Genomic DNA, 907,690 nt, shown 5'->3' on the forward strand with positions numbered 1-907,690 from the left:
TCAGTATCTTAACTTGAGAGAATCTTCTTCACTTGTCACCTCTCTGCTCACTGACTCACATCGGTTCATGGGTCATAACATATTAACCCTTCTTATGCATTCCTGGCTTTAATCATTCCATAACTGGTCATCATGCTTCCAATTGTCTTGACCCTGAGCTCTAGAACTTGTGCCTTAAATCCTTCTACGTCTTTGCCTCTCACTCCTACTTTATGATGCTCCTCGAAACCCACTTCGTTGACTAGGTTTTTAATCATCTGTCCTAATGTCCTCCTCTGCAATTCACTGGAAACATACAATTATTGACAATGTCCTTGACGTGTTCTACTTTGTAAAAGGTGCCATATAAATGCAAAGTATTGTTGCAAAAAAAGCTTCAATTTTTAAATAATAAAAGGATCTGAAGAATACTTTCTTTCAACTTAATTTTCTCCCTTTTTGTCAGCTTAGATATATGTTTCAGGTATTTGGAAGAGGTGAAAATATTCTTTCTTGTTATCAGTGCTCCTTGGAACATGGAGGAACCAGAGTAAGCCATCTTTCCACGATTCAAACAGATCAGAGCTGAACAGCAACTTCGACATCATTCTCCTCCCTATCCTCAAATCATCATTTATATTCAGAGACCTATCAATTCCTGTCTCAAACTGGCTCATTGTTTGAGCTTCCTCAGCTTTCTGGGGTGAAGAATTCCAAATATTTACTCCCACAGGTGAAATAGCAGGTGGTTCAAACTTATTTGAAGAAATATGAAATCCAACCCACATTATCAATTTTACAATTTTCATAAGGCAAAGTATGGAAAGTAGTCCTTTTAGTTTGGATGGCAAATAGAGAAGCAGAATGAAAATGAAGGAAACTAGGTCTTTTCGCTTTGGTCAAGATTCCTGATGAAGGGCTTTTGCCCGAAACGTTGTTCTTCCTGCTCCTCGGATGCTGCCTGACCTGCTGTGCTTTTCCAGCACCACTCTAAATCTTGACTCAGATCTCCAGCATCTGCAGTACCCACTTCTGCCTTTCTCTTTGGTGTCAGTGTATGATGTACCCATCTCTTTCTGGCTAGCTGTTCAAAGATTCATTAATTCTTGGCATTGACTGGTGCAATCAGCATTGACGGAGTACAGCTTTAGCAAGACTTAGTGAACATAGTTGAGGAGACAGATCTGCAGATTAAGTAGCAAAAGCTAATACAAATCTTAGATAATACATGTCTACATAATCCAAAGTTCTATCTGGCTTCTTATTCCTCAGCTCAGCTGATGGTTTGATAAAGATTAAGCTTTCATACTGACAAATGTGACTTATTGTGACTCTTGCTATTGGTAACTGACTGTATATCCTGAAGGTGATTATCTGCCTACAGAAGGAAGCAGATGAAAGCAAGGTAACCTAGTTTGTTATTTTGTACACTTAATCACTCAGAATTCACAACTAAGAGCTTTTTGAGGATTGAAATTTGAACTTAAGAAGCTTCCATTTCTAAAAAAAAACTGTTGTGTACCAGACTGAAAAAATGTTGTCCCATTCCAGATCTGTCTATTATTCCATCTAAGAACCCAGAACAAATGGGATTTCTCTTCACAAAGGAAAGAAAGAACCAAAGAAATTGCTGTTTAATCCATGAGATATGAAGCAGCAAGTGAAAACCTTTCTCATCCAAAGAATATAATGAATATTCTACTGTTTGGATTAAAATGGGTTCCCCATTGGCTTCAGCCTGAGCTGTACATGCACTGCACTGTTGTTCACTGGATGCTGTCCACAAAAAGAAAGATCTTTAAAAATGTACTTTCTGTGGAACCATAAATAGTAGGAATGCAGCTCCTCTGGCTTCACAAAAATAATGTGGGCTCTTGACAGGCTGGTAATGCCACCCCAACCATCACAAACCACCCAACATGCAGGTGGCTTTCTTAAGGACTACGCGACTTGGTATTGGAGCCAGCTGAAGTTCCTGAGGCGAGATCAGAGAGCTGCACTTGGCCATGTTTACATCATGTGCAGTGGTAGTGTCCCTACTGCTGGGCCAAAAGGATTGGATTAAAATCCCAACATCTCCAGAGGTGTGTTATAATCTGTCTGACCGTACTGATTAAAAATATCAAAAATGTAAGTTGTTATTGGCTTAATGATCACCTCAAAGAAATGTATCAGGCCTATGGATCTGGTTAAGGACTTAATCTGATTGACTGAAAGTACATCAGCTGATAACACAAATTCAATTCTACTAGGCAACTAAACAGTCAAAATCCTTGCTTAACAAAGAATTATAGATATTTTTAATCAACCTATTGAGTCATGTTATGACACAGCTCTGATGCAGGTGGGTCTTAAACTTAGCTTTGTCTGACCCAGAGGTAGGAGCATTGCCATTGCACCAGAGCAGAGGCTTAGATGTGAAACATGTATGTAGTGATCACAAAAGCTTTGAATCATTAAGAAGGCAAAAATAAATTCCAAAGCACTGTTAACCATACAATATGTCTTTGGGCACCCATAATTCCAGATTGTATTTCAGTACAAACCTTAAATTCAGATTAAATGAATTTTGTCAGTGACTAACTCTTATGTACTAATTACTAAACTGCCTTCAAAAAATTCACAGAAAGGGTCTATCTGCAATGCAAACATAATATTTCTGTTAACGAGAGCCATCCCTTTGAACTAGAAAGCCAGAGGGAACAACACAGTCATGCATCTAATTAGCAGCCCTAGAATAAAAGTTCGTAATTAAAAAAGAGCTGGAATTTGAGAGGTTCTTGCAGCACAGTGGTAGCATCCTTAACCCCTACCTAGGAGGTCTAGGTCCAAGTCGCACCTATTGCAGACACGTGGAATAACACCTGTGAACAGGTTGATAAGAAACTATCTTTACATTTGTAATAACAGAAGGGAGGGGCAGTTTTGAAGGACGAGTAGGGCTGTTTGATCCTATCAGCCTGCTTTGCTAATCAGTAAAATCATAGCATGATGTGGTTCTCCATGTTCCCACCTAGGTCCAATAACTTTCACCCACTTGCTGTAGAGGGAGAATATCAGTCATGATTTAGTTGAATGCAGAGAGGCTCATGGGATAAAATGACCTACTCTTGCTCCTATTTCTAATATTCCTATTGCTTGTAAAGACAAGCTGAATGAAAGATCACTTATGGAATTTACAGATACTGGAGATGTATTGACTGAAACTTAAATTTAATGGTCATCCAGATACAGATACATCAAAACATTAGAGAGCTAGGAGAAAACCGAACAGAGAAGACAGGAGAAACACAGCAGGTCTGACAGCATCTGTGAAGAGTGAAACTGAATTAATGTTTCAAATCCTGTATGACACTTCTTCAGACTTCACTTCAATTTTTGTTTTTATTTTCAAGGAGCCATGAATATTAAGTGTTCAGTCCTCAATATTTGTAAACTTTCTTCACCAATGATATCAAAAACAGATTTACTGATCACAGTGTTTTAACCTTGTTGTGCATGAATTACTTGCAATGCCTCTCTACAAAACAACACTGACAAACCAATTTACTTAAAAAGTGATCCATTCACTGTAAAGTATCTTGGGATGTAAGAAGGTGCTACGTAAATATAAACAAGCTTTTTTCTTCTTGCTGGAGGGTTATTCCTCTTGTGTTCTGTTGGTCTCCATGCTGACGTGTTCCTGATTGATGCTAGGAAGTTAATTTGATCAAGAGACCACATGATCAATACTTCTTGACCATGTAAATGATTGGAAGTTAGAAGCCATTGCTACACAATGGAAGTTGAATGGTGACTGTTCACACTTGCATGTTTTATTTCATAGTATACAATGTATGATAACTATCAAGCACTAAATAAGAGTTTCAACAGATCAGATGACACAATGATGATACAATGAGTATTGCCTTCAAGCATGCAAAACTGACTTCTGAGGTGCAGTTTCAGATGCATTAACAGTAATACTTAGTTATTTTAGGTAAAGAAACTGCAGCAACACTCACTCTGTTATTACTATAGCCTGCACCAAAATGCACCAACACTGACTTCAAAAAATGAATCTTAAAATTTCTTGAACTCTGCTCTAAGTGGAATTGAAATTTTAAAATGTAACCAGTTCTTTTAGTGCTATTTCATGATAATAGCATTTTCTATAAAGCTGATTTTCTGGTATTTTACATCAACAAAAACCTTGTGTCTAATCGGTGAGCCAAACTGTAATGAGGCTCAGCAAATGGCTTAAGCTAGTTTAGGAAGGTAAACTAAGAGATCTATGTCCAGAATGCTGTCTTTAAATGTTCTAACTAAAAAAATGATTTACAGCTAAGTCTGTCACTAAACAGAATATTTTTAATTGAGACATACCAAAATAATCAGGGGGTTAGATTGGGTGGACTGTGAGGGCCTTTTTCCTCAGATGCTAATAGCTAACATGAGGGGACATAGCTTTAAATTGAGGGGTGATAGATATAAGACAGATGTCAGAGGTTGTTTCTTTACTCAGAGAGTAGTAGGGGTGTGGAACACACTGCCTGCAACAGTAGTAGTAGACACGCTAACTTTAAGAGCATTTAAATGGTCATTGGATACACATATGAATGAAAATGGAATGATATAGGTTAGATGGGCTTTAAATTGGTTCCACAGATTGATGCAACATCGAGGGCCAAAGGGTCTGTACTGCACTGTAATATTTAATATTCTGTGTTCTAGAATATGACCGTTTTATAATTCCAAAATCTCCAAGAATACAGCTGTGTATATACATCGAGGTGAAGTAAAACTTAACACTGATGAGTGTACTAAAAATCTTCTGGTGGGATGGTAGTGAAGTAGATCTCCTGAGCCCAAGGCTCATCCACTCTGTCTGCTTTTCTTTTTGTTTCCTTTTCTTTCTCTTTTCTTGCTTTTTTTCTTCAATTTCTTACCTCCTGTGAAGAGCCCTATCATGGCAACAGCATCAATGGTAGTGAGTGAGCCCAGCACAGTCTCAAGTGGGTCCAGCGGGAAGTTCAATTGGTCCAGCATGAAGCTGAGTGGGCCCAGTGCAGACTTGTGGTAGAGGATTCCAGTAAGGTGGCGGCAGGGGGACAAGCACAGGACCTGGTATCAGCAACCAGAGGCAACGCCAGCAAGGTAGCTCCAATGGTGAAAGATGGAACCTGAGGATCAGTCACATCAACATTAGTTGGGTCCAGTGCTGGTGGCAGTGAAGGGATGGCAGCATGGATATTATATTGACACCTGCGGTAAGCAGAGCAGGTGGCATCTACAGTTAGTGTCAGAATCGGAGATATTGGGCTTCAGGTGCGACAATGCAGTAGGCCCAAGGGTGTGGTGCGTTTGGAGCCTGTTGTGGAGAGCTCCCCCCACCACCATGTGCTCTCCCCCCCCCCCCCCGATGTTGAGTGAAGCACACGAAAAGAATAAGATGAACTCTGTTTTTATTCATATTTAAGTCTTATACCTTAATTTCAGTCTTCTGTCTTAATATTTTCTGTAAACCAAAATGGCGCTGGAATATGGTGACATATTACACTTTTCGTTGTATTTATTTGTTAAATATAAGCAACAATAAACCATTCAATTCATTTCAATTCAATTTTTTAAAAAAAGTTAAAGTATCACTTTTTGCATTTAATCTTGTACTAAACCGAAAGATCTCTTTCTCACAATACTCACATTTTAAATATTACTTTGCCAAATCAATTTCCACTAAAATATTTTGTACTTCATGCCTGTCAACTGCTCTGAGCATGACATGGTTTTCTCAGGAGCATATTTCTACAATAGCCTCATCACAATCCAGTACTACAGTCATGGTATAACAAAAGACTTACACCAAAATGTTACTCCCTCTTTTCTCTGGAGATGCTCAGATCAATTGCGTTTACCAACAATTCTTATTTTAAATTTTGGTTAGCAACAATTGACGCTTTTTTTAAAATAACCATTAAGGCAAACTAGCCAATCATGCTTTTCCTAAGTGAAAATTTACTTTATAACTAGAGATTGCATTAAAATGAGTACATGAATAATGATTATTGGAAAGAAATGAAAGTATGACATGTCTACACTCCTCTGTAACCCTCATCCCACATTACTTACCTATGGCCTGGATCCTTCAGTAATCCTTGGTGTCTCTCTAGGTGCATTACTTTTCATGGAATCCATACAGTGTGGAAGCAGGCCATTTGGCCCATCAAGTCCCCACTGATTCTCTGAAGAGTATTCCACCCAGATCCACCCTGGCCTAATAACCCTGCTAATCCACCCAGCCTGCACATCCCTGGATAATATGGGCAATTTAGCATGGACAATCTACTTAGCCTGCACATCTTTGGACTGTGGGAGGAATATGCAAACTCTACACAGACACTCACCCGAGGCTGGAATTGAACCTGGGTCCCTGGCGTTGCAAGGCAGGAGTGCTAACCACTGAACCACCATGTCTGCTTTCATGGTGCTGCCTGTAATTGAGAGCCATTGGTTGTGGGCAGGATTGATGCCCTGAGGATTCTGAATCCTGGGAAAAGCCTGCATTGGTGGGGTAGGTGGACTTATTCTTGCCAGGTCACCCTATTGTAAGTGATGCAGATTTCCCACTTTTTTTCCTGGTGCATTGGACCTATGTCAGTTACAATAAAGTCCACCCCATGAGCTGACTGTGTCCTTTTCAAATCATGACAAGGTGGATAGAAGAGGAAACAAAAATTACCAAGGTGCTGGAGAATGGATGAATTAGGTTACATATCATTAAAATTGTTTTTACTCTTTACCTACATGATTCCATTTTCAATTACAATAAGCATATTCATTGTATGAACTATTTATGAATTGGTTCAGCCGCTGGGAATCATTGGTATTCAAATTGTATTTGTGATTTCATGAGAAATCCATGTTAGAATCTCTGCTTTGTAATTCTGAGCTGGCCATTATATTCTACACAATTATTTTAAGCTGCAAAATCCACGACAGCTATAACTGTAGTTTGGAATGCAGATTAACTTTTAAATGTAAAACCTTAATCTCTTAAGTGGTGTTATTTGAAAAGATAAGGAATTTACTAAGCAACAAATAACTTAGCTACATCTTAACAATGTTTAGGATTATGTTTGACCAAAATAATTCATCTGATTTATTTAACATCTTCAAATGCATGGTGGCCTATTTAAATACTGCAGGCTGAACCATTTGACCACCTTGAAGCACAGAATAACATAGAAAAAAGGCAGAAAATAGGAGTTTCACTTGGCCCATTGAGCTCATTCCATCATTCAACATGATCATGGCTGATCCTCAATCTCAACACCACACTCCCTCTCTAACCCCATATCCTCTAACCTCTAACTTCTAGAGATCTATGTCTTCCTGAAATCCTGCCATTCTGTTTTTCCTACAGATAACTTTGCATTTAACCAAGTCATACTGTATGTGCCATGTATTTGCCCACTCACTCAATGGGCTGGTTTTTCCAAGGATGGGCAATCTCACATAAATAACTCCATTCCTTTTTTATAAGAAACAATAGCTCCACACATTGGATGGGGGATTTCAATCAGGGCTCCTTCAGAAATGCAGGGTTGTACTTTCATGCTGACAGGTCCCTCATGCCATTGAATCGTCAGATTAAGGCAAACCGTACCCTTTTTTTCAACATGATCAGTTGCAGTATTTTGAAAGTTAACGCTGAAAATGTGTTGCTGGAAAAGCGCAGCAGGTCAGGCTTGGGAGCCTCCTGTGAAGCGCTTTATTTTTTGTATGTGGCGCTTAGGCGGTTGGCACAGGATTCCCATTTCCTGGCTTGTCTTAGCGTCTTCACAGGAAAGAGGATAGTAAAAGGACTCTCTCACTCCGAATGCTGGAATGTTGGAAAGGACTCAGAACAGCATAATTTCAACCAGCCTGTAAAACGAAGAACCTTTAAATTGGCTCCTTTTTAAATTTAACTTAATTTGGGTCTGGGAGAAAGGTACCCAGAAGAGAAGGGATCCATTTGTAAATTAATCTTGTTGTGACCAATTAAAAAGGGAAGGGAGAAGGAAGGAGGGCCAGTTCACCCATCCTCACCTGGGAGCTTAAAGATTTGGGTTAATCCATCTGGAACCCTAAGAAACTGGGGAGCTTGCCCACATCTGGGCATAACTCAGGTCAGCCATGTCTAACAGAACTGCAGAACAGATTCGAAGACAGTCCACTCCTGCCATGATTAGAATGTCCAACTCATAGTACAAGTAGTGGATGAGGATACTACTACAGAGACTTTTGAGGGGAAGCTTGTCAAACACATGAAAGGGAAAGGAAATGAAGAGAGCATATTCATCAGGTTAGCTAAAGGAGGATCAGAGGGAGATTGTGCAGAACCTGTTAAGCCACATGTGTTTTAGATCTTATTGAATTTCCAAATGGAACTTACTAGCAAAGTGATTCTTATATACAGTTTTGAGAAGACTTGTAGCTCAGGTTGAGGTTCTGGATGTAAGTTTGCTTGCTGAGCTGGAAGGTTCTGTTTAATATTGTATTAAAATACCGAACAAATAAAAAATAATGGCATCCAACTGGGAAAATAAGTAACCAACATTATTAATGATATAGCACAAAATGTTCAAACTCTAAAATCGTACCATAGCATATGGCTTTTAGCATTCTTGGTACCTAAAATTCATTACAGAGGATTTAAAAGAACTGAAAAAAACTAGAAAAGTTTGCAGTCAACATGCAGCTGGGATAATAAACAGACAGACAAGACCCTAATACCCACAACATTAAAAAAGTTTTTGCTGGCACAAGTTTTCTGTTTACAGAAGCTTATATTTTTGTTGACTTTGCCTGATTATAAATTGTTATGTGTTCATTTACGATAGAAACAGCTTTCGTAAATTGTCTACATAGACTTGTCATGTAGCAATTACAAGTTCCACCAGCAGTGGCAATATAGCATCTCTCTTTTGTACATCCTCAGTTCTCAATCTGTAAGGAACAGTAACTCAATTCTCCAAATAAATATGAGGTCCAAACTGCACACCATGACTCAATTATGTCCTGCTGTGAATCTTGCTTCATATGAGCAGTACAGCTTGTTTTGGCTCCCTGTTTGAAGGAAGCATAATTTCTTGCTAAAAGCTCAAACCATTGTTCTATCTATTTGGATTAAGTGTGCCTTCAGGACAACACATGCATAAAACTAATCAGGTGAAAGGCTGAAAATAAATTCTTTTACATTTAACCTATTCTTTGTAGTATTGTCAATGCAATGCAGAATACTATCCACTTTTAAATTTTCTATGTTAAGTTTAAATATTTCTTTTTATTTTGGTAAAATCATGCTTTGGCACCATGTCACACTCTCAGAAGAATACATCTTGGGTTAAAGCTTTAATTTATGGTCAACTGTGCCTTAGTAAGTAATCACCTACACTGACAACAGCACAGATTGCATCTCTTCTGTTCACGGAATGCTGTTTTGGAGTAGCCATGAACTTTTTAATCCAGCATCAACCAAGCACTGCCAGCAATGAAAATTTTACTTGGAAACAGGGTTATTACATTGTTAGAAAAAAAATTCCATTGCTGGAACAGGGCTCATGCTAAAATCCTGGTCTAATTCTATGGTTTTCAAGTTTTGTTGACTGAGGTCACAAATATGTCACAGGATGGGAAAGGGCTAGAATTAAAGAAAAGATGGCATTTTACAGGGTGCTCAGACCATGGCAAGATTTGTGGCAGAATAGGACGAGAGGTCTGATGAACACTGTCTCAAAACTCAGGAGCAACTCACTGCTTCTTTTATGTATGTGTCAAGTGGCAAAGCGAGCTCCTCACTAGGCAGTGCGTGTTGCCAATTAAGGAGGTTTACTGCTTGTTAAGCACCATATTAAAGCCATAGCTCACATAACTAATATTCAGCACCTGTCTTGCCATGCACACTAAACAAACTACACATCAAAATTTCCAGACATGGAAGCCAGAGTGGGTACCCAGTGATGTCAGCTCACTGCTTGCTCCAAAGGACCTGTATGTTGGACACCAGGCATACTCTATTAGCATCAACCATATGCATTCCACATCCATAGATATTAGCCTTTAAACACACTCATGGCACATTTCCGATTCATTTTTGGTACTGTTTAGCTCTTCAGTGCTCTACCTGGGATGCACCAACAACTCTCATTGTAATGCTTCTGCATGGACACTGTGTGCTCAGGGATACATGTCCAGCTCAGGGATTGGACTAAGCTGTGTCTTTGATCCACTTGCTTGCTGTCATCCTGCTCACTCACTCTGAGATCACCTGGATGCTTACAGCCTTCTAGCTCTACGTTTCTCCACTTTGTCTCCCTGGACAATATCAGTGCTCTGCTGTAATTAGATGCCTTTTAGCATAGACTCAAAGGCAGAAAGCTTGTCATAGTTGTCAGTGATCCTCAGTCAAATCACGGGAGATGGCCTTCAGATCATGGTCCTGGCAGAGTAAATCAATGGCAGGTCCAACACCAGTCTAGGATCTTCAACAAGGGTGTGGTCAGTGTCAGGAAACTCTTCATATAACAGGTGAGGGGTCAACTGATGGGCAGCCCATCACCCTTTTTGCCCTAGTGTCAAACCATACAGATAGAGATTAATACATTTTACTGAAAGCTGGTCCAAAACAATATGCACGATAAATTCAGTGGGAGTAAAATAATGAGTCAGAGAGTGCTGTGGACAGTGACTGAGACTCTAATATCAATAGTGGGGCAAAGAGATACTGGAATACAAAAATGGGCAGAGTGTTAAAATTGAAGTAGCTGGGCGTTGAGAAAGTAAATGGCAAAGGTTAATTCTGGCAAGTTAGTTAAGCACCTTGAAGTTGAAAGTTTTGGGGCAGATTCTCCAAGGATTGGCAATCTCACAACAGACTGCTGCTGTACAATTTATTTATGAAATGAAAGAGCTCAGCATTTCTGATAGGAGATGCTGATCAGGTATAAAACTGGTGAGGATAGGTTTGAGAATAGGGGAAGGGGTGTCATGTCTGATGACTGGGAAAGGTGAGGGATTGACTGTTCTGTCAGGTCAGTTGGAAGGGGTTGGGTTTGGAGCCAGCGCAGGGCCTGGAATGGGTTGGGGGTCATATTTGCACATAGAGAGGGGTTGAGGATCTGCTAGCAGAAGGGATCAGGTTTCAGGAGTAGACTGAGATGTGTTGCATCCAGTAGTGAGGGGCAATATGTTGGACCTCATGGATAGAATATGATGACAACGGTGAATGATGAGGGTGGAGCAGGGGATGTTGTCTAAAGCATTTGACAAGATCCCTTATGGTAGGCTAGTCCATAAAATTAAGTAATTTGTAATCCATTGTGAATTGCTAAGTTGTATACAAAATTGGCTTGGTCATAGAAGAGAGAGGGTAGTTGTGAATGGGTGTTTTTTGACTCGAGGTCTGTGTCCAGTGATCAGTGTTCGACAGGGATCAGTGTTGGGACCTCTGGTGTTTGTAATATATATATACATATATGATCTGGATGAAAGTGCAGGTGGTCTGATTAGAAAGTTTGCAGACAGCACAAAAACTCATGGAGTTGTGGAAAATAAGGAAGGTTGTCAAAGAATTCAGTATTGCATAAATTAGTTGGTTGGAAAGTTGGGCAGAGAAATGGCAGATGGAATTTAATCTGAAAAAGTGTTCAGTGATGCATTTTGTGAGGCCAAATGCTACAGGAAAGTATACAGTAAATGGCAGGACCCTTCGAAGCATTGACACACAGAGAGATCTATGGGTGAAAGTGATGATACAAGTGGATAAGATGGTACAAAAGGTGTATACCATGCTTGCATTCATCAGTAGGGAACTGATGATGAAAGGTGGAGATCATGTTGAAGCTGTATAAAATTTTAGGAAGACTATATTTGGAGTACTAAGTGCAGTTCTGGTCACCACGCCACCAGAAGGACTTAGAGGTCTTTGAGCAGTGCAAAAGAGGTTTCCTGGATGTTGCCTGGATTAGAGTGTATTACTGAAAAGGAGAGGTTGGACAAACTTGGATTTTTTTTCATGAGAGCATTGAAGGCTGAAGGGCCTTGAAAGGCATTGATAGGATGGCTAGTCATTCTTTTTCCCGGGGCGAAAATGTCAAATACTAGGTGATGTAAGTTTAAGGTCAGAGAGGAAAAGTTCAAAGGAGATGTGTAAGAAAGGTTTTTTTACACAGAAGATAGTAGGTGCCTAGAACATGCCGCAAGGGAAGGTGGTAGAAGAAGATAGGCCAGCAGCATTTAATGGGCATTTAGACACACACGTGAACAAACAGGCAATAGAGGGAAATGGGTAATGCGCAGGCAGATGGGATTAGTTTGAATGGCATCATGGTCAACGTTGACATGGTGGGCTGAAGCGCTTGTTCCTGTTATTAAATTTAAATGGATAGTTTTGGAGGGTTCCAGGTGTAGAGGAATTGCCCATTAGGCAAATCTTTTAGAGTATGCTACAGAGAATTCCACATGGCCTGCTTGCGCACCTTCCATCTATGCTTCAGAAATGATCATTTGAACGGGGCTAGGAACTGTTGAAGGTCAGCAAGAACAGAATGGAGTTGCTGTTAATTCTATGAAGTTTGAACTCCTGAGCTACTTCATATAAACAAATCTCTGGTGCCCCCATAAAGAAATGAATGAACCTACAGAGGGAAGTGTGCGAATTAATGACATTTGAAATACTGAGTTGCAGATCAGCTCCCCAAAAATATTGCTTGTAGCATAAACACACCCAAATATATCGGAAAATACCACAGATGTTACTGTTTCAAAATTAGCAGATGAACACTTAATTTATTTACAGTTTGTTTTATAACAGACATTCGTCCTGCAAAATAAATGAGCACACTTACAGAAAGATGACAACCAACTCGTTTTCAAACATAATAAATGCTGAGAAACATTAACTGATATACTGGCCAAAGGAAAAAGTTGCAGTTTTGTGCTATACGAGATAATTGCTTCCTTTTATTTGCCCACAATGACATAAGTTTAAAACAAATTACTAAGTTTTCCATAAATCTCACATCAGCCAAATTGGAAACTGTTAATGGGCGGTGTCCTCAAGTTGTAAATTAAACTTAGTAGTTGGCTGTGATTAGAAAAGCAGAGCAATTTTGGTAACTGTCTATCTTTGATAACATTCCATGACATCAATATTTGATGTTAATATATGACCATAAAAAATTCACCTTTCTAACAAGATGATACATTCAAACATTTGGTTAAGTCTGAGTCAAAATCATTCTAAGAACTTAGTTGGAATTGAAAACTGAGTTCTACAGCAGGAAACGTTCTGGTGCGAAAAAAGCTGTAATGATCCTATCGAATAAACCAGGAAGCTGGCAAATGCTTACGCAACAATTTTAGTTTTGTACCTAAGTATATTGGGATGCTCAATGAGTTGTTACATTGTGGTTTTACAATTACAATTTTATTTCTGGTCCTTGATTAGAATTTCGGACAAGGGCCAAAACAAAGCTATTTTGAGGTTGCGTAACAGAATTTAATTTAAGATGTCTCCACTTCGTAATTCTATGTCTGTATTTTTATTTCCTAAATTACACATAATCAATTTTACTGAGATTAGGTAGATCTTAGAAGATGTGAGGAGAGATATTTTATAGCATCAGGGTATGATGTGAATGTAGGTCAACCTGTGAACATATGGATATAAAAATTGGATAGTTTTAATAACTGGAGTCCATATCAAGATTTAATGCCAGGGCAGCAAGTTAAAAGTCCACTTCACTATCCCTCACTTACACCAAACGATCATTGTTCTTAGAGGATGTAACAATAAGAGTGTATCAAGGGGATCAATTTTTGGACTTTCAAAGGGATTCAATGAGATGCCAGATAAAAGGCTACGACAGAAGGAAACAACCTCAACTACTTACAATCTGTCGTTACCACTTGGCTGAAGGGATAGAGAGCATTGTGGCCAAATTTACGGATGGTACAAAACTGAGTAAGAAAGCAAGTTGTGAGGAAGACATAAAACATTTCTGCAAAGGGATATACCTGTAGATGCATTAAGCAAGTTGGCACTATTTGGCAGATGGAGTTTAATTAGAGAAAATGTAAGGTTGAAAAATTTTGGTAGGAAGCGAAAGTAACCACACAATACTGTAGTGCAGAGGGATCTGACTATTTTAATAGTGAATCACAAAGCCTGAACATGAAGGTACAAGAATTATTAGAAAGACAAAAGAAATGTTGGACTTTGTTGAAAAGCAGACCATAAAATAGGAAAATCTTGCTAAAGGATACTGGGAGACCAGACGTAGGGTATTGCAAATAACTTTAGCTTTGTTATCTGACATATTTGCTTTGGAGGCAGTTCATCAAGTGGATTTTTGGGATGTCTTACAAGGAAAGGGGAGCAGATTGGTCCATATTCATAGAAATTAAAACGAATGAGAGGTGATCTAATTGAGATTGGAGGGGATTTGACAGGTTTCTGCGGGGAGGTTTCCATCGTTAGTGAACTAGAACTAGGGAGCACAGATTAAGATAAGCGATCTCCTGTGTAGGAGGGATTTCTTAACTCAGAGGATTGTTATTCTTTGGAATTATCTACCTCAGAAAGCAGTGGAGACTGGGTTATTGAATTTATTCAAGGCTGAGTTTTGATCTATAAGGTAGTTGAAGGTTATGGTGGGGGTGTGGGGGTCAGGAATGTTGCAAAGTAATACATTTTACAAAGATTTAAAAGTTTAAGTGCAGATTTTCAATATCACTGTTGAATTAATTTTACTCCTCTGTTAATAAGGAAATCTTAATTTGCAATTCATTTAACTGCTGAACTATACACTAAAGTAGTGGAGACATTCTAATAAAGTTGCTGAGTTCGGTCTTTTGAATATGGATTCAAATTTGAAACATATTAGCCAACAAAGGTTTAGAAATTTGCTGCTTAACTTTGGGCTTTGTTTCCAGAATGTACTTAGTTGTGATATGAAAATATACAGAAAGCAATTTTGCATTCAGTCATGTAAATACGAACCTTTGTAGTCAAACAAAATTGAGTTGGGGTTTAGAAGCTAATATTATTTTCAGTTAAAAAAAAGCAAATCATTCAATTTGGGGTGTGCCCAATACTTGCATCAAAAATATGATAAGGTGTTACATATTTCACATAAAAATGCACTGTGATGAGTCAGCATTTCAAAAGGTCATCTTAGAATGCAGTTGATTTTCTGTGGCATCAAATACAGTGTCAACATGTTATTTAAAACTGCAATATAATTTTGACGCCAGATTCTAAGATAATGATCGATTTACACACATTCACTTCCTTATTATTAGTTTGCCCACAGTTACAACAGGCTTGTCTGACCTGAAACTGTGAAACTCAACACTGAGGCATGTGCTGATAAGCTTTAGGCAAAAACAAGATGCATATTTCTAGAAAATATTTAGAAACTATGGGTAGATTTTTTTCCACTTGCATTTAGTATGCTGGCAAGTCAGTTTCATGACCTCCATTATGCTGTGGCCTGGGATTATTTTTATGTGTAATTTTCCATTTTTCACCCTATTAAGTAAGTAACCAAGATGCTGGGTGTGTTTCTTAGAGAATCTTATGATGACTGAAATGAAAGTGCTCATTCTAGCACTCTTACTGCATATAGATATATATTACAAATAGTGATTGACTACAACCCTCAGTATTGCATGCATCATGTCCATCCAAAGACTCTCACCCACTTCATCCTCAACAACTACAAACCCTCATTGTCCTCTGTGATTCTCACTCACTCACTGGGGATATCTCGCCACCTATCCTGCTCATGCACAACCACTAAATGCTCTTGCATCAATTTCCATTAGACTCAGGAACAACTGGCTCACAATCAGATTAGATTGAGAGGTGCAGGGGAATGGGAGTTAAACCAGTAGGTTTCATTATGCTGTGCTGCTCTTCCATTACCATGAGTGCTAACTCATTTTTTTTTGCACATGCTTTTATCCATCTACTATAATTAATTCTGCCTCTTCCCTCATGCAGACACTTAGAGGTACTCAGCTAACCTCTGCAAGGAACAGCCAGCGCTGAAGACACTCAGTTCTACCTCCACCTCTGTGGAGGAAGCCAATAAAGCCTCAGAGATTGTTAAAACCACTCTGATACAGAGTGGAAGTGCAAACATGAGAAGAGAATTATACTTAAGGGAGTAAGGGTAAAGATACCTTTGGCAATTGTAACATTCAACAAAAATGGGAGAACTATAACAGAAGAATGAACCCCATGAATATTTGGGGTATTATCAATAGGTGTTTGAGATGCAACTTGAAAAAACATTACATGATGCACTGTCCTAAGTGCATTGTCCAGCATTGGTTCAAGATTTGAATATTGTTGAAAAAAAACACATTTTATCAAAACTTTTCATCTTGTAATTATCAGAAAGATTTGAAAGAATGTCAATTCAAGGAGAAAATCAGCATTTATCCTGAAAGACAGAAAAGGGCAGATTGGTCTCCTGCTGCACCATAGCAATTTGTGATTCTGAAGCAGGTAAAGGAATTTGAGAGTTTTACCTGCTACAGGGAATGGGCCTGACAATATGTCAATATCAATAATAATATCAGTGATAAATGTGATACATATGAAAAAGGAGGGAGGATCCATTTTGTTTGTAATGGCTGCACGGTGGCTCAGTGGTTAGCACTGCTGCCTCACAGCATCAGAGACCTTGGTTTGATTCCTGCCTCGGGCTACTGGCTGTGTGGAGTTTGCTAATTCTCCATGTGGGTTTCTTCCGGATGCTCCGGTATCCTCCCACAATCTAAAGATATGCAGGTAAGGTGAATTGGCCAAGCTAAATTGCTCATAATGTTAGGTGCATTAGTCTGGGGTAAATATATGGTAGGGGAATGGGTCTGGTGGGTTACTCTTCGGAGAGTCGGTGTGGACTTGTTGGGCCAAAGGGCCAATTTTCATGCTGTAAGGAATCTAATCTAAAATGATCACCACCCATACTGAGTGTCTCATTAGCAAGAGACTAAAAAGTTGTAGCAATAGACTTGAAGGTGTAGGATGATGAAATATTGTTTTCATCTTTCACTACATGGAATTTGCATCTAAATTTAATTTATTTACATTAATATGTAGTCTAGAAAAAGGGCAAGGTAATAGAGAAATGGATAGGGACTAGACTTGCAAATGTTTGGCAGCTACAGTCCACATTAATTGTTTTTTGAGAGAAATGAAAAGAAAGTGTTTTGATCATTGGAAGGGGCCACAATTAGCTCTGCTTTTCCTAAGTGCTTGAATGATTTGCATGCAGCGAGAGAGGCATTTGTTTGGATTGAGGCTTCAGATAAAATTTGCCTTCGGACATCATATAATGGCATTAGAAATAGAGTTTGATCCAGAATATTTATATATTACAAAAGAGAAGGGGAGAAAGAATGGAAATGTCTGGGTAAGGTCAGAGACAGTGATGGAAGAACAATATTTAAACAACATGGCTACCAAATTATTAATGCACACTCCTCAAGGTTAATTGGCACTGATTACAGATTTACAGAATACAAATGAGTCATAGAAAGTGATGAGCCACCATATACCTCACTTACTGATGTTGGGCATATATTGAGGACCAGATTGTCGCAGCTGAATGACTGACTGAAAATGGGCAAAGTCATATAGAGCCATAGAACAAGATCGTTTGGCACTAATAACAAATACATCGGAAGGAAGTCGTGAATTAAGGATTGTCACCATTTTCGGGAGAGCAGAGAAAATCACCAGCAAGTACAAATAAGCTAAATATGCAAGGTGAGGGAGAAGGGAGGTATATGAATTGGCAAAACAGAGCAAAGATACAGAAGGTCAGGAAATGTTACAAATGTAGGACTGGAAGTGAGTATAGTCTGAGGAAAAGTTTCAAAGGGAAGTATTTTTAAAACAACCTAAAGAAGCAGGTGACACAGAAAGGAAGATGTAGAAATTAAACAAAAGTGATTGTACATTCGGTAATGATCAAGGGTATGGTATTTCTCAGTTAAGTCCATCTTGTCGAAAGTATTTTGCAGTCAGCTTAAAGCAGACTCAGCAATGTACTCCTGACATCACATAGAGAAACCAGCATGCATCTTTGTGATGCACTTGGATGATTTTCTTTAGGGAGGTTCTACAAAATTTGAGTAATGTGTGATAGATTAAATGAAAAGGGAACTTATGACTGGATTAAGTTAGGCTTTTGGGGCAATTTGAAGATACAGGGGTATATATTAAATAGAATAAGTCAGGAGTGAATTTGGATCCACAGCCTTATTTGGAAAGTGTTAATCTCATGCCAGTAAATTAGGCCAGGTTTTCATGGAGACATTATTTTGTGTCATGCGAGGAAACAGGCCATTCAGAAATTTGAATGAACCTGGTGGTGCACTTAGACTAAAAGTAAAGGTAAAGTTGCCATAGTTTTAGTAGTTGATTTCTCATTAGAGAGAGAGGACTAGTTCTTTAATCTAAGGGTCATCATGCCTGTGTGAAAGGAGAGGTTGAGAAGGATAATCTTTCATGATTTTAGAACTAATGCCAGTTTTGATGAAACATGCTATTGTTGAGGAAGTCTTGAGTGCAAACAACCACCAAAGATCTTAAAAAGAACAGTCCTGATTGCATGTGTTGCATGTTATGATGCTTGCATATTCAGATATATTGCTTTCACACACATTTTCAAAACATTTACAGTATACTACCAAAAACAGAATTCTCCCATTTTCCAAAAGTTATCCTCTTTTTACTGTCTACACATCTGCAGTTTGGAAACTTGACCCCAGCCCACTGTTACACAAGACTAGCCAAACAGTTCCCCTTATACACTCTTTTCTTTGTGGTAATATCTCACTTTCCCATAGGAATGCAGCTGACATTAGAAATTCAACTCCCATCAATCTTTGGGGGCATAATAAAAATATTCTATGTCGAAAAAAAACTATCAGGTGTACTAGCTCCTACTTTGATAGCTATTATAACTCCACATGGAGAATTTGATGATGAATACAGGAGGTAAAACCCTCCATCTCCTGAGTCATTTTGTTTTTGCATAAGGCTGCTTCCTGTTTAAAAATTCCCATAAGATGATTCTTGAGCTCTTGTTTGCATGTGATTGAAATATATATACATGAATGGAAGTCTTCACTATCCTCTCACTTCCCTTGATAGTAAAACACCTTCCATGCAGATGTCTTTAAGTGGGTTTTAAATCTTATACATTTTTGCATCTGTATCTGAAGAAAAATTGTGAAACTAAACACAGCATTAAAGACTTGTTTATAAAAAGCTAGACCAGTCATATGATTTCAGTAACAAGTTTCAAAATGCTTCCTGACAAAAATGCAAACTAATTCTTCATGGATAGCTTCGATGAACAGCTTTGGGTTTAATCAAGGCAAGGTATGCACCTATGTACCACCTTTCATGACTCAGTTTATGCCAACAAACTCTTACAAACAATCTGATTGTAATAAATCTTTGAAAATAGGCCATTCAGCCTTCAAGCCTGCTCCCCCATTCAATATCATCATGGCTGATCATCCAACTCAGTACCCTCTTCCCATATCCTCCCCATCACCTTTGATTTCTTTAGCCCTAGGATTGATATCTAAATCCATCTTTAAATCATAGTTGATTGAGAGATAAACTACTGGCTACAGAATCAAGGGATAGCTCCCATGTTCTTCCTCAAAATAATGCCATGTTTTACATCCACCTGTGAGGGCTGAAATTCTGATTTGAGGCTAAATTGGTACTCCAGTGGATTTTTTTTGCCTGAAAAATGGTAGACCCCAGTTTCAAATGACCGCAGTCCATATTCTTCATGTTAATTTCTGGGTTTTCTATCAATTCCCCCATATTACTAACTGTGCCTGAGAGAATCACCAGCCTAGAATGGGAATTTGACCCTGAAGTAAGGGAAGTTCATCCTGTTAAAATGTCCCAAACTCTTTGGAAGTAAGCATAATTTAATAGGAAATAAGGGTAGAGAATCATTATATCCTCAATTGGCCAATTTGCTCCCTTGAGAATGGAAGAGCAAAACATGATACATTCCCTTTAAACCCTTCTCTCTGTCATTGGACCAGCTTAGAATTTCACTGATGAGATAGGGTGGCATAAACATATGGGTCTTTATAAGTATAAGGCACCTGTCCTGGCTATGCAAATCCCAGATTCAGGATGGGGTCTGCAGCCCAAGATTAGAATGAATATTAGTTGGACAGGAATGTACAATTAGCTTTGCAGTTTATGCTAAATGACAGAATACAAAAACATTGTGCACAACGTATCAATTAGATCATGTGGAAGTTCCCAAAATAAATTTTGTGAACTACGTAAAGGGTTCACAAAGATTGCAGTTAAAAACTGATGCACGAACTAAACTCACTGTCACTAACTCCAGAACAAAAACATAAGCTCCTTAAACACAGTTTTCAGCAATATTGCTTACTTGCGAGGATTTCTTACAACACAGTTTAATTACCTGCTTCCACTCTCTAGTGCACATACACTCACATACACTTCATTCTGGATGCTTCTGGCCAGCCTGTGTCCCTAGACCCCTAACGCTAAATAACAGGACCTTTTTTCAATCTTTTTCAATGCACGAAACCACCAACGACTATTTCTTCATTTCAACAAATGTTTAGAATCATTAAAATGCATATATTCAAATTGGTCTCTGCACATTCTATTACTAAGAATACAAAAACAACTCTAAAAATGAAACTAAAGCCATGTGTTTCCCTTTTTACGCAATAATTACAAAATATATGTTAAATTTTCAGTTATACATTGTTCCTGACAACTTCCTGCACAAAATAAATGAAAAGGTATTTCAAGGGGCATTTTCTATTACAATCTCTTCTTATCACTATTCCTATTCTAGTTTTACATGTTTTACTGCAGCAGTAACAATGTATTTACATCAAATACACAAGGAATTTTCATAAAAATCATATTTGATGAAAGTCCATTTTGATCATGACATTTGTGTTCCTCCATATTTTAACTTAATAAAACATCTACCATAATATTGTCTCCTTTCTACACAAATGCTTTTGAACTTACATGGTTAACCTCTAATTAAACGCCATTAAACTCCAATGACATGGTTGCAGATTTTGATTTGCACATTTGCTAGAAAGATTAGAGGAGTGTGTTCTGTAGAAATGGCAGTCCCTGCAGAATTGTTGGATATGTAGATCTCAAAATATCGTAGAGGTAACACCATATTTGAAGTTTCTTTTTCCACAGTTGAGTATTTTTATTGGCAAGAATTCAGCTTGAGAAAAGTAACTGACTGACTGCTCAATCCCCATCTCTTCCAGTTGTATAAAACTGCTCCAAAACCTACATAACTGACTGGTTTAAATGACTTAGCACAGTTCATTGCTGCTACAACAAGTGCAGTGATCTATAGAGCTTTCAAGCTGTCAAAGATATTCCAACAACCCTCTGTCAATTCAAATGTTTTGTCTTTCTTTCAAAAACTTGTCAGGGTGGGGGCACTATAGTGCCATATTTTGGAATAAATTTACAATAGAATCCACTTATGTCTACTTCGTGTAAGATCTCTAGTTTTGTTGTGGTTACTGCAAAACCAAGGTTAGTCTTTCTTTTTGCTTCTTTGGGTGCTACTTGACCTTGTTTCACAATGTGCCCCAAATAAGTTACATTTCCTTTGGCATTTTCAATTGTTTGACAAGTTTATCTCTTCACAGATGCTACCAGACCTGCTGAACATTTCCAGCAACCTCTGTTTTTGTTTATCATTAAATTAGCTCTTTGTAACTGACCAAACAATTTGTTTAAGTGTTTTACATTTTTCTGCAGAATGCAGATAACCAAATTTCCACATCATTTTCTTTCAGTATAGCTCCTTCTTTTTCCTGTCTCAGTCTATGGGCCTGAGGCCTAGTCATGACAACAGTGAGGAAACAATCCAGGATGTTTCTCCTGTAGCAGAGCAGTTTTTCTCTCTTATACTGGTTATTCCAAAATCCTCCATGAGGTTAATATTTTTAGCCTGTGAGATTTGATCTAGTACTCCAATTACAATTACTCCATTTACCAAATCACTCTTTAATAGAATAGCATTAACTTATAATCTCTGAATATACCTCCACGCAACATTTTTTCTTCCAATAGCTCATTCTGGAAGACAGATTTTATCATCACTCAGCATCAGCGACTGACTTAATATTTTTGTTTGCTTGCCTCCATAATGAGAACAGTTGGGGAATGTAGTGGTTCTGTTCGCCGAGCTGGAAGTTTTAGTTGCAAACATTTCGTCCCCTGGCTAGGAGACATCATCAGTGCTGTGGAGCCTCCTGCGAAGCGTCTCCTAGCCAGGGGACGAAACGTTTGCAACTAAAACTTCCAGCTCGGCGAACAGAACCACTACAACAAGCACCTGAGCTACAAATCTTCGCACAAACTTTGAACAGTTGGGGAATGCTACTTCTCCATAAACAAAATCTTTAAACCAATCCATAATTGGCACACGTATTTTATTGGAGGAGTAAGGGAATACTTCTCCAACCGAGATAAAAGTTCTGAACTTAGTTTGTTTTTTTACCATTTTTTCGCCTTTGACCCCATTTGCTGCTGTATTTTCTATGTTTGCATACTTTGTCACTTCTTGTCCCATTCTGGGTATCATTATGCAAATAACTGCCCTGATCTGCCAATATATCCTTTTGTTTTGTTGGTCTACATATCCCTCTCCAGAATCCATCCAATTTTTGAGCCACTTATTTAATTCCTTGACTTTATATGCCCTATCACAATTAGGTTGTGACTCAGGCATCAAGCCTGAGATTACTAGCTTGGTGGTTGTGCTGTTTAATTTAGCTCCTAATTATTCAAATTCGTTGAGCAGAACCTTCCTTCTAATCCTTTCAATGTCATTGGCAACATTGTGGAGGATGACAACTGAACCCTTCCCCTCCCGTTCCAAGTTGTTCTCTAGCCTTGAAGAGATGGCTTTAACCTTGGCACTAGGCAGGCAATACAACTTTCAGGACTCACACTCAAGAGGCTCAAAGAACAACATCAATTGCCCGGATCAACACTGGATGATGCCTGCAGTTTGTTACGGTCCCAGGTGATGTTATAACACTGGATAAATCAGCTCCAAACTGAAACTTGGCTTGATAGACCATAATTATATTTCCTTCTTAAACCTTAAAGATCAGTTACTAAACACATTCACGATGGATTGCATGTGTACTTTTACCACAAAACGAACACCTAAAACAAACTGCAAACTAAACTCTACATTACTTTAACTTAATAGCAAACACATAAGTTCTCTAAACTCAGATTTTAGCAGTTTTGGAGATTTAAATGTTCTTGCTTCTACTCTCTGACACTAATTGACCCAAACACTAATTGACTGACTTCTGCATTTAACTATCAAAGTCCCTGATACTAAGCAAAATGTTTCTTTTGACCAATATATTGTACTAAATCACCAATCCCCATCTCTACATTTCCTGGGTAATAAAACAAATCATTTAAAATGCATGTATATAAACAGACCTTGTACCAAGCTGATAAGAAAGAACTTTAAAAATGGAAGTAAACCATCTCTTCTCATTCTTAACACAAAAACACAAAATATAAATTGAACTCAAAAGTTATGCATAGTTCCTAATAGTTATTAACATTTCTAAAACTTAATCAAAACTCAAGTTCTGATCCTAACAATGCCATTTCCATTTTACCTATTCTTGTCTATTTTTCAGCTTTTGCAAAAGTGGTGACAACGGACATAAACATACAATAGGGTCTGGAGAATTGCACATCACGTTTCTGTACCACTTTTCAAACTTCTATAGTTTACAGCAGCAAACCCTCTTAGAATTTTTATTTTATTTTTGTACATTAATTAATGCTACTTTGAACTGAGTAACAAATCAGTGTGGAACACACCCTCTGAATACATTCTTATTAGAAGTTTTGGCAGCTTTCAAACATAAAATGAGCACAGTAAAGTTTCAAACAAGTGCTTCAGTAAAAATATGCCAAACAAGTAGGGTGTGCAGTTTAAAATAAAGGGATTTTGCTGAATTTTAGCCTCAGGTATATTTTCAAATTGACTTTTGGTAATGCTTCACCATTTAAGAGCATAATCTAACTCAAGATTAGTTAAGATGACATTGCTGTAGCACACCTGGATAGAAAGCTTTTGAGACCACAAACACATCTGATTCGACATGCAGGCAAACAACACTAGGTTAGGTTTGAGCATGTCAGACTAATAGATTTTGGACTCTCTACTAATATTTAAAAGAAAAGCTTGATGTCTTTAAGCATATGAATAGGTGAATAAACTAATTCTTAAGAAGACAGTACATGCATTTTGACTTCAAATCTATTAACTCACAATGGTTTGATTTTGCAACTTCTGAATTGGAACCAGTTGTATCTGCTTGTTTTCCACTATATTAAGGATCTCGATTTTTGATTCTTACTTCTCTTAAACTGCAGATGCAAAAGCCTACACATTCCCTCTACCAACATCCCAAAAAGACTTGAAAAAAATTGTATGTGTAGAGTGTTTTACATGACCACCTGACATCACAAAATACTTCACAACCAAAGATTTACTTCCTAAAATGTTCTCACTGTTGTAATGTAGGAAATGCGGCAACCAGTGTGTGTTCAATAAACTTTCAGGAACAGCAATGTGATAATGGTTAGATAAAGAAGATTACAAAAGTACTTATAAATATATAAACGTCCATCTGATACAGCAAAACAGGATATTGGATCAGTGGAAAATGAGGCTTGAGAAGCAGTAATAGGTAAAAGAAAATGGCAGAGGAACTGAATAGGTAGTTTGTATCAGTTCTCACAGTGGAAGACAACGTTAGCATACCAGAGCTTCAAGACAGTCAGGGGACAGAGGAGAGTGTAATGGCCTTCACAAAGGAAAAGGTGCTGGTGAAGCTGAAAGGTTTGAAGTTGGATGGATCACCCAGACCAGATGGACTACACCCCAGGATTCTGAAAGAGATAACTGAGGTATTGGCAGTGCTCTTTCAGAAATCACTGGAGTCAGGTAGAATCCCACAGGATTGGAAAATGGCTAATGTAATACCTTGTTTAAGAAGGGACGGGGCAAAAGACCGGAAACTACAGGGTGGTTAGCCTATCCTTTGTCATTGGCAAGATCCTAGAGTCCTTTACTAAGGACAAGATTGCAGAGTATTTGGGATTGCATGGCAAAATAGGTCAGATTCAGCATGGTTTCATCAAGGTACTCACAGTCTTGCCTGACAAAACAGTTAGAACAATTATAAAAGATGTGAGGGAATGATCTGCTGAGGACAGCTCACAAAGAGTCACCATGCTCTGGTGCCATCTTAGAATGTTAGAATTCTTTGAAGAGGTACAGGCAAGTTAGACAAAGGAGAGCCAGAGGATGTGATCCATTTAGATTTCCAGAAGGCATTTAACCAAGTTAATCCATCTTGCCTGCATATCCCTGGACTACAGACAATTTATCATGGCCAATCTACCTGACCCACACACCTCTGGAATGTGGGTGGAAACCAAGGCACCCAGAGGAAACCCACGCAGACACAGGGAGAATGTGCAAACACCACTCCAATCATAGCCCAAAGTTGGAATTGAATCTAGATCTGTAGTGCTGTGAGGCAGCCATGGTAACCACTGAGCCACTGTGCCACCCCAATACTGCACAGTAGATTGTTAAATAAGGTCAGAAGTCATGATATTGGGGGCACGGTACTGGCATGGATGGAGGATTGGCTGGCTGGCTGAAAGCTGAGAGTAGAGATAGCAGCTGGTGACTAGTGGAGTTCTGCAGGGGTCAGTGTTGGGAACACAACTGTTCACATTATACATTAATGAAAAGAACAAAGGAACTGAGGGCATTATTCTTAAGTTTGCATATGACACAAAGATTGGTGGAGGGATAGGTAGAGTTGAGGAAGTGGAGAGGCTACAGGACTTGGACAGGCAAGTAGAATACAATATGGGAAATTGTGAGGTTATGCAACTTGGTATAAAGAACAGAGGCATAGACTATTTTCTCAATGGGAAGAGGTTTTGGAAATCTGAAGCACATTTGGATTTGGGAGTCCTAGTTCAGGATTCTCTTAAGGTTAACATGCAGGTTCAGTTGGCAGTTAGGAAGGCAAGTGCAACATTAGCATTCATTTCAAGACAACTAGAATACAAGAGCAGAGATGTACTGCTGACGCTGTATGAGGCTCTGGTCAGATCGCACCGGGAATATTGTGAGGATGTGCTGGCATTGGAAGGGGTCCAGAGAAGGGTTATGAGAATGATCCTGGGGATGAAGGATTTGTCACATGAGGAGCAGTTGACAATGTTGGGTCTGTACTCATTGGAGTTTAGGAGGTTGAGGGGGATCTCACAAAAACTTACAGAAAACTGAGAGGCCTGGATGGAGTGGATGTGGAGAGAGGATCTTTCCACTGATAGGAGACTAGGACTCAAGGCATAGCTCAGAGTGAAAGGCTGATCCTTTAGAACTGAGATGAGGAGGAATTTCTTCAGTCAGAGCTTTGTGGATCTGTGAAACTCATTGTCACAGAATGCCATGGAGGCCAAGTCTTTCTGTGTCTTTAGGATTGGTAAGGGAATCAAGGGTTACAGGGAGAAGGCAGAAGAATGGGGTTGAGAAACATATCAGCCATGATCGAATAACTGTGCAGACTTGATGGGCTAATGGCCTAATTCTTTTCCTACATCTCATAGTCAAATTTTTTGTGACGTTGATTGAGGGATAAATCAAGGGTAAGACATTGAGGGTTTCTCTCCTGGTCTTCATGAAAATAGCACAATGGGATCTTTTACATCCATTTGTGGAGGCAGTTTGGACCTCAGTTTCTTATCTCGACCAAAAGGCGACACTTCTGACAGTATTGCACTGGAGTGTCACCCTTTTGTGCTCAAGCTCTCAGGTGACATTGCAGCTGGGAATCTTGTGATTCAGAGGTGAGAGCAATCCAATTTGTGTTCAAATTAAGAGTTATCATGCTTTCTCCTAAGCTTTTCCCAAGCTACAAAACAGTAGATTTTCTCCCCTCCTTCGTAATGTCCTTTATGTTTATATACATACAAATACATACATGCACTATGAGCTTTGTTCCTACTCCTTGATTTCTCAAAAGAAATGGCTTATAGAGCAAGACATCCACAGCTTCATAAGGCAGCACTGTATCCTCTCAAAAGCCAATTTTCACTGCATACACTTGCATTGAACCGTGCAACAACTGAACGAAACACATTCCATTAAATTCAATAAGGGCAATAATTCAGTTCCATTTAACATTAAAATTATTACACACCACAAACACTTGCTACATTACAACAGATACTACATTTCAAAACTACTGCATTGGTTGTCAAGTGCCTTGAGATGTATAGTGGTTGTGAAAAGCACAATATAAATGCAAGTTTGGAGTCTGGACAACTCAATTAGAAGCCTTGTTGACACTCCGAACCATAAACTCTATGTGTGGAAAAGTTGCTTTGCTTAGCAACCTACCAAACATTTATCTTGTGAAGAAGGTTGTGGCAAATCCTGGAAATAGTCTATTCATATGGATAGTCAAGAATAAGGTTTCAGCCTAAAAGGTGAAAAAGTAGACATTGCGACATTTAATGCAGGTATGCATGTGGGTGTGTTTAGGTGCGACAAACATTGGCAAACAGAATTATAGCTATGAGCAATTGGCTAGGAAAAGTTGGTTTCATAGTCTGAATGATTTTTAAAAAATTGAATCAAATCAATAACATACAAGAATATTAAATAAAGCTTTAGAAAAGGAAAACACAGCTAAATAATGAGGGTTTCAATAAGCATTACAGTCAATGCAGTCACAGGTTAATTGAATGTTTGACATTGCATTAACAAACAAAAAAATGTTTTTATTGTTCTATGCATACAGTAAAATAGGTTTTCTTTATATGCTAGATAAATTTCCTGGCAAACGAAACAACAATAACAACCTAAATATTTCAAAGAAAAATTTATATTGATTCAGGGATAAGCTAATACAAATGTTATGATTAAATGGATGTTAATGTTAATCAGCAATTCATTCTGTTTGTAACCTTATCTTGAAGACTAAGGGTCTTATGCTTTTAACGCATGATAAGCCTTACATAAAATAAGGACATAAAGACAGCAAAGCAGTTCCCCCTCAATCGAACAGACCTTGTGCTGTTATTTGTACTCAGTCTGAAAAATATGTTTGTATATTAATGGAATTATTGATAATTAACCCTTCTACATTATAATTGCAATAAGAATAGACCAAACACGGTATAGGGTGCAGAAGGCAGACGTGGGCTATTCATTAATGAGTCTGGAGCCAAGTTTATGCTGGCTTATTTTGAATTGGTGCCAGTATGAAACCAGCCACTGAGGCGGATCTGGTTTATATCATCAATCAGATTTGAAGTGGGTCATAACGCATGCCGGTGTGCAGATTGTAACCGATTCTATATTCTATCTAACTGGCACACACACATATTCAGGAAATAAAACAACATTGAGAAACACTTTTTTCTCTGAATATATTTTAAACCTCCCCTACTTGATGCATTAAAAAATCTACCTGCAGAAAGGCCTGAAAGCAAGCATTCTTTAGAAACACGTTATTCATTGCACAAGAATTGGTACTGCTAGAACCACAGTCTTCTTTTATGTTAAACTCAAGTTAATATTTTAAGGACACACATTCCTCTTTCATGAATCTTTGTACCTTTTATGCAGAACTGCAGGTTCAATCTGAGCAAGTACTGATCCTGCTGATACCTGTCTCTAAGCTGCGACTCTTATCGTTCCAATGTATCAAAAAACAGTCACAAGTAACTGTGTACTTAAATTTTCTACTACACAAACAATATACTGATACAATTAGTCAACCAGGAAGTTATCAAGACACAGTGTCTGACTCTGCACTTAACATGCATGCTTTAGAAAGATATGAAATGTGATGCAGACAGTCATTTTTTTCATGTCTGAGGTGCTGGTCATGAATCAAAGTGATTTAACAGATATCAGGCTGTCTGTGGGACATCAGATGTCGGCATGGATTAAAAAATTGAAATACTGTACACAAAACAAGCCTTGCGGGAGGCCCTTGTTTTGCATTCGTTTTGACACTTTTTTGTATTTGGGTGATTTTTTTAATAAATGTGACACGGTTAATACAGTACATGAAAACACATGCAAAAATATATTAACCTAAATATATTCAGTTTAACTTTGAATAATTTTTGAGATCTTGTTAGTCTAGATGGTAAAATATTTAAGATAAAAATTTTGCCATATAATACATTCTAGATCACAAAAGGAGAAAACTGTTTTAACAACCACCTCAATTAATATGGTACAATTTTTTTAAGATTTGGAGGTGCTGGTATTGGACTGCAGTGTACAACATTAAAAATAACACAACACCAGGCTATAGTCCGGCAGGTTTATTTGTAAGCACTAGCTTTCAGAGCGCTGCTCGTTCCTCAGGTGCTTGTGAAGTATAAGATCATAGGACACAGAATTTATAGCAAAAGTTTACAATGTGATGTAACTGAAATTCTACATTGAAAAAGAGGTTTAAAATATATTCAGAGAAAATGTCCCACAGTCAATTCTGCAGTATATCCTAATTGAAAGTTAAATGCAATCTCAAAAATAGTTGCAAATGCAACTCAAAGCAATCATAAATTTTCTCTCACAATTTAACTAGACTGACCTCATCTCAGGAATGAGTCCTGAAGGAGGTCATGGCCTGTACTTCTTCCTAGTATCTGTTGTAGGTATGGGTCCCTGAGACTTTGGCCTTTACCAGTATTATGGATGGCATTGATACGGAGCAGATGTGCCCACATGCCATCTGTGATATCAGAATCTCAGAAATTCAATTAATGCTGTAAAATGTTTGAGGCACCAATATATTTCTAAAAGTATATGGGTGACAGGGTCCTGGACAACATTCGTAAATTATGAAATATGAAAAGTAAGTATGACGTTTGAAATTGATCTAAGCAATATTAAGAATACTTTATTTGTTAAAATAAACAGGTTACTAAATGTATTACCAATGAAGGACATGAGGCATCTGTTATAAGTAAGAGTAAAATCAGCCAACTAATTGCATTTTCTTCCTGCATATTCACTCCTTTGAATACATAAATTAAAAGAAGGTATAAGAATTATGGAGGCCTTCAAGGTAGTGAAAGGTTATGATAAAGAAAATTATAGATTATTTCTGATTGACGGTGAGAATTTAATGAGGGGACACAAATATGTGGGAAGTGGAAGGGAATTAAGGGGGAAGACAAGATAAAGAAATCTTCAAACAGCTACTGGCTGAAATGTAGAATTCTCTGTCACAACTTGTTGAAGCAGAGTAAATAAATTCTTTAAAAGAGAAAAAGTAGCTTCTTGAAAAAGAGAAATGTTATTGCGTATGGAGAGTGGATAGGAAAATGAGATTAGATTTAGCAGCTTTGTGTTAGGAAAAGCAGCTGCATATATTGGATGGGACAAATGACATTTTTGTGTTGTAAAATTCCATTACAACATGTACTATTTTCAAAATGCAACTTTTAATTAAACTTTTTAAATAAACTAAAACCTTCCCACCATTTATGGGAGTGTAGTGTTAACCAACTCAAGTGTGACAGGAGAAATTAAATGCAATGCAAGCTATTAAATGCACTGTGGCAAACATTTAGTAATGTTAAAAAAGTAAATATTTAGTGACATTAACAGTGATAGCAATCATTTACCCACAAAACAGCTAATGCAGGGATGTGCTTGATATGTCAACACTAATGATTAAAAAAGTCACCTTTGTTTATTCACTCCTGGGACGTGGACATTGCTGGCTGGGCTAGTATTTATTGCCCATCCTAGTCGCCCTTGAGAAGGTAGTGGTGAGTTGCCCTCTTGAACCATTACAGTCCACATGCTGTAGGTTGAACCAAATGCCCTTGGAGAGGGAACTATATCTCTATCTTACAATTTTTCACTCAAAAGTTAAGTGACTAACCAGTTCTGAGGCCTACACAAATGAGGACTTCTAACATTTAGACAAACAGTCCCTCCATCTCTGATGCACAGTAGCAGCAGTGTATATCAAACACAAGATGCAAAGCAGAAATTCACCAAGCCTCCTTAGTTAATACCATCAAAACCAGTGCCATCTAGAATGACAAGGAGAGCAAATATTTGGGAATGCTATCACATGTAAGATTCCATTCAAGATATCCACCATCCTGGCTTGGAAATATATCACTGTTCCTTCAGTGTCGCTGAGCCAAAATCATGGAACTCCTACACCAAATAGATTGCAGCATTTCTTGAAGACAGGATTTGGAGATGTCAGTGTTGGACTGGGGTGTACTACCATCTGATGAAGGAGCGATGCTCCGAATGCTAGTGTGCTTCCAATTAAACCTGTTGGACTATAACCTGGTGTTGTGTGATTTTTAACTTTCTTGAAGACAGCTCACCATCATCTTCTCAAGGGCAACCAGCGACATTAGTGTCAATAAGTGAATTAAAAAAATACAAGTAGAACAAAAACTTTAATGAATGCAAACACAGTAACTGATCTCCCTTGACTTTCGCGTTTTAGTGATGGGCAAACATCTGGCCACCATTTTGTATCCAGCATAGGACAGATGAAACAGTCCTGGGTGGACAAAAATGCATTAGATCATGCATTTGATTTTTCTATGGTATAGCATGTGGACCACCTTGGATAAGATGTCATAATACAACATACTTGAAGACGTAGAATACCACCAACTGAAAAGTAGAGAAATATATTTAAATATCAAAAATATTGGTGTTGGTAAAATTAGAAAAAGCCATATACTTTGTAGTATTCCTGACATATTTAAACATGAGGAGAAAGTGAGGATTGCAGATTCCTGAAGAAAGGCTTATGCCTGAAACATCGATTCTCCTGCTCCTTGGATGCTGCCTGACCTGCTGTGCTTTTCTAGCAACACATTTTTCAGCATATTTAAACATGAATTTCAATTAAGAGAATTTATCATTATAGAGTTAATGACAATGAAGGGAACTAATAAGATAGATACAGAGACATATTTAAAAGGTCAGAAAATTCATAACCAGAAAATAACTTGTGACATTTAACCTCCTACGATTGATACATTAGGAACAGATGGGAAGTGAACACTTTAAAAATCTCAAACTCGAACCCAACCTGTCAACATTCAATATTGATGGAGGAAGCTGTTGTGATAGGGCATCAGGACCCGGAGCTAACTTGCAATGATGTCAAAGAGCCACACACCATTGAGTAGAAATGCCACAGCGTGCGTGGAGTTAGGACACTTTAGAAGAAACTATGTCAGACTGCATGAAAGCATTTTACTCTCTGGAAGATGCGTCAAGAGTACATGTGAACATCAATAGATGTAAGAAATGGATTACTGATGTAACCATGAGTCACATACAGCAAATGACCAGATAATGAGAGGTTTACATACTTCCAGTCACGGTGGAGCCAAACCCAACAAGTTAAATAGATTTCACCCTTTTTAGTTATTTGAATAATCTTTTCTTATGCTTTTAGTTGCACTTCAGTCCCATGCTCCTGATATTTGGGCATCCAGTATTGAGGGGTTTGGGCAAGTCAGAGGATCTCCTCGTGAGTCTGCTCCCCGGCCTGGCTATTAATAGTTTCAGGCAGTAGGCTGTGGAAGTCATGGCTGCTGACTATCTGCTCCTCTTCCATGGGTACATTTGTACCTGGTGTTAGAGAGGGAGGACACGGTCACCACCAATATCTTGATGCCTTTAGAAAGAGGTGGGCATCACAGGGCATAAAGTACTTTATCTTCCCTTCCAACTCAATTGGTACTTAGCCCCCTTCCTCAATCCCTCACCTTTGATGGTCTGCATTGTTCTTAATAGGCTTTGCATGTAAATTAACCAATTGGGGAAGGTAGGTGATTTATTGGTGGAGATTAATAGAATAAATAGAACCACAGGTGATTTGGTGATGGGGGAAAAAAATGTTCAGTTGTGTGTAACAGTACTTCTGGATGCAAAATAAAGGAGTGTAGGGATTATTGTGGAGCCATTGTAATGCATCTGAACCAAGAGGTCTTGGTTCAAGTCTCACTTGCTTCAGAGGTGTGTAAGAACATCTATGAACAGATTGATTAGAAAATATAAATATACAGACATATAGAGGGCTGTTGTGATGCAGAGGTAATGTTTCTATATCTCAGCCAGGAGGCTTAGGTTCAAGTCCCACCTGTTCCAGATATGTATTGTTCCATGCTTGAACAGATTGATTAGGAAATATCTACTTAAAAGTACGACATGCCTGAATTTTCCATCAAAAACATATTTATTAATCCTTCATTTTAATTATGCTTGGGGAATTTTACATTGTACATAATTGCTATTTCATTTGCTTTCACAACTGAGTCATGTAAAAGTATTTTACTGTGATCTTTCATTTTATATCTGTTGTTTAATGGGCAGTATAGGTGAGCGAACAACAATATGTATTTATATAGCACTTTTCATATTTTGTGAATGTCTCAGAGCTTTCACAATGAGAAAGAAAGAAATACAGGAGACACCAAATATTGGAAAGGAGCAAAGAAGTATATTAGAATAAAGTACCAGAGACATGATTAAAGAGGAGGTTTTGAATTCAGGAGTGAAGAATTATATGGTGGAGGTCCCTGAATTGAGAATGCAAGGTGTCAAAATAATAGTCACCAAAGGAAACCCAAAAGTTCTTCAAAAGAATGGCTGGAATGAAGGATAGAGAAAAGTTTAGTGACTAAGGAGGGAAGGGCGTGTTCCATGATATAAGACAACAGGAAACCACTATGGTAGAGTGGAAAAAGGTCGTAAAATAATCTGAAATAAAGGTGCAAATTTAGAAATCAAAACACTGCCACAAAATGTGCCAAAAGAGTTCAGACAGAATAAGGGGTGATGAGAGTGTAGGATTTAGGAGAGACCATAGTTGGTTACTCAGGATCAGGACATAAATGAGTATTTCAATAGAAGGGACAACAGTGCAGAAAGGAGTGATTTATGCCTGCTGCATAGCATTAGAGTAACTCCCTGTAATTTGTTCTCTCATGGGTGCCCATGATTTATAAGACTCAGAGTCACACAACATGGAAACAGGCTCTTTGGTCTAACTAGCCCACACCGTCCATATTCCCAAACTAAACTAGTCCCAGCTGCCTGCATTTGGCCCATATCCCTCTGAACCTTTCCTATTCACGTACTTATCCAATGTCTTTTAAGCGTTGTAACTATACCTGCATCAACCACTTTTGCTGGCAGCTCATTCCGCGCACTATTCTCTGTGTAAAAAAGTTGCTCCCATATCCTTTATAAATCTCTCTCTTTGCACCTTAAAAATATGTCCCCAAGTTTTGAACACTGCCACCTGAGGAAAAAGACATTTGCTATTCATCTTATCTATACTCCTCATGATTTTATAAACCTCTATAAGGTCACCCCAACTCCCTTTGCTCCAATGAAAAAGTCTAAGCCTATTCAGCCTATCCTGATAACTCAAACCCTCCATTCCCAGCAACATTCTCTCCAGTTTAATAATATCCTTCCCATAACAGGGTGACCAGAACTGCATACAGTACTCTAGAAGAGGCCTAACCAACATACTGTACACATTTAACACAATGTCCCAACTCCTATTCTCACAGGTCTGAGCAATGAATGCAAGCATGCTTAACCATCCTAACTATCTATGATAGAAATTTCAAAGAATAATGTACCTGAACCCCTAAGTCTCTCTGTTCTACAACACTACCCAGGGTTCCAACATTAATTGTATAATTCCTGTCTTTGTTTGTTTTACTAAAATGCAATACATCACATTTACACAAATTAAACTCCATCTGCCACTCCTCAGCCCATTGAACCAATTGATCCCTTTGTAATCTTAGATAACTTTTCTCAATGTCCACTCGACCACCAATTTTGTGTCATCCGCAAAACCATGCCTCCTATATTTTCATTCAAATCATTTATATAAATGACAAACAAAAGTGGACTTGGTACTGATCCTTGTGGAACACTGCTGACCACAGGCCTCTAATCCAAAAAAGATCCCTCCACTACCACCCTCTGTCTCCTACTGTACAGCCAATTATGTATTCAGTTGGCCGAGTTAACCCTGAATCCCATGTGATTTTTATTTGTGGCAAACAGTACATCTCCCAGGAGCTGAATATTGCAGGTGCTTAAGTTGTTGGATAGCTAGACTACAGCAGCCATTCATGAATTAATTGGCGACAATGGATTTGCCTTTGACACTAATATTTTGTTTAACACAATAGATTAATAGATTATAAAGTTTATTGAAATACTTTGTATCAACTCAAGGTATGAAACTGTGCCCTCTGCCATACAACTATGTCACTATGTTACATTTGCCAATGATTGAATTGCTCGGATACCAAATAACTTCTGCCCTAATCAAAAACAGTGACAGTAGAAAATGAAGAACAGTGGTGGTTCACTAACTGAACTGTTAATAATAAAAAAAAAATTCTTGGAGTCTACTTAGCAGATTTCATTTTACATCAAACTTTTCAGCAATGATTTATAATGCTGTAAAAGTGAAGATTAACAGCATTACTGCACATATGAGGTTCCTTAGTCTTCTAATGCCAAACTTCCTGTTGATTTCATCAGCAGTGTTCTCTGGAAGGGCAAAGGTTGTCCATTGTGGATGAGGAATTGCAGTGTGTAAGAACACTCTATTCTTCCTTTGGGGTCTGCATTTGATTCCAGCTAGGAGGAGCTGATGGTCTCCATTTTCTGTGAACTGTTAACAGCCATATACAAAATGAGACTTGACAAGCATCATTTGGGATAACAACTGGCTGGGAGTATTAACACAATCAAGGAGTTTCTATGACACCAAGGATAGATTTATCCTCTAGTTCTACTGGGTGACAATAGGGCTATAGTGCCAAAACAATCATGGGACAAAATCTATTGCCCTGTTCCCATTGGCAATTCGACAAATACCATTTTATTTAGTTTCTTTCATCTAAAACAGACAGGAGCAGCTCATTTAGATATTAAATCAATGCGACACACACGACACAAATACCATGGTCAAGGGGAAAATAATACTGGTTGGTGGACCATCTATAATCTGGAGTGGCAGATATTGAATAGATCCAGTTCCCAAAAGATGCCTTGAGGCAGCAGAAAAAAAGCTGCACAGATATCACTGACAAATTCCATGAGTTTGTGCCATTCCTTATTATGAAAGGGCATTATCTCTTCAAGGTGCTTGCCATTACTGCCAGAAAATTATGCATCTTTATGCTTAGTTCCTTGGAATCTGTCATTAACATTCACAGTTTGGAATCTTCTATACTATTTAACTATGGGGACATAGGGTAGCCGATAAAGAAATGAGACATTTTTCCAGAATGCTCACTTTCTGGCTGAATAAAGATATATAGAGAAGGCAATTTGAGTGCTCAAGGTCGACTGAGATTTTTTTTCTGCACACACCCCTAGGATTATACTTTTTTTTATGGCATGCTGCATCCTCCACAATGCAGCATTTTAACAGGGAATAAAATGGCATGAATTACAACAGAAGACTTAACATCAGTTAATTAAGAAAACTGAAAGACTGTGAGGGTAGAAGAAAGTGAAAGAAAGGCTGTCTCTGCATGTGGCAGTTATAATTCATCCACTCCAACCTTGCAAAAAGTCATCTTTACCATATGAACAAGTTCAGCTACCCAGTGGAGACAGTGATGTAATATTAATGTACTGGACTAATGCTCTGGGGATATGGGTTCATAAAAGCGGCAGAATTTAAAATTCAATCAATAAAGCCAGTCTCGGTGACCGGAACAACTATCATTGATTCTTATAAGAATCCATCTAGTTCATATGTCATTTATGGAAGGAAATCTACCGTCCTCACCTGCAACATCTCAGCTGATGCTTGGACAATCTGGCTTTCTTGTGCAATTGGACAATTAGTTGGGTGGCTATCAGAGGAACTGAGGTTTTACCATCATGAGATTTCACAACACTCAACAAAATGTTATGCCCATAGTATGACTGGTTACTCATCTCCTGGTCTCCTTTTTCTATTTATACTTTAAGAAAAACTATGTGCATTTCCTAACTCTAGATCTCTACATAATACTACAAAGGTGTCTATTTCAGTGCCAGTGCTTGGGTTGGTTAAAGTGAAAAATGTCAGCATAATTATTAAAGATTGTATTGCAGCAGATGCAAGAATTTCTCAGGGCAGTGTCCAAGATATGATCATTTTTGTCTGCTTCATCAATGATTTTCCTTATGTCATGAGTCAAAAGTGGAGATGTTTGCTGGTGATTACATTTTCATTATCATTTACATCTCTTTAGACAGTGACACACATTTTATCTGCCTGCAGCAAATGTAGACCACATTCAGACTTGGGATGACAAGTAGGAAACAACATTCTCACTTAAAATTTCCAGACAATGACCATCTCCAATGAGAGAGAATCTAACTGTCTCCTTTTGATGGTCTATAGCATTACCATTACTCCCACCATCAATATTCTGGGGGGAATTAAACTTCTTGCAGATGATGATATGGCTATTGATAACTTTCTTATGGTTTCCTGCCTTGTGTGTAAATTGCATGAGGCTAGGCCATCAAAAAAAATCAGACAATCATGTGATCAGGCAGAATTGAAGTCTCACTACAATTGAAATCTAACTGAGGAAACTTAAACAACCTGGAAATCACCAGAAACTATACCTTTGTCTCTAGGTATAGTCACAAAGCCCATTTATCTCATCCCTCTATATAACCAATGAGCCTATATCAAAATAAATTAATGCTTTCTAAATTATGTTTTGTTTCTCCTGAGCATCCTGGAAGACCTGTAACATGCCACTATTCTTTTACAAACGTTTTATGTATCAGCATTTGAGCCATGGCTTCAGGATTTGAGAACTAATTTCAACACACACTACACAATCTGGATTGCATTACTTTATAGGAAAAGCTGAGAAGACATTGAGTTGTACACTGTACAACTCTGCATGAAAATTAAAAATAATAAAGCTATTTGAGACAGCATCATGTGAAAAATGCCACAGTGCCAATGAACAATTCATAATTCTTGTGATTGTTGTGTGTAGCAAGGCTGTATGGTTCTTGTCTTCTAATAATTATTCACATTAAAGTTTTCACTGGATATACTACACACAGAAATTTTCGCAAACACAGTCACAATGTTGTTATATATAGCCATCAGAGAATGATTATTTTATTGTAGAAGATAGGAAATGGAGGAATTATTGAGAGAAAGGAATGAACAACCCTTGCATCTAATACAGAAATCACAAAATACTATTACTTTAGTTTCCTGTTGTTTAACTCCAAAAAAGGGACTCAAAAGGGCTACTGGCATTCTCAGTCAGTTTAGAAATGCCTAAGAACAATTTATGTGGTCTCATTTTTCTTAGTATTGGAGGCGATAAATCCAACAAAATCAGCTGGTGGAGAAATCCCAAAGAAAGCTTAGAAGCAAAAAGACATTTGTCTTCCCTTCTCAAATGTGCATTACTCCAGCTACCCCAGGTGGGGTCTTTTTCAAACTAACAGGGTGGGAGAGACTGCAGTTTCAATTTCACCATTATTGCCTGTGCTCAGTTTAGATTACCAGGAAGAACAATTTATTGGTTTGTATTTTTCATCCTGGCAAATTTTACTTCTGCCAAAGTTTCCTGATAGTTATGTAGCTGCCCAGTCAGAGCACATGAAACTCTATCAGTCGGAATTACTAAGTTTAGGCACTTATTAAAGTTGATTTTGAAATCCGAGTTAGAAGTTTCAGAAATCCTGGGCTGAAAAATAATTATGTTCAAATATTATATACTTATAATATGTAAAAATTACACTTTAGGTCTATAAATTGTGTAGTTGATGGTTTTGTCCAAATGAGTGATAGTATGGGTTGGATTTAATCTGCCACTAAAGTCTGGATTGGAGATGGAATTGAAGTTAAAAATAGCCCTGCCAGCTGGTCTGCCAGTTCCGATCCAGCCTACTTCCCACCCATTTTTGGAACAGAAAGGTTACTGACTTACATGTGGCAGATAGTTGACAAAGCTCAAATAAGAAACACTTAAAGCTAATTGAATGAGGTTGGCTAGGATTTTTCAGTTAACCCTCCAGCTTCCTGCAGGTGGTGAGGGCCAGTTTACATTCTTGGGGTTATGGGAATGGGTGAGGGGGGTGATATTCCTGGAACCAGAGGCATTTCTTACCTATCTGAGTGCAGAAGCTACCAAAGACAGCCAATATCCTTACTTGGATGGATCACCTATCTCCAGATCAATTAAATAGATGCCCCTGTGAAAATCAAAACAACTAACTATTGCAACTTGTTTGGGAACAAGTATGTGACTTGGAAACAGTCTCAACTTATCCATTTCCTTGTTCTGGAAGGAAAATCCTGTGTCTCATCTTTCTGCTAGCTAAGTGAGGCTGAAATGAAGTTCCCAGTGGGTTGCACCTCTGTACATATCCTTTCCCAAAGCATGACTTTCTGCCAGTCTGGTTGGTTTGTGAGACATTAAGCCCTGTGCTTATCTGCAGTCTTTAATGGGGGATATCTGTTTTGGGACAGCAGCTTGCTACATGCATATAAATGAGGTTCCCAAACTCAAAATGGACTGGACTTACTGTTAAAGGATTCAAGCAGCTAAAGTTCAAATCTACCCTCGGGGTTTATGTTTTTGGGGGCTGTTGGTATTGTTCAAATCTAACCACATGATAGCATAACCTAGGGTTGTGACAGCAGTCCCCTCTTGTGATCTGAACTGAATATTCAAGTCAATTGCACATGTTTCTTTGATCTCTTTAATGATAGACTGAAGTCAACTTGGTAAAACAAGATCAGATATGAATAATTTAGTTGAGTTCACAGCAAATGAACATATAGATCTGTAATGAAATGATTCAAACAGTACTGCTAGTTTGCGCAGACAAACACTATGCTTCCCTACATCAATGTTTTCCTTCTGAGCATAGTAAGAGCTTGTTCTCAAAACATTTTTGTTTAAATATCTCAATGACTTTGCAGTATTATAAATAACAAAAGGGGCTCTGAAAGCCTGCATATCATTGTCAATTAATCAAATGAACAATTTATTTTTCTTATATTGGTAATTATCATTTTGTTAAATTAATCAGGAGAAACAAACTAGAGTCACCATTATAAGCACAGAATACAGCTGAATTTTAACCTTGTGATTCATTCACAGATCAGGATACTATCTGAATTGCTATGGGAAGGGGAACTGTTTGTGGATCGAACTGTCATATGTCCTGAAGAGAAAAATTACACTCTTGCATGTTAGATTAGAGCAACACCAACAAAAGAAAAAGGTTGATGGATTAATTTGTGTTCAACATTGCTTGATGATTTTGTGTCTTTTGGTTACATTGCTTGTTTTGCCTTGGTACTCAAGGGTTATCTGTTATTCAACCAAATCTACAAAGTCACACCATATAGACTTTAGAAAATAACCCTGTACTGCCCTCTGCAGCAAGAAAATAAAATCACTTTTCCTCATTTTATATAACCAATGCATAGAAGACTGAATTTTCATTTGTTTTTCAGCACTACTTCAGATCCTTGCAGAATGAAGGCCAAATATTTTTCACTTATGAGGTACTCTTAACAAGTCTGTAAATTTGGTGTTTCTTTATGATTTTATAGGCTTTGTAAAAGAAAGAAATCAACGTGTGCCTATGTAATTACACTTTTCTGCATACATTGCAATATGAATGACAAAACTATAACAGTGGACTTTTTAAAATCAATATGGATTTCTGCAGAGTTAAGTCAGGCTAGTTTGGACAGGCACAAGGATATCATTTTCCGGAACCATTCTTTAAATCCTGAACACCAGCATCTCTCTGAACCTTTGCTGTTTCATTATAACACTTACAACTACTAATGGATCCATAATTTTACACTTCATCATTCTCTGCATGTAGAAGAGAGTAATAATTAACCCAGTAAGTTGTGGAATCACATAAGGTATAGATTATAGTCTTTGCAGGTACTTTGGTAATTAAGGACCATTACTTTTGCTTGTGAATAATCTTCAACACAGATAATCTACAAAGCACTTAAATTCCATTCACATTGTGCATCAGATGACCATAACCTCTTCCCCATTAGACTGTTTATTCTGAGCAATGATGTTCACTTCAAATCCTTGACAGGTCAATTTTGGGATTGTAAAGAGGCTAATTACAACAGTAATGCCTTTCATTCTTGACAAAATGAATAAAATAAAACTAGTGGGGTGACTGTTAATTTTATTCAAATTCAACAGGTGCTTACATTTTTCTCTTTTTTTGCAAATAATAGCAATCTGATTTGTTAGCCGCAGTTTTGTACTGAGTAATTTTGTCACAAGTCATTTTATATCTCCGCCATGTAAAACCATGACTGATGACAGCTACTGATTCTGCAAGCCTTAAGACAAAACATTATTTGGAGTCTGGAAGGCACAATCCATATTGTCTTCCAATTTGCACCATGGTCTTCACAATTAGAGTCTATGCTTTCATATTGATCAAAGCTCTGCCTAATCCTAGTTAGGATTTGCAAGTGTCTTAGTACAGATGTCAATCTAGCATAACATGTAGACAGATGTGATGGAATCAATATGCTTGGGACATGTGGCCAGACTTATTTTGTGTTGTCATCCTCTGCAATGTATGCATTTTATATTAGTAGGAAGATGGCCTCTGCTCAATATGTTCCTTAAAGTTCTCAGATGAAATGAAATACCAAGGGAGCTGTTGCATAGCCGATCCTAGAGACAGGTAGCTGACATTATTTTTCATTCTAAATCTATAATGACAACAACTAATTTCGTAGGCATCAGGGCAAGGTCTCAAATTCAAATTAGCTGATCTCAGCTGGGACATATAAATTATTTCAGTCTTCTTTGTGACAGTGCCAAGTTTTAAACCCTCTAGTCCAAAGTGCTATCCAAAGACTCTGCTGGAAAATGAACAGGACTGGTTTTAGTTATGAATCTTCCTCACTGAATTTCTTGCCAATGTTCACTGCGCTGGTTGGCACCTTAAGAATAACCACTTTGAGTGAGAAACCAGTGTGCGGCCAACAGTTTATGGAACAATACCACAAATCAACACCTTCAAGAGAAAAGAGGAGAAAATTTATGAAGAAAAAGGCTTTAATCCCACAACTATAATTTTTGTCATGTCAGTTGCATTTTTTGTGCATTTATGATTGGGAGAGGGTTTCTAAAAGATAAATTTACAATAATTTTCCCCCTGTGCTTGATTCCTTCAATGCCTAAATCATTACTAGACAAAATGACCTATCACACTTTAACATCCATGTAACTCTAGATTTAAATAACCAAAAATCTGCCAGCAAAAAATGGAAATATTAAAACTGGTAAGCTAACTGTCAGAGAGAAAATTAGCCATGGTGTCAATTATTTTGCCTTGAAGAAAGTTTGTGCTACCCATAGGCAGCAAGGTTCCAGAAAAAGAATTTTTAAATGAGCCATTTATTTAGATATATCCTTAAACGGCTATGTAGATTTTAATGTCCATCAGTATACTAAGAAACAATATGTTAAATTTGTATGTTTTAGTCTTTTGAATATTTGACTCAGAAACAGTATACAACAATTCTTTGAGGATGGAAAAATGTCATTAATGAATAATATTACATTCTGAAAAAAATATATTGCGTGACTTGTTTTATTAACTTGTGAGAGTTTTCCCCACTCCCATAAGAAGTCAATAGAAGTCTAAGCTCTTGTACACAAGAATTGTTAATGCAACCATTAATTTCCAATAAACCTGTCAACTAAGTGTCAGATCTTGTGAATAAGCTTTGTCAGGTAACTATTTTAAACTGTCAACTCTAAACCGACAAATATGTAAGCACTGACAATGCAAATACTGCAACAATCTTTTTAATACCAAACCTGTCAGTACAAACTACAGGTAATTCTTAAGCTAATACTAGTAAATTGTTGTTTGCTAAAAAGAGCTGTTGGAGCCTGTAATATCAACCTCACCTCTTACTAACTTTCAAGCTTCCAGTACTTTCACCAAAAATCATGGGCCCAAATTTCCATGCAGCAAGTTATACCAGATGTACATTTTCAATCAGCCTGGAATTTGTGCTGCTGTAATTCTACAGACCTGAATCTGCCAAACTTTGCTCGGTTTGCTAATTTCAATAACCGATTTGACTTTCTGGGTGAAATCTTGTATTTCAATGAAACAAGAATACTGTACATGTGGTGTTTTGGAAGGGAAGTTAGAACACAATCTTGTAAAATCCTGTTTTGGCTTGACATTACAAAAGCAGGCAGGAAGAGCTGTGGCTAAGTGAGAAAATATTTGGATTACTGACCTTATTGTCAAATAATTTCAATGGTTAGCATACATGTGATTCATTTCCCCTAGTTATTGAAAATCCATTTTACTGGTGAACCTGAACTGGACAGCCTATGATAGGACAAGGACATTGGAAGGTGGGCCTGGAGAATTTACTGGAGGAGAGGATTCAGACTACTGGGTCTCTGTGGAAGTAACCTGCAAACAAATGTACATTGTGCCATATGAAGACAGATGAAATTGTCACTGGGTGTTAATTCTCCCACTTCCAGACATCTGTTCTAGTGCCACAAGTTCAATAACATAACTGGGCCAATTAAAGTAACACAGTATGCACTCCTTCTCTTCCTTTTTGAGCACCAGCATTTTTTCATTATTGAAAATGAAATGCTGTACAACTACTCCTTCATGATGAAAGTGAGGACTGCAGATGCTGAAGATTAGAGTCAAGAGTGTGGGGCTGGAAAAGCACAGCAGTCAGGCAGCATCTGAGGAGTAAGAAAATCGACATTTTGGGCAAAAGCCCTTCATCATGATTCCTGATAACGGGCTTTTGCCCGAAACATCAATTTTCCTGCTCCTCGGATGTTGCCTGTCCTGCTGTGCTTTTCCAACACCACTCGCTTGAAACTACTCCTTCATGCTGACTTGGGATCTTACAATAAGTGTTACCACCTCTTGCAAGTTCACTTAGTTTCAATTGCTACCTTAAAATCCGTCCGTCTATTTTAAAAACCTGATGCCTCGACAGCTTTAAAAACCCTTTCAAGGGATCATCCTGTTTTCACCGGTATAAATGTCTACTCTTCTGAATCTGGATTATAATGCCGGTTAAACTCAATTTACTTCTCTTTCAGTCCTTCAGGTTATGTAGTCTGAAGTTCAGTTTTAAATCTGATCCCTCTTTCAATTTCCATAGCCAATGGGTTGAATCCTGCACTTCTTTGGCACAGTGTGAATTGTGTCAAGATTTTTGGAGGGATTTTAGCTTGGAGGGTTTTTTGCCATGAGAGCTCGCAAGATTTCTTACTGCATCTTACTAAGCTCACCCTGTCCCTATGGGATCCCTCATATCTGATTCGAGCCCTGTCTTACCATGTGCATTTCTGGGATATTCCAGAATTGACAAGTATCCCTGGTGACATTGCTACCTTTAAGAGGCCACTGTACCTTGGACAAGCACAGAGCTTATGTTTGAATTGTCGATTCCCCTGCTCCTCAGATGCTGCCTGACTAGCTATGCTTTTCCAGCACCACACTCTTAACTCTGATACTCCAACATCTACAGTCCTCACTTTCTCCCACTATCAGTTTGGAGCTGTCCTGCACAATTTGTGACATTTTCCCAAGATATGGGAGACACGAGAAATTTGGCAGCTTGCTTTGTGGTTGGGCACCTGGAGGCCCTGCTGCTTGGGGTGGTGCACAGTGGGATGTCCTCATTACCCAGGACCAGCACTAATCTTGCATGTCATCTGCGCTGTCTACTCACTCACTCAGGACACCTTCCCACCTGCAGTAACTTGTGTCACTTAATTTCATCTCCCTCAATATCTGCCCCTCACTCATTCCAGGAGGAAAACACTGACTATAGGGCAGAAACTGGTGGTGGGCTGCCCATCCTTTATGTGGAGAGCATCCTGACACTGACCACCCTGAATGGTTGACTGACCACATCAAAGCTGAAAATGTGTTGCTGGAAAAGCGCAGCGGGTCAGGCAGCATCCAAGGAGCAGAAGAGTCGACGTTTCGGGCATAAGCCCTTCTTCAGGAATGAGGACAGTGTCAAAGTCTGGCCTGGTATTGGATGCTGCCCTTAACTTAGTGTGTTGTGACCCCCTGATTGAAGGGCTAAATGGTAAGGCAGGTCAAAAGTTACATGAGCCTGTTATCTCTGGTTGAGGAGGCAAAGCGCTTAAAGGCAAGGCTGTGCAATGTAAGGCAGGAATGCTGAGAGCTCAGTGACACTGTTAAAGTCAGTGAGCACAATGACAGCAAGTGAACAAACTGGAGATGCTGCAGTCCCTGAGCAAGGTATGTGTCCCTGAGTGCAGTGTCCAAACAGATGCATTACAATGATTGGTTCATCCCAGGTAAAGCACTGAAGAGATAAAAGTGTTCTGAAAATGAATCGGAGATATGCCATGAGGGTTCTTCAAGGATGGTACACTAGATGCCGAAGGCAGTGCCCATGGAGCATGCCCAGAGATGTTGCTAATCCAACTTCTATCCATATTTTACAAAGATTGGACTCTCTTTCCTTACGCAACCATGAGCAGCATTAACACAGCTGCCACCCGTCCTCTTCCGCTTCTGTGGAAGAAGCCACAGATCCCTTAGGAAGGCTTTCTCCTGCGACCTCCACCACCTCAGAGACTTTCAGCAAGGTAGAATCTTTTTCTAGACGAGTCTCAGGAGCACAATCTGGTGATCATATCACTGATATGTCTCTAAAGCTGCTTAAGGAAGGAACGTTCCAGGTTGCTGACACTCAGGATTGCCAGAGATCAGGTACCTACTCAGCCCCAGGCAGAAGACGTTCCTGTAGCTATACATTAATGACTTTACAAGTGCATAGAAAGTCACATAAACTATTGACAGGTTTGATAGAGACACTGAATAAACAGAACTGAAGTTTGGAGGCTTCCACCAATGCTATCAGTGCTGTGCTGGATCCAACATGCATGCGACTGGTTGTCTCCATTGATAAGTTGGTAACAGCCATGGAAAGCCAGGTCCAAAAGAATGTTCAGTGGTTTCTGGAAACACTTACAGACCTGCACTCCATCACTTTAACCATTAGTGCTCAGCATCAGTGGCAAGGCGGGTGGACGAAGAGGGAAATGTACCTCACGGCAGGTGACCTTTGCCCTCTAGGAGACAGGGTGGTGTCAACAGATATCCAGACAGAGAAGGAAGCACACACAAGCATCCCAGATGTTTCCTCTCAATACTTTCCAAATATGCCAAGCACCTTCACCTCTACTCTTTTAAAATGAAAGTAAAACTTCCTTGACACTATCTCCATCAAACACTTCCAAGGTAGGCATAGTACAGGGTTAGATACTGAGTAAAGCTTCCTCTGCACTGTCCCCAACTAACACTCTCAGGCTACGGTTAAATATGGAATAGAGCTCCCTCTACACTTTCCCCAGCAAACAGTCCCAGGACAAGTATAGTGATAGGTTATATTCAATATAAAGCATTCTTTACTCTTTTAAACTGAAATTAAAGCTCCCACTATGCTATCCCTCTCAAACACTCCTATCAGTCATGAATACACATTTCTCTGGAGACAAAGGTTCATTCTACTTATGTGCTTATCAAGTGAAAAAGCTGAAAATGTGTTGCTGGAAAAGCGCAGCAGGTCAGGCAGCATCCAAGGAGCAGGAGAATCGACGTTTCGGGCATGAGCCCTTCTTCAGGAATGAGGAAAGTGTGCCAAGCAGGCTAAGATAAAAGGTAGGGAGGAGGGACTTGGGGGAGGAGCGTTGGAAATGCAATAGGTGGAAGGAGGTTAAGTTGAGGGTGATAGGCTGGAGTGGGGGTGGGGGTGGGCGCGGAGAGGTCAGGAAGAAGATTGCAGGTTAGGAAGGTGGTGCTGAGTTTGAGGGTTGGGACTGAGACAAGGTGGGGGAGGGGAAATGAGGAAACTGGAGAAATCTGAGTTCATCCCTTGTGGTTGGAGGGTTCCTAGGCGGAAGATGAGGCGTCGTGTTGCTATGGTCTGGTGATGGAGGAGTCCAAGGACCTGCATGTCCTTGGTGGAGTGGGAGGGGGAGTTGAAGTGTTGAGCCACGGGGTGGTTGGGTTGGTTGGTCTGGGTGTCCCAGAGGTGTTCTCTGAAATGTTCCGCAAGTAGGCGGCCTGTCTCCCGCCTACTTGCAGAACGTTTCAGAGAACACCTCTGGAACATCCGGACCAACCAACCCAACCACCCCATGGCTCAACATTCAACTCCCCCTCCCACTCCACCAAGGACATGCAGTTCCTTGGACTCTTCCATCGCCAGACCATAGCAACACGACGGCTGGAGGAAGAGCGCCTCATCTTCCGCCTAGGAACCCTCCAACCACAAGGGATGAACTCAGATTTCTCCAGTTTCCTCATTTCCCCTCCCCTCACCTTATCTCAGTCCCAACCCTTGAACTCAGCACCACCTTTCTAACCTGCAATCTTCTTCCTGACCTCTCCGCCCCCACCCCCACTCCGGCCTATCTCCCTCACCTTATCACCCGTCCACTATCGCATTTCCAACACCCCTCCCCCAAGTCCCTCCTCCCTATCTTTTATCTTAGCCTGCTTGGCACACTTTCCTCATTCCTGAAGAAGGGCTCATGCCCGAAACGTCGATCCTCCTGCTCCTTGGAAGCTGCCTGACCTGCTGCGCTTTTCCAGCAACACATTTTCAGCTCTGATCTCCAGCATCTTCAGTCCTCACTTTCTCTTGCTTATCAAGTGAGCACACATTCGTTCAACAAAGACTAAGAATCATGTTCAACTACAATCCAAACTTGGCCTCATAGGACCGGTACATCCAGACCAAAAGAAAAGAAAATAACTCTCCTCAGTAAGAATGTATTAGCAGCTGTTTCTCTTTCTTCTTGCACAGTTGATGTTTGGTTTAGGATGTATGCTATCCAGATTACACTCCTGTGAATGAGTTCCAGGCTCTGCTTGATAGTCAAAATGCCACCCCCACCATGTAGCTCTCTGTGTTGTATTCCTGTCAACTCCATCATCCTACAGGCTCCGTGTTCCCATCCAACAGCTTTATTTACTGGTCAATATCCCCCAGTTGTTCACCTCAACATGTGGCCTATGAGGATTGGTTGTCTGACAGAAGGCAGAGAGTTGGGATAAAAGATTCTTTTTCAGAATGGCAACTGGTGACAAGTGGTGTCCCGCAGGGTTTAGTGTTGGGGCTGCAGCTGTTCACTTTATATACTAATGATCTGGATGAAGAGATTGGGGGAATTCTGGCAAAGTTTGCCAATGATACGAAGTTAGGTGGACAGGCAGGTAATTCTGAGGAGGTGGGGAGGCTACAGAAAGTTTTAGACAGTTTAGAAGAATGGTCCAAGAAATGGCTGATGAAATTCAATGTGAGCAAATGCGAGGTCTTGCACTTGGAAAAAAGAATGCAGGTATGGACTATTTTACAAACGGTGAGAAAATTCATAAAGCCAAAGTACAAAGGGAATGCTAGTACAGGATTCTCTAAAGGTTGACTTGCAGATTGAGTCCGTGGTTAAGAAAACAAATGTAATGTTGTCATTTATTTCAAGAGTGTTGGAATATAAAAGCAGTGAGGTACTACTGAGACTTTATAAAGTTCTAGTTAGGCCCCATTTAGAATACTGTGTCCAGCTTTGGGCCCCATACCTCAGAAAGGACATACTGGCACTGGAGTGTGTCCAGCGGAGATTCACATGAATGATCCCTGGAATGGTAGGCCTAACACATGATGAATGACTGAGGATCCTCGGATTGTATTCATTAGAGTTCAGAAGGTTGAGGAGAGATCTAATAGAAACTTACAAGATAATGAATAGCTTAGAAAAGGTGGACACTGGGAAATTGTTTCCATCAGGCAGGGATACTAGGACTCGTGGGCACAGCCTTACAATTAAAGGGGATCAATTTAGAATGAAATGAGGGGACATTTCTTCAGTCAGAGAGTGGTGGGCAAATGGAATTCACTGCCATGGAGCGCGGTGGAGGCTGGGATGTTAAATGTCTTCAAGGCAGATAAATTCTTAATCTCGCAAGGAATTAAGGAATATGGAGAGAATGCCCATCAGCCATGATTGAATGGCAGTGGACTTGATGGGCCGAATGGCCTTACTGCCACTCCTAATTTTTATGGTCTTATGGCAACGTCATACTTTCTATCACCATTCAATATCCAATCATTATCACTAGAGTGGTGGCGATTTGTTGAACCCCTTCATTCTGTAATCATCCAGGTTCTCTTTTGTTAAATCGGATTAAACTCTTTTATCTGGGCGTGTTCTCTTCACTGTGATTTATTTCTTCTGCATCCTCCCAGAATTCAGTTCTCCTCTTTCCACTACGCTGCGTGGATTGTCCCTGATAGGCACCCTCATGACATTTACTGCACAAACCCCCAAGACTGACCATGGTCCACCCCCGGACTAACTTGTGAGGGTTGAGTACAGACTGAGCACAGACCAGCCCTCAGATTGATGTCTCCAAAGTCCTCCATAACTGACTTACCAGTACTTCCCCGACTGGTTGGACCTTTCTGCTAGGGGTTGCACCAACCTCTTGACTGACCATGGCCAAAATTTGGGACTGAGATCGGACGATGCTTCTGACAAAGTGGTAACCCCTGATTGATGGTTATTCCCCTTCACTCCACTAAGGAGAGCCCTCTTTGACTTTCAAACATGCTCATTTGTTTGGTGTATATGCGATGTGTTTGCTGTGTATACTGCTGGCACATGCCAAATGTGTGACATTGACTTAGCATGTTGCCATACAGAAACATGTCCACCTGCTTGACTTTGCAGTGCTGGTAAACATGACAAGTTACCTGCTTTTCCATCTGCACTAAAAGAACAAGTCAAGTCAGAGCTGCTGTGAATATCCAAGAAATCACAAAATGAGAGAATGCTTAAAAAAGCAAGCTAAGGGCTATGAGATGTATCCTGTACAAACTCCACAAAGAGATGATTGGGTTTCTCTGTATGTTGAATGACCTGGCAAGAGCATTGTGACATAAGGTGTTGATGAGCTCTACAATGCAATGGTGAAGTGTTGAAGTATATTATAAGTTAGTTCAGTAATGATGATGCAGTAAGGCTGATCAGCCAACTTCAATAAATGAAGGATGGAAGCAGTTGCTACCCATGAAGTGTATGATGATTTGTAAATGAATAGACATTAACACAGAAGCCCAGAGAAGCAAGTAGTGAGCTGCATCCGCCAGTTAACTTTCTGAATTTCAAGTCAGAAGGTGGCACCATCTACTTTCTCACAACTGCATAGGAGAATAGGGAACTGCATATAAATGAGGCAAGATTAGTCAATGAGGTGAAAATGCATAGAAATATGGTGCTGGTGGCTTGGTAGACAGATTCTCATCTTGATGTTTAAACCTCAAGGGGAAATCTTTTCTTTCTCTAAGTCAGAAGTCAGAGATTTTCATCCTTATCATTTTTTCTCACATTTCTCACCACTGTCCATGCTGTTAAGGGATGGGATTAGTCTGTCCACAATCTCTACTTCTAGCTGAACTTTGTTAGTTATTGATGTTGACTTCACCTCCAACAAATAAAATCTGTATTTTGTGATATACAGTTTCCACCTGAACATCTCTCGGCAAAGCATACCTTTTGCAGTACAATATTATCAGGCTAAGTCATAAGCAAATGTAGTTCAGGTGATGGGGAGAATTCTAAAGATGTACTTCATCTGTTGTGATAGCATTCATGATGGGTAAGTAACTACATGTACAGAGGAACCTTGTTTAATCAGCATTCGGTTATCCAGATAACAGATTATCTGGCAAGATTGCAGGATCCCGATGCTTGGCTGAACTATGTTATCTGGCATTCAATTATCCAGAATTCAATTAACTGAATGAAATATTCCTGCCGTGTCCTTCAGATAACCAATGTATATGTAGCTCAATGGATTCAGTTCAAGCCTATAATAAAAAAATCCAAAAATATTTGACATTTCTAAATTATTTAGTATGGACATAACATAATAATTGCCAGAAACATAGGAAGTAATTAGAGAAGATATTTTGTCTTCTTGGGTGAGCTTTTGTACATGTGACATAGTGTTACTGGCAGGGCTATCATACTCAACCCAGAAGTAATTTTATGGGCTCTGTTGACAGGTCTCATGATCCTCAGAGATACAGCAGATGTGGTTCTCTCTGCTGTCGGTCACTGAAGGGAGTATTTAACAAAATCATATATAATGTTTTGAAACAAATGTATAAACTTTGCTATAGTAGGCTAGAAGAGTTTATTTCTTGCGTTTGATTACAAAACTATGAAAATCTGTTCTTCACTTCCTCATTCCCTCAAACAAAAAAAGTAATTACATAGTTTTTACTAGGAACCTCCCTTATAGCCTGTTTCTGCAAACTTGCAGTATTTAGGACTGATTTCCTGATAATGTAATGTGATGCACAAAAATGGTTTCACCTTTTTCTTGGGTCATTGTAACAGACACGTTCAAAAGCAAAGAAGCATTTCTTATTAAACAAAATCTTTTACTTCAACATGCCATTGCCAGTCAAAAAACAGCAAGGAGAAAGTAAACAACTGGACTAATCTCCTGTACAATTGGCTAAGCACGTGATTACCAGGCTTGCTTTAGCATTCGAGCAAAACACTTTAATACAACTATCTCCTCACAGGACAGTATGTGAATATCCATTTCACACAGCCAGCTCAGACACATTTAAACCTCCTATTGTGTCTCCTCTCATTAATTATATTTGCCTTTTATTATGTGCTATCTTTTTTAACTACAACCTCATACTTCTCATAATCCTCATTAAATGAGTGATATATAGATCTTAATGCACTGGTATCTTGTTACTGCCAATTATCAGCTGCTTTTTTGCCCATTTTATAGCAGTTAAACAAACAGGGCTCAAAGAGTTTTTAAAAGCTCAGTTGTGCTTTCTCAGATCAATGACATTCATAGCCAGCTCAGCTTGTGCTGTGAATGGATTAAATGCATTTGCTTCTACGTGGCTTTCACAAAATCAAGAGATGAATGCACCATGAACAGAAAAGTTTCAAAAGAACTGGAAGGTGTTTTTTTTTGTTTATTCAAGTCGAATACGTTTGGTAACTGAAATTGAATATCCATAGAAATAATGAATTGATGCTTCCAACCAGTACTATTTTAAAAAGTATATAATTAACATGGAGTTACAATATTTACCATTAACTTTCTAGTTTTCAACAATTTTTCTGTATTTTAGGCCTGATTGAGATTCATTTTATTTATCAGTGAACTCAAATATTGCAAAGTATCTTGTAAAATATTGGAAGATAAATTAATATATTACCATATTTCAGCAAATATTAGGTGGAATCAAATTTAAGGGTGACTTGGGAACAAAAACACAAAAAGCAGATTAATCCTGCTGATGCCAACTAAATACAGGCAAAGACCAAGAGTACAAGAGTGACCATGTAATTTTTCAACAATAATTGGAGGATACATAAGGTTGCATTGCAAAATCCTACAGATAAAATTCTTGACTTTTATTGGTAAGTCATTTATAGATTCAATTTATATCAGGGAGTATTTGAATTATTTAGAGTATTAACATAATTAATTTTCTCCTAGCTTGCTATTTTAAAAAAATGTTTTCGTTCCCCACAGACTGTATGAATAACATGGAAAAAAAACTTGCATTTGTACACCTATCATGACTTCAAACATCCTAAAGTGCTTTCTAACTAATGAAGTAGTTTTGAAGTGTTGTATGACTCTACAACAATCTGACGTCAGTAAGTTTGTAAACTGATAAATAGTCTGAGATAAATTTTATTTAGAGTTATTACAAAAAAGTTGATGCCTGTTTTTCAACAAAAATGTCTTGAGGTCACATAGCCTCCAGCAAAATATGTATTAAAAACTAGTGATAGACTGACATCTACAGGTATAAGTTAGGAAATGACACACATCTCCAGCACTCATGAAAATCTAGATTTGTATACAATACATGATTACCCAGCAGCTTAGACCTGAAGTGAGTACAGATGGATGAGTAGTTCTGTAAAAAAAGAGAATTATTTTTAAACAGCTTTAAAACTTGATGAGTCGTTTCAGTAAAGTTTAGTTCTTGTTGTGACAGAACAAAAAGGTTTATTGGGCATAAATTTCAGGAAGAATCCATTTATTTTGGGCATTTATTTACCTTCTGCTCTGAATGCTGACTTTGGTATAGAGTATTAGATTTTTACAGCACGTAAACAGACCTTTTGGTCCAACTTGTCCGCATCAACGAGACCTCCAAATCTGACCAAATCCCATTTGCCAGTAGTTGGCTTATATCCCTCTAAATCCTTCCTATTCATTTACCCATCCAGATGTCTTTTAAATGTTATAATTGTACCCACCTTCACCATCTCCTCTGGCAGTCTGTTCCAGACATGCACCACACTCTGAAAGGACCCCACAGATCCCTTTTAAATCTTTCCCCTCACAGACCTTCACTATAACCTCCATTATTATTAAGTAACAAATCTTGGTGATGGACAATAAATCCAATGGCATTGAGTGGGAAATAGGTTAACATTCTGGATGCAGACCATTTTCCAGACACAGTTACAATCCTGGGTCAGAGTCCTGCTGGTGACATTACCTTTCTTTCAGGGGTCAGTTAGCTGGACAGCTGGTTTGTGATGCAGAGTAGTACCAGCAGTTTGGATTCAATTCATACACTGGCTGAGGTTATCACGAAGGACCCTAACACTTGCCTGAGGCGTGGTGATTCTGAGCTTAAACCAACATCTCTCTCTAATGAGAACCCAGCTCTACATAAACCAGTGCAGATAAACCCACACAGACATGGGGAGAACTTGAAAACTCCACACAGACAGTGACCCAAGGCTGGGATTAAACCAGAGTCCCTGGAGCTGTGAGACAGCAGTGCTAACCACTGAGCCACCATGCATCCCTTAGCACTGAGCACTACCCTTAACCCTAAGCCACCATTTACCCTTAGCACTGAGCCACTATACCACCCTTAACACTGAGGCACTGTACCACACTGAGCCATTGTACCACCCTTAGCACTGAGCTACCATACCAGATTGAGCCACCGTACCACCCCTAGCACTTAGCCATCATACCAATCTTAGCACTGAGGCACTGTACCACACTGAGCCACCGTACCAACCTTAGCACTGAGGCATTGTACCACACTGAGCCACCGTACCACCCTTAGCACTGAGGCATTGTACCACACTGAGGCACCGTACCATCCTTAGCACTGAGGCACTGTACCACACTGAGGCACCGTACCATCCTTAGCACTGAGGCACTGTACCACACTGAGCAACCGTTCCTCACTAAGTCACTGTCCTGCCCTTTACCTTTACTTTATGCTAAATGATTTGGAACTAGAGCTCCCTTCCTAAAAACACTGTGGATATCCCCATACCAAATGGACCATAGGGGTTGAAGAAGGTGGACATGATCCACTAAAGATGGATAATAAATCCTGGCCAAGCTAATGATGCCCAAATCCTGAGAAAGAATTTTTAAAATCCAGATTGAGCCACTCAAAACTGGGCATCGATGAGGTTATGTGCAAAACTGTATTCAATCACAATCTGCAAAATCATAGCCCTGCATATCCTCTGCTCTACCATGATTATGCAGCCAGGGGCCATTTCTGAGTCCAAGAGTAATGTAGGAGGGCAAACCAGCTGCAGCATTAGTCACAGCTAAAAATGAGGTGACAACCTGGTGAAGCTGCAACGTACATGCAAGCTGTACGAGAAACAGTGTGTGTATGAAGGAAGGTCTGCCTGAGTGTGTGTGTGCGCATGTGTATGTGTATGTATATATAATATATATAGAGTATAGTGGGGTCACTGTAGTATGACATGAACTCAAGGTCCTGGTTGAGGACAGCTTGTTTCTCATACACTCACACATACACGCCCCACACTCACACCTACATATACAACCTCTCACAGGCTTATACTACAACACACTCACACACACGCTTTACTAAGCCTGCACACACGCAAACTCTGTCAGGTGTAGTCACACGCACACACTCACACACTCTCTCTCTCATGCATGCACACACACATATAAGTCTATAGGGTGGTTTTGCATTTGCAGAATTATATTTGCAGATACATTTTGTTTTGCTCAAAAAGCGTACAATCTGCAGGCAGTCAATGCAAGCAGTCAATCCATGTAATATTTTATAAATGCTTATTTCGAAAGTAGAACTAGTCTGACTCAAGATTAGGATACAGACAGACTCTAACCTCACACCTTTAATGCATTTTATGAGCTGAGATGTCACCTCATTTTATAAAACCTTAAGTTATCTCGAGAATGTGACTTAAAAGAAGTTCTGGGATATACATATTAATGAACCAAAACCTGCAACTCATTCTAAAAGATGAAAGACTTAACAACAATCTAGCTTTGTTCAATATATCATTTCAGTTGCATGACACTGTAATCTTCTGTTATAAATTCTGTGTCTTATGATCCTTTTCACAGCTAGATGATGAAGGAGCAGCGCTCCAAAAGCTAGTGCTTGGAAATAAACCTGGTGTTGTGTGATTTTTAACTTTGTCTACCCTAGTCTAACACTGGCACCTCCACATCATAAGTCAGTCAAGGCTGTTGGTCATGGTTAGTCCTGGGGCAATCCACTTAAAGTCTGGTGGGATATCAGGAGCCATAGTTGTGAGGGGGAAGCTAGAGAACTCAATTGTAGGAATTGGATGCAGTGTGCTGGCAAGCAGAAGGGGTTGGGGCAACTCGATATAGGACAGAGGTGATTTAGCACTGAAGGGCAAGAGGCAATGCAGTTGGGGGGGCGGAGGGGGAACGGCGCAGAGGGAAGGGTGGTCATCAATCATTAACAATATCCAGGCTTCAATGGGGCTCAGTGGATTATTGACACTTTGACTCAATATGCCTGTGGGTCAGGGGTAAAGTGGGGAGATGAAGAGTTAGACAGATGGATTGGATGAGAATGAAGGGAAAGTTCAAAGCCGATAAGATTGCAAGGAGGACTGCCAGGAAGAGAATATGTATGCTTGGTGGGATTTACCAAAGGTAAGGGTTTGAGCCTGAAAAACAGTATGAGGATATCTGGTCAGCATGGATAGGTTGGACTGAAGGGTCTGTTTCCATGCTGTACATCTCTATGACTACTATTGCTTTCCATCGTGCTATAAGTAACAAATGCACAAACAAGATGTAAGTGGCTGTGACCACACCTGGAGCATGCGGGATAAATGTTTCATCCCATCAGGGAGGTGGCTTTAATTTCCAACAATGTGAGACCCTTCAAAAGGCAGCATGATGGCACAGTGGTTTGCACTTCAGTCTCATAGCACCAAGAACTGAGTTCAATTTCAACCTTGGGCGACTGTCAATGTGGGTTTCCTCCAGGATACTCTTTGGAGGGTTGGTGCAATCTCGATGGTCTGAATGGCCTCTTTATGCACAGCAAGGATTCTACGAAAAAGCATTGCACAGTCACCTGCACATTATAGGTAAAAGACACTTGAGAGCACACCATAAGGTTATGTGAACCTTAGGCATTAGCCCACTGTATAAGGTCCAAATCCTGGCCACAAGCCCTCTTGACCGTATTGTGGAGCATCAGTAATCATTTCATAGTGGCTGTAATGCACAAGCTGTATTATCATGGGAAAGAGTGATCTTCATGCCCAAAGTAGCAAACACTTTCCAATTTCCCACAGCACATACATGGTGCAGCATCTGCTCACTTCACACCTTGGACCACAAAACATTGGGTAGCATAAAGGATGGCTATGCTCTGCATCTTCAATCTGTACTTGCAGCAGGACAAACATTTGCTCACACACCTGATAGGAAATCATGAACATTTATTTACAAATGCGATACTCATTTATAATTAAGTGATACACATGCCACTTCAGGAGATCCACTTCTTTCTTTTCCTTCCACTACGTCTCAGTGCAGTCTTAAGAGTTCCCACCTGGGGTCAAGGGACGCTGCTTTACAGTGGAGCCGATTGTCCTTGGAGTTTTGACGAGGTGACCCCAAGACATTTGTGTCTAAATGGCTCATATATGCTGAATGTGTCCTGCACACTGGTAGATACATCTTCCTCAGCTTGAACTCCCACAGGACTGAGGATGGCAGGCAGGGTGAAGTGGGAAGGCTCAGCATCTCTGGGCATCTTCTGAGGAGACTTCTTGGGGGAATGTGTTTGTCGCTTCTCCTTGGTCTGGATGCCCACCTACACCAGCTATTTCCTTGAGAGGAAGGGGCACTTGTAGAGAGGTCACCTTCCATGCACTCATTGTTTCCATGGTCTGGAGAAATGCTCCGAAGTATAGGAGGGAGATTAATGACCTTCACTTCAACACTCCTCCAGTTCAAGTGTCAGCATTTTCTCTCTATTACCTCACACCCACATTACATCGACTGAAGCACCCACCTCCCACCAGGTCTCTGGTCTACCACTCTCATTGTTACATGCAACATCTTTCTGATCTCACTCTCACCCCCAATACCGTGACATGAGTAACACCCAGCCCTCTGTCTTGTCTCTCTCTGACCTCTTAAGGGCCTTTTTCTTCGGTAATGAGAAAAAAGAGGGATTGAGCGAGATGAAAGTGATGGGCACAGTTGGGGGAAAGCTAATGAGGTGTTATGTGAGTTAGTAGGCAACACAGAGGTCACGTAGTGTTACTCATGTCACGGTATTGGGGGTGAGAGTGAGATCAGAAAGATGTTGCATGTAACAGTAAGAGTGGTAGACCAGAGACCTGGTGGGAGGTGGGTGCTTCAGTCGATGTAATGTGGGTGTGAGGTAGTAGAGAGAAAATGCTGACACATGAACTGGAGGAGTGTTGAAGTGAAGGTCATTAATCTCCCTCCTATACTTCGGAGCATTTCTCCAGACCATGGAAACTGCACTGACCCAGTTGACAATTTTAGAACAGACTGACAGGTTTTGATGTTGTAATCTCATCTGCCAGTTGGTTGGGAAGAAGGATGGCCTTCCTCTAACCACCCTATCTACCAAGATCTCCACGACATGCCTGCAAAACAGGGCACCAATTTCCTTTTACCTCCTATGACTGGAGCAAGTAAATGAAACCGTGCATGACTGCCAGTATTTGACCAGGTGCACATCAGCCTTCTAAACATCACACTGGCAGCAAGAACAAAATCAGAAGTTGCTGGAAAAGCTCAGCAGGTCTGTCAGCATCTGAGGAGAGAAATCAGAGTTAATGTTTCGGATCCAGTGACCCTTCCTCAGAACCAGGAATTCTGGGATGTCTTGACATCAGCAAGTACTTCTGCCTATGGCAAGTAGGAGAATACGATGAGTGCAGTACCATAACAGTGCAATAGGTAGTAAGGCATGTTTGGGACAATAGTTTGAGAAAATTTGATTGGCCTCACAGAATGAAACCCTCAATGAAATACACAAAATTACCAATTTCTGGAAAGATTCAGCTCTTGGACCTTTTAATGATCACCAGTTGTTTTCAGGCCTCAGTAGCTTCCATATGCTGCTTCTATGGTACATCAGGAAAGGCATCAGATAGTGTTCTTCACTTGTGACTGGTTTTGGTTGCTGTCAAATCGCACTGAGCTTATTGAAAAACTTAACAATAAAGACACTAAAGAGAAGTCAATAACTGTTCGTTCCTATTAGCAACCTTGGCAATAAAAAATTACAAGGTTCAAACATTTTTAAATATTGCAAGACCTCAGTATGCTTAAAGGTTTGCATAGAAGCCATTTGAAATACTCAAAATAAGTTTAACGATATGGCTATAAACTACATTGGGTAACGCTTTAAACTTAAAGCTAGAGTTAGATTTAGTTCCTAAGGACAAACATATAACATTTAGGAGTCAAAGGGAATTTTGAATCCTTTACTGCAACTTTTTAAAAGCTCTTGTCATGGATAGGGCAACAAGTACACATTGAAGAATGATTCTTTAATGGAATAAAGCAATCTCATAACACAATAACTGCATTCAAAGAGAATTTTCTCTGCTGTGGAGTTTTTACCTGGGCCAGAATAGGCCTTGTTTGTTTTTGAGGTGTTTTCTGTGTACATATTCCACCTGCAACATACACCCACAATCATTCAATGAGCAAACGCTGCAGGCAACATTAAAACATGACTCATATTGAATGAATCAGTTTTTACTTTGTTTAACTTGTCATAACCTTTAAGCGAAGATGATTTTTGTTTTCTTCCTAACACCTTTGAATGTAAAATATTTCTTTATTTGCTCACCAAATGTGGCAAGAGTCTCTAGAGGCCCATCCTTCCATGGCCTCAGAAGGTGCGGGGAGGTTAACTGCTACAGTCACATGAGTATTAGTGCTCTCAGGATAGTCAGTCGTGAATTCCAGGATTTTACTTCATAAGGATGAAGGAACTGTAATAAATGTACAAGTCATGATGATGCGCAACTTGCAGGAGAACTTCTCATCTTAATTTTACCATTTACATATGGATACCATCAGGAGGGCAAACAGTACTTCAGGATGTTCTGAGTCTCAATGTAATTTAGGGCAAGCTGCTTCTAGATTCGAAATCTGGTGGATTGTTGTTGCGATCCAAATTCCTGCACCAAGACATAATTTCTATCAATGCTGGAATTTCTGCCGTTTAATTTTTTTCTAAAATATGCAAGGTAAAATGGCTTATTTATGTAATATTTGATCAAGTTTCCATGTAGAAATATCACCAAAATATGAAGTTGTATAATGGAACATTGTATAGACTTCTTAGTTCTTAGATGTGGGTATTAAAATATTTTTGATCTTTCATCATCTTGTCAGGCACTGAACACTATACTGGACTCACTTAAGTATTTTGATATGGCAATAGGCCAGATTTCCTAATACCCTTGAAGATACCTGAACACAACTCAGATTGAACAAACTAAGAAACATATGCTCTATTATGCTTCGACACAAAATATTGTATTTGAACACAAATTTTTCAGATGCTTTGGATTGAAGCAATTTTAATAATATTATGTCACACAAATTGCACTTCACTTTGTCCAAACAATCGCTCGCTGTGTGAACAGAAATCAACACTCAACATTGCATTTACAGCCAAAAGAGTTATTGTTATTTCATTTATTTTTCATACCAAAGTTGAAAGACTTTAACATTTTGACCAGCTTTTAATAACAGCTGTCACTCACAGATAACTGCTGTATAAACACTATGATTATGATTGACAATACGAAATGGAGAATGCTGCAAAAGAGCAAATGCATCACAGATTTTGTTTTTGTTTGTTCTTTTGGGCGTTGTCAAGGAAAGATTTCCATGCTCTTCATGTTGTTCCTGCCTTAATCTTCTTTTTCATCCTGTATCCCACACATAAATCAAAATGATAAATCTAGATAGAACACAGAGGAGTAGAGCATGGGAACAGGCTCTTTGGCCCATCATGAGTGTGTTGACCATGATGCCATTCTAAACTAATCTTATGTGCCTGCACATGGTGCATATCCCTCTATTCCCTGTCTGTACATGTGTCTACTTAAATACCTCTAAATATTGCTATCATATCTGCTTCTACCACCAAAGTTTTAAGTGGCGTTTAGACAGAAACAAGACATAAAATGGATTCTCCTTTTCTGCCTGCCAGCTTATCCTACAACCATTTGGAGATATAGTTGCATAATGGTATTGTCAGTGGATGAATAACCCAGAGGCCCAGTTGAATGCTCTGGAGATACTGGCTCAAATCCTAGCACGTCAGCCGATGGCATTTGAATTCACTTAATAAATCTGCATTATAAATATTGCTTCAAAACTGATGGTGACCTTGAAACTGTCATCAATTGTTATAAAATGCCATCTGGTTTACTAATATCACTTAGAAAAGAAAATCTGCCATCCTTACCTGGCCTGACCAACATGTGACTCCAGACACACAGCCATGTGGTTGAACATTGAGGATCACTGAAGAAAGGAAAAGGAGTGTGGAACTAACTCATCTAGTTTTGTGATTTCAGGCTGATAATACATAACTGTGGTCCTCTGGCCATAGTTTTACCTTGCACTCATAACTTCTGTGTATGTCTGTTTTTCTTTGTGTGCATATGAGAGTGTGTATGAATTTTAAAAGGAATTGGGTACAAGAAACACAAATTAGAAATTCTACTCTTCTACTAGTCTCTTTAAAGTTAGGAGATTTACAATAATAGAGTTTTTATTATTATGAAGGAAATTGGTGTGATTTGCTTGAATATTGGGCAGCAGTCAGTCAGAGGAAAATTACTATTGGATAGTCTAGTCTCATTAAATCTTCCCCTCTGTTGTGATTCCAGGGCTAGTGGAGTTTGTTTTACAGTGCAATAGCCTAGTGAGTTGTGGCACTTGCAGATGGCATATTTGTTGACTTTTAATCAACTGGTGTTGAATGGATGTTTAAGATGGGCACTTTCAATCAAGCTGACTGTTTTGACCTCACAGATGTCAAGCTTCATGTGTGTGTTTTTGGACTCATCCAAGGCAATTAGGAAGTATTCCATCAAACTCCTGGCTTGGTGCAATGTTGATGATGGACAGGCATCAGGGAGTCAGCAGTGAGTTGCTCGCCACAGAGTTCCCAGCCTCTGATATGCTGTTATAGTTGAGTAGATGGCTTACTCCTAGTTTCTGTTATTAACCATATTAATCCTCACCGTTCTCTTGCAGTTAGCCCTCAAATGTTCATGTTATTTCTGCAAATAATCAAAGCATTTCTAAGCATGTTTAGAGAACCACATTAAGATATACATGTTTTGTGTGCCATCTATACTTGCCTTTCCCATTCCTTTCCCTGATAACCCACTATCAGCAGCTATGCCTTAATTTAAGGATAATATTGACTTGTGAGTTTCTATCCTGGGTCTTCATATGAACGACAGGCCAACCTTTGACAAGGGTACCCTTGGGTATGTGGAGCATGTTGGAGGACATCCTCGCAGACCTGTTCCATTCTTATACTGGCCTGCGGGGTCCCATTGCGGGGGCTCTCTGTGTAGGAATCCACCAGCTTTGCATTGGGAATGTGGGCTTGAGGCTGTTGCATGCAGCAGGCCTGCATGGTCATTGGTTAAAATGGTTCATGGACTCCAATCCAACTGTTTATTCTGCAATGCTGTGGACTTAATGAACTATGTATATGTTGCTTCTGGGAAACTAAACTCCATGTTAGGTTTTCTTAAAATACTTGTTTTGCTCCTTTGGTTGCATTTCAGCCCCATGCTCCTGATCTTTGGGTCCCTGGTGTGGAGGAAGCAAGCAGGTCGATCAATCAACAAGACCAGGCATCAGGCCACAGAAGGAATTCTCGACAGTCTGTTTCTTTCAATGACTAGGTCCTTCCTGGTGTCCTTGGAGAAGGAGCACATGATGTCAACCAGAACCCTCGAGGCTTTCCGTGACAGGTGAGCACTGCAGGGGCTGGAATGCTTTAACTTCCCCTCTGATACTATTTTGATTTAGTCTTTCCCTTGTCTTCCCACCTTTATTCCTTTTGTTTTTATTACACTAGTGGACAGTGTTTTGTTGTTTGAGAATTGCTAAATAGGTGATTAATTTGTGATGAGAATTTAAACTAAAAGAAAGAACTGTGTTGTAATTGGGTAATTGGATGTTTTGTTTCATTGGTAGTGAGTGTATTTTCAAAACAAAAAGAGTTTGGCTCTTGGTGAATACCAAAACCATTAAATCCTTTAGACAGAGGTGAGTACGAGGGGCTGCAGTGCGGTATCTCTCCCATTAACACTATTTTGATTTAGTCCCTCCCTTGGTTTCTCCCTGTTTTTAATTTACATTGTTATTCTTACATTATCCTTGGGTCAGTGTTTGTAACAGGGTGGCTAATTTGGTGGTGGGCTTCAAAATTTAAAAAAACAACTGGGCTATTAGGCCTTGTGTTGCAGTGTTAGTGACCCTACCTCTGAGCCCAGGAGGTCTGAGTTTAAGTCTCACCTGTCTTGGAGGTGTGTCATAACATGAGCTTCCAACCTCATAGTCTGGGAACCCCGCACTGCCCGGTTCTACCTCCTTCCCAAGATCCACAAGCCTGACCACCCCGGCCAACCCATTGTCTCAGCATGCTCCTACCCCACTGAACTCAATCTCTACCTACCTCGACACTGTCCTATCCCCCCTAGTTCAGGAACTCCCTGCATACGTTTGAGACACCACCCACGCCCTCCACCTCCTCCAAGACTTCCGTTTCCCCGGCCCCCAATGCCTCATCTTCACCATGGATATCCAATCCCTTTACACCTCCATCCACCATGACCAGGGCCTCCAAGCCCTCCGTTTTTCCTCTCCAGACGTCCCCAACAGTACCCTTCCACTGACGCTCTCATTCGTTTGGCCGAACTGGTCCTCACCCTTAACAATTTCTCCTTCAAATCATCCCACTTCCTCCAGACCAAAGGGGTAGCCATGGGCACACGTATGGGCCCCAGCTATGCCTGTCTCTTTGTTGGCTACGTAGAATAGTCAATCTTCCGTAATTACACCGGCACCACTCCCCACCTCTTCCTCCGCTACATTGATGACTGCATTGGCGCCACCTCATGCTCCTGCGAGGAGGTTGAGCAATTCATCAACTTCACCAACACATTCCACCCTGACCTTAAATTTACCTGGACCATCTCTGACACCTCCCTCCCCTTCCTGGACCTCTCCATCTCCATTAATGACGACCGACTTGACACCGACATTTTTTACAAACCCACCGACTCCCACAGCTACCTGGATTACACCTCTTCCCACCTTACCTTTTGCAAAAATGCCATCCCGTATTCCCAATTCCTCTGCCTCCACCGTATCTGCTCCCAGGAGGACCAGTTCCACAATAGAACACATCAGATGGCCTCTTTCTTTGGAGACCGCAATTTCCCTTCCCACGTGGTTAAAAATGCCCTCCAACTCATCTCGTCCACATCCCGCACCTCCGCCCTCAGACCCCTCCAACCGTAACAGGGACAGAACGCCCCTGGTGCTCACCTTCCACCCTACCAACCTTCGCATAAACCAAATCATCCGCCGACATTTCTGCCACCTTCAAACGGACCCCACCACCAGGGATATATTTCCCTCCCCATCCCTTTCCACCTTCCACAAAGACCATTCCCTCCGTGACTACCTGGTCAGGTCCACGCCCCCCCCTACAACCCACCCTCCCATCCTGGCACCTTCCCCTGCCGCCGTAGAAATTGTAAAACCTGCGCCCACACCTCCTCCCAAACCTCTATCCAAGGCCCTAAAGGAGCTTTCCACATCCATCATAGTTTTACCTGCACATCCACTAATATAATTTATTATATCCGTTGCTCCCGATGCGGTCTCCTCTACATTGGGGAGACTGGACGCCTCCTAGCAGAGCGCGTTAGGGAACATCTCTGGGACACTCGCACCAATCAACCACACTGCCCTGTGGCCCAACATTTCAACTCCCCCTCCCACTCTGCCGAGGACATGGAGGTCCTGGGCCTCCTTCACCATTGCTCCCTCAACACCAGACACCTGGAGGAAGAACGCCTCATCTTCCGCCTCGGAACACTTCAACCCCAGGGCATCAATGTGGACTTCAACAGTTTCATTTCCCCCCCTTCCTCCACCTCACCCCAGTTTCAAACTTCCAGCTCAGCACTGTCCCCATGCCTATCTTCTTTTTACCTATCCACTCCACCCTCCCCCCAACCTATCACCTTCATTCCCTCCCCCACTCATCTATTGTATCTATGCTACTTTCTCCCCACCCCCGCCCTCCTCTCACTAATCTCTCCACCCTTCAGGCTCTCTGCCTGTATTCCTGGTGAAGGGCTTTTGCCCGAAACGTCGATTTTACTGCTCTTCGGATGCTGCCTGAACTGCTGTGCTTTTCCAGCACCACTCTAATCTAGACTCTGGTTTCCAGCATCTGCAGTCATTGTTTTTACCCGGTGTGTCATAACATGTCTGAACAGGTGGATTAAAATAACTAGAGCCATAAAAAGGCCATAACTAGGTCAAAAAAAGGGCATCTGATTTCTTCCCCTAAAACAATAGCAGAAAGTCAATTATTTTAATGAAGAATAGAGCTTGACCTCTTTTTCAGGCAGCAGAATGCGGAGAGGGTCACAATTCCTGACTGCCTGCCTCTCTTCTGTGGTTAGGCCTTGGAGCAGGAGTATGCAGCGTTCACTTGTAGCCTTGAAGAAATGGGCTGGTACCCCAGCAGCTGAAATACATGATCTCCCACTCCACCATTATTTTGATTCTGCTCCCCTCCTTATTTTTCTCCATTTTTGGATTTGTTTTGTTGTTGCTGCACTGCCGCTCATGGTGGTGTATGCTGTTTGCTCACTGAGTGATTGGTTTATTTGATGGTGAGTTTACTTATTTAAAAGTGAACTGGGGTCTTCGCCATTATTGGAGGGTTGGGGAAAAAGGTTACATTCCTAAAGGAAGTGTTGCTATCGTGGTAATGTCACTGAATTAGCAATCCAGAATCCCAGGCTAATGTCTTGGAGGCAAGGTTTCCAATCCATAGTTCAAAGATGTACAGGTTAGGTGGATTGGCCATGGAAAACGCAGGGTTACAGGGATTGGGTGGGTCTGGGTGGCATGCTCTTCAGAAGGTCAGTGTGGGTTTAATGGGATGAATGGCCTATTTCCAAACCATAGGGATTCTATGATATGATAATGGATGGTGAAATTAGAATACGGATATAGTTCCCCCTTCATTTTCCTTTTTGGTTTTGGTTGTGGTCACAATGCTCCTGGTAGACAGTTTTTGTTTCCTCATACTTTGGTTCATTTATAAATAGAACTGGGTTTTCCACACTGGGGATGGTTCAGGGAAGGGAAAGGGTCCAGATAGGAAATGTGTTTGTGCTCCGGATTTATATTAAAATCCTTGTAGATCTCTAAAAGTTTTTTGTTGCCCAAGTCAACACAACGGCTTTTGGTTACTAAACATCACCTATTATACAGCACTTTACTCCTAAACTCTTACATTTGACCATTTACAGTTTTCATATTTAAGACATTTGCAGAGATTTGCTGCATGCAAATAATGCTGTACCCATACTTAAGTCTCACAGAGACTTAGTAAGGTGCATGGCAGGGAGGGCCATGGCAGAGATTTTACAGAACATTGGTATTCACCTGCAAAAGGGATAGTTGACTGTCTACAAATTAAAAAGAGCCACCTTTCACCACACATCATTTGTTAAGATTATCTAAACCTATGCAGCTTATTCATGGTTCATTGATCAGAAATGCGATAACTGTGTGGCATAGTCTGAGAAAAACACCATAATGACACTTTTACGATTGATTCTCAGCCATTAGGAATGCTTCAATAATAGGCAGTTGATCCTTGTTAAGAACTTGTTGACAGACTAGTGTCTTCACAATACAACAATCTAAATGGAAATATCACCATTTGCACTTCAGAGGTTTAAATATTGCTAAAACAGAGATGTAAATTATGTATTTTAAGAGAAAGAATGCACTCATGCGTTTTTCAATTAGCTAAATCATATTTAGGTGAAAGGCCCACATTTTTTAAGGTTTGGTTTTTGCTGCTTTAATCTTTGCATATTGTGCATCGCAAATATTTAAAATTTTGTTCTTGATGCCCCATGTTTATTTTAAGGAAACATCCATAACAGTAAAAAAAACAAGTATATTAATTATAGTACAACTCACATCACGCAAATGTGCTACATTTGTGTGAATGACATATGTCTTTATGGCTTGACAGCAGCATTCTGTTAATCATGACTAATGTATTATGATTTTCAGTGCCAGTGTGATGCCAGATAGATAGGCCACATATATCAAACAAAGCGCCTATACCGCTCTGAGGAAAAGGTTACCAGACCCAAAACATTTTTTTAGATTAGACTTACAGTGTGGAAACAGGCCCTTCGGCCCAACAAGTCCACACCGACCCGCCGAAGCGAAACCCACCCATACCCTTACATTTACCCCTTACCTAACACTACGGGCAATTTAGCATGGCCAATTCACCTGACCCGCACATCTTTGGACTGTGGGAGGAAACCGGAGCACCCGGAGGAAACCCACACAGACACGGGGAGAATGTGCAAACTCCACACAGTCAGTCGCCTGAGGCGGGAATTGAACCCAGGTCCCTGGTGCTGTGAGGCAGCAGTGCTAACCACTGTGCCACCGTGCCGCCCACATTAACCCTGATTTTTCTTCACAGATGCTGCCAGAACTGCTGAGCTTTTCTAACAACTTTGGTTTTTGAGTCTGTCCCATCAGCTGCTTGCAACCAGCCAGCCCACACTTGCCATACTTGCAACACAATGCCCAAAGTCAGATGCGATTCAATAAATGGACAACATTAGCTGGATAATCCGGAGTGTGCAAAGAATTACGTTGACAACCAATTTAGGATTTCTGTTGGCTTGCTATGTGGTGCACTTGCCTGCACTGGAGCTACAGGTATTATTATACATTATTTACTGACAGAAAGAAGATGTACCCATAGTATATCTGTATCAATTCAACAAAATATGACAACTATTCACGATGCCATTTCTCAAGTCAATGCCTTGACCAAAGTCAATCTATCTGGTTTGAAATTTAAACAAAAAGCCTAGCAGTTAATTGTCAATCATTATTGACTGAATTATTCTCTATGAATTAGACTTGCCAACCAGTTAGCACTCTCTTCTCATGTAAGATAAAAGATAATTTTACCTTTACATTGATATTCTTGCAAATTGTTTTGATCAGTGTAAGGTGAAAAACATAAAATTTATCTTTTATCAGTACAACCTAATACTGGATATGTGTATGATAGACTTTAGGCTAAAAATGATTGCTGGTCATAGTAGCAAACAATGCTGAAAACATTAGTGGAGAGGATGGGTTTGATGTAAATGGGTTAAAGTCAACATTAAAACAGCAAAGAAATGTCATTAAAATGCATTAGGTATTCGGTTATAATTAACAGTAATAATTTCAAGCCATCGTGATCGTAAGAATTGCATGCCAGAAAGCAGCAGAAAACTTGTTTTAGAACACATTTAAGCAATAAAATTTAGAATCCCATGTCTATGAAGAAATAAATAGCTCCTGTGAGCTTAAATTATTGCCAAGGTTAAAATACTAAGCTATTTACATTTGTTTTTGATGAGTATACTGGGAATGTCGAACGTTTATTGCTGTTATACTACACACCAACATTTCAATACAAAGATTTTAGGTTGACGGATACAAATGCAGAAGGATAGTGGAACAGGATTGTCATCAGCTAAGTGGAGACAATTACCAGTGATATCCCACAAGGACCACAATATATTTAGGAATTGAGCAGATGGAAGTCATTTTAAATTCAATGTAGAAAAATGCAAAATGCAAAGCCAGGCCGAAAGGGGAGTACAGAGCAGTGACATTGGAGTGTTGCCACAGCTGCAGGACTCAACTTCTTGCAGGTAAAAACAATGACTGCAGATGCTGGAAACCAGATTCTGGATTAGTGGTGCTGGAAGAGCGCAGCAGTTCAGGCAGCATCCAAGGAGCAGTGAAATCGGCGTTTTGGGCAAAAGCCCTTCATCAGGAATAAAGGCAGGGAGCCTGAAGTGTGGAGAGATAAGCTAGAGGAGGGTGGGGGTGGGGAGAAAGTAGCACAGAGTACAATGGGTGAGTGGGGGAGGGGATGAAGTGATAGGTCAGGGAGGAAAGGGTGGAGTGGATAGGTGGAAAAGGAGATAGGAAGGTAGGACAAGTCTGGACAGCTGAGCTGGAAATTTGGAACTAGGGTGGGGGGGGGGCGGGAGGGGAAATGAGGAAACTGTTGAAGTCCACGTTGATGCCCTGGGGTTGAAGTGTTCCGAGGCGGAAGATGAGGCGTTCTTTCTCCAGGTGTCTGGTGGTGAGGGAGCGACAGTGAAGGAGGCCCAGGACCTCCATGTCCTTGGCAGAGTGGGAGGGGGAGTTGAAATGTTGGGCCACAGGGCGGTGTGGTTGATTGGTGTGGGTGTCCCGGAGATGTTCCCTAAAGTGCTCTGCTAGGACGCGCCCAGTCTTCCCAATGTAGAGGAGACCCAGTCGGGAGCAACGGATACAAGAAATTATATTAGTGGATGTGCAGGTAAATCTTTGATGGATGTGGAAGGCTCCTTTAGGGCCTTGGATAGAGGTGAGGGAGGAGGTGTGGGCGCAGGTTTTACAGTTCCTGCGATAGCAGGGGAAGATGCCAGGATGGGAGGATGGGTTGTAGGGGAGCGTGGACCTGACCAGGTAGTCACGGAGGGAACGGTCTTTGCGGAAGCCAGAATGGGGTAGGCATGGAAATAAATCCCTGGTGGTGGGGTCTTTTTGGATGTGGCGGAAATGTTGGCGGATTATTTGGTTTATGCGAAGGTTGGTAAGGTGGAAGGTGAGCACCAGGGGGGGGTTCTGTCCTTGTTACAGTTGGAGGGGTGGGGTCTGAGGGCGGAGGTGCGGGATGTGGACGAGATGCATTGGAGGGAAATTGCAGACTCTAAAAAAGAAGGCCATCTGGTGTGTTCTGTGGTGGAACTGGTCCTCCTGGGAGCAGATGACGACCGACTTGACACTGACATTTTTTACAAACCCACCGACTCCCACAGCTCCCTGGATTACACCTCTTCCTACCTTACCTCTTGCAAAAATGCCATCCCATATTCCCAATTCCTCCGCCTACGCTGTATCTGCTCCCAGGAGGACCAGTTCCACCACAGAACACACCAGATTGGCTCCTTCTTTAGAGACCGCAATTTCCCTTCACACATGGTTAAAGATGCCCTCCAACGCATCTCGTCCACATCCCGCACCTCCGCCCTCAGACCCCACCCCTCCAACCATAACAAGGGCCGAACGCCCCTGGTGCTCACCTTCCACCCTACCAACCTTCGCATAAACCAAATCATCCTCCGACATTTCTGTCACCTCCAAAAAGACCCCACCACCAGGGATATATTTCCCCTCCCCATCCCCTTCCGCCTTCCGCAAAGATCGTTCCCTCCGTGACTACCTAGTCAGGTCCACGCCCCCCTACAACCCACCCTCCCATCCTGCCACCTTCCCCTGCCACCTTCCCCTGCCACCACATGAACTGCAAAACCTGCGCCCACACCTCCTCCCTCACCTCTATCCAAGGCCCTAAAAGAGCCTTCCACATCCATCAAAGTTTTACCTGTGCATCCACTAATATCATTTATTGTATTCGTTGCTCCTGATGTGGTCTCCTCTACATTAGGGAGACTAGGCACCTCCTAACAGAGCGCTTTAGGGAACATCTCCGGGACACCCGCACCAATCAACCACACTGCCCTGTGGCCCAACATTTCAACTCAACCTCCCACTGCCGAGGACATGGAGGTTTGGGTCTCCTTCACCGCCGCTCCCTCACCACCAGATGCCTGAAGAAGAACGCCTCATCTTCCACCTCGGAACACTTCAACCCCGGGGCATCAATGTGGACTTCAACAGTTTCCTCATTTCCACTCCCTCCCGCCCCCCACCCTAGTTCCAAACTTCCAGCTTAGCACTGTGCCCATGACTTGTCCGGACTTGGCCTACCTTCCTATATCCTTTTCCACCTATCCACTCCACCCTCTCCTCCCTGACCTATTACCTTCATCCCCTCCCCACTCACCTATTGTACTCTATGCTACTCTCTCCCCACCCACACCCTCCCCTAGCTTATCTCTCCCGCTTCAGGCTCTCTGCCTTTATTCCTGATGAAGGGCTTTTGCCCAAAATGTCGATTTCGCTGCTCCTTGGATGCTGCCTGAACTGCTGTACTCTTCCAGCACCACTAATCCAGAATCAACTTCTTGCAGCCAGTCAAAAGATCCACTGACTGATCTTTGTAAGATATGGTGTGAATGTTTCCTGACATGTCATGACAATGTAATATATGGAACACTAATCTTTAATTCAATCAATTGTTTGATACTTGGGACTTTAGTTTGAAAGAAAGCACTTTAAAATGAGCCAAGATTAAATTAACTGCAAAATCTCCTAAATTGAAAGCTGGCCAAACTCTGCAAAGAATTACAAATGAATACCTAAACAGTAATACTATGGAACTGATTTGTATCAAGGCAGTTGAAATTGACACTAAACAACGTATCTCTTGACTGTAGTAATGATCAGAGATAAAAGGAGGTCTATCGAAACATATTTTGCAAAGAGAGGGGTGAGGATCTGCTACCGGTTTCAATGGCATATTGATAGTTTTGACAACTGGAAATAAAAATTCCTTTGTCAATTTAGATTGTACGATTAGGTGCCAAGAGACAACTAACACACGATCAAAATACTGACCGGAGAGAACTAATTCTAAGCTTATTGATTTATTATAGAAATCCTACTGAATAGAGCCTGGGCTCTATCTCTGTTATAAGATGGTATAGAGAATTTGAAAATAAATGGAACTTCAACTGCAAAAACAGAAGAACAACCAGCTTACATTGGCTGCAATCTCACTGTAACATTCAGACTATCAAAGAAACATACAATTCTTTTCTATTACGGATTTAACTTTTTTCAACAATATTTCCCCTGCCCTATAAGGCATTCTGTGTGCTTCAGTGCATATAAGTAGGTTACTCAATTAAAGATGGGCTTTACCTTTTCAATAATACTTATACTGTTAACTGACTGATTCTTTAAAATCATAAAACATAGTTTATTTCCTAACTGAAGAGAATTGGCAAGTGCATTTTTTTCTCATAGCTGCTCGCACAGTCAAGTATATATTGAATTGAAATAGGCACATCTTTTTGAAATTCAAATTATGTTATGCTAACCTTCGCAGTAACAAAATGGAATTTAATCCCCCCATGGATTTGGTTGTAATTGACACACTTTGTTGGCATTCAGCAAAGCATCAATTGCACTTTCCAGGATGGTGGGGAGGGCAAGGATGAAGGAACATTAAAACTCATTCCATTGATATGGTAAGGAATAGAATGGTACTCATATCCAGCATTGTTACGGCAGTAATCATAGAAGAAATGAATTATCATGGTTCAGCCATCATGCCCAACCTTGAGCAAACTCTTGTTGAGACATGTTTTAGAAAAAACATTATGTGACAACAAGAGCACATCATTAAGCTACTAATTATTTCCCACTTTTATATGAGCTCTATCTGCTGACAGATATAACAGTGATCTTATATGCAAAATTGTGTCCTTAGAACAATAAATATAGGCAATGAAATGTAATCTCTGTTATCTTGAAGGTAAAATGAGCATCTGTTTGGTTTGGGCAGTACTTTTGTTTCTGAGTCATGTATATAAATGATTTGGATGTGAATATAGGAGGTATGGCTACTAAATTTGCAGATGACACCAAAATTGGTGTAGTGCACAGTAAAGCAAGTTATCTCAGTGTACAAACAGGACCTTGATCAGATGAGCTGAGGAGCAGCAGATGGAATTGAATCTAGATAAATGTTGATACAGTAAATTAGGGCAGGATTTATACACTTAATAGTAAGGTCCTGGGGAGTCTTGCGAAACAAAGAGACCATGAATTGCAAGTTTATAGCTTCTTGAAAATGGACAGGGGATTGAAGAAGGTGTTTGTTACACTTGCCTTTATTGGTCAGTGCATTGAGTATAAGAGTTGGGATGTCATGTGATTATAGAGAACATTGGTTAGGCAACTTCTAGAATACTGCATTTAATTTCCTGCGATGGGAAAGTTGTCATTAAACTTGAAAGGGTTTAGAAAAGATTTACAAGGATGTTGCCAGGATTGGAGGCAAATTACACCCAATTGGAGAGGCTGAATAGGGTGGGGCCATTTTCCCAAGAGCATCAAAAGCTGAGGGTGACATTATAGAGGTTTATAAAATCCTGAGAGGCATGGATAGGGTGAATAGTCAAGGTCTTTTCCCCATGGTAGGGAGTCCAAAATTAGAGGGCATAGGTTTAAGGTGAGAGGAAAAAGATATAAAACGGAATCTAAGGGGCAACTTTTTCACACAGAGGGCGGTGTGTGTAGGGAATGAACTGTCAAAGGAAGTGGTGGAGGCTGGTACAATTACAACATTTAAAAGGCATCTGGATAGGTACATGAATAGGAAAGGTTCAGATAGATGTGGGTCAAATGCTGGCAAATGGGACTATATTAATTTAGGACATCGGTTTGGCATGGACAAGTTGGACTCAAGGGTCTGTTTCTGAGCTATACATCTCAAGGACTCTGAGTCAGTAGGGTGGAGGGTTCCCTCTGGGACTGATTACATTTTCCAGCTGAAATTGTCTTTGCTGAAGTGCTGCCTTTTTAGATCAGAAGTGGAAATCAAAGTCTTTCCAGTCGGTTCTGGAAGATATAATTGACCTTATCACATGAGGAGAAGGTGGAAGGAATCCTTTCAATATTCAGAAAAACTCTATCCCTAAATCAAACTACCAAAAGACAGATTACTGTTTATTTTCACTGGCGAGACATGCGAAACAACAGTGATTATATTTGAAAGATAATGCTTAGTCTTTGGGATACAAAAAGAAAATGAAAGAGATCTAAATAAATTTGTTTTTTTTTACTATAGTTTTAAGTTGAATGGGCTATTTCAGTAAGACCAGTAACTCATCTGCCAACAAATACTTTTAAGACAAACCAGTTCTTTATGTGGATGACATAAAATTATTTCAAATGCTGAGTTGCTTGATTGTTCTTATAGGTTTAACATCTAAATTGGCTTGATTATTGTGACTGAGAATTTCTCCTTTAAACTCTTAATTGATGAAAGTGTCTTTAAAAGATGTGTCAAATGCTTTTGGTGTATATTTGAGATATGGTGTTGCATCATTTTGCCACGCTTCAGCCCAGTTACACTTAAATGGACTATTTTTAAAAAATTAAATGATGTTGTCAAAACCAGAGGTTTTTCTTATGAATCAACAAACTTAACGGAAGGATTTCTCTAATGAAGTGGTTCCGCTTTGAGAGGCCAGTGAGAGGTAGTATTACACAGAAAATTCCCTCCAGTGATGGAAGGATAATTTTACAAGGAAGAAATGGCTGCACTATAAACATTTTCTATAATACACACTAATAGCAATATCCGGACACTGTATACTGTGCTGAGCACAAACTGTGACAAGGAAAATGTATACCTCAGAAACAGAAGAAACAGTTAATCTCAAACATCTGCTCAGGTTTAGCTAGATTAAGAGGTTGACAGAATTTGTAAACCTGATGTCAAACAGAATTCAGGTATCATGGGTTTTCTTTGCATGCAAATCATAGCCATTTAATTGATGAAATGCAGAAAGAACAGTGCACTACTTTAATTTTTAGTGTTTTCTTGTCAGCAATCTTGTTAAAATAAATTGCACAATCTGATAATAATTACAGAAATTATAGATTCTGCATTGTTTTTACTGTACAATCACGAATATATTTTATTTGGAAAGTGAAATCTCTATACATTTACCATAACATATCACTCTAAAGGAAAAGAATGCATAAACTTTCTTTTAAGTAGATGAACGAAATCACCAAATAAACAGCATTCAGTCTTAAAGGAATGAGAGCCAAATCAGAACAATTACCACTTCTAAACCACAAGATTACAAGATAAAGGTAAGCAGGAACCTGCATTTGTATAGATTTTAACAGCCAATGAAGCAGTTTTTGAAGTGCAGTCACTGTTACAATGTAGGAAAATGGTAGTCAAATTGGGTGTACTTTGCCACCACAGACTGCACAATGAAAATATATTTTTGGAATGTTGAATGAAGGGTAAATGTTAGGGATAACTTCATTTCTCTTCTTCATAGTAGTGCAATAGAATCTTTTACATAGAACTGAGCATGCAGAAGAGCATAGGTTTAATGTCTCATCTGAAATACCTCACCTCTGTCAGTGCAGCACTCCCTCAGTATAATGCTGGGAGCGTCAGCCAAGTCTTTAGGGCTTGAGTCTTCAAATGGGACGTGAGTCCACAATCTCCAGTCTCAGTTTGCAGAAGTGCTACCAACTAAACTAATTAAGAATGAAGGAGACCTATCTAATGTTATCAGACAATTCTGCCACAATATTTTCTCTTTGGATGTGAATTTCTGATTTCTTGACAGAAGCAATTTTTGTCTTACTCTTTCCCCACTGGAAAGGCCAACGTGTGTTTGCCATCTCTAATTACCCTTAAACTGAGTGGCTCATCAGGTCATTACTGAGGGTAGTTAAAAGTCAACCAATTTCTATGGTTCTGGAGTCACATGTAGGCCAGACCAGATAAAAGTGGTACATTTCCTTCCCCAAAAGACGTTAGTGAACCAAATGGGTTTTTACCACAATCCATGGCACCATCACTGAGACTAACTTTATATTTCACTTTATTAACTGAATTCAAATTAACAAGCTCCCATGGTGGGATTTGAACCTGTGACTCCAAAGCATTAGTCTCTGCCTTGGGATTACTAATCCACTGATGTGACTGTACAGGGATCCTTATTTCGGTGACTTTATTCTCCTTTCATTGACTATAGAGACATGGTCAACATATAGCTGAGCACAAAAAGAACTCAGACTAACTGCATACATAAAACATTTTGGCTGCCTTTCCAGCAGTTTCATGGAATGATTTAATGCTTTCCTGCTGTCAGTTTTGAAGGTGGATGTGGGGTTTACAAATTTATAAATTCACTTGACCCTGGGGTGTGGAGAGTAGTGATGGCTTGAAGGAGGTAGAAGTGTTCGGTGGCCTGGCCACTGTTGTGACAATTAATGGCTACTTCAGTGCCTCTTGGCACCATGGGACTATTTTATCTGCAGCGAGGAGAAGGTCAGATACTAAACAGATATTCCTGCATGTTTTACTGATGAGTTGGTGCTAGGCAAGAGGTGGGAACATTTCCTCTGAGGTCCCATGTGCCCATTGGACATAGTTCTCAGGCCCAACTTCTTAAAAGTAAGGTGGGCCTGAAGTTAATCAAAATTGAATCCCATCTCCTGAGTAACATGAAATACACACTAAAATGAAAACTGCAGGATGGCCCATTGCCATTGAGGAATTTCACCTTCCATGAAACTTCTATGAATTACTGTAGCCAAACTTGTCCAGGAAAGATAAAACTGTTGGAGTTACACATTAGGAGCGCACAATGCACAGAAAGTTTTTTTTAAAAAAACAATCAGCAATCAGAGATTGGAGGTTTAGTCTCGTTGAATGTACACCTCCAATGAAGGGACAAAACTAAGATGCAAAACTACACCGCCACTTTTTCATCTCTCCCAGGAGTCATAAAAGGTCTGTCAAGAATTATAACTACAGGACATACTTTGTAATATAAACTAATAAAGTCACAAAATAAAAACAGTACGCCTCCAAAATTTAGTCAATGTATAAACTGCTCTGCATGCATTGAAAAATATGTTCAAATTATCATCAATGATGCCTGCTGGTCCAAATATTTAAAAGATACAGTCAATCATGGAGAAAGTAGCATAAATTCTAATCACTGTGTAAAATGTGGTGAAAGTAGCATGCACTCTAATAACAACAAATCAAAGCACAAACTGTTGGAGCAACATCTCATCTTCAGTGTAGGCACTTTACAATTTCCTTGGCTCAATTTGGTATTCAACTCCTTCAGACTGTGAACCCATTCCTTCCCTTTCTTTTAACTTTGTTTGTTACATTCTCTAGGAGCAAGTGAGGACTGCAGATGCTGGAGATCAGAGCTGAAAATGTGTTGCTGGAAAAGCGCAGCAGGTCAGGCAGCATCCAAGGAGCAGGAGAATCGATTTTTCAGGCTTGAGCCCTTCTTCAGGAATGAGGAGGGTGTGCCAAGCAGGCTAAGATAAAAGGTAGGGAAGAGGGACTTGGGGGAGGGGCGTTGGAAATGCGATAGGTGGAAGGAGATTAAGGTGAGGGTGATAAGGTGAGGGTGATAGGCTGGAGTGGGGGTGGGGGCGGAGAGGTCAGGAAGAAGATTGCAGGTTTGGAAGGTGGTGCTGAGTTCGAGGGTTGGGACTGAGACAAGGTGGGGGCAGGGGAAATGAGAAACTGGAGAAGTCTGAGTTCATCCCTTGTGGTTGGAGGGTTCCTAGGCGGAAGGATGACATGAAATTATTTCAAATGCTGAGTTGCTTGATTGTTCTTATAGGTTTAACATCTAAATTGGCTTGATTATTGTGACTGAGAATTTCTCCTTTAAACTCTTAAATGATGAAAGTGTCTTTAAAAGATGTGTCAAATGGGACTTGTTACATTCTCTGTCACTATGTCATCTCTCCCCTCCTCCCCCACCCCAGTAGGGACTGTTCCAGTCTAGCAATTACACACACCATTGTTCTGCCATTCTCACACTCCAATCACTTAATCTGAACTATCAATATCTTTTCTCCTCCAACAATCCAACCCACTCCCACCCACTATTGCATAATTGCTGTCCCCTCCACACTTCACTTCAGCTCTGATGAAAGGTCACCTAGAGTTGAAACATTAGTTTGCTCCTTCTCCATAGATGCCGCCTGACTCGCTGTGATCTCCAGCATTTTTTTTTGTTTTCAGTCACTCTAATTTGCTTAATCCTTTACAATTATCTATTGCTCCTTGGGCTTGAAAATATCTCTATTCGTAATCACGATCTACCTCCAATTTTAAGAACCTTGTATGTCAGTTTACTGCAATTGTACTTGTTCATGACACTCTTGAAATTATGATGGAGTTTAAGGTTATTTTTGCGGTCTCTTATCGCAATTTGTTTCGTGTTTTCTTCTAATTTATCCACTGAGATCTGTCCTGTATTTTCTGTTTCTTAGGAATTTTATGAAACAAATATAAGTTCCAACAAAAATAGAAAAGCTTCCCTGAGTGAGGTTATTAAAATGTGTTCCAATAAAATGATGGTTGAATGAGCTGCATGTCCTGTAATGATAAGTGTAAGAAGGTTGACTTCAGTAGACCCTTTTTCGGTCTGACTTCCAGTTTGCTCCCATAGAGGAACTTCGAAGCTGTATTGTATGTAGTGTGTGGTACCTGCTCCATTCAAGTATTAAAGGCCTGGTTGAGACCCAACAAGCAATTATTGAAAACTTTTTTAAAAAAGGGTTAAATTTCATATGGCGACAGAGAGACACAAGCTCTCCCCTCAACATCACTTAATTCCTACAACGATCTGTTGCTGTCCTCCACTCCTCAATAGCACTCATCTGAGGAAGATGACGGTAAGACAAGCAGTCCAGAGCTATTTGTGGAGTCAGCTCCTTTGGATTATTTCTGTGAGATACTGATTCAATATCAAACTAATCTTAGCCTTCTGCATTAGCTGAGTTATAAGATCATGTGAGACCCAATCACAGACTTCACACCTGAAAATGTGACACAGATGAATTTTTAATTTGAAGCCTACTCCTTGCTCAAGCATGCTTTCAAGGTTTTTAGGGCCTGTAGGTGCATGAACATTTTATTTTTAAAAAAGCATAGCAACCAACCAAATATTATGCAAGCAACTTAATCATGACAAAAATTGATCAAGGACTACTGAATAGAAAAATGACAGCAGATTTGGCAATTGCAGTATATGGGAAAAGAAATAATGACCTCCAATGACTGAGCAAGTTATAACACAATTTAACCAAACAAACAGTTTAGTCTTATAACTCAATTAAAAAAAGTGAGAATATAATCCATATTGAGTTATTAACTGTTAATTCGCTGCTGTAGATTCATAGACTCATACAGAGCAAAAAAAGCCCTTTAATCCATCATGTCTATACTGTCATAACTACCACTGAGGGTGGGCTGATCTCAATTTCCTGCACTTGTTCCATATCCTTGAATATTTCTGATATTTGAAGTGCACATCAACATATTTTTTAAGGTTGTAAGGTTTCTGGTCTCCCCTACTTTCCCAGGCAGTGCATTCCAGATTCCCACCAACTGCTGAGTGAAAATATTTTTTTCCCAAATCCCCTTTGAAACCCCTGCCCCTTACCCTAAAAATATGTGCCTTGTTATTGACCCCTCAACCAAGGGGAACAGCTGTGCTCTTTTTACCCTGTCTATACCCGTCACAATTTTATACACCTCAATCATGTTCACCCCTCAGTCTTCTCTGCTCTACAGAAAACAATCCAAGCCTATCTAGCTTCTCCTTATAGCTCAATTTCTCCATCCCAGGCAACATCCTGGTGAACATCCTCTGCATCCCCTCTAATGCTATCACATCCTTCGTGTAGTGAGGTGACCAGAACTGCACACAATACTCTAGGTTCAGCCTGACAAGCACTCTGTACAACGCCAACATTACCTCCTTGCCATTATACTCTATGCAACGACTGATGAAAGCAAGTGTCCCATATACCTTCTTAACTCTCCTATTTATGTGCTTTGCCAATTTCAGAGATCTGTGAATAATTACCCCAAGATCCCTCTGTTCCTATAAGCTACCCCGTGTCCTGCCATTCTTTAAAGAGTCCCTCAAGTTGTTTCTTCTTCTAAAGTGCATCACCTTTTCAGGGTTAAATACCATCTGTCACTGGCTGACCCATCTGACCAGTCTATCTATATCTTCCTGCAACCTATAACCATCTTCTTTGCTACTAACCACTCTACCAATCTTGGTGTTGTCTGCAAATTTGCTCAACATTCCCCCCACGTTTTCATCTATCTCATTTATATATATGACAAACAATAAGCGCCCCAGTACTGAGGCTTGTGCTATATCACTGGACAGCAGTCACTACCCTTTGTATCCTATTACTAAGCCAGTTTCTAATCCATCTTGACAAGTTTCCCTCAATTCCATGTGCTTTAATCTTTTTGATCGGTCTCCCATTCGGGACCTTGTCAAAAGCTTTGCCAAAAACCATATTAGCTTCATCAACTGAACTTCCCTCATCCACACGCTTGACCATGTTTTCAAAAAATTCTAACAAATTTGTTAGGCATGACCTCCCTCTGACAAAACCATGCTGACTATACCACGCTTTTCCAAATGAGTATTACTTGACTCCTTCAGAATTTTCTCTAACAGTTTCCCTACCACTGACGTGAGATTCACTGGTCTGTAATTTCTGCTTCATCTCAACCATTCTTCTTAAAACATGGAACCACATTAGCCATCCTCCAATCTTCTGGTAATTCCCCTGTGGCCAGAGAAGAATTAAAAATTAGTGTCAGAGCCCTGCAATTTCCTGTCTCGCCTCCCACATCAGCCTGGGATGCAGTTCATTCAGGCCAAGAGACTTGTCTATTTTTAAGCTTGACAGATTGTCCAATACCTCCTCATTTCCTCTGTCAAACTACGTAAGTTCCTCACAGTCCCCTTTCCTGAATTCCGTACCTACATTCTCCTTTTCCAAAGTGAAGACCAAACAGAAATATTTATTCAACACCCTTCCAATATCCTGTGGCTTGACACACCACAGGTTGCCCATTTGGACCCTAATAGGCCCTACTCTTTCCCTGATTTACCTCTTCCCATTAACATATTTACAAAATATTTCTGGATTCTCCCTAATCCTATTCAAAAGTCCTTTTTCATGCTCCCTTTGTGTCTTATAATTGCTTTCTTAAGTTCCCTCCTGCTCTTCCTGTATTCCTCTAGGGCCATAGTTGAATTGTTTCTTTTGGACTTGCTAAAAGCCCTACTCATCTAGCCCTGAGTTGTCCAAGACATTCAGGGCTCTCTGAACTTTATTGCTCCTACATATCCCTCTAAAGGATACATGTTTGACCTGTAATCTCCCCTGCTTCTTTTTGAATGCTGCCCATTGCTTCGCTGTACACTTACCTACAAGGAACTGTTCCCAGTCAACTGTGGCCAGACTCTTCCTTATTTTAATAAAATCTGCCTTCCTCCAATCCAAAGCTGCCTTTTGCAAGCCATCTTTTTCCTTGTCCAGAACAAATTTGAACTGCACCGTGTTGCAGTCGCTATTGTTAACGTATTCCCCCGTTGCCACATCAACATTTGTTTGGCTTCTTTCACAGAACCAGAGCCAGCACTGTACCATCTCTTGTTGGGCTTTCTACATATTGATAATAAAAAAAACTCCCTGAATGCACTTCAAGGAATCTGCCTGCTCTAAATCCTTAACACTATGATCGTCCCAATTTATGCTGGGAAAGTTGAAATCTCTTAGTGTATTTACCCAATTATTATTCTTACACACCTCTGTGAACTGTCTACACTTTTGCGCCTCTATTTTCTGCTGACTCTTTGGGGGTCTAAAATACACTCCCAGTAAAGTCGCTATCCTCTTAACATTGCTAAGTTCTACCCACAAAACCTTGTTTGAGGACCCTTCTGAGATATTATCTCTCCTTATTGCAGTAATTGACTCCTTAATTAAGAATGCTACATCACCACCCATTTTACACCCTCCTCTGTCTTGCCTAAAGATTCTATATCCTGGAATGTTAAATTGCCAGTCCAGCTCTTCCCTCAACTACATTGTTGTGATAGCAACAATACTCCCATGTATTAATCCATGCCATCCATGACCCACTCCAAGGCCAATAATCTTTCCTGAGGTATGGTGCCTAGAATCGTTCAGAAGTACATCCTTGTTTTTATATTCAAGTCCTCTCAAGATGAATGACAACATTATATGTATCTTTCTAACTATCATTAATTCATCAATCTTACCTATTTCACTCCTAGCATTAAACACCATCCAGCATCACCGTATTTTCTTGACACACAACATAATTGAACTTACTCTGACTTACTTCCTTTGCTTCAGCATAATGTGTCTCTGTTTCATCAATATCCTGTGTCCCGTCCCCCAGCCAGACTAATTTAAATTCTCCCCAACAGCACTAGCAAACCTATGTGCAAGGATGTTAGTCCCAATGTGGTTCAGGTGCAGGCTGTCCTGTTTGTACATGTCTAATCTTCCCCAAGAATGCTCCCAGTGATCCAAGAATCTAAAAACCCTCTTTTCTTGCACCAACTCTTGAGTCATGCAATCATCTGTCCTATTTTCCTATTTCTAAATTAGTTAGCATGTGGTTCTGGGAGCAATCTGTAGATTATAACGATTTAGATCCTGCTTTTTAATCTACTGCCGAGCTCCCTGAATTCTTGACACAAGGCCTCATTCCTCACTTTGTCTATATTGCTCATACCAACCAGTACCATGACCTTGAATTCATCACCCTTGCCTTTCAGGATGCCCTGCAGCCATTCAGTGACATCCATGACCCTGGCACTGGGAAGATAACTCACCATCTTGGAGTCACGTCTTTGATTGGGAAATGCCTGTCCTCCCCACCCCCATTACAGAATCCCCAAGCCCATCCTTTTTTTTTTCTTTCTCCCCTTCCCCCCTCATACAGTCAAACAGCTTATGGTCCTGGAAGCTTGGTTTTTACTGCATTCCTCTGAGGTACCAGCTTATCATCTTCCAAATGGAATACCACTTCTCTCATCATGCTATCCACGTAACTCTCAGCCTCATGGATGCACCACAATGTCTCTAACCACATTGAGCTCTGAGACTCAGAGCTCCAGCTTCTACAGCTTCGTGCACATAAAACACTGGACCAGAAATTAGGCACTCGCTCATCGGGTCTGATTTGCCATTTAATCATAGCTGAGAGGTTTTGAAAATCCATTTTCCTGCTTTCTCCCCATAGCTTTTGATTCCCTTGGCAACCAAGAACTTACCTGCCTCTGTTTTAAATACATTCAATGATCTGGCCTCCACAGCCTTCTGTGGCAATGAATTCCACAGATTCGCCATTTTCTGGCTAAAGAAGTTTCTCTTTATCTCCATTCTATAGGGTCTTCCTTTTATTCTAAGGCTGTACCCTTGTCTGTCCTGCCAATGGAAACACCTTCCCAACATGCACTCTGTTCAGGCCATTCGGTATTCTGAAAGTTTCAATCAGATCCCCCCTTCATCCTTCTAAACTCCATCGAATATAGTTCTAGTGTCTCAAACCTTCCTCATAAGTTAAGCCTTTCATTCCTGGGATTATTCTTGTGAACCTCCTTTGGACCCATTCCAGGGCCAATACGTCTTTCCTGACATATGGGGCCCAGAATTGCTCACAATACTCTTAATGTGTTGTGACCAGAGTCTTATAAAACCTCAGAAATACATCCCTGCTAGACGATTCTGGGTAATCCAAGATGGAGGATGGGAAAAATTTCTGGCTGTAATAGCTGCTCCTTTTTTGAGGTATTTTAGGCGTTGGAGGTGATTTCCTCAAATTCCAGGAGCAGCAATTACTGTTTTACATGCTGTTGCATTGTTTTGGAACTTTGGAGAGAAAAAAAGTCAAAACAACAGCAGTTTTAAAAGGGAGAACAGACAAAGGAAGCACATGATGAGGTCAGTGCAGAAGAGAGAGAGAGAGAGAGAGAGAGAGAAAGAAACCCACATTGCTAACTGATAGAGTTAGCAGCTACTGTCTTGCTGTTGAATGCATGTATTGCTGGACATCAGAGTGCGTCTGGCAAAATTAAAAAACAGCAAACTTCACAAATGATCTTGGAGGAACCTGTCTGGGAGCGGTCACAGCACAGAAGCAGCTAAGTGGATTTTAAGCACGGCCTTAAAATAAGTCTGCAGTTGTGATTAGAGTGGGTTCTTTCTTGATTGCATGCTTTATTGAGCTATGTCTCTTAATTCAATTTAAAATATAAGCCATAAGAATTAATTTAACCTGGAGCAGTGGTTTGTAGAGGAATAAGACAGCGCTATTTTCTGGGTCTGTAGATTGAAAAAAGCAAAAATGGCCCTTAATAGAGTGGTATGCTCTTCTTGTCAGATGTCGGAGTTTAGGGAGAGTTTACAGGTTATTCAGGATTATATCTGCAATAAATGCTGTTGGCTGCAAATCCTATCAGATCAAATGGATCGGTTGGAGAGACAGTTAGAGGCTATGAGGAATTTACAAGAGCAGGAGGATGTGATAGATAACTGTTATAGGAAGGGGGGAAGTTTCAGATACAGTCATATAGATGGGTTAACTCCAGGAAAGGTATGAGATGTAGGCAGGTAGTGCAGGAGTCTTCTGTGGCTATCCCCATTTCAAATAAGTATGCTGTTTTGGAAAATGTACATGGTGATGGATTCTCAGCGGAATGTAGCACGAACAGCAAAGTTTTTGGTATTGAGACTGACTCTAATGTAATGAGAGGTATGTCAGGTTCCAAGTGATCAATTGTGTTAGGGGACTCTCTAGTCCGGGATACAGATAGATGTTTCTGTGGCCAACAGTGAAAAAGCAGAATGGTGTGTTGCTTCCCTGGTGCCAGGATCAAGGATGTCTCAGAGAAGGTGCAGAATGTTCTCAAGGGGGAGAGGGCCAGCAGGAGATCATTGTACACATTGGAACCAACAACATAGGAAGGGAAAAGTTAAGATTCTGAAGGGAAATTACAGAGAGTTAGGCAGGAATTTAAAAAGGAGGTCCTCGAGAGTAGTCATATCTGGATTACTCCTGGTGCTACGAGCTTGTGAGGGCAGGAATAGGAGGAATTAGATTAGATTACTTACAGTGTGGAAACAGGCCCTTCGGCCCAACAAGTCCACACCGACCCGCCAAAGCGCAACCCACCCATACCCCTACATTTATTCCTTATCTAACACTACAGGCAATTTAGCATAGCCAATTCACCTGACCCGCACATCTTTGGACTGTGGGAGGAAACAGGAGCACCCGGAGGAAACCCACCCAGACACGGGGAGAACGTGCAAACTCCACACAGTCAGTCGCCTGAGGCGGGAATTGAACCCGGGTCTCTGGCACTGTGAGGCAACAGTGCTAACCACCGTGCCACCCACTCATCTGTGTACGGGAGATGGATTCACATTTTTGAATCATTGGAAGCTGTTTTGCGTATAAGTGACCTGTACAAGAAGGACGGATTGCACCTAAATTGGAAGGAGACTGGCAGGGAGATTTGCTAAAACTGCTCGGGAGGAATTAAACTAGTAAGGTTGGGACCCAGGGAGATAATGAGGAAAGATTTCAATCTGAGACTGGTACAAGTGAGAACAAAGGTGAGTCAAACAGGGCAGGCAGGGACAAAGCAGAGAACAAGGTAAGGACTGATAAATTAATTTATTTCAATGCAAGAGGCCTAACAGGGAAGACAGATGAACTCAGGGCATGGTCAGGAACATGGGACTGGGATATCATAGCAATTACAGAGGTGTGGCTCAGGGATGGACAGGACTGGCAGCTTAATTTTCCAGGATACAAATGCTACAGGAAAGACAGAAAGGGAGGCAAGAGAGGAGGGGGAGTGGCATTTTTGATAAGGGATAGCATTACAGCTGTACATAGGGAGGATATTCCCGGAAATACATCCAGGGAAATTATTTAGATGGTACTGAGAAATAAGAAAGGGATGATTTCCATATTGGGATTGTATTATAGACCCCCTAATAGTCAGAGGGAAATTGAGAAACAAATTTGTAAGGAGATCTCAGTTATCTGTAAGAATAGTAGGGTGGTTATGGTAGGGGATTTTAACTTTCCAAACATATACTGAGACTGCCATAGTGTTAAGAATTTAGATGGAGAGGAATTTGTTAAGTGTGTACAAGAAAACTTTCTGATTCAGTATGTGGATGTACCTACAAAACCTGACCTACTCTTGGGAAATAAGGCAGGGGGTGTCAGTTGGGGAGCACTTTAGGGCTAGCGACCATAAGTCTATTAGTTTTAAAATAGTGATGGAAAAGGATAGAGCAGATCTAAAAGTTGAAGTTCTAAATTGGAGGAACGCCAATATTGACGGTATTAGGCAAGAACTTTCAAAAGCTGATTGAGTACAGATGTTTGCAGGTAAAGAGATGGCTGGAAAATGGGAAGCCTTCAGAAATGAGATGAGAGTCCAGAGAAAATTTATTCCTGTTAGGGTGAAAGGAAAGGCTGGTAAGTATAGGGAATGCTGGATGACTAAAGACGTTGAGGGTTTGGTAAAGAAAAAGAAGGAAGCATATGTCAGGTATAGACAGGATAGATTGAGTGAATCCTTAGAAGAGTATAAAGGCAGTTGGAGATTAGTTAAGAGAGAAATCTGGAGGGAAAAAAGGGGACATGAGATAGCTTTGGCAAATAGAGTTAAGGAGAATCCAAAGGGTTTTTGGAAATACATTAAGGACAAAAGGGTAACTATAGAGAGAATAGGACCCTTCAAAGATTAGCAAGGCAGCCTTTGGTGGAACTGCAGGAGATGAAGCAGATACTAAACGAGTATTTTGCATCAGTGTTTACTGTGGAAAACGCCATGGAGGATATAGACTGTAGGGAAATAGATGATGATATCTTGAAAAATTTCCATATTACAGAGGAGGAAGTGCTGGACATTTTGAAATGCATAAAAGTGGATAAATCCCCAGGACCTGATCAGGTGTACCCTAGAACTCTTTGGGAAGCTAGGAAAGTGATTGCTGGGCATTTTACTGAGATATTTGTATCATTGATAATCACAGGTGAGGTGCCGGAAGATGGGAGGTTGGCTATCATGGTGCCACTATTTAAGAAAGGTGGTAAGGACGAGCCAGGGAACTATAGACCAGTGACCCTGTTATCGGTGGTGGGCAAGTTGTTGGAGGGAATCCTGAGGGACAGGCTGTACATGTATTTGGAAAGGCAAGGACTGATTATGGATAGTCAACTTGACTTTATGCGTGGGAAATCATGTCTCACAAACATGAGAGTTTTTTGAAGAAGTAACGAAGAGGACTGATGAGGGCAGAGTTGTAGATGTAATCTATATGGACTTCAGTAAGGCGTTTGACAAGGTTCCCCATGGGAGACTGGTGAGCAAGGTTAGATGTCATGAAATACAGGGAGAACTAGCCATTTGGATACAGAACTGGCTCAGAGGTAGAAGACAGAGGATGGTGATGGTGGGTTGTTTTTCAGACTGGAGGCCTGTGACTTGTGGAGTACCACAAGGAGTGGTTCTGGATCCACTACTTTTCATCATTTATATAAATGATTTGGATGTGTGCATAAGAGGTATAGTTATCAAGTTTGCAGATGACACCAAAATTGGAGGTGTATTGGACAGCGAAGAAGGTTACCTCAGATTACAACAGGATCTTGACCAGATGGGCCAATGGGCTGAAAAGGGCAGATGAAGTTTAATTCAGATAAATGTGAGGTACTGCATTTTGGGAAAGCAAGTCTTAGCAGGACTTATACACTGAATGGTAAGGTCCTAAGGAGTGTCGCTGAACAATGAGACCTTAGAGTGCAGGTTCATAGTTCCTTGAAAGTGGAGTCGCAGGTAGATAGGAGAGTTGTAGTGGTTCTGTTCGCCGAGCTGGAAGTTTTTGTTGCAAATGTTTCGTCCCCTGGTTAGGAGACATCATCAGTGCTGTGGAGCCTCCTGCGAAGCGCTTCTTTGATGTTCCTTCCGGCATTTATAGTGGTCTGTCCTTGCCGCTTCCGGGTGTCAGTTTCAGCTGTCCGCTGTAGTGATTGGTATATTGGGTCCAGGTCGATGTGTCTGTTGATGGAATTTGTGGATGAATGCCATGCCTCTAGGAATTCCCTGGCTGTTCTCTGTCTGGCTTGCCCTATGATAGTAGTGTTTTCCCAGTCGAATTCATGTTGCTTGTTGTCTGAGTGTGTGGCTACTAGGGATAGCTGGTTGTGTCGTTTCGTGGCTAGTTGGTGTTCATGTATGCGGATTGTTAGCTGTCTTCCTGTTTGTCCTATATAGTGTTTTGTGCAGTCCTTGCATGGTATTTTATAAACTACATTAGTTTTGCTCATGTTGGGTATTGGCTCCTTTGTTCTAGTAAGTTGTTGTCTGAGCGTGGCTGTTGGTTTGTGTGCCGTTATGAGTCCTAGAGGTCGCAGTAGTCTGGCTGTCAGTTCTGAAACGCTCCTGATGTATGGTAGTGTGGCTAGTCCTTTTGGTTGTGGCATGTCCTCGTTCCGTGGTCTATCTCTTAGGCATCTGTTGATGAAGTTGCGCGGGTATCCGTTTTTGGCGAATACCTTGTATAGGTGTTCCTCTTCCTCTTTTTGCAGTTCTGGTGTACTGCAGTGTGTTGTAGCTCTTTTGAATAGTGTCCTGATGCAGCTTCGTTTGTGTGTGTTGGGGTGGTTACTTTCATAGTTTAGGACTTGGTCTGTGTGTGTTGTTTTCCTGTGTACCCTTGTGGTGAATTCTCCGTTCGGTGTTCTCTGTACTATCACGTCTAGGAACGGGAGTTGGCTATCCTTTTCTAATTCTCTCGTGAATTGGATGCCTGTGAGTGTGGCGTTGATGATCCGGTGTGTTTTTTCTATTTCCGTGTTTTTGATGATTACGAAAGTGTCATCGACATATCTGACCCGGAGTTTGGGTTGAATTTGTGGTAGGGCTGTTTGTTCTAACCTTTGCATAACTGCCTCTGCTATGAGTCCCGAGATTGGTGATCCCATGGGTGTTCCGTTGATTTGTTCGTATATCTGATTGTTGAATGTAAAGTGTGTAGTGAGGCATAAGTCTAGTAGTTTAAGTATGCCGTCTTTGTTGATAGGTTCCGCCTCCTGTTTTCTGTTCTGTATGTCCAGTAGGTTGGCTATTGTTTCTCTGGCTAGGGTTTTGTCAATCAAAGTGAACAGTGCCGTCACGTCGAATGAGATCATGGTTTCTCATGGTCATGTTGCGGCTGTATAGGACATTGGTTAGGCCACTGTTGGAATATTGTGTGCAGTTCTGGTCTCCTTTCTATTAGAAGGATGTTGGGAAACTTGAAAAGGTTCAGAACTGTTGCCAGGGTTACACAGATGTTGCCAGGGTTGGAGAATTTGAGCTATAGGGAGAGGTTGATTAGGCAAGGGCTGGTTTCCCTGGAGGTTCGGAAGCTGAGGGGTGACCTTATAGAGGTTTATACAATCGTGAAGGGCATGGATAGGATAAATAAACAAGGTCTTTTCCCTGAGGTGGGGGGAGTCCAGAACTAGAGGACATAGGTTTAGGGTGAGAGGGGAAAGATATAAAATAGACCTAAGGGGCAACTTTTTCACTCAGAGAGTGGTACGTGTATGGAATGAGCTGCCAGAGGAAGTGGTGAAGGCTAGTAAAATTGCAACATTAAAAAACATTGGATGGGTATATGAATTGCAAGCGTTTGGAGAGATATGGGCCAGGTGCTGGCAGATGGGACGAGATTGGTTTGGGATATCTGGTCGGCATGGACGAGTTGGACCTGTCTGTTTCCGTACTGTACATCTCTATGACTCTATGAATGACAACATTGTACTTATCTTTAACTACCGACTCAAGCTGCAAGTTCAGCTCAAGAGAAACCTGGATGAGGATTCCCAAGTCCCTTTGCACTTAGATTTATGAATTTTCTCCCCATTTAGAAAATAGTTCATGCCTTTACTCTTCCAACCAAAGTGCAGTGTCCAGGACTCCCCACAAGTGACAAGCTGCACATTCCATTCAGCCAGCCTCTCTTGAGATCTCTTAAACTTGGATTAATATCTTAGATTTGAATTATTAGTATTCATTTGCTAGATTTCCTACTCTATCACTAAAGTTAACCAGTAATTGCAGGTGCTCAGTCCTCACAAATTCTGAGCCTTTCTCACCTTTGAAGTTATGACATCAACAGGAGCCACACTGAAGAATCTTGCAGTGTTCCTGCACTTCCCTGCCAGTTACTATGTCCTTCCATGCTGCTGCTCTTCCAAACTCTATAAAGACTAGGCCCGAATCTGCACTGTGTTAGATCTCTAGGCTTATAGGTTACTGTGTCCCTCCATGCCTTCGGGTTGATGCTCCAAGCTAAGTTCCCTGTAAAGACTAGGCCCGAATCTGCACAGCACTAGACTTATAGGCTTACTGATTACTGAGTCTCCTCCTCTCAGCTACTACTCCAAGCTAAGTGTCCTGTAAAACCTCTCATTTATTGTTGTAGATGTAGAAGTGGCCCTAACCATCTTTAAACAAAGTTCATAATAAAGAAAAACATCTAATAATCATTACTGTGGGAATTGTGCGCTAATGTCAACAATGAAAACAAAATGCCTCGTAGAGTGCATTTTCCAGTAAAGTGAATCACAGTGCTTTAGATCTGTACGTAACACAGCTAACAAATCTATAGCCTTCTACTCTCAAACATTGTAAAACCTGAACTTGTGGAGGCCTTAATTGCGTGAAAAATAGTACTTGTCCAACACAGACTCATTGTACACATTGCAGTAAAACAATGTAGAAAACACAGGTAACAGCTGTTTCAAGGACATTGTCACAGATATCTTTGGTTCAACAAACAAACTCTTTGATGAGTTCTGAACAAATGCTTCTTAAAAATGAGTAGAAACACAAGGGTAGAGTAAAGCAAAACATAGAATTTGCATTCAATATTTTAATCTCTTCTTAGAAGATAAAATGCAGGCTGAAATTTACCAGAAGTTCAAATTGTTAAAGCATCTGAGAACAATTTACGTTTGTAATCCATAATAGTGTTACATGTTTATTTAAGTAGAATGAGGTTACCATCAGATCATTGCCCTCATTCTGCTGTTTATGCCCATAAACAGTGCAAAATCAAAGTCTCCTACTCAAAAAGGAACACTCCAAATGAGAATTTTTTAAGAGAATTGGCTTAGGTTGTAGTTCAACAACAGAAGCTGCAGGAAATCAGTTTATAAGAAAAGTTTACAAAAGCAGTTTTAAGCTGTCCAAAGTGAAACTGTTTCTTGAGGTTTAGATAAAAACACAGATACGGAAAAAATGCATTACTAAATCTCGACAAAGTTAGCATATGGCATATAATACCATTAGCTACTGAAACATAACCACAAATTTAAAAGAAAATAAATAAATTCTTGAAAAAGTAAATAAAAGCACAGAGACAATGGGATGAATGGCCTCTCACAACATCTTTCTATTATTGTATGAAAATACTTCTGATTCTTAATTTCTGCTCTGCCTGTAGATATACACACATGACAATAAATAAATCAAATCAAAAGATATCATTCAGTTAATGGATAGGCCAAGCTTGCCTATTTTTTATTTCTAAGTAATATAATGAGTAGCAGACCTCCGGTATGCACACGCACCATATAGGATGGTTAGGATACCTCTTCATGACCTGAAAATGGTATAACACTACCAAATGTCCATGCCCATTTATCGGTATGTCAAACTTCAAGTCTAGTTTTAGTTGCCAGCGTTTGTAATTCCCAAATTTTCTGGCTACACAAACTGACTAACCTTATGCACATGATTTCCAATAGCTCATCCAATTACCCTTACATTCCATCCTTTCCTTTTGGGTTTAAAGTTATATTGAATTAATACAACTGGATATAAATTGCGACAATTATACACTAGATTTATTTTACAAATTCCCTGCTCTGTTCTAATGAGTGATATATTGCCAACTGATGCTTTACCTGGAGTCTGCTTCACTTGAGGCATTTGCAGTCATTTCCATTCAGTTCAATTAATTATATAGTTATAAAATGAAATTAAAATATTTATTTTACATTTTGAATACCTATGCTCTTTTCTCAGTCTGTACTGTCATTACTGTCTGTATCGTCTAACTGTCATTAATATATTTTCCTGTATGTTGACTTTATCTAACCAAAGGCCTATTTAGATTAGATCCCCTACAGTGTGGAAACAGGCACTTTGGCCCAACTAGCCCACACTGGCCCTCCGAAGAGTAACCACCCACCCAGACCCATTTCCCTCTGACTAACATACCTAACCTATGGTTTAGCACATCTTTGGACTGTGGGAGGAAACTGGAGCACCCGGAGGAAACCCACGCAGACACGGGGAGAATGTGCAAACTCCACACAGACAGTTGCCCAAGGTTGGAATCGAACCTGGAACCCTGGTGCTCTGAGGCAGCAGTGCTAATCACTGAGCCACCATGCCACCCATTTAAATGATGCAACCTTTGTTGTGTAAAGCTGGCATTACTTGACAATGATTAATGGCTTTATTTTCTAAAACATACAAAAATCATATTGCTGACATATTAATTATTATATAGAAAATTCATAATTAGTGTGAACAATTGCCTAAATATGAGATGCTCACATGACTTGTAAACAAAGCATCTATTATCCTATTCTATCCCTGTTTAAAGTAGGCAATGATCTAGAAACTCAGCGGCTGCATCATTTCTAGGGGGGTGACCTCTCGATCTAGATTTCCTAATTTGCTGTCCCATTAAGGACAAGGATGGACACTCAATATAGCTGCCTCATACAGAGGGCTTACAACCTTGGATCCTCGGTAGTTCATTTGTGAGCTGGACAGAGCTAGGCAGAATGGATATTGTGGTAGACCTTAACATGGAGGTGCCCTTGTTGACCTCCATATCATGGAACAAATAAACTAGTCTTTCAAGGAGGAGGAGCAAGCTTCTGCTGGGTTGGTTTCATGATGTGGAAGTGTCAGTGTTGGACTAGGGTGGACAAGGTCAGAAGTCACACGGCACCATGTTTATTTGAAATCACAAGCTTTTAGAGCACTACTCCCCCTCCAGGTGAATTAACAAAGAAGTTAAAGGAGAGACTTTAACTCTAACGATTCTGAAGAGTGAAACATAATGTGAATTCATACATAATTTAGTATAATCTAGATTATAGAATTTCAATTGGTTTTAGCCATGACTGTAGCCATTTATACAATGCAGCCCAATTTTTTTAGATTGTTGTTGCTTTTACAACATATTTCATATCTAAACATACACTGAACAGCTCTTTCAGAATTTATTTTTACTTCCACATTTTGCCTTAATCACACAACATCATGTTGCACATTTAATCTGTTGCATTTACATGCCAACTGTGCTGTAACCAGGTTTGCTATAACAAGGAAAGGAACATTTACCCTGTTGTTTGACAAAGATGGAAAGTACGGCCTAAACTGTTCTTTTCAGAAACCTAACCAGCTTCTATAATCTAGATTATATAGTAATTCACATTATGTTTCACAGGATCTTTTGAGTTAAAGCTTCTCAGTAATATTCTTTGTTAATTGATTTAAACAATTGTCAAACTATTAAACTGGAAGTAATTTTTAATCATATAGGTTAACACCTGCAGATGACATTTCATTGCAATTCGATATATTTTATCTGATACAATTTAGTTGCTGATGGGCCCAGTTAAAACAGAAATTTGCAGAAACTGATACTTAAAACTTGTTTCTTTAAACAAGATATGACAGTTCAGAATATATTTGCAGAAATTCATGCCAAGAATAATGTTTACAGTGCTAAAACTTGACTGCTTTGAAACTATGAGGTGTTAAACTAACATTATTAGCTAAACAATGAAAGTATTTGGACTTAATTTCCCCAGCCACATGATGATAGTTAGAATTGTATTTCTACAATTGTGCATACATGCATTAGCAATGGTGCCCAGTGCAGAACAGGCTGAAGAAGCCAAGATTCCAATCCTGCAGCAAGATTCAAGCCTACAATTTAGATTCAAAGTGAAACAATTATTGTTGAGAACAAGTTGACAGTACTCAACGACTTTTCAAACTATTCTCTGAGACAGTAGTTCTTTAATTTGTAGAGTTGATTGAAAACCTAAAATTCTGTTTAAGGATTGAATTTAGGTGTTCTAAATCCCTTGTGGCAAAGCTCTGCTCAGGTCTGCAAAGGATAAGGTGGAATTTTCTGTTCCATTGAGCAGCATAGGCAATGGCAAGAAAGTTGAGAACATAGGTCGAGTATGAGAAAATCTGAATATCAACATCTTGAAAAAACTTTGATTTTCCCCTTAAGTTCAGAACCTCTATTAAATGGCGACTACCTTATTTCCATGGACGGGATGTCACAATGGCTCGGTGGTTAGCACTGCTGCCTCATAGTGTTGGTACTGCGTTTGATTCCACTCTTGAGAGATGGTCTGTGTAGAGTTTGCACTTTCTCCCCATGTACCCGCAGGTTTCATCTGGGTGCACCAGTTTCCTTCCACAGATCAAGGATGTACAGTTTAGGTGGATTGGCCACACTAAATTGTCCATAGTGTCCAGGAATGTGCAGGCTAGGTGGATAAGCCATGGGAATTGCTGGGTTGTAGAGTAGGGGGTGGGTTTGGGTAGCATGCTCTTCAGAGTTTAGGTGTGGACATAGTGGACTAAATGACAAAATTCCATGTTCTAGGGATTCTCCAAAGAGCATCCCACCAAGACCCAACCCTCTACTCTATTCCCATAACCCCATTTACCCTGACTAATCCACCTACCTGTTAGGTAGGTGTTAAACCTGTTAGGTTTAGCCTGCAACCCTCAACACAATGAACAAGTTAGCATGGCCAATTCATCTAACCTGCACAACTTTGTACTGTGGGAAGAAACCGGACCACACCAGGAGGAAACCAACACAGACATGAGGAGAACACGCAAAATCCACACAGACAGTCATCCAAGGATCGACTCGAACCCAGTTCCCTAGCGCTGTGAGGCAGCAGTGCTAACCATTGAGCCATTGTACCACCTCAACTTAACCATGTCTGGTAACACAAAGACACTTGAGCAGAAATCTTAGGAGTACAAGAGTATATACATTTATAAAAGGGCAAGATAATTTACTATGACGTGTCACCCATATGCCACTATGTGCTTTCAGTTGTTCTTTTTTCCCCATTCCCTTTCTACATTTAAGTCCTGACTTCTGCAAGTGGGCTGGAGGGAACCTGCTCAGTAATTGGTCCTGGCAGCCTGGAAGATCTGAGCAGTTGTTCCTGTGGGTATTGAGTCTGAGGCCCTAGGTTTGTTGAGTGTTTCCTTCTTACCCTCGTTGACCTAGACCTGTACAGGTTTGGCATCACAAGTGGGCAGACAGGGGTAGTGCAGGTGTGGTGTAAAGGGTCTGACCCTTGATGCATGTATTTGGGGGGAAGAATCTGGACAATCTCTCTGTGGCTCCTCTTCTGTATGGATGCCAGCTGGCAACATTCAGTCTCCAAGTGGAAGGCACACATGGAGTGAGATCAAGGTCCCTTGTGCTTCCTCTCATCATACCTTTAAAGCTGAATTACTGTGGTTACAAGGATGGAGTGCAGGCTAGTGCATGCATCCAGCAGATACTGGACATGCTTGAGCTAGCACACTGAGATGATTGCAAACCTCTCTATGGAGAGGGCCAGATGGATGTTTGCTAGAACCAACACTGTACTTATAATATTGATGAGCTCCTTTATCCTTTGAACCAGTTTACTGACTGCCTGTGACAAAGCTGACAGCAGTTCCTGTGCCTACCTGCAGATTTTGATGAAGTTGTTGATGGCAAGAGAATAGAATTGTTTTCTGCCTGGGACTAATCTGGTGCCTGGTGAACAGCAGACCTCAGTGTCAGAACCTGGAGTGTATCTTCCTCAACCAGCTGTGGAGACATATCTGTGATGTGTTCACCAGATTGTGCTTCTGACTATAATCTAAATAGAGGTGAAAGTCGCTGAACTGGTGGAGGGTGCAGCTGGTGCATCCTCTGAAATTGAGCGATTTTCTCTTCAGAGATAGAAGTGAAGCCAAGAATGTGCAGCGTTAGTCTCTTTGTGGAATGTTGCACATGCTTATATAAGAGAAGAGGGGGAATTGGTGGTGGAAGAGGGATAAAAGCTCATGCAGGTTAAGAATGAACTGGCATTTGGAGTAATGGGAGAGCAGAGCAGCACAACACTGGGTTGGTTACCTCAGGAAGTTTCCATGCCACCACTACCCGAGTCAAATCAAACTTCTTTTCTTCATAAGGCATGAGGAGGCTTGAGCTCATCACTGCCAGACCCCTCCCCTACTCTGTTTGCTTTTACTCTCTCAGCCTGGTTGTGAACCATTCTTTCCCAGGGATTGAGTGTGAAGTGTGATGGAGGTGAAAGCTTATGCTCCGATTCAGAACCAAAGAAAACACAATGCCCATGTGGAGTTAAAGTAAGGCTGGAAGTGTTAGCAAGCTTGGGTGATAGGGTCAGTCCACAGGAAAAGAAAACCTCAAGTCATAGATTTCAGGCTGAGAAAACTATAGGAATACACCTTCAACATCTTAAGATGGGAAATCTTTAAGTTCCATTCATTGAGTACCCAATGGAAGTTTAAATTTCTTCCTGAAGAAATTTAGGGGTGGCTCAGTGGTTAGCACTGCTGCCTCACAGCACCAGGGTCCCAGGTTCGATTCTAGCCTCGGGCAACTGTCTGTGTGGAGTTTGCACATTCTGCCCGTGCCTGTGCGGGTGTCCTCCGGGTGATCCGGTTTCCTCCCACAGTCCAAAGATGTGCAGGTTGGGTGAATTGGCCATGCTAAATTGCCGATAGTGTTAGGTGCATTAGTCAGGGGGAAATACAGGGTAAGAGAATGGGTGTGGATGGGTTACTCTTTGGAGAGTAAAAAATGAGGTCTGCAGATGCTGAAGATCACAGCTGAAAATGTGTTGCTGGTCAAAGCACAGCAGGTCAGGCAGCATCTCAGGAATAAGGAATTCGACGTTTCGAGCATAAGCCCTTCATCAGGAATGAGAGAGAGTAGCCAAGCAGGCTAAGATAAAAGGTAGGGAGGAGGGACTTGGGGGAGGGGCGATGGAGGTGGGATAGGTGGAAGGAGGTCAAGGTGAGGGTGATAGGCCGGAGTGGGGTGGGGGCGGAGAGGTCAGGAAGGAGATTGCAGGTTAGGAGGGCGGTGCTGAGTTGAGGGAACCGACTGAGACAAGGTGGGGGGAGGGGAAATGAGGAAACTGGAGAAATCTGAATTCATACCTTGTGGTTGGAGGGTTCCCAGGCGGAAGATGAGGCGCTCCTCCTCCAGCCGTCGTGTTGTTATGTTCTGCCGGTGGAGGAGTCCAAGGACCTGCATGTCCTCGGTGGAGTGGGAGGGAGAGTTAAAGTGTTGAGCCACTGGGTGGTTGGGTTGGTTGGTCTGGGCGGCCCAGAGGTGTTCTCTGAAGCGTTCTGTAAGTAAGCGGCCTGTCTCCCCAATATAGAGGAGGCCACATCGGGTGCAGCGGATGCAATAGATGATGTGTGTGGAGGTACAGGTGAACTTGTGGCGGATATGGAAGGATCCCTTGGGGCCTTGGAGGGAAGTGAGTGTGGAGGTGTGGGCGCAAGTTTTACATTTCCTGCGGTCGCAGGGGAAAGTGCCGGGGGTGGAGGTTGGGTTGGTGGGGGGTGTGGATCTGACGAGGGAGTCACGAAGGGAGTGGTCCTTGCGGAACGCTGATAGGGGAGGGGAGGGAAATATATCCTTGGTGGTGGGGTCCGTTTGGAGGTGGCGGAAATGACGGCGGATGATACATTGTATGCGGAGGGTGGTGGGGTGGTAGGTGAGAACCAGTGGGGTTCTGTCTTGGTGGCGGTTGGAGGAGCGGGGCTCAAGGGCGGAGGAGCGGGAAGTGGAGGAGATGCGGTGGAGGGCATCGTCGATCACGTCTGGGGGGAGTCTGCGGTCCTTGAAGAAGGAGGCCATCTGGGCTGTGCGGTGTTAGAACTGGTCCTCCTGGGAGCAGATGCGGCGGAGACGAAGGAATTGGGAATATGGGATGGAGTTTTTGCAGGGGGCAGGGTGGGAGGAGGTGTAGTCCAGGTAGCTGTGGGAGTCAGTCGGTTTATAGTAGATGTCTGTGTTGAGTTGGTCGCCCGAGATAGAGATGGAAAGGTCTAGGAAGGGGAGGGAGGAGTCTGAGACAGTCCAGGTGAATTTAAGGTCGGGATGGAAGGTGTTAGTAAAGTTGATGAACTGTTCGACTTCCTCGTGGGAGCACGAGGCAGCGCCGATACAGTCATCGATGTAGCGGAGGAAAAGGTGGGGGGTGGTGCCAGTGTAGTTGCGGAAGATGGACTGTTCCACATATCCTACGAAGAGGCAGGCATAGCTGGGGCCCATGCGGGTGCCCATGGCAACTCCTTTAGTTTGGAGGAAGTGGGAGGATTGAAAAGAGAAGTTATTCAGGGTGAGGACCAGTTCAGTCAGTCGAAGGAGGGTGTCAGTGGAAGGGTACTGGTTGGTGCGGCGGGAAAGGAAGAAGCGGAGGGCTTTGAGTCCTTCGTGATGGGGGATGGAGGTGTACAGGGACTGGATGTCCATAGTGAAAATAAGGCGTTGGGGACCGGGGAAGCGAAAATCCTGGAGGAGGTGGAGGGCGTGGGTGGTGTGCCGAACGTCGGTGGGGAGTTCTTGGACTAAAGGGGACAGGACCGTGTTGAGGTATTGGGAGATGAGTTCGGTGGGGCAGGAGCAGGCTGAGACAATGGGTCGGCCGGGGCAGGCAGGTTTGTGGATTTTGGGCAGGAGGTAGAAACGGGCGGTGCGGGGTTGTGGGACTATGAGGTTGGAGGCGGTGGATGGGAGATCCCCTGAGGTGATGAGGTCCTGGATGGTTTGGGAGATGATGGTTTGGTGGTGGGAGGTGGGGTCGTAGTCAAGGGGGCGATAAGAGGAGGCGTCCGCGAGCTGGCGTTTGGCCTCAGCGGTATAAAGGTCAGTGCGCCAAACTACCACCGCGCCTCCCTTGTCTGCGGGTTTGATGGTGAGGTTGGGATTGGAGCGGAGGGAGTGGAGGGCTGCACGTTCTGAGGGTGAGAGGTTGGAGTGGGTGAGAGGGGTGGACAGGTTGAGTCGGTTAATGTCACGGCGGCAGTTGGCTATAAAGAGATCGAGGGCGGGTAAGAGGCCAGCACGGGGTGTCCAGGTGGATGGGGTGTGTTGGAGGCGGGAGAAGGGGTCGTCAGAGGGTGGGCGGGAGTCTTGGTTGTGAAAGTAGGCACGGAGGCGAAGGCGGTGGAAGAATTGTTCAATATCTCGGCGCGTGTTGAACTCATTAATCTGAGGGCGTAGGGGAATGAAGGTGAGGCCCCTGCTGAGGACTGATCTTTCATCCTCAGAGAGGGGGAGATCTGGAGGGATGGTGAAAATCCGGCAAGGCTGGGAGCTAGGACCTGGTGTGGGACTGGAGCTGGGGCTGGGGTCAGGGGCGGGGACAGAGATCGAAGTAGGGGCGGAGTTAGACGTGGTGACGTTGCTCGATGTGGGGGCGGAGTCAAGTGTGGGGGCGGGGTCATGCGTCGTGACGGAAATAAGCGTGGGGCGGGGTTACGTGTGGGGGCGGGGTTATGCGTGGTGACGAAGGTTTGCGTGGGGGCGGGGTTACGTGAAGTGACGAAAGACGGCGTGGGGGCGGGGAAACCTGAGGATTTGTGCTCCTGCAGGTTAGTGATGTCCGTGGGGGCGGAAGTGGCTGCGCCGACGGCAACCAGAGGGACGGAAATGGTTGCGGCGACGGAGGAATGGTGGTCATTCCCGGTAGTCGCGTGGGTCATGGGTCCGTCGGCGGTCGTGGAAGCGGTTGACTCTTTGGAGAGTCAGTATGGACTTGTTGGGCCAAAGGGCCTGTTTCCATATTGTAGGGAATCTAATCTAATCAAAAATATTACTAACAAAATTGATGAAGGGGAGTTGATGGGAGAAGCCATGACCTACATCAACTCCAGTTTCTCAGCCTATCTTGTCCCCTCCAATTTGCCTACCAACATAACAGATCCACGGAAGATGCCATATCCCTAGTCCTGCACTCATTCCTGGAACATATGGACAACAAGGACAGCTATGACAGACTCCTGCTCAGTGACTACAGCTTCACCTTCAAAACCATAATCCCTTCCAGACTGATCTCAAACCTCCAAGACCTTGTTTTCGACTCCGCTGTCTGCTACTGGATCCTCAGCTTTCTGATCCCACAGACCGAAATCAATGAAGATGGGTAACTGCACCTCCTCCACAGTAACACTCAACACTGGAGCCACCCCAAGGATGCGTCCTCAGCTCCACCTCCACCACCTCCCCCCCCCGCCCCCCAGTGTACTCCCCGGACACCCACGACTGTATTGCCAAATTCCAAATGAGCACAATCTACAAGTTTACTGACAACATCATCTTAGTAGGATAGATACCTAACAATGACGAGTCAAAATACACAAGAGAGATAGAGGGCTTGGTGATGTGGTGCAATGAGAACAGCCTCTCTCTCAATGTTGACAAAACTAGAGAAAGTAACTTCAGAAAGAAAGTTGGAGAACATGTCCCCCCATCTACATCAATGGAACTGAGGCTGAGAGGGTGGAGAGCATCAAGTTCCTTGGAGTGACGTTAACTGACATCCTGTCCTGGACTTCCCACATAGGTGCTCACGAAACTCACCAACACCTTCTCAAAGACAATTAGGGATGGGCAACAAATATTTTTGCTTTATTAGTGACATCCAAATCCCATGAAAGAATTAAAACAACTATGAATCATGTAGCCTAATGAGAATCAATAAACTCTCCTAAATTGGAAGGTGAAGTACTGTACATGATATACAGATAATATGGATAGTTGCCAATTCATTTGTGTTAAACATAAACCCAATAACTGATTACTCTACAATTTGCTATATTTTAATTTTTTTTCAAATATTATATTAATTTAGTGGAACTGAACCAATTCTTCATTGAACTTGAGATGACAATGGCAAGTTTTATTTTAGATATAGGATTCAAACCCACAAAAGTGTTAGATACTAAATCTTTAGATTACACACTGCAATATATTTATTCATTATTGAGACGGGGTTGAACAGTGATTTCAGAGTAGCTATAGAGTCAGTGAGTCATAGAGTTAGTTTTGCTCTGTAGAATTTCATAAGTTACCCTTTGAACACAAGAGTCAACTTTAAAACATATACATCACTTGTACATGTCATGTTTCACTATTTATGATATTTGTACTTCAAACAATCTCAACATATTTCAAACCAAGAACAATATATTTTACTATAATCTCCAAGTTCTTAGATGACAGATCTATAATAAACAAATTGTTACTACAACAAAGGTATACACTTTTGTATATATATTATATAAAAGAAGATATGTAAAACTACTTTCTTGAAGGTTTTGCTTTTTCATTTTGCTAACTAATAAAAATCTTGCTTATTTTATATATCTTTCAGAATTATTGAAGTTGTGTTTGCCGAGCTGGGAATTTGTGTTACAGACGTTTCCTGTGAAGCGCTTCAACAAGCACATCGACCAGGACCCAATATACCGGCCACTGCAGTGAACAGCTGGAACTGACAACCGGAAGTGGCAGATTCAAACCACCATAAATGCCGGAGGAAAGATCACAGAAGTGCTTCACAGGAGGCTCCCAAGCACTGAGGATGTCACCTAGACAGGGGACGTAACGTCTGGGAAACAAATTCCCAGCTCGGCGAACACAACCACAACCACGAGCACCCGAGCTACAAATCTTTGCACAATCTTTCAGAATTGACTGCCACACTGCCAGAAAGCAGAGATTGCTTTCAGTTTCCTCTATGTGTAGAACAATCTTTTTAGTCATAAAACATTTTTTTAATTTAAAGCTGTCCTTGCAAACTCCTATGTCCCTTATATTTTACACCATGTCAGGTTTATCTGAAGAATGAGTGGAAAATGGTACCCAGGGGACAAAGACAACCTCATAAGGCATGGCTCTGTTTTATTATTTGCATTGCTCAGGTAGCAGTTATAGCTTGATATTGGGGCAAACAATCCATTTAACCCCCTTTGGTTGATGCAGTGTGAATGATTACAATGTCACTCGGACTGGATCTGTCAGGACAGAAGTTCAGCAGGTCAGCAACTAGATCAGACTTGGATGCCCACAATCCCAACTTCAGGGGTTTAAGCTATAGTTAGTGACCTTGTTGCATCAGTTATTTCAAGCATATGCAGCTACCAGCAGGATTATTGAATATAGTTCTGACAGGAGGTCACTGGACTCAAAATGTTAACTCTGCTTGTTTGTCTCCACAGGTGCTGATGATCCACTGAGTTTCTATTTATGTGACTGAACATAGGATTACTATCTTAAAGTAAGACTTAAAATGTGGGAGAAATAGGCCATTTGGTCCCCTGATTCTGTTCTATCATTCAGTTAGATTACAGTTGATCTATTACATGAACGCCTTTTCTAGTCCTATCCCTAAATCCCCTGATTCCTGTGGTGACCAACATTATTTTTATCTCAGTCTTGATCATAGTCAATAACTGAGCACTCACAATTCTCTGTGACAGAGAATTCCAAAAATTCACAAACCTGAGTGAAGAAATCGCTTGGTCCTAAATGGTCAATCTATCATTATGATACTTTAACCCTTGAATGCAGACAGTGGTAGAGTAAAGTTAAGGGAATAGTAATGCAGAGGCCCAGACTTATACTCTGGACGTTAGTACAAATCCCACTATGGCAACTGGAGGAATTTTTATTCATGAATAGATAGACTCTTGATAAGTAAACAATTGAGGGTTATGGGAAAAATGCAGGGAAGAGGATATGAGAAATGTTGGATCAGCAATGATCCGATTGAATGGATGTGCAAGTTTGAGGAGCTGAACATCCTAATGCTCCTTTTTTTTAACGGTAAATATGTAATTGAAAGCTAGTCTCAGTGATAGTGATCATGAAACCATCATTAAAACCCATCTGGTTTACTAATGCTGTTTAGGGATGGGTGTCTGCTATCCTTCCATGTTGTATACTCTTGACTATCTTCTTAATTGTTCAATGCACTGCTTCGTTCAAGGGCAATTAGTCTTGTACAACAAATACTGGCCTGTTCAGAGATGCCCACATCTCATGACAGAATTTTTAAAAACTAGGGCACCAATCTCTTAGCAATGACCTTGTCAAGGTCTCGAAGAATTTTATGTATTTCAATTAGATCTTTTCTTATTTAAGTCCCTTCTACTCAATCTCTCTTCAAAGCAGTGTGGAAGGTGCAGATACACAGGAATCCAAAGTCAGAGGAATTGGATACTTTGGGACAGGATGTAAGCTTGAAGGAGATTTGACAGATAGAGTTAAATGAGGCAAGGGGGTCAATCATCTAGGAAGACGTTTTAAAATTCATTGCATTAAAGGGACAGGAAGCTATAGGAAATCAACAGCGGCTGAGTAGTCAGCCAGAGGCATACTACTTTTAAAACATGAGAATGCATATTCAATATGTGAACTCCTTTGAGAATTGTTGTGCACATATGTTGATATAAGCACAAAGGATTTCTAGATTACTACTATAATGGTATTACTTAATGTAACAACAAGAAAAACATAATATATAACTTACCTGCATATCTATTTGTGACAGGTACTTGTCATACATGACAGACAACTTTAGCAGATTATTTTTGAGTATGACATCTTTTCATGAATAACTTTTATGTGGATGTAAAATGCACTACTGGCCTGTAATTTAGTTCCATGCTTACTGTACCAAGTGTTTCTCGGCAAGGAGGAAATGTACATCTGTGCCCCAGAGAATCTCCCATCTAACACCTCTTTCAAATGGGTATTCAACAACCTCTTATGTGAATGTGGCTTTTTTCTGCTTAGACAACTATATTTCTCAACATAATCATTGTAGTAATAGCTGATTTGTTACACTTTTAGGGTTTAAATATTACTCTGTGCATTATTTAATGTGACTTCTGATTGTATGTCCTCGTGCTACCATCAGTCGATGCATTTTAGCACACATACACACATACTCAGTCTGAAATGTGTCACCTCAGTAAGAAAAGCTTTTGACTATATTGGCCAAACTAGACAGAAGGATACACTGACATACAAACACCAAGAAAAAACTCTTCAGTGATGAAAATAAACTGGGAATCCAAAGATTCGAAGGCCTCCCAAAGCTAATATTATGCTGCCTGGTATGATAACTTATATTTTAGTTTTAGCGTTAAACCATTTGTAGCTATTCTGACAACTACCATTGATGCTTAGAGCATACATTAGTTAACCAGACAAGATGTATTGACAGGCAACTTTTGTAACAATGCAGAAGATTGAAGTAAAGTAAGGAATAGACAAGCCTTGATCAGAGATATATAAATTATGTATATGCATTTTTGACCATGGTCAAATCATGTTTCAAAGCATTAGAATTGGACTTTTTGAGCATTCAACCAACGTGCAGATTTTTTTTTCTCTGCAGTTCTGCCAGATTCAGTGTTGAATCGTAGTGGTGTTAAAATAATTAACCGGGGTGGGGGGGAGAGGTTCCTCAAACATGTTCATTCTCAATGATGAGAGCCCATCAGCTCAGTACAAATGACAAGCCAAAATTTTGCAGCCATCTTCAGCTAGAAGTGGTGAGTGGATGATTTGTCTTGACCATCTCCTCAGGTCACTACAACCATAAGTGGCAGTCTTCAGCCAAATCAGTTTACTCTACATGATATGGTCAAATCATGTTTCAAAGCATTAGAATTGGACTTTTTGAGCATTCAACCAACGTGCAGATTTTTTTTTCTCTGCAGTTCTGCCAGATTCAGTGTTGAATCGTAGTGGTGTTAAAATAATTAACCGGGGTGGGGGGGAGAGGTTCCTCAAACATGTTCATTCTCAATGATGAGAGCCCATCAGCTCAGTACAAATGACAAGCCAAAATTTTGCAGCCATCTTCAGCTAGAAGTGGTGAGTGGATGATTTGTCTTGACCATCTCCTCAGGTCACTACAACCATAAGTGGCAGTCTTCAGCCAAATCAGTTTACTCTACATGATATCAAAACTGAAGGCAATGAATACCATAAAGACTGCAAGATCTGATACTTTCCAAGCTCTGGATTGAAATTATGTGCTTCAGAACCAGCCACACCCCTGGTCAAGCTGTGGTTAATCTTTTGGGCAAGATTTCTGATCATCTAAAATTAACTTTAAACATGAAGGTAAATATTAAACCCAATGCTGCCAGAAGAATGAATGAGCAAAATGTCAAACAATGGCTTTCCCAGCCTCAGAATATCCCAGAATGTTTTGCAGCTAATGTACTATTTTCAAAGTATAGTATTGCTGTTATGGACAGGGCTAATTTTTGGTCATAACACCTGGAGAAATTTTAGATTTGCCTTAATTTGTAGGACTGCATTGAATTGACTGCAGTGGGGAAGAGACCCACTCAAGAAAAGTGTTTGTTCAAAGTAGTTCTGGAAAGAGACGCAAGCATTTTGCTGGGAGTTTATCCTGAGTTGCTGCGTGTTGTAGAATTTTGTGCCGTAAAACCGTTTCCAGGGATGCAAACCACACAAACATCAACTGCCACTGGGGGACTATTAATTTAGTAAAAATGCTTTTTGGCTTTCTTGAAGTTACTGGTCTTTCAGTGCAAAGAACTTCTTACAACTGAGTATTGCAGACTGACACATTCCAATGTCTAAGATATGTTGATGGACACATTAAAACTTGAGACAGGTTAGCAGAGATGAAATAGGTAAAGGCCACTGCCTGAGCCATTTAGCTATATTATACCAAAGAGTTAGAAACTGGCAAAACCCCTTGTGCTGCATGTTAGATTTACAGTCATAGAGTCAGAGAGTCATACAGCACAGAAATAGACCCTCTATTCTAACCAGTCCATGCTGACTATAATCCCAAACTAAACTATTTCCACCTTGGTCCATACCCTTTCAAACATTTTTTATTCATGTACTTATCCAAATAGCTTTTAAACATTGTAACTGCACCTGCATCCTCCACTTTTCAGGAGATTCATTCAACACACAAACTACACTCAGCCTCTCATGTCATTTTATAAATCTTCCTCCTCTCACCTTAAAAATGTGCCCTCTAGTCTTAAAATCCCCCACCATAGGGAAAGGACACCTGCCATTCACCTTATCTATACCTCTCATGATTTTATAAACCTTTCTAAGATCACCTCTCAACCTCCTATGTTCAAGTGAAAAAAGTTCCAGCCTAACCTTAGAACTCAGACCCTCCATTCCTGACAACATCATGGTAAATCTCTTCTGAACCCTCTCCAGCTTAATAATAATCTCCCTATAACAGGGGACCAGAACTCTACACAGTATTCCAGAAGAACATCCCAACTCTTGTATTCAAATATCTGAGCAATGAAGGCACGTATGCTAAACACCTTCTTAACCACTCTATCTATATATGATTCAAACTTCAAAGAATTATGCATCTGAACCCCTTGGTCTCTCTGTTTTACAACAAAATACGATTCCCTACTTTTAATTGTATCAGTCCTGCCCTAGTTTGTTTTACCAAAACGCAACACCTTGCAATTATCCAAATTAAACTGCATCTGTCTCTCTTCAACCCATTGACCCATTTGATCAAGATCTCTTTGTAATTTTAGATAACCTTCTTCACTAAACACTATACCACTAACCTTGGTATCATCCATAAACTTACTAACCATGCTTTCTATATTCTCAACCAAATTATTTATCTAAATGACAAAAAAAAGTGGACCCAGCATTGATCCCTGTGGAACATTTGTAATTGATTACACTTGCAATTAATATTGTAAGTATTAACTATTGTTGTAATCTAGTGAGTAACATACAGTATTGGAAGAAACTGTTGTGGTTTGCATTTCATAACATCAACCTTGAACAATTATGTAATGTACTTTTATAAATGTTATGAATAAATGATACCCCTGAAAAAAAAGTAGATTCAATTAATAGGACAAGGTTGCCCACAGGCCTTCTTTAATAAAATTGTCAAAAAAACACAAGCACAACTAAGTTTCAACAAATTTGTTGTTTAGGGAATACTAATACTGTGTTGGATTTCTCTCTGTAGGAAAAAAAAAGCAAATTCTAAATCTCTTTGAATTACTTTATTGTACAATGTTGAACTAGCATATATACACAGCTATCACTTTTTATTCCAAATGACAAAGCCAGCTTTTGTTGTGATTCACTGGGAGGTCAGTAGCAGCTGCACCATGAACAAGACATAATGATTACCTATAATGCATAATAGCTTGACAACAACTATTCATTTTATTATAAACTAGACAACTGTAATGTTAGGTACACTCCAAACAGCTGCTACTGTTAGTTGTTCAAAAATAATCAGTACTCATGAACAACAAATCCTATTGATCTTCAAAATAAATATATTTAGGAAGTTCTATCAAAAAACATGAGTCTAAAATGAGTCTATTGAATCCATGAATTGCATATGCATTGTATAAAATGGTGGTAATCTGCCTTTATAAATATAAATTTGAAAGTAATAATGCCACAGCTGGAAGTAAATGACAAAGTAATATGATTTGTTTATTAAAATTCTGCAAATTATAAAATGCCTTATATGGTTAGTTTTATAGCATTTATAACTTTATGTTTTTCTGAAAGTATATTATTTTCAATTTCCCAACCTTCCCTGGTCCAACATCATTGTTTGCCAAGAGATTCCAGGTCTCTGCTACCGACACTATAACATTCATGTGTAGGAAGCTGCAAGAAGAAACCTGAGTGTTTCTGTTATTCTGCGGGGACGTAACCAGCCTGTGAAAATCATCTCCAGATAATTCACAATTCAATACATTGAAAATCCTGATCTGGTTCTGAACAGTAGAACAGTTGATCAGCGACTACACTGCAAAATGACTGCACTGGATATAAAACATATTCTGGTTCTTCAGATGGTAAAAGGTTCTAAAAAAGGCAAATCTTTCAAAGTAAATCTATCTACATAAATCATGATTACTTAAATAATATTTATACCTTTTAGTAGGTAGGTGAGAATTCAATATGCTCAATGCTGATCTGAACATCAATTTCAATATATTGTGTCATGAATAAAAATGGAGTAAAACTATCAATAATCAAACATTAATATTAAGAACATATTTAAGATCAGTTACATATATTCTTCTTTCCGTTCCTTTATTTCAAGCTTGCTATTGTAATCGCAAAATGTTTTTATTAAGTACACGGTGGGTGAGGTGACACTTCAGTTTTGTTGCTGCCGCATATAAAACCTAAATAAAAGGTGATGCCAACATAAATGCATTTTCCAATTAACATTGTTGAGATCTGTTTGGGTGTGAAGTCATAACAGATTGCTGTCAGTCTTTGACTAATGAATGTGAGCATCAAGTGCTCCAGCTGTGATGGCTAAAGATTCTACAAAATTATTGTTATCGTTTTATGTCACTGCATAACCAATGATTTCTACATGACTGATCTGATAACAAGCACTATCCTACAATTACTTTAATTGAGACCATGTTATAAATGCACCCATAATAAACATACAAGCGGAGTGTTTTACATTTGATTGAATCTTAACATCAGTTTGCATTGTACAATGACTATGGCTGTGATTTGGTGGTAAAATAACTTCAAATGAAAATGAACATCTAAAGTAATCATTCTTTAGTCAATGGAAGTGTTAAATATGGCATCTATCTCACAATGATAGTGCATTTATACTTAATAATGATTTCTGTATCCTTCACTTATTTAAGAAAACTCATGCCATGTGTATTCTTTCTCACTCTAATGGAAGATAGACAGTGGTAGGGTCTGACTTAGAAAGTTAGTATTGTGATTCCATTACAAATACCCAGGATTGGTAACAGCTATGGAACAGGAAAGAAAGAATCTAATAAAGATGGAAACACCATGGCATAGGATTGCTGAAATAAGTAACTGTGATTTTATTTGATCTACGATGTATGTTTGTAGCATATTATTATTTGGGGAACTGGATTCAGAAGTGGAGGAAAAATACATTTTAGGGAACTTTTTTTTAAACAAAGGTCAGAAAGTCATTTTGAGCAGGGAACAAAAGGCAGCTTTTCGAAGAAAGAATGTGGCTTAAGTTAAATGACTCAATCACCTACCTGGGAAGTTATTGCTGAACATTTACGGAGTTGATTTTTATCATTCAGAAACAGATGGTCAGGGGGTATTAGTAGGTTGTGCTTTGAAGAAGTCACCCTAGCAGAAGTGTAGTTTTTTTCAGTATGTCAAATTATCCAAACTAAGGGTTTAGTTGGTAGAATTCTACAGGATGTGAAAGTTGGTAGAAAGTTCAGGGAATCACAGCTGGGCATAATTCTTTAGGCTACTGAAGTAGAGAGGAAGTATTAAGTTCCTTCAGCAGTCTAAGGAGATGGGCTAAAAAGCTGGACATTTGAGTAAGGCATTAAAGAGTAAATTTAAAAATAATACTTCAATGGAATTCAGTGACTCAAATTGCCATATATATATTTTTGTGCATAATAAATGCATACTCTTTTGTTAAAAGAATATTGATAGCCTTGTGTGACTATGTTTAGCCACTTGCTACTATGGTGACCAAACTTATGACCTGGGACCTGAATTGTCAATTATCAGAACAAGCCACCCCATGTCTCCCAATGAATTCAGTCAAAAAAGAGAAAGCAAAAAAACAATGAAGCAGAAGCAGATGAGAAAACTGCTGGAAATAAAGGAGCAACATATGCAATAGCTCTGATCAAGAAGCTGTATCAGAAGTTATTGGACAATTACATTGTCTGAAAGCCTATAGTAAGTACGGCATTCAATAAAATATTAGTTTTCTGTGGACAATTCTAAACCTTTTAAAATAAAATCTCTATTATTTAAATTCTTATAAACATGGAACAAACTATATACATATGGTGAAAATAATGTACAATGTGAAATGTTACATACAAAATAACCTAAGTGGTCTCAGCTACTGTACATCAATGTGCCAATATAAGAGGGTATAGATTTCTGTTATGATTCCTCACTCAGAACAACCTGTATAACATTACTAAATTCTATCGGGAGAAGCACTCAAATTCAACACGATGATTTAACTTCTGAAAAGATGTTATTGTAAAAACATAAAGAGAAAATATTTTGCATAATTGCTTGCGTACACAAAGGAAACAATATTTACGCACAGTAAAGTATGATTTAACTAGAACAAAGCAGATATTCCCAATGCAAAGACAAGAGATTACTTTCTTCACATTTATCTTTAAGACAATAAGAACCAGGAGCAGGAGTAGGGAATTTAGTCCCTCAAGAATATTCCACCAATTAATACAATCATGGTTAATCTCATTTCAGCCTTAACACCTCTTCCTTGTCCACTCAGAAAAACCTTTTACTAAATACTAATTAATAAAACCCATTACTAATTAAAAATTTGTTTCTCTCCTCAAATTTACCCAGTGTTCTGTTGCTCTGATGTACTGAATTCCACAGATTCATGAGATGAAGAAATAATTCCTTCTCATCGCTGTTTTAAATCTGCCACCTCTTAGCCAACCTTTTAATAGCAAATTAGTAACAAGCTGGGAGCACAAATACATAAATCTTATCAGACGTTGTAAAATCACTTATAGTCAAGGAACTATACAAACAATATGAACCATCACACTTAGAAAAAGTAAGGTCAAAAGATGTTGGAGAGATGTAGGTCCATTTTACCTTTTAATGGGATCATGGGTGATATGTTATTCCTCAATTCCACTTCTTACTTCTTCCTCATAACCCTTGATTCCATTGCTGATTGAAAATATTTCTCCCTCAACCCTGAATAGACTTAACAAAATAATCTCTACAGCTATTTGCAGTAAAGAATTTCACAGATTGACTACACTCAAAGAAGACATTCCTCATCTCTGTCTTAGATGGATGACACCTTACTCTGAAATTATGCCTTCTGGTCTTAGGCTATCACACAAGGGGAAGCAACCTCTCAGGATCTAACCTGTCAAACCCCCTAAGAATTGTATATGTTTAAATAACGTAGCCTCTCATTCTTCTGAACACCAATGAGTACAGGTCCAATCTCATCAGACTTTCCTCATAAGAGAATTCTTCTATGCCTAGAATCAACCTGGTAAACTTTCTCTGAACTGCCTCCAGTGCCAGTACATTTTTCCTTAGATAAGAGGACCAAAACCGTTCGCACTATTTCAGGTATGGTCTGACGAGTGCATCGTATGGTTTTAGTAAGATTTTTCTATTTTTAAACTCTATTTCCTTTGAAATAAAGGCCAATATTCCAGTTGTCTTTCCTATTACCCACAGAACTCTTGTGAGTTTTGCATGAAGACTCTCAAATCCATTTTTCTGCAGTCTTTCACATTTAAATAACATTCTGGCTCCTCTAATCTTCCAACCAGAATGCATAACCTCACAATTTTCCATATTATATACCATCTGCTAAGTTATTGACTTGTATTAACCCGTACATCGGTCCATGAATTCCTTGTGGTATTCTTACCACTTGCCTTCCACACTTTTTTTGTCAGTTGTAAGTTTGGAAGTAGTACACTCACTTTCCTCAAAACACCTCCTTATCTCAACTCTCTTTCTTCTGCTAGTTACCACACTAATCCATACTAATATGTTACCTCTAACACTGTGCTCTGTTAGCCTTATATACTATGTGATATATTTACATACTTTGTCCCTTCCTGTCCCACTCTGGGCTTCATTATTTAAATATCTTCCCTGTAATGCAGCCATATCCTTTTACTTTGTAAGTCTATACATAATCTCTCCAGAACCCTATGCCACTCTGTTTCCCTCAGCTCTAGTTATTTGATTTGCCAGGATGTTGGTCCCAGCATGGCTCAACTGAAGCCCACCCCACCTGAACAGCTTTTTTCTACCCAAGTACTGATGCCAGTATCCTATGAACTGAAACCCATTTCTCCCATTACAATATTTGAGTCAGACATTTAACCCCTTGACTTTATTTACCCTATATCAGTTTGCCTGTGACTCAGGTAGCAATCCCAAGATTATTACTTGGAGAATCTGCTTTTTAACCGTAGCTGTTCAAATTCTTTCAGCAGAACTTCCTTCTCTTCCTATCAATGTCATTGGTACCAATGTGGATGACAACTGGTTCCATTCCCTCCCACAAGTGGATCTAATCTCCTACCACTCAAAGTTCCTCTGAGGAGATATCCTTAACCCTGGCACCAAGCAGACAACATTGCCTTTAGGACTCATGCTTATGATTGAAGAGAACAGTAGATATACCCCTAATTATACTGTCCCCACCGCAACTACATTCTTATTTCCTCCCTAATTTGAATTACACCCTGTCCCATGATCAGTTTTCCCATCCTTCCTCTAGACCCCTTTCTTGTCCACATTGCTTGCAAGGAACTCATAACTGTTGGACAATTGCAGGGCAGAGACTCTTCTAATGATACCTCCTGCTTGCATCATCTGTAGTTGCACCCTCCTTGCCCTGACAGATGAAATTTGAACGAGGGATTTGAATTATTTCCTGGAGCAAAGTACCCAGATAACTTCCTCTTTTCTGATGTGATGCAGTGTCGGCAGCTCAGAATCCAGTTCCTGAACTCAGATTGGAAGTTTTTCACCTTGCAAACACTTCCTACAGATATGTTTGCCTGGATCACCTTGGTGTCCAGCAGCTCCCACATGTTGTAGCTGCCATACAACATCTGAGCTGTCATTACCACTCTATTTTATTTAATTACTCTATTATTGTTTTTTTTTACACCACTATACAGTAATCTTATGCTTAACAAGATATTTTGAAGAAAAAGAGAAGAAAGATGACAGACCTTAACTCAAACTACAGATCTTGCTTTTGCTTTCAAGTCTAGAAATAGTCACCAACCCTATTCACTAGTCAGCTGCCTTTCTGCATTGGCCTATTTTGTAACAAACACATCCAATCTTTGATCTATAATGACTAGATACATAACTGGAAGTTTTCTTGAAACAAATAATAAACTTGGCTTTTATCAATTTGGATACAAATTTGCTTATTGTGATAAATGGGTAAAACAAATTAGGCAGGAAGGGCTCATGCCCGAAACGTCGATTCTCCTGCTCTTTGGATGCTGCCTGACCTGCTGAGCTTTCCCAGCAACACATTTTCAAAACAAATGAGGCTAATGGTGAACAAAAAAATTTACAATATTCATATTTTATCCCCTTTTCTACAAAAACTTCATAGCCAGGTTTCGGGATTTCATGGTGGATAAATGTAAAAAATGTTCATAGTTATCAACAAAGGCTAATATTAAACTTTAAAATAATCAGAGAGCCAAGAAGACAGGCATCCAATTGCTGTCTCATCTGGATATTCACAAAATTTGTAGCAGTGTATAGAATAATAAAATAAAGCAACCAATTTAGTTAAATCATTTTAAATTGAATTTGAATGTGACTAGAGTTCCCATTTTTGGTGCTGAAACACAGTTTGCACTTTGAGCTTACATTCATGTTAGCAGAGTATAAAAGGGAAGACCACATTCAAAAATACAGATGCTTAGTGCCAAATAGTTATCATCCTATGGAATCCGATATTTTATGGTTCCCATTAAGATTTGATGCTTTGGCATAATACTTTCTTCTCACTTTCACTTGTGGATGGAATTTAGATCAGTATTTCTTTGCTGCTCGCATGGAGCTACGGGCATGCCGAACTGATTTTGTCCTATCTCCAACCCCACTACTCTCTTCAAGTGTGGCTTCCCTACTGGAAGTGTAAAATTCATTTCTTTATTGTCACAATCAGGTCTTGGGCTGGGATGTGGAGGCTAGTATGTCAGTTGAAGATTGCAGGGCACCAAATAGGGATAAAAATCATTTCACTCTGTGGAGTCCAAACAAAGTAAGCAACATGAACCAAAAACGCACAGTGGTTTTTAAAAGGCTATTGTCAAGTGGGCCAAAGAGGATAAGACCAGGGTGATGGGGCCTGAACAACTTCTTCACTATGATGGGAGTGGGCTGGTGGAGACAGGTATCAGAAATGCAACTTGCTGCCCATTACACAATGTTCTTTAGGGGATGAAACTGTCATCCTTACTGGGCCTGGCCTACATGTGATTCCAGATCCACAGAAATATGGTTGACTCTTCACTGCCCTCCAGAACCACAGCAATGTGGTTGACTCTTCACTCCCCTCTGAACAATTAGGGGTGGGTAATAAATGCTGGCCTTGCAGAGGCACCATCTTCCCATGAACGAATTTTTTAAAAGAAATGCTGTGCTAATGACTACACTAGCCACAGCAGGGTTGGTCCTGGAGGAAATGGGGAGGATCAATCCTGGTATAAGAGTCTAGGTATATTCTGAGAATGTTTGAGGAACATATGTATAAGAATGAGAGAAACATAAAACATAATTGAAACCACTAAAGGTTGGAAATGAAGGGAACATCTGTCAGCATCTTGGAGCAAGTTTATGGTTAAAAGTATCTAGCCAAAATATTAGCCATTATTTCAGAGAGATACACATCTGCTTCACATTTGTAGCGTGTTCTGTTTTTGTTTCAAGTATTTAAGAAAATTATTTATTTTACTCAAAATTGATCAAACCTCTGCACTGTATTGGTGTCTGGTAAATTTTTGAATGAAACTGATTACAGCAAATTTTAATAGACATTTACATGTAGGGCTTTTGTCTTAAAATTGCAATAGAAATTCCACACAGGACTTAATTGTAAGGTATTTACTACACTGATACTTCAATCAGATGTGAAATCTGGTATGTTTGGCACACCTGTATTTGTGCTTTCATATCTTAAGTATAGGATAGTAGCCCATAAACTAAGGCAGCCCCGCAGGGATTTACTAACAAATCAAACATAAAAGAAGTATGTATATCAGGGGTGGATTGCACAGAGCTGCTCACATGTTTGCAGCTGCTTCATTTTAAGTTGCACCAGGTACCAACTTGAAAAACTTTAAACTCCATTCACACACAAGCGCACAGCAGAGGTGGGGGTAAAATTTATGTGAGTAAACCACATTAGTATTAAAAAGTCATGAGTCTTTACAACATGTGCCTCAGCACTGAGAAACTGGGATTAGCAAAAGTTGCACGCACACCTTTTTTCAAATCCCTGTGATAATGTGTCAACGCAGACGGGTTAGGACTTACTCATACATGCAGTTTGTGAATGCTTCCAAAACATCAGTGACAGAAGCAAAAACAGAAATTGCTGGAGAAACTTTGTTCTGGCAGCATCTTTGCAGCAAACGCAGAGTTAACATTTCGAATCCAGTGACATTCTTCAGAATTGATAGTAGTTAGGAAAAGCTGATATATATATTTCCTTTCTTAATCTACTATCATCCATCCCTTTGTCTGTTTTACTCTCCCTCAAGGCTCCATTTCCACCTATCTGTTGCTCCTTTCCTGCCATCCCTACCCATCCTCCACGTATATATCACCTTTTCCTACCATTCACTGGACTTGAAACATTAATTCTGCTCTCTCCACAGATGCTGCCAGACCTGCTGAGTTTCCATAGCAATTTCTGCTTTTGTTTCAGATCTTCAGCATCTGTTGTCTTTCATTTTCTATCAGAGGCCGGAGATCATGCAAGTTTCATGTGCATGTCAAGGCATTTTCACTGATGTTGATTCAGTTGTGATGGAAGTTTTTTTTACTCACCAGTGGAGCACAGGCACTGCTGGTTGGGGTAGCACTTTTGATCATTCCTGGTTGCCTTTGAGAAGGTGGTAGTAAACTTAGTCTATTTGGTGTAGGTACATGCACAATGTTGTTAAGAAGGAAGTTCCAGGATTTTGACCCAGTGACACCAAAGGAACGGCAATATATTTCCAAGTCAGAATGGTGAGCACCTTGGAAGGGAATTTTTAGGTATGCCCATGTATCTGCTGCCCCTGTTATTCCATGTGGCAGTGGTTGTGGGTTTGGACAGTGCTGTCCAGAAAGCTTTAGTGAATTTCTTCAGTGCATCTTGTAGATGGTGTACACTGCTGCTCCTGAACATCGGTGGTGGGGCAAGTGGACGCTTGTGGATGTTGTGACAATCGAGATCTGCTTTGTCATGGATGGTGTGAAGCTTCACGCATCCAGGAAAGTGGGGAGTATCCCATCATACTCCTGACATGCACCTTATCGATCATCAACGGATTTTGAAGAGTCATGAGGTGCATTACTTGTTTCAGAATTCCTGGTCTCTTACCTGTTCTGTTAGCCACAGCATTTATATGGCTAGTCCAGTTGTTTCTGGACAATTGTAATGCTGAGAATGTTGATAGCGGGGGATTAAAGGTTGGATATACCATTGAATGCAAAAGAGCAATGGTTAGATTTTCTGTGGTTCAATATGGCCCATGTCAGCACTTAAATGGGACATATTTTACTTGCTACTTATGGTCCAAACCTGAATATTGTGTTCTTCCCTCCCTGGTACCTATTTATTCGACACCTGCTCAAATGTGGCCTTAGTGTCAAGGGTGATCACTCTCACTTAGCCTCTGGAGTTCAGCTTTTCTTTGCTCATGCTTGGAGCAAGGTTGCAATGAGATCTGGAGCTGTATGGCCCTTACAGAGCTTGAACTGAACATCAGTGATCAAGATATTGAATAAATGAATGATGAATGAATGATTTATTTATTTATTGTCACCTGTATTTTATAATGAATAATACAGTAAGAAGTTTCAACAGTCACTATAATCCAGTGACATTTTCAATAGTTTAAGAATAAAAAGATATAATTGAAAGAGAGTCTAGAGCTGGCTCACCAATGACACCTATGCCACTATTCCTCCGCTGCTGCCTGTGCCAGGCCCACCAATATAGGGGGGGGTTACCATCTCTTCGCCATTGAGGCCCCTCGCCACCAAGTCCTGCGCTAAACCCACACTTACTCTGCAACCAGGTGTCGCTGGCTCCACTGGCCAGCTTGATGATGCCATGGGTCCCAGCTCCAGACATAGCACACTGCTGCCGCTGTAGCTGCTGTCTCGCTAATGCCAGGAATCTGCTCTGGCCTACTGCAACCAGTAGTCCCTGGCTCCTCTGCCAGACTAGGCTGCTGCCACCACCAGAAGTCTCGCTCCAGCCGCCTTCCTCTGAGATGTTGCCTTGTTAGTGCCATCATCTTGAAAACTTCACTGCTGCTGCTGCCTCCCAATCACTGGAGGAGCTTTGCTGCTGCCTGCTGCCACCTCCAGTTGCCATGAGGAGCCACATCCACTGTCACCTCCGACTGCCAGGAAGAGATGCTCATTCATGCATGGCCCACTCAAGCTGCCAGACTGATTTTGCTGATTAACCCGCCACAAAAGGATCCAAAGAAAAGTACCTCAAAAGAGAAAAGGAAAGAAAAAGAGCAAAGTAAAAAGAAAGAAAGAAAAATAAAGAAAGCATGCCGGAGCAAATGAGCCTCGGGCAACAGCCCACATGCAGCCCTACTTATCTCACACCATATCTTTGAATTGTAATTGCTAAGCAAGTGCTTGAATCTCTTGAATTGTGAGGCACTGGCTGCTTGATAGCACTGTTGGTGACACCTTCCATCACTTTATTGATGATTGAGAGTGGACATATAGGCGTCAATTGACTTGCTTGAAATTGTTCCACTTTTTGTATACATGACAAACTTGGCCAACTTTCTGCAGTGTTACTGAATGCCAGTGTTGTAGCTGTACTGGAATCGGCTGGCAAGTGAACTCTGATTGGTAAAAGCATTGCCATGGAAAATCTGTAAATTAATAAAGAATGACAGTAAACTGCCAAACTTTGTCTCAATTTTAAAGTAGAGAGTGATAACCCTTGACATTATGGCCACATTTGAGCAGGTGCCGAATAAATAGATACTGAGGTAGGGAGAACACAATATCCAGGTTTGGCAGGTTAACTTTGATTGGTCAAGGCACTGTTCTAAGAAACAAACCAGAGGCTGGCTGTCATCTATTTAGTCAAGTTGAAGCAGGCACTGTTAGGACATGTATAATAGAGTCATATAGTTATACAGCATGGAAACTGACACTTCCGTCCAACTCCTCCATGCCGACAAGACGTCCTAAAGTGATCTAGTCCCATTTGCCAGCATTCAGCCCCTATCGCTCTAAACTCTTCCTAATCATGTACCCATTCAGATGCCTTTTAAATGCTGTAATTGTACCGGCCTACACCATTTCCTGTGGCAATTCATTCCTTACATGCACCAACCCTCTGAGAAAACATTGCCCCTCAGTTTTCCCTCTCACTTTAAACATATGCCTTCTAGTTTTGGACTCACTTGCCGTGGGAAAAAGACCTTGACTATTCATCCTTTCTATGGTCTTCATGATTTGATAAATATTGATAAGGTCACTCATATTAATTTAGGTAGCTTCCAGTATCAGTAAATATTTGTTGCAATTGACTGAGAAGGTGTTAAATAGGAGAGGAGCTGATTACCCCTCCTCATCTAGTAATTACAATACATTAATATGTCATAAAATATTGAGTTATATATAATTTTAAACAATATTTTGAAGCCCACATTTGGGTTTCATCCCCAAACATATTAATTATTGCCATTTCGAGCATTAGGATCATTGTGAAAGTATTCTGCATATGATCTGTTTAAACTGAACAAGCAACTGAAAAATTGATAGAATTAAAGACTGGCTTATACACAGCTCTTGAAATAGGCAATCAAATATAATTGCACAGTGATGAAGCTAAGCATTGATTGGAAGCTGACCCTATAATTAAAATACTATTCCTGTGGGGCATCATGTCAACGGAGAGCAAATGGCTAACAGTGGAGTTTTGGGGTACATCTGATCTGTGGAAGAGAAACTAATTGAGGCAGAATAACAATAATTTGCGATAAGAAAAAGCAAGATAAGGTGAAGTATTAGAGTTGAATCTCTGGGGAGAGCCACTGAAGGAGGACAGAATGATCACAGATCAAAGAATCCCTACAATGTGGAGTAGGCCACTTGGCCCAACAAGTCCACACTGACCCTCCGAAGAATAACCTACCCAGATCCATTCCCCTACCCTATTAATCTACATTTACCCTTGGCTAATGCATGTAATTTACACATCCCTGAACATTATGGGCAGTTTAGCACAGCCAATTCATCTAACCTGCACATCTTTGGACAGTGGAAGGAAACCGGAGCACCCAGAGGAAACCCACGCAGACACAGACAGAATGTGCAAACTCCACACAGACAGTGCCAGAGGCTGGAATTGAACCCAGGTCCCTGGCACTGTGAGGCAGCAGTGCGAACCACTAAGTCACTGTTATGCCCATTGTGATTGCATCACAAATTGCAAAAAGTGAATAGGTGCAGACATTTTTTAAAAATGATAAGTAGCATAAGAACATTAGAAGTAGGAGCAGGAATAGGTCATTGGCCCATTTAAAACATCATGGCTGATGATGTATTGGCTGTGTGTGGTCTGCATCTCCTTGCCTTTCACATTGCTGACCACTTCATTCACACCATCACTTCTTTAACAGAAAAGCCAGGAAAGAGTAAAAGACATGGGACAATGGTGTCTGCAGAACGTACTGCCCTACAAATGCTTTATTTCTCTTGTTTCCATAAGTTGTAGCAGTCTCTTAACACAAATGTTGATCCACGGGTGCATTTTATATGGACATTAGGTTAGGCATCATGCTGACACAATTACATCCGGGAATACACAGAAACGCAAATAACAGATGCAGTGCAAAACCAATTCCTTATATAAAGAATATAGTGGACTGTACACAAAGTGTCATCCAGATTACAAATCCATTCCAGAGATGCTTTTCTTCCTTTCCCTTCCACAATGTCTTAGTGTTGTCCCACATTCCACGCCCGGGGTGCAATGAGTCAGCTACACCTCAGCAGTAGAGCTCATTGGTTCTGAAGGTCTTATTGGACAATCCTGGTGGCACTTGGGTCTGGATAGCTCAGACAGCCCACGCACCTTTCAGTGTCCTGTGAGGAGACTTCTCAGAAGCCTATATGTCTTTCCTTCTCTGGCTATGTTCCTCCCAGTACTGACTTATTTCCTTGTGAAGATGGAGCACCTTTGGTGTGCACCAGTTCTCTGTTATCATGCCTTCAGTCCTGAAGACCAAATGCTGGGGCAATGGAGAGCAGGTGTATGCACACCCCTCCAGCAGATCCTGAGGGTGCCAGACCTAAACCTCCATGACAGCTACCAACCTATCCATGGAGACAGCCAGATGATCACATGCATGACTCAGCTAGGTCCCCATAGCATAGCTCCACTACTGCAGCCTCTTACATTCCATATACCTCTCTATCCTTCACTGTATGTGTGGACAAAGTTCCTGATTGTTGACACCACAGGGTTCTCTCCTGCCCAGGTCCAAGTAGGTACCTGGTCTCCACAGCCCTTTGAGTGCCAAGGTCATGGAATTGTGTCTTCCTCAGCCAACAGCAGAGCTGTCACAATGAAGTGGTCCCCAGCTTGTGCTCCCAAACTCTCTAAGCCTGAGGTTCCCACCAAAATGTGAATATCTGAGCTGCTGGGGATACAGGAGGCAGCCCAGCTGATGCTTCCTTTAAAGCCAGGAAGGTGACTTCTGGTGGTTCAAGGCCTTTATCCATTGAGGCCATAAAGATCCTGTTGGTACCTTTAAAACACCTAGAGGAGTTTCGAGGTGGTGTACAATGACTGACACTGATCAAGTGGTTACTGTGAGAGTTGCAATGAGATTAAGAACGGGAACAGCCATTGGCAGGACATGAATGCAGTTGTGGTGCTGGGCATCTCATGTGAGAGACTGGATTCTCTCTTTATAAGGGCTGATGACATTCCTTCTCATTCATTTTTCTGCTGCCCAGACCTCTGAGGCATTTCAATGGCACACCAATTGATGTGCACTGAACTTCCCCAGTGACTGCATGGCCTAGCAGCCTCGAGGGAATACTAGGGGAGCTAGATTACTATTGTGGGCTATCTTCTCCTGGAATAAGGAAAAGAGAAAAATTGAATGAGATGAAAATGAGTGGCATAGCAGTTAGTGCTGGTAGTCAAAAGGTAACTTGGGCAAGTGAGTAGGCACTGCAGAGGCCATGCAGAGTTAGTGATGTGCAAGGTTTGTGAATGAGAGAGAGGGAAGATGTTGAAACCAATTGTGAGGGGGGGAAGAGCATGTGCCTTGCTGGGAGTTAGGTGTTGTAGGAGAAATAGACTATGAAGTAACAGAAGAGCATGGCACTTACCCTGACAGAGTAAAGAAGGTCATTGACATTCTTGCAGCATTGGTCTTTCCTCTGCACTATGGAGGCCACTCAGTCCTGGGTGGTGACCTTGGACCAGGCTGCTAGGGTCTCGTGTCATGGTCTTTACCATTCCCTCCCTCAGGACAACCAGGTCCCAGTTGGAGAATTTCGGCTCCATCCTTCCATTCTTTGACAACATCCATCACTGAACAGGGCAGCTTCTGAATGCCAGTGCTTATCCAAGTGCACAGCAGCCTTTTAAATATGGTGCAAAAATATGGCAGAACAGCTCTGAAGAAGGGAAACAGGTTCACTCTGTTTTCTCTCCGCAGATTCTGCAGACGCATTGAGTTTCTTTCATAATTTCTGTTTTGTTTGTTTCAGATTCAGCATCTTTGTTTTATTCTAGACTTATTTAGCAGCCTGTTCAGACCTTTCATCTCAGTCTCTAAGTTGCTGGCTGGAAAGAAATCTACATTTTGCCTAGAAGAAAGAAAACTATTGTGTTTATTTCATTGAGGTTACTTTTACTGGACAATGATATCTGGGAAGTTGTAATTTGCATTAACTGATTTTTTAAAATATCTTTGCATTTACCAAAGCTTGTAATTTATCATTTTTTTTCTCTCCTGCCCGGTCATCCTTAACTTCCTGAGTCATTGTGTGCGAATGGAGAACTTCACCACTTTAGGAATGTTTTTCTAATAAACCCTACTGATTTCAGATTAAAGGATTTTGCTGTGAGTTTATTTCAAAAACTGGGATCTGAGATTCAGGGTTTGTGGAACATCTTTTGGCATACTTCAACAAGAGATGGGAATCAAAATGCAAAGGATTAAATCAAATACTATCACACTGTCATGAGCTTTAAATGGAAAAAGAAATCATATTTTTAAATTCTCCTCCATTCTTCCTTTGTCCATGACAAAAACACAAAGTATCTAATAAGGCAAAGTCATGGGGGAAGTAAGAAGTAAAACTGAGTGCAATGACACATACCATATTGTTCAGGTTAATGGTGCTTGTTTAATTTTTATCTTTTATGTATAATGAAGTTTGCTGTTGTTTAAAGATGTGAAATTGTAAGATATAACTCCATTGATTCAGAACAAGGTGTTTGGATGTCCCTTCAAACACTAATGGTCTTTAACAGAATCCTGAGAGTATTCATCAATCACAATGCCCTCATCAACCCTTCGTGTCATTATACTTACCTTAAGATTTGTGCTGATGGCAATGAATTTTTACTAGATAATAACAGAGGCTCTGCAACCTTCACCTAATGAACTTGCACTTCCATTTGAAAGATAATGATGCTGCTATGGCAAATAGCTCTACTACACACATGTACCTGTGCTACATTTCATGCAACAACATCCCCAACAACCAGGATAGAAAGAACACTGACACATCGGGCTTTGTAATGGAAAACATAACGAGACTAGTACAATAAATCTGCAATGCAATGGTGTTTCAGCAATTCTTAATTTAATTTCTATCAAAAAGTATCATTTAAACACAGACATTGGTGTTGGAAATATTAATCAACATAATTTGCTCATCTTTCATTTCTCTGCTCACTATTTAAGGAAATAAGTTATCCTCTGTCCTAAAACAGCTCAAAGAGGAACAACACATAACCTCATTACATTACTTACCTAACTCATTACTAAGCATTTTTTTTACTTTTGTAACTTAAGAATATTAATCAATACAATGTTCACATCATTCAAGAAAATAATTCCAACATGTCACTCAAAATCTTTCTCTAAAAAGCTAACATTATGTCAAGAAGCAGTAACTAATCAACAACCAAAGTTACCTCTTTAGTAACACAAAAGATCAATATTTTGTGTATTTTGCATCCTTAATTAAAAACTGACAACATGCACTTGGTCAAACACAGTCTGCAATTACGTCTTGTGCTAAGAGGAACTGGCAATTAGCATATTTTATCCATTAATAACATGAAAAAATAAAAAGCTTCCAAATTGATTAGAGACGACTGCTGAAATCACAATGTAAAGCAAATTAATAAGGTCTCTGGTGTCTACTAATAAGGGGTGGCCAAGCTGTTCAAGACAGAGACAAGAGCTTGGAAACAGACGATTATCCATTCACATGGCCGATTAAATCTTTATCACATGATGAATCCGATTTACATACAATAATAAATATATCTCTTTTTAAAAATATGCCACCTCTTCCAATCATCCCTCATGCCAGCTGTAAGACTCTTTTACAGATTTAGGTCAGATTGATATTCAGGAAGTCAGAATTAAATGCTGCGATAAAGTAATAAGCTTCCACATAAAAGCTAATAATTCAACAGCAAACCCATTCAGCCACATGATGTTCTAAAATGCGTTAAAATCCTTGCATAAAAATGAGCATTTCTTTGTTTTAGTCAGAACTGAGAATTCCATGTAAGACAAGATTCAACATAAACTTAATTTCAAGCAATTGCGTGGTAGTACAGAACTTAAACATTGCTCAACAGAGAAATTATGTCTTACACTCATCAGGACTGAAACACAAAAAAAAGCTAACTTTACAAATGTAACAACAATTTAAACAGTCTGAGAAGAGGGTGAAATACGCTGGACTGTGATTGGCATAGAGATTCATCAGGAATTATTCATATTTTCAGTTGACTAAACAAATTCAAACCTAACAAGCTAACTCAGATTGGTCAGGGCATTGCTATGAGGATGCATCAAGGATTGACTGTCTCCATATTCCTTTCCTTCGTCAATCAGCTGCAATGTGTGAACATGTTCCTATTGCTGTCAACGAATAGGACTTTGTCTATGGATAAGTGGAGCTTCTAGCATGGGCAGATTAATTCAAGTGCAAGTTTGATTGATAACTTCAAATTGATTTATGGTGTATTTCTTAGTGTAGTCAGGAATATTTAAACCTTATCAAATAGCAGAATCACATTTGTTGTAGGCACTATATTCTGAGTTTTACAAGCATGGACTGGTTGAGAACAGTTGGCATGTTAGCTGTGGCAGACAGGCAAAGGGACTTGTTGTAGAGTCAGAGAGTCATAGAGATGTACAACACGGAAACAGACTGTTTGGTTCAACCTGTCCATGCTGACCAGGTATCCCAAACCAATCTAATCCCACCTACCAGCACCCGGCCCATATCCCTCCAAACTCTTCCTATTCATATACCCATCCAGATGCCTTTTAAATGTTGCAATTGTACCAGCCTCCACTACTTCCTCTGGTAGCTCATTCCATTCATGCACCACCCTCTACTTGAAAAGGTTGCCCCGTAGGTCTCTTTTATATGATTCCCCTCTCACCCTAAACCTATGCCCTCTAGTTCTGGACTCCCTCACCCCAGGGAAAAGACTTTGCCTATTTATCCTATCCATACCCCTCATGATTTTATAAACCTCTGTAAGGTCACCCGTCAGCCCCCGACGCTCCAGGGGAAACAGCCCCAGCCTGTTCAACCTCTCCCTATAGCTCAAATCGTCCAACTCTGGTAACATTCTTGTAAATCTTTTCTGAACCCTTTCAAGTTTCACAATATCTTTCCGATAGGAAGGAGACCAGAATTGCACACAATATTCCAACAGTGTCCTAACCAATGTTCTGTACAGCCGCAACATGACCTCCCAACTCCTGTTCTCAACACTCTGATCAATATAGGAAAGCAGGAAAGCATATCAAATGTCTTCTTCACTATCCTGTCTACCTGCGACTCCACTTTCAATAAGCTATGAACCTGCAGTTCAAGGTCTCTTTGCTTAGCAATGCTGCCTAGGACCTTACCATTAAGTGTGCACCAGTTATTAGCATGTACAGCTTACATTCCTGACATCACACTGGTTTTGGAACTCATATACAACATTCTTCATTTGTGTGGTAGGCAGAACAATGTTTTGCTTAATGGTAACATTCTATTAGTGGAAACTAGCATTTGTGTGTTTGCTGTAAAGCAGTAGAATGAGATGTCTAGCTTTAACTGTTCAAATTTTTGAGATGCCTTCCCCTTCCAGGCAAGGTAGACGGAGTACCTTTTAGACCGTAGGCACTTCCCCGAATTTGCTCATTATACAGTGAGTAATAAACTTTGCCATGGTAACCGTATCCCACAGATAGCTTTTCTGTGCTTTATCTTGGCATCAAGCTTACACAGTGAGCAGATGTTTAAGGCCCTAGTCATGAGGTTATTAAAAAGGCTGATCTTATAATACATATAGGAAATGTAGGAATCCCAGTGGGTACATCGTGCACTGGCAGTGCAGACTGGTGGTAGATAGTAGAAAACCAATGGGCAGTTTTCTCAATATGTGCATGAAGGAAACGTAGCTGCTGCATTTCATAGGTGAATTTGAGCACAGGGTGGAATCTATTCAGACGTGTAAGGAAATTCTTAGATGCAACTGCAGATTCAAATGTAGCAAAAGATGAAGAAGATGTTAATGAGAGTTATTGTGTCCTGATCATCAGCCTTGATGAGTGTATGATGAAAAGCTTTGACTTCATGTCTCTTTTTAGCAATGTTTAAAACGCTTCTGCCAATTAAGTCATATTTACTTAAGATTCCATTCAATGCACTAACCGTAACTCTAAATGACAACAATTTTTAATCTCTTCTTTCGTTTAGACTTCAGATGTATGAATTTTATGCTTGTAAAAATCTTGATGAGATCAATTATTTCCATGCACCAAGTGAGAACACAATCATGTAAGAGCACGTACCTGAGAATAAGGCTACAACACTGAAGTCATGTCAGTAACCAGTTCTCCTTTTGAGATTTCTTGCTGGGAATGATGGATATAGTTCTTATGACTAAAGAAATCAGAACGTATGGGGAGAAAGCAGAGACAGAGTACTGAGTTGGATGTAAAAAATGAGGTCTGCAGATGCTGGAGATCACAGCTGAAAATGTGTTGCTGGTCAAAGCACAGCAGGCCAGGCAGCATCTTAGGAATAGAGAATTCGACATTTCGAGCATAAGCCCTTCACAGCAGTTCAGACAGCAGCCAAGGATCAGGAAAATCAACGTTTCGGGCAAAAGCCCTTCATCAGGCATCGTATTCCTGATGAAGGGCTTTTGCCTGAAATGTCGATTTTGCTGCTCCTTGGATGCTGTCTGATCTGCTGTGCTTTTCCAGCACCACCCTAATCCAGAATCTGGTTTCCAGCATCTGCAGTCATTGTTTTTACCTGAGTTGGATGATCAGTCATGATCATGTTGAATGGCGAAGCAGACTCAAAGAGCCGAATAGCCTATTCCTGCCCTTATTTTCCATGCTTCTATGTGATGGCTATGGCATTAAGTGCACTTAAAATGGAACCACTGCTGCTTAAATATTTATCAGGAGAGTTTAAATATCACACAAGTTGTCAAAAACTGATTACTGTTCTGTTTGGCACCACACTGATATGCAAACACTAATATATTGAGATTTTCGACAATGGCACCGCACAGATCTAAAGGGTGAAATTAATGTTACTGCTGTGTTTCAAAATATTTTTAAAAATAAACTTTGAAAAATACTTTGTAAGGTTATAAATGGGAGTTACATTTTCCACTCACTTACCAAATGTTGCAAACTAACTACCATTTATTAGCAGACCATTATTAAAACACACAAATGTAGTGGTGGGTCTGTGTACCTGATGCTACAACCTGAGATATGTGATTGACTGCTCTCTTACACTAGCTGACTCTTAATACCCAGGCAAATTGTTTACTACAATAAGAACTTGAATTCATATACAACCCTTAATGTAGAAAAAACATATTAGGTGCTTCATGTAATCAAAGACTACTTCACATATCAGAATACTCCCATCCAGTGTAAATCTCAGGTGCAAAACCCATTCCCCTGGTACCCCTCAATATACTTTAATGCTTTGTAGAAATGCTTGGCAATGGTTAAATGTTAAAAGTTAGCAGTTGAAGAAGGTTAGGCAGGTAAATGGGATTGAGCCTACTGATATAAATCAGATTTGCGGGCTCTAATTGCCTGCAGCATTTCCTAAACACTCTCATGTAATGTCAGAATTGCATTGTAGCCCAAACTTCCCTTTTTCCAACATTAAAAACTACAAAAAACTCCAATCAGCCTTCCTTTGAATTTGCTATACTGTGTTCTCCGAGGTCCAAATCTAACATTGTCATCAAACCTGCAAACAGACACAATTTTGTTGAATAGCATACTGACTTCTCATCAGCAGAGGCTGAACGCTAACACTCTAATACTTTCTCTTACCCCTCACTCCCTGACCGCCAACCTCATAATCCTCCAACGATCTTCTTCTCAAGATCCATTTTTGAAACCCTTGGAACTTTGCAGACCCTTGACTTGGCACTTTAACAGCCTTCCGGATTTAACACAGATTTCAACAACTTTAGTTATTAACCTGTACCTCCATTTTGTGCTCTGTGCCCTTTTGTTAGTTTCCTTGCCTTTGTACTTTGCTGGGTTTGTTCTTGACTAGTGTAATAATTCAGGAAGCCTGACTAGAAAGGAACATTATTTAATGTTGAACACCAAAACAGAACCACTACTTGAGGCATACATAGGATAGTTGCAGCGAGCAACAGACTGTTCTTCAGGACCAAACCTGGATCTGCTTTTTTTTCTATATCCAGACATGCTCTTACATAAAACTGAATGGTTTTCACACCACCAAATCACTGCGAACACTTTATAAACCATTAATCACCACCAGAAAATGACCCATGTAACTATTTAGAAATTTATACGCAAAGCCTGTTATGGCCAATACGAATCACCAAAGGTGAAGGAGAGGTAGGGAAAGCCGGAATGGGCTTGGGTCTACTTTATCATATTTTCTAATCAACCTGATCAGAGATGTTATTACACAACACTGGAGTAAGTTGGAATTGAACTCACATTTCCTGGCATGGAGGTAAGGACATTACCACTGTGGCTCATTGTACCCCAGGTGTGGAATGTGGGAAAACACAAAGACATTGTAGAAGGGAAAGGAAGAAAATCATCTTTTGACAAGTTCTGGATGACACTTCGTGTACAGTCCACTATATTTTGTTTATAAAGAATTGGTTTTGCACTGCATCTGTTATTTGTGTTTCTGTGTATCCCCGAATATAACTGTGTCAGCATGATGCCTAACGTAATGTCCATATAAAATGCACCCGTTTGTGTTAAGAGGCTTCTACAACTTGTAGAAACAAGAGAAATAAAGCATTTATAGGGCAGTACGTTCTGCTGACACCAATGTCCCTTGTCTTTTATTCTTTCCTGGCTTCTCTGTCAAAATGTGATGGTGTGACTGAAGTGGTCAGCAATGTGAGAGGCAGGGAGGTGTAGACCATACACAGAGATTACCAGGTTCACCAGAGATTAGGTAGTTCAAATGTTTCTGTTCCATATGGTACATGGGTCTGTGCGTAATGTTCTTGCCCTCTAAAGGGCTTTACATGTGGGTTTTGCATTCCCCTGGGTGCAGTAACAGCCATTGTCTTCCCGAATATGTACTACCCATTTCCAGCAGCAGTGAATGTTTTCAGCCAGTGGATTCCAGCCTCCTCCTCTACATGTTGGTGAGGTCCCACACCAGATCCTCTTGCTGATTGTCCTTCCCATAAAACCCACAGGGTTACCACTTCACCAGATACTCAACCCACTCATCTAAATGAGCCTGTACCTGCCTACCTTCTGCCCAGTAAAGTGAGCTGCCTGCCTGTACAACTGCATTAATGAGCACAGCAAATCAAGGAAAGGCAGACAAACCTAGGGTGTGAATATGCTGGTAGGTACCAAGTGGGCTAGCTCTGGAAGGCCACGTGAGCAGCGCGAAGATGCAGTAACCTGGTCAGTCTGTGAACTGAGTGACAGTGCTTCTCCCTGTGGTTAAAGTGTCCTTGTAGCAGCCTTTCAATGCCAATCTGTATTTCCTATGTGTCCCACAAGTGGATCAGAGAGATGTCACAAGGATCTTGAAGAAATGGCAGATCTTGAATCTCAGTGTCCATGGATGTGTGATATGTGTGGCTTGTGCTAACGAATGGAGGGTGTGTGCAGCTTGTGCCAATGGATGAGGAGTCTGTGTGGCTTGTGCTGATGTACGAGGATGTGTGTGGTTTGTGCCGATGCCCTGAGATGCTGTTTCAAGCTGAACAACGTAGGGGCTCTTCGCAGTCAATGGTGTGCCAAAGTCACCAGGTACCCACTCTGACTTTCATGTTGAAAATTCTCTGTATCTATTTGTTTGGTGCATTTAGCTGGTTGGGCAGCTGAACTGTTAAGAAGGCATTTAAGGAGATCCAAGATGGCGGCGACTCAGCAAGTCTGAGTTTACAGTGCTCTTCCCAAAACCTGGGTAAAGTGAGTTACTCACCCCCACCACACCAAACCACCCAAAAAAAATTTCTAACCTTAATTAGCTGTTTACTATTATATTTAAGCAGTTTAATATTAAGTGGATAATGAGTAAACCAAAGGGATCCCGCAGCTCTCAGAAAACAAAGACCCCTCCCCCACCCTCCTCTCCTCCGGCTGCAGCTGATGTAAAAACAGGCCTTGAAGAGATGATTGCCAGGCTGGAAACGACACTCGTCAATTTCATTGCAGAATCCAGACAGAGATGGAATGCATTCGAAGAAAAGCTACAAAAGTACAGCCAGGCTCTCGAGGAATTACAGGGCCGAGTGAAGGGGGCGGAGCTAAAGGCCACGACCTCCGAGGCTGCAGCACAAACAGCTGCAGAACAGGTGCGAGCTCTGGAGCAGAGAGTCCGGGCCTTTGAAATCTACATGGATGACCTGGATAATAGAAATCGGAGAAAGAATATCCGTCTTCTGGGCCTCCCTGAACAAGAAGAGAAGGGACAGTTAGCAGTATTTCTGGAGCGATGGTTGCCCCAGCTTTTAAACCTGGGGGCTGAAACTGACCGGGTAAAGGTGGAGTGGGCCTACCGGGTCACAGTACGCGGATCTGGCCCAAACCAGCGCCCACGCCCGGTCCTGTTCCGGCTGCAGAGTTATAGGGAGAGGCAGATACTCCTGGACGCCTCCAGAAAGCTTGGAAAGGATCCTAAAGCCATGATCCATGAAGGATCCAAGATTATGTTATTTCAGGACTTCTCCCCGGCTTTGGCACGAAGGAGGAAGGCGTTTGATGAGGTGAAGAAATGTCTAAGGAACTTAAATATTCAATACACCTTACGCTACCCAGCGACGTTATGCTTTAACCACGAAGGATCCGAGTATAATTTTAGATCACCAGAAGAGGCTAAGGAACTTTTAGACTCGTTTAAATAAATCGTAAGAGACAATTTATGTTGGCTTGCCTCTTCCACACTCCGTGGGGAGAAATGGATACTTTACTCTACTTTACTTTTGCTTCTGGGAGCAGGGTTGTCTTCCCTTGCTATTTTATGTTATTATACTTAACTGTAATTTGTTGGAGTTGTAATTTTATAGTTATGTGTGTTTGTACGTGGCATTGATGCTATCAGATATACTCAGGTATGGGTGGGGAGGGGTGGGGGTGGGGCGCTCACTGTTAACTCTAGCTCGGTATTATATCTAAATCCTATTAAGGAGCGCCCGGGTCAAGGGTGGAACACTGTTTGGGAGAGGATATGGTGGACCTTTAGAAAGGAAGTAAGGCCCCCTGAGAATAAGGGGAAGGATCTCCATTCAAACATGTTTTTTTTTGTTCTTATTGTTTGGAAATAGTTTCCTTTTTATTATACTGTTATGAGTGTATTAGAGAACATTTTCGCTTGTTTGAAGGATGTAAGTGACTCAACTATACACTCTGGATAATTGTGGATTAGATTAGTAGTTAACTGAGTTTCATTGTTTTTCTTTCTTCTTTAGTATCATTCCTTTGAATTTTGATGATTATATATTTAAGATCTATTTTTATATTAATGTTTGTGCTTGAAAGTTCTGTTTATTTTTGTAAATCTGTCAAAATATTAAATTTCTAATAAAAATATCTTTAAAAAAAAAGAAGGCATTTAATAAGCAATAATTCCCCATAATTGGTAACTCACTGCTACCATTGTGACGCCAGGTAAATGCATAAAAGCTACAATGAGTTGTTCCCAATATAATGATAGGCCTTGCCAGACTTCTCGCATGATCCTGCCAGAAATCTTACCAAAGCCCACATCATTCAGATCCTTTAAGTATTCCTATAAATCTACTACTTTATTTTAAAAAACTTTTAGCCTCTCCTAGTAGGAATAAAAAAAAATGCCTGCTCTAAGTACTCTTTTGTGTTGCTTCAAAGAATCTTAAGGTTAATAACTAAGTGTGATGATCCAGTGTTTCCTATCTCAAGCAAGTATAAAAGATCCGATTCATGTGATGACTAATCTCTGTGAATAAAAGAGCTTTCAATTGGATTAATTCCTGTTGTATTCAATATGCTATGCAATGATCAGCCAAGATGTTTTAAGTGGGCCAATGACCTATACCTGCTCCTACTTCTTATGTTCTTATGCTACTTATCATTTTTAAAAAATGTCTGCACCAATTCACTTTTTGCAATTTGTGATACAATCATAATGGATGGAACAGTGGCTCAGCGATTTGCACTGCTGCCTCACAGCTTCTGGTGACTATCTGTGTGGAGTTTACACATTCTCCCTCTATCTGATTGGGTTTCCTCCCACAGTCCAAAGATGTGCAAGTTAGATGAATTGGCCATGTTAAACTGCCCATAGTGTCCAGGGATGTGTAGGTTAGGGGCATTAATCAAGGATAAATATAGAGTAATGGTGCAGGTCTGGGTGGGATACTCTTTGGAGGGTTGGTGTGGACTTGTTGGGCCAAAGGCCTATTTCCACACTGTAGTGATGCTATTAAAAAAATTAACAACGCATTGTCTACAGGCTTCTCAGTAAACAATTTAACAGACTCACTACCTTCACAAGGGAAAAAAATGCTTTCTGAACTGAGTGACCTCTTGTTCTGAGATTATGCCTTTTGGTCCTAGACTCTCCGGAAAGGGAAAGCATTCTGTCTGTATCTACTTGTCAAGATTATCCTTATGTCTCCTCATAAGACATGCCCTCCTTACACAAGACCAACTTAATGAAGCTATTCTGGACTGTCTCTAAATGACAACATATCATTCCCTAGATAAGGTGAGCAAACTATTCAGTATTCTAGGTGAGGACAAGTTGGTGCCTTGTGCAGTTTTATCAAAACTTCCCTTTTTTTATACTTATTTCCTTTTTAAAAATGGCCAACGTTCAATTTGCCTCCCCTATTACCTGTTGAAATTGTCTGTTATCATTTTGTGATGTATGCACAAGGAGCCCAAATCCCTCTCTGTTGCAGTTTTCTCAATTTTAATAAATTATCTCTATTGTTCCTGCCAAAATGCTTAACCTGACATTTTCCCACATTATATCCCATCTAACCAGTTAATGCCCACTCACTGAACTTGTCTATATCTTTCTGTAGACACTGTGTCATTCTCACATGTCGATGACCTTTTATAGAAATGAAGAGAAATGTCAGTTCTTGAACCAGTGAAAGGTGAGAGGGGTCAGAATGATCAAAGCCTAATGTCTATGATAAAGTGGAGGGCAGGAGAGATTAAATAACAAAAAAAATCACAATGAAACAGCCAAAAAGACTGGTAATTGAAGAAGCATAGGTTGTTTCCTAATGAGGTGTGAGCTACTACATGAAAACCATTTGTATGCAACATGAAGGGATAAATAAAGAAACAAGATGTGATAACCCCTATAAGGCACTTGGGAATCACTAATTAATCTCCTTGTGGAGCTTGATGAAATGGGTTCCCTTGGTTACAGGCAATAGCCTGCCCAGACAATTCATGAACTAAGCTGTTTATAAAGCAGACCTAAATTCGCCTGAATAGCTGTCGGTCAAACATTCAGAAGGTTGAGGGGTCATCTCCCTGCTCAGGTGTAGATTTCAGGGTTCTTGTGCCACAGTGATACTGACCTTACCTCTGAGCCAGGAGACTAAATGTTCATCCTCACTTCTTGTTCTCTAATATGAGATTTGAACTCATGGATGGTCCAAAGATCATGAAGCAGAGTTACTTTAATCAACTAGTACTAGGTCATTACAAACATGAAAGGAAAATAAGGTGATACAAGGATGACATGGTATTTTATAGAACTCAGCCTGAGGTTTACATTAGTTAAGAAAATCCTTCATCTGTCTGATCCTTCTCCCCAGCAAGCCTTCTTCCATATTGACACCTTTTCTTTCAGCGTGGGTCTTTTCAGCTGCCTCAGCTGCCCTGCTTGCTGTGCCTACTCACCATTGCCATCTGCTGTTGGTAGTCCTCTTACACACTTCTCTGTTTGAGACTGGCTGCCCCAGCAACTAAACATAGTACACTGTGACTGATTACTATAAAATTGCCTGATTAACAGATTCAATTGTCCCATGATAGCTAAAATTTTAATTAGTTGCATGATTCTCTCCTGTACCACCAGTCTGATATTATGTATTTGCTTAAGAACACCTCCTCCGTCTCTCATCTCTACTAACACCTTTCAAGGAATTCCAGTGTATCGCCCATTTTGGGGTCTAGGTCAGTCGGGTCTCCATCATTCATATGATTTGTGGCACTTGCTGTAGTTTCCACCTCCTGACAGCTTGCCTCTGCATTATTTTGCCTGGGTGGGAGGTAGGCCTCCCCACACTGATTTTTAAAAACACTTTTAGACCTTATTTATTTTTGTCACTTGCACAAGGTACAATGAAAAGTGTATAACGTCACTTTGTTCCTGTGCCATCTTTGATTAAAGAATAAATTGTAAAATACTGAATAAATTAGGATTAAATTGATACTATGAAAACTGGAACAGCTTCAAAAGTTCATCTTTCCCTCTCTGTAGTCTTCACTCCCACTGATCTTTGAGTCCCCATGGTCCTGGCAATATGCTCCATTCCGGCTACCACTGATGCCGTTGCTTCCATGTCCGCCACTTCTGAGCCAACCTAAGGACATCAGGAGGAGTGCAACCAAACTTTTAAAATAGTGACCGAGCTACTGAGCTGGAAAGACAGCAAAGAAGGTATTCCGACTATATATGTTCCAGTGGGAGAGGCCCATCCATTTCCTGTTCTATTCCCAATCAGGCAAACCTCCTGACAGAGCAGAGAGATAATCTTGCAGTTTGTGCAGCCATGCTGTAATCATTCCAAACAAGCTAGCTTTGTTAAGTAGTACATAGGGCCTTCACAGTACATAGATTGCAGAGCCTGCATATGTAAGATATGCCCTGAATCCCAAAGAATGCATTCCACTGGATGCATTCCTTGGATTCACAAAACACAGGTCACTTCATTCCATGATTCCTCATCATTGACTGACCCCACTTCACTTGAGCATCAAGCACCAACACAAAGTTCCATGACACTGTTGTATTAATAGCTTGCCTCCATATCGACTGCCAGGCTTCTGGCCTCAAACTACTTCCAGTGAACTGTTCGCTGAGGCTGTCCTCCAGCAATAGTTCAACTGTGGCCAATTTTGTCCAGCACTTGATGACTCAGTGGAATTCCGGATCCCAGATGTCCTGTATTATAATCCAACCCATGATATTCTGACTTCATTCAATGTTTATCTTCTCAGTGTTTCTCTCTCAATCTTGTTAACATCATCTCAAATCTCTAACAGTATTGTTTGATGCTCATTGACCTGGCCACCTCTTCCAGGTGTGGTCCATGGGAAGGGCTGGATCTTGACAATGAAGTGATAGTGTAGAGAGCAGCCTGCAGATGAGTACTGTTACTATTATAAGCATAAACAAGCTCCATAAACCAATTGTTCACATCTAGTTGATAACTTCACTCCTGTTCAATTAGGCATGACATCTTTTAAGACGTCAAATTTCATGCTAACTGTAAGGCAAGGCTCTCTTGCTCTAAAGGAATCTCAGTCTCAGGAGCCATGGCACTTCATGCAGAACATGGTTACATCATTCACAAGAAATTATACAGTCAAAGAGTCATAGAGATGTACAGCATGGAAACAGACCCTTCAGTCCAATCCATCCATGCCAACCAGATATCCCAACCCAATCTAGTCCCATTTGCCAGCACCCGTCCCATGTTGCAACTGTACCAGCCTCCACCACTTCCTCTGGCAGCTCATTCCATACACGTACATTGTGGAAGAAGTGAGAAGAGTTTGGAGGTAGTAGAATGCTCAAGTCATTGAGAAGGAAGAGAAATTAGAAATGAGTCAATATTTGGAAACAACAGATGAATCAAAGCTGGACTTAATGGGAACAGACTATCTGCTGTTGGGATGAAGGAGATGGTTTCAGCAATGTTAACAAAAGAAGTTACTGCCTAAATATGTTGATAAGGTGGAGGTATTTGTATTGCAGTACTTACTGGGAAGGAGAAAAAACATACAAGGGATTCACAGAGACTTAACAATTTTAAATGGAGACAAATTACAGGATGCTGTGGCATCTGTGTTCCCTAAAATGTGAATCACAGTGGATATGTGATTCCTGAGGAAGTGCTTTTGCCCGAAACGTCGACTTTCCTGTTCCTTGGATGCTGCCTGACCTGCTGTGCTTTTCCAGCACCACTCTAATTTTGACTCACAGTACGGTGGCATGCAGGTGCAACATAAAGTCTGGAGAACAAATAAAATGTTCGGCATTATTGCTTTAGGGATGAAGTTAAAAAAAAAACAGTAAGGCAGTCTTGCTGCAACTGTGGTGGACATTGGTGAGCCCATACTTGGGTGTTCCGCTTTGGATACTGTTTTGGATTCTATTCTTAAGGAGGGATATACTTACATTGGAGGCAGCTCAGAGAAGTTCATTTGGTTGATTCCTGGGATAAAGAGATTAACTTATGAGAAAGGTTGAGTAGGATGAGTCTACACACATTGGAATTTAGATAAATGAACAGTGATCTTATTGAAACATGTAAGATTCAGAGGGGACTTAACAGGATAGACAATGAAATGGTGTTTCTGCTCATGTGAGAAATCTAGAACCAGCACAGTTTCAAAATAAAAGGCTTGATAGAGATGAGGAGGAATTTCTTCTCCCTGAGAAGAGATTCTCTATCCCAGAAAGCAATGGAGTCCGGAACATTAAATATATTTAAGGCTGAATTAAAGATATTCTTGTCCAAGAAGGAAGGCAAGGTATGTGAGGGACAGGCAGAAAGATGCGTTTGAGGCCATGATGAGATTGACTGTGATCTTATTAAGTGGCAGTGCAATGTGGAGGGGCTGAATAGCCTATATCTGCTTCTCTTGCTGATGTTCTTAATGTGGATAAGTGCTTGTACAGCTTAATTAGTCCCTGCAGGTCACCCACAGAACATACGAAACAAAACAACACCCCACTATTATCACTTACTATTTCACCAGCACCTGGTCAGGCTTTAGTAATTTGGTAAAAATTGTATTTATGTATTTAGCATTTTAAAAAGTAGGTTACATTTAATTCATTTTAAAGGATGATAGGGCTTTCAAAATGTATTAGAAGGGAGATCTGAGAAAATTAATAATTTTGGGCCCTTTTAGGAAAATGGGAACAGTTTTATTAAAACTTGTTTTTCAATGACAGAATTGTAGCTTTGAGTACTGAGAGCCTCTGGGGCTTAGATGGAATTTATGGTTTCTATGAATTACACAAAATCTGTTTGTGAGTTTAGCTACTGACAATGCTGTTTTGAGTTGGTTCCTACAATTCTGCATGATGGACAGCATTCATTATTGAGGGGCTCAATTAAATAAAATAGAATCTGGAAATGGAATCCTCAGAAAGCATTACTGAAGGATAAATTCCTCGTCATTTGCAAACTCTGGTCCTCCATGGTAGTGCTGACTATTAGTGACATAGATGGTTCTTTAATGCTGTACAGCAAGTGTTAATTTTAATGAACTAATACTTGACTCTATATTACAATAAGAAGGAAAAAGAGTCATCAATATTTCATTATTAGGTGTATTACTCCTATTGCAGAATAACTCTACTTACTAAGTATATTTCTTAAAATGATTATCCAGTTTAACAATTTCAATGGCAAGACACACAACAACATACATTTGAGCAGATACAATTATGAAATTCAAGCTGCTGATATAAAAAGTAAAGGTTTGGTAAAGTTGCCATTGTCCTATAGAACCATGGAGCTGTTTTATCATCAAACAGAATTGACTGGTGGTGGTTTAACCTGAGGGCCACTGCACATCAGAGAAAGGGAGAGATTGAGAAGGTGAGCCCTTCATGATCACCACAGCTAGTCTGGGAATTGAACTCTGCATTGCTAAGTTGTCCTACCAACTTAAGGTGCAGATCCAGGTACATTTTAAAAGAGTTGAGTCTCTGCCTCCACCAACTTGGGCAGTGAATTCCAGACACCCATCACTCTCTGCATAAAAATGTTTTTTCTCACATCCTCTCCAATTCTTCTTCCTCTTAGCTTGAATCTATGACCCCTGGTTTTTGAACACTCGGCCAAGGGAAAAGGTTCCACCTGTCTACTCTATCTCTATCCCTCACAATTTGTGTCCCCTAACCATGTCACCCAGCATTCTTCTCTGTTCCAAGGAAAACAACACTAACCCCTCCAAACTCTCATAGCTACAATTCTCCAGGCATGGCAATTTATAGTAAATCTTCCCTGCACTCTCTCCAGAACAATTACATCGTTCCTTAAAGTGGTGACCAGAACTACACACAATACTTCAGTTGTGGCCTTGCCAGTGTCTAATACATTTTCATTATCCTTACTTTTGTATTCTATGTATCTGTCAATAAGGGAAAGCATTCTATATGCCTCCTTTGTAACCTTATCAGCGTGTACAGATACTTTTAGGAACCTGCGCTCTTGCACACCAAGATCTCTCAATTCATCTATACTCAGTAAGGGATCAGTGTCAAGGATTTTCCATGTGTAAATAAAGAGTGACTTGGTGACACGATGCCAGCCTCTGTGATGTGGACTTATTTCGGCGGTGATAAGAATAAAGCATGTTCCTGAAGAAACTCACTAACAACAGTTGTCTTTGAGTTAGGTTAAGCATTTCTGGCATTATTTGGGAAGCTTGACTCATTTGATCCTGTTGTCAAAGAATGGGCCTAGTATGTGGAAAGAATCTGTTATATTTTCTAGGAAAATGACATTGGGGCTGATGAAAAGCAATGAGTAGTTCTCCTGACAGCTTGTGGACCCGCAGCTACTTCAGTTATTAGGAGCCTTGTATTTCCTTCTGGACTCCAACTTCTAAGTTTGTGCAAGACCTTGGCTAGACTGAGCACCAAAACAGGGAACATTTACAGATTCCTCTGCCTGTAATAAAAGGCTCAGACCCAAGCTTGATGGGGCGAAATTGGTTGTGAGAGATTCACCTACATTGGCTAAGAAATAGCTGCCTGAGTGAAGTCCTAATTAATTACCAGGATGTATTTCAGGAAGGTCTAAGGACAATCAAAGGAGCCAAGGTCATCTTGCATGTTGACCAGGAAGCAATTCCACAATTCTACAAGGCCTGTCCAGTGCCATTTGCCTCATGGGCAAAATTAGAAACAGAAATCAGAAGTCCAGAAAGTGAAGGAATCATCAAACCAGTCCAGTGTACAGAATGGGCAGCACCAGTTGTACCGATTTTGAAGATCGACGGGTCGGTACACCTTTGTGGGGTTTTTAAACAACTAATAAACCACTTCTCACAGAAAGAGGATTTATACATAAAGCTGGCAGGGGTCTGTCCTTCACAAATCTGGACATGAGCCATGCGAACTTCTAATTGTGGTTAAATGAGGGTTTCCAGAAGTATGACACAATTAATACCCATAAGGGTTTGTACCAATATAAGAGATTGCTATTTGGGTTTTGTCAGCTTGTGCAATTCTTCGGTGGACAATGGAGAACAGTTTGCAAGGTCTACCCTAGGACGCCATTTATCTAGATGGCATGCTAATAATACGGAAGACCAATAAAGAGCACTTAGAGAACTGGGAGATAGTCCTTAGACAGTTCTTCTCGGCAGGCGTATGCTAAAGAAGAGAAAAATGTGTGTTCCAGACACCTAAGTGACCTGCTTGACTACATTGGAAGATAAAGTGAGAGTGATCAAAGGTAACCTGGTTGCCATGCCAGTACCAGAGATTAGGTCTTTCCTTGGGCTGGTGCATTATTATAGCATGTTCACACTAACCTGGCCTCCGTCCTGGCATCTTTGCATTAAGACACCCACTCAAAGTGGCTGGATGTGCATCAAGTTCCTTCATCAAACATGGGAACAGCAATAGAAACACTGCATGCATCTTTTTCAATGCATGAACTCCCAGAAATATTGGTCTAACAGGTCATCGTTTATGCAGGAAATATGAGTATTTGCTAAAATCAAATGTGATTTGACATTTAATGATAGCTCCATATCATCCAATAGCCTGGCAGAAAAAGCAGTCCAAACTGTGAAGTCAGGCTTGAAGAAGCAGTCTACAGCTTCGCTAGGTACTAAACTATCTTGGTTCTGATTTGATTATAAGATAACCCCTCATGCAACTAAGGAATAACTCCAGCATAGTGGCCAGTCAGGCTAAATCTGACCTTCCTAGGCCGGAAGCAGGGTAAGAATGATATGACATGAAGAACCCCAATGCCCCACACCAGACTCCACCAAACGAGAGAGAAAGTTTGCTACAGGGGATGAAGTTTGGTGTAGGAACCATGGAAACGCCCCCACATATCTGATAGGCTTAGCCAACTCAAGGTCAGGACTTGTAACATATAAAGTTCGGTAGCAGTGATGGTCCTGAACAAGCATATGGACCATATAAAAGCTGCAACCTCACAAACAGTGTGGGAGCAAAATGTGCTCTGCTCCTCAGAACAGTCAGAACCCATGGGTTCTCCTTCTTCATCAAGATGTCTTGGAATCTGATCTGGATGTGGCGAATTTCTCCTTTGCTGCCGGAAGAAGAGAGTGGTTTTCTTCTGAGACACTCAAGGCACAAGCCAGGAGCTCCCATGCATTGTGTTCTGCCTGTATCTGATGTAAAGTTTGACAAACCTGACCTAGTGCTAAAATGCCCCATGAGATGCTAAAAAGAAAAAGGACTAGTCTATGGGATAAATGCATTGATTGTAACAAGGTCAGCCAGCTGGACCTCATGGGATATGAGGTCCCTGATTGAAGTAGATTAACAGCCCCAATCAGGGAACCTTGGCTGACAGATAAAGAGGAATGTCAGACATTGTGACACAGAGGTGGTTCTGAGGGAGTGGAATCAGTGTCAAAGACTTTACATGTGTAAATAAAGGGTGACATGCTGATAGGATACTGGCCTCTTGTGGAGTTATTTTAGTACACCTCTCAGTATATTCCTTTTTACTGTTTGGCCTCCTGAAATGCATCACTTCGACCTTATCAGAGTTGAACTCCAACTGCCACTTTCCTGCCCACTCCACCAATCCATTTGTGTCATGTTCGACCTTACAATTATCCTCTTCACTATCAATTAAATGGCCAGGTTATTATCCTCTGCAAATTTCCCATTTGTGCTCCCCAGTTTAAGTCCAAATTGTAATGTATAAAGCAAATAGTAGTGGTCCTAATACTGAGCCTTGCAGAACACCACCTGAAACAGCTTTCCGTTTGTAAGGACAGTTATCGACCATTACCTTTTGTTTTCTGTTTCTAAGCAAACTTTGGATCCAATTTGAACCATTATTTTCTATCCCATGGGCTTTTACTTTTTCAATCAGTCTGCTGTGTGGGACCTTGTCAAATACCTTACTAAAATCCATTAGACAATATTCACTACATTATGTTCACACCTCCCTGTTACTCCACCAACAAATTTAATCAAATTTGTAAGGCATGACCTTACTTTAACAAAGCCAAGCTGAATATCCTGACTAGTCCATGCCTTTCTATGTGACAGTTCATCTGATCTCTCTGAAATTGATTCTGACAATTTTCCCATCACTGAAGTAAAATAAACTGGCCTATAATTGTTTGGGATTTCCTTTACAGTGGAACCTTAATTATCCGAACACCAATTATCCGAAAATTGTATTATCCGAAGGAGATCTCGCGGTCCCGATAGAAACATTACATCAAAAACGTATTTCCAGTAGTGATCATGTTGTTTGTTTACAGTGATTAAACAGGCACCGTCTCCAAATGACTGACCCCCCGCTCTCTCTCCACTTTTCCTGGAGTTCTACAGAGAGTGTACCCTAAACCCCTCTTACCCAGATAACCTCTCCAACATTGTCCTGTATGGGACAGAGGTGGAACCTGTCAAAAAGTGTGTGTGTGTGTGCTTTTTGGAGACTTACCCCACAAAGGCGGCAGCAGCAACAGCAGTCTTATTGTTGGTGTCCAGTGTGGCTGCCCCAGAGGGGGGGCGGGGATAGTGCTGGACAGGATGAGGGGGTGAGGGCAATGCAGGATGGGGAAGGGGGTGTGAGGGGGTCAGTGTTGGACGGGGGCAGGCGGGGGAAGGGGTTGGAGGACGGGAGGCGAGGGGAGGTGCAGGGGCAGGAGTGGTGTCGGGGGCCAGGGGGAGGTGTTGGACGGTTTGCATGCGGGGCGGCGGAGGTGTTGACCATGGGCTCGCGCACTGTGTGCTGCTGCAGTCTCCTGAATGGGGAGCAGACTTTAAAAACTCCGAGCCCCAGAGGAAAGGCATTTAATCGATTAACTGAATAATTGATTATCCAAATGAAATAGTGCCCGCCCACCTCATTCGGATAATCGAGATTCCCCTGTATATCCCTTTAAAACAAAAAAATCTTGAGAAAATGCTAGAGTCTGTTAATAAGGAAGAAACAACAGGGCATTTAGAAAGGTTTAATGCAATGAAACAGAGTCAAAATTGTTTTGTGAAAGGGAAATCACATTTGGTAAACTTGTGACAGTTCTTTCTAGATAAATTGGAACCAGTAGATGTCATGTATTTGGATTTTTAGAACGCATTCGATAAGGTGCCATATTAAAGGGCATTACACAAGATAGAATCTCATAAGATAAGGGTAACACATTTACATGGATTTAGGATTGGTTAACACACAAAAGACAGAGAGTCAAGACTAATAGGTCTTTTACAGGTCGGAAAGCCATAACTAATGGAGTGCGACAAGGATCAGTCCTAGAGCCTTAATTATCATCTATATTAAAGACTTGGAGGAGTAGGCACGGTGTAATGCATACAAATTTGCTGATTGATGTAAAAATAGGGCATGCTGCCACTAGGACATAAGGAACCTGAAGGAGATTTAAATAGGTTGAGTGGTTAGGCAAAAAAAAATTAACATGGACAGCGGACTAGCTAACTGATAGGAAATAGAAAATTTGGGTAAATTAGTCATTTTCATGTTGGCTAACTGTAATTTGTGGAGTACTCCAGGGATCAGTGTTGGATCATCAATTATTTACAATCTATATCAATGACTTAGAATGAAGGATCCAACTGTATTGTCAAACTTACTGATGAAACAAAGATAAGGTGAAAAGCAAATTGTGAGGAGGACACACAGGGATAAAGATAGATTAAGTGAATGGGCAAAAATTTGGCAGGTGGAATATTGTTTGTTAGGTTTTCCACTTTGGTGGGAAGAATAAAAAAGCAGAATGTTTATATGGAAGGGACGGCAGAATGGTGTAAGACAGAGGATTTAGCTGCCATTGCACATCAATCACACCAAGTCATCATACAGGTGTAACAAGTAATAAAGAAGGTAAGTGGAATGCTGGCCTTTATTGTAAAGTGGCTCAAGTACAAAAACACACAACTATCCAGGGCAACTGTGCAATGACAAATGAAGTATTGTGTACAGAGGGATATGCTTGCACTGGAAACAGTTCAGAGAAGGCTGACTAGCAAGATTTATGTATTGAAGGTGTTATCTTATGAGTAAAAGTTAAACTATTGGGCCTATACTCAAAAATAAGAGATGATTATACTGAAACATATTAAAATTCTACAAAGTTTAGTCATGATAGTTGCTGAGAAGGTTGCCCCTCATGGGCAAAATCTAGAACTAGGGCACACAGTTTCAAAATAAGGGATCTTCTATTTTAAAAACACAAATGAGAATATTCTGCTCTTGTGGGTTAATCTTTGGAAATTTTTTTATCACAGGGAACAATGGATGCTAAGCACATATAAAATTGAGTTAGATATTCTTTTGGTCAACAAGGGAATCAAGGGTTAAGGGGACAACCAGGAAAGTGGAACTAAGGTCACAAATAGATCAGCTTATTCTTTTTGAATGGTGGAGCTGGCACAAGGGGCCCACTAGTCTACTTCACTTCCATATCTTGGTGGCTGTGCATTTAGGACCTAAGTTATATATCAGCACTTCCTATACCTGTTCACCTCTTTACTGACATCCTCCACCCTTAAAATCTATTAATTTATTATTTTGGTCATCCATTCCAACTTATTGCCTTTCTGGCTCAGTGTTTTCTTTTTGATTATGAATTTGAATTGCTTTGGGATGTTTTTCTAAGTTAAAGACATGCTATAAATGTAAGTTATTGCTGTAATTACAAAGTGGAATATGTGGTGGCCTGGAGGCGGCAGCCTCTTATTTTCTTGGCAAAAGAACAGTGAGAGACTTGGCACATGAAAAGAAAATATTATAAGAACGAAAAAAAATCTTTATTCCCATTTTCACAAAGTTTTCCTCCCTTTCAGTGACAGAGGAAGACGCAAGGTTATCCAGTAGCATCAATTTTACAAATCTCACAAATTAAATTTATTTCCATGTATTGCATGCCTTCATGTCAGACGAAGACAAAAACAAAATGTACATGAAAGGCTTATCAGACATCTAAAATATAAATTTGTGTATGTGTAAGAGTTAACATTTTGCATATTGCATGTTTTAAATTCGAATTAAACTATACTACTCGAATAGTCCTTTAACAAACAAAAAAAAGCTTCTCTGAACAATAACAAAGTTAACGGATATATATGTATTTGACATCATTTTCAGGCCAAAACTGACACCTCAGCAGCCACATTAAAGATATACAGCTGTGTTTTAGCAAAGTTTATACTATGCCTCTGGCACTTCTAGCAGTGGTTTATGGATCTTAGGTGCCACTGCTGGAATTACTTTGGAACACATGCACAGGCGCCCTGCTGATGGTGACACACACTCTTCAGAATCCTTCTCACTCATCAGGCACCTCTCTCTGTCAGCACTTGCTGTCTTAATATTTTCTCCCTCAGTCCTTGCAAAACCTGCTTTCTCTCTTGGCTTTTTTACCTCTTGGCCAAACTACATTTTTCTCAGCATGTTCTCCTTTACTTATGATGATCTCTGCCTCAATATCAGCTTCTTTTGACTGTACATTTTTTATATATAAAGTAAACTGATTTGAACAGTGAAGCATGCAAAGGCACACTGACACATCATAGAATGACGTCAAAATAACTACTTTATGTCAAAAAAGGAGACTAAAAGTTTGAATAAGTCATGTATGCTATGATTATTTTTAAGAATTATACATATCCAGTCCAGAGCAATAATAGTAAAAACTGTAGAATACTTCAGCTAAAATGTCTCAAACACTTACATCAATTTCTTATTTTAAAGTATATGGCTGTTATTATATTGGCAAATGTTACAGCTGTACTTAACTCACAAAACCCAACTAAATAAATCTACCAGCCAGTATGTTCAATTGTCTATAGTGCTTCTATACATTGGCAGTGGAACTGTTGTTGAATTGCAGGAGTGATGTCTAAATCTGTACCACTTTCCACTTGACTAACTGCTAGATTTTAGGGACGTTACAGTACTTTGTTTACTTGTAGCATTTGAGTCCCTAATTAAATGCATAATTTCCATTTCCTACAGAAGGAAAGGGTTAAGACTCCTGACAACTTCAAATTATAAAAGAAGTGAAGGGTAATCATATTCCACAAATGAATTTAAAGCCACTTTTTGTTTTGTTCACTGCTTTCTACAAATAAATTGGCAAAAGATTAAAGATTTCTCTTAGCATTTAAAACAAATTCTTCAAATTCACACCCATGGTAGATTACTCAAAAGAAAATGATGTCAATCATCAATAGACACAAACCTTTGTCTAAATCTTGTCTGCATCATCATGTGTTTACTGCCCTTTATATCAAGTGGATCTGTTAGCACAGATCTTTGACTCAACCAATTGCTCACAAGAACAGAAAGGAAAAGAAGCAATAAAACCAAAATTCTTATTACAAAGTAATTGGGATACAATGGGTAAACAATGGTTGTTGTAACACTTGACGTGTAGCATGAATCCGACTGAATACATTAAACTTTTGGCCTTTGTTGTCAAAGCAGGAAATAGAGCAAAGTCAAGACCTGCCGTAGGCACAGAATGTCAGGTTTGTTATTTCTATGCTTTACAAAAACACAAAGTAAGCGCAACGAGAAGCAGCTGATCACACAACTGAACATGAACCACCTGCTGTACTAGAAATCAACACCTTTGAAAACCTATTTTAGGTTCAGAAAACTATTGATTGCTGACATCGGCTAGACAAATACATCCCTCTCTAAACAGCACTGCACAAATAAAGCTGAAAATCCCTTCACTTGCACGCATATGTACGCTGGATTCATTTTTGAATTTTTATACAATGTTTCAGTAATTGATTACTGTGAAAAACAAGATTGGATGCATAATGCGTGAGAGTCAATGTTAAGATAATGCAATCTGTACCATTTAAGTGTATAGTTTTCAAATGCTCACTCTATCAATTATTTTTGTGAGTGTTCTATTAAGAAAATGGCAAACTTTGATACTTTTACTTAAGCCCATAATCCCACTTACGTTTTGGTTACCATCCATGTATCAAGTACGCATGGTGTAAATAGTTGACACAATTTATCACAATGATAAAGTCCATAACAGCCTGAGATCAGTCTAAATATGGAAACTTTGCCAAATTTTCCATAATACAGATGAATACGAACTTTCCAGGACCAATCGTGGGCAGAATTTTTCCAATCTCTGATCAAAATGAACATTGGAAAGAAAATTCGGAGAAATGTGCGAAACCAGCAGTGAGGAGCCTCCTGCCATTGGGAGCAAAGAATTCCTTTTTTCAGCCAAGCATTGAATGACGACATGAGATTCTCATCAGTGAGTGCAAATGGCCTATTTGCATGCAACAATATCCTTACAATTATGTTATTTCGCCTCACTCATGTGTAGTTTCCTAATCTCTCACCTATTGCAGAGAAACCAGATGGTGACAATTCCTGACATGAAAGTCAGAGTAGTAATCTGGCAATTCCAGCTCGCTGCTTCCTACTCCAGAACTCCACGAGACACTAACATGTCCAGGTACATGGCTGGGCTTTAAAGGTGGCTGTAGGACGAGGAACCCTGTGGGAGGTCCCAACAGTGATCAATACTTCTACCTGTGGCACGTGGGAGGAAATGGTGAGCAGGGTGCCATGGGTTGGGGTGGGGATTGGGGAGCAATGAAGCAGGTCTGAGAAGATAGCATGAGTAAACATGAGTAAATGGACCATGTAGGTCCATTTCCATGATTTCGACACCAAAGTTCAACCCCTGAAGTAAATTGCCTCCTGGAGGCATACTGGACCAATCTTTGACAGCAGGATCAAATGGATCAAACTTCCCAAATAACGTCATGATGCCAGAAATGCTTACCCCAAGCCAAACATGACTGCTGTGAGCCAATTTCTTCAGGAGTGTTTTCTTTCTCTTGTCACCAATGAAATAACTCCAGAGGCCAGTATCCCGACAAATCAACCTTTATTTACACATTCATAGTACTTAACACTGGTCTGGCATCCTCAAGGCAGCTCTCAGAGTGAACAGAACCTCTGACATTCCTGTTTATATCTGTCAGCCAGAGGTCCCTAATTGGACCAGATTAACATAGAGTTGGGAATTCATATTCTACAAGGTCCACCTGGCTGGCTTTGTTACAGTCACTACAGAAGAATGCGGTTGCACTGAATGGCTGCAGAGGAGATTCACCGGGATGCTGTCAGGGCTAGAGCAGTTTAGCTATGAAGAGAGGCTGAATAAGCTTGTGTTGTTTTCTTTCGAGCAGAGAGGGCTGTGAGGGGGTCTGAATGAGACATATAACATAATGAGGGGTATTATTGATAATAATTTTCTGTGGTTTGGATGGTTATAGCAAAAGTCTGACAGGTGAAGGGATCTGATAGTCATTTTGAAATCATGAAGTTAACAATGAATCTCTCAACCATTTAAAGTATTCAAGTAGTAGAAACTGAATTTACCTAGCTTCTGATTCCTCACAGGCATAGTTCTAAGTATGTAGGGTCTTTTCTCAAGATTGCCATTTGTGTGAAAGAAGAAATATAATGACAGCCAATAAATGATAGGTCTTGAGTGAGGCTATGCAATTGACTTCACTCAAGTGGTGTCCCTTAAACTCAGTCTGCCTGGTGAGGATGTCCACTGGCATATGCTGTAACGCATGCTCCACTTGCTGCATTTTCTAATGATAAAGCCAGTTATAATGTTTGAAGTCCAGTTGGGCTTCAGCTAGTAGGTGCTTTTGTATGGTTACACCATTAATCCCACATACCAAACAGTCTTTCAGCATCTCATTAAAGTTTAAAACAAAGTCACATGCCTCTGCCAATCACCTTAACCTCGTCTGAAACATTGCTCATAATTTTATAATAAGTACATCTAATGTAAAGGAGGTTAATTTGTATGTTTCGTGATTATAACGTGCTGGATCATTACACTTACCTATTGCTCATGTTACAAGATGTGGGATCATTCAAAGAAACTGATATATTCTCTAAATCTCTTAAACAAAAGCCCTAACAAAGAACACATGAAAACTGAAAATACCATTGTCCAGAAATCAATTACCACTCTATGAATGTGAACAATCGTTGATCTGAAGAAGTATAGTAAGCCAATTTTGATTGAGAAAAATAAAAGGTAAAACAATGTGTTTTAGAAAATTTTACGGCTTCTACATACTTGCTAATTTACAAATAATTTTCTGAAGTGGGTTCCCTACCTTTGGTATTCCAAGGTTTTTCAGTTGTATTATTTCAGCTCCAATCAACAAACATCGTGGTTTTGACTGCTTGACACAATCTCTGCATTGTAAGTAACTAGTCAAAGTACATTCCTGTGAATTCCAAATGGCATTTAATAATAATCCAGCTTGTTGAATACCTATTAGAAACAAAACAAAGAAATAACCGTGGAAAGTTGTATTGAACATTCAAATTCTGCTGACAGCTCAATTTTACATCCATAAAATGCTCTTTGGATTTTTTTTAACACCTTTGTAGCACATTGAATTGACATAAAGAAAAGAAAAGCAAACATTTGATCACACAAAAGAAATAGAACAGGCATCCTCAAGCTTCTCAATAGATAATTGAATGAGGTTCATATAGGAGTTAAACTATTATAGATTTTTTTAATGTTATGACTAGCCATTATAAAAGTTTCTTTAAGCATCCACATTGGCTGACTTTTACTGCTAAGTTCATCATATTTCAACACACAAAGATGCAGGCCTCAATGATGAACAGTACTTAATTGTTATTTATTACATGTTATGAATTTACATTCGGATGTGAAGGTGCATTTTAGTGGGTGAATGACAAAACTTAGGTTTTCTTTTGGAGGGAATTAATTTTCATCTTAGTATCTTGCTGGTTGGGAATGCCATCATGAATAAAACCCTCACTGATTGGGGTTCTCAATTTTAAATAGGGGAGAAAAATCAGATATCCTCCTTCATCTTTGTTTAGTGTTGTGGGTTTTGGAAGCCCATTGACAGTACACCAGATTTGAGGATTTGCAAAGAAAATGGAAAACTTGCTGAGAAGTCTGAAACATTCTAATAGGTAAGGGCAATGTGTTTTCACATCTTCAAATGCCTGAATTAGGTGCTGTATCATAATAAAGATGTGTTTTCTATGCAGTGATTCATCATAGGCATACGTCCTTTAAAGGCAAATTAACCCTTAAAGTGACCAACATTGCATATATATTCACTGCATTACAGTGCTTTACCAATGGGGAAAGCATCTTAATCTAGCAAAAATTGATATAACATGTCATGTTGGCCTGTGCTGGCATCTTTCTCTACTATGATTTAAATCATCCTGGCTGACTAGAAAATAACACATGAGTTTGACACTCGAAATAATCCCATTTAAGAAGAGTCTCCTCCCTTAAATTGACTGGTAGATATTCCACTTTGAAATTGAAATGAGCACCTCCATTATTTTCTTCCCTGACAGCAGACTATTGTTTGGGTAGCTTTGGCTATTTTAAATGCTCAGCATAGCTTCAAGCGCTAAGTGGTTTCAGTGCATTAGCTGTTCCAATCATTTGAGAACAAATGATAATTTCAAATATTTGTAGTAGCAGACTGTCCCTTTGGTGTGATTTTTAATTTTTAACACAAGCTAACAAGATTACAAACATTACAATAATTATGATGTCACAAAGTAGAACGTTAAAAATCACACAACACCAGGTTATAGTCCAACAGGTTTTAATTGAAAGCACACTAGCTTTCGGAGCATTGCTCCTTCATCAACCACCTGATGAAGGAGCGGCGCTCCAAAAGCTAATGTGCTTCCAATTAAACCTGTTGGACTATAACCTGGTGTTGTGTGATTTTTAACTTTGTGCATCCCAATCCAACACCGGCTTCTCCAAATCACAAAGTAGAACGCATGTGTTCAGTCTCAATGATATGAAGGTACATTTCTCTGAATTTCAAATGGTATTTAATAACAATCCAGTGTGTTGCATAGCTGTCAGAAACACTGCCCCCAAGGAATGTAAAATATTTTCAACTGATACTGCACTGAATCGAAAGACTGTACACAGTACATCATGCTTAGTTCAAGGGAGGCACAGGCATGGCAGTGCTACAAGGAGACGTGAAGAATTCATGGGACACAGAGGTGGCATCAATGATTTACAAGGGCATGAGATGACATGAGGTTGAATGGGAAGCAAAGGAAGTGAGGGATGAAGTTTAGGGGAATGAGATGCAGTGTTCGAGAACTGAGGTGGACTGTTAACTTGCTTAGCTCCACATAATTCCCAATGCATGCCAGTATAGCTTGCAATCTCATTGCAAACGTGACCCTGGTGTGAAAGGACAAAATGCCATTTGAAATCACTATTGGCTATGGAGTTTACAAGCCATGGAAGTGCACTGGTTGGGTTTCCCAAGCTTGGAGGAAGATTTGGCTCATTATATCAATATTGCATTTTTACACAACTTATTCCTTTGTAAATCCATTAAATATCGCCAGATCAAGTTTTCAATTTTGCTCTAATCGCATCAGTAAGTAAAACAGTTAGGTCTGTACCATTTATCAGCCTTTGCAACAGAGAACCTGTTATTGCTCCAGGCAACTTTGTCAATATCTCAGTTTAGTTAAAATAACAATGCTGCGAAACAGTACAGCCAGCAAAATGGGAATAAAAGGTCAACTTGTTGGTTAAAAAACAGGACTGTTGAACTATGAATGAAACCATATGCATCCGCTTTTGGATTTTCACAGAGACAACCCAGTTAAAAATACAGGAACTCAAAAATTAGATTACTATCATGGATCAGGATTTTAAAACAGTACAATAATGATTCAATAGCATTTGGATGCTTTGTTTATCGTAACTAATTGGATTCTGCTGGTTGATTATGAATCAAGACAAGTTCCATTGTTTTTCTTGCAATGTTGTTCAAATAAAACTTTTTTTTTCATATTACATAATTGAACAAAAATGAATGTATGAAATGATTTTTAAAAATTTAAAAATTGCAACGTAAAACATAAAATCATACAGTGCAGAAGAGGTTCTTCTGCCCATTGGGTCTGCACCAATAAAAACTGCTCTAAATCTACACTGACCTCACTTTCCAGCACTTGGCCGTAGCCTTGAATGTTATAGCACTTAAAGTGCTCATCCAAGTACTTTTTGAAGACTGTGGTTTCTTGCCTCTGTTATTTTCGCAGGCAGTGCATTCAATACCCCTACCACCCTCTGGGTAAAATCAAATTTCCTCAGATCCCCTCCTCCTTTCACCTTAAAATTATGGCCCCTCGTTACTGACTCTTCACTTAAGGGGAACAGTCGCTTTATATCCACCATGTCCATGCCCCTCAATCAAGATCCCCCTCAGCCTTCGCTGCTCTAAAGAAGTCAACCCAAGCTTACCTAACTTTTCTTCATAGCTAAAATGCTTCATCCCAGGCAACATGCTGGTGAATCCTCCAGTGCTATCACATCATTCCTATATAGGATGGCATGGTGGCTCAGTGGTTAGCACTGCTGCCTCACAATGCCAGAGACCAAGGTTCAGTTCCTGCTTTGTGTTATGTTTGCATGTTCTTCCCATATCTGTGTGGGATTCTGCTGGGAGCTCCAGTTTCCTCCCACATTTCAAGTATGCACAGGTTAGGTGGATTGGCTATGTAACCTGGTGCAGATTAGGTGGGTTAGACATAGTAAATATAGAGTTGTGGCTGGGTCTGGATGGGATACTGCTCAGGGAATCAGAACAGACTTGATGGGCTCATTCTGCATGGTACGGTTTCTCTGATACGATAGTGCACTGACCATAACTGATTCAGCTGTGCCAAACCAAAGTTTTGTACGTCTCCATATGATCTCCCTGCTCTTCTAATCTATGCCATGGCTGGTAAAGTCAAGTGCCTTCTTGACTACCTTATTAACCTACTTATTGACCTATTCTGCTGCCTTTAGGCATCTGTGGACATATACCCCAAGATCCCTCTGTTCCTTTGAGCTTTCTAATGTCCTGCCATTTATTGAATATTCATTTGTCTTTTTATCATATCCAAAGTACATCACTACACACTTATCAGCATTAAATTCCATCTGCCACTGACCTACCCATCTGATCAACCCATCTGTATCTTCCTGTAAACTGATACCTTCTTCATCCTTGTCAACTACTCAGCTAACCTTCACGTCATCTGCAAACTTACTTATCATTCCCCTACATCTTATTCTATCATTTATATATGTCATGGACAATAATCGTTCCAACTGTGATCCCTGTGGTATGCCATGGGGCAATGGCCTTCAGTCACAAAAACAGCCTTCCACCCCCACTCGCTGCCTCCTACCATTAAGCCAAGGATAGTATTTCTGGTTTTGAAGATATTTACAGTGATCATTGTTAATGATGATATATTAGTTGATACTATTGACATGGAAGTACTGTGGCAGGTTTAAGACACTCAACGACTTAAGTGGATAGTGGGAATGTACATCTTTTATTGTTTCACATTTGCCAGGAACCAACAAATTTTGGTATTTTTGATGGCATTTTTGGCCCAATTTTCAGGATAGTCAAGAATTCTTGAATATACCTCTTTGAAATAGATACCAAGATTAGTGTGTGCCTTCCTATAATGGAGCTAAATAAAAAGGAATAATGGTGGAATATAGATGTAGCCTCATGCCACCCCATTTTCCAGTCTCTTGATTAGACAGATTGTCCAAATATGGAACAAAGTTTCAGGTTCATGATAAAGGAGTGAGTTTTGAAAATGATCTTGAAGGTCTGAAGGAAGTTGGCAAAGCTGCTTTTTGTTTGGAAGTTTCAGAATGTAAGACTGGGATAGCTGAAGACTTTATTATGAATAGTGTTAAGGACCACATCAAACCCTCTTCAAATTGTTGTGGGGAAAATCACCAGTTTCAGAGTTAGAGTCGGGTTTCAACAATAGAGTTTATTGCACAACGAAATACTGGAGCTCTGAGGAGCGAAAGACACCAACAGCACAGTGGTCAGCTGTGATTCTTCACTCAACCAGGAGCACATGTCAAGATGCTTTTATACATTTTGTGATATAATAGGTCAGTGATGAGGTTATTGTCTCTGTAACATTGTTTGTTTGTTGGTAAACATTGCAGAATTGTTCATAGTTTAGATGCAATTATTGTCAGTTCCAATGCAGCATTTGTTAATTTCAGGGTGTTCGTTGTCAGTTTTAATACAGACATTGTCAATTTCAATGGCTGTGCGAAAGTCCATTGCTGTATTAATGGGCGCTAATCGCTCTTCCTGAGGAGAATGATTACTGCAGCCCTGGCTATTAGCAATTTATATTGTGTCCATATCAAACTGTTAGCATTTCTATCAAAGGTGTTGGCTGGACAGTGTATGCTACTTATGTGTAGTCTCTTCCCCACCTGCCTTAAACTATCAACCCTGTTGTGAGTGCATTGTGCTGGCATTCTGGTGGCCCAAGGCAGTAACTGTTTGCTCTGCTGTCTCGCTCCATACTGTGGTTCAGCAGCCTTCTTGTGTGTAAAGTGGTCAACTTATGGTTCAGTGGCCATCTTGTGTGTCTGTGTGCCTAGTGTCACCCTGTCCGATGCCATCTCCCACTTCAAAATATATCAAGGGACAGCCTAGACTGTAACTTTTTCTTACTTAAGGACAAGTGTAAGATATTGTGTTCCACATTTAATTCGATGGTTTACACTTCTCAGCTTTAAGCAAAGCAAACTTTATTCTTACTCTATCGTTAAAAAACAAACAAAAGGAAGGAGAGTTGGTGATACTTTAACTCTATTGGAAAACTTAACAGGATAATAGATTATTTAACTACTAAACAGCAATTGGGCGGCATGGTGGCTCAGCGGTTAGCAATGCTACCTCAGTGCCAGGGACCTGGATTCAATTCTAGTCTCGTGTGACTGTCTGTGTGGAGTTTGCAAGTTCTCCCCGTGTTTGTGTGTGTTTCCTCTGGGTGCTTCAGTTTCCTTCCCCAATCCAAAGAAGGGAAGGCTGGTAGGTATAGGGAATGCTTGATGACTAGGGAAGGCTGGTAGGTATAAGGAATGCTGGATGACTAAAGAAATTAAGGGTTTGGTTAAGAAAAAGAAGGAAGTATATGTCAGGTATAGACAGGATAGATCAAGTGAATCCTTAGAAGAGTAGGAGTATACTTAAGAGGGAAATCAGGAGGGCAAAACGGGGACATGAGATAGCTTTGGCAAATAGAATTAAGGAGAATCCAAAGGGTTTTTACAAATATATTAAGGACAAAAGGGTAACTAGGGAGAAAATAGGGCCCCTCAAAGATCAGCAAGGCGGCCTTTGTGTGGAGCCACAGAAAATGGGGGAGATACTAAATGAATATTTTGCATCAGCATTTACTGTGGGAAAGGATATAGCAGATATAGACTGTAGGGAAATAGATGGTGACATCTTGCAAAATGTTCAGATTACAGAGGAGGAAGTGCTGGATGTCTTGAAATGGTTAAAAGTGGATAAATCCCCAGGACCTGATGAGGTGTACCCGAGAACTCTGTGGGAAGCTAGAGAAGTGATTGCTGGGCCTCTTGCTGAGATATCTGTATCATCGATAGTCACAGGTGAGGTGTCGGAAGACGAGAGGTTGGCAAACATGGTTCCACTGTTTAAGAAGTGTGATAAGGGCTAGCCAAGGAACTATAGACCAGTGAGCCTGACGTTGATGGTGAACAAGTTGTTGGAGGGAATCCTGAGGGACAAGGTGTACATGTATTTGGAAAGGCAAGGACTGATTAGGGATAGTCAACATGGCTTTGTGCATGGGAAATCATGTCTCACAAACTTGATTGAGTTTTTGAAGAAGTAACAAAGAAGATTGTTGAGGGCAGATCAGTAGATGTGATCTATATGGACTTCAGTAAGGCGTTCGACAAGTTTCCCCATGAGAGACTGATAGCAAGATAGATCTCATTGAACACAGGAAGAACTAGCCATTTGGATACAGAACTAGCTCAAAGGTAGAAGACAGAGGGTGGTGGTGGAGGGTTGTTTATCAGACTGGAGGCCTGTGACCAGTGGAGTGCCACAAGGATCAGTGCTGGGCCCTCTACTTTTTGTCATTTACATATAGTAAGTTTGCAGATGACACCAAAATTGGAGATGTAGTGGACAGCAAAAAGGGTTACCTCAGATTACAACAGGATCTGGACCAGATGGGCCAATGGGCTGAGAAGTGGCAGATGGAGTTTAATTCAGATAAATGCAAGGTGCTGCATTTTGGGAAAACAAATCTTAGCAGGACTTATACATTTAATGGTAAGGTCCTAGGGAGTGTTGCAGAACAAGGAAACCTGGGAGTGCAGGTTCATAGCTCCTTGATAGTAGAGTTGCAGATAGATAGAATACTGAAGAAGGCGTTTGTTATGCTTTCCTTTATTGGTGAGAGTATTGAGTACAGGGGTTGGGACGTCATGTTGCGGCTGTACAGAATATTGGTTAGGCCACTGTTGGAATATTGCGTGCAATTCTGGTCTACTTCCTATTGGAAAGATGCTGTGAAACTTGAAAGGGTTCAGAAAAGACTTACAAGGATGTTGCCAGGGTTGGAGGATCTGAGCTACAGCGAAAGGCTGGACAGGCTGGGGCTGTTTTCCCTGGAGCGTTGGAGACTGAGGGGTGACTGTATAGAGGTTTACAAAATTATGAGGGGCATGGATAGGATAAATAGACAAAGTCTTTTCCCTGAGGTGGGGAGTCCAGAACTAGAGGGCATAGGTTTAGGGTGAGAGGGGAAAGATATAAAAGAGACCTAAGGGGCAACTTTTTCACGCAGAAGGTGGTACGTGTATGGAATGAGCTGCCAGAGGATGTGGTGGAGGCTGGTACAATTGTAACATTTAAGAGGCATTTGGATATGAATAGGAAGGGTTTGGAGGGATATGGGCCGGGTGCTGGCAGGTGGGACTAGATTGGGTTGGGATACCTGTTCGGCATGGACGGGTTGGATCAAAGGTTCTGTTTCCATGCTGCACATCTCTATGACTCTATCTGCAAGTCAGGTGGATTAGCCAGGCTAAATTATCCATGGTGTTAGGTGCATTAGTCAGAGGGAGTTGGGTCTGGATGGGTTGCTGTCTGGAGTGTCGGTATGGACTTGATGGGCTGAATGGCCTGTTTCCACACTGTAGGGAATCTAATCTAAAAAAAACTGTTCCAATATTAGCAACATCTCATAAACACACCTTCGGTAAAGGCAAATTTAGTAAAATAGATTATGTCACATGTAATTCTCAAGTCCAGAAGGGAAGAGCATCAACAGAAGATTCTGGTAGAGAGAGCAAATTCAAGCATTTTGCTGTGGTAGGGAGAGATGTATGACAGCTTCAAAACCACAACATCTACTGAAAGCTAAACTGAAACTGTAGTTCTGTGGGAACCTGACTCTGTCCATTCATGTTGCTTCTTTCATTCCAACTTTTAAAAAAGCAAGGCTTCACAAGCTGTTTACTTTATTAGGCTGTAGGAGATAGCTCTGCACCTATGGCTGAAAACTTCTTCAAAAGAAAAGACAAAATACATCTGTTAAATGCAGAGTATCATCACTACAGCACCAAACACAGAGGTGGAATGCACTGGAAGATAGTTAGAAGAGTGCACCTCTTATACAGAACTGTACACAGGTTAGATATGGTGGGATTTGTAGTTGTGTAAGCCTACCAAAGATTCCTGTCAGATTCAGGTGAATCTCCATTCCAGTTATTGATGTAATTTTTTTCCTTGGTTAAGTTTAAGCCACAATAAGAACCTCATTACGAGTCACTGTGGAGTTTACTTTTCTACCCAAGCATTTTTTTTTTAGATTACTTACAGTGTGGAAACAGGCCCTTCGGCCCAACAAGTCCACACCGACCCGCCGATGCGCAACCCACCCATACCCCTACATTTACCCCTTACCTAACACTACAGGCAATTTAGCATAGCCAATTCACCTGACCCGCACATCTTTGGACTGTGGGAGGAAACCGGAGCACCCGGAGGAAACCCACGCAGACACGGGGAGAACGTGCAAACTCCACACAGTCAGTCGCCTGAGTCGGGAATTAAACCCGGGTCTCAGACGCTGTGAGACAGCAGTGCTAACCACTGTGCCACCGTGCCACCCACATGAATTAAAGCTTTATGTGTTCAAATCCTGGTTGCAGTAATTAATATAATTAACAGAAGTAAAGCTAGCAAAGGCAAGAATAAACAACAATACTAAATATTTTACAAAAAAGCAGTCAAATTTCAATGAGTTTATAATGAGGATCATCTGTAATCATACCTTGGCTTACTACCGTGACTTCATAAGACTGTGTGGTTTTCTTCAGGTTGTATATTCCTCTTTCATTTTCAACAATCAACAGAATTTCGTTGGAGTCAGTGCTATTAACTGTTTCACTTTGACAGTTGCAGCAGAGCTTTTGAACGTTGATATTTTTGTTAGCATTTTGGATGACTTTGCTCAGTTTAGTCATATTGTCTCCAGTATAGGTAGCTTTCACCATTAATTCTGAAAATAAACACCAATTTGATTACAAGATTTTTTAAAAAATCACCAGTGTATATACACATACCGGGATAATAATTGCAACAAACGACTGGCGTATGCTTCTGCTTCAATGTAACTACTAAGTGCAATACCATGAAGATTTAGTCTTGAATTTTACTTGAAAGTTTGCCCATTCTAATTAATTCATTTAATTCACTTTCCGGCTCAACTTCAATGAAATTTCAAAGTGGTGACATATTACTTCAATATTATGTTCAATCTGCCTTACACATCCTCAAGGGAATAAAGTTAAACTGGCAAACAGGTCAGGTTCTTATTAATTCCTGCCTTGTTTGTGTGCTGCATAGACCCGTTTGCCGAGTCCATCAGGAAGGATGCGAGCCTGAGAGGGGTGACTATTCCTAGCAGCTGTGGCCTGCAGGTTAAGGTCTCCCTGTATATGGATGATGTTGCCTTTTTCTGCTCGGATCCACTGTCTGTGCACAGACTCATGTGCATATGTGACCAGTTCGAATGGGCCTCGGGAACTGGGCCACCAATTCTTCATCCCCTTCACCGTCAGGACTGACCAGCTGAAGGTGCTGGGTATTTAGTTTGGGGGGGCTGGGGCGTGCGCCAAGTCTTGGGAGGAGCATATCAGCAAAGTGAGGCAGAAACTGGGCAGACGGAAACTACGGTCGCTCTCCATCGCGGGAAAAAAACCTGGTCATCAGGTGTGAGGCACTGTCATTGCTGTTATACGTGGCACAGGTCTGGCTTATTCCCAGAACCTGTGCCGCTGCAGTCACTTGGGCCATCTTCTAATTTATACGGAGATCAAAGATGGACCAGGTCTGGGCAACGGGGGAAAAAACACACACAATGCCACCCTCACCCTGATGGCCACCTTTGTGTGTGGCTGCATCAAGCTGTGCATGGATCCCCGGTACGTAAACACCAAGTGTCACTTTGTACTGAGGTTCTACCTGTCCCCGGTGTTGTGAAGGATAGGCCTGGCCTCGCTGCCGAGGAACGCTCCGAGTAGTTGGACCGTTCCATATCACCTGTCCTTCGTGGAGAAGTTTATGAAGAAAAACACGTTTGACTGCAAGTCCATCCTTGAGACCCTTTGGGAGAGGGCGGATTCTATCGAGCGGTTCTCTGGGCAGACTGTCAAAGCCATTTGGCAGAATGCCTCATCGCCAGAATTTTCCAACAAGCACCAAGACATGGCTTGGCTGGTGGTGAGAAGGGCTCTGCCTGTGAGATCCTTTATGCACTCCCGGACTCTCAGCGGCTGTGCCGGGGTGGGGGAACGACTGTCACACACCTCCTTCTGGAATGTGCCTATGCTGAAGAAGTCTGGAGAGGAATGCAGTGGTGTTTGTCGAGGTTCGTCCCGAGCAGCGCCGTGACGCGGGACTCCGTGCTCAACGGTCTGTTCCCCAGGATGCACACCGAGACGAACATCAACTGTGCCTAGAGGATCATCAACTCAATGAAGGTTGCTCTCTGGGCAGTCTGAAACCTGTTGATCTTCCAGTTGAAGGAGTTGACCCCGACTGAGTGTTGCAGACTGACACATTCCAAGGTCCAGGACTACATGTTGTGGGACGTGTTGAGGCTTGGGGCAGCTGCCGCCAAGGCGCGGTGGGGAAAGACCTTGGTGTATCATCTGCCTGCCTAAGAAGAACAGGGGGCCCACGCAGTCATTTGGGCTCTTCTGACACCTCAATAAAATATATGGATATATGATTGATAAACGTACAGACCTGTATATACAAATGATAAGTTCTAATCTCTGTATACAAAGAAATGGAATGTTTACGTATGACCAACTGTACAGACCATCAAAATATTTTATGAATAAAGTATATTTTTGAAATTTAAAACGAATGTTGTTCACTTAAAGATTTTTATACATCCACCTGTCCAAGTATCTCATCTGAAGCATCTCATTCCCTAACAGTACAGCAGACTTTCAAATCTGCAGGAGTGTCACTTACGTGTCTCAGCAATGGGGCTTGAACCCACAAAGTTCTGACTCAAAGGAAAGACTGCTATTACAATACTGAGCTGGAACATTTAGAATGAATTAATTCTGCAGAAACATCTGCCAATTTCAATATTGGTCATATATATTTAGGTAGGGGAAAATTCAGACAGCAATGTTTTAAAATCCATGATCAAATGCAACAAAACCTGGAAAATATCCAAGCTTCGGCTGACCAGCGGCAAGTAACGTTCAAACAAATGTCAAGCTATGCCCATCTCCAATAAGTATTAGAAGTAGGCTTTATTGTCGCATGTACTCAAGTGGAGAAGTATAGGAGTACAGTGAAAAGTATACAAGTTGCCATTTCTGGAACCATAAGACCATAAGGCATAGGAGTGGAAGTAAGGCCATTTGGCCCATCGAGTCCACTCCGCCATTCAATCATGGCTGATGGGCATTTCAACTCCACTTACCAGCGTTCTCCCCGTAGCCCTTAATTCCTCGAGACAACAAGAATCTATCAATCTTTGCCTTGAAGACATTTAGCGTCCCGGCCTCCACTGCACCCTGTGGCAATGAATTCCACAGGCCCACCACTCTCTGGCTGAAGAAATGTCTCCGCATTTCTGTTCTGAATTGACCCCCTCTAATTCTAAGGCTGTGTCCACGGGTCCTAAATGTACCTAGGTACAAAATCTTAACTACAATGTAGAAAAGTAAAGAAATAAAGTTAGAAATTCAATATTACAGTCCTTCTTTAGCCGTGGGCCTGCAGACACTCCATGCTGGGCTTTCCCCACAAGGGCTTGCACTCCACACGAAGGCTTGATTTCTCCTCATGCATGCTGTCCCCTGCACTGGACTCAATGTCTTCCCTGCCTGCTGGAAAACCTTCTGGCTCACCAGGCACCTTGTCGCCAAGTCTCGCTCCGATTCCCCACGCTCTGAACCCTGATGTGGTCGCCAGTCTAACAATTATTCCTTGACATTCAATGATATTACCATCACTATCAACATTGTTGGGGTTACCATTGACCAGAAACTCAACTGGACTCACCACATAAACAGTGGCCACAAGAGCAGGTCAGAGGCTAGGAATACTGCGGCGAATAATTCACCCCCTGACTCCCAAAGCCTATCAAGATCTACAAGACAAGTTAGGAGTGCGATGGAATAGTCTGCATTTGCCTGGGTGACTGCAGCTCCAACAACATTCAAGAAGCTTAACACTATTCATGACAAAGCAGCTCACTTGACATTCATTCCCTCCACCACCGACACTCAATTGCAGCAGTGTGTACTATCGACAAGATGAACTTCAGAAATTCACCAAAGATCCTTAGACAACACCTTCCACTTGGCCACTTCCATTCAGAAGGACAAAGTGCAGCAGATACACCCCTCACCTGCATATTTCTCTCAAAGTCACTCTCCATCCTGACTGGAAAATCTATTGCCATTCTTTCATTGGCACTGGGTCAGAATCCTAGAATTCCCTCCCTCAGGTCATTGTGGATCAACCTACAGCAACAGACCACAGCAGTTGATGAAGACAGCTCACCACCACCTTCTCAGGGTAACCAAGAACAGGCAATAAACATTGACCAGCCAGAGACACTCGCATCCAATGAGTGAAATTAGGGATAAAGTTGTATTAAACCATTTATTCTAATTCATATTCCTGTTTTTAAAACTTTTATCATTTGTTCACTTTATTAATTTCACTTTCACCCAATGACAAATAGAGCTCAGATATTGCATCTTGATGGTCAATCAAACAATGGAGTCCATTTAAAAATGAATTTAGCCTTCAGCAGCATAATGTGGACTGACAATTGCTGCATTTGCAAGATGAACTGAAAATATCTTGACAGCAGATCCATTGCTTTCAGCAAGGACAACTAATAAACCACTCATAAAAAATTATCCTCTTCAACTCTATTGCAATTTACATCACCAAACTTCTGGTCAACATTTGTATGTAATTGTCCATCGATTGATTACCCTTGAGATGTTGCCAAAATCCATTTAAGATCAGACTGAATGCTTACGAATATATAGGTGATTAGTGAATCATGTTCTGACATGTATGTTTGGATCTGCCAACCTCCACCACAACCAGGACCTATACCAGCACTGTCATGGACAGATGCACCTCAATAGACAGATTGGTGGATGAGGCCATGAATCTTTTACCTTCACTGATTTATATACTAAGGGATGTGTTACCTAGTAATTTGCAGGAGGTTTCCTATCCAATCTTTTGTCTGTCTTCTTAAAATCAAGGGAGGTTATCAGGCCCCACAGCGATGATCGGGAATTTAGGGAAGTCAATTGTTGGTTTGGAGGCAGTATGCTGTGATGCAGAGAATCAATAATTGCGATGGGGGCAACTTAACATACAAGGGTGAGAAACAACACTGCACTGGAGGACATGGTTACTTTGGGGGAGATGGGAGAAGGTGGGTGTCATTGATGGTCACCACCACCTTGGCTTTGGTGAGGGGAAAGAATACATCATATTGAAAAATCAGAAGAAGTGTGGATGCTGGAATTTTCTTTTCATTGATTTATGGGAACAGGATATCACTGGTCAGGCCAGCATTTATTGCTGTGGGCCCGGAGTCACATATGGGCCAGACAAGGTAGGGATGGTAGTTTCTTTCCCCAAAGGGCATTAGTGAACTAAATGGGTTTTTCCTGACAATTGACAATGGATTCACGTTTGTCATTAAACTCAATTTCAGATTTTTTTATTGAATTCAAATTCCACCAGCGATTTAACCACTAAGCCTTTGTCTCTCGATTAAATCAGAAAATTTCAGCAGGTCTGGCAGCACTTGTAGAGAGAAATCAGAGTTAATGTTAAGGGTCCAGTTGACCCTTCCTCAGAACATCGCAATTATCGACATACCTAAATTGTAGAGCTGAGCCTCAAGAAGCAATATTGGGAGATGAAGACTTAAATGAAAGAATTGGGTGGGAATGTATGCAAGTTCAGAAATGATGGGGTCAACAGAAAGTACAAGGAAGAAAGACAGTCAAGATTCAAGTGTTACCCCAAATTAATAGGCTGAGCCTGTGACGCACTCTGTGAAGAGTGACTCATGAGGTGTTCCATTTTTATCCTGATCATGAATGAGGAATGGAAATGAAAAATAGCTGCTATCACACCTGCAATGGGTGGAGGAAATCATTTCTTCCATATCCGAGCACACAGGCTTTCAGTTGTAAATGATGCAAAACTCTTCAAGTAGCAACTGCATTAATCAGGCATTTACACAGTACAGGGTGACCACATCTGCTCCAATCACAGTATCTTGCCACATGAATGTGAAATGTATGCAATATTTGACTGTGTATGATACAAATCCTGGCCACAAGTAATCTTGACAATGTCACTGATCATTATAAATTTATCAGTCATCAGTGTCTGTGAAGCAAAAGTAATCACAGGTGACCTTAAAAGATAATCACAAGATCCTCATCTCAATCCTAAATAGTTTACCCTATATCCTTTGACTGTCACTCCTGGTTCTGAACACCCTGCCATTCGGAACATCCTTTCTGCATCTGCCCTGTTTAGTCCTGTTAGAATTTTATGCATTTCTATGAGATCCTCCCTCATTCTCCTGCACTACAGTGAATATATTCCTAACCGATTCAACCTCTCCTCATACATCAGTCTGGTCAACCATCATTGCATTCCCTCTATTACAAGGGCATCCTTCCTCAGATAAAAAGACTAAAATTCCATGTGATAATCTTTAGTGTCACCAAGGCCCTGTAAAATTGTAGTAATGTAGATTCCATATTATTTTTTTTGATAATTTGATCAAGAATACTGCTTCTTTTCAAATCTATTGGTTCTGAGAACTACAGGTAACATATTATAGAACATAGAACAGTACAGCACAGGAACATGCCCTTCAGCCCACTATGTTTGTGCTGACCATGATGCCATTCTAAACTAATTCCATCTACCTGCACAGTCCATGTCCCTTTGTTTCCTGCCTGTTCATGTGTCTGTCTAAATGCCTCTAAATTGATACTGTCATTATCTACTTTTACCACCTTCCCTTGGCAGTGCACCACTCTCTGTGTAAAAAGCTTGCCTCGCACATCCCCTTTGAACCTTTCCCCCTTTTAACATAACCTATGCCCCCTAGTATTTGACACTTTCACCCTGGGAAAAAAACCTCTTGATTTCCATCCAATTCATGCCTCGCATAATTTATACACTTCTATCAGGTTGCACCCCCTCCAGCCTCTGATGCTGTAGCAAAAACAATCCAAGTTTACCCTTATAACTAATAAGCTCCAATCCAGGCAACATCATGGGATACCTCTTTAGCACCCTCTCCAAAACCTCCACATTCTTCTTACAGTATGGTGACCAGAATTGCACACAATATTCTAAATGTGGCCTAACAAAAGTCTTGTACAATTGCAACATGATCTGTCAACTTTTATATTCAATGACCTGACCAATGTGAGTAAGCATGCCATGTGCCCTCTTAACTACATTATCCACTTGTGTTGCCACTTTCATGGAGCTCTGGATTTGCATCCCAAAATGGTTCCATGCATCAGTACTCCTGAGGGATTTGCCAAAATGCATCACATCACTCTTGCCTGAATTAAACTCCATTTGCTATTTCTTTGCCTAACTTTCCAACTGATCTATATTCTGCTGTATCCTTTGACAACCTTCCTCATTATCCACAACTTCACCACTTTTCATGCTCTCTGCAGACCTACTAATCAGACCACCTATGTTTTCATCCAAATCATTTACATGTGTTACAAACATCAGAGGTTTCAGGACTAATCCTTGTGGAATAAAACTGGTCACAGGCCTGTAGTCAGAAAAGCACCTCTCTACAGCTATCCTCTCTCTTCTCTGACCAAGCCAATTTTGTTCCAGCATACCATAGATCTCATGTGACTTAATCTTCTGGAGCAGCCTACCATAAGGGATCTTGTCAAATGTTTTAGTAAACTCCATACAGACACTATCTACTGTTTCACCAACTTAATCACCTTCATCACTTCCTCAAAAAACTCAATTAAATTTGAGACAAGACTTTTCCTGCACAAAGCCATGCTGTCTATCCTGAGTCAATCCGTTCTTTTCCAAATGCGAGTACATTCTATCCTTAAGAATCTTCTCCATTTATTTCCATAGTATTGATGTAAGGCTCATCAGCCAATTGTTCCCTGGATTATTCCTATTGCCCGTCTTAAATAAAGAAACAAGATTGGATATTCTCCAGTCTTTTGGGACCTCAACAATTGATCAGATCTGAAGAAGATATAAAGATCTCTGTCAAGGGCCCAGCAATCTCCTCCCTTACCTCCCTAAGTACCTGGGATAAATTCCATCAGACCCTGGAGACTTATGTACCTTAAAGCTTTTCAAAACACCTAATGCCTCCTTCTTGTTAGTGGAGACATGTCCTTGAATATCAATATACCCTTTCCTAATCTTACCACCATCCTTGTCCTTCTCCTTGATAGATATTGATGTGAAGTGCTCATTAAGGACTCACCCACTTCCTCTGGGTTCATGCAAAAATTCCTTCTGTTATCCTTGAGTGGACCTACCTTTCCCTACCCATCCTCTTGCTCCTAACATACATACAAAATGTCTTGGATTCTCCTTAATCCAATTTGCCATGAACATTTCATGGCTCCCATTTTAGCCCTTCTAATTCCTTAGAACAGAGAACAATTCAGCGCAGAAGAGGACTTTCAGCCCTCAATGTTGCACTGACCTGTGAACTATTCTAAGCTCACCCTTCTGCACTATCCCATCATCATCCATGTGCTTGTCGAAGGGTTGTTTAAATCTCCCTAATGTGGCTGAGTTAACTACATTGGCAGGTAGGCCATTCCACGCCCTTACCACTCTCTGAGTAAAGAACCTGTCTCTGACATCTGTCTTAAATCTATCACCTCTCAATTTGTAGTTATGCCCCCTTGTACAAGCTGATGGTATCATCCCAGGAAAAAGACTTTCACTGTCTACCCTATCTAATTCTTTGATCATCTCGCATGTCTCTATCAAATCCCCTCCTAACCTTCTTCAGTCCAATGAGAACAGACCCAAGTCTCTCAGCCTTTCCTCATAATAGCTTCCCTTCAGACCAGGCAACATCCTGGTAAATCTCCTCTGCACATTTTCAAATGTGTCCACATCCTTCTTGTAATGGGATGACCAGAGAAGTACACAATATTCCAACTGCAGCTACACTAGCATTTTATATAGTTGCAGCATGACATTAAGGCTCCGGACCTCAATCCCTCCACCAATAAAACCTAACACATCGTATGCCTTCTTAACAGCACTATAAACCTGGGTGGCACCTTTCAGGGATCTATGTACATGCACTCCAAGATCTCTCTGCACATCCACACTACCAAGAATCTTTCTATTGACCCAGTACTCTGCCTTCCTGTTTTTCTTCCCAAAGTGAATCACCTCACATTTAGCTGCATTGAACTCCATTTGCCACCTTTCAGCCCAATCCAAGTCTCCCTGCAACCTGTAACATTCTTCCACACTGTCCATTACTCCACCGACTTTAATGTCATCTGCAAATTAACTAACCCATCCACCTATTTATAAAAATGACAAACAGCAGCGGTCCCAAAACAGATCCTTGGGGCACACCACTAGTAATCGGACTCCAGGCTGAATATTTTCATCAACCACCACTTGCTGCCTTCTTTCAGAAAGCCAGTTTCTAATCCAAACTGCTAAATCACCCTCAATCCCATGCCTCTGCATTTTCTCCAACAGCCTACCATGTGGAATCTTATCAAAGACTTTACTGAAGTCTTGAAATGCATAAAGGTGGATAAATCCCCAGGATCTGATCAGGTGTACCCGAGAACTCTGTGGGAAGCTAGAGAAGTCATTGTTGGGCCTCTTGCTGAGATATTTGTACCATCGAGAGTCACAGGTGAGGTGCCAGAAGATTGGAGGTTGGCTAACGTGGTGCCACTGTTTAAGAAGGGTGATAAGGACAAGCCAGAGATCTATAGACCAGAGCCTAATGTCAGTGGTGGGCAAGTTTTTTGAGGGAATCCTGAAGGACTTCAGTAAGGCGTTCGACAAGGTTTCCCACGGGAGACTGGTTAGCAAGGTTAGATCCCACAGAATACAGGGAGAACTAATCATTTGGATACAGAACTGGCTCAAAAGTAGAAGACAGAGGGTGGTGGTGGAGGGTTGTTTTTCAAACTAGAGACCTGTGACCAGTGGAGTGCCACAAGGATCGGTGCTGGGTCCACTACATTTCGATAGTTACATAAATGATTTGGATGCGAGCATAAGAGGTACAGTTAGTAAGTTTGCAGATGACACCAAAATTGGAGGTGCAGTGGATAGTGAAGAAGGTTACCTCAGATTACAACAGGATCTTGACCAGATGGGCCAATGGGCTGAGAAGTGGGAGCTGGAGATTAATTCAGATAAATGCAAGGTGCTGCGTTTTGGGAAAGCAAATCTTAGCAGGACTTGTACATTTAATGGTAAGGTCCTAGGGAGTGTTGCAAAATAAAGAGACCTTGGAGTGCAGGTTCATAGCTCCTTGAAAGTGGAGTTGCAGGTAGATAGGATAGTGAAGAAGGCGTTTGTTATGCTTTCCTTTATTGGTCAGAATATTGAGTACAGGAGTTGGGAGGTCATGTTGCAGCTGTACAGGACATTGGTTCGGCCTCTGTTGGAATATTGTGTGCAATTCTGGTCTCCTTCCTATCAGAAAGACGTTGTGAAACTTGAAAGGGTTCAGAAAAGATTTACAAGGATGTTTTCAGGGTTGGAGGATTTGAGCTACAGAGAGAGGCTGAACAGGCTAGGGCTTTCCCTGAAGCATCGGAGGTTGAGGGGTGACCTTATACAAAAGGGGTGACCTTTTGTAAACTTATAGAAGTTTACAAAATTATGAGGGGCAATGGATAGGATAAATAGACAGTCTTTTTCGTGGGGTCGGGGAGTCCAGAACTAGAGGGCATAGGTTTAGGTGAGAGGGAAAAGATATACAAGAGACCTAAGGGGCAACTGTTTCACATAGAGGGTGGTACATGTAGGGAATGAATTGCCAGAGGAAGTGGTGGAGGCTGGTACAATTGCAACATTTAAAAGGCATCTGGATGGATATATGAATAGGAAGGGTTTGGAGGGATATGGGCTGGGTGCTGGCAGGTGGGACTAGATTGGGTTGGGAAACCTGTTCGGCATGGATGAGTTGGACCGAAGGGTCTGTTTCCATGCTGTACATCTCTATGACTCTGGAATTGATAACACCTCTTCCTTACTAATCTCAATCCTTTCTAGTCTAATATCTTGTATCTCATTCTTCTCCTCTACAATATTCTCCTTTTCCTGCATGAAAACTGATGAAAAATGTTTGTTTAGTACCTCTCCGATCTCCACAGGGTCCACACTCAATTTCCTACCTAGTCATCCTTTTATTCCTCGCATACCTATAGAAAGCTTTAGGGTTCTCCTTTATTCTATCATGTCTTCTCTTTACTCTTCTTAACTCTCTTTTAATCCTTCCTAGCTAATCTGTAACTCTCCATCGCCTCACCTGAACCATCTTGTTTCATCAACACATAAACCTCCCTCTTCTGCTCAACAAGAGATGCAATTTCTGTAGTAAGCCATGGTTCCCTTACCTCCCTGCCTGACAGGGACATATCTATTGCATGTCCTGACAAGCTCCACATTTCCATTGTCCGCATCTCCTGCATTTTGCTACCTCATTCTGTGCATTCTAATTCTTGCTTAATTGCATTATAATTGCCCTTGTCCCATTCATAACTCTTGACCTGTGGCATGTACCTATCCCTTCCCATCGCTAAACTAAACATAACTGAATTATGGTCACTCTCTTGTTTAAGTATTTTACTGCTTCCTTTATATTCCTCAAGGACCTTGTCTGATTTCAGTTTACATTTTCTTCCTTTCTCTTTTTGACTAAACTTTTACTATTTCTTGTCATCCAGGGTTCCAAATCTCACCATCCTTACCTTTCAAGTTCAGAGGAACATGCAGGTCCTGAATTCTGATAAACTGACTTTTAGAAGACTCCCACATGCCAAATATGGGCTTACCCTCAAGCAGCTGCCCCAAACGAATTTCTCCTGTTCCTGCCTAATGCTGTTGTAATTAGACTTTCACCTGAGGGCCAGTCTTATCCTCATCCATAACTGTTTTAAAACTTAGTAAATTATGATCACTGTTCCCTAAATGCTACTCTCTATCCACCTTGAAACTCTCCATTCCCTTTGAGACATCTAAATCCTAAAGGTTGAACCGCCCTTCTCTCAACCAAGTTTCTGTAATGGCTACAACACCATTGTTCCATCTGTGAATCCAGGCTCTAAGCTTATCTGTCTTACTTGTCGTAATCCTTGCATTAAAATAAATACACTTCAGACGGTCAGTCCCACCACGTTCATTAACTCGACACTGCTTGTTCTTCCCATTGGACTTACTTGACTTAACCTCCACCTTTTCCTCAATCATTCCACAAGCTGTTCCCACTCACTTCCACACAGTTTAAACATGTAGACACGGTGAAATGGAAAAGAATAGCATTAACTCTATGTCACATAAAATATATTTTTCTCCATTCATCAATGCTAATAAGAGCACATTTGAGTATGAAGTGGGATTAATTCTGCATCAAGGAAAGTGAGTAAGATGAAGTTGCTGAACATCAAGGGCAAGTTTATTTTAGGGAATCGTTTTTGTCACCTAAATCAGGATTTGAGGAGTTTATTCTCCTATTGATATTTGTAGAACTTCTAGGTTCATAATCAGTAAGCTAACGATGGTTCTCAGGATTTCTCTGCTCGATGTCACATTATCACATTTGTAAAATGTTGCTGTGATTTATAGGAAGTATGGCTCATTTTCACAAGCAGCCACAAAGCATTTTCACAAAGCAAAAGAACAATAGATTGGAAGTCTGTCAGAACATAGACGTTGGCATCTAAAAGGTGAAAAGTGTTATAGCTGGATTGCTTTAATACAAAAACTCCTATTAGATCTAGTAAAATAAATATGTAGATAAACATTAAACTCTTTTGAGAATCATGAGATCCAAACTGTAGTATACTAAACCACATTATAACAGACTTCCACTGAACCTAAGTAAATCCTGAAAAAGTAATGGCTATTACTAGTCCTACTTCACATAGCTAAAATGACATATGGATCAATTCTTTGAAATGAAAATGAGTAGCTAACTCTAATATGCTGCTGACATTTACCTGCAGCATTTTGCAACAGTTCAATACCACACAATGCACAGTATAATCCAGACTGGCATGGTTGCAATCTTTGTTTCTTCTCCTGAAATATGTAAATAGACTGAACATGAAGATATATTCTATTTATTTTTTAAAAAAACAAATAAAGTAATTTAAATTGAGAATAAAACGATGTTTTCATATATACATTTTTAACATGATAAAACAGGCCATTGTGCTTTACTGGAACATTATTTTTAAAAATGACATTAAGCCACATAAAGAGATATTAACAGAGAACTGGTACAATCACCAGTAGCGCAGCAATTGAAATCAGGGATAGTGAAGATGCCAGAATTTACGGAGCACAAATAAAATAATACTGATATTTTGATTCAAGACAAATGAGTGTAGCAGTGTAGCTTACATTAAAAAAGTCATATGTAGACTTGAGTAATCATGTTAAAAATATGCAAAACTGTTACAATCTTATAGTAACGAACATTCAGCAGGTAACAGGGAAATAGTGGACAGGTTATGAAAAGAAGGGAAAAACAAAATTAAAATTATATTAGAATTATAAACTAATGTTCCATTCCTACATTACTGACTTTGAAAAACACAAATTTCATAATTTAGGTTCTGATTTGAGGTCCCACACTATGTAACAAATAAGGTTATTTTGGCACCATCTGTCCTGTGATTTACGGAATTGAGTCAAATTTCTGAGTTGCCTTGATTGTTCTGGCTGTGGGTTTATCTTAAAGGTCATGGAACTGGAGAAGACTATAGGAGAGAGGTGGAGCCATGGAGAGATTTGAAAATAAGTATCGTTGCTTAGTGACCTCAAAGATGGAAGGGATTTATAGTGAATTTAGACATTTGCAGAGATTTGGGTGACTCAAGTTTACAGTAAATTGTGGGAAACCAGTCAAAAATATTGAAATAGTAAGTGTTAGAGATAACTTTGCATGAGTGAGGATTTCAGCAGCAGGTGAGCAGAGATGGAGGAAAGTTGTGTGATGTGTGATGAAACGGAAAGAGGTGGTCCCAATGTTGTGTGAATATGAGGTTGGAAATTCACTTGGGGATCAAATGGAATACCGAGGTAGCAAACAGAGGAGGTTAATCTTCACACCTCTGCCAGGGAAAGAAGAGTAGGTAGCTAGAGAACATGGTTTTGAGCAGGGACGTTGAATAAGAGTTTTGAGGCTTCTCAATACTTACTCAAAGGAAATTTCTGTTTGAAAGCTGGATGATACTTCATTTATGCAGGTTTTAATAAAATGATTTTCACTGATGTAGGACATAAATGCTGATACTTCCCAGCTATCAATTCGAATTCACTGTTAAGTAAATCCACAGTATTTACAACACTTTTAAAATTTACATGTGGATTGGGCCACAAAGCAACGCAAAATGCATTTCAGCCCATTAGGACCAATAATTACTGACAACATGAAACAGATATTTTATCTTTGATCCACGTTATTTATGGTGAAGTAAACTTTCCATTTTAAGTGGAATCTTGGTACAAACTGCATTTATTCGTAAAATAGTTTTCCAAAAATTTCCACTTAAAACTCAGTTAGGTATCACTGAATACAAAATCTGCCATAAACCAACTCATTTGAACAGTGTTTAGGAGGTTATCTTAAAAAGATGCTTGCTTTAAATATATTATTTGATATATTTAAAATTGGTGGTAGAGCAGATTATTTAATACACCTACACATAGGAGCTTGCATTAAAATAAGCATTTTTAATCAGAACGTCTTGGGATCACCGAAGTGAATAACTTAATTTTAAATTCCTGAAAATGACTTTGAAATCTATTCAGAACCATTCTCTAATCATAAGCAAACATTTTTTTAAAAACTACTTATCACTGCCCTTGACTCCAACAAATTATCCTCTTTAAAATTATACATTATTGATAAATAGTAAAAGATAATCAATTTGTTTTTGTTAGGGAAGAGACTAGTTTTGTGCAAAGGACAGCTTTCTAAATTAGATTTTTAAAAATACAGAAGCTTGCTTTATGATGGATACAATTTGTACTTAAAATTTCAAAAACATTTGCACTGGTTTTACTGTTTTTTGGATGATAGAAGACATAGAAGCAGAGATGAGGCCATTCAGCTCATTAAGTCTATCCTGACATTCAATCATGGCTGATAAGTTCTCCCACCTTTTCCCCATAATCTTTGATCCCCTTGACAATCAAGAATGTAACTATATACCTAAGTCTTAAACACACTCAATGGCCTGGCCTCCATAGCCACTCTCTGGCTGAAAACGTCTCTTCTTATTTCCGTTCGAAGAGAACTTCCCTTTACTCTAAGGCTATACCCTCAGGTCCTAGTCTCTCCTACCAATGGAAACATCTTCCCAACATCCACTCTGTCCAGGCCATTCAGTATTCTGTAAGTTTCTATTGGATTCCCCCTTGTCTTTCTAAACTCCATCTAGAATAGATCCAGAGTCCTCAAATGCTCCTCATATGCAATGAACCGTATCAAATAGCAGCAGCACAGTAAGTATAAAACTCACTGAGCTCAGGGATCACGTACCTAGTATATGAAGAGCGGTCGGAAGGAGGAACAGTAGCAGCAACAAGTGAGTATAAGACTCACTGGGCTTGGGGAGCATGGTCTAGTCTGCAGGGAGAGTTTGGAAGGGGGAATAGCAGCAGCATTGAGTAAGTTTAAAATGCGAAGCACATTTGTAGCTGCGAAAAATACTGAAGTGATGTCACAGGGAAGCTGTGACCTGATTGGTTGGTATGAAATTTGCACTAAGTTTGAAAAAGAACAAAGCAGAGAAGTATTAAAGTTAATTAACTCATGAGTTTATATAAATTAATAAAGTAACTAAGTAGAGATGGCTGGACAAGTAATGTGGTGCAGCTGTATGATGTGGGAGCTGTTCCATTAGGAACTGCAGTGTCCACATCTGTAGCAAGTTTTGGATGCTGGAGGAAGTCTGGCTCAAAACTGATGATCTGGAATCAGAGCTTCAAACATTACAGCACACCCGGGAGAGAGAGAAGTACCTGGACACCTTGCTTCAGGAGGTGGACACACCTGGTAGATTAAGTACTTCAAATTCTATCAGTGAACAGGGACAGCAGGGTGTGACTGCAAGTGAGACAGGGAGGGAAATCCTGAGTTCAAGAATGGAGGAGCCTCAGCTCTTGACCTTGTCCAACAGGTATGACATACATGCCCGTGTTGATGAGGAAAAGGGCTGTGGGGAGGATGAGCCAACTGACCACGGCACCATGGTGCAGGAGGCCATTCAAGAGGGATGTGCAAAAAGACAAGTGGTGGTTGAACGGCACTCTTTATTTGGGGGGGGGGGGGGTAGATAGTATCCTTTGTAAGCAGAATCGTGAGTCCTGCACTGTATATTGCTTGCCCAATGCCAGAATGCAGGACATCTCTGACCAGCTTGAAAGGATATTGGAGTGGGAGATGAGGATCCAGTTGTTGCAGTCTCTGTTGGGACAAACATAGGCAAGTCTAGGGACGAGGACCTGTTTGGGGATTATCAAGCACTAGGAATGAAATTAAGGAACAGGTCCTCAAGGATTATAATCTCTGATTACTACCCAAGCCATGTGCAAATTGTCTTAGGGATAAGAAAATGAGGGAAGTGGTGTGGGAAAGAAGGGTTTTGTTTCATTTCATGGAGCATTGGCATTAGTTTTGGAACAGGAGGGATCTGTACCAATGGGACAGTCTCCACCTGAAGCGATTTGGAACCAGTGTTCTAACAAAAAGAATAAATAGGGTTGTCACTAGGACTTTAAATTATTGAGTCATAGAAATGTCGGGGGGAAGGCAAAAGGGAAAAACGACAGCAAATACAGTGGTAAATAAAAAAGAAAGCAGCAGGTTAACGAGTGTGCTGGAGGGTTTAACTACATGGCAGACTATGAAAGAGGCAAAAAGGAAGGAAAACTCAGGAAATATTATTGGAGATGTTGGAATTCATAAAGAGGGTACAAAAAAACCAGCATAAAGGCACCTTACCTGAATGCTCGTAGCATTCGTAACAAGGTAGATGAGTTAACAGCACAAATTATCATGAATAAATTAATAAGTATCCAGTGCAGAGACATGGTTGCAGGATGGTCACGACTGGGAGTTAAATATCCAGGGGTACCAGACTATTTGGAAGAACAAACAAGGAGGTAAGGGAGGTGGTGTAGCTCTTATATTTAAGGATGACATCAGGGTGGTGGGTGAGGAATGATAGGTTTTATGGAGAATAAGGTTGAATCTATTTGGGTAGCAATTAGACATTCTAAAAAGAAAAAGTCACCGATATGTGTAGTCTATAGGCCACCGAATAATATTACATTGGGCTTGGCAATAAACAAAGAAATAACTAAATCGAAAGGGCAAAACTGAGTACTGCAGGAGAGAGGGCGGCACGGTGGCACAGTGGTTAGCACTGCTGCCTCATAGCACCAGAGACCTGGGTTCAATTCCCGACTCAGGCGACTGACTGTGTGGAGTTTGCACGTTCTCCCCGTGTCTGCATGGGTTTACTCTGGGTGCTCCGGTTTCCTCCCACAGTCCAAAGATGTGCGGGTCAGGTGAATTGGCCATGCTAAATTGCCCGTAGTGTTAGGTTAGGGGTATGGGTGGGTTGCGCTTCGGCGGGTCGGTGTGGACTTGTTGGGCCGAAGGGCCTGTTTCCACACTGTAAGTAATCTAATCTAATCTATTAGAGTCATTCCTGATGAAGGGCTTTTGCCTGAAACATCGATTTTCCTGTTCCTCGGGTGCTGCCTGACTGGGGTGCTTTTCCAGCACTACTCTAATCTTGAAAGGGAGGTGATTACTGGGCCTCTTGCTGAGATATTCGTATTGTCGATAGTCACAGCTGATGTACCGGAAGACTGGAGGTTGATTAACGTGGTGCCACTGTTTAAGAAAGGTGATAAGACAAGCCAGGGAACTATAGACCAGTAAGCCTGACGGCGGTGGTGGGCAGGTTGTTAGAGGGAATCCTGAGGAACAAGATGTACATGTATTTGGAAAGGCAAGGACATGATTAGGGATAGTCAACATAGCTTCATGCATGGGAAATCATGTCTCACAAACTTGATTGAGTTTTTTGAAGAAGTAACAAAGAGGATTGATGAGGGCAGAGTTGTAGATGTGATCTATATGGACTTCAGTAAGACATTCGACAAGGTTCCCCATGGGAGACTGGTTAGCAAGGTTAGATCTCATGGAATACAGGGAGAACTTGCCATTTGGATACAGAACTGGCTTAAAGGTAGAAGACAGAGGGTGGTGGTGGAGGGTTGTTTTTCAGACTGGAGGCCTGTGACCAGTGGAGTGCCACAAGGATCGGTGCTGAGTCCACTACTTTTCATCACTTATATAAATGATTTGGATGTGAGCATAAGAAGCATAGTTAGTAAGTTTGCAGATGACACCAAAATTGGAGGTGTAGTGGACAGCGAAGAAGGTTACCTCAAATTACAACAGATCTTGATCAGATAGGCCAATGGTCTGAGAAGAGGATGATGGAATTTAATTTAGATAAATGTGAGGTGCTGCATTTTGGGAAAGCAAATCTTAGCAGGACTTATACACTTAATGGTAAGGTCCTAGGGTGTGTTGCTGAACAGAGACCTTGGAGTGCAGGTTCATTGCTCCTTGAAAGTGGAGTCACAGGTAGATAGGATAGTGAAGAAGGCGTTCGGTATGCTTTCCTTTATTGGTCAGAGTATTGAGCACAGGAGTTGGGAGATCATGTTGCGGCTGTACATGAAATTGGTTAGGCCACTCTTGGAATATTGCATGAAATTCTTGTCTCCTTCCTATTGGAAGGATGTTGTGAAACTTGAAAGGGTTCAGAAAAGCTTTACAAGGATGTTGCCAGGGTTGGAGGATTTGAGCTATAGGGAGAGGCTGAACAGGCTGGGGCTGTTTTCCCTGGAGCGTCGGAGGTTGAGGGGTGACCTTATAGAGGTTTATAAAATCATGAGGGGCATGGATAGGATAAATAGACAAAGCCTTTTCCCTGGGGTGGGAGGTCATAGGTTTAGGGTGAGAGGGGAAAGATATAAAAGAGACCTAAGGGGCAACTTTTTCACTCAGAGGGTGGTACGTGTATGGAATGAACTGCCAGAGGAAGTGGTGAAGGCTCGTACAATTGCAACAGTTAAAAGGCATCTGAATGGGTATGTGAATAGGAAGGGTTTGGAGGGATATGAGCCAGGTGCAGGCAGGTGGGACTAGATTGGTTGGGATATCTGGTCAGCATGGATGAATTGGACTGAAGGGTCTGTTTCCATGCAGTACATCTCTGACTCTATGACTCTAAATAACAAATGTATGACAGCTGGTCGAACCAGGTCAGTCACGGTAGCCTTGAGGAGGAGTTCATTGAATGTATCCGCAATAGTCTTCCTGAATACTATGCAATGGAACCAATGAGAGAGCAAGCTGTCCTAGATGTGGTCCTGTGTAATGAGGCAGGAATGATTAATGATGCCATAGAATACAGATGGAAATTGTGAAGATAAAATTCAATAACAGGTCCTGTGCGTAAACAAGGGAGTCTACAATAGGATGAGGGAGGACTTGGCTGAAGCAGACTGGAGGCAAAGACTTTACGGTGGGACAGTGGAGGACTTTCAAAGCAATTTTTCCAAGTGCTCAGCAAAAGTATATACCAGTGAAGAGGAAAGACTGCAGGAAAAGAGGTCATCTGCCATGGGTATCTGAGGAAATAAGTGTGGCTATCAAATCGAAAGAGAAGGCATACAAAGTGGCCACTTTCTTAGTCAGCTTTCATATATCTAAAATCATTCTTGCATTTTTTTTATATTAAGAGCAGCTTACCCTCATATTTCATCTTCTTCCGGTGAGAAGGATGGACTGTAAGAGGACGGGTAATCTGCCATGGGCGTCTAAGGAAATAGGGAGGCTACCAAAGTAAAAGAGAAAGTGTACAAAGTGGCCAAGATCAGCCAGAAACTAGAAGTTTGGAAAAGCTTTAAAGGTCAACAGAAATCCACAAAAAGAACTATAAAGAAAAAAGATTATGAGAAAAAACTAGCTCAGAATATTAAGACAGATAGCAAACGTTTTGATACATATATAAGACGAAAAAGAGTGGTTAAAATAAACATTAGTCCTTTAGAAGTGAGAAGGAGGAATTAGTAATAGGATATGACGAAGTGGCCAAGGCATTGAATATATATTTTGTGTGGGTCTTCACAGCGGAGGATATGAATGACATGCCATAGGTTGACAAAGAGATGAAGGTTGGTGAGAACCTGGAAACTATCATGAAAGAGGTAGTGTTGGGCAAGCTAATGGAGCTAAGGATTGACAAGTCTCCTGGCCCTGATGCAATGCATCCCAGGGTTCTAAAAGAGTTGGTGGGAGAAATAGCAAATGCACTTGTGGTAATTTTCCAAAATTCACTGGATTCTGTGGCAGAGGTTCCAGTAGATTGGAAAACAGCAAATGTAACACAACTGTTTAAACAAGGGAAGTAGATAAAACAGAGGGAATTATAGGCAAAAGTGAGTACTACAGATGTTGGAGATTAGAGTCAAGATTAAAGTGGTGTGGGAAAAGCACAGCAGGGCAAGTAGCATCTGAGGAGCAGGAAAATCAATGTTTCGGGCAAAAGCCCTTCATCAGGAATGAGGCGGGGAGCCTCAGGTGAGGAGGGATAAATTGGAGGGGGGTGGGGCTGGGGAGAAGGTAGCTGAGATGGAGGTGGGGGTGAAGGTGAGAGGTCGGAGAGGAGGGTGGAGCGGATAAGTGGGAAGGAAGATTCATAGATGGGACAGGACATGAGGACAGTGCTGAGCTGGAAGGCTGTAACTGGGGTAAGGTGGGGGGAAGGGAAATAAGGAAACTGGTGAATTCCACATTGATGCCATGGGGTTGAAGGGTTCCGAGGCGGAAGATGAGGCATTCTTCCACCAGCTGTCAGCGAGTGGCGATGGAGGAGGCCCAGGACCTGCATGTCTTCAGCAAAATGGGAGGGGGAGTTGAAATGGTTCGGCCATGGGGCAGTTGGGTTGATCGGTGCGGGTGTCCTGGAGATGTCCTCTGAAGCGCTCTGCGAGTAGGCTCCAGTCTCCCCAACGTACAGGAGACCACATTGAGAGAAATGGATACAGTAAATTACATGTGTGAAAGTGCAGGTGTAACTATGATGGATTTGGAAGACTCCTTTGGGGCCTTAGATGGAGGTGAGGGGAGAGGTGGGGATGCAGGTTTTTCAATTCCTGGGGTGGCAGGGGAAGGTGTCAAGAGGAGAAGGTGGGTTGTTAGGGGGGCTTGGACTTGACCAGGTAGTTGCGGAGGGAACGGTCTTTACGAAAAGTGAATAGGGGTGGGGAGGGAAATGTTTAGCTGGTAATGGGAATTATAGACGAGTTTGCTGAACTACTGTCGTGGGGAAAATGCTTCATGCTTTTATTAAGGAAGAAATCACAAGGCATCTAGATAGAAACTGTCCAGATGGGCCGATGCAGCATGGGTACATGAAGGGCAAGTTATGTTTAACTAGTCTTTTGGAATTCTATGAAGTCATTACGAACACGGTGGACAATGTTGACCCAGTAGATGTGGTGCATCTAGGCTTCCAAAAGGCATTTGACAAGGTGCCGCACAAAGGTTGCTGCATCAGATAAATATGCAAGAAGTTACGGGCAACATACTAGCATGGATAGAGAATTGGTTAACCAACAGGAAGCAAAGAGTGGGAATAAATGAGTGCTATTCTGGTTGGCAATCAGTGACTAGTGGTGTGCCTCAGGGATCAGTGTTGATACTGCAATTATTCACAATTTATATAGATGATTTGGAGTTGGGAACCTTGTGTAGGGTGTCAAAGTTTACGGAAGACACTAATATGAGTGATAGAGCAGAGTTTGCAGAGAACTGTGAAACTTTGCAAAGGGACATAGATAGTTTAACTGAGTGGCAAAAGTCTGGCAGATGGAGTACAATGTTAATAAATGTGAAGTAATCCATTTTTGGTAGGAATAACAGTAAAAAGGACTTTACCGGAATGGTAAGAAAATGCAGCATACTGCTGTGCAGAGGGACCTGGGTGTTGTGCATGAATCACAGATGCAACAGGTAATTAAGAAGGCAAATGGAATTTTGCTAAAGGGATTGAGTTTAAAAGCAGAGCGGTTATGTTGTAGCTGTATAGGTTGCTGGTGAGGCTACACCTGGAATACTGTGTGCAGTTTTGGTCTCCTTACTTGAGAAAGGATGTATTGGCACGAGAAGAGGTATAGAGGAGGTTCAATCCGTTGATTCTGAAGTAGAGAGGATTGGTTTATGAGGAGAGACTGAATACACTGGGATTATATGCATTGGAATTTAGAAGAATGAGGGAGGATTTAATAGAAACATAAAATTATGAAAGGAGATAGATAAGATAGAAATAGAGAGGATGTTTCCACTGGCGGGTGAAACAAGGACAAGACAGCATAGCCTCAAAGTTAAGGAGAGCAGACCGAATTGAGAAAGAACTTCTTCACTCAGAGGGTTGTGAGTCTATGGAATTCGCTGCCCAGTGAATTGAGGCTTCCTCAGTAAATGTTTTTAAAGCTAAGATAGATAATTTCTTGAACAGTAACGGAATTAAAGGTTACGGTGAGTCCGCGTGTAAGTGAAGGTGAGGGCCCAAAAACATTGGCTATGAATCTCATTGCATGGCGGAGCAGGCTCGAACGGCCAGATGGTCTACTCCTGCTCCTAATTCTTATGTTCCAAAAGTAATAGCACCTAAACTGAAGCACTACCAGGCTGATATATTCAACCACTTGCTATGTTTGGAAAAAGGTAGTTTTTCACTTTATGCTCATTTATAGATTTCCTCAATAATTATTCAATAACTAGAAAATGTTGTTTATATTGCTTAATAGAATTTACAGATGAGTTCAAGGCAGTTTGACAGTTGTGTTCTCATGATTCCAAAATTCCCCTGAATGTACTCTTTTCTACAAGACTATTATTTCAGATACAAAAAATTGTCAAGTAAGAGCACAAATGTTTTCTACTAACTTGCGGTGTGCTCATAAATGAAGTTGTAGCATTACATCTAAGTCTAGTTTCTTAAAATAATCAAACACACCTATAAGATTGAAACGTAACTTAAAAATCAGTTTAAAGAAGTGTCATGTGAACTTGAACCCAGTATTATGCCACTAAAGTTCATGAACAGTTCAATGCAGACAGCTAAAAATATTTTCCAAAGCAAAATAATACGATGAATATTTTCACACTTCCTAATTAATTTTGTCACTGCTGCTGTAAAGTGTCATCAAGTTAATAGCTCTTGAAGTAAGGTATTCTGAGATTGCACCTTGATTATTAAAGGAAGCAGCACCTCCATTCTTAAAACTTGTTCTAATATCAATATTCATCCAGGGCCAGTTCAAAGCACAGTTAACTTGTCTTGAGTTTTGATCAGTCAAATAAAATTAGTAACTCAGTAATTCGGGAATTGTGAAGAAGTCATTGATATTGCATGATTAATTCAATTGCAGACAATCTTTCATTACTAGCTTATTAATGTTACATTTTCAAATCAGTTTAAGAACAAATTGTACACAAATTATTAATAGTACACTGCAAGTTATGGACTGAATATAGCAGACTCTTCTAGAAGTAGATTCAGGAGCATTAGGAAGCATATCATAGCAAAACCAATATGAGTATATGACAGGCAAATCATGCTTAATAAATCTACTCGATATTTTTGAGGACGAAACTATTAAAATTGATAAGGAAGAACCTGTATTTGGATTTTCAGAATGCTTTGGCTAAGAAGTTACTGGGCAAAATTATGGCATTTGGGTTTGGAGATAACGTATTAGCATAGATTGAGAATTGGTGTATAGATAGGAAACAGTGATTAGGAATAAAAAGGTATTTTTCTGAGTAGCAGGGAGTGGCAAGTAGGGTACCACAAGAATCTGTATTTGGTCTCCAACTATTCACATTTTATATAAATGACCTGGATTAGAGAACCAGATCCAACACCTTCAAGTTAAGTAATGACACAAAACTGGTTGGTTGTGAAGAGGTAAGGAGGCTTCGAGGTGATTTAGAGCTGAAAATATGTTGCTGGAAAAGCGCAGCAGGTCATGCAACATCCAAGTAGCAGGAGAATCGACGATTCTCCTGCTTCTTGGATGCTGCCTGATCTGCTGCGCTTTTCCAGCAACACATTTTCAGTTCTGATCTCCAGCATCTGCAGTCCTCACTTTCTCCTTCAAGGTGATTTAGACAGGTTGAGTGAGTGGGCAAACACATGCCAGTTGCAGAACAATGTGGCTAAATGTGAAGTTATACATTGCAAGTGTGGATGTACAAAGGGATCTTGGTGTCCTTGTATACCAGTCAATGAAAATAGACAGGCAGATGCAGCATGAAATTAGGAAGACAAATGGTATATTAAAATCTTATAGTACAGAAGGAGGCTACTTAACCCATTATGTCCATATTGATGACCACTGCAATATGATTGGAGTTCAGAAGTAGGGATATCTGACTACAGTTATACAAAGGCTTGGTGACATTACACCTGCAGTACTGACTACTGTTTTGGTCTCCTTCCCTAGAAAGGATATACGTTCCTGAGAGGGAGTATAGCGAGGTTCACTAGGCTGATACTGGGGATGGCAGGAGTGTCCTAGGAGGAGACATTGGTTAGACTTTGGCCAGTATCATTCAAGTTTAGAAGGATGAGAGAGAATTTGATTGAAATGTATACAATTTTAACAGAGCTGGACAGATTAGATGCGGGGAAGACATTTTTCTTAGCTGGGTACTCTAGAACGAGGGGACGGTGTTTCAGGACATGAAGTAAATAATTTAGAACTGAGATGAGGAAAAAAAAATCTTCACTGTGGAATTCTTTATCACAGAAGGCTGTGGAAGCCAAGTCACTGAATATATTCAAGAAAGATAGGAAGTAAATTTCTAAACTTGAAATACATCAGGACTATGGGTAAAAAAAATAGAAATATGTCATTGAGATAGAGGATCAGCCATGATGCTATTGAAAGGTGGTACAGTCTTGAAGGGTCAAATGGCCTACTTTGTAAATGATTCTACATATTCAGAATTTAGCATGTTTGTACTTTTAAGGACAACAGATAAAGTTACAAAATACCAAATGCCTCAGATAGGGGAATTAGTTAAATGAATAGTAGAAACCCAAGTATGGAGGGCCCTGGTTCAACTAACAATTTGAGTTGAGTTGTGATAGCAATCAGAGCAGAACTTCCACAATTGACCTCAGTAGTCCCAGTCTCAAGTAGAGCAATCATCCAGGGTTCCCATATCTGATCAGTAATCAATGTATGTGTGGAAGAGCTAAGAACATAGCTTTGATGATGTTTTCTACAGCTCAGTATCATGTTTTAGGCTGTAAAAAGAAGCATGGTTACTTTGTGATGCATTTTGCAGTCATACCCAAAGGAGTACATTGGAAGAGACAGGAAAATTGCCAGGAAAAATGCATCAAAAATGCAGCATCTTTTATCAGTGAAATGCCCTCATTAAAAAAAAACTTATTACTAAATGAAATATGTACACTTATTAGTACAAATTATATCAAAATACAGTTTATGAATTAATATTATAGTTAGAAGCAAATGTCAAAATGCTGGAGACTTTTTTAAAAATTGGCTGGCCTACTCCATGTGATGGAATCCTCTTCGCTTTACAGATATTCCTTGCAGATCTTCTGTTAGCACTACCTTTACATGATCTATGTATCTTTAACCCTAAGAAAGAAAGATGGTGTCATAAGAAAATTGAGTATGAAAAGAAAAGTCCAAACACCTCCCCCACAGACCACATGAGAAGGAAAGGTGGAAAACTGAGTAGCTATCGATTACTTGGCAACCAATGCAAAGACTCATAGCAACCCTTACTCTCTACCTGGGAATAAGGAAGCATTGCAAGTTTGCAAAGGTGTAAAGCATTTTTCAGTCTTGATTTGGCCCATGGTTATAACTAGCAATCCATCACTGAACAGACATTGAAAAAGATGGCATTCCGAATATACACCGGAAAACATTTTGAATATATAAGAATGATGTTTAGTATCTTCAATGGCCCTGCTACCTTCATGTGTGTGATGGATAAAGCTTTTGGTGACTTTAAGTTTCAATATCTCCTTGAATACATGGATGTCATACTCATCTTCAATTCTTGCAAGACCTGACACTGTTGTGACCAATTGCAATTTAACTTAAAATGTCAAACTAAAGAAGTGGCAATTTTTCTGGACAAAAACATGCAACTTGAAACACTTTGTTGCTAAGGAAGGCATTACTCTTGAAGGTGAGAAAATCCAAGCAGTAGAGGAGTCGCCCCAACCTAAGATGGGATGCATGTGTTACTATAGGAGGCTTGGACAAGGCTGGATGCCCAACTCCACGATTTGTTGAGGTAATCAGGCAATGCTGCAGGAGAGGTTGGGAAATGATGTATGAAGCATGATATCTCACAGAGCATTACAGAAACAAAAATTATTTAGAGTTGGCCTATTGGTTCTTTAAGACTGCTACACCATTCATAATGATCATGACTGATCATCAAACACAATAGCTTGTTTTTGGTATTCCCCCATTTCCTTTAATCCCTTCAGTCCCAAATGCTATATCCGACTCCTATTGAAATCCAGCATGCTAAGATTCTTTTTGCATCTTCAAGTATATGCTTGTCTCATCACCAGTCCTTGGTTACCCAGATTTACAATTCAGAGTCAAACAGGTCCTTTGGCCCAACTTGTCCATGCCGACCAGGTTTCCTAAATTGAACTAGTCCAATTGCGTGTTGGGCTCATATCACTCTACACCTTTTCTAACCATATCCATGTACAATGTCTTTTAAATACTGCAATTATACCTGCCTCTGCTACTTCCTCTGGCAGCATGTTTCATCATGCACCACTCTCTGCCTAAAAGCGTTGCCCCTCAGGTGCATTTAAATCTTTTCGTTCTCAACTTAAACCTGTACCTTCTAGTTTTGGACTCCCCTACCATGGTAAAATATCTGGCTATTCGCTTTATTTATGCCCCTCATGATTTTATAAACCTCTCTAAAGTTACCTCCCAACCTCCTACATTCCAGGGAAAAAGTCTCAGCTTATCCAGCCTAGCCTTATAATTCAATCATTCCAATTTCGTTAACATCCTTGCAAATCGTTTTTGCACCCTTTCCAGTTTAAAAACATCCTTCCTAAAGCAGGATGGTTGTACTGGAAATGAATGCCAGTTTCCTTGACTCTAGGAGTGGTGCTGTCCCAGATTCAAGTACAGTAAAGAGTGACTATCACTTATGCCAGTTGGAGTTTCAGATCGAATGAGAGGAATATAGAGAATTAATGCAATATGAATCTAAAACTGCTCATTCTGATTTGGAACTATATCTCCATCCCTTCAGCGTTGTTGGGTCAAAATCCTGGAACTCCATCCTCAGGAGGTTTGTGGGTCTACCTACAGCAAATGGACTGCAATGTTTCAAGAAGGCAGCTCAACACTACCTTCTCAAGGGCAGCGATGCATGGGCCTGGACAGCCAGTGACACCCACATCCCATGAGTGAATTAAAAAAAATCCTGGCTTTCTATCTTAAATGGCTTTTTAAAAAAATATATAATCGATCATACATTGCTCAAATTCTATCCACCCTCTCCAGAAAAAAAATCAATGTGCATCATAAAGATGCCTGACAGTTTCTGTTTGTGATCCCAGCAGAACACTGCTGGGTTAGCTTTAAGCTGAATGTGAACTTCTTTCAGCAAGATGGCTCCAACTGAGAAATTCCATACCTTCACTGCTTAATTCAACCCATTAATATATTTGAATTAAATTTTGATGGATTATAAACATGCATCACACTCCAAAAAAAAAGCCTGCAAAATGCCAAACCTCAAGATTACATCACTTAACCTCATCCCTCATGGTATGTCCTCCACTCCACAATACCTTCCTCCTCTGAACAAAAAACTCTGGCTTACTGTGGATATTGGAGATTTTTGTTTTACTAGGCTTCTTAGAAATTACAATTGGTAATAACTGCTTGCTTTGCTGTGGAACCTGGTCTGGATTTTGAATAGTGGCTGGCTCAGAGGGGTTGTTGTTTTACCAGGTTCAGTTTTAGGAAAGCCTGCTAAGTACAAGCTGAGTTGTAGGAAAATTTGCTCAGAACAAGGAGTCCAGCTGATCACTCCCATTTCCAAAGAAAAACTCTACATCAGTTCAGGGTCTAACTTATTCAATCTTTTGAAAAGAGTGATTGAAAAAACATTTCAAGATTGCATTTCCCGAACATGCAGCGTCAGCAGGACATCAGAGACAATTGTGTACATTTGTGATTTAATCTCACTTGCTAAAATGATGGAGCATCAGACTGTAGAATGTATATACTTTATCCCTTTCCCATCAAGAATAACCCACTGATCAAAGTGTCCTTTTCAGAAAGCCTATCTTTGCAGAGAAAACTTTTATTTTCTGAAGGCAGAGTCTGTGTGTATTTGTTTGTGGGGATATTTATAGGGAAAAGCATTTATACTTCTGTATTAGACTATGTTTGTTAACTAATCATTGTATCTATTGAATAAGTTTTAGTTTTGTTTAAAATATAACTAAGGCATTTAATTTGTCATCTTGATAGCTGGAAAAAAATTTGCATTTTATGTTGCGACCCATGGAATAGTGGAGTGGGAATGATGGTGCACTCTTCTCGTCTTGGTCTTAACAATAACTAAACATATGAATGTTTTCTTACTTACATTTGCCTCTACATTTAGAAACAGTTTAGAGACAATAGTTTGGTGACTATGGTTATATCTTTCAGAACTATGCTGGTTGTCTATAACATAATTAATTTCACTGTTTACTTATAAACAACTATTTTCTGGATGTCATTTCCTTAAATAGTGTATGTTAAATATAAATTGCAGTGATCTACAATTAGAAAAACAATACAAATTACAGCTGCCTCAAGTTAAATTTTTCATCTTCAGAGCTGCTCTTTTCATTGTAAAGATTATGTCTTTTACAAAAGATCATTTATTTCCCAATCCTTTCTTTAAAATCTGCATTCATTACCTGTATTAAAAGCTGTATTAGTTTCATTCAGGTTTGGATCCTTTTCCTGTTGAAGTAGCCTGTCCACTGGCTCTGAATATTTGTTGCCTGGGACAACGGTCCTATTGTTATCCTTACAATTTAAGCCTGAAATTGAACTATGCAGTTTATCTTCACTGCACTGGGCAATCTCTAATGGAGATGAATAATACTCAGGCAATATTAGCTCAAACTGAACAATGGATGCTTTATCTCTGGCAGTTTTTGATTTTCCGTTATGTTGTTCTTCAAAGGTAGTAGAAAGACAGGTGCTGAAAAAATTCCTTCCGCATTTTTTCTTTTTTAATTGAATTTTGGCTTTAGGTTTAGAATGACAAGATTTTGTAGCCTTATTTCGATATTCTTTGGGAAACAGTACTTTGCTAGATTTTTCACTATGGGGTATATCATATGCCCCAACAATCTGGGTTACCAGGCTGAATTTCTCATCATTTTGTTTTTCTATTTGCTTTCTATTTTGGGTGGGTCTTTTAGGCAGTACATTTGCATACATGCTTCTCAATCTATAAGGTGGTTTGTTTGATGGTATATTTTCTCTTCTAGTTCGTCTCTGTTTTTTGAAACCAGCTGTACCAGATAAAATTAACTTGCTCTTAATTGCATTTTCCTTCACATTATGAATTTGCATGCTTGATCTACTCAAAGTGGATCTTTCCATTAACTCCTTCACAAACAAGCTTTTGTTTTCTGCCTGGGCAATTTTCCTGCAGTGGGGTTTCAAAGTCTTTCCATTTGTTAAATGTTTCCATTTGCAGTTATTCATTTTGGTTTGTTTGTGTACATTTCTCAACTTAATAGAATCATTCTTCTTCTGGCCAGGTGTTTTATTTAATGTTTCTATATCAACTTCATGCTTAGTTTGAGCACTTAGTGTTGGCTGTTTAACACTATCCACCTTTCCAACCTTTTGTCTACTTCTTATATGAATTTGCTGATCTGAACAGTTCCCTTGACATTCTTGTTTTGATGAAGCTGCAGAAGCCTCGTTAGGAATAATGACTTGATTTTTCCCATCAGAATAAATGGAGGAATTATTAGTGCCTAAAGAAATAAATTTAAAAAGATGAAAAAACAATGAGACACTTTACAACAGTGATTTTTCAACTACCATTTTAAGTGCAACTTAATATTAAATTAAAAGATTTTTAAACATTCAATATCTGGTCACATGCCAAATGAAGAGGATACTGATAGCAATTTTAGCTTACTGAAAATCCACTAAACAAAATACTGAACACCAAATCTTCTAAGAACTAATGGGAAGGCTGAGAAGACTTGCTCATGGAAAATAGCATTTTCCTGCTGAATAAGGCACTAAAATCTCGTAGTTCTTTACAATTTGCAGATACTCCAATACTAGCATTATTAAATTGTGTAAATGAACTTGTAAAATAACATTTCAATTTTGTTACATACTTAGCACTTGCTTCTATTTTAAAATAACCAATAAGAAATCAAGGGTAACTGAGATTTTTTCAAAAAACAAGTTACAGTGATTGGAAATAAAGTCTGGTTGAAGATTTGTAGCTCGGGTGTCCGTTGTTGTGGTTCTGTTCGCCGAGCTGGAAGTTTTTGCTGCAAACGTTTCGTTCCCTGGCTAGGGAACATCATCAGTGCTACTGGAGCCTCCTGTGAAGCGCTGCTGTGATGTTTCTTCCGGTATTTATAGTAGTTTGTTCTTGCCGCTTCCGGGTGTCAGTTTCAGCTGTAGTAGTTTGTATGTGGGGTCCAGGTCGATGTGTCTGTTGATGGATGTTCTTGCCGCTTCCGGGTATCAGTTTCAGCTGTAGTGGTTTGTATATGGGGTCCAGGTCCATGTGTCTGTTAATGGAGTTTGTGGATGAATGCCATGCCTCTAGAAATTCCCTGGCTGTTCTCTGTCTGGCTTGTCCTATGATGGTAGTGTTTTCCCAGTCAAATTCATGTTCCTGGTTGTCTGAGTGTATGGCTACTAGGGATAGCTGGTCATGTCGTTTTGTGGCCAGCTGATGTTCATGGATGCGGATTGTTAGCTGTCTTCCTGTTTGTCCTATATAGTGTTTTGTGCAGTCCTTGCATGGTATTTTGTAAACTACATTAGTTTGGCTCGTGCTGGCTATTGGGTCCTTTGTTCTTGTTGATTGGAAATTCTGAAAGGGCAGTAAAATCAGATTCATCTATAACATCCAAAAGGCATTGGGTGTAGGTTTGCTCGCTGAGCTGTAGGTTTGATATCCAGACGTTTCATTACCTGGCTAGGTAACATCATCAGTGGTGACCTCCAAGTGAAGCGAAGCTGTTGTCTCCTGCTTTCTATTTATATATTTCTCCTGGATGGGGTTCCTGGGGTTTGTGGTGATGTCATTTCCTGTTCATTTTCTGAGGGGGTTGATAGATGGCATCTAAATCTATGTGCTTGCTTATGGCATTGTGGTTGGAATGCCAGGCCTCTAGGAACTCTCTGGCATGTCTTTGCTTAGCCTGCCCCAGGATAGATGTGGTGTACTTAACTACACCAGCAACTATCCCAACACACACAAACGAAGTTGTATCAGAACACTATTCCAACGAGCCACCACACACTGCAGCACAGATGAACTTCGGAAAACGGAGGAGAACCACCTATACAACGCATTCAAGAAGAACAGATACTCAAATAATACAGTGCGCAGATTCCTCAAGAACAAACCACGACAAGCAGACCAAACAGCCAGAAACCCTAACCACCTTACCATACATCAAAGAAGTTTCAGAAATGACAGCCAGGCTACTAAGACCCCTCGGAATCATAGCAGCACACAAACCCACCAACACTCTCAAACAAAAACTAACAAACTTAAAAGACCCAGTACAACCCATGGACAAAACCAACGTCATCTACAAAATTTCACGCAAGGACTGCCACAAACACTACGTAGGACAAACAGGAAGAAAGTTAGCCACCAGGATACACGAACACCAGCTAGCCACAAAAAGACACGACCCTCTCGCTCCCTCGTAGCCCTACACACGGAGGAAAAAAAAACACCATTTCGACTGGGACAACACATCTATCCTGGGACAGGCTAAGCAAAGACATGCCAGAGAATTCCTAGAGGCCTGGCTCTCCAACCACAACGCCATAAACAAACGCATAGATCTAAATGCCATCTATCAACCCCTCAGAAAACGAACAGGAAATGACATCACCACAAACCCCAGGAACCCCATCCAGGACAAACATATAAATAGAAAGCAGGAGACAACAGCTTCGCTTCACTTGGAGGTCGCCACTGATGACGTTACCTAGCCAGGTAATGAAATGTCTGAATATCAAACCTACACCCTAAACCTCAACCTGAGCTACAAACCTTGCATCCAAAAGGCAACTGAATATATTAAAAAGGGTTTTTAAAAATGTTTTGGAGAAACAGTTGGGTATGAGATTAAATGGATAATTCCTGCTAGAACTGAATGGCCTTTTTCAATGCTGTACAGTTCTAGCAGTTAATAGCTCTAACAGATCTGTAGCTGTCTGGTGAAATAAATTTAAATTACACTCAATCAAGCAAAATAGTACAGAATTTTTCTTCTGCCCCTAAATGCCAATAAACTGATTAAACATGTCTCTCCCTTGATGAAACCATGCAGACTCTTCTTGATTATCTTGAGTTATTCTAAGTGTACAATCATAACCTCTTTAGTTATCAGTCCTTATATCCTTTGTACAACAGATATCAAGCTAACTGGTCTATAACTTCCTGTTTTCTGCCTCCCTCAATTGTTGAATAGAGGTTCTAAATCTGCTACTTTCCATTCTGAAGGAACCTTTCACAAATCAAGTGTATTTTGGCAAATTAGCACCAATGCATCTACTAGCCCATTAGCCATCTCTAAAAACACCAATGGAGTCCATTTGAACTTAGAGACTTGTTAACCTTCAGTAGTGCATCCTTCTTGGCTATAATTTCACCATGTTCATCTTTCCCTTCCAACTCATGATTTTAGTTATTCCTGGATCCTCTAAAGTGAAGACAGAAATGCTGTATCAGAATACAGGAAATCAAAAGTCGGAGCTCTCTTGGTCAATATTTGTAACGAAGGGCTGAAAGTTCAAAACACAAATTTGTCTAAAGTTCAAAAGCAAATTGTTTATTACCACTTCCTTCAAAGTGAGTAAAACATCAGCAGTGAGGAAATGACTTGGATTTCCAGAGCAACCTTCAGCACAAATGGTCGCTTCATTATTCAGCTGATTAACTACACTGCTTCTTGAAAATGGCTACTTTGGTACATGTTTGGGGAAACTTAATCCCTGTTTCTCTCCCCTCCCTTTCATGGAAGCTATGGCATTTGAACAGAGTTCATGTGAAAGAGCTCCACTGAGATCCCATCAAAGGCAATATTGTAATGTTCTACAGAAGAAATGTGAAAGGCAAAAATAGAAAACATATAACAAGGCAGATTGGTATTAGTATAAATAACTAATTTAAACAAAAATTAGATACAATGGTCTCCAAGAGTAATATCTAAAATTAGTGCAAGATGTTTCTCTCGTGCATATTGAAACTTTAAAATAGCAACTGTGTGATACAGTCAATTGGAGCCTCAATGTATTACAACATGGAGTTTTGCCCCATGATTCCCAATAAGTCGATTTTCTTAGCTGTATCACCATAACGAAGCTCCAAACAAACAGAAAGGAAACAGAATCAATGGTTCTTGTGGTGCAGTCTTCTGGGCCAGAAGACCCAGGTTCAAATTCTACCTGCACCACAGATGGGTAATACCATCTCTGTGCAGGTTGATTTCAAAATATCTAAGGGGAGAAAAATGAAATTCAAGTCACTTTTAAGCCCCTTTCTTACACCCTCCTGTGGTTTCAGAGGGAACTAGGGAAAATTACATTCTTGTTGGAATTTATGCATTGCATGGGCAAACTATGACAGACAAATAAATTATGATTTCAAAAAGAGGCAGAACCTTGTCCTTAAGAAACAAATCACTACAGATCTGATGTATAAAACTTTCTAATATCATTGCTTGAGAGGCAATGCAGCAAAAAAATCAGTAAAAGCAACTGCGAACTGTCAATTTGCCAAATGCTATTAAAATGAAGAGCTACCAGCTCAAAAGAGATTTTCTTCACATTACGCCAACTATATGATCACGACATCCAAGGATTACATTTTAACATATTTCATGAAATCCTAAGCCCAAAATATAATACAAGATCCATTTTGACAATGAATTCCAGCTATGAAATTTAGTCACAAGAATCCCTCCTGACAAAAAAATGTACCAGCTTTGTATTTATTATTGTAACCAAAACATTAAATCAATAAGCATTTTCAAAACACAAAATATACATTACATATGCAAATAAAAAAATAAATAAGTTTAACAAATTTTCTTTAATGGCCATCTGAAGTATTTTATTTTTACAAAGAGAGTTTAATTTACAGCTTCTGATACAAATGTGTCACAGTTACTCGACTGTGAAAAGCAGCTTCTCAGTTCTCCAAATCACACACCTTACATATGAAGTTAACAATCTCATAAAAGAGAAAATAAACATTCTATGGGAAAGTTCTACTCTCTTCTCATGTTGTTCTTAATTTGATTCATTACATGATACCGAAAGACCTAGATTTCAGGTTGTTCATGTTCATTATTAGGAATTAAAATCAGCCAAATGATTAACAGAAATTATTTTTAAAATCTACATAATGAAATAGAAACAGATAGTACTCTGGAAGGTTATGGGTAGGTTTGCAAAGTGGATGATATCATTTGGCAGTTTTTCACATACATATTCAGTTCCACTGACTGAAATCAGTCAGTGATCCAATATTATGTTGTTGCCTTTGCCCAAAACTAATTTCTACTTCCCTTACTTGCAAGATTAATATGATTCTAACAGGACCAGAGCACATCATACAGGGATCAATGCTGGGTTCACTATGATTTTTGCTTTCTAACTAACAATTATTTTAAAATGAAACCATTTATGAAATACCATACATAGAAGTAGGTTACTCTATGAAAATACTTAACCTTTAAATAATGCAGCTAGATAAACAATGGATGATTAATGTCAAAGACTGGTGTTTTTTGCGAAAGAAGATCCACAAAAATGTGCCATAACAAATGACAGTAATACAGAGTTCACTAAAAAATTGTTCAAAAATATAATTACAAATTAAGAGTCTAGCCACTATTTGCCAACGTTCATTGTCTACAGCTTTGACATCAGGATAGTTTAAGAATAAATGTTGTTATTGCATAACAACATTTCCACTTACTGTAGTGTAAAACACATAGCTTATTTGCTTTGAGTTTTAGATCTAATTATCAGTTGCCTATTTTAGTCAATGGATAGTTTAAGGTTAAATTTCCAGATCTCTAGCCCACAGATGAATGACTTACTAGCACAATTTCTCAGTAAACATACTTTACATGACTACATAATACTATATAGTGGCTTCAGATGTCTTCAGCACATTGGGATGTTATTTACTAAATTAAGTAACATCACATTGTAACAAAAGCATAATAGAATCCAATGTAATTCCACTATGATTAATATGTATTTAAAAGGCATTTAAATCTATTGTTCTTATATAGCATGGATTTACATCTACCTAATCCTTTTGCTTAGTATCTATGTAAGTGCCATGTAAAATCAGTACAGAAATCTCAGTTCATAGTTGGCATTGGTCCATGGCATAAAATCAATCCAAATTTAAGATAAATCGATCCTCATATACACAGTTAGATTCATGTAATGTGTCAAATTTAAAAAAAAGTACAGAAAATACATTTCAAAAATTTGGATTGTAGCATATTGCTAGGACTAAGTAGAGATGTTCTTCCCACTGTACTTCTATATCTGACCTCATGCTACACAAGATGTTCAATTCCCCAACATGAACACTCATTATCATAAACAAAATCAAAAACTACAAAGCTTGGCCTATTGCTAACTCATTCTTAAATCAGAAAGAGTCAATTTGACAAGATAATACAAATGTCAGTTAGACATTAGTTATTGTCTGCAGGGAAGTGGAGGTATTGCACACATATATTATCACTTATTAAGCTTGTACCTTTATTTCTAGATCTGGACAGTCTATGATTTCTGTTCTTTGTTACTTTGTCAGATTTTGCCAGCTCACCAAAGTGGTGAGGTCCTTGAATGGCGCCATCCTCCTCCTCATTTGTCAGTGTTGCTAACTTAGGAACAATTTTGTCTTTCACTACTACGTTGGAACACAAACTGTGTTCAAAGCCTGAATTCATTTTATTTTCTTTCGACTTTGTCAGCCTATCAAAGAAGAAGGGCCCTCCAATTTTATTCTGAAGCTCTTCCACGGATTTAGCATCTTTGTTCACAGGTACAGCAGGAAGATCACAGATATTGTCACCTTTAGCAACATCTGGTGAATTATCCCTCTCTGCTGTTTGGAAACATTCTTCCTCTGGATCCTCGTCAAAAAGCTCAGGGGTAAAACACCATGTCTCATCCTCATTAACGTCCTCTTCTTCTACTGGCTGTTGCATATTAGTATCTACCAAGGATGGTGTTCCCATTACCTTTACGTCATCCTTACTTAACAACCCCAAAACAGAGGAGGGTGATACAGCCATGGAGCTGTTATAAGAATTTCCTGCACTGTCATAAGTAGTTTGGTTTTCTCTATTATCCGGTAATTCACGTTCTATCATATTTAATAATAAATTCTCTCTGATGTTTACTGATGTACCACTGTCCTTTGGTAGCATGCGCTCAAACTGGAATGAAGTCATTTCTGTTTTTTGCTGTGTCTGTCTAATGTTCTTCTCATGATCATCTTGCACCACTTGCACCACCTGAACAGGTGCAATCTGTGACTGTGTCAATGTTGTTCGGATAGGTGTTGATGTTAGAGGTCTTTTTGTAAAATACTGTATGATAGATCCTGAGTTGTCTTTATTGTTACTGTTTTTAGAATTTTTGAAGAGTGGAATCTTGGTAATTATTGTTGTAGAATTTGTTTCTTCGTTATCTGTAAGACATGCCAATAATTAATAAGACTCACTAAATGTCAGTACAGCATACTTTTATCTCAACAACTTTTTTTCAGTATTTGAGCATAGATCAACAACTCAGGTCATGATTACTGTGAATATTCCTTCAAAATTCATTGAAGTCCTCTAATCATTAATGTGGTCCAGAAATCTCAATAAAAGCCATTATTAAATTAGTGATAAGATTGGTAGGCTCACTACAACCTTCTCAGGGGCAACTAGACATGGACAAAAAAGTGCTGGCCCAGGTTCAGCTGATGAAACCAAAGTAATGAACTGCACCAGGTGTAAATCTAAAAGTTGAAAAACTCATCTGGTCTGGCTAAATTTGTGGAGAGAAACAGAATTATTATTTCAAGCTGTGACTCTTCAACAGAACCAAGAAAAGTTAGAAATATAGGTGTTGTGCAAGTGAAAGAGTGGAAGGTGGAAAGATCAAAAGGGAAGGTATTTCTGAAAAAGGATATGTTGTCAAAAGTTTCCATACAGCACTCATCAGGACAGCAAATGTATGGAATGGAATATATAAGACAAAATGGCTCAACAAGGTGTGCCTTTTCAGAACAATACTCTATTTCTGGATGAAGCAAAAGGTCAGCTGAGTTTTTCATTTTCAGATGTTAATTAAATGCAAATTAATATGCAACTTCCTTAAATCTATGAGAAAATAATTTAGCACCCAAAGTGATGTGAAACAGATTTCTGCATTCTATAACTAATACCATCCCAGGGCCGACACACTGAATCAAGAAAATCAAAAAGTAGTCTTGTCATCTCATTCTCAAAACTAAATTATTTTCAAGGGATAAAATTAAACAAATGCAATGTTATTTAACAATCCTTCAGCTTTCTTATTCAAGTGGGTTAGAGAATGAAAATACAAAATTGATGATGGAGGCGATATTCTTTGAAATTAGGAACTGAAGCAATTTGCCATATCAGTGAATAAACCTAATTTTTTCATGTGACACCTAATTTGCAAAAGTTGCACACTATTTTAGTATAAAGTGAGGAGAAAAAACAGTTCACTGCTGTCCGTCTTCTAAAATACATAATATTTTCTCTTCCCTAATATTAGACATCTCTACCAGACCAAAACTGCTGGAATTTAGAAACAAATCAGAACTGATGGAAGGTCACAGTCCTGAAATATTAACTCTGTTTAGCTGTATAGATTCTGCTAGAGATGAGAATTTAAACATTTTGTACTTTAATAATAAGCTTTGTACATTTTTCTGATAGGTCACAACAAACAAAATAGTTGTTTGTAGGAATAACTGACATCCAATACTAACCAGGTATTTCTGTAGTGGTCATTTTACTAGTATCACAGTAGGGATGTACAAGAATAGCATTAGGATTAGTCTTCTGACTTCCTGTCGTAGCATCTGGCGCATTGCATGTTGGAGTATCATTTTCCAAGAATTCTGAGCTGATGATTTGTGAGTGATAATCTTTGTTATCAGTGTGTACATCAACTGTTTTGCAGACCTTGGGTAAATGATCAATATCCTTCTGGTGATTATTGGCAAACATACATAATGACTCCAATGCATTGCTGAAATTTGAATGGTGGCGTACTTGCTGACGGATCCACTTTGACAAACCTATAATTAAATATAAAGTTGTAATCAATGAAAATTAAAAAAGAATGAAAAAATGACATTTAAAACAGGGTAAAACATTTAAGAATGGTTTATACGTTTTATTAAGTCATCCTTAAATGTAAAGTCAACACAATCCTACCAGACCAAAGGGCTGCTCTCTCATTAGACAGAGATGACTGATGGTAGTTTAACCTGGGGGTAACCATTACTCAGTCGATGGGTGAGGTTGAGAAGGAGAGTCCTTCACAGCAATCTCAAGCCAATGTAGGAATTGAACCCATGCTGTTGGTATCAATCTGCATGGCAACCCAATCATGCAACCAACTGAGCTAACCAAAGCCCTTAATATAAATCAAGAAAGTAATGTTTGGACTGAAATTTCTGAAAACAATTCAATTTAAAACAGAACATTATTATTTAGGATTTTCTTTTCTATGTTAGCACATTACTGAAATATATTTCCAGAATCCTACAGAGTTGAATAAATTAGTACATACCCTATACATAGCATCACAGAATCCTTACAGCCAGCCTGAGGCCATCTGGCCCATTGAGTCTGAACTGACCTTCCAAACAGCATCCCACCCAAACCTTTTCTTATGCAAAAGAACAATACATGTACAAGTTCCTTTTGCCTACAGAAAATAAAGTCCTGTGAATCTATGTATGTACCTTCTAGCACATGCAAATGCATCACAACGCGAATTCAACTGACAATTCAATTGCTTTCCAGTGTAATTTTTAGCATGGTCTGAATTATTTAATGTGCAACTTTCTATAGCAGAATCACATTTAAGTATGGATGTACGTTTTGAAAGTTTACAAGTATGGTCTGGTTGAGCAGAAAACCAGGATGTTTCTCACTACAAATGGTTACCGGGATGTATTGTTTGATATGATCTGCCAGTCATCGAGACATATGGTCTACCTTCCTGGCATCACATTGGCACTGAAACTCATCACACCTCTGAGATAGTCAGAAGGTCTTTTTGGCTTAACGGCAGCATTCTGTTAGTGGAGAAAACCACTTGTTGGTTTACCACACAGGAGTGGTGTAAAACAGCAATCTTTACCCATTGCTCAAACCTTTGAAACAATCACACCTTCCAGGTAATTTGATGAAGAATGGGCAGCACTCAGGACCAAAACTGGAGAACAAATTCAAGAATTTTCACAATACGCAGCAAGCAATGATTTGATCAAGGAAGCCAATATCATGCAGAGGTAAAAATCATACAACACCAGGTTATAATCCAACAGGTTTACTTGGAAGCACACTAGCTTTCGGAGTATCAATCCTTCATCAGGTGATAGTGGAGGGCTCAATCCTAACACACAGAATTTATAGCAATATCACCTGATGAAGGAGCAATGCTCCGAAAGCTAGTGTGCTTCTAATTAAACCTGTTGGACTATAGCCTGGTGTTGTGTGATTTTTAACTTTGTACACCCCAGTCCAACACCAGCAGTCCCAAATCACAATATCATACAGGATTGTTTTGAAATGCCTCATCACAGCATCGAGTTTACATGATGAGCAGATTGCTATGGCCTTACTCACGAGGCTGCCAATAAGATTGATCTTAGTGTGCGGGATTGTTGGAATTCCAATATGCACTTTCACCAGTGAATGTAGACTTTCACTAGACAGTGGTTGAAATCCACTGTCAAACTTCACAATTAACACATTGAGGAAAAGGAGCTAGTTTAATTGCTCCATTTCCATGTTAAATTTGAGCACAGGATGGAATTTCATTAAATAAAAACTAAAAGAACTGCAGATGCTGTATATCAGAAACAAAAATGGAAGTTGCCGGAAAAGCTTAGCATGTCTGGCAGCATCTGTGAAGAGAAATCAGAGTTAACGTTTCGGTAATGGTGACCCTTCCTCAGAATTGATGGTAGCGAGGAAAATGCCAGTTTATATGCAGAAGATAGATTGGAGGAAGGGAGTAAGGAGGAAACGATAGGTGGGGATGAAGCCCAAAAAGAGAGAATACGGTTGGACAGACAAAGGAATGGATAATGATCTAGCTTGGCAAGTGAGTAGTTGTTAATGGTGACTTTTCGTTTAACTCCTCTCACTTTCTTCAGGTCAGAGGGCTGGCCATGGGTACTCGCGTGATCCCTAGTTATGCCTGTCTCTTCACTGGGTATGTGGAACAATTTTTGTTCCAGTCCTATTCTGGCCCCCATCCACAACTCTTTCTCTGATACATTGATGATATAATTGGTGCTGCTTCCCTCTCTCGTCCGGAATTGGAAAAGCTCATCGATTTCATTTCCAATTTCTACCCTATCCTCACTTTCACTTGGTCTATCTCTGACTCATTCCTTGCCTTCCTCTGTATCTGTTTCCACTTCTGGGAAAGACTGGCCTTTAATATCCACTATAAACACATTGACGTCCACAGCTATTTGGATTATACATCCTTGCACCCTACTTCCTGTAAAGACTCCATTTCATTCTTCCAGTTCTTCTGTCTCAATGCACATGTTCCAATGAGGCCAACTTTGACAAGGGAGCCTCCAAAATATCTACCTTCTTCAATTGAGGACTCCCTACCACTGTTGTTGAGGGGGCCTCAACTGGGTCTGACCCATCTCCAGCACTTCCACCCATACCCCCTCCCTTCCCTCCCACAACAGTGATAGGATTCTCCTTGTCCTTACCTACCATTCCACCAGCATCCACATCCAGAAAATCATCAGCCGCTACTTCTGCCATCTCCAGCGAGACATTCCCCTCGTTTCCCTTGTCCTCCTTCTGCAGGGACCATTCCATCTGGGATACCTTGGTCCACTCTTCCTTGACTTCCAACAGCCTTCCCCCCCTCCATCCCCCAACACCTCCCTGAAACTGTGGAAGGTGTAACATTTGCCCATTTACATTATTGTGGCAGAAGTGAAGGCAGAGCGCAAAGCCGGTCAGGAAGGTAAGTGATTGTTATTTGATTGGGTGTGTTCTAGACTCCAGGTCCTACAAAGTAGGGCCTCCCTCCCTCTCTCCTCCTCTAACTTAAATTAAAAGTCCACAGACTTGCCCCAAAAAGAGGGTCCAAGGAAGTTCCTGTGGATTGAAGAGTGAGGCTTTAGCTCAGGGGTCTTTGACAAGGAGGTTGAGTAAAGTGATTACGCCACAGTTGAAGAGGGTGAAGACATGACTGCCAAGCTGGTTCAGTGTGCTACTTGCCTGATGTGGGAGGTCAACGACTCTGATGTGTCTGGCTTGTATAAGTGTAGAAAGTGTGTGCACGTTCAGCTACTGACAGAGAATATTGCAGCACTGATGAAAGAACTCGAGGACCTCAGGCTCCTCCGAGAGAACGAGATCTTTCTGGACAAGACCTTCAGTGAGGTTATTACACCAATCATACTAGAAGAGAGCAGAAGAGAGCAGACGATGAGGAAGGCAGAGAGGAGACAGGTGCAATAGACCTCGGAGGAAGTACCTGTCAGGAACAAGATGAATCTTTTGGAAACAGTAGAGACAGCTGACACTGCCAGTCCGCGAGGCGGCCAGGTCTGTCAATCAAAAGTTGGCATGGAGGCAGAGCGGAAGAGTCGGACATCACACAGAGCCGTGGGAATAGGGGACTCCATAGTGTGAGGAACTGACCGGGATTTTTGTGGCAGCAGACGGGACTTAAGGATGGTGTGCTGCCTTCCTGGTGCCAGGGTTAAAGACATCATAGAGTGCAGGAAATCCTCAAGGACGAAGGTGAAGAGCCAGAGATGGTGGTACATGTCGGCACAAATGATGTCGGAAAGAAGAGGAGGAACATACTACAGCGGGACTTCGGAGAACTAGGAAGAAGGCTGAAAAGCAGGACGCCCAAGGTGGTTATCTCTGGTTTGCTTCCAGTTCCTCGGGCTGTGAGGCCAGAAACAGGGAGATAATGGCCTTGAACGTGTGGCAGGGGAACTGGTGCAGGAAGCAAGGATTTAAATTCTTGGATCACTGGGGTATGTTTTGTGGTAAGCATAAATTCTACAAGAGAGACGGTTTGCACCTTAATAGGTTAGGGATTAGCATTCTGGCAGGCAAGTTTGCTATTGCCACACAGCTACGTTTAAACTAAGTAGCGGGGGGGAGGGGACAAATTGGATGTTTAAGAAGGAAATTGAAGGGAAAGTTGGAACAAGGGAGGTCAAGAAAGACAACTGTATCAATGAAGCAGAAAATTCAAAAAGGGATCATGCTGTAAGGTTGAGTGAAATAGGAGTTGATGGGAAGGGTAAGGGCAGTAACAAATTAAAAATACTTGACATGAATGCACGAAGCATTAGAAATAAGATGGATGAGGTTGAGGCTCTTTTGGAAATTGGCAGATACGATATTGTGGGGATAACTGAGATGTGGCTTCAAGAGGACAGGGCCTGGGAAATGAATATTCAAGGGTACACATGCTATCGTAAGGATAGACTGACGGGCAGAGGGGGTGGGGCAGCCATGTTGGTAAGGGATGATATTCAGTCCCTTGCGCGGGGGGACCTAGAGTCAGGGGAAATAGAGTCAGTGTGGATAGAGCTGAAAAATACTAAGGGCAAAAGGACCCTCTTGGAAGTTATCTACAGGCCCTCAAACAGTAGTCTGGATGTCGGATGTAAGTTAAATCAGGAGCTGAAATTGGCCTGTCGCAAAGATGTTACTGCAGTTGTTTTGGAGGATTTCGACATGTAGGTAGACTGGGAGAATCAGGATGGTGTTGGACCTTAAGAAAGAGACTTTGTGGAGTGCCTCAGAGATGGATTCTTAGAACAGCCGGTGCTGGAGCCGACCAGGGAGACGGCAATTCTGGATCTAGTGTTGCGCAATGAACCAGAATTGGTCAGGGACCTCGAAGTGAAGGAGCCATTGGGAAGTAGTGACCATAATACAATAAGCTTCAATTTGCAATTTGAGGGGGAGAGGGTACAATCGGAAGTGACAATATTTCTGTTGAGTAAAGGGAACTATGGAGCTATGAGGGAGGAGCTGGCCAGAGTTCAATGGTGCAATCCCTTAGCAGGGATGATGGTGGAGGAACAATGGCGGATATTTCTGTGTATAATGCAGAAGTTGCAGGATCAGTTCATTCCAAAAAGGAAGAAAGATCCGAGGAGGAGGCATGGGCGGCCGTGGATGACAAGGGAAGTTAAGCAACATATAAAGTTAAAAGAGAAAAAGTATAACAGAGCAAAGATAAGTGGGAAAATGGAGGGCTGGGAAGCTTTTAAAGAACAACAGAGGATTACTAAGAAGGAAATACTCAGAGAAAAAAATGAGGTACGAAGGTAAACTGGCCAATAATATAAAGGAGGATAGTAAAAGTTTTTTTAGGCATGTGAAAGGCAAAAATTGGGCCCTTGAAGACAGAAACAGGGGAATATATTACGGGGAACAAAGAAATGGCAGAAAAATTGAATTGGTACTTCAGATCTGTGTTCACTGGGGAAGACACAAGCAATCTCCCTGAGGTAACAGTGGCTGAAGGACTTGAACTTAAGGGAATTTATATTGCCAGGAATTGGTGTTGGAGAGACTGTTAGGTCTGAAGGTTGCTAAGTCCCCGGGGCCTGATGGTCTACATCCCAGGGTACTGAAGGAGGTGGCTCGAGAAATCGTGGATGCGTTCGTGATTATTTTCCAGAGTTCGATAGATTCGGGATCAGTTCCTGCAGATTGGAGGGTGGCTAATGTTGTACCACTTTTTAAGAAAGGTGGGAGAGAGAAAGCAGGAAATTACAGACCAGTTAGTCTGACCTCAGGGGTGGGAAAGATGCTGGAGTCTATTATAAGGGATGAAATTATGACACATCTGGATAGTAGTAACGGGATTGGTCAGAGTCAGCATGGATTTATGAGGGGGAAATCATGCTTGACTAATCTTCTGGAATTTTTTGAGGATGTAACTCTGAAGATGGACGAGGGAGATCCAGTAGATGTAGTGTACCTGGACTTTCACTAAAACTTTTGATAAAGTCCCACATAGGAGGTTAGTGAGCAAAATTAGGGCGCATGGTATTAGAGGCAAAGTACTAACTTGGATTGAAAGTTGGTTGGCTGATAGGAAACAAAGAGTAGTGATAAATGGCTCCATTTCGGAAAAGCAGGCAGTGACCAGTGGGGTACCGCAGGGATCAGTACTGGGACCGCAGCTTTTTACAATATATGTTAATGATATAGAAGATGGTATTAGTAATAACATTCGCAAATTTGCTGATGATACTAACCTGGATGGCAGGGTGAAATGTGAGGAGGATGTTAGGAGATTACAGGGTGACCTGGACAAGTTAGGTGAGTGGTCAGATGCACGCAGATGCAGTTTAATGTGGATAAATGTGGATAATTATCCACTTTGGTGGCAAGAACAGGAAGGCAGATTACTACCTAAATGGAATCAATTTAGGTAAAGGGGAAGTACAAAGAGATCTGGGTGTTCTTGTACACCAGTCAATGAAGGTAAGCATGCAGGTACAGCAGTAGTGAAGAAGGCTAACAGCATGCTGGCCTTCATAACAAGAGGGATTGAGTATAGAAGCAAAGAGGTTCTTCTGCAGCTGTACAGGGCCCTGGTGAGACCACACCTGGAGTATTGTGTGCAGTTCTGGTCTCCAAATTTAAGGAAAGACATTCTGGCTATTGAAGGAGTGCAGCATAGGTTCACGAGGTCAATTCCTGGAATGGCAGGATTACCTTACACTGAAAAACTGGGCTTGTATACCCTTGAGTTTAGAAGAATGAGAGGGGATCTGATTGAGACATATAAGATTATTAAAGGATTGGGCACTCTGGAGGCAGGAAACATGTTTCCGCTGATGGGTGAATGCCAAACCAGAGGACACAGCTTAAAAATACGGGGTAGACCATTTAGGACAGAGATGAGGAGAAACTTCTTCACCCAGAGATGGTGGCTGTGTGGAATGCTCTGCTCCAGAGAGCAGTGGAGGCCCAGTCTCTGGATTCATTTAAGAAAGAGTTGGATAGAGCTTTCAAGGATTGTGGAATCAAGGGTTATGGAGATAAGATAGGAACAGGATACTGATTAAGGATGATCAGCCATGATCCTATTGAATGGTGGTGCAGGCTCGAAGGGCAGAATGGCCTAATCCTGCACCTATTGTCTATTGTCTATTTACTTCCACCCTCCTCATTATCCAAGGGTCCAAACATATCTTCCAGGTGCACTTTAGCTGCACTTCACACAAACAAGTCTACTGCATTCACTGCTCACAATGTGGCCTCTTCTACACTGGGGAAATGAAGCATAGACTGGGTGACTCTATGTTCTGCCTGCAAAAAAGAGCCTGAGTTTCTAGATTTCTGCCACTTTAACACACCACCCTATTACCTGGCCAACATCTCTATCTCAGGTTTGCTGAGCAGCAAAGCTCAGTGTAAGATGGAAGAACAACACCACATTTTCCGCAAAGGGATCCTGCAGCCCTCCAGATTCAATACAGAGTTCAATAACTTTCAGGCCTGAACTCTCCCATGCCCTAGCCCCCAACGCCACACAGCAGGCCTTGTTATCACAGTCTACCATGACACACAACTTTTTTGATAGCCAGTAACAGTCTCCATTAACAGCTATTCACTTTCTTAGCCAGACCATTATCCACTCCTTTGTCTGTCCAACGGTTTTCTTTCTCTTTGGACTTTATCCCCACCTATTGTTTACTTCTTACCCCCTCCCCCACCCTATTTCTGCATATAAACCAACTTTAACATATTGTTGGCCACCAACAAAAGTACACTTTTAATGGAATGCCCGCTAATCTTCTCTATCCTTTGTGTATTTCTGATATGTACAGAGCACGCTCGTGATATTTTAAGGGATTAAGGATGGAATTCCAGAGTTTATGGTAATAGGCAGCAGGAGGTGTAGTCCCCCATGATGGCAAGAAAAAACAGGGAATGCACAAGAGATTATTGCAAGGATGAGCTCAGATATCTTGGAAAATTATAAGATTGGAGGAGATTACAGAGATAAGGAGGGGAAAAGGCAGTGTAGGAATTTGAAAACAAAGACGAGAACTTTAAAATCAAGACTTTGGTTAAGTGGGAGCAAATACGGTTCAGCAAATACAAAGGCATTAGACGAGCAACACTGAGCAAGTTAAAGGCAGCAAAAGTTTGGATGTTGTCAAGTTTACGAAGACGAGACTGTGGCAGGCCAGTGAGAAATGGTCAAGTAGTAATGAAAGTATTACTGATGCATTCACCAGCAGATGAGCTAAGACAACAGCAAGTCCAGCAACGTTTACTGAGGTAGAAATGAAAAAAGATGAAAATGATCAACACTGCCACAGCAGTAATAGAAATTAACATGAATGAATTTCCAGGCATACTGCACAGTTACAGTAGGTATTAACAGACATACTACACTTGATAAGGAAGAAGAGAGATCAGCAGAGAAACACAGTGAAATGAGAGTAAAACAGGTTAGTCTGAAAGTATAGAGTAAGGGAAGAAAGAGTGGTCAGCCTGAAAATTCAGTACACAGGACATACACAACCACGACAGTTATTAGATTTAACAGCATCCATTTTCTGGAAATAATAAAGGGGCACTGCAAAACAAGGCTCAAGTTCCTCTAGAAATCTGTGACTTACATTTGCACCTTAAGGTGTGCAATGACTTAACTACCTGCAATGCACAGGCAGCAAACATCTATAATTCCTTCTATTTCAGCATCACAGCCATCCCCAATAGATGTTTTAACAGTCAGGCACTTTGTGCTGGATTGCTCTATTAAGGAGTCAAAAAGTGTGGCACTAGAAAAGCACAGCAGGTCAGGCAGCACCCAAGGAGCAGCATAAGCCCTTCGACTCTGACTCTCCAGCATTTGCAATCCTCACTTTCTCCCAGTGCTCTATAAAGGAGGCTTACAATGCACTACACTACAATTCTGACAGCAAGAGCTGTGGTACATTAGCCACTCTCAATACGGAAGCAGACAGGAGGGTTCATTGTCCAGGTTATTCACTAAACTCTTTAATGAAGCACTAATGCTTCTTCTGCACAGATTTACAACCTGGAAGTATTATTTGTCCCATCAGTTTGTGTCCTTTCTCCCCCATCAAACACACACACAGTGCTATTTATTTATTTGAGCACAACTGAAAAAAGTATTTCAACATAAGTTTTTTTCAGCAATATCCAAGTTCTGTACGACCAAACAATGCATCCTTGTTCATTTTAATTAACTGACTTCTGAACATTTAATTCACCCCATTCATTTCTCAAAATTCTTTTCCCTTCTTATTCTGAAGACATTGTGCATTTCGTATACAATGCGATAGCAATAGCTCTCCCTCCAACCTGGTATCATGTAATTTTTGACCTTGTCCTTGCAATGTCACAGTTGTTTTATGCCAAACACAGTTTCCCAGGAGTTGATGAATGGTGATACAGTCAAAGAATAACATTTGTTTAATTCCCAAATCTGGGTATGAAATGAACCCTTAAAATCATGCAACCGGGTGTTGTGGGTTTAAACACTGTCCTTTTACCTTTCAAATGCAGGTTGGGACTTCAGCCTTACTAATGGAATGAAAATCTCTCTGGAAAGGTTCTAACTGAATTGAGCTGAGGCAATGTCAATCCAGTTCTTATGCTCAAATCCATAGCATAAAAAGGCCTATTATTCAGTGCTAATTGGTAGTTGACTCAAAGTCCTCAAAAAATCTGGCGTAGGAAATGAAAACAACACACTTATGTATTATGGGGTGCTTTTTGAAACTGAAGCCAAGACATATTGTTGGAACAGCGAAGAGAGATTTACTTCTACATTTTCTCACATGAAGAGGGTAGAAGGCAAGTAGGAGGTCACTGACTGACTCACAAGCACATTGGAAGTAGTTTAGGAAATATGCTAATACTTAAAAAGGGCATAAGTAAGTTGAGAAAATAAATTCAGATACAAGAATGGTAGGCTAAAAAACCTTTTGCAAAATTGTTCAATCTTCCATCTCCCCCTTCAGAATTGAAAGATTTCCCATTGACCATATTTCAAATGTATGGCATTCTAAAAGTCATAACACTTCACTTGAATGTACCCTCTAAAAATTTACAGGTGCTCATGTGCTCTATAAAATTTTACAAGTTAAACACTCATGGGTACACTAGGAACTAACTATTTTCCTTAACTCTTAAAGCATCAGATCATTGCATTTGCTCTGTTAATCACATAGCATTATTCAGCACAGAAAAAGGTTAATTTGGCTAAATTGAAGTATAACATAAGCTGCATAACTCTGTTTTTAGCTAAATTCTGCTGTATTGGCAAGTAACAGCAGCATTACTTAAGACTCTGATGCAAATAAAATTTTTATAGTCCAGTCATATCTCAAGCAGCTGTTTTACATTATCTTAGAAATCTGAAAGCCAAAACAGAGTTATAGCACCATCCAGTGACAGAAGGGCAGTAATTTCATATTCATAATTTTGATGCAACTTTTGAGTGCAAACTATCCATTTGATTCAGGATTTTCAATGTTGAGAAATAAGATAAAGTTTTATTTTATCAATTTAAACAAATATTTTTTATTTTTTCTCAAGATTCTACTATCTCAAACAATTTTTCTAACCAATCCAGCAGCAATCACCTTCCTTCACAATGCCTATAAATTTCTGTAAGTGACTGCTCTGGAGGAACAATTGAGCAAGGTAAGCTTATTCAGATATTCAATTTCATGCAAGATTAGCAACTCATTATGTAGAGTGTGTTTTTAATTTGAGAAACTGCCAACTTGTAAAAAATGGCTATTATGGAGGAGTATCTATATATAAAACAATATCTATTTTAATTTATACTCACGAAACATAGAGGCCCAGTGACTTGTGTTAGGACAGTACAACAGAATTCAGCTTTGCATCTTGAAAAACCATACTCATAATACCAAATCTCAAACTCATCTGATGATGCAGCAAAACAGTACAAAATCTTTCTAAGTCATGAATAACCAACCTGGAAGCAGCTAGAATGATTTGGTCAAAGCACTCCAATCTCAATTACCTCCTTATCATCTTGACAGTAAGACTCAAAACGTAATGAATATAAATTTGTGGTTCTGAATACTGCATAATCCAACAAATTGATGCTTAAATGTTTTGCACCATCTATGTTTATTGCTATTATAAAATTGGGTGGTATCTAAATGTTTTAGTGAATTGGAAGGGGACTAATATACTGGCAGGGAAATTTGCTAGAACTGCTTGGGAGGATTTAAACTAGTAGGCTCAAAGGTAGAAGACAGAGAGTGGTGGTGGAGGGTTGTTTTTTAGACTGGAGACCTGTGACCCGTGGAGTACCACAAGGATCGGTGCTGGGTCCACTACTTTTTGTCATTAACATAAATGATTTGGATGTGAGCATAAGAGGTACAGTTAGTAAGTTTGCAGATGACACCAAAATTGGAGGTGTAGTGGACAGCGAAGAGGGTTACCTCAGATTACAACAGGATCTGGACCAGATGGGCCAATGGGCTGAGAAGTGGCAGATGGAGTTTAATTCAGATAAATGCGAGGTGCTGCATTTTGGAAAGCAAATCTTAGCAGGCCTTATACATTTAATGGTAAGGTCTTAGGGAGTGTTGCTGAACAAAGAGACCTTGGAGTGCAGGTTCATAGCTCCTTGAAAGTGGAGTCGCAGGTAGATAGGATAGTGAAGGCGGCATTTGATATGCTTTCCTTTACTGGTCAGAGTATTGAGTACAGGAATTGGGAGGTCATGTTGCGGCTGTACAGGACATTGGTTAGGCCACTGTTGGAATATTGTGTGCAATTCTGGTCTCCTTTCTATTGGAATGATGTTGTGAAACTTGAAAGGGTTCAGAAAAGATTTACAAGGATGTTGCCAGGGTTGGAGGATCTGAGCTACAGGGAGAGGCTGAACACGCTGGGGCTGTTTTCCCTGGAGCGTCGGACGCTGAGGGGTGACCTTATAGAAGTTTACAAAATTGTGAGGGGCATGGATAGGATAAATAGGCAAAGTCTTTTCCCTGGGGTCGGGGAGTCCAGAACTAGAGGGCATAGGTTTAGGGTGAGAGGGGAAAGATATAAAAGAGACCTAAGGGGCAACTTTTTCACGCAGAGGGTGGTACGTGTATGGAATGAGCTGCCAGAGGATGTGGTGGAGGCTGGTACAATTGCAATATTTAAGAGACATTTGGGATGGGTATATGAATAGGAAGGGTTTGGAGGGATATGGGCCAGGTGCAGGCAGGTGGGACTAGATTGGGTTGGGATATCTGGTCGGCATGGACTTGTTGGACCGAAGGGTCTGTTTCCATGCTGTACATCTCTATGACTCTATGATGAAATGCACTAGATTTTAGAGTGCTGAGATACAAATTAGAGATTAGGTACTCTGAACATCAACTTCAGACTTCAAATCAGCTATCACAGAGCAATCATGAAGTACACAACTGCTGAGTTCCTGTAAGGAGAAACGGAAAATATAGAGGGACCTCATTTACCTTCTAGCTGTCAGTTTCATAATAAAGAGGAGCCGCCAGACTTGGTCAATTCGGTCATTTAAGTTTGACTTCACTATTCAAAAAGGTCACAGCTGTATGTGCTACTTTGGTACAACTTTTCTGCCTATTTTTACATCCTTTGGTTCCCTTCGATTCAAAAATTTCGAATTTAAATATAATTGATGTCTGAGCATCCATAGTTTTATGAAGTAGAAAATTGCAAAGATTCACAATCACTTGAATAATGACATTTCTCTCCTTACGTTTATCCTAAATGAGAATTACTGACCAGCCAGCTACGCCCAAGTCCCAAGAGTGAATAAAGAAAACCTTCATCTTGTTTCAATATGGCACTGGCAGAAGCCATTGAGCAAAGTGCTATCTGCCAAGGATGAAACATGACATGGAAATATCACTTAAAAAAAGCTCACAGTACGATAGGGATATGACATTGTAAGAAATAATTTATTATATTTTCAAGCATCTTCCTTAACCTCTACCAATTGCATATTATCAAAATGATAATTTTGATCATGTATTATATATTATGTAGAACAATAACGATTTCCTCAGCTTGAATAGCCTTTAAAGAAAGGCAGAGCTCACCAAATTCTAATTAGTTTGATAACAAAAGCATTAAAGGACTTGACAATAGTACCTTACCAGTTATATATTTTTTGGTGTTACTTCCAAATCTGTCATCAACTAGGATCAGTGCTCCCCAGTCATTCCTATGTCGAATACACCTAAGTGAGTGAACATAATTATAATATGCTGCTTCTTCTGATAATACTTCATTATAAATAATACGTGCAGTTTTTAAAATAGCCACAAATATTCATCTATTTCTGTTCCTGAGGATCATAAGCTTTATGTTTCCTAATGATGACGGCCTTGAGGAAGAGAATCCTAAAAGTGTTTGCACAGAATCTTTCCTTGCATTCATTCAGTGAGATGTTGCAGATATTATTCTCCAAAAGGGGTGATTGCACATAAAAATCAAGAACAGATTACGCTGGAAAACAATAGTACCTTACCAGCTAAATATATTTTGGTCACCTGATCAACCAGAGGGTTTTTTCTAGGGCTCCTGAACTTGCATCATGGGTTTTCTCTTTTGTTTCAACTAGGTTGTATGGAAAGGTCTAGTTACAAATGGGATGGAATCATCCATAAGACTTCCAACCCCAAAGGCCTTTTCAGCACAAATATTAAAGTGGAGCTGAATTTTTGTCATCTTGAATAAAATAACTAGAGATGTTGCAATATACCAGAATCTAACGAATATCATGGTTTTGGAAGAGCATGATGCGCATTATCAAAGTGCCTTGGCTATATTGTTGCTCTGATGCAATTCACAGACACACCCCAATTAATGTCACATATTTGTGGTGAAATGAAACAAGCTGAATTTCTTCAATCCTTGAAATTGTATCCTTGCAACTGTTTAAATGAAAACAAGGTGAAGGCTTCAGCAAAATGTGTCCTTTCTTTCAGCAATACTCAAATTTTGTACTAACAACAATTATTCATAGATGTGTTCTCTCCTGCTAGTTAAGCGCTGCTAGTTTTCCACTGAAGAGAGGCAAGTTCTACCTTACAAAACACACTTCAGATTACACAACAATTCCTCTAAAGGTAGGAAGAAGGTATATATAATGGATCAAAAAATAGAAAAGGCAATTTGGAAAGAGTGAGCAAAACATTTCCAAATGCATACAATTATTTCAAATAGAATGAACACACTTTGGAAGCTATCAAACTTTCAAGAAACTTGAATTCATTACTTATTTGCATCTTCATTTAGGAATACTAGCACTAACAGATTTCAAACAAATCTGTTGGACTATAACCTGGTATCATGTAATTTTTGATCTTGTCCAACCCACTTCAACACCAGCACCTCCACATCATACGATTACTTTGGCCTTTGATTCACTGGAGGAATTGGTACTTATTTAACCCACAATTTCAAAAGAATTCCAGTTGGTTGCCTCATGGACACCATTACCTCTTGATTCACTTTGAATTCGCTGCAGCACTACTGAAAATTATTTTAATCAGAAACCCTCATAACTGGTTGAAAGTTAATGGGCAAATGTTCTGCTGCACTCTCAATTACAATCTTAGATGTAGTGGAGAGAGCCTGAAACAAATCACCTATATGCTCCTCAGAAACAAGGGATTTGTTTGGAGAAGAATGTAGCCAGGTGAAAAATTACTTTTTGGGAATTTATCCTGGAAAATTCAGTTATGCAGTCTTGTACAGTGTAAACAAGCTTGCAATAGTTACCTAGGTACCAGCATAAATTTCAAATCACAGATTATAGACATAGGCTGGCTAGCACTTCGTTCAAAGTTTTGCCATAATTTCTTGATCTTCAACACCATAATCAATCAAACTTTTTCCATATAAACACTTATGAACTTCGATTCTATTTCATTCCTAATATCAAGATAATTACATTGGTACAAATTTATTATTTATACTGTACATCTGTTGCAAAATAATTAACTGGCCTATTACAAAGTTGTTCTACCAAGTACAATTTTTTGCCTCTTAGGAGTTTTGTTAGTTCCTCTCCTACTAACAGGACTTATTTAATAGACTAGACCCTGCAAAACCTCATTGGCCACCACAAAACGCTGGCTGATTGGGGATTTCTTTGACCTATGAACTTTTACCTGCCCAGGGCTTGATTCAGCGCTCGAAATGCTTGAATTTCATACCACTGACTACCAGGAAGCAAACCACGTGTTCGTGAATGCTGGTCATTATATTTCCGTTTCAGTTCAACCTGGAGAGGAACAACAAGTAAAAATAAATAGTTGCTCATTAAAATTGTCAACGCTTGCATAGCAAGGCTGAACTTTCATATAAGACTAAACAAAGAAAAAAATCATGCAGCCAGTCGACAGACTTGGGTTCTCTTGACAGATGATGCATAACCTGCTGAATATCTCAAAAGTTTTTTTGTTGCATGCCAGATTTTCATCTTCAATTGAATTGGAAACAGTCTTCATAGTGAAGATTGAAACTCAACTCAGGATGGATAGGGCAAGAAAAGGCAGAAAAGGTAGAAACGGTCTCACATGGCTTCAAAAACGCTTTTCAAACTTGTAAACTCTACTACCTATGAGAACAAGGGCAGCAGATCAGAGAAACACCACCACCTGCATGCTTTCCTCCAAGATGCAGCATTCTTCCTGACTTGGCACAACATAATGTTCCTTCATTGTCACTGGAACTCACTTCCTAACAGCACTGTGGGTGTACCTACAATACATGGACTGCAAAGAAGACAATTCACCACCACCTTAAGAAAGACAATTAACGATGGACAACAAATGCTGCCCATGCCAACATTCTACAAAAGAATAAAAAAAAGCAGGTTGCCACACAATAAATAAGTGTACTTCAAAAAGTGCATCACAATGTTAATTCAATGGCTGCATTTGTGGTGAGAAAAGAATGTTAACAGTTTGAGTCCAGTGACCCTCCTTCAAAAGACGGGAGCTAGGAAAAGGTTGTATTTATGGCGAAGACAGGGAATGGTGGTGTTGGAGGAGGGTGGAATAAGTGAGTGAATGGAGGAGACAGAGACAGAGAGAGGGAGGGAGAGAGAGAGAGAGAGAGAGATGGAGAAAGAGAGAGAGAAAGGGATATATTACGATGACTTGTCTTTTACTCACTTGAAAAGTACTTTCTAGATTTCTTGAAAAAGTAATGATATTCCCTTTGATTAAGTACACAAATTCGAATGCATAAAAGAGTTGAAAAGTACACTTAAAGGCCTGTGGATCATTCCTTTGGCCCCATTGATCAGTCTTCAGCATTTAACTACTGTGATTGTTTCACAGATATTTCATGTTCATTCAACAGAATCACATTGAGATTTGTAATTCTTTTACAAATTAGAAGTGCAAGTACATGATGCCAAAGTTAATTGTTCAAGTGAGAATTATGAATGAATTTTATACACGTACTTTTAAAGAAAGGCAACTGAATTTCCTCGTGGGGAATGGAAGGTAAAATAGATGTGGTAAAGTTAAGATCTAAAACAAAATCAGAAGAAATCTCCTATGTATTGACAGTATTTAAACAGACAAAACATTTAAATGTAATGAAAAAAATGATCTGGCTCAAATGGTAAGATTCAACACATTTCTCCGTCTAATGTACTTGTGAAAGACAAGTGCTAATTTTGAAAAGAAGTGATTCAAAATACAACAGTGCTCCAAGAAACAAAGCTTTAAACCTATAACTGATTTTTAAGATTGCTTCAAAGGCCACTTTCAAGATGACATGCTGAAAATACTGAAATAGAGGGCTGATTAAAGTATAACTTGTTACCAAAATACAGCAGATAGCTAATGTTCCTCAGTCCAGCATTAAAAAATGGTATAGAAATTATGATTTATATACTGAGCTACAGAAGTTGATTTGCCTTCTCAAATTGCAGGCTTTTATCACTGTGATTTTACATATTTGATGCTAACCCTCCTCTTCTCTAGATGGGAAAACTAAATGATCGACACTAATTCATTTTGAATACCATAAAACATTATAAGTGTGTAATTTTGCAATCAATTGAAACTGATGGTGCTCACTACGAATCTCAAAGAAAGCTATCCACAAACATCGAACAAGCAGTGGTGTATAATTAGTTTTTTCCCAATGTTATTTTAATTCTGGAACCGGTTGTAGGGGGAATCTCTATCCTTCCGAAGCAGTGTTGCTCTCAAGTTGCCTAAGCAGCCAATCCAATGATGGTTTTGCAAAGGCAATAAATCAGGATGTAGTATGCAAATTTCAATAGTCACTTTTGTTGCATAACTTCACAGACAGCAGAATAAAGATTGAGGCATACACATTAAACAATCTGAAGTATCATAAACTACATGAAAAAATATTTTAATTGTGTCAAAGACAGAATCTGTGGAGGAGCAGGGAATCTTTTCAGCAATGTCTGGATTTCTATATTTTAAATGTACATGTTTGGATGACAGAAGTCACTGACCATTTCACAGAATAATGCCAGAGAAAGTTGACAATTTCAACATCATTATAACTGCAAAATCTGGGTTTATATCTTTCCACAAACCTGTCACTTTAAATTTGATTCTGCTATAAGTATATTTAAATTTTAGTGCTATACAGAGCAATGATGTTTAAAGCTCATTTCAAGAAACTTGAATCAAACAAGCAAATACAAATAAAATAGGCCGAAATCAAGCAACCATGAAGTTTAGATGCTGCATTCATTTTAATATGCTTTACACTGATTCCAATATACTTTCATACAAATCAATCCATAATCTTCACCTCAACAAATATGAGCAGTCTATAATCCGATGTGGAATGACAATGCTTTGAGAATTAGGAAGCAATTTCAAAGTGCTTCACATAAGCAGAACAAATGAACTATATACAAAAAAAGCACAACAGTGAACACAGGAACATAAATTAAGAGTTACAAATTGGTCAGAATTAAGTTATAGTGAAAAGCTGTTTACGTATACAGATGATAATCCATCAAGAGAATAAATGTTTCGAATTGCATTACCATGTTATATCCCTAGTATTACTGACATTTTTTTTCCAATTAATTAAATTATTTGATCTAATTTACCTCAAGTTGTTTTAACATGTGATAAAACTCTTCTTTCCTATAGCAAACATAAAAGATTCAAATATGGCACCATTTTAAAAATTAATTTGTGGGACTTTGGTGTCACTGACTGGGCCAGCATTTGTTGCTCATCCTTAATTGCCCTTGAGAAGGTGGTCAAGATTAGAGTGGTGCTGGAAAAACACAGCAGGTCAGGCAGCATCCAAGGAGCAGGAAAATCAACGTTCTGGGCAAAAGCCCTTCATCAGGAATTCCTAATCCTGACTCTAATCTCCAGCATCTGCAGTACCCACTTCTGCTTTGAGAAGGTGGTGGTGATCTGCCTTGAACTACTCCAGTCCACGTATTGCATGTAGACGCACAATGCTGTAGGGAGGCGATTCTAGGATCTTGATCCAGTGACCCACTTGATCTGTGCACTTATCATTTTAGCAATGGATTTCAAAAATTTTCCTCTATAACTATCACTGTAATATATTACTGAAATTTGGGTGGTGGAAATACCACAACATTCTTATTCTGAGTTGTCCCTTATATCACAGTGAGCAATACATCGGGTTCCAAGTGATTGACTGCGATAGGGGACTCTCTCATCAGAGGCACAGACAGATACTTCTGCGGCCAGCAGCAAAAAATCAGAATGGTGTGTTGCCTCCTGGGCGCCAAGATCAAGGATATCTCGGAGAGGGTGCAGAATGTTCTCACAGGAGAGAGGGACCAGCAATAGGTCATTGTACACATTGGAATAACAACATAGGAAGGGGCCAGGATGAGATTGTGAAGGGAGAATATAAAAAGGCAGGAATTTAAATGGAGATCCTCGAGAGTAGTAATATCTGGATTACTCCCACTGCTACGAGCCAGTGAGGGTAGGAATAGGAGGATAGAGCAGACGAATGCATCGCTGAGGAGCTAGTGCAGGGGAGAAGGGTTCACATTTCTGGATCATTGGAATCTCTTCTAAGGTAGAAGTGGCCTGTACAAGGAGGATAAATTGCACCTGAATTGGAAGAGGCCTAATATACTGGCAGGGAGATTTGCTAGAGCTGTTCAGGAGGATTTAAATTAGTAAGGAGGCGGGGTGGGATCCAGGGAAATAGTGAGGAAAGAGATCAAGCTGAGACTGGTACAATTGGGAAAAGGGGCGAGTCAAACAGTTAGAAAAAAAGCATAGAACAAGGTAGGACTGATAAATTAAACTGCATTTATTTCAATGCAAGAGCTCTAGCAGGGAAAGCAGATGAACTCAGGGCATGGTTAGGAACATGGGACTAGGACATCATAGCAATTACAGAGATGTGGCTCAGGGATGGACAGGACTGGCAGCTTAATGTTCCAGGATACAAATGCTACATGAAGGATAGACATAGAGGTACAAGAGGAGAGACAGTGGCGTTTTTGATAAGGGATAGCATGATTACTGTACTTAGAGAAGATATTCCTTGGAATGGAACTGAGAAATAAGAAAGGGATGATCACCTTTTTGAGATTGTATTATAGGCCCCTACAGTTAGCAGGAAATTGGGATATTAATTTGTCAGGAGATTTCAGTTATCTCTAAGAATGATAGTGTGATTTGGAGATGCCGGTGTTGGATTGGGGTGTACAAAGTTAAAAATCACGCAACACCAGGTTGTAGTCCAACAGGTTTAATTGGAAGCACTAGCTTTCGGAGCGCTATACCTTTATCAGGTGGTTGTGGAGTACACGATTGTAAGACACAGAATTTATAGCAAAAGTTTACAGTGTGATGTAACTACAATTATACATTGAAAAATACCTTGATTGTTCGTTGAGTCTCTCACCTGTTAGATTGACTATGTTAGTCTCACTTCTTTCATATGTAAATCGCAGAACTTTTTATATAAAAGTCACATTCTGAAGTGAACTTTAACAATTGGTGTCAGCCCAGATAATATATTGAAGGTGTAAGTCCCCTGTGTGCTGCTGGTCTGTGCCATACTGTTTAGACTGATTCTAATCTAAAAACTGATTCATTTGTTAATTCATTTTTTAAGATTAAATATCAGTCTAAACAGTATGGTGCAGACAGCAGCACACAGGGGGCTAACACCAATATATTATCTGGGATGACACCAATTGTTAAAGTTCACTTGAGAATGTAACTTTTTTTAATAAAGGGTTTTGTGATTTACATATGAAAGAAGTGAGACTAACATGGTCATTCTAACAGGTGAGAGACTTAACAAACAATCAAGGTATTTTTCAATGTATAATTGTAGTTACATCACATTGTAAACTTTTGCTATAAATTCTGTCTTACAATCGTGTACTCCACAACCACCTGATGAAGGAGCAGCACTCCAAAAGCTTCCAATTAAACCTGTTGGACCATACCTGGAATAACAGTGTGGTTATGGTAGGGGATTTTAACTTTCAAAACATACACTGGGACTGCCATAGTGTTAAGGGTTTAGTTGGAGAGGAATTTGTTCAGTGTGGACTAGAAAATTTTCTGATTGAGTATGTGGATGTACCTACTAAAGAAGGTACAAAAATAAGACAGAGCAAGTGACTGAGGTGTCAATTTGGGTTCAGTGACCATAATTCTATTAGTTTTAAAATAGTGATGGAACAGGATAGACCGGATATAAAAGTTGAAGTTCTAAACTGAAGGAAGCTCAATTTTGATGGTATTAGGCAAGAACTTTCAAAAGCTGATTGGGGGCAGATGTTTGTAGGTAAAGGGACGGCAGGAAAATGGGAAGCCTTCAAAAAAAAATAACAAGAGTCCAGAGACAGTATATTTCTATTAGGATTAAAGGAAAAGCTGGTAGGTGTGGGGAATGCTGGATGACTAGAGAAATTGACATTTTGGTTAAGAAAAAGAAGGAACCTTATACCAGATATAAACAGCAGAGATCGAGTGAATCCTCACAAGAGTATAAAGGCAGTAGGAGTATACTTAAGAGGGGAATCAGGAGGGCAAAAAGGGGACATGAGCAAGCTTTGGCAAATAGGGCTAAGGAGAATCCAAAGGCTTTTTATAAATACATTAAGGACAAAAGGGTAACTAGGGATGGAATAGGGCCTCTCAAAGATCAGCAAGGCAGCCTTTGTGTGGAGCCGTAGGAGATGGAGGAGTTAGTAAACGAGTATTTTGCATCAGCTTTTACTGTGGAGAAGGATATGAAAGATATAGAAAGTGGGGAAACAGATGGAGACATCTTGAAAATTTTCCATATTACAGAAGAGGTGATGTTAGATGTCTTGAAATGCATAAAAGTAGATAAATCCCCAGGACCTGATCAGAAGCACCCTGGAACTCCGTGGGAAGCTAGGGAAATGAATGCTGGGCCCCTTGCTGAGATATTTGCATCATTGACAATCACAGGTGAGGTGCCGGAAGAGTGGAGGTTGGCTAACGTGCTGCCACTATTTAAGAAAAGTGGTAAGGACAAGCCAGGGAACTATCGGCTGGTGAGCCTGATATCAATGCTGGGCAAGTTGTTGGAGGGAATCCTGAGAAACAAGTTTTACATGTATTTGGAAAGGCAAGGTTTGATTAGGGATAGTCAGCATGCTTTTCTGCATGGGAAATCATGTCTTAGAAACTTGATTCAATTTTTTGAGGAAGTAACAAAGAGGACTGATGAGGGCAGATATGATCCATATGGACTTCAGTAAGGCTTTCAACAAGGTTCCTCATGGTAGACTGGTAGATCTCATGGAATACAGGGAGAACTAGCCATTTGGATACAGAACTGGCTCGAACACAGAAGACAGCGGATGGTTGTGGAGGGTTGTTTTTCAGACTGGACGCCTGTGGCCAGTGCAGTGCCACAAGGATCGGTGCTGGGTCCACTGCTTTTCGTCATTATATGAATGATTTGGATGTGAACACAGGAGGTATAGTTAGTAAGTCTGCAGATTACACCAAAATTGGAGGTGTAGTGGACAGTGATGAAGGTTACGTCAGAGTACAATGAAATTTTGATTAGATGGGCCAATGAGTGGAGTTTAATTTTGATAAATGTGAGGTACTGCATTTTGGCAAAGCAAATCAGGACTTATACACTTAATGGAACAAAGGAACCTTGGAGTGCAGGTTCATAGCTCTTTGAAAGTTGAGTCACAGGTAACTAGGATAGTGAAGAATGCGTCTGGTATGCTTTCCTTTATTGGCCAGAGTATTGACTATAGGCATTGTGAGGTCATGTTGCAGCTGTACAGAACATTGGTTAGGCCACTTTTAGGATATTGCATGCAATTCTGGTCTCCTTCCTATCAGAAGGATGTTGTGAAACTTGAAAGGGTTCAGAAAAGAGTTACAAGATTTTGCCAGGGTTGGAGGATTTGAGCTATCGGGAAATGCTGAATAGGCTGCAGCTGTTTTCCCTGGAGCATCTGAGGCTGATGGGTGATCTTATGGAGGTTTATAAAATCATGAGGGGCATGGATAGGATAAATGGACAAGGTCCTTTCCCTGGGCTGGGGTAGTCCAGAACTAGAGGGCATAGGTTTAGGGTGAGAGGGGAAAGGTTTAAAAGGGACTTAAGGGGCAACCTTTTCATGCAGAGGGTGGTACACGTATGGAATGAGCTGCCAGAGGAAGTGGTGGAGGTTGGTACAATTACAACATTTAATTAAAACAGAGTAATTAGTGTGCCTGCTTGCAGCGTGGCAGCACCAACTATTCAGTCCTGGTTTGTTGGAATTACTAATTCTGCTAGACAGACCAATAGGCTGGCAGAACTTCAAGGACTTACATTATCCACTGAGGGGTGGGTGTCTCACCCTTGGCCTGTATGGCTTGCCAGAAATGTATTATGTTTGCACGGTAGGCTTTTATTTGTAGGTCAGTCAACTGCTGACAGATTCTTGCACTTGTGGGAAGGTGTCCAGACTACAACTATAATTAAGGTATCCAGGTGTATTGTGCAAAACAAGTCCCTTTCCCTTTTCACAAAGAAAATATAAATGATAAAATTGGTCAGAAAGGTTAACTGAGAAATAAAATCATAACTGAAGAGGATTTTACTGGGATATTCTATATTAACTGATCAAAACAGAAGATTGAAAAAAAATGTTCCACACAATTCACTAATTCTACATTAAAATATTCTGCTTCAGAAATCCACAGTAAAATAATTTTGCAAATGTTATATAATAGAAATCATGGGTGCTTTAAAAGCTAAAAAGTGCTTATGTACTCAACAGATTAATAATTATAAAAATTGCAATGGCTGACTGACAAAGAAGGAAATCTGTCCATAAAGCTCAAACAAACAAGAAATGATTATTCACTGTTCATAACAGCCTTTTTAGAATCCTAAGTAAACATTCTTTTGACATAAAGTGCCTGTCAAACAAATAATTGTTGTTGACCATTATTTACAAATCTGACATAATAATGGCTCTTCTGTTCACATTAACATCAGGGCTTGAAAGTATACCCTTTCAATTTAAGTGTTACATATAATCTCCCACACAATAATTTAGAAGTTACACTGTTACCTATTCATGAACACAAGTAATTTGATGTTTTACACTGAAAAAGGTTTGTTGTGATTTATTCAAGGGTAATTTGCTGTTGGGAAAAGTTAAGATTTCCTACCTATTGGTTGATATATTAATTAACCTGGTCAAAACTAAGTAATGAAAATTAAAATAAAAATGTAGCTCATCTAAATGTCAGAGGATATAAACTTATATTTTGTTTTGTCAAATAGATCTTAAGCTCTCATGTATGATGATCACACAGTAAAGATAGCAAGGACTGTCATAACTGACTGCAATGCCCTTGAGTTGCAGGAACAGTAAATCAACACTGATTCTCACTTTTATAGAGAATCTTCAGTTGGAATGGTCAGGTATGTGGCCGAAACTTGAATGAAAATCTGCTTAAGGACATCAGAACAATCAACCTGCAGATGCTTACTTGACTATTTACGTTGCTTGGAAGTGTATCTAAGGGACTATGCTCAAAGAGGACATAAGGTCTTCAAGAAAGACAATATTGGAAATAAAAAGTTATTAACACAAATTGCTGAAAGGAGACTAGAAGTTGAAATTTTCGTTACACTTATCACACCAAGGAATCCAGAAATAGACTTGAAAAAAACAGACACCATTTCATATGGTGTGAAAACAGGATAATGGTTGATTGGGCCATAACTGGCATGGAGATGCAGCAAGAACAATCAAGTGTCAGTTTTAATTCTCAGACCAGGTAAGTAGATTCTAATTGGTCAAGTCATTGCCATGGGGATACAGCAGAGTTTGGCTGTGTCGATTCTTCTGGCATTCATGGTTGGGCATTCTTTTCAGCTGGCCTTTTGTATATTAAGGGATCCTTCCATATCCGCCACAAGTTCACCTGTACCTCCACACACATCATCTATTGCATCCGCTGCACCCGATGTGGCCTCCTCTATATTGGTGAGACAGGCCGCTTACTTGCGGAACGCTTCAGAGAACACCTCTGGGCCGCCCGAACCAACCAACCCAATCACCCCGTGGCTCAACACTTTAACTCCCCCTCCCACTCCACCGAGGACATGCAGGTCCTTGGACTCCTCCACCGGCAGAACACAACTACACGACGGCTGGAGGAGGAGCGCCTCATCTTCCGCCTGGGAACCCTCCAACCACAAGGTATGAATTCAGATTTCTCCAGCTTCCTCATTTCCCCTCCCCCCACCTTGTCTCAGTCGGTTCCCTCAACTCAGCACCGCCCTCCTAACCTGCAATCCTCTTCCTGACCTCTCCGCCCCCACCCCACTCCGGCCTATCACCCTCACCTTGACCTCCTTCCACCTATCCCACCTCCATCGCCCCTCCCCCTAGTCCCTCCTCCCTACCTTTTATCTCAGCCGGCTTGGCTCTCTCTCTCTTATTCCTGATGAAGGGCTTATGCTCGAAACGTCGAATTCTCTATTCCTGAGATGCTGCCTAACCTGCTGTGCTTTGACCAGCAACACATTTGCAGCTGTGATCTCCAGCATCTGCAGACCTCATTTTTTACTTTTGTATATTCCTTCTCAAATTATGATGCGAACTGTAGTGTTGGTCAATATTAGTCTACCTAACTATAATAGTCTGCCACAAATGTTCTTTTCTCAATTCATTAGAAATAAGACATCTCAGATTACTAATACAGAGCATGTAATAATATTCAGCTAACCTAATTGTACAGAATGAGAATCTGGCGACAAACTTTTCTAAATTAGCCTGAAATGGTTATAAATGGAACATGTTTATTTCCAGTTTCAGATGTTATTGCCACGACTACATACTGCCAAGCAAACACTAGGGCTTAGCAGTATTAAGATTCCCAATAAAGTCAGTTCCCTCCTCTTCGTTTGGCACTTCAATTACTTTCCTCATATAACACCAGAGGTATTTCTTTTAAATTACTGTGTGGTCCATTGTTTGTAAAAATGTACTTATTCAGCCTAGGCCTAAAAGAATTGCAAATGAAGGAATATGATCAATAACAACTGAATTGCAATTACAACTCCAACCCAGGGCACCACAGTGACTCAGTGGTCAGCATTGCTACCTCATAGCGCCAGGCACCCGGGTTCGATTCCAGCCTTGGATGACTGTCTGTGTGCAGTTTCTGCTGGGTGCTTGGGTTTCCTCCCACAGTCCAAAGATGTGCAGATTAGGTGAACTGGCCACGATAAATTCAGGGTTGGGGGGTGAAGTGGATCTGGGTGTCTGTTTGATGCTCAGTGTAAAAACATATCTCATGCACAGCATAACAGTGAAATCAGGATTGGAATACAAACATTCCCTGAAACTGTAGCAGCAATGTAAAAGCATTACAAAATAGAAAGCGAGGATAAATGGGTCATTTTGGGTTGGCAAGCTGTAACTAGTGGAATACCCAAAGTACCATTCTGGGGTCTTACTTCAAGAGGGTTCAAGAATATGAGTATGAAAATCTTAATCCAACTGTACAAGATGCTGGTGGGACCATATCAAGTTGATTGTTGAAAAACCCATTATTTAAGCAGAATTTCACTTAAAATGAACCAGTGTTTGCAGCACACATTATCATGGGCTGCACTAGTTTGAGAAGGACACTTAGGGATGCTGATTTACTCCTGGTGGAATGAATAAAAAAAAATGCAAACTGGCCTATGTATGTTCCAAAGCTATGAAGAAGACCACCTTCTTTTAAACGGATTTGGAGGTGCCGGTGATGGACTGGGGTGGACAAAATTAAAAATCACACAACACCAGGTTATAGTATAACAGGTTTATTCGGAGGCACTAGTTTTCAAAGTGTTGCTTCTTCATCAGGTGGTTGTGGAGTAGAATCGCACGACACAGAAATCAGAATAACAGGATTGCAGTGTCAGTGAATGTAAGATTAAACAAATTTAGCTCGAGTCTTTCATCGTATGTAATAATCATGTTAGTTTCAGTTCGTTCATATGTAAATCCCATCTTTTAAACTTCAGCAAGCAAGGATCTGCTATAGCAGAATTAGTGTAGTAGTTCAGGGACTATTGAGATTACTGTAATTTCTAAATAGAGTAACCAAGGAGAAATGCCTGATCAATGATTCAGGGTACAACCAAAATTGAAAGGATAAGAAAAAAGGGAAGTATATTAAAAACTAACGAGTGGAATATAAGATGAAAGAAATGAAGAGAACCTGAAAATTTGCTTAAGGTTTAAACATGAGAAATGGCAATGGAACCCCATATCGACAGTTATTGAATGCTTGACCTTCGCATAAACCAAATCATCAGATGACATTTCCGCCACCTCCAAACAGACCCCACCACCAGGGATATATTTCCCTCCCCACCCCTTTCCACCATTCGCAAAGATCATTCCCTCTGTGACTACCTGGTCAGGTCCACGCCCAACAACCCACCTTCCTGTCCTGGCACCTTCCTCTGCCATCACAGGAATTGCAAAACCTGTGCCCACACCTCCTCCCTCACCTTCATCCAAGGCCCCAAAGGAACCTACCACATCCATCAAAGATTTACCTGCACATCCACCAATATCATTTATTGTATCCATTGCTCACGATGCAGTCTCCTCTAAATTGGGAAGACTGGACACCTCCTAGCAGAGCGCTTTAGGGAACATCTCTGGGACAACCGCACCAATCAACCACACCGCCCTGTGGCCCAACATTTCAACTCCCCCTCCCACTCAGCTGAGGACATGGAGGTCCTGGGCCTCCTTCACCGCTGCTCCCTCACCACCTGACGCCTGGAGGAAGAACGCCTTGGAACACTTCAACCCCAGGGCATCAATGTGGACTTCACGAGCTTCCTTATTTCCCCTTCCCCCACCTTACCCCAGTTCCAAACTTCCAGCTCAGCACTGTCCCCATGACTTTTCCTACCTGCCTATCTTCCTTTCCACCTATCCACTCCAGCCTCCTCTCTGACCTATCACCTTCACCCCCATCCTCATTCACCCATTGTACTCTTTGTTACCTTCCCCCACCCTCCTCCCTGATCTATCACCTCCATCCCCACTCACCTATTGTATGCTATGCTACTTTCTCCCCACCCTCCTCTCATTTATCTCTCCACCTTGCAGGCACTCTGCCTCTATTCCTGATAAAGGGCTTTTGCCCGAAACGTCGATTTTCCTGCTCCTTGGATGCTGCCTGAACTGCTGTGCTTTTCCAGCACCACTCTAATCTAGAACTTGCTCTACAATCTGGAGGGAATCTGTTATTAATTTTGAAGAAAACCAGGAAAAACAACCATGGATGGTAAAAAATTTTCAAATATTGTAATACAATAAAAATTAACCCAGTTCCATTATGACAGTCAAGAACACTTTGCACTGTTATAATTTGTGGAGGATATAAAACTTTTTAGTCATTATAATGCAACTTTTTATTACCTCCCATTGCAGTGAGGATCCACTGTACTTATTCTGAATATGTGATAGTATTTGTCTTTTAGAATTACAAATCCCAATCTTATGCTCTACATTTAACTGAGCAGCTTTATTTACATTTATATGATGGCATATATCATTGCAATACATTAAGAACCAGTATTACCGATGAGTTGAGATATCATAAGCCACAACAGCGAAACTTTAACAAGTTATGAGCATCAGCTGGTGAAATGCCCTGAGCAAGTTGCTAGAGTGCAATTTATAGATGGCACACACCTCTATCATTGTTAGTTAGCAGTATGAGATTGTGTTCAAATAACGACAGAAATCGGTGAGTGGCGAAAATAGCCTCTTTACTCAGCAATCACAGTACAAGTTCGAGGCAATAGAGTCCTAAAATACAGTTCTTACAAGAGGTACTTTATACACAGTTCTTACATATCATTACTACAGTGTTACATTTCTCATCCAAAGTACACAAAGGTTTGAATGGCTTCTCTCCTGGGAGACAGGAGATGGGTTAGAAATGTGTTAACGTTGGCTGCTACTGGTGGGATGTCTGTCGGTCTGCTTGCAAATTAGATGTGCTAGTTTTTTTGTCTTTTAAATGAGTAAATGTTAGTAAAAATACAAGGCCTTTTTCTCTAAATAAGTTTGAAATCATAATAAAAGAATAAGGGATATTAAACTGATTACTGCAGCTGCGTGGTGAGATTTATTTCCCATTTGCCGGTATGAGTTTCATTTATTCATGCAATTTCATGCAAGCGCTGTTTCGTCAGTTAGTTTCTTAAAGCGATAATGGCCCAGTTAAAAGGTATTTAACAAGAAATGTTTCGTGAAGACTTGATGGAAATGGTATTACTGAAGTAAACACTGCTCATAGCAGGGGCTGAGAAGATGTGGAAATGCAGTGATGGATTTGAAAGAGTTGTTTTTAAATTTGGATACTACCGAACTGCGGTTTTATGAATGAAAGAAAGTAAATAGCCGGTTAATAAAGGGTTATGAATGCATGAACGGGAACCCTGTATTAATGAATATAGCGAGCTGGTGGGTGAGTTAATAAAGATAGCTGATAACACAATATCTCAAAACACAATATCTCACAGTAGTTACTCACTAACAGGTATGATTGTCCAACTAGGAAATTCCGTGCAATGGTCATGGGTCTGTGGATCCTTGTGCAGCTGATGAACAACTACATCGCCAACTACAGATTTGGTAGTTATTTCTGGGAGATCTCAGTCCATGAGCGTCCATATAGTCCAGGTTTCAAGATAGAGTTTCACTTTGATATTCAGACAGTGGGTAGATGAGGGCACTGGACATAGTTTTCCAGGCTACTAGTCACTCCATCCGGAGTGAACACATAATATCCTGAAGAGGCCTGCTCAGCTGTGAAGAAAGCTGCCAAAATGGTCTCCTGTTTCTATTCTGAGAGTGAAACGACTGAGTCAAACTCCACCTTCCACATGTCCATTTGAAGCTAGGGATTTCTGGATCTCCTAAACCTGTTCCCATCACCACTTGCTGCAGGGCTTGTGCTATGTTGAATTCCTCTAGGTTGATGCCTTGCGTGGTATATCTTTTAATATGGAATGCTGTTGCACAATAGCTGATATAGGGTTCTTGACAGAAGGCCCACACCGTTCTAGTATCAAGAAAACTTTAATGACTGGGGATCTCTCTATTGCTGCAGGTTTCGTCTGCTTATCACAGCCGCTAACATCACATGAGTACTTTCTGCTTGGATCATTGCTAAGGATTTTGTATTGAATTGATCTTTGTCTGGTTCCTCCCTTCTGTCCTTACTGTCATGGGTGGCCCTGCCAGTTGAGAACACCTGATGGTGTACCTCTCAGGATCAACAGAACACTCAAGCCTCTCCACCACATCAAAGTGGCAATCCACAGAAAGGGCTGCCACTGTACACTGAAAGTGAAAGGACTAAATGTTGAAGATGATAGGGTGTGGTGCCAATCAAAAGAGGTACTTTGTCATGGATGGTGTCAAGTTTCTTGACTTTACTTCGAGCTACACTTATCAAATGAAGTGAAGACTATTATCTCCATTATCTTATCCCTGGAGCAGTGGACTGACTAGTCCTCAGGTCCTAATGACGTTCATCCAATTGGACTTCATAGATTTTAAAGATGAGGCTAATGTTAAAATTTCCCAAATTTGCTAGATTTGCTCATACTAACTCATGGATCAAATTTAAGCATGTTCTCAAAAATAGTATTTTGGTAATCCTCTGAAGCCACCAAAGGCATTGAATACACAATCATAATTTCAACTAACTACTAATGCATACATGAAGATTAATCAGTGGAATTGGAGGGTTCAGGAAAGTTATGAACCATAGAATGGAATTTTTCCAACAGTCTATCTTGTAAATATACCAAATGCTTTACATGTATGAAGTACTGTTAGAGGTAGATATTGTTTCACCTAAAATATATAAGGCTTCTGCTCCAACCACTTGCTAGAGGTTTAGAATGCATAAAAGAAAATCATTTGGTACAATTTTTTTATTCATTCACAGGATGACGGCATCGCCGAATAGGTAGCATTTACTGCTCATCCCTAATTGTTCAAGGGCAGTTAAGAGTCAACCACATTGCTATAAGATGAGCCTCTCCAATGTCACTAAGAAAAATTAATCTCATTTGCTAATTGTAGGGCCTCAGTGCACTCAAAATTGGCTGTCAGGCTTCTCTACGGTGATTTGTGAATTTTTAGAATTGTGTTTTAGGACCTTGCTACAATCTTACAACATTTAACACCAAATTAATCTGCACTTTTAAGCACACTCTCAGGCTGATAAAGACTGTTCATAAAGCTAAGCTGAGTTTCTTACCATGTGTTCACTATCATGAACAATGCTTACCACAATAACATTAACTACCATTGCTCATACCTCATATCAGATGCCACTGAAACTCCAATCAATATAGGTGCTACATTCAGACTTGAATACTACTGTCGGCCTATCTATCTCCTCTGAAGACTTCAGCTGATTAAAATCTCTTCTGCATTTATACTATTTGGCATACCCCCTTTATTCATCATCTTTTGGGGAAAAAAATTTGTTCACAAGGTATGGAGTAGCTGGCTAAGCCAGCATTTATTGCCTATATTTAATGGCCCAGAAGGTAGTTAAGAGTCAACCACATTGCTGAAGTCTGCAGCCACGATGGCCAGACATTAACGAATCAGATGGGTACACCTCCTCCCTCACCTCTATCCAAGGTCCTAAAGGAACCTTCCACATCCATCAAAGTTTTACCTGCACATCCACTAATATCATTTATTGTATCCGTTGCTCCCAATGCGGTCTCCTCTACATTGGGGAGACTGGACTTTAGGGAACATCTCCGGGACGCCCACACCAATCAACCACACTGCCCCGTGGCCCAACATTTCAACTCCCCCTCCCACTCTGCCGAGGACATGGAGATCCTGGGCCTCCTTCACCGCCGCTCCCTCACCACCAGACGCCTGGAGGAAGAACGCCTCATCTTCTGCCTTGGAACACTTCAACTCCAGGGCATCAATGTGGACTTCAACAGTTTCCTCATTTCCCCTTCCCCCACCTCATCCTAGTTTCAAATTTCCAGTTCAGCACTGTCCCCATGACTTGTCCGACCTGCCTAGCTCCTTTTCCACCTATCCACTCCACCCTCTCCTCCTTGACCTATCACCTTCATCTCCTGCCCCACTCACCCATTGTACTCTATGCTACTCTCTCCCCACCCCAACCTCCCCAAGCTTATCTCTCCACGCTACAGTCTCTCTGCCTTTATTCCTGATGAAGGGCTTTTGCCCGAAACGTCGATTTCGCTGCTCATTGGATGCTGCCTGAACTGCTGTGCTCTTCCAACACCACTGATCCAGAAAATGGGGTTTTATGACAATCGACAACAGTTTCATGATCTCCATTAGACCAAGTCTACATTCCACATTTGTTCAGTTTCCTGCCACAGTCCAAAGATATTCAGGTTAGGTGGATTGACCATGTTAAATTAGCCATGGTATCTAGGAAGTTAAATGGATTAGCCTCGGGAAATGCATGGTTACAGGGATAAGGCAGTGGGCCTGGCTGGGATGTTCTTCAGAGGGTAGATGTGCACTTAATGGGCCGAATGGCCTGCTCCACACTGTAGAGATCCTATGATTCTATGGCAAGTAATTCACCTTCCCACTTTCCAAAGCTTGTCCATCATGTACAAGGCACAAGTAAGATCTGTGATAGAATATCATTCATTAATCTGGATGAATGCAGCTCTAATGATCCTCATGAAGCTCAATGTCTGTCAGGACAAAGCAGCTGCATGACTGACACTCCATCTCACAATCTCTACCACCGAGAAAGACAAGGGCAAGAGATTCATGGGAACACAACTATGTGCTTGCTCTACTCCAAACTACTCAAAGGCAGTGAGGTAACACCAATAATTGTTGGCCAGCCAGTGATGTCTATATCACTTGATTGAATAAATAAACAAGAATCTTTGTTGTGAAATTCAACCGTACATTCTGGGATGCAGGGAAATTATATACTACATAAATCTATTCTCAGGAAAAGTTATGTATAATTAAATGAATTTGGAAATTTAAGTCTTATAGTAGTTTTTGCATCGTGAGACTTTTGTTTGCACTCTAAAGAGTTAACTATGAGCAGCAAAGCCAGTAAAGATAAAGGACAGCACCTACAGGCAGCATGTGTCACATCCATACAATCAGAATCCATTTCAACATATTATACTGCAATTTCAAACAGTGCTTTCTTGTTTGATTAAAAATGACATCTTACATATGTGAAAAAGCCAATCTCTCCTGCTAGCAAATATCCAGGATGTGCAATAAACCACAGGCAACAAGGAATTAACCAAATGTCAGCAGAGAGCCCTTTCTTTACCTGCTCATCCTCAAAACAGACAAGTAGCCACCAGCCATCTTTTACAGACACAGCAGCTCTGCGGATGATCCACAAGAGGCCTGCGGCTAGTTCTCCCGTCTTGTAGCTGTCAGAGCAATAACTTTTTGATCTATGTGGGAGGTCGTGCAGACATTAGCTTTAGTTGAAACCTTAGTGTACACAGGTTTGTGACTGCATTTGTACTTTATTTTTAAAAATGTATTATTAACACAATATTAAACCTCATTAATTTGTCAAATTTTTCCAACTAGGTAATCAAAGTAAAATAAAAAAATCTTGGAATCTGGAAGCTAATCTCCAGAATAATTTGCTCCATAAATAATCAACAATCTATCAGTCATAGCTGGAGAACACAATGTGTTTTCATGCAAGTTAAATTAAGTAGCACCACAATGCATTATATCAATTTGTATGAGATTGTTTTGACAACAAAGCATTCTAACCTTATATAGCAAGTATATCTCAACAAAGAATTAATTACAAAACCAACAATCAAAGTTATTTTGCTTTCAGTGCCACCTGAAATGGCAGTATCTGTAATAGGTTTTCATGCGATTTTAGAATTACTGGCACACAAATAAAAAAATAATTTAAAGGAATATTTGAAAATATTTTTTGACTGTACTTGTATTGGTATGAGAAAGCAATAATGTCATTTCAAAATTTCCTTTCTTTAATATAAAATTCTGTTACTGTTGAGATCCTCAAGAATGATATTTCAGCTAAGTCCCTCTAATGATGTGAATCTATGACATGACCACGACAGATTAGCAAAGAGGAGGGTGCCTGCTCAAGTCTCAGTGTAAAAGACTGAAGAAATTTAACACGTATCTATCATTTCTGTCCATAAAAAGGTTAATTTTGAACTGCCTGAATGTCTCCATCCCTTTTATGAAGGTTGGCACCTTCAATCTTTGTATAATATTTGGTAAAGCTTCATCTATCTTGCCCTGAAAACATCAGTAAATTAATCTCAACACAAAATCAAATATATCCGCAAAACTTTACCCTCTTTTTAAAGGCAAATAATCTTTAAACCGTTTTTAATATTCATCTTTAAACCATCAAGGCCTCTGTAGAGAGTGTTAAAAACATGGTCAATTTTGTACATGCATGCTCTTTCAAATGCCATGTTGTAGTGTTAATTTAAGCTATTCAAATAGATCTGAAAAGATTCTTGAAAACTTTTAAATCTAATTTGAATTTGTGATCTTTGAAGAAAGCACACACACTACAAAATTAATTGATGTATAAAAGGTTACATGGTGCTAAACTAGTCAAACAAATTCAATCAATTCAAAACCATATCCTCTTTTTGCTCAAACACACTGGATCACATATGTTTAAATGTTGCATCAGGACATCGTAATTTGTTGGCACTTGAGTTAGAATGTCGGAATTTAAGACAATCATCTGAACTGGTTATGCAAAAGATCGAATAGTAAAGGAGCAGAAAGTTTCTGCTGATTAACATAACGAAGGAGGAGCAGAAAGTTTCTGCTGATTAACATAACAAAGGAGGAGCAGAAAGTTTCTGCTGATTAACATAATGAAGGAGAAGCAGAAAGTTAGCTAGGACAGGAGTTGAAAATTGTGTTGCTGGAAAAGCGCAGCAGGTCAGGCAGCATCCAAGGAGCAGGAGAATCAAGATTCCTGAAGGAGGGCTTATGCCCGAAATGTCGATTCTCCTGCTCCTTGGATGCTGCCTGACCTGCTGCACTTTTCCAGCAACACATTTTTCAGCTCTGATTTCCAACATCTGCAGTCCTCACTTTCTCCTAGGATAGGAGTTGCCTGGTTTCAACTCCTGTTCTGATTGGACGTGGATAAAAGCGAGTTTTGAGAAGATCTGTACCTCAGGTTGAGGTTTTGGATGTAGGTTTGCTCGCTGAGCTGAAAGGTTCATTTCCAGATGTTTCATTACCTTACTAGGTAACATCTTCAGTGGACCTCACACGAAGCACTGCTGAAAATACCTGCTGCAAATGTGTTGCTGGTCAAAGCACAGCAGGTTAGGCAGCATCTCCACACTCACTTCCCTCCAAGGCCCCAAGGGATCCTTCCATATCCGCCACAAGTTCACCTGTACCTCCACACACATCATCTATTGCATCCGCTGCACCCGATGTGGCCTCCTCTATATTGGCGAGACAGGCCGCTTACTTGCGGAACGCTTCAGAGAACACCTCTGGGCCGCCCGAACCAACCAACCCAATCACCCCGTGGCTCAACACTTTAACTCCCCCTCCCACTCCACCGAGGACATGCAGGTCCTTGGACTCCTCCACCGGCAGAACACAACTACACGACGGCTGGAGGAGGAGCGCCTCATCTTCCGCCTGGGAACCCTCCAACCACAAGGTATGAATTCAGATTTCTCCAGCTTCCTCATTTCCCCTCCCCCCACCTTGTCTCAGTCGGTTCCCTCAACTCAGCACCGCCCTCCTAACCTGCAATCCTCTTCCTGACCTCTCCGCCCCCACCCCACTCCGGCCTATCACCCTCACCTTGACCTCCTTCCACCTATCCCACCTCCATCGCCCCTCCCCCTAGTCCCTCCTCCCTACCTTTTATCTTAGCCTGCTTGGCTCTCTCTCTCTTATTCCTGATGAAGGGCTTATGCTCGAAACGTCGAATTCTCTATTCCTGAGATGCTGCCTAACCTGCTGTGCTTTGACCAGCAACACATTTGCAGCTGTGATCTCCAGCATCTGCAGACCTCATTTTTTACTCGAAGATTTTAACCTACTGCGAATCCTCTTACAAGGATGCCTTCCTTGAAGAAGCTCTCTTCCTCCCTCTACAAGGATTTCAGTGAGTCCCTCTCTCACTGCACCCCCCAGGTCATCTCCTCTGCACAGAAGCTCTTCAGCCACGTTCTCAAACAGACTCGTTACCACAGCCACATCTCCTTCCTCAGCACCTGCCTAAGGAACCGACTGATCCCACACGGACTCTGAAAATACCTGCTTTCTATTTATATGTTTGGATTTCTTTGGCCAGAAACCCTAGCCACTCTTCCCTTCATCAAAAACATCTCAGAAATGACTGCCAGACTACTCAGACCCCTTGGCATCATGGTAGCCCACAAACCCACCAACACTAAAACAGCAGCTAATGAACTTGAGAGACCCTATACACTGAGCAAAACTAACGTCATTTACAAAATACCATGCAAGGACTGTAACAAACACTACATTGGACAAACAGGTAGAAAACTAGACACCAGGATACATGAACACCAACTAGCCACAAAAAGACATAACCCCTTCTCACTAGTATCCTCACATACGGATGAGGAAGGACACCACTTCGACTGAGACAACACGTTCATCCTAGGACAAACCAAACAAAGACATGCATGAGAATGCCTAGAAGCATGACATTCCAACCAGAACTCTAGCAACTAACACATCGAGTTAGACCCCATCTACCACCCCCTGGAAAAAGCAGGAAGTGACTTCACCACAGGAAATAACATCACCACAGGAAATAACATCACCAACCCAAAGAAACCCGAACACATAAATAGAAAGCAGAAATTTTCAGTATTGCTTCGCATGAGGTCCACTGAAGATGTTACTTAGTAAGGTAATGAAACGTCTGGAAATGAGCCTTTCAGCTCAGCGAACAAGCCTACATCCATGGATAAAAGCATCTGACATTGCATGTGGAAACTTTGACAGACACAATTGGCTTATTGAGAAAATTATGTTGTATGAATTGTTTCTTGGAATTGAAGCTGCAAATCATTACTGGACCTTGGGAGAGCTAGCTCTGCACTGCAGCCTTCTGGTGCATGATTTGTCGATGCTTATTTTGATATTGGCATGGGTACTCAAAATGGAATACTTTCTATTTCCTGTATTTAGCATTCCTAATATGACAGCCACAAAACTAAGACAAATTTAAGCAAACAAATTACACGTAACCAGTGCTCCAGAATCTGAAATGAAGATTTCACAATGAGAATTAAGGAGAGGTTGAAAGGTTACATTCCAGATATCTTTGAGCCTCTTGCCAAAATAATGCACAAAGAGCTGATTAACATTAACTGGGCTATTTGAAACACTTTAAGATCTAGAACATAGAACAATGTTGCGCCGACCTGAACTATTCTCAGCTCATCCCCCTACACTATCCCAAAATCATCCATGTGCTTATTGAAGGATTGTTTAAATCTCCCTAATGTGACTGAGTTAACTACATTGGCAGGCAGGGCATTCCACGCCTTTACCACTCTCTGAGTAAAGAACCTGCCTCTGACATCTGTCTTAAATCTATCACCCCTCAATTTGTAGTTATGCCCCCTCGTACAAGCTGATGTCATCATCCTAGAAAAATGACTTTCACTGTCTACCCTATCTAATCCTCTAACCATCTTGTATGTCTCTATCAAATCCCCTCTTAGCCTTCTTCTTTCCAATGAGAACAGACCCAAGTCTCTCAGCCATTCCCCGTGAGTGCTTCCCTCCAGACCAGGCATCATCCTGGTAAATCTCCTCTGTACCTTTTCCAATGCTTCCACATCCTTCCCGAAATATGGGGACCGAACTGTACACAATATTCCAAGTGTGGCCGCACCAGCATTTTGTATAGTTGCAGCATGAAACTATCATACATCAATCCACAAAAGTTAACTTTATTTCAATAGGAATGATTTTAAATGAGTCTTCCTAATGTACCCAATGATTTTGCCTGAAAGGTACATGCAGCAAATTTATAACTATGTACGCATGGATCAAAACTGTGTAGTCTCAGCAAAATCACAGATACAAACATGGATTCTAGTCCTGCAAGCACTGTACGTTTAAATGGAAAGTATATTTAAGTATTTAAAAAAATGCAAGTGAACTATTTTTGAAGCTTCAATGACTGCCAGCATCCTGCACAACATAATTATGTATGAGTTAAACTTATTTTCTGCATTAAGCAGATCATTTTGCTTCTATTGTTTATTACAGGTAAACTAATTGTATGAGACACAAGAATTCGCAGTTGAGCAAAGCAGGAATCGAAAAAGAGATAGGGTTGCATGCTTAACAGTTGCCCATGGCAAGTTTATACATTTTTTAAAAAGCCAATCAAGCACATGAGATTAAAATCTGAAAGACCAAACATGAAGCTGAGCTGTAAATAAGAGGAACATTTGGAATTGCTGAATGGACTGATCTCATACAACAGTTTCTTTAACCCATTACGGGTATCTAGCCATTTCAATAAAACTGTTTATTTGCTGAACCCTAGCAAAATCTAAGAAAAAGCCTAGATTCACTGGTTCAACATCCGAATGGTCATAAAACATAATTCAAATTAATGCAATGTGGAAATCTAATCATCTAAGAATAATTATTGATGTTTATTAAAAATAGTAACAATGAATCTTGAGGATGGAATGGATCATAATTTCAATTATCAGTGTATGAGCAATTTGAAAGCTTGAAACTCCTGCCTTCTAATTCATGAAAAGCAATTTTAAAATGATTGGCTACATTGTAATTGCAATTTTTTGAAGAGATAAAGAGTTTACTATGGAATGTTTCGGTAAATTGAAAATAAGAATATGTGTTCCTTTTTAAATGGACAGTTGCACAGTATTGAAAGAAACATGAAAGGAAACTTCAAAAATATTTTTAATACTATCCAATTATGGGCAGGCTTCTCATAATCTTACAGGACTTTTTCTTCTGTTCCTATTCTAGTCACACCATAATAAATATTGTTCAACTGTATTTAAGCGAAGCAATTCTTGCTGCTGGCTAAAATCATTCTTTGAATACAAAACTTTCACTTGAATAAACTATGACAGTCTTTGCTATTTCAAATTCATATTAATATCCTAATTTTGGAGATTAGCTATTATGTGTTGAAAGAACACTTGGCATTCGACAATTATCTGTATCACATTCCTGATGGAAGGTTTATGCCTGAAATGTCAACTCTCCTGCTCCTTGGATGCTGCCTGACCTGCTGTGCTTTTCCAGCGCCACATTTTTTGGCTCTGATAGCCAGCATCGGCAGTCCTCACTTTCTCCCAACTATCTGCAGTATTCATGGAGAATGTGTTTAATGTTTTGTGCACTTTCATTAAATATTTCTGTCTGTTGTAGTAATCATTGTTACATATGTTAATAAGGAGCTGTGCAGTTACACTTTGTCTTAAAGAGTGTACAGTGGGGTCCCCAATTTACGAATATCCAATTTACGAATGCAATTCCATACAGAGATATAATTTTAAAGATCCAATATACAAACATTTCCTGTACCTACAAGCAGCTATTTATGTTGTCCTCCATTGTATTCTGACTTGGATACAAATCAATTTGCGAATGGACTCAAGAACGGAACCCACGTATAGCCCAGGGACTGCCTGTATTTTGATCAATTTTCCAACTGCTGGCTTCATCCTGCTGTGAAATAGTTCTTCCCTCTCAACTCGAACGACAGTGAAAATGAATAAATAAGTAAATTTGACAGGGCAATAGTAGTTTTCAATAAACTGCCTAAATTGCTAAATTCCCAATCAGAAATGTTCTGTTATGTTACATTAATTCACTAATCATAATACACTATTTCTTATATGTAAAATGTAGTAAGCAATACTGTTCAACAATGCTATGAATGTAGCCATTTTCACAGTTATATACTGTTGGGATGTTAAGGAAATTTGGTGTTTTTGTTACTGCAAACATTTCTAGTTAACAAATTATAGAATGATCCAGAACAACACATTTGGCTAATCATGTCTGTGCAGGCTCTTAGAAAACCATCCAATTGGTTCCAATGGATCGCAAAGGAGATACTTCAAGTAGAAGGCTAATGTAATAGCTTTCACATGCTAGAAAACTCCAATATTAAACAAAGGGTGTTCCAAAAGCTTAAAGAACAATGAACAAAGAAAATTACAGCACAGGAACAGGCCCTTCGGCTCTCCAATCCTGTGCCAATCCTGATCCTCTATCTAAAGCTGTCACCTATCTTCTAAGGATCTGTACCCCTTTGCTCCCTGTCCATTCATGTATTTCTCTAATTGCATCTTAAATGAAGCTATGTGCCCACCTCTACTATCCCTACTGGTAACATATTCCAGGTACCCTCTGTGTAAATAACTTTCTATGCATATCTCCCTTAAACTTTTCTCCTCTCACAGTGATTCCTAATAATCGAGTCCTCCACTCTGGGGAAAAAAGCTTCTTGCTATCCACCATGTCTATTCATCTCATGATTTTGTAGACCTCAATCAGCACCGCCCCCCCCCGCCCCCACCTCCATCTTTCTAATGAAAATAATCCTAACCTATTCAACCTCTCTTCATAGCTAGCGTCCTCCATACCAGATAACATCTTGGTGAACCTTCCTCTGCACCCTCTCCAAAGCATCCACATCCTTTTGGTAATGTAGCCACCAGAACTGTACGCAGTATTCCTAATGTGGCCGAACCAAAGTCTTATAACAACTGTAACATGACCTTCCAACTCTTGTACTCAATACCCCGTCCAATGAAGGGAAGCATGCCGTATGCTTTCTTGATCACTGTATTGACCTGCATTGCTACCTTCAGTGTACAATGGACGTGAACACCCAGATCTCTCTGTACATCAATTTTCCCCAGGACCTTTCCACATACTGTATGGTTCGCACTTGAATTTGCTCTTTCAAAATGCATCACCTTGCATTTGCCTGGATTGAACTGCATCTGCCATTTCTTCATCCAATTCTCCAATTTATCTATATTCTACTGTATTTTCTGACAGTCCCCTTTACTATCTGCTACTTTACCAATCTTAGTGTCATCTGCAAAGTTGCTAATCAGACCACCTATAACCGCCCTCCAGATCATTTAAGCATATCACAAACAGCAGTTGTCCTAGCACGGATCCCAGTGGAATACCACTGGTCACAGTTCTCCATTTTGAGAAACCCTCTTCTACTACTACTATCTATGTCTCCTGTTGCCCAGCCAGTTCTTTATCCATCTAGCTAGTACAACATGGGCCCCATGCAACTTCACTTTCTCCATCAGCCTACCATGGGGAACCTCATCAATACCTCACTGAAGTCCCTGTATATGACATCTACAGCCCTTTCCTCATCAATTAACTTTAGATCGCCACTTTACTAGACAGGTGCTTTGTAATTACTAAACCAGAGAACCAAATTCCAGCAATTATGTAACTTAGATGTACGATTAACATTATAACAGATTACAGAATTGCAAAATCACCTTGTTACATTGCAGGAGGCAGATAACAAGCCCATCCTGTCTGCACTGATCTTCAATGAGCAATTTATTTGCTGTCATTCATCAGTTCTTCTGCTGATAACCTTGCACTTTCTCCCTTTTTTAGACAACAGTCTAATTCCCTTTTGATACCTTCAATTCAACCATACACTGAAAAAAATTCCTCTATCTTTTTATTCTACTTTCTATTATTTTTATTTCCAATTTTAAATGTAACATTTGTTTAAAATATTTACCAGTTCCTTCCTATTGACCTTTATCGCTAAATAATAAAATTGTGTTTTATTTTGTCTCATTCATCCACTTTCTCTGATGTTCCTCACATACTTATTCCTGCCATCTCCATCAGAATGTTTTTCCTCTCTCTTTTCTGAAAGCCTGTTACAAATGTAGTCAATTTACATTTCTCAAAGATATAGAAGAAAAGCTTGCAGTATATGTCATAAATAATTGTAAAACATTCAACAATTTCTCAGGATTTCACCTACTAAATGACATGAGATACTTCAGTAAAAGCACCTGAATGATTCAAAAACCTGGTTAGTGATTTTGAAAACATGAATAACTATGAGTTTAAAAAAACAGAATTAGTCTATTGAGAATTGTAATTGGGATTTTGTGGCAAGCTCAGCTTTTAAAAAAAAGTAATAATAAAGATATCTTGATTTGTTTCATAACTTTTGACAATGAGTGCCTATCTTTTGCAGTCAAGAACACATGAAAACCATGAGTACAGCCTGTTCAAACTATTCAGCACACATCCATAAACTTCTATGCTATCATTGAGTTCTCCCCCCACCCAGTACCTCCCATTTTAGTGAGCCATTTAACTCCCCAACTTCCCCCGAGGAAAGGCAAGTAATACATAACTCTCCATCCAACTTCTCAATAAATATTAAACCAACTCTTCTCTCAAATATGAATTCAGATAAATTTTGAAATCTTATGGTACAAATGCTGAAACTCTTTTGATGTCTCATCTGTTATTTACTTTGCTTATTTGATAACTTTTATTTATTTTTACAAGACATTTTCCTGACTTTTTGTCTGTTTATATTCTGTTACAGATGCAAATTTAAACTCAGTTTGATAAGAGAAAAAGTGATACACTTATTAGAAGGAGATAACATTTGAGATAAATGTATTCAGTTCCTCGAGCTCAGTTTGTTATTTAGGTCAATGTAGAGAACAGAATATTATTATTTCCTTCCTGACCTGGCACCAAGTCTGTATCTTTATTTTGTTTGTTTCCATTAAGAAATGGAAACTTGCTGCATGAGGTTTTAAGATCAAAGCTACAGACTGAGTGCTTCAATAACTACTGAAAAATGAATATTCATTAAAATGGAGTAATTTAACATTTCACAAATATAAAATTAGCTTTAGGGTGCCAAAAGAGGCATCTAGCAGTTAGTATTCTAACAAAAGTTCATTTAACACCTTATTTGACAAGGTGCAACTTAAAGATTTTTACAATGACAACAGCCTATCATGTGGAAGTTCTTGTCAACTTATAGGTTTCCCACTGATTGCAATCTGTGGAGAAGTGTAGAATTACTGACTGAAACCTCTGTCCATCTGTGCAATTCAATAGATCTGCAGATTCCAGGAGTTGCTGTTGGCTTCAGTGGAAGTTTTGTTATATTACCGCTGCAGAATTCAGTGCGATGAAAAGACAAAAATAGTGAACCTGACGACTGATGCTGAAATTATTTAAAACTAAATTTCCGTCACAGCCTTTCAACACGTAGTAAGAACGTTACTTGACTAAAGCCTACAATAGTAGATTCCACTTTTCACATAATCCCTAATTTCAAAATCCATTTATTTGCATGAAAATCTCTAGAACAGAAGAACATTTGAAAGCCATAGATTTATGAACAAGGCAAAGGTTATCAAGTGGACCAAAAAGTAATAAAAGTGTGTGACTGTAATTTTATGTTCAATATATTTAGCTTTGATAAGCTACACCATGAACTGGAAACACGAAATACCCAAATATTTGAAAAATCGTTAATCTTTTGAAAAGTCTAGTGAACTAGTTTAGACCGCGCACAAATATTAGACCTAGGCCTGTAAACTCTGGATTGGGAAATAGTGGAACACCCAATGGATGATATCCTCCAATGCAGAAATTTCTTCAAATACTTTACAGAACATAAAGTATCTCATTAAAATGAAGAAAGATTCAGTGGGAAAATTCAAACTGCCTGCATACTATGCCAATCCTACAACAAATGTCTCACTCAATCAAAGGTTTTCCTCCAGCTAATCATGATTTATTATTGGTGCTCTTCATTGCCAGCTGGCATAATATATGCCAATCATCAAAAGCACTTTGTGCTGAACTAAACTATAAGCAAAAATATCAAAGTAATCAAGACAGGAAACTGAAAGCCAAATACCAAAAGTAACTCAGAACTAATCAAATTATTATTTGTACAGAGGTACAAATGCTGATTTTATTTTACTCCTCCCAAAACAATAATATAAATATTTCTACACTGTATTAATATTAAACACTAACCTTACACATTAAACACTAAATATTAATATTAAACACTAACACTAACATATATACTATTCTAAAATGTAGTGTGTACCCTGATAGCTAACATTGAAGTACAGAATTACATAGTTCTTAAAACCTGAGCATATTTATTTCAAATATGTTTCAAATGTGTACTTGCTTTCTTTGACTGGTAAACCATAAAGTAGGAAGGGCACATTAATGTCATAGATCGGCATAATGAAGGTGTACACTGATTGTAATTTCTTTGTCACTTTCAAATTATCAACAGCAAAGTGATGACATTGGCCTCATCTGGGCTTGGAATATAGAGCAGACGCACCAATAAAGATTTGACTTAACAGGAGTAAAACAAGCTCTCCACATTGAAACACACTGCCATACTTTGAAAATGTAATAAAACATCTCTTTGAAGGCTTCTGTTTCAGAATTTTGTGACAATCATTTACCTGAAAGAAATATCCTACTTCATCAACTCCTCTTTTTGGACCTCCATAAAGCCAAGAGTGATGACTATAATATCAAGTTTCTTCAAACTAACCTTTAAACAGCTTCCTGTTGTCAAAAATATAATTCTGTGATGAAAGCACCATCAGTTGTAAAATGATAGTGCTCAGTTTCAGAGGGAGAAAGTGAGGACTGCAGATGCTGGAGATCAGAGGTGAAAAATGTGTTGCTGGAAAAGCGCAGCAGGTCAGGCAGCATCCAAGGAGCAGGAGAATCGACGTTTCGGGCATAATATACGGGGCCCTGTTCTTCGCAGAAAGAATATGTACGCATATAATGCATGTTTCAACTTAACAGAATAGAGGAGCCATTGCTGGTTCAATTCTGATCAGAATTAACATGCCTTAAAATTTAAGCAAAGCTTAGCAGTTAACAGTCAATCAGTAGTAATGGGTGCATTTTCCACAGCAAAGCAAAAGCTCTAAAATAACTTGAAATTAAGGGGTATAAAAACCTAACAAACCTTTAAAATTTAAAAAATATTGAAAAATATCTAGATAAAGAAAAAAACAAATAAAGTAGAATTTAAATTGGAGGTCAGCATGCACAATTGGAATTTATCAATGGATGATTGGTGTCAGCAGTTGCTTACTTTGCAAAAATGTCTTGATAACCATAAGACAAAAGAAATTTTGGCAAAAAGACATCTTTTTTTCAGCAATACTCAATTTTCTTTTATTCATTGAGGAATGTGGGTTTCATTGGTGGGCCAGCATTTACTTGCCAACTTCAGATGATCTTGAGAAAATGGTGGTGAGATACCTTCTTGAACTGCTGCGGTCCATTTAGTTTTAGAAATGGAGTTCCAGGATTTCAACCCAGCGACACTGAAGGAGTGGCAATATATTTCCAAGTCAAGATGGTGAGTGACTTGAAGACGAATTTGCAGGTAGAAATGTTCCCATATATTTGTCACTCTTGTAAGACCGTAAGAAATAGGAACAGGAATAGGCTGTTTGGGTCCTCGAGCCTGCTCTGCCACAAAAAGGATCCATTGCTGATCTGACACGCCTTGTGGCCCTTGATTCCAGTGCTGATCAAGAGTTTTTAGATACTGGCCTTAAATATACAAAAGGATTCTGCCCTCACAGCTCCCTGTGACAACCAGTTACAGATACTCTCAAACTTCTGAGATAAGACTTTCTTCTCAAACTTAGTTTTAAATTGGCTCGCCTTAATTCTGAGACCATGCCCTCTGGTCATAGATTTGCCTACGAGGGGAAACAGTATACTCAGCAATTACCCTGCCAAGCCACTTAAGAATCCTCAATAAAATCACCTCTCATCCTTCTAAATCCCAACGTGAAGAATTTAGCATTTGACAATGTCTCCACATCAGGGATCATTCCAGTGAACCTTCTCTGAACTGTCTCCAATGAAAACAATTTTCTTTCACTACTAGGTGGTAGTCATCATGGGTTTCGAGTATGCTACCTAAGCAGCCTTGGTAAATTGCTAAAATGCATTTTATACAGTGTACACACAGCAACCATTGTATCTTAGTGGTGGAGGGAATGAATATTGGTGAATGTGGGTGCAAATGAGCTTGCTTGTCCTGCCTGGATGATGTCAAGACTTAAGTGTCTTCACTGCAGTAGTGACATGTGCCTTGTAGATGGTGGACAGGCATTGGGAAGTCTGCAAGCTAAATTACTTGCTGCAGGATTCCTAGTTTCTGACCTGCTCTTGTTGCTACTGTATTGAAATCAATAGTCCAGTTAAGTTTCTGGTCAATGGTAACCCCCAGGCTATTGACAGCAGATGATTTTGCGATGGTAATACCACTGGATGTCAAGAGACAATATATTGTCTCATATTCTTCAAATATTTTGAAGGGATTTGATCTGGTCCATAACACAACTCACCTGGGTAAGTTTCCATATTGTCAAATAGGTATCAGTGTTGAAGCTAGATTGGAACAGCGTGACCAATGACAAGGCAAGTCTGGAAGCCGAGTCTTCAGCAAAATTACCAGAATATTGTTAGGGCCCATAGTCTTCACACTATCCATTATGTTCAGTTGTATCTTGATATAATGTACCATGAATTGAATTGGCTGAAGAATGGCATCTGTGATGCTGGGGTTCTTCCAGTAGAAGCTGAAATGGATTAACCACTTGCATTTCACTCTGAATATTATTGTAAATGCTGCAGCCTTATTTTTGGCTCCCTCATCATTAAGGTTGGGACCATTTGAGAAACCTCATTCTCCAGTGAGATTTTTAATAGTCCTGAGGTATTAGCAACTTGTTTTGGCAGGACTGCAGCGCATAGATTTGATTTGTTGAGTGTAGGACTGGACTTTGCTCTATCATTTACTGAATACACATGTTTGCCATGTACGTAGTTGTGTTGTAGTTTCACCAGGCAGATACCTCATTTTTAGGTATGCCTGATGCTACTCTTTGAATCAGAGTTGATGCCTGGCTAGATGGTATTGGTACAGCAGAGATATACTGGGCCATGAGACTGCAGCCATTGCTGAAACACAATTCAATTATTGCTGAAGGGCCACAACACCATACGGAACCCCAATCTTGTGCTGCTAGGTCTGTTTGAAAACTATCCCATTTACCATTGAAGCACTGCCACATAATATGATGAAGTTGTCATCAACGTGAAAATGGAACCTTCAAATTTAGAAGAACTACACCGTGGTCACTCCTGTTGATACTGTCATCTTTGGCAGGCATATTAGTGAGGATGAGGTCAAGCATGTTTTCCTGTTTTGTTGATCCCCTCACCACCTGCTGCAGATCTAGTCTAACAACTATATTCATGAGGATTCAACTAGCTTGGTCAGTGGTGGTACTGCTGAGCCAGTCTTGGTGATAGACATTGAAGGCCCCCACAGAATACATTCTGTGCATTTGCCATCATCAGTGCTTCCTCCAAGGGGTGTTCAAGTGGATGAGTACTGAATCATCAACTGTGGACTGGCAGGAGGTGGTAACTTTCAGAGGGTTTCCTTGCCATGTTTGACATATCATGAGACTTCGTGCGGTCCAGAATCAATATTGAGGAGTTCTGGGCAACCCCTCCATTTCCCCAAGTTTGTGCCACTGTAACACCACCTCTGCTGGGTCTGAGCTATTGGTGGAACAGGACATAATCAGGGCTGGTGATAGTGATTTTGAGAGATAGCTCTCCCAATATTTGCATTTGCCCCCAGATTTTAGTACGTGAACTTCACACCATTGGCACGTTGATTTTGGTGTTTTTGCTTATGGTGCCTAGTTGATGCAGGCTGATCTTACCGGTATCCTTCATTTTAGACTTTTTAGTAGTTTAGTGGTGGTTAAAGCCAGGGAAGGGTGAGTACTTCATTTTCGAATTAGGATGAGGTGAGACTTGACAGCTTGGTGATAGTGTTTCCACAATTTGCAGCTCTCATCTTTCTAGATTGTAGAAGTCATGAGTTTAGGATCTGCTGTCAAAGCAGCTTTAATGAGCTATGGCAGTGCATTTTGTAGCTAATATACACTATGGTGCAGTGCATCAGTGGTAGAGGCAGTAAATGTTTAGGTAATGGGTAAGACTGTTTTGTTCTGGATGGTATTAATCTTTTTGAGTCATAGAACATCGAACATTACAGCGCACTTTTCCAGCAACACATTTTCAGCTCTGATCTGCTGCCTGACCTGCTGCGCTTTTCCAGCAATGCATTTTCATCTCTGATCTGCTGCCTGACCTGCTGCGCTTTTCCAGCAACACATTTTCAGCTTTGATCTGCTGCCTGACCTGCTGCGCTTTTCCAGCAACACATTTTCAGCTCTGATCTCCAGCATCTGCAGTCCTCACTTTCTCCTCGAAGATCCGAAAAGACCACTCCCTCCGTGACTCCCTCGTCAGGTCCACATTCCCCACCAACCCAACCTCCACTCCCAGCCCCTTCCCCTGCAACCGCAAGAAATGCAAAACTTGCGCCCACACCTCCTCCCTTACTTCTCTCCAAGGCTCCAAGGGATCCTTCCATATCCGCCATAAATTCACCTGCACCTCCGCACACATCATTTATTGCATCCGCTGCACCTGATGTAGCCTCCTCTATATTGGGAAGACAGGCCGCCTACTTGTGGAACGTTTCAGAGAACACCTCTGGGACAGCCGGACCAAACAACCCAACCACCCCGGGGCTCAACACTTCAACTCCACCTCCCACTCCACCAAGGACATGCAGGTCCTTGGACTCCTCCATCACCAGACCATAGCAACACTACGGTTGGAGGAAGAGTGCCTCATCTTCCGCCTAGGAACCGTCCAACCACAAGGGATGAACTCAGATTTCTCCAGTTTCCTCATTTCCCCTCCCCCCACCTTGTCTCAGTCAAATCCCTCGAACTCAGCACCGCCCTCCTAACCTGCAATCTTCTTCCTGACCTCTCTGCCCCCACCCCACTCCGGCCTATCACCCTCACCTTGACCTCCTTCTACCTATCGCATCTCCAACACCCCTCCCCCAAGTCCCTCCTCCACCTTTTATTTCAGCCTGCTGGATACACATTCCTCATTCCTGAAGAAGGGCTTATGCCCGAAACATCAATTCTCCTGTTCCTTGGATGCTGCCTGACCTGCTGCGCTTTTCCAGCAACACATTTTCAGCTCTGATCTCCAGCATCTGCAGTCCTCACTTTCTCCTCGAAAACTTTATAACTTTTACAAATCACTAAATTAGTAGAAAATATTACACTAATTTTAATGCAATTTGAACAACGAACAAATGATTCCTGCAAAGTTAACAGTTAAAGTATCATTTACATTTTACAGCCTATGTTTAGCTAAAACTAGACATACTTAGTTCCAGACAATCATTAAAAACTTCGATTAGGGGCCAAAGTACTAGGTTTCACATCCAAACAGTTTATTAACACAACTAAATAGGCAAAAAAAAAATGCACATTTAGTATTATTTTATCATAAACAAAAATGTAATTGCTGGAAAAGCTCAGCAGGTCTGGCAGCATCTGTGAAGAGAAATCAGAATTAATGTTGTGGGTCCAGTGACTTTTCACAGATGCTGCCAGGCCTGCTGAGCTTTTCCAGCAATATCTATTTTTGTTTCTGATTTACAGCATCCACAGTTCTTTCAGTTTTCATTTAGTATTATTTAATGTTTGGTATAGCAACATTCTAAGCACATTAACCTTTTTAATTTTAAAAGGTTAGTGCAGCATAACACTAAATGCACTGATTAAAACACAAGAATGGCAGAGGAGTGCAGCTAATATAAAGTGAAAAACAGAAAGGCTTGTTTTATTGGATCACAAGGAATCAAGAGCTATGTATAATAGAACTGAGTTAATGTATCAAAGTCTTTTTGACCACTGAACTTTCCTTTGGACTTCTTTCACAGTCCCTCTGGACTTTTTTCCACACTCCCTCCATTCAACAACAACTTAGTTGTAGGATGATTCAGTTGGTTTTATGGTTAACTCTTCAATACAAACTTCAAGACTGCTTTTTGATCATTAACCTCTTCGACTCCTAACAGGACTGACAAATTCATATCCAATTTTCCTACCAAATTTTCCCATTCTTATGAATTTCAATCCTCTGCATTTTTGAGTTGCTCTTATCTTTCCACTGCTTGACTGAAATGACCTTTAGGTATCCTCCAGCATCTTTTCATCCCTTTCTAAGTCTTAACAACTTAATTCACTAAATATTCTACCCATCTCATTATCTATTTCTTAATGTGGAATTCATTTTTATGTTAATTTTAATCTTTGTTCTGTTCTTCCTCCTAAAAAGGTTTGCTCATCTCCCAGTTCATTTATGAACACAAACGCACAATCAAAACTGATCTTTTCCCTTTGCAAATGCTTCAATATCTTGCAATATTTGCTATTTTAAATCAGTCTTGTACCCCTTTCAGTCACAAAAGATCCACTATCTATTATTTTCAGCAATAATGTCAAACAAATCTGGTGCATACCTGAGAAAACAATTTGCTTAATAATTCAAATAATAGCATATTCAGAAAATAAACTGTTTCAAACATACAAGTAGCATTTTGTAGTAACTAGTTAGCATGAACAAAAACAAAACTGAAATCACAACATTTAGTTGAGTAGTCTTAAATTTTGAGTTCTAGTTACATGACTATGTCACTATAATGTGCACTGACCTCAAAGAGAATTACAACAGTAAGCAATTATCCTCAAGTCCACGGAGATGACATGCTAAATTTGACAGTTCAAGGAATGAAGTTAATTGTTTTGACTAGCTGCCATAATTAGCCACAGTAGCTGTAATTGCCAATAGCCAACATGACTGGGTTAGTAGCCATGAATAAACTGCAAGCAACCTGATGCCTATGACCTGTAGACAAAATGACAATATTTTCAAGTTTTTTTTATAATTTCTGGATTTAAGCTCATTCTTCCAACATCCTCAATACTGATTTAACTGTTGAAGCACAGATTAACTGTCCTGACAGATTTTTCAGCTCCAGAGGAGATGCCATGACTTAAAAGTTAAAAATTAAATTTTACATGGTGCAGTTACAACACTGTTTAGGTTACTGCAATGTAATGCATTATTTTGGGTGGCACAGTGGCTAGCACTGCTGCTTCATAGCACCAGGAACCCGAGTTCAATTCCACCTTTAACCAGAGATGTGCAGACTAGGTGGATTAGCCATGGAAAATATAAGGTGATAAGGTAAGGAAGTGGATCTGGGTGCTTTGTTGTTTGGAGGGTCGGTGTGGACTCGATGGGTCAAATGGCCTACTTCCAGACTGTAGGGATTCTATGATTCTATAAGCTGTTTCTGTAGCTCATTATATTGGAAGTTTAGACTGTGTAGGCCACAAAAGATACAATTTAACTTGCTCAAGAACAAAGAATTTCAGTACCTTACTTTCATTTTCGAGAAGTAAACATACAGTAAGTGTATTTCAGTAAATAGATGAGGTGATTTCTAGGCAAACATGGCCAGCTGACAATTAGTAGAAACTTTTAAAAATTAAATCCCAATTAAGGCAACCATCAAGTGCAGCACATTTGCACTTGAGAACAGGCAAAAAGTTATCACAGTGTAATAACACGACAAAATGGAGAAAGTGAGGGCTGCAGATGCTGGAGATCAGAGCTTAAAAATGTGTTGCTGGAAAAGTGCAGCAGGTCAGGCAGCATCAAAGGAACAGGAGAATCGATGTTTCGGGCATAAGCCCTTCTTCAGGAAGAAGGGCTTATGCCCGAAACATCGATTCTCCTGTTCCTTTGATGCTGCCTGACCTGCTGCACTTTTCCAGCAACACATTTTTAACACGACAAATTATCAGGAATGAGGAACGTTATCTTGGGCAATCAATTTCTATATCTCCTGTGTATATGGAACGTTGCAGGGATACAACCCATAGAGTTGTCATCATTACAGCAGTACTTAAATAGCCTGAAAAAGTTTCCTAAACTTGGATTTTATTTCCTTGCGATTAGAGCTTTGAAAGGGAGCTCTAAAACACTTATTTCTTCTTGTGTGAGAACTAAGGACAAGAAGGCATAATCTTCAAATTAGAGACAGGTCATTTAGAAATGAGATTAGGATGCAATTATTCACATAAAAGATAGTGGAAATGTAGAACTAACTCACCAAAAAGTGGTTGTTACTGGGTTTGATCAGATTGCATTTGACCAAACCTCTACCAACTCTATAACTTCCTGCCCTTTGTATTCCAATTCCTCTGAGATAAAGGCAACTGCCCTGAAATAGTGCATTAAGTATTATATAAAAAAGGGAGCTGTTCTACATCAATGTACGTGTGCAAAACCAGAAGATGTAGCAATAGATAGGTAAAGGTGCTGTAACAGAAGGAGACAAGTAGTGCTGCATTTAAACATAACATACTTCCGTCAACTTTTGATTTTAAAAGAGGTCACTGATGAGAATTCCCCTCTTCTACATACATGAGTGGACATCTTCAATTAGCCTTTGGAACCCTCAATGAGGTGTGAACCAAAACCTCATCCAAATATTTCCAAAATGAAACCAACATCTTCAAAATAAATAATTGATTAGCAATCTGTACTTTCACTTCCCTCAATGCATGCTTTGGAGATGATATACAGTAGTGGAATCTATATTTTATGCCAACAATTAGCATAGACAATAATACCAAAGACAATATGATTCAAAAGATAAATCTTACGTCAAACTCTGAATATTTAAAATCTATCTGAAATCAAAACCAATTCTACATTAAACCAGTAATTTTCTTACTTTGGAATCAAATAACAAAAAGTAATTAGGTTTGTTGCGAGGCTAAAAGGCAATAGAGGTGTAAACAGCACATGAAAATACAGCATTGATTCAAGACTCAACTTCTCAAAATCAAATGGCGCTTAGAAAGGATCTTAAAAAGAAAGGATCTTGGGCGGCACGGTGGCACAGTGGTTAGCACTGCTGCCTCACAGCACCTGAGACCTGGGTTCAATTCCTGACTCAGGCGACTGACTGTGTGGAGTTTGCACGTTCTCCCCGTGTCTGCGTGGGTTTCCTCCGGGTGCTCCGGTTTCCTCCCACAGTCCAAAGATGTGTGGGTCAGGTGAATTGCCTGTAGTGTTAGGTTAGGGGTATGGGTGGGTTGCGCTTCGGCGGGTCGGTGTGGACTTGTTGGGCCAAAGGGCCTGTTTCCACACTGTAAGTAATCTAATACTGGTATAAAGCTAAAGAAATGACATCACAAACATGTCTAGTTCAGTCCCTCAATGAGCATTAAACTATAATAGAGTAGAGGAGATCTCACAGAATAACAAAGTTAGGAACCCTATTTGCAGAGTTAAAAGCCCAATAAAGATTTATTCGTATAAACTTAACTGTTAATAATATACCAGGCCTGATCTCAAGAAGATTTCAACTTGTTTAATAGATCAAAGAGTTCTTATGTAGTTTAGCAGTATCTCACCATGAGCACCTGTGTGGATTTGCAAATCGAACTTAGGAATTCTGCTAATATCCTCTTGTGATCAATTCCCATAAGATATGATATAATCATCGCATAGATAGCTCACCTTATTATTGCAGTATAAATCAGAAAATAAATGTAGTTGACTCATTATTCTAAAAGGTAAAGTTTGAAAAATTATATTAGGAAGCTTTCTTTTACAAACTTAAAACAAGCCAGTGTGACATTGAAGCGTAGTTTGTGAACTGAAATGGAATAGAATGGACAAACTGAGCAAAAAATTAAAATAAACTTCAAATAAATCTTCGCAACTTAGGCATTACTTTTACTGTCATGAACAGTATTCAGGTAGTTGTTATTAATAGCAGAGAAGAACTGAAGTAATTATATGCTCTGATTAAAACAGAAAAAGAGGCTGTAGAGATTTTGGGCAACAAATTTTTTAAAGTAGGCAACATTGGCTATTCTGTGTGTAGTAATATGTGGTATAACAATTAAAAAAAAGCATGTTTACTTACTCAAATCTTATGCAACGTTAGCCTACTTTCTATTTGTAGACAGTAAATATTTTTGTACATACATAGTTTAGAATGAATGTGTGTGAAATGCACTAAGTACAGTGAATAACATTAGTAAGCTATAACCACAAATAGCCATGTGGGAATATGACGCACTGGCAAAGAAGTAAATGTGAGTAGCAGGTGCTTAATATTTACAAATATAAAGTGTTCAGAAAACATCAGAGAATATAAACTGTCAGAAAAAAAACACGGAAGGGACATAAAAGGAAGGGTAGCAGTACTGATTGAGGAAAATAGTGCAGAGTTGGAAAGGTAGTATTTCATAGTCATACAGTATGGAAACTGTATCCTTGGGTCCAACCAGTCCACGCCAAACATAATCTCAAACTAAATTTAGTCCCACCTACCTGCCCCTGGCCCAAATCCCTCCAAACCTTTCCTATTGATACATCTATCCAAATATCTTTACACTTTGTAATTGTACCTGCATCCACCACTTTTTCAGGAAATTCATTCCACATACAAATCATCCTGTGTAAAACATTTGCCTCCCATGTCTTTTTAAAATTTCTCTCCTCTCACCTTAAAAATGTGTCCTCTACTCTTGAAATTCCCCACCTTAGGGAAAAGACACCTACCATCAAACTCTATCTCTACCTCTCATTATTTTACAAAATTCTGTCAGGTTGTTTCTCAACCTCCCATGTTACAGTGGAAAAAAAAAGTCTCAACCTATCCAGTTTTTCTTTATAACTCAAACCTTCCATACCGGATAACATCCTGGTAAATTTCTTCTGAACCCTCTCCAATGTCCTTAAAGAAATAAAAAAACAGAATCCATTTGGTTCATGTTGAGAAGCAGAAAGAATATGATCATGCTGCTGGAGCTTTTCTACAGGGCTCTAAACAGTGTGAGAGCGATTGAGGAGCAGCTCTGCAGAGAATTTACACAAATGTGCAGGAATTATAGAGTGCGGATATTGGATACATCAATTATCAAAACATCAATTGGGATAGTGTTAAGGGTAAAAACTAAAGACAAGGAATTTCAAAAATGCATTCAGGACACCTTTTTTGACCAGGATCCTCTTGGCCCAATGAGGAAAGGGATGTTGGAGAAATATCTGATGCTGGAGAATGAGTTGGGCTGCATGGACCAAGTGTCTCTGGGGAAACGATTAAGTAAGAATGATCATTGTATCGTAAGTTTTAAAATATTAACAGAGAAGAAAAAGGGACCATATAGAGTAGGACTCCTAACTTGGAAGAGGCTTACCTTCAATCAGATGAGGGGGGGATCTATCCAGGGTAAAATGGACCCAAAGTTTGCCAGGCAAACTGTAATGAAACAAGAGGTGGAGATGATTCAGCAACACGCGAAGCACGTTCCACCATGAGACAAAGGAACCAGAACCAGGGCTCCTTGGATGATGCGATAGAGAATATGAAACAATGGATGGGGTGAAAACAAATAGGAAAAACATATTTGAAAAGCTGGTTATCATTGTCATCTCGACCAGATGCCATGCATCCCAGGTTGCTAAAGAAAATGACAGTGGAGATAGGGTCATTTTAACATAAGTGGTGAGTGTGGCTTCATAAAACATAATTGGAGCAATTATCAGAGGCTTGGAAAAGTTATAATTAATGATAATAAAAGCAAATTAGTAGCTAATACAGATAGCAAAAAGAAAATTGTTCTTACCTAACTTAATTGAATTTGTTGATAAAATTATTCTTATACTGGGGTTGGGTGCAGAAAATTGAGCCCTGTTAATCCTCAGTTGTAACAAAGTTAATAATGTTATGGACCAGACCAAAACCTCCACCCCCTCACCCCTGCCAAAATAGATCGAGAAGATAACATAGGCCCTAACATTTACTTATTTCAATGATGCCAAGACGTCTGAGTAGTCTAGTAATTATTTCAGAGATGTCTCAAAGAAGCAGACAAAACACGCCCTGAAACCCAAGCCTCTTTCTCCTTCATCAAAGACATCTCAAAAATGACTGCCAGCCTATTCACACCCCTTGGCGTCATGGTAGCCCACAAACCCACCAATGCACCAAAACAGCAACTAATGAACTTGAAAGACCCTATACAGACAACAAGCAAAATGAATGTCATTTACAAGAACTGTAACAAACGCTACATTGGACAAACAGGTAGAAAACTAGCCACCAGGATATATGAACATCACCTAGCCACAAAAAGACATGACTCACTATCACTAGCACCCTTACATACAGATGAAAAAGGATCTTTGACTGGAGCAACACATCCATCTTAGAACAAGCCAAACAGAGACACGCATGAGAATTCCTAGAAGCATGGCATTCCAACCGGAACTCCATCAACAAACACATTGACTTAGACCCCATCTACCACCCTCTGAGAAAATGAGCAGGAAATGACATCACCAACACAGTAAATGAAATCAACGTAGGAAATGACATCATCACCAAAGAAACCTAAACACAAATAGAAAGTGGACATAACACCAGAGGTACACCAGAAGCTCACTGATAATGTTACCTAGTACAGTGATGAAACCTCTGAAAACAAACCTTCCAGCTCAACAAGCAAACTTACATCCAATACAAAAACAACTTGAGGATTGGTATACAGAGTAAAACATCAAATATTCCAATAGTTCAAACTAGGAGGTGTGGCAGACGGATGATATTAACTGATTGCAATAGTGTGTACACAGCTTACTAGAATGGGCAGACAATTGGAAGTCAGCATTTTATACAGGGAAGTGTGTGGGAGAGGCAATACAGTGTTAGTTAAACAGTTCTAAAGAATGTGACATGACACTATAATCATACATCAAATATGGCGCAAATCAAAACCATAGGAGCAAGGACATTAAATACAATAGAATCACAGAGTCACAGGGATGTGCAGCATGGAAACAGACTCTTCGGTCCAACCCATCCATGCCGACCAGATATCCCAACCCAATCTAGTCCCACCTGCCAGCACCCAGCCCATATCCCTCCAAACCCTTCCTATTCATATACCCATCCAAATGCCTCTTAAATGTTGCAATTGTACCAGCCTCCACCACTTCCTCTGGCAGCTCATTCCATACACGCACCACCCTCTATGTGAAATAGTTGTCCCTTAGGTCTCTTTTATATCTTTCCCCTCTCACCCTAAACCTATGCCCTCTAGTTCAGGACTCCCTAACCCTCAGGAAAAGACTTTGCCTATTGATTCCTATCCATGCCCCTCATAATGTTGTAAGCCTCTAAGGTCACCCTTCAGCCTCCGACGCTCCAGGTAAAACAGCCCCAGCCTGTTCAGCCTCTCCCTGTAGCTCAGATCCTCCAACCTGGCAACTTCCTTGTAAATCTTTTCTGAACCTTTTCAAGTTTCACAACACCTTTCCGATAGGAAGGAGACCAGAATTGCACACAATATTCCAACAGTGGCCTAACCAATGTCCAGTACAACCGCAACATGACCTCCCAACTCCTGTACTCAATACTCTGACCAATAAAGGAAAGGATACCAAATACTTTCTTCACTATCCTATCTATCTGTGACTTCACTTTCAAGGAGCTATGAACCTGCACTCCAAGGTCCCTTTGTACAGCAACACTCCCTAGGACCTTACCATTAAGTGTATAAGTCATGCTAAGATTTGCTTTCCAAAAATGCAGCACCTCACATTTATCTGAATTAAACTCCACCTGCCACTTCTCAGCCCATTGGCCCATCTGGTCCAGATCATGTTGTAATCTGAGGTAACCCTCTTCGCTATCCACTACACCTCCAATTTTGGTGTCATCTGCAAACTTACTGACTGTACATCTTATGCTCGCATCCAAATCATATATGTAAATGACAAAAAGTAGAGGGTCCAGCACTGATCCTTGTGGTACTCCACTGGTCACAGGCCTCTAGTCTGAAAAACAATCCTCCACCATCACGCTCTGTCTTCTACCTTTGAGCCAGTTCTGTATCCAAAAGGCTAATTCTCCCTGTATTCCATGAGATCGAACCTTGCTAATCAGTCTCCCATGGGGGACCTTGTCGAACGCCTTACTGAAGTCCATATAGATCACATCTACTGCTCTGCCCTCATCAATCTTCTTTGTTACATCATCAAAAACTCAATCAAGTTTGTGAGACATGATTTCCCATGCACACAGCCATGTTGCAATCACTTCTCTAGCTTCCCACAGAGTTCTCGGGTATACCTGATCAGGTCCTGGGGAATTATCCACCTTTAAACATTTCAAGACATCCAGCACTTCCTCCTCTGTATTCTGGACATTTTGCAAGATGTCACCATCTATTTCCCTACAGTCTATATCTTCCATATCCCTTCCCACAGTAAATACTAATGCAAAATATTCATTTAGTATCTCCCCCATTTTCTGTGGCTCCACACAAAGGTCGCCTTGCTGATCTTTGAGGGGCCCTATTCTCTCCCTAGTTACCCTTTTGTCCTTAATATATTTGTAAAACCCCTTTGGATTTTCCTTAATTCTATTTGCCAAAGCTATCTCATGTCCACGTTTTGCCCTCCTGATTTCTCTCTTAAGTATATTCCTACTTCCTTTATACTCTGCTAAGGATTCACTCGATCTATCCTGTCTATACCTGACATGTGCTTCCTTCTCTTTCTTAACCAAACCCCCAATTTCTTTAGTCATCCAGCATTCTCTACAGCTATCAGCCTTCCCTTTCACCCTGACAGGAATGTACTTTCTCTGGATTCTTGCTACCTCATTTCTGAAGGCTTCCCATTTTCCAGCCATCCCTTTACCTGCGAACATCTGCCTCCAATCAGCTTTTGAAAGTTCTTGCCTAATACTGTCAAAATTGGCCTTTCTCCAATTTAGAACTTCAATTTTTAGATCTGGTCTATCCTTTTCCATCATTATTTTAAAACGAATAGAATTATGGTCGCTGGCCCCAAAATGCTCCTCCACTGATACCTCAGTCACCTGCCCTGCCTTATTTCCCAAGAGTAGGTCAAACCTTGCACCTTCTCTAGTAGGTACATCCACATACTGAATCAGAAAATTGTCTTGTACACACTTAAGAAATTCCTCTCCATCTAAACCTTTAACACTATGACAGTCCCAGTCGATGTTTGGATAGTTAAAATCCCTTACCATAACTACCCTATTATTCTTACAGATAGCTGAGGTCTTCTTACAAGTTTGTTTTTCAATTTCCCTCTGACTATTGGGGGGGGGGTCTATAATACAATCCCAATAAGGTGATCATCCCTTTCTTATTTCTCAGTTCCACCCAAATAACTTCCCTCGATGTATTTCCAGGAATACCCTCTCTTAGCACAGCTGTAATGCTATCACTTATCAAAAATGCCACTCCCCTCCTCTTTTGCCTCCCCTTCTATCCTTCCTGTAGCATTTGTATCCTGGAACATTCAGCTGCCAGTCCTGCCCATCCCTGAGCCATGTTTCCATAATTGCTATGATATCCCAGTTCCATCTTCCTAACCATGCCCTGATTTCATTTGCCTTCTCTGTTAGGCCCCTTGCATTGAAATAAATGCAGTTTAATTTATTAGTCCTACCTTGTCCCTGCCTGCCTTGACTGTTTGATTCACTTCTGTCATAGAACCAACTTACAGTTGCCAAACTTGCAATCTTGACTTCATTTACAGAAACGCATCACTGTGATTTCATTAAAATAAATAATTTTACTGAACTATAATGAAAGACAAACTAAAAATTCTGTATGTCAGCAATAAGTACAATGCTTTTACCCCCAAAATAAATACTGTTCACTTGCAACAAATTGCACATGTCCTAACCATGTGCTACCATCTGCACTGATTTCATATTTGAACTCCAGGAGATAGATACAAGTTAAGTTTCATTGAAATTACTTCAAGCATAAAGATTACTCTTTATTTGGTACTAGGCAGATGTAGTTTTTAAACTATTGTTAAGTTCATTATGATTTATAGTCACATATTAGTAAACCAGGAAGATGATTTAGCTCTAATTTCAATAATGAGTGAGATTTTAAATGCTGATTATGCAGACTCATTGTAATGCTGTTACTGAACAACGTTGACATAATTGAGTATACATGTTGAATATCTGACAAGTCAGCAGTTCTTGGACAGCTGTGGCTCCCAGTTAAAAAAAAGCCATGAACTGTCAATTTGATCAGTTGTTTCTAGTGAGAAATAAACATTTGAGCAGTAGATGGGCTGAAGTAAGGATGGAAGTATGAGGTCTTTCACAGATAAGTTTTCACAGAAATTGACAGTTGTTCCAGCTTCTTATTTCAGATTTTTATTGAGTTCAAATATCACCATCTGCCATGGTGAGATTCGAACCCATGTCCCCAGAATATTCGCTGAACAAGTTGCCAGTTTGAATATTCCATTAGTTGCTAAGCTAAAAGACTGGATCCTCAGAGATTATTGTAAGCAGTCATATCTCTAAACATGAGCACATACACTTTTTAAAGTATCTATCATGCACTCACAGAAGTCTCAATGCAACTGTGGAGGAACATATGCCTAATGACATATGCCACATAATAGGGATGTAGAACATTATAAAAATAATGCCTATTACTAGGCCATCAGTACTGGAACAACAAGTGACAGCGAGTTTAAACCTTGACACAATTTTTCCAATGAAATTTATGACCAAATTTAGTACTTTGGTGCCAATATTCAAGCAATATATTTTTTTTTGATTTTAACACACTAGAGAAAAGTGAATTATGATAAAATGCAAAGTTTCTCATTATCTCCGCCCAAACAGATCAGTGTATATGCTATTGAAGTGTCCAGTAGCTGAAAAAGAGTAGACAATACAAACTATTGCAATATTTCAGCACACAGAGATTAGCAATCCTGCTTGATTATCCAAATTGAGGATGTTAGGAGATTACAGGGTGACCTGGACAGGTTAGGTGAGTGGTCAGATGCATGGCAGATGCAGTTTACTGTGGATAAATGTATGGTTATCCACTTTGGTGGCAAGAACAAGAAAGCAGATTACTACCTAAATGGAATCAATTTACATAAAAGGGCAGTACAAAGAGATCTGGGTGTTCTTGTACACTAATCAATGAAGGTAAGCATACAGGTTCAGCAGGTAGTGAAGAAGACTAACACCAATTTTATACAAGATGATTAGGGGTTTAGATAGGGTTGACCATGAGAACCTTTTTCCACGTATGGAGTCAGCTATTACGAGGGGGCATAGCTTTAAATAAAGGGGTGGTAGGTATAGGACAGATGTTAGGAGTAGATTCTTTACTCAGCGAGTCGTGAGTTCATGGAATAACCTGCCAGTAGCAGTGGTGGACTCTCCCTCTTTATGGGCATTTAAATGGGCATTGGATAGGCATATGGAGGATAGTAGAGAAAGTGAGGTCAGCAGATGCTGGAGATCAGAGCTGAAAATGTGTTGCTGGAAAAGCGCAGCAGGTCAGGCAGCATCCAAGGAACAGGAAATTCGACGTTTAGGGCATAAGCCCTTCATCAGGAATGAAGGGCTTATGCCCGAAATGTCGAATTTCCTGTTCTTTGGATGCTGCCTGACCTGCTGCGCTTTTCCAGCAACACATTTTCAGATATGGAGGATAGTGGGCTAGTGTAGGTTAGGTGGGCTTAGATCGGCGCAACAGAGGGCCAAAGAGCCTGTACTGCGCTGTATTTTTCTATGTTCTATGTTCTAGCATGCTGGCTTTCATAACAAGAAGGATTGAGTATAGATGCAAAGAGGTTCTTCTGCAGCTGTACAGGGCCCTATTAAAACCACACCTGGAGTACTGTGTGCAGTTCTGGTCTCCAAATTTGAGGAAAGACATTCTGGCTATTGAGGGAGTGCAGCGTAGGTTCATGAGGTCAATTCCTGGAATGGTGTGACTACCTTACGCTGAAAGACTGGAGCGACTGGGCTTGTATACTCTTGAGTTTAGAAGACTGAGAGGGGATCTGATTGAGACATATAAGATTATTAAAGGATTGGACATTCTGAAGGCAGGAAACATGTTTCCATTGATGAGTGAGTGCCGAACCAGAGGATACAGCTTAAAAATACGGGGTAGACCATTTAGGACAGAGATGAGGAGAAACTTCTTCACCCAGAGAGTGGTGGCTGTGTGGAATGCTCTGCCCCAGAGGGCAGTGGAGGCCCAGTCTCTGGATTCATTTAAGAAAGAGTTGGATAGAGCTCTCAAGGATAGTGGAATCAAGGGTTATGGAGATAAGGCAGGAACAGGATACTGATTGAGGATGATCAGCCATGATCATATTGAATGGTGGTGCAGGCTCGACGGGCAGAATGGCCTAATCCTGCACCAATTGTCTATTGTTAAATTTAAAGAAGGAAAAATAGACTAAAAGACCACCATGTAGTATTAGATATGATTTCAGACAAAGGATCATCTCCATCTCTAGAGGTTGGTACTGACAACACCTAACAACTACATTTGCCCTTTCATGGGGGATGGAGCTCTGGATTGGATAACCGGAAATACACACACTACACAGATTCAGAAATATGACGACACAGAAATGTAAAGTACACCTTTTGGGAAAATAAAATGAATTTATTGCAAGTATATTCCGAGAATTTCCTTGGCATGGATATGAATAGAAAAGCAGTAAAAGAATGATCATTACCCATGAAAGCTAAAAATCCACCTTCCAATAGACAATTATAGTCCCACTGGCAAACATTTCAAAACATTTGCACAAAAGAACATCTGTCTTTGTACTTGAAGGAAGAGAGCAAGCAGGAAGGACCACATGCAATTAAATGCAGGCACAAAACTGATGTAAAATTCACTTTAAAATTAAAACTGGACAGAAATTCAATATTTTTGGTTAAAGTAATGTATCAGTGCATATTTTTGGTTAATGTAATGTATCAATGGAGGCATTAGAAAAGAAGCATTTGGATAATATGGAGTCATAAAGCTTTCTAGATGAAGAAGAAAAAAGCATTGACAACTCATTTAATTGAGACTATGCAATAGAGAGCATGTCCTATTTTTTATCTGCAGTCACTTTGGTGCGAACTAATTTAAGTATAACTTACTTGAAAACAAAAACATTGAAAATATAACAAAGATACTGTACACATAACCAAGCAGTTTTTGCACCTTTGAATAACAGTTGCAGACATATTCAGATAAAGATTCATATTTGTCAAAAACAATTCCAGCAGTTCTCTGATGATCTTGTTTACATAAGAACAATCAGTGTAGCACTGGGGAAACATTTAGTAGCGAAAAAAGAGTGCCCGTGAGTTTTGAGAAGATTTGTAGCTCAGGTTGAGGTTTTGGATGTAGGTTTGCTTGCTGAGCTGGAGGGTTTGTTTTCAGACGTTTGCCACCATACTAGGTTACATCTTCAGTGAGCCATCGAATGAAGCACTGGTGCTGTAGCCCGCTTTCTATTTATATGTTTGAGTTTCCTAGGGTTGGTGATGTCATTTTATGTGGTGACATCATTTCCTATGGTAACATCATTTCCTGTTCTTTTGCTCAGGGGGTGGTAAATAGAGTCCAATTCAATTTCATGGTAAATGGGGTCCAAGTCAATGTGTTTATTAATAGAATTCAGATCGGAATGCTATGCTTCTAGGAATTCTTGTGCGTCTCTCTTTTTGGATAGATGTGTTGTCCCAGTCGAAGTGGTGTCCTTCCTCAACCGTATGCAAGGATACTAGTGACAGTGGGTCATGTTGTTTTGTGGCTAGTTGGTGTTCATGTATCTTGGTGGCTAGTTTTCTGCCTGTTTGTCCAATGTTTGTCCAAGAGTACCAGTGACAATACTTCAATTTTTGAGATCAATGAGAGAAAACTATATGTCCATTATATTTCTGTTACTTTAGAAGAATAGGCTGGATGCTATTTTTAATGAGAAACTTGTACAGAAAAATTCTTTGAATGATGTTACATTAACTTTGGTTTGTTCTTTCAGCTTATTTTTCTTTATTTGTTCATGGAATGTGCATTTTGCCCTACACAAATTGTTCAGAAGGCAGTTAGGAGTCAACCACATCGCTGTGGGTCTGCAGTCACACCTAGGCCAGACCCAGCATGTTTGACAGATTTTCTTTCCTAAAGGGCATTTTGGAAACAGATGAGTTTTCACAGAAATTGACAGCTGTTCTAGCTTATTTCAGATTTTTGTTGAATCCATCTGCCATGGTGAGATTCGAACTGATGTCCCCAGAACATTCATCTGAGTTTCTAGATTATCAGTTCAGCAACTAGTGAGAAACCGAGTTTGGACATTGGACTTTGACTGGGTAAGGCTTTCCTATGAAGGATGCACCAGCAGAACAGTCATCGCAAAGCTTTTCTACAAAATCAATGAAGGCATGTTCACTCTGATTGACTGTTTGAGATATATTGTGAAGAATGGACCAAGGAACAATGTTTCCCAAGTTTTGTTTTAAATGAAAAGTTGAATTATCTCAGAATATAATGACCAACATTAGATGTGATTCTGCAATCAGGCAGTACTTACACAATAAACCCAAATGTGCCAAAACGTACACTCACAATCAATTTAAAATTATCTATTGATCTCTAACAATATAGCTCATGCCTGCTTGACAGCAGGTACATTTACTCATATGCATAACTCAGTGCAGACAAAAGCAATTTGTCCAAATGCTGCATCTTTTCAATTAAACAAAAGCTTAGGGAAACTGACTTAACAGTGGCATTATCATTTTTTTGAATTTAAACAAAGTTTGGAGTAACTAATGCCTGGTTCATTCTCTGTAGCAACTCCTCAACTAATCAGAGTCCACATGCCAATCAAACAGCATTCTGCTTCTTGACTATGCAATTAAATTGTTGTTTCCTTTGAAGTCTGGTATTCTTGCATTGGACCTGAATAGTGCAAGATGAAATTCTTAGACATCATGCCTTTTTCATGCAAGAAAGATATTTTGAGTTCTGACTGATTAATCCCTTCATAGCCCAATGGCATTGAGGCCAGCTCCAAACCTGCAGTGCCATTCCTGCTGAAACCACGGAAGTCACAGAATGACATTCAGTCCCCAACAATGATAACATTAGAAAATGAAGGCTACAATGAGCAGAAAGGTATTTTCATCAACATGTACAAAACTTTATTTTTCAGATTTTAGCTGAGATGTATAAAGTGTCTGTCATTGCCAGTGCCTGTTGTATAGCTGCCACAACATTTTTTCTGAACCATTCAACTTTGACTTCATAAAGGTAATGTACAGGTAACTTGCAGTGAATAGCAGTACATCATGTGGCATTTCAACAAACAGAAAACTTCATGCTTCAAGAAACTATGGTGCAAATCTACCCTGGTCTCATCTACTCATCTCAATCCCAGTTGCTTCTGGGGTTTCTGAACAAGTGACAGGATTAAAATCTAATGCAACCAAAACTCTCTTATGAACAGCAAATTCAATCTACTGCCAGTCAAGCAGAAGCGAAAAAAATCAAACAGCTTCCCTGGAGGTACATCACTGCTATATGCTTCATGCCACTGTGTCTAAGGTGAACTATAAGTGTCAATCATTATCAAGAATCCCCAAGGTGACAGCTCCACTTTTCAAATCCTGTGCACAGTTTGAGCGAAAGTAAAATCTTAAAGGTCAATGCAACTTGGTAAGGACATGATAAACAAAAAAAAAGGTGGACTGCTCTTCCATTTTCGCAGACATATTACTTGCAATTCAAAAAACAAGGAGAAATAAGCAGAAGTTTTAACCTGATGTTCAGAAGACATTGCACAGTTCCAACTACAGCCACAAACTTCTTGACTTCCATCCCCAAACAACGGAAAAGGCTGCAATTCCCATTTAATCCATGGCAAAAACAATAATTCAAACAACTAAAAAATTAAGATAAAATAATTCAAATATTCCTTCTTACTGACTGATTCTGTAGCTTTGCTTTTCATTACAAATGAATCAAATACTGAAATTCTTGATGGAGAACCAAAATTTCCAAGTAGGAACTATGAGCTAAGTAAAGGAAATGTATTCATGGTGATGGATTCTGAAGAGGAAGAGGTTTACAGTTGCTTGCTAGATTCCTTGGATGGAAAGGAAAATTAGTGTGATTCAACTAATAGCACTCATTTCTCTCACAGTAAAGAAGGATTAGACTCAAGCTGCATTCCAGTATGAGGCAAAGAGCTATATTGCATTGAAGAAACTGCGGTCCATTGCAGGAACTATTAATTCAAGGCTCTGATTCACTGCACGAGTGTGAAAGATGTGAAAGTGTGAGAAAAAGACAAACAGAAAGGGCTAAACTGTTTTCATCTGAATTGAAACTGGTTTGTTTTTCTAATCAAACTGCTCAGAAATGTTATTACGTACTTCTGGAGCATGTGGGACTTGAACCCAGGCCTTCTGGTCTACAGATAGAGCCAGTACTTCTGTACCACAAGAACCAGCCTCAACAGGAAGCTTTAATTCCCTGACTGAAAAGGAAAACGGACGAGACATTGAGTTGATTGTTTAATAGTTGGTTGAAAGAAAGAGGGAACAGCTGGGATTTGGCAAGAGTCTTGACAGACTTTTATTTAGTCAACAAATTCTCTGTCCAGGAGTGTCATTGTTTCTAAATCATCTATGAGATATGGGAATTTTAACTGGTCCTTTGCAGTTTTATGGGATCATTCTTCATGCAAAATAATTCTTGCATTTGTTTGAATAAAAATAATGCCTGCAATATACAAGTATAGACTGTGAAGCACTTTGGGACATCAAAGGTCATAAAAGACTACATTTAAATGCAATTTTAATTTACTCCATCAACTACAAAAATAAGGATGGATATCACCTGCAAGATATGTAAGCCATCCTTAATTCTTAAGGCTCATACCCTCCAACAAAAAAACTATGCAAATTCTAGGGGACAGTTTAGATCAATCTTATGCCATTTCAAAAACATTAAGGAGGTATTTCCATAGAATTGAGGATACAATTAATATAGTAATTACTGTTACTGAACATATTCAAGGAAATTCCCACAGTGCAATACTGCAAGCCCTCGTGCTCTTTTTGAACAATGGATTCTTATTTTAGAGAAAAGTTAGCAAAATTTAAGAAGATTCAGTTTAACCTAGGAGCAAGCACAGAGATCTATTGTTGGTTTACCATTGTTCTTAATTCATATGTGTGCATATTAGGACATTACAGCGAAGAAAATCATAGAAAGTAACACTGTCTGATTACATTTAAAATAAACAAACATACATGACACAAGTAGGAAATCTGGATATTTTATGGCTAGGCAAACAATGCATGTGTTGCTGCACTCAGCTGAGACAAGATAGTAAATCTCAGCCACTGAAACATTAAATTATTACATTTGCCACATCTTGAAGTTAAGAAATCTAAAAAGAATTGTCAATATTGCATATTATCTTAAGTAAAAACCAAGAAAACTGCAGGTGCTGAGAATCAGAAACAAAAACAGGAATTGGTGGAAAAGCTCAGCTAGTTTGGCAGCATCTGTGCAGAGAAATCAGAATAGAGGAACAGAATGAAATATTAGTTCTGTTTTCTCGCCAAATAGATCTAATGAAGTCATTGACCTGAAACATGAACTCTCTTCTCTCTTCACAAATGCTGCCTGACTTGCTGAGCGTTTCCAACATGTTGTTTTTATTTCAGAAACACAGTCCCCTGCTTTTTGATTAGAATATAAAATCTTTGCTTTGTAAGAGAAGTGGTCTGAAAGAGACATAGACTTTTCTCATTATACTGTGCCACATTGTATAAAATAATCTAGGGCTCTAACAAGAATATTTCTTGCTTTTACAAATCAAGGGAATAATTGGAAATATCTGGAGTGGAAGAACACTCAGTGAACAGCTCAAAATAAGGTGATCTGAGAGGCAGATTCAAGTACACAGCAGTGAATTAGGCTTGATATTTACTCATTGTTGTCATTTAATTATGGGTTATTGGAGATGTGAAAAATGGAAATGAGCCTGAAAACATGTAGAAGAAAACTGAAATGTTTTGGCCTTTTAATGTCTGTACCTCATTTCCAATAGATCATTTTGACTGGCCCCCATTTATCCTACTGTCATAAGGTTTCAGAATAATACATTTTTCAACTAATTCCTTAATCCTATTATATTCTTAAAAATGTTGTGAAACGAACAATTAACATTTTCTCCAAGTATTTCTGAACACAGCTGTGTTAAATTTCAGCCAGTCTGATCATTTTGCGAGGATGTTACCAAGACTGGAGGGTTTGATTTAGAAGGACAGGCTGGATACACTGGGACTTTTTTCACTGGAGCGTAGGAGGTTGAGGGGTGACCTTATAACGGGTTATAAAATCATGAGGGGCATAGGTGAGTCATAAGGTGAATAGCACAGGTCTTTTCCCAAGGGTAGGAAGCATTCAAAACTAGAGGACATGGGTTTAAGGTGAGAAGGGAAAAGATTTAAAAGGGACCTGAGGGGCAACTTGTTCATAGAGAGGGTGTTGCATAAATGGAATGAGCTGCCTGATAAGTGGTACATGCCGGTGTAGTTGTAGCATTTAAAAGACATTTGGATAAGTACGTGAAAAGGAAAGTTTTAGAGGGGTATGAGCCAAATGCAGGCAAATTAGATTATTTAATTTGGGAAACCTGGCTGGCATGGACAGGTTGTCCAATGGGTCTGTCCTGTGCTGTATAATTCTAATTGTCCTGCCATTTCTAATGTAAATCATTAGATATTAGTTTGGTAAGGTATAAGAAAAGCACGTGAAGTGTGCAGTTGGATATTCTGTTAACTAGTTTTCTTTTTAAATGATAAAATAATTTAGTATTATATTTCTGCCTGCAGATTCCAGGGACAATTTGTGGCACAGATGTGTCGCTTTCCAAACTAGACAATAGCACAGGCGCTCCAATTGAACATTTTTAATGGATCCTGCAGACATTTTTGTTCTACCCTACATATTTCTATGAGTTATTTTGCAAGTGGAAAGGTTTCAGCAGCCCATTTTTCTTTAGTTTTGATTACTTGCCTGGAGGTCTTTGACATTTGGAAAAGGAATGCCTATTGTAACCACGGCACGAGCATTATCATCAGTGAAATCAAGTCCTTCACTGACTTTTCCTCTGCAAACAGCTACCAAGAGAGCTCCGCCTAAGAACAAAAACAGAAAGAAAAATCAAGACACTGCACCAAAAGGAAGGTTAAAAGGGTAAAGATAAATCAGCTTGCAAAAGATTACGAACCATAGATATCTAAACATTTTGAGTTGGGGCTAAAAGATCTAGCAACGTTATCATTTCAGTCCACCATATACGCAGTTTAGTCTGCAACGGCTTTGGTCATGATACCACATTCCACTTAAAAGACTACAGCGCAGTACAGGCCCTTCGGCCCTCAATATTGCATTGCCTGTGGAACCAATCTGAAGCCCATTTAACTTACACTATTCCATTCTCATCCATATGCCTATCCAATGCTATAACCGAGCTATAATTCTTACCCTCCAATACATACCTATCCCTTTCCATCACTAAAGTAAACATAATTAAATTATGGTCACCATCATCAAAGTGCTCATCTACCTCTAAATCTAACACCTGACTGGGTTCATTACCCAGTACCAAATCTAATGTAGCCTTGCCTCTTGTTGGCTTGTCTACATACAGTGACAGGAAACCCTCCTGCACACATTGGACAAAAACTGACCCATCTAAAGTTCTCAAACTGTAGTAGTCCCAATCATTCATGCTCACAAATGGCAGCTCAAGAATTTGCTGAAGTCTTTTATTCAGAATTCAACTTATTCAGCCTCAAAATGTATTTGTGTAGTTAAACCTTATTACTGCAGATGTATAAACTATTTAAAGTAATTTATAAGATGAATGCCTTGGAATTAATCACAATAGAAGGGAAGGTACTGGATGTTTCACAGAATGCTGTGCGACAGATCAGAGATGGATCAAGATGGCTGTATCTTTGGCTGTCCTTTGAACTTAAAGTAAAACAAAATACTCTGGAAAAGGGGGGATGCTATGGAACTACACTGAATGCAATTCAGCAATAGGTCAGATGATGACCGTCACTTGGATAGTGGGTCCTGATCAACATAAAAACAAATGAAAACAAGTGGGCCATTTACCTTTTGAGCCTGATCCAAGACTTAATACGAACATGGCTAATTGAACACTTCAGCGACTTTTACCAACAATAATCCCACAATCCTTAATGCCATTGCTAAAATAAATCAATCTCTACCTTAAAATACTCAAAGACTGAGCTTCCACAGTCAGCTGCAGCAGAGAATTCCAAAGATTCACAACTCTGAGTAAAAAGTGTTCGCCTCATCAGTCCTAAATGGCATATCACATTTTTTACATTGTTCCCATGGATACAGATTCTTCAATCTGGGAAGCTTTCTCATGCAGGAAACTGGAGCACCCTGTAGAAACCCACACAGGCATGGGTAAAACATGCAAGTCACCCAAAGCTGGAATCAAACCTGGTGCTGAGAGCCAGCAGAGCTAACCAATGAACCACCATTTACACTGAATGAACAACTGTGAAATTAATAGAATTCAAGTGCCCAAGGCTATTTATGAGCTGTATGTTCTTAATTTTTAATGGATACCTATTCAAAATAGATCGACATGCACAGAATGGCCTCTATTAATTCTTACGACACCATAGAAAAACTCTTCCAATCTTGTAGTATGGAGAAAGTGAGGACTGCAGAAGCTGGAGGTGAGAAGGGAGAGTGTGGTCCCTTCATCAGGATCCGGCTTCTCCTGCTTCTCGGATATTGCCTGACTGGCTGTGCTTTTCCAGCACCACATTCTCCAATCGTGTACTATGCGTGGTATATTCATGGCTCTTGCAACAGACGAAGAGAACCCATTGATCAATGGGGAGTTTCAGACCTTTATGAAGGCAAAGGGGATAAGGCACATCCACATAGCACCCTACTATCTGTCTTCATGGTCTGGCTGAGCAGACGGTCCAGGTATTTACAAGTAGTATGAGAAAGTAAACTATAGGCCTTTGGAAATGAAGCTTGCTCATTTCCTCTACAACGTTAGGACATATGACAATGGGAGTACCCTTGGAGTTGATGGTCCGACACATTTGGACTAGGCTTAGCCCGACTTTCCCAAACCTGGGCTGAATTAAAACAAGAAACCCAAACTAAGGGCTAAAATGGAAAAAGATGTAATGAAATATATAAAGAAAACAATTAAACATGGCATTTAGAAGGTTTGTGTGATGCAGTGGTGATGCTACCACTGTGCTACAAGAGGGCCATGATGTATTTTATTCTTGGACACAAAATGAGAGGCACCTGCTTTCACTTTGTGGAGACTTATAGGCTTTAGGGAAGCCTGTTTTAAAAAAATCTCCGGACACAGAAAGAGAGAGAGAGAGAGAGAGAGAGAGGAGTGAGCAAGTCCTGGAGAGAATCAGGAACAGCAGATACTGTGGTCAGAAGAGAGAAAAAGAATATTTTTCTCTACCAGTTACCAGACAGAATTGGGTGGGAAGATATTTTCCAGTCAAAGAGATAGAAATCTGTAGAAAATTAAGGACACTGGAAAATTCATCCTGGCACAGCCAAGGAAGAAACCATTGGAATGCATGTGCTGAAAGTTGGTTTGGGATTTCTTGGGACACTGAGGTAAAGAGGTCTTCAATAATCACTGCTTGTTAACACTGAGCAAAACAAGGAAAAGTAAGCGATTTGAAGGTGAGATTAAAATGAAACTGTTTCCTTGTGAAGACTGTCATTTCACAATGTGTGCTGTGTGAAGTATGTTGGTCTGGGTGTTTCATGTGTAAACACTAATAAAGGATGGCTTTGCTGTCATTTAGAATATTAGCTTCTTAAGAAGTAACATTTAATCATTGTTACTTTTGGAAATCTCAAAACTTAAATTATATCAAGTTTCTAAGTTGTTCACTAAGAATTCGAATTTTAAAAAAATTTAGTCTCTACACTGGTTAAAGCACTTGTCACTTGAACTTGAATTAGCTCTGGTTCTACTTTAATTATTAACACAGGTATTTTAATAATTTGGAACAGGTCACCAGTATAGACATGATGAATCATTCGTGCCTGGGGTAGGTGGGTTTGAACCTTTTGCCCAAATAATGAATATATCACTAACTATAGATATCCTCACACCAATAAATTATTAGATAATATTTCTTTAGTTAAATTCTATCATCATAGAGTCATACAGCGTGGAAACAGATCCTTTGGCTGAACTCGTCCGTGCCAATCAGGTTGCCTAAACTGAACTAGTCCCATATCCCTTTAAAGCTGAAAATGTGTTGCTGGAAAAGCGCAGGTCAGGCAGCATCCAAGGAGCAGGAGAATCAACGTTTCGAGCATAAGCCCTTCTTCAGGAATGAGGAGAGTGTGCCAAGCAGGCTAAGGTAAAAGGTAGGGAGGAGGGACTTGGGGGAGGGGCGTTGGAGATGCGATAGGTGGAAGGAGGTCAAGGTGAGGGTAATAGGCCGCAGTGGGGGTGGGGGCGGAGAGGTCAGGAAGATGATTGTAGATTAGGAAGGTGGTGCTGAGTTTGAGGGTTGGCTTTGAGACAAGGTGGGGTGAGGAGAAATGAGGAAACTGGAGAAATCTGAGTTCATCCTTTGTGGTTGGAGGGTTCCTAGGCGGAAGATGAGGCACTCTTCCTCCAACCGTTGTGTTGCTATGGTCTGGTGATGGAGGAGTCCAAGGACCTGCATGTCTTCGGTGGAGTGGGAGGGGGAGTTAAAGTGTTGAGCCACGGGGTGGTTGGGTTGGTTGGTCCGGGTGTCCCAGAGGTGTTCTCTGAAACGTTCTGCAAGTAGGCGGCTTGTCTCCCCAATGTAGAGGAGGCCACATTGGATGCAGTAAATGATGTGTGTGGAGGTGCAGGTGAATTTGTAAGATATGGAAGGATCCCTTGGGGCCTTGGAGGGAAGTAAGGGGGGAGGTGTAGGAGCAAGTTTTGCATTTCTTGCAGTTGCAGGAGAAGGTGCCGGGAGTGGAGGTTGGGTTGGTGGGGGTGGGGTGTGGACCTGATAAGGGAGTTACGGAGGGAGTGGTCCTTTCGAAACACTGATAGGGGAGGGGAGAGAAATATAACTCTGGTGGTGGGATCCGTTTGGAGGTGGTGGAAATGATGACGGATGATATGATTTTCCAGCAACACATTTTCAGCTCTGATCTCCAGCATCAGCAGTCCTCACTTTCTCTTAGAGCATATCCCTTTAAACCTTTCCGATCCATGTACCTGTTCAAATCTATTTTAAATGTTGTAATTGTACTCACTTCATATTAATGTACACATTTTTTGCATCATGTTAACTTTTGTTTTGAAACAGATTTTAACATCGTGTTACTTATATAACTCTGACTGTGCTCTATCAAATTTTATGTTGACACTGTTTTATAATGCCTCACTTGAGGTTATGAATGCAAGTCCAAATTTGAGTTTCAATTCACATATACCATTTGTTTTTCAGTCCAAATATTGAAACTTAAACATTTTGCAGATTATAGTAACTGATATTTTCTCAATGGTGTACCTTTGCTTTCTTTATCCTTTATAACCTTATAGTAGGACTGCAATAATGAATCAAAGTCACTTTTGTCACCTCCTTTTGGCTCAACAATAATGGTTTTGATCTCCTCCAGTTTTTCCCATAAACCTGTGAGCATCCAACGATTCTGCAGCTTGTCCAGCATCTGCAAATAGGAGTAAGAAATATTGTTTAAGGAGGCTTAACAAAACAAAACTCAAATTCAAGTTAATGAATTTCATTTCCAGAGAATTAATCATCCCAAAATCTAATAAAATATTTGATAGGGAATTAAGATTAGTGTTGTATTCTTATTGAATTTGTTATGGCCTAAGCCAGACCATTCAAAACATTCTTACGCAGGCAGCTCAGACCATAACTTTGCAATTTGTTTCGGTAAGTGTACAGTGAAAATTACTCGATTACATTAGCTAGATTGACTACTAGATTTTAAAACAGACAAAGCTTTATTCACAAAATTACACAATGAAACACAAAGAACAGAATAAAGAATCCCTACGATCTCAGCCTATCAAACCAGACTTAAGTATGCTGTTCCGAATATACACACAGTCCCAATAAGCCTTTAAAAACCAGTAAAGATGGAACACATGCTTACAGGTTGAAGTTGAAGCGTAGAAAGAGAGAGAGTTACCACACAGCTCCCTGTTGAACTCCTTACCAGGTCAGACTGAACTAAAACTGCTCAGCTCAGCTAGCGAGCTGATCACTCCCCTTTCTTTATACAGGTCACTTCTAAAACATGACCACTTCAGCCTGAAGTCTCACCTGTTTATATATGAACAAAAAACTTCTCAAAATCTTTTTCATCTCTGTACCAAACCAGACTAATCAGAGTCCGGCCCGGTTTATTACCCCTCCAAAAAAAAAATCAAGGACAGAGTATTCTTGAGCCAAAGAACAGCTTTTAGAAAAAAAGGGACTATCTTTGTGACAATTTGAATTAAATAATAATTGAATATTTAGACCAGAAGATAAAAACATCCTTCACTTTTTAAAGTTCTGCATTTAATCTTTATTATTTCTTTCATAATTTCCTGCTTTCACATTTAAAATAGAAACTACCAATACAAGACTGTTACAGTTTAAATACCCAAATTTGCCATTGGTGAAAGGCAAAGTGTTTACCAATTATTGGGTACAATTCTGGGGGATAAGTTTATGCAGTCAGCTTCCATTATGAATATAGACATGAGAATTAATTACAGAACCAGCTGACAGAATGTGTAGTCAATGATTATAGGTTGGCATGGGGAGTATTTCCAAAATATTGAAAAGTGTTTGTTTTTGAAATTTGGGTGCTGTGGGGTTTATCTAGCTGTGTAAAAACATATAGTCCTGTTAACATGAAAAGTGATTATTATTACAAGATAGAGAAAAGTTGCTTTCAGCACCCTAGAGCCATTTTTCCAGGTGCAAGCCTTTCTTTATTATTGCAGGTAACAGCTTACATTCAATTAATATTCATTCCATCAGTTAGCTAAGAAATTTAATGCTTACATACTTACTTCTAGTGACAATTCCCTAAAGTATTCTCCATTTACCAATAGGGAAAGTACTTGCACTTTACAGTTTCGCTCATGGAAAATTCCAACTAGCAGGTTGCACAACATTATGAATGACTGAAAACTCAAAAATGTAAACATCAATATTTAGTAACCTCTAAAGGGTTTAAAACCAACTAGGCCCAACAACATTGTACTGTGGTTACATTATTAATTCTCCTGAGATATGCTAAATATAGAATTCCAGCCAATATTTCAAAACACAAGCTTTCCCAATTAGTAAAATCATTAGTAAGGTGCAAGTAAGACTTGGCTCAACTATGACAAACTCATAAATTAATAGTAATATTTAAAAAAGAAATCACCTTGATGTTGAATATATATTAAGAAATGTGAACACAAATGACTATTGTAATATAAAGAATCCCTGATTTCAAAAAATAATCTTAGCTGAAATTCCCAAGACCTTTTATCACCATGAACTGACCATACATGAAATGAACATAATGAAAACAACATTATTTCATTTTTAAACATTACTACATTTGCACACCGATTTTAAATTGCAAGATAGGAAAAATAATAATGAAAGATAAATGAAGGGATACTAAAAGAACATTAAATTTGAAATAATAAAGCAGAGTTAGAAAATGGGAAAGTGATACAGTGGTTAAAGTTTTCTTTTCTTCATTCACAGGATGTTGATGTCATTGGTCAGGCCAGCACTTATTACTCATCCCCAATTTCCCAGAGGGCAGTTAAGTGTTAACCAGGTTGCTGTGGATCTGGAGTCATGTGCAGGTCAGACCAGGGAAGGACAGCAGATTCCTCCCCTCAAAGACATTAATGAAACAGATAGGTTTTTCCAACAATCCACAATGGCACTAGACTCTTAGTTCCAGATATTGAGTGGAGTCAAATTCTACCATCTGCCATGCCAAGACCTGAACGTGAGTCTCAAGAACATTACCTGGGTCTCTGGATTAATAGTTTAGCAATAATACCACTAGGCCATCACCTCCCTGAAAGTAGACTTATCTGGATTACATATATTCTACCACTTTTCTGCGGTTTTTGCTTTGCAGAGAAGCAAAATTGGCAAAAATGATACTGCAGTCAAATTTCTGCTTAAAATTCCATATATTTGGGACTGTAAAAAGCTTTACACTTTCACCAGCAGTATGTGTTATGAAAACACTGATAAAGTCCAACATTTCTTTTATAATGAACCATTCAGATAGAGGATGATTTTGTTTTCTGTTTGTATAATATTGTTCTGGAAAATGCAAGGCAGACACACTGCTGAAAGAGAAGAAAGAGACAGCAGAGAGTGGGTTCTTAACAGGAAGAGGGCAAAACAGCCAACCAGCTGAGGAATGCTGCATTCACCCAGGTTATTAATGGTCAGAGTACCAAAAAAGCAAAACAAAGAAGTCTTAACTCATCATATAACCTGGTCTACTCAGTCTAACTGTGTGATAAACTCTGACTATTCAACTCTCGGATATATCACAGTTGCTAAACGTGGTCTTCAGGATTTCCACCTCCTTCATTTCAGAATGAGAATCTTCAAGCAAGTAGCAGGCCTACATTTATAACAAATTTATCTTATTCTTTTCTTTTTACACACTTTTTATCCATGTCTTCTTATAATCTTTGTATATGTATTTAATCTAATAACTGTCACCACTTTTAAAATCAGTAACTTTCAACAGTAATATTGTGCAATAAAGTAAACTTTGCTTGTTTAAAACTAAAGGTTTGCTACTAGTTATTTTCAGATTGTCATATTCGAAATACTAAATGGGTATTAAATGAGGTAAAGGAATTCGGAGGTCACAGACCATTCTGCGACATACATAATGTGATCATGATTACTATCTCAGTTAAGTTATTAAATCCAAACCAAGTTAACACTGAATGGGCAAGAAATGGGAATTAGATATAATTCAAAGGCCCTTTCCTCAGCAAACTAAGTGCAAAATGAAGACATTGTCTTTTTGCCTTAGTAGGAATAGGGCCTTCTGTGTGAATAAATATAGCTTTTAGCATGTGCAAATTAATCATAGCTTGAGCTCAATGGACCATCTTTGATCAGTTTTTGATGTGACTCTCATTAATGTTGGTATTATTTAGCAAATATTGTCCTATTGTAGTACCACAATTAATGTTGGGTGCTATTTTGAGCTTTGCCAACATTGGCTGATTAAGCACGCTGCACATATGGCTCCCCGTGGCAAGGCGCTGATCAACGCTGACTTGTTAGTTTGACTTCAGTCAGTTAATGAAGACAATTAGAAATTTTATTTTCATGTTCAAACTCTTAAACTCATGCTAGGAACTAATTTAATAGTAACGAAGGACAAACTGCTTGAATTCACTGGAACTGTAGTGACTATTTACTTACATTCAAAGTAAAATTATACACTTGATACCTTAAAGCTTCAAGATATGAAACAATTAGCTTTATCATGTAAGATCTGGTATGTTAATTCTTTCTTCTCAAGATAACAGTACCTTAAAGATGCTACAATCAGCAATTTTGCTTTAAAGTCATGCACATTTTAGTACCTAAATTCCTAATTTATATCTTCTATTCCAAAGTTAGTTGTTTTGCACTGATGTCAAGTGTTACTCATAGGAATTGCTTTGTATTTTTTGCATCACTGTTTCACAAAATTGTTTTGTTTTGCATCGTTTTACACTATCATTTTGTATTGGGTTTATTTCAGATCCTATAAATATATTGGGATAATTCTGAATTGAATGCGAAAAAAGGCATTTCATTGCACTTGAAAAGTCTGCAAAGTATTTTCGAAAATTTTCAAAAAAACCTTTTCCAAGAAAAATTTTCAAACGAATGAGAATTGTTTTATTAAGTTGCAGTTGGAATCGGGAATGGTAAACGTTGCAGAGAGAAAGCCCATTGCTGGTCTTTGCAAGCTGATTCTAATATTGGAGATCAAGATGTGCCTGCTGTGGAGTTTTGCATCATGTGAGACATAGAGGGCAGTTTAAAATCTTTGTGGGAGAGAGAGATAGAGCGAGGGAGAGCATTTGCTTCTGCACAGTACACAGATAGATTCAGCATTTGTGTGTAAAGGGTGCAATACCTACAGCCTTCAGGAAAGTAATATTATAATGCAGAGATTAATTTTGAAAGCCCAAATCTGGGCCTTTTTCAATTTTGCAGCAGTTGAGGCAGAGAAGCCATTTTAAAGCCAGTAAGACAGCCCAGCAACAAGCACTCATCACTCAAATGTGCCTCAATTGAAATGCTTTCATGGAGTCCTCGTCCTCAAAGCATCACTGAAGAATTCAAATGTCTCCACCAATGAAAATACAAGAAGGTTCATTCAGGAAGGTACGAAACATACAAGGACTTCATTGCAAACTTGTGGAGAGGGCTCACAGTGCAAAACGTCCAAACAACACATCTTACTCTCCCTCTGAGCAATAGCTGCCCCATATATGTCATGATTTGAAGATGCCGGTGTTAGACTGGGGTGTACAAAGTTAAAAATCACACAACACCAGGTTATAATCCAACAGGTTTAATTGGAAGCACACTAGCTTTCGGAGCGACGCTCCTTCATCAGGTGATAGTGGAGGGCTCGATCGTAACACAGAATTTATAGCAAAAATTTACAGTGTGATGTAACTGAAATGATACATTGAAAAATTGATTGTCTATTAAGCCTTTCATCTGTTAGAATACAGTGATAGTTTCACTTCTTTCATGTGTAAATCACAAAACCTTTTTTTAAAAAAGTTGCATTCTCGGGTTAGCTGTTAACAATGGTGATAGCTAGACAATATGTTAAAGGTGTTGGCCCCCTGTGTTCTCTGTCTATGCCATGATGCTTAGATTGTTATCTCACTTTTTAGATTAGAATCAGAGTTTTACATAAATTCATGCAGTTTTTGAGCTCAGAGCTCTATATGAATGCATGCAGTTTTTGAGCAAAGTACAATGTAACCCTGCAAGTACTTTGCTCAAAAACTGCATGCATTCATGTACAACTCTGAGCTCAAAAACTGCATGAATTTATGTAAAACTCTATTATCTCACTTTTTAGATTAGAATCAATCTCAGCAACATGGCATAGACAGAGAACACAGGGGGCCAACACCTTTAACATATTGTCTAGCTATCACCATTGTTAACAGCTAACGTTTTTTAAAAAAGGTTTTGTGATTTATACATGAAAGAAGTGAAATTACCACTGTATTCTAACAGATGAAAGGCTTAATAGACAATCAATTTTTCAATGTATCATTTCAGTTACATCACACTGTAAATTTTTGCTATAAATTCTGTGTTATGATCGAGCCCTCCACTATCACCTAATGAAGGAGCATCGCTCCGAAAGCTAGTGTGCTTCCAATTAAACCTGTTGGACTATAACCTGGTGTTGTGCGATTTTTAACTTTGCCCCATATATGGCAGTCAGCAGATCATGTGTTGATCTTGCCAGCCATCTCATTGAACCAGAAGGCCTGTCTAAGATGGAAGAGAAACTGAGAAATATTAATGATTTTAAATTTATATAGCAATTCTCATTTCTTTAATGACATTTTATTTTGCAAGTTATTTCAGCCAAACACCCCAAATGCGCAGTACTGCACATGCTCTGTACAGTATTTCAACTTGTACTTTTCTTATTCTGGTTAGAAATGTCTGAAGAAACCAAATTCTTTTAATATTGATTTCTATAGGAAACTATGACTAAAGCTGTTTCAGTTAATTCGGAATTTTAAGAAAAGAAACTGCAACTTCAATTGAGGATTTACTATACCTCAACAAAATACTAATATCATTTGTTTGTATCGGAGCTAAAGGTCAATGCTGCTGAGGAATACGACAATTTTTAAGTGATTTGGCAGCACAGACAAAAGAAAATCATACAAAACTGTGTTAAAGTGTATGTATATATAATACTGAATGCAAAAACAAACTTGGGAATTGGAAGCATGAGGTTTACAGTAAGTCTTAAATGTGACAGAATTAACAAACGTTTAGCTGTAAACTAATCAAAAATGGAAGGTAAACATATTAGGATATAAATTATTGGGAGGGATTAAAAAAAAGAAAGAAATGGTAATATTGAGCGAGAGAGAAAATATATATTGCACAATGACTGATGTGCAGCTTGGAGTATAAAAGGCGGGAAAGCCTTACTGAAACTCTACAAGGTGCTCGTGAGACCATTTCCGGAGTACTGTGAGCAGTTTTGATTCCCTCATTTTATTGGAGGCACTTCAGAGAATGTTCACTAGGATGATAAAAACTGAAAGAACTAAAAAACTGTAAATCAGAATCAAAAACATAAATTGCTGGAAAACCTCAGCAGGTCTGGCAGCATTTGTGCAGAGAAATCAGAGTTAACGTTTTGGATCCAATGACCCTTCCTCAGTTCTGCTGGACTGGAGTTGGTTTTTGGTCTCTCTAGGTATTATCTAATTATTTAAAGTTCTGAGAAAGGGTCATTGGAATCTTTTCAGCAATTTATGTTTTTATTTCATTAGTTGATCCTTGATAGGGAGCGACTGTCTTCTTAGCAAAGGCTAAACAGGGTGGGACTCTGCACTGGAATTTAAAAGAATGAGAGGTGATCTCATTGAAACATGTAGCATTTTTCAGGGTATGACAAAGTAAATTCTGAGAGGATGTTTCCCCTCAAGAGATACTGTAGGACCACAGGACTGAATCTCAGAATAAAGGGTGAAAATTTAACACTGAGATAAAGAGGAATTTCTTGTCAGAGAGGGTTGAGAGTCATTAGAACTCCTTGCTACAGACAGCTGTGGGGGCAGAGCACTGGGTATACTTGAGGTTGAGATAGATTCTTGACCAGTAGGGGAATTAAAAATTATGGGGAAAAGGCAAGAAATTGGACACAGGGAGTGTCAGATCAACTATGATCCTAGAATGGTGGAACAGGCTTGAAGGGCCAAATGATCTACTCCTGTTCTTATTTCTTATGGTTTACTCAAGAAAGGAATACCAAGACAACATGGCTGCAACTTAAAAGATAAAAAGTATTTAGCTAAAGTGCCTTATAGACCTTCAAATTGCAGACAATGAAATGGAAAAGAGACCTGTAATCAGATTTAAGTAATTAATACCAAAATTATTGTTCTGCAAGATTCGAATGGTCAACGTACTGTTGGGACAGAGCACAATTGCATGGAGATGATGGTACAGAATTCCAGTGTGCTCTTTCTTCCTCAAGCAAGAAACTGGTTCAGCGGAGATATTATGTTAAGACCATCACTATTTTTTTTTCCTCATATTTGGCTTGGAACTGAGAGATGAAGTTGTTTATTAAACTTTGAACACCAGCTGGTTTTTCAAATAAAAGAGAACGAAAGGCTGATGGTTGCAGTGGGGAAAAATCTGGAAAGATAATGCAGGTTAATTACTGCTATAAGAATACTTAGCTGATTTGACACTCAGATGTTGTTATGCTCAGAGACTGGCAGCTGGTTGGATGATAAACTGCTCAATAAAGGGAGGACAGATGCTGGCCAGGCATCACAGAGAATGTTGAAGAGGGAAAAAGAAGTGAACTGGCTCTGACTGAGTTTTGAGCAGGAAACCATTTTGCTTTGGAAGCTGCTGGACTGGGGTTGGTTTTTGGTCTCTCTAGTTATTCTCCAGTTATCGAATTATTTAAAATTCTGTCAGGAGATCTTCAGGCTGTAAGAAATAAGTAAAATAATGTCCAAAAGTCTATGGAAACTGTTTCTTTGATCAATGATTTTTGAATTCAAGCAAGATACACAGTCCTATGTGATTGTAACACAACATCATCCAAGGGTTTCACAAAGGCCTTGTATTCATCATTAAAACAATTATCAAACTGGCAAATTATGATTTTAAAAAGCTTTATTCATTAACTATCTGTTCGTTAGTGAGAAAGCAGGGGCATCTAGTCAAAGAATATTTGGCTTAAATTGTAGATAGCAATTAGGTTGTTTTGCTGTTCATCTGTGTTCTGCTGAAGTTACACTATTAATAATAAATAACTTTTGGATTTTACTGTTAACTTTTGTTTAAGTTATAAACTTAATATTTAAGACCTGTTGTTTGTCAAGTGTCATTAGAAGCAATTGAGAAATTTTGAGAGTCATTAAATGTTTTAAGTTCATTGTGTTGCAAGTCCAATGATGTGGAGGCTGAATTGGTTTGGCTTGCTATCTATGTTGTAACAATTGTGAGATGGGTTATGAATAATCAAATAGATGGGTGAGAATCTTCAGAGTTAAACCAAAATGCAAGTTTAAGATCCAACTAAATCAGAGAGAAAAAAACTCACAAAAAAACTGTGACACCAGATTAGAATGAGTACATTCAAGAAAATTAAGCAGCGAGGTGAGATCAGGTGGAAGGAGGAATCGGCACAATAATCATTAGAATAATAAAACTGCATTGAAAAATTAAGCTGAATTAATTTAAAGGGCCTAGTTAAATAAAATTGGTTAGAAACAACCCAACTTGAAATATAGGACATATGAGAATTACAAGAATATTGAAACAAACAATTGAGAATGGGAGAAAATAATAAAAGCAGTAAGGGGAAAACTAAGAATGTCAGAAGCAGGAGGATTAAAAAATAAATCAATAGGACCAAGAAGTGACTTCCCAAGGGTCCAAATCAAAATACTAGCAAAAGCAAGCTGAGATAGCTGAGAGGAAAGGGTGGCGTGGTAGCTCAGCAATTAGCACTGTTGCCTCAGAGCACTAGGGATCCAGGTTAGATTCCATCCTTGGGTGATTGTCTTCGTGTTTGCATGGTTTTCCTCCGGATGCAGACCAAAGATGTGCAGATTAGGTGGACTGGTCATGCTAAATTGCCCACTGTGTCCAGGCTTGTGTAGGTGAGGTAGATTAGCCATGGGTAATGGAGGGTTAAAGGGATAGGGTGGGTCTGCGTGGTTCGGTGGATATTCATTGGGCTGAATGGCCTGCTTCAACACTGTACTGATTCTATGAAGGGATTATCGATTTAAAGATAATGATTTAAAAAATGGCAAAAGTGCTTAATAAGTACTTAAAATCATTTTATTAAATAAAATGTCAGTAGGCTCATTATCATGAAAGAATAGAATGGCCAATAGTCACAGACGAGGTGTCAAAAGACTGGAGATTGGCTAACGTGCTGTCACTATTTAAGAAAGGTAGTAAGGAAAAGTCAGGGAACAATCGACCGGTGAGCTGACATCAGTGGTGGGCAGGCTGTTAGAGGGAATCCTGAGGGACAGGATGTACAAGTATTTAGAAAGGCAAGGACTGATTAGGGATAGTCAACATGGCTGAGTGTGTGGGAAATTATGTCTCACAAACTCGAATGAGTTTCTTGAAGAAGTAACAAAGAGGACTGATTAAGACAGAGTGATAGATGTTATCTATATGGACTTCAGTAAGGCATCCAACAAGGTTCCCCATGGGAGACTGGTTAGCAATGGTAGATCTCGTGTCATACAGGGAGAACTAGCCATTTGGATACAGAATTGGCTCAAACGTAGAATACAGAGGGTGGTGGTGGAGGGTTGGTAAGGTCTTGGGGAGTGTTGCTGAACAAAGAGACCTTGAAGTGCAGGTTCATTGTTCCTTAGAAAGTAGACTCACAGGGAGATAGGATAACGAAGAAGGCATTTGGTGTGCTTTTCTCTATTGGTCAGAGCATTGAGTATAGAGTTGGGAGGTCACGTTGCAGCTAAACAGGACATTGGTTAGACCACTTTTGGAATATTCCATGCAATTCTGGTCTCCTTCCTATCAGATGGATGTTGTGAAATTTGAAAGGGTTCTGATAAGATTTACAAGGACGTTGCCAGAGTTGGAGGACTTGTGCTATAGGGATAGGCTGTTTTCCCTGGAGCGTGGAGGCTGAGGGGTGACCATATGGAGATTTATAAAATCACAAAGGTCATTGATAGGATAAATAGACAAATTATTTTCCCTGGGCTGGGGGCTGGGGGTGTCCAGAACTAAAGTGCATGGGTTTTGAGTGAAAGGAGAAAGATATAAAAGGGACCTAAGGGGCAACTTTTTCATGGATGAGCTGCCAGAAGAAGTGTTGGATGTTGGTACAGTTACAGCATTTAAAAGGTTATATGATTAGGAAGGGTTTAGAGGGATATGGGCCAATTGCTGGCAAACGGGACTAGATTAGGTTAGGATATCTGGCTGGCATGGAAGAGTTGTACCGAAGGCTCTACTTTCGTGCTGTACAACTCTATGACTTAATGACTCTGTACGTACAGACTTATAAAGTTATAAAAATGTTAATGGAATCTTAGGTTCTCTCATAAGAACAACAAAATACTAAAGATGACATCCTTAACAAGACTGAGAATCGCTTTTAGGGTATACATTACAGGAATGATTGATGATCCAAACAGGATTAATGCAGATTTAATATTCACCAGGTATGGCAGTATCTGGGGAGTTAACATTTCAGATCAGTGACCTTTCAGCAAAATGGAAAAAAATGTTAAACATTATAAACAAGTGAAATGGGGCGGTTTGGAAAAGGAACAAAAAGATCCTTGACTGAGTGGGTGGCATGATAAATTATATAATAAAAGACTGCATGTTGCAAGTCCAAAGGGAGTCGTAATGAGACAATTGAATAGATGTCTGTAGAACATGTAAATCACAGGATCGCAAATAGAGAGGCAAAAAAAATGAATAATCACTTAATTAAAATTTGATAATTGCTGAAAAAGAAGACATGCTGCCAAAACTTCATCTTTCACTCATCCAGACAGAGGCAAAAATCATAAAGTTCAAAGGTAACAATTTATATTGTATGAGTAACAGGATGCTGATTGGTTGGAAAGTGCCCTCTGATTGATCAAGCTGTGCCACAAAGAAGACATCAAAGAACACTGTGGCCTGAGCTTTTCTTTGATTGAAAAGACACAATGCCTGGACAAATTCTTCAGAGGATCGGGCCCTGTGAAAATGCAGCTTACTGCAAGCTAAAGTGTATCGTCTCGCAATCCCAAATGATAATCTTAATTTGTTTGTTAACACAATTTCTGGCACACTATGAATTGTTCAGGAAGTGAGGGAAAAAAGTGATTAATATATTAATAAACAGTTAATTGGGTTGTTTAAATATGGGAACAGTGAGGTCTGCAATGCCGGAGATCAGAGTTGAGAGTGTATTGCTGGAAAAGCACAGCCAGTCAGGCAACATCCCAGGAGCAGGAAAATCGACATTTCAGACCGGAGCCCTTCATCATGATGAAGGGTTCCTGCTTGAAACGTCGATTTTTTTGATTAAATATAGGAACTGAGTAACAACTTGAGTAGGTTTTTTTTAAAATAGAGTGTGGTTAACTGAAATAAAGCATCAACTAAAAAGCATGGACTTAGATGTCGATGATATTTGTGGAATTGGAACAGTGAATTTGAAAATGTTGTCATAAACAGCCTTAAAACAGAATTCAGAGTTGAAATTCATGCTTCTTAGGCTTTAAGTATACCGGTAGAATGGTCAAGTGCAACTTTGCAACAACAGTCTTGTTTGGAAAATGTTAGCCCCATTGCAATTAATCATTAAGTGAATTAAATTGAATGAGTGCAGCCTTTTTGTTGATCATTTTGCTAAATTCTTACCTTGATTGTGCTGTTTCAACTGAGATCCGAATCCAAAATCTTAAAACTAATCTAACTGTTAAAAAATAATTGCAGCAATATTATTTTTCTTTCCATTCCTGCTATTGGGAGCCTGTAATATTCATTCAACTTTAAAGCTGCCTTAATATCACTGCCTCTGTGTTCACTGAATCAGTTAAAATAATCCATTGGGACAAACATTGATCTGAAAGCTCCATCCCACATGCCAACCTTTCAGTTTTTGCTCCTGGATTTTCCCCATGAATAAGCATAACAGCAAAATCAAGGAACACCTCCACTATGCTGAAAATGGGTCACACAGGATCAATGATGTAGAGGTGCCAGTGTTAGATTGGGGTGGACAAAGTCAGAAGTAACACAACACCAGGTTATAGTTCAAAGGGTTTATTTGAAATCATAAGCTTTCCGAGTGCTGCTCCTTTGTCAGGTAAAGTAAATTCACCTGACAAAGGAGCAGTGCTCCAAAAGCTTGTGCTTAAACCTGTTGGACTATAACCTGGTGAGGTGTGACGTCTGACAAAGGATCAAGTTTATATTCTTAATCAGCATAGATCATGTAACTACATTCATATTCTTTTCCTGGATTGAGAATACACAGTGATCAAAATGATCTACCCACCCGGTACCTCATAGTTTTGAAAACATCCAAGATCTTAACTAATTAAGAGTGCATGCTAAATAAGTATAGTATGTAATTCCATTAAACTTTCTTTCTAACACTTATTTGCAGTGTTTAAAATTCATTCATGGGGTGAGGGCATACAGTCAGTTCTGCTATAACATGGTAGTTCTGTTCTCGTGCAATCCCATTGTAAAAAAGATTGTGTAATAGCAGCACCATTTAAACTAACGGGGCCGGAATTGCATTATAACCAATACATGCTTTAAAACTCCAACTTTAGCAACAGTGTCCAATACATCAATCGTATTATAGTGAATTTGTGTTAATGAAACGCGTTATAGCAGAATGACCCATATGCCTAATAGCCCAAAGGGCTGTCAGCAGTCAACCGCATTGCTGTGGGTCTGGAGTCACATCTATGGCAGTTTTTCTCCCTAAAGAACATTAGTGAATCAGATGGGTTTTCATGGCCATTATTAGACTTTTAATTCCAGATTTGATATGGAATTCAAATTCATCCATAACTCACTGAATTTCGAACCTAGGCCCCCAGAATATTACTAGTTTTCTGGGTTAACAGTCTATTGATAATACCAATGGGCCATTGCTCCCCTACCTGCATTATTTTGTAGCAAATTCATTTTTATCGTCCTACCTCTTGGACACTTATTGTCTAACATCGTTAAATGAGCACAATGGAAAATAAATAATGTCACAGCTTACTGGAGTAGCATACGAGAAATCAAGGCCCAGTATCCCAGAGTTGCTACAAAACAACGCTTTCCAAATTTATATCTACAATCAAAAAAAAAGGTACACAGTCTTTATCACTATAAGCAAATCAATGTGTATTTATATTGCATCTTTAGAGTGGAAAAAACTTCATAGTAATGTCAAAGATAACTGTACACCAATCCATATGTGATAACATTAAGGGAGCTGACCAAAAGCTTGAGCAAAGAGAGTTTTGGAGAGGCATCTTAAAAGGAGGAGAGCAGATCAAGAAGCAGAGAGGTTTAGGCAGATATTTGAGTGCTTAGAGTCCAGGCAACCGAAGCATAGTTGCCAGTGATGAAGAAATGAAAATACAACGTAGCTATTGTTCACCTGTTACCATTCTTAGTCTATTATGTTCAAAACCCAGCTTGATCCTACTCTGGGACTTAACATATATGTACAGCTAAGCTTTTCAAAAAATCTAATTGACTTATTTATGCATATCTTGAGGGCTGTAAGTCTTGCTGAAAAGACTCATAAGCCTGGGCCTCAGTTTAAAGATTAAGCAACATGAACCCGGCCGTCATAACTGCTGTGCTCGGCAAGTACACCACATAATGACTCAAGATGTTTTAAAAAAAATACAATAAGCTGATTTAGAAACAAACAGTAACTGGCAATTACTTCAGACTTTAATTCAATTTTGGTGATCAGTTTCATTTGTAATGGTATGTCGCAAGTTGGATAGTAGCCTGTTTCAAGTACAGAAGGTTGCTTTGAATTAACTGAACTGGCTGCGTGCCACCAATTTGGACATCATTGCAGCCTGTTAAAATTCAAACTCTCTCTAAAAACTGTAGCTTAGTACTCACAACGGAGAGCTAGGTTTAGGATTTAGCCTGGTAAATAAGGCAGGGAGTTGGATTTGCTGCTTGAATGCATCTTGGGGTGATTTGAGGCTGTTGTGGTCCACAAAAATGTCTTTCCTAAACACTGTGTTGCAGGGCTGCTTGATTGTTTTTAATGGGTTCCAACCACAAATAGCCTGATTGCCAGCTGCAAGCCTTTCAGACAAACAGGAGAAAGTGAGGACTGCAGATGCTGGAGATCAGAGCGAAAATGTGTTGCTGGAAAAGCGCAGCAGGTCAGGCAGCATCCAAGGAGCAGGAGAATTGATGTTTCGGGCATTAGCCCTTCTTCAGGAACCATTCCTGAAGAAGGGCTCATGCCCGAAATGTCGTTTCTCTTGCTCCTTGGATGCTGCCTGACATGCTGTGCTTTTCCAGCAACACATTTTCAGCCCCGTTTCAGACAAACAGCCTGTTTCACAAAGTTAAAGGTTACACAGACAGTTAGGTGTAAAAGGAAGATTATTATGAGGACAAGGTCTCTAATGGAGTGGCATGGTGGCTCAGTGGTTAGCATTGCTATCTCACAGCACCAGGGACCTGGGTTCGATTCCAGGCTCAGGCAACTATCTGTGTGCAGTTTGCACATTTTCCCCATGTCTGCTTGCGTTTCCTCTGGGTGTTCCAGCTTCCTCTCACAATTTGGCCATTTTAACTTGTCCCATAGTTTTCAGGGATGTATAGGTTAGGTGCGCGAGTTAGGGATAAATGTAGAGTAATAGAGGAATGGGTCTGGGTGGGATACTGTTCAGAGGGTCAGTGTGGCCTTGCTGGGCTGAAGGGTCTGTTTCCACACTGTAGGGATTCTACAATTCTGATCACAAAGCAAGATTCCCATGATCATCTTGACATTTTGAATCACTGGATGACAGTGATCCAAGCAGGAGCAGATAAATTCTTGTTGTTTGATAATTTGTGTGACGTATTCCTGTCCCACCAGTGCTGCTAGGAGCACATTTACCTCATCAATTCAGCTTTTCGCACCTTCTGTAAGCTGCTGAGTGTCCTGGAACCCTGGAAATCTAGCTGCCTTGAGTAAAAAGAGATAACTTCAAAATGAAGGTATACAGCCTGATTATAATAGTTAAATTGGATTGGTAGCTAACCTCACCCTTATCCCATCTTTGTTAAAATCAGAAGTGACAGGTTAGAAGAAGGTTCAGTTCCTCTTCATTTTTGGGAGAGTTGACATTCAGCCTATTGGTCCCATAAGTAAGTCATATTACCTGTTAAACAAAATCTTCAGTGAAGTAAGTCAACACTAAACTAGTACCATTATAAACAAATTGCTTTAAAATATAGAAAAAGGAACTAATGATTTTCATAACACCTGACAGTCTCTAATAAGTATATCGTGTAGGAAGTGACTTAATCGGCCCCTCTGGTACCTTATGTGAAATAACATGTATAAAAACTGGGAATTATAAAACATGAGATTTCCTTCAAACGCAATGGGTTTTTTTCTTTGACTATCGCCCACCTGGTGGGAATGCTGTCAACCTAGTTCCATTCATAATTATTTAACCATCGCCAGGGAATCATTTATAATAGCTTCATTTCCTGCTTCTACACCCAGGTTTCACCCAAGAATCTTGGATGCTTCCTCTTTCTCATCTTCATGAAGCTCCTCAGCAACATCATCCAAAGGCACATTTGTACTTTTGCTTATGTTATGGCATAGGGGTAAACCCCCCCCCCCCCCCCCCCCCCCCCTGTTAATTTTAAACCAACAACACAGAAAAGATTTATCCCGCTCGGGAATCTGTGAAAATTCAAGAGGCCAAGAACTATTTAAAGAAAAAATTAACAACTTTATTTTTACTTAAAAGTTTAACAGAGAATAATCAACTAGCAATTATTTACAACTCCTTCCTCTAACCTAGCTTTTATTTAGCCTTCTATAATATTAGTTCGATAAAACCCCCCGATCAAGGTTTACCAAAAATTCAAATTTCAAAACCAGGTAGCTGTTGAATCTTCACTTGTATCTTCTTCTGTAGATTTGCTCTCCAGGTATTTGTTGATGATTTTTTTCTCTGTACAAACTCCTTCTCTAGACAGGTCCCTCTCAGACAGTTCTCACTAGCAGCCTACATTTGTTGATCTTTTGCCAGTTCTCCCCCAATTGTTCAACTTTTTCTGGTCTTATACCTCCAAAGCATCAGTTGTGTTATTGGCTTTTAGTATTGTCAACATACTAAATTCAAACTTGATTGGAGTTTGGTATTTTTTGGAGGTATAATTTAAACTGATTGGCCTAATTCAAATTTGTTTTTGTCTCCAAGCAACCAGCTACACAAGCTGCTGGACCAAAAGGTGACATTGTATCTTGTTCATAACACTTGGTGCTGAGCTAGCTTTTAATTTTCTTAAAGGTACAGTACACCCACATCTTCATAACACTTGTCTTTATTTCAAAGCATGCCCAATTGATTTCCCACATTCTACCCAGCAAAAAAATCCACTGTGTCTTAACTCACGGTAAGTCCTGTTCACCTATTATGCCTATGTTTACTAGCTTGCACTGGTTCCTACTCAAAAAAAGTGTTGATTTTAGAATTCTCATTCTAGTTTTCAAATCACTTCATGACCTTGTTCTTCCTGATCAATTAATCTCCTCCAATGCAATCTCCTCCAGGCCCATAATATTCAGGGATATGTGCATTTGTCTAATTCTGGCTCTTGCACAACAACAATTATAACTGTGTGACTGCGCCTTCAGTGTCCTATGTACAAGCTTTGGACTTTACACCTTTCTACCTGTTAATCTTGCTTTTCTCCTTAAATTCCACCTCTTTGATCAAGTTTGGACATTTGAGCTAAAATCTGTTTGTCTGGTTCAGGATCAAACTTTGTTTTATGAATATTCCTGTGAACAGCGTTGGAATTTTCAATCACATTAAAATGCCTTATAAATTGTAGTTGTCTTTGAATTGAACCTGATGTTTACAACATAATTTACAATTGGACATTTTAAGAAAAGCACAAAATAGTGTTCAGATAACAAAATCTGATAGCTCTTCAGCTCGTATTAATCAAATTTACTTTAGCAACCAAGTTGATAAAGCAAAAGGATATAAATAAGTTAAATCATCAGAGTTTCCGGACAAGCATACTTAAATCAGTCCCATGTAAGTAAGTCTATTGACGTGACTTTTCTTGAAGGACATGGCAATACTTAGAAACATAATGACTACTTCAGTGAACTGTATTCCGTGCCATAAATCTACAATGCAGTCTGCAGAATGTCTCCTCAGTATCAATAAGGCTTTTTTTTAAACAGACTACCTGAATAATGAATAACATTAATGTAAATCTCAATAATAAAACATGAAATGTTTCACACAGTAGATCAAAGTGACAGTTACAAATGCCATCATTATGTCAAAGTGTTTTGTACCAAATATTTATTACGTATCTCTGACATAAATATTGCAAATAAATAGAAAGTGTGTCCTATTTACTTGTGAATATACTTCCATACTTCTATACTTCCAATAAGACGAGCCAAATAACAGTGCTAAGTATGCATCTTATACCAGAAGATAAAGGTCTTACTCTTTTTTAATTCATTGTGGATATGGGCATTGTTTGTTTGCCAGCATTTATTGCCCACTCCTATATGTCCTTAACAAGGTGATGATGAGCTTCCTTTAGCCACTGCAGTTTAGGTGCTGTAGGTAAACTCCTGTTAGAGAGGGAGTTCCAGAATTTTTATCCAGTAACAGTGAAGGAATGGCATTATATTTCCAAGTCAAGATGGTGAGTGAATTGGGAGGGTAACTCTAAGTGATCATTAACCCATGTATCTGCTGCCCTGGTCCTCCCACACAGAAGCGGTCATGGATTTAGAAGGTGCTGTCTAAGGATCTTTGGTAAATTTCTGCAGTGCACCTTGTAGAAAGAACACACTGTTACTACTGTGCTTCGGTGGCACAGGGAATGGAAGCTTGTGGCTATTGTGCCAATCAAGTGTACAGCTTTGTTCTGGATCGTTTTAACTTCTTGTGTGTTGTTGTACTTGCATTCATCCAGGCAATTTGAGAGTGTTCCATCATACCCCTGACATGTGTATTGTTGATAGTGGACAGGTTTATGGAAGTCAGGAGATTAATTATTCATTGCAGTATTTCTAACCTCTGAACTGCTCTTTTAGCCACTATTTATTTGGTGAATCCAGATGAGTTTCTGGTCAATGATAACCCCTAGAGTATTAACAGTGTCACCACCTCAAAGCACTCAATAAGATTTGAGAGGCATCATCTGCCCCTCACAAAGCCATGCTGACTGCCTTTAATCACACTATGCTTTGCCATACAGTCATAAATCCTATCCCTCAGAATTATTTCCAAAACTTTGCTGAACACAGACGTAAGACTGACTGGTCTCTGTAATTGCCAGGGATTTCCCTATTACCCTTCTTGAAAAGAGGAATAACATTCACCTCCTTCCAATCCTCCAGTACGACCCCCGTGGAGAGTGAGGAGGCAAATATCCTCGCTGGCGACTTAGCAACCTCCTTCTCGCCTCCTGGAGCAGCCGGGAATGGTGCTGAACATTGTGAAATCATGGGTGAGCACCCTAACCTGACTTTCTGATGGAGGGAAGATCATTGCTAAAGCAACTGAAGCTGGTTGGGCTTGAGGAACACTTGTAAAGATGTCCTGGAGGAGGAGCTGAGCTGACTAATATCCAATAACCATAACCATCTTCCTATCTGTTAATAATGACTCCAATAAGTGGAGAGTTTGCCCACTGTTCCTCTTCCTAGTGGCCTCCAATTTCATCTTCTTTCCACTCTTCATTATCCCTCTCTCTATCTCTTTCTCTCAACTTTTATTTCTTGTTGTAGACAAATGATCTTCTGAATTTATATTGCTTATTTATCTGAAACCCCTGTATTTTTACTGTTTTACACATCGCTGTTGCATTGAAAACAAGGCTGCACACCATCTCACATTCTTATTCACCTTTTAAAATATGGAAAGTTTTTAGCACCCTCAGTCTTCGCATTCTCCAGGAGTTTTGAACTCATTAAGAAATAGTCATGATTTGGAGATGGCAGTGTTAGACTGGGGCGTACAAAGTTAAAAATCACACAACACCCGGTTATAGTCCAACAGGTTTAATTAGAAGCACACTAGCTTTCAGAGCGCTTCATCAGGTGGTTGTAGGAACAAGTAATTCAGCTCCCCGACCTTGCTCTGCCATTTGTTATGATAATAGTTGATCATATCTTGGCCTCTACTCCACAATCTTGTCATCCTCTAACCATTACTTTATGATTTAGCTGATCATTTATTTGATTTTTACCTACACAGTACCTTCATTTGGTTCCTCAATTTATGAAAGAAAGTTTCATTAAAAATAAATTTGGATAAATTATTTTAAATCAAATAACTTGACCATGGTCCAGGGACGTTTGGTTACCACCTTCAAAACTTCCTTCACAAGATTTCAGTCTTCAAAACAATGAATACGAAACAACTACCCCTAATCTTATTTAAATTCTATTTTTCAGTATGTAAATGCATTGAATGCAATCTAGACAAGGCTTACCAGACTAATCTCGAGTGACAGTGGGTTGTCTAAAAAATAGGATCAATGTTCAAAACTCAGGGTTGCTCATTTAAACAGAGATGAGGCAAAATTCTGTCACAGGACCTTGAGTCTTTGGAACTTTTTTTCCTGAAAAAATGGTGGAAGCAGAGTTCTCGTATATTTTTAAGGCAGGAGTCAATAATTTATTTAAACAAAGTGATGAGAGGTTATCAGGGATAGGCTGTAATATGGATTTGAGGTACTATCAAATCGGCCATGATCTTATTGAATGGCAGAGCAGGTGTGAGGGGCCGAATGGGCGAAGCAGTTTCGAGGGTCTGGATAGCCTACTTCTGCTCCTTGCTCATATACTTGTGAGTGAATGAAAATGAATATTCTAATTCTCCAGTTTTACCATTAAGCACCTAAATTAAGTAAGTATTTCCTAACTTAACCATGTATCAATCTACTAACACTAACCTCTGAAATGCAGAGGAACCAAAGATTGTTGTGATTACCAGTTAACAGTTTTTTTGTTATTTTATGTTTCAATTTTGCAATGTAAGTAGTTATTTGCACAATCATGGAATATTTAACAGAATACATATCAATCACTTTCTTTAATGGGTTATGCAAAGAAAAAGGGCAATTTAAAGGCCTGCAGTTTCTTTTCCTCCACTTTTTTGGTGAGGTGGCTTCTCTCTGCCAAATACTCCATCCTGGTAGAATGGGTCAAGACTGGGAATTTACTATGTGCAAAATGAATTGTGTTAACCTACTTCCAACTCTGCTTATGCTGTGCACAGTGTAACATCACTGATTCTACAATACAAAATTAATTTAACTCTCTCTTTCTGCTAACTCTGTTAAGCAAATGATTATATTCAATATAGTTATGGCTAACTGAATATTGCCTAGCATCTAGACTTCATGGAGTGTTCTAACGTACTCTCCTTCTGTAATACCAGATTTCAAGTGTAAAAAAAAATTGGCAAAAGCTGAAATAACTCATTACTGAGTTCTATTGTTGTTTACCAACATAATTCTTAAATATGTTTGCTATGGAGGTTCTAACTATTTCTCAAAAACGTATCAGCAAATCCATACTAACACAGGCTAGAGAACCCTCAAATCAAAATCCTGACTTTATAATACTTCAAATTATAATGTTTATGCAATAAAAAAGAAAAGAAATGACTTGCATTTATGTAGCACCCGATATGACCGCAGGATGGGCTCAAAAGTGCTTCATTGTTGAAGAATAGAGCAAAAAGTTACATCTCAATAGAAATGCAATACACTTTAACATTTTCACTAAGCCATAAACCTTTAAGAAAAATAAACTCCGCTTTCATTAAATTATACTTTGTGCACTTCTAAATTCCAGTCCTAAACAGTTGTAAAATTAATAACTTCTTGTAAAAGCAACGGACTGCAGAGTATCAAGACTTCAAAATAACCACTTGGCATGTCTGTCTGAGACAAGCATAAGCACACTGTGAAGAGGACAAGTTTATCACTGTCTCTCCCAGAGAGAAGCACACAAGGTCTGAATTATTAAGTTGAAACCACCAAGAACACAACCCAGATGACAGTAATAGCATAGCTCGATTGCGACAAAGGCAAAAGGTTAGCTGCAGTAAATTTCCTCTGTATTTTCATATGACTGTTTTAATTTTAATTGCAGTCTCAATTCCTGGTGTTCACAGTTGGAGGGTGGTTCAGGAAGAGTGTGGAAAGGACTCCATTATTCTTCAATCTTCCTGACACCAAAGATTTAAATTATTTAGTGGAACATAATTATCCCCATCCTGCTGCATCTGTTTGTAGCACTTTAGCGAGCATTTATTTACTTAAAGCATGTAAGCTCAAGCTGCAGGATGGTCTGATTGAGATTTAAGAACAATAACAAATAACTGACTTTTAAAAAAAAGCTCCTAGAACTTGATTCACTTGTAGTAATTAATTGCAATTAACTTCTTTTTTAGTAAATTGTACATATCTTTCTGATCATGTGCTTTGAATGAAATTTTATAAAATAAATTCAAATGGAACTGAAAGAATATATTCTGTATTGCATATGGTGTGAACAAAATATAAAAACCTTGTGGTGGTCTGGATAATTTCATTCAACTGTCCTTTACCTTGTAACACAGTAATCTCAGTAAGGAGGAAGTCAAATAGCATTAGATCAGATGAGAGACTACATTTTCTCAACTTCCAGATGTTTCAAATATTATTACTGCATCAAATCTAATCTCTTTTCTGAAATCTGAGGATGGCTGATATACATTTAAAAAAGCCTATTCCACCTCATTAAGGAAATCAATCAATCCCCTATTGCAGGAAAAAGCATTTTAAACTTTGTTGTTAAATGCTTTAATTTGATCATCACTTTCACAGCCAGCTTAATTCTGTTCCAAGAAATTTGGAGATGAATTTTACTGGCTGTCTGTTTCCAATAAAATTTCCTTTTGATTATACAACAGTCTCTCCAAATTTATGAACCATTAGTAAATTGCAATCATTATACAGTAGCCACTGTTTAAATCAGAGAGAGAGTGAAAGATCAACAAGATACCTTTCAGTTAATTTTCATATTTACAAAGTTTCCAAACTTCACTTACAGCTGATAAATCAGTTTATATTTCATAGGTAAAAAAACACGTTAACAAAATACTTTACTGGTGGAAACTACAGTACCAAGTGATTATTTATGTAGATTTTACTGCAAGCACTGTACATAGATGACACCCTTACTCTGCAATTTTGTACTTTGATAAGAGGCTATTCATTAGAGAAGGAAAGAAAGATAGAAAGGTAAAAATGGTACTGATTTGTCTCAGCCAAGTTTATCAATTCAATTAATACATCCAACATTCACTGCACATATTGTTTCAGTTTGACAATTTAAACAATTATGAATTGTCATCATAAAGTTTATGAAATTCTTAATACATTTCACAGGGAAGAAGTGAAGGCACTGTTTCCCCTAGCTGCAGAGTCTAGAGCTAAGTTTGAAAGTGTCAGGATAAGAGATTGGCTATTTAAAGAGATGAAGAGAAATTTCTTCACAAAGTGGATGGGAATTTTTATAATTCTCTACTCAAACTGAGATCAATTGTATTTTGAATACTTAGGGAATGCATGAATGAAACAAGGAATGATGTAATATTTCAGTATTAGATAATACCACATTCAGTAACAGTTCAATGTAAAAGCCATGATTTTACGGAAACTCAAAACCAGTTGTGGGACATATAGCCAATTTATCCTTTTATATCTTGCATTCTTAATAGGATGTTCCAGTGGCATTGCAGTCATCTATAACCATGATTTCAAGCCTCATTAATACAACGACACAATTTCTCACCTTCCATTACACACCAACCTGTCCAAGATATATCAGTTGTACAATTCATCGATTTCTTTTCCCCATTCTTCAATAAACACCAGCCAATATCATTTCAAAGGATTTGGAAAAGAGATTGTAAGAAATCTTCATAAATGCAGTTATTTTTAATTCATTGCTAGAGAATCAATTTTTCTCAAACCAACGTAAGCAAGCAAATAAATGTGTTTGTTATATTTCTGTGCTAAAATCCTTACTACTGTAATAAAATCCTTGTATGTAGGTGCATACAAGCAATGCACATACTGTTCAACAACTAAAGGTACATTTTTACTAATAAAATAAAGGTGAAGGAATACATTAAAATTAAGAAAAGTTTAAACTGATCTATATCTGTCCTCTTATAGCAAAGATCTTGGCCAACATAAGTCTTAGGATCAGCTTAAAGGAATATGTTTCCATTCTGGAGTTGTGTTAATAAAGAACAATACAGCACAGGAAGAGGCCCTTCTGTCCTTCAGGCCTGTACTGACAAATTCTGAACTTCTACATTAAAACTCTCTTCACTTACAGGATCTATATCCATCCCTTCCCTTCCTCTTGCTGCATTCGCCCAGGTGCTTCTTGAATGTTGCTATTGTGTCTGCTTCCACCATCTCCTCTGGCAGTGCGTTCCAGGCACTCATCACTCCTTGTGTGAAAAACTGTACAATTCTTATAAACTCACCCCTCCCGCTGGCCTTTGACCCCTTCACCCTGGGGGAAAAGCCTCTTACTTTCCACTCTATCCATGCCATTCACAATCTTAGACACTTCTATTTGGTCACCACTCAAACTCCTGCATTCCAGTGAAAACAAATCCAGTCTATCCATAAATTCCCCATACCAGGCAACATTCTGATAAACCTTTTCTGTACTGTCCCCAAAGCAACCATATCCTTCTGGTAATGTTTTGACCAGAACTGAATGTAATATTCCAAGTGTGGCCTTACTGAAGTGTTAGAATAGATTAGTTCTATAAAACTGCAACATAACTTATCTATCCTTGTACTCAATGTCCCTTCCAATGAAGGCAGGCATGCCATAGGTCTTTTTTTTTACTACCTTATCTACCTGCACTGCCAACGTCAGTGATCTGTGGGCCTGCGCACCCAGATCCCTCTGCAGATCAATACTCCTAATGATTCCTGCCATTCATTGTGTAATTTCCACCTATATTTGACGTTCCAAAATGTGTTACCTCACATTTGTCTGGATTAAACTCCATCTGCCATTTTTCTGCCCTTGCCTCCAACTGATCTATATCCTGCTGTAACCTCTGACAGTCTAGCTCGCTATTCGCAATTCCACCAATCTTTGCATCATCCACAAACTTACTAATTAGACCAGCTAGGTTTTCCTCCAAATCATATATGTAAACCATAATCACCTTTATTGAAATGTCAAATATTACACAGAGTACAGCTGGAACTTGCTCCATTTATAAGAATCATTATTTTGCTAACATATAAAGTATACAAGCTAAACATAACTTGTCTTTTATGCAGAAAAGTAAACCTCATTCCAAACTATTCTTGGTCAAATCCTCTCAACTCACTTCAAATATACATACTTTCTGTGAATGGTCGGTCTTGCTAGCAATTACAAAAAAAGTCTAGTTTTGTCACAGATCATGCTGGAAACTATAGCTAGCAATGCTGCTGAGTTCCTTCAGAAAGAAAGGTTGTGGAAAGCATGAACCTCTGCATTAAACCTCTCATGGCAAAGGCATCTAATGATAAACAGCAGAGAGAAATATTTCTAATATAAAGCACCGAATTTTAAATAAGCTTAAACATTTTCATGTTACATATATATATGCATTGTTTGAGATACAGGGTTAATAAGCCAGAGATGGTGGGTTCAAATCCTAGTAAAACAAGTTACGAAACTGAAGTTAATCTATTTGGTTATTAATAGGTTACCATCTGAAAAATGGCCGTAAGTGTTGACATGACAGGTGGAGAGAGTGGCTAATAAAGTATTATAGTATCTGAAGATTCAGTAGTCGTGGCATAGAGTACAAGAGCAGGGAATCTGTGATGAATCTGTGTAAGACACAATCTATATCTAAGTTTCAGTATTGTGTACATTAGTTTTGGGCAACACATTGCAAGAAGAATGTGAATGCATTGCAGAGAGTGCAGATGAATGATTCCAGGGATGAAAAATTTCAGCTATGAAAACAGTTTGCTGAACTTGGGACTTGGAGAAGGCTATGAGGAAATTTGATTGAAGTCTTCAAAGTCATGAAAGATCTGGATAGAGTAGCATGGAAGAAAATATTTCTGCTTGTAAAAGTAACAAGAATGAGACAGCACAGATTTAAAATATTTTGTAAAAGAAACAAATGTGATGCAAGACAAAACGTTTTCATGCAGCAAATGGTTTGGATGTGGAATGTACTGTTGAAAATGTTGTTGAGGCTGGTTCAATAAAAGTCATTCAAGACGACATCGGATGATTATTTAAATGGGAATAATTGTAGGGTTACAGGAGAAGGCTACTAAGTAATGATCCTCAATTGCAGACAATGGGCTCATTGGCCTTTTCCTACAACAAAACAATTCTTTGACTTTGAGACCAGAGTGTTATGTACAATAGGCGGGTACAATCTAGCAAATGCTAACATTGATTTTGGATTGAGGTCAAATAAAGGCAGCCACCTTCCACTTCCTGCCCTTTGTCCCATGTCTTCCTCCTTGCTGGACTCACCAAAGTCAACTCAATCAATGAAGTACACCTCCATGTTGAATACTACTCGGACAGGGCACTGATACAGGTTTTCAATAAACCTTACCACGGTAGTTCAGAAGCACCAGAACTAGCTGAGCTGGATGACTTCCAAAGGATGGGGCTGCTAGGCAATGCGTGTATTAGTTGATAAAGAAAATAACATTAAAAAAAGTACATAATCTCACTATCACTAACAAAATTATCATAGACAAATCCATCCGTGATTATATTGATAAGTTTACTGACTTGATAATCCTCATGAAGAAATAGTCTGGTCTTCCCTGCGTTGTGGTATGGCACTATGTTACATGGAATACACTAGAGAGAAATCGAGCAGCCCAAATGCATGATAACAGAACAGCAGTACTCACGCCTCTGTTCATTCATTCATTCAAGAGAAACACATTACCCAAAAGACAACACATCTGACAAGCAATGCATCTGGGCTATACTGACAACTGTAGATTAGTTGCTTATTATGCCTCCTATATTTCCTGTCTATGTATTCTTTTTTCAGCTGTTATGGTGTTTAGTAACTGATCTGTTTCCTAATGGAAAATCCAATTTTTAAAATACTCATTCAAGTTTTCAATGCCCAGACAATAATATCTAAAAATGAAATGAATTTAGACCAAAAAATAAAATTTAAATTTAACAGTTTTTACAATAACAATATGTACATGTACATGGGGAGGCAATGGCCAGGTGGTATTTACACTGGAACAGTTGTCCAGAGATCTGGCTAATGTTTTGGGGACATGGATACAAACTCCACCATGGCAAATAGTGCAATTTGAATTCAATTAAAAAAAAACTGAACTTAAAAGTCTAATGATGACCACGAAACCATTGTCAACTGCCATAAAAACTCATCTGGTTTCTTGGGAAGTAAAGTGCCATCTCTATCTGATCTGGCTGACATGTCACACCAGGTCTACAATAATGTGATTGTTACCTCTTAAATGCCCTCTGAAATGGCCTCGCAAGATATTCAGTTGTATCAACCTTCAAAAATCTCGAAAAAGGAATCAAACTGTATGGACCACCTGGCATCAATTCAGGTGCTAGAAATGACATGCAAATTCAGCCCAGTACACCTGCAAGTCCTTTTACAAACATATGGGCAAATATTAAAATTGGGACAGTGGTCTCACTGACTACTCAAGCAACTGCCTGCAAAGTTACCTGACACGCAATATCTCAGATAGTATCATCACCATAACAGTAGTTACACAGTCAGCAGGGAATGCCATGGGAGTCCTCAACATTGAACGTGAACTCCATGAAGTCTCAGGTAAACATAGAAGAGTATTCCTCCCGTCAATTACAACATAACACCCTCCTCACCTCAGCTGATGAGTCAATAATTAGCCATCCTGGACATGGAGGAGTCAAGGATGCTCTTGGCCTTGGGGACTTCAATCACCAACAGTGGCTGGTAGCACAAGTGACCAAGCTGGTCAAGTCCTAGATATTTGCTAGCATGGGTCTGCGGCAGGTAGTGAGGGAACGGAAGGAACTGATCTAAGCTCCACAGTCCTGCTACAGCAGTCATAAATGCTGGTAGGCAGCTACACAACCATCATAACATACTTCACCTTGTCTTCATGAATCTGTCTGCAGCAGATGCATCTGTTCATGACATTATTGGTAGGAGAGATGACCATATCATCACTGTAGAGACAAAATCCTGTCATCACTTTGAAAACACCCTCTAAACTGGCCATCCATGAGAGGCTTGGGACATCAGCTGCAACAGAATTGTACTCAACCACAAGTTGCAACGTAATGGCCTAACATATCTCCCAATCTACAATTAATATCAAGCCAGATGTTCAATGAAGAGTGCAGGACTTGCCTGGAGCAACCTGATGAGCCTACCATAGAGGGCAACTTGCTTCTTATGCTGTGCAGCATGCAACCGGTAGTCGGGGCTAAGTGATTACGTGAGAAACAAATGAGATCCAAGCTCTGCAGTCTTGCCACATCCAGTCGTATTAGCTGGCAACTACACAACTCATTGAAGAAGAAGTTTCCACAAATATCCATGATAGGGGAGTCCAACATGAGTGCAAGATAAGGCAGAAGCATTCACAAAAACCTTCAAACAGAAGTGCCAAGTGGATAATACATCCCATCCTCCTCCCCAGATCCCCAGCATCACAGACGCCAGTCTTCAGCCAATTCTATTCACTCCATGTGATATCAAGAAATAACTGAAGATGCCGGATACTGTAATGGCAACAAGCTCTGACAATATTCCAGCAATAGTACTAAAGATATCTGCTCCTCACCTTGCTGTCCCACACCCCCTAGTCAAGATATTCCTGTACATTTACAACATTTGTAACTATCTAACAATGTGAAAAATTGCCTGGATATGATCCATACATAAAACACAGGGAAAATCTAACCTGGCCAATAATTGCCCCATCAGTCTACTCTCAAACACCAATAAAGTGATGCAAGGTGTTATCAACATTGCTATCAAACAACACTTGCTGAGCTTTACCCAGCTCATTGATAATTATTTTGGATTCCACCAGGGCCACTCAGATCCTGACATCATACAGTTTTTGTTTAAACCTGTACAAAAGAGCCAAACTTCAGAGGTGAGGTGAGACTGACTGCCCTTGACATAAAGGTCGCATTTGACTGAATTCAATGGCAAGGAATGGTAGCAAACAAACAGAGTGTCAAGGTGAATCACAGGGAAAACTGTTCGCTGGTTAGAATCATAAAGGAAGATAATGTGGTTGCTATTTGTCAGTTATTTCAGTTTCAGGACATCTCTTTGCAAGAATTCCTCAAGGTGGTCCTAGGCCCAACCATCCAGCAACTTAAACATTCACTCCTTCCAATAGATATGCACAATGGACAACAGTAAGTACCATTTACAAATTGCACTGCAGCAACTTCAATAGTACCTTTCAAATCCACAATCTCTATCACCTAGAAATTCAAGGACCATATAATGCCATCAGCTTCACATTCTCTCTAACTCACATATCACCCTGATTTAGATACATGCCAAGCTTTCTTCACTGAGCTAAAATTCTGGAACTCGATCCATAACAGCACTTGAATGTATCTACAAAACATGGAGAGGGTAGCTCAACATCATCTTCTCAAGTGTAATTAGGAATGGACAATAAATGCTGGCCATTAGATTAGATTCCTTACAGTGTGAAAACAGGCTCTCTGAAGAGCAACCCACCCAGACCCATTTCCACACATTTACCCCAAACTAATGTACTTAATACTACAGGCAATTTAGCATGGCCAATTCACCTAACCTGCACATCTTTGGACTGTGGGAGGAAACCGGAGCACCCGAAGGAAACCACGCATACACGGGGAGAATGTGCAAACTCCACACAGACAGTTGCCAGAGGTGGGAATTGACCTCGGGTCCCTGGCGCAGTGCTAACCACTGAGCCACCGTGAGAAGATGTGTAGCTGAGGTTGAGGTATCAGATTTAGGTTTGCTCACTGAGCTAATGAAAATGAACTTTCCAGCTCAGTGAGCAAACCTACATCCATAAAATATAATTTATTGTAAATGTGTGTTAATGCGTTTGAGTTAGTAACCTGTGGGTTTTCTGTGTTTTTGAAGTTAATTTGTACGTAGCTTTATAACCTTGGTAGGAGAATTTCTTTTAAAACAGTCGTTGAGGCCTAGTTTTAGATTAAGTGGGTGTGTGTGTGTGTGTGTGTGTGTGTGTGTGTGCATAAGAAATTGACTTTTTGTTTGTCTTAGATTGTTTAGCAACTGGGCAAGATAAATATTGGGATTCAAGGTTTGTTAGAGATTCCTGAAACTTGTTTTTAAAACTTAAAGGAACTATCCGTACCCTGGAGAGGAAGGCTTTTGGTTGCAGTTTTACTTGAGTTCAGAGCAGTCCCATAAGGTCTTTGGAATAGGAAAGTTGTATAAACCAGTGCTCCTGATAAGGGAAGGATATATAAAGTGAACTAATTTACCTTAAAGTAAACAGCTATTGTTAATCTCAGAACAAAAGTGTTGGAGTAAAACCTTTAATAGATAACTTTAAGCTGAGTACATTTAAGCAGGCGCACCTGTAATTCCTGTTTAAAAGTTGAAGTCACAAATGACTTCAACTTCTCAAGATATTGGATAAGGAGACACTATTGTAAGCATTATATCTGTGACATTTTTGGGTACTGTTGTTTTGATTACTATACAAAGGCTGTTGTTTTTCATTTCATGAAAGACTTTTCTGAAATTAATGGGATTATACTATTAGAGTTTGCTTAGTAATCTTCGACTTTGTGTAAGTAGATAGATTGGTTTGTTTCATTTGCTCTTCATAGATTTTATTAATAGATTTCTGTTTTATTGAAGCAAAATCTGCAGCTTTGTGTGCTTATGTTTCAGAGACAGCCTACTTGTTAAGACCAAAGTAAATCTAAATATTATTTGTCAAGCCAGGATTCTGTCCAGAATGTAGCTTGTCCAGGAATAACATCAGCTGGGATCATGGTTCTATACCAACATTTTGTGACTCTCACGAGAACACCTACACCCCTCTGCAATGTTAATTTTCGCAGTTGTTCTCCAGTTAAGTAATACCGTGCTTTTTATTCGTCCTGCTGAAAAGTGAACACATTCATATTTTCCCAAATTATATTTAAGTAGATTTCTGTCTGCTCGCTCAACTCACTATACCCTTCTGCAAACTCATGTCTTATGCACAACATACATTCCTATCTATCTTTATTCTGTTTGCAAATTCAGCTACCACGCCTTTACTCCCCTATTCTAATATTTGTAAATCAACCTACTCAAGGGTATTAGTGTACATCTCTGGAGCAGGTTGGATTTGAACCAAAGTCTCCTTGCTCAGAGGTAGGGACACCACCACTGCACCACAATATCCCTTAATCTAGATATTTTCTAATCATCTGTTTAGAAATATTATACACCGCCAGAATAAATGCGATTTGAACACAGGCCTCCTGGTTTAGGAGGAGGAATATTACCTGTGTGCCACAAGAACCTATATCCGTACCTAAACCATTGACATAAATTGTAAACTGTTGAGGCCCATCACAGACCCCAGTGGAACTCTGCTCATCACATCCTGCCAATCAGGCAAAGATCGATTTATGCATACTAGTTTTCTGCAGCCAGTCAATCCTCTATCCAAGTTAATATGTTATCTTTATGAACTTTTTATTTTGCACAATAACTTTTGACATGCCATCTTATGAAAAGCCTTCATGAAATCCACATACAATATATAGAATCCCTACAGTGCGGAACAGGCCCTTCAGCTCAACAAGTTCAGAGTGACCATCCGAAGATTATCCCATCCAAACACATTCCCGTACTCTACATTTACCCCTGACTAATGCACCTAACCTAGACATCCCTGAACTCCATGGGCAATTCAACATGGCCTATTCACCTAACCTGCACATCTCTGGACTGTGGGAGGAAACCAGAGCACCTGGAGGAAACCCACACAGACACAGGGAGAATGTGCAAACTCCACACATATCTATATGGTCTCCTTCATCCATAGCACATTACTCCTTCGAACAAGTCTAAAACATTGATTAAATAGGACTTTCCCTTAACAAATCCTTGCTAACTCATCCAAATCACCTTGAGTTTTATTTTTTAAAAACAGTACATGTAATATTTTCAATGGTCAATTCTACCACTTTTCCAAAACAAACATCAATCTAAGTAGCGTACAGGTTCTTGTTTTCTGCTTCCCTCCTTTCTTGAATAGAGGAGTTATATTTACTACTTTCTTGTACTATGAAATATTTTCCAAATATGGGAAAGTTTCAAAAATTAATGGCAACATGTCTACTGCCTCATTAGCCACCTCTTTTAATCATATACCCTACAGTGAAACCCAACTGGATCTGGAGACTTGTCACCCACAACTCCATCAATTTGCTTAGTATCATTTCCCTTGCTATTGTAATTTTGTTAGGTTCCTCTTTGTCTTCCACCTCCTTATTTATAGCTATTTATGGAAATTCTTTTATACTCTCTATAGTGAAGAGCAAAATATTTGTTCATTCAATATTTTCTTTGTATCTACTATTAACTCCACATACATAGAGGACAAAAATTAACTTTACTAATTCCCTTTCTGAATACCTATAGAAACTCCTGTGATCAGATTTTACATTCCAAGCAAGATTCCTCTCATAATCTAATTTCTTTCCCCAATTAACCTTTAGCTGTTATTTATATTCTGATACTAATCCATTGCACAGTCATATATTTTGTCATCAGGTGTAATGTTTACCTGTCTTCTTTAGTTAATCTCAGATGATGGATCCTCCCTTTAGAATTTTTATTTATAGTGGGAACATTTTTAATATGAACGTTCGGAAATATTTCCTGAAATGTTTGCAAATATCTATTTCTGATTTATGCCCTAGACTAATATGCCAGTTCACTTCAGCTAACTCAGCTTTTGTACCTATACAGTTGTCCTTATTTAAGTGTAAAATACTCATGTTAGACCCCATCTTCTCCCTTTGAAATAGGATGCAAAATTTAACTACTGTATACTGCAGTCACTGATATCCAGAAATACCTTTACTCGAAGGCTGGCAGCTCAGTTCGCGTGTGTACCACCCTCTGTGTCAAAAGGTTGCTCCTCAGTCCTCATTTATTCTTTCCACCCTTACCTTAAACTGATGCCCTCTAGTCCTCGATTCCTCAACACTGCGGAAAAGACTGAGTGCTTTCACCCTGCTTCTCATGATCCTGTACACTTATATAAGATTCCTCCCTCAGTCTCCAACGCTCTAAAGAAAACGTCCTAGCTTGTACAACCTCTCCCTGTAACTCAGACCATGGACTCCTTGCAAATTTCTTCTGTACACTTTCCAGTTTAATAATATCCTTCCTCCAGCAAGGTAACCAAAACCGAACACAATAATCCAAGTGCGGCCTCACCAACGTTCTGTACAATTGCAACCTAACTGCTCAACTTCTATACTCACTGTCTTGACTGATGAAGGCCAGTGTGCCAAAAGCCTTCTTCATTGCCCTGTGTACCTGTGACTCCACTTTCAGAGAACCATGCACCTGAACTCCAAGTTCCCTCTGCTCCACTACATGCCTTAAGGCCCTAACATTCACCATGAAACTCCTACCTTAATTTGACATTTGAAAATGCAATCTCTCACACTTATCTATATTAAACTCCATTTGCAATTTCTTGGACCACTTTTCCCAGCTGATCAAGATCATGCTGTAATTACAGGTAACATTCCTCACTGTCCGTGATACTACCTAGTTTAGTGTCATCTGCAAACTTACTAATCATACATTCTCATTCAAATCATTGATATAGATAACAAATAGCAACGGGCCCAGCACCGACCCGTGAGGCACTCCACTAGTCACAACACTCCAGTCCAAGATGCATCCTTCTACTATTAACTTCTGCTTCCTACCATCAAGCCAACTGTGTATCCAATTTGCCAGCTCGCCCTGGATTCCATGTGATCTAACCTTCCACAGCAGCCTATCATGTGGAACCTCAACAAAGGCCTTACTGAAGTCCTACATTTACCACCCTGCCCTTGTCAACTTTCCTGGTTACTTCATCAAAGGATTCTAACAAATTTGTGAGGAATGATCTCCCAAGCACAAAGTCATGCTGACTACTCCTAACCAAACTCTGTCTTTCCAAATGCATGTGTATTTTTTCCCTTCAACTCTTCTTAAGTAACTTACCTACCACAAATTTTAAGCTTATTGTACTATATTTCCCAGGTTTTTCTTTGCAGCCCTTCTTGAATAAGGTCACAACATTCGCTATCCTCCAGTCTTCCAGAACCTCACTCATGATTAATGACGATGCAAATAAATCAGCCAGGGCCCCCACAATTTCTTCTCTAGCATTTTGCAGGGTTCTTGGATATTTTTTCAGGACCAGGAGATTTGTCTACCTTTGTACATTCTAATATGTCCAATACCTCCTCTACTCTGATATGGCCTGTCCCCAAGATATTACCACAATTTTCCCAAGTCTTCATGTCTTTCTCTACGGTAAACACAGAGGAGAAATATTCATTGAGGACCTTGCCCAGCTCCTGCGGTTCCACATACATGTCCACTTTGGCCCTTGAGGGGTCCTATTCTCTCTCTAATTGTTAATATACAAGCTTCAAGGCATGACAGGCCCTGTGAATGGGCATACATGCTGAAGATCAAACTGGATTAGAAAGACAGCAGCTAGATCCTTGAATAATATCTTTAGTATTCAACATAACTGTGGCAATAGTTCATTTGAATTGTTTTGGAAGAAATTAAAAGTATTTCATTTAAAGTGTTAATACCATAAGACTGTTGGAATTTCACATCCAAGAATATTCAGTTTTCCAAACGCACTAATCACCAGTAATTCAAGGTAATACTTTGAGAAAGCTAGGTAACATCGATTCACAAAATTATCATTGCATGTAACTTCCTTTGTTGAATACTTGCGTGCTCTTTAAACAATGATTAAAGATTCCTGCTTGCCTCACTAATTAATCCTGCACCACATATATTAATATCGGTCGCTAGCAACTAGCACAGGTGTGGAAGACTTTAAAGTCTGAACTAGATAGATTACCAATCTCAAGCCACATATAAAGCAAAAAAATTACAAACATGCATGCAACAAAAACTATTCAATTTTTACTGTTGCATTGTTAAAGAAATATTGCAAATAGTAATGGATTTCCTGGCATGAAATGTAAAGTTCAGTGTCCCAAGAGTCTTAATCATCAACTAATCTATAAACAAAGATTCTGGAATAATATACAGATGTGAAACTTAAACCTGTAAGCATTTTTGGGCACAACATTAATAATAAATATTAAGTGTTATGAGTTAAATCCTCAGTATAAAGAGAATTCTTTTAGCTCATTATCCCATAAATCAACAGCATATATTTAAACAGATTACTAGGTTGTAAGCTTTGTTGCAGAACAAAGCCAAGGCAGAAGAAAATTAAGAGCGCAGCAAGGCACTGTTAAAATTTATGCAGACCAGCATTTTTTCCATGTCTGCTGAAGGTTTTTACTTTGATATGACACATATTGAATGGATCATCCTAGTGCTAGGCGCCAGGCCAGTTTTTATCTTAATGCAGACAGCACGGCGACACAGACCCTAATGGTCCTTATCTTGATCTTGCGTAAAAGCATCTTGGATTTCTGAGTGATCCTTCTAGTTTCTGACACTCCCTTTCTAACCCTGCAGATAGTAAAGACAGTCTTGTAATAAGGGACATTACAATATTTTATCCGACTAACATAAAATGGACGAAGAATAATTTCCTGACTAGGTTTAAAACAAATTATAGCCTCCAGAACTTCTAATACAATTTAAAAGTACAAAACAAAAAGCAGCATACAATTAATTCTTTGTTCAATAACTTTCAAGGAATAAAGTGTCAATCTTCAAAATTTTATTTTATTAGATTAATATTTCTGTCCAAAGCTGTTTCTTTTAAAAAAAAATCTATATTAGTTTTGAGAAAAAAACGGCCCATTCCCTGACTATTCCTGAAATTATAATGAAAACAATAATAGTGATCAGAGATCTCTGCTAGCAGAGAGACTCTGCACTCCCATAACTGTTCGTGAAGTTTTCAGATTTTTCTGCTGGCATCTTCAACAGGAGTACAATTAGTAAATGAATCCCTTTTCTTTCATACATTTAACAATTGATCAAGGGATCAGAATTTTATAATGTCCCAGTACCATAAAATTTACAGATTTGCACTCAAATCTAAGCACTGTAGAACATTCAAATCTATGTTCAGGAAGATATTTGCCAGAACCTAATAACCTCATTACACTTAGTAGCAAAATCACTATGGTCATCAGAAATGCCTTCAGTTAAACATTTGCAATTCCAACAATCTACCCATTATCTGATTTTTAACTTTGCATTATACATTAAAACATTGGATCAGCCAGTTAGTAGGAGAGCTCCATTATGTAAGCCTACTTCAGACATTCTAAAAAAAAAGATATATATCAGAATACAAATGAATATATAATCATATCTTACTTGGAGATACATTAGGCAATTATTTTCATTCTTTCATGGCAACATTAATAACTATTGTCAATCCCTAACTGCCCTAGAACTAAGTAGCTTGTTGGAACATTTCAGAGGGCAGTTAACAGTAAACCACACTACTGTGGATCTGGAGTAATATGTAGGTTTACATCAGATAAAAGGGGCAAATTCCTCTTCTAAAGAATATTAGTGAAGCAGGAGGGGTGTTTTTAATGACAAGAGATCTTTTCATGGTCACTATTACCAAGACTGGCTTTCAATCATAGATTTAGTAACAAAAACTTAAATTCCAACAGCTGACATGGTAGCATTTGAATGCTTCCTCCCACAGCATTAAGCTTGCCTCTGTATTACTTGTCTATTGACAGTAACACGATGCCACCACCACAGCCCACCCACCGCCACACTCTCGTTACATATGTAACCAGGATAACATATATCTTCAATGAATTTACTTTTTTTTGCTTTAATCAGAGTTATTTAATAAGTACTTTACTCTGTACTGAGGTTAAGACTTTCTATCATATTTTAAGTTATCAACAAATAAAGAAAGCTATTCCAGGGACTGCACACTTCAAAGCCATGTTTTCCTACAATTTTGTCAGTTGTTTGCCAATTATGGCTGAAAACAATTGAGAACAAATTGTGGACAAATGTGCAATCTGTCAGCTAGACCTTCAAGTAACAAGGAATGCAAGTCTCTTTGTTGTAGAATATTTGGATACTTCATGTCCTACACTGTTAACAAATTGTTTTGTCAACTCTTTCAATTCTGAATTACTGGGAAGCAGAAGGAAAGTGGAGGGATATGAAACATCAATTATAACATTTATCATAAAGTTTCTGTTCATGGAATTCAAGAAAATAATTTTCATGCCTATTTATGAAAAAAATGCAATCCATACAACCAATTGTGATAATGAAAAGAACAATTTCTCAGAAAAATAATTATACTTTAGACCATTAATATTTTTACCTGGAATTAAATTGTTACAAATTAGTAGGTTCAGCCACTGAGCAGAGGTGAGCCACAGCTGATAGCGGGGTGCACAAAAATTGTGCTGCTGAAGGGACGATTTTGCAAGGGACTTCAATTAAAAGCCATGTACCAATCCTCAAAACAGTATTCAGGTATTTAAAAAATGAGGGGAAGAGATGCATATCACTGCAACTATGTTCCTATTCAACTCCTCAATAAACCTAAACATCAAAGAAGTTAATACTTTTATTGAGAATACAATTAACAAATTATTGATTATGTGGTTTATCACACACTCCAGTTGTCACTGTAAATATTTCAGCCTCTTCATTGATTCCTACTTGAGAATGTTACTTGAGAATGTTATGAAACCCATTTAACTCTAATGCCGACAGACATTTTAAATGCAAATAAATAATTCATACAAAGTGCATAATAAACATAGCAGGATAATGTTTTTGTCAAAGGTAACATTAGTACACAATTGTTTGAAAAGTGATATAGAAAAGGCTTAAGTAATTTGTGGAATAGAGAGAACAAGTGACCATTATTCTCTATCACAATATATTTAAGAAAATATATGTTGCTTATTTAAATTATAGATGTGAAAATACATTCTAGTTTGCAAAACACTCAAACATCTGTAGATTTGGAATGATCTTCCTCTTGTAAAGAAAATACGCCTGCCTTTTCCTTCGTACAGGATGGCAACTCTAGATTTTGCAATTACCTTCAAACTTCAAAATCAAGACACGTTACAGGAAACAAAAATAACAAATATGGTGACAGTTAGATAAAATACCTACTTCAAACTATTCAGATGAGTACAAATACCTAACTGGAGTCCAAATGGCTCATGTAAGCCACTCATAACACCAATAAGAACGTTAGATTTTAGTTTTAGTTTGACTTGAATTGCCATGTAAAGAATATTGAAATGTAGCAGTTCTTCATATTTTGCTAAAAGCAAATTACTGTGGATGCTGGAATCTGAAACTAAAAGAGAAAATGCTGGAAAAGCTTTGACAAAGGGTCAATTAGACTCGAAACGTCAGCTCTTTTCTCTCCTTACAGATGCTGCCAGACCTGCTGAGATTTTCCAGCATTTTCTCTCTTCATATTTTGATGTCTTTTAGTACTCTGACTTTATTTCTCTTACTCAGAAAAATAAAAGCCTTCATAGGCTTATTAACAAACTACTTGTACAAAAAATATATTTATTGATTTTGACTTTCTGATCATTCTAAATGCACACTATCAGCACTAATTGTCATTAATAATATTGAAAATGTGCCCGGGTTGTCTTACATCTGCAGAGAATGATCAATTCTCATTGGAAGGTCGATGACAAGTGAAAACTAGTAGCTGTAAGTAGTACAGACTGTATCCCAGATACAAGTCTCTGAGTGACAACTGTGAAACAACACCCAGAGATCTAGGAATCAAACATGTACATGAATAGAACCTAGCTTAGTTAAAAACAACCCAAACACACCCAGAAAAAAGTGACAGTTCTGACAGTTAATAAATTATTTTGGTAAATCTGTCAATATAACAAATGAAGCTTACACAACCTGAATATTTTCAGAATTCCAAAATTGTGACCAGGCACAAGTGTTATTTTTTGTTTGTAAGTGTCATTAAAGAGTCCAAAAGGTTAACATAATTATTGAATGATTGCGTTTGGAACTGTCCAAAGTGATAATTAATTGTAGTTTACAGTATAGTCTTGATGTATGTTTAAAATCTTCCTTCCAATTTGAGCTAGAATGTGACAGCTAACAAGTGATATCTTCTTGAAAAAAAAGACTAAGATGTAGGAGCAGAAGGTGACCATTTGGCCCATTGATCTCGTTTGTATGCTCTGTACAATGTTATCTGTATGCCTCCATCTAAATCTTTTGTTCTGTATGTCCTTATTTACTATGACCTGCCTATACTGCTCGTAAACAAAGATTTTCACTGTACTTCGGTACAAGTGACTATAAATAAATCAGTCATTGAGTTCTGTCAATCAATGTGTTTACAGCTGATCTAATAATCCTCAACTCTACTTTCCTGCCTTTCCCCCATAACCTTTGATTAAAAGTCTGCTTTTTTCAGCATTGTACATACTTAATAACCTAGCCTCAACAGCCCTCTGAAGTAAAGAATTCAGAGAATCACAATCCTCTGAGAAAACTTGTCATACATGGACAACTCTTCACTCAGAGATTATGCCCTAAGCTCCTAGACTCTACAATAAGAGGAAACAACTTCTCCATATGAACCCAAACAAACCCTCTTAAGAACCTTGCATCTTTTAATAAGGTTGTCTCTCATCCTTCTAAACTCCAATGAGTACAGATACAATCTACTCCAACATAAGACAGTCCCTCCATACATGGGATCAACCCATGGATGAGAATATAGGAGGCATGGTTAGTAAGTGTGCAGATTACATTAAAATTGGTGGTTTAGTGGACAGCAAAGAAGATTATCTCAGATTACGAACAGATCTTAATCAATTGGGTCAATGGGCTGATGAGTGGCAGATGGACTTTAATTTGGATAAATGAGAGGTATTTTGGTTGTTATTTTGGTAAAACAAACAAGTGCAGGACCTGGGTAGCGTTGTAGAACAGACACTCAAGAGTTCAGGAACATAATTCTTTGAAATTTGCATCACAGGTGGACAGCGTAATTAAGGCGGCATTTAGCGTGTTTGCCTCCATTGCTCACACCTTTGAATATCGGAGTTGGGATATCATGTTAACAATGTACAGGATATTGATGAGTCCTCTTCTGGAGTATTATGTGCAGTTCTGGTCACCCTTCTATAAGATGTTAATAAACTGGAGAGGATTCAGGAAAGATTTACCAGGATGCTGCCAGGACTACAGGGTTTGAGTTTTAAGGATTGGCTGGATAGGCTTGGACTTTTTTCGCTTGAGTGTAGGAAGTTGAGAAGTGACCTTAGAGAGGTTTATAAAATTGAGGGGCATACATAAGGTAAATGGCAAGGGACTTTTCCCTACAGTGGGGAAGTTCAGAATTAGGGGGCATATTTTTAAGGTGAGAGGAAAATGATTCTAAAAGGACATGAGTGGCAACTTTTGTTTACAAAGAGGGTGGTACATTTCTGGAATGAACTGAAAGAGGAAGTGATGGTTGAAGGTAATGTTACAACATTTAAATAACATTTGGACGGCTATACAAATAGGAAATGTTTAGAGGGATATGGGTCAAATACAGGGAAATGGAACTAGTTTAGTTTGGGAGAAAGTGAGGACTGCAGATGCTGGAGATCAGAGTTGAAAATGTGTTGCTGGAAAAGCACAGCAGGTCAGGCAGCATCCTAAGAGTAGGAGAACAGATCTTTTGGGCAAAAGCCCTTTATAAGGAATGAGGCTTGTGGGAAGAGGCTGAGAGATATAATTGGGGCGGGGGGGGGGGGGGGGGGGGGGGGGGGGGGAGGTAGCTGACAAAGCGATAGTTGGATGAAGCTAAGGGAGAAGGTGGTAGGTCAGAGGAGGGAGTGATGGACAGGTCTGGAGGACGGTGCTGAGATGGAGACTTTGGACTGGAGTAATATGGGGGGAGGGGAAATGAGGAAGCTGTTGAAATCCATATTTATCCTGTGTGGTTGCAGGGTCACAAGGCAGAATATGAGGTGTTCTTCCTCCAGGCATTGCATGGTAACGGTTTGGCAGAGGCCCAGGACCTGCATGTCCTTGATGGAGTGGGCAGGAGAGTTGAAATGCTCAGCCAAGAGGCAGTGGGGTTGGTTGGTGTGGATATCCCAGAGATATTCTCTGAAATAATCCGCAAGAAGGCATCCTGTTTCCCTAATATAGAGGAGACCACATCGGTTGCAACGGATGCAGTAGATGACATTGGTAGAGGTGCAGGTAAATTTCTGACGAAACAAGGTCAGTGTGGATTAGTTGGACCGAAGGGTCCGTTTCCATACTATATGACTCTATAACCCAGTGAAGCAACTCTGGGCTGCCTCCAATGCCAATATATCTTTCCTTAGATAAGAGGACCAAAACTATTCACGATATTCCAGGTACAGTCTAATTAGCACCTTCTCTTTTTTTTTTAAACACTCCACACCCTTTGGGGAAAAAAAGGCAGAGAGTTGAGAATGCATGGAATGCATTGCCAATGGTGATGGTGGAAGCCGAGTCACTAGGGACACTTAAGCGCTTGCTGAACATGCACGTGGACAGCATTGAATTGAGGTGCATAGGTAAGGTTATTTTATTTTACATTAGGATTAATCCTCGGCACAACATCGTAAGTCAAAGCGCCTGTTCTGCTGTACTTTTCTATGTTCTATATCACTCCCTCAGCTTTTGTATCCTAAGGGTCGTAAGCTGCTATTTCCACTACCGCTTGCAGAAGGTCATTACCAGATATATTCATTTGCACTCCCTTGTCAGCATTCTGCAGGGAACATTCCAGCCAGAACTCCTTAGTAAACTCCTCTTCCACACTCAACATCACTGCAGCATCTTCCCATGTAATCGCAGAAAGTGTAATACTTTTTTTCTGTTGACTTGTGCGACATGGGTGTTGCTGGTTGGGCCATAATTTATTGCTTGTCCCTTGTTGCCCATGAGAAGGTGGTGGCTAGCTGCCTACTTGATCTGCTGCAGTCCATGTGCTGTAAGTAGACGCCTAATACAGTTAGGGAGGGAATTCCAGATCTTGACCCAGTGACAGTGAAGCAATGGCAATATAATTCCAAGTCAAGATTGTGAGTATCTTGATAGGGAACTTGCACGTGGCAGTGTTCCCTGTATGTGCTGCCATTGACTTTCTAGATGAAAGTCAATGGGTTTGGAAGGTGCTTGATAAATTTCTGAGTGCATTTTGGAAGTGGTACACACTGATGTTCCTGTGCATTGGTGGCATAGGGAATGGGTGCTTGTGGTTATGGTATCAATACAGCGGTTGCTTTAGCTTAGATGCTGTCAAACTCCTTGACTGCTGTTGGGGCTGATTCATCCAGGCAAGTGGAGAATGTTCCATTGTCGTCCTGACTCATGCTTTGTAGATGGTGGACATACTCTGGGAACTCAGAAGGGAAGCTGTCACTGTAGCATTTCTAGCCTCTTATGTGCTCATGTAGCTACTGTATTTATACGGCAAGTCCAGTTGTGTTTCTGGTCAATGGTAACCACCCTGGATTTTAATAATTAGAAATTCAGTGATGGTAAAGCCATTCAATATCAGGGGACAATGTTTAGATGGTCTCTTATTGGAGACGTCATTGCTTGGCATTTGGATGGCGCGAATGTTAATTCACCATTTACCTCCGCCCTTATCACTATCTAAGGCAACAGGCATATTTTTCAGGTGAAGATGTGATTTACCTGCACTTCATTCAATTTAACCTACTATGTTTGCTGCTCAGAAATAAGGTGTCCTGTGCATGCGGTAGATGAAACGCAGACTGGCCGATCACTTTGCCAAACACTTATGTTCAATCATAAAAATGACTTTGAGGTTCTAGCTGCCTGTCAATATTTCTGTCTCAGGCCTGCTATAGTGCTCCAGCAAGATTCAGTACAAGCTGGAGGAACAATCAATCTTCTGCGTGGTGCCTTACAATCTTCAGGGCTTAATACTAAGTTTAACAATTTCAGAACGGGATCATTTCCTCAACGTCAATTACATTCCTCCTACACCCTTAGGTCCCATGTTGTATGGGTTGTTGCCTGCATAGCCAACCCATTTTCAACTAATCACACTTCATGTTAGCACCTTGCCTAACATTTACCTTTCTGCTTATTATCAGCGATTTCTTTGCTTTTACATAGCTCTTTTCTCTCTGAGCTCTAGCTCTACGTATCCTCTCATCGGCATAAATATCAACTTTTCCTATTTATTTTCATCAGCTTTTCTAATGAAGGGTCACTGGATTTGAAATATTAACACTACTTTCCTCTCTACAGATACTGCCAGACCTGTTGTGGTTCTCAGGTGCTATTTTTGTTTAACATTCTATTTGCTGTCCTTATTACTTGCTGAACTTGAGAGCTAGCTTTATAACATTAAACACTGGGACTTCCAAATCCCTTTGTGCAGCTATTTTCTTTGCAGTCTCCATTTAAATAACATTCAACTCCTCGTTTCTTCCAGTCAAAGTGTACAACTTTCCCTGTCTGGCAGCAGCGAGAGACAGAGCGGCGGTGACGTGGAGACCAGGAGGGTGCTGGGAAGGTAAGGACTTTGTATAAATTTGGGCAGTGCCTAAATCTGAGATACTACACATGTACCATCTCCGTCCTGTACCCCCCTCCTCGAACCAGAAGAAAAAGACTATAAGGTAAGGCTTTTACTTTTTCTCTTTATTTTCTTCCATATATTTTCATGCATTGTTTGATTTTAATTAGTTGATATAAAGCTAAGGCTTACAATGGCAGGGGACCTCAGACCCGTGGCATGTGCCTCTTGCCTGATATGGGAACTCAGGGACATGGCTGACGCTCCTAACTCTTACACTTGAAAGAAGTGTGACCAGCTGCAGCTCTTGTTTGACCACATGATGGCTCTGGAGCTGCGGACAGACTCACTGCGGAGCATCCGCGATGCTGAGGTTGTGGTAAGCACATTTAATGAACTGGTCACATTGCAGGCTAGAATTGCTGAAGGAGACAGTGAATGGGTGACCAAAAGGCAGAAAAAGAGTAGGAAGGCACAGTGGGTGCGCCCTGCGGTCATCTCCCTCCAAAACAGGTATACCATTTTGAACACTGTTGGGGGAAATAGTTCACCAGGGGAGGACACCAGTTGCCAAGACCATGGCACCGGGTGGGCACTGCTGTTCAGAAGGGCAGAAAAAAGACTCATAAGGCCACCGTGATAGGGGATTTTATTGTAAGGGCAGATCTGTGGCTGAAAACGAGACTCCCGGATGTTACGTTGCCTTCCATTTGCTCAGATCGGGGATGTCACCGATCTGCAGCAGAGCTTTCTAAAATGTTCTTAATAGATTTGTAAAAACCCTTTCGATTCTCCTTAATTCTATTTGTCAAAGCTATCTCATGTCCCCTTTTTGCCCTCCTGATTTCCCTCTTAAGTATATTCCTACTTCCTTTATACTCTTTTAAGGATTCACTCAATCTATCCTGTCTATACCTGACATGTGCTTCCTTCTTTTTCTTAACCAAACCCCCAATTTCTTTAGTCATCCTGCAATCCCTATACCAACCAGCCTTTCCTTTCACCCTAACAGGAATATACTTTCTCTGGATTCTCATTATCTCATTTCTGAAAGTTTCCCATTTTCCAGCCGTCCCTTTACCTGTGAACATCTGCCCCCAATCAGCTTTCAAAAGTTCTTGCCTAATACCGTCAAAATTAGCCTTCCTCCAATTTCGAACTTCAATTTTTAGATCTGGTCTATCCTTTTCCATCATTATTTTAAATCTAATAGAATTATGGTCGCTGGCCCCAAAGTGCTCCCCCACTGACACCTCAGTCACCTGCCCTGTCTTATTTCCCAAGAGTAGGTCAAGTTTTGCACCTTCTCTAGTAGGTACATCCACATACTGAATCAGAAAATTGTCTTGGACGCACTGAACAAATTCCTCTAAACCCTTAACACTATGGCAGTCCCAGTCTGTGTTTGGAAAGTTAAAATCCCCTACCATAACCTATTATTCTTACAGATAACTGAGATCTCCTTACAAGTTTGTTTCTCAATTTCCCTCTCACTATTAGGGGGTCTATAATACAATCCCAAAAAGGTGATTATCCCTTTCTTATTTTTCAGTTCCACCCAAATAACTTCCCTGGATGTATTTCCGGGAATATCCTCCCTCAGCACAGCTGTAATGCTATCCCTTATCAAAAATACCACTCCCCCTCCTCTCTTGCCTCCCTTTCTATCCTTCCTGTAGCATTTGTATCCTGGATCATTAAGCTGCCAGTCCTGCCTATCCCTGAGCCATGTTTCTGTAATTACTATGATATCCCAGTCCCATGTTCCTAACCATGCCCTGATTTCATCTGCCTTCCCTGTTAGGCCCCTTGCATTGAAATAAATGCAGTTTAATTTATTAGTCCTACCTTGTCCCTGTCTGCCCTGACTGTTTGACTCACTTTTGTTCTCAACTGTGCCAGTCTCAGATCGATCTCTATCCTCACCATCTCCCTGGGTCCCACCCACCCCCACCTTACTAGTTTTAATCCTCCCGAGCAGCTCTAGCAAATTTCCCTGCCAGTATATTAGTCAAGTCTGGGGAAGGTGGGACTATTACAAATTGGACGGTCTACATCTGTACCAGACTGGAACTAATGTCCTTGGGGGAGTCTTTGCTCGTGCTGTTGGGGAGGTTTTAAACTAATATAGTAGGGGGCTGGGAACCAGAGGAGAAGACAGTAGACAGTGAGGTGGAAACTGGAGACTGTAAGAATCATGAAGTTAGCAATAATAAGGGGAAGAGCATACATAAGGTCCAGGCAACTAAGAACAGAATGGGCCCTGGGGGAATATTGGGAGAGTAGGACCAGTCTTAAACGAGGAATCGAGCGGGCCATGAAATAGCTTTCTCGAGCAGAATTAAGGAGATTCCCAAAGCCTTTTATTCTTATATAAGAAGCAAGTGGGTAACTAGAGAAAGGATTGGTCCACTGAAGAATAAGGAAGGAAGGCTGTGTGTCGAACATGAGAGAATGGGTGAGATTCTGAATGATTACTTTGCATCACAGTTCACTGAGGGGAGAGAGACATGATGAATGTTGAGATTAGGGATAGAAGTTTGATTACTCTGGATCAGGTTGACATAAGGAGGGAAGATGTGTTGGGTAGGCTAGAGGTTATTAAGGTGGGCAAATCTCCAGGACCGGATGGGATCTATCCCAGGTTGCTGAGGGAGGCGAGAGAGGAAATAGCTAGGGCCTTGACAGATATCTTTGTAGCATCCTTAAATACAGGTGAAGTACCAGAGGACTGGAGGGTTGCTCACGTTGTCCCCCTGTACAAGAAGGGTAGTAGGGATATTCCGAGTAACTACAGACCAGTGAGCCTGAGGTCAGTGGTGGGAAAGTTGCTGGAGAAGGTACTGAGGGATAAAATCTATTTATATTTGGAAAAGAATATGTTTATCAGTGATAGGCAACATGGTTTTGTGTGGGGGAGATCCTGCCTTTGAGGAAGTGAACAAGTTAATAGATGAAGGAAAGGCTGTAGGTGTCATATAAGGCGTATTAGGTGAGGAGCAGAGGGAAACAGATGCTTAGGAGTTGGATGACAGGTTTAGACAATGGGTTTGGATTGGCTCAGGCTTGGAAAGCCAAAGGGCCTGTTCCTGGACTGTAAATTTTCTTTGTTCTTTTTCAAATTACCATATTATCATTCATCTACCAAGCTTCTGTCCACTCACATAATTTGCTGATGTTCTGCTCACTCACTGTGCCATCTTCACCCCTTGTGTTCCCACCTACTTTTGTGTCCACAAACTGGACAATAACATATTTAGTAAGGCGTTTGATAAGGTTCCCATGGTAAACTAATGGTGAAAGTGAAGTAACATGGTGGGCAGGGTGTTCTAGCTAGTTGGATAAAGAACTGGTTGAGCAACAGGTGACAGAGTAGGAGTAGTTGAAGGGGGTGATTCGAAACGGAGAAAGGTGACCAGTAGTGTTCCACAGGGATCAGTGCAGGAGCCACTATTGTTTGTGGCATACATAAATGATCTGGAAGAGGGTATTGTTGGTATGATCAGCAAATTTGGTGGAGTAGCAGAAAGCATAGGAGACTGTCAAAGAATACAGGAGAATATAGATCGACTGGAGAGTTGGGCGGAGAAGTGGCAGATAGAGTTCAATCCAGGTAAATGTGAGATGATGCATTTTGGGAAGTCTAATTCTAGGCAAATTATATAGTAAATGGAAGAGAGTTGGGAAAAGTTGATGAGCAGAGAGATCTGGGAATTCAGGTCCATTGTACTCTGAAAGTTGCTGCACAGTTGGATACAGTGGTATGCTTGCTTTCATCAGACAGGGTATTGAGTATAAGAGCTGGCAGGTCATGTTAAAATTGTACAAGACACATTTAGAATAGATTAGATTATTTACAGTGTGGAAACAGGCCCTCCGGCCCAACAAGTCCATACCGACCCGCAACCCACCCATACCCCTACATTTACCCCTTCACCTAACACTACAGGCAATTTAGCATGGCCAATTCACCTGACCTGTACATCTTTGGACTGTGGGAGGAACCAGAGCACCCGGAGGAAACCCATGCAAACATGGGGAGAATGTGCAAACTCCACACAGTTGCCTGAGTCGGGAATTGAACTTGGGTCTCTGACGCTGTGAGGCAGCAGTGCTAACTGCTGTGCCACCGTGCCGCCCACTAAATACTGTGTATAATTCTGGTTGCCACATTACCAAAAGGATGTGGATGCTTTGGAGAGGATGCAGAGAAGGCTGATGAGAATGTTGCCTGGTATGGAAAGTGCTAGCTATGAAGAGAGGTTGAGTAGGTTAGGATTGCTTTCATTAGAAAAAAGAGATTGAGGAGGGACCTGATGAGGTCTACAAAATCAAGAAGGGTATAGACAGGGTAGATAGAGATAAGCTTTTTCCCAGAGTGAAGGATTCGTTAATGAGCAGTCAGGCTTTCAAGGTGAGAGGTGAAAGGTTTAAGGGTGAAAGGATACACGCAGCAAGTACTTTACACAGAGGGTGGTAGGTGCTTGGAACGTGTTGCCAGCAGAGGTAGTAGAGGCAGGCACAGTAGATTCATTTAAGAGGTGTCAATAGATGCATGATTAGGCGGGGAGCAGAGGGAAACAGATGCTTAGGAATTGGATGACAGGTTTAGACAATGGGTTTGGATTGGCTCAGGCTTGGAAAGCCAAAGGGCCTGTTCCTGGACTGTAAATTTTCTTTGTTCTTTTTCATCTTACCATATTATCATTCATAACTTGCTGATGTTCTGCTCACTCATTGTGCCATCCTCACCCCTGTGTTCCCACCTACTTTTGTGTCCACAAACTGGACAATAACATATTTACTTCCCTCATTCAAATCATTCATATATCATGTAAATAATTGGTATTAGTACTCCTGAGGTACTCTTAGTTACAGGTTGCAATCCTGAAAATGCTGCTCTTATCCAAATTCTATTAATTAGCCAATCTTCTTTCCATGATAACATATCACCAATAGAGTCATAGAGATGTACAGCATGGAAACAGACCCTTCAGTCCAACAGTCCATGCCGAACAGACACCATGGATTTTATTAGGTTGTACTATGTGTGGCACACATACAAACACATAAATTTCCCTTTCTATCTCACTTGTTACCCCTTCAAATAATTCTAATAAATTTGTCAGGTATGATTTCGCCCTCATGAAGCCATGTTGCCTCTGCTGAGTGTATTATATATTTCTGCACGTTCTGCTACTTTATCCTTTATAATAGACTAGGTTTTCCCAATAACAGATTTTAAACTAACTGGCCAACAGCCACCTGTTTTTTTCGTCTCCTTTTTTGAATACATAGAACATTACAGCGCTCTACAGGCCCTTTGGGCCTCAATGTTGCGCCGACCTGTGGAACTAATCTGAAGCCGATCTAACCTACACTATTTCATTCTTGCCCAGATGCCTATCCAATGACCATTTAAATACCCTTAAAGTTGGCGAGTCTACTACTGTTGCAGGCAGTGTATTCCACGCTCCCACTACTCTCTGATAAAGAAACTACCTCTGACATATGTCTTATATCTATCACCCCTCAATTTAAAGCTATGTCCCCTAGTGCTAGCCATCGCCATTCGAGGAAAAAGGCTCTCACTGTCCGCCCTATCTAACCCTCTGATGATCTTATATGTCTCAATTAAGTCACCTCTCAACCTTCTTCTCTCTAACGAAATCAGCCTCAAGTCCCTCAGCCTTTCCTTGTAAGACCTTCTCTCCATACCAGGCAATGTCCTAGTATATCTCCTCTAAACCCCTTCCAAACCTTCCACATCCTTCCTATAATGCAGTGACCAGAACTGTACGCAATACTCCAAATGTGGCTGCACCAGAGGTTTGTATAGCTGTAGCATGATCTCATGGTTCCAAGATTCAATCCTTCTACCAATAAAAGCTAACACATGCCTTCTGAACAACCCTGTCAACCTGAGTGGCAACTTTCAAGGATCTGTGTACCTGGACAGTGAGAGCTCTCTGCTCTCACCAAAATTTTTACCATTAGCCCAGTACTCTACATTCTTGTTATTCCTTCCAAAGTGAACCAACTCACTTTTCTGCATTAAACTCCATTTGCTACCACTCAGCCCAGCTCTGCAGCTTATCTATGTCCCTTTGTAACCTACAACATTCTTCGTCACTATCCTCAACTCTACCGAACTTAGTGTCATCCGCAAATTTACTAATCCATCCTTCTATGCCATCATACAGGACATTTACATAAATGACAAACAATAGAGGACCCAAAACAGATTCTTGCAGTATCCCACTAGTAAGTGAACTCCAGGATGAATATTTCCCATCAACCACTAACCTCTGTCTTCTTTCAGCTAGCCAATTTCTGATCCAAACCACTAAATCACCCTCAATCCCATGCCTCTATATTTTGTGCAATAGCCTATGAGGGGAACCTTATCAATCGTATGTTAAATTGGCAGTTTTCCAATCCTCTCACTTTTCCAGAACCTAAGGATTCCTGGGAGATTACTACTGGTGCATTCACTATTTCTGCAGCTACTTTCTTTAATATCCTAAGATGCATCAGGTCCAGGGGACTTATTGGCCTTTAGTCCCATAGTTTTCCTACTACTTCTCCTTTAGTGATAGTTATTTTATTTTTTTTTCCTCTTGTCAGTTTGCCCTTGATTACTTAATATTTTTGGTACGTCATTAGTGCCTTTGACTGTGAAGGCTGATGCAAAGTATTTAGTCAACTGCTCTGCCATTTCTTGTTCCCCATTATTATTTTTCCAGCCTCATCCTCCAAGAAACCAATGTTCATTTTAGCCTCTTTCTTCTTTTTATACGTTTTGAAAAAAAAAACTCTTGCTGTTGATCTTCATATTACTTGCAAATTGACCTTCAAATTTTATTTTCACCTTTTTTTGGTCATCTTTTGTTCGTTTTTCAAGCTCCCAATTCTTGGGTTTACCACTAATTTTTGCCTCATTGCCTGCCTTTGCTTTCAATTTGATACTACCCTAAACTACCTTGGTTAACCTCCTAGGACCCTTCTTTCTCACAGGGACACATGCTTGTTGAGAATTAAGAACAATTTTCTTAAATGTCTGCCATTGCTCTTCAACTTTCTGTGCAGTCCACTCCAGCCAACATTACCCTTATTCCTTTGTAATTACCCTTATTTAAGTTTTACACAATCGTTTCCAAGCAAAGTTTCACTTTCAAATTGAATTCTTAACCATGATACAAATTACTGTTTTCTAGGGGACAGTTTACGGACATAATTTATTAACCTGCATCATTATACATTACCAGATCCAAAACAGCTTGATCCTTAGTTGGAACTACAACATAGTTGTACAACTAATCATAGAGTCATACAGTACGGAAGAGGCTCGTCTGCCACTGGTCTGTACACCAAAGAAAACCCACTATAAAAAATACAGTACTATTACAAGGATTACAAAAGCTGTAGATAAGGTCCATTCCCACCTTCTCTGAGCAATAACTTTAAGGCACTGCCTACATCTCAGAAAGCAATAAAAAGTCCAAAGGATACATGTAACATTTATTTAGAATTAACTCAGCATCCTCGCCGAATAAGTTATGAGAAATCATTGTTTTGAACCAGCATTATCTTCAAACATACACCACCACAAAGTGACAGTGTGTTCAAATATATTTTGCAGAATTCATTTTTCCTTGTAATTTGTGGTAACTTTTCAGTTATGCATTTAATAATTTAGGCTTGAAAGCATATAATCTTCAACACCATAAACCATACTGCAATCAAATACTGCAAATGTTGCATTAGCCATTAATAGAACCTAAGCAATGGAACGATCACTTAAAATGTCTTAAGTAATTCAAACCATCTTTTTATCAACATAAACTTTTATTTACACAATAAAGTGGTTCATGACCCATGTCACACTATGTACTAGAAACAATAAATGTTAGTTACATTGCGCAACAGACTCGATCACTAGACTCTGTCCCAACATGCTCATGACATTGTCCTTTTTATCAGCAATGCAGTCAAGTACACTGATTGTATAAATATGGTATCTCCTGAAATGTATCCTTGGTTTCTCAAAACAAATCTTTTTTCCACTACTGCATGCTTTTAACTTTTTTTTAATTAATACATGGGCTGCTAAGTGTGTAAACAGTGCTGAAAATTAATTATATACTTATCAGTAATGAATTAAACAGAAAAACATAACATAAACAGAACAAATGGTTTGGATTCAATATACAAATGCACATTGCATGAGTGGGTTTGGGGCCAGTGCACAGAAAGTAGAGAGTGTGGTGCTGAAAAAGTACAGCTGGTCAGGCAGCATCCGAGGAGCAGGGGAATAGACGTTTTGGGCATAAGCCCTTCATCAGGAATGAGGCTTGTGTGTTGGGGCTGAGAGATAAATGGAAAGGAGTTGGGGACTGGGAAAATGTTGGGGGAGGGGAAATAAGGAAGCTTTGAAATCCACATTTATCCCGTGTGGTTGCGGGGTCACAAAGCGTTAGGTAGTAATGGTTTGGCAGTGGAGGCAGCCCAGGACCTGCAACCACATGGGATAAATGTGGATTTGAACAGCTTCCTCATTCCCCCTCCCCTCACATTATCCCAATCCCAAGCCTCCAACTCGGCACCGCCCTCCGGACCACCATCACTGCCCCCTTTGACCTATCACCTTCTCCCTCACCATCATCCACCTATTGCTTTCTCAGCTACCTCCCTCAACCCCCTCCCGTTTATCTCTCAGCCCTGACCCACAAGCATAATTCCTGATGAAGGGCTTATGCCTGAAATGCCGATTCTCCAGCTCCAGGATGCTGCCTGACCTGCTGTGCCACTCCAGCAACACCCTCTCAACTCTGACCTCCAGTATTTGCAGTCCTCGCTTTCTCCAAGTGCACACAAAGGTCAGAACACCAAAACTAGTGAGGAACCAATAAACTACTGAAGTCCTTTTAATTTGTTGTCTTGTATAGTATAAATCATCACCCTTTGCCTCTGGAATAGGAAATAGACAGCAAATCAAGTGATTGAATAGGAGAAAATAGTCACTTGATAACAGTGAATTAACTGCAACACCATTAACATAAGACAAAATAAGTCTTTTGATATCAAACGTTCGTTAATTGAAAGGAAGATAAAACAACTTCTTACACACTGCACAGTTTACAAGAACAGAACTTTTACAAGTTGCAAATGCTTTCTGCATCATTCTACAACTTGTTTGAAAATCATTTTTCAAGCCTTTTAGATACTGGAATCTCAGGGGCTGATAAAAGATCCCTTGCTCTATGATAGGTATTGAAATCAATTCAAATCGTTTGGATACAAAATAAACTAGTGGAAGAATTAAGAACTCCACTTGAATAAAATTAAAGTTTTGCAGAAACTATCTTTAATCATTTTACTTGACCTGTTGAGAGTTTTTGGTTAATGCATTATTTCACTTGCGTCATCGAAATGCAGTTTGCTCACAGAGAGTCCCAGAAGGTAAAAACTCATTACAACACAATACTAGGCAAAATCTCTGTTTTTCAGCTGTGGAAAATCTTTTGCTGCAAAGGACACAAATGTGAAACACTTTGAATGGAAACAAATAATGTAACAATTATAGAAGGGAACTCCAGCTGAATGATTTCTCTGTAAGTAAGATTACTAATTGTAAACACATAATTTTATTTTTTTTTAATTTTTGGAATGTGGCTGAATCTGGGAAAAGGATATTGTCTAAAACCAAGGAAAATATGAAAGGAGATGTTGCAGGCTTAAAACGCATTTTTAGAAGGCAGTGTGAGCAGTATTTATGCTGTTGCCTTTTTCAATTTTTGGGAAGGATTCATGGACTAATTGGCACAATTGGTATTTCAATCAGAACCAGTTCAGAGAGTCAGGACTGTGAAGTATGGCAAAAACTCTGATTGGCTCTCGGGTAGGTAGATAGCCGGTGTGTAAACAGTACAGCAGCAGAAAACTTGTGGACTCTAAAAAGACAGTACCTTTCTCTTCTTACAGAGGAATAACAGAAAACAACCAGCTATTCTCACTCTCCATTTGTCTTTAAGCTGCTGCTTCTAACAACGACTGAGAAGCTAAACAATTAGTGTGCCAAATGCTCCGTGTTTGTTAAAGAACTGAGGAGACTTGGAATAAAGAAGTAAAAGGACACCTTATTGAATCTTGTGTACTGGTGCTGTCAAACACTACTCCTCTAATATACATTTCTCCACCCATAACATCTATACTTTTTGTTTTCTTGTGAGTGCCTGGATATATACGTAGAAGTTTAAGGGGTAGAATTTAAGTTGGAGAGTTATAAATTGATCATTCACATGTTTATGGTTAAAACTGATTTACTAGTAATAAATAATAAATTTCTGTTAAGTGCAGAAATCTGGACTATGTTTTCTGTTAACCCGAGTCTATCAAGCAAGAAAACTTTATGATGAGTAAATTTTATGATGAGTACTAGAGCTTCAGCATTAGTGCAACTTTCCAAGTGGATCATTAAATAATAATTATATACTTTGAAATTACATATTTAAAGAACCCAGCTCAAAAGTTGAGTATTATAAAAACCTAATAAATAGGAGGAGTAAGACATACAGTCATTCAAGCATATCTTGCCAATCAATTAGGTCATGGCTGATATGCCCCTTGTCTCAATTCCTCTTTCATGCCAGCTCCTCATAGTCCTCAACTCCCTGATGTTTCAAAAATCAATCTACCTAATTTTTAAATATTTTCAGTGATCTAGTCTCCACAAGCCTTGAAAATTCTAGACATTCACTACACTCAGAAGACATTCCTTCACACCCTAAATACATTGCATGATTTGAGATTTTCCTATTGGTGGAAACATCTTCACAACATCTAGCCTGCCAAGCTCCTGAGAATCTTCTTTGTTTCAATAAATCACCAATCATTCTTCTAAACTCTAATGAGCAAATATCTAACCTATTTATCAGTCAACTCCTTTCCCTACGAATCAGCCTTGTGAATTTCATTTGCACTGCTTTCAGTACGAATAAATCCTTTCTGAAATAGAGACCAAAATGGCAGACAGTACTACAGTTTCACCAACACCCCACATTATTATAACAAGACTTTCCCATTTCCAACCCATAGCAATAAACACCAAAATTCCACTTGATTTGCACTGGATGTACCCATGATAATTAGGTTTCATACACAAGAATGCCCAGAATCCTCTGTGCTTCACTTTGTTTCTAGACTGACTTCATTAAGTCATAGTCTAGATTAGAGTGGTGCTGGAAAAGCACAGCAGGTCAGGCAGCATCTAAGGAGCAGGAAATTTGATGTTTCAGGCAAAAGCCCTTCATCAGGAATGTCCTCACTTTTGCCTTCATTAAATCATAGTCTGTCTTTTGATTCTTCCTCCCAAGATACATGACCTCTCACTTTCCTACATTAAACTCCATTTGAGAGGTTTTTGCTCACTTATTCAACCCATGTATATCACCTTGCAGATTCATTGGCTCTTCATCACAGCATTCCCTCCAAACTACTTTTGTATCATCAGCAAATATGTAGAGATGACACTCTGCCCCCCTCTTCTAGGTCATTCATATCGATTGCAAATAATTGAGATTCCAGTGCTGATCCTTGCGGCACTCCACTAATTAAATCCTTCCAACCTGAAAAAGACACAATAACCCTAACTTTCTTCTTTGTGTCAACCAAGCTTCAATCTATGCTTAGACACTATCCTCAATACCATGAATTCCTATCTTGTACAATAACCGTTTATGTGAAACCATATCAATGCCTTCTAGAAATTCAAAATGCGACATCTACAGGTCTCCTTTATCAAGTGTACTTGCAATATCCTCTAACAGCTTCCCTTTCACAAAATCTTGTTGACAGATTGCTAAGGTTTTCCAAACATCCTATTCATTCCTTAATAACGGACTCTATCATTTTCCTGTATTAATTGCCATATTATGGAAAATTAGCAAATTATATAAGAGCACTGAACTAAGTAAATTGAATATAAATCCTGAGCATGGAATAACTTTCGAGCCCATTGAAACAAAACTAATCACTAATGGTATGCAGTTACATGCTTGAGACTGGTTAGCACAACCTTACGCACTTAAAAACCCCAAAGAGCTGCATGCATTGATACCTTAAAGTCCACAATTCTCAAATCCAAACAATGTGTTTTCCAAATCTGTTAGTCAAAGAAACGGAAGCATAACTACAAAAGTGGAGATGGCAAATGAGTGTCACATTTGCAAAGGCTGCACAACACAAAATGAACAAAATCAATCATAGATAATGCCTGGTGGATCCTTAAGGGTCAGTAATTGTCAAAATTAATACAGAATATGCATTTTTCTCCATCTCCCATCCTCCCATATTGGTCACAGAAATTGGAATTATTAGAATTAGATTTTATTGTCACATGTACTCAAGTACAGAAGTCAATGAGTACAGTGAAAAGTGTACAATATTGCCATTCCTGGAGCCATCTTAGATACAAAGGTATTTAGGTAGAAAATCTTAGGTACAAAGTAGAAAAATAAAGAAAAAAGTTAAAAGTTAAACATTACAGTCCTTCGTAATATAAAGTAGAAATATTAATATGCCATTCTCTAAAGTACAGGCAAAAACAAAGTGGGATTGAAACTATTAATTTGCGTTATACTTATTCTCTGGATGATGCTGTGAGGAACATCCCAAATGGTGAGAGGCTACTCGTCCTGAGTGACTTCAACACACCTCTTGTGACTGACAGTTAATCATGGACAATATGGTCAGTCATCACAGAGTGGGCAAGATCAACAATAACAGGTGTTATTGAATTTTGCACTGAATGAACACTGCATCTCTAATATCTTCTTTCAGAGTAAGCTCCGTCACATGGTATTGTTAGCATCAATTAGACTGGGTCATCATAAGGTAGAATGTGTCCAGTACTTTCACACACACACAAAACGCAGCGCAGGCTGAGATACCAACCACACTTGTTAAAAGTAGAGAGGTGCACCTCCCAAGTAGTTCACAGTTCTAAACATGACCTACTGTTCCATATCAATATCAAACCCTCATACACAAATAATGATGCTAAATACAGCATTTCACTTACATGTTTGAAAGATTGCAGCCACCAGATGTATATTGACAAACGCCAATGTTAGTACCAATGAAGCTTGGAAGACACGACTTTGTCACCTATGAGGTAGCACAATCATCCTTTGGTAAAAGCAGGTCCCATAACTAAAATTACTTTTAGACCTCCTCAGCTGATATGACATTAATACAAGAAACAATAAGATGCACAAAATGTACCCAACATGACCAGAAAGTGGCCAAGAGATTCAAAAATCATCAAACTACATTAAAAAAAGGCACAGAGAAGACCATAACAACCACAGGAGAAGCTTACTCTTTAGTGTGGTGGGTAGTGCCTTTGCAACATAATACATACTAGCAGACCATGAATACCCAGAAGCAAAGTGTAGTTTCCACACCAGCAAATCTGCTATGGCCAAGACCTTCTCCATTCACTCACTGCATGAGAAGTACAAAAATCAGAGGATGCCTCATTACCTAACTCTCAGAGATTAAACCATGGCATTTGGTATCATCAGCACAATAAAATTTGGTAAGATTTTAGGGAAAATCGGCTGTCCACCAAAGCTCGCACTGTTCATGCAATGCTTTATTTGCAATGTGATGAGCACATCTCTGATAATTTCAGAGTGGAGTGAAATAAAGCTGTGCCTCAGGTCCTACTCTGATCAGCGTCATGTCTTTGCTCTGAACCTTTGCTGCAGATATGGAAGGAATCTGCTTACACACTAGGTCAGATAGCAAGCACTATAACCTATCAAAAAAGAGATAGACAAAAGCACCTTATGTCCTGATCAGAAAACATCACAATGGTAATGGTGCAGTGCTAGTCACCTACACAGGAACTGAGCTACAAAGATTCATTTGGGCGGCAAGGTGGCACAGTGGTTAGCACTGCTGCCTCACAACGCCAGAGACCTGGGTTCAATTCCCACCTCAGGTGAGACCCTCACCTCAGGTGACTGACTGTTTGGAGTTTGCACGTTCTCCCCGTGTCTGCGCGGGTTTCCTCCGGGTGCTCTGGTTTCCTCCCACAGCCCAAAGATGTGCGGGTCAGGTGAATTGGCCATGCTAAATTGCCCGTAGTGTTAGGTAAGGGGTATATGTAGGGGTATGGGTGGGTTGCGCTTCGGCGGGTCGGTGTGGACTTGTTGGGCCGAAGGGCCTGTTTCCATACTGTAAGTAATCTAATCTAGTCTCTACCATGCCTGTAACTTATTCTTCCTGACTATAAATGTCAAGAAAACCATCATGGAACAAGATGTTGCATCTCTGTCAGTGGTCACATGAAATAACATTCAACTGGTTCACATATTCTCCTACCACAGGTTTACAGTAACAACAATCTGGCCTTTGAAGCTAGAAGTTTATACACATATACGAAGAACAGCCACCACTTTTGGCCAACTCATGAACTGAGTATGGAATAACGTCAAGCCAACCCTTAGGAAAAAGCTGATGGTTTATAAGACACAATGTGCTCAGCACATTGTTGTATAGCTGTAAAACATATGTGACATCTTATCAAAAAACCATGTTTGTAATTTCCATCTTCATTGTCTGCAATCCATTCTGGGTATATTCTGGCAGGGCGAAATAATGACCGCAGCAACCTCTCAAAGGCAGAGCTCCTGTGGCAACAATTTTGGTTCAGACACATCTAGAAGATGAAAGACATTCACATATCCAAGGACTTTCAGCATGGTGAGTTAGGCAGAGGTATCCAGTAACATACCCAAACCTCCCCTTCAGGAATGCTTGCAAGCATGTCATGAAAGCCCACAACATCAAGTATCACACTGGGAATCACCAACTCAATGATAGGATGTGTTGATATTTTCCCCTGACTGCTGTATGCAGAACCATAATGGCCAGTCACTTCAACAGTTTGACAACAAGCATCAGTAAAGATGCACAAAATGAAGATACCCAATCTGAACTGGATTGGTTGCTGTCCATCAACCTTTGTAGGTGTGAGGATGCTGACAACTAGGCAACTACAAATCTTAGCCTTTGCAGCCACCTCATGGATCTTCTCGGAAACTACATTGCATACACACTATTTAGTATGCTTAAGTCTCAAGCTCTTCTTATTCGATCTTAAACAGTTTACAGGCATCCATTTCTGTTGCAATCCAAGCAAAGCTTTAGATGATCTTTGCTAATACTAGACACCGCAAAATTAATGATTTAATTAAATGTAGCAATGCCAACTCACGTTAATATAACAATCAAATATAAATCAGGCAAATACAATTTCATATTTTAGGCTAAAGGTTTCTCAGATTTCTGTGGAAAGTTCTGTTAGTGCAATTCCTTTAAGTAATTCCTTCAAGTATAGAATTTATTTTTTATATCTCAAACTTTACTATTAAAACAATTTATTTATCAAATTAACATACTGCTCATTACTGTAAATACATTTCATGTAATTTTTGTCCTAATATTAAAAGCCTCAACTCTTAAGATATCTAAATATTTTAATTTTCCCTGCTTTCAAAGTCACTTTCAAATTTCCTTAGGTTTTCTCAAGCTACTTGCTGTTTGAAAAAGCTAATCTGTTTCCAGATCATCCAGTCCTAACATCCATTAATGAATTAACCATTTTGGTTCAACATTTCTTTCAAAATTGAAACCGAGAATTCACATTGTGTGTAATTAATACTGTGATTCCACTGTCTTAACATTGTACAGAGTAGGCAATAATAAGCAGTTGCAAACCTCATCTTTGTTTCACAGCATTATTCACGTTAATCTAATCAGAGACAAGTAAATATATTTAAGAGCAACCTCAATTCTGGTTCTCCTGATAGTTTAACTGGCTAATTCGGCATGAAACTGAGGTTCGCATATCAGATTGGCTTGAATCACTGTCAATGCTAAATTAATTCACATCAGACAAGCAGAAGGCTGGAACAACACAGCAAGCCAGGCAGCATCATGAAGTGGAGATGTTTCCGGTGTAACCTTTCTTCAGGACTTGGGGTGGGTGCAAGGGAAACTGCAGATAAAGGAGGTGGCAGGGGCAGGGTGAAGTGGGGATAAGTGAAGACAGGCATATGTGGTCTCTAATCAAGGAGACTAAATGTAAACCTTTGGAATGGTTCGCCATGCATCTCAGCCAGGCCTGCAGGGGATGACCAGACCTCCTAGTCACTGACCATTTTAATTCCCCTTCACACTCCCTTTCCAACATGACCCATCCTTGGCCTCTTCCTTTGTCACAATGAACCAAACTGCAAGTTGGAGGAACAACACCTCATCTTCCGCCTAGGCAGCCTACAGTCCTGAGGACTCAACATTGAGTTCTCCAATTTTAAATAACCTCCCTTTCCATCCCCCGACTCCCTTCCCAGCTCCTCCACCTCCCTTCCACTCCTCTAGCCACCCACCGGATGCATTCCTCCCACTGGCCAACCAGGTCGTACCTTTTACCTGTCTTCACCTATCCTCAATTCGCCACCCTGCCCCCCTTTATCTGCAGCTCTCCTTACACCCACCCCTAGTCCTGAAAAAGGGTTACATCCGAAACATGAACTTCTCCACTTCCTGATGATGCCTGGCTTGCTGTGTTCTTCCAGCCTCCTGCTTATCTACCTTGAATTCCAGTATTTTTTGTCTCTCTATTAGTTTGTGTCACCTAGAGAGTTGGTTAATCTTACTACAATTGATGTTGAATTATTTAAGAAATGCGAAGAACCAAAGTAATCCTATTCTAATTGTTAACTGGTTACCCTTGCTCATTGTGCACCTGCAAAGACCAAGCAGAGACAGGTTTGAAATTGGCAACGATATCTATGGTCCAGGTAACTTGTCAAACCACAATGTCATGTACAACCACTGAATGAGGTACCAAATGCGTTCAGTACCATAGAGTTCCATCCCAAACAAGAAATCTATGCCATTAAAGGACAAGGGAGAAGTGAGCTTTGGTCAGTCATTGATATTTTCTCACCAATTAAACAGTCAGGTGAGTTGGTTTGAAAAAGCAAATAAATCCCTCTTTTTACTCTCTGCAGTCGAAGACTTTGTTGGTTAAAGTGTACATAAGCTTAACCAGGAAAATTGTAGTTTTTGTTGTTATTTAGTTTCAAATAACTGGCAGTAGAAATGGTACAATTGATCTCAATGTCCCAAAGTGGGAAATGAAAGGCAAAGACTTAGCAGAGTTTTCACTTCATTGCCGTGAATATGAAAGTTCTAAGGAGAGGAAGGGGATCAAAGCATATATCAACAATCACAATTTCGGCAAACATGCCAAGGATGTCACTTGCTTGCGGAACCATAAAAATTGAATTTCACATTCTCAGAAAAGTAAGGGATAAAAACCAGCGTAAGAAATCCATTAGAATAAAACTTCACTTATCTGAAACACAATGGCAAATCATTCAAAAATAGCGGAGGTTCCTCTGCAGCAAAACATTTTACACAATTTTAAGAGCACAGTGGCAAAGCAACAGTTCATGCTGTCAATTTTGACAATATAAGTTGTAGAGTCATACAGTACAGAAACAGATCCTGCGGCCCGACGCATCCGTGCCAACCAGATTTCCTGAACTGAACTAGTTTGGCCCCAAATTCCTCTAAACCTTTTCTGTTCCTTTTAAGTGTAATTGTATCTGCTTCCATACTTCCTCAGACAGCTCATTCCATATAAGCATCACCTTCTGTGTGGAAAAAGTCCCCCTTCAGGTCCCTTTTAAATCTTTCCCTTCTCATCTTAAACCTATGCCCTCTAGTTTTGGACTCCCCTACCCTGGGGAAAAGCTATTCACCTTATCTATGCTCTCATGATTTTATAAACCTCTAGAAAGTCACCCTTCAGCCTCCTACACTCCAGAGGAAAACGTCCCAGCCTATTCAGCGTCTCCTTATAATTCAAACCTTCCAGTCTCAGTAACATCCTTGTAAATCGTTTTTGTATCCTTTCCAGTTTAATAGCATCCTTCCTGCAGCAAGGCAACCAGAATCGTACACAGTATTCCAATGAGGCCTTCCCAATGTCTTTGTATGAACAAAAGAAAAGCAACAGGCCATTCAGCTCCTTCAGCCTTTCTGGCATTCAATGAAATCCTGGCTGATTGAAACTCCATTCAACCACCATGACTCCGTATGAAGAGTCCCTCAATTTTATTTCTGTAGTGCAGAGAAGCTTTAAGTTCATACTCTGTAAATTTATCTGCATGGTCCAATGCACACCTGGTATGTTAAAGGATAAAATTACAATGCCTATGCAAGAGCTTCTAGGTTGCTGCCCAACCAATTGGGCTACATGGAACAGTGCCCTTTAATACCATTGACTAGCAAAAATTTATTAATCATTTTAATTTATTCCAAACAATTACTTGAGTTAGCATCTACTGCTTCCTGTGGATAAGAGATCCACACTTCCAGAACCCTTTCCATTAACAATCAATTCTTAACTGCTCTCCCAATCGGCCTGGTTGATTTTAAGATTGTACTCCTCTTACCAACTACATTATGAAGCAAGAATTTAACATTGACCAAAAGCTTCACTACAGAAATTAACAGAAAATCGAACTGAATTCTTGTGCATTTCAACTGATGTGCTGACTAGACTAGAAAGTTATTCGCTCACCCAGTGGTGAAGAGTGTACACCAGACAGAAATCTTAAAAATCGGTGAAGTAAGAAATATAACATAGCAAAAATAGTTTGTAATTCCATCCAGATAATATTATCAACAGAGTCTCACAATAACAATTGTTGCAATTCTTTCATCAACACAATTACGCCAACCGTGCAATGCTATAGTTTAGGCTGTAATGTCTCCACTTGTTCCTGCCACGCTATCATCTCTTGATCATTCATATGCAGAGGGTGAAGGAGTTCACACAGAATAGTTTTTCCATTAAAACCATCACTTATCATATCAATGTCAAGATTACACAGTCACAACATATGAAGCACTACATTCCAACCATCATTATATTCTGTACTTTAAAAATACAATTCTGCCTTGCAGATCACTCATTCACATAGGGACCACCCATTTATAGATCAACTGTCCCAACTGCAAATTAATCATGATTGCATGACCACCCATGTAAAAGGACCACCATAAGTCAGTCTCAAAGGTTACGTAATAAAATGTTTCATTATACTTGTTAATTTTGGCTTCACTTCATAAATTGAAAACATCAATCTCAAATATATTTCTATTCAGTAAAAGTCTTCCATGAAAACTAGATTGTTCAAAAATCAGATTCATTGCAAAATTCAAGGCCAATAAAAAGCATTTGCAATTTAACTGACTTTGGACTCTAGAATCCCTAAAATTATTACCAAGTTACAAAAAGTAATCTTTGAAACATTCATTGTTCACTTTTGTACTTCTTCCACACCTACATTTAAACATGAAACAACTAATAATTTTCCCAAATATCTGGTCAGGTATAAATCAGCATTAAAGGCATCACTACTCCATTAGGTTTTCTCCTGATCTCTGCTTTATGATGATAGTTTAATGGCAGGGGTACAAACAATATTGAGCAGCTGGAAGGAATTATATCAGCTGTTTAACTTGGCTTTTTGAGTGTCAGATCGACTATATTTATATCCCTTGGATATGAATTCAGTGGATCCTTCTGCAGGAGAAAAAAAATCTAAATCACTAGGACATCAGTCCTGGTTTGTTTAGTAATTCAAACTTCCTTTGCTCCCATAGTAAAATTAATCGTGATATTTCTTATAACTATCGTTTTAAAAGGAACAAATAGAAGAGTGCACATCCAATAAATGATTCTCTTGCTTTCCAAAATAAATGATGTTACCTAAATATTATGAAATATTTTTAAGTCCAATAAGTTACTTCTCCTTGTATGAAGAGTGGGATTTGCATTTATTTCATAAATTATTGCAGGGATGAATTTAGATACATAGCTCACATTGGTCGTTCTGCTATAACATGTGTTTCATCAACGCAAATTCGCTGTAATGCGATTGACAAATTGGGAACACTGTTTCTACATCATGAACTTTTAAAATGTATGCTGGAGTAACACATTTACACTGGCAAATCTTTCAGCTCTGTTTCTAAAGCTTGCATTTCCTACAATATGGGGATGCTACTGTGTTATAGAATTAATAAAATTATTTACAGAAATTCAGAATCCAGTTTAATTTCACAGACACCTTTAGTCCATTTTAATATGGAATTGCAAAGATCCTCACTTTAGATGGTGTCAAACTAGAACAAAACAAATATATGCAACATTTAGTGTAACCACTGAATTCTGAAACGGCAGCTGAAAACAAAGGTTTTTTTAAAAGAAAAGTGTTGTTGAAAATAAAATTTACCTCACCAACATTATTTTTGTAAAAACATGACTGGCTAACTATTTTGCCAAGTAATGTAACAGTAAACATCATGAGACAGTTGTCTCTTTACAATTTAGAATAACTTTAAATGTTCCAAACTTGATAAGTGCAATCTTGCAGTTGATGGCATCATAAACAACATTTTTAATCCATTATTAATTAAAAAATTACACTCATGGGACATTTTCATCGCTGGCTGGCACGCATTTGTTGCCCATCGAGTTGTCATTGAGAACATGCTGGGGAGCTGCCTTTTTGAACAGCTGCAGTCCACATGCTGTAGTTTGACCCACAATGCCCATAGGGAGGGAATTCTGGGATTTTGAACAGTGAAGGAAGGAATGACGATATATTTCCAAGCCAAGATGGTGAATGGCTTGATGAAGAACTTGGGAGGTGGCAGTGTTGCCATGTATCTGCCGTTCTTGTCCTTCTAGATGAAAGTGGATTGAGTGGTGCATTCTAAGGATCATTGGTGAATTTCTGCAATGCATTTTGTACATATAGCTGCTCCTCAGTGTTGGTGGTGGAGGGAATGGATGTTTGTAGATGTGGCATCAATTAAATGGGCTGCTTTATCCTGGATGGTGTCAAATTTGCAAAACATTGTTGTTGGAGCTGAGCCATTGAGGCAAGTAAGGAGTACTCCATCACACTCCCGACTTGCGCCTTGTAGACGATAGATCAGAGTCGAGTGTGATGCTAGAAAAGCACAGCAGATCAGGCAGCATCCGAGGAGCAGGGGAGTCGACGTTTTGGGCAAAAGCCCTTCATCAGGAATAAGTCATTCCTGAAGAAGGGCTTTTGCCTGAAACGTCAAATTGCCTGCTCTTTGTAGATGATAGGCAGGCTTTGGGGAATCAAGAAGTGAGTTACTTGCTGTAGTATTCTTAGCCTCTGAGCTACGCCTGTTGCTACTGTGTTTATGTGGCAAATCCAATTGAGTTTGTGGTCAATGGTTATCCCAAGGATGTCAATAGTTGGGGATTCAGTTATGGTATAACACCACTTAATGTTAAGGCACATTGGATAGATTGTCTCTTATTGGAAATGGTCATTGCCTGGCATTTGTGTGGTGCAAATGTTGCTTGCCATTTGTCAGCACAAGCCTAGATATTGTTGACATAGAATATAGAACATAGAAAAGTACAGCACAGAACAAGCTCTTTGGCCCATGATGTTGTGCCGAGGATTAATCCTAATGTAAAATAAAATAACTTAACCCCTCAATTCACTGCTATCCATGTACATGTCCAGCAGTCGCTTAAATGTCCCTAATGACTTTGCTTCCAACACCACAGCTGGCAACGCATTCCATGCATTTACAATTCTCTGCGAAAAAAGCCTTCCTCTGACGTCCCCCTATACCTTTCTCCTAATATCTTAAAACTATGATCCCTCGTGCAAGTCAATCCTGCCCTGAGGAAAAGTCTCTAGCTACTGACTCTATCCATGCCTCTCATTATCTTGTATACCTCGATCAAGTTTCTTGAGAGAAAGGTCCGAGCTTAGTCAACCTCTCTTCATAAGGCAAACCCTCTAGTCCAGGCAGCATCCTGGTAACCCTTCTTGGCACCCTCTCCAAAGCCTCTGTATCCTTCCTATAGTAGGGCAACCAGAACTGGATATAATATTCCAAGTGTGGTCTCACCAGGGACTTGTAGAGCTGTAGTAAACCCTCAAGGCTCTTAAACCCAATCCCCCTGTCAATGAAAGCCAAAACACCAAATACTTTCTTAACAAACCTATCCACTTGGGTGGCAACTTTGAGGGATCTATGTACTTGAACAACAAGATTCCTCTGTTCCTCCACACTGCCAAGAATCCTGTCTTTAATCCTATATTCAGCATTCAGGTTCAACCTTCCAAAATACATCACTTCACATTTATCCAGGTTGATATCCATCTGCCATTTCTCAGCCCAGCTCTGCATCCTGACTGCGTCGCGCTGCAGCCTGCAATAGCTCTCGATACTATCAATGGCACCTCCAACCTTTGTGTCATCTGCAAATTTACTAACCCACTCCTCAACCTCCTCATCCAAGTCATTTATAAAAACTACAAAGAGCAGAGGCCCAAGAACAGAGCCCTGCAGGCTCAACACTGACCTCCAGGCAGAATACTTCCCATCTACAACCACTCTCTACCTTCTGTCAGCCAAACCAATTCTGAATCCAGATAGCCAAATCTCCCTGTATCCCATACCTCCTCACTTTATGACTGAGCCTACTATGGGGAACCTTGTCAAATGTCTTGCTGAAGTCCATATACATCACATCCACTGCTTGACCTTCATTGATTTGTCATGTCACCCACTCAAAGCGCTCAATAAGATTTGAGAGGCATGATCTGCCCCTCACAAAACCATGCTGACTGCCTTTAATCATGCTATGCTTTCCCAAATAGTCATAAATCCTATCCCTCAGAATTCTTTCTAAAGCTTTGCTGACCATAGACGCAAGACTGACTGGTCTGTAATTGCCAGGGATTTCCCTATTACCCTTCTTGAAAAAAGGAACAACATTCGCCTCCTTCCAATCCTCCAGTACGACTCCCGTGGAGAGTGAGGAGACAAAGATCTTTGCCAGCAGCCTAGCAACCTACTTTCTCACTTCCTGGAGCAGCCTAGGATAAATCTGGTCTGGCCCTAAGGACTTATCAATCTTAATGTTTGTCAAAATTTCCAGCACATCAACTTAATCAATCTTGATCTGTTCTAGCCTGTATCCCAGCTCCTCAAAGTTCTCATTTACAACAAGGTTCCTTTCCTTAGTGAAAACCGAAGCAAAAAACTCATTTAGGGCTTCCCCTATTTGTTCAGACTCCACGCACAAGTTCCCTATGCTATCCATGATTGGCCCCACCTTCTTCCTGATCATTCTCTTATTCCTCACGTATGAGTAAAATGCCTTTGGCTTCTCCCTAATCCTTCTTGCCAAGCCTTTCTTGTGCCCCCTTGGCTCTCCTCAGTCCATTTCTGAGCTCCTTTCTAGCAAGCCTGTAATCCTCTAAAGCTGTGCTAGATCCTTGCTTCCTCCACCTTATGTAAGCTGACTTCTTCCTTTTGACGAGAAGCTCCTCTGTTCTCGTCATCCAAGTTTCCTTAATCTTACCCCTTCTTATCTGTCTCAGAGGAACAAATTTGTACATCACTTGCACCAACTGGTCCTTAAACAGTCTCCACATGTCTGTTATGCGCTTTCTGTGGAACAATTGCTCCTAGTCTGCACTTCCCAACTCAGGATGAAGGGTTCTGGCCCAAAACGTCGAATTTCCTGTTCCTTGGATGCTGCCTGACCTGCTGTGCTTTAACCAGCAACACATTTTCAGCTCTGATCTCCAGCATCTGCAGACCTCACTTTATACTCGATGGTAAATGTGAGACAGTTGTGATCACTGTCACCAAAGTGTTCTCCCACCATGAGATCTGACACCTGTCCTGGCTCATTGCAGAGCACCAAATCCAAAATGGCTTCTCCCCTCATCAGTCTGTCTACCTATAGTGTAAGGAAACCCTCCTGAACACATCTGACAAAAACGGCTCCATCCAAACCATCTGCACTAAAGAGGTTCTAGTCAATATAGGGAAAGTTGAAATCATCCATAACAACCACCCTCCTACATCTGCATTTTTCCAAAATCTGCCGGCCTATGAGTTCTTCAATCTCTCTACTGCTGTTAGGGGGTCTGTAGAAAATCCCCAATGAGGTGGCTGTTCCCATGCTGTTCCTAACTTCCACCCACACTGACTCAGTAGATGGGTTGCTTCAGTATCTGAGGAGTCAGAATGGTGCTGAACATTGTAGAATCATTAGAAGGGAATACTTGAACAGGGCACACTGCAAAGATTATTAAACTGGATTAATAAAATATTGATTCTTATTTTATTACCTTGTATGAAGGTAGAAAGCAGAGTACACCCTGAGTAACAATTTGACAAATCTTCAGCAGCAGTTCTCCAGCTTCATCCTGAAACTCAAAAGTCTCTGTGTGTTGGAAGGTGGCACAGAGTTTTCGCCCATTTGGTCCTGTTCCGATTGTTCCTACCCATACCTAGAGAAAAGTAAATAAATTAGTTACAGAGACAACAGTGACACAGGAATTCATATTGGTTCATGTTGATGTGATTACATAATTGACTCATTTTTGGGTACAAAAATAACATGGAATGACTTTTATTTTTGATAGCCTCTTCATATCACATTCACCAACTTCCTTCTTTAGCTCTGAGTTTTGTTGAAGACTATATTTGCACCACACCCTCATAACACTGCTTTTAATGGACTAACACCTTGTCCACTAGGTAGTCCAAATTATACTCGAAGTCTTCCCGTCAAATAACAGAACTGCACATCTTTCCTTGCTAAGTTTATTTCTTTTCCCTGGGGATGCATCTTGTATGGCTGCCATATTGCTGACCATGTGCCATAAACACCTGTCTTCAGAATCACTAAAATTAAAAATAGAACACTGATGGAGAATATGAGGTTGGAGAAATGCTGATAAAAGTCATGATCTGGGAAAAGCAGAATAAAACTATACTGCAAGATCAATAAACAAAAACAAAGATTATGACCATCATAAAGAGACATGCAACTCGAAGCCAGTGAAGCCTCACTTAATGAAGATGAGAAAGATTTAGAACAGAATTTTTAAGAAACAGCTGTGTGGTTTGTAAAACTTAAATATGTTGAATATGTCATACGATTTCTACAAAGAAAAGATCCAATTATTTGCTCCCTCATAGTTCAAAGAATTGTTTAATAAACCAAGACTTAAGTGACAGTAGTCAAAACATAAAACAAAATCTTCACTTACATAACTAGTTAGTTTTAAAGACATGTTTCTCATTAGATCCAAGACATAATTTGGTTAGGTTTGTTAGCTGTCATGTCAGTTTTTATTTTGTATTATCGATATTATTGCCAGAGTCAGAAAAATGTTATCATTCTTCAGAATATATTCAAAAGCTGCCCCCATATCTTCTGAGGCGATGATGTGGTACTAAGCTGTAATATTAAAACCCCAATATGTTGAGTTGTGCATTATCAATGAAAATGACTGTAATGACACTAGGGTAAAGAGAGGTGACATCATTAAGAATTTACCTTTAGATTATGTGTTTCCCAGCAAGGGTCACTGCTTAGTACATATGGGAAATCAGGCCATGACAAAATCACTCCTGGCTGGGATACCTTCTAGATCTCAGATCTTGGACACAATAACATCAGGAGCAAGAGGTCATTCAGCCCTCCAAACCTATTCCATCATTCACTGAGATCACAATTATATTTGACTTCAAATACCCCTTCACATGTTCCCCAAATATCTCTTGGCTCTCTTAGTAGTTAAAAATGCTAATTTCCTAGGTATTCTTAATTACTGAGCATTCACAGCTTTCAAAATTAAGAATTCTCATGGTTCACAACTATTTAACTTCCAATCTTGAAAGCTCAATCCCTTATTCTGAGAATGTAAGTCATTCAGGTCCAACATGAGAAAAGAGCACTTGAACAACATAGCAGACACGAGCCTTTAGCAAAGATGCTATGAAAATTGTAAGGAAGAGCTGACAGACATGGTTAGTGCTTGTGAATCTACAGCACAGCATAATCTTTAGGCTTTTAAAATATTTTTTTGAACCAAATGAGGTATTAAGGAACAGATTAATTTGTCTTGAACAAGCTGTTCTTGTATATTAAGGCATACTTCATGCATTAAAAGAAAACATACTGAATGTATTCTTGTAGGAATCCTATGCTCCAAAAGTACTTAAAACACACTAACATTTCACTAAAATTGTTAGGCTCTTCAGCAATCAAATAGTTAAGGTATCTACCAGCCAATATATTTTCAAGTATACAGCGTAACACAAGCTTCTGTACTATATTGCACAGATCCAATGGTGGAGAAGTTAAGACATTATGAGGCTAACTGTGTTGCTAATAACCACTGTTAACTCATAAAGTGGTACTCTAGCACCGATGTTGACTGACAATTTACAGATGTACAGGTAATTTCCCAACTGCTGACATTTAAACTAGAGCTGTAACGAAGTGTGATTTTTATTTAGCTTTGAAGCTCCAATTGTAAAAGATAATGAAGCTTTGGTCGCCATTTTGGATTAAGATTACAGCTGGGAAACACAAGATCAGCATCAATGAGAAAGGGGTAAATCATGATCACCAAGCACAAAAAACATGGAAAAAACAAGAAATATGCTGCAACATGATCTCTGACATTAAACATTAGCTTTAAAGTACAAGACAGCAAAGCATCCTTAATACATTTTAACTCTGTCCTGAAACTGTGCTCCACTGTTGTAGATTCCCCCACAAGGGTAAACAATCTCTCAGTATTTTCCACATCAAAACCATTCATAAGCTTAATTATTTCTGTGAGCATAAATTACCTGTCCATTTTTTTGCCACTTTGGTGAAAGTACCTCTCTCCTCTCGATGACCCTTCAAAATAAGTAAATCACTGTCTGGCTAATTTCCCACCTGGAGGAACCCATAATATGATCGTTCATCAGTGCATCACTGAACCAACTTTACAATAATCACCCAGAAAAATCAAAATAAAACTTTCCTATGCAGTAATCAAACCTCTTGCACTGAATATATATATTCAAGTTATTAAAATTTTATTTTTTGTCATTTTAAGAAAACGTTTTATTTATTGGGATTTGATGATGAGGAGCCCAGCCTTATTCTGTTGAGGGCAACTGATATTCCTATAACAGGTCATCTTCAGAGCAGATTTAATGGATTATTGGATGAACAAAAAGCGCAATTTTGCCTTTATATGATGATTGATCAGAAACTTCAGAAAATTACATTTTTAAAAAGTCAGAATACCTTTTCAACAAACTGACCCAAATTTTTATATGCTTATTTATTTCATACATTTTTACAGCATGAGTATCATGGGTAATGGACTACATGAGTGGATTGCATTACTATATTTTTCTCTTCACTGAAATGTGAACTAATAAATAGGAGTGCATACATGAAAACTTATCCAGCAGGTGCGATTATTGGATCAATTTTCACTGCAAACCATTCATCCTGAAGTGAGCTAGATGTCATTTTAGGGGTATAACAGTTTCAGACTACTACTCTTGAAGCATGATAATATTAGTGACCCTCATTTTATAATTATCAAAACTATGCAGGGAGATTCAAAAGGTTTCTCTCATCAAATGCTTTGAGACACACCACTGATAAACTTAGAAATTGCCTGTGCTTTTTACGCACAGTTTCGTAATGTAATGAAAACAGAACATTTTAAATGTAAATTTTAAGAGCATATATCACTCTTTTACTGCCAGACATGCTATCTGCTCCTGTATTCATTACCTTGGTGGTCTCCCAGTCAACTTTTTAAAACTAACATTTTGCAGACAAATGCAATTTTCACCCCTGATTTTCTTTGATCTAATGGAGTATTTATTAATAAGGTTTAAATAAGAGTTAAGTACACCCATGTTCTGTTCTGTACAAATTTGTTCTGTTCATTATTTCAAGTTAACCAAAATAAAGAATGTTATTAGCAGGCCTCACCAGATGGTATAATCTCAAGTTAAAAACATAAAACTAATGAAGTCTCAAACATTCCTGTGGTGCATCTACAAAATGTAGAACTTTGAACTGATTTAATGGGCTGTGTATGTGGGCTATATCCATGCTTTGTTTCTAACTGTTTAACCCTTTCATCCCTCTACATTCAACTGTACTCAGTCAAATAGATTCTAAGTGGGTGAAGTTAGGCATTTATATTTAATCAAGTGCCCAAGGCAAAAGGAGAATCATCTCTATGTCTCCACATTTTTTTATAAAGTAGTATTAGATTAATATGAAAACATAAAATTGAAAGAACAATTATTTTCCAAAGTAATCTTTCTCCAGCAAAATAGATTGGAATATACTTTAGCAGATTGGTTAAATTGTATCAGTTAGTCAAGATTGGTTACCTGGAATATTATTTAAATTTCCAAATCCTTCTTGACTAAAGAAAACTGAACGTTCATAGAAGAGATCACAGCTCATAACCACTCAGCCCCATCCACCTTGACAAAGCCAGCCATTGGGAAGCATCACATTCCAAGTACAATGCACTCACTGTCTATTCAATTTCAAATCAAGTGAACAGGAGATTTTCACCAGGCTTTCATTAATTCCCTCAGAACTTTTACTTCCCCACTAGAAAAAAAAGGGAGAGATCTGTGTGTTTGGTCAATTAATGACACCAGATTTATAACCAGAGTTTAATTTGCTTCAGTATAAACGCGGTATTAGACTCACATTTGACCTTTAGCAAACATTACCTGAGAAAAGGGCCTGAGTGGGAAAAAGAAATTACAGAATTTGCACAAACATAGGACTCAGAAGCAGGGGCGGGCTTTTTGAGCCTGCCCATTATTCAATAAAAATCATGGCTGATCTAATTGAAGTATCATCTCTACCTTTCTGTCTGTACCCAAACTACTGCTTCTCTTGTCTATCAAAAACTATCTAAGTCAACCTTGAAAATGAAACAATTATGACTACCTTCTGGGGAAGATAGATATAATGCCTTCTCATATCCTCAGGCAGCTCAAGGTAGTTTATTATAGATGAATTACACCTACTACAAGAGCTATTTGATTGAATAATTCATGAGGTTTATGAACTGCTATGAAAATGTAAAGGAAAACAGTGAAAAAAAACTCAAGTACACGTGGCCATTTAGCTATTAATAATTGGTGGCAAAGATATTTCCCTGTAATATCTATGTAAAATAAACAGCTTAATATAACCTGGAATGGATTTATAGATGTCCTCATCACAAATACTCCCAACTTAATAAAAAAGCAGATATAACTTCTGGTTTGCCTCTGGTGATTGAATCATTAGTTGGGAATTAAATAGTGTGACTCATTACCTGAGAGTTGTCAATGACATGGTTTGCCTCCAGCTGGATACTGAACTTTACACCCAGCTCTGAAGAGAATGACTCCATTGGCGACAATGTCCCTGATGTTAGGACAATTGTCCTGACGCAATTGAGATCTGAAAAAGCCTAAAAGAAAATAAACAAAACAATTTAAGACTATTACTAAATTCAACTTGCTCAGTGGCTTAAGTAAAAGGTGCAGCATAGCATGATGTCAAGTTAAATCCACTAATCAGAAAGTTTAGCATCAATGGTTCTCATTTTGGGAGGAAGAAAGATGAAAAAAAAGGAGCAAAGTGCATGTATGCATGGGCGAGGAGGCAAGAGGAGATAATGTACAAGCAAGGGGAGAGTGAGCACAGAGTGTCTGTACTCATGGGTGAGGAGGGGGAGAGAGAGAGAGAGAGAGCGAGCGAGCGAGAGAGAGAGAGAGAGAGAGAGAGAGAGAGAGAGAGAGAGAGACAAGCAGGGACAAGAGGTAGCAAGAAGAGAAAGCATGCAATGATGTGGGAGAAATAAGAAGAGAGTGCATTAAGCACAGGTCATCAGAGAACAAGAGAAAAGAGAATATTGGTGACAGGAGAGCACGTGCACACAGTAATGATGCCAAAGGAGAGTAGAGCACATGCACACACAGATGAGGTGTTAACAAGAGAAGAGAGCATGCATATATAGACAAGGAGGTATTGAAACAAGGAAAAAACAAGATAGAGATAGCAAAAGTATGGGAGGAAAGTGCTCAGACAGGGTTGCAAAAAGGTAGTACAAGTTAAGTGCCCAGCAGTTCGGGGACAAATGAACAGTGCCAGGAATGGAGGTGGAGGACTGGCAGAGGACTGGGAATGGAGTGGTAGGGTGATTTATTTTGAGGGGGTGCAAGTGTGAGCACTGAGACCTCAGGCAAGAGGTGGAGTGACAGCAAATTGCCCAGGGTAAGGTGGAGCATGAGAGAAGAAAGTAGGGTGAGGGCACGTCAAGAAAAGAATGCCAACGAGGATGTGGAGATGAGAGAGAAAGGATGCGAGGGTTGGGCATTGAGAGAAGAAGCAGGAGGAAGCATGAGCACCGACAGGAGGAAAGCTGGCTGCACATACAGGAAAGTGACAGCTGGGTGAGTGCACACAGGGGTCTCAAGGGCTGTGTAAATGCACAAAAGGATGCAATGAGATGCTGAGTGGGCTTACATGGGATCATAAAGAGGACTTAGTCATTAAGCAGACCTGGTGGGCATAGGACATAGCAGGTGTTCATAAAGGCACTTTGAATACCCACTGGCATCATGAGGATTGAGCAGGGGCATGCATGGTCATAAAAGGATGACAGCACTGAAAGGAGAGCACATAGCATTGTGGTGTGTACATATATTGATAAAATGGGAGAGCACGTAGCAGGCAGGGAAAGGGTACAATGCATGATATCATTTAATTATAAGACTCACCACTGCTGGATTTAAACACCAAAAGTTCAGGGTCAGCAAAGCTGTCTTTTTCCGTGAACCTTTCCTGTATCGAGGGCGTGCAAAGAAACCATTTTCATCAGGAATATCTGGCTGGTTGGTCCATGTGTAAGTTTGCTGTACTGCCACCCTATAGTCATCTATAAATCTATAGGAACAATTTATTATGTCAAAAATATGTCACGTCACAGCAACCTTCTCCTCAAAAATTCTATTTATCCTTAATATACTAATTATTCTTCTAAAGGAACTTCCGTCCTAACAACATTGTGGATGTCCCCACACAAGACAGAATAGCAGTTCAAGAAACGGCCTCACCACTCCCTCTCAAAGGCATTCAGGGATGAGCAACAGATGTTGACCTTGCCAGCAATGATTACATCTCATGACAGAATGAAAAGAACTTCCTTGAAATAGTAAATAACTTCATACTTAGCTAATAATGTAATGTAATTCTCTACCACTAATACCCCAAATTCAGAAAACATCTTAAAGACAGTCTTCCTATTGCTGCAGACGGACTGCTCTTCCAAGGTTCACAAAAATATTTAATTTACAGCTATCTTCGGATATTCTGACATTTTAGGGGTTTGCATTTTAGGCTTACATAAAATGTTATCATTCAACAATGATGACCAATTTCAAAGGATTATATAATACAATATAATTACAATATCTAAATGCAAAATTAACATCATGTGAAGGAAACAATTTTCTTTATAGTTTTAGAATCTAGACACTTTGATTGCTTCAATGTGAATAATAGTAAAAGAAAACACGATGGTACATAAACAAGATTTCCTGTTTTTAAAACAATATGGTACTCCAATAGCTTAAGGAAAGCAAATACAGACAATTACAAAGGAAGTAACAAATTGAATTAAATGTCCTTTTCTGGTATATCACTGATTTATACCAGACAAGGAGGTTGATTTTTATCAATTAATGAGTTGCCACTTCATCAAGGCACTGATCCACAGAACGGTCAAGTGATTACAGTATATGTAATGGAAATTCCGCTAAGGTTAGACACTGTATTTTATAATTAGGCTGTGCTCAAATTAAAATGGTCTGAATTTATATAAATCACAAAATATTTGTAGTGGGAAAGCTCCAAGTAATCATATTATGCCAAACATCATTTTAATTCTTTTTTAAACTACAGCTTCTAAAGTCTGAATAGATCCATTAAGAAGTTTCCAGCACTCACCTGCTGCTGTCCCTGAAGAGAAAATCAAGCACCATGAAAAGTCCTTTCAACATCATCTGTGTTGGTGCACTTACAGTTGGGACTGTTACAGACCCCTGATGTCCATTCATCATAAGTACCTTCTCTTCTTTCTCCAGTACAGCATCCAGGTGTTTCTGCATATCAAAAAGTCATTCATATATATAATTTTATACTAAATACAGCTTGAAGTAGCACAGATTAAGGCAGCTACTGAATAAGTGATGGCATTTGCCCATTAATCATCTACATTAAGTGTAGTATTTCCAAATGTATTGCAAAATTTTACTTTAAATGACTGCAGCTGACTGCAAACACGTACTTCTCCCTTCATAAGCTGCATTCCCAAATAAATTCAAGGAACTGACATCTGTAAAGCAGCATGAATATAGATCCATGAATCATTCAGTGGGTTGAGGTTACCAATCCCAGAAGTAAACCTGGAATACTGGCTCTATTACTTTAATTGTGGAGATGCTGACAATTTATTAACACTAATCGCATGTCTGAGACTTGAATAATCTATTCAGAAAAACTGAACTAAGTTTTAGATTTTAAAAAAACTCATATTTTCAAAACAATATTTTATTTATCTTCTTGTCCCTTCATGGTCTTCATATACCATCCTTAATTGAAAGAAAACAGGATAGGTTTCCCTGATTCCAGGTCTCACCAAATAATACCCAAATTGACTATAAAGAGAAGTAAATGGACAACTGAAGAATGCAGTTTTATATCCATCTTTGTAGTGCTGTTGAAATTTAAGTAACAGTTGAACTCTAGAGTCAGCTTTTGATCTGTTCAAAAACCACAGGACTGCAAGACCTTCTCAGGTGCAAATGTCATCAAGTCTAAAACCCTAATGTGCCAGGTTTAAAAGAAGTGTGTAGGTGACCGATGTATTTTTAGGCTCTTCAGTGCTTTAGTTTTCTAGTGCTTTATAAAACATTTGTACGCAGTCCGAAACCATCTATAATACAATAACTATCATAATTTTTATTAACTACTTTGATGCAGTCTACTAAAACTATCTACAATACAATAAATATTGTACTTTTTATTAACTACTTTGATGTAGTCTACATGGACTTTCACAAAACTTTTGATAAGGTCTGCATGAGAGACACAAACTGAAAATGTGCTGCTGGAAAAGCACAGCAGGTCAGACAGCATTTAAGGAACAGGAAATTCGACGTTTCGGGCATAAGCCCTTCATCAGGAATGCGCTTTTCCAGCAACACATTTTCAGCTCTGATCTCCAGCATCTGCAGACCTCACTTTCTCTATGAGAGACACAAAGCAAAGACAAGAGCCCTTGGAATCTGAGGAAATTAGGCTAATTGGATTCAAAATTATCAGAGTGGCAGGAAGCAGAAACAATGTTGAGAGGTGTTTTTGTGACTGGAATCCTGAGTCCAGTGGAGTTCCACGGGGCTCAGTGTGGGACGCCTGCTGTTGTAGTACATATAAATGATTTAGATATTTACTATTGGTGGGTCGATCACAGATAATCCAAAATTGATGGTTTGGTAAATAGTGAGAAGGGTAACTTTACATTCCAGGAGGGTATGGACAGGATGGTCAGTGGCATATGGAATGCAATCCGAATAAATTCGGGGTGATGCACTTGGGTAGGACAAACGAGGCAAGGGAATGCATGATGAACACTCGGATGCTGGGAAAACCAAAGATCAGAAGGACCTGGCTCTGCATGTACTGTATATAGGTTGCTTAAGATATAGGAAAGATAGGTAAGGTGGTTAAGAAGGTATATGGGATACTTGTTTGAGCCATACAGTTTAACAGCAGTAAGGTTATGCTGGAACTGTACAAAATGTTGGTTAGACCATAGCTACAGTAATGTGTGAAGTTCTGGAAACCACATTACAGGAGGGATGTGACTGCATTAAAGAGGGTGCAGAGGAGATGTACCAAGATGTTACCTAGGCTGGCAAGTTTTAGTTATGAAGAGATACAGGATAGACTGGAGTTGTTTTCCTTGGTGCAGGAGAGACTGGGATGATACATGATTGAGATGTATAAAATTATGAGAGGCATAGATAGGGTAGACGGGAAGCAATTTTTCCTTTTAATGTGAGAATCATAGAATCCACACGGTGTGGAAACAGGCCATTTGGCCCAACAAGTCCACACCGACTCTGCGAAGAGTAACCCACCCAGACCCATTCCTCTAGCCTATTATTCTACATTTACCCCTGACTAATGCACCAAACCTACACATTCCTGGACACAATGGGAAATTTAACATGGCCAATTCACCTAACCTGCACATCTTTGGATTGTAGGAGGAAATCGGAGCACCCGGAGGAAACCGACGCAGACATGGGGAGAATGTGCAAACTCCACACAGACAGTCACTCGAGGCTGGAATCGAGCCCAGCTCCATGACGCTGTGTGGTAGCAGTGCTAAGCACTGAGTCGCCGTGCCGTTCTAATGACTAGGGCAGGGCATAGCTTTGAGGTAAGGGGCAGAAGGTTCGGAAGGAACGTGAGGAAAACCTTTTTTATCCAGAGGGTGGTGGGAATCTGGAACTCACTGCCTGTAACATTGGTGAGGCAGAATAAGAAGCATTTAGATATACATTTGTGCTGCCCAGACATGCAAGGCCTTGGGCTAAGTGCTAGAAAATAGGATTTGAATAGTTAGGTGATTGAGTCTTTGCCAGTCAAAAACAATGGCCCAAACAGCCTTTTTTTGTGCTTAGACTTCCGTGACTCTATGACAACCTCTGTGCAGCACCTCCAGGGAGGAAGGAGGCATTAATCACAATGTAATAGGTTCTCCATGACAGGTGTAAACATTGGAATTTATAATGCACGTTTAAGAATAAGAAGGCCAGATTACATCAACAGGCTTGGTTCAACTATTCCTTCAGCCTCTAACCCCACTAAAGCGAATATTTCATCTCATCTTGTGCGTCAGAAATGATAGGAAATTAACAAGTTAAAAATGAAAAATAAATGCTATGCCAACCAGTTAAAAATGAAAAATAAATGCAATGCAGAGTGCTTTGGTAGGGACAATATAGCTCATAGCTGCACAGCAGATCTCTCTGTTAGTTATGACTACAGTTGGCATATAACAATTTAATTCCAATTTTTCTTTCCTTATTGTGGGAAACTCCTAGATGTTACCTAGAGGTTTCCCCAGTAGAAAAGCAACTCAAATGTCCTTACCAATGGTTGGTACTAGCTCACCTCTGCACTGCTTGAATCTTTAATCGTTTGTATTTTACACTGAATTCCCAACTAGCATTTAGTCACATTATCATTGGGGAAGCAAGACAAAGTATGAAGCCTTTTGTATTTTGATCAAAGCCTTGCTACTCTTACTAAATAACCAATTTACCTGTAAAATGGAAAATGTATCACTGGTTAATCCCCATTTATGAAAAACAGTTAGCATTTCCTTCCCGTTCCAGACCCTGCAGGATGTTTCATATTCCTTCTCCACCAGATTCCCAGAACATTCCTTTAGCCAGCTACAAATAAGAAATTTACATAATTAGCTATGAACAGCTTTTCATGAAGTAGAATCTAAGTAGACATTTTATAAATCTTAAACTGAAACAATTTTCACCTAACCAGAAAGAAAATAGTGCCAGCCGCCTAAAGCGTAATGTCAGAATCAGATGCTAATAACGCAAAAAAGCAAAGCAATACTTACATAAAACAGTGTTAAGAGAAACTGTGGGAGAAATATTTCTCGCCCCTAAACATGAGCAATGATGAGTCAATTGGCAAGATGCAGAAACTGGAAAAATAAAACGCTCAATTACAAAGAAAAAAGAAGTCAGATTCTGTAGCCAGATTTTCAATGGAGAGATGAGAGTCTAGCGAAAGGCCTATTTTCATGTCATAATTACAACTTACTGAGACGCAGTTTTGTATTCTCCCATGGACTGGATAGAAGCTGAACAGTGACAATTCCCAACATTAAAGTCAGAGCAGTTCCTGGCAATACCAACTTGCCACTTGCTCCTCCAGGCCTCTATCTTGGACAGTAGTTTCCAGCATTTCAGGTCACATTCCATGGTAGCAACAGTTGCAACACTCAACCCCATCCATGCAAGTTTGTTCCAGACATGCAGCAGCCTCACCATATCACTATGGCATATCTCCATCCCATTCAGAATACAGCTCTCTACTTCAAAGCTGGAGTCTGCTGCAGTCTGGAGTATACATCATCTTTCATTGTAATTTTACTAGCAGGACACCTTGTGCAGAGGGACAGGCACCCATCTCATGGGTTGGATAGGAGTGCATCTAAGACTCCTCACTCAGCACTCATTCCTCTTTTTCAATTTGAATGCTCAGAGCATCTTGGACTTGCCTTGCCTTTATGTGATTTGCCACCTGTTTCAGAATTTAAATATTCATAGTACCCTCTGCATCACATTGCTGAGCACAGACATAAATCCAGTCATGGTTGAAATCAGGGATCAGCCAGGGGGATGAACATGTTGCTGAGGTGCTACATCAATGTCAAATTTACCCCTTGTGCCAGCAGCTTATGTGGCAAAAACAGTTCATGTGTTTCAGCTAATTGACTCGGCCTGGAAATCAAAAGGGATCAGTCCTTAGTGGATCAGTTCACGTATACTGTCATAGTCAGCATCCAATCTCAGTACAGGAATTTGGACATAGTCCTTCAGCCAACTGGGGTGGTCAGGATCATGGGCTCTGTATCAATACATTTTGAGGAGTGGGTCATGGTGAGGCTTAAAGGTCCAGTGCAACCAGTCCTGGGATTCACAGCTAGTCAGTTGGGGAGCTGCACATACATTAGTCATGGGTCTGGCCTCTTATTAGGTGGGGCTGTCTGCCCAAACTTCACAGGAGATTGGGCCACGGTTAGTCCTGGGGTCAGCCCAATAAATGTCAAGATTTATCATATGCCACTATTGTACAAGGGATGTTGAGCAAACCAATTCTGGGGACTGAAAGCAACATGCAGAGGGGACAATAATTGTGAAGGGTAGGCATATCAACATATAAGGGTGGGAGATGAGGTTACTGCAGGGGGAAGGGATTTAATCATCAGTCACAATCACCTTTCCTTTGTTGGAGTTGGGGAGGGGCGTTGGTGAAGCTATGGTCTAATATGATGGTTGGAATGGCTGAGGTGTAGGGCCAGGGCCCTGGGGTAATGTTGGGTGATTGGGACATAAAAGAAAGAATTAGATGGGAACATGTGGAAAATCAGTACTGACATGGTCAACAGGGAATGCAACGAAGAAAGAAATATGGACGTCCAGAGAGGGGCAAGGGAGGAGGCTTTGATTACCAGGTGGAATCTGTGACTCACACCCGTGTTGCCATCCATCCTCAGGCAAATCATAAACGCACAATGAAATGGAAAATGACTGCAACAACTTCCAAAGTATATGAAGGACTTTATCCCCGCCCTCCACATGAACTCACACGCTCTACTTGAGAGGAATGTGAGGTTCTTCAACGTTCAACTGAATTAATCAAGCATGTACACAGTACAAATTGAAGTCATCTGTAATCATTGTACCTGGCATATGAAATGTATGCAGTGTCCAACTGTGCAGGATACGAAACAAAAATAAAGAGCTGCAGATGCCAGAAATCAGAAACAAAAACAGAAACTGCTGGAAAAACTCAGTAGGTGTTAGTATCCATGGAGAGAAAGCAGAGTTAACATTTCAGGTCTAGCGACCCTTCCAAACACTCTTTTGAACAATTCTAATATTCCAGGTACATAAACTTTACTTTATACTCTATACTGATAGCTTACCGACCATAGCTTTTTCAATGCAATTTTATCAAGCAACAGCAGTTAAATAAAATTAACATGATTAAAAATAAATGCAGACTTGTTTCTTACTTAGTAAAACTATAGCAGACTGTACGCAGTGCGTCATGATCATTTCTCCTGATATTTTGGTTGACCATGCAATCCAGTTCTTCTCGAGCAAATAAAAGCTGTTTCTCTGTGACACTAAAACTAGATGACTCCCGTGCACAGTCTTCAATATTATGTGCTTCATCAAAGATAACAATTTGATCTTTCAAATTGATCTTCATCTATCAGGAAAGCAAAAAAACAAATTCACAAAAATGCAATAGTGATGCTCTAGTACAATATGCAGATTATTATGGTCCATGAGGAATATAAAATTGTTTGATAATTATTTTACAAAAACACTTACACTCTCCCTTATTTGTGGGTCCATTAGATAATTGTACGGACAGAATACAATGTCTGCCTCTTGCATCAACTCACGAGATACAAAGTATGGACACGAACGAAGCTTCTTTCCGAGGCTCACCAATTCTTCAATGTCCCAAGCCATATGCATACCATGAATCCATTGTAAAGTTTTCTGTTCACTCATTTTATGGACACCATGATAGTAACGACATGATTTCCCCTAATTGGAAAATAAATACAAAATTCTAATTTTCAGAGCTGAATGAAAATATTCTGGACAGTAAAGAATAAAAAGATGCAACACTTCAACATGAACTAGTCCTCTCATTAAAAATGAGATGGAGTCAGCTAAATTGAAAATTAAACACAGAAAATAAGCAACATGTGCAGCCAATCATTTAAAAGGATATTAGATAAGACCCATTTATTTAAAATAATTCTACTCCTCTTACTTTACTGGCAGGTTTTCTTCATGGTGCTTTAATTGAGGGTTAGAAATTTAAAATGCTGTAGAAAAACATGTTGTTGGGACAGATAGAAAAGCTAATTTACAGAACACCAATCTTTATATTTTTCTGTTTTTAAAAGAGCTGCAAAATCAGCTAACCTGCCTGATACTTGTGGGTGGCACGGTGGTTAGCACTGTTGCCTCACAGCGCCAGAGACCCGGGTTCAATTCCTGCCTCAGGCGACTGACTGTGTGGAGTTTGCACGTTCTCCCCGTGTCTGCGTGGGTTTCCTCCGGGTGCTCCGGTTTCCTCCCACAGTCCAAAGATGTGCAGGTCAGGTGAATTGGCTATGCTAAATTGTCCGTAGTGTTAGGTAAGGGGCAAATGTAGGGGCATGGGTGGGTTTCGCTTCGGTGGGTCGGTGTGGACTTGTTGGGCCGAAGGGCCTGTTTCCACACTGTAAGTAATCTAATCTAATACTGACTGACTTTGCATGACTGCTTTAAACTTTTGCTTCTATAATGGAGCAACATATTGTTCATAAAGACACAGATATATCTCTCCTGGTCTTGAAACCAACTAGAAGTGGATCCAAAGTAGTGAGCCACAACTTGTACACAGTCAACAGAAGACAGTCTACCTCAGAGTTAGTTGATGTGGCTTAAAGAAACTCAGGGGTAGAGATGTATGGGAAGCTAACAGGGTAAAAGTAAACAAGAAGATATAAGTGTTGGGAATGTGAATGGATGGCTAAAGTCAAATCAGTATACACAGCATGGTTTATTGCAGTTGGCTGTGAAGACTTAAACTGATAGATGTCAGATATAACAGCAAGTTTCTATTTTGATTTCCAATCAAATTTATCAATGTTGGCCACCTGGTTTAGAATGGAAAACTCATTAATTTAGGAGTCACTCTGCTATCCTCCACAATCATATAACTAGGCATCCTTGTTAATACAGAACCTCATAGCTTGAATTAGTCTTTATTTTGTTAAAACATTTCACCATTAAGTACTATGTTTATGAATAATGTTAGTACTGTGTCCAGTTAGATTAGATTTTAACTAATGGAAAGTTAGCTGCAAGTAACAGGAACTGTCAGAGCAAGAAACCGATGTACCTTCCAGATATGTGGCTTCGGTCCCAGACTGCACTGCAGCTTTTCATTTACATTGTGCTAAAGTCAGTAAACTTAAACCATAACCAAGGATTTTTTCATCCACTTAAGCAGGCAGACAGGGCTTTGGTTTAGCTTATCCCTCAAAATTCGGTCTCTCATACAATAAAATACATTGTGTCAGTTCTGTACTGTAGTATGAACCTAGATTACATGCTCAGGCATTGAAGTGGGGTTTTGGAGTAGAGTGGTGCTGGAAAAGCACAGCAGTTCAGGCAGCATCCGAGGAGTAGTAAAATCAACGTTTCGGGTAAAACCCTTCATCAGGAATAAGTGGGGCTTGTTCTCTTTATTCTCAGAGGCTAGGTTTCTACAACCATGTCAATGATAAATTTTCTTGAAGAGTTGAAAAGTCTAAAATTACTTTTCATACACCTAGAATACTCTTACTGAAAAATAATGCTAAAAGCTTCAGAAATCATGTTAATACCTTTTGAGATTTTTATTTACTCAAAACAGATCAAGAATTGACACAGAGTTGAAATTTTGTCAAAAATCAGCTAAGTGTCAACATAAGGAAGTTTCAAGCGGGTTTCTCTCCAAAGCCTGGAAAACCCTGGTTAGGCACTGATGATTTATGTATAAATCTGTGAGACATCTGGCGGGAATCTCTCCAGACATCTTTATCCTCTCTTTACTATGACGCGAGGTTCCCATCTGCTTCAAGAAGACCACTATAATCCCGGTGCCAAACAAAAATTAGTTAAAGTGACTTAATGACTAGCCCCCAATGGCTTTAACATCCATCATTATGAAGTGCTTCAAGAGGTTAGTAATGGCACACATCAACGCCAGCCTCCAAGGGTGTCTTGATCTGTTAGAATTTGCTGACTGTTACAATAGGTCCACAGCAGATGCCATCTCCCTGGCCCAACACTCATCCCTGGAATATCTTGATAAGGACACCCATGTCAGGCTCCTACTTATTGATTTTAGCTCTGCCTTCAACACCATAATTCCAAAAAAAAACTCATCTTCAAGCTCCAAGACCTAAGACTCTGCTCCCAATTCTGTAGCTGGATTCTCGACTTCCTGACCCACAGACTACATCAATAAGGAGAGACAACACCTCCTCCACAATTATCCTTAACTTAGGTGCTCCACAAGGCAGTATACTCAGCCCCTTATTATACTCACACACTCACAACTATCTCACCAAATTCAGCTTGAACTCCATTTACAAATTTGCTGATGACATCACTGTAGTAGGTTGGATCTCAATCAACAACGAGACAGAATACAGGAAGGAGACAGTGACATGGTGTAAAGACAACAATTTCTCCCTCTATGTCAGCAAAACGAAGGAGCAGGTCATCGACTTCAGGAAGTGGAGTTGAGGACATGCCCTTGCCTGTATCAATGGTGCTGAGGTGGAGGTTCCTAGGAGTAAATGTCACTAACGATTTATCCTGGCCCATCCATGTCAACGCTACAGTCAAGAAAGCACATCAATGCCTCTACTTACTCAGAAGGTGAAGCAAATTTATCATATCCAGAATAATTCTTAACAATTTTTATGGATCTACCACAAAAAACATCATATTTGGATACATCACAGCTTGGTATGGTAACAACTCTGCCCAAGACCACAAGAAGTTACAGAGGGTTGCGAATGGAGGCCAATCCATCATGCATATTAGCCTTCCTGCCTTTGACCCCATCTACACTTTCCACTGCCTCAGGAAAGCAGCCAACATAATCAAAGATCCTTCTCACCTTGGTTATATTCTCTTCCACCCTCTTCCATCCAACAGAAGATACAAAAGTTTGAAAACACCTATCAACAGATTCAAGAATAGCTTCTTCCCTGCTATTACCAGACTTATAAACAGACTCTCATGTATTAGAGTTGATCTTTTCCTGCACCTTCTCTAGCTGTAACATTATATTCTGCATTCTAATCTCTTACTCAGATGTATTATATCAGGTATGATTTGTCTTCATAGCATCCAAAACAATACTTTTCACTGTATCTCAGTACTTGTAACAATAATAAATCAAATCAATTTTTTCCTCTGTGCAAATGTCTGCTTCCTGTTTTCTTATTTGTTAAATCACCTATGTTTCTGGCAGATAATCAATCTATAGGTAAACAGTTTTCTTTTCTTATTCACTGAAATGAAATCAGTGAGTTAAATCTTCCGACTTAAAAGCTTGCATGGTCAGAAAAATAAAAGTTGGCATGACCTCACAGATGTAACTGTACATATACTAATGGATCATGCAGATGACACCATATTTGTAAGTGGGAACAGACACTCCATTATTTTAACAGAATGAATGAAGGTAAAACACTCATCAAGGAAAAGGACGATAGAATGAGAAAAGGCAGAACTTTTTTTATCCAGTGCCAGTATCGAGTACTCACCCTTTGAACGGATGAAGTACACAATATAGACAAATGTAGTGTTTAACTCCCTCTAGTGACATGGAGTAAAATCATTCCTAATTTCAGGATGCCACTGTCCTTTCAAGAAAGGTATAAAGTGTTTCCACAGGAATTTCAAAACTCCATTGTGCAAGAGAGGAAGATAACATTTTAATATACTTTTTATAAACTTTATGGTTTTAAAATCAAATAATAAAAACAAAAATATATGCCTCCAGAAGGAGGCCCTCTGATCAAATATGTAAAGATCTATAAAAATGTACGTTAAACTTGCAATCTTGACATTGCTCTTGCTTTCATCAAAGTGTGCCTTCTTCATATGAATTAACGAATCATTCAGTAATCTCACAACTCTGTGTCAATTGCAAGATGTTAAATAGAATGTTGCTGCTCCACCATCCAAGGTGGGGAGGGTGGGAAGCAGATTTTTAAAGAAAATAGCCTTTAAATTCACAGGTTGGTAATAGCTATTAATTTGACTAGTTATCATAGGTTATTTCCAGATTGAAGATAAATAGGGAAAATATTTTCAGGCTCAAACTAAAAGATCAGTATAAAATTTTTAAAACTCAAATTAAGAACCAAGTCATTAAAATTGAGATGCTAGGGAGATGATGTGTTGTAACTGCATGATGTGAGAGCTGGTGGATCCCACTGTGGTTCATAGTGACCACATTTGTAGCAAGTGTACGTTGCTTGAGGAACTCCAGCTCAGAGTTAATAAGCTGGAGTCTGAACTTCAAAACTGTGACACGTCAGAGAGGGGGAGAGTTACTTGGATGTAGCGCTTCAGGATGCAGTCACAGCCCTTAGATTAACCATATCAAGTTTGGTCAGTGAGGGTGTGACTATTAGTGAGGCAGGTAGAAGGATCCAGGAGATAATGCTGAAGGAGCCTCAGCCCTTGCGTTTGTACAATAGGTTTGAGATTTTTGCTTCCAGTGTGGCTGAGAGCAGGGTTTGTAGGGAAGATGAGCAAGCTGACCATAGTACCATGGTACAGGGAGCCATTCAAGAGGGGAGAGAAAAGAGAACTGTAGTAGTTATCGGGGATAGTATAATCAGTAGAATAGACATTATTCTCTGTGGTCAGGATTGAGAGCCCCAAAGGCTGTGCTGCTTCCTTGATGGCTAGGTTAAGGATATCTCACCTGAGCTGCAGAGGAACGTGGAGTGAAAGGGGAAAGATACAACTGTCATGGTCCACGTGTGTACCAATCATATCAGCAGAAGGAGAAGAGATTCTGCAGAGGGAATATGAGCAGCTAGGGGCTAAATTAGATAGCAGAACCAAAAGGCAATAATCTCCAGATTACTAACAGAGCCATGAACAAGTTGATCAAAAAGATTATAGAGGTAAGTGTGGGGCTCAAAGAGTGGTGTGGGAGAAACAGGTTCAAATTCATGGGACATTAATGTTTGTGAGAAGATTTGTAGCTCGGGTGCTCCTGTTGTGGTTCTGTCAGCCAGATTACTACGACCACTAGGACTCATAACAGCACACAAACCAACAGCCACTCTCAGACAACAACTCACCAAAACGAAGGACTCGATACCCAGCATGAGCAAAACCAATGTAGTGTACAAAATCCCATGCAAGGACTGCACAAAACACTACATAGGACAAACAGGAAGACAGCTAACGATCCACATCCATGAACACCAACTAGCTACGAAACAACACGACCAGCTATCCTTAGTAGCCACACACGCAGATGACAGGCAACATGAATTCGACTGGGACAACACTACTATTATATGACAAGCCAAACAGAGACCAGCCAGGGAATTCCTAGAGGCATGGCACTCATCCACAGATTCTATCAATAAGCACATCGATCTGGACCCAATATACCAGCCACTGCAACAGACAGCTGGAACTGACGACCGGAAGCGGCAGATTCAAACCACTACAGATGCCGGAGGAAAGATCACAGAAACGCTTCACAGGAGGCTCCCAAGCACTGAGGATGTCACCTAGACAGGGGACGAAATGTCTGCAACACAAATTCCCAGCTCGGCGAACAGAACCAAAACAATGGGACATTAATATCACTACTACGGAGGGAGGGAGCTGGTCCAACGGCTCTACTTGAATCATGCTGGGACTACAAAAATCTTCAAATCGCATAACTAGAGCTGTGGTGAGGGCTTTAAACTAAATAGGGTGGAGTGGGGATTTAAATTGCATGGAAAGTTATGGGAAGAGTTGGCGGGGGAGGGGGTGGGGGTCAGTCTCAGTAGAGGTTGAGGTTTCCAGAACAAGTAATATGACAGAGAAAAAGGGTCAGGAATCTAACTTTTAGGAACTGAAGATAAGGGGACAACCTTGAGACGGGGTGGGGGTGGGGGGTCAGTCAACAAAGGGCTGAGGGCATTGTACTTAAATGCATGGATTCTACTAAAGAAGGTAAATTAGTTCATAGAGCAGAATGAAATTGGCAGGTATGATGCTGCATTTATCACAGTTGTGGCTGCATGAGAATTGTGGCTGTGACCTAAATATCCAAAGATACCCATCCTATCAAAAGGACAGGCTAGTGGACAGGGTTACCTTGTTAGTAAGAAATAAAATCAATAGCATAATTGATACAGAATCAGAAGGTTAGAATCTGTGTGGATAGAGTTGTGTACATGCTTCCTAATAGTTGTCAGGATGCAGGAAAGAAAATAAATCAGGAGATAGAAAAGGCCTGTAAGAAAGGTACTATTGCAATAGTCATGGGAATGTCAATATCCAGGTGGACTGGGAAAATACAAGTTTGCAGTGGATCTCAATAAAAGGAATTCGTGGAATGTTTACAAAATGTTTTGTTTTGGAGCAGCTTATGGTAGAGCCCATGAGGGAACATGCAATTAGTGATATGTAATAAGGCATACTTGATTAGAGAGCTGAAGGTGAAGGAACCTTTGGGGGCACTGATCATAATATGATAGAATTCACTCTACAGTTTGAAGAGGAAGATTGAATCCGATGTAACAGTATTGCAATTAAGTACAGGTAACTACAAAGACATGAGGAAGGAGCTGGCCAGAGTTGATTGGACAGGAAACCTAGCAGGGAAGATGGTGGAGCAGCAATGGCACGAGGTTCTGGGGGTAATTCAGGAGGACAGCAGAAATTCATTCACAGAAAGAAGAAACAGCTAAGGGGAGAATGAGGCAACCATGGCTGACAAGAGAAGTCAGAGACTGCATAAAAGCAAAAGAAAAAGCATATAATGTGGTGAATATTAGTGGGAAGCGAGAGGATTGGGAAGACTTTAAAAACCAGAGAATAACTAAAAAAGTGATAAGCAGGGAGAAAAATGAAATTTGAGAGTACGCTAGCTACTAACATATAAAAGAAGACTGCAAGAATTTATTTAGTTATCAATAAAGTAGGAAAGAGCTAAGAGTGGACATTGGACCACTGAAAAATGAGACTGGAGAAGTATTAATGGGGGAAACAAAGAATTGGTGGAGGAACTGAATAGGTTCTGTGTGTCAGTTTTCACAGTGGAACACACCACCAACTTCAAGAGAATTGAGAGGTAGAGATGAGCATCGTGGCTATCATTAACAAGAAGGTGATGGAGAAGTTGAAGTCTGTAGGCAGATAAATCACCCAGACCAGATAGACTATCTAAAGAATACAAAGAGCAGAGATGTATTGCTGAAGCTGTACAAGGCTCTGGTCAGACCCCATTTTGGGTGCAGTATCTAAAGAAAGATGTGCGGGCATGGAGGGGCTCCAGAGGAGGTTTACCAGAATGACCTTGAAAATGAAGAGCTTGTCATATGAGGAGCGGTTGAAGATGCTGGCTCTGTAGAATCATAGAGGCGTATAGGATGGAAACAAACCCAGGTCCAACTCATCCAAGACGACCAGATATCCTAAATTAATCTATTCCCATTTGCCAGCACCTGACCCATATTGCTCTAAACTCTTCCTATCCATACACCCATTCAGATGCCTTTTAAATGTTGTACAGATACACATTCCTTCATCCAAAAGTCCCAAATCCGAAAAGCTGTGAAATTTTATTCATGGAATGTGGAGCGTCATTTGGCATGCAAACAGGTGATCCAATTCCACACCCATTTGAACCATATCACTCAGATGTGACATGTGCGGCGTGGCTCAGCACTGGTATGCGTCAATTCTGTCTCAGCACTCGTAGTATTCACACAAGTTTCTGCTGTTAGGTAACTTTAAAAATTTCATTGTAAAAATGTCATTTATTCTGAAATCCGAAAAATTCAGAATTCTGAAAAATAACTGGCCCCAAGGATTTTGGAAAAAGGATGGTGTACCTGTAATTGTACCAGTCTCCATCACTTTGGCAGTTCATTCCATACGCACACCACCCTTGGCATGAAAAATTTGCCCCTTAGGTCCCTGTTAAATCTTTTCCCGCTCACTTATGCCCTCTAGTTCTGGACTCCCCCAACCCAGGGAAAAGACCCTGTCTATTTATCCTAACCTTGCCCCTCATGATTTTATAAACCTCTAGAAGGTCAACCCTCAGCCTCCAATGCTCCAGGGAAAACAGCCCCAGCCTATTCAGTCTCTCCCTTTTGCTCAAACCCTCCAAACCTGGCAACATCCTTATAAATCTTTTCTGAACACTTCCACTTGATGGATGAGGGACATCTCATTGAAATTTACAGAATATTGAGTGACCTAGATAGAGTAGATATGGAGAAGATCTTTCCACTAGTGGGACCCAGAGGCACAGCCTCAGAGTGAAGGGACAATCCTTTAGAACCAAAATGAGAAATTTCTTCAGCCAGATGATGATGACTCTGTGCTGCAGAGGGCTGTGGAGGCCAAGTCATTAAATGTATTTAAGACAGAGATAGATAGATTCTTAATTAGTGAGGGGATCAAGGGTTATTGCAAGAAGTTGGGAGAATGGTGTTGAGAAACATTTTAGCCATGATCAAATGGTGGGGTAGACTCGATGGGCTGATTGGTTCAATTCTGTGCTATACCTTGTGGTCTTATTGTCTCCTACATCAACATTGACAGAAACATGGGAAAAAGAATTTCAATATTCTTTTCAAACATACATGGTGCTTAGCCACAGGAGGACAAGGAAATGAGGTTAGATTCAGGAGTGTTGAAGTGAGCTTATTTTTTCATGACATTACAGAAACCTGCTGCCGGTGTTCAGTAAATGAATGGTTAGTTCTTGAAAACATAGTTCAATTGCATTGATGAGACTTAGAAATATATTTTTTTAATTAATTCATGCAATGAGGACTTCACTGGCTAAGCCAGCATTTATTGTTAGAGTCAACCACATTGCTGTGGATCTGGAGTCACATGTAGGTCGAGTCAGGTAAGGACAGCAGTTTCCTTCTATAAAGGACATTAGTGAACTAGATGGGTTTTCCCGACAATCAACAATGGATTCATTGTCAATATTAGACCCTTCATTCCAGATATTTTATTAAATTCAAACTCCACCATCTGCTGTGGCGGGATGTGAACCAGGTCCCCAGAACATTATCTGGGTTTCTGGATTAACAGTCCAGCGTAATGCAGTTTTATGACAAACTTAATTCAATGACTGTAGATGTTATAAAACCAACACTCAATTCATTTAACTGAACCTATGGTGAGAAATAACAGTTTTCCTATTTCCATAGTATTAATAGCACAAAGTGCTCAGAGGACATTAGCTAGTGAGTTTTGAGAAGATGTGTAGCTCAGGTTGAGGTTCTGGATGTAGGTTTGCTCACTGAGCTGGAAGGTTTGTTTTCAGACATTTCGTCACCATACTAGGTATCATCATCAGCGAGTCCCTGGATGAAACACTGGTGTTATGACCCAGTTTTTATTTATGTGTTTAGGTTTTCTTGGGTTGGTGGTGTCATTTCCTCTGATGATGTCAGTTCCTGTGGTGATGTAATTTCCTGTTATTTTTCTCAGGGGTGACAAATGGGATCCAAGTCGATGAGAAAAAGAACAGGAAATTACTAAGTTGCAATCCGGTGGTTCAGATGGATGTAAAAGATGAGCAGACATTATTTAATGAAACAAGTGGATATACAGATAAGTATAGATGGATTTAATTGAACGAGCAAAAGAATTTTCCTGATGGGAGGATTTCCAATTACTTTGGTAGAAAGATAGAAAAGCAAAAAGGTAGTCCCAATTTTCTGAGGAATGCAATCTCACACAGACTGCCACTCTCTTCTTTAAATGTTTATGCCTGTCGGAGAAAATTGCCCAATAGAGACCACACAAACCTGATCGAGTGAAACTGACATGCTGTTTATTAGTTGCTATATTGCTGGAAGAGAAATTGATTAGGCTGATACAAAACTGACAGTCTATACAGGTAGATCAGAATTTCTCTTCCTCGAGCTGAGGAAGAAGCCAGTTTTTATAATAATCCTCTAAACATGAGGCTAATTAGAAATGGGGAAAATACAATGTATCAGGAAATGGAGTAATCTAGTTACAATGATGCTAATTGAAAAAGTTATCGGAGGAATATCCTAATTCTCTACACAAAGCAACATCCTGACAGTATCAATGAGTTTGGAGCTTCCATTCCTCTTCTCAGGTAGGTGCTAATGTCTCCTCTGAAGTGGAGAGGTGCATCCATTGTTCTGTCCTGGGAGTAGTGCTCTAGCTGGTGCCTCTGTCTTCCTTGTGTGGCTTTGGTATTGCCGGGTTGTAAAAATGCCCTCAGGGCCTTGGGATAGCTGTGAGGCTCTGTCATCGTTAGTGGGAGCTTGAAGTATATTCCCTTGTCTGCGAGTGCTGTCTCGTTTCACTTGTCAGCCTGCTTGGACCCTGCTGAAGCATTCTGGGTGTTTCAGTACAGCTTGGCCAATTTTGCTATTATGGATTGGCAGGGTGGCAGATCTTTTCCTACAACATCACAAAAAGAGCTCTGCATTTCTGACAGGAGCTTCTGATTGGGGCTCTCAGAAATGCAGAACCATATTGCCATTCGGACAGTTCTCTTGTGGTGCAGAACCGCCAGTGACAGGAAATCCTTTCAGAGCAGTTAGCAGCCACATTGTGAAAGTTAAAAGTCCTGAATCACAGACAGCCACTTTGATAACGGCAGCCAAAAGTTAAGTACATGAGGTAAACATGAGGTTAAGGTGCCAGGACTGTCAAGTACTGGGGTCAGTTGGGAAAGTGGTGCGGGTTAATGAACCCTAACCCATTGAATTTTCCTGTGTATTTTTGTGTATTTAGGAAGCAAATTCAACCACACTCGCATATACTTTGAGTCTGGTTCTGTCTCCATGTCTTCCCTGGAGAAGATGCCAAAAGATTCAAAACATAATGCTAACACTGAAAATGTCTAGCTATCAAGACAGCCTGAACAAAGTGGGGTTCCTTACTCCAAAAAAAAGAGTAATAAAACCCTTTTAAAATTATGAGGAGATTTGATAGATGTCAAATGTTTCCACTTGTGCAATCCAAAACAACATCTCGTAAACTTAAGAGACTCATAAATCTAACGGAAGTTCAGAAGAAATCTTATTACCAGAGTGTGATGAGTATGGAGTATTTGCTACCACAAGTAATTGAGGTCACAAGCATAGATGCATTGATTGGAATGCTAGATAAATACATAAGGGACAAAGGAATAGGAGGATAGGATGGGATGAATTATTCTGAGAAGGCTCAGGTGGAGTATAAATATAAGTACAGATCAATTGAGCTGAATGATCTGTTTATATGCAGTAAATTCTAAGTAATGCTTCTGTTTCCAATTTTCATAATGAACCCTTAAATCTTCAAAACAGCATGGTATGTTAGCACAACGGCATATTATGACAGTGAAAGCAGAATAATTTCTCCTCTTTTTCCATCCATCCCAATGAAGCTTTCACCAATGGGTCATCAGTACTGATCAAGAATTTGCTCCCTTGAAAGGGCAGGAAGACATGCCATGATGGTTACGGTTTTTGCATGAGCGTTGTGTTAATCCATAGTCCAAGAAAACTGCCTTTAAGTTTAAGCTGTTAGACCTGCTTTCTGCGTCCAAGAATCCTCAGAAAACTGATCTGGAGGCCAGACATACAAGCTGAATTTCGTAACATGATCTCCAGTTTCCGAGATTTCAAACTAAAACTATATTAGCACCGATGATGATCGTCTTCATGTGCTCTCTTCTATTACCAGATCTTAGATTACAATTAAAATCAACTCAAAGAACACCGAACTTGTCAGTGAATTAACCTTCCAGCAAGTCAAGTAAACAAGCATAAAAGCAGCTGAGGAGAATTGTAAGCTAGGCTGCAGACAGGCCTGTGGCTAGTTCAGAGGCAGCAGCCTCACAGTAGGTCCTGTGACTCACCCAAAGTAATACTTGTCACAAAGAATTTCAAAGATGCTTGTCTTAAGGGCAATAAGTGTTTCATCTCTTCTCCACACTTTCAGTGAATTGTCATGATACTAAGATGCAAGTACAATTCATCCAAATCCCTACATGTAAAATTAAATGTAATTTCATTCCACTGAAAATGCAGTTTCTAGCTTCCAAATCAAATATATTAACTTGTACTGTAATTCTCACGCAATTCTAAACAGGTAAAATTATGGATGTAAGTTTGCTCACTGAGCTGGAAAGTTCATTTTCAGACATTTCATCACTATACTAGGTAACTTCATCAGTGAGCCTCCAGTGAAGCACTGGTGTTATGGCCTGCTTTCTATTTATGTGTTTCCTTGGGGTGGTTAATAATATTATAAAATTATCTCTGGATTCTTGGAATTCGTCACCATTCTTATTACAAGTTTTTTTCAAAAAATAAAGCTCAATTCAGAATGGATTGATTGTAGAACTCTGCATTTCTGAAAACAAGAATAAATTTGGACTGTTTAAATGATGTTTGTGAAAAGGGTAATGGTACTAGTTTAAAGTATAATACTTGACTCAGTATTCCCAGATCAATTCTCTAATATACACAATCCTCTGGTATTTTAACACTGTTAATCACTGCAGACTGTAAAATTAAAAAGACTATCTATTACAATACCGTAGCACAAATGTTAGGATATAATTGTCACTGGAAGTGTGATCATATATTATGTGTGTCTCTAAACATCCGTTCGCACTCAATCTGTCAACTATCTATTTATCTTCTTACAATACACTGTTTCCAAACATACATACCAATGGTGTCAGTGTAATTGCTGAATATTACAATTCCAATCTACCCTGGGGCTGTAGAAGATGTAATAAATAATTGACTATACCTGATAGGCATAAGACTGCTTTTGTCATTCTGACGTAAGCTATAATACAACTCAATGATTGAGAGGCCATATTCTTTACGTTAATTGCCACCTGGGGCTGTGGTAACAGAATTTCTTAGAAGGTAAATGTGACACAAGGTTTGCGTTACAACAGTTGATAGTATCTCACAACAATTCAGTTGTACAGGGTCCTGCTAGACTTTTCTATATACACCCACTCCCTAAGGAGCCTTGTCAACTGACTACCTCTCTTTTTATTACATGTAAACTCTAGGTTAAAAGTATCTATCCTGATCTATGCCAATTTCCATTCTTTAATAAAATTGCAGGAGTCAGTGCGTAGGAATTTAAAATTATACCTCATATGAACCTTCTGCAATTACCTGTACTGTTCATAACAAAATAAGGTACACTCCGTTCCTGTTAGTGCTATAATCTATAAGAAACTAAATTAGAGAAACATGTCAGTAGTTTAAAAAAAAACTGTTATAAGGTTTATTTCCTGTTCAAACCTGTAATGTTCAGCATCCTTATTTAATTCAATGTTAAAAATTACATATAACTACACACAAATACTTATTTTGTCAAATAGAATACAGTGAAGAAATGTTTATGAAATGAGTCCTGGTACAAGCAGAATTAGAAACCTAAGCAAAGGTATTTATGTTCCTAGTCTTAACAAGAATCTGAGTCCCAAAGGTTATAGCCTGGAAATAGATTTTATTTTTTAAAAAAATAAAATTTGCAGCTGTGTCAATATAAAAAAAACTCACAAAAAACATTTCCCAACTATAATCTATTTCTATAGCTTTACCACAGACTAATGGCGCTCATCATATATAAAAGTAAAGGTAAATTCACCATAGTCCCAGACGACTATATAGCTGCTCTCTCATTGCAAGCAGAATCAGAAGAGCTGATTGTCACTATCCAAACACTGCCAATGCTTGCCACTTCAGAAGATCCAACAATATAAAAGGTTTTCTCCAGAGGTTGAAGGCAAAAGATAGTTATCTGAGTGCTTGACCATTCAGATTTCTACTAAGGATCTAGAGCATCCCTTTGTACTTCACAAAATCAGTGTTTTTTAGCTGGTATAGGAACGAATTCAGCAGGAAGGCAAAGTGACAAACCAGAATTGAAGTATATCAGTCAACAGACACACTGACCAACACTGCAACTAAGAGACAACATTCAGAGCAATCTCCTTTTGGTTGTTACATCATGAAACATTCAGTTGTTAATCTCCCCCATGCTTCCGCCCTATCAAAAACTTTTTTCTTGTACTTCCTACTCTCTGACGCCATCTACTGCCTTATCTTCTGCTTTGATGCAAGGTCATCAGCCTGAAATATTAACTGTTTCTCTCCATAGATGTTGCCTGATCTGCTGAGTCTATCCAGCAGTTTCTGATAAGGTTTCAAATCTCCAGCATCCATAGTATTTCACTTCTGTATCAGTCACCAATATCTCAAGATGAGTAGTAGCTTTTGTCTCCAGTTCACATCAATCTGTGAGCCAGCAAACTTTGTAATCATGTTGAATTATGACCCCAGCATTGCAGAACCTGACGTTTTTCTGTGTTTGTGTATTAATTGTAATTTTTAAGGTTCTGAACAAATTAAGTTGATCAAATTACAAAAAATAAACCCTCCGCACGGTTAAGGTAAACTAGCTAATACAATAGATATGTAGTGCTCCAGTTAAAATGACAGAAATCTTTAAACGGGGAATCTATCTTCTACTAGCCTACAATCTATTTAAAGCAACTTTTAGTTAATTCTCTGAGGCTGCTTCAGAGCAAACTGCCAATGCTGATGCATCCTCTGCAAACCAAAGGGATCCGTCACCACAAGATGCAAGTCATCAACATTAACTGAAAGAATTGCCTCCATTTTACACCATTTAAGGAGGTGCTCTGGGCTGGTTAGTAGACAAGTAAACTAGCAAGTTTGTACTTTAAAAACTAATTTAATTTGTACATTTTCTGATATTCTACTGTGTTTATCCGATTAGGAATTATTTGCAGCAAGAAGTGCATAGAGAACATTATAGTAATAATCAGGACCAATGTGTTTTTATCAGTTGAAATAAGATAGTTTTAAAGTGTTCAGAAATATAGTTCTGTCAATTTTACTGTAAAATTCAGCAATGATCAATGTGGTTGCTTCAAAATTTATGTTACTAGATCCCATTTTTCAAAACTAAATTATTTCTCTATCTTGCACAGCCATAATAACCTGTGGTTGTTTGTCAGTGCAATTTTATATAGTCACATGGCAAAGCTGACACGAAATTGAAATGTAGACTAAGAAAACTCCTATCTGTTCCTGCAGACAGAAATATAAATATTTGAGACAAAGGGACTAGTATGTATTTGCTAAGTCAAGAATGAAGCACTAGGATGGGACTATTTAACAAACATAGAGCTAAATTGTTGCATTTTTGATGTGCAATTGCATTGAACAAACCATCGACAGTTTCCAGCTCCAATTATCGATGGGGAAGAAAGGAGCTTACCAAGATATCCTCAGGTAACACATGCTATGGATAAAAAGAAAATGGATGGATGCACTGTACTTTGATTTCTGCAATGCATTTGATAAGGTACCACATCAAAGGTTATTTGTGGAAAATTAAAGCTTGTGCCATAGCAAGTAGCGTGGAATGGATAGCAGCCTGACCAGCAGAGAGTTTGTGTAAATGGGTTTTTTTACAGGTTGGCAAGATTTACAAATGGTGTACCACAGGAATTGATGCTCGGACCTCAATATTTATCACTTATTTAAATCACTTTAATGAAGATACAGTTGCCAAATTTGCTGATTACACAAAGATACATAAGAAATTAAATTGTGAAGAGGACACAAAGTTCATAAAAAGATATTGATAAGTTGTGAGCGCGCGAAGATCTAGCAAATTTAAGATAATGTAGGAAAATGTGAAGCTATCCATTTTGGAAGGAAGAACAAAATAATGCAAATTTTCAAAGTTCTGAGGGATATATAACTGGCTCCAAGGTAGAAGACTAGATTAGATTACTTGCTTACAGTGTGGAAACAGGCCCTTCAGCCCAACAAGTCCACACCGACCCATCGAAGCGCAACTCACCCAGACTCATTCCACTATATTTACCCCTTCACCTAACACTACAGGCAATTTAGCATGGCCAATTCACCTAACCTGCACATTTTTGGATTGTGGGAGGAAACCAGAGCATCCAGAGGAAACCCACGCAGACACTGGGAGAATGTGCAAACTCCACACAGAGAGTCGCCTGAGGCGATGATTGAACCTGGGTCTCTGGCACTGTGAGGCAGCAGTGCTAACCACTGTGCGAACATGCCACCCACAGAGGGCGGTGGTGGAGGGTTGCTTTTCAGACTGGAGGCCTGTGATCAGTGCTGTGCCTCAACGATCGATGCTGGGTCAACTGTTTTTCATCATTTATATAAATGATTTAGATGTGAACATAGGAGGCATATGATACCTAAGTTGGAGTGGACAGCGAAGGTGGTGACCTTAGAGTGCAACAGGATCTTAATCAGGTGGGCCAATGGGCCAAGAAGTGACACGTGAAGTTTGATTTAGATAAATGTGAGATGCTGCATTTTGGAAAGACAAATCATGGCAAGACTTATACACTTAATGGTAAGATCTTAGGGAGCGTTGCTGAACAAAGAGACCTTGGAGTGCAGGTTCATAGTTCCTTGACACTGGAGTCCCAGGTAGATAGAATAGTGAAGAAGGCATTTGGTAATGTTTAGACCAATAAAGGCAAGCATGAGTATAGGAGTGGGGGGCCATGGTGCGGATGCACAGGACAATGGTTAGGCCACTTTTGGAATATTGTGGGAAATTCTGTTCTCCCTCCTATAGGAAGGATGTTGTGAAACTTGAAAATGTTCAAAAAAGATTTACAAAGATGTTGCCAGGGTTGGAGGGCTTAAGCTATAAGGACAGGCTGAATAGGCTGGGGCTGTTTTCCTTGGAGCACTGGAGGCTGAGGGATGACCTTCAAGAAGCTTATGAAGGGCATGGTTAGGGTAAAGAGACAAGATCTTTTCCCTGGGTTGGTGGTGTCCAGAACTAGAGGGCATAGGTTTAGGGTGAGACACTAAAGATATAAAAGGGACCTAAGGGGCAACTTATTCACACAGAGGGTAATGGGTGTATGGAATGAGCTGCCAAAGGAACTGGTGGAGGTTGGAACAATTACAACATTTAAAAGGCATTTGGATGGATATATGAATAGGAAGGGTTTAGAGCGATATGAGCCAAGTGCTGGCAAATGGGACCAGATTAATTTAGGATATTTGGTTGGCATGGACGAGTTGGACCGATGGGTCTGTTCCCATGCTGTATATCTCTATGACTGCAGAGAAATTGGGTATCCTCATTATGAATCTCAAAAGAATAGAATGCAGATACAGCAATTAGGAAAGCTAACAGTGTTAACATTTGTCACTAGGGAATTAAATACAAAAGTAGGGAGGTTATACTTCTAATTAACAGGGCTCTGGTGAGACTGTTTCTGGAGTACTGTGCACAATGTTTGTCACCATATTAAAGGAATGATGTATTCGAGAAGGTTTACTTGATCAATATCTGGAATGGGTGGGTTGCTTCATGAAGAAAGACTGGATAGGCTAGGTCTGTATCTGTTAATATTTAGAAGAATGAGAGGTAACTTGATTGAAATATAAAAGGTCCTGAAGAGTAGATGTGGAGAGGATGTTTTCTTATATGGGAGAACCCAGAACTGGATCACAGTTTAAAAACAGGGGTCAACCATTTGAAACATAGATTAGGCAAAGTTGTTCTCTCTCTCGGAGAGTCATGAGTCTTTGGAACACTCTTTCTGAAAGATCGGTGGAAGCAGAGCCTTTGAATGATTTTTAGTAAGAGGTAAATAGATTGTTGTTAAGAAAAAGGGATGAAAAGTTATCAGAGACAGGAGGGAGAGTGGATTTGAAGTTACAATCAAATCAGCCAAGATCTTAATGAATGCCAGAGCAGGCACAAAGGGCTATATGGCTTACATTCTATTCCTGTTTTGTATCACACTTACAACTGGCTAGTTAACAAAGAGAACTGAGTAAATATCACTTACATCTCTTCCTTCCAGTAGATCCTTGCATCTCTCATTCCTGTTGTAGGTACCTGAAACCTCAGGATGGACACAGGTGTGTTCTCTGCTGGAAAGGATAGTCATCCGAACATATGAATAATTTGTACGACGCAGTTCATGAGTGATTTGTGTAATTTGATTGTGTGTGCGAGTCCCAAAAAATATCTTTGGGACTTGTGTTTTTGCATTATTCTTCCCTTTTGCGCCACCTTCATCTTTTCTTCCACTTGTGTTTGAACTAACGCAAGTACACAAGGTACAGGGACTAGGCATCTATGAAAGAAAGAAAGCAAATAACTTAATATCACCACTTATTTGCGATATTCTGTAGTGTAAAAGGTGTTTATTACTTTACAGTTTACATTTCAGTCATTCCATGAATACTTTAAATATAACTAGACTTTATTAATTGCATAAACAAAAAGCACAATTGTGTAAACTAATATAATTAATTGCAGTACATTACAAGACAATATAATTTATCCTACATGAGAATTGATAAGTAATCATCAAAGGCTAGCCCCTACTCAATTCTTGATACAGATCAGTATCTCCAAGAGTTACTATATTAATCTTTAAGTCTGGGGAGTATTGAAGAGGGATCTTTTAGTGTGTGTCAAAACATAACAAACAAATCTGTTTGTTTCCTTACTGTGATTTTGGAATAAAAATTCAATATGATTTTTAAATTGAAATTCATCCAAGTCAATTTGAAACAAAAATCTTTTGCACCTTGCCAGATGTGAATTTATCGCACCAGTTGAATGCATTTAAAATTTCCCATAATCTCGTGATGGCTTTCACTTTAAATTGGTTCATAAGATCTAATGGCTGTACTTCAATGGACAACCTGCCCAGTTCCAAATACTCTGTACCACCTTCTACAGAAAGCAAAATCTTTAAAAAAGACTATTATTCATTAGAAGTGAGCCCACAATGTTCAAGAAACTGTTCATTGCCTCCTTGTCTCTCACATTAATCCCACATTGTTCATATAATACTAGACTTCATATAATGCATTATTTGATATGCCTCACAAAAGCCAGGTATGAATTCAACATCACTTCCTTAAATTAAGGAAATCATAAGTATTAGCAAAACATCTCAACATTTTATTTGCACTCTTGCATTGCACCAAGTGCAAAGTTTTGTGGGAGAAGCAGTCATCAACAACACTATCAAGCAGTACATGCTCAGCAATAATTTGCTCACAAATGCTCAGCTTGGGTTCTGACAGGGTCAGACCGCATCTGAAACAGTGTAGCATCAAAGAGCCCTTGCAACACTAGACTCAGAAACGAGTGGGAAAACTATCTTCATCTGCTTCACTGTATTCCAAAGTATTCCAAAGTCAGAAGTGGAGATGTTCACTCATGAGTGAACAATGTTCAGCACCATTTAGCACGCCTCAGAAAATGAAATAGTCTGAATCCATATGCAGATGAACAATGTACAGATTTGGATTGACAACTGGTATGTAACATTTGCACCACACAAGACCCAGGCAATGACACATCCAATGATAGAATATAACCATCAACTCTTGACATTCAATGGCCTTACCATTAGAGAATGAGAGTTTCATAGACTAGAAAGCAAACTGGATTACCATATAAATACAGTGGCTACAAGAGCAGATCAAGGCTAGGAATTCTGCAGTAAGCAACTTATCTTTTGTCTTCCAAAGTCACTGCACCATCTACAAAGCACAAGTCAAGAGTGTGATTGACTACACTCCACTTGCTGATTGAGTGCTGCTCCAATAAGAAGTTTCACACCATCTAGGGCAAAGCAGCTTGTTTGACTGGCAACCCATCCATCAGTTTTAACATTCACTCCCTCCATCACCAATGCAAAGTAGCAACAGTACCATCCTCAAGATACATTATAGAAAATCACCAAGTCTCCTTAGACAGCACCTTACATATCTACAACTATCATCTAGAAGGATAAAGGCAGCAGATACAGAAGAACGTCACAACTGAAAATTCCCTCTGAAGCTACACATCAACACATCTTGGAAACATATTGCTGTTCCTTTACAGTCATTGTGTCAACGTGCTAGGATGTGTTTGTGTAGGTGTGTGTACAACAAACTCTGCAGTAGTTCAGGAAGGTAGCTGACCACAATTTTTTCATGTGCAATTAGGGAAGGGCAATAAATGCTTTTCTGGCCACTGAAGCCCCTATACCTTGAAAGAACTTTTTAAAAAGCCAGATCATTGTTACCAACTTAATAAAGTGTATCTAGAAAACAGAATGCACAGAAGAACTAAGAAAATAAACCAAAGATTCCAGGTTTGAATTGAAATACCAAAGAAAATCTTTATTGTATAAACTCGAACAAAACTCTCATAAGCAATAAGTAGTAAATACATATAGTCAGTGGATAAGACAATAATTCTAAACCAGTGATTCTCAGCTGTTTTTTTGGCCACAATCCCTCTAGGGACCCTTCTCAGGTTCCATGGCCCCCCTTTCAAACAGCGATACAATACCAACAGATAGACAGAAAATCATTTATTATTGAACAGCAAGAAAACTTGAACATTCCAATACACTAAACACAACTTTTAAAAAAAGACTTTATGAAATTAAACATCTATAGTCTTGGAAAGATATTATAAATTGGAGGAAAACTATTGACTCCAATGAAGGTTGTTGCTTGGGTATTTCATCGGTTCAGTTACCAGGGCCCCCCAAAACCCTTGGTGCTCCCCTTCTCACAGCTTTCAGCTTGTGGCCCCTTCAAATGTGCCAGGGCCTCTAAGGGGGCCATATGATTCCTGTTAAGTATGGCTGTTTTAAACTATATACAGTATATATACATAATAACTTAGAATCTAACACTCAAGATTAACATGAGCTAATGTGAGTTAACAGACGAACTAGGGTCAAATTCCTCACTGTTGAGATTTCAAAAAGCTAATGTGGTCAACACAGATTCCAGCCAAATACTAGTTATGAAGTGGGTTACCAAATCTCATTAAATTCTGTTACCCTCACAGGGGATTACTGTTCTCCACTTTTGAAAATAGAGCTTGCAATGCCCTCAAACCTCTCCAATTTGGCATCAATGGTTTTCGTACTGTGTGGTTCAATCTCCTCTTCCATCAGACCATAAGACATAGGAGAAGAAATTAGGCAATTCAGCCCATCTAGTCTCCTCTGCCATTCAATCATGGCTGATAAGTTTCTCAACCCCATTCTCCCACTTTCTCCCCATAACCTTTGATCCCCTTAACAATCAAAAGCCTATCTATTTCTGTCTTAAATACACTCAATGACCTGGCCTCCACAGCTTTCTGTAGCAATGAATTCCATAGATTCACCACATTCTGGCTGAAGAAGCTTGTCCTCATCTCTGATCTAAAATGTGTTCCCGTTAGTCGAAGGCTGTGCCCTCAGGTCCTAGCCTCTCCTGTTGATGGAAACATCTTCCCAATTCCACTGTGTCCAGGCCTTTCAGTATTCTCTAAGTTGCAATTAGATCCCCCCCATCCTTCTAAACTCCACTGAGTATGAACCTCTTATGGACCTGTCCCAGAGTCAGTACATTCTTTCTGATATGGGCCCAAAATTGCTCATAATACTCTAAAATGTGGTCTGACCAGAGCATTACAACATCTCCGAAGTACATCCCTGCTTTCATATTCTAGTGCTCTCAAAATAAATGCCAACATTGTATTTGTCTTCCTACTGCTTCAACCTGCAAGTTTACAAGAGAATGCTGGACTAGGAGTCCAAGACTGAGTTCTCCGTAATTCTGATATTGTTCTCAAATGTCTAATTATGGGACAATTTCAGCTTTTATCAAACAGTATGGTACATAGAGCTGTCACCAAATTTCTCAAAATTCCAAATTTTCTCAGCTGCATTAAGCAAACACTGATATCTAGTTGCATTAGCAAACTAGCTGCATTAGCAATCTAGCTGCATTAAGCAAACATTGATAACAGGGGGATCGAGTATAAGAACCGCGAGGTTTTGCTACAGCTCTACAAGTCCCTGGTGAGACCACACTTGGAATATTGTGTACAGTTCTGGTCACCCTACTATAGAAAAGATAGAGGTTTTGGAGAGGGTGAAAAGAAGATTTACCAGGATGCTGCCTGGACTGGAAGGCTTGCCTTCTGAAGAAGGGTGGAATAAGCTCGGACTTTTGTCTCTGGAGAGAAAGAGGAAGAGAGGAGACCTGATCGAGGTATACAAGATAATGAGTGGAATAGCTAGAGTCAATAGCCAGAGACTTTTCCCCAAGGCAGGATTGACTGGTACAAGGATTCATAGTTTGAAGATATTAGGAGGAAGATATAGAGGAGATGTCAGAGGTAGGTTCTTTACGCAGAGAGTTGTGAATGCATGGAATGCGTTGCCAGCTGTGGTGGTGGAAGCAGAGTCATTAAGGACATTTAAGCGACTGCTGGACATACACATGGATAGCAGTGAGTTGAGGGGTGCGTAGGTTAAGTTATTATATTTTACATTAGGATTAAACCTCGGCACAACATTGTGAGCCAAAGGGCCTGTTCTGTGCTGTACTTCTATATGTTCTATATGGGTTTCATTCAACTCATTGCCTGGAGTTTGTTAACACCAGTCCTTGTGCTACCTGAAACTACTTGTTTGCATCAGCACTTTTCAGTTTCAAGCTGCAGTTAACCTGTCTCCTAGCAAACACACAGACAAACTGAAACCAAAGAAGCTTAAGCTCCACGCATGAAAATGTGTTGCTGGTTAAAGCACAGCAGGTTAGGCAGCATCCAAGGAATAGGAAATTCGACGTTTCGGGCATAAGCCCTTCATCAGGAATGGGCTCCACGCATGCCCATCATGACTTAGCCTGTTCTGAGCTGTCCTGAAAGTGAGATTAGGTATGTCATATACAAATTTCCTGTTTGATCTGATGAAATAAATGTTTGCATAATTTTTCAGTGTTCGCTGAATGATTTTAACTAATCTAGATTTAAGGTCCAAAGCAAACAGGCTTGTTGGACTATCACTGCTGAAAGCTATGCAGTCACAATGTCCCCAGCTCTGCAAGCACACCCGCTAGTTCTGATCTTACCCTTCTAGCTGTTAGCCTCTTAAAGGAATATGACCCCAATCTGTTAGCTGAAATAGCTTTTCATGTGCTTCAATTGCATTTATCCCATTGTCTATTGCTGAATTTTAATTCCTAAAGCTCAAAATTATATATTAAAACACATGAACCATAAGCAAGATATTCTCGACAATGTGCTTTACACCAATGTTTTTGTTGTCCATGTATATAGCATGCCCAGGTTCCTCTACATTATTGCATGTTCATCATCATTGGGCATTAGATCCAATTACCCTACTCTAAAAATTGTTTATTCAACTTCAGTTGCCCAAGCACCAACACTTGTATGAGTCTTCTGGTAACTAGTTTCCTCTCTTGCTCTCCACACATCTATGCATCAAAGTAGCTGGATCCTAGCAACATAGAATGTCTTAATGTATCATATTACCAATGGCTTTCTTAAATTTAGATAGCTACCCACTGGGAGAAAGTGAAGACTGCAGATACTGGAGATCAGTTTCAAGAGTGTGTTGCTGGGAAAGCACAGCAGGTCAGGCAGCATCCAAGGAACCAGGAGAATTGAAGTTTTGGGCAAAAGTCCTTCATCAGGAACCCAATGACCCATAGCTACCCACTGCTTTGGCCTTATCCAGCAGATTTATAATCTCTGTAAAGAACCCCTGTAAACATTTCTACCAGTGACATGTTTATTTCTGGGATTCCTTGGCCATGCATTACATCCCTTTCCTTACTGTCCAAACCTTACAAAAGCAATTGAACAGACCTTTCATTTTAATGAAACCAAAAAGGAAAAGTTTGAGGCAAAAATTAGCATATGGACAACAATTTTTTTTTGTGGAGGTTGGGATAGCAGTGTGAGAGAGAGAAAGAGACAGAATGAGAGGGAGACACACACAGAGACAAACAGAGAGAAAAAAAAACAGGTAGACAGAGGCTGAGACATACAGTTGGTCAGAGAGGTGTGGGTGAGGATATGTTCATCATGAGTATAAACTGGGATGTTGAAAGACTTCATCTGCAGAGAACACTCTACAAACACTTACCCAGAGCAAGATTCCTAGCCAACTTTTGCCCTGAGGTTTTTCCCAGGATTCTGCCATCCATAAATTATTCAATAGTTTTGTATTCTTCCCTAGCTATAAACCATGGTATGTATTTGATAAGCATACATTATTTCACAATATCATTCACACAAATATCATTTCTTTTGCACTGCAAGTAAGGCAATGTAGAAAAAATACAAGAAAGCAAGAGTTGAAACACAAAATGACTTTCAGTATATTTATTTTCCACGTATTGAAGTTTTAATTATAAATTTAGTATTTGCATTTTTGAACTGATGTTGGTACACAGTAAGCAACTAATACGAGAATTTAATTGATATTTGCAAAATAAATTAAAGTTATGGAAGAATGTAGCACTATAAGACCAAACTGCACAGATTTGTAAGTCTTTCATATTTTGGTGTACAAACTCAAATAAAAGCCTTCTTCTCTTTGCATCAGCTGAACCTCATTGTGTTAAAGTGTCCAGGCAGTAAAAGTAAGGAGTGTACTGCTGTATTTTCATTCCTCCAATTATACAATGATGCCCAGTAGTACAATTCCCAATCTGCAGTAAAGATTTATTCTCCCAAATTTTATGTCGTGAATCAAGTGCAATGTAAAATAGCTCTCTTTTCATCTTTTACAAATTGGACAAAATTAACCTAAGCAAACAAATAAAGGATGTGAAATATGAGCAGCATTTCTAAGGGCCTTTGAAAGAAAAGCCAGGGAAACCTTGAAGCTTTTGGGTTCAAAGATTTACCCTGCTGTTGTTCTATGCTATCCACCGCCAATCAGATCATAATCAAACAGAAAGAAACACTCCTCCCTTTTAACTTAAACCAGTAAGATCGTCCTCTCGCAACAAATGCTAAGTCACTGTTTGGGTTGTGCCACAATACTAAGGATCAACTTGTTTTTTAGCCTCTGATCTGTGGAAAACGAAGTTCAAATTACCCACCATTCCAATCAACCTTGTCTGCCATTAAATATTACAATACATGAATGAATAAGGGTAAATGTGACCCATCCTGTGCTGTCAGTTATTGGAATAAAAGGTTCAGTGATGTGCCAAATAAACAGCCGCTCAAAGTAGCTAATGTTACATCAGTGCAGGAACGCTAACATTCTCCTCTCAGGTTGCCAATGACAGCAGATTTTGTTACACTACACAGATACACCAAATAGCCTCATCGAAATATCCTGCCTCACATTGAATAATTACTTATTCATTGAAAGGGTAAAAAGAAGAATTATGAATGGGGCCCTTGTAAGTAGAAAGGCAGGAAGCAGCTGACACATGGGCGTAAGATGCATGTGCAACGGCGTCAGACAAGTTTAGTGTCCATTTGGTAATACTTGTAGTTTGTAATGAAAAATGAAAATACTTGTAGTTTGTAATAGAAAGTCCCCTATTTGTTCACAGTCATTGACGCAGGTATAATTTCACTAACATGGCACTTAAGAAATTACAAGAAACAATGTATTGAATTGACTTCATTTAACAGTACTGAAATCCATAATAGAAACAAACTGTTTACCATTTAAGTTATGTCTAAGTTCCTTAAGGCTTCAGTTCTATTCCCAAATAGCATCTTAACAACCAGGAAAGGATAACACAAAAGTCAATAAGGAAACAAATATCTTTTTGGTTTTCATATCTAATACATGCTCTATCCCAATCCCTAACTTTCTCCACTTCTTGGACTCTCTATCACATACAGTCGTCTTTTGTGAGGAGTCAATCCAACTACTGATTTAATCACATACTTTGAAAAATATTATGTTTTCAATCCCAGATCATCTGGAGTGCAACTGACGTCAATCGTGTGGAAAACCCTTCAATGCCAGAAAAACTGTATGCCTAATCCATGGGAGGGATTACTGCATTGAAAAGTCAGTCTATTCATTATTAAACAGAGTGAAAACATTTCTTTGTGCTACTACAAAACAGAGATTTGATATTTAGCATGTACACTCATTCCATTTATTTCATATTTTTGGTTGATAGTCACAAGTCCAATTATCACTGTTTCACACTTGGTTTGAAAACAAAATAAAGACTGAAAATAATTTCTTCCACATTATAACCTTGCCAAAGACAAATGAGTCAAAGAAAACAAATGATGAGATACTTCATCAGGTGATTTTTGATTTTGAATTAAATTATTCACGATTTACTTAACATTGCCTGAACCAAAAGCTCTGAAATTACTGGGTATTAGCTGTTAAGTTATATTTCGTGCTTAACATAATTTTATCAGGATCAAAGTGAAGCCAGTCCTAGAAGGCCTCACAAGAGCATGCTATTCGGGAGTTGGTAATTGATAGAATGCTTTTTGTGGTCAGGGCATAATTAAGAAGATTGCAGATGATACAAAAATCAGCTATGTAATTGATCACGAGGAAGAAATCAATGATCTGGACTGGGAGGGGTGGGGGAGGGAGTGGAATAGAAAAATAGCAAATGTGGAAGTTAGACTGTAATGAGGATCATTAAACTAGCAGATTGTCATTAAAACACCTCCTGGTTCAGTAAAGACCTTCAGAATAAAAAGTCTGCTTACCTGACCTACATGTAACTCCAGAACCCTAGCAATGTGGCTGATTCCTAAATGATGTCTTATGTGGCATAACAAGTCAGCCATTCTAGTTGTATTAAACTATTCCAAATGTCACCTGTTTAAAGATGTGATGAGCACACATTTATTCATTAAATAAACCAATAAAAGAATTGAAAGAATGCAACAAACAATAAATCCACAGAAATCTGAGGTAATACAGGCAAGGATAAACAAGAAAATACACAATAAATGGTAGAATATTGAAATGTTTAGGATTGGAGATAGCTTGGAGACCATGTCCACAGCTCTGTCAGGTAGGAGGGCAGGTAGATAAGGTAATTAAAGAAGGCATACAGGACAGGATATTTTATTAGCTGAGATGTACACCACAGGAATAGAGAGGCTGACGTACTGCAAACATTTCTAATTACCATATTTCTGAAAGTTGTTCTTGTACCAAAAGGGGTATAGGGGAATTTATGAGGACATTATCAGGACTGGAGAATTTTAGATGGGACAAAATAGTGGACAGAACTTGGTTTGTTTATTTTGGAATAGAGGAAACTGAGAAAAGACTTGATTAAGAAATGGTTTCATGAACAGAGAATATAGCTAAATGGGAAGTAAGATTTAAGGGAAGGGTCAGAAATCAATCATTTAAATGAGGAAAGGATAGATATTTGAAGAAAACTTGGTATTTTACAATTCTGGGGAAGAGCAGAAAGCAGCACAAAAAAAAACGACAGGTGTACTGATAATTATACAAAACCCCTCCCCTACCAAAAAAAACAGATAGGAACAGAAAAGCATTCCATGCATTCCACAAAAAAGAGGAAGCACAACAAGGAACTATCAGTTCTTATTATGATACCCTTTGGATAGGAAGGATGTCTTGGAACGGTTGAAGGTGGATAAATCCCCAGCACCTCATCAGGCATACCCGAGAACTCTGTGGGAAGCTAGAGAAGTGATTGCTGGGCCTCTTGCTGAGATATTTGTATCATCGATAGTCACAGGTGAGGTGCCGGAAGACTGGAGGTTGGCAAACGTGGTGCCACTGTTTAAGAAGGGCGGTAAAGACTAGCCAGGGAACTAAAAACCGGTGAGCCTGACCTCAGTGGTGGGCAATTTGTTGGAGGGAATCCTGAGGGTCAGGAAGTACATGTATTTGGAAAGGCAAGGACTGATTAGGGATAGTCGACATGGCTTTGTGCATGGAAAATCATGTCTCACAAACTTGATTGAGTTTTTTGAAGAAGTAACAAAGAGGATTGATGAGGGCAGAGCGGTAGATGTGATCTATATGGATTTCAGTAAGGTGATCGACAAGGTTCCCAATGGGAGATTGATTGACAAGGTTGGATCTCATGGAATACAGGGAGAACTAGCCATTTGGACACAGAACTGGCTCAAAGGTAGAAGACAGAGGATGATAGTGGAGGGTTGTTTTTCAGACTGGAGGCCTGTGACCAGTGGAGTGCCACAAGGATCGGTGCTGGGTCCTCTACTTTTTGTCATTTACATAAATGATTTGGATGCGAGCTTAAGAGGTACAGTTAGTAAGTTTGCAGATGACACCAAAATTGGAGGTGTAGTGGACAGCGAAGAGGGTTACCTCAGATGACAACAGGATCTGGACCAGATGGGCCAATGGGCTGAGAAGTGGCAGAAGGAGTTTAATTCAGATAAATGCGAGGTACTACATTTTGGGAAAGCAAGTCTTAGCAGGACTTATACACTTAATGGTAAGGTCCTAGGGAGTGTTGCTGAACAAAGAAACCTTGGAGTACAGGTTCATAGCTCCTTGAAAGTGGAGTCCCAGGTAGATAGGATAGTGAAGAAGGCGTTTGGTATGCTTTCCTATATTGGTCAGAGTATTGAGTACAGGAGTTGGGAGGTCATGTTGCGGCTGTACAGGACATTGGTTAGGCTACAGTTGGAAAATCGCATGCAATTCTGATCTCCTTCCTATTGGAAAGATGTTGTGAAACTTAAAAGGGTTCAGAAAAGACTTACAATGATGTTGCCAGGGTTGGAGGATTTGAGCTGTAGGGAGAGGCTGAACAGGCTGGGGCTGTTTTCCCTGGAGCGTCAGAGGCTGACGGGTGACCTTATAGAGGTTTACAAAATTATGAGGGGCATGGATAGGATAAATAGACAAAGTCTTTTCCCTGGGGTCGGGGAGTCCTGAACTAGAGGGCATAGGTTTAGGGTGAGAGGGGAAAGATATAAAAGAGATCTAAGGGGTAACAGGTACGTGCATGGAATGAGCTGACAGAGGAAGTGGTGGGGGCTGGTACAATTGCAATAATTAAGAGGCATTTGGATGGGTATATGAATAGGAAGGGTTTGGGCCGGGTGCTGTCAGGTGGGACTAAATTGGGTTGGGATATCTGGTCAGCGTGGATGGTTTAGACTGAAGGGTCTGTTTCCATGCTGTACATCTCTAAGACTCTATGAATAGTCCAATGGGTCAAGGTCAAGCTTAAACAGTGCACCAGTACAGTCCAGCAAATGGATCTTGACACAAAGAGGGTTAGGCAATTCTTTGATTTTGGAGGCATGCAGCAGGATAAAGAGAATGTCAAAAATGATGTCAATGACTGCCTGGGAAACACTGGCTTGAGGTTTTGGTCCAGGGGAGCCAGAGTTAACATTAAGCTTCCAGAGGCCAGAGTCTGAATGCCAAACAAAAGCTTGTTTACAGCCTTAAAAGAAGTTACATAAGCTAAATTCTGCAGATGCTGAAAAAGCAAAATAAAAACAGAAAATATTGCACATCTTCAGCAGGTCAGGCATTAACTGTATGAAGTTTATTGACAACGCAAATGTTAGATTGCGAGAAAAATCTGCTGCATGTTCAAAAGGAGGTGTGAGAAAAATTGACATAAGCAAAGAAACTGACAAAGCCAATGTCAAATAAAACATTTAAAAACAATAGAAAACCTTTTGATTTTCCCATTGTGGTTTGGAACATGGGCAAATGATAAGCTGCTAACACTTTATGGCTCAAAAATAAACAACCAAACAGATTTCTTAAAATTGACAATGATGTCTTATCTAAAAAAAAACTTAGATCAGTTGTGTTTCAGAGATGATCAATGAGCCAGCCAGTCATGATCTTAACAATTAAAAAATGTGTGAGGAATTTGAACCTGATGAAAAACACGTCTACAGTCAGCTTCTGTTGTAAATATTACAATTATTATCTGAAGACAGAAAAAAACATACTAGCAAACGGAGTTCATTCCAGGAATTTAAATCGGAAATTATTTTATAATCCTTTTTGTTTTTCTATGCTGCTTATGGATTAGTAATGATTAACAATCTTCTGAGCTTTTAATACCTTACACCATACTGTTTCACCCAAAGATTGCAGTTGCATTTTCTGCAGTGGAGTAATCATGATGGAAAATTGCCATCTAAATCCACGAAGGTCAACTGATGACAATGTCAAATCACAGGTGGTGCCATGGTTTTCACAATATTTAATCTAGATGATGAAACCTGGATAACAGTATTATTCTTGGCCACCTGCAACATTCTTTGATTACCAGTTTCTCATTTCTTATAAAACCTTTTGCAAACAAAGATTCCTTTTCTGTTGTCACAGTCCGGTACAAGTAAATCATTTACTTGATCTCATTGAATCATCTACATAGTTGCATTGCTAGATGTTACCCACATTGCTAGCAGTTTGTGTCACTAAATTGATGTTTGAATACTTAATTAAACTCAAACAGTACTAAATGTTAATGCACACTAATTGTAAAAGCCATTTACAAGAAACTGCTACATGACGAAGTGCTATAAATACTGCTTGAAGTGCATTTACGTGCCAAACACTATAATACAGACAACTGTTCAGCATGTTATGTTACAAACTGATGGAAGTGTTCTTTTAAATACTTATTTCTCCTTTCAACCAAGATTAATCAACACATGAAATTAATTTTCAAAATTCTGTCACAAAAATTCACTGAATTTCTTCAGTGATTACTAGACAACTGATACACATATTTTTGATCTTACCAAAGGAGTACAGTAACACGTTTTTAGTTTTTGTTTCCGTGCCAGATTTGGAAATTTTGTGTTAAGTCCTCTTGCCCCACAACTCTCTAACATATCTGTGTTCATCAAATTCAGGCATTTTGAGCATCCCTGATTTTAATTGGTCCACCACTGGTGACCATGACTTCAGATGCTAGATTAGATTAAAACTTCTCTTTTAAAAAAGGCTTTTGGATTTCTAACTGAATATCTCAAGTGGATTGGTGTCATATTTTAGCTCAATGCTTTGGAAGCACCTTAGGATATTAAGGGTCAGAAAAAAAAAAGTTATTGTCATTTTGCTTCTACTTTCCATAATTTATGGTTCTGTCCAAAGGTGTGGCAGAGAGAATAGATTTCCATTAATGCTGTACTGCAACCAATCATTTCCTTTATTGAAAGGGAGCACTTTTGACTTTTTTTTAAAATCTCCCTAATACTAAAAGTGGAAGTGGGTACTCAACGTGTTATACATCAGCACACCTGTTTCCAGCAACTTGATTCTCAGTCAAGCAAATTAAAATTCTTGTCTTATCAAATCTTTCCACGGAGCTGCTCCTCCCTATCTCTGTAATCAATGCCAACAGGGGAAAAAAAGACGTATTCGTTATATATATTCAGTATATTCACTTTCACAGAACATCCAAAAAGCAGACAAAGTAATCTTGAATTGTACTTTTTGGTGTAAATTGAGAAATGTTTCAGTGAACCTGTCCACAGCAAGCACTCACAACAGCAATGTATAATAATAACCAGCTAATCTATTTCTATGTGTTGATGGAGGAATAAATATGACCAGGTTACCAGGGATAACTCCTTCAAAATTGTGGCATGGAATCTTCCATCTCTACCGGAGGGACAGGACCTTGGTTTAATGTCTCATCTGAAGGATGGCAACTCAGAGACTAGGACACTTGTTTAACATTGCACTGGATGTTCAGCCCTTATTTTTCTATTCATGTCATGAACAGAGACTTGATTCAATCCATAACTCGAGACATCTACACTCTTCCAAAACTTGAACATCCCTGATTCTAACTGCTCCACTGCTGAGGTTGATGCATATTTCTTTCAAGGTCTTTAACACTGGAACTTGCTCCCTGCACACATAAAATTCCATATTCATCTTTAAGAAATTCTCTCAAACTCACCTCTTTGATCACCTGCACCAAAACCACCTTCTGTAGCTTAGTGTCAAATTTTGTTTCAAAGCAAGCCTGAGAAGCATCTTGTATCATGTTGCACTAAAGGTTACATATACATTCAACCACATTCTTGCTGCTTCAGCCAGCTAACATTTCAAGTCAAACAGTTAGATTTTGTTGATCTGAAACTAAAAATGCTAACACTCATGCCACATTAGTTATATTTCCATTCAAACAATGGAAGCAGCATATCTAAAGAAAACCAGTTGAAACTTCTCTTTTTAAAAAACAAATTTTATTGGTAGTTATAAAATTTACTTGGTTTACACTGGAAAAGGCCAGCCATTTGTAAGCTTGGCATCATCTGTCTAGAATATTCTGAATGTCAAATATATTCCAGGAACAAAGGCAACAAAATGCATGTAACTTCTGTCAATCAAGTAAGACCGTCTTTGTTTGGTAAAATACTGGGAGACATAGGCTTCATACGAGAAAGTATCTGCATCTAATGTCGGTTATGAAGTAGACACAAGATGGTAGCCTGCTTACAATTGTAAATCTTAGAAAGTATGCTAACCTTCTGTAACTCGAAACTTGAACCATGAAAAAAGTTCAACCTGTAACAATTTTCTAATGAACAAATATGATTCAGAGTGCAGCTTAACAGGTAGCAATTATGTTCGAAAATAAAAGAGGAGATAAAAGGTGCAACATAAAGTAATCTTTTTCCACTTCATACAATTCTAAATTTGTACCGTGTGAAATCTCACACTCTCACATCTGAATAAGATACCAGAAGTGAAGTGAGCTTGCAATACTATCACTCAACATCTATTCTTTCTGTTCCTTTTCTTACAAGAGTGGTGCTCTCCTTCGATGATCTCATGATACAGGACACAAAGCAGCTGTTTATGCACTCTCTGTAACCAGCAGGTGAACTCAATTTAATATTTATCACAAGCACTCACTGATCGCAGCTAACTTAGCGAACATTTTAATTAAGCTGGAGCTCATTTCAAAGGACCCATTCAAAATGTCAATCAACAGAAAAGGGATCAAATGCGGTGTCAGGTGAGAGAGTGTAATACAAATCCACAACTTTCTTCATTCTATTACTGTAAATTACCCTCAGATACTGCTATGACTTCCATTGTAACAGACTGCCAGTCTCCAGAAATTTGTAATTGAAGTCGTTCTTAATCTATTATGAACATTGTAAGGAAACCTCGATGCAGTAGAGCATTGTGTGAAGGATTGTCGCACCAGCACTAAGGTTCTTTTCAACACAACACTGAATGTACCAAGTGCTTTTCACAGTCCTTAAAACTTCCAGTTCTTCTTTCAAACTGCAATAGGTGTCTGTGTGTTTGTGTAGAAATATTAATGCACATGAAATTATGAATGCATAACAAAATATAGTACCCTTAAACAGCATGCTTCTTTTCAGAAATAAAAGTGTTCAAACTAAGCAATCAAAATATTCTTGGAAGTCAATTATACAAATCCCACTGCAACCAAATGGCTCTCAAAACTATTTTACAACTTTGTTTTGAAAGTAAATAAGTAATTCAACTGATTATTACTTCAAACATCCATTTCAGTGAATGGAAAAAAAAAGTCATTTCTTCTCATCAAATATGCTGAACATTCAACAACTCATAGTTATATGGAAAATAAGAACTGCATTTTCTTGGAAAGCAGAACATTTGATCTATTATGTTGCCATACCACATTGCTACAATGACAACGAAAAATGTTAGCATATCAAGAACTTCGCAGTCTAGAGCAGCCATTTGCATGCTTTTCTTTCAAATTCACTGTAGACATGGTAAATTGTTCTTGACCTGCAATGCATATGTATTACTGGCTTTTCTAAGGACAGCTTCTTGTTTCCACCACATACTGACCTATTGTTTATAACTTATTCTGAAAATGCAACTTTTTTGCATCTTTCTGCATACTCACACAACATTATTAATACATTTCTACATTTTTTTTCACATTTTCAGAAGTCTGACTCAGCAGCATGAATGTCAGTGTAGGTCTTTCAAATAAGTCTGGGCTCCCAAAAGGCCCAATATACTGTTCAATGAAATTGTTAAATTTATCTTCATAAATTTTATACACTTATCTTTTGATAGCAGTAATAAGTGTATGTGTGTTTGAAAACCTTAATCATACATTAACAATCACTCATTAGAAACTGCATACAACTAGCTTTCAGAAGAAACACTGAGAAATCTAAGGAAGGCTCAACTGTGTCCTGGTACAGTCTAGATACTAAAGTCAGAAACTAAAACTTCCAGTTGATTGTACAGGCACTCACATACATTATGATAGCATTTTTCATGTATATCCACCAACACCAATCTCATACATCTTATTCGTGATCCAGAAGCTGGAATAAGCCATTCAGTCCTTCTAATCTGCTCTGCCATTTAATAAGATCACAACTGATCTGATTGTGGCTTCAAATTCATATTCCGACCAACCTCCAATTTCCTGTTCCTCCTTGCCTTATTTATCTATGTTAAACAGTTAGAATTCTGCTCTTCATATTTGCATGACGAATACAACTATATATCTGGCCATCAGTTCTGCAGAAACAATAAAGTCAACTGGATCCATTCTACAATTGCCAATTCTGAACAGCTTAAACAGTTTCAATCATCAATACCTTTTTCTATGAAAAAGTAGTTTTGACATTGTCTACATTCGCTTCTTTGGTCTTCTGCTCTGTTCCTCTTTATGCAGGGATCTAATCCGCAGTATAGCATCTTCCGATCCATTAAATGTGGCCAAACCGTTACATTTGTCCTTTCTGCATCTTTTTGATGAGCACTGGTGTTGTTCAAAGCATGATCTTTTGTTATTCTTGATTCTGAATGACCGTGAAATTTCTTTGAACCAACTTTGCTCTACTAATTATATCCTTTGCTTATCAATTTATCTTAAATTCCAACATAAATGTTATAAAACACTCTTGGACTCATTGTTAACCGTTTCCCTGTCCATAGATGCGCCAGACCTACTGAATTTCTCCAGCACTTTGGTTTTTTAATATAAAACCTCATAATACAGGGGTAACTATTGCTTCATAATCTTCATATTGTCAAAAAATGGCTTTAGCCTTCCTTGTACTTATTAATCTTCCAAAAGTAGATTTACAATCTTTATTTTGACACATTTACAACACCTCACTCTCTGACAATAAGCAACCAATTTCAATTATTCCACATGTTCTACAGTATCCCTCCAACTAGCATGTGCACACCTTCCTGATGACTCCTAAAAGAATGTGCTTGAAACAACTGTGCAGGGGCCAGTATCCTGTCACCATCACCTTTTATTTACATGTGTACAGTACACTGGCTGCAACCAGTCAGCTCAGAGTCAATCCCTGAAGTGAGTAGACTGCGAATCACTTGTTTAATATCTGTCAGTCAGGGCTCACTGATTGGAGTGTTAACCTGGGCCAATCAAGGATCTCCATCAATAAGATCCACCTGGCTCTAATCACTACATCCCTCCCCCACAGGTCCGGTCTTTATCAGGTAGCTTCTTCTGCAATGTTTTTGTCCAAGGTCCAGTTCCTCTTACTGACACAGACAGCATATACTGACTGGATTGTAGCCCGTCTCTTGCAGCCAGAGCTCCTTGGGAGAGTTTCCTGCACTTCTTCCTGCGATAATGGTATCAAGGTTGCATCCATGTCAGATTCCGAGGTTTCTTCGATATTAGGTGGAGGGGAGAACCAATGATTTCTGCCAGGCCTCCTGGCTGATCTGAGGGACCAGGTATGTTTTGCGCCTGCCCCATTTGCAAGGTAGTAGCTATCCACATGTTTGTTCAGAACCATTTCACCTGCCCAAATTTGTATGTCAAAGTACACATGCAGGGCAGGCATTGGTGTTCCTGCTGCCATTTCGTTACCCATGCATCATCACCACACACACATCTCCCCCAACCACTGGCTGAGTTTGCCAAGTCACATCCAACCACTTTGACTGGGGATCCACAATAACCAGAACATTAAGCCCACAAAAGGAGTGGCATAGCCAAAATGTTGCAGCGTCCAGAGTTTACCCAAACATTCCCATGTGTGGGGGCACCGGCAATGACGAGATTTGTCTTTGTGTGTACACTAGGCACTGCCCCACCAATGCATCTCTATGTTAGCAACCAATCCTGGCAACCTTTTATTTACATAGGCACAGTATACTGGCTGTGGCCAGACAGCTTGGAGTCAGTCCATGAAGTGAGGAGACTTTGAATTCCCTGTTTAGATCTGTCAGCCAGGGTTCACTGATTGACCCAAGTTAACACCCAATCAAAGATCTCAGTCAATCACTACAGTGCCCATGATTTGTTGTAGCAGGGCAACAAACAGCATTTATTGTTAGTATCACTTACACCATCTGCTTAATTTTGATTGACACAAGTCACTGGAAAAGGTAAGATGATAATATCAAATTGAAGAAAATTGAAGGCATTTTGTACCTGAGTGAACGATATTGTTTTATGTCTCATGGTAGGTATATCAACATACCTTCATGGATGATTTTACTGGCACATGTATTTTACAGTGAAAAAAAAAAGTGAAAAGCTTTTCCTCTAGCCCCATTTTGAATAGTTTTAAGAATAAGAAAAAAAAAGCTTAAAGAGAGTTCATAAGACCTGACCCAACTCATCATCAATGACACCTACACCACCTTCCTTCCTCCATCACCATGCTGCTGTCTACACCAGACCCAATCAACGGTGAAGTTGTCACTCTTCAGGCGCCACCTTTCACCATGGAGCTGGTTCTCCTCCAGCACTGCCTCGCTGTTACCTGCGCCAAACCCACCGTCAGAGTTGCATCTCTCATTGCTGGGCCCACCTCCATGTCGCAGTGATGCACTTACAACATCACTTTGTCACTGCCACTGCCGGACCCAATCAATGACATCGCTATTCGTCAGGTGTCATCTTTTGCCACTGGGCGTATCTCGCCGACATCACCTCTGCTGAACTGAATACAGACAGATACCTCCAAGAATATGAAGAGAGCAGGAAAGAACTCAAACAAAGAACTAGGAGGGCTAAAAAGGGCCACAAAATATCTTTAGCAAACAGGATTAAGGAAAATCCCATGGTGTCTTCAATATATGTAAGGATATACATATTTAAGGATTAAGAAGTTAGCTAGTGAAAGGATAAGTGTGCTCAAGGAAAAAGGAGAGAATTCATGCATGGAGCTGGGTGAAGTTGGTGAGGTCCTGAACAATATCTCTTCATCGGTATTCACAAAGGAGAAGGGTTCAGTGGTTCTAGTATTCCAGGCCACTACAACATTAAAAAAAGGTCGTGTTGAGCGTTTTGAAAAGCATTAAAGTAGACAAGTACCCACAAACTGATGGGATCTATCCCAGAACGATGAAGGAAATAGGAGAAAAAAATTCCTGGGGCCTTGGGCAAATTTTTGTATCCTCTTTAATCACAGGAGAGGTTCCAGAGGACTGGAGAATAGCCAAATTATTCCTTTGTTTAAGAAGTACAATAGAGATAATCCAGGAAATTAGCCTTGCGTCAGTGGTGGGGAAGTCATTGGACAAGATTCTTTGGGATAGGATTTACTTGCATTTGGAAAAATATGCACTTATTAGTGGTAAACAGTATGCCTTCATGTAGGGATGGCCATGTCTCACAAACAATTTAGTTTTCTCAGGAAGAGGCAGAGATGATTGATGTTAACAGGGCAGTAGATATTGTATATATACAGGGCTGAAGGGCCTGTTCCCACACTAAGTTTATTAGACATATTCAAGAGGGAGCTGGGTGTGACCCTTGCGGTTAAAGAGATCAAAAAGGTATAAGGAGAGGGCGGGAATGGGATACTGAGATTGCACAATCAATCAGCCACGATCAAACTGTATGGTGGTGCAGGCTTGAAGGGCTGAATGGCGTACTCATGTACCTATTTTCAATGCTTCTAACACTTCTGAGGTTCCCAAACCAAGCACATCTTTTTCTTTTGTACCACACATTGAAATCATTTATTGCAGATTATTGCTCAATTTTATAAATCAATGGTCATTCATGAAAACTATTCTCATAGATACAACTATTGTACAGCTAAATATATTCAGTACGTTTTTCCAACAGTACAATAATTTACAATATAGTGTGTGTATCTGTGAATATGTTTTTTTAAAATTTGATTTTAACCAAACAAAATCATATTAGAATTGGTACATAGGTTAGGAATTATTATTAAGAGAATTCATAAAACCTTGCCACTGAAATGGCAACACATGATTTAAACAAGTGACCAAGGAAGATTAAGAATGGGCATTGCAAAACTTTAGCTGGAATGCAGTTTAAAGTACCTCTGGCAATCTGCTCTGCAGCACAGAAGTTGCACTATTATTCAATCAAAAGGCACTGGAGGTTTAGGACAGAAAGTATCATGGCAACCTCAAGATTTTTAAAAAAAATCTTTTATTACACAACTTTTCCAAACTAAAGATCACCCAGCAATTTATAATAATAGCAGAATTTGGAACTGCTAGCCTGGAATTAACTTGGAGTCAAATATGTAATTTATTTAAACTCAAGGTCTCTTAATCCTCTAGACATTGCCATTCTTTCAGGAGTCTGCCGACGGAAATATGGGGCGGCTGGCAAGCACTACGTAATTCTCACATGAAAACAGTTCTAGTGTATATATTTCAGGCCACTTAATATTTCATCAATCAATCTTGTTTTAACAAATCTCCAACGAGTTATGTTGTCAACATTCCCTCATTAGTATTGACTTGTGCCCTAATATTTATTATATATAATTATTTTAACTATTCTTATTTCAAATGGGGTTTCGGGAGAGAAAGAAGGTTTCGATCTTTAACATGGTGCCAATGATATGTGAATAAGAAACAGCTGTTCCTCGATGAAATGCATATATATTATACCAGATCAATGCAAACATAACAGCAATCCTCTCAACCTCCGCACAGCAGAAAATAGCCACACTACAATTTCAGAAGAGGTTTCTGGAAAGCTTTTAGTTATTAATTTTTTCATATTTTCAAATCTACATGCCAATTATATTCTCTTATAAATATATATTACAAGTTAATTCCCTACTTAAGTTATTGGTAATGGTGCATATGTACTCTGATTCAAAACATCTTTCAATATCCATCTCAAGTCACCCAAATGACTTACGATTTTTCTATCTACCTGAAAGGTGCCTTGGGCTCAACAAACACGGTTTCTAATATAATGAATAAGATCAGGCAAATGGGTCCTTTCTTAAATGTGGTAATATTTCAATTTCTGACTGGACAGAGGTCACCAATCTAAAATGTTACTACTTAAGAAAGTGGGGAAAGAGATTCAAACGAAAAACTTTTAAGCAGCATGGAATGTTTACAAAGACACCATTGCATTCTTTAAGAGAAATCCCACCAATCATCAGAAGTCAAGTAAAATATCTGACAATGAGGATAGTAAGTAGGCTTGGTTATGAAAGGCTGGAAAAAAAAGCTTGTCCTACACGCAACAAACAGATTGCTTCTTTATGCGCTCTACACATTTTAGAAATCTTGAAATGAAAGAAGGGGGCATGTTCTAAGGGACAGTCTTAAACAAGTCGTCACTGAAAGGAGATACCCTATAAATCGCATGTAGTTCTGCTTCTATGGAACAACATCACCCCCTACTGTCTGTTAAGTTAAACTGCATATTGCACTTCAACATTCACCGGAATAAAAGATACTATTTCCAAAATGTAATGTTCCATCTTATTTCCAACTATAACATTTATTTAATTGCACTTTTTGAAAAGTTCATCTACATATTTATTTTGTACCTACATTGCTGAAAACAGAAAACATGATAGTATTGCAGAACAATTAAAATGTTAACGTGTTTGACTGTATGGGATCCCCAGAACAATAGAAATTCAGTATATAACTGACCTGTTGTCCAGAAGTGCCAAAACTAACACAAGATCTTGAAGCTAAACACAGATCCAATGGAATTAGATCAGCATGCCATTTCGAAAATGTCCAGTTTTTGGACAATTCTGGTTTTAGGTATACTACCTATAGAGTTGCATCAATTATTTTCAAAGTAGAACTAGTCATTTTTTGGCATTTACAAAATAATCTTTATTATTAAATGGCAATGCTTGATAAAAGCTGCAAATTCATTCTTGCAATATTTTTAAAGCAAAAGAATTTCCTTCCAGTATCTTCGCAGTATTCACCAACTTCAATGTCTCTTACGTACATTGGATTTTGCAATTACCTAAATTTGGGGTGCACAATAATGGTCAGCAGTCAGCATGTGGAGAAAGGCCACCCTCCAGTTATCATAATTTAGCACAAGACTCTTGTTCCTGTTTTGGTGGTTGACCTTTTACGGATTCACAACAACAAAAGCTATCTCGTATTGAAATCTTCCCTGCAACTTCGGTGCCATTTTTGCTTTAGCGGTAACATTCCTACTGCTTACTCTAAGAAATGATATACTGTTACAGTTCTGGATTCCCCTACTGTTACAATTTCTTGGATCAATGTTAATTTGTGCAAATATTGTTATACGCAGAGTATGCAATGAACAAAACCTTTATTTTACTTTCTGCTGTTTAGATTTCCTAAAAAAAGACCCATACGTTTAAAACTGTACCCCCTAGTTCCTCACAAGAGGACTGAGGGGTATATGACATTCAAGAAGAACAGGAAGCTAGGTAAAGGTGGAGGAGTAGCACTGTTAATCAGGAATGGCATTTGTGCAATAATTAGAGATCACCTTAGTTCAGGAGATCAGGATGCAGAAGAATAGCGATGAAGAATAGGAGGAGAAACGTCTACAGGGAAGTGATCTACAGGATCCTTCACACAGAGCGTGGTTCATATGTGGAATGAACTGCCAGAGGAAGTGGTAGATGCAGGTACAGTTACAATATTTAAAAGACATTTGGATAGACACATGAATAGGAAAGCTTTAGAGGGATATGGGCCAAACACAGGCAAGTAGATCAGGTATAGTTTAGAAACATTGGTCAGCATGGATGAGTTAGACTGAAGGGTCTGTGTCCATGCTGTATGTCTACGACTCTAACTCAGTTCAAATAAACAGCAGTGAATCAAAGGGACTTTTCAACACATTCTTCCATCAAAACTGGAAAATAGTAGCCTGTTATGTACTGACGAAAACAACTACAAATATTTACATTAAAAAACAAGCTAAAAATTCCAATGTGAACTGGAACTCAATGTCATGTATTATGCATTGCACAACCTCGCAATGGTGAGGGAAACATGATCTAGGGTACAATGCAAGCGTCAGCAGAGTAGTGAAGGCAACAAAACCGCATCTTCAATAAATACTTCTCTCTATGGTCACCTATTGTTTGGTATGTGGGAATCACCGGCCAGGTCAGCATCTGGTGCCCATTCCCAAATGCCCTGGAGAAAGTGGCGATAAACTGCAGTTCTTGATGTTTAGGGGCATCCAGAGAGCTGTTTGGAAGGGCATTCCAGGATTTTGATCCAGCCACATAAAGCAAGGAAGATATATTCGAAGTCAGGATAGTGTATGACTTGGAGGGGTACTTGCAGGTTGTGGTGCTCCCATGTATCTGCTGATCTTGTGTTGAATGGTAGAAGTCACCGCCTTGGAAGATGCTGTCAAAGAAGTCTTGGTGAGTTACTATAGTGCAACTTACAGATGATACACATGGCTGCCACTATGCACAATGAAGTGAGTGGATGTTGAATTTGGTGCAAGCAGGCTATTATGTCTTGAGTGGTGTCAATCTTATTCAGTATTGTCGGAGCTGCGATTGTCTAAGAGAGATTCATCAAGTGGTTAATATTCCATCACACTCTTGTAACTTATTGACAATGTACATGCAATGGGGTGAAAGGAAGCATGTAACTTGTGTCTGGCCTGCTCTTGTCACCATAGCATTTATATGGCAACTAGTCCAGTCAGGTTCTGGTCAATGCTAAATGGTAGGATGTTGATAATGGGTGATTCAGTGATGGTAATTCTATTGAGAATCAAAGGGTAACGATTAGATTCTCTCTTTTTGGAGATGGTCAGTGCCTGGTACTTCTGTGGTACAAATGTTTCTTTGTATTACCCTTGATACTCCCCAGATCTTGTTTTTTTTTAAAAAAAAAGGGCATGGACTGCTTCAGTATCTGTGGTGTTGCAAACTGTGCTGAACATCATCAGTGAACATCCCCACTTCTGATCTCAAAGGTGAAAAGGTCATTCATGAAGCAGTTGAAGATGGTTGGGCCAAGGATAATACTCTTACAGATACCTGGAAAGATGTCCTGCGGGATGAGATGATTGACCTCCAACAACTACAGCCATCATCCTTTGTGACAGCAAGGCTCCAACTAGAACAAGATTTTCCCAATGATTTCCAATAAGACCAGTTTGCTTAGCATTCTTGATGCCATGTTCAGTCAAACATTGCCCTGAAGTCAGTGGCAGTCAAATGTACCTCACTTCTGCAGTTCAGAGCAAGAGTTCTTCGTTGTAAGGATGGCTGGCATTGTGCCTCTCTTCTGCCCAAGTCCAGAAAGTGCCTGATGAATTTCTTATGTCACCTTTAATAGATATTCCTTATAACCTGTCAAAACAACAATCCAGCTCGGGCAGGGACAAAAGAATCATGGCACCTTGGAGTGCTCAAGGATGTAGGTATTATAACTGCTCCCAAGCTGTTAAGCACACACTGACACAATTTACTTAAAGTAACCTCCAAAAATCAGCACGTAGAGATTGAAAATATTACTAATTAATGAAAACTCAAGACTGGCCAGCCTCTCTGATTTTAGGAAGGTCTGCCATTGCCCCGAAGCCTCTTACTGTCTCACTCTGGCTTTCATTATCAGTTGTGAAGTAAATGGGTATTTCCAGTCTTTATAACATTGATGTAATGGTGGTCTCCTGATTGTCAAACACCATACAGATCCCCGATGCATAGAAGTTAAGGGCCACTGAAAAGGTTAATGCCACAGACAATGGGTGATTGCTCAAGTCATGAGTACTGACCTTCTTACAAATCATGTCACAAATGAATACTGCTAACTCTCTGGACTACTGTCACTCTAGCACTCACTCATTTGAAGATACTGAGCAGTGGCTGTCCAAAGTTCCTTCAGGATAGTGTATTGTCCTGGTGCATACAGGAGACATTGTAATAGGGAACAAGATGGCAGACTAATTAAATACGTAATTTGGTTCTAATTTCACAAAGATAGACACAGATAACGTCCTACAAACGTTGAGGAATGTATGGTTTAGAGAAAGAGCGAAACTTAAAGATTTTGCTAGGACTGGATAGTGTCAGTTATAAAAGAGAGGTTGGATAGACTGGGACTTTTTCACTGGAACTTAAGAGGTTGATGAGTGACCTTCTAGATGTTTATAAAGTCACGAGGGGCATAGATAAGGTGAATAACAATGGCCTTTTCCCAAGGGTAGGTGAATTCAAAACTAGGGGCAGACTTTTAAGGTCAGAGGGGAAAGATTTAAAAGGGACCTTTGGGGCAACTATTTCATACAAAGTCTGGTTAGTGTGTGGAATAAACTGCCAGAGGAAGTGGTAGATGCAGCTACAGATACAAGATTTAAAAGACGTTTGAATAGGTACACGAATAGGCAAAGGTCAGAGGGATATGGGATTCTAGACTAGAGTGGTGCTGGAAAAGCACAGCAGTTCAGGCAGCACCCGAGGAGAAGGAAAATCGACATTTTGGGCAAAAGCCCTTCATCAGGAATGGGGCTTTTGCCCAAAACGTCGATTTTCCTGCTCCTTGGATGCTGCATGAACTGCTGTGCTTTTCCAGCAACACTCTAATCTAGAATTTGGTTTCCAGCATCTGCAGTCCTTGGTTTTACCTCAGAGGGATATCGGCCAAACACAGGCAAGTGACATTAGATTTGTTTGGGAAACTTGGTCAGCATAGACAAGTTGGGCTGTAGGATCTGTGCCAATGTTGTATGACACTATGACTCTAAGAAATTGATGGAATCGAAGGATGACAAATCCCCAGAGCTTGATAATATACACCCAAGAGACCCGACAAATAGTTAATGCATTGGTGGTCATCCTTCAAATTCTACAAACTCCGGAACAGTTTCAATGGATTGGAGGATAGCTAATGTAATCACACTATTTGTTTTTAAAAAAGAGAGGTTGAGAGTAAACAGGGACTTATAGACTGATAAGCCTGACATCAGTAGTGGGGAAAATATTAAAGTCCATCATAAAAGATTTAGTAGCACAGTACCTGGAAAGCAGCAACAGGATCAGACAGAGACAGCATGGACTTATGACAGGGAAATCAAGCCTGACAAATCAACTGGATGTTTTTGAGAATGTAACTTGTAGAGTTGGTAAAGGGCAGCCAGTGACATTTAGAAAGCTTTTAATAAGGTAAAATTCAAGAGCACGGTATTGGGGTGTAATTTACTGACATGAATAGGGAACTAGCTGGCATACAGAAAACAAAGAGTAGGAATAAACATGGCTAAACTTCTAACACGTCTAACCAGGGAAAATACAAGTATGATTTTCCCAATGACTAGGCAGTCCAGAACCAGAGGGAGGACATGGTTAAGATATTTAGGACTGAGGTGAGGAGAAATTTCTTCACCCAGAGAATGGGGAATCTGTGAAATTCTCTGCTACAGGAAGTGTTTGAAGTCAAAACATTGAATGTTTTCAAAAGGATTTAGACATTGTTCTTAGAGTTAAAGAGATCAAAGGGTATGGGGAGAAAGTGAGAACAGTTCGATGATCTGTCACAATCACATTGAATATCCCACTCTTGCTCCTATTTTCTCTGATTCTATACCTGCTCATGATAGCTTCACCACCTTATAACTCTTCAGAGTCATTACAACATTAGTCTTGGGTTGCTGTTGACACTCGTTGCTAACGGCCCCTCTCGCTCCTTCTGCTTTCCTCCTCTTTATTGAAGGAAACTCCACTGGAACAGACAATTACCAAGACTTCTGTTGCAATCACAATGCTCTGAAATTGCTTCTGCTTGATTTAAGCCTTCTTTCATGCGAGCCAGCACAATTACCCCTTTATTCCTTAAAATCAACCATGAGAAAAAAAATTAGACTACTTCACTGGCCTCTCCTGCAGTCTCAGCTGCAGCCTCTTCCTACTCCTCAGTGTTTTGCACTCATGCTTGCTTTTATCCTTTGAGACATCCTGTAGTAATCCCTCCCTGCTTGTCTGACCCTTGAATCTATTAAATCATATAGCTGCATTAATTTTCAGTGAATTGCCTGGCTAACTATATAAACTATTCTTTAATTGCATTTAAAAAGGATAGGCTTCTGATTTTTGAACCTTCTTGCTGGTCACAATTTCATAATTGGTCACAATGATATCAGGGACCTTGACCCAATATCATCATGTTTATGTGAACATCACAACAGGAGGGAGGTTAAACTTTCTCTAAAATATAAAACTCTGCCTCACATTTCATCTGTGTTACCTCTTCTCATTCTGGCATAACATGAGGGAGTTGTTGACCAATCAAAGCAATCACATTCAATTCATCTACAACAGAGGCAGGAGAGCTAAAATAAATAAAGGAACTGTGAATGCTGGATATCTGAAACAGAAACAGCAATTGCTGCAGAAACTCAGGAGGCCTGGCTGCGTCTGTGGAGAGAAAGCAGAGTTAATGCTTCGGATTCAGTGGATCCTGCTTTCTCTGCTAACTCTGCGTTCTCTCCACAGATGCTGCTAGATCCGCTGAGTTTCTCCAGTAGTTTCTATTTTTGAATCAGAAGAACTCTTGTGGTGCAATGGTAGTGTTGCTACTTCTGAGCCAGGAGACCCAAGTTCAAGTCCCACCTACTTCAGGAGTGATAACATTCCTAAACAGGTTGAACAGAAAATATCTCCATTAAAATCAGACATGTCATGAGGGAAACAAGCTTTTGGAAATTGTGGGTCCAAAGTCTTCCCTTGCACATTATACTCACTGTCATTAGGTTTCATAATTTTTAATGTATTTAATCACAAAATGACAGTTTTAAAACTTTTAGCTAATTTGCGTTAGAGTGAATTAATTGTATGGAATGTGAATGCCACTGAAAAAGCTGGCATTTGGTGATAATGCCTAGTTCTCCTTCAGTTAATTGCTCTCTGTGCTTTTCGGGGGACAGCTAAGAGTCAACTGCATTGTTGTGTATCTGGAGTCACATGTAGGCCATACTAGGTAAAGGAGGCAGATTTACTTCCCTAAAGGTGCTAGTGAACAGATGAATTTTTACAACAATTAACAATGGTTACATGGTTTCCATTAGACTAGTTTTTCAATCACACATTTTTATTGAATTCATTGCAGCATTTGAATCCTCATTCCAAGAACATTAGCTTAGGCTCTGGATTATTCGTTGAGTGATATTACTACCATTACCAAAGGAATCCTGCTCCATAGATTGATTTGTTTACTGAAATAATATTTTTGAAGGTAAGTTTTGAAACTAGTCCCTTCAAGCTCAGGCTATGGTCCTGAACAGTAGAACCAAATAAAAATGTGAAAAAGCCAGTCATGATTTATAACTCAGGAATAGAGAATTCGACGTTTCGAGCATAAGCCCTTCATCGAAACGTCGAATTCTCTATTCCTGAGATGCTGCCTGGCCTGCTGTGCTTTGACCAGCAACACATTTGCAGCTGTGATCTCCAGCATCTGCAGACCTCATTTTTTACTCGATGATTTATAACTCACCCCCTTGCCATTTAAAGAGTTTTACAGTTCATTTGTTTCTCCTGAGCACAACTCAAAGGGTATGTCACCACTGTCCATAATTCACTCCAATTTCTCTTTAAGTCGTTCAGCATCCTATCAAGGTACAAGATTTCATGGCGGGGTGGAGGGGTCTTTCCATTAGTTTAGGGCGAAGCAGCACTCGAATTTTGGGGAGAAGGTGGTGTGTGGTATTCCAGAGGTCCAGGTTAATGAGTTTGAATCCCACCATGATAGCTAACAAAACCCGAATTCAATTAATGAAAAGAAATGAAACACAGGTTGGATATCCTTTATCCACAAGTTCACATGCCAAAGAGACCTAAAACCCAAAGGTCTTTTCAAAAGTGTACCCAAACAGATCTGTAATCTTTGTAAAGGTTTGTAGCTCAGGTTGAGATTTAGGGTGTAGGTTTGCTCGCTGAGCTGTAGGTTTGATATCCAGACATTTCATTACCTGGCTCGGTAACATCATCAGTGTGGACCTCCAAGTGAAGTGAAGCTGTTGTCTCCTGCTTTCTATTTATATGTTTGACCTGGATGGGGTTCCTGGGGTTTGTGGTGATGTCATTTCCTGTTCGTTTTCTGAGGGGTTGATAGATGGTATCTCGATCTATGTGTTTGTTTATGCCGTTGTGATTGGAGTGCCAGGCCTCTAGGAATTCTCTGGCATGTCTTTACTTAGCCTGTCCCAGGATAGATGTGTTGTCCCAGTCGAAATGTGTTTTTATTTTGACAGCCAGACCACTAAGACCCCTCGGAATCCTAGTAGCACACAAACCTACCAACACTCTTAAACAAAAACTAACAAACTTAAAAGACCCAGTACATCCCATGGACAAAACCAACGTCGTCTACAAAATTCCATGCAAGGACTGCCACAAACACTACGTAGGACAAACAGGAAGAAAGTTAGCCACCAGAATACACGAACACTAGCTAGCCACAAAAAGACACGACCCTCTCTCCCTCGTAGCCCTACACACGGAAGAAAAAAACCATCATTTCGACTGGGACAACACATCTATCCTGGATAGGCTAAGCAAAGACATGCCAGAGAATTCCTAGAGGCCTGGCACTCCAACCACAATGCCATAAACAAACACATTGATCTAGATACCACCTATCAACCCCTCAGAAAACGAATAGGAAATGACATCACCACAAACCCCAGGAACCCCATCCAGGACAAACATATAAATAGAAAGCAGGAGACAACAGCTTTGCTTCACTTGGAGCTCGCCACCGATGATGTTACCTAGCCAGGTAATGAAACGTCTGGATATCAAACCTACAGCTCAGCGAGCAAACCTACACCCTAGATCTGTAATCACGTTGAGTTTGGGCACCTTGGGAAAAAATCTTCGCTTAGCCTGAACACATCTAAAAGTGTAGCCTTCCCCCAAAGCAGCTAAACTCAGTTTGCCTGTACATCGGTTCAGGTCAGTGTAGGGAAAAAAAGTGTATTCAAGAACGAAAAATATCCTTTATCCAAAAAACAGTTGGCCCAAGGTTTTCAAAGAAAGAATTCCTGACCTGGATAGAAACAAAGTCTCCATAATGTTGCCAAAACACTGATTATGGATTATTGTAAAAACCCATCTACTTTAGTGAAGGAAATCTGCCTTCTTTAACTGCTCTGGGTGACATGAGACTCCAGACCCATAGAATCTGAAATGACTGAGCCCACTGCTCCATTCAAGGGCACTTAGGGAAAGACAATAAATGCCAGTGACACCCACATCCCATGAAAGAATAAAAAAGTAATTTTTTCACTGATTTCATGATTCTGAACTCCACAGCTCTAGCAAAGACCCAAATACAACTCCTGTACAGTGGCTTAAGAGATCATAAAACGCCTCTGGTTTCTATCAGCTGGCAGCTGTGGTTTCAAATGAAAACTAAGCTGCTTATTTCCAGAATTTCAACTGCAATTATGTTTATAGCATTTTATTGAAGCTTATGATAGATTTCTTCCTTTAGCTTCTAGTTAAACAGTTCTTCCAGTCATTTGCCTCCTTAACAACTTTGCTTTCTATTGAATACCAGCTCCCACTAGCAGGTTGCATCAATTAGTCTCTCACATGTAGCACTTTTATCTGTCAACTTCCAAGGAGATAGGAACAAACAAGACTCACAGCTGACACAATCTCTTAGTTGTTTAACAAAACAAACCAACCTTGCCTGCGAACTGCATCATATTGGAATTCAGAGAGATAACTCAAAAGCAAGAAGAAAGCACACTTCCTCTACTTCCTCAGGAGGCTAAGGAAATTTGGTACGTCCACAATGACACTACTGATCTTTATAGATGCACCAGAGAAAACATCACAGGTTGGTATGGCAACTGCTCTGCCCAAAAAAATAAGAAATTACAGAGACTTGTGAACGCAGCCGGTCAATCACACACAACAGCCTTCCTTCCATTTACTCTGTCTATACTTCCCGCTGCCTCTGGAAAGCAACCAACATAATCAGACACCTCCCGCTCTGGTTATACTCTCTTCCACCCTCTTCCCTCAGACAGAAGATACAAAAGGTTGAAAACACTTACTAACAGATTCAAGAACAGCTCCTTATGCTGCGATCAGACTTTTGAATGTATGTCTCATACATTAGAGTTGATCTTTCTCTGCACCTTCTCTGTAGCCACAACACTATATTCTGCATTCTATTCTATTACCCTGTTGTACCTATGTAAGATATGATCTTCCTGTATTGCACATAAACTAATACCTTTCACTGTATCTCAGTTCATGTAACAATAATAAATCAAATTAAAAATAACAAAGCATCTTGCTGAGCTCTACCCATCTCCAAAACAATAAGACATATGCAGCTTGTCCCAGGTTCAAATGTAAATAAACTACTAATTAATTCCAAAGCTTTCCTTATTGCTGAAACCACATGAGCAACCTTTCCTTTACTGGAATAACTTGTGGAGTCATGTCTCCAGTTACTTAATTCAGCAAGTCCACACATTGTCTGACTTTACCAACCATTAATTTCTTACATTAATATCATGCCAACCTTTTAAGTTGAATAAATTCAAAGTTTGTTTCAAGTAGCTTTACTTTAGGATTATAACCAATTTAACCACATATTGCCCCATTTATTGCAGTTAAAACTTTAATTCATAAAACTTCAAAAACCTAAACTAAACCTGAATTTATGAACTAAATATTTCTAACATTTTCCAGTCCCTTTAGAAAACCAAACAAAAATAAAAAAATCACCTCTCAGTCTTCTCTTATTCAATGAATTAGGCTCAACTTACATTATCGTTCTTCATAATGCAATCCCTCAATCATTTTGCCTGTCCTTTCTTTCAATAGGTGAAACAGCTTCCTTGGACTATGACAAGCAGAATTGCTCATAGTATGTCCATTGAGGTTACACTAATGATTTATAAGTTGTCAGCATTACCTCACCACCTTGATTCAATATAATATTTTAATATATCCCAACATCTGATTTGTTTTATTCACTCTCACTGACTTCTTTAAAATGATTGAAAAAAAGACTTAAAGCTGGAATAGAGTCATAGAGATGTACAGCATGGAAATAGACCCTTTGGTCCAACCTGTCCACGCCAGCCAGATATCCCAACCCAATCTCGTCCCACCTGCCAGCACCCGGCCCATATCCCTCCAAACTCTTCCTATTCATATACTGATCCAAATGCATCTTAAATGTTGCAATTGTACCAGCCTCCACCACTTCCTCTGGCAGCGCATTCCATACAGATACAACCCTCTGCATGAAAAAGTTGCCCCTTAGGTCCCTTTTATATCTTTCCCCTCTCACCCTCTCACATCTACCGCTCTGCCCTCATCAATCCTCTTTGATACTTCCTCAAAAAACTCAATCAAGTTTGTGAGACATGATTTCTCACGCACAAATCCATGTTGACTATCCAGAATCAGTCCTTGCCTTTCCAAATACATGTACATCCTGTCCCTCAGGATTCCCTCTAAAAGCTTGCCCACCACCAACGTCAGGCTCACCGGTCTATAGTTCCCTGGCTTGTCTTTACTGCCATTCTTAAACAGTGGCACGTTTGCCAACCTCCAGTCTTCCAGCACCTCATCTGTGACTATCGATGATACAAATATCTCAGCAAGAGGCCCAGCAATCACTTTTCCAGCTTCCCACAGAGTTCTCGGGTACACCTGATCAGGTCCTGGAGATTTATCCACCTTTAACCGTTTCAAGACATCCAGCACTTCCTCCTCTGTAATCTGGACATTTTGCAAGATGTCACCACCTATTTCCCTACAGTCTATATCTTCCATATCCTTTTCCACAGTAAATACTGATGCAAAACATTCATTTAGTATCTCCCCCATTTTCTGTGGCTCCACACAAAGGCCTCCTTGCTGATCTTTGAGGGGCCCTATTCTCTCCCTAGTTACCCTTTTGTCCTTAATATATTTATAAAAACCCTTTGGATTCTCCTTAATTCTATTTGCCAAAGCTATCTCATGTCCCCGTTTTGCCCTCCTGATTTCCCTCTTAAGTATACTCCTACTGCCTTTTACTCTTCTAAGGATTCACTCAATCTATCCTGTCTATGCCTGACATATACTTCCTTCTTTTTCTTAACCAAACCATCAATTTCTTTAGTTATCCAGCATTCCCTATACCTACCAGCCTTTCCTTTCACCCTGACAGGAATGTACTTTCTTTGGATTCTCATTATCTAATTTCTGAAGGCTTCCCATTTTCCAGCCGTCCCTTCACCTACGAACATCTGCCTCCAATCAGCTTTTGAAAGTTCTTGCTAATACTGTCAAAATTGGCCTTTCTCCAATTTAGAACTTCAACTTTTAGATCTGGTCTATCCTTTTCCATCACTATTTTCAAACGAATAGAATTATGGTCGCTGGCCCCAAAGTGCTCCCCCACTGACACCTCAGTCACCTGCCCTGCCTTATTTCCCAAGAGTAAGTCAAGTTTTGCACCTTCTCTAGTAGGTACTTCCACATACTGAAACAGAAAATTGTCTTGTACACACTTAAAAAACTCTTCTCCATCTAAACCTTTAACACTATGGCAGTCCCAGTCGATATATGGAAAGTTAAAATGCCCGACTATAACTACCCTATTATTCTTACAGATAGCTGAGATGTCCTAACAAGTTTGTTTCTCAATTTCCCTCTGACTATTGAGGGGGAATCTATAATACGATCCTAATAAGATGATCATCCCTTTCGTATTACTCAGTTCCACCCAAATAACTTCTCTGGATATATTTCTGGGAATATCTTCCCTCAGCACAGCTGCAATGCTCTCCCTTATCAAAAATGTCACTCTCCCTCCTCTCTTGCCTCCCTTTCTATCCTTCCTGTAGCATTTGTATCCTAGAACATTAAGCTGCCTGTCCTGCCCACCCCTGAGCCATGTTTCTGTAACTGCTATGATATCCCAGTCCCATGTTCTTAACCATGCCCTGAGTTCATCTGCCTTCCCTATTAGGCCCCTTCCATTGAAATAAATGCAGTTTAATTCATTAGTCCTACCTTGTCCCTGTCTGCCCTGACTGTTTGACTCACTTCTATTCTCAGTTGTACCGTCTCAGATCGATCTCTTTCCTCACTATCTCCCTGGGTCCCACCTCCCCCCACCTTACTAGTTTAAATCCTCCCAAGCAGTTCTCGCAAATTTCCCTGCCAGTATATTAGTCTCCTTCCAATTTAGGTGCAATCCATCCTTCTTGTACAGGTCACTTCTACCCCAAAAGAGATTCCAATGATCCAAAAATGTGAATCCTTCTCCCATACACCAGCTCCTCAACTATGCATTCATCTGCTCTATCCTCCTATTCCTGTCCTCACGAGCTGGGAGCACTGGGAGTAATCCAGATATTACTACCCTTGAGGACCTCCTTTTTAAATTTCTGCCTAACTCTCTGCAATCTCCCTTCAGAATCTCAACCTTTTCCCTTCCTGTGTCGTTGGTTCCAATATGGACAAGGACCTCCTGCTGGCCCCTCTCCCCCTTGAGAACATTCTGCACCCTCTCGGAGACATCCTTGATCCTGGCACCAGGGAAACAACAAACCATTCTGCTTTTTCTCTGCTGACCACAGAAACGTCTGTCTGTACCTCTGACTACAGAATCCCCTCACACAATTGATCTCTTGGAAGCCGACGTACGCCTCGTTGCATTAGAGCCAATCTCAATACCAGAAACTTGGCTGTTCGTGCTACATTCCCCTGAGAATCCATCAGCCCCTACGTTTTCCAAAACAGCATACCTGTTTGAAATGGGTATATCCACAAAAGACTCCTACACTAGCTGCCTACCTCTCTTACTCTTCCTGGACTTAACCCATCTATGTCACTGTATCTGAGACATCCCCCCCTTCCTGTAACTGCCATCCATCACATACTGTTGTTGTTTCAACTTCCTCATTGCTTCTATTTGTCTCTCCAACCAATCCACTCAAACTGATAAGATTCGCCCCAACAGCATTTTTGGCAGATATAATCCGCAGCAACCCTTAAACTCTCTTTAAACTCCCACATCTGACAAGAAGCACATATCACTGCAAAGGCCACGTTTTGCTCCTTCACAATCTACAGACCCAGAAAATAATGTTGTCTTATTCCTCAACAAACACTGCACCAGGTTACATTAATAGCTATGGCTTATATTTTAAGTTTAATCAAGAGACTTATCTCCAAAAACATATAATCAAGAAAGAACCGACTGTACTCACTAATACAGCTTTTCTCTTGGACAGACTTAAAACAACAATTATTATATTTACATTTGAATTTCTTTAAGAATGATATCAAACATTCTTAGGCTCAAGGCACAATAACATCCCACTAAAAGTTAATAGCACAATGTCCAAGCCTCAAAGGCTTTTTACAATTGGGAATACCTGGGCGACACGGTGGCACAGTGGTTAGCACTGCTGCCTCACAGCGCCTGTAGACCCGGGTTCAATTCCCGACTCAGGCGACTGACTGTGTGGAGTTTGCACGTTCTCCCCGTGTCTGCGTGGGTTTCCTCCGGGTGCTCCGGTTTCCTCCCACAGTCACAAAGATATGCGGGTCAGGTGAATTGGCCAAGCTAAATTGCCCGTAGTGTTAGGTAAGGGGTAAATGTAGGAGTATGGGTGGGTTGCGCTTCGGCGGGTCGGTGTGGACTTGTTGGGCCGAAGGGCCTGTTTCCACACTGTAAGTCTAATCTAATATAATCCACCTAAATAAAAACATCTTTACCTAATATTCTGAACCTGAATTAATTTTGTGTGCATTTGCATGAACAAAAAAATATATAAAATGGAGTCCCTCTTTTCATTTTGACATTTGGTGCACATAGGATTGAAATGAAAATTGCTCTTTCTACACAAGGTATACAAAATGAATTCAAAAATTAGTCCTATCACAATTACATAAAAGACAAGCTACTTTAAAACACAAATAAAAAACCATATTAATGTATAAAGCATACCCAGGGCTATTATTTTGATAAAATAGCTAACCTGAAATCAGCTAAATACGTAAAAATTTTCAATCAGATTATTTGATCTGCAAGTCTAAAATTCAGTCTTTCCACATAAGTCAACACGTTTTTGCATTATAACTAAAACTGGATATTGAATGATATATTAATTTTTATTAATTAGCAAGATGACACAAACCATACATCATTTCAGAAAAAAGGAAAATTGGCATCAAATACATGCAACCAGGAGACTTACTGATGATTCTTGGGCAGGTGGAACATGATGGGCCTCAGAATTGACATTCACATTACATGACATTGATCCAATATTGTCTTCATCCAAAGTAGTTTTATCATCAATAAAATGTACTCCCTTATCAATACATCTCCGCTTTCGTGTCTAAAAAAGTACATCACAGAAGAATAAAACATCATAGATGAGCAATTCTATTACTGTCCTAAATAAGTATGGGAGACATTGTACCAGAACAACAGGAAAATCACGAGTCGAATAAAAGGTAAAAAAAAAACTGCTGATCACCTGTACCACTACATATATTTAAGAATGCAGTTTCATCTTCTCATTGAAAATCCTAATTCTTACGATGTCTTAATAAATAACATTGTCTCAATGTTCATCTTTTGTTTCTTTCCTAAATTTCCCTCGTGTAATTGGAAATAATTCCACAAAGTAAAGATGGACCATGCCATCGGGTGGAATGATTTCTGAATTCCTTGCATGTTGTATTTATCAAATCGTTTAAAGTTAAACATAAAGTTTCATTGATTTATTTCAACCCATGACCTATCATTTCCAAATTTAATCTAATCACACTCAATAGAATTAAACTCAGAAAGATCTTTTTCGCTCCAACAGTTAATTATATTTCTACAAACGATCTAGCACCATGTAGCTGGCTTACAAAACTAAGTAATTTTCTAATTCACGTTAATTTAACAGTAATCTTAAAACAATGTATGCAATTGATTCAAATATAAAATTCCAAAATGGAACTCTAGTGTTAAACTGACTAGCAAAATTCAATTAATGTCAATATTTAGATCACTTAAAACTTCAGGCCTGTAAGTAACACTTTGAAAAAATACCTGTGAGTCATTTAAAGACATACGGATCCGTTTCCCCTCTGTTTGAAAGTCATCATCAGCTTCACTTAAAGGTATTTTCATCATGGCATGCAATTTGGAGGCTAAGGTAACCCTAGGTCTAAGTGCAACATCTATGAAATAAAACAAATCCATCATACGTTGTAATTTTAAGGGGTATACGAGTTCTTATCACTCCACTAAATATGTGCAATACTGGTAAAGCCAGCATTTATTTAACCCATCCTTAAGTGCCCTGGAAAAGCTGGTGGTCAGCTGCTTCTTTGAACAGCTGTGACTTGGGTGTAGAGGCATCTACAGTTCTGTCAGAAAGATAATTGCAGAATGTTGATCCAGTGACAGCAAAGAAAGGATAATACAGTTGCCAATCAAGATAGTGTATAGTTCAGAAGGGTCCTTGCAGGAGTCCAGTGTTTCTGTTGCCTTTGACATTCTAGTTGGTAGCAGTAATTCATTTGGAAGGTGCTGTCAGAGGAGCTTTGGTGAGTTACTGTAGTACATCATGTAAATGGTACACACCTCTGCTACTGTGCATTCGTGGTGAAGGGAATGAATGTTAATGTTGGTGAATGGAGTAGCAATCAAATATGCTGCTAAGTCCTGGACGGTGTCAAGCTTCTGGAGTTTTCTTGGACCTCAATAAAATAGGTGACAGGTGAAATAACTTTGCAGTGGTTGGGATCCCTTCATCAAGTCACCCTTTATTTACACATGGATAGTCCCCAACACAGCTCCCTCAGAGTCAGCTCTTAGAGTGTCAGATTGCCTGATACTCCTTTTTTTTTGAGAGAGACACAAGGTGCAAGAATCTTTATTCAATTTCCACCAACAGGAAGATAGGAAAACACCCGAGTGGCCAGTGACAAGCACTGCCCTTCACAAAAGGGCAATGCTGTGATCAAACAGTGAAGGGGAGGGCAGGGATTAAATCAAAATAGAGTTGGAGGACACTTCTGTTTATTTTTTTTTCTTTTTCTTAACAGAGGCAGGTGTCCTGTCACCAAGTCACTCTTTATTTACATGTGCATGGTACGTGACACTCTGTTTTTTTTCCTTTTTTTTGATTTAAACACCCACACCACCGCCTAACTGTTGTAGTACTTATTTTTTCCCAGCACCCATGGTGTGTGTGTGCAGTTGTGAGACACAGTGAGAGACACAAGGTGCAAGAATCTTTATTCAAATTTCCACCACCAGGAAGAAAGGAAACACCCGGATGGCCAGTGACAAGCAGTGCCCTTCACGTCAAAGGGCAATGCTGTGTGACCAAACAGTGAAGGGGAGAGCAGAGACTAAATCAAAATAGAGTTGGAGGGGGAAATAATGCACTCCACTCTCTGCGGCGCCCACCTCTCCCTGAACAAATCCAGGGTGTTGGTGGACACCGCGTGCTCCTTCTCCAAGGACACCCGGTCTCTAACGTAACCGCGGAAGAGGGGCAGGCAGTCGGCCCTAACGACCCCCTCCACGGCCTGCTGCCTGGACCTGTTTATGGCCAGTTTGGCCAGGCCCAGGAGCAGACCCATGAGGAGGTCTTCAGACCTGCCCTCCCTCCTCTGTACCGGGTGTCTGAAGATCAGGAGCGTGGGACTGAAGTGCAACCAAAAGCAGAGGAGGAGGTTTTTCAGAAAATCAAAAAGGGAGTGCAAACGCCCACACCCAATATACACGTGGTCCACAGACTCCACAGAACAAGCAGTTGGGCTGGGAGTCCGTGAACCACCGCAATCTGCGATTGCAGGGGACCGCTGCGTGCAGCACCCTCCACCCAGATCCCTGAGAGAAAGGGGGAGAACTCCTGCATAGAGAGCCCTCCACTGGGGACTGACACTCCTCTTATCTGTCAGCCAGAATTTCCTGACTGGACCAGATTAACAGCCCCAATCTATGAGATCTAGCTGATTGGCATCATTCCTGTAGACATTGGTTGGTTCATTTTTCAAAACATTACCCTGACCAGTCAGAATTAATCTGCTTGGTTGAAACCCTAAACAAAGCATAGCTGATAACTGTCAATCATAAATCAGTGCATTACCCATGGTAATTCTTCTACCAGACTCCACTTGTAAACTAACTACTACTCCAGCCTCATGCGATATAAATTTTAGTTTCCCCTTTGAATAGGCAATCTTCTGAATTGTCCTGATGAGTACAAGATGAAAAGTTTTAATAAAATGTGTCATTTTCAGCAATACTGAAAAATATTTTAGGTGTGACCTCCCCTTTCCTCATTAAACCCTTGTTGCCCATTGTCTCTTTATTGCATTGACATCTACTGCTCAGCTTCATGTGTGCCTTAAAATATTTATTCTCTTTTTTTTGGTTCTGACCTATTTGCCCCACTGGTCCTGAATAAGAGTCGAAAAATGTGGCGCTGGAAAAGCGCAGCAGGTCAGGCTGCCAAGAAGAAGGATAATCAACATTTCGGACATATGCCCTTCATCAGGAATTATCCTGAATAAAGAATGCATAACATCATAGATCTACCATTAATACAGAGGAACCTTGATAATCCAAATATTGGATTATCTAAAGGAGATCTCGAGGTCCCAATAGAAACCTTCCATCAAAGACGTGTTTCCGACACTGATCGTGTCTTTTGTTTACAGTGATTAAAAGTAAACTCAGCTTACTGAAATGCTGTCGAGAGAACTCCTGGACATCGATGGGAGCTCAGGCACCGTCTCCAAATAACTGACCTCCTGCCCTCTCTCTCCCCAGACAATTTTCCAGAAGTTCTACACAGGGATTTACCCATAATCCCCCCTTCCCCAAATAATCTCTCCAACATTGTCCTGTACAGGGCAAACATGCAACCTGTCAAAAAGTTGCAGTAAGAGAGAGTGCGAGAGTGTATGTACACGCACGCGCGCTCACCCCCCCAAAAGACAGCAGCAGCATAAGTCTCGTTGTTGGTGTCCAGTCCGGCTACCCCGGAGAGGGGGTGGGGGCAGTGTTGGGCAGGGTTGGGGTTCAGGGGTGGTATTGGACAGGGGGAGGCGGTGTTGGACAGGGGTGGGGGTCAGGCGGGGCGTGTTGGACAGGGTTGGGGGGCGGACGATGTTGGATGGGGTTAAGGGGCAGGCGAGGAGCGGGCAGTGTTGGACGGGGTTGGGAGCTTGCGCATGGTGTGCCGTATCTCTTGAATGGGGAGCAGACTTCACAGAAAACTCCGAGCCCCAAAGGAAATGCATTGAATCGATTAACCGAATAATCGATTATCCGAATGAAAGTGCCCTTCCATCTTGTTTGGATAATCAAGGTTCCTCTATATATGAAAATATCACATATGATGTGCACCTTTTTTCTCCATCAGCTTACTTTCCATGACACAATGTACATATTAGATATTTATCAATATTATTTATTGAAATTTTAAACAACAGCAGAAAAAGATTGTACACTGTCACACTGTAATTTCAGGCATGATACTACTGGATGTCACTGCGGCACAAGTCAGCCTTAACTAATTTGTCATTTTACCTTCAATCAAAGCTAGTTTTTATATTGTTGATTCCCCAGCACATCATCATTTAACATACAGATATTATATATGCTTATTTGAAGCAATTCCAGTGTAAGTTATCATAAACATTTTCAAAATAGCCTGATTATGTACTTTAACTGACATTCCTATGTTCCTATAGCTTAGTTGGCTACAGATCCAGAGCTGGCGAGGGGATTCAGCTAGATAGTTCTCTTTCATAGAATCCCCACAGTGTGGAAGCAGGCCATTTGGCCCATTGAGTGCACAGGCAACTTCCGAAGAGCACCCACCAGACCACCCTATCCCGGTAAGCCAGCATTTCCAATGGATAACCCACCTGGTCTGCACATCCCCAGATACCATGGGCAATTTAGTATGGCCAATTCACCTAACCTGCGCGTCTTTGGACTGTGGGAGGAATCCAGAACAGACATGGGAAAAATGTGCAGACTCCATACAGTTGCCCAAGGGTGGAATTGAACCTGGGTGCCTTGTGCCTTGAGTCAATGAGCCACCATTACATCCAACACAGACAACCCATACATCAAAGCCAAAAAAAGCTTATTCTGTACTGTAAATTTCAAAGATTCTATTGTTGCACTTCTATCCTCCCTAGACCTCAGCCACCCAAAAACATTTGCATGTTTTTCATTTAATTCATAGTTTTACTTTATTCATAAGACTCAATTAACTCTAGTCACAGCTATCATTTAATTCATTTTATTTAATTTGTGACACCAATAGTATATTTAATTCATGGATTCTGTAACTAAAAGCCCAGCTGGTTCTGTTATTAATTGTTCTGAATGGTCACTTGACCCAAAACATTGACTTTTCTTTCTTTACACAGATGTTGTCAGACATGCTGAATTTCTCCAGCTGTTTCTGTTTTTGACTGAAAGGAAGACAGCAGTTCAGGAAAGCAACTTGCTACTACCTTTTCAAGGGCAATTAGGGGTGGGTAATAAATGCTGTCCTCACCAGGAAAGTTCACATTCCATGAAAAGTGAAACAAAACTGTGCCACACCATAGTTACTTTTGTGGCTCTGTTGTTTATTTAACTCCTAAGCTTAAAATTAATTCCTGATTAATATGATTTGTTATTGTATTTCTCTGATATTATTCACTTAATTCTTCATCTTTTTATTTTGATTTGTGGTCCTCCAATATTATTTATTTACTTCCAGCTTCTTAACATTCTATCATTTCTGTTAATCTATGTAATTAAACCAGGGACACTAAACATACCAATAACTCAAACTATTTACTTAATTAAGCAACTTCTGTTCTGAAATATATTTTTCGATCTAGCTTGGCATTACGTTTTGATAGTGGCAAAACTGGACGATCAATTTTCTGTTCTCACTTAATTTTTAATACCTGAACCTTTCACAAATGCTGAAGGAAGGAAATAAATGGGAGCAGAAAGTGAGGTTTGCAGATGCTGGAGATCAGAGCTGAAAATGTGTTGCTGGAAAAGCGCAGCAGGTCAGGCAGCATCCAAGGAACAGGAAATTCGACGTTTCGGGCATTCCTGAAGAAGGGCTTATGCCCAAAACGTCGAATTTCCTGTTCCTTGGATGCTGCCTTACCTGCTGCGCTTTTCCAGCAACACATTTTCAGAAAGGAAATAAATGCTGATTTAAGATAGCCATAATGAACACCTGAACACAAGATCAACAAAAAAAAAGCACCAGGTCTAATTTAAAAATAACATATCATCAACATGACTAAAAAGGTACCCCACACTAGACATAGGAATAGAAATTAGTCCATTGAGGCCATCGAGTCTGCTCCAACATTCAATCATGGCTGATAAGTTTCTCAACCCCCATTCTCCTGTCTTCTCCCTGTAACCTTTGACACTCAACAACTTATCTATCTCAGTCTTAAATATACTCAATGACCTGACCTCCTCAGCTTCTGTGGTAATGAATTCCATAGATTCACCACTCTCTGGCCAAAGAAGTTTCTCCTTATCTTTGTTCTAATAGGTCTTCCCTTTATTCGAAGGCTATGCCCTCGGGTCCAAGTCTGCCCTATCAATGGAAACATCTTCTGAACATCTACTCTGTCCAGGCCGTTCAGTATTCCCTAAATGTCCTCAAACATTCCTCATATGAAACACTTTTTATTCCTGGGCCCATTCTCGTGAACCTCCTCTGAACACTCTCCAGGGCTAGTACATCCTTCCTGAGATACGGGGCTCAAAAACTACACAAAATACTGTAAACATGGTCTGACCAGGGCTTCACAGAGCCTCAGAAGGACATCTCAGCTTTTATATGCAAGTCCTCTCAAAATAAATACCGATATTGCATTTGCCTTCCTAACTACCAACTCAACCTGCAAGTTTACCTTGAGAGGATCCTGGACTAGAACTCCCAAGTCTCTTTGCAAGCTATAGGCAGAGGCCGAACATGCTGGGGCTGTTTTCCTTGGAGCATTGGAGGCTGAGGGGGACCTTATAGAGGTTTACAAAATTATGAGGGGCTTCGATAGGGCAAATAGACAAAGACTTTTCCATGGGTTTGGGGAGTCCAGAACTAGAGGACATAGGTTTAGGATGAGAGGGGAAGAAATAAAAGAGACCACAGGGGCAACTTTTTCACGCAGAGAGTGATATGTGTATGGAATGAGCTGCCAGAGGAAGTGGTGGAGGCTGGTACAATTTCAACATGTAAGAGGCATTTGGATGGGTATATGAGTAGGAAGGGTTTGGAGGGATATGGGCCAGGTGCTGGCAAGTGAGACTAGTTTGGGATATCTGGTCGGCATGGACAGGTTGGACCGAAGGGTCTGTTTCCATGCTGTACATCTCTATTACTTCAGACTTATGAATTTTCACCCCATTTATGTCCAAAACGTCAATTCTCCTACTACTCAGAGGCTGTCTGACCTGCTGTGCTTTCCCAGTAACACAGTCTCCAGCCTTGCAGTCCTCACTTTCTCCCAAATGAGCTAAGGGTACAGACAGACACATGCCAGCACAAACCTGGCTAAAGGAGGGACAAAATTGGCAGCTCAGTATCCCTGGATATAAAGCTTCCAGGCAGGGTAAAGTGGGTGTCAAAAATGGAGGGGGTGTAGCAATATTGATTAAAGAATCAATTACAGTTGTGAGGAAGGATGATATACTAAACAGGTTAACAAATGAGACTTTATGGATTGAGCTTAAGAATAAAAAAAAAGTAGTCACACTACGAACAGTTTACTACATATCCCCCAAATAGTGAGAGGGAGACAGAAGAACATATACAGAGACAAATTTCTGCTTGGAGGAATAAGAGGGTAATAATCGTAGGAGATATTAACTAGCGCAATACTATCTGGGTTTCAAACAATATAAGGGCATTGAGGGTGAATAATTCATATATCATGTATGTGACAAGCCCACAAGACATAGGAGCAGATTTTAGGCTATTCGGCCCATCAAGGCTCCTCTGCCATTCAATCATGGCTGATAAGTTTCTCAACCCCATTCTCCCTGTTTCTCCCCATAACCTTCAATCCCCTTAACAATCAAGAACCTATCTATCTATCTTGGTCTTAAATAAAATGAACTGGCCTCCAAAGCCTTCTGTGGCAATGAAGTCCATCGATTCACCATGCTCTGGCTGTCAACGTTTCTCTTCAACTCTATTCTAAAGGATTTTCTCTTTACTCTAAGGCTGTGCCCTCAGGTCCTAGCCTCTCCTGCTAATGGAAACATATTCCCAATGTCTACTCTGTTCAGGTCATTCAGTATTCTGAAAGTTTCAATTAGATATCGTCTCTGCCTTCTAAATTCCATCAAGTATAGACTCAGAGTACTCAAACATTCCTCTTAAGCCTTTCATTCCTGGGAAACTTCTCGTTAACCTTCTTTGGACTCACCCCATGCTTCCTAAGGTATGGGACCCAAAGTTGTTCACTATACTTTAAGCGTGGTGGGACCAGAGCCTTATGAAGTCTCAGAAGCACATTCTTGCCTTTATGTTCTCGTCCTCTCAAAATAAACATCACCACTGTATTTGCCTTCCTAACTACTGATTCAACCTGCAGGTTTACCATAAGAGTACCCTCAACTAGGACTCAAGTCCCTTTGCACTTCAGATTTCTGAATTTTCTCCCCATTTAGAAAATAGTTTATGCCTATTCTCCCAACCAAAGAGCACAACCCTTCACTTTCCCACATTGTATTCTTCTGCCACCTCTTTGCCCACTCTCCTCACCTGTCTAATTTCTTCTGCAGCCTCCTCAGTACTACCTGTCCTTCCACCTATCTTTGTATCATCTGCAAACTTAACCAGAATGTTCTCTACTCCTTTGTCTCGATCCTTAATGTACAAAGTGAAAAGCTGTGGTCCCAATATTGACCCTTGCGAAACATGACTTGTCACTGTCTGCCATCCTGAGAAGAACACTTTTATCCTGACTCTCTGACTTTGTCAGACAGTGAAATTGCTATCCATGCTAGTACCTTGCCTCTAACACCATATGCTCCTACCTTACGCAGTAGCTTCCGGTGCAGCACCTTGTCAAAGGTCTTCTTTAAGTCCAAGTAGATAACATCCAACTAACCTAATCGTTACTTCCTCAAAGTCGTCTGACAGATTTGTTCAGCATGACCATGAAACTATGTTGACTTTGCCCTAATTTACAATGCACTTCTAAGTATTCAGAGATCTCATCCTTCAAAACAGACTCCAAAATCTTAGCAACAACAGAGGTTAGGCTAACCATCCTGTAATTGTCCATCTTTTGCCTTACTCCCTCCTTAAACAGGGGGTTAAATAAGCCATTTTCCAATCCTCTGAAACCCTCTCTGACTCCAGTGATTCCTGAAAGATCACCACTAATGCCTCCACTATCTCTTCAGCTATTTCCCTCAGAACTCAGAGGAGTAGTCCATCTCGTCCAGGTGATTTATCCACCTTCAGACTTTTCAGTTTTTCTAGCACCTTCTCCTTGCTGATAGCCAACATACTCACCTTGGACTCACCCTGCCCAACTCTCTTGAATTTTTGGGATATTATTCGTGTCTTCCACCATGAAGACCGACACAAAGTACTTGTTTAGTTCCTCTGCCATTTCTTTGCTCCCCATTATCACTTCTCCAAGATCATTTTCCAGCAGCCCAATGTCCACTTTTGCTTCTCTTTTTCCCTTTATATAAGAAACTCTTGCTATCTTCTTTAATATTACCAGCAACCTTACACTCATACTAATTATCTCCCTTCTTATTTCTTTTTTAGTTGTCCTCCATTGGTCTTTCTAGACTTCCCATTCCTCTGGCTCCCATTGCGTTATATCTTTTGCTTTTACATTGTCCCCTACTTCAATTGTCAGCCATGGTTGCCTCGTCCTCCCTTTAGTGTGCTTTTTTCTCCTAGGGATGGATTTTTGCTGTCTTCCCCAAACTACTCCCAGAAACTCCTGCCATTGCTTTTCTGCTGTCTTTTCTGCTAGGCTCCTCTCCCAATCAATTCTGGTCAGCTCCTCATTCATGCCTCTAGTTACCTTTATTCAATTGTAATACCATTACATCTGATTCCAGCTAACCCCTCTCAAATTGCACAGTAAACTCTATGATTTGGAGATGCCGGTGTTGGACTGGGTTGTACACAGTTAAAAATCACACAACACCAGGTTATAGTCCAACAGGTTTAATTGGAAGCACACTAGCTTTCAGAGCGACGCTCCTTCATCAGGTGATTGTCACAATCACCTGATGAAAGAGCGTCACTCCGAAAGCTAGTGTGCTTCCAATTAAACCTATTGGACTATAACCTGGTGTTGTGTGATTTTTAATAGTAAATTCTATCATATAGTGTGGTCACTGCCTTCTAAGGGTTCCTTCACCTTAATTTCCCTTATCAAGTCTGCCTCAATGCACAAACCTAAATCCAGAATTGCCTGTTCCCTACTGGTCCCCTCAACAAGCTACTCCAAAAAGACATCTCGTAGACATTCCAGAAAATTCCTTTTCTTGCAATCCATTACCAACCAGATTTTCCTGCATATTGAAATCCCCCTTGATCATTGTAACCTTGTCTTTCTTATATATCTTCTCTATCTCCTGGAGTATCTCGTGCCCTACATCCTGATTACTGTTTGGAGGCCTGTCCATAACTACCTTTATGGTTTTTTTAACCTTTGTGGTTCCTCAACTCTACCAGTCCAGATTCTATATTATTTGACCTTACATTGCTTTTTGCAATTGATTTAATTTCATTTCTTACTAATAGAGCAACTCCTCTCCCCGCCTATCTTTTCAATAGGATGTATATCTTTTGATATTTAGTTCCCACTTTTGATCCCCTTGCAGCCACGTCTCCGTCCACCACATTGTACCTGCCAATTTCGATCTGCATTACTAGCTCATTTACCTTATTTCGTATAATGCTTGCACGGAGATACTGATGAAGGGCTTATGCTCGAAACGTCAAATTCCCTATTCCTGAGATGCTGCCTAACCTGCTGTGCTTTAACCAGCAACACATTTTCAGCTGTGATCTCCAGCATCTGCAGACCTCATTTTTTGCACGGAGATACAACACCTTGAGTCCTGTACTTGCCATCTCATTGTCATCCCTTTATCCGGTGTGCTTGAAGATTGATTCCTAACCCTTTCCAAAAACTCTGCCTTATTTTGTGTTCTGGAAACTTCTCCTGAGTTACCCTATCTTTTCATTTTTTTCATATTTTTCCATGTAGTTAAATCCACCCCCATAGATGTTAACATGCCTTCTGGAAATTCAAATACACTAGATCGCTGGTTCCCTTTTGTCAACTCTGATTTGTATATCCTCAAAGAACTCCATCAAATTTGTCAAATGTGATCTCCCCTTCACAAAACCACATTGACTCTTAACTGTGTTAAGTTTTTCTAAATGTCCTACAAATGTCTCGCTTAATAATGGCCTCTAGGTTTTCACTCTTTTCAATATACCCACCCATTTAAACAACCTTGTGTGGGGATCAGATAGTATTATAATAAGAAATATGTAATTACAACATTGTCTCAAATGGCTCCAAACTTTTACTCCTTGTACTTAACGAAGAACTATTTGTTAAGTGTCAGCAACTGCCTGATGCTCTGATCCCTGCATTGGTCTCCAATTCCCTAGCATGTCAAATGTTGAAAGTTTGTCCTAGCTTTTAAAGATCTTTCAGAACTTTGCCCTTTTGACAATACAACTCCACCACTCTCCACTGCCAAAATATTTCATTCTTCTGACTCCTGCATTTTACCCATCCCTCTACCCAATCACTGCCATCTGTGCTTTTAGGCATCCTTCAGGATAACTTCTAACCCTAAATGAAACCAAATAATGCATAGGACAATAAAAAGCATTCATAAATATTCGTAATATTCAAAATAGGTTCCATTCAATTACCTCACTACCTGTACTAATGAATGAATTTTATGTGAAAAACTCTCATATTAAATGAACATGAAATGGCTAAATAGGTTCAAGAAAGTAGTTACCTTGGTTTGAACTTGGTGAGGATTTTCCATTTTCTGCAACAGTGGAACTGGTCTGGTTTGTTTCTGCGGTTGGAGCAGAAGGCATTCTTGCTGTGTGACAGGCACAGTTACACACAGGCAATTTTTCTTGTTTTCCACAACCACTTGGACAACTTTCATTTCCAGATTTGTCTGCACAAGATAATTTGTTCATTAATACTACAAGCAGGACATTTACTGTACAACAATTTTGTTTTCCAATACGAGGAATGCCACAATGCTGCAGTAATATATTATAGTATCAAGAAAATGATTACAGTACAATTAAACTTTGGTATTCTAATATGCTGAAATGTCTATGTGCCACAGCAAAAGAATGTTGACACAAGTGGGCGGCACGGTGGCACAGTGGTTAGCACTGTTGCCTCACAGCGTCTGAGACCCGGGTTCAATTCCCGACTCAGGCGACTGACTGTGTGGAGTTTGCACGTTCTCCCCGTGTCTGCATGGGTTTCCTCCGGGTGCTCCGGTTTCCTCCCACAGTCCAAAGATGTGCGGGTCAGGTGAATTGGCCATGCTAAATTGCCCGTAGTGTTAGGTAAGGGGTAAATGTAGGGGTATGGGTGGGTTGCGCTTCGGCGGGTCAGTGTGGACTTGTTGGGCCACTTGTAAGTAACCTAATCTAATCTAATAGTTTTCCATCTTCACAGTACTACAAATCACTTCAAGTAGCTTCCTAAAACATAGGAGATCACTCCCTGATTCCTCCTAAGACCACTGGCCTCTGTGGCCAGTCAAGATAAGCATTTGAAGAGACTTGATGCTAGATGATGAAAGTTTTGCTTAAAGTATCTAATGGAACCTTTAGGTTCATTAGTCTCTGTTTAAGTTGTTAGGTTTGTGGGCTACCTTGATGCCAAGGGGACTAAGTAGTCTGGAATTCATTTCTGACATGTCTTTGATGTAAGGTAATGTGGCTATAGTTTTTGGTCGTGTTGTGTCTGCAAGAAACACGGATACCCAATGAACACAATCCGCCGATTCCTCAGAATCAAACCCAAACAAGCAGACACAATACAACCAAAAACTATAGCCACATTAATTACATCAAAGACATATCAGAAATGAATTCCAGACTACTTAGTCCCCTTGGCATCATGGTAGCCCACAAACCTACCAACACTTCAACAGTGACTAATGAATCCAAAGGATCCATTAGATACTACCAGCAAAATTAATGTCATTTATAAGATATCATGCAAGAACTGTAAGGAACTGTAAAAAATACTACATCCATCAAACAAGCAGGAAACTTGCCACCAGGGTACATGAACACCAACAAGCCCCCAAAAGACATGACCCACTATCTCTAGTTTCCATACATATAGACAATGAAGGACACCTTTTTGACTGGAACAACACACATCCTGGGACATCGAAACAAAGACACGCACGAGAATTCTTTTAAGATAGCATTCTAACCAGAACTATATCAATAAACATATCTATTTAGATCCCAACTATCTTCCCCTGGGAAAGAGAATTGGAAATGACATTACCCACCTTAAGAAACCAAGATGTATAAATAGAGAGGAGGGACATACCACCAGCACTTCACTGGAGACTCTCACGGTTGATATTACATAGTCATGGTGACAAAACTTCTGAAAATAAACCTTCCAGCTCAGTGAGCCAACTTACATACCTATCCTCAAACTGAGCTACAAATCTTCTCAAAAATAGCTAATATGAACTTACAGTATACTATTTTAAACCAAAGGACTACAGAAGCATTGAAAAAGTAACTTCCTATTTAGAAATTCTCTCAATACTTGGTTGTCATAGCTTACATAATCAATGTATCCCATGACAACTTTGCAGCCTTGCGATTTGCTATATGGTGTCTATTATTATCCATATAATCAAGGCCAACATATCCACAACTCTCTGTAGCAACCTTAAGTTATCTTTCAGAAGGTTGAAAAATGAAGTTGAATTTAAAAATGTATAATTGCTGCCAATCATTCTGATATTCAGGGCTAGTTCTGTAAGCTTGAACTATAAATGTGTTAATAATATTGAATGATCAATATTGAACAATTTCTATTTTACAATCCTTTTCTTGAATTTTCTGACCAAATGCATTTGCTCAGCGATTGTGTGTTGAACGACATCTAAGTGCCTTGAATTTTTTCTACAGCAAGTAGGAGGCAGATCCCAAATCTATCTCAAACAAATTGAACTGCTGTTGGTATTAATCTGATCCACACGTTAGCTGAAATTAATTATGAATGTATCAAATTGGCTGCAGCATATTATTGCGTCATCTACATAATAACTTGCTTGAGCTTAGAATTCTTATTTTTCACTCAAGAATATTATTATCCATTTGCAGTGAGGATAACATTTGTAACAAAGCAAGCAATGAAACATGACAAAATGTGCATGGTTAATCCTATAGAGCTTCATACAACACCAGAGAAATAAACATAAAACCATACCATATTGAGATTGCTGCCAGGCCAACGTAGAGCAAAGCAGTGCAAGACTTTTCCCACTTCCAGTTGGACTCTCTAACAGACAGTGCTGTTGACCGTTCAAGCCTCTTACAATCTGAATGAAAGCATAAATCAGACCAATGTGGACCTCTGCATTATCTAAGCTAATCACAATATCAACGTCAGAAGTAACAAACAGTGAGGTCATTGTATTTTAGGCTGTAATATTGTTAGCATTAAAGAATATCTCCTAAACTTAACAATCTATCTTTCTGTTAGTCAGCCAGCATCCAACAAACACAGAAATACATCACTAATTCAAACAAATGAAATTATGCACCCACCAGTAGAGTTTCATTGACCATTGCAAAGTGTAGACACGCTTCCTTTAGTATAACAACTACTTTATTCTGCAGACATTAGGTTGGGAGATGACAGAAATTCTCTTGGAACTTAAGAATGTATGAGCATACATACAAGGAACAGGAGTAAGCCATTTAGCCCCTCAGCTTGCCCAGTCATTCAAAAGGATCATGGCTGATCTGTCTATAATCTCAAATCCACATTTCTGTCTATCCGTCATTAGTTTTCATCCTTTGCTTAACAAAAATTGATCTACTTTTGCCTTAAAAGATTCAAGGACTCTGCTACCACCATCTTTTGAGGGAGAGAGCTCCCAAGACTCAAAACCCTGCGGGAAGGAGTTTCACCTAATCAGAAACAGGTCATTCTGATTTTTAAACAATGATCTCTAGTTCTACATTCTTCCATAACAGGGAAAGTCCCCTCTAAATCTAACTGTCACAAGCCCTCAGGATATTCTACTTTTCAATCAAATTGCTTTTTGCTCATCTAAACTGCAGCAGATACAATCCAAGCCTGTTCAATCTTTGCTTACAAGTACAAAATTATGAGATGCATAGATTGGGAAGAATATGGGAATTCTTTCCCCATGGCAGATAGGTCTAAGATCAGAGGGCCTAAGTTTACCACTGGTTTGAGGCTTTGAGGGGATCTGAGGAAATATTTTTCATCCAGAGTTTGGTAGAGCTTTGGAATGTGCTGTCTGAGAGGGTGGTAAAGGTAGGTACCCATTCAATTCAGATATTGGTCTAATAAACTATAGAAGCTGATATCATAGAACATAGAACATAGAACATAGAAGGATACAGCGCAGTACAGGCCCTTCGGCCCTCGATGTTGCGCCGACCGAATCCTACCTAACCTATACTAGCCCAATAACTTCCAAATGCCTATCCAATGCCCGCTTAAATGACCATAAAGAAGGAGAGTTCACCACTGATACGGGCAGGGCATTCCATGAACTCACAACCCGCTGTGTGAAGAATCTACCCCTAACATCTGTCCTATACCTACCACCCCTTAATTTAAAGCTATGTCCCCTAGTAACACCTGACTCCATTAGCGGTAAAAGGTTCTTAGTATCTACCCTATCTAAATATCATGTTGTTTAACTGAGCAAATCAACCATTATACTTGCTTATAGGCTTTTCATTACTTGCCTAGCTAAAACTGCACCACCTTTAAGATTTCATCTGTCCAGGTATAGAATAATTACATTCAAAATCTTAGTATCTAAACTCTGCCATGTAGGGTTAATGTGATTGCAAGCTTCAGTCACTGAGTATGTTACCTTAGAAACCCCTTCACAGCAAAGAAGACCCACCTGGCTCCTACCCATCTCTCAGAATACTTATGAACCATCAATTGCATTCAATTATCAGAGTACATGAAATCAATATACTTACTGAATTCATCATAGCAAGCTGAGATGGGTATGCCTTGCATGGAAAAAGAATTTTCACTCCACCAATTGTGTATTCAGAAGCTGATGATGCCATTATAATTAGTAATTGTGATATGCATCAAGAAAATTAAGCTTCAGTGCTTCAATCTGTGGAAGGAATTTTAAATACTTTATCTGGACAGAAAACACATTTTTAAAAAAATGTATTCAATTCCATTTTCAATGTCACTCTAATAGCAATTATTTGAATTCCAGTGCTGTGGGATGTCAGGGCAGATCTTGGAAACTAAGTGCTTAATGTAGTTTAAGCGGTAGTTCAGCAGCGTGGAGTACATTGAATGGAGTTTCCCAGATTCAGTTTAGGGACTATCCCATTTCTGTTTACATAAACAAATGGATTCTGAATTGCAATGCCACGTCACCAAGTATCACATTTGCAGATACAATAGCAGCATTCAAGAAGCATCTTGTAAGTGAAGACAGTTTTGGTATGGAAGGGCAAAATGTGTCAGTGCAGGCTTGAAGGGCCAAAGGCCTGTTCCTGTGTGGTATTGTTCTTTGTTCTATCAGATGTTTAAAAAGAAGGGTCATTGGAATTAGAGCAGGGGCACAGAAATTTATAAGGATTAGCTGCAAAAAATATGAACACAGACAGGGGAAAGTCAGATGAAATTTAATCCAGGTAAGTAAGAAACACTGAATTTGGTAAGAGATAGGAAACAGCTCAAGTGGTGACAAAATAACTGAGGACAAAGCCAAAAGAGACCTACTGGCTCAACAATACAGTGCTCATATATCGAACCACTCCAGGACAGATATTAACAAAACAAAAAGAATGGTCAAAACATTGTGCTAGAGAGAGAGATCATTATTAGTACTAACCATCATCTGACCTCCCACAAAACATCATTGTTCCAAGTTGGAAAAATTGGGGCTTTACACATGGAAAGAAGGCATCCAAGAAGTTACCTCAGAGTAATGCGAGGTCATTCATAAAATACAACCCAGATATTATTTTAAATTGTGGAACTAAAATTAGCAGAAGGTAAAGTTAGGACCAACTTTGGAAAACAAACTTATGGAATACACTACTTTAACTAGAAGTGTAAGTGAAAATCTTGGATTCATTCAGGAAAAAAATGGACTTTAATACCTTAAAGAAATTATGAATTTAGGTGAACTGCAAATTTCCTCTGAGCATTATGTTGTATGTTTAACAATGGTCCTATAGGAAGGATGTTGTGAAACTTGAAAGCCTGTGGACAGGGTTGGAGGATTTGAGCTATAGGGAGAGATTAAATAGGCGGGGGCTCTTTTCCCTGGAGCATTTGAGGCTGAGGGGTGACCTTATAGAGGTTTATAAAATCATGAGGAGCATGGATAGGATAAAGATATAAAAGAGACCTAAGGGGCAACTTGTTCATGCAGAGGGTGGTACGTGTATGGAATGAGCTACCAGAGGATGTGGTGAAGGCTGGTAGAATTGCAACATTTAAGAGGCATTTGGATGGGTATATGAATGGGAAGGGTTTGGAGGGATATGGGCCAGGTGCTGGCAGGTGGGACTAGATTGGGTTGGGATATCTGGTCGGCGTGGACGAGTTGGACCGAAGGGTTGTTTCCATGCTGTGCATCTATGACCGACATATAAGTCTCTGCCCAAGGAACAACATAGAGTCTCTCGTGGAAAACACAAATCATCAATCTACTTGTTAATTAACATTGTGTATCTAAATTGAATCTTAATAGATAATTCTGAAATTCCACTGACATCAGAAAACTTTTGAGCTTTATGCTTGACATGAAGTAAGCATCGAAATATAACTTATAACTGGTCAGTGTTTGAAATTTTATGGATAGTATAAAATATATTTAAGAACAAAAAACGTCATTTTCTGAAAAAAAATCAAGGAGTCCTATCATCCTGGATGGATGGATAGCACAAAATAGAAGTTTGCCTGCTAAGATCGCCATTACGAAGCATATTAATTACAAGCCTCACAATACTGTACATGCCAAATGGTTTTGGATCAAGGAAGACCAACTGCACAAAACTCTTATAATAATTAACTCAATAGGAAAAATATGTTCATTATAATCATCCAAAATTTAATTTAACAGGCAATAATCACTGGTATCTTTAATAGGAGAGACTAGTCAAACATCTGACCAAGGAGTTACATTCAGTTTTTAAAAAGGTTGACAGTTACAGAAGCTGTTTGAAGCAATAGGTCCTGAGTCCGTCCATAACCACCTGATGAAGAAGCAGCGCTCCAAAAGCTAGTGCTTCCAATTAAACTTGTTGGGACTTCAACCTGGTGTTGTGTGATTTTTAACTTTGTACACTCAAGTCCAACACCGGCATCTCCAACTCATGAATACTCCGTCAAAATTGACGGGCAAAATCGCAATGTGAAGGGCAGAGACTATGATACAAAGCAATGCAGCCAGATTACAACCAGAGACAGAGGAAATAGAAGCTTAGTGGTAATGCCACTGGACTTGTTATCGAAGACACCACAATAATATTCTGGGAACACGAGTCTGAATCCCAGGATTGTTCCATATATCATTTCAACTGCGTGACACTAAACCTTTGCCATAAAATTTGTGTCTTTTTGATCCTGCATCACAACCACCTGATGAAGAAGCAGCGATTCAAATAAACCTGTTGGACTATAACCCGGTGTTGTGCGATTTTTAACTTTGTCCACCCCAGTCCAACACCAGCTCCTCCAAGTTACGTCCTGAGAGGGCGAGATAAAGTAGTTTTGGAGCAGACTGGTGTGAAATATGAACAAGGTTGAAAAATGTGGCGCTGGAAAAGTACAGCAGGTCAGGCAGCATTCGATGAGTAGGATAATCGACTTATCGGGCATAAGCCCTTCATCAGGAAGAAAATACGAACGACACTGGGCCGAACGATCTGTACTTAAACTGCTGAGTTTTATTCTCCAGCATCCGCAATATTCTATTTCATCTAAATCTCATTGCCAATTACATAGGCAGCCGCAATGACAGAACTGCTGCGTAAATGCAACAGCACAAACAATCTGTCCGCAAATTACAGTATCCTGATGATGAAGGGCTTTTCCCGAAACGTCGATTTGCCTGCTCCTCGGATGCTGCCTGACCTGCTGTGCTCTTCCAGCACCACTCTAATCTAGACCCACAAATTACAGGAGCAAGACCTCGGGGAGAGCCAAATCGAAACCTTGCAAGTGGATGATGGCTTCAATGACAAGAAATAAATATTTCTACAGATTCAGTTGGTACTCCCCATTCGGAATTAATGAGGTTCTTAAACCATAACTTATGAGATGTAAGGCAAAAAAAAATGCTTCTGCCTTAGTTCGTTTCCCACAAAAACATTACTCACAGTTCTCCAGTTTATTTTACCTCATGCAATCGCACAACACAACTTCGCGCCTGACTGGTGACCAACGCGCAGGCGTAGGCGCCGGAGGCAAATCCGGAGTACGCCGGCGCAAGATGTGGGCCAATCGGCAGGCGAACTGGGACCCTCGCAGCCAATTGACGGCAGTGACCTGCAGTGAGCCCAATTTGGGGCCAAAAAAAGGGAAAGAATCAAAGAAGGTACACTGGACCCGAAACATTGACTTTGATTTCTCTACACGAATGTTGTTGGATCTGCTGAGTTTTTCGTTCTGTTTGAATGGACGGCGGCCAATCAGCAACCGTTGAGCGCTGAGCGCGGGGCAGGTAAAGTCATCAGGAAAACGAGTTGCCCAAAGGCCAATGGGCGAGTCCATTCGGCGGGGGTAGTCCTGCAATGGCAGTTGCTATGGTTACCCCGGCACGACCCACAATCCCGTATGGCGGTTGGTACGGTGCTGTCAGTGGAGTAAAGAAGGTTGATGCGGTTTATCGGACCAGAGGAGTACAGAGAAAAATTGGATTTTTGAAAAAACTAATGATTCTATGTTCCATTCCGCCTGGAACTCCAGTTCGACAGCGTTAGGGAGTTTAAACGGCGAATGGCGAGGCCCAGTGCGTTTCTCGGCGAGAAGGGTTACGTAACTCCGGGGACTGAGGCAGTGCTAGGCCTCGTTCATCAGTTTTCACTTTGCTTTCAGTAAAAGGTATGTTACTTGATTTCTGAAAATGTACTTAAAACAAAGTTAGTTTTAAAAGTAAAGTTGAGGCATCGGAAGAATTTACGATTAAAGTTTTCACGTATTAAGATAATTAACAGTATTAAATTCTGAAGTCAAGTAATCCATGGAACCGAAATGTTATTCATTGCTGTCGATATTTTAAATAATTTTGTGACATACTCTGATTAAGTGTAATGAAGTATTCAGTAACAAAATTAAATTTCTTGGCTTAAAACTTGGGACAATATCCGCCTTTCAATGCAAATATGCTGAAAATATATGAAGTTCTTTGAGTTTTTTTGTCAAGTTATCTGTAATTTTTGTTGTTGTTTTTTGCTTGCTAGTTTTTGAATTGACTTTCACAGTAACGCTGAAATACTGAAGTGTTAAGATCAAGAACTTAGCGATATTTGGGGAAACTGATTATTAAAAGAATCATTGCCAATAAATTAAAACAAACCCAGCCTCTGAAATTCCTGGGATAGCAGTCCCCCCTATAAGCTCCAATCCTCCAGTCTCAGCAACATCCTTGTGATTCTTTTCTGAACCCTTAACAACATTCTTCCTGTATTTGGGAGCCCAGAATTAAACGCAATATTCTGAAAGTGGTCTAATCAATATCCTCTACAGCTGCAACATGACATGCAAGATCAGTTCATTCCAAAAAGGAAGAAAGATCCTAGGAGGAGGCATGGGTGGCCGTGGTTGACGAGGGAAGTTAAAAAGCGCATAAAGTTTTAAAGAGAAAAAGTATAACATAGCAAAGTTAAGTGGGAAAACGGAGGACTGGGAAGCTTTTAAAGAACAACAGAGGATTACTAAGAAGGAAATACTCAGAGAAAAAATGAGGTACGAAGGTAAACTGGCCAAAAATATAAAGGAGGATAGTAAAAGCTTTTTTAAGTATGTGAAAGGCAAAAAATGGTTAAAACTAAAATTGGGCCCTTGAAGACAGAAACAGGGGAATATATTACGGGGAACAAAGAAATGGCAGAAGAATTGAATTGGTACTTCAGATCTGTGTTCACTGGGGAAGACACAAGCAATCTTCCTGAGGTAACAGTGGCTGAAGGACCTGAACTTAAGGGAATTTATATTTGCCAGGAATTGGTGTTTTAGAGACTGTTAGATCTGAAGGTTGATAAGTCCCCGGGGCCTGATGGTCTACATCCCAGGGTACTGAAGGAGGTGGCTCGAGAAACCGTGGATGCGTTCGTAATTATTTTCCAGAGTTTGATAGATTCGGGATCAGTTCCTGTGGATTGGAGGGTGGCTAATGTTGTACCACTTTTTAAGAAAGGTGGGAGAGAGAAAGCAGGAAATTATAGACCCCAGTTAGTTGATCTCGATGGTGGGAAAGATGCTGGAGTCTATTATAGGGATGAAATTACGACACATCTGGATAGTAGTAACAGGATAGGTCTGAGTCAGCATGGATTTATGAAGGAGAAACCATACTTGACTAATCTTCTGGAATTTTTTGAGGCTGTAACTCTGAAGATGGACGAGGGAGATCCAGTAGATGTAGTGTACCTGGACTTTCAGAAAGCTTTTGATAAAGTTCCACATAGGAGGTTAGTGAGCAAAATTAGGGCGCATGGTATTGGTGGCAATATCCTCTACTAACTTGGACTGAAAGTTGGTTGGCTGACAGGAAATAAAGAGTAGTGATAAACGGCTCCATTTTGGAATGGCAGGCACTGACCAGTGGGGTACTGCAGGGGTCAGTGCTGGGACCACAGCTTTTTACAATATATATATTAATGATATAGAAGATGGTATTAGTAATAACATTAGCAAATTTGCTGATGATACCAAGCTGGGTGGCAGGGTGAAATGTAAGGAGGATGTTAGGAGATTACAGGGTGACCTGGACAGGTTAGGTGAGTGGTCAGATGCATAACAGATGTAATTTAATGTGGATAAATGTATGGTTATCCACTTTGGTGGCAAGAACAGGAAGGCAGATTACTACCTAAATGGAATCAATTTAGGTAAAGGGGCAGTACAGAGAGATCTGGGTGTTCTTGTACACCAGTCAATGAAGGTAAGCATGCGGGTACAGCAGGTAGTGAAGAAGGCTAATAGCATGCTGAAAAATGTGTTGCTGGAAAAGCGCAGCAGGTCAGGCAACATTAAAGGAGCAGGAGAATCGACATTTCGGGCATTAGCCCTTCTTCAGATTCCTGCTCCTTTGATGCTTCCTGACTTGCTGCGCTTTTTCCAGCAACACATTTTTCAGCTCTGATCTCCAGCATCTGTAGTCCTCGCTTTCTCCTAATAGCATGCTGGCCTTCATAACAGGAGGGATTGAGTATAGGAGCAAAGAGGTTCTTCTGCAGCTGTACAGGGCCCTGGTGAGACCACACCTGGAGTATTGTGTGCAGTTCTGGTCTCCAAATTTGAGGAAAAACATTCTGGCTATTGAGGGAGTGCAGCGTAGGTTCATGAGGTCAATTCCTGGAATGGCGGGACTACCTTACGCTGAAAGACTGGAGCGACTGGGCTTGTATACCCTTGAGTTTAGAAGACTGAGAGGGAATCTGATTGAGACATGTAAGATTATTAAAGGATCGGGCACTCTGGAGGCAGGAAACATGTTTCCGCTGATGGGTGAGTGCCAAACCAAAGGGCACAGCTTAGAAACACGGGGTAGACCATTTAGGACAGAGATGAGGAGAAACTTCTTCACCCAGAGAGTGGTGGCTGTGTGGAATGCTCTGCCCCAGAGGGCAGTGGAGGCCCAGTCTCTGGATTCATTTAAGAAAGAGTTGGATAGAGCTCTCAAGGATAGTGGAATCAAGGGTTATGGAGATAACGCAGGAACAGGATACTGATTAAGGATGATCAGCCATGATCATATTAAATGGTGGTGCAGGCTCGAAGGGCAGAATGGCCTACTCCTGCACCTATTGTCTGTTGTCTGTCCCAACTCCTATATTCAGTGCACTGACCAATAAAGGCAAGCGTAAGCCCCTCCTTCACCACCCTGTCTACCTGCGACTCCACTAAATTTTGTTTGATGCCAATGTTACTGGTTTTGTTATTCCAGTGTTTGCTAATCTTTTAAGGTAAATAAAAGATTTATTTAGCGTTGTTAATTCAGTGGAAGATGGGCATGGCTAACAAGGTCAGCATTTGAAGTCCATTATTAATTGCACATTAGTTGATTACCTAATTCTACAATTTCAGAGGGCACTTAAGACTCACTCACTTGAGTCTTTTGTCGCACTGGTACCAGACTAGGTAAGAATGATGGATATCCTTCCCTAAAGAACATTAGTGAATCAGATTTTTTTAAAGTAATAGGCAGTATTACTAATTCAAAATTTGTTAATTGAATGTGAATTCTTTTAATTCTTTATGGTGACATTTAATGTCTGTCCCTAAAAGATGAGCATAGGTTTCTATATTTCTAAACTAGTGACGTTATGACAACTCCATTGTCTACTTTGTCACCCCTGTTGAGGGGAGATCTTATTTTAGAACATATAGAAAAGTACAGCACAGAACAGGCCCTTTGGCCTACGATGTTGTGCTGAGTTTTAATCTGAATGTAAAAAATAATAACTTAACCTACACACCCCTCAACTCACTGCTCTCCATGTGCCTGTCCAGCAATCACTTAAATGTCCCTAATGACTCTGCTTCCACCACCACCGCTGATAACGCATTCCATGCATTCACAACTCTGCATAAAGAACCTACCTCTGACGTCTCCTCTATACCTTCCCCTGATATCTTAACTATGACCCCTCATGCCCATCAATCCTGCCCTGGGGAAAAGTCTCTGGCTATTGACTCTATCTATTCCTCTCGTTATCTTGTATACCTCGATCAGGTCTCCTCTCTTCCTCCTCCTCTCTAGAGAGAAAAGTCTGAGCTTTTTCAACCTTTCTTCATTAGGCAAGCCCTCCAGTCCAGGCAGCATCCTGGTACACCTTCTTTGCACCCTCTCCAAACCCTCTGTATCTTTCCTATTAATACATAATTAAAATTAAATGCCCTTGTACAACAGAAAAACATGTTTCTTTGGTGAGTGAACACAAGGAAGGCAATATAATCCTAAAATGACATGAAAAACAAGGTAAAGTTGCCATCGTTTGACTGTACCATAGGGTTGCCCTGTCATTTGAGAGTGATGATTGGTGGTGGTTTATCCTGAGAGCCATCACTCCTCAGACAAAGGGAGACTTTGAGAAGGAGAGTCCTTCATAGTAACTTCAGCCAGTGCGGGAATTGAATTGACACTGTTGGTGTCACTGTGTCGTCCAATGAACTGGGGCTCCCCATAAATTCTCATTCCCTGACAAGGAATCAAACCCAATGCAGGGGTGAAAACACTAGATAACAGTAATGTTCTGTTCAGGAGTGCATCTTTTCGCAAGGAATTCTGGAAATCTCTTCCTTCAGAAGCTATGGTTGCTGGGAATTAGTGCTTTGAGGCCCTATCTAATGGAATAATGTTTTCTGAATGTTTCTGTCTTCCAAACAAAGTTGTCAACAACAAATCTTTTGTGTTGCTTGGCATAGATTTTTTTTTTAAAAACCTTGTTTGCAGAAAATGCAGAGGAGAATGTGAGAAACAAAGAAAAATCTATTAGAGTCATGGAAATAGACCCTTCAGTCCAACCTGCGAACGTCTGCCTCCTTTCAGCTTTCGAAAGTTCTTGCCTAATACCGTCAAAATTGGCCTTTCTCCAGTTTAGAACTTCAACTTTTAGATGAGATCTATCCTTTTCCGTCACTATTTTAAATCTAATAGAATTGTGGTCACTGGCCCCAAACTGTACTCCCCCACTGACACCTCAGTCACCTGCCCTGCCTTATTTCCCAAGAGCAGGTCAAGATTTGCACCTTCTCTAGTAGGTACATCCACATACTTAATCAGAAATTTGTCTTGTACGCACTTAACAAACCTTTAACACTATGGCAGTCCTAGTCTGTGTTTGGAAGATTAAAATCCTCTACCATAACTACCCTATTATTCTTTAAAGATAGCTGAGATCTCCTTATAAGTTTGTTTTTCAATTTCCCTCTGACTATTAGGGGGTCTATAATACAATCCCAATAAGGTGATCATCCCTCTCTTATTTCTTAGCTCCACCCAAATAACTTCCCTGGATGTATTTCCGGGAATATCCTCCCTCAGCACAGCTGTAATGCTTATCCCTTGCCTCCATTTCTATCCTTCCTGTAGCATTTTATCATGGAACATTAAGCTGCCAGTCCTGCCCATCCCTGAGCCATGTTTCTGTAATTGCTATGATATCCCAGTCCCATGTTCCTAACCATGCCCTGAGTTCATCTGCCTTCCATGTTAGCCCCCTTGCATTGAAATAAATGCAGTTTAATGTATTAGTCCTACCTTGTCCCTGCCTGCCCTGCCTGTTTGACTCACTTCTGTTCTCAACTGTACCAGTCTCAGATTGATCTCTTTCCTCACTTTCCTGGGGCCCCCCCTTACTAGTTTAATCCTCCTGAGCAGTTCTCACAAATTTCCCTGCCAGTATATTAGTCCCCTTCCAATTTAGGTGCTCTCCATCCTTCTTGTATAGGTCACTTCTACCCCAAAAGAGATTCCAATGATCCAAAAATGTGAATCCTTCTCCTATACACCAGCTCCTCAACTATGCATTCATCTGCGTGGTAAAAGCAATGACTGCAGATGCTGGAAACCAGATTCTGGATTAGTGGTGCTGGAAGAGCACAGCAGTTCAGGCAGCATCCCAAGTGCAGCGAAATCGGTGTTTCGGGCAAAAGCCCTTCATCAAAAGTTTGAAAACAAGTACAAAGGATTAAAGAACAGCTTCTTCCCCACTTATCAGACTTATGAACGCACATCTCATACATTTGAGTTGATCTTTCTCTGTAGCTAGAACACTATATTCTGCATTCTGTTTTATTATCCTGATGTACTTATGTAAGGTATGGTTTGTCTGGAGAGCAATACTTTGTTTCTGTATCATCGTGACAAAAATAAATCAAATCAAATCAATTAATAGGGATCATTTTCATGCACTTCTGCGAAATGAGCATTGCTGACTGGCCAGCATTTTTTTTGCCCTTCAGAAGGTAGTGGTGAGCTGCATTCTACAAGATCTATGTTGTCCCATAATGTGTTTAGGGAAGGATTTCCACAATTTTGACCCACCAACAGTGAAGGAACGGTAATTATATTTCCAAGATAGAATGTTGACTAGCTTGGAGGAGATCTTGTAGGTGTAGTGTTCCCATATACCTCACCCTTGCCCTTCTGGATGGAAGTAGTCATGGATTTGCTAAGTGCTGTTTAGAAATTCTGGTGAATTTCTGCAAAGCATCTTGTAGGTAGTACACACTGCTGTGACTGAGCATCAGTGGTGGAGGGACTGATGTACAAATCAGCAAGAAACATTTGGCAAATCTTGAAATAATTTTTCAGCACACTGAGTTACTGCATTCCCCTGCTATATTAAATTGAATGGTGTCTCAATGTTTTCTATTTAGGTACCTTTGGCAAAGATGACAGAGTTTGCGTGCCTGCAGTTTGTGAGTTCCTTTGCATTTGAAGCAATGCAGAAGGTCGATGTGGTAAAGCTAGCAGCTTTGAGTGATCCAGAGTTGAGGCTTCTCTTGCCCTGTCTGGTGAGAATGGCACTTTGTGCTCCTGCTGATCAAAGTGAGGCTTGGGCTCAAGACAAAAAACTCATCCTGCGTCTCCTGTCTGGGGTTGAGGCTGTCAACTCGATTGTGGCTCTACTATCAGTTGACTTTCATGCACTGGAGCAGGATGCTACCAAAGAACAGCAGCTCAGGTATTTATTATACTTCCAAAGTTAATGTAAATATCAAGTAATTGTGAATTTCTCTTGATTTGTTAGTAACCTGAGTTTGCAAATGTACAACCCATAACTAACGTGAAACAAGAAGTTAGGTTAATGATGTGGATGTAACTGTTAAGTTGGTAGCACTCATTCTTCCGAGTTAAAACGTTGTTGGTTATAGATTATATTTCTCAAGATTTGACTTTATAATCCTGCTGATGCTCTTGGTGCAATGCTGAGGTGATGCATTGTCAGAGAGCTCTCTTTCAGTTGAAGTTAAATGAAGGCCCAGTATGTCTTATCATTTGGATGTATCAAATCGCATGACACTTTTCTGGACAAAAAAAACTGTTTCACCTGCATCACACCCAATATTTATCCCTCGACCCAGTGTTGATTTATGGATTTGACATGACTAAAACATTATTTGACCATTTATTTTATTGCGTTTTTAGAATCTTGATGTGTACAATTAGTCATGTTTCCTACTGTATAATGTTGACTACGTTCAAAAACCTGTAGTTTGTGATGTTTTGAAATGTCACAAGGCACAGAATAATTTTCTTTCTCGCTTTAATTATTGCAAAATCTTTTTCAAGAATATTTCTCAAATTTATTAACTTTCTTTTAAACAGGCACAAGTTAGGTGGAGCAAATGGAGAGAGCATCCTAGTATCACAACTACAGCATGGCTTGGCTTTGGAATTTGAGCATAGTGATTCTCCTCGTCGTCTCCGACTGGCACTTAGTGAACTATTGGTGATCATGAACAAGGTAATAAACAAGGGCCTAAATGAATCCAAAATAGAAGCTTGTGTCCTATTTCTGCATGCCACTGTCTGAGCACTGATGAGTTCAAACTTTCATTTTCAGATGCAGAAGTTTGCCACCCCCACTGTTTGTGCACTTAAGGACTCCTGTCTCCACTTTTCAGCCTTTAACCTGCAAAAAAAAATCAAAAGAAGGGCCATTTTCACATTAAACTCATCACTGGGGGCAGGTGGATAGGAGGGAAGTGCTTCTTTGTAGTACTGCAGACACAAATGATATTGTTAGTAGAAATTGACAGTCAGGAAACCATCTAGTTCACTTTTTAAAATCCTGTCGATGATCAGATATAATAATAAAGTTTTTGAAGACTCCCAGCAATCAATGTTTGCCAATTAGTCCACAATAGATGCAGGCCTGAGTGGGGATTCCCGGTTATGGTGAACTCTGCACAATATTATTCCAAAGTTCCTTGTTCTGCCTGACTATATTCAGCACGTCATCGCTCCAATTTATAACAAAATGCTATTTCAATTTATCTGCATTTGGATTAAGTGACAGAGAGGAATTCATGGGAGTTGAAGAAGAGACAAGCTTTGGAAAAGGGGTTGTAGGAGTATCATGTGAAGCAAGGGAGCAATGGGTTGGAAGATGAATAGGCAGAGATGAAACATTAAATTGAGGGTTTCTCTGCTTCTATCTCTGTCTTTTCTCCTGTTCCCTCTTTGAAGAGTTTGGATCATAAGTTAATTGGATTGGTCCATGAATATGGACATTGTACTACGTTGTGTTGCCATTGCATTTTACAGTCTGGCTGGCCAAGTAACTCATGCATATTAAAACGATTTACAGACTGACAGTGAACCTGCTAAAACGGACATGGACTTCCAAGCAAGTCATAGAGATGTACAACACAGAAACAGACCCTTCAGTCCAACTCATTCATGCTGACCAGATATCCCAACCTAATCTAGTCACATTTGCCAGCATTTGACCCACATTCCTCTAAACCCTTCCTAGTCATACACCCATCCAGATGCCTTTTAAATGTTGCAAATGTACTAGCCACCACCACTTCCTTTGGCAGCTCATTCCAGACATGTACCACCCTTTTAGGTCCCTTTTATATCTTTTCCCTCATACCCAAAACCTATGCCCTCTAGTACTGGACTTCCCCGCCACAGGGAAGCGACTTTGTCTATTTACCCTATCCGTGCCCCTCATGATTTTATAAACCTCATTAAGGTCACCCCTCAGCCTCCGATGCTTCAGGGAAAACAGCCCCAGCCTATTCAGCCTCTCCCTATGGTTCAAATCCTTCAATGCTGGCAACATCTTTGTAAATCTTTTCTGAACCCTTTCAAGTTTCACAATGTCCTTCTGATAGGAAGGAGACTAGAATTGCATGCAATATCCAAAAATGGCTAACCGATGTCCTGTACAGCTGTAACATGACCTCCTGACCTCCCAACTCCTGTACTCAATACTCTGGCCAATAAAGGAAAGTATACCAAACACCACCTTAACTATCCTATTTTGCGACTCCACTTTCAAGGAACTATGAACCTGCACTCCAAGGGCTCTTTGTTCAGCAACACTCCCTAGGACCTTACCATTAAATGTATAAGTCCTGCTAAGATTTACTTTCCCAAAATGCAGCACCTCGCATTTATCTAAATTAAACTCCATCTGCCACTTCTCAGCCCATTGGCCCATCTGATCAAGATCCTGTTGTAATCTGTGAGGTAACCTTCTTTGCTGTCCACTACACCTCCAATTTTGGTGTCATCTGCAAACTTACTAACTATACCTGTTATGCTCACATCCAGATCGTTTATATAAATGACAAAAAGTAGTGGACCCAGCACCGATCCTTGTGGCACTCCACTGGTCACAAGTCTCCAGTCTGAAAAACAACCCTCCACCACCACCACCCTCTGTCTTCTATCTTTGAACCGGTTTTGCATCCAAATGCTAGTTCTCCCTGTATTCCATGAGATCTAACCTTGCTAATCAGTCTCCCATGGGGAACCTTGTCAAATGCCTTGCTGAAATCCATGTAGATCATGTCTACTGCTCTGCTCTCATCAGTGCGCTTTGTTACTTCTTCAGACAAACTCAATCAAGTTTGAGACATGATTTGCCACGCACAAAGCCGTGTTTACTATCCTAATCAGTCCTTGCCTTTCCAAATACACGTACATTTCGTCCCTGAGGATTCTCTCCAACAACTTGCCCACCATCGATGTCAGCTCACCGGTCTGTGGTTCCCTGGCTTGTCCTTACCATCTTTTCTTAAATAGTGGCACCACGTTAGCCAACCTCCACTCTTCTGGCACCTCACCTGTGACTATTGATGCTATAAGTATCTCAGCAAAGGGCTCAGTCATCACTTCCTTAACTTCCTATTTTCTGGCAGTGAGGCACTTGGAAAGTGAACGCTGTAAGACCATCAGATAAAGGAACATAATTCAGCCATTTGGCCCATCAGTGTCTGCTCTGCCATTCAATCATGGCTGTTACGTTTTTCAACCCCATTCTCCAGCCTTCTTCCAGTAACCTTTGTTTCCCTTATTAATCAAGAGTCTATCTATCTCTGTCTTAAATACACTCAGTGACTTGGCCTCCTCAGCCCTCTGTGACGATGCTTTCCATAGATTAACTTGCTAACAGAAGAAATTCCTCCTCATCTCTGTTCTAAAGGGTCGTCCATTTACTCTGAAGCTGTGGTCAGATCCTGGTCTCTCCTACTAGTATATCCATCTTACCCATATCCATTCTATCCAATGCTCTCAGTATTCAAATTTTCAAACAGATCGCACCTTATCAAAGAACAGTACAGCACAGTATCATGCCATTCATCCTGCCAAGACTTTTTCTACAGATGATGCCTTTCTAAACTCAAAACCTTTTTGCCTCTTGGTGGTCCATGTCTCTCTGTTTCCTGCTGTATTCATATATATGTCAAGATGCCCCTTAAACATTGCTAGTGTTTCTGTCTCCACCACCACCTCTGGTAGCATAGTCCCGGCACTTACTGCCCTCTGTGTTTTTAAAAAAAAAATTGCCTTTCACATCTCCTTTAAGCTAACCTCCTTTTATTTTAACCCTATGTCCTGTATTAATTGACATTTCTACCCTGGGGAAAAGGCTCCAATTATCCATTCCTCTCATAATTTAGAAAACTTCTTTCAGGTCATCCCGCATCCATCCTTCAAGTGAACACAAATCAAATTTTTCAAATCTAGTAGTTAATATGCTTCAAACCAGGCAACATCTGGGTAAACCATTTCTGTCCCCTCTCCAAAGCATCCTTCCATACTCTTTCGAGTACAGACCCAGAGTCCTCAATGGCTCCTCATACGACAAGTCTTTCATTCCTGGGATCATTGTTATAAATCTCATCTGGACCCTCACCAACACCAGCCCATCTTTTTTTTAGATACAGGGCCCAAAATTGCTCTCCATATTCCAAATGTGGTCTGACCATTGCCTTGCATAGCATCAATTGTACATCTCTGGTCCTTGTATTCTAGCCCTCTTGAAATGACTGCTAACATTGCATTTGCCTTCTCTTTGGCCAACCAACACAGTTAACCTTTGGAGTATCCAGAACTAAGACCCTCCCCCAAGTCCCTTTGCACGTCAGATTTTCTGAAACCTTTCCCTTGTGTGACTCTAATTTCATGAAACTCAACTGATGATACTTTGTAGAGACTAACAGGATCATTTTATTTTTGTGTATGTGCGTTGAAGTTGTCTGATTCAAATGGAGAATTTTTTATGAAGTCTTCAGAACTGTTTGAAAGCCCGGTGTATCTGGATGAAGTTGCAGATGTGCTCTGTATCCTTCAAGCAGGTAAGATTTAGGTTCTCAGTGAAATTGAAAGTCATGACTCAGTTTATAGATTTAAGAAATATATATTTTCAATTATAGGCTTAAACAAAATGTGGGAATTGCACTGCTGCTGATGTTCTGCAGTGAATGTTTTCCACTGATACTGATGTGAACCAGAAATTAGTGGTGGCTGACAAGATAACTGATCTGATTGCAGAAATTAGTTACAGTCAGACTCCTTAAGTCATATAACATGGAAACAAATTCTTCAGTCCAACCAGTCTGTGCTGAATGTAATCCCAAAACTAAAGTAGTCCCACCTGTCTGCTCCTGGCTCATATACCTCCAAACTTTTACTATTCATGTACTTGTATATTTTAAACGTAATTTTACCTACATCCACCACTTCCGCAGGAAGATAATTCGACATATGAATTACCCTCTATGTAAAACTTTGCCCCTCATGTCTTTTTAAATCTCTCTCTTCTCACCTTAAAAATGTACCTGTTAGTTTTGAAATCCCCCATCTTAGGGAAAGGCAACAGCCATTAACTCTCTGTATAACCCTGATTATCTTATAAACTTCTACAAGGCCACCTCTTAACCTCTTCCACTGTATTGCGAGAAAATCCAGCCTTTCTTTATAACTCAAACCTTCCATATCTGGCAACATTCTGATAAATCTCTTTCGAATCCTCTCCAGTTTAATAAATAATCATTAAGTATAGAAGTTGGGAAGTTAAGTTGCAGCATGTGGATGAGGGTAGAGCAGTAGATGTAGTGTACATGGATTTTAGTAAGGCATTTGATAAGGTTCCCCATGGTAGGCTTATGCGGAAAGTCAGGAGGCATGGGATAGAGGGAAACTTGGCCAATTGGATTGAAAACTGGCTAACCGGTCGAAGTCAGAGAGTGGTGGTAGATGGTAAATATTCAGCCTGGAGCCCAGTTACAAGTGGAGTTCCGCAGGGATCAGTTCTGGGTCCTCTGCTGTTTGTAATTTTTATTAATGACTTGGATGAGGGAGTCAAAGAGTGGGTCAGTAAATTTGCAGATGATACGAAGATTGGTGGAATTGTGGACAGTGAGGAGGGCTGTTGTCGGCTGCAAAGGGACTTGGATATGATGCAGAGCTGGGCTGAGGAGTGGCAGATGGCGTTCAACCCTGCCAAGTGTGAGGTTGTCCATTTTGGAAGAACAAACAAGAATGTGGAATACAGGGTTAACGGTAGGGTTCTTAGTCAGGTGGAGGAACAGAGGGATCTTGGGGTCTATGTACATAGATCTTTGAAAGTTGCCACTCGGGTGGATAGAGCTTGTAAGAAGGCCTATGGTGTATTAGCGTTCATTAGCAGAGGGATTGAATTCAAGAGTCGTGAAGTGATGTTGCAGCTGTACAGGACTTTGGTTAGGCCACATTTGGAGTACTGTGTGCAGTTCAGGTCGCCTCACTTTAGGAAAGATGTGGAAGCTTTGGAGAGGGTGCAGAGAAGATTTACCAGGATGTTGCCTGGAATGGAGAATAGGTCGTACGAGGACAGGTTGAGAGTTCTCGGCCTTTTCTTGTTGGAACGGCGAAGGATGAGGGGTGACTTGATAGAGGTTTATAAGATGATCAGAGGAATAGATAGAGTAGACAGTCAGAAACTTTTTCCCCGGGTACAACAGAGTATTACAAGGGGACATAAATTTAAGGTGAAGGGTGGAAGGTATAGGGGAGATGTCAGGGGTGGGTTCTTTACCCAGAGAGTGTGGGGGGCATGGAATGCGCTGCCCGTGGCAGTGGTAGAGTCAGAATCATTGACGACCTTTAAGCGGCAATTGGATAGGTACATGGATGGGTGCTTAATCTAGGATAGATGTTCGGCACAACATCGTGGGCCGAAGGGCCTGTTCTGTGCTGTATTGTTCTATGTTCTATGTTCTATACAAGACATTGGTGAGGCCTATCTTGGAGTATTGTGGTCAGTTTTGGTCACCTTGCTATAGGAAGAATATTATTACACTGGAAAGAGTAGAGAAGAAACTTACAAGGATGTTGCCTGGACTCAGTGGTCTGTGTTATAGGGAGAGGTTGGACAAGGTAGGACTCTTTTCTTTAGAGTGTAGGAGACTAAGAGGGTCCGCATAGAGATATATAAGATCATAAGAGGCATGGGTAAGGTGAATGCACTCAGTCTTTTTCACAGGGTTGGGCGATTGAGGACGAGGAGGCATCAGTCTAAAGTTGGAGGGGAAAGAATAAATGGGAACCTGTGGGCCAACTTTTTAAATGCAGGGTGGTACGTAAATGGAATGAACTGCCAGCGGAAGTGATTGAGTTGGTACATTAACAATATTTAAAAGGCATTTGCATAAATACATGGATTAGAAGGATATTGGCCAAATGCAGGGAAATGGGGTGAGCGTGAACTGACACTTTGGTCGGCATGGACTAGTTTGGGCCAAAGGACTTGTCTCCATGCTGTATGACTCTAATATCCTACCTGTAACAAGGTGGCCAGAAGTGGACACAGTATTCCGGAGAAGACCTCACCAATATCCTGTACAACCTCAACATGACTTCCCAACTCCTATACTCAAGGACTGAGCAATGAAGGCAAGCATGCCAAATGCCTTTTTATAACCACCCTGTCTATATATGACGCAAACTTCAAAGAATTACATACCCAAATCCCTAGGTCCTTCTCTTCTACAACACTACTCCAGGACCTACTTTTGTTTGTTGCACCAAAATGCAATACCTAGCATTTGTCCAGATTAAACTCAATCTTCCATTTTCAGTCCATTCACCTATTTGATCATGATTCCTTTGTAATCTTAGAAAACCTTCTCCACTGTCTACTATGTTACCAGATTGTGTAATTTGCATACATGCTAACCATGCCTTCTGTGTTCTCCAAATCATTTATATAAATGACAAACAAAAGAGGACTCTGAGCCAATCCCTGTGGAACACTGCTGGTGACAAGTCTCCAGTCTGAGGAACAACCCTCCACCACCACTCTGTCTCCTACCATTAAGCCAATTATGTATCCTGAAAATAACTTGCATATTTGGAGGAAGTGAATTTCTTGCTTATCCAAACTTTATCTGTGCCATTATACAAATTCTTGGGTGCAAAAATCATTTTAATGTTTCAAAGCCATTGGGTAGCACATGTGGTATGCAGTAATGTTATAATATAAATTGTGTGGTGCTTTATTTCTCTTCCCTCAGAACTTCCATCACTGTTGCCAATTACTGAAGTAGCTGAGGCTTTGCTTCATGTACGAAATGGATCATGGTTTATGTGTTTGTTAGTGGCCAATGTTCCTGACAGCTTCAATGAAGGTAATGATCTTTCTTTTAACACTTTTTTTGTTTAACTGATGTTGTGATAGCTTGAGAAAGTCTAAGGACCAAGAATAAAATAATGCATTAAAATTCAATTTTTTTCTTAGAAATGTATTCATCTTTGCAAAGATCATTTGCTTCGGTATTGGGGTTGAGATAGAAACACAGAATAGGAACAGAAGAAGGCCATTTCGCCCTTCAAACTTCCTCCGCCATTCTGTGATCATGGCCAGTCACCTACTTTGGTACTTTGTTTCGACTTTGCCACAAAATCCTTTGATGCCTTTAGCCTTCAGAACTATATCTCCCTTCTTGAAAACTTTAGATGTTTTTGCCTCCAAACATTTTCTATGGCGGTGAATGCCACTGGCTCACCACTATCTGGCTGAAAACATTTCTTTTCATCTCCTAAATGGCCTACCCTGTATCTTTTAGACTTTGACCCCGGTCTGGTCTTCCTGCTGTCATCGGAAATGTCCTTTCTGTATTTACCCTGACCTGTTCAAATTTAAAGACTTCCATGAGATTCCTATCCTCCATTCTTAAACTCAAGTGAATATACTTTTGACTGATCCACTCTGTCATCTTGCATCAGCCCTAATATCCCAGGAATCAATGTAGTAAACCTTTGTTGCACTCCCTCCATAACCAGGACACCCTTCCTCAGCTCAGGAGACCAAAACTGTATTTGAGATGTGGTCTCACCAAGGCAAACTGTAGAAAGACATCTCTGCTCCTGTCCTCAAATCCTCTTGCTATGAAAATCAATATAATCTTTGCCTCCTCTGGCTGTTTCACCTGCATGCTTGGTTTCAGCAACTTGTGTGCAAGCATATGCTTCATTACACCTCTCTTTTTCCCAAGCTGTCAACAATCAGAAAATCTACCTGTCTGTTCATGAAACCAAAGTGAATAACCTCCTATGTAACTACTTCATGTCTGCCATACATTTATCCACTCACTCAACTCTTATAAATCACATAGAAGCATCTCTGCATCCTCTTCAGTTTCCCCTTCCACGCACTTTGTGTCAGAGACATTGCATTTAGTTCCCACAGCTGAATTATTAATATGTTGTGAATAGCTGGGAACTAAATGCTTCCCTGCAATACTCCACTGGTCACTGGCTGATACTCAGGAAATGACCTATTTATTCCTATTCTTTGTTTCCTGTCTGCCATCCGGTTCTCCATCCATGTTAGTACACTACCCCCAATCTAATGCACTTCAGTTTTACATATGAATCTCTTGTGTGTTACCTGACAAAACGTGTTTTACAAACCCAAGTAAACCACATCCACTGGTTCCCCTTATCAACTCGACAAGTTCCATTCTTGAAAAATTCCAGAAAGTTTGTCAAACATGGTTTCCCCTTTTTGTAAATTCATTTTGATTTTGACCAGTCCTGTCTCTATTTTGAGTGCTGTTATTAAATATTTTGTAATGGACTCTACCATTTTCCCTACTACTGATATCAGGCTAACTGGTCTATAATTCCCCATGTTCTTTGCCATCTTTTAAAATTAAAATAATGGTGTTACATTCGCAATCATTCAATTCCTAGGAACTGTTCCAGAGTCTCTAGAATCTTGAAGGATGATCTGCTATTTCACGGACTACTTGCTTAAATATTGAGTTTTAGATTATTGAACCCTGGGGATTTGTCAGCCTTTAATCCCATCAATTTCCCCAAAATCAATTCTCAACTAACACTGATTTCCTTCAGTTCCTCTCGTTCACTGGACCTGGTGTTCCCCCAACAGTTTTGGGACATTATTTGTATCCTTCTTTGTGAAGACAGAATCAAATAAATGTATTTAATTGGTCTACCATCTTTTTGTCCTCTTTATAATTTCCCCTGCTTCTAAGAAAGGACCTACATGTGTCTTCCTTAATTTTCTTTTTCTTTTCACACCCATGGAAACGTTTACTTTGTATGTTCCTCACAAGTTTACTCTTGTAATCTATTTTTCTCATAATAATCTCTTTGTCCTGCTTTGCTAAAATCTAACTATGCTCCCAATCTTCAGGTATTTTTGGACAATTTGTTTGCCTTCCTTGGATCTAATGTTTTCCTTGTTAGCCATGGCCAGATCAACTTTCTAGTTTTAATTTTGTGCCAGACAGGAATAATCAATTGTTGTAGTTCCTCCATGCATTCTCTAAATGTTTGTCATTACCTATTCACTGTCATCCCTTCAAGTAATGCTCCCCAGTGTATCATAACCAGTTCGTGCTTCATGCCATTACCGTTTTCTCCCATTTGGATTTATACCCTGGTCTCCGAATCAACTTTGCCACTTTTTCTCAATAAATAATTCTTTCATAGAATGTTGACTCCCCCTTCACCACCATGAAAAAGGCCTTGCACAGCTAGATTGTCAATTATTCCTTTCTCAGTACACAATACTCCGTCATAAGATGGCCTGTCCTCTAGTCAGTTCCTCAACATTGATCCAAAACCATCATCTACACATTCCAGGAATTTGTCCCCTATGATATAATTTGATTTGAATTGCCCAATCTGCATCAGATTAAAGTCATCCATTATTATAGCTGGGTTTTTTTTTTGCTTTTTGCAAGGTGTCACATTTACCATGATGATACCTCTGAAGGGTGTCCAAGTGTTGAGCTTGGGAATTTTGCCATCATTTTCACACAGAGATATTTTGTCAATCATCATTTTATAAAGAAGTTCCGAATGTCACCTAGGAGTGACATTTATTTGATTCACTGTCATTAGGTTTGTATGGAAGAAGGGCCTTTAAGAATGCAGGAAGTTTCATGCAGGTACAGCAAACCACTGGGAAGGCAGATAGTATGTTGTCCTTCATTTAATGTGGGACTGGAGTACAGTAATGTGGTCTTGCTACAGTTGAATATAGTTTTATTGAAAGAATACCTGGAACACAGTGTGTGGTTTTGGTCTCCGTTTTCAAAAGATATATTTGCATTGGAGACCATGCTGTGAAGGTTCACTAGATTGGTCCCTTTGATCCCCTTTCTTCTATCGTGAGAGATGGAGTAAACTAAAGCTTAGATGAATGAGAATGTTTAATTGAAAGATATCAGTTTCTGAATGGGGCTTAAAAGAGTAGACCGCTGAGAGGTAGATGCTCCAGCGAGAGAAAACTAAAATTAGGACAGTCTCAAAACAAGAAACACCTGTTAATGGCTGAGATGTTTTGCTTTTCGGATTATTGTGAATCCTTTGAAATTTCAGAAGGTCGTAAGTGCTTCATTATTGAATATAGTTAAGGCTGAAATATGCAAATGTTTGATCTCTCAGCATCAAACAATATAGCCAATAGTCAAAAAGTGGAGTGAAAGCCCAAAGTCAGCTGTGATTGCGTCAAGTGATGGGGCAGTCTCCATGGGCCATTCGCTAATGCCTACTTCCCTCTCTTCCATTCCTATGCTCTCCCCAAGCTCCCTTCTAGTGACTGGTTGCAAGCTACAAAATATCTGAATATTTTGTCTACCAGTTGACAAGAGGCGGTGCAGAGCAATTGGGGAAGTTCACACAATTGAAGGAAAATAGTAATTAAGTATAGAATTAGAGTGAGATGAAATAATAACTTGATGAAAATCAGAAGTTTAGATTTTATCCTTTGATAGTATTGTGGGCTTGTAAGTAACACATTCTGTTGTTCAGTTTGCAGGGGCTTAATAAAAAATGGTGAGCGACAGGATGAAGAGAGTGTTGGGGGTCGCCGCAGAACTGAGGCGCTTCGGCAGCTGTGCAAAATGAATCCTTCCCAAGCCTTAAATGTCAGAGCCATGGTGGTAAGAGATTATTTGCATTTTGTAAACTTTACAGAGGTGCCTAAGAAATCAAAAAGTGCATCCCTTGAAGCGATTGAGATATAGTCAAATGGGCAATGCAGTCTGGCATATCTGAGCTTTACCAACACTCAACAGCTGAGTAGAGTAATGCAAGGTTTCAATCTACTCGACTTGAGAAGAAGTCAGGATGGCATAAGAGGACATGAGATAGCTTTTAAAGATGAAAGGGTAAGTGGAGAGAGAATAAGGCCTCTTAAAGAAGAGCAAGGCTGCCTCAATGTGGAAGTGCAGAAGATGGGTGAGATACAAAACAAGCATTTTGTATCAGTGAAGAAGAATATGGAAGCTAGAGAACTTGGTGAAGTAAATAGCGATATCTTGAAAAGTCTCTATTACAGAAGAGGTGGTGCTGGACACCTTGAAACATGAAAGTGGATACATCTCTGGGACCTGATCAGGTATACCCTAGAAATTTGTGGGAAGGCAGGGAAGTGATCTTGCTGAGATATTTGTATCATCAGTAGCCACGAATGAGGTACCAGAAGACTGGAGGTTGGCAAATGTAGTGTCATTATTTAAGAAAGGTGGTAAGGAAAAGCAGGGAATTATGTATGAATGAGCCTGACATGATGGGCAAGTTGTTGGAGGGTATTATGCGGAACAGGATTTCCATGTGTTCGGAAGGGCAGGTACTGATTAGGGATAGTCAGCATGGCTCTGTGCATGCAAAATTGTGTCTCGCTAACCTGATTGAGTTTTTTTTGAAGAAGTGACAAGAGGATTGATGAACGGTGGAAGTGGTCCATATGAACTACAGTAAGACATTTAAGGTTCTGCATGGTCGACTGGTTAACAAAATTCAATCACATGGAATACAGGGAGAATTGGTCATTTGGGTAATAATTGGCTCGAAGGTAGAAACAGAGGGTTGCTTTTCAGACTGGAGGCCAGTGACCAGTGGTGTGCCACAAGGATCAGTGCTGCGTCTACTGCTTTTTGTCACTTGCGTAAATGATTTGGATGTGAATATAGAAGGTATGGTTAGTAAATTTGCAGATGATACCAAAATTGGTGTAGTGGACAGCAAAGAAGGTTACCTCTGAGTACATCAGGATTTTGATCAGATGGGCCAGTGTGCCAAGAAGTGGCAGATGAAGTTTAATTTAGATAAAAGGTATTTCATTTTGGAAAGGCGAAACAGGGCAGGACATATACACTTAATGGTAAGGACCTGAGGTGTGTTGCTGAAAAACGAGACCTTGGAGTGCAGGTTCATAGTTTCCTCAAAGTGGACTTGTAGGTAGACAGGATAATAAAGAAGGCGTTTTGTATGCTTGCTGTTGTTAGTCAATGCATTGATTATAAGAATTGAAAGGTCATGTTGCGGCTGTACAGGACATTGGTTAGACCACTTTTGGAATACTGCGTTTTGGAATTCTGATCTCCCTTCTACAAGAAAGATGTCATGAAACTTGAAAGGGTACAGAAAAGATTGACAAGGATTTGCCAGGATTGAGGGTTTGAGCTGAATAGGAGAAGCTGAATAGACTGGGGCTTTCCTGGACTATTGGAGTCTGAGGGGTGGCCTTGAAGGAGTTTAGAAAATCATGAGGGGCATGGATAGAGTGAACAGCCAAGGTCTTTTCCCCAGGACAGGGGAATCGAAAACTAGGGGGCATAGGTTTAAGGTGAGTGTGAAAAGGTTTGAAAGGAACCTAAGGGGCAACCTTTTCACAGGATGGTGCATGTATGGAATGAGCTGTCAGAGGAGGTGGTGGAGGCTGGAATTATTACTGCATTTAAAAACATCTGGATGATTACATGAATAAGAAGGGTTGAGAGAGGTATGTGCCAAATGCTGACAACTGGGACTAGATTAATTTAGAATATCTGTTCGACATGGACTAGTTGGATCAAAGGATCAGTTTCTGTGCTGTATAACTGTGACTGTGTATTTTCATTCACATTCATCTATCAAATACACCCAATACATTAAAGATGATGCAATGTATTTACTGAGTAGAGGCATTGCTGAAGATTCTCGTCAATATAAAAAAAAGCTATACATATTTATAGTCATCACATCTTGTGTTTCAATCCTGAAAGCTTTACTTAAGCTATTACTATATTTGTAAGTTTCACTGTTTATGATTTTTTTTAAAAAAAACTAAAAGGAAGCCGTATCTGTTGAGGATATGGTTTGAGTGTTATGTGGAGACAACAGTCTGGACTTTTGTTAGAATGCCCGAGTAATTTGCCCAAAATTGGGCAAACCAGCACAAAAGATCAAGGAATTTCAAGTGCAAGTAATTTCCTTCATGTTTATATTTTCTTAAAAAAAACTTAGACATTGATCCACCACAACTGGCTGCAAGAGCACAGAGGCTCTTGCTTTTTTAAAAATATCATCTTTTTAATAGACCTAAGATACTTACTATTGCACCAATAATAAATCATAAAATTTGTGATATTTTCAAATATTAAAATTATTTTCTTCAAAGGGCTTTTTAATGGTTAATACATTTTCGGTTGCATTAATAAACTCCTTCAGGTTACCACTCTTTAAAATAGTCCTTGATATATTTTAGTGCAAAACTTTTAAGTTGCTTTCTGTGCTATATTCAATCACTAAAATATTGCCTTAATACACAAACAAGTTTGAGCAATAAACCGCTGGAAAGTGAAGCAGTTCTGAGTTCATTTACATCCAAGTCACGTTTCCACCCAAAACACAAGCATCTGGCCATTATGATACCACATATTTTGTATTTTTAATTTTATATTTCAAAACATGGGGCAGTAGGAACTTGGTTCTCACTAATCAACTGGAGAAAGGCATAGAGTCATAGAGATGTACAGCATGGAAACACCCTTCAGTCCAACCCGTCCATGCCGATCAAATATCCCAACCCAATCTAGTCCCACTTGCCAGCACCTGACCCATATCCCTCCAAACCCTTCCTATTCATATACCCATTCAAATGCCTCTTAAATTTGCATTTGTACCAGTCTCCGCCACATCATCTGGCAGCTCATTCTATATACGTATCACCCTCTGCGTGAAAAAGTTGCCCCTTAGGTCTCTTTTATATCTTTCCCCTCTCACCCTAAACCTATGCCCTCTAGGGAAAAGAGTTTATCTATTTATCCTATCCATGCCCCTCATAATTTTGTAAACCTCTATAAGGTCATCCCTCAGCCTCCGCTCCAGGGAAAACAGCCCCAGCCTGTTCAGCCTCTCCCTATAGCTCAGATCTTCCAACCATGGGAACATGCTTGTAAATCTTTTTTTGAACCCTTTCAAGTTTCACATCATCTTTCCGATAGGAAGGAGACCAGAATTGCGCACACTATTCCAACAGGGGCCTAACCAATGTCCTGTACAGCCGCAATATGACCTCCCAACTCCTGTACTCAATATTCTGACCAATCAAGAAAAGCATACCAAACACTTTTTTCAATATCCTATCTACTTGCGACTCCACTTTCAAGGAGCTATGAACCTGCTCTCCAAGATCTCTTTATTCAGCAACACTCCCTAGGACCTTACCATTAAGTGTATAAGTCCTGCTAAGATTTGCTTTCCCAAAATACAGCACCTCGCATATATCAGAATTAAATTCCATCTGCCACTTTTCAGCCCATTGGCCCATCTGGTCCAGATCCTGTTGTAATCTGACGTAACTCTCTTTGCTGTCCACTACACCTCCAATTTTGGTGTCATCTGCAAATGTACCTCTTATGCTTGCATCCAAATCATTTACATAAACGACAAAAAGTAGAGGGCCCAGCACTGATCCTTATGGCACTCCACTGTTCACAGGCCTCCAGTCTGAAAAACAACCCTTCACCACCACCCACTATCTTCTATCTTCTACCTTTAAACCAGTTCTGTATCCAAATGGCTAGTTCTCCCTGTATCCCGAGATCTAACCTTGCTGATCAGTCTCCCATGGGGAACCTTGTTGAATGCCTTACTGAAGTCCATATAAATCACATCTACTGCTCTTCCTTCATCAATTTTCTTTGTTACTTCTTCAAAAACTCAATCAAGTTTGTGATACATGATTTCCCATGCACAAAGCCATGTTGACTATCCCAAATCAGTCCTTGCCTTTCCAAATACATGTACATCCTGTCCCTCAGGATTCCCTCCAACAACTTGCCCACCACAAACTTCAGGCTCACCGGTCTATAGTTCCCTGGCTTGTCTTTACCGCCCTTCTTAAACAGTGGCACCACGTTTGCCAACCTCCAGTCTTTCGGCCCTCACCTGTGACTATTGATGATTTAAATATCTTAGCAAGAGGCCCAGCAATCACTTCTCCAGCTTCCCACAGAGTTCTCGGGTACACCTGATCAGGTCCCGGGGATTTATCCACTTTAACCATTTCAAGACATCCAGCACTTCCTCCTCAGTAATCTGGACATTTTGCAAGATGTCACCATCTATTTCCCTACAGTCTATATCTTCCATATGCTTTCCCACAGTAAATACTGATGCAAAATATTCATTTAGTATGTTCCCCATTTTCTGTGACTCCACACAAAGGCCGCTTTGCTGATCTTTGAGGGGCCCTATTCTGCCCCTAGTTACCCTTTTGTCCTTAATATATTTGTAAAAACCCTTTGGATTCACCATAATTGTATTTGCCAAAGCTATCTCATGTCCCCATTTTGCCCTCCTGATTTCCCTCTTAGATATACTCCTACTTTCTTTATACTCTTCTAAGGATTCACTCAATCTATCCTGTCTATACCTGACATGTGCTTCCTTCTTTTTCTTAACTAAAGAAATTGAGGGTTTGGTTATCCAGCATTCCCTATACCTAACAGTTTCCCTTTCACCCTGACAGTGTCCCAGTATGAAATGATTGTTGTGAATGGAATGAGATGAATGGTCTTTTCTGATCCTGGATTTTCTTCTGTTACCCCATATCTCAAATTGTGTAACAGGTGGAGGAATGCCACCTTCCAGGACTTGGAGTGGCCCTGACCCTGGATCAATGCAAGAATGATGGCTCTGAAGATACTGTTACTGACCTGGTCTCCTTTGTTAGTGGTTTACTGCTAGGAACTAATGCAAAAGTACGAACTTGGTTTGGAATGTTCATCCGCAATGGACAGCAGGTGAGTGTGAAAAACCAAAGGAGTTTATTTGCAATATTAATGTTCTATTGGGCAAGCTTTCAACAGATCTATAAAATACCCCATACACTGATGACTGTGTTCCTCATTTAATTTTATTCTGATACATTTTTAAAATACTGGAAGGGACACTGAAATAGCTCTGTACGGCTCCTGTGTTTATATTCCAATGGAGTTTTACGTTTTGAATCCCGAAAAGCCTGAATTCCTGCACAAGCTCAAAATCTGTCCTTTAAACATCAGTCTACCATTGGCAGCTGTACTTTTTTGGAGTCCTAAGCTCAGGAATTCCCCATCCAAAGCTTTCTGCCTCTTGACCTTTGTTTTTTCCTCATTATCTCAAGGTTGTATCTGTTCACCATTGGCTGCTGTTCTTGCTGTTATTTTTTCTTTCAGTCAAACAATACATCAGTTTTAAACTTCTCACCTCATAATCAGATCTCTCCATAATATTACTCTTCCCTTTCATTGAAACACTCTACAGCTCTGCAACCATTCATGAATTCTATGTTGGGCCCAGACCTCTTGTCCACCCTTTCCTTCCTCTTCTCCATCTCCAACGTCATTTGCAATTGCACTTTATGCTGCCTTGGCCCTAAGCTCTGAATTCTGAATTAAGTCTGTTAAATTGCTCTGTCTCTGTATCTTTCTCTCTCCCTGTCTCTTTCCACCTTTTTAAAGATATTTGTTAAAGCCTTTTCCTTTGACTAAACTTTCAGGTGTCCACGCTGGTACCTTTTTTGGCTCATTCTTTGTTGAACAATGCTTCTGCTAAGCATGTTGGAACATTTGCTATCTTTAAAGGTGCTACATAAGTGTAGGTTGTTATTAGTCACAGAACCAAGAAGGAGTTTTGATGAATAATATAATTGTATCCCTTTTACACCTTGAGGAAAGTTGCAGTGTACAGTGCAGCAAGTGGAGGTGAGTCTTCAACAAAAAAAGAGAATCACTCAGTTAGTGTTCACTTTCAAGTGATGAGGGTAAGGTAAAGGACATGTAGCGGGAAGATTCCAGTGAAAAACTTTTCAGACGTTATTCTTGTAGGTCAATAATTCTCAAGCACTGTCATTGGTGGAACTGGTAGTAATTGCTGACCCCCACCCCAATTAAATTATGACACATTATAGTACATCGTAAATTTTTCTTTAATTTTTTTAAATTAATCTTACTAAAACTAGTTTTAAAAACAGCTATCTCACAAATAAGATTGAACTAAATATTCAAAAGATTTAAAAGGACATTGCTGGGATTGAAGGGTTTGAGTTTTAAAAATAGGCTGGGACTTCTTTTCACTGGAGCATAGGAGGTTGAGGGATGACCTTTATAAAGTTTATACAATCATGGGGAGAGAGACGAGGTTTAAAAAAACAAAGGTCTTTTCTCTAAGATGGGAGAGTTCTCAGCTAGGGAACTAGAGGAGAAAGATTTAAAAAGGACAACCTTTTTATAAGTGTGGTTAGTGTGTGGAATGAAATGCCAGAAGTGGTGGATACAGGTACAATACAACGTTTAAAAGATATTTGGATAAGCACTTGAAAGGAAAGGTTTGGAGGGATATGGGCCAAACGGGCCTAGTTTAGCTTGGGAGCATAGTCAGTGTGAACTAGTTGAAGTTGAAGGGTTTGTTTCCATGCTGAATGACTCTAGGTGCCCACCACTAGCCTTTCTAACATTGGACCTACTTGGCAATCGTCTTACCACAATCCACATTTTTCCATCAGTGCTAACCTCCTAGATGAGACAGCTAGCATACTCTGCACTGTACATAAAGTGTAATTCCACTTCCTCCCTTCATTTGACAGCAAATCTGCCTCCAGCCACTGTTTATTCAAGTACTACTGAACTACTTATTTGGTCACTCTTCTTTCTCATTCCTGTCCAGAAATGTTTGATAACCTCAAGTGAGGAATTTCATTTTAGGGAATTAAGTGATATGGTTTTCTATTTATATTCATTCATGGGGTGCACAACTTTCTTGTAAAGCCAACAATTATTGTCCTTGAAAAGGTGGTAATGAGCCCATCTTTGAAGCGTGCAGCCATTGTGTTGTTAGGGAGGGATTGCCAGAATTTTGATGTAGCAATGATAAGGGAACAGCAATTATACTTCCATGTCAAGGTGGTATGTAGCTTGGAGGGGAACCAGCAGCTGATAGTGCACTTGTGCAGCCATTGCCTTTGTTCTTCTAAGTGGTAAAGATTAGGGTTTGGAAGATGATCTTATAGATGGTACATTACTACCTCTATGCATCAGTGGTAGACAAAATAAATGGGGTATCTATCAAGTAGATTCTTATCATGCACGGATTCAAGCTTCACTGTTGTAGGATCTGCACTCATCCAGGCAAAGGTTTTCCACCCCACTTCTGATGTATTCCTTGCAGATAGTGGCCCACTCTGGGGAGTCAGGAGCTAATTTACTTGCAGAATGCCCAGCCCTGTCTTGTGTTTGTACGACTGGCCCTGCCCAAAACGTCGGTTTTCCTACTCCTCGGATGCTGCCTGACCTGCTGTGCTTTTCCAGCACCACTTTGATCTAAACCCTGGCCCTGATCAGTAGAAACCCCAGAATATTTATGGCAGTGCCATTGAATATCATGAGTAACTAATTTAGATTCTTCCTTGAAGGTGGTCATTGTCTGGCACTGGTCTGGTGTAAATATTACTAACCATTTATCAAGTGAAATCTGCATGTTATACAGAACTTACTGCATGTTGATACAGACTGTTACAGTATCAGAGGAATTTCAAATAGCATTGAACTCCTTGCAATCATCAACAGACATCTCTACATTTGATCTTGAGCTGAAGGGAAGGTTGTTGAAGGAGCAGCTGAAGATGTTTTGACATTGGACATTACTTTGAGGAACTCCAACAACGATGTCCTCCAGCTAAGTTGACTTATCTCCAACAACCATAACCATCTTGGGATGGTTGTTCTAGCTATGAGAAGTTTTTACCCTGATTCCCATTGATTACGATTTTGCTAGTGTTTCTTGATGTTATATTAGGACAAATACTGCCTGCTGTCGAGGCCAGTCACACTCGCCTCACCATTGGTTAAGGAATTGCTATTCCTGATGTTGAAAATTCATGTCATCCTTTGCTGTAGATTTGCCAGGTTGAAATCTTTAGGTAAGCTCTCCTATGTCCTACATTAAACCAGGGTTGTCCTTTAGCTTGATGGTAATAATTGAGTGGTAAGAGATATGCAGAAACATGAGGTTACAGGTTATAGTTGAATAAAACCTGGTATTGATGGCTCACAGTGCTTTGGGAATGACCTATTTTTAATCTATCTGTTCTGAAACTGTCGTTTAATATATTATTAGTGCCACACATCGCAACAAAACTGTGCAATATGTACGCTGTGGTGTACAGATGCATTTAGGTCAGGTAGGCCAGACTGGGTCAGAACGAGACAAAAAAAAATGCAGATGCTTGAATCTAAGGTAGACCAGCAGGAGGCTGGAAAAACAAATAAGCCAGGTAGCATCAGAAGGTGGAGGAGTCAACGTTTCAGATACAACCCCTCTTTAGGACTGGGTGTGAGTGTAAGGGGAACTGCAAATAAAGGAGGGGGGGGTTTGGTGTGGTGAGGTAGGGATAGTTGAATACAGGTAGAGAGTACAACCTGGTTGGTCAACGGCAGGAATTAATCTAGTTGGGACCTAAGGAAAGGTCGATCAGAGGAATGGAAAGGAGGGGGAGGGGCTGGAAATCAACTTGGCGGATAGGAAAGGAGGTTATTTGAGTCCTCTCGGCTGTCAGCAGACTAGGCAGAAGATGAGGTGGTGTTCCTCTAATTTGCAGTCTGATTTGCTGTGGCAGTGGAGAAGGCCAGGGGTAATCATGTCAGAAAGGGAGTGGGACGGGAATTAAAATGGGCAGTGCCTGGGAGGTCAGGTCAACCCCTGTGGGCCTGCCTGAGATGTTCGGCAAAATACAGTCATCGTCATAGAGGTGTACAGCATGGAAAGAGACCCTTTGGTCCAACATGTCCATTCTGACCAGATATTAATCTAGTCCCATTTGGCCCATATCTCCCTCAACCTTCCTATTCCTCCACCCATCCAGATACCTTTTTAAATGCTGCAATTGTACCAGTCTCCACCACCACTTCTGGCAGCTCATTCCATACACGCACAAACCTCTGCATGAAAAAAATGCCCCCACATCCCTTTTAAAACTTTCTCCTCTCACTTTAAACCAGTGCCCTTTAGTTTTGGATTCCCCTACCCTTGCCCCTCATGATTTTATAAAATTCTGTAAGGTCATCTCTTTGCCTCCAATGCTCCAGGGAAATTAGCCCCAGCCTATTCAGCCCCTCTCTCTAGCTCAAGCATCCTTGTAAATCCATTTTGAGCCCTTTCAAGTTTTGCAATGTCTTTGCTATAACAGGGGGACTAGAACTGAACATAGAATTCCAAAAGTGGCCTAACCAATATCCTGTATAGCTGTAACATAACCTCCCAACTCCTGTACTCAATGCACTCAAAGTGTACCAAATGCCGCCTTCACCACCTTGTCGACCTGCAGCTCGACCTTCAAGGAACTGTGAACCTGCATCCAAAGTTTCTTTGTTTGGCAACTCTCCCCAGGACCTCATTTAAGTTTGTAAGTCCTACCCCGGTTTGCCAAAATGCAGCATCTCTCATTTGTCTACGTTAAGCTTCTTCTGCCTATCCTTGGTCTAATTTCCCATCTGATCAAGGTCCCTTTTGTGTCCTCAGTTTGTTTGGTCTCACCAATGTAGAGAAGACCACATCAGGAGCATCAGACACAGTAAACCAGATTGGAGCAGAGGCAGGTGAACCTGTATCTCACCTGGAAGTCTGTTTGGGGCCCTGGGTAGGGGTGAGGGAGGTGGTATGCCAGCAGAGTTTGCATCTTTTACAGTTGCAGAGGAAGGTATCTGGTGGTGTTGGGGGGGGGGGTTGGTGGGAAGAGTGGCACGAACCAAGGATTGGCAAAGGGAATGGTCCTTGCGGAAGGCAGAGAGGGGTGGGGAGGGGAAGATGTTCTTGGTGGTGGGCTCTAATTGTAATTGGTGGAAGTGTTTGAGGATGAAGGTCAGAATGGCAGATTACTTTCCCCGAAGGAAAACTATAAATGAATCAAATTTGTTTTTTTCATTAACTTGGTAGTTTTATAAGTTTGTATTAAAACCAGATTTTGTAATTAATCAAATTAAATTTTCTTTAGTTGTCATAATCAGATTTAACTCATTTCTCCAGGTCTCTGGCTTACTAATCTAATAACACGGCACGGTGGCACAGTGGTTAGCACTGCTGCCTCACAGCGCCTGAAGACCCGGGTTCAATTCCCGACTCAGGCGACTGACTGTGTGGAGTTTGCACGTTCTCCCCGTGTCTGCGTGGGTTTCCTCCGGGTGCTCCGGTTTCCTCCCACAGTCCAAAGATGTGCGGGTCAGGTGAATTGGCCATGCTAAATTGCCCGTAGTGTTAGGTAAGGGGTAATGTATGGGTGGGTTTCGCTTCGGCGGGTCGGTGTGGACTTGTTGGGCCGAAGGGCCTGTTTCCACACTGTAAATCTAATCTAAACACCATATGCTACCATTCCTAGGTCATGTTGGAAGGTGTAGCTGAGGTAGAAGTTTGGCTCTCACCTTTATTGACTGGTGCAAGCTTGAGCAACAGAATGGCCTACTTCTATTTCGTGTGTTCTTAGGTTGTAGAGATAATCTTCTTCAAATACTTAATAACTTTCTGATGATATATTCCCCAATCCAGTAAAAACTTTGAGATCAGAGTGTAATTCTCAAGTTTTTCTGTTACACAGCATAAGAGGGAACGCAGTAGCTCGGTGCTATGGCAGATGAGGCGGCAACTGCTGCTGGAACTAATGGCTATTCTCCCGACGGTTAGCAGTGGTCGCATTGGTGAAGATACTGCAGACACTGACATGGAACCTAATATTTCGGTATACTCAGCATTGAAGGAAGAAAACGTGGTGAAAGCCAGCGCAATGTTGCGGCTCTACTGTGCACTGATGGGAATCGCTGGACTCAAGTATGAACTGCGATAGTATATGAAAGGTTTCTGAGCAGGTGTTCTTTTAGGAATACCATGTGTAGGCTGGTGTCTAGCATTTCTAGAAAAGGAAACCAGAACGCAGGTTAAAAATGCAAATTCATGTTTCACCGCAGCAGTTAATAGCTTCAGAAGCTTTTTAAAAATGCTGTTAATTAGAAACAAAAATTTCTGTAACCAACCATTGCAACTCAGTTTTGACAGTTAATCATGTGTTTGTTGGGAGAGATCATAGCCACCTTGAACATATGAATTTTTAAGACTTCTGTGATGTGGGTCTGTTACTTTTGAAGTTGGGATATGTCATTGGTGAGACTGTACACTTAAAGGATCTAACAAGCCAGACAGGGAAGCATGTTCCAGCTCCTAAACTCTAGACTGTACCGTGTTAGCTGATGCCTGCTTGGGTTAGTGATGGGGTAATTAGTTGTGTAATCACATGGACCAAAGTGAAGGCATTTAGCTAACAGACCCAAATGACCATTTGTATCGGAAGTCCAATTCTACTTCATGTGTCGTCAGCAGCACTGTGTTTTCTGCAGTATAGAATTGTAATGCCTTGTGTGATATTGTCAATTAGGCCAACCGATGAAGAAGCTGAGCAGCTTTTACAGCTGATGACAAGCCGCCCACCGGCAACTCCAGCTGGTGTCCGCTTTGTGTCTTTGTCCTTCTGCATGCTGCTGGCATTCCCCAGTTTAGTCAGGTAAGTTTCTGAAGGAGGAATGGAGTGTTGGTGGTGGAGGTAAAGATAAACTCAGTCAAGGTCCTTGTCATAATGCATTACTTAGTGACATCCTTGCTGGAAAACAGGTGTGGAAAATCTTGTTTGATTAAAATCAGACTTAACAGTAAATGAGCAATCATAAATGAAAAGACCCTCTTGGAGTAAATTCTAGTAAGAATCCATGCCTGCAAAAGATAAGGGAAGGAAATTGACAGTTGACGGAAAACAAAAAGCAAGTCCATCAGTTGTAACACAGCAATGGTTTTGACATTTGGTTGTAAATATGTATGCTGAACAGAATTTTCTGGTAATTAGCTACAGATTTATCCTTCAATAAACCTTGTCATCAAGCACCAAGGACACAACTCGCCTTGATAATCTGCATTCACACTTAGCAGTTGTTGACAGCACCAAATAATTGGAAATCGACATTGTAGACACAGTCGGTAAAATGAGGGAACAATATTTTATAACTGTTGTCTAATCCTTAGTTACAAAGGATGGTCTAAACTACATATTTATCCTTGGATTTACAGTCTGATTTCAACCTTTTGATTCAGTTACTGTTCTGGGATCACTTTGATATGTGGTCTCCATTATAACTTATTTGATTTCTGTAACAATTAACAGTTAACTGACAAGTTAATACAAATATGTTCCACCGTGAACTGCTCACTGCAAGAGCCGATGCAGACATAATACAGTTCCACCATATTTTCTCAGAACCCGGCATGCTCTTCCTTTTTAGATAACATTTGACTAAACTTTGACTTGACTAAATCAGTCTCCGTGAAGTCCGAGTCGAAAAGTGGCACTGGAAAAAGCACAGCAGGTCAGGCAGCATCCGAGGAGTAGGAGAATTAATGTTCCGGGCATAAGTACTCCACAGGAAGGATTACAAACCTGAGAGAGTGTCATGCCCAGGTTTCAAAGTGGCTGGATTGGAGTATCATTGACTGGTATTTTGGGTCAGGTTAACCATTCATGACCTTCACGCAGAGAGAGACAGTTTTCAGTATGACTGACCCAAAGAATCTCTGCCTCTTTGAAAAAATGTACACATGTCTACAAGTACCTGTACAAAATAGCTGAATGGTGCCTTTTTCAAGACTGACCAAATGAGCACATAATTCTGCATTTCTTATGGCCAAGGTCAAGATTTCTTTTCCACAGTAGCTGCTCAGCTATGTTAAGAGACCCTGATTGTATTCTATTTGAATGATTATTGGCTGAAATTTGCTTTTATGTGAATCTGCAACATTCTTCAGTTTTAATTTACCAACAATATTGTGTGTTTAAATCCTTGTAACAAAGAGTACTAAGCTAATGCTAAGATTATTGGTAGTGTAGATGAGCAGAGAGATCTGAGTCCATGTACATAGATTGGACTACCTACAGTATGGAAACAGGTCCTTCGACCCAACAAGTCCACATCGACTCTCTGAAGAGCAACACACCCAGACCCAGTCCCCTACCCTATATTTACCCCTGACTAATGCACCCAACACTGTGGGCTGTTTAGCTTGGCCAATTCACCTGACCTGCACGCCTTTGGATTGTGGGAAAAAAACAGAGTACCCACACAAACACTGGGAGAATGTGCAAACTCCACACAGACACTTGCCCAAGGTAGGAATCGAAACCAGGACCTTAGCACTGTGAGGCAACAGTGCTAACCATTGAGCCACCCAGGTTGATAGGATTGGTAAAAAGGTATAAGGTGTGTTAGCTTTTATTGGTAGAGTGATTGAGTTTCGGTGCCACAAAGTCATGCTGCAGCAGTACAAAACTCTGATGAGGCCGCACTTGGAGTATTGCATACAGTTCTGGTCAGCACATTAGAGGAAGGATGTGGAAGCTTTGGAAAAGGTTCAGAGGAGGTTTACCAGGATGTTGCCTGATATGTAGAGAAGGTCTTATGAGGAAAAGCTAAGGGACTTGAAGCTATTTTCAATAGAAGAAGGTTGAGAGGCAACTAAGTTGAGAATGTAAGATAATCAGAGGGTTAGATGGGGTGAACAGTGAGAGACTTTTTCCTTAGATGGTGATGATTAGCACGGGAGGGGGGGGAACATAGCTTTAAATTAAGGGGTGATAGATTTAGGACAGATGTCAGAGGTAGTTTCTTTACTTAGAGTAGTAGTGGCATGGAATGCTCTGCCTGCAACAGTCATCGACTTGCCAACTTTAAGAGCATTTAAATGCTCATTGGACAGACATGTGGATGAAAATGAAATAGTGTAGGTTAGATGGGCTTCAGATTGGTTCAATAAGTTAGCGCAACATTGAGGACCAAGGGCCTTTTCTGTGCTGTAATGTTCCATGTTGAATGTACATACTAACCTCCTTCTAGACAGTGGGTTAGAAGGAGCTGTCAAGCTGTACACAGTGGAGGAAAGCTTGTCCTGGGCAAAACCCCTTTTTTGACCTGCACTGCCAGTGAACAAAGTCATGAGTTGATCAGTTTTACATGTTTCTTGGCAGAAAGCTTTGAAAAAGCAAACAATGACAACTCTTTAAGAAAAGTAATCCAGTGTTGGAAGCATTTTTAGACCTTTCTACAGACTGAGTCCGATATGAATTAAAGTTTCTTGTTAATTTATCAATTGGGAAAGTGGTGGGGGAGAAGAGGAGGAGGTCCCAAAATTGCTAATGTTGCAGGTTTGACTTCTGTGTTCAGAATTTCACATCTCAAATAACTTTTTTTTTTCAGTACCCCTGAACAGGAGCAAATGACTGTAATGTGGTTAAGCTGGATGATCAGGGAGGAGGCATATTTTGAGAGGTGAGATTCATTGTTGGGTACGTGCTTTCAGCCTTTAACCGGTGAAATAAACTGTGCTTAGAATTTTAAATTGATGTGAACTTGATCAGGCGCAGTTGAAGTGTGATTCTAAACTATACCCAGCACACTTCCAAATGACCAAATTGAGCAACTTTTGCAGAGCAGCCTTCCAGTTGTTGTGTTGTGCCAGATGTGTCAAGTAACCATGAGAGTGGGAAAATGGTGTCAGCAAAATGATTCTCTTTCGAACGGCCTGAGCTGGCTTAGAAAATAGGGTCATGTGTTTCACCATTCTGTCCAGATCTCAAATATCACAATGAAAGAATTACGGCCTATCAGCTACAATCGGCTGGAGTGATGTAACTTTGTTTTTTTTGTGTAATTTCAAGTACCACAGGGGTCTCTGCTTCATTTGGTGAGATGCTGCTATTGGTTGCAATGTACTTTCATAGCAATCAGCTCAGTGCCATCATCGACTTGGTCTGTTCCACTTTGGGTATGAAGGTAAGTGTGCCTGTATCCTTTTTCCTGTAGTAATTTATGGGAGTTGAGAAAATAAAATCAGTTATCCTTTAGCTGAAATCTTTTAAAACGCTTTTTTTTCAAGCAGCTACTTGTATCAATACATTAACTTTTCATTCTGTTCACCCATAACTGTCCTTCACTTGTAAGTGACCAAAACCCATGTTGCAGTTGAAAGCTTTTCCCTTTGTCATGGTGTATGTAACATCTGAACGAGGGCCATAGGTTGTGCTGTAACTTTGGTGCAAATGTTGAAAGTTTTTGATGGTGCTGTGGCTGTTAGGTGCAATAATTTCCAGTTGTTCATGACTAATATTTAAACTCTAATGTGTTACCAATAAAGTACAAAATAATTGAAAAACATTTGTGACTTTTTAATATAAAATAGAAACTGTATTTTGCAGGGAGGGAACAGGAATGACATGATGGCAGGATGTTGATGTGTTATCCTCAAGTGGTAAACATCAGCGTTTTCAAGATTTTCCTTTTAGCTAGTTTTTAATTTTGCCTATTCCATTGGGAATAAAAATGAGCGTGGAATGAGAGTGTGGATGTATTTTCCTCTCCTACCCTGAAACAGAGATCAATGGAAGCATGAGTTGGGCCATCTGAGTTCTAATTCCTCCTTGTCTGAAGCTGATTGTATCTTTCCAGAAGCAGGGAAATTGTCTCCCTTCAGACACGTGAAGGATGGTGCAATAGCAAAAAATGTCATAGATATGCAATGTGATTTGAAGAAGAATGTTGCAATAAAATAAAATATATTCAAATTGCATCTTCAGCATACAAAAGTGAAGATAAGAAAAAGGTAGCAAATGAGAGTCACCAAAACATTAGCTAGAGGTGGGTGTTAAAGGCTTTTGGAAGAAACTAGTAAATTAAAGAAGTTTTTGAATTTGAGACACCGATAGCTAAGACATGCTGCACAATGTGGGGCACAAGGAGAGGGCATGTCAAAATAATGGAGAGCTAGATACAAGTAGAAAGGGCAGCAGGACTAGACAGGTTGATCAGTTTGGTAAGGTATATAGCCCCAATAGGACTTAAACAGAAGGATCATCAATTTGAACTTAATATAGTGGGATCAGGAGCCAGTGTAGTTCAAAAAAGTTACAAATGCAATGTTTGTGAAGGTTTGTAGCTCAGGTTGAGGTTTAGGGTGTAGGTTTGCTCACTGAGCTGAGGTTTGATATCCACACGTTTCATTACCTGGCTCGGTAACATTATCAATGGTGACCTCCAAGTGAAGCAAAGCTGTTATCTCCTGCTTTCTATTTATATGTTTGTCCTGGATGGGCTTCCTGGGGTTTGTAGTGATGTCATTTCCTGTTTACCTACACCCTAAAGTTACAGATGTTGAATTCGGTATAAGGATATGGGTTTTAGATTAGCTCACATTTGTGAAGGATATGACGTCAGCCTGAATAGCATTGGAATAACAATGTCTTGATAGTAACTGACATATGTGAAGGTTTCTCTGAAAAATGAGTTGTCTGCATTGTCCATGAAGGGAACCTCCTTCACCAGTGGTTGCTTTGGACATATCAGCAATATGAAATCAGAAAATGATTCATACATAATACATTTGTAGATGAAACTTTGCTTGTTGGGGCTGTTTGCAATGGTGCTGCTGTTTTTGGTCTTGTTTTCTGCGTTAAAACTAACAATAAGCACCTTTTTTATAATGTCTGTCTTAGATTGCCATTAAACCAAGTTCACTGAACAGAATGAAAACCATCTTCACACAGGAAATATTTACAGAGCAGGTAAACCCACAGCTTGCACATTTTTTTTTATCTTTGCATTCATACACAGGGATGATTTTGGTAAAGTTTTCAATTCTTTTCCATTCTAATTGTAAATCATTATACTTGAGAATTTCATCCTATACTCTCTTCACTTTGCCTTGTTTCTCAGCAAATTTAGGAAAAAGAAATTGAACTTGCACAGGCATTATAACCTCTCACTGAAACATCAAAATGTGTAAGTTTGAGGACCTATGTCATTGACCTATGTGTAAAAATCTTCGAGTAAAAAGTGAGGTCTGCAGATGCTGGAGATCAGAGCTGAAAATGTGTTGCTGGTTAAAGCACAGCAGGTTAGGCAGCATCCAAGGAACAGGAAATTCGATGTTTCGGGCCAGAGCCCTTCATCAGGAATCATTCCTGATGAAGGGCTCTGGCCTGAAACGTCGAATTTCCTGTTCCTTGGATGCTGCCTAACCTGCTGTGCTTTAACCAGCAACACATTTTCAGCTATGTGTAAAAATGCCCTCCCCCCTCTGATACAGCGATGAGCAGAATAACTAGTTGATCTATTTCTGGCAATGTTGATTTGAGGGAGCACCGTTTTCCAGGAATGATTTGAAATTGCTGTGGGATATCGTAATCTTAAAGAAATGCAGTAAATAGGACTTCAGCTTAATATCTTCCAATCTAGAGCATTGACTTTGCGTTCCAATATAGTTATTATATATGATGATGATGATACACTGATAAGAAATCTCTACTTTTCTCAGTCACCTAAGCCACGCAGATCCAATTGGTGCCGGTTTCTATCCTGATATTGAGTTAACTGATTGGTAATGGAGCAACCTTGTGGTCACAGTATTAAACTTGCAAGGGGAAGCAGTGAACTGAATTCTCACACCTGTGTTATCCAGTGAATCTCACATGAAACCTGTATATGATTTAGTTGATCGATGACTCACTGTGCTGTTGGTCTCAGCTCTCCTGTAAACTACTACCACCACCACAACCGGATTGTGTTGGAATGTTTTCACAGCATGAGTGAGAAGTAGTAGGTGTAGACTAGAAGGAAAATCTTATAAAGTTGTAATTGGACACAAACAAGAATGAACTGTCTATGAATATAAATGGCTTTACCTTTGCTTGTGTGGGAGGCACAGTGTGAAACACAGACAAATTCAATAGAAACATTTACTTTTTTAAAAAAACTAAGTCTTATGTAAGAAAGTGCAAATGCCACCTAGTTCCCAGTGCCCAAACACCAACAAGGTAGGATATTCCAATCAACTGGGAAACCAAAAATACTTCCTCCTACATCAATGCTGAGAAATACAAGTTCTTGTTTTCTGTGTTGTCTTGTTAAAGATTTTTGCTATCACCATTTTTTACAGTTATGTATTTACAGTCTGTGTGAAAATGCAAAAATGCCTTTCATTCTGCCTCTGTAACCCCATCCTACTGAATAGCATTTAGCCCATAATGTTAGGGGTAGTATATTTAGCATACGATAAGGATTAGCTCATTACATTATCCCAACTCTATTCTGTTAGTCATTTTCAGGATGGAAACCTATAACTAGTGAAATGTCACAAGTATCAATGGAGCCATCATTATTTACAATATATGTTCATGAGATTCATGATAGCGCTGAATGTACTATTGCTAACAAAATTAGGTGGAAGGCAAGTTGTGAGGTCCACAGAAGGATAAAGGCAAGTGAGTGAGCAAAAATTTGGCAAGTGGAATATAATGTGGAGAAATGTGAGGTTTTGCACTATGGTGGGAAGAATAGAAGAGCGGAAAATAGGAAAAGTTTATGGAAAGCTGCAACAGAAGAGGATTAGGGAATCCTTGTGCATGAATTACAAAAGGCTAGTATCCAAGTTAGTGGGTAATTGGTAAGACAAATGCAATGTTGTTCTTTATTTCAAAAGGAATGAAGTGTAATAGGGAAGTATTGCTAATCTATACAAGGTTGTAGTCTGACCACATCTGGAATTTTATGAATAGTTTTGGTTCCCTTATCTAAAAGATATACAGGCACTGGCAACAGTCCAGAGAAGGTTCACTAGGTTGATTCCAGGAATGGCGGAGTTTTCCTTAGAGGCAAGGTTAAGCTTGTACTCATTGGAGTTCAGAAAAATGAAGGGAGATTTGATACCAATAAAATTCTTACAGGACTTGACAGGATAGATGTGGAGAGGTTGTCTGTGCTTGTGGGAGGACCTAGGACCAGAGGATGTAATCTGAGAGTAAGGGGTCATCCATTTACGACAGATGAGGAATTTCTTCTCCAAGGATATTCTACCTGTGGAATTCTTTACTGCAAGAAGCTGTCGAGGCTCAGTCATTTCATTTTTTTCAAGGTTGAGATAAACAGGCTGATTTTTTTCATCAGTAAGAGAAACCAGGGTTGTGAGGATAAGGCATGGAAGTGGAGTTAATCAGATCAGCCATGATCTCATTGAGTGATGGAGCACATCTAGTGGGCCATAGGTCTCATGGTGTTGTAAATATTTTGTGGAATATCCAGCTGTTAAGAGAGTTAGTACATTTCCAGACCTGCTGGAGCCTGTTCATTATCCGTTATTGGATCTTGCGTAGTATTGCTTTACCCTGCTAATTCTTGTCTGGCCAGTACCTCAGCACTTCCTGGAGGCCTAAGGTCAGAGGGAAAGAAGGATGACAAATAGAAATCTCCTTGGTACCATTGTGCAATGCAAGATGTAGGACAAATTTTAACATTTAACTGTACATTTTAACAAATGAGTTTAAATTTTAACATTTCAAAGTTAATCACATTCTTGTTATTCTTTCTCATTCTAGGTAGTAACAGCTCATGCTGTACGTGTACCTGTAACCAGCAACCTGAGTGCTACCATAATTGGGTTCTTGCCTATACACTGTATTTACCAGTTGTTAAGAAGTCGTGCTTTCACTAAGCACAAAGTTTCCATCAAGGTAGTGACATGCCTTTTACAGCATTTCTTATTCTCGGAAATATAATTTCTTTATATAATATGGACTTGTATTTTGCCTATAACATTCTATACAGTTAGTTGATTAATGTAAGATTCTTTTTATTATTATTTGAGATATTGATGGAGGAGGGAAGGAGATTTCGGACACTCCAGTAGCCAAATTCAGCACATATTTTGTAATACATGGAAATTTTGTTACGTAGCAAATCTTAATTGTAAGCTTTGATATCCAAATGTAACTTAAATGATAACAGGAAACAAACCTTTGTGGACAGCAAGTGTACATGCTATGCAAAATAAGCTTCTGTGGAACATGAACTGGTTTGCCTAATGAGGCTGTTTCTGTATTCCACAATGTTCTGTACAAGACTAGAATTAGAAAAAATACATTTTAAATATATAATTTAAACTGGCAAAGTTCTTACATCAAAATATTGTTTGAAATTAGCTGGTTAACATTTCCATTTTATGTTTGTGATGAAGTTTCATTGTAGTGAAGGCTATGAGAAATGTGTTATAAAATTTCAATATTCAGGGTCAATTTGCAATAGTCAAGTGGTATCTACTATGCATGCAGCCAAGACTGGGCAGTCAGTCTCCACTCATTTGAAGCTCAGTGGGGAAGAGTTTATATGTGTTTTCATTGTCAGTTACAGCCTCTGACAAGCTGATAGTTGTGATTCTGCACAGTAATTGCAATGCAGAGACTTTGTATTCTCCTTCTGCAGTGTGTATTCTGCATAAATGGCTCATGCGGGCAAGTGGTGGTGTGAACTGATAATGTTTGGGGCCATCAACAATATGGCAATGACCTTTCCCATTTAATTAGGTTATCCTTTGCATTGTTTGTGTGTCTCTCATTTCTTAATCAAGTCACCCAGCATCATTACATACATTTTGGTATTCTAGCTGCTGGTCCTAACTACCACTGTAAAAAAAAATCAAAATTTTGCACCTTTTAGTAACCATCGAGAAAGTTAGTAAATAATCTTGATGTCAAGCTCTTTTTTTTTCCCCTCAATACCAAGCAATATCTATTTAACAGCACAAGTGTAAGTACTCGAAAGCTGAGTCCCATCCTGACTGAGGGATTGAAGCACTGTGAAATCCTTTATATGCCTCATGCAGAGAGAGAGAGAGGTTAAATTGTTGAGAGCAACACTAAATTTAACATGTCCTCTTCGCAACAATTTGAAAAATGCAGAAAAGCTCGTGTAAATGAATGATCTATGTCACTTTCTACCATAAAGTAGAGAGAATAGTCTGCCTACAGAAAAGGATTACTGCATAATATGAAGTCACTTTCTCTTCCTTATCCTTTACTGTGATGTTGGTCATGGGAGACTGTAGATATGAATGTGGAATATCTGTACTAAATAACTGCTGACATTCTATTGAGAAAGAAACTTTATGAAATGGATAATGAAGCAAGATAAAAATAGTATCAAATAAAGAGATATAGAATGCTGCACACTGTTGTCTGCAGCATGATTTTTAATACGCAGAAAGTCTTTGTAATTGTTTCCTTTCAAATCTGGTGTGAATAGAGATTACATTTTTAATATTTTGTGGGTCACTCTTCTAGGATTGGATTTACCGACAAATGTGTGAAACAACAACCCCTCTGCACCCTCAGCTAATTCCTCTAATCGATGTTTACATTAACTCCATTCTGACACCAGCATCCAAGGCTAATCCTGAAGCTACAAACCAACCAATCACCGAACAGGAAGTCCTCAATGTGTTCAATGGCCTCACTTGGGTGAGAACATCATTTTTTTTGTGTATTCAGGAAGAAGTTGTGGTGTATTCTGTATAAATTAAATAAATGCTACATCTTTCATGTACTAACCCTTCTGCACTCCTACCCTGCCACAGTTCAGATTCACTGACCAGATGTCTCTTTGAAAACATCACGTGTTCCGATTTGCCTTGTTTCATATGGGCATCTTTACTGAGAAACTAATGTCACAAATTGGAGAAGGAAGTTATGCAGTGTTACCATTTTCTGCTTCTAGCTCTTGGACATATTGTCTTGTGAACTGGTGCATTAAGCAAAAGTAATCCCAGTCCTTTATATCTGAGCCAAACAAACCAGGAAAGTCATATATTTGATCCAGTCTACATTGAGTTATGCTTGGGCAACTGAAGGGGCATCGGGTGAGCATCTTTGTACCCGATTGGTATTCAGGGAATGACATCCTTGCGGCAGTGCACGAGTGTAAATGGCACATAACAGATAAGGATAGTTAGGTTTAGCATGACGCCTAAAAAACTGCGTGGTCTACCTAAACTTGGAACCCATACCCCAGTATAGGGCTAGAAAAATTTTCAAACTCCCAACTGGGAATTAAAGTTAAATAAATGGGAGCATTAAGTTCGATTCTCATTGTGCAATCCAGTATGATGTATGTTAAATTGGTTTGTTGGTATAAAATTGTCAAAATTGCGATGACTAGATCCAAAGTAGTTTAATTTTCTATTTATTGGCTTGTATTCTAGTAGAGCTGCTGGGACTAAAACAAAATGAGAAAAATTCCACCCCAATGAAGATTTTGCATTCCACTGAACATTCCTTCTGTTTAATCCTGGATGTAACAAATGATTTGACTGTAATCACTGTTAAAAATTACGGTTAAATGCCGGAATGTTTTGAAGTTGTGACTGAAGATTGGACTGAGAAAAGTTGCAAAGGCATAGAACATTTAAAAACAAAGTCAATAAATTCATTGGAGCCACTTTTTTTATCATTTTCCTATATTTGTGAAAAGGGAGAGAACAACCGGTGTCGACAAAAGCACAGCATCACAGCCCAGCTTCTGGTTCTCTATTACACACTGTCTTATGAGGAGACTCTGCTAGCCAATGTGAAACCATTAGGTATGTGTGCATTTCTGACTCTGTTTCTTTTTGACATTTCTTGTAAGCCCAAAGATGTTTTCCTGTAATTACAGTTCAAGGTAAAGGCAGGTGTGTGCACATGCCTGTATTCTGAGATGGTCAGATTCCTCCACATCGCCATCCTCATTGCACCCACTGTAGGTCAGCTTTTGAGGAATTTTCATAATTCCTGAATCTGTAGCCTAGCTCAATCTATTTTAAAGATATTTGTCACTTTTCAGAAGACTAGCCTGCAGAACATAAACAGGACAGTTTAAATATCTTTCCTGATCATAACGAGGGCACAAATTATTCATTTCACCCCTGGCTGTAGGTTTACATTCTTGCCCATAGACGTGAGCATGAAATCCTGTTGACCTTTCGGTATAGTATTGAGGTTCACAACTGCTATCTTTTAGATGCAGCTTTAAAGCAAAGGTCTAACTCTTCTCTGAAATGGATGTAAAAGATCCCATAGTGTTTTTTGAAGAGTGGAACCGTTTCCCTGACAACTAGGCTAATATTTAAATCGCAGCCAATGCTGCAAAAAAAAACTGATTTACTTGCACTGGTGTGAGGAACTTCTTGTGCCCAAATTAATTGTTTCCCACATTACAACCATGGCTGCACTTCAAAAATTCTTCCTTAGCTGCAAAGCCCTTTTAGGTGTCCTGCAGTGTGCTATAATTTTTATTGTTGCTTTGTTGGATAGGTATCTATCAACAGTCCTCAAACTGAGTTGCCCGAAGGAAAAAAAACTGAAAGAACTGTGGATTCTGTAAATCAAAGACTGAGATTGCTGGAAGAGCTCAGGAGGTGTGGCAGCATTGTGAAGAGAATGAGAGTTAATGTTTCAGGCCGAGTGACCCTTCCTCAGAAAGATCTGAGTGTTCGGAGGAAGGATCCATAAACCTGAAACATTAACTCTGATTCTTTTGACCCATGAAGATTTGGTTTCACTTGAAGTGTGGAATTTTTGTCTGTTTTGTTTTAAACATTAGTATTTTAGGATTACCGTTCAGACTATTCTTGGTGAAATGGTTCATTGGTGCATATGCTGACTATTTTCTTCATTCTTCCATATTTCTAATAGCGGCAGTTCAGAAGAAACCCAAGTCTTACTCTGCAGCACTGATGGATCAGATTCCTATCAAGTATTTAATTCGGCAGGCACAGGGGCTTCAACAGGAGCTCGGCGGTAAATGCAGAAGCTTCACTTGTTCGTTCAGACTCAGTTGGAATCCACAGGTTCCGATATAAATACATTCTAACAAAGTCCTTGTACTTTTATTATATTTAGCTGCTTGTATTTGGAGACACATCCAGTAAAAATGAAGTTGTTTTGGAATTTATTTCTAAGAATTATGATGAGAGTTACCTAGTAGTTCTTCAGGTTTGTACCAAAACAATTCATTTGGATGCTTAAAATTGAACTTGGTACCCTTAGCCAGGAGAATGGAGGGTAAGAAACAACTGGAATTCTATCTCTCATTAGCTGGCCATGGGCCAGTGCAGGATGTTTGATGAGGATGGGATTAAATTTTGATAAAACAGAAATGCTGGAAGGGTCATTCGGCCTGAAACATGAACTCTCCTTCTCTGGTAGCATCCGTGAAGATAAAAGGGCTAAAATTTAAAATTGGGACTTTCCATTGGAACTGGGAAGAGTTAGCAACATCAGAGGTTTGAAGGAAGTGATATGCACAGCGTCTGGGGAAAGGTACAAAAGAGAAGGTCTAAGATAGGGTGGAAAGCACTATTATGTAACGAGAGTTGATGGTTTTCGGGGTCTCAAACTGTTAGACTTGACTGAAAGTCTGAGAAGTAGAAACCAACGAATGGGATCTATTCCTTGAGCTTACGTAGGGTCTCGTACTACACAACCAGAGATCAAGGATAGAAAGATCGTGACCGATGCAACGTTCAAACTTTAAATAACAAGCAACTAGGAATTCGCAGATTGAACACTTACCTGCATTTGGTGTTTCCAATCTGGAGCAGATTGTTGTGAAAAGTTTGAAACCCTAGCCTGAGAGAAGGAGGAATTGTACTGATTGGTTTAAGCTCAGCACTATACAGCATCTTTAAAGCAGGTTATTCATCAAGTGTGTTTAGGGCTTCCAGAGAAACCATCTAAAACAATGTATGACCTAATAAGGGGTAGTGGGAGAAGTAGTCATTTGATGTAACTGAAGAATAACTGTTGATTGTGATTTTCTTGAATTTTATATCTGTGTGCAACAAAGCATGTTCTGACCTGATTTGAGGTTTTCCCTGTCCATCAGGCCTTCATTCTGCATTGTTGCGTTTGCTGGCAACGAATTATCCTCACCTGTGTATGGTGGATGACTGGATGTGTGAGGAGGAAGTGACTGGCACAGAAGCACTGCTCTCCAGAATGCTGCTAACCAGCCGGGCCAAACGCCATACACCTAAGAAGCTGCAGGAAGGTACTGGCATGAAAATTGACTTGTAGTTGCATGTACAAACCACAGGTACCTCAGAGGAGTTCAGATAATATCTATAAATCATTTAAAAATCACGAGGAAATCAACATTTTGTTGACCATTTCACAATTAGAGTATTTTGGTATTGTGCACAGATATTATTATATCCAGTTTGCTGCTTGTAGCAAATCTATTATTGTTTTCATCTTGATTACTTTTTTTTTGGTAATTGCCTGATATTTGAGGATTTAACCTCCATTTTGACATTCTTTGTACAGCTGATAAGTGAGTGATACAATTTCCGTTGATCCTGTCATCTCCAGCTTTCCACTCGGCTTCTACCAATTATACTCAACTGATGCAGACCTTGGAGGACTTGACGCTGTTATCTGCCAGTGAGCTGATCCCATTTGCAGAAGCATTGATGTTGGGTTTGTATCGGTTGCTTGATTCGGATGTTCCCCGACGAATTCTCCAGACAGTAAACCAGCTTTGGATGCTTCTCAACACCGTTATGCCAAGGAGGTAGCAGTGTCTTTATATAAATATTACCTAATGGTTCACTTGTTAATTTATGTTCTGTTAAGCATAATTGCCTTGAATAATCTTGACAGAAGGTGATTGATAAAAGTCTTTCTGCAGCTTATTGTCATCTTTCTAAATTGTGTTTTGGTGAAAGTTTGCCATTTTATAACTGCCCACTGTCATGAATTAGAAAATGCACCTATATATATTCAGTCAGAAGGGACTCTGCTCAGTTGAGGGGTCAAGAGTGCACACTGTAAGTAATATCAGTCTTGTCAGATTTTTTCACGTAAATGTCCTGACAAGCTTCAGCAAATACTCTTTTGCCAAGACTAATTCTCATCAGCAAAGACTGACTTGAGCTTTGAAGTTGTAACTGAGATTTCATTAATATAACTTGAGACAAATACCTGTTGTTTATGTTCAGATCACTTGTTTTAAATGTGATATCCAAGCCAGTAATTGCAATTAGCCTCTCCTCTTCTAAAGATACCAACTCGTGCTGGTTACAGTTCACTTTAGGGTCCCCATAGACGCCAATAAATTTTTAGATTAGATTCCCTACAGTATGGAAATAGGCCCTTCAGCCCAACAAGTCCACACTGACCCTCTGAAGAGTAACCCCCCCAGACCTCCACTCTATATTTACCCTGACTAAGCCACCTAACATTATGGACAATTTAGCATGGCCAATTCACCGGAGCATCTGGACGAAACCCACGCAGACACTGGGAGAATGTGCAAATTCCACACAGACAGTTGCCCGAGGCAGGAGTTGAACCTGAGTCCCTGGTGCTGTGAAGCAGCAGTGCTAACCATTGAGCCGCTGTGCTGCCCCTAAATTTCTTCAGGAAGAAATGTAAACTTCTATTGAGTAGCTCAATGATTGGAACGTAAAGATTTCCCATCTTAAGATGTTCAAGGTGTATTCCTATTGTTTTCTCAGCCTGCAATCTACGACTTGAGGTTTTCTTTTCCTGTGGACTGACCCTATCACCCAAGCTTGCTAACACTTCCAGCCTTATTTTAACTCCACATGAGCATTGTTTTGGTTCTGAATCTGAACATAAGCTTTCACCTGCATTCCTGACTACAAATAACAGACTTTTTTGGCCTTTAGGTGTTCCTTCTCATTCCAGGCAGACTCAAAACAGTGATAGCACAGATAATCAGCCTGTAAACTAATCTTCAAATAAGGGGAAAGAGTAGGCCATCGACTCCATAATCCTGCTGTACCATTCAATAATTATAACACAGCTATTATATTTATAACCTCATCCACATCCCTGCCTGATAACCTTTCACCGCTTTTTCTTACCAAGAATCTATTCACCTCTGCCTTAAAAATATTCAAAGACTCTGCTTTCATGATGAGTTCCAGAAAAATGCAACTTTGAGAAAAGAATATGTCATCTCCAATTTAAATGAACAACCTCTTAGTTTTCAAACAATCTAGTTCTAGATTCTCCCATGAAAGGAACTTTCTCTCCACAATCAGCCCTGTCAAGTCACCCCAGATCCTATATTTCATAGCTTTACAATGATCTTCACAATGGTTTTTTTCCACATCCATCCCCTTGGTAATATGAATCACATGGACCTTGTATCTAGGTAGAAATGCTAGTTAATTATCCTTGAAAGCCTAGCTTTTCTACATAGAGTCATAGAGATGTACAGCATGGAAACAGACCCTTCGTTCCAACCCGTCCATGCCAACCAGATATCTCAACCCAATCTAGTACCACCTGCCAGCACCCGGGCCATATTCCTTCAAACCCTTCCTATTCATATACCCATCCAAATGCCTCTTAAATGTTACAGTTGTACTAGCCTCCACCACATCCTCTGGCAGCTCATTCCATACACGTACCACCCTCTGCGTGAAAAAGTTGCCCCTTAGGTCTCTCTTATATCTTCCCCTCTCACCATAAACCTATGCCCCATCTTGGAATTAAGTGGTCATTTAAGGTATTTACAATTTAATATTTTCAACACTTGCCAATTCATTGGCGTGTCTGTCTCCACTATTAACTCAAGTTGCTGCCATTATCAAATCTTCAACAATGAAACCAGTAGACATGCTGTCAGGCAGATGTCAGGCAGATGTCAGCAGACTGTAGTTCATGGTATCCCATTTGTTCTACTTCAAATTTATAAGAAGTGCCAAGACATAAACCTAACAATTGTAATACAACTCCTTCTTCCAAATGAGCACTCTGCAATATGTAATCCTTTGAAGGTGAACATTGATAGGGTATGCAATAATGAAAAGCATCACTACAAAATCTAATCTAGACATTCAACTGTGTATTTTTGCCAAAGGTATTCATAAGAAAATAATCAAGAGTAGGACCTTGTTTCTTGTCTTCCCCCTCTAGTCCTGGCTGGTGGTACTAATTGTAGAGCTTAAAGTGAGATCAATTAACAAAACTGTGATTAAGGATCCAACTTGGACTCTCCCGGTTTCCTCGGCCATTTCACACTGACTGACTAGTCAGCATTGATCCAGTGTTATTTTTAAATCAACCTATCCGTCTTAAGATGCAGAGTGTCAAGTGAATGTTTAGGATCTGCATCATGGTTCTTGCTTAATCACTCTAATTACTTCCAAACTTTCATTTTAAAGCACTTTATTATTAGAAGAGCACACTGAAAATGGCTTCATTCTATAAGGATTTTGGTTGAGCACCGCCTTGTTGGCTTTCAATAACCTGTAAAACATAGCCAATGTCATGTTTTTGTTTTGAAGGCTGTGGGTGATGACAGTGAATGCCTTGCAGCCAAAAACCAAACTGCTTCGCCAGCAGAAATACACGCAGAATGACCTGATGATTGATCCACTGATTGTATTGCGATGTGACCGTAGAGTGTACAGGTGAGCCACCAATAGCCACAGGATGCTTGGCTCAGTAGTTCAGTTGTTTCATAGCGATGGACTTGCTCAACCAAATGGGCCCTGCCCTATTCATGAGCATTCTAGTACATTTTCAGTTTTTCAAGATCCTCTCATTAATTAATTACTTTACACGAAGAGCAAATAGGGAGAGAATAAAGCCCCTTTTAAAAGTCAGTGAGATAAAGTGTGTGTGGAACTACAGGAGATGAGAGAGATACTAAATGAATATTTAACGTTAGCTGTTACTGTGGAGAAAGAAATGGAAGTTATGGAACTCGGAAATAAATACTAATGTCTTAAAAACAGTCCACATTACAGAAAAGGAGATGCTGGACATCTTGAAACGCAAAGGTGGATAAATCTTAGGAACCTGATCACGTGTATCCCAGGATGTTGCAGGGAGTTAGGATAGAAATTGCAGGGCCTCTACAATAGATATTTGTATCACCTACAGCCACAGGTGAGATGCTAGAGTACTGGAGGGTGGCTAATGTTGTGCCTTTATTTAAGAAAGGCTGTAAGGAGAAGACTGGGAACTTTAGATGATGAGTCTGACATCAGTGATGGGTACATTGTTGGAGGGAATTCTGAGACATAGGATTTACATGCAATTGGAGAGGCAAGGCATGATTAGGGTTAGTCAGCATGGCTTTGTTAAGGGATGAGTTTTTTTGAGGACGTAACCAAAAAGATTGAGGCAGATCTATATATCGTCTACATGGAATTCAGTAAAGCCTTTGAAAGGTTCCACATGGTAAACTAATTAGTAAAATTAGATCACATGGGATTCAAGGAGAGTTTGCCAACAATACAACATTGGCTTGATGGTAGGAGACAGTGATGGTGTTGTAGGATTGTTTTTTGAACTGGAGGCTTGCAGCTAGTGGTGTTGTGCCAGAATCTCTGCTGGGTCCACTTTTGTTTGTTGTTTATATAAATGATTTAGATGAGAATTTAGGCATGGTTAGTCATTTTTTGGATCATACCAGAAGTTGTTGTATAGTCGGTAATGAAAGTTATCTAAGATTACAAAGAGATCTTGATCAGTTGGACTAATACTGAGCCCTAGTTACCCCAACTTCCATTGAAATATGAAAGCCAAATGCACATTTTTTGAATGGATCTATGATGTTCCATGTTCCATATTTTAAGGATAATCTGTTGTTTCAATGTCTTTAATATTTGTGTCTTATTCCAAGGTGCCCTCCGTTAATGGACATTACCTTGCACATGCTTAATGGATACCTTCTAGCTTCAAAAGCCTACCTAAGTGCTCACTTGAAGGAGAATGTGGATCAGGACAGCAAACCATATCAGAATAACACCATGGGGGTAGTTGGGCAACCTGAAGCCCCAGAAGTCACAAGAGAGGAGCTGAAAAATGCTTTGTTGTCAGCCCAGGTAAAACACATTCTGATCACAGAATGATCACGGTGCGGAAGGATGCCATTTGGCCAAACCATCATGGTGTATGCTGCAGCATCTTGAATGTAGACCAGTATGCGTACTGAAGTAACTGACTGTATTCTTCATCTTTCGGTGAAGGAGAATGGAATTTAGAGCAGCATGGTAAAGGTTACAAAGTCAAAGCAAAGGCATCAAGAAAATCTTTGGAGACGGTTAAGGGACTAAAAGTGGATAGATCTCCATGTCCACATCCTATGGTTCCAAAAGGAGTAGTTGCAGTAATAGTGGTGCTAAATTCTTTGGTCCCAGCAGATTGGAAAACTGCTATTGTCGAACAGAGGGAGAGAGAAGAAATGGAACTGTAAGGAAGTTATTTAGATCTGTTATTCTACGTCACTGGTTTTAAATCTTTTCAGCATTTAACTGAGTAGTGAAGAGGTTAGAGTAATGGGGAACCTGGTAGATTTTATATATTTTGGATTTCCATAAGTCATTCAATAAGATGCACACAAAATGCTAAATTATGCAAGTAAGGTTCTCAAGTAGTTGGAGAATAAAGTTTTCATGTGCATAGAGGACTGATTAGGGTACAGAAAGCAGTGTAGGGACAAACTGGGATCTTTCAAGTTGGTAAGCTTTTTATAGCAGTGTACAGTACAGAATAGTACTGAAGCTTTAGCTATTTGGAATTAATTTGCACAGAGTAATTTTTCTATGTTTTCATAAAGCTAGGTGGGATTTCACGTGAAAGGATAATACAAGGAGGCTGCAGAGTTATGAAGAAATTGAATGAATGGGCAACATTGGTAGCTGGAGTATAATGTGGCTACAGGTGAAATTATTCACTTGTTATTAGTGGGCGGCACAGTGGTTAGCACTGCTGCCTCAGTGCCAGAGACCTGGGTTCAATTCCCACCTCAGGCGACTGATGTGTGGAGTTTGCACGTTCTCCCCGTGTCTGCGTGGGTTTCCTCCAGGTGCTCCGGTTTCCTCCAACAGTCCAAGGATGTGCGGGTCAGGTGAATTGGCCATGCTAAATTGCCTGTAGTGTTAGGTAAGGGGTAAATGTCGGGGTATTGGTGGGTTGAGCTTCGGCGGGTCGGTGTGGACTTGTTGGGCCAAAGGGCCTGTTTCCACACTGTAAGTAATCCTAATCTAATCTAATCTAAAAATAAAGAATCATACATTATGAAACTTTCAAATGTTGATCTTCAGGGAGATCCAAGTATATTCCTACAAGGCGCAAAGCAAAATCAAAAATACACACGTTACTGGAATATTCCAGTCTCTCAATACTCCAAGACTCCCCTAGTCTTGAAATTCCCCATCTTAGGGAATTCAAACCTCTGATTCAAAAGAATTTGAATCTATGTATTAGAGTATTAACTAAGTCCAGTGACATTACCACTACACCACTGTCACCTCTCCATCTGTCCCAGTCCTTCATGGCCCTGCAAATGTTTCCCACTTGAAATATTCCTTATGAGTTTTATTGAATCTTCATCTTTACCCTTTGAGACAATGCATTTAAAATCATAAAACTGTGTGGGTTTGATATGCAAAAACTGCAAGTAATCAAAATCGGGTCAAACTGAAAGAAAAGTATGTTTGTATGCAGCCTTTCAGTAATAGCATTAGTTTGACCACTCAAAACAGAAAAGGTAAATCTGATGCCATACATAAACAAACTCTCCTTTTACAGGACAGTGCAGCTGTTCAAATTCTATTGGAAATCTGCTTGCTTACTGACGAGGAGCGATCACATAGCGCAGGAAAGACCCTGAAACAGCAGGATCAAACCCTCAGTCTGACTGAACCTTTGGAGAATACTCAGGCAACTTTATTGAGCAATGTCCGGGAAGTGCAGTGTCTCATCTGCTGTCTCCTGCATCAGATGTTTATTGCAGATCCAAATATTGCTAAACTTGTTCACTTTCAGGTCAGTACTGTATAGTTAAGTTGCATTTCTTGTATTTCTCTATATGCTTCACCGGAAAAGGCGTATTTCCGAAGTGTGCACTTGTACTTGAAACATTTCACAACAACAGTGAGATAGTTGACTGGTTTAATCTCTTTTTGGTATTATAATTGAAATGAAGAATGCTAGTCCGAACACTAGGGGAATACAAAAGTGATCCATAAGATATTTTCTGTTCATCCCCACCAGCAGAGCAGGCAGTGGTAAGGTGATATAGAAACACAGAATGCTTCAAAGTATTAAACAGAGCTGGCAGCATCTGTGGATGGAGGAGCCTCATGTTTCAGATCATGACCTTTCATCAGATCATTGAACTGAAATATTGACCACGGGCCTGATTTTCTGAGGAATGGCAATCTCCTGCTGTTAGCCACTCTGCCCGTTTTTAAGAAAGGAGCCAATTTGAATTTATCAGACACCTTCAGAAATGCAGAACCATATTTCCTTTCTGACTGTTCTGTCACTGTGCAGAACTTTTAGGGGAAGGCAACCACTTCCTATTCTGAAATGTAAAGGTCCAGAGTTTCAGCATATTGGATACTTTTGATGTTAGGGTACCAGCTGAGTAAGATGTAGGGGTTGAAGTGAGTGTTAGTATTTAGGGTAGGTCCTGGAAATGGCTCAAGGCAGATCATGTCCAGATCTTGTTTTGAGAATGGTAGGGTTGTCGAGGGCTGTGGGTGGTCTCTTCCAGAGAGGAGTAAGGTTGTTGGGTCCCAAGGTTGTGCGTCAGGCTGTCTTTCCTGAGTTAAGTACTTATGTAATTTCATCAGAACGCTCCAACATCTCTGCTTTAAATGGAGACTTGCAAAGGGATTTCATGGAGGAATTGTACAACATGTTTTTCAATTTTCCAGGCAATTCCTTCAGATTCTGCTGTGATGGGGATTCAATGAGGTCCCCATGCGAAACTCCCATTTATGCTGGAATAATGCCTGTGGCCATCAGAAAATCCAGGCCTCTCTTTCCTTTGCATGAATTGGACCTGACTTGTTGCATTTTCCAACTTTTATTTAACAAAAAGATTGATGTAGTCATTAGTGCTAATCATTAGAAGATTAATTATACGTGATGTTTACACAGGGTTACCCGAGTGAACTGTTGCCTCTAACTGTGGCTGGAATTCCGTCCATTCACATATGCCTGGATTTCATTCCAGAACTTTTAGCACAACCACAACTGGAGAAGCAGGTAATGTAATTATTATGTGACTGTATTTGTGTGCATGCTTAAAAGGCAGACTTTAGAAAACAGTTAAGTATTTGAAAGACATTTACAGTAACAATCTGTATTTCTTTTGCCATCCAATAATCCCAAACTTTTCACACTGATGCAATTTAAATGTTCACTCTCAAAAAGGCAGAACAAACACTTTTTTAAATATTTCAATTCAAATGGCCTGTTGTTTAAGGTCACAGGCCTCCAGTTAGAAAAACAACCCTCAACCACCACCCTCTGTCTTCTACCTTTGAGCCAGTTCTGTATCCAAATGGCTAGTTCACCCTGTATTCCGTGAGATCTAACCTTGCTAACCAGCCTCCCATAGGGAACCTTGTCGAACGCCTTATTGAAGTCCATATAGATCACATCTTTTCTGTGCTGTACATCTCTTATGACTCTGACATTGCAATCAGCACTTGTCATTTTCCACAAGTTACCTCTGATCTTATTGAGAAAACATCCAGCAGAAATTAGCTTCTGCCCATTTTCTTTTTGCAACAAGTCAGCCAAATGCTTGAAACCCAGTGTATAGTAATGGTGAGAGTGTGGGAACTCAGCTGTAGCATGCACCACCTCGTGTTTGTGAAGGCGACAGGTAGTTGAGCTGAGCAACCAGAGAAGAAGAATGTATCCACATGCATTTGGAAAGGCAAGGACTGATTAAGGATAGTCAACATGGTTTTGTGCATGGGAAATCATGTCTCTCAAACTTGATTGTTTTGAAGAAGTGACCAAGAAGATAACATTGTCTGTGACCTTAGCAAGGCCATCGACAAGGTTCAGCATGATAGATTGATTAGTATGGTTAGATAGTGGACAGAGAAGGAGGTTATTTAAGTGTACAACAGGAAATTGATCAACGGAAGAGGTTAATTTAGATAAATGTGAGGTGTTGCATTTTGGGAAGATAAAACCAGGGCAGGACTTGTACTGTTAATGGTAGGACCCTGGGAAATGTTGTCAGACAGAGGGATCTAGGGGTACATGTACATAGTTCCTTGAAAGTGGCATCACCGGTAGACAAGGTGATGAAGGAGGCATTGGCACGCTTGCATTCATCGGTCATACCATTAAGTACAGGAGTTGGGAAGTCATATTACAACTGTGCAAGACATTGATAAAGACATTTGGAGTACTGCATACAATTCTGCTATTGGAAGGATGTTATTAAACTGGTGTGACTACTCAGCCCCTTTTAACAAGGTTATGTTGTCCCGGGTTTCTTTCAAAAGGGGTTGTAATGTCAGTTGTGCCAAAATGGCCAACAGATGCTGCCTAAGTGAACAATCAGAGGAAGCCTTTAGGTTTCTTTAAAACAGTTGTACAATGAAAGGGGAATGGTCTATAGTGAAAAGAGGTTCCATGTTTCAACAGAGGTCTTGCCTGAACTTTCTGAAATCTCTCCTGCCTCTAAGAACCTGCGTTTGAAGATACCATTTGCCAAGGGATGTGTTTTTGGGATATTGCGGGAATTGAAATAGCTTCATTAAGTTGCAATTTTAAGATAGTTGGGTTTCAAAATAGTTATTCTCTTTTGTTCATGTTTCAACTGCAGTGTATAAATAAATTGTTTTGCTTGAAACGGAGTGGTTTGACCAGCTGCATCACTCCTGGAATATCCACTTTACATTTGCCATTTAAAAAAATATAAGTTATAGAACTTTACAGTGCAGTTCAGGCCCTTTGGCCGTCTGGTTTCACAGCTATGCGCAACACTATCTAAAACCCATCTAACCTACACTATTCTATTTTCACCCATATGTTTATCCAATGACAATTTAAATGCCCTTAACATTGGTGAGTCCACTGCTGTTGCAGGCCGAGCATTCCATGCCCTTACTATTCTGAGTAAAGAAACTACCTCTGACATCTGTTCTATATCTATCACCCCTCACTTTAAAGCTATGTCCCCTTGCGCTAGCCATCACCATCCGAGGAAAAAGGCTCTCACTGTCCACCCTTTCAAATCCTCTGATCATCTTGTATGCCTCTAAGTCACCTCTTGACCTCCTCTCTAACAAAACCAGCTTTAAGTCCCTCAGCCTTTCCTCGTAACACCTTCCCTCCATACCAGGCAACATCTCTTCTGCACTTTTTAAGTGCTTCCACATGCTTCTTATAATGCAGCAACCACAACTGTATGCAATACTCCAAGTACGGCCACACCAGAGTTTTGTATAGCTGCAACATGACCTTATGGCTCTGAAACTCAATCACTCTACCAATGAAGGGTTACACACCATATGGCGCTTTAACACTGTCAACCTGGGTGGCAACTTTCAGGGATCTATGCGCATTGAGATCTCTCTGCTCATCCACACTACCATGAATCTTACCATTAGCCCAGCACTCTCTATTCCTGTTACTCCTTCCAAAGTGAATCACCTCACATTTTTCTGCAGTAAACTCTATTTGCCACCTCTCAGCTTACCTCTGCAGCTTAACTATGTCCCTCTGTAGCCTGCAATATCCTTTCGCACTGTCCATAACTCCACTGACGTTAGTGTCATCCACAAATTTACTAACCCATCCTCCTGTGCCCCCTTCCAGGAGATTAATAAACATGACAAACAGCAGTGGCCCCAAAACAGATCCTTACAGTACACCACTAATAACTGAACTTCAGGATGAACATTATCCATTAACCAACACCCTCTGTCGTCTTACAGCTAGCCAATTTCTGATCCAAACTGCTAAATCACCCTCACCTCCATACCTCTGTATTTTCTGTAGTAGCCTACGGTGGGGAACCTTATCAAATGCTATACTGAAATCTATATACACCACATCAACTGCTTTACCCTCATCCACCTGTTTGGTCACCTTCTCAAAGAACTCAAGAATGTCTGTGAGGCATGATCTACCCTTCACAAAACCATGTTGACTATCCCTAACCAAATTATTCCTTTCTAGATGATAATAAATCCTATCTCTTTGTTGTGGTTCTGTTCGCCGAGCTGGGAATTTGTGTTGCAGATGTTTCGACCCTGTCTAGGTGACATCCTCAGTGTCCTATGTAGTGCTTTGTGCAGTCTTGCATGGGATTTTGTACACTACATTGGTTTTGCAAAACACTGCACAAAACACTACATAGGACAAACAGGAAGGCAGCTAACAATCCGCATCCATGAACGCCAACTAGCCACGAAATGACACGACCAGCTGTCCTTAGTAGCCACACATGCAGATGACAAGCAACATGAATTCGACTGGGACAACACTATTATAGGATAAGCCAAACAGAGAATAGCCAGAGAATTCCTAGAGACATGGCACTCATCCACAGATTCAATCAATAAGTACATCGACCTGGACCCAATATACCGACCGCTGCAGTGGACAGCTGGAACTGACAACCGGAAGCGGCAGATTCAAACCACTACAAATGCCGGAGGAAAGATCACAGAAGCGCTTCACAGGAGGCTCCAAGCACTGAGGGTGTCACCTAGACAGGGGACGAAACGTCTGCAACACCAATTCGAACAGAACCACAACAACGAGCACCCGAGCTGCAAATCTTCTCACAAACTTTGAATCCTATCTCTTATAACCTTCGCCAACACTTTACCCACAACAGAAGTAAGGCTCATTGGTCTATAATTACCAGGGTTGTCACTCCTCCCCTTCTTAACAAGAGGACAACATTTGCTAACCTCCAGCCTTCGGGCATTATTCCAGTAAATAATAACATTAAGATCAAAGCCAAAAGCTCTGCAATCTCCTCTCCAGCTTCCCATAAAATCCTAGGATATATCCCATCCAGCACAGGGAACTTCTGTTTTCATACTTTCCAGAATTGCTAACACCTCCTCCTTATGAATGTTTCTGATAAAGAGCTTATGCTTGAAACATCAACTCTTCTGCTCCTCTGATGCTGCCTGATTGGCTGGGCTTGTCCAGCGCTACACTTCTTTGACTCAATCCCGTCTGTCTAATACCCTGTGTCTCAGTATTCTCCTTGACAACATTCTTTTTTGTGTGGATACAAAACAATTCATTTAGCGCGGCTCTCCTATTTCTTCGGACTCCATGCACAATCTCACATTACTGTCCTTCATTGGCCCTAATCTTACCCTAGTCATTCTTTTATTGCTGACATACTTATAGAAAGCTTTAGGGCAGAGATGGGAACCTTTTCATGTTGTAAGGCTGCATCCAAGAAACTTCAATTATATAAATGTTGATACGATTCGACTGTGTAACTATTCTCCGATTTCACTTCAAATAGGAAGCCACATGCACTGTTGTCATAAGCTGGTAAACACTGGCATAGTGGCGCCAGTCAGGCGGGGAAGATAACGTACATTCTAGAGTCGCACTATAACTAAATCATGAGCGTAGCAGGTGTCGAAATTTTTTAAATTGTGGCAGTCAGTCTGTGAGGATTATTTCGTTGAATTTTCTTTTACTCTCTGGTATTTCAAATACATTCATTTTAAGATTAAAATAAAAAAGGATGAAAAAAAACAAATAAAAAATAAAATATTTGTTCTGCAAAATTTGGATTTATTCAAAAGGCCACACAATGGCCTAGAAGGCCGCATGCAGCCTTAAGGCCGCAGGTTCCCCACCCCTGCTTTAGGGTTTTCCTTCATCCTACCTGCCAAAGAGTTCTCATGTCTCTTCCTGACTCTTCCTAGCTCTCTGTCTCTTTAGGTCCTTCCTGGCTAACTTGTAACTGTCAAGCGCCCTAACTGAGCCTTCACATCTCATCTTTATATAAGCCGCCTCCTTCCCCCTGACAAGATATTAAACTTCTTTAATAAACCACGGTTCTCTCCCTTCCTCACTGCCTGACAGGTACATACTTATCAAGGACACGCAGTAGTTATTCCTTGAACAAGTTCCGCATTTTAATTGTGCCCATCCCCTGCAGTTTCCTTCTCCATCCTAAATCTTGCCTAATCGCATCATCATTGCCTTTCTCCCAGCTATAACTCTTGCCCTCTGGTGTATATGCCTGTTTCTTTCCATCACTAAAGTAAATTTAATCAAATTGTAGTCACTATCACCAAAATGCTCACCTACCTCCAAATCTAACACCTGACTAGGTTCATTACCCAGTACCAAATCCAATGTGGCCTCTCCTCTTGTTGGCCTATCCACATACTGTGTCAGGAAACCCTCTTGCACACATTAGATGGGTCAGATTTTGTCCAAAGTACTCGAACTATAACTTTCCAAATATTAACTGGAAATGCCTAAGTCCCCCATAACAACTACCCTGTTACCCTAGCTCCTATCCAGAATCATCTTTGTAATCCTTTCCTCTACATCTCTAGAACTATTCAGAGGTCTATAGAAAACTCCCAACAGGGTGACCTCTTCTTTCCTGTTTCTAACCTCAACCCATACTACCTCAGTAGACAAGTCCTCATACGTCCTTTCTGCCACCACAATGTCATACCTCCCCCCTCTTTTACCATTTTCTTTAATGTAAACCCCGGAACCTGCAATAAACATTCCTGTCCCTTCTCTATTCATGTCTCCGAAATGGCCACAACACTGAAGTCCCAGGTACCAACCTATGCTGCAAGTTCACCCACCTTATTCTGGATGATCCTGGCATTGAAGTAAACACACTTCAAACCACCTTCCTACCTGCTGGTACAGTCCTGCGATCTTGAAACCTTATTCATGGCCTCACTACTCTCAACCTCCTGTACACTGGAGCTACAATTCAGGTTCCCAACCCCTGCTGAATTAGTTTAAATCCTCCCAAAGAGCATTAGCAAATTCCACCCCACCCCCAGGTGTAGACCATCCTGTTTGTAGAGGTCCCATCTACCTCAGAATGAGTTCCAATTATCCAAGTATCTGAATCCCTCCCTCTTGCACCATCCCTGTATCCATGTGTTCAACTGTTCTCTCTCTGTTCCTCACCTTGCTAGCACGTGGGACAGGTAACAAATCAGAGATAACAACAGTTCGTTCTTGCTCTAAGCTTCCACCCTAGCTCTCTGAATTTCTGTGTCACATTCCCATCCTTTTTCCTAACTATGTTGTTAGTACCTATGTGGGCCACGACTTGGGGCTGCTCCCCCTCTCCCTTAAGGATCCCGAAAACACAATCTGGCACCTGGGAGGCAACATTCGAACCATGAATCTCTCATTCCTAAGTGTCTCCCTAACTATGGAGTCCCCAATGACTAATGCGCTACTCCTCTGCTCCCTTCCCTTGAGAGCAACAGGGACAGATTCTGTGCCAGAGATCTGTACCCCATGGCTTACCCTGGTAAGTCATCCCCCTGCTCCCCCAAACAGTTTCCAAAACTGTATACTTGTTTACAGGGGAACAGCCACAGGGGATCCCTGCACTGACTGCTTCTTACCCTTCTAACAGTCACCCAATTATCTTCATTTCCAGGAGTAACCACCTCCCTGTAGCTTTTATCTATAACTGTCTCTGCCTCCCGAATGATCCAGAGTTCATCCAGTTCCAGTTCCAGTATCCTAACACTGTTTTCAAGGAGGTGGAGTTAGGTGTACTCAGCTGGGACACAAATGGTATCCCTCACCTCAAACATCCCACAGGAGGAACACTGCATTGTCTGCGCTACCATCACTGCTAATGTCCCTTACTAAGAAACCAAAGAGAAAAAAAAACTTACCTGATTTTCCTCTAGTGATGTAAGTTTAGAGGAGGTGGGTGGGAGGCACTACAGGTTATGGTCTGGGCTACCTTCTTAAAATATTTTGAGGGTTCTGGCATGGTCCATAACAGGTCATAACTTTTATTTTTTTTTAAAAGGTAGGTGTATGATAAAATTACTAGAGCACCATGAACTTTGTTAAAACTAATTATGGAGAATAAAATACCTCCAAAATAATTGGTATTTTTTATATTCAGATATAAGAGAATGGATCTGATTCTGCATACCTTGTGAAATTTATTGCATTCATTTAAGATTAGAAATGTTGCATTGAACGTTTTTATGGGGGTATTGGACATGATGAGTACAGATTTAAAGTGCACCCCTTCCCCAACCTAAAACCCACAACTTGACCTTAACTTGACCTCAAACTCCTTGTTTTCAGGTTAAGAATGTTTGAAAATAATTTGTTCAAAAAATTCTAATAAATGACATCTCTGTTTAGATATTTGCTATTCAGCTTTTGTCCCACTTGTGTATCCAGTATGCACTGCCCAAGTCTCTCAGTGTAGCTCGCTTGTCCATCAATGTCATGGGAACAGTACTCACAGGTGAGGTCCTCAATTGCTGGTAAGACATTAAACCATCCTTTCCTTTATTTTTAGTGTAAAATGCATCTTGGACAGAGTCTTTAAATGAGAATGAGCTTGCTTTTCATTCAGTGAAAGATAGACTTTGCTCCAACCCTTCTTAAAGGGATAAATATCTTTTTAATCCCCAGGAGTCACTACTCCAAAATAGAGAGTTACCAGTCATCTAGGTTAAGGAGATATCCATTACAACTGAAGTATAGACCAGAGAAGATTTAAAGACTGTAAGGAAGAGGGAAAAAAACACAGCCAGGAAGTTAAAGGCAGTATTTAAAGTTGCTTGCTGGGCTGCTTTATAAAGTTTTTTTTCTTTACTTTGCAAGGAGACAAGGTACAATGGTAAGGTCCCAGGGAGTGTTGTTGAACAAAGAGACCTTGGAGTGCAGGTTCATAGCTCCTTGAAAGTGGAGTCACAGGTAGATAGGTTAGTGAAGGCGGCATTTGGTATACTTTCCTTTATTGGTCAGAGTATTGAGTACAGGAGTTGGGAGGTCATGTTGCGGCTGTATAGGACATTGGTTAGGCCACTGTTGGAATATTGTGTGCAATTCTGGTCTCCTTCCTATCAGAAAGTTGTTGTGAAACTTGAAAGGGTTCAGAAAAGATTTACCAAAGATGTTGCCAGGGTTGGAGGACCTGAGCTACAGGGAGAGTCTGAACAGGCTGGGGCTCCCTGGACACTGGGACAGTCCCTGCAGTGTCGGAGGCTAAGGGGTGACCTTTATAGAGGTTTACAAAATTATGAGGGGCATGGATAGGATAAATAGACAAAGTCTTTTCCCTGGGGGTCAGAGAGTCCAGAACTAGAGGGCATAGCCGGGTGCTGGCAGGTGGGACTAGATTGGGTTGGCATGGACGGGTTGGACCGAAGGGTCTGTTTCCATGCTGTACATCTCTATGACTCTATAAATCAAAAACTGCAGTACACTTTTGCAAAAGTCATTGGCAGGTTGGAGAGTAAGACCAATAAAGGGTTTCTTTTTTTAAAAAAAGTAACAAAAAGATAAAGTTTGAAAGAAAATTACCATAAAATGGACGAGACTGTTGAGTTAAAAGTGGTGCTCACAGATAAAGTGGTAATGGGGCATTTGGGAAATCCGAAACATAATCCACAAGAGTCACCGTGATTTTATGAAGAGTAAATTGTGTTTGACTAATTTACTAGAATTCTTCGAAGATGTAACAAGCAAAGTGGATCATGGGGCTCCTGTAGACGTAGTATATCTCAATTTCCAGAAAGCATTTGATAAGGTGCCACACAAGGTAAGATCACATGGGGTTAGGGGTAATATACTAGCTCTGAGAGGGGATTGGCTAACCAATAGAAAGCAGAGAGTTGGGATAAATGATCTTTTTCTGGTAAGCTGCAAGTGCCACAGGATTCTGTTCTGAGGGCCCCAACCATTTGCAATTTATATTAATGTCTTGAATGTAGGGATAGAATGTACTATAGCCAAATTTGTAAATTACACTAAAATAGGTAGAAAACTAAGTTACAATAAAGAAGTAAATTTACAAATGGATAAGTTGGGTAAATATGCCAAAATGTGACAGATTGAGTTTAATGGGGATAAGTGTAAGATTATCCATATAGAAACATAGAAAAATACAGCACAGTACAGGCCCTTTAGCCCTCGATGTTGCGCTGATCCAAGCCCACCTAACCTACACTAGCCCAGTATCCTCCATATGCCTATCCAATGCCTATTTAAATGCCCATAAAGAGGGAGAGTCCACCACTGTTACTGGCAGGGCATTCCATGAACTCCCGACTCGCTGAGTATTGGTCAGAAGAATTAAAAGACAACTTATTACCTAAATAGAGAGAAACCTCAAATGCTTTGGTGGAGAGATCTGGATGCTCTCGGAATCTGAGCTAGTATTCAGGTACAGCAGGTAATGAGGTAAATACAATTTTAGCATTTAATCGCTAAAGGAATGGGGTATTAAAGTAGGAACGTGTTGCAACTATACCAGGCGTTGGTGACACTGCATCTAAAATTCTGCGCACAGTTTTGGTCCCTTTACTTGAGCAAGGATCTAATTGCATTAGATTCACTCAGTTAATTCCAGGCTCACCTCATGATGAGATTGAGCAGTTCAGGCTTATACTCACTGGAGTTTTGAGGATAAAAGGACATCTAATTGAGACATCCAAGATGCTAATGGGGGTTGGGGTGGCAGATTTAAACAGGGATGAAGAGGAATTTCCGAAGGGTCCTCCATCTATGGAATTCACTACCCCACAGAGCAGTGGTGCCAGGACACTGAACAAATTTGAGGAGATGGACCAGACTTTTAATCAGTAACAGTTTAAAGGGTTATGGAAAGAAGGCAGTAAAATGGAGTTGAGGCCAAGGTGGCATCAATCATCATCGTATAAACTGAGCAAAATCCAATGATTTGATTGACAACTCCTGGTTCCTATGTTCTTATTTGCTGTTATTTTACAGAAAACCTGAATTAAAATCAAAATCTGAGGAAGAAATTAATCTCCTGCTAAAACATCAATGTTTGAAACTGTGTACAGAGTCACCAAGAAATCACTGTTGTTCCTTGGTGTTACCATGATTTAAGCAAATGGATGAAGTTTTTAATAAATTTGATTTCCCCTGTGAAAATCCAAATTGGGATTCCATTGGCCTGGATTTTTAAAGGGTCGTGAAAACTGCTGAAGGCAGTTAAGTTCTACAATTATGGTCTATTGGAAAAGAGTGCAAGTGTATTAAACAGCTGGAAATGATAGATGATTCCAAGAGAGCAATGAACAATAGTACGGTTTAGAAGAACACAAACTGGTGATCTTTCTGTATTTATTAAGACAGTGACGGAGTAAGTGTGGAAAGCATTTGATCAGTATTTGCAAAGTAAAACTTCAGTCTCCATAACAAATCAACTTTTAAAACAATCTTTTTTTTGTCCTTTTATAGTGTTGACCCAGGCCAAGCGGTTTGCTTTCTTCATGCCTACATTGCCCTGTTTGGTTTCTTTCTGTCGAGCTTTTCCTCCACTATATGACGACGTAACCTCATTACTAATCCAGACTGGACAAGTGTGTGCCTCACATGTTGCCACTCAAGCACAGGATATTGATCCCATCATCACGCGTATGTATTTGAGAGTTAAGTGATTAAATTTAAAGTAAATAGACATGAAGATGATACTTTATGTGCCTGCGATGCATACCCTATTAATGGCCAATTGACTGGCCCTGTGCAGTACTGTTAGTTGAGGTGCAGCACCTTTTACATTTGGTACCAGAAACAAAAATCAGTAAATTCAGATTGTGTTCCACATGCTTTAAACCTTGAACGGAGGGAATGTAGCATGCAAGCCTGCCTCCAACTTTGTACAAACCAGCGAACCATTCCTTCAGCTTTGGGTCAGCATACTATATCACAATGTAACTGAGATGCCATCTTGAAATATGTAACTTCCTACAAGTCTTAACTGGTTTTGACCAATAGTATTGTGCCATCATAGTATCCAGATTACAAAGATAGAAAGATAGTTGGAAAAAAAGTTGTGAAGAGGGGATGAACCTCCAAAGGGATATATAGACAGGTTAAATGAATGGATAAATGTCTGCAAAATGGAGCATAATGTGGGAAACTCTCCATTTTGGCAGAAAGAATTAATATGCTTTTTTTAAATCTAATTAGTAAGAGGAATGCAGAGAGATCTGGCTGTCCCAGAAGGTTAAAATTGCAGACACAAGTATGTAACTAGGAAAACTAACGTTATATTTTATTGTGGGGGAGCTGAATGCAAGAGTAGGGCTGTTATACTTCAGATGCAATCTCACCAGTGGCTTGTATAACTGAGTATTTTGTATAGTACTAGTCACCATATTTAAAGAAGGATTTTAATGCCTTTGAAGCAGATAATAGATTTATTAACTAATACCTGGAATGAAGGGTTATCTTTAGAGGATACTAGCCAATCCTTTCCCCTTGAGTTTGCCAGACGTTCTGAGGTCCTAGTGGATGAGAAAGGATGTTCCCTCATAAGAGATAATCTAGAACTAGGGCTAATAATTTAAAAATAAGGAGCCATCCGTTTAAGACAGATTAGTTTGTTGTGTCTTTTTTTGAGGATTGAAATTTCCTTCCTCAAAAGGCATTGAATGCAGAATGTTTAAATATTTTTAAGTTGCAAGTCTTTCTGGTCCCTTCAAATAGCTATCAAATTATCTTATGAAAGGTCCACATCTATTGCTTCCATTCTTTCAGTTTAAGCGTTCCAGGTCACATGACAGTTCTCTTGCAGATCATTTTTAAAAATCTGTCTCCTCAGGTTATCAACCATTATGCCACTGAAAATATTTATTAAGGGGAGGTGTTATGTAGTGGTAATGTCACAAGTCTAGCAAGCCGATCCCCAGGCTAATAATGTTCTGGGAAATTAAGAAAGGTTGTAAAGGAGAAACTAAGGAACGGCAGACCTGAGAGTTTGAGTTTAAGGGTAAACTGTTGGAGGTGATTTTAAAAGATACAATTTATGGACATTTAGAGAGGCAAACATTGATTATGGTTAGTCAACATGATTTTGTGCGAGGAAAATAATGTCTCAAAAACTTGAGTTTTTTTGAGGAAGTTACAATAAGATTAAGGGCAGAACATAGACATTGTTTACTTGGACTTTAGTAAAGCTTTTGACAAAATTCTGCTGGTAACCTAATTAGTAAAGTTAGGTTACATGGTTTTCAGTGTGAGCTTGCCAACAGGATACACAATTGCTTAATGGTAGTAGTGTGGTACTGGAGGGTTGCTTCTCAGACTGGAGACCTGTCACCAATGATTCTGGGTCCTCTTTGGTTTGTCTTTTACATATGTGATTCAGATGGTGAGTAAGTTTGTGGCCAACACTAAAATTGGTGGCATAGTAGACCGTGAAGACGATCTCTAAGATTACAAAGTGATCTTGATCAAATGGTCATTGAACTCCATCTACCATTTTTCAGTTCAGTTTGGGTGAATGGCATTTGGGTTCAACAAACCAGGCTTATACAATTAATGATAGGACCTTGGGTAGTGTTCTAGAACATAAGGACCTAGGATTTCAAGTGTGTAGTCTTTGAAGTTTGGATCACATATAGATAAGGTGGTTAAAAAGATGTTTAGTGCACTTGCCTTAATTGCTCAGACTTGGGAAGTCCCGATGAGGTGACCACATTGGTGTCACCTCTGCTGGTTCTGTTCACCCAGGTATAGGAAGGATGGAGTGTGTTCAGAAGGGGTTTACCAGGATGTTGTTGGGTATGGAAAGTTTGAGTTATAAAGAGGCTGGATAGGCTGGGACTGTTTTCACGAGATCATAGGAGTTTGAGAGGCAACCTCAGAGTATAGAGTACAACAGCCTTTATTGCCATGTGCACTGAACTGAAGTGTGTAATGTCACTTTGGCGCAAAGCTAGGTACAGGTACTTAAGTGTTGTTGAAGTACAGTCGGTTCTGCTAAGAATACTCCTGTCTTCAACGCAAATTAGCTGAAGAATCTAGAGTATTATTATTTGTAGAACATAAACTTTCCTTGCCTGTCATGTGATTCCAGTCCCATCGGTTTAAATGGTGCTGTGATTTTCTTATAAATACGGGATTGCATAGCAACAGAACCAGAATCAGCTGCAGTTTTTTTTAGACGAGCATGGGAATACAGAAGTTAAAAAGTATCTTTTGAAGTACTCATTTTCATTAAGTCAGTGTTTCTGGACTTAAGTACATGAAGCTATGCTGCCTCCACATGCTGACCTCTGTCCAGGATTTACCTCCCAGGTCAGGCCGAGACTCTGCTGCTGTTATCCAGCTAGGGTTTAACTTAAACTCGTTCTGCTGCCGCTCCAGCCGCGACTTGCTTCCAGGATTTGGCCTGTAGTCTCTCTGCTGCTGCAGCTGCAACTCATTTCCAGGTCTCTGACTGTGCTAATTCTGTTTCCCACTCTGGCCACAACTTGCCCCATGCTTGCTCTAATCCCACCGCGATTCATCTCCTGTGTTGGGCTGGTCTCTGACTCCATTCTTCATTCCCTCTAGGTAGGTACTTTTTAAGAAGTTCAAAAAGTTTTTTTTTGGTGAGGGGGGGAGAGGGGAAAGAGAAGAGGATTTGGAAGAGAAATTGCAGTAAAGGGGGGGGAAAGGAAAAGGAGCTGGCGAGCTCCAGCTGGAGTGTCTTACTCTGCTCCAGCCAAAACCACACACAGAAGAGAGGTTTATAAAATAAGGAGGTATAGATAATGTTAGTAGTCTTTTCCTTGGGACAGGGGATTTCAAGGTGGCATTTTTAAAGGTGAGAGGAGAGAGATTTTAAAAAAGTCAAGTACCAGTAATTTTACACAGGGTGATTAGTGTATGGAATGAACTTCCTGAGGAAGTGTTTGATGTGGGTACAATTTTGACATTTTAAAATACATAGGAAAGGTTTAGATGATTATTATGGACACTGAGCAGGTAAGTGGGACTAGTTTAGTTTGGGATTATGTTTGGCATGGACTGGTTGGACTGAAGGGTCTGTTTCTGTGCAACTAAGTAGGTAGATTCGATTATATGGACGATGAAAGGTTATTGGCATAGGCAGGAGTTAACCATGATCTTACTGAATGACAGGCTGAGTGGCCTACTTCTTGGTCGTATGGTACCATTCCAAAACCAATACATTTGAGTATTGTATTTGAATTAATTCCTTTTACTGTTTACTTTATGGAAACTCTGACATGCTTTACACAGGTCTCAAATATCTAAAGGAGAAGACTGAAGTAACTCCTGCCTTCTACTGCACTGCAGGTCTGGACAGGACAAAACATAGCGAGACACCTGCACCAGAATGTTTGGATCCTGATGTGCTTTTGTGCCAGCGTGTTGAAGCAACATTTCTGGAGATAATAAACACAGCAGTTGTTGGAGTTTAGTAACAGAATTGAGAAAGTTATGTCAAATGTAAAAGCCATTGTACCGCCTTGTGCATGGTACTACCAGCATGTGGTAACAGGTTGCTTTTTGAGGCAGTTGAAACTACAACTTTGGATCAAAATCAGATGTATTCAGGTATGCTCTGTGTACGACGTGCTGACTGAAATGGATTGTAGTAACATTGAAACGTGAATAACTTTAAATTTGGATGGATACGTCTGTGGGTGAAAAAAAACTATTAAAAATATTTTTTGAAAGTGGACTAATTTTCTGGCCAAACTGATTATTCCTGCTCTTAAAGAATTTGTGTATACAATGACAATAAAGTTGAACTGAAAATGAAATGACAACTTAGTCTTTCCTGTGCCTCAACCTAACCTTTATCAAAGGACACAGAAGTAATCATTTTCCTGCCACATGGTTTTTTAAATTTTTAACAAAAATATGCATTTGTTTCATACCAGAATGAAGCTCAGGGGTTTGTGTTATTTTGGTAGCACTGTAATTTATATATTGAAGAAATACGAGCAACAGATGACTCTGCTACTCAATAAGATCATGGCTGATGTGACTGTGGTCTTGCTCTCTATTGTTCCTTTTCCCCTGTAACTGTGTACTACCTTTTGAGATTCGTGTGCAAGGACACCCACATCACTCTTACAGAATTTCAGTTGCTTTTCTGCATCTTCTCTTCTTTACCTTTTCACTTAACTCCTGAAGTTGTTACAAATTCTCTGGGCTGAATTCATGGACCTCAAGTGCCACTCCTTTCAAGAAAAGTCCTTGTAGCAAAGCCATAGTAGCAAAACCAAGGGTAGCATGTGGTCTCCGCTACAAACCTCCACCTCCAAAAATGCTGTTCCTAATACAAATTCCTCCCTTTTCCCTTCTGTTTTCTGCTATTTTTGATCTTTAGATACCTTATCCCTCTGTTTTCAATTTCTGATCTTCTGTAGCTTGACTGTAGATCACTGCCATGTGCATCTTTTGTGATCACTTATTTGATTGTTCTTGTATAGGATAAATTGACACCATCACAGATTTTATTGGTGGTTCTTAATCCTTTGTTCAAGCCAGAGCTTCTGATTATTCCTAAGGAGAACAGTTGATTGTGCTTCAGATCAATAGCAGTCAAAGAGAAAATACAGAGTGAATAGAAGTGTGTGGTGGTGATGGTAAAGCAGTGCATAGTATTTTTAGATAGACTTAACTAGGCCAACTTGACATCTGCTTCAAGCAACAGTTGTAAAGTAAAATTTGTAAGAAAATGTCTAATAAAGCTTCAATCTTGCCAATTAACTATGGCCAATTCTATTATTCTAAGTGGAGATTCTCACATTGCACACAGGCTACCCCAACCAGTTTTAGGATAGAAGAAAGAGTTGGGATTTGTAAGGCAGGAATTAAATCTTTAAATTTGTATTATTGATATTTAAAGTGTCTAAATCATGCATTAAAAACAGACATTATTTGAAATGTGGCACCTCAAACAAAGTCCACAGGAAGCATCCCCATTATGGTCTCTATGAAGACCTGTGATACAACATTTACCAAATAAGGACAATAGTGTTGTGTACCTCAAAAACCTGAGAAACTGTACAAGTACTTTCAAAACTTAAAATATTTAACATCTTTGAATGATCTGTGACTGCCATAGATTAAAAATTTGCTTGTTTTTTTTATAATATGAACTAGTCCTTCTCATTTCAGCTGACTAATTCTGTATATTTCCAGTCAGGTAATAGTCACAGTAACATTTCCTCTGCAACTTCAAATAACAGATGTAATACAGTGAGAGACAGTCAGCAACAAAGAAATGAATGCAAAAACAGGGTCACACCAATATTATGAATAAATTATTTATTTGGAAATGTTTAAAAAGTATAAACCTTTTGAACAATTCAACCATAATTTGTTTTTTTTTTTGGACTGTATGTAGCTTTTAGTGTTTGCCACGATCTCCAGACTAAAATTTGTTCATAATTTGTTGAAAGACTCTTGAACCACAACTGCAGCTTCACAAGCAGAATGTTTTATACCAAAGTAGGACACGCAAAAAGGGGGAAAAAGTGGACCGGTCCTCACCACAGCTGGGGTCTCATCTCTGCTCGCCCAGTTGTTACAGACAACCAACTATTCAGCAAAACATGGCATGTTCTCCCAATTTTTTTTTCATTTTTTTTTAAAAAATAAGCAAGGCATCAACTCTGTAAAATTCAACAATTAATAAAATCTGAGTTTTTTAAATCTACTGCAATTTCAGCTCAATCTATAAATATTTTGACAAAAAGATTAAATTATGAAATTTAAATAAGACAAACGTTTAAGCAATGCATTAATAAAGTACTGGGATTGCTAGTGTTTGCACATGAAATGGACCACTTTCAGATCCTGGTTTCAACATGACCAGGAAGTCAAAAAAAATTTAAAATGGTACAGATATCTATGGAGACCATATACTGTGAAACGCCAGAAAAACATCAGTTTTCAGGTATTTTCTACTAACATTTGTATTAAAAGACAGTCCAGTTAAATGACTACTTTTCCCGATATTTAAAAACAATCTTAGCAATAAATTGTGGGTAACACCTACACTTTGACAGAGCTCACAAAGGCTAGCTTAACAACACCTTCAAAACCGGTTACCTCTACCACCTAGACCATGGCGACAGAACTACTGGAGCAACAACAGTTGCAAGTTTGCCTCCAACACCATCTTATCTTTGATATTAATTGCCATTCTATCTCAGTTAAAAATTTGGAAACTCTAACTGTGGGTATGTCTAAATATCAAGTATTGCAAAAATTCAAAGTGGGCACTCAAGAGCACCTGCAATTAGAGATGAACAATAAACGCGACTAGTATGCAACACCCACATCCCATGAATGAATAAGAGTTCTCTTTATATAGTCACCTAGTTATTTAAAACTATTAATTACAAGGCCATGCGTAGGTGGTTAAGTGTCCAGAATGAATAAAGCTATATGATTATTTAGGTGGCAATGTACAGAAAAAAAATCAACCATAATTAAAGCAGTGATCGCAATTACTTTAAATATTAATGTAAATAAATGTCATACTATTCAGCTGCTAGCACTGATCTCCAAAAGTTATGGAAAATGCAATTTGACAGTAAAAGAATCCAATTTTTTGTTGCACAATTTAAATTTGAAAATTATTTTTATTGTAAAACTTACCCAATGTCATGAGAGACTAAAAAGGCAAAAAAAATTAATAGTTTAAATGGAAATATGTCTTGATTACTGATATCCTGTGGTTAACATTAAATGAGAAGTAGAAACAGAGCATCTGAAGGTTTGTATGATAGATATCCAAGTCATCTTCATGCACGTAAAATAGAAATACTTGGTTCCCAATAATATTTATGAGGTGTAGAAACCCATGACAAGTGGAAGGACACAGAGCTCACTTCTTAATAGCTGCTCCTGAATAATTGTGCATTTCCTCTCTCTCTCCCCCTCTTCTCCCCCCCCCCCCCCCCACCACCCATTAACAGACTGGGGATTTAAAACTTGAAAGTAAATATGTTGGCAGATAGACAATGGGGAAGACAGACAAAAAAAAATTATTTAACCTAATAGTTCTCTGACATTATGTTTAGAAATAAAGTGTGTTGCTACTATAGCTTTTCAAATGTTGTGGAGTTTTGTGCTTAAAAATCCTGTTTAAATTAACTAGGTAATCATAGTATACCTTTTACAAAAAGCTAAATGCTATCATTTACAAATACATTTATCATACTGGTGTATATATACTTTGATATACATTTCAGCAATATAAAAGACAATGACCCTGCAGCCACAAAGGATTTAGATAAAGCACAAAAGAAATATACAGGGAAATTAGGAAACGAGATTAGTACTGATAGCTCCAATATCAGGATAGCAGCTAAAGAAATATTTCCGCAAACATTCACTTCTTCCACTACAGATGTTCAGTAGCAGTTGTGTGTACCATCTACAAGATACACTGCAAAAATTCACCAAAGCTCCCAAGACAGCACCTTTCAAACCACAACCACTGCTATCCAGAAGTCCAAGGGCACCAGATACATGGGCACACCACCATCTGCAAGATGACTTCTAAGCTACTCACTGTCCTGTCTTGAAAATATGCCACCAGTGTCGGTAAGCCACAAACCTGGAACTCCCACCCTAACGGCATTGTGGATCTATTTACATGAAATGGACTGCAGTGGTTCAAAAAGGCAGCTTACCCTCTCAAGGATGGGCAACACATGCTGGTCCAGCCAGTGACACCTACATTCCATGAGTAAATAAACTTAGAAATAAACACTTTGCCAAAGCAATGTTCTTTCAACTTGAAATTGTTCTGATTGTTTTATACAACATAGCCACACCCCAGCCAAAGAATGCTATTCCACAACAGCATGAGGCATAGAATCCCTGCGGTGCAGATAGAGGCCATTGCCCCATTGATTCTGTACTGACCCTCCAAAAAGCATCCCATCTGGACCTACACCCTCTATCCTCTTTTACCCCACATTTACCATTGCTAGTCCACCCAGCCTGCACATCCCCGGTCACTACAGGCAACTTAACATGGCTAATCCACCTAACCTGCACATTTTTGGACTGTGGGAGGAAACCAGAAAACCCATATAGACCGTGATGAGAACATGCAAACCAGACAGACAGTCACTTAAGGCTGAACTGATTTTGGTCCCTGTGCGGGGCAGTAGTGCTAACCACTATGCTGCATGATTCAAATGACCTTAAAATATGCTAAGTTTTCAATTTAATGTATCAAGAATAAAGCTGGGCTGGGACTTCAATGGGAGCAAAAATATAATACATTCAATTATAGATTTAATATCCCTGACATCCTTATCTACCTTCTTGTAACAAAACAAAATACCCATATGTTCTCAGTTTCCAGCAGATCACACCTCAACATAGGTCAAACACTTTATAAAAATGAGCCAAGCTGGTTCGATCATGCCTTCATCTGACTTTGCACTTAAAAGTGAATAAATCTGATCCTGCAAGAGGCCTCATCCAGTGAGAAGAAAATTCATAAGTTAGACAAAAGGTAATGGATTTCAAGAAGTCATTGGCTCAAGGCTCTGTTCAAGGCTGGGAGCCAGGTGTTCAACAGTTTTAACAAAAGTGCCTTCAGTTCAAGAAACAGTCCAAATGTTTTCATGACAGTATTAACCATTTTGAATTGTTTTCATAGTATTTAAAGGTTCAGTGCAACATTTTTTTTTATTTAAAAACAGCTTTCAACCACCTCCCTACAAAAGTATCTTCAGCAAGGTAATAGCAGTTACATATATAGTTAAACAACTAAGGCGCTTATAAATTTAGCATATGTATTAAAGCTTTTACATTAGGACACATATGGCTTTAAAAAAGTGTAGGATCTTGTTCTAGTGTTCTTGCACAATTTATCTTTTCAACGGAATGAACATTATGGAGTAGTGCTGATCAGGGGTTTTAAGGAGTTACTGCTGTAATAAAATATTTTCAGATATTAGAAAGGTTCTCTTATCAAGCCAGTCTTCAAAACAAAATGCAAGTAAACAAACGTAAACAGGTTTCAGTGAAATTTGATGAAACTTCTTGAAATTAACAAATTGAAAACAACTCAGACAAGTGAGTGATCGGAGACACCCAACACTTGCAGCAAATTTCACTTTTTTGTAATTGTAATTATAAAATTATTATTTTATTAGAAAATTTGATTAGGATTTTTTTTAGATGAAACTCAAATGCATATTTTTGCAGCACATTTAATAGATAATCTAATACAGAAATGCATGGATGCTAGAAATTTCTAAATTTAAGAGATCTTAGAATTTAAGACTTCTTCAATTTGAAATTTGTCTGGTGTCATTTTTGTCAAGGCTTAAATACCATTAACAGTTATAATACTTTAGTTACGGTAACTGCATAGTAATTCTCATGTTATACACACATACATGGAAAAATACTAGAAATCCATCTGTCTTGGGAACACTGATCTCACATTCATATTTATATGGGAATTATCTATGCAAATTTGTCAGACTACAATTATAGCTCTCTCTCAAAAGTAGTAGTATAGCATCACAGGCAAAATAGTATAACTAAAGTCCAGCATGTTTTAACAGGCAGTTTCATGTGGATAGAGGAATACATAATAGGAATATTCTAAAAGAACAAAGCATGAGACTTCAATTCAGGAATGAATTTAATTTGCATGACCATGTCCAATTAGCCTTTGCTATCCCTCAGCTGAAGCCTACAATTGGTCTTGATGTACACCACCATGGGGAGGGCTCTTGTACCACACTGAGTGTTCTTACTGAGCCAAAAGGCCTGGATTCCAGTCCCACCTACTCCAGAGGTGTGTAATACCATCTCTGAACTGGGTTGATTGCAAATTCTGAAACACCATAGGAGGAGATTAACTAATAATATGTCGTGAATCAACTCTATTGATACTCATTCCAAATCCTATTGCAAATGACTATGTTTCTTAAATGATAGCTGTAATTTCACTTCTTAAAATAATGCATTTTTTTCTTTAGCTTCAAACTATGCCATTAGTTAGAACCTTAGAATTGTTTTATCAAAACACACAATATACTTCAAGGCAATGCCTAAACATTTTAGGCTATTAAGAGGGAAGGCACTGCATTGTAAAGCCGGAGTGGAACATGACATGAGTGGGGGGAAAATGAAATGGTGTAAGGACAGATTCCCATAAGCAAATCTACAGGTTTCGCCTTTCTCAAAAAGATAGTCTTCCTCAAAGACCTGTATCTTAATACAAGTTACCCACAATTGAGTGCTGAAGCATATTTAAAAACAAGTTACCCAAATATTAACAGGTTTATAATTGTACAGAGAGATGAATGAACAGTGAAAAAAATATAAGTCAGACAGCTATGGAGTTTGATAGCAAGAAACATTAAGTCTGGTAATTATTAAATTACAACATAAAATGCTCACAGAAGAAAACAAAACTGAGAAGGAACACTACTGTGACTTTCTCGGGATTGTGGTACCTGGATCTGCAAAGCGGTCCATTCACTGAAGCCATCATTAAGTTCGGACAATGATAAGAGTCTGGGGCCTAGAAACCTTAACACTACAACAGACCAACACACCTGCATTGCATTGATTCAATTTTGGAAAAAATTCTGTTGCTACAAAATTTAGTTACCATTCTGCACAATTTTTCTTTTTTACACAGTAGTAACAAATTAAAGTTACTGACTTCTTTATGTACAAATAGGCAGGTCACTGGGACTGAGCTCGACCAGAGCAACCCTCCTCCTCAGTCCCATTTCCAACCCCCCAACCCCCACCCTTCCCCAACCCCTCCCGTTTAGCGCTGGCTTCACAATGCATGATAAGAAATGCCATAAGATGTATTTTTCAGTTATATAAACACAGTGAACATATTTACTGTACAAGTACTCTGCATCCACAGCTTCGCTGCGTTTTTACCACACACAAGGTATGGTTAATACTAAACCCACCCCTACTAAAATGTACACTAAACCAATAGATATTTGCTGCTCTCCCTCCCCTGACTTTATAGCAACCTACAGCAAACTTTTAAGACGATTATAGATATTTTAGTACAACAAATGCTTTAAAGCCTGAAGGCAGTATAGACCTTCTTGAAAAATTAAAAAAAATACAAAATATAAGACAATTTATACAACATTTAAAAACTTACAATAAATTAAGATGCAGGCATTTTTGGATAACTGCCTGTGGCTTTAAAACCCACCAGGCAATTAATGGGGGGGGGGGGGGCATCCTGGGGTCATTCAGACCCAATTCCAAGAATCCCTCCAAGTTCTCCATGAGTAATGTATGCTTCCCTTCCTACCAACTCCTGCTCTTGATGACCCTCTCAAACGATATCCCTTTTCGAAGAGTAATTCCTGAAATCCTCGCAGCTCTTTTGCTAGGTTTACAACATGCTTGTGATGAAGTTGTACAGTTGCGTCAGCACCACAAAATGAACAGGGAGGCAGGAGCGGCGGTCCTGGGTGGCAGGGTCACAGGTCAGCCAAGAAAGAGCATTGTATTGTTCTAGAACAAACCTAGAGTTCAAAGGAATTTTACAATTTTAAACAAACACTTACAAAAAGTGTAAAATTGAAATATAAGCATGTACAAGCTCCTTATATTATTACAAAAGCAAAACTTGGTGCGTTTTAGGTCTGTTAACTTTTGCTAAAATGAAGTGGGTCATGTGACTTATTGTACATCTGTCTAAAAATAGGTCTGGAAGGTATGGCTGTTAAAGATTAAAGGGAGACTTGAGCTGTTCACTGGCAAGATGCAAAGTATAGATTATGTGGTGCTGGAAAAGCACAGCAGGTCAGGCAGCATTTCAGGAGCAGGAAAATAGACGTTTCAGGCAAAAGCCCTTCATCAGAAATAGAGGCAGTGAGCCTCTGGGGTGGTGAGGTAAATGGGAGGGGAGGGGGTGGAGCTGGAGAAAAGGTAGCAAAGACTACAATAGGTAGATGCAGGTGGGGATGAAGGTGATAGGTCGGGGGGGGTGTTGGAGCAGACAGGTGGGAAGAAAAATTGCTAGGTAGGACAGGTCATGAGGATGGTGCTGAGCTGGAAGGTTAGAACTGGGGTAAGGTGGGTGTGGGGGGGGCGCAGAATGGGGAAACTGCTGAAGTCCACATTGATGCCCTGGGGTTGAAGAATTCTGAGGCAGAAAATGAGGCGTTCTTCCTTCAGGCGTCGGGTGGTGAGGGAGTGACAGTGGAGGAGGCCCAGGACCCGCATGTCCTCGGCAGAGTGGGAGGGGGAGTTGAAATGTTGGGCCACAGGGCAGTGTGGTTGATAGGTGCGGGTGCCCCAGAAGTGTTCCCTAAAGCGCTCTGCGAGAAGGCGTCCAGTCTCCCCAATGTAAAGGAGACTGCATCGGGAGCAATGAATACAATAAATGACATTGGTGGATGTGCAGGTGGAACTTTGATGGATGTGGAAGGCTCCTTTGGGACTTTGGATGGAGGTGAGGGGGGGGAAGGCGTGGGCGCAGGTTTTGCAATTCCTGTGGTGGCAGGGGAAGGTGCCTGGAGGAGGGTGGGTTGGGGGGCATGGACCTGACCAGGTAGTCACCAGGAGGGAACAGTCTTTGCGGAGAGAGAAATAAACCCCTGGTGGTGGGGTCCATTTGGAGGTGGCACTTGAAAACAATAACAAAGATCTATCTTAACTGCACTCACACTGCTAATCCCCAAAGATCCAGGATGGCGTTGAAAATGTCAGGTTATAAACAGTTATGCTTTAAATTGTCCATTAACTTCAAAGATAAAAGAGAGCTCAGGTCTCAAGAATAACTAAGCATTTTGGCCTGAATAAAAAGTCCTTTTGACTTGTACTGTTGGAAATCTGTTTTGAAGGATAAATGTTTCTAAGAGACCCCTGAATTCTCTTAGGCAAAGGTAGTCCATCAAGATCCAGGAGAGAAAGAGAGCAGTTGGAAGTCAAAACCTTCTTAGCTCATCACACAGGAATGTGGGTCAAAAGGTCCCACTCAAATACATAAGGATTGGAAACAAGTCTGGAAGATTCACCTCATTTGAAACAGAGGAAGAATCTCCAGGAAAATTTCTCACCATGAATGAAGGGACTATTACCAGACTATGCAAGAAAAAGACATACAAACCATTATGTGCTAAATATCAATGTGTATTGGTCCCTGGGGAACTGAATGTCTAACCTAGGGACATTGTTCACACAAATTACAAAGTGCGAATTTTAGATTGGGTTGGCAAATAGGAAAATTTCAGTCAATAGTTTAAGTTGTCTACATTAACTAAATACTATGTTGCACTTTCTTTGCATCTTAGAACATTAGATCTTGCTGTATCATCGTTCAGCCATTAATTAGAAGTTGAAAATTTTTAAAAAGGTGATTGCCTCTACTAGGAATTATAAAACTTTATCTGTGTTTCACCAAACTTCACAAAATAATAACAAATTAGCATTCCTATTAATCTGAAGTGTGAAGTAACAAATTCAAACAGAAGTTCTCCACAAAGCTACCTCTAAAACATTTTCTGAGCATACAATTGAAGCACATCAGTAGAATGCAGTGATGTGTGCCAGCTATTCTGCACAAACATTCTATTGAATTACGACAACATAAATGGTTGGCCAAATGCTGTTGGATGCTGAATGGAGGTATAACATTGGTCAAAAGGCTATTGAAAAATTACAGCTTGTCTTCAAAAGGTGCTATGTATAAATATACATGGGGTTTTTGATTTAATGTTCGATCAGCACCACTCACTGCATAACATTGACTTTCAACCAGTATTTTTGAGATTCCCAAGTGCTTCCCTTCATACACAAACATGTGAGAATGGGTTATCTCCAATTGTACAGTCCAGTTATTTTATCTTCACAGAAAGGATAAAATCTTTAAACTGTAAAAAACTGGGGCAGGGAGAATTCTAGTGATGAAACTGCTCAACTAGTCTACAGAGTAAGAAATACCAAAGTGCACACTAGTCTTCCAAATTTACTTTGAATATAATTGCAGAATTATGCAGCATCCTATACCTGAGCACATCAGAGGTTTGGTTTGAATCAAGTGGGTGGGAGTGCTTACTATGAAGCAACTCATCCGAATGCACTGAAGGCACGTGGAGGTGCAACGAGGCCTAGAAACCAAGAAGAAATAAAAACAAGTAAATTATATATGGTCCAGTTCAGTATGTTACACCCACACTTGCCACTAGATGGTAGCAATCATTGTCAGCATAACCACAATGCACACAAAATTACAGCCCACGATTTCTGAAATCACCACAGTAGTAAATGCAACAAAATCTTTTGAGGTTTCAACATTTGTCCTTCAGTTACTTTATTGAAATTTAAAATCAGAATATTTTGTGAATTTACACAGAATTCAACTTGAGATTAATACCTCACCGTCAACCTTTACCGTAAGAATATATTAGTCAGGATTTTTATTTTAAGAAAAAACCTATTTTTTCTAGTCAACCTGATGTGGAAGGGCGGGTGTTGAACTGGGGTGGACGAGGTCACCAAGTTAGTCCAACAAGCTTATCTGAAATCACAAACTTTCGAAGTGTTTTGACCAAAGTAAAAAGTAATCCAAAACTATACAAACTAATTTACTGAGGGAGATCATATGTTATCAAGCTGATAGCATCAAAACAGGACAGTAAGGAAGATTTTACAGATACAGAACAGTATGGTAGGGTTCTTCAGTTAGACCCTCTGTATGCGACTCTTAGACCTATCATGTTCTTCCATCCATTCGGTTTGTTTTCAGCACCACCTTATTTTTAATTTTTTTGGAATTAGCTCTCTGCCTCTATCAGATTACAGATCATCCCTTGTTATTCATGTGTTGGCATTTTACGAACACTCTCTGACACTTTTAATCACCTGCAGAGACTGTTATGTAGCCGGTCAACACTCCACCCACACCTTCCATACAATCTTTTGATCTCCCTGCCTCTAAATTCTGTGCCTATCTGCTTTTTTTTTCACTCTACCTGATGAAAGAGCAATGCTCCAAAAGCTTGTGATTTCAGTCTCCCGGTCCAGGGGTAGAATCACTACCACTGCACCACAAGAGCCCCTTTTTGTTTCTCCTTTGCTGAAATCCCTTAACGCAAAACAAGTGTGTTCAATTTTCATAATATTCACTCCTTAAGAAACGTCAAAAGACAGCACAGAAGCAGTGGGTAAAATCTTATCATTCGAAAATAGGCGACCACCTGCGTAGTCCTTTCATTTGGGAGGACTTTAACATAATTTATGCTGCTCACTCACCTATGCTTCACTCCATTGAACTTGAAGTTTGCAACAAAGTTTTGAATAATAAACACAAAATGTAAGATGGGTGGGGGGGTGGAAGAGACATAATTACAGTTGGGAGGAACACTATTTGCTTAACAGCGGAAGCATTACTCTAAGACAAACATGCCTCTGGTAATCCAGTAGCAAGAACTGAAAAACATATTTTATTAACCAGGGGCGTCGGTCAAGGTTTGAGAACAATCTGCTGCTTCACACCAAGCAGCAACTACAGTCACATTATTACTACACAGAAAGAGGCCTTCAGCTCATTCCATGCACGCTAGTCATCAAACACCTATCTACATTTATCCAATCCCATTTCCCAGCATCGCCCATAACCTTTTATGCTAGGGCATTTCAAACATGCACACAAATACTTTTAAATGTTCCAAAGGCTTGTGCCTCTTTCAGGCTGGGATTTCCAGAAATACATTACTCTCTAGATGAAAACAAAATCTCTTTACAAACCCGCCAAAACTTCCTGCCCCTTACCTTAAACTTATACCCCCGGACTTTGAAGTCTCAACTGAAGGGGAAAAATTTATTTCTACCAATCCTAAGTCGTTCATAACTTTATACACTTTCAACACATCCCCCCCCCACCCCCACCCTTCTCTACGCCACGGAAAACATCTCTAGTCTAATGTCTCTTCAGAGCTGAGACACTCTAACCCAAGGCACCATCTATGAAGCTCCTCTGCACCCTCTCCAATGCAATCATGTCGTTTCTACAAAGCTGTGACCAGAACTGCACATACTACACAACTGTGACATAACCAACATGTTATAGCTCCATCATAACCTCCCAGACTTTGCAATTGACTCAAAGGTAAGAATCACATATGCCTTCTTAATTGCCCCATCCACCTATCCTGTTACCTTCAAAAGATCCATGTACATCAAAGTTCCTCTGATCCTCTGCACTACATAGGGTCCTACCATTTATTATGTATTCATCAACTAGGTTTAACTAAGGTTTAATGAGAATTTACGCCAAAATCCAGACTGTCTTTCAAACTCACTAAGATCACGGAAAAACAGATTCAAAAAGTAGCTTGGCTTACCTTGAGAAAAAGCGGACATTGGTTCTGTGCTTGAGGGCAGGCTGACCAAAACCAATCAGGAAGTGGCCCAGCCTTAGCTGTCGAGACAAAGTATCCCAGTGCCAGGGGCTGCTGTAAAATGGTGACTTCATCATGAGATTCCTGTCGGTCTGTGCACTGACCCTGGAAAAGCAAAGCAACAAATTAGTTCTGACAACTAACAGATTGCAGCAGGTTATTGGTGGTAACAGTTTGCTAGAACTCCTTCTCCAATAGCAATGTGAGCCCATCAACATCAAATGAACTGCAGCAGTTCAAAGAAGATGACTTGCCACCACCTTCTCAAAGGCCCAGCCAGCAAAATCAACACCCGCTGATTGAATTAAAAACATCACACACTGCAAGCAAGCAGTGCAGCAAATGGATGTCAAAGATGTTACCAGAAAAATGAGCATTACTAATACAAACTTTGAATTTTACAGTTAGGCTATGCACTAGCTATTTTTTTCTGCAGAGGTTACTTCACTCAACCTCTCTCTCCTAGTCATTTCATGCATCACACCTAAAAACATTATGGATCGTGATGTAATGATGGAGAATGGAATCAAAATGATAGCTGACTGGTAACTGTAATATTTTTGCACCTGTCACAACATCGTTCTCCACACAAGGTTTTTTGAAAGAAACAAAAATCCCACGGTATGAAACTGCACAAGTAGTTAAAAGCACTGGAGAAATAAGTTAAGAATTTCAAAACATTTTCATGAAAAACGATACAGAAAATAGCAAGAGTATTAACTTAAACGCATAAAAATCAATTTTCTCGAGGATCAGTCTATGAACTTTCCAGTAAGAGGCCTGTGTTATTTTGCAAGAGAGTGTGTTCAATTCCTGGCAGATGTCCACCACCTCCTAGTTAACATTTCCGAGCCTACAGGTTTCTAGTTAGCAGAAACTTTGCCCGAGGCAATTTAATCACACTGGAGTTTGGCAGCTGTTGCCGTGTCCTGATAGCACTCGTTACCACTTGCTAAATGTCAGAACACATTATGGAACCCGAAAGGGAAGAGTATAGAAATGGGAAGCAATTGAAAGGTGGGCCAAATACACTGTGCATGAAAACAGTTCATATTATTAATATCATGACAGTATGACAAAGGGAAAGAGTCAGACTGACACACAAATTTAAGACTGACACCAAGATGCAATTTTTTTCTCAAAGGCTATGAAAAAACCTCATCCCGGCAGAATACCAATACAGTAAAACCATGGAAATATTTAAGGAATGATTGACATTATTGGCCTGGAAGAGGTAAAGAGAAAGACAGAAAAGAGTTTTCATAAATGAACTACAATGTACCAAATAGTCTTCTCCTCTGTACCATGATTTACAGAAATATTAAATAACAATTTTATAAAGGAGATACAGATGTGATAAAACAATGTCCTCACCTTGCCCGTGTCACCACCGTGTGGATAATGGGACCCTGGTGAATGTACCGGGGATGTGGATGGAGATGCTGGCAAGTTAATTATGAGATCATCATCTGGATCCAGTAATTCAAAGATTCCCATTTCCTCTGCAAATCAAATCAAAGCAAGTTGGATAAGAATAGAGAACAAGTTCAAATCAACTTATAAATGATCAGCAAGTTTTCTGCGTTATCTTTTGCAACAAACAACTCCATAGTGAAAGTTCTTCCGTTAATAGAAACTTAACATGACACTTTCATTCACCATAGCCTGATTAAAGTAGTACATTGAAACACTGATGGGATATTGCAAAGTTCAGTCCCTATTTTGTTATCACCAGCAGGATGTGGCTGTAATAGTTCAAACCAATGTTCCAACATCAAGCATCAATTTCCAAGTATTCTTCATCACCTGTTTCCAATAACAGATACTTAAATGTGGACAGCGAGCAAGGAAGTCAGATCTGTGCTGCTGGAACCAAGTTAGTGACAAGACAGGGACCGTGAACAAGGCTGGAACAGTTCAGAAAGTGTCGGTCACCATGAAGAATGTGATGCCATTGCCCGAATCAGGGAAGAGAAAGAGGGGAGCGAATCAGTTTCACTAACTTGCTCCCTCACTCACTCAAATTTGGGCCTGTCAATACACCATCACATCAGCAATAATCACCATCATTGCCTCATTACCTGAAAATGAATCACCTTCCCAGAGATAGAAAAAAAACAAATACAAATCCTCCCCTCAAAAAGGTTAGAGAACTCCAATGCAGAGTAATGGGAGGAATTAGTTCGTGCCCCTCCCAAATGATCCTGGTGTGTAAGTTCACACTTTCCCCTCCCCTAGCCTAAATAACCTACACAGTACCTTTCCATTAACAACCATTCTTCATGCGTGCATCTACAAATTATTAAAGGGTTAGTCAACCAGTTGAAAACACAGGTGTCGAGCAACTGAGCAGTAAAGTGATAAAGACAAGTTGCTAGAAAGGCTGCAGAACCCAGGTAAAGAAGCCACCAGGCCATAATGGGACACGTTCTAGATTGCTGAGAAGTAAGGGCATAAATTACACAGCTGTTAACAGAAGGTTTCCAGGTTTCTCTAAAAGAAGAATTGGAAGATCACAAACGTTTAAGGAAGAAACAAAGGATAACCTAGGAAACTACAGAACAATCAGCTTGACATTGATAGTGTGAAAACTGATGGAGGCCATAAGAAGGGATTAGATTAATATAAACAGAAAAATAAGTTAATAGTCAACATGGCTTTGTTAAAGGCAAGTTGCGTTTGGCAAATTTAGTTTTGATGAGGCGACAGACAGTGCTGTGGATGTTGCATATTTGGACCTTTAGAAAGCATTGATATGGTATCACATGGCAGGATAATTAGCAAATTAGAAACATTTGGATCTAATGGGTCCGTGGTAGCTTGGATTAGAAGTTGGCTAAAAGACAAGAAACAGAAAGTAGCACTTCTCAGACTAGAGATAGGAGTTGAAGCGAGTTTTGAGAAGATTTGTAGCTCAGGTTGAGGTTCTGGACGTAGGTTTGCTCACTGAGCTGGAAGGTTCATTTTCAGACGTTTTGTCACCATACTAGGTAACATCTTCAGTGAGCCTCCAAATCACCACAGGAAATGACATCACTGCTGACGATTCCTGTTTTCTATTAACATGTAAGAAATAAGGTAGGTGAACTTGCAGCGTGGGTTGGTACCTGGGACTTCGATGTTGTGGCCATTACAGAGACATGGGTAGAACAGGGACAAGAATGGCTGTTGCAGGTTCCAGGGTTTAAATGTTTTAGTAGGGTCAGACATGGGGGTAAAAGAGGGGGAGGTGTGGCATTACTTGTCAAGGATAGTATTACAGCGGTGGAAAGGACGATGGAGGAAGACTTGCCATCTGAGGTAGTTTGGGCTGAGGTTAGAAATAGGAAAGGTGAGGTCACCCTGTTAGGTGTTTTCTACAGGCCCCCTAATAGTCCGAGAGAAGTAGAGGATAGTATTGCGAGGATGATTCAGGAGAAAAGTGAAAGTAGCAGGGTGGTTGTTATGGGGGACTTTAACTTTCCAGATATTGACTGGGAAAGCTATAGCTCGAGGTCGTTAGATGGGTTGGTGTTTGTCCAATGTGTGCAGGAGGGTTTCCTGACACAATATGTAGACAGGCCAACAAGAGGTGAGGCTATACTGGATTTGGTTCTAGGTAATGAACCAGGCCAGGTGTTAGACTTGGAGGTAGGTGAGCACTTCGGGGACAGTGACCACAGCTTGGTGACTTTTACTTTAGTGATGGAGAGGGATAAGTGTGCACTGCAGGGCAAGAGTTATAGCTGGGGGCAGGGAAATTATGATGCGGTGAGGCATGACTTAGGATGTGTGGATTGGAAAATCAGGCTTCAAGAGAAGAATACTAACGATATGTGGAGATTGTTCAAGGAACAGCTACTGAGTGTCCTTGATAAGTATGTACCAGTCAGGCATGGAGTTAAGGGTCTTGTGAGGGAGCCGTGGTTTAATAAGGAATTGGAATCCCTTGTGAAGGGGAAGAAGGCGGCATATGTAAAGATGAGGCGTGAAGATTCAGTTGGGGCGATTGAGTGTTATAAGGTAGCCAGGAAGGATCTAAAGAGAGAGCTAAGAGCAGCGAGAAGGGGACATGAAAAGTCCTTAGCTGGTAGGATTAGGGAAAATCCAAAGGCTTTCTATAGGTATGTCAGGAATAAAAGGATGACTAGGGTAGGTATCGGTCCAGTCAAGGAAAGTAGTGGGAAGTTGTGTGTGGAGGCGGAGGAGATTGGAGAGACACTAAATCAATACTTTTCGTCAGTATTCACTCAGGAACAGGACATTGTTGCTGGTGTGAATATTGAGTCACAAGTGATTAGAATGGATGGCATTGAAGTATGTAGGGAAGAGGTTTTGGGAATACTGGAAAGGATGAAAATAGATAAGTCTCCTGGGCCTGATGGCATTTATCCTAGGATCCTCTGGGAAGCTAGGGAGGAGATAGCAGAGCCATTGGCCTGGATTTTTATGTTGTCATTGTCAACGGGAATAGTACCAGAAGACTGGAGGATGGCGAATGTGGTCCCCTTGTTCAAGAAGGGAAGTAGGGATAGCCCGAGTAACTATAGGCCAGTGAGTCTGACTTCTGTGGTGGGCAAAGTCTTAGAGAGAATTGTAAGGGATAAGATTTATGAACATCTGGATAGGAATAACGTGAATTTGGATAGTCAGCATGGTTTTGTGAAGGGCAGATCGTGCCTCACAAACCTTATTGAGTTCTTTGAGCAGGTGACTAAGGAGGTGGACGAGGGTAAAGCAGTAGATGTTGTGTATATGGATTTTAGTAAGGCGTTCGATAAGGTACCCCATGGTAGGCTAATGCAAAAACTACGGAGGTATGGCATTGAGGGTGCATTAGAGGTTTGGGTTAGAAATTGGCTGGCTGGAAGGAGACAGAGGGTAGTAGTTGATGGTATAGGTTCCTCTTGGAGTGCAGTTACTAGCGGTGTACCTCAAGGATCTGTTTTGGGACCATTGCTTTTTGTTATCTTTATAAATGATCTAGAGGAGGGGCTTGAAAGCTGGGTGAGTAAGTTTGCGGATGACACAAAAGTCGGTGGAGTTGTGGATAGTGAGGAAGGATGTGGCAAGTTACAGCGGGATATAGACAAGTTGCAAAGCTGGGCAGAAAGGTGGCAAATGGAATTCAATGTAGCTAAGTGTGAAGTCATTCACTTTGGTAGGAGTAACAAGAAGATGGATTACTGGGCTAATGGTAGGCTACTTGGTAGTGTGGATGAGCAGAGGGATCTTGGTGTCCATGTACACAGATCTCTGAAAGTTGCCACCCAGGTAAATAGTGCTGTGAGGAAGGCATATGGTGTACTGGGCTTTATTGGCAGAGGAATTGAGTTCCGGAGTCCTGAGGTCATGTTGCAGTTGTATAAGACTCTGGTGCGGCCTCATCTGGAGTGGTGTGTGCAGTTTTGGTCGCCATACTATAGGAAGGATGTGGAGGCATTGGAACGAGTGCAGAGGTGGTTTACCAGGATGTTGCCTGGTATGGTAGGAAGATTGTATGAGGAAAGGCTGAGGCACTTGGGGCTGTTCTCATTGGAGAAAAGAAGGTTTAGGGGAGATTTGATAGAGGTGTACAAGATGATTAGGGGTTTAGATAGGGTAGACACTGAGAACCTTTTACCGCTAATGGAGTCAGCTGTTACAAGGGGACACAGCTTTAAATTAAGGGGTGGAAGGTATTAGGACAGATGTTAGGGGTAGATTCTTTACACAGCGGGTTGAGAGTTCATGGAATGCCCTGCCAGTAGCAGTGGTGAACTCTCCCTCTTTATGGTCATTTAAGCAGGCATTGGATAGGCATTTGGAAGTTATTGGGCTAGTGTAGGTTAGGTAGGATTCGGTCGGCGCAACATTGAGGGCCGAAGGGCCTGTACTGCGCTGTATTTTTCTATGTTCTATGTTTGGGTTTCTTTGGGTTGGTGATATCATTTCCTGTTCTTTTCTCAGGGGGTGGTAAATGGAGTCCAAGTCAATGTGTTTATTGATAGAGTTCTGGTTGGAATGCATTGCTTCTAGGAATTCTAGTTTGTCTCCGTCTGGCTTGTCCTAGGATGGATGTGTTGTCATAGTCGAAGTGGTGTCCTTCCTTATCTGTACGTAAGGATACTAGTGAGAGAGGGTCATGTCGTTTTGTGGCTAATTGATGCTCATGTATCCTGATCGCTAGTTTTCTGCCTACTTATCCAATATAGTGTTTGTAACAGTTGTTGTATTTTTTAAATGACATTAGTTTTGCTTGTTGTCAGTATAGGGTCTTTCAAGTTCATTAGCTGCTGTTTTAGTGTGTTGGTGGTTTTGTGAGCTACCATGATGCTAAAGGGTATGTGTAGTCTGGCAGTCATTTCCGAGGTGTATTTGATGCAGGGCAGAGTGGCTAGGGTTTCTGGACGAGTTGTCTGCTTGTTTAGGTTTGTTGCTGAGAATTCGGTGGACTGTGTTCATTGGGTACCCAAGAAGCAAAACTAATGTCATTTCCAAAATGTCAGGAAATTACATCACCACAGGAAATGACATCACCAACACAAAGAAACCCGAACATACATAAGGGAAACTCAATTATCCGAAAATCGGATTATCCAAAGGAGATCTCGAGGTCCCAACAGAAACATTACATCAAAAACGTGTCTTTTGTTTAGTGATTAAAAGTACTGCCGAGAACAGTCCTGGACTGATGGGAGCGCAGGCACTGTCTCTAAATGACTGACCTCCCACCAACCCCCCACCTCTTCCCACACTTGCCCTGGAGTTCTACACAGGTGTGTACCCTAAACCCCCTTCCCCAGATAATCTCTCTAACAGTGTCCTATACAGGGCAAAGGTGGAACCTGTCAAAATGTTGCAGTAAAAGATTGTGTGCATGTGCACGTGCACGCTATTTCGAGACTCAACCCCAAAATCCAGCAGCAGTCTTGTTGTTGGTGTCCACTCTGGCTGCCCCAGTTAGAGAGTGGGTGGAAGGCGTGGGGGTGGTGTTGGTGGCAGACCGGGGGAATGGCCTCAAGTGCACTGTGCTGCTGCCAGTCTCCTGAAGGGGAAGCAGATTTAATAGAGAATGCCAAGCCCCAGAGGAGAGGCACTGAATCGATTAACCAAATTATCAATTATCCAAATTAAATAGTGCCCACCCATCTCATTCAGATAATCGAGGTTCGTCTGTAAATAGAAAGCAGGAATCATCAGCAGTGCTTCATCCGGAAGCTCACTGAAGATGTTACCTAGTATGGTGATGAAATGTCTGAAAATGAACCTTCCAGCTCAGCGAGCATACCTACATCCATAGGATTTGAAAGTACTGTTCCCCAGAGATTACTTTTTCTACTTTATATAAATGATTTGGAGATGAGCGCTGAGGGAAAATTCTCTAAATTTGCACAGTATTCTAAGCTAGGGAGAATAGTGAATTGTGAGGATGCTGCGGAGCCACTTCAGAGGGACACCGACAAGTTGGTTAAATGGGCTGACCGAGTCAGAATTATACAACATGGAAACAGACATTTCGGCCCAACTTATCCATGCTGACCCAATTTTCCAAACTAAACTGGTCCCACTTGCCTGCATTTGGCCTATTTCCCTCTAAACCACTCCTATTCATGGAACCTGTGCAAATGTACTTTAAAGTGTGTAACGGGATCTGCATCTACCAATTTCTCTAGCAGTTCATTCCATCAAAGTGTGAAAAAGTTGCTCCTCAGGTCCCTTGTAAATCTTTCTCCTCTCACCTTAAAATTATGCCCGATAGTTTTGAATTCCCCTATCCTATGGAAAAGACTTTTGCTATTCACCTTATCAATGCCCCTCAGAGGGTCTATAGAGGTCACTAACTCAACCTCATACACTCTAGTCAAAGAGGTCCCAGTCTGTCCAGCCTCTCCTCCTAACTCAAATAGTCTAGTCCCAGTAATATCCTTGTAAAGCTTCTCTGCTTTCTCAAATTTAATATTACCTTTCATATAGCAGGGAAACAAAAGCTGTATACAATACTCCAAAATCTGGCAAATTTCAATGCAAAGAAATGTTAGGCAATGCATTTCAGGAGAAGAAACATGGACAGTCAATGCAGGCTCAATGGTACAACTTGGAGGGCAGTACAGCAGCAGAGGGACCTCAAGGTTCAAAGTGCATAATTCTCTGAAGGTGGCCAATCAAGTTGTTAAGACAACTAAAAAAAGTTTATAAATAGAGGCAGAGAGTATAAAAGCAAGTCATAAAGTTGCATCTCTACAAATTATTAGACAGATCACATTTGGAGTGTGTTCAGCTCTAGACATCATATATAAGCAAAAATGTTAATGCCTTGGAGATTGTGCAAAGGAGCTTTTCTAGAATTATACCAGGAATGAAAGATTTTAGATACAAGGAAAGATTAGAGTGATTAGGCTTATTTTCCATGAAACAGAGAAGATTAAGATGTAATCATTTAATTGTGAACAATTTCAATAAGGTAAAGAAGGACATTCTATTTTCAATAGTTGGCAATGTCAGTAACTAGGGGATCACAATTTCAAGACTGTCAAGTAAGAGTTAGGAAGGAGATGAGGAGAAACTTCTTTTTTCAGGAGTTGTTAGGATTTGGAACAAGCTGCCTGGGAGAGCTGCAGAGCCAAGTGCCAGAGGTTTCAAAGAGATATACATTTGAAACAGACATTTAGAGGGCAATAGAGAGAGGACTGGAGAATAGGATCAGCTGGGTAGCTCTTTTGGGTGCCGGTACAGACACAATGACCTCCTCCTGTTCAGTAAAATTCTGGGATCCTAACCATGTATTCTATCCAGCAGATAACAAAAGTTGGAATACTGGTTAAATTTTCCCATCCTTGGCTTATAAGCTGAATGGTAATATCGCAAACTCTTTTCTAGCAGAGAACCAAATCTTAGATCCACATCTTAGATCCACACAGATTCCAATACCATAGATGGTGCTTCTATCTATCATGTCACTTGCAACAGAAACCAATTGTAGATTGTTACTCAAAGTATCCTACATTAGCTTGGGGTTTTTCAAGGGAGCCACATTAAGCATTTTGAGTTGAGATTTTAAAAATAGCTAAAATTTTGCCTTCACTTTAAAAACCACCTACCAGATAGTTTTTTGATATTTCCAACGAGATACCCCATCTTGTGCAACCAATAATTTTGATTTCAATTCAATACAGCTGAAAATAACTTGCTCAAGTATTAATATGTGCATTTCACCTAGCATTGATGAAGCAAGAATCTTCACTGAACTTCTTTCAGAACCCAGGGCCTTCAAATCCAAACGTGGTTCTGGTTTTCCATCTACTACAAACAATGAAGTATTGAAGCCAAATGTAGCACTCCTGTCGTTATTACAGCTGCAATAAGCTAACAAGCATCAGATACTGAGCATGAAGCCTTCCTTGTTCTGAAGAGCTGAGCAAGTTACTAGATAAACTTGTGAAGCCAACAAAAAGTCACGAAGCAGGTTTCTGCTTCAGGACTGATCTATCTAACCATTCAAAATGAAACAAACTAAATCCATAATCACCTACTCATCGCTGAATTAGGAACTGGTGCACCAGCTGAGTCACCAACCAGTAGACAGGGCTACAATACGGTCCATAAATCAACAATTGAAACAGAAAAATGAGAGATTACATCCCAATTCAAATACTGTAAAAACATCATTTGTAAGAATCCAACATATATCAAGGCAACAGACAACATCCATGACTAACCAACGTTTATTTCATAGCTCCCAGTTGGCACTTGCACCATTGCGGAGGTAGGAAACACTAGGATGTGAGTGCATGATGTATCCTGTGGCGTGCTCAGTTGCGACGTCTGCATGTTGAGTGATGTGCCACGACCAAACACTGACCCAACAGACACAGAATCTGCAACAAGATTTAAAAGAAAGCTTTGTCTTCAACCAACATTTCAAAAAAAAATAAGATCTTCTGTTAACTACTCAACAATAAACCAAATGAGTAAGAGTATAAAAAGTAAGTTTATTTCCAATGACTTCAGGATATAAGCACCCAGTTCAAAAGAACTGCACTCTTTAATGCAGCGAACTAGCTCCTGTTGTTCACACCATTCCAAACTTTGGGAGAAAAAAAAGTCGCAAACTGTGATTTGCTGATAACTTGGAGAGATTTACACCAAAGTCACTCTTCATGAAGAGTTGCAATAGTCTCTGAACTCCTGATGTTAATTATCAAAGCTAGAAAGATTTAATATGTTCTAAATTATGCACCTGTTCTACCATACATCAAAGGCAACTGTTTTTCAATAGTAAAGAGTCTTTAGCTTTATCTTAAAAACCGTATGTAGTTTGCTCAGCAACCTGCCTAACATTTCTCCCTTAACCACTGAAGAAGTTATCGTTCAAGTCACTGTTTCCCAGACAGAGTCATTATGTAATGGAAGCTTCCATTAACAGCACTTCAAAAAATTAACTTTGAGACACTGTCAACGTAATAGGACACTCTATAATGTTAGCATTTCTCAAATGTATAATAATAATTGGATTATTTTTATACATAATAATCCAATTTCCTGAGCTCTTTTAGTTCCTTGCCCCATGTCTCTAAATATGAAGCCAGCAACATTGACCTTCTGTCATCCAATATTGCTCGAGTTCCACTCCACAACATGTCTGCATTTTACATTACAGGTTGATATAATGAAAATACATAGAATATTTTCTACATTAATAGTGAATCCTTCATATAGGAAAAAAACAACAATAACCAACAACATAACACAAATTAGCAGCATGCCTAGTCAACAAAGTAACATTTGACAATTTGTTGGGATCTTCAAATATGAACAAAAGGTTGAGAGAGAGATTAATGTTTTAGGCATGTAAGCTGGTTAATCTAACAACAAATATCACCAAACGTACACAGAATTACATGGAAAAAAATATTAAATTTGATAGGTAGTCAACAAACAAAGACCCCACTTTGCAGAGCTCAGGCACCTTTATCCACAATAGCACAGTGTCATTTATGTAACAGGACTCCCATCAATAACGTTCTTGTTGCTGGTCGAATCTAAATGGCCATATGCGACAATAGGGACTTACTTTTCTGGTTACCTTCTCAACATAAGTTTGAAAAGAAAAAAAGTCAACCCTTAGTAAAACACTAGTGCAACCAAAATGTACCAGTATGATGCCTCACAGTTGAGTACCAATATGTTTGGTCATAAAGCCTTCTACCCATTTCAATTTTAATATCTGCCTTTAATACACTAAACTGCTCCCTATTTCTTTTTTCTTCATTAAGATTTAGGTGATGACATCAAAGCCAGAATTAACATCCATTCTTAGCTGTCCTGAGGAGGTAGTGATGGGCCTTGTCCTTGAATACTGTAATTGCCATGTATTACATGGCAATTACAGTATTATATTCTAAGTCTCTATTGATAAGCCCAAGTAACCCATGCATTTTTTAAAACCATTTTATCAATATTCTCTGCTACTTTTAAAGTCTTGGATTGAACCCATGGCCCCTCTGCTCATCTACATCTTTTCAAAATTGTGCCATTTAAGGTGTACTGTCTTTTCATAATAGCCCTTCCAAAATGCATGAATGCACACTTTACCATAATGATGGCCCTGCCACACCTCTGCCCAACTTACAATCTATATTACTATTCACTATGCCAAATTTACAACTACACATGTTCTAATACTGTTCCTAAACCCAAGCCTGGGTAATCTATAACAAGTTAAAAGTGGCGATTCTTGATGTGGCAGCATGGCAAGGCGACCCATGACTGAGCACTTAAAGACTGTAAAGTTGAACTTTATTTCTTTTTTTTTGCCTGTACATTCAACGTTTTGGTTTCCTTTTTGTGTTTTAAGATGGCACTTGAGAGTGGCAACACTATGCAATACCTTTCACTTTAGTAATAAAATACATGTGACAATAAATGCATCAAATCAATCAAATTTCAAAAAAGAAAAATTAATGGATCCAAAACTGACCAATCCCAACGTTTCCCAGTCTGAAAATCATCCATCAGAAAAGGTGGTTAAATTATTAAAGTTGCACATAACGCTTTGTTTTTATAATTTACATTTGTCGGGTGACCAACAAGAGCCACTGTTCAAATGGAGAGCTGAAATGTCCAACCAGAACACAGGTACAGCTCATTTTCTTCAGCAAGTTAATAATTTATTTTAGAACCAACACTATTGTGTTGTAGTAATATATTACCTCATAAATAATGATGCATCCCAGACAAATTGAAACTTATCAGTAACAAACTGCATATTCCATAAACTGTTCTCACCAGGCATTATCACAAATGATCCCTGTGGTTCCATAGCAACCAAACAAGCACTAAGGATGCTTGGAGAATCAGCTGCAGAAATACCACACATTCTGCAAGTATCCTTCAGGTGCCGGCTAAGGGACTGCAAAGTGCGACGACCAAGCAAACAACTCCAGTCTGCAAAATATAAAAGATTAGCATGAGTTAGTGAAACAACAAAACAGCAATCCAGTTATGCACAAGATTAAAGCATTTTCTGAACAGCTCTGTAGGTGGATGTGCTGTGCTGTATAATGCAACAGCCTAGGGGTCACTTTTAAAGTCATAAAAGGTAAAACATTTGTAACATTGTCTGCTAGATTAATACGATTATTAACCTTAGTTTCATGAACTAAAGTCTCATCAAACCAGTAAAAAAGTGCTCCAAAGATTAAGCACTTTTTAATACTCCCAAATTTCCAACTGATTCCCTGTCAGCTGATTTCAATTACTTTTTTCTATTCATTCGTGGGGCATGGGCTGGCCAGCATTCACTACCTGCCCCATACATCCTGGTATCAACATTTCAAAAGACTATTTTCTTTCACAGACTTTAGTTGCTGTCCAAGTTTGAGGCAAACAAGAAAATTGGATATAAATATGAACTTTCTTCTTGTTAACATGCTTCGTGTTCACAAAATTACTTCTGGCCATTTCCATCATTCTATTATGTTGCCACATTGGTATTCATTACACTGAAGACAGCAAAAGTGTTCCTGCTCATGATCACTATCAAATGAATGGAATGATGATTCTATTAGAAAGCACATTTCCAAAGATGAGACTGCAAGAAGGTGGGACACTGCCCTCTGACCTGAAAAATTCAAACATGAACAATGACATTTAATAAGGTCTGCCAGTATCTGCCAGGAGTTAGCATGAAAGGGGTACAATTGTGGCCTCAAGGGTTCTTGCGGCACAGTGTTAGGAGACCTGGATTGAAGTCCAACCTGCTCCAGATATGCGACACAACACATCTGAATAGGTTGCAACAAAGCTTCCTTTTTTAATAAGGTTATGCCATCCTTGCTTTTTTTTTTTGCAGAGAGGTTGTAGACAAAAACTCCGGAAAGTCTGGGGCGTAGGGTTTTAGAGCCATTTTGATAATAACAGATACTGCCTCATGGAGAAGGCTTTCAAGTTTAAAAAAAACACACTTGTATAATGAAAGGGGAGTAGCCAGTTCTCCCAGCTCAGTTCAGCTTTTCTCTGATTTGTCGGGCAGCATCCGAACAGCAGGAGAATCGACATTTCGGGCAAAAGCCCTTCATCAGGAAGGAGAAGGGATGATGATGCGCTTTTGCCCAAAATGTAGATTCTCCTGCTCCTCGGATGCTGCCTGACCTGTTGCTTTTCCAGCACCACACACTGGACTCTAATCTCCAGCATGTGCAGTCCTCACTTTCACCTTCTCTCTGATTTAGTTTGGTGTTTAGCAGTAGTGTGAAAAAAGGCTGAAGGACCCACAGAAGCAGGTCCAAGCTGGTACTCTCTCTCGGACTTGTATCCTGTAAAAACATATGTCTGATTTTACCTTTTGTGCCAAGGGGTGTTTATGGGGACTTTGTATTTGGAACAGCATCATTAACTTGGGATGATGTGTTGGGTTTTCGGAGAGGTTAAGTTAGTCGGTATTCTGTTTTCTATTTTTTGTGCTTCATTCAGTAATCTTGTGAATAAATTCTGTTTTGTTTAAAATTAAGTGGTTTGACCAGCTGATTCTCTCTTGGAATATCCACTTCACACCTGCTTAAAACAACGAGCAAAGTTAGGGTCTGGGCTACATTCTAGAAAAGTGTTGAGGGATCTGGCCTGGTCCATAACAAAAATGTCTACAATTGTGACCTTCTACACAGGATGTTTAAAGCACAAAGCTATACTTTATATTAAACTGGCATTAAAAATAACACAAACTAACATTTCCATGTTACAAGTCTCCCATAACATTACCCAGGGAGTCCACAATACAATTAGAACATAGAACATAGAAAGATACAGCGCAGTACAGGCCCTTCGGCCCTCGATGTTGCGCCGACCGAATCCTACCTAACCTACACTAGCCCAATAACTTCCAAATGCCTATCCAATGCCCGCTTAAATGACCATAAAGAAGGAGAGTTCACCACTGCTACTGGCAGGGCATTCCATGAACTCTCAACCCGCTGTGTAAAGAATCTACCCCTAACATCTGTCCTATACCTACCACCCCTTAATTTAAAGCTGTGTCCCCTAGTAACACCAATTATAGCAAAATGGGTAGAAAAAAAAACAAACATCAGTGCCAAAATAAGGAGTGTATGTTGCATTGTTACAGACATGAGAATCTTAAAATAGAACATTTTTAATATCTAAAAACCATTTGGTAAGTACCACAAATTGGGTTACTTCATAAGAGTTCATGGCACAAGAGATAATATATTAACAGGGTTAGATGATTGTCTTCTGTTGGTTAGCCAAAGTAGGGGAAATAATGAGGCATTTTCAGGATGGCAACCTGTAACTAGTAGAGTACCACATGAATCTGTGTTGGCCCACAATTATTTACAATATATATTAATGAATGGGATGAGGGAAGTAGATGTACAATTGCCACGTTTACAAGAACAGGTGGGAAGGCAAGTGCTGAGGATGACAGAGTCTTCAGAGGAATATAAAGAGATTGAATATGCCAAAACCTGGCAGATGGGACATAATATAGGAAAATGTGAGGTTGTCCATTTGGAAACCAAGCATAGAGGAGTTGACTTTTATTTGAATGGAGAAAGACTGCAGAAAGCTGCAGTGCAGAGAGATTTAGGAGTCCTCATGCATGAATCACAAAAAGCTACTATACACGTTCACAAAGTAATGGGAAAGTAAAGGAATGTTGGCCTTTATTTCAAAGGGAATGGAGTATAAAAATAGACAATAAAAACCAAAAGAACTGTGACTCTTCCTCAAAAATGATGGTAGCTAGAAGAAAGTTTCTTTTTAATGCAGAATATTGGTTGTGGGGAGGGGTAAGCAGCAAATGACAGTTGGACATAGAGCCCAAAGAGAGAAAAGAACAATTGGTTAGACAAAGAAATGGATAATAATCAGCCTAGGAGAATGAATGGCTATTAAAGGGGTCAATTAGAGGCTAACAATGGGTTGAGTATAATAGCATCATGTAATAACAAGGCCTTGTGTGGTGGGGTTGGGCAAGGATACAGGAGAAAGTGCCTCAAACTCTAAAATTGTTGAACTCAATACTGAGTCCAGAAGCTGTAGAGTTCCAAGGCAGAAAATTAGTGCTGTTCTTTCAGGTTGCACTTGGCTTCACTGGAGCACTGCAGCAACGTGACAGAGACATTAGCCAGGGAACAAGATGGTGTGTTGAAGTGGCAGGCAACTGGAAGTTCAGGGTCTACTATGTAGATGCCCTGCAAAGTGGTCACCCAGTGCATGCTTCATTTCCTCAATGCACAGGAAACAACATTGTGAGCATCAAATGCAGTAGACTAAATTGAGTGGTGTAGATAAAGTGTTGCTTCATTTGAGAGATGTGCTTGGGCCTTTGGATACAGAGGAAGGATCAAGTAAACAAACAGGTGTTACATCTTCTGCGATTGCAAGGGAAAGTGCCGTGGGGCAGTGGGCTGAGTATTTGGGAATGAAGGAGGAGTGTATCAGGGTATATCGAAGGGAACAGTCCCTGTGGAAATTGACACGGGAGAGGAGGGGAATATGTCTGGTGGTGGCATCCCGCTGGAGGTGACAGAAACTGCAGCTATTGATCCTCTGGATGTGGATAAGAACAAGTGGGACCCTATCGCTATTGTGGGAGAGCAGATGGGTCGTACCTGGCTGAGGGCCATGTCAACTATGGGGAATCCTTGCTTAAAGAAGAGGGTCAACATTTCAGAGACCCCCCCTTGTCGAAATTAGCACCATCAGAACAGATGCCATGATGACAGAGGAATTGGGGAAATGGAATAGGGTGTGAGGATATAACAGTGTTAAGGTAACTATAGAAGTCAGTTAGTTTGGAGTAGATATTGGTGATCAGCCTATCCGAGGTAGACCAGGAGAAGATGAGAACAGAATGGAAATTTGTAGCAAAATTGATAAACTTTCCCAATTCCAGACAAGAGAAAGAACCAACACTGATGATATTTCAATATACCAGTGAAAGAGTTTGGGTGAGAGCCGTAATAGGATTGGAACAAGGAAGGCTCTGCGTACTCCACAGAGAGATGGGCATAACTGGGGGCCATATAGGTACGCATGGCCACACCTCTACCCTGAAGGAAGCGAGAGGAGTTAAAAGAGAAGTTGGTCAGGATGGGGCATGTCTTACTGAAACTATAAAGCACTAGGCATACCATATCTACAATACCATGGACAATTTTGTTTCCGTATTGAAGGAATCATATACTGACAATGGAGGCAGTTCAGAGAAAATTCATTAGGTTGTTCCCAGGTATGAGGGATTTTCTTGTTAGGTCAGGGTGAGTAGGGTGACCTTAATCTCATTGAAGTTTGGAAAAATAAATGGTGATCTTACTGAAATGTTAGATATGTTCAAGACTGAGATAGACAGATTTTTATTCAGAAAGGGAATCGGGGTTATAGGCATAAGGCAGGAAAGTACAGTTGAGGATTGTGAGATCAGCCATGAATAGTAAAATAGACTCAATAGGCTAAATGACCTACATCTGCTCCTACATCTTATGTTCTTACATTTTTTTTAAAAAATCAATAAATTGCAGTCATTGTTGTAAACCAATAACAACATCCAATTTACATGCAGTAGTTATATTGTTTATGGAATAAATTGCCCAGTTTAGTAGGAAACTTCTTTATTCTTTAACTAATGTTATGATTTTCAATATCCATATCAACTACTGGAAGTGGCAGGATGTTGATTTAAACTGTCATGCAAATATGAGAGCACTGGCCAGTACAGCAGCCTCTCTGAACTGCACTGGTGCTTGTCCTCAAATCTTGAAATACATGTTAGTGTAACTGCAGCCTAAAATTTCAAGCATTTTGGAATAATGCATAGTTCTCCCACCAATGACTGAACTCGGTTTGGTCCAAACTTATCTCTGGTATTGGAAAACCATGTTGTAGGTTATGAATCAACATTCGCCTTACAAAAGAGCATACTACCCAATTCAGTGAGTAATACCATGGGTATGATAAAATTGCTCTTCAATATATGCCTTATGAAAACAAACATTAATCAGAATTCACATCTGAAGCTTATAGTTGGAAGAAAAATCTTCCAGAACACTCCCAAAAAAAAAATCAAATAAACTTGTGCACTGCACTTTTATAAGATGCTGTTGGGTGTTCATTTGTTTTACCTTTTAATTCTCCATGTCCTATCCTCCCAAGCCGCCCAATAACAACCCTCCAGGGTAGTGATGTCATCTGCATGATGCCCAAACACCAATCCCAGAGTTTTTGCAATCCCATTCTCCGGGGTGAACCTTTCCGCCTGCGAGCCCTGTCAGATTAAATAAAAATCACCACTTTAGTAAGAACAGATCATTCAAGAAACACTCAATAATTTACATAGCCTGTATAGAGATAGAAACAGTGATAAAATTTCAAGTTAATGATCAGTCTTCAGAACTAGTAGTAGTTAGGGATCAACAGGTTGCAAGAAAAAAAAGTGAAAAGGGCAGGTGGTGAAACAACAAAAGGATGGGGTGAAAGGCAAGAGGAGTCAAATGACAAAATAATGGTGGTGCAAAGTAAAAGATGATGATAATGAAATTTGCAAATAAACTCGGGGAGTGGTTGAGGAGGTACATGCATCAGAAAATCATTTCCACTTGTTGTAGTCCAAAAATGTGGGGGCAGAGGTGATAATCTCAGCTAATAGTTATGGGCAGGACAAATCATAGGTTTTATTTCTTTTAGTTTACTGAGGAGGTCAGTCATTGAACATAGTCACAAGAGGTTACAAATATATTTTTAACAAGAGAATGCCAAAATTTATTACACAAAAGAAAACATGAAAAATAGTAAACCAAACGAGAACATCTGGGAAAAAAATCATTACAAATATCAGAAAGCAAGTTTCAACTTGTTTAACCCAACAATAATCTCTCAGACACAAACAACAGTATAAGATCCCTCTTATCTCCATGCTAAAGCTGCGGCACCATTGTAATTGGTTTCCTTCTCAGCACATTTCTGTGCCTAGCTCCTGCTCCGAGTTTTCATGTTTTATATTAACTTGCAATTTTCTTCAATTAATCTCTCCCCCCCCCCCCCCCCCCCCCCCCCCCCCATGGCCAATAAACAAACTACTAACCCAGCTCACCGGTACAACTTAACATGGCTTCTTTAAAATTCCTTGCTTCAGCAGCCTTAAAGGATGTTTTTCTCACTTGGGAACTCCTTATTTTGGAGTTTCCAATTAAATTCCCTACAGTGTGGAAACAGGCCCTTCGACCCACCAAGTCCACACCGACCGTCTGAAGAGTAACCCATCCAGACCCATTTCCCTCTGACTAATGCACCTAACACTATAGGCAATTTAGCATGGTCAATTGGCCTAACCTGCACATCTTTGGACTGTGGGAGGAAACCAGAGCACCCAGAGGAAACCCACACAGACACATGGAGAACGTGCAAATTCCGCACAGACAGTTGCCCGAGGCTAGAATCGAACCTGGGACCCTGGTGCTATGAGGCAGCAGTGCTAACCACTGAGCCACCGTACCACCCCATAGGTTTTCTATGTTGGTTAGATTGTTTTCATGAGCAGTCTGCTTGGAGATGTTAATGCACACCTCAGGAGCAAATGGAACTTGAATCTGGCACTCCTGGCTTGAGGTATGGAGCTAGACACTCAAAGTACTGCAGCCTCCCCAGCAGAGAATCGAACCCCGGTCTCCTGCGTGACAGGCAGGGTTACTAACCACTATACTACTGAGGACTGGATCTTCTAAGCAAATCAGAGCTTCTCCCAGCCCTGTCCGGACTGTTTTGGATACTGCTAAAAGCAATTTCTGCTGTTATACAACTCTTCTCCGAATCAATCTGTTTATCTCAGAGTTGTAAAGTTCAAGTCCGCAAATAGCTTAAGCAATGACTTATTGGAAGTGGGGAAAATGCTAGTCATTTATCTAAAGTCAACTGGTTTCTTTGAAATATTGCTTTAACCTTATTGTTCAAAATTACTTTGATTTTGAAAACTAAAACTGAACAAGACTTCATGGCACTGAAAACTAAAGTCCATCTTTCCCTCTACTTTAGAGCAGAAGCTTCCAAGTAACAATGTATTGTGAGCTTACATCACAATCTGAAATTGTTCAACTTAGCTGTAAAATACTTAATCAGAATAGGAGTTGTTGTCGCTAGAGATTATATTGCATGTTACTGGCACAAGGTAGGTGGCAAAGGATGAAGATATCAGAGTTGGAGGTGGTGGGGGGGCAGGAACAGGAGCAGAGATTTACAATAGCATTGAATCAGAGGTGTTCTGCAACAAAGCAATTCCAAACTACATTTGGAAATGCAACCATACAATGAGCAGAGTATGCTAAATTAATGGAAGCACAAATAAAACACCATCATCCAGAAGCATTTTGAATCTGGACAGTGCGAAGAAAAACAAGGGCAGGTGCTAAATCTCCTGTGCTTCCCAGGAGATCCATGTCAAATGAAAGGAAGGGGTTGGCGGAGAAATGGACCAGTGTGTCACTGAGGAAACGGTCCTTCAGGAATACTGGAAGAGCAGATTCCTCCATATTATGGAATGATCTGTTGAATTTAGTGGCTAGTGGAATGCAAAGTGAGGATAAAAAACCCCTGATATGGTTCTGGGAGGAGGAGAAATTTTGGAACTAAACAGACCCATGGGTAGAACAAAAGGGTCCTTTAAAAGCAGCAAAGTGGGAGGAAATGCAGCTGTGGCTATGACAGTGTGCTTATAGTGCAAACTGACTAATACACCATTTTCAGAAACAGAGAAACAGAAGCTGAAGGGAAGAGTTAAACATGGGATCACATGAAAATGAGGATGTCTTGAAATCTGAATAAAGTTGATCAAATTTCCTAATTTACAGCAAGAACAGTTCAACCATGACAGTCATCGATGTACTAAAAACAAAGTGAGGAAGAGGACCTGTAGAGAACAGGTTCCATATATTTCATGAACAGAGCAGTAGCTAGCTTAGTTGGTGTAATTCAGAATGACAGCAACAGCATGAGTTTGATAGTCCTTCCAGCTAAGTTACAATTGCATTCTGCCTCCTTGCTCTGTTCCGGACAGTGGATGGAAAAAGCAAACTACCTGGATAAAAGCTGCCGAGAAACACGATAGGAAGCAGTATCAGCCAATGATGAGCCAAGACCAAGTGAAATAATCATTAAAAGGCTTGGACAGCTACAGCAACCTATACACAATCCCAAAGCAATATCTTTAAATTGGAGAAAGTGAGTGGAGTAAAAGGAGAAATTGTTCAATGTGTTGGATCTCCATGAAGGGAGAAATGCAATACCCTCAGGGCTTGTTGGTTGATATGGAGTTCAGGAAGAATTGGATATTCGTGGTCAAAAGGAGATGGTTACTGGCAGCAAACTGTATTGGTAGCAACAGGCATCATAAGAAATGTGGATATAGATGGAAATGGACTGAACAAGCAAAGTGAAACAACATGTTAAAATAGGGCGAATAGGTTCCATTGGGCAAAAACAAGCTGAAACAATGCGGAATTTCTGTTGGTGGAATCATGTAAAAGATGGGTTTGAGGATGAATGAGTTGGATCATCTCTAACTACAGACAGTGGATTGACTCATTCCTTCCTTTTTTAAAATGCAAACGTCAGTATTATGCTGCTGCGTGCAGCCACTCCTGCCGGGGGATTCCTATCAGATATATTACGCTGATCTGTCTTACACTAGATGCGTAAAGGTGGTGCATCACTTGCGCAACAACTTTGCAACATCAATCATCCAACTATATATACCTTTACTTTGCTCTCTAGAAGACAGCAACTTTTCAGCTCTGTTCATATGGCTGAAATGCTGGCATTTTCCTTTCTGGATGCCACTTCTTTTTAAGAATTCTTTTCACTCCTTCAATTTCAAATACCACTTCATTTCTCCTATGGTCCATATGTGGAATTTTGTTTTAAAAACTTGAGAAGTAGAATCCCTGGCTGGCCAGCCAGCATTCACTTCCTGTCCCATACTTCCTGGTATCAGCATTTTAAAAGACTCTACTTTCTTTCACAAAATTTATTTGTTGTCCAAGTTTGAGGCATACAGGAAAACTACATATAAACTAGAGCTTTCTTGTTGTTTAACATGCTTCATCTTCATAAAATTGCTTCTGGCCATCTCCGTTCTTCTAACATCTACAATCTTGGTCCTCATTCATCTTAAATGGAGAAATTTATCAACGTAGTCCAATATGACACCACTTAATTCAAACTTCTACGATATTTCTACTAGTTATCAATTTGCCTATTTGGTGTTTACAGTCAAGTCACTATCTGCAATATTTTGTTCAGCCTCTTCTAAAATGAAGTACCTTAACATGATACTTTATGTATTACCATTCTCTCTCTCTAATGGTTGCGTTATTTCTTTCAATGTACAAGCAACTTTACAGAATATATTATTTTTTATTTATATATCTCTTTTCATGTTAACATAAATACAATGTACCTTCCAGTCTGACTAGAACGATCTGTTCTTTCCTACAAGCAATGCCAGTTTCAGCTGCTAGCAATCTTAAGACAAGCCTTTTTACTAAATTGATGAATTAGCCTTTATTTTAGGTTTTCCAGTTGTCAACATACCTGTTTGGTACATCTATATTAATGACACAGGTCTCCAGCAACTCTCCATAGAGATCCGTACATGTTCCAAGCAACCACCTCTGATCATGTGACAAGCAATAGCCAACAAAAAGAACATTATATTTCTGGCTCGCCTCGCCAAATGTTTCTCCTAGCTCAGTCTGCTTATCCTTCACTGGAGCCAAGATAAACGGCGGGCTATAAATCCGCAAATGCTCTGGTCTCTACAGCAAAAAAAAGGTAGGTTTGGAATTAGGTCACATTTTAAATATTTTAACATGACAAATAGCCCAATGAGTAAATGCATTTCCTAGCTTGGTAATGTTGCACAACAGGGAGGTTTGAGACTCTTATTTCTCGAATTATTTCACTTCCTAACCTTTTAGTGGGATGAAAATGGAATGAAAATTGTATTGGGAGACTTACTTTTTAAAAAGCATGGAGATATCACACATTAAAAATTACCACTTTAATTATGAAATATAGTACAATATTAAAACATTATACTACTGGATATCCAGTTGAGTTGAAAGGTACTGCATCTTGCCCTCAAAAACTTTACTGAGCTGCAGCATGGCACCATGGCACCATAGCCTCCTCAGTGTCAATGAGCTAGTCTGATATGATGCCAGTGTTTCTTCAGAATCCATCAGCATCTAAGGGATAAAAATATCATACTGCAACAGCTCTAATCAGTGGGACATAAACTGAGGCCGATTTCCAGTGGTGGCATACATTGCTGATTTGATCTCAATGCCCCAGTCTCGCGTTTGACATAGTACCAGCAGATAGCTATTATCTGTGCTTTTGTTACCTATGGATACACATGCACAGCCAACAGGAGCAAGATTCCCATTGTGTTCAATTCCATCTGAAATTCAGTGTCAAAATATTTCAGATCAAAAACTACAAACTTGACTTTGTAATCTCAGTTTTTAAAATGCTTTCCTTTCTCACACTACATACAGATTAAGCAAAGTAGTCTCCCACTTTAGATATAAAATACCAAATGCAAGTGTTTAATGAAAAGCATTTTATTCATACTTTATCCCTATCTTTCACATTCAATTGTAATCTTTACTCTTTAGATGCATTTCAAATTTTGTAGTCATATTCTACACCCTAACTGGATAAGAAATCAGAGCATATAAAGATATCGCCTATTGAAATTCCTGTTTTGAAACAGAACACTTCAAAAGTTTCAAGTAGACGTTTTATCAGGGTATTGACTTTGGCTCAAGAGAAAATCTACACAAGCCATTTCTTAAAAGCATAAAGAACTGGAAAAATAAAACAAATTCAATGCTAGAGCTGGAGGGGAAGCAAAAGTCATATTCATGTTGGCCATATTGTCTTTAGGAAAATTGCCTTCAATCAAAAATGGGCCAGATCGCTTTGGTTTGTAAAGGTTATGAAGTGAAGAGTTTTTACTCACATCTGGACTTTTTAAGGTGCTGTCTAAGGCCAAGCCTGGGCCAAAGCCAGTCAGTGCTTTGACATAGGTGGAGGATGGTAATGATCTCCGGCATTGAGTGAACACAGAAAACGCCAAAGATTTAAGGTGCTGGGAGTACAGGTGCCGATCATCATTTTTCACAGGCTGTAACAGATACTGACATGGGACAATCTGCAAAGACAAGAGAAATAAAAACTGAAAGTGAACCTAGGCTCAATTTGTTAAAATTCTTAAATAAGCAAGCAACATAAAAAAATGCACTATCCCATAGAGGAGTGTTTAAGCTAGGACAGCTAGCTGTCTCCAATATTACTCCTGAAGCACGCAAGAATAATGTAAGGGGAAAGAAAGGTTGTTTCAGAGAAACTTGAAACTGTTTTCCATATTACAATAGTGACTGCACCTCAAAAGCATGTAGTTGGCAGTAAATTATTTTCAGATGTCCTGAGGATGTAAACAGAACTTCAGAAATTCAAGTCAGACATTTTTTTTTTAAATCATCTTTTTGCTACTCTCTAAATGCCTTCGATCATTACACTCAACGATGAGACAAATAACAAGTGTTTATGATAAAATGTGGTTCCACAGAATCGGCACCTTTTAATTTCTTGACCAAAAGGCAGAACCAAAAAGGTAATAATCTCTGGATGACTATCTGAGCCACAAACTAATTGGCATAGGGCCAATAATGTTAAGTAAATGTGTGGCTCAAAGATTGGTGTGGGAGAAACGGATTTAAATTCAAGAGGCACAGTAATGGGGAAGAAGGGACCAGTTCTGATGGGACAGCCTTCATTAGAACTGAGCTGGGACCAGAGTAGAAGCGCACTGGACAAACGAATGACACGAGGAGGGGCGGTCAATATGGGACTTAAAGTGTTATATCTGAATGCATGTAGTATAAGGAATAAGGTCAATGAGCTTGTGCCAAAGATCAAAATTGGCAAGTATGGTGTGGTGGGCATCATAGAGACAAGGCTGCAAGGGGGTCAGGGTTGGGAGCTGAATATTAAAGTTTATACGTTATATCGAAAAGATAGGCAAGTGGGCAGAGGGGGTGGAGTTGCCTTATTTGTAAGAAATGAAATTAAATCAATAGTAAGTAGGGTAGGATGGTGTAGAATCTGTGTGGGTAGAATTGAAAAAACGCAAAGGTAATAAGAACCATGGTTGGAGTTATGTATAGGCCTCCAAACAGTAGTCAAGAGCTGATACACAAGGAGAAAGAAAAGATGTGTAGGAAAGACAAAGTTACAGTGATCATGGGGATTTCAATACGCAGGTGGACTTGGAAAATCAAGTTGGTAGTGGACTGCAAGAAAATGAATTTGTGGAATGTCTATGAGATGGCTTTTTGGAGCGGCTTGTGGGGAGGCCCCACTAGGGAATAGGCAATACTGAACTTAGTGTTGTGCAATGAGGTAGAATTGATAAAGGAGCTTATGGTGGAGGAATCCTTTCGAGGCAGTTATCATAATATGATTGAATTTACTCCGCAGTTTCAGAGGGAGAAGACAGAATCAGAGATGATGGTATTACAGCTGAATGAAGGCAACTGCAAATGCATGAGGGAGGAGCTGTGTAGGACTGAGTGGGAGAGGAGCCTAGCAGCCAAGACAGTGGAACAGCAATGACAGAAGTTTCTGGGGGTAATTCTGGAGACACAACAGAGATTCATCTAGAGGAAAAAGAAGCATTGTACAGGGAGGATGAGGCAACCATGGCTGACTAGAGAAGTCAGGGACAGCAAAAAAAGCCATATAACGTGGCGAAGGGCAGTGGGAAATCAGAGGATTGGGAAGCTTACAAAGACCAACAAAAGGTAACAAAAAAAAAAGAAATAAGGAGGGAGAAGATTAAATGAGGATAAGCTAGCCAGTAATATGAATGAAGACTACCAGAGTTTCTTAAGATATGTAAAGGCCAAAGGAGAGGCAAACGTGGACATTGGGACGTTGGAAAAGGACAGTGGAGAGAAAGTAGTGGGGAACAAGAAAACGGCTGAGGAACTGAACAATTATTTCATGTCAGTCTTCATAGGGGAAGGTACGAGTAATATCTCGAAAATTCAAGAATGAGGAGGCAGAGCTGAGTATGGTGGCCATCAACAAGAAGGTGGTGCTAGAAAAAGTGAATGTCTAAAGTTGGATAACTGAAGAGATAGCAGGTGTTAGTGGTGATCTTTCAGGAATTGCTAGAATGGGGGACAGTCCCAGAAGACTGGAAAATCACTAATGTGATATCCTTGTTTAAAAAGGGAGTAAGGCAAAAGACAGAAAAACACAGACCGATTAGACTAACCTCGGCTATGGGTAAGATCCTGGAATCTATTGTGATGGATGACATTTCTGAATACTTTGAAGTGTATGGTAAAATAGGGCAAAGTCAGCATGGTTTTATCAAGGAGAGGTCATGCCTGACAAATCCACTAGAATCCATTGAGGAAGTAACAAACAGGTTAAACTAAGGAGAGCCAATGGATGTTATCTCCCAGGGTTCAAACAGGCCTTTGACAAGGGACATACAGAAGGCTACTGAGTAAGATAAGGACCCATGGTGTTAGAGGCAAGGTGCTAGCATGGAAAGAAGCTTGACTATCTGGCAGACAGCAGAGAGTGAGGATAAAAGGGTCCTTCTCAGGATGGCAGCCAGTGACGAGGGGTGTTCCTCAAGGCTCAGTGTTGGGACTTCTCACTTTATTCATTAATGATCTAAATGAAGGAACTAGAGCATTCTGACTAAGTTTGCAGATGATCTAAAGATAGGGGGACAGGTATCACTGAAGAGGCGGGGAGGCTGCAGAAGCATTTGGGCAGCTTAGAGTGGACAAAGTGGCGGCAGATGGAGTACAACATGGAAAAGTGTGAGGTCATACACTTTGCTAGGAAAAGGAAGCATGGACTATTTTCTAAATGGGGAGAAAATTCAGAAGTCTGAAGTGCAAAGAGACTTGGGAGTTCTAGTTCAGGATTCTCTCAAGGTATACTTGCAGACTGAGTCATAGTTAGGAAGGCAAATGCAATGATGGTATTTATTTTATGAGGACTTGAATATAAAAGCAAGGATATACTTCTGAGGCTTTATAAAGCTCTGGTCCGACAACATTTAGACTCCTGTGTGCAGTTTTGGGCCCCATAACTCAGGAAGGATCTACTGGCCCTGGAGTGTGTTCAGTGGAGGCTCACAAGCATCGTCCCAGGAATGAAAAACTTAATATATGAGGAACCTTTGAGGACTCTGGGTCTATATTCAATGGAGTTTAGAAGGATGAGGGGGGAATCTAACTGAAACACACAGAATATTGAACGGCCTAGGCAGAGTGGATGTTGGGAAGATGTTTACATCGGAAAGAGAGACAAGGACATTAAGGTATAGCCTTAGAGTAAAGGGATGACCTTTTAGAATGGAGATAAGGAGAAACTTCTTCAGCCAGAGGGTGGCGAATCTATGGAATTCAATGCCACAAGAGGATATTGGAGCTGGGCCATTGCGTATACTTAAGATTTGAGATAGATAGGTTCTTGAGTATCAAGGGGATCAAGGATTACAGGGAGCAAGCAGGAGAATGGGGTTGAGAAAACTTATCAGCCATGATTGAATGGCAGCGCAGACGCAATGGGCTGTATGGCCTAATTTCTGCTCCTATGTCTTATGTTCTCAAACATTATTTTTCAAGAGTATAAATGGAGAAATAATCTCCATAGATTGCTTTGCTATAATAATTATAACCATAAGGAGTAGAGGAAGGGAAGGCTAGAGGCCAAAGCCAATCCAATTCCTCCTACATGCCACATCCAATACAAGATAACAAATCAGAACCAGACAGCATAATTCATCTTGCTATTTTCTTCCATGCTCTGACTAGTACTGGCCCAAGATAATATTTTGGAGCATCAGGTATTCACCATATGTACAAATATCTTAGATAACACAAAATCAATGTTGGAGGTGAACAATGTCACAAAGACTGGTGCAATAGAATGCATAGATAGAAACAAAAACTACATAGACATAGATAGACTAACACAGCTAAAACTGCACCAAATGGGTTTCAGCAAGGCAAATGATACAAGAAATTTGGATTTGATATATTCTTCCTTGTACTATGAACTTTCAATACTGAGTGTTACTTGGGTATTATAATCAATACATGTTTGCATAGGCTTTTGGCAAGTTAATTAGTGGTATGTGAAAAGTTATTTGCATTAGTTAAGTTAGGTGTAAATAGAGACTGTTACACAATTATTAGGGATAATGTCACTAGCCATTTATATGAAAGGTAAGAAGCTAAAATAATTCAAAAGGAACAAATGGAAATCAGGACAGCTTAAAATGTAGTTTAACAATAAAAAAGAATGGAAGACGAAAATTCAAAATAACTAGACCAGGGATTCCAAATCAAAGGTCACAACCCCAGTGGGGTCCATCAGATAAGACTTAGGGGTCACCTTCAGTGTTATCATATAAGCCATGTTGGAGATACTCTGCTTTGAAAAACCAGAAGTGACTCCATGGTTCTATGACATGGAAGCACAATGCTCAATTTGGTGGTAGAGGAAGTGTGTGAACAAGTTTCACACTGGTTCCCCTAAGTCTTTTTATTTATTCACTCACTGAAGGAATATGGCTGCTACTGGCTGGCCTGCATTTATTTCCCATCTCTAATTGCCCTTGAGTAGATGGTGGGAGGTTGCCTTCATGAACAGCTGCAGTCCATATGCTGTAGGTAGTCCCACAATGCGGTCAGAGAGGGATTTCCGGGATTTTGACCGAGTGGCACATTTTCAATTAAGGATGGTGAGTGGTTTGAAGGGGAGCATGCAGCTGGTGATATTCCCATGTATCTGCTGTCCTTCTTCCAGATGGAAGTGGTGGAGAATTTGGTGCTGCCTAAAGGAGCTTTGCTGAATTTCTGCAGTGCTTCTTGTAGAAAGTACACACTGCTGCTACTAAACATCGATAGTGGATGCTCATAGGTATGTAATCAAACAGGTTTCTCTGTCCTTAATGAAGTCAAGCTTCTTGAATGTTATTGGAGTTGCACTCTTCCAGCTAAGTTGGAAGTATTTCCTCAATCTCCTGACTTGTGCCTTGTAGATGGGAGTCAGGAGTTGAGTTACTCATTGCAGTATTTCTAGCATCTCACCTGCTCTTGTAGCCAGTGTTTTGGGACTAGCTCAGTTCAGTTTCTGATCAATGGTAAGCCCAAGGATTTTGATAGTGCATGATTCAGTGATGGTGATACAAATGAATGTCAAGGAATGATAGTTAATTCTCTCGGAGATGGTCAATGCCTTGTGCAAAACTTACATTACTTCCCACTTTTCAGCCCTGTACTGGATACTGTCCCAATCTTACTGCATTTAGGAACGAACTACTTTTGAGGGGTATCCAAGGAAGTATGCATGTTGATGAACAATGATGAACATCTCCATTTCTGATCTTTTGATGGAGCAAAGGTCATTGATGAAGCAGCTGAAGACATTACTCCTAGGAGCTCTTGCAGAGATGTCCTACAGCTGGATTAATGCACCTCAAAACTATCTTCCTTTATGCCAGGTATCACTCTAATCAATGGAGAGTTTTACCCCTAATTCCCAACAACTCCAGCTTTGACAGAATTTCTTGATGCCATACTTGGTCAAATGCAGCCTTGATATGAAGGGCAGTCAGTCATTCACAGGCACGTCACCTCGGGAACTGAACTCTTTTGTCAATGTTTGGACCAACACAATTATGAGATTAGCAGCTGAGTGATCTTGGTGGAATATAAACGGAACATCAGTCAACATTCTTTTGCTAAGTGCATGCAATGTGTTAGTGCTGTTAATGGCTTCTTCCACTATTGATGATTGAAAGAAGACTGATGGGACAAGTAATTGGCTGGGTTGGACTAATCTGCTTTGTGTGTGCCTGAGCAAATTTCCACATGATTAGATAGATGTCACTTTGCAGCTGCACTGGAGCAGTTGCAAAGGGGCACAAGTGGTTCTGAAGAACAAATCTTCAGTACTATTGCCAGAAGATCGTCAGGGCCCATTGCCTTTGTCGTGTCTAGTGCCTTCAACCGCTTCTTGATATCACATGGAGTAAATCAAAGCACCTGAAGTCTGGCACCTGTGATGCTGGAGATCTCCAGGAAAGGCAGGGATAGATCATCTTCTGGCTCAAGACTGTTGCAAATGCTTCAACCATACCTTATGCCTTAATCTGCTGGGCTCTCCCATTATTGAAGATGGGGATGTGTACAATCTCCTCGACCAGTGAGTTATTTAATTGTCCACCACATTTCACAACTAGTTGTGACACCATTGCAAAGTTTAGATCTGATCTGCTGGTTAGGAATTACTTTACTTTTTCACTTGCTGTGTATGTTGTTCGGCATGCTTCACTGGAAACGAAAAACCCCATTTTTAGATATACCTGCTGCTGCTCCTGACATGCTCTCCTGCACTCCATTAAACCAGGGCTAATATGGTTTGGAGTGGGGAATATGCCGGGACATGAGGTTGCAGATTGTGTTGGGAGTACAATTCAGCTGATGGCTACAGCTCCACAGCCTTGAGTTGCTAGATCTGTTCTATCCCATTTAGCACAATATCAATGCTACTCAACACAATAATATGGTAATCTTAATACCATGAGATTAGGAGCAGAATTAAGGCTGAGTCTGCTCTGCCATTCAATCCTGGCTGATATGTTCCTTGACCCCATCATCCTGCCTTCGCCCCATAACCCTTGAGCCCTTTACCAATCAAGAACCTATTTATCTGTCTGAAATACACAATATCTTGGCGTCCAGAGCTCTCTGCAGCAATGGGTCCCACAGATTATTTTCAGCCAGAGGGTGGTTAATCTTCCTAATCCCAGTTCTAAAGAGTTGTCCCTTCACTTGGAGACTGCGTTCTCAGCTCTTAGTTTCTCCTACGAGTGGAAACATCTTCTTCAAGTCCAAGGCTCTCAGTATTCTCTAAGTTTCAATCAGATTCCCTCCCATCCTTCTAAACTCCACCGAGTACATCTCCAGAGTCCTCAACCATTCCGTCATATAAAAAGCTCTATAACCCTGGGATCATTCTTGTAAACCTCCTCTAGACTCCCTCCAAGGCCAGCAAATCCTTAAATATGGGGCTCAAAACTGCTCACAGTATTCCAAATGTGATCCAACCAGAGTCTTATACAGCTTCAGTGGCACATCTCTGCTCTTGTATTCTAGCCCTCTTGAAATGAATGCTAAGATTCATTTTTTAACTGACAACTGAACCTGCATGCTAAGGCCTAAACTAAAACTCCCAAGTTCCTTTGTGCTAGAAATTTCTGAAGCATTTATCCATTTAGAAAATAGTCTACATCTCTTTCTTCCCACTAAAATGCATAAAACCACATTCACAGACTATATTCCATGTGTCACTTCTTTGCCACTTTCCTAGCCTGTCCAAGTCTTTCTGCAGCCTCTGCTTCCTCAATACTACCTGTCCCTCCTTTTAAAATCATAGAATAGAATTTCAGAATCCCTAGTGTGGAAGCAGGCCATTTGGCCAATCAAGTCCACATTGACCCTCCAAAGAGCATCCCACCCAGACCCGCTCCCCTATTCTATCCCCATAACCCTGAATTTACCATATCTAATCCACTTGGCATGCACATCTTTGGACCATGGCAGGAAACCAGAGCACCCGAAGGAAACCCACACACACACACTTTTAGAAAGTGCAAACTCCATACAGACAGACGCCCAAAGGTGGAATCAAACCCGGGTCCCTGACGCTGTAGGGCTGCAATGCTAACTACTGAACTACTATGCTACCCCAAATAGACTTACCTTTTGTCATCTGCAAACCTAGCAGCAAAACCCTCAGTTCCTTCCTTCAGATCATCAATGTATATCATAAATAGTTGTGGTCCCAATACTGACCCTTGGAGAAATCCACTAGTCATCAGCTGCCAAACTGAAAAATACCCTCTATCCCTACTCTCTGCATTCTGCCAGTCAGCCAATCCTTTATCCAGGCCCATACTCTGTCCCTAACACCATGGGCTCTGATCTTATTTAGCAGCCTATGTGGCACCTCGTCAAAAGGCATTCTGGAAATCCAAATAGACCAGCAGGTAGTTTCATAACCCATATCTGATTGGATGCCATGTGTCCACAGTCAATGTTAAAACCTCCTAAGGTCACTAAGCCATTTCAGAGGATATTTAAGAGTCGACCACATTGATGTTAATCTGAAGTAACATGGAGGCCAGGTACAGACAACAGTTTCCCTCCCTAAAGGCAGTGAACCAGGTAGATTTTTGCAACTATCAACAATGAGTTCATGGTCATCATTACAGTCTTAATTCCAGATCAAATTAAAATTCCACCATCTGTCATGATGGGATTCAAACCCCAGAATATTACCTCTGTGTGAATTACTACTCCAGTGAATAAAACCACTATATCATCAATTCTGTCTTGAGCACACCTGTTTGCATCAAGTCTCAACACTAATCAAGTCTAGATGTCGACTGGAGCTTAGAGGTGCACAAAAAAACCACACTGTCAGACTTTAAGAGACTGCGCTACAACATGCCTGCTCCATGGCTCATTAGGCCCAGTAAGCAGCACAAGAATAGTTACACAGATTTTTAAAATTACAACTTCCTATTATAAACTGCACAAACTTTAATTAAATACTGAAAGTTACTAACATGTTGTTGCATTTTATTTTGGTGCCATCCTTCTCTTGCTAAAGAACTGACAGCCACTAAATCCCCATCTCTCTCTACAACTTTTAAACCCCCAAAATCATCTTCTGGATTCGCAATAAGGATGAAGGATAAAAATGGGATCCCACTGAGAAAAACCCATGAAGTACTGGGTTAGGCAGTTTGGCCAATATTTTTATGAAAAAAAAATGCAATGCAGGTACATGTCACAACCTCAGTAAACAACAAGAACAAATGTTCCTTAGCATTTCAAAATCCTAAAATAATGCAATTTCATATTGCCCCCATTTTCAGCTGCTCCACTGAATACGACCTACTAAATATGGAAAACCAGAGGTCAAACATCTCCTTCACTGCCAATGGATCCATTTACAGCAAAGTGAGGTATTGCCTTTATGAAAAATTAATACTGTTTTCACATACCTTTATGCTACTTTTCAACAGTTGCAAAAAACAATTCTATCTTCTGACCTAAAGGAGTAATGTCCTTGGCCTCTCCACTTCTCCTAAAGTAACCACTAGGAATTAGTAGCAGCACAAAAGGACTTGCGCCTTTCTGCCTCTAAGAAAGTATAACTTTTTGAATTGGGTCTAACAATGTGTTTTAGGGCAAAAGTCACTGGACACTACATATCACAACCAAGCAGCAGCACTATTAAAGTGCAGACCATTTTAACACAATACTCCTATTTATATCTTCCTATTTCACCAATCACACCCTTCCTCCCAAATGAAAGGATCTACTCAAGTGATAACTGATATTAAGTATTTAATTGAAACTGAACAAAATCATAGAGTCCTGATCAAACATTAAGCAACTGAACTAACAAAAACAAGTATCAGCTACTCTCTTGTCTTCAGAGCAGCTGGTACTGGCACGGGAACAGTTCAGTTACACATACATGCACATCCATTATTTTGTTCAGATCCTGCACCGCAGAGGACTACAAAGATCAAAACAAACAGATTACATATGCACATGCTGAGAAAACACTGTTCAAACAAGTGGCTCACTGTAAACATTTTCTGCTGAACCAAATAGAGACCCCTTGATAGTAATTCTAATTTCACTAAACAGCTCCAAATGTTAGAGTAATTTAAATAGATAATACTTGATTACACTATTATGACTTTTTTTTTTAAGAATTAGCTAGTTCTCCAAGGCATTGTTCACCAGAAAAAAGTGCAATGGGACAGCATAAACCAAGATATAAACAATCCATGACAACAGGAAGATTGTTTGGACAACACAAATGACTCAGGATTAGCATGATAATTAAAAATTTAGGAGAGATAACGACAGAAGTATTAGAAAAATTTAAGATGCAAGTAGACAAGCTTGGGTAAAATTGAATGGGTAACACCTCGAGTAACCTATTTTAAGAATATTTGAATTTGAATACATTAAATCAGCCTGCTTTATATTAAGAAAGATGTGTAAAATAATCTGACTCCTGGCTCCTTCCCCTACCATAAAGTGAATTATGTAATTATTTAAGCAAAATTTGAAAAAGCTGAAGTGTGTTGCGAACTCACTCAAAGAGACAAGACTGCAATAACTACTGGGAACAAGCAACAGCAAAGTATTTCAATTTTTAAAAAAAACTCTTCCAGGTCTGTATAATTAGTTTAAAAATATTTACTCTGGAAAAAAATAACCCACAGCATTCTTTGAAATTTTAAGATGTCACAAACAGTATGATTATAATATTACAGTTTGAAAGATTAGGTTAATAAAAGAAACAGCCTATGTAATGTTTTTATAAGATTTATACAGGCTTTGAAGAAAACTATGTATGCAAACTTCAAGCTTTGCCCAACAAAATAAAGCAATACATTTCCTTTACATCCTACTACATGGAAGACCATGTTATTAATTTTCGTTAGTTTCTTCCAAGAAGTTCATGGTGATCTGTGCGGGGGGGGCGGGTAAGGAATCACTTCTAAGCTTTTCAGGGTACTACATACTCTGGTTGAGGGATGGTTAGGTTTTATATCCATGAATCACTGCCAATTCTGTTTTGCACCACTAGAAGGGAACATAAGAGTAAATGGGAGGAAATGGCCCTTCAAACTATGCCTTGCTATAATGGGTGAGTCAAGAAGTATTTTTATGAAGGCAACTTGGACCAATTTGAAAGACACACGTGTCTTCTACAATTATTTACTGTACCATTCAACATTTAAGAAGTACACTCACTTGCACAGATATTGCATTCTTGATGTGTTTTGGTAAGAAATGAATCATCTCTAGGTAGCAGCGTAATAGCCCAAGTGTCCAAACATTTGAAGATGATGATCTTTCGTCCTCTGCATTGTAAGTAAAAGGATCCACAATGTACACAACGATGGATGGTGGGTAAATGATGGCATGAGACTCCCCCTCCGTTGGGACCCCAATTTTATCCCTTTCCATGGTGCTACAATACAAATAAAGTACAAAAATTAAATAGGACAACAAAGATTACATATACAGAATAACCTCGATTATCCGAACAAGATGGGCGGGGGTATTTTGTTTGGATAATGGTGTTCGGATAACGGATAATGTTTTTACAGGACCTTGAGATCTTGTTCAGATAATCCAAAATTCGGATAATCGAACATTCTAATAACCGAGGTTGTTCTATAATTATCTGTTACTTCAGCAATAATACAAAACAAGACTTTGCAAAATTAAAATGTATAGTATTAGCCCATGTCTTTCTCTTATAGAATCTGAAGAAAATCTAGCTCATAAATGAAAGGATGAGTCTTCTGAAGACAGCAGACTGAAAAAATCCTCAAATTAACTTGGGCGGTCTCAATCCAGCTAATTGTGGACATATACTTAGAACACAAACTTCCCAAGATGACACTGCAAAGAAACTTAAGATTTTAAGATTGGTTTGTTTTGGACAGGCATTTTAATTTAGGTGAAATGAAGGAATGATGTGACCTGTTTGATGATCTGTCTAACAATAGGCCTATGTGATGTGGTTATCAAAGATTAAAAAGGTAGGCTTGGAGTGATCACTGGAAGGAAATTGCAAGAGATTCACAGTTTAAGGCAACAGAAGCAGTATTTGGTTTACAATGGCTAGATTGTTAAGTCTCCAAAACCCCAGGAAGGTGTTGAGAATGTTAGGCTGTCTATCTGGATCCAAGGCCCTTGTGATTCACATTGCCATTGATATCCTCTTAAAGTCCAAGATTTCCTGAAACTTTCTCACAAGCAAGACTGTCAGGATCCAAGAGGGAGAGGAAGGGGGAGGAAGGGGGAACCTAGAACCAAAATATGTCTATAATTCACCCCACAGGAATGCAGGTCAGAGGTCATGTTTGGATTGAAAAGACCAAATTCATAAGGATTTAAAAAGATGGTGGTTTATTCCCCTCGTGAGAGTTAAAGAATTAAACTCATGGATAATAAACACATAGAAAGGGGACGAAACGTTTGCAACAAAAACTCCCAGCTCAGCAAACAGAACCACAACAACGAGCACCCGAGCTACAAATCTTCTCACAAACTTTGAACATAGATAATCCTCACCACAAAAGACAGTTTAGGAATTAATATTTACCAGGTTGAGACAACACCACTACTAGGGCAGTATCACAAGTACCTCTTCTGATCTATTGCTATTTGGCAGATCATCTTGCAAACCAATAATCTGAGCATTAAGTTTAGCTATTTACTTAATACATCACTTTGAAAATGTCAATGCTCAAGTAGCTCTTTTGTGCTTTGGTCCAAACACAAATATAACTGCTTTGAACTGATTGAGCCAGAAAGTTTGTTATTTTGTTTTATTTATTTTCCTAAATCTGTGATAAATTGCAACACTTTGAATTCTGAGAGATCTACATTAGATGTAACATTCACATGAAAACAAATACAGAATCAATGAAATGCCTTTTAAGATTTGTTGCATTACTACTGCATTTCATTTCACAGTATCACTGTTATAGTTGCAAATACCACAAGGCCCAAAAGAAATGGCTCTCATCCAATGTGAAGCCTGCAACCAGTTACACTTTAGGAAAGAAGTAAAGATCCATGAAAGAGTTCAGAAGACATTTAGTTCCAGGGATGACAAACTTTGGTCACAAAGATAGGTTGGAAAAGCTGGATTGCTCTCCTTGGAGCAAAGGAGATTGAGGACTGATTTTATAGCAGTATATAAGACTACAACAAGTTTGGAAAGGTAATCAAGGAAAACCTGTTCCCTTTAGCTGATAATATAAGAACTAGAATACAGGTTTAAGATTTAGTGCAAATACTGCAGTGGGATTGAGAGAAAGAATGTTTTGTTAACATAACGAGGATAATGACCTGGAACCTTCTGCCCACAAAGACAGTTGGAACAGAAGCAATGATTTCAAAAGGAAATTGGATTGGATCACATCCAAAAGAGATATTGTTTTGGAAATCAAGTCCCACTACTCCAGAGTATGCAAAATTTCCCAATTTTCTTGTCGTTTAGCCCTAGATTAACAAAGGACAGATCAAGTTTCTATACTTAACAAGAATTACTATTTAATGCACATAAATAGTTCCCAACTGCAGGTAAATTATGAACTGTCAATATGTAACTTGACTAGAGAAAGCTCTAAACCCCTTATGATACACATACATACACACAAACATATAAGCACTAACAGACAAAAAAGCATTGTGTTTTGGATGGAGGAAAAAAGCTGAGAAAGCAGTTTTACGGTCTATGTCATAGGTTTGTTCAGATGATACTTCTAGTTTGCCAGACTTGTTCAGATGATTGCACAACATTCAGCATAATTTTGCATCTCCTCAGATGTCTATGTCCAAATGCAGCAGGACCCAGACAATATTCAGCCTTGGGATGAAAAGTGGGTAACTAATGTATCACCATACAAATGCCAGGATATGACCATATCCAACAAGAGAGAATTTAACCACTGTCCCTGACATTCAATTGTATCACCATCACTAAAATCACTATCAACTGACTTGGGCTTATCACTGACCAGATACTGAACTGGACTAACCATATAAATAGAATAGCAGATCAGAAGCTACAATTGCTTCAGTAACTCACTTTCTGATCCCTGAAAATCTTAACACCATCCACAGGGCACATGTCAGATGGAATACTCCCACTTATCTGGTTGAGCACGTCTTCAGCAACATTCAGGAAGTTTGATATCATTCAGGACAAAGCAGCCTGCATGACTGGCACCACATCCACTCCATCCACCACTAATACTCAGTAGCAGCAGTGTGCATCATCGACAAGATGCACTGCAGAAATTCACAAAGGCTTCTTAGATATTTTCCAGACCTTTTCCATTACCATCTAGAAGGACAAGGGCAGCAAGTACATGGAAACACCACAACCTGCAAGCTCCCCTCCAAGCCACTCAATATCCAGACTTGGAAACATGTCACCTTTCCTTCGGTGTCACTGGATCAAAATCCTGAAACTCCCTCAATAAAAGGCAATGTGCATCTACCTGGAGTACACGATTGCAATGATTGAAGGTGGCAGTTCATCCCCACTTTCTTAAGGGCAACTAGTGATGGACAATAAACGCAAGCAAAACCCATAATCCGTTAAAAAATAATGTTAAGAAAAGCACTGCTCGTTGATCTTCTCCAGATGTTTTCGCCTCAAAACAGCAGGCATAAAGAGCAAATGGTTCAAAAATTATAAAATTTCTGACTTACTGGTTAAGAGTCACAGCTTACAGCAACTAGTGAGGGAAAATAATCTGGTTTTCATGAGGCATTAAAGTGTTTTTCTACTGTAGCAATAAAGGATACCAACTCCCCTTCCATAAGTCTGAAGGCTTCTTGTTATATCATTCACATCCACAAGCTATACAATTACATTTGTCGACAGGCAGGGGGCTCTCATCAACAACTCATCAGACCAGTTACTTGCTGCCAGCCAAATCTCATTCTGCACAGACTCCCTGAGGCCAGTCATTCTCTAGTAATCTACCTTCATTGCTTCAATAGCCAACACTGTAAACAGCAGTCACAATAAGTGTTGGAAGGTGGTTTTTAAAGTCTGCAGCAATCCCTTCCACATTCCTTGGTTTCCCACTTCAGTCCACTGTCAAAAATGCAGAGAAAATGTTTTAAAAATACTTCCTTAAACCTGCAGGACTACATGGATTATAAGGGAATGGGACTGTCTAGGTTGTTTCTCAGAAAGCCAAAATGGACCGGATAGGCAAAATGGTCTCATTTTGTACATAATTAATTTTACAACAAACTCAAGCGGGACAACATTTGAAGTACTCAATATTGTTTTGGGCACCATACCTTAGAAATGGTAATCCAAAGATTAAGTTACAAGTATAGATATCATAAACCAGGCTTGCATCATCTGGAGCATACAAGGTTAATGAGTGGGTTTATTCAAGTTTTTATAGTTATAAAAGAACTAATAAGGAAAATGCAGAGCAGATTTTGTTTTAACTGTAAACGAGTTTAGTGCAAGGATGTAACAAAATCCATGCCAGGACTCACTATTAAGAATGAAGTTTGTGTAATAAGTTTTTCCTATCTCAATAGATAATTTTAAATCTGAAATTAACAGGTTAGTGCTGGCTAAGGGATATGAGGATAGGTGGGTAGTAGGTTAAAGGTCAGCCATCACCTGACTGAAAGGAACAGCAGACTCGAGGGGCCTCCTCTTATTCACTTTACCTGATGTTAAGCTAGAAAATATAGCATTCGTGTGACAACATCTGCAATGCAGACTTTAAAAGCCTGCGGACCAGTAACCATTCTGTATATAGGTCAACAAGGAAACCATGCTCCTGACAATCTTTTGCATCCAGAAACAATGACCTCCAATTAAGTAACTATGTTTTAACAACAGCAATGATTTTAGATGCTAACATTTGCACTTACATAGATCACAAAAAGTACATCAATCTCACCTCTCTGGAGGTTCCTGGTGTTGTTGTCCCATTCCACCAACAGTTGAATCACCAGAGATACCATTACTCTGCTGGGAGGCTGAACTTTGTGCAGCCACAGCATTGGAGGAATTATTCAAATGTGCAAATGGAGGAAAAGAGGAAGACGGTTTTACTGCAGCAGATACGCTGGTCAGGTTCACAGGTATTGAAGCCACATTCGAAGTGGTACTACTAGCTACAGTGCCAGTTATGGCAGTGTTTGCTAAAGTACCAGATGGTACAGGAGCACTGGTGGAAGATGCAGATGAACCTCCAGCAGGAACTTGTACAGGAGTTTGTAATGTACTGGATCGATTGCAAGAGGAAATGGGGTTAGGCTGCGAGAATAATGAACTGTCCAATGTTTGACCAGCAAGATATGGACCTAAAACAAGAGCAATTTTTATATTAGTATATTAATTTCAAATTTCTCAGGCATTAATCAAAGCCATCTGCTTCTCATTTAAAGCTAAAAATAGTTGGTAACACAGCATATTCACAGTCATAAAAGAGAGATAGAAAAGAAATACATTTAAAAGACATTTGGACAGATACATGGATAGCAAAGGTTTAGAGGGACATGGACAAAATGCTGGCAAATGGGACTAGTTCAGTTTAGGAAACCTGGCAGACATGGACGAGTTGAGCCAAAAGGCCCATTTGTGTGCTGTATGACTCCAAAGATTAGTTTTTCAGGCCAAGACCTTTTGACAGTTGTGATCAAGATTCTCAACCTGAAAATGTTAATTTTATTTTTACAGAAACTGATAAAAGCATTGCACACCACCAGCAGTTTTTTGTTTCTATTTGCAGCACACATCTGACATTTTCACAACCCAAGACAGAATAAGCACAGATGCAAGCAAATGGGAAAGTGAAATCAAGCTTACTAAATACTTCCTCTTGAACAACACTGCACGATGATGTGCAGCTACTGGCAACTGTGACCATCTTATTTACAGTGAGGAAAATGCTTGGACAATCAACATTGTAAGTACTAGATAGGACAGACTTTGCACCACTGTTAGATTCTCATTCCACAATTAAGTAAAACAGAATTGGCAAAACAAACAGAGCTTGTGATAAATTCGAAACTGTCGTAAAGTATTTATAAATAAATAAATGATCAGCCGTATCTGTGAAAATCCTGTAATTTTCAATACTTTGCTTTTACTCAGACAAATTTAAACCTTAGCCAATACAGTGATCAAGAAATTTGTTCACTTTTGAATGATGCCGAGTGATGCTTCATTACCATTACTGATGTCACAAGTCACTTACCCAGATCGTGTCTGCACACTTGAGCATAAAGTTTCAGTTTGGAAAATGCTTCATTGCTAGCATTCACACAGTGCTGAGAGAACCAGTCATTTACAGGCTGCTCTGCAATATTCAAGGCTGCTTTGGTCCCAACTTTCATGATCCCATCAGGAAGCAATTTTGAGATGGGCCTGTGCTGCCCAAGTCTGCAGGACTATATTTCAAACAACAATTTTTGTTCATTATCAACAATTCTGCATCAAGGTTGCACATCAAACGGTCATTATACCAGTTGGTAATATAAAATTGTTTATTTTTGGAGATATTAAATACATAGTCACATAAATCAAACATAATTTACCTCATAGACCGCACTGAGATCACGAAAGAAACTTCTTGCTCCATTTAAAAGTGCTTCATTTTCTGGACACACCACAACATAGCCGATATCTCTCTGCGATCCATATGGCTCCAGAAGAAGCTTCTCCCAGTATGGCAATGCAAATGGAGATAACACCACAAAATCACATTCATAACCCAACATAAATGTTGGGATCGGTAGTGGCTCTGGAGACTCATCCGTACCTGTGCAAAAAGGAAGATTATTATTCCAGGTCTATTTCTTCAAAAGTATTCGCCATCTCACTCTTTGTTTTGCTACAATGTATCGCCTCTCTGCAAATCGAGTTTTGACAATTCGCACAATGTAGTTTCATTTTCTGACCAAAGGGTTTGAGGTTATTGCAGCAGCTTGGCTTCGCTGAACACATCACTTTAGGTTTGAGTCTATCACCACGTTGAAGGGCCCATTTCCATGCGTAGAATCTAGGCGCAGAATTACAAAAAAGAAATAGACTTTTTGCCTGAACAAACTGATGCTCTGACTCCTCAAGCAATACTACTAATGTTGTATGCCACATATAAAGGAAATTCAAAATACTTTTCCTATCTGGCATGTGGACCTCAATAAACAGAGTCGGTAAGCCACCTTCTTAAGCTACTACTATCCATGAATTTGAGGGGGGGGGGGGGGAAAGAGGAGGAGGAGGAGGAGGAGGGGGAGAAGAGTTGGGTACATAGGCTGTGCTTATGAAAGAAGTACAAGTATGTTAACCCATTGATAATAACAGAACAGCGATATAGTTCTAAATTAGGATGGCATGTGGCAGAAAGGGGAATTTGGAGGTATTGACGCTCCAATGCATTTGCTGCCCTTGTCCTTCTAGGTGGTAGAAGTTTAGAAGGCACGATAGAAAGTGCGCTGATGAGCTGCTGACATGAATCTTGTAGATGGTGCACAATGCTGGTTCAGGCATCAACGGGGAAGGGAATGAATGTTGAAGGTAGCGACAGAGTGCCAATCAACATGATGATTTGCCCTACATAGCATCAAGCTGCTGGTGCATCTTTGGAGCTGCACTCACCCAGGCAAATGGAGAACATTTTATCACAGACTTGTGCCTTATAGACAGGTTTTGGGAAGTGAGGTGATGAGTTATTTACTGCAAATTTCTTAACATACGACCAGCCCTTGTAGCCACAATACTTATGAGTGGTCCATGTTCAGTTTCTTGTCAATGGTAACACCAAAGATATTAAAAGTAAAGTATTCAATGCTGACTTGATTCTCTTTGAGGAGGTGGTCAGTACATGGCACTTACATGATAAGCAATATTCATGCTACTCATCAGTCTTAGCCTGATTGTTGCCCAGAACTTGTGGCACAGGAATGCTGGCTGCTTGAGTCATGATGAAAGGTCCTGAACTTTGTGCAATCTTCAGCATATATTCGCACTTTATGACAGGAGGTACTTGATGAAACAGCTGAAAATGGTTGGGCCTGGGAACTCAAGGGGTCTCATGGTGCAATGGTAGTGTTCCTACCTCTGAGTCAGGTGACCCTATCCTGGGGCAAGTCAAGTCCAAGCTGCTCCAGAGAAGTGTCATAACATCCATGAACAAGCTGAATAGAAAATACCTTACCCCGATGATGGTCTTATGGCATAACGGTACTGTTGCTAACTTTGAGTCAGGAAACAGAGATTCAAGTCCCACCTGCACCAGAGGTGTAGAACAACATTTCTGAATAGGTCGATTAGAAAATATCTAGAAAGATCCTGAAAGGACTCTTCTGGCACAGTAATAGCATGTCAAACCGTGCCCACGTCCAAATCCCACCTGCTTTAGAGGTGTGAGACAACACTTATTAATAGATTGATGAAAAGTATCCACTTTCACGAAATCCTGTAGTGGTGTCCTGGAACTGAGATGCAACCACAGCCATTTTCCTTTGGGCAAAGTATGATTTCAACAAGCAATGTCAGCTTTGCTTGGGAATCTTGTCTCACACAGTAAAACGTTACCTGGATGTCAAAGGCAATCACATTCACCTCATCTCTGGAATTCAGATCTTTTCTGAAAAATGTGTTGCTGGAAAAGTGCAGCAGGTCAGGCAGCATCCAAGGAGCAGGGGAATCAATGTTTAAGACATAAGCCCTTCTTCAGGAATGAGGAAGGTGTGCCAGGCAGGCTAAGATAAAGGGTAGGGAGGAGGGACTTGGGAATACAATAGGTGGAAGGAGGTTAAGGTGAGGGTGATAGGTTGGAGAGGTCGGGAAGATGATTGCAGGTCAAGAAGGTGGTGCTGGGTCCGAGGGTTAGGACTGAGATAAGGTTGGGTGGCGGGGGGGAGAGAATGAGCAAGCTGGAGAAATCTGCATTCATCCTTTGTGGTTGGAGGGTTCCTAGGCGGTAGATGAGGCGCTCTTCCTCCGGGCATCGTGTTGCCATGGTTCTGGCGATGGAGGAGGCTAAAGACATGCATGTCCTTGGCGGAGTGGGAAGAGGAGTTAATGTGTTCAGCCACAGGGCAGTTGGGTTGGTTGGTGCGGGTGTCCCAGAGGTGTTCTCTGAAACGCTCCTTAAGTAGGCAGCCTGTCTCCCCAATGTAGAGGAGGCTACATCGGGTGCAGCAGATGCAGTAAATGGTGTGTGTGGAGGTGCAGGTGAATTTGTGACGTATATGGAAGGATTCCTTGGGGCCTTGGAGGGAAGTGATGGGGGAGGTGTGGACGCAAGTTTTGCATTTCTTGCGGTTGAAGAGGAAGGTGCCGGGAGTGGAGGTTATGTGGAACAGTCCATCTTCCGCAGCTACACTAGCACCACCCCCAACCTTTTCCTCCACTACACTGATGACTGTATCAATGCTACCTCGTGCTCCCACGAGGTGGTTGAACAGTTCATCCACTTTACTAACACCTTCCACCCCGACCTCAAATTTACCTGGACCGTCTCAGACTCCTCCCTCCCCTTCCTAGACTCTCCATTTCTATCTCAGGCGACCGACTCAACACGGACATTTACTATAAACCAACTGACTCCCACAGCTACTAGATTACACCTCCTCCCACCCTGCCCCCTGTAAAAACGCCATCCCATATTCCCAATTCCTTCGCCTCCGCCGCATCTGCTCCCAGGAGGACCAATTCCAATACCGAACAATCCAGATGGCCTCCTACAAAGACCGCAATTTCCCCTCAGACGTGGTTAACGATGCTCACCACCGCATCTCCTACACTTCCTGCTCCTCCGCCCTTGAACTCCACCCCTCCAATTGCGACCAGGACAGAACCCCACTACTCCTCACCTACCACCCCACCAATCTCCAGATACATCGTATCATCCTTTGTCATTTCAGCCACCTCCATACAGACCCCACCACCAAGGATATATTTTCCTCCCCTATCAGTGTTCCGGAACGACCATTCCCGCCGCGACTCCCTTGTCAGGTCCACAGCCCCCACCAACCCAACCTCCACTCCTGGCACCTTCCCTTGCAACTGCAAGAAATGCAAAACTTGCGCCCACACCTCCCCCATCACTTCCCTCCAAGGCCCCAAGGGATCCTTCCATATACGTCACAAATTCACCTGCACCTCCACACACCATTTACTGCATCCACTGCACCCGATGGGGCCTCCTCTACATTGGGGAGACAGGCTGCCTACTTGCGGAGCATTTCAGAGAACACCCTTGGGACACCCGCACCAGCCAACCCGACCACCCTGTGGCTGAACACTATAACTCCTCCTCCCACTCCGCCAAGGACATGCAGGTCCTTGGGCTCCTCCATCACCAGACTATGGCAAAACGACGCCTGGAAGAAGAGCACCTCATATACAGCCTAGGAACCCTCCAACCACAAGGGATGAATGCAGATTTCTCCAGCTTGCTCATTTCCGCCCCCCCACCTTATCTCAGTCCCAACCCTCAGACTCAGCACCGCCTTCTTGACCTGCAATCTTCTTCCCAACCTCTCCGCCCCCACCCCCTCTACCACCCTCACCTTAACCTCCTTCCACCTATTGCATTCCCAAGACCCTCCCCCAAGTCCCTCCTCCCTACCTTTTATTTTAGCCTGCTTGGCATACCTTCTTCATTCCTGAAGGGGGGCTTATACCTGAAACATCGATTCTCCTGCTCCTTGGATGCTGCCTGACCTGATGCACTTTTCCAGCAACACATTTTTCAGCTCTGATCTCCAGCATCTGCAGTCCTCACTTTCTCCTAATTCAGATCTTTTGTCCATGATAAAACCAAGGCTGTAATAGGCAAGTAGCTGAGTGACCCAAAATGAATGTCTGTCAGCTGTTTATTAGGAGCAAGTGCCACTTGATAGCACTACAGACTACCCCTTCCATCACTTTATGAATGATCAAGTGGTACTTGGCCAGGTTTGACTTGCTGAAGAATGCACTCTTACTGATGTCTGAGCAAGACTTATTCAAATAAATAGGTGTCATGGAATCTTTTGCATGACTTAAGGCATTAAGAACTGTGCTAGTTTCTTCACCATTTATTTTTGAAATAGGACCATTGAAACCTTTCCCACATTCACATACAAGATACATTTTAGTCCAAATCAAAGCAATAAGTGCTCTTTAGTGCTATTAGCATTTCTGCAGAATGAGCACAAAGGGAGCTTAACATCAGCTTTTTGAGCGGTTCACTCTTGCTCAAATCAAAACATTCTAGATCTAAATCCCACTGCAGAGACCTGAGCTCATAATGTAGCTGAAACTTAAACACAGCACTAAGGAAACATTACATTGTTGGAGGAATGATGATTATCCTTTCAAGCATGGTCAAAACGGAGGTCCTATTTACCCTTTACAGTAGTCATAAAACATTGTAATGCATCATTCAAATGAATAGAATTGATCATGCATTCTGGTCAACTTTTAGCTTGTCATTGGTGTGTTTTGTATTTTTGGGACCTTGTTTATCTAAAGCCTAGCTGCCTACTAAACATCATCAATTCTGCTTCACAAAGGAAATTTATTGGTTGTTAAGCACATTGGAGCATCCCAAGCTCACAATAAAAGTATCACAAACAAGGTATTTCTCTGCAGAAAGCATCAGTACTTGTTACGCCATGTTAAATGACAATCCATCAATCAACCCCTCATTGATCATAAAAAGGAGTAATACCATAACTCAGCACTGACCCAATGACTCAAAATAACAGGGGGATTGAGCTTAAGAGTCGTGAGATCTTGTTGCAGCTCTATAAAACTTAGGTTAGACCGCACTTGGAATACTGCGTCCAGTTCTGGTCGCCCTATTATAGGAAAGATGTGGATGCTCTGGAGAGGGTTCAGAGGAGGTTTACCAGGATGCTGCCTGGACTGGAAGGCTTATCTTACGAAGAGAGGTTGACTGAGCTTGAATTTTCTTCATTGGAGAAAAGGGGGAGGAGAGGGGACCTAATTGAGGTATACAAGATAATGAGAGGCATAGATGGAATCGATAGCCAGAGACTATTTCCCAGGGCAGAAATGGCTAACATGAGAGGTCATAGTTTTAAGCTGGTTGGAGGAAAGTATAGAGGGGATGTCAGAGGCAGGTTCTTTACACAGAGTTGAGAGAGCATGGAATGCATTGCCAGCAGCAGTTGTGGAAGCAAGGTCATTGGGGACATTTAAGAGACTACTGGACATGCATACGGTCACAGAAATTTGAGGGTGCATACATGAGGATCAATGGTCGGCACAACATCGTGGGCTGAAGGGCCTGTTCTGTGCTGCACTGTTCTATGTTCTATGTTCTGTTCGATGTTCTATGTTCAAAAATGAATCCATTCTTTCAGCTGCCTCTGCTGTGTCGTCCTCCTTTCCTTTCCCAGCAGAGCAAATCAATCCCAACTTCTCAAACTCTCAGGTACTCTCCCATCTGCTCTCATGTTTTCTTCAATTTTGTTCAGGAGACTTACCTTCTCCTTTCTTAATCCCATTCCAATTAAACAGCTGACTATCCAAATAAAAACAAATTGGAAAAGCTCAGGTCTGACAATATAAATATCTATACCGAATGACAAAGTCAATGTTTCAAGATCAATTTGACACTTCTTCGTAACCAAACTATGGCCTCAGCACTTTCCCCAGCGCTTTTATTTCAGATTGCCAGCATCCACAGTATTTTGCTTTTAATTTAGTGCTGATGACACAACTTCTCTTCCCTGATCCCCATGGTAACTGATGTCAGTATAAAATAAATATGGATGTTGGAGATCGCAAACAAAAGCAGAAATTGCTAGCAGAACTCAGAACATCTAGTAGCACCTATGGGAAGAAAGTGGAGTTAATATTTTAAGTCCAGTGAAGAGTCTGCTTTCTTCCCACAGATACTGCCAGACCTACTGAGTTTCACCTGCAATTTCTGTTTTTGTAACCGATATCATAACTACTTTCTTTCCACCAGGTACTGTTCCTGGGAGCACAACCTTATCCCTTTCTTGAAAACTACTACCCCATCTCCAAAGCCTCCAAATTATGTGATCCATGACTATAATATACCAACCTTTCTCAAATTCTCCACACCCCTTTAGCAGAGACCAACATTCCATCTTCCCCCCCCACTTCCCCACTGCTAAGATTGTTGTTCAGCTTAAGAGTGTTTTCTTACTCAGATCTGCCCTTGCTAGTCTATTTGTAGCCAAACCATCTCTAGCAGCAGTTTTACTTGTTGAGCTGAATTGCTTTCTAGTCTACTAAGATTCCTTTTTCTTGTATATCTGGTTGCTAACCTTTGGTTGGCTATACTTCGGGTCAGCATCCACATCTAAGTTAAAGGAACTCAATTCTACTTATCTACCAATTAGATCAAATCCTCTACTGACTTTTTACCAGGCCACTTGCTTAACATTCAATCTTGGATGCACTGTAACTTCCACTGGTTAAACACTGGGAACTTCAAGGTCACTCTTTCTAGCTTCCACTACTGACTCCATATCTCTATCATAATTTCCATCCCCACTTAAGGTATAACAATGAACTGAACCAGACTGCTCTAAATCCCAGTGTCCTATTTGACTCCAAATATATTAGATTAGATTAGATTACTTACAGTGTGGAAACAGGCCCCTCAGCCCAACAAGTCCACACCCACCCGCCGAAGCGCAACCCACCCATACCCCAACATTTACCCCTTACCTAACACTACGGGCAATTTAGCATGGCCAATTCACCTGACCCGCACATCTTTGGAGCGTGGGAGGAAACCGGAGCACCCGGAGGAAACCCACACAGACACGGGGAGAATGTGCAAACTCCACACAGTCAGTCGCCGGAGTCGGGAATTGAACCCAGGTCTCTGTTGCTGTGAGGCAGCAGTGCTAACCACTGTGCCACCGTGCCGTCTGACCTTTGTAACATTGCCCATCTACACCCTTGTCTCAAGCTTTCTGCACCTGACACTCAAGGGTTTTGGTCGACTTCATGCTGTTCCAAAAGTTCCCCATCTATCCTGTATCTTCCCTTGACTGCATGATCATATCAGACTCGAAACATCAAGTCTGTTTTTCTCTCTCCACAGATGCTGCCAAGCCTGCTGAGTTAGTCTAGGGCTTTGCTTTTACTTAAATGCACAAACAATATTAAAAGATTCTCATTACTGTCATTTCTATTTTGAAAACACATGCATTAACCAATGCTCCCTTCAAACTGCCCAGTTGCCTGTGCGTGCAGCCACTCCAAGGTTCTGTGCAGGGCTGTTGGTATCAACACTACTGTGCACAGACTTCAAGGGCCAGCACAGCCAAAAAGAAAACTAGTCTCAACAGTAAGGCATTTGTTCAATAGTACAGCAGCATTTATGGCAATAGTATTGTTAATGAGAAGTGGTTGAAGTAGTGAAACAAATACTTGAAGAAACTGATCTTAATCTTTGGGGACCTGGCTGGTTCAAAAATACTGGCCTCACTTAAGGTATGAGAACAATCAGTGGAAAATAAAAGAAATGGAGATGCCATAGTGAATTGACAGTGTTCTCAGAATTAGACAAAAACAGCATAAGAAAAATATGCTTAAAACACCACTCTTATAGAGTTGTTTTCATTCTTAAAATCCGTATTTGTGTGTTATATATGTATTCTGAAAATATTTCACATCCAAAAGTAATGAGTGAAAGGTCCAAAAAAGCTTACCATAAGATCCCCGACCAGCCAATTTGTGGAATTGTTGCCAAGTGAGAGGACCCTGCACGTGCTGGATACTCTCCCATGACCTAACAGCTCGTTTTTTCTGGATGGCATCTTGCAAAACAGGCTGAAGGGAAAGAAGAAGACGTAGAAGATCTTGCGAACACAGCATGCTGACATCCACAGCTGGAAGAGCAAGAATCAACAAAAGTTTACTGCTTTTAAGAAAGGTTATAAATATGGGTTGGCTTATGCTCAAAACTTCAGAATAATTATTTCTTTAAGTTTCATTTTATGATAAAAACTAAAGTTGCTGCCATCAAGAGACAAACAGAAAAAAATCTTTATGACGTGTGATGACTTGTGTTTTTGGAAAAGCTGTGTTCTCTGTTTGTACAATGTTCCCTTTAAGACCAATGTGATCAGAGACATATTCTGAAATAAGGTCAATTGGTTTCCTGATTATGGCATCAACAGATTTGAAGAAATTACAATGTGACCAGGGGTTACCATGGGAATGAAAAGCTAAAGAGAATCACAGTGGTAGGATCCTAGCCTGTTGTGTGATCGGTAATTTAGCAGACTCAGAACCTGAGTGTGGAAAGAAAAAGGGCACTTCATGAATGATTCAGTTTGGCAGCTTAGAACAAATCCTAGTATTGAAACAAACCTCTGACAATATAGCAGAAGCCTTGTTACTGTGTATATTACACAAATGGAAAAGATGGAGCGTTCAATTCAAGAAAAGCAGGGGATTATTGACTGGACACAACCCAATGTTGCAGGCTTAGTGATGTCAGAGGTCACTGGACTACTTAAAATCAGCAAAGGGAGTCCCTGGAGATTATGTGCCATCAGAACTGTTGTGACAGAAGTGACAGGAGGACTAGAAGCTCGGACATTGTCAATTCTAATCAATTTCTGGTGACTTCAGATGGAATGTGGCAAATGTATTGAGAGTGTCAAACAACTGAATGGGGAGATGACAACCAACTATAATGGACACCAAACCAGAAAGACTGAGATCACTGGTGATGCCACAACTGTTCAGGAAGTAATTCAAGTAAATACTTGAAAAGCATGTTGTATTGATTAAATAAAAAAACATGAATTTTTATTTGAAATTAACAAACTTAACAATGCTAGATTAGGTCTTCAGAATGATTTGACACCGGGTTTTTTAAAAAAATGAAATCTTGCCCAACATTACTTTTTCCCCATTGGCATTATAGGGATTCCTTTCTTTTAAAGGTTGTAACATATGTTGTAACAAGTCTGTTATTTTAATGGAGTAATAAATCTGTTTATTTAATATGCATCAACAATCCTTCCAAAACTAAAAAGGTGAGTGATACAGACATGTTAAGCCCTCATCAATTAACAACCTAATTGCAATTTTTAGGTTCAGAATCCAAAACTAGAGGACATAGGTTTAAGATAAGAGGGAAAAGATTTAAAAAGATCCAGAGGGAAAACTTTTTTCCCCAGAGGGTAGTGCAAATATGGAAGGAACTGCCAGAGGAAGTGGTAAAGGCAGATACAATTCCAATATTTAAAAGACATTAGGACAGGGACATGGATAGGTAAGGTTTAGAGGGATATAGGCCAAACACAGGCAAATGGGACAAGTTCAACTTAGGAAACCTGATCGACATGGGTGAGTTAGGCCAAAGAGCTGTTTCTGTGTTGGGAGACTATGATTTTATTCAAAATCCAGATGTGAAATAAACAGTAAAGTATTTTGGATATTACAAATTAAGAGCTGTTTGCTCAACTAACAACAAACAAGCTACAAAAAACACAAAACCATGCAAGCATTCAGACTGATCTTACAGATGGCATCAGAATGCAACACTGGATCTTACCACATTCTGAAACATTAAATCATCATTGAAATAGCATAAATCAGTTTCTTCTGATGAACTGAAAAGGAGGACATAATAGGAGAAATATTGTTTTGAAGGAATCGTCCACAAGACATTCTGCAGTGCCCTAACCAGACATTTTCTCTCAAATGCCATAGTTATTTAACTAACTCAGCGCTATTTGAGACACTCACCTCGGCATGAAATTGACTGCCAGGTTTCTATTAAAACAATGCCCACATTAATAACTGCAATGTATTTTAGGACATCCACAAAATGAAAGCTGCCAATATTTCCTTCATATTCTTTGTTGTTTATTCTGTAAAACTACTGCAAGCCAGCATTCAGAATCATTCCAGACAACATTAAAAAGGGTTAAGAACTAGTAATAAGCAAAAGGAGGGGGAAATATTACAATGGAAAGAAACATTGGAGCAATGGCACCACTCTTTAACAATAAAAGCACCTTTGCAAATCGTGAAGGATCAACAATATTGTAGACAGAAAGTGCTCCCACTGGTAGATGGGCTGACAACCAGAGGGTACAGGTGAAAGATTAACAGGAAAAGAACATACCATTACAAAAGAATAATCATTTTTTAAATTGCAGGTGGTCAAAATCTTGAATGCATTGTACAAAAAAGTATAGTGGAGTTAAATGCATTTGAAACTCATGACTGAATCTAAAATTTTTAAAATTGCATGGTTCTGATGAATGGGCAGGGATGTGGAACTAGCTGGTTTGGTCTTGCAGACAGACGAGACATGAAGGGTTGAACAGTACCCTGTGCTGTAACCATTCTACAAGCTAATGGAAGGAAACATACCTCCACAATCTGTTACCCAACCACAGTGGAAATAAAATTATAGCAGTCTTTTCTATACAGCAATGGGCTGTTACACTTGTCGAGTGCTGAAAACATCTGGGCAACCAGGGTTGATATAGTTTGATAACGCAATAAAGTTGCATTCAAGTTGCGTTCAGAAACAAGTCCAAAACTGGAACTACTTCAAAGACTCTAAAGCATCCTTCAAAACTAGAACTATTTCTGAATAGCTTGTCTGATATTACCATGCAAAAATAATGAAGGAAAACATGGATAAATTTCAAACTTTTTTTTTTAGGAAACTGGAGCACTTCTTTAGATGAATTTCAAATCAAATTTCCTAGAAAGTTTTTGAACGTTCTACTTACCAAAGGTTTTTTTTAAGAAAACAAATACTTGAACTATAACAGGGAAGTGCAATTAGTGCAAGATTGTTAATCTTATTAAGAAAAAAAACACCATTATTGTTAACTTAAAACAAAATTAGTCAATTTCTGAATAACATATGAATGAACACTACTTCTGGCAGACTGTTACGAGTAACTCACCATTTCTTCTTGACCAGAGATGTAAACAAGAGTTCTTCACAAGTGTTTCATCAAGCTTCCCACCTGACATATTGTCCATAAACTGATATCCCTGCTCCAAAGCAGTGTAACATTCCCTGTAATAGTCTCTATCCTCCACACGCACTGGCGGTCCCACTGTTTGTAATTTTGCCACTACTGAAGGATCCACTGATCTCAATGAGGAGAAGGGGTTAGTGCACTGGTCCTGAAGTAGCAATATTAACTCGTCAGGCACTTTTTCGGGCTCCTTGGTGCCTCCTTCCCCCTGTTCAACAGAAATATTCCGGAGATCCTCTAATCGCTTTTCAGCCTCACTGCTACAGTCTGTGTTTCGCCCAATAATATCCAACTCATCTTCCAAAAAGAGCCCAGAGTTGTTTCCAAACCTTCGGTTCATGACAGCACTGAATCCACATGTGCATGGGTTTTGTGACTCTTTGGTAGGGTCCGGGATGTACAATCCAACATCAGCTCCTTTGATGTTCATGTTACAGACACAGATGCAGCAGCTGTCAAAATTGCAATCTTTAAAGAGATTCATGATGGAATCAGATAGGATTAGGTTCACATAAAGACTGTGCGCTTCAGGAATGGATTGCACCGTTGCAGGTTCTACTGAATTCAGTGGACGACAAGTTGAAGGTGTAGAAGCAGGTGAATATAAATCAGAGTTCTCATACTTTACAGAGCCCTGAACACTGGCTGGACCCCCACATCCACGAGGGGTGCGTGGGGTCCTTGGTGTCCTTGGAGTTGGTGCAGAGATGCGTGGAGTGGCAGGTGATGGAAGAACACCAGGACCATTACTTGGAGGAGCACTGTTCGTCACTCCAAATGGGGTATGCGTTTGTGGTGTGCAGGTCTGTATGTAATCCTGATCCATACCACTTCCAACACTTGGAATATTTCTAGACAATAAAACAGGTTATTCGTTCATCTCAACACAAGAACACTTAAGTATGCACCGAAATTCAATTTTAGGTTGTAACTTTGGCTGACTGAGCTGGTAGATTTGTTCTCAGACATTTTGTCACCATGCTAGGTAACATCATCAGTGAGCCTCCAGTGAAGCGCCAGTGTTCTGTCCCACTTGCTATGTGTGTGTCTTGGTCTGTTGTGGTGGGTGATATCACTTCTGGTTCTTTTTAATGAGGGGTTGGTAAATGGGGTCCAAATCGATATGTTTGTTAATTGAGTTCCGGTTTGAATGCCAAGCCTCTAGGAATTCCTGTGCATGTCTTTGTTTAGCCTGCCCCAGGATGGATGTATTGTGCCAGTCGAACTGGTGCCCTTCTTCATCTGTGTGTATGGATATTAGTGATAGTTGGTCATGTCTTTTGGTGGCTAGTTTCCCGCCCGTCTGTCCAATGCTATGTTTGTTGCAGTCCTTGCAGGGTATTTTATGCGTGACATTCGTTCTGCTGGTTGTTGGTAAGGGGTCCTTTAAATTCATCAGTTGTTGTTTCAGTGCGGTGACAGGTTTGTGGGCTACCACAATGCCTAGAGTCGGAGTAGTCTAGTCGACATCTCAAAGATGTTTTTAATGTATGGGAGAGTACCTAGAGTCTTTGTGCCTTATTGTTTCGGTCTGTTGTGTAGGAATCAGCGGACTGCACTTATCAGGTACCTATTGTTCCTGAATACATAGTACAGTGTTTTTCCTCAGCTTCTCTTAGTTCCTGGGCATTGCAGCATCTCAGAAAAATCACCGCAACAGACCAAGACACAAATACCAAGCAGAACAGAACACCAGCACTTTATCAGAGGCTCACTGATGATGGTACCTAGCATGGTGACCAAATCTACTAGCTCAGCGAGCAAATTTGAGCTACAAATCTTCTCTAAAATTGCATTCAACTTTAGGTTAAATTAGAGGTATTGCTGTGGTTTTCCTATTTCTATGTTAGCTGTTACACAGGCATATAGTGTTATGGTCCTAGCATACTTGCATTCATTAATAGGTTTCAGCAGACAAAATGTTACATTGGTCCAGTTTTTCAAAAAAAAACCCTTAACTTCTCCAGCTAAATAGACGCATTGCTGCCACTTATCTTCAGAGATTCAAATCATAAACAGCTATAATGCTAGCATAGCAGAGAGTTGTAGACTTTTCAGTGTTATAAGTACACTAAATACATGTTGGCCCCTGCTCTGTAAGAGTTCTAGATCTAAATTCGCATTGATGTTAATGTCTATCCATAACGCCGCCATCACCATCTGTTGTACATAACAGTTCAGAGCTAATGGCACTTTTTGAACAATACTAGTTGAGAACTTAGAGGCTGCCAGCAAGGCTGTTCAGCAAGAAAGTTAGGAAGGAGGAGATCTGGCAAAAAACACAGAAACATAACTGTTTCTTTTGCTGCAGATACTATCAGAGCTGCTAAGTCAATCCAGCATTTTCTGTTTTTAATTGCCAAATAAATTTGCTCTCTCATGCACTGTATATTCCCTGCTTCAAATATAGATACAACCTTCCCTTAACAGCCGCTATTATTCCCAGCAGGAAAGCACAGCGAGGTCCGAATCTCAAACCTTAATTCTCGACATTTTAAATTCATGATCTCCTTATCATGAACAACCTAGCTCTCAATGTCGACAAAAGCAATGAATTCATTATTGATTTTCAGTGGGATGTTACTCATGTTCCCCTACACATTAACAGCACAGAGATGGAATAAGTGAAGATTGTCAAGCTCCTGGGAGCGGTCATCCTCAACAAGTTTTCTTGGGCTCTTCATGTGGATGCACTGGTTATAAAGGCCCAACAGTGTCTCTTATTCCTCAGGCAGCTGAGGAAATTTAGCATGACAGTGAATACCCTTGCCAACTTTTATAGGTGCGCCATTGAGAGCATTATGTCTGGATGTATCACTACTTGGTATGGCTATTGTACCATTCAAGATTGGAGACTGTTACAGAGAATAGTAAACTCAGCCCAGACAATCACAGAAGCCACCCCTCCCATCTGTAGAATCCACCTACCAGGCCCGCTGTCAAGGAAAGGCCACCAGCATTCTCAAAGATCCATCTGACCGTGGCAATGCTTTTCTATAACCTCTACCATCAGGAAGAAAGTACAGAAGCCTAAACACATGCACCAGCCGGTTTTGAAAGTTTCTACCCTATTGTTGTTGTTAGAATACTGAATGGACTCACAAACTCTCAGCATTCGCCTGTACCTTCGTTTTTGCTGCTGTTTACCTATTACTTACTTATCTGTGATACTTAACTCTGTGGTCTGCCTGTATTGCTCGGAAGACAAAACTTTTCACTGTGCTTTGGTACACGTGACAATAAATTCAATTCAATTCAATTCAATTCATTGACATCACAGCCATAGAAAACCGTCTTGCTCTATAAGAATATAATAACTACAAAAATTTTTAAATCTCTTGGTTCAATGGCACCAATATGCTTGATTTCTTTTTATACGGTTGAGTTCAGTTACGTCCACACTTACTGTACAAAACTGCAACTCAAACTTACATGTCACGGATATATGGCATGGGAGGTACAGGAGGAAGCAGGTCCAACTTGCCCACAGTCCATGAAGGGCGATATTCCTCTGGGAGTTTTACAGGGGGCAGACACTGGCTTGGTAAGATTTTCAATGGTGCAAACATAGTACACCCCACATAACCTTGGCACTTCTCAGGATTATAAACATAAGAAAAGTCCTGAGGAAGGGCCAAAAAAGACAACTTCAGATCAAGTTTTGTTATCAGAGGTTAACAACAATGCTTTCCCAATAGACAGCGTTCAAAGCACATCACTCCACTTTGTCTCATTTCCATTATCTTAGGATTTTTAAAAAACTTTAAATAATGTATAATAAACTACATAAATACAACTTGTTTCAATACTGCATAAATTATCAGAGGCATAACACTAAAATCTTTGAGCGTATGAATGCATGACATATCAGCCCATACAATTAATTAAATGCATAAAGTTCATGATAACAGAATCCACTGAAAATGTTAGGGTTAGACTTAAAATGATTTTGGAAATTACACTATCTTAATTTTGTTACCTTAATCTCTGAAGGTTTAGGACTACCCATTCCCTCTTCCACTTCAATCTTGAAATGATTTAGGCTTGTTGCAGTAAAATGGTGGCCATCCAGAGTCATTCCTGGGGTGTTATCCAAGCTTCCAAACTCTTTGCAATTAATATTCATTGGAGAGTAGCCTGGGCCATGCTGCTCCAAGGATGGAGGCGTGGGAAACATCTGCTGCAGGTCTGCAGAACCTACATGAAATAACTAGTTTCAGAACAAGTTTTCTTTTGGGGGTGGGGAGGGGAAATGGAGGTAGGGAATGACAAGCTTATAACAATAGTCTCAAAGCAGAAGTTAATTGAAGATAATAAATTAGTAACAGTATGGTCAACTGTTGGCAATTTTGAGTGAACAGTTTTACTATCCAGTGGCCTTCTAGTGTCCCTATCCCTGGACCGAGAGACTTAGGTTTTAAGTCCCACCTGTTCCAGAGGTGTGTTTACATCTCTGAACAGGTTTATTAGAAAAATAGGTTAAGTATTTAAATAACTACAGGTAAAAAAAATGAGGTCTGCAGATGCTGGAGATCACAGCTGAAAATGTGTTGCTGGTTAAAGCACAGCAGGTTAGGCAGCATCCAAGGAACAGGAAATTCGACGTTTCGGGCATAAGCCCTTCATCAGGAATCAACAATAAGCCCTTTCCTGATGAAGGGCTTATGCCCGAAACGTCGAATTTCCTGTTCCTTGGATGCTGCCTGACCTGCTGTGCTTTAACCAGCAACACATTTTCAGCTGTGATCTCCAGCATCTGCAGACCTCACTTTTTACACATATAAAAAAAGAGCCTTCCTCAATCATCACAAAAGAGGGCACAAATAATTTCTCAGAAATGCTAGGGAACTCAAATATAGCGAGGGGAAGAAACTGAAGACAATCCATACCAGTGGAAAAAAGTACAGAGAAATTAGACTAGATTAGATTCCCTACAGTGTGGAAACAGGCCCTTCGGCCCAACAAGTCCACACCGACCCTCCGAAGAGTAACTCACCCAGAACAGATTCCCTCTGACTAATGCACCTAACACTATGGGCAATTTCGTCTGGCCAATTCAGCTGACCTGCACATCCTTGGACAGTGGGAGTAAACCAGAGCGCCCAGAGGAAACCCATGCCAAAGAACATGCAAACTCCACACAGACAGTCGCCCAAGGCTGTAATCGAACCTGCATCCCTGGCGCTGAGGCAGCAGTGCTAACCACTGAGCCGTGCGGTTAAAGGCTGACAAATACCCAGGGACTGTTAATTTGCATCCCACAGCATTAAAGAAAAATGTCCCTGATATACTGGATCTATTGGTGGTAATTTTCCAAAATTCTATGAACTCTGGAGCAGTTCTTACAGATTGAAGGATGGTAAATGTTAAAAAAAGTTTGAAAAGCAGAGAACCAATAAAATTACAAGCCAATTACCCCAAACCGTAGTGGGGAAACGTAGTAACAGAATTCAAAGTCAGCATGGGCTTATGATAGGAACATCAGGCTTAAGTGATCAACTGGAGATTTGTTTGAGGATGTAACTAGTGGACTACATAAAAGAGATGTGTTTGGATTTCAAGAACGCTTTTGTTAAGAGGTTAGTACAAGAGGCTTATGGGCAAAATAAAGCACATGGGATTGGGGTGATAATCTAATATTGATTGAGAACTGGGTGACAGAGCAGAAGAGTGTAGGAATAAGTGGGCTTTTTTTCCCCAGGTGGCAGGCAGTAACTAGTGGTTTAATGCTGGGATCAGTGCTTGGGTGTCAGTTATTCATAATATAGTTAAATGATATGGATGTGGGGACCACTTAAAAGTCGACGACACAAAGCTAGGTTCGATTGACTGGAGGATATAAAGAGGATTCAGAACAATCCAGACAAACAGAGTGAGAAAGCAAACATGACAGATGCAGTACAAATTGGATACGTGTGAAACGATACACTTTGGTTTGAAAAACAGAAAGGCACAGTACAACTGAAATAGTGATATATTGGGAAATGTGGATGTACACCAGTCAATGAAAGTGGGCAGGTAGGCGCATCAAACTGCGAGGAAGGTAAATTGTATTTTAATCTTTATTGCAAGAATGTTTGAGTTCAGAAGTAACGATGTCTTAACGCAGTTGTCCAGGAACTTGGTCAGACCACACCTGGAATACTGTGTGCAGCTTTGATCTCCCTTTCCAAGAGGGAAAAACACTTGCCACAATATGCAGCGAAAGTTCATTTTACAGGATTACCCTAGGAGAAAATATTGGTTCAACTGTTCACTACAGTTACAGAAGAATGAGATGGGATCGAATTAAAACATGTAAAATTCCAACAGGACTAGATAGGCTAAATGCAGGGAGGCTTTTTCTCCTGGTTTGGAAGTCTAGAACCAGGGGTCACTGTTTCAGGATACAAGGTAGACCACTTAGGAAGGAGGTGAAAAAACAATGAGATCAACCTGTGAAATTCATTACCACAAAAGACTAGGGAGCCGAGGTCAGAATATTCAAGAGACTTTTTTTAAGCATTAAAGGAATCAAGGGCTTTGAAAGAAAGTGAGAACAGGACAGTGAAACAGTCAAACAGACGATCATAATCATGCTGAATGGTGGAGCTGGCTTGAAGAAACTAGGATCTGGAAATGTTTATATGTTTCTATCAGCTGGAAGTACAAACAAACCAGCAATGCCTCAAACAAATGCTCTCAGCTGTTTTAAACCAAACACAGATTAATCTTGCAAAAACCATCAATTTTAAATGAATAATTATAGCCCCACTTTCGAATGTCAATCGAAAGGCACAAAGGTTTTTTTGTTAAAACTGACAACTTTCATAATCATAATGACAAACAAAATGGACACTGGATTATTTGCAATTATTTTTTTCAACATAATTTTGTTTACTTATACAAGGGAATGTGTCAAAAGGTCCAGCCTTCGAATCCCTGTTGCCAATTTTCTCATCTGATCCAACGTGTGCACTTCGAGAACCAGGCTGCTGGACAAAAGTAATTAGAAAAATAAATATCAATGATTTTTCACACTCCAAAACTAATACTACAATCAGGAGACTGATAAAATTTCAGACCAATTTGCTCATAAAACTAAATGTCCAAACTTTAATGTTGTCAAGAACATTTTTCTTGAAGTTTCTTATACATTTAGTAAAGACAATTATCATGTTGACTTGAGGAAAAATGTTAAGACTTCTAGTGGCACAATTTCATAATGTATTATTTTGCAAATATCCCATAAAACAATCAAACAGTGCTCACAATTGATCAGAAGTAAGCATGGTTGCTCAATATTCAACACCATTTACAACATCTCAGATTTGAAGCAAACCATGTTCAAATGCAGCAAGACCTGGAAAAAAAACCCACAGCCTTTGCAGTCTCCAGTGCTTCCAGCAGTTTCTTGATATGTGGATTAAATCATATTGGCTGAAGACCAGGATCTGTGACACTTGGGAACTCTGGAGGATCTGACTGAACCATGTAAAATTCTAACAGGGCTGGATAGGCTAGATGCAGGGAAAATGTACCCTGGAGAAGGCAGCGATGCATCATCCACTTGGCAATTCTAGCTGAAAATTGTTAATAAAGACTTCACAACCTTATCTTTTGCAGTGACGTACTGCACTCCTTAACCATAGAGAATGCAGATATTTATGAAGCCATCTCCTCCACTGCATGGTTTTAAAATGTCCATCACTTTTTCTGATACTTGCCAGTCTGTTGTTCTTTTGTAGCTTCTTCAGATTGAAACCTCATGTGTTGATATGCCTAGTGCTGTCCCTGACATGCCTTCCTGCACACTTCATTGACCCGGGGTTGATCCCTTGGTAGGATGGAGTGGAGGATACCCTGGGCCATGAGGTTGCAGATTGTGTTGGGAGTACAGTTCAGTTGCTGCTGGTGGATGCCCAGTCTCAAGTTGCTGCAGTTGTTCTATCCCATTTAGTACAGCAATAGTGCCACACTACATGAAGAAGTGTATTTTCAATATGTTGACATTTCATCTTTAGGTATACCTGGTGTTGCTCCTGGCTTGCCCCCCTGCACTCTTCATTGAAGAAGGGTTGATGTCCTGGCTCCATGGTATTGGAGAAGTTGAAGACTGGTATACAACTGTGGGAGTTGCATTGGAATGTGGTACTATTATTTAAGCAAGATGGTGGGGTAAAACAGGAAAGTACAAGCCACTGAATCTAACATCTGTGGTAATGAAACTAAAAATAAAAGAGGGACAGAATTAAACTCCACTTGGAAAGGCAAGGGCCAGTCAAAGATAGTCAGCATGGCTTTGTAGGGGGTTGAATTTGACTGAATTTTTTGAGACAGTAAAGACATTTGTAAATGAGTAATAGTGCAGTTGTCAAAGTCTACAAAGACTTCAGTAAGCCTTATGACAAGGCCTTGCATGGTTGATTGGTTAATAAATTAAGAATGCATGAAATGAGAACAATTTAGATCCAGAACTTGCTCAGTGACAGGAAGCAGAGGGTCGAAAGGGTCTTTGTCACTGAAAGTATGTATCCAGTGGTATACCAGAGAGTTCAATGCTGGGTCTCTTTTTGTTTGATTTATACATTATTGATCTAGACATGAATACAAGAGGCATGATCAGTAAGTTCACAGGAACACAAAAATAAATGGTGTAGCAAATAGCAAAGAAGAAAGCCTACAGGATGACATTACAGTGGCAAATGGAAATTAATCCTGCTAAGTGTGAGGTGATGCATTTTGGGAGGACTAACAATGCGAGGGAGTACATGTTGAATGATTGGATCACTGAACAGAGGGTCAGAAGAACCTTGGTGTGTATATCCATAGATCTTTGAAAGTAGCAAGACAGGTAGAATCAGGCAGGATATGCAAACCCCACATAGACAATCGCCCGAGGATAGAAACAAACCCAGGTCCCTGGCGCTATGAGACAACAGTGCTAACCACTGAGCCACCATACCGCCCATAAGTTGTTTGCTTTGACATAAATTGAAACATGATCAATTGCATTTACTGCATATAATTTTATTTAATATATGCTGACATGGTGAAAAATGCATGCAATGGTGGTTCAAATCTGGAATCCATTAACCTGTGCATGTGTTGAAGACAGATTCAATTGTGGCTTTTTGATTACTTGCCGAGTTACTCTGGCATAGAGCCAACAGGGACATGTGGGACAAATGGCCACATCCTGTACTATCCTGTAAGACTTTGCTCTTCCAAACAAATTTAAAGTAGATTTGCTTTCATAATTAATTTTTGTACAGTTATGATCTTCAATATGAGCAAAACTTGCACATATGGTTACAAAACATGACTTATTTTTGATTAAACTGTTAGAGTAAATTGAAATTGTTGCCTTTTAATACTAAGTACTTAAGTCTAGTTGCTTACAATGCTGGAGCTCATGTCCAATAAGAATTCATCATACACTGACACTTCTGCTGCCAGACCTGCTGAGTACTTTCAGCAGTATTCCGGTTTTATTCTCAATGTTATGCTGACTCTAAATACATACCGGGTTTATTTTTAAGTTGAACTTCATCAAGGGTCTTTTACCCAGAAGCATTTGGAGAGCAGGCAATTAAGGATGGTGATATGACTCTGTACCGCCAACTCTGACAGCCAAGAAAATTTAGGTAGATAAAATGGTCAAGCAGGCAAATGGGACTGAATGAAAGAGCAAAGTAGTTATGATTGAGCTGTATATAACATTAGTTAGGCCACAGCTTGAGCAGTTCTGGTCACTAGTGGCACAAGAAAGGGTACAGAAGAGATTTACAAAGATGTTGCATGGACTGGTGTGAATAGACAGGCTGCGGTCCTTTTCCTGATTTTTAACTTATTCATTTGTGGGATGTGGGCATCGTTGGCTGGCCAGAATTTATTGCCTGTCCCTAGTTGCCCTTCAGAAGGTAGTGGTGAGTTGCATTCTTGAACTGCTGCAGTCCACATGCTGTGGATTGACCCACAATGCCATTAGGGAGGTAATTCCAAGATTTTGACCCAGTGACACTGAAGGAACAACAATATATTTCCAAGTCAGGATGGTGAGGGACTTGGAGGGGAACTCAGAGGTGAAGGTGTTCCAATATACCTACTGCCCTTGTCCTTCTATATGGAAGTGGTCATGGGTTTCAAAGATGCTGTCTGAGGATCTTTGGTGAATTTCTGCAGTGCATCTTGCAATTGAACGTCGGTAATGCAGGGAGCGAATGCTTGTGTATGTGGTGCCAATCAAGCAGGCTGCTTTGTCCTGGATGGTGTCAAGCTTCTTGAGTGTTGTTGGAGCTGCACTCATCTAGGCAAGTGGGGAGTATTCCATCATACTCTCCATTTGTGCCTTGGAGATGGTGGACGGACTTTGGGAGGTGGGACAGTCACATTAGTCCTACCCTCTGACCTGCTCTCGTAGCCAGTGTTTATGTGATGAGTCCAGTTGAATTTCTGATCAATGGTAATCGCCAGCCTAATTGGTAGTGGGGATGTTAACACCATTGAATGTCAAGGTACAATGGTCCGATTGTCTCTTATTGGTGGTGGTGATAGCCTGGCATTTGCGTGACGCACATATTACTTGTCACAAGTCAGCCGAAGTCTGGATATTGTCCAGATCTTATTGCATTTGGACAAGGACTGCTTCAGTATCTGAAGAGTTGTGAATGGTGCTGAACATTGTGCAATCATTGGTGAACATCCCAACTTCCGACCTTATGATGGAAGGAAGGTAATTGAAGAAGCAGCTGAAGGTTGAGTGTCCTAGGACACTACCCTGAGGAACTCCTGCAGACATGTCCTGCAGCTGAGATGATTGATCTCCAACAACCACAACCATCTTTTCGTGTTGGGTAGAGCTCTAACCAGCAGAGAGGTTCCCCAATTCCCTTTTACTCCAGTGTTGCTTGGCTTCTTGATGCTAGTTTTGATCCATAAGACATAGGAGCAAAATTTACACCATTCAGCCCATTGCGTCTGCTCTGCCAATCATGGCCAACATGTTTCTCAATCCCAATTTCCCACTTTCTCCCAATAACCTTGGATCCCCTCGATACTTAAGAACCTATCTATCTCCGTCTTAAATATACCGAATGACCTGACCACCAGAGCCTCCTGTAGCAATGAATTCTATAGATTCACCATTCTCTGGCTGAAAACGTTTCTCCTTATCTCTGTCTAAAACGTCTTCCCTTTACTCTAAGGCTGTTCCCATGAATCTTAGTACCTCCCACCAATGGAAACATCTTCCCAACAACGACTCTGTCCAGGCCATTCAATATTCTGTAAGATTCAATTAGATCCTTCCTCATCCTTCTAAACTCCATCAAGTATTGACTCAGAGTTCTCAAAATGTTCCTCATATGTGAAGATTTTCATTCTTGGGATCATTCTCATGAACCTCCTTTGAACACGCTCCAGGGCCACTACATTCTTCCTGAGATACGAGGCCCAAAACTGTGCACAATATTCCAAATGTGGTCTAACCAGCCTTGATGTCAAGGGATGTCACATGCACCTCATCTCTGGAATTCAGATCTTTTGTCTATGTTTAAACCAAAGCTGTAATGAGGTCAGGAGCTGGATAGTCCTGGCAGAACACAAACTGGGCTTCACTGAGCACGTGCTACTTGCTTGCACTTTTAATGACATCTTCCATCACTTTACTGATGATTGACTGTGGACTGATAGGGCAGTAATTGCCTCGATTTTTCACGTAAAGGACATATTTAAGGCAATTTTTCACTGTCAGATAGATGCCAGTGTTGTAACTGTACTGGAACAGCTGGTGAGGGAAGTGACAAGTTCTGGAGTACAAGTCTTCAATACTATTGCCGAAATGTTGAGAGGGCCCATGGCCATTGCAGTATTCAGTATCTCCACTATTTTTTGATATCACATGGAACAATCTGAATTGGCTGAAGACTGGGGACCACTGGAGGAGCAGAGAAGGTTCAGGGGGAGGTGGGATCTGATAGGGTTGTACAAAAGGAGTGTGGGCACAGACAGGGTAGATAGGGAGAAATATTTCCCCTCAGTTAAAAGGGGTTAATAACCAGGAGGCACAGATTTAATTAAAGAGCAAGAGGTTTAGAGGGAATGTGAGGAGTAAAAAAAAAGTGTGTACATTTCTAGAACTCACTGCCTAGAAGTGTGGTAGAGGTGGAAACCCTCCAGATATTTATGGACTATTTAGATGAACAGTTGAGATGTCATAACACACAAGGCGAAGTGCTGAAAAATGGGATTAAATAGATGAATGCTTGCTGATCAGTACAGGCACAATGGGTTTCTTTCTATGCTGTAAAAGCTATGACTCTAAGGAAAAGGATGAGCCATGAAGTTTCAGAATATGAATGCAATTCTGCTAATGCTGATGGCCCAGAGTGCCTCCTTGATAGTCAGTCTTGAGTTATTAGGTCAATACGGTCAGACTGATGCATCTGCAACAGTCAAAATGGGGATGAGGTGGTTAAGTATGTTTTTCTCTTGCTCCTTCACCACCCATTAACAGATCCAGTCTAGCAGTTATGTCCTTTAAGACTCAGCCAGATCACATTCCAAACCCTCTACCACAACCATCTAGAAGAACAAAGGCTGCAGATATATGGGAACACCACCACTTGCAAGTACCCATCCAAGCTACTCACTAGCCTAACCATCCTGGTAACATACTACCGTCGCTGTAGTGCCACGGGGCCAAAATCCTGAAACTCGCTCCCTATCAGCATTGTGGAGCTACCCACACCAAATGTACTGCAGCAGCTCAAGAAGGCCGCTCATCACAACTTTCACAAGGGCACCTAGGGACATGCAATAAATACTGGCCCAACCAACGACACTCATTCCAAGAGTCAGTAACAAAAAAAATAAGGCCAACAGTTGTAATACCGAGCCACTCTGTACCCTGGCCACGCTCACTGCTCATCATGGAACAATAATGATTCATCAGCTGTGGCTAGGATGCAAAGGGAGATAGATGGGAATCAGCAGGAGGTTTCTCTGCCCATGTTTGATATGGAATAATGACACTTCATGGAGTCCGGAGTCAACACTGAGGTCTTAGAGGTCAATTCCCTCCTGATTGAATGCCACCCTGCCACTATCTTGACTGCGTTTGACCTGCTGATGGGACAGGACATACCTGGGAATGATAATGGTGGTGTCTGCGACAATATTTGTAAGATATGATCCCAATTTTGCCTTCTATTTCTTACCCAATCTTCTATCTATGCTAATTAATTCTTTTAAGGATGTTTTGTTTGGTACCTTTTGAAAATCTAAATATATTATACCTACTGATTTCCATTTATCTATTCTGTTCATTACCTCAAAAATTCTAATAATCAGGCACGATTTCTCCTTCATGAAGCCATGCTGACTCTGCTTGATTATAAAATGCATTTCTAAACGCTCTGCTAAATATATATTTCATAGCAGATTACTACCAACGCATCCCTTATTATTGTAGCTTCTTCCTTTAATACCTTAGAGTGCAACTCAAGGTCCAGACAATTTATCTCCCTTTAACCTATTAGTTTCCCTACTCTGTTTCTTCTAATGATAGTTATTTCATTTATTTCGTCTCCGCTTTTTGCCCTTGATTACTTAGTATTTTTTTAAATGCTAATAGTATCGTCTGCAAAAAGGACTGTTGCAAAGTTTTTACGAGACTACTCCGGGTTCCCCATTATTTCCTGAGCCTCATTTTCAATGGGGCCTATGTTCACTTTGGCCTGCTTGTTCCTTTTTATACAGTTAAAGCAACTCCTACACTCCATTTTGATATTACTTGTATTCTAGTTTCTCCCTCTTTTTGGTGATCTTTTGTTAACTTTTCCAATCCTCTGTATCACCACTAATTTCAGCTGAATTGTATTTTTTTTCTTCCAACTTGATGCTATCCTCAACTTTGTTGTTTAAGCATAGTTGGTTTATCCCCTTCCTGGAATCCTTCTTCCTGACTAGGATAGAGATTTGATGTGAGTCATAAGCGATTTTCTTAAAACAGCTGCTACTGTTCATTAACCATCTTTTCTACTAAATCAATTTCCCAGCTAATTCTGCCTCATTTCTTTGTACTCTTCTTTAAATTTAAGTTTTTCCCAAGCAAAATGTCTCATTCTCAAACAGTATACTAAATTCTACCACATTATGGTCACTGTTAGTGAGGGAATCTTTTACTCTTAGATTCTAATACTCTAATACTTTTATTCTAATACTTACTTATTAGACATCACAAGGTCCAATATAACCAGATATAGAACATAGAACATAGAAAAATACAGCGCAGTACAGGCCCTTCGGCCCTCAATGTTGCGCCGACCGAATCCTACCTAACCTACACTAGCCCAATAACTTCCAAATGCCTATCCAATGCCCGCTTAAATGACCATAAAGAGGGAGAGTTCACCACTGCTACTGGCAGGGCATTCCATGAACTCACAACCCGCTGTGTAAAGAATCTACCCCTAACATCTGTCCTATAGCTTCCACCCCTTAATTTAAAGCTGTGTCCCCTTGTAACAGCTGATTCCATTAGCGGTAAAAGGTTCTCAGTGTCTACCCTATCTAAACCCCTAATCATCTTGTACACCTCTATCAAATCTCCCCTAAACCTTCTTTTCTCCAATGAGAACAGCCCCAAGTGCCTCAGTCTTTCCTCATACGATTTTCCTACCATACCAGGCAACATCCTGGTAAACCTCCTCTGCACTCGTTCCAATGCCTCCACATCCTTCCTATAGTATGGCGACCAAAACTGCGCACACTACTCCAGATGAGGCCGCACCAGAGTCTTATACAACTGCAACATGACCTCAGGACTCCGGAACTCAATTCCTCTGCCAATAAAGCCCAGTACACCATATGCCTTCCTCACAGCACTATTTACCTGGGTGGCACTATTTACAGGGGTGTACTCATTTTTAATGATCCAACGTGAACATTTCCTTCGGTTTATGAACTGAATGCTGGAAAATGGGATGAGAATAGATAGATGCTGATGACTGGCAGAGATGGTAGCCTGAACGGTATTTCCCTCTGCTGTAAAAAAAACACGTCTCCTCTGTGTCTATTGTAAAAAGCTGTAACAGTAATCTACTGATAACACTCTACCATTCTGAGAATAAGCTGCCTATTCAGATTCTCTGATCGTCACCCATCAGCCAATGCTCAGGACATACCTTACCCTCAATCCCAAAGCCAAATTTCATTCCTAAAAACCCCTGTATGACACCTTAGCAAAAGACCTTTCTGAAAGTCCAAAGGCACCATATCCACCAAGTCTCCTTTAGCAATGATATAACAAACAAACAAACAAACTGTAAAAAACTTCACAAAGTTTGAAACACATGATCTTGCTTTTATAAATCCACGTCAGCTCCATCCAATTCGGCTATTCTTTTCCAAATATCGTTGTCCTATATCCTTTATAATATTAGAATCCTTGCCCTACTATTCTCTCTGTCCCTTCTTAAATCGTGGAGTTACATTTGTAAAATCTGCAGGAACCTTTCGTGAATCTATAGAATTTTGAAGTACAATCACCACTGCATCCACCCCCTCTTCAGACACCACCTTATCACTCTAGGATAAAGCCCATCTGGATCTTGGGAGTCATACCCTCCCTAACTGTCTGGGTGCTCCTAACCTGCAGTGTGACCATCCCTGACATAAAAACAGAAATTGCTGGAGAAACGCAATGTCTGGCAGAGAAAACAGAATTAATACTTTTGAGTCCAGTGACCCATCTTCAGAACTCAACTTGAAACATTAACACTGTTTTCTTTCCACATACACTGCCAGACCTGCTGAGTTTCTTTATCTCTAGCTGCTTTATAATATGATTCCTAACTGGATCTGCAATACATTGCTCAAGGAAACTGTCCCAAAATACACTGAAATCTTTCTCTTGACTACCTTGCCAATTTGATTTTCCCAATCTAATGAAGATTAGCATCACCAATGACTAATATACTATCTATTTAATACGATTATAAAATTATTTATCGCTAAATCCTGATGCAGTATATCATACAGTATACCTAATATTAGAGGATCTATACACAAATCCCATCAGTATCTTCTTCCCCTTATTATTTATCTCCATCTATCTGAATTCTGCATCTTCTGATCTAGAATCATTTCTTGCCAACACACACATTCCACATAGTACTAAAAAAACTACCCATCATCCCTTCCTTCCTTCTTGACCTTTCAAAAAAGTCACATACTCCTGAATATTTTGTTCTCAGCTTTGATATGGAAATGGCGGGAAGATCATACCCATTAACCTCCACTTGTGCTATTAGTATTTGAAACAAAAACAAATTATGTTCATTTAAGTACTGAGCCTTTAATTTTTCCGTATCATACTGTTCCCCTTTGATCCAGTTTGCTGCTATTTTTATACATTGTATATTCTGGGTATCATTATCTAACAGAGTTGCCTGCAATGCCAACATATCCTTTTGCTTTGAAATATCTACATTTCCTCTTTCCCTTCACACTCTCCCACCTTAACCTAGTTTAAATCCTTCTAACAAAAAGTCATGAAAATAAACATTTCAAACTGGGCAAAATAACTTACCCCAAGTTCATCATCATCATCAAACAGATTGTCAAGATCTTTATACGAGACCACCAGATCAACCTCATTCATGAGACTTGTGGATGCAGTCCGACTGTGTGTAGGTGATCTTTGTCCATCTATAATTTAAAAAGAGAGAATCTATTAAACACAAATGTTTAATATTTTAGATTGCTTTAAACTTTGTTGTTGTGGTAAGTGCCACCAAATACAGTAAATTACCAAAAAATGTCTTGCATTTGTGAAAAATGAACTAATTGACATAAAACTTCAAATCACTTCACTGGATGTAAAATACCTTGGGAATCTTGGGGATGTTAGGAAACATTGTTCTAGATCTAGATTATCTACTCTACTGTTATAAATTTCAGGACTTGTATTAAAACACCTCTAGTAAAGACAAACCCAAATATTTTTGTTCATTGAAACATGTTTTGAAAGTGCTGTTAAAAGTAGGAAGCTCCTCTATTTTGACATTTACTAATTCTTCAAATCTACCTTTATGTTTGTATTTTCTACAGTCTACTCCATTGTTTCAGCATCTTTCCTAGAACCCCAAAATGAAATGTTGCTTTGTTAAGGGAGGGGTGATGGCCAAGTGGTATAATCATTGGAATACTAATCTAGAGACTCAGGTAATGGCGCGCTAATGTCCTTCAGGAAACTGCCATCCCTTACTTGGTCTAGCCTACATGTGACACCAGACCATAGGCAAAGTGGTTGGTTCTTAACTGACCTCCTGGCTATTAGGATGGATAATAAATACTGGCCTAGCCAGCAATGCAAACATCACATGAATGAATAATAAAAGAAAATAATGACTCAAGGTCTGAAACTATCAATGTCACCTCCTTCAAACAGTATCCAGCATATACATTTTACAAAGATGAAGGTAATTATACAGTCAAATTAAAATAAAATCAGGATACAGCATCATCTTTTCCAAATGGGAATGAGGTCACATTTCAATTCAAATTAATGCACTCTTATATTGACATTTATTAAATTTAGATGTGAAAAATCATCATCTCTCCAACCAGACTCACATGATTACATTGTTAAATTATCTCCAAAAGGCAGAATCATTGGGAGGGAATAGGGATCAAATTTTAACTGAACATCTGTTGAGAGATCAATGAGCAATAAATAAATGAAGTGTAAAATCCATCTGCTACGTGGGGTGTCTCAACTATTGCAACAGCTCTTTACTCCCAAAACTCAATTTCTCATGAATACAAGATGGTGACTATTTTGAAAAAGAAAATTCCTTCAGTCAGAAGCAGACAGCACAGGCGGCACAATGTCCCAGTGGTTAGCACTGCTGCCTCACAGCACCAGGATCCCAGGTTAGATTCCAGCCTCGGGTGACCATCTGTGTGGAGTGTGCACATTCTCCCAGGGTCTGCGTGGGTTTCCTCCCACAGTCCAAAGATGTGCATGTCGGGTGAATCGACATGCTAAATTGCCTATAGTGTTAGGTGCATTAGTTAGAGGAAATGGGTCTGGGTGGGTTACTCTTCGGACGGTTGGTGTGGACTGGTTGAACTGAAGGGCCTGTTCCCACACTGCAGGGAATCTAATCTAATCATTCATTTAAACAGCAGTTCAAATTAAAATAGAACAACAACGCGACCATTACCATATCAAAATAAGTGGAGGGCAGATTGCAAAGATAAGGGTATAAAACGGACAATATATAAACAAATTCCCCCTCGGCATTTTTAATTACGACAAGCCTACTCGCAACCAAACATACACAAAAAAAATTCTGATCAAGTGTTGATGAGTATGTCAGGTACCCAGTTATCAGTAATTTTCTTAATTCCTAATTCTGGAAAGACAAAACCAATATGGATACATGGTTCAAACACTCAACATGCTGCTGCATAATACAGAGGCAGCATTTATGAAGAAGATTGATCATTGAAGGGAAAAAGGAATTGTTTCAGACAATTTTTTTAAAAAAAAAATGGGTGGCATGCAACATTTTTCATATTTTTGTAATATGTTTAAAAAAACTTCAAACAAAACAGACATGCACACAATACATAATACCCTTCCATATCTTTTTTTTTGGTCATCGAGATAATGAATTATTGGGCAGAGAAGGCACTTATCAACTATGCTCCATTCCAGAAACCCAAGTAATAAAGAATAGAAGTGGAGATAATTCACACACAATTTTCTTAGAGAAAAACACATGACAAACATGCATCACTTAACCTAACCACCAGTTTGTCTGTTTTCATTTATTCAAGAATACAAAAAAAAACTCCAATTAATACCCATGACCAGGATACAATTAAGTATAATTAATAAATAGAAATTATACCTAGTTTTGCTCCAGAATTAAATATCGACATGGCATCCTCTCCTTCCGCTGGCAACGTTGAATGTGATACACCAATACTGTCATTGTCCCCCTGTAATACAGAAACCGAAATTTACATACATACCAATGCCCACCTAATGATATTAGACTTACAGATGAATGTGATGGGTGAATTGCAGATATAGGAGGCTTTTAACTAAAATTAAACTGAAAGCAAACAAATTTGATAGGTGAAGTGCACAAATAGGAGACTTTTAACTAAAATGAAAACAAATAAATTATTTACACACATTTTATACATCCTGCAGTTCCCTTGAGAGAACTACAGGTTGAGGCTGAAGGTCAAATTTCAAAAGGAACAGTGAGTGAAATGGAAGAATTAAGAGACTGATCAAGTGAGGCCAGAGAAAAAGTAATTGTACTATGTCTCCACATTTTGAAAACAGCAACAAGGAAACAACCAGTCTCCTCTTCTTGTACATCATGCCACAGCCTGCAAGAGCCCTTTCAGCACAAGTGAACTTGACAAACTGTTTTTTTTTTAGTTTAACCAAAATAATTTTCATTAACTAAATCTAAAGTTCATAACTAATATTACAATAGACTAACAAGCTACACATTTCACAAACAGCGTTTTCAATTTCATCTTTTCTTTAATGTTCTAAAATCTTTTGCTAGTCTTGCCAATACCATCAACCTATGTCAGAAGTACAAGCAGCTACTGGGCAGCACAACATGGTATGGTATTATGGTCAATATATGTGTTTCCAATTCGAAATGAAATTATATATCCACTGGATTTTTGAAAACTGCTGCCAACCTAAAAGTTACTATTCCTTCCAACATATCATCCCTGGCCTTCCTGAATCATATGGACTCTGTTCCCACAATGTATGCAACTTAAAATGTTCACCCTCATGTTAACTTCACCCCAGAATTCACCATTCCTGAAGTCTTGTGCCTCTCCTCCTCTCGCTTCAAACTACGCAGGCTGCATTTTAAAAAATTTCCATTTTAAACTCATTTTTCACTCTACTTCTAAATAGCCCTCCAAGACCCTATTTTTAAAAATACACCTTTTAACCAACCTTTGGTCACCCCTCCTACTATCGTGTACCCTGACTCAGCATCTTTTCTCCCCCAGTTATGCCACTGAACTGCCTTATGATAATTTGCAAATTAAAAAGCTCTGATATAAATTTAAGTTACTTTATTATATCAAACTAAAAAGCTTTCACAGACTTATTATTATTAAAGGTAGACAAGCAGGAGGCTGGAACACAGCAAGCCAGGCAGCATCAGGACGTGGAGAAGTCAACATTTCAGGTGTAACCCATCTTCAGGTGAGAATGTGTATCAGGTATGAGCAAGTGGGGAAAGAGTTAAGTTCTGAGTTTTGTGAAACAAGAGGTTTAGCGGAGCATGAATCAGATCAGATAAGAACTTGCAGTTAAGAATCGGGTGCTGGAGGCAAGTAATGGGTTAACAAGATAGAAAAGCAAGCATTATGTAAAGCCATTTAACAAGATGAGGTAGCATTCAGTATGAGAGGTCAGTTTAACAAGGTGAAAAGTATTCATTATGTGAAGCCAGTCATTCATTGTGTGACAGCGGGTGGCTTAGTCTTCACTATTGACACTCGCTAATTGTAACAGTCACCCAATCAATATGTATGTTGCCTTATCTGGATGCTCCTCTGTGTAAAATGACTATATAATTCATTAAGAAACTGCTATTCCAGAGAAGACAGAGAACTCATGTCTCTGTGCACATGGGCGATCATTCGCTCTCCTTCTAGGGCCCGGAATAAAGATGAAGGAGGTAAAACTATACTTTATCGGAGCGCTTTGCTTCGACCCGGGCGGGGGGGGGGGGGGGGGGGGGGGGGGGGAAGATAGGACAACACAGGACTGCAGAGGGGTGATTATACTCAAAACATTGACTTCTCCAGGATGTTTGGGGAGAACATCTCCAGGATGTTCCAGGATGTCCTGACCTGCTGCGCTTTTCCAGCAACATATTTTCAGCTCTTTTCTTCTCCAGGATTTTGCCTGGCTTGCTGTGCAATTCCAACCACCTGCTTGTCTACCTTGAATTCTAGCATCAGCAGTTTTTTTTAAAATCTATTATTGCTGAAGTCACATACATCAAATACTTCAAGAAAATAATCAACTCATTACTTCCTAGGTCACCTGTAGGATTTTTAACATGTACAAACTGACCACTAAGTCTTGCCTACAAGACAAATGTTAACACTTCAAAATAGAGGGACCATATGCACTTTGAAACATCCTGAGTCCACAGAATGCACTAAACTACTCAAGACTTTTGTTAAGTGAATTTTAATTCATTTGACAATCACCTTCATAAAACCAATGACATTTTTTAGAACAATGAACAAAAACAGCAACTGTTCAGACTCAGGGGCAGGCAAAGAATAACTAATCTGACCTGTCCTACTGGAAATGCAACCATCAACCACCAGTAAGTTCACAGCACAGAACAAGCAATTTTCCAAACTCTTAAGTGGTGAGGTTGTATCACCCTCACCTTGACCTCCTTCCACCTATCGCATCTCCAACGCCCCTCCCCCAAGTCCCTCCTCCCTACCTTTTATCTTCGACTGCTGGACACACTTTCCTCATTCCTGAAGAAGGGCTCATGCCCAAAATGTCGATTCTCCTGCTCCTTGGATGCTGCCTGACCTGCTGCGCTTTTCCAGCAACACATTTTCAACATACACGGGACACATCCACAATGCTCCAGTCTTGGCCATACAGGTTAAAATAGAAACCAGACATGGCCAAGCTACTCCCAGACCAGAGAATACACTTTCCAAACAGCCTTCACAGTAAGTTCCCAGCTCCAATTAGGCCCCAGTACCCTAAAAGCAGGCTCATTTCCCATTGAAACCGATACCATAGAAACAATTTCTTATAAAGAGGCAGACCAAGAGATCCCAGAAGACTTTGCTCGCAGGCGGAACACAATGGACAGACCTGGATGCCAGGAGAAGGAACATTTACACATATTCATGTGGATGGGCAATGCAATAATTTGAACTTCAAGGAGAAAGAAGAGGTATTAATACAAATCTATGCAATACAAATGCCATACAAATAAGTTAAAAAGGCATTTCTGTAAAGTTTCTGTATTCAAAATGGTCAATATTTACAAAAATATTTCCTTCAAAACAAAATGAAACTCTGATCCAAAAAATCTCATTGAATAAACAGGAAATATCAGTAAACGTTACTGCTACAGAAAGAAGATTGCGTTAGAAATAAAATCACTTCAGTTGCTTCACAATTTACATGTAACAGAGAATGTTTTTATGATAATGACAATGCAGAAAGGATTCAAAACTTCAACATATCATAAGTAAAAGTTAAAATAGAGTGATTCACTCTCAGGAAATTTAAAAGTGTTGCCATCAAGTCCTGTTAGCATGGAGGGGGAGAACAAAATCCGGCATTTAAAAAACAATCGGTTTTAATTTTGTAGCAAGATACTCAATGTGCAATTCATCACTCCAGATGGTTTCTTTTACCGATTAACAAAACCATAACCAACATTTCACTACTATGTTCCTATGCACAGAAAACATTTGGAACTATTGAAAGGACAAAAGTTAGATGTTATAAGTTTATGGTCATTCAAGCATTTTGCTATTATACATGCTGATGCTTACCGAATCCTAATGGCCACACTCAAAATCAGTGCAACTAAACACTCTCTGAAATAATGTATTGAAAAACATCTCAATTATAGTTCACCTTTTGTGAATGTTTCTTTCCAGGATCTCTGTCGTTGCCTTGCTTGTCCTTCTTATCAGGCAGGCTAAATTCTTCATCGCCATCATCAAATGCATATGGATCAATTTCTGACTTGGAGTCTGTCTCTGTGCGAATGCTTTTGTAGTACTGGTTTCTACTCTGGATGTATCCCTGTACCCGCTCTTCAGAGATCTTCAATGGCTTATTTGAGTGTACCACCAAACTTAAAAGGAAGAAGATTATTCAACTCAATAAGTAATACTTTGCCTTATTTAAACACAAAAAGGTAATGAAATTCCAGTCCAACTTTGTTCCAATTAACCTTGTTATCCTGAATATATAATTGTGAACTAATGAGGTTTGGAACAGTTTCTCATAAATCTAATTGCAAATGCTGCAAAATTATATTCATTTGTTTTATCTAAAAGCAAATAAGAATAAATATTTTGTTTATACTATCACTTTAAAACTAACCGAAAATGAACAAAATGAAAAATATCAAGTTCTGTTCTTTGCCATAACATGGTTAAAATCAATTTATTTTAGAAAATGAATTGCCTGCAGTGCCAAAAATCAGCTGAAACTTAAGAGAACTGCATTATCTCCACAAGAACATTTTGAAAGGTATGCGAGCTTGAATTTATTTACTCAGGGCATGCAGTAAAGTGACTATGCATTGATGAAAAACAATTACAGAATTGCAGAAGCTCCTGTGTCAGATGTTTGTTGCAATGGAAAATTCCCATTACATGAACTCTAACAGTACTCAACTGCACAAGTCGAGTGCAACAGAGCAGCAACAATGCCCCTTTAAAGTAAATGGAGACCATACCCATATAGAGCAGACAGATCACATTGCTGCTTTAACTCTTGACGACACACAAGTGTAGAAAGTAACAGCTGGTACTGCCACTGAACATTTAGCAAACACAGCAGAATTTTGATAAATGCACAAATACGTCTGCTAAAACAGACTGGCTGGATCAGGGTTTCTACATTAACAAGGGTAAACTACAGTATCAAGAAAGAATAAAGCTGTTATCTAATACCAGGCATGCAGATGTTTATCATTAGTTTTTCTTCCCTGCTGCACAAAGATGGGCGAGATCAAAAAACTTGACATATCAAGTGTTACATCACACTGAACTAGCCTGGTGAATATTGCACTATTTTTAAATTTTCCAGGATGAGTGTAACAGTGAAAAGACTGCAAGGGTGACTTCTTCTACTTACCCTGAAGAAGTTCTTATCCCTTAACTGCTGCAGTGTTTGAATTTATGGTATTCCCAAGTGGGGAGGGAATTCCAGATCATTGACCAAGTGATAATGAAGAATCAGCAATGTGCCCATATCAGACTGCCATGCAGTTAGGCAGAAGCATGAAGGTTATGATGTGCCCATAATACTGTTGCCTTTCTCAGCAATGAGTGTCACAAGAAAACAGCAACTAGAATAAACATAGTGCTGCCAAAGTGTGCCACTGTGAAGGAGAAATGAAGATAGCCAAATAGGAGGTTATATTAGCCACATATATTTGACTGACAGCTCCAATAGGTAAGTGATGAGCATTCATCACATTCCTGGTGTGAGTCTTGTAGATAGTGAAGAGGCTTTGAGGTAACAGGTGAACCATTAGTTGTAAAGTACCTCTTCTGTTTTGCAGGCATGACATTGACGTTCCAGGCCTGGTTGAGCTTCTGGATCATGAGAACCTTGATGAGGTTGTTGGTTATGTCTTTAAAGGACACAAGAAATGGTTAGGCTCTCTTTTGTTCAACAATCATTACCAAATATGTATAAGGTGCATGTTGCCTGCCATTTATCAGTCCAAGCTTTAGTATCATCCAGGTTCTGCTGTATCCTGGCTTTAGCTGCTTCATAATTGGAGATAGTGTGAAAGTGCTGAAGACTGGAGTTATTACCAATAATTCCACTTCCAGTTTTAAGATGGAAGAAAGGCCACTGATGCACCTCTGCAGACATGCTGTGGGGATATGTTGTTGGAGATTTGACCTCCTACTTCAAAGCCCTGCCAAGGTTAGTCAGGCAATTTCATGATATAAAGCAAAGACAAATTATATTATAAACACAAGTGTATAGCTTTCCCAATTTAGAATCAGATACAACTAGGCGCTATTACAGATTGGAAATCCTTCATCTAAAAACCTTGGAACCAACGGTTTTATCAGATGAAGGATATTTTTGGTTTTTGGATACTTTATCCTTTAAGATCGCTTATTAATCATTTCATAAACAAAAGTAAAATATTCATTTATTAGCTCATCGAACCCTAGACTGTTTGGGCATGGGTTTACATCATCATCAAAAACCTTGTGGTGTCTGTAAACCTTTCTCACATTATGTCTACACTTACAATTCTCTACCAGCATTTGTTACTGCACGTTAACACTTGGGTCCATTCAGATCCCTCAGAGGAAAACACTTTGCTTGGCCTGAATGCACACAATGGAGTTGAAAGCATATGGAGTTTGAAACTTTGGGGGAGAAAAATGCTTCAAGCAAAGCAACCTCCCCCCACCCCTCCTCCACCTCCGCCCCAAGGAACCAAACTCTTTGTCCACAATTCCATTCAGGTACACTTTCCAAAAGACTTTTAGGCCTTTTCAGTTTGGGGACATGCAGATAAAGGGTTTGCACATTATGATCATCCAATGTGGCAGGAATTATAACAGTGTATAAAGACAGCCTCCAGTCAGATCTCTCTCTGAGCAAACCATAGGATGGAAACACAGGAGAAGGAATAATGAAACAATGTCAAGAGACTTGACATTTCTTGACAGGGTGGAAGATGAAAAGGACATGTCAAAATTTAAATAGCTAGCTAATCACTACAACTCATCACCGTGTTCTCCAACAATAAATTCAGAATTACCTTAAGGTACTGGTTCTTCAGGCAGAGTTCGGCAGAGAGAAATTTAAAGCAAAAATTGAAGATAATTACTTCCCCAAAAGCTAACTGCCTTTGCAATTGTTCCTTGCATGCAACTCTCACATTAGTGGGTCCCCTGAAGCTATCACACAGGCAACTCCATTTAAAGGGGTTATGCACTTAAATAAATCATCCACAAACTTCAAAAATAAAACTGGTGAGGATACACTGCTAGCTAGCATTTTCTAAATAACAGCTATTTAAAATCATTTTAGAAAAGAGCAATTTTTAACTTAAGGGTTTACTTAAAAGCCAAAGCATTTCTGGAAGAATTATGGCCTAAAATTTAGTTTCCAGAAGATACAGTAATGCCAATTAGTTGTGTTTGTTTATCCTTCCAGTGGTTAGCCAACATGGGTGTGACAGCGCACAGGCTCCAGTCTGCCAGGAGCCTGTGGCCTCTTCACTCACAGGTATCAATGGATAGTTCTAAAGGCAAACAAACTTTGTCACTGTACTTCACATCTCAATAATTAAAGGGTTTTTTCAACTTAGTTAATTTAAGGAGTGCCCTATAATTCAACTGAAATCTAGAAAATGCCTAAAACAGGAGAAGGTATTTTTGGCAACGATAAAAAGAATTAGATTGGTTCAGCAAAGCGATACAATACATTTGGTTGTGCCAGCTATCTAGGACATTGAACACTGTTCCTCAATATCAGAGGTCCCTGACATTAACCACCTCAAAAGGAATGACTACGTAATAGGATTGCATACACCAGAGGCAGCAAAAAAATAGACACAGAAGAAAATCAATCGAGTTAAAGAATTTCTTCCACTTCGCTTAACTGGGTTTATAGACCACTGAGATGTGGTTTAAGGGCACAGTCAACAACCAGGCGCATTTGGCACTGTACTGAACATAACAGAACGATAGAAGGGGGCAATATGGGATTCCAGTAGATCTTCACAACTTTAACTCAAACATAAATTAATTTCTATGAGAACCTAAAAGTTCATTACATTATGTAGAACTGTAGAATTCCTAGCACATTATGACCCAGACCCAGCACACCCACTCTCTCTCTGTAGCCCCACATTTACCATTGCTAATCCATATAGCCTACACATCCCTAAGATACTACAGACAATTTAACACAGCCAATCACCTAACCTGCACAACTTTGGACTGTGCAAGGAAACTGAAACACCTAGTGGAAAACCACGCAGACACAGGAAGAACATGCAAACTCGACACAGTCACACGAGACTGGAACCATCCTGCCACCCAGAGTACAACTGAAATAATAATAAATGGAGAAAAGTTAAATGAAGACACATCGTACTAGCATTTGGGGCGTTTAACTGTTTATATAAGGCTAGAGGAAGAAAAGGAGCATGTTTGGAGTTTTAATAAAAACTTAATTTATGGAACAACTTGCAGTTTGCAGGTCTTTGTTCGATAAATATTTATTCAGAACAGATAGCAACCTTAATGCACACAGTAATTCACCATAATCCTAGACACTCTCAAACTATTTAAAATCCCTACATAGTGTGGAAACAAGCTCTTTGGCCCAACAAGTCCACATCAACCCTCCTAAGAGCAACTCACCCAGACCCACTCCCCCTACCCTATAATCCTATATTTACTCCTGACTAATACACCTATCCTACATCTCTGAACACTATGGGCAATTTAGCTTGGCCAATTCACTAACATGCATATTTTTGGAATGTGGGAGGAAATTTGAGCACCCAGAGGAAACCCACGTAGACACGGGGAGAATGTGCAAACTCCACACAGTCAACGGAGGTTGGAATTAAATCCGCATCCTTGGCACTGTGAGGCAGCAGTGGCGCCCACAACGGGGATGGTTATTACTGCTGCCTCACAGAGCCAGGGACCCAGGTTCAATTCCAGCATCGAGCTGTAGGGAATCTAATCTAATCTAATTATTCAATTATAACCAACTGAATGCAATTTGGTCCCTTCGTCAAGTAGGGGGCCATTTACAACTTACCCCTCTGCCTCTGGGAGTCACTAAGCCTGTCAGAGACTTACCTGGACTAAAGCAAAAGTAATAAGCAGTCGTGTTTATTTCTAAAGGGACAGAAAGGTGCATGAAACTCATTTTGAATCTCGCTTCACTGGGAATACTGTTGTGTACGGTTCTGATCACTATAGCATAAAAGGTTGGAAAGGATGCTAAACATAATGCACGTTAAATTATTCCAGCACTACTAAATTATACCCAAAGGTGAACAGCCTTGGGCTCTTTACTCTAGAAAAGAGAAATATGAGGGGTATTCCAACAGAATGAGGCCAACTTGTATTCAAAAAATTGAAAGACCTAAGGATGCTGGAAATCAGAAACAAAAACAGAAATTACTGGAAAAACTCAGCAGACACCTTATCTGGAGAGAAATCAGAGTTAACATTTCAGGTCCAGTGACCCTTCCTCACAATTTGTAGTCATGTTATGCCCTGAACATACCTAAAGTATTTCACAGGAGCCTTAGTAAAACAACTTGCAGAGTGAGCCATCTCGTGAGATATTGTGCCTAGATGGAAGCAGATTTTAGGGAATGTCTCAAAAGAAGAAAAAGACAGCAGCATGCCATTAATGTACTTGCACTAATAACCCACAGTCATGGACTAATGGTGTGGAGACAGGTAATGGGTCACAATTTCAGCATGAGAGAGAGTTCACAGCTGCCAGACTGGCCCAAAGCAAACACATCTGCAACAAGTGTTTGAATTCCAGCAGTTTCAACTCAAATGTTTTGCTGGAGACCAAACTACAAACACTGACATCGGGAAGCAGAAAGGTTACATGAATTGTTTACACCTGATGACAGGTGGCAATTCTTAGGGTTGGATTGTCACACCATAGAATCCCTACAGTGTGGAGGTAAGCCATTTGGTCCATAAAGTCCACATCAACCCTCCAAAGAGCATCTCACCAATACCCACACCCTAGCCTATAACCCTGTATTTCTCACAGCTAATGCACCTTGCCAACTCATCCCTGGAGATTATGGCCTATCCACCTAACCTGTGCATCTCTGGGCAGTGGGAGGAAACTCTCAGAGACACAGAGATGGTGCAAATGCCACACAGTTGCCCGAAGATAGATCAAACACAGGTCTATATTAGCACTATGAGGCAGTAGTGCTAACCACTGAGCCACCATGCCACCCTGTATGCTCGAGTGTGAAACAGTCAGCAGGCTTTACAAGAACTGGTATTTACACAATGTTACAGGATTGAATGAGTGATCTCAAAATGAAGATTCCGCTATGTCGCAGTAACAAAAATATGATAACAGTGTTTTGAGAGGATTTGTTGCTCAGGTTGAGGTTTTGGATGTAGGTTTGCTTGCTGAGCTGGAAGGTTCATTTTCAGATGTTTCGTCACCATACTTGGTAACATCTTCAGTGAGCCTCCGGATGAAGCACCGTTAATGATTCCTGCTTTCTATTTATATGTTTGGGTTGGTGATGTCATTTCCTGTTCTTTTTTTCAGGGTGTAGTAAATCGGGTCCAAGTCAACATGTTTGTTGATAGAGTTCCAGTTGGAATGGAACATTTCTAGGAATTCTCATGCGTGTTTCTGTTTGGCTTGTCCTAGGATGGATGTGTTGTCATTCCTCATCTGCATGTAAGGACTCTAGTGAGAGAGGGTCATGTTGTTTTGTGGCTAGTTTTCTGCCCGTTTGTCCAATGTCGTGTTTATTAGTTTTTGCATGGTATTTTGTAAATGACAGTTTTTTTGTTGTCTGTATAGGGTCTTTCAAGTTCATTCGCTGCTGTTTTAGTGTGTTACGTTCATGGGCTACCATGATGCCAAGGGATCGGAGTAGTCTGGCAATCATTTCCAAGATGTCGTTGATGCAGAGGACAGTGACTAGAGTTTCTGAACATGTTTTGTCTGCTTGTTTGGGCTTGTTGCTGAGAAATCAGCAGACTGCGTTCACTGGGTACCTGTTCTTTTTGAATACACTGTATAGATGATTTTCTTCTGCTCAGCGTAGCTCCACTGTACGGCAGCGAGTGGTGGCTCGCTGGAGTAATGTTCTGATGCAACTTAGTTTGTGGATGTTGGGGTGATTGCTTCTGTAGTTCAATATTTGGTCCACATGTGTTTTTCTGTAGATGCTGGTTTGAACCTCCCCATTGGCTGTTTGCTCCACTGTGATATCTAGGAATGGCATTTTGTTGTTGTTTTCCTCCTTAGTGAATTTTATGCCAATTAGGATATTATTGATGGTCTTGAAGGTTTCCTCGAATTAGTTTCATTTAGTGATGACAAAAAAAGTGTCATCCACGTAGTGGACCCAAAGTTTGGGTTGGATGGTTTGCAGAGCTAGTTGTTCTGCATTTCTGTCTCTGCTAAGAAATCGGATATCAGAGATCCCATGTTGTTGAAGGTGAAGTGGGTGGTAAGGCATAGGTCCACTAGCTTGATGATACTGTCCTTGTTCATGAAGTTGGCGGTGCTTGATGTGTGTCTCTTTGGGTCTTCTAATAGTATAGTCAGTATTTCCTTGGCCAGATTGATATTGATTGATGTCGACAAGGCTGTTATATCAAAGGAGCTCATTATTTAATCCTCTTCTATCTTAGTGCCTTTGAGGGTCTTCAGAAATGCTTGGGTGGAGTGAATGGTGTGGCACGAGCATTCTACTAAAAGTTCTACAAAGGCTCCTAGTTTGTGAAGACCGACTTGCAAAAAAATGAAACCAGATGAATCCAACACACCATGCTCCTCTGGATTACTCAAAATTTACAAACCAGGAGCCCCCCTCAGACCCATAGTCTCACTACCTGGAAAACCAACTTTCAGATTGGCCAAGGAGCTACACCAAAGACCAACACACATGGTAGAAGACTCTCGGCATCCCATCCACTCCACCCAAGAATTCCTGAAGACCGAAGACAAAAAGATAGAAGAGGATGAAATAATGGTCTCCTTTGATGTAACTAAGATTGGCAGAGCTGAGTAAAGAGGACTGTCAGAGGATACAGCAGAATATAGATAGACTGGAGACTTGGGCACAAAAATGCCAGATTGAGCTTAATCCAGATAAATGCAAAGTGATGCATTTTCAAACATCTAAAGCAGGAGGAAAGTTTATTGTAAATAGAAGAAACTTACAACATCAATATAGAAAAAGATCTAGGCATACAGGTCCACAATTCCCTGAAAGTGGTAACACAGGTGGATACGGTAGTCAAGATGGCATGTGGCATACCTGTCTTAATCAGTCAGAGGGGCATAGAGCATTAAAATTGACAAGTCATGTTGCAGCCGTATCGAACTTTAGTTAAGCCATATTTGGAATACTGTGTATAGTTCTGGTCACCACACAAGGACGACGTGCAGGCTTTGCAGTAAGTACAAACTCAGTTTACCAGGATGTCGTCCTGTGTGCAGGGTATTTGCTACGAGGAGTGACTAGACACACCTCACTTGTTTTCACTTAAGCAAAGGATATGGGACAATCTGATAGAAGTTTACAAAATTATGACAGGTGTGAATAGAACAGATAGTCAGTATTTTTTCAAGAGTAGAAACCCCAATTGCCATTGGCTTAAGGTAAAAGGGAGGAATAGTTTAAAGGAGATGTCAGGTCCAAGTTTTTTTTAAATGAGAGAGAGACTGGGAAATGGAATGCACTGCCAGAGAAGGTGATGAATACCTTGAAGATATACAAATAGGCAGGACTTGAAGGATGTGGATAGCATAGATGCAGAAGGTTTTTAGTTTAGAAAGGCAGTAGTCTTAGTAGGCTGAACAGCCTGTTCCTCTGCTCTACTGTTCCTTGCATATTGGCTTTAAGGTTTGGTACAGCAAGTATGATTAATCTCTTTCTTGATTAGTTGGTCTCCTAACTTGCAAGGTCAGCTATGCACAGTGAGTCTTTATTATTTCTACTGTTTAGGTCAATATCAGGTAATCCATCCAGCTTTATTCTTCAATTTTTTTCCTGTAGCATCTTGATACAATGGAGTGACTTATTAGGCCACTTGGCGGGTATTTAATATTTAATTTCTTGCTGTGGGTCTGGGGTTAAATGTGCAGTACTTTAGGTAATTTGGCAGTTCTCTTTCCCCCATAAGAACATTAGTGAATCAGATGTAGTTCCATGATCACTATTACAAATGACCACCTGAATGAGAATTTGTTTCTCACACTTGGTTGTGCAACTTGGAACTCTGCCTCAGAAGGCAGTGAGGTGGTGGTGGCACTGAATATTTTTAGGGAAGATGTAAATACATTCTTGATAGGCACAGGAAATCAAGGGTTATCAGGTGTAAATAAGAACATGGAATTCAAAATAGAAATAGATCAGCTATGATCTTATCAAATGGGCGGAGCAAACTCAAGGGACAGGATGTTCCACTTTTGACCTGTTATGCCAAATGCTTTAAGCTGACCTAGTAGCATAAAACCAAACATCCATGAGACACTGCGAATCAGCAGAGCAGAACTGTATTCTGCTCAGCTGTATAAAAGCTATAACCTCACACCCAGCATTTCTCTCAGTCCAACAGTTCCAGCAAGACAGAGGATCATGCATGAGTCAACATTGAACGTGGGGTTAACGGCGGTGGATGATGAAACAATCAACAGGAGGAAGACTCAACAAATATTTTAATTCTCAGCGAGAGCAGAGTCCAGCACATAATGCATAAACAAGGCTAAAATATTTGCAACCATCTTCAGCCTGAAGTGTCGAGGGGACAATCCATTTCAACTTATGTCTTACATCCCCATCATTACAGATGAGTGTCTTCAGCTGAAGGCATTGGATACAAAAGTTATTAAAGTTTCCAGAACAAGTAATAGGATAGATTATACAGACAGGATACAAGAGATGAGGGGACACCTATGAGAAGGGGGGGGGGCAGTCAACACAGGACTGAGGGTGTTGTACTTAAATGCACATAGTATGTGAATCACAGTAGATGAGCTTGTTGCACAGACAAACTGGCAAATAATAATGTTGTGGGTATCACAAAGACATGGCTGAAAATGGGATCAAGGCTAAGACTTAAAATGCCCAAGGATACACATCTTATCGAAAAGGACAGACAGATGGGCAGAGGAGGCAGGGTTGCCTTATCTTTATGAAATTAAATCAAAGTCCAGCAGCGGAAGACATTGCAGCAGCAATGGCACGAGTTCCTGGATAATTTGGGAGGCACCAGAAATTCATCTCATGGAGGAAGAATACATACTAAGGGGAGGATTTGGTAATCATAGCTGACAAGGAAAGTCAGGGACAACATAAAAATAAAAGCATACATTGTGGTGAAGATTAGAGGGAAGCCAGAGCATGAAAAGCTTTTGACAGCCAGCAAAGGATAACTAAGTATGCATTATGGGGAGAAAGCGAATTATGAGTGTAAGCTAGCTAGTAATATAAAAGGAAGATTGCAAGAATTTTTTTTAAATTCCAGAAAGGCAAGAATGCACATTGGACCACTGGAAAATGAGACTGTAGTAGAAGTAATGGGGAGCAAAAACAGTGGAGGAACTGAAGAGATACTTTGCCTCAGTGTTCATGGTGAAAGATACCAGCAGCATACCAGAACTTCAAGAAAATCAGGGGCAGAAGAGAGTGAATGGCCATCACGAAGGTGGTGGTGCTGGGGAATTTGAAAGGTCTGAAACTGGATAAATCTGCCAGATCAGATGGATTACATCTATAGCATTCTGAAGATGGTCACTACCAGAGTCTCCTTTCAGAAATCACTGGAGTCAGGAAGGGTCCCAGAGGACTGGAAAATAGCTAATGAACACCCCTGTTTAAGAAAGGAAGGAGGCAGAAGACAAGAAACTACAGGCTGTTAGACTTGGTTGCTAGTAAGATTTTAGAGTCTATTATGAAAGATGAGATTGCAGAGTACTTGGAAGTACATCATAAAAAGGGGCAGAGTCAAGGGATGGTCATGCCTGACAAATCTGTGAAAACTCTTAGAACAAACAATGGAGAGCCAGTGGACATGAGGAATTTGGATTTCCAAAAGATGTTTCACAAGATGCCGCATAAGAGGCCTATATTAAAAAAAACACCATTAGCTCTTAGAGATAAAGTACTGACACGGAGAGGGGATTGGCTGACTGGCAGAAAGCAGACAGCAGGAATAAAAAGGGTCTTTTTCAGGAAGGCAACTAATGACTATAGTGAAGTTCTGCAAGGGTCCATGTGGGGACCAGACCAGCACAATCATGTAACACATTAACAATCTGAACAAAAGAATCGAAGGCATTTTTCAAAAGTTTTCGGATGACACAAAAGGTAGATTCCCTACAGTATGGAAAGAGGCCATCAGCCCAACAAGTCCACACTGACCCTCTGAAGAATAACCCACCCAGACCCATTCCCCTACATTTACCCCTGACTAATGCACCTGACATTATGAACAATTTAACATGGCTAATTCACTTGATCTGTGCGTCTTTGGATTGTGGCAGGAAACCAGAACATCCAGAGCTAACTCAAGCAGACACGTGGAGATTGTGCAAACTCCACAGAGTTGCCTGAGGCAGGAATCGAACCCAGGTCCCTGGCACTAAGGCAGCAATGCTAATCATGGAACACCGTGCCGCCCATAGGTGGAGCGGCAGGTAGTGTTGAGGTGGTGGGGAGGCTGCTGAAGGGGTTGGATAAGCTAGGACAGCAGGAAACATAGATGAAATACAATGTGCAAAAGTGACATGTTATGCACTTTGTTAGGATGAATAGAAGCATAGATTATCTTCTAAATGGGGCGAGGCTTCTGAAGAACAAAGGGACTGGATGTCTTAGTTCAGGATTCGTTTATGTTAATGTAGAAGCTTAGTTGGCAGTTAGGAAGGCAAATGCAACATTATCATTAATTTCAAAAGGGTTAGAATACAAAACCAGAAATGTATTGCTGAGGCTGTATGGGGCTCTGGTCAGACCACATTTGGAATACTGAGAGCAATTTTGAGCCGTATATCTAAGGATGGATGTGCTGGTATTGGAGGGGGTCCAGAACAGGTTTACAAGAATGATCCAGGGATGAAAGTCTTGTTATGTGAGGAACAGTTGAGGACTCTGGATTTGTATTTGGAGATTAGAAACATGAGGGATAGTCTGGACCTGGAGAAAATAGCTCCACTATTAAGAGAGACTAGAATGCCAGAGCATAGCTCCAGAGTAAAGGGAAGACCCTTAAAACTGACATGAGGGAAGAAGTTCTTCTGTGTTAAAGTGTGTGGTGCTGGAAAAGCACAGCTGGCCAGGCAGCATCTGAGGAAGAGAGTCAATGCTTCAGACGCAAGTTCATTATCAGGAATAAGGCTTATGGGCAAAGGGTGGTGAGAGATGAGGCTGAGGCTGGGGAGAATGCAATAGGTAGATGAAGGTGGGGGTGAAAATGATAGGTCAGAGTGGGAAGGGGAGTTAAAGTATTCAGCTAGAGGACAGTGGGGTTGGTTGGTGAGGTTGGATCATTTCAGAAATCATCTATGGACCACCTGTACCAACCAACCCCACCGCTCTGTAGGTGAACACTAACTTCCCCCTCCCACTCTGCCAAGGACATGGAGATGATGGACCTCCTCCATCGCCAAACCCTCACCATCTGACGCTTGGAGGAAGGACACCACATCTTCCATCTTAAGGACACTTCATCTGCATGGGATCAATGTGGATTTCACCAGTTTCCCCTCCCCTCATCTTATCCCAGTACCAATCTCCCAACTCGACACCGCCCTCTTGAGCAGTCCTACCTGTCCATCTTCCTTCCTTCCTATCTGCTTCACACTCCTCTCCAACCTAATCACCATTACCTCCACCTTCATCTACCTATCCCATTCCCAGCTATCTTTACACCCAGCCCCACTCCCCTCCCATTTATCTCTTAGCCTCCTTGGCCCACAAGCCTCATTCCTGACGAACAAAGAACAAAGAAATTTTACAACCCATGATCAGGCCCTTCGGCCCTCCAAGCTTGAGCCAATCCAAATGTACTCTCTAAACCGGTCGGTCAATTCCTAAGCATCTGTATCCCTCTGCTACCCACCTACTCATGCATCTGTCCAGACGCATCTTAAATGAATCTACCATGCCTGCCTCCACCACCTCTGCTGGCAATGCGTTCCAAATGCCCGCCACCCTGAGTGAAGTACTTACTGTGTGTATCCCCCTTATGCCTAAAACGTCAACTCTCCTGCTCCTCAGATACTGCCTGACCACTTGTCGTTTTCCAGCACCACACTCTGGCTCTGATCTCCAAAATCTGCAGCCCTCACTTTCTCCTAGAAGAATTTCTTCTGCCAGAGGGTGGTTAATCTGTAAATCTCATACCCTCCATAACCCTGTGCAGCAATGTCACTGACCGCATTTAAGACAGAGATAGATAGGTTCTTGACTGGTATGAGGATCAAGGGTTACAGGGAGAAGGCTGGAGAATGGAATTGAGAAACGTATCAGCCATGACTGAATGCTGGTGCTAGCCCAGTGTTCCTCCGTCTAATGGTCTTGCTTTATCTGGCTAAATAGTGACCTTCAGCACCAAAACCGTGCTTTCCTTCAATAGCTTAACAGTGTAAAGGTAATATATCTTGTCAATTCGATTCATTTCCCATTGTTTGAAGGATACCTTCTTCAGAAGTGCAAAATCTTTCATATAACTTCTGGATTTCTGTGTTATTCTGTACAAGGCCAGCTCTCACAGTAATCAGTTTCAGTGCAGTAATAATGATAAATGCAGATTGTTTCATTTTCATTACCATTTTGGAATATTATGTACAATTCTGGAAGGATGCTATAAAACTTGAATGGGTTCAGCAAAGCTTTACAAGGATGTTGCCAAGATTGGAGGATTTAAGCTATTGAGAGAAGCTAAATAAGCTGGGGCTGTTTTCCGTGAAGCGTCAGAGGCTATGGGATGACCTTACAGAAGTTTATAAAATCCTGAGGGGCATGGATAGGATAAATAGACAAAGTCTTTCTCCTGGGTAGGGAGAGTCCAGACCTAGAGGACATAGGTTTAAGGTCAGGAAAATTATTTTAAAGAGACCTCAGGGGCAACTTTTTCTACACAGAGGGTGGTGCATGTACAGAATGAGCTACCAGAGGAAGTGGTGGAGACGAGTACAATTACAACATTTAAAAAGCAATTGGATGGATACATGAATTGGAAGGGTTTAGAGGGATGCTGGCAAATGGGACTAGATTAATTCAGGATATCTGGTCAGCATGGAGGAGTTGGAGTGAAGTGTCAGTTTCCGTGCTGTACATCTCTATGACTATATCTCCATTCTCAACATTTCTAGCTTAGAGTCTGGTACGATTTCTCCTCAGGTCTGAAGCCTTAAAAAATTAACTTTCTCATCACAGTAGCTGCAAAACCTCAGTTTCTCCAGCATTCTCCATTTGCTTCCACAGATTAAGTTTCCTTCTTCTCAAGAATTGTTGTGCGTCATGGAAGTTTTGATAAATTTTTGTTTGTGTGTCCACCAATAAAATTTGAATCAGTTTTTAAATCAGGTAACTATCTTCTTTTGCATGAGTTACTCAACATTAACTTCAGCTGTTGAGGCATCTCATTGGCATGACCCCCAGAAAGACTGATAACGCGAAAAATGAGCAGAAACTGAGAACTAACATTCAGCAAGCCATTTGACAAGAGTGAACTTTTTCAAACTTTTACTGCAACAAAACAGGGTAAATTAATATAATGCAAACACTAACAGGGAAGAAAAGGGATAATGCAATCAATAAGGTAACTTTCACTTTAAATTGTTGATTTTGAAAAAAGCATATGCTACATTTGGGACCATGTGCAATCTCTCAGCCAGTAAGACCAATTTTTGAATTGCATTGACTAGCAACCATCTTTCACCTGCAGTCTCCATATATGGTTACCAAATTCAAGGCACACATTTGGATCATGACAGTACAGGTGGCACTGAATTCCCAGGCATTTCGTTCTCTAAAGATTGTGGGGCTTTGATACTTCAGCAGCAAGAGTATTCTCAAAACCAGATCACCTCTTCTCCATTATCTCCGTTTTCCACCCCTTCCAAGTCTATAGTACACACAGCAATGCAGTCCAATCATATTCTTATAGGGAGAAATAAGAGTTAACTTTGAGTTTGATATGATACTTCCTCAGTCTCTTTGTGCTTGTTTCAGATTTCTAGCACCTGCAGTATTTTGCTTCTACTCTTACAGACCTGCTTCATCATCAGGATCTGTTTGAAGACTGGCAATCAGCAAACACATCATCCTGAGACAGCCATGCTTGTTTCCTTTTGGCACAAATTTCTCATCTTCTGAACTGCCAAACTAAACACATATTACAGGATGATGCCAAACCACTGCAATTTTGCTTTGAAATTTGAATGTTTTTTGTAAATCTTGATCAGGATTTCTCTGTTAGACTTTAAAAGAAATAATGCCATTAATTTTCATTTTAAATAGTAACAGATTTTAATTGTAACAGATTACAGCATGATTTAAATCGTTTCTATGTTGCAGGTTTAAGTTAGCAGGGGGGTTAACCCTGTGTCGTGACAGTAACGAAAGAGTACTCAGTAAATGGCAGAACAGCTCAGAGACACCTTAGAATCCATGAAGGCAGCAGAGCAGGTTAATAGACTGGTTAAGAAGTCATAGGGAACATTTTTAAAACTTTCCATTTTAGTTTTACAGCAGTTAAGATGACAGCTAGGGCAACCACATGTTCCCCTTGCAGGATGTGGGAGCTCAGGGAGACGTCCATCATCCCTGAAGACTACACGTGTGGGAAGTGCACCCAGCTGCAACTCCTAGGAGACCATGTTAGGGAGCTGGAGCTTGATGCACTCAGGATCATCCACAATACTGAGCACTTTACAGATCAGAGTTTTAGTGAGGTGGTCACACCTAAGGTGCAGGCAGAAAGTAGCTCGGTGAACACCAAAAAAAGCAAAGGGAGAAGGCAGAAAGTGCAGGAATCCCCTGTGGCCATTCGTCTCAAAAACAAGCATACTGTCGGAGGTGGGGGAGATGACTACCTTTCAGGGGAAAGCAGCAGTAGCCAAGTTGGTGGCACCACAACTGGCTCTGGGACACAGCAGGAAAGGGTAAAGGTAAAAAGAGGCGATAGTTAGGGGGACAGATAAGAGATTCTGTGGCCACAAACTGAAATCCAGGATGGTGTGTTGCCTCCCAGATGCCAGGGTCCAGGATGTCTCCAAGCAGCTGCAGAACATTCTCAAGGGGGAGGGTGAGCAGCCAGAACTCATTGTGCATGTTGGCACAATGACATTGGTAGAAATAATGAGGCCCTGCACAGTGATTATAAAGAGCTAAGTTAAAAACCAGGACCCCGTTGATGATAATCTCTAGATTACTTCCAGTGCCACACACGAGTGAGAGTAAGAACAGGAGGATATTGCAGATGAATGTGTGGCTAAAGAATTGGTGCAGGGAGCAGGAATTTGGATTTTTAGATCACTGGAATCTTTTTGGGGCAGAGATGACCTGTTCAAGAGAGACGGATGCACCTGAACTGGAGGGAACCAATAGCCTGGCAGCCAGTTTTGTTGGTGCTGCAAGGGATGGCTTAAACCAGATATTTAGGGGTGGGAGGGAGGGTTGGGATCGTCAACAACAGGGAGATATAGTAATTAGAAATAGTAAGTTGAAGAGACAGGTCAGGCTGGAACATGACAGGGATCAAAGGAATGCCTGTTGGATTAAATTTTAGTTCAATACAAGAGGGCTGACAGGTAAGGCCAGCGAACTCCGCATGAATAGAAACATGGGACTGGGATATTATAGCAATTTTGAAACATAGCTAAGGGAAGGACAGGACTGGCAGCTTAATGTGCCAGAATACAGGTGGTTTAGATGGGACAGAGGTGGTATTGGGGTGGGGGGTGAGATTGCATTCTTGATTAAAGCAAGTGTCATAGCAGTAGTCAGAAATGAAATCACTGAAGGATCGCAGAGTGAGGCTTTGTGAGTGGAGCTAAGAAATAAGAAGGGGATGTTAACATTATTGGGGACGTACTATAGGCCACCAAATAGTTCAATGGAAATTAAAGGAGCAAATATGCAGGGAGATTGGAGAGACTTGTAGCAGCAATAGGGCTGTCATAGTAGGGGCTTTTAATTTTCCTAATGTATACTGGGACTGCCACAGCATTAAGGTCTTAGATGAGGTGGAATTTGTTAAGTGCATTCAGGCAAATTTCCTCAAGCAATATATTGAAGATCTTATTCGGGAAGGACAAAACTTGACCTATTCTTGGGAAATAGTACAGGACCAGGGACAGAGGTGACAATGAGGGAGCACTTTGGGACCAGTGACTATAGTCCTATTAATTTTAAAATAGTTATGGAGAAGGACAAAATGTGTCCACAGGCTCAAGATCTAAATTGGGACAAGGCAAATTTTGATGGAATTAGACAGGAGCTTGCAGGGATTGACTGGAATAGATTGTTTGCAGGCAAAGGGACCTCTGGCAAGTGGGAGGCCTTTAAAAGTAAGACAGCTACAGGTCAAGGTCTAGATTTTCCTGTGAGGATGAACAGCAAGGTTGGCAGGAATAGGGAACCTTGGATGACAAGAGATATTGAGGCCATGACCAGAAAAAAAGAGTCTTGGCTTAGGTACAGGCAGCTGGGACCAAGAGAATCCCTGGAGGTATATAAAGGGAATACAGGAGTTTACTGAAGGAGGAAATCAGCAGGGTGAAAAGGAGGCACGATATAGCCTTGGCTGAGAGGATTAGGGCAAGTCCAGAGAGGTACTTGAAGGCAGGCTTGTTAAGGCTATTAAAAAGGAATTAGATCACTATCTATCTACACCACAGACTGCTGTGGTTTAAAAAGGCAGCTAACCTTCTCAAGGGCACCTAAAGATGGTCATTAAGTACTGGTCCAGTTAGGAGCATCTATATCCAATAAATAACAAAAGTAAAATTGTAGAGCTATGGGGAAGAGGGAGGTCAGTGGCACTGGGAATTGCTCCTTCAGAGGGCCAGCATAGATATGACACATTTTCTATAGTCTGGTGACCAGAACTGTGCACAGTACTTCAGCTGTGGCCTAACCAAATTTCTGTACAGCTCCAACATGACCTCCCTGCTCTTATAATCTATGCCATGACTGACAAAAGCAAAAAGTCATTGAGTCCTACAGCACAGAGACAGGCCCTTTGGCCCAAACTGTCCATTCCATGCTCACCCATTTCCCTGCACTTGACCCATATCCTTCTAATCCTTTACTATCCATGTATTTGTTGTTAATGTACCCACCTCAACCATTTCTGGTGGTAACACATTCCACATGTGCACTACCCTCTGTGTAAAAAATGTTGCACCTTAGGTTCCCTTTAATCCTTTCCCCTCTAATCTTAAACTGATACCCTCTACTCCTGGATTCCCCAACCCTGTGGAAAAGACAGTGCATTCACCCTATCTATGCCTCTAGCAAGCTTATACACCTCTATAAGGTCCCACTCAGTCTCCTACGCTCTAAAGAAAAAGATTCTAGCTTGTCCAACCTCTCCCTATAACTGAGACCATTGAGTTAGGCAACATCCTTGTAAATTTCTTCTGCACTCTTTCCAGTTTAGTAACATCTTTCCTGGAACAAGGTGACCAAAACAGAGCACAATATCCAAGTGTGGCCTCATCAACGTCCTGCATAACTGCTCAACTTTTATACTCAGCATCTGTGCAGAGAGAAACAGAGTTAACATTTCAAGTCCTGTGACCCTTCTTCATCCTTGTGCTTCTTCTCTGGTGGTGCAAATCTGGAACTCAGTGCCTCAGCGGGTAATAAAGGCAGAAACCCTCATAACATTTAACAAGTATTTAGGAGTATTTTTCTTGAAAAGGCAATAAAAGCCATAGGACACATGCTGGAAAATGGGATTTGAACAGCTAGATGCTCATTTATGACTGGTGCAAACTCAATGGGCCAAAGGGCCTTGCATGGTGGAGACATCTAATGACTTTACACCTTTTTTTTAATTTGGCAATCAAAACTGCACACAGCATGTTATGTGATCTAACCTACATTCAACAGAGGTTTGGCATGACATTCCTATTTTTCAGTCCTATCCATCTAGAAAAAAAGCTTAGGAAAGATACAGCTTTAAGTGATTGAGGTATTCATACCCTACCCCACCAAACTTTGCACTCAAAGTAACAAGTGGCACCCTACCTGTTATTCCAAAATGTACTACCTCAATTACCTGTGCTGGAATTCATTTATCAATTTTTATTTCTGATTCTGCAAGTTTATTAATGCCCACCTGTTGTATTCTGCAGTCATCCCAATAATGATTTTTGCAACAATTCCTGCCCACTCCTCCTTCCAAAATAAAACACAATTTGGTTTCATTGGCAAATTTACACATTATTCCTGGAAAAGATTAGAGCTATTACAGGCAGAGAGTTATTTACGTTGTGTCATTTAGTTCTAGAATAGGAGTTTCCAAGCAATCGTAAAATAGGTCCAGGTGGAGTTTCACAACAGTTAAACTTGAATGAAAACAATTTTTGAGAGAAAAAGACAGAAGATAATACAAGACTTCTAAACCACCATTTTTATTTTAATTCCTCCAATTCACTTCAAAGTCAACCAAAAGAAAGGACCTGTCCATTCATCTGTGCATCACAAATTCCTAGTCACAGAAATCACAAGAAGCACAATGACATAGTGCCATGTTTCTGTAATGTAGATATTCTGTACATTTCAATATTTCCCCAGAATCTTCAAACTAATTAATGACAAGGACTCAGCCCCATTATAAAATACATTAACTAGTCTTGTTGAGGATTGAGAAGAATATAAATAACCAATTTAAGACCATCAGTTGGGCTTGTGATGTGGCTCACTTATGTTTGTTAAATGTTAAGTGTATTCACACACAGGACCCTGTCCTTTACAAATCTGAAAAACATGCCGATACATTATGCCTTTTCAGCTGAACAAAACTCTGGTGGACTCCCTCATCAGAGTCAATTTGCCTTTGCTTTAAATTTAAATGAAAAGGTAAAGTCAACAGTTCTAGCAGACCACTGGGTTGCATTCTCATTAGAGAAAGAAACATAACTGGTTTAACCTGAAGGTCACCATTCCTCAGGTGAGGGGACAGGTTGAGAAAGAAGGTCCTTCATAGTAACCACAAACAAAAAGGTTGGTAGTTAACTGTTCCTGGTGCATTCTCCAAGGAAAGGCATCTACCAGAATTCATTTGCCAACCAATCAGCAACGTCTCACATAATATAGACTGTTTTTCTCAAGATTTGGTATCCTTGCTGTTTTAATGAGTGCAAAATGAAAAATTTTAAAAGTACATTTTCCTTTTTTTCCCATCAATACCTACATTTAAATATTTGGCTTCAATAATTCTTTCAGCAGCCTTCAGACAGGAGAATCTATTGTGTAGGTCTTAAACATGGTAATTTCTTGTGGTTTAAGGGATTACATGCCTAAACAAAATCTTTTCGAAATAACCAAAGCACTGTTCACGCTCTTGTTGAATTCGTTTTTGTAAGGAATCGCTTACATTTGCGCAGGTGTTTTTGACAGTTCAGCTACATAACTCAGTGCCTCACCTTCCCAATAGCTTCACATATTACTGAGCCATTTTCTCTTCCCCGCTTTGAAGACATTCACGGAAGCAAGCTCCCATGATATACATGTTAATATTGTGCACTTAAAATTGAATGGTATGTTTAAAATGTAGTTCCTAAATTAGATACATTTATCTCCTTTCCCTATCTTTAGCTTTACATCTCTTTTGAAGTAGTTTGCTCATTTGTTGAATGACTTGGAAGACAAAAGAGTTTCAGGATAGTTCAGCTTACATACTGCATAAGGGAAAAAAAAAATCACAGCATTAGCAGCTAGGTGCGTTGCTTGATGCTATTCCACAATGTTATTTTGTATATTTCGGTTGATTTGTTTTTCATATTACTGTTTAGATATTAATTTATTTGAAAAGTCAGCCATCACCCATTCCCTAGTTTCATTTGGTCTCAGGAATCCAGCCAGACCATAATATGATGATAATACTGCTCAGCATACAACATATTTTACTTCCACTAATCTATTTTAGTCTCACCACATTGAATCCTGCTACAGTACCAAATGTGAGGTTTTCAACTGTTTGTACGCCCACAGCAAGACAGAAGGTCAGGCAGTTTTATTTTCACTCCACACAACGTTCCAAACTGCATTTAGTTAAAAGCTAACAGAAGTGGGCTGCTCTATTCAAATAACACTGTGTCCAGTTATTAAATCTCTAATTCTGTTTCATCAGCAATTCAACAGATCCGAAATAATTATTTTCTTGATGTACAATTCAGCCATTTCAATAGACACTGAGCAATCAAGAATACTTTCATATGACATTCCTTACTATTGAACCTGAAGTAATCCAAAAATACTATGGATACATTACAAACAATCATCAATTCATAAACCAAATCAAGAACAGTTTGTCTTTTGGCAACAAGAAATGGTATTTCATGATATAATAATGATGTTGCAAATATTTCACACCACACTTACTCTGAGACAGAAGAAAGTGCATGTTCTTGGTTGCTCACTGCAGCATACTCTTCTCTGTATTTATCCAATGGCAGCTGTGGTGGCACAAAATCAGATTCCATGCAAGTGGGTAGCCGATAACATTTCCATGTAACATCAGGCCCATCATCTTCAAATTGCAACACACTGCTACTGTAGCTTGTAGGCTCCATCACTTCTGAAAAACCCAAGGTGAAAGCCTGGGTGGGAAGCGTCTCAATCCTGTCCTCAACAGCTTTGCCTGGAAGTAGTGGATCTGGTGCAGGCATCTGGCAGAATGGCTGACTTTGAGGTGTCAATGCATTTTTAAATGCATCGCCCACATCCTCATCTCTCTCACATGGATGAGGGCTGAGGGGTGGTGGTGGCGGCGAGTTTGGTAGCTCTGGGATGTGTAACTGTGAGGACTTTGTGGAGCTTACCAGGTCATTAGGCCTTGTATTTGGATAACGTCTTCTGTTGTCCTGTTGCCTAATTCCAAGTCTGTGATTACTTGAATCTGGTTCCATTGCAACGTCATCACATAGTGAATTACGGTGATGAAAAGGAGTTAGTGGTCGCTTCTGTTGCTTTTCCCCTTTTTCTTGCTTGTCATTCATTTTGTGCTTGAGTGCTGTTGGCTGCTGTGGACCAGGAGTCTGAGACAGTCCTTGGACACCAGTGCCTCTTTTATTCTTATGCCTGCAAAGGTATTGGTAAAATTAGAGCAGTAAAATTCAAAATAAAGGATTTTGCTTTTAAAATAAAATACTATGTACAAGTTCACATCCAAGGCAACTCAAAATATTTGAGGTAACCCAAATGAGGTATTACTATTTGACAAACGAAACTGGAAATACAGACCATTCAACTCCTCAAACTTTCTCCTCCATTTAATAAGACCAAGGCTGATCTGTTGGTGTTTCAAATTCCAACAACCTTTGATTTCCCCTGCTTAACAAGAATCTATCCACCACCCTCGTAAAGATTTTCATTGACGCCACCTCCATCTCCTAAGGTAAAGGAGTTTCTAACTCTCTCAACCGTCTGAAATAAATTCATTTCTGTCCTGAAAGGATGACCTCTAATTTCAAAACAATGCTTCTTGGATCTAGACTGACCTAAAAAAGGAAACATTCTTTCCACATCCACCTTATCATGAGCATTCATGATCTAATAGTGTACATTCAAGCCACCCTTCACAGTTATAAACTCCAACAGGAACATGTCCAGCCTGTCCAACCTATTGTCTCAAAACAATCTAGCCATTCTAGGTATCAATCTAGAAAACTTCATCTGTACTGCCTCCAGTGCATTTACATTCTTCCTTAATTAAGGACACAAAGACTACACAGTATTCAAAATATGGTCTCACCCATGCGCTGTATAACTGAAGCATAATATCCTTATGTTCAATTCCATTAGCCATCTTAATTATATTCTGTACCTATATACTAACCTTTTGTGGCTCATGTACTAGGACGCAAATCCCTAAGCACTTCAGACTGCCACAGTCATTCACCATTTAAGCAATTCCCTGCTTTTTCATTCTTCCTGCCAAAGTGAACTTCACATTTTCCCACATTTACGTGTGTCTGTAACTTCCTGTACCTTTCTCCCAACATATTTTTCTATATATATTGGGACCATGCAAATTTAGCTACCATAACTTCACTCAAAATCACTGACATAACTTGTAAAAGCAGAGATCTGAGCTTGGATAATCAAACGCTCTCAGATCAAATGGCATCAGAAACATCAGGCTGCCTAATGTTGATTCAACAAGTTACTCAAACTCAAATGTAGGAAGCTCACTTGTTACAGGGCTACCTTGTTTTCCTCATTGCTATTCCACCAGCCTGTGGCTGAAAAACTTATCCATGCTTGGTCACCTCCAGCACAGCTATACTATATTTTCATAACCAATTTCAACTACCTATAAATGAACTCATGCAAAATTTTGCCAGTCACATGCTATTTCACACCTAGTCCCATTCGTTTCGGTCTTCACTGACCAACATTAATACCTAGTTCCTTTAAAAATGGTCATCGACATGCTGAAACCTCTTATTGTATTGTTACTCCCAATCTCCAGTTCTACAAATGACATTTTCTAGTAATAATTTTAAAAGTTTTGAGCAGCAAATAATGGTGGCCAAATATTACTCACATTTTATAAAAATAATGTACTTAATATATTGCAACACAGTTCAAGAAGCACTCAAATCATTTAAGATGCTAGGAATTATAGAATTTAGATATATGAACTGCTACCAATCATCAATTCATCATGCTTCCTGATGCACAGAAATAACCGTATGCTCCTTGAAACCGAAATGAATGACCGGAGATTTTAATGTAAAGAACTCTTTACGTTTGCCAAATTTTGATCATCACTATTGTCTAATTTTAAGAAACATCCTCAATACCCTAACGTGCTGAAAGTCTAATCAGAACAGACTATGGGATCAAGGGGACCGTGGCAGCAGGAAGATAAAACTGGTTATAGGATAGAAAGCAGACAATATTAACAAACTGTTGTTTTTCAGCAGAGTTATTGTTAGTAGGGTCACTTTTTTTTTTACTATCAATACATAATCCTGGATTTGGGAAAGGTTGTAAATGAAACAAATTTCAAATGCATTAAACGATGCAGGAAGACAGTCTCAGATTCCGAGGACATAAGGTTGGTAAAATAGAATGACATACAGCAGATAACATTTAGCATAGAAATATGAAGTAATTAAATGCCATACGAATCATTAGAAGACAGTCAGAGCTATATGGTACAACTTTAATGGAGGTGCCCAACCAAATCTTTGCAGATAGCAAGATCGGTTTTGAGAAGGCAGTTGAAAATGCTTGTGAGACACTTAGCTTTACTAATAAAGGATGTCAACACAAAGGCAATGAAGTTATGCTAAATTTTAGTGAAAGACTGCTTAGCGGTTATATTCAGTTCTGGGTAGCACACTTTGTACGCGAAGATGATCTTCGAGAAAGTGCACAAGAGTCATAGAGTCAGAGATGTACAGCATGGAAACAGACCCTTCAGCCCAACCCATCCATGCCGACTAGGTATGCCAACCCAATCTAGTCCCACCTGCCAGCACCCAGCCATATCCCTCTAATCCATTCCTATTCATATACCCATCCAAATGCCTTTTAAAAGTTGCAATTGTACCAGCCTCTACCACTTCTTCTGGCAGCTCATTCCATATACATACCACCCTCTGCGTGACAACGTTGCCCCTTAGGTCTCAACCTATGCCCTCTAGTTCTGGACTCCTTGACCCCAGGGAAAAGACTTTGTCTATTTATCCTATCCATGCCCCACAGTTTTGTAAACATCGATAAGATCATCCCTCAGCCTCTGACACTCCAGGGAAAACAGTGCCAGCCTGTTCAGCCTCTCCCTGTAGCTCAGATCTTCCAACCCTGGCAACGTCCTTGTAAATCTTTTCTGAACCCTTTCAGGTTTCACAACGTCTTTCCGGTAGGAAGGAGACCAGAATTACATGCAATATTCCAACAGTGGCTGAACCAATGTCCTGTACAGCTGTAACATGACCTCCCAACTCCTGTACTCAATACTCTGACCAATAAAAGGAAAGCATACCAAACGCCTTCTTCACTATCCAATCTAACTATGACTCCACTTTCAAGGAGCTATGAGGTCTCTTTGTTCAGCAAAACTCTCTCGGACCTTACCATTAAGTGTATAAGTCCTGCTAAGATTTGCTTTCCTGCTAAGATTCGCATTTATCTGAACTAAACTCCATCTGCCACTCTCAGCCCATTGGCCCATCGGGTCAAGATCCCGTTGTAATCTGAGGTAACCCTCTTCGCTGTCCACTACACCTCCAATTTTGGTGTCATCTGCAAACTTACTAAATGTACCCCTTATTAGATTAGATTACTTACAGTGTGGAAACAGGCCCTTCGGCCCAACAAGTCCACACCGACCCGCCGAAGCGCAATCCACCCATACCCCTACATATACCCCTTACCTAACACTACGGGCAATTTAACATGGCCAATTCACCTGACCCGCACATCTTTGGACTGTGGGAGGAAACCGGAGCACCCGGAGGAAACCCACACAGACACGGGGAGAACGTGCAAACTCCACACAGTCAGTCGCCTGAGGCGGGAATTGAACCCAGGTCCCTGGCGCTGTGAGGCAGCAGTGCTAACCACTGTGCCACCATGCCACCCTGATCATTTATGACAAAAAGTAGAGGGCCCAGCACTGATCCTTATGGTACTCCACTGGTCACAGGCCTCCAGTCTGAAAAACAACTCTCCACCCTCTGTCTTCTACCTTTGAGCCAGTTCTTTATCCAAATGGCTAATGTCCTTGCATTCCATGAGATCTAACCTTGCTAATCAGTCTCCCATGGGGAACCTTGTCGAACGCATTACTGAAGTCCATATAGATCACATCCACTGCTCTGCCCTCATCGATCTTCTTTGTTACTTCTTCAAAAAACTCAATCAAGTTTGTGAGATGTGATTTCCCACGCATAAAGCCATGCTGACTATCCAGAATCAGTCCTTGCCTTTCCAAATACATGTACATCCTGTCCCTCAGGATTCCCTCCAACAACTTGCCCACCACTGAGGTTAGGCTCACCAGGCTAGTGTTTCCTGGCTTGTCTTTACCGTCCTTCTTAAACAGTGCCACCACGCTTGCCAACCTCCAGTCTTCCGGTACCTCACCTGTGACTATCGATGATACAAATATCTCAGCAAGAGGCCCAGCAATCACTTCTCTAGCCTCCCACAGAGTTCTCGGGTACACCTGATTAGGTCCTGGGGACTCATCCACCTTTAACTGTTTCAAGACATACAGCACTTCCTCCTTTGTAATCTGGACATTTTGCAAGAAGTCACCACATATTTCCTTACAGTCTATATCTTCCATATCCTTTCCCACAGTAAATACTGATGCAAAACATTCATTTAGTATCTCCCCCATTTTCTGTGGCTCAACACAAAGGCCGCCTTGCTGATCTTCGAGGGGCCCTATTCTCTCCCTAGTTACCCTTTTGTCCTTACTGTATTTGTAAAAACCCTTTGGATTCTCCTTAATTCTAATTGCCAAAGCTATTTCATGTTTTGCCCTCCTGATTTCCCTCTTAAGTATATTCCTACTTCCTTTATACTCCAAGGATTCACTCGATCTATCCTGTCTATACCTGACATATGCTTCCTTCTTTTTCTTAACCAAACCATCAATTTCTTTAGTTATCCAGCATTCCCTATACCTACCAACCTTCCCTTTCACCCTGACAGGAATGTACTTTCTTGTTGTGGTTCTGCTCGCCGAGCTGGAAGTTTTTGCTGCAAATGTTTCGTTCCCTGGATTTTTGCTATCTCATTTCTGAAGGCTTCCCATTTTCCAGCCGTCCCTTTACCTGCGAGCATCTGCCTCCAATCAGCTTTTGAAAGTTCTTGCCTAATACTGTCAAAATTGGCCTTTCTCCAATTTAGAACTTCAACTTTTAGATCTGGTCTATCCTTTTCCATCACTATTTTAAAACGAATAGAATATGGTCGCTGGCCCCAAAGTGCTCCCCCACTGACACCTCAGTCACCTGCCCGGCCTTTTTTCCCTAAGAGTAGGTCAAGTTTTGCACCTTCTCTAGTAGGTACATCCACATACTGAATTAGAAATTTGTCTTGTACACACTTAATAAATTCCTCTCCATCGAAACTTTTAACATTATGGCAGTCCCAGTCTATGTTTGGAAAGTTAAAACCCCCTACTATAACTACCCTATTATTCTTACAGATAGCGGAGATTTCCTGACGAGTTTGTTTCTCAATTTCCCTTTGACTATTAGGGGGTCTATAAAACAATCCCAATAAGGTGATCATCCCTTTCTTATTTCTCAGTTCCACCCAAATAACTTCCCTGAATGTATTTCCGGGAATATCCTCCCTCAGCACAGCTGTAATGCTATCCCTTATCAAAAATACCACTCCCCCTCCTCTCTTGCCACCATTTCTATCCTTCCTGTAGCATTTGTATCCTAGAACATTAAGCCGCAAGTCCTGCCCATCCCTGAGCCATGTTTCTGTAATTGCTATGATATCCCACTCCCACGTTCCTAACCATGCTGAGTGCATCTGTCTTCTGTGTTAGGCCCCTTGCATTGAAATAAATGCAGTTTAATTTATCAGTCCTACCTTGTCCCTGCCTGCCCTGATTGTTTGACTCACTTCTGTTCTCAGCTGTACCCGTCTCAGATCGATCTCTTTCCTCACTATCTCCCTGGGTCCCATTCCCCCCACCTCACTAGTTTAAATCCTCCCAAGCAGTTCTAGCTTCCCTGCCAGTGTATTAGTCCCCTTCCAATTTAGGTGCTCTCCGTCCTTCGTGTATAGGTCACGTCTACCCCAAAAGAGATACCAATGATCCAAAAACGTGACTCCTTCTCCCATACACCAGCTCCTCAGCCATGCATTCATCTGCTCTACCCTCCTATTCCTGCCCTCATTAGCTCGTAGCACTGGGAGTAATCCAGATATTACTACCCTTGAAGACCTCCTTTTTAAAATTTCTGCCTAACCCTCTGTAATCTCCCTTCAGAGTCTCAACCTTTTCCCTTCCAATGTCGTTGGTTCCAATGTGGACAATAACCTCTTGCTGGCCCCTCTACCCCGTGAGAACATTCTGCACCCTCTCTGAGACATCCTTGATCCTGGCACCAGGGAAACAACACACCATTCTGCTTTTTCTCTGCTGGCCACAGAAACGTTTGTCTGTACCTCTGACTACAGAATCCCCTCACACAATTGTTCTCTTGGAAGCCAACGTACCCGTCATTGCATTAGAGCCAGTCTCAACACCAGAAACTCGGTAGTTCATGCTACATTCCCCTAAGAATCCATCACCCCCTACATTTTCCAAACCAGCATACCTGTTTGAAATGGGTATATCCACAAAAGACTCCTGCACTAGCTGCCTACCTCTCTTACCCTTCCTGGAGTTAATCCATCTATGTGACTGTATCCGAGACTTCCACCCCCCTGCCTATAAGTGCCATCCATCACATACTGTTGCCGTTGCAAATTCCTCATCTCTTCTGTTTCTCTAACCGATCCACTCAATCTGATAAGATTTGCATTCAACAGCATTTATGGCAGATATAATCTGCAGTAACCCTTAAACTCTCTTTAAACTCCAACAAGAATTGCATCATTAATAAAAGCCTTCAGTTTTGTGGAGATTGTCCTTCACGTAGAGAAAGTTAAGAGACAATTTGATGTTAATCCTATGTGCATACTCAAAATTTGTTACATGCATTCTTAAACATCAGATTTATACAAATAGAGGCAGGTGTATCACAACCAATTTTATCTCCCAACATCAGACCTTATCATCCTCAGTCAGAAATAGTTATTTTGCCCTTCTAATTAAGTTTTGCTTTGCCCATGCTTCTTTCACACTGCCTCAAAACTAGAGGAGTCAGATAGAGCATAAGATGCTAAGATAAGGAAAATTTGCAAGACAAATGAACTTCCATGAAAACAAAATCAGGCATATCTCGTTTTCTCAATTCAAGCCTTCACCCTGTCATAGCCGAAGACCTGTAAGGCCAGAGACTCATTTGTCCATACATGTTATAGCAGTTCCCACACCTGTAAATAAGTACTTGCTGACTGATAAATGGTTGTCTATTTTTACTTTTTGAAGTAGAAAAGATACAACATAATTAAAAATCAAAAAAGCAACAAATGATGGCACAGAGCAATTGAAAAGAACACAGTGGGATGAGGAAAAACAAGGCAGGCTTAAAGAAAAAATATACACAAGAGAAGCAAATGCTCATGAGCAATTGCACAGGAGACCGACTAGTTTAACTACATTCAAAACACTCAAATAAGTGCATAAGTTAACAGCAACGCTGACTGCTATTCTTAAAATATTCTTGAATAATTTTTTTCAATTCAAAGTTCAGATCCTTTTCAGGGACCATGACAGATTTCATGCCTACTCAGCCTTCAACCCTATGTCAAACTGAATTAAGATATTTAAATAACAAAAGTTATGACTAAAAGTTTAATTTAAGCCAGGGAAGATTCTGAACTGGAAAGCAGAACTGACCAATGGTTGAAAAAGCTAAGCGCAATGGATAAACTTGCGACTCAATTTATCAGCAACCCCAGTCCACAATAGCATCTGCCATGGTCCTTTTAGTTCTCACTTTAATAATTAATTTTGTCCCTAAGCAGCAACTAATGGATTACATTCAAACAAAACCAAAAATTCAAAAATTACATCTATGAAAGTACACTACCTTGAACAGTTGCAATTCACCCTATGCATAGCTTCAATAAAATCCCAAGATGCCTCTTTGCCAGATGAATCATCTTCACAGCCATTCACACTGGAGTACTTCCGTCTGGAATTGATCACATTTGAATTAAGTTTGATATCGATCAATGTTTTGTTCAAAACCACCCCATAATAAGCAACATCCCATTGGTTTTTACAAACCAGCCTGAGTAGCAGTTGAGACAGACAGTCAGAATACAGATAACCAGCAGTCTGGGAATTCTACATTTGTCATCTTTGTGAAGTTGACATTTTACATGTCAGATATTTTACAAATGTGATATCGGAGTATCTATCTACTTTTAAAAATAATAAGGTGGCAAAAGAAAGTAACAATGTCAGCCTCTAATGGTGCACAGTAAAAGCCCATACCAGAAAGGAAATTTATAAAAAAATTGATGATGATGCACCTTAATCCACAGTATCCACTGGCCAGAGAAAGAAATAGGAACAGGAGTAGGTCGTTAGGTCCCTTGAGCCTGTTCCACCATTCAACAGGATCATGGCTGATCCAATATGCCTTACATCCACTTGCTTGCACTTTTCCTGTAACCTATGATTCTCCTCGCAATCAAAAATCAATCCCTGCCTTAAATATACACAGAGACACTGCCCCCACAGCTCTCTGTAGCAAGCAGTTCCAAAGATTCAACCCTCAAAAGAAATTCCTCCTCATCTCAACCTTAAATTGGTGCACCTTTGCTTTGATACTATGCCCTCTGGTCCTAGACACTCCAATGAGGGGAAACATGGCCTCAACATTTACCCTGTCAAGACTCTTAAAAATCCAATGTCTCAGTGAGATCACCTCTCATTCTTCTGAACTCCAACATTTAGTCTTTGCTCATAAGATAATCCCCTCTATAGGATAAAGATCATCCTAGTGAACGTTCTCTGTACTGCCTCCAATGAAATAATATTTTCTTAAGGGGAGCAAAATTGCTCACAGTACTCCAAATGGGATCTCACCAACACCTTGTATTGTTGCAAAAAGACTTCCCTCTTATCTTATCTTCCAACTCCCATTAGCCTTCCTGATAACCAGCTGCACTTGTGTACTAGTTTTCCATGCCTGATTCACAAGTACCCCCCAAATGCCTTTGTGTTGGAGATTTCTGCAGCTTTTCTCTATTTAAATAATACTGTTCTTATCTGTCCCTTCCAAACTGAACTTCACATTTTCTCACACAAACTCAATTTGCCAAAATTTTGCTCACTCATTTTATTAATTAATAGATCTCTAAAAACTGTGTATTTGCTTTTGGAACTTGCTCACCTAGTTTTGTGCCATCTGCAGCTCTGATTATAGTATACTTGCTTCCTTCTACCAAGTCATTAATATACATTGAAACAACTGCGGGCCTGAAAATCACTTATCCCCATTCCCTGTTTTCGGCTAATTAGCCAATTCTCTATCCACATAAAAGTGCTACCAGAAAACAGAGGAGAACCACCTATACAACGTATTCAAGAAGAACGAATACTCAAAAAATGCAGTCCGCAGATTCCTCAAGAACAAACCACGACAAGCAGACCAAACACAGCCAGAAACCCCAACCACCTTACCATACATCAAAGAAGTTTCAGAAATGACAGCCAGACTACTAAGACCCCTCGGAATCCTAGTAGCACAAAAACCCAACACTCTCAAACAAAAACTAACAAACTTACAAGACCCAGTACATCCCATGGACAAAACCAATGTCGTCTACAAAATTCCATGCAAGGACGGCCACAAACAATACGTAGGACAAACAGGAAGAAAGTTAGCCACCAGGATACACGAACACCAGCTAGCCACAAAAAGACACAACCATCTCTCCCTCGTAGCCCTACACACGGAGGGAAAAAAAAACACCATTTCGACTGGGACAACACCTCTGTCTTGGCATAGGCTAAGCAAAGACATGCTAGAGAATTCCTAGAGGCCTGGCACTTCAACCACAACGCCATAAACAAACACATAGATCTAGATACCATCTATCAACCCCTCAGAAAATGAACAGGAAATGACATCACACAAACCCCAGGAACCCCATCCAGGACAAACAGGAGACAACAGCTTCACTTCACTTGGAGGTCACCACTGATGATGCTACTTAGCCAGGTAATGAAATGTCTGGATATCAAACCTACAGCTCAGCATGCAAAGCTACACCCTAAAAAACACAAATATATGAACAAGGAACAAGAGTAGGCCACTGGGGCCTTCAAGCCTGCTTCACCATTCAGTAAGAGCATAGCTGGTCTGATTTTAACCGAGTGTGGGGCACTGGAAAAGTACAGCAGCCCAGGCAGCATCCGAATGGCAGGAGAATCGACGTTTCGGGTAAAAACCCTTCAACAGGCTTTTGCCCGAAACATCAATTCTCCTGCTCTTCAGCTGAAGCCAGACCTGCTGTACTTTTCCAGCACCACACTCTCAATTCTGACCTCCAACATTTACTGTCCTCACTTTCTCTTAATCTGATTTTAACCTCAACTCTACATTCCCGGATACCCCAATAATCTTTCATCCCTTTGATGATCAAGAATCCGTATACTTCTGCCTTAAAAAATATCCATTACCTTTTGAAGATGGGAATTCCAAAGAGACTCAACCCTCAGAAATTATATATCCTCATCGGTTTTATATGGACAATTGCATAAGAGGAAACAGCCTTTCCACATCTGCCTGATCAAATCACCTTGGGATCTTGTATGCTTCAATCAAGTCACTGCAAACTCTTCTAAACTACAGAGAATACAGGCCTACACTGTATAACCTTTCCTCATATAAGAATCTGCTCATTCCAGGTCTTAATCTCATAAAATTAACACATTAACATCCTAAACTACAGTAACCAGTAACAAAAATATTCCAGCCGCAGTCGCACCAGTGCACTTTAAAACGGAATAATAACTTCTATTCTTGCATTTAATCCATCTTGCAATAAAACATACATTCTAATAGGTTTTCTGATTACTTGTTCTACCTGCATTCTACCATCTGCAATTCATGCTCTCAGTCCGACCACAAGCCTTGATAGTGTTTGCAGATTAGATGGCACCCAGATTATATCACTTCAAGAAAACTGCAAGGTGCTTACATTTGAAGAGAAAGGCAGTATCTATGTACTGACAGTGGATAGACTATAAATGGAGAGGTTTGCTCAGTTGGCTGGGTGATTGGTTTGTGATACAGATGAACCTCAGCAGAGGGGTGCACTTCCTATTCCAGCTGAGGTTACCACAAAGGCCCTGCCTTCTCAACATCACCTGAGAAGTTTTTTTGAAATTCACTGATGACATGAGCATATCACAGGATAGGCCACCATTTATTGCCCAATACCTAACTGGCCAGTTATGCAACAACCATATTGTAATGGGTCTGGAGTGACATGTAGGCCAGCACAGGTCAGGATTGTAGCTTCCTTTCTTAAACTAGGTGTTTCTTGTCCGGAAAATGAACATTAGAATTTTATGGAATTCAAATTCCACCATCTGCCATGGCAGGATTTGAACCTTAGTCCCCACATGATTTTGGTCTCTGGATTAATAGTCCTGTGACAAAACCACGCCGCCTTCATTTCCCCTTAATTGTGCGATCTTGTAAGCCTCCAGTTAAACTCACCACCAGTGATGTCTCTCTCTGCGGAGAGTGCATCCAATGGGACAATGTGGAATTTTCAATTATAAATCTCCAGACACATTTACAATATTAGGTTATAAACAGCCACGCTTTAAATTGTTCATTTATTTCCAAGACCAAAAAAAACCTAGGAATTTCCTTATTCATTCATGGGGCATGGCTTTGCTGGTTAGGCCAGCATTTATTGCGTATCCCCAATTGCCTTCCAGAAGGTGCTAGAGAGTTTGCTTTACCAACTATATTGTACAGCAATAATCCTGATGGGCAGGGAGGGAGTTTCAGGATTTTGATATATATCACAGACAAGATAAGTGGTGTGGAGGGGAATGTGCAGGTGGTGGTGTTTGCAAGTATTTACTGCACTTGTTCTTCTAGAGGGTGCTTATTGAAAAGAAAAATGCTGGAGAAACGCAGATCTAGCAGCACCTGGGAGAGAGAAGAATTAATGCTTAGAGTCTGATACGACTTTTCTTCAGAACTAAAAAGGTGTTAGAAATTTTTGTGGAGGATGCAAATGTTATGCTCTGAAGTTGTGGAATTCAAGACCAAGTCCTAGCAACTATAAGGCATCTAAGGAGAAAGTAGCTCTGTTCCTTGTGCTTACTTGAAAAACTGTGGCAGGCACAGGACAGAAATATTTGCATGGGAGCACAAGGGTTTACTGAAATGGCAAATAACTGGAGGGTTAGAGTCATTAATTAAAAAATTGGAGTGCTCTGACGGTTGTCCCCAGACTCAGATAGCGGATGCCAGGACAGTGAATAAATTTAAGATTTTTAATTCACTGGATTGAAGGGTTATGGAAAATGAGAAGTAAAGTGGAGATGAGACAGTAATGTGTTCAGCCATAATCATATTGAATGGCTGAACAGGCTCAAGGGACAAATTGCCTACCCTTAGTTCTTCTATTTCTGTGGTGCCGTTAGATGGTGCAGCCTGCATTTAGATTACATGTACCAAATTCATGATGAGTTATATGGGTTAGAACAGCTAGCTGCTGCTCAAGGAAGAATCTATGGGGAGGAAAACAGAATGCTCTATTTTGTGGCTTAAAGTTCAAGTTATCTAATAAAGGCAGTGTTTTAGTCTTTACTACAACAAATCTTAGAATATGAAATCTTGTCAGGTCATCCTTTCTGCTATTCCTTGAAAGTTTGACTTTATTTATTAAAACTTTAGTAGTCTCTAGGGAGATCATAAAGAAATGTAAGCTTAATAGTGCTACGATTCAATTACTGAGGAAAGAATGGAGTGTTTTAAGTTTATAAATCTTAGTTCTGGAACCCTCAAAATTACATAATGAAACCTGTAAACAATAAACACATTCTATTATATCCAAATCTTGAACACACATTCCTCAATCAGCACATAATCTACACATTCCTCGTGCCCATTCCTTGTCTATTAAGTATAAGCCTGGCACCATACATGGCCCAAAATAAATGTTGCTCTTATTCCTGCACCATGCAACTATTATCCCAGCTTCCCCAACAAGGGAAACGGAAAACAAAAAGAAAACTTAAGGCTAATATATTTATTTAGACTTAAGCTGTGGTTACTGACTGTATCCTAATAGCCCTTTTCTGCTGGTTGAGAAAAACTGGAGATGGTGTAAATAAGTAGAGAAATCTAGGATTGTTCACTCTCCCATATCCCCAAATCTGCCAAGTATCAGTTATACAAAAATACTCACTTTTTCTGGGTTTTGTTGAGATTGCACTCCTGCCACACCTTTTCTACCACTTGATTGGCTAATTTTCTTGGAATCTTTCCACCATGCCCTGAATTTTCCATATTAAGTACCTCACACATTGAAGGAAGCTTCGCCCACTTCTGGGTGGCCTGTATTTCAGCTGGAAAGGAAAAAAAAAATTGTACTTCGTAACATTTTCTGTTAAAAAATCTTTACTTGATGTTAAGTTGTATAAATATATGAAAGTATAACAATACAGTGGGGTTATGATGATCTTGATTACAGTACTCAGAAGGCTGGCAAAATAAACTTTTAAAAGATACTTGGGGCTATCTTCCCCCACACAAAAAAACCTTTTCAAATGATTTGTCATAAAACATTTCAAAATAGTGCACATTTGAAATACATGAAGTGCAGGTCAGTTTCTTACAGTATAATGAATGAGGTGCCTCAATACATGTGCAATTATAGGAGACAGTAAGGTCCGTTACAACACCAGAGTCCAGAAAGTCAAAACACGTTATAACCACACTGCATTATTACTGACCATCAATCCACTCATTTCTGGTCAAATGCAGCCAGATTAAAGTCAAAAATATTCTCATAAATATAAAGGAAAATACTTGTTTATTATAATTTTAAATACTTGTTGAATTGCTGTTAGCAATTGAGACACAGTGACCCCATCAATTTCACTGCATTCCTATAGAATTGTCATGAAGTTAAAAGAGAAAACTTTTGAAGGAAGATATTGAGTAAAGGCCACAAATTTGGACTATCTGCACACCACCTTATATTTGAGCTTTAATATTATTACTACAGCTATTTTTCTCTACTTTCCCCACAAATTGAAAGCTTAAATTATGACGCATCTCTTCGGGAACCATGAGATTGTCAACCTATAATCCAATTTGTGTTATTACGGTGCAAGTTCACAACGTTATTACCATTTAAAAATTGACTTCGGAAGTGGACAGAACCATTTATAGCTTCAACTTTGATTTGTAATTTTTATTCTACCCTGTTAAAGCAGCATGTTTTAATGTGAGTTCTGATCATGGCCCCATGGTGCCTGAAGGTTTGCTTATATGTATCCAAATGAAGTTTTTTAAATTCGAGGTGATTAATTCAGTGCATTAGAGTGGGAAAGTTGTAAAACCTTGTCATATGACACAGGTAGAGAGTGCATTTCTCTTTAGAAGGTGACATCTTGCAAAATGTCCAGATTACAGAGGAGGAAGTGCTGGATGTCTTGAAACGGGTAAAGGTGGAAAAATCCCCAGGACCTGATCAGGTGTACTCGAGAACTCTGTGGGAAGTTAGAGAAGTGATCGCTGGGCCTCTTGCAGCAATATTTGTATCATTGATAGACACAGGTGAAGTGCCAGAAGACTGGAAGTTGGCAAATGTGGTGCCACTGTTTAAGGAGGATGGTAAGGACAAGCCAGGGAACTATAGCCCGGTGAGCCTGACCTCGGTGGTTGGCAAGTTGTTGGAGGGAATCCTGAGGGACAGGATGTACATGTATTTGGAAAAGCAAGGACTGATTTGGGATAGTCAACATGGTTTTGCGCGTGGGAAATCACGTCTCACAAATCTGTTTGAGTATTCTGAAGTAACAAAGAGGATTGATGAGGGCAAAGTGGTAAATGTGATCTATATGGACTTCAGTAAGGCGTTCGTCGAGGTTCCCCATGGGAGAATGATTAGCAAGGTTAGAACTCACGGAATACAGGGAGAACTAGCCATGTGGACACAGAACTGGCTCAAAGGTAGAAGATAGAGGGTGGTGGTGGAGGGTTGTTTTTCAGACTGGAGGCCTGTGACCAGTGGAGTACCACAAGGATCGGTGCTGAGTCCTCTACTTTTTGTCATTTACATAAATGATTTGAATGAGAGCATAAGAGGTACAGTTAGTAAGTTTGCAGATGACACCAAAATTGGAGGTGTAGTGGACAGCGAAGAGGGTTACCCCAAATTACAACAGGATCTGGACCAGATGGGCCAATGGGCTGAGAAGTGGTAGATGGAGTTTAATTCAGATAAATGCAAGATGCTGTATTTTGGGAAAGCAAATCTTAACAAAACTTGTACACTTAATGGTAAGGTCCTAGAGAGTGCTGCTGAACAAAGAGACCTTGGAGTGCAGGTTCATAGCTCCTTGAAAGTGGAGCCGCAGGTAGATAGGATAGCGAAGGCGGCGTTTGGTATGCTTTCCTTTATTGGTCAGAGTATTGAGTACAGGAGTTGGGAGGTCATGTTGCGGCTGTACAGGACATTGGTTAGGCCACTGTTGGAATATTGAGTGCAGTTCTAGTCTCCTTCCTATTGGAAAGATGTTGTGAAACTTGAAAAGGTTCAGAAAAGACTTACAAGGATATTGCCAGGGTTGGAGGATCTGAGCTACAGGGAGAGGCTGAACAGGCTGGGGCTGTTTTCCCTGGAGTGGAGGTTAAGGAGTGATCTTTTAGAGGTATACAAAATTATGAGGGGCACAGCTAGGGTAAATAGGAAAAGTCTTTTCCCTGGGGTCAAGGAGTCCAGAACTAGAGGGCATAGGTTTAGGGTGAGAGGAGAAAGATATAAAAGAGACCTAAGGGGCAACTTTTTCACGCAGAGGGTGGTACATGTATGGAATGAGCTGCCAGAGGAAGTGGTAGAGGCTGATGCAATTGCAACATTTAAGAGGCATTTGGATGGATATATGAATAGGAAAGGTTTGGAGGGATATGGGCCAGGTAGGACTAGATTGACTTGGGATCTCTGGTCGGCATATGTTTCCATGTTGTACATCTCTATGACTATTTGGAGACAGTGCCTGTTTAATCACTGTAAACAAAAGACACGATCAATGCTGGAAACACGTCTTTAATGTAATGTTTCTATCGGGACCTCAAGATCTCCTTCGGATAATCGGATTTTCGGATGATTGGTATTTGGATAATCAAGTTTCCTCTGCACTGATTTCAAAGTTGTAGCAGTGAGGCATTCTACTAAATGACTGGGAGTTTGTTCAGGGCACGTTCCAACTGGGTACACCATCTGTTTTGAACAAAACCTTTAATGACATTACATCAGTATTACTCCCTAATGGATGGGATTAAAGTGATTTTTCTGCACAAACGTCTTCCGTGACGGACTGGCAGTACGGCCTGGCCCAATTGAACAGCACAGGGCAACATGGTGGGTCACAGTGCCAGGGACCTAGATTGGTTTCCAGTCACTCATGTGACTGTCTGTGTGGAGTTTGCACATTCACCCATGTCTGCATGGGTTTCCCCCGGGTGCTTCAATTTCTTCCCATAGTTCAAAGATATGCAGGTTAGGTGGATTGACCATAGGAAATGCAGGATTAGAGGGTTGGGTCTGGATGGGGCATTCTTTGGAGGGTTGGTTTGAATCTGATGGGCCAAACAGCCGGCTTCCATTGTAGGGATTCTAGAAATCTACGATTCTATATCTGAATGGAGGATTCCATGGCAGTGTGGTCAGACCCATCCTTTGCAACACCAGAAACAGATATAACCATATAACACAGCACCTCATGTTAAGGCAAAATGGCTCTGTACAGCTTATTGCAGTTGCACTTAAAAGGGGTCATCCACCTTTTACTAGAGATTCACACACAGTTCCCTTGCAAAACTGGTCATCTTTTTAATCACCAGATTGAGTGCAAGATAGTGCAAAAGATAGCCACACTGCAGTTGCAGCATTTGAACCACACTTATGCCTCTTACAGGAGCATTGAGTGTGTCACTCACCTGATGACCAAGTGAATCAAAATATATTTGAAATAATACAATTTAGATTATACTATCTGACATTTCTATTTTCTCCTCACAGCAGGTCACTTCACACCTATCCATATTAAACTGCTTCAGCCTGAATAAAACTATTTTTCTGGATTATGGGAGAAAGCCAAGTATGGGGTTAAATTAGACAGTCCTCTAAAATAAACTACATAAGCATAATTGCACAAATGGCCATTCTGTACTGAATGATTCTATATCAAATCAGGTGACTGGAAACAGTTTCATTTCAAGCAAAAGAAGCTGCAGAGCCCAAGGCTAAAAACAAAAAATATAATGCCAGCACTCAATCATGGCTCAAAAAGTAATATTAAGTAACTAACTGGATTATAACATTAATTAAAGCGTGCTGAGTAAATCAATACCATATGTCATAGAATTACAGGTGTACAGCACAGAAAAAGACCCTTTGGTCCAACTCATCCATGCTGACCAAATATCCCAACCCAATCTAGTCCCACTTGCCAGCACCTGGCCCATATCCTTCCAAACTCTTCCTATTCATATAGCCATACAGATGCCTTTGAGGTATTGCAATTGTACTAGTCTCCACCACTTTCTCTGGCAGCCCATTCCACACATGCACCACCTCTGCGTGAAAAAGTTACCCCTTAGTACTCTTTTATATCCTTCCCCATTCACCCTAAGCCTATGCCCTCTAGTTCTAGACTTCCCCAACCCTGAGAAAAGACCTTGTCTGTTTACCCAATCCATGCCGCTCATAATTTTTAAAATCTCTATAAGGTCACCCCTCAGCCTCCAACACTCTGGGAAAATAGCCCTGGCCTATTCAACCTCTCCCTATATCTAAATCCTCCAACTCTGGCAACATTCTTGTAAATCTTTTCTGAACCCTTTCAAATTTCACAATATCCTTCTGATATAAAGGAGAGCCTTTCAAAATTTAAGTGGCAATATACACACAAAATTGTTGCAAAGGTACAAAATGTCAGATGTTACAAATCTGTTAGAAAAAGAAGAAAAAAGTATCTGTTATTATTAATGGGGTGCAACAAACAAGTCTTACCTGTTTCAGCTTCTTCTGGTGATGTGGGTGGAGTCAAGGTCACAGAGGAAATGGCTGGATCCCTTATTGGGGGAGGCACTTGGTGGACACTTGTGTATGCGGTTGTACAATGTGTCATCCCAGTGGAGCTGCTCAAGATGCCAGTGGCAACATCAGGCTGAGGCACCAGAACAAAGCATGCTGGGTACACCATTCGCACACCAGCTATTAACAAAATATAACAGACATTAACAAAAAGCACCTTTGATAAAGATACTAAATAGTATGATATAAATTGATATTACTACGGATGACAAAATATTGACAAGAATACACGAAAAGGGAACACTTCATCCCGAATTGTCTCAACAGCTGAAAGCAAATGGAGCACATACAGGACAGGGGAAGCAAATATGAAATACAAACCCATTTAAGCACAGAAGACAGACTTTATTTTGGGAGGATGACCTTGAGGGCGAGAAGACGACAGTATAATGAAAGGTTCACACGCAGCTTTCTGCTACTGAAAGCATCAGCTCTGAAGGCTTTGTTGCTTGCATGATGCCAAGGCCGAGGAACTCAGCATTACTTGGGAGAGAATTTTGCACTGGGAGGTGAAGGATCCATTTGTCATGGTCCACATGGGTATCCACAACACAGACAGAACTAGGAAGGAGGTCCTACTTCAGGATCATCAGCAACTAGGAATAGATTTAAAAGCAGACGTTCAAAAAGGTAATATTGGCTGGGTTATTACCTAACCTGATGTAGGGCAAGTAAGTTTAGATTTGAATGCATAACTCAAAGAATAATGTGAAGAAATGTGTCACTAGCACTCTGACTGGGGAAGCTAAAGATACACCAAAGGGATGTTTTTAACTTAAACAATGTCAGTGAGTCATACGCGTCAGACAGCAGAATGGGCTTTAAACTAAATGGTGAAGATGGGATGGTGACAGAGGAAATATTTCAAATCAATAGAGAAATAGAAAAACAATGAGATAATTAAGCAGGACAGCAACTTGATTAAATGATAATCAGAATGCAACAGGAAAGGACAGAGTATACAAATTTTAAAGAGTGCACCAACATGGATGGTCAGGAATTGTAAAAATGGCAAAAAGACAGAAATAAAAGCTCTGCATTCTATATGCAGCATTTGTAATGAAACGGATAAACTGTTCGAATAGATTAGAAATAATCATGGATGACCAGATAACCATTAGAGAGACATGGGCACAGGTTGTCCACTACTAGGACCTGAATATGGAAATACACTTCCTATTTTGAAAAGTTACAAAGCTCAGAAAAGGTGATGGCACGGCTCTGATAATTAAGGGTTCCAACTGTACAGTTTTGAGAGATGGCCTTCACTGAAAACAGCAAACTCTAACCCATTTGAGTTAATTAAGAGGAAATTAAAAGGGTATTGAGTAGAAGTGATATTATAAACCTAACAGTAAATACAATATAGGACAGACTGTACAGAAATAAATGGAGTACGCAGAAAAGTCTCTCAATTATGGGGCGATTTCAATCTGCATGTAGACTGAAAATCAGATTTGCGACGGTAACCTGGAAAATGAGTTCACACAGTGTAGTCAGGATAATTTCTGAGAGCAGTACATTTCAGAGCCAAGAACAGAAAACCTTTGACTATTTAAATGGGAAAACTTAATGGTACAGAAGGAGCAGTGTCCACTGCACACAAATTGTATAAAGTTAGTATGCTGGTACAGTAAGTAATTAGAAAAGCAAAATGGAATGTTGACATTTAAAGCAAGGAACGGAATATAAAAAATAGCAATGTTTTACTGCAGCTGGAATATTGCATACACTTTTGGTCTCCTTATTTGAAATAAAGCAATTATTTTGCAAGCAGTTCATAGAAGTGTCACTCAACTCACTCCTGACAAGAACTGTTTATCTTATGGAGGAAAGTTGAATGGGTTGGACCTTAACCCATTGGAGATTAGAAGAATGAGTGATGATCTCATTGGAAGATTGATGATCCTGTGGAGACTTAATAAGGTAGATACCAGGAGAATATTTCCTTGTGAGGAATACTTAAACTCGGGGACAAATAAGAGGTCCCCCTTTTAGGGCTCAGAAGGTTGTTAATATGTGGAATAAAAACAAAGTGCCTTTAAGCAGCTTAGCAGGTCTGTCAGCACCTGTAAACTGTTACCTTTACGTTTCTCTCACAAACATTCTTGTAGCATAGATCATGAAAACGTGTCTTTTAAAGAAACATTGATTCACCAATTTAATTTTTTGGTTCAGAAATACTTTCAATAGGACTCTGCTAGAAGTGGAGAACAATGACATCAAGTTTGTCCCTGCAGTGTCTGTACTTTATTTTTCATGTTTAAGCTTTCAGTCAAAGCCTACCGTTATTCGATTGTTAACATCGACACCAGATCTGGCACGGTGGCACAGTGGTTAGCACTGCTGCCTCACAGCGCCTGTAGACCCGGGTTCAATTCCCGACTCAGGCGACTGACTGTGTGGAGTTTGCACGTTCTCCCCGTGTCTGCGTGGGTTTCCTCCGGGTGCTCCGGTTTCCTCCCACAGTCCAAAGATGTGCGGGTCAGGTGAATTGGCCAAGCTAAATTGCCCATAGTGTTAGGTAAGGGGTAAATGTAGGGGTATGGGTGGGTTGCGCTTCGGCGGGTCGGTGTGGACTTGTTGGGCCGAAGGGCCTGTTTCCACACTGTAAGTAATCTAGTCTAATCTAATCTATACTCTGTTCTCTCTACAACCCTCTTCAGCACTCTTGCACAATAACACGCCTGATCTTGAATCTTATTTGCCTATTAATCTTTCACAGACAATCCCTGCTGTTTGATTTGCCTCAACCCCCTTTTCAATTTATCAAACATATCCAGCTCTTCAGTTCCAAAGATGATATATTGAACTCAAAACATTGTTCACTCCAGATGCTGATAGACCTGCCAGGTTTCTCCACATTTGCTTTTAATTCAGAACTTCAGCACCTGCCACATTTCGCTTGCTTTGCTATTCAATTATGGCTGATAGGTTTCTCAACTACACTCTTTTGTCTTTTCTTTGTAACGCTTGATTCTCCCCCCACTTACTAACCAAGAACCTATCTCTGTCTTAAATACTCTCAAAGACTTGGCTTCCATACTCCTCTGCAGCAATGAGCAACACAGATTAGTCAGCCTCTGGCTGAAGAAATTCCTCCTCATCTCAAATCTAAAGGGGTTTCCCTTCACTGTGAGGCTGTGCACTCAGGTTCTAGTCTCTCCTACAAGGGGAGAGATCTTATCCACATCCACTCTATCCAGGCCTCTCAATATCTCTAAGTTACAATCAGATTCCACATCATCTTTCTAAACTCCATTAAGTACAGATGCAGAGTTCTCAAACACCCCTCATAGGACAAGATCTGCACCCATAGGATAATTCTTGTCAGCCTCTTCTGGACCTCCTCCAATGCCAGAACATCCTTCCTTAGATATGGGGCTCAAAACTCTCTCAATATTCCAAATGTGGTCTGACAAGAGCCTTACATAGCCTCAAGCAGCACATCCCTGCTCTCATATTCCAGTCCTTTTGAAACGAATGCTAACATTGCATTTGCATTCCTAACTGCTACTGAATGTGCAAGTTAACTGTAGGAGAATCCTGAATCTAGACTCCAATATCCCTTTCTGCTTCAGATTTCTGAAGCTTTTGCCTACTTAGAAAATAGTCCAGTCTTTTGTCTCCCTATCAAAGCACATAACCTCATTTTCCCATATTGTATCCCATCTGCCACTTCTTTGCCTACTCTTTTGGCCTAACTAAGTCCTTCTGCAAGGCGAAAGTGAGGACTGCAGATGTTCTCTCTCCACTCCCGAGCTCCCAGCCTCATTCCTGATGAAGGGCTCCTGCCTGAAATGTCAATTTTCCTGCTCCTCGGATGCTGCCTGACCTGCTGTGCTTTTCCAGCACCACTCTAACCTCGACTCGAGTCCTTCTGCAGCCTCCCCATTTCCTCAGGACTACCTGCCACTGACCTACCTTTGTGTCATCTGAAATTTTAGCAACAATGCCCTCAGTTTCTTCATCCATATTATTAATGAATGACCTGAATAGCTGTGGCCCCAACACAGACTCCTGCAAACTCACCGCCATATTGAAAAAGACCACGCTTTTCCCATTCTGCCTTCAGCCAGTCGGCCAGTCCTCTATCCATGGTAGTACCTTCCCCTCCAACACCATAGGCTCTTATTGTATTTAGCAGCCTGTGTGGCACCTTATCAAGGGCCTTCTGGAAATTCAAATGGATCACATTCACTGGCTCTCCTTTGTTGAACTTGCTTATAACCACTTCAAATAATTCCAACATTTTGTCAGGCATGATCTTCCCTTGACTAAGCAATGTTAACTCAGCCCTATTTTACCATGCACTTCCATGTACTCTGCAATCTCATCCTAAATAATGAACTCTTAAGGCTTACCAAAAACTAAGGTCAGGCTAACTGGCATTTAATTCCCCATCTTCTGCCTCCCTCCCTTCTGAAAAAAGGGATGCTAAATAAGCCATGTTCCCTCTGATACAGAAATTCCTGAAAGATCTCCACTAATGTTTCCACAATCTCCTCAGCTATTTCCTTCAGACTCTGGGGAGTAGTTCTTCTGGTCCAGGGGACTTTTCCACCTTCAGACCTTTCAGCTTCGCCACCATCCTCTCCTTAGTGACGGCCACTAAACTCATCTCTGCTCCCTGATTCTCTTGAAGGACACTTACTCTCCTGGTGTCTTCCACTACAAAGAATGGTGCAAAATACCTATTCAGTTCCCCCACCACTACTTCTCCACTCTGTCTACTCTTGCTTCTTGCTTACTTTTTATGTACCTAAAAAAACTGTCGCAATCTTCTTTCATATTACTAGCTTGCTTATTCTCACATTTCAACCTCTGTCCCTCTTTTATTGCTCTCTTAGATGCCCTCTGCCAGTTTTTGAGAACTTCCCAATCCTCTGGTTTCCTACCTACCTTCACCACACTTGTACGCCTTTTCTTTTGCTTTTATGCTGCTGCTGACTTCCTGGTCAGCAATGATTAGATTAGATTAGATGACACAGTGTGGAAACAGGCCCTTCGGGCCAACAAGTCCACACTGACCCGCCGATTCCCCTACATTTACCCCTTTACCTAACACTAAGGGCAATTTAGCAAGGCCAATTCACCTGACCCACACATCTTTGGACTGTGGGAGGAAACTGGAGCACCCGGAGGAAACCCACGCAGACACGGGGAGAACATGCAAACTCCACAATGGTTGCCTCATCTTCCCCTTAGTATGTTTCTCCTTCCTTGGGATGAATTTCTGCTGTGCCTCCTGAATTATCCCAAGAAGTTCATGCCACTGCTGTTCCACTATGTTTCCTGCTCGGCTCCACTTCCAGTCTGGCTAGCTCCTCCCTCATGTCTCTGGAATTACTTTTAATCAACTGTAATATTTGATTCCAGCTTCTCCCAATCAAACTGCAGGATGAATTCTATCATACTGTGGTCACTGCCCCCTACAAGTTCCTTCACCTTAAGCTCCCTAATCAAGTCTGCCTCATTGCATACCTATGTCTTATGCTCCTATTATTTCTCAAATAATTAACTGCAAATATAAATTTCTCATGCAAAGTTGATAAGCACTGTGATACAAAATAGCACAACACACCAAGTTTAGCAGTGTTTAAAGTCTCTGTAATAGATTCTTTTCCCTCTATTTCAAATAAACATGACTGAACATGTTCTTAGTCATATAAAAATTCCAGATTCACCCTGTGAATTATTACCCTCATATTTCTCCAACAAATTGCTAACATTGATCATGGAAATAACGCATGCCTTTTCAAAAGTTGATTCAATTTATGTTTTAGTTCAGCAATGCTCCGGTTTCCTGGAAATTAAATGCCAGTTAGCCTGACCTTAGTTTTTGGTAGGACTTAAGAGTTCATTATTTAGGATGAGATTGCAGAGTACAAGGAAGTGCATGGTAAAATAGGGCTGAGTTAACATTGCTTAGTCAAGGGAAGATGTGCAGGTCAGGTGAACTGGCCATGCTAAATTGCCCATAATGTTAGGTGCATTAGTTAGAGGGGAATGGGTCTGGGTGGGTTACCCTTCGGAGGGTCATGTGGACAGGTTGGGCCAAAGGGCCTGTTTCCACATTGTGGGGAATCTAATCTAACCAAATAAAAATACTGAGGAAAAACTGGTGAAAGATCAGCTTGCTATTTTGTATTAAGGTTTGGCTGCTAGGCGTTACTAGCTATTTACAGATTCCTAACTAAAACGAAACAGTTTACTGAAAGCTCTCTCAAATCAGCAAAACATTTTCATTCCCACTTACCAACAATGACTTCTACAGCTGCTATTGAGTCATCATCCCAGTCTACCTCTTCCTGTTTGTCGTCTGTAGTTTCCTTTGAGCTGGTCTGTATTGGATAAAATTGCTTCCATTCTTCTATCAGTTTAAGGGTGGGAGGATCAGATAGCTTGAAAGACTGACCTGTCAGGGTACCACTTAATCCAAAGGGGCTGAGGATCACTGGAAGGAAAAGATGAAAATATGCATTGACAAGGACTTAATAAATTTGTGGTTGAATGCTAGAATCAACACACTATCTTGTGTCCCGAGACCCAGATCTAATTCAGCACAGATTGACAGGATTAAATATTCAATTTACTGGTTGCAATTATCCTCCATGGAATGAATTTGGGCAACCTTAAAACTGACTCCAAGCACGTAAAAGCTCAAAGCAGTAAGTGTCAAGAGAATCAGGTCAAGGACGCACAGCAGCAATGGAAGTTACAAAAGAGTTCTTTCTGAAGTTTAATAGAGAATCATTATCACATCAAAAGAGTGAGATTAACTTTGTACTGGAAATCCCAAACCTAAATTGGGAACAGGTGCATACCTGTAGCCCTAGAAGTACATCATCCACATTCTCAACAAGAGGAGAATGAATAAAAAGCCAAAACAATAGATTTTAGAGGAGAACAATTGCTTTAAGATAATGGAAGTCAATGGTGAAATATCAATGATCTTAATAGTCACTTAAGTAAGGAAGAGATTTAGAGAAGTATCCTTACATAGACTGCTAGAACCCTGAAATACCTTGCTATGGGGAAATACAATGCATCTTTTAGATGAGGCCAAGAGAAAGGTCAGTGCAGACACAAGCAAAATGGGCCCCTTCTTTACTGCAAAAGTCCCACTCACTTACATAATCTTGAAACAAAAAAAATGCAGTTTGTTTTGATTGGTTGAGAACATATTATAACTTGACACTTCCCTCTCCCCTCTGATGGTGAAGTTTCTCATTTGACAGGCACAGTGGCTTTCTAATCCCTTATTCTGCACAGTTAAATACAGAGTATTCCTCTTACTGCTTATTTGCACATGGCATCACAGCTAAGCCAAATCCTGCTCTCAATACAGGGTTATACATTTACATTTTCCAGCTGAGATAAAGGGATAACATGGATCAGGAATAATGGAGGTAAATTGTTGTAATCTAAATCAGATCACCTCACCAGCTGGTCTATACAGGGTACAATTTCCTTGCCTGAACAGTTTGAAAGCAAGCCAAGTACTGGTTTTATTCACAAGACCACTGGAGTTGGCATTTAAAAAATTTGTTCCACTTAAGCCTTCTTGTCACTCCCTGTTCATATCAAAAGAGGCTTTTTACAACTTTTTTTTTCAGAAATAAAAGTACTCTTACCTTGGAAGGGGTTGGAGGATCCCTGGGCTGCAGTGACATGTTGTTCACTGAGATGGTATACTGGTTGATGCTGGTTTATCTCAACACTGGTACAGACTTTACTATCCCCATGCAAGAAAAAAGTAAAGGAACAGGACAAGTGCTCACTAGAGGAAGGAAAAAAAACAAGTTACAAAGCTTGTATCAATTTTAGTTATCTATAATGTTATACAACTTAGCACCAACAGAAACAAGTCTTATTAACTTGAATATCAGATTCATAATATAGTGAGATGACCAATTGCTTCCCCCTTCCCTTCTGTTGCTCTGGGGTGTATTTACAAGCAGTCTAGTGTTGACAAAGTTGGGTTCAGCTTTGTTCCTTTGCTTTCTTAAAAAAAAGCAAGAGCTCTGCTAAAATAGGATTGTTCAGATGGCTTATTTTTGTCCAGCTTTTGCAACTAAGATGGACACAAAAAATATCAAGTTGATAGAAGGAAAGGAGGCCACAGAAGGTAAACTATATGCAAACACTTGTTAACACAGTATGATGCACTTGAATCTTCAAAACAAATACATTGAACAGTGGTTTTCAATCTTAATGGAGAATTAATTGTGTAGATTGGTTCAAACCTGAATGCAATAGCTCGATTAGCATGTTTAAAAAGAATAATATTCCTAACCAGACAGCAATTGGATAGATAATTCAGAGTATTAGTACAAACAAAGCAGTTTGCAGGTAGTCCTCATCAGACTCTGTTGGTTTTTAAAACAATACAAATAAAGTTAACAGTCTTGCATTCAGTGATGTGTTATTTAGAAAATAAAATAGGGACAGACTATTAACTCTCTCGATCCTTTAGCAGAATTAAAGGGATTTATTATTACCGCTGTTTGGACAACTGCAATTTTGGAATTCTGAAATACCAAAAACTTATATTTATATAGTGCCCTTAATGTGATAACAGGTCCAAAGGCATTTCATTCTATGGCACCATTTAGAGAATGAATTGCACAAAAATCTCTATATATATATTATATTCATTAACTTTAGCATCTAAAATAAGGAGTTCATAAAACTTATTCTAAGTTAGCAAATGTTGAGAAGATTTGTAGCCCAGGTTGAGGTTCTGGATGTAAGTTTGCTCGCTGAGATGGAAGGTTTGTTTTCAGTCGTTTCATCACCATACTAGATAACATCAGTGAGCCCCTAGTGAAGCACTGGTGTTACGACCCACTTTCTATTTGTGCGTTTAGGTTTCCTTGGGTTGGTGGCGTCATTTCCAGTGATATCATTTCCTGTCCTTTTTCTCAGAGGGTGGTAAATGGGATCCAAATTGATGTGTTTGTTGATGTTGGTGCGACTATCCATCTGATGGTTTGCTGGGTTTCTTCCAAGAGCTCATTGTCTTTCAGTGCTGTTTCTAATGCTGCTAAGAAATATTTCTTGTCCGCATCCCCGAAGTTGTAATTTAATCCTCTTACTTAGGATGGCTTTTTCGGTGTCTGTTAAGAATCGGTCAGATAAGCTTTTTATCCATGCTTTTAGGTTAGCTGTGTTGTTATTTTGTGCGAGTTTGTCAAGTTTTTTCTGTAGGTCTAGTTGTCTCATTTCTGTGTTTGTCACTGTCTAATGTCTATGGCTCGTTCTACTGTGTGCATTCATGGTCTGCCACGTTACTGAGAACAGTTTTTCGACACGAAATTTCCCAGTTGTATTTACAGAGTCTGTTGTGGCATGGTTAATCATTTCTCTAAGCAGTCTGTGGCTGTTTTGCTCTGCTATTCTTTATACTATTCTACCATGATGACCCTATAAAAGCAAAATGAACGTCATTTACAAATTACCTTGCAAGAGCTGTAACAAACACTACACTGGACAAATAGACAGAAAACTAGCCACCAGGATGTATGAACATCAACAAGCCACAAAATGCATGACCCATTATCACTAGTATCTTGACATACAGATGAAAAAAGGATACAACTTCAAGTGGGACAACACATTCACCTTAGGACAAGCCAAACAGACATGCACGAGAATTCCCAGAAGCATGGCATTCCAACCAGAACTCTATCAATACACAGTGACTTGGGCCCTATTTACACCCAAAGAAAAAAGAACAGGAGATTACATTACCACAGGAAATAATACCACCAACCCAAGGAAACCTAAACACAGAAATAAAAAGGTCATAACACCAGTGCTTCACGGGAGGCTCACTGATGTTACTTAACATGGTGACAAAACGTTTGAAAAGCATACCTTCCAGCTCAGCGAGCAAACTTACATCCAGAATTCATTCTAAGTCACCTTGACAATGACGTTGTTGCAAGGATTCCACTCTGGATCATGTTATTTTTAGAATTATTACTCTACAAAAATGTATCCCTCTTCACCATTGATTTGGATAGTCTGTCTGTCTTGAATGATAGGATGACATTTTACTCACCGTACCACAGGTGGTCTACTGTTTTTGGGCAAAATATCCTCAGGTATTTTCTTTGCAATGTAGCCTGGAATGCCTGCTTAAATTGTGCGCTAATTTACGGTACAAAATAAAACAAAATTCTGGGGATGAAAATTTGAGGATGACAACTAATGTTGTCATAGCATTTTGTAACTGTAAAGGAAATTCAACTTGTATGCCAGATAAAGGCAAAAGGAAGGCTTTTGGCACGGAGAAAAGAATATTGTCTTATAAGCTGTGATCTATGGTAGCTCTACATATTTAACGGAACTGCAGAAGATAATACTCGCTCAAAAGATAATATTGGTTGACAGTTTTTAAAAATACTGTTTTCTATACAACATATTATTGCTTGTCCAAATTACAAACTGTATATTAATACATTTTCAAATCCAATAGTATAATTTGCCATCTGCGTTCAGGAGATGGAAAATATCCAATCACTTGCTGGAACCACTAAAACCAAATTACATATTGTTACAAACCTGCCCACAACTACTCCTCTCTATTCTCAGACCAGATTTTAAAAAATCAGATTGACTAAAGAGAAAAGTTTGCCAATCCTACTGCTATTTATTTTTTTAAAAACACCTCAACACCAGAATGCATTGTCAATACATCCAAAAAACAGTGAAGTACAAATGTTATCATGTATCATTGCATTCTATGCAAAATGCTTACACAAAATGGAAAATGTAACTTAAAAAAAGACTTCAGATAGATGATTTCAAGATTTTTTATAAATTATGGAGAAAAAGTGAGGTCTGCAGATGCTGGAGATCAGAGTCAAAATGTGTGTTGCTAGAAAAATGCTGTCGGGTCAGGCAGCACCCGAGGAGCAGGAGAATCGATGTTTCGAGCGTATGCTCTTCATCAGGAATGTTCTGATGAAGAGCTTTCACTCAAAATGTCGACTCTTCTGCTCCTCTGATGCTACCTGACCAGCTGTGCTTTTCCAGCACCACATCTTTTGGAACGTATGTACCAAAAGAAAATTAATTTAAGAATGCACATGGGATACTTCATCCTAAAACACCAGTTTTACAGGTTGGTTGCAATTCACAAAAAACAACTCTACACCTGAAAGGAAAAGTTTTCCCATTTCAGGGTTTGGTTTGTAAATATGAATGTTGCCATGCTTATTCCTTCATTTGATCCTTAGCTTTCATAAACTGGTTAAAAGTGGATTGCCTGGAAAAAGCACTTTAGGTCTTGTATCAGTTTCTCACAAAGCTTTACTATTTATATTATTAATTTATTCATTTGTTTTCTAACAAAGCTTTTTTCCAAAAATATTCCACAACATTAAAATCATCCCTCTCCTATAGCCAACAAATTCATGGAGATATAACAATGCCTAATTTTATTTTTGAAAAATCTTCTCTCGACTGTTTTACTATAAACTTCCAAACACTTCAGGTTTTGAATAAACAGAAACAAATAGATCACGTTGCTGGATGAGTGGAACTATAGACTGTGAATCTCTTCCATTAATGTGAAATGTTTGCACAATAGAAAATTAGTCAAAGTTCAGTTATAAAGTCACAACAAAGTGTCTGCTTACTGTGAGCAGAACAATGCAGAGAGTTACTGCTGCACATCGAGCAACGTTATGTACCACATCAAGACCAAGAACAACTGATGTTGAGGGGTAAGACAAATAATCTAAAATCTTCCCACAGAAACAAACTTGCTTGCAAAATTCAATCATTTTCACTTTGTTGAAAAAAGGGAATATCAACTAAGCAAGTCAAGAATCAACAACCAGGATTACAAGTATCATTAGCACAAGTTTTCAAATAACATGCTAACAGTGAACTTCACATTTTTTGTTTAAATTATGTATGTCACAAATTGCTCAAGGCATACTGGTCCACAGAAGTTAGTGAATAATGCAAAAGATCAAACTAGCTAAAATAAAACAAGTAGTGACCATGGAAAATTTTGTTAATGATGAAAGTAAATTACTACTGCGATCATGGTCTTGTGAAAAAAATGTGACAATTCAAGGGAGAACTTCATGGAAAGTGTTATTTGAAGCTGGAATCTTAACTCATACAAACTGAAATCCATTGTTTCAATTTTTTTTTTAAAATCTTAAAGCAGCAAATTTAAATGCAACTACAAGTGCAGCTGCATTTAATCCTTGAACCTGTACTCTTACTCTCCCATCACTGCACCCATTCCCACCAACCACAAAGAAGTGCAGCCCTTAGCAGTTGTGTGTTGCAAAAGAATTTTTAATGGGGTTGGCAATGAAAGAGCAGAGAGTAAAGTCCTGCCTTCAAAATTAAAAGATCACCAGTTTTTAGCTCTAGGCAAAACTTCTACAATGTCAAAATCCCAATTAGGCATTTGGAGGCAAAAGCATGCTTGCTGCAGTCCCAGCTTAATCAATGGTTTCTTTTTCAAATCAGGTCAGTTCTGAGTTACTGGATTTAAATGTGATCATTCAATTTACATTCAATGTGCAACTATAAAATGAGAAAGGAGCAGTAACTATATTTCCAAAAAAGTAGTGAGCAGAAGTGGTAACAATGCGCTTGCATTGCGGACAGTTTAAAATTAGATGTTAAATGCTGGAGAATCACAGGCGATTTGAATAGATTGATCACATGATAGATCCCCCCAGAATAATGTGTTATAGAGGAGGCCACTGGGAAATAAAATTAGCACTTTAAACCACAGCAATTCTTCCTCAAGGCCAAAAGTACATTCATTTTTTCCTCAGGGAAGTCTCTGAGCAAGGGAAGCCATAGTAAAAATTCTGCTTTTCAAACACTTGGTAATAAAAGCAATTTGTCAATTACCATCATGAGGGAATTTGATGAATTGGCACTTCAGTGAATGCAATGTACTTCTCATTTAAATTGCAATCTGCTTCAGGAGGAAATGGTGGACTACAGAAACAAGATTTCTTGCTATACAACTAAGTGTAGAACAATATGACATATGCTTCATTGGCACATTATGGAATGTTACCAATAAGTCAACTGCACTGAATTACGCATTGTACACTGGTCAACTAATTTTTGGGGTAGTATAGCAGAAATCAGTGAGCAAATATTTTTGATCCTTAATTGTCTACATTTATTGCATTTTTCTCAAGTCAATTTAATTCTTCTTTTTACCATATCCCTTGCTCACCTTACAATGCGAGTGCAAGGTGGTGATTTGCTTCTTGGTTTCAAACTAAATTTTTGTATTGGATGCAGCTGTACTGTTTGTTGCCGTGAATAAGTTTTTAACTTAAATGTTGAAGTAATACAAACATTGTGAACTCCGATTCTAAATCGGACAGGAAATCAGTGGTTGGAAAGACCTTTATGCATGGGAAAGAAGAAGTGAACAAGCAAATATGCACTGTACAGCACCTTGCATAACCTCAGGAAGGGCTTGCCAATATGCCCTGCTCTGTAGGGAAGACAAAAATAAATAGGCCTAAAAATTCTAAAAACAAAATTTGCATCAACTATCGGGGCAGCCCTGGCATTTGACAGGAACAGTGAACACCACACACCACAAGAGGCACTGGAATATAGATTTGCATATGTTATTAGCTTGCTGTTCATTCCCTTGGTACTCTTGTCACAGATTTACTTCTCAAAGATAAGATGAATTTCATGTTTATTTTTTCCACTTTGACCATCCGGGTCACATGGTGTCATATGTAGTCAAGCTTGATTTAAAGATTAAGATTTGTAATTATTACATTTGAAGTCACTTGTGTCAAAATGGGTGCAGACACAGATTTTGTGGCACACACATCCTACAGGGCCTAGTTTTTCTTAAGGAGCAGCGCTCTGAAAGCTAATGCTTCCAATTAAACCTGTTGGACTATAACCTGTTGTGATTTTTAACTTTGTACAGCCCAGTCCAATACCAGCATCTCCAAATCAAGGTGACATTATTGAGCTTCTTCCTTCAGGCTGCTGATCATAGAGCTCTCTGCGCACCTTCTGGAAGATGATCTCATTCTGCTCTGCAGAATGGACCTTGGACCAGAAAATAATCTTGGACTTCAAGGCAAACAGCAAAGTTTGTTGGCTGTTCATCTCCTGGAGATCCTCCTTGATATCCACCCTCATTGTCTGCAGCATAAGTTCGTTCTGCATGCTCTTCTGGAGTTTGGACAGTTTTGCTTGTATGTCTCACTATCTGAACATCTTTAAGGATGAAGAACCTCTTGATGCTCCATGAACCGTTTCTCACCAGTGCGCTGGAAACTCAACAATAGGTTGCACAATTCTCCAACCTGTGTAATCTAGAGTTCAACGTATTCAAGAATCAACAGATTCATGTTCAATTTCCACATTTCCTGCCGATCCGCTGGGCATCCTGTAGGCAGCAGTCAGCCAGAGCATTGATGGAACTGACAGAATGCTTGGGACACAACCAGGAAATCTATCCTTGAGTAGATAGACCCGTCTGGCTGTGACCAGGGGTATCGATGCTGTGCTGTCTGCAGGGGTGCTGAAGACATTGTGTAGCTTGACATCTTTAACCATTTCTCTCAGGAATCAAAGCATGACAGCCAATTTGCTCTCAGCCCTCCAGATCATCCAGCCACATCAATTGTGCAGCTGAGTCACTGGACAAATTAAAAGGTGTCTCCCCTGCTCTTTAAAACTCATGCCATAGGTCTGTTGCATTCACCTTAAAGTATTGAATTTAATTCCTAATCTGAAATACAGTATTGCTTTTCTATTTCAGTGGGGGATGATGTTGGAGATGGAGATTGTGCAAGTGTGTGCCCTCGACAAAAACAAACATTCAAAAATTTACATGTCATTAAGATTTACTCTTAGCTTTCCAATGTAACAGTACTTCTAATAATACCTTTACAACAGGATCAACAAGCATTTTCTTATCACTTTTTTAAATCCTTCAGAGGATGTGGATATCACTGGCAAGGCCAGAATTTATTACCCATCCCTAATTGCCCAGAAGGCAGTTAAGAGTCAACCACATTGCTTTGGGTCTGCAGTCACGTGTAAGCCAGATCAACTGGGGGCAGCAGTTTCCTTTCCGAAAGGACATTAGTGAATCAGATGGTTCTTCCCTGAAAACTGACAGTTTCATAGTCATCATTACACTCTTAATTCTAGATATTTGATGAAATCAAATTCCACAAATTTCCATTCAAACCATATGGCCAGAGCATATGTTCAGTTTCTGGATTAGTCTCGTGATAATCATCGGGACTAGGCTAGCACCTCCCCAAATATAATAACCTCCTCTACCAAATCTGTCTCTGAAGATATTCCTCAGGAATTGCACATATCTGGTTGATTAAACTCTTCAGTCCTGATAAATCCAGCTGTGAATGGTAGGATCAAGTAAATTCCTAACTGAAGGAAGCTTCACTAATATTCCAATACTGAATGATGACAGTCAATGCATCAGTGCAGAAGACAAGGCCGAGCCATTTCCATTTCTGCCTGAAGGTGGTTGCAAAGCAATGATTCACCGCAGCCCATTCTTGAGGTTCCCAGCATTACAGATTCACTCCACTTGACATCAAGAAATGGCTGAAAATACTGGATAATGCAAAGGTTATTGGTCCCAAAAACATTGCAGTAATTATGCTGGAGATGTGAAGACACAACACTAGCACTAGAGAAAAAGTACTAGAGAAAATAAATCAGACTAAAAGCCAATAAATCTCACGGGCCTGTAGAGTTCCACCTGAAGATTTTAAAAAGGTAGTAGTTACAGATAGTAGATGCATTGGTAATAAGCTTCCAAGAATCTTTAGATTCTGGAAAAGTCCCAAAGGATTAGAAAACTGCCAATATAATATCTTTATTCAAGAAAAGAGCCAAAACTAGTAACAACAGATGACTGACCGGTCACTGGGAAAACATTTAGAGTCTATTATGAATGATGCAATAGCGCAAATGTAATCAAGCAGAGTCATCATGGCTTCATGAGGAGCAAATCATGCCTGACTAATTTACTGGATTTTTTTTTGATGAAGTAACAAGCAGCATAAATAAGAAAACAATGAACTTAATATATTTGGATTTCTAATAGGGGCTCAATTAGGCATCACACAAAATCTACTTCTAAGAGTCAGTGGTGTTGGGCGTGGAAAATTTTCATGGATAGAGGATTGACTAACATTTTTATCTCTGCACCCTGCAGGCTTCCTGCCTCTATTCCTGATGAAGGGCTTTTGCCCGAAACGTCGACTTTCTTGCTCCTTGGATGCTGCCTGACCTGCTGTGCTTTTCCAGCATCACTCTAATCCAGACTCGGGTTTCCAGCATCTGTAGTCCTCGTTTTTATCTAACTAATAGAAGAGAGAGTTGGGATAAAATGAGCACCCTCAGGATGGCAACCTTAATCTTGTGGAGTACCACAGGAATCAGTGCTAGTGCCAATTATTTACAGTAAATCCCTTGTATCTGAGAAATCACGAATCAAGAGTTTGCCTGCCCACACCGAAAAATAACCAAAATCAATATCCACAGAAAAAACAATCACACATATTCAAAACATTTTAAAACCATTTTAACTTATTTTTAAACAAGCTCTGCATTTGAGAATGTCATCATTCAAGAAGGTTCTCAGGAGCAGAACCCTCACTTTACAGAGGAATGACTAAAAATTTATTTTAAAGACGCAGATCACAGACATTAATGAACAATTGCCAAGTTTAAGAATGATATAAAATAGCTCGGAAATCAGGTATATACAGGTAGAAGATCCTTTATCCGAACATCCAAAAATCAAAGAGCTCTGAAATCCAAAGATATCGCTCTGTCGAGCATGGCCAAGCACGTTCTTAGAAGTCTGTGTCTCCAGTAACATTTTTTAAAATTTCACCATTAAAATGTCACTATTTTGACATGCGAAAAATTCTGAATTCCGAAAAACAACCGGTCCAGAGCATTTTGGATAAAGGATCTTCTACCTGTATTATAACAGGAAAAGATGGGAAGGCAACAAAGGACAATGACACAGTCCACAGACGCACGTAATAGATTAAGCAAAGGGCAAAAACTTGGCAGCTGAAATGAGAAAAAAATGTGAGGTTATGCACTGTAACAGGAAGAGTAGCAGAGATGATTATTATTTAGATAGGAAAGTTGCAGCCCAGGTGCATTATCACAAAAAATTGCACCAAGATGATAAAAGGGAAGACAAACTGACAAATCAGACATATTCCCCCCCCCTCATTTGTCAGCATTCTGCAGAAACAGTTTCCTCCGGAATATTCTGGTCCATGCCTCCTCCTTTCCCAACACCTCCACACACTGCCAAGAGACCTTCTCATACAATCATAGGTGTATTCATCTGCCCATTTACCTTCTTCAAACCAAGGCCCCAGACATAACTTCCAGGTGAATCAATTTACCTGTTATTTCATGCAATCGAGTCCACTGTATTCATTGTTCACAGTCTAGTCTCTGCTGCAACAGAGACACGAAATACAGACCGGGTTACCACTTTGCAGACTTGCGTTCTGTCCGTAACAATAACCCAGAGCTTCCAGTTACCTGCCACTTCAACACACCATGTTAAGACCATAAGACCATAGACATAGGAACAGAAATTAGGCCATTGAGCCCAGAGTTGCTCTGCCATTCAACCATGGCTAATAAGTTTCTCAACCCCATTGTCCTGCTTTCTCCCAATAATCTTTGATAATCAAGAACCTATCTCAGTCTTAAAATATACTCAATGATCCGGTCTCCACATAGAAGGAATTCTTTCTCTGGCTGAAGAAGTTTCTCCGTATCGCCATTCTAAAAAGTCTTCCCTTTACTCTAAGGCTGTGTCCTCAGATCCAAGTCTCTCCTACCAATGGAAACATCTTCCCAATTTCTATTCTGTCCAGGCCATTCAGAATTCTGTATGTTTCAATTAGGTCCCACCAATGCCTTATAAACTCCATTGAGTTTAGACCCAGAGTCCTCAAATGTTCAGCTTTTCATTCCTAGGACCGTTCGTGAATCTCCTCTGAACACACTTCAAGACCAGTACATCCTCCCAGAGATATGGGACCCAAAGCTGCACACAATACTCTGAATGTGGTCTGACCAGAGCCTTATAAAGCTTCAGAAGTACATCCCTGCTTTTATATTCAAGTTCTCTCAAAATAAATATCATTGCATTTGCCTTCCTAAATACTGGCTCAACTTACAAGATTACCTTGAGACAATCCTGTACTAGAACTCCCAAGTCCCTTTGTACTTCAGACTTTGAATTCTCCATTTAGAAAATAGTCCATGCCTCTATCCTTCCTACTGACATGCATGACCTCACATTTTCCCACGATGTACTCCACCTGCCACTTTTTTTGCCAACTCTCCTAACCTGTCAAATGCTTCTGCAGCCTCCCCGCCTCCTCAGTACTAGCTGTCCTTCTATCTATCCTTACATCATCTGCAAACTTAGCCAAAATGCCCTCAGTCCATCTAGATTATGGATAAAGTGAAAAGTTGTAGTCCCAACACTGACCCTTGCGGAACACCACTTGTCACCGGTTTTATTCCACTTCGGCTTTTGACCAGAGAGCGAAGTTTCTATCCATGCTAGCACCTTGCCTCTAACACCACAGGCCCTTATCTTACTCAGTAGCCTCCTGTCTGGCAACTTGTTGAAGTCCAGGTAGATAACATCCATTGGTTCTCCTTGGTCTAATCTGCTTGTTACATATTCAAAGAATTCTAGCAGATTTGTCAGGCGGGCTGAAACCATGCTGACTCTGCACTATTTTACCTACATACTTCCATGTATTCAGAAATCTCATCCTTCAAGATGGATTCCAGGATCTTACCCATGAGGGGGAGTTAGGCTAATTGGTCTGTAATTTTGTCTTCTGCCTCACTCCCTTTTTAAACAGGGGTATTACGTTTGTGATTTTCCTGTCCTCTGCACACCTCCCTGATTCTAGTGATTTCCTGGAAGATCTCCTTTAGATTTCTCTGATGTAATCCATCTGGCCCAGGTAATTTATCCATCTTCAGGCCATTCAATTTTCTAGTACCTTCTCCTTGGTGATGGCAACCATACTCAGCTCTGCCCCTTCATTGCCTTGAATTTTTGGGGAAATTACTCATTTCTTCCACTTGAAGACTCAGGCGACTGACTGTGTGGAGTTTGCACGTTCTCCCCGTGTGTGCGTGGGTTTCCTCCGGGTGCTCCGGTTTCCTCCCACAGTCCAAAGATGTGCGGGTCAGGTGAATTGGCCATGGTAAATTGCCCATAGTGTTAGGTAAGGGGTAAATGTAGGGGCATGGGTGGGTTGCGCTTTGGCAGGTCGGTGTGGACTTGTTGGGCCGAAGGGCCTGTTTCCACACTGTAAAGTCTAATCTAATCTAGTCTAATCTAATCTTAACAAAAAAAAAGACTGACGCGAAGTAATTATTCAGTTCCTCAGCCATTTCTTTGTTCCTGATTCTATCTTCTTTTTTTCAATTTGCAGAGCAAATTCAATCATGTCATGATCACTGTTTTTTTGAATATTTCCATGCCAACATTTCTGTCACAGGACTGATGCAACGTTCCAGCAAGCCTCAGCACAAGCTCAAATTACAGCATTTCATTTCACCTTGGAACCCTGCAACCTCTGGAACTCAATTTTTTTGCCATATTCCGTCTTTTTTTTTTAAAAAACTATCCACTCCACACTGTCCAGTTATGATATGACCAGAAATCACATGACAGCAGACGATAATCCAACAGGTTTGTGTGAAATCACAAGCTTCTGGAGCGCTGCTTCTTCTTCAGGTGAAGTCTGAAGCTGAAGTCAGGTATCCACCCCAGTCCAACACTGGCATCTTCACATCTTGTTATGACATGCATTGCTTTTCACACAGCTAACCAACTCTCAAAACTAGTATCATATAACATGGTTTACATTCAGCACAGATTATCTATTTTCTGCTACACTCAGCTCTCATTATCACTTATTCAGCTTCTCTTTTGTCCCGGCTTGCCATCCATAATCCCCCTGTTTATCTACCCCTTTCACACATCTCTTTCTCAGCTAAATCTCCACTTATCTACTCACCTCTCCTGCTGTGAATGGGTTTTGTCCCCTTATCTAAGCAAAGATATACTGGCATTTCAGGCAATTCATAAAAACATAAGAACTAGGAACAGAAGTAGGCCATCTGGCCCTTGGAGCCTGCTCCACCATTCAGTAAGATCATGGTTGATCTTTTCATTGACTCAGGAGCCACTTACCCACACTCTCACCATAACCCTTGCCTCCTTTATTGTTTAAAAAAATCTACCTTAGCTTTAATAACGTTTACTGAAGTACTGTCAACTACTTCACTGTGCATTCAATTCCATAGATTTACAACCTTCTGGGTGAAGAAGTTCCTTATTAATTCAGTCCTAAATCTGATCCCTCTAATCTTGAGGCTATGTCCTCTTGTCCTAGTTTCACCTGCCAGTGGAAACTCCTCTTTACTTCTGTCTTAGCTATTCCCTTCATAATAGTATGTTTCTATAAGATCCCCCCTCATCCTTCTGAATTCCAATGAATATAACCCCAGTCTACTTAGTCTCACCTCATTAGCCAAGCCTCAACTCCAAAATCAACCTCGTGAACCTCCTCTACACTCCCTCCAGTACCACTACATCCTTTCTCAAGTAAGGAAACCAAAACTGCATGCAGTACTCCAGGTGTGGCCTCACCAGCACCTTGTACAGCTGCAACATAACCTCTCTGCTTTTAAACTCGATCCCTTTAGCAATGAAGGGCGAATTTCCATTTGCCTTCCTAATTACTTGTACCTGCAGACCAAACTTCTGAGATTCATGCACAAGGACACGCAGGTTCCTCTGCATAGCAGCATGCTGCAACTTTTTACCATTCAAGTAATAGTCCCTTTTACTGTTATTCCTACCAAAATGAATGACTTTGCATTCATTAACATTGTGTTCCATCTGCCAAATGTTTGCCCACTTACTAACGTTCCTGTGCAAAAAGTTTCACAGTCCTCTAGGCACTTTGCCTGCCACTCACTCATCTTAGTGTCATCTGCAAACTCTGACACCCTACACATGGACCCCAAATCCAAATCATCTATATAAATTCATAAAAGGTTCACTAGGCCAACTCCACATATGGAAATATTTTCTAATGAGGGTGAATAGGTTGGGCCTGCACTCATTGACATTTAGAAGAATAACGTTTAAGCAATATTAAAACATAGGAGATTCTGAAGTTAAATGCAAAAAAATGGTTTCTCCTTGGGGGAAGGGTCAAGGACCAGAGGGCATGATCTCAGAGTAAGACGTCACGCAACTAAGACATGAATTTTTTTTCCTATCAGAGGATAGCAAGTCTATAGAATTCTTTACTATGAGTTAGTAAAAGTTCTTCAAGGCTTATTGAGGAAAATGGAGTAGAGGATTATCAGATTAGTCATGACCTCATCGAAAGGCAGAGTTGACGCAATAGGGCAAAATTTTCTACTTCTGCTCGAACATTTTAGTCTTATATAAATCCTGTAGCTACAAGAACAGGTCAGAAGGTAGGAGTTCTGTGGCAAGTGACTCACCACCTGCCTCCCAAATGTCTGCCCACCATAAGGCATTCAAAAATCTTAACACCATCCAGGACATGAGTGGTGGTGGAAAAGCACAGCAGGTCAGGCAGCATCTGAGAAGCAGGAAAATCGACATTTCGGGCAAAAGCACTTCATCAGGAATAACCGGCCATTCATGATGAAGGGCTATTTTCCCAAAACATCAATTTTCCTGCTCCTTGGATGCTGGCTGGCCTGCTGTGCTTTTCCAGCACCATTCTAATCTTGACTCTAATCTCCAAAACCCACTTCTGCCTACCACCCAGGATACAGCAGCTCATTTTACTGATATCCTATCCACCTTCAATAATCATTCCCTTCACCATCAGTGCATATCAAGATACACTTGAGCAACTCACCCAGGCACTTTGACAGTACATTGCAAACTGCTGATCTCTACAACCTCCAATGACTAAGGTCAGCAGATGCACAGAAATATCACCACCTACAGCATCTCTCCAAAGCCACGTACCACCCTGACTTATAACTATATCACCGCTCATTCACAGTCACTGACTCAACATTGCAGGAACTCACTTTCTAACCACAAAGTGGGCTGTCCTGTATCCAAAGGACTGCAATGGCTCAAGACTACAGATCACTCCTACTTTCTCCTAGGCACTAAGGGATGGGCAATAAGTGCTTGTAACCTCGTAGATAGGCTTTTCTATTAACAGCTTAAAGGACCTAACTTTAATTTTTCTGTCTTCATATTAAAGTACAAGGAAATATGGCTTGTGCAATTTTTGCTTTTAAAACAATCCAGCTGGAACAGCAATTTCCTCCCCCATTACAGTTGGCTAGTCTTGCAAAACGAGCACAGCAAACAGCAACTTAAATTATGCACAAAAACTGGCATTTGTATAGGAGCTTTAACGTAGTAAAAACATCTCAAGCACTTAAATTCCCCGTAAACAAGACATATGAGGTGCAGCTTTCTCACCATGGTTTGAGGGACTACACCTGACTGTGCCATACAATCGTAGGGCTTCAAGATTGTGGTGCCGGAAAAGCACAGCAGGTCAGGCAGCATCCAAGGAGAAGAGTCGACATTTCAGGCAAAAAGCCTTCATCAGGAAAGAGGAAGATGAGGTGTCCTTTCTCCAGGTATCAGATGGTTAGGATGGCGATGGAGGAGGCCCAGACCTGCATACTCTTGGCGGAGTGGGAGGGGGAGTTGAAGTGTTCAGCCACGTAGCAGTGGGGTTGGTTGGTGCAGATGTCCTTAAGATGTTCCCTAAAGCACTCTGCGAGTAGGCGTCCTGTCTCCCCAATGTAAAGGAGACCGCAGAAGGAGCCATGGATTCAGTAAATGAGATGTGTGCAAGTTCAGGTGAAACTCTGATGGATGTGAAAGGCTCCTTTGGGGCCTGGGACGGAGGTGAGGAGAGAGGTCCGGGTGCAGGTTTTGCAATTCCTGCGGTGGCGTTGGGGGGGCGGGGGGGGGGGTGGACCTGACGAGGGAGCCACGGAGGGAACGGTCTTTAGAGAAAGCGGATAGGGGTGTGGAGGGAAATATATATCTCTAGTGGTGGGGTCCATTTGTAGGTGGCGGAAATGGCAGAGGATGATGCGATGTATATGGAGGTTGATGGGGTGGAAGGTGAGGACCGGGGGTTTCTGCCCTTGTTGCAGTTGGAGGGGTGGGTTTCGAGGGCGGAAGTGCGGGAAATGGATGAGATGTGCTCAAGGGCATCAACCATGCGGGAGGGGAAATCGCAGTCTTTAAAAGGAGGTGACCATCTGGTGTGTTCTGTGGTGGAACTAGTCCTCCTGGGAGCAGACCACCCCCTCCACCCCCGTTCAAGGCCCGAAGCAGCCTTGCACATCCATCACAGTTTCACCTGAACTTCCACACGTCATTACTGTATCCATTGCTCCCAATGCGGTCTCCTTTACATTGGGGAGACAGGACACCTACTCGCAGAGCACTTCAAGGAACATCTCCGGAACACCCGCATCAACCGACCCCACTGCCCGTGGCCAAACACTTCAACTCCCGCTCCGCCAAAGACATGCAGGTCCTGGGCCGCCTCCACATTACTCCCTAACCACCCAACGCCTGGGGAAAGAATGTCTCATCTTCCGCCTAGAGACCCTCAACCCCATGGCATCAATACGGATTTCACCAGTTTCCTTAGTGCCCCTCCCCCTACCTTATCCCAGATCCAACCTTCCAACTCGGTACCACCCTCATAGTCTGTCCATCCTCCTTCCCACCTATCCGCTCCACCCTCCCCTCTGACCCATCACCAATACCCCCACCTCGATCTACCTATCGCCCGCTCAGTTAGCTTCCCCCCATACCCACCCCACTCCCATTTATCTCACCACCCTCTCTGCTCACAACCTCTTTCCTGAAGGGCTTTTGCCTGAAACATCGACTCACCTGCTCCTCAGATGCTGCCTGACCTGCTGTGCTTTTCCTATCCCATATTCTCTATTCTTATCTCCAGCATTTGCAGTCCTCACTTTCATCTAATCTTAGGGCTTCACCATTCACAAGTTGTTGTATTTCCTCTGTCCTATGCTAATTACTAAACAACTTTAGGCTTTGAAGATGTCTCCTCTTGCATTCAAGCTTTCTAACTGTAACAAGTGATTTTCTTTCCTAAAGAAAGTAGCATTCAGTGTACTGACAGAAAAATGAATCAAAAATTTACATGAGGCACCGGAATGATATGGCCGAGTGGACTGTTTGGATACTGAGTCATGTAGAACAGAAAGCAATAAGTTTTGATACCACATCTCAATTAACGTCAGCTGGGATTTGCCCAGCATTTGAAGCAGTTTATTATTTTCCATCACCAAAATAAGATTTATCCTAATTTCTATCCACTAAGCTTCAGTTTCCTCAAACCAACACTGCTCTACCTTCTGTACTGGGTCTTCATGCTTTAATTTCTCCTTGTAAGCTAGGAGGAGTAGGAGGGTGTTGTGGTCTGATTTTTCAAAACGCAGGATGGAATGGTTGGCATTTTTTATGGTTGTGGGGCAATGGTCAAGGATGTTCAGACCTCTGATGGAACAGGTCATGTGTTGGTGGAATTTTGGTTCCACATTCTTGAGGTTGACTTGATTGAAGTCACCAGCTACAACGAACAAGGCTTTGGGTGTATTCTGCCTCAAAATTATTTATAGCACTGTATACTTTGTTAAGTGTACTATTCACTTGTGCATGGGGTGGTATTAGATCACTGTCAGGACAGCGATGCTGAACTTGCGGGCAAATAGTATGAACAGCATTTCACTGTTAAATATTCTACAGAGCAGTGACTTGCCAGGGTGACCATGTCTGAGCACCAGAAAGTGTTAATCAAGAGGTAAATCCCACAGCTCCTTGCTATGTCAGAGGATACTCCTACTCCTCAGATTCTGCCTGACCTGCTATGCTTTTCGAGCACCACTAATCTAGACTCAGATTTTCAGCATCAGCAGTCCTCACTTTTGCCATGTCTGAGGATGCTGAGCAGTCCATTCAGTGAATGAAGGAGCCCTCAGGTCGTAAGGCGCACACGGTCAGGTGATGAGGAAACCAAGAGGGAAACACAGACTTGACCTCATACTTCCCAACCTACTGGCTACTGATGCATTTGTCCATGACACTATCAGTAAGAACGACCACTGCACAGCCCTTGTGGAGACAAGTTCCTGCCTTCACATTGAGAATGATCTCCATCATATTGTGTACTGCTATCACCGTGCCAAATAGGACAGACTTCAAACTGAGCATCCATGAAACACTGTGGGCCATGAACAGCAGCAGAACTGTACTCCAGCTAAATCTGTAACCACATCGCCTGGCATTACCCCCACTCAACCATTACGCCAAGGGATCAACCCTGGTTCAATGGACAGTGCAGGAGGTCAGGGCAGGAGCAGCACCAAGCATGAATGTAGAGGTGTTGTCAACCTGGTGAAGACTAACCTGCATGCAAAACACCATAGGAGCAAGTGATAAGACATAGCTAAGCGATGCCATAAATCAGAGGATCAGATCTATGCTCTACAGTCCTGCCACATCCAGTCAGGAATGGTGGTAGACAATTTAACTCACTGGAGAAGGTAGCTCCACAAGTATTCCCATCCTGAATGATGGAAGAACCCAGCACATCACTGCAAAAGTTAAGGCTGAAACTTTCGCAATCTTCAGTCAGAAGTGCTAAGTGGATGATCCATCTCAGCCTCCTCCAGTGGTCTGCTGCATTACAGATCCCAGTCTTCAGCCATTTCAATTCACTCCACTTGACATCAAGAAATGGATGGATACACTGGATACTGAAAAGGCTACGGGCCCTGACAACATTCCGGCAATAATACTGAAGATGTGTGCTCCAGAACTGGTCACTGCCCTAGCCAAGCTGTTCCAGCATAGTTACGACACTGACATCTATCCAACAATGTGGAAAATTACCCAGGTATGTCCTACACAAAAAAGCAGGACAAATCCAACACAGTCAATTATCATCCCATAAGTCTACTCTCAATTACGAGTAAAGTGATGGAAGGGAACATCAAGCACACCTGCTCAGCAATGCCGGATTTTGGTTCTGACAGAACCACTCAGCTCCAAACCTCATTACAGCCTTGATTCAAACAAGGATAAAAGAACTAAATTCCAGAGGTTAGGTGAGAATGACAGACTTTGACATCAAAGCTGCAATCGACCAAATGTAACATCAAGCCCCCCCCCACCCCCAGCAAAACTTAAATCAAAATGGTATTGAGGGGCAAACTCTGATGGTTGTGAGTCATACCGACATATAGGAAGGTGGTCATGTCTGTTGGAGGTCAGGCATCTCAGCGCCAAAACATCCGTGCAGGAGTTCCTCAGGATAGTGTCCTATCTTCAGCTTCTTCATCAATGATGTTTAGAAGTGCGAATGCTCGCCAATGACTATATAATGTTCAGCACCATTCATGACTCCTCAGATACTGAAGCAGTCCATGTTTAAATCCATCAAGATCTGGACAATGTCCAGGCTTGGGTTGAAAAGTAACATTTGTGCCATATAAATGCCATGCTATGATCATCGTTGAAAATGCGTTGCTGGTTAAAGCACAGCAGGTCAGGCAGCATCCAAGGAATAGGAAATTCGATGTTTCGGGCATAAGCCCTTCATCAGGAATCCTGATGAAGGGCTTATGCCCGAAACGTCGAATTTCCTATTCCTTGGATGCTGCCTGACCTGCTGTGCTTTAACCAGCAACGCATTTTCAACTGTGATCTCCAGCATCTGCAGACCTCATTTTTTACCCGATGCTATGATCATCACCTATAAGAAACAATTTAACCACCACCCCTTGACATTCAATGGTGTAACATCATTGAATCCCCTACCATCAACCTCCTCATGGTTATCATTAACCAGAAACTCAAATGGACTCAGCACATAAGGAATGGCTACAACAGCAGGTCAGATATTAGGAATACCGCAGCGAGAAACTCACCTCCTGACACCTCAGAGCCTGTTCACCATCTACAAGGCACAAGTCGGAGTGTGATGGAATACTCCCCACTTGTTCCAACAACATTCAAGAAGTTTGACACCATCCAGGACAAAGCATGCCATATCCAAAAGCATCCACTTCCTCCACCACTGAGGTTTAGTGGAAGCAGCGTGTACTATCTACAAGATGCACAATAAAAATTTGCCAAAGATCCTTAAACAGCACTTTCAAACCCACAATCACTTCCACCTAGAAGGACAAGCGCAGCAGTTACTGGGGACACCACCAAGGTCCCCTTCAAGTCACTTATCCCAACTTGGAAATAAACTGCCATTCCTTCACTGTCGCTGGGTCAAAATCCTGGAATTCCCTCCCTAACGGCATTGTGGGTCAACTCACAGCAGGTGGGCTGCAGCAATTTAAGATGGTGGTGAGCTGCCTTCTCATGGGCAACTAGAAACCGACAATATACGCCAGCCAGCCGGCGACACCCACATCCCAAAAATGAATGTGTTTAAAAACTCCTTTTGTTTCAGCCAAAATTAATCATAACTCTGAATTGTTTGATCTTTTTGAATAATTGCATTATTGGCAAAATTCCATTTTTCTAAGTTATTTCAACATTTCTTGTGAAATGTTACAATACAGACATAATGAAAACTGAAATTTTACAAGTTGAAACCAAGGCAAGATGAGCTAAATTTCAACCGATCTGTATGACATTCTTTCAAGTAGATTTGACGGAACAAGAACAGATGCCATAAAACCACGAACAAAAATTTGAGATCAACAACAACTCCAAATAGAGCACACACAAATACATATGATCACGTACACCACAATAGCAAGCACTATATCCATTCCACCCTGGTGTAAAGACACATTTAAGTAACAGAGTCATTCCAATTCTGTTGGAATTTTCTATAAATCAATTATATTTTAAGAATCTTCGGTCACAATACTAAAGGAAGGCCGAAACAATCCAGAGTGACCATACTCTGTAGTTTTAGTCAGTCTGTTGGTTAACACTGAACTAAGAACCATTTGAAAACAATCATTTTATCTTTCTGTCTCAAAAGGACAAGGAATCAGAAAACAGCATTTGACCAATGAGTCTACTACTTTAGAGACCATGAACTTACAAGAGGGTGTAACCCACCCAAAGCACAAGGAAAAGTAAATGCAATTCATTTGTCATTCCAGCAGGTAATCAACCTATTCATTCCCATCAATTCTCAAGTGCTGTCAAAAGCTTTGAAATTTCAGTTCACAAAACAATATTTCCACAACAAAGTTTGTTTTAGCCAGCAGTAGACATATACTATAAATCACCATAACCATTGACAGCACCAGTCTTAAAGCTACAAAAAAGTTCTCATCTCAGCAGTGTCCTCTCAAGAGTTACCACTATTGAAGATGCCCTTGCGAGATCCAAGATAGCGGCGACTCAGCAAGTCTGAGTTTACAGTGCTCTTCCCAAAACCTGGGTAAAGTGAGTTACTCACCCCCACCACACTTACCAAACCATCCAAAAAAATTTTCTAACCTTAATTAGCTGTTTACTATTATATTTAAGCAGTTTAATATTAAGTGGATAATGAGTAAACCAAAGGGATCCCGCAGCTCTCAGAAAACAAAGACCCCTCCCCCACCCTCCTCTCCTCCTCCGGCTGCAGCTGATGTAAAAACAGGCCTTGGAGATGATTGCCAGGCTGGAAACGACACTCGTCAATTTCATCACAGAATCCAGACAGAGATGGAATGCATTCGAAGAAAAGTTACAAAAGCACAGCGAGGCTATTGAGGAATTACAGGGCCGAGTGAAGGGGGCGGAGCTAAAGGCCACGACCTCCGAGGCTGCAGCACAAACAGCTGCAGAACAGGTGCGAGCTCTGGAGCAGAGAGTCCGGGCCTTTGAAATCTACATGGATGACCTGGATAATAGAAATCGGAGAAAGAATATCCGTCTTCTGGGCCTCCCTGAACAAGAAGAGAAGGGACAGTTAGCAGTATTTCTGGAGCGATGGCTGCCCCAGCTTTTAAACCTGGGGGCTGAAACTGACCGGGTAAGGGTGGAGTGGGCCTACCGGGTCGCAGTACGCGGATCTGGCCCAAACCAGCGCCCACGCCCGGTCCTGTTCCGGCTGCAGAGTTATAGGGAGAGGCAGATACTCCTGGATGCCTCCAGAAAGCTTGGAAAGGATCCTAAAGCTATGATTCATGAAGGATCCAAGATTATGTTATTTCAGGACTTCTCCCCGGCTTTGGCACGAAGGAGGAAGGCGTTTGATGAGGTGAAGAAATGTCTAAGGAACTTAAATATTCAATACACCTTACGCTACCCAGCGACGTTATGCTTTAACCACGAAGGATCAGAGTATAATTTTAGATCACCAGAAGAGGCTAAGGAACTTTTAGACTCGTTTAAATAAATCGTAAGAGACAATTTAATGTTGGCTTGCCTCTTCCACACTCCGTGGGGAGAAATGGATACTTTACTTTACTTTTGCTTCTGGGAGCAGGGTTGTCTTCCCTTGCTATTTTATGTTATTATACTTAACTGTAATTTGTTGGAGTTGTAATTTTATAGTTATGTGTGTTTGTACGTGGCATTGATGCTATCAGATATACTCAGGTATGGGTGGGGAGGGGTGGGGGCGGGGCGCTCACTGTTAACTCTAGCTCGGTATTATATCTAAATCCTATTAAGGAGCGCCCGGGTCAAGGGTGGGACACTGTTTGGGAGAGGATATGGTGGACCTTTAGAAAGGAAGTAAGGCCCCCTGAGAATAAGGGGGAGGATCTCCATTCAAACATGTTTTATTTTTTTTTGTTCTTATTGTTTGGAAATAGTTTCCTTTTTATTATACTGTTATGAGTGTATTAGAGAACATTTTTTCTTGTTTGAAGGATGTAAGTGACTCAACTATACACTCTGGATAATTGTGGATTAGATTAGTAGTTAACTGAGTTTCATTGTTTTTCTTTCTTCTTTAGTATCATTCCTTTGAATTTTGATGATTATGTATTTAAGATCTATTTTTATATTAATTTTTGTGCTTGAAAGTTCTGTTTATTTTTGTAAATCTGTCAAAATATTAAATTTCTAATAAAAATATCTTTAAAAAAAAAAGATGCCCTTGCACACATCCAGGAAACAGGTTCTATCTAGTCTGGAGGAGAAAAAGTGAGGACTGTAGATGCTGGAGATCAGAGCTGAAAATGTGTTGCTGGAAAAGCACAGCAGGTCAGGCAGCATCCAAAGAGCAGGAGAATCGAAGGGTTCATGCCCAAAACGTCGATTCTCCTGCTCTTTGGATGCTGCCTGACCTGCTGCGCTTTTCCAGCAACACATTTTCAGCTCTATCTAATCTGGAAGCAGCATGGCATTAAGCATGCTTCCTATCCTGCCGTATTACACAGAATCCTGGGTATGCTACAGATCAAAAGTTTGGAATGTTTCCAAAAAAACATCAAAGGTCCAGATTAAAAATTCACTGGCAGGACAAAATCACAAATAAAGAAGTCCTCAATCATGCTTGGCTCAGCAGATTGGAAATCACCTTCCAGAAAACAGAACTTAGAAGGCAAATCATATTTCCTATATGGCTGATTACAGAATCCCCAAGCAGAACTGGCTCAGGTCAAACATCAAGGTTAGTTAAGAGTCATGCAACATCTCCCACTGCAGACCAACCCTTTCAGAGAACACTACCACAGAAGACAAGCAGCATATTTCAAGTACCATCTACATCAAACTTGCTACACCCAATATGTCCAAAGGAAAGACAGAAGTGGTGCAGCTGCAGCAACTCCCCAGTTGTAAACATGCCAGTTGTAAACATGCTGATGCCACACCAGCTACCACATGGACCAAAAGATGATGAAACTATTTCTAGCTTTAACTCTGTCGATCAAGTCCAGCACAATCTATATCAGATTTTCTATCGACAGCATTCTGAAGATGTGGGTTTTTTCCCCTTCTTGGCTCAAGTTTTCAAATTCCTGACTGAATAAGTGGTAGATGACGACCAACTCTTGAGGAAATCATCCACATCACCAAGAGAGGGAAACAGTAGTCCATTACAATTCAAGAGGCCCACAATGTTTAGAATGCTTTTGAATTCAAGGAATGAAAAATGTGTGCGCTAACAGGCAAAGAAGAAATAACTCATCTAGGACTAAAAGGTTAGATTTAACCTGATACTGTGAAGACTACAGAAATCAGCAATGTCCAGATTCAAATAAGCAATCTGGAAAAGCATAAAGAAATGTAGAAATTTCAGCACAAAGCTAAGTCGATAGATGCAAAATATCAAACTCAAGGACTTCAAAGATTTACATAAAAACATAAAATAGCCCTGCTGCAAGAATCACCATTCTTACCTTTTGTTCACCGGTTTCTCGTCTTTTTCATATGGTTTCACAAACCACTTTCCAATTCGCACAAAGTTCCTGTTCAACAAGCACCTTTAAAGAAAGAAAGGGAACACAAAGTTGTGGATCAAAAAGTATCTGAACTGTAACACTGGGAAATTTCTTCAAGATACCACATGTATGAAAACCATTTTTCTACAAAGGAATAACACAAGAAATTCAATAATGTCAGGTGAACTCCTGCTCAACCTGTCAAGTTTATTACACAGACATTATTTAACAACTAACCATTCCCTTTAGAAAGGGAGACCTAAAACACATTTAATTCAAGTTCTCATTTACTTTCATGTGGCAAATTCCTTAGAATGGTTCAAATGTTTCACGGAGAGAACGAAAGACAAAAGTCAAGGAAGTGTTGCAAAACGAAAACGAATGAATGATTGTAAAAATGTTATTTAACATTCACTTCGGAGTCCCTTCATTTGACCATTCTGCTTCAAATTAAGACAACTTAGCATGCTATTTAATTGATTTAAATGCACACAATAGACTGAAAAGCTTTCACGAATATATGCAATCACTTTTACTTGTTTTAGTTTGTCAGCTTCTCAAAAACTTCACATTATATCTTAACAAAATATATTATAAAATGTTCAACAGGTGGTGTAGACTGACAGTTGCAAATTAAGGTGGCCAGAGGATGATCTTGTTCACTTATTTTAATGATTTTCTCAAACTGTAGATTTGTGATTTTTATTTTTCAAACTAACAATCAGGCTACAGAGGCAAGATCTTAAATAATTTCAGTTTAAGGCAGCATATGCTGGGATTGGATAGGGACTAGGAATCCTAGGTACTTAGAGGTTTTCTGTCATTTCAATAGTTACTGCTTCAAGTTGCCTGCACGGCAACTTGTTTTCAAGATGTGCTACCATAAGAGCAATTTAAAAAGAAAAGACAGACAGCATTTCCTCAGAAAATGAACATTTGTGTTTCTCATGATCTTTTCACTACAGAAAAAAATTCCTATAATTGTATGTTGTTATGCCACGTTAAAACTCTGAACAAATTGCATAAGAAAGGGAGTATACAGCAATTTCCCCAAGGGCAAATCACACTTTTAAAGTGCATCAGTTGGGCTACCTATGCACTGCAAAGCACAAAGTGCAGAAAGGCAGAAGAAAAACTTCTTCCAATGGGGGGAAAAGATCATTGAGTGTTGGCAGAGGATAAATTGCTTGCTTATGAGCAGTGTCCAGTGAAAATAATTGCAGAAAATTACTCAAAGACAGATTGTAAATTCACAATGTGAACAACTTTTGAAATTGGATATTAACAGCTCGCTCTAACCACTGGAACTAATACAACATATAGGACTGATAAATCAGAATATAAATAGAGACATTTAATATGCAATAACTTCAAAGTTACAGCATAAGTAGCCAAAATAATTTGAAGCCAGGCCTGACATCAGTACAGTGCCTTCATTCTATGTGAAAGACTTTCCTGCTTAAAAGAATAAATTTAGCCCATTGAACAACCATTAGCTTATTGGTGTATAAACTGTCCCCTCTTCTGAATGAGTTAGCACAGACTGCTATGATATTTTGCTGGTGCTATCCAGATGGTTAATCTGAATAGAAATATTTTGTGATGTCAGTCCATGGATGCCAATCACCCTCCAATTCTTTACCTTAACAGTTATGCTTTGTGCTTATGCAAATGGTGCAATCTATTCAATTGAGGAGCACGAGAATACAATCCTATCTTCATCTACTACCCACATTCCTACCAACAAGCTTTACTGATAATTGTAAACCATAAAACCTTTGCAACTAGAATTTTGGTGGCATGGAAACGAAATAGGGGGGAAATAAACAAGAAATGCTACAAAAAAATGGAATTCCACTTGGGGGGGAAAAATACACAAGTAAAAGAAAATATAATTAACACTGGTATGGCTTTGATAATATTGAAGTAGAGAAGATCAAAACCTTGCTGCAGATCTCGCAACTGTACATTGCTGTGTAAAAAAAAAGTGTAAATGTGGCACAGAATAGAATTTAGCAATAAAGGGAATAAGAGAAACAAGAAGTGCAAAAATGTTTGTACTTGATACAAGCACAGAAAATGCTGAAAAAACTCAGCAGGTCTGACAGCAATGGCGAAAGAAACTTTCAGTTTTGGATTTCTAATATTCACAGTGTTTTGCTTTTATTGTATTAGATGCAAGATGGTTAAGCCAGTGAGACCCAACGACTGGATGCAAGAGAAATGAGCTTTTCCTTTCCTTCAAGTTGACTTGTGGAATACTGAGTGTGGAGAACATGGCCATGAATTTAAGAAAAAACACAGGATAATCATTTTCTCCCCATTGAAGAGTTTCCTCAAGAAAGTCCCTATTTCAAGACACTAGGAACAATGGCTCCCACCACCAACCTGGGAAACACATCTGTACCAAAGCAGCTAGGCATCAATTCTAAAGGATTTGAGACTTAGCAGCCATCATCCCACAGTTAATCTATGAAAACTAAATGGACCACTCGTACCAGCTCATACATTGCTCATATAAGTCTTACTGCAAGCCAAAGCAGGAATATAATCCTAAAGACAGGTTTTTCACAAAAAAAAACAACAGAAGTTTGGTGAGAGATATGGATACAGTTGCTTGCAAGTAATTTTACATTAGTACTAGAAACTGTACAACAGTCATATTGATAGTCATAAGAGCTATTAAAAATGTATGCCTCCTTTATAAGCAGATCTTCAATTCACAATAAAGGTGAACAGATTCCAGTGTTTCTGTCAAGAAAATGTATAAATTATTGAATGATGCATGCAGAATATATTGCCAAATTTTTTCTTTAAAATTTCCCAAGATGGACTTTCGTTAATGAGCCAGAATCAAGACTCTAGGAGGTTAAAGGTAACCTTTCAGCTGACAAAGTTCAAACGAAAAGGCTTTTACATTCATCTCAAATGCAATCAAAACCAGTTTTTCTAATCAATAACTGCTGTAACTAGCTTCACAAGTGTAACTGTAATTTAGTAAAGGCTATTTGCTTACAACACTGATTTGAAGACAGTGTAGCACAAAGAAGGATGGCTCCTGTTGTTGGGGGATTGGGGCCTGGTTTGAGGAAAGGAAAGGAATAATTTCCAAATTTGAACACTATCTATTTTTCATCACTTACACCACACCCATCTCAGGTATACAAAGTTGTAAGAACAAGATGGCAGCAGAGGATGGTTTCTGAGCCACAACTCATCCTCTCTGGCTTGCTTTGTTTTCTGTAAATTTTTTTTTAGTTTTTATCACCTCTACTCACCTTGTGGAGAAAGCAGCAAAAACAGCTCTGACTGGGGGCTTTGGCAGTCAGCCAGGAGACAGCTGGTATGCTGAACTCAGGCAGACAGGAACATTGCGGCTTCAAGATCCATAACCCGTACCACAGTGCTACTCTAGCACAAGAGTGGGAGCAGGCAGCCGGAATGGCCGGCAGTAAGATCGGAGTAGGCAGCTTGGGGCAGAGATGGAATTTGAAACAGGCTTTCTATTGCGGTGATTGTAGAGGAACAGGCTGCAAGGCAGCAAAAGCAGGCAGCCCTCAGTGGTGGCGGGGATAAGGATGAGCCCTTGTGAGGAGCCCAGCATGGTTAGGCGCTTATGAACTGTGGGTGCTGAACTGTTAACTGTGTGCCTTTGCTTTTCCACTTTTTAGTAAGATGGACTATGATGTTTATCGTTTTAAATTTAGTTTTCCTCATTTTTCTGCTTTGTACCCAGGATTCTGTACAGGTCATTCTGATATTACGCGCGTTTCATCATTGCAAATTCACTATAATGGGATTGATGAATTGGGGACACTGTTTCAAAAGCGTAAACTTTTAAAACATACGTTGGCTATAATGAAATTACACCACCAACACTTTAAGAGTTGTTTCTAAAGCGCAATTTTTCTATGACTACCAATTCTTCTATGGTGGTTGTGCTCTTGTGCAACCCCAAGAAAACTGCACTTTAGAAACAGCGCAACTGGCGATTACATATTGGCGATGCAATCGTTTTACAGCCAACGCACATTTCAAAAGTTCACTCCTTAGAAACAGTGTCCTCAATTTGTCAACCGTATTATAGCGAATTTGCGTTAACAAAATGTGCATTATAATAACAGAATGACCTGTACCTAAAGTGGTGCCATAAGTCACGACTCAAACTTTTCACTGTACTCACATGACTACGTGTGATAGTAAATTCAAATGTTATCATTATTTAAAAACAAAACTTTTTTTTTCTTTGTGAATTAGTAAATCTGAACTGAGAGGCAAAGGAAAGAGAGATAATCAGCTTCAGTGCATTCATTAAAAGACCGACAGCCTCCACTGCATTCACACAAATGGACAAAAGTAGACTTCCCTATACTAACCCCCATCCCTCCTGACATAACTCACCAGTACACTGTCTTAGCCAAAGCACAAATGTGTAAACCATGAAAAGGAGAAAGTGAGGAATGCAGATGCTGGAGATCAGAGCTGAAAATGTGTTGTTGGAAAAGCGCAGGTCAGGCAGCATCCAAGAAGAAGGTCTCATGCCCAAAACGTCGATTCTCCTGCTCCTGGGATGCTGCCTGACCTGCTGCTCTTTTCCAGCAACACATTTTCAGCTAAGCAATGAATAGGTCAGGAAGTAATGATTAACTCCAGAGGGAGGAAGACAGGAGGGTAGAGACAAGCATATTTATGTTAATTATTAGAAATGTATAGACCAACACACATCAAGAGAAATTAACATTTAGATGCATGCAGCATTCTTCCAAATTCTGGAAGGATCATATGGCTAAAACATCAGTAAGGTTTTCTGATAGAAAGAAGTGAATTTCACATTTTTTCAGCATTTTCTATTTTTTGTTTAGATTACCAACACTTGCAAATCTTCCCATTCCTGATTGAGCAAAAGAAAATTCTGACATTTAAATTTTTGTTCAGATAGCTGGGTTTATAAACACTTGAGGTTAATCTCTATTCTGAGTGACAAAATTTTGCTCTCCTTTTGAAAATTGTCCCAAATGCTGCCAGAACATTATTCTTTTAAACTAACGTATGCAACTTTGGATTGAAGCAGCAGCTTCAGCTTTCTGACTACCACTCTCAATTCCAAAATGTAAATTAAAACAGAAATCTAAAAACAAGACATCCCACAGCCTATTTGTGAATGAAACACTATCAGAACAGACATAAAAATTTCAATTTTTAAATGGATTGAAGAGAGTTTTAAAATCTGCAAAAGTTCTTCAGTTGCAGCACATCAGCTAAACATCCAAAATATACAATGCAGTATATAATACAAATCATAGATAGCTGAATACTATCTACAGAATTCCTGATCACACACAAGGAGACATCCAAAAGCAGGAAATGGTACAAATGGAGTCATGGAAGCCAATACCCCTCATGTCAGAAGTTATCTGGATAAAGATCTGGGTCTTGTTAGCTTTGAAAGAAGAGCCAAGGTGCGACCTCACTGCAGTATATGAAATAGAAAACCATATGCAAAAGGTAAATTGTGCATATTAATTTCAGATTATTCTCAAACAGGTGGTTCAAGATGACATGTTAAAATTGGCAAATTACAGAACTTAGTTCTGATTTTATTCACAAGCTAATTTAGATGGGCAAGCTTATAGTTCCAGAAATCATTTTACAAAAGAAATGGATATTGCATTAAGGAGAATATGGACCCTTTCCAATTTTAAAATAGGTATGAATGTGAAAGACCAGCTATTGTGCTGCACGAGTAATCAAATTGTAATTATATACCATATCTATCTGTGGCATAATTCAACTAATTTAGTCAGGTGGTTCAACACGTTCACCCTATAAACATGTCAGGCCTACATGTAAAATGCTAACTTATCAGTTGATTGATTGATTACAGGCTAGAAACAGACTCGTTTCTGGCAAATTTCTTTCAGTCCAAGCCTGAACACGATTCTAATTGAGTTTTAATATTGTAAATTAAATATAATTAAATGTAGCTGACACTCAAATTGTACAATATTTCCCAATTGCCAAATCAGTGTCGTAGAGTCATAGAGATGTACAGCATGGAAACAGACCCTTCGGTCCAACCGTCCATGCCGACCAGATATCCCAACCCAATCTAGTTCCAAAACTGAAAATTTAGAAAGTGCTGTTTGTATTCACAATCCTCCCTCACTAGTTTACCTATGTCCCTATGGTCAAGTGTTAATTTTGAGTGACAAAGGAGCAAATCAGTTAGTAGAAGAGGATTATAAAACACGTAAAGTCCTAGCCTTCAATTAGAAGGCTGCTAGCCTTTAATTTTGCCACTTTGGATACAGTTAAGTTAAACAGGTAAAAATTCCACCCCAGGAAATAAAAATAACATTTAGCAAATAACTTCTAAATTATAAAATGATGCATGTGTCTCATTAAGGATCCAATTTATAGAATTAATGTATGAATAGGTGGGGAGAGAACGTTTTTAAAGACAAATAATGTGTTCGACCCATACGACAGAATACAATGCAAAATAAGTTCTAGCTGAGAATATGAAAACATTGGATGGATAAGCTATCAGTATTTAAAGTTACTAAAGCATAAAGACCAAAAGTTAAGCTTTTAAGAATATGGAAGGATACAAGTCTTCTCTGGACTCAAATGTTGTCTAAGGACTGCAGAATAACAAGTATTACACCTTTGCTCAAAAAAAGGTTAAAAACTAAAAGGTAAACTAACTTAAGTACAACTTAAAAAAAATATACATTTTACCATCTTCCACTCATCAAGACAATTCACAATAACAATTCAAAGAGATGTGGGTATAACAGCTAGGCCAGTATTTACTGCCACAAGGGCAGTTAAAAGACAACTACTGTCATGGATCTGGAGTCATATAGAAGCCCAGAGCAAACAAGGCAGTAGATTTCGTTCCCTAAAAGATAGTAAACCAATGGAAGACCAGCTCTTTTTATGGAATTCAAATTTCACCACCTGTCATGGTGGAATTCAGACTAATGTCCCAAGAACATTAGAGTGGAGTTCTGGATTTCAGAATGTTCTGGAGTAACATTTGCCAAAACCTTCCAAAAGAGAATGTTTTCAAAGTTGAACATCCTCATTAATTAGGACAGATTGCAGAAGTTGAGACTGTTTTCCTCAGAGAGGAAACAGCGAAGGAGCAGGGCTCTGAAAGCTTGTGCTTTTAAATAAACCTGTTGGTTCATAACCTGGTGTTGTGACTTCTGACCTCCTCAGAGAGCTTGAGGCTAAAAAGGTCTGATAGCAGTTTTCAAGACCACAACAGGTTTACAAGTTAGACAAGGAGAAACAGTTCTTACTTTTAAGATTAAGCATAGGAAGGCAAAGATTTTTAAAATTTTGCTTAAGAAGCAAATACAATGTGAAGAAAACACTCTCGAAGTGAACGGTTAGGGTCTGGAAAGCATTGCTTAGAAGTGTGGTGGTGGCACATTCAATTGAGGGCTTGGAGGGGACATTAAATAATCACCCAAAGAGAAACAATGCACAATGTTACAGGGTAGGGTAGGGCATTAGTACAAAGTCAAAATGCTCAGTAAGCCAATACAGATGCAATAGGGTCCAATAGCTTTCTTCTTCACAAACTATTCTGTGACTCTATGATGCAAGTGACTCAGGCACTGTGGTGAATTGCAATACATCTTTCTGAAAGTTGGACCTCAATCCATTTGCTATTACGCAAATTAACTCGAGTGTCTAAAACACATAACTGTTCCTAACTTTGCACATTTTGTTCACTCAGTTCACTCAGACACAAGACAAATTATTGGTACTGGCAATGGAACTCTTATGGTTAAACAAACACATTGCCAAAGATTGCAAATGCAAGAGGTTTTCTCTGCATCTATTCAAGATTACGACTATATTTCCAGTAACCCAAATTATTGAGTGAAAAAACACTGGTGCAGAAGACAGAATTGGAAAAGGGTTACATTTTCAACCGAAACATGAACCTTTCAGCATTATCACCATCCCTATTTTCTAACAAAATATTTTTTCAGTCAGTGAATCAACAAAATTGGCTATCAAAACAGAAAAAAGAAGTATTGGCATATAAAGTAGATAGTAGACTATGCCAATATTAGGCATCACAAGTAAGCTCCATTACATATGAAATCGTTGTAGGATATCATACAGCACATACCTTTCCAATAAGTTGTGAATAGCCTTAAAAAGCAGCGTACGGCACTCATAGGACAGTCCTTGCTCCCATAATCCCTCTTCTTCCACTAAAAATGAAATGGTAATTAAAGTTAGACTTCTTAATAAAATATTTTTTTCAAAATCTAATGATAACAACTTACAAGAAAAACTATTAATCACGGTGATTCCAGCTGCTGCTCCACTTTACAAGTCAACTGAAATCAGTGGCTTCTGAACAATGACCCACAATCTCTCAACGTAATCCCATTTACACTTTTATTTCTTGCTTACTGTTTTGTCCTGTTAAACTTTTCGACAATTAAAGTGTTGTTCTTAGCACTGTTGGCTCATTAGCGAATTGAGCCTATGCCAGTAAACCAAGATCTCTCTTTATTAACTGAGACTAAGTAAAATTTAATATAAACTTGTAATTGAATTCCATTATCAAAGATGATATGAATGGCTCAGTGGATAGCACTGCTGCCTCAGAGCTAGAGATCCCACATTTAAGTCCCACACTAGGACTTGACCAATATGAAACCCAGCCACTAGTGCAGGCAAGCCAGTATTCATGAGTACTAGATTCCAAGTGTGGAGCGTGGTGGCAGGAGAACACACAGCTACAAAACACCCAAATCCAAATATTATGATTGATAAATAAAGTGATCAACAAACATTATAATCCCACGTAACTTGGGAAAAGCCAAAGGAGAAACCAAGAATTCTTTGTAGCTATGTGACCCCCGAGCTCAAAATTGACCATCCCCGACTCAAACAGTCCTTTTATTGATGTCGGTAAATGACAGGAATTACATACCAATATAACCATTAAAACCAACCATTTTAATTTTAAACACTATATCCATTCAATGACTAAATCACTGCAAGAAATCTATGTGTTGCCTCATAAATCGCTATTCTTTCTTTACACGGCTCTAATGTAACACAGTAAAATGATGTCACAGTATCCTAGCTATATCTAACAGTTCATCATAGATTTACTTCTCAGTCTATCTTTCATTCCCAAATTTCCATCATTCACCTATACTCAAGAATGCGGAGAGTAGAATAGTGGAATTGCACAACCAACCTGTGCGTCAAATGCTTTTGTTATTATTTGGCCCGTCTCCAAAGACTGGCCCAAAGGGCTGGTTTTCCTTTGGTAACTTTCCTGGGTTTTGCTATAAAAGCAACTTCATACATGTGATCACTAAGCTAAAGCAGACATCTTTTCACACTTGCCACTGAAGGGATATTCCACCAAACAAAATTTGTTTGAGTTGCAAAAGTAACTCATAAGAATATAATGAATGAACAAAACTAGTTAGCATTCAGAAATAAAAAAAGGATTCCATGACAAAATTCAGAGTTTTTAAAGAGATAATAAATCTGATGGACATAGGTAATTCAATGGATGCTGTTTCTATGGACTTCCTAAAGGTTTCTTATAAAGTCCCACACAATGGCTTGATAGCAAAGGAGGAAGCTGAAAATGCGCAGGTCAGGCTGCATCCAAGGAGCAGGAGAATCGACATTTTGGGCATGAGCCCTTTTTCAGGGCTCATGCCCGAAATGTCGATTCTCCTGCTCCTTGGACGCTGCCTGACCTGCTGCGTTTTTCCATCAACACATTTTCAGCTCTGATCTCCAGCATCTGGAGTCCTCACTTTCTCCTAACAAAGGAGAAAGCCCATGGAACTGAGAGCAATTACTGATATGGATAAGAAGTTGACTAAGTGGTAGGAAACAGTGATGGAATAATGGGCAAGTACTCAAACTGACAAGACAATACCAGTGCCCCACAGGTAACTGCATTAGAGCCCCAATTATTCACAATATTTATTAACAACTTGGATAACAGCATAAAAAGTCAAGTATCACACTTGCTGATAACACAAAATTGGGCAGCAATGTAGACAGTGTTCACTACAGCATAAAATTACAACAGGTTATTGATAGATTAGGTTCATGGGCAAAGCTACGGCAGATGGATTTTAATATAAACAAATGAGAGATTATTCATTTTAGATGGAAAAAACATAGATCATTTTTTAGAAGGCACAAAGTTAAACACAATAGATAACCAATGAGACTTTAGGGTTCAGGCACATAGCTCTTCAAAATGCCACAAAAGAGCTAAAGGAATGATGGCCTTCATGTCTAAAGGGCTGGTGTGTAGGGATGTAGACATTGTGCAGCAGTTATAGTAAACTCTGAATAGACCCCACTTAGAATATAGACAGCAGATCAGGGCATGACACCTTGGGTGTTTTGGCCCTGAAGGGAGTTTAATGCAGGTTTAAAAGGATGATAACTGACTACAGGCGTTAAGTCTGAAGATAGGATGGACAAATTAGGCCTTTATTCTCTTGAATTTAGAAGGCTATGGACTATCTAAGGTCTTCAAAATATTAACAAGACTGGGTAGATAAAGAAACTATTTCTACTGATTGAAGATTCTAGAACCATGAGGTATAGTTTAAGAATTATGGCCAGACCATTCAAGAGATATTGGAAAGTACCTCTGCACGCTAAGAGTAGTGGAAGTTTGGAACACTTGCTCAAATTGCAATCTATGTTAATTCAATTGTCAAAGTGAAATTCAAGATGGACAATATATTTTAAGCAATGGTACCAATGGTTAAATGCACACACATGGCAGGCATTTGCAGTTAGGCAACTGATCAGCCATGATCTTAACTAAATGGCACGGAAGGCTCAAAAACCTGAATGGCTTGTTTCTATGCCCGTTAAATTTCACAAAATTAAGAATATCTATAAAAGTTTGATATTGTAGAACACTGATTAAAAGACAATTTAGCACAAATCACAAGGAAAAGCACCCACATCAAAACTAGAAGGTCAAAAGCTTATTCCAAAAAAATGCTGCTGCTGCAATCTGCTTGCACAGCTGAAGAATGTTTTCAGGCTGATGAATTATTTGAGCAAAACAGTGTTGCTTCTCAAACATTGATCAAATTATTTCCAAAAAGGAATTCTTAGTATTCTAATAATTCAGGAATAAGAATAAATGACATTAAATACCTGTTATAAATCAATATTCATTGATCCAACACACAAACTTTAGTTAAGTATAACTTTTACAAATTAGTCTTTTTTAAAAATGAACTATTTCCTACTTTCCAGTTTCCACAACTTGCTAGGTCAGTTGAACAAAGCAGCAAGAAAGGTATAACTTGAAGAATGTGAAGAACACGTATAATGAAAATATATCTACTACATTTAAAAATACAAACCAAAGGCTGTGCATCAGGTTAGGCTTTCAGACAAGTCACGCTGTTTGTACATGATCACAAAATGCAAAGAAAGTCACTGCACTGCATAAAAACGTTAGGCTGCAGATCATATCGAGAGAGAGACAGACAGAGACAGACAGAGACAGACAGAGACAGACAGAGACAGACAGAGACAGACAGAGACAGACAGAGACAGACAGAGACAGACAGAGACAGACAGAGACAGACAGAGACAGACAGAGACAGACAGAGACAGACAGAGACAGACAGAGACAGACAGAGACAGACAGAGACAGACAGAGACAGACAGAGACAGACAGAGACAGAGACAGACAGAACACACATCTATCCTGGGACAGGCTAAGCAAAGACATGCCAGAGAATTCCTAGAGGCCTAGCACTCCAACCACAATGTCATAAACAAACATAGATCTAGATGCCATCTATCAACCCCTCAGAAAATGAACAGGAAATGACATCACCACAAACCCCAGGAACCCCATCCAGGAGAAAGATATAAATAGAAAGCAGGAGACAACCGCTTCGCTTCATTTGGAGGTCGCCACTGATGATTTTACCTAGCCAGGTAATGAAACATCTGGATATCAAACCTACACCCTAAACCTTGCAATATCTATATGTGAATTTCAAGTTATACCTGAATGTACAGTGGCAGTATAACTTTGTGAACTATGGTTTGTACAAAGTGCTAAGACACCAATGTAACACATTTGTTCAAGTTTAAACAAAAAAGTTAGCCCAATTAAGGCAGTTTCATTCTTCCCTGTTGAAATGGAATACAATTGCCCAATGACAAAATTATTCAATCTGGAATAATGAATGATTATAAAATGCCATAACTCTACTATCATTTGCAAGATCTTAGAAACACCAACAATCTATGTAAACATTGACAGGTATCCAAATTCACTGCAGAAAACTGTCATAAATGGCTTAGCTTTTCATGGAATTGCTCATTCTATGCATTACAGAAAATGCCATTTTTAAGAAAATCACTTTCACTGCACCATTTCATAGTTGAAAAACACCAAACATTGCATAAAATTACTAAGATTATCCAGTGAACCAAGTTAAGGGGTTTTGAAAGAGTTGGATATTCATTGCAAACTCACATGTATTTGTCTTTCAGCGTTGCTGAGGTGCATGCCATTCAGTAATAGGATTACCTACAGCTTTCCAAATAAGCAGCAGTAAAATATTCTAGCCCCACTCAATTTGAGACTGGTGTGCCAGAATATTAAAAGTAGTTTATGACCTGGAAACAAATTCAACAACTTTCTAATTGCAGATGCAGAAAATTTATACTCAAGCCTTGGACATTACCAAAGTTTTAACACTATGTTGTAGCAGACAAATAATAGGAAGGACAGGAACTCAAGTGTCAAAGACAGTGTAAAAAAAAAAACCTTGGCATTGGCAACCCGAATAGATATTTGGCTGAGAGAGAAAAAAAATGAATAGCAAAATCCAGCTGGACTAACAAAATGCCAAAAAAAATGTGATCTCTGCTAGAGAGCCACAGAATACACATTCAAATCACCCACTGTGTTGCAGCTCCAGTATTGCAACAGTTTTCTCAATCTCACTTGGCATGACATGAACACAAAGGAACAAAGAGCTCACGAAATACAGAACATAAATTTCCATTAAAAACCAAAATCACAAAAGAACAAAATTCTTTGTCATAGTTCAAGGTTGTAATACAATAGTACTGTTTAGACAACATTCAAACAGTATAGTAACTTTGCCACTGGCATAGCCTTTTAATACTTTAGTAGCATCAGAGTATATATGTGACATTCAAGTACGAAGGAAAGGTAAAAACAAAGTTGCTATTGTTATACCAAGGTAATATCTTTGAATGTCAAAGCATGAATTGCTTGCTTCTGTGCTACTTATATTCATTCAATCACTTTATACTGGTTCCTACAATTATTCCAACACATTCTACAGTTCACACACTATCTCTCCAAACATTTTTAAAAGAAAGGCCTAAAACCAGTACCTGTACAGGCTGTGATGGTTCAAGCAATGGTTAATTCCCCTTCCAATCTAACAGTCATTGAATGTCTAATAGACTGATCATATCACACAAGCAAGTTTCTTGACCGTACTTGATTATTAATTTCAAGAACATTTGGAAAAATTGAAAATTCAGAAAAAAAAGTGCATTTCAAACATCAAGTACAAAACACTGCACCTGTACTACAGGAGACAGCAATATAGAAATTCCTAAGCAATTTAAAACATATGTCACCCTCCCATCCAAAAATCATGGAATTATTTTCTTGTAAACATTTTTTTGATTATAAATCACTCTGTAGCTATTTGGTGTCGAGTTCTCTGTGCAGTTTGTTTCTGCAACAAGTTCTTAATTGTGTACAGCTAGGCGGAGGGTCTCCATTGCTGGCAGCCAAATTCAGAATCTATATTCTCTTGCCACGCTGCAGAATTCAAGGTGTGGTCTTTAGTTTTACACATTTCCACTTTTCACATTCCCAGTTTTCTACTGTTCAAGGAGATATGTATAAAGTACACTTTGTATCCATATCACACTCCATAGAAATCTTAGTATCATGCCAATATTATGCATTCACTACTACAATAAAGATTACATTAGTTGAATTGTTACCAAAATAGAATTCAGAAAATGTTTGCGAAAAAAATCTCTCTTTTGGAAGCTTTTTTGCAAAGTAGATGACGGATGGTCTGGAAGTGGTCAAGTAGCATTATTGCTGAATTGTTAGTCCAGAGACCCAAACAATGTTCTGGAAACCTACTATGGCAGGTGGTGGAAGTTGAATTCAATAAAAATCTGGAATTGAGAGCAGTGACTCTTAACTATCCTCTGGGCAATTTGGAATGGGCTATAAAAATGCTGGTTCAGCCATCAACACCATCATCCCATGGACCAATAAAAGTACATTTTAAAACTATGATTTTCAAAAGGACTTCCTAACTACTTCAAATTTCAACAGATACATAAGATATCCATCAATTATAGATTACATCATTGAAAACATAGCCAAGGTCCTACATCATTATATCTACCAGACCCATCAGCAAAGCAAATTAATCTTCCCTTCAAGGAATACATTCTCTTTAATACATATATTGAATGTGCTCATTGCAAGATGCTAAATTTGATTTTAAAAGTTGGAGATCAACGTTTAACTATAATAACATAGCAGATGACCAGTCAGCCTTCACACCTGACTACGATGGGAACAAAAACGTTTATCAAGGATTTGATTGATCAATCTCCAAACAGTGGCTTTTTTTAAAGAGTGACATGGATAGCTTGCAAAAGTTCTTCAATGTACTTTAGTATAATTTTAGGTAAAATTCCAAGGCGGCGTCCCTTTATAAAATTACAGCTTTAAAAAAAAGGAAGCACTGTACCATTAAACAAAATAGGATATATTAGAATCATAGAGATGTACAGCATGGAAACAGACCCTTCTGTCCAACTTGTCCATGCCAACCAGATATCCCAATGCAATCTACTCCCACCTAAGAGCACCCAGCCCATATCCCTCCAAACTCCTCCTATTCATATACCCATACACTTGCCTTTTAAATGTTGCAATTGTTCCAGCCTCCACCACATCCTCTGGCAGCTCATTCCATACATGTACCACCCTCTGTGTGAAAAAGTTGCTCCTTAGGTCTCTTTTATATCTTTCCCTTCTCACCCTAAACCTAGTTCTGGACTCCCCCACATCAGAAAAAAAGACTGTCTATTTATCCTATCCATGCCCCTCATGACTTTATAAACCTTCAGAAAGTCACCCCTCAACCTCCGATGCTCCGGAGAAAACAGCCCCTGCCTTTTCAACCTCTCCCTGACCAAACAAGAAAAAAATGTAGATTTTTCTCTCAAGATATAGGTACATATCTTGCACATAACCTCTTTCATTTGCTGTGGGCACAGCCAATATGTTTTGCCCATCCCAAACTGCCTTTGAATTATGTATGTAGTTAGGCTATTTCATAGAGCAATTAAGAGTTAACTGCGTTATAGTGGATCCGGACTCATCGGCAGAATGGCAGACTTGGTTCCCTAAAGGACACTGAATAACTATAAAACCACAAACTGCATCTAAAGATCATCACCCCTGGACAGAAGGGCTTGAAAGTCAAAGTCATCACTTAGAGATCTCAAGATGACCGCCAGAAACTTTTGATACCAATCAGCAGCAACAATTCTCAAACTAAGTGCATTGCCAACTGCAGAATTTGTAGTTTGTGCAAATCAGAATCATGACTGCTTTGGATTCAATGTACTGCTGAGATTTTTTTAAAAAATTAGTGACTGCCAGAAAGTATTTCCATTGTATTTTCTTCGCTCTTCGAAAATTTAAATGCAGTTGTGCAGTAACCAAATTATACAATGCACATCACAGCTGTCCAACTTACTGCAAAATAAAGCAGCTATGAAAAGGTGAAATTGCACCATTGATACCTTTTCCTTCACAAGCTATAACAATCAAACAGGAACATGTTTCAATGTAATTCAACGTTTAAAGCCAGAACAATTTAAACATGAATTTCGGTACAATTTAATAATAAACTTGCCGCCTGGCCAGTGTTAAAGATCTGAATCGCTGGGAATAGGATAATCTTCCTGCATAAATTTCACCAGCTTTAAAAATTAAACTTCTTTAAAAATTTGGTACGTACTTCAAAACTCTGATTTAACACATTTTACTTTTTACTTCGTAGCTCAACAGCAACATTTTGTTTGAATGGATGAACAAGATTTTTTCCCCTTTCTTCATCCGGAAAGGAATCAAGAATTCTTGTTCCCACACCTCAGTCAAGGCTCCTCTGTAGTGACTGTCAAGAGACCGAAAGAGTAATCCAGGATTATTCAGACACCTGCTGAAAACGGTTGATCACCTTCAAGCTTAAATGTCATGAGAAAAATCACAGGCATAAGATTACACCCCTTCTACCAAAGAATTTTTCTCCACATTATACTCTGCCAACTTGTTCCATACTCACTTAACTACATCTCTTCACAGGCTGTGTAACTCATCACAATTTACTTTCCCGACTAGTTTTCTGTCAGCAGACTTGAACGTAAATGATTATCCTTAGATAAATTAATTCTTGTTGATACCTTTTTACCAAGTGTGCTTTCAAACCACACACATATCCACATAAGTAGAATCTCTCTATCGAGTACACACATTATATCCCTATTAGGGAAACAGTTCAGTCACTCAAGTTCAAAAGTGAATTAGGTGGCATTTGCCCAAATACTGCAGGAGTGTGACTGACTAAAGTACAGCATTGATGAGCTCTTCATTGTTCATGTAACTAGAATTATCTTGTCAACATACCGAATTTAGAAAAGACACCAGTACCTTCTTTTTACAAGGGCCGTAACTTCCATTGGAAAATCGAAAGATAGCTTTGCAGCTAAGTAAAATCTGCCATGACATTTGAGTTTTATAAAACCCCAAAGTAATAAATGGGAAGGATAAATTTACACAAGGCAATGATAGGTCACAATTAAAGAAAGAATTGGTCAGTGCGAGTGGAAGAGCATTTTCCAAATACACACAGACAAGAATTACTTCTATTTAGCTAGCTACATACTCAAGTCCTTAGATGTCGTGCAGGTTATTCTGGTGAGAAACTGAGCCACACAGTCCAGAAAAGTCCCAGATCTAATCCCCATCTGAAATCAGCTAATCTCAGTTGAGATGTTGCAATTAGTCTCCGAACCCCTAGAGAATCAAGTTCTACTAACTTCAAAAGCAGCATCCAGTGTTCAACCTGGAGGCAATAATTAGCAGAGAGGAAATGCACCCAACCAGTAGTTAAACTCAAACTGTAGCCAACACCGGGAATCAAAGTTCAAAACTTGACTTAAACTGTTCAACAATCCAACTACCTAAATAGCCAATAAGCAACCAACATTAAGTTTGAAAATAGCCCAGTGAATTTTATGAAAAGTTTGTATGAAGTACTGTAATACTTACTTATTAAACCCACTGATTAGTTTCTTTTGTTCAGTGTTTATAATGCATAGAAGGATGCTTACAGCAGAACAAAATCAACCTTCTACTCCCCAAAGAAACAGTTTAACAGACAACTAAACCTGTCTGCATCTTACAAAATTAATGACTATTTCCCAACCTGATCTTGCTAAGTGGTGCCTTTCAAGCATGAAATACTAAGATAGTCAACACATGACAATCCATAATTGAAGTGTTCATTTTTCACAATCTTCTCTCCTGCCAACTCTCACACACCAAAATATTCAATCCACCATTATACAAAAACCAAAATGAATACAGTTGAAGTGTAAACTAAAAAATCAGTTTTGTTTCACTGAAACTAGAGTTATGATAACAGAGCATGGTACTCAATTGTTCAAATTACTGCAAGCATTGCAATTGTTTAGGTTTTCGAAATGAAAGAATGACAAATGTTCTTTCCAATCACAAAACAATTTAGCACCTGACAATACATTTGGTAAATCTCCTACATGTTGGCAACTAAAGCATGTTATAGTTTTCAGGAGTGTCATTCTGACCTTCCAAGATAACCAAATACAATAAAAATTGCCTTTTGAGGTTTTACAAGATTACATTTATCAAAGGAAGTGTTAACAGTTCTTCAGGTAGCATTACATACTCATAACAGTTTAAAAGACACTTCTATAGCCAGTGATAGCAAAACAATAATTGAACCATCGATGTGACATTATAAAACATGAAACAAGTTAAATGACACCTGCATCAGTGGCACAGACTCTGTTTGAATATAAGTGCTATAGGTGGAATACATTCCAGTGGCTAACTGGAACTACAATCATGAACACCCATTCAGTTAAAAAAAAATGGCAAAACAGTGTCGATCTCTATTTAAAGACCCCACTCTTGGAGTCCTGGCAATAATGCAATAATACCTAAACTTACTATTATATTTTTTTGTGATGGATCTGGAAGCAGGCATATGCATAAAAGAATGTTTGTAGACCAATCTATTTTAGTTTTGGCACTAGCAATTGAGTTTCACATATTGGTGATAACACATGACTTAACTAAAACTATACTGATGAAAGTCTGTTTATATGGGTTTAAAATACTTTAAAGTCATTATTACTTTCAAGTTACTTTCAGCACTTCTGCCCATCAGCCCAAGCTCAAAATAGTCTTGCCAAAAAAAAATTTGAACAAAGATATCTGCAGCTGTGACTGCTTCTCAAAGTTTGAGCTGGCAAAATACAAAACAAAACTAACTACCGTATCACATCTTATTGAAAATGGTATATCTGTAAATAAATATAAATTTTAGTAATGCATGTCTACAGTATTTTCCCACAAATACTGTACTTTAACCTTCTGTATGTTTAATTGGAATTTTATGAAAGCATTTGACGTAATGGATGCCTGTGCCAGACAGGTCCTCTTCCATTTTACTATCTGCATGAATAAACAACATACTAATTGATATTCTATCAGTGTAATTGAGCAACAACTCAAAAACAAGGAAATGGAAATAACCTGTAAGCAAATTCCAAAAACAAACATTAGCTTAAAAATGTCGTAAATTGTTGCACTTTTTCTGATTTTACAATTGTTTCGATATGAGTAAATCTCCTAAAAGTATACAAGATAATGAAATATCTTCAAGACCATTTCAGAACCGCAACTTGAGATGTAATTTAACAACTGGGCTAACGAAGAACTATAAAAATGTATAGTTATAATTAGAGGCAACTGCACTCACCCCACAAGAGTTTTGGCAAGTTAACAACAGAGAACAGCTCAAGAGAGGTTCATAAATCTCAAAAAGCAAACATTTTTACACCATTAAAGTCAATTTGCAAACACAATTTCAAGAAAGCGGACAGCAAGCATAATAGGGAGGGTAAATGTATTAATACATCAATTTTGTCAATAGAAACAATTCTCATGGGTGAGGCATGACAATAAATTAGAATGCAAGTTATAAGTTGGTCCAAGACGAATCGAATCGAATTTATTGTCAGATGTATCGAGGCACAGTGAAAAGCTTTGTCTTGCGAGCAATACAGGCAGATCACATAGTTAAGTAGCAGGGATAAGTAAATAATAGGTAAACAGTAGCAAAAACAAAAACACAGGTACAGGCGAATGTTAAACATTTGAGAGTCCATTCAGTATTCTAACAACAACAGTAGGGTGGAGTCTTTTCAAAACTAGCTGGTGCATGTATTCAGGTTTCTGTATCTTCTCCCTGATGGTAGAGGTTGTAGAAAAGCATTTCCAGGGTGGCATGGATCTTTGAGAATGCTGGCGGCCTTTCCTTAACAGCAGTCCCGGTAGATGGATTCTATAGATGGGATTTGCGATTATCCAGGCCGAGTTCACCACTCTCTGTAACCGCCTCCGATCTTGAATGGTACAATAGCCATACCAGGTAGTGATACATTCAGACATAATGCTCTCGATGGTGCACCTATAAAAGTTGGCAAGGGTATTCGTTGTCACGTCAAATTTCCTCAGCTGCCCGAGGAATGAGAGACACTGTTCGGCCTTTATAACCAGTACGTCCACATGAGGAGCCCAAGAAAACTTGTAGATGACCACTCCCAGGAGTTTGATAATCTCCACTTGTTTCATCTCTGTGCTATTAACGTGTAGGGGAACATGAGTAACATCCCGCCCAAAGTCAATAATGAGATCCTTCATTTTGCCAGCACTAAGAGCTAGGTTGTTATTAGCGCACCATTTTTCCAGGTCTTCCGCCTCCCATCTGTAATCTGTTTCGTCGCCATCAGAGATTCAACTGACTATGGTGGTGTCATCAGCGAACTTCTAAATGGCATTATTTGCTGAAATGAACTGGCATACTATGCAGCAGACACACGAATCAAGATGCAGTGAGAAGACATAAGAAAATTTCAGAATACTCAGAACATATTCCTACTCGAAAGAAAAGTTCTGAGGAGAGAATCTAACCCATGGATAAATAAAGTAGTCGAGGAAAGCATCAAACTTAAGGAATCTATGTAAAGATGAGTGCCAGGTCAGATAATAAACTTGGAATACTGTGTCCAGTTCTGGTCGCCCTATTATAGGAAAGATGTGGATGCTTTGGAGAGGGTTCAGAGGAGGTTTACCAGGATGCTGCCTGGACTCGAGGGCTTATCTTATGAAGAGAGGTTGACTGAGCTCGGGCTTTTTTCACTGGAGAAAAGGGGGAGGAGAGGGGACCTAATGGAGGTATCCAAGATAATGAGAGGCAGAGAGTTGATAGCCAGAGACTATTTCCCAGGGCAGAAATTACTAACACTAGAGGTCATAGTTTTAAGTTGGTTGGAGGAAAATATAGAGGGGATGTCAGAGGCAGGTTCTTTACACAGAGTTGAGAGAGCATGGAATGCGCTGCCAGCAGTTGTGGAAGGAAGGTCATTGGGGACATTTAAGAGACTACTGGACATGCACATGGTCACAGAAATTTGAGGGTGCATACATGAGGATCAGTGGTCGGCACAACATCGTGGGCTGAAGGGCCTGTTCTGTGCTGCACTGTTCTATGTTCTATAAAAGAACAGTAGAGAATTACTAAAATGTTGAAGAAATGAGAGAAAGCTAAAGGTGTAGTAACTTATGCAATTTATTTTTGAGTACTTATTCTTTAGATAAGTGTACTTCAGAGAGAGTGTACTAATAGCAAAAATAGTGAACAAATAATTTGCTCCTATACTCACTATAGAGGATGAAAAGTAATGGCTGTAAATCAAGTGGTAGAAAGGAGAGTGGATGATGAAGGGCTTATGCCCGAAACATCGATTCGCCTGTTCCTCAGATACAGCCTGGCCTGCTATCCTTTTCGGGTATCACGTTTCAACTTTGATCTCCAGCATCTGCAGTCCTCACTTTCTCCCAGAAAGGAGAGTGGAACCTAGTAATATATTGCCAAGCAAACCAATAGAGCTGCAGGTTGACATGTCTGAGTCCAGTAAGACTTCATCCAAAACTCTTAAAAGAAGTGGTTAATAATGTAAGATGTATCAATGTTAATTTTCCAAAATTCTCTAGGCTGTGAAAATATTCCATCAGATGCAAAGTAGCAAATATAACCCATTTATTCAAAGAGGGATGGACGCAGAAAACAAGAAACTATAGACTATAAAGACATAGCTAGTTACCTTAATATTTGCAATGGAGGGGTTCAAATCAATTATTAAAGAGCTAACAGTTGCATGCTTAGAAAAACTTAAGATAATCATGAAAAGCCAGAATGATTGTCAAAGGGGAATCACGTTTAACCAATTCATTAAACTTCTCTGAAGGAGTAACGTGTTGGGCATAATGAGAAGTTGGTAGACAATGTCCTTGGATTTAAAAAGGTATTAATAAGGTGCCACAAAGGTCATGGCATAGGGAGTAACATGAAAATGGAGACAGGATTAACTGGCTAATGGGAAACAGTGTACAGAAATGCTGATGTGAAAGATGTAACGAGAGGAGTTCTGCCGATGTCATTAAATTCTTACAGTTTACATGAGGGGAATAAAGACAGGGTCACTAAATTCACAGGCGAGAGAAAGCTAGGTAGAAAAGTGACTTGCAAAGTTTATGGAGCTTGCAGAATGTAGATAGTTTGAGTAAGTGAGCAAAATAACTGCAAGATGACAAGTACGAGAGAGAAAATTAAAAGCATTTTACTTTGACAGGATAAAAATGCAGAGTGTAGCATAAACAAAAAACGACAACTGCAGAAATCAAAGGTACAGGGAAGTTAGGTGTTTTAGTAGACAAACAAAATGTTAGTATGCAGGGATACAGCATGTAATATGGAAAATTAATAGGATGCTATCCTTTGTTCTAAAGGAATTGAACATGGCTTCAATTATACACGGCATTGGTTGCGATCATATTTCATATGCAGCGGGCAGACTTTGTCTCCTTATTTAAGGAACAATTTAAAATGCTTTGAAGGCAGTACAGAGGAGATCAACTAAATTGATACTTGGAATGTGTGGGCTGTCTTTCCAAGCACAGGTTTGACAAGCTGGAACAAACAAAAACAAATTGCTGGAAAAGGTCAACAGGTCTGACACCATCTGTGGAGAGAAATCAAGAGTTAACATTTCTGGTCAAGTGAACCTTCTTCAGAACAGACCCAAAACGCTAACTCTTGATTTCTCTCCACAGTTGCTGCCAGACCTGCAGAGATATTCCAACATCTGCAGTTTCTTCATTGTTTTATTTTGACAGACTGGATTTGCTTGTAGCATATATGATCTTGATAAGGTAGTCGTGGAAAACACATTTCCTCTTGTAATAATATCCAGAACTCAAGGGTTGAGAGTCTTTAGAACTCTCTGCTTTAGAAAGCGATAGGAGCAAGGTTATTGAATATTTTTAAGGCAGAGGTAGACAAGTTCTTGTTGGACAATGAAATTAAGGGTTGCCAAGAGTGGATGAGGATGTGGAATTCAAAATTTGAACAGATCAGCAATGATTTTATTGAATATTAAGCAGGCTCAAGGGACCAAATGGTGTACAACTGCTCTTGTTTCACATGTTCATAATTAATTAGTGATACAGTAAGTTACAAATTTGAAATTTGTATAAATAAATCATGCCCTGCTCCAGAACCCTCAAAAATTCTATGTATCCCTGAAGTTTCAGCTCTAACAGAGTTGAGTTTTGCTTGGGGGAGACACTTCCAAAAATACCTACTGAAAATGGTTGTTTAGGCTCATATAATTAGGAGGTTCAAATAGGAAAAGGCACTACAAGGCAACTGGTGCAAACTAGGTTGCCTCCTCCAAGTAAGGTGATAAGAAATTTAACTGGAAACAAATTGTTTTTATTGTGTAGATAACACAAATCTCAGAGTGCAGAACACCGAAGAAATGCCTTTGCTGAATTAGTACCATTAAATGTTGAGACTTCCGTAGTATTTAAAACTTGCAACTAGACCATTTCTATTACAAAAAGTCTCTTCAAAAGATTGTATCCAATAAAAAAAAAGTTGATTGGTGTTGATTTAACTTTTCAATCTGCAATTTGAGTCAGAGCTTTGAAAAGATATGAAACAGTATGGAGTTTGCACGTTCTCCCCGTGTCTGCGTGGGTTTCCTCCGGGTGCTCCAGTTTCCTCCCACAGTCCAAAGATGTGCGGGCCAGGTGAATTGGCCATGCTAAATTGCCCATAGTGTTAGGTAAGGGGTAAATGTAGGGGTATGGGTGGGTTGCGCTTTGGCGGGTGGGTGTGGACTTGTTGGGCCAAAGGGCCTGTTTCCACACTGTAAGTAATCTAATGTAAGGTTATAAAAACAAGCTTTACCACATTAGAAACTTTTGAACTTGCAATCTCTGCTCTAACAAGCTGGCCCAAACTAGTTTAAATAAAAAAGGTGCAAAGGAAAGGCGGCACGTTTCTTAATCATCAACCTTTGCTGCAATATTAATAGAAGCATCCAACAATAGGAAACACACACTTCGCTCTCCGGGATAGAGGGCACCTATTTATTTTCAACAGCTTTCATTTGCAATTTTAACTGTAAATTTGGCCAACCAAAAAAAATTCATTTCTAAAAAAAAGAGAAAAGGGGAGTAGGTTATATACACTTGCCAAAAACTACAAATTATAAAAATTCAAGGTTTTTTTACCTAGTCATGCTGTTGAAATTTAAGCACTCTTCGCTTCAACCTAACATTATCTTGGTGATACAAAAGCCTTCATACTCTTGAATTAAATCCAGAATGAGTTTCCCAACTGCAAATTATGCAGGATTCAATATCCTAAGGCATTCAAAAGGGATCAAATCTGCATGAACAGGCTAAACATCACTATTTATAAATTATTTTTAATTCAATCTATTTGACGTTAAGGCATTCCTACTGAACTTGAGACTAGACCTTCTAGCCCAGATAAAACCCAACCAAAAAGCTACAACAGCTTGCCACTCAAAGGATGCAGAATGTGATGTTGTACTCAGATCAAACTAAGATACATACTCTTCATTATACTATCTCCCATGTCTCTAATGGACCAGACTCTACTACCACTACTTCTGGCAGGGCATTGCACGCACCCACTATTGTGTAAAGAACAGATCTCTGACATCTCCCCTGAACCTTCCTCCAATCACCTTAAAATTATGTCCCCTCATGAAAGACATTTTCACCATGGGAAAAAATCTCCGGTTATCCACTCTATTTATGCCTCTCATTATCTTGTATCTGGACACATCTCATCCTTCTTCGTTCCAATGAGAAAAAGCCCTAGCTCAACCTTTCTTCATAAAACATGCCCTCCAGTCCAGGCAACATCCTGGTAAATCTTCTCTACACCCTCTCTAAAACTTCCATACCCTCCCTAGAATGAACCAGAATTGAACACTATATTCTAAGTAGGGTCCAAACAGGACTCTTTAGAGCTGCAAAGTAAACTCAATCCCCCTGCTAATGAAAGCCAACACGTCAAACGTTGAGGCCTGTGATCAGTGGAGTGCCACAAGGATCGGTGCTGGGCCCTCTACTTTTTGTCATTTACATAAATGATTTGGATGCGAGCATAAGAGGTACAAGTAAGTTTGCAGATGACACCAAAATTGGAGGTGTAGTGGACAGCAAAGAGGGTTACCTCAGATTACAACAGGATCTTGACCAGATGGGCCAATGGGTGAGAAGTGGCAGATGGAGTTTAATTCAGGTAAAAGCAAGGTGCTGCATTTTGGGAAAGCAAATCTTAGCATGATTTATACACTTAAATGGTAAGGTCCTAGGGAGTGTTACTGAACAAAGGGACCTTGGAGTGCAGGTTCATAGCTCCTTGAAAGTGGAGTCGCAGGTAGATAGGATAGTGAAGGAGGCATTTGGTATGCTTTCCTTTATTAGTCAGAGTATTGAGTACAGGAGTTGGGAGGTCATGTTGCGGCTGTACAGGACATTGGTTAGGCCACTGTCGGAATATGGTATGTAATTCTGGTCTCCTTCCTATCGAAAAGAGGTTGTGAAACTTGGAAGGGTTCAGAAAACATTTACAAGGATGTTGCCAGGATTGGAGAATCTGAGCTACAGGGAGAGGCTAAACAGGCTGGGGCTGTTTTCCCTGGAGCGTCGGAGGTTGAGGGGTGACCTTATAGAGGTTTACAAAATTATGAGGGGCATGGATAGGATAAATAGGCAAAGTCTTTTCTCTGGGGTCGGGGAATCCAGAACTAGAGGGCATAGGTTTAGGGAGGGAGGGAAAAGATATAAAAGAGACCTAAAGGGCAACTTTTTCACGCAGAGAGTGATGTGTATGGAATGAGCTGCCAGAGAATGTGGTGGAGGCTGGTACAATTGCAACATTTAAGAGACATTTGGATGGGTATATGAATAGGAAGGGATTGGAGGGATATGGGTCGGGTGCTGGCAGGTGGGACTAGATTGGGTTGGGATATCTAGTCGGCATTGACGGGTTGGACCAAAGGATCTGTTTCCATGCTGTACATCTCTATGACTCTATAACAACCCTATCAACTTGGGTAGCAACTTTGAGGGGGCTATATGCATGGACCCAAGATCCCTCTGTACCTCTATATTGCCAGGAATCCTGTCTTTAACCCTGTATTCTGCATTCAAATTCAACCTTCCAAAATGAATCACTTCACATTTTTCCAGGTTGAACTCCATCTGCCTCTTCTCAGCCCAGTTCTGGAGGAACAGAGAGATCCTGGTGTCAATGTCCATCGATCCCTCAAAGTTGCCACCCAAGTTGATAGGGTTGTTAAGATGATGTATAGTGTGTTGGCTTTCATTAGCAGAGCGATTGAGTTTAAGAGCCACAAGGTTATGCTGCAGCTCTAGAGAGACCTGGTTAATTCTGCATCCTATCAATGTCCCGTTGCAACCTACAACAGCCCTCCACGCTATCCACAACTTCACCAACCTTTGTCATTGGCAAACGTATTAACCCACCTTTCCATTTCCTCATCCAAGTCATTTATAAAAAATGCACAGAGCAGAGGTCCCAGAACAGATCCCTGCAGAACGCCACTGGTCATCAAGCTCCAACCTGAATACCTTCCATTTACCACCTCTCTGTCTTCTATGGGCCAGTCAATTCCATATCCAGGCAGACAGGTGTCCCTGCATCTCATGCCTCCTTACTATGGGGGACCTTACCAAGGTCCCCCAAGAAGCGGTGTAAAATCCATCTACACCGCTTCTACTGCTCTACCTTCAACCCGTTTTGTCACATCTTCAAAGAATTCAATAAGATTTGAGGTAATGACCGACCCCTCACAAGACCATGCTGACTATCTCTAATCAAACTATGGTCATCCAAGTAATCATAAATCCTGTCTCTCAGAATCCTCTCCAATACTTTGCCCGCTACAGATGCGAGACTGATTAGTCTGTAATTCCAAGGATTATCCCTATTCCCTTTCTTGAACAAAGTAATAACATTTGCCACCCACCAATCATCCGGCACTACTCTAGTGGACAGTGAGGATACAAAGATCATTGCAAAAGGCGCAGAAATCTCTTCCCTCACTTCCTGAAGTAACCTTGAGTATATCCTGGCTGGATTTTCAAAATTTTCAACACATCCTCCTCCTTAACATCAACATGTTCAAATTTATCAGTCTGTTTCACACTGTCCTCAGAAACATCAAGGTCCCTCTCAGTAGTGAGTATTGAAGTAAAGTAGTCATGAAAGGACCTCCCCTACCACCTCCAACCCCAGGCGCAATTTTCCTCCACTACCCTTGATCAGCCGTACTCCACTCTGGCAATCTTCTTGTTCCTCACGGAAGTGGGGAATGCCTAAGGGTTTTACTTAGTCTTACAATAAAGCTTTTTCATGCTCCCTTCTAGCTCTAAGTCCATTCTCCAGTTCCTTCCTGGCTACCTTGTAACCCTCTAAAGTCTGGTCTGATCCTCACCTCCTCAACCTTATTCCAGCTTCCTTCTCGCTCTTGACTATCTCATGTTACCCAAAGTTTTTTCAACCTACCATCCCTTCCTTCCCTCAGTGGAACAAACCTGTCCAGCACTAATCAGCAAGTGCTTCCTAAACAACCTCCACATTTCTGTTGTGCATTTGCTGGAGAACAACTGCTCTCAATCTAGGCACTCCTGTTTCTGCCGAGTACCCTAGTAATTCCACCTCCCCCAATTAAATACTTTCCCATACTGTCTGCTCCTATCCCTCTCCATGAGTATTGTAAAGGTCAAGGATTTGTGATCACTATCACTGAAATGCTCTCCCACAGAGAGATCGGACACCTGGCATGGCTCTTTGCCAATTACTGAATCCAATATGACTTCCACTCTAGTCAGCTTATCTACATATTGAGTCAGGAATCCTTCCTGGACACCTGACAAAACTGCTACATCCTAACTAATTTGAACTAAGAAGGTTCCAATCATTATTAGGGGAGTCACCAATGACTATCCTGTTACTTTGGCACCTTTCCAAAATCTGCCTCCCAACCTGCTCCTGTGTCTGTTGCTATTGGGGGGTTTGTAGAAAACTCCCAAGAGAGGACTGCTCCTTTCCTGTTTCTGACTTCCACCCACACTGACTCTGTCGGCAAACCCTCCTCGACAACCTCCCTTTCTGCAGCTGTGGTAGTATTCTGATTAGCAATGCTACTCTTACCTACTCCCGGCACCAATCCTTTTAAAACAACTAAATCCTGGAACATCCAACAACTATTCCTGTGATATCCAAGATTCCCTAATGGCCAAAACATCATAGTTCCAAGTACTGATCCATACTCGGAGTTGTCACCCTTATTCCTGATACTACTTCTGTTAAAACAAACACACTTCAACCCATCACACTGACTGCAACTTGGCCCTATCAAGTGCCTATCGGCCCAAACAGACCTGGTTGTCATCTGATCTGTAGCTCCAGTTCCCACCACCTTCCCCAGTTTCCCAATCATACATATATCTGAAGCCCTCTCTCCCACACTAGCCCTGCAGCCACATTTCTAGCCTCTATTCCTAGCCTCACTAGCCTGTGGCACCAGTAACAATTCTGAGATTACTGATCTGCTCGTTCTGCCTTCTAGCTCCTAACCTAACTCCCTATATTCTCTTTTCAGGTCTTCCTCCCTTTTCCTACCTATGCCATTGGTACCAATGCATACGACTAAGCCTGGCTGCTCTCCCTTCCCCATAGCAATCCTGTAGACTTGATCAGAGACATCCAGGACCCTAGCACCCAGGTGGCAATATACCATCCTGGAGTCTCATTCGCGACCGGAGAATCTCCTGCCTGTTCCTCTCACAAATGAATCTCCTATCACTATCACTCGCCTATTCTCCTCCCTTCCCTTCTGAGCCAGAGTCAGACTCAGTGCCAGAAATCATTCCCCTAAATAGTATCCAAAACAGTATACTCAGTCAGGGGAACAGCCAAAGGGGTTCCCTGCACTGTTTGCCTATTCCCTTTCCCAATGGTCATCCAGCTACCTTTATCCTGTAACTCAGGTGTCACAAACTTCCTATAATTCCTCTCTATTACTCCCTCAGCCTCCCAAATGATCTGGAGTTCCCAGTTCCAGCTCCCTAACCGCAGTCTATGAGGTGACCCTTACCTCACACATCCTGTAATCGGTATATGCCTGCATCTGTGTGCCTGTGCCTGCGTGCCTGCCCAGCTATTAGGACAACACCATACAACCTTGTCACTATTAATGCTGCAAGTCATGTCAGTGTCAACATAGATACCACCATTATGCATGGGGACACCTCCCACCATGTGTGCGGCAGGTACTCGTGACCTGGCCAACAGGGCTTTTGCCCGAAACGTCGAATTTCCTGTTCCTTGGATGCTGCCTGACCTGCGCTTTAACCAGCAACACATTTTCAGCTCTGATCTCCAGCATCTGCAGCCCTCACTTTTTACTCCAACATTATATGTCTCATACGCTGCACGTAAGGATGCCCTGAGGCATAGTACATTGGTGAGATCGAGCAGAGGCTGCAGCAACAGACGAATGGAACCGCACAACAATCAACAGACAGGAAGCACTTCAGCAGTCCAGGACATACAACCTCGGACCTTCGGACGACTATCCTCCAAGGTGGACTTCGGGACAGGCAACAATGCAAAGTGGCCGAACAGAGGTTGATAGCCAAGTTCAGTATCCATCGGGATGGCCTCAACTAGGACCTTGGGTTCATGTCACACTACAGGGGACTGCACTGCACTACACACAGACACAGATACAGATACTCGAACAGAACCGTACACTCAAGCAGACCCTCTCTCATATGCTTACACATACACTCCCACACACATCCTCTCAGACTTTTGTCTCTTTACACATTTACTTACTCACATACACACACTCATAACCCCACCTTCCCCCGCAAACACACACCTACACACACACACACATACCTGTGTGTATGTGTACTTGCAGAATTGGATTTTATTTCACTCAAAACTTGCATGAATTCAAGCAAGACTCTCTAAATCACTTTTTTAGATTAGAACCAGTCTGAACATTGGGGCACAGACAGCCTCACAGAGCATCTCACATCTTAAATGCATTATCTAAGCCAACATGGCACCTATTGTTAAAGTTCACTTGAGAATGTAACTTTAAGTCAGTCCCGGAATTTACATATGAAAGAACTGAAACCAACATGCCCATTCTAAACGATGAGACTTCAACATATAATTTCACTTACACCATACTGAAAACTTTTGCTGTAAATCTGTGTCCTACGATCTGATACTCCATAACCACCTGATGAAAGATCAGCGCTCAAACATAGTGCTTCCAAATAAACTTGTTGGACAATAACCTGGTGCTGTGATTTTTTAAAAACTTTGTCCACCCAGTCCAACACTGGCACGTCCAAATCAGAGGTAATGACAGCTTTAAACTAAGTGGAAGAGGGATGACGTCAGGGAAGATTAAGCAAATTAAAGGGAAATAAAAAAGGAATAGATCAAAATAGCAACATGCATTAATTAAGGGAGGTAGCAAGCAGGATAGATAAAGGGAAAGCAGTGGATGGAAGTGTACTTGGCTTTTCAGAAGCCATTTGTTAAGATACCACAATTTAGGCTTAAGAGCCTATGTTGCTGAAGGTATTGTTAGCATAGACAGTGAATTGGATAATTAAAAGCTGACAGAGTTGGGATAACAGGACATTTTCAGGATGGCAACTTATACTTAGTGCAGATCCACAGGGATCAATGCTCTGCATTAGTGATTTGGATAAAGAAAGTGAAAGTGAATGGACTATTGCCAAGATTGCAAATGGGCACCCGGATGGGCCCCAGTTACACCTGCCTCTTTGTTAGTTATGTCAAACAATCCCTCTTCACTACCTACACAGGCATTTGCCCCAACTCTTCCGCTGTTACATTGATGACTGCATCAGTGCAGCATCCTGCACCTAGATTGAACTGGAGTAGTTCAGTGACTTGACCCACAATTCCCACCCTGCCCTCAAATTCACTTAGTCCATCTCAGACATCTCCCTCCCCTTTCTTGACCTCTTCGTTTAGATCTTCGGTGATAGTCTCCAGACTGACGTTAAATACAAACCCACAGACTCTCATAAGTACCTGGACTACACCTCCTCCCACCCTGTGTACAGCAATGATTTGGAGGTGCCAGTGTTGGACTGGGGTGTACAAAGTTAAAAATAACACCACCAGGTTATAGTCCAACAGGATTAATTGGAAGCACACTAGCTTTCGGAACGCTGCTCCTTCATCAGCTGGTTGTGGAGGACACAATTGTAAGCTACAGAATTTATAGCAAAAGTTTACAGTGTGATGTAACTTTTTTTTAAAAAGTTGCATTCTCAGGTTAACTGTAATAATTAGTGTATGCTAGACACTAAGTGTTAGCCCCTGTGCTCCCCCTCTGCCATAACCATCCCTTTCTCCCAGTCCCTTTGTTTCCGCTGCATCTGGTCAGTCAAGGAGACATTCCACTCCCAAGCATCCCTGATGTCCACCTATTTCAAACAATGTGCTTTTCCTCCATTATCCAGACAATCATCCAGACAGCTCTCCACTGCACCACCTCCATTCCCCGTTCCACTGCTCTAAACCACCCCCCCCTCATGCAATACAGAGTCCCCCTTGTCCTTACCTATTGTCCCATCAGTCTCCGCATCCAACACATCATCCTTAAACACTTCTGCCAACTCCAACTAGACCCCACCATCAAGAACATCATCCCCTTCCCACCCCTCTCTGCCTCCCACAAAGACTATTCCCTTTGACACTCTCCCACGGACCACCCCCAAACCCCCAGGTACATTCTGCAACCAGAAAAGATGCAAAATCTGCCAGTACACCACTCCCCCTCCACCCAAACAGTCCTTCCAGGTGAGACGTAGGTTCACCTGCCCCTCTTCCAATTACTGCATCAGATACTCCCGATGTGGTCGCCCCTACAGTGGGGAGACCAAACGTAAACATAGGGAACGGCTCGCCAATCACCTCAGCCAGGATCGCAGGGGCTGACCTGACCTCTCAGTCACCACTCATTTTAATTCCCCTTCACACTCCCTTTCCAACATGACCATCCTTGGCCTCCTCCATTGCCACAACGAACTAAACCACAAATTGGAGGAACAACATCTCACCTTCCACCTGCTCAGCCTGCAGCTTGGAGGACTCAACATTAAGTGGAGTTACATTTCAAATAATCTCCCTTCCCAGCCCCTCCACTCCCTTCCACTCACTGGATTCATTCCTCCCATTGACCAACCAGATTACACACTGACTATCTTCACCTATCCCCACTTCACCACCCTGCTGCCACTTTTATCTGCAGTTCCCCCTACACTCACCTCCAGTCCTGAAGGGTCACACCCAAAACATCGACTTCGCCACCTCCTGATGCTGCCTGGTTTGCTGTGTTCCTCCAGCCTCTTGCCTGTCTACTTTGGATTTCACCATCTGCAGTCTTTTTTGTCTCTAATCCAAGACTGCAAATCATGCAAATAGGTGGAAAGGCAAGTGCTGAGGATGGTAGTGCCTGCAGAGGGTTACTGCTAGACGAGCATGTTGGCAAAATCTTGGTAGATGGAACATAACATGGAAAAATGTGAGGTTATGCGCTTTGGTAGAAAAAGAGGTGATTATTATTTAAATGAAGAGAGACATCATGACATATAGAGCAGGGGAAATTGGAAGCCCTCATCCATGAACCATAAAATAAAACTAGCACCCAAATTGATTGAAACATAATAGGGAAATTAAAAGGAATGCTGACCTTCACAAAGTAGGTAGGCTTGAGGCACTAGGTTAGACCACAGAATACTGCAAACATTTTAGGATCTCTTATCCAAAAGAAGACATACTGGCTTTGGAATCCAGAGAAGGCTTACTTGGCTAATATCAGGTACTGAATGTTGAGAGTTCACGCAGGTTGGGCCTGTACTTACTGGAGTTTAGAAAAGTGAAAGAAACCTTGATAAAACATACAAAGATTCTTGGAGAATTCGTCAGGATAGATGCCCCTCCGAAATACCTTGGTACACTCCTCCATTCCCAGCATTCCCCCATAGCACCTTCCCATGCAATCGCAGAAGGTGCCAACACCTGTCCATTTACTTCCATCCTCCTCATTATCCAAGGCCCCAGACACCTCCCAAGAGAAGCAGCAATTTAGTCTACAATATTCACTGCTCACAAAGTGGTCTTCTTTGCACTGGGGAGGCCAAGAGAAGAGTGGGCAACTATTCTGTAGAACATCTACATTCTGTCTGCAAAAATGATTTAGCTTCCGGTTGCAATCTATTCAACATACTACCAATATTACAGAGGAGGAAGTGCTGGATGCCTTGAAAAGCATAAAGGTGGGGAAATCCCCAGGACCTGATCAGGTGTACCCTAGAACTCCATGGGAAGCTGGAGAAGTGATTGCTGGGCCTCTTGCTGAGTTATCTGTATCAAAGATAGTCACAGGGGAGGTGCCAGAAGACTGGAGTTGGCTAACATGGTACCACTGTTAAGGGTGGTAAGGACAAGCCAGCAACTATAGACAGGTGAGCCTTACATCAGTGGTGGGCAAGTTGGAGGGAATCCCAAGGGATAGGATGTACATTTGGGAAACGCAAGGACTGATTAGGGATAGTCAACATGGCTTTGGGCATGGGAAATCATGTCTCATAACATTGATTGAGTTTTTCGTAGAAGTAACAAAGAGGATCAATGAGGACAGAGTGGTAGATGTGATCTATGGACTTCAATAAGGCATTCGACAAGGTTTCCCATGGGAGACTGATTAGCAAGATTAGCTCTCACGGAATACAGGGAGAACTAGCCATTTAGATACAGAACTGGCTCAAAAGGTAGAACACAGAGGGTGTTGATGGAGGGTTGTTTTTCAGACTGGAGGTCTGTGATCAGTGGAGTACCACAAGGACTGGTGCTGGGTCCTCTACTTTTTGTCCTTTACATAAATGATTTGGATGCAAGCATAAGAGGTACAGTTAGTAAGTTTGCAGATGACACCAAAATTGGAGGTGTAGTGGACAGCGAAGAGGGTTACCTCAGATTACAACAGGATCTGGACCTGATGGGCCAATGGGCTGAGAAGTGGCAGATGGAGTTTAATTCAGATAAATGAGGGGTGCTGCATTTTGGGAATGCAAATCTTAGCAGGACTTATACACTTAATGGTAAGGTCCTAGAGAGTGTTGCTGAACAAAGAGACCTTGGAGTGCAGGTTCATAGTTCATTGAAAGTGGAGTCACAGATAGATAGGATAGTGAAGAAAGCATTTGGTATGCTTTCCTTTATTGGTCAGAGTATTGAGTACAGGAGTTGGGAAGTCATGTTGCGGCTGTGCAGGACATTGATCAGGCCAGTGTTGGAATATTGCGTGCAATTCTGGTCTCCTTCCTATCGGAAAGAGGTTGTGAAACTTGAAAGGGTTCAGAAAAGATTTACAACGATGTTGCCAACGTTGGAGGATCTGAGCTACAGGGAGAGGCTGAACAGGCTGGGGCTTTTTTCCCTGTAGCATCAGAGGCTGAGGGGTGACCTTAGAGGTTTACAAGATGATGAGGGGCTTGGATAGGATAAATAGACAAAGTCTTTTCCCTGGGGTCAGGGAGTCAAGAACTAGAGGGCATAGGTTTAGGGTGAGAGGGGAGAGATATAAAAGAGACCTAAGGGGCAACGTTTTCCACACAGAGTGCTACATGCATTGAATGAACTGACAAAGGAAGTGGTGGAGGCTGGTACAATTGCAACAATTAAAAGGCAGTTGGATGGTATATGAATAGAAACGATTTGGAAGGATATGGGCTGGCTGCTGGCAGGGTGGAAGAGATTGGGTTGGGATATCTGGTCGGCATGGACAGGTTGGACCAAAGGGTCTATTTCCATGCTGCACATCTATGACTACCATATTCCCTGGCCAACATCTATGTCTCAGACTCATTATAGTGCTCCAGCAAAGCTCAGCACAAGCTGAAAGAACACCACCTTTTACCCCGTTACCACTCTCTGAGAAAAAGAACAGGCAACGACAACACGACAGGAAATGACACCACCAACCCAAGGAAACCCAAACACAAACAAAGCAGGGCATAACATCGGTGCTTCAGAGGCTCACTGATGATGTTACCTAGTATGGTGATGAAATGTCAGAAAACGAACCTTCCAGCTCAGCAACCAAACTTACATCCTAAACACCACCTCATTTATTACTTCGGGACCCTGTGACCTTCTGGACTAGAAATTTAATAATTTTATGGCCTAAACATCTTCTCCCAAGTTTTTACCTCATCCCTGCTCCCATGCACCAGGCTTTGTCATCACATGGGCTGCTACCACAAACAACCCACTGTCAGCCACTAATAATCCCATTAGCAGCTATTCATTCTTCCACACTGACCGTGACCCATTCCTTTACCTGGCCAACTATTTTTCTCATCCCCATCGGGCTCCATCTCCTCCTATCATTTTAGCCTTCCCTCTCCACCTTCGCAAGTATATATTGTATACACCAATCTTTTCCCAGCTACAATCAGAAGGACTGAAGACTGTATCTGCAACATCAGCTCTGCTTTCTCTCCACAGATGTGGCCTGACCTGCTCAGTTTATCCAGCAATTTCTGATTCTGTTGAAATACAAAAAGATTGTTTCCCATTGCGGAAAAATCTACGAAAGAGGGCATCTCAGAATAAGGAGCCGCATGCAGTTAAAACAGAGAGAAAGATGAACGTTTTCTTCTCAGAGGATAGCAAGTCTATGAAATTCTTTACGAGAGAGGGCTGTCAAGGTTGGGTCACTAGATATGTTCAAGGTGAAGATAGACAGCTTTTTAATCCGATGGAAAAACAACGGACATTGGGGAAAGACAGGAAAATGGAGGTTCAGCCCTGGCAGAGAAGACTGATTTGATTTATTTGTCAAATGCAATTTGTTACAAACTACAGCAAAGTGTGTTGTTCAGAACAACCTCGATTACCTGAACGAGATGGGCGGTAAGTATTTCGCAGCAGAGAGCAGCGGAAGTTCAGGTGAAGCGCAAAGCCGGTCGGGAAGCTAAGTGATTGCTATTAGAGTGGGTGTGTTCTAAACCCCAAGTCCTACCCTCCCTCCTCTTACATAAATTAAGAGTCCACAGACTTGCCACAAAAAGCGGGACTAAGGAAGTTTGGATTGATGAGTGAGGCTTCAGCTCAGGAGTCTTTGACAAGGAGGTTGAGTGAAGTGATTACGCCACAGTTCATGACTGCCCAGCTGGTTCAGTGTGCTATGTGCTTGATGTGGGAGGTCAACGACTCTGGTGTGTCTGGCTCGTATGTGTGTGGAAAGCGTGTGCACGTTCAGCTATTGACCGAGCATATTGCAGCGCTGATGAAAGAACTCGAGGACCTTAGGCACATCCGAGAGAATGAGATCTTTCTGGACAAGACCTTCAGCAAGGTTATAACACCAATCATGCCAGAAGAGAGCAGACGATGAGGAAGGCAGAGAGAAGACAGGTGCAAGAGACCCCGGAAGAAGTACCCGTCAGGAACAAGTTGAAGCTTTTGGAAACAGTAGAGACTGATGACACTGCCAGTTCGCAAGGCGGCCAGGTCTGTCAATCAAAAGTTGGCGCAGAGGCAGAGCGGAAGAGTCGGACATCGCACAGAGCCGTAGTAATAGGGGACTCCATCGTGAGAGGAACTGACCGGGTTTTTCTGGCAGCAGACAGGATTTAAGGATGGTGTGTTGCCTTCCTGGTGCCAGGGTGAAAGACATCGCGGACAGAGCGCGGGAAATCCTCAAGGACGAGGGTGAAGAGCCAGAGGTGGTGGTACATGTCGGCACAAATGATGTCGGGAAGAAGGGGAGGAACATACTACAGCGGGACTTCGGAGAACTAGGAAGAAGGCTGAAAAGCAGGACGTCCAACGTGGTTACCTCCGGTTTGCTTCCAGTTCCTCGGGCTGGTTTGGCCAGAAACAGGGAGATAATGGACTTGAACGTGTGGTTGGGGAACTGGTGCAGGAAGCAAAGATTTAAAGTTCTTGGATCACTGGGGTATATTTTGTGGCAAGCATAAATTCTACAAGAGAGACGGTTTGCACCTTAATAGGTTAGGGACCAGCAATCTGGCAGGCAGGTTTTCTACTGCAACACAGCTATGTTTAAACTAAGTAGCGGGGGGGGGGGGGGGGGGGGGGGGAGACAAAATGGATGTTTAAGGAGGAAATTGGAGGGAAAGTTAGAACAAGGGAGGTCGAGAAAAACAATTGTATCAGTGAGGCAGAAAAATCAAAGGGATCATGCTGTAAGGTTGAGTGAACTATGGGTTGATGGGAAGGGTGAGAGCAGTAACAAATTAAAAATACTATATATGTCTAATGCTTCGTGCATTCATAAGATGGATGAGCTTGAGGCTCTTTTGGAAATTGGCAGATACGATATTGTGGGGATAACTGAGACGTGGCTTCAAGTGGACAGGGCCTGGGAAATGAATATTCAAGGATACACGTGCTATCATAAGGACAGACTGACGGGCAGAGGGGGTGGGGTGGCCTTGTTGGTAAGGGATGATATTCAGTCCCCTGCGCGGGGGGACCTAGAGTCAGGGGATGTAGAGTCAGTGTGGATAGAGCTGCGAAATACTAAGCGTAAAAAGACCCTCTTGGGTGTCATCTATAGACCCTAAACAGTAGTCTGGATGTCGGATGTAAGTTGAATCAGGAGCTGAAATTGGCCTGTTGCAAAGATGTTACTACAGTTGTTATGGGGGATTTTAACATGCAGGTAGACTGGGAGAATCAGGATGGTATTGGACCTCAAGGAGGAGACTTTGTGGAGTGCCTCAGAGATGGACTCAGAGCAGCTGGTGCTGGAGCCGACCAGGGAGAAGGCAATTCTGGATCTGGTATTGTGTAACGAACCAGAATTGGTCAGAGACCGCAAAGTGAAAGAGCCATAGGGAAGTAATGACCATAATACATTAAGCTACAATCTGCAATTTGAGGGGGAAGAGGGTACAATCGGAAGTGACAGTACTTCTGTTGAATAAAGGGAACTATGAAGCTATGAGGGAGGAGCTGGCCAAAGTTCAATGGTGCAATACCTTAGCAGGGATGACAGTGGAGGAACAATGGCAGATATTTCTGTGTATAATGCAGAAGTTGCAGGATCAGTTCATTCCAAAAAGGAAGAAAGATCCTAGGAGGAGGCATGGGTGGCCGTAGCTGACGAGGGAAGTTAAGAAACATATTAAGTTAAGAGAGAAAATGTATAACATAGCAAAGATAAGTGGGAAAACAGAGGACTAGGAAGCATTTAAAGAACAACAGATGATTACTAAGAAGGAAATACGCAGAGAAAAAATGAGGTACGAAGGTAAACTGGCCAATAATATAAAGGAGGATAGTAAAAGCTTTTTTAAGTATGTGAAAGGCAAAAAAATGGTTAGGACTAAAATTAGGCCCTTAAAGACAGAAACAGGGGAATATATTACGGGGAACAAAAAAAATGGCAGAAGAATTAAATGGGTACTTCAGATCGGTGTTCACTGGGGAAGACACCAGCAATCCCCGAGGTAACAGTGGCTGAAGGACCTGAACTTAAGGGAATTTATATTTGCCAGGATTTGGTATTGGAGAGACCGTTAGGTTTGAAGGTTGATAAGTCTCCGGGGCCTGATGGTCTACATCCCAGGGAACTGAAGGTGGTGGCTCAGAAAATCGTGGACGCGTTGGTGATTATTTTCCAGAGTTCGATAGATTCGGAGTCGGTTCCTGAGGATTGGAGGGTGGCTAATGTTGTACCACTTTTTTAAGAAAGGTGGGAGAGAGAAAGCAGGAAATTATAGACCACAGTTAGTCTGACCTTAGTGGTGGGAAAGATGCTGGAGTCTATTATAAAGGATGAAATTACGACACATCTGGATAGTAGTAACAGGATAGGTCTGAGTCAGCATGGATTTATGAAGGGGAAATCATACTTGACTAATCTTCTGGAATTTTTTGAGGATGTAACTGAAGATGGATGAGGGAGATCCAGTAAATGTGGTGTATCTGGACTTTCAGAAAGCTTTTGATAAAGTCCCACATAGGAGGTTAGTGAGCAAAATTAGGGCGCATGGTATTGGGGGCAAAGTACTAACTTGGACTGAAAGTTGATTGGCTGACAGGAAACAAAGGGTAGTGATAAACGGCTCCATTTCGGAATGGCAGGCAGTGACCAGTGGGGTACCGCAGGGATCCGTGCTGGGACCGAACATTTTTACATTATATGTTAATGATATAGAAGATGGTATTAGTAATAACATTAGCAAATTTGCTGATGATACTAAGCTGGGTGGCAGGGTGAAATGTGATGAGGATGTTAGGAGATTACAGGGTGACCTTGACAAGTTAGGCGAGTGAGCAGATGCATGGCAGATGCAGTTTAATGTGGATACATGTATGGTTATCCACTTTGGTGGCAAGAACAGGAAGGCGGATTACTACCTCAATGGAATCAATTAGGTAAAGGGGCAGTACAGAGAGATCTGGGTGTTCTTGTACACCAGTCAATGAAGGCAAGCATGCAGGTACAGCAGGTAGTAAAGAAGGCTAATAGCATGCTGGCCTTCGTAACAAGAGGAATTGAATATAGAAGCAAAGGCGTGCTTCTGCAGCTGTACAGGGCCCTGGTGAGGCCACACCTGGAGTACTGTGTGCAGTTCTGGTCTCCAAATTTGAGGAAAGACATTCTGGCTATTGAGGGAGTGCAGCGTAGGTTCACGAGGTCAATTCCTGGAATGGCGGGTCTACCTTACACTGAAAGACTGAAGCGACTGGGCTTGTATACCCTTGAGTTTAGAAGACAGAGGGGATCTGATTGAGACATGTAAGATTTTGAAAGGATTGGACACTCTGGCAGCAGGAAACATGTTTCCGTTGATGGGTGAGTGCCGAACCAGAGGACACAGCTTAAAAATACGGGGTAGACCATTTAGGACAGAGATGAGGAAAAACTTCACCCAGAGAGTGGTGGCTGTGTGGAATGCTCTGTCCCAGAGGGCAGTGGAGGCCCAGTCTCTGGATTCATTTAAGAAAGAGTTGGATAGAGCTCTCAAAGATAGTGGAATCAAGGGTTATGGAGATAAGGCAGGAAGAGGATACTAATAATTAGGAATGATCAGCCATGATCATATTGAATGGCGGTGCAGGCTCGAAGGGGTGAATGGCCTACTCCTGCACCTATTGTCTATTATTCTGTTCAGATAACAGATTGTTCGGATAACTGATCAGAATTGGGTAAATATCTTCAATCAAGTCCAAATTAACAGGAGGCTGAATTAATTTAATGTTTAAACATTTGGAACAGACAGACAATTCATCTGGTGGAAAGACCACCCTTGGGTGTACACCGATCCACTATCTTCAACCTTTTCCTCTCTTCTCTTCCTTCACTTCTTCTCCTTTGCGGTCTCTCCCTTTAGCAACTACCAGCCCTGCGCTTCCTCACCTGCCACCGATTGGAAACTGCGGCCACGCACAAACGGTCCCAGGGTCAAGGCACAAAACTGAAGCAATGCAGTCTACCTCTGGGATCTCGCACAACAGTTCCACCCCCTTCTGGAAACCCACTGCAGGAGCTAAACAACCATACTATTAAAATTTCTCAATCATTTTATATTTTAAAATGAGAAGCAGAAAAGAAAGTAAGAAAGAAAATAAATGATAGAGGTAGAACAAGAAAGAAGTTGAGAGTTCACTAGTGGACAGTCTGTCTTGAAAAGAGTTTCTGCAGGTCGTGACAGAGTCCAGTTTCCGATCTCAAACTTTGAGACCTTGAGATCTTTCTCAGATAATCCAAAATTCAGATAATTGACATTCGGATAACTGAGGTTGTTCTGTATAGTACTGCCACTCTCTGACATCATCTTAAAACACAAAAATATAAAGTTAGAATAAAGAAATAAAGTGTTCAAATTTACAGCCCTCCCTCATAGGCTTTGCCATAGGCCAGGCACAAGTCCCTTCACGGAGACACCACCACTGGGAAAGTGCCAAAGAGTGGCAACATCTCACCTCCAGCAATGCCCTTGCCACTGAGCTCACACGGGACCCCTACCAACACAGACATTGATGCCGCCAGCTACTGCACCTGCCCAAACTTGACTCCACCACCACAAGTCTGTGTTGGGCTCATCTCACCAACGCACGACTGCTGTAGAGTCTCGTACTAGACCTAAACTTGCTTTCACCCAAGGCTGAATGCCTACTGCTCCTAGGTCTTACAATCTTTGAAAAAAATGTGTAAAAGCTGCAAGGGGGGAGGAGAGAAAGAAACTTTAACACAGAGTTAAGAATACGGAAGACAATGCCTGGAAATATGAAGGCAGATTTAAATTGAAGCTGGATAGAAAGAACATGCAAGTGTATGGGAACAAAACAGGAGACTTGCAGTGGGGAAATGTTCATTTGAAGAGCTGGTGCAGACACAATGGGTTCAATAGCATCTTTGTGCCATAACACGTGCAATTCTCTGATCAGCAAATGAAAGCGTCAATGATTAAAACGGTCAGCATAATTTACAAAAAAGTAAACAGAAGTGAATCAAGGGATTTGTATCAGTGACTATAGCAATCACAATAAAAGAGAAGTCAAAATCAGCCGAAGTAGGAGCTCTGATCTATAAAGCAGTAACCATTAAACATGGCTACAAGGAAACCAAAAGCTGAAAAACTCAAGGGTATACAACATTCAGAAAGGATAAGCAGCGGAGAAAAGCTGGTGGGGTAAGGTTGTTAAAAGATGACAAACCTGTTGGAATATTGAGTGACAGTGATTAGCAGATTACCAAAACGCTGCATCTGATGGCACATCCGATTTTCAGGTGGCTTTCAATAGGTTTGTAAACAATATTAGTGCATATTAGTAATTTTCCGGGGAACTGGATTCAAATCCCACCATGGCAGGTGATGAAATGTGAATTCAATAATCTGAAAATAAGAGTCTCATGGCACCCATAAAACCAGCGTTTATTGTCAGGAAAAACCCATCTGGTTTACCAATATCGTTTCGGGAATTTACCAATCTGCCATTGTTGTCGGGTCTGGCCAACACAACTCCAGAGCCACATAAATGTGGTCAACTCTTAATTGCCCCCTAGGCAGAGATGGGCAATAAATGCTGGCTCAATGATGCCCATGTTCCTTGAATGGAAATAAATAGGACTGGGGGTGTACTATACTCGTATTGATTAATGTTTAATAGACAAACAGTATGAATAAGCAGGTTATTTTTAAAAACTGGCATACTGGGACTAGTAAAGTACCTCAAGCATCAGTGCTTGAGCCCCAGCTAATCACAATGTGTAAGTTTGGAATTGGGAATTGAAAGTAATACATAACAGCCACGATTATCCGAACAAGACAGGCAGGGAGTATTTTGTTCTGATAACTGAACTGATTGTAAAGGAAGGAACCTTGAAATTTTGTTCAGATAATCCAAAATTCAGATAATTGATCGTCACAAAGCAAGTCCCTTTTTCTTCTAAAAGTTGTTCCTTGGCTCAAGGATACTCTGTCCTTGATTTTCTTTTCAGAGGGGTAATAAACTGGGCCAAGCTCCAATCAGTCTGGTTTGGTAAAGCGATGAAAAGGATTTTGAGAAGTTTTTTGTTTATATGTAAATAGATGAGACTTCAGGCCATAGTGGTCATGTTTTAGAAGTGACCTGTACAAAGAAAGGGGAGTGATCAGCTCTCTAAGCTAAGCAGTTTTAGTTCAGCCTGACCTGGTGAGGATTCAGCATGGAACTTTGTGGAAACATTCTCTCTGTCTCTCTCTCTCTCTCTCTCTTTTCTGCCCTTCAACTCCAACCTATAAGCAGGTGTTCCATTTATACTGGGTTTTAAAGGGAGTTTGCTTATTGGGACTGTTGTGTATATTCAAAACAGCATAATTTAGTTGGATAGGTTGAGTTCGGTAAGGGTTCTTTATTCTGTTCTGTGTTCTATTGCATAATATTGTGAATAAATTTTTGTTTTAAAATCTACTAGTCAACCTAGCTAATTTAATCCAGATAATTTTCACTGTACACTTACTGAAACAAATTGCAAAGTTATGGTCTGAGTCGCCGGCTTAAGAATGCTTAGAGTCGTCTGGCTTAGTTCAAAACACGAGGTTGTTCTGTATTTTCAAGTTTGCAGGTGATACTAAAGTAGGTAAGCGCAAAGGTTTGAGGAGATTGAGGAAGATGCAAAGATGCCTCAAGGGGAGTTAGCAACCGACAAAAACTGGTAGATAGAATGTAATGGAGAAATTAGAGGTTATCCACTTGTTAGAAAGAACAGAAAAGTATTTCTTAAGTAGTGTTGAACTTAAAAAAGGGATTTGGTGTCCATTTGATCGAGTTATTGAAAATTTACAGGTCCAGCAAGCAAACAAAGCAAGTAGGTGACCAAGATAGAGCAAAGTCTCTCCTTAAGCCACACTATTGTTTTTACCTAGTACAGAATGTTTCAGTTGCTTGAATTCTCTGGATTGGATTTAATTAACCAACCTTTAACAAAAAACAAATGTTTATTGTTAAACAAAACTTAAGACAAAACTGGTTAACAGTTCTTTTTTAAAACTCCCTCTAGATGCCCCAAAACACAAAGAAATTAATCCCTGCAGAGATTAATTTCTTCTAAAAAGCAACCTTTGAGCAATAAGTCATAGGGCTTGAAAGGCATTCTGACAAATTAGGACATATAAGAATTAGGATGTTGAAAATAAGCAGTTGCTGCTGGGGAACTTTGAAGATGCAGTCCTTCAGGAAATATCAATTGGCTTTCAAAGATTTCTCATGTGACAACGGCTTGATGAGGGCTCCAGAGAACAGCAATGGAACTACACGTTCTTTCAGAAACAGGAGCATTGAACTAGGAAGCTCTCTTTCAACATGTTTATTCGTCCCAGAAAATCCAAACAAAATCTCCAAGCCAATGAAGTCTCACCCAGTCACAAAAAAAGAGTCAGGTGTATTCACAAAAGTGAATTTAAGCAAGCAAGACCTGCAATTATTTAGAACCATTAGGGTTAAGGTTCCTTACCACATGGCTTCCAGGAACTGCCTTGTTAAAATAAATTCCAAAGTTTTTACACATACATTTCAAACAAAATGCAGGCATTCCCACATAATTTGAAATAAATATTTCTTCCCACAAGGCTTCAATACTCAAGTTCTTGAAAAAGCCTTGAAATATTAAGCCTTCAGACCACCTCCAACCTTGGAGAAATGAAATGCCATTTACAATGGAGTCTCATTTAGTGCAGACAAATTCCATACAAACATAAGACGTGTGAAAAGTCACTCATTTGATTTTAGCATCAAACCTATAGATTTATCTCATACTTTTTTGGCACTATGAATTACATCTTGGTAAAGCAGTTGATTTTTTTTCACCTCTCCTGCATTAGAACTATTTAAATAAGGCTGCAATAGCAAATGCCCGCAATAACATCCTCGTTTTTAAATTTGGGGTTATGATCGATAGACCAGCATTTTCTCATAGCTTAGATGTATACATAAAATGCTTTAAGAGCTAATAGCAATCGTAGGATTTCTTTTGCCCACTACATATTTTTTGGTGTCAATTCAGAATTTTGGACAAGTATCCAACTGGCTTCACGATGACTGTTTCACCATCTTGTAACAAGACTATGCCTACCAAGTCAGTCATATGAATTGCTACCTTGAAGAGGCATAGTTAAATTAAGGGCAGAAAACACAGGTCCAATTGTCAAAATAGCTTTCTGCTTCTCCAAAGCTGCCTGGTGTCTACAGTACCATGAATTTCCAGCAATAGTTTGAATGGCTCCTGTATCTCCAAATACATCTATCAGTTCAGTTGGCTCGTTCAAGAAATAAAGTTGTTACTTCTGATCTGGGAAATAATTTCCTGCAACTCCTGTGTATTGTTTACTTTCTCTGCATTCACAGTAGCGTTTGTACATGGCTGCTCAGCTGCACTTGGAGTTACAACTGTGTTTTCTCAGAGGTATTTCTTTCTCTACATTGACCTTTTTGTACTTCTATTGATTTAAGACCTCTGTATGCATGTTTTAAATGAAAGCTCCAGACCAGTGTAATTTGGATAGCCTCCCGAAAAAGGTATCTGATGCCGAAATAGTTTAAGCTCAATTGTGACTAATCAAGAATTATGCAAAACATTCAAAATGGGAACTGAAAGGAACAGTTAAGTCAAACTTTGTGGATGCAACACAGAAGTGAAGACTAGTGTTTGGGTACTATAAGATGATAACGCTGATAAAGATGAGCTTGCATTTTTACTGTGCATCAAAACCTATCAATTGTTATGTGGAATTTGATTTGTTCTAATTTTTCCATAATAAATTTGTTTTATTATTAAAACTAAATCTGCAGTATTGCATGTTCATGCTTCAATTTAAAACCACATTGTTGACTATAAACAGAATATGATCCATCAAGCCAGATTTCAGCCTGTGTTCAGCTTTATCAGATAATAACAAAAGCCAGGGATCTTGGATAGAAAAATCAAAATAACTGGCCATATCAGGAAGCAGGTAAACAATCATTTAGGTTATAATCCATGGAGTAGTGGGACTAGAGAAACACCCCAGTTTAGTCTGTATAAAATTGAGGCTCATCTGGAATACCCAATGTCAAGCATGCTTAATTGGAAGTTGAAATTAATTAGAAGAGACAGGACAGACAGCAGGCTTTTTGTGTTTTAAGCTAAAATGGCTTGGGGGCAGGTGCTAAATCTTTTCTGGAGATGGAAGATTTAACCCAGAGTGATTTGCAAAAATTTAACTTGGCCAGAATAATCAAATTACAGAACTATTGCAGAAAGAATAAAAAGTATGCGCTAAGAAAGCAGATGTATTTGAATAATAGTGCAATATTTTGAAATTGGAAGGAGAGCAATGCAAACTAGATGGTAATTTAGTGGAACTGCTAAATTTCAAACTGCAGGTAAAGCTGCTTAAAATAGGGGGAAAAAATTAGGAAAACTGCATTAAAAATGAAAAGAATTTGAAAGAAAAACACCAAGTTAGAGGAAAAACAGAACATTTCGGTGAGGGAAAGTAGTGTGGAAGGGGAACAGCAGCAGCAATGCAAGCTTAAAAGGCTGGAATTAAAAAGAGGCTTTTGACTCTGAGAAACAAAATCTACAAGGAGAAATTGGAGACCAAGTCTCATTGGGTTTTAAGTTTGTGTACGCTCTCAAATTTAGAAAGGGTCACAGAGGAATTGGTCATGAAAAAATAGTTATGCATGTGAAGTGGCCAAGAAAGAAGTAGACATTACTAGGGCAAAGCAGGCAGATAGGCAGAGTTCAAGGTTTAAACACTACAGTTAAAGTAGGCTTCAGTTTATGAAGATGGTGAAAAAAAAAACCCTATTCTCTGTTCATACGAGTTGGTCCCCAAGCCCAAAAGACTTGGAAGCAACCTCAGCAAGAGTAAAGCAAAGGAATTGGATGGTTGGATGTAGGTATGGTGGATACTTCACGAGACCAGTGGGAAATAAATCTCCTAGAGAAACTTAAAATTCACTCCTTACATTAAGGCAACTTTCAAATAAAATCAGAAAGTGACAACAGCAAGACATAGCTGAGATGGCAGACAATGAGCTGGTCCTAAAATTTGAAACCTTCTTCAGGTGATCATGGAGGACGAAAAAAGGCCAAGTAGTCAGGTATGATAATGATATGGACAACTGAGAATGCCCTGGGATCTCATGAGATCGAGAGGAAGATATGGAGAGTGGAAGTAACATTTGGAAGTTTCAGTGATTCTAATGCCACAGGTGGAACCTCTACTATGTAGATTGCAAGGGGAGCAAAATGGAGGGACTGCTGTACGAGAGATAGGTTGGACTTGAAGAATGAGGTGCAACAATATTGAAACATACAAGAATCTGGATAGACTTGACAAGGTAGATTTGGAAAGTTTTCTCCTTGTCAAAGAGTCTAGGACAAATCTCTGAATAAAAAGGGGACATATTTAAAAGATAGATGATAAGAAATTTCTTACAAGGGTAGTGAATCTGTGGAATTCTTTACCACAAAAAAACTGTCAAAGCTGGATCAAAGTCAAGATTAAAGTGGTGCTGGAAAAGCACAGATCAGGCGGCATCCAAGGAGCAAGAAAATCGACATTTCAGGCAGGAGCCCTTCATCAGGGAATGCCGATTTTCCTGCTTCTCGAATGCTGCCTGACCTGCTATGCTTTTTCAGCACCACTCTAATCTCGACTCTGATCTGCAGTCCTCACATTTGCCCAATGCTGTATCAAAGCAATCTAAAGGCTGAGGTAGACAGATTTTGAAATCAGTAAAGGGAATGGCAGGAAAATGAAGTTGAGGATTATCAGATGGACCACTGAATGGCAGAGCAGCCTAAAAGTCATTCTGCTATAATGCATGCTTCGTCAATGCGAATTTATTGGGGACACTATTTCTACAATACAAAACTTTTAAAACATGTGCTGGCTGACGCGATTACAGCATTAACACTAAGTGCTGTTTCGAAGCGTGATTTTTATACAACGCGAGTTTGCACAAGAACTCAACCATTGCAGTAAAGAATTGACTGTACTTCTGTTCCAAAGATTTATGGTCTTATTATGGCCTTGCTTCACTTACCAGGTTTCTGAATATGGACTTGCCCTAACAGTATCACTTTAACTTGCAATGTTCATTTCTCATAAGCGGCACATTTGAGACTAAAAATTTCACAACTAAATTAAGTGATCATCTTATTTAAGAGAACACATATCTGCCTCAAGATATCTAGTCATAAAACAAATGTGAAGTTCAAGGTTAAGTAATTCAAAAGATAACAGTTACTAATCAAAGTAAAGCTGTGATTTCCCCACCCTTCCAAAAAACGATCAGCATCCAATTTAAAAAGCCATCAACACCCTTTTACTTTAACCAGACTAGTTATTTTCCCCAGACATGAGCTTGGATGTCATTGTACTGCCTCAGAGCACAGTAACAATCTTTATTTAGATCTTTCACACTGAACGGAGTTAAATAATTAACATTACACTTCAACTATCTGAGTTAGTTCAACTTCACTACTGCTTGAGATTCCTGTGAGCAAAATGTTACCCAATGAGATGATTTTAAAAAGTCAACTAATTTTTTTGACTATATTTAAATTAGATGATAATGCAAGACTATGAGAGAAGTATGATATATTACTATGAAGATCCTATCTTTAAACAATTGCTCTTCACAGAACAATTCATCTTAACCAAGAGTGCAGGTTTTACATTCAACATACATTTCAAACAGACAGTTCGGGAGAACTCTTGGATCAGATCTCTAAGCTTCTAGGAATTGCTATCAGAATAATTAACATGTTAACTGACTTAACTTCTTTTAAAAAGAGAGGCATATACAAGACAATTTGACAAAATCCACACAGCCTGCAGGTACAATTGAATATGGAATTAAATTTCTACTACCAGCTTAGGGAACAGGAGAGAAATAATTGCAAATACTAAGCAAAAGTGTAGGTCTTTTAGCATCTTTAAAACATAAGGAAAATACCTGACATGGAGCATTTATTCTTCAGAGTGCCTCACACCTACCTCTCCCAAATCACTATACAGCAGTATAGCATTTCCTACATCTCCCATCCTCCCAATATTTTCTGATTCAAGTATGAAACCTTCTTAGATTTTAAAAATTCTAATAATTTTGATACTCAAATTTTATTCAGACTATTCTTGAGACTCATTAAGGAAATTTGCTGAAGTTCAATATTAAAGATAGGAAGGTATTATTATACAAGGTACCTCCAGATAAAGATATCAGAGTCATAGAGATGTACAGCATGGAAACATTCGGTCCAACCCATCCATACTGACCAGATATCCCAACCCAATCTAGTCCCACCTGCCAGCACCCAGCCCATATTCCTCCAAACCCTTCCTTTTCATATACCCATCCAAATGCCTCAGCTCATTCCATGCACATACCACCCTCTGTGTGAAAAAGTTGCCCCTTTAGGTCTCTTTTATATCTTTCCCCTCTCAACCTAAACCTATGCCCTCTAGTTCTGGACTCCCCTCAGCCCAGGGAAAAGACTGTATGTCTTTCCATGTCCCTCATGGTTTTGTAACCTCTATAAGGTCACCCCTCAACCTCCAGCGCTCCAGGGAAAACAGCCCTAGCCTGTTCAGCCTCTCCCCTGTAGTTCAAATCCTCCAAACCTGGCAACATCCTTGTAAGTCTTTTCTGAACTCTTTCAAGTTTCACAACATCCTTCTGCTGACAAATCTTTGATCTGTGCACCATCATGCCAGTAGAGATGTTATTCAGGATACAAAACAATTAACTATGGCTATGTGAATCTACACAACTGATGAAGGATTCCATTCAATAAACAAACTTGACACCCCAGCCCAGTAATGTGTGATCTCACTGAAAAATATGCAGTGAATCCTAGGATTCTGCCTGAAGGGAACATAAATTAGAAACCTACTCCAGGTGAGCAGAGATGCTGCACCAACTCTTAGAATTCCAAGCAAACATCCAGCAGAACATTCACATTTGGAAGAGGGTGGGTATCTATAATCACTCCAACATCCTGCAAACTAATCATTTACAAATTTGGGAGCATAGAAAGGATGTCTTCTTGTTTCTGCGTCACAACCTTATGGAACTGATGAGGGTTTACTGTATTTAGCCTGTCAGAATGCTAATCAGTGAACAAATCCTTTACTTCAAGCTCTTCGCGTGGTAGAAGCAAAAAGACTAAAGACGTTTCTTGCTCACAGATGGACCACATATGGAGACAAATTCATTCGTGGAAAAGGGCATCGCTAAGTAGGCTAATATTTATTGTGAATCTCAAAGGGCAATTAAGAATCAACCACATTGCTGTGAATCTGGAGTCACATGTAGTCCAAACCAGGTTGTAATGTTAAAAGATTAAATTGTATCTCTCTGGACATTAATGTAATGTAAAAAGGTTAAAATGCACCGTCTTTCTCCAAGAAGCTGAACATCCTAGAAGTGGGTAAAGGCAACATTCTGTCTCACCTAACAAGGTAAGGCTAGCAGTATCCTTTTTGTAGATTAGATTACTTAGTGTGGAAACAGGCCCTTCAGCCCAACAAGTCTACACCGACCCACCGAAGCACAACCCACCCAGACCCATTCCCCTACATTTTACTCCTTCACCTAACTTTAGCATGGCCAATTCACCTAACCTGTACGTTTTTGGACTGTGGGAGGAAACCCACGAGACATGGGGAGAATGTGCAAACTCCACAGAGTCGTCAGTCAGTTGCCCAAGACGGGAATTAAACCCGGGTCTCTGGCGCTGTGAGGCAACAGTGCTAACCATTGTGCCACCGTGCCGCCCTAAAGGAAATTAGTAGACCATATAGCTTTACCAACAATCAATAATGAATTGATGGTCATCAGTAGGTTCTTAATTCCAGATTTTTATTCAATTCAAAATCCACCATCTGGCAGGATTCGAACCCAGGTTCATTAGACCCAGAACCGTAGTCAGGTCTCTGGATTAACAGAACAGTGATAAAACAACTAGGCCACTGCCTCCTCTTCCAGACAGGCATTTCCTATCTACTGCTGAACACCACAGCTAACATTTTAACCTCAGCTTAATTACAATTTCAAAGGTAAATGTTTATATATCTGAAGTGAAAATACTTCTAGATTATACTCAAATGCCTTCAGCATAGAAGTCAATCCCAAGGAGTACTCCAAGGGACATATAAATTACACCGAATTAAACACAGCAATATAAAAGAGATGACAATAAAAAAGGGGAATTTAAATTTCAAAAAGGTGCTGAGAAGAAATGGAGGCGTTAAAAATGAATTCTAATTCAAGTGGAGGTCCTACCATTGGTGGTCAACTAGAGGAAAATGAGAAGAGCATCAAACGTAAAGAAAAAAATTAAGCAGAGGCAAGGGGCCAGACGACTGGTCAGAAAACAAAGAACAGCATCAAACAATAGAAAGTAAATCAGGACAAATTAGAGCACTGAGTTTGCTAGCTATAAAAGGTAATAACAACTGATAAGAGTTTCCATAGTTATCGAGAAAAAAAAGTATTGCACTCTAAAGGATGAGTTAAAGAAACATCAAATGTAATGGATATATATTTTGCTTCCTCAATAGGATAATAAATATTACTGAGATTTTTTTCTAAGGGGAGATTAAACTAGGTGAAGTTATAAATCACTCAGGATGCAGTACTAAACAGAGTAATGGAGCAACAGGTTCATAAGTCTCCACATCCAGATGGACCTTATCCTAGGGTCTTAAGAGTGGCCAATGAAGTAGTCAATTGTGTGTTAATTTTCCAAAATTCCCTCATGATTGACTCCATCAAACTGCAAAGTAGCAAAACATAACCCCTATAGTCACGGAAGAAAGGAAGCAGAAAACAAAAGGTATAAAACTGATTAGGTAGTCTGTCAGTGCAGGAGTTGGGGGTGGGGGCACACGTTATTACAGTTGATTAAAAGTTATAAATGGGCACCTAGAAGGACTCAAGGTAATTATCAAATGTCAAATATTTTTTGCTTTAGCAATACCATGCTAAAGTTATTGGAACTCATTGAAGGGACAACATGCGCAGTCAATAAAGGAAATCTGCTCAATACGTTACACTTAGATTTGTAGAAAGCATGGTCAATGTTCCACATAAAGGGATTGTTTAGGAGAAAGAAAGGGTAGGTCCACTCAAGGACATAAGGACAGAATGCCTGTGTGGAGCCAGAGGAAGTGGGTGAGATCACAGAACAAACATAAAAACAGTACAGGTCCTTCAGCCCTTGATGTTGTGCCAACCTTGTATCCTCCTAACTAGCCTGCATACCCTTCATTGTACTATTTTCCATGGTTTTGTGCAGGAGAGTTCTTGTCTCAAACTTGATTGAGGTTTTTTGAAGTGACAAAAATGATTGATGAGGATAGGGCAGTGGATATTGTCTACATGGACTTTAAAGCATTTGATGAGGTACCTCATGCTCGGCTAGTTCAGAACATTAAAGTCACATGGGATCATGGTGAGTTGGATACAAGAGTGGCTTGGTTAGAGAAGAGAGAGGGTAGTTGTGCAGGTGATTTTTGACCGAAGGTCTGTGACCAGTGGTATTCCAAAAGGATCAGTGCTGGGGCCTCTGCTGTTTGCAATATACATTAATTATTTGGATGAAAATGAGGTGGCCTAATTAGTAAGCTGCAGACAATGAAAAATTGTAGAGTTGTGAATAGTGTGGCAGGTTGTCAAAAGGATACAGCAGGATATAGATTAGTTGGAAAGCTAGACATAGAAATGGAAGATGGATGTTTACCCAAGTTATGAGGGATGATGCATTTTAGAAGGTCAAATGCAAGAGGAATATTCCCAGTAAATTGCAGAACCCTGAGCAGCACTGATAGAGGAATCTTGGGGTACAAGTCCACAGCTCCCTGAAAGTGGCACACAAGTGGATAATGTGGAAAAAGCAGCATTTGGCATGCGTATCTTCATTGGTTGGGGCATTGAGGAGAAGAGTAAATCATGTGTTATAAAAGTGTAGTGTACTACACCTTTAAGGTGGGGGGGGGGGGGGGGGGGGGGGAGAGAAAAAGAGGGGGAGAAGCTGGCATGGACGGAAAGCATAGTCTGCTGAACAATGTAACATTTGGTTGATATGGTTAAAAAAATTTCAAATTAGAAAATCAGTTTAAATTTTGCCCCGATACCAAAAGCCAATCAAATTTGAATTTAACGTTTTGATGGCATCAAACTAACGAAAATTATTTCATTTTTTGGGGTATAAAGCTGGACATTTTGAACAGTTTGCTATTTTCTCTAAGAGTTGCCACAAGTGAAGGTACCACCCCATAAGAAATTTGTGCAGAAGACCAAAGTCGACTGAGAGAAATCTACAGAGAAAGTTCAACATCCGAAGATGATAAGTAGGTTTGAAATCCATCTGTCATAAATTTAAGATGGGATTTATCATACCAGTATTGTAGAGTGGAAGGTAAAAGATAGGTTTGAGAGAAAGGAGTTGTAAATAATTGTTTTGATGTTCTCTGCTGCACTAAAAGAATAAAATTGTTAGTTTTTACCTTAAATAACGAAATCTGGGATAGTTCTTTGCCTCTCAAAATTTAACAGAATACAGCGCTAGGTGAGCTTCTGTGTGTCGTGTGTAAATTAGCAGAGGGGTTTACCCCATGTCATAACACATGTTGCAATGATATAAAACTTTAGTTAGACTTCATTTGAGTATTGCTCCGAAAGGTCATCGAACCCAAAACATTAACTCTTAGATTTCTCTTTACAGATGCTGCCAGGCCGGCTGAGTTTTTCCAGCACTTCATGTTTGTATTTGAGTATTGCATGCAGTTCTGATCACCACAATGCAGAAAAGACATGGAGGCTTTGCAGAGAGTTCAAAACAGGTCAAACCAGGATGCTGACTTGGATTGGAGTGTATTAGCTTCAAGGAGAGGTTGGGCAAACGTGGACTGTTTTTGCTAGAACAAAGGCAGCTGAGGGGTAACCTGACAAGTTCATAAAACTATAAGAGGCATGGATAGTCTCAGAGTCTTTTTCGGAGGGGAGAAAATGTCAAATACTAGGAGGCATAGATTTCAGGTGAGAGGAAGCAAGTTTAAAAGGACATGAGAGAAACACTTTTTAAAAAAAACAAAAAGGTGACGTGTGCCTAGAACATGCTGCCAGGAGGTAGTCGAAGCAGATACAACAGCAATATTGAGACATTTAGATACATGAACAGGCATGGGAATAGACGAGGATATGAACCACAAATAGACAGATTGGATTAGTTTAGAATGGCATCATGGTCAGCACATACAGAGGGTCGAAGGGCCGACTCCTGTCCCGTCCAATGTTGTATGCAAAGTAGCTGCTCTAAGTTGTTAGCACGGACAAAAGATCGGTTTTCGCATCAGAGAACAGCGGGAGCTGGGGCGAAAGTGAAGTCGGAGCACAAAGCCAGTCAGGAAGGTAAGTGATTGTTATTTAAGAATTTACCTCGACACCAACGGTCTTTTCACATCAGAGAGCGGCGGGAGCTGGGCGGAAGTGAAGGCAGAGCGCAAAGCCAGTCAGTAAGGTAAGTGATTTTTATTTGAGTGTGTTCTAGACCCCAGATCCTACAAAGTAGGGCCTCCCTCCCTCCTCCTCTAACCTAAATTAAGAGTCCACAGACCTGCCGCAAAAAGAGGGTCCAAGGAAGTTCCTGTGGATTGAAGAGTGAGGCTTTAGCTCAGGAGTCTTTGACAAGGAGGTTGAGTGAAGTGATTATGCCACAGTTGAAGAGGGTGAAGACATGACTGCCAAGCTTGTTCAGTGTGCTACGTGCTTGATGTTGGAGGTTAACGATTCTGGTGTGTCTGGCTCGTACAAGTGTAGAAAGTGTGTGCACGTTCAGCTCCTGACAGAGCATATTGCAGCACTGATGAAAGAACTAGAGTACCTTAGGCTCATCCGAGAGAACGAGATCTTTCTGGACAAGACCTTCAGCGAGGTTATAACACCAATCATGCCAGAAGAGAGCAGACGATGAGGAAGGCAGAGAGGAGACAGGTGCTAGAGACCTCAAGGGAAGTACCTATCAGGAACAAGTTGAATCTTTTGGAAACAGTAGAGACTGATAATACTGCCAGTCTGCAAGGCGGCCAGGTCTGTCAATCAAAAGTTGGCGCAGAGGCAGAGCGGAAGAGTCGGACATCACACAGAGCCGTGGTAATAGGGGACTCCATAGTGAGAGGAACTGACCAGGGTTTAAGTGGCAGCAGACGGGACTTAAGGATGGTGTGTTGCCTTCCTGGTGCCAGGGTTAAAGACATCGCGGACAGAGTGCGGGAAATCCTCAAGGACAAAGGTGAAGAGCCAGAGGTGGTGGTACATGTCGGCACAAATGATATTGGGAAGAGGAGGAGGAACATACTATAGCGGGACTTCGGAGAACTAGGAAGAAGGCTGAAAAGCAGGACGTCCAACGTGGTTACCTCCGGTTTGCTTCCAGTTCCTCGGGCTGGTGTGGCCAGAAACAGGGAGATAATGGACTTGAACGTGTGGTTGGGGAACTGGTGCAGGAAGCAAGGATTCAAATTCTTGGATCACTGGGGTATATTTTGTGGTAAGCATAAATTCTACAAGCGAGACGGTTTGCGCCTCAATAGGTTAGGGATTAGCATTCTGGCAGCAGGTTTGCTACTGCAACACAGCTACGTTTAAACTAAGTAGTGGGGGGGGGGGGGAAGAAGAGGAGGGGACAAAATGGATGTTTAAGAAGGAAATTGGAGGGTAAGTTAGAACAAGGGAAGTCAAGAAAGACAATTGTATCAATTAGGCAGAAAACTCAAAAGGGATCATGCTGTAAGATTGAGTGAAATAGGAGTTGATGGGAAGGGTGAGGGCAGTAACAAATTAAAAATACTATACATGAATGCACAAAGCATTAGACACAAGATGGATGAGCTTGAGGCTCTTTTGGAAATTGGCAGATACGATATTGTGGGAATAACTGAGACGTGGCTTCAAGTGGACAGGGCCTGGGAAATGAATATTCAAGGTGACGCATGCTATCGGAAGGACAGACTGACAGGCAGAGGGGGTGGGGTGGCCATGTTGGTAAGGGAGGATATTCAGTCCCTTGTTGGGGGGGGGGGGGGGGGGGGGGGGGGGGGGGGGGGGGGGGGGGAGGGGGAGAGAAGAGAAGAGACATCGAGTCAGTGTGGATAGAGCTGAGAAATTCAAAGGGTAAAAAGACCCTCTTGGGAGTTATCCAAACAGTAGTCTGGATGTCAGTTAAATCAGGAGGCGAAATTGGCCTGTCGCAAAGATGTTACTACAATTGTTATGGGGGATTTCAGCATGCAGTTAGACTGGGAGAATCAGGATGGTATTGGACCTCAAGGAGGAGACTTTGTGGAGTGCCCCAGAGATGGATTCTTAGAACAGCTGGTGCTGGAGCCAACCAAGGAAAATGCAATTCTGGATCTGGCATTGTACAACGAACGAGAATTGGTCAGGGACCTTGAAGTGATGGGGCCATTAAGAAGTAGTGACTATAATACAATAAGCTTCAATCTGCAATTTGAGAGGGAAGAGAGTACAATCGGAAGTGACAATTTTTCAACTGAATAAAGGGAACTATGGAGCTGAGGGAGGAGCTGGCCATAGTTCAATGGTGCAATACCTTAACAGGGATGACAGTGGAGGAACAATGGCAGATATTTCTGTGTATAATGCAGAAGTTGCAGGATCAGTTCATTCCAACAAGGAAGAAAGATCCTAGGAGGAGGCATGGGTGGCCGTGGCTGACGAGGGAAGTTAAGAAACATATTAAGTTAAGAGAGAAAATGTATAACACAGCAAAGATAAGTGGGAAAACAGAGAACTGGGAAGCATTTAAAGAACAACAGATGATTACTAAGAAGGAAATACGCAGAGAAAAAATAAGGTAAGAAGGTAAACTGGCCAATAATATAAAGGAGGATAGTAAAAGTTTTTTTAAAAGGTATGTGAAAGGCAAAAAAATGGTTAGGACTAAAATTGGACCCTTGAAGACAGAAACAGGGGAACATATTACAGGGAACAAAGAAATGACAGAAGAATTGAATTGGTACTTCAGATCTGTGTTCACTGGGGAAGACAAAAGCAACCTCCTTGAGGTAACAGTGGCTGAAGGACTTGAACTAAAGGGAATTTATATTTGCCAGGAATTGGTGTTGGAGAGACTGTTACGTCTGAAGTTTGATTAGTCCCCGGGGCCTGATGGTCTACATCCCAGGGTACTGAAGGAGGTGGCTCGAGAAATCGTGGATGCATTAGTGATTATTTTCCAGAGTTCGATAGATTCGGAATCAGTTCCTGCGGATTGGAGGGTGGCTAATGTTGTAGCACTTTTTTAAGAAAGTTGGGATAGAGAAAGCAGGAAATTATAGACCAGTTCGTCTGACCTTAGTGGTGGGAAAGATGCTGGAGTCTATTATAAAAGGATGAAATTATGATACATCCGGATAGTAGTAACAGGAAAAGGTCAGAGTCAGCATGGATTTATGAAGGGGAAATCATGCTTGACTAATCTTCTGGAATTTTTTGAGGATGTAACCCTGAAGATGACGAGGGAGATCCAGTAGATGTAGTGTACCTGGACTTTCAGAAAGCTTTTGATAAAGTCCCACATAGGAGGTTAGTGAGCAAAATTAGGGCGCATGGTATTGGGGGCAAAGTACTAACTTGGACTGAAAGTTGATTGGCTGACAGGAAACAAAGGGTAGTGATAAACGGCTCCATTTCGGAATGGCAGACAGTGACCAGTGGGGTACCGCAGGGATCAGTGCTGGGACCGAACATTTTTACATTATATATTAATGATACAGAAGATGGTATTAGTAATAACATTAGCAAATTTGCTGATGATACTAAGCTAGGTGGCAGGGTGAAATGTGATGAGAATGTTAGGAGAATACAGGGTGACCTGGACAAGATAGGCGAGTGGTCAGATGCACGGCAGATGCAGTTTAATGTGGATACATGTATGGTTATCCACTTTGGTGGCAAGAACAGGAAGACAGATTACTACCTAAATGGAATCAATTTAGGTAAGGGGGCAGTACAGAGAGATGTGTGTGTTCTTGTACACCAGTCAATGAAGGTAAGCATGCAGGTGCTGCAGGTAGTGAAGAAGGCTAATAGCATGCTGGCCTACATAACAAGAGGGATTGAGTATAGAAGCAAAGAGGTGCTTCTGCAGCTGTACAGGGCCCTGGTAAGACCACACCTGGAATACTGTGTGCAGTTCTAGTCTTCAAATTTGAGGAAAGACATTCTGGCTATTGAAGGAGTGCAGCGTAGGTTCATGAGGTCAATTCCTGGAATGGCGGGACTACCTTACACTGAAAGACTGAAGCAACTGGGCTTGTATACCCTTGAGTTTAGAAGACTGAGAGGGGATTTGATTGAGACGTATAAGATTATGAAAGTATTGGACACTCTGGCAGCAGGAAGCATGTTTCCGCTGATGGTTGAGTGCCGAACCAGAGGACACAGCTTAAAAATACGGGGTAGACCATTTAGGACAGAGATGAGGAGAAACTTCTTCACCCAGAGAGAGAGTGGTGGCTGTGTGGAATGCTCTGCCCCAGAGGGCAGTGGAGGCCCAGTCTCTGGATTCATTTAAGAAAGAGTTGGATAGAGCTCTTAAGGATTGTAAAATCAAGGGTTATGGAGATAAGGCAGGAACAGGATACTGATTAAGGATGATCAGCCATGATCATATTGAATGGTGGTGCAGGCTCGAAGGGCAGAATGGCCTACTCCTGCACCTATTGTCTATTGGTTATTCAAAAACAGTTAGCATAAAGTGGGTCTTTTTCAGCTTGGCAGAATGTGAGAAACACAGTCCAAAGATATTTGATGGGTCAACTGATTAAAAACTTTTATCAACAATTTAGATGAGGGAATCAAAGGCATACTTTGCTAAACTTGCGTAGAAGTTTGTAGGGAGACGATAGTCTTCTCGTGTCATCGCTAGATTATTAATCCAAAAGTTCAACTAATGTTTTGGTGACCTGGGTTCAAATTCCATTATGGCAGATGAGGGGATTAAGTTCAATTTTTAAAAAAAAACAATTTAAGAAACTACTCATGACCGTGAAACCATTGCCAACTGTCAGACCAACCCATCTGGTTCAGTAATGTCCTTCAGGGAAGGGACTTGGCCACCCTCACCTGGTCTGGCCTACGTATAATTCCAGACTCTCAGCAGTATGGTTGACTTAGCAAGCCATTCAGTTCAAAGGCAAGGAATCAGTCAGCAGTACCCACATCTCACAAGTGAATAAATATGACAACCGTAGATGCCAAAGTATAGTGTGAAGTGGATGACAAGGATGCAGACCAACAGACAGTTTAAGTAGGCAAAAATCTGGTAGAGTATAATGCAGATAAATATGAAGGAGCATAAGAATTGAAATTAGAGGCATTAGAAGGAAAAAGGGTCATATCAAAAGAAGTTAATTATTTTACAAAAATTCATTTCAGGGCGAGGTAAAAATGAAGCTTCATTACTTTAAAATGAGTCATGTTACCCTATTAAAGTCCCCCAGCATCCCGAGAAGCTATCAATCAGGCAAGTTATGTTGTCCATTTGCTACCATTAGAGGTCACTAAGTGGAAAACAAAAAGGACAACCAAGTAGGTTCTGTTTCTGCCCTAACTTCATCTTGGTAACTCCATACCCCTTCCCCAGTCACCTCACTCTATAGATCTCACTCAAGGTGACCATCAACTAAACAAAAAGCTTTCAGCGAGATTCGTCTGACTATAAGTTCAGGATGTTGAGTATTAACATATGCTATTTGTTTTCTTTCCGAATATGACTGAACTTAGACCTATTCTTTAATCTTACCTTTGAGCTCATGGTGGATAAGATCAGCAAAATTTGGCACTTCACCCCACCAGAAAATCCAAAGCTCCTGGTGGCCTGGTATCACATCCCTGCGCCACACACAAAGTACATTAGCTTTCAAGCAGCGGCTGAAGCTGCAGAGAATGGCATCATCTTCAGCCACCGGGATGACGAGCGATGTCCCCACTGGACCCTTCCATGAATAACGTCGCCATTTAATTCCAGGCAGGTCAGCCTAAGTAGGAAAACCAGAGATTAACTTCAAACAAACAATCTGCTTCAAAACACTGTTCTAACATGAAAACACTTAAATCCACAAAAGACAGTTAGAAAATTTTAGCCAAGAGGAGAGTGGCTCTAGTTGCAGCACGACAACTAGACAAAATTGCTCAGCCAAGTTTCACTAATTCTCAAGTCACCAGCTCAAGGGCAGAAGCACGTGCATTGTTTTTGTTTTGCAGGGAGGAGATGCACAGAAAATAGATACACAAAGTATTTCAATTAATAAACTATTACACCTCACTAGAGTAGTACATAGAATAGCGTGGCTTTTTTTTTCTTCCAACAGTCAGCAAAAAAGTTTAAGATCTTGAAAAGTACAAAGTTCCCCAATGTTCAGACACCAATTAATAGAAATCACAAACCATGGATCAATAATTTATTACAAGTAATTACACTCTACCTACAGGTAAAGAATTATAAACAATTGACATATGAATTCAAAACTTCCACTGCAGACACAGTTCAGTGGACATTGTACCCAGGTTTTGTTCTCAACATGATCTTTTATGACTCTTCTCCTGGCCAGTACATTGCTTTATCTTTCTCCAGAAGTTTCCACTGGCTCATAAGACACACAAGGTGGCCAGGTCACAAACATTCTGACATCAGAAAGATCACAGCTCACAATTGTTACAGGATGTTTTTATTTCCTTCAGGTTTAGTGAGTTTTCACTGCAGAGAAAGAGACACCACACTCAAGCTGGAAGGGTAACTAAACATTTAACTTGCTCCTAATTCCCAGCCAGTTATCGAAGAACCACAATTGCTGGCAGGGAAAAAAAAAGTCTGTTACAGTAGCTCAATATAGTCAGTTAGGAATTAATTAAATTCAAATGAAACAGTTTAGTACCAACAAAATTTTCTCAGTTCCTGAACAACTTGGACAATGTGACGTCAATTGGGAAAATATGGTAAGATCAGAAAAATGAGATTCTCAGCATTGGAAAAAAAAAATCAGATTTGGCAATCAACTTTAGAACAGCAAGATGAAAATCTTGTCCATACAGAGGAAATCTATTTTCATACATCAGTATATTACTACTTAATCCCACTTCATTTATATCCAGTTTCCAATGCTCTTATGTGCCAATTCCCAACGTAAAAGTTGTTACAAAAACATAACCTTTTGAACAGCTATCATCTAATCCTCCAGACCTCCACCTTGGAGGATGCTCACCAACATCTCAGGATGTGCTCATAGGCAGCAAGCATCTGCATACCTTCCCCATTCACAGGAAGTTGGCAATTGGATGTGCACCAGCCTCAACACATCTTAAGTGCATCTCCAAATAGTTTCAGATACAGGCCTCCATTTCAATGTTGTAATTCGGAGCATACTAGTACCATTCATTGTAAAGGCTATCATCAGGCCAGTTCACCTTCAGGTACAAGCACCCACACTCAGGACTGAGCCAGGGAGCTTTGCAAGCTCTTAACTTATGTCACACCTACATAGGATATTCTCAGTACTGGTGACTTGCCTTGTTTTTCATGTTTTGCTGCCTCATTCAGAACTTAAACTATCAGTATTTGTGTTACTTTACTGTTTAGGGCAGAGTCATATGGGGGGGGGGGGGGGGGGGGGGGGCGGGAGCAGAATTGGGTAGGAAGATTCAATTTATTAGAAAAAAAACAAAGAAAGGGACATGATAGTTTGGGCATAGAGTTGGAAAACTCAATTATATGGGTAAGTCTGCAATTCATTTTGGCAAGCATGATCTACAATGCCTTCATCCTCACTCCAAGGCATAAGGGAAATGCAAAATATTGTCTCCACCTTGAGTTGGTAGAGTCGAAAGACAGCAGTTCCACTTGTGAGCAATGCAAAGTCCTTCATAACACAGTACATCAGACATTTCAGTTCATTGAATACATGTGTAACCATAGCAGCCTGCATGCAAAACATGCAGGACCCAATGTGGATACAAATCCTGGTCACAAACTAGGCATTAGGAAACACTCCATAGCATCTATGGGAGTCTGCAACGTCCTGAATGGAAAACAATGCTAAGACATCATTTGTGACATATAAATGCTGACTTTTCACATTAAGAATCTGTTCTATTTCTGATATTCCACACACATTCACTAGATTGATGACTAACAGATCCAGCTACAGCACGGGCCGTCGCTGTGCATGCAGTGCTACAAAGGCTCAAACTGAGCAGAATCAGATACAGATACAACAAGCAAGGACCAGGAGCAACCTTAAACAAGGAACTTACTTTTTAATGCAATCAATTACTTCTAAGGATCTAAACCGGACTGGTGTGGGATCTTTCAATCTTCAACATACAAATGTATAAAGGCTGTTCCTGATGCAATTTGTGCCAGATTACACCAATTCACTTCACTTCCCCATAAAAGGTGATCAGTACCACAGCAAAAACAGAAAAAATGAGATACAGTAAATTAACAAAAACAGAAGTTGCTGGAAAAGCTCAGCAGGTTTGTCAGCACCTGTAAACAGCAATCAAGAGTTAACATTTCAGGTCCAGTGACTGGGTTGAGGAAAGGTCACCAGACCCGAAACGTTAACTGATTTCTCTTCAGATGCTGCCAGACCTGCTGAGCTTTGCCAGCAATTTCTGTTTTTGTCAGCGTGACAGTAAGCCTTACCAACATAGCTGGCTTCCCCCAAGGTGCACGGCACTAAAAGGTTCACACTTGTTGAGCGTGCCAATATAATGAGAGACTTCAACAGAAAAGGCCAGCAATTTCAGTGTGCAAATCATTGGAGGTGATCAGTACCACAATTTAGAATGTCTGCACCAGGTACCTATAAGCTGTTGTGATGCCTATACAACATCAAGAACTCCGATATTCCTGCTTTGTTTCAAGTGCTGGATGCCTTACAAGGATGGTTCCTGAGAGATGGTTACAAAAACAGCCTACAGATTATCAACTAGCCAATTATTCTTCTTATGGGATCTTCAATTGCCATTACTGGACTGAAAAATGCTAACTCAGATGATGTTTGATCATAAAATTAAAAATCCAATTACAATTCATAGGTACATTATAAAAATGTTCATTTAAGGTGGCATAGAGCTCACTGCAAATAATACTTAAAGGTTCACTTATAGGCCAAAGTTTCTCACCCAGTTCACGACACGTTCCTTTATATACTTCACTCCAGACGAATTTAGTGCCAATTACAAAGTTCTGCTCCCATTTCACTGATCATTGCCCTCTTTTCACCACCACCCTCACTCAACAGTTTCAGATATTCTGATAATGGCACATTCAGAACATCTTTCCATTCAAATTTAAATCTCAAAAAAACTTCGAGTTTTTTTTAAATCCACTAAGATTCTTTCAGAGTAACCAACATAAAATTGTACACTTTGGAAAGGGAATTAACACACTGGATGGGATGCGAGGAAAGTAAAGTTAATTAGCACACAGAGAAATTAACCCAGTCATCATTTGAAGTTAATTTCAATTTTTAAAAAGTTATATAGAAAATCAAGCAATCTGAGAAGTCTCCTTGCTGCGGCAATACCTTCAGTATAAATAATTTATGTTAAAGTAAACAGCAGGTTTGATACTAACTTACGCAGTTTGAAATACATATGGACCGTCAAACAAACTGCAGAGAATGGTGTATAACCATGCTGGTATAATATTCAATTACAGGCTGCTGCACCAAACTAGATTATGAATGACTCTACGCTGGTTGAATTCTAGCAAGTGTATAAATATAGAGGGTTAAGTACATTTTCCTCTATGCTGACTTCAATGAAATTTAAAAACAGGAAGTCACTTAAAATGTTATTTTGCAAGTCAACATGTTTAAAGACTACAGTTTCTTAGTCACAATTTCCTGTTTGAAGGCTGATTATTCGAACGGTTTTGTTTTTGTATTACAAGTGGAAATAAATTTCTGAAGTAGGCCAGATGTTTCTCAACTACTACAGTTTTGAATAGAATGCTAAAAAACCACTGCAACTCCTCAGAGATTAACAAAAGCTGATCTGACGGATGTTTAGATAAAAATGGAACTTTTGTTGTTAAAAACTTAGCCCTAGAAAATCTATTAGGACTGATCTTATGTGCACTATTCAGTTCTGTTCAACAAATGCATTAGCAACTGCTCTCATCCATTCACCTAAACCAAATTCTACACTAACATCTAGGGGCTACACATGAACTACGCATCGAACAAATGTGTTTTTGGAAAAAAATCAGTGAACAAACGTGTTCAGTTTTACAATCATCAATTGTTAGTAAGTAAAAAAATCGGTATATACAGTACACTTTTCAGAAGGCTTTGATAAAGTCAAACACAAATTTTGGTTCACAAAATTAAAACACAGGATAGAAGAGAACACACCGGTACAGATTATGGATTGGCTAACAGCAAAATAGTAATAAACCGATCACTCATGGGATACACAAGGATCTGTATTTGGGCCTCAGCTGTTCAGTATACAAATGAGTTGGACATCAAGATCAAAATTAATTTCCCAAGTTTGTAGTTTAAGAAAAAAGGTCAGGTAGAAATGTGTGCTCAGAGGAAGATGCAAGAGACAAAAAAAAATCTGCAGGTGCTAGAATCCAAAAGGAGACAAGCAGGAGGCTGGAAGAACACAGCAAGCCCGGCAGCATCTGGAAGTGGAGAAGTCAACGTTTCAAGTATAACCCTTCTTCAGGAATGGAGGCAGGGGTGGGGGAGCTGCAGATAAGGAGGGGGGTTTGGGTGGTATGGGGGGCAGAGTTGTGAGGTGGTGATAGGCGAATACAGGTGGTGGATACGGCCTGGTTGGTCAATGGGAGGAATGAATCTAGTTGGTGGGTGGAAGGAAGGGTTGGAAGGTATAATGGGAGGGAAATGGTGGGGTTGGAAAGGGAGACGGGGGGGGGGGGGGGGGGTGGAAAGAGAGAGAATGGGAAGGTTATTTGAAATTGGAGAACGTAAAGTTGAGTCAAGCAACCTCAAGGAGATTTGAGCAGATTTAAATGAGTAGGACGGAATGCAAATGTGGAAAATGGGAGGCTATCCACTTTATTATACAAATGTGTAGAATATTACTTACAATCGTAGAGATTAGAAATGGAAATACACAGAACGACTTAGGTGCTAACCAATAAGGTCACTGAGGGCCAACATTTAAGTACAGCAAGGAATTAAGCTAGCTAATGGCATGTTGGCCTTTATCACGAAGATGATGATTCAAGTACCAGAGCAGCACGGTCTTGCTACAAATGTATAGAAGTTAAGACCACACTTGGGACTAATGCATGCAGGTTTGGTGGCCTTACCTAAGGGAGGATATTATTGCCATACAGCAAGCACAATTAAGGTTTATCAGACTTGTTCCTGGGATGGTAGGATTGACCTAAAAAGGAAAGATTGGGGAAGGCGGCCTGAACTGTGGAGAGATGAAGACTGAGAGGTGATCTCATTGAAACTTAGAATAGACAGGGCATAAGTTTTCCTGGTTAGAGATTCTAGAACCAAGGGGCAAAATGTAAAAATAAATAAAAAAGGAAGCCAATTCGGAAGATTGAGAATCTTTTGCGTTTTCTACCCCAGAAATCTGTAGAATCTGTTTTTTGACTGTTTTAAAATAGAAACTGACATTTCTAAATACTAAATGACGGAGGGATATAGGGGTAGCATAGGACAAAAAACATTCAAGTTGATCAGTAATGGCAGTGTTCATTCAGGTCTGACCAAACAGGCAAAAGTGAGGACTGCAGATGCTGGAGATCGGAGTCTGTGCTTGACAAGCACAGATCAGGCAGCATCCGAGAAGCAGGAAAATCGACATTTCTGGAAAAAGCTTCATTCCTGATGAAGGGCTTTTGCCAAAAGCATTGATCTTCCTGCTCCTCGGACACTGCCTGACCTGCTGTGCTTTTCCAGCACCACTCTAATCTAGACTATGACCAAACAGCCTCCCTCTGCTCTATGTTTGAGAAAACTATAGATTAGACTAACCAACTGTTAAAATTATCTTGAAGAGCTGGGTTTACTGCATTATAGCAAAAGCAATTCATGGTACATGAAGTATTTCTGAAATGGAATCACTGGAAAAGCAGGGAAAACATTGTAATGAACATAGTTTCTAAATTGAAATGCAGTAAAAGATCAGATTTTGTTTTCATGATGCTGACCAAAGGATAATTAAAAACTGTTCACATTTCCGATCTCAAACAATGCCGTGGAATCACTTAAAACCACCTTGAAAAGGGAGAGATAAGGTATTGGTTTACATTCTCATCTAAGGATAGCACTCCAGTCCAAACCAGAAGGAACATTGCACAATTGATGCAAGGTTAGTATTTTTACATCTCTGGAGGCTTGAAGCTTTTAACCTTCAAGGGTGCTAGTAGTGATCCAGGTGACATCCACATTAAAACTGTGCCACTACACAAGTAAAAACAAACAAGATGATTTTGCACCCTCAATTCCATTTGTTGGGGGTACGGTCAACTGCTTAAAAGTGTCCCCTGGAATAAGATCAACTGTAACCAACTACAAAATCTCATTCTCAAACACTTTAAAAACAGTGGGAAAATATCATTATTTATTTGGCAAATTAGGCTTCACCATTCAGGGCAGATACTGCTGAATTTGGCATATTTTGGCACTCTGGCATACCTGGCCAACAGTTGAGTTGTCAGGCTAATGAAACAATTGATTTTGTAAGATCTTACACTAAAGCAAATTCAGATAAGGTACTTCTCTCTCATCTCCTGCCCCACCAGCTGCCACTCCAGTATATTTTCTCTTTCACCGTCAGTGAAGTCCAGTCAAAAAAAACCATCATAGGTGCTTAAAAGAATTTATCTTGTGTCAGGACCTCCAGTAAATTAAATACATTTAAGCAGCTCTCAGCTCCTTCATTTAACCAAAACAGAAGTTTGGGAACTGTTGCACACATCCAATTTATTTGGCTGGAATACAAAAACAAAACACCACTGCAAAAATAATTTTTAAAACACCACAAATTTTAAAAACAAAAAAAACTACAGAAGTAATTAAAGCAACTTAGTTTGAAAGGAAGTATAAGTTTGTCAGAAACTTGGATTTCCTCCCAGAAACTAACTTACAGGGCTTGTGTGTCACGTGGTCCTAACATGTAAAGACTTCCATGATGTAACTATGCAAAAGCAATTTAAATTGTAATGGAAATAATTTTGAAAAATTTTCCCTGCATTAATACTTTTGGAATTTATCTGCACAAAGAAAGTATTGAGAAAACAAACCATCTTCCCATATGCAGAACAAGCATAAATTTGTGTAAACTTATTCTCCGTTCATGGGAATGGAATGACAATATTGGCATAGTCAGCAGGATCCAAACAGATAGTTACAATTGGATGATGTCAACGGCTGCCCGGAACATCGGTGTTCCAAGACATAAGGGCCCACAAGGTAAGATTTTAAACCTTGGTCCCTCTCAACATTCCTGTATGCTGGAGACAGTATCCTCGCTCGATCACTCTCTATTCTACAGATTCCTCAAATAGTAATTAGTTCAGTCAAGAGAAACAGTTTTGCAAGCGCGCTGGCAGGCAGAGATTGCAGGGGGAGGGGGGAGCTCGACTGAGGTTAATGTCTCCTGGAGTGGTTTTGATTGAGGTTAGAGTCCTCTGCACAGTACTAGGGTTCAAGTCAACTGGGGGGTTGATTTGAGGTTCAAGTCCTTGAATCTGTGCTGCGGTTTGAGCCCCAGTGAGAAGAAACGTGAGAAAAGGGTTAAAGTTCCTATTGGTGAAATTTAAGGCTGAGTGTCTTTGTTCTAGGTGGAAGAGAGGGGTTTGGACTGCGGTGCCATGTGCTCCGCTGCAAGGACTCTCTCGACATGTAATTTCAGTGAGAGGCTGAAAACAAAAAAGAGAAAGCACTGAAATTAAAGTTGTACTAATACTTGGGTTTAAAAAGGAAAGCTTCAACGTAAATTGTGCCATGCTCTGAGTGTTTGATAAAAATTTTGGTTTGTTAAAATACTGGTTCAGAAAATCCTTTCAGTAACTATTTTGCCTTGTTTGAATCAGGCCCTCAATTCAGTGTTTTGTGGGCTATGCAATGGGCCAGATTTTGTTTTTACACAAGAACAGACTGGATTTTGTTTTCAGGTTGGACTTCACTGAAGGAATTTCAGAACTTTACTGGTGAATTATTTTCCACATGGGAGAATTTTTCAAACTAACTATTGTAACGGAGTTGTAATTATTGTCATAATTATTGTATGTTGTAGGTCAATAACTTGCTTAAATAATGGTGTTGGCCTTACTAAAGCTGGGAGTACCATTGGTTATCATGAAGTGAGGGAAGGAGAGTGTGTGTAGGGCATAGGCAGACAGGGAAAGAGTTAAATTCTGAGTTTTGTGAAACAAGAGGCTCAGCTGAGTATGCCTCCGATCAGATATGAACTTGCAGTTAACAATGGGTGTCAGAGGCAAGGGTCATGGGTTAACAAGGTGGAAAAGCATTAATTACTTAGAGCCATTTAGCAAGATGAGATAGCATTCAGTACGAGAGATCAGTTTAACAAGGTGAAAAGTATTATTACGTGACAGATAGCTTAATCTTTACTATCTTATTCCTGATGAAGGGCTTATGCTCGAAACGTCGAATTCTCTATTCCTGAGATGCTGCCTAACCTGCTGTGCTTTGACCAGCAACACATTTGCAGCTGTGATCTCCAGCATCTGCAGACCTCATTTTTTACTATTGGTTCTCATTAATTGGGTGACCGTTACAAGTTCTGATGAAGGGCTTATGCCCAAAACGTCAAATCTCCTGTTCCTTGGATGCTGCCTTGACCTGCTGCACTTTTCCAGCAACACATTTTCAGCTCTGATACTCCAGCATCTGCAGACCTCACTTTCTCCTTGACCATTACAATAAACATGTATGTTGCCTTATCTGGAAGCTCTTCCCTGTAAAATGGCTATTCAATTCATTGAAAAACTGCTATTCCAGAAAAGATTCAACTCATGTTTCTGTGTACACGGGTGATTATTCTCTCTCCCTCCAAGAGCCCAGAATAAAGATGAAGCAGATAAAACTACACTGTCTGAGCATTCTGCTTCAACGGAAGGGAGTGAAACTGGACAACAGTACCAAAGACATAAGAAGGGAAAAAGATGAGATTCTGAAGGGAGAATATAGAAAATTAGGCAGGAATTTTTAAAAGAGGTGTTTGAGGGTAGTAATATCTGGATTACTCCCAGTGCTACAAGCTAGTGAGGGCAGGAATAGGAGGATAGAGAAGATGAAGTTGTGGTTGAAGACAGTGTATGGGAGAAGGATTCACATTTTTGCATAATTGGAATCTCTTCTAGGGTAGAAGTGACCTGTACAAGAAAGATGAATTGTACCTGAATTGAAAGTGGACTAATATACTGGCAGGGAGATTTTCTAGAGCTGCCAAGGAGAATTTAAACTAGTAATGAGGGGGGTAGGACCCAGGGAAATACTGAAGAGATCAATCTGAAACTGGTACAGTTGAGAAAAGAAGCGAGCCAAACAGTCAGGGCATGCAGGAACAAAGCAGAGAACAAGGTAGGATTAATAAATTCAACTGCATTTATTTCAATGCAAGAGGCCTAACAGAGAAGGCAGATGAACTCAGGGCATGGTTAGGACCATGTGACTGGGATATCATAGCAATTACAGAAACATGGCTCAGGGTTGGACAGGACTGGCAGCTGAATGTTTTAGGATACAATGCTATAGGAAGGGTAGAAAAGGAGGCAACAAGAAGGGGGAGTGGCATTTTTGATAAAGGATAGCATTACAACTGTACTTAGGGAGCATATTCCCGGAAATACATCCAAAGAAGTTATTTGAATGGAACTAAGAAATAAGAAAGGGATGATCACCTTATTGGGATAGTATTATAGACCCCCTAATAATCAAAGGGAAATTGAGAAACAAATTTGTAAGGAGATCTCAGTTATCTGCAATAATAGGGTGGTCACAGTAGGGGATTTAAACTTTCCAAACAGACTGGGACTCCCACATTATTAAGGGTTTAGATGGAGAAGCATTTATTAAGAGTGTACAAGAAAACTTTTGAGTCAGTATGTGGATGCACCTACAAGAGAAGGTGCAAAACCTGACCTACTCTTGGGAAATAAGGCAGGGCAAGTGACTGAGGTGTCAGTGAGGGAGCACTTTGGGGCCAGCGAACATAATTCTATTTGTTTTAAAATAATGGTGGAAAAGGAGACCAGATCTAACAACTGAAGTTCTAAATTGGAGGATGCCTAATTTTGACAGTATTAAGCAAAAACTTTCAAAAGTTGATTGGGTGCAGATGTTCGCCGGTATACGGATGTATGGAAATCTGGAAGCCTTCAGAAATGAGATAGAGTCCAGAGACATGATATTCCTGTTAGGGTGAAAGTAAAGGCTGGTGGGTATAGGGAATGCTGGATAACAAGAGAAATTGAGGGTTAAGAAAAAGGAAGCATGTGTCAGGTATAGACAGGAGAGACTGAGTGAATCCTAAGAGCATAAAGGCAGTATACTTAAGATGGAAATCAGGAGGGCAAAAAGGGGACATGAAATAGCTTTGGCAAACAAGGTTAATGAGAATCCAAGGGGCTCTTACAAATAAATTAAGGACAAAAGGATAACGAGGGAGCAAAAAGGGCCACTCAAAAATCAGCAAGGTGGTCTTTATGTGAAGCCGCAGGACATGGGGGAAGATATTAAATGAGTATTTTGCATCAGTGTTTAGTGGAGAAGGTCATAGAAGATATAGAATGTGGGGAAATGGTCAGTTACACCTTGAACAGGAAGTTCCTTGCTCCTTGAAAGTACAGTCGAAGTAAATGTTTGATATGCTTTCCTTTATTGGTCAGAGTTGGGAGGTCATGTTGCGGCTGTACAGGACATTGGTAAGGCCATTGTTGGAATATTGCATACAATTCTGGTCTCCTTCCTATCAGAAGGATGTTGTGAAACTTATGATTTGGAGCTAACCCGAGAATGCAACTTTTAAAAAAAAGGGTTTTGTGATTTACATATGAAAGAAGTGAAACTACCACTGTATTCTAACAGATGAAAGACTTAATCAATTTTTCAATGTAGAATTTCAGTTACATCACACTGCAAATTTTTGCTATAAATTCTGCGTTACAATTGAGCCCTCCATAATCACCTGGTGAAGGAGGATCACTCCGAAAGCTAGTGTGCTTCCAATTAAATTTGTTGGACTATAACGTGGTGGTGTGTGATTTTTTAACATTGTGAGACTTGAAAGGGTTCAGAAAAGATTTACAAGGATGTTGCCAGGGTTGGAAGATTTGAGATATAGGGACAGGCTGAATAGGCAGGGGCTGATTTGCCTGGAGCGTTAAAGGCTGAGGGGTGACCTCAGAGGTTTATAAAATCATGAGGGGTTTGGATAGGATAAATAGACAGTCTTTTCTCTAGGGTGGGGGAGTCCAGAACTAGAGCGCACAGGTTTAGGATGAGGGGGGAAAGATATGAAAGGGATCGAGGATGGTGCATCCATGGAATGAGCTGCCAGAAGTAGTGGTGGAGGCTGATACAATTACAGCATTTAAAAGGCACTTGGATGGTTGTATGAATAGGAAGGGTTTGGAGGGATATGGGCCAAGTGCTCGTAAATGGGACTAGATTAGGTTAGAATATCTGGTCAGCATGGATGAGTTGGACCATAGGTTTGTTTCTGTGCTGTACATCTCTATGACTATGCCATTTACTATTGGCCACACTATTACAACATCCATATTCTATGTTGTCTGTGTCTATAATCAGTATCTATAACATGGTAAAAGAGGAAAAGATTTTTTTTTCAAAATGGGTATCCAAATGCAAAGCTGGATGGAATTTGGATGTCAATTTTTTTTAAAATAAGGCCAACAGACATTGGCCAAAGAACTCTTCAGTTCAGCGTTTCTTTTTCTTGTCACATCTCAGTGCAATATGTGGTGTATTTTTAAGAGGATAATATATAAATGAGAGGGTCAAACATTGATTTTACCCTTCCAAATAAGTTGGTTTCCTGCATTTCATCTGAAACATGCTATTTACATGGAGGCAAGATGGTTTAAGATTAGATTACTTAGTGTGGTATTTAATCTACATCCAGAACCATGTAGAGATGTTTAGATTACTGCAAGCTTTCCAGTTGAAACAAGGATAAAGACAAGTAACTCATCTGTTTTAACCTACCACCCCCTTAATGTTAGGCTAAGGCCTGTCATTGTAGATTGCCCCATCAGGAGAAACATCCAGAATCTATTTTGTCAATCCCCTTTAACATTTGCATACCTCTTCCCATTCTTCTCAATTCTAAACTCTACAAGCTTAAACTGCTCAATCTCACCTCATAAGACCAATCTTCCATTTCTGAAATTAATCAAGTGCACCTTCCCTGAACCACCTCCAAGGCAATTAACTGTAAGCAATATCTTAGACGCAGTCTTACCAACACTTTGCATCATGTCCCTACCTTTAAAATTGTATCCTTTTAGCTATCAATGTCAGCAATCCACACAAGTTCGTTACCTGCTGTACCTACATAGTCCATTTCTGCGATTCATGTACAAGGACACCCAGATCTCTCTGCATTAAAGGTTTTTCTCCATTTAGATAACAAGTTGCCTTTTATTCGACTCAATAAAATGGATAACTTCTCACTAATCCACATTAAAACACCATCTGCCAATTTTTTTCCCATTTGCATAACCATTTGTAAGTTTTTATCCTATGTTCCAACATGCAACCTACAACTAGAGTAACTTGTCCCATCATTTCTTTTTGAAGAAAAACTGAACTGGTTAATTTCTTAACCATCATTAGGCACCAACCAACATTGTACTGAGATTTTATGTTTTGATTGAGCAAGCAGCAGTTAACCACAAAAGTACTTCAAATTTCTCAAAACTAATATGGGTTACACAAAAAACATTAGTGTCTTTAACCGACTGAATTCAAATTATGGTCCAAATACCAGATCACCTTGAACTATTCATCTTTGTACAGATATCACAGAACTACGAATCACTACAGGACTTAGCCACAGTATTACAACCTGAATAATTCTAATGGTGGTCAATGGATAAATCTACCTACTAAATTGTCCTACACAATAAGAGTAGGAGACAGGATGCATCTGCCACTGTTGGATGTAATCCAGTGTAAATTCCACAGACTAAAAAACAAATTCCAACTGTGTCTACTTCAGAATTCTAGTTTGCATCTAGTCCAGGACATGGACACAAAAAGATGTTCTGCATTGCGCAGGAATAAAATGCTATTGACTCTCATCCAAGATATTGAAGGGTGTCCTGACAGCCAGTTCAGGTAGATGCAAAAGATGCTGTATTATTCCTTCTCGTCACTAAAAATATGTTCTCATGAACATTCACTCTTTAATATTAAAAAGAGATTGTCTCAGTGCCAGTCATTCACAAGACCTTATTGCAATATTTGCCGACAAATCAATGATCAAATTTCAAACAGTATAGCATTCATGCAAGTTCTTTTAAGCCCATGATAAGGCTGTCAATTTCAGTAACAATAATTAAAAAGCTTTTTTCCCCACCTCCCTTCACCCTGCTAATTCTCTTGTCTCCATAATAATGATCAAGTCCAAAACACCAGGATCAGCTCAGAAACAACGTAAGTATAAGTAAACATAAAAAATGAGTCTTTCAATAGATTTATACACAAACTAGGTTCGAATCCTGCCCTATGCCAAGTCAACATGTATTAACATTGGTCAGTACCTCAAACTGAAAAAGCAAACAATGATAGCATTACAGCAACACCGAGCAATACCTTTGATGAAGTGTATAAGAATCAACTGAGCTTAGCCACAATTCTCCTGATATCAATATTAATTTCAAAAACAGGGGCTGCTAGAAAAGCTCAGCAAGTCTGGCAAGCATCTGTGAAGAGAAAACAGAGTTAATGTTTCGGGTCTGGTGACCTTTCCTCAGAACTAGTCCTGAGGAAGGGTCACCGGACCCAGAACATGGTGGGCCTAGGTGGGATGCTCTTCAGAGTGGTGTGGACTCGATAGGTCAAATGGCCCGTTTTCACACTGTAGGAATTCTATGATTCATATGGCTTCCTTTAGCAGCTCGCTCCATACATCCTCTACATGAGATTGTCATCCCTTAGGTCCCTTTTATTTCTTTCCGCTCTCACTTTAAACCTATATCCTTTAGTTTTGGACTCCCCTAGCCTAGGAAAAAGATCTTAACTATTCACCCTATCCATGCGCTTCATGATTTTATAAACATCTATAAAAGGTGGGTCCTGAGCCTCCAACACTCCAGGGAACAAAGCCTCACCCTATAACTCAATCCCTCTAGTCCCAGCAACCTCCTTGTAAACTTGAAAGGGTTCAGAAAAGATTTAACAAAAATCTTTCAACACCAGCACCCTGTACAGCCGCAGCATGTCCTAACACCAATACTCAATGCACTGACCAATAAAGGCAAGCATTCCTAGCACCCTCTTCTCTATCCTACCTACCTATGACTCCACTTTCTATGTGGAGAAACTATGCACCTGCACTTCAAGGTCTTTTTGTTCAGCAACACTCCCCAGGACCTTTCAATAAGTGTATATGTTCTGCCCCGATTTGCCTTAGCAAAAAACATCACCTCACGTTTATCTAAATTAAGCTCCATCTGTCCATCTGCCTCCACTCAGCCCAACAGTCCATCTGATCAAGGTCCTGTTATACTGAGAAAACCTGCTTCACTACCCACTACACTATCAAGTTTAGTGTCACCTTCAAACTTACTAAACATACTTCCAATATTCACATCCACATAATTTATTTAAATGACAAAGTGGACCCAGCACCAATCTTTGTGGCACACCACTTACAAAGTGCATCACATTGTATGTTGTAGGTTTCCTAATGAGTCAACACTAACCAGATTACATGGACCAAGCAATTTCTGAAGGGAGCACTGCAATTACCTTCAAAATTGAAAAAAATAAACAAGGTGTCACAGTTTGAATTCTTAAACAATGATCCTGAAGCTTAATTGAGCACAATCAACAAGGGACAGTGTTAGACACATCTCCCACTATGGAACCAGGTTACATGATCAAGAATCAGACTAAATCTCGTACTGCAATAAGAGGTAAGCAATTAATTATCCTCCAAATTTCATCTATACAGGACTCAGCACCCTTTCTTTAAAAAGTGAAGAGGACAGGCAGGACATGCATCTTGTTAAAACCAATTTCTTTCTAAACCAGAACAAAGACTTCCAGGTTGATATTTTTACTGCAAGGGTACCTGATGATAGCATCCTTAGGCATTTGTCCCAGACATCTCAGTCTCTACTGAAATCAATTAGGCACAAAGCCACAACTTTAAACTGTTTAGTCAAGATACTACTGCAAACTTCATGAACCCAATTCACTAGCTGGTTAAGTGCCTGGTTAGTAGCTAGGTTCCCCAGGAATAGACAACAGTCCAGATCAGCTCAAGGGTCTGGAAGTTAAAAAAAACTATTGTTTTCAATGGAGGCATTCTAGGATATTTTATTCGTGACATCATATAGCAAGCCACCCACAAGATTAGATCTGGCAAACTTCTCAGCAATAATGTGAATTTACAGCAAGCTGTACACTCATTCCCAAGATTATAGCATTACTTTACCATAGAGAACAGCACAGCAATAGTGTAGTATTATGTTCTTTGCAGAATTCAATCACAAGCTGCTGCTGCTGCTACTACTACTAGAGATCAGTTACTGAAAGAACACTCTTAAGTGAGCAACAGAATAAGCTGGGACGAATTTCTGTCACGACACAACTCCTCTAATGGAGTCTTACGTCAAACATAGTTAGCAACGCAGTTCAAAAACATTCAATTCTTAGTCTATATTAATATCAGCCTGATCAGAAAAAATGACTTAAAATTGGGGTCCTAAACTAGGAAAGAGATGTGAAGACAAGACAAGACTTATGGTTCACATTTGATCGTCAGCATGTAAACCATGTGTCAATGGCTCACCTTGTAGCACTCCTCTCCAAGTCAGAACAAATATCAAAAGATGATAGAAGGCATGCACTACAGTGCCAGATGTGCTGTTAAACCAAGGCCCAGTCTGCCCTCTTAGAAAAGCATAGAATATTCCACTACTACTAGTTAGCAACATGGAGCAGGGAGTTAAAACCTGTCCAATATAAATTCTTCAACTGACATAAAACAAAATTTTTGGGTAATTATTTTTATCGTTTATGTAATCTTTACTCAAGTTAATAGATAAAGATTCCCCACTGAAAGCATCTAAACCTACTTAGTCATAGAGCCACAGAAATGTACAGCACAGAAAGGGATCCTTCAGTCCAACTCATCCATGCCAACCAGATATCCCAACCTAATCTAGTCCCATTTGTGTTCATGCAATAAAAATGTTTCTTTTGAGAAGAGGTTGATTTGGTTGGGCCTACACTCATTGGAGCTTAGAAGAATGAGAGACTACTTTATTGAAAAATTCATGATACTTAGAATTTTAACCAGTAAGGGAATCAAGAGGTATAGGGAAAGAGCAGGAAACTAGAGTGGAGGATCATCCAGGATCTCATTGACTAGCAGAGCATCCTCAAATGGTTTGAATAACTTACTTCAGCTTCTACATTTTATGGCCGAACGGTTGCCAACACCCACGAAGTCAAGCGCCAGCAAGTCATAGAATGAGAATGTTTACAGTGTGAAGGCAGGCTATTTAGCCCATCAAGTCCACACACCTCCCCACCCCCACTCTCACCCGTAACCCTGCATCCCCCAAGGCAAATCCATATAGCCTGCACATCCCTGGAAACTATGGGGCAAGTTATCCTTCTTTAAAGACCATAATTGCCCCTCCCACATGACTGAAGATGCCTTCCAATGTATCTCATCCACAACCCACACCTCTGCCCTCCAACCGCAACAAGGACAAAACCACTGGTCCTCACCTTCCACCCCACCAAGTTTCGCGTAAACCATATCATCCGCCAACATTTCCACCACCTACAAACAGACGCCACTCGCCATCCCTATCCGCCTTCCGCAAAGACTATTTCCTCCGTGACTACCTGGTCAGGTCCACATCCCTCCAACAATCCACCCTCTCCTCCTGGCATCTTCCTCTGCCACTGCAGGAATTGCAAAACCTGCGTCCACACCTCACCTTCATCCAAGGCCCCAAAGAAGCCTTCCACATCCAAAGTTACACCTGTACTTCCAGAAATGTCATTTATTGCATCTGTTGCTCCCTATGCGATTCCCCTTTACACTGGGCATACTGGACGCCTTTGTGCAGAGCACTTCAGGGAATATCTCTGGAACACCCGAACCAATCAACTTCACACCCACTTGGCCAAACATTTCAACTCCCCCTCCCACTCTGCCAAGGACATGCAGGTCCTGGGCCTCCTCCACCGCCACTCCCTCACCACCTCAAAACCCTTCAATCACAGGGCATCAATGTGGACCACCAATTTTATCATTTCCCTTCCCCCCCAACCTTACCCCAAAGTTCCAAACTTCCAGCTCAACACCACCCTCATGACCTGTCCCACCTGTCAATCTTCCTTCTCACCTATCCGCTCCACCCTACTCTCCAACTTATCACCTTTAGCCACGATCCACCTATTGCACTCTACTACCTTCTCCCCTACCCCACCCACTTCCAGCTCTCTCTCCGCCCTAAAGGCTTCTAGCCTCATTCCTGATTAAGGGCTCCTGCCTAAAACATCGATTTTCCTGCTCCTTGGATGCTGCCTGACCTGCTGTGCTTTTCCAGCATCACTCTAATCTCGACTCCGATCTCCAGCATCAGCAGTCCCCACTTTTGTCAAGTTATCATGGCCAATCCACCTAATCTGCACATCTTTAGACTGTGGGAGGAACCCATTCTGACATCGGGAGAACGTGCAAACTCCACACAGTTGCCCGAGCCTGGAATTGAACCCGGGTCCCTGATCTTAGGACTTGAGGGATGTGAGGCAGCAGTGCTAATCACTGAATCAGCAAGTCAAAATAGTACATTTGCTCCAACAAGTCTTGTCAACAGCAGTTTGAAAGAAAAGCAAATCAAGGGGACAAAATAACTAACATCTCTTTTCTTAAGAATAAATTGTATCACTCACTACAAACTATAAAGCTTTTCTGCTCTGGACACCTACTCAAGATCATGTAAATTATAAGTAGTTAAATCAACATTTATGGAAGCAATATTTTCCAGGCTTACAACAGATCTTCAATGCATAATTCATTGATTTCATCAGGACTCTGCAGCAAACCAATGCAGGAAATAACTAAAGCACCCACACCCCAACCAGAAGATCATGCTTTCCAAGTGACTTTTTAAACAGTTTATTTGAAACTTCATTGTGTTTAGCAACATTTTTCTAACAGCCAGATGAAACACCAATCTGACAATAGTCCCATCATTTTTGACAGTGAGTGGCTGTGAAGAACAGAACAGGTGGAAGATTAACTTTGTCTGATTCCATTTGATTAGCTTTCCTGCCAAACACCAATTAGTCACAGTAGTCAGGAATCCGCAATTCAGATTATTCACATTATTTCCATTAGCAGAGTCCTCACAAGAATGAGTTCCCCTTGAAGGATCAAGGTTTTGTTTGGGGGCGGAAGAAATATGGTGTGGTGGCAAAAAATAAATATGGGATCATTTTAACATTAAAAACGCAATTCTCCTTTTATTGTTCAAACCTTAATAGTTACTTCTACCACAGCATTTGATTTCAAGAAACAAGTCCATTTTGCTTTTCATATTCAATGTTTTAATTTGAAACAACTCATCCATATTTTCCACTTGTTTAAAAAGTTTGCTGAACAGTATCAGTGAACTGTAATCATTTCGACTAGACAGCTGGGCAGCCATGTTAAGAATGAGAGGATTTTTGAAAACTTTAAAAAGATGTTCCAAAATCATTTAAAGACTCCCATAAGAATAGACAGAAAACACTGGCTCTGAATCTTTCCATTTCACCACCCTTTTCCAAATATCCAAATGTTAATAAAATCAAACACGATAAGAAAAAGTTGTGTCAGCTTGGAGGAATGTACTGAACAATTTTTTTCTCTTGATACAAACTGCTCTTAGGCAATGTTTTAGACACGGGGGGGGGGGGGGGGGGGAGCTATTTCTTCTGTAGTGCACTTTTGCTGCTCTGAAGAGAAAAAAGTGCCTGAAATATACATCCTCCACCCAATACATTTGGAAATTCAATCCAAGCAAAGTGACCTTTGACAACTTCCCTTCACTTTGTGAATCGAGAAAGATTTTCCATTCCACGCAACAAAAAAGTTACACACCCAAGAAAACAAAATCTGCGACACTACGTTACAACTCTCGAGGCCTAAAGTTCTCATTTTGAAAGTTTTGTTTTGCTCTTTCGCTGAAGTTTAAAAACACTTCCCTTCTGGTCGTCGCCTCCGAAAGTGGGGGTTGGGGAAAGCAAAGATAAAATGCAGTCCATATGAAACCCCTAATTAACATTACATTAAGAAAACTTTTAAAAACCGTCCCAGACAAAATGACAGTCTTTAAATCTAACGTCGTTCGACACTTTAAAAATAGACATCCCTCCTCCGTCAGTTTCATTCGGTTGTTAATATTTCGATTTTGGCTGAAAAATAGCCAGAGTTCCAAAGAAATTTCAAAAATGTATACGTTCATTAAAGGCCATCTGCGATTTAAATACTTTCGTGCCATGAAGGAAAAAGGCAAAGTCGTCTTTTATTGATGGCAAGTTAGGAGTTTAGACGCTTGGCCTACGTAGGTTTCTTGACACAAAACAGATTTTCACCTCAAGACATTTCTAAAAAGTGGGCAAGTTGTACATTTGCTCAAACACGGAAAGGATTTTTTAAAAGTGATTTTTCTTTTTTTAAAAAAAACTTCAACAAGAGCAATTTTAAAGCGAGTAACTGGAGTAGTGTGGATCGAGAGAGGTTTACAAATGTGTTAAAATGTGAGAGTGTTAGGTTTTGTTTTAAAGACTCCCTCCTCACTATCTCTCTCCCCAATGCCTGAGTGAAAAGGCCGCGGTTTGAAAATGGCTGCGCGACGGCCGCTTCAATCACTCACCAGAGAGAAGAGATTGGAATAACAATCCTCCAAACTCGCCCCGTTCGCCACCCAGCAGCCGGACGAACTCATCATCACGATCCCTGCATCGTCGACGAAGATTTAACACGCACTTCGAAAAGAAGATAAAAGAAATACACAGGGGGAAAAAAGTCCACCTCAGGAAAATTTCCTCAGATATTTGTCCCACATGAAAGCTGTTTTTTTTAATGTACAGAATGTAGTTCCCTTTTGATTTCTCTTTTCTTTCCTCTCAGAGGGGAACGAGATAAAAGCATCTGTCTTCTCGCTTCCCTCCCCTCCCTTCCCTTCCCTCCCCTCCCTCCCCCCCCAGGTTACTCGGATCTCTTTCAGCCGACTCGGGTTTGTTTCAGTCCCTGTCCTTTAATGGGAGCCTCAGTCCCAGACTTAATGGCGGAGGCACCGTCACGTGATGCGGTCGAGTTCCGAACCCGCGGCCACTCGGGGCGCCATCGAGCACGGCCCAAAGCGTTCGCATCTCCCAGCTGCAGCCACTAGGAGCGCGATAGAACACGACCCCCAGCGCTCGCACCTCCCTGCTGTGGCCACTAAAAGCGCTGTACGAGGGCAACCCAAGTCTCCAGCAGCCAAGTGAATTTTAATTATTTCCCACCCCCTTCTATTTGCAGGGGTACTCAAATTTAGCTTAGCATTTACACTCCAGATAAGTCCACTTTGAAAGTTATCAAAAAGTGACAACCACTTTTTAAAAGTAGTTATTTTTCTGAGTTCTTTGTAAATAATAGTCATTAGGCACATGTTGAGATAATTTATACAGCTGCCGAGGATCAGGTTATATTAAACCAAAATATAATTGGAGAAATTCATTAACTCTCCAACTATAAGTCATATTTAATAAATATGATAACAAACCCATTTTTGTGTAAGAATCTCATCACATTTAGCAATATTTTGCCAAATAACCTGGCAAACCTGAGCAATTCACTCCATAATTTATTTTGTAAAGGTAATTAAGATCATCACAAAACAAATCATATTAAGACACTCTACAAATGGGAAAGATAAAGCAAGTTTATCATTTGCCACAGTGACATACTGCCTGTAACATTGTATTCATTTCTTTAATTTCTTTGTGCCAAAAGATCTCACATAAACATTGACACACTGCATGGAACCGCTTTCAGTATTTGCAAGAAAATGTAACTTTAAACTCCTGTTCTAACAACCAGAAGAGAATACATTTCTGCTTATATATATATATATATATATATATATATATATATAGAAATATTGGAAGTCAGAGAAAAGCATGCAGAATTCTTGAGATATTGCAGTCCTCACAGGCCACAGTCTGCCTGGCCTCAACTTAAGAGAAATCTTGGAGTTCCCAGCCCCTCGGGTCCACCGGGCTAGTCAGAAAGTCTACACCAAGTCCTTTAGACAGTTTGTAAAATCCTTAAATTACAAACAAGCAGTAACAAAAAAAAAAATCACTTGTCATACTGCCAAATGAACAGAGTTCAGATAATGGATTAGATGAAAAACAAACAACTTAATTAAGACAAATTGTACTGAGAAATTGAATGCCATTAACAAGGAAATATTTTATTTGCAGCTATAGATCATATTATGTTGAGGATAGAATGGGAACCTGGAAGATAGAGATTGCACCGCAAATATTATTTTCTTCTCAGACAGACATTGTCGCATTACAAGTTAATTATAGGTAGGCAATGGCGTACTTAAAATGTTAAATATAGGATTGTTGGAAGGGGTTAGGGTAAACCTCAGCAAACTGTTAAACTTGCACAGATTTTAGAAATTCTTACAACTATCAAAAAGTTTAGGTAAAGAAAATTAAGTTTTACTCCAGACATTAATTTTTCAAATGACAGAAGTTTTTGTGACTATAAAAGCATTAGTAGTAACAGTTTTGACAGTTAATTTATAACACAACCAAGTTAAATGGTTTTACAGTGACAAAATTGCTACACTAAGTTGAAAGTACAAAGATCATTCCAAGATAACTTAGCTAATTATTGCACAGACTTTTAAGTATGACTTGCAAACATTATATTTGAAATGTATATTAAATAGATCCCAGTGGGGGTGGCAATGGGAATGCTGCAACTGGTTCTAGGCCTCTGGGGATGGGGTTATAAACACTATTCCTACTCATTATCTGGTAATGGCTGCTGAACATCAGAAGAGAACAGTTGAAATAATCCAGTGATAATTATAGTTAGTTCATTTGAACAGGGACAAAGTTTTTTGGGGGGGATACTGAGGTAGTATGCAATATTTGTAACAAAATAAGTCACAATTGATCTTCAGAATTCTCCGTTGCTTCCCACACTATATATTACTAGTAAATATGGTCCACGATTTTTAGCTATTGCATGAAATAGATTTTTAAGATTAGATAAACAACCGTTTCCCTTTTAAATGTAAACCATTTGAATGGAAAATCTAAATACAAAAACAGTGGATCTCTGCTTACCCACAATTCAATAATCAAAAGTAAGCAGAATTGAAAAGAATGACAATTGAGGGATTGGGATAAAAATATCTATATTTAATATGTCGAATTAAAACTGAAGCAATTGTTTGTCAGTTGTGTACAGAAATAATTTGTAAATGTTGAATTCAGGTAGAAAGGAGCGCACACTTTGAAGTAATTTTATTCTACGTGGGAATATTGAACTTCTTCAGAGAGATATGATAAGGATGCAGCCAAGATTTCTCAGGGAAAGAGACTGTTTTGTTCTTACCAAAGGTTCCTGAAACTTGAAACCACACCAGTTGTGGTCCCCTTATCTAAGGGGAGATTCATTGGCACTGGAAGCAATACATAGAAGGTTCACTAGGTTAAGCCTAGGCATGAAGGGATTTTGAGGCAAGGCAAAGTGACTTAGGCCTATATTCACTGGAGTGAAGAATGAAGTGAGACTTTATTGAAACACAATATTCATAGGGTTTCTTATGAGATTTAGAGATCACCTCACCTTGAGGTCGTAGATTTGTTCACTGAGCCAATGTGTTTTTCTGTAGACGTTTCATCACCTCGCTCGGGGTCAGTCAGTGTGCCTGAAGCATTGGTAATTTGTCCTGCCTGGCATTTATATGTTTGTGTCTTGGTACTTCAGTTTCTGTATCTGAGTGGTTTGTACATAGCGTCCAGTTCAATGTTTATTGATTGAGTTACATTTGGAGTGCCAGGCTTCAAGGAATTCTCTTGCATGTCTGTTTTGCCTGTGTTAGGATGGTTACATTGTCCCAGTTGGAGGCAGACCACCAATGCTTCTCTAGACACCCTGAATGTCACCTAGCAAGGCGATGAGATGTCTACACAAAAAAACCCCACTAAATTGGTAAACAAATCTGCAAATTCATCCACAACCTGAGCTACAAATCTTTTCAAAAACTCTAATCACCTCACTTTGAGAGAGTGTCTAGGAAGAGGGCATAACCTCAGAATAAGGAGTCACTGAATTAAGATGGAAATTCCATGTCATATCTTTCTCAGAGGCTAGGAAATCTGAAATTCTTTACCAGATGGTTGTAGAGTGTACTTAAGTGTTGTCAAGGCAGAGACAAAATCAATAAGGAAATCAAGGGGTATGGGAGAAGGCAGGAAAATGAAGTTGAGGATTATCAAAATCAGTTGAAAATGTGTTGCTGGTTAAAGCACAGCAGGTCAGGCAGCATCCAAGGAATAGGAAATTCGACGTTTCGGGCATAAGCCCTTTTTTACCCGATTATCAAAATCGGCCATCACAGTGATTTGATGGGCCAAATACCCTACTTCTACTTAAAAGCAAATTACTGCGGATGCTGGAAAATCTCAGCAGGTCTGGCAGCATCTGTAAGGAGAGAAAAAAAAGCTGACATTTCGAGTCTAAGTGACCCTTTGTCAAAGCTGACAAAGGGTCAGTTAGACTCGAAATGTCAGCTCTTTTCTCTCCTTACAGTTGCTGCCAGACCTGCCGAGATTTTCCAGCATTTTCTCTTTTGGTTTCAGCCTACTTTTACTCTTGCATCTTATGGGCTAATCTGGCTTGTGGAATTACCAAACAAATGCACACTTTATACTGGATAGTTTGTGCCATCCCTAAATTTATGCTGTCCATAAATTCAGGAAGAATGGACACTTAGAAGGTATTTTATACCCAAATAAAGATCAAATTTTCCCCATTTACTTTAAGTGATAAAGACACAGGAGGTTAAGGTTTTCAAAAGAAAAAAAGGCAGCTGAAAATGAGCCTGCACATCCCCAAACCTCCACCAGCATTTGTAACAGTAGATTGATTTTGGTGTTGCAATTTATTAACTTTCAGATACTTTTGGTTCTTGCAGCCATGCACTGCACAATTCACTTTCACATGCTAGAAGCAATGTGATGGTATAAATATTTTAGCTTAAAACATACTTGAATGGATCTCAGTTATTGAATTGGATACATTGATGCAGCTGGCATTCCATAGACAGAAGAGGCAGAATGTTTGCTGGGCTACCTCCAGTTTTGCTTGGCCTAAAATCAAAATAACACTTGGAGTCTATTCTGTCAGTGCAAAGATATTAAAATTGGCATCAATTTTAGCATGTTCAACTAAGCATATCACAAAACTCATTAACCAATAACCTCTGACACCACAGACAAGGCATTCCATTTCTGACTATCTGCCCATTTATCTGTTATCATTGGTTCGGTTCTATTGACTTCCTTTTCTGTTTCAGTCCAAATCCAGTCAGTACTGCAAAGATGGCAGGCAAATACTTTGTATTTTCACCCAAAAATCAAAACAACAACTCACCTCAGCAGATGTTAGAGGTGTATTGCACTCTTTTATTCACTATCTAAATCCAGGACCATTTCTGCATAACAAAGATTGTTTCTTAAAAAAAGTAAAATTAAGAATAGTTCAAGGGTTAGTCATCAGAGTGTAAACAAACAATGCAGAACAGGACACTCTTTCCTCACTTGTACAGACAGAAGTATCTTTGCTGGTATAACAATGACAGACTGTCTCAAGGATTTAAAGAGGCCAAGGGAGGAACCTCCCATAAGTAGACCCTTGTCTCAAATGCCTTACAGCTAGTGAAATAGTATTTTGTTTGAAGCATCACTTGTTTAATGTACGAAGCTTGACAATCAATAGAGATGACCAGATCTCATTATAAAAGAGAGATATTGGTTCAGGGATGAATATTCTAGCTGGCATCTTGGTCAATATGTTCTTCAGGAGATAAGCCTGAAAAACATCTTTCACATCCAACTGAGAAAAAGATAGAAAATAACTGTAAACTTGTTCTAAAGAAAATACAACACTAGCTGCCAGTTAGGTTGCATATTGAAATCTCTAGTGTGGGATTGAACTCAACTTTCTAACTCAGAGGCAAGACCACCACTAGGGAGGTGGGTGTCATTGGCATGACCGGCATCGTTGCCAATTCCCAATTTTCCTTGAATGGAATGGCTTGCTATGCCATTTTTAGATGGTAGTTAAGAGTCAAAGTCACATATAGGCCATACCAAATATGGAATAGCAGGTTTCCCCGACCCAAAGAGGTTATCAAGCAAACCAGATGTTTATGACTATCAATGATTGTTTTATGGTCAACGTTATAAAATGTTGAAGTTTGAATTCAATACAAATGTAGCTATACAAAATAGAGCAAAATCAAGGACAGATTGGTGAACTCAGTGGACGTGCCTATTACAATATAATACAGAAATGTTTGAAGCAAAGTTCTTTGGAATAAACATCAATATAATCTAATTTTTAATGGGTGCAAGAGCGGAGAAAACAGGGTGAGAGTCGGGAGGTTGTATACGGAAATCCCTGAAGGCGACAGATAAGCCGAAACTAACAATACTTGGCTTTGTAAAAAAGGGCATTGGATACAGTTAGCATGAATTTCTGAAAAGATTTGTATTTGATTGTGTACCCCCAGTAATCATGAAATGGGGATTCACTACTGCTGTTCATAGACAAAAACTGATGCTGTGCTTGTTCAATTAGAAGGTGCTCATTTGCAATTTCACAAATAAAAACTTAAAACATGGCTAAAAATTAGCTAGTTTTATCATACAACTGGTTTTCTGGAATTGAGCTTCCATGCTTGAAAACTTTTTCTAATCTTCATGTTAGGTAATTAATAGACTAGTGTTCAGCATTCTGAAGGAAGGATATCAAAGCCTTAGAGAGATCATACAGAGGGATGGAGCAGTTCACTTGTATAGGCAAAAGTGAGGACTGCAGATGCTGAAAATCAGAGTCTAGATTAGAATGGTGCTGGAAAAGCACAGCAGGTCAGATCTCTCCAGGGTGGAGGCTCCCTGCTTTCAGTCCTGATGAAAGGCTTTTGCCCAAAACATCGATTTTCCTGCTCCTCAGATGCTGCCTGACCTGCTGTGCTTTTCCAGCACCACTCTAATCTAGACACAGTTCACCTGTATGCAGACTGGAGAAGCCTGAATTGTTCTAACAGAGAAACTTGGAGGACAAGTTAATACAAAGTTGAGTTTTGACTGAGCAAATGAAGGGAGAAAATTCTACTGGTAAGTGGGTCAGTGACAAAAGGTAATAGACGTGAAGTTACTGACAAAAGAACTAGAGTGCTAAAAGAGTATAAACATTTCCATGCATTGAATTGTGGAATCAGCTTATATAGTGACTTTCAAAAAGCAATTGGATATACTGGAAGATGACTCATTACCAGGATAATTGGAGAGTCTACTTTGTTGGTCAAAAATTCAACATTAAATTCAATAACAGCAGAGACAACAGACCAATTGCTTCTTGTAGCTGCAAAATTCTATAATTCAATTTCACCAAATATTTAAAAGTTGTGCACCAAAAGGAACATTTGTACATTCCATTACAGATGTCTTAAATGTATCAAAAGAACAACTATCTCTTCTTGACAGTCAAGAACATTGCTGGAGCTGCACACCATCAAGATCCATGGGATTTACCACTGAGCAAAACTTGAATTGGACCTGTCTAGAAAATACAAGGCTGCTTTGATATTGTGAACCCATGCCTCTACACAAGGAAGAACAAGGGCAATAAAAACCCATGGCCATCACCTGTAAATTTCCTTTTAATTCCCATGCCATCTTGACTTACAGTCATTGGAGTACAAAGCACAAGAACAAACCCTTGGGTCTAACTCATCCATGCTGACCAGGTATCCTAAATTAATCTAGTCCCATTGCCAGCATTTGATCCACATCCCTCTAAACCCTTCCTAATCATGTACCCATCCAGATGCCTTATAAATGCTGTAATTATACCAGCCTCTACCACTTCCTCTGGCAGCTCATTCCATACACACACCACCCTCTGCATGAAAACAGTGCCCCTCAGATCCCTTTTAAATCTTTCCCCTCTCACCTTAGACCTGTGCCCTCTAGTTTTGATTTCCCCTATGCTGTGGAGCAAAAGAAGTCTGGCTATTTCACCCCACCTCTATGATTTTATAAACCTCTATGGTCACCCCCAGCCTCTGATGCTTCAGGGAAAATAACCCCAGTGTAAACAGCTCAAACCCTCCAATCCCAGCAACATCCTTTTTAATCTTTTCTGAACCCTTCCAAGTTTCACAATATCTTTCCCATAGCAAGGAGACAGATATTGAATGTAGTATTCCAAAAGTGGCCTCACCAATGTCCTGTACAGCTGCAACATGATATTCCAACTCAACTCCATGTACTGAACAATAAAAGCAAGCATACCAAATGTCTTTTTCACTATCGTCTACCAGTCACTCCACTTTCAAGGAACTGTGAACCTGCACTCCAAGGTCTCTTTGTTCGGCAACACTCCCCAGGACCCTAACATTAAGTATTTAAGTCCTGCCCTGGTTAGCCTTAGCAAAATGCAGCACATCATATCCAAGTTAAATACCATCTGTCACTCCTCAGCCCATTGGCGCAGCTGATCAAGATCCCACTGTACTCAGAGGTAACCTTCACTGTCCACTTCAATCAATTTTGATACTAACTCCTACATCCATTCAAATCAGTCATATAAAAATGACAAAGCAGGGGACCCACACCAATCCTTGCTGGGTCACAGGTCTCCAGTCCAAAAAAAACCTTCCACCACTACCCTGTCTCGCATCTTCAAGTGAATTTTGTATCCAGTTGGCTACCACGCTTGGATTTCACATGACCTAAACTTGCTAACCAGTCAGTCAGTCATGCAGAATTTTGTTAAGTCCATGTAGATCACATCCACCGCTCTGCCTTCATGAATCCTTTTCATCACTTCCTCAAAAACCTCAAATCACATTAGTGAGACAAATTCTCACGTGCAAAGCCATGATGATATCTCTAATCAGTCCTTGCCTTTCCAAATACATACCCTATCCCTCAGAAATCCCCCCAGAGGGGATCCAAGATGGCAGCGACTCAGCAAGTCTGAGTCTATAGTGCTCCTCCCAAGACTTGGGCAAACTGGGCCACCCACCTCTACCACCCTTACCAAATCATTTAAAATAGTTTTTACTTAGTGTAATTAGTTGCTCAGTACTAAATTTAAACAGTCTAATCTCCTGTAAAAATGACTAGGGGGAAAGGAGCCTGCAGTTCTCAGCAGGCAAGAGACCCTCCCCCACCTGCAGCAGAGGCGTCCGCAGCCGCCCCGGGGGACTTACCTACGGTGGCGAGCCGTGTGGAAATAATCTCCAAACTTGACGCAAAGATCAACGCCATCATTGAAGAGTCCCTGACCCGATGGAATTCACTCTCGGCCGCGATACAAAAGCAAGGCCAAGACATCGAGGAAATCGAGCGCCGAGTCGAAGGGGCAGGGCTAAAGGCTGCGATCTCGGAGATCATAGCAGAATCGGCCATTGATCGGGTCCAGACTCAAACAGCGAGTCCGGACCTTAGAGAATCACACTGACCTCGATTCTTGAGGTGGTCATTGAAAAAATATTCGTTTGCTGGGCCTTCCCGAACGAGAAGGAGAAGACCAGCATACAGCCTTCCTTGAACAGTGGCTTCCACAGCTTTTAAATCTGGAAGCTGGATCAGGCCAGGTAAGGGTGGAATGGGCCTACCGGGTTGCAATACGCAGGCCCGGCTCGAACCAGCCCCCCCTGCCCGGTCCTGTTCCGGCTGCAGAGCTACAAGGAGAGGCAGATGCTCTTGGAAACTTCCAGAAATCTTGGGAAAGATCCCCAAGCCATGATTTATAAAGAATCCAAGATTATGTTATTTCAGGACTTTTCCCCAGCTTTGGTCCGAAAGAGGAAGGCGTTTGATGAAGCGAAGAAGCGTTTAAGGGACTTAAACAATAAGTACTCCTTGCGCCAACCAGCCACGAAGGGTCCGTGTCATATGTTCATACTTGGTATTAACATTACCAAATATATTCAGGTGTTGGTGTGGGTGGTAGGGTACTCATTGCTAATTCTAGCTTAGTATATTTGAACTTTCTTTATCCTATCGTGGGGTGCCTGAGTCAAGGGTGGGGCACTGGTTGGGAGAGGTTATGATGGGCCTTTGGAAAGAAAGTGATGTTCCTGGAAACAAGGGGGAAGATCTCCGTTTAAATAAGTTTTTTTTATTTAGAAATGGTTAGTTATCATATTGATCTGAGTGTATTAAAGAGCCTTTATTTTTGTGAATTTTATATGGTCTATGCTCGGGATGTTTTGGGTAGGGTTTCCCCTCCTGAGGGGTCTCGGACTTGCCAGGTGATTATGGTTAATAGTCAATTAAATAGTGCATCTGGAATGTCACGGGGAGTAATTCACCAATCAAAAGGAATATTATCAAACCTCAGGAAAGAAAGGGTTGATATAGCTCTCCTATAGGAGACACATTTATTGGATAAAGAACACCTGAAATTACAACAGGGAAAAGATTATTTTCCATTCTCTCTTTCTGTACAAGGAAAAACATTTTGGTAAACTGGGTGGCTGAGGGCCCTCAAGGACTTTCGAACTGGCACAGAATAATTATGGAATATACTCCCCCGACTTCCTTACAAATTGGTGCACCAAAAAAAACAGAATTATTCCATAAAATATGGCAGCCCTTCTTGAATTACACAAATACAGATATCTCAGTTATCCTAACACGGGTCTTTATTTAATTGAGAGGGTGAACCTGGCTGGTCCGGGGCCCCTTAGGAGAGGAATCCCGCACGAATACGGGTTTTGTTGTGATCTGATGTTAACACATTCCGAGCATGTATATCACTACCCAATTTCTGTGTTATCCATCAGTTTTCTTTCTCTTGAATAATGTAAGAGATTTAATCATACAGTCTGGTTAGTTGTAGGTTAGATGAGTAGTTAGTTGAGTTTTGGTTTTTTCCCCCTCGGTATTTCGTTTTTTCTGTTTGATAGATTTTGGTTGTTATTTATTTAAGATTTAATTGTATATCCATATTTATACTTGGGTTTTTAAAAAGTTTTCTTTTGTAGATGTGTAAAAACATGTTAAATTTTAAATAAAAATATCTATATATAAAAAAGAAATCCCTCTAACTCACCCACACTGACATCAAGCTTACCGGTCTATAGTTCCCTGGCTTATCCTTACCTCCTTTCTTAAATAATGGCACCATGTTAGCTAACCTCAACATTTCCAGCATCTCATCTGTGGCTACCATTGAAACAAATATCTCAGCTGGGGACCCAGCAATCACTTCCCTAATTACCCACAAAGTTCTGGGATACACCTGATCAGGTGCCAGGGATTTATTTACCTTTGTACATTTTAAGATGTCCAGCACCACTTCCTGTGATATGGAGTTAAGACAAAGAAATAAATGGTGATATCTTAAGTTCTCTAGCTTCCATATCCTTCTCCATAGTAAATACTGACACAAATTACTTGTTTCGTATCTCACCCATCTCCTATGGTTCCACACAGATAGCCTTGTTATCTTTGAAAGGCCCTAATCTCTCCCTAGTTATTCTTTTTCCCTTAAAATGTATTTGTAGATTCTCTTTGGATTTTCCTTAACTCTGTATGCCAAAGATATCTCACACTCCCTTTTTGCCCTCCTGATTTCCATTGTATACTCCCAATATCCTAATAATCCTTTCAGGATTCACTCGATCCCAACTGTGTATACCCGATATATACCTCCTCCTTTTTCTGGACCAGAACCTTAAATTTCTCTAGTTATTCAGCATTCCCTGCCCCTACCAGCCTTCCTCTTCGCACTAACAGGAACATACTGTCTCTGAACTCTTGTTATCTCATTTTTAAAGGCCTCCCACTTTCCAACCACTCTTTTACTTGCGCATAGTCTCTCCCAATCAGTCTGGTTTGGTAAAGCGATGAAAAGGATTTTGAGAAGTTTTTTGTTTATATGTAAATAGATGAGACTTCAGGCCAAAGTGGTCATGTAAAAGAGCTTTTGAAAGTTCTTACCTAATACCATCAAAATTGGCCTTCCTTCAATTTAGAACTTCAACTTTGAGATTAGATCTATCCTTCCCATAACTATATAAAAACTAATAGAACTATGATCACTAGCCCCAAAGTGCTTCCCCCACTGACACCTCAGTCATTTGCCCAGCCTTATTTCCCAAGAGGTGTTCAAGTTTTGCTCCTTCTCTAGTCAGTACTAAAAAAAAAAAATTTCTTGTACACTTAAATTCCTCTCCATCCAAGCCCTTAACACTATGGCAGTCCAAGTCTACGTTTGGAAAGTTAATATCCCTTACCATTACAACCCTATTATTCCTACAGATATCTGAGATCTCCTTATCTACTTGCTTCTCAATTTCCCAACTATTTGACTGAGGGCTATGGTACAATCCCATTAAGGTAATCATCCATTTCCCATTTCTTAATTCCCCTCAACTTCGTTGGACGTTCTCCCAGGAATATCCTCCCTAAGTACAACCATACACAGTTACCCTGAAGCTGAAAATGTGTTGCTGGTTAAAGCACAGCAGGTTAGGCAGCATCCAAGGAACAGGAAATTCGACGTTTCGGGCCAGAGCCCTTCATCAGGATGAAGGGCTCTGGCCCGAAACGTCGAATTTCCTGTTCCTTGGATGCTGCCTAACCTGCTGTGCTTTAACCAGCAACACATTTTCAGCTCTGATCTCCAGCATCTGCAGACCTCACTTTTTACTTAGTTACCCTTAATACAAAAAACACCACTCCCCCTTCTCTCTCTCTCTCTCCTGGAACATTAAGCTGCCAATCCTGCATGTCCCTGAGCCATGTTTCTGTAATAGTTATGATATTAGTCCCATGCTCCCAACCATGCTGACTTCATCTGCCTTATGTCAGGCCTTTTGCACTGAAATAAATGCAGTTTAATTCATCTGTCCCACCTCGTTCTCTACCTTGACTACATAACTTGCTCCTCTTCTCTCTTCTCATCAAGTCTTTCAGTCCAGCTTACTAGTTTAAAGCATCCCAAGTAAAGCGAGCGAATCCCTCTGCCAGCATGTTGGCCCCCTTCCATTTCAGGTGCAATTCAACCTTCTTATACAAGTCACCACTACCCCAGAAGAGATCCCAATGTTCCGAAAAGAATGTTAATCCCTTCTCCCTGCACCAGCCATACATTCATCTGTCCTATCCTATTTCTAGTCACTAGCACATAGCACTGGGAGTAATCCAGATATTACTACCTTTGAGGACCTACGTTTTAACCTTGTCTAAATGTCCTATATTCTCTCTCCAGAACTTTGTCCCTTTCTCTTCCTGTTATTGGTACCAACGTGTGCAATGACCTTCTGCTGATCACTCTCCCCTTTAAGAATAATCTGCACCCTCTCAGACATCCTTGACCCTGGCACCAGGGAGACAACACGATTCTAATGTCTTGCTGTTGGCTGCAAAAACACCTGTCTGTGCCCCAACTAAAGAGTTCCCAACACAATTGATCACTTGGAACGTGACATTCCCTCATACAGTAGAGTCAGTCTCAGTACCAGAAACTTGTCTGTTAATACTATATTCCTAAGGCCATCACCCCCAACATTCTCCAAAATAACATACTTGTTTGAGATAAAGATAGCCACAGGAGACTCTGGCACTACCTTGTCTAGAGTAACCCATCTAACTGACTGTATCTGCAATTTTTCTATCTTCCTGAAAGTGTCATCCGTCACACTTCCTAGCTCCTATAAATTCCTCATTGCCGCTCCCACCGATCCATGCAATCCAATAGGATGTCTCTGCAGGAAGTGCTTGAATGCAGACTCCAGAAATATAGAAGTTCTCCCTAATCTCACATCCGACAGGAAGAGCACATCACTCTACCAAAAGCTACAGACCCAGAACGTACTCAAAATACAAAATCAGCACAACACACTCTCTCAAAACTCAGCATTAGCAGAGCCTTACTGTTCAAAACCACTGCTCTCATATTAAAAATTTAATCAAGAGACATCTCAGTAAAACAAAAACCTTCACCCTACTCATTATAGACTTACAAACAATAACATATTAAGACTCAAGTTTTATATGTCTTAAAATCAACACTTAGTTGATTAGGCTGTGAAATCACTGATCACTCCCAGCTACTATATACAGTTCTGATAATGAGGTCTCCCACTATCAGCCATGAAACTACACTGCACTCTTTTCTTTGACCATCTCCTGTGATGTTTGTAATTTCACAGTCGGCCCAATGTGAAAGTTTATCGCTTGGACTTGGTTTAAAACCACTCACCTCACTGTTGCAGTATCAAAATCGTAGAACTCCCTTCTTACAGCACCCCGTGTATATCTCCACACCGACTGCCGTTAGAGTTCAGCTCCTTTTGCCACCTTCAAAATGGGGATGGATAATAAATGCTTAAAATCCATGGAACTGAAAATAGGTTTTACAGCAAGTTACCTAAAATGAGGATTTTACTGAAATATTGTTTTGCATTTCTAGACAAGACAACCTTATAAAATAAGTTCAGTTACATTTAAAAACAAATTCAGTTACATTAACAAAAAAAATTGAAAATCCATACTTACAGGCCAACTGTGCTGATATTTCCTCAGTGAGAGCCTCTTTCTACCCTCTATCTAACCCTGGCAGTCTATACAGTTCTATTTGACCTCCTGTTTATCATACCTTCACTTCAAATATACCTATCTTCCTCAACTAGTGACTCTATTAGTGTCCATCCAAGTGTAAACCATTCTTATAATTATGTTGGCCTTTGGCAAGATTATACCTATAGACCATGGGTTGCTTTCGGGTCCCTATAAAAGGGACGACATACTTGCTTTGGAGGCAACATAGTGAAGAATTGCTGGATTGGTTCCTGGGATAAGAAGTTTATTCTATAATGAGAAATTGAGTAAATTGGGCTTATACAGACTGGAGTTTAAAAAAATGAAAGGTAATTTCATTGAAACATCCAAGATTCTGTACGGCCAGAAGGGATAGAGACGAAAACAGAAATTGCTAAAAAAGCTGAGCAGGTCTGACAGCAATTGTGCGGAGAAAACAGTTGATGTTTTGGGTCACTAGACCTGCTCAGCTTTTCCAGCAATTTGATTTCCGACATTCGCAGTTCTTGAGTTTTTTTTTCCTCCCCAAAAAAAGTCAAACAACATTTTTTCCCATAAATTGGGGAATCTAGAATTTGGAAGGATGAGAAAGACATTCTCAGGATAAGAATCACAGAATGGTTAAAGTGCAGGAGGCCATTTGACCTGTCGCCTGAATTTCTAATTCATTCTCCCTCCTTTTTCTGTAAATATGTACATTGTTCCTTTTCAAGTAACTAACTTGCTTTTGAAGGCTTTAAAGAACGAAGAAAATTACAACACAGGGAAAGGCTCTTCAGCCTTCCAAGCCTGAGCTGATCCAGATCCTCTATCTAAACCTGTTGCCTATTTTCCAAGGATCTGTATTCCTCTGGTACCTGCCCATTCATGTATCTGTCTAGATAGGTCTTACAATATGCAATCATGCCCACCTCTACCACCTCCACGGGAATTGCATTCCATGTATCCACCATGCTCTGCATAAAGAACTTTCTATGCATATTTCCCTTCAACTTCTCGCCTCTCACCTTGAACTTGTGACCCCTCGTAAGAGAGTCCCCCACTCTGTGAAAAAGCTTATTGCTATCCATCCTGTCTATATCTCTCATGATTTTGTAGATGTCAATCAGGTCACCCTCAACCTCTGCCATACTAATTGTCTGTAAACCCCAGCTTCAACTGAATCTGTCCCCTCAGATATGGCATTCCAAATTTAAAGTTTTTACATGATTTTATTTGAAGAAAATAATTACTTAAATGTGGCCCCTCATTGGGGGCAGGGGAGGGGGAGAAGGGGGATCAATTCTCCTCACCATAGACTTTGTCCAGGTCCCTCAGAAATTTGTTCACATTTCCCGTTGTTCTTTTCCTCCAAACTAAGACTCTGATCATTTAAGGCTGACATGGATAAATCTTTCACAGACATTTATCAATCTTAGGAATGCTGTACTGTGGAGGCTTGTGGATCGTCTGTCATTGAGGATATACTTAAGTCTGACTCAGGCAGGCTTTTGTTCATGGGGAATCTAGGCCTCTAAGTAGCAAGCACCATAGTAGAATGGAGGCAGAAGATCAGACATGATTATACCAAATGGTGAAGCTGACTCAGGAGGTTGTATAGTATACTTATGCTACTGTATTCTGGGCTAACAATGAGTAACACAAGGTGAAATTTCAAATAATTCTAGGAACTGGAATAAGCCATTCAGTTCCTCAAAACTGTTGCAACACTCCATTTACTTGCTTTCTTTCTGAATCCTTTGAGACACAAAACTGTCTCATTATGCTCCCCAAAGGCAGTGCATAATCAAGGTTTCCAATAGAGAGCCCACACACGCATCTGCCAGGGGTACATAATTGACATTAAGTTTAACATTGCAAGTATTATATGGGGAGGCAAAAGTATGGGACGGTTAATGCAGAGACCCAGGTAATGTTCTGGGGCAGTTGAAAACGTGTTGCTGGTTAAAGCACAGCAGGTCAGGCAGCATCCAAGGAATAGGAAATTCGACGTTTCGGGCATAAGCCCTTCATCAGGAATGAGGAGAGGGTGCCAGGCAGGCTAAGATAAAAGGTAGGGAGGAGGGACGATGGAGATGTGATAGGTGGAAGGAGGTCAAGGTGAGGGTGATAGGCCAGAGTGGGGTGGGGGCGGAGAGGTTAGGAAGAAGATTGCAGGTTAGGAGGGCGGTGCTGAGTTGAGGGAACCGACTGAGACAAGGTGGGGGGAGGGGAAATGAGGAAACTGGAGAAATCTGAGTTCTCACCTATCACATCTCCATCGCCCGTCCCCCAAGTCCCTCCTCCCTACCTTTATCTTAGCCTGCCTGGCACCCTCTCCTCATTCCTGATGAAGGGCTTATGCCCGAAACATCGAATTCCCTATTCCTTGGATGCTGCCTGACCTGCTGTGCTTTAACCAGCAACACACTTTCAACTGTGATCTCCAGCATCTGCAAACCTCATTTTTTACCTGAATGTTCTGGGGCACTCAGGTTTGAATCCTACCATAACAGAATTCAATACAGATCTGAAATTCAAAGTCTAATGATGACCATGAATCCATGATTGATTGTCAGAATAACCCATTTGGATCACTGATATTCTTTAGGGAGGGAAGCTACCATCCTTACCTAAACTAGCACACATGACTCCAGACCTACAGGAATGTAATTGATTCTTAACTGTTTTCTGGGCAATTACGATGGGAATAAATGCTGGACCAGCCAGTGTCCTCATCCTCTGATTTTCACTACATTTACCCTTTCCATACAAAAAGCACTAGCCAGTTCTTTCTTTCCTGATTATAATTTCTGATTAGAAATCATCCTTATATATTTGTTTGCTCACTCTTCAGTATGTTTATCAATTTGTAATATGGTGTTCAGAATTGTGACTTGTACTAGTGCAGTCTAATCTAGGTTTAGGTCATTCTGGTATAACATGTTTCATCAACGCGAATTGGCTATAATGCAATTGACAAATTGTAGACACTGTCTGGATAATACAAACTTTCTACTGAATGAATATAGTGATTTTCTATGATGATCTTCTACAGCGCCATTTTCTATAATGGTTTCCCAAAGCACAATTTTCTATAGCATGCAGTTGCAGAGAAACACAAACGTTATATTATATCAGAACACCTGTTCTATATAAAAGTTTAAGCAATTATTCGTTTTTCAATTATGCTCCTCCAGAGAAATGCATTTTGATTTGTTTGCATTTACAGTTGATACTTTTAATTACTGCATGAATTAAAGAGTCTGATTTATAACAAAAGACAATTTCACCCCAACCAAAAAATATTTTTATCATGAGTAAGCTCTTTATCAGTTGAGAGCCTGAAAACAATAATTGGACAGGATTCACTGAACTTAAACCTAGCAATACATACCCTGTCACTAGGGAAGGTAAAAATAGTTCATAGCATTAGATTCCAGAAGAATTCAATATTAGCTATGCTAAATTGCCCATAATTTTAGGTGTAGGGGAATGGGTCTGGTTGGGTTGCTCTTCGGAGAGTCAGTGTGGACTTGTTGGGCCGAAGGGCCTTTTTCCACACTGTAGGAAATCTAATCTAATAGTTAGGCAACATCACAGAATCAGAAAATGTAAACCACACTGCTTTTTCCAAATTAGATGCTAAAAGAGGACGACACCATCTCGGGCAGCATATGCTGTTGTTACTGGAAAAGAGCATATCACAACCCATCTGAAGAGTCATGTCGGACTTGAAACATTAATTGTTTCTCACTTCACAGATGCTGCAAGACCTGAGCTTCTGTAACATTCCATGCATCTGCAGAAGTTGGCTTTTATAAAATTCATTTGTCAGATATTAAACCAGGAAATCCATTGGTTTTGAGTCATTTTGTCCGAAGTCAGATAGAAGTCTGCTGACAAGTAAGCTAAGACCCTTTTGTTTCTTGTGGAATTATAGAACAAATAACTTTGCAGCTTTATCAAAACACCAACAGCTGCCATTAGCCCAATTACAACCTTCGCTAACAAGTTTCATTTGTAACATTACCTTGAAGTGAACTTCATTAACAGGGAAAATGCAAGCTTACAGTGCCTATCCACACAGCCTTTTACGAGCTGTTTCCTTTGGTCACTGTCACTTCGAGATAATGATAACTGTTTATAGAATTGGTGTATTATCTTGATTTATATTTACACTTATGCAAATATGTAATTCATTTTATCCAGTCATTTGTTTAAATTTTAGAATATTTATCTAATTAGGTGCACCATGTAGGAAAACTGACTATTGTTATACAGTAACTTGTCATGAAACATTATTCAATTGCAACATTCAAATGGGAGTTCAAGATATTAGCACACTTAATTGAACAATTTTCAGAAATATAGAGAAAGAGTGGAATTAATTGACCAGCTCTTTCAAGAGATACACTGGGGTCAATGGTATCCGTTCCAAACATTTTTAATCCCACCACACTGTTAGGACATATGACACTACAACTGGGAATTGAACCTGAACATTCTGTCTTGGAGTGAGGACACTACCATTCTGCCACAAGGTCTCGATGGCATCTAATCCATACTGGTCTCAACCATTTTGTCATTCCTCTTTTCCTCCTAGCCACTCTAAATTATAAGCAGCAGTTAATTAGAATGTGTATACATTTGAGAATTCAAAGAAAAGCAAGAGGAATGTGTAAAAATAATAATAATTGCTGATGACGACGACAACAACATATTAGTGGAAGAAAAAAAGTGAAAAGTAGCTGAGTGTTGCAGATATTCCCCACCCCAAACCCTGCATTCAGTGCACCAACAAAGGAACAAGAGCATGAATATGTGGAAAAGAAAACCAACGAATAGAAACAATTGCATGAAAACAAATGTTGGAGAATGGTAGCTAATGACCTGTGCCCATGATTCCTATACAGAACTGCCCACTCAGAGATGGGACATCAGAAAGGAATGAGTGAATTATTAGGCCACCTTATCATCCATAAGCTGGGAAAAGTGGTTGATGACTGAAGCTCTGGCATTGCTGGCTATGGCCAGTGCTTGAATGAGCTCCCATCAGATCACAGCCTCATTTACAATAAACTGGGGTTAATAACTGTAATACAAATGCACTTTTAAATACCAAGAGCTCAGAGTTGAATGCCCAAAATTTAAGGTACAAGACAACTTCAACATACTTTGCAAAAATAAAACTTGCACACAAGCTCCATCACCAGAAGCAGTTCGAACTGGAACATGAAGTGCATGGCAGCACCAAGGCATTCATTGGTCAGAAAATGATGACCCAATGCTTTAGGACAACAAGGACTGGATGGTGAGTGCATAAGCTCTGAAGACTTGGAAACACCAGAAACCAAGACCCTAAAAAATGGCCAATTAACAAAACCTCCAAGCTACAGATGGCAAGACTGAAATAAAAGCTCATACCTCATTTGCCAAAGATTACAAAAAGTTGGATTCTACAATTATAGGCTTGAGAGAATGCAGACAAACAGGGACTGTCATTTAGTAGTTCTGTTTTAAACAAAGGCTGTGTCCCCTACAAAACTACATATTTTATAATAATTGTGATTTAACTTACCCCCCCACCCCAAATTTCACCCCCATCAAACCAGCATCTGTTATGTTGCTCCACGAAAGATTACTAGCTTTTGAACATTAAGAATACAGATGGCTCAACAGACAAGTGTATAATCCTTTATGCAGATGGTTAAAACAGATAAAGTAATGCTTTAGTCTTTCCTCAAGTACAGGGTTAGAATGCTGTTTTAAGAAAGTATTTACAATTCAGTGCCAATTGTTCACTGGCAATAATTTAGATAAAATATTTGATAAATTGCCACATTGGCAACCAGGCAAATATAATCTCCTAAATTATTTGACTGTAGTATTTTCAAATGGCCCTGTCTATTTATAATGTCTGAAAGCACTCAAACTGCAGAACTTTTACAATTACATACTAGCAGGACAGGTTCCTGGTGTGTAAAATTATCCATATATCAGACTTATTGCAAAAACTAGCAAGACTACCTGCTTATTTCTTATGCCTTTTTGAAGACATGTCATAAAGTCAAAAGTGAAAACAAGTAATAAAAAAAGTAAAACCAGCATTTTCCAAGTGCCACACTCCTTTTGAGTGTATATTCACGGTCACTAACTCAGCACTACCTGCTTAACAATTTAAACAGTCTCTGCTTCATATCCTGTATTGTCTTTTTCTTTCCCTCCAATCGTAGGTTGGATCCCTGTACTCTTTGCTCATCCACAGCTAATGGCAAGGTCATACAAGTCCATAAGAAATAGGATATGAAGTAGGCCATTTTCCCACTATTTAACAGTATCATAGCTAATCTAACATTCCTCATATCCACTTTCATGTCCTTTCCCTATAATCCTCAATTCTCCAACTTAAGAAACTCTCAGCCTTTAATATACAAGGACCTTTTCCTCATAGCTCTCTGTGGCATTGAGTTACAATTAAAAAATGTAATAAGGGGAATGGGGAAAAATCTACAACCACCAGTTGCACACAAGAGAAAGGTACCTACAACATATTTCAGAGAAATTCAACAATTTCTGCCCCTTTTATTGCCATTTTCTAGTTAAATTATTGCATTTATTTGCAAGAAGATTAATTTCCCCTTTGCATGGCAATCTTGATTTTGATATTAAAAAGAAAATCACACACCCAGTTATAGTCCAACAGAGTTACTGTGTTTGGAAGCACTACTTCCCAATGGTTGTGAAGCAGGAACATAAGTCTGCTACAAGTGGCTAGAACCTTGATTTTGATATAATTCACTGATACTAGTCTACCAAGTGTGAAGGCTTTTTCTCCCCCAACAGGCAAGGAAGCCAACTATGATTAAGTCTTATTTCATCTTAGTGCTTAGAAACTTGCACTAGCTTTTGACTTCACTTTCCAAACCTCTTGGCTTAGCAGCAATCTCAACAATGTTCCCATACATCTCCAGAAGCATACTCTACCACAGATATCCCATTTATATCACTCCAATCGAGGCTTTCTCATCCAATATCTGACTACACACCGAAACCTTTGTCTCATTCACTCCATCCCTGCTTTGGAAATTTTCTTCACGTGTTCAACCTGATCAAATCGATACAGCTCCTACACTTTCAAAAAGAAAGCACAAAACTCCACCCCAAAGAACTCCCTGTGATTGAGGAGATCAAGTCCCGCGTCAATTTAGACCAGAGACACCTGCGATCACTTGTTGGAAGCTCAGCTTGGCTCAATCATTCTTCAGGGTCCTAGTGCCGATTGTTTTGCCTTCACATTTCATCAAATGACAAAATCCTTTTTCATCTCCTGATATTAGGAGCTATTGGGAGAAAATGATAAAATCAAACGGTAAGTAGATACTGTGCAAACAAGACAGGTCAGTTTAAAAGTCTGATTTCAGGCTGCAATTTTGGGGCTAATTTATTGTGCTTGCAAGGCACTGAAAAGGGCTCTATGGCGGAGTGCTAGCATCCCTACCTCTGAACCAGAAGACCAAGGTTCAAATCCCAGCCTCTCCAGCGATGTATGATACATCACTGACATAGATTGATTACGAAAATATCTGAAATAGATACTGGCAAGTTAGATCTCAAATGATAATTTGGTAAAATTTTATGGAAATAATCCACTTCCATTACATTGCTAAGTGCATGCAATGGTTAACACACATATTAAAATCATTGGAGAGAGGATGCACAGGAAGAAGTTCCACAGGCTGTGGGATGACCTATATTCTCAGTGGAGCAGGAGTCTTCTCTCTCCTACAGCAATTGGTGCTATGATATTTCTGGCCTCATTAACTCCTTCTATTCCTCTTCCAGATCAAGAGGGATACTGTTGAAATTTCTATCCCTAAGCAGACCCTTTCCCTTAGTAACTGCAATAACATAGAGCAATCAATTCACAGATTTCAGTCCACGAGATAAGGTCCTAAAGCATTCCCAGAAAATGTTGATAGACATTGATGAAGTTTTGAAGTGACTCAAAGCTTCTTTTTTTTTCCAATTGCTTCATGGGTTTGCCATCTCTAATTGCCCAGAGAGTGCTTAATAATTAACCATATTCCTGTAGGTCTGGAGTCACACTTCAGCCAGATTGTGTCAGGTTAGCAGATTTCCTTCCCTTAAAGAAATTAGTCTACCAGCTGGGTTTTTACAACAATCAACTGTGGTTACATGATCATCATTAGGCCAGCTGTTTATTCCAGATTTTTATTGAATTCAAATTTCATCATCTCATAGATGGATTCTTAATCAGTAAAGGAATCAAGGGTTACTGAAAAACCGCAGGAAAGTGGACAGAAGGAATGGTGGATCAGCCATGCATAAGGTGATGAACGCCCTACTCCTTTTCTTATTTCTTATCTGCCATGGTGAAATTCAAACTCATATTCCAGACTACTGGCCTGGGATTATGGTTTGCCAGCCCAATTACATAACCACTATGACACAGCTATGTAGTCAGTCAATCTGCAGTAGCCAGTGACCAGTGAAAGCAGGACATAGTTTCAGGCATTGACAGAAATACTCAGCAAATACTTGTCACTCCTGTTCAACCTATCACTGTTGACACCAGCCAACTGAGCATGTGATGTCCATCAATATGTGTCAGGTCTTGTGTGACTAGTTGGCATTTGAAGGAACTGAAATACATCATCAAATCCCAGGACAACAATTTTACTTCCATTTTAGTTTTCTTTAAATTATTCATAATTTACAGTTTATTGTTGTGCCCTTTTCAAAAGTGTGCATATGTTGATTCTTGTAGCCCAATGGTGGTGTCCTTCATCTGAGGCAGGAGGCCCAGGTTAATGTCCCACCTATTCCTGAGGTGAGTTTATAGCATATGTAACAAACATTCAGAGATGTTATTTAATCAATCTATTCAGACATGTTACAGGTGGGATTTGAACCCACACCTCCTGGTTGAGAGGTTGTGACACTACCACTACACCACAACAGCTATGTATTACATCTCTGAACAAGTTGATTAAAAACTATCATGCATTTGTTATGTTAAATGATGATGACATCCTGATTAAAATTATCAAAGTGTAAACCTGTCAAATGATTGGTCTTTCCTTTTAACTACCACCTGTATTTACCCATGTTGCCAATATTTAGATGCAAAGCCCAGTAAGGATAATCCAAACCATCAAAAGTGGTGGATGGTGAGGTAGGGAGGGAGAGAGAAGGGGCTAAATCACTTAAATGATTTGGGTAATGACATGCGAATTGTTGATTAGAGTGTTAATGATCCTTAGAATGGCCATTCCTTTCCGGACTACTGGTGGGTCCGTGGCGGGTGGACTCCCTGCTGGAGGAGTTTTGGGGGTTCAGCTGGAGTACCACCCATCTCCTCTACCTGGGGGTCTACCTCAGCCCGGCTGAGGAATCCTGGCCGGCCAACTAGCAGGAGCTGGAGGCCAAAGTCTTGGCTCGCCTAGGCCGCTGGACAGGACTGCTCTGAGTGCTATCTTACAGGAGCCGAGTGCTGGTCATAAACCAGCTGGTGGCCGGCATGCTGTGGTACCGGCTGGTCACTTTGGTCCCTCCTCCTGGCTTTGTCACTGACATCCAGAGAACGTTGGTCGACTTCTTCTGGGACAAAAAGATGCACTGGGTCACTGCGCAGGTTCTGAGTCTCCCTATTGAGGAGGGCGGTCAGTCGCTGGTGTGCATCCGCACCCAGGTCGCGACCTTCCGCCTTCAGACCTTGCAGCGATACCTTCACATCGAGCCTCCTCCTTGGTGGTGTGCCCTGGCGATGTATTTTTTCTGCCAGGTGCGCAACCTCAACTACGACACACAGCTCCTGTTCGCCGACTGTGACAGTTTGGAGGTCGCTCTCAAGGTGCTGCCTGTCTTTTACCAGGACCTGATCACTGTCTGGAACATGGTCGAATCGCGCCATGCCTACTCTCCAGCAGGAGTAGCGGCTGTGACCAGGGAGCTGTTGCTTAGGAATCCGCACCTCCATGCTAGCAGGTTCGAATGGCTGTCAGAGGGGAGGGCCGTGGCGGCGAGGGTGACCAGGGTCGGGGATGTGCTGGGTGCCATGGGCCTGGGCTGGACGTTGCCACAAGACATAGCGAGCAGGGCAGCGGTAGACATCCGGTATGTGGCCACCGCCATCCGACGCCTTAAAATGGCGGTGCTCGAACCCGACGTAGTGCACCAGTTGGAGGACGCTCAGGTGTGCGGTGGGATCCCGTCCGTGCTCACCACAGCCCGGACGGAATTTCACATTGGCACCAAGGTCCCGTACTTCCCGCGGGAGCAGGTGCCCCACAACCTGAGCCGCCTCCGAAATTTTAATTTTGTTTCCTTTCAGGGAGTGATAAGGCGGGCCTTGTATAGACTGCTGCACACCGTCCACCTCTTCTCCCTCATCCACTGTCCGGACATGCCTTGGCGTGCCCATTTGCCACTGGGCGGTGGGGATCCCCAGTGGAGGGCCCTCTACGCGGGAGTCGTCCCCCTTTCTCTCAGGGATCTGGGGTAGAGGGTGCTGCACGCAGCAGTCCCATGCAACCACAGATTGCTGTGGTTCATGGACTCCCAGCCCAACTGCTTGTTCTGTGGCGCTTTGAAGTCCGTGGACCATATGTATATTGGGTGTGGGCGTTTGCGCTCAAAAACCTTCTCCTCTGCTTTTGGTTGCACTTCAGTCCCACGCTCCTGATCTTCGGGCACCCATTACGGAGGAGGGAGGGCAGGTCTGAAGACCTCCTCGTGGGTCTGCTCCTAGGCCTGGCCAAACTGGCCATAAACAGGTCAAGGCAGCGGACCGTGGAGAGGGTCGTGAGGGCCGACTGCCTGCCCCTCTTCCACGGTTACGTTAGAGCCCGGGTGTCCTTGGAGAAGGAGCACGTGGTGTCCACCAACACCCAGGGAGAGGTGGGCACCGCGGGAGTGGAGTGCATCATTTCCCCCTCCAACTCTCTTTTGATTTAGTCCCTGCCCTCCCCTTCACTGTTTTGATCACACAGCATTGCCCTTTGATGTGAAGGGCACTGCTTGTCACAGGCCACCCGGTGTTTCCTTTCTTCCTGGTGGTGGAAATTAAATAAAGATTTGTGCACTTTGTGTCTCTCACTGTGCCTCACACCTGCACACACACACCATGGGTGCTGGAGAAAAATAAGCACTACCGCAGTTAGGCGGTAATGTGGGGGTAAAAAAAAAAGTGAAAAAAAATAAATAGGAGATTGATCACACAGCATTGCCCTTTGATGTGAAGGGCACTGCTTGTCACTGGACCACTTGGGTGTTTTCCCTTACTTGAGCTAGATCAGTGAGAGTGTGTGCCTGTGCAAAGACTCTCCTCCTTGAAGAAGAAAAAAAGAATGACCATTCCTATCACATTCCTCAACTTCTTTACAAAGATGGCACCTTGCACTGAAAGCATGTTAAACAGGTTTGAGATCTATTTAGTACCCAAATATCCAAAGTAAATCACGTCTTTCATTATTCCACATGACAAAAGCTTGTATCCATGTATCAAGTATAAAAAAAATCTCAAGGCAATTTGCACAGGTGTAATCAAATGGAAATTAATACTGAACCCAAGAAGATACGAGGGAGTGTGACTAAAAGCTGGACAAAGCCTTTCATTTCCCAGATCCCTCCTTCTTCATCCCAATAACAATCTAATATTTTCCTATAAAATGCTCTCTGTATTTCAGGAACTCTTCAAAGTTTTAGAACAGTCACAAAATAAACGACCATTCAAAAATCAATACACTTTACAGCCTAAAACAAATAAATGACAGGCAATTGATGAGAAAGTAACAAGGTTTTAACCAGAAAGCAGTCCAGTGAAATTGTGGTTTCAAATCTTCAGTTACATCACAGCTTCTTACTTATTGCAATATATTTTCAATATATTGGCTGTTTTCTTGATTTTGCTAGCAGAATTGTTTTCAAATCCCTCCATAGCTTTGTCCCTGTATGGTGTATAATGTAAGACCATAAGATGTAGGAGCAGCAAAAGGCTATTTGACCCATCAATTTGTGCATCATTCAATGAGGTCATGACTTATCTGAAAATCCTCAACTCCACTTTCCTGTCTTGTCCTCATAATCCTTGAATCCTTTACTGATTTAAAATCTATTTGTCTCAGCCTCAGTCATATATAATGACCTAGCCTCAACAGTCCTCAGCAATAAGGAATTTCACAAATCCACTATCCTATGAGAGAAGAACTTCCTCCCCATCTCTGCCTTAAATGGACAAACTCTTATTCTGAAATTATACCATCTGGTTCTACACTGTCCCATTAGAGGAAACAATCTCCTCTGCACTTATCAAACCCGCTGAGAATCGTATACACTTCAATAAAATCTCTTCTCATTTTTCTAAACTCCAATAAGTACAAGTCCAATCTGGTTCTCTCAAGAAAAATTCTCCATAGACAGAATCTGGGGAAGCTATATTAATTTTGTTAAATCACTGGGCTAGTAGTCCAGAAGCCTAAGTTAGTATTCAGGGGACAAATGTTTGAATCCCACCACCACAGACTATGAAATTTGAATTCAGTAAAATCTGGGATTCGATTGTCAGTTGTCATAAAAAACCATCTGGTTCACTTTAGGGCAGGAAATCTTTACCTGCTTTACCTGCCCTGGTCTTCATGTGACACCAAAACCACAGCAATGTGATTGATTTCAAAGTGATCTCTGGGCAATTAGGGATATGCAATAAATATGCAATAAATGTTGACCTAGCTGTGATGCCCACACCCCATGAATAAATAAAACAAAATCAACATAGTGAACCTTCTCTATATTGCCTCCAGTGCCTATATATCTTTCTTTAGATAAGGGGACCAAAACTGTTCACAGTACTCTAGGTGCAGTCTGACTCGTGCTTCATCCAGTTTTCACAAGCTCTCCCTATTTGCGTACTAAAGTAAAGGTTAATAATCCTTTCACCTTCCTTATTATTCTCTGAACTTCGGTGCGAGTTTTTTTGTGATTCTTGCACAAAGATTCCCAAATCCCTTTGTGCTGTAGCTTTCTGCAGTCTTTCTCCATTTAAATAATATTCAGCTCTCTATTCTTCCTCCCAAACCATATCACCTCATATCTTCCCACACTACTAAGTAGCCTAATATGTGTAACTTCCTGAGGATTGCCACCTTGTTGCGGTAGAGAGGCTTTTGCATTTCTAGGAACCTGAGAACTAAACAGTCAGGACTGTGGCTCCTGGCGGGGGTACCCATGACAGCAAGGTCAGGGAGGAGGTCCCAGACAAAGCATGATCCACAAAGCCCTCAAGGGTAGAGCAGGATGAGGATGATAGCTCAATGTAACGTAGAGCATCACAACAGCTGTGAAGGTGAATGAAGGCTGCAACAGAAAAGGACCACCAGTCATCTTGGTCTCCATGTCATTGGGTTTCTACCCCCTATCTACTAAGGTCCGTGTAGTGGCTGTGTGTGCACCAATTTCCCACATTAAAAGACATAATGCACAGGCACCCCCCAGTATCTACTTACATCCCAGACAAAAGTCCTATGGTGATCAGTGAGTGGTGGAGGGAGCAGGACAGTGATATCTGGAAGCCTTTAATCACAAATAGACACATTAGGGGTGGGTGTCCAATTCAGTTGTCTTGCTCCTGGACAAGACATTTCTGCAGCTGTGCCCATGACTGAGCAGCTCTGTTTAGGATCTGCTCTGCTCACCCTAGTAGGGAAGGGGGTTGGAAAAGCTGCCCTAAAGATAGCCTGCTTCAAAACGCCTGACTGGATTACCACATCCAGAGGGATCATCCACATGTGGTCAGAATGAAAAATAATAAACTTTGGACCTGGATTGTTAGAACCCTGTTGGACCCAGCTAAGAGTGACCAACATGAGAAAAGAACTGCAATCATAGCTAGAGAACTGAAGAGATGCCAGATTGACCTAGCTGCTCTTTCCAAAACCCACCTTGCAGACATCTAAAGAAGGTGAAAGGTAGTTGCATCTTCTTCTGGAAAGGGAAGGCTGCTAATGAGCCCAGAATTCACAGTGTTGGAATTTCATTTAAGAACCAGCTCATCAGTTGCCTCTCAGAACATTCTGTGTGGATCAACGAAGGACTCATGATCATCCACCTGAGGCTCACCAACAACCAGAAGGCTACAACTGTGAGCACCTATTCCCCCAACCTTTGACGTGAAGGAGGAAGTAAAGCAGACTTTCTATTCCAACCTTGTCAAGCATCCTTAACAAGGACAAGATAATTCTTCTTGGAAACTTCATGGCTAGGGTTGGTCAAGACCACAAACTTCGGAATGGCACTAAAGGAAGGGAATCCAATAGAATCCTTCTTCTCACAATATGTACTGATACAATCTCACCATTGCAAACACATTTTTGTTCTGGCACTGTAGTTGTCTTTCTCCGGCACCGTTATCAGACGGTTAGCAGACACCATTTGCTCAGGAAATTAAGATATTGAGAAGTTCCTGCACTCACATGTCTGGAAGAATAATTTGCACCTTGAACCCACCAATGAGGTTATTTTCATAAGTAGAAGATATCAAATGGGCTGCACTTCCTCTCAGGTGTCTCATTCTCCAATCAATTCCAGATATCTAAATACTCTCCAACCAGTCACTGTTCAAACAACCCCCACAGGGATCCACACCAGACAAGTTGTTATCACTATCATGTGAATTCTAGGAAGCCTTGTTGAAAAAGGAAATCCAATGTCCACAGTAGCCATTCAATGACCCCTTTTAAAGAAACCACTCCAAGCATTTCTGCTTTGGATGTCAGTTGGTTCAACTGGCTGGACAGATGCTCTGTAATGCACAGTGATGCCAGCGAAGGTTTAAATTCCTGCAACCAGCTGAGGTTACCATGAGGTTACCCATCTTCCCAACCTCTCCCCATGACTGAGGCATGGTGACCCTCAGGTTAGACCACCACCGGTTGTTTCTCTGTAATGAGACAGCAAGACTATAGTGACTGTATGTTTTATTTTATTTCCATAACTTTTGAAATAAATCAGTTTTTCACAATCCTTCAAATCTTATACCCTCCAAGAAATACTAAACATGAAGCATTTTCACAATATAGTGTACACCTTAAAGAACTGATCCTGAATGTTATTTGCATCTTGTATTCTGTTAAAAATCTAGCTTTGTTCTATAGAACCTGACTTGTTATATGTCTGTGTCCATGAAGAAGTAGTGTGTTCATTGCACTTAACTTCCAGGGTGCTGTGTGAATGAATATTTACCTTCTCTTCTGATTTAGACTTCACATGAATGCTGTTTAATGTTTATTACTAAAATCACAACACTGAAAAGGGTTTAAAACATTTCCTTGGAAACACATCTTTCGGACAAACAAAAGGGGAGGAAATAGAGCATGACTTGTCGCAGATGCTTCACTTGTTCATAGCAGTTGATAGCTCATAAACAAGCTCTCTGCAGCAATTAATTACACCTGGAAACATTTTTATAACTTTCAGGTGTCATTTTAAAATAAGATATTTGACACAATAGCAATTTTATCCAGGAGTCTATTGCATATATTTGAAAAATGGGAAAATAATTATTCTAAAATTCTATTTTTAAAATTATGCACATTGTGATAGCAGTTCACTGTTTTCTGGCTAGTTTTAATTTAATGGCAGTCGCTTTAAGCCTCGTGATAAATGATGTGTACATTTGTGTGGTTATCTTTCAGTGGTTTTGCTTGAAGGCTTTTATAAAGAAAAACAGTTATTTAAACCCAACAAGTCCTGACAATTGGGACATTTATATAAATGGAAATGAATTGCTTTGGTACGGTCAGAGGAAAAGATCAGTTCATTAACTTTCACAGTAGAAAGTATTATAGAATACCTATGTATAATCCAGTTTTCTTAAAAAGAAGCTCAGGATGTAGGTGTCAGTGGCAATGCTGACATTTATTAACTATTTCTAGTTGCTTTTGTGATGTGGTGATGAATGACCTGGCGACCATGAAACAGATATGTAAAATATGTTGAAGTCCGGATGGTGTGTGATTCAAAGGCAAACCCAGAGGTGATGTTTTCTCCATGTATCTACTGACCTCATCCTTTCGGGGGTGGAGGTCACATCTGTGATGCCATCAAAGGAACCTTAGTATGTTTCATGAGTGCATGTTTTAGATGATACACGTTGCAGGCACTGGTAGTGGATGGTGTGCTAAGTAGAATATTTTGTCCTGAGCTTCAAGTGTTGTTTTGGCTGCCCTCATTCAGGCAAATGGAAGGTATTCCATTACGCTCCTGAATGGGACCTTGGAGGTGATGGGAGATTTTTAAAAATAAATATTTTTATTAAAGATTTATTTAAATCTTTTACAAAACATCTACATACAAAAATAAGCTCCAAAAAACAGAAAAATAGAGGCAGTCCAACAAAGTCATAATGTGATACTATTATTAAGGAACCATCTCCTATTCTACCAGAACAAACATATCTACTTAACTTAAATTAAATTACAAATTAAATAAATACTAACTTAAACTAAATTCAAATAACTTAAATTAAATTATATCTCATTACTTTATCCTACTTCACCCATCACACCTCCGTGAGGCTCCCATCCCTGGGAGCAGCATATTTAGTACCCGTATTCTTTCCCTCCCCCAGCCTTTCCCTCCCAGGGCCCCACAGGCACCCATACTGATTCCCACAGATATACCATGGCCCTAATTAATATTGCTGGTAAGTCTGCAGTCAATATAATTTAAAAAGTTGATAGCTCATAAACAAGCTCTCTGCAGCAATTAATTACACCTGGAAACATCTTTATAACTTTGCCGCCATGTCTTGTAAAACTGCTCCATTTTGTGGTGCACTATATTTGTGAGGTAATCTTGGGGAAGATGTTCCATCACCAGCCTGCGCCATAAGACCCTGGTGGATTTTCTGACACCCAATTCACTAGAATGTTCTTCCTCACACAGTGGATAAGAATGTTATGCAACCTCTTCCCGTGTTCCCCCAAAGAGGGTAAATTTGGCAACCCCAGAAGAAGAAATACTGGATCCATGTTAATTTCAATCCCTAGGATGTCCTTTAGCTCCTTTACTGTAGCACTCTAGTATCTCTGGATCTTACAACATGACCAGTAGCACAATGTAAGAGTGTCTATGTTAATTTTACATTTGGGACATTCTGATGACACTGCTCTCTTGAACTTAGCTAGCCTCTCTGGCGCCATATGAGCCCTGTATAAGATCTTCAGTTACATGGCCTGTGCTCTGTTACATATTGAAATTTTCCTTACATTTCCCCATACCTTTGATGAAATATCCTCTCCTAGCTCTCGATTCCATGTCCTACAGAGTCCTTCCACATCAGTGGGAGACTTTTGATGAGGCAGGAGACAGAATATCTCAAATATGCTGTTTCTGATCTGCAAGTATATTCATTATCATAGACTGCTTTCTTACAGAGTTGATTTCTGTAATATCTAAGTGTACACGCACACACACACACATACATGCTGCAGTTATTTATTTACTTACTTTCCAATATGATTACTAGTTAAAGTCTAAATCAAGGTCTGGTGTTGAGTTGGTTTACCATTTTTAATGGATAGATGAAAATATCTTTGAAAGTATATGCTGGGTTAATCGCAAAAAATGTCCAATATGTAATGTCTGTGTCCTCCAATTTCTACATTGACAGTCATTCCCCCCACCATCACACCCACTCCAGTTACTGGCTCCGACCCCACTCCCAGCTCCACACCCACACCAGATCCCAGCTCCCAGCTCCCAGCCCTGCCGAGTTTTCACCATCCCTCCAGACCTCCCCGTCACGGAGGACAAACGATGAGTCCTCAGCAAAGGATTCATCTTCATCCCCCTCCATCCACGCATCAATGAATTTAATACACACCGTGACGTTGAACAATTCTTCCATTGCCTCCGCCTCCGAGCTTACTTTCACAATCAGGGTTCCCGCCCACCTTCCGAGGACCCCTTCGCTCACCTCCAACACACTGCATCCACCTGGACACCCCACGCTGGCCTATTACCTACCCTCGACCTCTTCAATTCCAACTGTCGCCAGGACATTAACCGCCTCAACCTGTCTACCCCACTCCAACCTCTCACCCTCACAACGCGCAGCCCTCCAATCCCTCTGCTCCAATCCCAACCTCACCATCAAGCCAGCGGATAAAGGGGGCGCAGTGGTAGAATGGCGCACTGACCTCTACACTGCTGAAGCCAAACGCCAACTCGAGGACACCTCTTCCTACTGCCCCCTCGACCATGATCCCTCCCCCCATCACCAAACCATCATCTCCCAGACCATACAGAACCTCATCACCTCAGGAGATCTCCCACCCACAGCTTCCAACCTCATAGTCCGGGAACCCCGCACTGCCTGGTTCTACCTCCTTCCCAAGATTCACAAGCCTGACCACCCTGGCAGACTCATTGTCTCAGCATGCTCCTGCCCCACTGAACTCATCTCTACCTACCTTGACACTGTCCTATCCCCCCTTGTCCAGGAACACCCCACATACGTTCGAGACACCACCAATGCTCTCCACCGCCTCCAAGACTTCCGTTTCCCCGGCCCCCAAAGCCTCATCTTCACCATGGATATCCAATCCCTCTACACCTCCATCTACCATGACCAGGGCCTCCAAGCCCTCCGTTTTTTTCCTCTCCAGACGTCCCCACCAGTACCCTTCCACCAACACTCTCATTCGTTTGGCCGAACTGGTCCTCACCCTTAACAATTTCTCCTTTGAATCCTCCTACTTCCTCCAGACCAAAGGGGTAGCCATGGGCACACGTATGGGCCCCAGCTATGCCTGTCTCTTTGGTGGCTACGTAAAACAGTTGATCTTCCATAATTACACCAGCACCACTCCCCACCTCTTCCTCCGCTACATTGATGTCTGCATTGGCGCCACCTCATGCTCCTGCGAGGAGGTTGAGCAATTCATCAACTTCACCAACACATTCCACCCTGACCTTAAATTTACCTGGACCATCTCTGACACCTCCCTCCCCTTCCTGGACCTCTCCGTCTCCATTAATGATGACCGACTTGACACTGACATTTTTTACAAACCCACCGACTCCCAGAGCTACTCTTCCCACCCTACCTCTTGCTAAAATGCGATCCCATATTCCCAATTTCTCCACCTCCGATGTATCTGCTCCCAGGAGGACCAGTTCCATCATAGAACACACCAGATGGCCTCCTTCTTTATAGACCGCAATTTCCCTTCCCACATGGTTAAAGATGCCCTCCAATGCATCTTGTCCACATCCCGCACCTCCGCCCTCAGACCCCACCCCTCCAACAGTAACAAGGACAGAATGCCCCTGGTGCTCACCTTCCACCCTACAAACCTTCACATAAACCAAATCATCCGCTGACATTTCCGCCACCTCCAAAAAGACCCCACCACCAGGGATATATTTCCCTCCCCACCCCTTTCCGCCTTCTGCAAAGACCGTTCCCTCCATGACTACCTGGACAGGTCCATGCCCCCCTACAACCCACCCTCCCATCCTGGCACTTTCCCCTGCCACCGCAGGAACTGTAAAACCTTTGCCCCCACCTCCTCCCTCACCTCTATCCAAGGCTCTAAAGGAGCCTTCCACATCCATCAAAGTTTTACCTGATTGTATCCGTTGCTCCCGATGCGGTCTCCTCTACATTGGGGAGACTGGACGCCCCCTAGCAGAGTGCTTTAGGGAACATCTCCGGGACACCTGCACCAATCAACCACACCGCCCGTGGCCCAACATTTCAACTCCCCCTCCCACTCTGCCGAGGACATGGAGGTCCTGGGCTTCCTTCACCACTGCTCCCTCACCACCAGATGCCTGGAGGAAGAACGCCTCATCTTCCTCCTCGGAACACTTCAACCCCAGGGCATCAATGTGGACTTCAACAGTTTCCTCATTTCCCCTCCCCCCTCACTCCAGTTCCAAACTTCCAGCTCAGCACTGTCGTCATGACTTGTCCTACCTGCCTAGCTCCTTTTCCACCTATCCACTCCACCTTCTCCTCCCTGACCTATCACCTTCATCCCCTCCCCCACTCACCCATTGTACTCTATGCTACTTTCTCCCCACCCCCACCCTACTCTAGCTTATCTCTCCACACTTCAGTCTCTCTGCCTTTATTCCTGATGAAGGGCTTTTGCCCGAAACGTCGATTTCACTGCACTTTGGATGCTGCCTGAACTGCTGTGCTCTTCTAGCACCACTGATCCAGAATCTGGTTTCCAGCATCTGCAGTCATTGTTTTTACCTAGTCAAGCTAAACAACCTGATGAAAAAGAAGAATGATTTAGACCTAAATAGCACTGTAGTGATTGTAATGAGGTCAGCCAGGTGGAACTCAAAGAATATTAGTTCTCTGATTGGACCAGATTAACAGCCCCAATCAGAGAGCCCTGGTTGACAGATAAGTGATAGCCTGTTCACTCTGAGAACCTACTGTAAGGGAGCTAGATCAGTGTCAAGGTCTCTCCATATACAAATAAACGGTGACTTGGTGATGGGGTACCAGCCTCTGTGGAGTTACTTCAAGCACCTTTCACAACCTTAGGATGCCCCACTCCTTTACAGCAGGTTACATAGCAATTGGTGGTGTAGTCAGGACTCTCTCCAACAATGCATCACTTCAATACATACCACAGATAAACTCATTGACTTTTCTCTCTGAAGAAAGGCTTTTTCCAGCTATTTTGACTACTTCTAAGCTGCTAAACAGCACGTATACTTGGACAAATCTGAGAAAAACACCTGCAGTTTGTCTTTGCGCCCTCTTTCTCTCGTCCTGGATTGTCAAGCTCAATTTTGTAAACCCTTCAGCAATTATCACACCAAACAGTTTCTCAAATCATTTAGCCTAAGTCACATGATTCATTTGATTCAGAGATTTAAATAAGTTTCTGACACTTAAAAAGTGCCACCCCTTTACAACACTGAAACCCCAAATCCCATTTATATCCATTTAGAACCCAAGTTCAAAATAATAATAAATGATAAACCTTCACAATGATTAGCATGTTAAGAGTTTCAGGTTAAGTAGTTGCTTCAGTAAATAGCAAATATTTTAAGACTTTCATATAATCATTACATGCACAGCCCTACAGTCCTGTCCCTTGTGAAATGTGGATCCTGAATTTTTACCAATACTCTGCAACCAATAGAGGCAGTTTCTTTTTCAGGATTTGCTTTTTTTTTTCATTTATGGGATGTGGGCATTGCTGGCAAGGTCAACATTTATTGCTCCTCCATACTTGCGCTCTTCAACGGCTGCAGTCCATTTGATGTAGGTATATTTACAGTCCTAGTAAGAAAAGATTTTAATTTTTTGACCCAGCAACTGTGAATGAAAGGCATTATTGTTCCAAGGCGGGATGATATGTGACTTGGAGGGGAATTTGCAGGTGATGATGTTGCTGTGTCCCTATATTTTTCTTACAAGTTGGCAAGGTATCATAGTCAATGGGCTGGTGGGTCAGATATCATTTCACTACTATGGGTGTTTTCCAATCTGCAAAACCTCACTCTTCCTACCTTCAATATTCTGTCATGAATGAGAGAGAAGTGATTTTCTTTAATATTCCCCTCTTCCATCTATAACATAAAGTCATAAAACTGTACAGCATGGAAACAGACCCTTTGGCCCAACCCATCCATGCTGACCAGGTATCCCAACTCAATTTGTCCCACCTGCCAGCATCCGGCCCATATCCCTCCATTCCTGATGAAGGGTTTTTGCCCAAAACGTCGATTTTCATGCTCCTCGGATGCTGCCTGAATTGTTCTGCTTTTCCAGCACCATTCTAATGTAGAATCTGATTTCCAGTATCTGCAGTCATTGTTTTTACCATACCCTTCAAACCCTTCCTATTCATATACCCATCCAAATGCCTCTTAAATGTTGCAATTGTACCAGCCTCCACAACTTCCTCTGGCAGTTCATTCCATACACGTACCACCCTCTGTGTGAAACAGTTGCCCCGTAGGTCTCTTTTATATCTTCCCCCTCTCACCCTAAACCTATGCCCTCTAGTTCTGGGCTCCTTGACCCCAGGGAAAAGACTTTGTCTATTTATCCTATCCATGCCCCTCATAATTTTGTAAACCTCCATAAGGTCACCTCTCAAACTCCGATGCTCCAGGGAAAACAGCCCCAGCCTGTTCAGCCTCTCCCTACAGCTCAAATCCTCCAACCCTGGCAACATCCTTGTAAGTCTTTTCTGAACCCTTTCAGGTTTCATAACATCTTTCCTATAAGAAAGAGACCAGAATTGCAGACAATATTCCAACAGTGTCCCCGTACAGCCGCAACATGACCTCCCAACTCTTATACTCAATACTCTGACCAAATAAAGAAAGCATACCAAACGCCTTCTTCATTATCCTATCTACCTGCGACTCCACTTTCAAGGAGCTATGAACCTGCACTCCAAGATCTCTTTGTTCAGCAACATTCCCTAGGGCCTTACCATTAAGTGTATAAGTCCTGCTAAGATTTGCTTTCCCAAAATGCAGCACCTGTCATTTATCTTAAGTAAACTCCATCTGCCACTTCTCAGTCCATTGGCCTATCTGGTCAAGATTAGATTACTTACAGTGTGGAAACAGGCCCTTCGGCCCAACAAGTCCACACCGACCCGCAACCCACCCATACCCCTACACTTACCCCTTCACCTAACACTATGGGCAATTTAGCATGGCCAATTCACCTGACCTGCACATCTTTGGACCGTGGGAGGAAACCGGAGCATCCAGAGGAAACCCATGGGGAGAATGTGCAAGCTCCACACAATGAGTCACCTGAGGCGGGAATTGAACCCGGGTCTCTGGTGCTGTGAGGCAGCAGTGCTAACCACTGTGCCACCGTGTTGCCAAACAAAGATGTTACTGTTGTAATCTGAGGTAACCTTCTTCACTGTTCACTATACCTCCAATTTTAGTGTCATCTGCAAACTTACTAACTGTACCTCTTATGCTCATATCCAAATCATTTATGTAAATGACAAAAAATAGAGGACCCAGCACCGATCCTTGTGGCACTCCACTGGTCACAGGCCTCCAGTCTAAAAAACAACCCTCCACCACCATCCTCTGTCTTCTACCTTTGAGCCAGTTCTGTATCCAAATGGCCAGATCTCCCTGTATTCCGTGAGATTTAACCTTCCTAACCAGTCTCGCATGGGGAACTTTGTCGAACGCCTTATAGATCACATCTACCACTCTGCCCTCATCAATCCTCTGTTACTTCTTCAAAAAACTCAATCAAGTTTGTGAGACATGATTTCCCACGCACAAAGCCATGTTGACTATCCCTAATCAGCCCTTGCCTTTCCAAATACATGTACATCCTGTCCCTCAGGATTCCCTCCAACAACTTGCCAACCACCAACGTCAGGCTCACTGGTCGATAGTTCCCTGGCTTGTCCTTACCATCCTTTTTAAACAGTGGTACCACATTAGCCAACCTCCAGTCTTCTGGCATCTCACCTGTGATTATCAATGATACAAATATCTCAGCAAGAGGCCCAGCAATCACTTCTCTGGCTTCCCACAGAGTTCTAGGGTACACCTGATCAGGTCCTGGGGATTTATCCACCTTTATGAGTTTCAAGACATCCAGCACTTCCTCCTCTGTAATCTGGACATTTTGCAAGGTGTCACCATCTATTTCCCTACATTCTATATCTTCCATATCCTTTTCCACAGTAAATACTGATGCAAAATACTCATATAGTATCTCCCCCATTTTCTGTGGCTCCACACAAAGGCTGCCTTTCTGATCTTTGAGGTGCCCTATTCTCTCCCTAGTTACCCTTTTGTCCTTAATGTATCTATAAAAACCCTTTGGATTCTCCTTGATTCTATTTGCCAAAGCTATCTCATGTCCCCTTTTTGCCCTCCTAATTTCTCTCTTAAGTATACTCCTACAGCCTTTATACTCTTCTCAGGAGTCACTCGGTCTATCCTGTCTATACCTGACATATGTTTCCTTCTTTTTCTTAACCAAACCCTCAATTCCCTATACCTACCAACCTTTCCTTTCACCCTAACAGGAATATATTTTTCTAGATTCTCATTATCTCATTCCTGAAGGCTTCCCATTTTCCAGCCGTCCCTTTACCTGTGAACATCTGCCCCCAATCAGCTTTTGAAAGTTCTTATCTAATACCGTCAAAATTGGCCTTTCTCCAATTTAGAACTTCAACGTTTAGATCTTGTCTATCCTTTTCCATCACTATTTTAAATCTAATGGAATTATGGTCGCTGGCCCCAAAGTGCTCCCCCAATGACATTTCAGTCACCTGCCCTGCCTTATTTCCCAAGAGTAGGTCAAGTTTTGCACCTTCTCTAGTAGGTACATCCACATACTGAATCAGAAAATGTTCTTGTACACACTTAACAAATTCCTCTCTCGAAACCTTTAACACTATGGCAGTCCCAGTCTATGTTTGGAAAGTTAAAATCCCCTCCTGTAACCACCCTATTATTCTTACAGATAGCTGAGATTTCCTTACAATTTTGTTTCTCAATTTCCCTCTATTAGAGGGTCTGTAGTACAATCCCAATAACGTAACCATCTCTTTCTTATTTCTCAGTTCCACCCAAATAACTTCCTTGGATGTATTTCCGGGAATATCCTCCCTCAGCACAGCTGGATTGCTATCCCTTATTAAAAACCCCACTCCCCTGCCTCTCTTTCTATCCTTCCTGTAGCATTTGTATCCTGGAACATTAAGCTGCCAGTCCTGCCCATCCCTGAGCCATGTTTCTGTAATTGCTATGATATCCTAGTCCCATGTTCCTAAACCATGCCCTGAGTTCATATGCCTTCCCTGTTAGGCCCCTTGCATTGAAATAAATGCAGTCTAATTTATTAGTCCTACCTTGTCCCTCCCTGCCTGCCCTGACTGTGAGACTCTCTTCTGTTCTCAACTGTACCAGTCTCAGATTGATCTCTTACCTCACTATCTCCCTAGGCCCCAGCCCCACCTTACTAGTTTAAATCCTCCCGAGCAGTTCTAGCAAATTTCCCTGCCAGTATATTAGTCCCCTTCCAATTTAGGTGCAATCCGTCCTTCTTGTACAGGTCACTTCTATCCCAAAAGAGATTCCAATGATCCAAAAATGTGAATCCTTCTTCCATACACCAGTTCCTCAGCCATGCATTCATCTGCTCTATCCTCCTATTCCTACCCTCACTAGCTCATAGCACCGGGAGTATTCCAGATATTACTACTCTCGAGGACCTCCTTTTTAAATTCCTGCCTAACTCTCTCGAATCACCCTTCAGAATCTCAACCTTTTCCCTTCCTTTGTCCCTTCCTATGGACTTTGTTTGTGAAGTCCAATTTAAAAATGATCCATAGCATACTCTTCAGGGTTAAACAAATAGGGTTTATTAATGCATTCTATAAAAGGTGGGGGGAATGGTTTCTCATAACATACATTCACACGTACAAGCATGCATATATGGAAGAATTAAAAATCAAAGATACTATATTAATTCACATGAGTTAGAATCTAGTGCTCATTCCTGATGAAGGGCTTTTGTCTGAAACGTTAACCCTCCTGTTCCTCGGATGCTGCTTGACCTGCTGTGCCTTTCCAGCACCACACTCTCAACTCCAGTAAGTCAGTGTCCAGTGGAGTTTTGCTGTTGGCTGTTCTGGCAGAATTACTTTTTCGGACAAGTTCGAGTGCAGGTGGATTGCAGTTGAAGGCATAATATACTTCTTATAGCTAGGACTTCAGTTCACTTTTCAAGTGAAATACAGATTCTTTCCAGAAATCAGCATTTGAGAGAAATCCAAGACTAGAGGCAGGCTACACCCAAGCTTGGACCTACCTTGATGTTGACGCCACAAATATATAAAGCAGATTGAAGGAAGAAGTGAAACCTGTGTAATAAACACTGACAACGCTGTCACTAGATAGTGCAGTCACTAACTAGTTAAAACAGCCTGAAGTGGAGAGTCTTACAGCAAGGGGCACCACTAACAGAGTAAAAAGTGAGGTCTGCAGATGCTGGAGATCAGAGCTGAAAATGTGTTGCTGGTTAAAGCGCAGCAGGTCAGGCAGCATCCAAGGAACAGGAAATTCGACGTTTCGGGCATAAGCCCTTCATCAGGAAGGGCTTGTTGGGACGGACCCGTAGGGTCTCGTCTCCACGTGTTCTTTGGAAGGAGAGATCACACCGGCTAAAGTTTGGACCAAAAACACCGTTTATTACAGAATCAAGACTGGCAAACTATACAACGAATTCAAGAGCATGCAATTCATTGGAGAAGGCGTTCTGTCTTCCTCTACGGACCTGGAGCAGTTATACTTCGCGCTTCCTCGAGTTCCTGGTCAGGTTCCCCTTGTTCGGTTCTCTCATTGGTCGGTTCACCTGTCTGTGAAGGGATTAGTGTCTCTATTGGCTGCCCCGAGATCCCTGTCCAGCTCCTGCTGTGCCGAACAATGGGTAGACATCCTGGGTTCAGTAGTTTCCGATCTTGTAATTTAAAAGTTTATTGTTTGGAAGGGTTTCCTCATTGCTATGCGTCTGGCTGTCTGGGCATTCACAATAGTTCTCCATAGTTGAATATACAGGTATTATCAGGACCCGAATGAGTTTGACGTCAGCGGAGGCATTAGCAAGTACTTTATCAATCAAGTGTAGTATCGGTGCGATTTACACTATCCGATAGTTACCGGTTTCCTTTATTACCAATGAGATTGTAACAGGATGATCTGAAACTGACGGACATGTTCTAATCCCCAAGGAATTTGGCCTTAGGCAGACAGTCCTGCAGTGGCTGGGTTTACTTTACATGGCTGTGTTTTAGCTGGTACCTGACAATGTCTGCTTTAATAATGGTGCTCCCCTCCCTAGCCCCAATGTAGGTACCCCGATAGCAGATTATCCCCAACAGGCTGATGAAGGGCTTATGCCCGAAATGTCGAATTTCCTGTTCCTTGGATGCTGCCTGACCTGCTGCGTTTTAACCAGCAACACATTTTCACCACTAACAGAGGCAAGTTGTAGGGAGGGGGTAATATGAATAGCAGCAAATTGAGGAGATGCAGACAGCAGAGAAAGGGTAGCAGTGGTCAGTAGTCAGAGGGGTGCAATGGTCAGCAGCAGTGAGGTGACAGAAGTCTCTGATAGATCAGTGCGATCTCACACCATCGGCACATGCGCATATGGCTAGCATCCATCATTGCTGACCATTTTGGGATTGCAGCAGATATTCTTTACCAGAGAAGGGTATTCAAATAAATTTAAATCACATGACTGGGGGGTCTCCCATTTGAGTCACTCAGTTAACAATGTCATCATAGTTTTGATGTCATGTATCAAAAGTTATCGTACGTTAAGAGGATAACTCTGGACGACATTAGTGCGCTCTCATACATAATGTGTTTCTATCATTTCATTTGATCTGAATTGCCTGAGGTAATCATCTGGAATATCTACATAATGCAAGGAGTACAATGTTCTAGGAGGATAATATAAACTTCTGACCCTGGTTACTGCTAATTGGATCTTTCCAGAAATTGTGGTTAACCAGAATCATGTGATTGGTGACAGCCATGCTGTAAATCCAGAAGTGTTAATTTTTAAAAAAAAACACTAAACACTTTATTGCTCTACTTATCAAGAATCAATCGATCTTTCCTTTAAATATTCACAAGAACTGGCCACAGCTCTCTGTGATAAAGAGTTCCAATGATTCACAACCCTCTGAAAGAAATACCTCCTCATCTCAGTCTTAAATCAGTACACCTTTATGTTGAGACTATGCCATCTGGTCCTATGAGGGAAAACATCCTCTCAACACCGGCCTTATCAAATCCTTGAAGAATCCTCTGAACCCCCTTGAGTGAAATGATATCTTTCCTTAAATAAGGGGACCAAAACTGCTCACAGTACTCCAGATATGGTCTCACCTCATAATTTGCAGTAAAGCGTCCTTACTCTTATACTCCAACCCCCTTGAAATAAAGGCTGATATTCCATTAGCCTCCCTGATTACCTACTGCATCTGTGTGCTAGCTTTCTGTGTTTCATTCACAAGTACCTCCAAGTCCCTAAATATTATAGCTTCCTCTGTTTAAGTAATATCGTTTTTTGGTTCTCCCTTACAAAATAAACTTTATATTTTCCCATATTATACTCCATTTGCCAACATTTTACCCTCTTAACCTATCAATATCTTTCTGCAACCAGTTTGTATCCATGTTGCAACATATCTTTCCACCTATTTATGTATTATCTGCAAGTTTGGTTACAGGTCATTTGCTTTCTTCCTCCAAGCCATTAAAATACATTGTTAACAGTGCAGTGCTAGCACCAATCACTGTAGAACCCTATGATTATGCCAACCTGAAAAAGAACCACTCATCCCTACTCTCAGTTTCACACCCATTAGCTAATTCTCTAACCATGCCAATACACTACGTCCAACACTACAGGCTCTTAACTTATGACTTAACCTTTGTGAAGTACCTTGTTGAACGCCTTCTGGAAGTTCAAATACAAAACATTTACTGGTTTCCCTCTATCCACTCTGGTTGAGACTTCCTCGAAAAAACTCGAATAAATTAGTCAGGCCATGAAACCATGCTGACTCTGTTTGATTTTCCACATATGCTCCTATTACTTCCTTAGTAACGAATATCAATATTTTTCTAACAAGAAATGTTACAATAATTGGTCTTGGTTACTCACTTGTCTCTTCCCTCCCTTTTTGAGTAGGGGTGTCATATTGATTTCTAATCCTCCAGTACTTCTCCATTACCAATGCATTCAATATTTCTATTTTCCCCATCTACTGCCATTATCCCCAACTCTATCTTCCCTATCTCTATCTCAATTTCCTAACCTATAGTATAAAATGCAAAGAGTGAAAGAGCCTCTGCTCTGTTGAATTCCTGATTGAAAATGAGGATCTGTTCAAAAACTGTTAATAGAATAACATTCCATTTTGGGGACAGTCTTACTTGTTTTCTCTTGCCATATATTCTGAACTGCTAAACAAAGGAAATCATGCTAAAACCCAACCCCATTGCAATTAGCTTTGTATTTACCCTTTGGTTTGTAGCTGTTTATCCCTATGGAAAGCCCAAGTCACATGGGGCATTTCTTGGAAGCTGATGATGTCATGTTCAGGAAATGAATTAACTCTCTTTCAAAATACAGTGTCAGCAAATAAAACCTTCAAAATATTCTTCTTAAAGGGACTTCACACAAAATTAAATGTAGGCTTTTCCCAGCCCGCAAATCATAATGTAGGAAGATAATTTAGAATCTGTTCTCAAATTTTATCCCCAAATCACTTTCCTTTACTACCTTTCTCCTTGCCTCAAAAGCCTTCCCACACTTTTCAATAAGCTCCACCTCCAAAATCCTGCTCTTACCAAATATTGTCCACCGCTTCCACTGCACTACCTTTTAAAACATATACCTATGTAAGAATTATTAAACAGATGCACAATTTTGTTCAGAAGAAGTTTGGAGAAACTTTTGAAGAAACGAACGTGAAACGTTAACTGTTTCTCTCTCCACAGATACTGCCAGATATGCTGAGTTTCTCTAGCATTCTCTGTTTTTTATGCATTTTTAGTGTTGAACTGTCAAACATTTGTGTCTTTCTTTCCAGAACACATCAATGCATTACTGACTTAAACAAAACGTAAAAGGCTTTTGAGAATGATTGTTAAAAGGTGGATGCCTCGTTCCAAAAAATTCCAAGAGGAAAAAACACTGGGGGAAAGGATATATAATTTGCTTCACTCTCTTGTTCAAATTCCTCAGCAGTCATATATACCTCCTTTACTTAAATGACAACTGACAGCAGAAATCTTGATGCTTTTGAGGAATCTTGTTTAAATAGCAATACTAACGTTATTCTGTTCAGAGTATTTTTCTTAGCAGGCAGTTCTGTCTTTGAAGCTAGCAATTTCAATGCACCACAAAGTCAGAGATCAAGCATCATCAGAGATAGAAAGTTAAAGGGCCCTCTTTGTCGTTCTCAAAACAACAGGAGGTTATTGACCCATTTGATACTTCAGTCTTTTGAACATTGAATTAGAATTAGAATCCCTACAGGATGGATAAGTTAAAGCTCCAGAGAAAATATAATCAGGTTGGAAGGTATTGTAGAGTTGCTATGATACATCTCTGACAACTGGCCAATGGGGACTTCAGGGGAGGTCTAGAAACAAATTGCTTACTTGGCCTCCTCAGCAATAGATTTGCAGGAGCGACGGAATTAACTGAAGGTGCATGCCCCTCACTAAATGATAAATAGTCAGTGAAGGAAGTTTAACTAAACAGGTAAAGGACTCTCCTGGCACACATTTAATTGAAAATTAAATCTGAATTTTATGCATCAATTTAAGTATTTTCTCATTCACAGTTGCTTAATATGATTTACAGTGACGATTTATTGTTTTTTGTCTTCTACATATCTGAAAAAATGCTGTCAGAAGAATATAAAAAGAATTCAACTGTAAGTTCAGGATAACATTTTGCTTCATTCTGCAGAAAATTTGCTCTAGGAATGAGTTTGATGTAGTAATACGAAAACTACATTGGTCAGTCCACATGCAGAACATTGTTTGGACATCTGCTCACCATGCTACAAGAATGGAGAAAGTGTAAAGACGAAAAAGAGACTTCACACAAAATAAAATACAAGATTTTCCCAGTCTGCACATCATCATAACTTGGAAGGATAATTTAGAATCTATATTCTCAAATTCTACCCAAAAACTATTTTCCTCATTATCTTTCTCCTTGCCTCAAAAGCCTTCAACCACACTGTTCAGTAACCTCCACCTCCAAAATCCTTCCCTTACTAAATGTTGTCCACCCTTTCCACTGCATAACATTTCAAAACATATATCTATGTGAGCATGATCAAACAGAGGCACGATTTTGTTCTGGAGAAGTTTTGAAGAAATGAACTTTATTGAAATGATTTTGTGTGCAAGTAGATGACAGATGAGAAAATATTGAAAAAGCTTGATCTCTGCAGCTAAAGATTTAAGAGGAAATCTCACAGCAGTAAATAAAATGCTAAAAAGCTTAGACAAGATAAATCACAAACACTGCTTTAAGATAAGGCAGCACAGCAGAACCATATGTCATAAATATAAACGGCTGAAAAGTTAATTTGGCAGGATTTGCAAAAAGATATTTTTGCAAAGGGCGATAAATGTCTTGAATAACTTATCAAACGGGATATTCGAGACAACATCATTCAGAAAATGGTTAGATGCCAAGTTAAAATACCACATTGAGAGATTCCAGTGGTCTGGAAGTACATTTCACAGTTCATAACTTTCTTAATTCCCTATTATTGCCTCTAGTGAGATTAATAATTGGAGCTCACCACCGAGCCTACCTCTTTATGTTGCACAACTAAAAAAAAAACACAAATATCTACCTCATACAAATTTATTAACTTATTGTATGTCAGGTTTACCAAGTTGGAGGATATAGCATGTAAAGAAATTATATATACAGGTATGAAAATTAGAACCTGTATTAAATATTTGTTTAGGTCTCTCCAAGAGGCAGAAGGACTAATTTTGTAAGATTTTGTTTTTTGACCAGCAACAAGCCAAGTTTGGGAATAGATCTATTTTATCATAATGCTGATTCTCTAGACAACTCATTTATTTCTTCCAAGCCTCACTCAATTATCACTATTATGAGGAGATTTTCTTGGGTCTGTGCCCAAGTGTACAGGATTACAATAGCATTGATAAAGCAGACTGTTTGGAGTGCAAACATGTAAAGGCATTCTACCTGATTTTCCATCCATTAATGTAAACAGAAGGAACATTGAAAACTTTCTATGCAGGCTTCCGGCCTCCCAGGCCGACTGGTGCAAACCAATGAAAATCTTGTCAATGCTGTTTTATGAAATGAAAAAAAGAATTTTGAAGCATCAAATAAAACATATTCTTGAAATACTCCCACCTTCTGCTTACCATCTGACTTCAGCTCTTCAGAAACTCTGCATTATCGGGTTAATTTTAATCAGGCTCTTCAGTCAGAAACTCCAAGGGCTAAGATGGAAGTGCAGTTCAACACTTACCCAAATTATACTCATTAGGCAGTAAAATTAGGTACTATGTGATATGTCATAACTCACGCGGGTAGAGTGCTGGAAATCAAGCCTAGTATTCCTGGTATCATCACAAAACAAAGATTTTTTTTAAAAATATGCAGAGTTCCCCAACTGACCTGTCTTTTAGACCCAGGGTGACATCAAACATGGACCAAATTTCTTAATAAGCATGTCTATTATAGATGAATGGATTCTACCTACAGGTAATATAATTCTACTAATTCCCTCTAACCCCCTTATGAATTTCTCCATACACTCACGGTCACATCAGGGAGAAAAACATGGATTATAGATGGACAGAAAACTTCCAAATAAATCTGTTGGACTATAACCTGGAGGTGTGTGATTTTTAACTTTGAAACTAGGCAGCAATCCTTGTAATCTCCGGTTTTAAAACCATTCTCTTCTCATTTCAGTTCAGAATTTAAAAAAACACAAACATGAAAAGACAGTCTTTCTAGAAAGTAGCATTTTACTTCTGAATAGCTCAGATTCTTAACATACACAGTGAATTAATATCGGGCATAAAACCCGAGAAACATTCCAGTTAACCCAAGCAATATAGGCTGGGGTAAAAGCTTCACTAGCAGCTTAGGATAAATGTTACCCTCTATAAATTATTGGTAGTTCTCATAATTGAAGTAGCAACTCTATTCTCACTTAGTTTATCATCTTCTCACTAAAACTTGCATTCGTTGAAAAAGAAATTGTCAAAACATTTTTAAAAGGGGAAGCATGATCATAGCCTGTGAGGAGAAAAATAAACTTGCATGATTTTTTAGATGTAGTTTTTGAAAAAGAGGTTCCAGGGAGATTACAGATCTCCCACAGTCATGAAATATGAATTATTGTCTCAATCTTCACACCTACGAGCAGCTCACACCATCCAACTGTCATTCAGAGAGGTTCAAATCTTGCATTCCTTTGTGCTGACTCCTGTTTAAAAAATAAAAAATAAAATTATAACTTTGAATTGCAATTGCTTGTATGAATTTTATAACTCAGACACCTATTGTCAGCAAAAAAAAGGAAACTTGTTTTTATTAGTACTTTAAAGCTAATGTGGTACTCTTGAAGTTCTGGTCGTAGTTGTGAAATAGTAAATACGCTGTGATCTTATCCAGATAATCTACTTTTAACCGTTGGTTAAGGGATAGGTATTCTCTGAACTGGGAAAATTACTTCTTTTCTTTGAACTAATGCCATGTTTATCTAAGAGACTACATGGGCTTTGGTATAACATTTCATCTGAAAGAGAAAACATTTGAAGTATCAACTTAGATTTTCTTGGACAAGACCCTGGAGTAGTAAATTTTTTTGGATTCAGTGGTGAAAACAGTACCAATGAGCCATGGCTGACACACATGCATCCAGTGCTAAGTATTTGCTAGAAGCAACAACATGCACATTGGTAAATGAATACAGCAGGCAGAAGAAACAACCAGAGTTTCACACTTTACAGCATGAGCATAGTTCTGAGATGGTGCTTCAATTAGCAATAGTATCTTGTAATAAAAAAAAACTACCTGCTTCAGATTGTTACCCAAACCCTGCTAGGAAGTACAAATGCAGCCATCAGATGATGAAACAATGAAGTTTGGTTCTGATGACTTGCAAAATAAATTACCAGTCAACAGTTACTGTCCGAAATTGTACAAATGGCCTTTTTAGTGAGACACCAGATGTTTCCCATGCCTTCACCAAAGGATTTTAGAATATTGGAACAGGGGTATCCGGGAAACAAAACTCCACAAATGGAAACTGGAATCGGCAGTGGGAAAGAGCTCAAAGACAGGAGCGATGGACCACAGATGTTGAAGGATGGAGTGAACAATTATATTAAGATTGAGAGATCACAGTTGCATATTTTGCCACTGGCAATTTTTCCCAACAGTTTCAATGATGTAGCAGTCTGGAATCAGAAATGGACAGTCTATAAACAGAGATGGAAGTATAGTTACAAGGCAACAAAATGTTCCTAGAGTTTAATCAGATAGGAACAGACGTGCTCAAATGAATCACATTTCTTAATGAGGAGTTAATAATACTGGTCTTGAGGTACAGAGAAATGTTCTGCAGGATGCAGACAGATTGATCATGTTGGCAAGCACAAGCATCAAAGGTGAGGGTTGTAAGGTATTGAGTCACTCTATTTCACGAACAAGCCGAGCTAGAGAGAATTATTGACAGTTTATTTAATTGGAAGATAGAACAGAATATTTAGAATTGAGAAGGAGGAGTTGTGAGGCTGTCAGTGGATAAAGCAAAAGAAGCATCTTTTCCCTGGGGTAGGGGAGTCCAAAACTAGAGGGCAAAGGTTTAGGGTGAGAGGGGAAAAATTTAAAAGGGATCCAAAGGCAACTTTTTCACACAGAGAGTGGTGTGTGTATGGAATGAGCTGCCAAAGGAAGTGGTGGAGACTGGTACAATTACAACATTTAAAAGGCATCTGGATGGGTATATGAATAGGAAGGGTTGAAAGGCATATGGGCTGGGTGATAGCAAATGGACTAGGTTAGGATACCTGGTCAGCATGGATGAGTTGGACATAAGGGTCTGTTTCCATGCTGTATCTCTATGAATCTGTATGGCCTCGACTTTGGACAGAGGAACATTCATGTGTCTCTCATACTTTTGAGTCTGAGAAAAATATTGGGAGCTACATGGTTTAGATTTATTGCCATTTTGCAGGATAATCTTGGAGCATAAAGGGTTTTAGTTATTGAGAAGGAACATCAGTAAATTTGAGGAGGTATAGTTATGTCCTATAGTGAACATCCACTCTATTGTTCACCGTATATTCAACCTTATAGCCTGCAGTTTGGAAGTTGAAAGAAATGGCTATTACATCAAGGCAAAGATACTGAAGGTATAGAATTAAGATCTTTAACTGGAGTTAAGTTTCAAATCATGAACTGTGGACTGTGAGGCACAGGTATCAGTCCAGGTGTCAGGACAGAGGAGTATGAATGAGGAACCTTAGGATTGATTTTCTGGAAGCGGGGTGTAGCTTTTTAAGCTAGGTGTAATAACCATGAGTGGAAAACTTCACTAAATATTTTCCTTACTTGCCAGAATTGAGGTTAACTTTAACATCTCTAATAAATACAGTCAACAAATACGATTTCCAATCTTGTTAGAATTGCTTTGGTGAAAGAGAGTGAGGGTTGGACATAAACCATGGATGTGTATCCAGTTTTTAAGAACTCACTTGACTTATAACCACTGGATAAGTTATGCCATCCCTGGAGACCTATAACAGATTACACATTGATTACAGGAACATAAATTATCCAGCACATATGGTCGGTAGAGTCAAATGTCATTGAGCACAGAAACTCGAAATCTTTAACTTCAAGCATATGAAGACACTGTCTCACTCAAACACAATTTCAGGGGTCCAACCAATCTAAAACAAGTCTTCAGCTTACAGTTTACCCAAACTTTACATTTTGAAGGGGGTGGTGGAAGGAAATGTAATTTAAAGTGTTATATTTAACTGCCAATAAAAATATTAGGTGGTGTATTAGTGTGTATGAATAAGAGGTAAAAGCTACAGAGGTATTAATTAACATGTCTGGTTCAGATCATGTAACATTTCTTATTTTGATGCAGAGATCAAATCAGAATGAGCACTATTACAGTAAAATATGTTGAATGCTTTCATTTGTTTTAAATTGTGAGTTCAAAAGACTTCCAAAATAAAAAAAAACAGCTTGAAGAGCTGTCTTGGCAGAACGTTTCTCAGTACTGAAAGATTCTGTACGAAAGAAGGATGACTGGGAGGTGGTGAATAAATATAGAGAGACAGGTGTTGAATTGTGACATCTGAATACATTAGTCATTCTGCAGGCAGAGATGCTTTAATGCCAACACAGCAGCATTATGTGATTTAAGACCTGCAGTCCAACTGGGAATTGTGTGCTGGAGCTGGCACAAACAGTGTCAAAAGTTCACAGTTTCAGGCAAGCTGTCATGGGAAGTTGACAAGACACACCCCCACAGAAAGAAAAATCTCAAAGGTTGGCACACAGGGCTGCCATTATACCTTCTTAACCTGTTCAAAAGTACTGCTGGGGGATCCAGAAGCAAGATTTTATGCTACCCATTCAATGAGAATAGAAGCAGATACTAGAAGGAAAGATGGGTCATAGAGTCATAGAGATGTACTGCACGGAAACAGACCATTCGGTCCAACTTGACCATGCTGACCAGAGCTCCTAAATTAATCTAGTCCCATTTGCAGCTTTTGACCCATATGCCTCTCAATCCTTCCCATTCATATACCCATTCAGCAGCTCATTCCATAAATGCACCACCCTCTGCGTAAACACTTACCAGTTGAGGTCCTTTTTATATCTTTCCCGTCTCACCTTAAACCTATGCCCTCTAGTTTTGTAGTCTCCTACCTTGGGGAAAAGACTTTGGCTATTCACCCTATCCATACCACTCATGATTTTGTAAACTTCTATAAGGTCACGCCTCAGCGTCCGATGCTTCAGCAAAAATACTCCAAGCCTATTCAAACTCTCCCTTTAACTCAAACTCTCCTACTATTATCATTGTAAATCTTTCTGAACCCTTTCAAGTTTCATAACATCTTTCTTACAGCAGGGAGACCAGAACTAAACGCAGTATTCCAAAAGTGACCTAACCAATGTCCTGTACAGCTGCAACATGACTTCCCAACTCCTATACGGAGTGCATTGACCAATAAGGGCAAGCATACCAAATACCTTCTTCATGACCCTGTCGAACGAGACTCCACTTTCAAGGAATTATGAACCTGCACTCCAAGGTCCCTTTGTTCAGCAACACTCTCCAGGACCTTACCATTCAGTGTATAAGTCCTGCCCTGATTTGCCTTTCCAAAATGCAGCACCTCATATTTATGTAAATTAAATCTGCTACTCCTCAGCCCATTGGTCCATCCAATCAAGATCCTGTTGCTTTCTGAGGTAAACTTCTTTGCTATCCACTACACCTCCAATTAGCAAACTTACTAACCATGTCTCCAATATTCACATCCAAACAATTTATATAAATGACAAAAAGTATCGGATCCAGCACTGATTTTTGCAGCACACCGCTGGTCACAGTCCTCTTGTCTGAAAAGCAACTCTTCACTAACACCTTCTTTCTCCTACCTTTGAGTCAGTTATATATCCAAAATGCCTTACTGAAGTCCATATAGACAACGTCCACCGCTCTGCCTTCATCAATCCTCTTTGTCACTTCTTTAAAAAACTCAATCAGTAGTTCAGTACAATAGTTGGGTCAGCAGTTTACAATTTGCCTGCTATCTGTGTTGCATGTGTATTATTAACTACTGTGGTTTGTAGGTTGACTTGCTGACCACTGTTGAGAGATTGTGCAGCTTATGTGATCTGAATTGCAGCACTAGTTTTTGTTATCGTTGGCAATGTAACGTACTGGATCGCATATATATAAATAATGTGAGTTACAAGTTTAACATAAACTGTGTGACATTATATGCAGAGGGTCCCCGGCTTATAAACATCCAACATATGAATGCTCACACCTACAAACGCAATCCCATTAATGGTTGTAACTTTAAAACCCAACATATGACTATTTCTTGTACTGACAGACAGCTGCTTTACAATGTGTGCTGATTTGAGTTCAAATCAACTTGTGAATGGACTCCAGAAAGGAATCCATTCACTATCTTGAGGACTGCCTATACTTACAAATAACCTGTGGGGTTTGTGTGTGTGTGGATTAAATTAATAACTTGTATATATTTCTGTTGCAGTGATGATTACTTTTAAAACGGTTTTTGACGCCTAGCTTTCCTGTGCACCACAAATGAAGTTTTGTTTATCCTTGAATGCTCTGTGACCCAGCAATAATGGCTAGTTAGACACTTCTGGGACTTCTTTCAAGTTCAAGAAAACCCCCATTGGGTAAACAGGAAAACTTGATTTCAATTTTACTTTGAGAGGAAGTCCTGTGAAACTCTAGGATGAAAATGGCTGTATGGATCAGCATTCCTGTGAAGGGAAGGCTATAGTAAAGAGAGAAGAGTTAGTGTTAGTCCCACTCCAGAAGTGTTGGAGTAAAACCTTGATGAAGTTACTTAAAGCTGAGTACATTTAAACTTAAGAGTATAATAGCTCTAGGATGAAGTGCCAGTCTGTAATTTGAAGTCACAGCTAACCTAAACTTACAAAGGCGTTAGATATAAGGATTCTGGTGTGAATATTGTATGTAATCTGAGGTACCAGTCTGTAATTTGAAGTCACAGCTAACCTAAACTTACAAAGGCATTAGATACAAGGATTCTGGTGTAAATATTGTATGGAATGTGTTTTTGGGTCCGCACAAGAGGCTTAATTTGGGTAGATTAGAAAAGCTGTTTTCTTTTCAATTTTTAGAGGAGTGTCTTTAGGATTAACATGATTGTACTCTTACACCGTGTTTAGTACCTTTAAATTTATATTAAAAGTAGTTGGTTTGGTTTAGTCTATTTTATTTTCATTTCTTTTGTTAATAAACATACGTTTTACTGTTAAAGCAAAATCTGTAGCATTGCATGATTATGTCTCAGCGAGAGATCACTTTGTTAAAATGAAAACAAATTAAAATATGATCTATCAAACAGATTTCAATATGGGATTTAACTTGTTTGGTAATAACATCAATTGGGATTATAACACAAACAAGGTTTTATTTTGCTACAAATTATTATTTGAATAATTATAATATTTTGCTATTATGGAAACTCAAGGATGAGCTCACTGTACAGCTATGGTTCTTCAAATATAGCTCTTCAATAAGGATTTAATTATAATTAGGAACTAAATGGAGCAATATGACAGCCTTTAATACAGCCCACCTCCTTGTGGAGTTTATTGAGTCTGAGCTTCCTTGATAACAGGTAATGATCTGCTCAGATGGAACTCATCATCTGAACCCAAAAAATATAAAGTAGACCAACTCCCCCTTCAACTCCACTTTGATTAAGTCCATAAGACCACAAGGCATAGGAGTGGAAGTAAGATCATTTGGCCCATCGAGTCCACTCTGCCATTAAATCATGGCTGATGGGCATTTCAACTCCACTTACCTGTACTCTCCCCATAGCCATTAATTCCTTGCAAGATCAAAAATTTATCACTCTCTGCCTTGAAGACATTTAACGTCCAGCCTCACTGCACTCCGCGGCAAAGAATTACACAGGCCCACCACTCTCTGGCTGAAGAAATGTCTCCTCATTCCCGTTCTAAATTGACTCCATCTAATTCTAAAATTGTTCCCATGGGTCCCTAGTCTCCCCACCTAACAGAAACAACTACCCAGCTTCCACCCTTTCTAAGCCATGCATTATCTTGTAAGTTTCGAGTGGATCTCCCCTCAACCTTCTAAACTGTAATGAATACAATCCCAGGATCCTCAGCCGTTCGTCATATGTTAGGCCTACCATTCCAGGGACCATCCGTGTGAATCTCTGCTGGACGTGCTCCAGTGCCAGTTTGTCCTTCCTGAGGTGTGGGGTGCAAAATTAGTCACAGTATTCTAAATGAGGCTTAAGTAGAGCTTTATAAAGTCTCAGAAGCACATCGCTGCTTTTATATTCCAATCCTCTTGAGATAAATGACAACATTACATTTGTTTTCTTAGTCACAGACTAAACCTACAAGTTAACCTTTAGAGAATCTTGGACTATCACTCCCAGATCCCTTTGTACTTTGGCTTTATGAATTTTCTTACCGTTTAGAAAATAGTCCATGCCTGTATTCTTTTATTGAAAGTGCAAGACCTCACATTTGCTCACATTGAATTTCATCAGCCATTTCCTGGACCACTCTCCTAAACTATCTAAATCTTTCTGCGGCCTCCCCACCTCCTCAGTACTAACTGCCTGTCCACCTAACTTAGTATTATCAGCAAACTTCACCAGAATGCCCCAGTCCCTTCATCCAGATCATTAATATATACAGTGAACAGCTTCCGGCCTGAACACTGAATCCTGCGGGACACCACCTGTCACCAGCTGCCATTCTGAAAAAGAACCTTTTATCTCAACTCTCTGCCTTCTGTCAGACAGCCAATCCTCAATCCATGCCAGTAGCTCACTTCGAATACCATGGGCCCTCACCTTACTCAGCAGCCTCCCGTGAGGCACCTATCAAAGGCCTTTTGAAACTCTAGATAGATAACATCCACTGGGTTACCCTGGTCTAACCTACTTGTTACTTCTTCAAAGAATTGTAACAGGTTTGTCAGGCATGACTTCCCCTTACTAAATCCATCCTGACTTGTTCTAATCTGACCCTGCACTTCCAAGAATTTAGAAATCTCATCCTTAAGGATAGATTCTAGAATTTTACCAACAACCGAGGTTAAGCTAATTGGCCTATAATTTTTCACCTTTTGTCTTGATCGTGTCTTGAACAAGGGGGTTATAACAGCAATTTTCCAATCATCTGGGACTTTCCCTGATCCAGTGACTCTTGAAAGATTACCACCAATGCCTCCACTATTTCCTCAGCCACCTCCCTCAGAACTCTGGTATAGGGGACCAGGAGATTTATCAATTTTTAGACCTTTTAGCTTTTCTAGCACTTCCACTTTTAAAATGGCTGCCATACTCAACTCTGCCCTCTGACTCTCCTTAATTGTTGGGATATTACTCCTGTCTTCCACTGTGAAGACTGACACAAAGTACTTATTGAGTTCTTCAGCTATTTCCTTATCTCTCAGCACTAGCCTTCCTGCATCAATTGGGAGTGGCCCAATGTCTACTTTTGCCTCTGTTTTGTTTCTCATGTATTGAAAGAAACTTTTACTATCATTTCTAATATTACGTGCTAGCACCCTTCCCTCTTTCCCTACGTTCCATTCAATTTTGATGGTGTGTATTGCCCATACTGGGCTTTGCTTGTAAATACTGAATTGGCTGCACAGGTGATTACGGTTAGTAGCTAGTAGTTTATAAAAAGAAAATAGTCAATGTGATTTTGGTGGTGGCAAATTCACTCAGTTGTGTGTGAAAGCATTTTTTGGGTGTAGGAAAAAAAGAATAAACAAATAAATAAAGCAGACTAACTCCCCTCCAATTCCACTTTGATTTAGTCCCTTCTCTCTCTCCATACCTCACCCTCAAGTTTTGATGGTTTGCACTGCCCTTAAGGGGATTTGCACATAAATATCTAATTGGCAACACAGGTGTTTTACTGATGGTGGTTAGTGTTTAAAAAGGAAAACAAAAAAAAAAGTCATGTTGATTTTGGTGGGGGACAGTCACTCAGTTACGTGAGAGCATTTCTGGGTATAAAAGAAAGAAAGAAAAATAAAGCATATCCAGATCCAGATCCAGCTCTTGTGGTGCAGTGATAGTCTCCTACCTCTGAGCCAGGAGGCGAAGTCCAGGGGTGTGTTATAACATCTCTGAACAGGTTGATTTGAAATTACTTTAAGAAATAAAGCAGACTCAGGGATCTGTCTGTGGAACTTCTGGTCACTAGCATTTATACGCCACAATGGTGGCTCTATTTTGGTATTCAACAATAAATGAAATTCCTTTCCAGTTGGGCTTACCAAGTTATTACAACCAGGTTATACACAGTAAAGGACAATGCCAACATCACAATGATTGTAGCACAAAGACATTAGGAACATGGAATTCAATGTTGTAGAACTCAATGTTGCTCCACGTCAGAATTCAAGCACAGTACATGATTATACTAACCACAAGTGTGTAGAATGTCTCTGCCATTGCTTCTTCATAAAACTGCTCCTCACGTCTGTATTCAGGGTGATTGCTTCCGGATTTCTGGATTCTCCGATCCAGATTCTGCAGAACAAGCTGTACCATGTTTTTGCCCTTCTTGTTCGATTGGACTTTTAGAAATTTACTTATTTTATCTATTGTGAGAAGGTCATTAATAACCTGAAGTAGATTCAATGAAAACAGATCAATCAGGCAACAAATATACAGTGACTTGGCAATACAGTTTCAACAAGCAAAACTAATGTCATCTACAAAATACCTTGCAAGAACTATAACAAACGCTACATTGGACAAACAGGCATAAAACTAGCCACCAGGATACATGAATATGAACTAGCCACAAAATGACATGGCCCACTCTCACTAGTATCCTTACATATGGATCAGGAAGGACACTACTTTGACTGGGACAACACATCCATCCTAGGACAAGCCAAACCGAGACACGCACGAGAATTCCAGTAGCATGGCATTCCAACCAGAACTCTATCAACAAACACATTGACTTGGATCCCATTTACCACCCCCTAAGAAAAAGAACAGGAAATGACATCAACAGAGGAAATGATGCCACCACAGGAAATGACATCACAAACCAAGGAAACGCAAACATATAAATACAAAGCAGCAACACCACCAGTGCTTCATTCAGAGGCTCACTGAAGATATTACCTAGGATGGTGATGAAATGTCTGCGAACGAGCCTTCCCGCTCAGTGAGCAAACCTAAACTTCTCAAAACTTGCTAATATAGTTTCAAATATTAACCCACTAATCAATGAGCATTAAAAGACTTAAATTTTTTTATTCATTCACAGGATGTATGGCATCACTGGCTGGGCAGGATTTATTGCCAATTCCTAGTTGCCCCGAGAAGATGCCAGTAAGTTGCCTTCCTAAATTGCTGCAGTCTGTTTGGTGTAAATATACCCACAATGCTGTCAGGGAGGTAATTCCAGGATTCTGACCCAATGACACTGAAGGAATGGTGATATATTTCCAAGTCTATATGATGAGTGGCTGGAAGGGAACTTGAGGTGCCTATCTATCTCAACCATACAAGCAAAACCTGAGTGGTCCAGGATAGTTTAGGTGGTCAGGATGGAACTGTAGGCCTTCACCACTGCAACAGAGACCAGATATCTGAAGTGGGTTGATGGTTTTTTTCTCTCTACTACCTTTTCCGATTGTGAGTTCCAAACTCTAACTATCCTCTGAAAAATGTATGCTCAATTCTCCGTTAATCTTTCTCACAATCACTGCAAATCTATGCCACGTAGTCAGCAACATCTCTGCTGAGGTAAATGCATCCTTCCCATCCACTCTGTCCAGGCTTCTCACGAATTTTTCAACTCAGTCACATTTCTCCTTAGCCTCCTGGACATGTTATTATGTCCTTCACAATTTTTCACTATATAAAGTGTTTGTTGAAAAGAGCAATAGAAGTGTGAAGTAGTTGATCTGTTCACTCCAACAATGACAATTAAGGATTAATTAGTAACAGAATTTGTTTTTGAGCAGTGGGGAAGGGATGACTTTTCCTAGTGTTTAATAACTTCTGGAGCATATGATGGCATTTTAAAATTAAAAATGAGAAGCCCTGAGCAAAAGCTAGCAAAAAATTGACCCTATTAAATAATTCAGTCGGAGCAGCTATGAAAATGCTTGCCATCAGAGTCTGTAAGCTCAAAATGCATCTATAATTGTTATTATATGTTTTGATGAAGTAGTGTAACAATTAAGGATGTAATTACCTCAATAATACTAAAAACAGCAAAATCAAAATATATAACATTCTACATATTTTTCAAATAAAAAGTTAGCATTTATATACATCTTAAATCTTTGACAATGTCCTAAAATTGTTCAAACTCAATGAAATAACTTTTGAACAGCAGTGAGAAATGCAAATAAATGAGGCAGATTTACAAGATCCCACAACTGGCAGTGAGGTAAACTTATTTTGGATAGTGTTGGTTGAAAGAAGGATATTGGTTAGACAATATTTTGGGCAGATTGTCAGTCCTTGCTGAGACAAGGAATGCAAGTGTTGAACAATACAAACTTTTCAATTTTTTGAACAAGGTGCCAACACCAACCAATCCTGGATTAGTTTAATTATGGCAATATATAGTGGCAAAATACAATTTACAAAACTACACTACAATCCCATAAGAAATAGAAGCAGGATTAGGCCGTTTGGCTCCTCAAGCCTATTCCACCATTCAATAGGATCATGGCTAATCCAACATTCCCAGCATCCACTTTCCAGCATTTTCCCCAGAACCTTTGATTCCCCCTGAACAAGAATCTATCTCAGCCTTGAATATATACAAGGACTCTGCCCACCCCTCAGCACTCTTGACAAGGAGTTCCAAAGCTTCTGAGAGAAGAAATGCCTCCTCAAATTGGTGCCCCTCACTCTGAGACTATGACTTCTCATCATATACTGTCCCATGAAGAGAAACATTCTTTCAGCACTTGCCTTGTCAAGCCCCTTAAGAGTCCTATATACTTCAATGAGATCACCTCTCATTATTCTAGACTCCAGTAAGTAGATTCCCAACTGGTTTAACCCTTGCTCATAAGAACTCTCTCTATTCCATGATCATGCCAATGAACCTTCTCTGAGCTGCCTCAAATGAAATGGTATCTTTCCTCAAACAAGGGGACCAAAGTTCCTCACAGTACTCCAAATGTGTTCTCGCCAGAACTTTCGACAATTGAAGTAAGACGTCCCTACGCTTATACTCCATACTTTGATGAAGTTCAATAAAGAGTGCCTTTTTTGTACCAGAGTAATTTTTTTCTTTCCCACAACAGTCATTTTTAGGTAAGACTACCAACATATTATCAAAATATTAGGCAATTTGAATTGTAACCTCACATTAACTAGAATTAGGGCTGTGACCTCCCCACTTTCCAAATTTATAGCTGATAAAGAGGAGGAACCTTCAACATAATTGTTTGAATTTAAATCTATATCTAAGGTGAAAGAAGAGCACTTAAGGGTTTTCTCCTGCCACAACTAGTATTCTTCCAACAGTGAAAGGTGTGCCCGCACCATACTGCTGAGGCTACGAGCTCAGAAGTGGGGATCCTTCTTGTTTGGGAACCACAGGCCAATACAGGGCTTACCATCCTGGCCACCTGGCCATCACATCTGCTCTGCCACTTGCCAGGCTTGTCTTCGCTTGCCTCATAATCTCATGCTTCGTTATTGGGGACTGGCTATGCCTGCTGTGGGTGCACTTGGAAGTGGTACATCGTCCCACATGAGGCCAGAAAGCTCAGTCTCTGGCAGTTCGCTGTCTGATGATTATAACATCTGGTTACAGCTTTCCAGTCGACTTTTTAGCTAGTGGGAGAGGCTACAGCCTTGTAATAAAATTCCAGCCAATGTTTCCAAACTCACCGGTAAGTCACAACGCTCATCATCAAAATAATGTCCATCCCACACCTCTATTGCAATGCTGCTGTATTCTTTTGTAAGTGTCAATTTCTTTTTATTCAGACATTTTCCCATGACATATTGTAAAGGATGTGAAAGTACATCATTCAGAAATTCCTAAGCAGAGAAAAAAATCAAAAATACATAGTTGAAAAGGCCTGTAGGAAACAGGAGTGATTTATTAATGTCAGTTAAATTTAAATCTGCCTTTGAACTATTTCAGAATGTGGCATCATGTCTAAAACTGGTAAAAAAAATTAAGCTATGTAAAGGATTATACACGTGGAAAATTAATTGGGGTGGGGGCAACAATGTATTGCTGAAAAAAATCATATTGTAATTGTTTAAAGGAATGGTCACAGTAGTGGGAGAAATGATAGAGTACAAACTATCCACATCCTGCCTTTGCAAAAAGTTTCAAAGCTTTCCGAATACTTACAGAATCTGGAGCACCTTGAAAAAGTGGTGCATTATGGAGCCCAGTTTTCACGTATGGACTACGCAGAGGAAGAGAGAGAAAAAAAAACAGTATAGTTTAGTTGGGCTGGTACACTGCTACACCAGAGACAGGAGATACAAGGCCTTAGCTCCACTTTCGTGCCTTATCCCAATAGCCCTTAATTCACTTAATGATTAAAAGTCTGTCTAACCCAGCCTTTAAAATACTTAATGACCCAGCCTCAATGGCCCTCCACGGTAAAGAATTCTTCAGAATAACTTCTCTCTAAAAGAAATAAATTCAAGCTCAATACTGTTTTAAATGGGTGACCCCTTACTCTGAGATGATGCCCTCTGATCTTAGACTCTCCCACATGGAGAAACAACCACTCTGCATCTACCCTAATAAGTGCCCTAAGATTCTTAGATGTTTTAATGAGATCTCCTCTAATTCTTCTAAACTTCAATTAGTGTAAGCCCAACAAACTTAACATCTCCTCATAAGACAATCTCTGCATACCCAGAATGAATATAGTGGACTGGCTAAAATGCCAGTATATCTTTTCTTAGAAAAGGGGACCAAAACTGTTCATTGTATTGTAGGTGTAGTCTGACTACTGTCTTGTATAGATTTAGCAAAACATTACTGTGATACTCTATTCCTTTTGTAATAAACGCCAATAGCCCATTTGCCTTCTCCATTACCTGCTGAACTTGGATGCTACCTTTTTGTGATCCATGCACTAGGACCGCAAATCTCTGTGCTGCAGTATTCTACAGTCTTTCCCAATTTAAATAATATTCAGCTCGCTTATTCTTTCTGCCAAAGTGCATTACCTTATGTTTTCCCACATTACATTTCATATGCAGAGTTGTTGACCACTCATCTAATCTATCTATATTCCTATGTAGGTTCAATTTGTCATCCTCATTACTTGCCTTCCAACTATTTTGTAACATCTGCAAACCTGACAATAGTATTTACTTCTATCATCCAATTCACTAACATACATTGTAAATGTGGTCTTAGGTCTAATGCCAGTCCAGGTTCCTGCTCCCGATTGCTATTCAGTAAGCCTAACTAGGAGATGCAAGAATGTGAATACCATATAAAAGAATATCAGACTAAGTTTTGAAGCCTTCAGTTTTCAAACAGCCTTCTAATATTCACTTGTGAACAATACACTTGGATAAGGTAAAGGTTGCTGGCCAAGTGTAGAAGTGTACATCAGGAAGATGGATAAAATGAGAAAACTGGATAAAATATAAATGAAGCAAATGCTGAAATATGTTCAAGGATTTCCTCTAATATTCAAAATAGTAAACATATACTTGCATTTCTTAGTATTGCTACTCTGTAATGCTGAGCAATTGTACCAAAGATGATAGCATTACTCTATTATGCATAAAAGCATAAGTTTATGCCTTGAAAGCTGTAAACCATCACATTTACAGACCCTTTAAAATTTCAGAGGTATGCATCAGAATGGAAGACAAATAGTTAAAAAAAATCAATGTGCAGTTACCCACAAAAAAGAGGAATTGCTGACCACCCCAACTGTAACAGTGCATCCAGTTTTGGCTCCTCTCCTGTGTGTGATGTGACTTTGCCTGGATGCTGACCACTAGGATCAGGTTTGTAGATAACATTGATACCAAATACGTGGACAAATAGCACACTGTGGGGATCCCAGCATGGATGTAACACCTAAGGAATTAAAGGTTTAAAAAGTTGTTACCTAATGCAATTTTTACAAAGATACTCTTAGGCTCTGCTTCTGGAATGGATCTTGGTGAATAGGTGTGTGGATAGGACAACAGTATGATTCCAATTTGCTATGTTTTTGTTTGTCAGGTCATTTATTTTATGCACCAGAAAATCAGCAGCACCATATTTAGGCACACTGACTTTCATACTTGGTACTCAAACCCATGCTCCTCTTGAGGAAGTCTCAGTTCCAGAAGTGTATGTATCCTTTCAAAATTTAAATTGTAACATCCTTATGACAAGTCTTTACTGGTTAACAACCATATTAAACATCAACATTAATGAACGCTTGCAACAGGTCTACGATCTTTCCTCGTCTACACTTTATACAAACTTTTAATAGGAAACTGAAAACTGTCACAGATTACTTTGGAAGAATATTTTTGTTGCAGAATAAGAAAAGTGTTCTTGTGTTCTTGGGCAGAGCCATTGTAATGTTTCTGGATAGGATACTTTCTATGGTACATCTACAAAAATTGGTGAGAGTCATTGTGGACATGCCGAATGTCCTTAGCCTTCTAAGGAAGTAAAGGCATTGGTGAGCTTGACTGACTATAGCGTTGACCTTGGATGGACCAGGATAGATCATTGGTGATATTTACTCTTAGGAACTTGAAGCTTTTGACCACCTCCAGCACCACTGCTTCAGAGAGGGGTGTGTTCTCCTCTCCACTTCCTGAAGTTAATGACCACCTCTTTTGTTTTGCTGTCAGTGAGGGAGAGATTGTTGTCTTTACATCAGGTTGGCAATGAAATGTCACCACACCAGTCTCCTAAATCACAGAAGGCGAGGGGGTGTGGAAATCACCATTTTAAAATCACCAATTGAATCAGTCATCTGTATTTTTTCATTGCCCACTGCATTTTTTGGACATTGTGCATGAAAATGTTCAGACGTGTTTGATAACAGATATAACAAAGTGACACAAGAATACTAGAAAAGATTTGCCATGTGACTGATTGCACAGAATGAGGACAGTGTATGTTATTTAAAGATTTTTAAAAAATCTATATTGTACATTTAATAAAATATAAAGGTCAATTCTGAGAACTGAGGACCTATCCAATTCTAACTGCCCAGAAAGAAAAAAACAGCAAAAAAGGATAATACTTTGAAGTACCGGTCTCAACTGGACCACCATTTTGAAGCAGTATATAAGGTAAGTTGGACCAACATCAATCATTTGCAAGTTTTACTGGTTTCCTCTTTTGGATGTGACCAACTGTCTGTTTGTGGCATTATCCCTCTACTGTTGATATCCTGACTGTGCCAACAGTGCCAACTGGACACAGAACCCAAACCTCTTTGACCCTTTAAAGGACCTCCTTCCTATCAGATGGCCAGTAATTGGTTTCCTACCATTTAATTGAACATGTCAAGACAGCAGGAGCGAGAGCCAACGAATCCCTCAGTTTCTGTTCTTCTTCCCTCATTAAAATGTAAAATGCAACCCAATCTGAGAAAAGGTTTGAAAATCAGATTTACATGTGCTTTTGGACAGTCTTGAAACTCATAAATTAACTTGCTATTTTTCTATTTAAGAGTCACAGCAGTCCTAAAATAATTTAATGCTTCTGAAGCTTTTTTTTTATAGAGGTTTCAAACATCATGAGGGGTACAGATAGGGCGAATAGCCAAGGTCTTTTTCCCAGGGAAGGGAAGTCCAAACCTAGAGGACATAGGTTTAAGGTGAGAAGGGAACGATTTAAAAAGGACATGGGGGGCAACATTTTTATGCAAAAGGTGGTGCATAAATGGAACAAGCTGCCGGAGGAAGTGGCAGGGTCAGGTACAATTGCAACATTTAAAAGGCATCTGGATGGGTAGATGAATAAGAAGGGTTTAGAGGAAATGGACCAAATGTTGGAAAATAGGACTAGATCAGTTTAGGATATCTGGTCAACATGAACGAGTTGGATTGAAAGGTCTGCGTCTGTGCTGTAAAGCTCTATGACTCTTTTAATTTTTCTACATTGAAATAGTGACTACACTGGCAGCACAGTGGCTTATTGGTTAGCATTACTGCCTCACAGCACCAATGACCCTGGTTCAATTCCACCCTCAGGCAACTGTCTGTGTTGAGTTTGAACATTCTCATCATGACTGCGTGGGTTTCTGCCGGTTGCTTCGGTTTCCTCCCACAGTTCAAAGATGTGCAGGTCAGGTTGATTGGCATGCTAAACTGCCTTGTAGTGTTGAGAGATGGCAGGTTTGGTGGATTAGCCATGGGAAGTGAGGGGTCACGGGGGTAGGGTAGAGGGGGCCGAGTTTGGTTGGGATGGCTGTTCGGAGGGTCAATGCAGACTTGATGGGCCAAATGGCTTTCTTCTGTATCGTAGACATTCTATGACTTATAAAACTCTGAAGTGCTCTGGAATATCCTGCAGTCATGAAAAGCAACATTTTTATGCAAAAGGTGGTGCATAAATAGAACAAGCTGCCGGAGGAAGTGGCAGAGTCAGGTACAATTGCAACATTTAAAAGGCATCTGAATAGGTAGATGAATAAGAAGGGTTTAGAGGAAATGGGTCAAATGTTGGACATTAGGACTAGGTCAGTTTAGGATATCTAGTCAACATGAACGAGTTGGATTGAAAGTTCTGCTTCTGTGCTGTATAACTCTATGACTCTTTTAATTTTTCTACATTGAAACAGTGACCACACTGGCATCACAGTGGCTTACTGGTTAGCATTACTGCCTCACAGCATCAGGTACCCAGGTTCAATTCCACCCTCAGGCAACTGTCTGTGTTGAGTCTGCACATTCATATGCAGGGTCTTTCTTTATTATGTAATAAGTATACAAATACAAGTATTTTAAACCATATTATTCTGTACACTTCTCCTGCTTCCTACCCAAGTTGGATCTTTCCAGCGAGGTGATCGCTGAAGGCTGGCAAAATCATGCAGACGGGTCAAGAACTTTCCTTTACCATCCCTGGATTCAGCTGTTCCAGGCACTCGCAAAGCATTGTCTCCTTTTAGAATTCTGGCAAAAACATTCACATAAAGGCCATTTTCTGCACAAGAATAAAATGAAGTTTTAAAGAAAAATAAATTTGGAAAGAAAAATAAATTGTGTAACAATAAAATTGCGATTCATTAATAAATTTTCATTAATGAAAAGAAATGTGTTGTGGCACTTACATCATAAATTCAGTTAGTTCAGTTGGCTAGATGACTGTTTTGTGATGCAAAATGACACCAAGTCCCACACTGGCTGAGGTTACCGTGAAGGTTATCACCTTCTCAACATCACCCCTCTCTTAAGGCATGGTAACCTTCAGGTTAAACCACCACGAGTCATCTCTCTTTAATGGGAGTGCAGCCCTATTGTCCAGAAGGACTATGACCATTTTACCATTTTCCATAAACTATGACATATTTGGAACAAAGCACCTAAATTTTTTTAAAAATATGTTCTTGGGATGTCAGCTATACTGGGAAAGCAGAAGTACAACCTATTCCTAGTGGTCCTGATGGTATCAATAATCAACTACAATTTGTAGGGGAGTCACATAGATTAGATTAGATTAGATTAGACTTACAGTGTGGAAACAGGCCCTTCGGCCCAACAAGTCCACACCGACCCGCCGAATGTCTGAGTGAGACTGGATACATGTTGGTAAGGTGTGTGTGATGGAGAGGGGACAAGAGAAGCTGGGAGTGAAGAAAGTGAGGCAGGTGCCCTGCTCTGAATGACATCATGGAAGCAACTGGGATTTAATAATTCAGCAATTTGCACAGTCATTTCTACTGCTAACACGAGATTACAAACTACCAGATTTATTGTAGAAAATTCACAACTTAATTTGAACTTGTAATCTGTAGGTTGCTAGACCATACAAAGTCAAAGAGTCATAGAGATGTACAGTACGGAAACAGACCCTATGGTCTAACCCATCCATGCTGACCAGATATCCCAACCCAATCTCGTCCCATCTGCCAACACCCAGCACATATTCCTCCAAACCATTCCTATTCATATACCCATCCAAACGCCTCTTAAATGTTGCAATTGTACCAGCCTCCACCACTTCCTTTGGCAACTCATTCCATACACGCACCACCCTCTGTGTGAAAAAGTTGCCCTCTTTTATATCTTTCCCCATTCACCCTAAACCTATGCCCTCTAGTTCTGGACTCCCCGACCCCAGAGAAAAGACTTTGTCTATTTATCCTATCCATGCCCCTCATGATTTTGTAAACCTGTATAAGGTCACCCCTCAGCCTCTGACGCTCCAGAGAAAACAGCCCAGCCTGTTCAGCCTCTCCCTTTAGCTCAAATCCTCCAACTCTGCCAACATCCTTGTAAATCTTTTCTGAACCTTTCAAGTTTTACAATATCTTTCCGATAGGAAGGAGACTGGAATTGCACGCAATATTCCAACAACGGCCTAACCAATGTCCTGTGCAACCACTACATGATCTTCCAACTTTTGTACTCAATACTCTGAGCAATAAAGGAAAGCATACCAAATGACTTCTTCATAGTGTCATAGAGTCATAGAGATGTACAGCATGGAAACAGACCCTTCAGTCCAACTCGCCAAAGGTGACCACATATCCCAACCCAATCTAGTCCCACCTGCCAGCACCTGGCCCATATCCCTCTAAACCCTTCCTATTCATATACCCATCCAAATGCCTTTTAAATGTTGTAATTGTACCAGCCTCCACCACTTTCTCTGGCAGCTCATTCCATATACGTACCACCCTCTGCGTGAAAACGTTGTCCTTTACAGCTCTTTTATATATTTCTCCTCTCACCCTAAACCTCTGCTCTCTAGTTCTGGACTCCCTGACACCAAGGAAAAGACTTTGTCCATTTTCCCTATCCATGCCCCACATAATTTTGTAAACCTCTGGAAGGTCATCCTTCAGCCACTGAACGCTCGAGGGAAAACAGCCCCAACCTGTTCAGCCTCTCCCTATAGCTCAAGTCTTCCAAGGCTGGCAACATCCTTGTAAGTCTTTTATGAACCCTTTCAAGTTTCACAACATCTTTCTGATAGGAAGGAGACCAGAGGTGCACACAATATTCCAACAGTGGTTTAAACCAATGTCCTGTCCAGCCACAACATGACCTCCCAACTCCTGCACTCAATACTCTGACCAATAAAGGAAAGCATACCAAATGCCATCTTCACTATCCTATTTACCTGTGAATCCGCTTTCAAGGAGCTATGAACCTGCAGTCCAAGGTATCTTTGTTCAGCCACACTACCTAGGGCCTTACTATTAAGTGTATAAGTCTGTTAAGATTTGCTTTCCCAAAATGCAGCACCTCGCATTTATCTGAATTAAACTCCATCTGCCACTTCTCAGCCCATTGGCCCATCTGGTCAAGATCCTATTGTAATCTGAGGTAACCTTCTTCGCTGTCCACTACACCTCGAATTTTGGTGTCATCTGCAAACTTACTAACTATACCTCTTATGCTCACATCCAAATCATTTATATAAATGACAAAAGGTAGTGACACTTGCGGGACTCCACTGGTCACAGGCCTCCAGTCTGAAAAACAACCCTCCACCACCACCCTCTGTCTTCTACCTTTGAGCCAGTTCTGTATCCAAATGGCTAGTTCTCCCTGTATTCCATGAGATCTAACCTTTCTCACCAGTCTCCCAGGGGAATCTTGTCGAATGCCTTACTGATGTCCATATAGATCACATGTACTGCTCTGCCCTCATCAATCCTCTTTGTTACTTCATGAAAAATCTCAATCAAGTTTGTGAGACATGATTTCGCCCGCACAAAGCCATGTTGACTATCCCTAATCAGTCCTTGCCTTTCCAAATACAAATACATTCTGTCCCTCAGGATTTCCTCCAACAACTTGCCCACCACCGACGTCAGGCTCACTGGTCTATAGTTCCCTGGCTTGTCCTTACCACCCTTCTTAAACAGTGGCATCATGTTAGCCAACATCCAGTCTTATGGAACCTCACCTGTGACAATCGATGATACAAATATCTCAGCAAGCGGCCCAGTAATCACTTCCCTAGCTTCCCACAGAGTTGTAGGGTACACCTAATCAGGTCCTGGGGATTTATCACCTTCATGCGTTTCAAGACATCCAGCATTTCCTCCTCTGTTATATGGACATTTTTCATGATGTCACCATCTATTTCCCTACATTCTATATCTTCCATTTCCTTTTCCACAGTAAATACTGAAGCAAAATACTCGTTTAGTATCTCCTCCATTTTCTGTGGCTCCTTAGAAAGGACGCCTTGCTGATCTTTGAGGGGCCCTATTCTCTCCCTAGTCCTTTTGTCCTTAATATATTTGCAAAAACACTTTGTATTCTCCCTAATTCTATTTGCCAAAGCTATCTCATGTCCCCTTTTTGCCCTCCTAATTTCTCTCTTAAGTATACTCCTACTGCCTTCATATTCTTCTTAGGATTCACTCGATCTATCCTGTCTATACCTGACATATGCTTCCTTCTTTTTCTTAACCAAACCCTCAATTTGTTTAGTCATCCAGCATTCCCTATACCTACCAGCCTTTCCATTCATCCTATACTTTCTCTGGACTCCCGTTATCTCATTTCTGAAGGCTTCCCATTTTCCAGCTGTCCCTTTACCTGTGAACATTTGGCCCCAATCAGCTTTTGAAAGTTCTTGCCTAATACCGTCAAAATTGGCCTTTCTCCAATTTAGAACTTCGACTTTTAGATGTGGTCTATCCTTTTCCATCACTATTTTAAATCTAATAGAATTATGGTCACTGGCCCCGAAGTGCTCCCCCACTGACACCTCAGTCACCTGCCCTGCCTTATTTCCCAAGAGTAGGTCAAATTTTGCAGCTTCTCTAGTAGGGACATCTACGTACTGAATCAGAAAATGTTCTTGTACACACTTAACAAATTCCTCTTCATCTAAACCCTTAACACTATGTTTGGAAAGTTAAAATTGCCAACCATAACCACCCTACTGTTCTTACAGATAGCTGAGATCTCATTACAAATTCACTATCCTATCTACCTGCTACTCCACTTTCAAGGAACTATGAACCTGCACTCCAAGGTCTCTTTGTTCAGCAACACTCCCTTAGACCTTACCACTAAGTATTTAAGTCCTTATGATAACATTTGGTTACACTATCATTACCTAAAATAGCATGTAACCTCTTAGACTGAAAAGATGCAGGACATTAGCATGCAAGACAAAATTAATGTGCTTTTTGTAAAAACACATATGTAGTTTTATAAATATATTAGATTTCTATGCTTGATATTTTCCTCAGTCAAATGAACCTTCTATCTTCTACGATATGAAGATGTACCTTTCTGTAACTAATATCCTACTTGATGATAATAAAAATAAGGCACTGTATCAGATAACTTTGTCTATACAACAGCAGCTACTGGGATGCATCAATGAAGCCATCCAAATGTAGAATTCAAGATAAGGTGTAAACCACAGTATAGAAAGTACAAAACAGTACATCCAGCACAGTATATAATTTCCAAATACACAAGATAATACAGACACTACAAATTCTCCTTTATGAATGAGGATCTTAAAAGAGAGGCAACTAATCATGCTGCAGTTTCAAAATTGGCCTGGCTTCTTTGCTGGCGAGTACAGTCTAAACAAGATAAATGCAAAGTCTTTCTGCAGTCTGGATAGCTTACAAATGAAAAAAATGCTTCTCACAGAAATACAATTTAAACAATCTGGCACCTGCACATGCTCAATTTTCTTTGCTGTGCCATTGGTGGCTCTATCTTCAGTTGCACTAATTTACTCCTTGAATTCCTTTCTTAAATGTCTCCTTCCAAAATCTCTCCGTTCCCACCATCTCTTTTTCTTTCTTTAAATCGATCTTTAAACCACCTCTCTAACCAAGCTTTTGTCACTGGTCCTAATATTGCACCCTGTGGCTCATCATGAAACTTTGGTAAATGTGTTTTGGGACATAATACTATGTTGGAGATCTATATAAATACAAGTGGTTGTTGTTTCTATGTGAAATAGGTGTAGGGGACTGGGAAGCTTTTAAACAAGCAATAAAGGGTAGAATGCAAAATATGAGAGTAAGATAGCTAATAATATAAAATAAGATTGCATTTTTTTAAGATATCTTGAAAGTAAGAGAGAGGCAAGAGTGGCGACGGGTGGTGAGGGAGCGGCGGTGGAGGAAGCCCAGGACCTGCATGTCCTCGGCAGAGTGGGAGAGGGAGTTGAAATGTTGGGCCACGGGGCAGTGGGGTTGATTGGTGCGGGTGTCCCAGAGATGTTCCCTCCCCTGCCACCAGAGGAATTGCAAAACCTGCGTCCACACCTCCTCCCTCACCTCCATCCAAGGCCCCAAAGGAGCCTTCCACATCCATCAAAGTTTCACCTGCACATCTACCAATGTCATTTAATGTATTCGTTGCACCCGATGCGGTCTCCTCTGCATTGGGGAAACTGGATGCCTCCCCGCAGAGCACTTCAGGGAAATCTCTGGGACACCCGCACCAATCATCCCCACTGCCCCGTGGCCCAATATTTCAACTCCCCCTCCCACTCTGCTGAGGACATGGAGGTCCTGGGTCTCCTCCACCGCCACTCCCTCACCACCTGACGCCTGGAGGAAAAACGCCTCTTCTTTCGCCTCGGAACACTTCAACCCCTTGGCATCAATGTGGACTTCACCAGTTTCCTCATTTCCCCTCCCCCCACCTTACCGCAGTTCCAACCTTCCAGCTCTGCACCATCCTCATGACTTGTCCTGCCTGCCAATCTCCCTTCCCACCTATCCACTCCACTCTCCCCTCTGATCTATCACCTCCATCCCCACTGCCATTCACCTCTTGTACTCTTTCCTACCTTCGCCCCAGCCCATACCATTTATCTCTCCAACCTGGATGCTCCCTGACTCTATTCCTGATGAAGGGTTTTTGCCTGAAACGTCGATTTTCCTGCTCCTTGGAAACTGCCTGACCTGCTGTGCTTTTCCAGCACCACCCTAACACACCGTATGCCTTCTTAACAGCAATATCAACCTGGGTGGCAACTTTCAGGGTTGTATGTACATGGATCTCAAGATCCCTCCATACATCCACACTACCAAGAATCTTTCCATTGATCCAGTATTCTGCCTTCCTGTTATTCTTCCCAAAGTGAATCACCTCACATTTAGCTGCATTGAACTCCATTTGACACCTCTCATCCCAATTCTCCAGTTTATCCAAGTCCCCCTGCAACCTGCTACATTCTTCCACACTGTCCAATACTCCACCGACTTTAGTGTCATCTGCAAACTTACTAACCCATCCACCTATGCCTGCATCTAAGTCATTTATAAAAATGACAAATAGCAGTGGTCCCAAAACAGATCCTTATGGCAGACCACTAGTAAACAAACTCCAGGACTGAATATTTTCCATCAACCACCACTCGCTGCCTTCTTTCAGAAAGCCAGTTTCTAATCCAAACTACTAAATCACCCTCAATCCCATGTCTCTGCATTTTCTCCAAAAGCCTACCATGTGGAATCTTATCAAAGACTTTACTGAAGTCCATGTACTCCACGTCAATGGCCCTACCCTCATCTACATGCTTGGTCACTTTCTCAAAAAACTCAATGAGGTTTGTGAGACATGACCTGCCCTTGACGAAACCATGTTGACTATCTGAAATCAAATTGTTGTTTGCTAGATGATTATAAATCTTATCTCTCATAATCCTTTCCAAAACTTTTCCTATAACAGACATAAAACTCACTGATCTATAATTACTTGGATCATCTCTACTGCCTTTTTTGAACAAGGGCACAACATTTGCAATCCTCCAGTCCTCTGATACCAAACTTGTAGACAATGATGACTCAAATATCAAAGCCAAAGGCTCCGCCATCTTCTTCCTAGCTTCCCAGAGTATCCTCAGATAAATCCCATCCAGCCCAGAGGACTTGTCTATTTTCACTCTTTCTAGAATTGGTAACACTCTTCCGTACTAACCTCAATCCTTTCTAGTCCAATATCTCATATCTCATTCTTCTCCTCTACAATATTCTCCTTTACCTGCATGAAAACCAATGAGAAATATTCATTTAGCACCTCTCCGATCTCCACAGGGTCCACACACAACTTCTCACTTCTATCTTTGACTGGTCCTATTCCTACCCTAGCCATCCTTTTATTCCTCACATACTTATAGAAAGCTTTCGGGTTCTCCTTTATTCTACCTGCTAAAGACTGCTCATGTCCTCTCTTTGCTCTTCATAACTCTCTCTTTAAATCCTTCCCAGTTAATCTGTAACTCTCCATTGCCTCGTCTGAAATGTTTTGTCTCATTGTCGCATAAGCCTCCTTCTTCTGCTTAACAAGAAATGCAATTTCAGGAGTAAACCACAGTTCCCTGACCTTATCAGTTCCTTTCTGCCTGACAGGGACATACCTAGCAAGGACACGTAATATCTGTTCCTTAAACCAGCTCTGCATTTCGGTTGTCCCCATCCCCTGCATTTTGCTACCCCATTCTATGTACCCTAAGTCTTGCCTAATCGCATTGTAATTGCCCTTGCCCCCAAGGATACCTCTTGCCCTGTGGCATGTACCTATCCCTTTCCATCGCTAAACTAATTGTAACGGCATTATGGTCACTCTCTCCAAAGTGCTCACCTACCACTAAATCAAACACCTAACCTGGTTCATTACCAAGCACCAGATCCAGTGTGGCCTCCCCCTCTTGTCGGCCCTTCAATATACTGTGTCAAGAAACCCTCTTGCACACATTGGATAAAAACTGATCCATCCGACATACTAGAGTTATCACATTTCCAGCTGCAAATGTGTTGCTGGTCAAAGCACAGCAGGCCAGGCAGCATCTCAGGAATAGAGAATTCGACGTTTCGAGCATAAGCCCTTCTTTATCACATTTCCAGTCAACGTTGGGGAAGTTCCCCATAATGACCACCATGTTCCTTTCACTCCTACCCAGAATCATTTTGCCAATCCTCTCCTCCACCTTCCTGAAACTCTGCGGAGGCCTATAAAAAACTCCCAGCAGTTTGACATCTCCTCTCCTGTTTCTAACCTCAACTTTCAGCAACTGTTATCCTATCCTTGACTAATAAGGCCACACCTCCCCCTCTTTTACTGCCTTGCCTGTTCTTAATGAAAGATCTAAACCCTGAAACCTGCAACATCCATTCCTCACCCTGCTCTATCCAAGTGTCCGAAATGGCCACAACATTGAAGTCCCAGGTACCTATCTGTGCAGCAAGCTCACCTACCTTATTTTGGATACCTCTGGCGTTGAAGTAGACACACTTCAAACCAGCTTGCTGTCTGCCAACACATTCCTGTGACTGTGAAATCCTGTCCATGCCCTCCCTACTCTCATCCTCCTGTGCACTGGAACTACACCTCAGGTTCTCATCTCCCTGCTGAGCTGGTTTAAACTCACCCGAATAGCATCAGCAAATTTCCCACCCAGGATATTAGTACCCCTCTGGTTCAAGTAAGACAGTCCTGTTTGTAGAGGTCCTTCCCCAGAATGACCCCAATTATCCAAGTACGTGAAACCTTCCCTCCTGCACCATCCCTGCAGTCACGTGTTCAGCTGATATCTTTCCCTATTCCTTGCCTCACCATCACGTGATACGGGTAACAAACCAGAGATAACAACTCTATTTGTTTTAGCTCTCAGCATCCACCCTAGCTCCCTGAAATCCTGCCTTACATCCTTATCCCTCTTTCTATTAATATTATTCGTACCTACATGGACCACGACTTGGGGCTGGTCACCCTCTCCCTTCAGGACACCAAAGACATGATCCTAAACATCAGGAACTCTGGCACCTGAGAGACAACACACCAACTGTGAGTCTTGTTCGTTCCCAACAAACCTTTTATCTGACCCTCTAACTATTGAGTCCCCAATGGCTAACACTCTTCTCCTTTCCCTCCTTCCCTTCTGTGCAACAGGGACAGGCTCTGTGCCTCTGGTTGGCAAAATATTCGCCAAAATCCTTTTCAAATACTTAGTGCAACATATCAACAAGCATTTGCTACCAAAACATTGATATGGTTTTTGCAGTTAGACAGCTGCAGGAAAAATTCCAAGAACAGAAGATAGCCCTCAGTGTTTATTGACATGACCAAGACTTTGACGCTTCAGCTGTTAGGATGCTTGGACAGTAATGCAGATATCAGTTGCCTCGAAAATTCATATCAATAGTTGGACAATTCAATCAAAGCAGACTCATACATGTCCTAGATAATAGTGAGTCTTCTAAATATTCACAATCACTAATGATGTTACACAGAATTGTTGCTAATGTTGACCCTTTTCCGCATGTTTTACTCTACTATGCTGTCCAATGCTTTCCATGATGATAAACCTGGTGTCAAAATCAGATATTGCATGGATGGAAGGTTGTTCAATTTGTGAAGGCTCCAAGCAAAGACCAAGGTATCCAAGGCCGTACTTTGCGATTTCCTGTTTGCCAATCATGGTGCACTAGCTGCCAGTTCATAGCTGGACATGCAATGCAACATGGACCTGTTCAACCAACAACTTCAGCCTTACCAACAGCACAAAAAAAAATGGAATAATATGACAGCCTCTTCCAGGAAAATCCCATTTTGAGTCCAGCATTTCAGTATATATGCAGAACCTGTCGGCAGCAAAGAAATTCATTTATCACAGCAGCACACCCGCTTGAGCTATCTACTGATGATAAGACACATGTAAGAATTACCAAAGCAAGTATAGTTTAAAGCAGACTTTGAACTTCAGACTGGGAATCAAGAGGAGGAGAACTACTTATCATCTTGAAAGTCCATAGAACACTCATCTTGCCCATATTTCTTTATGCACGTGCAACTTGAATGGAGTACCAGTGTTATGCCAAGAAACTCAACCACTTTCATTTGAGCTGCTTTTGAAAGCTTCGAAATATCAGATGGCAAGATAAAATGTTAGATGCTGAAGTGATCACGTGAGCTGGCATTCCAAGCATCCACAACTTATTGAGATCATCACATGTGAATTGGGCTGGTCATACGATTAGAATGCCTGGTATTTGTTTACCAAAGCAAATCTTCTATGGGGAGCTGGAGTCTGAGGTGCGTATCACAATGGTCAAAGGAAGTATTACAAGGACACACTGAAAAATTCACTTGGGAATTTTGATATCTGCCCTAAGCCCTGGAAAGAAGTTCACTTAAATCACTATACCAGGCAAAATCTGATAGAAAAAGCAGCGCAGCATTCTTCAAGTTCAAACACATGTCAGAACTGTTGAGAAAACACAAGGAGAGTAAATCCTGAGGCAGTAAATCGTCCAAAGCTCAGTCATCTGTGGTATCCTACCCACTTGCGGCAGAACTCTGAACACAGATCAGTCTCAGCAATCATCTACATACAAACTGGAACCTTACCAAATACCACATTTGGTTAATGTGGTTGCCTTCTCCTCAAAAAGCAAACAATAAAAATTAAACAAAAGATTAAATTACACTTGCTGAAAATGTGTTGCTGGAAAAGCACAGCAGGTCAGGCAGCATCCAAGGAACAGGAAATTCGACGTTTCGGGCATTGCCATTTTCAGCTCTGATCTCCAGCATCTGCAGACCTCACTTTTTACTCGAAGATTAAATTACACTTACCAACTATGAGCCAATCTTTGATTAAAAGATATATTGTCCATACATGTGGAATTCATCATGTAACCCCATTTCACCTGCACCTGCACTAACACTTCAGAATATGGAAAAACCAACCACAGCCAACCCATCTGAGTTCTGAGTTCCTACTTTTTCATTTGAGGAATCAAACGTTTAAATTAAAAATAAGACAAGAATCCTTTTTTTTATCAAATTCATATCACATTTGTGATGTGAAAGTGAAGTATTGAATAATGCACAGACCTTTCAAGCCATAGACTTGGGAAATTCGTAGATGGATTCCAGTTCGTTGGCGGTATCGAACCATATGGACTAAACTAAGGTGTGCTGGTGATTGCTGATGTAAAAGGTGTTTCCTGCTGTCTAATCTTTCCTTGTACCAGGCTATCCACTGTTCAGAGGGAACTATAATAACAGCAAAGATTTTACATGAGAACAGACATTGCATTCAAACATATATAGACAGTCAGGTTAAGTTTTAAAACAATCTTGATCACCATGGTAATGATGAAAGACACTTTTCTATTTTACTATACTACAGAATGCACCAGAACAGTTCATCAAATGGATGTAATGGAGTCCAGAGTCTGATATGGTGTGTGAAGCCATCGCGGATGTAGCAAGCATAATACTTATGAAGCATCATTAACGTATTGGAAATAAGAAAATAAAAAAAAGGAGCAAAAAAAGTTTCAAGTATGAAGAGAGACCACAATATTTAAAATTCTGATCCTTTCTCACAGCTATTTCCATAATATAAACCATCACACCCAATCTTCGCAACTACCCAATCCCAGTCATAATCCAATTTCCTCTGGATTTGGGTTCATACATGATCATAAATTAATTTTTAATTAGGAATTTTGAATTAATGGCATGTGGTTTTGTTCTGTGTTTGAGACAGTGAGAGAGGATTTAGTGATTAGCTTGTCAGTATTTCTTGAGCTATGACTTTTTAAATCAATAATGAAAAATGAGTTACCAACGAGTATAATTTTTAGAATGTATCTTTTCAAATACAATATGGTGCGGGGTATATTGTATTCTGCTTCTTTTATATTTGGTGATGTACTTCAGTTGGCAATACCAGCTAGAAATGCACAGAGTTGTATATGTGTGGCACAGTATTTCAATTTACACATTTTCTTCCCAAAAACCTAACTGGTTTGAACAATGGTTCCTTTGAGAACCTATGGTTCACTTAAAATAATTTTACGTAAAATCATGATTTTCAGGAATGCAGGCACAACTTGAAGGAAGGACGTACTGTTCAGCTATTATATGCTCACCATGATTCTGCTGATGATCACCATATAGATTCACACTTGAACAACTGTCACTTTAAGGAAGTACCAGGTGTCGGTACAGAGGAACCTCGATTATCCAAATGTAATTATCCAAATATCGGATTATCTGAAGGGGATCTCAAGGACACGATAGAAACATTACATCAAAGAGCTGTTTCAACCCTGATCGCGTCTTTTGTTTACAGGTAGACTGATTAAAAATGACCTCAGCTCACTGAAATGCTGCCGAGAACAGTCCTTGACAGTCCAGCCACCGTCACTAAATGACTGACATCACGCCCTCTCTCCCCCTTCCCCGCCACACTTTCCCTGGGGTTCTGCACAGGTGTGTACTCTAAACCCCCTCTTCCCCAGATAATTTCTCCAACATTGTCCTGTACACGGCAGAGGGAGAACCTGTCAAAAAGGTCGTGTGTGTGTGTGTGCGTGAACTGGAGACTTACCCCACGAAGGCAGCAGCAGTCTTACTGTTGGTGTCCAGTCCAGCTGTCCCAGAGGGGGCGGGGGCGCGAATGGGGGTCAGACGATGAGTAGGGATGGATGGGAGTGCGGAGTTGGGGGAACGGGATCAGGGCTGCAGCATTGGGGATGGGCGTGGGTGGATGGGGGGGGCAGTGTTGGTCAGCGTTGAGGCGGGGTGGGAGCGGACAGGGTTGAGGGCGGCAGCAGTGTGGGAATGGATAGTGTTGGAGCAGATGGGGTTGGGGTGCGTGGGGGGCAGCAAGGGAGCGGATGCGGTTGGGAGTGAGTTGGGGGGGAGGGAGGTCTCGTGTGCAGTATGCCTTTGCCTCGTCTCCTGAATGGAGAGTGGACTTCACAGAAAACTCTGAGACCTAGAGGAAATCAATTAAACGAATAATCAATTATCTGAATAAAATAGTGCCCACCCTTCTCATTTGGATAATGGAGGTTCCTCTGTATTTGTAAATTACATCCCAGTAAGAAGTAAATGCAAGAGAGAGGGAACAAGAGAAGCAGAGGGAGAAACAAATGCTCGCTGAAACGAAGAATGTATCTATTATGTTGGTATCAGGAGGATGGTGTATCAGTGTATCTAGAAGTGTATTTTTTTATTCTTTAGCTTTATCTTTCAACTCCCGAAGACCTTGGTTTTTGCTTGATAACATCATAGTCAAACAGGATCAACTAATCCGGCATATATCTTAAAGCAAGTCCTTACTGTTCTTTTGTTCTTTGGTCATTAACTGTGCTGTTGCATTGCCCACAGAGTTTGGGAACTCCTTGTCTTGCTGGAAGGATAAAATTATCTCCAGATCTGATTTGCTTGGTTTTGCATCCTCAGTAAAGTAAAATCCGCTTAGATAGTCTGGAGGAGGTACAGGATCCTGACCAAAGCAAGACAAAAAGGCCATTTTGGAGGATTTCATTGTATTTATTTTTAATTCTGATTCAGAAGTATTGGATGGTAAGGGTAAGTGAAATATTATTTGCAAAAGGAAATGAACCACACCAAACAAATGTCTTTTTTAATTTTGCCTTCTCACTCACATGCAGACAGCTTCAGCCGATAGAACAGAACAACTAAGCTCGCTCAATGGCAAAGTGGGTAAAAGTAACTTACTATTACTTGTAATAATGTTAGATTAGAACGACCAAAATAACCAAAGATTGGCTTTACATCTAAGCATAATTTAGCTGCATTACCACGTTGTGGGACTTGTACAATTACCTACCCATTTTGAAACCCAAAGAGTTTTTTTCATGGACATGAAGCTAGTGCAGTCAAGACAGAATCAGTCATGTTTAAATTCAGTGGCATCACCTTTTCCACTATTGTCATCATTGCAACAACAGATGGGATACAAGCAAAGCTTAGTGACAAAACATGCTTCTCAAAGTTTAAACGTCCATGAGCAGTGCAAGGACAAGCACACAGAATTTGAAATATTCAAACTCTGTTTTTTTTTATGCTGTGTGATCAAAACAGCGAAAGGGGAGGGCAGGGACTAAATCAAACTGATCTCCATTTTTTTTTCTTTTTTTAGAGGCAGATCTCAGAGTGAACAGAACCTCTGACACTCCAGTTTTTTTTTATTAACCCCCACATTACCGCCTAACTGCAGTAGTGCTTATTTTTCCCCAGCACCCATGATATGTGTGTGCAGTTGTGAGACACAGTGAGAGACACAAAGTGCACAAATCTTTATTCAATTTCTACCACCAGGAAGATAGGAAAACACCCGAGTGGCCAGTGACAAGCAGTGCCCTTCACATCAAAAAGGGCAATGCTATGTGATCAAACAGTGAAGGGGAGGGCAGGGACTAAATCAAAATAGAGTTGGAGGGGGAAATGATGCACTCCACTGCCTGCGGCGCCCAAACTCTGGTTATAAATGTGGCCTGTTTGTTGCAGCCAATTATCTTAACTTTAAGTGGATAGAACATGGGTCACAACAGACATGTTGATGAATTTTCTTAACTAGTTTCTCTGACCTCTTGATGATCTCTCTCACTGTTTACTGGGACTCTGGAATTCTTTAAGAGGAGCATTTCACTGTATACGACTTCATATTAGGGCTATTGAGGCACGATGGTAGTGCATCAGGATCTGAAGGCTTGGGTTCAAGTTTCACCTACTCCAGAGGTCTGCTGCACATGTCTGAATAGATTGATTAAAAATATGTACAACTTGAATGTGCTTCCTGGCACCTCTACCACTAAACTTCCTCCTTCTAAGGAAGTTCTCTACTTTCCAAAGAATTGGCAAGTTTCTGTGATTCTAAGGGCCTTTCTACTCGAGAAAGTAATTGTATTTAAACAGATTCGATTGCATCAATTTGTTAAATTGTGTTCTCCATTTTCTGTCATCTCACCAATTGCCCCAATTGTGCTACAAATATGTTTGTATTATATTTGAATGCTTCCTAGCAATATTTTTAGTGCTATTGACATTTGTACAGTTATCTGCAAATTTAACTTCTGTCAAAACTAGAAGTCTATTCATCCATAAATGCCAGCACAAATTTGGCATTTCCAAATGAAATTCCTTCAATCTCACAAACAACCTACAGAATTCCAACATATATTCTGCCCTAGTCTGTCATTAGTCTTTCTAAATTTGTTCAAATTTGACCATGCCTCTTAAGCAGTCTATAGTTCAACGTTTTAATAAATTTATCCGAAGTTAACAATCCATGCAAACCTTCGCCCGTGTTCAAATCATCAGGTTTCAATTTTGAAAAATGTTGCTTCTTATCTAGCTAGTATGGTAACAGAAGTGCTAAGGCCCAGCTTGCTTTCACTTTGGTAAAGAAGTAACCCAGATTCACCTCATAACACCATTCCTCCACTGGTCAGAAGGCTTAGCTTCAGTAAGCAGGTGGGCAACTATACCCCAATCATTTTGACTCAATCGCTCCCTGCTACCTACATTAAACTCCAAACGATAACAGTATTTAAGCATAACTCAGGTTCACACTTTTATGTGAATGCTTTACTTTAGTTAGTCACATTCCATGCAGTCATACCTCACTATTAGCTCCCCATACTTATACAACTAATTCAAATTTTTTTTTATATTCAGAGATGTTCAAACCTTTTAATTCTTCATTAATATTTTTGTCATCTGTTCCCTTATTCTACTGGGCCTTGGGCATTCTTTCATACCACATTAGATGATAACAGGGACAAGCCTTGGAACTTTGACATGTTTATACCGCCTGTTAAATACTGGAAAGAAGTACTGAACTGTAGTTGGGAGAGACCCCCTCTAGATTGCAAAAATAATCTTATCACAGATATCCCTTATCAAATTGTTTAAAATACTTTTATATTAAAATTTAAGGTTTTTCTTCAGAAATCCAGGTAATAATCCTAGCTGGAAGCTTCACGTCACTCCCACTTTTGTCTTTTGATCAGCTGTCAAGACAGATCTGACCTCAAAGTGGAAACTCCATTCCTAAGACAATGAGATCATTAGTGCAGGAATACCCAATTGGCCCATCAAGGCAACATTGTCCCTGTTTCATCAATAAGATTATGGCTACTGTGACTGACCCCCTTAAATCCACTTTCTTGCCTGCCCCATATAACCTTGACTCCCTTGGGAATCACAGACCTGTAAACGTAGTCTTTATTTTGAAGATGACCTTGCTGCCAGATGGTGTCCATTTTTCCTCAGGGCGGCGGATATAGATTCTGCCTGCCCCATCTCTCTCAAGCCCCCCAACTCCCTCACTTCCCATTCCCATTCCCATCAGCCATTCTGGACAAGAAGTGGAAAACTAAGATCTGACATATCCACAGCCTTGTCTAGAGCTCAAGCCCTTTTTTCACAAAAGTGGCTTTTTATAGAAGTGAATTGCTAATCATCACTACACGAACACAAATGTATCTCCTGACATAAATTGAACAGAGTTACCTGTGTGTGTGGTAAAAGTCGAATCAACAAAGTACAGCAGGGAATTGTACGTTGGTGTTTGAACGATCTTACACTAAGAGGAGTCTGTTCTGTTGACGGCATCCCTTGTTTTAGTTTGAGTTGGAATCCTCCAACATTTAACTCTCCATTTTCATTGAACAAGGAAACCATAGCATCGCCTGAAAAACCAAACAGTAATCAAATAAATAGTTGTCAGAATCTTGCAGGTTGTGTACTTCCCTTGCATTACAGTGTATGTTTGTTAATAGTCAGAATTAACTGTATTTGACCAGATTAAAATAAACATTATGACTGCAATAACAATGTGACTACAATTCTAATCAAAGAAACACAGCTGTCTATACATAACTATAATTTTTGTAAATACCCATCTTTTTAACTGATTATTTCTTCTGAAAGTCTTTCTGAACAATTGTTACCCAGGTTGTAAGTTTACTCGCTGAGCTGGTAAATTTATTCTCAGATGTTTTATCACCATGCTGGGTAACATCATCAGTGAGCTTCTGATGAAGCACTAGTGTTCTGTCCCGCTTGCTATTTGTGTGTTTTGGTCTGTTATAGTGGGTGATATCACTTCCGGTTCTTTTTCTGAGAAGTTGGTAAATGGGGTCCAAATCGATATTTTTGTCGATGGAGTTCTGGTTTGAATGCCAGGTCTCTAGGAATTCCCATGCATGTCTTTGATTAGCCTGTCCCAAGATGGATGTATTGTCCCAGTTGAACTTGTGTCTCTCTTTGTCTGTGTGTATGGATACCAGTGATAGTTGGTAGTATACTAGAAAAAGACATCAATACTAAACAACAGTGGACCAAGACAAAGAAAAGACTAGCACTACAAGAAAGACTGGCCAAGCTCCTCACAGCAATAACACGGATAATTCAGAGACTGGGATAAAGAACCTGCCAGACCGACCACCCACAAACACAGAAAAAGCTGTCCTAGTACGAGGGATGAACTTCAACCACAGGGATACAGACAACAAGAACTTCCTAGTAGCACTGGAATCCACCTTGAAAGACAACGGATTTACGGAAGAAATCCAGTAGACCATCAGACAGACAGTAGCACCGACATTAAGCAGAAAGAAGGAAAATACCCTCAACAGACTGAAAAGAAAAGCCCTGGAAGGACTCAGAAAAGACATAAGTATTGTAATCCTACCAGCAGACAAAGGGCGTATGACCATCACCCTGAACAGAACACAATACATTGCAAAAGCACACACACTACTCTTAGATCTCGAAACCTACCAACATATGGTGATGGAACAGTCTCCATAGCTAGAAAAACATAATACAACACCCGAGGAAACTTCACAAGATAGCAGGTGACATTAACAAGCTAGACCCCAAAGAATAAAACCTGAAGGATCCAACACATCCTGTTTCTATGGATTATCAAACATACATAAACAAGGGAGTTCCTTCAGACCCATCGTCTCACTTCCTAGTACACCGACATACAGTCTAGCAAAGGAACTGAAACATAAACTGAAACACCTAGTAGAACACTCAAGCCATTCCATCCACTCCACCCAGGAATTCCTTAATATCATCAAAGACACCAAAAGGTAGAAGTCGATGAGATCATGGTTTCATTTAATGTGACGGCCCTATTCACATCAAAAAACATCACCCTAGCCAAAGAAACACTGGCCTCACTGCTAGATGAACTAAGGACACAAACACCTGACAGCACCAACTCCAACAGCAAGGACAGCATCCTCAAACTAGTAGACCTGTGCCTCACAACCCATTTCACCACAAACATCTACAAACAAATGGGATGCCTATAGGATTACCAATAAGAAGCAGAAGCAGTTAAGCAGAGGTTAGAACAAACAGCCCTTCCCGCGATCCAGCCCAAGTTTTGGGTCCGCTATGTTGATGACACCTTTGTCGTCATGAAACGCAACAAATTAGAACAAATCCACAAACACATAAACAACATTCTTACTGGTATAAAGTTCACCAAACAGGAAGAGAACAACAGCAGACATCCTAAAAGACATCACAATAGAACAAAAAGCCAATGGAGAGCTGCAGACCAGCATCTACAGAAAAGCCACACACACTGACGAGATACTCAACTACAGGAGTAATCATCCCATTACCCACAAACAGAGCTGCATCAGGACATTCTTTAAATAAGCCACAACACACTGCAGCACCCAGGAACTATGAAAAGCCAAGGAAAAACAACTATACAACATTTTCAAGAATGAGTACCCGATAAGCATAGTCCACCCATTCCTACACAACAGACCTAAACAAGAAGACACAACATGCCAAGGGATTCTAGCACCCTATCATACATTAAATATATCTCGGAGATGACGACCAGACTACTCCGGCCTCTAGGTATCATGGTAGCCCACAAACCTACTACCACACTGAAACAGCTCCTGATGAATTTAAAGAACCCTTTACCAACAACCAGCAGAATGAACGTCGTATACAAAATATCCTGCAAGGACTGCAACAAACATTACATTAGACAGACGGGTAGAAAATTAGCCACCAGGATACATAAGCACCAACTAGCGACCAAAAGACATGACCAATTATCACTAGTTTCCAGACACAAAGAGTGACACCAGTTTAACTGGAACAATATATCCATCCTGGGACAGGCTAAACAAAGGCACGCACAGGAATTCCTAAAGGCTTAGCATTCAAACCAGAACTCCATCAACAAAAACATCGATATGGACCCCATTTACCAACCTCTCACAAAAAGAACCGGAAATGATATCACACACCACAATAGACCAAGACACATAAATAGCAAGTGAGACAGTGAGGTAGAACACCAGTGCTTCACTGGAGGCTCACTGATGATGTTACCTAGCATGGTAATGAAACGTCTCAGAACAAATCTACCAGTTCAGCAAGCAAACTTACAACCTGATCCATAATCTGAGTTACAAATCTTCTCTAAAATTGCAAATTATTCCCCAGTCAAGAGGACTGATTGCCTTTTCTTAGGACTGGAACAATGCTGCATTGTACAGATCACAAATAGATGAAAAAATTAGTTTGGAAAATTGACATTTTGATGAATTACATCATGAACCAAAATCATACCACTTGTGCTACACAGCTTTGTAGCTGCAACAAAATGATCACCAGAAGATGATGTCTTTAAGTTGACATTTAGGCATGGAATTAGTGGGTATGGAATATTGTGTTGCTTTCCGGAATACCAGTTCCCTGCTCCACCATATGCACAGGTCTATTGTTAGAGAACAACTGGAATTTTCCAATCTCCTTCCAAGTTCCTGGAGGCATTGGGAAACAGTATCATTCCCTGGAGGTTGCTCCCAGTGGTCTTCCCTTTCTTCAGATGCAGTTGCAGTTCATCCCACAGAACATCTCTCCAGTAAATATCAGCCACTGAGGCCATTTTAAAATTTGAAGTTAAAATTGAAGAGAGAGTGCTTCTATCTTGTGGTGACTGAGAAAGACAGTCTGCTGTTTCTTCAGTGTTGCAAAGCTTCCTATTGGTGCTTACTTTTGAGAGCCTGGCTGCAGATCTTCTTTTGAACCCTCTGGCCGGTAAGTGGCCGCATTGTAGGAAATGAGAACAGAGTAAACTGCCCCACAGTACAGGTTCCTGAACCCCATATGTGCCTGATAACAGGATCCTGGAGCCTGTGGGGAAAGTTCTGTCCATAATGTATGTAAAACCTACATATAATCTATAAAAAACCAACAGATTGACCAGTCAGCCGCCTTGTGAAAATTAACTCATCAATTCTCTTTATCTACTTAATTACTGAGCTAGAAATGGGTTCGCTGGTTTTAATAAATACCAATTGTGACAGACTTAGTTAATGATATTTAGTGAAAGTCCGGAAGCTTATTTGTTACTAAGCTTACTGAAAAGGGTAGACCCTTTAATACAAATATTAAAATGCTAGAATCTCACACAGAGTCACCACATTTCAGAAGTTATAAAGGAGACAGCTTACATGAATAGTGAGCTTCAGGTTCAAACAGCTTCCCTGTACACCACCATAGATGATTCAACTACACATTAACAAAGTAAAACATAATTTTGTTGAAGGAATGGTAACATTAACAAAACTGGGGATTGACCATGTTAAGATTTTTATGATTCTTTCATGGGGCCACTGCTGTTTGTCACTTTTATGAGGGCGTATTAGGATAGGGTTGTAAATTTGTGGATGACACTAAAGTCGGTGGAGTTGGGGACAATGTGGAGGGATGTTGCAGGATACAGAGGGACATAGATAAGCTGCAAAGCTGGGCTGAGAGATGTCAAATGGAGTTTAATGCGGAAAAGTGTGAGGTGATTTATTTTGGAAGGAGTAGCAGGAATATAAAGTACTGGGTTAATGGTAAGATTCTTAGTAGTGTGGATGAGCAGAGATGCATAGATGCCTGAAAGTGTCCACCCAGGTTGATAGGGTTGTTAAGAAGGCTTATGTGTTAGCTTTTATTGGTAGAGGGACTGAGTTTCGGAGCCATGGGATCATGTTGCAGCTGTACAAAACTCTGGTGCAGCTGTTTTTGGAGTATTACATATAGTTCTGGTCGATGCATTATAGGAAGGATGTGAAAGCATTGAGAAGGGTGCAGAGGAGATTTTCTAGAATGTTGTCTGATATGGAGGGAAGGTCTTATGAGGAAAAGCTGAGGGACTTGAGGCTGTTTTTGTTAGAGAGAAGAAGGCTAAGAGGTGACTTAATAGAGAAATACAAGATGGGCACAGGATGAGATAGGGTGGATAGTGAGAGTCTTTTTCCTCAAATGGTCATGGCTAGCATGAGGATACACAGCTTTAAGTTGTAGGGTGATAAATATAGGACAGATGTCAGAGGTCGTTTCTTTACTCAGAGTGTAGTAGGGGTGTGGAACGCCCTGCCTGCAACAGTAGTAGACATGCCAACTTTAAGGGCATTTAAATGGTCATTGGATTAACATATGGATGATAATGGAATAGTGTAGGTCAGATGGGCTTCAGATTGATTTCACAAGTTCGCGCAGCATTGAATGGCCTGTCCTGCGCTGTAATGTTCTATGGAACCTAGACAGGTGACAAATGTGGCAAGACCAGCATTTATTGTCCATCCCCAATTGTCCTTGAACTGAGGATTTTTAGGTTATTTCAGAGGACATCCACTTTACTGTCACAAGTCTGGAGTCATAAGTAGGGCTGGCTAGGTAAGAATGACAGATTTCCTTCCCTAAATGATACAAGTGAATGAAGAAGGTATTTAAATTTCATCAACAGTGAAACTACTTTTCACCTTTTCTTGCCCTTTTTATTAATTTTGTTTAAATCCCACAAGCTGCTGCAGTGGGATCTGAACACACTGCCTCTCACATTAGCTTGGGTGTTTAGATTACTAGTCCAATGACATTACCACTTTGTCACTATTTCTCCTATCGACACCTCACAATTGAAATAAAGTTAGAAAATGTTGGAAATTCACAGTGATTCCATCACCATCCAAAAATGTTATATTTTATCACTTTACAAATGCTAATAAACCTGTTTTAATGAGATACTTCGTTTCAATTCCAGAATTCCAACATTTCTGAGTTTTGGATCCAAAAGGTCTCCTATGAATATTTCAGATTGTGAACATGATAAGAGAAAAGACTGCAGTCTGAGCAAGAGACATATTTGTATTTTCCCTTTTCAAGAATACATGTGGATAGGGGTTAAAAGCTTATTTCAACTCTGGTCAATATACGTTAATGGCACAGTGGTCTACAGTGAACATCTTGGAACAGCCATTAAACACCTCAGCATTTCAGGTAAAGAAAGAGAGGAGTTTCTCAATCTAAGTGCAGCTAGCCATCCACCATTGAAAGGAACTGTAACAAATTAGAGAACCTCAACCAGAGGCTGGTTGCAACACAAAGGTATGTTTGATTAGAATAATCAACCTAAATCAGTTTTGGAAAAGCAAAGGGTATGTTTACAAGTTACTTGTACTCATAGCCAGATAGGTTTTTACAATCCCTAATTAATATCTGGAGGATCCTCCCTGCCCCTGCAAAAGTAAAGTAAAACTTGTTCTACGGTTACAAAATATTTGTAAACTTCAACAATGGTGGTTTGGCAAGGGACTATTTGGGCATTGCATTTTTGAGTTTCTTATTAACCAACATTATGGGAATTTGAGTAGAAATTACTGTCCCCCATGATATGATACAAACCTGTGAAATGGTCAGATCAGCTTCCAATATAGTAAGGTTTTTAAGCTTAAGCATTAGTAAAAGTATCTTGGGGATAAATGAGAATCTTTGATTAAGTATATTTTTCTATATTATATTTCATTCTTTTAAAACAAAAATCTCGTTATTTTGTTTCAATTATTTTCAACTGAGTGAAATAATCACCAAATGTAGAAATTTATTTTCACTTACCAATAATGACCAGGTCACCAGTATCGAAATCGATTGTGTACACTCTGAACAAAACAAACACATTGGGATCTAGTGATTCTTCGCCCTTCACATTTATAGTCATGCAATAATGGAACTCCGGGCACCTTGCTGGACTATTGAGTATTGGGAAAGCTGAGATATCAGGAAGGTCACTGTGGCCTGAATGCAGTATTCGTCCAATCACCTTAAAAAGGAAAATGAAGAAAACGTCAAAATGTAATAGAATCATGCCAATGGAACCAAATCCACTGTCTCTATGTCTCCATCCTTTTCTCTCTTAACGAAACTCATTACTGAACTAAGGTTCTGCAGAAACTGCTTTGCTTCCACTCACTCACCCTTATGTCAAACTTCAAATTCTAATCAACTACATGGCCTGTTACAACTGAGTCCAATCCTGTCTTCACTGAACACCTTCACACTTGCACTTCCAACACTGAACATATTAGTGGTCATGAGTGTGGTGTCAATTCAGAGGTATTGAGGTCATCTGTAGAACCGCAATATAGGTAAGCTAACTCACCAGAGACGGAGGAACAAACTTTCCCCTTACGCAGACAGGACTACCATCACTCAATAGAGTTTAATCATATCAATAGGATGTAACTAAATTGAAAACTGAATCCTGGAGTGGACCACTACACAGAATAAGAAAAAAAATTAGACCACTGTTTCTTAATGGGATCATTGAAAGTCACTGTAGGAAGATAACCAATAACTTATTTAATGCTGTTTGTGAAGTAAGATAAGTGCAATTGCTCTCGATTAGCAATATTAATCCTCTCCAATAACATTCTCATGTCCCCATAAGTGACCCATCTTCTTGCAATCTGTGGATATTCTTCCCCTTCTCCCACTTCGCTGGAGCCCACTAGCAATGCTGACATGATGACAAATTACTGTTTGAATGCAAAAGAGGCCCAGTCATCAGAATGACTCAGGCCTTTTAGGGTGATATTATTGTAATCACACTGCTCGCCAAAGGTGAAAATTAACCTGAGGTTTTGCAAGTATATCCCCTTCATTCACTCATTATATCAAAATTCAGTAATCTTTCTCTATGTCTTACCTTGGTGATGATTGCATTGTCTGGGATATAACGTATTGCGTCAATGTACAAATCAAAAGGCTCATTTATCATTGTTGGATGTGGTAATGCAATAGCTGGATTATGGGCAACCCATGGCGTAGTAAGAAAGTGTTCATCAGATTTCAAAACTCTGGCAAGATCAAAGCAGACAGGTCCAGAGAAATATGCATTATAAAATTGTTCTTACAAGTATTTTGCTACAAGGAAAGAGAGAGAGAGAGAGACAAAGACAGAGAAAAATAAAGACCTTTGCTATCCAATTTCCTTTTGTCTTCATTGCTGGTAAAGCAAATTGGGACATTGTGAGTTCATGAAAAAGGCGATATAAATGCATATTCCATCTTTCTACAACTTAAGTAGGTTTCCTGATATCTTATTGTAGCAATTAGAGTGGTATAGATTGTCAATATCCCCATACTCAGTTGCTCCATGGTCATTTAGCAAATGTGCAAATAGATTAGTATGAAACAGAAGATTTTCAATCCTTCCTCCTTCCCCTCACCCCTCATGATGGTATGACTTCTTTTCACATGACCTAGATCTAGCTTGTTCTCACCTGACATTTATAATCTTTAGTAGGTATAACCAGCATTGCAGATATAAATAGAAATATTGGATTGTTCATCTGGTTCCTGAAGCACCCTCATCACAGATAAAAATCAAAATCATACATTAGCAGGTTATAGTCCAACAGGTTTATTTGGAAGCACTAGCTTTCGGAGTGCTGTTCCTTCATCAGGCAGCTGTGAAATAGGATCGTAAGACGCAGAATTCTGTGTCACGTTCCTGTTTCACAGCTACCTGATTAAGGAGTAGCACTCTGAAAGCTAGTGCTTCCAAATAAACCTGTTAGGACTATAACCTGGTGATGTGTGATTTTAAACTTTGTCCACCCCAGTCCAACACCAGCTCCTCCACATCACAGATAAAGATCATAAACGCAATAATGGTTGATTTGATAACTTTCAACTCCACTCTTCTATCTTTCCTATAAACTTGATTCCTCTGCTGATTAAAAAAAAACTATCTTGGTCTTGAATGCACTTAAGGAGCCAGCCTCCAACTGCCCTCTGCGGTGAAGAATTCCACAGATTCATCAATCCAGGGGATAAGAAATTCCTCATCTATGTCTTAAATGTGCAACCACTTATTCTGAGATTTCACCTTCTGGTTCTAGACTCTCTCACAAGGGGAAACGACCTTTTTGCATTTACCCTTTGAAGTCCCTTAGGAATCTTGCATGTTTCAATAAGGTCACTTCTCATTCTTCTAAATTTCAGTAAGTAAGCCCAAATTACTCAGCCTCTCCTCATAAGACTGTCCCTCCACACCTGATACCAGTTAACTCAGTGCAGTCTGGAATGCAAACAGTGTCTTTCTAGTCCATAAGGTTCAATAACTCACAGCAAGCTGAGGAATCAGACAAGTCATACATACAGATATTTGGAAAGGCAAGGATTGATTAAGGATAGTCAACATAGCATTGTGTGTGGGAAATCATGTCTCACAAACTTGATTGAGTTTTTTGAAAAAGTAACAAAGAGGATTGATGAGGCAGAGCAGTAATCTATATGGACTTCAGGAAGGTGTTCAACAAGGTTCCCCAAGGTAGACTGGTTAACAAGGTTGGATTTCATGGAATACAAGGTAATCTAGCCATTTGAATATAGAACTGGCTTGAAGGTAGAAAACAGAAATTGGCGGTGAAGCGTTGCTTTTCAGATTGGAGGCCTGTGACCAGTGGTGTGCCATAAGGATCGGTGCTAGGTCCACTGCTTTTCATCATTTATAGAAATCATGGATCATAGAATCCCCACAATGTGGAAACAGGCCATTTGGCCAAACAAGTCCACATTGTGGGGATTCTATGATCCATGATTTCTATAAATGATGAAATTAATGGAAAAGATTCTTACCGACAGGATTTACTTGTATTTGGAAAAGAATAGACATTAGAATATAATCCCTCCAGTGTGAAAACAGGCCCTTTGGCCCAACAAGTCCACACCAACCCTCCGAAGAGTAACTTACACAGACACATTCCTCTACCTTATTACACTATATTTACTCCAGACCAATGCACCTAACCTACAATCCTGAACACTCTGGGCAATTTAGCATGGCCAATCTACCTAGCCTGCACTTCTTTGGACTGTGGAAGGAAACCCACGCAGGCACAGGGAGAATGTGCAAACTCTACACACAGTTGCCCAAGGCTGGAATTGAACCAAGGTCCCTGGTGCTGTGAGGCAGCAGTGCTAACCACTGAGCCACCATACCACCCACAGGATTAAGGATAGTCAGAATGGATTTGTGTGGGGAGGTTTTGTCTCACAAACGTGATTGGGTTTTTCAGAGAGTGGCAAAGATGATTGATGAAGGTAGGATGTAGTCTAAATAAACTTCAGGCTGGTCCAGAAGATTAAGTCATTTGAGATCAATAGGGAGTTTGTAAGTTGGATACAAAATTGGTTTGGTCATAGAAGACAGAGGATAGTTGTGGAGGCATTTTTTTTTTGACTGGAGGTCTGTGACCAATGGTGTTCTGCAAGGATGAATGTGGGACCTCTGTTGTTTGTAATACTTATATATGATTTGGGTGAAAATATAGGTGATCTGATTAGTAAGTTTGCAGATGACACAAAAGTTGGAATTGAGGATCGTGATGAAGGTTGTCCAATGATACAGCAGGATCTAAAACAGTTGGAAAGTTAAGTGGAGAAACAGTAGATGGAGTTTATTCCGGCAAGTGTGAGGTGAGGTGCAAAAGAGGTGCACCAGGAAGTCGTCTGGATTGGAGTGTAATAACTTTTAGGAGAGGTTGAATAAATTTGGACTGTTTTCACTAGACCATTGGAGGCTGAGAGGTGATCTGATAAGTCTTTTAAGTTATGAGAGGCATGGATAGGATGGATAATTGGAGTCTTTCTCTCACGGTTGAAATGTCAAAGACTATGAGAGGATGAGTTTAAGGTGAATGGGGGAAAGTTTAAAGGAGATGTGTGAGGCAATGTTCTTTTTGCTCGGAGGGTGGTTGGTGCCCAGAATGCACTGCTGGGAAGATGGTAGAACCAGATACAACAGCAATGTTGAAGAGGGATTCAGACAGATAGGTGAACTGGCAGGGAACACAGGAATGTAGACCATTTGCAGATAGAAGGGATTAGTTTAGATTGGTATCATGGTCGCCATAGGACCTGTTCGTGTGCTGCACTGTTCTATATTCTATGTTCTAAAACTGTTTGCACCATTATTATTGCAAAACACTTCCGAAGATATCGAAATATAATTTGACTTTATGATGCTTGAAGTTAGAAATTAGGTGGAATTTTACACATGGTGCTCCATTCCTGATGACAGAATTACAATTAGGCAGCTCTTTTACTTTCATATCAGGACCCAGGACCACGTACACATTTAGAGGGTCAGCAGCAGGTAGATGAAACACGTACAATTACATGATGGGTTTCCATTGAAGAATTCCATCATCAGTTGACAGTTTAGCAGATCAGACCATGCTTTAAAAAAGATACCAGGACAAGCAGCAAAGCTCTGCCTTTAAAAACATATGACTCACTTTTGCTGTAAATATTTCCAGAAAAAAAAAATTTTTGAACAAAGTAACTCCAGGTAACAGCAATAACACTGGCGAGTGTATAGCAGAGTCACACAGATTAGCACCATCTGAATGCAATTACTGCTCTGTACTGAGTCAACTGATCTCAGATAAGATGAAGGAAGGGATGTCAAATTGTCTTCTGAAACAATTGAATAAGGAAGGGAACCAATTCAAGCAAAAATCCTACTCCTGAAGACTATCTGTTGACCCTCCCATTCTTGAGAATGTATCACTGAGCACGTGGAGATAGGTCCAAGCTCAATCATGATTAAATGTCTGCCAGCATACACTGCTGGATTTCTGAAGGGCTTATGCCCGAAACGTCGATTCTCCTGCTCCTCGGATGCTGCCTGGCCTGCTGTGTTTTTCCAGCACCACACTTTTCAACTCTGGTCTCCAGCATCTGCAGTCCTCACTTTCTCCTGCCAGCATACACTGCCTAAGCATATCAATTAAGAACTGTAATTTGGGCAAGATATCAGGGACTGTCTATGTCTGTATTCCACAAGACTTTAGGAGATCTAAGAAAGGAGAAAGAGATAGTGGAATTGGGTGGAGAGCAATAAACAAAAGCAATACTAAAACTGGATGTTTAAATTGAACTTACAAGTCCTAAACCCCCCAGTAGGGAACCATGTTAAAAGAGTTAGGGGATATGGGCATTCAGAAATACAGGTACAGTATCATCAGTATTAGAGTACTGATTCTTCTTTCTGTTCTCTTGTCAAGCATGCATTCTAGTTGAGAGCACAAAGCCAACATGCTTGCCCTTAGGTCTCACTACAGAGACTGTCTTCATATTTCAGGATGAACAGTGGAAAATTGAAGCAGAGAATGCATGCATTAATTGGACTATGAAATACATTTCTATTTTTCTATTTTTATAGAGGCAAGACTCAAACTGAAGGAGTCATAATATTCGAATAGATTCCCCCCACCATTGATAGTGCAAGTACCATTCACAGCATAAATAGCATGCAAATAATACATCCCTCATTTACAGATATACATGGATATACATTCAAGCACAAATGTGAAACTCTTATTTGAGGTAATCTTTTAGGTTTACACAAGAAAGACTGAAAAAACTTGCTAAATTTGTATGATAGCATCATTTAAAGAAAAAAGAAGCATTTAAAAACGAGGCTGAATCCTATTTATTCAATATAATATCACCCAGGTAAGGAAGTATTTATATGAGCCTGCAATGCTAATGAACCACAGGTATACTTTTGCACCAGCAAGTAGCAGCGTGAAGCCTGATTTCAAGTGAGTGCTTCAAATGGCATCTTTTAAGCTATGCCGTGAGCCAAATTGATAAACAGAAATGTATTTATAGACTGCAGTCATATTTTGCACATTTAACTGCTGAACCTTTATTTGGTCATAGAATTAAACAGCACAGAAATAGACCACTTAGTCCAAATCATCCATATCAACCAAATATCCTAAACTGATCTAGTCCCATTTGTTAGCATTTGCTCCATGTCCCTCTAAACCCCTTCTATTCATGTACCCATCCAGTTGCCTTCTAAATGTAATTGTACCAGCCTCCATCACTTCCTCTGGCAGCTCAAACCAAACACGCACTACCCTCTGCATGAAAATGTTGCCCCTCAGGTCCCTTTTAAATCTTTCCTCTCTCACCTTAAGCCCATGATCTCAATTTTTGGATTCCCCTACCCTGGGAATTTTATTGTCATACTGGATGTAGGTTTGCTAGCTGAGCTGGAAAGTTCATTTTCAGATGTTTCATCACCATACTAGGTAACATCTTCAGTGAGCCTCTGGATGAAGCACTACTGACAGTTCCTGCTTTCTATTTATATGTTTGGGTTTCTTTGGATTGGTGATATTATTTCCTGTGATGATGTCATTTCCTGTCATTTTACTCAGGGGGTGGTAAATGCGGTCCAAGTCAATGTGTTTGTTGATAGAGTTCCAGTTGGAATGTCATGCTTCTAGGAATTCTCATGCATGTCTCTGTTTGGCTTGACCTGGGATGGATGTGTTGTCCCAGTCGAAGTGGTGTCCTTCCTCATTAGTATATAAGGATATCAGTGAGAGAAGGTCATGTCGTTTTGTTGCTAGTTGATGTTCATGTATCCTGAAAGCTAGTTTTCTGCCTGTTTGTCCAATGTAGTGTTTGTTACAGTTCTTGCACAGTATTTTGTAAATGACATTAGTTTTGCTTGTTGTCTGTATAGGGTCTTTCAAGTTCATTAACTGCTGTTTTAATGTGTTGGTGGGTTTGTGGGCTACTATGATGCCAAGGGGTCTGAGTAGACTGGCAATCATTTCCAAGATGTCTTTGATGTAGGGGAGAGTGGCTAGGGTTTCTGGACGTGTTTTGTCTGCTTGTTTGGGTTTGTTGCTTAGAAATCGGCAGACTGTGTTCACTGGGTACCCATTCTTTTTGAATACACTGTATAGGTGATTTTCTTCTGCTCTGCGTAGTTCCTCTGCGCTATAGTGTGTGGTGGCTCGTTGAAATAACGTTCTGATGCAGTTTCGTTTGTGGATGTTGGGATGATTGCTTCTGTAGTTCAATCCCTGGTCCGTATGTGTCGTTTTCCTGTAGACACTGGTTTGAAGTTCCCCATTGGCTGTTCACTCTACTGTGATATCGAGAAATGGCAGTTTGTTGTTGTTTTCCTCCTCTTTAGTGAATTTTATGCCAGTTAGGGTATTATTGATGGTCTTGAAGGTTTCCTCTAATTTGTTTCATTTGGTGATGACAAAGGTGTCATCCACATAATGGACCCAAAGTTTGGGTTGGATGGTTGGCAAAGCTGTTTGTTCGTGTCTCTGCATTACTGTCTCTGCTAAGAACCCTGATATCTGATGTCCCATGGGTGTTCCGTTGGTTTCTCTGTAGGTTTTGTTGTTGAATGTGAAGTGGGTGGTATGGCATAGGTCCACTAGCTTGACGATACTGTCTTTGATGATAAAGTTGGTGGTGTTTGGTGTGTGTATCTTTGGGTCTTCTAATAGTGTAGTCAGTGTTTCCTTGGCCAAGTTGATGTTGATTGATGTAAACAGGGCTGATACATCAAAGGAGACCATTATTCCATCCTCTTCTAGCTTAGTGTCTTTGATGGTCTTCGGGAATTCTTGGGTGGAGTGAATGGAGTGGCATGAGTCTTCTACCACGTGTGTTAGTCTTTGGTGTAGCTCCTTGGCCAATCTGTAAGTTGGTTTTCCAGGTAGCGAGACTGTGGGTCTGAGGGGGGCTCCTGGTTTGTGAATTTTGGGTACTCCATAGAAGCGTGGTGTGTTGGATCCGTCTGGTTTCATTTTTTGGAAGTCAATCTTATTTATTTCTCTGGATCTCTGAAGTTTTTTGAGGAGGGCTGTGATTCGGTTCTCTAGTTGTGGGATTGTGTCTATCGCCACTTGTTGGTAAGCATTGGTATCTGCAAGTAGTGCGTTTGCTTTTTCAATGTAGTCTCTTTGATTTAAAAACTTCTCAAAACTCACTAATTGTCATACTGTCTGGTGAATGAATAATAAAATGTCAGTAACAGCAGAGGTAATGATAAATGCTGTCTCCAGGTGGGAAACTATCTTACTAATTAAAGTCTAAATGGGGAATTTTGTCACTGTTATTGAATTACCATATACATGAATTATATTTTTAAAACGTCTGTGATTTTTCGGGCATAGAGGAAGTGATTTGTTGGAGGCACCATTTCGACAGTCATTAGACCAAGCAATTTCCCCAATCTTTTGGAATGTTTTTCCCCAGAAGGCAGTGGAGGCCAAGTCTCTGGATACTTTCAAGAAAGAGATGGATAGAGCTCTTAAAGATAGTGAAATCAAGGGTTTTGGGTATAAGGCAGGAACAGGATACTGATTGTGAATGGTGGTGCTGGCTCGAAGGGCCGAATGGCTGACTCCTGAACCTATTGTCTCCTGTCTATTGTCTAATCATCCTACCCTCTCAAAGATGCATGAAAATGTATTGCTGTTTAAGAACTACTGATCTGTATCACACAGCCTGCTGAATACTGCAAAAACGTTGTTAATTCTTGATTCTGTATACCTGTATAGTTTGTTAGGGGTATAAGTTAATGTACTGGGTACATTATACAGAATACAGATGTGAGTGCTATATTATTGCAAAGCCAGCTAGGTGTTTATTGATTTAGCAGATTCAACAAATCCTTCAATTTGTTCACCAGTACTTTATTTTGGATTCCTGATTGAGAGAAAAGTATCTCTTCCAACTCTTTTTGTCATTTTCCCTACAAATGCCTCAGGATTTGCAATTTCTTTTTTACAGCTTCATCATTTTCACAATTCAAATCCCAGCCTTACAGTTGTGGGCAGTAAGCAATATGGTAATTGGCGCTTCTCCAGAAGAAAGCAGGAATAGAATGACAAGCGAAAAGACTGTAGGCTGTTCATGCACATGTCCAAGTAGCAGATTGTATGAAAGCATTGGCAGCAGCTGTGGGCTATCTTCAAACTTAAGTAGTAAAAATGTCTAAATGCTACACAAAAGAAATGCTTGAAAGATAGAAATTATGTTATTGGTCCACATCTAATGTTAATGTTGACTACACAAAATTGGTGTTGGTCTAAGATGTAGCTAATATGGTTAAATTTTAAGTGAAATAATGAGCAATGTTGGCAAGCTACCTCTCCCCCTCTGTTTTCTGGTCTCTCTGTCTCTGCTTTTCCAGGGATGGATCATAAGTAGCCAGTGTTATCTCTGATCCCTGCTGGACAAGTTCTGCAAAAATATTGCACAGACAAAATTAGATTCAGTCAAATTCTACCTTTTATTGCTGTGCATTACATTCCCCACATTTCCTTAACTTTTTTTTTACAGGTTATATATGAACTATTAGACAGTACTCTGTTGCTAGAAAAGAGAGAGAATACAGATGAAGGGAATATTCCCTAACTGACAAGATGCGTGAATGGCTGTTTCCTTTGTACTGAAAGGAGTCCTTAGCTTTTCAGCTTGTATATTAACTGATTGGGATGAAAGAATAGAAAATATTTTCAAATCTTCAGATGACATTAAGTTAGACAAGTTCTTGATTAACAAAGGAGTCAAAGGTCAGGGGGACGAAAGGTAAACAGAGTGAGGTCAAAATCAGATCAGCCACAACTTTAATGAGGGGCAGAGCAGGTTCAATCGGCTGGATTGTCTACTTCTAGTTCGACCATACAAAGGGATAAGAATAGACTCAATGGCTAGGTAAATCTACGGCAGACGGAGTTCAACATGAGGAAATGTGAAGTAAATCAATTTGAATCTGGCAAAATGATTCAGAAAGCTTTCTTAATGGGATAGATTAGGAACTGCAGAGGAGCAAAACATTTAGGTATCATAATACATAAATCACTAAAACAAAATGCCCAGGTTTAAAATATAAACACAAAGGAGAGTTGACCTTTATTTCAAAGGGGATTGGAATTCAAAAGTGGTAAAATTCTGTTGAAGTTGTCTACAGACTTCGTCAGACCTTATCTGAGTACTGCATTCAGTTTTGAGCACCAAAAAATATATGTAGTGGGGGGTGTGGTGTGTGCATGTCTTTGGGGGTGGGGATGCTGTTTTGACAAATGTTAAAAACATCCAGTCAGATAATGAGTCTTGTTGCTTTCTGATTGGCATTGGAAGACAGTGCATTACAGGCCAGATGTGTGGCTGAGAAATGGCTGGAGTGTGAAGGCAGTTCATGTGGTGAAACCTGCAGGAATAGATTTAATCACAGTTGGCAAACCTGAATCAGGATGCTGTCAGGGTTATAGGACAAATTAAGGGCAGGTTGTATTTACTAGCTTGGTATTCCCTCAAGATTAGGATCTTGTTTGTCTAATTGAAGTCTACAAGGGGATACAAATTGAGTAAGGTAATTTCCTTTGCTAGGAAATCTAATAAAATGACATAATTTAAAATTTATGCCCAGTCATTTATGAGTGAAATTAGAAAGCAGTTTTACCAGATGCAAAGTAGTGGAATCTTAAGATCTCTCTCTTCGAAAGATACAGATGCTGGGCAATAAATACAGCTTTTAAGACTGAGGTTTTTGGATCACCTACCACTCCCACACAGTGATACAGATTGCAGATCCAGCAATTCCTTTATGGGAGAGGAAAGTGTTCTTTTCAAATTTCTTTTGCCAGCTAGGCTTGACCTTAGCCTGGATCCCAGAATATATCCCACTCCCACCCTTCAGGAGGTTGGTGTGCCTCATGCCATTCAATGTGTCATCCTGCAACTGTGTGCCAATTTCCAGTGACACCAGAAAGTGGAAACTCCAGCATATGATTTCATCTTTCTCAACCTGGTCTCCCTTAATCAGTTACCCTGTTTTGGGACAGGTGAATGCCTGTCTCCAAGCAAGGTCACAGGAAACTTCAGTGTGGCTGGGACCTGTTGTTTTCCTGGTCCCAGTCCTCTTTTTCCAGACTCCTGATGACATACAGCCACTATCTGCCTGAACAGTTGAACAATTTCAATACCATTGTATGTTCATGTGCAACCTCACAAAAATTCAGACATTTGAAATTTGAAATTTTACCCAAGTTCCATTAATTAAAACTGGTATATGCCATTTAAAAGGATTAGTTTTTTTCTTGATCATCAACACTTTTATTGACTAAAGTACTTTTTGTTTTGTTAGTATTTTGACTTACTAGTATAGTTGCATGGTGGATCTCCATCAGCAATATTGTCAGGAGGCATCCCAGAATTCAATGCAGTGACCAAGGACTGTGGATTGGATGCCCATAACAACCTGGTAGCTTTGGTTTCCTGGTAAAATGGGTCCATCTTAACCCAGCCCAAGGCCACTGGTCCAAAGTCTAAAGAATATAATTTTTAATGTGAATATCTTAATTTGTGAAAAAGACATATCCAAGAAAGGAAATCTCAAAATAAAAATCAGATTGGTCTTTACATCAGCACAATTCAATGTGATACTTCTAATTGAATTAGGAAAGAAGTCAAAAAACATCACTGCACCATTTGAAGCATAGCCACATGATGTATTTTTTTAAAATCAGGCTGAGTTAATGAACATGAACTTCTATAATTCAACAAATGCAAAAAAATGAAATCTTTGTCAAGCAAAAATCATTTAAAGCTTAAAAAGATGATTCTATATTATGTATCTTTCTGTATTTTACTCCTACCTTAAATGTTCTGACAGTATATTGAAGGTACTCACCTCAAAGCATCACACTTGTGGGTTTAATTGCCCAAAACAAATTGTTGGGAATTATACCAATAAAGAAAGAAGAATTTGCATTTTTGTTGTATCTTTAACAACCTCAAAATATCCCAAAGCGCTTAACAGTCAAGGGTGCATTTTTGAAGTGTAGTCACTACCATAATGGAGGCACATTGGAAAGCAGTACAGTACCAGAATATAGAGGTCAGGCTAAAGTTTTAGACTGCAGTAGGCAAATATGCCTGGAATATTATGCTGGGTCCCATTTGTTATGATCTTTGGGATGTTTGGGTTATATACCTACCATCATTGAAATTCATCAACCACATTACTCATTTGCATGATAGGGAAAATATCTTTATAGCTTGACAACAGCATCATGTTACTGGCAAAACTACTCATGTTGCTACTGCAAAGTAGCACTGAAAAAGAGTTCAAACATTTGAGTTACCTTACCTTTCAGTCTGAGATACTTGGCACATTTCAGAACCAAGTGGCAGTCTTACGCACATTCATGAGTTTTGTTCTTGCTCCTATTTATTATGATCATAGACTTTATTCCCCATACAAATGTAAATAGTTACTTGTTCATTCTTGATTATGATGGGATTAAGAGATTAATTTTGTCCTGGTTTTTATTTTGTAAAGAAAGAGAGAGAGAGGTGCAAGCAGACTACTCATAGCCACTAGAATAAACAGTTTTTGAGGCCTTGGGATTTAAAAATAAAGATTGGAACAATAGAAGCAGCCTGAATAGATAGGTTAAGCTCCCACAGAGCCAGGATGTTTAGTTTTAGTTTATCGGTAGCAGTTGTTGCTGGAGTCTTGAAGCTGGGTTTGGAAGCTACAATACATCTCTTCCAGTTGCACTCTCTCTCTCTCTCTCTGATGATTTTCCTCATGGACTGGAGAATTGCCTATGAAACAATCTGTTTTACTGAATTTTGCCTTTTGCCAAGAGTGTGTTTATGCAATGTTACTGTGTCAGAACAGTTAATTAGTAGTAGTTAACCTATGTATTATTTTGTTAAGCATTTTTATAGAAGTACAGTTAAGCCAATTACGTAAGTTAGCTTGCTGAACTTGGAGGTTTGCTTTCAGATGTTTCGTCACCATAATAGGTAATGTCATCAGTGAGAGTCTCTGGTGAAGTGCTGGTGATATATCCCGCCTCTTTAATTATAGGTCTTGGTTTCTTAAGGTGTTGTCATTTTGCATTTTTTTTTCAAGGGAAGGTCAACAGAGTCTAAATCGATGTGTTTATTGATGGAGTTCTGGTTAGAATGCCATGCCTCTAAGAATTCTCATGCATGTCTTTGTTTCGCCTGTCCTAGGATGTGTGTGTGTGTGTTGTCCAGTCAAAGTGGTGTCCTTCTTTGTCTGTATATATAGAAACTAGTGATAGTGGGTTGTGTCTTTTGGTGGCCAGTTGGTGTTCATGCATCCTGGTGGCAAGTTTCCTGCTAGTTTGTCCGATATAGTGTTTTTTTACAGTTCTTGCATGGTATTTTGAAAATGATGTTAGTTTTGCTGGTGATATCTATTGAATCCTTTAGGTTCATTCACCGCTGTTTAAGTGTGTTGGTAGGTTTGTGGGCTACCATGATGCCAAGGGGTCTGAGTAGTCTGGAAATCATTTCTGATATGTCTTTGATGTAAGGTAATGTAGCTATAGTTTTTGGTTGCATTGTTTTGGCTTGTTTGGGTTTGTCTCTGAGGAATCGCCAGATTCTTTTATTTTTATTCTGTCAGGATTTTAATAGTAGTGTAAAAATAAAGTATGTTTTTGCTTCATGTCGAGTAATTTCACGAATCAAATTGCATCTGGAATGCAACACCTTACACTTCCCTTTAAAATAAGAAAAAGTTACGGTCTAGACTACTTGCTGAATATATTTTAAGGGGGTTTGACCTGATCCATAACAAATGGTCTGATGCAAATGAAACAAATAATCCATACTTCATGATCATTGTACCCTCCATTTGTCAAAATCTCACGTTACATAGGAAACACAGTGTGATAGTCAATGGATATTTTTCGAGGAAGACTTGTAGTGAAGTTCTCCAGGGGTCAGTGTTGGGAACTTTGCCTTTCCTGATATATGCATTAATGGATGCAGGAGACAATTTCAAAGGTTATGCATGATATGAAACTTGCAGCTTTGTAAAATGAGAGGAGGATAGCACAGAACTCCAAATGGATATAGACAAATTGGTGGAGTGAGCAGGTAAGCAATTGATGATGTTCAATGCGGAGAATTATGAGGTCATGTATTTTAGTAGGACATGGACAGACCAATAAAATAGTGGATAAAAAGAACAAGAACAATGAACATGGAAGTATACGTGCATACATCTCTGAAAGTGTCAGGACAGCTTGAGAGAGCAGTTAATAAAGTGTTCAGTATCCTGGGCTTTATAAGGTGGAGGAATATAGTCCAAGAACAAGGATTCTGAATTTATGTTGTTTGACCTCAGCTGGGGTGCTGTGTACATTTCTGGGTGCCACAGTATAAGAAGGATGTGAACGCAATGTATAGAATGCAGAAGGGATTTACTAAAATAGTTCCAGGAATAAGAAACTCCAATTAGGGAGGATAGATTAGAGAGGTTGGGACTGTTCTCCTTGGAAAGAAGAAAGCTAAGAGATTTGATAGCAGTTTTCAAAATCACAAGAAATCTGGACAGCATGCACAGCAAGAAACTATTCAGGCTTGTAAAAGGACAGAGCAAAGATTTAAAGTGATTTGCAAACTAAGTATTGTGATGTGAGAGAAAACTTTTTCACACAAGTGATTCAGGTCTGGAGTGCATTATCTGGAAGTGGTGGAGACAGAGTCAATTGAAGCTACCAGGAGGACATTAGATGATTATTTGAATAGAAACAGTGTGCAAGTGTATGGGGAAAAAACAAATGAGTGGCATTAAGTTATATTGCTTGTGGAGAGTCAGTGTAGACTTGATGGGCTACACTGGGGGATCCATGTTCAATTCCCAGTATGGGTGACTGTCTGTGGAGTTTGCACATTCTCCCCATGTCTGCGTGAGTTTCCTCCAGGTGCTCCAGGAGGATTGTTTCTCCCACAATCCAAAGATGTGCAGGTTAGGTAAATTGGTCATGCTAAATTGCCCATAGTGTTCAGGGATGTGTAGGTTTGGTGCATTTGTCAGGAGTAAATGTAGAGTAATAGGGTAGGGGAATGGGTCTGGGTGGGTTACTCTTCAGAGGATCGGTGTGGACTTGTTGGGCCAAAAGGCCTGTTTTCACACTGTAGGAATTCTATGATAATTCTGTGATTCTGCAGCAGTGCAGCCGTGTAGCATAGAGGAAACATTGGTCATTGACTTAAAACATTTGATTTTGTTCTTCTGTCCAGAGGACCTATTTAGTATAACAGAATTTTCTGTTCATATTTCATATTTCCAGCATCCTCAGTACTTTGCTCTCATATATAATTATAGTCAAATGCAAAGTCACCGGAGTCCCAGTAAACCATTGGGCACTCTCTCATTAGAAAGAGAGGCAGAGAGAGAGAGAGAGAGAGAGAGAGACAACTGGTGGTGGTTTAACCTGAGAGCCACCATGCCTCAAGTGAGAACTAAGGTTGAAAAGACAAAGCCTTCATTATAACCTCAGTCAATCAGGAATTGAACCCCCAGGCTGTTGGTATCACTCTGCAATGCAAACCAGCTGTCCAGTCAACTGAGCTATAAATATAAATGTAAAAGAAATATCAATATAAGTATAAAAAAGTTTGGATAATCCACCAAGAGACAAATGGTTACGTCAATATACTAGCAGATCATCAATGGTGTTCATTGCAAGGTCAGATAGAGTTATACAGCATGGAAAAAGATCCTTTGATCAAATTAGTCCATACTGACCATGTTGACAAATTAAACAAGTCCCACTTGCCAGTGTTTGGCCCATGTCCCTCCAAACATTTGCTATCATGTACTCAACCAAATATCTTTTAAATGTTCTCAGTGTATCTGCATCCACCACTTCCTCTAGCAGTTCATTCCACATACTAACCATGCCTTGTAAAAAGGTTGCCGCTCATGTCCTTTTTAAGAACTTGGTCCTCTCTCTTTAAAATTATGCCCCCTAGTTTTGAACTAGATCAATGAAGTAATCTTTGTGTTGACCTCAGGAGATGGGAGATGTTTTAAATGAACACTTCATGTCAGTTTTTACTATGGAGAAACAAATGGAGACTAGACAACAAAGGGAAATAAATATTAATGGTTTGAAAACAGTTCACATTATAGAAGAGGAAGTACTGAAAGTCTTGGAAAACAGAAAGATGGATAAATCTCCAGGACTTGATCAAGTGAATCCCAGGACATTGTGGGAGGTGAGGGAGGAAATTGTGAGGCCCCTAGCAAAAATAGTTGGATCACCTATAAATACAGGTGAGATGCCAGAGGACTGGAGGGTGGCTAATGTTGTGCCTCTATTAAAGAAAGGCTGTGAGGAGAAGCCTGGGAACTATAGATCTGTGAGTCTGACATTGGTGGTGGGTAAGTTGTGAGAGGTGTTTTTGAAAGATAGAATTTGGAGAGGCAAGGAATGATTAGGGATAGTCAGCATGGTTTTCTGTGAGATAAATTGTGACTCACAAACGTGATGGAGTTTTTTAAGGAAGTAACCAAAAAGATTGATGAGGGCAGAGCAGTAGAAGTTGTTTACTTGGACTTTAATAAAGCCTTTGATAAGGTTCCACATTGTAGATGACTTAGTAAAGTTAGTTAACATGGGATTCAGGGTGACCTTGCCAATTGGATTCAAAATTGGCTTTATGGTAGGAGACAGAGGGCGATGATGGAGTGTTTTATTTTTGTGACCAGCGGTGTTCCACAGCGATCAATACTGGGCCTACTTTTGTTTGTCATTTATATAAATTATTTGGGAGAGAATATAGGGGCCATGGTTAGTCAATTTGCAGATTACACCAAACTTAGTGTATAATGAACAATGAAGAAGGGTTTCTAAGATTCTAAGATTACAAAGAGATCTTGATTGATTAGGTCAATAGGCTAAGAGTTTTACAGATGGAGTTTAATTTGGAAAAATGCAAGGTATTACACTTTGGTAAAACAAAAATGGGCAGGACTTATACAATTAATGGTAGGGCCCTGAGTAGTGTTGTAGATCAGAAAGGTACACAATTCTTTGAAGATTGCATCACAGGTAGATTGAGTGGTTAAGAAGGCATCTAGCACACCTGCCTTCATTGTTCAGTTCACTGAGTATAGGAGTTGGGATGTCATGTTGAGGTTGTACAGGATGTTCTTGAGGCCTCTTCTGGAGTACTGTGTACAGTCTGGTAACCTTGTTAGAGGAATGGAGAGGGTTATTAAAAAGGAGAGGGTTCAGAAAAAAATTATCAGTATGCTGCTGGGAATAGAGGGTTTGAGTTATAAAGATAGGGTGGATAGCCTGGGACCTTTCTCAGTGCAGCATAGGAAATTGAGAGGTGACCTTATGCAGAGAAACCTCAATTATCCGAATATCAATTATCCGAATATCAGATTATCCGAAGGGGATCTCAGGGTCCTGATAGAAACATTACATCAAAGAGCTGTTTCAAGCCGTTTACAGGTACAACGATTAAGAACGAACTCAGCTCCCTGAAATGCTGCTGAGAACAGTCCTGGACAGTCCAGGCACCATCTCTAAATGACTGACCTCCCACCCTCTCTCTCTCCCCCCACACTTTCCCAGGAATTCTGCACAGGTGAGTGTCCTAAAACCTCCCTTCCCCAGATAATCTCTCCAACACTGTCCTGTATAGGACAAAGGTAGAACCTGTCAAAAGGTTGTGTGTGTGCATGTGTGCGCTCTATTTGGAGACTAACCCCACTAAGGCAGCAGCAGTCCAGTCCAGCTGGATGGTGATGGATGGGGGGGGGGCACGAACGGGGGTCAGATGGTGGGTGGGGATGGACGGGGTGCAGGGTTGGGGGAGTGGGATTGGGGCTGCAGGGTTGGGGGCGGGCGGGGGTGCGGACAGGGGGCAGTGTTGGACAGCGTTGGGGGTGGGCGGTGGGGCGGATGGGAGCAGATGGGGTTTGGGGCGGATGAGGGGCTGGGAGCGGACAGGGTTGGGGCGGGCAGGGGGCAGTGTGGGAGTAGATGGGGTTGGGGATGGGTGGGGGGGTTTCACGCACAGTGTGCTTTTGCCTCGTCTCCAGAATGGGGAGCGGACTTCACAGAAAACACCGAGCCTCAGAAGAAATCGATTAACCGAATAATCAATTATCCGAACGAAATAGTGCCCACCAATCTGATTCAGATAATCGAGGTTCCTCTGTATAGGTTTACAAATTCACGAGGGGCATAGATAGGGTGAATACCATAGGTCTCTTCCCTAAGGTGGGGTAGTTCAAAACTAGGGGGCATACTTTTAAGATGTGAGGAGAAAGGACATAAGGGGCAACATTTTCTTACACAGAGCGCGGTTAGTGTGCAGAATGAACTGCCAGAGGAAGTGTTATAACGAGTACAGTTACAACGTTTAAAAGACATTTGGATAATTACATGAATAGGAAAGGTCTGGAGCGATATGGACCAAACGCAGGCAGGGTGGACTAGTTTAGTTTGGGAACATGGTCAGCACGTACTAGTTGCACAAAAAGGTCTGTTCCATTGTGTGTGACTCCATAACTCCATACCTCCTCGACCCTTCGGAAATACTTGTGATATGAAAGAGTTAACTTGCTCTGCTAACCTGCAGGAAATTGGATGTCCCGAAGCTAGGGTGAGATGCCTCTGACTTCCAGATAAATTGTAAGAATTCATCTTATCATCTCCTATTTTCCAGAACCATTTACATGGCCATTTCCTTGCCATTCATAGCTATTTACATTTTCATCCCCTATTCAGAAATCAATAAAAATATTACAGTTGGAATTCTAATTATGCCCTGTAGTAAAAAAAAACACAATTCACACCAGATCTGGCCATTAAGGGATGATTTGCATTACATTGTTTCCGGATGTTAGGTGGTCACTGCATTGTACCTTGAATGGCATGTGACTATGGGGGAATGGGTGGGGGTTGTCTTGTGGGCATTACTAACTGTGATGTAAAGAGCTTGTATAAAGGAAGGACTATTCCCTGTGTTCAGAGAGAGCTTTTGCCACAGCCCCATAAGCCCTGCGAAGTATGTGTTAAAGGTTCCTCTAAAAAGCTTGTATTGTACTGTGTTTAATAAATTTGGTTGTTGTTGTTCACAGAGGTTGGTGTGTTGCAGTTGCATCAAGTGCATAAGAATCTCAGGAAAAAAGAACTTTACATACTGAGGTGTCAGACCACAGAGTGTGTTGGACTGCAGAGTGCCAGATTAAGGAAGTACAACCAGGATTAGACTGAGCTCTGTTTAAATTACTCTGTGTCATTAAAGGCCCAATGCTGCAAGTAAACATGGTGAGGTCAAACAAAGTTCAGTTGCAATTTGGTCAGGTAAGGAAAGTCTTAAATTTCTAAGATAGAAAGACACAAATCAAATGCAGAAAAGTGTGAAGCAATTACTTGAAAACTTTTAGAAGGATCACCACACTGTATTTTTGTTTTTAATCGTATCGCTTCATGCAAGTACCTTTCACATTAGGAGAATACAGCAGTCTGATAATCAGAAATGGCTGGTCCTCAGTTGGATCCGTGATTTTGAATTTTGATGTATCCAGTAGCTCAAACTCAAATTTTTCTGATACAGAAAACATTTTTAAAAATATTATTTTTCATTTTAACTGTGAAATGAGAAAATACATTGTTGGAATATTATTTATCTTTAAAATTCATAACTTTAATCGCTGATTCAATGTTTAAAGAATTAACTTGTGTTTATATAGTGGCTTTATGTCTATCCAGGAAAAATAAAGATTTGACAGATTAGATGGGGAGAAATTATTTCCTTTGATGTCAAAACAAAAGATAACCTGAAAATTAAAGGTAGGCTGTTCAAAGGTTATGTCTTCACACAAAGGGTTCTGGAAATCTGAAAATCCTGTTCTAAAAGACTTAATAGTTATGACCAGTTGAAAATTTTAAAATTGAAATTGATTAATTTTTGCTAGGCAGGGATATTACTGAATCAGAGCCAAGGTTGATGGATGGAGTTGAGATACGGATCAACAGTAAATTAATTGAACAGCAAAACAAGCTTGAGTTGATGAATCCTCTATTCAAGTTCCTGTGTTCTTCTCAGAAATGTCTCAAAGCGCTTCACACACAGGAATCAGTAATGTGGCTGCTGCACAGCATCTCAATGCTTAGAGTGCCAGCAAGATAAATCAGAAGATAGAGGGAGGAATTTCTTGAGTAGGACTTGGCAAAACAGCTGCAAAGATCAGAAAAATGCAGACATGCAGACATGTACAGGAGACCGCATCGGAGCAACGGATACAATAAATGATATTGGTGGATGTGCAGGTAAAACTTTGATGGATGTAGAAGGCTCCTTTAGGGCCTTGGATGGAGGTGAGGGAGGAGGTGTCGGCGCAGGTTATGCAATTCCTGTGGTGGCAGGGGAAGGTGCAAGGACGGGAGGGTGGGTTGTAGGGGGGCATGGACCTGACCAGGTAGTCACGGAGGGAACAGTCTTTGTGGAAGGCAGAAAGGGGTGGGGAGGGAAATATATCCCTGGTGGTGGGGTCCATTTGGAGGTGGCAGAAATGTCGGCGGATGATTTGGTTTATGCAAAGGTTGGTAGGGTGGAAGGTGAGCACCAGGGCCGTTCTGTCCTTGTTACGGTTGGAGGGGTGGGGTCTGAGGGCGGAGGTGTGGGATGCGGTCTCTAAAGAAGGAGACCAGTTCCACCACTGAACACACCAGATAGCCTCCTTCTTTAGAGACTGCAATTTCCCTTCCCACATGGTTAAAGATGCCCTATCGTCCACATCCCGCCCTCACCCAAGGATATATTTCCCTCCCCACCCCTTTCTGTCTTCCCTCAGTGACTATCTGGTCAGGTCCATGCCTCCCAACAACCCACCCTCCTGTCTTGGCACCTTCCCCTGCCACCACAGGAATTGCATAACCTGCGCCCACACCTCCTCCCTCACCTCCATCCAATGCCCTAAAAGGAGCCTTCCACATCCATCAAAGTTTTACCTGCACATCCATCGATATCATTTATTGTATCCGTTGCTCCCGATGTGGTCTCCTCTACATTGGGGAGACTGGACGCCTCCTCATGGACCGCTTTATGGAACATCTCTGGGACACCTGCACCAATCAACCACACCGCCCTGTGGCCCAACATTTCAACTCCCCCTCCCACTCTGCCGAGGACATGGAGGTCCTGGGCCTCCTTCACCGCCGTTCCCTCACCACCCAGCGCCTGGAGGAAGAACGCCTCATCTTCTGCCTCGGAACACTTCAACTCCATGGCACCAATGTGGACTTCAAGTCTCCTCATTTCCCCTTCCCCCACCTCACCCCAGTTCTAAACTTCCAGCTCAGCACTGTCCCCATGACTTGTCCTATCTGCCTATCTTCTTTTCCACCTATCCGCTCTGCCCTCCTCCCTGGCCTATCACCTTCATCCCCTCCCCCACTCACCTATTGTACTCTATGCTACTTTCTTCCCACCCCCACCCTCCTCTCATTTATCTCTCCACCCTTCAGGCACTCTGCCTGCATTCCTGATGAAGGGCTTTTGCCCAAAATGTCAATTTTACTGCTCCTTAGATGCTGCCTGAACTTCTGTGCTTTTCCAGCACGTCTAATCCAGAATTCCACAAATAGAAAGTAACAGTTCTCAAGGCAACTGAAGAATGGCAATAAATCCTCGTCTTCTCAGTGATACTTACTTCCCAAAGAATGATTCAATTAAAAAATTAGAAAACAGGGAAACAACAGAAAGCACGTTTTCTTGTTACCAAAAGACTATTTACATACAACTCCTACCTTCAAAGTTGAGAACAATTTCACTCATTGTTGTCTCCTTGGGTGTTCGTTCTTCATTCATATTCAGGAGAGTTGGTTTACAAAGAGAGGTCTTTGAGTGCAACATCAAGTTGCCATAGAATACAGAAACATTTAACTTCACATCAAGGGGATTAAAGTCCTTCCACCACACCTAAGGAGAAAGATAAACACTGCGTCTGAAAAAACTACAGCACCCCACACTCTAGAATGTTAAGTAATGTGCAGGTATAACATAAATCAAACATCATTACATTAATTGCATAAATTGAAAGAGCCTAAAATTAGAGAGACAGCAAGATATATCAGAAGATAGCGGGAGGAATTTCTTGAGTAGAGCCTTACAAAACAGCTGCAAAGATCAGAAAAATGTAGACATGCTGTTCATAATTTTCTATCTTTTAAAATTAACAGATGGGAAATCTTGGCTAGCATAACCATCAGTTCCCAAAATGCATCTCCATTGGTTGACTCTTGCATTGGTAGCACACATTCAGGAAATTAACATTAACTTTCAGATGATACATAGAGGCTACGTAAGATTCACAAATGCATTACTCAAGTCATAATTTTGTATCCTACTGCACAGTGATTATAGTTTTCGAACTAATTGCAACTCATTATGACTATTAATATAGAATAATTAAATTTTCAAGCTAGAAAAGAGGAATATTTTGTTGAAGTGGGGGCTAGATGAACAAATGGCTAAATTAATCCTTTAGGTATACCCCTATTCTTCTTGTTCAAAGGGAACACACTTACAAATCAACTAATGCAACAGGATGTTGTTTTTTCTGTGTTGTATGAATCTATGAATCTATGTTGTGATGAACCATATTAGTCCTTTTTTCCTTGTTTCAGTTCTAAAACATATGACATGTTTATTTGGATATGAGATTAATTACCTCTGACATGGATTTCAACAAAATTAGTTTCACTGAAATATTCTTTAGTCCAAAAGGAAGGATCTCACCAACAGTGCTTTTAAGATTTGTGTCATTGATGATACCTAAACACAAGCAAAACAAACAGTAACTGAGGTAGTAAATACTTTGAAAATAAAGTCAGCTTCAATATAAGCAATGTTTAATATCACCAAAATGTAAGCAACCTGTAATAAGAGATAGCAAGCACAAGGGAACAGTATAGCACATGCAAAGAAGAATTTGTTGACTTTACACCACTTCAAAGTGGTACAATGCAGACTTCCTCAGGGACAGACTATATTTGTTGCTGCTTCATTGCTATCATAAAGGAATGCCCTGCAGTCACACAGATAGCAGCCTTCCACTTTCCAGCCAACTACAGTCTGTGTAGTGGTTAATGCAAACAAACTTTTCATTACTGATTTAAACATTAATTCTAACAGAAGTTCAAGAATTAAAGCGTACCCTCTCATAATGAAATAATAAAAGCTTGTGCTTATGATTTTGACAATCCATTAAATTGCTGATTTCAGCTATTTGTGTAAGGATGTTTAACAAATCCGGGATGATTTTTAAAAATTATTTCGCATGATGTGGGCATTGCTTGCAAACATACAATTTAAAGGAAAAAACAGTATATGCTGTAAATTTGAAATAAAGTCTGAAAATATGGTAAAAGTTCAGCAGGTCTGGGGAAATCTGTGGAGAGAGAAATTAAGTTAAGATTTCAAGTTGAACATGACTGCAGTACCAAAGATGATACAAGATCTGCTGTGAATTTCCAGCAGAGTGTTTCTCATTTTAAGCTAGGAATTGTTGCCCATCCCTAATAGTCCTTGAAAAAGACACCCGATTTCCTTCTCTATACTACACAAGTGAATCAGATGGATTTTTAAAACAATCCAACTCATCAAATAAGCCACTAGAGTACTGACATTCTGAACAAAAGTCTGATAAAATACATTTATGCAGAGGAACCTCAATTATCCAAATATCAATGATCCGAATTTTGGATTATTCAAAGGAGATCTCAAGGTCTTGATAGAAAAATTATATCAGAGTTGTTTCAACCCTGATCATGTCTTTTGTTTCAGGTACAATGATTAAAAACGAACTCGGCTCACAGAAATGCTGGAGTCGAGGGTGAGGTTGGGGGGGGATAGGGTTGGGGGCAGATGGGGTGGGGGCGCGGATGGGGGTTGCGGACAGGTTGGAGGGTGGGGTTTGTGGCGGGTAGGGACAAAGGCTCGCGTGCAGTGTGCTGCTGCCTAGTCTCCTGAACGGGGAGCAGACTTAACAGAAAACTCTGAGCCTCAGAGGAAATCAATTAACCGAATAATCAATTATCCGAACAAAATTGTGCCCGCCCATTTCGTTCGGATAATCAAGGTTCCTCTGTACTATGAAATTGCTCATTTTGTCTCAGGCATGGCAAACTCTAATGTAACCCTTAATTCTACTTCTCTAGGTTCTGTTTGGCCTTGGCAAAATTTTTGACCCAAGTTTATGACTAAACTGGCCCTTTCTGACCAATCATACAATTTGTACAAGTGTTGTGAATGTGCTTCCTAAGTTTAGCAGAACACAACCACACCATCTAGATATGCAATAAAGTTGCACAGTCCTTCAAATAACCTTATTGCTGAAAGGTTGTTGGTGCATCCTTCCTTTCAAATGGTATGTCTTTACATTAATAAAGTCCTTCCAGCATTTCAAAAGCTGATATTTATTTGTATATATCAGTCAATGGAACTTGCCAAAATCCCTTCAGAAAATAGAATCAAGGAATCTGATATGAATCTGCCTTTGTAACTATACTGACTTTGTGATAATCTGTACACAATTGTTGTGATCCATCTGGTTTTGGTAACATCACAATAAATGAGGTACTGTGATTTGGTTCAATAATGTCATTGTCTTGATATATTCCCTCACCTAGGCTAACTTCTCTGGTTTGTGTTTTAAGTGTGTTGTTTTATGTACAATGTATCCTCTACACCATACATGGTCAAAAAGTTTTCTACAGTCTATTTACACAAATAAACTTAGGAATCTGTAATACTTTTCAGAAATCATCTTGATTATTTTCTAAAATATAGCATAATATTCTATCTAACTTTTCAATCACCTCCATATAAACCAATTTGTTACTGGAGAATTGACTTTAAAATTTTAAATTTCTAATTTATTCTTGAATTGTTTGGATATTTTTCACATCATTCCCTATTTCTTTTATCAGTGTAAATATACCTCTGTTCCAAATATTCTACCAATTAGCCTGGTCCAAGATCACCACCTTGATCAGTGCCATCTCCATGGTCTGGAGGAATGACTAGCAATATTGTGAAGAGGTCAATGACATTTTCTGCTCCATCAGGGTAGGTGCCACACTCTTCTCTCGGCTGGTCCACACTCACTGCACCCACCTCCCTCCAAGCTCATGCTCTGTCATTCTCAGTGTTGCCTGCAATATCTCCCCTCATTTGCTCTCACTCCCTGTATAACTTTGAGCTGTGTACTCAGTCCCTCTGAAAAACTCTGTTCTCTATCTAAACCAGCACCCAGTTTCACCTCACTCAATCCTTCCATTCTCTCATTTCAAGAGAAGATAACCCACAAGAGGATAACGAGAGCTGGATGAGTGGAGGGGTGCCCAATATTTGACTCCTCAGCCTTAATGAGGAGAGAAGACCAGGGATCCCTCATGTGGGGATGCTGAAACGTTTGTGCATTGCTAAATGTATAAAGACCGCTCTTCATTCTATTACAACTCTCACAGTTACCCTGCTGTTAGTACCATTCATTGCATATCACTTCTAACCACTGGCTGTGATGACATCTCTCCCTTTCGTCTTGTGAGTACTGCTGGCTTGTCCACGACCTTCAAGGAGAAATGGCCAGCTCTCTCAGAAGCCATCTCCTTGACTTCTGAGGATGAGAATACTGAGGCATTCAAAGCAGCATCAACAAGCCTGTCTCCTGCAACCCCACCAGCTCAGATACTGACACTTCAGTGGGAACAACACGTTGAGAAAACTTGGGAGCACATCCTGGTGAGCACCTCACTGGGAGAGCTCTGCAGTTGACTCACAAAGAAATCTTCAAGCTGCATGCACTCTGGGGACTGCCGGAGATCAGATACCTGCTCAGCCTCAGGCAAGAGAGGAGCCTGTGGTGTTGGAAATCAGGGACTTCATCCACATGGACAAAATGAGGAAGAGTAACAGATTTGTTTGTAAGATACAATGGCCCTCGCTGCACAGAGGCTGCAGTAGTGCAGCGTATCATACAATAAATTTCCAGACATCCTTTCGTCATTCACAAAACATATCTGAAATGAAACTGAAAACTTTGTCTTCCCTCTTCTTATCACACAATGTAAAAATACAAATGAAATATGAAGCTATACTTCCACTTTAGAACCCAAGTTTCCAAATAATAATATATTATAAGCCTTCATCACATTGTGAAAACAAATAATAGTACCTTTCAGTGACCCATTGTTCTCTGTGAATATTCCATTCAGAGTCCTGTAGGTTAAAGGTTTCAATGATTGCAATTAAAATTAACATCGCTTTAAGGAAAATTTAGGAGTAATTCTAAAAATCATTAAGCACTATCATGCTTGAAGATAAATAGACATGAAGATATTATTTAACTAGGTAGAATACAAAGCATTCCAGTATATACAGTTAGAATTATAATTGGGGCCCAGTGATGTGTTTGAAGCTACATAATTACAGAAGTATGCTGCCAGTTTCAGGTGGTTCCTGTCTGCACTCCAAAGAGTAGGCCAAAGTGATGGAATTCATGTGGATCACATCAATAAATCACCCAGCTTGTTTTAATGGATTTTCTGCCCAGTTTGGCCTAGGCAAGTAGACTTAAAACTGTTGAATGGCTCATGAGCTGAGTATTGGAACCAGTAGCAAGGCCCACTGGAGTCAAGCAGCCTGCCAACGCTCACAGTCCTGGTCATCTGTAAGACTGTATAAGACTGAAGAACTGAACTCTGACATATCTTTAAGTGTCAGTGCATCTTCCTGACCATCAATTGTGTAAGTCAATCTTTCATGAGATGGCTGGGTATGGATGGATGGTGTGGGAGTGTATAATGGAATGGAGAAGCAGGAGTCAACAGCATATATTTACTGCTGAAAAACTCTGCTGCATCATCATTATCACAAACACATATAATTATTTTATAGATTACTTTAGAGGTACAATGTTCCAACATGTTTGAAGGACACAAAGGACCAGTAGTACCACAAACAGTCGTTTCTTTAGAGTGACACTTTTTATCAAAGTTAATGTTTTAAAAAAGACTTGTGTTTGGATATCAGTTTATCAGTTCTCAGAAATATTTCAAAATATTCTGCACACAATGGTGTCTACTATTCTAAAGGTAAATATGTTATTATCGCAGATAATGAATTTGCTGATAACTGGAGCCATTAATTTTCAGATTCAGCCTCCACCTTCTGAGCTCAAATGGAAGACCAAATATAAGTCAAATAGTTGACCAGCTTGGCTTGTTTCCACTTCTGTAGTTTCACTTTCTAGGCTGAGTTTCAAGTGACATTACCTTTCTTCTTTAGGATATTAGAATCATTTTGAATACAGCAGTACCTTTTCTCCTTTTGCATCACTAAACACGACCCAGCCTTCGGCAAAAATATATCAGGTAGACTAGCAGAACAGGTTGTGAAAATTAGTGAGATGCATTTCTGAAAATTTCATTACATGGCTTTCCATCTCCAACCTCATTTCTACACATTTCTGAAGTGTTCCTTTAGGTAGTGAATCACCCTCTCATCTCATGCATAAGGAAGACAGAAAATACTTCCAAAACAAATAAGAGAAAGCAAGTGTGAAAGTAAATGAAAAAGAACACCATGTTTCTGTGATGCCCTATTACTTTTCTCCCAGATTTTGCAGCAGTTTCTAGGGCATTGATCTTTAATTTGGGAAATCCCTGGACCTTCCTGGAAAGGTGAAAATAATAATTAGACTGATCTCTCTCAAACCTATAACATGGGTCTCAAGTGAGTGGACAGCAATAATCTCAATTATGTCCTTGTTTGAATGAAAACAATTACTGGCAAAGCATTTCATTATTTTGGTCTGAAATTATACACCATATGAATAGCTAAAGTTCATTACAAAATAGTGATCTCAGTATTGGGGGGTTCCAATTTTGATGTTATAATGAATTGTGAGGACAAAATGTTTAAAAAAACTCTATAGCCCTTGAGTGAATCATCAAGAGGACTACAAACATCCAGGATTGTTCCACAGACTCATGATGAAAAAAATGATTTCCCAGAAGCTTCTGTGAGCAGCTTCAGGAAGAAAAATTAGGGGCATTAAAAGAAAGTGTTTTTACATTTCTTTGAACTCTTTAACTTATCACCTATAAACATATTGGAGATAGGGGAAAAAGCTGTTTGACAGGCTGTGACGGGGAGAAGTTGTTGAAGGCAGGACAGCATTCTGTCTGGATGTATCACTACCTGGTATGGCAACTGTACCATTCATGGTCGGAGACTGTTTCAGAGAGTGGTGAACTTGGCCCGGACAATCACAAAGGCCAACCTTCCATCTATCAAATCCATCTACCAGGCCCGGCTGTCAAGGAAAGGCTGCCAGCATTCTCAAAGATCCATCCCACCCTGACATTGTTTTTCTACAACCTCTACCATCAGGGAGAAGGTCCAGAAGCCTGAACACACGCACCAGCCGGTTTCAAAACAGTTTCTACCCTACTGTTGTCAGAATACTGAATGGACTCACAAACTCTTAACATTCACCTGTACCTGTGTTTTTGTTTTTGCCACTGTTTACCTATTATTTACCTAACTATGTGATTTGCCTGTATTGCTCGCAAGACAAAGCTTTTCATTGTGCCTCCTTACACATGACAATAAATTCAATTCAATTCAAAATCGAATCGAACAATTTCAGTTTTCAAATTAGCAGTTGATCTTGCATCAGTTGTCATTTGCAGAAGTGAGTTGTAAAATTTTACCATTCTTTGTATGAAGAAGTGTTTCCTTTCCTAATTTCATTCCTGAAAGATCTGGCTCTAAAATTTAGAACGTGTCCCTGTCCTACACCCACCCCCCCCCGCTAACAAAAATAACTCCTCCTATTCTATTCTACTTCTTTGTAGATTAACCCTCTCTCTATTTTGTGACGATACATAAGATATTTTAATAACTAGCAGTAATATACATGGTTTTTAGTCTTGTGGAGACTGTACTTTTGTATCACAGCTCCTCTTTTGTCACAAAGATTATGAGGAAGTATGTATGTGCATACCATTAGTTTTAAGGTGAGATGATGAATTTGTAACCTAGCCTTGCTGATGATCTGGAGCCAAGGAGTTCCTGACATAAAATATCACTGCCTTGGTATTAGTTAACATCATGTGTCAGATAAAAAAAACTGAAAATTCTTACCTCAATTTTTGTTGGTTCAATCCAGGGATATCAGTTGGTAGGCCACCTTGTTGCAAATGAATCCAAGATCTTTGAATATCTAACGTGTATAGGTGGCTGGCATGAACAAAGAATACCTTTGGAACAAAGCATTTTTAGTGACAAATGAATGTACATTGAACTGGTCTGGGACTGAGGCTTCTTCCCTACCTTACATTTGGGTAATTTATCTGCAATGATTATCCCTTTCTGCCAAATCTAAAGCCAAGGACACAGTCAAATCTCCTGACTCAACAGTTTAAGACAAGACATTCTCAATTCTGAACAACTAGCTTTGTTTCATTGTTACCACTTCTTGGATGTGCTTGCCAAAATGTTGTGGATTAATAATCCACATCCATTCAGTGCTCTCTGCTTTGTATGGTGTGGTATGGTGGGGACAGAGAAGTTCTCAGGTGAGAATCCTGCCACATTCTTTTCCCACTCCAATTAAGTCCACTCTTGTTCCCACACCAATTAAGAAAAATGAATGGATGATCCTTCTTCCTTGTTGCTGATTGAGACACTTAACTGGGAGCTTAAAGTGGACTGTTGCTCATGAAGACTCGCTGACGCGTTCATCTCTGTAACCGTTATTTATAGAGTCATAGAGATGTATAGCATGGAAACAGACCGTTCAGTCCAACCTGTCCATGCCGACCCGATATCCCAACCCAATCTATTCCCACCTGCCAGCACCCGGCCCATATCCCTCCAAACCCTTCCTGTTCATATACCCATCCAAATGCCTTTTAAATGTTGCAATTGTACCAGCCTCCACCACATCCTCTGGAAGCTCATTCCATACACGCACCACCATCTGTGTGAAAAAAGTTGCCCCTTACGTCTCTTTTATATCTTTCTCCTCTCACCCTAAACCTATGCCCTCTCGTTCTGGACTCTCCGATTCCAGGGAAAAGACTTTGTCTAAATATCCTTTCCATGTCCCTCATAATGTTGTAAACCTCCATAAGGTCACCCCTCAGCCTCCGGCGCTCCAGGGAAAACAGCCCCAGCCTGTTCAGCCTCTCCCTGTAGCTCAAATCCTCCAACCCTGGCAACATCCTTGTAAATCTTTTCTTTAGCTATATAAATTACTCAATGTGCAGAGAACTCTGTGATACTTTAAGAAGATGCTTTATAAATTCTACTTTTCTTTCTTTCAGTCACTGCTACAACCTTGCGGCAAGCATATTGATTTCTTAACACATACTTTGCATGATTATATTTGGGAATCATTAAAAGTTCCCATTACCAACCAAATCTGGCTACATGAGAGTGCTAGTAATGGAGATATTGGTAATTATTAGAGATAGTTTTCTTTTGTCTATTTGGAAAGGAGCATTCCAAACACTAGGAAGGTTTATGCTGGTCAGTATTTCTAATGAAACAATTAACATGTCCATAAGCATAGAAGGAAGCAGGCAGAATATCATATCACATGCTTCAGGGTGGTTTAAGAAAATACAAATCTGAAGATATTATTTGGTCCATCCTAGTCTATGTGCCTACAGACCAACCTGTTCCGTAATATGAAGAGGGGAAACAGTTTATGGCTCCTTCATAATTGAATTAATTAAATAATTTACATTACCAAATCATTAAGTATCCTGACAAAAGATTCTTCAACATTTATCCCAAAGACTTATGAAAATCAAATACAGTATAACACTGTAGTGATTTATATTGCTATATGAAAAAAATCAAGAATGATAAGTTGCTAAAGACAAAGGATTCTAACATGTGAACCGATAAAGGTAATCATTCCAATTGTATGAAGAGTGAAAAAGCTCTTCATGTTATTTTCAATTTGAAAACAGAAAGTCAACTGATTATCAATGTTTAAATTTCTTGTGGCTCCACTTTATCTATCCTGCTTGTTGACTCCTCAAAAAATTGTAATAAATTTATCAAGCATAATTACCCATTCATGGACCATGCTGACTGACTTGTTTATATTATGCTCCATTATTACATCCTTCATAATACTCTAACATTCTCCAAATCACAATCTTAAGCTAGAGAAAGCTGTTTTTTTTTGGTATTTCTGTAGTTCTTTTCAATTCTTTGGAACTTTTCCTAACCTAATGATTCTTGGAAAATTCCGAACAGTGCTCCACTAACTCTGTAGCTACTTCCTTCAGTAATCTAATTTGTGGCTCTTCAGTTCAAGATGACTTATTGACCTTTAGCCACATTCATTTAGAGTCTTAGAGATGTACAGTATGGAAACAGACCCTTCGGTCCAACCTGTCCATGCTGACCAGATATCCCAACCCAATCTAGTCCCACCTGCCAGCACCCGGCCATTATCCCTCCAAACCCTTCCTATTCATATACCCACCTAACAATAGTTATAGTATTTATTCCATCCATACTTCTGCTTTTTTGTTTAGTGTATTTAAATTGTTATTCATGAAGGCAGTTCATCGCAAACATTTTCAGGACCAAGAGGAACGGGCAATGAATGTTAGTTTAACCAGTGATGACCACATCACATGAATGAATCATTCATGGATGGTGTACTCCTGCTTCTATTTCTTTTGATTTTATGGTCTATTAAGTATCAAGGAGTTGCATAAGTCCCCAGATTATAATAAATTAAATGCACATAATCACTTGAATAATATATTTACAAATATATTTTTAAATTTTCCCATTGCATCCTTGCACCATAATTTATTAGTCATTCAAAAGAACTGAGCACAACAATGACATCTGATGCGAAGAACCACGTTAATTTAGTGATTTTGTTTTTTTAATTGCAGTCATAATTTCTGGTCAAGATTTATTAACCTTTATTTGGACTGTGGTGATAAATTCTTACTGTGGATATATCTAAATGATTACAATTAGAATAATGCAGTAACCTAAATCATGAATCAAATAAACAGCTGTTTCAATTTGGCAACTTTTCATTAAAGTTTCATTGAGTAAACTCCAGGCCTTAAAGAGAGTCTCCTGGAATTACCATATGTTTGAGGAGGGTCTAAAGCATCTTTTAAAATGTTAGAAATATAGGTATTGTTCTACCTTTTTCAAACTTTGATGATCACTGGCCACCATTAAACACTCCTTCAGTAGCATGAGGATGGCCAGGCAGAAATCCTCCATCACCTGAAGCTTCCAGTCTTGCATGAACAGCTGGTCCCAGATCAACAACACTGCTGGCAGATGCAAGATGCTGACAAAACCCTGTATCACAATGTTGAATGACATACAAAATATATTGCAGTTTCAGATCATCCACTGCCACCGTGAGTATGCTAACTACCCAATATCATATTGAGTCAAGTAGATCAGACAAATTCAAACCTTACTTTTTGCTGAGTTTGTTGCATAGGAACAGATGGAAGCTCCTCAAGCTGGTTCCACTAGTCAATGTCAACATGATCACGGCTAATTTGCAACCACTCCATATCCCCTCCTTAGCCCCTTAAAGCTTTGAGTAATAACCTTCTAAATTTCAGCCAATTTTGCATGTAGAAGTTCCCTAATCTCACTGCTAAAGCGGTATGTGTTAGGTCATGTCCCATTATACAAGACTGCCTAATCGCAAGAAATAGTTTCTCTCCATTTACCCTAATTTTAATAAAATCGTGCTTCACTTCCTGAAATCCAGGGAATGCAACACTAGTCTGTATCATTATTATTTAGGCATATTATTTTAATGGGGATATAAAAAACTCCACAGAGGCCTGTATCACATCACCAAATCATCCTTTATTCATATGTGTAAAGTCCTTGACTCCAGTTTTCTCAGAGTGATCAGAACCTCTGACACTTCTGTTTATATTCGTCAACAAGGGCTTCTAATTGGACAAGATTAACAGCCCCAATCAGGGAATTCATATTCTATTAGGTCCATCTGGATGACCTCATGACAATCACTACAGGGACAAGGTTAAAAATCACACAACACCAGGTTATAGTCCAACAGGTTTAATTGGAAGCACTAGCTTTCGGAGTGCAGCTCCTTAATCAGGTGATAGTGGAGGTTTCAATTCTAAGGCACAGAATTTATAGCAAAAATTTACAATGTGATGTAACTGAAATTATACATTGAAAAATACCTTGATTGTCTATTGAGTCTTTCATCTGTGTGAATACCATGATAGTTTCACTTCTTTCATGTGTAATTTCAGTTACATCACACTGTAAATTTTTGCTATAAATTCTGTGCCTTAGAATTGTGTCCTCCACTATCACCTGATGAATGAGCGGCGCTCTGAAAGCTGGTGTGCTTCCAATTAAACCTGTTGGACTATAACCTGGTGTTGTGTGATTTTTAACTTTGTATACCCCAGTTCAACACCGGCATCTCCAAATCATGACTACAGGGACAAATCACATAGAGGATTCCACAAGTCTGAGTATGAACCCCAAAAGTTAACATGTAGGTATAGCATATGATTATAAAGATAAATAACTGTTTATTACAAAGGGGAATAGATTGTAAAAATAGGGAAGTTTTGTTACCGGTGTACAGGGCAATTGTGATACCATATCTAGAATAATCTGTACAGTTTTGATCTTTTTAATTAGGAAAGTACATTACTGAATTAGACATACACAGAGGATGTTTATTCATCTGTAAGATGAAGCAATTATCTTATGAGGATAGGTTGGATGGGTTAGGCCAGTATTCATTGGAGTTTAAGACAATGTGAGGTGACCTTATTGAAACATATAAAATCGTAAGGGGACTTGATAAGCTGGATGTTGAAAGGATGTTTCCCCCTTGGGAGAGACAATAGGGGTATTTTAAGTGAGGCACAGATGAGGAAAATGTTTCTCTCAGGAGGGTTATGAGCTTGCAGAATTCCTTTCTACAATAGGGTGCAGGAAGCAGTGTCTTCGAAAATTTTCAGGGGAGTTGATTAGATACCTGACTAACAAGAGAACAAAGAGTTTGAAAGGTAGGCAGGAAAGTGACGTTGAGACCATAATTGGATTGGCCATATTCTTATCAAGTAGTGGAACAAACTTGAGAGACAAAATAGCCAACACTTGCTCTTAATTTGCATACACCTATACATCCTTTTAGAAAAAGGTAAAAAAGACTTCCTTTAATTTAGTCCCACAGGTTGTGGTATAATTCTTGTAATTGTATGCTACACTTACTCCAAGTCTATCTCAAAGTATAATGTCTAGAACTGTTCACAGTATTTTAAGTTTGGTCTAACTAGGCTTTGTATAGATGAAGTTTGAATTCCAACCCCCTAGTAACTTTATCTTCTAAATATAAAGGTCAGCATTCCACAACATTTGTTTCTGTCTAAGTTCATAACACAGTAATGATTTGTTTATCTACCCATGAATCTACTTGGACCTTTCCAAATTCTTTCTATTTTTTTCATTTAGAATGTTCTACCCCTTTTAGACCCGAAGTGGGTGATCTCACATTTGCTTACATTGAAATTCATTTGCCACAATCTTACCCATTCACTTAATTTGACAAAAATTCTCTTTCTTATTTCTTGTTTCCATCAAAGTATTTGCAAAGCTATCTATCTTGGCATCATTGACACAAGTAGTAATATGTCAGCAAGTAAACTTGGTACTCCAGAGCTTGGAAGAAGGAATTAAAATATATTACATTTTGTCTTTCTCATTGCAATCTTGAGATTTTGAATAAAACATGTGTCGACGTTAGAAAGGGAATGAATTGCTATTGATGCTCCTTCAATTGAATAGCTGAAAGACCTCACTTTTTAAAAAAATTATAAATCTAACAGTCAGTTGATGAGGCAATTGAAAAGTAGCCAGTGTTACGATGCGAGCTGATGGTAATGCTGGACAAGACAGATCCTAAATTGAAGGATAGCTTGATAGATCATATGTTTTATCTTTGCTATTTGTTTAGTCTGGTAGTCAGTCATTGAACTGCTAATGTACTTTTAATTAAAGAATATAAACATTTATTACACACAAAAGGAAAAGAAAGTACATGAAAAGTGATTGAAATAATTTTACTACAAACATCAGAAATAGAGGCTGAAACCATTTTCCTCAACAAGAGCCTTGTAGAGACTCAAACCTCAATGAAGAGACACCTGCCTGCACTTTAAAGTTGTTCAGTTGGAACAGGTGCAATTGACTTCCGAAATCTTCTTCATATTGCCTTCTCAATACTTTCAGAACAAACTTATGAGTTTTCCATGTCTCAGGTTCCATCGGTTTTATTCTTCTGAAGTTTTCTCCTAAGCTACTTGGGATTTATTCTTCAGCTGTAACATTCATGAAGATCTTGGCCATTTCTGTCTTCCTATGTGACAGGATATCACAGTATCACAGTCCCATGTTTAACTTTCTTCTAGCCTTGTTTCAAATAAATGGCACTGTTCACCTGAAGCTGTGTGTACACGTACACACACACACACACACACACACCTTTATTTACCAATGAACCAGTGTGAGACACTGATTTTAGGGAAAAGGAAGAAAAAAGTCAAAGACCTGCATTTATAGTGTTCATTAGGACATTCCAAACATTGAACAAACCCCTCTTCTGCTCTTACCTCTCCCATCCATTTCCTGAGGCCAAGTATTGGATTTCTCAACAATTCTTTGCCAGTGTGAGGTAATTCTTCAGAGCCAAGCTTAATATTATGCAATCCCTCAGCTTGTGCCTTCTCCCGAGCAATCTGCTCCAATACAAATTCCTGAATACAAAACAAAAGCAAATTTTAAAAATGAACTCATACCGGAATAGCATGAAATAGGAGGGCTCAGGCATGGACATGTTTCTCTTAAAAGGACAACTTCATGTAATAAGAGAGGTCAGCAAGGTTGACTAACTGCTTTCCAACATTAGTCACAGATCCCAATGGCTGTTATAGCATGGCATTGCCAAGCACCTGAGAACAGGTTGCACACTCACCTTCTGACCAAACTAAAAAGAAAATAATTATTATCATGAAATAAAATTCTAGTGGTAAATTTAAGCAGTAAATAAAAACTAACATTGATCTGAATATAAATGCGAAATAGTGTAGATGCTGGAAATCTGTAATAACAACAAGTCCTGGAAATATTCACCAGGTCTAATAGCATCTGTGGAAAGAGACATAAAGTTATTGTTTCATATCTATGAACTTTCATCAGAATCAGGGAAAATTAAAAATATAACTGCCTGCAAGCATTAAATGAAAGGGATCGTAGGATAAAAAGAATATATGGGACAGTCCATGAGAGGGAAGACAGCAGGAGTGATTAAATATCAAAATGTTTAATGCTGCAATGTCAAAGGTAGGGTACTGGGACAAGGTTAAAACAAAAGAGATATGTCTAGAGGAATCAAAGTAGCATACTGCAGATGCTAGATATCTGAAATAAAAATCAGAAAATATTGGAAAAACTCAGTAAGTCTGGTAGCATGTGTGGAGAGAGAATCAGAATTATCATTTTGAGTCCAATTTTACTTCTTCAGAACACTATGTTTAAAAGGTAAAGTTGCCATATTCTTCCAAAACATAGGGCAACTCTCTCATGTGAGAGAGAGAGAGAGCGATGACTGGTCATGGTTTCACCTGAGGGTCAGCACACCTTAGACAAGGGGAGACGTTAAGAATGAGAGTCCTTCATGGTAACCACAGGAGTTATGAATGGCAAGATTCTGAATAGGTGCTATCCATAAACAAAGTAAATTAAAAAGAGGAATGAGAGAGGAGGATAATAACAAAGAACAATGAGACTAAACAAAGTCAGGGATTCATATTTAAAACTGCTTTATTCAAATATGAGTTCAGAAACCTATTACAGTTCTAATTTTTGCACGTTCTAATGAAAGCTCACATGCCTAAATACTAACTCTGCTTCTCTCTACATTGATGCCACTAGTCTTGCTGGTGTATTTCCTCCATTTTTATTTTTAGACCTGATCTAGGCCACAAAGTGACACAGCTACCCTGAATTCTAAGCCTGGACTGTATGCTAAATTTTTGAAGTGGAATATTGGAAACATAGCCTTCTACACTGAAGATGACAATGTCATCAATGATAAATGCAAATTGGTGTTGTTAAGACAATTATCACAAATTTTAACGGCTAAAACCTTTTTCTTCACCATGGTTCAGACAATAAAACAAAGCTAGAGTCGTTGTTCATGATTTATTTCATATCACATTAAAATAACCAAATGAAAAATAAACTACTACTTGGGTATTTAGCAGACTTTAATAATAAATGGCAAACTCAATACAACATGTAATAAAAATGTGATCCTGTGGCCATATTTGTGGCTGTGTGTATCTGTGTAGATTCATACAGGATTCACATGCCAAAGACACAGCCTTTGATTATATTATGCCACAGACATTATATTGATACAGGTGAAAGTGAGGACTGCAGATGTTGGAGATTAGAGTCAAGATTAGAGTGGTGCTGGAAAAGCACAGCAAGTCAGGCAGCATTCCTGATGAAGGGCTCCTGCCCGAAATGTTAATTTTCCTGCTTCTCGGATGCTGCCTGACCTGCTGTGTCTTTCTAGCACCACTCTAACCTTGATTATATTGCTGGACTTGCTGGAGATTTTTAAAATTGCTAAATACTTTGATAGTGGGGTGATTTCTCATTTTATTGTTTGCATGTTGCAAGAGCAGGACTTGCTCTTTTGCAGAAACTTTTCACACCAACTTTATCAGAAAATAGAAAACACTACTGTAACAGATTGTGATGACCTGAACACGTAGTCAATGTGTTATCAAGTTATCTACTAGTCAGCTTTTCTAAAATTTCAGTTGGTAAAGTCAGTGTGAAACCAAATATAATGAATGACCTGTGGTCTAACTTATGTTTTGTGCTGAATTAGCTGATCTCAGTCTTGGTACCCTGGACAAGGGAGGAAATAAATCGCTAATACTCTTTATCCTGATGGATATCTAGTAATCCTTGCAGGAAAGAGACACGTGGACACTGGATAAAGACCTGATTAACCTCATCTGTGATACTCTTCCAAGGAACAAAGGAACATGGGATCATGGGAACAGGAACTGCCCATTAATCCCCTGCAGCCTGTCCCATCATCATTCAATTCAATTCAATTGTGGTTGACCTGTCCCATAAGTTTTTCTACAGACATTTGTTCTGCACTCCTTCATACTCTTGCTTAACATTACCTAACAATCTTAGTTTTGAAATTTTTACTTGACTTACAGCATCAAGAGCTTTTTAGGTAAGAGACCTCTGGGTTTCCACTACCTTTGTTTGAAGGTGTGCTTCTTGACTTCAGTCTTGAACCTTATCTTCAAATTTAAGGCTCTGCTCCTTCTTCTGGACTCCCCTTAAGGAAAACAGTTTCTCTCTGTTTCCACAAATTCTTTGATCATCTTAAACACCTCAATATTAGCACCTCTAAATATTCTATAATCAAGAGGTTTATAAACTTCTAGCCTTCACAATTTAACTTTTTTTAGTCATGGTATCAATATGTTAAATCTAAGCTGCACCCATTAAGCTAACTCATTAGTTTGTCAGCATTACTGTCAAGACTGTCATGTAAAGAATAGTTATCTAGGAAATGTACCACTGGCAACAGATGCAAGGACCCTAACTTATCACAGATCAACACCTTTTCTAAAAGAAGGGAGAACAAAAAAAGGTTTTCAAAGGTAACTGCAAGAACATGTATCACATTGCACTTTCAACAGCAACATTGGAGTATGTGGGGCTTTGCTCTCCATAATGTGCCTCAATGGATGGGATTGAAACAGTATACCTCATTGAATGTATTTCTGATTAGAGTTAGGGTATTAATATGGAAGTTTGGAAGTTATGTAACAGTTGAACAGGACATTGGTGAGGCTGCACTTGGGAGTACTGTTTCAGTTTTGGTCACCTTGCTATCGGAAGGATGTTACTAATCTAGAAAGGGTGCAGAAGAAATTTACAAGGATGTTGCCAGGACTCAATGGTCTGAGTTATTGGGAGAGGTTAGACATTTAGGACTTTTTTCTTTAGAGTGTAGGAAACTGAGGGGGATTTTTACAGAAGTGTATAAGATCATGAGAGACATGGATAGGGTGAATGCACTCAGTCTTTTTCCCAGAGTTGGGCAATCGAGGACTAGATTGCATCAATTTAAGATCAGAGGAGAAAAACTAAAAGAGAACCTGAGAGACAACTTTTTTTTTACATAGAGGGCAGTACGTACGTGGAATGAGCTGTCAGCAGAAGTGATTGAGTCAGGTACATTAGCAACATTTGAAAGGCATTTGGACAAACACATAGATAGAAAAGATTTACAAGGATATGGACCAAATGCAGGGAAATGGGGTTAGAGTGGATGGACATTTTGATCAGCATTAAAAGGGCCTGTCTCCAAGTTGTAGGACTCTGATTCTGTGTCAGAAATTCTGAAGAATGACGAATCATGTGTGCTGACCTCCTAAACATTTAATCCAAATATGTTTCAATGAGGTTTCATTCCTGAAGTAAAACCTCACAAAATTTACTTTTTTGAATCTATGTGGTTTTTTTTTCACATATATTCAATAATAATTTATTATATTTTCAAGTCTAACACATACATTTTCATTTTACAGATTTATTAGATTAATAGAAATGAAAAGGAAAGCAGGGGAGCTGGTGGTGTAGTGGTAATGTCTATGGACTCATAATCCTGAGACCGAGGCTAATATCTGGAATCCCATGATTCTGGATTAGTGATGCTGGAAGAGCAAAGCAGTTCAGGCAGCATCCAAAGTGCAGCGAAATCGATGTTTCAGGCAAAACCCTTCATCAGGAATAAAGGCAGTGAGCCTGAAGCGTGGAGAGATAAGCTAGAGGAGGGTGGGGGTGGGGAGAAAGTAGCATAGAGTACAATGAGTGAGTGGGGGAGGGGATGAAGGTGATAGGTCAGGGAGGAGAGGGTGGAGTGGATAGGTGGAAAAGAAGATAGGCAGGTAGGAGCTTCAGGGCAGGGGAAATGACCTGGGAGTTGCAGTGGGACAGGGACTCCCTGAGATTCTTGTAGAGAGAGGTGGAAAACTTCAAGGCAGGCATCCTTGCAAGAGGATTCGCAGTATGGTTAAAATCAACAGGTAAAAACAATGACTGCAGATGCTGAAAACCAGATTCTGGATTAGTGGTGCTGGAAGAGCACAGCAGTTCAGGCAGCATCCAAAGTGCAGCGAAATCGACGTTTCGGGCAAAAGCCCGTGAGTTCAAATTCCAGCATTGCAATGGCTAATTAGTAATAGTGACCACAAAACCATTGTCAATTGTCATATAAACCTATCTCTGCACTCAGTTGAATTAAACCTGCTACAGTCTAAAAGACCACTGGCAAACCTAAGAAACCAAAGGTATTCCCCTAACTTCAAGGAATTTGTGTCACACTTTGGAGATCAGACTAAGTTACATAAAAACAGGAAATGCTGGAGTAACAACATGTCTGGCAGCATCTATGCAGAAAGAGTTATCAAGGGATAGTCTCAAGTTTGTACTCATAGAATCATACCTTACCTAAGACATAGGAGCAACAGTAAACCATTTGGCCAAACACAAGTCCTGCTATTTAATAAGATGATGGCTGATCCGCCTGTAGCCTCGACTCCTTTTTCATGTCAACTCGTCACAGCCCTCAACTCCCAATATTTCAAAAATCTAACTACTTCCTCTTTAAATACTTTCAATGATCTAATCTCCATAGCTGCCTAATGTAGAAAATTCCAGTTATTCATTATCTTCTGTGAGAAGAAATCCCTTTATATATCAGTTTTAAATGAATCTCCACTTATTCTGTAACTGGTTGAAGAAATATTTTCTCAACATCTACTGTGTCAAACCCTCAAAATCTTAATCAATAAGATCACTCCACTCTTCTGATGAATAAAGGCCTAATCTGTTTAGCTACTCTTGATAAGTCGATCCCTTCATTCCAGGAATCAGTACAGTGAATCTCTTTTGAACTGTCTTCAGTGCCAGTATATTCTTTTTCAAATATGGGGACCAAAACTGTACACAGTAATTTCACATGTGGCCTCACTAACATACTGTTCAATTGTAACAAGACTTTCCTATATTTAAACTCCAAAATCTAAGCAATAAAAGCCAAAATTACATTTTCCTGCTTAATGACAGACAATATCTCAGGGAGTAACCCAATACTTGAGCGGACAGATGCACCAGAGGTCATGGCACAGCAGCACACAGACAGATAATTTTCTTGGGAGTCCTGAACATTGACTCCATAGCCAGGTCTCATGGCATTAAATGAAATCAAGGCTAGAAAACCTCCTGCTGATTGTTACCTGCTGCACCCACTCAGCTGATCAGTGCTCCGCTGTGCTGCACATAAACCAGAAGAGGTGCTGAGGGAGATACAGGCCCAGAATATATTCTGGATGGGAGGCTTCAATGACCAGCATCAATAGTTGCTCAATTACTACCAACCAGGCTCTGAAGGGCAAAGCCTGCGGACAACACTAAGGTCGGTGGAGTTGTGGATAGTGACAAAGGATGTTGTAGGTTACAGAGAGACATAGATAAGCTGCAGAGCTGGGCTGAGAGGTGGCAAATGGAGTCTAATGCAGACAAGTGTGAGGTGATTCACTTTGGTCGGAGTGACCGGAATGCAAAATACTGGGCTAATGGTAAGATTCTTGGTAGTGTAGATGAGCAGAGAGATCTCAGTGTCCAGGTTTACAGATCCTTGAAAGGTGCCACCCAGGTTGACAGGGTTGTTAAGAACTGGATGTCTCCTAGCAGAGTGCTTTAGGGAACATCTCCGGGACACCCACACCCAATCAACCACACCGCCCTGTGGCCCAACATTTCAACTCCCCCTCCCACTCTGCCGAGGACATGGAGATCCTGGGCCTCCTTCACCGCCGCTCCCTCACCACCAGATGCCTGGAGGAAGAACGCCTCATCTTCCGCCTCGGAACACTTCAACCCCAGGGCATCAATGTGGACTTCAACAGCTTCCTCATTTCCCCTTCCCCCACCTCACCCTAGTTCCAAACTTCCAGTTCAGCACTGTCCCCATGACTTGTCCTACCTGTCTATCTTCTTTTCCACCTATCCACTCCATCCTCCTCCCTGACCTATCACCTTCATCCCCTCTCCCACTCACCTATTGTACTCTATGCTACTTTCTCTCCACCCCCACCCTCCTCTAGCTTATCTCTCCACACTTTAGGCTCTCTGCCTTTATTCCTGATGAAGGGCTTTTGCCCGAAATGTCGATTTTACTGCTCCTCGGCTGCTGCCTGAACTGCTGCGCTCTTCCAGCACCACTAATCCAGAATCCAGGGTTGTTATGAAGGCATACAGTGTTTTAGCTTTTATTAATAGAGGGATTGAGTTCCGGAACCATGAGCTTATGCTACAGCTATACAAAACTCTGGTGCGACCGCATTTGAAGTACTGTGTACAGTTCTGGTCACCGCATTATAAGAAGGATGTGGAAACTTTGGAAAGGGTGCAGAGGAGATTTACTAGGATGTTGCCTGGTATGGATGGAAGGTCTTATGAGGAAAGGCTGAGGGACTTGAGACTGTTTTCCTTGGAGAGAAGAAGGTTGAGAGGTGACTTTATAGAGATAATCAGAGGGTTAGATAGGGTGGACAGAGAGAGCCTTTTTCCAAGTATGGTGACGGCGAGCACAAGGGGGCAAAGCTTTAAATTGAGGGGTGATAGATATAGGACAGATGTCAGAGGTAGTTTATTTACTCAGAAAATAGTAAGGGTATGGAATGCTTTGCCTGCAACGGTAGTAGATTCGCCAACTTTAAGTACATTTAAATTATCATTGGACAAGCATATGGACGGACATGGAGTAGTGTAGGTTAGATGGGCTTCAGATTAGTATGACAGGTTGGCGTAACATCAAGGGTCGAAGGACCTGTACTGCGCTGTAATGTTCTATGACTGAGTCTGCAGCAGATGCTGAGGGAATCAATGAGAGGCAAAAACCCAGGATCTTCTCTTCTCAAATCTATCTACTACAGATGCAGATGTTCATGACCTTGTTGGTAGGAGTGACCAACACACAGATCTTATGGGGATGAAATCTTATTTCACACTGAGGATAGCCTCCATCATATTGTGGCTCTACCATATTTCTAAATGGATCAAATTTCAAACAGATCTAGAAACTCAAAACTCATGGGACAGTAAAGGTGATCAGCAGCAGAACTGTATTCAACCATTCAACTCCAGCCATGATGAAGTAGCCTGTTTGATTGGCACCCTATCCACCACCTTAAAGTTTTACTCCCTCCTCCGCCTACACACAGAGGAAGTAACTTCTACAAGAAGTAACGTGGCAACTCACCATGCTTCTTCAACAGTACTTTCCAAATACATGACATCTACCACTGAGAAATACAAGGGCAGTGAATGCATGGAGACACAGCCAGCTGCATGTCCTGTCCAAGTTACCTATCGTCGTGACTTGGAACTGTATCATTGTTCCTTCATGAACTGCAGTGGTTCACAAGTATGGCTGATCTGCCTTCATGAAGGCAATTTGGGATGGGCAAAAAATATTTATCTGGTTAATGATACTGTCATCCCGTGAATGAATTTTTAAAAACTTTCATAACCAATTTTAGCAACAATAAAAATTCAGTACACCTGATTGTGATACTTCAAACTTACTGACAGTTAATTGAAAAAGCAATTAGCATATATATATATTAATTGAAAAAGCAATTAGCATGTATATTAAGCAAACAACATGGAGATTTCCAGTACAACATGGCTAAAAGTGAAGTTATATACTTGGGTGTGAAAACCAGAAGTGTATGATATAAATGTTGATATATTGAAAAGTGTGGGTATGTAAAGTGATCTGGGAGTCCTTGTAAACCAGTCAATGAAAGTAGGCAGGCAGGCACAGCAAGTGATTAAGAAATGGTATATCAGCCTTTGTTACAAGATAATTTAAATTCAGAAACAGCAGGACCTTGGTGAGATCACACGTGGAGTATTGCATAGAGTTTTGGTCTTCCTGCTTAAGAAAGGAAATACTTGGGAATATTTGGAGTAAAGGAGAGAGTGTAGAAGTTCACTAGATTGATACCAGGGATAGCAGGACTGTCTTATGAGGAGGGATTGGTTTGACTGAGTCTGTGTTTACTAGAGTTGAGAGGATGAGAGGGGATCTGATTGATATGTATAAAATTCTACATATAGGGAGGATGTTTCCTCTGGTTAGGATACTTAGAACCAATGGACACAGTCTCAGGGGATGAGGTAGACCAAATTCGACCAAGATAAGGAAACATTTCTTCGCTCAAACAGTGGTGAACCTGTGGAATTCTGTATCATAGAAGGTTATGGACGCCAAGTCACTGAATATATTTAAGATTTGGAGATGCCAGTGTTGGACTGGGGTGTACAAAGTTAAAAATCACACAACATCAGGTTATAGTCCAACAGGTTTAATTGAAAGCACACTAGCTTTCGGAGCGACGCTCCTTCATCAGGTGATTGTGGAGGACTCGATCGTAACACAGAATTTATAGCAAAAATTTGCAGCGTGATGTAACTGAAATTATACATTGAAAAATTGATTGTCTGTTAATTTTTCAATGTATAATTTCAGTTACATCACACTGCAAATTTTTGCTATAATTTCTGTGTTACGATCAAGCCCTCCACAATCACCTGATGAAGGAGCGTTGCTCCGAAAGCTAGTGTGCTTCCAATTAAACCTGTTGGACTATAACCTGGTGTTGTGTGAATATATTTAAGAAAGAGATAGGTATATTTCAAGGTTTCAAAGACATCAAGGGATATGGGGAGAAAGCAGGATTGTAGTAGTGAGAGACAGGATCAGCGATGATCCTACGAAATGGCAGATCAGGCTCGAAGGGCCAAATAGCCTACACCTACTCCTAGTTTGCATGTTTCTACATATAGACATCTTTGCTTAATTGCATCCAGTGAGGCCACCTACTGGAAGCATTGTTATATATGGTAAAAATGTTAATATTTTTCAGTCCAGTTTTCTGGTAGAGAAACATTTACTAATGAAGTCTTTGAATTCAATGATCTCTCACCTTGGGCTCAATTAGGGTGTTTTTCATGAAACAAGAAAGAAGGTGTGTGAAGATTTCTGGGTCTTCTTTTTTGAGACGATTCATGACTTGTTCTGCCATTCCAAAAATTTCAGGCCAACTTGGGAACAGATTGCAAATGAGCAGATGCAGGTACATGGCCAGTTCATATGGATGTTCAGCTTTTATAAAGGAAACAGAGGAAGAACATATAATATAAAAATAAAATAAATCATTTGATATATTTTAAAGGAATCAACCTCTTTCTCAACAGCAGTCCCTGTTTTAATTCTACTGGCTCACTGCTGGTCTGAACTTTCTTCTCTTGTACTCTCTATGCTTAATGGTATTCCTTCTCCTGATAACTTCAGTGTGCTGAAAAACAGGATTTTCTCTTCCAACGTATTCTTTGTCATCACTTGAAAGCTAAACAGTAAAATGGTTTACCTCCCTGTCTTGCCTTCCCTCTACATTCTGTACATTTTTAAAATGCAATGCCTGTTATCACAATTTCTTGATTTATCTGCTTCTTTCTCACTTTTTCTAACCTTGATGCTTTCATACACCATGGACACAGCCCCTTCATCTTAAATTGACTGATTACAAGCAGTCTGTGCTGAATGATTTCTGTTTGTTTTATAAGAAAATGTTTTGGCTTAGGAATAATGCCTTTGAAGTGAAATTTTGTACATCAGACAGTGATATGCATTGTTTCAAGTGTAGAACAAGTCAGATAGTTTGGAGAGTCCTTCTTAGCCTGTATTAATCAGCTTTAAAGCAGTCAGTTAATCCACATAAGTAAATCAGAAATGTATGAAGAATTATTTAGAAATCCTATCCATCACATTTTGCTCTTTAGCACTTTGGTAAATTACCTATCATCATCTTGGTTGTCTTTAAAGTCCGCAACATGTCTGGTACTGTGCTCATCTGAATAAGTAGTCATTGTAAGGCATCCCAAAACTGTGTTCATGGCTGTTTAGTTTCCTTTCAAACATATGTATCCATGCAGTATTTCATCATTTAAGGTCTTCCATTAGTTAGGAATGACCTTCCACAGTAATCACTCAAATTTGTACATTCTTTTAATGATAATTTCATTCCACATACATTAAATTCCTTCAGCTACACACTTACAATGCTTACAATCTCCTACCTCTTCACAATAATTAAGTCATTATCATAAACAAAAACAGAAACTCAGTAGATCTGGCAGCATTCCTGGAGAGAAAGCAGAGTCTACATTTCAGATCCAGTGACCCTTCTTCAGAGTCATTATACCCTGATTCTCTTCCCAGCCCATAAATAGGACTATAAAAATCTCACGTATTTCAGTTTTTGAAAAACAGTTTGTTCATATAAATCATGTCTAACTGATTATTTACCATTCCCAACTTATGACTTTATCCTGAGTCTTTCTTTAAGAATATGGGTCCAGGAGTAGATCATCTAGCTTCCAAACTTGTTCTGGCAATCAATTAGATCATGGGTGATCTGTACTTATATTTGTATTTTCTCCTTATACCTGAGCGACCTTTACCTAAAAAATTAGGCAACATACATGGCCTCACTTCTGGTCCAAAATAAATTCCTAATTTTTGTCTATTACTCAAGCTGCTCCAAAGAATTATTTCCTCTTTTATGCCAACATTTCTTTCTGCCTCAACAATTGTTAATTTTCTAAAAACTACCAAGTCCTGAATATTGCTCCAAAATGTGAAGAAGCCTTGATATACTTGTCCATACTCTTGGTCAAAGGATAGAAAAATAATAAAACCGCTTGAAATTCTTGTCTGCAGCTGTGGTCCCTGTCCACCAGATTAAAAGCCATTTCTAGCGACTCCAACGGGATTCGATGCTTATCAAGCTTTCTGTCAGGGTTCTAGTGCCTTTAATGGTGAGGATCCCATCTTCAAGAGCTGCCAGACAAAGAGAGGGTAGACAAGCTGTGTAGGTTAGGACCTCTTAAGTTGCAGCAGTACCACCGGATGCGATGGCCACTACTGACTTGGCAGAAGGCCTCAGAGCAGCAGCCATTAATGAGGCCCCAGAAAACAAATGTGTTGGGAGACTAAATGAGGACAGTTAGGAAAGCCCTGTGAGAAGGACTGCGGTCATTGTAAAGGATTTGGGAGGGTTCTTTCAGCAAAGTGGTACTTACCATTAAGGGGAACCACCATGGACCACAGGGTGGCCAATTAGGAAACTCCCTCCCTGACTCTGCAGAGATTTCTACTGTTATTTAAGATTATCAATTTACCCCTAAGTTAGAAGACCATCCTCAAGCTACCCCCATCATTGTCTAAATCAAACAGAGTCAGGCTTTTCACTGATACCTTCTCATCTGATTATGCAGTTCTCTCACCTCCAACCCACTCCCAAATTCTGCCCCAACTCTGCTGCTGTCATCTTGCATTAAGCTTCTTAACTCCCTGTCATTTCTCATTCTTGTATATCATATTGATATTGATCAAGGTCTGAACTCTTCTCTTTTCCTTCTAAGCTGCAAGCATTTCTTCCCATATATTTTCATTCTCCTGTATTGTGCAGTACCATAACTGATTTATAGAAAAAGCAAGATAGATAAAAAAAAGTATCAATTAATTCTTTTTGCCAACTTTTAATCTATTTTTCTGCCTCCTCCTCTAGTAGAATTTAAAGGCACCTTTTGTCCTTTAACATCTCACATGGATTACCATCCTTTAGAAATTTGCCTAGGCAGCGAATCATGAATGGGAGGCACTGCAACAAAGCAAACTTCACATCATTAAGTCATAAGACCCTAAGAGGTGGGAGTAGAAGTAGACCATTCGGCCCATCAAATCTGCTCCTCCATTCAATAGGATCATGGCTAATCTGATAATCTCCAAATCTACTTTCCTACCTTTCCCAATAACCCTGGATTCCCTTACCTGTTAAAAATGTAACTTAGCCTTCCAGATATTGAACAACCCAGCCTAGACTGCGGTAAAGAATTCCACTTACTGACCATACCTGAGAGAAAGAAGATTTCCTCGTCTCTATCTTAAATATGTGTCCCTTGTTCTGAGATTATGCCTTCTGGTACTTTGATGTCTATTCCTTCCAGCAGGCACTACTATAGGTAACAAACAGCAGCAGTAATGATCATTGATTTTCTTCTTTCTAACCCACAGAGTCCAATTATATAGCACCTACTGCCAAACAAATTGTAATCAGTACAAAGTTAGAGTCAATCTGAGCCATTTATTCTGTTTAACTAAGTTACACATTGCATTTGTCAACTGAATCATAGTAAAAATTTGCTAATCTAATTTTATGTTTTTGAGTTCCCTCTGTTATACAACTTTTCAGTTTCTCACCCTTTGCTGATGCCTGTTTGAAAGCAATCTGGAGAGGAAAGAGCCAGTAGATTAGGTAGGGTTCATATGTTCCATCATAAACATACAGTATATTGAGTGCTTTACTGGCCTCCAGAATCATCTGCTCATTTGTGGCAAACGGCTGCATGCAGGGTGTCTTCTCAAATTTCTGTTTGGATTGAAAAAAGTCCAAATGATCAATCAAGGATTCTTACAGCCTAAGAGAGCTTTCTAAAGGCTTTTGAATGAGACTTTTTTTAATCATGTATGATCAAATCTGGATTAGAGTTAGGAACAAGAACACTTTTAAGTTCTATGAGTTCAACAGAGAACAATGCACAAGACTGATTAATGCCTAACAGTGAGCACTCCTGTGGAGCAATGCCCACTATTAGATGCATTGAGATCGATCCAAGTCTTTCCATGTGGGAACTTGATGTCAAGGTGAGATTTTCATCCCTGTTTGGTAAAGGAAATTAAAATAATTAAGATTTATAAATGAAGTACATGTGTCTCACCTCAACCACAGCATTTTCCACCAGTCCTGAAATAGGAGATCGTGTTGCACTTCTCAGTTTCAATTCGGATACCCTGCGTGCAACTACCCGTCCAAACCGCTCTCTAATAGTTTTCTCAACACTTTGGAGGAAAAAGGAAACAGTCAAAAGTACAGCCACTAATGTAAAATTAAAATAAAAGTGAAAAATTACAAGTATTTTGTCTATTTATCCTCTGTCCCTTATTCTTTTTTCCACTCCTCTTTGGCTATGATCAATCACAAGGTAACTGCAGGTGTGGCAGCTATTTGGTACACCTTAATTCTAGCATGAATCAAAAGTTTTCCTATTGCAGTATTCAACTTTTTTTTGGGAATTATTGCAAGGCATTTGCCTCCAATAGTTTGTTTGTTCAATTTTGGTTAATCTTTGATAGATACTTCTTGAAATCAGTCCTATAAACACCTCTTATGAGTTTGCACGTCTTCTTGACATATCCCTCCAATTGATTTTAAAATAATTCTCTAATTTTAACTTTTTCAATCCCATTACAATCTTACTCACTTCTCCATGATTATGTTTCTTAAATGTCACCTATACTAGGTGTTAAACAGTTCAAATTTCTCCAATCTCTGCTATTAGCTTAGATACCTTACCTGGTTCTTCCTGCATTGCAACCAGCATTTAAGTGTTTCCCTTGCTTCCTGATGACCAGAACTGGCATAATTTTCGAGGTGCAGTCTGACCAGAGTTGTGAATCTATGGAATTCCCTACCCAGTGAAGTGGTTGAAGCTTCCTCAGTAAATGTTTTTAAAGCTAAGATAGGATAATTTTTTCAACATTAAAGGAATAAAGGATTCCAGTGAAAGGGCAGTTAAGTGGAGCCGAGGCCACGAACAGATCAGCCATGATCTTATTGAATAGTGGAGCAGGCTCGAAGAGCCAGATGGCCTACTATTGCTCCTATTTCTTATGTTCCTACGACCAGAGAACCAAAAAGCTTATTTGCTGTCTCCCTTATTATATTTTACTCTTTTAGCCATTTATTGATTGATGCTCTACAAATTTGTTGTACATCTTTAGTACCAACTGCTCAATTTCTTTTGGTTTCTCCCTTAGATATTTCAACACCGAAGTTTTTCTTTTCCAAGAAATTGTATTCACTATTGCTCTGCTCAGTTGCACATTTTGTCCACATCATCTGTAACTTCTGAACCAAGTGACAATCCACTCCTGAGCCTCTGTCAATGCTGCTCTTGATAAATATGTACTACACATGTATGAATAGACATTTGGCATGAATATCTTTCAAGTTATGAATTGTGTTGAATTTGTCAGGATAGGGAGTTGTGAGGACAATTTTAAAATCAAATAGGTCTGACAAAAGATCATTAACTTGAAATTTATATCCATTACTCTCTCCACAGATGCTACCAGACATTCACAATATTTTTGACACTTAATGATTGCATTTCATATTTCCAGCATCTGCAATATTTTGCTTTTGCTTTACTGTTGCTTGATTTATGGCAGTGTTCTCTAATCCTAGACTCTGCTGAAGCTAAAAAAAATGACTCTTAAATAAGAACTTCAAAACTTTGGAAAAATGTAATGATAAAGAACTAATACATTGCAAAAGTTCTAACCATCGAGGCAAGACTATCAATATACTTGTATGGAAGAAACATGACAAAAAATTGCAGCTTGTGGTATTAGTGTAAGAATTCTTAATGCATTAGGATCACATAACTTTGTCATTTTAATAAAAGCACTAATCTGTTTAAAATAAAAGTGTCAACACCTCTCAAAGCTGACAAACTAATGCATTAAGAACGTATTAAACTAAAGTTAATATCATGCAGAATAATGTCTAAACCATACGAGCTAAATATTGAATCATCAACATAAAATGTTAAGGTAAGGTATCAGCTCATCCTTCTTACTATCCTGAAGTATTAATGTGATTTTGTTTCTTCACTTTCAGCAGCTTATCCAGCCAGATGGACCTTCTCAATGTTGTCGGAAGCAACTTTCCCCTCAGCCGTTCACAAATAATAGGCATTTGTTCACAATCTGCTTGAAGGATGGCACAGATTGAACCTCCAAGTATTTCACTCTGCATACTGCTCAGTGGTGGAAGAATCAGCTTGGAATCCAGATTGTCCCCATCTGTAAAACCATTTATGTCAATATATCCAAGAAAAACAACTCCTCACAGTTTAATATCTTAATGTAAAATGAAATGCTTAAAATTAGATATATATTCAAGCACATGGGGAAAAAAAATCAGCTTAGAAACTATACAGCAGTTTAACGATCATGCTGTAGTTTAAAGTTCATACTTTTGGGTTTAAACACTGTGGAATAAGTTATCAGTAGAGAGCGATTGGATTTGAGAATATAATGAGAAGGCAGGCAGTAAAGAATGAAATTATTTGAGAAGGCACATTTGGAAGGTAGCAACATAACCTCATTTTTAAGAAGGGAGCAAGAGTGAAAACTGGAAACTGTAAATCAGTTAGCCTTTCATCAGTAAAAGGGAAATATTAGAATCTATTATAAAGGATGAGATATATAGCCACTGGATTGATAATGATCTAAATGGGCATAGTTAGCATAGATTCGTTGGGTTTTTTAAAAGATGTTATTAACAAAATTAACTAAGAGCTGACGGATGTAGGATACCTAGGTTTTGATTAAGTCCCCCATAGGAGGTTGGTTAGAAAAATTAAAGCTAACAAGATAGGAGGTAATGATTGGCTAACAGATAGAAAACAGAGACTAGGAATAAATGGGTCACTCTTGCGTTGGCAAGCTCTGTCTAACAGGTGCCCAGCACTTGGGACAGCTGTTCATAATATACACCAATGATTCGGAGTTAGGGAAGATGTAAAGTGACTTCAAAAGGATTTGGACAGGTTGAGTAAATGGGCAAGAACATGACAGGCAGAATATGGCATGGAAAAATTCAATATTACCCACTTTGGTAGAAAAAACAAATGTGTAGAGTATTTCTAAAGCGGTAAAGTGTTGATAAGGCTGAAGTGCAGCTATAGCAAGCTATTAGGAAGGCTCACGATGTATTAGCCTTTATTACATGAGAATTTGAATATAACAGCAATGAGGTTTTGCTTTAATCATATAGGAGCTTGTTTAAACCACACCTGGATTATTTTGTGTAGTTTTGGTCTCTCTATTGCAGGAAGGTTTTAATTGCCATGGAGGGAGTGCAAAAAAAGGTTCACCAGATGGCAGGACTGTCCTATGAGGTGGGTAAAGGAATTAAAGCGTTTGATCAGCCATGATTGCATTTAATAGTAGGGCAGGCTCAGCGGGCTGAATAGCCTACTCTTGCTCCTATGATTCAACAAATTCCCAGGACCTCCTGGCTTACATCCTGGATTTGGGGGAAAAAAAACATATTTGCAGAGATAATGTATGTGCTGGTTATGGTTTCCAAAATTCCTTAGATTCTAGAACCATCCCAATGGATACGTAGTCAGGAAATATAACTACTAGTGAGTAAAGGAGGGAGAGCGTGCACAGGGAACCACAGGCTAGTTAACCTATTATATTTCCTATTCAACTTGTTCAGGGATATTAATGCACATCTCTGGAGCAGGTATGACTTGAACCCAGCTCTTCTGGCTCAGAAGCAAGGACACTACCACTGCACTACAGAAGGGTCATCAGTTATAGTAGTTATCCGGAAAAAGCTGGAATTTATTCTGAAAGAAGTCTTTGCAGTGCACTGAAAAAAAAATCAAAGTCTGTTTGGCCAAAATCAACTTGCTGAAGTGAAAGGGAAATAGTTTGATAAATTTATTAAATGGTGGAAGTAAAAAGATGACTAAAAGAGAATAATAGTATAATTAGATTCTGAAAGGTATCTTACAAGGAGTCATGGAATTGGGAGTTATTTTTAGTTGAAAAAAAGGATAATCAATTGACAGGGAGCAAAGAGCAGGAGAAATGGAGCTTTTAAGTAGGCAGATGGTGACCAATGGAATGTCATAAGGATCAGTCTTGGAGTTTCAACTACATATGATTTATATCAATGACTGAGACAAAGAGAACAAAAGTAAATACCTATTAGTAAGCTTTGAGAAGATTTGTAGCTCAGGTTGAGGTTCTGGATGTAAGTTTGCTCGCAAAGTTGGAAGGTTCATTTTCAGACATTTCATCAACATACTAAGTAACATAATCAGTGAGCCTTGGGTGAAGCACTGTTGGTGTGGCCCACTTTTTATTTATGTGTTTAGTTTCCTTAGTTTGGTGATGTAATTTCCTGTGATGGCACCATTTCCTGTTCTTTTCTCTGGAGTCATAAATGGGATCCAAGTCAATGTGTTTGTCAATAGAGTTATGGTTGGAATGTCAAGCTTCTAGGAATTCTCTGTTTGGCTTGTCCTAGGATGAATGTGTTGTCCCAGTTGAAGTGGTGTCCTTCTTCATCTGTATGTAAAGATACTAGTGAGAGTGGATCATATCTTTTTGTGGTTAGTTGATGTTCATGTATCCTGGTGGCTAGTTTTCTGTTTGTTTGTCCAATGTCGTGTTTTTTATAGTTCTTGCAATGTATTTTGTAAATGACATTCGTTTTGCTTGTTGTCTGTACAGTGTCTTTCAAGAGTTTACAGATGAGGAAGGACACCACTTCAACTGGGACAAGCCAAACAGAGACATGTGACAGAATTTCTAGAAGCATGGCTTGTCCAACTTGAACTCTATCAGCAAATACTTTGACTTGGATCTCATTTACCACCCCATGAGAAAAAGAACAGGGAATGACATAAGCAACCCAAGGAAACCTAAACACAAACAAAAGGCGGGCCACAACACCACTGCTTCACCCGAGGCTCACTGATGATGTTATCTAGTATGGTGACAAAACATCTGAAAATGAACCTTTGAGCTTAGTGAGCAAACTTACATCCAGTAAATACCCATGCTTGCTCATGATATAAAATTGGGTGAGAATGCAAGCTGTGGAAAGAACAAAGAAATGGCAAAGTGATATACACAGTTAAGTGAGTTGGGGGCAGATAAAGTATAATTTTGGTAACTATGAGGTTATTCACTTTGTAGCAATAACATGAAAAAGATTTTTAAAAATGTGACTTGGATTTATTAATGCAAGGAACACAGAAAGCTAGCATGCCAGAACAGCAAGTAATTAGGAAGCCAAATGGTATGTTGGCCTTTATGCAAGGAGATTGGAGTAAAAGAATAAGGAAGTATTTCTGTAATCGTACAGAGCTTTGGTGAGACCACATTTAATGTGCAATTTTGCTTTCCAGATTTAAGAAATGATATACTTGCATTCAAGGCAGTAAAGCTTTACAATGGGCATTTGAGATGAGAGGCTGAGTAAATTAGACCTTTTATGCAAGATTTAAAAGAATGAATGTGATCTCATGGAGACGTAGCAGATTCTGATGGGTACTAAGAGAAAGATTGTTTCCCTGGCTCGAGAATCTACAACATATGGGCACAGTCAAGGGGAGCAATCATTTAAGACTGAGATGAGGAGAATTTCTTTCAAAGAAAGGGTTTAAAATCTTTGGAATTGTCAACTCCAGAAAGTTGTGGATCTCCTTTCATTGAGCATTTTTAAGGCTGAGACAAAAAGTTTTTCGGTCTCTTGAGGAATCAAGGAATGGGAATTGGCCAGGAAAGTGGAGTTAGGGCTTTGATCACTCAATAATGGGTTGACTGTAGAGCTATTTGGGCCATGCAATGTACTTCTCTTCCTATGTTCTTATGGGCTTGATTCCATTCACTGATCATCAATCAGCAAAAAAATAGACAAGGTATCAGTGAACTAGTTGAGTTGACAATCTGGCACTTTTTGTGATTACTGTCTGATGAGAGTCCAAAAATGCCCAGGTGGAACCTGAACTCACGATTTTGAGAATGCCAGTACGAGGCAACAGCTATTCAATCATGGTACCCCTGTTCAGACAAGACTGAGCATGATGAGCCAAAGCAAAATGCCATGTACAAATTGTGATGTGAGTTTGTGCCTGATCCACTGAATCAGAAGTACATCTCCAATTGGAAGTGGGGAGCAGTGTTGGTGGTTCATCAAGTCAAATCCTACCTACATTAGTTTGGGGAATAGTATTCTCAGGAATCCATTATTATGATTAATCCAAGAGCTGTGTCAATAGGCTAATGCTACAGTTTCATTTATACCATTTGTTGTTAACTGAAATGCTGATCCTCGCCGCATCGTCAGGTGCAAGTCTTTACTCTCTACTGATTTAGGGCGTCTCCTGATCAATTCTGCTGATGAGGACCTCCATGTAAGACAGCTTTGTGCCAAATCAGAGTCAGGTTCCTATTAGAATTAACCATAGCAATCTATTCATTGCAAAAACTGAGACAACCAGAAATTATTGCATGATCAGACTAAAAAGGATAAATTCAATGTAAAACAGAATGTTCTTCCAAGTGCAAAATTTTACATGGGTTCAATTTTTCTTCTGTTAAAGCCTGCGAAAACATATGTATAATTTCAGGTTGAATATCTTTCACAGATAATGTTAATTTTTCTCACATCATCACGATATGCTGCTTCCCCTGCTGAGTACTTCCATCATTTTCAATTTTCATTTCACTCTTCCTGTATCAATTGCATTGCTTTTGTAAAATATATACAGATCTGCTAGAAATCAATTCCAACATTCAAATAACTAAAAATGTAGAATTGTTTGTTAACTTTTTGGGGAGCATGGAGATATTTTTTCCCTTTACTATAATGTTATTACCTCATTTCATCATCCCAGCCTGACAACTCTTTAAACAAAATACACAAAAGGTTGAACATCAATTCCTTCTGGATTGTTGCTTATAATAAAGCACATATGGTTGGATACAAAGCAGAATCAGGAACTGTCCATGATTTTCCACTCTAAAGTTTCCACCTTACACTTGCTTGAAGACATAACTGCCCTTGCGCAGTATTTCTTGGATGATGCATTACAAGTCAGGAACTAACATGTTCACTCTGCCTCTCTCAATTCAATCTCATAAAACATCAAATAAATGATGTTGAAACAAATATTTTTCTGAATTTGAAATGGTACGTTACAGCATTAGCCAATTCATTGCCTGCAAGTTAAATATACATGCAGAGCCTTCAAAATCAGGGCTTGTTAAGGTTATCATTCTCATTGAGATATGGCAAAGCAGACCTCATTTTCAAAAGAATTAGACTTAATAGAATTGATGTTCACCATTAGTCCACACTGTAGTAAATTCTGTGTTTGCAGCAGGAATTACTATTAATGTTACACTTTAGGGTTTTGGGTGAAAGTCATTTTTTAAAAAAAAGAAGAGATACTGCAGAAAAGAATTACTTAACAGACAAATTCTGGGAAGGATGTCTGAATATCTCATGCAACAATGGATTGTACTCAAGATACACTGAAGGGGATATTGGAGTCATGCTAATCCCATAATATGGCATAATGGTACATCGCCTTTAATCAAGTATTTTATTGGAAAAACATTGTATGTTTCAATACAGTGTGTGATTGTTGCTAGTGATTGTGGAATGCAGAGACTACAGGCAGAGTTATTTCTAGCTTTAGGTTTCAAACTGAGGTCTGCAGATCCTAAACAACAAAAAAATCAAGGAACTGCGGATGCTGGAAATCAGAAATTGCTGGAGAAACTCAGCAGATCTGACAGTATCTGTGGAGAGAAAGCAGAGTTAATGTTCGGGTCCTAGAAGAGTCATTGGATCTGAAACGTTAACTCTGCTTTCTCTCCACAGATGCTGTCAGACCCGGTGAGTTTTTCCAGTAATTTCTGATTTTGTTTCTGTTGACCCTCATGTTTTATCTTCCTGAAACCAGGTGTACTGTTTGCACAGTTTTGAGAATTCTATATTTTTTTCTACATTTGTTGACTAACACACTATTTTCCGTTGTTATTAAAACTGCTTTTTGCTCTTTTTTGGGTAGTTGGTATGGTTTTTTTCTGAAGTTTGGACAGTGAGGTCTGGTGGAAGTTTAAATTACTTACTTACAGTGTGGAAACAGACCCTTTGGCCCAACAAGTCCACACCGACCCACCAAAGCGCAACCCACCCAGAGCCCTACATTTACCCCTTCACCTAACACTACGGGCAATTTAGCATAGCCAATTCACCTGACCTACACATCTTCGGACTGTGGGAGGAAATCCATGCAGACACGGGGAGAATGTGCAAACTCTACACAGAGTGTCGCTGTGAGGCAGCAGTGCTAACCACTGTGCCACCGTGCCGCCCACATATGTTAATATTTTGCAGCTTCCCAAAATATCAATGATATTTAAGTAGCCATTAGCAGAACAAAACGTACACCTTCGGAGACTATATTGCAGAATTAATTATTTTTGAACATGCAAAAATCAATGCGTTAAGGTTTTCTTATATTTACTAAAACATAAGTTCTTCCTTTGTTTTTTTCCCAGTTTATTCTCATTTCTCTAAGTTATTTTTCTTTCCTTTCAAGAATTCCAAACTGCAATGTGTTCCATTCCTAACCTGTACAGGAACGCAAGACCCAGTCTCTCTTCGAGCCTTGTCCAGGCCAATACGTGCTCTAGTTGTTAAAAATGAGCCCTTTCCATTTGATTTTCATGTTTGATTGGGAATTCATTGTGGCACAATAATTGCTCTGGTCACTCTGACAAAAATGATAAATGCATTCAAATAGTAGTTACAATTTTGTTGCACATGTTAAGAAAAAAAGACTCCCACAACTCTCTCACACTGGCTTCAAAAAGCTATTGCTCCAGAAATACTGACAATTTAATCCTTAAATCCCCTCGTACACAAGGACCAAAATCCACATGCCTCTCATTCAAAATCCAAAATATATGAGAGTAAAATATATATCAATCACTCACCATGCAACACATGGCATAGTGGATCTATCTATTGTAGGCTGTAATTTGTAAAATCAAACCAAGAATAAATTTCTCATTACACCACAAAGCTTCAAAGAAACTGTAAAAATATCTTTCATTTATACTTGTGGTAATTTGTTCAATAAAAATGACGATTTAAATCCAGGTTCTATTTGTAATCATGAAAATTATATGGATAATAGGGTGGCATGATAATTCAGTGATTAGCACTGCTGTCTCACAGTGCAAGGGACCCAGGGGCCCTCGTGCGACTGTCTGTGTGGAGTTTGCACATTCTCTGTGTGTTTGCATGGGTTTCCTCCAGGTGCTCCAGTTTCCTGCCTTAATCCAAAAATGTGCAGATTAGGTGAATTGGCCATGCTAAATTGCCCATAGCGTTCGGGAATGTGTAGGTTAGGTGCATTAGTAGGGGTAAATACGGGAATGGGTCTGGGTAGGTTACTCTTCAGTGTGGACTTACTGGGCCAAAGGGCCTGTTTCCACACTGTAGGGATTCGAGGATTCTATGACTGAAGAAATTTTGGGAACAGCAAAAGGCCATTAGGTCAATCAAACCTTTACTTTTTTAATAGATATACAATGTGTCATGTGATGCAGAGTCAGGTGATTGATATCTACTTTAATATTTATTTTAGAGTTTAGATTTTGAATGAGTGGCATATGGGCTTTCGTGCATGTATATGAGAGGATATAATGATTAATTTGACAGTACTTCTGGAACCTTGTCTTTTTGAGGCCAGTATGAGAGAGACAATTCCTGAAGTGCTAATGTGATTTGCATTGGGTCAGTTTTACATGTAGACAGGATAAACATTGAAGAACATGAGCTTGCTTCCAGTTAGAAGCAGAGTTTGCTGTTGGGAAGCATATATTATTCTTTTTGCCATGGCATTATGAAATCTTTCAAATTGTGTTATATGTAACTAGTTTGGTTTATTATCCAGATAGCCCTGTTATTACATGGTAGTTGCATTCTTGTGTGACTCCGCACTATACAAAACGCACGCAATACAAATATGCTTAATGCGTTGTGATGTAATTGTATAGTGGCTAACACACACTTTAGAAGTTTGTGTTTTAGAAAAAGTGTTCTCTATTCACTCAATCATGTTATAGCTAATTAGCATTAACGAAAGTCAAGTTATAGCAGAACTACCTAGATTTTATCTTTTCTTTTGCATAATAAACTTCCAGTTTACTGTGAAAATCAGATCTGCAACGTTGCATGCTGGTATTTCAGTGAAAAACCAACACATTCAATTTTTAAGAAATTATCTATTGAGCCAGACTCCAGTATGGAATCTAAGTTATCCAGTAATAATATCAGTTAGAGTCATAAAAGCCAGTAAACTAATACATCAGGATGGTGCAGATTTGTACTTTACATTTGAAAGTGTTGCAAAGATATTAAATGAAATTCATGTTACGTTTTGCTTTGCCTCATGTCTTGCTAGTAGCTGATCCATTTCCTTGAAAACCAGATTATTTGTGTCATCAATGAAGTTGATCATCTCGGACGACAGGCCAGAATAGTCACCAGCTGTGGGTTATGGACAAAATAATGAACTGAATGATTTCTAAGTCACCCTTTGGAGACTAAAAGGTCTAAGAATAAATGGAAAAGCAAAAGTGAATTGTAGACTGTAATTCACAAAATCAGGTCAAGAGAAGAAACTCAAAATTCTTTAATTTTTTACGCATGGTAATTTCTTCAATAAAAATTAAGATTTAATCTCAGATTTTATTCATAATCAAACTGAAAATTATAAATAGCTAAACAATTCTGAAGAAATTTTAGAAGCAGCAAAAGACCATTAGGTCAATCAAATCTATACCTTTTTGATATATCCATATGATTATATATCCATATATGATCCATATATGCCCATTACGTCCTCAATCCTTTCTATCTTCAAATATTCATTCTGCTACTCCTGAACTCATTGACACTATTAGTTTGATTGACCCTTCTTGGAGTTTTCTGCAAGTTCTCCTCCAAGTCACACACCATCCTGACTAGGGACGATATCGCCATTTATTTACTGTTGCTGGGTCAAAATCAAAAAACTCCCTTCCAATCAGCACAGTGGATGGACTTAGCTGTCAGGTTTTATCAGGACAAAGTAAATAATTCAAGCTGCTGTGGAGCATGCTAATACCATCAGCAAGCACTCGTTGCTAAGTCAGTAATGTCTGCACTGCCCCAGTCATGTTAGCCACAGGGTCACAACCTGTTGGCCATCCATTCCTCCACTATTAGGATGCCAAAAGCAACTTATAAAGATGGCAAATAATGACCCTAATAATTCAGGACAGTCACTGATGCTCCTGTTGTCTGAAGGCCTGATTTGATCGGGATTTGGAAAATGCAAGCTGAAACAAAAAACTCAGCCATTAAAAAGAGGGCTCAAGAAAACAGAGCCCAGCAAATTGAGACCATCTAGGAGTGGAGACAGCTGTGGAAGAACTGCGGCTGATATACTGACTCAGGGCCAAAGTAGCTGGGGCTGAATGTGACCAAAAATCCAAAAGTGATATAAAAGAAAAACTATAATTACATTGGTTGGTGAGAAGCCGCTACTAGCTTAAAATATTGTCATTAATAAATAAGAAGAAATTATGTGGATCTCAGCACAGAACACAAGTAAAAGAGAAGTCAAATCAAATCAAGTCAAAATAAAATAAAATCATAAACTTAAACTAAAGAAAAATAAAGTTAACTTAAGTGAAGTAAAGTTTCCTGTACTTTTTTTTAATAAAAGGTTTATACTTATTGTAAGGAAAATACATCGCTTTCAGAATGCAAGACAACTGGGATAAATGGTGTGTATATCCTGTGTTATAATGTGAAGTCAAGAACATAACATATGTCCCTGACAATCATATCTGCAGATGTCAGTGGCTCCAAAAACCTGAACTTTGGGTTTTAGAACTTGAGCAGCAGCTGGAGTCTCTGTTGTGCACCCAACAAAAGACCACAAGATGTAGGAGCACAATTAAACCATTTGGTCAATCAGATCTGCTCCACCAAATGGTCGTGGCTGATATGCTTCTCAATTCCATTCTCTTGCCTTCTCCCTGGAACCGTGGATCCCATTACTAATCAAGAGCCTATTTATCTCTGTCTTAAATACACTATGACTTCACATCCATAGCATTCTGCAGCAAAGAGTTCCACAGATTCCCCATCCACTGGCTGAAGAATTTCCTCCTCATTTCATTTCTAAAGGCTCATCTCTTTGTTATGAGATTGTGCCCTCAGATCCTAGATTCTCCTACTAATGGAAACATCTTCTCCTCATCCACTCTATCCAGGCCTCTCAGTATTCTATAAGTTTCAATGAGGTTTCCTCTCATCATTCTAAACTCTGTCAAGTGCAGACTCAGAGACCTCAATTGCTTATCATATGACAAGCCCTTTATCCACGGAATCATTCTTGTAACTCTCTTCTGGTCCTCTTCCAAGGACAGCACACCCTTCCTTAGGATTTTGGTGCAAAACCCCTCATAATATTCTAAATGCAATCTTATCAGAGCCGTATACAGCCTCAGCTGTACATTTCTGCTCTTGTATTCTCATCCTCTTGAAATGAATGCTAACATTGCATTTGCCTTCCTAACTGCCAACTGGACCTGCATGTAAACCTTAAGAGAATCCTGAACTAGGACGCCCAAGTCCCATTGTGTTTCAGATTTATGAGCATTTCACCATTTAGAAAATAGTACATTCCTCCATTCTTCCCAATAATATACATAAGCTCACACTTTCCCACATAATATTCTATCTGCCACTTCTTTGCCCACTCTCTTAGCCTATTCAAGTCCTCCTGCAGCCTCCCCACTTCCTCAACACGACCTGTCCCTCCACTTATCTTTGTGTCATTGTGTCCCCACTCTCTGCCTTTGGCCATCAGTCAATCCACTATCAGTGCTAGCACTTTGTCCCTAACACCATGAATTTTTATCTTATTTAGCAGCTTTTTGTGTGGCCTTTTGGAAATCCAAACAGATTACATCCACTGGCTTTCTTTTGTCTACCTTGCTCATTACTTCATCAAAGAATTCTAACAGATTTGTCAGGCATGATCTCTGCTTGATGAAGCTGTGTTGATTCAGTCCTATTTTACCATGCACTTCCATGTACCTTGCAATCTCATCCTTGATCATGGATTCTAAGATCTTACCAATTAGTGAGGTTGGTCTAACCTGCCAATAGCTTCCTGTCTTCCTCCCTTCTTAAACTGGAGTGTTCATTAGCAATTTTCCAGTCCTCAGGCACCCTCCCCGACTCCAGTGATTTCTGAAAGAGTACTACCAATAACTCCACATTCTCCTCAGCCATCTCCTTCAGAACTATGAATATAGTCCATCTGGTCCAGCTGATTTATCCACCTTCAGACCTCTCAAGTTCCCCACCACCTTCTCCTTAGTGATAGCCACTTCACTCACCTTTGTTCCTGACTCTATAGAAGTTCTGATATGCTACCACCATGAAGATTGATTTAAATTAACTATTTATTTGCTCCCCCATCACTACTTCTCCAATCTCAATTTCCTGCAGTGCAATATCCACTATTCACTTCCTTTTTATGTGACTAAAAAAACTCTTGCAATCTTCTTTTATATTACTAGCTAGTTTACCCTCATGTTTCATCTTTTCTCTCCTTATTGCTTTTTTAGTCAGCCTGCTGGCTTTTAAAGGCTTCCAACTCCTCTGGTTTCCCACTAACCTTCATCATATTGCATGTTTTTTTTATTTTGCTTTGATGCTGTCTCTGATATTGCCTGTCAGCTATAGTTGTCATGTCTTCCCTTTATATATTTCTTCCTCCTTGGGATGAATTTCTGCTGTACCTCCCGAATTACCCCTAGAACCTCCTGCCAATGCTGCTCCACTGTCTTCCCTACTAGGGTCTCTTCCAACCAACTCTCGACAGCTCCTCCCTCAAATCTTTGTAGTTACCTTTACTCAATTATAATAGAGTTATATTCCATTCTAGCTTCTCCCTCTCAAACTGCAGGGTGAATTTTATCCTCTTATGGTCTCTGTCCCCTCCGGGTTTCTTCACCTTAAGCTTCCTAATTACACATTACCAAATCCAGAACTTGCTGTACCCTAATAGGCTCTGTCACAAACTATTCCAAAAAAATCATCTCATAGACATTCCACAAATTCATTTTCTTCCTTCAACACAGAGGACTACATGATTAGCACATAAAAACAGTGGTCACACTGGAGATTCGACATGGCCAAAGTGGGTACTGCAGATGCTGGAGATTACAGTCAAGATTAGAGTGGTGTTGGAAAAGCACAGCAGGTCAGGCAGCATCTGAGGAGCAGTAAAAATCAATGTTTCGGGCAAAAGCCCTTCAACAGGAATAAGGCCTAGAGATTAGTCATGCACAGGCAGAGGGTATGGGTGACTGTTAAGCAATTTAAGAGAACTGGACACATAGTGAAGTGTAGAGTGGTACTGGTAAAGCACAGCAGGTCAGGCAGCATCTGAGGAGCAGGAAAATGATGAAACGTTGATTCCCCTGCTCCTCGGATGCTGCCTGAACCGCTGTGCTTTTCCAGCACCACTCTAAACTTGACTCTGATCTCCAGCATCTGTAGTACCCACTTCTGCCTCATAGTAGTCTTTTGAGTCTATTGAGTTTACTAATTGGTATTCCATTTGGAAACTAGTGAAGGCGATAGTTCCTCAGGGGAGTGCAACCAGAGATAGCTTCATGGCACCACAGATAGCTGAGCTGCGCTCGATTGGAGAAAACAAAGAGTAGAAGCATAATAGTGATGGGGGATTCAATATGGACAGGTTTTTCTGAGCATTAAACATCACTCCAGAATGGGGTGTGGCCTCCCTGGTACCAGTGTCAAGATGTCATAGATTGGTCTCAGGACATCCTTCTCTGAGGGCATTAACCAGAAATCATGACTCATATTGGAACCAACAACATAGGTAGGTAGAAAGATAAGGTCTTCAAGGTAGATTTCAGTGAATTAGGAATGAAATTAAAAATAGGATCTCAAGAGCAGTAATTTCAGGATGACTGTGCCACACACCAGTGAACATAAGAACAGGACAATTAATTGACTGAACGCATGGCTGGAAAACTGCTGTGGGAGAGAAGACATCAGATTTCTGAGGCATTGGGACTAGGCATGCAGGACTTACAAGCTGGACAGATTACACTTTAATGGGATTGGGACCAACCTGTTCACCGGGTGACTTGGGGGTTAGTTTAAGCTCGCTTATCGGGGGATGTGAATCTGAGGGGTAATCCAATTGGAAGAAAGTGTAGTTTATAATAGGAAGCAGAAAGCTGCGAGGCAAATCGGTGAGGCCATACCTGGAATACTGCATGCAATTTTGGTCTTCTTACTTGAGAAAGGATGTACTGGTATTAGAAGGGGTGCAGAAAAGGTTCTGTAGGTTGATTTCAGAGTTTAGGACACACTGGTAGACTGGAATTATATTCATTGGAATTTAAAAGGATGAGGAGGGACCTTAAAGAAATATAAAATTATGAAGGGAATAGATATGATACAAGTAGAGAGGATATTTCCACTGGCAGGTTAAACTAGGACAAGAGAGCATAGCCTCAAATTAGGTGTAGCAGATTTAGGACTGAATTGAAGAGGAACTTCACCCAGAGGGTTGTGAATCTATGGAATTCTGTGCCCAGTGAAGTAGTTGAGGCTTCCTCAGTAAATGCTTTCAAAGCCAACACAGATAATTTTTTGAACAGTAAAGGAATTAAGGGTTGCATTGAGAGGGTAGGTAAGTGGAGCTGAAGCCACAAAAAAGTCAGCCATGATCTTACTGAATGGCAGAGCAGGCTCAAAGGGCCAAACGGTCTACTCCTGCTCCTAGTTCTTATGTTATGTAATACAGGACAAAGAAAACTCAGCATTGAGTCTGCTTCAAATGTGAAATAATGTCAAAAAGCCAAAGTTAAGACATGCTACCTGAATATGTGCAGTATTCACATAAAGGTAGATGATCTGAAGTCGTAAATAGAGGTAAATGGTTATGATATAATTGTTATTACAGAAATATGGCTGCATGATGAGCAACATTGGGAACTGAATATTCAAGGGTATTCGACATTTAGGAGGAGAAAGTGAGGACTGCAGATGCTGGAGATCAGAGCTGAAAATGTGTTGCTGGAAAAGCGCAGCAGGTCAGGCAGCATCCAAAGAACGGGAAATTCGACGTTTCGGGCATAAGCCCTTCTTCAGGAAAGCCCTTGAAGAAGGGCTTCTGCCCGAAACGTCGAATTTCCTGTTCCTTGGATGCTGCCTGACCTGCTGCGCTTTTCCAGCAACACATTTTCAGCGTATTCGACATTTAGGAAAGACAGAAAAGAAGAAAAAGGAGTTGGAGTTGCAATGATAATATGAGATCAGTACACTACTAAGGGATATATGAAATCCAAATAGAGAAATAAAGAAACAGCTGGGGCCAGTGCAATGTCCACTATTGCCTTTCAATTACATTTTATGTGACTAAAAAAACTCTTGCAATCTTCTTTTACATTACTAGCTAGTTTATCCTCATGTTTCAGCTTTTCTCTCCTTATTGCTTTTTCAGTTGGCCAGCTGGCTTTTAAAGGCTTCCAACCCCTCTGGCTTCCCACTAATCTTCACCATATTGCATGTTTTTTCTTTTGCTTTTTGTAGGTCATCAAATAGTGGTGGTAGTAGGGGGTATGGTATAAATCAAGTCCTGAGATAAGCTTGTAGCATAGGCAACATAGTAATCATGGGTGACTTCAATCTATATTTAGACTAAGTAAACCAACTGAATGCTAAAGAAATAATAAATTTCTTCAAGGTGGAAAAAAATTCAAAACTGTCAGTCCACTGCACTGCAGCTGCAGGATTGGGAAGATTTTAAAATAAAACAAAGGAAGCCAAAGAAATTGATAAGGAAAATAATAGAACGTGAATACAACCAGTGGGGAGGTGACGGCCTTATGGTATTATTGCCGGACTGTAAATCTAGAGACCCAGATAATGTTCTGGGGGCCTGGGCTTGAATCCCACCACAGCAGACAGTGGAATTTGAATTCAATAAAATTCTGGAAATAAGAGTCCAATGATAACCATGAAATCATTGCTGATTGTCAGGAAAACCCATCTGGGTCACTAATGTCCTTTTAGGAAGGAAACTGCCATTCTTACCTGACTCACAGCCACAGCAACATGATTGACTCTTAACTGTCCTCTGGGCAATCAGGGAAGGGCAACAATGCCCTTGACTAGTGAATGAATTTAAACAAACCTAGCAAAAATAGAACATTAAAGTAAAAGCTTATATAAGTAAGTAAAAAGGAAACATTTGGTTTAGCTGAATGTGCCCATTTACTTCCTCCTTTTTCACTATCCAAGGCCCCAAAGACACCTTCCAGGTGAAGCAGCACTTTATCTACACTTCTCTCAACTCGTCCACTGCATTCACTGCTCTCAATGTGATCTCTACACTGGGGAAACAAAGCACAGACTGAGTGACCATTTTGCGGAACACATACATTATGCTCGCAAAAAATACTTGGAGCTTCCTGTTGCCTGCCACTTCAATACACCACCATGTTCCGTGGCCAACGTCTCTGTCTCAGGCTTTCTTCAGTGTTCCAGCAAACCTCAGTGCAAGCTGGAAGAACAGCACCTCATTTTCTGCTTGGAAACCCTACAGCCTTCTGGACTTTACATTGAGTTCAACAATTTTAGTGCTTGAGGCCTTGTCCTACCCTCACACATCAGGCCTCGTCATCACATAGGCTGCTACCACACACAACTAACCGCCATAATCATGAAGTGCTTTGACAGGTTGGTCATGGCCTATATCAACTCCGACATCTCGAGTCTGCCTCAATCCACTGCAAGTTGCCTACTGGCAAAACAGGGTCTACAGCGGACGCCATTTCGTAGCCCCAAACTCATCCCTGGAACATCTGCATAATAAGGACACCTACATAAAACTCCTACTCATTGACTACAGATCTGCCTCCAACACCATAATTCCTTCCAGAGTAATCTCAAAACTCCGAGACCTAGGTCTCAGCTCTGGCCTCTGGAACTATATCCTCAGCTTCCTGACCGACAGATTGCAATCAGTGAAGATCGACAACAACTCCTCCTCCACAATAATCCTCGACACTGATGCCTTGCCAGGATGAGTTTTCAGCCTCCTACTGTACTCACTGTACAACAACGCCTGTGCATCCAAATTCCAAACAAATGCCATCTTCAAGTTTGCTGACGACACTATTGTCGTAGGACAGATATCAAACTACTGATGAATCAGAATACAGGAAGGAGATTGAGTGCTTGGTGTCATGGTACAATGATAACATTCTCTCTCAATATTGGCAAAACAAAACAACTGATCATTGACTTCAGAACAAAAGGAGGATGTGACGGTCAAACAGGCACAATAATACCTCTTCTTCCTCAGGCAGCTATGAGGCCCCTTACCAACTTTACAGAAGCACCATAGAAAGCATTCTATCCGTGTGGTACGGCAACTACTCAGCACAGGACTGTAAAAAAACTACAAAAAATTGTGTACACAGCCGAAAACATCATGGAAGCCAACCTCTTATCTATGGACTCCATTTACACTTCTTGTTGCTGCGGAAAAGCTGCCAATATCATAAAAGACCCTTCCCACCCCAGAAATGCTCTTTCATTGAGCAGAAGATACAGAAACTTAAACATACACACCAACAGATCTAAGAACAGCTTCTTCCCTGTCGTTATTCGACTGTTGAGTGGACCTCTCTGAATTCAAATAATGTTGATCTTGCTTTGTGCACCTCCTGTGCAGCTGTAGCCTTGTATGCCTTGCTGTAAGTACAGTATGATTGCCTTTGTTTGCTTTGATCTGCCTATACTACTCGCAAAACAAAAACATTTTCACTGTACCACTGTACTCAGGTACATGTGACTACAATAAATCAATCAATCAACCCATTGTCCGCTACACTTTAGCAGCTATTCATTGCCTCAGACTCATGTTTAACCAATCCTTTGTCTGTTTAACTGTGTTTCTCTCTTTTGGCTCCACCTCAACATATCGTTTACTCTCTCCTCTACCTCCACCCCACTTCCTATATAAATACCAACTTTTTCTTTGCTAACATCAGCTCTAAAGAAGAGTCACTGGACCCAAAATGTTAATTCTGATATCTCTCTACAGATGCTGCCAGACCTGCTGAGTTTTTCCGGCAATTTCTGTTTTTGTTTTGTTTCTAACTTTTATTTAACTTTTTAACATTAGGAAATCTACAAGTGAAATAAATCAACTTTCAGTTAGTAACAACATGCTGACTTCCACCAGAATTATATTATGATTGCAGAGAGAGATTAAAAATGATTTAGAAAGCAGATCACTGCAACAAAACACAGAAATCCAAACAAACGTTGCAATACTACGTTGAATCTAAAGTTACAGATTTACATCCAAATGTAGGTTGTACGTATATTACAATTTAAAACATAGATTAATAAAATTAGGAGATCCAAATATGTGAAGGATCTGAGATTAATGGCTAATAAAAGTTAGCATTTGATAACGGCAATAACTGAAGAATTAACCATAACAAAATGTCACTACCATTGATTACAGTGAAAACCCTAGTTAAAAAAAAACCTTTTCTACTACATTCAATGATAAAATGTTAGTTACCACCAACATTATAACTCAACACACCTGATTTTCATATTTTTATCTTCAACGTATAAATCAATGCAGCACTCATTGGAAGTTACTATATTTTTGATGCAGCAGTATGAGTTATACTGTTAAAAATATATTGAAATACTTATCTCAAAATTACTAATTTTATACAAGACCTGAAGCAACTAGGGATACTTGTCTGTGACAAACCATTTCTTCTTTTTTTCATCAGCATTAGGAAGATCCCACAAAGAGCACTGAAATAAATTCCTAATTCAACTGTTTTAGTGATTTTTGTTGAGGGATAAATACTAGCAGGCAAGAAGAAATATATCTAATCACTTAAGCATACTGTCATGGGAACTTTTACATAAACCTGAGGGAGCAGATAGAAAACAATATCTTTGTTCATACTGAATCCCTAATTATTTGATTATCAGCTAAGATTATGTACTCGTGTTCTGAAGTGGAATTTCAACTCACTACTTCTTGATTCAGAAACAAGAATGCCAAGGTATCACAGTTAAATAAGTGCAAGCAAATGAGGCATATATAAAAGAGAATGAAAGGAGAAACAATTGCTTTGTCAATGATACTTCATATCTGGCTGCTAGGAGAACCACAAAAAAAGATCTAGGATAACTACATATAGTTTTCCCCACTTCTTGTGGGAAAGTACCTAGCATCCACGCAATACCTTAATGGGACTGCAGCTACAATAGCAAACTCACTCATTACAATGATGAAAGTGAGAAGACTTACATTAAATTGAGTCTTTCATGACCAACAGCATTCCCAAAATGCTTTACAGCTAATTAGATACTTCTGAACTGCAGTTGTTATTGTAGGAAACCCAGTCATTAATTTGAATACAGTAAAGAGTGAAGCAAAATGGCCTGATTATCCGTTTTTTGGATGTCGAGACCACTTTTAGAATACTGCGTACAATTCTAGTCACCCCTCTTTGGAAGGATATTGTTAAAATTGAGAAGGTGCAGAAAAGATTTACAGGGATGTTTGATTAGATTAGATTAGATTCCTTGCAGTATGAAAACAGGCCCTTCGGGACAACAAGTCCACACCCACCCTCCAAAGAGTAACCCACCCAGACCGATTCCCCTACCCTGTATGTACCCCTGACTTGGTAAGTTTGCATGGCTGATGTGCTGGGGTGTGTGTGTGTGTGTGTGTGTGTGTGTGTGTGTGTAAAGACTTAAAAACAACCCGAGGGGGCAACTTTTTCACACCGAGTGGTGAGTGTATGGAACAAGCTGCCAGAGGAAGTGGTGGAGGCAGGTACAATTACAAAATTTAAAAGGAATGTAGATGGGTATCTGAATAGGAAGGGTTTAGAAGGATATGAACTAAATGCTAGCAAATGGGATTCGGTCAGATTGGGATGTTTGGGTGCAGACAAGTTGAACCAAAGGGTCTGTTTCCGTGTTGTATACTCTATGACATGGCCTGGACAATAAAGTAAAGTAGAATATTCTTGAAAATATGCCATAGCTTTTTTATGCTCATTTGTGAGAACAGATAGTTTAGCATCTCTACAGTAACGCAGACATTATGAATTTTTAGTTGTGGAATCTTGTCATACCATCTCTTCATTCACAGTGATGGAAAAGCTCATAACCATAGCCACAACAAGTTTGGCAGAGATTCTGCTAGCCCTAATAATATAATAAACTACATTAGCATTAGTTAAAAACTGTTGGAGGAAATTTGACTCCATAGTATCACCTGGATTTCTTTGGCAGCCACACTGTTTGGCTACCTTCATCAGCATATCTTGTAGCCAAACTCGAGTACTCTGTAGCTGAAGCTCACGTTGGATAGCTGTCATGTTGGGTGGTTGCTGTTTTAGAGGAAGACACAAAGACAGAGTTGAAAAATTATTTGTTTGCAGTCTAAAACTCTGGAAAATTAGAAATTATGAAGAATACAGAATAGCATTTCAAAAAATATTAAGCTCTTAATTAAAATTGTGAATGCTAACTCTACAGGATGAAAAATGGCTTCAAGAAGATACTTGAATCTAAAATGAAGCTGTATGAACATTTTAAATATTAAACACATTTGTTTGAAATTCCTTTACTATTTTAAACTCATTTATATAAGTATTCCATCATATAATAACAAAGGGATTGCATAAAACACTTATTAATATTTTAAAAACATAACACCTCATCTTCTGCCTAGACATCTTACATTCTTCATGACTCATCACTCAATTTAATAAAAAAAAACCAAAAGTACTGCAGATGCTGGAAAAGCTCAGCAGGTATGGCAGCATTGGGGAGAGAAATCAGAGTTGATGCTTTGAATCGAGTGATCTTTCTTTAGAACAGGATTTCTCCGAATTTAACAATTTCTGAACATGGATCGCCCTCTCCCTTGTTTGTTGTCTTCCCCAGATGTCGAGGTCCTGTCCTTTCCTTTTTGGGTTGCTTCCAACACAGACAACTCATTTTCAAACATTTACCCCATCCACCTGTTATCTCTCTCTTGGTTTATCATTTGCAATCTCTTTATCACCCTATTCCTTCTCTCTCTCTTTCTCTCTATATCAGCACCGTGTCCATGTACGGTATTCTGTTCACATCCAATCATTAGCATAAATTCAGCTCTAATGAAGGGTCACTGCACTCAAATCGTCAACTGTTTTCTTTCTACAGATGCTGCCAGATAAGGCTATGTTTTTCCAGCGCTCTCTTGTTTCAGATTTGCAGTTTTTTGTGTTTAAACATAAGCCACCTGAGTTCCACTGTATGATCATTGTAAGTTAAAATTAGATAACAGTAAAAATGTTGCTAATTGCTATTTATACTATACTTAATTAGCATTAAGCATTGAATAATTCTTCACCCAAATCGACTGCATTACATCTCCATATATATTTTCACTAATTTTAAAAATCCTGCATATTAATCAGAATATTAGGCCATAGGATATGGGAGCAGATTAGGCCATCAGCCCATCGAGTCTGCTCTGCCATTCGATCATGGCTGATAGGTTTCTCAACCCCATTCTCCTGCCTTCTCTCCATAACCCTTGATCCCCTTACTAATTAAGAACATATCTATTTCTGTCTTAATAACCTCAATGACTTGGCATCCATAGCCCTCTGTAACAATGAACTCCACAGTTTCCGTATCATCTGGCTGAAGAAATTTCTTTTCATCTCAGTTTTAAAGGGTTGTTCTTCACCCTGAGACTGTGCCCTCAGATCCTTGTGTCTTCTACTAACGGAAATATCTTCACCATGTCCATTCTATCTGGGCCTCTCAGTATTCTGTCAGTTTCAATCAGATCCACCTTCATCCTTCAAAGAATCATTGAATACAGACCCAGAATCCTCAACTGCTCTTCATATGACAAGTCATTCATCCTGGGATCACTCTTGTAAACCTCTTATGAATCCTCTCCAATGCCTGAACATCTTTCCTTAGATTTGGGGCCCACCATCGTTCATAATATTCCAAATGCAGTCTGATCAACGTGTTTATAGCCTCAGCAGTACATCGCTGCTCTTGTTTTCTAGGCCTCTTGAAATGAATGCATTTGCCTTTCTAACTGCTATCTGAACCTGCATATTAATCTTAAGAGAATTGTGAATTGGGACTCCCAAGTGCCTTTGCGCTTCAGATTTCAAAGATTTCTCTGTTTAGAAAATAGTCGACATCTCCAATCTTCTTACCAAAATGCATAACCACACACTTTGCCACATTGTATTCCATCTGCCACTCTTTGTCCACTCGCCTCACGTGTCTAAGTCATTCTACAGCCATCCTGCTGCCTGAACATTATCTATTCTTCCATCTTTCTTTGTGTTATCTGAAAACTCAGCAACAATGTCCTCAATTGCTTCATCCATATTCCTAATGTTTAATATGAATTGTTGTGGTCACAATACTGGTCCCTGTAGAAGTCCACTAGTTTAGAAGACCCTTTTATCCCTACTCTCTTCCTTCTGTCAGTCAGCTAATCCTCTATCTATGCCAGTACCTTACCCCTAATACCATGGGCTCTTATCTTATTTAGCAGCCTCCTGTGCGATACCTTGTTAAAGGCCTTCTGGAATTCCAAATAGTTCACATCCACTGGCTCTCCTTTGTTCAAGATGTTCATTACCTCCTCAAGGGATTCTAACAGGTTTGTCAGGCATGATCTCCCCTTGACAAAGCCGTACTGACTGAGCTCTATTTTACCAACACTGTGCAATCTCATCCTTAATAATGGACTCTAAAATCTTAACAACAAACAAGGTCAGACCAACTGGCCTATCATTTCATGTCTTCCTCCTCACTCTCTCCCTTTTTAAACAGGAGTGTTAAATTAGCCACTTTCCATTCCTCTGGTACCCTCTTTGACTCCAGTGATTCTTGAAAGAGCACCAACAATGCCTCTACAAATTCCTCAGCTAGCACCTTCAGAACACTGGGGTGTAGTCTATTGGGTGCAGGTGGTCTACCAACTTTAGATTTTTCAGCTTATCCAATACCTTCTCCTTACTGCCAACTCATTGCTGATCTCTGACTCTCTTGAAGTTCTGGTATGTAGCTGATTTCTTCCAATGTGAAAACTGATGCAAAATAACTATTTAGCTCCTCCACAGTTTGTTTCCCATTACTACTCCTCCAGCATCATTTCCAGCAGGCCAATGTATACTCTTGCTTCGCTCTTACCTTTTAGATATCTGAAAAAACTCTTGCTATCTCCTTTTATAATGACATGCTGTAAAGGAATACCTCTCTGGACATTAATGTAATATTAAAAAGTTAGACTGCAAAGGTGAACATTCTGAAAGTGGTTGGGGAAGACATTCTATCTCAGATAGCATGCAGGAATATGGATGATTATCCATTGTAATTCACATTTCATTTAGACAAGCCATTTACTACTACTGTCTTGCTATTATCAAATTAAACTATCATTCAATCCCTTCCATTCAGAAATGCTTTCTCGCCATTCCCTGAAGCTAGATATGTCGCGCCTGCATTGCCTTGGGGAATCACTGAGTCAGGAAATCGTCTACATAACGATTCCCCAGGATTAGAGCATTTACATTTACATTATCTCTGAGAATGATCTCATCCTACCATTCTACCTGGGTTAACGTGTTTGTGAGGGAGTGAATGGGGGTTGTTTTGAGTGGCATGTGACTATGGGGCAGTGGCCAGAGTATCTGTGAGAATGGTCAACTGACCTGTATAAAGGGGATGTGTTTTCTTTGTTCAGTGCCTCACTTTGACCCAACTTTGCATGCCTGTGAAGAGGGTCAAAAGGGGGTCACCTAGCTTGTACAAGCTTTAAAAAACTTTAACTGTTTGCAGAAGTTGGTGTGTGCAAATTGCATCTTGTGTCTGAAACCTCGAGAAAAAAACCTAACAAAGCTAGCTTATTCTCATATTTCATTTTCTCCCCATATCTTTCAATTATCTTCTGCTGATTTTTAAAGGCTTCCCAATCCTCTGGATTCTCATTAATCTTCACCACATTGTATGCTTTTCCTTTTGCTTTTATGCGGTCTCTAACTTCCCTTGTCAGCCATTATTGCCTCATTCTTCCCTTAATGTTTCTTCTTCCTTGGAATTAATTTCTGCTGTGCCCCCTGAATTACCCCCAGAAACCTCTGCCATTGCTGCTCCACAGTCTTCCCTGCTAGGTGTCTTTTCCATTCAACCCTGGCCAGCTCCTCCCTCGTGTCATTGTAGTTACCGTATAATAGTGTTAGATCTAATTCAATCTTCTGCTTCCCAAACTGCTGGATGAATTCTATCATGTAATAGATATTGCCTTCCCGGGGTTCCTTCACCTTCAACTCCCTAATCAAGTCTGCCTCATTACAAATCACTAAATCCAGAATTGCCTATCCCCAAGCAGGCTCTAGCACAAGCTGCTCCAACAAAAATCTCGTTGACATTCCACAAATTGCTTTTCTTGAGATCCGCTACCAACCTGATATTCTCATTCAACCTAAAGTCCCCATGATTATTACAATCGTGCCTTTTTTACATGCCTTTTCTGTCTCCTGATTTATTTTCTTCCCAACATCTGACTACTAGGAGGCTTGTATACAACTCCCATTATGACCTTTTTTCTTTTGTGGTTCCTCAACTCTACCATACAGATGCTACACCTTCTGTCTCTATATCATTTCTTATGATCAATTTAATTTCATTTCTTACCAATAAGGCAACCCTGCCCTTCTGCCTGTCCTTTCTATAGGAGGTCTATCCTTGGATATTTCGTTTCCAACCCTGATCCCCTTGCAGCCCTCTGTGATACCCTCAACATCATTCTGCCAATTCCAATCCACGGCAAGAGATCATTTAACTTGTTTCGTATACTGCGTCCATTTGAGTACAACACCCTCAGTTCAGCGTTCACTTTCACTTTCTCATAACTATCTGTTTATCTACAGTGCCTGAAGTTAGATTCCTGATCCTTTCCTTTCTCCCTGTCTTACTTTTCGTTCTGGAAACTTTAACCTCTGCTGAGCCCAATCCTCCCTGAAGTCTTTCCATAATTTCCCAAGCAACTAAACCACCCATCCCAATGTTTAGTTTAAAGTCCTGACCACAGCCCTAGTTATAGGATTCACAAGGACTCTGGTCCCAGCATGATTCAAGTGGAGTCAGTACCAGTGGAACAGCTCCCTCCTTCCCCCGTTCTGATGTCAATATCCCATCAATTCAAACACATTTCTCCCACACCAAACTTGCAGCCATTTGTTCATCTATTTATTCTTGTTGACCCTGTGCCATACTCATGGTTCAGGTAATAATCTGGAGATTACCACCTTTTTGGTTCTGCTTTTTAATTTAGTCCCTGGCTGCTCAAATTCCTTCAGCAGAACCTCTTTCCTCTTTCTTCCTATATCGTTGGTACCTACTTGTAATTGTAGATAATTGTAAAAGAAATTAAGTTTTTCACCATTTTGAACCAACTTCTATGAGTCAAGCCACAACCTCTTATTAAAGGTTCTCTGGAAACTGACAAAATGATTAAGATTTAAGTAAAAATACATTTTATTACTCACCAGTATTGCACATTGGACCTTTTCAAAGGGAACAAAATTCTCAAAGGCACTGAAATTGCTATTGTAAAAGAACTATTGATGTTGACAGCCACTCTGGTATGTTGTTCAAATAGGTTCTTCTAGTAAAATGTTAGATGATAAAGAGACCACATATTTTTCAATTTTTTGGGACTATAAATGGAAATGGTAGTTGGACTGTTGTTAGAAAAATAGGAACGTTTAGCAACTTGAAAGACAAGTATTCTACATTGTCAGTTAGCTTAGTTGGCTGCATGGCTGGTTTGCCAACAGCATAAGTTCAATTTCCACACTGATTGAAGTTACCATGAAGGACTCTCCTTTTCAACCTCTCCCCCCCACCCGGAGATGTGCTGACTCTCAAGTTAAATCACCCGCCAGTCATCTCTCTCTAATGACAGAACAGCCCTATGTACTGTCAACCTGAATTGTTCCTTTGGTTAACTGTAAGCAACGTCATAGAAGATTCACTAAATATTATAAAGTTCCTGCCATTATTGAACAAAATACTTTTAAACTTCCTGTGGACAATCCCCTGGACTTTGGCTTCATAGAAATATAAAACTAAAACATTCCTTAGATGCCTAATGTTTATATAAGATAGTCCTTTCCATGCCATACTCACCAGTAAACTGGGCTGATCTGGATAGTTGCTGAAGTGCTTCTGTACATAAGGAATCCCCATTAGCTGGAAAATGATCTGTCTTTGCTCAGGATTCATCAAATGACCTTCAAGTTCATGAGCAAGAGCATGTTCTAATTTTTCACGTACCTGAGTTCAACAAAGTGTAAAGCTCAACAATGTGAAGTATGGAACAAACTTTTACACAGAACCATCTGCTTTAAAATTAATTACAAAAGTTTGTCCTCCATTTCTTTTGATGTTTAGCAATATCCTTTTTTTAAGAATAATTCAGTTTATACAAAATTTATTCAAAAAATAATTCAATTTAGTCTTTTGCGCTGTGAAGAAACTGTGCAAATATCATGCCACGAGAAATCTCAAGTTTGTGTTTCACAGAACACAAAATGTATGCCTTTTTTTCTCTTTACTGCACTCAAGGGTCACACACCATATTTTATTAGAGATACAAAAATATTGAAAACAATAAGGTAGATAGAAGCAAAGAGCTGAAAGATTATCAAGGGTAGGTGGAAATGTGGAATAGAGGTTACAATCAGATCTGTCATGATTTTATTGAATGGCAGAACAGGCTCAAGGGGTTGAATAGAATACTACTGATCCTTCTTCACATGTCTAAGGGTTTTTATTCCTCCAATTTGGGATGCCTCTCTATTCGTATTTAGCTAGGAAAAGGCAGCTACAAATAGTCACTAACCCATTCCTCACACAAGGAAGAAATGTACCTTTAGCGGTGGGAAAAATGTAGTGTCACAAGCTGGGGTTTTGTACAATTCATGGTGTTGCAAACTTAGGAGCCCTTTGTACCCATTGTGCCTGTGCTGGCTATACATTGAATTTGCTTTTGAAAGTCACTATTGAATCTACATCTACTACCCTTTCAGGTAGTACATTCCAGAACACTACAACGCTCGACATGTAAGAATTTATCCTGATCTTCCTTCTGATTTATCTGCCAATTACAATACCTTAGATCTGTGTTCTTTGGTTTCCAATCCTCCTGCCAGACTAGTGGAAACAGTTCCACTTTATCTAGTTAATCAAAACTTCTTGTAATTTTTAAAAGCTAAGTGAGAACCATTGAGATTTACTGAGGGAACAGCTACATAAAACTGACAAAATAATGCAAACTCTCTTTCTGAAGTCTCTCTCTATATGCACTAAACCTGGAACCACTACTAAATTTCCAGGTGGATATTTGTCCAATCCTAACCATCCTTGAAGAGGTGATGGTGGTGAATTGCTTTCTTGAACCACTAGAGGTACACCCATAGTGCTGCTAGGAAAAGATTTCCAGGATTTTGATCCATTGACAGTGAAGGAACATCAATATAGTTCCAATTGTACATGTTTCTAATCAACTTGTTCACCTCTGCAGCAGGTGGGATTTAAATCTGGGCTCAGAGACAAGGCCACTATCACTCTACCACAGAGCCAAGTTATACTGTCTTGGGTTCAACAATCTTCAACTGCTTCTCAATTACACTCCCTCCATCATAGGTCAGAAATGGGGATGTTCACTGATGATTCTGCAACCTTCAGCTGTGTTAGAGACACAAAGGTCAGGCATTGACCATCTCCAATGAACGAATCTAAGCATCGCTCATTGAATTCGATGTAATTACCATAACTGAAAGCACCATAATGAATATCCAGAGGTTACTATTGACCAGGAACTGAACCAGACAAGCTTACAAGAGCAGGTCAGAGGCTAGGAATCCTGCAGCGAGTAACTCAAATCCTGACTCAACAAAGCCTCTTGACTTTCTGCAAAGCACAAATAAGGAGTGGGATGGATTACTCCCCATATGCCTGAATGAGTGCAGCTCCAACAGCATTCAAGAAGCATGACACCATCCAGGACAAAACAGCCAACTTCATTGGAACCACATCCAAAACACAGTAGCAGCAGTATGTACCATCTACTAGATGCATTGTAGAAATTCACCAAGTCTCCACAGACAACACTTTCCAAACCCATGATCACTTCCATCTGGGAGGATAAGATTAGCAAAAACATGGGAAAACTGCTATCTGCAAATTCCCCTTCAAGCCACTGAGAAATTTATCATCACATAGAAATTTAGAAATCCTGACTTAGAAATTTATCATCATTCCTTCAGTGTCACTGAGTCAAAATCTTGGAACTCCCTCGCCAATGGCGAAATGGATTGCAGTAATTCAAAAAGGTAAGACTAGGGTAGTAATCTCTGGATTATTCCTGGTGCCAAGAGCTAAGGAGAGTTGGAATAAGAAGATAGGACAGATGATTGCATGGCTGAGGAGGTGGTGAAGAGACAGACTTTTGGATCATTGGGATTACTTCTGGGGCAGAAGTGACCTGTACAAAAGGGACGGTGAGATATTCTGGTGGGGAGATTTGCTATAATTACTTGGGAGGGTTTAAACTAGTCTGGCAGGGGTCCAGGACCCTAAATAGTAGTGAGACAACAGAGAAGGTTGAAAAGGTACAGAAGTTATGTGGTATTGTGGGAAAACATTTTAAAATGCCTGATGGGAAAATTGGCCATACTCTTGAATCATAGATCAATAAGTTAAAAAGACCGTGGCAAAAGGTCAGAAACAGCATTCATGACACAGGCTGAATGTACACAAATTCCGCAACCTTGTAAAACTTCAGTAATCTTCTTAACGGCTCCTTGCATATTTTGAACTGCAGATTTTAGCCTAAACAAAACATCTATACACAGAAACAAAGTTGTGGAATTTGTGAATGATTGATGTTTCGGATCTGTCACTTCTCAGCATATTTTAAAGCATATAAATGTTATACTTTCCTTTGTAAAGATGCAAAAATGTGAAGAGCTTGTGATCTTTTGACTTCTCCCTCTCTTATGTTTTTAAGCCAAAAAAAGCTGCATGTGGTGTTTCTTTTAAAAAAGACTGAATGTTTTTCAGTTCAAGGTTGTTTTAGAATCTTTGTCTAAGTGTTGAGTTTGCTGTCACAGATTCAGAGCTGAAAATGTGTTGCTGGAAAAGCACAGCAGGTCAGGCAGCATCCAAGGAGCAGGAGAATCGACGTTTCAGGCATGAGCCCTTCTTCAGGAATGAGGAGAGTGTGCCAAGCAGGCTAAGATAAAAGGTAGGGAGGAGGGACTTGGGGGAGGGGCGTTGGAAATGCGATAGGTGGAAGGAGGTTAAGGTGAGGGTGATAGGCCGGAGTGGGGGTGGGGGCGGAGAGGTCAGGAAGAAGATTTCAGGTTAGGAAGGTGGTGCTGGGTTCGAGGGTTGGGACTGAGACAAGGTTGGGGGAGGGAAAATGAGGAAACTGGAGAAATCTGAGTTCATCTCTTGTGGTTGGAGGGTTCCTGGGCGGAAGATGAGGCGCTCTTCCTCCAGCCGTCATGTTGTTATGGTCTGGCGATGGAGGAGTCCAAGGACCTGCATGTCCTTGGTGGAGTGGGAGGGGGAGTTGGAGTGTTGAGCCATGGGGTGGTTGGGTAGGTTGGTGCGGGTGTCCCAGAGGTGTTCTCTGAAACGTTCTGCAAGTAGGCAGCCTGTCTCCCCAACATAGAGGAGGCCACATCGAGTGCAGCGGATGCAGTAAATGATGTGTGCGGAGGTGCAGGTGAATTTATGGCGGATATGGAAGGATCCTTTGGGACCTTGGAGGGAAGTAAGGGGGGAGGTTTGGGCGCAAGTTTTGCATTTCTTGCGGTTGCAGGGGAAGGTGCCGTGAGTGGAGGTTGGATTGGTGAGGGGTGTGGACCTGACAAGGGAGTCACGGAGGGAGTGGTCTTTTCGGAATGCAGCTGGGAGAGGGGAGGGAAATATATCCCTGGTGGTGTGGTCTGTTTGGAGGTGGCGGAAATGACGATGGATGATGTGATGTATATGGAGGTTGGTAGGATGGTAGGTGAGGGCCAGTGGGGTTCTGTCCTGGTGGCGATTGGAAGGGCAGGGCTCAAGGGCGGAGGACCAGGAAGTGGAGGAGATGCGTCGATCACGTCTGGGGGGAAATTGCAGTCTTTGAAGAATGAGGCCATATGGGTTGTTCGGTATTGGAATGGTCCTCCTGGGAGCAGATGTGGCAGAGACAAAGGAATTGGGAATATGGGATGGCGTTTTTACAGGGGGCAGGGTGGGAGGAGGTGTAGTCTAGGTAGCTGTGGGAGTCAGTCGGTTTGTAGTAAATGTCCGTGTTGATTCGGTTGCCCAAGATAGAAATGGAGAGGTCTAGGAAGGGGAGGGAGGAGTCTGAGACGGTCCAGGTAAATTTGGGGTCGGGGTGGAAGGGTGTTGGTTAAGTGTATGAACTGTTCGATCTCCTCATACTAATTAAAATTCGATTCAACAGTTAGAGTATAAGAACACTTTGAAAATTGCTTTGAATGTCTTCTATTGTTTGTCAACTGTCCCACTGTCAAGTCTTTGCTTCCAGTCTACTTTAGCCAGCTTCTCCCTCATCCTATTGTAGACTCCCTTGTTTAAACACAGGACGCCGGTATTGGATTTTACCTTCACAGTTTACAAAGGTATTCTAAATCCAATCATACTCTGATCGTTCCTTCCAAGAGGATCCCTAACTGTGACATTATTAATTATTCTTGCTTCATTACACAGGACCAGATCTAGGATAGCTTGTTCCCTCATCAGTTCCATTACATACTGTTCAAGAAAACTACAAATCCAATGAACTCTTCCTCAAGGCTATCCTGACCGACCTAGTTTGACCAATCGACATGTAGATTAAAATTCCCCAATTAAAGGGAGACAGTTAGATAGACAAGGTAGGCAAGTGTGTGACAAAGAATGAGGAAAGACTGATGAATTACAATGTATTTACTTCAATATAAGAGGCATGACAATTAAGGCAGATGAACCCAGGGCATGGATAGGAACATGGGACATCATAGCTCTTAGAGAAACATGGTTGATAGAGAGACTGGCACTCAATGTTTCGTGGTACAGATACAATAGAAAGGATAGAAGGGAAGTCAAGACAGGAGTGGGAATGATTATTTTGATTAGGGAAAACATCATGGCAGTACTTCGGGAGGACATTCCTGAGGGATTGTCCAGTGTAGTTATATGGTTGGAATTGAGAAATAAAAAGGAATGGGATTGTAATGTAGACCCCCACCCCGCCAATAGTCAGTGGGAAATTGAGGACCAAATATGTAGGGAGATTGCAGATAGCTGTAAGAATACTGTAATAGGATTGTAATAGTGGGGGATTTTAACTTTCCAAACATAGACTGGGATTGCCATAATATTAAGGGCTTAGATAGGGAGAAATTTGTTAAGTGTGTTAAAGAAAACGTTCTCAAACCTACTAGAGAAGGGGTAAAACTTGACCTCCTTTTGGAAAATAAAACAGTGCAAGTGACTGAGATGCTAATGGGGGAACATTTTGGGGCCACTAGTCATACTTTATTAGCTTTAAAATAGTAATGGAAAAAGACAGACCTGATCTAAAAGTTAAAGTTCTAAACTGTGGTAGGGTCAATTTTGACAGTATTAGGCAAGACCTTTCAAAAGTTGATTGGGAGAGACTATTCACAGGGAAAGTGACTGTTGGAAAGTGGGAGACCATCATAAGTGAGATCACAAGAGTTCAGGGACAGCGTGTTCCTGTTCGTGTGAAGGGCAAGGCTGGCAGGAGTAGGGAATACTGGTTGTCTGGCATACATCAGGTATAGACAGCTGGGACCAAGTGAGGAGTATAGCGTCGAGAGTGTGGTGCTAGAAAAGCACAGCAGGTCAGGCAGCATCTGAGAAGCAGGAGAATCGATGTTTCAGGCATGAGATCTTTGTGCTTTTCCAGCACCACACTCTTGACTGTGATCTCCAGCATCTTCAGTCCTCACTTTCTCCTAGGAGTACAAGGTGTGTAGGAGTATACTTAAGAGGGAAATCAGGATGGGAAGAAAGGGACATGAGATAGCTTGGCAGATAAGGTTAAGGAGAATCCAAAGATCTTCTATAAGTATATTAAGGGCTAAAGAGTAAATAGGGAGAGAATAGGACTCCTTAAAGATCAATGAGGTCATCACACACAACCACAGGAGATGTGTGAGATCCTAAATGAATATTTTACATCAGTACTTACCGTGGAGAAAGACATAATAGCTAGGGAATTCGATGAAATAAATAATGATGTTTTGAAAAGAGTCCACATTTCAGAAGCGGAAGAGCTGGGGGTCATAAAACGCATAAAGGTAGATATGTCCCTGGGACCTGATCAAATGTATCCCAGGACATTGTGGGAAACAAGAGAAGAAATTACAGGGGCCCTAGCAGAGATATTTGTACAATTGACAGTCGTGAATGAGATGTCAGGTGACTGGTGGGTGGCTAATGTTGTGTTGTGTCTTTATTTAAGAAAGGCATTATAGACAAGTGAGCCTGATGTCACTGGTGAGTAAGTTGTTGATGGGATTCTGAAAAACAGGATCTCCATGCATTCAAAAAGGCAAGAACTGATTAGGAATAGTCAGCATGGCTTTGTGAAACTCACGTTTCACAAATTTGACTGAATTTTTTGAAGAGATGACCGATAAGATAAAACAAGGCAGAGTGGCAGACATTGTCTACTTAGACTTTAGTAAAGCCTTCGACAAGGTTCTGCATTTAGAATGGTTAGTAAGTCAAATCAGATGGGATCCAAACAGCGTGAGCTAAGTGCATACAAAACTGGCTTTACGGGAGGAGACAGAGGGCAATGGTAGAGGGCTGTTGTTCAGACTAGAGATCTGTGACCAGCAATGTGCCACAAGGATCGGTGCTGGGTCCACTGTTGTTTGTCATTTATAGAAACAATTTGGATGAAAATATAGGAAGCATGATCACTAAGTTTGCAGATGACACCAAAGTTGTGACACAGTGGGCAGTGGAGAAGATTTTCTAAGAGTACAACGGGAACTTGATCAACTGGGCCAGTGGTCCGAAGAATGGCAGATAAAGCTTCATTTAGATAAATGCGAGGTGTTGCAGTTGGTAAGACAAAGAGTCCACATTTCAGGGCTGGACTTAGTTAATGGTAGGGTCATGGGGAACAGAGATACCTAAGATACCTCAGGGTTCACGTATACAGTTCCTTCAAAGTAGTGTCATAGGTAGACAAAATGGTGAAGAAGGTGTTTAGCCCGTTTGCCCTCATCGGTCATAGCATTGAGTACAGCAGTTGGGACTCATGTTACAAGACACTGGTAAGATATTTGGAGTGTTGTGTACAATTCTGGCCGCCCTACTAGGCAGGATGTTGTTAAACTTGAAAGGGCTCAGAAAAGATTTGCAAGTACGTTACTGAGACCAGAAGGTTTGAGTTATAAGGGCAGGCTGTATAGGTCGGGATTCTTTTTCGCATGGAATGTAGGAGGCTGAGAGGTGACCTTATGGAGGCTAATAAAATCATGAGGAGCATAGATAAGATGAATTGCCAAGGTCTTTTCACAGGGCAGGGGAGTCCAGAACTGGCAAGCATAGAATTAAGGTGAGAAGGGAAAGAGTTAAAAGGTCCTGAGGGGCACCTTTTTCATACAGAGTGTGCTGAATATGTGGAACGAGCTGCTGAATGAAGTGATAGAGGGGAGTATAATTATATCATTTACAAGACACTTGGACAGGTACGTGGATAGGAAAGGTATAGAGGAACATGGGCCAAACACAGACAACTGGGACTAGTTTAGTTTAGGAAACCAGGTTGTCATGGTTGAGCTGGGCAGAAGGGTCTGTTTCCATATTGTATGACTCTATACCTCACCATCAGCTTCTGAACGGCAACTGGGTTGGGCAATAAATGCTAGCCCAGCCATTGACACGCACATCCTGTACATTCATTTTAAAAAGTAGTTAGGTAGAGTGTGGCTTTGAGGGTAACATTCCTATGTTTCTTTTGCACTTGTTCAAGGTGGTAGAGGTCATATGTTTGGAAGGGGTTGTTGAAGGAGACTCGTTGAGTTGCTGCTCATTATCTTGTATATGGTATATGCTGTTAGGCTATGCATTGGTGGTATATGGAGTTAATGTTTACATTGGTGGATAGGGCACTGATCCAACCAACGGCTTTGTCTTGAATTGTGTTGAGCTTCTTGAATGTTCTTGGAATCACACTCATCCAGGAAAGTGGAGATTACTCTATCACACTGCTGACTCATGCCTTGTTGATGACGAACAGTAGATGAGTTATTTGCTATACAATCTCCAGCCAAATGACTGGAATGCTCTTACATCTGCAATATTAAATGGCTGAGGTAAAAACGATGACTGCAGATGCTGGAAACCAGATTCTGGATTAGTGGTGCTGGAAGAGCACAGCAGTTCAGGCAGCATCCAAGGTGCAGCGAAATCGATGTTTCGGGCAAAAGCCCTTCATCAGGATGGCTGGTCCAGTTGGGAATTCACTAATCCAAATAACCAAATCAAACAAAATTAATATAAACAGTCCCTTTGGGACATAGTAAAGAAAATCAAATTGTCAAAAGGAAAGTTATCAAATCTAAATCAAGATATCACTTTGTGGTATGATGAGACAAGCCAGCTGATGCAGTGGGGATCTTTCACAGTGGGCACTATTTAATATCTGCACAATGATAACCCCCAGGATATTGACAAGGTAAATTGAGCTATGATAACGCTACTGGACGTCAAGAGGAGGGAGCTAAATATTCTCTTGTTGAAGTTGCTCATTGCCTAGCAATGTGGTGAATGGTGACAATGATTTCCTGCAACTTTGCTCTTGGGAAGCTAGATGACATTTTGGTTTATAAGAGTGATATGGCCTGTAGTGTACAATCTATTACTGCTCTGCTAATAAGGAAGGGTTATTCCTACACCTGGCCTGAGGCCACATCTAAGGGTTGTCTATTGAAGGGTATTCAGACTAGAAAGTGAAATAAACATCTGCAGATCAGAAAGGAACATCTGGGAAGTGATTGCCTTTTTTTGTTTGAATATTTTGAAGCTTTTTAAAAGGTAGATACAGCCTATGCATGGTAAGGTGGATCATACCTGAGGGGAGATATTCCCAGACATACTGCCAGGTACACCAGGTGGCCTGGATACAGAAAATTAGTAAGTCCATCACAGAGTGCCACTGTAAGGACATCCTTCAGATTTCCCTCCATTTAAATGACATTTCTTTACATGCAGGTGCTCTAACCATTAGTATTTTCTAGCATTCACCATATATCCTGATGTAAATCCAGGAGATTTCTCCCTATGATTAAAATGCTTCATAGAAATTTATGAATTATGAAATCCAGTAATGTCTCACCTTGTGCCATGGTCTCCCGGGCAATAATGTTGCTTGGAGACTAGAGTTCAGCCAATCCACATTGAAAGGATGATAATTCATGGTAAACCCCTGATGATATTCAGAGTTTCTTAAGATATTGAACTGCTATCAATGATTATTAAAGTCCAAATGTCAACTGGAACATAAACAATAACCTCATGACAAGCTAGTCTAGTTTCATGAAATGCTATAAGTAGATCTTCAAAATAAATGACACTTGGCAACAGTGTCAACATAATGCACAAATTGTGAAAAGCCACTTGAAACCATTTTATTTTTGCAACTTTTTAAAATATTTTGGCTCAGGTATTTACTTGCAGAATACCTCAATTAAATGGTCACTTGTCATTGTGCGCGGTATGATAGTACAAGCTGATAGGCCTTTTACCTATAAGGATATTACAGCCAACACTGAATTTGCTTTTGCCCAACATTCACGTGAAAATTTCACAGGATAGCAACTTCCTCCATTGGGATAATAGGTGTACCGAGGAAATGGTCCAACAAACAATAATAACTTGCATTCATGTAATGCCTCTAAGATACACAAAACACCACTGACAGACATAAAGATACATTAGAACATGCAAGTTTAAAGGAACATGTTAAAACAGATAAATATATTGAGAATTTGATAGGGAATTCCAGAGCTTAGCACAGAAGCAGCTGAAGGTTCTGTGCCAATGGTGGAGTGATGAGAATCCAGGATCTGCAAGTAGACACAATAGGAAGTATGCAGAGAGATTAGAGGGTTGTGGATGGGTGGATATTATAGAGATAAGTAGAATAAGGAGCCAGGTTTGAGCAGACTCTGCGGTTTCAAATGAAGTATTCCTCTATCCCTGGATTTTGTTTCAAAAGTTTGGTCATTGACCGTATTGTTGACACTCAATATTAAGCCTAGGCACAAGGAACTTTGTTTGGGCAACAGTCATGGTAGAATGAAAACTACTATGCGAAAACAAAGCCTACCCATATTTACCCAATGGACATTGTGCCCTAATATACATCTTACCACTTTTTACCCTCCACCATGAAGTACATGAAGTAAATGATGAATGGAATGCCCACCAATATGTAAATCAGTACAGAACAAAAGCAGAGGAAAAACAAAACAAGACTTACACAATGTCTTCCATCAACAAACCTGATGGTCCAGGTTGCTGGGAGATCTTATTCCTGGCTGGGGTGTTGAAATGGCCCTAGATCAGGTAAGTGACCTTGCATATGACATCAAAAAACTTGCCAATTCAACTGCCCATGCTCTGAAGCTGGTGATCAAAGAGTTACAGGAGACCCAGATGATGACGCTACAGAATCGGCTAGTGCTAGATTTCCTCCTTGCTAAAGAAGGAGGCGCTTGTTCAGTCACTGGCCAAATGTTCTTAATTATCTCATCTTTCCTGGCCATACTTTTTTGCTAATGTGCAGCAAATGTGTTCTATAGTTCAAAATTACATTTCATTCTAAATGTTTAAAGACGACATTTAAGGCTATAAACTTTCTCAGCCTCTGCCACACTGTCTTTGAGTCCAAAGTGACTTATTTGGAATTTTGTTTTTATTTTTCAGACCACAATGGGTTTCATTGGCTGGGATGGCCCATGCCTAACTGCCAGCAAAGATGGTGATGAACTGCCAATTTGAACCACTGCAGTGCACAGGAAATGGGCACACCCAGAGCTGCAAGGAGGAGAGTTCCAGGATCTTGGATCACAGTTAGTTTGCAAACTGTTAACTCTAAGAAATAAATAAAACTGGAATTACAATAATAACAATAAAACAACAATTTCATTTCTATGGCACCATTAAACTAGTCAAGAGTAATTTCACAGCTCTTCAGACACAATTTGTCACTAAAGACACTTAAGAAAACAAAAGCTAGTTCTGAGGTGTTCTAGAGATTAACCTGTTCACTTAAAACCAAAACCCCCAGGGCTCCTGATTCAGAGATAGGGTCATTACCACTGCACCACAAGAATCCACAAGTTATCTTCTCTGTTTTCTGGTTTAGATATTTTCTAATCAACATGTTCAGAGATATTGTTATACACCTCTCAAGCAGGTGGGACTTTTAATTTCCTCATTGTTCATTAAATAATTACACTGGCTGGTATACTGTCACCAAATCACCCTTTATTTACATGTGCACAGAGTCAGTCCGTGAAGTGAGGAAATTTAAAATCTCCAATTTATTTTTTTAAATGGGAAGACACCTATAGAATCAGTCTAAATCTCCTATTTCTTTTATTTTATTAAAAGATGCACTGTTTACAAAAAATTAACAGCTGTATACAGAGAAACAGCAATGTTACAAGGCAGAGGAGCGGCAAAGCCATGCCCCCAAACCCTACCGTTCAACCAGTTTTCAGGGAAATGAGGACAAAACTCAAATCCCTAAATCTCCTATTTCTTTTTTCTCTCATTTTTTTGACCCTCACACTACCGCCTAATTGCGGTAGTGCTTATTTTTTCCCCAGCACCCATGTTGTGTGTGCAGGTGTGAGAATCTCCTATTTTTTTTTTCCTGTCTTGTTTTCCTCTGACACTTTCGTATTTTTTTTTAAAACCCCCACACCACCGCTTAACTGCAGTAGTGCTTATTTTTTTCCCCAGCACCCATGTTGTGTGTGAATCTCCTTTTTTTTAGTAGAATGTCTGATCCTCCTGTTCTTTTTTTCTTCTTATTACCCCCACACTACCGCCTAACTGCGATGACATTCCCCTATTTTTTCTTTTTATTTACCCCCACATTACCGCCTAGCTGCAGTGACACTCCCCTTTTATTTACCCCCACACTACTGCCTAACTGCGGTAGTGCTTATATCTTCCCAGCACCCATGTTGTGTGTGAACCTCCTATTTTTTCTTCTTTTAGTGAACAGAACCCATGACACTCCTGTTTATGTTTTTTTTGTTTTTTAAAAATTACCCCCACACTACCGCCTAATTGCAGTAGTGCTTATTTTCTTCCCCCAGCACCCATGTTGTGTGTGAATCTCCTATTTATTTTTTTCTTTTTTATACATGGAGAGTCCTTGACACTGATCGAACTTCCTCAGGGCCAGCTCTCAGTGTGAACAGAACCTCTGACAGTCTTTTTATTTTTTTTAATTTAACCCCCACACTACCACCTAACTGCGGTAGTGCTTATTTTTTCCCCACACCCATGTTGTGTGAACCTCCTATTTTTTCTTCTTTTAGTGAACAGAACCCATGACACTCCTGTTTATGTTCTTTTCTTTTTTTTAAAATTACCCCCACACTATCGCCTTACTGCAGTAGTGCTTATTTTTTCCCCAGCACCCATGCTGTGTGTGAATCTCCTATTTTTTTTGTTTTTTTATTAAACAACTTACAAAACAGTTTACAGCTGTAAACAAGAGACAGCAATTTTACAAGGGAGAGGAGCAGCAAAGCTAGGCCCCAAACCTTACCATTCAACCATTTTACAGGGAGACGAGGACAAACCTCAAATCCCAGTAATGCCAATGCCAATGCCATTGCAGACTCAGCAAGCCCCCATCCCTCCCACCTTCCGACCACTCTAAGGCAATCTCCTATTTTTTTTTTGTTTGTTTTTTTTCTTTCTTATAGAGTTGGAGGGGAAACGGTCCTGCTTATTTTTTTGAGGGCAGGGGACATTCCTGTTTTTTAAAATTTATTTTTTAATTAACCCCCACACTACCGCCTAACTGCGGTAATCTCCTATTTATATCTGTTTCACACGGCTTCCTGATTGGCCGAGGTTAACAACCCAATCAAAGATCTCACAGTCAATGAGATCCAGCTGGTTCCAATCACTACATCCCTCCACCAAGGCCAAGGCCTGGTCTTTCTCTTGTAGCTTTTCCTGCGATGGTTTCATCCTGGATCTGGTTCCTCTGACATGGGTGGTGTGTACTGGACTGCAACCGACCTTATAGAGGTTTACAAAATTATGAGGGGCATTGATAGGATAAGTAGACAAAGTCTTGGATCGGGGAGTCTAGAACTAGAGGGCATAGGTTTAGGGTGAGAGGGGAAAGATATAAAAGAGACCTAAGGGGCAACTTTTTCACGCAGAGGGTCGTACGTGTATGGAATGAATTGCCAGAGGATGTGGTGGAGGCTGGTACAATTGCAACATTTAAGAGGCATTTGGATGGGTATATGAATAGGAAGGGTTTGGAGGGATATGGGCCGGGTGCTGGCAGGTGGGACTAGATTGGGTTGGGATATCTGGTCGGCATGGACAGGTTGGACCGAAGGGTCTGTTTCCATGCTGTAGATCTCTATGACTCTATGACCCTTGCATCTGAAGCATCTTGAAAGAGATTCCTCCTCCTTTTCTGGTATCAAGACCGTATGCATTGCATCACCAAGTTACCCTTTATTTACGTGTGCACGGTGCACTGGCCAGCCAGCTCAGAATCAGTCCCTGAACTGAGGAGATTCTCCTGTTTATATATTTGTTTTGGCTGCGGCCAGCCACCTTACAGTCAGTCCGAGAAGTTATAGAATCATGATGTACAGCACGGAAACAGACCCTTCGGTCCAACTCATCCAAGC

General features: G+C 40.1%; 4 protein-coding genes and 1 long non-coding RNA gene across 9 annotated transcripts; 1 reads left to right on the forward strand and 4 right to left on the reverse strand.

Annotated features, from left to right (window-relative positions):
* Window positions 1-191,094: 191,094 nt before the first annotated feature.
* Window positions 191,095-424,367, reverse strand: brip1 (BRCA1 interacting helicase 1). 3 transcript variants are annotated; one of them, XM_060847890.1, is made up of 20 exons: window positions 424,323-424,367; window positions 420,945-421,090; window positions 419,179-419,290; window positions 416,699-416,869; window positions 405,719-405,849; window positions 404,868-405,011; window positions 368,468-368,758; window positions 350,116-350,337; window positions 349,791-349,990; window positions 347,286-347,418; window positions 343,898-344,052; window positions 342,670-342,835; window positions 341,220-341,357; window positions 336,186-336,347; window positions 268,588-268,678; window positions 263,981-264,102; window positions 210,523-210,635; window positions 208,501-208,583; window positions 195,061-195,372; window positions 191,095-193,743 (listed from the first exon to the last, which is right to left on the reverse strand). In XM_060847890.1, the coding sequence occupies exons 2-20, from the start codon at window positions 421,035-421,037 to the stop codon at window positions 192,740-192,742; spliced, it is 3,843 nt and encodes a 1,280-aa protein (XP_060703873.1). In that variant the 5' UTR covers window positions 421,038-421,090; window positions 424,323-424,367; the 3' UTR covers window positions 191,095-192,739. The 3 variants fall into 3 exon arrangements, with proteins under 3 accessions (XP_060703873.1, XP_060703872.1, XP_060703874.1); XM_060847889.1 differs by having other exon boundaries at window positions 268,519-268,678; XM_060847891.1 differs by lacking the exon at window positions 368,468-368,758 and having other exon boundaries at window positions 268,519-268,678.
* Window positions 424,368-424,469: 102 nt separating this feature from the next.
* ints2 (integrator complex subunit 2) lies at window positions 424,470-492,382 on the forward strand. Of its 2 annotated transcripts, none has more exons than XM_060848008.1 (25): window positions 424,470-425,046; window positions 431,551-431,858; window positions 432,503-432,641; window positions 436,392-436,494; window positions 439,693-439,806; window positions 443,465-443,595; window positions 448,552-448,725; window positions 454,548-454,777; window positions 455,379-455,504; window positions 458,239-458,310; window positions 458,700-458,814; window positions 460,530-460,598; window positions 463,407-463,541; window positions 465,147-465,323; window positions 466,333-466,441; window positions 467,535-467,639; window positions 468,727-468,891; window positions 469,212-469,413; window positions 472,163-472,288; window positions 473,509-473,710; window positions 475,419-475,655; window positions 476,778-476,885; window positions 484,014-484,119; window positions 487,089-487,265; window positions 490,938-492,382. In XM_060848008.1, the coding sequence occupies exons 2-25, from the start codon at window positions 431,566-431,568 to the stop codon at window positions 491,060-491,062; spliced, it is 3,540 nt and encodes a 1,179-aa protein (XP_060703991.1). In that variant the 5' UTR covers window positions 424,470-425,046; window positions 431,551-431,565; the 3' UTR covers window positions 491,063-492,382. The 2 variants fall into 2 exon arrangements, with proteins under 2 accessions (XP_060703991.1, XP_060703990.1); XM_060848007.1 differs by having other exon boundaries at window positions 490,881-492,380.
* Window positions 492,383-498,422: 6,040 nt separating this feature from the next.
* On the reverse strand, window positions 498,423-730,463 carry med13a (mediator complex subunit 13a). Of its 2 annotated transcripts, none has more exons than XM_060847924.1 (31): window positions 730,161-730,463; window positions 709,803-710,037; window positions 658,648-658,732; window positions 650,451-650,534; window positions 626,609-626,754; window positions 625,231-625,428; window positions 618,888-619,091; window positions 614,052-614,211; window positions 608,690-608,794; window positions 600,384-601,082; window positions 578,927-579,149; window positions 575,151-575,241; window positions 572,819-572,937; window positions 563,126-563,216; window positions 560,225-560,442; window positions 559,678-559,868; window positions 556,168-557,096; window positions 552,934-553,113; window positions 544,813-545,036; window positions 544,473-544,665; window positions 543,171-543,576; window positions 538,459-538,678; window positions 527,529-527,720; window positions 526,094-526,317; window positions 521,635-521,777; window positions 516,281-516,439; window positions 513,712-513,870; window positions 505,409-505,536; window positions 503,978-504,139; window positions 501,642-501,742; window positions 498,423-499,153 (listed from the first exon to the last, which is right to left on the reverse strand). In XM_060847924.1, the coding sequence occupies exons 1-31, from the start codon at window positions 730,233-730,235 to the stop codon at window positions 499,021-499,023; spliced, it is 6,477 nt and encodes a 2,158-aa protein (XP_060703907.1). In that variant the 5' UTR covers window positions 730,236-730,463; the 3' UTR covers window positions 498,423-499,020. The 2 variants fall into 2 exon arrangements, with proteins under 2 accessions (XP_060703907.1, XP_060703906.1); XM_060847923.1 differs by having other exon boundaries at window positions 563,126-563,219.
* Window positions 730,464-789,500: 59,037 nt separating this feature from the next.
* LOC132830379 (uncharacterized) lies at window positions 789,501-791,516 on the reverse strand. The gene is made up of 3 exons (XR_009646364.1): window positions 791,460-791,516; window positions 789,935-789,992; window positions 789,501-789,612 (listed from the first exon to the last, which is right to left on the reverse strand). It is a non-coding gene; the product is annotated as an uncharacterized LOC132830379 (long non-coding RNA).
* Window positions 791,517-836,953: 45,437 nt separating this feature from the next.
* On the reverse strand, window positions 836,954-887,990 carry LOC132830223 (uncharacterized). Its single transcript, XM_060847756.1, has 14 exons — window positions 887,920-887,990; window positions 876,916-877,028; window positions 872,762-872,906; window positions 868,507-868,732; window positions 866,584-866,704; window positions 866,066-866,234; window positions 862,728-862,906; window positions 853,236-853,379; window positions 849,748-849,909; window positions 846,697-846,812; window positions 844,821-844,924; window positions 840,215-840,318; window positions 839,292-839,463; window positions 836,954-837,087 (listed from the first exon to the last, which is right to left on the reverse strand). The coding sequence occupies exons 1-14, from the start codon at window positions 887,963-887,965 to the stop codon at window positions 836,954-836,956; spliced, it is 1,935 nt and encodes a 644-aa protein (XP_060703739.1). The 5' UTR covers window positions 887,966-887,990.
* Window positions 887,991-907,690: the final 19,700 nt, after the last annotated feature.

The sequence above is a fragment of the Hemiscyllium ocellatum genome, chromosome 31 (assembly GCF_020745735.1).
Source record: "Hemiscyllium ocellatum isolate sHemOce1 chromosome 31, sHemOce1.pat.X.cur, whole genome shotgun sequence".
Classification (NCBI taxonomy): Eukaryota; Metazoa; Chordata; class Chondrichthyes; order Orectolobiformes; family Hemiscylliidae; genus Hemiscyllium; species Hemiscyllium ocellatum.

Excerpts from the sequence above, each read along its gene's own strand:
- med13a (XM_060847923.1), bottom strand. The coding sequence starts at position 730,235 with ATGATGAGTTCGTCCGGCTGCTGGGTGGCGAACGGGGCGAGTTTGGAG. Across the intron at positions 521,778-526,093 it reads AATATAGATGTACCAAACAG|GGCTCGCAGGCGGAAAGGTT; the intron begins GTATGTTGACAA and ends TTAATCTGACAG. Across the intron at positions 504,140-505,408 it reads ACGGTGGTGACACGGGCAAG|GGTCAGTGCACAGACCGACA; the intron begins GTGAGGACATTG and ends TTGCTTTTCCAG.
- brip1 (XM_060847889.1), bottom strand. The coding sequence starts at position 421,037 with ATGGCATCATCAGCTTCTGAATACACAATTGGTGGAGTGAAAATTCTT. Across the intron at positions 341,358-342,669 it reads GGTGTTTAAATCCAGCAGTG|GCTTTTTCAGATCTCAATTG; the intron begins GTGAGTCTTATA and ends ATTTTCTTTTAG. Across the intron at positions 193,744-195,060 it reads GACCACTACAGAAATACCTG|ATAACGAAGAAACAAATTCT; the intron begins GTTAGTATTGGA and ends CATGTCTTACAG.
- LOC132830223 (XM_060847756.1), bottom strand. The coding sequence starts at position 887,965 with ATGCTGATGAAGGTAGCCAAACAGTGTGGCTGCCAAAGAAATCCAG. Across the intron at positions 868,733-872,761 it reads ATTTCAGTTAACAACAAATG|ATGGGGACAATCTGGATTCC; the intron begins GTATAAATGAAA and ends ATGGTTTTACAG. Across the intron at positions 844,925-846,696 it reads TTGAACCAACAAAAATTGAG|TCTACCTGATATATTTTTGC; the intron begins GTAAGAATTTTC and ends CTGTTCTGCTAG.
- ints2 (XM_060848007.1), top strand. The coding sequence starts at position 431,566 with ATGACAGAGTTTGCGTGCCTGCAGTTTGTGAGTTCCTTTGCATTTGAA. Across the intron at positions 460,599-463,406 it reads AGGAAATATTTACAGAGCAG|GTAGTAACAGCTCATGCTGT; the intron begins GTAAACCCACAG and ends TTCTCATTCTAG. Across the intron at positions 466,442-467,534 it reads AGCCAATGTGAAACCATTAG|CGGCAGTTCAGAAGAAACCC; the intron begins GTATGTGTGCAT and ends TATTTCTAATAG.